General features: G+C 36.8%; 5 protein-coding genes, 2 long non-coding RNA genes, 1 other non-coding gene and 1 pseudogene across 20 annotated transcripts; 4 read left to right on the top strand and 5 right to left on the bottom strand.

The window, feature by feature from the left end:
* Positions 1-209,127: 209,127 nt before the first annotated feature.
* LRRC7 (leucine rich repeat containing 7) lies at positions 209,128-787,071 on the top strand. The gene is made up of 26 exons (XM_061121637.1): positions 209,128-209,749; positions 327,326-327,423; positions 415,610-415,812; positions 448,406-448,523; positions 488,764-488,842; positions 507,173-507,262; positions 511,605-511,661; positions 581,038-581,101; positions 638,236-638,310; positions 644,399-644,543; positions 650,534-650,606; positions 665,121-665,250; positions 666,195-666,310; positions 670,080-670,149; positions 672,041-672,140; positions 676,264-676,388; positions 678,436-678,684; positions 683,465-683,665; positions 689,377-689,488; positions 689,699-689,879; positions 691,550-693,230; positions 708,775-708,894; positions 732,171-732,392; positions 747,515-747,607; positions 773,356-773,430; positions 785,685-787,071. Coding segments are annotated over exons 1-26 (4,587 nt in total). The 5' UTR covers positions 209,128-209,747; the 3' UTR covers positions 785,793-787,071.
* LOC133041225 (nucleolar RNA helicase 2-like) lies at positions 345,825-347,690 on the top strand (annotated as a pseudogene).
* Positions 784,830-794,648, bottom strand: LOC133041201 (uncharacterized). Of its 2 annotated transcripts, XR_009689191.1 has the most exons (4): positions 792,820-794,648; positions 790,021-790,103; positions 788,423-788,474; positions 784,830-785,339 (listed from the first exon to the last, which is right to left on the bottom strand). It is a non-coding gene; the product is annotated as an uncharacterized LOC133041201 (long non-coding RNA). The 2 variants fall into 2 exon arrangements; XR_009689190.1 differs by having other exon boundaries at positions 790,021-794,648.
* Positions 794,649-795,768: 1,120 nt separating this feature from the next.
* Positions 795,769-845,774, bottom strand: LRRC40 (leucine rich repeat containing 40). 3 transcript variants are annotated; one of them, XR_009689189.1, is made up of 17 exons: positions 845,576-845,774; positions 843,014-843,195; positions 841,834-841,907; positions 839,788-839,917; positions 836,198-836,321; positions 832,388-832,530; positions 829,986-830,158; positions 825,221-825,308; positions 825,057-825,102; positions 822,419-822,527; positions 819,558-819,665; positions 816,668-816,778; positions 814,388-814,465; positions 811,536-811,721; positions 809,107-809,285; positions 806,567-806,674; positions 795,769-796,201 (listed from the first exon to the last, which is right to left on the bottom strand). XR_009689189.1 is itself a non-coding variant. In XM_061121638.1 (15 exons), exons 1-15 carry the CDS (start codon positions 845,724-845,726, stop codon positions 809,180-809,182), a joined length of 1,809 nt encoding a protein of 602 aa, XP_060977621.1. In that variant the 5' UTR covers positions 845,727-845,774; the 3' UTR covers positions 807,817-809,179. The 3 variants fall into 3 exon arrangements, 1 of the variants encoding a protein (XP_060977621.1); XR_009689188.1 differs by lacking the exon at positions 795,769-796,201 and having other exon boundaries at positions 806,040-806,674; XM_061121638.1 differs by lacking the exons at positions 795,769-796,201; positions 806,567-806,674 and having other exon boundaries at positions 807,817-809,285.
* Positions 845,775-845,854: 80 nt separating this feature from the next.
* SRSF11 (serine and arginine rich splicing factor 11) lies at positions 845,855-897,188 on the top strand. Of its 7 annotated transcripts, none has more exons than XM_061121630.1 (13): positions 845,855-845,947; positions 859,694-859,915; positions 866,028-866,161; positions 869,938-870,047; positions 871,971-872,063; positions 872,833-872,882; positions 877,011-877,138; positions 881,187-881,268; positions 888,246-888,377; positions 890,268-890,357; positions 895,073-895,189; positions 895,561-895,699; positions 895,804-897,188. In XM_061121630.1, the coding sequence occupies exons 2-13, from the start codon at positions 859,716-859,718 to the stop codon at positions 895,999-896,001; spliced, it is 1,473 nt and encodes a 490-aa protein (XP_060977613.1). In that variant the 5' UTR covers positions 845,855-845,947; positions 859,694-859,715; the 3' UTR covers positions 896,002-897,188. The 7 variants fall into 7 exon arrangements, with proteins under 7 accessions (XP_060977613.1, XP_060977616.1, XP_060977614.1 ...); XM_061121633.1 differs by having other exon boundaries at positions 845,860-845,947; positions 895,094-895,189; XM_061121636.1 differs by lacking the exons at positions 845,855-845,947; positions 859,694-859,915 and adding exons at positions 868,229-868,290; positions 868,765-869,647.
* A 3,551-nt stretch (positions 897,189-900,739) lies between these two features.
* ANKRD13C (ankyrin repeat domain 13C) lies at positions 900,740-991,024 on the bottom strand. The gene is made up of 13 exons (XM_061121629.1): positions 990,250-991,024; positions 961,554-961,595; positions 955,631-955,735; positions 949,685-949,770; positions 948,479-948,524; positions 943,094-943,160; positions 937,662-937,806; positions 928,999-929,130; positions 925,697-925,858; positions 915,092-915,171; positions 913,850-913,948; positions 910,615-910,715; positions 900,740-902,993 (listed from the first exon to the last, which is right to left on the bottom strand). Exons 1-13 carry the CDS (start codon positions 990,692-990,694, stop codon positions 902,863-902,865), a joined length of 1,641 nt encoding a protein of 546 aa, XP_060977612.1. The 5' UTR covers positions 990,695-991,024; the 3' UTR covers positions 900,740-902,862.
* Positions 991,025-1,033,588: 42,564 nt separating this feature from the next.
* On the bottom strand, positions 1,033,589-1,038,655 carry LOC133040270 (uncharacterized). Its single transcript, XR_009688938.1, has 3 exons — positions 1,038,160-1,038,655; positions 1,034,461-1,034,505; positions 1,033,589-1,033,775 (listed from the first exon to the last, which is right to left on the bottom strand). It is a non-coding gene; the product is annotated as an uncharacterized LOC133040270 (long non-coding RNA).
* Positions 1,038,656-1,038,699: 44 nt separating this feature from the next.
* CTH (cystathionine gamma-lyase) lies at positions 1,038,700-1,061,341 on the top strand. 4 transcript variants are annotated; one of them, XR_009689187.1, is made up of 12 exons: positions 1,038,700-1,039,039; positions 1,042,500-1,042,581; positions 1,044,339-1,044,434; positions 1,046,591-1,046,700; positions 1,049,120-1,049,251; positions 1,052,902-1,052,959; positions 1,053,415-1,053,492; positions 1,054,604-1,054,756; positions 1,056,232-1,056,353; positions 1,057,633-1,057,685; positions 1,059,899-1,060,028; positions 1,060,356-1,060,472. XR_009689187.1 is itself a non-coding variant. In XM_061121626.1 (12 exons), the coding sequence occupies exons 1-12, from the start codon at positions 1,038,872-1,038,874 to the stop codon at positions 1,060,801-1,060,803; spliced, it is 1,218 nt and encodes a 405-aa protein (XP_060977609.1). In that variant the 5' UTR covers positions 1,038,700-1,038,871; the 3' UTR covers positions 1,060,804-1,061,341. The 4 variants fall into 4 exon arrangements, 3 of the variants coding, with proteins under 3 accessions (XP_060977609.1, XP_060977610.1, XP_060977611.1); XM_061121626.1 differs by lacking the exon at positions 1,059,899-1,060,028 and adding an exon at positions 1,060,777-1,061,341 and having other exon boundaries at positions 1,060,356-1,060,494; XM_061121627.1 differs by lacking the exon at positions 1,059,899-1,060,028 and adding an exon at positions 1,060,640-1,060,779 and having other exon boundaries at positions 1,060,356-1,060,494.
* Positions 1,061,342-1,068,684: 7,343 nt separating this feature from the next.
* Positions 1,068,685-1,068,791, bottom strand: LOC133041762 (U6 spliceosomal RNA). Its single transcript, XR_009689337.1, has one exon. It is a non-coding gene; the product is annotated as a U6 spliceosomal RNA (small nuclear RNA).
* Positions 1,068,792-1,153,433: the final 84,642 nt, after the last annotated feature.

Here is a 1,153,433-nt window from a genome sequence, read left to right as displayed (position 1 = left end):
TATTCCCTGTTAAAGTTTTAAGGATGCCTTTATAGTAGGGATACTTGTACCCAGCCACAGAGGACCACAGATCAGAAGGTCTATTCGGTGAGACCAGGGTTCTAGTCACACATTGAGATTTTGAAACTGGTCTGGTTTCAGAAACAGAGTGCAACATGAGCCTGGCTGAGTGTGCAGACTGCATCAGACAGGCCCTATGACAGCAGAGTTTTTACCTCTACAGAATGTAGAGACCTATGAATGTCTAGTCTTATGCCCAGACCTCATCTAAGATCCACTGAATACTGTGAAGGTAATAGGATTCATTCCATATCCACATACCCATGAAATGTGGCCCCTGTAATGCTACCGGGTTGCTGTTTTTTTTCTAGATTATCTAGATGTTCTCAGTAATTGTCTGCTCTGGACTAAGCTCAAAGCTTGAATGTTTCCAGAGACTGATGCCAAGTAGAGCTGGTAGAGGAAGCGATGCATATGCCTGTTCCCGTGTCTTCAGTTTCTACTCCCCTCAGTCCCTCCCACACGTGGCGTTTAACTGTGTCATGCTACCGAATTCTGCCGAACTGTCTTAGTTCTTCTGCTTATTCTCCTTCATTGCTTTCCAATATTTGAGAGTGCCAACCACTCTTTCTTTCTAAATCTCTCTTTCCCTTTTCTTCATTGAAATATATATATATCCTACTTCTATTATCACTCTGTATCTTGCTTTTTGGTCTAATTTGCTGGTTGCCATTTCACCATTGCCCTGAATTTTTTAAAAAAATATTTGTTTATTTCTGGATGCTCTGGGTCTTCATTTTTCTGTGCAGGCTTTCTCTAGTTGCATCAAGCAGGAGCTTCACTTGGTTATGGTGCTCAGGCCGCTCATTTCTGTGGCTTCTCTTGTTGCAGAGCACAGGTTGGAGGTGTGGAATCTTCAGTAGTTGCAGCTTGTGACCAGGGATCAAACCTGTGTCCCCCACATTGGCAGGCTGATTCTCATCCACTGTACCACAAGGGAAGTCCCCTAAATGGATGGATCTGTCTTTATATTTCTTTCCTTCTCTATTTTCTTCTTTGACTATTTACTCATTCTTATGGTTCTAAGCTACTGAATAGTCTCTCTTTTAATTATTGTTCTTTATTTCTAACTTGTCATACATAATTCTCCATGAATATATTACATTAATTTCATCTCAATACATTTAAAACTGATCTCATTATCTGTCCTTCCAAAATTTGCTCTTTCTTACACATTACCAGTCTTTATGAATGTCATCTACACCATCCATAACACCAAGGCTCAAGTTCTTGGCACAGCAGTTCTCAAAGGAAAAGATACTCTCCTAAGGTAGCATTTTGGACTTCTGTGTGGCCTTCAGGTTGTGATTGTCATGAGAATTGAGAGTTACCAGTAGCACTTCTTGTATAGGGGCTAAAGATGTTACACATCAGGCCACCCACATCCCCCTAAAATTGTTTCACATGTTGGATGAATTTCATTTTATTTTAATTTTATTGAAGTTGGTTTACAATGTTGTGCTTAATTTCTGCTCTATAACAAAGTAACTTAGTTATGCATATATGTTCTTTTCATATTTATTTACATGATGGTTTATCTCAGAATATTGAATATAGTTCCCTGTGCTATACAGCTAGACCTTGTTGTTTAGTCATTCTATATTGCATCTGCTAATTCCAAACTCCCAGTCCTTCCCTCCCCAATCCTCCCTCCTCAAGCAACTACAAATCTTTTCTCTGTATATGTAAGTCTGTTTTCATTTCATAGGTGTGTTCATTTCCCAGACATTCAGAAAGGTAAAAAACATTTTATTGTTTTGAAATTCTTCAGCCTTGACTCTAACACCATTTAACATTAAGCATACAGAGTTTTTAGCAGTTTCAATACATAATGAATTTTTAGAAATTTATACACCATGTAAACTGTCCTTTTTCTTAAATATTGCCCAGAGATTTTCATCATTACAGAAAATGATATCACTGTTGGCAACACAACTCATGGTGTTTAAGTCACCATAAGTCTGCATTTGTAGCTTTGTATTCAGTTATTATTTATATGCGTGCAAAAATCTGTAGAATCACTTTTTTCATTCATTCATTCATCCATTCAATACATAACAACTTCCTTATGCCTTCCCATGGTGATTGTGCTATGGTTTTCATAGGGAAGTACATTTTGCTAAAACTGCTTTCCTTTAATTTCTCTTTCTATATGTCACATTTAAAATATTATACTGATTTTGCTTAACAAATGGATGCAGATAATCTTTCAGTTCAGTTCAGTCGCTCAGTCGTGTCTGACTCTTTGCAACTCCATGAATCGCAGCACGCCAGGCCTCCCTGTCCATCACAAACTCCCAGAGTTTACTCAAACTCATGTCTATCAAGTCAGTGATGCCATCCAACCATTTCATCCTCTGTCGTCCCCTTCTCCTCCTGCCCCCAATCCCTCCCAGCATCAGGGTCTTTCCCAATGAGTCAGCTCTTCACATGAGGTGGCCAAAGTATTGGAGTTTCAGCTTCAACATCAGTCCTTCCATTGAACACCCAGGACTGATCTCCTTTAGGATGGACTGGTTGGATCTCCTTGCAGTCCAAGGGACTCTCAAGAGTCTTCTCCAACACCACAGTTCAAAAGCATCAATTTTTCGGTGCTCAGCTTTCTTCACAGTCCAACTCTCACATCCATACATGACCACTGGAAAAACCATAGCCTTGACCAGATGGACCTTTGTTGGCAAAGTAATGTCTCTGCTTTTTAATAAGCTATCTAGGTTGGTCATAACTTTCCTTCCAAGGAGTAAGCGTCTTTTAATTTCGTGGCTGCAATCACCATCTGCAGTGATTTTGGTGCCCCAAAAAATAAAGTCTGACACTGTTTCCACTGTTTCCCCATCTATTTCCCGTGAAGTGATGGGACCAGAGGCCATGATCTTAGTTTTCTGAATGTTGAACTTTAAGCCAACTTTTTCACTCTCCTCTTTCACTTTCATCAAGAGGCTTTTTAGTTCCTCTTCACTTTCTGCCATAAGGGTGGTATCATCTGCATATCTAAAGTTATTGATATTTCTCCTGGCAACCTTGATTCCAGCTTATGCTTCTTCCAGCCCAGCATTTCTTATGATGTAGATAATTTTCAGGCATCTGTAAATTTCATTTCATGATAAACAAAGGGGAATTACTAGAAATATTTTTATATAAGTGGAATTGAGAACTACTGACTTATTCTCTAACTTCTTCCTTTCTCTCAACTACTAACATAAAAGTGTTTGCAAACATCTGTAAATTCTAGTTCATAAATATTTGTTTTATATTTCCACTGACTGTATCTCAATCTGGGCTTCCCTGGTGGCTCAGCAGTAAAGAATTCACCTGCAATGCAGGAAACGCAGGAGACATGGGTTCAATCTCTTGATCAGGCAGATCCCCTGGAGTAGCAGTCTTGCCTAGAGACTCCCTTGGACAGAGGAGCCTGGTGGGCTACAGTCCATAGAGTCCCAAAGAGTCAGACATGACTGAAGCCACTAAGCACATATCTCGATTTACACAGTCAACCTCAATGCTCGGTGGCTTTGTAATATCTTTTTTTCTTGAGAGATGTATAAAATGTTTTAACCTGTTGTATAAGTCAGACTTCCCAGGTGGCACAGTGGTAAAGAATCCACCTGACTGAACACACACACACACACACATAAGTCAGACTAACTTAATTCACAGTTTATCTTTTCACTTATTAGCTATATATTAATTTTCATATTAAAATAATTTCTGCCTAGAAATAATGATGTTGTTACAAGTCAATAGAGCAATATACAATATTTCTAATGCATAATAATAAATATTTAATGTAGTTTTCTCTCTCAAGTTCTATTATATATATTATGATGTTCATAACATTCTATATTGTATATTATCTTGATTGCAATATAAACATCATTTCCAAACCATGTCACACGATGTCAGGCCTAGAAACTACAGTCAACATAATTGCAATATATCTTTCGGTATGTGCACTAAAGGCACAGGTGTATATGTACCTACAGAACAAGCAATTGAGAACTCCCTTGGTAACGGGTATTAAATGACCTCAGGAGATAAATTCTCATTACTTCTTTAATAATATTGCAGATACATTTGATGCTGGATATGAACAAAATTTTCTTTCCCATCTAAGCTGCCATTTCTACTGAATGTCAAGAACTTACTTATTTTCAGCTTACATTTTTTTATGAACTGTATTTCCATTCAATTTCTGTTCACCTGAAATGGAAATATGAGGCACTTATCAGGAAGCAGGACTTTTCTTGCCTCTTTTATAAATGAAAGATTTCTGAAAATTAATGTTGTACCCTAAGTTAACAGCAGTCATTTGAAAGTCCGCATGGCTGCTACATAAAGAAATAGGGTGCATAAGTTGTTTTTATTATTATCATTATTTGTAAAGCCCATTTCAGAAGATTGCTTATTTCCTCCAGTTTAGACTTCCTTATTTTAAATATTCATCTGTAAAATAAGTTGTCAGAAGGTTGATTTAAAACTGCAGCTCTGGCCAGGTTTCTGAGATGACTTTCTTAAATGTTAATAGATAAGCTCATTTATTCAGGAATAGTCCCAAAAGGAGAGCAGAAATAACTTAGGAAAAAAGGAATGAGTCAAGTTTGGAGCATTAAAGACAGTGGGAAAAACTTGTCTTTAGCTAATTTTTAGGAAGTGGATATACCAACAGAAAACACACAGAGCAAGTCCAGAGGGTTTTGAGCTAGCAAGGTAAATCTGGAGTTTGTAAATAGAGAGAGAAAAATCTTTCCAAAGAAACAGACTCTACATGCAATTCTCAAACATAGAAAGAAAAACATTAATTAGATGGATTTGAAAGCCAGACAGTATGGGAGGAGGGTAGGGGGGATGTAGGTATAAAAAAGTATAATAATGGATTGAAAGAGAGATTTTGAAAACTAAAGATAAAACAAGGAAGGAATTTGGGTATAATGAGAAATTCATGTATCAAATTATAGATATCTTGATATAAACACTGTGAGATAAGACATAATCAAAATCCAGTATGAATATGCCAAATTAAAAAAAAAAACTTCTTAGGTATAATTATCAAATAGAACTTATAGCTTTATAAGCAACTTTATGTTTGAGGCATCTATTTTATGAAATATGACTTCATTGTCACATGTCCATCAATTAAACCAACAATTTTCTTCTAGTGTTTATAGCAGAAAATAATCAAATTTGAAATCACTTGGATTTTCTAATTAGCCACTGTTTCAGAAGCTAGGGTAATAGGCTTCAGGTGTATTATTACCCTTGATTCTCTGAGAATCAATTTAAAATATCATGGTTTAGGTAAGTGAATGATCACAGAACTTCTGCATCCAGTCATGACAAGAGGCTACAGAGTAAGCAGACTGAAATTGCCATCCTGCTGTAAACAAGTATCACATGGCTAAATATGTGATACATTTGAAAGGCAGTGAAAAATAACCGGTGTAGAACCAGATTCTTGAAAGAAGGGAACATATGAGGCAGCAAATGCAAATTTCTAGGTAAACAAAATAGACTACCATATTTTTTTGTTTTTCATTTCTTCGAGTTAATTGATTGCTTAAGTGAAAAAAGCATTTCCTTATGAAGCTTATAATATTTATACATGTGAAATATATGACAATAATAGAACATTCAATGAGAAGGAAGATGGAGTTTTAATGTTGTAAGGAGCATTATCTAAGATATATTTAGGGTGAAGTATACAATATTACTGGGTGAATCACAAGTTGGAATCAAGATTTCCTGGAGAAATATCAACAACCTCAGATATGCAGATGATACCACTATAATGGCAGAAAGCAAAGAGCCTCTTGATGAGGGTGAAAGAGGAGAGTGGAAAAGCTGGCTTAACGTTCAAAAAACTCAACATTCAAAAAACTAAGATCATGGCATCCAATCCCATCACTTCATGGCAAATAGAAGGGGAAAAAATGGAAATAGTGACAAATTTTATTTTCTTGGGCTCCAAAATCATTGCAGGTGGTGATTGCAGCCTTGAAATAAAAAGACATTTGTTCCTTGGAAGAAAAGCTAGATAGCATATTAAAAAGCAGAGACATTAATTTACTGACAAAGGTCCATCTAGTCAAAGCTATGGTTTTTCCAGTAGTCATGTAAGGATGTGAGAGTTGGGCCATAAAGAAGGCTGAGCACTGAAGAACTGATGCTTTCAAATTGTGGTGGGAAGGTTCTTGAGAGTCATTTGGACAGCTGCGAGATCAAACCAGTCAGTCCTAAAGGAAATCAACCCTGAATATACATTAGAGGGACTGATGCTGAAGCTGAAGCTCCAATATTTAGTCCACCTGATGCAAACAGCCAGCTTATTGGAAAAAGACCTTATTGCTGGGAAAGATTGAGGGCAGGAGAAGAAAGGGGCGACAGAGGATGAAATGGTTGGATGGCTTCACCAACTCAATGGACATAAGTTTGAACACACCCCAGGAGACAGTGAAGGACAGGGAAGCAGTCCATGAGGTCACAAAGAGTTGGACACAACTTAGCCACTGAACAAAGGCAACAACAACAAATACAACACTAACTCTAAGAAGACTTGAGGAGTCAAGCTCATATTGTAATGCACAGAATTGTAATAAAATTGAAGAACTCATTAGGGAAGTTAAAAGAGTGTACTCAAAAATATTCATTTAATTGAACAGAAGGCAAAAAAGAAGGAACAAAGAGGGAAAACATGGGACAAAAAATACACCCAGCAAAATGTTATAATTAAACAATATAAAAGTTACTTTAAATATACTGAGTTAACCATTTTAATCAAAAGCTACAAATTGTCAAGATGGATAAAAATGTACTACCCAACTATATGCTGTCTGTAAGAGATGCATTTTAAACATAAAATCATAGATAGATATATATACTATGCCAAGAAAGCAAGTGTGGCTATATTAATATTAGATAAAGTATAGCTCAAAACAAGAATTATTATCAGAGATGTATATATATGTACACACACATATATTTACATATAAACATATATGTATACATATTTTCATGCATGGAAATAGTGACAAATTTTATTTTCTTGGGCTCCAAATTTCTTGGGCACACACAAATTTTTGTTATATTGATAAAGGTCAAAAAAGAAGAAAATATAAATACCAAGAATAAAACTGGGACATGTCTACAGATCCTACAGATTATAAGGATAATAACCAAATACTATAAATGACCTAAAGTCAATGAATTTGATGACTTAGATAAAATGAATGAGTTCTTTGAACCACATAGCTCAAAAAATGCTTGTAAGATGTTGAACAGAAAATATGAATAACAATTATGTTTAAAGGTATCATTATCAAAACTTTTTCAAAATAACACTTCTTGCCCAGAAGATATTCTTGTGAAAATATTTTAGGAAGGAAACATAATAATCTTCACAATATGTTTTAGAAGTCAGATGATGAAGGAACACCTCCAAATTTATTTATAAGCCCATATCTCCAACACGAAAACCTAAAAACATTTTAAGAAAAGTACAGACCAGTATGTTTCCCTGGTGGCTCAGACAGTGAAGAACCCGCCTGCAATGCAGAAGACCCGGGTTCGATCTCTGGATCGGGAAGATCCCATGGAGAAGGGAATAGCAGCCCACTCCAGTATTCTTGCCTGGAGAATTCCATGGACAGAGGAGACTAGTGGACTATAATCCGTGGGGTTGCAAAGAGTTGGACATGACTGAGCAACTAACACTTTCACTTTCAACCTTAATAAACATTACTATGAACTTTCTTCATATATATACTATCTATTTTAATCCAAAAACATATCATGAACAAGCTGGCTTTATCACAGTCATACAATTTTGGTTTTAACAGTTAAATATCAACAAATTGAATTCACCCCATTAACAGGATAAACTCCCCCAAACAGGATTATCTCAGTAGTTACCTGGAAAAAGCAGGGTGAAACCACCAACAATAAAAAGGCATTTGATACAATTTAAGAGATAAATGCCTATGTACTGAGTTGGTCCAAAAGTTTGTATCAGCTTATGGAAAAACTGGAATGAACTTTTTTGGCCTCCCCAATTCATAACCTCTCGTGTAACACAGACCCTGTCATCCGGGAAGTGCTTCGTTAATATCAGTAGTTGTTGTTATCAATAGTAAATGTGCTGAAACAGTTTCTTATTGTTTTAATGTGACTTTCAGAACAAAATCTCATATATTTATTCAAGGACCAACTTTCAAACGTGTTAATGAGAAGAGTGAGTGGCAGTTTAATTCCAAGAGATGTTGAAGATAAATTCTCTGATTCATGGGTACTGGCTTCCAGCTCAGGGGTTAAGAGAGGCATCTGTAGTTCAACTTCATCCTCACAGTAGAAGCCGATGTTTTTATACTGATTATTATGTGCTGGGCCAGACAGCAATGGAATATGCTTAGCTTAGAGCCTGTCAAATTGTGTTAGCTGAATCTCAGTTTACCTCTAGAGTCCATTAATGACTAACTAGTTAGGAGACAAAACTAAAGAAAGAAAGATTGGTGAAGTTATTTTAAAAATAGACAAGTAGGAAAAACTCTAATAAGAATTTGCAAAAGAGCAGGATGAATGTTATATCTGTCTTCCATTTTATAACTAACAAGGCACTTTCAGAAATACTTCAAATCTTTGTCAATACTAAGCTGACTTAAAGTAGAAGTTCTGAAAGCCTTCAATATGCTAACATGCATTACAAATCTGCAAAAGCAGACAGATAATTACTCATTTCCCATACCTTTCTGTCCAACAGTATTTACTTCCTAAAGGATCAGAGTGCCAAGAAGTATAGTTTATAAAATGTTGCATTGAAAATTTGTGACATCTTTAGGAGTATGGTCTGTTTCAATTAAATCTTTATCTTCAGGACCAAGTGCAAAATCTGGCAAACTATGAATGATTCTTTAATTAGTTTTTCCATTTATTATATTCTTGCTTTAGAGATGAAAAATAGATGCTCAGAGAAGATAAGTGATTTGCCTAAATCAAAGTCAGTGACAGAGAATTTAATTCTCACTTGCAATCTTCTGCTGTGTAAACTCAAGCAGTTAGATTCTATGCTGGAGGCAGATAGAGGGATTCATGGGGGCAAAAATGGCATCAAATTGGTGGTTGTCAAAAATATGACCTTGTAGTGTTACTACTCCCTGAAAAAGGGATTTAGAGCAAACTATGTAATCTTTCAGGGCTTCTGAGGTGGTGCAGGGGTAAAGAATCCATCTGTCAATGCAGGAGACACAAGAAACATGGGTTTGATTGCACCTGGAGAAGGAAACGGCAACCTGCTCCAATATTCTTGCCTAGGAAATCCCACGGACAGCGGTGCCTGGTGGGCTACAGTCCACGGGGTCACAAAGAGTCAGACAAGACTGGGCACATTTCTCATTCATTCAGTCAATCTTTCTGGGTTTTATATACTTCCTTTGCTATGAAATGTAGGAGCAATTAGATTAATGATTTTTGAATACCCAATAATTCTAAAATTCTTTAACTTGATCTGAGTGTGAAGGAGTGACAGAATATAAATGGGTGAAGAAGGTGAACAAGATAGTTTCAGATATCTGGGGAACAGCTTCACACTTCAAAGTTAGTATCCATTGGCAGACTCTCCCTAAAACTGAACACCATCACCAGTTATCTTGTTTTATTAATTTTTTTGACCACATTATTCTGCAAGCCAGACCTTAGTTCCCCAATCAAGGATTGAACCTGTGACCCTTGAAGTGGAAGTTCAGAGTCTTAACCACTGGACTGCCAGAGGAGTCCCTCCTGTTTTATTAATATTGCTTTTTAGATAAATCTGTTTATTAATTCTATTATAAGTAATAGTAATAATTACTTAAGTTAGAAGAGAGTTTTCCTTTCTCAAAATTGTTTCCTCATATATTTTCCCATCTTATCCTTTGTTTATTATGAGGCAGAAAGTGAAGGCAGATATATCTAGTTTTATCTACACTATTTGAACAAATATTTGATATTTGTAATATAGATAGAAATATCTACACTATTTGAACAAACAAATTTACATAAGGTTCCCCAAAAAGCAAAGTTCAGAGTCAAGGTCTGCTGACTTTCAGCCTTATGTTCCTTTTTCAAGATTGCTTTTTCCTTTCTCTCAATAAAATTTTAAAATATTTTTCTTCCAGATTTAGGTTTCTCACCTTTAATTTTGCTCAGGGATCATGATCCTATATAACTAGAGCCAGAGCTTCTTATTTCCTTTCAGCCCTGAGGCTTTCTTCTTTAACTATAGATGATTAAAACATCTCTGCTTGTAGAGATGGTCCTCGTAAAACTACTCTAAATGCAAACTTCGAATCTCCTCTTTTGAATTTGCCTCAAACCTCAACTCACAGATAAAGGTATTTATTATACTTTGAAACTATACTAGAGATTTAATAATTCATTCTAAATGCAGTTTCTATACAAATTATTTTTATCCCTTCACAGGATAGTAAAGAAAGTATTGCACAGCAGAGTAAAGAAAGTATTTTAGGTTTCAGATTTGTTTGTCAGATACTGAAGGGTGAAGATGGTGTTGACAGAGGAATATAACTAATGAATGCCTAATATACTAATTAATACAATAATGGAAATAATTCTTAAATAATTTATCTTAAGTGAACAAAATCATGCTTTTTATTTGGTAGCATTTATTATTTAACAAAATATTAGCAGGGTACCATCTTTTGCCAGAATTTGTGCTACATTCTTGTTGATTTAAAGATAAACAAGGCAAAAAGAAGAAAAAGAGAAAAAATAATTAGCCTTGAAGTTTTCATAGTCTAAAAGAGAGGAATAGAAAAGCGGCAAAGTTCTATATTATTTCATATTGCTAGATTCCAAGTGAAAATAACTCTATGTAGGCAGAAGATGCTATGGCAACAAATAAGGCAGCTCCTGAGTATCAGGGTAAATTCAGAGAGGAAGTGAGGCATGACTTAAATTGTAAAGAATGGCTAGGAAGTCATCAGGAACTGGGTGGGGAAATAATTCCAGCCATAAATTTTAGCATATGGAAAGAGCATATCGCTTTATGGGAAATGAATATTCTTTCTATGGTCATGTGGGAAAATAAACAGTGTTAAAGTCAATCATAAAGGACATTGCATATCAAAGGACATTTCTATTTTATCAGAAATCTCTTCAGGGATTGTGTGAAGAATGTTGACTTGAATGGATTAAAAAAAGTAAAGTATTTTCCCAAATTATGAACATGAACAGAAAGGTAGTTACTTTGAAAAGGAAAATTTGGGAGAACAGAAGTTCTCTTTTAGACATGATATTAAATATCCAAGTGAAAGTATAGAAAGTGGATACACAATCTGAAATTTAAGAAACATATCTTGGCTGAATTATACATTTGATTTAGCAGCATACAGGTAAGAATTAAAACCAGTGACTGGATAAATCACCTACAGGAAAATGTAAATAAAAATACCTTCTCATACTTTACCTGCAAATTTATATATGAGAGAAATAAATGGTTGTTGGGGAAGAATAATTATTGTTAGAGATGACTGGACTTCTTTCCTTCCTTTCTCTTATTTATTGCAATCCAAGAATGAATCTGGAGCTAGAACAAAATAATGTCTTATTCAAAGTCTTACCACTCCTTGTTTGCAAGAATGAAAGCATTTCTTAAATTTTGGGACACAATTTTCTGGATTGGAGACATTTAAGCAGATAAAATAACTAGCTAACTTTGATGTGTGTGGACTACTGTTCCTCTTCCTCTCCCACTCTGGCATCTTGAGTAGCAAATGAAGGATCTAGTCCCTTCAAGATTAAGACCTGTCTCTTCTTTTAGATGGGTCTCTTTCTTCTTCCTATGTGAGGCCAAGGACTTCTTCCTTAACCTGGGAAACCTGAGGCAAGCAGTTTAGACCTTGTCTGTTTAATGAATCTAATTTTGCTGAATCAGAGGGGTTTTTTTGGCTATGTCTGAGGCATGTGGGATCATAGTTCCTGGACAAGGATTGACAAACCCTCAACCCCTGCGTTGTCTGAAGTACTGGACCTCCAGGCAATCCCTGATACAGAGATATCAATATGAGACACTATACCTAATATGGAAATAAAGCTTCATAGTGATACAAAAGAAATGTGTTTTTACTGTTTTACCATAACATTAGTAAGTGCTTTAACATAACATTTTAACATTAGCTAAGTTTTTTAACATTTTAAACATTACTAAGAATTTTGCTATGACCACGATTTTTCAGTTTTGATGCCAGTGTTATCAGATCTCTCTCAATCTTTTCCTATTTTCTCTAGGATATGATAGTTGACAATTTCTGAAAAATGAATATAGTGTATAAGAATGTATTCTGATTAGTCATATATTAATTGTCTTAAGAAAGTCTGTTTTATCCAGCTTTGATCCCACTCATTACCCTCAACTTATTGATTTGACAAAAGCAAATGGAGTATTTCTGACTGACCAACCCAGGACAGATGCACAGTTCATACCATGACTGAAAACGCTTCTGGGGAAGGAATGGAGACAAAGTGAATTTTTATCACACAAAGGCTGAAAGGGCAGTCATACATAACAACAGATGTTTTCTTTAAAAAGATACAGAAAATGCAGTAATCTTGATTTATACCTCTTCTGGGTGCTGGCAACATCTTTGCTTTGCTACTCTTTTCTATGGATAAATGGATAAATAAAACAGTTTCATGGATAAATAAAACAGTAATCACCTACCCTGTTAGAGTTACAAAGAACTTAAAAAGTTGCGTGGCTGTTCATGCACATGAAGCATGCTATGTCTAACCATTCCCAGAGAAAAAGCAATATGAATATGAATAAAGCAAACATCCGTAGGTTATGAATTACCCATCCATTTAAACCTCCTCAAAGTATACGTTTACAGCTAATAATGGAAATCTCAAGATTCCTGTACTTGTTATTATAATTGTGTGTGTGTTTGCATGTGGGCTTCCCAGCTGGCTCTAGAGATAAAGAACCCACCTGCCAATGTAAGAGACCTGGGTTCCATCCCTGGATCAGGAAGATGTCCTGGAGGAGGGCATGGCAACCCACTCCAGTATTCTTGTCTGGAGAATCCCGTGGGCAGAGGAGCCTGGTGGACTACAGTCCATAGGGTCACAAAGAGTCAGCTATGACTGAAACGACTTAGGATGCATGCACATGCTTTGCGACGCCATGGACTGTAGCCTGCCAGGCTCCTCTGTCCACGGGATTTGGATTTCTCAGACAAAAATACTGTGGGTTGCCATTTCCTCCTCCAAGGGATCTTCCTAACCCAGGGATCAGACACACGTCTCCTGAGTCTCCTACGTTGGCAGGCAGATACTTTACAGTTGAGCCACCTGGGAGACCCCTATAATTTTATAGATGAAGTTAAAATTCATAGAATGAATGGTGCTCACTAAATGTTCTGGGAATAAGTAACAAAACTAAACTTCAAAACAGGAGTTTCCCCAAGGGGTCATAGGTCACTAAGGGAAAAATGAGATTTCAACATGCTAATCAATAGAAACACAATCATGGAAGACTTCCTGGGTAATACTTTTCAAATTATTAATGAATTTTGACATACTCAATATAGACTTCACTATGTCCATAATCCTTTTAGGACATCCTCTCTGACCTTTTTTTCTTCCGATCTGTTTCAATTAGCAAGTAATTTTTGCAAAGTAAAGATGCTAGTGTCCTTGAGCCAATCTTCTCTTGGCCCAGAATCTTCTCTTGCCTTCTGCTGAGTGAAAACAAACGAAATCAAGGCATTTTGGGGAGGAGGGAGGATCTTGATCACATGAGGGTAGAGCAGGCAGGCCAAGGACTAAAAGCTCATATTCACCTGTAAAGGCAGTCCAGCCAACCAAGAGAGGGTATTATTCCTTGGTGGCTCAGTGGTAAAGAATCTGCCTGCTATGTAGGAGACACAGGTTTGATCCCTGGGTCAGGAAGATCCCCTGGGCAAGGAAATGGTAACCAACTGCAATATTCTTGCCTGGAAAATCCCTTGGACAGAGGAGCCTGACATGCTAGAATCCATGTGTTCGCGAAAGAGTTGGGCATGACTTAGCAATTAAACAACAACAATAATTATGGAAACACTGTAAAAATGAAACCGTAAGAGGTTTAATCTTGTAAAATATATATCTTTACTGTTACTCTAAGAATTTGGGTTATTTGATAGCTTGGATAAATATTTATGTAATCTACATTTTGCATTTGAATTTAACATAAAATCACTTTAAAATATTCCAGATTGCAACACAGCTGACAAATTGAATACTGAATAGGATTACTGCTGTAAGGCAAAGACTTCTGCTAGTTTGCTTTAGGTAAAATAATATTCTCATGTGGGTCCCCACAACATCAAATAAATCAACTTTTATCAAAAGACCCATTTGGAAGACTTCCATTTTCAAATTACTCCTCTTCTCCAAATAGAATTACAGTAAAACTAGGAAATATTACAGCCATTGTAATTCCAAACATTAACGGGTAGAAAAGAAATGTTATCTTTCTCTCAAATAATAATGTCTTACATTTTATATGAGACTTTGCCAATTTAAGCTTGCTTTGACATGAACAATCTCATTTAAGTTTCCTTTAATAAACAGCCTATGTTGCAGATGAGGAAAGTGTATGAATCAGCTGCCTAAAATGATGCAACTAGGGTGAGGTGAGACTAGGACCTGCATTTGATGTCTGTTGTACTTGTTAGTTTAGGGGTCTTCAACTACATTGAATTTTCTGTAATATTTTCAGAGTATGACACTCTTAATTATAAATATTTTTTGACAAGTTAATACAACAACTTACAGTCAGGACTAAATTTGACTTAAAGTTGCTTCATTATTCAAAAACTGAGAGTTTATTTTTCTTATTGCAATAATAGAATTTAAAACTTTAGATTTTGTTGTCTTATGCCTATTAGAAAAGAATAGAAGGAAAGAGAAAAATAGAGTGAATAAAAGATGGCTAGAAGGGAGAAAGGAAGGAAGGAGGGATGGAAGGAAGGAAAAGCAGGTAATGAAAGAGGAAAGGAAAGAAGAAAAAAGAAGAAAGATAAAAAGGGAGAGAGAGGCAGGGAGGAAGGAATTGTGAAATTGTTCATTTCATCAATATGAAATACATATTACCCGCAAAATAAAAAGTCTGTCATTATTTACTATTGAAGAGAGAAGACACCTAGTCAGTAACTCTTTTAAGAAACATGAAAACAATCAGCAAATCCTTGAGTAGGCTCTTTCTCAGCATCAATTCCTTCAGAGTGCCTAGAAATTATTTTCAGAAAAAATCCAAAATCTTTATTTCATTATGTATAGGTTTAAAAAGTGTGTAACTTGCAAACAAATGTTCTCCAGTTCACTAATTCTACATAAAAACCTTGTGATTCTATTAGCAAAACATTCCCAAGCTAGAGGAGATAGGTCTTGGGGAACAGTATAGATGCTTGCTTATCAACTTGATCTAGCTTATAAATTAAGAAGCTGTTGAAGTACAGTAATTATTTAACATGCATAGCTACTTTAATGGAAAGGGAGAGATAGTCTCTAGACTCTTCAATCACATATAGTCTGAGTTGGAGGACACCTTATATTAAAAAGTAAAACTTTCTTCCATCTAGCACAATATGGCCGTGATAAAATCACTTTGCAGCATTCTGAAATTATAGAATTTGTAACAGAGACCTAATTGACTTTTTTATAACTTGAAACTTTTATTCTATGAAAGTTTCATACCAGAGCTTATAATTAGTAGTTACTGGTAGTGTGTTGCTACAGCTTTTTTAAGGCACAGTATAGTATCATCAAAGGGAGAAAATAGTTAAAAGAGTAGAATTATGGTAATTCTGTTTATTTAGTGTGTTTTTTTAAAATGTTCTATGTATGAGAAATCAAACTGGAAATAATGATTTCCAATTATTAAATGAACTTCTATGGTTCAGTGTTACACAGACACATAATCAAAGGTGAAACTTCCCAGGTGGTTCAGTGCTAAGAATCTGCCTGCCAATATATGAGACACAGCTGCAACCCCTGGGTCAGGAAGATCCTGTGGAGAAGGAAATGGCAACCTACTCCAGTATTCTTACCTGGGAAGTCTCATGGACAGAGGAGCCTGGCAAGCTACAGTCCACGGGGTCACAAGGAGTCTGACATGACTTAGCAACTAAACAACAACAACAAACTGAAGGTGAAAAAAGATCCACAGACTAAGATACCAAAACCAGTGTTCTGGTAAGGAACATATGTTTCAGGATACTCATTTATTTATTCTTTTATTCGTTAGCTATGTATTAAGCACTTACTCCATCAGAAGCACTGTGTTTGATGTCTCTGGTTCCTGATGATACCAGTCTTCTTATGGGATGACCATATGCAGCAGGAAGAGCCATGACTTCAGGACCTGAAAACCAGAAATTAATTCTCTCATTTATCCTTTATTAGCTGTGTACTCAGATATTCATTACTTAATCATTCCTGAAGCTGTTTATTAGTTGTAAAATAGAACCTTAACAGATGCATTATGAGTTCATGAGAAATAATTGAAATAACTACTTTTACATACCTGGCAGATCATCTGATTCAGAATCCAGAAGTTCTTCAACTCCCTATGCTGAAACAGGTGAAACTGAGGACAATTATATGCTGATAAAATTTCTTTCAATTGACTTTTCCTCTACCAGATATTGAGTTTCTTAGGCAACCAAAGAGTACAACTTTGTAAGTGGATATAGAATTTTGAGGAAATGTGAAAAATTTTGGCACGCAAATTGATCAAATAGAGCAGGAGATCTGGGTAAGTATACTCATAAAGTAAAGGTGTGAGCTGAAATATATGTAATGGTGTGTGCTGAAATAATTTGGAACCCTCAAAGTCTTTATTTTGCAAGGACAAATAAAATGATCGATTTATTTGTGTAAAATACTCTACTGTTAAACATACCTTAATTTTAATACCTTTAAAATACATATTCAAATTTAAAGACTATAAACTAAAGACATAATTGGAGACCCAAATCTCAAGAGAGAATGTGTCTAGTATTTCAGGAGCTTCATCTATGTCCTCCGTGTGCGCCTCCTCAATCACAATAGTTCCACACTTCAAGAGGAAATTACCAACATAATTTTTGTGTTAATCAGGTCCTTAAATTCTTCTATAGTTTTTGCTACATATATAGGTAACTGTAAGGAATATATAAGTAGAGTTGCTTATTTAAAAAAAATTTTTAAGTGATGGAATTATACCTTTTGTGGTTCTGTGATATATTCCTCTCACTATTATGTTTTGGGGAATTAAATTGACCCAGTTCATGGCTGTAGTTAATTTATTTTCTTTGCTTAATATTATTATACTGTCTGGATTAGCACAGCTAGTCTATTCTACAACTGATCAACATTCAAAATGTCAAAATTTATTTTCTATTACAAACATTACTGCCTTGTAAATTACCTTCTTCTGCACTTGTGCGGGCTTTCCCCAAATTTACTAGGCACTGGCAAACTGTCTTCCAAAGTGTTTGCAACAATTTCCAGCTCATGAGCAATGGATGAATATTCTCACTGCCCAACACTTCTGGCAACACAAAATCCTGTAAGATTATATGTTATCGAGACATCAACATGTCCTGTGCTTGCTAATGAGCTTGAGTATCTTTCTGTGTATTCAAAGGTCATTCATTTACCTCTTCTATGAAATGTCTGTTTGAGCTTTTTGTTCAATTTTAATTGGTTGTTTCTTTTTTTTCTTGTTGATTGATTGGTTTGGTAATAGTCCTTTGTTAGTCATAAATGTTTGAGAATTTTCTCAGTTCCTAGCTTGTATTTTGTGGTGTTTATGGTGTTTGTGATAATCAGAAGTTGTTTAATTTAGTAATATATTTTCTCAATCTTTTGTAATGATTTGCATTTTCTGTTTTTTTTTTAATAAACTTTTCCTTGCCTTGAGGTTGGAAAAAATGTCCTATAATAATTTATAGAAATTTTCATTCCCATTTATATCTTACTTCTATTTGGAACTGATTCTTGAATGATGTATATAGTGTTAATTTGACATTTTTCCCCCAAATGGGTAAACAATGATTCAGAACCATTTATTTCCATTGACCTGCACTGATAACTATGTAATAAATTAAATTAAATTTTTATATACAGATATGACCATTTGTGGTCTTTCTATTCTGTTCCATTTTTATAAAATTCTACCCTTCAACCAATGTAATACTATTAAAACAATTTTAGCTTCATAGTAATTTTTTCATAGTAAAGAAAATCTTCAGGGTTATTTTTGACCTTTTATACCTCCAAATAATTTAAAAACCTAAGTGTAAAGTTCTGTAAGGATCCTGTGGGAATATTTATTAGAATTGGCCTAGGGAAGAAGTGACATTTTTATTATAGTGAATCTAAAGACTTGAATACTTTTCTATATTTAGGTTTTCTACAACATCTTCAGATACATGTTATAATCTTATTTATAAAAGTCTTGAAATAATTTTTTTATTCCTAGAGACAATATTTTTCCTTCCTATATGTAACAAATGGTTTATTTAAAATTACATTTTCTGATCAATCATTGCCTTTATTTTGCATGTTGTAATATTTACTATCCTTTATTTATCCATTATTAAAATTCTAATATTTTAATCTGTAGATTCATTAATTATTTTTAATAGCAAATATCATCTGCAATGTTGGAAATATTGATCTTTGTTTTTTCCTTCTAATTATTATACTTCTGATTCTTTTTTTTTTTTTCCTTTAACTGTTCTGACTGGACCTCCAGTGTAGACTTAAGGAAAAATAGTGAGAATGTGAGAGTGGGCATTCTTGATTTGTTTTGATGTTAAGGAGAATGATTTCAAGTCTTTATCATTACTTATAATATGTGCTTTAGATGTTTTTGAAGGTCTCCTACATCACCTTAAAGAAGTTTCTGGGTTTATTTTTTTTTTTTTCTGGTTTTATTTTTTTGTTTATGTTTTTTGATTTATTCATTTTGGGGTCAAATGGATGTTTTTTTAAATGACTAGTCCTTGCAAGGTTGAAGTTAGGAGGAGAAGGGGATGACAGAGGACGAGATGGTTGGATGGCATCACCAACTCGATGGGCATGAGTTTGAGCAAGCTCTGGGAGTTGGTGATGGACAGGGAGGCCTGGCATGCTGCAGTCCATGGGGTTGCAAAGAGTCAGACATGACTGTGTGACAGAATTGAACTGAACTGAGCTCTTGCAAATGGGCAGAACCAAAGTGTTACATGACCCAGCTCTCCCTTATCTCTTCTGTCTCATTTCCTACCTTGCTCCTACCCACAACTCCAAGCACACAGAACCCCCTTTTCCTCCTACAGCACTCTAGAATGCTTCTGCTTCAGTGCTTTTTCTTATTGAATCCTCTACCCTTTTCCCAAAATATCTACATGAATTACAATTTTCTTCTTCATTTTTGGATTATTACTATAAAACCCTATTCTCAGTAATGCTTTCCCCAGGTACCCCACTTAAAACTTCAATTCTCACCCTCATCTGTCTGGCAGGTCCTTCTTCCTTCCTCACTTTACCTTTGCCGTTAGAATGTACTGGTACTGTGTTACATGCATTTTTTTGTCTTGTTAGTGTCTTATTAAGAAAAATTGTCCTCTTGAGTATGCATCTCTGCTTTCACAAATAAATCAGCTGAGAAATTACTTTAGAGGCAAATAGACTTGATTCTGTCTCCTCTATTAAAAGTTTAATATCATCCTAGGTAAATTCTCTGAGTATTCTTTGTTAAAAGGGAAAAGCACTTCAAGAATATTTCAGTAACATGTACATATCTAGGATTACTTATCTACGGAACTTTGCAGCAATATCTTCTGATCATGCTTTCTCTTACTAAGCACAAAGACTAAATCATGGTTTTAATTTTTTTTTGACATTTTATCTAGGGGATAGTGACTCTAAATTATGAAATATTTTATTCCCTATATAAAAATGATATGATATATAGAATAACAAAAAGTAATTTTTTAGCATGAATCCAATTGATCAGAACTGTATTTTTATGGCTACTACAATTCTTGATAATGTGATAAATTAAGAAGATTACTGAATGTTATGGTCTCAAAGCATTTGGTTTTCTTTTGAATATCTTACAGGTGATAACAGTGGTCTTTTATTTAAAATGAATAAAGGGTGTTGGATTTTCATTTATTTGTGAGGTCAAATCATTTGAAATTGTAGCAGCCAGAAGCACACATGCTGGCTTTGTGTGACTATTGTGTTGTTGGTGGTAGTTTTACTATAGGAGAAAGGAGTGGCTGAATCTTAAGCAGACAAGTGGCAGACTCTTGCCAGTACTGCAAACTGGCTTGTGAACTCACTTCCAACTCACTCCTTTGCTAAAAACTTCTTAGCCTGGTCAGGACTAGAGTGAGAACAGTGAGGTGTCCAGTCCCCCACATTTAAGGATGCATTCACTCTAAGACTTGAGCAGGTACAAGATTGGCACAAAAGAATCAGCTCCCTGCTTGAACTTTGTGCCTTGGATGTCTCTCTTGCTTCACCCTAGTCTCAATCCTGCTTCCTAAAATCCCTGATGGCTCAGTTTCACATATGATCTAGCTTTGGATGGACCAATATGCGTGCTATGCATGCTAAATCACTTCAGTCATGTCCAACTCTTTGTGGCCTCATGGACTATAGCCCACCAAGCTCCTCTGTCCATGGGATTCTCCAGGCAAGAATATGGAGTCGGTTGCCACTTCCTTCTCTAGAGGATTTTTCCAACCCAGGGATCAAACCCACATGCATACACCTTTATGAGATTTGGAAGTAACAAGTGACGCAGAGCCCTTCTCCTGAGAATTCTTCTGTTTCTAATGACCTTCAAGGAAGAGGAGTATGGGTTTTCCTTATTAGCTTTATCGAAGTTCCAGTAACCATCTCCCACATTTGCAGGCATTTAGGGGGAGAATGCAAGGAACCTGCAAAAGACCCATTTTTACTGGCATGAAACATAGCTTGAATAATGTGCTCCTGAAGCTAATAGTTGGGGTGTTGTCTTGTTCATTCTACATCTAGATCTGATGTGGTCAGATCTTAGAGCTAAGAGTTTGGTGAAAATATCTTGACTTCCAGACTTGAGCAGAGTTGGACTGATCCTGGAGCAAGGAGTTATAGGAGCAGCTCCCTGACTTTTAGGCTTCCTGAATGGAAAGCAGCTGCTCCCCTAATAACCATTCTATGACCATGTTTTGGAAGTAATCAGTGCTCAGCCTATAGCTGGTCTTGTAGTCCTTCCAATAAAGTTCTTAGTACACCACTTATTTTCTACTTATCTGGTACTTGCAACAGAACCTTGACTGATACAAACAGAATAGATGTTTCATGCTAGAGGAAAAGACCGAGATGAGTTTTTTGATATAACACCAGGAATGAATATGAACAAATGTTTACTCAGGAAACATTAGGATTTCCCTGGTGGCTCAGTAGTAAAGAATCCACCTGCAATTCAGGAGACCACCTGCAATGGAGAGACATGGGTTCTATCCCTGGGTTGGGAAAGCCCCCCTGAAGAAGGAAATGGCAACCCACTCCAGTATTCCTGGCTGGGAAATCCTATGGACAGAGGAGCTGGCTGGCTCCATGGGGTCCCAAGAGTTGGACACAACTTAGTAACTAAAACACCACCACGACCAGGAAACATTTATTTACATATATATTTATTTTTAATTATCCACCATGTTGAATATATGAATAGTATTTGAACTGATAATGAATGAATTCACTTTGGACCATGCTGATAAGTCAATTAATAATTATGTTTCAAGAATGTGACCTGAACTTTAGAGTTTGAGAGATAAGAGATACAAAAATGACAAAACTTATTCCCTAAAAAACCTATTATTCTTGTCATTTTTAAGAAAACAAAGAAATTGAAACTGACACAAACATGCCTGCCCTCCAAGAAGGCAAGAAGTATCTGTAAAGTTCAATGTATCATGATTCAGAGTATTCATACTCAAAGTTATCTAATTTAATATATTAATAATTATAAAGAAAGAGTCCATCAATTGAAAGTGATTAGGGTTTGGATTATCACAGTCAAATAATAAAGGAAGATTCACAAAGGCAAGATTATCCATTTTACCAACACACTGGCCACCCTGGAGGAGCCTCTATAAAGGACCTCGTAGTACTTCTAGTTTCTATCTCATTATCACATGGACATGACATTATTTTCATTTTCTTCCAATTCTTCTTATTGTATTTTCAGGCCCAACAAGTGATATTCTGACTACGTTTTAGAGGAAATGGAAAGATAATGTTCACCTATCATCTGTTTTCTTGCAGTAGTTATAACAAACTATGCTATTGGTATACTCTCTCTATTCATCACTCTTAAACTCACTTTACGGGGATCTGTTGCTACAAATAAACCACTTTTTGTTAGGTTTATAAAACTAAATGTTGAGACTGTAAACACTGAGGGTTATGGCCTGGACTAAGGACAATTTGCCATCGCCAACCTGTGCTGCTCCTCCTCAGATAACGAACACACCTTTCCACAGGAAATAGGTATAAACCAGACATTACAAGACCACAAGTACAGTTAAAGATTTTACTTATTTTATTTTACATTCAGTTAAATCACTTTACTAAATGATTTATTTAATAATGTGCAATTTGTGATAGTTTGTGCTTTTTTTTCTCTTTCTAATTTTTTAAAATTTATTTTAGTTTTGGTTGCGCTGTATCTTTGCTGTTGTATTTGGGTTTCTCATTGCAGTGGCTTCTCTTGCTGTGGAGCACACGCTCTAGGCTCATGGGCTCAGTAATTTCCTGGCTCTAGAATGCCGACCCAGTAGTTGTAGCATAGGGGTTTAGTTGTTCGGTGGAAGTGAAATCTTCCCAGATCAGGGATCGAACTCATGTCCCCTTGTTTGGCAGACAGATTCTTATCCATAGAGACACCACAGAAGTCCTGTTTTTGCTTCTTACAACAATTTATACTTTTCCAGGAGCATAAAAAAACGACTCTGGAAGTTCCTATTGTACTTATTTACACTTCATCTGAACTTCTGGAGTTTTAGAGCTATGTCCTAACTCCTTTATTTTCTTGTATAAGTATATTGAAATCTAGTCCAAATTATTCACGCTATCCTAAGATAGGACATACATGCTAATTATATATTCTATAGAGTTTATTATTCTAGATTTAGGCTCCTGCATTCTTCTCTATGGTATCTTTAACATTAAATCACGAACACTTTAAAGTGAAATTTAATTTAAGCTTAGCACATCATATTTCTTTTTTAAACACAGCTTCATGAATAGGAAATGGCTTATAAATGCTCCTTGACAATGATGAAACAAGATTATTTTAACAAGAATATGCTATGTATAAAATGTATCTTTTCATTATTTTCTTCTGTGGGCAAATTTGGGAAAAATTAATAACATTCTGCATAATTTTATCTCTTTAAAAATTGACCAGGCTAATTTTTATTCAATTTTGATTCAAGAGCAGTGCTTTATGACTTAGAATTTGCAGATAAACATTTCACCAGCCCTGTATAATACACCTAATCCCGACCCTTTATAGAAACAAAATAGCATCCTGTTCTTCAAATTTCCTCCAACAATAACATCTCTAAGCGTATCCTATAGTAGTTAAAAAGTGCTTTGGTATCCATTATCTATTTTGTTTTAGCTTGGCAAGCAAGCTTGTTAGCTAGGTTGGAGTAGTGTTATTCATTATTTCTATCATGCTGTTGTTGAAAATGAGGCTCAGAGGATATACTGGTTTATTAAAATCTCTTGTTACTTAGTGCAAGCTAAGTCGCTTCCATCCTGTCCAACTCTGTGATCCTATGGACTGTAACCTGCCAGGCTCCTCTGTCTATGGGATTCTCCAGACAAGAATACTGGAGTGGTATTTATTCCTCTATGGGATCTTCCTGACACAGAGATCAAACCCATGGATCTTAAAAGTCTCCTACATTAGCATGCAGGTTCTTTACCACTAGCGCCACCTGGCAAGCCCTGTTGCTTAATATTAGACCCAATTATGAACTGAGAGTTTTTTCTCTCTTAAATTATCTTTATTGAGGTATAATTTATAAAGTAGAGAAATGAAGAAAGTAGGGGAAACCACTAGATCCACTCACATATGACCTAAATCAAATCCCTGACGATTATACAGTGGCAGTGAGAAATAGATTTAAGGGACTAGATCTGATAGACAGAGTGCCTGATGAACTATGGACAGAGGTTTGTAACATTGTACAGGAGAAAAGGAGCAAGACCATCCCCAAGAAAAAGAAATGTAAAAAAGCAAAATGGCTGTCTGAGGAGGCCTTACAAATAGCTGTGAAAAGAAGAGAAACAAAAAGCAAAGGAGAAAAGGAAAGATATTCCCATTTGAATGCAGAGTTCCAAAGAATAACAAGGAGAGATAAGAAAGGCTTCCTCAGTGTTCAGTGCAAAGAAATAGAGGAAACCAATAGAATGGGAAAGACTAGAGATCTCATCAAGAAAATTAGATATACCAAGGGAACATTTCATGCAAAGATAGGCACAATTAAGGACAGAAATGGTATGGACCTAACAAAAGCAGAAGATATTAAGAGGTGGCAAGAACACACAGAAGAACTGTACAATAATCACAATGGTGTGATCACTTATCTACAGCCAGACATCCTGGAATGCGAAGTGAAGTGGGCTTTAGGAAGCATCACTATGAGCAAAGCTAGTGGAGGTGATGGAATTGCAGTTAAGCTATTTCAAATCCTAAAAGATAATGCTGTGAAAGTGTTGCACTCAATATGCCAGCAAATTTGGAAAACTCAGCAGTGGCCACAGGACTGGAAAAGGTGTTTTCATTCCAATCCCAGGGAAAGGCAATGCCAAAGAATGCTCAAACTACCGCACAATTGCACTCATCTCACACGCTAGTAAAGTAATGCTCAAAATTCTCCAAGCCAGGCTTCAACAACACACGAACCGTGAAATTCCAGATGTTCAAGCTGGTTTTAGAAAAGGCAGAGGAATCAGAGACCAAATTGCCAACATCTGCTGGATCATCGAAAAAGCAAGAGAGTTCCAGAAAAACATCTATTTCTGCTTTATTGACTATGCCTAAAGCCTTTGACCATGTGGATCACAATAAACTGTGGAAAATTTTGAAAGAGATGGGAATACCAGACCACCTGACCTGCTTCCTGAGTAATCTGTATGCAGGTCAGGAAGCAAGTTAGAACTGGACATGGAACAACAGATTGGTTCCAAATAGGAAAAGGAATATATCAAGGCTGTATAATGTCACCCTGCTTATTTAATTTATATGCTGAGTACATCATGAGAAACCCTGGGCTGGAAGAAGCACAAGCTGGAATCAAAACTGCTGGGAGAAATATCAATGACCTTAGATATACAGATGACACCACCCTCATGGCAGAAAGTGAAGAAGACCAAAAGACCCTATACTTGGATTTCCTATGAGGCAAATTATATTTTTTGATTGAGGCATTTCCTTCAGAAAGTCACTCACCATGCACAAGAACTGACCAGAAAGGAATGCTAGCGATGGTTACAGTGCTAATGTGTCACTGAGTGTTCTGGCCCAAGAAGGATATAAAAACAGGTCACAAAAATTGTTGCATTTTGCTGGAAAAGAGGAAAATAAAAGGGCCCTGAATGGCCCTGAGAAGCCATTCAATAAGGGAATATTCAGTAAAAAGCAAAACAAAAGCATTTCAGCTGGAAAAGAAGGAAATTAAGCTAATAAGAACAGAGAAGCACATTTTATTCAGATTAAAATACTGTTGACTTCAGTTTTTTGCCAAATACTTGTTTACTTCACAATTGTTTGCTTCACAGTTTTTGTATGCATTACACTTATAACCAATGTGATTTATAGATCTTTAATCTCGTATACACACACATATATATGGAGAGAGAAAAAGAGACAGAAAGAGCAAAAAGGAGCCAGAGAGTGCTTGTTTTAAGTAAATCTATACATTTATTTGAGACAAGGCTATTGAATACTTACATGTGCCAGACAGTTTTACAGGACCTGGAGATATGGCAATGTTAAGAATGACCCAGGTCTTTGTCTCTTAAATATCTTACAGTCTACTGGAAGACATAGGCAAATATAGTAAAGTATCTTCTATGAACTGTGGGAGCATTGAGGATAACTTAAGTCTAATGTGAGAGGTTAAAAAGAGCTTCCAAAACAGTGATTTCTAAGTTGAGTCACAGAGCAAAGATAAGAATAAGCCAGGCAAGCCCAGGAGAAGGAAAAGGAAGGGAGAAGTCAGAAAGAACAATATGTGTAAATAATTTGCAGGAGGAAAAAGAATTTTCAGGGATCTAAGAGACACTTTTGTGGCTCAAGTTCAGAGTGTGAAGACAGATGTTAAAATGTTAAAATATGAGGATATACGTGTATTAGGATTCTTATGGAGCCAGATGAAGAAACTCACTGTTTCTAGCTTGAACGAATAAAGGAAGGATTATACTTGTAAGCCTAATGTGTAGCTCATGAACCCACATGTCAAGAAACTCTTTGGTATCAAGAAAGAAGGGAATTTGGAACTCAAATGGTATTAGGATTCCCTTCTTATCATTTGTCTTTTCTCTGCCCTCTGGGTTGACTTCATTATCCATGCTCACTGCTAACACTGTCTCTAATTTATAGGCTATACTTTTGTCTTTCTCGCTTCTCAGAGTGGATACTTGAAGTTTCTGCTTAGTCCCTGGTATTATACAGACAGTATTCCTTCTACAGTTGTCATGGTGATCCCATCATCACTTAGTACCTAATGGATTGATAAAGAAATGAACAGTTGGCACAAGATAAGACAATAAGAATATTTTCCTGACTAGTCTCTTAAATTGAGATTACTCAGATTTGGTTGATATGGGACCAACATATCACTATGATGACTGTAGAAACATCTCTTTCAGGATAAGGCAGAGGGCTAAGCAAACACTTCTGTAGGTATCCATTACAAGATAATAGGGTATTGAGGAATTTGAACTTTAGTATATAAAAATAGGCTCATCAAAGTACTGAAATTCTTCAGTTGATTTTAGCACAAATGTTTCTTGAACTAGTGTGCTCTTTGAGTATATTCAACATTTATAAAATTTTCATTTGCTTAATATAAGTAAATCATTATATTAGGAGTAAATTAGCTACTTAAGCAAGATGCATTTCTCATCCAGATGAGTCCCTTTGATGCATGTGAGTTACTGCACCAGATCTGAAGATCTGAACAACTCTCATGAAGGGCCACACTTATCTCCCCAGAGATCCCAAGATTTCATTATTCTTAGACTCAATGTAAGATAGAAGAAGTAGTGGGTGGAAGCAGATGTTCAAGCATTTTGTTCACTTTTGGCATTTTGCTTTCTGATCAAATGAGATTTTCCTATATTTACTTTGGATGTAGCCCTCTGGCTTTCTCCCAAACCCCATCATCTACATTTAACAGGCTATGTATAGTAGACTTAGTGATTTTTGTCGTATGACAGATCACATGTCATATGAACAGTGCAGTATGGTGACAGGCAAATAAATAAATGCTTTGACAAAGCATGGAATGGTACAGATTGGGTAGCGCTTTCTTATTCCCACTGGCATGTTCAGAAAAATGTTTTTAAAAGCTCCTGGATCTTGCTATATTGAGAGAAAAGCAGCCCTGCAGAGATTTTGTTTCTTGTGTTAGTCAAGAAGAATAACAACTATCTTTTATTTATCTAGTACATGTTGTTTTCCAAGTGCTTCATGCAATCATAAATTAATATGAGATTCTTCTTTACTCAGATTTTGTTGAGATCATGGTTTCATACACACACACACACACCCAGTACTTGTTCCAGTTACTTCTGAGTGACTCTGCTGTGCCTTGGATGTGCTGTGCTTAGTCGCTCAGTCGTGTCCGACTCTTTGCGACCCCATGGACTGTAGCCAGCCAGGCTCCTCTGTCCATGAGGATTCTCATGCAAGAATACTGGAGTGGGTTGCCATGCCCTCCTCCAGGGATCTTCCCAAACCAGGGACTAAACCCAGGTCTCCTGCATTGCAGGCTGATTCTTTACCATCTGAGCCATCAGGGAAGCCCAAGAATACTGGAGTGGGTAGCCTATCCCTTCTCCATGGGATCTTCCTGACCCAGGAATCGAACTGAGGTCTCCTGCATTGCAGGTGGGTTCTTTACCAACCGAGCTAGTAGGGTGACTAATTAAGCCAAAAGTTAGAAGCACAAGACGACCATCTTATCATGCTCACAGATTCTGTGGATCAGAAATTTCTATACAACATATCATTACTCAGCTGACTCTGGGGCTGGGGATGACACAAAAACTGTGAGTCAAAAGCTTCCAATGACTCATTTACACACATCTGGCACTTGGGCTGGGAAGACACAAATGTTAGAATTGCAAACTGAAGTTACTAAACGTGCCCTCTCTAGGTGACTTCCTCACAGTATGGCTACCTTGGGATATTTTCACTACTGACATGGAGGCTCAGGTATTCCAATGCAGGTGTTTCAGGAAGTAAGGCAAAAGCTACATCATCTTTTATAACGCAGTATTGAAAGCCACACAGTGTCACTATCACCATATTTTATTGATCAAAGCCTGCCTGCATTCAATAGGTGGAGACACAGATCCTCTTTCAGTGGCCATCAAAATTTTTGGTGCCATGTTTTAAAAAAGCCAAAACATCAGATTGCCTAGGCATGGCATGCTTAAAATTGTAAAAATAGTATTGAAATTCTTAGTTTATCATCCTTTTCAGGGATAAATAACACATGTGAGGAATTACCAAACATTAGGAATGCTTTGGAAAAATTGTCAGTAGGTCCTGCATTCCACTACCTGATGTCAACCACTGTGAAAAACAGGGGATAAGAGGAGAGTCCTGCCTGAGAGGAAGAGATGCTTTAAGAATTTGGAGAATTTGATATACATCTCCTGCAATTTGAAGGATGCAGGTACTACTATCTGATTCATGCCTAAGACATCTAAAGGATAGCAGCTTTGACTAGCTGAAGTCACTATAACAGTAGAACAAAAAAGTCTTCACTGAAAACAAGCCAGACTTTCAGAGTTCTGTGCAATTTCCATGTGTCAGAAAGAGTAGCCATGAACTGTTTTGAAAACAACTCTAAGTCAGTTGAATTCCTCCAAAGACCAGGGCAACCTTGACATAAAGAAGTTAGAGGTGCTAGAGGCAAAAACCAGAAGGGAACGGATGTAGTCAACTGGATTGTCACTTGCACCAATGAGCTGAAGTCAGAGATCCATAGAAGTGACAAAGGAAGTAAGTAAATGGCTTAGAATACCCACCACATCTACTGGATGTCACTGAACAATTAAAAGTACAAGTAAGACCGCCTTTGCCCCACACCTTTCTTCTACTGCATCACAGAACAACTCTCTGGCATTGGAAGATGTGATGTGAAAATCAGAATGGAAGCATTCCCAGCCTCTCCCCAGTAGAAGAGAAAGGGAAAGAAAAGTTGTTAATTGAGTCAGAATTCAATGATTCAAATGCTTATGGGCTGTTCTATTATTAAAATCTAGGAAAAGAATATATCCTCTGAATACCTAATGATGACTCATTGTTTTATGATATCTGCTGAGATTTTATGCAGGATTGGAGGTAAACAAACCCTAGCAAAAAAAATACTTTGTTGGAGCAGTTGTTGGGAGAGAATCATGCAGCATGCTTGCTATCTAAATTTTTCAAGTATTTCTATAAGCCTAATTTATGTAGTTTAAATTTTATTGTCTATTATAATAATTCTCTTGAGGTAGGAAATATTATTCCTTGAAGCAGGCCAAAGATGGCTGTAAACTCTCTGACATTCCTTTCATCAAGAGATGGAGTCTGTGTTTCCTCATCTTGAATATAGGTTGTCTCTGTTATTTCTCTGATGAAAAAACCACAGCAGAAGTGATGCACTATCAGTTTCTAAGACTCAGGCCTTAAGAGACTAATAAGGGCTTTGATTTCCTTTCCCTTAAAACCTCTCTCAAAACTTTTCCCTAGTGGTCTAGTGGTTAAGACTCAGCACTTCCAATGCAGGGGACCTGGATTTAATCCCTGGGCCAGGAACTAGAGTCCTGCAGGCTGCAATTAAGACCTGGTGGGTCAAATAAATAAATAGAAAATAAAACCTCTTTCTGAAGTCCTAAGCCACATGAAGAAATCTAGTTACCCTGTGGGCATCATTTTAGAGATCCCACGCATAGGTGTGCCAATCATCTAACCCGGAGTGAGTGAAGTCGCTCAGTTGTGTCCGACTCTTTGTGACCCCGTGGACTGTAGCCTAACCAGGCTTCTCTCTCCATGGGATTCTCCAGGCAAGAATTCTGGAGTGGGTTGCCATTTCCTTCAGTTTAAATGTCCCACACACAAGGTGCCATACAAGGAGGTGGGGGAGGGGGAATCATCTAGGACCCTCCACGTCAGAGAGTCTCCCAAATGAATAATACATGGGTGACCTCAGTCAACATGGAGCAGAGAAATCGTCCAGCTGAGCCGTGTCCAAATTAGTGATTCCCAACAGCATGAGATATAATGAAATATCTTTTAAAGCCACCGAGCTATAGAGTAATTTGTGAAAAGTGAAAGTGAAGTCACTCAGTCATGTCCAACTCTGCGGTACTCAGCGCTGATTAGGTAGAATATCCCTATTTTGTAGGTGAGGAGAGTAAGACTCAGAAAGTTCAAGATTTTTCCTAAAAAGCCTACTTAAAAAATGGTTAAAAAAAAAAAGAAAAGAAAAAGAAAAAAAAAAACCTTTCAAAATGTAAATTGTTTTAGATTGAATTCTCTTCACTGTGCCATACTACCTCAAAGCCAAATGCTGGATTAACTAGAAAACATTTATTTTATGTCATTCCTTATTTATTCTACATATAGAAACAACAACAGTACCAACAAAATAGAATTATTATATCTAGGAAATTAGGATGGACTTCAAGTACTATTTGGGATATATTTTCTTTCTAAAGCTTGAAGTTGATACACGGGGTTAATGTATTTTATAGGTCAATTTACATGACAGATAATTCTGCTGTTTTGTGTCATTGTCACCTAATTTGCTGATATAACATATGTCTTTTTCATTTATCTATTAATTGTGTATTCCCTTATAGAAATTTTGTGCATATGCTTGTATGCATACATACACTTACTAATTTATTCATTTATTCATCCATCCATTCATTTGTTTCTTCCTTACTGCTTAACTTTTCATGGCTTTAGGACTGGTTTCCATAATTAGTAAAAACTAAGGAAAGGACATAAGGTTTTACATTTTTCTCCATTCCCTCAGATTTTAATGTGTGGTGCACAGCATGGTCCTAGGTTGAATTTTAGAGAATTTTAAAGCACTCACATTTCATGCAAAATGTATTAATTTTCAGATGTGCAGTTTTGAAGAGAAAAATGTTCAAAACTTTTACATATTCTCAAATCTAGTTTTTTTTTAAAACAGTGAAGACTCACCACTCAAGCACTTGGCAAAGTTGGGGGTCAGTAGTAAATTTAAGATAAATGTTGGTGAGTATATTTACCTTTTGGTTTAGAACAAGATCTCTGCTTAACATTTATGAAACTAATAGCAAATGTGTGACATTGGGTCTCTACTAGACCAAGTTCAGATTCAAATTTTTAAAAAGGGAAAGTAATAAATATACAGCTATAAAATATTAACAAAATCCAAAGGAGGAATAGATAAATAAAATATAAATTCATACACAATTTCTTCACTCAGAGGTAACCCTGTTAATGTTTTACAGTATATTTTGCAAGTCCCTCTCACATCCTCTATATATAAGACTTGCAAAAATACTCTTACCTTTTGAACACTACTATATTGTTCTTTTAATTTTTGTCTTCTGAGGCACTGACTTTATTGTCACTCTAAAACCAAAATTTATATCTTATAAAGGAATCTGACATTAGGATCAATACCTCCTTATTGATCTTTCCCAAAAGCTACAGTTGGTGACCTGGGTTCTGTATCACCTAGACACCGAGGCACAAACAGGGAGACTGGAAGAGATCCCAGGAGTTCTGTACCTGATTCTCCTCCATTCAGTTGGCTAAGTGACTATGGAAAATGTAATTTTTGAGTCTCCAAAAAAAAGACTAGGCAAGAACTTCCTTGCTCCTTACTAATTTATCTTCCTGACCTATTGATAACTCTCTGATACATACATACTTTTTTTTCCATGAACTACTTCTATCTAAACACAAAGCTGATTGGCAGACACTTGACTCGCTGATGAATGACCTCCAGTTTTGATTTCTGGAGCTGTGTCCTGGTTCTGGTATCCATTATATTGCCTTAGATGAGTCTCCTTAACTGTGACTTTGACATCACAACAGATGTTCTAAATTTCATTTATCTTGAAGAATTAGAGAATGTACAGCTCCACACTACATCCCAGATATATCCTTTAGAAAATGACATTAACCCCAATTACAGTAACTTCATTAAATCGCACTCCTTTTCAGGTCTTAGATATGGACTTAGAGTTTTGAAATATTAGCCCCTTATTAAGACTCAGTGCATTTCTACGAACCCTTATTGCTGCCAGTTCCTGGCATACTCCCTGCAAGTTTTTAAGATCAGCATATATATGACAATTTGGAGATATCTCCAACCGGTGGAAGATTGCTTGGGCATTTGTCAATATGGAAGTTGTTTCAAGAAAATCAACATGTCCCTTAGTGCAATTTAGGATGGGAAGCCATTCTAATTTTCTTCTTAGTGTTAGATCCTTCAAGCCTCTCTGAATTATGTGAAGAAAGAAGATCTTAGGTATTACATCAATAATGAAAATTATCCCTCTTATTAACTACAAAAGTTTATATTCAATTTTATGCATTGAATATGCAAAATTTATTCTTTGCTATTAAATATATTCCTTAATTTTCTGTTTCTATATTTTACTTTATTTTTCTCCTTCTAAGACTCTATAATATTTTAGAGTGGCTATATATAACTAAGGAAAAACATTCTCTAATTTTCAGAAAGCTGAAAAACACCCTCATGATTTTTCGTATACTTTGGTATATATTGGCTAAGTGTTTTCTGGTTGATATTGTTGTTGTTTTCCTTAATTATGTAATCATCCTCCCAGACTCATTGCACCAATTAAATAATATCTATTCATTCATTCTTTCATTTATTCAACAGAAAAATTTATGTATATACTCCATACCAGGCTCTGTTCTAGACTTGGAGAATATAGCAGGGAATGAAACAGAGAATAATAATCCCCTGAAGAAGTTGGCTTGCTATATGAGGGGAATATAGATATAAAGAAAGAAATGAGAAAGAGAAAAATAAAGCAGAAAATGAGCATTGGTAAGATGTGGGACATGGTGGTCCAAAGAGACTGGAATAAGAAGTAGAGTTTTGAGTAGCAACCTCCAGGAATTGCACAAATAAGCCAGGAGGATTCAGGATAGAACATTCTGGAGAGAAGGAAAATCAAATTCAGTAGGTTCCAAAAAAGAAAAGTCACATTTTAGTATAAATTTTATAGCACCTTTTAATCATTTCTGGAAGAGTATTATTGCCACTGTTAACAAACAATGCCCAGTCAAGAGTTAAAATGTAAGAGGCTTAGACCAAGGCAGTGACAGAACACACATTAAGAAGTACAAATATTTTAAAAGGAGACCAACAGGATTCACAGACATATGGCATATGAAATATGAGAGTCAAGATTCACCCCAGGTTTTTGTCTTTCATTGCACACATATACACTCTTAGGACTGGGATTGCTGGGCCATAAAATCACTTTAATAGTTATTTCCATGTAGTTTTCTTAGAGTAATTATACCCATTGACACTCCCACCACCATGTGTGATAGCTTTCATTGCTCCACATCTTTGCCAACAGGACTATTGTCAATCTTCTCAATTTTTAGCTGGTATACTACTGTGCAGTGATAGCTCATCACACTTACTTTTCATTTCTTTCTATTTCTATGGTGATGGCAATTTGGAAATTCTCTCATATGAAGTACCTCTTTAAGTCTTTTTGCCCATTTTTCTATTGCACTCTCTGATTTTTCTTATTGGTTTGTAGGAATTCATTATATAATTTGGCGACATGTCCCTATTTAATATATGTTTTGCAAATGACAAAACTACATGAACTGGTTTTGCCTTCTTTTAAGGGTTTCTTTGGTTTAAGAGCAATTTTAGTTTTAGTATTGTCAAAGATGTCCTCCTGGAAAGTTATTGCTTCTGCTTTGTATTCTATAAGCCTGATTGTTTGCCTTTCACTTGAAGCTTTATGAAACATAGTTTTATGTATAGATAATTAAGTAAAGATCTAGTCATTGTTTTTCTGTACAGATATCTGATTAACCCAGCACCGTTGACTGAAAATATTAGACAAAATTTTCTAGAGACAATCTGAGGTTCTAAATAATGTCATCTTACAAGAGTGGGGTTGTAGACTTTCCTCTGTAACAGTCTAGGTGAAAGGCCTTTAATGTTAATGGAAACAGGGATTTAGAAAATTTGAAGCCCTAGGAGGGCTGATAGATTTGTTTCACCCTTATTTCTGGGATGTAAGTTTCTTCCTGTTTTGGGACCCCCTCCATTCTTGGTAGACTCTGATTTGTTTCCCCATGTAGTGAGTCTGCCTAAAGTTCTGTTCACTTTCCTATCTTTCAGCTGCTGCTGCTGCTGCTAAGTCGCATCAGTCATGTCCAAATCTGTGTGACCCCATAGACAGCAGCCCACCAGCTATTACTTTCAAATCAGCAAATTCTTTGAGATGATAAAGACTGTGGTAGATCAGGGTCTTTAGGAATAATCAAATGATGGGTAGATGAAAGGATAAATCGATAGAAAGATAGCAATGGATGGAAGAAAAAATGGAAACATACACATATAACTAAGGCTGCACCAAAATCCAGCTGCTCATATACATATTTTTTCTTTTATTAAATAACAGATATGTATTGAGTTACTATAATGAACTAGGTGTTATATTATACTTTACATACTGTGTCACTCAGGGTCTTGTCATTAAAACAGCAACATACCAGGTAGTTCATGTAGAGAGTCAACTACACGGATGTGATCACTCAGAGTTGTTGGGAAACTTGTTAGAAAGTAAACAGTGAAGTAAACTGAAAATTAGAAGCTTCCATGACCAGTGTCTGCCCCAAAGTCTGAGAGAATAAAACATTACAGGAATATAAGATTATATAGATACTGTGAGTCAGAGTTAGGCAGTCAGACTAAAATTTGTAGAAAAGAACTCAGTATTCTGGAAAAGAAATTGCAGTGGTGACTAGTCAAGTTGATAATGCATAAGAGACTTCAAATTTGATACTGTATGGCAAGTATTGAAGAGTGCTGTGCTGGCCTTTGGAAGTGTCAGCTTGGCTACACCAAAGTCCCCAGTTACTCAATCAAATGACAGTCTACATATTGCTAGGAAGGTATTTTGTAGATGTGATTAAAGTCCTTAATCAAGGAGAGAGTTTATCCTAGATAAGTTGTCCTGAAGAAGAAATTCCATCTATGGACAGCAGCTTGCCCTTCCTCATGGCCTGTGCTATGAATTTTGTACTTTTCCTAACCAGTTCTCATGATCAATGTGAGTCTGACAATACATTTTTTAATACCTGTCACCTCTTGGTCCTGTTTCTCTGGTTGATTCTTGACTGATACACTTATTAAAGAAGACAACAGGGGAAATGATGTCCACAGCAAATGATAAGGGACCTCCAGGAGACACAGTGGTAAAAAAGAAAAAAAAAATTCACCTGCCAATGTAGGAGATACAGGACAAGAGACATGGATCTTCCCTGGGTCAGGAAGAGGCCCTGTAATAAGAAATGGCAACCCACATTAGTATTCTTGCCTGGAAAATTCCATGAACAGAGAAGATTTGTGGGCTACATTCCATGTGGTCACAAAGAGTCAGACATAACTGAACATGCACGCAGGTCAGGTAGGCAGGCAAATGGTAAGTCAGTGGGAGGGAGAGTAAGCAAGGAGACAGAAGAATGGAGTGGAGACAAAAAAAATCAGGTGGAATCATGATGTGAGGAAACTTTTGCTTCAGCCACAGGACATTTATCTTTTCTAATTACCTGTCCTTTGGCCTCACTTATTTGGGAATGCGAGGTAGAAATTCTTGGTTAATACCCTTCATGTGCAATCAGCAAGAAGGGGAACTAGATGGTAGTATGTTGTTATGCTGAAGGTGAATTATATATTATATTCACACCTTCACGTAGCCCCTTTGGACCTTGACACAGGTCTTGGCCACATCATTTTTCTTTGTCCAAGGGACAAATTAAATGCAGTACTGGTTTGAAATGCATTGAGAATTTCAGTCTTGTAATAATGCCTGGAACTGCATGGGAAGAAACCCAGTCTAGTTCCCTGGAAGATGAATCACTACAAGGAAAAAGAGGTCCAGCTTTCCAGCCCTCCCTGCTGGATGCCCAGTCCCCCTGCAATCCCACCAGCTGAATGTAGTTGTGTGAGTGAACCTATCCCTGAAAAATTACCTAGCCCATCCACAAAACCATGAAGAAGTAAAAGTCATTTTTCAATCTACTAAATTCTGGGATGATTACCAATGGCTAACGGATACATTGATATTCTTTGGTAATGCCTGAGTGCATGATCCCCAGTAGTAATGGTCGAGTGCCAATATGAAATATTTTAGCTGTATTTATTTTTAAGAAATTTTATCCTTCAGCTTGCTCAGTCATGTGGGATTTATAATGGTTAGAATTTAAGCTATTTAAATTTCCTATCTGGAAAACTATAAATATTCTTGAATATTCATGGATGTGAAATACAGAAAACATAATTATATATTTTATCTGAGAATAAATGATACAGCAGTCCTTGTGGACTAAGGAAAAAGAAAGTGTGGATACCAATAACATTATTAAATAGACAATGTATATAACTTCAGAGAACCATGCTGTGCAATAATAAAACTTCCTTCTACCCAGAAGGGCTGCAAAATTGTTCTGCATGTTTGAATCAGAGCCATCCAAGGGATTGTGCTTCCTAAATTGTAATTAATTTCCTCTAAGGACATGGATCTGCCTACTAATACAGATTTGGAAATCTCTCAAGAGAATAATTCTATTGCTATTGTATTATTTCCTGGACTACACCTGTGTATTTCTTATTCCTTTATACTCTACATCTGAGAGTTAAATTCAGTTATGCAGGACTGAACTGTCCTCTGTTCCATTTGGTCCTGAATTTAGTGGCATGTGTGTTTTCTAAGCCGCTTCAGTTGTGTCTGACTCTTCGTGACCCTATGGACCATAGCCTGCCAGGCTCCTCTGTCCATGGGATTCTCCATGCAAAAATACTGAAGTGGGTTGCCATGGCCCACTCCTGGGGAATCTTCCCAACCCAGGGATCAGAACCATGTCTCTTATGTCTCCTGCATTGGCAGACGTTTTTTACCACTATTATGCCACTAGGGAAGCTCCAAATTTAGTGGCAAATATTCTAAAAAATGGGTCTTCCCAGGTGGCACTAGTGGTAAAGAACCTGCCTGCCAATGCAGGAGACATAGGAGACCTGGATTTGATCTCTGGGTCAGGAAGATTCCCTGGAGGAGGGCATGCAACCCACTCCCAGTATTCTTGCCTGAGAATCACATGGACAGAAGAGCCTGGCAGGCTACAGTATAGAGCATCACAAAGCATCAGACAATACTGAAGTAACTTAGCATACCCAGACATGCTCAAAAATACGCTTTCTCTTTGGGCATGTAAAAGTCTCTGTTTGTCCCCTTTACCCTTTAAAATCCCTTGCCTTTTCAACCATGTTAAAATTCTAGCTGTCCCACTGACCAGCTGTCCTGATAAATATATAAACCAATTACTGGCCACCATTTACCATTAACCTGTATGACCAATTAATCAAAATCATACTTAAAAAGTCATGCTACCATTAGAATGGCTTTCATTAAGAAGACAAAAACAACAGGTTCTTGTGAGGATGTCATGAAAAGTGCACCCTGATATACTGTTGGTAGGAATGTAAATTGGTCCAGTCACTTTGGACGCAATATGAAGTTCCTTTAAAAGTTAAAATGCTCAGGAATGAAAAATGGGAAGAAGAATAAATACTAGGCCCCCCATCTCCTAATCCCTTGTGTGTTAGAAGAACATTCTCATGGCAGTATACTACTAGAAAAACTCACTCAGTGGGAGAAACAAAAAAGATGATTCCAGTCTTTTCTCTTTACTTGTTTTAAATTATGACACATCCACATCTTATGAAAATAGATCTTCGATACATCAAGAAAGAAAGTGTAGTGAAGTGGTTAATGGGCTTTAGAACCAGATAGACAAAGATTTACTGGGCAAAGTGGCCATCAGCAAATTACTTGACTTCTCTAGGTTTAGTTTTCTCTTATGAAAACAAACATTAAGCTTGTGATTAGTAAGGGAAAGCAGTTGTTATAAAACTCTAGGCTGAGTTTGTGTCATACAGTGAGCATTCAATATCAGTAGCTGTCAATAGTGGCCATGCTTGTTTTCTTCATGGGTTTGCTTAAAAAAAAAAAATACCCCAAATTCCAGTCAGTCCTCAGTAAAATTAGTAGCATTCTATCAGTAATTTTTTCAGTAGTCTTTATCAGTAACCTCTTTGCTGGCCAATTTCCTTTTCTCAGATAGGAAATGCCACTTTTTCTTGTTTGTTTCAGAAGGTAATTCCGAGTGGATCTGAGGAGCGTCACCTCTGTGGGGCTGAGGCTGAGTCATTCATCAGAGGCTGTTAGAAGTCATCTATATCTGCTCTAACAGTGGCCGCATTCCTGCTCCTGGTGACCTCGCGTGGCACTGCTGCTCACGGGTGTTAAAAGCTCTCTCTCCAGGGCACGGCTTTTATACACAGAACCTTCAAGCAAGCACTGAAATGCCTTGACAAAATTGGGCACTCTGCAACTGAAAACCCCAGTGTGTGCACTGAAAGTTGTTAATAATACACCATCACAATAATTGCTACCAAAGAGCAAAATGAGGCTGTTTTGGACTTAGGCAGCTGAAAATAAGCTGTATGTGGGGAAAAGTCTCTCTCTTTTTTAGAGAGAACATTTTTTTAAAAGCATTATTTATTTGACTGTGCTGGGTCTTCATTGCAACATGTGGGGTCTTTTGTTGCAGCATGTGAACTCTTAGTTGTGGCATGCAAGATCTAGTTCACCAAGCAGGGATCAAACCTGGACCCCCTATATTGCGAGCACGGAGTCTTAGCCATTGGACCACCAGGGAAGTTCAAAAGAAAATCTGCTTTCTAAGACACCAATCCTTTGTGGAGAGTAGAGCTGATGCAGTGAGACAGCATGGAACTTGATGACAGGAGAACTGGGTGGCATGCCAGTTCAATTTGCATGTGGATTTGTCCCTGTGGTTTAATTCTCTGGGCCTCAGTTTCCTCACTAGGAAATTGGAGATAATCCTACCTACCTAGGAGTCTCTGTGAGGTAATGTATGTGACAAAATTTCCCACTGTAGATGTTAAATAATGTGTGTGAGGATCACATTTGCATAGGAAACATGTTAATATTCCAGCTCCTGGTCCCACTTCTAGAAATTCAGACTTAGATCTGGGGTGAAATTACAAATATATATATCGAACATGCATACAACAGACCTGCAGACCCTGTGGAAGTTCTCTGTGGGCCATATTTTCAGAAACCTCTACGTTCTCTATACTGTATACTTTATTTAGTGTAGTACTAATGGTCAGGAAAGAAGGAACTGTACTAAATTTTTTTATCTAATGTTTGAAAATTATCAAATATGAAAACCCTGAGAGAAATATATGGATTCAGAGTGTTCTTTTCCTCCCCATTATTTTAGCAAAAGTTTATCAAAAGTAAAGCAAGGGATGAAACATTAACATGCCAGTAAATAAAGACAGAGCCTAATGACTTAATCATCATAATATCATATACTTAAATATAGTTAAGGCTTAAATGTGAATAGAAAGACCAAGAGAGAAAACAGAAGGGGATCTAGACCAAATTAACTTTGTTTTGGCTGGAATCAGCTAGGCAACCCCCCTGACTGTGGATTCTCCCTAACTATATAGCTATAGTTTCAGACATAACCTGTGTTTCTCTTAATCAATACAAATATTTAGGACAAAGCAATAAATGGAAGAAAATCAAAATGTGAAAGGATATCACAGTATTTCTGCTCTCCCAAAACTAGGTGCTGAGCCATATTTGTCATTGTACAATAGAAACAGGTGTTGTCATTAGTTACCAGATTCCACTATTGCAAACACAGAAACTATCTACCACTCCCATTACCAGGAGAGTCTTTACAGAGATGGGATTAGCATGTATCTCTGAGTTGTCATTGGAAAAGTGCCTAAAGGACTCCTTCTCAGGCCAAAAATGTATTTCTTTCTCTAATTTGTCACCAGTTGACTCTACATTGACCTCTTTTTAAAAAGCTAGCCCTTACAATAAATTAAGCATATGTGTTATTCCAGATCAAGAGAAGTCAGAAGAACAGAAATTCACAGTTCTTGTCTCTTTTAAGAAATTAAATAGCCATTAGGGATCTTAAATTACATTTTTGAAAGTTTTGTTTTAGACAATGTAGACTAGTTTATTTTGGAGCAACTTTCCTACTTACATCATGTGGAAAAATATTTAGACAAAATAACAAGATCTGTGCATAAGCCTTGTTTTTTAAGCTACCAAAGTAGTAAGGTTCATCAGACTAAGATCCCAAAGATGAATAAAACATAGAAATGTGAACCTGACACTTAGGACAACTTTGCTCTCAAAGAATTTGCTGATTTGAAAGTCGTAGCTGGTGGGCTGCTATCTATGGGGACGCACAGATTTGGACATGACTGATGCGACTTAGCAGCAGCAGCAGCAGCTGAAAAATAGGAAAGTGAACAGAACTTTAGGCAGACTCGCTACATGGGGAAATAAATCAGAGTCTACCAAGAATGGAGGGGTCCCAAAACAGGAAGAAACTTACATCCCAGAAATAAGGGTGAAACAAATCTATCACCCCTCCTAGGGCTTCAAATTTTCTAAATCCCTGTTTCCATTAACATTAAAGGCCTTTCACCTAGACTGTTACAGAAGAAAGTCTACAACCCCACTCTTGTAAGATGACATTATTTAGAACCTCAGATTGTCTCTAGAAAATTTTGTCTAATATTTTCAGTCAACGGTGCTGGGTTAATCAGATATCTGTACAGAAAAACAATGACTAGATCTTTACTTAATTATCCATACATAAAACTTTATATTTCATAAAGCTTCAAGTGAAAGGCAAACAATCAGGCTTATAGAATACAAAGCAGAAGCAATAACTTTCCAGGAGGACATCTTTGACAATACTAAAACTAAAATTGCTCTTAAACCAAAGAACCCTTAAAAGAAAGCAAAACCAGTTCATGTAGTTTTGTCATTTGCAAAACATATATTAAATAGGGACATGTCGCCAAATTATATAATGAATTCCTACAAACCAATAAGAAAAATCAGAGAGTGCAATAGAAAAATGGGCAAAAAGACTTAAAGAGGTACTTCATATGAGAGAATTTCCAAATTGCCATCATCATAGAAATAGAAAGAAATGAAAAGTAAGTGTGATGAGCTATCACTGCACAGTAGTATACCAGCTAAAAATTGAGAAGATTGACAATAGTCCTGTTGGCAAAGATGTGGAGCAATGAGAGCTATCACACATGGTGGTGGGAGTGTAAATTGGTATAATTACTCTAAGAAAACTACATGGAAATAACTGTTAAAGTGATTTTATGGCCCAGCAATCCCAGTCCTAAGAGTGTATATATGTGCACTGAAAGACATGTATATATAAATCAAGAATGTTTATCACAGCATTATAATTGTCAAAAACTGGGAAACAACCCAAATGTCCATCAGCTGAGAAATAAACAAATTGCAATATATTTATACAGTTCAGGAAGTATAGAGCATGGAAGAAAACAAATGTTTGCTACATATAGCAGCATTTTGTGAATCTCACACACATAATATTGAGTGAAACAATTCATATTTAAACATTTTTTATTGTTTAATTTCTATGAAATTCAAAATAGGCAAAATTCATATATGATGTTAAAATTCAAGAAAATGGTTATTCTTGGTAAGGAGCTTTTAAATACTTTGGAAGTGTTATGAGGGGGGTTCTGGTTCTTTCTTCTTGACATCAGTGGGCATTCCATAGGTGCATTTCTTTGTGATTATTCATTGATCTATACACTTGTGACCTTGTATTTTTCTCTATATTAAAATTTAATATTTAAAAGTATATCCTTGGTGAAAACAGCTAACATTTGTAGTGTCTTTTTTCTCACTATAAAATGTTAACTCTCTGAGGACCCCAGCTAGGACCGTTTGCAAGAATCAATAGGCCACACCCTGCAAGTGAATTAGAATCTTTAGTGACGGGATCTAGAATTTTGTTTTTTCCAATCTTCTTGGGTTCTTTTTGGCAGCCAAGATTGAGAACTACCACACAAAGCCCTCCAAATCTTTCTCAGTTGCATTTATACATGCAAAGCTATTTTTCCCATTTTATACTCAACATTTATATGTTTTAATATACAAATATGTATAATGTGTGAACATATACAATTGTTTACTCTTTCCATAAAGATTTCTATAGGTTCAATTTTGTAAGGAAAGAATATGATTGATTTTTAAGTACAAATTGAATTACTTATCCTTAAAAATCTTTTTTTCTTCATATATGATTGCATATAAAATTTAGGTTTCTGTTGTATCTATCTAGTAATCTGATTCTTGGAATCTTAATATGGGGTTTCTCTGATGGCTCAGCAGGTAAAGAATCCACATGCAGTACAGAAGACACAAGAGACGCAGGTTCAATTCCTGGGTCAGAAAGATCCCCTGGAGGAGGGCATAGCAACCCACTCCAGTATTCTTGCCTGGAGAATCCCATGGACAGAGGAGCCTGGCAGGCTACCGTCCAAAGGATTGCAAAGAGTCAGATAGATTTCACTGGGATTCCTTAAGTGCTACTTAAAATAGCAAAATTTATAGTAATCTGGGGAACTAATTTTTTAATATTATAGGTGAACAAGAAAAAATAATTGAGCTGATTTATGTAGGCCTTTGGAGACAGACTTTGGGCTAGATGACATTGTTCAAAATTATTTAACATTTTATTATAACAGTAGGAAGAATTCCTGGAGTAAGAAGTGGCAGCCCACTCCAATATTCTCGTCGGGGAAATCCCATGGACAGAGCAGCCTGATGGGTTACAGTCCATGGGGTCGCAAAGAGTCAGACATAACTTAAGTGACTGAGCACACATGCATGCAGTGGAGATAATAGATTTTATTCCTGTGATTAGGTTATGTCATATAGCCCAGTTGACTTTAGAAAAGGGAGATTGTCCAGATGGGCCTGACATAATCATATGAGCCCTCTAGAAGTAGAGTTTTCTTTGGCTAGTCACAGAACAGATTGTTAGAGAGACACATTCTGGCTAGAGGAAAGCAGACTTCCATGTTGTTGAACTGCCCATGTAAAGGAGTGATGTCAGGGGGTTGACAGTGGCCCTGCTAAAAGCCAGCAAGGAATCGGGGACCTCAGGCCTACAATCCTTTGGTACTGAATTCTTCTAACATCAGTGAGTCTGTAGGATCTCAAGTCACAGATGAGAACTGCAGCTCCAGCAGAGATCTATTTTTCAGGCTTGTGCCACCCTGAACAGAGAACCCAGCCATGCCACACCCAGATTTCTGACCTACATAACTGTATGAGTTAAAAATGGGTGTTGTTTTAAGATGCTAAATTATAATTTATTACATAAGAATAGAAAACTAATAGAGACTTTTGGACCTGAAACTGGGGTGCTACTGTAACGAAAATTAATAAACGGAATAGCTTTGGAACTGAGCAGTGAACAAAAGCTGGGAGAAATTTAAAGAGCACAGTGAGAAGCATGTTAGAGAAGTCATAAATGACCTTAAGTAGACTGGTAAGAAAAACATAGATGTTGAAAATGCTGTTGAGGGGGGCTCAGGAGGAAATGAGAACTTCATTTTTGGAAATTAGAGCAAAAGGGATGGGTCTTTGTTACATAATGGCAGAAACTGTGTCCTCTAGTTATGTGGAAAGCAGAACTCATAAGTGATGTATCTGGGTGTACTGCAAAGGAGATTTCTAAACAAAGATTTGAAAGTTCAGCCTGGGCTCTTCTTGTTGCTTATATTAATGGTAAAATGGGATAGGAAAAAGACAGATTGAGGAAACAACTATTTAACCAAGAGACTCACTGTCTGGAAAGCATACTCTGGAGAAAAAGCTGAAGGCATGGTTCTGTAGTCCTTCACTGAAACCTTAAAAAGATTTAAAAAAAAAAAAATCAGATGATTCGTTCATGAGAGCTTAAGGGTATGCTTACAGATCCTCTCAGTCAAACCAGAAGGCCTCTAGGAAGCTTGAGAATATTTTCTCTAGGCTACCTCAACAGGAGGTTGGGCTAGAGAAAGCATTATCTTTAAAAATCTGTGCATGTAGTTTTTGTCTGATGGAATGAGACCCTGTGAAATTCACAATGGACCCACAAGATTCTTGAGGAAATGATGTCAGCAGAAACACTTCCAGCTTGGACTACAAGAAGCAGAGAGTGTGAAATTAAAACAAGCTCCTTGTTGTTAACTCCTAAAATTCTGATAAAAAAAACTCAGCCCCAAACACTTGCTACTTTTCATGAAGAGGGAATGATGATTCAGAAGGCAGACCCAAGGGCCAGAGGGTTTAAGGAAGTCCCCAGACAGCAGAACTAAGTGCCACAGAGAACTGTTCCAAGACCTTGAAACCTAATCAAAGGACTCTGGTTGGATTACTCCCAGCTGGATTTCAAAATTACATTAGACCCGTGATTCTGTTATACCTTCTGTTTTCCACCTTTTTTTTTTTTTTTTTTTTTTTATATCCTACTCTTGCACCGTAATTATATGTTGGGGTGGTTGGGAGGCAGATAACTTGTTTCATTAGTTTGAAAATTCCAGGGATGGAGAAGAATTTTGTCCAAAAGTTTTGTCTAACAGATTACTCTTTGAAACCTTATTTAGAAGCTTTGATGATGGAATTTTGGACTTTGAACTGATGTTGTAATGGGATGAGACCCTTAGTCACCTTGGGCAGTGGAAGGGGGAAGGAAGAAAGTGTACTGAAATTGTAACACCTTACACTTAGGATAAGAAATGGGGTATTCCATAGGCAATGAGAAATCACAGAAAAACTTATATAGTTTTAAAAATGTCAAAGTTCAAGAAATGCTTAAAGGAAAAGCTTCTGTCACTGCAATGTAGAACTTTTTAAAAAATTGTGTGTGAAATGAGGCACTATTCAGAAAATGGAAAAAATATCACTATAAAATGGGCAAAGAGACTGAGTTTCTTGTCAGTGATGGTTCTACAGATGTGAAGATCCTATCATCTTGGAATTTGCCTTTGGTTGGAAATATTCGTTAGGAAGTGTATGATGTTTTAGAAATTACAAGCTCTCTCCCCTTTATGTCAAGAACAATGTGTAAATGGACTCATGTTTGTATTTATTTATGCCTTGCAGATTTAAGGCAAGTGTCTCATCAGTGTTGCATCTGTGACAGTTTTTTTTAAAAAATACAAATTAAGAAAACTTTTTCCCCCTAATTATCCCTCATTTTAACTGCAAAGAACGTCATTTCTCTCAGAGTTTTAGTGTATCATATATTCAACTATAATGAGGCCATTTTCCTCTTTATTTCATAAACTCCAGAGTTTTTGCTTTACAATCTCCCAAACCTTGTCATGGTTTCTTTATGATGATGGTCTCCTGCATTGTAACCAATGGTGGAATGTCCTAGATTTACAAAGTGAATGAATCTTCTAGGCTCTCTGTTGACTATAGGGTGTCATGAATTTTGGCACAAGCACTCAACCTAACCATAAACCATCCAATTAATTAGAAATAGGTTTCCAGAACAGAATATTTTTATAGCAATTTTGACATAGGTCTGAGGGATCTAGAACCCATGTGATGAGGAATGACTCAAGAAATGAAGGACATTTAACCAAGTGGAAATCAAGCATGTTTAGTATTCACTAGTGAACTGGTCAGACTATTTTTTGGGCTCCAAAATCACTGCAGATGGTGATTGCAGCCATGAAATTAAAAGATGCTTACTCCTTGGAAGGAAAGTTATGACCAACCTAGATAGCTTATTAAAAAGCAGAGACACTTCTGGGCATACACACTGAGGAAACCAGATCTGAAAGAGACACGTGCACCCCAATGTTCATCGCAGCACTGTTTATAATAGCCAGGACATGGAAGAAACCTAGATGCCCATCAGTAGATGAATGGATAAGGAAGCTGTGGTACATATACACCATGGAATATTACTCAGCCATTAAAAAGAATTCATTTGAACCAGTCCTAATGAGATGGATGAAGCTGGAGCCCATTATACAGAGTGAAGTAAGCCAGAAAGATAAAGAACATTACAGCATACTGACACATGTATATGGAATTTAGAAAGGTGATAACGATAACCCTATATGCAGAACAGAAAAAGAGACACAGAAATAGAGAACAGACTTTTGAACTTTGTGGGAGAATGTGAGGGTGGGATATTTCAAAAGAACAGCATGTATGCTATCTATGGTGAAACAGATCACCAGCCCAGGTGGGATGCACGAGACAAGTGCTCGGGCCTGGTGCACTGGGAAGACCCAGAGGAATCGGGTGGAGAGGGAGGTGGGAGGGGGGATCGGGATTGGGAATACATGTAAATCCATGGCTGATTCATATCAATGTATGACAAAACCCACTGGAAAAAAAAAAAAAATTAAAAAAAAAAAAAAAGCAGAGACAGTTTACTTTGCCAACAAAGGTCCATCTGGTCAAGGCTATGGTTTTTCCAGTGGCCATGTATGGATGTGAGAGTTGGACTGTGAAGAAAGCTGAGCACTGAAGAATTGAACTTTTGAACTGTGGTGTTGGAGAAGACTCTTGAGAGTCCCTTGGACTGCAAGGAGATCCAACCAGTCCATCCTGAAGGAGATCAGTCCTGGGTGTTCATTGGAAGGACTGATGTTGAAGCTGAAACTCCAGTACTTTGGCCACCTCATGAGAAAAGTTGACTCATTAGAAAAGACCCTGTTGCTGGGAGGGATTGGGGGCAGGAGGAGAAGGGGACGACAGAGGATGAGATGGCTGGATGGCATTACTGACTCAATGGACATGAGTTTGAGTAAACTCCTGGAGTTGGTGATGGACAGGGAGGCCTGGCGTACTGCAATTCATGGGGTCGCAAAAAGTTGGACATGACTGAGCGACTGAACTGAACTGAACTCAATGAACTGGTACCAATTGGTAGACACTGAATACAAATTACTATTTAGAAGACATATTTAAGATCTTGATTTGTTCAACAAAATCCATTTGTTTTTCTAAACTATTTATGAACATTTTCTAGGAGAGCTAATTGGGAGCCTATCAGATCTCTACTGAACATCAAGATGGCATTGTTTGTGTTGGCTGCATTGAGTAAAATGGACTACATGACCTAAACTCCCTTTGAACCTAGAGTCTAAGATTCCCTCTTGCAGGGTTTCTGATGTAAAGATCAACTGGTACCAAAAGAAAAAAATGAATAAAGGTGACCTATATTATTTTTGTAATAGAAATTCTGTCTGACAGAATTCAAAGCAAAAATAAAAGCATCCTAGTCCAAAAAGATCTGAAAGAAAGCCTAGAATTCATCTGATCTAAACTTCTAATTTTACCAGTGAGGAAACTGAGGCTCAGAGAGTTGATGTGACCTACCTAAGATTACACCACGTTCACACCTCTGAAAAGGGGACAAACCATCAAACTCCTGGTACTCAAGTTAGCTCTTAACAGTATTTTAGGCTGTGTAACAATTGCAGCTGTTTTTTTTGTTTATTCCCTATTAAATGATCCTTCTGGTGTGAAGAGCCAACTCATTGGAAAAGACCCTAATGCTGGGAAAGTTTGAAGGCAAAAGGAGAAGAGGACAGCAAGGGATGAGATGGTTAGATAGCATCACCAACTCAATGAACTTGAACTTGAGCTAACTCTGGGAGATGGTTGGGGACAGGGAAGCCTGACATGCTGCAATCCATGGGGTCGCAAAGAGTTGACGTGACTTAGTGACTGAACAACAACAACAAGAGTAGCATACCCTTTTTCAATTTCCTTTTGTCATCTCACACAGTAAATTGACAATTTCTACTTCTTTGCTCTATCACTTCATCTTACTTCCAACCTCACCCTAAACACTCAAAAGCCCTATCTGCTTCTTCATTAAACTGACTGTGGGCAGAAGGCTGTGTCATCTGCAGTAGAGTAGACTTTAGGTCTCAGGGACACAGGTAGCAATACTAAAAGTAGAAGGAAAAAATAACCCTATTGCTTACTGTTGTCAAAGGAGATCAGAAGCCAAAAGTTAAGAAATAAAAGAGAAGGGCAGGAGGCCTTTAATAGGAAATATAAGAGGTAATTGTGTAGGAACTCCAGGGGTAGGAAGATTTGTAGGTATGGACAACACAGGAAGTCATTGCTGAAAGCTCTCCCTCCCTCTCTTGACCTCCTCTGACTCTGATCCTACTTGTTACTTAAAATGCTATAATAGTGGGCTGCCATAACAAAATACCATAATGTGTTTTCTCATAGTTCTGGAGGCTGGATACCTGACCTCAGGGTGCCAGCTTGGTCAGGTTCTGGTGAGTGCTCTTTTCCTGGATTGCAGACAAGGGCCATCTCATCCTCTGCTCACATGACCTCTTCCTTGTGCTAAGAAAGAAAGCTTACCAGAGTGAGCCTTCTGATGGCTCTTCTTATAAGGTCACTAGTACCATCTTGAGGGCACCACCCTCATAACTTCTTTTAACTCTAATTACCTTCCACATGAAGAATCTAGGTTATGTATCAAAATACTTTTTTTCCCAAAATATTAGTAAAGATGATGGGAGATAGCACATTAATGCCATTTTGCAAGACCTATGAAATCTGCTTATTTTCAAATATGTGCTTAATAAATATTTAGGGGAAATTGCATCTATTATAATTAAAATGCCAAGCTATTGCAATATCTAGGTCAAACAAGTCAAATCTGAGGACTCCAAACTGGACGTTTAGCATTCAGCAATTCTAGGAAGAAAGGAATCTTGATAAAGAACATTACATAACATGTATAATTAACATATTTTGTTCACCCAGGGCATTCCTAATTATAAAAGGCAGATGGGAGATACTTTGGTCAAATATCTACCTATGACAAAGCCTGAAAAATGTTCTTAATCTCAGGACATGTGAAGACAAAAGGATTTGTTAAGAATGACCAAATCCATAATGTAGAAACAGAAGTCAATTTATTTCACTGTATGTAATTATATACTATTTACTCCTTTTTTTAAAAAAAATTATTTGACTTTGCTGGGTCTTCATTTCTATGTTGGCTTTGTTCTACTTGCAGAGATCAAGGGCTACTCTCTAGGTGGGGTGTGTGGGCTTCTCATTGCAGGGGCTTCTCTTTTTGTGGAACACAGGCTCTAGAGTGCTCAGGCTCAGAAGTTGCAGCTGCTGGGCTCTAGAGCACAGTCTCCATAGTTGTGGCACACAGGCTTAGCTGCTTTGCGGCATGTGGGATCTTCCCGTATCAGGGATCAAACCCATGTCTCCTGCATTGGCAGGTCAATTCTTTACTACTGGGCCACCAGGGAAGCCCCTAATAATATAAAGTTGGGTTACAATAAAAAAATTGAAATTGCTCTCTATTAAAAAAATGGTTAAAATTGAATTCTATATCCTTAAGACTAAATTTCTATTCTGATCCTCTTCTACACCCCACTCTTCTTCTGCCTATGTGGTCTATATTCTGAGTCATGGAGTGCTCTTATTTAAACCCACTAGAATTTAATGTTTACATCTTGTGTTTGATTCTAACATTATGTATAAAAATCATATTTTTCTTCTAAATTCAGGTAGAGCATCAAGTCTTTATCACTGATATGGTATATATATTGGTCAAGCCATAAACTGAAGTGTGTAAGAAGTGGGGTGTTATGCTTTTTATTAATGGACATTATTTAAAATTCACATTCCTCCAGAAATTGGCAATTTATGTTCAGTTAACTTGGAGTCTCACTATCTTTTCTGAGGGGTTATATCCAAATTCTATATGAAGGGAAGATTATGTAGCATTCTGGTCTTGCCATGTTAATAGTGGAATAGCGCAATAAAATCTCCATTTTCATTTATCCACTCTAACAGTCATTGCTTGTTTCCTTCTCACTTATAATCAAAGATTCACCCATGGAGTTGCTCACCATCTTTGCTCTAAATTCAGGGCATTAATCCCTCTGGCATGGCCACACTGCTCTCCACGTACACAAGATACATTCTGCTAATGCCGAACCCATCAGACTATCGTACTTTTTGTACTTTCTTTTTGAAGGGTACTGGCTTACTTCTTGCTTTGGCTTTTGCTCTAGCAACATGCTTATTGTATGGTTACACTAGGCTCTATTCTGGGGACAAGTTTACAATTCCCCTCTGCTCATAGATCTCCAAATATATCCAGAATATTCTCCCCCATCCTTCCCTAAGAGCTCTGCATGTGGTGGGGTAGGGGCAAGGCATAAATCCACTTCTTGGGTAAATATCATAGGTTAAGTTGTTTGTTTTTCTCTGTTTTCTTTCTCTCATTTACTTCTATTCTGGAGAGAGAGATGAGGTGGGTAGTCTATTTCTTCATCTTTTCTTTCAAAGTTATCATTTATGGCATGTTATATCTGAGTTTTTTAAAGACTAGACTTTGTAATCCTAAGTGACTTAGTGTTTTGTTTTGTTTTGTTTTTTAACTGTTTTATGCTATATTGTCCCTCCAAAAGGGGAAGTGCAAAGGATAAAAGAAGATCTGAGAAAAATTCCTTGGTAAATATTTCAGATACTAGTCTTGATACTTGCTTTCCTTTAAAATGCTTTGCATATACCCTGCTAAGCCTTTTAGCACTGTTTCTGTGTATGTGTGTTTGTCTTCCAGTTGCCTCTGTCTTCTACACAAACTGCCACAATAGGAGGCAACTTTACTTTTCCTACAAAAGAGCTGATTTTTAATTTTCTGTTTATGACATTAGTGCCCCCCCCCACATTGAGAAGAAATATGGATGCTATGATACACAGTGAGCTATGTCAATCAATATTCTCCACTCTGCCACAGTTCCATCCTATTTATTGTCTTTGGTAGCCTCACAGAGTAATCATGTAATCATATTACAGTCAATATTGTATAAGCTTCAGAAGTATATAATAAACTCTGAAATATAATTGATACGCTTAATGCCAAACAATCAGTACAGATAAAAAATGAGCTACTTTAATAATTAAGATAAGATCCAACTTGAGCTGCTGTTGTTGAGGAAGGATCACGTGTGATGGTTCAATATCAAGAATATTAGAGTAATTGACTCTTCCAGTGAGCACACTCCAGATGTCAATGCTATATTTCAAGAGTAATATGTTTAATAAGTAATTGATACTGCCTCAATCTTGGCCTAAAGTATAGCAGCTGGATTTTCTACAAGACCAATAAGTAACACAGAAACCATGGATTCCATGCTCATGAGACATAAATCTTATATAAAACTGACCTTTAGTGATTAAATAAGCTGAAAGGTTTTTATCTTCTGAAAAAATGCCTTCCAGAACCTAACAAAAATCCTTTGTTTTATACGAAAAACATTACTGAAATCATATCCCTGTTTCCTTTATATCTAACAGTTGATCTCGTGACATAGAATTCAGACTTTAAAGTCATTTTAAATTTATATATAACACAGAGTATTTGGAAGGGAAGGGAGATGGGATGCTACAGATGCTTTTCCTACAAATTGATGCTTATAAATGGGCACTTACATTTCTAATAGACCCATTGCACCAAATCTTACCCTCATAACCTATTATTCCATTTCAATGTATTTATATAGATCATCCGGCACCTGTGAATAATATTTGCCTTGACTAAGGATTCCTCATAATTTTATCTGGTATGATGATATATAAATAAACATCAATAAAAATCATCAGTAGAAAATTCTGGGTTGTTCATTAAATTTCAACACATGTTTTTTTTTCATTCAGCCTTTTTTTCTATCCAAGGTGCTGGACTCACTGCTAAAGGTAGCAAAAGGTTAAAAAATATATATTCTTATGAAAGTCAAACAGTACAGAATTAAATGAAACAAATGCATGGCAAGCATCAAGCATCATATAAGGAAAAAACGTTAAAGAGTTATGAAGGTTCAGTTGCCTGAATGTTCACATTCATCTGGAGAAATTACAAGTTTTCATGGAAACATTGTCACCTAAGACATGCTGAAAGGGTACATGAGAAATGAATAGCAGATATTCTGATTGAAAACAAAAAAATATAAATACTAAAAGTCATTATGGTGAAGGATATCATGAGTAAGTTGAAAAAACATAGAGAATATTCAAGGAATAGGTTTGACCTGAGTGGCTGCAATGCAGAATTTTCAAGAGTAGAAGTAAAGTAAAAATGGGTCAGAAGCCATTTACTGAAGGACCATAAAGATCAAATTAGGAGGATCTACCAAAACTGAGTGAAGCCACTAAGGAAATGATATTATGAGTGTGTTTTCTGCAACTTTTCCTGGATTACAGATCTGCGGTTATATATTAAAACTAACACAAAAGAAGCTGTGGTATATATACACAATGTAATATTACTCAGCCATAAAAAGGAATGCATTTGAGTCAGTTCTAATGAGGTGGATGAACCTAGAACCTATTATACAGAGTGAAGTGAGTCAGATAGAGAAAGATAAATACTGTATTCTAACACATATATATGGAATCTAGAAAAATGGTACTGAAGAATTTATTTACTGGGCAGCAATGGAGAAACAGACATAGAGAATAGACTTATGGACATGGGGAGAGGGGAGGAGAGGGTGAGATGTGTGGAAAGAGTAACGTGGAAACTTACATTACCATATGTAAAATAGATAGCCAACGGGAATTTGCTGTATGGCTCAGGAAATTCAAACAGGGGCACTGTATCAACCTAGAGGGGTGGGATGGGGAGGGAGATGGGAGGGAGTTTCAAAAGGGAGGGGATATATGTATACCTATGGCTGATTTATGTTGAGGTTTTACAGAAAACAGCAAAATTCTGTAAAACAATTATTCTCCAATAAAAAATAAATTAATTTTAAAAAACGAACCCTTATTGTTCTTCCTTGGTCCCATTTCCTATGTCTTTATCTCTTATGTAGATTCCAGATACTGATTTTCGTATTTCACTCACCCTTCCCACACACATACAGGTACACAGGTAAATAAACATGTGTACACACACTTCAGCACATCTCTTTTCTGAATTGACTTACTGTTTGTTTTGTTATTGCTTGTGGAATTTTTCTTTCCTACCATGAAATATGGGCAGTATTTTTAGACAAGTATTGTGATGATTTATGGTTGCATTGTATGGGAAATCTAACACTCATTTCCTACCCCTTTCTTTTGCTATTTCACAAAAGCTGAAAGAATAAATATTGACTTTCTCATATTCTTCTGCAAGAAGTGAGTGGTCATGCTATACAGGTCTTAGTGTATAGTTGGAAATCTGCTAGAATGACTCCTGGGAAAGCTTTTGCTTTCTAGGTTAGAGGAACTGAATCAGTATCATAGAGACCACTTTCTTTCTCTTTTCTTCTTCCTGGAATGTGCATATGATAATTCTTATAGTTGAGGCAGGAGTGTAGGGTAGGGGATTTCAGAAATTTCAAGAATATTTCAGAAATATTGGTTTCTACATATTTGAACACTTGAATCAATATCAGACGAAATTTCCAGATATCTGACATATGATAAAAGTAATCTCAAATTGTTTAATACACTTTTAGCTTATTTGCTGTTAAAAAAATAAGTACCTGATTAGCATATTGTGTTTATTTACTTTATGTAAATCTTGACTGTACATAAATTTATAGAATGTGTTTGGTTAAAGCCAAGTAATTTGCTAAATTCATATAACCTTTCTGATTCTCACTTTTTTTATCTGCAAAATGAAGAAAATAGCAGCTATTCTGGAGAATTTTGAGGATGAAGGCCAACTAAACACCTGATGCAGGATAAAAACACCTATCACAGGGCAAATCCAGAGTGGTACATTAACAAACATTTTTAAATGAATGAATGAATAAGATATTTGTACTTCTAAAAAGCTCCTTTGAATGGTGTTAGGTTTCTGTTGGGTTGACTGAATAAGTATATATCTTTAAAGAACCATGTTGGTTACCTTCTCTTACCATCAGAAAAAGTTGCCAATTAAAGAACATTTGATAACTATCCAAATATATATTTGTAGGTTATAATTATGTCTGTACATGAACCAGATGATGGAGATAGCATCTTGGATTTGGTTTCTTCACCTTGAACTCAAATTTGATACTAAATCAACTTTGGTGATTAGTAAGTGACAAATATATTCAAATTTGAAGCTGATATAATTTAACAATTAGAAGCTTGTTTAGAAGATTGCTAATAAAACCTTTGAATTCTATGATTCAAGATTACATTCCTTCTTTATATGTGCCTTACTTAACAGCTTACTCAATAGATAGGAGAACATATTAACAACTTTCAGCATTGTAGAGGAAATAAAAATTGCATTTGTCAAGGCTAATGCTATACATGATTCTGTTTAACACCATAAACTATAGCATGATGATGACTGACAGTATAAAGTATTTCTTAATTTAATGCTTGAAAAGCAGAGAATCAATCAACAAATGAAGTAGAAGGATTGACATTTAAAAACCTCAAATCAATATTACTTTAAGAGTTTGTTACATAAGCAGAAGATAATACCTGACTTCAGATAATGAAGGGATGTAGAAAACTTGATTGATAAAAAGATGCTGCAGAGTTTATAGCTGGCAGTTTGAGGACTGCTTATATCAATCTTCAGCATCTAGTAAAATCAACATATAGGTTGGATTCATATCTGAATCCTTATAAAACTTTACATAGAATTTCTGAAACGGGTTTTATTTTGAATCACAAAAATGCCTGTTGTGTCTTACAGTAAATCATATCAAAAATAATGTTTTTCACTTATAAACCCTCATCCTGACTCCAGAACTCAATCCTGCTGAGCATGTAGAAATTCAGAAGAAAATTTATGGAGGATTCTTTATTAGGGCTCACTATCGGAATATATACAGAATCTTTAAAACAATAAACATGACCTCACTGACTGTAATTCACAAGCAAAGAATCATGACTTCAAAATCCTCTGGCAAAACTTTTTGAAGTTGAATGAAGGACAAGTGGAAATACCCTCAGAGCTCAAACAAGTTCCTATTCAAAGAAAAATCTTCTATTTCCTTCTTCTACTCAGAGCATTATTTTAGGTCTTCATGTCAGTGCTACAGATGCACAGCTGTTCTCTCTTTATTTCAGTGGACTCGCATGTGAACTCCTGTTTCACGTACAAGCATAGGACAGAGCAAGGACGGGAACTTAAAACAGAAATCATTGGTTTGGTGCTAAATGCTAAGATATTTTCTCCTGCAAAGATGAAATCTTCCCAAAAGGTGTCCTTTAGGTATTGAATTATAAATAAGTAGTTCAAGCCATTCTGAAGAAAATGGCCTGGCTAGGTCAACATTTACCAGATAAATCAAGATAAAGTACATTAATCATGTGGCAATTCTTTTGGAGAACTTATTCCTGCTCAGGAAGCACATTTATGTTTGTGGAAATCTAGTGTGACAGTAATTAACGTCAGGAAATGATGTCATTACTGAATTAGTGAGTGAGTGAGTGAAGTCGCTCAGTCATGTCCGACTCTTTGCGACCCCATGGATTAATGTAGCCCACCAGGTTCCTCCGTCCGTGAGATTCTCCAGGCAAGAATACTGGAGCGGTTTGCCAGTTCCTTCTCCAAGGGATCTTCCCGACCCAGGGATTGAACCCAGGTCTCCCTCATTGCAGGCAGATGCTTTAACCTCTGAGCCACCAGGGCCTTAAATTTAATGAGAGTGGGCTTATGAAACACAGAAAAAGGCATGTAGAGACACAAAAAAGAAGGTGATTTGAAAACAGAGACAGAGATTAAAGTTGTGCTGCCACAAGCCAATGAATGCCAAAAGATACCAAAAGCTGAAAACAGCGGGGCAGATTTGTCCCTTTGGAGGAAGTTTTGTCCAGGAAACCCTTTTATTTCAGACTTCTCATCACTAAAACTGTTGGAGAATAAATTGCTTTTGTTTTACTTGTCTATGGTTGTGGTAATTTGTTGCATCCATATTAGGAAACATGTAGCCATGTTCCCAACCTCTGAGACTGTCTCCTGTGTTTAAGAAACTAACAATTTCAAATGCTCATTTTTCCAACTTCCCTTATAGACAGCATGCAGGCCTAAGGTCTAGGTTCAACCATGGAATTTCTTATCTATTGTGTTTAACAATTACCAACAATTAGTGGCTTAAGACAATGCATGTGTGTGATTTCATGATTTCTGTGGTTCAGTAGACTGGCCAATGCTTAGCTCAGTCCTCCGTTTCTGGGTCTCACAACACCTCAAGTTGTTGGCCAGTGTGTGCTGTTATCTGAAGTACAGCTGAAGGTAGACCTACTTCCAGGCTTATGTGAATATTAGCAGCATTCAGTTTCTTGTGGTTTCTTGGATTAAAGCCTTTAATTTCTTGCTGGCTGTCAACTGGAGGTCATCCATTTTATGTTCCCCTTTCCAACATGGCTGCCTGTTTCCTCAAAGTTAGCCAGAAAGGGCATCTTTTTGGAAAGTGGGTATTACACTTTTATGAAACAAAATCACACTGTGTCACTTTTGTCTACACTGTTGCTTATTATAAATTCTCAGATCCCACTCATGCTGAAGAAAAAGGCATCACACAAAGGTGTGAACACCATGAGGGATTGTGGAAGCCACATTCAAGTCTGTCTGCACAGTCAGATATGTCTGTTCCTTAAATTGGGGAATGGTGCCATGAAGAATTGGGGAGAGCAGTGACCTTGGTAGTGGTGACCTTGTTTTGGAGTAAGTTGTGGTGGTAGTAGCTGTGTCTGAGATGGTCTGCAGGATACAGGTGGTTTTGCTAGGTTCATTACTGTGCATGCTTAGTATTTCAGTTGTGTCCAATTCTTTGAGACCCCATGAACTTCAGCCCTCCAGGTTCCTCTGTCCATGGAATTTTCCAGGCAAGAATACTGGAGTGGTTTGCCATTTCCTTCTCCAGGGGATCTTTCCAACCCAGAGATCGAACCTGTGTCTCCCAAGTCTTCTGCATTGCAGGAGGATTCTTTACCCCTGAGCCACTGGGGAAGTGCTGGGATCATTACTGACACTTGTGCTTATCAGCAGAGCCAGCAGTATTGTTATCAAAATGCTCTACAGTGTTATTTGGGCTGTGGCTTTCACTATAAAGCCTCTCTAGTTTTTGTTCACTTTATCTACTTATTTCTCTGGTCTGTTAATATATGCCTAGTGATTTTGTGAGTTCTCAGAACACTTTCCAATATTCATCTTATACTTTAATCAATCAGACTTGGTTTCTATTGTGTGTAATCAGAACCCTAACTGATATACTTAGTAAAATAAAAAGTTTGCTAGTATTCTAGTTAACCTACACCTCTCCTGCCTTCTCTCATCATTGAAGATAGAGACAAGGTGATAATCATTAAACTTAGATGCAAACAATGACATTAGAGTGGATGTAAAATATTTATATTCATTTCTCCCTAGAAAGACTTCCTCTGACTCTTAGATTAGGTTAAGTACCCAACAACATGTTTCTATAATGGGTCATAATAGGTATCTCATTTTATCATCATCATTTGTGAAGTAAAGTCTTCCCCACTAGACTCAAAGTCTTCTTTGTTCACAGATATCATTAGCCTGTAAATCAGTGCCTGGTACATCAATAGAGTTTCTTAAGTGCTTGCTAAAATAATAAATGTGTGAACGGATGAATGGATTTATACTACTGCTTTCTCTATAGTCCTGGTCCTACCTAGTAATCAACTGTGTCAGCTCCACGTGTTAAATGTGCTAGAGTTAACCTTAAATCATGTTGAAATTTTTCCCTGAGAATGCCGTTTCAAAATTCATTCACAGGAAAATTTTCTAATTTCCTCAATGTCATGTTATGAAATAGACGTATTATTTCATCTTTTGGCCTACCTGAGATTCCTAAGATCATTTTCTAAACTTTATGACATTTGATACAATATCAGATGAAATTCTTTGCTGATGTTCGCAATTAAATTTATTGCCATGCTTTTTACAAAACTTGCAATATTCTCTCTTCTTCACTTCATATATTTTTTGCTGATATCTTCTGTTTCTCACACAGACCATAATGTTCTACCACTATTGCTTTGTTCATAACATTGTTTTCTCTACAATGATCACTTTTCTCTACAAGTTTTCAACTGATAAAAGGTCCAACAAAAATATGATCTCTTCCATTCTCATTTCCCTGCGCAGCCCAAAGTAATCTTTCCTTGATTCAAATTCTTATTTTATGATTTTATAAATTCTATAATAATATACATATATTTTATCTCTTTTGTACAATTTAAGTTCCCTGAGTATACAGTGCATGATGATTCATCTTCAAATTTTCTGAGTGCCTTATATATACTGGACATTCTGTAAATATATGAATGATCTTATAATGTAAAGAACATTGGGTATAATAGCTATAGCTGTAGACATTGATCATCTCCCACATAAAAATGCCAAGTTCTCTAAATTGCTTCATGTAGGTATAACTCAGTATCCCATATGAGCATGACCCAGATAGTGCAACCCAAATAATATCATTCAAAAAATCTCATAAAATTAATTATCTGCCTCAGTTTCTGTGGCAGTCATTAATGGTGCTGTGTACCAAATATTTCTGGCTTTTGTCCATCAACTCTCTAGGCACCATTTGTGATTGAGTGGAGCCATGTGATTATTCTTAACCAATGGTTTTGAGTGAAAATGATATCTACAAGTTCAGCATTTAATGGCTTTTGTGGTATTTTCAGTCGCCCTTTCACTCTGGTATTGTAACTTACTGCATTTGAGATGCTGCTGCTCAGTCTTCTGGGTCCCTGGGTCATTAAGATGAAGAGAAATCCCTATTGACCTACAATGAACAAGGGAAAAAAAAAAACATGACATTCAAATCACAGAGAATTTGAGTTATTTGTTAGCACAGTCTACTTGAGCTGATGGCACTTTTCACTCAGCAAGCCTGGATGTGTTTAATAATACAAAATCTCTACAGTTTTTCATTTCTCACTTTTCTTTGCATCACAATTCTTGTCACCCACTGCTTAGAACATCAGCTATAATTTATGCACATGTGAAAGGAAGATGGAATCATTGATGGGGAAAATTAGCTATTATGAATTGGATACAGAGAAAGGCTTCTATAGTGAAAACATCAGGGCATTGCGGAATAAACTTCTAGAGAAAAGAAGAAGGTATTTAACCTGATTTTAAGTGTAAAATGCCATGAATGTTATACTACAGTCTCAAATTTCTATGGATTATTATTTTTTGTTTATTTTGACAATTCTTTATAAAAGAAAGACAAGATGAATGCAACTAAAAAAAAATTTGGGCCTTAGGCTCTGATTAGAAAGGTAAACTTTTCTATTTAAAATCTGGATTTTTATTAGATAAGTGTGCTTATGGCAGAAATTTATATTAATACACAAATATATTATTACACCTTTCTAAAGAAGAGTGCTATCTTTGCCATATATTATCATAAAATTTCAATAAATTATTTTCTTTTACAGAGGATCTGGACTTTAGAGATAAGCAACCTGTTCTCAGACACAAATGCAATGTGACATACCCACTTGATCCTGGAAAAGATTGTGTTTTAACAAGCTCCTTCCTCATAGCCAAAATGAAATTTTAAAACAATGGGCACTATTCAAAAATTGAAGATCTGAATAAGACTCCTATACTAGAGTAAGTTGCAATAAATTCTTAATCAGGATGTCATTTGAATCCACAATGACGACTGGGTATTAGGAAATTTCTTTAAGCTAATATGCCTAAGGAGAACAATAGAAAGCAATGAAAAGTTTTATCTACCCATGGATCTTGAAAAAATTGCTGACATAGCACTTATGAAACCCTGACACAAGTAGTTTCCATGCAGAGTCATATTAACAAAGCTTGATGCCGTGAAAGACAAATTACCAACAATCAATATGATTGCATTTAGGCTATTGTTAATAGGGAGAACATTTATTAAAGAATAATGTCTCAAAGAAAAGGATGGGGCCTGGTACATAGGAAGTCATTGCAGTGGTGCAGGAGTTATGAGAAATGGTGGAGCAAGGTTTTGGAATATTCACAGGCAAGACACTCAGAACAAAAGCAAAGGGCTATTTCAGAATTATCAGTATTTTATGCTTGCGGGGCTCAGGTTAAGTTCAACATCATCATTTCCAAATCCAAGTTTCTGTCAGGACACAGAAATCACTCTAAGAAGTTTTAGCAAAAGGGGGCTTAATACAAGGAATCAGTTGCTTGCAAAACCACTGGAAGGGCTGAAGATACAAACATGAGGAGAAATTTCCACTAGCTTTCAGGTCCACCACTACAGGTGGAGTGTGGAGAACCAAGTGGTAACCAGGTTCTTTCAACCAGAACAGAAAACTGCAGGACGCTGTTCTTGATGATCACAGCAAACCCTCTAGAAAACCTCACATCAGCTAAAACCCATGCATTTACCTATCACTGCCAAAGGAAAAACAAAACAACAATTTGGCTCTGCCTTCCCTCCATCTTCCAAATCCTGCTCAAATGTCCCTTTTAGTAGAACCTCAATTGTATTCCAAGCCTGAAGTAAAGAGAACCTGGAGACTGTGATTCCTAATATCCAGCCACTGTGAAACAGAAGAAATCTTAGAAGGATGTTGCTGCTTGCAAAATTAAATCAGCATGCTACTTTTTATTCTCAGTAAAATTTGAAGAGGTTTAATTCATGACAACCAGCAACATTTCTCCCTGTATCACCTGCTCAAACCTCTCCTACAACCTGCCGTTCCCCCTACCCTTTCAGGTCCTAACCCCCTGCCCCTAAGTTCTTCACTCCCCTCCCTTTTATTGTCTCTTCTCTATCTCTTTCCCCTCATCCTTTTCTTTTGTTATTCAGTTTAAGAAATAAAGTCATTAAGTAGGCTGTCGATTTCCTACTGGATGTGAGATTGGTATTTCTCAGCAATTTCATGTAAATTTCCAAAACCTGCTTGGTTATATGTTATCTAAAAATTGTACAGGTTTATGAGAATGTGATCACTCTTACAGAGTAATACAGTCTCTGATGTACACTGACTCATACATAGGACATGACCCCTCTTTCTTTATTTATTCACAGCATCACTGGTAAGAAACATTGGTCTGATAGAGTAAGGATTACATCATAGTATCATTTGGCAATGATAAAATTGGATCTTTAGCACTTCTTTTCCCTTGACCACCTTTACTGCCAGGAAGGGTTTCCTGATAGACTCACTTGTCCCTTCACCTCCCGTCTTTCCCTGTCTTCCTTCTTTCTTTCCAGCTCCCCATCTCTCCTCAATTTTTTATGCAAAACATATTTCACGATGTCCTTCTATCCCACTGTGAGTACAGGGAGATAAGAAACATTTCATCCTCTCTACCCTCAAAAGCCTATGAAGATAGTTTACTAAATGAAAGATCATCTACTAAGAAAAAAAAATGGTGCATTTCTATGGGGGCAGAAGTGGTGGCCAATATCGTGATTCTAAATAGAGCAATTTGTTTGGCACCATGCTATTTAAATGGAGAAGGAAATGACAACACACTCCAGTATTCTTGCCTGGGGAATCCCGGGGCAGAGAAACCTGGTGTTCTAGAGTCCGTGGGGTCGCAAAGAGTCAGACATGACTGAGTGACTGAGCACCATGCTATTTAAAAGAAGACCAACTTTATAATTCTCGGATCTTACCCTCAAAAAGGAGAACTGTGTGACTCATACTGAAGCAAAGTGAAGACTACAGTACACAGAGAAACAAACTCTCATGAGTACTAGTTTAATAATCTACCCAGGACACCATAAACCCGATCTTCAGTGCAATGTGCAAGAGTGAAACCATAACCACCCTCCCTTCCTAAGCAATGTTTAGGTTAATACAGAGAAATGCAGTAGATAAAGAGAGTAAAAGTGTGAAGTCTAGACCCAACCTGCCTGCATTTGAATCTTGTCACCGGTAATTTAATTGCCATGCACTCTGGGACTGAGGACAACTTGACTCACATTTCTAAGACCCTGTCTCACCAACTGTAACAGAGAAATAAAATAAAGACAAATATCTTGGCTCCTTCAAGAGTTGTTGAAAGTATGAATACAGTGGTGTTGTAAAGCATTTAACACACACTTAAAAAAATTTTTATTGGAGTAGAATCGATTTACAATATTGTATTAGTTTCAGGTATACAGCAAAGTGAATCAGTTATATATATATAATTTAAAAAAGAGTGGAAATATATACATATATCCACTCATATATCCACTCTTTTTCAGATTCTTTTCCCAGAGAGGCCAGTGGTCCCCAATCTTTTTGACAACAGGGAGTGGTTTTGTAGAAGACATTTTTTTCCACAGATAAGGGGTGGTGTTTTGGGTGATGGTTTTGGGATGATTCAAATGCATTGCATTTATTGTGTACTTCATTTCTATTACTATTGCATCAGCTCTACTTCAGATCAGTAGGCATTAGATCCCAGAGGCTGGAGACCCTAATATAGGCCATTACAGAATATTGAGTAGAGTTCCCTGTGCTATACAGTTGGCCCTTATTAACTATCTATTTTATATAAAGTAGTATGTATATATCAATCTTGGTCTTCCAATTTATCCCTCCCCCATATTACTCTCTAGTAACCATAACCCTATTAAACATACGGATGTTTGTTTTCTACCTCTGTAACTTTATTTGTGTTTTGTAGATAGTTTATTTGTACCTTTTCTTTTCTTTTAGATTTCACATATAAGTGATATCCTGTGGTATTTGTCTTTCTCTGTCCAACTTACTTCAATCAGTATGATAATCTCTAGGTCCATCCATGTTACTGCAAATGGCATGATTTCATTCTTTTTTATGGTTAATATTCTATTGTATATGTGTACCACATCTTCTTTATCCATTCCTCTGTTGATGGAGATTTAGGCTGCTTTCGTATCCTGGCTATTTTAAATACACTGCAAGCAATATTAGAGTACATGTATTTTTTGGAATTATGGTTTTCTCCAGATATATGCCCAAGAGTGGGATTGCTGGGTCATATAGTAGATCTATTTTTAGTTTTTTTAAGGAATCTCTATATTGTTTTCTATAGAGGCTATACCAGTTTACATTCCTACCAATCGTGTAGGAGGGTTCCTGTTTCTCCAAACTCTCTCCAGAATTTATTGTTTGTAGATTATTTGATAATAGCCATTCTGACTAGTGTGAAGTGATACTTCGCTGTAGTTCTGATTTGTATTTTTCTAATAACTAGTGATGTTGATTATCTTTTCATGTGCTTTTTAGCCATTTGTATATCTTCTTTGGAGAAATGTCTATTTAGATCTTCCACCCACTTTTTGATTGGGTTGTGTGTGTGTGTGTGTGTGTGTGTGTGTTTTATATTGAGCTGCATGAGCTATCTGTAAATTTAAGAGCCTACTCCCTCATCAGTTTCTTTGTTTGCAAATAACGCACACACTTTTATGCACTACTCATCACCAAAGCAAGAAAGCTCACAGTCATTCCAAGCTTCTTCTTCCACTTTATCTTCCATATCTAATTGCTCACAGAAGAAAAGGAAATTTAGTAGCTCAGTCGCATCCGGCTCTTTGCAACCCTGTGGACTGTAGCCCACCAGGCTTCTCTGCCCATGGGATTCTCCATGCAAGAATACTGAATGGGTAGCTATTTCCTTCTCAAGGGGATCTTCCCGACCTGAGGATTGAACACAGATCTCCGGCATTGTAGGCAGAATCTTTGACTGAACTACCAGGGAAGCTCACGAAATTTACCCAATTATACCTTTTATATATCTTTCAAATATTTTTCCACCTTAGTTTAAACCCTTAACAATAACATCTCCTGCTGGTGCTTTTCAGCAACTAGGTGTTAACTCATATTTTATTACTATTCTGTGTCATCCTCCTCCCCCCTTCCCTATATGTCACCTACACTGCAGTCAGTGATCTTGCTGTATGGAAAATGTGATCAGTCTAACTCCAATTTTAAAACTCTCATTTTTATGCAAATAAGTATAAAGTTTAATCTCTATTACTTAGTAGATATGAACCTCATCATCCAAATTTTCATTCTCTACAGCAGTGAATTCAAACTTCAGAGTGGATCAGAGTCTCCTGGGATGTTTGTTGAAAAGGCAGGTTTCAGGTTCTTACTTCATGGGCAAGTCTCAAATGGTGTATCAATTAAAGACCATAAGTCTTATTTTTGTAGAGTTGGGCCAGGACATTCAGATGCAGGGTTCTTGAGGTCATCTTTTGAGAAATACTCTGCTCTATAGGCCCATAGCCAACCATTTCTCCACTGCCCCTACCTCTGCCCTCCTTACATGACCAGTGATCTTCAAACATTACATGGCTGTTCAGATCTTTGGCCCATTTTTTGATTGGGTCATTTATTTTTCTGGAATTGAGTTGCAGGAGTTGCTTGTATATTTTTTAGATTAATCCTTTGTCTGTTTCTTCATTTGCTATTATTTTCTCCCATTCTGAGGGCTGTCTTTTCACCTTGCTTATAGTTTCCTTTGTTGTGCAAAAGCTTTTAAGTTTCATTAAGTCCCATTTGTTTATTTTTGCTTTTATTTCCAATATTCTGGGAGGTGGATCATAGAGGATCTTGCTGTGATTTATGTCGGAGAGTGTTTTGCCTATGTTCTCTAGGAGTTTTATAGTTTCTGGTCTTACATTTAGATCTTTAATCCATTTTGAGTTTATTTTATTTTTTTCTTCTTTTTTTTTTTTTCATTTATTTTTATTAGTTGGAGGCTAATTACTTTACAATATTGTAGTGGTTTTTGTTAGTGTATAGGAATGCAAGGGATTTCTGTGTGTTAATTTTATATCCTGCAACTTTACTATATTCATTGATTAGCTCTAGTAGGCCATATGACCCAGCAATCCTACTCCTGGGCATACACACTGAAGAAACCAGATCTGAAAGAGACACGTGTACCCAAATATTCATCACAGCAGTGTTTATAATAGCCAGGACATGGAAGCAACCTAGATGCCCATCAGCAGATGAATGGATAAGGAAGCTGTGGTACATTTACACTATGGAATATTACTCAGCCATTAAAAAGAATTCATTTGAATCAATTCTAATGAGATGGATGAAACTGGAGCCCGTTATACACAGTGAAGTAAGCCAGAAAGATAAACACCAATACAGTACACTAATGCTTATATATGGAATTTAGAAAGATGGTAACGATAACCCTATATGCAAAACAGAAAAAGAGACACAGATGTACAGAACAGACTTTTAGACTCTGTGGGAGAAGGCGAGGGTGGGATATTCTAAGAAAACAGCATTGAAACAAGTATACTATCAAGGGTGAAACAGATCACCAGCCCAGGTTGGATGCATGAGACAAGTGCCCAGGGCTGGTGCACTGGGAAGATGCAGAGGGATGGGATGGAGAGAGAGGCAGGAGAGGGGATCGGGATAGGGAACACATGTAAATCCATGGCTGATTCATGTCAATGTATGGCAAAAACCACTACAATATTGTAAAGTAATTAGCCTCCAACTAATAAAAATAAATGGAAAAAAAAATTACATGGCTTATATGTCTTTTTGCCTCTATTGCTGCTATTTCTGTTTCCTGAAAAGTCCTTCCCCATCTTCTGTCTGGCTAATTTTCATTCATCTTTCATCATTTCATTCAGATGTCACTTCTGTGTGAGGAGATCCCTGAGTTCTCTCAGGGGGACTTTAGTTACATCTTTTCTTGTTTTTTAGTAATATCCTGTATGAATTTCTGCTTGTACTCATGGCATTGGGTTATAAGCAAATTTTGAACATCTCTACTAGACTATAAAGGCATACCAACAGGAAAGCATCCCCTGCATTCTCCTGTTACAATTATCCAAGGCCTGGCACATGCTAGGTGCTCAATAAAGTTCATTGGTTGAAAGAAGAAACTAATAAGAATTAAAAAATCAATTATTTGGGATTATTTAAAGATTTAGGTCACTTCAATATGAAAAAGTATTTCCTTCATGAGGTTTCTACCTCTGACCTCATTAAATATTATCTCTAAATCTTCAACAAGACTGAGAAATAAAACATTATTAAACTTATGTTACAAACACCTGAGAAAAGTGAACAGTTTATTCCATTTATTTGATTATTTAATTTCTTTGAAACAGAAATTATGACACACTCAAGAAATAGAAGGTTAAAAAAGGTTTCACTTTCCCTTTATTCCCTATTAAATGCAATGTTGGAATAAACCAAGTGCCTATCATTTGAACTGTTAGTAACTTTGCCTAAGGGTGGAATTCTCTAAGGACCACAAACATTTCCTGGATGCTGGAACTGGTGCAATTCACTTGGCCACGGGAACAGATAATCCATAGTTTTGCAAAATAGAGTGACATTCAAAGAGGGACTAGTGTTATTGCCAACATTTTACTGTTTCACTTAGAGGAGGTACTGCTGAGATATTCACTTAAAGGACTGAAAGTGCTGAACTTTACTTGAGGCCTGTGCTCCTGGAAAAGAGCAAAGGTTAAGAAATTCCATTACCGTTTTGTATTCCAGGAAATGGTTTACTGCAAAGAACCATTCTACCCTGTACGACTTAGTTAAGGCTCCCAGAAGACCGCTTTTTTATTTTTTTGATGACAAGGCCAGACAGACTGTCCAAATCTCCATTATTTTCTCATAGTGATTAGCAACACTCTTTGTTCCCACTGACCAATCTGGGCAAAATGCTCACTAATGTGACTTGACTGATTTGTAACCAGGCTTCTCTCTTTTTCCTAGGCCACTGAGCTTAAACAAGCCTTGAGAGCTTAAGCAGGCATTGGAACATGAAACAACCTCGACTTAACAGTTCCTCCCAAGATTCAGCTGGGTTCAAGAGAGACATTCCCTACCAAACTGTACAGTCACGGCCACACACTCATCTCACTTTTATCCCGTACACCAAACATAATGGTAGATCATGGGTAAATCATGGCTTTCTTCTTCTCCAAATGCACTGCTCACTAACATAATTTCTGTCTTAGAACCATCAGAGAGCTATTCTTCAGGATAATTTATTAACTGCAGAGAGATATGAGGAGTAATGGACAAAGCACCTGTTGTTCATTGAGTAAGGTTTCTGCTATGTTCCAAAGAATATGCTAACCATTTTATGTTAACAAATTTGGAGGAAACTAGAGTTAACAGGTGATTACTTAAATAAGGTAATGCATCATGACTGAAGTTTAGTTATAGGAACCAGTCAATGTATAAGCTTGCATCACCAACTATAAGAACTGTCTTAATTATAATAGGTGTTGCATGTGAGTGTTTGTGTACATGTATGTGTTCTCAGTTGTGTCCAACTATTTGTGACCCCAGGTTCCTCTGTCCATGGAATTTTCCAGGCAAGAATACTGGAGTGGGTTGCTGTTTCCTCCTCTAAGGGATCCTGAACCAGGGATCGAAACTGCATCTCTTAAGTCTCTTGCATTGGCAGGTAGATTCTTTATCACTGCATCACCTGGTATTAAGCACTTCAGTTGCTGGGGATTGTCCTCCTGAATTTTCAGAGAGAAAAATGCCAAATAAATAAATAAAGGAGATTTTTAATACGAATGTTATCCTGGCTTTCAAAAAATTACTTTATTTATGTTCAACTGGGCGCTGACATAGATGTAGGCACTGAGAGATTTTGGGTGGATGGTAGAATTTTAGGCAGCTCTATTTACATGACTGATGTATTTTTCTTTCAAGTGCATGATTCTCATTAAAGGAGTTTTCTATTCAGTTGAAGCATCACTATACTAGTGTACTTCGTTTTATTGTGCTTCACTTTGTTGTACTTCACAAACACTGTGTTTGTCACAAATGGACAGTTTGTGGCAACCCTGCCTGAAGCAGATCTACCAGCACCATTTTTATATAACAGCATTCGCTCACTTCTTGTCTCTCTGTCTAATTTTGGTAATTCTCCCAATATTTCTAAATTTGTCATGATATCTGTGATCAGTGACCTCTGATGTTGCTGTTGGAATTGTTCTGAGGAGCCACAAGCTGAGTCAATAAATTTTGCGTGTGTTTTGACTGCTCTACCAACTAGCCATTCCCCACTCCCCCTCTTCAGGCCTCCTTAATCCCTGAGACACAGCAATATTGAAATTAGGCCAGTTGAGCCATATGATGGTCTCTAAGTGCTCAAGTGAAAGGAAGAATAACATGTCTCTCACTTTAAATCAAAAGCTACAAATAGCTATGTTTAGTGAGGAAGGCAAGTGGAAGTTGAGATAGGCCAAAAACTTTATCTCTTATGCTAGACAGTTAACCAGGTTGTGAATGCAACTTTCTTGAAAAAAATTAAAATTGCTACTCCAGTGAACAAATGAATGATAAGAAAGTGAAACAGCCTTACTGCTGATCAGGAGAAAATTTTGGTGACCTGGATAGTAGAATAAACCAGTCACAATCTTTCTTTGAGCCAAAGCCTAAGTTAGAACAAAGCCCTAACTCTCTTCAATTCACTGAAGGCTGAGATAGGTGAGAAAACTACAGAAGAAAAGTTTGAAGCTATCAGAGGTTGGTTCATGAGGTTTAAGGAGAGCAACCATCTCTGTAACATAGAAGTTCAAGGAAAAGAAGTAGGTGATGATGTAGAAGCTACAGCAAGTGATGCAGAAAGTAAGATAATTAATGAAGGTGGAACCTTGAAATAACTTGTTTTTGGTTTTTTTTAATGTAGATTAAAAGGCCTTACAGGGCTTTCCTGGTGGCTCAGTGGTAAAGAATCCACCTGCCAATGCAGGAGACATGAGTTCCATCTCCAGTCTGGAAGATCTTCTGAAGGAGGAAGTGGCATCCCACTAAAGTATTATTGCCTGGAGAATCCCATGGACAGGGTGTCTGGCAGGCTACAGTCCATAGGGTCTCAAACAGTCAGATATGACTAAAATGACTTAGCATGCACACATGTCATTTAGGAATTTTGTAACTAAAGAGAAGTAGCTAAGGTTTGGATTCAGAGATCAAAGGACAAATTGACTCTCTTGTAAGGGGTTATGCAGCTGGTAAGTTTAAAATGAAGAAAATGTTAACTTACCCTTCTGAAAATCCTTGGGCCCTTAAGAATTATGCTAAATTTACTCTGACTATGTACCATAAACACATCAACAAAATCTGAATGACAACACATCTCTTTACAACTTGGTTTGCTGAAAATTTTGAGCCCACTGCTCAGAAAGAGATTCTTTTAAAAATATTACTGCTTATTGACAGTGCACCTGGTCACCCAGGAGCTCTGATGGAGACACACAATGAGATTTATGTTGTTTTCATGCCTGCTAAAACATCTATTCTATAACTCATGAATCAAGAAGTAATTTCAAGCCTTATTATTTTAAGAAATACATTTTGTAAGTCTACAGCTGCCATAGTGATTCCTCTGATGAATCTGAGCAAAGTAAACTAAACACCTTTTGAAAAGGATTCATTATCCTATATGCATTTAAGTGTTAGTCACTCAGTCATGTCCAACTCTTTAGGACCCCGTGGACTGTAGTTAACAACACTTGTAATTCATGGGAAGAGGTCAAAATATAAACATTAATAGAACTTTGGAAGAAGACTCCAACCCTCATGGATGAATTTAAGGGGTCCAATACTCCAGTGGAGGAAGGAACTCAAGTGTAGTAGAAATATTAATTGCAAGAGAACTAGAATTTAAAATGGAGCCTGAAGATGTAACTGAATTGCTGCAATAAAACTTGAACAGATGAGGAGTTGCCTCTTGAGGATAGACAAAGACAGTGGGTTTCTGCATAAGTTGCTTTAGTCATGGACAAAGAGATGGAAACTATCTTGATGAAGATGCTATGAAGATTGTTGAAATGACACAAAAGAATTTAGAATAGTATGTGAACTTAGTCGATAAGGCAGTGGAAGAGTTTGGGAGGACTGACTCCAATTTTGAAAGATGTTCTGTCCATAAAATATTGTCAAACAACATTTGCATGCTTCAGAGAAATTGTTCATGAAAGGAAATGCCAATCGATACAGCAAACTTCATTGCCTTATTTTAAGAAACTGTCACAACCACCCCAATGTTCAGCAACCAAAACCCTGATTGGTCAACAGCCACTAACATTGAGGCAAGACACTCCTGACAAAAAGATTATGACTAAGTTAAGATTCAGATGATGGTTAACATTTTTTTTAGCAATAAATTGTCTTTAATTAAGCTATTTACACTTTTTTTAGACATATGCTATTGCACACTTAATAGACCACAGAATAGTATAAACAAAACTTTTAAATGCACTATAAAACCAAAATATTCATGTGTCTACCTTTACTGCAACAGCTGCTTTATTACAGTGGTCTGGAATAGAAACTGTAATGTATCTGAGGTATGCCTATACAAGGCAGTATGCAATATATTTATTTTAAAAGCTTCATTTAACCATGGCATTGTTCATTGGCTTGAAATTCTACTATATGATACCAGAATGTTTAGGTTTTATAAGTTTACAAATTGAAAGTTTCATTATGTTCCAATTCTAGGCATATTATGGAACTCATTATTTCTGGCTTGTATATTCTAATCATATTCTTAAGATTTATAGTTGTGATTAGAAGCACTTTGATGTTCAATGTAACACAATGACTTTTTGAAAGTGATATTTACAGTGGGTAATGTGTGTGCTTCATCATTCTCTATCTGAGCTATCATTGTCTAAAGAACAGAGATAAACTACATTTGTAATAATCAGGATAGAGTGCACAACAAAAATTAAACATAAAACCAGAAAATAAAATATGCCAACTCCAATTTTATGACAGTGGGCTAACATAAAAAAATAATAGTATCAACGGAAGGAAATAGAAAACCATCAACAATTAAAATTTAACTATGAAAAGAATAGTGGTACCAGGGGTTGGAATAGAAATACTGAAAATCTATCATTGGAACAGAGGATTTCTAATGCAATATTTTCCAATCATTCACTGCTTAACTAAAATAGAACAGCCTGTTACTTTCACATAGCTATTAATATTGGAATATCTATAAATTTACATTAAAGAGGATTTATATCTGCTGGTAAGAATAGTACGCCTGTTCTGCCCCATTATGCTAATTTTTTGAAAGTGTTTGATTACTTTAGCTATCCACCTATGGAAAAACAAGATTACTTTTTTTAAAGACAAGCATTCCTGTGAAATTTCCTGTGAACAAATGTGCTAAAATCAAATTTTACCCTTCTCAATACATGCTATCCCATCTCACAGAATTTTGGCAAACGTTAATTATTCTACCTCCTTTGTCAACTCTTCTTTTGAAGTCCAGTTATGGCCATGGAAGAAGAAGCAACATGTCTCAGACATATTCCCAATCTTATAGAACAGCATCTTAACCTCACAAAGTTTTGCCTCCCATGGGGCACTATAACTTACATCTTATAAGGCCATCTGCAACAAGATAATGGAAAAGCAATAAAGTCTATAGTTTTAAACTATTACCATATTTGAAAGTGGAAGTAACTCAGTCGTGTCCATCCAATATAGTCCTTGGAATTCTCCAGGCCAGAATACTGGAGACGGTAGCTGTTCCCTTCTCCAGAGTATCTTCCCAACCCAGGGATTGAACCCAGGTCTCCTGCATTGCAGGTGGATCCTTTGCCAGCTGAGCCACAAGGGAAGCCCAATTACTATATTTATTTAGATGCAAAATTCATTAGTTTTTGTGGAGAACTACTTTGTGGAATATTGTGACCCTAAACTAGGCATTCTATGTTCACATGTGAAAGCATTGCAAGTATGAAAGGCATTATTCTTATCAAGAAGTGTAGATAAATCACTGCCCAGTCAGTGAGGGAAAGGGTTCAATATAATGAATCTGCTGCTGAGTGGCTTGATCTCACCCCAAAATGGTACTGTGTTCTATATACTCAACACTGATCTCATTGTTGACAGGCTGGGAACACTGCATGGGAAACAGTCATATCAGTCTTAGTGACTGAACCTGAGTGTAGCCTTTGACCCTTGATGCCAAGTCCACTTTTTCACTAAGCAAAACTCATATATAAGTTTCCTAGCATTGCTGAAACATCACAAAGTGGATGGCATAACACAATAGACATTTATCCTCTCATAGCGTTAGAGGCCAGAAGTCTGAAATCAAGGTTAGCAGGGTTGATTCCTGCTGGAGGCCTTAAGGAAAAATCTATTTCATGCCTTTCTCCTACTTCTGATGGCTGACAGCAACATTTAGCAAAAACTCTAATCTCTACCTCCCTATTTACCTGGTATTCCTCCCTATGTGTCTCTGTGTCTCAGATCTTCTTTGTTTTATAAGGATACCCGTCATTGGATTTAGAGACCACTCTAAATTCAGGGTGACATTATCTCAAGACCCTTAACTTAATTGTACTTATAAAGACTATTATCTATTTCTAAATAAGGTCATATTCTTAAGTATCAGGGGCTTAGATTTGGACATATCTTTTTGCAGGACACAATTTAGCCCACTACACACAGTAGGCTGAAAAAAGATGTTGGCTGATCTTGACCACAACAAAAATCTATCTTATTTCCTTTGATGATTGAGATATTTTTTTCTGCTCTGAATGTCTTCTCTTAGTTATTCACTTGGAAAACAAATATCATCACATATATCTGTGCCTGTGGTAAGTTATCTATTCACATACCTCATCTATATATCATTTTCTTAACACTTTGCTAAACTTTTTCTCTTGAAGTCATAACTACCTGGCCAAACTGTTAGCTATGTTCCATAAATCAGTGTAGATACATACATTGTAGTCCCATCATTTCTCTAATAAAGTGTCAGTTAGACACACTGTTTGAATTTCTGCTCTTTGAGAGAATTCCTTACCTTCCTACCATTCAGGACTTTCCTTGGGTACACCTTGTAATGTTGCAATAGTTCTCTTGTGACTGGTCCCAGCATATCATACCAAGTGGTTACTAGGTGCAGGCATAATATTTTCCTCCTTCAGTAAACTACCTGTGAAGAACTCTGTATAACAGGGGTTGCAAACTATGACTCATGGGTCAAATCATACTGACTCATGCTTTTATAAAGTTTTATGTGAACATAGTCTCATTCCTTTACTTATGTTCTATAATGGCAGAGCTGAGTATGTGTGATCACAACCATAAGGCCTACAAAGCCTAAAATATTTACTATCTAGCCCTTTACAAAAAGAAAGCTTGTAAACCTCTGCTCTATTGGGTCACAAAAATGAGTTGAAGGAGAGTAACAATATAGTTACTCTAATGATCCAAGACCATGCAATTTTCTTGAGCCCTCAATACCTGATCAAGCCCACCTTTATATTTTTCACTTCTACTTCATGTACGTATTCACTGGCTTGGTTGATCCGATGAGCCCAATTTTGTCACTTCCCTTTTCATAGTCTAGAATTCAGACGTTGTTGTTGTTCAGTTGCTAAGTCATGTCCAACTCTTTGTGAACCTGAACTGTGGCACACCAGTCTCCTCTGTTTTTCATCATCTCCCAGAGTTCACCCAAGTTCATTTGTCACTTTCTGTCTCATAATCTGGGATTCGGACATTATTTGCTGCCCGTAGTAAGGAAAAAGTGCTGTTCTTCTAAAAGAGCATAGTTATTTTCTAAGGAGGACTTGGGACTTTATTCCCTAAACATTGTGGTTCACCCCATCTAGACATGTATCACTAGGATCTCTATCAATCCTACATACTTTCAGCATCATCTAATATACTGAGCCATATGGACCAAGAGGAGGAAAGCTTAATTATGTACTGGGTTTGTTGTAAATTTTCCTCTTACTCTAGGCACCTCTCCAAACAGCAATATTTATGGTTTATTTAGTAAATGAATCAGAGAACCATCCATAAGTGTGGCTAAGTATTGTTCCTAAAATTCAAATAAGTCCAACAAGTTTTGTGCCTCTTCCTTAGTAGTAGGTTGTATATGGATTGCATTTCAATTTTTTTCAATTCAAAAATTGAAAATCAGAAATTTCCATGTTTTCAAGTCCCAGATCACCTATATTCAAAGAATCTTTATTAGCTGCCTCTTAGTTTTCATGAATGTATCTCTTGCACTGGGATTTTTGAGTCTTACAAAGTCAGTTAGAACATTTCTTATATAGTGTCCAAATAGCATAATGTCATCAACCCAGAGGACTAGTGCAATATTTGTGTAAAGGCAGAATGATCACCATTCCTATAACCTACGTCATGTCAAGAGAACCTAGGGCTGACATAGCTCTGGGTTAACACAGTAAAGGTATACAGTTGTCACTGTCAAATGAAATCAAAATATTTCTCATGGCTCTTAGTAAACAGTATAAAAACAGCATTTTTTTTCAGCTTGATAACTATACCAAATGCCAGAGACTATGCTTATTTATTTCAATTAAGAGATCAATCTGTAATAGAAGCTGCTATTTTTGGAGTAACCACCCGGTTAGGTTTATGACAATGCACAGTCTTTCTCTAGGATCCACTGGTCTCAATCAAAATAAAAAAGTAAATTAAGTGAAGACGTTCTAAGAATCACTACCTTGGATCTTTCAAATCTTTGATAGAGAAATTGTTCTCTAAAATGTTTTCTGAAATGTCCCCAAATACAGTATTACATTTGATTTTCTATTTTGGTTGTTATTGACATTTCAGGGGCTTCTACTTGGCCATTCTTAATAACAGACCTTACTCTATGAGTCAGGAAGTCAATGTGGGATTTTACTAGTTGCCAAAAAATGTCATTTCAACTGTACTTTCAGTAACTGATTATGTCTGCCTAGTTACTGGTGCTCATTTTGAGAAAGTCTAAAACCAAAATTTAATTTAGTATCTGACCTGTACAAGCCTCTAGTTGGATTATTGAAGCACAGTGTTATCTTAGGTCTCTGAAGATTAGTGTCAAATCTGAGCCATTGTTTAAAAATCTCCCCCAAGTCTATTTCCCTCCATTTCCTTTAATAAAATTTTGAAGATTTGCAGTACTACTTGTGACAGTGCAAGAGAACTTGACTCCCCCCCTTGAATAAAGTGACTCTGATCTTAGAATTAGAAAAACCTGTGTGACAATTCAAGATAAAGTTCTGTCAGACCCAGAATTTTGTCTTTATGTTATTTAGATCAAGTAATACTTTAGTAGGCTACCCATCTCTTCCATTCCAAGGAACAAGTGAAAACTTAGCCACATCTGAAACGCTTTGGGTCAAATATTTCATCTGTCCTCTGGCTTTGCCATCTGTTAACTCTATTCTATCTTGCCTCTGGTGTTTTAAGTATCGTCACCAGGACTTCACCATTCCAGCATCTTATTAGCACCCCTGTTTTACAATCATTTATTCCTGATTTTCAAGGAAACCCACTTGAAAGCTTTTAATGGATGATGGCGCTCCCTTTACCAAGGTATTGAGAAGTCCTCTGGTGCAAAGAGGACCTGTGTTCTTGCCTTTGTGATTCTTAAATTGTGATCTCTGGACCTCTTGGGAAAGTGCTAAAAATGCAAATTTTGTTCCCTCAACCCAGACTTACTAAATCAGAAATTTGGGGAGGGGGGTCCAGTAATCTGTTTTAACAAGGCTTCCAAGTGATTCTCATTTGCACCCCTTGAGTGTCACCATTTTCCATTATTCCAGGTAAATTCTAATATTGAATGTTAGCCTTCACTGAGATGAGGTATCAAATGAGTTCAAAGGTTTGAAATCAATCAAATGAACTGCCTGATCCACCTCTAGCTTCTGGTGAATATCATTGTTGGCTAGGGCTGCCATGACAAAAAGACCACAGATAAGGTGGCTTATCCCATCACTTCATGAAAAATGGTGAAACAATGGAAACAGTGACAGACTTTATTTTCCTTGGCTCCAAAATCACTGCAGATGGTGACTGCAACCATGAAATTAAAAGATGCTTGCTCTTAGAAGAAAAGCTATGACCAATCTAGACAGCATATTAAAAAGCAAAGACATTACCAACAAAGGTTGGTCTAGTTAAAGCTATGGTTTTTCCAGTAGTCATGTATGGATGTGAGAGTTGGACTATAAAGAAAGCTAAGTGCTGAAGAATTGGTGTTTTTGAACTGTGGTTTTGGAGAAGACTCTTGAGAGTCCCTTGGCCTGCAAGGAGATCCAACCAGTCCATCTTAAAGGAAATCAGTCCTGAATATTCATTGGAAGAACTGATGCTGAAGCTGAAGTCCAATACTTTGCTCACTTGATGCGAAGAACTGACTCATTGGAAAAGAACCTGATGCTGGGAAAGAGCGAAGGCAGGAGGAGAAGGGGATGACAGAGGATGAGATGGTTGGATGACATCACCAACTCAATGGACATGAGTTAGAGCAAGCTCCAAGAGCTGGGGCTGGACAAGGAAGGTCAGCATACTGCATTCCCTGGGGTCACAAATTGTTAGACACAACTGAGCAACTGAACTGAACTGAAGGTGGCTTAAATAACCAGAATTTATTCCTTACAGTTTTGGAGACCAGAAGTCTTAAGATCAAGCTGTTGACAGGTTTGGTTTCTCCTGAGAATTCTCTCCTTGGCTTGCAGATGGCCTTCTCAATGCATCCCTCATATGGCCTTTTCATGTTCATCCCTCATGTCTCTCCTTCTTACAGACACCAGTCATACTGACTTAGACCCTGGCCCTAATGGCCTCATTTGAACTCAGTCACTTCCTTGAAGTTTCTACCTTCAACTTTGGTTACATGGACTAGAATTTACCCAGTGATCTCATATATCTTGAAAGAGTCTATCTCGAAATATAGTTGTACTCTGAGACATTGGGGGAGAGGGAACTTTAGTCCATAATAGTTGGTTAAATGCAGGCACATCAGTAAAATCATCCCAATGTAATGTGATTCCATCCTTCTTTATCTAGCACAACATACATTCTCAAACATATTTCCCAGTCTCTGATGGAAATAAAAATCTCACAGTACTTATTACTGGGTAAGCATCTCCTCTATGCTAAGATTTTTCTCTTATTCCACTGGCATATATCAGGGGATTTTTATTCTAGTCAAATAGAAATAGAGGTTAGTGGGATGAAAACTGAAAAAAATAGACTTTGTTAGAAAAGATCATTGATGTTCTTCAAGCAAGAGATGTCTACTTTCTTCAAATAGAAAGAAAGGGATACTCCTATCTTCAAGGGAAGCTCATGGTAATACAGAAGTTCAAGGTTCTCAGATTTATCCAAATCCACCACTGTGCAACTATTCACATTATTATTGTTGTTTTCAAGTCACCAAGTTATATCTGACTCTTTCTGACTCCATGGACTGCAGCATGCCAGGCTTCCCTGTCCTTCACCATCTCCCAGAATTTGCTCAATCTCATGACTGTTGAGTTGGTGATACCATCCAACCATCTCATCCTCTGTCATCCCCTTCTCCTCGTGCCTTCTATTTTTCCCAGCATCAGGGGCTTTTCCACTGAGTTGGCTCTTTGCATCAGGTGGCCAAAGTATTGGAGCTTCAGCCTCAGCATCAGTCCTTTGAATGAATATTCAGGGATGATTTCCTGAATTGTTTTTCCTCATTGTTAAGGTTCCACTTCTTCAGTAATTGCATTAATATCATAGACATGACAAGGCTGAATTCAAATTATGTTGTAACTCTATAACCTATATAAAACTCTTTAACATTCCCACTGTAGTGGCTATTCAGCCTCTCAAGAAATCCTTCTTCATAGCGACTGCTTGAGAAAGTGGGATAAAACACAGAAACCCTGACTACCCAAAGTCTAAAATCATCGGTCCTAGATAAAGCATCAAATCACAAAAACAGAAACAGCTCAAGGTTTTTGAAGTATCAGAAAGTTAATTCAGGCTATTAGATATAAAAATGTTGAAAGGTCGGAAGGAACAAAATGGTTTGTGTTATTACACGCAGATTAAGAACTGTAGGAAAAAAAAAAAGAACTGTAGGAAGTCATCATCACTCTTCAGGAATCCAAGAGTTCACACACAGCTACTATTCCTCAGACTGCTATCTCTGTTATTTAGCAGGAGTGCAGTGGCTCTCACTTACCTTTGCCATTTCTAGAGGCACTACTTCAAATGGGCATTCCTGGAACTACTGCTGCTGCCATTGCCATAAGAAGAGCTTCTACCTTCTCCCATCTTCTCAGTTGAGTGCCTCCCACAGTCTCTAGAAGGCGTCTTCCACAGCATTTATTCTTGTGGATTTGTTTTCCCAACAAGTTTCTTCTAATTCAGAGATATGTTTAGAAAATAGAAGTCTAGAGACTTTCAATACACCCAGGAAGAGGCATTTGTTTCAGAGTGGGTTGGATGGATCCTCCTCTTACTGGGATTCTGCCAACTTCAACAACCAATAAAGGTCAATCCTCAACTGCTTCTCTGGTCTGTCTTTGCTGACCATCTCTCTGCTGTTCATAACTGTTTTTTTAGGCAGGTCAATATCAATGATTAAGTCAAATTACTTATTCTACTAACTTGGTGTGTGTGTGTGTGTGTGTTAGTTGCCAAGTCATGTCCAACTCTTTTTGACCCCATGGACTATAGCCTGCCAGGCCCTTCTGTCCATGGAATTCTCCAGGCAAGAATACTGGAGTTGGTAACCATTCCCTTCTCCAGGGGATGGTAGATTTTCTATATTCAAGTACATATTGTCTAAATTTTTTTAATCTAACAAATAAAAATATTAAACCATTAATCTACATATGTACTTTATGAAACTGGTACTGTTATTATGTCCATGTTACAGATGAGAACTGGAGTAAATAAAGGTTAAGTAACTTGAAATCGCAGAGGTAATAAGTGCTAGAACTGGATTTGCTGAATTAAGCAATCTGACTCCAGAAGACATGCTCTTAACCAAGATGTTGTGCTATCTATGAAGTTAAAATTTTATAATTCTTGAATTCAGCTTATATAAATCAGTGCACAGTATGGATTCTCAAACACTCCCTAGTCTCCTCTCTCACACATTTGCTGAACTTTTCCAACATATGTGAATATTCATATGTCCCCACATGCAGATGGATATTCACATGTGTGCACACCACACACACATGTACACAAACACACATACACAAGCTCTTCAAACTTTAGAAATATGGGCCTAGTGGTTCTTATAATGCAACCCATTGATCATCACTTAAATTCTCTTGCATATACTTCCTTACTACCTAGTATATCCTATTTTACCTCATCACCTTATCTGCCTAGTGAGCACTGTTGTCTTTTAAACTCCCCCCCATCCACATACACACACATATTCCCAATATAATTACTGGCTTCTCTTGATCAATGAAGTCTCTGACACTTGTACACATTTCTATTATTGTTATTGTTACCACATCTGTTTCCATTACTACATTATAAGCACCATGAATATAAGCTTTAGGCTTTAGTTTGCTTCATATCCCTACTGTCTAGTACAATACCGGATACATAAAAGTAGAGTAGTATTTTTTATGTTGAATAAAAATCCATTTTTTCCATACTTGTGGCTAAAAATACCTCAAAAACTCCATTTTGTTAAAAGACTATTTTTAAAGGCTAAAGTCCCTTAGTCTGCAGTAAGCCCCCCATAATATTTACTCCCTTTTTCAGCTCCAGTTCTCACTTACACACAAAAACACATCACACTGGGCTCCAACAAGACTAAACTGGGACCACCTAAAGATTCCAGAAGACAATTTATCTTTGGGCCAAAAGATAGATTACCATTTTTCAAGCACAAATAATGATCAATGTTTGACATATGAGAACCACCAATTTCATATTTCTGTAGTTTGAAGAGCTTGTGTGTGTGTGTGTGTGTGTGTGTGTGTGTGTGTGTGTGTGTCTGTAGTTTCTTTTATTTGCTTCTTGCTCTCATTGTCTCTTCCACTTAGGATGCACTGAACCAATTTTCACTGTTTTCTGAAATTCTGCTAACTTTCAATGCCTCACTTAACTGCTACTGCCCCATTAAGCTATCCCTTATTCTCTAAATCAGATCAAATTTTTTTTATTTTCTATGAGATCATTCACTATAATAAACTTTCTCTCTTATTTATATACAGCCATGGCTTATTTTGTACAATGCATCATTAGCTCCATGGAGGGAGGCACCTATGTTACCTCTACATGTTCTATACCAGCTCCCTAGAGCACTTTGCATGGAGCCTTGCCCAAAATAATTAGTCACTATTAGCTACTGCATTGACAGTAAGATGACATTCTTGTCCACACCCTTTTCAATGCTAAGTTATTATAATAAGTATGTGTTAAAATTCAACAATAATTAGGCATAATCAACAGAAGAATGAATATATTTGCTAATCACATTTTCTAATCACATTTTATTAAAATGTATACAGATTCAGAAAATTTGGGGGGAAATCAGAATATAATACAAGTAGCTTCATTTTGGGCTTCCCAGGTGGCCCAGTGGTAAAGAATCTTTCTGTCATTGCAGGAGAGGCACGACATGCAGATTCAATCCCTGGGTGGAGAAGACTCCCTGGAGTAGGAAATGGCAACCCACTACAGTATTCTTGCCTGGAAAATTCCATGGACAGAGTAGCCTGGTGGGCTGCAGTCCGTGGGATTGTAAAGAGTCAGACATGACTGAGCCTGCACGTGTATCATGTCAGCTTCTTTTATGAAATTCTTGCATGTCAGGCACTATACTATCTATTGATTCAGTGTGTAGGTTTTATTATTCTTGTTTTAGAAATAAAATTGAGACTCAGAAAGTTCAAGAAATGTGCCCAAGATGACACATCTAGGAAACAGAAGTGCCCAGACTTAAGCCCAGTCTATATGTCCCCTGTATCTATGTTTATAACAATAGACTACATTCCCTACTTATCATATACAAATGCATGGGCCCCAAGCATTTTACAAACATTTTCATATTTGATCTTTAGAAAAACCACGTGAGGGATGTATGGTCTAAATTTTACAAATGAGGAAACCAAGACTCTCAGACGAAGTTATTTCCCCAAATTTACACAGCCAGTAAGTGATGAGGTTGAAAGTTGTACCAGAATCATCTGATGACAGTGTGATCTTAAATTATGAACTGTTGTGCATGATCTAGCACTTTTTTCCTTTTGTTCAGTGGACTATTTTAAATTTTCAGTAGAAGCAGTAACAGAGTCAGTAAACATTTAAAATGCTTTCTTCCAGCCAGTTAAAGAATTGAAATGCTCATAAGTCACAAGGCACAACCCATTTCATATTGCAAAACAATCTCTTGTTTTACTGAGCTCCAGGCTAGAAAAGAGACCCTAAATCTCCATGTAATTGATTTATTAATCATCTAGTTCTCTTCTCACAAATCATGTATTGGAAAGATTATTGATTCACATGTAAGTAGATTTTTAATTAGCTTCTCTTTTTCTTATAATAGTTTAGTTCAGTTCAGTCACTCAGTTGTGTCCCACTCTGCAACCCCATGGACTGCAGCACGCCAGCCTTCTTTGTCCTTCACCAACTCCCAGAGCTTACTCAAACTCATGTCCATTGAGTCAGGGATGCCATCCAGCCATCTCATCCTCTGTCATCCGCTTCTCCTCCTGCCTTCAATCTTTCCCAGCATCAGGGTCTTTTCAAATAAGTCAGTTCTTTGCCTCAGGTGGCCAAAGTATTAGAGTTTCCGTTTCAGCATCAGTCCTTCCAATGAATATTCAGGACCTATTGATCAATAGGTAGGTAAATAATTCATGGAAGGTACTCTTGCAATTAAATTGCCAAGTAGTGTCTGACATTCTGGGTTTTCATAGAAACTCTGTGTTCAGTGATTTGTTGAAACAGTTTTTAATGGGCAGAAACCCATATTATCAGGGACCCAGCTGTTAGTGTTGGATTGGTGCTAATCCCTGGGAAGGAAAGCAGGACAGAAACCCCAGGATGTCCTCACCCTGAAGCACGCAGTCAGCCCTCATCACACTGTATACACCCACTAAAGCAGATCTCGCCTAGGAAAGATAACTACATATTTGCTTCCTACCTCATTTTCTTACCAAAGTAGTGGTCATCTGATAAAAAATAATAACAAAGACGGCAAATAATAAGTTCACAGCCTTTTCCAGTTAACAACTTTAAAGTCTGTCTCTTACTTTCATGCGTTTACATATTTTAAAGTCTTTTTCTCAAGTTTACATGGACATTTACCATGGAAATGTCTTCAGATGGTGGCTCAAATGGTAAAGAATCCACGTGAAATGCAGGAGGCCAGGGTTCAATCCCTGGGTCAGAAAGATCCCCTTGAGAAGGGAATGGCTACCTGCTTCAGTATTCTTTCTGGAGAATTACATGGACAGAGGACTTCAATCCATGGGGTAGCAAAGAGTCAGAACAAGTGAGTGATGAACACTTTCACTATTTTTTTTTTTTTTCATACCATGAAGGTATGTAAATATGAAAGGGCTTAATAAAACTTCCTAGAAGACCAATTTTATCCTAAATAATGTGAAACATGATTTCAATTCAAGTCAAATATAGGTATATTGTGAAGTACACTGCAAAATAAGCATGAAATTTTAAGATAAAACAGCAAGTTTTGAGGCAATATTATGCTTGCTTCAGCAAATTCGTGCTGTTTGCCAAAAACCCTGGGGGTTTTGACTTCACTATATTTGGTCACTAAAAGTATTAGAGAAAGTTTGAGATGCAGATATATTGCATTTCATTCGAAGTCTAAGAATCAGATAAAAAGTTTTATTAATTTTATTGAATGCACCAGGGTGATTTTATGGTTGTAGGGTGTTTTTTTAAGATTTTCAAGCCGCATTCTTTATTTCCTGAATTTCCATCAAAACACTGGGTACTCTCTTGACCATGTGGAAAGCAAGTAGGTGATCTAAGAAGATGAAAGCAATCTACCTTACTCTGTCCCTGCGTTATCTGAGAATGTTTCATTAATATTCATGGAATCTTTCTTTTCAAGAGGATTCACTAATCCTCTTGAATTAACCTGCTTGTCGTGATTCTGAACCCTTTTGGTTGGTGCTTGTGACCAGCTGATATTTTAGACAACCATGGGCACACTCTTTCAGACCTCAGTTCTACAGAGTCAAAACGGTAATTCTGCCAATGTTGCAGGGTTTCTTTCACAACTTGACTGCAGCAATTATGTCCCAAGTGGTATTCAGTCATTCTAGCCTAAACATTTTATCACATTTTTCATTTGTATCTTTTCTGCTAAGACAGAACTTCAGCCTGTAGCTGTTTCCTTCAATGTATGCATTATAATTTAACGTATTTGGGGAGGTACCATAGAGTGATTTAGAGCACGTCTTCTGAAGTCACCAGACCTCAGTTTTAATCTCAACTCTGCCACTGACAAGGAACTTATTGAATCTTTCTAGAATCAATTCCTTATTAGCATTAATAAATATCCTTGGGCTTCCCTTGAAGCTCAGTTGGTAAAAAATTTGCCTACAGTGCAGGAGACCAGGGTTCAATTCCTGGGTTGGGAAGATTCCCTGGAGAAGGAAATGACAACCCACTACAGTATTCTTGCCTGGAGAATCCCGTGGAGAGAGGAGCTGGTGAGCTACCATCCATGGGGTTGCAAAGGGTCGAACATGACTGAGCGACTAAACTGAATGAACTGAATGACATTCAACACCTTTCAATATTATTGTTACTGTTTAGTCGCTCAGTCACGTCCAACTCTTCTGCAACCCCATGGATGGTAGCCCACCAGGCTCCTCTGTCCATGGGATTTCCCAGGCAAGAATACTGGAGTGGGTTGCCATTTCCTCCTCCAGGGGATCTTCCTGATCCAGAGATCGAACCCAAGTCTTCAGCATTGGCAGATGGATTCTTTACCACTGAGTTACCTCGGAAACCCATCTTTTAATATACTTATAGTCAATTTTCTTTTTGTTCAAAATTTTTGCCAATATTTCTGCTGTGCCACCTGTCCCTTTTCTATGACTTAATATAAATTTTGTGTATCCTCTGGATGTGAGTCCTTTGTAAAAATATCTGTATTTTAAATATTGTTATCTACTCTGTGGTTGGGGTTTTCACTCTATTAAAGAAATTTTTGATGAACAGATTTTTTTATTTTGAGAAAGTTTAACTTCCATCTTTTCCTTTATGATAGATGTTCTGTTTTCCAATTTTTTAAAAAATTTGCATCTCAAAGCCACAATGATATTCTCTTTTGTTAGCTTCTAGAAGGTTGATAGTTTTAAATTTCAGATTTATATCTACAAAGTAGGTAAAAATTATATTTGTATGTGAGAATTTGAGGTGAAGGTGCATGTTTTTCTGATAATTACACATATCAACACAGCATCAATTATTTAAAACACCATCTTTTCTCAGCGCATTGCTGTTACCTTTGTTGTAAAATGACCCCTAGACCTGGGTTTGTTTTTGGACTATCTGATTATCTGTCATTGTCTATTTGTTTTTCTTGCACAAGTCTTCAGCCAACTTTGTTCTTTTCTTTTCTTTTTTTTTCTTACTAAAGCCTCCATCCAAACATTAACTATCTTTAAGGAAAAGATATTTTTACTTCTATCAACATCAGTTAGTTTTTAATTTTGTCTATCTTTTCTGTATTTTATATGACTAGAAAAACACATATGTTCCCTTCTGTGTTTGTCTTCCTCTTTTTTGTATTATATCTGTGATTTCTTTCTGTTTCTGCCCAAAGCAGCATTTTGTTTATTCTAATTTCTTGTTTTCACTCTTCTTGTCCTTTTAGATCTCCATAAACATTTTAAAATTGGCTTGTCACTTTCTACCCCTCTTTCTTGCCCTCTCACCAAACCGACCAACCAACCAACCAAACAAACAAACCAAAAAAAAAAAAAACTCTTGGGATTTTAATTGAGATTGTACTGAATTGGTCGATTCATTGGTAAGAAATAACATCTTTCTAACACTGAGTGTACCAATCCATGTTCTGTCTGACTCCTTGTGACCCCATGCCCTGCCGCCCACCAGGCTCCCTGTCCATGGAATTTCCCAGGCAAGAATCCTGGAGTGGGTTGCCATTTCCTCCTCCAGAAGATCCCTGACCCAGGGATCAAACTTGTATCTCCTACGGCTTCTACATTGGCAGGCGGATTCTTTACCACTGAGTCACGTGGGAAACACCTGCTTTAGGTTTATTCTCAGTTAAATGAAATTTTAATACCTATTTTCAAAGATTTTTTTTTCTGTTCCATTTTCTAGTTTATTGGAAGTGATTAGAATGCAAATGATTTATTTTGACTTTGTATCTGGTGACCTTGCTAAGTTCATTCACTAATTCTAATAGGTTATTTGCAGTTTATTTTGGATTTTTTATATCCATAATCAAATTTTTTATGAATCATGAAAGTTTACTAGTTCCTTTTTAAGCTTTATACTTTTTATATGTGTCTTGCCTTATTGGAATAGCCTGTTTTCCAGATCAACATTAAATAAAATTTGTGGTAGTACTTTGTCATCATATTTTGTTTCTATACACAAGAAACTTGATAAATCACCATTAAATATCATTTTTTGCCAAAGATTTTTTTATCAATTATTAAGTTAAGAACATTCCAACCTATTCTTAGGTTGCCAATGGTTTTTTATCATGAGTTTTGCATGTTATCAAGTGATTTTGCTATATTTATTAATATGATCATGTGATTTTTCTCCTTAATTTTGCTAATATGGTGAATTACTTGGATTGATTGTCTAACACAAAATCAAACATGCATTCTGGGGGGTAACTCCACTTAGTCATGATGAGGAGTCCTTTTCATATATTGTTAAATTGCATTTGCTGATATTATGTTCAGCATTTTGCAATTGTTTTAAAATTTGTTTTTCTTAGTAATGCAATTTTCAACTCTAGTTCTCAACATAATACTGATATTATAAAACACTTTGGGAAATGTGACCACTTTTTCTAACCTCTGAAAGAGTTGTATAAGTGTGCTACATTACAAGTGAAAAAATTGATTTCATTTACTGTTAAGGCAATCTGGATCTGGAGTTTTCTTTGTGGGAAAGTTTTAGATATGGATTAAATGTCTTTAATGAACATAAGATCATTAAGATTTTTACTCCTTACTTTTGTTAAATATTTTCTGTATATTTCCATTTTATTTATATTTTAATTTTGTTGGCTTAGTTTTCATAATATTCTTTTATAACTTGTGCAATATCCGTAGGATATGTGATTATGTCCTTCATTTTATCCCTGAAATTGGTTTTTTGTTCATTCTCTCTCTTTCTCTTTTTTGGTCAGTCTTGATGAGGAACAGACAATTTAATTTGCTCTCACAATCAACATTTTTTTATTTTCTGCCCTTCTCAATTGCATGTCTGCCTTTACTTCATGAAATTCTGCTCATACTATCATTATTTCCTTATTTCTGTATTTTGGAAATAATTTGCTGTGCTTTCTTATAGTTTTTTTTAAATAGATGATTATAATTGTTAATTTTCAGCATTTCTGTATTTTAATTTATGAATTTATATCTAAACATGTCACTTTATCTGCTCCCCACATTTTGATATTTTAATATATTTTATTATATTAATTATTATTAATTATACATTTACTATATTATATTAATACTAATTAATATATTATATTAATATATTGTATTAATTATAATTAATTTATTAAAATAATAAATTGTTTTAATATAATTTATTCAAAATATATTCTAATATTCATTTTGAAATAACCCATGGCTTATTTACAAGTGTGTGACATGATTTCAAACATTTGTGAATTTTCTAGTTTTTTTTTTTTTTTTAATTACTGAATACTAGCTTAAGCTCTCTGTGGTCATCAAATCCTCTGAATCATGATAAGGCTTGCTTTATGGCATAATAATTGGTCAATTTTGGTAAATGTTCCATGTGTACTTGAATATAAAATGTTTTCCAAATTTGTTGATGCTGTGTTTAAACATGTAAATTGGGACATTTTGTTAATCATGATGTCTAAATCTCCTATTCTTTACTAAATTTTAGTCTGTGTTTTTTTCTCAGTGACAAAGGTATAATAAATTCTCCAGCTATAATTATTTCTCCTGTAATCCTGCCAGAGTATTCTGTGGATATTTTATATATATATATATATATATATACATAGTGAATTGCATTATAAAATTTCATATATTGTGGAGTATTGTTATGTTTCTGTCAAATTAACCTTTTTTCCTAGTACCATTTCATGCCCCCACATCTGAGCTGTCTGTTATATAGTTTTTCTGGCTTTCTTCTACTTACAGTTTTCTTATTTTACCATTTTACTTTTAGTCTTAATCTGTCTTTGTATTTTTTTATTTCAGTTTTAAACTCTTTTGTTTTTATTCTGTGAATTTAGCTTATACCCATACTGATTCGAGTTTTATCAACCTTATCATTCTTTGCTCTTTGTATCATCAATTTTTTACTCCCTTTTTCATATTCTATTTGTTGAATCAAGCATGTTTCATGATTCTGTTTGTTTCCCTATTGAGATTATTAGTCATATTGTCTTTCACTATCATTTTAATAGATTCCTTAGAGATATCATCAAAAATCTTTGACTTGATATAGTCTACTTTAAATTGGTATATTTTCCATGTGTACATAAGCTTCAGTTCAGTTCACTCACTCAGTCCTGTCTGACTCGTTGCAACCCCATGGACTACATCACGCCAGGCTTCCCTGTCCTTCACCAACTCCTGGAGTTTGCTCTAACTCATATCCATTGAGTCAGTGATGCCATCCAACCATCTCATCATCTGTTGTCCCTTTCTCCTCCTGGCTTCAATCTTTCCCAACATCAGGGTCTTTTCCAATGAGTCAGTTCTTCACATCAGACAGCCAAAATATTGAAGCTTCAGCTTCAGCATCAGTTCTTCCAATGAATATTCAGGACTGATTTCCTTTAGGATGGACTGGTTGGATCTCCTTGCCGTCCAAGGGACTCTGAAGAGTCTTCTCCAACACTACAATTCAAAAGCATCAATTCTTCAGCACTCAGCTTTCTTTATAGTCCAACTCTCACATCCTTACATGACCACTGGAAAAACCATAGCTTTGACTAGGTGGATCTTTGTCAGTGAAGTAATGTCTCTGCTTTTTAATATGCTGTCTAGGTTGGTCATAGCTTTTCTTCCAAGGAGCAAGTGTCTTTTAATTTCATGGCTGCAGTCACCATCTGCAGTGATTTTGGAGCCCCCGAAAATAGTCTCCCTCTGTTCCCACTGTCTCCCCATCTATTTGCCATGAAGTGATTGGACCAGATACCATGATCTTAGTTTTCTGAATGTTGAGTTTTAAGCCAACTTTTTCACCCTCCTCTTTCACTTTCATTCAGAGGCTCTTTAGTTCTTCTCTTTTTGCCATAAGGGTGGTGTCTTCTGCATATCTGAGGTGATTGATATTTCTCCTGGCGATCTTGATTTCAGCTTGTGCTAGATATACGTAAGACCCTAGAAAAATAGCTATCACCTAATTCTCAGTTTTATGCTAATATTAACATGCATTGCAATTACACATATTATTAAACCACATGAGACACATTATCAGTGAACCAGTATCAAGTTATTGTTCTCAGCTACAAATCCATCCTTCTTTGCCTGCTTTGTAATACTCAGGCCAAACCCTCTGAAAATTTCTCCTGCTGTCTAAAGCAAGGTTTATGCATGAGTGCTCAGTAGCATCCAACTTGTTTGTGACCCCATGGACTGTAGCCCACCAGGTTCCTCTGTCCAAGGGATTTCCCAGGCAAGAATACTGGACTGCTGTAGTGACAAAAGAAGGCAAAGCAGCCAGAACACACTTTTGTTCTATGTGAAGGCCCTCCTTTTGATATAACATGGGTGCCCTGCAGACTTCACAGATTGCTTTTCCCTGCACCCTCAGACCTTCCCCTCCCATCCCAGTGACCATTCCCACGGGCTCTTTTTGTGCTTTTATGGTAAACCTGGCTGAACCCAGGGCTTTATTTCTACCTATCCAATTGCTACGTTTTTTGTTTTTTTTTTTTTTTTTTGCCATAGCTTGTCATGTGGAATCTTAGAACTTGGACCAGGAATCAAACCTACCTCCCCTGAACTGAAAGGAAAAGGCAAAGTCTTAACCATTGAACCACCAGTGAAGTCCCACAACGGCTGCTTCTAAGAAGCTCCAGTGGGCTACTTGCACAGCAGCTGTAGTCGCATCCTCAGGGAACTGTTTCCCAAATTTTGAGCTATTTCCTTTTTTTTTTTTTTTTTTTTTTGAGAGCTATTTCCTTAAATCAGCTCCAGCCTGCACCCAGTTTCTAGCCACAGCCAGTCATTTCTAAAGACCAGTCCTGGCCTGCACCCTCTGGAATTTTTCTTTACCCTGTGAGGTTCAGTTTAGTTCAGTCACTCAGTTGTGTCTGACTCTTTGCGACCCCATGGACCACAGCACACCAGACCTTCCTGTCCATCACCAACTCCCAGAGCTTACTCAAACTCATGTCCATTGAGTCAGTGATGCCATCCAACCATCTCATCCTCTGTTGTTCCCTTCTCCTCCCCCCTTCAATCTTTCCCAGCATCAGGGTCTTTTCCAATGAGTCAGTTCTTCGCATCAGATGGCCAAAGTATTGGAGTTTCATCTTCAACATCAGTCCTTCCAATGAACACTCAGGACTGATTTCCTTTAGGATGGACTGGCTGGATCTCCTTGCTGTCCAAGGGACTCAAGAGTCTTCTCCATCTGAGGTAGTGTGCTCCTATGGAAGTCATGCCTTCTTTAAAGAAGTCTGAGTCTCACCTCTGAGATGAGGCAGGGGGAGAGTGGGGAAGGATTATCTTGAGTTCTCAGTTTTAATTTTCTCTCTGCCTATAAATAATAGCTGAGTATTTTCCATTGTCACTTGTTTGTTTTGTTTGCACATGCTGCTGCTGATGGGCTGCTTGTTGTTGTTGTTTAGTCACTAAGTCGTGTCTGACTCTTTGCAACCTCATGGACTGCAGCACGCCAGGCTTCTCCATCCTTTACTATCTCCCAGAGTTTGCTCAAACTCATGTCCATTGACTCAGTGATGCCATCCAGCCATCTCATCCTCTATCAAACCCTTCTCCTCTTGCCCTCAATCTTTCCTAGCAACAGGGTCTTTTCCAATGAGTCAGCAATTCGCATCAGGTGGTCAAAATATTGGAAGTTCAACTTTAGCATCGGTTCTTTCAGTGAATATTCATGGTTGACTTACTTCCAGATTGACTGGTTTGATCTCCTTGCTGTTCAAGGGACTTTCAAGACTCTTTTCCAACACCACAATTTGAAAGCATCAATTCTTTGGTGCTCAGCCTTCTTTATGGTCCAACTCTTACATCCATACATGACTACTGGACTATAGCTTTGACTCTACAGACCTCTGTCAGTAAAGTGATGTCTCTGCTTTCTAATATGCTATCTAGATTTGTCACAGTTTTTCTTTCAAGGAACAAGTGTCTTAATTTCGTGGCTGCAGTTGCCTTCTGTGGTGATTTTGGAACCCAAGAAAATAGAATCTATCACTGTTTCCACTTTCCCCCATGTACTTGCCATGAAGTAATGGGACCAGATGCCAAGATCTTCATTTTTTGAATGCTGTTTTAAGCCAGGTTTTTCACTGTCCTCTTTCACTGTTATCAAGAGGCTCTTTAGTTCCTCTTTGCTTTCTGCCATTAGAGTGGTATCATCTGCATATCTGAAAGTGTCACTATTTCGCCCAGCAATTTTGTGTCCAGCTTGAGTTTTATCTAATACAGCATTTTTCTCATGATGTACTCTGCACAGAAGTTAAATAACCTGCTTAGAGTCTTCTTTTACTCCTTTTTATTAATAATAGTTAGATTTCCTTGACTAGTGAACAAATCTTTACATTAAATTTTCTCTATTCTAACAACTGACTTGGTTCTGTCTCCTGGTTAGAAAGTGAAAGTTGCTCAGTCCTGTCCGACCCTTTGTGACCCCATGGACTATACAGTCCATGGAATTCTCCAGGCCAGAACATTGAAATGGGTAGGCTTTCCCTTTTCCAGGGAATCTTCTCAACCTAGGAATCAAACCAGGGTCTCCTGCGTTGCAGGCAGATTCTTTACAAACTGAGATACTAACCAGTATACTCAGATTTCTATTGATAGTAGTGTTTTTTTATTATTTACCCTGTCTGGTGCTCTTTATTTCTTTGTTCATTTCTGTGATTCCATCTGAGATTGTTTTCGTTCTGTCTGAAGAGCACCCTTAAGTATTTTTTGAAGTGCATGGCTGTTGACAATAAATTATCTCAACCTTTATCTAAAAATGATTTATTTTGCGTTACTTACTAATGAATACCTTTACTCTGTGTAGAATCTGAGGTTGGCAGCTACTTCTCAGCACTTTAACAATGCAATTTATTGTCTTTGGTTTTATCATTTCTGTTAATGAGTCAGCTGTCAGTTTCATTGATGTTCCCTTGAAAACAATATGCTTTTTCTCTGGTTACTTTTATGGTTTTCAATGTTCTTTTCTTTTTTGAAGTAGATTTTATTGTTATGTGCCTAGGAGTGATTTTCTATTTCCTCTTAGGTTCATAGAAATCACTGAATCACACTGACTGATACTTTCAGTTTTAGAAAATTCTCAACTATCTTTTCAAATAATATTTTAACTCCACTCCTTTTTCCTCCTCCATAATTCCAATTATATTTTCTATTAAATCTTTTCACTATGCCCTTTTCATTCCTTTTGGTATTTTCAACATTTATTTTTTCTCTCTGTGTATTGATTTGGAAAACTTTTATCTCTCTGTCCTCTAATTTACTATTCTTCTCTTTGAAAGTCTAATTTGTTGCTATATCAAATCTATCAAGTTATTTATTTCCATTAGTACATAAATATGATCCTTTTGTCTTTTTTATACAGACCAGTTCCCTCTCTCTCTTGACATTTCCATTTTTGTGAATATATCCATGATGATTAGTTTATGTCCATGTCCTGTTACCACAATATCTGAATTCTAGGTAGGTCCATTTCTATTGCAGACTTTCTTTGCCATTTGGTGCTGCTTCATTAAATGTCTATCAATTCTTGATTTAATATCAGAATCCGTGTAGATTGATTACAGTATCTACCTTGTTTTTTTATTGTTTTAATTTTTACTTTTGAATTACTTTCAAAATAAAGTCTAAATTCTGTATCTAAGAAGAATAAAGTTTTATTTGATACATAGGGATATTTTGGTGTGTTTATCTCATTACAGAGTATAATTCTAGAATTAAAGTGTATAATTAAAGTCACTATTTAAATCACCATATATTCATTATTGGATTTATTGTTTTGACATTTTCTAAGTTTCTATGTAAAAGTTCATGACATGTATTTTTTTTTTTGGCATGTATTTTTTTAAAGGCTCTACAGGAATCAAAGGCTCTAAGGGAATCAATCTCAAATAAATGTCTTTATTAAGGGATTAGGTTGCATTTGGAAGAGATTTGCCTTTTCCCTGAGGCATTCATGATATAAATATAGAACCAATAATTATTTTTTTGAATCTAACAATTGGTATTGAAATAAAGAAAAACCTGCCATGCATTTGAAATTTTTACAGACTTTGTTAAAACGGTAACACATGGGTCAGAGCTAGATATTTAAAGTCTGAGTGTATATCATCATCACTTATTTTTTTAAGTCAGAAAATTATATACTGAAAAATATTTGCAGAGAAAAATTTCTTAAACCGCTGTGTAGGTACATGACTATGACTGTGAGGAGAGAGAGAAAGAAGAAAAGAATATATAACAAGATACAATATTTTCAATGTATTTAATATTCCACCATTGTGGAAGAGTTATATTTATATCAGTCATATCTAAATTTAACAGAACAATTCAGCATGCTGAACACAGGTTATTAAAATAGAAGTTCTTGGGCCTTCTATTGTTAGCAGGCAACAGAGGTAGACCAAATTTGAGTCTGGAAGAAGGTATTTTCTTCCTATGTTCTGGTTCTTTATCTTCACCTCCTGTGAATATAGATGAGCGGCACTTTTCATAAGCAGCATTGTCAGCCTGGGTTGATTCACTTTGGGACCACTTATGTGCTTTTGACACCTACTGTCTCCCTTGCCACTGCCCCAAATGTCTCAGTTCCTAGACACTAGACATTAACCCATGTGGCTTTAAGATATCCAGGGCTTTCCATAATTTCAGTAGCAATAGTGTTAATTACACAATGGTATGGTATCAGTAAAATTAATGTTATGTCTCTTTCTATGCACCCCCCAAAAAAAAGATAGCAGATTTTTTACAAAACCTGAAATTTTGTCTGTAAGGGTCTAAATTAACATGATTAGGCATCAGGATTTTGATTGCTAACTCTAGGACCTATAAAATATTGAACTTTGGTGAGTGAAAGTGAATGAGTACACAGTAGACATGGAATGTCTTATTAAATAAATCTTTGATGTTGCTTAAAGAAATTCAATACGAAGCACTGAGCACCATGAACTGAAGAAGTTCTTGGATATCAAGAGACATTTCAGGTGTAAAAATTATCACACTACAGTGAGAAAATTGACCTATTATAAATATCATTTTTGAACAGAAATTATTTGTAACTTTAGGAAAACATAAGATATGACAAACTAAAAACACTTAATTTAAATACTTCTATTCAGATCTTCTGAAGTTGTTTTCTACTTATCAGTGAGAATATATGCATTTTTCTATATTCGGTTAACAAAAAGATTTTCCTTGGAATTGAGTACATCTTTCGTATTGCAAAGACATTGTAAAGTTACTGAAAACAAGTCTTAATGGCTCTCTTAATGGATGTTCCTACTTGGAATTTTCTAGGAAAAGTTTGTTATAATAGTTTCATACTGTTCAGTACTATTCTGTGCAAAGAACTTTGCTAGGCAAAGGGGATACAGAAATGAGTAATATATAGATTTCCTGCCATTAAGAAATGAGACACAAATCTACAAAAAGAAGCACTGATTTACTATTAGCTTGAGTATGAATTTCATCCTGGTTTTAACTTATATGCTAACTTCCCAAGGAAGAAATTTTCCAGATAGCTGATCAGATTTTGCATGAAAATATAGTAATGAATCAGAGTGGATATAAACACAATTGATTTTCTTTTTTTATTTTTTTCATAATTAAAGGATTTTTGTCTAGTTTAAATCATAAAAAATAACCTCTTCTTCATAAAAATAAGAAAATTTGTTTCAGAATTAAAGTAACAAAGCATTTCCCAAATGTTTTCTTCAAAGTGTTAGTGGTATAAGATTATGAGATCATCTGTACAAAAAATTTCAATAAAAATGAGTTTGCAAAATAATTTTTCTTATATCCCTCAATGAAGAATTCCAGAATATCAGTTTGCTGGGAATATGTGAAATAAGATTTCTATTTAAGTTTCTTTAGCCTTTGTTCCTCCATTATGAAGTTCAGACAAATAGTAACATATTATGGAAGATGGTGAAAGAAGTAGAATTCACACAGCAAAGAAAACAGTACCTAAATTTCCATTCTCAGACCTGAGTGTTTTCTAATAACCACACCTGCCTGGCCAAGTAATGATAAGAGTAAAGTTAACATTCTTACTTGGAGGTTGAGTCAATAGTCCAGTACAGCAAGAAGTCAAAAGGTGAAATAGTGACCAGAACGCAGCAACAACAAAATCTGTATTATAGAGGGCACCAAAAATTTCTACAAAGCCTATGCAGTGCTTAATAGCAGGGCTATGGACACAGACTAGCTAAATAAGTGTTTGTCGCTCAGTTGTATCCTACTCTTTGCGATCCCATGGACTGTAGCCAGCCAGGCTCCTGTGTCCACAGAATTCTCCAGGCAAGAATACTTGAGTGGGTTGCCATCCCTGTCTCCAGGGGATCTTCCTGACCCAGAGATCGAACCCAGGTCTCCCTCATTGCACGCAGATTCTTTACCATCTGAGCCACCAGGGAAGCCCTTACATGTGTTCAAATCAACTCCAATTATTAGCAGTATAATCTTGAAAATTTTGCTTACTGCTTTGTGTCTCAATTTTCCTACAAGAAATACGGAAATAGTAATACAGGTTAACACAATCATACAATGATTTCCAAATTAGTTAATATTGTTAAAGTACTTAGAACAACATATAGCACATAGGAAACAGCATCTCACTGTATAAGTAAATTATCCTCACTGTTCTTATCTTTCTTGGGTCTCCTACTTGAGGCATTGTCTTCTTCCAATGAAAAAATCCATTTTTCTTACAAATTCAAGCTAACTGGGCTGACACTTAACAACTAACATGTTTGGGAAATTCACAAAATGTGTTTATGGAGTATATAGAAAGCAAAAGAAGAGGAATATTTCCTTATATATGCTGGCAAAAATCTTCAGTCTCTGTTCATATCCAGTATCTTGGGACGTATTCACTGGAGAAAATCAACTAAACTCATGTAATGAGAACAATAGATTATTTTCCATGTTGGTCCCTGTTGCCTCCAAATGTTTGCTTGTGGACTTGGTTATGCAATATTGATAATAACAGTGTATTTGCTATGTGCTTGCCATATGCCCTGGGCGCTTCTTAGGGATTAATATGCTTTTTTTTTTTTTTTACTGAACTCCTACAACAGTCCTATGAGTTGGATATTACTATCCTCATTTTTATAGATGAAGATGAGAAACTAAAATTTAGCGTTTCTAAATATTTTTAAATATTGTAAATATTTTCAGTTCTTTTAGCATAAAAATAGCCTTTAAACAAGGGTCTTCCTAAGAAGAGATTGTCGGGGTGAATAATTCATAACTTACAGATTTATACATCAATAATTGTGTATCTTTGGTGTGTGTGTGTTCATTCCTCAGTCATATATGACTCTTTGCAACCTCATGAACTATAGCCTGTCAGGAATTCTCCAGGCAAGAATACTGGAGTGGGTAGCTATTCCCTTCTCCAGAGGATCTTCCCAACCCAGGAATAGACCTCTAGTCTTCTGCATTGCAGGCAGATTCTTTGTCATCTCAGTCACCAGGGTATCTTTGGAACTTAACCAAAATCCATGAAGCTCTCATCATTGTTTCATGTTACAAAGAAACAAATGAAGTTCAGTGAGATTAACTCATTCATCTATGTTCATAATGAAAATAATCTACTTATTTTTTTAAAATGGGTTAAAAATTGTGAAGTATGTATACTTTTATCACTGAGGCTAGAGAAACAAGAAATGTTAGCAATAACAATAACTACATAAGAGATTATCAAACACAGGAAAATCTCCAGTGTTGAACTAGAAAAACAATACATAATACAGGACAAGTTATAATGGAATTTTTTTCTTCCTGCTCACTTTAACTGTAAAAAGACTGATTATGGGCTCATTTACCTAATCTAGAACAAAGCATGGAGAAGTTTCTTTATATATTTGTTAAATAGGACAAACAGGAAATAAGCATTTATATAATTTAGTACTCCCATTCAGGTACACGCACATCTCCAAATTGAACCTCGGCCTTTGAACCACTTCTGAAGTTATAGGAACGGTCAGAAGAAAATTTACAGTGATTTCTTATTGTATCTGTTTGCATCTGGTTTTGCTGTCAAAATGAAATGGAACAGCCTACAGACAGCATAAATATGTTTTCCCTAACCATGTGTATATTTTGAAATCATTCCAACACGTTCATTTTGAAGAGAAAATGAAGTGTTTTTCTGCCTCTGTGCAAGAAGCTTGTTGTGAGTCTGTCTTCTGCAGGAGCAAAATGATTAAATTTCATGACCTTGGAATTGTTATCTTGAAAACTTTCACACCTTAGTTTAGCTACTTAAGAAAACTATCTTTACAGTGCATCAGGTACTCATTACTTCATTAAAAAGGATGGAAAAACATCAAAATATTGTCAAGAAAAATCCAAGTTTATGTTTAAGATTTCCAGCATTAACTATGATGAACATGCGAAGACCCTCTCTTTCACTTCTCACTTTTTCTAGGATTTAGATCTACTGCCAAAAATACGATAAAATACTGGGTAACAATTAAATTTCCTTTGAGTAGAAGTTATGGAACTAAAAAGAAGTGGAATTCAACTCTCTCTTGTCTATGTAAATCCAAGAGAAAAGTAAACAAAATACAAATAATATCTGGATTAAAAATCAAAGCTCATTCAGAGAACATGCTGTAGTTATTGTGATTCTCCCTGTTCTTTTTGGATTTTTAATTTCTTCCATCGTAGTTTCATGATTTTCTTTAGTGGCATGCTTGTGTTGCTTTCTTTCTTGCTTTTATGTATCTGTGGTAGGTTTTAAATTTGTGGTGTTCATATATATTGACCTGTAACTGTGTTTATTTGTTGTAAACAGGGAGTCCTTTAAGTTCAAACACATTCTGAAAGATTTTCAGTTTTACTCCCTTCTCCAACACTTTACGTTCTTGATATCACACTTTACATCTTCATGTTTATCTGTTCATGGGTTGTTTCAATTAAAATTGATTTTTAAGTTTTTATCTTTTAATCTTTGTACTAGCTTATTTAAATGGTTAATCCTCACTCTTTTGCATATATATATTTCTCCAGTGGAATTTTCCTCTCCTATAGTTACTTACTTCTTTTCATAGCCTTTTCCATTTAGAGAAAACCTTTTAATATGTCTTTTAGGGTTGATTTAGTATTGATGGACTTATGGTTTTTGTTTATCTGAAAGTTCTCTATCTCTTCTGAAATTCCAAATGACAATCTTGGGTAGAGTATCCTGCCTGCAAGCTAAGTCATTTCAGTCTTGTCCGACTCTTTGTGACCCTATGGACTGTAGCCCACCAGCCTCCTCTGTCCATGGGATTCTCCAGGCAAGAATACTCGAGTGGGTTGCCATGAAAATAGGTTGCAGGTTTTCGCATTCAGTACTTTAAATGTAAACATCCCTTCTAACCTGTGAAGTTTCTCCAAAAATATCATCTGATAGTCGTGTGTGAGTCCCTTTATGTATGATTTTTATTTTGTTTTATTTTGTTTTTTGTGCCATTAGAGTTCTCTTAATCATTAACTCTTGCTATTTTCATTACTATATGTCTTGGTGTGGGTCTGTTTGGGTTCATCTTGTTTGGAATCCTCTGTTCTTGCTGTACCTGAATATCTTTCTTTTTTTAAGGCTTGGGAAATTATTAGCCATGATTTCATTAAATACATTTTCAGCTCCCTGCTTTTTCTCTTATCCTTCTAGGGATCCCCAAAATGTGAATGTTGATATGCTTGAGATTATCGCAAAGATCTCTTCAACTGTTTTCTTTTTTTTCTTTCTATTTGTTATCTGATTGGCTTTGATGGGAGTACTGGGTTAGAGGTGATCAGAAGCCATGCCTGTCTTCAGGATGTGCTGGTGGAGGTGAGGTTGAAGAAGGAAGGGCTGGAGTCAGGTGTGAGGCAGGGCTTCCTTCTGCTCAGTGGCTGCCTCTGCCCTTTGGAGGGCAGTGACCTCCACAGGCACTCAGGAGAAGCCCTGAGGCTTGGCTCTGGGCTGGCTCCCTCCCCTTTAAGGGTGCGCTCTTCCCCTCCCTAGCACCACCAAACCTTGCCTGAGAGGAGCAGTGCGGAGCGAGAGGGATAGGTGTGAGCACTCAGAGAGGACTGGGGCACAGGCTGTGGTGGTCTGCTCACCGTCACAGGGCTGCGCTGTCTCTGGGCACCACCCACGCAATCACCAATAATGGCTCTCCCCTCTCTGTTCAGGTGGCACTCAGGCTTGAGCTGTCTCACCGTCTTATGACATTTTGGGTTTCTTCCCCTGGTTGTGGCAGCTCTCTGTTGCTCCTTTGTGAAGCTGTGACATGAGACAAGTGGTGCTGGAGACTTCGGTCAGCTCAGGTTAGGGTGCATGCTGAAGAGACTGTGGGAAATGTCGGCCACCTGTGCCTTTTCACCTTCGATCCACTCTCTTCATACAGCTTTGGGAGCAAGTAAGCATTCACACGCTCCTCACAAGTGGAGTCTGGGCTCCCCACAGCCCTCCTGTGGGTCCCACCAGCTCTCTAACCAGAGAAGGGGCTTTGTATTCCATTCATTGGACCCAGTATGTGGCTGGGACTGCTCACTCCCCATTGTAGGATTTCTGACTATATGATTTCCCTTTTCCTCTGAGTCCCTTCCCACAGGGTCCCAGTCTGATTTCTTCTCTTCCCTTTCCTTTAGCCTTGGCTGTATAGGAGTCATTCTGATTGTCTCCATTTAGTTTCCAGTGACGATTGTTCCACATGCAGTTGTATTTTTGATGCATTTATGGGTGGGAGGTGAGTTCCATGTCCTCCTATTCCACTGTCTTGATTCCTGTTTAGATGACCCTGAAGTGAAGTGAAGTGAAATGAAGTGAAGTCGCTCAGTTGTGTCTGACTCTTTGCGACCCCATGGACTGTAGCCTACCAGGCTCCTCCATCCATGGGATTTTCCAGGCAAGAGTACTGGAGTGGGTTGCCATTTCCTTCTCCAGATGACCCTAATTAATTACAAAATTAAAAATTTCCAAACATTCTTGGCCTTCTATCTTTGTCTGGATATTCATTTCATCTTCCCATCTAAGGACTCCCAAATAATTTAAATTTATGATTTCTTTTCCTTTGTATCTCTACTATTTATTGTAGCTGTGTAAAATATTTTCCAAAACTTATTCACCTAAAACATCTAGCATATTCAATCCACCATTTGAAGAATGTCTTAATGGGTATGGCTCATCTCTGATTCAGATGTCTCAGCTGGGGAAGCTCAAAAGCTGGGGACCAAAATCATTCAAAGTTTTGTTCCCTATAGAAGTTGGTGCTCGTGTTAGCACTGAGGAGTTGACTGGGTTCTTTGACCAGAATACCTATATGTAGTCTCTCCCAGGCTTCCTCACAACATAGTTGCTGAGTTTCAAGAACTAGCAATGAGAGAGGTAGAGAGAAAGAGAAAGAGGCAAGAAAAAGAGATGCAAAATCTTTATTTCTTTTATGATCTAAGCTTGGAAGTCACATTGCTATATTCTGCTAACTGAGACAGTCTTAAAATCCTATCTCAGTTCAAGTAAATAAGAAATAGACTCCACCCTTGCTAGGGTGTAGCAAAATTCTGGAAGAAAACTTGATATCAGAAATATTTCTGTGCTCACTTTTGGAAAAAACAATCTACTAGAATGTTTCATTCATACTTCAACCTTCTACAGAATGATTACAGTCTTCACCATTGCAATGAAACTCCTCTGTAAATATCACAAACAACTCAATTATGGTCATATCATATGGTATTTGTTTTCTCCTAATCTTAGTTTACTTCTTGCAACATTTGGTCGGATTGACCACTTCCTTTTTCTTGATACACTTCCATCTTGACTTCTGAGCAGGAGTATCTCCTGATTTCCCTTGAACTGTATGGATTGTCTTTTTGGTCTCTATATGCATGTTTTATATTTTTATATTTTCCAAAGTTTAATTCATAGCTCTTATTTCATCACTCTAATATCTATAAACAGTCACATATGGTCTCATAACTTCAACTATTATTATATGTAGGAAACCCACAAGTGTCTTAAACTCCAAGTTGAAGCCAACATAACCAACGTGTGATAGACCTCTAAGCATTTATGTCCTATAGCCAATTCAAATTCAACTTCTTCAAAACCAATCTTCTTAATTTAGTCCTACCCTCCTACCACTTAACTTCTTACCTGGACTTCGCTATCTTGATGAAGTCATCACCCTTCTGAAGGCTGGATGTCGGTCTTGATTCTTTTTCTTCCATGTTGTAACATTATATTAGTAACCATGCTCTATTATTTCCAGCTCATACCTATCTTTTTCTCTGTTCTGTGGTTGACTTGGTTCAAATTTCTCTCATGGACCACTGAAATAGTGTTATAACAGTTTTCCTTACTGTGCCCTCCAATTTGCCACTATACTGCAAGCAGAATCAACTCTTTAAAAATGCAAACTGTAGCATGGTATTCTTCTGGATAAAACTTTCAACAACTTTCCATTGTCTACCATGTATGAAATCTAAAGTCTTTTTGTGGCATAATAGATTGTTTAAGCTGTGGCTCTAACCCTTCCAATTTAAATCAGATTTTTAATATAATCAAGCAATAATAGAATCTACCATAAACAATACAATGTATAGATGGTATTCATTATCTCATGTAAGCTTCATAAAATCCCTTTATATTGGTAATTAATATTTGTATATAAATTATGATTTATATTTTATAATGAATTAATCCTTATAAATATCATTTTTCAGGAGAAGAAATTGAGATTAAGAAAAGTAAAGTTACATATTTTCTTACATTGTTGGTGAGAATGTAAATTACTATAGGCACTGTGGAAAACAGTCTGGAGGTTCCTTAAATACTAAAGATAGAGCTACTATAAGATCTAGCAATCCCACTTCTGGGCATATATCCAGAAAAGATGAATACTTTAATTTGAAAAGGTACATGTACCGCAAAATTCATAACAGCCCTATTTAGAATATCCAAGACATGAAAACAATCCAAGCGCCCATCAACAGATAATTGGTATATAAGATGTGGCATCCATTCAGTTCAGTTCAGTTCATTTCAGTCGCTCAGTCGTGTCTGACTCTTTGCGACCCCATGGACCACAGCACACCAGACCTTCCTGTCCATTACCAACTCCCAGAGCTTACTCAAACTCATGTCCATTGAGTCAGTGATGCCATCCAACCATCTCATCCTCTGTTTTTCCCTTTTCCTCCCCCCTTCAATCTTTCCCAGCATCAGGGTCTTTTCCAATGAGTCAGTTCTTCGCATCAGATGGCCAAAGTATTGGAGTTTCATCTTCAACATCAGTCCTTCCAATGAATATTCAGGACTGATTTCCTTTAGGATGGACTGGCTGGATCTCCTTGCTGTCCAAGGGACTCTCAAGAGTCTTCTCCAACACCACAGTTCAAAAGCATCAATTTTTCGGTGCTCAGCTTTCTTCACAGTCCAACTCTCACATTCATACATGACCACTGGAAAAACCATAGCCTTGACCAGAAGGACCTTTGTTGGCAAAGTAATGTCTCTGCTTTTTAATATGCTATCTAGGTTGGTCATAACTTTCCTTCCAAGGAGTAAGCGTCTTTTAATTTCATGGCTGCAATCACCATCTGCAGTGATTTTGGAGCCCCAAAAAATAACGTCTGACACTGTTTCCACTGTCTCCCCATCTATTTCCCATGAGGTGATGGCACCAGATGCCATTATCTTAGTTTTCTGAATATTAAGCTTTAAGCCAACTTTTTCACTCTCCTCTTTCACTTTCATCAAGAGGCTTTTTAGTTCCTCTTCACTTTCTGCCGTAAGGGTGGTGTCATCTGTATACCTGAGGTTATTGATATTTCTCCCAGCAATCTTGATTCCAGCTTGTGCCTCTTCCAGCCCAGTGTTTCTCATGATGTGCTCTGCATAGAAGTTAAATAGACAGGGTGACAATATACAGCCTTTACGTACTCCTTTTCCTATTTGGAACCAGTCTGTTGTTCCATATCCAGTTCTAACTGTTGCTTCCTGACCTGCATACAGGTTTCTCAAGAGGCAGGTCAGGTGGTCTGGTCTTCCCATCTCTTTCAGAATTTTCCACAGTAACTATATAAGATGTGGCATATATATATACACACACACACACATATATATATAGTGTATATACACAATATATACACATATATATATTGATATTGATATATAAGATGTGGGATATATATATAATATCCCACACATGATGGGATATTATTCAGCCCTAAAAATAAATGAGATATTGCCATTTTCAGCAACATGGGAAGACCTGGAAAATAACTAAGTGAGGTAAGACAGAGAAAGACGAATATGACACGATATTGCTTATGTGTGGAATCTAAAAATAGGACAAATGAATCTGTATTAAAAAAAAAAACAGGACAAGAGTTACAGACACAGAAAAAAAATGTATGGTTACCAAAGAGTAACGGGGGGATAAATCAGGAGTAGAGAATTAATGTATGTAAACTACTCAAAGAGTCGGACAGGACTGGACCACTGAGTACAGCATAGCACTCATACATGGGATATAGAAGAAAACAGATGGTAGTTTCCAGTATAGCACAAGCACCTATGGATTTCTTCGGTGGCTCAATGGTAAAGAATCTGCCTGCCAATGCAGAAGATGTGGTTTTGATCCCTGGGTTAGGAAGATCCCCTGAAGAAGGAAATGGCAACCCTTTCCCTATTTTTGCCTTGAAAATCCCATGGAGAGCAGAGCCTGGTAACGTCACTGAAAAAGATTTGGACATGACTTAACGACTAAACAACAAGAAGGAACTACATCAATATCTTGTAATAATCTATCACATAGAAACACAATACATATTTATATATATGTATACAACTAATCTTTAGTGGAATAGTTTTCCTTTCTCCATTGGATTTGGCATCTTTGTTGAAAATGAGGATCTATTTGGGAGCTCCTTATTCTATCAACCCTTATACAGTACCACAGTGTTTTGATTGGCAGTAAATCTTGAAGTCGGATAGTGTAAGTCTTCTACTTAAATTTTGTATTTTTTCAATATAGCTTTAGAGTCAATCTTTTGCATTTCTGCATATAATTAAAAATTTTCCAATCAGTGGAATACATGAATTGTCTATTTAGAACTCTTAAAATGTTCTCAGTTTTTCAGTTTTCAAGATAGAAGTCTTACTTATCTTTTGTTTAATTTACTACTTAGAAGCTTTTGTTGCTATGATGAAGTGAATTTTTTTTTAAATTTCATTTTCTAATGTTTTGCTACTGGCATATAAAAATAAAATTAATTTTTTCATATTTACATTACTTAATTTTGATGTAGTATCCTGATAGGCTGTGTTTAATTTGCTATTATTTTGGTAATATCTTTTCCAATACTTTAAAAGATTTGAGGGGGTGAAATTTTTTTGTACTCTACTTGTAAGACTTTAATATTAGAATTGTAGCATTGTATTATTAGGCTTTGTAGTAATAACTTGGTAAATCTTCCCTGCTGTTTTTTGTCTAGCTTAAGACTGGCGATATTTTTTCTTTAAATATTTGAGAGAATTTTTTGAAAGAGATCATGTGAGCCTGGAGGGCCTACAGATTTTGAAAAACAAGTTCATCATCTTTAAAATGTGTAGGGCTAAACATATTTTTCTGTTTTATCTTGATCAATTAGGATTATGTATTTTTTTAAATATTCATTTTTTTATCTAAGTTGACAAATTTCTTGCATAAAATTGGTCATAAAATTACCTTATTGTCCTTTTAATATACATGGAATTCAAAATGACGATCTCTTTTATTCTTGATATTGGGAATCCATTTTCTCTGTATTATAGTTCATCAATAATGCTAAGCCTAGTTTGTTTTAATTTTCCGTATTGTTTGTTTCTCTTTCATTGATTGCCATTGATATCCTCCTTATTTCATGTTTGTTACTTATTCTGTCTTTAAGCTGTTCTTTTTTTCTAACTTCTTAAGATAGAAATCTAAGTCATTAATTTTAAATCTCTTTCTTTCCTAATGTATCTATTTAAAGCTACATATTTCTGTCTAAGCAATAGTTTATTTTCATTACATACATTTTAGTGAACTCAATTTTCCTTATCATATAGTTGGAAATATTTAATTATTTCACTTGTAGTTTCTTTTCTGATCTATGAATTTTTTCAGTTCAGTTCAGTTGCTCAGTCGTGTCCAACTCTTTGCAGCCCCATGAACCGCAACACACCAGGCCTCCCTGTCCATCACCAACTCCTGGAGTCCACCCAAACCCATGTCCATTGAGTCAGTGATGCCATCCAACCATCTCATCCTCTGTCGTCACCTTCTCCTCCTGCCCTCAACCTTTCCCAGCATCAGGGTCTTTTCAAATGAGTCAACTCTTCACATCAGGTAACAAAGTATTGGAGTTTCAGCTTCAATATCAGTCCTTCCAGTGAACACCCAGGACTGATCTCCTTTAGGATGGACTGGTTGGATCTCCTTGCAGTCCAAGGGACTCTCAAGAGTCTTCTCCAACACCACAGTTTAAAAGCATCAATTCTTTAGCACTCAGCTTTCTTTATAGTCCAACTCTCACATTCATACATGACCGCTGGAAAAACCATAGCCTTGGCTAGACGGACCTTTGTTAGCAAGGTAATGTCCCTGCTTTTTAATATGCTATCTAGTTTGGTCATAACTTTCCTTCCAAGGAGTAAGCGTCTTTTAATTTCATGGCTGCAATCACCATCTGCAGTGATTTTGGAGCCCACAAAAATAAAGTCAGCCACTGTTTCCACTGTTTCCCCATCTATTTCCCATGAGGTGATGGGACCAGATGCCATGATCTTAGTTTTCTGAATATTAAGCTTTAAGCCAACTTTTTCACTTCTCCTCTTTCACTTTCATCAAGAGGCTCTTAAGTTCTTCACTTTCTGCCATAAGGGTGGTGTCATCTGCATATCTGAGGTTATTGACATTTCTCCCGGCAATCTTGATTCCAGCTTGTGCTTCATCCAGCCCAGCGTTTCTCATGATGTACTCTGCATATAAGTTGAATAAGCAGGGTGACAATTGACAACTTTGATGTACTCCTTTTCCTATTTGGAACCAGTCTTTTGTTCCATGTCCAGTTCTAACTGTTGCTTCTTGACCTACGTACAGGTTTCAAGAGGCAGGTCAGGTGGTCTGGTCTTCCCATCTCTTTCAGAATTTTCCACAGTTTATTGTGATCCACACAGTCAAAGGCTTTGCCATAGTCAATAAAGCAGAAGTAGATGTTTTTCTGGAACTCTCTTGCTTTTTCAGTGATCCAGCAGATGTTGGCAATTTGATCTCCGATTCCTCTGACTTTTCTAAAACCAGCTTGAACATCTGGAAGTTCACAGTTCATGTATTGCTGAAGCCTGGCTTGGAGAATTTTGAGCATTACTTTACTAGTGTGTGAGAGGAGTGCAATTGTATGGTAGTTTGAGCATTCTTTGGCATTGACTTTCTTTGGAATTGGAATGAAAACTGACCTTTTCCAGTCCTGTGGCCACTGCTGAGTTTTCCAAATTTGCTGGCATATTGAGTGCAGAACTTTCACAGCATCATCTTCCAGGATGTGAAATAGCTCAACTGGAATTCCATCACCTCCACTAGCTTTGTTTGTAGTGATGCTTCCTAAGGCCCACTTGACTTCACATTCCAGGATGCTGGCTCTAGGTGAATGATCACACCATCGTGATTATCTGGGTTGTGAAGATCTTTTTTGTACAGTTCTTCTGTGTATTCTTGCCACATCTTCTTAATATCTTCTGCTTCTGTTAGGTCCCTGCCATTTCTGTCCTTTATTGATCCCGTCTTTGCATGAAATGTTCCCTTGATATCTCTAATTATCTTGAAGAGATCTCTAGTATTTTCCATTCTATTGTTTTCCTCTATTTCTTTGCATTGATCACTGAGGAAGGCTTTTCTTATCTCTCCTTGCTATTCTTTGGAACGCTGCATTCAAATGGGTATATCTTTCCTTTTCTTCTTTGCTTTTTGCTTCTATTATTTTTCACAGCTATTTGAGAGGCCTCTTCAGACAGCCATTTTGCTTTTTTGCATTTCTTTTTCTTGGGGATGGTCTTGATTTCTGTCTCCTGTACAATGTCACGAACCTCCATCCATAGTTCCTCAGGTACTTTGTCTGTCAGATCCAGTCCCTTAAATCTATTTCTCACTTCCACTGCATAGTCATAAGGGATTTGATTTAGGTCATACCTGAATGAATTATTTAGTAATTTGTAATTTAATTTCCAAGTGTTTTATGTTTTCCTTGATATCATACTATTATCTTATAGCTCCTAGTTTCCACTGTCATCAGAGAATTTCTCTGTATAATTTGAATGTTGACAAATGTATTTAGATTTGCTTTATAGTTTAACATATAGTCTGTACTGATGGACACACAATGTGTACCTGAAAAATTGTGTATTCTAAAATTACTGTATATAGAATTGTGTAAATATTAATTAGGCCAAGAGGGCTGATAGAACCATTCAGATCACCTATGCCTTTACTGAGTTTTATTTCTAGTTGTTCTATTAATTGCCAAAAGAGTAAAGAAAAAGTCTTTGACTATGTGGAATATCTTCCTCTCTAAGTTTATCAACTTTGTATTGAGTATTTTGAGATTCTGACATTAGGTACATATACATATCTGATTTTTAGTTCTTTCATATGTTTTGACTTTTTTTTATCATTTTAAAGTGGTCTTCCATAATTCTGGTATCCTTTATTCTTTATTCTGAAGTCCATTTCATCTGATATTAATAAAATGGTTCTCAATTTCTCATGCTTGTTGTTTGCATTGTGTATTTTTTCTTTTTGCTTTCAACTTCCGTCTATTTATTTAAAGTATACCCCTGTGACAACAAATATTTTGGTTTTTCTTTTTAAAATCTGACAATCTCTGACCTTTAATTAGAGTCTTTGCTACATGAAACTTCAATACAGTTATTAATATGGTTGACAATTTCAGGTTGAAATTAGACCTGATGCTTTTATTCATTTGCTTTTTGACACTATCCTTCCGTCTGTGATTTAGGTATCTACTACTTCTTTCTTGACTTCTTTTTGATTATGTGAAGTTTTAGGATTACATTTTAATTACTCTATTGGTATTTTAGCTATACTTTTCTGGTCATTTTGTTGTTGTTGTTGTTTGTTGCTCAAGATATTTGTATATACATCCATAATGTTTAATGGTATAGCTAGAGTTAATATTGTACTATTTAAGAATAATAAAGTTAGAAATCCTACCACCAAGATGGTCCATTTATCACCCTTCATTTAAGTTATAGTTATGTAACATACCTAACAATGGAGAAGGCAATGGTAACCCACTCCAGTACTCTTGCCTAGAAAATCCCATGGATGGAGGAGCCTGGTGGGCTGCAGTCCATGGGGTCGCTAAGAGTCGGACATGACTGAGCAACTTTACTTTCACTTTTCACTTTCATGCATTGGAGAAGGAAATGGCTATCCACTCCAGTGTTGTTGCCTGGAGAATCCCAGGGATGGGGGAGCCTGGTGGGCTGCCGTCCATGGGGTCACACAGAGTCGGACATGACTGAAGTGACTTAGCAGCAGCAACATATCTAACAAACATAAAAACTTCACAAGAAAAACTAATTTTGCTTTAAATAGTACATGTATTTTTAAAGTAATTAGAAGAAGCTATTTACAATCATCCAGATATTTAACAAATTTTGATGCTACTTATTTTCTTCTAATGAGGTAAATTCCTACCTGGTATCATTTCTCTTCAATCTGAAGGACATTTTTTTTTAAACAATCCTTGAAGCACAGGTATGCCAGCAATAAATTCTCTTAGCTATCATTATTTCAAAATTATCTTCATTTTGCCTCCTATATCACAGAATATTTTCATTGTATATAGAATTCTGGGTTGAGTTTCATCCATCTCATTAGAACTGATTCAAGTATATTCTTTTTAATGGCTGAGTAATATTCCATTGTGTATATGTACCATAGCTTTCTTATCCATTCGTCTGCTGATGGGCATCTAGGTTGCTTCCATGTCCTGGCTATTATAAACAGTGCTGTGATGAACATTGGGGTACATGTGTCTCTTTCAGATCTAGTTTCCTCAGTGTGTATGCCCAGGAGTGGGATTGCTGGGTCATATGGTAGCTCTATTTCCAGTTTTTAAAGGAATCTCCACACTGTTCTCCATAGTGGCTGTACTAGTTTGCATTCCCACCAACAGTGTAAGAGGGTTCCCTTTTCTCCATGCCCTCTCTGAAATTGGAGCCCATTATACAGAGTGAAGTAAGCCAGAAAGATAAACACCAATATAGTATACTAATGCATATATATGGAATTTAAAAAGATGGTAAAGATAACCCTATATGCAGGACAGAAAAAGAGACACAGATGTATAGAACAGAATTTTGTACTCTGTGGGAGAAGGCAAGGGTGGGATGATCTGAGAGAATAGCATTGAAACATGTATATTATCAAGTGCGAAACAGATCACCAGCACAGGTTGGATGCATGAGACAAGTGCTCAGGGCTGGTGCACTGGGAAGACCCAAAGGGATCGGAGGGGGAGGGAGGTGGGAGGGGGAATTGGGATGGGGAACACATGTAAATCCATGGCTGATTCCTGTCAATGTATGGCAAAAACCACTACAATATTGTAAAGTAATTAGCCTCCAACTAATAAAGATAAATGAAAAAAAAAAAAAGAATAACAAAATGCTAGTAGAACCTTCATTTAATAATCTGAAGCATCAAAATACCAGATACTCTCAGAATAAATGATTTGCTTTGAAGTTAATAACCAACATAACACCTAGAAAAGCAGTTGTAATAATAAACAATAAATCGGTCATTTGAATGGCTGACAAGATTATGTAATATAGCAAGTACAATAAATGCTGATGTTTGTGATTTAAAAAAAAAGAATCTTGGGTTGAAATTTTTTAACACTTTAAAATATTATTTACTCGTCTTCTCGACTCCACTGTTTTTAATGAGAAGTCAGTGATTTTCTTTTTCATCACTGAGCACAGTTCTACATTTAGTATGAAATCTTTGGAGAGTAAATTTCAAATATAGATCTTCTTGGGGATAGCTTTCATTTTGTCTTTTCTCTGGAGAATAGATCATGTTTCTTGGGCTTTTTATTTTGGTAACATTGTGAACATTATGTTTACAACTCTGGATTTTCTTATAATATCTTGAAGAATTTGCATTTGTTTGGATTGCCTATTCTTTGGATCTTGTTTCTTGGTGTGTCAAAAATACATTTTTTAATGCCAGGTGTTATATATGAGAGTTTGTGGGCTGGCATAATGTTGCCTCCCTTTAGAGATAGCCAGTATTCACTATACTCTGATAGGTAGCAAAAGCACATCACCTCCATCTGCTCATGGACAGAACAGACTTCAGGCGAGTTTTCAGTTTGTATTAGGCTCCAACTTTCTCTTTTTTGCCCATGATCCTGAAGTCCCTGTTGACAGCATGGGTTATATTTTAAAGCCCTTATTCTTTTTAACTTCTAAACTCCATTTTTATCAGCACCAGAAAACTGCCAAAAGTTCTATTCTACTTCATAGTAACTTTCTGCTTGATTTCTAAGTTTTTGTCATATGCAACTGAAATAGAAAATGTTTGATGGTTACACAAGCAACAGGGTGACTTATTTGCACTTTTTCACTCACTGAGATCTTGAGCTTTCACATCTAGATGCTCTGGCAGTCTCAGACTCAAATTTTATCTTCCCAGTCTAAAGAGATTGCCTTGAAACTCACCAGTTCCTTGGCAGCATCTGCTCTGTCACGCTTATAGGCCTTTAAGGTTCCTGAGTTTTACTGAAAATAGGCAAATGCCTTTAGAGGAAAAACAGCATGCAGAAAATTTGGGCCCACCTTGATGAATTTCCCTTCCCCCTTTCATGTAGTCTCTCAAGTTCTGACTACCTTAGAAACTCTAATATCTTCATCACGATTCTTTAGGAGGTTTTTTTTTTCCCCCCTGACTTATAAAAATTATTCTATAACTTTTCTAATTATTTTTACAACAAATGTTTATGATCGCATTATATTTCACTGAACTAGTGTTCTGTAACTTCATCTCACAACAGTAGCAATGATCTCATTTAAAACTGTCCTGTAGTGGGCATCTAATTTCAATATAGTTCTTTTTCCCCAGTAAGTTATGTTTACAAAATGAATTCTCAGGAACAAATAGTCCATTAATGTTTCAAATAATATTTGCAATGTACCACTCATTCAAGACATTTCTTGATAATCTTGATAACCAAAACATATTTGTGCCAATTTACAACACCACTTATAATGTATAATTGCTGTAGTTTTATTACAAGCTTTCCAAGATTGAAGAATTTTAAAATATTTAATTTTGGATGATGTAATAATTATAAATGATACCTCTTATTTCAGTTTGTATTCTCTTTGATCGCTTGAAAAGTTAAAATTGTGTTATATTTGGAAAGCAGCAATTTCAAAGACTACATGTCAGTTGAGCTACTAGGTAAGTGCTCATATGAGTGATAGTCATTCAGTCGTGTCCAACTCTTTGTGATCCTGGATTGTAGTCCATGGAATTCTCCAGGCCAGAATACTGGAGTGGGTAGACTTTTCCTTCTCCAGGGGATCTTCCCAACCCAGGGATTGAACCCAGGTCTCCTGCGTTGCAAGCAGATTCTTTACCAGCTAAGCCACAAGGAAAGCCCAAGTGCTCATAATTATAACAATAAATTAGTCCATTTCTCCAGTTGTTTGTGGTATACTTTTTCTTGTATTCTTTTCAGAATTTTACATAATATCCAAGACATAAGATGTGCTCACTAAGAATTTATTAAGTTTAATATCACTATTTCTTTCAATTTCAGTAATTTTAGTCACTCTTCGAATAACACTGCAGAGGCTGTAGTTGCACATGGTACAAAATTGTGGGTTATCTGTTTAAACCACTTACCATATGTCTAATATCCTGTTTTCCCGGATGTCTCATTCTGATCTATTTTGCCATCATGAGAAATAATAGATTCATAAGTTATAAATCTGTTATCTAGACATATATTGGTAAATTTTTCTTTTTATCTGTAGCAAACTGGCAAAGGGGACCTAACTGTATTCCTGGACTTTAGCAGACACATAATAACAGAGTTTTAAAAAATGAGGACATTACTCAAGGCTGCTAGATAAAGCATGTCAGCCTGAGTCTTGATTGGAAAAACAGTTCTGCTTAACCATCATTCTCTTAACTCCTATCTTTCTGAAAGCAAAGATAATGTAGCCAACATGTCATCAGTAATGTGGTTTTGAGTTGTTTTTCTAGGAGTAGCAATCAATTTACAATGATCCTTTCTTGTATTGCAAAATTTCTGGACAAGATGGAATCATGGAAAATCAGTTTACTGTTATTAATAATATTTTCAGGAAAAGATTTCTCGTTACAATGTACAATACTATTTAAAATGTTTTCTAGTTCTAAAGTAATTTAAAAGCATAAAATAGATGTTTTGATTTTCTTGTAAAAATCACTATGCTTGCTTAATTAAACTTAGAAGCGTAGTTTATTCAAGACAAAAATGAATTTGCTTGTAATTGTTGCTTTTTTTTAAATGTGAAATCTTAAGTTACTTAACATTAAGGATTCTAGCATCTCTTGAGCTACTGAGAAGTATGCTAAAATTTGTGAAGATAAGAAAACACATTCGTTAAATAAAAATTAAAATTAAAAAAACAAATGTATACTTTAGATCTACTTAGTTTCAGGGAAACAAACAGATAGAAAAAAACATTTTTTTCAAATGAGCCAAACAAGTACAGAAAAAAAAAGTATCCTTTAGCTCCTGAAATAAAATTTTATTTAATTGGCTTGATTTCCAGGTTGAAAAAAAAAAAAAAAAAGACATACTTTTTAAGATGTTCTATTCTTCATCTATCCAATGAAAGAATATCCTTTCCATCATCTCTTATAGGAAGTTATCTGCACTGTAGGTTTAATAGCTGATGAAAGACATGCATTTCAAGAGGTATCCAGGGAAGCCAATGTTGTCTTAATAACTTTATCTTGTCTAGTTAAAGACAATAAAACATCAACCAAGAAAGTCTAAGATCTATAAATATCATTCCCCAGTAGAAACATCAAAAAAAGAAAAGAAATAATCTCAGGATAAGACATATTTTTCACTGGATACATTTAACTGTGTAGAAAAGTCATTACAATTTTTTCATTTTTATCTTTATTACACAGTATTTTATTCCTGACTGAATATTGGTTATACGGATATGTTCACTTTGCCTCAATAAAACAAAAATTATTCAAAATTAAAAAAAAAAAAAACTTTGCAGATTAAAGCCAGTTCTTAGACTGACAGAACACCTAAACACTTACAGCCACAGAAAACTTAGTGCTTTTTAAAATGAGGGAGCTTTGAATTTTTTGAAATGTTTTTATTATTTTGAAATAAAAGTCTGTTTCCCTATCATTTGCTCCCACAAATTCTAGGTCTGTCTTTTAAAACCCTATGGAATAAGTCCATTTCCTTTTCTGAAACACAAACTTCTAAGTATTAAGATAATTATTGAAGTTAAAACTTATAAACTTATTAAAAATGTAAGAATCATATTGGTAGTTTCTAAGTATCTTCAAGCCACATTTTACCATTTTCAGGGACCTCTAAAACCAAAGCTTTGAACATATTAAGAGCAATTTTCTGCAATTTAGTGAACTAGTATACTTCTTGATTTTGTCTAAATTGGAGCAGATATGTGAGCTTCAGATAATGGTGGACATCTTTGAAGTAAGAGGCAGTAATCAGAGGCCTTGCCCATAGATTGCCAGAAGGCTTTTCTTGGCAGCACCTGGGACTGTGTTCCCGGGTCAAACAGCTGAAGGCAAACTCTGTTTTTTAACTGCTGAAACGCCTTTCCACCACAAGTCCCCCCATGCAGCCTGGTTTTCCGTCCTATGAGTGCTGTAACCGTGCTGTCCTTATCTAGTGAGAAGTGTCCCTGGAGGCAGATATGAATCTTGCTTGCTTTTGAGAGTTGTATTTTTTTGTCCTTGGTTACAGAAATAGTGATGATCTGTTCTGTGTAATTTAACATCCTCTTCCTGCAACACTTGTAGGAATCACTCTGGGGGAGTAAAAGCTGAGTAACAGTATTACAGCATCTAACCAAAGGGATTTAATTTAATATTCCAATTCTATTTTCCATGCAGCTACAAAACTTCTCTGCAAATATGTTCATTGCCTTTATACAGATATCTTATAAATCTAAGGGTAAAATATAGTCTTTTTTGTGGCATTTAGAATGTTCCTGATCTGGTTTCCAGATCTGAAAGAGACACGTGCACCCCAATGTTCATCGCAGCACTGTTTATAATAGCCAGGACACGGAAGCAACCTAGATGCCCATCAGCAGATGAATGGATAAGGAAGCTGTGGTACATATACACCATGGAATATTACTCAGCCATTAAAAAGAATTCACTTGAACCAATCCTAATGAGATGGATGAAGCTGGAGCCCCTTATACAGGGTGAAGTAAGCCAGAAAGATAAAGAACATTACAGCATACTAACACATATATATGGAATTTAGAAAGATGGTAACGATAACCCTATATGCAAAATAGAAAAAGAGACACAGAAGTATAGAACAGACTTTTGAACTCTGTGGGAGAAGGTGAGGGTGGGATGTTTCAAAAGAACAGCATGTATACTATCTATGGTGAAACAGATCACCAGCCCAGGTGGGATGCATGAGACAAGTGCTCCAGCCTGGTGCACTGGGAGGACCTGGGGGAATCGGGTGGAGAGGGAGGTGGGAGCGGGAATCGGGATGGGGAATACGTGTAAATCCATGGCTGATTCATATCAATGTATGACAAAACCCACTGAAATGTTGTGAAGTGATTGGCCTCCAACTATTAAAAAAAAAAAAAATAGAATGTTCCTGATCTGGTTCCTTTCTGACTTACCTGCATCATCTGTTGTCATGACTGTCCCCACTCAAAATTCCAGCCACATTGAACCACCAGCTCCCCAAAACCCCACTTTCATTCTTACCTCTGTGACTTTGTGCCAGCAATTCCCATTGCCTAAATCGAGTACAATGAAGGGTATACATCAAGCAGTTCAACTTTTTCTTGTAGTGTCATGCCTTTTCTTTTCTTTGGGGCACATCCATCATCACTAGAGGGACTTCATATGGGTCCTTGGTGTTACTCAAGGTTTATGGTATTGGGCTAAGCACCATGCAAAACCACAAGAGATCTCTTTTACTTCGATATGCAATTTATGGGAGAGGAACTGCTCACTCAGAGATGGATAGTGTCCTAGGACATTTTAAGCAGATACTTAAAACTCTTGAACTCAAAATAGCAGCAGGAAGTGGCAATGAAATGATTACCATGGTAAAGTACATACTGCAGGAAACTTTATGCAATTATGATTTCATACTGCATCTTTCTATTTGTTTACACTTCTCTGGCCTGCATATGGTCTGTGAGTGTCTGTGTTTATGTGGGTGAGTTTTGATAAATTTAGACTTTTTACAATAGATTTGTGTATATTTTATGGTAGCAAACAATAAACTAGACTAGTATCTATATATATTTTATGCATTAATAGCATACTTAACTTTTTATTATATTTTTCAACATTTCTAGACTACATAGTTTATCTACAAGTTTTTTTCAAATTTTTGCAAATCTCAAAGAAAATTTCCAAGCTATGTATTGAAAAAAAAAATCAACATACAGTGAATCCATGTTGTTCAAATCTATGTTGTTGAAGGGGCAACTGTATTTTAAAAATGAGGATTTTATGTAGTCACCCATGTAGCCCCAGGCTTCCCTTGTGGTTCAGCTGGTAAAGAATCTGCCTGCAATGCAGGAGACCTGAGTTTGATCCCTGGGTTGGGAAGATCCCCTGGAGAAGGGAAAGGTTACCCATTCCAGTATTCTGGCCTGGAGAATTCCATGGGCTGTATAATCCATGGGGTTGCAAAGAGTCAGACACAACTGAGCGACTTTGAAATGTATTCCCACCATTTTACATAAGGCATAGCCTGTGGTTGTTGTTTATCGCTATGTCGGGCATGACACTTCTGTGACTTCATGGACTGTAGCCTACCAGGCTCCTCTGTCCATGGGATTTCCCAGGCAAGAATACTGGAGTGGGTTGCCATTTCCTTTCCCAGGGGATCTTCCTCACCCAGGGATCTTCCTGACCCAGGGATCAAACCACATCTCCTGTATTGGCAGGCGAATTCTTTACCACTTAGCCACCAGGGACGCCCATAGCATGTGGTAGTCTCTCTGAAAATTTTATTTTTTTTGTCCTGTACTTCAATAATTGATCAATGCTCTTCAATATGATGTTTTTAAATGAGTAACTGCATACATTTATAGAAAAACTAGCTAGAACGTAGGATGAAAACAAAAAGAAACAAACTTACCTGCCTTGAATACCTATTAAAACAACACAATTAGGTTCACTGCCAAAGTTGTCCAACCACATAGAGAACAAATGAAAGACCTTTTGATATCCTTTGTTTTACTAGGAATAATGGAAATTTCCCTTTCCCTGGTAGTGCAGTGATGTTTGGTATTTTTGTAAAGATACTTCCAATTCTACTGCTTGTGACAACCATAGCGCTTATGTGACCACTGTATGTAGAATAGCTGACAACTGTGAAGTCAGAACAACAGTGAATTTGTCATGCTCTTTTACACTGACAAGTAGAAAACACTGCTTTATAGTTTCAGCTTCCTGGTAAGTACATTTGGCATCCTCTTTCAAAGATTTCCCAATCATCATGCCTGATGGATTGACAAGTTTAAAATCATTTTCTCAGAGGGAAAATTTAGTACAACTTCACAACCTGATCCTGGAAAGAATGAAGTTCAGAAAATAAAAGAACATAGGTAAAGGAAAATGATGTCTCATCAGGGCATGTTCTATCTAGATTAAGGAGAAAAACGTCAAGGTATTTCTCTGTATAAGTTCATCCATCTTCATATTCACAAACACAAGCATTTTTTTTTTTCATGCAGTAAAGTAGCAGATACTGACAATAGAGAATTTTAAAATGAAAGCCTGCTCTTTTGTTTAGGGATAGTCTATTCATAGCAATCGAGTGACCACCCATTTTACTAAAATAATACAACCAATTTCTCTTTATAAATCTGGGCTAATCCATTGCTCTAGATATAACCAGTTGAACTTGCATATTTATGTGTTGGGCAGGTGCCACCATTCTTAGTTGTGGTCAGTTACATTTGTCCTATTGTGTACAGAGATCAGGTAGTGCATGAGAGAAATATTTATTCAGAACTAACTCTTTGTCAGGTATTAGTGAGAAAAAGTCACTCAGTTGTGTCCGACTCTTGCGACCCCATGGACTGTAGCCCGCCAGGCTCCTTTGTCCATGGGGTTCTCCAAGCAAGAATACTGGAGTGGGTTGCTATTCCTTTCTTCAGGGGATCTTCACCACGTAGGAATCAAACCCAAGTCTCCTGCATTGCAGGCAGATTCTTTACTGACTGAGCTATGAGGGAAGTCCTTGACGGGTATTGGGTCAGTATTATTGCATGATTATTTAATAATTATAAAGACCTATAGGTATTTATATTTACTTTTTATAAGGAAGGAAATTAAGTAAATAGCCTAGCCAAGATTAAAATTCAGGTCAAATTGACTTCAAAGCCCTTACTAATTCTGTAGTGTCACATTATCAGAGACATGTCAATTGTGGTTCTATATTTACATAGTCCATGTTATTACTGAGCAAGACAGGAGATAGTCCCTGAGCAGGACAGGAAGCTGCCCCAATAAATAGCATCTGCATTCTATCTGGTCAAGTTGGCCTAGTTCATCTGCTTCTATAATATATGCTCAGATTTCTTGAAATCCATATATCTAAGTTCTGCTACAGATCTGCATAATCAGAAATTTTAATAAGGCAGAGCCTGGGTACCTACAGTTTTAAAACTTAGAAATGATTCTAATGTGGACTAAACAATATTTCTAGATTTTTCTGTCTGCTTAAATAAAATTCGTAATTATTTATTGAAAACCTACTAAGGTTCTCTGTCAAAGGCTAATTCTGCTACAAGACTTGATAAGTCTCAGAAAATTCATCTTATGATTTCCTGATATTTTCAGGAAAGTGAAAATTTTTCCGGAGCATGGAAAGTGACCCTCATTGATCAGATATTTCATCAGGGTATTGAAACACAAAAAGAACTCACCAGACTATTTTTACACCTATAAAACATAGGTAAAACTAGCTAAGGACTTTTTTTGAGCTTGTAGAAAGTGATCTGTAATTGATCTCTGTTTTTTTCTACTGGAGAGCAAGATGCACAACTTCGTGTCCATACGCTTTGACTATCTTAGGGTAATAAAACTATTCTGTATACAATGGATACATCTCATTTTACATTTGCCTAAACCTATCAATGGGCTTCCCTAGTAACTCAGGTGGTAAAGAATCCACTTGCATTTCAGGGAATCCTGGTTCAATTCCTGAGTAGGGAAGATCCCCTGGAGAAGGGATAGGCTACCCACTCCAGTATTCTTGGGTTTCCCTGGTGGCTCAGATGGTAAAGAATCTGCCTGCAATGCAAGAGACCTGGGTTCAATCCCTGAGCTGGGAAGATCCCCTGGAGGAGGGCATGGCAACCCATTCCGTATTCTTGCCTGGAGAATCCCCATGGACAGAGGTGCTTTGTGGGCTACAGTCCATGGGGTTGCAAAGAGTCAGACATGACTGAGCAACTAAACAGAAGCAGCAAACCTATCAAATATATAACACAGTGATAAACTATAATATAAACCATAGAATTTAGCTGATATTGCTGTGTCCATGTAGGTTCATCAATTGAAATGAATATACCACGGTGATGAGGATGTCAATAGTGTGGTAAATTGTGCATACATGGGGATGATTATATGGAAGCACTCAATTTTCTTATGAACTTAAAACTACCTTAAAACACAAATTTTATTATTTAAAAGTAGCACAAACTATGCAATATTATGTCAAAGTACCAAAATTATAAGTGTAAGAGTTATCAATAGTAATACTAATGATTTTTTAAAATTTAGAGCACATTGACCTAGTGATAATTAATTTGTTTAGATCTGTGTCTTACCTGAAAGGAGGATATCATTAAATAATGGATTTTAAATTAACATATTTCACTGGATTTTAAATCAACATTATTTCATTTAAGTCAAGCATTATTTCATTGTTTGTTCATTTCACTTGATGTTAAATATTGACCAAGATACAATTAAAATGTTACTTCCAAAAATGATAAGCAATTGGAATATTCTATCATCAACCATTAATCAGTTATCTATATTTTTCTCATTAAGTTGACAAACTACTCTTTTAGTAAATGATCCGCCATTTTCTCGAGAAATGGCAAGAGTGAAGAGTAGTCTCTGCGTTCTGGCTTATTTTTCTTTGGTTATAGACCATTCAGTGCATTACTGTCTGTCTAACTAGAAACAATCTCCTAGTAAGTCTTAAAATGACTTAACATTATCCATCAAAGTGAAGGAGCATATTGTTGTTGCTTGTGTGTGAATATGTGTTTGCTTGGTGACAAAGGACATTTATTAATGAGATGTTGAGTTGTTTCATTCATATACATGAATTCACTATGCTTTGTCCATTTGTACTTTCAATTCTTACTTTTCTTCCCCACATATATCTAAGAACTATTCTGGGACCATGCATATGGCCAACATGAGGAGATGGGGAACACTATCTCTCAATTCCAATACTTAATCTATTGCCTAAGCTAGTTACTTAGCCTCTTCATGCCTCAGTTTACACTTTGTTTGACATCTCTTGGAACAATCAACTATATCAAAGGAGAAGACAGTATGGACTAACATGAGAGGTTACCAAAGTCTTACTGAACCATAATAGTTTTTAAAACTTTTATTTTGTGCAAGGATATAGCTGATTAACAAGGTAGCAATAGTTTCCAGTGAACAGCAAAGGGACTTAGTCATATATACACACACATATATATATACACATACATTATTGATTCTCCCCAAAACTCTCCTCCATCCAGGCTGCCACATAACATTGAGCAGAGTTCCATGTGCTATACAGTGGAACCGTAATGTTAATGTGGAGAGATAGGAAGCAATGGGATTGAGAACTGACAAAACTGGTAATGTTTGATCTTCATGTAATGTAGTGCATTTTGGGAGTTTGCAAGGCCCTGTGAGACTTTGATGATTTGAAGTTAACCTATGTAACCAACCCCAGTAACTTGGCTAGGGCAGTGGAGAATAAAAGCCTCTTGAAAGAAATTTTCCATCTCTACAAGAATTCAGCAGCCCAAAGGAGCATTACTGTTTGAAAAAAGAATCCAGAACTAGAGACGTTGAGTTCTAGGACACCAGGATAAAAATTAAATTTAAAAAAAGATGGAACGTACAGGGCTATTCCCAGTGTGGATGAACAGCCACTTAACTAAAGCTCAGAGTTGAAGCACACCTAACACATTTTAAGAGTTCATTTTCTTGGTGGCAAGGGACATCTGCTGGAGGAGGAAATGGCAACCCACTTCAGTATTCTTGCCCAGAAAATTCCACTAGCAGAGAAGCCTAGTGGTTACAGTCCATAGGGTCCCAAAGAGTCAGACATGACTGAGCACATGCACATCAAGGGACATTTATAACAGGATGTTGAGTGATGCCATTCAAATGTACTTTGTTTAGCTTGATTGGTATTTGTCCCAGATGCTGTCTGGGCTTCCCTGATAGTGCAGTTGGTAAAGAATCTGCCTGCAGTGCAGGAGACCCTGGTCGATTCCTGGGTCGGGAAGATCCACTGGAGAAGGGATAGACTACCCACTCCAGTATTCTTGGGCTTCTCTGGTGGTTCAGTTGGTAAACAATCTGCCTGCAATGTGGGAGACCTGGGTTCTATCCCAGATTGGGAAGATCACCTGGAGAAGGGAAAGCCTACCCATTCCAGTATTCTGGCCTGGAGAATCCCATGGACTGTGTAGTCTATAGGGTTACAAAAACTCAGACACCAATGAGCGACTTTTACTTTCACTTTCAGATGCTCTTTAGTCACTAGGTCTTGTCTGACTCTTTTTGAGACCCCATGGGCTATAGCTCACCAGGCTCCTCTGTCCATGGGATTTCCCAGGTAAGAATACTGGAGTGAGTTTCCATTTCCTTCTCCAGGGGATCTACTCCACCCAGGGACTGAACCCACATCTATGGTGTCTCCTGCATTCGTAGGCAGATTCTTTACCACTGTACCACCTGGAAAGCCTGTCTGAAGGCTACAGCCTTTGCAATTAAACTCTTCTGAGAAAAAGCTCCCATAAATTTAATTGCAATGCTATGTTTGCCATTTTCAAGGGGAGAATAGAGAAGAAGGATCTCCTTACAGTTAGAAAGAGTATACAATATTTCTGTAATTCTTCTTCATAGAATTAGATACCATCCATTGCTATTTATTTCTTTATATTTTGCTATAGAACCCCCAAGTTTTAGTATGTCATGTGTCCAATAAAGTTCTGTATCTCTCAATATCCCTTGCAGCCAAGGGGGGATATATGAGTGGTTCTAGTTTTGAATGACAGTGAAATATGCAACTTCAAGTTTGGAGTTTTGAAGTAAAAAGGCATGCTCTCTACTCCCCTTTATGTCTCTCCCATTGTCTGGAATGCAGTCATAATAATAGCAATCATCTTAGATTATGACACGGTAGTCACACTATAATTACAGAGGTCTCTGATATTATGGACCCTCCATTTAAGATCTAAACAGCTGATGGTCATCTTCTTGCATGAAATTTCTATGCTATTTAAACCAATGTTAGTTTGTCTTCATTAGAACAGCCAAAAAGATATTTTAACAAACATAAATAGCATTAATGAGGAGGAGATTGTGCTAATAGGTGGAAGGAAACCATCAAAGGCAATCAGATGAAATGAAATGGTTTAGTTTTGAAAATTTTTTAGCAAAGGCATACTTCTCCAAACTGTTGTAAGAAATAGACCAAAAAGAAAGGGAAAACTGCACAAAGTTAATGTGTTCTCGAATCACAAAAATTAAGCAAATAAACAACAGAGTGAAGGTTTCTCCAAGTACAGTTAAGATAGTGGTTAAGGCCATGTGAATATTTCCTGCTCCTGATTTTCCCATGAGAAGGACTTCTTGTCTACAGTAATGCCACTATGATGAATAACTTTGCATGCAAATGAAGTAAATTAGGAATAGAATAAGTCACACATTGCCTAAGTAGCACCATGTTGGAATAAGTAGTCCAGGTATTTGTACCGTCAATAAAAACTAAGGTCCTGAATGAAAGATTTTTAACTGTATCACCAATGCTTAACTTGAAACTGTGCTTAAAAAATCTTTTGTGAATGGCACAAAATGGCACCTGTTTTTCCCTATGAGTTTGCTAAGAGTTAGTGTATGTAGTGTGTATGTAGTTGCATACTCATATATCACCAATTCAACTATTGATATCACCATCTTGAAGAACTCTTCATCTGAAAATGGTGTAAGTTTTTTTCTTGATGAACAATGTAAGCTGCAGAATGATTATAGAAACTTGATACTTAGTTTGTTCCCCATACACTTATCACTAGCAACCTGGATTATTGGAATGGCCCAGAGGAAGCAAAGGGAGTAAGATGGAGAGACAAAAATCTTAACAGTTTAATAAGGAAACCTTAATGGTTTAATAAATATTCCAAAACCAAACATTCTGAAACCAGATCTGTAATCAACATAAAATGTCTTTGTTTTGATGGTGGTGGGACTGACTGTTCTCTCCACAGAAATGATGATGGTTAATTAGAGCTAAAATTCAAATCTTAATTTAATCAGAGATATTAAACGTGCTTGTTCCTATCAAACATTGGCTTTAATTTTTGTATAACAATAATAATGACCAATTTTAGAACTGTACTGATGTTGAGATAGTTATCATTATTATCAATATTTATAGAAGACTAAAAATTTGGATTTCTAAGGGCAGTGAAGAATACAGTAACTAATATTCATATGAGCACACCACTTTCCTAAGTATCATAACAAAATCCTATCTTGCAAGACTCAGATATTATTTACTCTAGAAAGCCTTCTCAGAATTCCTAGCCTTATGTCTAGGTTAGACATTCTTCCTCTGTACACTGATGGTCTGATTTATCACTCCATTATACTACTTTTGTGAATTTATTTATCTGCCTCTTTATGGTAAACTCTCTGGTAGTAGAAACATATATTACTTGATCATGATATGTTCCAGTTATTGATTGCTGCACAACAAATGACTCCAAGAATTTGTGGCTTGAAGCAACAGTCATTTATTTTGCTCACAAATCTGCCATTCAGACAAGACTTGGCATGGATGGTTTGTCTTTGTTCCCACAGTGGCAATGGGGTAGCTGAACTAGGACTGGAAAATCTGTTTCAAGATAGCTTCATTGAATGACTAGCATGTTAGTTATCTAGTACTGTGTAATGATTTAACTCAAATTTATCAGCTTAGAAAGGCAACACGCAATTGTGTGTTGTTGGTTTTTTTTCACGTAATTTCTGTGGGTCAGGAGTTTGAGAATTAGCTGGACGGTTCTGCTCACTGTAGAACCACAGGTTCACGTCACTGCTATTGAAACACTGACTAGGGCTGACGTCGTGTGAAGGCTTGACTGAGGCTGTGGAAACTGCTTCCAAGATGGTTCACTCAGGTAGGTGATTTACTACTGGCTATTGGCAGAAGACCAGTTCCTCATCTGTGGGCATCTCCACAGAACTGCTTCAGTGACATTATGAAATGGCAGCTGGCTTTCCCCTGAGTAATCTAAGGAAGACAAAACAGAAGCTGCAATGGCTTTTTATACTTAGCCTAAGAAGTCAAGTATTGCTGTTTCTGCACTCTCTTACTGGTCACATACTTAGCTTTATTTAGTGTAGGAGGGGATTACACAAGGTCATGAATACCAGAAGTCAGGGGTCTTTGTGAGCCACTTTAGAGGCTGACTGCCACAGCTGACAGATGGGTACTCGCTATAACCTGGGCTTCCCTATGAGACCGTTTGGACTTCCTCACAGCATGGCGACAAAGTCTCAAGAGAAAGAAGATGCAGGGCATCCAAAGTGCAGCAAGTGGCAGATAGCACAATGGTTGGGTCAGTTTGGGAGTATGTGTTCAGAAATAGGTACAATAGCAGTAAAAGCAGTTATTTATCTCACACAGAATACTCAATAGGAAAAATTTTTAAAAATTTTGTGGTCATCTGTAATTGTTGATATGATTATCTTTACAATCATGTGTGTGGCTTCTGAACATGGCATAATGTTTAGAATTCAGTAGGCATTCACTGTTGATTAGTACAGTATATATCATAATCATTTCAATGTTTAGATTTTTACATGTATTAGTACATTCACAAATAAAAGGAATAAAAACTGTTTTATGTTTCAGTTAAAATTTACATTATTTTATTTAAGGTTATTCATTTAGCATTGCTCTTTCAAAAAGAGAAAATCAAATTATGAAAGCTGTTTTTTCAAAACTACTTTGTAAAAATGAGCCTTGAGTAGAAGCTGAGGTGATTAAAGGCAATTAAATATGACGATGATATTTTTATTATTTAATGTTAAACTGCATGTACACTAAGTTGCTTCAGTTTTGAAGCAACCCTAGTGGCTCAGAGGGTAATGAATCTGCCTGCAGTGCAGGAGACTTGTGTTCAATTTTTGGGTCAGGAAGATCCCCTGGATAAGGGAATGGCAACCCACTCCAGGATCCTTGCCTGGACAATTCCACGGACAGAGGAGTCTGGCAGGCTACAGTCCATGGGATCACAAAGAATCAGGCATGAGTGAGTGGTTGACACTCCATGGACTGTAGCCCGCCATGCTCCTCAGTCCATGAAATTCTCAAGGCAAGACCCACTGGGGTGGGTTGCCATGCCCTCCTCTAGGGGATCTTCCCAACCCAACCCAGGGATGGAAACTGCGGGTTAATGTCTCCTGCATTGTCAGGCAGATTCTTTACCACTAGCACCATTTGGGAAGTCCTTAATGTTGAATTAGTTGATAGTATATATTACAGCTCTTAAGGAATGGAATTCATAGAATTTCTTTCCAAAACATGAGAGTCTTATAAGGTAGAAGTCAGAAGAAAGTTAAGAGGAAAGGAACAAGAAGTTTCTAGGTAACTTATAATGTACGGTTTACTCATAACCAGCTTCAGTAAGAATGTGTATTTCTAAACATTTGATGGTAAGCATCACTATACAAAGATACACCCAAATTTAAGCAAGACTCCTCTAGTTAAAGATAACACTTGAGACATTAGAATCTATATTGTTTACACTTTTTAACAAAAACTGACTCTGTTTTTGAAAGGTAGTGAAATAAAATTATAATCCTGTTGAGTACAGTTTCATCTTTAGACAGTTCTTTTCAACCAAATTATATAAGGTTTCATAAAGGCAAGGCAGAAATTTAATTACTATCACAAGAGCAACACCATCCCAATATAACATTCAGTAACACATATAATTAATTAAATTGAATTTTTAAGACTGCTTTGTGTAGGATACATACTTGACTATATACTCTGTGTCATGAATAGTTTTCTTAAGACCTTAATCCATACTGGCTTTAATCCTGTTCCCTAGGGTTCTTTGCAGGATTAAATCTGAAGTGAGAAATTGTAATGAATAGATAAACAGCTCAGTATAGTATCTAAAAGTACTATGCAAACCACACACTGGATTTTTTTGCTATTTCACAGCTAAGCAAAAACTGCAGCAACTTGACTGTGACCTGGATAATCAGAAGAAAAAAACCTTTGCATTAATTTTCAGATGAAGTTTTACTATCAGAGAAATTGTCCATCCATAAAGTCTGTTCTTCATTAGCACTTCTCCTAGTAAATTATTTTGAAAACAGAGCAAATTCTATAATACTTCTTATATTAAATGCTTTGTACCTTGAAGGTAACTTGGGCAGGCTGATGTGCCTTAATAACAACAAAACCTCCTGCTAAATGTTTTACTGGAAGTTAACATATAGAAAAAAGTTACTTCTAAAGATATTTCAACTTGAACCTAAAATATAAGAAGAAGCAAGATTTCAAGAAGCTCCAGGAAGATGAAGTGCAGAAGTACATGAAGTGCAGGAAAAGAGAAGTGCAGACCTGAGATAGAAAAGAGTTTAGCATATACAAAGGACTTTCAGAAGATGAACGTGGTTGAAGTGCAGAAGTGAGGCAAGACGAATAGGGATACAGTAAAAGTTTAAAGGGTAGACAAGCAACAGTGCATCCCTATAGGCAGGGAGTATATGCTGTGATTAAAATAGAAAAAAAAAAAAAGACTTCTTTCCAAGGACAATGGGAAGACTTTTACATTAGAAAATGTTTTGATCTTACACAAGGTCAGTGAATATAGATTGTTAGCGAACTTAGTGAAACAATTGAGTCAAGTTAGGAGATAATTCAAATTAGAGATTGTGGTTGCTTACACCAAGGTAGAAGCAATGATGATGGAATGGAGTAGATGTGTTTGAAATACATAGAAAATTATTTAAAAAGCAGAAACAGGCTTCCCTGTCCTTCACTATCTTCCAGAATTTGCTCAAACTCAAGCCCATTGAGTCAGTGGTGCCATCCAACCATCTCATTCTCTGTTGCCCACTTCTCCTTTGCCCTCATCCTTTCCCCAAATCAGTCTTTTCCAGTGAGTCGGCTCTTTGCATTAGGTAGATGAAGTATTGGAGTTTCAGCTTCAACATCAGTTCTTCCAGTGAATATTCAGCATTGATTTCCTTTAGGATTGACTGGTTTGATCACCATGCTGGTGGGTGTAAGTATGGGAGTTAACAACATAAAAATGATTTTAAAGTCATAAGAATGGATGAGCTCATCTAGCAAGAAAATATAAAGATGAGGACCAAGAATTAAGCTTGCAAAGAATTTTAATAGGTGCATAATAAAAATAATTGCTAAAACCTTTGGAAGAAAACCAGTAGAGCATAGTGTTATAAAAATTAAAAGGATTTATTCAAAAAGAGTGTGGTCAACTGTGCTGAAAGATGCTTCAATGTCCAATAAGAGAGGCATAGAAAATCGCAATTTCAGTGGCCTTACAGGGACAAAAGACCAATTAGAAAGGTTAGCAGAATAAAAAGTATTTGAAAAAATGAAGACATTAGGAGATTGTCTCAAAATATTTTACCATAAAGGGGAACAAAGAAATATAGAGAAAATAATGAGCATATACAGGATCAAGGGCAGATTTTTTGGTAAGATGGGAAATGCTCTGGCAAGTTATATACTTAATGGAATGATACACAATAGAAAAGTAGAAAATGATGATACAGAAAAGGAGGTTATCATCAGAACATCCCTCTATTTGACTGTTCAGTTCAGTTCAGTTCAGTTAAGTCGCTCAGCCGTGTCCAACTCTTTGCGACCCCATGAATCGCAGCACTCCAGGCTTCCCTGTCCATCACAAACTCCCGGAGTCTACTCAAACTCATGTCCATCGAGTCGATGATGCCATCCAGCCATCTCACCCTCTGTCATCCCCTTCTCCTCCTGCCCCCAATCCTTCCCAGCATCAGGGTCTTTTCCAGTGAATCAACTCTTCGCATGAGGGGGCCAGATAGAGATAAAACAAGGAAAGTGAGTGATGGAAGGTTGGGGTGATAAGAGAAATAACCAATTCCTTGAGATGAGAAGGAGGGAATATAGAAAACAGAGAGAAAAGGAGACTTTATTTACTAAAACAGAAGGAAACAGGAGCAGCTGGAACAAGGTGTGAAATAATTATTTCAAAGAGTGAGAAATTAATTTTATGGGAAAACACAGCAGAACTGATGTGCGGAATCAGGGACTTGTTTGAAGTTTGTAATTATGAATTTTAAGTGAAAAAAGTGCTATGTGATTTTTCTCTGGTAATCTTCATTTCCTCAGTTTTAGGCAGAGGGGAGAAAAGAATTTGGTTTCTCTAGGGTTGAAGATAGTATATCAGATGATAACAGAGGGATAGAGGAATAAGTGAGTGGAGGATATTTGCCAATGTGTGATTATAATTACAGACTAGGAAACCAAACTTCAACAAGGATTTCAGGAAAGATGAGAAAGACTAGGCCAAGAGACAGTGAGAGAAGGTGGAGTCATGTCTTAAGGAAGCTGAAGAATTAAAGAAGTTGTGGTTCTAGAGTAAATGTCTAAGAAGTATAAAAAGTTAAGGTTAATTATTGGAATGTTGGAAATCCTGATCTAAAAGAAGGCTGAGTTTCTGATGATGACGACATCCAGTGTGTATCCAGAAGAGCAGATGGCTGAGATGAAGTGGAAGAAATAGTCATCAGAGGTGGAAAGGAAAAGAACCAAGATCCTAGTTTCCGTAGAGATCATTGATATGCAAGTCACTAACGATGTGTGAAGGAGAGGAAGAATGTCAGCCAGGAACAGTTTTCAATGTGTGTAGTAAAACAGATTTCAGGGACTACACCTACAAGGAATACAGTATATTTATTTCATTGAACTGTTCTTTTTAAAGCAATCAGATTTATTTCTCTTTGGTTTACATGATCTTATGAAAAATGGAACCTTTTCAATGTAGTTTTTCAATTATATATCCTGAAAATGTCTGCATTACAAACCAAAAGACCTTATCACTGCAGTTCTGAGAAATGCTGAATCCAAAAATGATTGAGAAGAGCTGCTGAGGTAGCAAGACAACACCAGGAAAATCATAGAGGAGCTAGACACCTAGAAACAGAGGAGAGTTAAACATTCACCAGCAAATATATGTGAATCACATGATTGTTTAAAAGGCATGAGTTATGTATTTGGATCCTTTCTCCACTAGTTATGAACCGAAGACCTGATTGTTAAATAGCCCACTTTCTCAAACATTAACATAGAGATAATAATGTAGAAGAAGCAAGACATGCAGATTTGACCCCTGGGTCAGGAAGATCCCTTGGAAGAGGAAGTAGCAACCCACTCTAGAATTCTTGCCTGAGAAATCCCATGGACAGAGGTGCCTGGTGGGCTACAGTCCAAAGAATCACAAAGAGTTGGACATGGCTCCATGACTAAGCAAGAATGCAATAATACCCAGCCATCCAGTTATTTTAAAGATTAAATGAGGAGAGATATGTAAAGCCCATTTATTATACTGGGTATAGGCTAATACTATAACAAAATGACTTAAAATTATAATTACTTCAAAAAGAAGTTTATTTTCTCTGCCACTTAACAGTCAAGGTGGGTGGATGAGCCCTGCTTTGCAAAGCCATTCAGGGACTTATTTGTTTCATCTTAGTGTTTTCTCAAAGCTTGAAGCTGGCTGACCTCCATGCCTGCATTCCCGTTTGGTTCAAAAGAAAGAGGAAATCTAGGACAGATAGCTTGTCTTTAAGATTTGAAACACATTGTACAAGTTATTTCAACTTCTACATGGACAATGTATTCTCTGGCAGACCAGCCTATTTCTCAGCCTTAACTTTGGAGTTTTTGAGCCTAGCACCAAAAGAAACAGGCTTCTCTGGTGGCTCAGATGGTGAAGAATCTGCCTGCAATGCAGGAGACCTGGGTTCCATCCCTGGGTCAGGAAGATGCCCTGGAGAAGAGAATGACTACCCACTCCAGTATTCTTGCCTGGAGAACTCCATAGACAGAGGAGCCTGGTGAGCTACAATTCACAGGGTCACAGAGTCGGACATGACTGAGTGCCTAACACCAAAAGATGTAAGAGGAAAATGTACCCTGGAAGAGAATTGCAGTCTCCATCACAGCACCTACCACAATATTAGTATTATTACTAATCATTATTTCCATTAATTACCCTTTTCAGGAATAACTTCATTCATTCCTTAGAGTGTATTAACTTTTAAGTGGAAGCACCTTGGATTTTTATTTATAAACATACAGTAAAATTGGATTCCTTGATGATTATTAACATATCTCCACCAGCATTTCAGGAACACTCTGCAAGTATAAGTGTTTAACCTGGTGTTTTACTAAGCTATTCCTGTGATAAGATGATGGCATACCACATGCTATAAGTGTATGAAGAACTTTAATTGGAGTCTACACGCAAACACTTATGTCTATATATGGATGGAGAAGAATCTGTTATTTTACCAAGTGCAATAAATTTAGTATGTGGGCCCAGACCAAGTAAAACTACTCAGAAGTAGCAAGTTAATGATAATGATCATAAATCAAATTCTATTCACTTAATTTGGTAAATAGCCTCAAAGTCATGTATTATCTCTGCCAAAAAGAAATCTGTGACTGTCTAGTTTGTTACCTTTGTTTTACTTATTAAGCATTTTTTTTCTGGCTTATGAAAACGTCTGGTTGTTCAGCACATATCCAGCAAAGCAAGAGAACATTTGCCTCTGATTCCATCAAAGCATTTCCAATAATGATCCTGTGCTGAATAAAGCAGCTGTAGCAGCGCTGGGGACATGTAAATCAGGATGTTAATGAAGAAATGAATACACTCACATCTACAGAGTTCCTAGGAATATGGATTATAGAGATAAAATAGGCCATTACAACTCAGTCAATTTTTGGGGGAAATAAGACACTAAACTTCTATTGGCAAATGAAAAAATTTGTAATAGGGACTTTGTAAAATCAGTTTTTAAAAATAAAACTAAGACCATTTAAAATAAGAGCATATGTATATGTGTGTGCTTGTGCATATGTGTGTGTGTGTATATGTGTTGTGTGTGTGTGTGTGTGTGGTAGTGTGTAGTAGTAAAGAACCTGCCTGCAGTGCAGCAGATGCAGGTTCCATCCCGGGTCAGGAAGATCCCCTGGAGGAGGAAATGGCATCCACTCCAGTATTCTTGCCTGGGAAATCCCATGGACAGAGGAGCCTGGTGGGCTACAGTCTACTGGGTTGCAGAGTCAACACAATTGAGCAACTAACTAGCAACAACAAAAATGTATGTAAATAGGGCAAAGTACCTTCATACTTCCCTCCTTTTGATCAATGTGTACCATCCTCTATTTTAAAGTCATTTTATGTTGGACCTTCTCCACGAGGTTTTCCTTGTTTATTCTGTATATCTTTGTATTTTATTTTAAATATTTTTAAATTATTTTAAAACTTTAAGACATGTTGATATATGACTGTAAAACAAAACCAATATTATTTTACTCTTTCAGTTCAGTTCAGTCCCTCAGTCGTGTCCGACTCTTTGTGATCTCATGAACCGCAGCACGCCAGGCCTCCCTGCCTGTCCATCATCAACTCCCAGAGTTCACCCAAACCCATGTCCATCAAGTCGGTGATGCCATCCAACCATCTCATCCTCTGTTGTCCCCTTCCCCTCCTGCCCTCAATCTTTCCCAGCATCAGGGTCTTTTCCAATGAGTCAGCTCTTTGCATCAGGTGGCCAAAGTATTGGAGTTTCAGCTTCATCAGTCCTTCCAATGAACACCCAGGACTGATTTCCTGGGTGGATGGACTGGTTGGATCTCCTTGCAGTCCAAGAGACTCTTAAGATTCTTCTCCAACACCACAGTTCAAAAGCATCAATTCTTCAGCACTCAGCTTTCTTTATCATCCAACTTTCACATCCATACAAACCACTGGAAAAACCATAACCTTGACTAGACAGACCTTTGTTGACAAAGTAATGTCTCTGCTTTTTAATATGCTATCTAGGTTGGTCATAACTTTCCTTCCAAGGAGTAAGCGTCTTTCTAAATATACATAGAGAAAGAAATTTACATGTATTTAGTTACCATGTATTTACACATATTTAGTTACCACAAGTTTCATTCCCATATATATTTTCATTTAATCCAATGTAGTATTGTATGAGAGTGAAAATCATGTTTCAGAATCAGGCTGTCCTGGACTTGAATTGCTTGCTTAATAATTTTTGTGTAAGTCTACATGGCAACCCATTCCAGTGTTTTTACCTGGAGAATCCCAGGGATGGGGAGCCTGGTGCACTGCCGTCTATGGGGTCACACAGAGTTGGACACGACTGCAGTGACTTAGCAGCAGCAGAAGCAAAGTATAAGTAAATTTCCTCATTTTGATGATTACAAAAGCTACTGATGAGTGTAACTGGATGAAATAATATGTGCAAAGCACTATTATCCTAACACAGAATATACAGTAAACAAATATCTGTTATTATTGTTGTCATTACTAATTACTTCTGAAACTGAAGGTATTATAAGTCCAGCTGTATCGATGACAAACCAACCTTAATATTTCAAGTAACTTGAGAATCTCTGTGAAATGACAGATTTAGAATTTAAGGCCTGTCTTTTCTTCATACCTTGCTCTCTGCCAGCATCTAAGCAAACACTGTTTTCAGAATAGTTGTTAAAAACAGCATCCCACTTCTAGGCAGTGACTTGGTTGATACTCTGTATCCTGGTTGCGTTGTGAAAGAAAGATAATTGTTTTCTTGTACATTCAGGCTCCTGTTGTTCTTCACAAGGTATTGTTCTAGAGACCAGTGGTTTTTATTGAGTAGCTTTTGTTCTGCAAATCTTGCCGCCCACCCTCCTCCCCACTCTGTTCTTTCCCTTTAGAGGGAAAAGAGTAGAGGAAAAAAAGAACCCAAATGGTCAGATCTGAAATGAAGTGTGTAGACAGTGCAAGTGAAGGATCTCTGCGCTGTGTTCTGAGAAATCTGGGTTAATTTCTGGCTGAATTCCAAGCCAAAATTTTTACTGTGCTCCAATATGCTATTTCCCTTTGGGGAAAATAATATTTATTATTTTCTTAGAGGCAGAGTAAGAACTTAAGAGCTATAAGCTTAGGAGTCAAACAAAGAGTTTAAAGAAAAATGGCAAAGATAAAACATACAAACACCAAGTTTAAAGATCAGTATTCAGAGTAGTCAAACTGCCTTCTATTGCTCATCCTGTCCTTCAGGACAAATTGCAATGCAGCCATAGTTATAATATTCATAACATATCCTATATGTAAAATCATATATATCACCCATATAAAATCTCTCTCTCTATATATATATATAGAGAGAGAGAGCACATATATATATATATTATATATGTATAATATATATATAATTGAGCTATTTGTAAGGCTTGGCACTTTTTGATAATTTACACAAAATTTCTTTACCTCAAGGCAGTCTAGTGTTTGGAAGCCACGTGGCAGGGAAATTGAAGAAAATTGCAATGTTGCAGGTAACAGGTGATAAACTGAATTCAGTAGAGATGTGGTGACAGAGGAGTTTCCCTTGTGGCTCAGATGGTAAAGAATCTGCCTGCAATGCAGGAGACCTGGGTTCAATCCCTGGGTCAAGAAGATCCCCTGGAGGAAGAAATGGCAACCAACCCAGTATTCTTGCCTGGAGAATCCCATGGACAGAGGAGCCTGGCGGGCTACAGTCATAGGGTCCAAAGACTTGGACATTACTGAAGCAACTGTGCAGGCGGTGACAGAGGAAAGGTATTTTAAAATATCTATATTAGGTTAGATTAATGCCTGGAAGTTAGGAAGGTATGAAAGAAAAAAAGGAAGAAAGTGAAATGAAAGTGAATAGAAATAGAAAAAAAAATACAAAAAGGCAGAATGTCTTTAATCAGGGACAAATGAGTTTCAAGGGTTATAAAATCATAAAGGTCATTCAGATGAAAGTCAAGTTTACACACTTACCAAAAGTTTTTAGAATTTTTATGAAAATAATTATTCAATCTTTAAAAATCTTACGTCAAACACCTACTCAATACTCTGTGCTTCATGGTCGCACTTCTCAAGAATCATTTAGAACTTTATTATTATTTTAAGATCTAACTTAGAGTAAGATGTAGTATCTTCAAATAAATTAATAGAAAATACTAGTTATAGTATCTTGTACCTGGCTAAAATTTTAATCTTTATTCAAAGATTTGTTTTAATGTAAGTTTCTCTGACCCAATATGTAAGTGTCTCTGATCCAATATAAAGATGTTTGGTTACTGCTGGAATACTTGCAGACCAAAAGTGTCACATATTTTACAATGGGTTATATTTGTTTTGCTTAAATTGTTGTCTAAAAAAAGGATATAAAAAAACCTTTTTCATTGCTTCAATTTTATCATAATCAAGTAGCATTCACTCCACTTAGGCTGCTTCATGCATCCAGATTAAGGTCAAACATTCAGTCTATTTAGATGAGCGAGAGACATCACAATATCAGCCAAAGTCAACAGTTCAACTTTAGCATATTTTTTTTATCAGAAAGTGAATTTTCCCAGGACTTGTCATATTTCAAGACATTAACTGTTCAGTTCCTCTAGACCATTCAACTATTTACCAAAATTTAAATAGGAGACTTCAACTTTGAATATAAATAAAATATGTGTTTTATTTGGTATAATTCTATTGACAGAGCCTTAGACAAGGCAGTGCAACATTGATCAACACCTTACTTTTTTTCTTTCTGTCAAATAATTAGAAATAGGAGAGCAAACTAAGCCCAAAGCAAGCAGAAGAAAAGAAACAATGAAGATAACAGAAAAAAAAATCAATGAAATTAGAACAGGAAAAAAAATAGAGAAAATCAATAAAACAAAGATCTGATTCTGATTATTTTTTAAAAATCAATTAAATTGGTCACTAATAGGAAGGCTGGCAAAAAATAAATAGGATATACAAATCACTAATTTTAGAAATGATACTAGGAATATCACTATTCACTACATGTACTAGAGAATACTAGGAACAACTATGTCCTTGTAAATGTGACAACATGAAAGAAACAGACCAATATCACAAACCACTAAAACTCAACCTAGGTGAAAGATATAATGAATAGTCCTATAACCATTAAATAAATTGAAATTTAAGAAATTAAAGAACTTTATAATTTTAGAGTTTCCAAAAGAGATATCTTGAGGTCAAGATGGTTTTATTGGAGAATTCTAAAAACTTGTGAAGACAAGTCTAACATGAAATTTATTCCATTTCTTGCAGAAAAATGATTAGGAGGGAAAAATTCCCAATTCGTATTATGAACTTGGCATCATCCTGATTTTAAAACCAGAAAAAGAGAGTCCAACAAAGAAAACTACAGACCAATATTACTCAACCTCATTTTCTTGGCCTCCAAAATCACTGCAGATGGTGACTGCAGCCATGAAATTAAAAGATGCTTGCTCCCTGGAAGAAAAGCTATGATCAACCTAGACAGCATATTAAAAAGCAGAAACATTATTTTGCAAACAAAGGTCCATTTAGTCAAAGCTATGGTTTTTCATTAGTCACGTATAGATGTGAGTTGGACCATAAAGAAAGCTGAGCATCGAAGCTGAGCATTGGTGCTTTTGAACTGTGGTGTTAGAGAAGACTCTTGAGAGTCCCTTGGACAGCAAGGAAATCCAACGAGTCTATCCTAAAGGAGATCAGTCCTGAATATTAATTCGAAAGACTGATGCTGAAACTCCAATACTCTGGCCATCTGATACGAACAGCTGACTCATTGGAAAAGACCCCGATGCTGGGAAACATTGAAGGCAGGAGGAGAAGGGGATGACAGAGGATGAGATGGTTGGATGGCATTACCAACTCGATGGACATGAGTTTGAGCAAGCTCTGGGAGTCGGTGATGGAGAGGGAAGCTTGGCATGCTGCAGCAATAGGGTGGCAAAGAGTCATACATGACTGAGCGACTAAACGGAACTGAACTGAATATTACTCATGGACATAGATGCAAAAATACTTAAAATTTTAGCAGAGGATTCCAACGATATATAAAAAAAGACTGTATACCATAAATACAGTTGTTGTTATTTTTTTTATTCCAAGTATGCAACTCTGGTTCAATACTTGAAAATAAATCAGTAAGTATAATTGATAATATCAAGAGATGAAATAAGAAATATTATATGGTTATATTAATTGATGCAGAAGAAAGCATTTCACAGAAACTTAACACTCATTGATAATAAAACACTTAAGAAATCAAAAATAACCATTGCAATAAGGCAGGAAAAAACTGAAAATTACACAGTTAACTGATTTTCAATGATTGCAAAGAATACACGCTGCGGAAAGCATACTCTCTTCAATAAATGATGTTAAGAAAACAGGGTATCTACATGCAAAAGAATACAATTGGATATTTACTTTACACCATACACAAAAATCAACTCAAAATGGATTAAAATCTTAAATGTAGGACCTAAGACCATGAAATTCATTTAAGAAAATGCAAGGAAAAATCTTTTTGACATTGGCTATGGCAATGATTTCTTGGAAAGAACACCAAAATCACAGATAGCAAAGGCAAAAATAGACTAGTGGAATTACACGAAACTGAAAAGCTCCACCATAGGGAGGAATACAATCAAGAAAATGAAAGGCAAGATACAGAATGGAACAAGGTATTTGCAAACCATACATTTTATAGAGGATTAGTGTCCAAAAAGTATAAGGACCTTCTATGACTCAATAGCAAGAAACAAATAATCCCAATTTTTAAAAGTACAAAGGAACTAAATAGACATTTCTCTAAAGAAAACATACAAATGGCCAAAAAGTACTTGAGAAGGTGCTCAACATCACTTTCCGTCTGCTGAATGAAAGCCAAAACCAAAATAAGATATCACCCCTCACCTGTTGGAATGACTATTATTTAAGAAAAAAGAAAAAAAGTTAAGTGTTGACTTTTAAAGTTAAGTGTTAAGCGATACATAGATAAGAGAACACTTGGTCACTGTTAGTGAGAATGTAATTTGGAGCAGTTACTACAAAATCAGTATGGAGATTTCTCAAAAATTATACATAGACCTAACTACGCCAAAGCCTTTGACTGTGTGGATCACAATAAGCTGTGGAAAATTCTGAAAGAGATGGGAATACCAGAACACCTGACCTGCCTCTTGAGAAACCTGTATGCAGGTCAGGAGGCAACAGTTAGAACTAGACACGGAACAGCAGACTGGTTCCAAATAGGAAAAGGAGTACATCAAGGCTGTATATTGTCACCCTGCTTATTTAACTTATATGCAGAGTACATCATGAGAAATGCTGGGCTGGAAGAAGCACAAGCTGGAATCAAGAGTCTCAGAAACAGACTCATAGAGACAGAGAGCATAGTGGTAGTTTTCATAGGCTGGAGGTAAAGCAGAACAGGAGTAATATCCAAAATGTAGAAAAACTTAGTTACAAAAAAAGGAATAAGTCCTAAAGATCTGTTATACAGCATAATTCCATAAAAGAAGACCAATTCTTTCCAAGTTTAGGAGAGATTTAAAACAATTTTTACCAAAATAATGGTAAGATTCTTGTATACATACTGGAGCTTATCTTAAAATTAATATGGCAGGGTACACACCCCAGCTAATCCAATATTAACAAAGTATAATAAAGTGGGTCAAATCACTTTTTCTTATATTAAGGCCTATTATATATTACACTGATAAGGACAATGTTGTATTAGTGAAGGAATAGACACCTGGATCTATAGAACACAGAGAAAAATCTAAAATAGGTACATATACACCATGGAATATTACTCAGCCATTAAAAAGAATTCATTTGAATCAGTTCTAATGAGATGGATGAAACTGGAGCCCATTATACAGAGTGAAGTAAGCCAGAAAGATAAAGAACATTACAGCATACTAACACATATATATGGAATTTAGAAAGATGGTAATGATAACCCTATATGCAAAACAGAAAAAGAGACACAGATGTACAGAACAGAATTTTGGACTCTGTGGGAGAAGGCGAGGGTGGGATGTTTCGAGAGCACAGCATCGAAACATGTATATTATCTATAGTGAAACAGATCACTAGCCCAGGTTGGATGCATGAGACAAGTGCTCGGGTATGGTGCACTGGGAAGACCCAGAGGGATTGGATAGAGAGGGAGGTGGGAGGGGGGATCAGGATGGGGAATACATGTAAATCCATGGCTGATTCATGTCAATGTATGACAAAACCCACTACAATATTGTAAAGTAATTAGCCTCCAACTAATAAAAATAAATGAAAAAAATAAATAAATAAATAAGTAAGTAAAAATAGGCCCATACAAATGTAGCAAATTGATTTTTTTATGAAAGTGCAAAAGCAATTCAATGGGTGATGATGGGGAAGTTTATTTACATCCCGAGATACTAATTTTTTCTTAATTATACACTTAATTAGTAAAGAAAATGTCCTACAAAAGAATGGATAAATAAATGAGGTATATATATATATATACAAAATATTACTAAGGTATAAAAAGGAATGAAGCTGTGTCATTTTTAGACACATGGATGGACCTAGAAAGTGTGATACAGGGTGAGGTAAATCATAAAGAGAAAAACATATATTGTATATTAATGCATATATGTGGAATCTAGAAAATGGTTTAGATGATCTTATTTGAAAGGCAGAAATAGAGATACAGATGTAGAGATCAAAAGTATGGATACCAAGGGGATAGGGTGGAGTGGGATGAATTGGGACATTGTGATTGACATGTATATACTATAGATACTATGCTGAAAGATCCCCTGGAATAGGATATGGCAATCCACTCCAGTATTCTCGCCTGGAAAATTCCAGGGACAGAGGAGCCTAGCAGGCTACTGGGTTGCAAAAAGTTGGACATGACTGAGTGACTGAGCACACACACACACACACACACACACACACACACATAAAATAGATAACTAATGAGAATGTACTGTATAGCACAGGAAAGTCTATTCAATGCTCTGTTGTGACCTAACCAGGAAGGAAATAAAAAAAAATATATGGAGATATATATATATATGTATATGTATATATATGTATATATGTATGGTTGATTAACTCAGCAGCAGAAATTTACACAACATTGCAAACCAACGATACTCCAATAAAAATTAATTTTAAAATGTCTGACCATGCACCTCCGAGATGCATTTACCCATTTCATTGTTTATACATTAGATGTGTTCTCATATACTTTTAATGAAAAACATATGGAAGTCACACACAATTTTAAAATATAAAATAAAGATAAATATAATGAAGGATTTGAAATTTTTATTTCCGCACCACAATGGATCATCTTATGTACACACTTAGGATGCAAGCATTTGCAATTTGATGATAACCCTTGTAAATGAAAAGAAGGTTATTTAAAGGATTTTTTCCTTTTGCTTTAGTATCACTTTGGGGTTCACTTTTTTGGGCCCTTAAATCACCGCCCTGAAATATTACAAAGGACTAAATAACATAGGTGATAGTCTCAGTGTTAGTCAGAACATATCATGATTCTCTAGAGAACTGTTTCTGTATTATTAATAGTGGAAACTTCACCAGTTTCTAGAGGCAAAAGAAATGTGAAGAATCTTGGGTGTATTCATTATTTTTAAAATGTGTGTGATAAGTACAGTAAGGCTGAGCGCAGAAAACTAAAATGTATTCTTTTAGTTCTCTTAACCAATCTCCCCTTATACTATCATCATTATATCTCCCTGCAAAGCATTTAGTGATTGAGAACTGTAACTTGTTCATGGAATACATACATGTATATTTAAATATTCAGTACTACTGAAAGATTATGAGGACTTACTGAACTAAATATATTTATCGTAAAATATTTATGTCTTCTGTTTATTTTTTCTATGGCTTATGAAACAGATCAGAAAAAATAAATCTAGGAGGGTTCATTAAGACAAGACAATGCTGCATTATATTTCTTCTTATGGGACCAATAGATATATTTTAGTAAGTAAATATTTGAAATAATGTTTTGTACATAGGACACAATAGTCAATAACAAATATTCTAAATGCATAATGAAAAACACTGTGAGGGAGGACTTCCAACAAATATGGTGAAATTTTTAGAACAAGTACATGTTCACAAATAACCCCCTTTAAAAATAATTTAACAGGAACAAAAAGTCCAAATAAAGAATAAAAATACTATTTACTCGAAAACCAGAGAGGTCAACCTGCCAAAGATTCTGGTGAAAACTTATCTGACGCAAAACAGTTCTGGGCCAACTTAAGGAAGGATGCTGGTAACTAATGTATATTACAGTTGTATTAGGTGTAAGTGAGAAAGTTCTACTGGGATGTCTAGGTTCTGAAAGATAAAAACTAAAAATAAAAGGAGGTGGCTTGGTGGTAAAATGAAAAATACATACTTTCTCAAGTCATCAGTATAGGCAGGGCTAGAACAGTCATCATCTAAGCTGGCCTTTTCATAAGAAAAAAGAAGAGCTAGAAAAAACTATATGGAGACAAATAATATTTGGGCTACTCTATAAACTGCTTTAGCATTATGTGGCATCTAATAAATTTTCAGCAAGATAAATGACCCACTCATAATAGAAAGAAGAAGCTGAATTCTAAGAAAACTTACCATCAGTGGAACAAAACATTGTTGTTTAGTTGCTAAGTAATGTCTGACTCTTTTGTGACCCCATGGACCATAGACCACCATGTGATTTCCCAGGAAAGAAAACTGGAATGGGTTTCCATTCCCTTCTCCAGGGGGTCTTCCCCACCCAGAGATCAAACCTGCATCTGCTACATTGGCATGTGTATTCTTTACTGCTGAGCGACCAGGGAAGTCCAGGTCAAAACGTAGTCTAATGAAAAATATCTAATGGGGAAAAAATAAAATATAACTTAGACTGCATTGTTCAGGGCCCCAGCTCTTTGGGCCCCATTCAGCAACCATGGTCCTAAACACTGAATTTGTAACACTAATTTCTAGCATCATCAGGAAAACCTTACCTAATTCTGGTTAAATATACATCAGCCCTAAAGTCACCGTTTACTCCATTCCCACATGTCATTTTCTCCATAGAAATGAGAAAATGTTTAACAGTATCCTATGTATGTCTTTGTGGCTCTCCTAGAGAGCTGGCTGGGTGTCCTATTAACCTTTACATGTCAAGGGCCAAAAATAGTATTTGACACAGAGCATAGACTCCATAAATATATACACATGGACAGCACAGATGAACATAAAGAAAGTCAAGGAGGACATTCTACTTATAGCACTCTGTGACATACGGACTTAAATAGAATTTACCCTACTTAAAACATAAATAAACAGAGGAAATAGGACTTCAGCAAAATTTGACAAAAGATAAAACAGGGAAATACTTACACAATTAAAGACATGGAGGGAAACATAACTCTTATAAACAGAAGTTAGGACAATAAATTAAATGAAAGACGTAATCACAGAATAGGGAAATAAATTGAAAAGAAAAGTAAATATTGAGTAAAACTTACAAACAATCCCAGAAAAGAAAGAATCCGGTCTACTTTTCAGAAGATCAAATCAATGGCATGGGACAGAGACTTCAGAAAATTACACATAATACACAGAAAAGCAGTAGTAAAAAAATGTAATTGTTGTTCAGTTGCTTGCTGCTGCTGCTGCTAAGTCACGTCAGTCGTGTCTGACTCTGTGTGACCCCATAGACAGCAGCCCACCAGGCTACCCCGTCCCTGGGATTCTCCAGGCAAGAACACTGGAATGGGTTGCCATTTCCTTCTCCAATGCATGAAAGTGAAACGTGAAAGTGAAGTCACTCAGTCGTGTCCAACTCTTTGAGACCCCATGGACTGTAGCCCACCAGGCTCCTCCATGTACGTCCCTAGGATTTTCCAGGCAAGAGTACTAGAGTGGGTTGCCATTGCTTAGTTGTGTTCAATTCTTTGCAACCCCATGGACTGCAGCACACCAGGCTTCTCTGTCTTCCATTTTCTCTTGGAATTTGCTCAGATTTAATGTTCATTGAGTTGGTGATGCTATCTAACTATCTCATCCTCTGCCGCCCTCTTTTCCTTTTGCCTTCAATATTTCCCAGCATCAGGGACTTTTCCAATGAGCTGGCTCTTCAAATCAGGTTGCCAGAGTATTGGAGCCTCAACTTCAGCACTAGTCCCTCCGAGGAGTATTAAAAAGGTAATAAAAGGGAGAAAACAACTACCCAACACAAAGATTATTGTTATGCCTAACGAGGAAGGCTGACCTGGTAAACAAGAAAAAAATTCAAATATAAAAGAAAATTCTCTTGAAATGAAATAAATCTGCATCTCCAAACTATTCACTGAGGTCTGCTTGTTAGAAAAATACAAACAAGCAAGCAAAAAAAAAAAAAAAGCAAGGATTGACAATCATAAATTCTATTTGTCACAAAATTTTATACTTAGCTTACTTAAGAAGCTTTCAGCTAAAAGAACTAGATCTCCTATAAAGGAAAACAAAGAAACAAATATGTTTACTTCCCAATTCTCTTTGGAAACTAAGTTGCTGACAGCCGGGCAGTGTCCAAAGCTGAGGGATGAGTACAGATCAAAATTGCAGATCTTTATTCATACATGTTAACCATAAAAAGACATTTTCAAGTACATCACCCATGTATCATTTTAAAATTTTTGTTTGAAGTTATCAAGTCAAGTGAAACATTAATCAAAGAATTTTCATAGCAAAATTATGAAAATAAATGACTGATAAAATATTAATTTAAGAAATGTTACATATATTTTAACCATAAAGTATTTACTTATGCATAATTACATTTCAATTCAGAGGTAAATATAAATGTGTGTGTGTGTGTATGTGTGTCTGTGCTTAGTCGCTCAGTCATGTCCAACTTGTGACCCCAAGGACTATAGCCCACCAGGTCCTTCTGCCCGTGAAATTTTCCAGTCAAGAATACTAGAGTGGGTTTCCATTTCTTACTCCAGGGAATCTTCCCGATCCAGGGATTGAACCCACATCTGTTGTGTCTTCTGCATTGGCAGGGGAATGCTTCACCACTGCACCACATGGAAAGCCCTAAATATGAGTATTATCACAGTTGTGGCTGTAAAATAAGATGTAAATGTAATTTACCCTTCTTCTTAAACCAGCTAGAGGAGTTTCTGTTATAGAAGTGAAAATTTTTACATAGGCATGTATAATCCTGATGTTAGGGAATAGCGATCTTACCTACTGATCTCCACTGATCACCATGTATATGGTTACACCTAGTCTTGGATCTCACTCTGCACTAGCATCAGCCGCTGCTATCTGGTGTCACTTGAGTTCTTGTTCCATGTTCCACAGACTCTACTTCCTCTGCCTTTGCCCTCTCAATATCTTTGCACCTCCAGTATTGCTGATGGTAAAGGGGGTAAGGGTGGGAGCTCTAAATTTTTAGATATTTGCCTTCACCTATTAGCCATTGTCTTCAGATTATTGGTCTAGACACATTTCTCTCCATTAGTGGGTTTCTATAAGAAGTTGGAGGCTCTCTGGATTTGGAAGTATGAAGCCAAATCTCTGGTATACTATATAGGTACATTTTGGGAAGTCTCTGAGAGAAAGTTAACTTTCTTAAATACACATGTGCCCACATACACACACACATGCACATCAGAGTTTTTGATCTGCAGAAGGTAATGTAGAAATAGCAACTTATTAGGAATTTGCCAACTAAAGAGCACCAAGCTTCTCACCTCTGAGCTTCCTCTTTCTATGGTTCTGCATTAGTGGTAAAGAATCCAACTGCCATTGCAGGAGACGCAGAGATGCAGGTTCAATCCCTGGATCAGGAAGATTCTGTGGAGTAGGAAATGGCAACACACTCCAGTGTTCTTGCCTGGAAAATCCCATGGACAGAGCAGCCTGGCAAGCTACAGTCCATGGGGCCACAAAGAGTCAGACAGGACTACATGCACACAATCATGGTTTAGGTCTCCATGCTTTTCTCTTTAGTAATAAATCAGTTTATGAAAACAAGGACAACCTTTCCTTTTAACTAAAATCAAATTTGTTTGGCTTTCAAACCACTGTCCCAATCTCGGAACTTAAAACTTTCTTTTGAAACTCAAAACTGAGCAATGAATTTTTGTGTTCTAGTCAGTACCTACCTTTGCTCTAATTTCCAGTATTTCTCCTTTTCCAATTACACATTAGTAGGCTCAGAAATACTCATAATATTACTTCTTTTCTTTATTAATATTTTTGTTCAGTTTGGTGTCTCCTTCATGGTGTCAGTTTTTTTGAACAGTCAACAATTCTTGTTTATCTTCTGGCAGGGGCGGCCTTATCTTTGGAGTTTAGGTACCAAATCAGTTGGGTTTGGCAAACCAGTTGGATGTCAAACTCCAGTTTAGGTTATTTGGTAATGTAGGTACATTGTTTATCAGATTTCAATGTACACTTTTACTCCTTTAAAAATGAAATGAAAGTGCTAGTCACTCAGTTGTGTCTGGCTCTTGGTGACCCCATGAACTATAGTCTGCCAGTCTCCTCTGTCCATGGAATTCTTCAGGCAAGAATACTGGAGTGGGTTGCCATGCCTTCTCCAGGGGATCTTTCCAACCTATGGATCAGAACCCAGGTCTCCTGCATTGCAGGCAGATTCTTTACCATCTGAGCCACCACTTCTTTAGAACTGTGGGCAAACACTCCAACTACTCACTATTCAGTCAACTGTCTGAAACACAAGGGACAATCCCTCATCTGCTCCAAATGCAGCTCACCAGGAGATGACCCTAACATTCTCCTTCCCTCCACTTCTACCTTTGTTCTCCAAGCTCAGTCTCCCCATATCACCCCCATCACCTGAGGATCCTTTCCCTGATATTCCCTAATTTTTATCTCAGCAGTTTATCAAGATTTCTGCTATAGTATCCTTGCTGATTGCTTATCAGCAGAGTAAAGGATTAAAGTGAAATAGGATAAGGGAAAAAGTGGTTCTGGGAGAGGTAGCATTTCAATAGAGAGCTGAGCAAAATGAATCATATTATTTTATATAATATTATTTAACATAATAGATCTGTGAGACTAGTATCTCAGGCAGTGGGAATAGCAAGTTTGAAGACCCTGAGAGAAAATTACTTTTACCCTGTTCAAGGAATTCAGTGGTACTGGAGGGTAGCATGCTGGTGCTCCTGGTGGAACTGAGAGAAGAAAAATCATCACTGTGTCATGGTAAGAATAATAAACACACATTAAAAAGCAATCCAAAATAGAATAAGATGAAAACACAAGAAGGGTCCTATCGGAATGGGAGATATTAAATCTCACCTGGTGAATCAGGCAAGATTCTGTGAAAGACTTTACAGGAAGGGGTTTATTTCTTGTTCATGAAGCAGTGTGAGCTTGTTTGTTGACCCTGCCGTGCGACTTCAACAAAGCAGCCATCACTGGTGAAGTTTTGCTCTTGTCTGAGTAGTATAAGATGTCTCACCAGTATGTTGATATTGCAGCTAGCAGAGGAAAAGGAAGGTAAAGGGCATTATCTCTTCTTAATAAGGATGAGACTTGAAAATCACACACATCACTTATACTTCATTCCACTGGTCAGACTTTTAGTCATGTGGGCTACTTAGCTGCAAATCAAAGTTTGGAAGTATAATCTTTATTGTGAGTTTCATTCTACCTAGCTAAAATGTATTTCTCTGGAGCAGGGGAAATTCACTGTGAGGGAAAAAGAGAAATATATACCATACTTTTTAAAAAAGAAAATATTCATAATTTTAATAGCAAAAATCTATCAACTGCAGCACAGTTAAAGCTCTACTGATATATAAATTTCAATTCTTCTAACAATCTAAACAAACACATTCATCTTTGAGTGGTGCTAACCCCACCTTTCATTATATTTAATTTAGGTATTATGTGGAACACTCTTTGACTTGTTCAATTACTTGACTAATAGATTGTAGCATGAACTAAGCAGACACTCTACATCCAAACACAAATACTTTATAGGCTACCTGTCAGATTCCAAATTATATTAAATAAAATTTTTATTACTCTAGTCTCCATCACCTTCATGGATTTTTATATCCCCATTTATAAGGGTCTATGCTGTTTCAGATTTGATGGATATGCATAGAATATGAAGCAATCTATATTTATGTTCCTTGCAAAGGCCAGAAGCTGACTAAATACATCTAGAAACTGCTCCTGTCAAAAGGTAGGTGTACACGTCATGAATACATTATTGCTGCTGCAGCATCTGCAATGCATTTGGCACAAACTGCTGCAGACTTTCAGCAGACTGCAGCAAATTGTAAATACATGCTGCTCCTCAATCCAAGAGGGAACTATTACATATTTTTTCATGAAAGTATGGTCCTCAAATTAGTAGGTAATGTACTGCAATAAAAACACAAAATCCAAGTACTATTTATTACAACTGTGGTGACTTTTCAAATTAATGGGACATTAATTTCAATAATTCTATAAAAATGCTATTCTGCAAAATATTTTACCCTATATTATCAATGATACCAAAATACTGATTTTGAATGAAACTTTAATGTCATTCTTGACTGAATAAAACAGTAGTTTTGTGACTAGAATATCATCCACAAACACTATAAATGCATATGGAAGAAATAATTTCTAGTGTGCAAAATGGCTAAAATACTGTTGTATTGCTTGCATTGCCTGTATAATAATGAATAGTCATAGATAAACAATAGAATGAAAGAGGCAGACTTATTAACTACCAGGGAAGTTTTCATTATTTTTTAAAATAAAAATCTTAAAGTATGAAAATGTGAAAAATGAAAGTGTTAGTCACTTTGTCATGTCTGACTCTTAGCAACCTGTGGACTCTAGTCCCCCAGGCTCCTCTGTCCATGGAATTCTCCAGGCAAGAACACTGGAGTGGGTTGCCATTCCCTTCTGCAGGTATCTCCCCAAACCAGGGATCTAACAAAGGTCTCCTGCATTGCAGGCAGATTCTTTATTATCTGAACCACAAAGGAAGCCTCAAAGTACAGTAGTCAAGAAATAATCACAGTGAAAAATCACTTCTAATTTACATCTCCTGATCAGTTTGTTTTGACAAAAGTATTGAAAAACTATAATTGATATTATGAGAAATATAAAACATTGCACTGATAAGAAAGAATTCTATGAAAATGAAACAGAAGAATGAATTCTTGAAAATAAGAAATATGAAGGCTAACATACTCAAGAAAAATTCAAATCGTTAGAAATTGCATCATCTAGGAGGAAAATGGAAAGACAAATATATCAAAAATAGGGAGGAAAGACAAAATTAAAGTCAATGTACGGAAAATTAAAGTCAATTTGAATAACAGAAATTCTTGAAAAAATAGAGAAAGAGGAATATTTCCAAAGAATTCCTTTAAAAAGATTTCCCACTACAAAGAACTTAATTTCATATTGATAAGAGCCACCAAGTATTCTACACATTGAATAAAAATTATCCATGCCAACATAGCATTACAAAATATCAGAACAATGTGGATACCAAGAATATTCTAAAAACCTTCCAACAGGAAAAACAAATCAGATATGAAGGAAAAAGAAGAAAGCATGGCATTGGGCTTCTCAACAGCAACTTCAGCTACTAGAAAACCATCAGCAAGTTCTTCAATGCATTTAGAGAAAATGAATTCCATTAAAAAAAAATTTTTTTTTTGGCTGCATCACACAGCCTGTGGGATCTTAGTTCCCCAATCAATGATTGAACCCACACTCCCTTGCATTGTAACAGCAGAGTCTTAAACAATGCACTGTCAGGGAAACCCCAAGTTCCAAATTAAAATATTATATTTAATCAAATTCTCAATCATTTGTGAGGGCAAATTTTTCTTACAAGAGTAAAAAAAATTACACCTCATGCACCTTCTGAGGAGAACAAGGAATAATGTGTCTCAGTAAAACAAGGAAGTAAACAAAGAAATAAAAATCTGAGCAGCATAGAAGACAAGCAAGGAGAATTTCTAAAGTAAAAGTGAAGGAAGTTCCCTGAGAGACAGTTTATTCATCAGAGTGAGAAAGAAATGTGTTCTATTGAAGCAGAAAAAAAAAAAAATGTATGAAGAAAAACTAGTAAGCAGGGAAAGGAAGAGAAAGGAGATGAAAATAAAAGCACTGAAATGATAAATCATCTGGTCTTAGGAAGTATCTGTTAACGTTACTGTAAATTTGGCTGGCCTGTTACAGTATTTAGGGGGAAAATATAGCAATTGGTACACTAAGCAAAAGAATAAAAATGAGATAATAATCAGCTGTAGGTAAAACTAAATGTATGTTTTTTTAAAAGAAGTAGTTTCATAGTATACTCCAGGGCTCAGTAATTTGCATAATCCTAGTAATGTAAATACTAAAGCTTTTACCAAGAATTATGATATAATTATACTGGAAAGATAAGAGGAAGGATTGTTAGCTCATCCAAAATCTTACCTGCTATAATCAAAAGCTCAATTGCTGTTGCTGTTTAGTCACTCACTCATGTCCACTCTTTTTCAACCCCATCGACTGTAGTCCACCAGGCTACTCTGTCCATGGGATTTGCCAGGCAAGATTACTGGAGTGGGTTGCCATTTTCTCCTCCAGGGGATCTTCCCAACTCAGGGCAAGCCCATGTCTCCATATCTCCTGCTGTGCAAGTGGATTCTTTATCGCTGAGCCACTGGGGAAGTCCCTGAAAAGTTTAATAGTTTCTGTCAAAATTAATCAATCAAGAGAAATCTGAATATGCACAGACTTTAGAAGTATGGATGTAGATACCAGGAAAGTAGCTAAAAATTTCAAAAATGGCCCTCTGGAAAGCATGACAATGCAGAAGAGATGCTGGATAAAGATATATTTTAATATAATGCCTACAATTATATGGGGGCTTCCCAGGTGCTTCAGTGGTAAAAATCTATTTGCCAATGCAGTAGATACCGGAGGCTTTGGGTTTCATCCCTGGGTTGGGAAGACCCTCTGGAGGAGGAAATGGCAGCCCACTCCAGTACTCTTGCCTGGGAAATTCCATGGACAGATGAACCTGGTGGGCTAAATTCCATGAGGTCTCAAAGAGTCAGACATGACTAAGCAACTGAGCAAACAGGCATTTTATTATATGGGCAGGAGTCAATAAGGTGCAAGTAGAAAATGATGCCTCCACTGCTCTTTCAAATGCAATCTGCAATATCTTTTTTCTTCTATCGCTTGGGTAAAATTTCTAACAGTTCCAGTTAGTATTTTAGGTTATTCTCAGACAGTAAAATGCCCTCTGGTCATTTTTAGATCTAAGCATAGTAACTACCTAGTCCAGACTCAGGTCATATTTGCAGAGCTCCACAGTTTTTCCCGTTTTAAACCTGTTCTCAATCCTCAGGATTGTTTTAGGCTGAGAGCCTGCAGTGAAGGTTGGGAGTGGTGATGGGAGAGAATGGAAGGCTTCTCTGTTTAATGTTTTTCCTTTTCCCTCACTCTCTGATATTTTGTTTTGTGGGTAGTAATATTTTTGTGAGTTTCCCAGGGGTATTTTTTCTGGGGCTCCCCTAAACTTTTTTGCTGTGAACAGTAATGGTTCTCTATTATTACTTGTTCTCTTAGGATGACACATTCAGTTTCTGTACCAAATAACACTTTCAGCCTTTAAACTGTATTATTTTAACTTGGCTTTGGACCATGTACACCTTCTGGGTCCACAGGGCTCATGGGAAAGTCTCACATTCTTACCAGACAAAGTGGAAATGTAGCTCTCTTGCAAGGAATGAAAATATCAGAAAAGCCTCCTCTGTTTGCTCTGCTGCCAGAGCAACTCCACCTACTAACTTTCACCTTTAGCCTTCCCAGATATGGTCAGTTACCAGAGCTTATGTCCCTTTAAAATCTAAGAGATAAACAAATTATCAGAATGATCCTTTCAAGGACCCTCTCATGCATCTTGAGATGAGTGGAAAGCATCCCATCCCCTCCACCTTATAGAGGTAAAAATCACACGGCACACGGCAGTACTCTCCAAGAACCCTCTTCCAATTCCTCAGCCTCCCTTTTCACTGCAGGATGTGGTAGTGGTGGTTTAGTTGCTAAGTTGTGATCTACTCTTGAGATCCCATGGACTATAGCCTGCTAGGCTCCTCTGTCCATGGAATTTTCCAGGTAAGAATATTGGAGTGGGCTGCCATTTCCTCCTCTAGGGGATCTTCCCAACCCAGGGATCAAACCTACGTCTCCTGCATTGGCAGGCAGATTTTTTACAGCTGAGCCAACTGGAAAGTCCCACTGCAGGCTGTGGAGGGTCATCAAAGCTGAGAGAATCAGTTACACTATTGGCTAGCCTGTACGACACAGATCTGTAAGCAGTCAGCTTCAGAATAAAGGGGTATTTGGTTGCAATTGCTTTGTTCTTGGCCTTTGAGCATCAGATAAAACTGTAAAAGGTGTTTCATTTTATTATTCTGCTGCATTAGCTCTTTGGTACTATTTTTTGAACTATATGCATTTTTAATTTGGACTAAAAATGAAGGTTATTTTTTCTAAAGAAGAGGAAAAGTAATGAGACCCACCATATAAGTCAAATAATAGATTATAATCCTGAGTCTTTTTTTGTCAAATTTCTTGATAAAGGAAGACTTGAAAATGATACAGGCAGCAAACTTGAGGTAAGATTCAGGGTCAGATCTGCAAAAGTCAAACTCAAATGCCCACAAGAACCTGACAGCTATGAGGTAGGGTAACACATAAAGTAGGTTACCCTGACAAAAACTATGGTGCAATTCTCAGCCCCCCCCTAAATAAAGAAATAACATAAAGAAATATGTGTGGCAAGGATATGCTAATAAACTTATGGGGAAATCCTTTCACAATGTTTATGTTTTAATATATCAAATCACCAATATACTACAATGTGCACTTGAAATATCTTACCATTTTTTTAATCAATTTTACCTCAATAAAGTTGAAAATTAAACAACAATCAAAAATTACAGTGCAAGTATACTGACTGAGCAGTGATCATCGTGTCAGGAAACAGGAGAGAGTGCAGGGATTCTGAGAGCCCGCACAAGTAAAACAGGCAGCTACTACTCAGCTCCAGCTGATTGTTATGCAGTGATTTAAAATCTTCAGCTTACAAAAAGAAACTAATTTTATGTAGACTTTCATTTTTAAAAATTTGTTTGACAACTAATTGAAAATAACATGAACCATTTACTAAAGAAAAATAAAGATTAAAAAGAACTTTTCTCTCAGCCAGATCCAGCATGTAGTCAAATCTTCAGATTTCTTTGCACAATATCGTGTATCAAAGCTATTAAATAGATGAATTATTTCCCATAATACTTTGCAATTTTCTCTAAGACTATAAGCCCTAGATTACAAGACCACCACAATCAAGGTGACTTAATCCACTCAACAAATACTTAACAAATATTTATCAAATACCTGTAATTGTTCGAGGCTCTATTTAAGGCATTGGAAAAAAAAAACAAAACAGCTCTGTTTTCATGGAACTGAGTCCGTTGGCAAATAAGCATTAGGGAAGAAACATTGTCTTTATAAGCATCATTGTTGGTTTTTACTAAGTATTTATTTAATCCTTATAATAAAAAATAATGAAGTTACATTGGTCTCCTAATTTTACAGATGAGAAAATAGAAGTCTTAGAGAGATTAAGCACCTTGTTTAACTTGACACCAATATTAAATGGCAGAATAGTGGCTTGAACTTAACTTTGTCTAACTTAAGGACTCTCCATTTCTGCTGAATGAAGATCAATAAAACGACATGGTTGGAACTTGAGCTAATATAGAGAGACTATATGTGAAAAAATTTGATATGATGATCACACATGCATCACAAAAGTGTGACATCAAAGAATAACAACCAGGATATTAGGAAATAGCAAACACAGATGCACAAGCTTTATGTTCAGATATCAGAAATAAAGAAATTCTTTAGACAAACACATGATGAGTATGCAGGAGGTGAATGACTCAGCTAGGTTGCATTAGATACCAAATAAAAGGAGACATGAATAATAGTAGCTCATACTATACAGATACTTCGTGTTTATTAACAAAACTAGAGGTCAGTGTTTCCAAGTTTGTTTCTAGCAGTTCAACTTTGTTAAAATCCCAGGTGTTTTTCAATGCTTCCTCTCAGGCAAATGCATCTTGCTGGCTTCTCCTCTCTGGCTTGTTACCTCAAGGTCACAAGTGTCTAAATGAGGAAGAGGGGTGGATTTTCTCTATCTCCCTTTTGTGTGTCTTTACTAGAAAGAGAAATATTTTCCAGAAGTCTCCACACAGATGATTGCATTCCACTGGTCAAAACAGTAACTGACTAGGACAAATGGAATTGTTCAACTTATGGTAGGCTTTAGCAAATGTTGATTCTTCTATGTGGCCAGATACATTGTTTCTTGAATGAAATTTTGGTTTTATTAGCAACAGGAAGAAATAAACAGCTGTTGGATAAGTCACTAGTAAAATCTTCCAAAATAAAAGACTTACTGTGCCTATTATAAACATGATACTTTACAGTAAAAAAAAAAAAAGTACAATACAATGATCGATGACTACAAAACCTTACTTTTTGTAAATAATCCTGAGTCAGATAGCTCATGGGGCTTCCCTGGTAGCCCAGCTGGTAAAGAACCCACCTGCAGTGAAGGAGACCCTAGTTCAATTCCTGGGTTGGGAAGATCCCCTCGACAACGTTTAGGCTACCCACTCCAGTACTCATGGGCTTCCCTGGTGATTCAGATGGTAAAGAATCTGCCTGAAATGCAGAAGGCCTGGGTTCAATCCCTGGGTTGGGAAGATTCCCTGGAGGAGGGCATGGCAACCCACTCCAGTATTCTTGCCTGGAGAATCCCCACAGACACAGTCCCATGGGGTCACAAAGAGTCGGAAATGACTGAGCAACTAAGCCCAGCACAGACGGTTCATGGATTCAATCTGATGTAGCAAAAATAATGACCTGCAAGAAATGAAAAGCCTTCTAAAGAAAAGTCACAAATGAAAACTAAAATGCAATTTTGACCTGTGTATAGTAGGACAGACAGTGAATTTCTGCACACAAAAGATCAACCATATAGTTGGTGACAACATCTTTTATTGCTACAATTCTTTGACCTTAGTGGAGCTAGGTATACACACAGACACATTCTTTTTTAATAAGCAGTGGAATCACGGTATTCTAGAAACCAATCCCTCCATCTTTCAGTTGCAGTCAGGCAAGAAAATATCTCAAAATGAAACTGCCTCTGTACCTGGAAACAGAAAACATGTATACTTGATTAAAAGAGTACTGATTATTAGATCCTTTTCTGCTTTTCCTGTATTTCTACAGCTCTGCAGACAAATTAAATACGAATTCCTCCAATTCTCTCTTTCACACACATATTTTTTAAAAGACAACTGTGCCCTTTTTTATTTGTATATCTTAATATTCGACTTTCTCACATGTTTCCTTTTTTGCTTTTCTCAAATCAAATATGATTTTAAACATTGGGAGATTATTTACAGATACTCAGCACACATATTTACAATAGGAGTCTTTTCCAAGTTTACTAAATCAAAGAAAAGAGGAAATAAAGGTATATAAATATAACCACCAGAACCTCACTAGACAGGAAAGCAATGGATTATATGTCTGATTTACTTACCGCTTCTCTGCAGATATTCGATGTTCTTTAATTGCTTCCCAGCCCATTCTGGCAGATGCTGTCAGGGCTTGCCATACTCCCCAACCCTTTGCTAATTTTCCCCATATAGCCCACTGCTGTTCTTTTCCTCCCAAGAGCTAAGAGTTAACACCCTTGGATGAGGGTGTTTCACAGGCTGGCCTCAGTTTGCTGGAACCAGCACAAGGAAATGCAGAAGAATCCCTCTGTCCCTCCAGACCCAGTGGACCCCCCTAACCAATGGCTGCTCTGTACTGAAGTTCTAAAATTCCTGTTCTCCTGGCCATGACTGGGATAACACAGAAGCGGTACTTGTACTGTTCATAGAGTTCTATGAGATTGAACCAAAGTTTCCTTTTATGGAACTTTGCCCTTTTGCTTGTCTTTATTCTTCTTCCGGTCCCACTTCCTAAATCCTCTAGCAGTCTGTATTTGTTTCCTGGGGTTGCCATAAAAAAGTACCACAACCAGGCGGAACATGTCCCCCAGCTCAGGAGGTTAGAAGCTTGACCTTACTGTGTTGGCAGGATTACTTCCATTTGAAAACTGTGAGAGAGAATCTGTTTCATCTTCTGACCTAGCTTCTAGTGGTATGCTGGAAATCTTTGTATTCATTTGACTAAGCTAACCTTTGCCTTCATGTTCACATGGCCTTCTCCTTGCGTACATGGCTATGTCTAAGTTTCCCCTTTTTATAAAGAAACCAGTCATATTGGGTTAAGAGCCCACGCTACTCCAGTATGACCTCATCTTACTAATTACATATGCAATTATATACACAAAGACCTTATTTCCAAATAAGGTCACATTCTCAGGTGAGTTAGGTTAGGCTAGTCAGGTTAGGACTTCAGCATCTTTTGGCAGGTAGAAGGAAATGGCAGCCCACTCAAGTATTCTTGCCTGGGAAATCCCATGGACAGAGGAGCCTGGCAGGCTACAGTCCATGGGATCGCAGAGAGTCATACACAACTTAGCAACTAAGCCATCTTTTGGCAGGACACAATTCAACCCACAAGAAAAATTTTTCTAATAAATCACTTTCACATCAATTCTCATCTCAAGGTTTACTTCTGGCAAGCTCATCCGGTCCATCAAATATTTAATTACTGTCGCAGTTACAATGCTTTTAGCAGCAAGGAAAAGATAGTTCAAATTAGATTGATTTAAATAATAAAAGGAATGTATCCTTTATGTAAATTAAAAACTTAAAGAGAGATTGAAGAGGAACAATTTCATTCAGTGATTCAAGAGTCATTCAACAAGTTTCTTAAGTGCCAACTCTATGCCAGGAAGTGTTTTGGAGATGTAGCAGCAAACCAAACAGAAAAATTCCTGGAACTTGTATTTAATTACAAGAAGACAAAAATGAGTAAAATTAACAAGTAAAATATTAGGTGATGATAAGGACTATAGAGAAAAAGTAAAGCTAAAGAGAAATCAAGTAGAGAAATCAAGATTAAAGAGAAATCAAGTGTATGTGTAAAGGGGTGATGTTTGTATGTGTAGTTTGGTCTGGAAATGTCTCACTGAAAAAGCAACATTTGAGTAAAGACTTTAACACAAGGAAGGATGGGTCCACGAGAAAAACAAGGGGTAATACATTCCAGAAAAAGGAAATTTAATAGTGAAAGAACCTCAAGTGGGAGTTTGCTTGGAATGCTGAGAAGCAGAAAGGAAGTTGCTTAGGTCTGAGCAGAGTGAAGCAGAGTGAAGGTGGAGAAAGATGGGTCAAGAGACAAAGACTGTTCATAGCTCACAGAATACTTTAGGCTATTATAAGAAACTTGGATTTGACTCCGAATGAGATGGGGAATTATCAGGGGATACTGAGCAGAGAAGGGGCAAGATCACATTTGGTTGCTGCCCATTCAAAGGCTATTACAATAAGACAAGCTAGAGTTGAGGTGTCTTGGACTAGGGCATGGCAATAAATGTGCAAGCTGGTCAGACCCTGAATGTGTTTTACATATAGAGTCAAAGGATTTGCTGGGAAATTTTTTCTTTAAAGAGAAATGTCCTCAAAAATTTATTTACATTTCTTTGCAGCTACATTTCTTTTTAATTCTCTCAATTCTGTCAACATCATGGACTAGCTGCATCTTCAACTTATTTTTCTCATGACAGAAAAACAAATGTTTAATGCTTCTTTGATAACATCCAGGAGAAAAGGGCCTTCTCTTTTTCTAATCATTGCCAATAATGTCCTAAGATCCCCTTTGAAAGAAGTAACTTTGGTTACATTCACAGTGATCAAAAGAATATCTTGTACCATATGACTTAAGCCTGGGTTATGTGCTCATCCCTAAACCATTAACTGAAAGAAGAAACAAGGAATTTTCTTGTTTGCTTCAACTCAACTGTTGCTTACCAGGTAGTCAAAATTCCACATGATGGCTACAAAATGGGAAAGAGGTAAAATAGATCCTGGCAAAGCAAGCACAATATTTATTACAAATACAACTCTATGGTCTAAAAGTTGTTTTCAAACCTAAACCTATGACTTCATAGTAAATATAATCAAATATAAGCCAAACCATCACAGTATAGTCCATTACACTGTTTTGAAAGAAGAAAAAGTGGATAAACATCAGGAGAATTGCTAATTTTTCAGTTGGCAATTATGAATGTCTTTCTCTTTTGCTGGGCAGACAGGAACATATGCAGAAACATGACAAAATAAGAAGAAATTAATCTGATCTAATAATTTAAATAAAGAGTTATCCTTCTTACTTAACAGATGAATTAGGCAATACCTCAGAGAAGTTTTCCCAGGTGGCACTAGTGGTAAAGAACCCACTTGCCAATGCAAGAGGCATAAGAGTTGTGGGTTCGATTCCTGGTTTGGGAAGATCCCCTGGAGGAGCAAATGGTAACCCATTCCAGTACTCTTGTCTGCAGAATCCCATGGACAGAGGAGCCTGGTGGACTACAGCCCATGGGTCTCAAAGAGTCAGTCACAACTGAAGTACATGCATGAACAGAGAAGGCTGCCTTAGTAAATCTCAGTTTATTTTAGTTATACTATCTTTAATAATCTTTGATTTACTGTTCACCTTTAGTCTTACTAAATATTCAAGTTTAAGAGTAGTCTGAAATAGTAATATTAACTTTAATTATATATTTAGTAAGCCCTCTTTTAGATGCTGAGAACCATGCTAAACACAAATCCAGAGTGAAAAAAGCTTTAGATCATCTGGAATCAAGCTCCTGTTCTTGACCAGGAACTAAATATCCATTTGTAAACAGCACATTTTGTTAAGGTAATTAAATTCTATAGTTACCCTATAAATCTTAGTCACCTAAACAATTCAACATACATCTTTCTACTCCAGTTCATCAGGTAGTTTAAGCTATTTTGGATGAGATGGTTAGATGGCATCACGGACTCAATGGACATGAGTTTAAGCAAGCTCCAGGAGTTGGTGATGGACAGGGAAACCTGGCATGCTACAGTCCATGGTATCACAAAGAGTCAGACAAGACTGAGTGACTGAACTGAACTGACTGAAGCTATTTTGAAGACTCCCAACTATCAGCGTTATTATAGTGGTATTAAAAACTAATAGTCAAAAGAATAGGTTCCAGGAGTGGAATGGTGTTTGCTGGGAGCTGGAGGGAAGAGAAATGAAGAGTTACTTATCAATGGGCTTGAAGTTTCAGTTAAACAAAATGATTAAGCTCTACAGAGCTGCCGTACAACATTGTATGTATAATCAACAACAATGCACGGTGCATTTAGAAATTTGTTAAGAGGGTAGATGTCATGTTAAGTGCTCCTAACAAAATAAAATAAATGAATTAAAAATAATACCACCACCTACACAAACAGTAATGGCTGACTCATTCGTTATTAACTATGCAACAACCATTCTTCTAAGTGCTTTACATATCCAACACATTTCATTCTCACAATGGTATCATGATCCCCATTCTTCAGATGGAACAGAGGTGCAAAAAGGTTAAGTAACTTGCCCAGTATTGAATCCAGTTTATAAACTGAGAAACCACGTGCCAGTAGAAAGCTGTTAACTATTGTATTGCTATTTTTTTTTTTTTTAATTTCAAGACAGTTATTACTGGAAGAAGATAATATTGGTGGTGTCTCTGATTTCAAATCTGGTGAAAAACATTAAAGCAAAAGTGCTAGATATAATATTTTAAAAGGATTTTATTGTGAGTTTGTATCATTGACTCAATTGATTTCACCATGTAAATCAGCCACATTAAAAACTATTAATTTTCAAAGAAATCAATTCTGTTGTTGAAGTAGATTTAACTTGATCTGGTAAAAGACAGAATAAATGAATGTCAGCAGTAATGGAAATTTTATTCACCTCAATTTAAAATAAGTAAAGTAAGAACTTTTATTTTGCTAAATTCCATTACTTTACCCTCTAAATTTCAGTATATTGAGAAGAATCATAACATTTGAATGATGCTAAAACTAGGGTTTTAATCTTGACTCTATGTTTTGATGTTATTTTCTCTTTGAAAGAAAAAGGAAGAATTAGATTATCTCTAACTTTGCTTCAAGCTCTTACATTCATAGATAGAAAAGTGACAAAATATCTTTAAACTGTATTTCCTGCAGTTTCTTACCATATGAAGTGCTTATATTATAAAGTCCAATGCATCTGAATTTTTACACTAAAACATTTATAATTATAATATATATGTATGTATGCACATGTCCACACACATGCACACTATTTTAGATAATGTTTTAATTAAACGAATAAGCTTTCCTATCTGAGACAAATAACTGCAGGCTAAATGTCCATAGGCAAGTTTGGAGTAAATCATTTAAAAACATAGTTTTACTAGTGTTCTAAAAAGAAATATGATAGCTATATTGTTTCAAATCCCAAGTATTTTGCCCTTCTTTGAGTCAAGTCAATTTAAAAGAAAAAGTAACTTTAACTTTTTGACATAGAGCATAAAATTATCACACATTAATTTTCCATTTTCACCTGCATAATTCTTGTGAAAATAGTTGTTTGTCATATATTCACCTTGACACAAGGGCTTTAGTCACATTTTAGACTTCAGGGAAGGCAAAACAGACACAGCACACAAAATACTGACAGGAATTCTGACATATCTGTACGACCGCTGGTACTTTATAATACTCATTGAGGGTAAGGATTTAAACTTTCATTATGTAGAATGGCATTCACATGGTCTGGACAGTTTCACCTACATGTATAAGCAACCTTATTAAGGAAAGAACTCTGTATTTAGAGTTAATGTCTTAGATAAGCATCCTGATTGTATCTGTTACCTGTGGGTAATTTGTTTAACCTCATCTTTGGTTTTCTTTTTTGTAAAAAAAGAATAAGGATGCTGCTTACAAAATAATAAGGATGTTGTTACAAAGTCTCTAATAAACTAAACTTGTATGATCTTCTCAGTAAATAAATTCAATAAATGACTGCAGATCTCTTTCTTAAGCTCTGGATCTGTATCTCACCCAGATGCACAGTAATAAAACTAAAAACTGGTGGTAATGAGCACACATATCCTGTGTCAACCGGTCCAGTCATTGATGATGGAGAACAGTATGGAAGTTCCTTAAAAACTTAAAAATGGAACTACTATAGAATCTGTCAATTCTACTTCTAACTTATAGACAATGAAAACAGGTTTCTAAAGAGACATATGAAGTCCCATGTTCATTGCAGCATTATTCACAAGAGCCAAGGTACCCAAGCATCCTAAATACCCACTGATAGACGAATGGATGAGGGTTTCATGGTGGCACTAGTGGTAAAGAACACGCCTGCCAATGCAGGAGACACAAAAGACACAGGTTCAATCCCTGGGTCGGGAAGACCCCCTGGAGTAGGAAATGGCAACCCACTCCAGTCTTCTTGCCTGGAAAATTCCATGGACAGGAGAGCCTGGTGGGCTATAGTACATAGGGCCACAAAGAGTTGGACATGACTGAGCGCACACACACACACACACACACACACACATGAATGGATAAAGAAACCATGTATGTACACAATGTAATATTATTATTCAGCCATGAGAAAGAAGAGAATCCTGCCATTTGCCCCAACACCGAATAACTTGGAGGACATTAAGCAGAGTGAGATAAGTGATAAGTCAGACAAAGACAAATGCTGTATGATATCTCTTATACATGGAATCTAAAAAAAAAAAAAAAAAACCTGAAATTATAAAAGCAGAGAGTAAAATGATGGCTACCAGGAGCTGGGGGAATGAGAGAGATGTTGTTTTAGAAATATATTTGTGATTAGTAGATAAATAAATCCTGGAGACCTAATACACAGTACAGTGATTATAGACAATAATACTTTATTATAAACATTGATTGCTAAAAGACTAAATTTTATTGTTCCCAACTCTAGAAGACATGAAAACTGTGTGACATGATAGCTAAGGCTATTGTGGCAGTCCTACTGTAACATAAATATATACAATCAATATGTTGTATATCTTAAACTTAACGGAATGTGGTATGTCAAATATAACTCAGTGAAAAGTAAAATAAAATAAAGCAAAATGAAAAATCAACCACTTTTGGGAGCTCCCACAGGGAAATGGTTAAAGTCATACCGTCCCTACCCAAAACAAAAGTACAAGCAGAAACAAACAGATCAACACAACCTGGAAAAGCACTGCCATGTAAGGAGACAATTCATGATGAGATAGAGTTAGCAGAAAATATAGACAAAAACCAACAACTTAAGAACTTGAAATAAAGAAACTTGCAAAAGAAAGTAGGTGTTTAAAAGCAACAACAGTGATTAAGATTTACTTTGTATTTACTATGTGACCTGCTCTTTTCTCCTTGCTTTATCTACATTGTCACTCAATTTTTAAAATTGCATATATAACATTTAAAAAGCTTAAAACCAAAGACAGATTGTCTAGAAAGAATGATATTTCGGCAGATAGCAATAACATAACAGTCATGGAGATAGAAAAATATTGGAATATGTTCTTCAAAATGCTGTAGAACAGTAACCTCAATCTAAAATTCTATTCTCAATAAATTGTGACTCAGGAGTGGAAACAAACATATTTTAGACAATACCTAAGAAAGTTTGTAATTCATAGTCTGTTTAGACATGAAGGTATGTGCTGCGCTCAGTCATGTCCAGCTCTTTACGATCCCATGCACTATAGTCTGCCAGGCTTCTCTGCCCGTGGAATTTTCCAGACAAGAATCTTAGTGGGTTGCCATTCCCTTCTCCAGGGTATCTTCCCAACCCAGGGATTGAGCCTGAAGCTCTAGTGTCTCCTGCATTGGCAGGCAGATTATTTACTGCTAGTGCCACATGGAAAGCACAGACTGTTTGAAATAACCACTAAAGCCTACCTTTTGCTGTGGAGATTTTTAAAACCAGAAGGCAAGAATATAAGAAAGATGATGTTAGAAAGTGTTCTAGTTTCATTCTTTTACAAGTGGTTGACCAGTTTTCCCAGCACCACTTGTTAAAGAGGTTGTCTTTTTTCCATTGTATATCCTTGCCTCCTTTGTCAAAGATAAGGTGTCCATAGGTTCGTGGATTTATCTCTGGGCTTTCTATTCTGTTCCATTGATCTATATTTCTGTCTTTGTGCCAGTACCATACTGTCTTGATGACTGTGGCTTTGTAGTAGAGTCTGAAGTCAGGCAGGTTGATTCCTCCAGCTCCATTCTTCTTTCTCAAGATTACTTTGGCTATTCGAGGTTTTTTGTATTTCCATACAAATTGTGAAATTCTTTGGTCTAGTTCTGTGAAAAATACCGTTGGTAGCTTGATAGGGATTGCATTGAATCTATAGATTGCTTTGGGTAGAATAGCCATTTTGACAATATTGATTCTTCCAATCCATGAACATGGTATGTTTCTCCATCTGTTTGTGTCCTCTTTGATTTCTTTCATCAGTGTTTTATAGTTTTCTATGTATAGGTCTTTTGTTTCTTTAGGTAGATATACTCCTAAGTATTTTATTCTTTTTGTTGCAATGGTGAATGGTATTGTTTCCTTAATTTCTCTGTCTGTTTTTTCATTGTTAGTATATAGGAATGCAAGGGATTTCTGTGTGTTAATTTTATATCCTGCAACTTTACTATATTCATTGATTAGCTCTAGTAATTTTCTGGAAGAGTCTTTAGGGTTTTCTATGTAGAGGATCATGTCATCTGCAAACAGTGAGAGTTTCACTTCTTCTTTTCCTATCTGGATTCCTTTTACTTCTTTTTCTGCTCTGATTGCTGTGGCCAGAACTTCCAACACTATGTTGAATAGTAGTGGTGAGAGTGGGCACCCTTGTCTTGTTCCTGATTTCAGGGGAAATGCCTTCAATTTTTCACCATTGAGGGTGATGCTTGCTGTGGGTTTGTCATATATAGCTTTTATTATGTTGAGGTATGTTCCTTCTATTCCTGCTTTTTGGAGAGTTTTAATCATAAATGAGTGTTGAATTTTGTCAAAGGCTTTCTCTGCATCTATTGAGATAATCATATGGTTTTTATCTTTCAATTTGTTAATGTGGTGTATTACATTGATTGATTTGCGGATATTAAAGAATCCTTGCATTCCTGGGATAAAGCCCACTTGGTCATGGTGTATGATTTTTTTAATATGTTGTTGGATTCGGTTTGCTAGAATTTTGTTAAGGATTTTTGCATCTATGTTCATCAGTGATATTGGCCTGTAGTTTTCTTTTTTTGTGGCATTAAAGATCTAAATGTAAGACCAGAAACTATAAAACTCCTAGAGGAGAACATAGGCAAAACACTCTCTGACATAAATCAAAGCAAGATCCTCTATGACCCACCTCCCAGAATATTGGAAATAAAAGCAAAACTAAACAAATGGGACCTAATGAAACTTAAAAGCTTTTGCACTACAAAGGAAACTATAAGTAAGGTGAAAAGACAGCCCTCAGATTGGGAGAAAATAATAGCAAACGAAGCCACAGACAAAGGATTAATCTCAAAAATATACAAGCAACTCCTGAGGCTCAATTCCAGAAAAATAAATGACCCAATCAAAAAATGGGCCAAAGAACTAAACAGACATTTCTCCAAAGAAGACATACAGATGGCTAACAAACACATGAAAAGATGCTCAACATCACTCATTATTAGAGAAATGCAAATCAAAACCACAATGAGGTACCATTACACGCCAGTCAGGATGGCTGCTATCCAAAAGTCTACAAGCAATAAATGCTGGAGAGGGTGTGGAGAAAAGGGAACCCTCTTACACTGTTGGTGGGAATGCAAACTAGTACAGCCGCTATGGAAAACAGTGTGGAGATTTCTTAAAAAACTGGAAATAGAACTGCCATATGACCCAGCAATCCCACTTCTGGGCATACACACTGAGGAAACCAGATCTGAAAGAGACACGTGCACCCCAATGTTCATCGCAGCACTGTTTATAACAGCCAGGACATGGAAGCAACCTAGATGCCCATCAGCAGATGAATGGATAAGGAAGCTGTGGTACATATACACCATGGAATATTACTCAGCCATTAAAAAGAATTCATTTGAACCAGTCCTAATGAGATGGATGAAGCTGGAGCCCATTATACAGAGTGAAGTAAGCCAGAAAGATAAAGAACATTACAGCATACTAACACATATATATGGAATTTAGAAAGACGGTAACGATAACCCTATATGCAGAACAGAAAAAGAGACACAGAAATACAGAACAGACTTTTGAACTTTGTGGGAGAATGTGAGGGTGGGATATTTCAAAAGAACAGCATGTATGCTATCTATGGTGAAACAGATCACCAGCCCAGGTGGGATGCACGAGACAAGTGCTCTGGCCTGGTGCACTGGGAAGACCCAGAGGAATCGGGTGGAGAGGGAGGTGGGAGGGGGGATCGGGATTGGGAATACATGTAAATCCATGGCTGATTCATATCAATGTATGACAAAACCCACTGGAAAAAAAAAATAATAAAAAAAAAAAATAGAAAGATGATTAGCAGAGTAATTGATATTGGCAAATCTAAATAAGTATCAATTGTATAAAACAATTATGATGATAGTGACTAATGAGTATATAATCAGGTTGAAACTAAAGTACTGGACATCAGATAGAGATGAAGAGAGTTTTAATGTTGCAAGGTTCCTATAGTTTTCTGGAATAAGACAGAAATATGTAATAAGAATTGACTTTATTAAATCAAGTATTTACTTAAAGAATAAATGTGTAGTATATAAAGTTCAAATCAATAGAGGAGAGGAAAATAAAATGAAGAAAGGGAAAATCAGACCTTTTTTGATAATGTCAATGAGTGTTGACAATATGAAGAAATCCTAAAGTAGAAGAATTAGGTGATGCAGGGAACATATGTATTCTAATCTTTCATCTCCAGCCTTAAGGAAGTCAGTACAGCCCACAAGTCAGTACCAGGGTGTCCTTTGTTTTGGCAAGTGTCCAAACCTTCCCAGATGCCCTGTAGTAGGTACAGAAAGCAGCTGGCTAAAGAGCTTGCTAGAGAGTTTGCTGGGCCGGGGGCAAGGAGCTCTAGCTATAGGTTATGGTTCAATTAGGGCGGCACATCTAAACTTCCAAGTGCTGGTGAGGACAAAGGTGGGGCCAGGTTATCAGCAGGACAACAGCCCCCTGACCAAGCTCAGGAGAAACATTTTAAGCTCACACGCTTCCATCTTGGACACTGAATGTCAGCTACAAGAACAATGACCAAATGGACAAGCAGTGAGTCCAAAAACACACCTTATGACTCCATAGCTACTAAGTGACTTTGCTATCACTGATAACCCCACAAGGGCACAGTCTTTTCCCCTAGGAGTGTAAATGACATTTGAGGGAAGAACAGAGGAAGGGTGTGAAACTATGAGAAACGGTTACTGGTTAATCCTTTACCAGTAAAGGATTAACTTAAGCTGAAAATTACTATAAACAAGTAATCCTTTCAAATGTAAAGTAGTTTTCTTGATTAAAACAACAACAACAAACCAGCCTCCTGACTACCCAGAAGAGTGAGGGTGAGTGAGAAAGATTCAGTTCAGATCAGTCACTCAGTTGTGTCCAACTCTTTACGACCCCACGGACTGCAGCGTGCCCCATTTCCCTGGCCATCACCAACTCCCAGAGCTTGCTCAAACTCATATCCACTGAGTCGGTAAGGCCTTTCAACCATCTCATCCTCTGTTGTCCCCTTCTCCTCCTTCAATCTTTCCCAGCATCAGGGTCTTTTCCAGTGAGTAAGTTCTTCACATCAGGTGGCCAAAGTATTGGAGTTTCAGCTTCAGCATCAGTCCTTCCAATGCCTATCAGGACTGATTTCCTTTAGGATGGACTGGTTGGATCTCCTTGCCGTCCAAGGGACTCTTAAGAGTCTTCTCCAACACTACAGTTCAAAGCATCAATTCTTCGGCGCTCACCTTTTTTTAATAGTCCAACTCTCACATCCTTACATCACTACTGAAAAAACAACAGCTATGACTAGACGGACCTTTGTTGGTAAAGTGATGTCTCTGATTTTTAATATGCTGTCTAGGTTGGTCATAGCTTTTCTTCCAAGGTACAAGTGTCTTTTAATTTCATGGCTGCAGTCACTATCTGCAGTGATTTTGGAACCCCCCAAAATAAAGTCTCTCACTGTTACCATTGCTTCCCCATCTATTTGCCATGAAGTGATAGGACTGGATGCCATGGTCTTTGTTTTCTGAATGTTGAGTTTTAAGCCAGCTTTTTCAGTCTCCTCTTTCACTTTCATCAAGAGGCTCTTTAGCTTTTCTTTAGATTTGACATATTTAAATGTTATACATTTTATACTTTTGTGGGTCATTTTGTGAGTGCATTTTAAAAGGCATAAAGGAATTCTCAGATATATTACAGCAAAACTTTTTTTGTGCCTGTTACCATGCACAGAAAATATATCCTAAAGAACATATTTGGTTACTGTCTGCATTATAAATTTTTTTCATGATTATACATTTTTAGTGTTTCTATATTTAAGATTCTCCAGAGAAACAGAACCAACAGGGGATATACAGACAGAAAATGATATAGCTATAGATAGACAAAGAAATGCAAATATACATACATTTATAAGTATAAATATCATATATAATCATATATATATATATCATTTATTATAAAAATTTCTCTGGTGCAATTATTAAGGCTGCCAAGTCCAAACCTGCTGTGTGATTGGTGGGCAGAGACCCCAGGGAGCTGAGGGTGCAAATGAAGTTCAAAAGCTATCTGCTAGAGAAACACTTTTGCTGGAGGAATCTGACTTTTTATTCTGTTTCGATATTCAGCTGACTGGGTGAGACGACTTACATTTTGGAGAACAATCAGCTTACTTACAGTTCATTGATTTAAGTGCTGGTCTCATCCCAAAACAGTTTCCTACCTTTCTCTCTATGTATTTGTTTGTAATGCTTTTCATAGGTTCTTTCCCCCCTGCTAAAACCCATTTCCAAGGACTTGATTCTTGATTATTACTTTCTTCTTATATTTTTTAAGGAATCTCATCCAATCACAATTTTTAGTGGCTTCCATACACTAGTGAAGCACATCTATACCCCTACTTACAATATCTTCTTTAAGCTTCAGGTACTTGTATTCATAGTCTAGCAGCATCAATTCATTTTGTGTTCATAAACACAAACCCGAGAACTTTCCAATTTAAATTCTTACAACTATCCCCTTTTCACACACACCACTTCCCCCAAATCTTATTTCAACATTACTTATGCCTAAGCCATCCTCTCTTCTTTCTATTTTAATCCCAGCATTTTAAAGGCTTAACTACTTAGCTAAGCATACAAAGACCTAAGCCATCTAAAACTTACTCAAATATTCTTGGTCCTAACTTCGTGTTTGAGATATTGAACTACATGTAAGTCTTTTGCACTTTTTTCTGAGGTCCTTTTTGGCTGGAACACTATCCTATCACCCATTTATTCACCTGGCTAAACTTTTTAGTTCTGAATATTGTTACCTAAGTAACAGACTTAACTAGGGGCACTCCCTGTTCCAATCATTCCTTCTACTCCTCTATTAGAACACTTCTGACAGTGAGAGGCACTTAATCTGCTCACAATTCCATTCCTGGGTCTAGAATGATTCTTGATTAAAAAACTTTATTGAAGTAAAGTTGATTTACAATATTGTGTTAGTTTCAGCAAACTGATTCAGTTATATATGTCCGTGTGCATTTTCTTTTTTAGATTCTTTCCCATTATAGGTTATTACATGATATTGTTGAGTATGGTTTCCTGTAATACAGAAGGTTCTTGTTGGCTATCTATTTTTTTTTCTAATTGAATCTTTTTTAAGATTTTTATTTTATATTGGAGCATAATTGATTTACAATTGTGTGTTAATTTCAGATGTACAGCAAGATGATTTAGTTACAATATACATGTATCTATTCTTTTTCAGATCTGTTTCCCACATAGGTTATTCCAAAGTATTGAGCCTGGTGCTATACAGTAGGTCCTTGTTGCTTATCTCTTTTATGTATAGTAGCGTGTGTATATGTTAATGCCAACCTCCTAATTTCTTCCCAAACTTTTCCCCTTTGGTAATCACAAGATTGTTTTTTAAGTCGCTGAGTCTGTTTCCATTTTGTAAATAAGTTCATTTGTATAATTTTTTAGATTCTATGTAAAAGTGATATCAAATGATATTTTTCTTCCTCTGTCTGACTTACTTGACATGGTATGATAATCTCTAGGTCTATCCATGTTGCTGCAAATGATGTTATCGCATTCTTTTTTATGGCTGAGTAATGTTTCTTGAATGTTACTGCTTTTTGAAAGTATGACCATTATATCCTTTTAACTCTAGCACTTATCAGAGTGCTAAGACAAGAACAAGCTTGCGATTTTTTGTTAAACTAAGCTGAATATGGGCTTCCCAGTTGGCACTAATGGTAAAGAACCCACCAGCCAATGCAGCAGACACAGGTTCCATCCCTGGGTTGGGAAGATCCCCTGAGGAATGTATGGCAACCCACTGCAGTATTCCTGCCTCGAGAATCCCATAGAGAGAAGAGTCTGGCAGGCTACAGTCCATAGGGTCACAAAGAGTTAGACATGACTGAAGTGACTTAGCATGCAAGCTGAACTTATAAGTTAAATTGGCTGAACTTCACAAGATTTTTATAGAGCTGAGTTCTCAGGCAGGTCTGTGGATGCCTGAATAAACTCAAAGCACTACCAAGGAATCCACAAAGCTAAAACTAGATTCATAATAATACCAGGACATTATTTGCTTTATTCACTGTGTTGAAATTTACACTGATGGTGCAAAAGAAATGATGGGTTGGATTGCTGGCTTTTTAACAAAAATCAAGGTAGTGGCACCAACTATATTTCACCACACACTCTCATGAAAAATAATAACAAAATAATAACTAATAAAAGGGGCAGTTTCACTTAATGTTCTTGATAAAAAAAATAAAAATTATTGATTTTATTAAAGCTGTACCTTTGAATATACTTCTTTTAAGTATATTCCTTGTGACAAAAATGGGAAGAATGCCACAGCATTTCTGAATAATACAAAAAATGTATTTGCATCAAAAGAGGCATTTGTGTAATTGTTTAAGGTGAAAGCTAAAATAATAACTTTTTTTCCACACAAAACATCATTTTTGTTTGAAAGAATGACAGGTAAGCTACCTATTTTGCAAACATCTTTTTCAAAAATCAACTAGTGAGCCTCCCATCTCAAAGACAACAACTGATAGTATTGTTGCCAGTGGTAAAATTTGAGCTTTTGAGCAAAAAATTAGAATTTTGGAAAACTTATGTCTGAAACCATAAGCTTGACAGCTTCTCAATACTTAAAAAATCTTTTCTGATGAGATCAGTGTCAATACTTATAAATATGATTTTCACTGTGCAATGAAATACATCAATACATTTTGCAACATAAATATGCAGAAAGATCTGTATAAATTAGTGAACCAATATTTTTGTCATATTATTTTTTATTTTTTACATTTTAATTTTTATTGTTTAATTATGAAAATATGATAACACATTTACAGGAGACTTGGAAAATACAGAACAAGGGTGAACCAATACTTTTAAATGAAAGTGGCTGATGGCACAAAAGCATGCAAGGACAAAAGATCCATTCAAAATGCAGAAGAAGCCAAAGGATTTTGTTGTAACAGGATACAGAAAGTTTACTGATACAGTTTCAGATTCTGTTTGAAACTAACTTTAATGAAGCGATCACTTGCTAAGTTTTGGTGCAGTTTCAAAGAAGAATATCCAAAATCATCTAAAAGCTCTCCTCCTTTTTCTCCCTATTTATTTAAAAACTTTCTTCATATACTTCAAACAAATATATATATATATATATATATATATATATATGAAAGATGCAGCATATAAAATAAACTGTCTTCTATTAAATCAGACATTACAGAAATTTGTAATAATACATAACAATGCCTGTCTTCTCATTGAATTTTAAAGTCTGAAGTATATAATTATTTTAACAAGATATTTTATTTATGTTAATATGCAATGAATTTGTTGTTGTTTAGTTGCTAAAATATGTCAGGCTCTTTTTTGACTCTATGGACTGTAGCCCGCCAGGCTCCTCTGTCCATGGGATTTCCCAGGGAAGACTACTGGAGTGGGTTGCCATTTCTTTCTCCAAGAGATCTTCCCAATCCAGGAATTACACCCACATCTCCTGCACTGACAGATTCTTTGCCTGAGCCACCAGGCAAGCCCTAGGTAATGAGCCTGAGTGAGTGAGTGATAGTTGCTCAGTCATTTCCAACTCTTTGAAACTCCATGGACTATAGCCTGCCAGGCTCCTCTGTCCATGGAATTCTCCAGGCAAGAATACTGGAATGGGTTGCCATTTCTTACTATTGCTCATTTTAAGGAAATTAATGACTAAATTTTACAATTTTTTTTAGTTTTAATTTCTACTTTGGTAAATATAGATAGGAATAACCCACATTATGAGAACTCTTTATGGTCCTTAACAATGTTTAAGAGTGTAAAGATATCCTGAGACCAAAATATTCATGGACTACAGCTGTAGTAACATGTATCTTAAGCTGCAGATACTGCCATGGAATTATTTTTAAGAATGCCACCTATTCTCTAAATTGATAAAATAATTTAAATGTTTATTTTAAAATGCATCTAAAAGTAATTTATTCTGTATTCTTGTATAGTCCCTTAGACCACTGGTTAGAGGTGAAAGGAGGTAAAAAGACCACTTTTCAAATGCTGGCCCCACCAGTTAGGCACGTTAGCAGTGAGGAAGGAGGAGGAAATGGATTTCAGTTAGAGGTGGCACAGTGTATTATTGTTCCCAGTTATCAGTTGCCTGTGAGAGAATTTGATTTCCTTGACTCAATGGCATTAGCAAAATTTATTTTGCTTGATGAAGTCTGAGTAGTAGTGACATAAGCCATTTCTTATAAGAAGTTATTTTTTGACACTATGAGGTTCTGATATTTCCCTTGTCTCTTTCCTGCAAAGTCACAGGTCATGTACAGGGATATGCCTTCAGCCCATGTCCTAGAAAGAAGAAAACATGGGGTAAAGTTGCCTGGACCACGTAACATGAGCAAGAAATACAGCACTGTTTTCGCAAGATACTGAAATCTGTTACCTCACCATAACTTAGCAAATCTGATGTATATACTAGGTCATTAATAGTGTCTACATTGAGCTTCATGATCTTGTGTAGATAATATAATAATAATATATTACATGTGTTATTACTACCAAGTCTGAGTATAGTAGGCTCTTCCTGAATAAGAAGCAATTGGCCTCTTCTGTTGTTTATTCTCACCTATCTATTTTTCCTGTCTTCTTATCAGAGCTTCACTTTAAATCAGGTATAATTTCCCTTCCCATGCAGCTCGCATGACTCAGGATAGACACCCCTTCTCTAGGCTCTGGAATAGTTCTGATTGTTTTAAGAATCCCATTCCTCCTTGTCTGAAATGGATGGACTTCTCGCTGTCTGGAGTTCATATTATTTAAACCAATGGCTTTCCTTTCTGGTTAAATTTGAGTCATATTTTCTGATCTCTGTAGCCAAAAGCACCCTAAGTGCAATAAGAAAGCTACTTTTTATTATCAAGCTTCTCATTGAGTAGGATTTCATAGACTTCTGACCCTCATCTGTAGCTTGCTTGCCGTGGGGAGTAATTTACAGGGCAACAGGTGTTCCCGCTCTTCCATTTGTCTAGAACGCTCTCCTACCATTTGGCTGATTGATTCAGGCCTCAGGTAAGGTCTTTTAAAACTTTGACTTTATATTTTTCATAACAATAAAAATTTGTGATGCTACACTAACAGATATATTGTTTAAATATAATTGCTAGTGCTTAACCAATGCTTTCTTATCTTTTCAGTACTTCGAGAACTTTATTTGAGAGTAATATTTTACCAAACCAAGTATTATATTGACGAATATCCAAGAATGTTACTGTTTTATTAAAAATGTATACTATGAATATTTTGTATATAATCTTCACTTGTGATCAAAATACTATGTCAAAACCTTTTCCTTGACTGTATGGACTTTTGTCAGACTTTTATCTCTGCTTTTCAACACACTGTCTAAGTTTGTCATCACTTTCCTGCCAAGAAGTGATTGTTTTATGATTTTATGGCTGCAGTCACCATCTACAGTGATGCTGGAGCCTAAAAAGAGGAAATCTGTCACTACTTCCACCTTTTCCCCTTCTACTTGTCATTCAGTAATGGCATGTCCCTTACCATCTTCTATATGAGATATAATTTAACCCTGTTTCTTCTAAACAACTCAACTCTCACCAAAATCTACCACTTACCACTTTGGATAATCAGAGTTGTTTTCGCCTACCTCAGAAGACAAGCAGACAGTCAGTACAAACCAAGATGAGAGGGGAAGAACTGGTATGAACATTAGTGTCTACAAACCAGTCTCTCATGATAGGAAAGATGACCTAATCCAGTTCACCTAACACTTTCAGTTCAGTCACTCAGTTGTGTCTAACTCTTTGTGGCCCCACCGACTGCAGCATGACAGGCTTCCCTGTCCATCACCAACTCCCGGAGCCTGCTCAAATTCACGTCCATCAAATAGGTGATGCCACCTCACACTTTGCATTTTAACAAACATTGTATATTTCTTAAAAGAGTGATATTTTAACTTTGAAAATTAGAAATGGTGTAATATCAAAATGAGAGTTTTAATAAAAAGTGGTACAGTTGTAACCTACATTGATAATGAATTGATGATAGATAGATAGATAAATAGATAGATTGATACATAGAGAGTAGGTGGAGAGAATGGGCTTTCCAGGAGTCTCAGTGGTAAAGAATCCAGCTGTCAGGCAGGAGACTTCAGTTTGACCCCTGGGTTGGGAAGATCCACTGGAGTAGAAAATAGCAGCCCACTCCAGTATTCTTACCTTGGAAATCCCATGGACAGGAGACTGGCAGGCTACAGTCATGGAGTTGCAAAGAGTTGGACATGACTTAGGAACAAAACAGCAGCAATGTCAAGTGGAGAGATAGGTTTTTAAATTTTTAAAAATACTCCTCTGGACCAGCACTGATTCTTAGGACAACCATGTAAGTGAGCTAAGAACACCCTAGAAGCAAAGTTTAAACAAATGGGGGCACTGAAGATTTTAAAAATATATATATTCCTTTGTAGAAGTCCATATTATTTCTTCCTAAATTTCACTTCCAGTCCCCAAATAAAGTGATTCAACTTTTATAGCCTCTTAATTCTAAGTACCTTTTAGCCCATTATCTATGTTAGTTTCATAAATTAATTGATTGATTTAGTCAATTAACACTTATTGAGCACATAGTACATGTAAAGTGTAGTGACTTTAAGAATATGGTGATGTATAGAACCAGATCCATTCTGTCAATTACCCACCCCATTCCCCAGTTCTGTTTATTCATGTTTTCAGATATTAAAACAGCTTGTTTAAAACTTATCAGAAAAAAGAAGGACCTTTTCACATTAATTTTCCTGTTGAAGTTTTTTGTGTTATTTAGTCCACATGTCTGCTCACAGTTCTACAATGAACATCTTCTTTACCATATTTAGGAGAAAAACTTAAAATTTTTAAGTTATAGTGGCAGTATTACAATCAGGAATATCCTGTCGTGTTATTTGCTCTCAGAGTGGTTTCTCCTTCAAAACACTTAGCACAAGAAGAATTCAGTTATGGCTGATGTCTGTCTTTCCTACTACCTTGAAATCTCCTTGAAGGCACAGTCCAAATTCACTAGTTTATTACATCTCCAGTACCAAGAATAGTTCCTTAAACATCATTAGAACTTAATTAGTTTTTGTTGAAGAGATAATTGAATGAATTAGTAACAATACTCAACTTTAATTTCTATATTCTCAACTAATCAGTGAATGATTTATATTAATGCAGAAAATATCCATTAAACAAAATTGAGAGAGCACATGCTACATGCCTGGAAAACAGAGAGATAAGGTATTTATGATCTCAAGGAGCTCACAGTACAGTAAAATTATTTTATCACATTTGAAACTTGATTCTAATTTTTTAACAGGTGACACTGGTGCCCAATGTGTCAGATCACTTACTCATAATATTCTCTGGATAATATTTATGAATGTTTAAAACACAATTTGAACATAATGAAATTACTTTCTTTTAAAATCAAGGCTCTATAATACTTTCCTGTTAAAAAACCAGGCAGAGAATAAACAATCTGGAGGGGAATGTTTGGAAGAAGAAAGTCATGGAAAGGGTGATCAGTGCCATTTGTGATGGCAGCTGCTCATGGAGAAAGAGAATTCCAAAGGACACATACATGAAAAGCACATCTGAACAATGAATATAGATATTATTTTACAAAATATATCACAAAAGTACTATTTCTTTTTAATCAAATAGTAGGGCTAATAAAATTCTTATATATATACATACATATTTAAATTGGAAAGTGTAGTATTTTTTGAAAAGGTAGTATTTTCTTTAAGTCTTCAAGTGGTTCCTCTGCTAAAAGTAATGCCATCTACACAGAATCCTTAGGAAGAGGAAAACAAAAAATACTTGTGAGTGCCCCTTCTGAAGTATAAAGACTTAAATAACTATTAGTTTATTCATTCTTTAACCCAAGAAAAATTTATTAATCACCTGTCATGTACCAGCATTTTTCCAGGCACTGGACAGAGACAAGTTAAGAAAGAGACAAAAATCTCTCTTGGAGTTTATTTTATAATGGGATAAAACCAACAACGAACAAGATAAGATATTTCATACTTACAGTTAAATGCTCAAGAGAAAAAATTAAACAGAAAAGAATGATATGACATTTGTGTGTGTGGCTAAAATTTACAGAGGGTGACTACAGGAAGTCTCATTGTGAAAGAAATTTTGATTAATAATCTGTAAGTAAGAAGTTGAGCTGTAGGAAAATCTGGTAAAGATGCAATCTAGGCAGAGAGAAGAGAGAATACAAAATTTTCTGACAAGGAACTGTGCTAGACGGCTGGAGGAACAATGAGGGGGCCCATGTGACTAGAAGAGGTGGGAGTAGAAATTAGAGAATGAGGTTAAAAGATGATGGGAGATCATATAAGGATTTCATTATCAAAAATATCAATCAGTTGTTAGTAATTCAATTTTTATAATTACTTCAGTTCAATCACTCAGTAAAGTTGGACTCTTTGTGACCCCATGGACTGCAGCACACCAGGTCTCCCTGTCCGTCACCAACTCCCAGAGTTTACTCAAACTCGTGTCCATTGAGTTGGTGATGCCATCCAACCATCTCATCCTCTGTCATCCCCTTCTCCTCCCGCCTTCAATCTATCCCAGCAACAGGGTCTTTTCCAACGAGTCAGTTCTTCACATCAGGTGGCCAAAGATTTAGAGTTTCAGCTTCAACACCAGTCTTTCCAATGAATATTCAGGACTGATTTCCTTTAGGATGGACTGGTTGGATCTCCTTGCTGTCCAAGGGACTCTCAAGAGTCTTCTCCAACACCACAGTTCAAAATCAATTCTTTAGTGCTCTACTTTCTTTATAATTCATTTCTCACATCCATACATGACTACTAGAAAAACCATAACCTTGACTAGATGGACCTTTGTTGGCAAAGTAGTGTCTCTGCTTTTTAATATGCTGTCTAGGTTGGTCATAACTTTCCTTCCAAGGAGCAAGTGTATTTTAATTTCTTGGCTGCAGTCACCATCTGCAGTGATTTTGGAGCCTGAAAAACTAGTCTGTCACTTTTTCCACTGTTTCCCCAGCTATTTGCAATGAAGTGATGGGACCGAATGCCATGATCTTAGTTTCCTGAATGTTGAGTTTTAAGCAAACTTTTTCACTTTCCTCTTTCACTTTCACCAAGAGGCTCTTTAGTTCCTTTTCACTTTCTGCCAAAAAGGTGATGTCATCTGCTTATCTGAGTTTCTTGATATTTCTCCCAGCAGTCTTGACTCCAGCTTGTGCTTCATCCAGTCCAACATTTCTCATGATGTACTCTTCATATAAGTTAAAGAAGCAGGGTGACAATATACATCCTTGATGTACTCCTTTCCCAATTTGGAACCAGTCTGTTGCTCCATGTCCAGTTCTAACTGTTGCTTCCTGACCTGTATACAGATTTCTCAGGAGGCAGGTCAAGTGGTCTGGTATTCCCATCTCTTTCAGAATTTTCTGCAGTTTGTTGTGATCCACACAGTCAGAGGCTTTGGCATAGTCAATAAAGCAGAAGTAGATGTTTTTCTTGAACTCTCTTGCTTTTTCAATGATTCAACGGATGTTGGCAATTTGATGTCTGATTCTTTTAGCTTGAACATCTGGAAGTTCTATTGAACCTTGTACTCATGTACTATTGAAGCTTGGCTTGGAGAATTTTAAGCATTACTTTGCCAGCATGTGAGATGAGTACAATTGTGCGGTAGTTTGAGCATTCTTTGGCTTTGCCTTTCTTTGGGATTGGAATGAAAAATGACCTTTTCCAGTCCCATGGTCACTGCTGAGTTTTCCAAATTCGTTGGCATATTGAGTGCAGCACTTTCACAGCATCATCTTTCAGGATTTGAAATAGCTCAACTGGAATTCCATCACTCCCACTAGCTTTGTTCATAGCGATGCTTCCTAAGGCCCACTTGACTTCACATTCTGGGATGTCTGGCTCTAGGTGAGTTATCACACCATCGTGATTATCTGGGTCATGAAGATGTTTTTCGTATAGTTCTTTTGTGTATTCTTGCCACTTCCTCCTAATATCTTCTGCTTCTGTTAGGTCCATACCATTTTTGTCCTTATTGATCCCATCTTTGCATGAAAAGTTCCCTTGGTATCTCTAATTTTCTTGAATTATAATTAGCAATAAGTAAATATTTCCCTACTTGGGCACTCACAGTACATTTTAGTGGTATTCCTTAATGGTCCTTATCATTTTTTTCCTTTTATACTGGCTTTCCTCTCTATTATATTATGGAATTACATTGTATTCATCATTTTGTAGCTTGCAATATTACCTCAAGAAAATTCTGCCCATAAAAATATGAGTAAAAGGGGGAGGAACCAAGATGGCGGAGGAGTAGAATGGGGAGACCACTTTCTCTCCTACAAATTCATCAAAAGAATACCTGAACGCAGAGCAAACTTCGCAAAACAACTTCTGATCGCTAGCTGAGGTCATCAGGCGCCCAGAAAAGCAGCCCATTGTCTTCGAAAGGAGGTAGGACAAAATATAAAAGATAAAAAGGGAGACAAAAGATCTAAGGACGGAGATCCGTCCCGGGAAGTCTTAGGCGGCATTGCTTGGGGTAGGGTCCTGGCCCGAGTGCCCTGAGGACAATCGGAGGGAGCTTCTGTGAGTTGCCAACTTGGACTGTGGGAGACCAAAAGAGACAGAGAAAATTAACCGGCCCAAACACACTGCCGGCCGTTCGCAGAACAAAGAGACCGAGAAAGTCCAGAGAAGAGCTCGCAGGCTGCGGACCGGCCCAGCCCCGCCGGAGGCAGGAGGTAGGGGGGAGGGGAAGGTCGCGGCAAGACACAGGGCGCAGGCACCCGACCGGCGCGGGCGGGGACTGGGGCTGGGGACGCGGAGGGCAGAAGGCGCAGGCACCCGACTGGCGCCAGCGGAAACTGAGACTGGGTCCGTGGAAGGGAGTGGGCGTGCCACACCTGGGGAGAGTACGCCCATCAAGCCCCTCGCTGCCTGGACTGCTCTGACGGGGAAGGCACAGAGAGCAGGCGCAGCTTTTCATTCCGCGCTTTTCTGGAACACCCGAGGGCTGGAACCTCGCGCAGCGCGGGGCGCACTCCATATAGAACAGCCGGGAGCCTGAGCAGCGCAGACGGAGAAAGCAGCGTCAGCCCCTCCCGGCAGCGCCAGCCCGTCCCCGCAGCGCCAGCCCCGCCCCGCAGCGCCAGCCCCTCCCCGCAGAGCGACGGAACTAGCTACCTGAGTAAGAGTCCACCTCCGCCCGCCTGTGTCAGGGCGGAAATGAGGCTCTGAAGAGACCGGCAAACAGAAGCCAAATAAACAAAGGGAACTGCTTCAGAAGGGACTGGTGCAACAGATTAAAATCCCTCTAGAAAACACCGACTACACTGGAAGGGGCCTGTAGATATCGAGAAGCGTAAGCTGGAATGAGGAGCTATCTGAAACTGAGCCGAACCCACACTGACCGCAACAGCTCCAGAGAAACGCCTAGATATAATTTTACTTTTTTCTCTTTTTTTTTTTCTTTTTTCGTTTTTATCTTTTCTCTTTTATTTTCCTTTAAAATCCCCTATTACTCCCCCATTACTCCTTAATTTTCATTTCCATAGATTTTTACGATTTTTTTTTAATTAGGGAAAAAAAAATTTTTTTTTCTTTCTTTTTTTTTTTTCTTCTTTTTTTTTCTTTCCTTTTTCTCTTCTATTTTCTATTTTTCTTTTTCTCTTATTTCTTTTAAAGTCCTCTAGTACTCCTCTACTACTCCTTAATTTTCATTTTCAATACACTATAACCTTACAAAAAAAAAAAAAAAAGAGAAGCCCTATTTTTAAACCGAAGATTATTCTCTCCCAATCTTGACTCTCTATTTTCTACCTCAGAACACCTCTATTTCCTCCTTTCCCCTTCTCTTCCCAATCCAATTCTGTGAATCTTTGTAGGTGACTGGGCTACGGAGAACACTCTGGAAACAGACAGCTGCGTAGATTTGTCTCTCTCCTCTTGAGTCCCCCTTTTTCTCCTCCTGCTCATCTCTATCACCCTCCTCCCTCTCCTCTTCTTTATGTAACTCTGTGAACCTCTCTGGGTGTCCCTAATGGGGGAGAATCTTTTAGCCATTAACCTAGAAGTTTTCTTATCAGGGCTGTATAGTTGGAGAAGTCCTGAGACTACAGGAAGAATAAAACTGAAATCCAGAGGCAGGAGACTTAAGCCCAAAACCTGAGAACACCAGAAAACTCCTGACTACATGGAACTTTAAGTAATAAGTGACCATCCAAAAGCCTCCATACCTACACTGAAACCAACCACCACCCAAGAGCCAATAAATTTTAGAGCAAGACATACAACGCAAATTCTCCAGCAACGCAGGAACATAGCCCTGAACATAGCCCTGTGCCCAAGGTCACACCTAACACATAGACCCATCTCAAAACTCATTACTGGGCACTCCATTGCTCTCCAAAGAGAAGAAATCAAGTTCCACGAACCAGAACACTGACGCAAGCTTCCCTAACCAGGAAACCTTGACAAGCCAATCGTCTAACCCCACCCACTGGGTTAATCCTCCACAATAAAAAGGAACCACAGACCTCCAGAATACAGAAAGCCCACTCCAGATACAGCAATCTAAACAAGATGAAAAGGCAAAGAAATACCCAACAGGTAAAGGAACATGAAAAATGCCCACCAAGTCAAACAAAAGAGGAGGAGATAGGGAATCTACCTGAAAAAGAATTTAGAATAATGATAATAAAAATGATCCAAAATCTTGAAAACAAAATGGAGTTACAGATAAATAGCCTGGAAACAAAGATTGAAAAGATACAAGAAATGTTTAATAAAGACCTAGAAGAAATAAAAAAGAGTCAACTAAAAATGAATAATGCAATGAATGAGATCAAAAACACTTTGGAGGGAACCAAGAGTAGAATAACGGAGGCAGAAGATAGGATAAGTGAGGTAGAAGATAAAATGGTGGAAATAAATGAAGCAGAGAGGAAAAAAGAAAAAAGGATCAAAAGAAATGAGGACAACCTCAGGGACCTCTGGGACAATGTGAAACGCCCCAACATTCGAATCATAGGAGTTCCAGAAGAAGAAGACAAAAAGAAAGGCCATGAGAAAATACTCGAGGAGATAGTAGCTGAAAACTTCCCTAAAATGGGGAAGGAAATAGCCACCCAAGTCCAAGAAACCCAGAGAGTCCCAAACAGGATAAACCCAAGGTGAAACACCCCAAGACACATATTAATCAAATTAACAAAGATCAAACACAAAGAACAAATATTAAAAGCAGCAAGGGAAAAACAACAATTAACACACAAAGGGATTCCCATAAGGATAACAGCTGATCTATCAATAGAAACCCTCCAGGCCAGAAGGGAATGGCAGGATGTACTGAAAGTAATGAAAGAGAATAACCTACAACTTAGATTACTGTATCCAGCAAGAATCTCATTCAGATATGAAGGAGAATTTAAAAACTTTACAGATAAGCAAAAGCTGAGAGAATTCAGCACCACCAAAACAGCTCTTCAACAAATGCTAAAGGATCTTCTCTAGGCAGGAAATGCAGAAAGGTTGTATAAACGTGAACCCAAAACAACAAAGTAAATGGCAACAGGACCACACCTATCAATAATTACCCTAAATGTAAATGGGTTGAATGCCCCAACCAAAAGACAAAGATTGGCTGAATGGATACAAAAACAAGACCCCTATATATGCTGTCTACAAGAGACCCACCTCAAAACAAGAGACACATACAGACTAAAAATGAAGGGCTGGAAAAAAATATTTCATGCAAACGGAGACCAAAAGAAAGCAGGAGTCGCAATACTCATATCAGATAAAATAGACTTTCAAATAAAGGATGTGAAAAGAGACAAAGAAGGACACTACATAATGATCAAAGGATCAATCAAAAAAGAAGATATAACAATTATAAATATATATGCACCCAACATAGGAGCACCGCAATATGTATGGCAAACACTAACGAGTATGAAAGAGGAAATTAATAGGAACACAATAATAGTGGGAGACTTTAATACCCCACTCACAACTATGGATAGATCAACTAAACAGAAAATTAACAAGGAAACACAAACCTTAAATGACACAATGGACCAGCTAGACCTAATTGATATCTATAGGACATTTCACCCGAAAACAATCAACTTCACCTTTTTCTCAAGTGCACACGGAACTTTCTCCAGAATAGATCACATCCTGGGCCATAAATCTGGTCTTGGAAAATTCAAAAAAATTGAAATCATTCCAGTCATCTTTTCTGACCACAGTGCAGTAAGATTAGATCTCAATTACAGGAAAAAAAATTGTTAAAACTTCAAACATATGGAGGCTAAATAACACGCTTCTGAATAACCAACAAATCATAGAAGAAATCAAAAAAGAAATCAAAATATGTATAGAAATGAATGAAAATGAAAACACAACAACCCAAAACCTATGGGACACTGTAAAAGCAGTGCTAAGGGGAAGGTTCATAGCATTACAGGCTTACATCAAGAAACAAGAAAAAAGCCAAATAAATAACCTAACTCTACACCTAAAGCAATTAGAGAAGGAAGAAATGAAGAACCCCAGGGTTAGAGGAAGGAAAGAAATCTTAAAAATCAGGGCAGAAATAAATCCAAAAGAAACTAAAGAGACCATAGCAAAAATCAACAAAGCTAAAAGCTGGGTTTTTGAAAAAATAAACAAAATTGACAAACCATTAGCAAGACTCATTAAGAAACAAAGAGAGAAGAACCAAATTAACAAAATTAGAAATGAAAATGGAGAGATCACAACAGACAACACTGAAATACAAAGGATCATAAGAGACTACTACCAGCAGCTCTATGCCAATAAAATGGACAACTTGGATGAAATGGACAAATTCTTAGAAAAGTATAACTTTCCAAAACTGAACCAGGAAGAAATAGAAGATCTTAACAGACCCATCACAGGCAAGGAAATCGAAACTGTAATCAAAAATCTTCCAGCAAACAAAAGCCCAGGACCAGATGGCTTCACAGCTGAATTCTACCAAAAATTTAGAGAACAGCTAACACCTATCTTACTCAAACTCTTCCAGAAAATTGCAGATGAAGGTAAGCTTCCAAACTCATTCTATGAGGCCACCATCACCCTAATTCCAAAACCAGACAAAGATGCCACAAAAAAAGAAAACTACAGGCCAATATCACTGATGAACATAGATGCAAAAATCCTTAACAAAATTCTAGCAAACCGAATCCAACAACATATTAAAAAAATCATACACCATGACCAAGTGGGCTTTATCCCAGGAATGCAAGGATTCTTTAATATCCGCAAATCAATCAATGTAATACACCACATTAACAAATTGAAAGATAAAAACCATATGATTATCTCAATAGATGCAGAGAAAGCCTTTGACAAAATTCAACACTCATTTATGATTAAAACTCTCCAAAAAGCAGGAATAGAAGGAACATACCTCAACATAATAAAAGCTATATATGACAAACCCACAGCAAGCATCACCCTCAATGGTGAAAAATTGAAAGCATTTCCCCTGAAATCAGGAACAAGACAAGGGTGCCCACTCTCACCACTACTATTCAACATAGTGTTGGAAGTTTTGGCCACAGCAATCAGAGCAGAAAAAGAAGTAAAAGGAATCCAGATAGGAAAAGGAGAAGTAAAACTCTCACTGTTTGCAGATGACATGATCCTCTACATAGAAAACCCTAAAGACTCTACCAGAAAATTACTAGAGCTAATCAATGAATATAGTAAAGTTGCAGGATATAAAATTAACACACAGAAATCCCTTGCATTCCTATATACTAACAATGAAAAAACAGACAGAGAAATTAAGGAAACAATACCATTCACCATTGCAACAAAAAGAATAAAATACTTAGGAGTATATCTACCTAAAGAAACAAAAGACCTATACATAGAAAACTATAAAACACTGATGAAAGAAATCAAAGAGGACACAAACAGATGGAGAAACATACCATGTTCATGGATTGGAAGAATCAATATTGTCAAAATGGCTATTCTACCCAAAGCAATCTATAGATTCAATGCAATCCCTATCAAGCTATGAACGGTATTTTTCACAGAACTAGACCAAAGAATTTCACAATTTGTATGGAAATACAAAAAACCTCGAATAGCCAAAGTAATCTTGAGAAAGAAGAATGGAACTGGAGGAATCAACCTGCCTGACTTCAGACTCTACTACAAAGCCACAGTCATCAAGACAGTATGGTACTGGCACAAAGACAGAAATATAGATCAATGGAACAGAATAGAAAGCCCAGAGATAAATCCACGAACCTATGGACACCTTATCTTTGACAAAGGAGGCAAGGATATACAATGGAAAAAAGAAAACCTCTTTAACAAGTGGTGCTGGGAAAACTGGTCAACCACTTGTAAAAGAATGAAACTAGAACACTTTCTAACACCATACACAAAAATAAACTCAAAATGGATTAAAGATCTAAATGTAAGACCAGAAACTATAAAACTCCTAGAGGAGAACATAGGCAAAACACTCTCCAACATAAATCACAGCAAGATCCTCTATGACCCACCTCCCAGAATATTGGAAATAAAAGCAAAACTAAACAAATGGGACCTAATGAAACTTAAAAGCTTTTGCACTACAAAGGAAACTATAAGTAAGGTGAAAAGACAGCCCTCAGATTGGGAGAAAATAATAGCAAACGAAGCCACAGACAAAGGATTAATCTCAAAAATATACAAGCAACTCCTGCAGCTCAATCCCAGAAAAATAAATGACCCAATCAAAAAATGGGCCAAAGAACTAAACAGACATTTCTCCAAAGAAGACATACAGATGGCTAACAAACACATGAAAAGATGCTCAACATCACTCATTATCAGAGAAATGCAAATCAAAACCACAATGAGGTACCATTACACGCCAGTCAGGATGGCTGCTATCCAAAAGTCTACAAGCAATAAATGCTGGAGAGGGTGTGGAGAAAAGGGAACCCTCTTACACTGTTGGTGGGAATGCAAACTAGTACAGCCGCTATGGAAAACAGTGTGGAGATTTCTTAAAAAACTGGAAATAGAACTGCCATATGACCCAGCAATCCCACTTCTGGGCATACACACTGAGGAAACCAGATCTGAAAGAGACACGTGCACCCCAATGTTCATCGCAGCACTGTTTATAATAGCCAGGACATGGAAGCAACCTAGATGCCCATCAGCAGATGAATGGATAAGGAAGTTGTGGTACATATACACCATGGACTATTACTCAGCCATTAAAAAGAATTCATTTGAACCAGTCCTAATGAGATGGATGAAGCTGGAGCCCCTTATACAGAGTGAAGTAAGCCAGAAAGATAAAGAACATTACAGCATACTAACACATATATATGGAATTTAGAAAGACGGTAACGATAACCCTATATGCAAAACAGAAAAAGAGACACAGAAATACAGAACAGACTTTTGAACTCTGTGGGAGAATGTGAGGGTGGGATATTTCAAAAGAACAGCATGTATACTATCTATGGTGAAACAGATCGCCAGCCCAGGTGGGATGCATGAGACAAGTGCTCCGGCCTGGTGCACTGGGAGGACCGAGAGGAATCGGGTGGAGAGGGAGGTGGGAGCGGGGATCGGGATGGGGAATACGTGTAGATCCATGGCTGATTCATGTCAATGTATGACAAAACCCACTGAAATGATGTGAAGTGATTAGCCTCCAACTAATTAAAATAAATAAATAAATAAATAAACTCCAAAGGGAAAAAAATAAATAAGTAAAACGTGGAAGTTTAGTGGGGAAAAAAAAAAAATATATGAGTAAAACCAAGTTATTGAGCTGGTCTTTATCAGTGTCTTTTATCATAAACAAATAGCCCCAAATTTGTCTTCACCTTCACGTTAGCCAAAGTAAGATTTGGTGAAATTGACTATTTTTTTTTAAAGACATATTTCAATTATCTGATTTATCCTGTATGTATATGTAGTTTTCCAAAGTTATTTGGGATCATTAATGTTCTATGTGGTAGAGAGAACTACAAGTTCTTCAGGACTCATCATATGTTAATGCTTCCATAATATCTTAGGACTTTAAATGTCCTTGTAATATCCAAGTTTGGCAGTAGTATCCTCCTCAGTTGCATGCACGTATGCTCTCCTTTGGAACTTTGTAAGGTATATAGAAAACTGCTGCCTGGGTTACTGTTTGACAGTGGGTGTTTTTCCTACATATATTGGCAAGATCACTTTATAAAGCAGGGAAGCCTGGCATGCTGCTATCCAAGGGGTCACAAGGAGCCGTATATGACTTAGTACTAAACAACAGCTTTATAAAACATTTCTTCACCAATCCTCTTTTGAGCTCATTAAATATTTCTTATCTTATTGATGCATTTATTAAGAATTGGTCATGTTATACCATAAAGTATTACTTCATATATCTATATCTACATTACTATATCTATATATAGAGAGAGAGACACGTAAGCTGATTGTCCTCATGGGGTGATTTTGTCTCTTTCTTCTAGAGGTTAGATTGTGGTCATTGTTCCTTTCTTGCTTACTATAAGAAATCTAAACACAATCAGAATTTCCTCAGTTTAGCCCTTCTGTACAGATTTGATGGAGTCATGGGGCTAAATCACAGTTTGGCATTTGACTCCTATAATCTCACCATGGCTTTTTCTTCCTCAAACTATCTCTTTCCCTGGGATATCTTTAATAATTATGCACAAAATAGCATGAATATTCATAGCCTCCACCTTCCTCTTTGATTTCTTGTTCATGTCAGCTGTTAACACTACCACTGTCCACTTTATTTTGCAGAATAATGTATCCAGTATCAGATTCTATCCTAAAGCTTTCATACCCGTGCCCTTTCCATTCCTCAGAAAAATAAGATAAAACAATAAACACATATAGCTACTATGAAATGTCACATCCTAGAAAACAATGTTATCATTTTATTTTTTGTCCTCCTTATTGGATTGAACTTACTTCAAGAGATTGTGTTTTATTTCTCTACATCACCAATAGTTCTTTGCATTAGATAAAAACTCTACTACATGTTATTTGGTTTATGCAGAGAATAGAACATCTGGGAAAGTGAATTAGTGAAAGCAATGTTTCCTTATCTCCAACACTTCTGAAATATTTTGTATAGTTGAATTTTATCTTATTGGAAAGAGAGAATCTGGTAGCTCATTTTGTTAGGAGTTTTTATTAATTTTTATTTTTTTTCATCTATTTTTATTAGTTGGAGGCTAATTACTTTACAATATTGTAGTGGTTTTTGCCATACATTGACATGAATCAACCATGGATTTACATGTGTTCCCCATCCTGATCCCCCCTCCCGCCTCCCTCCCCATCCCATCCCTCTGGGTCTTCCCAGTGCACCAACCCTGAGCACTTGTCTCATGCATCCAAACTGGGCTGGTGATCTGTTTCACCCTTTATAGTATACTTGTTTCAATGCTATTCTCTCAGAACATCCCACCCTCGCCTTCTCCCACAGATCCCAAAGTATGTTCTGTACATCTGTGTCTCTTTTTCTGTTTTGCATATAGGGTTATCGTTACCATCTTTTAAAATTCTATATATATGCGTTAGTATACAACATCTATGTAAGCTCACTTGGCTTGAAGCTCCTATAGGATGGAGACTCGGTCTATTTCATCTTCCCTATGGAAGCTCATGGGAACTTGGAGGCAGGAACATCAGAGAACAGTTGTATGAAAATGCTACAACAGAAATAGCCTCTCAGGGCTTGAAATATCAGACTCCTTCTTGGAAAAAAAATTAAAAAGTAGTCTACTTTCTAGACGCAGAGAAATTCTCAGTATCACAGTGGGGCAAGGTAACAGACATTAATTTCAGCTCTATAAATAGTTGAATAAACCTCATCAAGTGAATGGAAATTTTGACCTTTCTATTTTCCAAGAGACTTAGTTGTCCCTATCAGTCACTGCAAGCTAAGCAATATAATTTTATATTCTTCTTTTCAATGGAAGTGCTTTACAAATTGTAGGCATTCATTAAATATGTTAAACATCATTTTATACAATTAAGAATATATTCAGCATAAGTAAAGTTTGAAAACAGAACAAAAAGTCTCAAGTTTTGTAATCATGTATAGGGAAATCAGCTAATGACATATGGTTTTCAAAAATCAGGCATATTAATGGGTGTGGATAAAACAGTGGTAAAGTATAATAAAAATGAATTTTTACTTAAATCATTTTGGTATATAGTGCAGTCATAAAGATATTTAAACACATTGTGGGTAATATAAAAAGGCAGTTCAATTTTAAATTCAATTTTTATATAATAACTCTGCTACCTATAGAAAATTTTGATTTATTTCCAGAGAAGTAAAATAATCTCTTTAAATTTAATGTTAGTTAGTATAAGCATGGAATTCTTCAATTAATCAAGTGCATACTTTAGAGAAACAGGAATATATATTGACATGTTTTAAAAATATACAATACATAAAGATTGGATAGCAATGGTAAAATCTTCTCATTTATTTTAGATACACATTTAACATTATAAAATATCTTGTTAGATTTAGAAGATAATGTTTGCACTCTGAGCCAGTGTCTATTCATATGATGAAAGTAAAAACCACCTTCATTGTTTTATACTGTAAATAAATTGAATCATAATGATTTTCATATTGTCTATTAATTCTCAACACTCCTAGATTCTTACATATTATTTTAATATGGTTTGTGGTACCTAGAGAAGCCACTGTAAATAAATAAATATTATTCATTTTTATTTGAAATCAAATATCAACCTTAAAATAAAATGACTGAGTGGACTATGTTTAATCTTATTCTCTTATGCAGAAATAAATATACTAAGTAACGCAAGCTCAAAGATACTGGTCTATGTCATTTTCAAGTGATGAAACTAAGCATGTGTTAGTGAGGCTGACGATTACACAGTGTGGACTGTTAGTGTCAGATGAGAAGAATAAGGTTATTAAAAACCCTTTGGCTATATCCATGTGATGTAAAATTTCTATCCTCACACTCAAACATTTATTTAAACCAGATGACTGTAGGTTAGCTTATTGATGTGGTTTAAATCCAGGAGGATATCAGAGATGTTTATATCTGTGACCTTTTTCTTGTTAAAGAAATGAGAAGGCGCAGGGGATTGAGATTTTAGGGATATGCAATCGTTATTCCTGAGCGTCCTTGGTGGCTCAGTGGTAAAGATTCTGCCTGCCAATGGAGGAGACATGGGGCTTCAAGCCCTGTTTAGGGAGATCCACTAGAGAAGGATATCACAACCCATTCCAATATTCTTGCATGGAGAGCCCATGGACAGAGGGTCGGGCAGCTACAGTCCACAGGGTCTCCAAAGAGTCAGAAGTGACTTAGCTACTAAACAACAATGGTTACTGCTAAACTCTCATGAAGCTTGACTAAAAACTGTAGGGAAGATTTTGATTTCTATATTGTTGCTTCATTTCTGGTTATTTTCTTGTCACAGATAAAAAAATAAGATCAAACGAGAGCATCTTTTCCATTTTGTAAGTAATAAGATAAACCCTCTGCATTTCAAACTTCAATAAAAAGACATAACACTTACCCTCAATTTAACAATTATTTTTTTGTTTTCATTGTTGTTCAGTCACTAAGTTATGTTCAGCCTTTGTGACCCCATTGCAAATTAAAACATGAAATGTTCTCGTCTGTTAGATTGGGAAGGTTTAAAAGATGATTGTTAACTAAGGTCAACAGTAGTACAAAAATTTCAATAAACAGTTGATGACAACACAAATTAGTTTAATAGTTTGGGAGAGATTTTGGTACTATCAATTAAATTTTGTATAGGTATAGTTTTTAATAGTACTATAATTGTTATTATAGATGTTCAACTGGTATTAGAAAAATCGGAGGAACCAGAGATCAAATTGCCAACATCTGTTGGATCATAGAAAAAGCAAGAGTATTCCAGAAAAAAAAACACCTATTTCTGCTTCATTGTCCATACTAAAGCCTTTGACTCTGTGGATGACAATAAATTGTGGAAAATTCTTAAAGAGATGGGAATACCGGACCACATTACACCTCCTGAGAAACCTGTATGCAGGTAAAGAAGCAATAGTTACCTGGACATGGGACAATAGACTGGTATCACATTGGGAAAGGAGTACGTCAAGGCTGTATATTGTCACCCTGCTTCTTTAACTTATATGCAGGGTACATCATGTGAAATGCCAGGCTGGATGAAGCACAAGCTGGAATCAAGACTGGTGGGAGAAATATCAACAATCTCAGATATGCAGATGACATCACCCTTATGGCAGAAGGTGGGGAGAAACTAAAGAGCCTCTTGATGAAGGTAATACCAGACGAGAGTGGGAAAATGGCTTAATACTCAATCCTATCACATCATGGCAAATAGATGTGGAAACAATGGAAACAGTGACAGACTTTATTTCAGGGGGCTCCAAAATCAGTGCAGATGGTGACTGCAGCCATGAAATTAAAAGACGCTTGCTCCTTGGAAGAAAAGCTATGATGAACTGAAACAGCATATTAAAAAGCAGACACCATTTTTCCGACAAAGAGCTGTCTAGTCAAAGCTATGGTTTTTCCAGCAGTCACATATGGATATGACAGCTGAACCATAAAGAAGGCTGAGTGCTGAAGATCTGATGCTTTTGAACTATGGTGTTGAAGATTCTTGAGAGTCCCATGGACTGCAAGGAGTTCCAACCAGTCAATCCTAAAAGAAATCAATCCAGAATATTCACTGGAAGGACTGATGCTGAAGCTGAAGCTCCAATACTTTGGCCACCTGATGCGAAGAACTGACTCATTTGAAAAGACCCTGATGCTGGGAAAGACTGAAGGTAGGAGGAGAAGGGGATGACAGAGGACTAGATAGTTGTATGGCATCACTGACTTAATGGACACGAGTTAGGGTAAGCTCCAGGAGATGGTGAAGGACAGGGAAGCCTGGCGTGCTGCAGTCCATGGGGTCTTAAAGAGTCAGACATGACTGAGGGACTGAAAATAATTATTGTTATATAATCATATTATTATATGACATCACAATAATAGTGTATTTAATGTATTGTATTTATATTATTATTATATAAAATGTACAGTTTTCTACTAATGTTTCTAAAAATATATGCTACAAAAATCATGCATAAGAATGCAAAAGCATATATACAAGAAAATTCACCGGAAAATTGTTGAAATAGTGAAAAAATTAAAATTAACCTAACAGCCATTAATAGGAAAGTGGTTAGATAAATTATGATATATTTATGAAATAAGAGTCTATAAAGTTATAAAAAGGAACAGTATATCACTACATTAGAACTGATAGAATATTATTTCACCAAGTATTTTTCAGCAAAAGCAAGTAATAAGGCAATATGCATATATATAAAGAATATATTTTGAAGGGATAAATTTCAGAATGTATGTACCTTTATGTTACTGAATGCTAACAATTATTCAAAAGAGTACATTACACTAATAACTATGGCATTAAGAGAAAAAAATAAGGAATACTTTGGTACTTTATAAAATCTGCATTGCTTGAGATTTCAACAAAAAACATAAATCACTTCTGTGATCCAAAAAATAAATATATACAAATTGTCTGTCAGAGAAATATTTTGGTAACTTTTAATATATTTTTTCTTTCACAATGCTATATTGCTTCTAGCTTTTTTTTCTTTATAATTTTCCAGATTATTTAATTCTATTATATCTTTATCAAAGAATCCATATATTTCCAAAGGAGCTAAATTTTATTGGTTTTCTACCTTTTATGTCTCATGCATAAATTCTTAATAGTTAGATTGATGTTTGGAACACCATTCATGACTCAAGTTATTTGTGCATACTGCTATCAGGAGAGAAGATTTTCATCAAATAATAATCATTAATGCTATCTGCTAGTGTGTTCTATAATAAAAGAAATAGACTCAAAGGAATGTGTTTGTTATCTAACTGATGGAGATAATTGATATTAAAAGAGATTTTTGCCTACACTGATCCTGATAATATAATATGGTCATCAAAAATAATAACCAAGTATGTTTCTGTTTCCTTCACTTAGAAGCTATCGGTCGGTAAAGTCCTTTGTAACACCATTATGGTGACAAGGCTCATTTCCACTGTCACCTATAATGACAGCATGCTTCACAGAAAGGAAATATACAAATGCTATTTAACTTAAGTAACTTCAACAGTTTGACACTGAAAAATATCACCTTAAAGTTGTGATATAATAGATAAATTAGTTCCACTTCCAAAATAAGGCAGTCTAAATGTCATCAAAATTCTTCTAGGACAAAACATCTAGAAATACTGAATAAAAATAACAGACTACTCTTTCTTTGTTTTTTGGGGGGATGATTAACTTATAAGGAAGAAAATTAACTCTTGGAATCCAAACAATTGATAAAATAAGAAACCACAGTGGTAAGAAGCATTAAATATACAGTTCTTCTGAAGGCATTGGCCAGCAAGTAATCTAGAATCTCCCTATAAACAGACAGCTGAATAGGACACTAGACCTTTAGCCTAGAAAAAGTGGGAAATAATTTAAAAGGGAACCCTTTAAGGACTACATTTGCATTAAAATTTTTATTTGAAAACATTCACCTCCGGGAAACAGCAATTACAATGCACATTGTCTGCTTCAATCTTGTCTCTGGGCAGGGACAAAAGTCTTTTTTTAGGATTTATAATCTCAGGCATATTCTTCTGAGCACTTGGGACTTATTGTTGATCTGGGAAATGCACAACTAAAAATTAAAAATAAATACAAATCCTTATTAGAGGGAAACACCTTTAACCAAGAGTTCAAATTGTTCCCAAATGTAACATCCAGCTGAGAATGAGCTCAGAATCCAAGGAAACATACCGCCATGAGCAAGAATTAGGAGAAAATAAACCGGCACTCTAAATTAGATTCCTTGAACTTCAGATATTGAAATTATTAGACTAGCAAGCAAAATAAAAGAGTGAATCAAAAATATGGCCGAAAAACATGATGCTTTCAGAACATAACAGAAAATTGTATACATAACAAAAATCTTGTTGAAATTATAAATATAATTAGTGAGATTCAACATATGAGATAGTTGAGAAAGAATCAGTTAACTGGAAGATAAAGGCCACAAATTATAGAAAATGTAGCACATAGAGACAGAGAGAGAAACATTACAGATTAGCTAATGACATGAAAGATAAAATAAGAAAGAGGCAATATAAGGAATGGAAGAGAGATAATATTTAAAGAGAAAAAGGCTGAAGTTTTTATCAAAATAAATTAATATATTTTTAATCCCTAACAGCATAAATAAAAGAAATAATTTTTTTAATTAGAAAGTACAATGAAAGGAAATCTATGCCTAAACACATCAGTATTGAAAGACTACATATATATATATATGTATATATATATACATATATATATATATAAATGACCTCAATAAGGAAAGGAATGATTGTCTACAGAGAAATAACAGACTGAGAGCAGATATTTTAATAATACAATGAAAACCAAACCCCATGGTTTAATATCTTCAAAATGCTGCAGTATAGTAACTGTCAACTTTGAATCATACATCAGCTAAATTAGTATTCAAGAATAATGGATTAAAAATGGCATTATCATCTCACCCCAAATTTTGAAATTGTGGGGTTTTATAATTAACTATAATTATATACATACTTGGAGAAGGAAATGGCAACTCACCCCAGTATTCTTACCTGGAGAATTCCATGGACAGAGGAGCCTGAAGGGCTGCAGTCCATGGGGTCTCAAAGAGTCAGACACAACTAAGCGACTTCACTATCTATATATATACTATAAAGTATTCAGTGAAAACTTTTGGGAAGATAAATTCACTGAAATAAAACATGATCTGGATCTAAATGAATCTCTGCTTATTTCAGGTTAACTAAACATTTTTTCTAATGATAAAGTTGAAAACATAAATAAAATTGGATAACAGCAAGCAGTATAACTTTATATCACTTATTCCTATTAATTGATAGCAACAAGCTTCTATCTTGAGCTATGGTGGAATTCTATGCTAAATATTACAATTATGGAACATATAGAAATATCATAGTAAGATTTACATACTTAAAGGCATTTCTTTCCTCCTAAAGTAAGTAAAATAAAGAGAACTAACCTAAAAGTTCTGGGGTCCTTACTATATATGTCCAAACTACTCTATTCTGCTTTTACTAAAACATCAGATTGCTGAACTATCTGTGTTTGGCGCTGTTAATTTGACTATTTTCTGTCAGGCAGATAATAGACATCATCACAGTATATCTTGCCACAGAATCCAATAAGAATTGTGTTCAATTTATATTTTCCTTCATTATTTTGATTTAGGTTTTGATGTGGTTTCACGTAATAAACAAAAATATAGCATAAATATTTTTCTGGCTATGTCTCTTCTCCCATTCTTGAATGGAAAGTCTTTCTTTCCTAAAAATTCTCTTCCTAAACCAAATAAAATTCCTCACAATGTAACTGAGGTCCTAAGATTTGTGTTATACAAGAAAACAATTATAAACATACTTTGGAGATATTATGGGTTCAGTTCCAGATCACTATAATAAAGTGAACTTTGCAATAAAGCGAGTCACACAAATATTTTGGTTTCTAAGTGCACATAAAAGTAATATAGTCAAGGCTATGGTTTTTCCAGTGGTCATATATGAATGTGAGAGTTGGACTGTGAAGAAAGCTGAGCACCGAAAAATTGATGCTTTTGAACTGTGGTGTTGGAGAAGACTCTTGAGAGTCCCTTGGACTGCAAGGAGATCCAACCAGTCCATCCTAAAGGAGATCAGTCCTGGGTGTTCATTGGAAGGACAGATGCTGAAGCTGGAACTCCAGTACTTTGGCCACCTCGTGAGAAAAGTTGACTCATTGGAAAAGACCCTGATGCTGGGAGGGACTGGGGGCAGGAGGAGAAGGGGATGACAGAGGATGAGATGGCTGGATGGCATCACCGACTCGATGGACATGAGTTTGAGCAAACTCTAGGAGTTGGTGATGGACAGGGAGGCCTGGCGTGCTGCAATTCATGGGGTCACAAAGAATTGGACACGACTGAGCGACTGAACTGAAATGAACTGATACTATATTATAGTCTATTAAGTTTGTCTAAAAAAGCAATGTATGAATTTAAAAATAATTTATTACTAAAAAATGTTAACCATCATCTGATCCTTCAGCAAATCATAATGATTTTGCTGGTGAAGGTTCTTGCCTTGAAGTTGATGGCTGCTGAAATAATCAGGTTGGTGGTTGCTAAAGCTTGCTGAAAGTTGGGGCTACTTTGGTAATTTTTTTAAAAAATTAGACAGCATTAAATTTGCCATGCCAATTGACTCATTTCATGAACAATTTCTCAGAAGCATGCAACGTTGTTTGATAGCATTCTATCCACAGCAGAACCTCTTAAAAAATTTGAGCCAGTCCTCTCAAAGCCTGGCACTGTTTTATCAACTAACTTTATATAATAAAGTTAGTTCTAAATCCTTTGCTGTCATTCCAGCAATCTTCACAGCATCTTCATCATAAGTAGTTTTCATCTCAAGAAACAATTTTATTTTATGAATGAAGCAACTCCTCATCCATTAGTTTTATCCTGAGATTGCAGCAAGTCAGTCACATCTTTAGGCTTCACTTCTAATTCTAGCTCTCTTCCTATTTCCATCACAACTGTAATTATTTCATCTATGATATCTTAAAGCCCTGGGTGGCTCAGACAGTAAAGAGTTTGCCTGCAATGCAGGAGACCTGGGTTTAATTCCTGGGTATAGAACATCCCCTGGAGAAGGAAATGGCAACCCACTCTAGTATTCTTGCCTGGGAAATTCCATGGACTGAGGAACTGGTAGGCTATAATCCATGCAATCACTAAAAGTTGGACATTGCTGAGCAACTTTCACTTTTAGACTTCACTTCTAACTCTACTTCTCTTACTATTTCCACTACAACTGCAGTTACTTTATCCATGAAGTCTTAACCCCCTTAAAATCATCCATAGAGTTGTAATCAACTTCTACCAAACTTCAGCTAATATTGATATTTTGACCTATTCCAAAGAATCACACATGTTCTTAAAGAGATCTGGAATGGTGAAAGCATTTCAGAAGTATTTCAACTTGTTTTGGCTAGATCTAGCAGAGGGAGGAATCATTAAGTCAGATACTGTCTTAAAAATGTATTTCTTAAATAATAAGTCTTAAAATGACTTCAATACAGTGCAAGGAAAGAATGGAGACTCAGATGTAGAGAACAGACATGTGGACACAGTGGGGGAGGGAGAGAGTGGGATGAATGGAGAAAGTAACATCAAAATATAAACACTATCATGTGTAAAATGGGTAGCTGGTGAGAAGATTCTGTATCACACAGGAAGCCTAGCCGGGCACCCTGTGATAACCTAGAGGGGTGGGATGGGGGAACAAGAGGGCTCAAGCAGGGGATATATATATATGTGTATATATATATATATATATATATATATGTGTGTGTGTGTGTGTGTGTGTGTGTGTGTGTGTGTGTAATTAAGGCTGATTCACATTGTTGTATGGCAGAAACCAATGCAACATTGTAAAGCAATATTCTTCCAACAAAAAAAAGAAAGGATAAAAAAGTCAAAATGACACCATGATCCTTGGGCTGCAGAATGGATGTTGTGTTAGTTGCCATTAAAACAACATGAATCTCATTATATTACACCTCCATCAGAGTTCTTGGGTTATCAGGTGCACTGTCAATGAATAGTAAGAGTTTGAAAGGAGTCCTTTTCTGAGCAGCAGGGCTTAAAATGTTCAGTAAATCGTGTTGTAAGCAAATGTGCATTATTGTTCTGTTTGTGGAGCACAGACAGAGTAGATTTAGCATAAATTTTAAGGGTCCTAAGATTTTTGGAATGTTAAGCAAGCACTGACTTCAACTTAGTCACCATTTAGTCTCATGAATGAGAATCAGCCTTGAAACTTTGAAGCCAGGCATTGACTTCTCTCCAGGCATGAAAGCCCTAGGTGGCATCTTCTTCCAACAGAAAGCTATTCACTGAATTGAAAATCTGTTGTTTAGTGTAAACAACTTTATTAATTATCTTAGCTAGATCTTCTGGAAAATTTGCTGTAGCTTCTATGTCAGGACTTTCTGCTTCACTTGAAACTCATTTTACAGCAATGGTTTCTTTTCTTAAACATAAAGAATCAACTTCTGCTAGTTTCAAACCTTTCTCTGAAGCTTCCTCACTTCTCCTAGGTTTCATGGAACTGAAGAGAATTGGGGCTTTGCTCTGAATTAGGCTTTGCCTTAAGGAATACTGCGCTTGGTTTGATCTTCTATCCAGACCACTAAAGCTTTCTCCATATCAACAATAAAACCATTTTGCTTTCTTCCCATATATGTGTGTGCTGGAGTAGCATGTTTAATTTCATTCAAGAACTTTTCCTTTGCATTCACAACTTGGCTATTTGGTACAAAATTCCTACCTTTTGGCCTGTCTAGGCTTTCAACATGTATTCCTTACTAAGATGAATCATTTCCAGTTTTGATTTAAAGTGAGAAACTCTTCATTTCCAAGTGATGCTAGTGGTAAAGAATACGCCTGCCAAAGAGGAAACACAAGAGACGAAGTTTCTATCCCTGGGTCAGGAAGATCCCCTGGAGTAGGAAATGGCAACCCACTCCAGTATTCTTGCCTGAAAAATTCCATGGACAGAGGAGCCTGGTGGGATACAGTCCATGGGGTTGCCAAGGGTTGGACACAACTGAGTGCATGTGTCCATACACACACACACACACACACACACACACACACACACTTCCTTTCACTTGAAAACTTAGAGGGCACTGTAAGGTTATCAACTGGCCAAATTCCATATTGTTGTATCTCAGGGAAGAGGGAGGCCCTGGGAGAGGGGGAGAGATGAGGAACCATCTGTTCAGTGGAACAGTCAGACGCACACTTACTAAGTTTGCTCATGATATCTTATATGGGTGCAGCTTGTGACATCCCAAAAGAATTATAATAGTAACATCAGTGATCACTGATCACTCTAACAAATATGATAATAGTGAAAAGGTTTGAACTCTTTTGAGAATTTCCAAATTGTGACACAGAGACACAAAGTGAGCAAATGTTAGGAAAATGGCGCCCATAGATTTGCCTGATGTAGAGTTGCCGCAAACTTTCAATTTATAAAAAACAGTACCTATGAAATGCCATAAAACAAAGAACAATAAAACAAGGTATGCCTATATGATGGCCCAACATGACTCGATGATACTGATGATAACAGGGCACTACTCTAGCAGCTATTTGAAAAGGTAGAACCGATAGAAGAATTTATATGTAGTTAATTTTTCAATTATCTGGAGGTATAACCCAGTGCAGAAGATGTAAGGGACGTAGGTTTGATCCCTGTGTTGGGAAGATCTCCTGGAGAAGAGTATGGCAACCCACTCCAGTATTCTTGCCTGGAGAATCCCATGGACAGAGGAGCCTGGTGGGCTACGGTCCACGGGGTGGCACAGAATTGACACGACTGAAGTGACCGAGCAGCAGCCTGACAAAGTACAAAGTAGCAAACAAGCAGCAAATATCATCTTCCCCTAACTTCTAAGGAAATAGTGTTTCCTACTGACTCATTTATCATAGAAACAACTTAGTATTAGTAACTTAACAGATTCTTGGATTAAAGGATCATGTTGTCTAAGGGAAGGTGAGCATCGTATGTGTTCTGGATTCTGCGTACCTGTAACCTTTCGAGCTCTGGTGAGTGGTGCAGTTTAAATTCCTATATTTGCAGACTACTGAAAATTCTTCAGCAGCTTATAGTTGTCATAAAAAATAAGACTATTAAAACTATCAACTCTCAACCTGTTTTTTTATAAATCCTAACTCCTCAAATTAATAATAACACACTGTACTAAAATTTAAGATCATGGAATAATGTAATTTTACAGTCAGAAAGAACTTCTGGTTTCTTTAACTACACTTACTAATTTTAGAATAAAAAATGTATTTTAAAAATTATATATAGATGTGAAACTACCCAGAAATAGCAAATATATTCTCAGAAAATGTTTACATCGTAATGTGTTAGTGAACTCAACTACTTCAAAAAAAAAATATTTATTCTCTCTTAGCAAGTCTTTTTACTTATATTTTATTTAAGATAACCTTTCTGTTGGAGTTCAGTTCAATTCAGTTCAGTCACTCAGTCAAGTCTGACTCTTTGTGACACCATGAACCGCAGCACTCCAGGCTTCCCTGTCCATCATCAACTACCAGAGTCCACCAAAACCCATGTCCATTGAGTCGACGATGCCATCCAACCATCTCCTCCTCTGTTGTCCCCTTCTCCTCCTACCCGCAATCTTTCTCAGCATCAGGGTCTTTTCCAATGAGTCAGCTCTTCGCATCAGGTGGCCAAAGTACTGGAGTTTCAGCTTCAGCATCAGTCCTTCCAATGAACACCCAGGACTGATCTCCTTTAGGATGGACTGGTTGGATCTCCTTGCAGTCCAAGGGACTCTCAAGAGTCTTCTCCAACACCACAGTTCAAAAGCATCAATTCTTTGATGCTCAGCTTTCTTCACAGTCCAACTGTTACATCCATACATGACTACTGGAAAAACCACAGCCTTGACTAGATGGACGTTTGTTGGCAAAGTAATGTCTCTGCTTTTTAATATGCTATCTAGGTTGGTCATAACTTTCCTTCCAAGGAAAGTTTTAATTTCATGGCTGCAATCACCATCTGCAGTGATTTTGAAGCCCCCAAAAATAAAGTCTGCCACTGTTTCCACTGTTTCCCCATCTGTTTGCCATGAAGTGATGGGACCAGATGCTATGACCTTAGTTTTCTGAATGTTGAGCTTTAAGCCAACTTTTTCACTCTCCTCTTTCACTTTCATAAAGAAGCTCTTTAGTTCTTCTTCACTTTCTGCCATAAGGGTGGTGTCATCTGCATATCTGAGCATATTGATATTTCTCCCCTCAATCTTGATTCCAGCTTGTGCTTCCTCCAGCCCAGCATTTCTCATGATGTACTCTGCATATAAGTTAAATAAGCAGGGTGACAATATACAGCCTTGACATACCTACTGGTATATTAAATTTAGTATGAACTGTTTGTGAGAGAAAACTGTCAAATGATTTGGTTCTATGTATAGTGTGAGATAAGGGATTAATTTTTGTTCATAACTTCATTTTATTCCTCAGGAAGTAAATGATTGTCTTCTGCTTCCTCTGTTGTATAAAAGCTCATTGTTAAGTTTTTTGTCTTTGTATTTGGTTTCATCTATTACTGTTCCAACTTAAAACTGTCCTAAATTACTATAGTTACATAATCAATATTGACAAGGAAAACAAGATACCTCATCCTATTCTTTTTCAAATTGTCTGTAACTTTTCTTTATCCTTTCTTATTGGGCTATTAATTCTTAAGCACAGGGTGGATCCATGATAGCTTCTTTTTTTTCCTCACACCACTGATCTCTTGAAAACTGACTGTGAAATCATAAGACCTTATTCTATCTAGTCAATTCAAATTATAAAGATTTTAGCATACAATATAGGAAAATGTATTTGCAATCTTGGGACAGTAAAGATTTTCTTAAACTAGATACAAAGCACATACCATAAAGGAGAGTACTGATAAAGTTAATGAAATTAAATTAAAACTTATTTTTGTAAAAATAAATCATATTAAGAGTGAAAATTAAAGATGATAAATAACTGACAAAGATTAGAATCCAGGATGCACAGACACACACACACACACACACACACACAAATATCAAGAAAACCCAATTGAAAAATCCACAAAATATATAAACTAAGCAAATCTAGATTGTTAATCAACATAAAAAGGTGCTCAATCTTGGATGGAGAACAAGATGGCGGAGGAGGAGGTGGACGTGGAGTACATCTCTCTCCACTGATACATCAGGAACACACCTTCAGACACAGAAGTGCATGCAGCACACCAGCTGAGTGGACAGGAGTACTGACCAGAGGAAAAGAACATACGGAACCACACAGAGTTCGGTAGGACAAAAGAACTAGGGAGAAAAACAGGAGTGTTAGTAGGACTGGACCTGCTCTCAGCGGGTGGGGGAACTGAAGCAGGGGTATGATCCCCACCCTGGGGCAATTGTCTGAGTCGGAGGAGAAACATTTAAGGCAGAGAGTGAAACAGCTGATCTGTGGCAGGCAAAATGGGATGAGAATCAGACAGTCCTTGCCACAGCCGTACGTGCCCTGGACAGGGACTCAGGTCCTCTGGGAGACACAGTGGGGAGCTGGAGCTTAGGGATTGTGGAGCAATCCAAGGGCAAGGTCTGCTGTTGACTGTGGAGAGACAGATCAAGGGGATGTGAGGGAGGAGATTGTGGTGGGAAATGACTGTGGAGGAAAGCTGGGCAGCCATGGAAGCAAGGTGATACTGCTGAGTCATGCATAAGGGGTGAAGCCATCACCATAGCCTCTCTCTCCCCACATGCCAGCATCGGCAGCTGAACAATAGAGAAGCTGGCCCATCAAATGCCTGACGCACTGAACTACAGAGTAGGACCTCGTCCAGCTTGCCCCTTTAAGTGACTGATGCAGCTATCTCAGAGTAGGACTCCAGTCAAGGGGGCCCCTCTATGTGCCTGATGCACCAAACAACAGAGAAGGACCTCAGGCAAGGGATTCCTCTAAGTGCCTGAACAGAGCAGAGCTACGGAGAAAGACTGACCAAATAGGTCTTCTGATCACCAGCTATAAGAGGCTTGAAAAAAAGACTCTGATAGGGCCAAAACTCCCGTGGCAAAGACAGTCCGTGTCCCTGCACACTTGGCACCGCCAGAGTATCCACAAGCCAAGCAGCTGCGCCTCCTTCATGCTCAACTCTCACTGGGGCAGATCTGCCACAGGCAAAAAAATCTTGTGTCTATACACACAGGGTCATTTTGGTAGTGTCTGACTCTTTGGGGCCATGTAGACTGTGGCCTGCCAGGCTTCTCTATCATGGAGTGGGGTTCTCCAGGCAAGAATATGGGAGTGTATTGGCCAATACTGGTTTCCATACCCTCGTAGAACACTATATTTCCTGCTGCCCTAGCCGCCAATTCCCCTGAGTATCTGGTGCTGCCAGAACCCCTGCGACCCAAGCAGCTGCACCACCTCCACACCTGGCCCTCACAGGGGCAAACCCAAGTCCTCCAGGGCAGCCCCAGGAGCAAACCCCAGTGGATGAGCCACATGCAGAGGTGGAAATAAAACCACAATTGAAACCCAGGGGCAGTGTGGCTAAGGAAGAAGACCCAAAACCTTCCCACCAGCTGTACAAGCTACAGATTAAATCCATACAATCAACTAGCCAGACTCTGTGTCTATGGAATATATGAAAGGTCATTGAGAGCTCCCACAAAAGAAAACACACTAGTTCTGATAGCTGTGGACTTTGGAGGCAAGAACACACAGGAGTAGGACCAGATTAGAAGCTGAGCTGCTCCCACAGCAGGTCCGGAGCTCAGCACAGTGTTGAAGGGCATCCTAGGGAGGTGATGTGGACTGTGACTTCCAGTGAGGGAAAGGACTCTGACAGCAGTGACTCAAGAAAAACATTTATTATTCGTATGTTTTGACTTGTTCTATAGATTCTTTCGGATTGTTTTTCTTTTTCTTCCCTCTTTTCTCCCCCTCTGTTGTAGTTGTCAATTTTATTGGCACTCAGCTCAGTTCAGTCGTGTCCAACTCTTTGCGACTCCATGAACCACAGCATGCCAGGCCTCCCTGTCCATCACAAACTCCCGGAGTCCACCCAAACCCATGTCCATTGAGTCGGTGATGCCATCTAACCATCTCATCCTGTGTTGTCCCCTTCTCCTCCTGCCAGAGCCTGCCGGCAAACGAACCGGTCATGGACGCAATCGCCGGAATACCTAAGAAAATAAAGACTCGGAAAGATGGGGTTGAGAGGGACGGAGTCAGCTCTTGACTGAAACTGACAACCGACAACTTTATTGAGGGGTAACATACATATATATGCTAACAGGACTCACTAAATTTAGATCAAGGACGTGTATATGTGCAGAATCACAGGCATTAGTCTTCGCTCAGGAATTTTATCTCAACTCTTTAAGATTAGCATCTTAGTATGATTACAATCAGTTAAAGATTACCTAAAGATTACCTAGACATAAACCATAAACAGGAGCCTGACAATCTCATCAGGAAAATGGGTAAAAGGTCGCTACAGCAATTTCCTTGAGGGAGGTAAGAAAGGCCAACCTGCACTTTAATAAATCAGGGGTGGAGGGACAGAGAGGGACCTCTTGATCTCTCTCAGGGCCAAGAAGGAGCCTGAGCAGTCAGGCCGGCTCCCCGCATCCTCCTGCCCTCAATCTTTCCCAGCATCAGGGTCTTTTCAAATGAGTTAGCTCTTCACATCAGGTCCATTAGTCCTTCCAATGAATACCCAGGACTAATTTCCTTTAGGATGACTGGTTGGATCTCCTTGCAGTCCAAGGGACTCTCAAGAGTCTCCTCCAACACCACAGTTCAAAAGCATCAATTCTTTGGCGCTCAGCTTTCTTGAGGAAAAACCATAGCCTTGCCTAGACAGAACTTTGTTGACAAAGTGATGTCCCTGATTTTTAATGTGCTATCTAGGTTGGTCATAACTTTCCTTCCAAAGAGTAAGTGTCTTTTAATTTCATGGCTGCAGTCACCATCCACAGTGACTTTGGAGCCCCCCAAAATAAAGTCTGACACTGTTTCCACTGTTTCCCCATCTATTTGTCATGAAGTGATGGAACCAGATGTCATGATCTTAGTTTTCTGAATGTCGAGCTTTAAGCCAACTTTTTCACTCTCCTCTTTCACTTTCATCAAGAGGCTTTTTAGTTCCTCTTCACTTTCTGCCATAAGGGTGGTGTCATCTGCATATCTGAGGTTATTGATATTTCTCCTGGCAAACTTGATTCCAGCTTGTGCTTCTTCCAGCCCAACATTTCTCATGATGTACTCTGCATATAAGTTAAATAAGCAGGGTGACAATATACAGCCTTGATGTACTCCTTTTCCTATTTGAAACCAGTCTGTTGTTCCATGTCCAGTTCTAACGGTTGCTTCCTGACCTGCATATAGGTTTCTCAAAAGGCAGGTCAGATGGTCTGGTATGCCCATCTCTTTCAGAATTTTCCACAGTTTATTGTGATCCACACAGTCAAAGGCTTTGGCATAGTCAATAAAGCAGAAATAGATGTTTTTCTGGAACTCTCTTGGTTTTTCAATGACCCAGCAGATGTTGGCAATTAGATCTCTGGTTCCTCTGCTTTTTCTAAAACCAGCTTGAATATCTGGAAGTTCATGGTTCATGTATTGCTAAAGCCTGGCTTGGAGAATTTTGAGCATTACTTTACTAGCATATGAGATGAGTGCAATTGTACGGTAGTTTGAGCATTCTTTGGGATTGACTTTCTTTGGGATTGGGACGAAAACTGACCTTTTCCAGTCCTGTGGCCATTGCTGAGTTTTCCAAATTTGCTGGCATAGTGAGTGCAGCACTTTCACAGCATCAACTTTAAGGATTTGAAATAGCTCAACTGGAATTCCATCACCTCCACTAACTTTGTTCATAGTGATGTTTTCTAAGGCTCATTTGACCTCGAATTCCAGGATGTCTGGCTCTAGGTGAGTGATCACACCATCATGATTATCTGGGTCGTGAAGATCTTTTTTGTGTAGTTCTTCTGTGTATTCTTGCCACCTCTTCTTAATATCTTCTGCTTTTGTTAGGTTCATATCATTTCTGTCCTTTATTGAGCCCATCTTTGCATGAAATATTCCCTTGGTATCTCTAATTTTCTTGAAGAGATCTTTCCCATTCTGCTATTTTTAGCCCCTATTTCTTTGCATTGATCGCTGAGGAAGGCTTTCTTATCTCTCCTTGCTATTCTTTGGAACTCTGCATTCCAATGGGAATAGCTTTCCTTTTCTCCTTTGCCTTTTGATTTTCTTCTTTTCACAGCTATTTGTAAGGCCTCCTCAGACAGCCATTTTGCCTTTTTGCATTTCTTTTTCTCAGGGATTGTCTTGATCCCTTTCTCCTGTACAGTGTCATGAACCTCCATCCATAGTTCATCAGGCACTCTATCTGTCAGATCTAGTCCCTTAAATCTATATCTCACTTCCACTGTATAATCATAAAGGCTGCAAAAAATATAATCAATCTGATTTTGGTGTTGACCATCTGGTGATGTCCATGTGTAGAGTCTTCTCTTGTGTTGTTGGAAGAGGGTGTTTGCTATGACCAGTGCGTTCTCTTGGCAAAACTCTATTAGCCTTTGCCCTGTTTCATTCTGTATTCCAAGGCCAAATTTGCCTGTTACTCCAGGTGTTTCTTGACTTCCTACTTTTAAATGACCCATGTCTTAGAGTAATGGAAATAAAAACAAAAGTAAACAATTGGGACCTGATTAAACCTAAAAGCTTTTGCACAGCAAAGGAAACTATAAGCAAGGTGAAAAGACAACCCTCAGAATGGGGAAAATAATAGCAAATGAAACAATTGACAAAGGATTAATTTCTAAACTATATAAGCAGCTCATGCAACTCAATGCCAGAAAAACAAGCAACCCAATCAAAAAGTGGGAAAACGACCTAAACAGACATTTCTCCAAAGAAGACACACAGATGGATAACAAACACATGAAAAGATGCTCAACATCACTCATTATTAGAAAAATGCAAATCAAAACTACAATGAGATATCACTTCACACCAGTCAGAATGGCCATCATCAAAAATCCTACAAACAATAAATGCTGGAGAGGGTGTGGAGAAAAGGCAACACACTTGCACTGTTGGTGGGAGTGTAAATTAATGCAGACACTATGGAAGACAGTTTGGAGATTCTTTTTAAAACTAGGAATAAAACCACTATATGACCCCACAATCCCACTCCTAGGCATATACTGAGGAAATCAAAATTGAAAAAGACTCATGTATCCCATTGTTCACTGCAGCACTGTTTACAATAGCTAGAGCTTGAAAGCAACCTTGATGTCCATCGACAGATGAATGGATAAAGAAGTTGTGGTACATATACACAATGGAATGTTACTCAGCCATAAAAAGGAACACATTTGAGTCAGTTTTGATGAGGTGGATGAACCTAGAACCTATTAGTGAGTGAAATGAGTCAGAAAGAGAAAGATAAATACATGTTCTAACACCTATATATATATATATGGAATCTAGAAAAATGGTACTGAAGAATTTATTTATAGGGCAGCAATGGAGAAACAGACATAGACAATAGACTTACAGGCATGGAAAGAGGGGAGGAGAGGGTGAGATGTATGGAAAGAGTTACATGGAAAGAGTAACTTAGATTACCATATGCAAAATGCTGCTGCTAAGTCACTTCAGTCGTGTCCGACCCTGTGCGACCCCATAGACAGCAGCCTACCAGGCTCCTCCGTCCCTGGGATTCTCAAGGAAAGAACACTGGAGTGGGTTGCCAGTTCCTTCTCCAATATGTGAAAGTGAAAAGTGAAAATGAAGTCTCTCAGTCATGTCCAACTCGTAGTGACCCGATAGACTGCACCCTACCAGGCTCCTCCGTCCGTGGGATTTTCCAGACAAGAGTACTGGAGTGGGGTGCCATTGCCTTCTCCACTATATGTAAAATAGCCAATGGGAATTTGTTGTATGGCTCAGGAAACTCAAACAGGGGCTCTGTATCAACCGAGAGGAGTGGAGATGAGAGAGAGGTTCATAAGGGAGGGTAATATATAGATACCTATGGCTGATTCATGTTGAGGTTTGACAGAAAACAACAAAATTCTGTAAAGCAATTATCCTTCAATAAAAAAAATAAATTAATTAAAAAAAAAAAAGATGCTCAATCTCATAGTTAAGCAGGAAAACGTACATTTAAACTATGATAAAATGCTCTTGTAACCCTTGGATTTGACTGGACAACCTGAAAGTACCTAATAATACCAGGTACTGCCAGGATGTGAATCAAAGAAAACTCTTATAAATGATAGCAGGAACATAAAACTGTTTGAAAACAATTTAGTATTAAATATGTACTACAACCCAGGAAATCCACTTCTAGATAGTATACAAAATAGAAAAGCACTCATCCATATATATAAACAGACATATTCATAACAGCATTACTTATAAAAGTAAAAATTGTCTTCAGAAGGTGAAAGTGATAAATTCATGTCAACTTTCACACAGCAATAAAAATTAGTGAACTAGAGTGACATATACCAAGATGATTCAGTCTCATAATGTTATTTTCTTCAAAATCCAAAACAGGTGGCAAAAGAATTCAAATTGCATTATATCATTTTTGTAAAAGTTAAATTACCAAAGCAACATAAAAATATTCTTAGTGAAAGTGCATGAAATTTATTAATGTGCTGCTACTGCTGCTGCTAAGTCACTTCAGTCGTGTCCGACTCTGTGCGACCCCATAGACAACAGCCCACCAGGCTCCCCCATCCCTGGGATTCTCCAGGCAAGAATACTGGAGTGGGTTACCATTTCCTTCTCCAATGCACGAAAGTGAAAAGTGAAAGTGAAGTCGCTCAGTCGTGTCCAACTCCTAGCGACCCCATGGACTTGCAGCCCACCAGGCTCCTCCATCCATGGGATTTTCCAGGCAAGAGTACTGGAGTGGGTTGCCATTGCCTTCTCCGTTATTAATGTACAAATAAATACAAAAATTTAGGAATGATGTTGCCTCTGCGGGGTGAGGGAAGAAAAGCTAAAGGAATGGCAGAGGAAGCTTCAGTCTTAATCAATCATATTTTTCTTCTTAAAAGAGATACATGATTCATACATCAGTGTCCATTGTATTTTGTATATCATAAATATACCAATTAATGTTTAAAATAAAAAAACAATTATCCAAATGAGTTAACTGTAACAACAAACCTCTTTAGCTAGAATAGACTGTTAATCTGAGAGATTAGTTTCACAGTAAAGGCCATCTAACAAATGAATTTGAAGAAGAATCTAACGACTCCCACTTCCTGCTCAGTGCTTCTCCCTGTTTTTCAAAAACTAACAGCCCTCCATACCCATATGGTACCCCACTGATGTGGATCCTGTCATCCCAAGCTCCACAGACTGAGCTCTTCAGATCTACATCCCCATACATAAAAATTTAACATTTTAAAAATTTCCTTAAGAACCAATATCTAATTAAGTTAGATATTAGATAAGATACTAAGCATTAAGATATTAAGATACGTAAGTGGTTTTTGTTTATATCAGGAATTGCCAAAGCAACTTCTCTAAAACCAGGCCTCTAAAGAAAGTTATTAGAAAGATAGTTGTCACCTGACAGTTAATATCACCATAAGTCTTTTATTTTCAAACAAAGTTGGTCCTGCTTTTCCTGGAAACAGATTATCATCTCAAAATGTAGTATCATCACACTACATTTAGTAGTGTGAATCAAAGGAGTTGATTAACAATTTATGAAATTTTATGGATTTCATATTTAGCCATTGATAGATGTAATCTGAATAACTGATCTATTAAAACTGCTTTGATCTAATTTTTAGAGTAGTTAATGTTTTGGAATTGGACCTCTGCTTGAGCAACAGCCTAAGGTTATTCAGCATTCATCTTTCTCTAGTTTTCAGACAGTCATCTGCATTTCCAGAGGGTTGATGACAGGGCAACTTGGAGTTTAAAGACAGCATCTGTATTTGCATTTCAATAGTTCCATAATTCTTTGGAACTATTGAAATCTCCTCAGTATGCTTCATTGTTTAAATAGTGAAGGTGGCCAAAATTTGTTCAAGATTCATAAATCTTAGAAAAAAGTTGAACCATGGTATTCAAGGCTCATTATACAGAGAATACTTCCTTCTCATTTTTTTTTAATGCTAAAATCGTGTTTGTTAAAACCCATAGGGGCTGCATCACACCTGCTTACATTTAAAACAATTTATCCATTTGAACCTCTAGAGTCTGAAATCGAGGTTCTATGATATGACAAAGAGAAAAGGAGTACATATGGCTTGAAATATATTACAGAGGCATCATCGATTTTTAGTTTGTGGTTCCAAAAATATCTTTCTCCCCATTGCATGCATGCTAAATTGCTTCAGTCATGTCCTACTCTTTGAGACCCTATGGACTGTAGCCCACCTGGCTTCTCTGTCCATGGGGATTTTCTAGGCAAGAATACTGGAGTGGTTTGCCATTTCCTTCTTCAGCGGATCTTCCTGACCCAGAGATGGAACCAGAGTCTCTTGTCTCCTGCATTGGCAGGTGGGTTCTTAACCACTAGCGCCACCTGGGAAGCCCTTCTCCCCATTAGAAGGGAACAATTTCGTTTTTATTTAGGAAAACAGTTCCACTTAACACATGGGATATAAGTTCATTGGTAGGTATGTTACCTGTTTGCAATAATCATAAGTTTCCTCATAATTGGTTGTGATTTAACATACAGAATTTTTTTGTCAAATATTTTGGTAAAAGGGAGTTAAATCCTGGAGTTAAAATAAGAAATTCTGAGTTCAGGTGTAGGGCAATTGGGTACATTTCTGAGATGAGCCTTGTGCCCTTCCAATAAGTGTGGGAAAATATTGTTTACTAAATAGTTTTAGGAAATGATTAAATAATGAATACATGTGAAAGTTATGTGCAAACTGTATCCAAAAGAACTGGAGGCCTATAAAAGTGTTGCTACAACTTTTTATTGTTGTATAATTGTATAATTGTTGTGTGAGGTTATTTATTTTAGATTTTCAATTGCAACCTAAAAATGTTCATATCACTCTGTCCAGCTGAAACACTAAGATGTGGCAAATGTTTATAAGGATAAAACTGTGGGTGAAAATGCAGAGCCCCAGAGAGCTCAATTCAAAAATTTGCCCTTAAAAATTTTGTCTCCTTGCCCTTTCATAACCCTTTCTTGGTGGTGTTTTATAACACACTTTTAAAATGACCTGGCTTTTGAAAATATGCTCTTATTCCTTTTTCCTTTTACATGCAAATAATATGATACACTAGAAAGTTGTCCTTAAAAGTCACCCCTCATTCATGGCCCAGGTAAAGTGGAAAATAATCATTCTTGGTACTCTGTTGATTAGCTGTCAATCTCCAAATTCTCTTCCCAGACAACCCTTAGCAGCCGGAAAAGATGATTTTTGACCTTGAAGATTTTAGCATTGCAAATCCAAGAATATGAGCAAATGCATTTTCTTTTTAGTAAACTGTGAATTTGCATCCACCAGAGTGGCATCTGAACATCATGACGTCTACTGTATTAGCAATGTAGAGAAATGAAGGGACATTCTCACTTATCATGAGGAAACGAAAAGCTTATGGCCTGTATTCCACGAAAAGAAAACAAAAAATGATTTCAGGGTGATAACTCTTATTTTAAAGAGAGAATTGACCCGTTGGGTTTAGAGAATAAAAGAGAAGTCTAAATATAGCACCAGCCTCGTCAATAGGTTTCTTAACATATCGCTGCTTTGGGGAGTTTAAAGACGTGTGAGACTTTGTATGTCTGTGTGTGCCTTTACGTGAGAGAGGAGATGAGCGTGTGTGAGTGTGAGAATGTGTGTTCCCGGCGGGAGGAGAGGGGGTGGAAGCGTGAAGGGTGGTTGGAAAACCCCTTCTAGTTTTGCGCACACCCAGGGCAGCCACCCCGGCCCCAGGAGGAGAAGGGAACGCGAAAGCAGGCACAAAGGTCGTTGCCTTGACTAATGTGAAGAGACTGAACCGCTAGCAGAGACTTTTCTCCTTGGCAGCCAACAACCTGCAGCCGGGAAGGCGGGCGGGGGAGGAAACCCCGAGGAGGCGCTCCCGGCCGCCTCTTTGCTGAGGTAGCAGGAGCGGCAGCCTGCGGAGCCACGGGCGCAGCGTCACCGAGCCGGTGCGGGTGCGGGGCGCTCGGGAAGGCGCAGAGGCCCGGAGGCGCTGGTGCGGCGGAGTCGCCCGCGCTGCAGGACGCCGCGCCGGGGCTGCCGGAGCGCCACGGGCCGGTCGAGCTGCAGGAAGAGCCGGCGGCCGCGCGCTGCCCGGCGGCGCCGCGCCTCGAGCACCTGCTTGGAGCCCAGCGGGCGATTGAAAGAACCCGGAGAGCTCGGCCAGTGGTCCTGTTCTTGACAAGAACAGCCAGAGCCGGGAGAAGCCGACCATTTCAGTACTCCGCCGGACTGGGAATTTGCTTCTCACAATTTGGGGGAGCCCGAGTAGAGGTCAGAGGGGTAGGCGAGGATCTCGAAAAGGAGCCGAGGGCTGTGGAAGTGGTCACCCCCTCCCCTATTGCTGGAAAATCTCCTTGACATGTTTTAGCACTTTGAGGCTGCTGCAGCTGGTGTCGTCGGAAAAGGGGGTGGGAAAAATAAGAGAGGGGGCGGGGAGAGCAGGGAGACACAGCCAAGAGCCAGGAGCAGCGCCTCCTCGCCTGCCAATCCAGGCACCTGTGCGCCAAGCCACTGCACCGAGGAGGACCCCACTCCGGGAGAACCCCGGGCTTGAAGCCACGGACAGTCAGCCCCTGGGCAGCGAGTTCTCACCGGAGGGACCTGCAACCGCCCACTCCACCGTCGCCTGCAGCGGCGGGAGCGCACGGCCCCGCCGAACCGCCCGCTGCTTCCCGGTCCCCGGGGATCCTCGCCTAGGAGAGAGGCGCGGCAGCGGGCACGGGGTGTTACGGAGTTGGGTGCAAGATTCGCCTTTTCGGCTCGCCTCTTCTCCTCCCGGGATTTATTGTCTGTGGAGCCTTCTGGGGTGGGGAGGGAGCTGCGCCTCCGCCACCGCCGCTGCCGCCTCTGCTGCTGCGGTCGCTTGCGCGGCGCGCAAGGCAGGCGGAAGCTGGGGAGTGGATGCGCTCCTGCCTCCCCCGCCAGCGCTTCGGGCTTCCCCTCGGCCGCTTCCCGCGGAAACCTCTCCAGCTGTCCACCTGAAGGGCACCAGCATCATGGTCTAACGTGGCAGCTGCCTGGAATCCCCTCTTTCTCCTTCTCTTCTCCTGCTTCACCCCTCCTCTCCTCCGAGGACCTCGTGCCCACTCCACTGCGGACCCCCGGACACTTTAAGGAATAACCCTCGGCAGCTGCACGATTCACTTTCTCCGGAACCTCATGGGCAGTTTCTCCCGCCGGCGATGTGAGTAGGATACTGTTGCTCCGGGGCCAAGGGGGTCGCGGGGGCCTCGCCGCTTGTGGCCGCAGCGACAGTGAGCGCCCTAGGTGAGGGACCCAGGTGGCCGACGGAACGAGGGGCGGGTAGGAGAACCCGAGCCTTCAGCGCTCGCTGGGAGCTGCTTGCCGGGCGGCCCGCGGGGGTGGCGAGGATGTGGTAGATTGCGGGGCATTTAGAATCGCGTGCTTGCTGTTGCGGGTGCTGGGGAGTGCCGAGTGGCCTGGGCTGGCGGGTGAGCTTAAAGGGTTACATATTGCGAAAAGGAAGGCAAAGAGCGATTTTGGGTGCTGGTGCTGAGACCGACGGTTGAGCTGAGGTTGATCATAGTTCTTTATTATCTTGAATATCTCTAGTCAGCTTTTTCTGGAGGTGTCTGAAGGATGAAGCGCTCGTTTGATATTCGTTTTCTCTCTCTCTCTCTCTCTCTCTCTCTCTCTCTCGCTCACACACACACACACACACACACACACACACTTGTGGCAGGTCACGTTTGTCCCTTTATCTTAGAAGCTGTAGTATTACTGTGTGATGCCTATTTGTTTGAAAAATACAATTAGAAGACCTTTATGCCATTGGGAAATGAAAGGATAGGGTGGGGTTTTGGGGAGGGGATGAAGGGGAAGAAAGAGTGTAAAAGACTGGAGGACCAAAAGAAGTGGGGGAGCGATGGAGCGAAGCCCTTCTTCCCGAGAGTCAGGGAAAGCGATGTCTCCTTTCCTCTAAGCTAGACAACTCCAGCCCACACATCTCCTTTGTGTTGCTCGGAGAAGCTGGTGAAGCAGCACTATTGCCAATCCCAGTGCTGGGCCCCCTTCAGCATCTTGCATCCTCCTTTCAGAGTCATTAAGGATGCAGGACTAGTTTTGGGTCCTACGTGGAAAGAGGGAGGAAAGCACATTAGCATCAGGGTAATCATAGCACCTTAGCTCACGGACAATTAAATTGGGTGCCAAAGGGTCTCCTGTCTTTACAGTTTGATGAGTCAAGAATGGGAATAAGGGGATGGGACTTTTACAGAATGTCTTTAAAAATAGTGTGACTTCATGATAACGGAGATGGCTGCAAAATTGCTTCATTATACTACTTCTTGGCCATCAGGGCTGCATAAAGGACCCGCCTCCGCCCTCTCCCTTACTGTCTCCTCCCCATCAAGTCACAAAGCGAGAGGGCTGGGCGAGAGGGCGCAGCGCCAGGCAGAGAAGGGAAGGGGTCACTTTCACAACTCCCAGGAATCGGCTTCAAAAAGGAACCATCTGCGACTCCCACGACTCCCACGTTCCTTTCGAACTTCTTCAAAAGAAATTAGAAAACGGGGGAGGGGAGGGTGCGCTCAGTGAGACATGAAGATCCTCCACCTGCTCTTTCCCATTACTTCCCCAATACACTTTCAACACATCGAATTCACCTGCAGTGGTAACTGGGTCACCACGTAAATGTGTACCTGTGTACGTTGAAATGTGGTTCTCTTGGTAGATAAAAAGTAATTCATAAGTGAGCATATTTTAACGTGGGTAAAATTTCTAAGCACAATAGAGATTTTATAGTGTGGGCGAGAAGAGTGCATTCCAGCGAAAGCAGGACACGTGATCTCCAACGGGAGAGATACAGTATTAGGAACTCGATTTTCTTTGTTCCTGGCTGAGCCTATGAGATGCTCAGCATCCCTGTTGCTTAAACCCTCCTGTAAAACGGAAAAATAATAAAGTTGATGAGGGAGAGACTAGAATGTGGGGAAGCACACGTAGATACCTGTGAAGGGTTTGAACCTTCTGCTTCGCCGCCACCTCTCCTATTTTACTGCCCACCTTCCACCCACCCAGCTCCTCGCCCCGCTAGCCCCCTATTTAAAAGTGAGACCTTCCTTCCGGGAGACGTGGCGGAAAAGTTCCCCAGCCCCTGTACACGTGGGTTCTCTAGCGCCTCAGAACCTGCTGCGTTTCTCAACAGATTCTGCCACCTCTCCAGTCCAAGTGTCACGCCTCCATCCAGGCGTCTTGAGCTGACTTCACAGACTCTTAAGAGAACCTCCAGGAGATTTTGTGCAAAAGACAGTAGAGCAGAGTCCGTTCCCTGCTTCTTGGAAACCGTTGATCGCACGGGGGAAAGAATGAGAATGTGGGAATATAGGAATGATTTTATTTTTCCTTAAAAATAAGGCATATGACCAAAGTATGTCGAGAGTGATGTTTAGTGATGTTTGCATTTGGACGCCCAGGGAATGTATCAGGCCTGTGGAATGTCCTGAGGTGTGATTATTTATTAATTTAATGGAAGTAGAATTTGTTCTAGACCCACCATTTAATTAGTTCTCCGACTTGGAGATTTCTTATTTCATTTTTCACTCCATGTTTTATAAGCGATCTTAATGGGCTGAAGTTTTTTAAAATGTGGGTTATTTCTGTACTGTGTTGCATTGCATCATACTAACATGTTGGTAAGGAAAGCAGAGTCAATTTCCATGACATATTATGAAGTGAAAGTTCTTTATGCATTTTTAAAAATACTCGACTGTCCAAGAAAAGATGTGTACTTACCATGGCAACCCTTACATTTCCCATCACGTGTGCCTGGACATTTGCAGCTTCAGAATTAGAAACCACTTCCTAAAGAAATAAACCTGTTTCTGTTACAGTAGCCATGTTTTATTCTGAATTTTAGGGCTGCTTTAGGCTGGCATTAAAATTTTCTTAATTAAAATCCCATTTCACTTTTGTTTGTAAGCTTTAAATTCTTCTGCTTCCTCTATAAAATTCAAAGCATAGCTAAAAGTGTTTTGTGTGTCTATTTTGGTGTGTTTTTTATTTTTTGAAAGTTGCAAAGATGGAAATTAATATCAGTGAATTTTTAGCAATTACAAAATCTTTAAATGACAGTATTATCCACATAGTGTTAATTCTCAGGGCATTTCTTAGATCTCTCTCATTTGCAGTTTGTAGTCCACGGTAATACTTGATATAAAAACCTAGCTTCTTTAAATGACTTAAAATATTCACCTTTTTAAAACACTTGAAATTTGAAGATATGTTGATATATCAAAATTACACCTATTTTTACTATAATTTTATCTTTTGATGACTTTTGCTTCAATGAGTGGATCCCTCTTTCGATGATATTATCATTTTATTTCATACCCAAATTAACAGAATACACAAAGAGTAACCAACTACTAATAAATTACCCTCTGAGTTATTTCTGGATCCTTGTTCCCTTTTTTCCTTCACATAAATTATTTCATATTTTTTGGAAAATTTCTCATTTAGAGAACATGTGCTATTTGTTGAATATAATAATTAATAAAAGACAAAAAGACATTACTTGTTTGAGTCTCTCCAGTAACAATGGCTACTTTGTAGAGTATCATCCACATTTCTTTTTGACTGGATCTAGTCAGTCACGTGAATTTGCAAGATGACTTTGGGGGGAACATTAATTCATATCTATGACAGAGAATTGACCTTCAGTTTGTGCCAAGCCAACTGACCAATAAGTGATTCATATCTCCAAGGAAGAACATACTGAAGATGATTCTAGGATCTTCCGAGAATCCTGACATTTTTCTCTTTGAAACTCTTTACTACATCAGTATTCAATGGAGGGTTTTTAATGACTCAGGATTAAAAATTGTAATTTTAATATCAAACAGCAGTTTGACCATATAGTGTTGCTATTAAAGTATACTCTGAGGGACTACAAAATCAGAAAAGAGATTCCTAGATGATAGGTTTTGTACATATGTTAAAATATTGATTCATGAAATGTCAATGAAAACTCAAATTTAAAAGTGGTACCATAAGTCAACAATATTTGAAAAATAATGGCCACAAATCAGTAATATTTTTCCTTTACAAAGTTTTTAGCCATGTTTTGTGAATCAGGTTTTAATCATTAGAAATATTCATGTTTTTATAGAAAACACGCTAATGAATTATCCTAAGATAGTGAAAGAAAATTAAGAAAACCAAAAGTATTATACTTCCAAAATTAACATGTGATTTGGTAATACAAACAAGTCTCCTTTAATGCTGAAAATAGAAGTAGTAATAATTTGTAATTTATAATTCTAATACATAGCAAATAATAAGACAAATGGTACCTTTTAGAGGAGTGCAGCATAAACTTTTTGGTGCAAATCAGGTTTTCCATAGTAATGTGTGTGTGTGTGTGTATGTGGTTATATGTAGTGGTGGAATATGCTTTCAAAGTATGCTATTTAAATAGGAAATATATTTATTTCCTGTTTTGGAATTAATTAATATGCTTAAAATTCATGAGCTTTTGTGTCCAAGAGCCAACCCTGATCATCTGGCTTCTCTTAACATAGTGCATAATTACAGTAACAACTACCAGTTCCTAAGTCAGGTGCTTATTTCCAAATAATCTTTAAAGAAGCAATATTATCACCATTTGAAAAATCAGAATGTTTAGATTCAAAGACAGAAGTGATAAGTCCATGTTACAAAGCTATTAAATAGAAGGTGATAAAGATTTAAATTCAGATTTGTCTCCTGTACCTTTCCCTCCACACCATGTCTTCTCCCTCATAGGCAAAAATTGGTACTTGTTAAATAACTTAAATCTGTAGGTCATTGAATTATTTCCTAATGAATAAAAAAAACAATATTTTGAAACAACTTTTCACAGTTATCAACATATTTGGCAATAACATTACTTTTGGCCACCTTTTAATATTGGTGTAGAAAACACTGCTGCTTGTCTTCCTGGCATAATTAACTCATGACAGAAAAGTTTAATAAACTGTTAGAACCTGTCATATAAAAGCACATTAAGGAAGTTTTCAATAAAGCAATTTTGGGTCAATAGCTGTCATATCTACTTTGAAACAGTGATGATATATTTGATATATAAACCCCTAGAGAGGTATCATGTATGCTATTTAAATTATTAACCATAACAGAAAAATTATCATTTGTCATTCAATGACACTTGGAAAATTATTAAATAAATTTAATAACCCAGAGGATTTCCTGCATATACTCCCTTTCATTATATGGTTTACTGCTTGATAAATTACTTAAAATCTCTATACAAAAATATTATTTTACTTTAATAAACATGGAAGCAATAGTAGTTACCAGAGATGAAGTATTAAAATTTGTATTAGCATTGGCATGATCCGTTTAAATATTTTAATACTAGAATAGATGCTTAACATAGTTTAAAGACTTCATTTACTTCCTTCTTAGTGATGCAGTTTCTTCAGTTACATCAGTATATTTTTGCTGTACATGAAGTTCAGTACTTTGAGAGCATCTTTAGGTAATAGTGATACTGGGCCCAAGGTGATAGAATAACAAATTTGTTAAGAACAAAGGAATTTCAGGATACGTACGTACGTGTGTGTGTGTGTGTGTGTGTGTATTTTCAGAGAAAGAGAATTAAATTTTGTGCTCTTCAAGAAGTAAGATAGTATAAGAAGAAGTGAGAAGCTATAGGTTTCAATTATACAATACAGATGAGGTAGGTGACCTGAAAATAAAAATACTGACAGTGTAAGTACAATCATTATGAGATTTTCACAGGGAGAAAGAAAAGAAAGTGGTACTCTGGAATACAGAGCTAACAGAGAAAAAAGATGTGAAAAACAGTCTAAGAAAGCTATTTGACTTAATTCCCCAAGAAAAAAAAATAGGCTTTTACGCTATTATGATATTGAAAGGTATAAAGATATATTTGTGTAGTGGAAAAATATTTTATAGATGGCTGTCTGCATTATCAAATTATTTGCTAATGGAAGGAAAGGCAAGGCATGAACCTTATTGAAATAGTGACTAAATGTTATGAGGGTATTTGTTGCACTAAAAAGGTGAGTAATGGACACAAAGCTAAAATGTGTCAGCTGAATTTGAAGAATTAATGTAACGCAAATGGTGTAGCTAAAATAATTTAACAGTGCAAATAATAGACTTCGTAAGTGTTAACTGATTAAGTGTTTTGCATCCAGTACATTCACCATTGCAGTTCTTACCATGAGTAGGCAACCTACAGAGTTATGAAGGATGGAGATGTATCTCAAACCTCATAGTGTTAGCACTGACATCACACTGAATATTTACTCCGGTGTTATTCTAAGTTGATGTAACTCAAGGCATGAAAAAAATTTTCTTCCCTACTTCAAGTGTAATTAATTTCTTAAGACAATTATAAAAGCTATTGTAATTAAATCAAATACCTATTTCAACTTCCGTGATTGTTAAATATTAGCAATATCCTTAGGGTAATATTATATTGTTGAACACCGAGCATACCACACACATACACATATAGCTGTAATTGCTCTATTTTATAATAAGCACTCTCACGTAGCTGTCATCTTACTATCTCATGAGTTCATAACTTTTCAGAGATGGAAAAGACTTTAGAGGGTCTTATTTTACAAAAGAGGAAACTAAGTCCAGATAAGTCCAGATAAGTGCTTTCTTGTACAAGGTTACACACATGTTGGTGAGAGAAACATAAATAGAACCAGAGCTCTTCACTCCCAACCTCTGCCTCTAAAACCATACCCTGGGAACCACTGAAGTTTTTACACCTTAGCAAAGGAAAATAGGGAAAAGAACCTTAATCCGATAAATTAGGTTAATGAAGTCAGCCAACAGGATGACCCACCCAAAATACACTTCTTTCTCATTTTATTTTGGCCTGAGGTTTTATTTGGCCTAAGTGTTTTGGAAAATTGCCTTATCTTTCCACTTTGATTTGACTGTCTAGGCAGTTTAATTCTATACATTTAACATCTATGAAGTATTCTATTTTTTAAAAGGTACCATTATTTAAGAAATATGGAATTAATTTCACTAATATTAAAGAGTTCTAAGTTTTGATACTATATTCTTTTTAATGAAAAATAAAATGTTCTTTAAAATTACTGATCTATTTAGAATAATGCCAACTAAATATCAGATGATGGAAAAAGTTCAATTCCTTTTAAATGAATTAATTTCCTTCTAAATTTGCTAATTACATTAAAGCATTAATCAATGATTTTTCTTACCAAAAATCAGGAATTCCTTAAAGTGAGGTTAGGCATTTCTGTAAAACATTGCCTTGAATATTGATTAGGAAAGGGTTTTAATGAGGAAAGCAAAATATGATACAGCTGGAACATTTAAAAGCATACTTATTTCTATTAATTTTTTTGCATTACAAAGTTATATTTTGAAGGGCCCTTTGAAATAATAAGTTCCCTCTTGCTGCTAAATATGTTTATCTGTTATGTTATGACTGTTATGACTTTAAAGAAAGGAATTCTCTGTTCTTTCATGAGACAAATTTGAAACAAATGTTCTTGTTTAATGCTTTCTCTAATGCTAAAATTCTGAATCCATTTTCTCTAGAATCTTCAGTTATTGGGAAACTTAAGGCAAGATGTTTTTGAACCTACTACAAAGCATATTAACAACAACTATAAAATATTTTTGAAATTATGATGTACAGCCTTTCCTGGTAGCTCAGTCGGGAAAGAATCTGCAGTATAGGAGACTTGGGTTCGATCCCTGAGTCGGGAAGATCCCTTGGAGAAGGAAATCGCGAACCACTCCAGTATCCTTGCCTGGAAAATCCCATGGACAGAGGAACCTGGTGGACTGCAGTCCATGGGATCGCAGAGTTGGGCATGACTGAGCGACTAACACTTTCACTTAAAATATGTATTTGGCTTACATTAAGGCAATAGAAATATCTACAAACAAACATATTTATTTAGCAATATGTACCTAATAGCCACATCTAATAACTATTTTTAAAAGACAAATGAAAATTTTTAGTATAGTAATAATATTTAAAATTGAAGAAAAAATTAGTGACTAAAGTAATTCATTGCCTATCAGCAGATTAGCTATGCTTTTCATTTGTGGAATGGATCTTATTCATGCCAGCTTTCAGTGTACTGTTCTGGGACTTGTGGGTGTGATAGAACGGAACATATTTCTGTATCTGTGAATATAATCCCACACAACATTTTACATGACAAAATCTGAATGTCCTAAGACTGGGTGTTAAAGATAAGATGTCAACCTTTATCCATCCAGGGTTTCAATTACCTCCATATTAATACATGTTTTATCTTACAAAATATCCAATGCTATTTAAAGAGATGCTATTTAGACAGGTACTAGAAGGAGTAAGGGTGTTTTGTGTTTGCTTCTTTGCTTGCTAGCTTGCTTATTTTCTTACTTGCTTGCTTTTTCTATCTTGATAAAACTAAGGTTTGCTTTCTGCAGACAAAAAGCAAGCTGCTGAAACAAACATAGTAAGCCAAAGTGGGAAATGAACAAGGGAAGAGGTGCAAAGGTGATATATTTTTGTAATTTGGTAGAAAGAAACTACTGGAATTGCAACACATATTTATTTTCTATATAAAATTATGAAGAAAATAAGCTTTATTAATGCTTATTAATATAGTTACTAAATAGTTATTAATAGTTAATAAATATATTAATTAACAGATGGGTGCATGCTCATTTACAAAAATATATTGGAAAAACTAGGAAGATGTGTGATTGAGAATGCATTTGTCTTAAAGTCTAAAATGTGCTGAGTAAAAAGAGCATTGTTTGTATAAAGTGTTTAATGTTTGTTTTTTCTAAATACAATGGTATATATATCAAACTCTTAGTCCTCAGTACACTCTATATGCATCCCATTCTAAATACACTCCGTGAGCCAAGCCCAGGGTGCTCAGTCACTCAGTCATGTCCGACTCTTTGTGACCCCATAGACTGTAGCCCACCAGGCTCCTCTGTCCATGGAATTATTCAGGCAAGAATATTGGAGTAGGTTGCAATTTCCTTCTCCAGGAGATCTTCCTGACCCAGGGATCAAACCCATGTCTCCTGCGTCTCCTGCATTGGCAAGTGGATTCTTTACCATGGAGCCACCTGGGAATCCCATGTATCTTCTCTATTATTTATTAATTAGTATAAATTCAGCTGTGAATATGTGATATAATGCCCGCTGCAAATGGAGTAATATCAGTCCCTTTGCAGTGAGTCTTGAGGATGTACTTGTCACCCCTTTGGGCCCTGCATGTGACTAAGACGGCCCCAAACCCCAAGGGCACGTGTCTTCTTTGCAGATGTAGATTTATCCATGATTTTTAGAATGAAACATATTCTTAATCTTCTTTTTTCAGGTAGAATTTCTTTGTATGATAATGTGTGAAAATAAATAGGAAGGCTGAAAAAAGAAAAGTTGAATTTGGATTCTAGGAATATGGATGAATATATTCTTGTCTTAAATGTCACTTAATGTTTTTTAGTGTTGTTTAATAATAGATACAATGGTACATTTTGGTATAAAAAGTAGAACATTTTAATGAGTCAAGAATTATAGTCTAGTGGGCTCACTGTATAAAAGTAATATAATAGTTTCCAGTATTCACACTGAAAAGACAACAAAAACTCTTTGATGTTACTTAAAAGGGTTTATACTCTTCTGGATCTGAGACAAGTGAGAAATTTATCCTGAAGCTGAGTAATGATTACTGTTAAGTTGGTACCTTCTTTTTTAGAGGGCCTAGTTAAATGAAAATATATAGACAATAATGAAACTTTAGAGTTCTTTGGTAACCTTTTTTTTTAAAAAAAAAAAGATCAAACCTTTAACCTTTAACTCATGTGATTTGTGAGATCACCCAAGATCACTCTAAACTGCTCTTTCAGGGATTCTTCAAAATGTGAATATGTACCATTCTTAGCTTCCTCAAGTAATTGTTCTAGTGGCTGTCTCCAGACCTAACACACTTGATTTTTTATTCCCAGCTACCTAGTTCACAGCATAGTGCAGAAAAAATGCACGTTGTGTGAATGAATGGTTTCACTTATGCATCTGAATGTCTCTGACTCTTGCAGCCTGTAGTGTGGTTCCTCTGGGTTTCTTCTTCTCTCTCCTGTTTGAGACTATCATAGGATTTAATTTTCCAGTACCTCTTTGCAGTTAGGCTGTCATGTGACTTACTTAGGCCAATGCCACAGGAGCTAAAGTTGAGGAATACCTTTTTGGAGTAGAAGTATTTATGATCTAGTGCACTATTTGCTCTTCTCCTCAAATAGCAATTATAGACACATGTGTCATGATGGGGCCTCCATCAGCCTGGTCTCTGAACAACTGCACTAAGTCATCCCTTTTAATATGTAGCATGAGAAAGCGTGAATGTGTTCTTCTGTTAAGATTTAGGGGAGTTGTTTGTTACTAAATTTAACTTAGCCTTTCCTTCCTTTCAAATTCATTGAGTGAAATTCTATCGAAAGAATCCTGATGTCCATTTTATGGTATCACAATTACAGAACTGTTATATGAACATGCCTCTAGTTTACATTTTAATATAACAATGTACTCTATTTTATGATTGATTAAAATTATGGAAATTAAAAACTATGTTTAAAAGATACAAAATCAATCTACTTGAGACATTTTTATATGCTTAAAGCACTTTGACTTTCTCAGTTTGTGATTTTATGTACTTACATATTTTGATACATCTAAAATCTAAGAGCTCTGATATCATTCTTGTACAACACAGCAGCAGTTCCCCTGATTCATAACAAATTGAAGAAACCAGAAAGATACATGTGTGTTAATTCTATAGCTTGTTGGTAGAATACTTGTAATTGAAAACACTCTACCATATCTACTAGAATCTGCAATATTTTCTCAATTTAGTACATTTTACCCAAGTTCATGTGTCTATTCATTCATCTATTCTAAATATTTATTGTGCTGTTGTTCCACACCATGCCCAATGCTTGGCAAGACTGATTACAAGTGTGACTCCTGTTTTTATGGCACTTACAGCCAAATGGGTTAGACAGATATTAAGAAACTAACCATTCTGGAAATATACAACTTCACCTTATGATAAGAGAAAAAGACCAAAGTGCTGAGAGTGAATATAATAGGGATCTGAGCAGGAGAAGGGGAATTTCTGATGAACTGATATTTAAATAAGATGTCTAAGATGATAGGAGTTAGCCAGGTGAGAGGGAGAAAGAGCATTCTAAGGTAAATGGTGTACGCAAAGACTCTATAGCTGAAGGTGGTACATTGGAGGGCAATATGCAGTGTGGCTGAATGTTAGGCAACAGGGAGGGATTGGCATAATATGAGGTGAAAAGTGAAAGTGAAAGTCCTGTCCAACTCTTTGGGACCCCATGGTCTATACAGTCCATGGAATTCTCTAGGCCAGAATACTGGAATGGGTAGCCTTTCCCTTCTCCAGGAGATCTTCCCAACCCAGGGATTGAACCCAGTTCTCCTGCATTGCAGGCGGATTCTTTACCAGCTGAGCCACCAGGGAAACCCAAGGACACTGGAGAGGGTAGTCTATCCCTTCCCCAGCCTATCTTCCTGATCCAGGAATTGAATCAAGGTCTCCTGCATTGCAGGTGGATTCTTTACCAACTGGGCTATCAGGAAAGCCCTATAATATGAGGTAGGCGTGAACAAGATCATCTCAGAATTTATTGACCTGGTTAAAAATTTAAAATTTTTATTCTATCTCCAGTGTGAAGTCATTAAGCATTTTTAAACAGAAGAGTGATCTGAACTTACTGATTTTTTTAAGTGATCTCTTGTGCTGCTTTTAAACTCATTACAAGAAAGAGAGGAAGTAGGGATTTATAAATCAGGAGATATTTACAGTAGATTGGGCAAGAGATTAAGGTATCTTGTGTTAGGATTTTAGTCATGGAAATGGAGAGAGGTGGATAGAAAAGTGAAGTATGCCTTGTAGAAGCTCTTGTATTCTTTGCTAAATTGATAGTAGGAGAGAGCTAGCGAGAGAAAGTATGGAACTGAGGATCATTCCAAAATTTCTGATAGGAATAACTGGACACATAGAGATGTATTTTATAGTCTGAAGAATCCTACATAAGGAGCTAATCTATTCAGGCATAACTAGAACATTGACACTAATATTATAGAACCTGAATAACTGACTGACATATTGAGGAAGCATGAATCAGCATGTCAATTTATAAACATAAACATCCCTATATAAAATTACTGGAAATGTAGTGAATAGTTTCATAGGGAAAATAATTAAAACCTCTTTTTAAGAAAAATAATTTTCAAATAAATGATAATTGGGTATGCATTAGAATGACTCACTTGATATTGCTCTCTTGGTTTCCTTCTAATTATTCTCTGGCATGAAAAGAAAACACGAATATGTGTCCATTCCTTCTGAATACTAATTTCTTCCACCTCTTTCTGTTATTCTTTAATGTTTGGGAAGAACAGTTTACTCCTGGTCCTTTTATACTGGGTTGTCTGAGATGAATGGAAGGCTGTTAACTGCTGGTATACATTATTTTAAGCAACCCATCTGAAGCACTTCTTGCCCTCTTGTAGCCCCGTAGCTACCCAGGTATCCATACTGTGAAGTTCTCTGGGCAAGGCCACACACATCTGCAGATTATTCCCTGAACTGCCTCTTTCCTTGAGTTTTCCACATTTGTAATTTCCTGATGCTAAGCTCTGTCAGTTCAGATACACTGTAGATTGATGCCCAGAGAGTGCATATATAAGTAAAATGATAATCTTTCATTTATGTACATATTATGGATATATTGTTTAGGAATGTGTTCAGCTGCAAGTAACCAACCATTTGTAGCTTAACTGAATAAAATATTATTTTACCCCTTCTTCTAGTTGGCATTTGCAGTGGTAACTAAAAATCCCAAAACATTTCAGTGGCTTACAACTACATATATTTACTTCTCACTTAACAGAAGTATGGAGCAGCGGCAACTCTGCGTGGCTCTGTCCACTCAGTCTCCTCATTCCAGCATCCAGGCCAAAGGGATGCGTTGTTCTCCTGGTGGAAATCAGGAGAAAGAGGCCAAACCGACCCACTCAAATTCAATGAAAACTTCTGTTCACACATAGCACATTTTATGTTCATTCACATTCCATTGGCTAAAGCAGGACATGTAGCTATAATCAAGGATCAGTGATGATTTTAGGAACTCTGACTCTTTCCAAATCATTGCTTATGGCTTGGGTAGCATTCTTAGCATTTATACTTGAAAAGACTATTCCTTACATAAGACAGCTGCCTTCAAGTGGATTGGCACCTAATAGAAGCAGTGGATATCAATTGTGAGTTCTCTCAGGTCTCTTCTTTATTTTTTCTCTCCTTTTTTCCTAGCCAGCCTACAGATATGTTTGATACAGTAGTACTTGTGAATATATGATTTTTTCTTTTTTGAGTTTAAATGTATTTTATAAATTTCTAAAATACATTACTTGGGCTATGCCCTACTATTTCCATAACATAGCTATTACCCTACCATAGGGCACTTGAATAAAATAACATTCATCTTGAAATTTAGATGAATAATAATTCAGTTTTAGTTTGGATAAACAGAATTTCTTATTTTTTCAAACACTGAAGCTTTAGCTATGAAGTAAAATGTTATTCTTTTATGAAAATCTGAAGGATCTGTGGAGTGATTTAGATTTCAAGTATAGATATACTTCAAAACTCTCAGATAACTGATGCTTAAATATCAATTGACAAAACTATAATCTGAAATTCCCTTTAAAGTTTCAAAACCGTACATATTTTATTTTTATTCAGGTCTACTTTATCTAGGGCTTCCGAGGTGGCTCAGTGGTAAAGAATCTGCCTCCCAATACAAAAGACGTGAGTTCGATACCTGGGATAGGAAGATCCCCTGGAGAAGGAAATGGCAACCCACTCCCAGTATTGCCTGGAGAATCCCATGCACAGAGGAGCCTGGCAGGCTATGGACCATGGGGTTGCAAAGAGTCAGACATGACATATCAACTGAACAACAAAACACTTTGTCTAGAACTTTGATTTAAAACCATTATTTATTCTATGAATCATATTTTCACAAAGAAAATTTATTTTTTTTCTGTTACATGGAATTAGAAATGTTTATAACTAAACGCTTCAAAAGTAAATATATAAAAGCATTTATGCTTTACCTTCTTTGGTGTTCTTTTGAAATCACTTGAACTACTTTGAATAACAATACAATGACCACTAGATCAATGGTTTTCAAACATTTTTGTAATCATGGAAAGATTTTATCAAGTGAAATAGTACAAAAAACTCCAATGTATAAAACAGAGGCAGGTAAGTTTGTTGTGTTTGAAAATTACTGTTTTATATTCAAGAATTATCAAATCAAAATATAGTTATTTTACAGTTTCTTACCTCCTGTTTTAACAGAAAAAACATTTTACCCTCAATTGGGGAAATTTGAAGAAAATATAGACATTATTTCTTTTCAGTTACAGGTTGCCAACAGAATTAGCATTGAGAAAAGTTATTTGAATTGTCTTATGCTCCAAACAGGATTGCATTGCATTAGCTCTTCCTTTTCCTTTTTTCTCTGATTGACAGAGGGTAATATCTGCACAATGACTCCTAGAGGGTTTACCTTTATCATACCAAATTATCAGTGTATATTCAAGACCTCTGCAGGACAGAAAGGTATTTAGAACTGCCACTGTTGCCTCTTAATGAGTATCTTCTGTACTCAGCCAAATAAGTAAAATGGTAGTGAAAACACAACTCTAGGATAATCGGAGGCAGTCAGAAAGACTCATTTTGCTGAATATAGTTCATTAGTTTTGGCTTTAGCTTTGGTTTTTTATTTTGTCAGAGCTTAAGATCAGTTACTTCCCTCATCCCAAATATCCTGTTGAGACTGGTTGCAGTTTTTGTGAAAGTCAACTCCAAGCAGATCAGCAAAAAAGAGCTTCAGAAGCAAAGGTGGATAGAGTGGTTATTTCCTCAGAATTTCATTAGTCTATTATACTATGTGACAGAAATATTTGAGAGTATTTGGGGGAGGTTTCTATTTGAGAAGACATGGAATTCTTATTGCCTTTGTTGGCTAACCCGTATTACTCTCTTGCCTTCTGTCATACTGGCCTTAAATTTTTACTTTATCAAATATCTGTCAAAATTTTATTTTGCTGACCTCTGTGGTATAGTGATATACGTAGTCGAATTGTAGTCAGACAGAAATGTGGGTTTAAATTTGTTTCTGTTACATTTTTGCTGGGTGACCTTAAGAAAGTTAATTTTAATGCTCTACTTCATAGCTTACTCACACTTGGAACAAACATACCATACTGTACTCTGAAAGTCGCTCAACTGTGTCTGACTCTTTGGGACCCCATGGACTATAGCCCCCCCACCCCAGGCTTCTCTGTCTGTGGAGATTCTCCAGGCAAGAACTCCTGAGTGGGTTACCATGCCATCCTCCAGGGAATCTTCCCAACCCAGGGATTGAATCCCAGTCTCCTGCATTGCAGGCGGATTCTTTACCAACTGAGCCACCAGGGAAGCCCTGAAACAAACATAATATTGCTTATTTCACATAAATGTTGTGATGATTAAATAATTCATATAAGAAAAAGTATCTAGCACACTGTTGTCTTAGTGATACTTTGACATGGAAATTGAGTCACCTTAGTCCTATTCTCCAATGAAAATAATTTATTGATTTGCCATTTATTTTGGGATCAAGACCAAAATTCAAAGTTTTTTCTACAAGTCCCTCAAGTCTGTTATTCACACTGCAACTTGACTTCCTACATGTCCGAAAATGTAGGCCCTCTTTCTTTGCCTTGAAGAGACTTGTTTCCTTTAATCTTAGGGCCATTTCCTGTGCTGTTCTCATTAACTGCTCTCTTCACCTGGTTAACTCCTAGTCTATGTTCCTGTTTCAAAAGAGCGATCACTTCCTGGGGAAGACCTCTGCCATCACATTCTCTTTTGGCACTGTAATGTAGTGAAATGCCCTACAAAGTGTTCCGCACATGTTTATTGATTGTGAGCTGCTATACTCATGTACATTTTATCTTTCTGGTCCTTCAAACTGTTTTCTCTTGGACTTCATTAAAATGATTGAAAATGAATTTATATACAAATGGAATAAAAGGAAAATTTAAAAGCTAATACTTATTAGAGACCTACTGTCATTTCATGAACTCATCCACACATACTATACTTTTTTCTTATTATTCTGTGAGAAAATATGAATTTTAAGAAATAAATAGTGTTATATATAATATTATATTACATATATATTCATTAAAGGTCAAATTAAGAGGAGAAAGGGAAATGTGCACAATTTATAGACTAAAAAGTACTTTTCTCTTTTGTTGAAAAGATAGTTACAGGAAAGTTTTATTGCTTAAGGAAACATTCATGGTGTAGAATATTGTAATTCTTTTTTTTCCTCAGGGATATATTTACCATTTGCACATATCAGGCTAGATAAAATGTAAAGCCTTTGCAAAAATAGTAGTCTATATCTTACACATTATTTATATATTTGTAAATTAAATCACTATTATGAAATTAATTGCCATCACACATAGAAGTATCTATGATGTTGATACTCATTTGCACTTAAACACAAAAAGAAGTTTTGAAAGGGCCTACAGATGTCAAGAATAAATTGTGGGCAATCACAGTAAACATTCTTAGAAGTACAATATGTGATAAAATGCTTGCGTCCAGTTAAGTTAGGGCCACTGACCTTGTCAGGGTTACACTGCCAGCCACTGGTGAATTCAGAAGAACTATATTAACTATTACCAAAAATATATATCCTTATAAGATTTTTAACTAACAGACTATTCCATTGTTTATCTTATATATTTCACAAGATAATGCCTTTGGTTCCTTTATACCGTAAAAATGGTGAATGTCAACAAATAAAAATCTTTGCTACAGAAAGTGATTCTTAAAATGGAAGGAATATGGATAGTTTTGTAGAATTAAATCTACTGTTGTTAAAAAGTAGGGCTACTAAGAGCTGATCTGACACTCAGCCATGCTTATTGTCTCCAGTTACATTATATGATAAGCCAGAATTTCAAAATAAAATTAAATTTTTGTCAATTTAAAATATTGACCCATGTAAAAATGTTTATTTACTCATCTCTTTCCCTACATGTAAGAATTTAACATATTATTTTAATTGGTTTTTCTGACTTAGTCTCCCTCACCCATCTGTCAAATTAATCTTTGTGAAGATCTTTCCTGCAAAATTAATTTTCCTTCTGGGAGATCTCCAATAATTCCCCACTGATTATAAAAGTCTATTTCTTAAGCTGAAGCTCACAAACTTCCAAATTTCACTTACAGCTTTCTTAAACTTATTCTCTGCTCTTTATTTATTTATTTATTTACATTGCTCTCTTCAAACTAAGCTGAGGTCTCCAAAGAGACCTTATATATGCCTTCAAGGAGGAGGCATTATGGTAGAATGATCAAGGGGTCCCAAGTATTTCTACTGTGCTCACTCAGTCATGTCCCACTCTTTGTGACCCCATGGATTGTAGCCCACCAAGCTCCTCTATCCATAGAATTTTATAGGCAAGAATGCTAGAGGGGGTTGCCATTTCCTTCTCCAGCGGATCACACCAACCCAGGGATCAAATCCCCATCTCCTGCTTGGCAGGCGGTTTCTTTACCACTGAGCCCTTTGTATTTCCATTACCCTTTTCCAGTAAGCTGCACACCTTTGCATGCCCAACCTTTCCTCTTTACCCCACTGATCTTCAGTTTTTCCCTCTGTACGGTGGGGACAATTGAAATAATAATTGTTAGCTCCCTCAAAGGAATGTTTTGAATATTACATAGGACAATAGATACAAAGCAACAAGAGCCTAACACTACTTCAGTTCAGTTCAGTTGCTCGGTCATGTCCGACTCTGCGACCCCATGAATCACAGCACGCCAGGCCTCCCTGTCCATCACCAACTCCCGGAGTCTACTCAAACTCGTGTTCATCGAGTCGGTGATGCCATCCAGCCATCTCATCCTCTGTCGTCCCCTTCTCCTCTGGCCCCCAATCCCTTCCAAAATCAGGGTCTTTTCCAATGAGTCAACTCTTCGCATGAGGTGGCCAAAGTATTGGAGTTTCAGCTTCAGCATCAGTCCTTCCAGTGAACACCCAGGACTGATCTCCTTTAGGATGGACTGGTTGGATCTTCTTGCAGTCCAAGGGACTCTCAAGAGTCTTCTCCAACACCACATTCAAAAGCATCAATTTTTCGGTGCTCAGCTTTCTTCACAGTCCAACTCTCACATCCATACATGACCACTGGATAAACCGTAGCCTTGACTAGATGGACCTTTGCTGGCAAAGTAATGTCTCTGCTTTTTAATAAGCTATCTAGGTTGGTCATAACTTTCCTTCCAAAGAGTAAGTGTCTTTTAATTTCATGGCTGCAGTCACCATCCGCAGTGACTTTGGAGCCCCCCAAAATAAAGTCTGACACTGTTTCCACTGTTTCCCCATCTATTTGTCATGAAGTGATGGGACCAGATGCCCTGATCTTAGTTTTCTGAATGTCGAGCTTTAAGCCAACTTTTTCACTCTCCTCTTTCACTTTCATCAAGAGGCTTTTTAGTTCCTCTTCACTTTCTGCCATAAGGGTGGTGTCATCTGCATATTTGAGGTTATTGATATTTCTCCTGGCAACCTTGATTCCAGCTTGTGCTTCTTCCAGCCCAGCGTTTCTCATGATGTAGTCTGCATATAAGTTAAATAAGCAGGGTAACAGTATACAGCCTTGACGTACTTTTTTTCCTGTTTGGAACCAGTATGTTGTTCCATGTCCATTTCTAACTGTTGCTTCCTGACCTGCATATAGGTTTCTCAAGAGGCAGGTCAGGATATCTCGTATTCCTATCTCTTTCAGAATTTTCCACAGTTTATTGTGATCCACACAGTCAAAGGCTTTGACATAGTCAATAAAGCAGAAATAGATGTTTTTCTGGAACTCTCTTGCTTTTTTGATGGTCCAACAGATGTTGGCAATTTGATCTCTGGTTCCTCTGTCTTTTCTAAAACCAGTTTGAACATCTGGAAGTTCATGGTTCATGTATTGCTAAAGCCTGGCTTGGAGAATTTTGAGCATTACTTTACTAGTGTGTGAGATGAGTGCAATTGTGCAGTAGTTTGAGCATTCTTTGGCATTGCCTTTCTTTGGGATTGGAATGAAACTGACCTTTTCCAGTCCTGTGGCCATTGCTGAGTTTTCCAAGTTTGCTGGCATAGTGAGTGCAGCATCATCTTTAAGGATTTGAAATAGCTCAACTGGAATTCCTTTACTTCCACTAGCTTTGTTCATAGTGATGCTTTCTAAGGCCCACTTATTCAATTTAAGTCTGAGTTTGGCAATAGGGAGTTCATGATCTGAGCCACAGTCAACTCCTGGTCTTGTTTTTGCTGACTGTATGGATCTTCTCCATCTTTGGCTGCAAAGAGTAAAATCAATCTGATTTTGGTGTCGACCACCTGGTGATGTCCATGTGTAGAGTCTTCTCTTGTGTTTTTGGAAGAGGGTGTTTGCTATGACCATTGCATTCTCTTGGCAATACTCTATTAGCCTTTGCCCTGCTTCTTTCCATACTTCAAGGCCAAATTTGCCTGTTACTCCAGATGTTTCTTGACTTCCTACTTTTGCATTCCAGTCCCCTATATTAAAAAGGACATCTTTTTTGGGTGTTAGTTCTAAAAGGTCTTGTAGGTCTTCATAGAACTGTTCAACTTCAGCTTCTTCAGCATTACTGGTTGGGGAATAGGCTTGGATTACGTGATATTTAATGGTGCCTTGGAAACGAACAGAGATCATTCTGTCGTTTTTGAGATTGCATCCAAGTACTGCACTTCAGACTCTTTTGTTGACCATGATGGCTACTCCATTTCTTCTAAGAGATTCCTGCCCACAGTAGTAGATATAATGGTCATCTGAGTTAAATTCACCCATTCCAGTCCATTTTAGTTCACTGACTCCTAGAATGTCGACATTCACTCTTGCCATCTCCTGTTTGACCGCTTCCAATTTGCCTTGATTCATGGACCTAACATTCCAGGTTCCTATGCAATATTGCTCTTTATAGCATCGGACCTTGCTTCTATCACCAGTCACATCCACAACTGGGTATTCTTTTTGCTTTGGCTCCATCCCTTTATTCTTTCTGGAGTTATTTCTCCACTGATCTCCAGTGGCATATTGGGCACCTATCGACCTAGGGAGTTCCTCTTTCAGTATCCTATCATTTTGCCTTTTCATACTGTTCATGGGGTTCTCAAGGCAAGAATACTGAAGTGGTTTGCCATTCCCTTCTCCAGTGGACCACATTCTGTCAGACCTCTCCACCATGACCCATCCATCTTGGGTGGCCCCACATGGCATGGCTTAGTTTCATTGAGTTAGACAAGGCTGTAGTCCATCTAACACTACTAACTGAGGCTTAATAAATGCTAGTCCTTATACAAGCTACTTTATTGAGTCAATCCTTCCCCTAAAAGCACTAATGAATTGCTCAAGGTCACAGTGAAATGTAAGTCCAGTTGATTACAAAGACGGAACATACAGGGAGATCATGTAGCATTTGTAGTCAGGAGCAAGCGGTTCAGCTTCATCTGGCCTGGAATGAAGGCTCTATTGCTGCTTTTTTTCCAGCGGTGGGACCATAGATAGTTTAGTCTCCCGGATTCTCGGGTTCTGATATGTAAAATCTGCTGAGGAGGAACTTCCCTGGCTGCGGTACAGAAGTTGGGATTTCAATTTCCAGTTCAGGAGTGTGTGGATTTGATCTCTGGTTGGAGAACTGGGATCCCCTGTGCCTCACAGCCAGAAGACCAAAACACAAAACAGAAGCAATATTGTAATATTTACTGACAAAGGTCCATCCATTAAAAGCTATGGGTTTTCCAGTAGTCATGTATAAATGTGACAGTTGGGCCATAAAGAAAGCTGAGCACCAAGGAATTTATGCTTTTGAACTGTGGTGTTGGAGAAGACTCTTGAGAGACCCTTCGATAGATCAAACCAGTCAATCCTAAAGGAAATCAGTCCTGAATATTCATTGGAAGGACTGATGCTGAAGCTGAAACTCCAATGCTTTGGCCACCTGTTGCAAAGAACTGACTCATTGGAAAAGACCCTGACCCTGGGAAAGATTGAAGGCAGGAGGAAAAGGAGATGACAGAGGATGAAATGGTTGGATGGCATCACTGGCTCAATGATCATTAGTTTGAGCAAGCTCCAGGAGTTGGTGATGGACAGATAAGCCTGTCGTGCTGCAGTCCATGGGATCACAAAGAGTCAGACACGACTGAGTGACTGAACTGAACTGAATATTGTAATAAATTCAATAAAGACTTTAAAGATGGTCCACATCAAAAAAATCATTAGGAAAAAAAATATGCTAGGTAATCCTATTCTGATAGGGTATTGGGGGAGAATTAGATAACCTAATGCATGCCATTAACTAAAATAATTTCAGTAACTGTTGATAGTGTTATTTATTTTAATTTTAATTGAAAAATAAGTTTTTTTCAGTTAAGTAAATGGCAATGTAGTTTTTTTAAATCAAACTTAATTTTTAAAAGGCATTTTTAGCTGACTTTATGCTTGGCATTTCAAGTTTATTTAACAAGTTAATGAGCATTACCTAAATACTTATTCTTTATTTCTCCAAAATACTTTTTTTGTCCATTGCTAAGCAACAAAATCAAAGATTTTAAGGAATCCCATTTAGTGTTAAACCTTGGAATTACTGTATTCTGAATTCTGAGGAACAAAATAGAATCAAGTGATTCTAGTAACTCCTAACATGTTCTAGTCCTTTTCACAACTGTATCCAAACAATGCCATTTGTAGGAAGTGCTGTTTTCTTGCCTTTAGAGTATTTACCTGAAGAAATATATTGTACATGTTTATAAACAATAAGTCCAACAAAGTTATCCTAGGTACCCAACTAACACAATCAGCTATGTAGTACTGCACTATAATAGGTTTATAATACTTTATGAACAAATCATAACATAAAAGCAAATAAACAGAAAAAGCAAAGAACGCATTTTTGATCTTACAGTACAGTGTCTTGAGAAGCACAGTAGTGCAGTACAAAGCTGGCATACAGGGGCCGGCATGGAGTGAACAGGTAAGAGGATTTACTGATTGGAGGAGGGAGGGGAGGTGGGAGATAGTAGAGCTGAAGGATGTCAGGAAGAGGAGACGGAGGGCAAGTTGCAGTTTCACTCACGCCTGAACCTGATGCAAAGCACATTCACATCTTTGAAAATTTGTAAGTTGAAGGTTCATATATAGACGATTCACTGTACTTATTAATAGATGACTATTGGGATATTTTTAAGTATACATGTATCAAAACATGGTATAATATCATAGAGTACTTTACTGATAGGATCTTCCTTCTTAAATCACTTGTCTTTGATTATTGCTTATAGTACTTAGTCACCCAAATTTAAAATCTCTTACTACTTTTCTCCATTATCAACTTACGCTTTGTCTTACGTTTTCTGAGCTCTGATTCCAAAGTTTCAAATCCCTTTACCCTTATTGATATTGCTACTGCTCCTGCAGTTCAGGACCTCTTTATAATTCTTCTACCCTACTGCCATAGTCCCTGACTGGCTTATTTCCTCTGGACTCTTCCTCTAGTCCAAACCTCGTGAGGCTCTCTGCCTCAAGAGTTTGTGAAAGACAGTAGTTCTACTTAGGACAGTTCTCCTGATTGAAAGCCGTCCCTGACTGCCTGTGTTCAAACTCTTTGACGTGGATTATATACATACAGTGACTTCTGCTCTAAATTCTCCTCCTCGATGCCTTTAATAGTCTCACCATATTTCACTGCCGCTGCTGCTAAGTCGTGTCAGTCGTGTCCGACTCTGTGCGACCCCATAGATGGCAGCCCACCAGCTTTTCTTCTGCGTTTTGAGAGTAATTTGCACTTACCTCTCAGTTCAGTTCAGTCGCTCAGTCGTGTCCGACTCTTTGCAACCCCATGATGGCAGCATGCCAGGCCTCCCTGTCCATTGCCAACTCCCGGAGTTTACACAAATTCATGTCCATTGAGTCGGTGATGCCATTCAACCATCTCATTCTCTGTCGTCCCCTTCTCCTCCTGCCTTCTGTCCTTCCCAGCATCAGGGTCTTTTCCAATGAGTCAGTTCTTCGCATCAGGTGGCCAAAGTATTGGAGTTTTAGCTTCAGAAAGCTAACTATATTTTAATTGCTTATGTGTCTTTTCTGCTAGAATGAGCATCATGGCATCAAATGCTTATATCCATCAAATTCTTATACCCATCTCTTAGCAAGCAGTACCTATGCAATAAATATTTGAGGAATAAATGAAGAATGAATAAATGAACAATAAAAATTGACAACAAATGTGTGTATACATATAGCTAATTCACATGAGGCCTAATGTGATCAGGCCTATACTCTAAATTGTGTGTTTCTTCTTGTTGTTTGATACAGATGAAAGAAGATTCTAAGCATTTAACTTTCTAAATTGAGTATATCAGCATTAAATAAAATAAAGACAATGCATGAAAGTGGAGAAAGTATAAGCTTTGGCATTATCAAACCTAGATTTGAGTTCTAGCTTTACCAAGTAATAACTAGGAAATTTGGAACAGGCTCTGTAATTTTTCTAAGGATTGTTTTTTTTACATCTAGGTAAAGAAAATAATATTTATATTTACCTCACTATTTGGCCATGAGAATCAAATAAGATAAATAAATGGAAATGTTTCGTAAAGTTTTAAAGCCAAATGGGTGGAAAGGTTCTGTAAGTTACTAAAAACTATTAAAATATTAATTTAATATTTAAGTAGATTTAAACTTAGAATCACAAACTCTGAAGTTCCAAAATGCCCCTCTTAAAGTCTATATATAACTGATACCAAAGCATCTCACAATCTCTATTTGTACTTATTAAATTTATATTTTCTTGACAAATATGTCACTTTTTATCTAAAACAGTATATTCTTCTTTCTCTTTTTCATGCTGCTGCTACTGCTAGTACATGTGTGTATGTGTGTGTGTGTGTGTGTGTGTGAGTGTGAGAGAGATAGGAGTAAGGGGAGGGGTACCTATCTCCCATGCCACCCTCTTCCTCTGCTCAGGTTTTCAACCTCTGGATCAGCCCAATCCTCACTACTGCTGCCCTTGAAAGTAAAAGTGAAAGTTGCTCAGTTGTGTCCAACTCTTTCTGACCTCATGGACTATACAGTCCATGGAGTTTTCCAGGCAAGTATACTGGAGTTCCTTTCTCCAGGGGATCTTCCCAACCCAGGGATTGAACCCAGGTCTCCCACATTTCAGGAGGATTCTTTACTGAATGAGCCACCAGGAAAGCCCAAGAATACTGGAGTGGGTAGCCTATTCCTTCTCCAGTGGATCTTCCCGACTCAGGAATTGAACCGGGGTCTCCTGCATTGCAGGCAGATCTTTACCAGCTGAGGTACCAGCAAAGCCCATATATTTCTGTATATCCTATCAGTCACTCAGGTATCTGTATTTTATGTTCTCATCTCAGTTCCCCATCCCTTTATATACTTCTGTCCCATTAACACTTCATGCTCACCTCAGAAACATTTAGTTTAGACACTTTCATCTTTTACTGGGATATGAAGAATCTCTGTGAGGTGTTCCTTCATCCCACATCTGTAGAGATCTCCCCAGTCTGCTCCCTAGATAACAGTTGTGAATCCAAGGTATTTTGAGAGGCTTGTAGACTTTCAGGGTTATACTATTTCCAGATGAGATGCCATTAGAGTCTTTTGGATGTTTCTTTCACATTGAGATTTTAATCCATACTGTAATTCTGTTTACTTTGAAACATTTTCTCTTCCTACAGGGTGAAATGTCTGTTTATTTTGGGGTGAGAAGTCAGATATTAAGTCACCAAGCACTTGTTTGTACTCTCTGACTGAAAGTCATAATCTGTGCCCTTTTTTTCTAGCCTGATCCTTGATGTTTAATGTCCAGCTTTTGAAATTACCATGAAAGAACTTCCACTTCACATATATTTAGTTCCATTTGTTCATGCCAATTTCTAATATCGTTGGGAACATTTTATGTTGCCACTTCATAAAAAGGGCGGAGAATAAGAAGCTATTTGGCAGAATAGTAGTTCCTCACAGACACTGAGAGGAAAAATCTCTGCTTAGCAAATGGTTATACATACTTTGAAGTAAAACCACATGATCCTCTGATAATCTCCCTATAGAAAAGCATAATGAAAACAATAGCTTCCATGATGGATTTATATTCTATGGACGTTTATAAATCTGATCTTTAGTATTTTGACAACTCCCTCTGATTCCACAATATTTTATAACCCAATATCACCAAGATAAGTGTTTTTTTCTTTTTCTGTACTCTCTGCAAAATCATCAGAAATCTAATCTGTGATTCAGGATTGATGATCAAGTGGGTAATTAACTATCCAATTCTTCATCCAATTAGAATAAACAGGAATCAGATCAATCAATAAATGGACATTTAAAAATTCTTATTAGTGAAATATTATTAAATTTAACACATCTATCTATGTAATAGCTCTTTAAAGGTAGGTCTACCATCTTATTTCAGTAATGCAAAAACTTTTCTCATCTCTCGCAATTCTCATTCCTCATGTATTTCCTCTTTTATTTTTTTTTCTCCTTCTTGCCCTGTAAACACTTATTAAAAGTATTAATCTAAATTAGTCTAATTATAGTATTCTAATTATAGTATAGTAATCTAAGTATTAATCTAATTATATTCCCTATGTGCAAGGCACTATGTCAAGTGCTGGGGATGGGCTTAATTCCTACTCTTAAACACTTTATAGTCTCAAGGAGAATATTGTGCCACATGCTGCAAGAGGGCAATGTGGGTTATCTTGCATAGTTGGATGCTAAGTTGCTTCAGTCATGTTCAACTCTTTGTGACCTGGACTGTAGCCCACCAGGCTGGGATTCTCCAGGCAAGAATACTGGAGTGGGTTGCCATTTCCTCCTCCAGGGCATCTTCCAGACCCAGGGAACGAACCCAGATCTTACGTCTCTCCTGCATTGGCAGGTGGGTTCTTTACCACTAGCACCACCTGGGAAGCCTATCGGTTATCTTGCCTACCTCAAATTCTTTTTCCTCTCTCCTATCCCCTTATACACACACACACATACACACACACACACACACACACACACACGTGCCAGCACATTCCTTATCCTCCCAGTCTGTAAAAAGAGCAGATGTTACAACTTAATTAAAGTTTTAAATGAAAGTAAATCATTGTATAAAATCTGCTGATTCAAAAGAACATAAGGACATCACCTGAAAGTGATCAAGGATCAAAAATTTAGAGAGATTGTATTTTATTCCCAAGCAAAGAATAAAAAGGGTAAAAAGGAGAGTGAGAGCAGTTTCATTTTGTTTTTTGTTTTCCACAAAATATGCTGCCTTTATGGAGAAACACTTGAACATGTTCATAACTTTTGAGTTTTAGGTCATTACATTATAGAGTATCTAATGTTAGCCAAACGCCAATGTAAATTGTCCATATAGAGAGTGAAGGGGTCAGGACTATGAGGTCAGGACTAAATTTATGGCAGTTTTTTTTTTCCCCCTCTACTAAGATTTTGGCTAAAGTGTAACTGAGCATTTAGGGAGCACTGAAAATTTAAGAACTAATATAAGTTCTACTACCAATATAGGTAGTAGAAATGACAAACATCTTATTTTCAGATTTTCATGTATCAGGCATACTTTCATGAATGTCTGTTTTGTTTTTAAGCTTCAGAACATCTCTGGGAGAAAAGAAATCTTATCTTCCTAATTTTACAAATAAGGAAAACATAATGCATGACTGGAAAGGGTGAATGATTTTTCTCAAGGTCCTAAGAGACCGAGTTAGGATCTAAATCTGGAAATCCTGATATTTAAATGCTTACCTTTTAATGCCTCATAAAGATTTTCATTTTTTATTTTTACATAAATATTTCTAATTAATATGTTGTTTTATTCTGCATAGAGTATTTTCAAAATAATTTTCAGAAGATTTAATTTGTCTGATTTTGCAGTATGTAGTGTGGAAGGGAGTGTGAGTGATGGAGAATATAAAATTAAAATTCTGTATTTAGAAATGTGATTACTCTTAGAATAATTGAGAAAGGAATCACATTTTATTATAAGCAAATTAAGTAAAAATAATGTAAGTTCATGAAAAATCCACAGTAGAATCTGAGTGGTTTTCATAATAATAAAACTATATTTGAACATTTGACACGTGCTTTATACTTTTTATATTCTTTTGCATTTAGAACCAATTCATAGGTGGTTATAGAAATATTTCACATTTATTTTAAGCAAATAGTAGATAGTCAATAAATATTCTTTGATTTAAAAACATACCGACAGTTTAAGATATCAGCAAGAGACTTGGATCTGTGAAATATAAAAGATTTTTTTAAACTTAAATACCTTCTTGTTATTAAATGTCCTTTCTTTGTGAAACCAAACTGCAGCAATAGCTAATGACATTTAAACTTTCACAACACAACAGTTCCCATTTTTCCTATAGACTTCTTTTCTTTACCTTTTTGGTGTACACATTTTACAGTAGAAACCATAGGTGTTCAGCTCTTCTTGTTTAAACATGACTTTAAAGCTGGTGTTGAGAACACAGGCTTTGCAGCCAGATGAACTTGATCTAAGCTTAAATCATTTGTCTTTTTGGGGAAGCTGAGGCTGAGGGGAACTTCCTACAGCCATGAACCCAGAAACTGAACCTAATCCCTTAGCAGGTCCTATCCACAGGCAGCTTCTCCAGCCCCTTTGCCATTCATTAACTGGGTGACCTTGGAAAATTGTCTTAATTTCTCTGCAGTCATATTTTTTCCTTGTAAAATAGGGATAAGGGTACTTACTGTTGAGAATTATGATAGTTAAATGAAATAACATAGAGAGTGTCTAGTGCAGTGAACTCAGTAAGTGGTAGAAGTTATTAAAATGTATAATTCCTATTGTCTGTGTAACATTCTATGAAGTTGATATATTGTATAGCTAGCCTTCTCCTGAAGGTCATTCAGGCTCTGCTGACATTTTTCCTATTATCAAAAATGTCTAAGTTACATTTTTGTGTGCATGGCTCTTTATCCCCTTATTTTCTAAATATATTGGAATAATTTATTAGAAGTAAAATTCTTATATGATTAATTGTGAAGTGTTTTGCCTCTTTATGCATTCCATCAAATTATTTTCCAAAAGGGTTATAGTAATTTTTGTGCTGTGACCAATTTTATTTGGCAAGCATTCCAGAATATAAACAGTAACATAAGTGCAATTGCACTCTTTTCTTCAAAGTAACCCCCAGGAAGGCTGTTCTGGTGCTAACAATTCTATTATAGTTCCTAACTGTTCTGAAATGCCTTGGGAATTACTTTTATAACCCACCTCTCAGAGCTTGGTATTAAATTCTTCTTCTTATTAACTTTCTATATCTTATTCATTGCTAAGTCCTGTCCATACTCTATATTTACAGACTTTCATGCTCACTTGTGATTTTTCTCTTCTTGTTATCAATGCCCTAGTCCATATCCTCAAAATCTCTTGCCTAAAATATTCCAGTTGCGTTTTAACTGGTCTCACTCCACCCATATTTTATCCCTTTGAGTCATAGTCTCTGGTGCTAACTGGTTATCGTTTCAAAACCTCTGTGTGTGTGTGTGTGTGTGTGTGTGTGTGTGTATGTGTACGTGTGTGCGTGTGCGCCCAGTTGCTTCAGTAGTGTCCAACTCTTTGTGACTCCATGGACTGTAGCTCACCAGGCTCCTCTGTCCATGGGATTCTCCAGACAAGATACTGGAGTGGGTTGCCTCCACTACCTAGTTCTGGTCAAATCCTGCTTTCCATTCCTTACATTCCTCTCTCCTCAGTGCTTTTGTTACCCATTTGCCTGGCTAACTCCTACTTAGCCTGGAGGAAGTGTAACCTAAACTAGTGAAAAAGAATCTTTTTTGTTTGTTTGTTTGTTTTGTTTGTTTTTGTTTTGTTGTTGTTTTTCATTATTTTCTTTTTTTTTCCATTTATTTTTATTAGTCGGAGGCTAATTAGTTTACAATATTGTAGTGGTTTTTGCCATACATTGACATGAATCAGCCATGGATTTACTTGTGTTCCCCATCCCGATCCCCCCTCCTACCTCCCTCCCCACCCCATCCCTCTGGGTCTTCCCAGTGCACCAGCCCTGGGCACTTGTCTCATGCTTCCAACCTGGGCTGGTGATCTGTTTCACCCTTGATAATATACATGTTTCAATGCTGTTCTCTCAAAACATCCCACCCTCGCCTTCTCCCACAGAGTTCAAAAGTCTGTTCTGTATTTCTGTGTCTCTTTTTCTGTTTTGCATATAGGGTTATCGTTACCATTTTTCTAAATTCCATATATATGCGTTAGTATACTGTATTGGTCTTTATCTTTCTGGCTTACTTCACTCTGTATAAGGGGCTCCAGTTTCATCCATCTCATTAGAACTGATTCAAATGAATTCTTTTTAATGGCTGAGTAATATTCCATGTTGTATATGTACCACAGCTTCCTTATCCATTCGTCTGCTGATGGGCATCTAGGTTGCTTCCATGTCCTGGCTATTATAAACAGTGCTGCGATGAACACTGGGGTGCACATGTCTCTTTCAGATCTGGTTTTCTCGGTGTGTATGCCCAGAAGTGGGATTGCTGGGTCATATGGCAGTTCTATCTCCAGTTTTCTAAGAAATCTCCACACTGTTCTCCATAGTGGCTGTACTAGTGAAAAAGAATCTTAACATCGTTCCCTTTTGATATCAACATGCATAGAAAATGATGTCACTGTACATAAAAAGAGTTTTGTAAAAATGATTATTGTTATGTTTTTTGAGTATTTAATTTATCAGACACTATTTTAAACATGTCACATGAATTAATTCATTTAAACCTCACATCTGTCTTATGAAAGAGGTACCATCATAGTGTCCATTTTTCTAATGAAGAAAATAAAGCAATAAGAAAGTTAAGTAACTTACCAAAATCTACAGATGGTCATGAATAGGAGTCGATTTCAAAGTGGAGAAGTCTGGCTTTTTTAAGTGTGTGCTAAGTCACTTCAGTGTCCGACTGTTTTCTAACCATATGGACTATAGCCCACCAGGCTGCTCTGTCCATGGAATTCTCCAGGCAGGAATACTGAAGTGGGCTGCCATTACCTCCTCCAGTGGATCTTCCTGATCCAAGGATCGTAACCACTATTAGACCGATAGCTACCTGGTAACTCTTTTTTTTTTCAGTAGTAATAACTCTGCTGGGTTTCCCAAGTGGCTCAAGTGGTAAAGGATGCAGTTCTATTCCTGGTGGAAAAGATCCACTGGAGAAGGAAATGGCAACCCACTCTAGATTCTTGCCTGGGAAATCCCATGCAGAGAGGAGTCTGGTGGGCTACAGTCCATGGGATCACAAAAGAGTCAGACACGATTTAGTGACTGAACAACCATAGCAATTACTCTACTGCAGCTACTAACTTTACATTATTTTCCTTACCTTAGTGTTCTTGCTCTAATGGTGTACCAGGCATTACCTACATAGGAAAGTTTAACCTGTGCTGGCTTCACTCCATGCCAGATGTGGTGGAATGATGTATCACATTACTCATCCCAAAAGCAATGAACTCTTTTATCGTATCTTTGGTATATTATGAAATTTATACAAACATCCCATCATTTCCCCATTTTGGAAATCTCTAGCTACAATTATACCACTTAAGTTTCCAGTAAATTTTCTTTAACTTGCTGCTGAGCACATTTTTACTTAAAATATATATTTAATAATATATTCAATAAGTGATTGCCTACTCAGGCTATTAAACTGTCTCATATAGAGGAGATCATGTGATTTAATTACCTTGTACTTGACTCTTCTAAGTAATTATCCTCAATCACACATAAATGAACAATAATACCTGTGGGTCTGTCTGTAAGAGAAGGACTATCCAGGTAGTTTAAGGCAAGGACTTTTTGTTTTCTGTTCTGATCAAGTCCTTTTTCATAAGAAGAGCACTTCATCTGTGCCTGGCGAGCTACAGTCCATGGAGACCCAAAGAGTTGGACACGACTGAGCACACAATTGCCGCAACCACCACACCACACTGCACACTTGTGTCGAGCATTATTCTAACTACTTTATTAGGATTATTATATTTACTCTTCACAGCAATGCCAGTGTTAGTACCGATTAGGAATTTCAAAAGACAAACCCAGAGAGGGTAAGTAACTTGCTCAGGACTACACAGCATATTAAATGGTGAAAACAGAACGAAAACTCCAGCCATTTGATTCTAGAGCCCTTACTGTTAATCACTGGAGATAAATATATGGATGAAAACAATAAGATCTGTAAATTGTCTCAGAAAGATAACCTGTTTTGTAACTAAGTGGCGGCTGTACCTACATTTACAGCTTTAATTGGAACAAACCTTTTAACTCAGATGAACAGGAAGTTAATCTTTTGATTTGTGGGGAAATTGTTACCAGGTTTAGCTAAAAGCTGAACCACTTTTATTCTCATCTGGAATTACAACTTACTTTACAATTTTTTCCTCATACTCATTTGGAGAATGGAAATGGAATTCACCCACAAAAACATCTTTGAATTAGGCTGCGGAGTGTGTGGTTAGACCGTGACCAGCGCTCCTTCTCTTCCCGCCTTTCACTGGTGTAAGAGCTGCACACGAACTACACAGAACTGGTTATAGTGTCTGGATTGGGGGCAACAGTCTGCTATCAGTCCCTTGGTGTGTTGGTGAGGCAGGCAGATTAATTTCAGAAATTGATTTCAGTTTTCATTGACTGTCTTATAAAACTGAAAAATAAAATGCATAAATACTACTGTTATCTTTTATCAGCCTTATTGTAATAGTATGTTTTCCTGATTAAATATTAACTGATAATTCCTTACACTTGGTTAGTGTTTCCCAATTTGCTTGTACAAATGTTGCCTTATTTAATATTTGCAAAACTCTATGGAGTGGCACTATCAGAGTTTCCCAACCTGGACTTGAATCCAGGGCTTTAACCTGCAAACCAGAGTTTTTCCTACTGTATATTAATTAATTTATTATTTGATTTATGCAACAAATATATATTGAGTTATTATTATATACCAGATCTGTGTTAAGAACTTAGGATAAACATTGAGCAAAATAGTAAACAGTCTCTGTCTTCATGGGGCTTATACTCTAGATGGGGTTGGAGGAGGTAAATAGGTGATATATGATGAGTATTTAAAAGCTAAGTCATATATAGAGTATATTGAAAATAAGTATTTTAATATCAGGTATTGATGACCTTGTTAATTAATTCATATCTGGACATATTTTCATAAGGAGAATAAATTGAGAATTTAATTCTAGTTTCAAGATACAGGTGTAGATGCTTAATACATAATTGTTGAATGAATAAATGAAAGAATGAAAGGGATTGAGACATGAAGGTCATTAGATTTAGGGAAAGGATCTGTAATTTCTGCACTGTTAGTGGCTTAACTGATTTATTTACTCAATAAACATATTTTGAAGACATGGTCATAAGTTTAAAAAACATAAATTGCTTTTAAGGTTTAAAATTTCAAAAAATTCACATGCAAGGGTGTATAGATTACAGAGTACAATTGGTTTTCTAAACTAAATAGTTTGGTTCTCTGAGTCTTTAGAAGGAAGAACAACTTACTGTCTTTCCCACCTCTTCTATCCTTTGTCTCCTTCCACTATAAATAAAAATGTTCATTAAGTGAAACTGGTTCCACTAGGTATAATTTAAATAATATATCTTCATGATTTAATTTGAATCCCAGCATCAAGCACAATGTTTCCGGCATCTAGGAAAATGCCTGACCTGTAATAAATAGTCAGTAAATTGCTATTGACTGAAAAAAGGTTATGGACTTGAAATCTTCAAGTGGCTGGATTTTAGAGGGAGTGCAGGATGATGCTAAGAAGAGATGTCTGGGGGATAGTCTGCTAGACTGATTTACCTAGTTAGATGATGTCCATTGACCTCTAACTTCAACATAAACTACTAGGATATTAAAGAATATCACATATTACTGTAAAGCAGTGTGATCACTTCCTTTGTAATTTGCACCTTTGCAAATATTAATACTTTTGTGACTCAATGAACTTATTTATATCACAGTCATAGAAATAGGGAGAGAACAAGCAAGGAAGACTTGACAGAAAAAAATCACAATAGAATATTCTGTGAGGGAATGTTCACAGCTACTAAATGAAATTTTTGTGTGTGAGGTAAATTGATTTAAGGAGCAAAATTCTGTTAATGTATTACTTGAATAGATTTAAATCTGAATGTGTTGTCCCTTCTACTTATATATACCCGGAAAGATGTGTTTAGTCACAGTTAACTAAGTTGCAGCTTTTTAATGAAGTGTGAGTTTTTCCTACTCAGTTGCTATTCAGTGTCAGGTTACTAAGCTTCATTTACCCATGATCCAGAGACTAAACTTTCAAGAATGTAATCTATGGGGAAATATCAAGAACCATGTTTTGATCCAGTTTAAATAATTTGAAATATGTATTCAATAGTGATGTCAAATATCTTGAGCAAACACAGTAGTATAGTTTAGGGCTGGTAGTTTTTACACAGGGCTTCCCTGGTGGCTCAGAGGGTAAAGAATCTGCCTGCAATCCCTGGGTCAGGAAGATCCCCTGGAGAAACAACCCACTCCAGTATTCTTGCCTGGAGAATTCCATGGACAGAGGAGCCTGGCAGGCTACAGTCCTTGGGGTCACAAAGAGTCAGACACAGCTGAGCATATTCCTTTTTTTTAATCTTTTACAAAAGCTTTCTTGAACAGTAAATTGATGTATGGTTGACATGAGGGCAGACTTGTTGTTATTGTCAGAACTTATGAGTTATTTCCTTGTATTAGAATTTTTTTCCTAGGCATTTTCCAGAAGACAGGTTTAGATTTTTGAGGCATAGACTATGTTTCTCTAGGGAGAGGCCACTTTGTCTCCATGAAACAACTGATTTTTTTCTAACAAGCATATGAATACAGATGCTTAACATGTTAAGAATAACTATGATAACAAATATTATACTTTGCAATTAGAAAATAACTTTCACATATGTTGACATCCAGAGCTATCTTGTAAGGAAGATGTGATTACCACCGTATACTGAATACAGAAAATAGAAGCCCAGAGGAGTAGAGCAAATAAGGGGCAACCAAGGAATCTTAGCCAAGGATTAGAAAAAGGCTGACTCCAGCTGAAAGGAAGTCTTCTGTTTTCATTGTATGCATCTTCCTACTACATTGTGAGGCTCAGGATACATACTCTCTTAGGATTCACCAGAGAAACAGAAGCAATGGGATATATCCCATATATGTATATGGACTTCCCAGGTGGCTCAATGGGTAAAAAATGTGCTTTCAATTCAGGAGATGTGGATTTGATCACTAGGTTGGGAGGATCCCCTGGAGGAGGGCATGCAACCCACCCCAATATTCTTGCCTGGAGAATTCCATGGACAGAGGAGCCTTGTGGGCTATAGTCCATAGGGTAACAAAAAGTCAGAGACAATTGAAGCAACTGAGCGTGCATGCATGTGTTTGTGTATACACACACACACACACAAGTATTAGTGAGTGTGTGTGTGTTTTAAGGAATTGGTGAATTGACTTACATGATTCTGGTTTGATGAATCCCAAATCGCATGGGGCAGGCCAGCAGGCTGGGAGACTCATAGAAGTTTCAGTTTGAGTCCAAAGGTAGTTCCTGTCAGAATTTACTCTGGCTTTGTGGGGAGTCGGTTGGGGGGCACAGATAAAGGGAGAGAGGAAGGGAGGTCGGTCTTTCTCTAATAAGGTTTTCATCTATTGCGAGAGATCGGCCCACATTACAGAGGGTAGTTTGTTTCTTCAAAGTCTACCAGTTTAAATGTTAATCTCATCCAAAAACCACCTTCATGGAAACATCCAGTATAATGTTTGACCAAATATCTAGCACTATAGCCCAGCCAAGTTCACACATAAAATTAAGCATAATACATACCAAGGTATTTCTAGCCAACATTCACAGAGAGATATTGGATGCAATTAGTTAAGTCATGGGTGCTATCAGCAGAGTCAATGATCCAATTCTACAGATTTCACATTCCAGGTATTTCTACTGAACATTATTCACTCTGATCCTATTTGAGCCTTTTTCTCTCTTTCTTTATATGCATGTTTTTCCAGACTTTTCAGAGTCACCACGGTTTTCACACACTTTTCTTACCTGACTTGGCATAGCAAATGATACATAATAAGTACCTCAAATATGCTCGAAGCTCTAAGAAGAATCTCTACAGGAGAAGTATAAAAAAGAAAAACAGTGTGCCTTACTCATCTCATGCATTTAACTAATGGGTACCACATAAAAGTGAGATAGAAAGGATCTTAGTTTTACAAATGAGGAATCTAAGGACCAGAGAGGGTAAGTAATTGACCTAGGATCACACGAATAGAACGCAGTGCACGTGGTGCTCACGTTAATTTCTTTTTGGAACACCTGATTTTTTTTTTCAATTTGCTACATTTACCAAGGACTTTTGTAGAAATCTGAGGAAGCAGACTGACAGGTTTCTTGATAATTTATCTTGTTACAGTGCTTCTCACTCTATGAGAATACTGTTGTTCAGTCACTAAGTCATGTTTCTTTGCAACCCCATGGACTCTGGCACTCCACGCTCCCTTGTCCTCCACTGTCTCCCAGAGTTTGCTCAGATTCAAATATCCATTGAGTCAGTGAAGCTATCTAACCATCTCTTCCTTTGCTCCCCCTTTTCCTTTTGCCTTCAGTTTTTTCCCAGCATCAGGGTCTTTTCTAATGAGTCGACTCTTTGCATCAAGTGGCCAAAGTATTGGAGCTTCAGCTTCAGTATCAGTCCTTCCTGTGAATACTCAGGGTTGATTTCCTTTAGGACTGAGTATATAAGATTTCCTTTAGGATGAGTATATATGCAGGCTATATATTCTCTGGGAACTTCCCTACCCTGCTCGGGACCTTCTATTCTTATGAGATAATTTATGTAACTTACAGCAGTAGACTAGAAACAATATAGGCTAAACTCCAGTCTTTACATTCTAAACCATGTTGTAAGTTGTCATTTTTTTTTTTAAAACTCAATACACTAGAACTGTGATAGACCTTTAATAAGCTTTGGAAAATAATATTCCATTCATTGGAAAGTCACATCTGATAAACCAGAAATAACATAATGCAAATGAAAAGTTAGGAGTTGGAGCCTATAGTTTTCAGCCTTGGCCTCATCAATGTTTTGATTGTGGAGTGGCAGCAGACATGACTAGTTATCTACTTGACATCTAGCCTCTTTTTCTTTCTTGCTGACAGAACCCTAATTTTATTTGGATCTTTTTCTCCCCCACAAGTCTCAGGAAAGGATATATCTATTTCCATTTGCAGGGTAAATCATGATTGGTCTAGCCTGATCATGGCCATTCCAATCCTTTGTCAATGCTTGGTTTAGACCCACTTCTGGCCAATGAGATATGAAAGGAGTTCCATAAAACTTTCCTCACCCCTTAGAAGATACAAAGAAATTAAACTCCTTTTATTCACATGCATATTTTTTTCTTATTTATATTATACCTGAGACCAATGCGTTTACATTTGACCACAAAATTAACCAGACTTAGGATGAATCTGATTCAAGAGTTGGCAGAATAGAGAGGGAGATGGAAGTTCCCCAGTTCCATGTGACGCTTTGAGACACTGATCAGATTAAGTCTAGAGCTACTCTACTTCTAGGCTTTATCTTTTATGTCCAGCTAAAACACTACTTTTTATTGTTTAAGTCAGTGTAAGACAGGTTTTCTATTACTTTCAGCCCAGTGCATCCTAAATTATACAGTTTACTTTTAATGAAGAAGAGACAGCATCTTATTAGTGGTGATTCTATGAGCCTTGTTTCATTGGTTTTTTTTTTTTTTTTTTGGTCAGGAGGGGATTATTTTTGTTTATTTCTCTTCTTATTAACAATTAATTCAGTCGCTCAGTCCTGTCTGACTCTTTGCGACCCCATGAACCACAGCGTGCCAGGCCTCCCTGTCCATCACCAACTCCTGGAGTCCACCCAAACCCATGTCTATTGAGTCGGAGATGCCATCCAACCATCTCATCCTCTGTCGTCCCCTTCCCCTCCTGCTCCCAATCCCTCCCAGCATCAGGGTCTTTTCCAATGAGTCAACTCTTCGCATGAGGTGGCCAAAGTATTGGAGTTTCAGCTTTAACATCAGTTCTCCCAATGAACACCCAGGACTGATCTCCTTTAGGATGGAATGGTTGGATTTCCTTGCAGTCCAAAGGACCCTCAAGAGTCTTCTCCAAGTCCCTTCTTATATATATGTTAGAAAAATTAAAATTTAGCAGAAAAGAACTACTCTAAGTTGAAAAAATAATACCCTGAAAATTTCAGTACTAAAACACAGGTATTCAGTTACTTAACCTCTCTATGGCTTGATTCCCATAACTGTCAAAGGAAATGATAGTAAATATAGAGATTTAATATAATAATGGATATTAAAGCACTTTAGTATTGTGCTGGATATCTTATGGGCTCTAAAGTTTAATTATAAATAAATGTTTATTAGCTGCCATGCTATTTATTTCTAATGTAACTATTTTTGTTTCAAAAACTTTCCTATAGGCTTAGTTACTTACTTTCATTTCCTATGGAAAACAAAATTAAGACATATCTAGACTTTAGCATATATCTCATTTCATTTCTATACAATCCATAAAAGCTCACAAAGGTTACAAATTTTATTTCAAATTACATTGGTAAAAAGTTGCAGAACCCCAAAATTCTGTTTTTCTGGTGCTCTGTTGCATGCAACATAGCAGGCTTCCCAGAAGTAACAGAATTGAAGAAGGGAACCGGCTGCTAAAGACTTGCACAGTATATAATGAAGCTGAAACTAGAAATAATGTCATAGAGGAAGAAGGAGATAAGTGCTCCACAAAGTGATTGCAAGGACCAAGTTTAGAACTGTAAGGCAAGCAAAAAATACACATCTAAACTAACCTTAGGGAATCACTGTATTATAGAAAAGCATATGATGTTTATGATGTTTAGAAAAGGTCATATTCAGTATATTCTAATTAAAACAGTAAACTGTACAATATGATATTCTATAAGTGATAGATAGTATTTTTTAGTTAAATCTACTAGTATTGCTATTACTATGAACTCCATTGAAATAATACAGATAAAGTATCATTGAATTATGTATAGGGTTTACTGAAATGGCATCATCAACAAGTAAAAGAAAAATAAAACCATGAAATTTACATTTGTCTTTAGTAATAAATTGATATTATGGCATAGAGGACAATACATTCATAGTGCAATTTTCAGTTTAGTTCATTCAGTAACTTTGTGACCTTGAACAAATACATATCTTAGCTTCATATGTAAGGTGAGGTCATTGAAAACAGGGGAATAGTCTTCTTTCTCTAGAATACCATGACTGATCATTTTTTAAAACTTTTTTACAAGTAATACAAGTATTTACAGAAAAACTGCAAGATATTACAGGGTGTTCCCATATACCTTCATGCCAACTTTCCCCTTTATTATGTTATCTTTTGTTGTTATTTAATGGCTAAGTGGTGTCTGACTCTTTGTGACCACTTGGAGTGTAGCCTGCTAGTCTCCTCTGTCCATGGGATTACTCGGGCAAGAATACTGGAGTGGGTTGCCATTGCCTTCTCCAGTATCTTACGTTAGCAAGGTACTTTTGTCACCATTAGTTAGCAAATATTGATATATTGTTCATTAAAGTCCATACTTTATTCATATTTTCTTAGTTTTAACCTAATGTCCTTTTCTGCTCCTGTCATCCAGGATATGACATTGCATTCAGTCATCCTGTCTCCCTGGCTACTCTTGACTGTTAATTTTTTAGATTTTCCTTGTTTTTGATGACGTTTACAGTTTTGAAGCATACTGGTCAGGTATTTTTTAGAATATCCCTCTACTGAGACTTGTGTTATGTTTTTCTTATGATTATACTCGGGCTAAAGGATTTTGGGAGGAAGAACACAGTGATAACGTGCCAATAGTGACTCATGGATGTTTATTTTATACTTTGGGTTATAACCCAATACAACTTTATTTTATTGTTCAAATTCTTCCAGTTTTAACCATTATTAGTGCTCTATTATTTGCTTTCTGTGTTCCTTTGATATACATCTGTAGTTTTGCATTACTTCCTTACTCTGTCGTGCTACAAGATACTCCTGGCTCATCTTGTATATTTCCTATCCCAGTCTTAGAATCAGCCATCCCTGCAAGAACCTTTTGAAAAAAGAATGGTGTTAGAGACCAAAATCAAGCCACTAGGTGTGTTACTGCTATGGGATGTCATTGCCTCCAGGCCCAGTCAGCTGACAGAACAAGAAAGTATACGTGTGCACACTGATGTATATCTATACATGCCCCAAAGTATTTCTATCTGTAACTCTCCATATCTGTGTTAAACTAAACATGAGTTTGTACTCTCCCCAACTTTCATCCATTACAACTGGATTATTCTATTCTCCTCCTCTTGTTTCTCTGTAACCACCCATCTCAATAGTAAGAACCTACGTTCCACAATTTGCTATCCATGTGCTTAGTTGTTCAGTCCCACTATACATATATAGTAGTTTCAGAAAGTTAAGTCATTTCCTTGTGGGAAGCAACTTATGAGCTAGAGAATGGTACTTACATGCGGTTACTTTTGCCTTTAGTGGATCCTTTTGTTTACTTACATTAACACCATTTTACCCTGCCCATGTGGTGATTTTTAGCATAACAGCATAATCTTCAAATTGTTAAAGGTAAATATTTTACACAAATATCAATGTATGAAACTTTTACCAGGTCAACATGAAAAAATAAAGACATCACATAATGCTCCAACCTTTTCATAATTTCTTTTTTCATTTATTAATGAGAATAAGATGAACATACATTTATTTGAGGCCCAAATGATTTCCAGACTTAAAATTTGTTAATCAAAGTATTACTTTTTCACCTTTAGAAGAAGCTGCTGATTTTGTCTTGTTTTTCTTTTGAAGAAGCCATTGCTTTTGACAGCCATATTCAAATTTTGTAAAGGAACTTATACTGGTTCACACATATACTTTCTTTGCAGTTTTATGTTTAAAAAACATTACTTTTAAGAAAATTTTGAAGTGTCTAATCCCAGTAATGTGTAAAACATTTTCATATAATATTTGATGTTTCAAAGAGAATATTAAGAAGATAGATGGGCAAATTTTGTCAGGTTTACTTTACAAATAAAGAAATTGAGATTTAGTTAGTCCCATGTTCATATGACTTTAGAACAGCAGAGCAAGGAATAGAACCCAGATCTTCTGTCTCCCTGTTCAATTATAGATTTAGTTTTAACAGTTTTTTTTGTGTGTGTGTCATTTCCAATTGGATTTACTCTATTTTTTTTTTTTACAGTTTCATAATTAGTTGATGGTACTAAATGACAAAAGCAATATTTCTAATCAGCAGTGCAAGATTGACCATAATGCTTAATAATTAGAATATTGTACACAAAGTAAACCAGCAAGAGGACAAATGTTCTTTGATATAGACCAGTGAGTATTATGAGTGGCATATAGTTAGATGTTATGATACATATTTTATTATATATCTGAATTTGAAGTGTGAAACAAAGATGTTAGGGTTAATTCCTTCTGGGGGCCTAGAGGGAAAAATCAGTCTGTCCCATACCTCTTTTCTAGAATCTTTGCTTCAGCTCAGGCAGCTCTTGGCAGTCTTTGGCTTATACATGCTTTGCTCCAATATTTAACTGGCTTCATGTGTCAGAATCTGTTCTCTTTTTCTGTTTCTCTTGTATGGGCACTCATGACTGGATGCAGGATCCACCCTGAATTTGCATAATCTCATATCGAGATTCAAAGACTATTTCGAAATAAGATCACATTCACAGGTATCAGAGTTTAGGACTTGAACATATGTTTTTGAGGCCACTATTCAGTCTGCTACCAGTAGGCAACTTACATAGTAAAATTCACATGATTTAGAATCAACAATAAATTGTGTTATATGATCCTGGTGAAATCTGGTAAAGCTGATGATGGATGTGATAAATGGAAGGACACCCTTACTTGTTAGGAAAACACCTTAAAGTGTGTTGAACATAATTTCATATGTTATAGTAATTATATTTTGTAATTCTTTTCATTAATAAAAATGTAGCTCCTACATTTATTGTACTCATTACTAGTTATGTTTCATTACTGAAATAACTTGTTACCAGATGTTTTCTACACAATAAAACCTCTGTTTGACTAACTCAGAAAACAAATGGAAGTATTTTTAAGGAAAAAATAAGTTGAAAGTTTGGTTTCATTTATTGCTTTTTTGATCCCAAGAACTAGATATTTTGAATTAAAACACTGTAAAATCCTTTTACTTTTATATAGTATGTATTTAATATTCTCCAAATTTCCAGTTATGTTTATATTTAAATTTATTGTGTATTCTTTGGGGTACCAGAATGTGGATGACAAGTAAGAAAGTTAGTAACCAGTCTCCCTGTAATCATTCTGCTTGTGCCTTTTTCCTTCTGTATCCTTATTAGCTTGAGTTAATTCTCAACTATTTGGTTAGAAAAATAAATGGATCATTTTTCAAAAATGTGAACAGTGTAAACTTTTAAGTTTATTTGCATCAACTTTATAAGTTACTTTTTAAAAAACATTATCAAGTTCTTGATTTTTTTTTCCCCTTTTCTTTGGACCTGGGGAAGCAAAGTATATATCTAAAACTTTTTTAGAGGACAAATTATGACTTTCATGTTGCTCTTTCTGGGACTTTACATAGATGGATAATGCTATTTTCAAATCCAAAGTCTCAAATACTAAGCCCCTCAAAGTTTATACAAGAGAAGAAAAGAAGAGAAAAAAAAGGCAAAGGAGAATGGGAAAGATATACCAGTCTGAATACAGAGTTCCAAAGAATAGCAAGGAAAGACAAGAAAGCCTTCTTAAGTGAATAATTCAAAGAAACAGAGGAAAACAATAGAATGGGAAACACTAGAGATCTCTTTAAGAAAATTAGAGACTCGAAGGGAACAGTTTTTATTATTTTTTTTTTCAAAAGATTGAACAGACACTTTACCAAGAAAAAGAGCAAAAACATTAAGTACATGGAATAATCCTTAATACCATTACTCAGCAGGGAAATGCAAATCAAAACCACATGAGCTTTCACCATACGCATACTGGAATGGTCACCATCAACAACACTTACTTATCAAGTTCAAGTTCTGGAGAGGATGCAGAGCTGCTGGAACTCTCATACATTTATCTCATCATGCAAGATGGTCAGTCAGTTCAGTTCAGCTGCTCAATCGTGTTTTAACTCTTGGCAACCCCATGGACTGCAGTATGCCAGGCTTTGCTGTCCATTACCAACTCCCAGAGCTTGCTCAAACTCATGTTCATCAAGTCGGTGATGCCATCCAACCATCTCATCCTCTGTCGTCCCTTCTCTTCTTGCTTAAAATCTTTCCCAGCATCGGGGTCTTTTCCAATGGGTCATTTCTTCGCATCAGGTGGGCAAAATACGAGATGAAGGGAACATTTAATGCAAAGATGGGCACAATAAAGGACAGAAATGGTAAGGATCTAGCAGAAGCAGAAGAGATTAAGAAGAGGTGGCAAGAATACACAGAAGAACTATACAAAAAAGATCTTAAAGACCTGGATAACTACGATGGTGTGATTACTCATCTAGAGCCAGACATCCTAGAGTGTTAAGTCAAGTGGGCCTTAGGAAGCATCACTACAGACAAAACTAGTGGAGGTAATAGAATTCCAGCTGAGCTGTTTCAAATTTAAAAGATGATGCTGTTAAAGTGCTGCACTTAGTATGCCAGCAAATTTGGAAAACTCAGCAGTGGCCACAGGACTGGAAAAGGTCAGTTTTCATTCCAGTCCCAAAGAAGGGCAATGCCAAAGATTGTTCAAACTACAATTGCACTTATTTCACATGCTAGCAAAATAATGATCAACATCTTTCAAGCTAGGCTTCAACAGTACATAAACCAAGAACTTCCAGATGTATGCGTTGAATTTAGAAAAGGCAGAGGAACCAGAGATCAAATTGCCAATATCTGCAAGACCATAGAAAAAGGAAGAGAATTCCAGAAAGATGTGCATTTCTGCTTCATTGACTACACTAAAGCCTTTGACTGTGTGGATCACAGCGAATGGCAGAAAATTCTGAAAGAGATGGGAATACCAGACCATCTTACTGCCTCCTGAGTAACCTGTATGCAGGTCAAGAAGAAAGAGTTAGAACCAGAAATTAAACAATGAACTGGTTCAAAACTGGGAAAGATGTATATTAAGGCTGTATATTGTCACCCTGCTTATTTAACTTATATGCAGAGTACATCATGCAAAATGCTGAGTTGGATGAATCCTAAGCTGGAATCAAGATTTATGGGAGAAATATAAATAATCTCAGATATATAGGTGACACCCCCCTAATGGCAGAAAGTGAAGAGGAACTAAAGAGCCTCTTGATGAAAGTGAAAGAGGAAAGTGAAAAAACTGGTGTGAAACTCAACTTTCAAATTACTAAGATCGTGGCATCCAGTCCCATCACTTCATGGCAAATAGAAAGGGAAAAATTGGAGACTGTGGCAAACTATTTTCTTGGGCTCCAGAATCACTGTGGATAGTGACTGCAGCCTTGAAATTAAAAGATGCTTGCAAAAAAAAAAATGCTTGCTCCTTGGAAAGAAAAGCTGTGACAAACATAGACAGCATATTAAAAAGCAGAGACATCACTTTGTCAACAGTGGTGCACATAGTCAAAGACCCTGTTTTTCCAGTAATCATGTATAAATGTGACAGTTGGACCATAAAGAAGGCTGAGCACCAGAGAATTGATGCTACTGAATTGTGGTGCTGGAGAAGACTCTTGAGAGTCCCTTGGACAGCAAGGAGATCAAACCGATCAATCCTAAAGGAAATCAACCCTGACTATTCATTGGAAGGACTGATGCTGAAGCTGAAGCTCCAAGACTTTGGCCACCTGATGTGAAGAGCCAACTCATTGGAAAAGACTCTTATGCGGGGAAAAACAGAGGACAGGAGGAAAAGGGGGTGACAGAGGATGAGATGGTTGGATGGAGTTACTGACTCAGCGGACATGAGGTTGAGCAAACTCTGGGAAATAGTGAGAAATAGGGAAGCCTGGCATGCTACAGTCCATGGGGTCACAAAGAGTCAGATAGGACTGAAAGACTGAACAACAATTTTATTTTATTTGTCAGAGACTTTCCAGATTTGATCCTAGCCCACAGAGGTAAATACCGCAGTTTTATTTTTTGTCTTCAAAACAAAATATTTTTTAAAAAATTTTAAATGTCAATAAAAAATTAAGGGATATTCTGTACTGGCCATTTAGAATAATTCACAACTTGTAAAGCCCCTAGGTAATCCTCTTGATTGGTGAAAAGAAGATAAATTATAGAAGTAATCTACTGAGATGCCATTTGGGGCTAGAAAAACATGAAGTCATTAATATCTTAACTTGATTTAGTGATTTGATTTATTGGATTAGCTCTAGCAGAGAGTATGACCCCAAGAGAATAATGTGCCTGATAGGTTTTGGTGAAGGACTATGATGTCTTTGGCATCACTTTTTATTGTTTCATGGTTTTGATGTAATTATTTTATAAGTAGATGTGAATCCACCAACATTTTTATCACAGTCCCCTGGATTTGCTGGCATTAGGTGAGGTAAGCAGGTATTAGGGCAGCTCTGAGAAATTTTCTACCACTTTAGGATCTGAGAACTAAAATAATGCAAATTAAAAAGTTTCTATTCTGTAAAAGAAAATTATACTATTTACTATTCATGGTATTATGGTAATGAGGTAGAAAAGACAGCATCATGTATATATAGGGAAAATATTAAAAATTAATCATTCGTCAAATGTGGGAGAGCAATCTGATTTTGAAATACTTTGCTGCATTAGACGCCATAGTGATTCACTGGCTAGGTAGGTATCCTCTTACTTAGTCAAGATAATAGGAATGGACTGTTCTATTGAATATATAAAATGCGTTCATCAAAGTTATTGACAACTTGCTTTATGCAAGGTACTTGATTATATGCCAAAATTAATAAGGCAAAATGTCTCCTTTAGAAGGAGTTAGAAGTGTTAGGGAGTGGAAGGGCTTCCCTTGTGGCTCAGCTGGTAAAGAATCCACCTGCAATACAGGAGACCCTGGTTTGATTCCTGGGTCAGGAAGATCCCCTGGAGAAGGGATAGGCCAGCCACTCCAGTATTCCTGGGCTTCCCTGGTGCCTCAGCTGGTAAAGAATCCACCTGCAATGCAGGAGGCCTGGGTTCGATCCCTGGGTTGGGAAGATCCCCTGGAGGAGGATGTGACAACCCACTCCAGTGTTCTTGCCTGGAGAGTCCCCATGGACAGAAGAGTCTGGCGGACTATAGTCCATGGGGTTTCAAAGAGTCAGACGTGATTGAGTGACTAAGCACAGCACAGGGGGTGGAATGAAAATTGCAATTGGGGCAAGTGGTTTGGTTGCCACATGGCTGTAGTTCTGTTTAGGTAGGGACACCAGTTGGTCCCTGACTCTGGATACTGTAGGGACAGTCCATAAAAAGCTTGCATTTGATGTGAGTCTTGAAAGATGAAAAGAATTTCAGTAGTCCAAGATTAGGTAAAGATGTGGTATGGAAAAACACACATAACAAGTAGGAAGGCATGAGTTCTTATTTATTTATTTAGAATAAGAATTGACTTTGACAGAGGTTTGGGGTTCATTGAGAGTTATGACTGAAAAACTCGGTGTGCCAGATGTAGGGAAAGATCTCAATGCCAAGCCAAAGAGCTAGAGTAACAGTCTCTAAAAATTAAACTGTAAGTTAAACTCAAAGTTACTATCTTACCTTATAAAGAATATCCTTTTTAAAGGGGCAAGCTACAGTTGCTTTAAAAACTGAAATGTATGTATACATTTATGTATATAGAACTCAGATTTCTGAACTGAAAAAATTCCCTCTCATGTGGTTGATGAAAAGTTTTATATAAAACAAGTACAAAATGCCCTGAGAATTTACACATTTAACATTTGTGATTTTACTGAGGCATCACTTTAAATAAGATACATTTAGAACTAGTTCAGATCTAGTCACTTATCTTATTCCTCATCTTAAGGAACCATCAATTCTCTAGTCATGATCTCAAACACATTTTACAGTTGTTTGAACTGCACTGGCCTACTTATATGCTGATATCTTTCTGTAGTAAATACTATAGAACTACACTATTCCTGGCTCATTGAATCTGTGGATATGGAAGAACTCTGGATAAAGAGGGAAGACTATAAATTATAGCCTGGTTGACTTTCATTTTGTTCAAGGGACAACTGTATTTGAAAAATTAAATACGACAGTGGTATAAGGCTGAATATCAAGGAAATATTTTACTCAGATACTGTGGTAAGGAGTTTCAAAAACTCCTCCTCCATTTTCAAAAATCACTCGCTATCATATCTCTGACATTAAAAAAAATGAAGATGCCCAAACATAATTAAAAGATTAAATTGATTCTAAAAGTTAAGTACAATTGTATGTTTTTACAATAATTGAATACCAGATGACATTACCTGCCTCATGAGAAACCTGTATGCAAGTCAAGAAAGAACAGTTAGGACCAGACATGGAAGAATAGACTCATTCGAAATTTGGAAAGGAATATGTTAAGGCTGTTTATTGTCACCTCATTTATTTAACATATATGCAGAGTATATTATGGAAAATGCTGGGCTGGATGAATTACAAGCTGCAATCAAGATTGCTTGGAGAAATATCAACAACCTCAGTGGTAACCTTATGTTACCACTCTAATTGCAGAAAGTGACGAGAAACTAAAGAACCACTTTATGAGGGTGAACTCTCTCGCTTTTTTGATGATCCAACGGATGTTGGCAATTTGATCTCTGATTCGTCTGCCTTTTCTAAATCGAGATTGAACAACTGGAAGTTCACAGTTCATGTACTGTCGAAGCTGGGCTTGGAGAATTTTGAGCACTAATTTGATAACGTGTGAGATGAGTGAATTGTGCAGTAGTTTAGACACTCTTTGGCATTGCCTTTTTTTGGGATTGGAATGAAAACCGACGTTTTCCAGTCCTGTGGCCGCTGCTGAGTTTTCCAAATTTGCTGACATATTGAATGTAGCACTTTCACAGCATTATCTTTTAGGATTTGAAATAGCTCAACTGGAATTCCATCACCTAAAATTAGCTTTGTTTGTAGTGATGCTTCATAGGGCCCACTAGACTTCGCATTCCAGGTTGTTTGGCTGTAGGTGAGTGATCACACCATTGTGATTATCTGGGTCATGAACAAACTGTGTAAAATTATTAAAGAGATGGGAATACCAGACCACTTGACCTGCCTCCTGAGAAATCTGTATTCAGGTCAAGAAGCAACAGTTAGAACTGGACATGGAATAACAGACTGGTTCCAAATAGGGAAAGGAGGACGACAAGGCTGTATATTGTCACCCTGCTTATTTAACTTACATGCAGAGTACATCATGAAAAATGCTGGACTGGATGAAGCACAAGCTGGAATCAAGATTGCTGGGAGAAATATCAATAACCTCAGATATGCAGATGACACCACCCTTATGGCAGAAAGCAAAGAAGAACTAAAGAGCTTCTTGTTGAAAGTGAAAGAGGAGAGTGAAAAGTTGGCTTAAAACTCAACATTTAGAAAACTGAGATCACGGCGTCTGGTCCCATCACTTCATGGTGAATAGATGGGGAAATAGTGACAGACTTTATCTTTTGGTGCTCCAAAATCACTGCAGATGGTGACTGCAGCCGTGAAATTAAAAGACGCTTGCTCCTTGGAAGGAAAGTTATGACCAATCTTGACAGCATATGAAAAAATAGAGACATTACTTTGCCAACAAAGGTCCGTTTAGTCAAAGCTATGGTTTTTTCCAGTAGTCATGTATGGATATGAGAGTTGGACTGTGAAGAAGGCTGAGTGCTGAAGAATTGATGCTTTTAAACTGTGCTGTTGGAGAAGACTCTTGAGAGTCCCTGGGACAGCAAGGAGATCCAACCAGTCCATCCTGAAGGAGATCAGTCCTGAATATTTATTGGAGGGACTGATGCTGAAGCTGAAACTTCAATATTTTGGCCACCTGATGCAAAGAACTGACTCATTTGAAAAGACCCTGATGCTGGGAAAGATTGAAGGTGGGAGGAGAAGAGGATGACAGAAGATGAGGTGGTTGGATGGCATCACTGTTTGAGTAAACTCTGAGAGTTGATGATGGACAGGGAGTCCTGGCGTGCTGCAGTCCATGAAGTTGCAGATTCGGACATGAATGAGTGACTGAACTGAACTGAAGTGATGGGGCTGAAAGAGAAGACTGAATAAGCTGGCTTGAAATTCAACATTCACAAAAACTGAGATCATGGCACCTGGTTCCATCACTTCATGGCAAATAGATAAGGAAAAAATGGAAACTGTGACAGATTTTATTTTCTTGGTTTCCAAGAAAAGGGCCCAAGCATCTCCACTCACTGCAGATGGTGACTGCAACCATTAAATTAAAAGATGATTGCTTCTTGGAAGGAAATCTACGACAAGCCTAGACAGTGTATTAAAAAGCAAAGACCTTTGCCAACAAAGGTCTCTAGTCAAAGCTATGGTTTTTCCAGTAGTCATGCATGGATGTGAGAGTTGGACCATAAAGAAAGCTGAGCACTGAAAAACCTGGTGCTTTGGAACTGTGGCATTGAAGAAGGCTCTTGAGAGTCCCTTTGACAGCGAAGAGACCAAAGCAGTCAATCCTAAAGGAAATCAGCTCTGCGTATTCAACCCTGGAAGGACTGATGCTGAAGCTGAAGCTCCATTACCTTGGCCACCCAATGCGAAGAACCGACTCATTGGAAAAGATCCTCATGCTGGGAGAGATAGAAGGCAGGAGGAGAAGGGGATGACAGAAGGTGAGATGGCTGGATGGCATCATCAACACAACAGACTTTGAGCAAACTCAAGGAGATAGTGAAAGAATGGAAGCCTGGCATGCTGCAGTCCGTTGGGTCACAGACCGTCAGACATGACTTAGTGACTGAACAATAACAAATACTCTAATACAGCATGGTATTTATAAAATTAGCATTTCTCCATAGGAAACATTTCAAGATAATGTGATATTTGACAATTAGCAGAGAGAGCATGAAAACATTAAGGTTTTTATTTAGGAAGGGAAAAAACTAGTCTGTAAAAACAGAGAAAGGAGAATGGAGGGAGATCATGGGCTTCACAATTTAAAGTTGGGCCAGCCTCGTTTTCTCACAATTCTTAGAATTTAGCTTTTATACTGTACATTCATCCAGGTAACATGATATTTTATCCTCTGAATATTCAAATCTAACCCACTTTTATATATTCATAAAGATGATTAGACAGAGCAATAGTAGAAGTGAGTTAATATGTTAATATTTACATTTTTCTATTCTTAGCTGAAGAAAAAATTTTACTCTATGAAATCAAAAGATTAGATAAATTTATGAATCTATAAAAAGTGTGAATTTTTTTCCTTTTGTTCCTTGCACTGTTTGCTATTGTGGAAGAAGAATATGGTTTTGGTTTTCCATATAATTAGATTAGGGATAGGTTTAATTTTTTACATAGCACATTTTTACAAGACAGTCCTTTATAAATGTTTCTAATCTAGGAAGGAAACACATTTTATATATACTACTTTAAACAACACATAATGATTAAGCTGTTACAAGAATGGTGAGTATATTCAATCTCCAAGAAAAAAAATTTCACAAATTTAAGGAAAAACACAGTTTTCCACACAGAATATTTGACCAAATACAATTTTTTATTGCAGACATCTTCAGGCTCACAGTTCTGCAAAAACAGTTCTGGAATTTTTTATTAGATCTATTTATAATAAGAAAGATCATCACTCTTAATTAAATACAGTTAGGCAAGAAATTCCACTTTATGCTGAAAAGATACATACTAGATATAAAATTGGTTAAAGTATTTTTACAAATGTACGTGGCTTAATTTTCTTCCAAACAAGGTAATGAATAACTTAGTACTTTTAAGTACTAAGTGTCAAAACTCTTAGGTCAACAGCTTCTTTTTTACTTCACATTCTTCATTAATACTTTTCAAATTTGTGACCAATGATTTTAACTGCAGTTTTAACAGAAGTGGAATTAAAGACAATAGACTCTTAATATATTTTATTTTCACAACTTTTTCTGTTTGTTTTCTCATATATTATTGGTACTAGCCCTTTGCTATCAAGTGCTGTGTGTTTTTTCCCTAGGTTGTCATTTAACTTTCACCATATTGATATTATTTTAGATTTGTAGCATTTAAAAATTTTTATGAGGTAAAGTATGTCAGGAAATTGACTTTGGTTATCTATAGTAACTGTGTTCTTATAAATTTGCTGCTAATACTGAAATAGCAAATCATGGGTCCTAGTAGAGATACAGGGTTAGATTCCTGCAAGCCTCTAGTCACAAGGGTTTCGTTAAGCAAAGAATACGTAACCTTGCCTTGTGTGTCTTCTATTTGAAGACACCTTATGTAAAATGTATTGTTGATTCATTAACAATGAGCTAATGGCCAAATAGCACTATAACTCATGCCTGAACAAAACTTATCAAGATATTTCTTCCATAAGGTGTATGATAGCCTTCTTGTGCTTAGGAACACTAGATAGCACCGCAATACCAGGTTCTGGGAACACTTTAAGAGCAAAACCACCAACAAAAAATGTAAATACATGGTACTGAAGACCACAAAGAGGACACTTGTTTGAGGTATGAATGATGAAAGAAGAAGGCAAAACAATATCCATTCAGTCCTCGGCTGGCGGTGTGCACATGGAGCAATTCAGATTTTTGCTGCTCTGTGTATGCACATGGCCACACATGACCTCAAACATGCTGTAAATATTAGATTGCAGTTTACAGATAATTTTTTTTTGAAAAGGTGACTTCATAAATTCAGTATCTTCAAATAGTGAATATTGACTTTTGGGTTTTTTTCCTTTGCTTTTCTGTGCTATTGATGTTTTTAATTATGTCTTTGAATACTTCCTATTATGGTCTAATGTTATTGCCCTATATTGCATTAAAAATAAATATATCTATTTCAGTAAACTACAATGAAAATAATATGCCAATCCAGAGTTTTCTGACATAAAATAGTATACTATAGATTTTTTAAGAGTTTAAAAGTTAAAGTGACTAAGTTAAAACTTGATCTAAGATTTAAAAAATAAAATCATCAGTCCTGCTTTTTACCAATCAACTTATTTTATGTAGTTTACTGTTTTGTTGGCATTAGTATTCAGTTCAGTTCAGTTGCTCAGTCATGTCCGACTCTTTGTGACCCCATGAATCGTAGCACTCCAGTCTTCCCTGTCCATCACTAACTCCCGGAGTTTACTTAAACTCATGTCCATTGAGTCCATAATGCCATCCAGCCATCTCATCTCCTCTGTCGTCCCCTTCTCCTCCTGCCCCCAATCCCTCCCAGCATCAGGGTCTTTTCCAATGAGTCAACTCTTCGCTTCAGGTGGCCAAAGTATTGGAGCTTCAGCATCAGTCCTTCCAATGACACCCAGGACTGATCTCCTTTAGGATAGACTGGTTGGATCTCCTTACAGTCCAAGGGACTCTCAAGAGTCTTCTCCAACACCACAGTTCAAAAGCATCAGTTTTTCGGCGCTCAGCTTTCTTCATAGTCCAACTCTCACATCCATACATGACCACTGGAAAAACCATAGCCTTGACCAGAAGGACCTTTGTTGGCAAAGTAATGTCTCTGCTTTTTAATATGCTATCTAGGTTGGTCATAACGTTCCTTCCAAGGAGTAAGCGTCTTTTAATTTCATGGCTGCAGTCACCATCTGCAGTGATTTTGGAGCCCCCCAAAATAAAATCTGTCACTGTTTCCACTGTTTCCCCACCTATCTGCCATGAAGTGATTGGACCAGATGCCAGTTTTCTGAATGTTGAGCTTTAAGTCAACTTTTTCACTCCCCTCTTTTACTTTCTTCAAGAGGCTTTTTAGAATACCTGAAAAACATCTCAATACATGTAAATTAAGTCTGTGAGGTGAGCAATTTAAGAATTAAGTTTTGGGGCATTCTGCTATATAGTATTTAATCAATAGAATGTAGTCATGGCTTGGTTTGAAAGTAAGTTTTTAGGAAATATTCTTAATGAGAAGAATTAGGTTTATTCTAAAACTCTTGTCACTGACATGGAAGCTTTCCTTTAACTTGAGAGAACACCCATAATGGTGAAGGAACATATCGGGGATTTTAAAGTGTTGGTGTGAGGGACTGATTCTTTACATTAGTTTGTGCATTTAATACTAGATGATGTAATTTACCTAAAACTTCTTGATGTTTTGAACTTCATTTTGTAAATTAAATATATGTACACAATATAGTCATTTTTAAAACTTTTCATTGAAAGCATTATTATCTCTACTGTAAATATGAGGACACTGGGGTTCAGGAGTTTAAATAACTCACCCACGTCAGGTAATTGCCCAAGATCATATAACAATTAAGCACTGAAGCAGGTGCTTTTTTACATTCCTCACACTCTAAGCTGTAGGTACATTAAATAACTTCTGGTTCTCTAATTTGGACTATTTTTCCTCACTTCTTGGTCTGTTCTTATGCTGCTTCTTCTTCCTAAAACCATCTACCTTCCCTTAGCACCTTCACTCAGTGAACTTTCACTCAGCCTGCAGTTTTCACCCCAAGCATCATCTTCCAGACTGGGACCTCCATGTGTGAACATTCAGTGCATCCCTGTTGATGTGGACCACAGTGTATTATATTTGCTGCCTTTTTTGCTTGTGTGTACAATGAGTGTGATCAGGGAGTATGAATTGTTCACTGTTGTATTCTTAGCCTCTAGCACGCTGACTAGTGTACTGTAGCTCATTTGATTTGAAATATTTGCTGCTTAAGTGACTGTACATTTACAAATGTTGAGCAAAGTAACATTTCTAGATCTGTCAAATGTAAGCATTTTGATAACTTCTGTGATGATAAGTTCCCGAAACCCCGTTTACTTGAGGAAGTCCCCATCTAGAGGAGTTAATCGAGAAGCATGTCTTCCTACTGTTGCTGTTGTTCAGCCACGTCTGATTCTTTGCAACTACGTGGACTGCAGCCTCCCTGTCCATCACCAACTCCCAGAGCTCGCTCAAACTCATGTCTGTTGAGTCGGTGATGCCCTCCAACCATCTCATCTCTGTTGTCTCCTTCTCCTTCTGCCTTCAATCTTTCCCAGCATCAGGGTCTTTTCCAATGTCAGTTCTTCGCATTGGGTGGCCAAAGTATTGGAGCTTCAGCATCAGTCCTTCCAGTGAATATTCAGGGTTGATTTCCTTTAGGATTGACTGCTCTGATCACCTTGCTGTCCAAGGGACTCTCAAGAGTCTTCTCCAGCACCACAGCACAATCAGTTCTTCAGCGCTCAGCCTTTTTTATTGTCTAGCTCTCACATCTGGACATGACTACTGGAAAAACCATAGCTTTGACAATATGGACTTTTATAAGCAAAATAATGTCTCTGCTTTTTAATGTGCTGTCTAGATTTATCATTGCTTTTCTTCCAAGGAGCAAGCCTCTTTTAATTTCATGGCTGCAGTCACTGTCCACAGTGATTTTGGAAGCTAAGAAAATAAAGTCTGTCACTGTTTCCATTGGTTCTCCATCTATTTGCCATGAAGTGATGGGACCGGATGCCATGATCTTTGTTTTTTCACTGTTGTTTCAAGCCAGCTTTTTCACTTTCTTCTTTCACCTTCATCAAGAAGCTCTTTAATTCCTCTTTGCTTTCTGCCATAAGGGTGGTGTCATCTGCATATCTAAAGTTATTCTTTAGTTATGTCTTCCTAGTGTTATTTAATATACTCACAAGATAAATGCCAGGGAAAAATATGTATCCAAGAAGAAGAGATAATGAAAAGCAATCATGGATTTTAAAAATATAAAAATATTTATCGAGCATATAATTGTGAGAACTCAATATTATCATTCATAGAATTTCAGCAATTAGAAACCATTTGTCTAACTATACATCTAATATCTCTGTTCTTGACAAACCAGTTCACTTTTTTCATATTAGAAAATATTCATGGATATATATAGACACAAACTCTCCATTGGAAAAAATTATTAATTTACTTACAGTATCAAGAGCATTTGTTAATCATGTTTGTGCTTGAAGTAACAGATGGGAATAACACCAACAAAAAATGAATGTGGCAGACACAGTTTTCTTCTCAGATAACTTTATCATTAAGACAAACACTTGAGAACATAATAATAAATTGTTCATTGTAACAATTTCCATACCCAATCACATTGGCCACATATTTCAAGTAATATTAAATACAATCAGAATATAACCCTGGAGTATTTGATAACTGTGTAATACTCTTTACCACTCACTGTGTAACTGTGTACCACTAAAACTGAAAGCAAATCAGCTGGGAAAAGTGTTCATTTTTACCCATCAGTATTGTAGGCAGATAAAGCTCTGTTTGTCCTGGCCTCTGTGGCATGTTAACATCACCGAACAAACACCAATTTGGCTGTGTTCTTTTGTGCAGACGGGAATAGGAGCAATTTAAATCACCCGTAGGCAACTTCCATTGTCTCATTCATGTTCCCTTTCTTGGCACTGATTACTTATCTTGGCTCTCCTATTAACTTCTGTGTGACTTGAGGGATACAGAAATTTAACAACTTGTGTGATCTATCTCATTTGTAAAATGCAACTAATCTACTTACTGTGGCAATGAGTGGAATTTGTAATAACATCAGGCAACTCTAATTACTTGAATGACTAGAAACAATTTGCCACAAATTTGGAAGCAGGACATAGGTTTTATAAAACGTTTATCAGTATAACATATAGATACTTCCACAGTGTATTCCACTGCATAGGATAAAAGCTAGCATAGGTATACTGTATTTATGTCTTTATAAGAGCCTGGCATAGTTTTCTTCTTCTTTCCTTTTGGCCAAATATTTGGCATAAGACACTCAAATTAAATATAAGTATGCTGGAATATGCATATAATTACTCTTTCTACTTTAAAATTATTTGTTAGACTTTATCAACTATGTATTCCTTTTTACAAAGAACTTATAAATAATTTTGTACCAAACACTCTTAATTTCCTTCTCTCTTGCCACTTACATATATAGGAACCAGGGGGGGAAAAATTCCTCATTTCTCTAGCCTCTCTTGCAGCTAGGCTTGGTCTTACAACAGTAGTTCTGGTCAGTGAGGTATTCACAAAGACTACTGGGGGCTTCTTGAAATGATTTTGCTTTTCTAGTGAAAGAAGCAGAGGCTTATCAAGTTGAAAGAAATCTGCAGTATCTGTCTTGAGAAAAATGTCTAAATAATATAAAGAACAAGGAGATGATTTGTTGAGCTATTAAATCAGTGCCAACATCTTCCTGCTTTCAGCATTCTAATAATGTGAAAAAAAATAAACCTTTATTTAAACCTCTATAAGTGGACTGATTTTAAGCAAACACATTCTTGAGACAAGATAAGAGGCTATAAATATACATGTAATTGTATATATATGCATATATATATGTTAATGAAGTAAGATATTTGAGGTGGGTACAAAAGATCAGTTGCAGTTTCATGTTGCTATCAACTTAATGGAAATTATTATTCTAGCAAAATCATTATTTCTCTGAATTGAAAAAATCCCCAATGATCAGGAAGCAGTCACTTACTAACATCCCTACCCTGCCCCTACCACCCTCAACACAAATAATGTTATAGGGAAAAGCCAATTTTGACTCCACGTTGGATCTATTTCTTTTACTTTAACCTTGGCTTCCCATTGTTTTTGTTCCCTAAAAGGAAACCATCCATACATAATGGCCTTTCTTAGGAACCCTGCCCCTCTGCCTGAATGTTAAATCAAAATGCCTTTGTTCATGACCCTGTTCACCTGTGGATGCCTACAGGAAGGAAGAAATTAACACATCCCCCTCTTCTCCTCCCCCCCCCCCCCCATTCCAGGAGAGATATTTGCAAAGTTAAAGGCCTTTTTACTTTACTTCCTCACCTCCTCCTCTCTGTTCTATAAAAGAACCTGTCATTCAGACCCCATAAAATGGCTATTTTGAGACATTAGTCTGTTATCTTCTTGATCAGCCAGCTTTCTGAATAAAGTCATATTCTTTGGCTCAACACCTAGTCTCCGGTTTATTGGCCTGTCATTCAGCCAGCAGAGGGAGTTTGGACTTGGTAAGGAAACAAGAAAACAAGAATTTTTAGCTCCCCTCATGGGCTGGGGTGGTTAGAGGATGGGACTTAATCACCAAGTATGTATTAATATTACCAAGATTACTATTAATGAAATTATTAATTTACTGTAATTTAAAAGATAAAGCAAAATTTAAATGATTGTCCAAGGACAATCATAACTATTTCTCAAATACATTTTTTATATCAGTGCTGTGCTAGCACTGAAAGGTATACAAAAAAATATGATTCTTTATCTCAACCTCTTTAAGAAGATTACAAGAAACATTGAATATAGTTTTTAAAACCTCAGCCTTCATGGTGTAACGAATAATTTTTTATGCAAATAGAATTTAATGTCAGTTTTAAATACCTAGAAAGTGAATATTTATTAGTAAAATCCAGATTCTTTTGGTTACTGTAAAAAAAAAAAAGCATGTCTTTATAACAAAATGTAAGTGCTTTCTGTACTTACATTCTAAAATATTAATAGATCAATAATTCTGTTATAATAAAGGTATTTAGTAGTACCATGTTATATATACATCCAAACAGAACTATCATAATCAAATGTTAAATAAAAAAAAAATCAAAGCCTTCAAGTCCCAGTTTTCTTCCTCAATTAATTCAGTAATATTTTATTTAAATTTATCATTATTGTAATACAGAAAACTTAATGGAAAAGTCTTTTCTAAAGCCTCAATGATTTGATACGTTCATGGACTTTATGATGAGGGAAAATAATAATCTGAAGCCTAGAAAGCCTAATTGAAAAATAAATTTCACTTGAAGTACTTGGTAGTGAGTGACTAAGGTTAGTTTGGAATCTGCCTTAAAGTTACATTGTTAAAAGTGTTAACTTTACCAAGTTTCCAGAGAAACTAAATAGCCTGTATTTCAACGTGGAAAGGACATATTCATAATGGCAAGGCATAGGCCAGAGTAGGAACAATAAGTTTAATGGACTAATTGTCTGTAATAAAGTACTTCTCCAACCCAAGGAAAACTTCCAGGTTTAGACTATACCGCAGGCAAGTGAGAGAAACATGTTCTTGGAGATATTCTGTCAGAGAACTTGAAGGTCATTCATTGTTCTTTGAGAAGAATTTAATTTCCATACTGCATTTGCATTTTTAATCCTACATCTATTTGTCCCAAGTTACATGACAAAGACATTAAATTTTTAATCAGTAACAAAACCAGTGTTTGTCTGGTGGCCAGTTTCATTGCCCTTCTCTTTTTCATACATTTTACTCACAGCTGTGATACTTGAATGGATGTCCCAATTTCCTTGGAATATGGGTGGCAGCAGCTAGAGATTATAATTCAGCTCTAGGCAAGTCTAGGATGGCATCTAACATAAATCAAGAGGATATATGTCAAATGCAAATGAGTTAACAGAAACAAGCCTATTATTAATATAAGGTGAGGGATCATGCCTGATTAGCTGATCATTGTTTCACCGTCACCTACTACAATGCCTGGCACATGGTAAATTACCAATTAATAGTTATGGAATCTCCACTTTAAAATAAAAAGGTCACAATTATCTTGGGAATATTATGTATAAGAACACATTAGCAGCAAGGAATAGTGTGGAGTAAAAATCTTTGTGAGTGGAGTCAAAACTCAGAAATACTCAGACTGCTTGTGGGTCTACAAGTGGAGGAAATGATTTTTTTCTGTAGGACTCAACATCTCAAGCATTATGATCAAGGCAGATGACTGGTATAAAACAAAACAAGCAAACACCCCTAAATCTCAGCAAACATTGTAATAAAAGGCTTCACATTTTTGCTCGAAGTCTAGTGCAAGTCAACACAGTACCCTCTGCATAAGCAGTTGTCCAGAGATCGAGGCTTCAGAGATCCATTTAGTTCTTTAAATCTTTGGAATTTTCATCATCAGCCAGAAGCTGAAGGCAGAAAATGGAAAATGAGGTATTTATATATTCAGAAATTGGCTCACATCACTTCCACTCACATTCCATTGTCCAAAAATAAGCCACAGGCCCACGCCAAAGAGGTGTGGAAAATATATTCTTACTTTGCTGAGGGAGAAGGGGAGAACATGGAAACTGTTGGGTACCTGCCTTGTCGTTTACAGTCTACTCTTCAGAACATCACATACTTGTTTCACTCTTCTTCCCATGCATAGGACAGATTCATTTCTGCTCCAGAAAGGCAACCCAAAATTCCATGTAGTCCCTGGATCCAGGTCAAAGTGGAGGAACAGTACTTGGGTGATAGGCAGTCCTCTTCATGAGATCTGAATGTGGTTCTTTGTGGGCCAGCATCCTAAAAACAAAAGAAAAATTCACAAACCCACAAATAGCAGTAATGTTCAATGTGGAGCATAATTTAAAAAAAAAGCATAATTGAAACTTGTTTTTAGGTAGAGGAAGTCACTGGTCTGTAACATTTATGAAACAGGATGAGGAGGCAGGATGTGAAGATTCCTGCTGTGATGGAGGTAGGAGGGATGTTCCTTAATTAGACTCCAGTTCCAATAAGAACACATTTGTCCTTTTTTTTTTTTTTTTAACTTCCCTGGACCTAGGCTCTGTCTAGGAAGTTCTTCCTTTTCTAATAGCCTCCATCAGCAGATCTGGTGTGAGAATTGGGGGGTATGTCTATCTTAGTGGAGGCCCAATATTCACAACTTACTTCTCGCGCATGCAGATATTGGGGCCAGAGAGTCATTTTAAATATCAAATAATTCCAGACTCCTGATTTTTTTGGCCATAAAATTTTCTTGAAAACTTACTAAGTTTTTGATCTATTTAAGTCAACTCTATGTTAGAAACTATACCCTAAGTTCTTTCCTGTGTATGCCAGTCTGACTCTCAATGGTATCTACACACTAGACCATCAAATGTGTCTGTGGAGGCTGTATCCTAAATCTGACCTTTGCTATAATGGCTAAGACTTAGTCAGTGTTTGACTCTGAGAGGCAAATTTTAGGGATCTTATTTCCTATTGCTCGGAGCCTAGAAGTTGTTGTCTCTAGCATTCCCTCAAGGCCTCAAATTTATGGGCTCTCTCTTCCCTATCATCTCTGCTAACAAATCTATCAATTCTTGTTTAAGTTCATCTCTGTCTCATTAATATTCTGCTGAAAACAGCAGTAGCATCCAATACATATGATCATGTTCATTCTTTCCTCTAGAGCTATGGGCTCTGTGAGCAGGTGCCTCTTCCAAGCTTTCGCTAGAGATAGTTCTACCAAATGTTTTAAAAGGCAGAATAGGACTTTCCAGCCTTATAGCTTCTGTCTCCTTGCCATCTATAGCCTACACATCTTGCATTCACATAATGTCCATATTTGAGTTTTTGTCATGGTAACACCAGACTTCAAAATATCACTTTCTAAGTTGAGATATTTTTTGCTGAAACAAACAACCTCAACATCGAGTAGCTTGAGCATTGCATTACTCATGCATGACTCATGTCACCGCCCAGTGTAACTCTCTGGCAGAGGGGTTGACATGTGTGCTCTAGTGCTTCAGAGACCCCTGTCCCATTTATCTGTGACTACTTCTAATTCACAGTTATCTGTGACCAGCTGTGGCTACCAGTTTATCTGTTACTACCAGGGCTTCCCGGTGACTTATCTGGTAAAGAATCCACCTGCAATTCGGGAGACTTGGGAACAATCCCTGGGTTGGGAAGATCCCCTGGAGAAGGAAATGACTACCCATTCCAGTATTCTGGCCTGGAAAATTGCATGGACTGTATAGTCCATGGGGTTGCAAAGAGTCAGACACGATTGGGTGACTTTCACTTTCACTTCTAGTTCAGCAGTTCTCAAAATGTGGTCCATGAACTTCTGCGTTGGGTGGCCAGTAAGGTCAAGCTTTTTCTTAGCAACTAATGAAAAGTATATGTCTTTTTCAATGTGTTTGGCACTGATGGTAAAAAAAACAATGCTGAGTAAAACTACTTATGGTTTCATACGAATCCAAGCCTTGTCATCAAACTGAAATAGTACTCTCTTCCTCACTGCCACTCCCCTGCAATCAAAATATCATCAGTTTCTATTAAGAACATCCTTGATGAAGTAAAATTAATTATTTTAATAAATAATGCTTTAAAAATATTTATGTATTTATTTTATTTTTGGCTGTTCTAGTTGTGGTGAGCAGGGTCCACTATTCACTGAGGTGTGCACACTCCTCATTGTTGTGGCTTCCCTTGTTGCGGAGCATGAGCTCTAGGTACAGGTTCAGCAGTTGTGGCACATGGACTTAGTTGCCCAGCGGCATGTGGGATCTTCCCGGACCAGGGATGGAACCTGTGTCCCCTGCATTGGTAGGCTGATTCTTAACCATTGGAGCACCAGGGAAGCCCAAATCCTAACTTTTGAGTGCAATTCTTTTTTGATTCTTCATGAAGAAATGGGAATTATGCATAAAGCATTTCTGCTGCAAACGGAAGTAAAATGGTTATTACAAGGAAAAGTCTTTGTTCTATTTTTTGAGTTTCAAACTGAACTTGTCTTTTTTTTTTAATACTATTTCTTCTTGAAAGAACAGACTATTCAGACTGGTTATTTGGCAGAAATTTCCTCAAAAGTTAATAAAGTGAGCCAATTATTTCAAGGACAATAATTGTAGGGGCAAATGGTAAAATTAAAGGTTTCAAGGGAAAATTAGCATTTTGGAAAACTTGCTCATGCTGCTATGAAATTGAAGGCTTTTCTGATAAGGTTGGTGGTATACTATAACATTGTATAATGGCATGTGCCAGCATTTGGAAGATACGTATAACTCAGTGCTCTAGTGTTGTCCAAATGATCCATACTTGATATTGCAAAATCATATATTGGTAAACTATCCATTCAAAGTGAAAGAACTATAGATTTTAGTGTAACAGAAGACTAAAGATGGTACTGCCCAACTTAAAGCTTACTATAAAGCTCCAGTAATCAAGAAAATGTGGAATTGGTAAAAGAATAGACAAATATGTCAATGTAACATAATAGAGAGCCCGGAAATGAACCCATTCAAATACAATTACCTGATCTTTGACAGTGAAATAAAGCAGCAATGGAGAAAAGAGAATCTTCTGTTCTGGAATAACTGGACATCTACATGCAAAAATATAATTTAGACAGAAATCTTACACATTCACAATAATTAAAGTGGATCATCTATCTTAATGTAAATTGCAAAGCTAAGAAACTCCTAGAAGATATCAGGATAGAATCTGGATGACCGTGAGGTTAATTTTTTTTGGCACACCACCAAAGGTGTGATCCATGAAAGAAATAATTGATAAGCTGAACTTCATTAAAGTTTAAAAAATTCTACTATACAAAAGACACTGTGAAGAGGATGAGACAAGCCATAGAATGGAAGAAAATATTTGCCAAAAACATATCTGATAAAAGACTGTTATCCAATATATGCAAAGAACCCTTAATACCCAACAATAAGAAAATGAATTATAAGTGAGCAAAAGTTAAACAAGTGGGCAAAAGTTCTGAAAATACACTTCACCAAACAAGATATAGAGATGACAAATAAATATATGAGAAGATGCCCAACACTGTATGTCATTGCTGCTGCTGTCACTTCAGTCGTGTCCGACTCTGTGCGACCCCATAGATGGCAGCCCACCAGGCTCGCCCGTCCCTGGGATTCTCCAGGCAAGAACACTGGAGTGGGTTGCCAGTTCCTTCTCCAGCGCATGAAAGTGAAAAGTGAAAGTGAAGTCACTCAGTTGTGTCTGACTCTTAGCGACCTCTTGGACTGCAGCCTACCAGGCTCCTCTGTCCATGGGATTTTCCAAGAGTGCTGGAGTGGGTTGCCATTGCCTTCTCCGATTGTATGTCATTAGGGAACTGCAAATTATAACATCAAGAAATATCACTCCACATCTATTGGAATGGCAGAAATCCCAAACACTAACAACATCAAATGCTGGTAAAGTTTTGGAATAACAGGAACAATTCATTGTTGGTGGTAATACAAAATGGTATAACTACTTTGGATGATGGTATAACAGGACTTCCCAGGTGGCACTGTGGTAAGAATCTGCCTGCCAGTGTAGGAGACACAAGAGACATGGGCTTGATCCCTGGGTTGGGAAGATCCCCTGGAGTAGAAAATGGCACTGCACTCCAGTATTCTTGCCTGGAAAATGCCATGGACTGGCGGGCTACAGTCTATGGGGTCACAAGGAGTCAGACACAACTGAACAACTGAGCATGCACACAGAAATTTCCTACAAAACTAAACTTGCTTTCTAGAAATCATACTCTTTGGTATAAACTGAGCAGATTTAAAAACTTACATTCACACAAAAACTTCAACATGGATCTTTACAGTGGTTTTATTTTTAAGTACCTTAACTTGGAAGCAGCCAGAAAGTCCTCTAGTAGGTGAATGGATGAATAAACTGGTTTATTCAGACAAGGAATATTATTCAGTACTAAAAATAAATGAATTATACAAGCCATGAATGACATGGAAGAAACTGAAAAGCATATTACTAAGTTAAAGAAATCAATATGAAAATGCTACATATCATATGAGTCCAACTATATGATGTTCTGGAAAAGTCAAAATTGTTGAGACAGTAAAAAGATGATTGGTTGTCAGGCTATGGGGAAGAGCACAGAGGATTTTTAGAGCAGGGAAACTATTCTGCATGATAATATAATGGTAGATACATACATGTATTTTATATTTTTGTTATTTATATGATAATATGCCAAAGAATGCTCAAACTACCACACAATTGCACTCATCTCACATGCTGGTAAAGTAATGCTCAAAATTCTCCAAGCCAGGCTTCAATACTATGTGAACCATGAACTTCCAGATGTTCAAGCTGGATTTAGAAAAGGCAGAGGAACCAGAGATCAAATTGCCAACATCCACTGGATCATTGAAAAAGCAAGAGAGTTCCAGAAAAACATCTACTTCTGCTTTATTGACTACACCAAAGCCTTTGATGGTGTGGATCACAATAAACTCTGGAAAATTCTTCAAGAGATGGTAATACCAGACCACCTGACCTGCCTCTTGAGAAACCTGTATGCAGATCAGGAAGCAACAGTTAGAAATGGACATGGAACAATAGACTGGTTCCAAATAGGGAAAGGAGTATGTCAAGGTTGTATGTTGTCACCCTGCTTATTTAACTTATATGCAGAGTATATCATGAGAAACGCTGGACTGGATGAAACACAAGCTGGAATCAAGATTGCTGGGAGAAATATCAACAACCTCAGATATGCAGATGACACCACCCTTATGGCAGAAAGTGAAGAAAAGCTAAAGAGCCTCTTGATGAAAGTGAAAGAGGAGAATGGAAAAGCTGACTTAAAACTCAACATTCAGAAAACTTAGATCATAGCCTCTGTTTCCATCAAGTCATGACAAATAGATGGGGAAGTAATGGAAACAGTGACAGACTTTATTTGGGGGGCTCTAAAATCACTGTGGATGGTGATTGCAGGCATGAAATTAAAAGACACTTGCCCCTTGGAAGAAAAGCTATGATCAACCTAGACAGCATATTAAAACGCAGGAACATTACTTTGCCAGCAAAGGTTCATCTAGCCAAAGCTGTGGTTTTTCCAGTAGTCATGTATGGATGTGAGAGTTGGACTATAAAGAAAGCTGAGCGCACAAGAATTGATGCTTTTGAACTGTGGTGTTGGAGAAGACTCTTGAGAGTCCCTTGGCCTGCAGGGAGATCCAACCAGTCAATCCTAAAGGATATCAGTCCTGAATATTCATTGAAAATGAATATTTCAGCTAGAGCTGAAACTCCAATACTTTGGCCACCTGATGCGAAGAACTGATTCATTGGAAAAGATCCTGATGCTGGGAAAGATTGAAGATGGGAGGAGAAGGGGATGACAGAGGATGAGATGGTTGGATGTCATCACCGACTCAATGGACATGAGTTTGAGTAAACTCTGGGAGTTGGTGGTGGATAGGAAGGCCTGGCGTGCTGCAGTCCATGGGGTTGCAAAGAGTCAAACACGACTGAGTGACTGAACTAAACTGAACTGAACTGAATGCGATTTATCTATATGTCAAAAGCCTATACGCTGTGCAATAACGAGAGTGAACCATATAATTACTTATCAATTGTGACCAATGTACTATTCTGATGTGGATGTGAATGGGTGGAGAGTCCGTGGGTTAGCAGGGGCCAGAGAGTATATGGAAACTGTACTTTCCATTTAGTTTTGCTGTGAACCCAAGACTTCTTAAAAATATAAAACCTATTAAAAATCTATTGGCTCTTCTCAAAAAGCATTTTAATAACCACTTTGACAATGTTTTCAGTTGCCTGGAGATTTTGTTTAAACTGCAAATAAAACTGTAAATTAAGATTGGTTGACATTTTGATTTATTTAGTATAGTATTTTCTTTGAGGAACATGTTATTCATACCTTGGTTTTTAGCTGGAGATGCCAACTCTTAATAACCTTAAGCATCTCACTCTCTGCAACCTGCGCTTCTCCACACTCAGGCATTCAGCCTATCACCTATTCTTCAAACACTCTGAGACCCCATTCCATAACAGCTCTACACTTTCTGTTGATTCTCTTTTATTTCCATTTTGGTATAGTTTTGACTTCTTAATGTATCTTTCACCACTGTGTCTCCAGTATATCCTCTATTCCTCTCTTTTTTCTTTCTTACTCACTGACAACTTCTCTTTCTGCCTTTATTAATTATTGACAAAGTAAATAACCCCAGAGGTTGATGTCATCAGAGTTAACGTTTATGTGTTTTACTGATTTTTTGTTCTCATTGTATACATGCCTACTTCCTATCTTTTTCACATCCCAAAAATCTAATTTGAAAACATCTACAATTTGCAACAACTAAGCTTTTCTTATTAAATTGAAGAGACTATATACGCTGTCCTATGTGAATTTTTCAATCTCTTGTCACCAAATCTGTAATCATACTGGTGTGAGTTCCTGTCCTCTTTTCTTCCTCCTGTTTCACAATCTTATTCACTTCTCTTGCTTGGGATTACAATGTCTTCTACCACCATCTATCCATTATCCACTCTCTCTGTATTTTAACCTATCTATTTTTACCTGTTTCTTTTCTTTCTCATTTAATCTTCCACATCTATCTCCCACTAAAAATAAACAACTTGCGCTCTCCTACTTTATCTCTTAATCTCTTCTCTCTACCATTCATTTCTTTCCTCCTGTTCACAGCAAACCATCTTAAAAGGGTTGTACCTTTGCTAAAGAGGATTGTTCAGTATTGTGCTATTCCAGATTATAGTGAAATTGACACCTATTTCTGTAGAGTAGATTTACAGGATTGCTGTTGATATGTCATGGGATTTTATAGTGCTAAACTGCCTTACAAAAAATGTGTGTAACAATTACCAACCCATCCATAGTTTCATTTACCTATACTTGTCACCTTTACCATATATGATTAATTTTGGATAATCTAAAAGTTTAATATTGTACATCATTGCTTTTTTTCAGTAATGATATTAGCACCTTCTCAAATGTTCATTGGCTCTTAGCTTTTATCTTTATATTTCTATGAGCTGATTATAAATTTATCCCGATGTGTGTATGCTCAGTCATGTCTGACTCTCTGTGGCACCATGGGCTGTAACCCCCAAAGTTCCCCTATCCATGGAATTTTCCAGGCAAGAATACTGGAGTGGGTTGCCATTTCCTTCTCCAGGGGATTGATCTTCTTGATCCAGGGATCGAACCCATGTTTCTTGTGTCTCTTGCACTGGCAGATGGATGCTTTACCGCTGAACCACCTGAGAAGCCCTTATAAATTATTTCCTCTTATAAACTTATAAATATGTATTATAAATATTTTTCCCTTTTGTCTTCTAACTTAGGCTCTGTAGCCAAATTTGGCTCTGTAGCCAAATCTGTCACTCTCTTAATAATTTTCTTTCTGGCTCCTGGGTCACATGCTTCAACACTCACTCCCTCTGAGGAAATTGTCTACATTGATTGCCTGCACTTCTCAAAACCCTGTTATACAAGTTAATCTGTTGCAGTGTGATTTCTGTCTTCATCACTTCACTGAACTTGCTCTTACCAAGGACACTAATAGCCACTGGGACCACAACTTCCATGAAATCCTCTTTTCTGCTGTCTCACATGATACCATGCTTTATTCATTTTGTTTGCTCTTTGCTTTCTGACTACCTTTCAGTCTACTCCTCTTTAACTCAAATTTCCTTTTTTTCAAATTTCTTTATTGTTGATGTCCCTCAGAGTTTTGCCATAGGACCTCATCCCTCCTCATTTTACATTCAATATGTTTTGTAGCGATAATAATTATCTCTGAGTTTGACATAACTTTGATAATTTTGGAATAGAATGATGTTCTAGTCTGTTTGGTATCGTTTTGACCAGGGACCAAGGAATACCAGGAACCTGTCTGCCAGTCTCCCTTCTTTCCTCTCTCCATAACCCTGAAATAGCTTTTGACCAAGAGCAATAACCAGAAAGAGGAGAGAAGATGCCATTTTGTTATCCAAACTCAGCTGGTCTCAGCTAACCTAATAAAACACTGTTAAGTTAGGTAATAGTATGTTGTTTAGACTTCCACTCTTTCCCCTAAAATCCCAGTCTTTACTTTTGTTATCTTACTACACTCTGGCTGGTTGCTTGATAAAGAATCTCTACCTGATAATCAGCATTCTCAGTATGTTCACAATCTATTTTTGACTCTATAGCTAGCCTGTGTGATCATCTTAATCTTAAATCAGATCATATCTGCCTCTTAGTCAAGTCACTCCAGATGCTCCCTGTTGACCTAAGGTTAAAATTCAAAACCTTTGCTGTGGCTTCCAAAGACCTTTTGATTCACCTCTGCTTTCAATAAAAGCTCTTTTTTCTTTCTTAATATTTTTCTTCTCTCTGCACCAGGAAGTCATAATCTTGTTTAGATTATCTGATAAAATATGTTCCCTCTAACCTTACATACTTTTCGCAAGCTTTTGCCTCTGGCAGAACCTCATGCGTTTCTCCCTGTAATGCTACCTTGAATTTCAAAGATAAGGTGAGTGGCCATTCTTAGGTGGTTATCCCTCAAGTATGTATTACACTGGGCTTCCCAGGTTGTGCTAGCAGTAAAGTACTTACCTACCAATGCAGGACACGTAACAAGTGTGGGTTCGATCCCTGTGTCTAGAAGATCCCTTGGAGGAGTGCATGGCAATTCCCTCCTGTATTCTTGACTGGAGAATTCCATGGACAGAGAAGCCTACCAGGCTACTGTTCATGGGGTTGCAAAAAAAAATGGGACATGGCTGAAGTTTCTTAGCATGCAAGCAGTTATTACATTATATTTTACTTCCCTGGATACTTTTTGTAGACCCCGCACTAGACTTTGAGCTGTGTGAGGAAAGAAGGCAGTTTTGCTCATCATTTTATCCTCATTTCTATCACAGTACCTGAGATGTAGTATATGTTCTATAAATATTTCTTGAATTAATAATTGAGGGCCCAGTATTCCCTTATAACATTTAAAATTTTCTATATCATTCATTCTTAATTTTGCATACTTTTGATTAATCTTTTTTACATGATTACTATGTGAAATCCCACCTCACTAATTTTTTTTTCCAAGAAACTGTTTTACATTTATTTTTCTCTTTTATAATTTTTGGCACTCCAAATTGCTTTTTTATTTATTATTATATTTTGTTCTTGCTTGTCTCAGGGTTTTCCCCATTTTGGTTATTTGATAACTTATTGATTTATTGAGTGAGTGAGCTAATGAGTAAGTGTTTCTTTCCCTTCCCCAACAAAACTGCAAGCCAGCTAAGCAAGAACTGTTTTTCTTTATCACTGGAAACTCAGTGACTTGAATAGTGAATATATATGAAACTAATGAATAAATACATAATTTTAAGACTGTAATTTTATTAAGTAGTTTCAAGTTCCTATCTTAATGTTCTCTCTAGCCTAAGAGTTAAGTAGGGTGTTTTTGTAATTTCCAAATAGAGAGTTTTTCTTTTTTATTTGTATTATTGCTTTACAGTTTTAATGCAATGAAATCACAGAGATAGAGCATTTACAATTTGTTCTTCTAATAACTTGTTAGGATTGTCTTTGTGGGATAATATCTGATAGTATATTAAAACTTCTAAAATTATTTAAGCGTGAAGTTTCTATAATGTACTAAGTTTGACTTGCAACTATTAAGTCAACAAGAATTTAGTATTCAAATTTTATTACTTTTTTTCTTATTTATTTTGGAATAATTTTCTAAAATTGGGTTACATCATTATCATTCCATTATTTTATTTTTGTGTTTTTAACATTTCTGCATATTTTAAAACCCTATTTTTTATTACATAAAGCTTTATGATTATGCACTATACCTTTTGTCGAAGTTAAATCCCCACATCATTCCAATTTAAAGCTACTTGTTTTAAAATGATTTTTAGGGGAATTCTCTGGCAGTCCAGTGTTTAGGACTCTTTACTTCCACTGCAGGGGGCAAGGGTTTGACCCCTGGTTTGGGAACTGGCATCCTGCAAGCTGCATGGCCAAAAAATAAATAAATAAACATTTTAATATCTTTTTTTTTTTGCTTTGTGTTTGCTGGTTTATTTCTGACTAATACTTGAGTTTTAATCCTTTCCTATCATTTTTTTTAGTGCTGTTCTTATAAATTAACTTATATTTTGACTTTGTTTAACAGTCAAGTCTGAGAGTCTTTGCAGTATAAGAGGATTTAACTCATTTATACTTAGTGACATAAAAACTAATGTTTATAATAGTTAACCTTTTAGAGATACTTACCACGTGTCAAGTACTATCTTAAATACTTTTATCTAGTAACACATTTAATTCTTCTACCAGCCCTCTCAGGTCAGTGGTACTAATATTTTACTAATACTAATACATATTTTACAGATCTGGAAACTGACATACATAGTGATTCTAAGTGATTTACTGTGGTTACAAGGGTAAAATGCAGAAGAGCCAGGAAGTGTACCTAAGCTGTCTGGCCATAAAGCCAGTGTTAACTACCAAGCTTTATTGTCAGCTAGTTTTATGTTGATTTTGAAAACTAGATAGTATCTTACATATTCGCTGTGTGGTCTACAAAGATCTTTGAGATTGTCATTTCAAGTTGTTGCAAGTATGTGTTTTTACAGATAGTCCAGCTGTTGTAGTTTTCATCTATACTCTGAGTCATAAAATTCTGGAATAACATTGCTCTACGGGCTTAATTTGTGGTTCTATTGAAACTTTGTATCATTTTATATTTTCTGGGTGAAGGGTGAAGGAAAGGCTCACTCACTGCCAGCCTGAGAATTCTATTATCTATTGTACATTCTTATTCTTTTGTGTCCATATAATTAAAATTACACTTTTCCTCTTTTAACTTTATGGCTGCAATTGCTGTGACCATCTCTCTCAGGATACTTTAGAATTGTTACAGTGCATCCACTGACGTCTGAGACCCTAGAAGCAAGACAGACTTTTTAAGTTTAAGGATGATCACAGGAGTCCAATAGATCTAACAGTATAGGCAGACACTTAACTGAAGATTGAAGTAAATATAAAAGAAAAGCTGACTGGAGAAGTAAAATTGAGGAATGTAGAGTAGGAAGTGTCTGACATTCAAGATCTTAAATGACCTTAGTGTTTGCTTTAAGCTTAATGAATATGATTACTCTTTACTAAAAGACTAAATGAAAGAGAATGATATTAAAACTAATTTTAAATAATTATGGAATCTATTATGAAAATAATAATTGGTGCATTGAATTGATGAGACAAAGTAGTACTTATAGTAATCAAAAATAAATAATAAAGATAAGATCAAAAAAGGAGAAATCAGAGATAATCGTATAAATGGTATGGGTAACCAAGTAATGTGGGCTTCCCAGGTGGCTCAGATGGTAAAGAATCCACCTGCAGTGTGGGAGACCTGGGTTCAATCCTTGGGTTGGGAAGATCCCCTAGAGGAAAGCATGGCAACCTATTCCAGTATTTTTGCCTGGAGAATCCCCATGGACAGAGGAGCCCAGTGGGTTACAAGGCATGGGGTCACAAAGAGTTGGACAGACTGAGCCCAACCAAGTAATGTAACTTTGTATATTTTTAAATTAAGTAACTTTGTTGGCCCACTAGAAGGGAGTCCTGAGGGTCACAGTGTTCCTGCAGATACTCAGTTGCATACAGGAAAAAAACAAGACAGGCTGCTGGCCAAGTCAGCAATGCTGGGAAAGATGAGCATCTAGCAGAAATGACTACCTTGCCTACAAAATTAACTGTATGGTTAGTTGTTATGAACAAATCCTCCTGAAGAGCAACCCGAAATAATGTTTAAGCTGTTTCAGATGAAGAAATACTCATGCAACTTAAGTGAGATACTAAATCTGTTGTGAATTATAATATGCATTAAAATTTACCTAACTTTACTTGAAAAAAATTAAATAACTTTGTATTTTGATGAAAATATTAAGTAAATTTTTTATTTTTTTGTCCAAACTGAAATGCTTATGTAACGAAAATAATTGGAATTTTTCTACTGGAACTTATTTTACAGGCAACATTGTAATGTAATAGTTTTTCTACTTTTGTATTTTTAAAATAACCCAGAGCAAAAGTACAATGTTTGCTCAAGGAAAACAACCAAAGAGTTTGTGTGAAAATTAGCAATACCCATCTATTACCTATCAAACTAATGTAATTAAAGAAATAAAAAGATAAAATATGCATCATACATTATTCATATTTATTTTAAAAACAGTATGCCATATCTTGGCTATTATGAATAATGTTGTAATAAACATGGAAGTGCAGGTAGCTTTTCAGTACCCTGTTTTTATTTATTTTGGATATATACCTAGAGGTGTATATATATGATATGATAGTTCTATTTTTAATATTTTGAGGAACCCCCATACTGTTTTCCATAGTGGTTAAATCAACTTACATTCCCACTAACCCAGTGTATAAGAGTTCCCTGTTCTTAATGTTCTCACCATACCTATCTCTAGTCTTCTTTTTTTTTTTTCTTTCTTTTTTTTTTTTTTCTAGACCAGGACCTACAGAATTCAGCCAGACCCAAAGCTGGCCCTCCCTTTTGGTCTGAAAGCGAGTGAGTGAAGTCGCTCAGTCGTGTCCGACTCTTTGTGACCCCATGGACTGTAGCCTACCAGGCTCCTCCGTCCATGGGATTTTCCAGGCAAGAATACTGGAGTGGGTTGCCATTTCCTTCTCCATATCTCTAGTCTTCTTGATGGTAACCATTCTAACAGATTATTTACAACAGTCAAGATATGGAAACAAACAAACAAAAAAAAGATATGGAAACAACCTAAGATATGTCAATGAATGAATGAAGCCAATGAATGAATGAATGGAGCCAAGATATGTCAATGAATGAATGGATAAAGAAATATATATATATATATACAATTTATATATCATATATATAATATTTATCAACCATAAGAATGAAAGAAATCCTGCCATTTGTGGCAAAGTGAGGTAAGTCAGACAGAGAATGATAAACACTATATGAAATTGCTTATATGTGGAGTCTAATATAGGTGAACCACAAAAGCAGTGTACACGGTAATTACCAGGGACTGGAAGGTGGAGAGATTGGGAGATGTTGGTCATGTGGTAAAAGTTTGCAGTTAGAAGACGAATAAATTCTGGAGATCCAATACACAATATAGTCAACACTATTATGTTGCATACTTTAAGATTTCTAAGAAACTAGATCTTAAATTTTCTCACCACCAAAAAGAAATGTTAATTATGTGACTTGATAGAATCACATAGAGAAGTTAGTTAACACTACAGGTGGCAATATTATTACAATATATAAATGTGTCACATTAATATGTTGTGTACCTTAAACTTACAACAAAGTGTAATATGTCAACTATATAGCAATTGAAAGTATGTTAATATTGACAACGTATGAAATAATCCCATAAAGATGATTAAATTAGTAAAAATGAAGAAAATGCAGTGTTTAACCACAAACCATGCAATATTAGAAAATAGATACTAGAAAGTAGATTAAAACAAGGTCCCTAGTATGTGGGGTTAATTAATCACTTTAAGTGGTAGGCTTTGTTTAAGACATATTTGTTGAGTGATTGAATAAAGGAGTACATGCTGAGCTTACTGGTTTGAAAGAATCCACTGTGCATCCATTCAGTACTACCCAGGAAAAGTGTACAGTTATGCATTTATTGGGGGGAAAAAATGACCAGCTTCATGTTTTCAGGCCATGCAACCAAGTATATGATTCTATTTAATTATCTTATACTCTGAATCTGTTGATTACTTTTCTGCTCCTGGTATGTGACAGTTTTTCTGGTGGTAAGCTTGCATTTTATTTTTTTTTACAGAGACAAAAGGAGAGAGAGTAAAATTCAGTTAAACTTTAGAATATCTGCTCCTTAACTAACTAAATAAATGTAACATCCCTACGGATTCAAAAACTTTTACACATGGACATGCACACATATAAATATACATATGTGTATATGTAAAGTGATGTATACATGTATATATCTTCCTATAAAAATAACTTTTGTAGGAGGAAGAAAGGCTGTGATTATCTAAAGAATTTCTGTGCTGTGTTCAGTCACTCATGTCTGACTCTTTGTGACCCCTTGGACTGTAGTCCATGAGGCTCCTCTGTCTGTGGAGTTATCCAAGCAAGAATAGTAGAGCCGGTTGCCATTTCCTGCTTCAAGGGATCTTCCCAACCCAGAGATCAAACCTATGTCTTCTGCATCTTCTGCATTGGCAGGCAGACTCTTTACCACTACATCATCTGGGAAGCTCAAAGAACATGTAGGATCTTTCAGTTATTTGTTTCCTTATTATGGGCTTCTTAGGTGCTCTAGTACAATGTTAAATACAAATGTTGACAATGGATGTATTTTTTGTTTGTCTCTGAATATAGAGAAACTATTTCTGATGTTTAATTTTATTATAAAGTATGATGTTTGCCGAAGGTATTGGGTAGGTACTTTATTCAGGTTAAAGAAATTTTGGTATTTAAACTATTTTGTTGACATGAAAATCTAAGCTTTGAAATTCATCTAAAAGTTTTTGTGCCTATTGAAGTAGTCATATGGTTTTTCTCCTTTAATAGGTTATTAGGGAAGTTTCAATAATAGATTGATTAAAGTTAAACCAACCATGCATTCTTGGAATGAGTGTGTATTGATCATGAATACATGAATATTTATATCAACTGGATTTAATTTGCTAATATTTTATTCATGATATTTCAACTATGTTTATGAATGAAATTAGATTCCAATTTTCTTTTCTCATATTGCTGTTGTCTTATTCTTTGACATAAAGGTTATAGTGACTTCATTTTACTTGGGGAACATTCTCTTTCTTTTCTCTTCCTTCTTCTCCCCTGTTTCTCTTCCACATTCCCTACCAATTCACTTTTTTCTCTCTTTTTTTTCCTTTCTTTCATTTCTCTACAATAGTTTGTATTAGGTAGATTTAGATTGTTCAAACCATCTAGACTTGGGGATTTTTGTAGCAGTGACTGTTTGTTTCATTTTGTGGCATGGGAGTAGATTTCAGGCTACTGGTTGAATGTCTTTAATAGTCCTAAATAAATTTAGGTTTTCTAATTCTTCCTGTCTGTTGTAGTTGATTATATTTTCTATTAAAATGGTCCTTTCTTTTGCATTTCAGATTTAAAAGACTAATGTTGTTCATAGTCTTGAGGTTATTTCTAAGTAAATAATTCAGTATTACAGAACAGAGCAGGAAAATAGTAATACAGTTACTATATTACAAGTAGTTAGAAGACCTGATTTTATCATCACATACATCTCTGTTACTAAATACACATGGTGACTTAGGCAAAATGTTTTATTGCATCAATTCTATTACCTTGCTTAGAATTTTGGAAAATTGATAGAATTGTTTTGATAATTAAATGAGACAGTATATGTAAAATGTTAAACCTCTTCTCAAAAGGAGTTTCCAAATGTATGTTAGTTCTATTTCTCTCTTCCTTTTTATGACTATTTGTAGATATCTATCCTGTGAATTACCTTCAGTGATTTCTAAACCTTATGTAATCCCTTTTCTCTAAGCTAACATATTTCCTGGTATGTTAATTTCTTCTTGTATGATTCATACTTAATTATATAGAATAACTTTAATATGCTGATGGTTGATTTTCTAAAAGATTAACAAAAAGTTTCTTAAAGGATAAGCAAAGAGATCTATGGGCTTCCCTGGTAGTTCAGTGATAAAGCATTTGCCTGCCAATGCAGGAGACTCAGGTTTGATACTTAGGTCAGGAAGATGACAACCCCTTCCAGTATTCTTGCCTGGGAAACCCCATGGACAGATACAGTCCATGGGGTCACAAAAGAGTTAGACATGACATAGTAACTAAACAGCAACAACAAAAGAGATGTATTGATGAAACAAAGTGAAGTTTCTTAAGCCCAGTGCATTAAGATAAGACATGACCTAGATAGGATCTTATTAGTGTCTCAGAACAAGGAGGTCAGGGTAAGATCTTTTTTAGGGCTTAAGAGTCTTGTCTGAGATTTTAAGGCAAGCTCTGCAAGGAGAAGAATAGGATGGCATGGAGGATATAATGAAGTAAGTTTTGGCAAGTAATATATTCATCTTGGCAAATAAAATTTCTAGATAGTTCACAAAATTATCTTTCAGAAGCAAGTATTTCCTAGAACTATAACCAAGTTTATTTTGTTTGTTCTCAGTAGTAACATTGAACTGGAAGGTATGCACTGTCTCAGCATTGCTTAATTTAAGTACAGGAAAGTAATCCTGCTCTCATCATCTTTTAACACAGTGTCAAGGATGTCTATTTACTGCAGTTTTCAGTGACATTTTTTTGGTAATTTCTAACCAGAAGCTGTGATATAGACCATTATGATATGACAATGATTAATACAGACTCAAACTTGTGTTTGATATGTCACGATTATGTGTATATCTGATGATAGTCGTTTCATTTTTTGTTAAGTGACATATATTCTTGTTCTTTTTGTTGGGAGATCATTTGTTGCATCATTTTTGGAGATGGAACAGTCATTGTATGGCAGCATTTGGAACTCTGAAAATCAAAAATTTGATCCATGTAACACGTACAAAAGCGGAAGTATTATAAACAGAGTTTTCAGTCTGCTTACGAATTAAGAGCGTGAATTAAGCCAAGAGACCAAAACCCATCCACACTAAAGATTCTGTAGAACTGATATGGAAATTGTTGTTTAGTCGCTCAGTCGTGTCTGTATGCAACTCCATCGACTGCAGCATACCAGGCCTCCCTGTCCCTCACCATCTCCTGGAGTTTGCTTAAACTCATGTCCATCGACTCAGTGATGCCATCCAACCATCTCATCCTCTGTCACCCCCCTATCCTCCTGCCTTCAAACTTTCCTAGCATCAGGGTCTTTTCCAATGAGTCAGCTCTTCACCTAATTATATTATTTATTTCTTTTCTGAAATCATTTTTTATTTCCCTGGAACCATGGAGATCTGTCAGAATATAAGTACAACATTCTTCATCTAAGAAAACACATGTTCCACCAAAAGTTGTCAGAATTATATATAAACGAATTCTACTTTGAACCATCACCTGTCCAATTTTATGAATTTCTTGGGTGAGAAGTCCTCTCTTATTGTCTTGTTATCCTGCTATTCCCTGGGCTAAAGCAGGGAGGTGTTTTTGACCCAGTTTTCAGGTCTCTTTGTTGTTGTTTAGTCGCTATGTCATGTTTGACTCTTTTGTGATCCGATAGACTGTAGCCTGCTTGGCTCCTCTGTCCATGGGGTCCTCCAGGCAACAATACTGGGGTGGGTTGTCATTTCTTCTGGGATCTTCCTGACCCAGGGATCAAATGCCCCAGGTCTCCTGATTGGCAGGTGGATTCTTTACCTCTAAGCCACCTAGGAAGCCCTTTCAGGTCTCTTATGTAATGTGAAGTAAATAGGTTTGGAGGATGAAGAAAGTAATCAAAGGTTCTCCTTCAGGGGTTAAAGTTTTGAACTCAGACTGAGATCCTCTTTTATCTTTCTTGGATCAAAGTGTCTATTTTCCTTCAAAAGGGAAAAGTTAATGGTCCAAACTGGACTCTGGATAATATCAGAGACCATATTGATTGCAAGTATTAGTTTATTGAGGTAAAATATCATATTTAAATTATAGATAGCAACCAGTAGATTTTATTGTGCCCCAAATCCAATAATAATATTTTTAGGTCTCTCAATGATCTGTTTCAGCTGAAATAATCAAACGGTATTATTGAATAGCATGTAAACGTTCTGCCATCATTCATCAGTAATCACCAATGAACCAGAGAGTGATACTTCTAATGTAGAGATCATCTGATATACATAAAGCAGGAGTTTTGATTTGAGTCTAAGTGAGGTGGTTTTCTTATCACTTCTGTTATAAAAGTCAACCTCAGACTATATGCCAGTACTTATTTAGCTTTTTGCCAGGTTTTATTTCTGCGAAAATTTTGCTACCAAAACAGACCCCTGTGAAAGGACTCAGATGTTGATTCTGTGAAAACAAGAACCTTCCCCTAAAGGTGCATCCTTAAAGGTGTTTTAGATTCCTGGTTTCTGTCTTATTGCATTGTTTGCAATGCCTTAGTATTTCAATCCAACTACCTGGGAGACAACTTATTTATTATTTTAAACTGGTATCATAGGAAGCTGGACAGAACTGAACTATAAGTGAATATAAACACAGCAGTTGGATTGGCCAGATGTTTTAGTCTAACACAAACAGGTTAATTATTGTTTGATATTTGACTTATACCAAGGCCTAAAAAGGCAAAAGAACTATTAAAGATAGAGAGTTTGAGATATCATAATTACCAAGTGAAAAATAAATATCTGTTAATAATATAGAATTTCAAAACAGTAAAAAGAAAATAAAATAGCTATGAAAAATTAAAAATCAAAACACATGGAGACTGAGGTAAGACTGAGTCTGTGGCTCTAGGATTTTGCTTTGTGGTTTGCTTTCTGCTTCATGCACTTGCCATCTTTATCTGAAGGTGTTGTGATGGTAGAAGCTTTCTACTTTGTACAGTTGTCTACTTTCTCTGAAAGTCGTTGCAAACATTTTGTCATACTCTCAAAGTTTGTTTGCTTCTTAAGGATTCCTTAAAGTCTTCAGCTTGAGGTCTTCAGAAGAATATAGACGTGAGGAACAACAATCTTGTCTTTTACTATTGTATTCATTGTTAACAGCTGATAATTCCCTTCAGTTGTCTTAATGGAAATTTTTTTCTGATGTCTTTTCCAGTTGATGAAATCTCCAGAAACAATATCATAATGGTAGAGAGTGAAATCCTTTATTTAAGCATAGCAGACAGTGAATCTTTAAAGATGCAATCCATGTTTGCCGTGGGAGAAGAACATTTGTAAACAGTGCAAAACAAAGCAAAGAAATTTCAAAAAGAGCCCGTTTGACAATCCCTCTAAACTTGTCTATTCTGAGACTCTAGCATAGACCTAGGTTGGGCTTATCAAACTTAAAGCAATTTTCTTTCAATAGATTGTGTTTTAGAGACTCACCGTGGAAAGTGACAAGGATAGCTAAAGAGACCATTGGTTGAATTGTTAGTTGTGTTATCTTTTCCACCAAAGATAACCATTTTTAAATCTAAACAGATAACCAGAACATTCCAAGGCCAAAAGAAATTTGGCATTTGGGAGCTTTTAGAAAGAAATCAGAGCTCAAATCCAATGAAGAACCTTCCTCACTGGCACAATTGGAGACATTCCTCAGTGGGTGATCCAAAGAAATACAAGGGTGAGCCTCATCCATGTAAGGGTTTTGAGCCACATCTGCTGGGATATCATGACTGAATCTTAGGGCCTCAGTTGGAAAACCTTAAGGTGAATCTTGCAAGGTAGGGACCTGATTGGGTTTTGGATAGTTTATAACAGTAGCTTCAAATTATTGAGCACTTTCTTATGTTGATCTTGGTGAGTAAGTTGATAGGCTTGCTATATAAACTATTTTATTTTACTAGTTAATTTTACTAAAATACTATAACTACTTTAATTTTAGTTAGTTCATAGTCTCCTCTTACAATAACAACTATTTTCTGTAACAAGATATTGTTGCTGTTTTCACTGTTGTTTAACACTGGGCCAGAAAGAAATGCTTGCACCCAGGATTATTAAACACAGAGATAGAAAATCATGTTGATTTTTATTCTTAACATTAATGTAAGTATATTTATATTAGAAGACAAGTCTGTTAAAAGAAAATTTAATGTAATCTTAATTTAAATCTCAATGACTTTTGAATTGTCTGTATCATTTCTTCTATTAGTGAGGAAAATTATTCACTATTGCATGAATCACATACTTTTTCAAATAAAAATATCTTCTCTGAGCTTAACATGCTGTGAAATTTATGTTTATTTAATGCTTTAAATGTTTTTAATTATTTGAAATGCATTTTTTAAGTGGCAAGTCTCAACCTATGAGTCAAGAACTTGATATATGAAATGGTAAACAGTGTGGTGCCTTTTGCAGTAGATCACATTAGATTTATTTTGTTAACTGCAATGATAATAACTCACTGGAGAGTTTGCTTACTTGCTTAGCAGTCTGCCACTAATTGATATGCTGAACCAACAGTGCCACCACTTCTGCTAGATTAGTCCTTTGCCTGTTAACACCACTCCAGAATGTGCCCTCAAGAGGTTTCATTTTAAACTGACTATTGACTGTTAGCTAGGATAACCCTTAAATGGTGAGCTTCCAATTCAGTTAAAGATGACAAAATATTAATTAGCCCTCAAAATAAAGAGCAATAAATCATATATATAATCTCTATAATATAAAAAAGTAAATCTTCTGTATAAGATACAATGTCTACCTTGGTTCATTATCTGTACTAGAAATACCCACAAATTAAATAACTGAGTGGTTAAGGACATATAAAACTTAATTTGGAACATGTCTTTCTAAATTATTTGTAGAAATAATATACAATGACAAGAGGCAAAGTGTAAAACCTGTCCCCAAAGCATCCAAATGTCAGTTTTGTAAAAGTCATAATTACTTCATTACTTCAGCTTTCTGAGCTTTTATTTCTTCATCTGTTCAATGAATAAAAACAAGGTTGCTGAAAATTACATGGGAGAGTATCTATAAAATTCCAAAGTGAAATGCCTTGTGTAAAAACAGGAATGATTTAGCTATTTGTTTTCTCAATGGGTCATGTAATTATGTGTTTATAATAGTATACATTATTTTCCTATCAGTCAAATGGAGATTGATCTTTTCTCTGTTTGTATTTCTATGTGTACAGTCATGCTAAGTCACTTCAGTCATGTGCCCACCAGGCACCACTATCCATGGGATTTTCCAGGCAAGGATATTGGAGTGGGTTGCCATGTCCTCCTCCAGGGGATCTTCCTGACCCAGGGATCGAACCAGCATCTCATGTCTCCTGCATCGTTGTGCTTTACCACTAGCAGCACCTGGGAATCGCATATCTTACTACTTGAAGCCATAACATAGTATTGTTCAGTCACTTGCTTTGGCAGGCAGGTTATTTACCACTAGTGCCACCTAGGAAACCTCTTGCATCCCCATACCATTTTCCTATATGTTTCATGGTTTTTATATTAAACTTTGTTTTATAATTAATCCTACTTATGAATTTTCCTAATTCAGTGAGATTCAAGCATCAGTTTTGAGGTATTTTTCTCCTATTAATCACTATCTTCAACAACACCCTGCCTTTCCTGTCACTTAAAAACACTTTAGGCTGATTCCATAATTTTTTGATCAGTTTCTAATATTTGAATGTTCAGTGTAGATTGAAACTTCAATCACAAGGCCAATGCTTCTCTTCCTTTTAGAATAAGCCAAGCAAGTCATCAGTTCAATGGGTAAGAGGAATGATCTGCTCCTTTTCTCCTCCTCCTCTCCTCTTACATGTTAGTCCTGGAAGAGAGAGATAAAGGACAGGTGCTGATCTGATCCCTATCAAAGACCTGAGTTGACTGTTAGAACATGCCATCTTACATCAGTGCTTTCTGGGTAAAGGATACTGATTTCTACCTTTCTTTTGAAGCGTAGGTACTAATATCTGCAAAGGAGCCTATAGAAGTGGGTCCTTCATGCCTCTACTCTTGTATAATAGAAATGCCTGTCCAACTGTTTCTCTTCCAGATTCTTTTAGCTGTTTTCTCAAAGGTACAACCCACATTTTTTTGCGATTCAGGTTCTCTTTCCTAATGATGAGTGATTCATCTTCATGATTGATTAACCATCGCTTGTTCCTTGCTAGGCCAAGTGACAGATGCCTCTAAACTACCCCAAACTCTCTCTCTCTCTCTATTCTTCCATTACTCTCAAATTATTGCTCTCTTTACTTAAAAGGTGGAAGGATTAATGTCAGATTAATATAAACAGTTTACAAAAATCTCAAAACTGTCCAATTGCTTTTTAAGCCTCCCCTTACTTGGTTTAGGAAGAAGGCCGTGTAACACCTTTGTTGACCCCTGGGTATATTCTCCTTCTCTCTCTCTCTCTCTCTACATATATATATATATTATAGATATAGATAGATATAGATATAGAGAGACACCCCTGGGGTATATTCTCTAATTACAATGGAATTAAATAAGAGATTGATTTTTCAAAAAACTAGAAAATCCCTAAATGTTTTAAATTTATAAAACACATTTTAAAGTAGCACATGGTGAAAAAGAAATCACAAATTTTAGAAAATATTTCAAACTAAGTTAAACAAATACCAAAATATACAGGAAGCAGTTAAAGTAATGCTAAGAGCAACATTTTTAACTTTAAAAAGATTTTATTCATTCATTGCCTTTATTTGGATTATCTTGGAAAATGTCTAATAAGGGCTTCCCTGGTGGCTCAGCCATAAAGGATCCACCTGCCAAATGCAAGAGACACGGGTTCGATCCCTGGGTCAGAAAGATCCCCTGGAGAAGGAAATGGCAGTCCACTCCAGTATTCTTACCTGAGAAATCCCATGGACAGAGGAGCCTGGCAGGCTACAGACCATGGAGTCTGTTCAACAAACAGTTGGACATGGTTTAGCAACTAAACAACAACAATGTCTCATGTGTACCTGAAAAAATATGTATTCTGCAGTTGCTGGGTAAAGTAGCCCATGAATGTCAGTAAGATTAAGGTGATTAAAAGTGATACTCATATCTTCCATGTTCTTACTGATAACAAAGTGTTAGCAAATTGAACCTGGCAATATAAAAAATGAGACTACATCATGAATGAATGACATTTATCTGAGGCTTAACATTCACAAATTAATGTAAATCACCATATTAATAGAATACAGAAGAGAATTCATATGACTATCACAATAGATGCAGAAACTGTATTTGACAAAATGCAATATGCTTTAATCATAAAAATCTGTAGCAATTTCTGGAATAGAAAAGAACTTTCTTCACCTAAGAAGAGTACCTATGAAAATTCACAGCCAACATTTTACTTAATAATTAATTGAATGTAGTCCCCTGAGACAAGGAACAAAGCAAGAACATCTACTCCCATGACTTACATTTGACATAGTACTGGAGGTTCTAGCAACTGGAGGTAAGGCAAAAGCTTAGAAAAGAATAAGTAAAATCATTTTTTTAATTCTCAGATGACATGGTTGGTTTTACAGAAAACCCAAATGACTGTATAAAATAACTACAAGGACTAAGTAATGTTGTTGTTATTGTTGTTGTTCAGTCATGAAGTCATGTCTAACTCTTTGTGATCCAATGGACTGTAGCATACAGGCTCCTCTGTCCTCCACATCTCCCAGTTTGCTCAAATTCATGTCCATTGAGTCAGTGATGTTATCTAACCATCTTGTCTTCTGCTGCCCCTTTCAAAATATGTAAATTCAACATGCAAAAATCAATTTCATTTTTATACAAGAAAACTTTCCAAAATGAAGTTTTTAAAATTATATTTACTATATAAAGCATTAAACATTGTAAAATATTTAGTCATATGGTGAGCTTTTATGAAATAAAAGCTCAGGTATTCAGTTCTTGAAAATTGCCTTGTCTTTGCATAATTTTTCTCCATTTTTTGTGTTCATTATGGAATTTCAACAAGTCAAGATACTTAATCCTCAAAATTGATATCTCTAATTTTCTTTTCTCTACTTCTTCATCTTTCATGAAATGTTCTCCTTGTTTCACATCATTGTTCATTTTTGACAGATCAGTAGAGAAAGGTACAGACAACAAGTAGTCATCCAGAGAAAGAAAAAAAAAAGTAATCATCCAGATCATTCAACTAATTGATACTTAAACTGCTATTTGAAAGCAACCTGGTCATCTGACTTCAGAGCACATGGCCTTAACCACTATACACTACTACCTCTTTTAGAAAATATGCTTGTAATAACTTGATGTTTAATGAAGAATGGTGTCTCATAAAGAATATAAATAACAAAAATCATTGCTATGCATTTATAATGCCATAACCACTAAGCTCAGTTGTGTCCGACTCTTATGACCCCATTGACTATACACTCCATGGAATTCTCCAGACCAGAATACTGGACTGGGTAGCCTTTCCTTTCTCCAGGGGATCTTCCTGACCCAGGGATTGAACCCAGGTCTCCCGCATTGCAGGTGGATTCTTTACCAGCTGAGCCATAAGGGAAGCACTTATAATGCTATAATTGAATTAAGTATCAGGTTTTATAAAAATCACACTATAAGAATGTTCCAGCTATTTTAGATTTAGAACTGTGATAAATCTTGGTGCCTGAATTTTCCAGTAGCTTTATCCCAGATTGCAAAATCCTCAAGATCATAGTCCATGTTCTGTTAAGTTTCAGAGTATAGAGTGGACAATTTATAATAGTTTATTATGAATTATGCATCACTGACATCCATAGATTATTGACAGTATATTATTTATATGAATGATTTAAAATATACACAATGGCTAATTGGACAGCATACTTAAAATTAGGCTGGCAGTTCTATTCCCGTTTATAAAACAGAGAAGTGCAGATGATACCTGTCATGTTTTTAATTTCATTTTTTTAACTATAGTATTAACTTAGAATTGCTATAAAAGTGGTAAATCCTTATCTATTTATTTTACTTTCTTCTTTTTTTCTAAGAAAAAAGGTATTGCTAAGAGGTATTTTTAAAATGATTGGAGGGTCTGTTGAGTATTTTTGCATAGATTTTCATGTAAGCCATTATTTCACATTTTTCTTCATAATTTTGGAATAAAGCAATAAAATTATGTAAATTAGAAAATTCATTATAATTCACACAGCCATAATCACATGTGGTACGTTTATGACATTTAGAATACCACTCATAGAAAAACATGAGACAAGAGAATTACCCACATTTGGCTTTGTAGTCTTCTGGTATAATGAAAGTGTTGAGTTCCAATCTGAAATGTCAGCATTTTCTAATCTAACCAGTGGTCCTCGATGTAGTCTCCTGAAGCATATGATAAATTAACTATAAAGACAAAGAAAGACTGAAACATGAGTTAGAGATTGTTGGCAAATACTGAATGAAGAGTTATGGCCTGTAAGAATGGAGAAAGAGCACTAAAGGGGAGAACTTGAATGAGATGAAAAAACAAGTGGATAATTGTCTACTTTCCCATTCTGCTATTTTCTACTGTTTTAGTTCCATTATTAACTTTAAAGGCTGTCGATTTGGTCTAACTTAATTTCTAAGATCAATACTAGTTCAGATTTGCCAACATATTTTACTAATTTCTTTGCTAATCAATGTTTTTCCTTCCTACAACCCCTACCAAATTTAGCTTTTTTCTTACAGTCTATCCTTAAAAGATTCTGTAAAGTGGAAGAATCTCAATTTTTTAATGAAATGTCTTTTTTCTGCTCTCAGTCTTGAGTGTAATGATAGTGTACACAAAAAAATTGTAACTTTTCACCTGTTTTTTCAACACTGAAGATATTTTAGTTCTGGCTACCACTTTTGTGCATGAGAAGTCTGCTACCATTCCAGCTATCTCTTTTAAGACCTTATCATTTTGTTTAATGTTTTGTATTGATACTACAATTTATTTTGGTGTAGATTTGTTTTTATTTTGCTCAGATTTTATGGTCTCCTCCCATTTGAAACTTACATGTTTATTTACTTCTGGAAAAGTTTCTGTCAATTCTTTGAATATTATTTCTATTTTATTCTCTCCTTTTAAAAATTCCATTATATGTGTATTAGCTATATATAATCATTTGTACTTTTTAATATTTATTTCATATTTCACATCTACTTTAGTCTTCATGTTGCACATGGGGTGATTTTTCAGGACAATCTTATAATGAACTAGTTTTCTCTTCCACTGGTTTTATTCTGCTGTTTAACCTTTCCATTGATGCTTTTTTTGTATTTCAAAGACTATATATTTAATTTTCACATTTGCTTGAGATAGCTAGCTAGTTAACTAGATATATTTTAAATACACACACAAATTCTTGCTTCTGGAATATATTTTTTCCTTTATATTTTTGAACAGTAAATTTTTTTCATTCTTCAATTTCCTTTATCACTCTTTTGGAGTGAAATTATGCCAATTTTTGGTTTGCAGACCTTTTGTTGATTAACAATGTTGTGTTAGTTTCAGCTGCGCAGCATAGTGTTTCAGTCACACATATACGTGTATCTGTTCTTTTTCAAATTATTTTCCCATTTGGATTATTGCAGAGTATTGAGCAGAATTCCCTGTGCTATACAGTAGGTCCTTGTTGGTTGTCTATTTTAAATAAAGCATCGTGTACATGTCCATCCCAAACTACCCTCCCCCTCACTCTTCTACCTGGCAACCATTAATTTGTTCTCTAAGTCTGTGAGCCTATTTTTGTTTTGTAAATAAGTGCATTTGTATCATACTTAGGTATTAAAAGAAATTAATTGTAGGGTTCTTTGGGAGAATCTAAGTGGTACAGGGAGATGTTTGTGAAGAAGGGCTAAGAATGAGGCATTCACCAGATGTGCAGGGCCTGAGACTCTGCTTCAGGGCCAGTTCCTGCCCTTCTCTGCTTGCCTTCTTCTCTTGCCCATGCTCTGTTAGTTGGTTTCTGGCTGGAACTAGTGGTGGAAGATTGTGGCTGGAGATGCCAACTTAAAAAGAAATGCACAATGTGAGAATTGAAGGGTTAAGTTTTATTTGCGGCAAAATGAGGACTACAGCCTGGGAGACAGCATTTCAGATAGCTCTGAGAAACTGTTCCCGGTAGGGGGGAAGGTCTGGGGGAAGGTCTGTATATATATGATTTTGGTGAAGAGGGGAATACTTGTAATCAAGCACATAGTTTTTTCAGAAGGTTATTGCTAGTCACAAGGAGCAGTTGTCACCGTGAAGGATTTTAGTGCTTTTCTAGATATGAGGAGATACAAGAATTGGGCTCGTAAATTTGCTCCTGAAAATATCTTAACTATCCAAAGATCTGTTCTGCCAGTTTTTCCCAGAGCACCAAGTGCCTCGCTTCTATCCTCCATCCTGAATTCCTTTCAAGGGGTGTTAAAAATCAGCAGCTGCAGGATACATAATTTCATCTCTGTAGAGGTAGCTGGCAAGTGCCCATGGCAAGTGCCAATTTGTAGTTGACAAAGAGAGAAAGAGAGAAAGCAAAGTAGTTCTCTTCCACTTCTTTGCCACAGGGGACTAAACTCACAGGGGTTACATCTCCACCTTGCTTTTGGCTCCTCCCAGATAGGCATACCATGGATACGTTTCTGCCAGGTGAATTGATACCCAGGCTTCAGAAACATGCCTCTTCCCTCAGTCTCTATGAACTGGTGCAGATAGTGGATTCCTACCTGCTGTTGCTAATCTCTGTCCCCTGTTTAGCATCAGTTCTTCCACCTCCTGTGTCACTAATGTCCCTGCATTCAGTTCTCTCTGTTGTAAACATTTGAAGTGTTTTTTTTTTTTTTTTTTTTTGAGATACTAGATAAAACTAGGTGATGAGACATGTTCTAGACGGCACAAAGTAATATTTGAAGGAAATATTGTTTCTATGGATTATGGAAAACCACCAGAAAATGTTGAGAATATAATATTATTATTTCAAGAAAATAGTTGTGTGCTAACATAGAAGTAGAAATTTATGAATGGTGTTAAATTTTTTAAGATTTTCAGTTTTCTAAGAGGTTATTTTTATTTTAATATGAACTTACAGATTCTGTGTATCCCTCTCTGCAGCTTTCAAATCCTGGCCCCACCACTTATTATTTCCATGATGTTGTGTAAGTTACTTTGCTTCTCTGTGTTTCCATTTACTCATCTGTAAAATGGAAATAATAGTAACTACCTTGTAAAGTGCTTAGAATGATGCCCAGACACAGTGGACACTCTGAAATTATTAGTTGTTATTATTATTTCCCAGTTTTGAAGGTGAAGAAATTATTTTTTTTTCTCCAGGAAGTAAGGAATGGTCCATTTGCTTTGCCTAACTTAGACCCTAAGCAGACTTACAGGGCTATGGAAGAGTGGAAGTAAATGTGAGAAGAGTTGATTGTCTTCAGATTTCTAAGAACCTCGTATGACATACACAATTTATTGAAGTATTTACAATATGAGGAGGAACCATAAACCTGTTAAGAGAGATAGTTACATTTATCTTTTTATAATTATCTTTTTAAGAGCGTAACCTCTGATACCTTTAGATAATGGGATTGGAGGAAGGTAAAGGTGGAGACTAGGAGAAATCCTCAAAGCTCTAAAAACCCTCTGGCACAGATGTTTGTGTGTCTGGCACCTTTGTCTGTCATGTGGCACCCCTTCCTCCATGAAGGAGAGACTCCAGGCAGGAACATATGGTTTGGTGAACAGACTTCCTAATCCAGAAGCCATTATGCAATTAACAAACTGCCGTTTACCCTGCAGACAGCTCTAGATTGACCTAGGGCCTGAGAACGGCTGGTAAGAATGATTTAAGGAATAAAATAGATTTCAAGAGACTTCCTCATAGGTTAATTATTAGGCTTCAATGATAGTCACATGTAGATGATGCTCACTCCTCAAAGAGGTTTAACCTCAGTACCCATATGAATCCTTTGCAAATGATAATAGGCAAGCATGCAATAACAGATTACAAAATACAATAAAAAAAAACTATCAGTGTTCTCAAATAAAATATTAAAGTCAGTGTGATTGTCTGCTAAGGAAATTCAAGGATATATAGCACGACAGTAAAAATAATGCATCTTTATTTTGTGGTTTGCTTTTTTTTTCCCATCAAGTCAAATTCTACCTTACTACTTGGTCTGTTTCTTCCTTGTAGAAAGAGAGCAAATTTATGTTCTACAAAAATGCTTTGGCGTATTTTCAAAAACTTTCTAATAAAAAGTCTAAACAACTATGTTGTTTGTTGCAAATTAATACATCATTTCATATATATAGGAAATATTCATTAAGTACCCATTGTGGGCTATCTATGAAGTCTTTGTTTGATTCTTGCAATGCCTGTAAGCTTTGTACTCTATTAGTATTTCTAAACCACCCATTTTGAATGAAATATAGTGTGCAATTTTTTATAATCTGAAATTTTTAATTCTTTCTTCTTAAATGCACTTTGAGTGTTTCAAATTTGCAAACACACTTTGGTCAAATTTGGGAGCATATTGCAAGCATCATTTCTTTGGCCCTGTCAATAGCTTATCTAATTTAATGGGTATATTTTAGCACATTTTTCATTAGATGATAGCTGCCACAGATAGGAATGCTACCCTCATATGAGAGTTACAGCTGTGATGACAAGTATAGATGTCAATTCAAGAATTATGGACTGAGGCCTCCAGCTAGATCATCCACCAACACAGTTTGGCACGTCTAAATTCATAAAAATAAGTGATGGATGTCAACTCTTTCTAATTAGTTGACAAGCCAGAGGTACCAGCTGAATATAACTAAGTTTTGCAATGAAATTAGACATAAATAATGATAATTTTTTAGTATTTTGTTCATATTGTTCATATATAATTTCAAATGTATAAATCTATTTAAAGAAATAAAAATACTTAAAATTTTTTTCCAGGCAAGTTTAACCTAGTTTACAAATTAGCTGTAACAGTTATTCAGAAAAAAATAATTAAAGTTTGAAATAAACTTACCTCTAACTTTCTTTGTAGTTGAGTCCAAATTATATACCTTTTTGGTCACAATGGAAGTTTGGAAATCCAAGAACATCTGTCAATGCAAAGACTATTTTACCTCATATCTGCTCATATCTGCTAGAGCTATTTTAAAATGCAGCAGCAGATAAAATAAACTGGGTAATTTATTTAAAAGTCAAAGGCACAGTGGGGAAAGCAAAGACATGATCCTGAGAACCCTATATTTATCTTAGAAGCAGGATAAAAATATCAAAATACAGCAGGATAAGAAACTTCAGAAAAATATCTCCCAAATGTGGAAGCTTTAAATTTAAGTTATGGGTTTAGTTAGGTTGTTAATTCAGATCTCTTTTAGTGCATCTCTTTCTTTGTCTTAACAACAAAACAAAAACTGTATGTATAAATTTAGAAAACAGTTTCAGGTGAAATATTAAAATGAAAACTGCTGAACTCTTTACCTTTTATTTAAACAAACCCAGATGAAAAAAAAGGTATATCTTAATTGTGATTATTCCAATATAAATTCCTAATAGATACTTGCTTCCAAAATAAGAGTTAAGAAGAAGCAGCAACCCTTATTTAAGTTGCCAAATTAAGTATGTGCCAAATAGAGCTTAAGAAGCCTTCCAACAAAGCACTATTACAGTGATGCTAGGCTAAAAGGGAAGAGAATCTAGCTTTTTAATTTTAAAACGTCACTTCTGAACCCTTGCCCAATACTTTTCTATGCATTATAGGTTCATTTTCCCTTATTTTTTATGTGTTTTTAATTGGAGGATAATTGCCCTCCAATGTTGTGTTGCCTTCTGCCGTATAACAACATGAATCAGTCTTAAGTATACATGTGTCCCCATCCTCTTGAACCTTCCCCCACCCCTACCCCCATCCCATTCTTCTAGGTTGTCACAGAGTAGTATGCTGACCTCCCTGTCTTACACAGCAACTTCCCATTAGCTATCTATCTTATATATGGAAAATATCATATATTAATGCATATATATACGGGATCTAGATGAACTATCTAGTTGATGAACTATCTGATGAACCTATCTGCAGGGCAGGAAGAGAGATGCAGACTTGTAGGTTCATTTTTATATAGACAATTAACTGCTATTAGGCTATAAGAGAAGCTGCACTTAATTTTCTTCTGCAAACAAGTGAGAGAAAAGTTAGGACAAGTTAATAGCAAAAATGGCAGCTTGCCTGACATTTATTCACTATTATTAAGTGATAAATTGTTTTAATAACATAAATGGGCTGTACTTCTCAGAAAGGAAATTAATAAAAAAATACACATTTTGGTAATAAATGATCAGAATTACCCATACCAAATATGCTGGCCAGTATTTCAAACAGATTGGCTTCAGTTTGTGTACCCTATTGCCATTCATCATAGTTGAGGTTTTCTTCTAAGATGGTGCAATATTCCATATCTCATAGCTAATTGATCTCATCAAGTCTATAAGCAAATGAATCCCTGGAGTAAGTTTAGGCATTAGGCACACTGAGAAAGCCATGACTTGCTCAGATTTCTGTGATAAATTTCTGCTCAATAAATATTTAATGGAGTTAAAGAAGTCACAGATTTTATCTATATGCCTGAATGCATTTATTACTAAGAAGCATTTGTACAAGTTATGAATTATATTCAATTGCTAGTAAAGTTGACCCCCTACACTGACTTAAACCAGAGTTTTTTTCATTTTTCTATACTTATCTCTACTATAAGCAGTAAGATCAGTCCAGTGAAATAGCTAGGAGATGCCACCAGAAGGCCCTGATTTTTCCAGGCATCTATCCAACCATGTAGCTTTTTCTCTGCTTATTGCCTGAATGTTTGTATGGGCCGTCTCTACCATCATACCCATGTTACAGTCAGGAGGAAGAGAAAGGGCAAAGAGAAGGAGCACAGAGACAAAGCCTGGCAGAGCCTCTCTCTTTCAAAGAGCTTTACCAGAAGTCTCCAGTGACTTGGCTTACAGAACTTCAGGTTGGGTTGGTCACATGGCCACCCCTAGAGTCAAAGGAGTTTGTGACCTACCACCTGGAGAAGAACTGAGGCAGGAAGGGCACAAAGTCATTTATTAGAATGCTTCCAATAATTTGAATTCACAGTATGATAACCACCAAATAGAAATATTCTACTGTCAAATATTGCTCTAAGGATTGCTGAATATTTGAGTTCTTTAACTTATGAAATGGCAAATTAACTATCTGAAGAAGGAAATGGCAACCTACTCCAGTATTCTTGCCTGGAGAATCCCATGGACAGAGGAGCCTGGTAGGCTACAGTTCATGGGGCTGCAAGATTCGGACATGACTTAGAGAATAAACCACCACCATATTAACTATCAGGGCTTGCCCAACGGCTCAGTGGTAAAGAATTTCCCTGCCAATGAATGAGACACGAGTTCGATCACCAGGTCGGGAAGATTCTCTGGAGAAAGAAACGGCAACCCAGTCCAGTATTCTTGCCTGGAGAATCCCGTGGACAGAGGAGCCTGGTGAGCTACAGTCCATGGGGTTACAAAAAGTCAGACATGACTGAGTGACTAAACAACAGCAAATGTTAACTATCAGGTTGGCCTAACAGCTTTTGTAATAATAATAAACTATGTAATAACATGAACAAAATTATAGGTATTTCAATAATGCTAACAAGGTCTGATGAGTTATCCTGAAAATAGAAAATGTTGTATAACATTTTTTATGTGAGTTTCAAGACTGGGGCTGACTGATACTTTTTGAAACAGTGTGGTGGTTGGTTTAATTTGCACTATTTGGATTAGTAACTTTTCCTTATTGACTGACTCATATTTCCAGGTCATACTTCTGAAATAATGTTAGGTCTTGTGTTATCAAAACCTTGGGCCAGCTCATCAACTTGAGTGCTTATTTATCCTAACCACTTTGGTTGACTTTGAGGGTAGTAGTGAACATGACTCAGTTTCTGCTTTCCAGAGATGATAGTCTGGTCTAGTGAATGCCTATGGTAACCCATGGTTACCAGGATCCAGAATTCCACAGGCCACCATTAACATTGTATTCTAAGTGAAAGATGCTCTCCCCCAGGTTGTTATAATGGGATTGCAATAGCTTTTCACATTTCCAGAATAATCGGAAAATATTTTTCTCAAGGGGAACAATGTTACCCAGTAATAGTGTTTGGAAAGTTAAATGGGAACATAGAGGCATTATGTAGGTACAATAAATTTTAGTTTAAAATTTTTAATAAATTTTAGTTAAAAGAAACATTGTCTGATTCTCTTGGCTAAAAGTTTGATCTATAGAGCCAAATGACTTGAATTCAAATTGTGACTCCACCACTTTCCAGCTGTGAATGACCTTCTTCATGAAATGCTGAACTCATAGGGTTCCTGTGAAGAGAAAATGAGTTATGTAATTCCTATAATCACACATTCTTATCATAGTTTGGTTATTAGCTTATTAATTGACCCTGGATTATTAAGCCTCAGCATCCATTTTGTTGGACAGTAATTGATGGCATTTTCTTAACTGCTATAATCACTTTTCTTTGCCTTTGTCAATAAAATAGAATAAATATAATTTAAACCTGTCCTCATATAAATATTGCTATTACAAATATTGATATTATACTGCAATAAAATTAGCTTGAATTTATTGATTCCTTACTGAGCATCAAGTACTGCTGTAAGCATTTTATACATATAATCTTATTTGAGTCTCAGAACAAAGTTTGTTGTTGTAAGATTTAGAGGTTTTATTTTCATTTTGTTATTGACTTCCTTTCATAGTCTCAGCTATAATTCAGATAGTTGAGGCTTCTCAATAACTGAATTACAAGATATGTAAATATGAATATTTTTAGTACTTTGCAATGAACACTGTTAAGCTCACAGTACCATTATAGATCAGTGTTACTCAATTTTTTCCCGAGACAAAAAAGACCCCCTTTTAATTTTGCTCAATGAAAAGGGTCACTATGAATCTGACCTAAAAAGTTATCTCCACTCCCACACCCAACTGTAGCTATTTGACTTACTCTCTGTTAAGAAACGTTGTTCTTGGCATTTGGAAAAATGATGATTGACCATGCAATACTCAATTTTAAAAAAATCCCACTCAAAGAAAAGCATTTACTATCAATATAAAATTCCAAAATTATAAAAGGTATCGAGTTAAGGTTTTATACTAAAACAAGATTCTCAGTTTTTAAATCTTGACTTACATTTATACTGTATAGTCACTCTCTCTTCTATCTCAATCCAAAGCTCAGATCTAAAACCTTAGTTAATTAAATAACCAATTAACCTTTATCACAAAAAACTGATAGACATGCAGTCTCTATTATTTTGCTAAGAATGCCATGATAAACTTTCACAGACTAGATGGCTTAAACAACAGAAATTTATTTTCTCACAGTCTGGAGGCTAGAAGCCCAAGGTCAAGGGAGTGGTGGGTTTGATTTCTTGTGAACCTTCTCTTCTCCCCTTGCAGATGGCCACCACTGCAGCGTGTCCGCCCCTGCTCTTTTCTCTGTGTGCGTACCCCTGGTCTCTGTGTGTCTAGATCTTCTCTTTTTATAGGGACATCAGTCAGTTTGGACTAACGCCCACCCTAACAGCCTGATTTTAACTTAGTCATCTCTTTAAAGGCCCATTTCCAAGTATAGTTACATTCTGAAGTACTGGGAGTTAGGACTTTACCATATGGATTTGGGGAGGGGCACAGTTCAGCCCATAGCACAGTCTATTTAAAGATCATTTTTCTTCCATACCTCCTGGTCACTAGACATTAGATTTCAACTAAAATGCACAAAATAAATAGTAATATGAAATGATATATTTTTTCATGTTTTAGTAACATATCATGATTTTCTGATCAAGAATGTGTTTATTATTTTAATAAACACAGAGGGTAACATCTAATAAAATCTTAGTTTTAGTGATGATAGTTATTTCAGAGTAGATAATGAAATTGACATATAATGTCTTATTATTGCATACGTTTATCTAACTTTAGTAAAAATAAACAATGCCTGTTTAAATAATGCTAGCCAGTGTAGAAGGAAATGCCACTCTAAGTCAAAGGTTTAGAAATTATATTATTCAATACTAGCAAATATAGCTTTTATTCAATACTAGCAAAATAGCTGCTGAATAATCATACCTATGTAATATAAGATTGCTAAAAGAATGAGAAAATAAATTTTGTACAAAGGACAGTACATTCAAGAAAACATAGTTTTATCTGTTATTTTTAGCTCCTGACTTTTCTCCTGGAATTGAACTGGATTTACAAAGGAAAATAATGTTTTTGTTTTTCTGCTAGGTCTTAGGATGGATTTTGGTTAAGAGTATCTATTGTTGCTGTTGTTTTAGTCACTAAGTATTGTCCAACATTTTTGAGACCCCATGGACTGTATGCCACCAGTGTTGTCTGTCCGTGGAATTTTCCTGGCAAGAATGCTGGTGTGGGCTGCCATTTCATTCTCCAGGGAATCTTCCTGACCAAGGGATCAGACACACATCTCCTGCCTTGGCAGACAGATTCTTTACCGTTGAGTCACCCATGATGTGGATCAATTATTGGCATTTGTTTGTTCCACACTCACTGGTACACACTACAGTGCTTACTGTTACAGTGCTGCCAGGCAAGCAGAAATTCTCTGACTGGGCAACACATATTCAAATATATCCATCCATATTTGCAATCGGCTTCCCTGATAGCTCAGTTGGTAAAGAATCCACCTACAATGCAGGAGACCCTGGTTCAATTCCATGGTCAGGAAGATCTGCTGGAGAAGGGATAGGCTACCCACTCCAGTATTCTAAGGCTTCCCTTGTGGCCCAGCTGGTAAAGAATCCACCTGCAATGTGGGAGACCTGGGTTTGATCCCCGGGTTGGGATGATCCCCTGGAGAAGGGAAAGGCTACCCACTCCAGTATTCTGGCCTGGAGAATTCCATGGACTATACAGTCCATGGAGTTGCAGAGTTGGACATGACCGAGCAGCTTTCACTTTGATATTTACAATTGTACTTTAGTTCACTTAACTTTCACTCAGCTAGTATTTTTAGTTTACTTTTAAATTTATTTTTATTGGAGTATAATTGCTTTACAATGTTGTCTTGGTTTCTACATATATCAAAGTGAATCATATATATATATATGTACATATATACATCCTCTCGTTTTTGGATCTCCTTCCCACTTAGGTCACCACAGAGCACTGAGTAGGGTTCCCTGAGCTATACAGTAGGTTCTTATAGTTATCTGTTTTATGTTCTTGTTGTTCAGTCACTCAGTCATGTCCAACTCTTTGCAACCCCATGGACTGCTTGGTCAGACTCATGTCCATTGAGTCAGTGATGCCATCCAACCAATTCATACTCTGTTGTCCTCTCCAACACCATAGTTCAAAAGAATCAATTCTTCAGTGCTTAGCCTTCTTTATGGTCCAGTTCTCACATCCTTATATGACTACTAGAAAACCATAGCTTTGACTAGAAGGACCTTTGTTGGCAATGTAATGTCTCTGCTTTTTAATACACTGTCTATGTTTGTCATAGCTTTTCTTCCAAGGAACAAGCATCTTTTAATCCCATGGCTGCAGTTGCCATCTGCAGTGATTTTGGAGCCCAAGAAAATAAAGTCTGTCACTGTTTCCATTGTTTCCCCATCTATTTGTCATGAAGTGATGGGACCAGATGCCATGATCTTTTTTGTTGTTTGTTTTGAATATTGAGTTTTAAGACAGCTCTTTCACTCTACTCTTTCACCTTCATCAAAAAGCTCTTTAGTTCCTCTTCACTTTCTGCTATAAGGGTGGTGTCTTCTGCATATCTGAGGTTATTTATATTCCTCCCAGAAATCTTGATTCTAGCTTGTGCTTTATCCAGCCTGACATTTCTCATGATGTACTCCGCATATAAGTTAAAGAATCAGGGTGACAATATATAGCCTTGATGTACTCTTTTCTCAATTTGTAACCAGTCTGCTGTTCCATGTCCAGTCCTAACTGTTGCTTCTTGACCTGCATACAGGTTTTTCAGGAGGCAGGTAAGATAGTCCGGTATTCTTATTTCTTTAAGAATTTTCCAGTTTGTTTGATCCACACAAAGGCTTTAGTGTAGTCAATGAAGCATAAGTAGATGTTTTTCTGAACTTCTTTTGCTTTTTCTATGATCCAATGGCTGTTGGCTTTTTGATCTCTGGCTCATCTGCCTTTTCTAAACCCATCTTGTACATCTGGAAGTTCTCGGCTCACATACTGTTGAAGCCTGGTATGGAGAATTTTGAGCATTTCTTTCCTAGCATGAGAAATCAGTGCAATTGTGCAGTAGTTTAATGTTCTTTGGGATTGGAATGAAAACTGACCTTTTTCAGTCCAGTGGCCACTGCTGAGTTTTCCAAATTTGCTGGCATATTGAGTGGAGCACTTTAACAGCACCATCTTTTAGGATTTGAAAGAGCTCAGCTGGAATTCCATCACCTCCTCTGGTTTTGTTCATAGTGATGCTTCCTAAGACACACTTGACTTCTACTATGTACATTATTGATGCTGTATATCTATTTTATACATTGCATCAATATGTATGTATTTTATACAACAGTGCTATGTATATATTTTATGCAACAGTGCTAAACACTTCCCCATGCTTTTTTATTTTTTCTAAGCAAGGGTATCACCAATCTCCAGTTTACTAAGTTTATCATGAATGTTATGCTTTCCCAAAAGATCTTCCCCAAGATCATGTAATTCAGTGGCTCCAATACATTGGAATTTCATGGAGCAATTTTAGCTTTTAAATTGGAACATTTTGTTAGAATAATAAGGATAAAGTTATCACTGATTAGCACCATCATTTTATGAGAACATTTTAAAACCAAAAAGACTGCTTAAAGAAACCTCAAAGCATTGCTTACTTTTTTCATTTCCCTATTGAAAATTCTGTCATCCAAGGTGCAAAATTTGAGAACCACTAAGCCAGAAAGCAGAACAGAGAAAAATAAAGGTCATAAATATCAAAGAACTAATTAAAGATCTATGTGTGGAATAGTACATCCTTTCTCAACATGTTACTGATTTTCTAATTAAAACATCAAAAGGATTGTTGCTGTGTAACATTTAAAAGAATGACATTTAGCTTATTTCATATGTAATAATAGATAAATGAGAAAGAATATTATCTTTAAAAATTATGAAATCATCCACTTGTGGCTTTAGCTCCTAACAAGATTCTCAAGGTATTTAACATATCTTGGAGCACAAACATCTCTCAATATAAAAAGTAGATTTTCAAATGTGTGTTTCCATTAATTAGAAACTTTAGATCCTAAAGATTGATTAAATGGTGATAAATGTCTGTTATGTTAATGATAGTAGAGATAAATCATTTTTCTTTCTTAAGTGAAAGTCGCTCAGTCGTGTCCAACTCTTTGTGACCCCATAAACTATACAGTCCATGGAATTCTCCAGGCCAGAATACTGGAGTGGGTAGCCTTTCCCTTCTCCAGGGGATCATCCCAACCCAGGAATCAAATCAGGGTTTCCTGCATTGCAAATGGATTCTTTACCAACTGAGCTATCAGGGAAGCCCCTTATAAATCATTTTAGTGACAATATAATGGAAAGCATCAAGAAATAACCACTATAATCTTTAATTACTTTATAGTTACAAAAGATAAAGAAAGAAAAGGAAACTAGGAGACATAAATATTCAATTAAAAACAAAATCATAGTGATTTATTTATATGTAAAAATCTACCATCAGTTGTTAGACCCCTAATTAGACACTTGCACTGTGAGTCTGTGTGTGTGTGAGGAGGTGTTGCTAACTGACCCATATTCACACTGACCTGATTTCTCACCAGTGCTTGTATGTTTCTAATAGTGAGAAATATTCCTGAAATATTGTTACACTATGATTAATCAGAAATGCCAAAAGCATAATAATATTTTTAAAGTATAATAACTAGTCAAGAACATTATAATTATTTGTTTGAAACAACTGTTTATTGAAATCTTAATGCACTATCTTAAATAGATGATTTTATGTAAAGGATTACCAATACTTAAGGATATTTCTTATAGAGAGAATTACTTCATTTTTTTTTTTTAATTTTTATTATTATTATTTTTTTTTTCCAGTGGGTTTTGTCATACATTGATATGAATCAGCCATGGATTTACATGTATTCCCAATCCCGATCCCCCCTCCCACCTCCCTCTCCACCCGATTCCTCTGGGTCTTCCCAGTGCACCAGGCCGGAGCACTTGTCTCGTGCATCCCACCTGGGCTGGTGATCTGTTTCACCATAGATAGTATACATGCTGTTTTTTGAAATATCCCACCCTCACATTCTCCCACAAAGTTCAAAAGTCTGTTCTCTATTTCTGTGTCTCTTTTTCTGTTCTGCATATAGGGTTATCATTTAAAATAGAACCATATGTAGATCCAGATTAGAAAGTTACCTATATTGTTCAATTTGAAAAGTACTCCCAAGGCTCTGCTTTATTCAGGTATTATACATCTGAACCACTATAAGTAAAGTGCCTTGTATATAATGATAAAAATATTATTTTTTGCCTTGTGTATCTTCTACATATAAAATATTATAAGGGGCAATATTGAATAAATCCACTGTAGGTTATTACTGACTTACCCAGATCTTCAGTGAAACTAGGTAAAATAAAAGCAGAGAAAGCATGGGAAGTGAGGAAAATGAAAAAAAATAGATTTGAAGGCTCGTGCAGATGAATTTTTTCCTATTAAAAAATTTTGTCTGGGAATAGACAGAAATCACCTGTTTTTATCATGTTATCCTTCAGGTCATCATCCATTTATTTCAAGCTCTTCACTAAGTATATGTGGATTTATTTATCCTTATTCTTGTTCAGAGCACTTTTTTGCCTAGTGAAATAAATCGATTTGGTTTTTTAATGTTAAAAATGACGAATCTATTAAAATCTGTATACCATTTTATTGATTCTCTCTACTGTATCTTATAGCATCAATTTTTAAACTCATCACTTTTACACTGATAGCATGGGCATTTAATGGCTCTTACTTGAGCCTAAAGTAGTTTTGTATATCTAAGTATTATTCTGATATATACAAAAATCCAGGGTTAACAGAGGTCTTATAGCATAGAGAGTCTGAAATCAAAGAACTTTAAAATTGAATTCTATCTTTCCTACTTCTTATTCTGCAGCTTACATACTTAGCGTTTCTAAGGCTCTGTATCCTCATATGTTGAATATAATGGCAATATTTTAAGTAATGCCTATTTGTTTTTATCCCTTCCAAAATATATTATCTTGACAATTGAATTTGTTTTTTGAAAAAATGTAACTTCTATTACTGTCAGCATGAAACACTAAATACCCTGAAAATACCTTCCCATGAAAACAACTTAAAAATCTGGATAAAATGTAAATTGTTGTTGTTGCTCTTTAGATGCTAAGTCGTTTCCAACTCTTTGCAATCCCATGGGCTGTAGCCCACCATGCTCATCTGACCATGGGATTTCCCAAGCAAAAATACTGGAGTGGGTTGCCATTTCCTTCTCCATGCATTTCTTTAAATGAGTTGCTGAGCTGGTTAGAAAATAAAGAAGTAGGCAAATGCTTAAACCAAGGAGAAACCCTGGAAGTTAGGTAAGAATTAAAGCCGGATTTTGTCCTAAGAGCATCTGCTAAACTTTAGAAATCTTGAACTTCTGTTTTTGTTTCTGGAAATGGCCAGGCAGTCAGGAAAGAAAACTTAGGTATTCTCTGGAGTAAACACATTTCAGTCGGGAATTCAAAGAATTCTTAAAGATAAAATGTCCAAGAAAAATGAGTTCATTGTATAAAATCACAAAACACAAAAAGAAACTGTAAGAAGCATAGCACTATAAATCAGGGTCAGCAGAAACAAGAATCAGAAGAATCAGATTACAAAGTCTTCAGATATTAGAATTTTCAAATGTATGTTCATTAAGAAATAAAGAATGTAAATGTGAAAAAAGAACAGGAGTCTATCAAAATAACCAGGTGGATTTGTAAAAACAGGATAGTCAGGATGAGAGAAACCAGAAAGGTATGATGAAGCATCCAGGACTAACAAGAGTCATTTTCAGCCCTGTGTGTAAAGGTTATAGAAACAGAGGTTGCAAGAAACTGGAGAAAGCTGTTAACTGTAGCTAGAGCAAAAGGTTATCTGAGAGGAATTACAAGCTTTGGTAGAGGCCTGCATGCTAAATCATGCCTGACTCTTGCGACTCCAAGGATTGTATCTCACCAGGCTCCTCTGTCCCTGGGATTTCCCAGGCAAGAATACTGGAGTGTGTTGCCATTTCCTCCTTGAGAGGATCTTCCTGACCCAGAAATTGAACCCACATCTCCTGCGTTTCCTGCATTAGCAGGCAGTTTCTTTACCACTGAGCCAAATTTGGTAGAATGCAGCTAATGCTGACCCACAACCCACTAAGTATGCAGATGCGGAAATAAATATTCCCGTCTATCTCCTCCCACACCTGTTGTATCTTTCACTGACCAAACCACACCTAAATACCAGAGGTAAGGGAACTTTGGTGATGCATGACGTAGAGGTTAGTATACCAGGACACAGAGCAGAGTGGAGAAGGGAGGATTACAGGGACAAAAGATAGAATTACCAGCAGAAGAGTATGAGACATTAAGTATAGGGTGAAAAGTGAAAGTGTTAGTCACTCAGTTGTGTCTGACTCTTTGTGACCCCATGGGCTGTAGCCCACCAGGTTCCTCTGTTCCTGTCATTCTCCAGGCAAGAATGCTGGAGTGGGTTGCCATGCCCTCCTCCAGGGGATCTTCCCAACCCAGGGATCAAACCTGCATTTCTTACTTCTCCTGCATTGGCAGGCAGGTTCTTTATCACTAGTGCCACCAACTTACACTTAAACAGAGTTATTTTTTAAAAAAGAAGGGCAAGGAGGGAAAGCAAATGTTCAGAGATGAAATGGTTGATAATTTTCCAGAATTCCTGAAAGACTATACATCTCAGATCAAAAAGCAAATCCAGTTTAAAAAGAAATTCACAATAGACAATATCATAGTGAAACAACACCAAAGACAATGAAAAGGTCTTAAAATCAGCTAGGCAGGAAAGAAAGATTAGTTCCAAAAGACTGCATCATTGATTTCTCAACCACAATGGGGCTGTAAATTGAAAATAAACACCTTCAATGAGTTAGCATTGAATACTTCAAAGCTCTCTCTCAAGAAGAGGTATAAGATGTAGACATCTTCAAATGAACAACTTAGAGGTTTAAAATCTGACTCATTTTAAAGACAATTTTGGAGGATGAACTTTGGGAAGAAGGACAGTGATCAAAGGTAGAAGGTCTGAGATACAATAAAGAGTAGTAAACAAATATTAATTACATGGTATATCTAAGCATAGAATTCATAATTTCCAAAGTAGAAAACAAAAATAAAATGAAAGCAGGGGGAAAAAAAACGTTAATTTAAAAGAATGGAGGAAAAAGAGAATAGAAAATCTGCATAAATAGCACAAAATAAGAGATCAAAAGTAAATGTAGTTATTATCAGTGAAATCATATAAACACAAATATTCTTATAACAAAAATTCTGATTACAAACTGAATTTTTTTAAAGGTGGATTTAAAGTGCCCAACAATATTCTTCCCAAGAGACATATCTTAAATAGAAGACCAAAATAGGCTTAATGCAAAGTATGGAAAATGATGTTCCAGGCAATCACTATCCACGAGGGCTCTTGAAAACTCTGTTATTAACAGGTAAACAGAATGAAGGGCAGACAGTCTTATTAGATCTTAAGGTCACTACATAATGATAGAAGGGTCGATTTGTCAGGATGTTACAGCTTCTATATATATACTCAAAAATATGGCATCGGGATAGAAAACAAGGACTTCACGGGGGTGTCCAGTGGTTAAGACTCTGTGCTTTCACTGCAGGGTACACGGGTTCAATCCCTGGTCAGTGGGCTAAGATCCTGCATGATGTAGTAACGCCAAAAAAAATAAAAAGAACTCACAAGATGTATATATAATTTTTTTTAAAAAAACTGTATAAAACAAACAATGACAGAAATACAAGGATAAATAAATTCACCATCAAACTGGGGAAGGCATTCACACATCTCTCACTAATTAGTAGATATATCAGAAACAAAAATCAACATTTGAATTATATACACTCTTTTCAAAGCACATGTAGACTTTTACAGTCAATAAGCTCTGCAGATAAGTAGATTAAAAAATTATTTTAGATGTTGATAAACCCAAGGTTAAAGAAAAAAGTAGAACAGGACAAGGAAGAACAAGAGTGTTCATGGAGGAATGAACTATTGGGGCTGATTAAGAGGGGAAGGAGAGGATGTGAGGAGAAGTTACAGGCAGCAGAACACAAAGGACCTCATAGGCCATTGTGAGGACTTTGACTTTTGCTCTGAGTGGAAGGGAAATCCTCAGCATACTGAGCTCAATGCAGTGACATCATCTGACTCATGATTTTGAAAGACTCCCTGGCTGCTAAATTGAAAATAGACCACAGGGAAGCAAGGGTTGTAAGACAGACTGTGAATATAAGCTCTAACTTTCCTATAATGGACTCACAAAAGAAGTCGGTGGAGGATAAGCGAAAAGGAAACAGAAAAGCAAACCCTTCTGGCCATGGAGAGGGAAGGAACTGAGAATGAAATTCCAGATAAGATTGCTATGTTCCATGGGATGTGATTCTTCATTGTGAACCCATAAAGTTTTAGGTAAAGCCAAAAGATTTTTTAAAATGCTCCTAGAATTAGCACACAATTACACGAGGTCCATCTGAGTAGTTCAGGCTGTTCAAGTACTCAGTCTCAAATAGAAGCTTAATGGGGTTTTCCCCAGAAAAACCTGTCTTTTCAAAGTCAATGAATCATCTTGTCCCTTCTTTCCTTAGTAAAAGATACAGCATGTTCCATTTTCCTCATCTAAGATACTAAGACGTTGAAAGTATTTGTGCTTTAAAATATCCTAGACAATATAAATATGATTTCAATTATGTAGTTTTTTTCTCATAAATAAGAGCAGTAGTCATCAAACAGTACTCAATAAGAGTTTAGGGAACCCTCTTACACTGTTGGTGGGAATGCAAACTAGTACAGCCACTATGGAAAACAGTGTGGAGATTTCTTAAAAAACTGGAAATAGAACTGCCATATGACTCAGCAATCCCACTTCTGGGCATACACACTGAGGAAACCAGATCTGAAAGAGACACGTGCACCCCAATGTTCATCGCAGCACTGTTTATAATAGCCAGGACATGGAAGCAACCTAGATGCCCATCAGCAGATGAATGGATAAGGAAGCTGTGGTACATATACACCATGGAATATTACTCAGCCATTAAAAAGAATTCATTTGAACCAGTTCTAATGAGATGGATGAAGCTGGAGCCCCTTATACAGAGTGAAGTAAGCCAGAAAGATAAAGAACATTACAGCATACTAACACATATATATGGAATTTAGAAAGATGCTAACGATAACCCTATATGCAAAACAGAAAAAGAGACACAGAAATACAGAACAGACTTTTGAACTCTCTGGGAGAAGGCGAGGGTGGGATGTTTCGAGAGGAATCGGGTGGAGAGGGAGGTGGGAGCGGGGATTGGGATGGGGAAGACGTGTAAATCCATGGCTGATTCATATCAATGTATGACAAAACCCACTGAAATGTTGTGAAGTAATTAGCCTCCAACTAATAAAAAAATTAAAAAAAAAAAAAGAGTTTATTTATTTAAAGAAAATGCTGAGTATCTTCTGTGTCTCAGAGCCATATGCAACAATACTAGAGAATTTATTAGGGGAACGTTGTCCTAACATTTAGTAATCTCAATCTGGTGACAGAGTCATTGGCTCGTGGGCTGTAACAAAGAGATTATTCAGGGATAGGATGCAGGAGAGCAGGCTGAAGGCAAAACTTCAGGGAACAACTTGATGTTTATGTCCCTTGATTATAAAGACTATGATATCATTTATATTATACATTATAGTATATGTTTAGATATTTATGCACATTGGGAAGATAATATTATTTTATATTTGCCAACTCTCTGTATTTTACTTGCAGAAAGGAATATATGCTTTTCTTGCAAAATAATTAAGTCAATCTGCACACATTTTTTCTGCATCTAAACAACTGCATATATGGTAGCAGTCCTTCCTCCGAGATAATGAGGCTCCAGGAGTCACCTGGAAATGAGCAAAACAATTCCTTCATTTGGGCAGCTGTGCTCAGGTGCAGAGATCACCAGGAAGCAGAAAATCCAGACATTAATCTGGGTTTGCTGCTGACCTTGGGCAAGCGAGTCTCAATTTCATCATTTGTAAAATATTAAGCCCATAGGCTCTTTATGAGGAATAAATAATACATATGAAGAAGTTGTATAACCATAGGTCACTTTAGAGCTGTACAGGGCATACATTTATTTCTCACACCACTCATTCATTCATTCATTTAAAAATGAATATTTAATTTCTACTATGCTCTGCAAATTGTGCTCAATCCTCAGGAATGATACAACTTCTGTCCTTAAGTAATTTTAGTGGAGATCAGAGTGCTAAGATGTATGTGGAGGATCCTATAATAGGACAGAGAGACAGAAGATAGTTGGGGATGTGGTCGAAATCATAGAACATTTTCAAGAGGAGAGATGATTCTGTATTCCAGATGGATTTAGTATTCTCATTCAATAAATGTTGACTGAAAATCATGAAACTCAAATGCTAACACAAGTGTTTTCCTCAATCTTTGAAATCAAAGTATGTAGGAGAAGGAAAGAAAGAATGGAGAAAAAATCAGACTGGGTTTATAAATATGTATTGGGCTTCTCAAGTGGCTCAGTAATAAGGAATCACCTGCCAATGCAGGAGATGCCGGTTCCATCCCTGGTCCAAGAAGATCCCTAGGAAATGGCAAGGAAATGGCAACCCACTCCGGTGTTCTTGGAAAGCAAGAAGATCAAGCCAGTCAATCCTAAAGGAGATCAACCCTGAATATTCATTGGAAGGGCTTAAGCTCCAATACTTTAGCCACCAGATGAGAAGAGCTGACTCACTAGAAAAGACCTTGATGCTGGGAGAGACTTGAGGGCAGAAGGAAAAGGGGGCAACAGAGGATGAGATGGTTGGATGGCATCACTGACTCAATGGACATGAATTTGAGCAAACTCCTGGAGATGGTGAAGGTCAGGGATGCCTGGTGTGCTGCAGTCCATGGGGTCACGAAGAGTCTGATATGACTAAGTAACTGAGCAACAACCAATATTCTTACCTGGGAAATCCCATAGACAGAGGAGCCTGGCAAGCCACAGTCCGTGGAGCCTGAAAGAGTTGAACATGACTTAGCGACTGAATAACAACATCAACAAATAAATATGTATTGTGTTAATTTCTAAATAATAGGTAAATATATTATATCTCTTTATTTTACCTTATTCAAAATATATATCTTGAATAGTTTTCATTTGCTCGTAAATTTTAAAAATGATGGATAGTTCAGATATGTTTCTGTCCAGTCACTCAGCTGTCTCTGACTTTTTGCAACCCTGTAAAATGCAGCACACACCAGGCTTTCCTGTCCTTCACTATCTCCCAGAGTTTGCTCAAAATCATATCCACTGAGTCAGAGATGCATTCCAACCATTTCATTCTCTGTCACCCTCTTCTCCTGCCCTCAATCTTTCCCAGCATCAGGATCTTTTCCAATAAGTTGGCTCTTCACATCAGGTCCCCCTATACTGGAGATTCAGCTTCAAAATCAATCCTTCCAATGAATATTAAGGTTTGATTTCTGTTAGGACTGACTGATTTGATCTCCTTGTAGTCCAAGGGACTCTCAAGAGTCTTCTCCAGCACCACAATTCAAAAGCAACAATTCTTTAGAACTCAGCCTTCTTAAATTTGGTAATATATCAGAGCTCAGTCAGTAAGGAATCTGCCTGCAATGCAGGAGACCTGGGTTCAATTCTTGGGTTGGGGAGATCCCCTGGAAAAGGAAATGGCAACCCACTCCAGTATTCTCACCTCAAGAATCCCATGGACAGAGGAGCATCGCAGGTCTGGAGAATCCCATGGACAGAGGAGCCTGGCAGGCTACTATCCATGGGGTCGCAAGAGTCAAACACAACTTAGCAACTAAACCATCACCATTATTACCTTAGCAGTAATAATCTTATTAAAGCACATAGCATTTTTTCCTGTATTTTTTAGCATCAGTTTTATCTTTGCATAATTATGTTGATCCAAAACTAGAACTTCTTCAAAAATTCTCACCATTTTTTCTTTTTTTATTTGTAAAACACTTTTAACATTTATTTATTTATTACTTCCCAGCATTACTTTTATTTTTTATTCCATTTAATTTTATTAGTTGGAGGCTAATTACTTTACAATACTGTAGTGGTTTTTGCCATACATTGACATGAATCAGCCATGGATTTACATGTATTCCCCATCCTGATCCCCACTCCCGCCTCCCTCCTCACCCCATCCCTCTGGGTCTTCCCAGTGCACCAGCCCTGAGCACTTGTCTCATGCATCCAACCTGGGCTGGTGATCTGTTTCACCCTTGATAGTATACTTGTTTCAATGCTGTTCTCTCAGAACATCCCACCCTCGCCTTCTCCCACAGAGTCTAAAAGTCGGTTCTGTACATCTGTGTCTCTTTTTCTGTTTTGCATATAGGATTATCGTTACCATCTTTTTAAATTCCATATATATGCGTTAGTATACTGTATTGGTCTTTATCTTTCTGGCTTACTTCATTCTGTATAATGGGCTTCATTTTCATCCGTCTCACTAGAACTGATTCAAATGAATTCTTTTTAATGGCTGAGTAATATTCCATAGTGTATATGTGCCACAGCTTCCTTATCCATTCATCTGCTGATGAATGCACAAATCACAGCAAGATCCTCTATGACCCACCTCCCAGAATATTGGAAATAAAAGCAAAAATAAACAAATGGGATCTGATGAAACTTAAAAGCTTTTGCACAACAAAGAAAACTATAAGCAAGGTGAAAAGACAACCCTCAGAATGGGAGAAAATAATAGCAAATGAAGAAACAGACAAAGGATTAATCTCAAAAATATACAAGCAACTCCTGCAGCTGAATTCCAGAAAAATAAATGACCCAATCAAAAAATGGACCAAAGATCTAAACAGACATTTCTCCAAAGAAGACATACGGATGGCTAACAAACACATGAAAAGATGCTCAACATCACTCATCATCAGAGAAATGCAAATCAAAACCTCAATGAGGTATCATTACACACCAGTCAGAATGGCTGCTATCCAAAAGTCTACAAGCAATAAATGCTGGAGAGGGTGTGGAGAAAAGGGAACCCTCTTACACTGTTGGTGGGAATGCAAACTAGTACAGCCACTATGGAGAACAGTGTGGAGATTCCTTAAAAAAACTGGAAATAGAACTGCCATATGACCCAGCAATCCCACTCCTGGGCATACCTACTGAGGAAATCAGATCTGAAAGACACACGTGCACCCCAATGTTCATCGCAGCACTGTTTATAATAGCCAGGACATGGAAGCAACCTAGATGCCCATCAGCTCACCATTTTTTAAATTGACACAGTTTTTCTACATTGCCAACTCTGTTTTTGCTATTAACAATAGAGTATGCATCTTTTGGATATTTTAGATGTGTTGATTTATTTCTTATTATGCCTTCTTTACATTTTTTTCCATCTTTGAATGTCATTAATTTTTATAGGCAAATGTTTTATTAATTCAACCAATTAATTTCTGTAGCTTTAAGGGACTTATTTTCTGAGTAACTCTGATTTTAGTGAACTTAACCTTTGCGTGTGTGTGTGAGAGAGAGAGAGAGAGAGAGATTTCAGCAATGAACATATCCTAAATATTTCATGTAACAATTATTTCTGTAAGGAGCTTCACAATGAGGGAAGATTGTTATTCCACATATCAATTCAATTTGTTAGTAAAATACCTTCATAAAAATAGCAGACTTCTGATGCAGTATTACTTTGTGTGTAAGTAAAAAGTGCAAAGATTTTTTTTTTTTAATAGGTGGAAAATAAATCAGTTTAAATCTAGAACTTTGTGAACAGGATGCTTTCTGAATTTATGAAGAGCTGGATTTTTATTCCCATTGCTATGCATGCTCTTAATAATTTCATAGATTTTCAATGGAACAATTATTTGCTACAAGCTCTATGGAGAGAATTATATACCATTCACATTCCAGTTTTGATGTATTGTTTGGATGCCTAAGGCTTTCCAGGTGGTGCTAGTACTAAAAAAACCCACCTGCTAAAGCAGGAGGTGTAACGGACTCAGGTTTGATCTCTGGGGTGGGAAGATCCCCTGGAGGAGGAACTGGCACCCCATTCCAGATTTCTTGCCTGGAGAATCCCATGGACAGAGGAGCCTGGAGGGCTACAGTACATAGGGTCGCAAAGAGTTGGACACAAATGAAGTGACTTTGCACATTTCAGTTTTGATTTGTTGTTTAGAAAGGGTAGAATCTACATTTTCAAGAAGTCCATAATGATAGCCAGCTATTTTGAATTCAATTTTCTAGAAAAGAGGTGAAAAGCAATACTATTGTATGTATGTGTTAGTTGCTCAGTCATTTCCGACTCTGCAAACCCATGGACTGTATCCCACCAGGCTCCTCTGTCCATGGAATTCTCCAGGCAAGAATACTGGAGTGGGTTGCCATTTCCTTGTCTAGGGGATCTTTCCAACCCATTGATTGAACCTGGATCTCCTGCATTGCAGGTGGATAATTTACCATCCGAACTACTAGGGAAGCCACACTATTATATTTGTCATTCCCTAAATGTTGTTGTTGTTGGTCAGTCACAAAGTCATGTCCAACTCTTTGCCACTCCATGGACTTCAGGATTCTCTGTCCTTCACTATCTCTTGGAATTTGCTCAAACTCATGTCCATTGAGTTGGCGATGCCAATCAACCATCTCATCCTCTATTTCCCCCTTCTCCTCCTAAGCTCAATCGTTCCCAGCATCAGACTCTTTTCCAGCTCTTCTCATCGCGTGGCCAAAGTATTGGAGCTTTAGCTTCAGGATCAGATCGTCTAAAGAATATTCGGAGTTGATTTCCTAAGCATTCACTGGTTTTATCTCCTTGCTGTCCAGGGGACTCAAGAATCTTTACTAGGTTTGCAATTCAGAAGCATCAGTTCTTTGGTGATCAGCCTTCTTTATGGTCCAAATCTCAATCCATAGCTGACTACTGGAAAAAACCATAGTTTTGACTACATGGACCTTTGTCAGCAAAATGATGTCTCTGCTTTTTAATATGCTGTTTAGGTTTGTTACATCTTTTTTTCCAAGGAGCAAGCATCTTTTAATTTTGTAATTGCAGTTACCATCTGCAGTGATTTTTGAGTCCAGGAAAATAATATCTTTGACTGTTTCCACTTTTTCCCCATCTATTTGCCATGAAGTGACGGAACTGGATCACTGAGCATCTAAGCATCTGAATGCAGATTTCCAAAAAATAGCAAGGAGAGATAAGAAAGCCTTCCTCAGTGATCAATGCAAAGAAATAGAGGAAAACAATAGAATGGGAAAGACTAGAGATCTCCTCAAGAAAATTAGTGATAACAAGGGAACATTTCATGCAAAGATGGGCTCAATAAAGGACAGAAATGGTATGGACCTAACAGAAGCAGAAGATATTAAGAAAGGTGGCAAGAATACACAGAAGAACAACACAGAAAAAGATCTTCACGACCCAGATAATCACAATGGTGTGATCACTCACCTACAGCCAGACATACTCGAATGCGAAGTCAAGTGGGCCTTAGGAAGGATCACTACGAACAAAGCTAGTTGAGGTGATGGAATTCCAGTTGAGCTAGTTCAAATCCTGAAAGATGATGCTGTGAAAGTGCTGCACTCAATATGTCAGCAAATTTGAAACACTCAGCAGTGGCTACAGGACTGGAAAAGGTCAGTTTTCATTCCAATCCCAAAGAAAGGCAATGCCAAAGAATGCTCAAACTACTGCACAATTGGACTCATCTCACACGCTAGTAAAGTAATGCTCAAAATTCTCCAAGCCAAGCTTCAGCAATACGTGAACTGTAAACTTCCAGATGTTCAAGCTGGATTTAGCAAAGGCAGAGGAACCAGAGATCAAATTGCCAACATCCGCTGAATCATCGAAAAAGCAAGGGAGTTCAAGACAAACATCTATTTCTGCTTTATTGACTATGCCAAAGCCTTTGACTGTGTGGATCACGATAAACTGTGGAAAATTCTGAGAGAGATGAGAACACCAGACTGCCTGATGTGCCTCTTGAGAAACCTGTATGCAGGTCAGGAAGCAACAGTTGGAACTGGACATGGAACAACAGACTGGTTCCAAATAGGAAAAGGAGTATGTCAAGGCTGTATATTGTCAACCTACTTATTTAACATATGAAGAGTACATCATGAGAAATGCTGGGCTGGATGAAGCACAAGCTAGAATCAAGATTGCCGGGAGAAATATCAATAACCTCAGATATGCAGATGACACCACCCTTATGGCAGAGAGTGAAGAAGAACTAAAGAGCCTCTTGATGTAGTGAAAGAGGAGAGTGAAAAAGTTGGTTTAAAGCTCAACATTCAGAAAACTAAGATCATGGCATCTGGTCCCATCACTTCATGGCAAATAGATGGGGAAACAATGGACACAGTGGCTGACTTTATTTTCTTGGGCTCCAAAATCACTGCAGGTGGTGACTGCAGCCATGAAATTAAAAGACGCTTACTCCTTGGAAGGAAAGTTATGACCAATCTAGACAGCATATTAAAAAGCAGAGACATTACTTTGTCAACAAAAGTCTGTCTAGTCAAGGCTATGGTTTTTCCAGTGATCGTGTATGGATGTGAGACTTGGACTGTGAAGATAGCTGAGCACCTATGAATTGATGCTTTCGAACTGTGTTGTTGGAGAAGACTCTTGAAAGTCCGTTGGACTGCAAGGAGCTCCAACCAATCCATCCTAAAGGAAATCAGTCCTGAATATTCATTGGAAGAATTAATATTGAAGCTGAAACTCCAATACTTTGGCCACTTGATCCGAAGAACTGACTCATTTGAAAAGACCCTGATGCCTGGAAAGATTGAGGGCAGGAGGAAAAGGGGACGACAGAGGATGAAATGGTTGGATGGCATCATGAACTCAATGGACATGAGTTTGGGTGAACTCTGGTAGTTGGTGATGGACAGGGAGGCCTGGCCTGCTGCGGTTCAAGGGTCGCAAAGAGTCAGACACGACTGAGTGACTGAACTGAACTGATGGACTGGATGTCATGATCATCATCTTTTTGAGTTTTAAGCCAGCTTTTTCACTCTTCTCTTTATCCTCATCAAGAGACTCTTTAGTTCCTCTTCACTTTCAGTATTAGAGTGGCCTCATTTGCATATCTGAGATTTTGATATTTCTTCTGGCATCGATGAATGTATGATATGGCCGTATAAAGCCAGTTTCTCCTTGAGATTGTCTGTGATATTTGAATGTCTGGTAAATCATCATCACTGGCTTTATAAATCACACATCTGGCTCTTTTCCAACTGAACAGTGCTTTATCTATCTTTATATTATGTTAGGCATTTTACTCTCTACCTGAGCAGTTTAAGGGTAGTTAAGATGTGATATTTTTCACAACAATCTTTCTGTTTAACTTTGTCCAGTTTGTCCTTATTAAATATCAATTCAAAATATTTCATGAGATAATTGGATATTGATTATTTTTGCCCTGTCATTTGGAGTTCAAATTGGATCTTGATAAATACTTGAGACTTTTTAATGGCTGCTTTATTCTTAATATGTGTTCATAGTTCTAGTTTGGCTCCAGTTTAGTATGGAGTGCTGAATTCAGACTCCACTTTCCATAAAAAGAAAATCAACAGCTCAGAGATAAAGCAAGAAGACTTCCCAGTGCCTTTTTTATTAATAACTCTTTCCTCTTTTTTTCTTAAATTCCAAGCCAACAAAGGATTTCTGAAAAGCTGAGTGGTCTCCTGACCTTAGAACTTTGTACGGATGGATGGTTACAACATGCTGCTACCTTATTATTCTCTTTCCCTGGACAGAATAGACTACCAATCATTATTTTCAAAAATCGTATAGCAATGTTTTTCTTTCTTTTTCTATATGCAGAGGCATAAGTACATTTTCATGTTTTAAATTCTTATTACTTTTATTTTATTTTACCATGAATTATTTCTATTTAGTTTTTAGACTTAATAGAAGCCTAAGTTAAAGTGACAGTAACTGATAAATATTCTGTATTTTAAGATTTAGTGAACATCTACAACTCAGTAAGAAAACTACTTTTTGGGACACTAAACATTAGAAAAAAGAAAAGATTGACAACCTTTTCTATGCATTGTGAGATGAAGATTACAGTTTGGAAGTCAAAGGACCTGAGTTCAAGTCCTTCCTCTGTCCCTCCTGTGTTGCCTTGCATATGTTGCTTAATTGCTTAGACTTCCTGTTGTCTCATCTGTGAATAGTAATGCACTGATACCTACTTCAGCATTGTCAAGAAAATGAAACAAATTATATGACAGTATTTTGACAAATGTAATGTGTTATGTCAAAGCCCTCAAATGGTCTAGAATCTATATGAGTAAAGGATCCAAACATTGAAATGAAGAATAATACTAGCTGGAAAATCTTTGGTTATACTTCCAAACATTTAGTAGATATCATAGAGAAGACTCAGAATGCAAGAACTGAGTATATTTGAAGTGGTTGGATTTGTTTTTGAGTGTAATCAGAAATTAAAAGTAGATCTTCAAGGATGGGTAAAATTTGGAATGAAAATGGAGAATATTCCAAATGTTTCTGTCAGGATAGAGCAGACTTCATCTATCCATTGAATCATTTATTAAATACTTATGGCCTATTGACCATAGTCTAGGTCCTGGAAGGAATATCAAGAAAGATGGAGTAGCGATGGAAAGAAAAAGATGTTTGACTGGTATCACATGGTAGACACTTTAAACTTACTGACATGGCAAGCCTGACTCTGTTGCTTTGGCCACTCTTCTCAGTTTTGATAGTACCTCTCCTAACTGCAGTCTTCTCACCAGACCTCACCTTACCTCTGAACCAGTAGAATGACCTCACTGAACTCCCATTTCCTACACCTTCAAGTATACATATTTTTATTTACAAGGGTTCCCAAAGCCAGTATTAGAACTAGTGTAAGGCTGTTTTAGAAGCACTTTTTGTTGTTGTTCAGTCCCTCTGTCATGTCTGACTCTTTGCAACCCCATGGACTGCAGCACGCCAGACTTCTCTGTCCTTCACCATCTCCTAGAGCTTGCTCAAACTCATGTCCATTGAGTTCGTGATGCCATCGAACCATCTCGTCCTCTGTTGTCCTCTTCTCCTCCTGCCTTCAATCTTTCCCAGCATCAGTGTCTTTTCTAATGAGTCAGCTCTTCCCATCAGGTGCCAAAGTATTGGAGCTTCAGCTTCAACATCAGTCCTTCCAATGAATATTCAGGACTGATTTCCTTTAGGATGGACTGGTTGGATCTCCTTGCTGTGCAAGGGACTCTCAGGAGTCTTCCCCAACACAGTTCAAAAGCATCAATTATTCGGCACTCAGTCTTCTTTATAAGTCCAACTCTCACATTCAAACATGACTACTAGAAAAATCATAGCTTTGACCATATAAACCTTTGTGGGCAAAGTAATGTCTCTGCTTTTTAGTGTGCTGTCTCGGTTTGTCATAGATTTTCTTTCAAGGAGCAAGCATCTTTTAATTTCTTGGCTGCAGTCATCATCTGCAGTGATTTTGGAGCCCAAGAAAAGAAAGGCTGTTACTGTTTCCACTGTTACCCCATCTATTTGCCATGAAGTGATGGGACCAGATGCTGTGATCTTCGGTTTGTGAATGTTGAGCTTTTTCACTCTCCTCTTTCACCTTCATCAAGAGGCTCTTTAGTTCCTTTTCACCTTCTGCCATAAGGGTGGTGTCATCTGCATATCTGAGATTATTGATATTTCTTCTGGAAAACTTGATTCCAGTTTGTGCTTCATCCAGCCTGGCATTTTGCATGATGTACTCTGCATATAAGTTAAATAAGCAAAGTGACAATATACAACCTTCATGTACTCACTTAATTAATGTTAAAAAAATATATATCTACCTGTACCTGACCCCAACTTATTGAATGGAAATATTTAGTACTGAAAATGGGGGAATCTGTATTATATAAAGTTGCTCAGATAATTTCGTGACCTATGTTTTGGAGACACTGCCAAGAGAGTTGTGGACATGGTTGCTCATGACCTCTGATTGCTTTTTCATGCTGTTTGATATCAGTCTGGCTGCCCCTATTTCTTCCCAGCAGTTGACATGTAGGCTGCACTTTCCAGAGCTCTTCAGTGAGTTGTTAGAGCATCTGTCTTGCCTGTGGTCATCACACTTAGTCTCTTCTTGCTGGCACTGTTAACACACTCCCGCTGGTGACATGCCAAGCTTGAGAGTAGCTAGAATAGCATCTTTGCTGTGTCCTGGCAGTGCTCCCAGGCTTCATTCTTGGTCATTTTGTCTGACCATTTAATGCACACTGTAGATCATAGATGATGCTGGTCATCTGGTAGAAGAGTTCAAGTAGCCAGAAGTATAATCTCAAGAGGATGGAAATCTCACAGTTATATTAGCTCGGGCATGAACATTGCTGTGTAACACATTTAATTTGATTCAAAGTATATTTCCCACTGGGTATAATAACACTTAGCATCTGACAACTTTTAATGCTATTTTAATTTATATTCATCTATTACTGTGTTGTATATATAGTTTATAGTGAGTTTCCTTGACCCCAGTTATCTTTTTCTTGGTTCTAAAAATTTAAAGTATCACAAATGAAAGCAAGCATTTCTAAAATAACTAATTGATTAAAAAAATCAACATGTTAATTAGCAGATGAACATTTTTACATTGTGTAATATTATATTTTACATTGTATAATAGTATATTTACATATATATTTTTTATATATGAGTATGCATGAGTGTGTGCTAAGTCACTTCAGTCGTGTCCAACTCTTTGCTACTCCATGGACTATAGACTACTCCATGGACTATAGAGGAGCCTGGCAGTCCAGGCTCCATGGGATTCTCCAGTCAAGAATATTGGAGTGGGTTGCCATGCCCTTTTCCAGGGAATGCTCCCAACCCAGGGATCAAACCTATGTCTCTTGTGTCTCCTGCATTGGGAGGAGGGTTCTTTACCATTAAGGCTACCTGGGAAGCACCAAAATAACTATCTTTCCCTGAAATATTTCTTTAAGAGACAGAATGGGAGTTTAACCCAAGCAGTCCAATTCCAGAACCTGGGCTCATCCCATTTAAACCATACTTCTTTGATAATACTGCATAATCTCTTGCATATCTACTTGTGAGCATTCCCATAATGCAACATTTGGGCACCATGATTCTTCATGATCTTTGATGCCAATTAGCAACCGTTGTAAGTGAAACTCTCCTGGAATCCTTAGCAGTACTTTCTAACATACATTCAGTTTTTCTGGCATACCCTCAAGTGTAGTTACATGGAAATCAATTAGACCCCTTTCATTTTTCATATATTCAATAGTCAGATACATAAAAAGAAAATTAATAACCCATCTAAGAGACTGGTTTACATAGATGTCCAACCAGGATAAGTTGTCATCCCTCATTAGTATAATCATGATGACTAAAAATTTGTTTTTAAAATTAAATCACAATTTTGTGTAGATACTTGCATTTGTAGGTTATGTTTGTTGTAGTTTACTATCTTGAGCTTGTGAATACTAGTGGTTAATTATAAGTTCACTTGGATTGTTATATCATCATGAAAATTCATGCATTTGCTGAAACATGTAATCAAAATTCTGCATTGAATTAATTCAAGAGTCAGAATCTAGAACATGTTGTATAATTTGCATGGTTTATACTGAAACTGCATAGTTGGTCCTGGAAGCTCAGACCATGCTCCTCATATATAACATTAAAGCAAATTATGTCTTAAACTCTTGAGATTTTCATTTTCTTACCTGTCATTGTATTACCATACAATGTATTATCATACAATGATAAGCTTTTTTCTCACTTGAGCTTTGAGTGAAATTGTTTCAAGTTATCACACATTGAGAAATATTTTCTTGTACTTTATATACATGGCCTGGGCATATGAGTGAACCCTCCTCCCAAAGCAGGAGACACACACACATACAAAGTAGTCCTTACCTATGAATAGACTGGTTTCAGTAAGTATATTTGGAAAAGTGTTTTTTAGAACCAGTGACAGCCTCTAATAGGAATAGCGTTATGTTACTGCGTGCTTGCTAAATCGCTTCAGTCATGTCCGGATGTTTGCAACCCTATGGACTGTAGCCCACTAGGCTTCTCTGTCCATGAGATGCTCCAGGCAAGAGTATTGGAGTGGGTTGCCATGCCCTCCTCCTGGGGATCTTCCTGACCTAGGGACTGAACCCAGGTTTCTGATGTCTCCTGCAATGGCAGCAGATTCTTTACTACTAGCCCTATTATGTTACTATTCCAGTACAAAAATGTTATATACTCATATTTCATGCCATTTTACATATTGCTTTTATTGGATCATCCTTTCCCAATTTCCTCTCTAGACACTAGAAATATGTCTAGTCTAGAAATACTACTAACCTTAGGCAATCTTCCACTACTCTAACCCATGACAGCCGTGCTATTTTCAATATATGCTATCAGCCAGCACAGTGGTATTGCATTAGAATAATTATGTAGATGTTAAGAAGCTGTGTTTATATTTTCTTTTCTTTTTTTATATTCTTTTCCTATGTAGGCCATTACAGAGTATTGAGTAGAGTTCCCTGGGTTATATAGCAGATTCTTATAAGTTTATGTTTTTATTTTCAAAATGATACATGTCACTGTTTTGTTCTGAATTTTCAAATCTTGAACACTCAATAGTTGCTTAATGTTTTCAAAATAAGTAGAATGTACAACGGTGGCACACAACTGTAAGGTTTACTAAAACCAGAAAATACTAATCACAGAGTATATTCTGTTTAATATTCCAACTCAAGTTGCATTTGGTCCATTTATTATTATTTTCTGGTTGTCAGCATTGAAAGTAACTGAGAAGTGCACTTTATATTAACCATATTTTCAAGGAGTCACAATTAATTAGAATTAGAAAATCCTTCTCAATTTAATTGGCACAGAGAAAATCAGCAAGTAAACTCTGGAAAACTGGTATTCAGAATGCTGGTGAAAGGTTCTTTCTTCCTAAAGTGTAACCTGATTTTTAATAAATGTGTTTGCTTTGTAAGTAATCACTTTTTTAGTCAGTGGGTCTCTGATTTACTCAGTTTGGGTAACTATAACAAAATACCACAGACTGGGTGGCTTAAGCTACAGAACTTTACTTCTCACAGTTTTGGAGTCTTGGAGTCTAACACAGAGGCACCAGCAGACTTGGTGCCTGGTGAGAGCTCTCTTCCTGGTTTGTAGATGACTGCCTTCTCACTATATCCTCCTGTGCAGGGGAGGGAGCTCTAGTCTGCCTTCCTCATTTTATAAAAACACTAATCCCATTATGTGTGCCCCACCCTCATGACCTCAGATAATCCAGTTACTTCTCAAGGGTTCCACATCAAAATACTGTTACTTTAGGGGTGAGAGTTTCAGCCTGTGAAGGTGGGAGGAATGGAGGAGGGTAGGGACACAAACATTCAGCCTATAAGAGTCCCTGATTGGAGAATGTGCATATGAGCTTCATCCGCATGGGTTTCTATGTTTTTAAAATTGAAATGCCTTAGAAAAGTCTAGCCCTCTCCAGTTTATGCAGAGTCCCTGCCACTCCCGACTGTCCTGCTCCTTGCTCAGTACTCTTAAGGATGTGGTCTACTGAGCGTCTCTATATACCTGAATTGTTGACTCTTGATCTAAATCATTTAATTTTTCAAAATGTATTGAGATTTTTATATTAAACTACTCTTTTAATTTCCTCCTGTAGGATGGAGAACTTAATACGGGGAAGGAATCCCCCACAATATCAGAGAAGTCCTTGTAAAGAAGTTCGTGCAGCACTTCGGAAGAGGCCTGAAGAGGAGTGTAAGTATGTTTAATAGGATTAACTTTGTTCTAGATAGACTTAGGTGAGTAGCATAACAAAACTAAAATGTTAACCTTTAAGTGATCAATCAAATAATAGAGGTATTTAACAAAATACTTGTTGAATCTAATTGAATTTACTGTAAAAAATATCATGTGGTACCTGGGTTTAAGCACTAAGAACATTGTTTTCTTTATTGTTTCTTGTGTACTTCAGAATGCTCTACTTATAATTTGGTTCTGTGTTCAATTGAGATTGGAAAAGGCTGCAGTTTACCACATCTTTCTTAGACATATGTACCATGAATATTGCTTCTGAAGAAGTTAAAAAAAAATTAAATTTGTTTTAAATGAACATTTTCCAGTTTCTTTTGACCACAATATTCTTTCAACCTTTAAAAAACAAAACAACAACAAACCAAGGACTCTTTGAAAACCACTGCATTAGCCTAAAGAATAAATGTCTAGTGGCAAATATAAATCCATTGATCAAAATGAAATATTTGAATTAATTGAATTTAGGAACAAATTTTGAATGAGGAGTCGTGTATTCCCTCATAAAGCCATTTTAATCCATCTTTAACTTATCAAAATATTATAATATATAGTTGCAGAGATTTTGTCTAAATGTTTCTAGTGTATAGCATTGTTGGAGATGTTTTTATCACAGTATTTGCATTTTAAGTTTATATGATGACCCATAATACTAGCTTCCCTCATGGCGTTTGCATCTGGTTATTTGCAGGGAACTAAATCACAATTTATTATGACAAAAATTTATCTGAATGATGTATTTTTGCAGGAATTTACACTGTTGTTAAGGATAGAGCTAATGCAGTGGATTCATTGGCATAAACAATTTAGTAGACTTTAAGGTCATATTGGTATTTTAAATTAGTTTGAAGTACACTATTCTGGGTGAAGACCAAATATATTAAATCTGGCCTTACTCATGTCAAGCAGTGTGTTTTTGTTTTCTTTCATTTTTTTAGAAAGTCAATAGATAATCTGATTGGGTTGGCATCTATGTCATTTGATATAGTGCTTCATTTGGTGTATTTATAACTTCCAACATTATAAACAATATCCAAGTAAAACTAAAATTTGGAAATGAAGATATAGTTAATGGGGATGTTAAAACAAAAACTGTTTGTAAAATGCAGACTTATGCATAAAACTATTGCTTCTTTATTGGGTTCACTGGGATTTCTCCTTTGTGATGGTTTAACACAATCAACTTAGTCTCTGTTATAGGTCTGCAGGTTTTATTTAGAAACTTAGAAGGGGTTTTGCGAATAAAGCTATAGTTGATTTTCTTGGAGTCACAGAGTATATTTAGTATATATAAAGTCATTTTTCAGGCCTCTTATACTGAGTTGGTTTAACTCGGAGGTTGACCAGCTACAGTCTAAATACATCCTGACACCTCTTTCTGTAATAAAATTTTATTGAAATACAGCCATCTCTGTTCATTTAGGAATTGTGTATGGCTGTTTTCCACAATAAATGAAAAGTTGAGCAGCTGTGACAGAAACTATATGGTCCACAAAGCCAAAAGTATTTACCTGATTCTTTACAGAAAAAGGTTTTAAAACCCTGGTCTAGGCCAGTGGGTCTCAAAGGGTGGTCCCCAAACTAGCAACAGCACCTGGGAATGTGCTGGTGAAACACAAATTTTAAGATCTACAACCCACATCTACTGAATGCAAACATCTGAGATTCAAGTCCTATAATCTGTGTGTTTTGAAGAAGCCCTACAGGAGATTCTGATCCAAGCTCAAACCTAAAAACCATTAGCCTAAATCAAGTGACTGGCTGCAAGATAACATTAAATTACCATGGTTACAAAAGCCTGATAATAATAGACATATTTCAGAACTAAGTCTTTTGTTGTCTAATGTAAGGTGCATTAAAAAACTATTTGTTCTGTTATAACAAGCAAATCCTCAACAACTGGATCATGGCAGTCAGGACAAGTTTTGAAATATCACTATAGGAGCTCAACTGGATTGACTATGTTGTTGAACATGGACGGTCATAATGAGAAATGATAAACATACAAAGTAATATTCTCTGGCATTATTCCTTGTTAGTTTAATACATAGTTCTTGTTTTGTACTGTCTGCTGTTAATTCCCTAAGAAAGAATCCTCTTTTTTAGAATTAGAGCAATACAGTAGTTAATTAAGACATTAACTTTAAAGTTATACACAGGGATTTATTCTTTAATGTGACACAATATGATCAGATGCAGGACCCTGGGTATTATTTTCTTAATCTAAATGATTCAGTCTGCTTATTTGAAAAATTAGGATAATTAAAGAGTCTTCCTTGAAAGTTTGTTTGGAGAATTAAGGATGATTTATATTAAGTACCTGTTATAGAACTTGGGATGTGGCAAGTTTTCTTCTTTCTTGCTTTCTCCTTCTTCATCTATTATTGCAGTGCTTATTTTCAGCTAACCATTTGAGGATAGTAAAGCATGTTTCGATCAAAGAAATGAAAATGTAGGGAAATTAAAACTCCTATTTTTAGAAATAATAATATACAGCAAGGAACAGGTTGTAAACAAATGATACAAAGCTGGAATTCTTGCAACAGTGTTAGGTAGTAATTTGTGTTAGATGGTAATTTGTCTCACATAAGTAGTCTCACACAGTTCCTTCCTCATAATTCTACAAATTCAACATGGGATCTAGATCAAGACTTACAGGTCAGCTCCTATGGGAAGCTGCCACCTTAGAAAATCATCATAGAAAGTCAAATAATAGTGGCTTCCCTGTGCTGAGAATTGAAAGAATAGTGGAACTTGACTGACAATGTGTTTGTGTGCTATCTCTCAGTCGATAGGATCCTCCAAATGCAAGGAGGCCCTCTTTCATTTGAAGATTTGCAAACAAGAGGGTTTAGCTGAATGACAGAATTTATACTACTTTCTTTTATAATCATTTACAATATTTTCAATATTAATGTTGATATTAGATCAGACATATTGCTTTTAACCAGTTATTTCATGTAAGTTATATCTAGCTATGCTGCCTTTAGCATAGCCAAGCAAATTTTCAAGAATCAAGTACAAATTTTCAAGAACCAAGTAAAAATTGATCCTTTGAAAGGTCAGACTTAAATATGCTCGTTACTTCCCATTAAAACACAAAAATAAAAACTTTGTCCTCAAAACCAAAGCACCATTCAGCTACAGCCCTACATTCTCCTTCTGTCCCCAGGCAAACCTCTCTAAAAGAGTCATCTATGCTCACTCCTCTTACCCTCCTCTCACTCCTCCAAATCAATGCAGTCTGGCTCCTATTCAATCACTCTGCTGAGACAGCTTTTATTCAGACCTTCCATAATCTCTTTATGATGCTGTATTAATTTTATATTGCTTTGTAATAAATTACCACAAATTTACAGTCTTAAAAAACAGTTTATCTCAGTTTCTTTGGATCAAGAATCCAGGTGGGGCTTAGCTAGGTTCTCTGCCTCAGAGTTTCACCAGGCTGAAGTTTCATCATGAACTCAGTTGGGGAAGAGGCCACTTCTAAGCTTACTTAGGCTGTTGGCAGAATTTGCTTTCTTGTGGCTCTGTGACCAAGAGTCTAGATTTTTGTATGACCAAGAGTCTAGCTGAGGGCCACATTTAGGATCTAGAGATCTCCTGCAGTTCCTAGGTATATGTACATTCTCAATATGGTTGTTTACTTCATTATTTATACAAAATGTCAAAATATTCTTGTATTAACCAGTTTGGTAAAAATCATGATAATTAGTCAAGTTCTTGCCTTCATATTAGAAGTTATTGAACATGATTTAACTTCTCCCTGATGACTCAAGGACAGTTTTGTAAATGCCAGTTCCTATCTAGAATTCTATCTGGGTGTCCCTCCATATCAGGTTGTCACCTTTCACTTTTGCTGTGATTGCTCTTGCTTTTTATCTACCCCTTCTTTTGGGATTCTGTTTCCTATTTTAATGTTCTTTTTCAGAAACCATCCTTATTAAGAATTTCACACTAAGTATGTGTCCAAGGCTTGAAAACCAGTCAAGCCCTTGGATGATTTACAGTGAACAGGATAGAGAGGTAGGGAATACTAACTGCAATATAAGAAGTGGGGTACATTAATTTAAAAGATCCTAAGCCTACCCTTCTCACTGATCGGGTCTCTGGATACTTGGGTTCTTTACCAAGTCTCTGGATACTTGGATTCTTTATACTTGGATGCTTGGATTCTTTATACTTGGATACTTGGATTCTTTTCAAATTATGTTCCAGTGTTTCCAGTACAGTGTGGAAGACCTGGTGTTACTGTCATCTCACTCACTTGGTCAGGGCTCTTAGGCAGTGCAGGTGGGGGAGGGTTCATATTTGCTAATGAAGTTTGAAGTAACCCTTTATGATGGTAGCACTGTGCTATGTAGTTATAGACCTCATACATGTGTGTAACAATGTCAGTGTGCAGAGGAAGAGTTACTATCTTTTTCCGGGCTTCTGTTTATGCTAGGAAACTTCCTAGATGCCTCTAGAAAATACTCTCTATCCTTTCATTAGCCTAAACTGGGATAAATCCCTATTCCTGTATCATCACTATACACCATAAGAATGCTATGCACTCATTGGCTTAAGCCTATTACACTGGACCAATCACATTCAAGAGTTGGTTTAGTATTAAAAGTAATCCTAGATAATGTAAGGTGATGAAAGTAAGGTAATGTATTTGCCATTTGGCCTAGCATACTGGAAAAGGTAAAGTTGCTCAGCATTATATCCCATACAGTTGCTTGTAGTATATATTTGTCTTTGTATACATAGCTATCCCAAATTGTTTTTAGAGATGAGAATGGGAACATAGAAATAGAAGAGGTGGTACTTGGGAGATCAGGAATCTGAAAGTGAAAGTGTTAGTTGCTTAGTCATGTCTGACTCTTTGGACCCCATGAACCGTAACCTGCCAGGCTCCTCTGTCCATAAAATTCTCTAGGCAAGAATACTGGAGTGGATAGCCATTCCCTTCTCCAGGGGATCCCTGACCCAGGGATTGAACTCAGTTTTCCTTCATTGCAGGAAAGATTCTTTACCATCTGAGCCATTAGGGAAGTCCCCAATGATATTAAAGTGACTTCCAGGCCTCTGTTTATCATGCAGAGCCTTCTTTTCCTATCTAAGCCCCATAATTTGTCGGCAGTTGTGTTTTCATTATCTTCATTTGCTCTTTTAGCTTTTCTTAAAATACAGTTTCTTTCTTGTTTGGAATGAAACCCATTTCCTCTACATCTCCCTTCCATTCTAGGGCCAGCCCTCCTTTCTGTCAAGCTTAATTATTGGCCATATTGTGTAGATGAGTCTGGGGCTTCCCCTGTGTCTCAGTGGTAAAAAATCCACCTGCAATGCAGGACCTGCAGAAGATGCAGGTTCAATTCCTGGGTCTGGAAGATCACCCTGGAGAAGGGCATGGCAACCCACTCCAGGATTCTTGCCTGGAGAATACCATGGACAGAAGAACCTGGCAGGCTACAGTCCATAAGGTCGCAAAGAGTCAGACATGACTGAACCAACTTAGCCCGCATGTACATAGATGAGGCTATAGGATCTCAGACATGTTAAATAATTCACGCAGTATCACACAACCAGTCAGTGCCAAAGTTGGTATGCAAATGTTAAGTTTGACTTCAGAAGCTATCTCATTCCTGCTGTTCCATGTTATATGCTACACACAGTATTCTATGCCCTCATTTTAGCTCTCCAGGATTCACTTCCTGCTTAATTCTTAAAATTTTTTAAGTATAAATTATCATACAAAGAAAGGTGTATAACATGTGCATGTAGCTTAAAGAGTTAGAAACTAGCGCTCATGTATCTAAAACATCAGAGTTGCTGAATTACAGATTCCTACTCAACTCTGTTTATCTCTTTAGTTTGGCATATCCATTCTAGAAAACTAGTCTTTCCTACTTCTCATTTCTGAGGTCTTCCTTTACAGCGACCATTTCTTAAGTCCTACAACAAAGTCAAAGGGATAATGTACATGATACTCGTACTGGGGGCCTCAAAAGAAACAAATGGTCAGTGATTTCTTATTAGCTTGAAAATCTTATTATATGTTTGATTTTTTATTAATATCTTAGATTGTGACTACACAGTTGTCATAACAAAAAAACAAAGTTACATTTTTAAGTTGAATTTTATCAGCACGTCTGAAATTAATACATGTTATTCACTAATAGTTTGGGTATGATGTATTATAAAGATAAGCTACAAGGGAGATTAGATTAAATTAGATTCATAGCCTGAACATTCTTAGACTCATTAAAAAATTGAAATCAAGCTCATGCAAGCTTAGTACAAAATTGGTATATTTTAGATAACTTTTCCATTCAAGTTGGTAACAGAAATTCAGGCAAAAATATGTCTTGAATTCTTTTCTGGAATATCCACAGGTTTAAACCAGCTTTCTCAGTTATCAGCAGTTATATTTGTCCCAAGACTCTATGTAAGATATAATTTTAGAATCCACTAGCACTAATTTTATTGGCACCTCTGGCTTAGCAAACCATTCATTTGAATTAGGGCTTGAATCATCACTGAACTTATTTTAAATGAAAATTCCTTCAAGGGTAACACTAGTCAAATCTTAAGACTCTCTAACATAAAAGTGATTTTAGATCACTAATCTCAGCAAAGAATCAAATCTCGAGAGAATTTTGGATGCTCAGAAAGAAAAAGGAAAGGTCAAAAAATGGTTATATAGGTGAGGATTTTAAAAACAAATTCACTTGCTATATTTTTGCTAAGGGTTGGTTCTGTTATCTGGTGAAAGGCATTTTCACATAAAATTTCAGACCTTTCTACATCCTTCCGTTTATTTCAGTAGTAACTACCGTACTAATTTATTCCTTCTTTATGAAAGGTTCTCCTCTCCTTGGCAGATGGCAGGAAGGAACACCCTCCTATTGGTCCCTGAAACACTTTGCACAGATTAATAGTGCAGTACTTACAGCACAGTATTTTATCATTTGCTTGCATGTTTATTTCCTCTTAGTTGGGTTCTAAGTTGCTTAAGAGCAGACAGATACATCTTACTCATTTATCTACCACTAGCATTAAGCATAATATTTGATATGCAATTATACTCTAATAAAAGTTTACCCCCCAAAATTAACAAACTGTAAATGATGAAACTTGATTCATGCCACGATATTTATTGGAATCTGTGACTGTGTATGCTAACTAGCTTCAGTTGTATCCAAGTTTTCTGTGACCTTATGGACTGTAGCCCATCAGGTTCCTCTGTCCATGGGCATGCGCCACGCAAGAATACTGGAATGAATTGCCATGTCCTCTCCAGGGGATCTTCCTGACCCAGGGATCAACCCGCATCTCTTATGTCTCCTGCATAAGCAGGCAGATTCTTTACCACTAGCACCACCTGGGAAGCCGCTATTGGAGTTCAAAGGAATCCAGTAAATAACTTCCATTTTCCAGAATAATTTTGGAACCAATTAAGGTATTGACAAGATGTCAGGAAGTTAGAGATCAAGCATCAATTTCATTACTTTTAAAAGCTGGATAGGAGGACATAGCTGAGATGTTTGACAACAATTGACTTCTCACTAAAAATGCATACTTAACCCACTCAGCCACAGCAGTTCAGAAAAACCATGGGCCTGCTCATGTGGGGAATTCCTCCTACAAAATGTATAGCATTGAGAAACAGATCAGTGTACCTTGTTTTCCCTAATGCAGGTTCACCTCAAAGAAAGATGGAGGAAGGGGCTGGCCTACACATGTCAAATTCTTCAAAATTTACAAAGAAGGTAAATCACTGCATTTCCTAGTAAGAGTTAGGAAAGAGATAAGAGGTCTATAGTGTTGGAAAAATCTCTCTACACAGAAAATAAGTGAGTGGAGAAACAGCTCCACTTGCAATGTTGCTTATAATTTTTATGTCTTAAGCTACAGAGCTTAAATATTAAGCCCTTAGACAACTAGAGGGGAATTAATTAAGGCAATCTCTCCCAGATATAAACTGCTATTCTTTCATGAACTCTTCTGGTATCATTTGGGGCAGAGAGGTGAAGCAGTGTAGATTTAACTTCAAGACCACTGTAAACAAAAGTCTTAACACTTCATGTTCTACTTATTATCCAAATAATGCTCTACATGATTAGCAAGGTTTCTGCAGTATGATTAAACTATATTCATTTATCCAACAAATATCTACTGTTTGAGGGGCCATGTGCGCCTCTCTCCCTGTTCTGGGTATTTGTGATACGCAGTGAGAAAAAATTTAAAAATCAAAAAAGCAAACATATCTAGTCTCAACAAAGTTATGCTCTTGTTGGGGAAAACAGACATTAAACAAAATAAGTAGGTTATAATCCATAGAAGGTGATTCATATTGTGGAACAAAGAGCAAAGTTAAGGGCACTTTTTGTGGGATTTGAGGGCACTTTTAAGTGGGAAGACCAGAATATGTAGAACGTCACAAATAAAGAGATGAAGGAGTTAGCCACACCAATTTACAAATTTTAAATTCTATGACTCCTGCATTTAAATTTAACTGGAAGAACCCTCCTATCCAGAAGTTAATTTTGGCATCATGCATAGTCGGGCGTAAGTGAGTGACTAACACTTTAAACTTTCACTTTTTTCCCCATGCAATATTTTCAAGCCTTTAAAAATTGTTGCCTTTTTGAGTGGCAGATATGGGCGGAATGTGAGTCTGACTGACGGCATGGTTTCCACAAAGTCTGATGAGCAAGTGTCTTTAGTCCTGGAACCCTCGGGCCCTTTGCCACATGTGCTGCTATGGAATTGCTTGTTGCTTGTCACTCAGTCATGTCTGACTCTTAGGATTCAATGGACTGCAGCCTGACAGGATCCTCTGTCCATGGGATTCTCCAGGCAAGAATACTGGAGTAGGTAGCCATTTCCTTCTCCAGGGGATCTTCCTGACTCAGGGATTGAACCAAGGTCTCCTGCTTTGCAGGCAGATTCTTTACCATTTGAAGCACCAGGAAGACCATGGAATTGCTTAGACCTTTATAACTGCTGTCGTTGTCATCTGTTTCATCTGGATAATTAACCTCAGCACATTCCTGGCCTAAATCAACTGTTGTTTCTTCAGAAATGTGTGCCTCTAGGGACTTAATGTGGAGTAGGCAATGGACCCCACTCCAGTACTCTTGCCTGGAAAATCCCATGGACGGAGGAGCCTGGTGGGCTGCAGTCCATGGGGTCGCTAAGAGTCAGACACGACTGAGCAACTACACTTTCACTTTTCACTTTCATGCATTGGAGAAGGAAATGGCAACCCACTCCAGTGTTCTTGCCCAGAGAATCCCGGGGACGGGGGAGCCTGGTGGGCTGCTGTCTGTGGGGTCGCACAGAATCGGACACGACTGAAGCCACTTAGCAGCAGCAGCAGCAGGGACTTAATGAGGCTAAGTGTCTGTTCTTTCAAGAAACTTTCTTTTTTCAACATTGTATTGTTCTGGGAAGGCCTTGAGTAGAATCTCTGTATTATCTTTTTCACAGAAGGAGGCATGTAGTGTTTCATCTCTTTCTGTTGTTCTACTGATTTTAGGTTAATGTTGCCAGACAGAATACAGGACACCCAGATAAATTTGAATTCATATACACAACAAATACACTTTTATATCTTATTTAACATTTACAGCACATTTAAAATTAAAATATTATTCTTTATCTGAAACTCAGATAAGGGTGTTTGGATTCTACAGAAAAACAGAAACAATAGCATGTATATATATGTGTGTGTGTGTGTATGTGTGTATGTGTGTGTATTCTAAAGGACTTGGCTCACCTAATTATTTTGGCTGGCAAGTTCAAAACCTGCAGGCTGAAGAACCAAGAAGAAACTGATATGTAAATCTAAAAGTCCATCTGTTAGCATAATTCCTTCTTTCTTTGGAAAAGTCAGACTTTTTCTAGAAATAACTTCAACTAACTGGATGAGGCTCACACTCATATGGCTTCCCAGGCGGTGCCAGAGGTAAGGAATCTGCCTGCCAGTGCAGAGGACACAAGAGACATAGATTCAATCCCTGGGTCGGGAAGATGTGGGGAGTAGGAGATGACAATCCACTCTAGTATTCTTGCCTGGAAAGTTCCATGGACAGAAGACTCTGGCACACCACAGTCCATGGGTCGCGAAGAGTTGGACGTGACTGAGTGCGCATGTGCGTGCATGCGCACGCACGCACACACACACACACTCATTATGGAGGGTAATTGGTTTTACTCAAATTCTACTAATTTAATATCAATCTTATCCAAAAACACCCTCACAGAAGCTCCAGAAGAATGTCTGACCACATATTTAGGCATTGTGGCCCAATCAGTTTGACCTGGAAAATCAACCTGGAAAATCAAAAGTGTCTTTTATTTCTAAATCTGGCAACTCTATTTCAGGGGTCTGAACTGAGTTTCTAAGACTTTAAATTGTTCCCATGTTGATCTATTTCTTTCTTTAGTAATGTAAAACTATAACTATTTCCTAGTACTTTGGTTTTTAGGTTTCACCGCTTTTGGACTCAAATATATTTTTTGTAATATATTTTCCTAAACTTCGTCTCATGAGGTCTTCTATATGAGAGCTATTACATCAATAAATTCTAAGTCTTTCAAAAGAATTCACTATTCAAAGAAATCATATTTATCCTCACTTGTCTGGGTTGGATAATCACGCTGAGGGAGAAATTTCCCATGAAATCAGGATCAATCCATCTCTTATTGTTCTGCATGTCTTTTCCTGCAATATGTCTCCTTTGAAAAGAAGTGAAAGTGAAAGTCGCTCAGTCACATCCGACTCTTTGCGACCCCATGGACTGTAGTCTGCTAGGCTCCTCTGTCCATGGCATTCTCCAGGCAAGAATACTGGAGTGGGCAGCCATTCCCTTCTCCAGGGGATGTTCCCAACCCAGGGATTGAACCCAGATCTCCCTCATTGCAGAAGGGTTCTTTACAGTCTGAGCTACCAGGGAAGCCCTGGATCTTCCTTTAAACAGATAACCATATATATTTCTGGAGTCTTTCCTTAGGACAAGATAGTGCCTGTACCCTCACCTATAATGATTTTGTCACTTTGAAACTCACCTAATAATGCTTTAAATATACTTTTTCTATCCTTAAATTTGTCCAGATTTTGTAAATGCTTTGGTATTGTGTCCCCTTTCTTTTTTTTTTTTTAGTTCTACCACTTTATTGCTACCAACCCATTTCCCTCCACCCTCGTGCACACTTGCTCAGTCATGTAATCCCATGGACTTCAGCCCGCCAGACTCCTCTGTCCATGGACTTTTCCAGGCAAGAATACTGGAGTGGGTTGCCATTTCCTTCTCCATGTGTCCCCTTTCTTTGAGTTGTAGTTCCCAGTTGCTGTCATTCTGGAGTCTTTACCTACAACTTTGAAAGGCCACATCCTCTGTAGTTTCCCAGACCCTGCCATCTCTTGGGGATTCATTCCAGATTGCTCTCTGAAATTCTGTCTCTCTGCTTTGGTTAGATTTCTTTAAGCTACAGTCATAACTGTTTGACTTGGTGCAACTGAAACATCTCTTGCTTTTCTACTCTCTCCTTTAAAATTCATGAGCTGGGTCTATCTGTTTTGTTAATATTTATTTCTCTTGGCCTGAAAGTTCCCATTTTCTTCCTCCTATCTGTCTAATATATCCTATAAAATCTTAATATTTCTCCTAAGGAAAGCTCGCTGTTCCTCCAATGTAATTAGCCAGTTTTCCTTTATTTTGTTTTTATTTTTGTACTGCTTCTGTAAAAATAATAAAGCTAAAGCATGCTCCTTTTCATACCATTCCAATTCCCCCTGGATACCTTAACAAACTCAATTCTTACAGACCAAGTGCTCTAAACAGACTTTATTATTTCTGTTTTTAGCCTATATATATGCAATCATTTCAATGACATGTTTGTTATCTTTCTCAATTCCGCCTAGGAGAGGACAGATTCTCTTCATTATAAGGACTCCCTGTTACTTTTCATTTGTTTGCTAATCAAATTCATTACTCTTCTGTGGGAACATCCACATTGAGAGTTCTCTGATTTATAAGGCCAGGGAGAGTGCTTATGTGAGGATCAAGCCCAGGACTTGAGGTCTAACTGCAACAGCTTAAACACTGTGACCAGTGCCCAATACAATCAGCAAGGTCAATATAGTGTTGATAAAACAGCCCCGTCTGCACAAAAACAACCATTTGCTTGGGAATAAGAGTGCTGTGAGTTGCAATAAACCCCCAATCAAATCTTGCATATCCTGCTTGCTAATACTGAAAGACCATGACTCCATGCCCTGGTCCCATCAAAAACTTTTCCAAGTGCCATTTACATCACCAAAATTTACTTTTTGCCTACTTATGTTTATTACTGATAAAACTGACATTGGAGGATGTGGCTGATGTGCCTGGCTCCCATGATCTTCCTAAGAATTAGCTCACGTAACTTCACTCCATGGGGCATATTGCTGTATAGCTGGAAACTTGCAGGGCAAAACCAGATGTCCTAGGCAGGCGCTAGGAGGGAGGAGAGGGGTTCTGAACCCAACATCTGTGCCCAGTTCTTCTTCAGTTGTGTTAAGTCACTTCAGTCATGTCTGACTCTTTGTGACCCCATGAACTGCAATCTGCCAGACTCCTCTGTCCATGGGATTCTACAGGCAAGAATACTGGAGTGGGTTGCCATGCCCTCCAGGGGATCTTCCAACCCAGGGATCAAACCCACATCTCTTCGGTCTCCTGCACCGGCAGGTGGGCTCTTTACCACTAGCACCACCTGGAAAGCCCTCTGAAACCACAGAGCTGCCTACAAAAGCATGCTCTTGCTCAGGACACTCTTGGCTGCAGAAGCAGACACACACCCAGGTATGCCAACTCTGCACATGGCTCCAAGGCCACATGTGAATGGGCACTGGATCCCTGCTCTGTGCGCGACCAACCTGACCTGCTCTCATGGGCAGAACTGGAGAACTTTGCAGCTGGGGGGCCTTCTGGGGCGAGGACATGGATCCTGACCAAGTAGACCCAAGTTCAAGGCTTCCTGGCCTCGAGCCATAGACCTGGGCTCCCAGAGCCGCCTTCCTGAGAGCCAGGGGTCCCTCTGAGTGCCCCCAGGCACATCCACCTGCCGCCTCTTGTCAGTAGACATGGGAGTCAGCTCTCCAGGGAGTCCAGATGCAGACAGACACTCAGGGTGATGAGAAGGGAAGCCCCCAGCAGCCGGTCATTGGGAGGTGGTGTGGACCCGAAATGTCTTCTTCAGAACTTACCAATCAGATAACCCCATCCACATCCCTGGAAAGGAGACAATGGGGCAAGAGCTCAGGAAGCTTAGGGCAAATGTCTCATGTAATCCTTAGAAGCGGGCAATATGTCTGGCTCCTCCTATAGCACTCCTGTAACACTGAACAACCATGAACCAGTTCTGGCAGATGCTCTTATGGGTTATCTCTACCGTGACGTGACTGCTCTTCAGTATCTAGAACTCCTGTTTCAGAATGAAAGGCCAACACCGAGAGAGCATCCTCTCTGGGGTGGGAAGGTACTCACACAATGGCAGTAACCTCTCCAAAGAAGTTCCTTCATAAAGTCTCATTCTCTTTCAGTGCACTAATACTTTTTATAATAAATCATTGATCTGACTGGAAGGAGAGAATATCCAAAAATCACAGAGCGTAAGCTTAGCTGCATAAATCAGATAGGTGTAGTTCAGAACACAGGTTCTGGAGCCAAGCTGCCTACATCTGAGTGACAAGTTTACTACCTCTGATCCATATGATATTGTTCTATATATGGAATAAGTAAGTGTTTTTACAAAATAAAAGGTGTAAAAGCAAAGAATGTATATTTGCCCCCTTGGAAGTTCTCTGATTTTATTAATTTAAAGAAAACATAACAGTTTAATTGGAGCATGCTATCTTAGAAAGAGTTACCTTAATTTGTTTTCATTGTATACAAAGAGTATTTGTAATCAAAGATTTTTAAGTGGTGTCTCCATGACTGGAGAGGCCAAAGGAGAGATTACATTTTACATGTTTCAATTATTTGAATTGACAGTGTGTCTATATGATATAAAGGCAAGAAAATTTTCACATCAACACTTTCTGAATTCATTCACATACAAAAATCAGGCATTGTGCTGTTTCATTTTGTGTGAATTTGAAACTCCTGTCATCAGGACCAAAGCTAAATGCATGCGTGCTCATTTGCCAAGTCATGTCTGACTCTTTGGCGACCCCATGGACTGGAGCCCGCCAGGCTCCTCTCTCTATAGGATTTCCCAGGTAAGAATACTGGAGTGGGTTGCCATTTCCTTCTCCAGGGAATCTTCCCAACTAAGTGATCAAACCCATGACTCCTGCATTGGCAGGCAGATTATCTTACCACTGAGCCACCAGTGAAACCCAAAAACTAAACACTTCCTTTTTAATTTTTTTTAATATGTATGTATTTGTCTGTGCCAGTTTTAGTTGCAGCATGTGGGGTCTTTAGTTGGGGCCTGCAAACTCTTAGTTATGGCATGTGGGATCCAATTCCTAAACCAGGGATCAAACCCAGATCCCTGGCATTGGGAGTGCTGAGACTTAGCCACTGGACCACCAGGGAAGTCCTTCCTTTTTAATTTTGAAAGCAGAACTGTATGTGACTTTTTGTGCCATTTGGCTGCACGTCTGAAGATTGAATAATGTTACCTATCTGTTTACAGGTCTTCACATACCATGTTTAATCAAGGAACTATTTTCACTTGTAACACTTGACATGTCACATGCCCATCAGTTTACTGTCAGGCAAGATAGAGCACATCATAAAGTACATCAGTTCTTATTGCTCTCTTTTAAAGTCAAGCCCTACAGATGACAGTCAACATGACAGCTTTTGTGATCAGCAGCATTTTTGCTGGCATCCTGTTATTAATAATACTGTGCCTAGACAGTATTACTGGGAATAATCCACCTTGGAACAATGGTTCCTGCATCATTGACTGCAAAATGATTTCTAAGCTTTTTTCAAGGTTTTTTCGCTTTTCAGGTTTTTTCTTCTCCCGTTAGGCCAAACACTTAACTAAACTTGTTATAAAATTAACTGGGAAGGGGAAAAAGAAAAAAGAGACTGTTAAAGGCTCACTCTAATTCTGACTCAAAGGCTGACTGTAATTGAGAGGTAAACTTCAAAATATATAAAGGATGAAAAAGTGAGTTTTAATTGAATATGTAATTATAGCCCTTGGAAAGCATATTAATAACATGAATATTTCTGATGATTTATGAAATATAGGCAGTATTCTAGGCATACTATAATATGTGCTTAATAGTCATAAAGACTTTTTTCTGTTTAAAAAAAAATCAGTGATAGTCAGAAAAGGGTGAGCAGTTTTATGACCAGTCATTATCCAGACATGTTTTCCTCTCCTAGGACCAATTGCAATGTTTATTACATAAATGTAACTTATATTTCTAGTACCATGTATTATCCACACCATCATTAAGCAAAGTTCATGAGGTGGCTTGTTCCAAGCTCAATGATCCATCTGCACAGACTCCAGCCTTCAGTTATGTAGTGCTTTCAGTTCTTGTGATAAACTAAGAGTCTGAAAACACCAAAACTTTTGAATAAATCTTACCTCTGATTCAGAAACTGCCTTTCACTTTTACTTTGTCCTGATTTGCTTTATTTTGAAAACTCTCTTGGAAATGAGTCTCTCTGGAATTACTGTTAAGATTATAAGTGGTTAAAAGATAAATTATTTACTTTCTCTAATTGTTTAACGCTTCAAAATAAAAAAATAAAATCTCATTTCAGTTTGTTTCAAAAAGTTGTTGCTCAACATTTCTATTTCACTGTAAATCCTAAGTGTTTTTGATAAACTTTTAGATAAGACCATGTGGATTTAAGAGGAGGTTATGTTTCAGTCTTGAATTGTACTCACTCTAGTTTCTCCATGGGCTTCCCAGGTGGCACAGTGGTAAAGAATTTGCTTAACCATGCAGGAGACTGAAGAAATGCAGGTTCAATCCCTGGGTCAGGAAGATCCCCTGGAGAAGGAAATGGCAACCCACTCCAGTATTCTTGCCTGGGAAATGCTATGGACAGAGGAGCTTTGTGGGCTATAGTCCATGGGGTTGCAAAGAGTCAGAAATGACTGAGCACACACACGCTAGTTTGTCTAAGAATGGCATAACTTTAAAGTCCTTAAAAGATATATCACTGATTACATATCTGTATCTCTATTCCAATAATAAATTCAAATCTCTGTCTTTAGGATTCCAAAAGATTATATAAATCATTGCTTCAAATTCCCCAAATTACACAAATATCTTTGTGTGTATGTACACATATATATCATTTGTATAATATGTGTGTGTTAACATATAATAACTTAATTTTGAGATGTACCTTTGAAATAGCATAAAAACACTCAATAGTAAAAGACTACTAACATAGAAGCGCAGATAGATAGGTGATAGAGATAATCGTGCATTTGATTTAATCACTTTTCTTTATTTCTTGGAAGGTCTTCTGTTTCTTTTCTAAACTTGGAAAAGTATAGAATTTGGTCACTGGTAAACTTGACAGGTATTTTAGGTTGTATGTTATGTGAATAAACAAATTAACCCCTGTTAAGAATTCTGCAGGCTTTCCAGGTGGCCCTAATGGTGAAGAACCCCTCTTCCAACGAAGGAGGCATAAGAAACTTGGGATGAATCCCTGGGTTGGAAAGATCCCCTGGAGAAGGAAATGGCAACTCATCTCAGGTTTCTTGCCTGGAGAATTACATGGACAGATAAACCTGGAGGGCTACAGTCCATAAGGTCACAAAGAGTTGGACACAACTGAAGTGACTTAGCACACACAAGAGTTCTGCATCAGACTTAATGTGCTTCATTTAAACAAAATTAAGAATATGTGTGCCCTCTACTTTTGCCCTGTTGCCACTTTCCAGGGAAGCAAAGAGATACAGCCCATACTAAGTCACAGTAAATGTTAGTCTGAAAATGACACCTTTTCCTAATGTTTATGGGGTTCTCAAGGCAAGAATACTGAAGTGGTTTGCCATTCCCTTCTCCAGTGGACCACATTTGGTCAGAACTCTCCACCGTGATCTGTCCGTCCTGGGTGGCCCTACACAGCATGGCTTATAGTTTCATTGAGCCATGAACATCCACATCTTCAAACTGGATTTAGATAAGGCAGAGGAACCAGAGATCAAATTGCCAACATCTACTGGATCATCAAAAAAGCAAGAGAGTTCCAGAAAACATCTATTTCTGCTTTACTGACTATGCCAAAGCCTTTGACTGTGTGGATCACAATAAACTGTGGAAAATTCTTCAAGAGATGGGAATACCAGACCACTTGACCTGCCTCCTGAGAAATCAGTGTGCAGGTCAGGAAGCAACAGTTAGAACTGGACATGGAATAACAGACTGGTTCCAAATAGGGAAAGGAGGACGACAAGGCTGTATATTGTCACCCTGCTTGTTTAACTTATATGCAGAGTACATCATGAGAAACGCTGGGCTGGATGAAGCACAAGCTGGAATCAAGATTGCCGGGAGAAATGTCAGTAACCTCAGATATGCAGATGACACCACCCTTATGGCAGAAACTGAAGAAGAACTAAAGAGCCTCTTGATGAAAGTGAAAGAGGAGAGTAAAAAAGTTGGCTTAAAGCTCAGCATTAAGAAAACTAAGATCATGGCATCTGGTCCCGTCACTTCATGGCAAATAGATGGAGAAACAGTGGAAACAGTGGCAAACTTTATTTTTTTGGGCTCCAAAATCACTGCAGATGGTGACTGCAGCCATGAAATTAAAAGACGCTTGCTCCTTGGAAGAAAAGTTATGACCAACCTAGACAGCATATTAAAAAGCAGAGACATTATTTTGCCAACAAAAGTCCGTCTAGTCAAAGCTATGGTTTTTCCAGTATGGATGTGAAAGTTGGACTATAAAGAAAGCCGAGCGCCGAAGAATTGATGATTTTGAACTGTGGTGTTGGAGAAGACTCTTGAGAGTCCCTTGGACTGCAAAGAGATCCAACCAGTCCACCCTAAAGGAAATCAGTACTGAATATTCATTGGAGGGATTGATGTTGAAGCTGAAACTCCAATACTTTGGCCACCTGACGCGAAGAATTGACTCATTTGAAAAGACCCTGATGCTGGGAGGGATTGGGGGCAGGAGGAGAAGGGGACGACAGAGGTAGAGATGGTTGGATGGCATCACTGACTCCATGGACATGAGTTTGAGTAAACTTTGGGAGTTGGTGATGGACAGGGAGGCCTGGCGTGCTGCAGTCCATGGGGTCACAGAGTCACACACAACTAAGCAACTGAACTGAACTGAAAATGAGATCTTTACTTTCTTTTCTTCTCTGGATCTGACTCCCACTCTGAGGAAGCTGCCAGTAAAGAAAACAGTGAGTTAGAGGAGGAAATGACTGTGGAGCAAAAAGAAGGAGCTTTCTCTAATTTTCCCATATCTGAAGAAACTATTAAACTTCTTAAAGCCCGTGGGGTGACCTTCTTGTTTCCTAGACAAGCAAAGACATTTCACCATGTCTGTAGTGGGAAGGATTTGATTGCACAGGCACAGACAGGAACTGGAAAGACATTCTCTTTTGCTCTCCTTTTGGTTGAGAAACTTCTTGGAGAACTGCAAGACTGGAAGAGAGGGCGTGCCCCTCAGGTACTGGTTCTTGCACCCACAAGGGAGTTGGCAAATCAAGTAAGCGGAGACTTCAGTGACATCACAAAAAAGCTGGCAGTAGCTTGTTTTTATGGTGGAACTCCCTATGGAGGACAAATTGAACACATGAAGAATGGGATCGATATCCTGGTTGGGACACCAGGGCGTATCAAAGACCACCTACAGAATGGCAAGCTAGATCTCACCAAACTTAAGCATGTTGTTCTGGATGAAGTTGACCAGATATTGGATATGGGCTTTGCTGATCAAGTGGAAGAGATTTTAGGTGTAGCATACAAGAACGATTCAGAAGACAATCCTCAAACATTGCTTTTTTTCTGCAACTTGCCCCTATTGGGTGTTTAATGTTGCTAAGAAATACATGAAATCTACATATGAACAAGTGGACCTAATTGGTAAAAAGACACAGAAAACTTCGATAACTGTAGAGCATCTGGCTATCACGTGCCACTGGACGCAGAGGGCAGCAGTTATTGGAGATGTTATCCAAGTGTACAGTGGTTTTCAAGGGCGCACTATCATATTTTGTGAAATGAGGAAGCCCGGGAGTTGTCACAGAATGTGGCTATAAGACAGGATGCCCAGTTGTTACACAGAGACATTCCACAGAAGCAAAGGGAAATCACCCAGAAGGGTTTTAGAAATGGTGATTTTGGAGTTCTGGTTGCAATCAGTGTTGCTGCACATGGGTTAGACGTCCCCGAGGTTGATCTGGTTGTTCAAAGTCCTCCACCAAAGGATGTTGAATCCTACATTCATCGTTCTGGGCGAACAGGTAGAGCTGGGAGAACCGGGGTTTGCATCTGCTTTTCCCAGCACAAAGAAGAATACCAGTTAGTCCAAGTGGAGCAAAAAGCGGGAATTAAATTTAAAAGAATAGGTGTTCCTTCTGAAACAGAGATAATAAAAGCTTCTAGCAAAGATGCCATCAGGCTCTTGGACTCTGTGTCTCCCACTGCAATCGGTCACTTCAAGCAATCTAGCCTAGAAGCTGATTGAGGAGAAGGGAGCTGTGGAAGCAGCCCTGGTCCACATTTCTGGTGCCACGTCGGTAGACCCGCGCTCCTTGATCAACTCAGAAGCGGGCTTTGTGACCATGCTCTTGTGGTGCTCAATTGAAATGCCAAATATTAGTTATGCTTGGAAAGAACTTAAAGAGCAACTGGGTGAGGATATTGATTCCAAAGTGAAAGGAGTGGTCTTCCTCAAAGGAAAGCAGGGTGTTTGCTTTGATATCCCTACTGCATCAGTAACAGAAGTACAGGAAAAAGTGGCATGATTCACGGCGCTGACAGCTTTCTGTGGCCACAACCAGAGCTAGAAGGTCCACGGGAAGGATATCGTACCTTCCAAGGACAGCGGGAAGGCAATCGAGGCTTCAGGGGACAGCGCGAGGGCAACCAAGGTGTCAGGGGACAGCAGGAAAGAAGTAGAAGCTTCACAGGACAGCGATCAGGAGGTGGCAACAAAAGTAACAGATTCCAAAACAAAGGCCAGAAGCAGAGTTTTAATAAAGCATCTGGACAGTAACTTGAAGTAGAGGGTTTATTTGGCAAAAATAGAACTATGTTCAGCAATGTGGAACTGAACATTATTTTTCATACAAAGTTAGAAGCACATTGTATTTCCTTCCTGACCACTTGCCCACTCCCCATCTCTTCGAGAGAGAAAAGCTTCATCTAAATTATTTCATCTGATTGATGACTGTCATAACTTTATTGCTACTTCCGTCTTGGGTATTCCTTTGGAAAAGGTGTATGGATTCATTACATATTCTAATGTATTGTTTATAGATTATAAGATAAAGTCAAGCATGTATCTGCTGATACTTTTTAAGTTGACCTGTCTTTATACTTAGGAATGTCTCTTAATAGTAGGCTTCCCTGGTGACTCAGATGGTAAAGACTCTCCTGCAATGCAGGATCTCTGGGTCAGGAGGACCCCCTGGAGAAGGAAATGGCAACCCACTCCAGTAATCTTGCCTGGAGAATTCCATGAACAGAGGAGCCTGGCAGGCTATAGTCCATGGAGTTGCAAAGAGTCAGGCATGACTGAACTATCACTTAATATTTTTTACTTAAACCTAGATTATATCTGTCTTTTATTGTAAGCCTCCTCAAATTCTTTTATGAAGGAGATAAAAGGAAATAAAGTAATAATAAAAGAAAATGCTTATTTTTCTTTTTTACATTGTCTTTATTAGTTCAGTGAACACTTACCAAGAACTTGCTATGTACAGTTTGTTTGTTTTTTTTTAGTTACTTCAGGTAGGAAAAATCTCTTCTCTTCTTAAGGAATAATCCATCCAGGTGTGGAAGCAAAAAAATTTCAAAAGAAAAATCAGAGAATAATTTTTTTCAGTATACAAACACCCTATAATAGCTAAGACTTTATACAATGATTTAGAAAGCTTTTATAAGTGAACATGCATTAGTATTTTAAATGCAAAAGGAAGACTATAAAGTGCATTTTATGAAGCATTTGAAAGTCATTGTAAAAACTGTATAGTATTACCATAATTTTGGTTTGAAGCAACTTTAATTTCTCTAAGTCTTCATTTATTTATAAAATGGGAAATATATTACCACTTCATAGTGACTTTTGTTGCTGTGGATTTTTAAATGCTATAGGATGACTTTTGTGCACAGTGAAGATTATCTATAGCTATTTTCAATTTTTAATTTTTATTTTATAAAAGTTAAAGTTTTTAACTGAAACCTAGTTTTTAAATATTTTTTAAGAAAACAAACAAATCTTACTCTATTTATAAATTTGTTAAGTTTTAACCATCACTTTAAAACATTTATTTAAAATTTTGATTAAATGTTTTCTTCATAAATCGAATACATTTATCTTCTTTATAAAGTATTTCAAACCCTGTTATAACAAGCAAAACCTCCCTAAAGATTTAAACCACTCTTGCAAATCTTATCAATTAAATGTATGAATATAGTAAATTTCAGGCATTTGTAAGGGTTACAATAGTATTACTAACCAATAGAATTCTCCAGCACATTTCAAATAAATGTTACAACTTGATAAATAATTTATCTTTTCATTTGAAATTATGTGCCCTTATTCTCTAACCTGTCAAAGTCTTTCAATATTATAAACACCATTCATAAATTTTTCTTACATTGAACTTTATGAGTTATGAATGGAAAGTGGTTTTCTTCAAGATATCAGTTTTTAATTGTAAACTTTCCCAGAATTAGAAAGACACTTTTACCTATTTCTTCGAACCCAACTTTTATCATTGTAATAATTAACAACCTTAAACCTTTGCGTTTACAGAAACCAAGATTTATTTTTCACTACCATTATATGTTGATTGTGTATTGGCTGGGGCTCCACTCCATCATCTTTTTGTTCCAGATCTAGAGAGAAAGAAGGAAAGTGAAGTTGTTAGGGGAAGCACACTGATTGAAACCACCCACCCTGGCCAGGCACCATAGTAACCATTTGCATGAGTTGTTTTATGACAGGAGATCCTGATAAGGCATACGGAACTAGTAAGCCACCACCAGCCGGAAGAGTTCGGGAAAGGTAGGGAGGAGACACTGCGTATCAGTCCACTTCCCAGAATCCCTCTCGCTAGCATCCATCCTGACTAAGTGATGCGTGCGCCACCAGGAAAGACTCTGAATTAGAATGATTGGCCAAAGACCACCCGGAAACTAATCCCATCACCATAAAACCCAAGACTTTGAGCCACGTGGTAGAGCAGTTCTCCTGGGTTCCCTTACCTACTGCTCTCCACCCAGGTGCCCTTTCCCAATAAAATCTCTTGCTTTGTCAGCACATGTGTCTCCTCGGACAATTCATTTCCGAGTGTTAGACAAGAGCCCAGTTTTGGGCCCTGGAAGGGGTCCCCCTTCCTGCAACAAAGTCACTCAGTTGTGTCCGACTCTCTGCGACCCCATGGACTGTAGCCTACCAGGTTCCTCATCCCTGGGATTTTCCAGGCAAGAATACTGGAGTGGGTTGCCATTTCCTTCTCCAGGAGATCTTCCCAACCCAGGGATTGAACCCAGGTCTCCCACATTGTAGGCAGATGCTTTACCATCTGAGCCACCAGGGAAGTCGGAGCTAGTATCTGTGATTTGCCGCAGACAGCAAAGAGCACCGGCAGGCTGGCTTAAAGCTTCCCCTTGGCTTTGTATTCTACTCGCCTAAGCCAGTCACGTGACCTAGACTACTATCACTGGGCAGGAAGTCTGATCCTCCCATAGGAAGAGTTACCCGTGAAGAAGAGCAATAGCATATGGAAATGTTTCAAATATATTTGATCAGTCAATACGTTCTACCACATTTGTCTTCTAAAAAAGAGGGGGAAAAAAAAAGTCATATTATTACCTAATTATTTCAAATGTGAATTTCCACTGTCAGTATTCAGGCTGCAACTCTCTTCTTTCAGTAATTTTGTTACTGCATGACTGAATGCTAAATTAGTTTCCTGCTTTTGTTGGGCCCTACAGTCATGCTAATGAGCTGGTCTTAAGGTTTAAATGAAATAATGTAAATGAAAGAATCTATGTATTCTTAGCAAGTATAAGTAGAAATACATTGTTTTCTTGCTCTCTTGTTTCCTACCTCATTTTTCCTAGTTCCGTGTTGCTTGTGTGGTAGAGTGTTTTTTGTTCAGGTCCAACATCTAAACCAAAATCACTCACCAGGCATGGATAAAAGGAATTTTGCTGTCATGTCATCAGTTTTTCTAAGTTTCAGTCATTTTTGGCCTCAGAAACAGTCTTCTGTGCACCATCATTAACACCCATCCCTCTGACTGCTCTAGAAATTACATTTACATTCATTTAGCCTTTTACTTTGGACTTTTTAGAAGCCGCATCACGCTCTTTTCCTCATATGACACTAATTTTTGACAATAAGCAACCTCCAAGTCATTTTTACATATGGTTTTAAGCAACATTTCATTCATTCCGTAATGTGTTTGTGCCCTGATTTTTTAAGATGCACTTATTAGCCAGGTTATAGAAGGAATTGGAAGTTATGCAGAAGAATTTAGATTTAATGATGTAGGAAATAGGAAATAATTGAGTTTTCTGAGGCAGGAAATAGGAAAACAGCATGATATCATTATCACAGTGTGGTAAAGAGTATGGAATTTTAGGTCAGCCCTTCCTGGATTGGAATTCTGTCACCAACAGTATGACCTTTGTATTCCTATCCAGTAAAGAAGATTATACTATCTAGCTTATAGCACTGTCGTTCAATAATTGGTTCAGCAAATATTGGGTCCCTACTTTGTACTAGGTGGTGTTGAATGAAATAAACTTGGTTCTTGGCTTCATTATGTTCACAGTCTAGAAACAAGTATAGAAATGCAAGAAAAGAAGCAAAATAATAGTGAACCATTGTGATAAAGGCTCAGAAGGACAGGAACAAGTGATAGAAAACTGGGGTATGTGTCTTTCAGTGATCAGGGAAAACCTCTCTAAAGTGCTAATATTTACAAGGAATAAATGAAAAAAAAAGATTCTGTAGCTGTTGGGAGCCCTCCCAAGCCCTCCTGAATATTGACATTCTACTATGTACTCATGGCTGGAGGAGGGCGTGGCAATCCACTCCAGTATTCTTACCTTGGAGGATCCCATGGACAGAGGCACCTGACAGGCTGCAGTCCATAGGATTGCACAGAGTCGGACGTGACTGAAGCAAGTGAGCATGCACACACGCATGTGTTCATGGCATCTAAGTGCAAGCACTGTTAAATTTTATTGAAATCCTCATTTCAGTTTGTGTCCAGTGAAGCTGGGAAGTACAAAGAAATTAATGGCTCCAGGTGCAGCCTTCAGTCATTCACAGATGAGAGATGGAGAATAAATAGTCCATGTTTCTCACCCTCTAATGGCTCACTTGAGGTATATTCCACATGGATGAGCCTTCATTGCCCAGAGTGGCAATCGCTTCATTATGTACTTATTACTGGCTTCCCTCTCTTCCCTGTTTCACTTGTTTTCTACTGGTGTTTTCTAAGGTTACCTCCCAAATAAAGTATTTATTCTCACATCTTTGTGTTAGGCAGTCTGCTGCCGGGGGAACCCAATCTGAAAGAAATATCATCTCTAATTACCTAGGATAATGTTTGGAATAGCACATGCACTCAGTAAATGTTAGTTCTTTTCTTCACTCTTAGTGCCCCTGAGTAAAACATATATGATGAAATGTTTTAGGAAATTATCTCTAGATTATATTATAATTTTGGAGATAGCTAAAGTTAAGAGTCCGAGAAACCAGTGATGAAGCTATTACTTTAAGGTATCTGCTTCATATATCTCTTTTTTTCTTCCTAGGACCAGTAGGCTAATCTGTATATGTTCATTTCATAACCTTTACCCATGGTGCAGGTGTAACAGTATGAAGAGAAACACACAAGGTCTTTTCAGACCTGGACTCAGAGTGGGGACTGTCACTCAGTCATGTCCGACTCCTTTGTGACCCCATGGACTATACAATCCATGGAATTCTCCAGGCCAGAATACTGGAGTGGGTGAACTTTCCCTTCTCCAGGATATCTTCGCACCCCAGAGATCAAACCCAGGTCTCCCGCATTGCAGGTGGATTCTTCACCAGCTGAACCACCAGGGAAGCCCAAGAATATTGGAGTGGGTAGCCTATCTCTTCTCCAGGGGATCTTCCTGACCCAGGAATCAAACTGGGGTCTCTGCATTGCAGGCAGATTCTTTACCAGCTGAGCTGCCAGGGAACTGGTCCATTATTATTTCTTCCTCTTTTGTTGGCCAAATCAAATCACAGAGCAAACCCAACATCAGCGGTACCCTTGGAAACATGAGGATTGGGAAGGGAATATTTCTGAACCATGATCCAATCTGTTACAACAGGTTTCCTTTGTTATTCTGGTTCAAAGTACTCATTTTACTCCCTTCCAGGCAATTTTGTTTTTGTTATTCAATTGCTTAATGACTGTCTCCCCCATGAAATTTTGTATTAGACAAGAAAGAAAAAATAGGCTATCTATGGTAACAAATTAAGCCCCAAATATCGTTTCACACAATGAAAGTTTATTTATTCCTCATGTCACAGTTCGATGCAAATTAAGAAGCACTGCTCCCTTGTATAATAGCTATGTTAACTGAGTTTGTGCAGCCCATCCAGGAGAGGACCAAAAGATCAAATGTGAAGATTCTTTCCAGGGCCAGGCCAAAAATGGCTTCTATTACTTTTACCCAGTGGCACTAGTGGTAAAAAAAAAAAAAACCCAGTTGTCAAAGCAGGAGACATAAGAGATGTGGGTTTGATCCCTGGGTCAGGAAAATCCCCTGGAGGAGGGCATGGCAACCCACTCCAGTATACTTGCCTGGAGAACCCCATGAACAGAGGAGCCTGGAGGGCTACCGTCCACAGGGTTGCAAAGAGTCGGACATGACTGAAGCAGCTTAGCACGCACACAGGGACTTGTACCCATCTCTGGCCAAGACTCAATCATGTGGCCCCAACACTGCTATAGTATGAGGTAGGAGGCAGAGAAATCCAGCCTTCTTGCTCTTCAGGAAATTAAAATTGTGTGATGAATATACAACTTTTTTTCTACTAAGATTCTGGGGTCTTTGATGGCAAGATGTGTCTCTGGTACCATAAAGCCTGGCAAGTAGAAGCTCGTCACTTGCTCCGTGAGTGAATGAACAGCTACAATAATGAACTGATTCTGAAGTCAGTTTTTTCATTTAAGAAAAGAGAATAATAATACATACCTAACAGAATCATTATAAAATTAAAAAAGTAATCTCTATGATAGGGAGTTGTTTTATGGAAAGATCTATGTTCTATGGGTCTATCTTGGTTTTATGACCTCACTTCTATTTTAGAAATGGTTCAGAAAACAACAAAACTCTGTAAAGCAATTATCCTTCAATTAAAAAATAAACTAATTAAAAAACAGTAAAAAATTAAGTATAACTGATATGCTAAAAAAGGAGAGAAAATCAAATCATATAAAATAATCACATAAAACCACAAATGGAAGAAAACCAATGGAAGACAAAAATAGGGACAAAAAAAAAAAAGGGTAACAAACTGAAAACATTAACAAATATGGTAGATGTTAATCCAACTGTGTTAATAAAAACTTTAAAACATCAAAAAAATGCTTCAAAAATGTTGTTATTGTGTTTGAATTACTATCTGTGATAAAATAAGGAAAAATTATTGTTGCATGCAAATATCTGGATATATGAAGCAAGACTTTAAGTTTCATTCCTTAAAATAAAGGTTGAGAGAATATGTTCTAAAAAAAAAAAAAAATGTCAAGACAAGAGACTTAAAGCAGAAAGAGGCAGAAAGGATGGCACCATGTAGCCCAGAGTCTTGTGTAAAGCCACAGGGCTTCCTTCTCTTGGCCCCACTCCCCAGACAGAGCAGTTCTATACATGTGTACTCCTCCTCATCCCTGTAGAGTTGAAAGGATTTGGAGAAAGGAGTGAATGAAAAAGGAACAATGAATGAACGAACACGTATAGTGATTCATGAGACTCACCTTAAGGTAAAACATATGCATGGAAGAAACAAGAAATCCTGGGTTTATTGACTGATCTTCAATTCAAATTTAGTAAAAAGTATACAGTGCTTGGGGACATCCGTGCACTGACCGATCACTGCGTCAGAAGTTCTGTGAACCCCTAGACTGTGCTGAGGGCCCTTCCTTCAGGCTCCCCAGTGCAGGGTGCACGCTTCTGTCATATCACATCTTAGATTATATTTACATGTTTTGGGTCATTGCCCTTCAACGATAAGCTCATGTAGGGGTTTAATCATAGTTTATCCCAGAACCCACACAAGCCTTACTCTTGCATAAAGAATTCTGAATTGCCCTCTAGTTTCTGAAAAGGCTTCATGTCTGGACTTCAAAGCTTTGCCTTTAAATTCAAGTGATTTGCGGTGCTACTGCTAAGACATCCTTTGCCCCACCTAAATCTCACAAATCTAGTGTTGAGTGTGTGGCCTCATGCTTTCTGGAAAACCCCTTACTCTAATTCACATAGGTTGAAACCTGCCAAATGTAACAACACATCTTAATGAAGTTTCTGAAGATACTGGTGACATTTAAAATGCAGTCGATTCTCACTTGCTAAGGACAGCTGTGGTGAAATTCTTTCCCAAATACTGAATGGACTAGGCTATTTAAAATGTCTCTCAAGCTTATAATTCAACTAAACATACAATATTTGAAGGGTAAGGGAGTTAGAGAAGGCGAGGTGGGGAAAAAGAATGAGACGGGCACTTTACAGAAGGGGCAGCAGTCAGATTAGTGAGCTGCTACAGTAACCCCAGAGAAGAATAAGTGTATATAGGCATATATGTGGAAAGCTACTGTCTTAAGGGGGCCTGTTCTTCTCCAAGGTTTTTCAGAGTAGTTATCTCTTAAAAGGCTGGGGCAAGGAATTCTGGAGATGGCCAGAGGCTGGCCCAGCTGAAAGCTGGGCATAATCAACCTTAATGTCCTTTTTTTTCTTTCCAGTGAGAGTGTTCTTTGTTTTGCATAGAGTGGTGGGGAAGACCTAGAGGGGGAGTTTTAACTCCAGGCTATTTTGAGCCATGTAACTTTCCTTCAATATTCTCTACCATAATTCTTTCTTGGATTACAATTATTGAATTTATTTGATATGCCACCTGTGCTTCATTAGATCCAAGAACATTACTGCATTAAATGATGACTATTAGTAACCACATCACAAAGAACTAAGAGAACATGAACCTTGAGGTAGAGTTAAAGTTGTTAGTCAGTTTAATGTTTATTTCAAAGCATTCTTGACATTTCAACCCTCCTGAATTTTTCATTTATGCAGTAGCAGTTTGAAACGTAAATCTCAAACTTTAGTGTTATCACGAGTGCCCACTGGCACTCTGAATTTGAAAGGTTAATTTTAATGAACATTTAAACGTTTTCATTAGCAGTCTCATTTAAATATAATTGAAATGTGAAGCTGGGAGTTGTAGTGCTTGGCATCCAGGTCTGGCCTATTTATTGTGCAGTCACAACTTAAGTGCCCTACCCACACTTGTTAAATATTGCAGTGTCCACAGAGTGAAAAACACTGATTAGAAGCGTAACTGAACAAGGTCGTCTCCCCAGGAGACCATATTTTAAGTAAGAACTTGTACCTTAAGGACTTTTTATGTGTACTTTCTACTTTTGAGTAGCAGGAAAAAGAGGCAGCTGAATGCAGCTCAGGCCATTGAAAAATACCGAAAGTGCAGGAAGGAAAGGATTATGAAATAAGGAGCACAAGCAAGTGATAATTAGCATCCACCTAATAATAATTAGCATCCACCTAATGCACACAATGATTTTTTTTTCTTCTCTTGGTCACATCATTTAAATACAATTAAGGTGCTGAATGAGGTTATATTTCAAGAATGTTGACTAAAACCTGGAAGCCAGGAATACACAAAAGGAGTTTAGCCCAAAGCAAGGAACTATTCCAAAAGCTTTCAAACAATATTTCCACATATAACCCACTAAGTCTTTTAAAATCACTTTGACCCAGAGGCTCAGGCACTTAACTAAGGGTGTGCTGGACCAACCAGGACAGTGATAGCACTTTAAAAAAAACAAACAAACTAGAAAATTTATTTTTTAGATCTTATTTTATTTGTCAGAAAGACACAACTAAGACTGGTATGCTGGTCTCTAGCATCATCAAAGGTTCTTTTTCTTGCACTTCAACATTGGCCTTAAAAACATGATGTTACCCCCAAAAATGTGATGTTACTAAAAAAAAAAAAAATGTGATCTTACTTGTAACCAAGAATTCTAGGTCTCTTGCAAAATTATTGTATTTAGCAGTATGTATCTTCCTGATATCCTAAAACCTTTTCTGAAAAGTGTGTATTTACACCAGCTATGGCAGGACCCAGTTCCAGTGATTTGCAGAGAATAAAAGCAAGTCTGTCTTCTTGTTGTTGTTCTTTAGTCACTAAGTCATGTCTGGCCCTTGAGCTCTCATGGACTGTAGCCCACCAGACTCCTTCGTCCATGGGATTTACCAGGCAGGAATACTGGAGTGGGTTGCCATTTCCTTCTCCAGGGGATCTTCCTGACCCAGGGAACGAACGCCCATCTCCAGTAGTGGCAGGCAGATTCTTTACCACTGAGCCACCAAGGAAGCCCAGCATGACTATATATTGTTGTTGTTCAGTTCCTAAGTCATGTCCGACTCTTGTGACCCCCATGGACTGCAGAACACCAGGTTTCCCTGTCTTTCACTATCTCCCAGAGTTTGCTCAAACTCATGTCTATTGAGTCAGTGATGCCATCCAATCATCCCATCCTCTGTTGTGCCATTCTCTTCCTGCCCGCTATCTTTCCCAGCATGAAGACCTTTTCCAGTGAGTCGGCTTTATGCATCAGGGAGCCAAAGCATTGGAGCTTCAGCTTCAGTGTCAGTCCTTCTAATGAATATTGAGGGTTGATTTCCTTTAGGATTGACTAGTTTGATCTCCTTGCAGTCGAAGGGACTGTCAAGAGTCTTCTCCAGCACCACAGTTGGAAAACATCAATTCTTCGGCACTCAACCTTCTTTTGGTCCAACCATATTATATTAATATATAATAGTAAAATTATAATATTATAATTGCTATAATAGTATGTATATTGTACTATAGTAGAATATCATTTGTATAATACTATAATATAGTTATAATAATAAAATTTATTGTTCTATATATAGATATGTTAAGACATGTATTTCTCTCATTATAGTGAATGATGAATCTGCCTGAAAGTGGAGCAGCAATTTTTGTCTTCCACAAGTAGCAACAAGATAACAGAAAACAAGAATATAATAAATTTATATTTAAGTATATGTCACTTTCTTGGATATTTGAATAGTAAATTTTGAGCTTATAATTTTACTCGCTATAATAAAAGAAAATAATAACAAGTACATTTCTCCTGAGGAGAGTGCTTAACTATTAATAATTTATACAATTTAAAAAAAAAAGCTTTTTGGGGCACTTAAGGTTAGTTACGGGCTTCCCTGGTGTCTCAGACAGTAAAGAAACCTCCTGCAATGTGGGAGACCTGGGTTTGATTCCTGGATTGGGAATATCCCCTGGAGAAGGGAACTGCTACCCACTCTAATATTCTTTCCTGGAGAATTCCATGGACAGAGGAGCCTGGCAGGCTCATCTATGGGGTCACAATGAGTTGGACACAACTGAGCGACTTTCACTACAGTAAGATTAATTATTGAGGTTCCCAGGTGGCTCAGTGGTAAAGGATCCGCCTGCCAAGCAGGAGACACAGGTTCAATCTCTGGTTTATAAAGATCCCCTGGAGAAGGAAATGTTCACTCACTGCAGTATTCTTGCCTGGGATATCCCATGGACAGAAGAGACTGGTGGGCTACAGTTCATGGGGTTGCAAAAGAGTCGAACACAATTTAGTGACTAAACAACAAAAGTTTAGTTATTATTGCCATTTTACAGATTAAAAAGTTAAAATAGATGATTCAAGTTTTCAAATATGTAGGCCTAGACTGTATTAAATAGTATTTAATCAGACTGTATATTTGTGTTTCTATAAAATTCAGGATAATATATTGCAGACTGTAAGGATTTCATAATGTAACAGTATAATGGTGGTATGTAAATCACTTTTAATTTTAATATAAAAGTTAAAATTATTAACAATAATTATAACTACATAATTTGTTAATTTCTTTATTTTAATAATGCATTTATAATCAGAAAATTACTTCAGCCTAAACACATGGTTTGCTAAACTTTATTATATGATTGTACATTTTATAGACAGAAAGAATTGCATCAATTAAATAAATATAATCTCCAGTATTTTGACTGCTGTTTATGTATTTTCACTATAGTTAAAGTTTCCTAGAATATCCTTTACAGTCCTAATTTTAAGAAGAGATTTATTGTTTACTTACTAGACATAAAATAGGCAAGGAATAAGATGCTTATATAAAGAATTTTTTTTGAAGCTGCTGAAGTATTACTTTAAAGGGGAATAGTGAAGAATAGTATCATCTTTTTGTTCCCCACTGAATTTAGATAGTCACAGCATCTAAAGTGGTAGTGTCTGTGTATATATACTAATAGGATGTATAACCTGACAATTAGAAAAGCATCTGATTACGCTCTTCACAATCCAGTCTTGCTTTTTATGTTTATTTAGATGCATTTGTCAATTTATAAGAACAGTTAATCAAAATTTTTTACATTTTCTTTTTTTTTAAAGGAGCCCGCTACATGAAAAAAATGCAAGTCAAAGTGGTCACAACCTAGAAGTCTGCAGAGACAGGAATAACTAGCAAGTAGATACTATGTTATTTTACTATGATTAAGTATATAGAATTAAGTAGTATTTTGGGAATTTTACTCTATAATGACCAAATGGTCTTATAATTTTAAATTTATACTTAGTATTATTTTTGTTAAGTATATGACATCACAAAAATAGCTAGGAAGAAAAATTATAACTATGGATTTCAGGAAACTAATTTTCTGTCAATAATAATGATATGATCTTGCATTCTCTCTGAGGTCTTATTTTCAGCACCCTAATTCAACAATCTATTCCTTTGTAAAGAATAAGAGCTACCTTTGACTTATGACATACTTAACCACTATATAAATGAGTGAATTCCTCTCTTAACCATTAACAGAAATTATATTATAATCATGCTTTTAAGAACTAGAGTGAAATTACATTCAGTTCTGAAGGTTACATTTCAAAATTTCAGGGTTATATCAAATAAAATCCAGGCACAGAGCAGGAGCTTCCCACTTATTAGAACTCACTGACATGTGCAAGAAATGAAGTAGGAGGTTCAATGATAAAGACAAGCAATGTGGGAAGGAGTAAATAAGATTATTTCAATGGCAAGAAGAATCTTTGAAAGTCTCATTGTTCCAAATGAAAGAGGATAGAGTTGATTCTTTCTCCTCAAATGTATCTTGAAGATTGTAGTAGAATCAGAAAATGTTAAAGCTAAAAGGATTTTAGAAAACATTTATATCAGCTCTTTCACTGATACGGATTAGGAACGAAGATTGCAAGTAGGAATTGATTTTATATGCTAAAATTACACATATATCACATAAATACCTTTAGATACATACGTGTACATATGGGAGATAGTGAAGTACAAGGAAACCTGGCGTGCTGCAGTTCATGGGATCACAAAGAATCAGACACGACTTAGTGACTGAAAAACAACAGCACAACATAATATACATATATTTTAAGATAAAATTAATAAAGTTCTTAATTAAACAGATATTTTTTAATGGTGATTAAAATATATTTACAAAGATACACATATATAAGAAATGATTGCAGTATTTGCAATCAAAATCTTTTAGAAATTGTCCATAAATATTTTTATATTTAAAACCCTATAGTAGAAATTCTATAACTACAAAAAATGTTTAAAATTGTGTTTTAATTTCTTAGCAGTAAAGATTCCTAAATAATTATATAAACCAACAGAGGTTTCTTTTCTTTCAGTCTCTTTTAAGGCTTTATAAATGGCAAATCATGGATGATAAACACCTTATGTTTAAACGCTATCAAATATTTATACAATTTGAGCCATTTATTTTGAAAAGAAAAATGCTAAGCAATGACTCAGTAGAAGTGAAAAACATCATTATAATGTAAATTATTAGTCCTTAATGTATTTGGTTTATAAATTTAGACTTTTTATCATGGATTGTCATACAGTGATACAAGCTTACACTATAAAATGGTAGAAAGGAAAGAACCTTCAAAATTTTTAAATTTTTAAAAATAAGCATAGCTGATTTACAATATTCTGTTCATTTCAGCAAAGTGATTCAGTTATATATATACATGTATACGTATATATTTTTTCAGGTCCTTTTTTAAATAGTTCAGTTAGGCTATCTTGGTACTAAAGGAGAGAACATTGTGAAAATATATTTAGAAATACATTTGTAATAGTCAACATCAAATTTAACTCAGAAAGAAATGAAGACCATAACTTTGAAGATATTGAGTAACTTTCAAAGGAAAAAGTACCTGCTATACTGTTGAGAGAGAGTCTGTACACAAAGAAACTGATGCTTGGAATAACCCAGGGGGGGAAATTTTAGGAGCCAAACTATGTGGCTGAAGTAGGAGGATTTTGATGAGAGAAGTATCTTTCTCAGTGGATTCTGTAGGAACCTGGTTTGGAAGAAGAGTAATCCCATTATATAAGATCTGGACCATTAAAAAAAGAGCAGAGACTTTCCTGGTGGTCCAGTGGTTAAGAATCCACTTGCAGTGCAGGGTACTCAGGTTCCATCCCTGATCAGGAACTAAGACCCCCATGTGTCACCGAGCAACTAAGCTCACAAGCCGCAACTAGAGTCCTTGTGCTGCAATGAAAATCGCACATGCCCCAACTAAGACCTACACAGCCAGAAAAATAAATATATTTTTAAAAAGAAACACAATTTACTTTTAGTAAAGGCTGTTAAAATCCTTTTTAAAATACTCTTTAAGGTAACTTTAATTTTAATGTGAAATTCATGTGCCTCTAGCATAGTAAAATAGGAATATTACAGGGTCGGTGGAAATGCAGAACTAGAGCTCTAGAACTAGAAGACATTGACTTGATTTACCTGAGTAGGGATACTGGTTGAACCCACCAGAATTTGACCAGGCAGAAAACATACAGTGAAAAGGAAACATTGCTCCAGTACAGTTCCTCAGTTCAGTTCAGTTGCTCAGTCGTGTCCGACTCTTTGCGACCCCATGGACTGCAGCACACCAGGCCTCCCTGTGCATCACCAACACCTAGAATTTACTCAAACCCATGTCCATTGAGTTGGTGGTGCCATCCAACCATCTCTACCTCTCTCTTCCCCTTCTCCTTCCACCTCCAATCTTTCGCAGCATCAGGGTCTTTTCAAATGAGTCAGCTCTTTGCATCAGGTGGCCAAAGTAATGGCGTTTCAGCCTCAGCATCAATCCTTCCAATGAATATTCAGTATTGATTTCCTTTAGGATGGACTGGTTGGATCTCCTTCCAGTCCAAGGGACTCTCAAGAGTCTTCTCCGACACCACAGTTCAAAAGCATTGATTCTTCAGCACTCAGCTTTCTTTATAGTCTAACTCTCACATCCATACATGACCACTGGAAAAACCATAGCTTTGACTAAACGGATCTTTGTTGGCAAAGTAATGTCTGCTTTTTAGTATACTGTCTAGGTTCGTCATAACTTTCCTTCCAAGGAGTAAGCGTCTTTTAATTTCATGGCTCTAGTCACCATCCACAGTGATCTTGGAGCCCCCAAAAATAAAGTGTCTCAATGTTTCCATTGTTTCCCCATTTATTTGCCATGAAGTGATGGGTCCAGTGGCCATGTTCTTAGTTTTATGAATGTTGAGCTTTAAGCCAACTTTTTCATTCTACTCTTTCACTTTCATCAAGAGGCTCTTTAATTCTTCTTCACTTTCTGCCATAAGGGTGGTGTCATCTGCATATCTGAGGTTATTGATATCTCTCCTGTCAATCTTGATTCCAGCTTGTGCTTCATCAAGCCCAGCGTTTCTCATGATGTACTCTGCATATAAGTTACTTAAGCAGGGTGACAATTTATAGCCTTGTCGTTCTCCTTTCCGTATTTGGAACCAGTCTGTTCCATGTACAGTTCTAACTGTTGCTTCCTGACCTGCATACAGATTTCTCAGGAGGCAAGTCAGGTGGTCTGGTATTCCCATCTCTTGAAGAATTTTCCAGTTTATTGTGATCTACACAGTCAGAGGCTTTGGCATAGTCAATAAAGCAGAAGTAGATATTTTTCTGGAACTCTCTTGCTTTTTTGATGATCCAGTGGATGTTGGCAATTTGATCTCTGGTTCCTCTGCCTTTTCTAAATCCAGCTTGAACATCTGCAAGTTCGCCATTCATGTACTGTTGTAGCCTGGCTTGGAGAATTTTGAGCATTACTTTACTAGCGTGTGAGATGAGTGCAACTGTGAGGTAGTTTGAGCATTCTTTGGCATTGCCTTTCTTTGGCATTTGTCTGAGTAGGAATACTGGTTGAAGCCACCAGAATTTGACCAGGCAGGCAGAAAACATACAGAGTGAAAAGGAAACATTGCTCCAGTACAGTTCCTAGCATCATCAATATTAAGTTGTCAAAATTCTGCATAGAGGAAGAAGAATTGGCAACAAAAGCTGAGCTCTAGTCAATAATAAGAGAAAAACTGACTTCAGATGTTTTTGTTTTGTTTTAACGGAACCAAAGAAGCAGAGAGAATCAAAAAGGTTAACTGTATTAAGTGGTGCTGAAAAGTGTTCAGAAGAAGACAACTGAGGGAGAAAAAGCTTTTGGAGATCACAATTAGTCAGTCACTGGGAGCTGTAATGGAGATAATCCAATTTTGATAGTCAGATGGATTTATGAATCATTTCCAATATAATAATGCCTTTGTTCTCTACCTTATCACTTTCCTATGTCAATCCCAATAATAGAATTATGTTTTTCAGATTTATCTTTAGGTAGTTTTTTATTCACTCAGATTTACTTAATCTCAGAATATAATTCAGTTAAAGACACCTTCGTGCATGGTGCTAAGTCTCTTCAGGCATGTGCGACTCTGTGCGACTCTGGATTGCAGCCTCCTTGACTCCTCTGTCCATGGGATTCTCCAGGCAAGAATACTGGAGTGGGTTGCCTTGCCCTCCTCCAGGGAGTCTTCCCTTAAAACTTCCCATAATTTGAAGAGCTAATTCAATATAATGTAATTTGTCTAAGGGAATCTTTATTACTGGGTAATTCTATCAAACATAAATAGCTTATTATTATTTCATTTAGTAACCTCATAGATGATTTTCCACAGGAGGCTGGCAAATATTCTATTTCCCTCTGGGTTGGGAAAAACTAGTCCTCTTGCATCTCTCCTACTACTATCAAACTCACAACACTTCTGACACCAATGTATCAGGATTTTTTTCCCACGGCAAGCAATTTTATGTGATACCATCTGAGTGTCATAATTTAAATCAATTGTGACACCATTTACGTGAAGATGCTCTCAGATCCCACAGGTTAAGGACTCACTCTCAAAGCTGCCCCCTGACACGCACACTTTAGATGATAACTGCAAGTAGTAGGTCCTAGAAGTTATCTACAACCTCTGTCTGATGAAAGGCTACCCACTCCAGTATTCTGGCCTGGAGAATTCCATGGACCATATTGTCCATGGGGTCGCAAAGAGTCGGACACAACTGAGTGACTTTCACTCTCACACTTTCTGTCTAAGCTACAGATTGGCAGATCCCAAGACGTACTCCCTTTGGATTCAGTTATTTGCTAGAATAGCTTACAGAACTCAGGGAAACATTTACATGAACCAGTTTTTTAAAGGGTATGGTAAGCTGGAAGAAGCACAAGCTGGAATCAAGATTGCCGGGAGAAATATCAATAACCCCAGATATGCAGATGATGCCACCCTTACGGCAGAAAGTGAAGAGGAACTAAAAAGCCCCTTGATGAAAGTGAAAGAGGAGAGTGAAAAAGTTGGCTTAAAGCTCAACATTCAGAAAACTAAAATCATGGCATCTGGTCCCATCACTTCATTGGAAATAGATAGGGAGACAGTGGAAACAGTGTCAGACTTTATTTTGGGGGGCTGCAAAATCACTGCAGATGGTGACTGCAGCCATGAAATTAAAAGACACTTACTCCTTGGAAGGAAAGTTGACCAACCTAGAGAGCATATTAAAAAGCAGAGACAGGTTACTTTGCCAACAAAGGTCCGTCTGGTCAAGGCTATGGTTTTTCCAGTGGTCAGGTATGGATGTGAGAGTTGGACTGTGAGGAAAGCTGAGTGCTGAAAAATTGATGCTTTTGAACTGTGGTGTTGGAGAAGCCTCGTGAGAGTCCCTTGGACTGCAAGGAGATCCAACCAGTCCATCGTAAAGATCAGTGCTGGGTGTTCATTGGAAGGACTGATGCTGAAGCTGAAACTCCAATACTCCAATACTTTGGCCACTTCATGTGAAGAGTTGACTCATTGGAAAAGAACCTGATGCTGGGAGGGATTGGGAGCAGGAGAAGGGGACGACAGAGGATGAGATCGCTGGATGGCATCACCGACTTGATGGACATGAGTTTGAGTAAACTCTAGGAGTTAGTGATGGACAGGGAGGCCTGGCGTGCTGCGATTCATGGGGTCGCAAAGAATCGGACACGACTGAACAACTGAACTGAACTGAAAAGCATACTGATGAACGTCCAAGTGAAAAGATACATATAGCATGGTCTGGGAAGGTTCTGAGAGCAGGAGCTTCTGTCTCTGTGGAGTTATAGTGTATCACTCTCCAAGTGGGGGAATGTTTTCACCATCGGGAAGCACTCTGAACCCCACGCTATTGGGACTTTATGGAAGCATCCTCATGTAGGCATGACCACGTATTAACTCCCATTTTTAGCCCCTCTCCCTTTTCTAGAGAATGGAAGATGGGACTGAAAATTCCAGGCTTCTATTCGTGGTCTTTCTGTGGATGGCCCCAACTCAGGAGCCATCTAGGAGCCCACTCAAAGTCACCTCACTAGAATAAAAGACATTCCTATCACTCAGGAAACTCCAAGAGGAGTAGGGTGTCAGGAACCAAAGTCAAAGACCAAATATTAGAATAAGAGACGTTTCCTGTGCTCTTACCACTTAGAAATTTATAAGGGATTTCACGAGCCCTATGTCAAGAACTGGAGGTAGAGACCTGTGAAAGAAATTGTTAGTTGCTCAATCATTCTGACTCTGTGCAACCTAATAGGCTGAAGCCCACCAGGCTCCTCTGCCCATGGGATTCTCCAGGCAAGAATACTGGAGTGGGTTGCCATTCCTTTCTCCAGTGAATCTTCTTGACCCAGGAATTGAACCCAGGTTTCCTGCATTGCAGTCAGATTCTTTATCATCTGAGCCCCCACTGAAGCCCATAGCCTCATAGGTAATGATTTCAACTAGTACCTGGCACATAGTACCTACTTAATTATAGTTGCTTATAAGTAATTATTGAATGAGCAAATGAATCAGTGCTCTACTCCCTTTGGATTATCTCCACATTCTTTTTAAAGTACAATTATCCTCTTGCAAAAAATACACTCAGAATTATTTGACTATCTTTAAATCCTTAAATAAACAAATAAGACTAAGGAAAACGAGACTATGTAACACTTCTGTGTGAGATTTTCTTCCTGATTCTCATTAGTGCTACTTTTTATTTTTATATCCTGTCACTATATACTTTATTATTATAATTGTCATTAGAGCCTAATAACAGACACATTTTTCTAAACTTTTAATTTAGAAAACAAATACTCTTAAATCTTTGTATTGTTTTATTCTTTTCTTTGTCCACATAATAACAGCTTTATTGTTTTATTTCAGGTTATCTAAATAATCCATGTTCATTGTGAAAACTTCAAACGATGTGAAAGTATGATAAAGAAAGTAAAAGTTGCTTCAAAAACTACCCATTTGATAAATCCACAGTTAGCATTTACAGTCCTTATGGGTTACCACTTTATCATTGTGAAATGTCCCTTTTTTTCTCTAATGATTATTCATGTTTTAAAAATCTACCTTCTATCTTGAGTACAAATACTGCATTTTTTTTTTTTAGTTAATATTTGCATGGTATTTATTTTTGCATCCTTCTACTTCTAAACTTCTTGTGTTCTTACATCTATGATTTCTTGGAAGCATCATATAGTAACCTTTAAAAAAATCTAGTCTGATAATATTGATATTTACTTGGAGTGTTTAAGCCATTTATATTTATATAATTGCTGATACAGTTGGGTTTTTACTGGGTTGGCCAAAAAGTTTGTTCTGATCTGTAGGAAAAACCAAAAAGTCTATAGGAAAAACCAGAATGAACTTTTTGGCCAACCCAATAATAATTGAAACTCTGTACCTGTTAAAAAATAACTTCTCAGTCTCCTTCCCTCTAGACTCTGGAAGCCACCATTCTTTCTGTCTCTCTGAATTTAGCTACTCTAGGGATCTCATATACGTGACTCATAGAGTATTTGTCCTTGTGTTAGCAACTTATTTCACTTAGCATAATATTTTCTACATTCATCTCTGTTGCAGCATGTGGCAGAATTCCTTTTCTTTTACGTGGAATAATATTCCATTTTAAGTATATATCATATATTGTTTTATCATTCATCTGTGAATAGATACCTGGGTTGCTTCCTCCTTTTGCCTATTGTGAATAATGCTGCTATAAACGTGGGTATACAAATATTTCTTCAAACCTCTGCTTTCAATTCTTTTGGGTATATATCCAGAAGTGGAATTCCTGGATCATATGATAATTTTCTTTTTAGTTTTTTGAGGAATTGCCGTACTGTTTTCTGTAGTGGTTGCAAAATTTTATATTCCCACCAACAGTGAACAAGCCACAAGCAAACGAGTTTTTCCACATCCTAGTCAACACTCATTATCTTGTGGGTTGTTTTTATTAGTAGACATCCTAGGGGACTTCCCTGATGGCTCAGATGGTAGAGAATCAGCCTGCAATGCAGGAAACCCAGGTTCAGTCCCCGAGTCAGGAAGATCCTCTGGAGAAGGGAATGGCAATCCACTCCAGTATTCTTGCCTAGAAAATCCATGGACAGAGGAGCCTGGCAAGCTACAGTCCAAGGGGGTGCAAAGAGTCAGATACACACACATATATATATATATGTATAAATATATAAAAATAAAAGTCACTTTATTATGGTAAAATATACATAAAATAAAATTTAACAGTTTATACAGTTTGTGGCACTAAGTTCATTAACATTCTTATGCTGAATATTATCACTATTAATGTTAATTGGTAATAAGTTACATAGTTCAAAAATGAAAACTTCCAAATCATATGACTTGAAGAAAAAGTCTTTTTCAACTCTATACCCAGTCAACCAATCTCCCTCTTTAGAGGGAAGTAGCTGCTATTATCAATTTCTTATATAAATTTCTAGAGATATTTTTCCAATATATAAACCTATGGACACACATTTTTTCCCTTCTTCTCCATAGATAGCATTTTTAGACACTGTTTGAAAAAGTTGCTTTTTCCACATAGTAGAAAATACAGGAGATAATTTGATATCTGTTTATAAAGAATTTTCCTATTTTTATTTTTTAAAACTCCTTAGTAGTACATTGTATAGATCTATGTCGTTTCCAGTCTTTTGCTGTCACGAGTAGTGCAGCTCTAAGTAATCATATATAATTCATAAATTTCTTTGCATACATGCAAACATATTATATTAATAGGAGAATATGAATTGTTATATATAATGATATGTCGTTTTGGTTGAGTCTGTAAAATTCTCCCTCATAGAGCTTATTCCAATTTTTACCGTTATCTATAATGTGGTGAATGCATCCATGTTGCTTTCAGTCATGTCCGACTCTGTGCAACCCTATGAACTCCACCCTGCCTGGCTCCTCTGTTCATGGGTTTCTCCAAGCAAGAATACTGGAGTGGGTTGCTATGCCATCCTCCAGGGGATCTTCTCAACCCAAGGATCAAAACTGCATCTGTTACATCTCCTACACTGGCAGGCAGGTTCTTTACCACTAGTGCCACCTGGGAAGCCCCCAATGTGATGATTATGACTTTCTAAATTTAATAGATGGATATTGTACTCGAAAGCTGTGATGGCTTAGACTGCCACAGGATTATATGTGGACATCCTGTCCTCACATTGCCACCCAGAAGTAGATTGTAACGATTCTTTTCTTATTCTGAGTCTCATTGTGCTGAATATGTAAAGTAATATCTGAATTACTTCAAAGTTGCATTTTCTTGACAATTAGAGAGATTCAGCATTGTTTCATATCTGTTAGTCATATGCTCTTCTATAAATTGCATATTATTGCCTTTATTGCCTACTTTTTTGCTGTTTTTTATCACTTTGTAACTATACTTTGTATGTTAATACATATACCAACCCTTTTTTCTTTCAAATATATAACAAATATTCTACCTAGCTAAAATTTTATTTTGCATATGTTAGTTTTTGTCATTTTTTTAGCTATATGAGGCAAAACAGATCTTTTCTTGTTGTAATAAAATTAGCTAGATTTTGCTGTGATTCTTCTGTATATAATTTATATTGGTAATTAATTCTCTGCAAGGAGTTGTATTATTCTTAGAGATTATGACAGGAAGTCTATTTTCTTAAATTATTTCATTATTTTAATCTTAATTCATTTATGACTGTGAAAGAGTTAGTTTTTACAATTATGGAATGTTTGTCTTTAATGTGAAATGTGAGATGGTTTCACACTTTTATACAGCTATCCTGAAAGTATTAATATTATTTCATAGAGAAGAAATGTCAGTAAATAAGAGAGAGTAAACCTCAATTTAGACTTACTGGATTAAGAGAAAAAAATTATCTCAAAATGTCAGGAAAGGGAGAGGAATACTGGTGTTTTATTTTGTTTTGTTCTTTCCAATACTAAAAAAGTTGCCAGAAGTCCTCTTGAGTTATTTCTTACTGACCCCCATGTTTACTGGATAATTCCCACAAGTATTTGGATGAGTATTTGGAAATTAAAACTTTTACTTCTATTACTATTCATCTCACATGATAGAGATCCTCTCTGCTTTACAAATTATAGTGTTAGTTGAGCATGATGGGTAGCAAGAATACATATGTCATGAGGATAATAGAGTCTAGTGGTTGAAATGCATGTTTGGGGGTTAAATCACCTAGGTTAAAATCCAGCATTACCATTTAAGGCTGTGTAAAATTGAATGCATTCTTTAACCTTTCATTCCCTCTGTTTCCTCATCTGTAAAGTGAGTTTCATTGTGTGTGTTTGTGTGTGTCAGTCGCTCAGTCGTGTCTGACTCTTTGTGACCCCATGGACTCTAGCCCACCAGGTTCCTATATCTATGGGATTCTCCAGGCAAGCATACTGGAGTAGCTATTCCCTTCTCCAGTGGATCTTCCTGACCAAGGGATCAAACCCGAGTCTCCTGCATGGCAGGCAGATTCTTTATCGTCTGAGTCACCAAGGAAGGCCCTCATTCCCATTTCTGTCTCCTCATCTGTAAAATGGTTTCACTGTACTTGTCTTCTGAGATTGTTCAGGTGTTGTGAAGAAGGCAGCAGACAAAAATGGCAAAATCCGTAAATTCATAAGGGAAGTATTTGGGGATATTCATATGAAATATATTTCTGAGAACAGTATGAGAAATGAATCAGAATAAGAAGCAACGGGACACATGGCACATAATGAACACACACTAAACAATACTTATAATGATTTTTTTAAGAATCAAGAAATACAAATCAAAATGGACAAGTTTATTTCAAAAGAAAGTATGATAACCCTCTACATGCAAAACAGAAAAAGAGACACAGATGTACAGAACAGACGTTTAGACTCTGTGGGAGAAGGCGAGGGTGGGATGTTCTGAGAGAACAGCATTGAAACAAGTATACTATCAAGGATGAAACAGATCACCAGCCCAGGTTGGGTGCATGAGACAAGTGCTCAGGGCTGGTGCACTGGGAAGACCCAGAGGGATGGGGTGGAGAGGGAGGTGGGAGGGGGGATCGGGATGGGGAACGCATGTAAATCCATGGCTGATTCATGTCAATGTATGGCAAAAACCACTACAATATTGTAAAGTAATTAGCCTCCAACTAATAAAAATAAATGGAAAAATAAAGAAGAAAGTATGTTTACAGTAGGAGTCCCCAACCCCTGGGCCACAGACCAGTATTGGTTCGTGGCCTTTTAGGAACCAGCCACATAGTAAGAAGTGGGTGGTGGGTGAGAGAGCAAAGCTTCATTTGTATTTACAGTCACTCCCCATTGCTGTGTTACTGTATCAGCTCTGCCTTCTGTCAGATCAGCGATGGCATTAGATTATCATAGGAACATGAACCCTACCATGAACTCCACATATGAGGGATCTAGGTTGTGAGCTCCTTACGAAAATCTAATGCCTGATGATCTGAGGTAGAGCTGAAGTAATGATACTAGTGCTGGGGAGTGGCTGCAAATAAAGATTATCATTAGCATAGAGGTTTGACTGCACAGAGACCATAATAAATTGTTTGCAGACTCACAGCAAAATCCTATCAATGAGTGGCAAGTGACAATTAAGCTGCATCTGGTTTCAGGCTTTATAGTGACAAGTGAGTTGATGTACTTCAATTGTACAACTGCATCTGGTGGGAGGCTTTAAGTCAGAACCCAACACTTATTTTAGTCCACAAGTGGCCTGCCCATTATTTTCTTTACCGTTTTCATCTGTGCCTCTTTACTGCACTGCATACTTGTCTCAATCACAGTTTTGGTAAGCCCACAAACTACCCCTAGCCAAATGAGTAAAATACCAATGTCACTGGAGAGCTTCTTTGAAAAAGGGGAAAGATTCGATGATGAGACATCAGAAGACTGTAAGACTGCAAACAAAAATAAAGGTGCATTTGAAAGAAAATACGAGGAGTCCTACTTAAATTATGGATTTGTTGAAACAGGTGATTCACATTCTCCAGAGCCGCTTGCTTTGTGCAATATGTTGTGACTGACTCTCCAGTGAAGCCATGAAACTTTCAAAACTGCTTCACCACAGAGAGGCCAACCACACTGCATTAAACAAGTCTTTGGAGTTTTTCAAAAGAAAAATGTGAATACAAAGAACAGAAGCAGTTATTGAAGGCCACTACGTTATCAAATGTGTCTGCACCGAGAGCATCATTCTTAGTGGCTAATCACATTGCTAAAGTTAAGAAGTCCTTTACTTCTGGTGAAGAGTCGATTCTGCCTGTTGCTGAGGACATTTGTCATGAACTTTAAGGAAAGGCTGCAGTTCAGAAGTTGGCGTGTGCTCCTCTTTTGGCTAGCACCATAACTGGACAAATTGATGAAATAGCAGAGAATACTAAGGCTTAATTGTTAGAGGGGACTAATGAGTCATTGTGGCCCACAATCCAGGTTGACAAGTCTACTGACATTAAAAAACATGGCAATAATGCTTGTTTTCGTATGATATATTTTTTCAGAAGGATGTGCATGTACTATTTATTTTTTTAAAAACACCTCCAATTACATATCTTACTGAGTGTGCCTTAGTCATTGTGTTTCTAGATACTCAGAGAGAAATAAAAATATACAATATTGTCCATGAAAAATAACCTAAAACTGATAACCAGTTGTTATAGATGTGGCATCTATATGGACAGAAATTCAACATTTAAAGAATGAAATTGGTTACGTGGTTCTTCAGATCCTGTAATGCCCATATGGACTTCCCTGGTGATTCAGGTGGTTAAGAATCTGCCTGCAATGCAGGAGACCCAGGTTCGATCCCTGGGTTGGGAAGATCCCTTAGAGAAGGGAATGGCTATCCACTCCAGTATTCTTGCCTGGAGAATTCCATGGACAGAGGACCTGGTGGCCTACAGTCCATGCGGTTGCAAAGAATCAGGCACGACTGAGAAACAGACGCTTTCACTTTCAACGGAATGCCCATATGCAACTTGGGTGTCTGTTATGATAGATAAGAAAGTAATTGTGGGTGAGCCTCAAAATAGTGATCTTATGAAAGGAAAGCTAGTGGTTAGGAGGGAAGTTAACACAGACTGTACTTGACTCTCAAGCCATGATGGGCAGAGAGAGACCACTACCAGCTGCACACTTCAGGCTCCCCGCCAGACCTGTGCTGCTCTGGGAATCTCTGCATAAGCCTGCATCTTGGCTTCTGTGTCTTGAGGTGTTCTGATGCTAGGTGAATGAGTTCCTGATGCTGCGGCATCTATCTGAATTTATTCCTATCTGCGCTGAAGAAAGAGCCTAGTTCCTACCTATAGCCTGGTTGAGAGCTTCCTGGCTGGAATGTAGGAACTGATAGTTCTTTAAACCATAGCTGGAACCATAAACTTGGAGAGGAAAAGAAGGGCAGAAGGGAGGGAAATTGACATTTATTGAGTAACTTTTATGTAGTCCAATTTCATTTATACACACATTTATTCATTTAGCCCTCATAATAGCTCTAAATGAGAGAGAAAAAAACTGAGCTGCAGAGAAGCTAGTTAAGTGACTTTTCCATTGTTACTACAGCTACTAAGAGCTGGACATGACTGAGCAACTGAGCATGCATGCACACACAGCTACTAAGGGAAAATCAGTCTTATAATCTATTTCTAAATGACTCAGAGGATTATTCTCTTTCTACTCTATTGCCAAGAGAAGAGAGTTTGCATGAGAAAAACTGGAAGGAGAGAACATCATAAAATTTAACCAGCATTATAAAACTCTAGAGCCATATGTCTATGAAATAGAAATTGAACAATGCCTTCTTAACGCAATAACAATTGGAACAATGACAATAGCTGTCAGTATTGATGCATCAAGTATGAAGCCTCTGACCATAGGATAAAGGGTAGATTTATGAAGATCATGATAGGAGGTAGACAGAATGACTGATAAGGAGCAGCCGTGAAATATCCAGGGAATAACACAAAGTAGGTTTTTGAAACATAGGACAGATCTGAGTTAAAATGTAGATTCAGGAGGTTTTACCATGAAGATGATAACTAAAGCCAAGGGTATAAATGAGATTTCCCAAGAAGAAGTAGAAAGCAGAATAAGAACCAAGAGCAAAACCTGAGCTAAAGAACAAGACAAAAAAAAAAAAAAATAGCAAAAACATTTAGAGAGGTAAGGAAAGGACAGAGTTAAGCAAGTTCATGGAAGCAAAAAAGGAGAGTGCTAAGGGGAAAAAGTAGTCAACAGAGTTAAATAAAAGCTGCAAAGAAACCTGAAGGTTTATGGAATCTGGTGGTTAAGATACTGTAAGGTAACTGTGGAAGAAGTCCATAATAGTAAGGAACTGCATGTGTCTTCAATTGGGTCCCTTGGAAACAAGCTCCAAGATAAAGATTATTTGAGAAAGCTGGATAGAGAGAGAAATTAAACTATTGATGACATTACAAAGGAGGCCTCAATAGACCCTGCAGAGAGCACTGGAGCTGAGGAAGCCCTTCAGAATTATGCCAAAGTGAAGCTTTTAAACGAGCATCAACCAGTCTTTGGAGGAGTGTAACTGGGGGAGGTAATTGGCTTCAGGAAAAGACAGTGCCCAGAGAGATGCACCTGTGAGCCATTAGTAGGCAACCTTCTAGCAGCTAGAAAAATGAATGGTTCCAGCCTTCAAGAGATCTCGGTTTGGCAGCACCTCACAGCATCCCAGGAGAGATTGGAGTCAATGACTGGGAAGGGCAGGCTATCATTTTAAATACTTTGAGGTAAGAGATATTATTGCAACCAATAATCCTGTCTTCCAAATTCTTCCCCACCATCTTCTTGCCAGCTCAGTCCTTCACTGCCAGATTTTCTTCTTAGGTAGCTTCTGTATCTACTTACACGGCCTCCAATTAAGTAGCTCTCTTTTGCTTCACTGTTCTTCATTAATTTTTAAACTTATCTTATCTTGTACCATAGATGCAGCTGTGAACCTAAGTGGAGTTCCATGACCATTGCCATTAGCATGTATTATTTGAAAAATAACCATATTTTACAGAGTTGCTTTTCCTAAATCAATTACCAGTAGAAAAGAGGCTTTCCATGGTTGGTCTCAGTTAAGGAATTCGGAAATTACAAACCAAGACATGGTGTATCACTGTAAGGCCCTGACTGCATTGAACAGTCTAGTCTTACATATTTCATGTGGGACTTTCCATTTCCTTAGAAGACACTAAGTAAACAGTTACAAATGAGAAATCTTACCATAGTCACATGCCCATGAATATAGAAAAAAGTTAAATATAGCTTTTCCTCATCTTGGTGATTATTAATTTATGACTGCGTTGAGTGTGAGGATAAGTGTAAAAATACTTCCCAAGAGGGCTTTGAGTTGATACACACGTATATCTTCATGCCAACCACTTTTATCACTCTGTAGGTACTTAATGCAACATCCGCTGTCTGTGGCAGTCACCTGGGATGTGTATTTACTGGCAGTTTTATTACTTTTTACAGAATCTGTATGTGTGAGTGTGTTCTTAGTCACATAAAATAGAAGATTATTTTTATTTCTCTTTAAATTATCAATGGAATAGTTTAATGTCTAAGATGTATTGACAGAGTTCTTTAGGAAACTAGTTGAAGTTCTAATATACTAAATCCCCACATAAGCAACCCCCCCCTAAAAATCCAGAATTATGTACAGCCTTATGGAGTTATAACTGGAGACTGTCTGAAAAAGGCAGATTTGTTCTTGCTTTGAAAATACCACATAAACACACACACACGCAAAAAAAAATTAGTCCCATCTGTCAAATTGCCTGGAGAATGCATTTAACAAGGAATGAAGCTACATTAAAGGCCATAAAATATGCAGCAAGGGAAGGAAGGATAAAGCCATCCTGCAGTTCATTGGCTTCACCTACTGTGCAGAGCTCTCCTTGTGAACAAGACAGATTAGGTAATATTGCCACATGAAAATATCTGCCATTGTGGAGTGTAAGAGAATTGGAAAGGGAACACTGGATTCCAGATTCCAGCTCTTTCCATGATCATTAGCCAAGAAAATGTGAAAATTAATTACATTTCCTTGCATTTTAAGAAAGCAGATCAACTTTTTCAACTAGGGAAAAAAAAACACAATTTTTATTTGCAAGCAAGGAAACTGATGTTCCATTAATATTATTACCAATTTAGCAACTGAAAGAAGTGAACTTTGCCTAACAGTTTCGCAGCTATGCCTAAGGGAAAGGAGCAAATTGTCAAAGGGTATGCTGATAGACTAGCTATTGGGCAATTATATAAATTCACTATTATTTCACCAAAATGTATAAGTGGCACAAGAAAATAAGATCCATTTGGAGTAGCTAACAGAATATAAATTGCATCTAACTCAACCTTTTGGGGGTGGGGGGAGACAAAGCATTTCGATACCCTCTTCCAAAGTACATTTTTACACAGGTAGTAATTGTGAAAAGTATTCACTTCTCTGTCAAACAGCAAATTGGAAAACAACTATCTGAAACAAAATGTTCAGTGCTAAGCTTATTGGTCTCTATCTGTGAATGTTAGCAAATCATCCACTGATTCTCTACTGATGCATTTTGAGGGTGAAAGAGTAACACCAGATGTTCTGAACAGTTCATAAGTACTTCTGGAAAAGGAATAACAACGTTAAAAGATCTGGCTTGTTATTACTAATAAGTTATTATTTGGTATTTTCAGCTAAAGTGTGAAAATTTCCTTTATATTGTCCTAATTTTACTCACTATATAGAGAAACATGACATTTTGATGGCTACCTAGATTATTTCTTTGAAAAAACAAGACAGATTCTTTTACTTGATTTGTTTTATACAAACAGTGGAACTATACATCTAACCTCTTAATTCCTAGAAAATGTAATAAACTAGAAAAAGTCTCTCAATAAAAATGTATTGCAAGTTGCAAAAGTAATTCCAATTTAGTTCAGTTCAGTTCAATTCAGTTGCTCAGTCATGTCCGACTCTTTGTGACCCCATAGACTGCAGCACGCCAGGCCTCCCTGTCCAACTCCCGGAGCCTACACAAACTCATGTACATCGCATCGGTGATGCCATCCAGCCATCTCATCCTTTGGTGTCCGCTCCTCCTCTTACCTTCAATCTTTCCCAGCAACAGAACAAGGTCTTTGCCAATGAGTCAGTTCTCATCAGGTGGCCAAAGTGTTGGTTTCAGCTTCAGCATCAGTCCTTCCAATGTGTATTCAGGATTGATTTCCTTAGGATGGACTGGTTGGATCTCCTTGCAGTCCAAGGGACTCTCAAGAGTCTTCTCCAACATCACAGTTCAAAAGCATCAATTCTTCAGTGCTCAATTTTCTTTATAGTCCAACTCCCACATCCGTACATGACTCCTGGAAAAACCATAGCTTTGCCTAGACGGACCGTTTTTGGCCAAGTAATGTCTCTGCTTTTTTAATATGTTTTCTAGGTTTGTCATGGCTTTTTCCCCAAAGAGCAAGTGTCTTTTAATTTCATGGCTGCAGTCATCATCTGCAGTGATTTTGGAACCCCAAAAAATAAAGTCTCTCATGATTTCCGTTGTTTCCCCATCTATTTGCCATGAAGTGATGGGACTAGATGCTGTGGTCTTAGTTTTCTGAATGTTGAGTTTTAAGCCAACTTTTTCACTCTCCTCTTTCACTTTAATCAAGAGGCTCTTTAGTTCTTCTCTGCTCTCTGCAGTAAGGGTGGTCTCACCTGAATATCTTAGGTTATTGATATTTCTCCTGGCAATCTTGATTTCAGCTTGTGGTTTATCCAGCCCAGCATTCTGCATGATGTACTCTGCATGTAAGTTAAATAAGCAGGGTGACAATATACAGCCTTGACATACTCCTTTCCCGATTTGGAACCAGTCTGTTGTTCCATGTCCAGTTCTAACTGTTGCTTCTTGACCTGCATACAGATTTCTCAGGAGGCAGGTCAGGTGGTCTGGTATTCCCATCTCTTTCCGAATTTTCCAGTTTGTTGTGATCCACACAGTCAGAGGCTTTGGCTGAGTTGATAAAGCCAAAGCAGAGGTAGATGTTTTTCTGGAACTCTCTTGCTTTTTCGATGATCCAGCAGATGTTGGCAATTTGATCTCTGGTTTCTATGCCTTCTCTAAATCCAGCTTGAGCATCTGGAAGTTCATGGTTCATGTTCTGTTGAAGCCTGGCTTGGAGAATTTTGAGCATTACTTTACTAGCGTGTGAAATGAGTGCAATTGTGCAGTAGTTTGAACATTCTTTGGCATTGCCAATCAGCTAATTTTAAAAATAAAGATCTGAAACATAACTTCAAGAAAAATCAAGTATTTTTTTAATGAAGGAAACATTTAACATTATTGCAGATAAAAATGTTAAAGGTTTCTTATAGTTTTGGAAAATTGGATAGTGTTATACAATCTAATGAAATATAGGAAACATATGTAGCTAATTGTCCAAAGGAAGATACACACCATTATGACTAAAATAGGCAATCACTGGGAAATTCAGTCTTATTCAATTAAAAAAGACACCTAAAATTTAGAAATAAACTAAATATCTTGTTCAAATTAAGAAACTGTAAAATGGTAATTATTTTAATGTTCTATGTGTTAACATTCTGTTGTGAGGGAATGAAAATTAAAAATATTTCATATTGACAAATGGACAAAAATCTGGAGAAAACTCCAAATTTCAGTAAATGTAATTATGGCACCTCTCTACTGAAGAAGAGCTAGAGAATTTTTCTGCAAGGCTCACTTGTACTTAATATACACTTGCAATCCTTTGACCCTAAATTTTGACAAAATGATTGAAGACTTGGTTCTGTCTCCTTTTTATAAACAAAAATACTTAGTTTTCTTGAACTAAAAAGTTAGATGTGAGTGCCGACTGGATTGTAACCTACATGCTCCTTTGGACATATTATACTTTTGCTCAAGTATACTCTTGTAGTAAATCACATTAGACATAAAGCATCTAATAGTTAATAGTTAATAGGGCCTCCATACATTCCTGAAGCAGCAGTTCATCAGCAGCTCTGAAACTGATCCTGAGGCTCTGTACTAGATAGATGTAAAAAGAATATCTCATTCCCAGGGGAGATTCCAGGGTAAGAAGAGATCTAGATGGATTTTGGTAGAAAACATAATTAAAGAAAAAATACATGGGGTGTGTATTTTCTTATCTGTTTAAGACAAGGTAAGATTAGAGAATCATAGAAATGGGTCCCAGTATACTCTGTTTATAGATAAGAACACTTTAGGGGAGGGAAAAAAAAGGTGATTTGATTCCCATCATGTGGCTACTTAATTGCAGAACTGGGACTAGCTTTCAGGTCTCCTGACTCTTAATCCAAAGCCCTTTAGTGGAACTCTGGCAAGGTTTCTGATGATACTTGATGTTCCCTGTTAGATATGCAATTAAGCTTATAATTGGTCCTTGTTCCACTTCTCTGTGAACATGACTTTCTTCAGATTCTATGAGAGGGCACATTATTCACCCAGGGACAGAGAAGAGAGTGTGAAAATTGAGTCAGTGAAGTAATTTTATTTAAGTTATCCAGAAAACAAGGATAATAACATGATTTGACTATTTGTTATTTTCTGCTTAGGTTTCCTTATTTGCATTAACTGAAGTACCTAACATCTCTCTTAGGTTCAAGTGACTCCCGATTTATTTTTAATTTTATTTCTGAATAATAGTGGGAAATTTGCTGCAAACTTGATCTCCCACATCAAATTTTTCCTACTTCTCCTGAATTTTGATAGTTATATGTCATTCTCAACTTTTCACTTCTTTAAGTTATCAAAGCATTTTTTTTTACTAGCACTAAACATTTCTTTCACTGATTTCTCAACACAAAATCTGCTTTATGCACAGAAATAGTGTCTTTGCTAAAACTGTAATTTTTTTCCAAAGGCATTTGATTGTATCAGGTTATGCATCTATACAGGCAGAAATTTTCCATCTTGAAAATCATCCACTAGCCTTTCTTATCATTGCAATTGCACTAGCTAACATAAGCAGCTCAGTTAGGCATACAGTCTCCTGTTGCAGTCTTCGGGTGATCCTAAACAGGAGTCTGAGTTGATGATGTGGTACTCTTATTTGTAAGTAGCGTACGTCACAAAATTTAGAACATCACACAAAATAGCATAAGTATCAGATTGAGAGTGTCACATATATTTATCAAGAGTCTAAGATCCTGCTTAATTTTATTTTGCTTTACATTAATATTTTATCTGATTATTGGAGCAAAACAGAGTGACTATAGAAAAACTAAACAGTACATATAATCAAAACAAAGAAAATTGGAAGTATCCATAAGCCATCAGAGATAATCCCTGTTTAGCTTCTGAAAGCACTTAATACATAAGCACACACAAAAGCTCACATATACGAAAAGGAATAATTCCAAAAAGGTGACTGGTTAAGCTCTTTTGCTCTTATTAATATATGGCAAAGATTTTCACATTAAATATAATCAATTTTGAATTTAAAATAGTAATTATGTGGATTTTACATTAATACTATCTCTGAATGAATGAGAGCTATATGAACCAGAGTAAGATAATATAACCAATGTGAACATTATTCATCTACATCAGTTTTAAAGGTTGCATAGTATTCTACTATGAGTACATTCTGTGTTTCTTTAACCAATACTTTGTGACTATATTTTAAGTTATTTTTAATTTTCTTTGCTTTTATAAACAATTCTGGGTAGATTTTTAAGGGTAAAATTATTGTTCAAATAAAAATTCTGAATAACAATTTTGAATTCTTCACTTCTTGTTCCTTATTCCACTGGTAATTCTTTTTTTTTTTTGCATATTTTTTAAATTCAGTTTTATTGCACTATGGACAAAATGGCTGATAAGTAATTTTTAAAAGTTGTGTGAATAAACAGCCTCCTTATCCAATGGCACGGAGAAGGCAATGGCAACCCACTCCAGTACTCTTGCCTGGAGAATCCCATGGATGGAGGAGCCTGGTAGGCTGCAGTCCATGGGGTCGCTAGGAGTTGGACTCGACTGAGCGACTTCACTTTTACTTTTCACTTTCATGCATTGAAGAAGGAAATGGCAACCCACCCCAGTGTTCTTGCCTGGAGAATCCCAGGGATGGGGGAACCTGGTGGGCTACCATCTATGGGGTCTCACAGAGTCAGACATGACTGAAGTGACTTAGCAGCAGTAGCAGCTATCCAATGGCAATATACAAAGAAACATCATGAAAAGAGTAAAAAATCTTTTCCAATTTTTCAGAAATCTCCATATCAATAAAAAATAGACAAGTGCCTTCATATGTTCTCCCTAGATTTACCAGTTGTCAGCATTTAGCCACATTTAATCAACTTACAGAGAAAGATTAGCTTTATCTATTTCTCTGCAGTTTCACACAGCATGATATTTTACCTTTAAAGATTGTACTCTATAGCTCCTAAAGTAAAGACAATTGTTTCCATAAGTACAACACCATTGTCAGACCTAAAATACCTACAGTTACTCCATAATATCATCCACTATGTGTTCCATATTTAAATTTCTCAAGTTATCACCCCAATGCCATTTATGGCTATTTCGTTTTTAATTCAATCAATGTTCATATATTTTGGTTGTTGTATTCCTTTAGTCCTAATTACATTTATATGACATTAAATTTTTAAAAGTCATACTCAGTCATCTTTTTAAAGATGTCTTAGATACTGGATTTGCTCATCATAGCCTCTTTGGAAAACTACTAGACTGTTGGTACTAATTGCTTCTGATCACATTGGAAGGTGTATAAGGTCAGTTTGTCCTTCAATTGATGATACTAAAGAATCCCTTGGATTGCAAGGAGATCAAACCAGTCAATCCTAAAGGAAATCAACCTTGAATATTCATTGGAAGGACTGATGCTGAAGCAAGAGCCAATCATTGGAAAAGACTCTGATGCTGGGAAATATTGAAGGCAAAAGGAGAAGGAGGCAACAGAGGATGAGATGATTAGATAGCATCACTGACTCAATGGACATGAATCTGAGCAAACTCTGGGAAGTAGTGAAGGATAGGGGAGCCTGGAATGCTACACTCCATGAGGTCACTGCAGAGTCTGACCTAGCTTAGCGACTGAACAACAGCAGTAACAACGAGGAATTTGACTGCTTAATTGAGATGGTGCCAAATCCCTCCACTGTACATTTTCTCCTTTGTAATTGGTAAATAATGTGTGGGTTTTAAGAGCTGTGAATATATCCTGACTCTTAACTTTTTACCCAATAGTTTTAGCATTTACTGATGATGCCTTACTAAATTGCTATTGTTGTTCAGTCACTCAGTCGTGTCCGACTCTTTGTGACCCTATAGACTGCAGCACGCCAGGCCTCCTGTCCCTCAACATCTTCTGAAGTTTGCCCAAGTTCATGTCCATTGCATTGGTGATGCCATCCAGCCATCTCATCCTCTGACGCATTCCTCTCCTGTCCTCAATCTTTCCCAGCATCAGGGACTTTTCCAGTGAGTCGGCTATTCACATCAGATGACCAAAATACTGGAGTATCAGCTTCAGCATCAGTCCTTCCAATGACCATTCAGGGTTTATTTCCCTTAAGATTGACTGGTTTGATCTCCTTGTTGTCCAAGGAACTCTCAGGACTTTTCTCCAGCACCACAGTTGGAAGGCATCAATTCTTCAGTGCTCCACCTTCTTTTCCGTTCAGCTCTCACGACCAAACGTGACCACTGGGAAGACCATAGCCTTGACTATATGGACCTTTGTCTGCAGAGTAATGTCTCTGCTTTCCAACACATTGCTTAGGTTTGTCATAGCTCTCCTGCCAAAAAGCAAATGTCTTCTGATTTCATGGATGCAGTCACCATCTGCAGTGATTTTAGAGCCTGAGAAGAGGAAATCTGTCACTACTTCCACCTTTTCCCCTTCTATTTGCCATAAAGTAATGGGGCCGGATGCCATGGTCTTAGTTTATTTAATATTAATTTTAAGCCAGCTTTTTCACTCTCCTCCTTAACCCTTATCAAGAGTCTCTTTAGTTCCTCTTTGCGATCTGCCATTAGAGTGATATCACATGCATATCTGAGGTTGTTGATGTTTCTCCCATCTATCTTAATTCCAACTTGTAACTCATCCAGTCCGGCATTTTTCATGATGTGCTCAGCATATGGGTTAAACAAACAGGGTGAGAGCAGACAGCCCTGTCAAACTCTTTTCTCGGTCTTGAACCAATCAGTTGTTCCATGCAGGGTTGTAACTGTTGCTTCTTGACCCGTATACAGGTTTCTCAAGAGACAGGTAAGATAGTCTGGTATTCCCATCTCCTTAAGAGCTTTCCACAGTTTATTATGATCTGCATAGTCAAAGGCTTTGCTGTGGTTGATGAAACAGAGGTAGATGCTTTTCTGGAATTCCCTAACTTTCTCTATGATCCAGCAAATGTTGGCAATTTGATCTCTGATTCCTCCTTTTCTAAACCCAGCTTGGACATCTAGAATTGCCATTAGTGAATGCCAAATGGGCATTCTATCATTTTTCCATACTGTTTTAATATTCTTTCAAGAAGTTCCTTTCTTGATCTCTCTCTCTCACAGCTTTGTAGACTCATGAATTTGTTTTTAATTCAAATATTTTTGTTAAATTCAGTGAAAGCAGTGGAAATTTAATCGTAAATCTAGTTCATTTTGCTGATAAAAAAATATTCAGAATTTAGTGCTTGGGAAAGTGAATGTACTTAGTAACGTTAACATTGTTCCATTATTTTGAAAATAATGCTGCTTTTCTGTAAGCCTTCATGATATGTGGTGAAATTATTTCACAGTTTTCTATATCCAAATGACATTTAGAATTCACGGGACTAAGCACTGCAGAACAGTGTTATATAGCTTGCTTTTTATAGGAATTCCTATCTTTATAGGAATAAGATTCAATTACCATTATAACTGATTCACTTAGAATAGACAATTATTAATTTATTTAACAATGCCACAGTGTTTAATATGCAAACACTTGCCAAGTCACTTTGCTGTATCTTCACCTCTTTGAGAAAAAAACAAATTATTTATAATTCTAGTTTTCTGTTTTTAGCTTTTTACAGAAATAAAAATTGCTGAATATTTTCTTCATATTTTAACATAATCCAATAGTATTTGAATGACAATGAGACATTTTAGACCATCAAAAATTGATTTTCAAAAATACCTCATTAGTGTTTGTGAATGTGTTATGATTCTCTTTCAGAAAAACAGAGTGTATTCTGAAATATGAAAATTTCTATCTCGAAAGTTGCAGAAAATTTGGGTTTATTTTAATAGAAAGATGCATTCTCATGATAAGAAGGGAGTTTGTATAGAGGATAAATACAGTTTTTGTAAACTGCCCTGTGATTGAATCTCGATGCATTCACTAATTTGGGTTGTAGTCTCCTTATCTGTATAAAGGGAATAAAACTACCAGCTTTTTCTCCTGGTTATGAGGTTCAGAGTAGACTATCATCTAATTAATGTAGCCATCATGATTATTATTCTCACCATCATTATCTTTACATTACCTTTGGTATTTATCAGCCCTTGAATTGATCGGAGAAAATAAAGTTGTAAACCAAGATTCTGCAAGTATGACCTCTGTGTATTGGCCCCTAGAATTTGTCTTCACTACAGGCTAAGACTGTTAGCTCAAAGTTTGTCAGAGCCAAACTCAAATTCTTTCATGTCTAATTCATTGCCAAAGCTTAATTTTAGTCATTTGGAGCCTGCCTGCTTTGCATGCCCCACAAAACTGCACCTAATAGATGCTAGACATGGATCAGACAAACCCTATGGCTACAAAAGAGGCTATTACCCTTAGCAGCCCTCCAATTCAAAGACTCCCCATCTTATTGATGATAGACATCATTACCTGGGCATATAAACCCCTTCTCCAATTCCTTTCCCTTGTCCTAGTCCTCTTCTGGAAGGTATAGTCCCATACTATACTATAAGGAAGCTCTCTCCCACTGTGAGGCACTTCCCAGAGCTCTTGGAAGCTCAGCCAAGTGCCACCAACAAATCTTGCTTTGATCAGACCTTATATTTTTCAACTTACTGGTCTTATACTTGAGTTTTGGATCAAAGACCACGGAGCTGATTCTTTTAATAAATATTAATATTATGTTAGGGATGCTCTTCTGCTTTTTTTGTGACAAGAGGGAAGAGGAAGAAAGGGCTTTTGTTGAATTTATTTCACAGTTTCGAGCCAGGAAATTTGATTGTGGGCTCACACTGCAGTTGTCCAACAGAGGAATCTGATTGTCTGGAACAGAAACCGCCTTATTTTATTCCAGAGGGAAAACTTATCCTGTCTGGGCTGTTGTGGTGGTTATTGTTCAGTTGCTAAGTTGTGTCCGACTCTTTGCTACCCCATGGACTGTAGCAGACTTCCCTGTCCTCCATCTCCAAAGTTTGCTCCAATTGGTGTCCGTTGAGTTGGTGATGCTATCTAACCATCTCATCCTCTATGCCCCCCTTCTTTTGCCTTCAGTCTTTCCCAGCATCATTGTCGTTTTCAATGAGTTGGCTCATCACATCAGGTGGCCAAAGTATTGGAGTTTCAGCTTCAGCATCAGTCCTTCCAATGAATATTCAGGATTGATTTCCTTTAGGATTGACTGGTTTGATCTTCTTTCAGTCCAAAGAACTCTAAAGAGTCTATTCCAGCACCACAATTTGAAAGCATCAATTTTTGGTGCTTAGCCTTTTGTATGGGCCAACTCTCACATCCATATGTGACTACTGGAAAAACTGTTAACTTTGACTATACAGACCTTTGTTGACAAAGCGATGTCTCTGCTTTTGAATATGCTGTCTGGCTTTGTCATAGTTTTCCTTCTAAGGAGCAAGTGTCATTTCATTTCATGGCTTCAATCACCATCCCCAGTGTTTTGGAGCCCAATAAAATAAAATATCTCACTGCTTCCACATTTTTCCCCTTCTGTTTTCCATGAAGTGATGGGACCAGATGCCATGATCTTAGTTTTTATAATGTTGAGTTTCAAACCAGCTTTTTCACTTTCATCAAGAGCCTCTTTAGTTCTTCACTTTCTGCCATTAAAGTGGTATCATGTGCATATTTGAGGTTGCTGATATTTCTCCTAGCAATCTTGATTCCAGCTGTGCTTCATTCAGCCTGGCATTTTGTGTAAAAGTTAAATAAGCAGGGTGCCAATATATAGGCTTGACATACTCCTCTCCCATTTTGAACCAGTCAGTTGTTCCATGTCTAGTTCTGACGGCTGCTTCTTGACCTACATACAGGTTTCTCAGGAGACAGTTAAGGTGGTCTGATACTTCCATCTCTTTAAGAATTTTCCACAGTTTGTTGTGACCCATACAGTTAAAAGGCTTTAGCATAATCAATGAAGCAGAGGTAGATGTTTTTCTAGAACTCCCTTGCTTTCTCCATGATACAAGCAATGTTGGCAAATTGATCTCTGGTTTACTGACAACTATTTTGGGTGCCAAGTGATAGCTGAATTACTTGTCTCATAGAGCTCATAGAAGAAGGAAAATGTACTGAAACCTAATAAGTTTTGCATTGATTACTTCACTGAGTCCTATTTAGAATGGAATATCCCTCTTTTATTGGGAAGGTAACTGACATGATAGCACCAGTAATGAGCAGAGCTGAAATTTGAATGTTGTTGATCATCTGATTTCATAAGTCCTGGTCTTACCCTCTCATCATTCTGCTTCACCTGTCCCAGAGTTGATACTAATCCATAATTGAGTATTTTATAGGCTCTATGAATGATATATACCTTTTTAAAAACTTTTTTTCTGCCAGTTTTTCTTTATTTTTCTCTATTGTCAGTTCATTGAGTATCTTATAAAATTGAAATATGGAACTCTTTAAAACGAAAAGCCCACTTTTTAAAAATTGCCTTTATGTTTTTCTTATTATACATAGTGTTAGTTTATCAGCATGCTGCTTTTTGAGCCCGTTGCTTAGAAATATTGAATAGTACCCCTTTGAGAGAGAAAGGAAAAAGGCGCTTTTTTTTTTTTTTCAAAAACAACACATTGATGGATCTGTTAGTTGTAAAAGGCAAGGCCCCCCCAGGGGTAGTTTATGTGAGAGAAATAAGACACAGAAAGAGCTAAATTGCTTTACTTAATAAACTATCAGGAATTACAAATCTGACTCTTTCTTGGCATCTTGAAGAGAAAAAAACTTAAGTGAACCCTGGAGAGTCAGTAAAAAGTAGATATGCAGGAGGACATTCTTGGAGGACTTTTAATAGCTTGGAAACAAACAGGACCTGGAAAAAGATGGCCAAGTGAGAAATTCCTTAGAGAGAAAAAACAGACTATAATTATACCCCAAAGAGCAGTTTTTAGGTTACTGGGTATAATGCAAATTCCTGTATTGAACAATAAAGAGAGTTTGAGAGACCTGACTAAAAGCAAAATAACAGTAGCTGGTCACTATGGTAACAGAGGTGAAATGATGTCATTGGGAGAGATTAAGATTAGGTTGAGCTTATATATAAAGGCCACAGGGAAAGAACACCAAGTTGCTTTTTCCATCTATCCCTTTCTGACTTAGGAAAGAAAAGGTGGTGGGAGAGACACTAGCTGTGCTCTGTGCTTAGCTGCTCAGTCATGTCTGTCTCTTTGTCCTCCCATGGACTGTAGCCCACCAGGGTCCTCCTCTGTCCATGGAATTCTCCAGGCAAGAATACTGGAGTGGGTTGCCATGCCCTCCTCCAGGGGATCTTCCCAACACAGGGATCAAACCCAGGTCTCCCACATTGCAGGCAGATTCTTTACCGTTTGAGCCACTAGGGAAGTCTAGGTACTAGCTAGGAAGTATCATGTTACATAGTTTTCCTTGGCCTTGCTGGAGCCTTCAAAAGGCAGGCTGAGCTAAGGGTAGGCATAGTAATTAAAGGTGTTAGTCATAGTGTGATACAACCATGGGCTTTCAGCAGATCCACTGTAAACCCAGCAAGACAGAAGGAATACTTCCAATCCACCAATGATCAGGTTGGCTTGAGACCATCTTTCTACCATCAAGACTGCTTAGCAACTACAGGAATTTAAACTGGACAGTCTCAGAATGAATACAGGATGAGAAAGCACAAGATTAAAATAAGATTGGGCACACACTTTTAGAAAGTTAAGTGATCTGACTATAGACCTTTGTGTCCTTTTCTTTTTTCCAATTGCTTTGAATGTTGCATTTTTATCATCAAAGGAAAAGCAGGCTATTTACTGGTTAACTGGGCAATTTACTGGTTAACTGTCTAGATAATTTATATCTCATTTATTGAAGGATTAGTTGTTAAAGATATAAAGTCATACTTTGCCAAAAAGAAGCTTAATTTGTGTGTAATGGTGGCTATAAATATGAATTTTCAAGATGCCAGCACCAGAGGAGAAACTGGCTGCTGGTGTAAGCTATTAAACAAAGAACTATCATTAGTCAGACTGAATTCACTTTAAAAGTTTACAGTTAAAAAATGCCTTTGTCATCTATTAGTCAGAATCCGCTTTGATAACTACCATCATTCACAGCTATGAGGAACATCAGAAAAATCCTCTAAGGTAGAGAATAAACAAATTTGGAAAATGAGCAAGAGATGAGAGCTTATGGGCTCTATTGTATGATTGGTCAGTTTTCTAAATTTAAAGGAAGATATGTATTGATTAATGATAGCAACATACATCAGGATTGCTGCATCAGTCCGCTTGGGCTAACATAACAAAATATCACAGACTGGGTGGCTTAAACAGTAGAAATTAATTTTCTGACAATTCTGGAAGCTAGAAATCCAAGATCAAGGTGCTGGTAGAGTTGGCTTCTCCAGAGGTTTCCCTTTTTGGCTTGCAGGCAGCTGATTTCTTGTTTTGTCTTCACAGAGGCCTTTTCTTTGTGTGTGCATCTCCCTAGTATGTCTTCATCTTCTTAAATAGACATCAGTCCTATTGGATTGGAGCCTACTCTTCTTGATGTTGTTTAACGTTAATTATCGCTATAAAAGACCCTCTCTAAACACAGTCATATTCAAGGTTAGGGCTTCAACCTATGAATTTTGGGGAATTATGGTTCTGTCCATAGCAACTGCCAACCCCCAAACAGAACAGATTAGTAGCAGTAACCATAAATAAATTTACACATGATCTATATTTATTAATTATCTACTGTGTGACAGATTTTATTTTCTTGAGTTCCAAAAATCACTGTGGATGGTACCAGCAGCCACAAAATTGAAAGACAGTTGCTCCTTGGGAAGAAAGCTATGACAAACCTAGACAGCATATTAAAAAGCAGAGACATCACTTTGCCAACCAAAGTCTGTATAGTTAAAGCAATGGTTTTTCTAGTAGTCTTATACAGATGTGAGAGTTGGATCATATAAAAGACTGAACCCTGAAGAATTGATGCTTTTGAATTGTGGTGCTGAAGACTTAGAGTCCCTTAGACAGCAATGAGATCAAACCACTCAATCCTAAAAGAAATCAACCCTGAATATTCTTTGGAAGTCCTGATGATGAAGCTGAAGCTCCAATACTTTGGCTATGTGATATAAAGTGCTAACTCACTGGAAAAGATCCTGACGCTGGGAAAGATTGAAGGCAAAAAGAGAAGGGAACTGCAGAGAATGAGATGGTTAGATAGCATCACCAACTCAATGGACATGAATTGGAGCAAACTCTGGGAGATAGTGGAGGACAGGGGAGCCTGACTGGTGTGGTACAGTCCATGCGGTCACAACTGAACAACGATTTGCCAGGCACTCACTAGTGTTCACCAAAGGAACTGCAGTAAGGAAAGGCAGACTTAGATCTTATTCTGCAGGTTAGTGAGGAAGGGAGGCATTTAAACAATTAAGTTATACTAGGCAAAAGTGCTGAATTCACTGGGTGAACTATGTACGAGCATTTAACAAGAGCTCTCAATCTAATCTTGCCAGATTAAATATAGAATTTCCAGTTAAATCTGCATCTCAAATAATTTTTGGTATAAACATGTCCCACCTATTGCATGGGACATACTTATACTATTCATTGCTTATCCAAATTTTAAATTTAACTAGGTATCCTTATTTTTCATTGTTGTTGTTTGCTTCCTCATTTTGTTTGTTTCTTAAATCTGACAACTTTATAATTCAATCCAGGAAGATCAGGAAAACTCCACAAAGGTGACATGTAACCCAAGGCCTGAGGGAATGAGTAAGAGCAGGAAAAGAATAGGAAAGCTTGGAAGAGAACCTCACACAAGAGAAAAATGCTAGACACCAGGAGTAAATTAGAGATCGCCAAAATGTAGGGTAGATGAGAACCAGTGGTGAGAAGCAGACATCTGACAATGATTAACCAAAACAAACAAACAAACAAACAAACAAAAAAATAGCGACCAGAGTCATCCATGTGGGAGAGATGGAAGAAATAACCAAATTCTACAATCTTCCAAAGGAACAAGCTACAGGAGACTTACTAATCATGACCAGATAATCACCAGTCTTGCCAACTGTAACTATAATTTATTTACTAAATATTTTATTGTGTTTACTTCTCACGTCTCTACCTCCATGCTGGCCACAACTTCCTCAAGAACCTCCTGATTGGTTTCCCAGTCTTCCTCCCACTATTCTTCCCTGGGGAGCAAGATACAAATACAGATCTGATCTGAGCTTTTCCCCCCTTTAGAACCCTCAGGACACTTGAAGATAAACTTTTATTTGTTTAAGCCAACACAAATTATTCAGAAAGTGATGCTTTATTCAGAAAGTGAAAATTTAAAATGTGATGAAGAGTTGAATATAATTTTTAAAAAACAAGAACAGAAATCTAAAAACTACATTTGGGTATGTGTATATGCAAATTATGTAACACAAAAACTCAGAAGAAAAAAACTGCCTAAAATTCTCATATATTCTAAATTGAATAAAGCAGAGCTAAGTATATGAAATAATTCAAATCATAAGGTATTACATTTGGTAAAGATCTGTGCTATTTCAGTCTAAAATTATTATTTACTTGTGAAAAACTAAACATCAAATAGTCTAAAACACAGTTTGTATCAGAATTAGGACTATGATACAGGTTTCTTGATATCTTGATATAACTGTGCTACTTTGTATAAGTTATATGTAAACAAGTGGCAAAATATTCCCAATGAAAATATTTCAAAACTGTAATTTTAAAGGAAATATACTTTTATGACTAAAATAATTTTATATTACCTTATACATTTTATTTTGAGTATGTTTAATGTCTTCAAATTATATGGCATTAGAAAGTGTTTATGTATGTGTGTGTATGTGTTTATCTATGTGTGAGTATAAATATTGTGAGATATCACAGCAGTTGTGAATAATTTGGGGTTATGAGACCCATCTATTTAATAATGTTTATGAAATTCCTGGCATGGTCAGTCATTTTCAGATTAAAGCAGGAAAATAAGGTCACTGTTATTTCACAGAGATATGCCATAGATAGACCTCCATTACCTTAAATCTTTATGAGAGAAAATATATAAGTGCTTTCAACTTTGTTACTAATTTTCTTATTGTTTAAAGAACATACTTATAATCTATAACTGACCAATGCCTTTTAAATATTGATGCATAGTATTTTATACTTGAGGCAGACTAGCATTTCTGAGCCATAAATTTACTAAAGGGAAAGAAAAAGTGTTTTATTTTGAAAGAAAACAGAGTTTGCATCTGGTTATATTTGTTATAACCTACCAAGGTGTTATTTTGAACATAAATGTGACTATAGAAGCCATTTCATAAGGAAGATGATTCATCATTCAGATGTCACCCATATGTAATGTCCAGTAAAGCATGAAAGTGCTTTGATTTTCTTTTGAAATTAAAAAAAGAAATTCGAATCTTCAGCTGGCTAGGGATGGATACTTTTAAAGTAAAGAATTCTGAAATTGACTGTCTCTGTCAGGGATGTGCAGGTTGGGTCATTATAATCCACGAATGAGCTTTGGCAAATTTACCAGAATAAATGCTAGGAAGTATTCTAAGGACAAAAGAAGGAATGCAACTTACATGCTAAGGATATTGGAAAAGATGTGCAGAAGAAGAGTCATGTGAGCTATCTTCAGGATGAATGAGATTTCTTCAAGTTAAAAACAGAGTGAAGATCATTAGTGGCAGAGAAGCACATTTGCAGAAGCATGGGAGGTGCAGAGGCAATGTGGATGTGTGTTAGGTGGAATAAGAGGACAGCATTTACAGGGTAGGCTATTTGGAATCAACTAGAAAATTATTTAAGAAGTCAGAGGAAGTAAAGGCAAGAGGATCTAACATTCCAGCAATAGTTATGGGTGACGAGGGGTGACTTTGAAAGTTCTGACTCATCTGCGATATTAAAATGTATAATGATAGAAAATGTAGCATGAAGGCTGGTTCCAAAGGTGTAGCTTAGGAAACTGGATGAGTGTTGACCTATTAACTGAAAGATGACAGCACATTAAGGTTCGATTTGGAAGATAAAAAATTAATAAGAGCATGTGTTAAACATTGGGGGCTTCCCAGGTGACACAGAGGTAAAGAATCCACCTGCCAATTCAGGAGACACAAGAGAAGTGGTTTTGATCCTGTATGAGGAAGATCCGCTGGAGAAGGAAATGGCAACACACGCCAGCATTCTTGTCTGGCCGGCTATAGTCCATGGGGTCGCAGAGAGTCAGACGTGACTTGGTGACTGAACAGGACCGGCAGTAGCAGTAGCAGCAGAGAGGAGTAGTCAACAACAGAATCTGTACAGGGGAGAAATTCACTGGGGAAAACAATCTGTGAGATTCACCTGAAGTATAAACTTTTAACAAGGAAAAAAAATATTTTGTCTCTTACTCTGAAATCTTGGTTGTATGATTGAACATATTTATTCTAAGTGGAAAATGTCCTAAAAAAATATGGTAAAATTCCATTTAGTTTCTATACTCTACCCAATTATATCTCCTATAATCTTTGCAAAGCAGACCACCAATACTGATAACTCTGAGACAGGAAGAAAAAAAATTAATTGTCCTAAATATGTATTCATATATTCCCTTATTATGGCTAAAAGCATTTTTGCAGTATAAATGAAATGCCTATTATAAAAAGCCAAAAAGATTAATTATTTAGTATACTCACTTATCTCAAAGTGTTCATCTTTACCCCTATTTTGACATAGCTTGCTTTCAAACCCCATACACACATACAAACACACTGGCACAATGCTTATAAACTCTTTTAATGAATTATTTTCTACTATCTTTAAAACCTAAGCCTATGGCCCAGGAGAATGATGAAATTATGTTACTTTTATCTTTCAGATTAGATTTAGTCCTTGGTTCAGAGCCAATCTAGGAAGACAGTTGTTGCTACTTAATGAGAAACCAGGTGCATTTTGTCTCCATTGATGTTCATTTCTGTACCTTGTTTTGTTATATGTACATCTAGAAAATGTGAATTAGAAAGAAGATTTGTTCTGACAGCATTCACATGTTAATCTCACTATGATTGTTAGAGGTGGACTGAGCTCTAACTGGGTCTGCAAACAAAGTAAAATATTAAATTTATATTAGTAAAAGAATTACTTGGTCTGTGACATCCTGTGTCAGCAAGAAAAATAAATATCCTTGACCTAAGGCTTAGAATAATTAGATTTCAAGGTCAGTTAACAGAAGAGCCATCAAGAGGCATTTCCATTTGAAAGAATCCGTTAGTGACAAAGGAGAACAAAATCTTAGAAATATTTTACCCATTTATTCATGTAAACACACAACCAAGTGAAAGATTAAGTTCTATTAAATTTTCACATATAAAGATGTATCCTTTATATAATCACTACCTGGGTATCGTAAAATGGACTGATCTGCATAAAAACCATGGTGAGTAGAAAATTTCCAAAAATATTTGGATTATTCACATACTATATTAGAACTTTACCAAGAAAAATTCTAATTATCCAAATGAGATGCCTCTTAGAACTGAAAATTTAGAAAGGTATGGGATTGACAAAAGTTTTTGTCCCAGAGGAGAGAAAAGTATTCCCAAAGATGATATTTAAAAGTAATGACTGATAAAAAAAAAAATAAAGTGTTTTCTTTTTATAATCCTGGAGAAGACTCCTGAAAGTCCCTTGGACAGCAAGGAGATCAAACCAGTCAATCCCAAAGGAATATTAACCCTAAATATTCATTGGAAACTGATGCTGAAGCTGAAGCTCCTGTACTTTGGCTACCTGATGTGAAGAGCTAGTTCTCTGACCTAGAATCAAACACCATACCTGCCAGAGATGCTCCGAGGGCTCAAACAAAACCTTGTGCACACCAGAAAGCCCCACAGAGACGGAGCCAAACATGCCTTTGAGTGTTTGAGTGTCTCTTGTGGAGGTTTGGGTCAGCCGTGGCCTGCCCCAGGGGCAGGGGTTCTTGGTGCAGCAGACCTGGGTATGGCATAAGCCTTTGTGGAGGAGGTTGCCTTTAACCCCACCATAGAGCTGCCAGAACTTGCACAGGAATGGGGAAACAGACTCTTGGAGGGCACAAACAAAACCTTGTGTGCATGCCAGGACCCAGGAGGAAGGAAAAGTGACACCACAAGAGACTGACCCAGACTTGCCTGTGAGTGTCCAGGAGTCTCAGGCAGAGGTGTGGGTGAGTGGTGGCCTGCTGCATGGTTGGGGGCACTGAGTGTGGCAGTACCTGCAAGGGACCTTTTCAAGGAGGTCACCATTGTGTTCATTACTGCCATCATAATTTGGCCTCAGGTCAAACAACAGGGAGGGAATACAGCCCTGCCCATCAACAGAAAATTGGATAAAGATTTACTGATCATGGCCCCACCTGTCAGAACAAGACCCACTTTCCCCCTCAATCAGTCTCTTCCATCAGGAAGCTTCTATAAGCCTCTTATCTTTGTCAGAATGAAAACCACAATCACAGAAAACTAGTCAAACTGATCACATGGACCACAGCCTTGTCTAATTCAATGAAACTATGAGCCAATCCATGTAGGGCTGGCCACCAAAGACAAATGGGTCATGGTGGAGAGTTCTGACAAAACGTGGAGAAGGGAATGGCAAACCACTTCAATATTCTTGCCTTGAGAATCCCATGAACAGTATGAAAAGGCAAAAAGATAGGACACTGAAAGATGAACTCCCTAGGTCGGTAGGTGCACAATATGCTACTGGAGAAGAGTGAAGAAATAACCCCAGAAAGAATGAAGAGACAGAGCCAAGGCAAAAACAACACTTAGTTGTGGATGTGACTGGTGATGGAAGTAAGTCCAATGCTGTAAAGAGCAATATTGCATAGGAATCTGGAATGTTAGGTCCATGAATCAAGGCAAATTGGAAGTGGTCAAACAGGAGATGGCAAGAGTGAACATCATCATTTTAGGAATCAGCAAACTAAAATGGACTGGAATGGGTGAATTTAACTCATGACCATTATATCCACTAAATATATTGAATGGCAAACCTTTCAATATCACAGTAATCCAAGCTTATGCCCCAACCAGTAATGCTGAAGAAGTTGAAGTTGAATGATTCTATGAGGACCTACAAGACTTCTAGAACTAACACCCCAAAAAGATGTCCCTTTCATTGTAGGGGACTGAAATGAAAAAGTAGGAAGTCAAGAGATACCTGCAGTAACAGGAAAATTTGGCCTTGGAGTACAAAATGAAGCAGGGCAAAGATTAACAGAGTTTTGCCAAGAGAATACACTGGTCATAGCAAACACCCTCTTCCAACAATGCACGAGACTTTACACATGGCCGTCACCGGATGGTCAATACTGAATTCAGACTGATTATATTCTTTGCAGCCAAAGATGGAGAAGCTCTATACAGCAAAAACAAGGCAGGGAGCTGACTGTGGCTCAGATCATGAACTCCTTACTGCCAAATTCAGACTTAAATTGAAGAAAGTGGGGAAAACCACTAGACCATTCAGGTATGACCTAAATCAAATCCTTTATGATTATACAGTGGAAGTGACAAACAGATTCAAGGGATTAGGTCTGAGAGATAGAGTGCCTAAAGAAGTATGGAAGGAGGTTCATGACATTGTACAGGAGGCAGTGATCAAGACCATTCCCAAGAAAAAGAAATGCAAAAAGGAAAAATGGCTGACTGAGGAGGCCTTACAAATAGCTGTGAAAAGAAGAAAAGTGAAAAGCAAAGGAGAAAAGGAAAGACATACCCATTTGAATGCAGAGTTCCAAAGAATATCAAGGAGAGATAAGAAATCCTTCCTCAGTGATCAATGCAAAGAAATAGAGGAAAACAATAGAATGGGAAAGACTAGCGATCTCTTCAAGAAAATTAGAGATACCAAAGCAATATTTCATGCACAGATGGGCACAATAAAGACAGAAATGGTATGAACCTAAAAGAAGTAGAAGATACTAAGAAGAGGTAGCAGCAATACTGAAGAACGATACAAAAAAGATCTTCATAACCAAGATAACCATGATTATGTGATCACTCACTGAGAGCCAGATATCCTGTAATGCAAAGTCAACTGGGCCTTAGGAAGCATCACTATGAACAAGGTTAGTGGAGGTGATGTAATTCCAGCTGAGCTATTTCACATCCTAAAGATGATGCTGTTAAAGTGTTGCACTTAGTATGCAAGCAAATTTGGAAAACTCAGCAGTGGCCACAGGACTTAAAAAAGTCAGTTTTCATTCCAATCCCAAAGAAAGCCAATGCCAAAGAATGCTCATACTGCTCAGTTGCCCTTATCTCACATGCCAGCAAAGTAACGCTTAAAATTCCCCAAGCCAGACTTCAATGTATGTGAACCGTGAACTTCCAGATGCTCAAGCTGGATTTAGAAAAGGCAGAGGAACCAGAGATCAAATTGCTAATATCCATTGGATCATCGAAAAAGCAAGAGAGTTCCAGAAAAACATCTACTTCTGCTTCATTAACTCCACCAAAGCCTTTGACTGTGTGGATCACAAGAAACTATGGAAAATTCTTCAAGAGATGGGAATACCAGACCACCTGACCTGCCTCCTGAGAAATCTGTATTCAGGTCAAGAAGCAACAGTTAGAACTGCATATGGAACAACAGAATGGTTCCCAATCAGGAAAGGAATATGTCAAGGCTATATATTGTCATCCTGCTTATTTAACTTATATACAGAGTACATCATGCAAAATGCTGGTCTGGATGAAGCACAAACTGGAATCAAGATTGCTGGGAGAAAAATCAATAACCTCACATATGCAGATGAGAACAACCTTATGGCAGAAAACAAAGAAGAGTTAAAGAGTCTCTTGATGAAAGTGAAAGAGGACAGTGAAAAAGTTGGCTTAAAACTCAACATTCAGAAAACATAGAACATGGCATCTGGTTCCATCACGTTGCTGCAAATAGATGGGGAAACAATGGAAACAGTGAGAGACTTTATTTTTGGGGGTTCCAAATTTCCTGCAAATGGTGACTACAGCCATGAAATTAAAAGATGCTTGCTCCCTGAAAGAAAAGCTATGACCAACCTAGAAAGCATCTTAAAAAGCGGAGATGTTAATTTGCCAACAAAGGTCCATCTAGTCAAAGCTATATTTTTTCCAATAGTCAGTATGGATGTGAGATTTGGACTATAAAGAAAGCTGAGCACTGAAGAATTGATGCTTTTGAACTGTAGTGTTGGAGAAGACTCTTGAGAATCCCTTGGACTGCAAGGAGATCCAACCAGTCCATCCTAAAGGAAATCAGTCATGAATATTCATTGGAAGGACTGATGTTGAAGCTGAAACTCCAATACTTTGGCCACCTGATGAGAAGAACTGAGTTATTAGAAAAGACCCTGATGCTGGAAAAGACTGAAGGTGGGAGAAGAAGGGGATGACAGAGGGTGAGATGGTTGGATGAAATCAGCGTCTCGATGGACATGAGTTTGAGTAAGCTCTGGGAGCTGGTGATGGACAGGGAAGCGTGGCATGCTGCTGTTCATGGGGTCGCAAAGAGTTGGACATGACTGAGCAACTGAACTGCACTGAACTGAGGACCTTATCCTGGGAGATTGAAGGCAGGAGGAGAAGGTGTGACAGAGGGTGAGATGGTTGGATGGTATCAACGACTCAGTGGACATGAGTTTACAAACTCCAGGAGATAGTGAAGGACAGGGAAGCCTTGCATACTTCAATCCATATAGTCAAAAAGAGTCGGACATGACTGAGTGTGTCGAACAACAACCATTTATAATTATTGAGTCAAGTACATTCAGCAAACTGATTTTATAAGCAAAGGGGGAACAAATAAAGGAAAAGAGTAGAAGCACTTCAAATTAGACACTATCTCTCAAACTGACACAGGTTGTGAATAAACTGATGACATCTACTGGCAGTGGGGCAAGGAAATGGATATCCAGGCGCAACATTCTGGACATTATCAACTGGCACACATAATTGAGCAATTAGTATTTATCAAAAATAATAAAAGTGTTCAGATTCATTTCACCTAGTAAATGCAGAAGAACTTATATTTGAGGTTGTGGTAGCTCAGAGGGTAAAGCGTCTGCCTATAATGTGGGAGACCCGGGTTCGACCCCTGGGTCAGGAAGATCCCCTGGAGAAGAAAATGGCAACCCACTCCAGTACTCTTGCCTGGAAAATCCCATGGACGGAGGAGCCTGGTGGGCTACAGTCCACAGGGTTGCAAAGAGTCGGACATGACTGAGTGACTTCACTTCACTTTCACTTTCTTCAAGGTATTAGTTATAATTTGGGAAAATAGAAAACTATATACATTTATAGAATAAGAAAATTGGTCAAATAAATTGGTAGACCTACTCACAACAATATTTCATAGCCTTCAAAAAGTATACTTTTAGGTATGTTTTATGATGTGAGGAAATATTTATAGTATACTGCTAAGTGAAAAAGCTTGACACAAAGCAATGTATTTAATCTTAGTAATATATATGTATGTTGTATGTGTATGTATGTGTATTTGTCTGTATGTGTGTATTCAGAATTGCAACCTTAAATGGATGATAGACAATACTCCACTATGTTAATAGTACTTTATTTCTGGATGATAGAAATATGGTGAGTTTTATTTTTCTATTATACTTTTCTATATTTTCCAAATTTTTTATAAGGTATAGACATTGCTTTTGTGTTCTGAAGAAAATAACAAAGAATTTTAAATAGCAGAATTTTTGTTGAGCAGAATTATGTGTCCAAAATATCTAAACAACTTTTCTATCATTATTTCTATTTTTCTCTTGGTGCCAATGTGATAATGTTCATTAGAAAAGTATCATTCATATATATTTCACACAATCTGAACATTAATAGGATATTTTCTAAGGTAATATAATTTCTATTTTTATCTTCTCTCAAATGTTCTTCAGTTTGCCTCAACTATCCATTTAAGATATCCATACTGACATAGAACAGTCTCTTTTTTTTCTTTTAGAACTGCTTCTTCTAAACAAGATATACCCATCATTTACATATATCATCATATCAATTTTTCAAGACACTTTTGAAATCTTTAACTCTTTGGGTTAAATTGTTCAGTTCAGTTCAGTTCAGTAGCTCAGTCGTGTCCAACTCTTTGCGACCCCATGAATCGCAGCACGCCAGGCCTCCCTGTCTATCACCAGCTCCTGGAGTTTACCCAAACACATGTCCATTAAGTCGGTTGAATTGTTAGATTCAAGTAATTTATTGTATTCCCCATGTGTGATGATTAAAGACATTTGCTCAATCATGTCCAGTTCTGTAGCCCCATGGACGATAGCCTGCCATGCTCCTCTGTCAATGGGATTTTACAGGCAAGAATACTGGAGTGGGTTGCCATTCTCTTCTCCAAGTAATCTTCCTGACCCAGGAATCCAATCCGCATCTCTTGTTTCTCCTGCATTGGCAGACAGATTCTTTACCACCAGCACCACCTGGGAAGCTGAATTAAAGACATTGAGAGTTGTTTATTTTCCAAGGATGTTTATTTCTGAGATAGAGAGGGATTGCTTATTCAGTTTATTCATTCTGTAATATCACACATATTGTTCTTCAGAATATCTAATTTATACTTTTTTACCTGCATCTGAAATTGCGATTTTAAATCCTCAAGTCTCCCCTGGTAGCTCAGCTGGTAAAAAATCTGCCTGCAAAGTAAGAGACCTGTATTCAATCCCTGGGTTGGGAAGATCCCATGGAGAAAGGAATCTAGAAGGCTACCCACTCCAGTATTCTGGTCTGGAGAATTCCATGGACCATATAGTTCATGGGGTCTCAAAGGGTCGGACATGATGGAGCAGCTTTTACTTTTGAAACAAGTTGGTGAATCTAAGGCCAAACAAAATTTCCTTCTTTCCCTCCCTTCATTAATCTATACAAAAGAGAATTTCACATAGCATGGCTGCCTTAGACTAAGAGAACAAACAGAAGAAGAGAGAGTTCATGGTCTAATTAATACTACCTCAAGAGATTCACAAGGAAACAATTTTAATAAGTCTTTGCCAAATAGGATCCTGGGTTTTATAGATGCTGAAGAAGAGATTCTTAACTTTTGCTTGGAAGCTGAATAAAGAGGTTCTATTAGTTTGCTAAGGCTGCTATAACAAAGATCACAAATTAGGTGGCCCACCCAGCAGGAATTCATTGTCTCATAATGCTGGAGAGTAGGAATACTAAAGGTTCCTTCTGAGGACTGTGAGAGACCTGTTCCACGACTCTCTCCTTGGCTTATAGATGAACATCTTCTCCATGTCTCTCCATTTTTCCTCTATATGTGTCTCTTTCTTCATGTGCATTACTCTTCTAAGAATGCTAGTCATACGGGAGTAGGGCCCTACCCTACAATGGTCGGACTTCATCTTAACTAATTATACTGCAGCTGCTCTATTTTCAAAAAGGGTTCACATTCTGAGGCACTAATTGTTAGAACTTCAGCACATGAATTTGGGGAGGACACAATTCACCTGTAATAGGGATAGTAGAGGAACAGTTTTCTACAAGAATAATCCTTGAATTTAGTTGAAAAAGGATAAGGAAGGATAATGAGGAGAGATAAGTAGGCAAGATGGTTCATGAGAAGATCAGGAAAGGCAAAGAGACATGTAAGATAAGGTATGAGTTTGGTCCAGGAGGAGACTGAAGTCTTGGCAGAGGATTATACACGCAGCTTGAAAATACAGAATTCATGGTGAGGTAGCAGGAAGCCTGAAAAGTTTTACACATGTTCAGATTTGAATTTTAGTAGTGATTACTCTGGTAACATGTGGTCCTTTTGAAATTTATTCTATCTACCAGCACGCCCTATTCATTCAGAGATGTCACCTGCCTTCTTTAGGCTTCTTCCGATTCTATTTCCAAAATTTTGCTGGCGATTTTATTCTCTTAATTCTCTCGAAACCTGTTGCCTTTTGTTGTCTCCTAAATTATTAAATTCAGTAAGAATATAAACCAAAAAATTTCATATATAATATTTATTACTTATAAAATGAATAAAGATAAGTATTTAAATACCCAGGATGTTTTAAATTCTTGTTTGAAATTATTCTTTTAATCTCATATCAGAAACTAACAATGAAAATAATTCACAATCATAACAAAATATTTCAATTTTAAAATGAGCCTCTGATTCCTCCATATTAAGCTTCCATAAGTTTGTCATTTAGCAATTATTAAATCGATGAGTGCATTCTCACATGCTATTAACTTCCTTGCAGAAAGCTTTTTAAATTAATTTTCTTTTAACACTTCTTTCAGCCCAAGGGTGACCTCAAGCAGGCTTACATGTTTCATGAGTCTCTTAAAGTCTTTCCAGTTATAAAGTAACTGCCTAAATTTAAATCCAAAGAAACTTAATTGATTAAAAGATTATTACCAGAAGCCCTGTTTATTTAGTTCAAATTTTCAACATTTGCTTTAACTATCCTAAAGGCACAAGTACTACCATGATGAGCATTAATTAAAACATTAATAAACAGAGATAATATCGGAAGTTATCTATACTTCTAATTAAAGAATGAATATAAAGCAGCATGAAATACCATTTAAAAATGCTTTTTCAAAGTTGTTTATATCAGACTGAAAAGATGTGTGTTTCATCATGTCTTGTGGAGGAAACCATATTGACATTGTGCCACTTCACAAAAGGCAAGAGATCCCTTGGTTGAGACAACTGCATGGAAAATGCTTTCTCTGAGGCTCGTACTCAAATCTTTGGAAGAAGGTGTAGAATAAAGTATTTCACATAAGGTGAAATTTTTACAAAAATAAATATTAAGCATCATGTTTCCCAATTTTTATTAAATAAAATATTTGATTAAACTACTTCTAAATGTACTATATGTATCTCTGGATTCTCAATAAATCATGCTGACTAATTGATCTTTTTCATAATTACTCAGTCATCAGGAACATAAGTAATTATCTTATACAGTATAATAAAAATATCTCAAGAGATATCAAGGTATAAGACTATCATCTAAGTAATTTATTCAAGGATGAGATAAGTGATTAGACTAAGGTTGTAACCAAACCTAAGATACTATTTATTGAATTGCCTATATCTGACTCTCTTCCATTTTCTTATTCTGTATCTCTATATAAACAAAGCTTCGGATGTTATTCCAGAGACTCATTACTTTAGATTAGTACCTTTTGAAAGTTAAATTTTTGAGAATACCTTAATACTTAGAAATTTGTTACTTCATCCTGGTCATGACTCAGGTTTACATGGCTCAGGATACTTAGAGCAAATGCTGAAAATTTTCCTGAAAGCAAATTTCTTCAAGAAACATAACTGTAACTTTTTATTACAGAATTAGAACATTTTCAGGAACTTGGGTTGTTTTAAGCTAAAACTGAAGTTTGATTTCTACTGTCCTCTATAGTCATATTTACATATTTAAGTAAGTCAGTAAATAAAAATTCTAGGAAAGGATGTATGGAAGAAGGACAGAATTATTAAAATATTGTTATTCACCTATGTGATACAAGATGGAGAATGTTGGGTTATTTTGTTCTGGTTCTTGTTAACTTATTTGGAACTAGTTCCATGGTCAGGGAACTAGTTCCCAACTCTTAACTACTGAACCACCAGGGAAGTTCCAAAGAGAGATTTTTGAATAAGCTCATAACTGCCACTACTCAGTACAAATCTCCTCTTGAGATTTTTTTTAAGGATTGATTCTGTAATCCTTATGGTGAGATTCTTTAGTTAGTGCTAAGATGATAATATTAATAGTAAGGAGGAGGAGGAAGACAAGGCAAGCAGCATTATTTATAGTCTGGAACATGTAGAGAAGACTTGAAAAAGAAAAATTTGTGCTTCATAAGTGATCCAAATTCAATATCTGAGGATCTCTTTTCTATCAGAGCACAAGCAATGTGTGTTAGCAGATGGAGAAATAAACTACTGTGATGTTGAAAGATCTGCAAACAAATTATAATAACCAAAAATAAAATTATTCAATGTAAAGATAGAATGATATTACCATAGAGTGGCAGGATTGACATAGAAGAAAATGGATCAGTGTATCATTCCTACTACTCTATGGTAATACCATAAACATGTATTTCTGCTTTATTGACTACATCAACGCCTTTGACTGTGTGGATCACAACAAACTGTGGAAAATTCTTAAAAGGATGGGAATACCAGACCACCTAACCTGCCTCCTGAGAAATCTGTTTGCAGGCCAAGAAGCAACAGTTACAACTGGGCATGGAACAACAGACTGGTTCCAAATCGGGAGAAGAGTACGTCAAGGTTGTATATTGTCACCCTGCTTATTTAACTTACATGCAGAGTGTATCATGAGAAATTTTAGCATGGATGAAACACAAGCTGAAATCAAGATTTCTGGGAGAAATATCAATAACCTCAGATATGCAGATGACACCGCCCTTATGGAAGAAAGTGAAGAAGAACTAAAGAGCCTTTTGATGAAAGTGAAAGAGGAGAGTGAAAAAGTTGGCTTTAAACTCAACATTCAGAAAACGAAGATCATGGCATCTGGTCCCATCTTTCATGGAAAATGGAGAAGCAATGGAAACAGTGAGAGATTTTACTTTGGGGGGCTCCAAAATCACTGCAGATGGTGACTAGAGCCATGAAATTAAAAGACGCTTACTCCTTGAAAGGAAAGTTATGACCAACCTACCATATTAAAAAGCAGAGACATTGATTTGCCAACAAAGGTCCATCTAGTCAAAGCTATGGTTTTTCCAGTAGTCATGTATGGACGTAAGAGTTGGACTATAAAGAAACTGAGTGCTGAAGAATTGATGCTTTTGAACTGTGGTGTTGGAAAAGACTCTTGAGAGTCCATTGGACTGCAAGGAGATCCAACTAGTCAATCCTAAAGTAAATCAGTCCTGAATATTCATTAGGAGGACTGATGCTGAAGCTGAACTCCAATACTTTAGCCACCTGACGTGAAGAACTGACTCCTTGGAAAAGATCCTGATGCTGGGAAAGATTGAAGGCAGAGGAGAAGGGGACAACAGAGGATGAGATGGTTGGATGGAATCAGCGACTCGATGGACATGAATTTGAGTAAGCTCTAAGAGTTGGTGATGGACACGGAAGCATGGCGTGCTGCAGTTCATGGGGTCGCAAAGAGTTGGAGATGACTGAGAGACTGAATTGAATGATGGTATAAGATAGAACATAGTCTTAAAACTACTAGATAAAATAGCTGAAAAGTTAAAGAGCCTGACTATCAAGCTAAAAAATCTTGTAGAACGGCCTTTTCTAAAATGTGTGATTAGAAGACTAATTATGTTGATAAACTGTAGCATTTTATATGTTTTAAATTTTAAGCAGTTTAGGAAACACTGAACAAAAAGAAGCTTCTCTCTTTATCCTGAAGAATTCTTAGGGCTCAATTTGCTAACACAGCTTGCTTATGTCTTAGAAGAAGATATGACCTGGGGATATGAACTAGGAAATACTTCTATTTAAAAATGTACACTCAGTGAAGCTTTTAGAACTGGGGAATGGACATGCATTTTATGGGCTTAATCAAGCTATGCTATGTGTAAATATATAAAATGGATAAATCTCTAATATTTTCTTTTATACCAATTATCACAATGTACAAGTATGGACTTATTTGCTTAATTTTTTTGTTCAATATTTATCCCTCTCACTATCCAGGGAATTCATTAGATCAGGGAACATAGCTCTTTGCTCACTAGTTCTTCCCATCATATAACCCAGTGCCTAACACATTGTAGACATTTAATTTGCTGAATAAATGATTGTAAGGGAAGGATGTCTCGAAATAGTATACTTTTGTACCATATTACTTTGGGCAGTACTACTAAGAAATGCTGAGTCTGAACTAGATTGACTGAATGGTAAAGAAAGAAAGGGAAGACATTGAATGTCTAATATAGAAGGAAAGAAAGGAGAAGTAAAAGATGACTCCAAGGAACAGCATTAAGAGAATTAAAACACAACTAACCAAAGCAAGAAATCAAGAAGGAAAGCACAATGTCTGGTACAGAGTAGGAGCTTAGCAAATATTTTCAAGTTCTGCTTTAGAACAGTCGAATTGTATTTAAAGATAGGTGACTCGTTAAGCAGTTAGAAACTAAATCAGAGATGATGGTATATATTAAGAATCTTTTGTAGAAAGAGACCTTCTGGTCAGTGGATGAAAATTCCTGGGGAATATGTAAGGAAAGAGAATGGAAAGACACTGCTAGTCTTAAAACAAGTCACTTGCCTAAAAGCTGAATTAGAAGTATTTAAAAAGCCTTTTCTTGGTACCAGGCATCATCCTTTCCTTTCTGATTTCTTGTTTTGATTGCTAATGTGGTAATATCAGCATTAAAGACCATAATATGTTTATCCTAATAACAGTCCTTTGGTCTTGAAGACAAACTGGTTTCCTTGTAAGGATAGCAAATCGAATTGCGAATAACACTTGCAGGCTTTCAGATATTGTAATGATAGGATGAAAACAAACCCATGCCATCTGAATATTTTTGAAATGTGAGTATGTGAACAATCAAAAAACAAACAAGCCTCAGATGCTCCACTTGGAGTCCGAGAATCACCATGTGTGCTGTCTTGATGAGGGAGTTTCAGAGACTACTTCAGGTGAAGTAATGGTTTTAAAGATGTTTCTTGAAGTAGGACATGGAAAGAGGTTGGCAGGTTTCCATATTCCTGTGGCAAAGGGTTTCTCAGTGAATAAATTAGAAACATTTGTCATTTGGAAAATGTAAGACAGTGCCAACTAATGAGGACAGCCAGAGTATTTATCACAAGAAATCTTGGAAAGATTGAACTTGCCATTGTCCTTTTAACTTTCCAGGGATGAAATATTAGGCAAGGATAAAATTGGTATAGTGGGTCTACAAATCCTAGAGAATGCAAAGGTACTGAAAATCAGATGTTTTGATACACATATTCTTATTGCTTGAGTCAACCTCTGCAGGCATAATTCTCAAGTGGTTGAAATTCTCTTTGGTTTAAATTATGAATAGAGAAGGATTTGAGGAATATATCAAGATGAGTCTTTCTGCTTCTTCAGCTAGTTTAGGCTGTGTTAGTGAGCACTGCTATTTAAATGTATTTGATTCAGAGAATGTTGATAAGGAGACTGTTGGCTGTATGCTTTGGTTGTAGAAAAATTCCCTTTAGCTCTTCAATTTAGATTTTAAAAAATAAGGTTCAAGAGAGAAGAGAATCTATGCAGTAAGAATCCAAAAAATAATACTCTCAACTTTGATTTATGGAATTTATTGGAAGGATGCTAACAGGAAGAGATGAATATTTTTCTCTTGCCTTTTTAAGTCCCTTTGAAAACCTGAAAATCTAAAATTCCCTCTTTGGGGTATTTGCTAAGGGTATATAGTAAAACAGGAAATCAGGTTGCTTCTGAGTCAAAGTTCATATACTAGATGTGAAGCTGTATACTTCTATAGTATACCAGGCAATGGTCGTGTTTCAGGAAAAAAGCAAATGATGTTTCTGTATATCATGTGTGTAACATTTATGTGCTTTCTTGTGTGTTATGACCTACTCAATTCCTGAAACACTTTTTTCATCCTACCATATGATATTTCCATACTTTTGACATTCAAAAAAACTTAAAAGTCTTTATCATCAGATAAGAGAGCAATGTTATTTCCCTCACTGCTACCCCTTCATTCTATTTGTACCTATGAAGTATTCTGTGTGTAAATAACCATCAAATGTGTGTGGTAAAACTACTGATAAATTCATGTTTGATAAATTCTCAAATATTGCTTTCTAAATATCACTGTAAATGCAATGCATTGTCTGTTAATTGGGGAAAAACTGGTGGCTTTGGGGTCAGGAAAAATGAGATCTAATCTCAGTCTACTAATTACTCTATGTGTGACCTTATGCATGTCACAAACTCACTAAACCTTAATTAGTTTTTTATTGAAATACAATAATATATGGATGTCTATTTGTCTTGATAAAACTAGATAATAGATTATAAATTGTTTTGAAATTTTCCAAAGCTATATAAATAAAAGTCATTATAATCATCTTTAGCTCTCATATTCATTCACTAATACAGTTAATATTTTTAAAGTACCTACTCTGAACCGGATATTCAATACTAAAGTTACTAGAAATATATGTTGTTGAAAGGCTAGACATGGTCCCTCTCCTTACAGAGGTGTCAATCTAGTGAACAAGATTCATCTGAATAAGTAATCGAAATGTGATCAAAGGGTATTGCAGCATACAATTGGAACATATAGGGAAGAGGACACAGTTGGAACATATTGAATAAAGAGAGGCTATTTTCCCTTCTAAACTAAATTTTTAGAAAAGAGCAAGGAAATGTGCCCTGTGCAAAAGCAGAGCTATTTATGAAGACCTTTATAGAAAAAAAGATCAGGTAGTCCTGATCGTGGCACAAGAAGCCACGATTCCAAAGAGCCCTGAAAACGAGGACAAGAGTGGCGCCTAGCCAAGCAGAACAGAGCCCTGGGTCTGAGCGTGGAGGACAGCGGTCCGTCCAGAGGACGGTGTCATACTTGCGAGCCACAGTAAAAAACTTCTGACTTTGTCTGGAAGGCAGAGAGGAGACATTGAAGTATTTGAAGTAAAAAGGTGACATAATATTTGTGTTTTTAAAAGATCACCCCAGCTTCACAGTGGTGGGAGAAAAATAGAGTGAGAGAGACAGGTACATCACCAGGAGATAATAAATGAACAACATTGCTGGGGAGTTGAAGAAAAATATTCCTGAATCAAGATAAGTTTCGGCTGTTTAAGGATTAGGACTTGGTGATTGTTGGATGTGGAAAGTGAGAGAATGAGAGGAGTCAAGAATATTGCTAAGCTTTCTGTCTTGAGAAACTAGGTGAACTGTGTGGCTGTTGTCTGAGAACACAGGAAGAGGAGGTTTGGGCAGAACATTTAGTGAATACTTAAAACCAGATGATGCAATTCTACAAGCTTGGTATGTACTCTGATCTTAGAGATGATTAAACAGATAGAGGTTATTGGCTTCAGTGTCTAAATTCTTGACCGTGATGATGGACTCCATACCTTTGAAAAGCATCACTTCAATTTTAAACATTGTTATGTTTGAGATGCTCATAAAACACAAAGTGGAAATGATGAGGGAAATAAATCTGAGTAGAAATTTTAAAAACTTCATAGCCACCACTCATCAAAGTTAAACGAAAAGAGTTGGGAAAGGTGAGTGAGATTGTAAAGACTGAAAGAGAGAGAGCATACAATTAAAAGGGCAACAAGACTAGCCGGGGAATAACGCTAATATTTTAAATGTCAGTGTTTGGAAGAGAAGATGGATCTTCTTAAAAGACTGAAATTGAGGAACCGAAGCAGAAGGATAAATATCAGAAGAGTGTAAAGTCAGGGGAGCGAAAGAAAGAGAGTGTTTGTGAAAGAAAAATGTGGTTCTAGTCCAATGCTCCTAATAGGTCAGATAAGAAGGGATTAAAAGTATGAAAGGGATTAAAGAAAGGAAAACTTTCTTTTAAACATGAAAGTTAATCTCCCACCTACCTTATTGAGCTGAACTTACAACCAATATTCCACCAAACTAAAAGAAAATTTTAAATGCATATGATCACAAGGAGAGAGAAAATTGAAGAAAAGGCATCAGGAAATAAGAGATTTCAACAAATTTTAAGAAGACAGGGAAAAACAATGTAGCTTATATTTATATGAGTAAAAAGTACATTATCAGCTACATTATAATATACCCACAAAGGGATACAAAAATTAATTTGCTTCGTAGCCTTCCTTGAGAGTCTTGGAGACAAGTACCAGACAAAGAACTGGAGAAACTTAGTAGTGAAAATAGAAAAACTGACTTAGATCCTTATTTACCAAACTTCTTAGTTATGCCTCAGGCTGAAGACCAGAACATTTTTTGACTTACTGCCAGTGAAACCTGGAATCCTGCAGTGAAACCTGTTATGCATACAAAGCTTCCAATTAGCTCTGTAGGGAGTCACTCTTCAAAATTGAAGGACAGCCAGGGATCACCAGATACTTGTGAAAAACCTCTATCATGAAAGATAAAGACCAAAAGAAACAAACAGAAAATAGAACTCAGAATAAATGCAAGGAGCAAGGGGGAAAAGGCACACACACAAAAAAGTCTATCAAATTAGAGTGCTGGAGAAGACTCTTGAGCACCCCTTCAACTGCAAGGAGATCAAGCCAATCAATCCTGAAGGAAATCAACCCTGAATATTCATGGGAAGGACTGATGCTGAAGCTGAAGCTCCAATACTTTGGGTACCTGACGCAAAGCCAAATCATTGGAAAAGCCCCGATGCTGGGAATGACTGAAGACAGGAGGAGAAGGGAGTGACAGAGGATGAGGTGATTAGATAGCATCACCAACTCAGTGAACATGAATTTGAGCAAACTCCTGGAGATAATGAAGGACAGAGAAGCCTGGTATTCTGCAGTCCATAGGGTTGCAAAGATTCAGACTTGACTTAGCAACTTAACAACGATATCTTCTGAAAGAAATGAAAGTATATGGCACCCTGAAATAGAATCATGATACTGTGAAAAAAGAGCATGATTTAGCAATGAACAAATAATTTTTGGACAGTATGAATATGTTACCTGATAAAAGATAATGCAGGAGATGGGTTTAGAAGATGAAGTTGAGACAGTCTCTCAGAAAATAAAATAAAAAGACAAAGGCATGAAAATTACAAAAGAAAAAAGAATTGCATTACAAGGTAATTCTAAGAAGTAGGTCCAACTAATCAGGATGGCATAAAAAGAAAATAAAAACAATGAAGAGGAGGAAATTCTCAATTAAAAAAAATTAGAAAATTTAACAAGTGAAGGATAAGTGAAAGGGCCCGTTGAGTACCCAGCAAATGATTAAAAACATACCAAAGCACATCATCATTAGATTTCAAAAGACTAAGAATAAGATAAAAGTTCTAAAATGTTCTGGCAGAGGGGAAAGTGGGCGTAAAACAGGAATTTGAATAGTAATGGAGCTAGATTTCCTGACAACAACCTTGAAAGCTAGAAAATAATCTATTAAAAATTACTTCAAATTTGTATATTTTTTCAAAAAACCAGCTTTTAGCTTTGTTGATTTTTGCTATGGTCTCTTTAGTTTCTATTGCATTTATTTCTGCCCTGATTTTTAAGATTTCTTTCCTTCTGCTAACCCTGGGGTTCTTCATTTCTTCCTTCTCTAATTGCTTTAGGTGTAGAGTTAGGTTATTTATTTGGCTTTTTTCTTGTTTCTTGATGTAAGCCTGTAATGCTATGAACCTTCCCCTTAGCACTGCTTTTACAGTAAAGAAAATTACTTCTGACCTAGAGGTATATATATGACCAAACTTTAAATGTATTTGTAGGTGAAATGAAACCATGATCATATACGCAGAAGCCTAAAATATGTTCCTGCTATACATTCTCTCTCAATGAGTTACTGGATGTTATATTTCATTGTTGGATGTTATAGTTCAGTAAGTCTAGAAAGAGAAAGACATGGGGTCCAGGAAATAGGAATAAAACAGAATAAAGAAATGTAAAATTTACAGAATGACAATGATGAGATATTCCAGGATCAAACGCACACAAGCAGAGACACAGACACACATGCACATGCACACACATACACAGACACACACTTATGTGTGTGTGTGTGTGTGTGTGTGTGTGTGTGTATAAGATCTAGAAAAGGAACCACTCCAGACAGAAGCAGGAAGGTAGAGTGCTCCTGAAGGATTATCCTGGGGGTAAATGACAGAATACATGTTTCTAACTATACTAAGAGGAGATAGTCAGCAACTTGAATGAGTGAAAGATACATAATAAAAAAATAAATAAATAAATAAAAACATAAAGCAATTTTTAAAGAAATAAGATGCAGAAGAAATCAAATGTAATTGAATTATAGTGATATTTATAGCTATAGTAAAATAAGTATTATTAATTTAAAACAAAATTGCTATATATATTTTGGTTGGTTATAAGTGTGTGAGAATTTGTTAGAAAAGGTAAACCACCATGTTATATAGCAAAAATCTGTAAGGGAAAAATCATGGAGTAGCATTACAATTAAGCTTCTTAGAAACTTAGGATGGAAAAAGTTGAAAGCTATTATGTCTAAGGAGTATGAATCAGGAATGGAAGGAATTACAATGGATAGATAATCTATAAATTAGAAACCAAGTCATCAATGGGTTCTAGAGGTAGTAAACTGAAATGAGAAAGAGCAGAACCTTACCCAAGAAAAAGAAAGTCAAATGGTTGTGTGAAGAGGCCTTTCAAATAGCTGAGAAAAGAAGAGAAGGAAAGCAAAGGAGAAAAGGAAAGATATATCCATCTGAACACAGATTTCCCAAGAATAGCAAGGAGAGATAAGAAAGTCTTCCTAAGTGATCAATGCAAAGGAAATAGAGGAAAATAATAGAATGGGAAAGAATAGAGATCTCTTCAAGAAAATTAGAGATGCCAAGGGAACATTTCAGGCAAAGATGGGTACAATAAAGGACAGAAACGGTGTGGACCGAACAGAAGCAGAAGATATCTTGAAGAGGTACCAAGAATACACAGAAAAGCTACACAAAGATCTTAATGACTCAGATAACCACAATAGTGTGATCACTCACCTAGATCCAGACATCCTGGAGTGCAAAGTCAAGTGGGTCTTAGGAAGCATCACTACAAAAAAGCTAGTGGAGGTGATAAAGTTCTAGCTGAGCTATTTCAAATCCTAAAAGATGATGCTGTTAAAGTGCTGTACTCAATATGCCAGCAAATTTGGATAACTCAGCAGTGGTCACAGAATGGAAAAGGTCAGTTCTCATTGCCAAAGAAAGGCAATGCCAAAGAATGCTCAAACTACTGCACAATTGCACTCATCTCACATGCTAGCAAAGTACTGCTCAAAATTCTCCAGGCTAGGCTTCCATAGTATGAGAACTTCAGATGTTCAAGCTGGATTTAGAAAAGGCAGAGGAACCAGAGATCAAATTGCAACATCCGTTGGATCATAGAAAAAGCAAGAGAATTCCAGATAAACATCTACTTCTGCTTCTTGACTATGTTAAAGCCTTGAATGTGTGGATCACCATAAACTGTGGAAAATTCTTAAAGTGGTGGGAATGCCAGACCACCTTCCCTGCCTCCTGTGAAACCCGTATGCAAGTCAAGAAGCAATAGTTAGAACTGGACGTGGAACAATGGACTGGTTCCAAATTGGGAAAGGAGTATGTCAAGGCTATTTACTATCACCCTGCTTATTTAACTTATATGCAGAGTACATCATGTGAAATGCTGGACTGGATGAAGCTCAAGCTGGAATCAAGATTGCTAGGAGAAATATCAATAACCTCAGATATGTAGATGACACTACCCTTATGGCAGAAATCGAAGAAAAACTAAAGAGCCTCCTGATGAAAGTGAAAGAGAAGACTGAAAAGCCTGGCTTCAAACTCAGCATTTATAAAATGAAGATCATGGCATCCAGTCCCCTCACTTCATGGCAAATAGATGGGGAAACAGTGGAGAGTGATAGACTTTATTTTCTTGGGCTCCAAAGTCACTGCAGATGGTGAATGCAGCCACAAAATTAAAAAAGACACTTGTTCCTTGGAAGAAAAGCTATGACAAACCTAGGCAGCATATTAAAAAGCAGAGACATTACTTTGCCTACAGATATCCATCAAGTCAAAGCTGTGGTTTTTCCACTAGTCATGTATGGATGCAAGAGTTGGACCATAATGAAATCTGAGCACTGAAGAATTGATGCTTTTGAACTGTGGTGTTGGAGAAGACGTTTGAGAGTCCCTTTGACAGCAAAAAGATCAAACTAGTCAATCCTTAAAGATATCAGTACAGAATATTTGTTGGTATGACTGATGCTGAAGCTGAAGCTCCAATACTTTGGCCACCTGTTGTGAAGAAGGAACTGTTTAGAAAAGACTCTGATGCTAGGCAAGATTGAAGGCAAGAGGAGAAGGGGACGACAGAGGATGAGATGGTTGGATGCTTCACCGACTCAATGGATGTGAGTTTGTGCAAGTTCCAGGAGTTGGTGATGGACAGGGAAGCCTGGTGTGCTGCAGTCTGTGGGGTCACAAAGAGTCGAACATGACTGAGTGACTGAACTGAACTGAATTAAAAGAAGAGGTTACTGGCAGGCAGTGAGATTATCAGAGGAATAATGCTTTCAATGAAAGGGAAAGCAGTACTAAAAGTGCATTAAATTGCAAAGACCTTCCTAGATGGTGAACACTGACCAAATGGTTCAGGTACAGGCTTGGATATTCTCTTTTTTCTCTTCATAATAAAAAATTGCAGTTGAAGCAACAGATGGGTATCAAGAAATAGCCACATGGTTTGGCACAAAAGGATGAGTGTATGGTACTGGGTAAAAACAATGTATGAACAATTGATTCATCAGCTGTGAATCATAGAGAGACAGGATAAATGCCTTGAGTCTGCTTTATGGCATCACAGCTGAGTAGTCATGTGGTTACTAAAGACTTAAATTAAAAACTTGGGAATTTTTCAAGACTTCTCCCTACAGTACCCTTTCCACCTCTCATTTAATCCATCACGCACGCTAGGGATTCTGCTTCTTAAATACCTTGCCAGTCCATCACTTCTTCCTATTCTTACTGCTACTCTCATAGTCTGAGCCATCATCACTTACCTTTTACAACTACAATAACCTATATACTAGGCACCTAGCAAATGTTTGGTATGTGTGAGACATTAGATGCATTTACTGGCTATTAATATGTGCTAGATCCTATGTAGAGATCAGCCTGTAATCAGGGCTTTCAATTCAGGTCAGGTAAAATAATAATTCCAAAACCTTGTGATTCAAGTTCCCAGAAATAAGAAATGTAGGATTTTGAGAGCTAGAAACTATGGAGAAGAAAGGTCATCTTTTTAATGTTTTTAGATAAACCTTCTACAAATTGCCATGTACAAATAACCATATGTAAGAGCTGACTCATGAACCTGTCCCAAAATATAATTTTATAAATTTCATAAGTTAAAGGAAGAATAAAGGTGGCTTTGGGCTGAACTTTCACCATCTCTTAAGCATATTGTGTTCATTTGCCTCCAAATTTGATTTAATCTAAGCCATTTCAAAACAAAATACTGCATTGTTTTTTGTCAACTATTGCTACTTTCTTTTTCTGCAATAGGTTTATGTTGATAAGTAAAAATAAATCAGTGAATAAAATGCAAGTTTCAAATTGATGCTCATTCAATACTGTTTCTGCAGATGGCAAACTATACTATTACTATGAATTCAAAGATGAAAAAGACAAGGTCCTCTCCTTCAAGAACCCACCTAGTACATGGGGAAATAGTACACGTAATTAGGAAGCGATGAGATTAGTGCCTGGTAGCTCCAGGGAAGATGCTATTCATTTATCTTGAGACATTCCAGAGATAGTGACCTTTTAGTTAGAATGAGAAGATTTTCAAGCTAACTACCAGTATCTGATGGTGGTTGGGGACAGACTCTCAAATGTATCCATCTGTTCATTCATGCATTGATTTGTTTGTTTACATTGGTTATTGTTTGTCTACTGTATGTCAAACACCAAGACAAATGTAAAAATGAACAAAATAGTTTCTACCTTCAAGAGGCTTAGAGTCTAGGGAAAAAATGACATGAGAAACAGTAACTTTAATGAACTGTGGTAGGTGCCATGATACTGATTAGTGCAAGTTTTCATAGCATTTGGTTGGTGCTAATCTAGCGAAAGACATGTCAGGACATGACATGCCATGATTGTTTTCTCCCATTAAAATAAAAGGATTCGTAAGGACGGATTTTTATTCTGAAGTGAATAACCAATACAGCCGCAGCTCCAGCAGGGAGTTTGTTCAGTTTATGTCTCTCTCCCCAGTACATAGTTGAATGTCTAGAGCACATTAACTATTCAATAGATAATTATTGATTAGTGGAATAAATTTGAATCAAAAAGAGAATATCATAAACCTTATGGGTAAAACTTGACTATTAATATTTTGGAGAAATGAAGGAAATATATTTTTCCAATAAATCTAGAGGTTTCTATCCTGTACTGCAATTAGTATAAAATTTTAAAAATCTATATTGTAGATCCGTGTTTCAAATGTGAGTGTAAGCCTTTGCACTAAGTCAGGATTGTGTTCTGGTCCAGTTCTGCCATTCCAAACCTGTGTGACAATGGGAACTATCTGCCCCTTTCTGAATCCATTTCTTTATTTGTTAAATGGTAATAAAAACCTGTCTCACATACCTTTGAGAGCTGTTTATGGATTAAATGATATAATGCATAGGCATGTCTTACGTAAACTTTTTAAAGCATTATATAATTATAAAATATATATCATAATTAAATTTCTAAGCTTCAAATATTTTAAGAAAGCCTTCCAAGTCTGGTGGTTAAGCAGTTGGGTTTTTTTTTCTGTTTTTCTCTAGTGCAGTGCCTGGAGATGACCACCAAGCGGAAAATCATTGGCCGTCTGGTGCCATGCCGATGTTTCCGAGGTGAAGAAGAAATCATCTCAGTTTTGGATTACTCCCACTGCAGCCTTCAGCAGGTGCCAAAGGAGGTTTTTAACTTTGAACGGACATTGGAGGAGCTTTACCTAGATGCCAATCAAATTGAAGAGCTACCAAAGGTAATTTTGACAACCTAAAACACATACTTTAAATGAGTATTTCATAGCTCCAAAGAATTGGCATAATGATAATGCTAACTATAGCCTTCTATCTAAGTGACTGACAAATCATTCAAGTTAGCATAACTTTTCCCAATAGTTTCATCACCTTTTAATGCCACTCCATTTGCAACTTCTTGTGATATGTTAATAGCTGTGGAAATCATTACTTTATGGGATATGTATTTTTATTTTAATTTAAGATCTCTTCAAGAAAATACAGATGATGAGTAAGATCAATAGCTTATATTTACAAAAGAAAGGGAAAATATGGTACTCTCTATTCCAGAACTGAAAATTTGTATGTTGTATGTTAAGGTAACATTGTTTTAAAGCCTTGAATTATATGTTAAGCCTAAGAAATGCTTTTATATGTACACAAGCACACAAAAAAATCAAGAATACTGTTATGGAAAACATGCTGTTGTTTCTGGAATTTGAAATCTTTGATTATAACAAATATCACTGAGTTTATATGGCATAAAACTTATAAATATCATGTAACTAAAAAATTTTAACTAATATCAAATTTTGCACGCACATAAATACACACTGCCTATGACCAGAAAAGATTGGAGACATTAGCTAAAGCAGAAAAGGTCACACAGCAGAAAGATAAAATCTAAATCATTGGATCCTATTGTTCAACTAAATAAATGACTCGGATTAAGTAGTTGGCATGGCATCTACCTGTGAAGAACTTACATGATAGCTCAGAGGGAAAAACTGTCATGCAATACATTTCTATTGCTTATGCTAAAAAATGCATATTAAATGCATATTAAATATCTAAGAACCAGAAAAAAAATCCTCCATCACAAAGTGAAAGTTGCTCAGTCATTTCTGACTCTTTGCGACCCCATGGACTGAATACATGTCCATACATATCCAGCCCAGAATACTGGAGTGGGTAGCCTTTCCTTTCTCCAAGGGATCTTCCTAACCCAGGGATCGAACCCAGGTCTCCCACATTGCAGGCAGATTCTTTACCAGCTGAACCACAAGGGAAGCCAAAGAATACTGGAGTGGGTAGCCTATCCCTTCTCCAGCTGATCTTCCTGACCCAGGAATCAAACCAGGGTCCTGCATTGCAGGCAGATTCTTTACCAACTGAGCTACCAGAGAAGCCCTGCATCATAAAAGCTAACTTAATTATCAAAAGCAGAATAAAGTGTTCTGATTAAAAGAATTTTTGAAAATTATCTTCATTTGGGATGATGGATTATGGTGTTTATATAATTCTTCAGAGATAGGAGATATTTAATATATACTTCAAAGCAAATATTCTTCATTTTTGATAACCTAAATGTATAGTGTCATCTTGAATCTTTGCCCAGGAGGCCTGGATCAGGCCTAAAAGAATTTTGGCCATATGGATTAACATCCACATTGCACATAAGTAGGAATAGGACTAAAATGAGCTGTATCTTCCACCAGGCTATAAATTACTTGAGGGCAGAGGAAGCATCTTATTCATTTTTGCTTCCCTGTACAGGAGGACGCATGGTGACTTTTACATAATGAACACTCATTTATGTGTTGCCACTGCTAGATGAAATGATGCAGAGAACTTCATGTGCTATAGAACTTGACTGGCAAATCTATATAAGGTTAAACAATTCATAAATGTGATATTTAGCTCTAATTTAAGAAACTAAACACAAAGTTTTGGGGTTTTTTTTAGGTCTGGTCCATTTAGAATTTCCAGGTGAAATAAAGGACCTTCAGTAAAATTTAAATTTTAAACTACTAAGCAAGTCATTTTTTAGTATAATTATGCCCCAAATATTGCATTGTATATACTTATGCTAAAACTAAATAGTTTGTTATTTATTTGAAAGTAAAATTTAACTGGCCATCCTGTATATTTATTTGCTATATCTGGCAATTCTAAGGCAATCCAGATATTTAAAATCTTTTTCTAGATCCGTGCAATAATCTGTAAGACAAATCGCAAGCACAAGGTCAATTGATCAAATACACACTCATTTAATATCTATTCAACTACACAGTAGTTGAAGCTCTAGTGAATTACAAGAGAGATCAGTCTCATTCCTTGCTCTCAAGGATCTGACCACCTAATCACAGAGAAAACTGAAGCTTTAGAGGTGAATGCACAGTGACGTATAATCAGAGCCAAAGAACCAAGTCCTGTGGTAGAGTTTATGTACAAAGAAGAGTATTGCTGTTGGACTGGGGAGAGGAGGGCTTGACCAAAAAGCACAGAAGCAAAAACGAAGATGGAATAAATGGAGAAGGGGAGGAGAGGAGCAGCAAAACTGTGAAGGGTCTGGAGCTGCAGGTGCAGGTGGGACTGTGCTGACACGTGTAGGCAGAGGAGGAGAGCAGAAAGAACTCAGATTATGAAAGGTCTTGAGAGTCACACAGCAGGGTTTGACTTCATGCATCAGACAGATAATGCCGTTGGAGAGTTTTACATATCAAGTCACTGGGAGCTTAATGAGGAGAGCTTGGGTTAACAATAAAGAAAAACAATACAAGTGAGTCAAGGACTTAATAACACTTTTCTGCTATATTAGAATTTAGGAGAAATGGTTATCTTTTGTTATTAGTATGCTTTATATATTTCAACGATTTTACACATAATCTTTCAGGGTTTCTTTGGCTCTCAAAGTTCAATATTACTACTTTCCTAAAACAACCCTGTAGATTAGTTTTTTCTAAAGCATCTAATATTGAGATATGATCTAAATTATTTGATTTCACAATTTGACTATAATAATACCTGTATATATTTCTATATTATTGAAAAAATAGGTAAATTGAGAAACAAAAGGGCTGACATATCAATTAGGGCCCACTGAAAAAGTGAAAGTGTTAGTCACTCAGTTATATCAGACTCTTTGTGACCCCATGGACCATAGCCTGCCAGGCTCCTCTGTCCATGGAATTCTCCAGGCAAGAATACTGGAATGGGTTGCCATTTCCTTCCCCAGGGGATCTTCCTGACCCAGGGATCAAACCCAGGTCTCCCACGTTGCAGGCAGATTGTTAACTGTCTGAGCCACCTTATGTGTGTTTTAATTAATAGAAACCACAATCCAAACTGACTTAACAAGAAATAGGCTTGGTTGGCTCACATAAGTGGAAAATGCATTTCAGGACACGCTCTAGACTTGGTATGTTTCTATTTTCTTTATGTGGGAATAACTTCCTGAGGCTGGCTTTCTCTCAGGGGGCAGATGGCTACAGCGATTCTAGTGTTCTTCCACATCCTCCAAAAATAGAAATATTTGGCTTCTGAAAACTTTCTCTTTTTCTAAGAAGGACAAGAAGTGGCTGCTCCAGAATTCCTCAATTACCTTCTCCTTAGATCTCACTGGGCTCAACTGTGTCACATGTTCATTGTTGATCCAGTCGTTTTGCCATGGGATCCACTATGCAAGAAAAATAGGATTACTCTAATTGGGTTCAACAGTGATGGATCACCTCTGTGGAGTTGTGGTTACTGGCAGCAATACAAGGGAACGAGGTAGGAGGATTGGAGGGAAGATTACCACAATGTACACTACAAACAAAATGCTATAAAATCACTGTTTTATGAAGAATAGTTCATCTTCATCAAAGTTTGTAAGGCCTTGTAGGCAAAATATTGAGTCCTTAGGAGATTTAAAGCTTTCAAAGTTAGATTAAATATAGTATTTTTTTTTCTCTCTTATTTTACCTTTTCTTTTTTTTTTTTTTTTTGGTACTATTTTGACATTGTTACCATTATGATTTCAGATTTGTTGAGTAATGAAATAACCATTTGTATTCTCGATGTTACATTATGGCAAAAATTACCTTTTATAATTTTTTATTATCTTCATTCTGATATTTCATACTAAGAATGTTCTAGCTGGCCATGAATATCTAAGTTCTTATGCAACAGGTAGAGAACAGAGTCAAGGTTAATGGCATTAGGAAAAGAATGTCAAGAGTGTGTCAGAAAAGATGCAAAAATAGATATGAAAGAACAGGAAGTCTTTTGATTAGGAATAGTTCAATCTGTGTTGCTTGAAAGGTAAAAATACAGAAATGACATGCCTTTCACACAGTGATAGAAACCCACACAGCTTATAATTTAGCTCTGCTTTACTTGTTATTTGGAATTGGAAACTTAAAATTATACAAAGTAAAAGAACATCACAGATGTATATTATAAATGAAGTAGTGTGGAAAGGCAAATGTGAAAAAAGTGCAATAAAGAAAAAAACTACAAAGAAATTTCTTGAAATTGAAGAGAAACTTTAAAAAAGATAATAGAAATAATTTTTATAAAGTCAATATGAACCAAAATTGGAAGACACAGAGTGAATTTGGTAAAAAAAAAAAAGGGGAGGGGGGTCAATTTATCTTTATATGAAAGAAAAGTGAAAGTGAAAGGTGCTCAGTCATGTCTGACTCTTTGTGACCCCATGGACTTTATAGTCCATGGAATTCTTCAGGCCAGAATACTGGCGTGGGAAGCCTTTCCCTTCTCCAGGGCATCTTCCCAACCCAGGGATTGAACCCAGGTCTCCTGCATTCAAGTGGATTCTTTACCAGTTGAACAACCAGTGAAGCCTAAGAGTTCTAGAGTGGGTAGCCTATCCCTTCCCTAGGGGGTCTTCCAGATCCAGGAACTGAACCAGGGTCTCCTGCATTGAAGGTAAATTCTATCAGCTGAGCTACCAGGGAAGCCCTTATATGCAAGAGGATGGGACTAAATTTGAAATACTGTACTTAGAAAATTTTCTCCATTTAAACTATCCAGAAATATTTTAGAGATTAAGAACCTTGGCTTTGGACTCAGACAAACCTGGTGTCAGAACCTAGCACTGCTAATTGCTTGAGAAGGTATTTCATTTTCTGAAAACCTCGGTTTCTTCATTAGCAAAACTGGGAAAATAATAACATCAATTCCTAGGTTAGACAGACAGATGCATACATACATATATATATATACATACATACATATGTAGATACATAAGTAGGTAGGGTGCTTGGTGTGATATTGTTTATGCAGCACTTGGAATAAAGAAAAAATCCATATTTGGCATTTATCATTCTTATACCACAGAGAAAGGAAATTTTCCACGTTAATTACCCTGGGTAGAATAGTAAGATTTTGTAAGATTTCAAAATAGTTCTGCATATTAAACTCTCGATCAAAAAATGTTGTGGTATGTCTTCATTTCTAACTGAAATCTCCAAGTAAGTAAAAGTCGCTCAGTCATGTCCGACTCTTTGCGACCCCATGGACTGTAGCCTACCAGGTTCCTCTGTCCATGGGATTTTCCAGGCAAGAGTACTGGAGTGGGTTGCCATTTCCTTCTCCAGGGGATCTTCCTGACCCAGGGGTCGAACCCAGGTCTCCAGCATTGGAGGCAGACGCTTTACCGTCTAAGCCACCAGGGAAGTCAATCCTCTGTCCATAGTGGTGTTCAGTTGCTAAGTCATGCCCAATTCTTTGTGACCCCACAAACTGCAGCCTACCAGGCTTCCCTGTCCTTCACTATCTCCCAGAGTTTGTTCAAACTCATGTTCATTGAGTTAGCGATGCCATCTGACCATCGCATCCTCTGTCCATAATGAGTGATAGGTTATTTACCCAAACAGCTACACCAAGTGCATGTGTAATAGACAATACCACCAGTTCCCCAGAGAATTTCCTTGACTCACAGAATCATGTTATGACATTTTGCAGTAAATGCAACTTTGGAGATTATTTTATTTAAGCCCTTAATTATTATAATAAGCAAATCAAGGTCAGAAAAGGTAATTAACTTCTCTTAGGCCACATGGGATGTTAAATTTCTATCCACAATTAAAGTCAAAGACCATGTTATAGTTAAGAAAGAATAGGTTATACTGTAGTAACAAGTCAAAAATGTATAACTGAAGTTTTTCTTTGTTGCCCCATGTTGTGTTGGCAGGGACCACTGATCTCTAAGAACCTATAGCTAATAACTAGTCCAATTTTCCACACAGTGCAGAAATGTCTATTATTTCTTTTTTAGAACAGTCATCCAACGTCTTCATGAACCTTTCTATGGTGGAAGAAGACACTCACTTAAGAAGCAGACAATTGTATTATCCGAAAGGTCTGGTTATTTGCAAGTTCTGCAATATATTAATGATGTAGATCCATTCACCTATCTATCCATCTAAAACTTGGCTAGGCACTCAGAGTGCTGCTAACATTATGAAGGAATGCCTTCTCTAGATAAAGAACTATGCTTCTGGAATTACTGCCTTGATCTTCAAAACATTTTCAAGGATTTTGTATCCATTGGTTTAGAGTTCTGTTTTCCAAGACGAGTTTCCGTTTCTCAAACCACTTTTCAAGGATATACTTCCCAGATGCTTCATCATCTTAATGATATTACATCCATTGTATTCAGAATATTGTTCATAAGTTGAGAGATGCTAGGGGAAAAAGCACTTCCGTATCAACAGTTGGTTCTGGGAAGGAAACAGACATTGGGAAGCCAGGTGTCAGACAAGGGCTACCAATAAACAGATGGATGGTGCTCATTATTCTATCTTGGTCACTCATGCAAGGCTATAAGGCTGAGAAATTGATTATCCAGTATAAAGCAGAGAAGAGTTGATCAAACAGGGATGTTTTAGACAGGTGGAAAATTTGGCATGGCTTGGATTCAGTCACTGGCCATGACATGGAAGAAATCTTCACTGACTCTTAAAAAAAGAGCAACAAAACACACCTGAATCATACCAGCAGGTAAAATAGAGCTCCAAGTGAATGACCAAAGGATGGGTTCTGACAACAGTGCTGGAACTGTTTCGGCTGATCCTACACACAAAAGTCAGGCAAGTTGTCTGCTCAGAGATGGCCTCTTCTCTTTCCTCTGCCAGTACTGCTCTTCCTCATGCCTGCTGCTTCATTTCCTTCAGGTCTGTGCTCAAACATCACCTTACCAGAGAATCTTCACCCACTTTATTCTTAGATAAAATAACAATGCCCACCACTGCCACTTACTTCCTTTAACAAAACCTTAGGCTTAATTGTATCTCTAGAGGATTTCTAGTACAGTTCAATTCTGTTAACCAGTAGTAAAACACTGCTGAAATACTGTATCATTGTTGTAAAAAGTGCCCATAGCTTCCTCTGAAACAATGTGTATTATCTTGCAAAGAGTAAGACCTTTGACAGCAGCCAGAGGTGAGGACCGGAAATGTTGGCACATATCTGCATAGAACATAGAAAATAAAACTCTCTCATTGAATTTGCTGGTTGTTTTTTTTTTTTTTTTTTTTAATTTTTAATGCTGACTCAGGAGGTTGGAGTGAGGTGGGATAATTTTCAAGGCTCCTCTGTAATTCATACCTAATACAGTACACTCTGCATTTATTTTTACTCTCAAACTCTAAGTACTTCATCCATGTAAAACAGAACTTTCACATAATATTTTCTCAAGTTAATAAAACTGCTCCCTGACTCTAGAAGTGTTATAGAAGCAATGTCAAGGGATATACTTTAACATCTATTGCAGTAGAGGGTGGAATAGTTTCTCTAAAATCCCTTTCAAACTTAACCTTCTGTGATTCACTCACTTGATATTCCTTTGAAATAGATTAAAATGATAAACAATGGAAGGAGGTGTTCTGACAAATAGATAGTGATTGTAGTTACTGATTGTTATCACAGAAGTCATACAGTAAATGTAGAGTTCTGGGTAGAGAAGACCTAGTTTTAATACAAGTTCTGACAGAAATTCATCAGGTGACTTTGAGCATCTTACTTAACCCCTTTGAATCTTAGCTTCCTCATCTGCATTAGATTCTAACAAATCTGTTTCTGCCCATCTCCTGGGATTGCAGTAAGCACCAAATACTCTAAAGTACATGAAAGCACTATAAGAACAGCAAAGTGATATATAACTCTTGAGCTAAGAGCACTGGCTTATTTTGATTAGAAAGAGCATATGTTTAACGAAGTTGATTTGCTTTTTAATATAAATTTATATAAACAGTACTATGATAACAAAAAAATTTATTCAACAAATGACTATGCATTTACTGCTTAGTGTGTATATACAGTTATATCAGTTTTTGTTGTCTTTTTTTTTTTAATTTTAGGCCATAAAAAACAACTGGTCATTTTAGGTAAAGATGAAAGTCCATTCAAAATGTATCTCAGGTCCCAAATCAATATGAACCTGAAGAACTTTACATGAAAAAATAAACAAACAAAAAAAAAATGGTAGAAACCAAGGGAGTTTTGAATTTCTGCACAGAATTCACAGTGCATTGACAATACAGACCACACACTGCTTCTTTTGTGAGAAATGTACCTTCAAACACCCCCATATAACCATGACATACATCTCTTAAGAATTTGACATCTCTTAAGATTCAAATTCCAGATGCCTCCAAAAATATTATACAGTGAAATATGCCTTTAAAAAGAAGGTTGAGGTTCTAGTGTGAAAAGAATGGATTTTGGATAAGCAATTAAAGTGTCCTCTAATATTCTACATGTCATATATCTGCAATTTTATTGATTCTTTCTTCTTTTAATTCATTCATATCTGCTATTAGAATTTGGGAGCCTGAAACCATGTTTTTCTTAGGCCTTTAAACAAAATTGTTTAAAATCAAGGGCACTAACTTATTTTGTGAGAAGGTCTAATGACACCAAAGGAGCCAGAGAAGACATATTTTAGGGGGTTCACTCATATCTGCTAATTAGAATTTGGGAGCCTGAAACCATGTTTTTCTTAGGCCTTTAAATAAAATTATTTAAAATCAAGGGCACTAGCTTATTTTGTGAGAAGGTCTAATGACACCAAAGGAGCCAGAGAAGACATATTTTAGGGGGACATATTCTGAATTGTTTGCTCATAATTATGATTTGTTTATCAAAACTTGAATGATCCTTGATTTTTTTTTCTTCAACTCAAGAGGACTCTTTCAAAGTAAAAAAAAAAAAAAAAAAAAAAAAACTGCTTGTTTCAGTATAGTTGTTAAGCAATTGTCATGTGTAAAAATATGAAAAGCTTTGCTCTAGATCAAACACAGGCTAAATTTACACATATAGGATATAAAAACTGCTACTTGTTTAAAAATTGCCTCATTTTTTAAAAAAATGTCACAGTAACAGATAATTCCTTAAGTGTTTGTCTTGCAGAAACATAGTCTATAACTGTGGCATGTTATATAAGTAGCACCACCTGTGTTTATGGAGGGCTCTCTGAAAATTCAATTAAAGTGAAAAAAAAATGACCTTTTTCAACTCTCTAACCCCCTTAAAGATATTCTGTGTGCATAGTCTGTGTTATTCTGTCTGCCAGTACCAAAGGTATAGAATTTATCTGAATATGATAAAGCCATATCTAAAATAAAACTGTCACATGAGTGGTACCTAAATAATCAAAGTTTGAATCTGTTTAATCTCTTGCCTGAAGCATCTTTATCCAAATCTGTTCTTTCACCTACAACTACTTTAGCATTCAAATGCATTGGCTTTTTCTTTCAATAAATAAACAACACAGATGGACTCTGGGCCCAAAGGAAGCAAAACAGAAGATAAATTTGTAAAACACAAAACAAAGCCCTGTGTATTTTAGATAATTTATTCTTACTCAGATTTCTACTTTTGTTTAAAATGTTTTATTGTTTCAACAGTGTATAGTCTTAGCAACCCTCTAAGATGTGTGTTAGTGAGAAACTGGGACTTCTATAGTACTCCAGTCAGATTTTGAAATGTTTTATCTTGTAACTGGAAATTTACTCATCCCATCATTTATTGGTAATCTTTACACAAATATCAGATCACACTGTAATTTCAATGCAATTGAAAACTTTTATTGATTTTTACTGCCAATTATTGGGAAATGGTATAAAAACAAATTTTAGGTAAAATATAAGCATTGATTAGTTCATGTACTCAGCAAACATTTTTTGAGTACCATTTACATGCAGACAACTGTTATAGAAGCTGGAGATACATTATTGAGGAAGACCAATAAGTTCCTATTCTCACAAAAAATTTGTTGTTGTTGTTCAGTCGCTAAGTTGTGTCTGACTCTTTGTGACCCCATGGACTGCAGCTCACCAGGCTCCTCTGTCCTTCACTATCTCCTGAAGTTTGCTCATGTTCGTGTCCATTGAGCTGGTGATGCTGTCTAACTGTCTCATCCTCTGTTGCCCCCTTTATCTTTTGCCTTCAGTCTTTCCCAGCATCAGGATCTTTTCCAATAAGTTGTCTCTTCACATCAGGTGGCCAAAACATTGGAACTTCATCTTCAGCATCAGTCCTTCCAATGAATATTCAGGGTTGATTTCCCTTAGAATTGACTGGTTTGATCTTGCAGTCCAAGGGACCCTCGAGAGTCTTCTCCAGCCTCACGGTTCGATAGCATCCATTCTTCAGTGCTTAGCTTTCTTTTTGGTTCAACTCTCGCATCCATACATGACTTTTAGAAAAACTTTTAGACTAGACAGACCTTTGTCTGCAATTTAGACTAGACAGACCTTTGTCTGCAATGTCTCTGCTTTTCAATACACTCTCAAGGTTTGTCATAGTTTTTCTTCCAAGGAGCAAGCGTCTTTTAATTTTGTGGCTACATTCACAGTCCACAGTGATTTTGGAGCCCAAGAAAATAAAATCTGCCACTGTTTCCATTTTTTTCCCATTTATTTGCCATGAAATGATGAGATTGGATGCCATGATCTTGGTTTTTATAACATTGAGTTTCAAGTCAGCTTTGTTGTTCTCCTCTTACACTTCATCCAGAAGCTCTTTAGTTCCTCTCTTCACTGTCTGCCATTGGAGTGGTATCTGCTTATCTGAGCTTGTTGATATTTCTCCCAGTGATCTTAATTCGAACTTGTCATTCATCTAGCCTGGCATTTTGCATGATGTACTCTGCATGTAAGTTAAATAAACAGGGTGAAAATAGTCAGTCTTGTCAAAAAATTTCCTTTGCTGCAAAAAGAGAATAAAAATAATTTTTAGGAGAAAATGTTAGATAATGGCAGATATCATGATGAAAATAAAGCAAAGAAATTGCTCTTTAGGTTAAGAGGACAGTAATACCTCTCCAATGACAGTGAAGAATCAACCAGGTAGATTTTAGGTAGAGCCTTCCAGACAGAGGAAATACACCAAAGTAGAAATAAGTGAGGGCTTCCAGGTGGCACAATGGTAAAGAACCCACCTGCCAGTGCAGGAGTCACTGGAGACCTGGGTTCAGTCCCTGGGTCAGGAAGACCCCCTGGAGGAGGAAGTGGCAACCCACTCCAGTACTCTTGCCTGGAAAATCCCATGGACTGAGGAGTCTGGTGGGCTACAGTCCATGGGGTCACAACAGAATCAGCCATGACTGAGCAACTAGCGTTAGTGAGGAAAAGGCAAAGCGTTTCAGATTATGCTCTTTAGGTAAAGTTGATAGAGTTTGCTAACAGAATGGGTTTGGGAGATAAGAGAGTAAAGCCTGAAAAGGGATTTAGAGTTACCATTGATAAATTAGGAGAGCAGGGAGAGAAAATGTTGCTATGGATACTGGAAGAAACCATGAGCTATTGTCATGGAAGCTAATGACAGAAGTTGTTCTTAGAGATGACAGAAGAGGGACTGTTGTACTTGCTAGTATATGAGTAATTGGCAACCTTGATAGGGGTGGAAACCCAGTGAAGTGGATTGAAGAAACAATGGTGTGTGTGTATATATACAGACATACTGTTCTATGAGGTTTTGCAGTGAGGGAAAGCAGAGAAATGAAACAAGCTAGAGAGAAGTTTGAGGTCAAAATAAGTTTTTGTTTATTTTTTTAAAATCAATTGTATTAAAGTACATTTAAATCAATTGTATTAAATTAAATTAATTGTATTAAATCAAATAAATTGTATTAAAGCACATTAAAGTACACTGATGACTGAAAAAGTTGGCTTAAAGCTCAACATTCAGAAAACTAAGATCATAGCATCTGGTCCCATCACTTCCTGGCAGATAAATGGGGAAACAGTGAAAACAGTGGCTGACTCTATTTTTCTGGGCTCCAAAATCACTGCATATGGTGATTGCAGCTATGAAATTAAAAGACGCTTTACTCCTTGGAAGGAAAGTTATGACCAGCATATTAGACATAAATTAAACAGCATTAGACAGCATATTAAAAAACAGAGACATTACTTTGCCAACAAAGGTCTGTCTAGTCAAGGCTATGGTTTTTCCAGTGGTCATGTATGGATGTGAGAGTTGGACTGTGAAGAAAGCTGAGCACCGAAGAACTGATGTTTTTGAACTGTGGTGTTGGAGAAGACTCTTGAGAGTCCCTTGGACTGCAAGGAGATCCAGCCAGTCCATCCTAAAGGAGATCAGTCCTGGTGTTCAAGGATGTTGAAGCTGAAACTCCAATACTTTGGCCACCTGATGGGAAGATATGACTCATTTGAAAAGACCCTGATGCTGGGAAAGATTGAGGGGAGGAGGAGAATGGGACAACAGAGGATAAGATGGTTAGATGGCATCACCGACTCAATGGACATGAGTTTGGGTGAACTCCAGGAGTTGGTGATGGGCAGGGAGGTCTGGTGTGCTGCAGTTCATGAGGTCGCAGAAAGTCAGACACGACTGAGTGACTGAACTGAACTGAACTGTACACTAATGAGAATAAATTAGAAGAAAGAGGGAGAAACTAAATGGAGGAAATTGATGGGATAATTGTATGAGAAATGTCCTGAAGGCAAGAGGACACAGAATTCACAGAATACATAAAAGGGTCCCCTTTGAGAGGAATAGGAGCATTACATTTATTTTAATAAGAGAAAAGAAAGAAAATACGGGTACAGTTGATGATGGTTGATAGGACTTAAGGGGCAAGATAGATATAGAAATCTTTAAATGATAGTGGCCTCAATATGTTAAAGAAACACTGGAATCGAAGAGTCAAGAAAATGGCAAATGGCAATCTTGTTGTGAACTGAGAGGGTGGGAGAAGGTGTATAAAGCTTAGGGTTATAGAGGAATATAATTTACAAAAGAATTAAGGTTCTTAAATGTATAAATTACCTGTATTTTGTGAAGTTTTTCTTGAAGTAGTAGGTAGTTGAGAAACAGATGCCAAGGCCAAGTTATTCTAAACACTTAATAGCTCACATGCCTGGACCAGTGGATTAGCAGTAGAAAAGGAAAAAAAAAAAAAAAAGACAGATGGAAGAGCTAAGAAAAGAGCAGAAGACAGGAAATACAACATTTATTGAGCATCTACTGTGTGCTAGGCTCTTCATATGCATTAGCTCTTTTGTCCTTTAGAGTAACTGACAAATAGGTTTTGTTATCCTCACTTTAAGCCCAATGATACTGAAGTACAATGAAATTAAAAGAATTTACTGAAGGTGTACAAAACAAGAAAATGGTAAAGTCCATAGAGTAGAAACTTAGGCTCATGCCAAATCCCACATCCTTTCCACTTGACTAATCTGAAAGAAGACCTTTCTTCTTAGACCATCCTTCCTAGCATTTGACTAGACTGGAGGATAAACAGGAAGGAAAAATCAAGGATGATAAGATTTTTATCCTTGAAAACCAGAAAAATGATGCTATTAAAATATGTTGGAAGGGGTTATTGTGTACAAAAACATGACAGATTCTGTCTTAAATGCAAAATGTGAGCTATCAGCTGAGCATACCCATAAAGATGCCAAAAGAGAGATCCAAAACTGAGCCTCATCAGAGCACGACTGGAAATACAGACCAATCTTTCAACCAGACATCAGAAATAAGTAGCCATGTTTTGTTTGGCCTATTTTTGAAAACAAGTTAGAGCCAACTTGTAGAATATTAACTTTTACAAAAAAGTCCAGAACCTTTGCTTGCATTTAAAAAAAAATGGAAGATCTGGTGCTGCCCATATGCTCAACTGGTAACAATTAGGTGGCACTTAAGATTCCCTGGAGAAGGAAATGGCAACCCACTCCAGTACTCTTGCCTGGAAAATTCCACAGACAGAAGAGCCTAGTTGACTACAGTCCATGGGGTTGCAAAGAGTCAGACACGACTGAGCAACTTCACTTCACTTAGTATTTTGTGTCCCTGTACTCCTTTGATGAAGCAGATATAGGTTGCCACAGATCCCACCCAGCCTGCCTCTAGCAATGAAGTTACCCATCTAGCTCCTCTAGGAAATTGAGTTTGCAACATAATATATGTTGGATTGGCCAAAATGTTCATTTGGATTCTTCTGTAATGTTATAGAAAAACCCAAATGAACATTTTGACCAACTTCTGTATTTGTTCATTTCTTCATGAAAAAATATCCACTATGTGCTAGATGCTTGCTAGTGACTGAGAAAATAATGGTTGGACAGAATTATGCACATGTAGCAAGAAAAACAAATGCTGAACATGTGATTATATCAAATATTATGTATGCTGTCTATTATAATGGGTGAGCAAACATTCAGTGGAGTGTTCCCCCTGAATAATATTACAACTAAGACACTGATAAGTCAGAAACTGGAAGTAAAGTGTTTCTTAAATACATAGTGCAAAAGAAACCATGAGAGAAATGAGGCTGGAGAAATTATAAAGGCCTTCCATGCTAAGACACATGGTTTGAATTTTATACTGAAATATATGGAAATTGATTTAAAGTTTTATCTGGGTAGCAGGAAGATCAAGTATGTATTTTAGAAAGATAGTTCTAGCTATCTGTTTAGAAAGATAGTTATAGCTGCACTAAGAATAGAGTTCAAGGGTTAAATCCAGAGGCAAAGAGACCAGTTAGGCAGAGGTTGTAGAGAAATCTGTGAAAGATGACCATAGCCTAACCCAGAGTAGTGGCCCTGACACAAAGAATACAGATTGGAGAAGTTTTGGGGAGGCAGACTTTCCTGAAGTTGGTCATGTCTTTGATCTCTTGATTTCTGGGTAGGAAGCAAAAAACCCGGTAACTCCTAGATTTCTATTAGAAGATGTGAGAGTAAATGCAAAGAAGGAAGGTCTGAGATCCAGAGAACCAGAACCCAACTCAGCAAAGTAGCAACTTAGTCTCTGTGGAAGTCATGTGTGTATCACAGTGACAGAGCAATCTACCCACACTGCAGCTGACTGTTCTGGGTGCAGGAGTGAGGTCCTCCAGAATAAAATGTGGACCTAGCAAACTCTGATGTGCTTCAGCATTTTGAAATATAACTGTTGGGCAGTTGACAGGGTTGTTTGCATATTTGGAGCTAATTAAAGATATATTCTCAGAAAACCAAGCAGATAAAAAGTGATGAAACTTGAGGGGAAAAAGAAAACTTTCATACAAATACAATGTAAACAGTATAAAACAAACAGAATGTGCAGACAAATATTATCGATTTAGCCAAAAGTTCAGATATGAGTATATTAGGAAGATGAGGAAACAGAAAGAGAGGGATGGTGGTTGTGGTGGTGCAAACTGATATGACTTTTCAATTGCAATATATGAAATAAATAGGCAATATCTACAATTGAAGTTAAAATGCATGTGTATTCTCTAGAAATATAGAGGGAAATACAAGAAACTGTAGCTTTAAAAGTTGAACTATTTTTAGAAAAGGGATGATAAGATGCAAATGAGAGAACAATGAATTGATATAATGCTTTTATAAAAATAGATATTAATTTCAAAAAAATAAAGAGAAAAAAGAGCATTGTGTTGGAATAGAAGAAGTACCAGGAGTTAACCTTTTGGTAGCTGTGGCCAAATCTGACCATATTATGGTAATTTCCTTTGAAAATGATCCATAGGACACATTGATAAATATGAATGTCTGATGTTCAAATAAATCATAAGGTATCGTTTGAGAAAATTAAATGACATTAAAATTGAAAAATATAAATTATAAAGAAGGATCAATATGTGCTATCTATTCTTTTCAGTGGTTCACATGATAATTAACTGATTATTACAAGTTTTAGTGTTATTCATTTCCTAGTTCCATCCTTAGTATATGAAGTGGTGCTAAATCACAGACCATATTCTACTAATGTAGCAGTTTGTTCCAGAATGAAATCAGCATTTAGGAAATTGATGGAGGTTTATTTCTCTAGAGCATTATTTTTTTTGTCTAAAGTTGCTTCATTTTTATTTGCTTGGTTTTCTATATGTTTGTCCTCTAAATTTCTGGAAAAATAATTTCCCTAAAGTATTTATGAGATTTAGAACAATTTCATCATCCAGTTCTTGACCAGGGACTTCTGGGAAGCCAAGCTATGTTCAGCTTGTTTTAGAAACATGGCATTATGTCAGTGTGATTACGATGAGGTTGACCTTCCATAAAGCTGATCTGTAGCTGACCTATCATATGTAAAAATCACTATGTGAACATTTACTTCCAAAATTTAGTATAGATATGTTAATATCTACCATAGCATGCATGTGGTGCATTTTTCTAGGTTGACAATTAATTAAAAGATTTCTAAGAGAGAATATGTTATGAAATAAAAAACAAAAAATTCATCTGAATTATAAAGAAAAAAATCATGTTGGCTGTATTCTGTTGTTGGAGGTGCTGTGGTGGAAGGTAAAAAGGTCCTTGACTGGATTCCATAGATAGTGAATAGCTCTCGGGTGCTGAGTGATAATGGAAAAGAAGAGAAGCAAAGGATATGAATAACATAAGTTCACAGTTTTTACCTGCTGGATCACATTATTTAATTTCAAAGGTCAGCTCTTAAATTTCATTAGAACCTCTAGTTGCTGAGATGAAGAGCAGGAGTGAAATGTCTGGTGTGGTGGAAAGCTATAGAGCTTTAGAATCAGGCAGATTTGAATTTAAGTTTGGGAAAGGTTTTCAATCTGTTTCTCCCCCATGTAGGAGATACCATTTACCTTGTTGGATTGTTTTACCTATGTCTTATTTCTGTCAACTACTGATCTTGCGGTGATTTTTCTTCAAGGTTATAGATTGAGTAACATGTGTGAAGTGTGAGTATGGGGTCTGGCAAAGCATAAAACCTTCAACAAATGGTGGCAAATTTATTAACTCCACTAACATAAAGAACACCAAAAAGCTGACTTTCTTTCATAAAATGAGAGATGATAGTACCACTTTTAAAAAGGAAGTTATTTTCTTTTCTAATAGTGATATGAAAAGGAAGAAAATCTTTGGAAAAATCTGTTCTTTCAAAATTTATGTGGAAATTAATTTTTAACAAAATCGTAGAGATATTTATTCTTTCTATTCAGAGGTGGTTTTCAGTTTCTGAAATGAACCCAAAACAGCAATAAATAGTTGAATCCTGACCAGAGATTATAGGAAATACCAATAGTTCGCTCTCTCTTTTTCTATGTGTGTGTGTCTCTCTCTTTATAACCTTTTTTGTGGCTTCTTGATTTCCTGGTTAACAATGTAGCCTTGCTGTTGATTTTTACTTTTGGCATGTGCATATGCATGTCTGTGCCATATGATTTCCCAGAGAGTTAAGTTTTCTGTTTTCTTTAAATTTTAAGTGGATGATTGGATGATAAAGGTTTGCTCTCTTTTTTGAGGTGGCAAAAAAGATTGTGCTGAATATAAGTCCTATGGCTTTCAATTGTCTCTTTTCTTTTTGTCAGTGGCCTTTAATTTGAATACAGGTTCTCTTTCTTTGTTCTAAATAATTAAGATCTGACTACACAAAAAGCTTGTGATATACATTCACCACATGAATTTACTCATTAACGGTAATGGTGGCTGCTTCCTCATTGCCGGTGAAACTCTGCCACCCACGTGCAGATAAACTCTCTCAGGAGACCTGGAGTGGGGCCAAGGCCAGAGCGCAGGGCGTGGGGTGGTGGCAGATGCTGACAGTTGGAGCTCTGTTTAGAAGAAAAGTCACAGAAACTGAGGGATTGAAAACTTCTAGGGAGGAAGTGATGACATAGACAAATGGAGTAGGAAGGCGAAGTGAGGCAAAAACTAGATAATCCATTTAACAGGGCTAGAAAGTTTCATTTGTGACTTTTACAATAACAACTTTAGGGGAGAGGAGGAGGGAGCTTCTTGATCTTCCCATTTTCTCTAGGTTATCACATTCATCCATCCTCAAGTTTTCAACCACCGCCCTGAAGACTCACAAATCTCTTGTGCCAGCTAAGCCCTGTCCCTCCATCCTCAGATTTATATGTGCTTTCTGGGCTTACCTGAATATTCACACTCAGCAAGTCTGATTTCCCCTCACTGAAACCTGTCTCCTGTCTATATTCCTTTTCTTAGTTGGTGACTATCCATTCAGTCCCAATGCCAGGATGCTGTCATCCTTTACTCTTCCTACTTATTCATCTTCCACATCACATCAATGGCCAAGACCTACCAATTTTGCCACCTAAATATTTCTTAAATTTAATTTCTTCACCCTATCAACAGAGCCTTTGTCAGGCCCTCATGATCTCTCAATGGACTAATGATACAGTCTCCTTAGTTGATATATCTTAAATCTGATTTTCATTTTTTCCCAATGTATTTTTCACACAGCCGACAGTGGTAGATGCAAATGTAAATATGACCAGGCTGCCACCAAGGTTAAGTCTGTTTCCTGTTTTCTCTGTAACTGACAGAGGAAAATTATGCAACCAAGCATATAATGCTAATAGGAGTCCTCCCATGGTCCAGCTACAGCTTACCTCTCCAATCCCTTACTTCTGCTCTGAAAGGAAGTGTTCCTCACGCACAAAGCTCTTTCTTGCCTCTCAACTCATCCTGTTTCTTCTGCTTTACATGCTACTGCAGAATTCATCTCAGTTGTCACCTTCTCCTACAATCTTCATTCTTCCCTTGCTGGAATTGTTATTTAACTCTCCTCTGTGTCTATCTATTCACTATGTGTACAATTCTACAATTACACTTACCCAAACTTGTTGTAGTTATTCATTCAATACATATTTACTGAATGCCTACTTTATTCTGGGGAAATAGGATTCAAGAAGAAATACCCTAAATGTTTGGTTCAAAGTTAGGATCTCAGTGAATATTTGATACATAAATAATTATGATTTTGAAAAGGTGGATTATAGAAATGTGTCCGCAAGATTATATAAAACCAGAATAGAGAGACAACTAATTCTGTTCTGCTGAGGGTCAAGGCAGTCTGCTTGGCAGAAATGCATTGTCAAAGATAAGATTAGGATACAATTTAGTTGGGTTCTTTAAATGATAAACTGAGCCTTAGGTGTATAAAATTTGCTCAATAGCATGTGACTTTTTATGCATGAAATCAGAATTCAAATCTATGTCTTTTTGCCTCCAAAATGTATAATCTTTCCATTATGACTATGAGTGAAACAGAGACTCCAGCTATACTCTGAGCCACCTTCACTCTGGTTTACTGACCTAGGCGGAGCTAGTCAGTACAGACTGGGTTTTTAGTACCTAGAAGTGATTAAGGCATTGATAGTAAAAAATTAAATATGTAAACCAGCTTATACTAATATGTATGTTCACATATACACATATACAAACTTATACTAATATGAAAGTCAAAATTAATGTCATTCAGCCCAGTTGTTCACATATCATATTGATCAATCTCTAGTGATAAAGCCAATATTTTTATAAATGTTAATTGACCAAATTTATTTTAACAACCGATAGTTATTTTCCCAGTGGCTCACAGGTAAAGAATCCACCTGCAATGCAGGAGATATGGGTTCATTCCCTGGGTGGAAAAAACCCTCTGGAGAAGTAAATGGCAACAAACTCCAGTATACTTGCCTGGGAAACCCCATGGACAGAGGAGCCTGGCAGGCTATAGGCCATGGGGTCGCAAAAGAGTCAAACATGACTAAACAACTAAACAAGTTATTTAAAAAACAACAAAAGAAAATTCATGCACACACCCACATACCGCCCCCCAACACACACACATACCACTTGTCTCAAGTAATGTAGAGATACGGGGATTTGCCCCCAGATGCCTAACAACAGTTAAGCTAGGTCAAAATTAAGAACATTTAAAGTGGTACTGTTTATATTCAACTTTTCATTTTTCCTATTTGTTTCTTGGTGCTATTAACTTGCTCCCATCAAGTAAAGTAATCATGAATATGTAAGTTCAGGAATATGTTCATTCAAAGAATCTTAATGAAGTTTGTTATCAAGTAGAATGCCCATAGCAAGCTTCTATATCTTATATATTTAAACAGCTCTTATTCCAGTAAAAGAGATAGATTCCCTTCCTTCTAAGACAGTGACAAAAGCTAAAATAAACTTGTTGTCCCAAAGGGAGAAATGATTCAACAATTGGATAAATTGTTGCTGAAAAGATCTGTATTTTAAAAACAGTTGCAATGATAAAGGAGTATGTCGAGGCTGTATATTGTCACCCTGCTTATTTAACTTAAATGCAAAGTACATCAAGTGAAATGCCTGGCTGGATGAAGCACAAGCTGGAATCAAGATTGCCAGGAGAAATATCAATAACCTCAGATATGCAGATGACACCACTCTTATAGCAGAAAGTGAAGAAGAACTAAAGAGCCTCTTGATGAAAGTGAAAGAGGAAAGTGAAAAAGTTGGCTTAAAACTCAACATTCAGAAAACTAAGATCATGGTGTCCGGTCCCATCACTTCATGGCAAATAGATGGGGAAACAATGGAAACAGTGAGGGATTTTATTTTGGGGGCTCCAAAATCACTGCAGATGGTGACTGCAGCCATGAAATTAAAAGACACTTGCTCCTTGGAAGAAATGTTATGACCAACCTAGATACCATATTAAAAAGCAGAGACCTTACTTTGCCAAGAAAGGTCCACCTAGTCAAAGCTATGGTTTTTCCAGTAGTCCTGTATGGATGTGAGAGTTGGACTATAAAGAAAGCTAAGTGCTGAACAGTTGATGCTTTTGAACTGTGGTGATGGAGAAGACTCTTGAGAGTCCCTTGGACTGCAAGGACATCCAACCAGTCCATCCTAAAGGAGATCAGTCCTAATATTCATTTGAAGGACTGATGCTGAAGCTGAAACTCCAATACTTTGGCCACCTGATGCAAAGAACTGACTCACTGGAAAAGACCCTGATTCTGGGAAAGATTGAAGGTGGGAGAAGAAGGGGACGACAGAGGATGAGATGGTTGGATGGTATTACCAAATCGATGGACATGAGTCTGAATAAGCTCTGGGAGTTGGTGATGGACAGGGAAGCCTGGCATGCTGCAATCCATCGGGTCACAAAGAGTTGGACACAACTGAGTGACTGAACTGAACTGACGTAAGGATAAAACAACTGAGTATTTATTGCAGTTGCCATCTAAGAAAAGAGTGTTTCTGTAAAATACATCCAATATTGCTAAAATGTACTGGAAGGGATTGTACATTTTCTCTTCCCCTACAGCCTCAATCTTATTTGATACTACCAGCATTTACTATCTCCATACCTCTCACACCAGCCCACAGCTCCTTTGCTGCTGGAGCCCTTAGAGTGTTGTTGGATCATAAAATCCCCGCTTCTCTGACTGCCCATGTTACAGGCACCAAGTCTTAATGAGTCCTCTACTGAGTGTGTCTCCGTCCCAACACTTCCCGACCATGCCTTGACTAAAACTCTCATTATTTTTCACCTAGATATTTTCTCATTGTCCTTCTGCCTGCCTCTCTGGTCAGAGGTGCCAGTTTCTCAAAAACAAAAATCTGAATTAGTCCCTCCCTTATTATGAACATTTAAGGGATCAATTATAACATGAGGGATTAGTGTAGAATCATTTTAAAAGGCATACAAATCCAAGCATCCCATATTTTCTAGGACAAGGGCAGAATCCAGGAATGTTTCTCTTGGAATAAAATGTGCTTTGCAAGGCCCTTGTTCTGTTGTAGTATTTATGTGCTTTGGAGTGGTTTAGTCTCTCAGCCGTGTCTGACTCTTTGCAACCCTTTGAACTGAAGCCCACCAGGCTCCTCTGTCCATGGGATTTCCCAGGCAAGAATACTGGAGCGGGTTGCCATTTCCTTCTCCAGGTAGTCTTCCTGACCCAGGGATGGACCAGCATCTATCGTGTCTCCTGCATTGTCAGGCAGGTTCTTTACTGAGTGAGCCACCAGAGAAGCCCCATCTATTTTTACTACATTGCATTTTATTTTGTTTATTTATAACCACTAGTTGACTGTATGGGCTTCCCTGGTGGCTCAGATAGTTAAGAATTTCCCCGCAAGGCAGAGACCCATTTCGATCCCTGGGTTAGGAAGATCCCCTGGAGAAGGGAATGGCTACCCACTCCAATATTTTACCTGGAGAGTCCCATGGACAGAGGATCCTGGTGGGCTACAGTCAGTGGGGTTGCAAAGAGTCAGACATGACTGAGCCACTTTCACACACACAGTTGACTGTATACTTGAGGAAAGGGATACTTTGTTATCCCTCTTTGGGCTCTGACATTGTGTTTGTCACTGAGTTGATGTTCAAGAGAGCTTCCCTGGTGGCTCAGATGGTAAAGAATCTGACTGAATGCAGGAGATCAGGGTTTTATCCCTGGGTCAGGAAGATCCCCTGGAGGAAGGCATGGCTACCCACTCCAGTATTCTTTCCCATAGAATTCCATGTACAGAGGAGCCTGGAGAGCTATAGTCCATGGGGTCGCAAAGAGTTGGACACGGCTGAATGACTCACATACACACACACACACACACACACACAGATGTTCAAGAGATGCTCATTGAATATAAACAGACTGGAAGGAAGGTAAATGGGAAGGATAAGAAGGAAGGAGAGAGGGAAGGAAGGAAAGAGGAGAGAGGGAGAAAGTAAAGAAAGAAGTGAATGAATGTCGTAATTGGAAGCCTACAATTTCACCAAGTACCTACATTAGAATGATTTTTATTCTATTATTTTTGAATTGGCTCTTTTCTAACTAAAGATAATTATTAACACCTATTAAACTAAATAATTTTAAAAGCATTTTACTGTAATGTGCACAAAATAATTCTTTATTTGAAACAGCTTTCATTTCCAAACTCCAAATGAGTTTGGAAATGCTGCAGCCTGAACACTTCCAAGGGGATTGAAAGCGAGAACTTCCAAGAAACCAGCCATTCAGTAACACCAGCTCATTAGACAGTCACTTCTTTTCCCTGATGGAATCCACTTGTGCCAACATAGGGCATTAATAACACTCTCCTTGTACAATGACCTTACATCAAACTTCTCAGGAAAGGGGTTTATCTTTTCACAATTCACAGGCAACTCATACTTTTAACATATGTAGTAGAAAAAAATAAAACACCTTATTCTTTCTAAGGAATTACATTTTGAGATCTAACCTTTCATATTCATGATGTCATCACTGTGTCCTTAATTTTTCAAGCCTGAGCATAAAGGTGATAATAAAATATTAATCCAAATTATAGTGTGTTGCATTTATGTAGCGGTTCAGGGTTCACAAAGTGCTATAACAGGTAGTCAGATTTACTCGAATTCAGGTCCTTGCTGTTAAAAGATAGTCGCTGAATCCAAGTCTTCTTCCCTAACCCCTGTAGGATCATTATGATGGGCTGGAGGTTCCCCCTCTTTCATTCACTTTCCCCTCCCGGACAGCCACCAGCTGTCAGTTATCACTATTGTCTTTCCCTTGCATAGATCTGATGGTACAGAGGGAACAATATGCTGCAGTAGAAATAGCTTTGTGCCAGACAAAACTGAATTTGAATGCTGGTTCTGGCACTTTCTATATATATGACCTTGTAAAAGTTAACCTCCTAAATTTTCTCATCTACAAAGCAGGGATAATAACACCTTCCTCACAACGTTGTTGCAAGAAGGAGATTCATATAGTTTAAAATCTAGATTAGTGCCTTGCATCTGTATAATAAGTACTCAAGAAATGGCACGACCTTATTATTTGCCACCCACCCCCTGCCTCAGAATTTTCATGAAAGAACAACTATTTACTGAGAAAATACCATATGTCAGGCATTGCATTATACACTGCAGATCCTGCAGAAACCAAAGAAGCTTACGGTCTAGTAATCCCAAAACAGGGGCATCCAGGCTTCAGCAGAGATTAATGCAGAATGTTGTGAAAGTATCCACAGATAGAGCATGTAAACCAGTCTTAAACTATAACCAGAAAGGTGAGAGGGCCTGAGCTTGAAGAGGAGGGCTGAGGGGAGGTGGGGGAGGGCGGGGTGGGAGAAAGCTTCAGCTGGAGACCTGGCGTTTACAAAAGTGAAGGAGAGCAGGTGGATACAGAATCTGACTCTGGTCGGTGTAGCTGAAGATGTGGTCCCACAGGATGGCGGGAGGGAAGCTATGAGGAAGAAACAAGAGACAGGGGAACGACAAGATGAGACTCTAGAGAGAGGTAAAGGGCATCGAAAGCTCTATCGGGAAACTTGGACTGTCCCAAAGAGACGAGAGAGCCGCTGAGTGCAGTACCGGCAAGAGCTGGGCTTGCTCACATTAGCTTTTTTAGAAGTAGCGTGGCATGACCTACCACAGAGGTCCTTAACCTGGCCCATAAAGCCATGCACGGGCTTCCGGTGATTTGCAGGCTTCTTGAAATTGGCTGCAAATGTGTATGTTTGTGTGGATGTGTGTGGATGTGTGTTTCTAGAGAGAGTATCAGTGAGGTTGACTCAAAAATGATTTAAAAATCACCATCTGAACACCTCTTGTGGGATAAAGCCCTGACTGCTTTTATTTTTTAATTTTTATTAGAGTACAGCTCCGGGAGTTAGTGATAGGCAGGGAAGCCTAGGGTACTGCAGTCCTTGGGGTTGCAAAGAGTCGGATATGACTGAGCAACTGAACTGAACTGAACTGCTTTACAATGTTGTGTTATTTTCTGCTGTATAGAAAAGTGAATCAGTCATATGTATATATATATATATATGTATATATATACATACATACTATTATAGTCCCTCTTTTTTGAATTTCCTTTCCATTTAGGTCACCATAGAGCATTTCATGTTCTGATTAAAATCTGCATTTCTAACACCTCCACAAAGCTTAGAAAAGAGTCACTTTTAATTTTTTGCCATTCCTGACATACCTCTGGGCCTTTCCTGCTATTACAGCTTCCTGAACTGCCCTGCTTTTCCCAATCTACCCCCACTTCTCCACCCTGCCTTCTGCTCACAGAACCTCTCCTCTCTCAAAGCTTGGATGGGCTTTCTTCCTTCTCTAGAAATTCTCTCTATCGCTTCCCCATTCTTTTCTAGCATAAGCACAAGTCAGAGTCAGAGTTCCCATCACCAAGCTAGAATGAGAGATAGACAAATAGACTGGTGGACTACAGATAGAAAATCTGAAGCTCTGTTGGAAATCCAACAGAATTTGTGTTGCAAATCAGTGGAAAAAATAATGCCCTATTTTTAAAATGGAACAACTGGTCATCTATAAAGAGAAAAGAATGGATCCTTACTTCACTTCATTCTCAAAAATAAATCCCAAATGAGTCAAATCAAAGCATTAAAACTTTTAGGAGGGAAAAAATAGGAGACCATCTGCACACACTAAAACTGAGAGATAAATTTGACTATTGTAAATGTCTTTTTATCAAAAACTACCATAAAAAGAATGGAATAATGAGCCATATATTGAAAGAACTGTCAAAAAAATTCATATTCAGAATATATGATGAACTCTTCCAAATGAATAAAACACTAAACAGTGTTCAGTTTTTTTAGTAATAGATAAAATGTGTTACCATTTTACATACCACGTATTGGAAAAAGTAGTCTGAAAATGTCGAATTTTGGAAATAATGTGAGGAAATGAGAATTCTTATCCATGTTAATAAGACTTTAAATTGTTACAGTCACATTGGAAAAACAAAGTTCTATTATTAGTAAATGTGAATGTATGCCTACCGCCTCAGAGAAACATTTGTATATGTGCACTAGGAGATATATATACACACTTAGCAGCATTGTTCAAAAAATTGGAAATACCTCAAAAGTCTATGAACAGTAGAATATATGAGAAGATTGTGTTATATGAAGCATAAAGCAGTAAAGATGAATGAGTGGATTATATACATTAACATGGAATAATGTTAAAATAGTATTGAATGAAAAGATCAAGCTGCAGAAGAAAGCATACCCCCATTATTTCATTTACATAAAGATTAACAGGCAAATCTCAGCAGTATATAATTTTAGGATTACTAGTATAAAGATTAACAGACAAACCTTAACAGTATCTATGTTTAGGATTACTAGACCTGTGGTAAAAGGAGAGAGAATGAGAAATTGGTTACTTTTGGTGGATCAGGTAGATGACAAGGGACATGGTTTGGAGGAGAATAAAGTAGCTTTCTTAAACTGGTTTGAGGAATATGGCTCTTTGGTTTATCATCATAGTTTAAAAAAATATGTATTACATATATTCCTGTGTATAGATATTTCACATTAAAAAAAAATAAAAAACAAGAAATTAAAAAGATAAAGAGCATTATAAGATACATGCAATGACCTGGAAGTGATGTGGTTCCTCTGCTTGAGGAGCTCCCAGTCCGGGGCTCGTTTCCTGCTTCATAGACCACTGTGGGCTTGAGGGACTTGTTTCTTTATTTTTCCTTCTGATTTGGAAGACTGAGTGACTGAACTGATACTGGTACTACATTCTGTTAATATTTTTCTGTCTTTTTAAGCTGCATGCTTATTTAACTCTTTCGTTTTTATCCAACATAGTATTTGCACCCGTTAACCAACATCTTCCCATTTCTCCCACCATTCTTCTCTCTATTTCTATGAGTTCAACTTTTTTAGATCCCATACACAAGTGAAATCATACAGAAAATATTTATCTTTCTCTGCCTGACTTATTTCACTTTGCATAATGCTTTCAAGTTCCATCCATTTTGTCACAAAAGATGGGACTTTATCTTTTTTATGGATGAATAATATTCCATTGTATATACAGTTGACTCTTTAACAACATAGGGATTAGGGGTGCAGACCCCCACACAGTTGTAAATCTGTATATTGTCCTCCCTTGGTATCTATGTGGGATTGGTTTCAGACTTGCCACAGATACCAAAATCTGGCTGCTCAAGTTCCATAGTTGGCTCTCCAGATCCGTGGTTCCATATGTGAGGATTCAACTAGTCATGGATTCTGTAGCACATATTGTATATGTGTGTGTGTATAGATCTCATATCTTTATTTATTCATATGCTTATAATACAGGTTTGTCTATGTCTTGTCTACAGGGAACATGGGGGTGTGAACACATCTTCAAGATAGTGTTTTTATTTCCTTTGTATATATACCCAGAAATGGGATTACTGTATCATATGGTAGTCGTGTTTTTAATATCTTGAGGCTCCTCCATGCTGGTTTTCATGATGACTCTGCCAATTTACATTCCCACCAACAACGTGCACAGTTCCCTTTTCTCTACATCTTTGCCATCATTTGTGTCTTGTCTTTTTAGTGATAACAAGTGTGAGTTCTTATCTCATTGTGGTTTTGAGTTGCATTTCCCTGATGACTGGTAATGACAAGCTTCTTTTCATATGCCTGTTGGCCATCTGTATGTTTTCTTTGGAAAAGTGTATATTCAAATATTTTGCCAATTTTTTAATTAGAATTTTTACTTTTGAGTTGTATAAGTTTGGTGTGTATTTTGGTTACTAACCCCATTTCGGATAAAGATTTGCAGGTATTTTCTCCCATTCTGTATGTTTTATTTCTGCTGATCACTTCTTTTGCTCTGCACAAACTTTTTGGTTTCATGTAGTCCTACTTGTTTAATTTTGCTTTTGTTGCCTGTGCTTTTGGTGTCATACACAAAAAATCTTTGCCAATACCAATGTCAAGGAGCTTTTCCCCTATCTTTCTTCTAGAAGTTATACAGTTTCAGGTCTTATATTTAAGGCACTAATTCATTTTGAGTTATTTCTGTGATTGGTATAAGATAGGAGTACAATTTCATTTTTCCACTTGCAGTTATCCAGTTTTCCCAACACCATTTATTGAAGAGCGTATCCTTTCCACATTGCATCGTTTTGGCTCCCTTGTCAAATATTAATTGACCATACATGAGTGGGTTCATTTCTAGGCTCTCACTTCTATTCCATTCATCTACATATCTATTTTTATGCCACTACTATAGTTTTTTCTATTTTGACCTACATTGATTTTTTAATCCCACAAGTAGACATTTTGTTTTTGTTTTATTATCTCTGTCTTTTTTTCTCCCTATCTTTTTTCTTCATTCTCTTCTTCCTTCCTCCCTTTCTCCCTCTCTCTTTTCCCTTCTTGCCTTCCTCCCTTCCCTCCCTCTTTCCTTCCCTCCTTTCTCCCTTCCTTCCTTCTCACCTTACTCAAGACTGAGAAAGTCATATATTCACCACTGACTCTTTGCAGAACCCAGATTTTTTCCTTCCCTTACTGAGTGAGATATCACCCTTAGGAGAACCCAACTGTGTATAGAGTGGTCTCTCAGCCATCTCCAACCTCTGTTCAGACCCCAAACAGTCTTCTATCTTCCACTGGCAAAAAAAAAAAAAACAACCCTTAGTCTTCAGCCACCAGAGACCAACAGATACCACCAGAGCAGAAGCTAAACACAGACCCATTCAACTTGTGTAGTAACATTTTCTTGTTATTCTGGAATTTGAGAAATTCCAGTATTTTTCAGCCAGGGCTCAGCTATGTATTAAAGGAATGTGTGTGTGTGTGTGTGTGTAATTCATTGCACTAAAAAGTTTTCCTTTGAATATTTAGTCTACCATGCTGAAAATAGGAATTGATGGGAATCTCGTGTCCTTATGCTCAGTGTTGAAATAGGCCGTATCATATAATAGATGTTCAATAAACATATTTTAAATGCATATAGATGTTGTAGACTTAGAGAATTCCCTCCACAATCCTAATATCCTCATGCTGTCAAGCATATATTTGAAACTAGTTTGAGTTACACAGTCTTTACATTTGGAGTATCTTTAGATACTACAAATACATTATCCCTCTTTAACCTTTATCTGGCTATCTTGTGCTAGCTCTTAGGTGATACACATTTTTAATTACCTCTTCCAGATATACTTTCATGAGTCAACCTTATCACCATTGTCAATGTAAATTCGAGCAGACTTCTACCAGTGTGTTTTCATTACATCTGATATTTACCTTAGCATAGTCTTTTCACATGGTATTTAATATCTAAATATTACACTGTAAGCTGACCTACTGAGCTCAATTGCTGTGTCTTATTCATTTTATGTCCCTTGCACTTAGCATATTGTTCAGTTTTGTGGCAGATATCAATGAATGGTTTTCCATAAATTAATGACTAACACTTTTTAGAATGTGCGTTTTTGGTCCCAAATATGTTTTATTTTCAACAGTTAGGCCTTTCTCTTTTGTATCCGCTCCCTTACAAATACCTAACAATTTCTGTTTGGAGTCAGTAATTTAAATTGCATAGTCTTCTCAAACCAGTTTTTGTCAGAGTTAGATTGCTTCCTTCAGTCCAAGAAAAAGAACACTTTAGTATTCAAATATTTTAAGACTCAAAGCAATTTTTTGAAATAGGAAATATCATTAGTAAATTAAAGGCAGAATAACCATATCATTAAGAGTTTTACTTTAACTATTAATTATAATTGCTGTTTTATACTATATTGAAGAATTTATGATAATTCTTTACCTCATTTTCATTCAAAGTTTGAATATTTAAAGAATCTTTAAGATGCCTTAATTTCTTTGCCACCTTTTAGACATCATGACGCATATTCAAGAGTTCACTGCTTTTTAGATTCCACTGAGATTGTTTGTCCATCTGAAACTTCCAACCAGTGAAGTATCACTTAAGCTGGAACTTAGCACTTTCCTCATTTTCACTTTACTTATCTAGGTATACTTTCAAATATATTTATTCAACATACAGTATGTGTAGGGCACTATGTCAGTCACTTTGTTATATACAAAGGTGAAATAAATTGACACCAAGATGAATCAGACATGACTCCTGCCTTCAGAGACCTCATCATCTAGAAAAGTAAGGAATAGACTATTATGCAAGTATATATATATTTCTGTATTAACTTGTAAATATTAGTAAAGACTAACAGTTATCAAGTTCTTACTATGTACCAAATAGTTTACCAAATATAGTTTTACATTTTTACAAGTAATTCATTTTATCAAATCCAAGGTTATTGATTATCAGACACAGCATTACCATTATTATAGTACCACGAAGGGAAAAAAACACTGCTTTAAAAATATAACAATCTAGATTGGGAGATGAAGCCCAAATATCAAAGATGTTAATATGTGAAAAAGTGCAAGACTTAAAATTGATGACAGGCATTAGAGGTAAAGACCCTGCCTGCCAATGCAGGAGACATAAGAGATGCACATTTGATCCCTAGATAAGGAAGATCACCTGGAGGAGGGCATTGCAACCCACTCCAGTGTTCTTGCCTGGAGAATCCCATGGGCAGAGGAGCCTGGCGGGCTACAGTCCAGAGGGTCGCAAAGAGTTGGCCATGACTGAAGTGACTTAGCACGCACACACACACACAAAGTAACTCATGTAATTCTCTCAACAGTCCTTCAAGTAAGGTAATGTTATTATCCCCATTTTACAGATGAGGAAAATGATAGAGTTCAGACATGTCAGGTAACTCTCCCAAGATCATACAGCTAGTAAGTAGATAAGTGGGGATTGAATCCACATCAGTCTGATTCCAATGCCATGATCTTAATCACTGTACCATAACTATCTTGGATCTCTAATGTAATAGGGTATTCAAAAATTCCCAAATCTTTTCTTCCTGATGTGGCTTCATTTAAATTGAAGAAGAATGTAGCCTCTATTAATTCTTGAGATAAGCTGAGAATTTAGTTGAGAAAATAAGACTTGAATTTACAGATTGAAAAAAAAAAGAGTGTTTTGAAAATAATTTATCTGAATTTTGCATAAAATGGTTATAATATACTAAAGAATAACTAATACATCTTATCAGTATCAACCAAGGTTGATAGGGTTGATTTATATATATATATAACTGACCACATTGCATGTAGTACAATGGTCTTAATAGAATGATAGAGACTGGACAAAAATTTAAGTTAACTTTGGCCATGAGTGTAGACATTTTTTTCCTATATATTAAGGGAAAATTAGTAGTTAGTGGAAACTGTCCATTGAAGTTCTCTTTTTTAGATTTTATAAAAGTAAGTAGCAACATTTCTATGAAGAATATTGCAATTCTAGCACTACATGAGGTATTGCAAATGAGCTTTGTAAGGAGCCAAAAATGACAAACATATTTATCCTAAATAATAACTAACACAGTCTATTTTTTTAAAAATCTGAGTTAAGAAATAACAACCATGTACTATATAAATTATTAATTATGTGTGAGAACAAGCAATAGTTAAATGTACTGTTTGCCAATTGCATAGTCATGGATACCAGAGACTTCATTGGTGGATATTCAGCAAAATAGAATTAGAAATGTTAAACAGAAAAGATCTCATTAAGATAATTCTTTCAGAAATGAATAAGAAATTTCAGTCCCAGCTGTTCAAATCTTGAGTAGTCAAGGTGAGATGGACATAGTGAAAAAAATCTAACTGCATTATTTCCAGAAACATGATACTGGAAACATCTACATAAAAAATAACCAGATCACTATTATTTATTGGGTTTCCCTGGTAGTTCATATGATAAAGAATCTACCTGCAATGCGGGAGATTCAGGTTCAGTCCCTAGGTAAGGAAGATCCCCTGGAGAAGCGACTGGCTACCCATTCCAGTATTCTTGCCTGGGAAATCCCTGGCAGGTTACAGTCCATGGGGTTGCAGAGTCAGATATGACTGAGCGACTGACTTGAAACTTGAGAACTAACTAACTAACTAACAAGTGACTAACTTGGAACTAACTTATTAAAAACAACGATTTTAATCTTCATCCCAGACCCATCATATCAGTATTTCATTGGGCAAAGCCCAAGGACCCACATTTTAACAAGCACCTCCACCCACCAGTGATTAAAACCATGCTAGATTTGAGAACCATTGCATTACCACTTGACTCGTCCCCATCTAGTACTTTTGGATTAGTGGCAGAAATGAACCAACTACTAATGGTCATTTTTCATTAAATATCAGAGATTAAATGTTTCATTTGCTAGATATTTATGAAGCAGTGTGGGGGTACACAAAAAAATGTGAGCGCATGTATTCAACTGTATTGCATTTCTTGCATGTCTAATAAGCAGCTGTTTGACATGATTAAATGGAAGTAATTTGAGGTTGTGGTGAAAGAGAATTGAGATAATCCTGGTAGCTGTGGGAATAAAAAGGAAGTGGCTACTCAAAGAAATTATTTCAAAGAAAAAAAATCTGTTTGTTCACTGGCAAATTAAACATTAATGTTAAATTGAAGGGGGAAATGTTGAATACCTTGGGTGGTGAATCTGGGTAGCAGAGAATAGGGAGGGACTAATATGGGGATGGAATGTGAAAAAATTCTGAAAAGAATCTGGAGGATTCTGTGGAAGAGTATGGAAGAAAGTGAGACTTTTGTATTGGCCCTTTTACTACCACATTGGTAAAGATGGTGAATTGAATGTTGCTTCTAAGTTTATATATAAATGTATTTAACCAAATTAAGATCTCATTAATTATTATTTTCTTTTCACAGCAATTGTTCAACTGTCAAGCTCTAAAAAAGCTAAGTATTCCTGACAACGACCTTTCAAATCTGCCAACCACTATCGCTAGTTTAGTAAACCTTAAAGAACTCGACATCAGTAAAAATGGTAAGATTTTCTGTTCATCTCTAAATAACTTGAATTTTTAACTGAAAATATGCTTTAATGCTTAGAAAATGATATAACACCTTTTCCTTGATTTTGTTACAACTCTAACTTAATGTTTGTTGAAAAGCTAAATCCTGAATTATAAAACTGAAGACAGAAAACGTCTCTCCCCTCCTCTTACTAATGGCCCTGATTCACTCAGGCCTTATTTCCCCTTGCATTCAGATATGTGATTTAACCTTTCTGAGATTATTTAATGACTTTACATTGTATATTTTCCTCATTCTTTGAGTAAAACTTTTTCCAACATGTTTCAGATATCACCCACTCAACAAGGCCTACCCATTCACCCTTTTTGAGGTTGGAACGTTCAATCTCCCTGTCTCTGCTCCTTTTTCTCCCATAGCAGTGACCATCTTCTCAATGCATATAATTTGCTTATTTTTATGGTTTGTCTCCCCTCTCTTGCCCCAAAATATAAACCACATTATGTGACAGGAGGGATATTACTATATTTTGGTGACTGATGTATCTCAGATGTATAGAGCAATACCTGGTGAATAATAAGTGATCAGTACTATTTGTTATAATTTTGGCCAAACATTATATCTGGTGATTTTGTTGATATTCATGTTGATGATGTTTTCTTCTTAATATTTTTGGGAGTCTCCTGTGTTCTCATATGTTCATTAAATCCTCATTTTCTTCCAAATGAATATGGCCCTCCGTTTTATTAGAATAAAGCAAGGATCAGTCAAAAAAGGTTATGTCTAGGCATTATGAGGATATAAAACAGGACTCCTCTGTCATTAAGCTGGTTGGTTAAACTTTGTGTGTGTATGTATGTATTGCTTTGTTAACTTAAGGCATTATTATTGGGACCAAAGAAATAGACATGAACAAAACAGATCCTTGCCTTCATGAAACTTATTCTAGAACATGCACTAGACATTAAATAAATAATTAAAAGGAAAGATATACCCATTTGAATGCAGAGTTCCAAAGAATAGCAAGGAGAAATAAGAAAGCCTTCCTCAGTGATGAATGCAAAGAAATAGAGGAAATAGTTATGACCAACCTAGACAGCTTATTAAAAAGCAGAGACATTACTTTGCCAACAAAGGTCCATCTAGTCAAAGCTATGGTTTTTCCAGTGGCCATGTATGGACTTGAAAGTTGGACTATAAAGAAAGCTGAGTGCTGAAAAATTGTTGCTTTTGAACTGTGGTATTGGAGAAGACTCTTGAGAGTCCCTTGGACTGCAAGGACATCCAACCAGTCCATCCTAAAGCGAGTCTGTCCTGAATATTCATTGGAAGGACTGATGCTAAAGCTGAAACTCCAATACTTTGGCCACCTGATGCAAAGAACTGACTCACTGGAAAAGACCCTGACGCTGGGAAAGATTGAAGGCAGTAGGAGAAGGGGACAACAGAGGATGAGATGGCTGGATGGCATCACTGACTCAATGGACATGAGTTTGAGTAAACTCCGGGAGTTGGTGTTGGACATGGAGACCTGGCGTGCTGCAGTCCATGGGGTTGCAAAGAGTCAGACATGACTGAGCAACTAAACTGAACTGAACTGAAATAATTATAGGTGATTAAGTAAAAATTGAGTTAAAGATACATTGGAAGTGAAGGACATGCATACTAGTAGGACATAATCCAGTCAGTGTAGTTAGATAAAGTTACCCTAAAAAATAATAACTAAATCCATCCATGACGAATAAGAGTTATTATCCAGTGGGTATAAAGTTTCATTTGTGCTGGGTGAATAACTTCTAGAGATTCACCATCCAAAATCATGCCCATAGTTAAAATTACAGTATTGTGCACTTCAGAATAGCTGGTGTTATCCCAATGTCCTTCCTGATTTGATTTTCTTAATAGTCTTTATGAGTAACTGACATAGTGTATTTTAACTTGTTTATGTATTATCTGTGCTGTGCTTAATCACTCAGTTGTGTCTGATTTTTACCACCCTATGGATTATAGCCTGCTATGCTCCTTTGTCCATGGGGATTTTCCAGGCAAGAATACTGGAGTGGGTTGGTTGCTATGCCCTCCTCCAGGGGATCTTCCAAACCCAGGGATTGAACCCAGTTCTCCTGCATTGCAGGTGGATTCTTTACTGTCTGAGCCACAGGGAAGGCCAAGAATACTGGAGTGGGTAGCCTATCCCTTCTCCAGCAGATCTTCCCGACCAAGGAATTGAACTGGGGTCTCCTGCATTGCAGTTGGATTCTTTACCAGTTGAACTACCAGGGAAGCCCTAAATACTTTTTAGATTCCCCCAACTAAAAATTCTAGTCAAGGCTATGGTTTTTCCAGTAGTCATGTATGGATGTGAGAGTTGGACTGTGAAGGAAGCTGAGTGCCAAAAAAATGATGCTTTTGAACTGTGGTGTTGGAGAAGACCCTTGAGAGTCCCTTGGACTGCAAGGAGATCCAACCAGTCCATCCTAAAGGAGATCAGTCCTGGGTGTTCATTGGAAGGACTGATGCTGAGGCTGAAACTCCAATACTTTGGCCACCTGATGTGAAGAGTTGACTCATTGGAAAAGACCCTGATGCTGGGAGGGATTGGGGGCAGGAGGAGAAGGGGACGGCAGAGGATGAGATGGCTGGATGGTACTGACTCGATGGGCATGAGTTTGAGTAAACTCCAGGAGTTGGTGATGGACAGGGAGGCCTGGCATGCTGCGATTCATGGGGTCACAAAGAGTTGTACACAACTGAACAACTGAACTGAACTGAACTGAACTAAAAAGTTCAGTGATGTTCTAACTTTTTATCATTGTCTTGGTCACTGATACATCTCTATTGCATAAAACAATATGTGGCACATTGTAGGAGTTCAGTACAATTTATTGGATGAATTCATGAGTGAATGATCCTTCTGGACATGGAACACTCGTTGAAATATACCAGTTTAAGTAACTAACAGTCTTCAAGACTATGAGAGTCATAGAAAAGTTTACATTCTCACTGGGGAGAAAATACTAACAAAAATAATCAAGGAATATTGTATATTGGGTTGGCCAAATTTTATTTGGGGTTTTCTGTAAGAGGATATGGAACAATCTGAAGCAATTTTTCGACGAGCCCAATACAATGAAGTGATTAATTATATGGCATGTGTGTGCGAGCTCCGAGTTTCCCACATGGCACTAGTGGTAAAGAACTTGTCTGCCAATTCAGGCAACAAAAGAGACGTGGGTTCGAACCCTGGGTGGGAAAGATCCCCTGGAAGAGTGAATGGTAACCCACTCCAGTATTCTTGCTTGGAGAATCCCAGGAACAGAGGAGCCTGGTACAGTCCATAGAGTCACAAAGAGTCAGACACATCTGAGGTGAAGTTGCTTCAGTTATGTCCAACTCTTTGTTACCCTATGGACTATAGCCCTGACAAACTCCTCTGTCCCTGGGATTCTCCAGACAAGAATATTGGAGTGGATTTCCATACTTACCTCCTTCGGGGTATCTTCCCAACCCAGAAATCCAGCCCACCTCTCTGACACTGCAGGAAAATTCTTTACTGCTGAAGGCCACCCAGGAAGCCCTAACTGTATGGCACAAATTACAATTGTAAATTCTTAGAGAATAAGAGGATTAATAGAGACTGATTTATGATTACGGAAGAGTTAAGATAAAGAATATAGCTTGAGGAATTCCTTGAAGCACAGTAACATCTGAATAAAGGAGAGCATTTCATTTGAAGTAAACAATGGAGTACAAATGAAGGACACACTTATTTCTATACCAACTTGACTTACCACTTAGAGGGTTTTCAGGAAGACAGTCCTGAAAGGATCATTTGCCAACTTAGTGAACAGCAATTAGATTTAGGCCAATTGAAAGATGATGTGAGGTCTACCTTTATTCTTTTGAAAATAGACTTATAGGCTACATGTTTTTATGGATTGATATTTCTATACTTTACTAACGATACTGTTTATAGACATTCACACCTGAAATTCTGTTTTCAAATTACAATTTCTGAGAAATATCTTACAACCAAATATAACAATCCCTTGGTCTTCAGGCAGGTGAGGTTTGGCTAGATGGTTCAAATAAATAAAAATCTATCTTATTCATAAAGAGAATCAGAAGAAAATTCATTACCGAATACAGACATAAAACTTCTAAGAAATAACGACATTTTTATGAGCACTGTAATCATCTCCTAGCAGTTTTCTTGCATCACGCAATTTTTGTTGCCAGGATGTAAACTGCACGTTATAGTTCTACTCAGAAATAAGTCTGTGAACATAATTAGAAATCCTAGTAAGTAGAATTTAGGAACTTTTAGCTATGCTTATGGTGGTTATATTGTGGAAATATTTATGCAAAAAGACAAGCAAAGCATGGCAAATCATTCTGCAAGGTTAGTATAGTACAAAAGGTTTGATGAGCATGATGATATACCAGCCATTGCTGGAAGTGACACAAATAGTAAAAGATTTCAACACATCAATCCTTTCACAAAATTATACCTAAAAACCTGTCATTGAGTTTTGTGGCAAAGACCTAGACAGTTACTTAAGGAGCATAATATATCCTTTGGGAATCTCTCAAGTGAAAAAAGAGCAGATAGCAGAAAATAAGTGCAGTGTCAGCATCACAGTTTGACAAGGTTGGAATTGCCCTGGTGGAAAGGAGTCAAGACATGAGAGAATATAATCAGTATTGGTATTGAGGGACTGAAAATGAATGTTTATTTTGAGCAAAGGATTCATTCAAATGCTACTGAATTTTGATAAATATTTGCCTTAATTGTGTTGGAATTTGATGAGTGACCCCTTATGAGGAAATTATTTCACTTGGAGGTGGAGGTGAAATCTGATCTTCATTGTCCCTGTGCCTCCAATCTTTACTTTTTGGGTCTAATTCTTCCACCTGTTATCCAAATGCACTATTTTTCTTTCCACAATTTAAAAATATTATTTTATATTAAAACCTTTATATAAGTGAACTGTTGTGCAGAGAAATGGATCTAGAAATTTTGTGTGAATAACTATCACTACCTCTCTAACCATACCTCCAACCAACCCATCTCCCTTCCATTGCATTTTCAGGTAATGCCAAACTGTCATTTTCAAATGCATCAGGATGGTTTCTGTGATAAAAGAAATGATACTATTTTTCTATCCAAAATATTCCTTCCTCTCACTGTTGTCCCCATCAACCAGAGTCCTATTCACCTTTAAAAAGGCATCTCTGATGTCATTTATTCTGAGAAACATTCCTAATATCCTGTAGACAAAGAGAATTAATTGCTCCTTTCTCTGTTATATGTTTATACATCTTAAGTGTTTTTTCTGTGAACATATCTCACTTTGTAATTTGATTTCTGTTTATCCTTATGTATTGACTAGATTGTAAAACCCTTGAAATCAGGGACTATCTCGTTCATTGCTCTATTTGGAACAACTAACCCGATACCCATAAATGGCAGGTGCTCCATAAATGTTTGGGAGATAAATAAACTTTATACTTTAGCATTCTTTAAAATACATAGCATGTATTTATATTATATTACATGAGTTACCCTACAAAGGATAGCATCCCCACCTATTATACTGAGATGTGTTAAATATTGCAATTGAGTGCTGAAAAATAGGAATAATACTGCAATAAATGATGAGTAACCCCTAAAATCGGCTCCAAACTGCCGTATAGTGATATATTTGCTAGTCCTGTTCATAGGATAATGACTGCTTCACATTAAGCTTTGACCTCTCCCTTGAGCTTCAGACTGGTTTAGCCAACTACAGGCTGGACACAGCTAAAATATGTTCCACAAACACCTCCAAACATAATGTGTTTAAAACCAAACTAAGCATCCACCCCAGTCTGTTTTTCCTCCATTATATCCAGTTCTCTGTTAATGTTACTATTATCCACACAGGCATGCAATGCAAAAATCCATCCTTTTCGTAACTCTAATATACATTGAATCACCAAACCTGCCCATTTTACATCCCAGTGAAAGTGAAAGTCGCTCAGTCGTGTCCAACTCTGTGTGACCCCACAAACTAGTCCATGGAATTCTCCAGGCCAGAATACTGGAATGGGTTGCCATTTCCTTCTCCAGCGGGTCTTCCCAACCCAGGAATCAAACTGGGGTCTCCTGCATTGCAGGTGGATTCTTTAACAGGGAAGCCCCGCACAGGCATACAATGCAAAAATCCATCCTTTCCTTAACTCCAATATACATTAAATCACCAAATCCTGCCCATTTTACATCTTAAATATATGTCAAAGCTGTTTCTTTCTCATAATTCCCACTGTTACCATCTTAACTTAGTGACTTGTCTGTTTCCAAGACCACTTGGTATAGTCTCTTCATTGCCCCCCTCCCCATTATCTTGATGAAGGTGAAACAGGAGAGTGAAAAAACTGACTTGAAACTCAATATTCAAAAAACTAATATCATGGCTTCCAGTCCCATCATTAGTTGCTCAATCATATCCCACTCTTTGGGACCCATGATCTGGGGCCCACAAGTCTCTTCTGTTCATGGGATTTCCCTGACAAGAATACTGGAATGGGTTGCCATTTCCTTCTCCATGGAATCTTCCACACCCAGGTGTCAAAGCGAGGTCTTCCACACTGCAGGCGTATTCTTTAACACCTGTGTGACAAAGGAAGCTTCACTTCAGTTTGATTCAGTTCAGTTACTCAGTCATGTCTGACTCTTGGCAACCCCATGAACTGCAGTTCGCCAGACCTCCCTGTCCATTACCAACATCTGGAGTTTACTCAAACTCATGTCCATTGAGTTGGTGATGCCATCCAACCATTTCATCCTCTGTCGTCCCCTTCTCCGCCTGCCCTCAATCTTTCCCAGCACCAGGGTCTTTTCAAATGAGTCAGCTCTTCGCATCAGGTGGCCAAAGTATTGGAGTTTCAGCTTCAACATCAGTCCTGCCAATGAACACCCAGGACTGATTTTCTTTAGGATGGACAGGTTGGATGTCCTTGCAGTCCAAGAGACTCTCAAGAGTCTTCTCCAACACCACAGTTCAAAAGCATCACTTCTTCGGCGCTCAGCTTTCTTTATGGTCCAACTCTCACATCCATACATGCCCACTGGAAAAACCATAGCCTTGACTAGACAGACCTTTGTTGGCAAAGTAATGTCTCTGCTTTTTAATATGCTGTCTAGGTTGGTCATGACTTTACTTCCAAGGAGTAAGCGTCTTTTAATTTCATGGCTGCAATCACCATCTGCAGTGATTTTGAAGCCCCAAAAAATAAAGTCAGCCACTGTATCCACTGTTTCCCCATCTATTTCCCATGAAGTGATGGGACCAGATGCCATGATCTTAGTTTTCTGAATGTTGAGCTTTAAGCCAACTTTTTTACTCTCCTCTTTCACTTTCATCAAGAGACTCTTTAGTTCTTCTTCACTTTCTGCCATAAGGGTGGTGTCATCTGCATATCTGAGGTGATTGATATTTCTCCCAGCAATCTTGATTCCAGCCTGTGCTTCACCCAGCCCAGCATTTCCCATGATATATTCTGCACATAAGTTAAATAAGCAGGGTGACAATATACGCCTTGACATACTCCTTTCCCTTTTTGGAACCAGTCTGTTGTTCCATCCCCAGTTCTAACTGTTGCTTCCTGATCTGCATACAGGTCTTACTTCATAGCAAATAGAAGGGAAAAAAGAAGAAGGTGTGACAGATTTTATTTTCATGGGCTCCAAAATCACAGTGGATGGTGACTGCAGTCATGAAATTAAGACTCTTGCTCATTGGAATAAAATCTATAACAAACCCAGACAGCGTATTAAAAAGCAGAGACATCACTTTGCCAACAAAGGTTCATATTGTCAAAACTATGATTTTTCCAGTAGTCATGTATGAGTGTGAGAATTGGACCATAAAGAAGACTGAGCATCCAAGAATTGATTCTTTTGAATTGTAGTGCTGGAGAAGACTCTTGAGGATCCCTTCAACTGCAAGATCAAACCAGTCAATCCTAAAGGAAATCAATGTTGAATTGAAAGGATTAATGCTGAAGCTTAACCTTTAGTACTTTGTCCACCTGATGCAAAGAGCCGGCTCATTGCAAAAGACCCTGATGCTGCGTAAGACTGAAGGCAAAAGGAGAAGGGACAACAGAAGTTGAGATGGTTAGGTAGCATCACAGACTCAATAGACATGAATTTGAACAAACTCCGGGAGATAGTAGAGAACTGTGAAGCTTTGCTTGCTGTCATCCATGGGGTCGCAAAGAGTCGAACGCCACATAGCAACTGAACAAAAACCACCCCATTGTTGCCACCAACATGCCCAACCTGTCCTTCACTAAGTAGCTTCATCACTTTCTAAGTTGCAGATATGACTAGGTTACTCTCCTACTTAAGATACTTTAGTTGAGCTAGGATAGAGTGTAGGCTCCCTAATAACATTAAAGTGAAATGAAACTGTCAGTCGCTCAGTTATGTCTGACTCTTTGTGGCCCCGTGGGCTGTAGCCCACCAGGCTCCTCTGTCCATGGGATTCTTCAGGCAACAATACTGGGGTGGATTGCCATTCCCTTTTCCAGGGGATCTTCCTGACCCAGGGAACCCAGGTCTTCTGCATTGCAGGCAAATGCTTTACCATCCTAGCCACAAGGGAAGTCCAACAACATTAAAAGTCTCCACAACTGACCACCTACATTTCCGTTCCATCTGCTCATCTCACCAAAGATGATTTGTATTTTTTTAACTTTATGATTTAGATGTTGAAGAGCTGCTTCAAATGTTTAATGCTGTTGTACTATCTCCGTGTCTCTATCTGTATAATTTCCTCTGCCTAAATTACCTTTCACACCTCTTTTCACCTGGTTCAATCTTATCATTCAAAACTCAATTTATTATTAAAAACTGTTGACTGTTATATTAAAATATTTATGTAGATTTAATTTTTTAATGATTAAATGTTTTAAGCATGAAGGAAGTAGTATGGATAGCAGTCTGCCCATCGTGAAAGTGTTAGCATTTATTAAAAAGATAACAATCTAGTTTTTCTTAATGAATAAAACATTACTGAAACTTATAAATTCTCATCTCCTTCCTTCCTCTGTGTTAGTGTATTTAAAATTTCAATGAAGTGCTGACACATTGTGTATATTATTCTGCAAGTTTTCATTCTACTTTATGTTTCTGAAATTTAATGTGAAATGATCAATGTGAATCTAACTGTACTAGCAGAGTACAAAAGTCCCCACTACTCCATTTCCTTACTAATACTTGGAGTTATTCATGGTATTTTAAATGTTGACCAATCAGATGGATACATAAAGATAGCTCAGTATTTTAGTTTGTATTCTGTTAATCACCACTGAGGTTGGCATTTTCTCATTTCTTTTTATTAGCAAGCGTAGAGTATCTTTCTCTACAAGTTGACATTTTTGGTCCATTTTTATTTTGGATCATTTGTCTGTTAGGTTTTAGGTGATTTGAAAGACTTATATACTGCAAACACTAATGCTTTATTGGTTAAATGGGTTACCAATATCATCTCCCAATTTGTGGTTTGTCTTTTCACTTTGCTTGGGGTGCCATTTGTCATAGAGAGTTGTCAATGGTAATGTACTAAAATTTACCATTGTTCTCTTTTGGGGATATATTTTTACAGTTAATCTAGGAAACTCTTTTGTATGCTGATATCATGAACTATTTATCTATATTTTCTTTCAAAATTATTAGTTTTTCTTTTCGCATTTATGCCTTCAACTCATTTGCAACTTACCTTTTGTACTATGTATTATCAAAATCTATTTTGAATGTATGACAAAACCCACTGGAAAAAAAAAATAATAATAATAAAAATTAAAAAAATAAAAATAAAAAAAAATAAAACATTACTTCGGAAAAAAAAAAAATCTATTTTGCCATATAAATAAATGATTAATTATTCCACCACTTATTAAATAATCTCATTTTCTCACTAATTTATAGTTATATCCCTTTTACATATAAAAGACATTTTTTTCCAAACTTTGCTTTTTGCTCCATCAGCTTACTTGCCTATTCTTATACCAATATCATATCATTCTAATCATTCTAACTTAATGTTGTTTTAATATTTAATAATTTTTAAAGTATTATTTTAAATAATAAAAGTATTATTAAATACTCATTTTTTAATTTTTTAAATTTATTTTAATTGGAGTCTAATTACTTTACAATATTGTAGTGGTTTTTGCCTAACATTGACATGAATCAGCCATGGGCGCACATGTGTTCCCCGTCCAAAACCCCTCTCCCACGTCCCTCCCCATCCCATCCCCCAGGGCCATCCCAGTGCACCAGCCCTGAGCACCCAGTCTCATTCATCGAACCTGGACCGGCAATCCACTTGACATATGATAATATACACATTTCAACGCTACCCTCTCAAATCATCCCACCCTCGCCTTCTCCCAGAGAGTCCAAAAGACTGTTCTTTACATCTGTGTCTCTTTTGCTATCTCGCATATAGGGTCATCATTACCATTTTTCTAAATTCCATATATATGGATTAGTATACTATATTGGTGTTTTTCTTTCTGTCTTACTTCACTCTGTATAATATGCTCCAGTATCATCCACCTCATTAGAACTGATTCAAATGCATTCTTTTTAATAGCTGAGTAATATTCCATTGTGTATATGTACCAGACCTTTCTTATCCATTTGTCTGCTGATGGACATCTAGGTTGCTTCCATGTCCTGGCTATTGTAAACAGTGCTGCAATGAACATTGGGGTACATGTGTCTCTTTCAATTCTGGTTTCATTGGTGTGTATGCCCAGCAGTGGGATTGCTGGGTTGTATGGCAGTTCTATTTCCAGTTTTTTAAGGAATCTCCACACTCTTCTCCATAGTAGCTATATTAGTTTACATTCCCACCAACGGTATAAGAGGGTTTTAAAGTGTGTCTCACTGTTCTTGGTACTCAATTCTTTATATAAATTTCAGATTAACTTGTTGAGGTTCACAAACAATCTATTGGAATTTTTAAATTGGTTTGAATTTAAAGATTAATTTGAGATAACTGATATCTTTATAATAGTAAGTATTGTAGTCCATGAACGTGGTATTCACCTTTATTTAGATCTTATTTTGTCTTTCAATTAAGTCTTATTATTTCTTTCAAGAAAGATCTGCACACTTTTCATTAGAGTTATCTCTAAGTAACTAAGGTTGTTAGTTTTATAAACTGTATTCCTTTGATTTATTTATTTTTTTTCTGGCTTCACTATGCAGCATGCAGGATCTTAATTCCCCAACCAGGGATCAAATCCATGTCCCCTGAAGTGGAAGCACAGAGTCCTAACCACTGGACCAGGGAACTCCTGTATTCCTTTTTAAAATTTTAAATGTTTCCATTGATGCTATGTATAAGCACATTGCTCATTTTGATATCTCAATCTTACATTCAGTCATGGTACTGAATATATATAAACGATAGACTCTTCTGAATTATTTATGTGTAAAATCATATCATCTGCATACAGCAATTGTATTTTTCTTTCTATTCTTACACCTTTATATCTTCATGAGTCAGTTTTTTATGATATAATTTTCTGAAAAATAATCTATTCCATCACCCAGATGTTCAATTTTATTGTAAAAGATTGTCCATAGGCTTCTTTAAGGTGTTTTATAAATCTCTACCATATCTGTGGCTGTTTCTTTGTATTCTTAATGTTGTTTAATCATTCCATCTATCTTGTACACTTTTATCTTCTATACTGCCAGAGATTTTTCTACTTTACTAATCTTTCTAGTAATAGTCTTTTGACTTACTATTCTCAATATTGTTTGGCTGGGTGGTTGTCTTTTTCTCCAGTCATTAGTTTTTGCTTTTCTACTTTATACTGCAGCTTTTTAATTATGCCCCTCCTACTTTTATAGTTTATGTATTGGTTTTTAGTATTCAAATATACTTGCAACTTTTTAAGTTATATTATTTTTACTGAGGCATGTTGCAGATTACATAATCTGGATAATTTCTCTTTATTCATCAACTTTCACAGAGTGGCCTAGGATATGGTAATGTTTAAAATATATTTGTTGTTTGTGAGAAAAATACATATTCTCAGATCATTGAGTACAGGGATCATCTAATAATACACTTTATTCTTCACTGTATTATAGGCTTTTCTAGGACAAATACAATATCTTAGTGATTTCTATATGCCTGGACATTGAGAGCACCCAACATTTAGAACATTTACCTACTTGGAACATTGAATACACCTATTGAACTGGAATAAATTTAATTGGAAATAAGATTTTAACCTCTTGTGTTCAATAAAAATTCTATTCTTTTTTTAAAAAGTAAGTACTTTAACCTCTATATTCCTTGAGGAGAAAGGGAGAGAAATGTAAATAAATATTCATGATGTGTGTAAATCACTCTTCCTCTTGAAGGAAATTTCCCAAAATTATATACAGGAATCCATGGGTAAATGCGTTGACTTTCCATGCCAATGGATCTTTTATCTTTTCTTCCTCAGATCTTAATCCAACAGTAAAATTAAAATCCTAGTCCATCAGAGATAAATGCATTGTATGATAGCGTGGTGTTTGAATAGATAGTCTATGCCTGTTGGCAGAGCTGATACATGGTCATAATGGAGTAAATTGTTTTATATAATAAAGCAGGATAATGAATGATAAGGTTTAATTAGGCAGTGATTCAGTTTTAAGTCTGATTGTTGATTTGTCATAGCTTCACAGAGACTGTGACACTCTAATTTAAGGACGTTAATGAAAATGATTTAATGTGAAAACTCTTCCTAATACTGCAGCAATTAAGTGATTTTTCTCTCATCCTCTCAAACTTATTTCTATACAAAAATGGATTTGAACGGCATCATAGTGGGCAAAATCACTGTTGTTAGTTATAATGAAAGGCAATCAGAGTTGAAGGCATTATTATGTGTTTTACTGACTTGCCAATTATTCCACCCCTTCCCCAAAAATGCATGTAAAACACTGAAGACAGCAATATCCTCAGTTTTCAGTGAAGAGGAAGAGTTTCTCTCAAACACACTAGGGAAAGAAAATACGAGGAACCAGTTAAGGATGAAAATCTTTAAAATTTTGAGCCTATTAACAGAAGAATAGAGACTCTGGTTATACATATATATTCTCAAGGAAATCTGTTTTGGAATGACTTATGTGAGTTGGGAATAAAATATCACCATGCAGTTGTTCTCAATTAGCAGTAAATATGCTCTTTGATGTTTGGCAAATCATTAGGCCATTTGTTTACAGTAAAGCTTATTATTTTGTTCTCTTAAATATCTCACTTTCAACACTTGATGTGCTGTTTATCTAAAAATCATTAGCACTTCCATCACTGTAGGACTACTTTCCTTTCTTTAGAGTCTACTTCTGCCCAAGATTATAGTGTTTAGATAGAGGATTGACTCCTCTATTTCCATTAAAGAATATGATAGCAACAAAAGCCACGTCTATTCTCCTGCCACTTTCTTAGCTGGATGCTAGGATTTTTAACTCTTTCTAATGTCTTCATCAGGAAATAAAGTCAACAAACAATTTTTCTGTGTGTTACCGTGTAGGTACCAAGACTTACTCCATGGGGGTAGAAATTCTAATCTGGTAATAGATCTAAATATTAGGGGAAAAGGAACTGGTTTCATCTCGTCATCCTTCTGAAGGTGGTGTTCACCTAGACCAATAAATTTTCCTGGGTCAGCAAAGTCTTTTATGGGCTGATTGATTGACCTGGCTTCTGGCTTCTTTGCATGTCTCTGTAATTCCTGGAAATTGTAAAATAACCAAGTTGAACTGGTAATGGAGCTTCGTGAGCATTCTCTCTACTAGGCCACACTCTCTCTGAGCTTCAGTATAAACTCCTTGAAAATAAAAGCTGCTGCACTTTACCCTGTTTCTAGATCCACAATAGCCACTATCAAAGAGCAGGCATAGTAAATGTTCAATAAAGTGGTTAACTGATAATGAAAGAAAAAAATATTTAGTCAAATATGAAGTAAGATTATTAAATATGTTCATTTCATATAACATGAGCTCAGTCACTCAGTCATGCCCAACTTTGCAACTCCGTGGGCTGTAGCCCGCCAGGCTCCTCTGTCCATGGAAATTTCTAGGTAAGAATATCATAGTGGGATACCACTCCCTACTCCAAGGGATCTTCCCAACCTAGGGACTGAACCAATGTTTCTTCCATCTTCTGCATTGGCAGGTGGATTCTTTATCACTAGCACCACCTGGGAAGCCTATTTCATAAAATAGTGACTCCATATGTTTGTTGTTGAGGCAAAGAGAAGGTGAGGAGGGAGGACAGGTGTCATTTTAATTCATTTTGACTAAGATTCATTTCTCTGTGAAAGAACTCATTGTTGGTCGAGGTCATAAAGATTTCTCAAAATTTTCTCTAGACAGACATGGCCTGAAGGGAGAATCAGTTGCACAACTGTCTCAAAGTGTTGATTATTTTACCTGATTTAGCTTTTCTCTTTATAGTGCCACTAAAATAGGCCGAGTCTTTCAGGAGACTGCCTTCTTGCTTGGGTTCCTACTGAGTTCTTAGCTCCCTTCATTTGAAGGATAGTAGGTAAAGCAATTCATTCCAGTCTGTTTTCTCTCTCTCTCTTCTCTCTCTTTTTTTTTTTTTTTATTTCATAAAATAATTTCTTTTTTTTTTTTTAATTTTTATTATTATTATTTTTTTTTCCAGTGGGTTTTGTCATACATTGATATGAATCAGCCATGGATTTACATGTAATCCCCATCCCGATCCCCCCTCCCACCTCGCTCTCCACCCGATCCCTCTGGGTCTTCCCAGTGCACCAGGCCCGAGCACTTGTCTCGTGCATCCCACCTGGGCTGGTGATCTGTTTCACCATAGATAGTATACATGCTGTTCTTTTGAAATATCCCACCCTCACATTCTCCCACAAAGTTCAAAAGTCTGTTCTGTATTTCTGTGTCTCTTTTTCTGTTCTGCATATAGGGTTATCGTTATCACCTTTCTAAATTCCATATACATGTGTCAGTATGCTGTAATGTTCTTTATCTTTCTGGCTTACTTCACTCTGTATAATGGGCTCCAGCTTCATCCATCTCATTAGGACTGGTTCAAATGAATTCTTTTTCATGGCTGAGTAATATTCCATGGTGTATATGTACCACAGCTTCCTTATCCATTCATCTGCTGATGGGCATCTAGGTTGCTTCCATGTCCTGGCTGTTATAAACAGTGCTGCGATGAACATTGGGGTACACGTGTCTCTTTCAGATCTGGTTTCCTCAGTGTGTATGCCCAGGAGTGGGATTGCTGGGTCATATGGCAGTTCTATTTCCAGTTTTTTAAGAAATCTCCACACTGTTTTCCATAGCGGCTGTACTAGTTTGCATTCCCACCAACAGTGTAAGAGGGTTCCCTTTTCTCCACACCCTCTCCAGCATTTATTGCTTGTAGACTTTTGGATAGCAGCCATCCTGACTGGCGTGTAATGGTACCTCATTGTGGTTTTGATTTGCATTTCTCTAATAATGAGTGATGTTGAGCATCTTTTCATGTGTTTGTTAGCCATCTGTATGTCTCTCTCACCACTACTATTCAACATAGTGTTGGAAGTTCTGGCCACAGCAATCAGAGCAGAAAAAGAAGTAAAAGGAATCCAGATAGGAAAAGAAGAAGTAAAACTCTCACTGTTCGCAGATGACATGATCCTCTACATAGAAAACCCTAAAGACTCTACCAGAAAATTACTAGAGCTAATCAATGAATATAGTAAAGTTGCAGGATATAAAATTAACACACAGAAATCCCTTGCATTCCTATATACTAACAATGAAAAAACAGACAGAGAAATTAAGGAAACAATACCATTCACCATTGCAACAAAAAGAATAAAATACTTAGGAGTATATCTCTTCTCTTTAAGATATAACCGACCTGCACAGTTTCTCCCAAATTTATGAACCTAATTGCTGGATGCTTTTACTTTCTCCCATACAATAGGTTGTGTCTCTGAAATCTAATTCTAGTCCGTACTTCCATTCTTAATAGAGTATTGACTCATTTACCAGATATCCTTCAGGAATGTGGGTTTATACACAAAATAATTTTCCCACAAATATGTACAATTTATCCCTTTATGTGTCAAATTTATAAATTTTATGTGAATCATGCTGAATGGAAAATATTTCAAAAATATTTCCTATTATGTTATTTTTTTATGTGACCATAATGAATGCACTTTAACCTTTCCAAATTGACTTGAATTCATTATAGTTTGTGTCATTGAATTTTTTTTTTTTTTTTTTTTTAGTATTTGTAGCTGCTTGCTTCTAGACAAAATAATAATATTAGACTTTAAGAGTTCTGGTGCTGGAACTTCTCTGGCAATCAAGTAGTTAAGTCTTCGCCTTCTAGTGTAGGGGGTGAGGGTTTGATCCCTGTTAGGGGAGCTAAGATCCTATGTACCTCGTGGCCAAAAAAACCCAAATATAAAATAGAAGCAATATTCCAACAAATTCAATAGAAGACTTTAAAAATGATCCACATCAAATAATCTTTTTAATAAAAAGAGTTCTGGTGTTAAATGTTGTACTTTTCCCCATCACTACCTTTTCTATGTTATCATGTTTTCAGACTGACATTCTACCTATTTTGAGTAGCCTTTTGCTATTTGTTCCTTCTAATAGCTATTGGAACTATATATAAAGAGGACAAAGATTCTGAACTAAGCTAAGCTTATAGCACTTGTAGTATATTAAATTCAGAACTAAAGGAAATGACAACCCACTCCAGTATTCTTGCCTGGAAAATCTCATGGACAGAGGATCCTGGCAGGCTACAGTCAATGGGGTCACAAAAGAATCAGACATGACTGAGAAGTTAAACAACAAAACGAATAACTTTATGACCTGAGCAATGTACTCAAAATTCCAGAAAGTTGATACTATTAATACTGATTGAAATTTGATCTAAGATAATCATAGAACAAATGCGGTTTGCAATGTCCCTGTATGAACACCACATGGTAAATCCTGAGTGTGCATTAAACTCAGAGTTCCAGAAAGTTGGGGTTGTTTGTATTTGACCTGGAAAATATGTATGGAACAAATCCAATATATTGTGCTCTGTTATAAATGTTGCATTTTCAATTTTGAGTAGCTAAAATTTATAACCCCAAATAGTTTAAATCCTGGATTTGATGGAGTTAGCTTAATAAACATAAAATATGATAGCGTTTGGAATAAATCTGGCCTGGTTTCAAATCCCAGCTAGCCTCAGAGCCTCAATTTCTTCATTAGTTAAGTAGCTATAATAAATCATTTTATAAAATTGTTGTGAAGATGAAATGAAACAAAGTGCTCATAATGTTTCCTCAATAAATTCCATTCTTTCTGCTCCTAAATCTAATCCAATTTATTAGATATCCAAAAACCTGCCCACTTTCTCAAAACTTAAAAAAAGAAATATAAAAATTGCTATCACATTTAAAATATCAGGTGAAAATTTTAAAGAGTTATAAATATATATCCCTCTTCTTTATATAGCATTAAGATTTTAATCATTTTTCAGCCTGTGGCATTTGCATCGTGAAATTCAGGGAACTCATAGAAACATTTCAAAATGCACTATCCATAACTGTTATCATGTATACAGATTTATATAAAAAATTTAAGTAATAAGCATGAACTTTAATGCATCTGACAGAACACTGAAACATTCCAAATTTGGTATTTGTAGGAAGTCCTTTTTATAATTCTGTGTGGAAAAATTACCTTTTTCATTTAGAAAAGGTAATTTGAATCTAAAGCAGCTATACTTAAGAGCCTATGTTTCTTTCCATGTTTCTAAAGTGTTTTGCTTCATTGTTTCAGGATATTGATACAAAAATATAATTAGAACCAATTTAACAGACACTTGCTGAGTTTCTGTTGTTTTCCTAGATCTGATCTAGGTATTGTCGGGAATATCAAATTGAATGCCACTGACTCCATCCTCCTATCCTACCAGAACACCCCTTCTTAGAGCACTCCAACTTTCCTTTGACCCCATCAGACCCACCAGTCTATAAGTACCACCATTTTTTCATGAATTCTCTAAACCTCAGTGTTTGCTCTGCCCTTTTTGCATGGTTTGAATTTTATGGCCAGTCATCAGATGACCCCCATTACATCTTTGCTTCTCTCTCATTTATCTACATACACTCAGTAAAATTATAAGCGTGACTGAATCTAACTCTCTACCCATGGCTGAAGGGATCTGGAAAAAAAAAAAGACACTCCATCACACTGACTGATATGACTTTAAATTCATGATTGCTATTCTGAAGTATAGCCTTAAGGCTTCCCAATAATCATGTTGTACTTCCTTTATCTATTGACTCCCCTCTTCTGGTGACTATTTCACATGTTCTCTTCTGTCTTCCAACCTCTCGCACCTTCTCTCCCATGTTCATGGTTATTTGTCCCACTCTGCTGAGAAAATTAAAGCTTTCAAAAGATAATTTCCAGACTGTCAGCATCCTGTCTTTTCTACCAGCATCTGCACCCATAATCTCTCATTTCTCCCTGTTAGTACAGATGAGCTACTGTCTCTCTTTAAACCTGTGTCCCTACTGGATAACCATCCTCTCTTGCCTACCCATGGATATCACTGGAGCACGTCTCAGTCTCTACCACATGATCAAGATTTTCCTCTCTACTTGACATTCTAATCAGTTTCAACGTATGATATATTTTTTTCTATTCTAAAGAATACTTCTTAGATCTTCTTCCCTTAATAGTCTCTTACCTCCTTGTAGCAAAAGTTCTAGATGTCTAGTTGATTATATCCTCTATCTACAATTCCTTTCCTCTCATCCTCTCTTAAACCAACCCCAGTCTTTAAACCCTCTACTCCAAAGTCATTTCAGTTGAGGTCATACAGATATCCTCACTACTGAAGTCAAAGGCAGTTTTAGGACATTGATTTACTTGACACCATACTTGATTCTGCCTGCAATGTAGGAGACCTGGGTTCATTCCCTGGGCGAACAGGATCCCCTAGAGAAGGAAGAGCAACCCGCTTAGTAATCTCACCTGAAGAATTCCACTGACAGAGGAGCCTGGCACGCTGCCGTCCATGGAGGTCACAAAGAGTTGGACACAACTGAGCAACTAACACACATGCTTTACTTGACAAAGTAACATCATTTGAAACAGTTGAATACTTCTTCCTGCTTATATATATTTTCTTCATTTGACTTCTAGGATTCGGTACTCTTATTTTCCCTCCCATCTCACTGATTTATCTTGTTCAGTCTCTTACGATGATTCTTCTCCTCATCTTCATTTTGGAGTACTCCAATCCATGGTTCCTTTCTGGTTCATTATCTACATTTACACCATTGGTGCTCAAGTTTTTTCTTATGGTTTAAATACTATCTAAATGATAATGAATCCTACATTTTGAAATGTACAGTCTAGACCTCTCTCCTAAACCTGTCTGACATTTTCTCTTTTACCTCCACCATAGTTTAGCCCCAGTTAAATAGAGGGAGGGAACACAGCTCCACCCATTGACAGAAAATTGGATTAAAGATTTACTTATACTGAGCATGGCTTACTCCTTGGAAGAAAAGTTATGACCAACCTAGACAGCATATAAAAAGCAGAGACATTACTTTGCCAGCAAAGGTACGTCTAGTCAAGGTTATGGTTTTTCCAGTAGTCATGTATGGGTGTGAGAGTTGGACTATAAAGAAAGTTGAGCAGTGAAGAATTGATGCTTTTGAACTGTGGTGTTGGAGAAGACGCTTGAGAGTCCCCTGGAGTGCAAGGAGATCCAACTAGTCCTAGTAAAGGAAATCAGTCCTGAATTTCATTGGAAGGACTGATGCTGAAGCTGAAACTCCAGTACATTGGCCACCTGATGTGAAGAACAGACACATTTGAAAAGACCCTGATGCTGGGAAAAATTGAAGGCAAGAGGAGAAGAGGACGACAGAAGATGAGATGGCTGGATGGCATCAGTGTCTCAGTGGACAGGAGTGTGAGTAAATTCTGGATGTTGGTGATGGACAGTGAGGCCTGGCGTGCTGCAGTCCATGGGGTCACAAAGAGTCGGACATACCGAGTGACTGAACTGAACTAAACTGAACTAAGCATGGCCCCGACAAAACAAGATCCAGTTTCCCCCTCAGTCAGTCTCTCCCATCAGGAAGTTTCCATAAGCCTCTGTCCTCCATGAGGGCAGACAGACTGAAAACCACAATCACAGAAAACAAATCAATCTGATCACATGGACCACACCCTTGTCTAACTCAATGAAACTATGAACCAAGCTGTGTAGGGCCATCCAAGACATCCAGGTCAATGTGGAGAGTTCTGACAAAATGTGGTCCACTGGAGAAGGGAAAGGCAAACCACTTCAGTATTCTTGCCTTGAGAACCCCATGGACAATATGAAAAGACAAAAAGATAGGACACTGAAAGATGAATTCCGCAGGTCAGTAGGTGCCCAATATGCTACAGGAGAAGAGTGGAGAAATAACTCCAGAAAGAATAAAGAGACAGAGCCAAAGCAAAAACAACACCCAGCTATGGATGTGGCTGGTAATGGAAGCAAGGTCTGATGCTGTAAAGAGCAATATTGCATAGGAACCTGGAATGTTAGGTCCATGAATCAAGGCAAATTGGAAGTGGTCAAACAGGAGTGGCAAGAGTGAATGTCAACATTTTAGGAATCAGCGAACTAAAATGGACAGGAATGGGTAAATTTAACTCAGATGACCATTATATCTACTACTGTGGGCAAGAATCTCTTAGAAGAAATGGAGTAACCATCATAGTTGACAACAGGGTCGAAAATGCAGTACTTGGATGCAATCTCAAAAATGACAGATGATCTCTGTTTGTTTCCAAGGCAAACCATTCAATACCACAGTAATCCAAGTCTATTCCCTGACCAGTAATGCTGAAGAAGCTGAAGTTGAACAGTTCTATGAGGACCTACAAGACCTTCTAGAACTATAACCCAAAAAAGATGTCCTTTTCATTATAGGGGACTGGAATGCAAAAATAGGAAGTCAAGAAACACCTGGAGTAACAGGCAAATTTGGCCTGTACAGCATGAAGCAGGGCAAAGGCTAATAGAGTTTTGACAAGAGCACGCACTGGTCTTAGGAAACACCCTCTTCCAACAACACAAGAGAAGACTCTACACATGGACATCACCAGATGGTCAACACCGAAATCAGATTGATTATATTCTTTGCAGCCAAGTGGAGAAGCTCTCTACAGTCTGCAAAATAAGACTGGGAGCTAACTGTGGCTCAGATCATGAACTCCTTACAGCCAAAGTCAGACTGAAGTTGAAGAAAGTAGGGAAAACCACTAGACCATTCAGGTATGACCTAAATAAAATCCCTTACAGTGAAAGTGACAAATAGAGTCAAGGGACTGGATCTGATAAACAGAGTGCCTGAAAAACTATGGGTGGAGGTTCATGACCTTGTACAGGAGAGAGGGATCAAGACCATCCCTAAGAAAAAGAAATGCAAAAAAGCAAAATGATTGTCTGAGGAGGCCTTACAAATAGCTGTGAAAAGAGAAGTGAAAGGCAAAGGAGAAAAGGAAAGATATACCCATTTGAATGCAGAGTTCAAAAGAATTGCAAGGAGAGATAAGAAAATTTCTTCAGTGATCAATGCAAAGAAATAGAGGAAAACAATAGAATGGGAAGGACTAGAGAGCTCTTCAAGAAAATTAGAGATACCAAGGGAATATTTCATGCAAAGATAGGCTCAATAAAGGACAGAAATGGTATGGACCTAACAGAAACAGAAGATATTAAGAAGAGGTAGCAAGAATACACAAAAGAACTACCCAAAAAAGATCTTCATGACCCAGATAATCACGATGGTGTGATTACTCACCTAGAGCCAGACATCCTGGAATGTGAGGTCAAGTTGGCCTTGGGAAGTATCACTACAAACAAAGCTAGTGGAGGTGATGGAATTCCAGCTGAGCTATTTCAAATTCTAAAAGATGATGCTGTCAAAGTGCTGCACTCAATATGCCAGCTAATTTGGAAAACTCAGCAGTTGCCACAGGACTGGAAAAGGTCAGTTTTCATTCCAATCCCAAAGAAAGGCAATGCCAAAGAATGTTCACACTACCACACAATTGCACATATCTCAGACGCTAATAAAGTAATACTCAAAATTTTCCAAGCCAGGCTTCAACAATACATGAACCGTGAATGTACAGATGTTCAAGGTGAATTTAGATAAGGCAGAGGAACCAGAGATCAAATTGCCAACATCCGTTGGATCATAGAAAAAGCAAGAGAGTTCCAGAAAAACATCTATTTCTGCTTTACTGACTATGCCAAAGCCTTTGACTGTGTGGATCACAATAAACTGTGGAAAATTCTTCAAGAGATGGGAATACCAGACCACTAGACCTGCCTCCTGAGAAATCTGTATGCAGGTCAGGAAGCAACAGTTAGAACTGGATATGGAACAATAGACTGGTTCCAAATAGGAAAAGGAGTACGACAAGGCTATATATTGTCACCCTGCTTATTTAACTTATATGCAGAGTACATCATGAGAAATCTTGGACTGGCTGAAGCTCAAGCTGGAATCAAGATTGCCAGGAGAAATACCAGTAACCTTAGATATTCAGATGAAACCACCCTTACGGCAGAAAGCAAAGAAAAACTAAAGAGCCTCTTGATGAAAGTGAAAGAGGAGAGTGGAAAAGTTGGCTTAAAGCTCAACATTCAGCAAACTAAGATCATGGCATTCAGTCCCATCACTTCATGGCAAATAGATGGGGGAACAATGGAATCAGTGGCAGTTTTAGTTTTTTGGGCTCCAAAATCACTGCAGGTGGTTCCTGCAGCCATATCATTAAAAGACACTTACTTCTTGGAAGAAAAGTTATGACCAACTTAGACAGCATATTAAAAAGCAGAGACATTACCAACAAAGGTCCATCTAGTCAAGGCTATGCTTTTTCCAGTAGTCATGTATGGATGTGAGAGTTGGACTATAAAGAAAGCTGAGCGCTGAAGAAAAGATGCGTTTCAACTGTGTTGTTGGAGAAGACTCTTGAGAGTCTTTTGGACTGCAAAGAGATCCAATCAGTCAATCCTAAGAGAAATCAGTCCTGAATATTCATTGTAAGGACTGATGTTTAAGCTAAACTTCAACACTGTGGCCACTTGATGTGAAGAACCAACTCATTGGAAAAGACCCTGATGCTGGGAAAGATTGAAGGCAGGAGGAGAAGGAGATGACAGAGGATGAGATCATTGGATGGCATCACCAACTCTATGGACATGAGTCTGAGTAAACTCCAGGAGTTTGATAGACAGGGAGGCCTGGCATGCTGCAGTCCGTGGGGTCTCAAAGAGTCAGATGTGACTGAACAACTAACCTGAACAGAACTGAAATTAACAGACATCTCAGATTACACATGTCCAAAAGTGAAATTTTTATCTTCTCTCCACAACCTATTTCACATACTGTTTTCCCATCTGAATTCAAGACAACCCTTTTATTCAAGTCACTCAGGGGAAAAAAAGCATGGAGTTATCCTTGATTTTCTTTTTCCTTTCACACTGTACATCCAATCCATCAGTATATTCTATTGGTCTTATGTTCAAAGAACATCCTAATTCCACTCACTTCCCTCTTGCTCATTGCTCCTACCCTGAGGCAAGCCACCATCAACTCCTTTCATGGTTTATTATCAATAACCTTTGATTGACCTCCCTCTCAGGAACACTGCACTACTCAGGAGCCAGTGCTAGCACGCATGCATGCTGAGTTGCTTCAGTCATGTCCAAGTCTTTGCAACCCTGTGGCCTCTAGCCTGCCAGGCTTCTGTGTCTATGGGATTCTCCAGGCAAGAATACTGCAGTGGGTAGCCATTCCCCTCTCCAGGTGATCTTCCCAACCCAGGGACTGAAGCTGCATTTCTTAACGCCTCCTGCACTGGCAGAGGTGTTCTTTACCACTAGTGCCACCTGGGAAGCCCATGATCCTCTCTAATTATATATCAGATTGTATCACACTTATGTGTGATACACATATATCTATCTATAGATACACATATATCTATCTATAGATACACATATATCTATCTATAGATATCTATATATCTATATCTGTCTATGTCATTCAGAGTAAAAAGCAAAATTCTTGTGATGGTCTGAGGGGCCTATAGGAGTTGACCCCCCCCCCCATCTCTCCACCATACACACCCTTATTACTTCTCTAATCTAATTTTTTGTCGCTCTTCTCTTCCTCACTGTGTTCTATCCACACTGGCCTCCTTGCTATTCCTAGAATATGCCAAGAATAATTATTCTCTATAGCATCTTCAGTGTCTATTGCTTCTGCTTGAAATTCTTACTTTCCACCCTCAGATGTCAGATATCTATATTTCTGTCATTCTCATCTTCTTTAAGTAATTTCTCAATTTCCATAAGGCTTGGAAATACCTTATGGAATAATAAGGTTTACTTTAGTCACTCTAGTTAAGTTTGAAATCGTCAGGCATTTGTGATCCATCTTGATTCTGTTCTAATTAGATTTTCTGTAGCATGTGTCAAAAATTAAGTGCAATTTAATTTTATATATTTCATAATATGCTAATTATATCTATGATTTATTGTATGTGTTCCTTTGCCAGAATGTAAGCTTCACAAATGAAGGGAATGTATCAGTCTTTCTCACACTGTATCAACAATGTTTGATACAATCCCTAATACAGAGTAAGAACTCAATAAATATTTTTTGAATATATAAATTACTTTCTTTTTGGATATCTTATAATTAAAATATCAGAGAATCATATAAGACACGATGATAAAGCAATGATTCCTTACTTTATAACTGTATACAGCATCTTGTTATTTTTCATTATTTCATTTCAGAAAGAATACAATCTAAAATCATGGAAGAGGAAGTCATATGGACTAAAATAGTTGAATAAACTTTCATGCAGATGATAGAATTTAAATGTATTTATATGGATAAATTTAGACTGAGGATTTGGATGAAAAAGTGGGTGGGGATAGGTAACATAACTGTATTCAGAAAGTGATATTGAAGATAAATATGTGTTATAGAAATGTCTTACACCCAGTTTTGTGTTTCAGAGATCTTCCATTCATGACATAGGAATAAATGTTGCTATTGCTATTGGTAGATTCTTTATTTAATAATCACAAAATTGTTTGCCACATTTAGACTCCATACTTAATATCACACTTGAAAAAAATTTGCTTTTATTCTTTAATTACAGCTTAAAGGGCTTTCCTGGTGGCTCAGTGGTAAAAAATCAACCTGCCAGGGCAGGAGACATGAGTTCAATCCCTGGGTTGGGAACATGCCCTGGAGAAGGAAATGGGAACCCACTCCAGTACTCTTGCCTTCAAAGTCCCAAGGACAGAGAAGCCTAGCAGGCTACAGTCCATGAGGCTGCAAAAGACTCAGACGAGACTTAATGACTAAATAACAACAACCAGCTTAAAACCAACTTAATGTCTAACATAATTTTAATGACATTTAGTTTTAGTTTTCATTTTGACACCAATAATGTTTTATAATAAAATAAATTATAAAGCTATATTAATTAATATTTTATATTTTATATAATTAAATATTTTATATTTACATAATTAAATATTATATAATTTAACAAAATTAAAAGATGCTCACTCCTTGGAAGAAACGCTATGACCAACCTAGACAGCATATTAAAAAGCAGAGACGTTACTTTGCTGACGAAGGTCCATCAGTCAAAGTTACGCTTGTTCCAGTAGTCATGTATGGATGTAAGAGTTGGACCATAAAGAAACTTGAGCACTGAAGAATTGATGCTTTTGAACTGTGGTATTGGAGAAGACTCTTGAGAGTCCCTTGGACAAAGAGATCCAACCAGTCAATCCTAAAGGAAATCAGTCATGAATATTCACTGGAAGGACTGATGCTGAATTTCCAATACTTTGGCCACCTGATGTGAAGAACTGACTCATTAGAAAAGACCCTGATGCTGGGAAAGACTGAGAGGAGAAGGCGATGACAGAGGATGAGATGGTTGGATGGCATCACCGACTTGATGGACATGAGTTTGAACAAGCTCAAGGAACTGGTGATGGACAGGGAAGCCTGGTGTGCTGCAGTCCAAGGGGTCGCCAAGAGTTTGACACGACTGAGCTACTGAACTTAACTGATATTAATTACAGATTTAAGATTCTTCTGTCAAGACATGGAAAGGGTAGTTCAAATAAAAATATTTAACCTAAATTTACCTGTGATTTTCAACTTCTCCCATGCTAGGAAGGAAAGAGCCACATTGGATGATTTCAGAATTCTCCCTTTTCCCTTCTCTGGTGGAAGAATGGCTGAGCAATGGTCAGATGGAGGCAGGAAAATAAAAACCCCACAAAGTAGATTAGTTCTTGAACAATGAAAAGTTGAGCAAACAGGACTGTCTTCAACCTCTTTTTTTTAAGAGGAAGAACAAAGAAAACAATCAGATAAAGTAGGCTTTTACATCTTTTCTTCCTCAAGGTATTAATATCTTGAGTTGGACATGACTGAGCAACTGAACTGAATGCAATTTTGCATAACTCCATGGCATTAAAAGCTTTGTTTTCAAGGTGTTTTAAGATCAAAATGCAGAAATGTTATTTCTCATTTGACAGTACTTTCATGCACATATTCAAAATAGTTTTATGGCATAGTTAATGAAGTGAAGATTTGGGGAAAATATTACCACAGTGTCCTAATTGGAAGGATAAACACTTTTTTATGTCATCTGATATTTGTGAATAAGGCAACTGTCCATTTTTAAAATTAAATATATCACTTTGCTTATAGAACACAGTACTTCCAATGTAATTATTTCAGAGCACAGTCCTTACTGGTTGTTCAGTTTAGGTTCAATCAATGTAATGAGCTTGACTATCCAGGAATTCCCAAAAGAATTAAAATTGTAGTGCCTTTAGAAGAGACTTCTTTATAGGCCTGTGTTAGAAAGTTTATGTGATGTCTCAACTGAAAAATTGAGGTTAAAACTTGAGTTACACATCTACAAATGTTTGAATCTGTTTTTTATAATAATCACAAAAAAATGGCTAGAATAAGATACATTGTAAAGGTGAAGTCCTATTTCTGAGTAACTTCAAATCAAAGCAAAGTTAATCTTAAATGTGTGTATGAACTTTTTTATAATTAAGGAGTATATATGTGTGTGTATTTATATATATGTATATATATATTAATATATACCATTTTAAAAATCAAACATACTGTATTTCAGAGGACCAGACAGGCCAATCTCAAAAACTGATTAATAAAACTGAGGCTTCTACAAGGAATTACCTGGTGGTTTAGTGGTTAGGCTGGAAGAAGCACAAGCTGGAATCAAGATTGCTGGGAGAAATATCAGTAACCTCAGATATGCAGATGACACCACCCTTATGGCAGAGAGTGAAGAGGAACTAAAAAGTCTCTTGATGAAAGTGAAAGAGGAGAGTGAAAAAGCTGGCTTAAAGCTTAACATTCAAAAAACTAAGATCATGGCATCTGGTCCCATCACCTCATGGGATATAGATGAGGAGACAGTGGAAACAGTGTCAGACTTTATTTTTTGGGCTCCAAAATCACTGCAGATGGTGACTGCAGCCATGAAATTAAAAGACACTTACTCCTTGGAAGGAAAGTTATGACCAACCTAGATAGCATATTAAAAAGCAGAGACATTACTTTGCCAACAGAAGTCCATCTGGTCAAGGCTATGGTTTTTCCAGTAGTCATGTATGGATGTGAGAGTTGGACTGTGAAGAAAGCTGAGCACCGAAAAATTGATGCTTTTGAACTGTGGTGTTGGAGAAGACTCTTGAGAGTCCCTTGGACTGCAAGGAGATCCAGCCAGTCCATCCTAAAGGAGATCAGTCCTGGGTGTTCATTGGAAGGACTGATGCTGAAGCTGAAACTCCAGTACTTTGGCCACCTGATGTGAAGAGTTGACTCATTGGAAAAGACCCTGATGCTGGGAGGGATTGGGGGCAGGAGGAGGAGGGGACGACAGAGGATGAGATGGCTGGATGGCATCACCGACTCGATGGGCATGAGTTTGAGTAAACTCCAGGAGTTGTGATGAACAGGGAGGCCTGGCGTGCTGCAATTCATGGGGTCGCAGAGTTGGACACAACTGAGCGACTGAACTGAACTGAACTGAACTTCGTGGTTAGGGCTCCATGCTATCACCACCAAAGTCACAGGTTTGATCCCTGGTCAGATCTCACAAGCTGCCTGGCCTACCAAAAATTTAAAAGTAAAGAAACAAGATGCTTAAAAAAATATGGGCTCTGTGATAAAATACAACCCAATTCTAATAAGAAGTAACATAATAAAGAAAAACAATAGACACAGTGTTAAAAAATTTAACCAAACCCCACGTATATCTGTTTGTATCTATAAACACTCAGTAGATATTTCAATAAGTCACCTAATCTTTGTGAATGTGTGTTTCTTCATCTACAAAATGAAAATAATATTGCCTAATACATCTTCCTCACAAGATTATTAAAGGGATTAAATTATTTTACACAGTGGCATAAAGAAGTTCAAGTTAGCTTTCCTCTTATTAATACACAAATTTTATCTAGTATTTATTAGGTCCTTATTAAATGCCTGACATGATACTAACTGCTTTACAACATACTATCTAGTCCTCAGAACAACTCTTTGAACTAGACCAGAAATGAGAACCTTATGTTCAAATATTATAATGTCTGACTAAGATTACATGGCTACTTGATAATACTAAGATTCAGTCTTCCTTCCAACCTGTGCTTTTAACTACAATACTTTACTACCTAGTGGCTCAAACAGTAAAGAATTTGCCTGCAATACAGGAGATCCAGGCTTGATCCCAGGGTCAGGAAGATCCCCTGAAGAAGGAAATGGGTACCCACTCTAGTATTCTTGCCTGGAGAATTCCAAGGACAGAGGAGCCTGGTTGGCTAAACTCCATGGGGTCGCAAAGAGATAGACATGTCGAGTGACTAACACTTTCACTTTTTCACTTTTTTCATGAGTTGAAGATATGCTCTAGAATCTTTTCTTAAAGTCTAAGGGACACATATTAGTATATATAGTAAAGTTCTCCTGGCAACCTATTTTTCCAAATGTGTTCAGACTTTCATAAGCAAATTGAAATAGCTATGAAAAATCCACAAAAATACAAAAATATTGCTCAGCATGGGCTAGTTATATATGTTTATTTATATATTTACATTATAAGTACATGTTTATAATATATGAATTTATTATTTACTTCCCATCTCTGAGAACATTTATCTGAGCTATGACATTGGTAAGAAATTGAGATCTTCTTTCAGCACACTAATTTCTTTCTCTTTGCTATACTCTTAGGTAGATAAACTTTTCACATTTATGCAAGTCAGATCATTTCAACGTGATTGTTGGTCCCTTCATTGACGTACACCCTCTGCTTCTGTTTCAAGTGACTGCATATAACATATATGCAACACTTTGTACCAGTTACTTCACCTACTTTATCTCTTTCAATCCTTACTGCAACTCTCTGATGAAACCATTCATATAATAATCATATTGCAGAGTGTGAAACTAAAACATCGAACATTTAAATGACTTTCCTAGAGTTACCCAACAAGTAGTTAATAAAGTTGGATTCAACTTTTTAAATTTATTTTTTTAACTGGAGGAAAATTGCTTGCAATGTTGTGTCAGTTTCTGCTATACAACAACGTGAATCCCTTGTGACTCAGTCAGTGAAGAATCTGCCTGAAATGTGGGAGACCTGGGTTCTATCCCTGGGTTCAGAAGATCCCCTGGAGGAGGGCATGGCAATCCACACCAGTATTCAGGCCTGGAGAATCCCCATGGACAGAGGAGCCTGGTGGGTTACACTCCATGGGATCGCAAAGAGTTGGACATGACTGCACAACTAAGCACACACACGTGCACGTTCACATACACACACACACACACACACACACACACACACACACACACACATCAGTTCGGTTCATTTGCTCAGTTGTGTGTGACTCTTTGCGACCCAATGGACTGCAGCATGCCAGGCTTCCCTGTCCATCACCAGCTCCTGAAGCCTACACAAACTCATGTCCATCATGTCAGTGATGTCATCCAACCATCTCATCCTCCGTCTTCCCTTTCTCCTCCTGCCCTCAATCTTTCCCAGCATCAGGGTCTTTTCCAGTGAGTCGGTTCTTCACATCAGGTGGCCAAAGAATTGGAGTATCAGCTTCAGCATCAGTCCTTCCAATGAGTATTCAGGACTGATTTCCTTTAAGATTGACTGATTGGATCTCCTTGCAGTCCGAGGGACTCTCAAGCGTCTTCTCCAACACCACAGTTCAAAAGCATCGATTCTTCAGCACTCAGATTTTATTATAATCCAACTCTCACATCCATACATGAGTACTGGAAAACCCATAGCTTTGACTAGACGGACCTTTGTTGGTAATGTCTCTGCTTTTTAATATGCTGTCTAGGTTGGTCAAAACTTTTCTTCCAAGGAGCAAGCATCTTTTAATTTCATGGCTGCAGTCACCATCTGCAGTGATTTTGGAACCCCCACCCCCAAAATAAAGTCTCTCACTGTTTCCACTGTTTCCCCATCTATTTGCCTTGAAGTGATGGGACCAGATGCCATGATCTTAGTTTTCTGAAAGTTGAGTTTTAAGCCAACTTTTTCACTCTCCTCTTTCACTTTCATCAAGAGACTCTTTAGTTCTTCTTCATTTTCTGCCATAAGGGTGATATCACCTGCATATCTGAGGTTATTGATATTTCTCCCAGCAATCTTGATTCCAGCTTGTGCTTCATCCAGCCCAGCGTTTCTCATGATGTACTCTGCATATAAGTTAAATAAATAGGGTGACAATATACAGCCTTGACTTACTCCTTTCTTGGTTTGGAACCAGTTTGTTGTTCACTGTCCAGTTCTAACTGTTGCTCCTTGACCCTTGATACAGATTTCTCAGGAGGCAGGTCAGATGGTCTGGTATTCCGAACTCTTTAAGAATTTTCCACAGTTTTATATACCACCTCTGTCTTGAGCATACTTTCCCCCCATGCACCATCCCTCTTGGTGATCACAGAGCACCAGACTGGGCTCCCTATATTATGTAGCAGCTTCCCAATAGCTGTTTTATACTTGATCATGTACATATATCAGTTCTGCTTTCTCCCACCTCAGGGAGAAACTGGTTCCACCTTCACCCTCTCCTTTCCCCACTGTGTCCACAAGTTTTTCTCTACGTTTGTGTCTCCATTACTTACCTGGGAATGGGTTTATCAGTACCATTTTTCTAAATTCTGTACATATGATTTATATATGATATTTGTTTTTCTCTTTCTGACTTGCTTCACTCTGTTGTATAACAGGCTCTAGGTTCATACACCTCTCTACAACTGACTGTCAGGTTCCTTTTTATGACTGAGTAATATTCCTTTGTATATATGTACCACATCTTCTTTATCCATTCATCTGTAGTTGGACACCTGGTCCCTTCTATGTCCTGGCTATTGTATATAGTGCTGCAAGGAACTTTGGGGTGCATTTGTCTTTTTGAATTGTGGTTTTCTCAGGGTATATGCCCACTGGTGGGATTACTGGGTTAGATGCCAGATTCTTTCAAACTGTGCTGCTGGAGAAGACGCTTGAGAGTACCTTGGACATTAAGGAGATCAAGCCAATCAATCCTAAAGGAAATCAACCCTGAGTATTTATTGGAAGGACTGGGCTGAAGCTGAAGTTCCAATACTTTGGCCACTTGATGCAAAGAGCCAACTCATTGGAAATGAGCCTGATGCTAGGAAAGACTGAGAGCAAGAGGAGAAGCGGGAGACAGAGGATGAGATGGTTGGATGGCATCACTAACTCAATGAACATGATTTTGAGCAAACAGGGAGACAGAGAAGGACAGGGAAAACTGACGTGCTGACGTTCATGAAATCGGAAAGAGTTAGGCATGAATTCACCACTGAACAACAAGTGCTAGATTTATTCCTAGTTTTTTAAGGAACCTCCCTACTGTTCACCATAGTGGCCGTATCAATTTACATTCTCACCAACAGTGCAAGGCGGTTCCCTTTTCTCCACATCCTTTCCAGCATTTATTATTTGTAGAAATTTTGATGCTGGCCATTCTGATTGGTGTGAGATGATACCTCATTATAGTTTTGATTTGCATTTTTCTAATAATGAGCATCTTTTCATGTATTTATTAGCAATCTGTATATCTTTTTTAGAGAAATGTCTGTTTAGATCTTCTGCCCATTTTTTATTGTGTTGTTTTTCTCATATTGAGGTGTATGAGCTGTTTATATATTTTGGAGATTAATCCTTTGTCAGTTGCTTCATTTGGAATTATTTTCTCTCATCCTGAGGATTGTCTTTTCATCTTGTTTATACCTCTTTTGTTTTGCAGCAGCTTTTAAGTTAATTGGGTCTCATTTGTTTATTTTTGTTTTTTTATCCATTAAGTTAGGAGGTGAGTCATGGAGGATCTTGCTGTGATTTATGTAAAAGAGTATACTTCCTATGTTTTCCCTTAAGAGATTTATAATCTCTGGCCTTACATTAAGTCTTTAATCCATCTGAGTTTGTTTTTGTGTATGGTGTTAGGATGTGTTCTAATTTCATTCTTTTATGTGTTGCTGTCCAGTTTTCCCAGCACCACTTATTAAGGAGGCCATCTTTCCACCATTGTATATGTTTCCTCCTTTGTCAAAGATGAGGTGCCCATATGTGTGGGGGTTTATTTCTGGGCTCTCTCTCATTCCATTGGCCTGTATTTCTGGCTTGTGCCAGTACCATACTATCTTGATGACTATAGCTTTGTAGTATAGTCTGAAGTCAGGATGGTTGATTTCAATAGCTCCATTTTTTAATTTTTTCCTCCAAGATTGCTTTGGTTATTCAGGGTCTTTTGTATTTCTATACAAATAGTAAAAAAAAATTTTCTAGTTCTGTGAAAAGTGCCATTGGTAATTTGATAGGGAGTGCACTGAATCTGTAAATTGCTTTGGGTAGTATGGTCATTTTCACAATATTTATTCTTCCCATCCACAAACATGTTATGCCTCTCCATCTGTTTGTGTTGTCTTTGATTTCTTTCATCAATGTTTTATAGTTTTCTGCATACAGGTTTTTTGTCTCTTTAGGTAGGTTTATTCCTAGGTATTTTATTCTTTTTGTTGCAGTGGTGAGTGGAGTTGTTTCCTTAATTTATCTTTCTGATTTTTCATTGTTAGTGCATAGAAATGCAAGAGATATCTGTATTAATTTTATATCCTGCAACTTTACTAAATTCATTGATTAGCTCTAGTGATTTTCTGGTAGCATCTTTAGGGTTTTCTATGCATAGTATAATGTCATCTGCACACATTGAGAGTTTTACTTCTTCTTTTCCATTCTGGATTCCTCTTATTTCTTTTTCTTCTCTTAGTACCATGATTAGGACTTTCAAAACTATATTGAATAATTGTGATAAGAGCGGGAACCCTTGTCTTGTTTCTGATCTTAGAGGAAATGCTTTCAGTTTTTCACCATTGTGAATATTGTTTGCCACGGATTTATCACATATGTTTATTCTGTTGAGGTAGATTCCTTTTATGCCCATTTCCTGGAGAATTTTTATCATAAATGGTGTTGAATTATTTCATAATGTTTCTCTGCATCTATTGAGATGATATGTTTTTTATCTTTCAGTTTTTGATATGGTGTATCACATTGATTGATTTATGTATGTTGAAGAAGCTTTGCATCCCTGAGATAAACCCCACTTGATCATAGTGTATGATTCTTTTAATGTGTTGTTGGATTATGTTTTCTAGAATTTTCTTGAGGATTTTTGCATCTATGTTCATCAGTGATATTGGCTTGTAATTTTCTTTTTTTGTGATACCTTTGTCTAGTTCTGGTATCAGTGTGATCGTGGCCCCATAGAAGTTGTAAGTTTTCCTCCCTCTGCAATTTTTTGGAAGAGTTTGTGCAGGATAGTGTTAGCTCTTCTCTAAACATTTGGTAGAATTCACTTATGAAGCTGTCTGGCCCTGAGCTTTTGTTTGTTGGAATATTTTTGATCACAGTTTTTATTTCAGTGCTTATGATTGGTCTGTACATATTTTCTATTTCTTCCTTCTATTTCTAGTCTTGAAAGGTTGTACTTTTCTAGGAATTTGTCCATTTCTTCCAGGTTGTCCATTTAATTAGCATATAGTTGCTCATATTATTAGTAGTCTCTTATAATCCTTGGTATTTCTGTGTTGTCTGTTGTAACTTCTTTTTCATTTCTAATTTTATTGATTTGAATCTTCTCCCTCTTTTTCTTAATGAGTCTAGTTAATGGTTTGTCAATTTTGTTTATCCTCTCAAAGGATCAGCTTTTAGTTTTATTGATCTTTGTTATTGCTTCCTTCATCTTCTATTCATTTATTTCTACTCTGATCTTTACAATTTCTTTCCTTCTACTAACTTAGGCAATGTTTTTTGTTCTTCTTTTTCTAGTTCCTTAAGTGTAAGGTTAGGTTATTTGTTTTATGTTTTTCTCATTTCTTGAGGTAGACTTGTATTACTATAAACATCCCTCTTAGCTCAGCTTTTACTGTATCCCATAGGTTTTGAATTGTCTTGTTTTCATTGTCATTTGTCTCTAGGTTTTTTTTTTTTCAATTTGTTTCCTCTTCAATTTATTCAGTGACCCTTGCTTATTTAGAAGCATATTGTATAGCCTCCTTGTGCTTGTGTTGTTTATAGATTTTTTCTTTGTAATTGATATCTAATCTTTTAGTATTGTGGTCAGAAAGAATGTTTGATACAATTTAAATTTTTAAAATTTTACCAAGGCTTAATTTGTGACCCAAGATGTGATCTATCCTGGAGAATGTTCTGTGTGCATTTGAGAAAAAGCTGTATTCTACTGTTTTTGGATGGAATGTCCTGTAGACATCAGTTAAGGTCCATCTGATTTTATGTGTCATGTAAGGCTTATGTTTCCTTATTAATTTTAATTTGTCTGGATGATCTGTCCATTGGTGTGAGTGTGGTGTTAAAAGTCTCATTATTGCTGTGTAACTATGAATTTCCCCTTTTATGTTTGTTAGCCTTATGTATTGAGGTCCTCCTATGTCCAGTGCATATATATTTATAATTGTTATATTTTCTTCCTGGATTGATCCTTTGATGATTGCATAGTGTTCTTCCTTGTCTCTTATAACTCTCTTTATTTTAAAGTCTGTTTTACCTGATATGAGTATTGCTACTTCCACTTTCTTTTGATTTCCATTTACATGGAATATCTTTTTCCAGCCCCTCACATTGGTCTTTATGTGTCCCTAGGTCTGAGTGGGTCTCTTGTAGAGAGTATATATAGAGGTCTTGTTTTTGTATCCATTCAGCCAATCTGTGTCTTTTGGTTGGATCACTTAATCCTTTTACATTTATGGTAATTATTGCTATGTATGATCCTATTACCACTTACTTTATTGTCTTGGATTTATTTTTATAGGCCTTTTCTTTCTGTGTTTCCTGTCTAGAGAAGTTCCTTTAGCTGTAAAGGAAGTAAGTTGTAAAGTTTAGAAGTTGTAAAGCTGGTTTGGTGGTGCTCAATTCTCTTAACTTTTGTGTATCTGTAAAGCTTTCAATTTCTCCTTAGAATCTGAATAAGATACTTACTGGGTACAGTAATCTTGGTTGTTGGTTTTTTTTTTTCTTTTCATTGCTTTAAGTATATCCTGCCACTCCCTTCTTGCCTGTAGAGTTTCTCCTGAAAGATCAATCGTTAACCTTATTGGGATTCCTTTTGAATGCTATTTGTTGCTTTTCCCTCACTGCTTCTAATACTTTTGTTTGTGTTTCATCTTCATTAGTTTGATTAATATTTATCTTGGTGTGTTTCTCTTTGCATTTTCCTGTATGGGAACCTGTGGGCTTCCTGGACTTTGTTAACTATATCCTTTCCCATGTTAGGAAAGTTTTAGATTATAATCTCCTGAAATATTTTCTCTTTTTCTCTTCTTCTTCTGGGATCCCTATAATTCGAATATTGGTGTACTTAATGTTGTCTCAGTGGCCTCTGAAACTGTCCTTATTTCTTTTCATTCTTTTTTCTTATTCTTCTCTGCTTCAGTTATTTCCACCATTCTATCTTCAACTCACTTATGGGATTCCACTTTAATCCAACAGATTTGACTCTGAATGTTTTTTTAAGTTTAAACTGTAAACAACATAATACAAGTTTTTAACAAATAATGTGGTAACATTTCACCACAGCAGGGGATTCCATTTTCAACAGAAGATAAAGAGATACAGTCTTTTCTTTAAAATCCTACTTTAGTTTGCTTCTGCTTCCATATCTTGGTTTACACATAATTTTAGCCAACATGAGCCTAAGGCAGGCACCTGTGGAGATAAGGCATTAGCACACCAGCTTGTAATGAGCCCAGATTGGTGACTGAACAGAAAAAGCTAAAGGGAGAAAAGAAAAAGCCTTGTACCCTTTTTGGTTGCAGCTACCCTGAGTGACTATGATTACTCAGGAGAAATGTTGAGGACAATTCAAAGGTAACCTTATTGACTTCAGTGCCATTTTGTTAACATCTAGGTAATAAAGGCAGCTCTAGGTGTTATGACCTTTCCAAAAAAGAGAATTGCTTTTCTCATCCGATTCATACATAATGGCACTCCTAAGACTTCTTGAGTTTTCATTAAGAAACCAGACACTTCAGTGGTAATTTTAGGACAGCATAGTTTCTGATGAATTTTCACATAGAAAGAAATGGCTGAGAAACATCCCCACAATACTTTCATACCCTTATTTTTCAGTGGTAAATGACCTTTTGGTTTGGTTATCCTGCTGCTGCTTTGCTCAACCTCAAGATCCTACAAACATGGTGGTCTAGATCAACAGAATCTAGGAAGGTGAAGGATTTTCTTTCCCGATTATCTATCATCAAAAAATTCAACTAAATCCTATCACAAACTGTTCCTTATCCTTCTGTCAGATATGAAGTACTTTGAAGGGCTAGTGCTTCATGCTTAATAATATTTTCAAAGTGAAAGTGTTAGTCACTCAGTCATGTCCAACTCTTTGTGACTCAATACACTACAGTCCTTCAGGCTCCTCTGTCCATGGGATTCTCAAGGGAACAATACTGGAGTGAGTTGCCATTTCCTCCACCAGGGGATCGTCCCAACCCGGGGATTGAACTCATGTCTGGCATCTCCTGCATTACAGGCAGATTCTTTACTGCTGAATCACTGGGAAAGCCCAATAGTTTCAAAACTAGAGACCAATCGGTACTGCAGGGATGTAGCAATGGCTTCATATAGTCATTTTCTCTTCTAACTTTTGTAGGGCCTCTTACAGTCATTCTTCAGGAAGTATGAGCGATGAGTTCCAGAAGCCCTGTGGATACCAAAATCCAAAGGTGCTCAAGTCCCATATATAAAGTGGTGGGATATTTACATGCAACCTATGCTCAGAAGCAGAAGATATTAAGAAGAGGTGGCAAGAATATAAAATGGTGGGATATTTACATGTAACCTATGTAACAGAAGCAGAAGATATTAAGAAGAGGTGGCAAGAATACACAGAAGAACAGAACAAAGATCTTCATGACCCAGATAATCATGTTGGAGTGATCACCAACCTAGAGACAGACATCCTGGAATGAAAAGTCAAGTGGGTCTTAGGAAACCACCACTACAAACAAAGCTAGTGGAGGTGATAGAATTCCAGTTGAGCTATTTCAAATCCTAAAAGGTGATGCTGTGAAAATGCTGCTCTCAATATGCCAGCAAATTTGGAAAATTCAGCCATGATCACAGGACTGGAAAAGGTCAGTTTTCATTCAAATCCCAGAGAAAGGCAATGCCAAAGAATGCTCCAACTACTGCAAAATTGCACTCACCTCACATGCCAGTAAAGTAATGATCGAAATCCTCCAAGCCAGGCTTCAGTAGTACGTGAACCATGAACTTGCAGATGTTCAAGCTAGTTTTAGAAAAGGCAGAAGAACCAGAGATCAAATTGCCAACATCCACTGGATCATCAAAAAAGCAAGAGAGTTCCAGAAAAACATCTACTTCTGCTTTATTGAATCTGCCAAAGCCTTTGACTGTGTGGACCACAACAAACTGTGGAAAATTCTGAAAGAGATGGGAATACCAGACCACCTGACCTGTCTCTTGAGAAATCTGTATGCAGGTCAGGAAGCAACAGTTAGAACTGGATATGGAACAACAGACTGGTTCCAAATCAGGAAAGGAGTACGTCAAGGCTGTATATTGTAACCCTGCTTATTTAACTGATATGCAGAGTACATCATGAGAAATGCTGGGCTGGATGAAGCACAAGCTGGAATCAAGATTGCTGGAAGAAATATCAATAACCTCAGATATTCAGATGACACCACCCTTATGGCAGGAAGTGAAGAAAATTAAAGAACCTCTTGATGAAAGTGAAAGAGGAGAGGGAAAAAGTTGGCTTAAAACTCAACATTCAAAAAACTAAGATCATGGCATCTGGTCCCATCATTTCATGGCAAATAGATGGGGAAACAGTGTCAGACTTTATTTTTTTGGGCTCCAATATCACTGCATATGGTGACTGCAGCCATGAAATTAAAAGATGCTTGCTCCTTGGAAGAAAAATTATGACCAATCTAGATAGCATATTAAAAAGCAGAGACATTACTTTGCCATCAAAGGTCTGTTTAGTCAAAGCTATGGTTTTTCCAGTAATTATGTATGGATGTGAAAGTTGGACTATAAAGAGAGCTGAGTGCCAAAGAATTGATGCTTTTGAACTGTGGTGTTGGAGAAGACTCTTGAGAGTCCCTTGGACTGCAAGGAGATCCAACCAGTCAATCCTGAAGGAAATCAGTCCTGAATATTCATTGTAAGGACTGATGCTGAAACTAAAACTCCAAATACTTTGACCACCTGATGTGAAGAACTGACTGATTTGAAAAGACCCTGATGCTGGGAAAGATGAAAAGCAGGAGGAAAAAGGGACGACAGAGGATGACATGGTTGGATGGCATCACCAACTCAATGAACATGAGTTTGAGTAAACTTCAGGAGTTGGTGATGGACAGGGAGGCTTGGTGTGCTGCAGTCCATAGGGTTGCAGTCGGATACGACTGAGCAACTGAACTGAACTTATACACATCCACCTGTGTACTAAGTCATCTCTAGATTACTTATAATACTTAATGAGATATAAAGGCTACGTAAATAGTTGCCAGTGTGTAGCAAATTTGAGTTTTGCTCTATGGAAAGTTCTGAGGTTTTATTAAAAAAAATAATACTTCCTACCTGCTCTGTGTTAATCCATCAATGTGGAACTCATGGTTATGGAAGCCAACTATTTGTTTAACTCATTTTTATCAACTGATTGTAACACCTACCACATCTTTTATTCCTCTGACTATCACATTTATGGGTTACGTTGTGGCTTACTGATTTTGAGTAAGAAAAATCATGTTTTTTTGTCACAAAGCCAATAGCACAGCTGTGACAGCAGATGAGCAGTTCTCCAAGGGCAATCAGCCAGCTGGCTACCTCAGAGACTCCAGAGAGGATCCCAGGAAGGGCTGCTCACCTAGTCACCCTCTCAGGCAGATGCAGAGCTGCACTGTCTGCCAGCTAGGAAGAGTTGCATAAAATGTGTTAGGGTTTCTGAATAGTTTGGTGATATCTATTGATTTATGATTTTTCCTTAGGTGTCTTTCCATTGTGCATGTTCAGTCTTCCCAATCTTATAAAATGAGGGAGCAAGCAAAGATTTTATTTTGTTTTCTTATATCTGCTGGTTTCCCCTTCCTTTGCTAGTTTCTATGATAACTGGATAAGCCCAACGATTTTTTTTTCTTTAGATTAGTAAATAGCCAAGATCCATCTTATACTAAATTTTTCTCAGTTTTTGTCTAATTTCCAATTATTACTTCATAAAATATAACTTAGTGTTCACATTTTATTTTTAAAAGTATACGTTTTATTTTTAAAAGTATTAGATGACTCTAATGTATTATTAAGTTTTTATTCTTACTTTATGATTATCAATATGGTGTTTACACTATGTATTTATTTATTCTTAATAATAAACTATAGTTTAGTATATTTTCATGTACTCTTTTTCTAATTTTAGGTGTACAAGAATTTCCAGAAAACATAAAGTGCTGTAAGTGTTTAACAATTATTGAAGCCAGTGTCAATCCCATTTCTAAGTGAGTATGAGTCACCACATTTTATTTATTTTTGTGTTTCCAGGGGTAAAAGAATAAAGATAAAAGAAACTCATATAATAAATGAATTTTAAATGCTGTGTTTAAAATTCAATTTAATAGAATATTGGTAAAGGAATAATCAAATCACAATAGTTCAACATAAGATGATTAAAGCATTGCTGAGTAAGAATGAAGGCCTAATTGACACAAGAAGGCATTACTTTACAGCAAACTATATCATTTTTGTGGCTCTCAGGTGACATTCCATGGAAAAGCACCAAAAATAAGAAAACAGTTATTAGTTGTGGTCACGCTGACAAATTAGCATCAAGGTTCTGATGAAAGTTCAAGAAAGTACATGATTGTAAGGTGCATGAAATTAGTTGATAATGTGGTTCTAGGAAAATGAATTAAGTATGATCAGAAAAAGGGACTATTTAGTACCAGTGATTACATGAAGAGGGAAAAATATAATTATATGAGGATAGCCAAATGGAAGATATGGATAATAAAGATGCTGTGAACAGAAGTAGGGTATTTGTGTGTTACGATCTGTTAGTAGAGCAATGCCATGGGAAAGTGAAATTCAGCATGTGACCATGTCTCAAGTTACAATTATGTCATAGTGATAGAGTGTACTGTGGAATAAAATAGATAAAGAAACTATGACATGAATGGCTTCGATGAGTCATGAACCTGAATGTTAAAGTTATTTAACCATGAAAGTGAATGTAAAATCTAGAAAGTCTACTGAAAGGTGTAGTAATATTTGGAAGTGGTTGAATTTATTTGGTGGTGTTGGGATAAAGGTAATGAGTTGCAAAGTAAGACTGGTATTTTAATTATACAAAAACTGACAAAAAGATTTGAGAAAATTCCTTCAGTACTTTGTCCACATAGAGAAAGGGAGACAGGGGGAAACTAAAGTTCAATTAATCAATCTAGTGTTTCCAGAAGAAGACAAAAGAAGTGTATCAAAAGGCATTTATCGGGAAATTTTTCTCCAGTAGCATTGAAGAGAGGTAGTAGTGGGGATGGTTTCTCTATTGATCATAAAAAGAGGACGTGAATAAGACTAGAAATGAAACAGAACGTAAAAAGATAAGTTTAGATGAGGCTCTTTACAGTGAATAGTTTGTGAAATAATTTGAGGCCTTTAGTAGAAAGTGTGGAGCATTAAGGAACAAACTATGACTGAAAGATACAAATTCTCTACATCAAGTGTAAAATATGATGGAGAAAAAAATTCGAAAAGTATTCCTCAAAAAACTTAGACCAAAATGCAACTTTCTCATAAAAGAAATAATAATGCTGACTTATCACAATAAGACCATAAATATGTCCTTGACTTAAGTCATAATCCAGGGCAGATGATGAATTGTTTTGATTTCTAGTTCTTTAATTCTAACAGCTCATTGTATTTAGTAATCATCATCAGGTCTTTGGGAGTAGAAGTCAGATAATAAATTACAAAAGCTTAAAATCTATAGTTTTACTGGCTATGTCTCTGAATTCCTTTCATATATTTAACTTTTGTTTTTTTTTTATTTTTATTTATTTATTTTTTTTTCCAGTGGGTTTTGTCGTACATTGATATGAATCAGCCATGGATTTACACGTATTCCCCATCCCGATCCCTGCTCCCACCTCCCTCTCCACCCGATTCCTCTGGGTCTTCCCAATGCACCAGGCCGGAGCACTTGTCTCGTGCATCCCACCTGGGCTGGTGATCTGTTTCACCATAGATAATATACATGCTGTTCTTTTGAAATATCCCACCCTCACATTCTCCCACGGGGTTCAAAAGTCTGTTCTGTATTTCTGTGTCTCTTTTTCTGTTTTGCATATAGGGTTGTCGTTACCGTCTTTCTAAATTCCATATATATGTGTTAGTATGCTGTAATGTTCTTTATCTTTCTGGCTTACTTCACTCTGTATAATGGGCTCCAGTTTCATCCATCTCATTAGAACTGGTTCAAATGAATTCTTTTTAATGGCTGAGTAATATTCCATGGTGTATATGTACCACAGCTTCCTTATCCACTCATCTGCTGATGGGCATCTAGGTTGCTTCCATGTCCTGGCTATTATAAACAGTGCTGCGATGAACATTGGGGTACACGTGTCTCTTTCAGATCTGGTTTCCTCAGTGTGTATGCCCAGGAGTGGGATTGCTGGGTCATATGGCAGTTCTATTTCCAGTTTTTTAAGAAATCTCCACACTGTTCTCCATAGTGGCTGTACTAGTTTGCATTCCCACCAACAGTGTAAGAGGGTTCCCTTTTCTCCACACCCTCTCCAGCATTTATTGCTTGTAGACTTTTGGATAGCAGCCATCCTGACTGGCGTGTAAATATCCTTTCATATATTTAACTTTTGAAAAGAAAATGAATATAACCAATTTCATCATAAAATGTCTAACACTAGAAGCAAGTTTGAGAATTCATTAAAAAAATTACTCAAAAGTCAATTTAGGGAAAAAAATTACTCAAAAGAGAATCAAATTCCCATGGTTTTGCCTTTCCCAAAATATCGTATAAATAGTGCCATACTTTGTATGTTTTTACTTAACACAGTAATTTTAAGGTTTATTCCTGCCATTTCAAGAATTGTACTACATTCCCATTTATTTCTAGGTAGAGTTGTTTATATATTCCTCAGTGGATAGATATTTAAGTTGTTTCTAGTTGGGAGCTATTATGAATAAAGTAGCTATAAACATTTCTGTACTGGTGTTTGTGTAAGCATCTGTTTTCACTTCTACTAAGTGAACACATAGGAGTAGTCTTCTGTGTAGGGAGGTACGTGTGTGTATAACCTTATAAGAAATTTGCAAACTGTTTTCAAAATAGCTATTTCATTGTGCATTCCCATCAGCATCTATTAGGTTTTCCATTATTCCTTATTATTGTCAGAATTTGACACAATCAGTTGTTTAATTTTTTTTTATTTTAGCCATTCTAGTAGATACAGTATCTCTTTGTTATAACTCACTGAAGTTTTAACTTACAAAATCAAATTAGCATCTTTTCTTGTATTTCTTTAAAATATTATTGCTTCTTTGATAAAAGTTCAGATTTTTTTTCATATTTATCGAGTTCTCTTTAATATTGAATTATAGAAATTCTTTATAAATTCTGGCTAAAAATCAGATACTTTTAGTCAGAATTTAATTTGATTTTAAAACTGCAAATACTTGCTGTTAAGACTTATCTTTGCACTTCCTGAACAGTGACTTTCAAAGATCAAAAGATTTTCATTTTGATGAGGCCCTATTTATAATTTTTTATTATTTATTCTTCTTGTCCCTATCTAAGAGATCTTTACTACTGATAAATCATAGTTATAAAGATTTTCCCCTAAGGTTTCCTTTGGAACTTTTGTAGTTTTGATTTTACAGTTAGGTCTGTGATCTATTTAAAGTTGCTTTTTGTTTATATGTATGGTGTGTGTGTGTGTTATGCTTCTCTTTTTTCTTTAATTATTTCATTTTATTTGTTCCAATACCATTTGTTGAAAATTTTATCCTTTTTTGTAAATAAAATTATCTGAGTATCTGTTTTGTAAGTCAGTTGATCATATGTGTTTGGATCCATTTCTGGATTCTCTATTTTTATGTTAATCTATATGCCTCTTCTAATACCAATTTTATACTATCTCAATTACTGTAGCTTTGTAATAACTCACACAGTCAGGTAATGTGAGTCCTTCAACCTTCTTCTTTATCAAATTATTTGGGCTCTTCTATTCCCTTTGCTTTCCATATATTTTTTTAATCACCTTGCCAGTTTCTACAAAAATATGAAAACCTTATGGAATTTTGATAATGGTTGTATTGAATCTGTAGATAAATTTGGGCAGAATTGGCATGTCAAAAATACTGAGTATTCCTTTCGCTAAACATAATGCATATCTATTTTACTCCAAGTATTTCATGTTTGGGGGTAGTTATAAATGATTTATCTATCACAAAAATACAATTGATTGTTGTATGTTGACCTTAAATCCTGCAACTTTAATAGATTCATTTAATGGTACTAATAAATATTTTGTAGATTTGTGAGAGAAAGCATGCAATTTGCTAGTAGATCATCATGTCACCTGAGAATAGAGATGGTTTTATTTCATTCTTCCCAGTGTATAATTCATTAATTTATTTATTTAGCCTTATTGTCCTGGCTAGGACCTCCTGTATAATGTTGAACAAAAGAGGTGAAAACAGTCACCGTTGTCTTGTTCTCAATCTTAAGGAGATAGCATTCAGACTTTCACCATTATGTATGATAGTTACTTATTTTTTTTAATACATTCCCTTTATCAGGCTGAGGAAATTTTACATAACCTATTTCTCACTTCCTTTTAAGCTCTTACCAACAGGGCTCTCAAAACTTAGATTCCTACTCTCAAACTTTTCAAGAAAAGCTAAGCTTTCTCTATAATGCTCTTCAATAGTTGTGCAGTCTCTGACCACTTCCTGATTCCAAAGCCAGTCCACATTTTTAGAAATTTACTACAGCAGAATCCCAATTTCAGATACCAAAATGAGTGTTAGTGTTATAATTCTATACAAGAAATCACCACACACTTAGTGGTTTAAAACAATAAATATTTGTTATCTTTTAGTTTATGTAAGTCAGGAATCTAGGCATGCTATACCTGGGTTCCCTTTTTGAGATTTTCACCAGGCTACTATCAAGGCAACAGTCAAGCTGTGGTCTCATCTGGAGGCCCAGCTGGAAAAAAATCCATTTTCAACCTATTCAGCTTATTGGCAGAATTCATTTCCTGTCATAAACCTGTGAGCCCCAGCATTTTTCTGGCTGACAGCTAGAGGCCATTCTTGAATCCTAAATGCTGGTGCAATCCCCAGTCAGGTGACCCTCTCCAGATGTAGTTCACAACACAGCATCTTGTTTCTTTAGGGCCAACAGATGAGTAGAATGAGCATCCTAGTAAGATAGAGGTGTATAACATACTATAGTTTACAGAATGACATCATATTTGTCACAGTCCATTAATAAGAAGCAAATCACAAGTCCTAACAGTACTCAAGAGGAGAAGATTTTGCAAGGGCATAAACTTCTAGGGCTCCAAAATCACTGCAGACAGTGACTGCAGCCATGAAATTAAAGACACTTGCTCCTTGGAAGGAAAGTTATGACCAACCTAGACAGAACATTAAAAAGCAGAGACATTACTTTGCCAACAGAAGTCCATATAGTCAAACCTATAGTTTTTCCAGTAGTCATGTATGGATGTGAGAATTGGAACATAAAGTAGGCTGAGTGCTGAAGACTTGATGCATTTGAACTGTGTTGTTGGAGAAGACTCTTGAGAGTTCCTTGGACTGCAAGGAGATAAAACCAGTCAATCCTAAAAGGAATCAATCCTGAATATTCCTTTAAGGGACTGATGCTGAGGCTGAAACTCCAATACTTTGGCAACTTGATGCAAAGAGCTGACTCACTGGAAAAGACCCTTATGCTGGGAAAGATTGAAGGAGGATAAGGGGATGACAGAAGATGAGATGGTTGGATGGCATCACCAACTCAGTGGACACTAGTTTGAGCAAGCTCCAGGAGATGGTGAAGGCCAGGGAAGTCTGGTGTGCTCCAGTCAATGGGGTCGCAAAGAGTGTGACACAAATGAGAGACTGAACAACAACGAAATTTACAGGGGCTTCCCAGGTGGCACTAGTGGTAAAGAATCTGCCTGCCAATGCAAGAGACACAGGAGATACGGGTTTGATCCCACATCTGGCTCAGGTCCCACTTCTGGGTGATTACTCACCCAGAGCCAGACATCCTGGAATGTGAAGTCAAGTTGTCTTTAGGAAGCATCACTATGAACAAAGCTAGTGGAGATGATGGAATTCTAGCTGAGCTATTTAAAAGCCTAAAAGATGATGCTGTGAAAGTGCTGCTGCACTCAATATGCCAGCAATTTTGGAAACCTCAACAGTGGCCACAGGACTGGAAGAGGTCACTTTTCTTTCCAATCCCAAAGAAAGGCAATGCCAAAGAATGCTCAGATTACCGCACAACTGCACTCATCTCACATGCTAGTAAAATAATGCTCAAAATTCTCCAAGCCAGGCTTCAACAGAACGTGAACCATGAACTTGCAAGTGTTCAAGCTGGATTTAGAAAATGCAGAGGAACCAGAGATAAAATTGCCAACATCTGCTGGATCATCAGAAAAGCAAGAGAGTTCCAAAAAAACATCTATTTCTGCTTTGTTGACTCTGCCAAAGCCTTTGATTGTGTGGACCACAACAAACTGTGGAAAATTCTGAAAGAGATGGGAATACCAGACCACCTGACCTGTCTCTTGAGAAATCTGTATGCAGGTCAAGAAACAACAGTTAGAAATGGACATGGAACAACAGACTGGTTCCAAAATGGGAGAGGAGTATGTCAAGGCTATATATTGTCACCCTGCTTATTTAACTTCTATGCAGAGTACATCATGAAAAATGCTGGTCTGGATGAAGCACAAACTGGAATCAAGATTGCCTGGAGAAATATCAACAACCTCAGATATGCAAATGACACCACCCTTATGGCAGAAAGAGAAGAAGTATTAAAGAGCCTCTTGATGAAAGTGAAAGAGGAGAGTGAAAAAGTTGACTTAAAACTTAACATTCAACTAAGATTGTGGCATCCTGTCCCATCACTTCATGACAAATAGATGGGGAAACAATAGAAACTGTGAGAGACTTTATTTTGGGGGGGTCTCCAAAGTCATTGCAGTTGGTGACTGTGGCCATGAAATTAAAAGATGCTTACTCTTTGGAAGGAAAGCTATGGCCAACCTAGACAGCATATTAAAAAGCAGAGACATTAATTTGCCAAGAAAAGTCCATCTAGTCAAAGCTATGGTTTTTTCAGTAGTCATGTATGCATGTGAGATTTGGACTATAAAAAAAGCTGAGCACCAAAGAATTGATGCTTTTGAAATGTGGTGTTGGAGAAGACTCTTGACAGTCCCTTGGACTGCAAGATCAAACCAGTCAATTGTAAAGGAAATCAATCCTGAATATTCATTGGAAGGACTGATGCTGAAGCTGAAACTCCAATACTTTGCCCACCTGATGAGATGATCTGACTCATTGGAAAAGACCCTTATGCTGGGAAAGATTGAAGGCAGGAGGAGAAGGGGATGACAGAAGATGAGATTTTTGGATGGCATCACCGACTCGATGGACATGAGTTTGAGTAAGCTCCGAGAGTCGGTGATGGACAGGGAAGTCCAGCGTGCTGCAGTCCATGGGTCGCAAAGAGTTGGATATGACTGAGTGACTGACTTGAACTGAACTGGATTGGGAAGATCTCCAGGAGTAGGAAATGGCACCACACTCAAGTATTCTTGCCAGAAAAATTCCACGGGCAGGGAAACCCAGGGGCTACTGTCCATAGGGCTGCAGAGAGTCCCATACGACTAGCAACGAAGCAGTAGCAGCAGCAAACTGCTAGAGAGATCTTGGGGGCCACCTTAGAATATAGCCAGTCTTTGATATCTGTTTTGCTCAGAGTTTTTGTTGTCAATAGACGTTGAGTTTTGTCAAAGTTTTTGTCTTGTTTTTTTAATATTATATATTGCCACAATGATATAAATAAATTTACCTGAAAAAAAAAATTTCCCTGGTCATGAAATATTATGCATTTTATAAATGAATGCCTCTGATTTGATAGTATCTTCTAAGGATTTTCCCATCTATATTCATGAGGTATATTAGCCTGAAATTGTTTTCTTATAATTTCTTTCTCTGGTGTTGGTATCAATATAAAACTGGCCTCATTAAAATAGTTGGGAAATGTCGTCTTCTATTTCTTATAAGAAATTGTATAGTATTGAAATTATTTCTTCCCTAAATATTGATAAAATTTGCAAGTGGAGCATTCAAGCCTGAGCTTTTCTTTATGGGAAAGTTTTAATTACAAATTTAATTTCTATAATACCTATAGTGTTATTCAAATTATCTACTTTTCCTTGAATCATTTCTGGTAGTTTGTGTTTTTAAAAATATGTATATTTCATGTTTTCAAACTTATTGGCATCTTATTTTCCATAATATTATTTTATTAGCCCTTTAACTCTATAAGTTCTCTAGTGATGCTCTCTGTTTTGTGCCTTTTTTCTTTTTTATTTGATCAGTTATACTAGAGTTTTATTAATTTGCTCTATTAAAAATAGATTTGGGTTTCATTTTTCTTTCCTGATTTCTGTTTGTTTTCTTAGATACAAGAAATCTACAAAGTAGTTAAGTCATGAAAACCCTAGAATATGAAAGTTACAGTTTTAAGTGTTATATTACTAGGTTTAGTTTTAGATGTGAACTTTATAGTATAGTCTGAATGCCTTAACCGAGTCAGGGGCGAAAATTATTACAGTAAAATTGAGAATAACAGCTTCTCATTTAAAGTTAAGACCATCATTTATTGAGAACCTAGTGTATCTCAGGCTTTTAGATACATTATTTCATTTTTATCTTCACAGAAAATGTGAAGTAGAAAAATATTATCTACATTCCTTTTTACATATGGAAATGCACAAAGATAGTATAAATTCCTGGGTTCCTTTTATTATATTTCACAAATTATGGGGGAACAGTTTGATTTTGGTTTAAATTGAAAGATACACTTTGAAAAAATTGAACGTTCTTAATGCTCAACAATAAGAAAAGTGCTAATATATTATGGTACATCTTCCACATGGATATTAAGATTGTATATAAGATGATTATATGTCTCTGCTCAGGTCTTCCCGGTTTATACCTCATGATGTGGCAAGATTAATAATAGTTCCCTCTAAACTCTCAAAAATGTCCCAGTTTGACTGACAGATTATAGTCACTCTGATTTAAAGCAAAATTGAAAGATATTTACAAAGTAAAGGGAGAAATCATGATACAAGTTTGCAGTGATGTTAAAATAATTCATTGGAAATTAGATAAAAAATAAATGCATTAAATGAAAATAATAGTTTAAATTGTTTCTGATAATGTTATGTTAATTTTTTTATAACTTTAAGGTTATAAATTAAAATGTTTAGATGCAAAATACCTTCCCAATTAGAGCAGAAGATTTTACTTTGGCTTCTTAATCACAACTTATAGCTCCTAAAGTTTTAATTTGGTTTGACGTTCTAATGGAGGTCAAATGCCTGTAATATGTTTTCATTAAACTTCTAAAGTAAACACATTTAGAGAAGAAAAATGTTGAAACAAGGATGTCTGCAGCCAATCTTAATTTGTCTATTCCAACAATAAATTTAGCACTAATAAAAGTATCTAAATTAGTATTCTAGCTAATATTGAAAAATTAGAATAAAAACAATAAAAACAAAAGTAATACAATCACTCCTATTTAGTGAGTCTTTAATATGGAGCAGATAATCATTTAACTCTTTGGAGCAACTCTGAAAGAGGAATTTAGTTTGATCATTTTACAAAAAAAAAGGAAACTGAGTCTTACAAAGATTAAGTAATTTGTAAAAGTCACAGAGATGAATAACTGAAAGAACTGTGGTTAGACTTAGATCTTCCGACATCAATGTCCACGTGCTCAAGCACTAAATATTTTGGGTGTCTGATTCTAATATCATTTATTTATTGTAATTTGAATATGCTACTTTTGATTTAAGCCATTAATAATAAAATGAAAATGTTTCCTTAGAGAGAGAATTATTTATCAGTATATATATTTTTGAAATGCTTTGAACTTTAAAATAAATCTGTCAACTATGAAAAACCAGCAGTTACTCTAGGAACATGAAAGTATTTCATTAGAGTTCACTTTCTTAGTGTAAACTGTTGGATTTCATTGAATATCTTGGAGGAGGATAAAGACAGCCCATGATTTTCATCTTCTTTAAGTTTAACCTAGCTTGCTAAAGAATATCTTCTTCCTCACAGGTTCTTGTGTGTTCCTCCAGAAATGGTGATATTGACAAATGAGACCATTAAAACTACAAACCATACCATAAAGTCAATAATAAATAAAGTTGAATATTTTTTAGCAGATCTACTGACTATATATTTTTCAAATAATATGTTTTCAAAGTACAATACTAGGTCATTGAGGAGATTTAGAAAATTCCTTCTCCTCAAAGAATGTGTAATTTAGTTCAGGAATAAAAAATTCTTAACACTTGTATAAGCATAATTGTCATAGCATTTTGCTAAATCTATGAATATAATGCTGTGGAGAAGGTGAGGAATAAGGCATTAATTTTGAATCTCAGTGCAGAGTGACCATTCAACAAATTCTTGTGTAAGTAAATTGAAATTAAAAAATATACATGCTATTAAACAAAACTTACTGTATAAATATACCCCTTAATTCTGCAGTTTTTAAAAAAGAAAAATTTGATATAAAATGTCAGCACATCTGTGTCTATAAGCAGACTAAAAAAACTATCTTACATTGCATTCTGGTTTTTTCATATAACTTAGTTTTGGCAGTCCAGTCTTGCAGTTGGAATCTGCCCAATGTAGTCAATTCTCAAATCCTTAGAGAAGTGTTCTATGTAACAGCCAGATTTTCCTGCATCATAAACTTTCTCAGAGAAGCAACATAAAGAAATATATTTTTCATCAAAAGAAGTAGTATAGATCCTTGCTGGATACGGTAATCTAGGTTGTAGGTTATTCTCTTTCATTACTTTCAGTACATCCTGCCATTCCCTTCTGGCCTGGAGGGTTTCTATTGATAGATCAGCTGTTATCCTTATGGGAATCTCTTTGTGTGTTATTTGTTATTATTCCCTTGCTGCTTTTAATATTTGTTCTTTGTGTTTGATCTTTGTTAATTTGATTAATATGTGTCTTGGGGTGTTTCGCCTTGGGTTTATCCTGTTTGGGACTCTCTGGGTTTCTTGGACTTGGGTGGCTACTTCCTTCCCCATTTTAGGGAAGTTTTCAGCTATTATCTCCTCGAGTATTTTCTCATGGCCTTTCTTTTTGTCTTCTTCTTCTGGAACTCCTATGATTCGAATGTTGGGGCGTTTCACATTGTCCCAGAGGTCCCTGAGGTTGTCCTCATTTCTTTTGATCCTTTTTTCTTTTTTCCTCTCTGCTTCATTTATTTCCACCATTTTATCTTCTACCTCACTTATCCTATCTTCTGCCTCCGTTATTCTACTCTTGGTTCCCTCCAAAGTGTTTTTGATCTCATTCATTGCATTATTCATTTTTAATTGACTCTTTTTTATTTCTTCTAGGTCTTTATTAAACATTTCTTGTATCTTTTCAATCTTTGTTTCCAGGCTATTTATCTGTAACTCCATTTTGTTTTCAAGATTTTGGATCATTTTTATTATCATTATTCTAAATTCTTTTTCAGGTAGATTCCCTATCTCCTCCTCTTTTGTTTGACTTGGTGGGCATTTTTCATGTTCCTTTACCATTCACCATTGCAACAAAAAGAATAAAATACTTAGGAGTATATCTACCTAAAGAAACAAAAGACCTATACATAGAAAACTATAAAACACTGATGAAAGAAATCAAAGAGGACACAAACAGATGGAGAAACATACCGTGTTCATGGATTGGAAGAATCAATATTGTCAAAATGGCTATTCTACCCAAAGCAATCTATAGATTCAATGCAATCCCTATCAAGCTACCAACGGTATTTTTCACAAAACTAGACCAAAGAATTTCACAATTTGTATGGAAATACAAAAAACCTCGAATAGCCAAAGTAATCTTGAGAAAGAAGAATGGAACTGGAGGAATCAACCTGCCTGACTTCAGACTCTACTACAAAGCCACAGTCATCAAGACAGTATGGTACTGGCACAAAGACAGAAATATAGATCAATGGAACAGAATAGAAAGCCCAGAGATAAATCCACGAACCTATGGACACCTTATCTTCGACAAAGGAGGCAAGGATATACAATGGAAAAAAGACAAACTCTTTAACAAGTGGTGCTGGGAAAACTGGTCAACCACTTGTAAAAGAATGAAACTAGAACACTTTCTAACACCATACACAAAAATAAACTCAAAATGGATTAAAGATCTAAATGTAAGACCAGAAACTATAAAACTCCTAGAGGAGAACATAGGCAAAACACTCTCCGACATAAATCACAGCAAGATCCTCTATGACCCACCTCCCAGAATATTGGAAATAAAAGCAAAACTAAACAAATGGGACCTAATGAAACTTAAAAGCTTTTGCACTACAAAGGAAACTATAAGTAAGGTGAAAAGACAGCCCTCAGATTGGGAGAAAATAATAGCAAATGAAGCCACAGACAAAGGATTAATCTCAAAAATATACAAGCAACTCCTGAAGCTCAATTCCAGAAAAATAAATGACCCAATCAAAAAATGGGCCAAAGAACTAAACAGACATTTCTCCAAAGAAGACATACAGATGGCTAACAAACACATGAAAAGATGCTCAACATCACTCATTATTAGAGAAATGCAAATCAAAACCACAATGAGGTACCATTACACGCCAGTCAGGATGGCTGCTATCCAAAAGTCTACAAGCAATAAATGCTGGAGAGGGTGTGGAGAAAAGGGAACCCTCTTACACTGTTGGTGGGAATGCAAACTAGTACAGCCACTATGGAGAACAGTGTGGAGATTTCTTTAAAAACTGGAAATAGAACTGCCATATGACCCAGCAATCCCACTCCTGGGCATACACACTGAGGAAACCAGATCTGAAAGAGACACGTGCACCCCAATGTTCATCGCAGCACTGTTTATAATAGCCAGGACATGGAAGCAACCTAGATGCCCATCAGCAGATGAATGGATAAGGAAGCTGTGGTACATATACACCATGGAATATTACTCAGCCATTAAAAAGAATTCATTTGAACCAGTTCTAATGAGATGGATGAAACTGGAGCCCCTTATACAGAGTGAAGTAAGCCAGAAAGATAAAGAACATTACAGCATACTAACACATATATATGGAATTTAGAAAGACGGTAACGATAACCCTATATGCAGAGCAGAAAAAGAGACACAGAAATACAGAACAGACTTTTGAACCCCGTGGGAGAATGTGAGGGTGGGATATTTCAAAAGAACAGCATGTATATTATCTATGGTGAAACAGATCACCAGCCCAGGTGGGATGCATGAGACAAGTGCTCTGGCCTGGTGCACTGGGAAGACCCAGAGGAATCGGGTGGAGAGGGGGGTGGGAGCGGGGATTGGGATGGGGAATACGTGTAAATCCATAGCTGATTCATATCAATGTATGACAAAACCCACTGAAATGTTGTGAAGTAATTAGCCTCCAACTAATAAAAAAAAAAAAAGTAGTATAAAGTAATATCATTTAGTGCATACATGGGTAAAATAATAGACTAAGGTAAGCTGGGTAGTTCAAGCTGTCCTTATAATTAAAAAATTAGTATTTTTATGGAATTTTATTTACTAATAGTTATGATGTTTGAACCACAGCACGCCGGGCCTCCCTGTCTATCACCAACTCCTGGAGTCCACCCAAACACATGTCCATCGAGTTGGTGATGCCTTCCAACCATCTCATCCTCTGTAGTCCCCTTCCTCTCCTGCCCTCAAACTTTCCCAGCATCAGGGCCTTTTCAAACGACTCAGCTCTTCGCATCAAGTGGCCAAAGTATTGACGTTTCAGCTTCAACATCAGTCCTTCCGATAAACACCCAGGACTGATTTCCTTTAGGATGGAATGGTTAGATCTCCTCACAGTCCAAGGGACTTTCAAGAGTCTTCTCCAACACCACAGTTCAAAAGCATCAATTCTTCAATGCTCAGCTTTCTTTATAGTCCAACTCTCACATCCATACTGGAAAACCCATAGCCTTGACTAGGTGGGCCTTTGTTGGCAAAGTAATGTCTCTGCTTTTTAATATGCTATCTAGATTGGTCATAACTTTCCTTCCAAGGAGTAAGCGTCTTTTAATTTTATGGCTGCAGTCACCATCTGCAGTGATTTTGGAGCCCAGAAAAATAAAGTCAGTCACTGTTTTCACTCTTTCCCCATCTATTTGCTATGAAGTGATGGGACCGGACACCATGATCTTAGTTTTCTGAATGTTGAGCTTTAAGCCAACTTTTTCACTTTCCTCTTTCACTTTCATCAAGAGGCTCTTTAGTTCTTCTTCACTTTCTTCCATAAAGGTGGTGTCATCTGCATATCTGAGGTTATTGATATTTCTCCTGGCAATCTTGATTCCAGCTTGTGCTTCTTCCAGCCCAGTGTTTCTCATGAAGTCCTCTGCATATAAGTTAAATAAGCAGGGTGACAATATATAGCCTTGTCGTACTTCTTTTCCTATTTGGAACCAGTCTGTTTTTCCATGTCCATTTCTAACTGTAGCTTCCTGACCTGCATACAGGTTTCTCCAGAGGCAGGTCAGGTGGTCTGGTATTCCCATCTCTTTCAGAATTTTCCAGTTTCTTGTGATCCACACAGTCAAAGGCTTTGGCACAGTCAATAAAGCAGAAATAGATGTTTTTTTGGAACTCTCTTGCTTTTTTGATGATCCAGCGGATGTTGGCAATTTGATCTCTGGTTCCTCTGTCTTTTGTAAAACCAGCTTGAACATCTGAAGTTCACGGTTCATGTATTGCTGAAGCCTGGCTTGGAGAATTTTAAGCATTACTTTACTAGCATATGAGATGAATGCAATCGTGTGGTAGTTTAAGCTTTCTTTGGTACTGCCTTTCTTTGGGATTGGAATGAAAAGTGACCTTTTCCAGTCCTGTGGTCAATGCTCAGTTTTCCAAATTTGCTGGCATATTGAGTGCAGCACTTTCACAGCATCATCTTTCAGGATTTGAAATAGGTCAAGTGGAATTCCATCACCTCCACTAGCTTTGTTCGTAGTGATGCTTCCTAAGGCCCACCTGACTTCACATTCCAGGATGTCTGGCTCTAGGTGAGTGATCACACCATCATGATTATCTGTCACGAAGATATTTTTTGTACAGTTCTTCTATCACCTCTTCTTAATATCTTCTGCTTCTGTTATGTCCATGCCATTTTTGTCCTTTATTGAGCCCATCTTTGCCTGAAATGTTTCCTTGGTATCTCTAATTTTCCTGAAGAGATCTCTAGTCTTTCTCATTCTATTGTTTTCCTCTTATTTCTTTGCACTGATCGCTGAGGAAGGCTTTCTTATCTCTCCTTGCTATTCTTTGGAACTCCGCATTCAAATGGGTATATCTTTCCTTTTCTCCTTTGCTTTTCACTTCTCTTCTTTTCACAGCTGTTTGTAAGTCCTCCTCAGACAGCCATTTTGCTCTTTTGCATTTCTTTTTCTTGGGGATGGTCTTGATTCCTGCCTCCTGTACAATGTCATAAACCTCCGTCCATAGTCACCAGGTACTCTATCAGAACTAGTCCTTAAATCTATTTCTCACTTCCATTGTATAATCATAAGGGATTTGATTTAGGTCATACCTAAATGGTCTAGTGGTTTTCTCCACTTTCTTCAGCTTCAGTCTGAATTTGGCAATGAGTTCATGATCTGAGCCATAGTCAGCTCCTGGTCTTGTTTTTGCTGACTGCATAGAGCTTCTCCATCTGTGGCTGCAAAGAATATAATCAATTTGGTTTCGGTGTCGACCATCTGTGATGTCCATGTGTAGAGCCTTTTCTTGTGTTGTTGGAAGAGGGTGTTTTCTATGGACACAACTGAGCAACTGAACTGAACTGAACTGAATGATGTTAACACAACATTTTAGATCAAAGGTTTTAGCATTCTTCTCATTTTACACATATTAATCTTCTTTTTTTCAGAAATCATAAATGATTTCTTTTCTTGAATGATTATAGGAACCAAAAGAACATCAAAGTAAAATAGTAGTTAAATTGAATTGTAATCTGTTGAATATCTGTGCCATTTTCATGAAGACTATTATACTACCAGGATATGAGTTCTAAAGTAGTTAAGGAAGAAAAACATAGAGAAAATGAAGATCTCCAGTATATTCTTTTTTACTTTTATAAGATAAAGTGTATGCCTATGAGTCAAGCATCAAATATCCTATAAAACCTGTCCCCTACTGATACTCTCAAATATTAACTACTAATACTCTTATTCATAAAATATTCTCTCTAGAACCTGTGTTCTCTTTGTAACCCATCTCAGGTGAATTTTTACCTCTTCATTGTAGCTCTCACTTTCCCCAGCTCCTTTATCCCTCTTTTCTGCTTTTATGAATCCTACCTCCCTTTGGAAGCATATTTATGGAAGCATCTAAGAAGTCATATACAAACAATCCAGCTCCAAAATACAAAGTGAAGCAGGATGTTTGTAGCAAAAATAATCCATGTAAGATCAGTGTCGTAATAGCATATAAACAATTCCTACTGAGTTGCTATAGAAATATTAATTGTGTTTAATTTGGGTTCCTCAGAAGAAAAGTTTAGAAAAGAATTCAAGCAATATATTTAGAAAATGATATCAGGAAATATCAATTAAGGATATGTTATCAAGCTATTTACTAGTATGGACACTGGACCTTAAGCTTTCTGGGGATCTCTGGGAAGGAGTTTAAACACACATCACAGATTTGGGTGAGAGAGCTGAGGTATTTATACTCCTGCTAATCATTAGGTGAGAGCTAGTCATAAAGATGTTAATCTCTTCTAACCAGCAATATAGCTTAAGTAATCTCTTGTACACCAGAATATATGTTCAAAAATAAATAGAATATATAATAGAGATACAAACAAAAACTAGAAACAACTGTAATGTTCAATTAGATGAAGAATGATTTATAAATTGTGATATATTCATACAATGAAATACCATGGCATGGTGATCAGTCTTCTACATCAAAATGAATGAATTTCACTTAACTAATGAGTTATTTAATAATGTGAATTATTATAAATCCCATAAAAATATTCATAGTGTGATTTGATTTAAATAATATTAAAAAAACCAAAACCACATGACTTTTTTTCAGGGATTTAAATAGGTGTGGTAAAACTCCTTAAAAAACAGAAAAGTAACCATCATTTAGGAATTTGTGGAGCAAATAGAAAGATGTAGTCAGGGAGGGACAGCCAGAGGGTTTTAAAGATACTGGTTCTATTTGTTAAATTATATTGTGGGTACCCATATACTCTTTTATATACATAAAACATTTCATAACAAAAGACTGGTCAGAGGAAGAGAAACCATGGAATGAAACTCAGATCTAGTGCTCCAGGAGTAGGAAGAAGCGCAGGGAAAGTAGTATGGTAGAAGCCCAGAAAGAGAGGACAATTAGTGATGACAACTGTTGCTGGGCAGTGTGGGTTATGAAATAAAATGAAGTTAATGAAATTGAGATTTAGAAGGCATCAGAGGCTTTGGCGAGTGCAGTTTCAGTAACAGAATTGGAGTAGATGCCAGAAAGCAATGGCTTGAGGAGTAGTAAAAAGTAGTCAGTAAAGGCAGCTTTTTAAATAATTTTGTCAGTAAATACAAGGAAGGTCATAGGTTGTAATTTGAGGAGAAGGCAAATTTGGACACTGTTTAAAAATATTCTGTGAAAGGGCATAGTCTTGTCTAAAGTGTAGAAAAAGGCATTAAAATATTTAAATAGAAATTAAATTAATAAAAAGTCAATATCCTTTTACGAAAAATCCTTGAGTTAAATCATTTTGGTAAAAATGATTTAAACATTTCAAGTAATTACTTTATCTCAGTGATAAGATTTTTCCCGAAGGATATTTTCTCAACTTTTAAATAACTTTTAAAGTCTTTAGAATTCTGTTTATTATTTTAATGTTCTTGTTCATTTTTAGTGTGCATGAATCAGGTCAGTTTGAATTATAATGCATGTATCTGTTGGGCCTGCATTAAGGAAATTATCAATTAAGGGACAAAACACTCTTTCCCTCCTCATATTGGGCACCTTTAGCCATCAGTGTCACAAACTGCACACAACTTCCAATGATTAAGTGAAAGAGTAGATAACCTTGCCTGACTATACATGTGAATTTTCTATTGAGAAGAGTCATAAATTTGAAATTATAAAAGATAGTATACATCTTGAAATTTCCATAAAAATATCTCACTGGTGTTTATAAGGCTAGGGTAACAGTAAGAAATGATGCCGCTGACTTTGGCAGTGACATAAATCTCCGCATAGGAGAGCAGTGTGGAGGGGTGAATGCCATTTATTTTAATAACAGGCAAAATTTTCAAGCTGTAACAACATGCTCAATAAATTCTTCCATTACTGTGATACCAAAGGAGAGCTGAAAAATATATTACACTTCTATTTTTTCTCCTTAGAGATATATATTTTTGCTCTGTTTCTATGGCAACATCCACGCAATGACTAAACCTTTAACTCCTTTCTAGACTCCCTGATGGTTTCACGCAGCTTCTGAATCTGACCCAGCTCTACCTGAATGATGCCTTTCTTGAATTTCTTCCAGCCAATTTTGGAAGGTAAGAATAAGAAATTTAAAAGATCAATTTTATTTCACTTAGGTAAGTACTTAACCACCTTCAGTAGGTAAGGCTTCAGAAGTGACCCCTGTAATTAAAGATACCCTCACTTTTATCCAATAAATGAGACCATGCCAATTAATGAAACATTTTGAAAAAAATAAAGTAAAATTAGGCCTTTACATGTCATTAATAATCAGATTCCAGAGAGTTAAAGAGTTAAATATTTAAAAAAAATAAAATCAGAAATGATCTGGAAAAATATACATATGTATATTTTTGACACTTGGGTTAGATAATATTTTTATAGCATAGAAAAAAAGTAAAATACCATAAATGGATATATTTGAATACATACATGCCTTTAAAATAAAATAATATTAGAAAATATTTTAAATTTTAAGGTAATAAATAGGAAAATATTTCTACCATATATGGAAGGCAAATTTGATCCTTAACTTACAAAGAATTCTTTCAAAGGAGTATAAAGTTAAGATCTCATTAGAAAAAATGGGTAAATAACATGTGCAAGCAGTTCATAACAAGTGTACAAGTTGAAAACTCAAAAAATGTTTATCATCATAAATAATAAAATAATACAAATTAATATGTGAATAAAGGCCCTTTGTGCTTTAAGCATATCACAGAAACTATAAAACTGTTTAGAGTGTGAGGAAAGAGATAACTTCACACTGCTGATGAAATTGCAGAATGTCATGTACTGTGTACAGGGCAGTGTGCTTTAAAAGATTTGAAAATATTTATAACCACTGCCTTTGTAATACATTTTTAGAAATGTATCATCCATATCACACTAGGACTTATGGACAAAGATGTTTATCATTATTTACAATATGAAAAATATGGAATCACACATCCATCTAGGAGATTGCTTGAATATATTATGGTACACCCATATAACAATGTAGCAATTTATAATCTTGACTAGAGACATATCTTTTAATTCCTATGATGTTATGTTTAAAGCTTATCATAACTATATATAAACTGTGCTTCCTATATGAATATGAATATGCAAGAAATAAAAGACAATTTCCTTGAAGGGAAATTATGGAAGGTTTTTATTTTCATCTTAAATTTTTCAATATTTTCTAGGTGTTCTAGAGTGAACTTTTTTTCATCTTTATTGAGATATAATTGATATATAGCACTGTATGAACTTAAGATATACAACATAATAATGACAAATTTATCACAAAACGATTAACACATTAAATTTAGTTGCCATCCATTACTTTATATAATTATGAAGAAACATTTCCTTGTGATGAAAATTTTTAGAATTTACTCTTAGTTACTTTGAGATATATTGGACACCATATAGCAGTATTAGCTATAGCAATCATGCTATGTGTTACATCTCCAGTATTTACTTATTTTATAAGCATAAGATTGTGTCTTTTGACCACAATCAACTATTTCCTCTTCCCCTACCTCCACCTCTGATAACCACAAATCTGACCTCTTTTTATAGTTATTATTTTCTTCTTAGACTTCATATGTGAGATCATAGAGTATTTGTCTTTCCCTGTCCAACCTATTTCACTTAGCATAATGCTCTTAAGGTCCATCCATGTCATTACAAAAGGCAGGATATTCTTCTTTTTATGGCTGATAATATTCCATCACACACACACACACACACAGGATTTCTGTATCCATTCATGTGTCAATGGAAGCTTTGTTTCCATATCAAGGCTATTTTAAGCATAAAAGATATATCTTAAAAGTTAAGATATTTTAAGTTTTTTGTTAACTGCCTTTTTCTAAGTGATTATCTCAAATTGTTCAAATAACCGATTGAGTATACCTCAATCTCCACCTCTGGGCAGAAGTTAATACATGACATTAAGAAGAACTCAGTGAAATAATGAAGTTGTTTAACAGGTAGCAGCCTCTATTTGCATACAGAAATCACCTCGAAAGTTTTTTTCAAATTCTCTTACTTTTGTGGATCATGATTTCATAATACCTATGAATACCATACACTCAGACAGTTCTGAATATTCATGGATATTCACAAGAGCATATGCTTAGTTTCTAAATGAATTAATATTTCACCATTTGTTCATATAAAGCAGATTTTCCTTCTGGTACTGGCCACAACCACAAGTATACTTTTGGTTTATTAAATCATAAAATGTTTAATTATCTCCCTAAAATACATTGTTTACTTTAGCATTTTGTTAGTTCTCTTTACTAGTCCTAACATAAGGGAAGAAATCTGGGCAAATATATAACATAATACTAAAACCCAAACCACCAGGAATTAGATTTCAATTTTATGTAAATTATCTACCCAAAAGTGCTCTGTTTTATTATTGTAATCTAAAACGCTTTTTACCCTTCAGCTGGATAATTTGACAAAGAATGTTTAGTATACTTTATAAAACCTAAGATTTAGTACCCCTAAAGGCCAAACTAAGTCATAAAATATTATTACTCTAGTACAGATACTAAGAAGATTTGAGATATATAAATGTTTAAGAAACGTCTTTCACTTGTGATATCCCATGCTCTGAAGAACTGAGACAATTTGTTTCAAATACAGATTGAGTTATAAGATTAAAGTTAAATTGGAGACTTGATAGAACTCAAAAAGGACATGGGAAGAGAACTAGTTGAATACCTAAAAGCACAGTAAATATGGGACATTATAGGTGAAATAGTTCAAATAGTGAAATATTCCCACAACACTGAGAATCTGGACAAGTCAATTGATATTTGTCCTAAAATAACCACAACTGAGTAAATTGTAAAACTCACTATAGACATTAGTAGGCTTCCCTTGTGGTTCAGCTGGTAAAGAATCCACTTGCAATGCAGGACACCCTGGTTAGATTCCTGGGTTGGAAGGATCCCCTGGAGGAAGGCATAGCAACCCACTCCAGTATTCTTGCCTGAAGAATTCCTACGGACAGAGGAGCCTGGTGGGTCAAAGAGAGTCAGACACGACTGAGTGACTAAGCACAACCCAACATAGACATTAGTAACAACATTGTCCCAGATTGCAAACATTAACAAGTAGTTAAGTGTGAAATGCATTCCTAATCACCCAAGTATTTTGCAAGCATCAGAAAATGTAAGCACCTCTCATCCACTTCACATTTTTTTCCCAACTCCAGTACTATCACAGGACAGATGATACGACAGGATTTTAAATATGCATCTATTTGAAATGTTCACATCTCAGGCTCAGAGTCAATTAAACATTGTATATTATGCTATATATATGATGCTTTTCCCAGTCTTTAATTAAAGGTAGTAGTAATTGTCATGGTTGAAAAGAATTTCCAGACACAAGGCAGAATGACAGTAAAACAGAATTTATTAGAGCAGGAAATGCTGTTAGAACAGAGAGCTGGCTCAAGGGAGAGCCAACCCCTTTCATGGTTTAGTAGCCAATTCTTATAGTCTCAAGACAAAGAAAATTCTTGCTGGAAGACTGGCATTAGGTGATTGGTTAGGGTGCTATAGGGTGAGTATGAAGGCGGATATTTTTACCTAATATGGGGTCAAGGAGTTAGCCAGTTTAGATGGACAGAGCTCATAGCAACAGTCAGTATCTGGAACTGGAACTCAGTCAATTCTGCAGATGACCTTGGTACGAAGTTCCAGATCTGTGGCCTTGGTAACAAGACTCTACAACTATGACCTTGGTATAGGGCTCCACAGTAATAAGTCACACTCACTAAAACTTACAATGTGCCAAGTATTATGTTTTACATGTATGATGACATCATTTAACAGTCAAACCCATATAAATTTTGTACTATTATTGCATACTCACTACAAATGAAGAAACTGGAGTTAGGAGGGGTTAATTAATTTGCCCGGTGTTATAGGGATAGAATATAAAGAGTCTGGATTTCACCCAGATGTATCTGATCACAAAGCTCAAGCTTTTAACCACTAGGCTTTATCATTTGCTTTAAAAATTCATTTGTCATCTCTTGAGGTAAATTATTACCATGTTTCTGTGAACTCAGCACTTAGTATTTAGTAAATATTCAATAATTTGAATGCATATGATTAAACAACAATGAATGTATTTTTATGAAACAAAATTTAGATGACTAAGACAGTGAAATCTTTGAAAGATTTTATTTTTAGGAAAGTTTAAGAAAGTGGTATTTATCATTCTCCAATATTGATACAACCCTACTCATAATCAATTTGCATAATTCTTAAAGATCTATAACCATGGTTTTTAATGTTTGGACATAGTCGTTTGGTTAACACAGTTACAATTTGGTTTACCACAAAAATATTTTTTTATAGAGAAATATCAAGAAACAAATTTTTAAATTCATTTCTACAGACTTGCCAAATTGCGGATATTGGAGTTAAGAGAAAATCACTTGAAAACTCTACCAAAGTAAGTGACTGAGTATTTTTGAAATTTTAATTGTGATTTTTCACTAGTAGGAAGAAAAAGGACTATTTTTATTTTAGCTATGTTTTGTCATTATGATTGAGTTAATTTTTCTACAGTATTTTTCTAGGGGCTGAAAAGTACAGTATACTATAAGAGATTCATATTAAGTAAGAATGTATCCTGCCTTATGAAATTGTATAATTACAAGTAAAAATGGGAAGAATCCATTTAAGATTCTTGTCATAGCTGAACATACGTACCAGGAAGTTACTGCCTTGAAATCTATGAAGCTGACATTTCTATAACCCTTGAACAATCACCAGTTTCAAATTCTTAACTTTTCAAGCTAATTTATGGATTGTGATAGTTTTCAGGTTTTAAATAAAAAATATACAAAGATATTTCATAAAAATGATTTAAGTTTTTCTAGAGATCCTATAATGACTTGGCAGAAAATTTGTATTTATACATTCTTCAAACTGTACCTGTATATAGTAGTCTATGTAAAATATGGTTTAATTAAAAACAGAATATTTTTACATAAAACAACCACCAAAATTTTATACAATGTTTAATTTAATAGAATTATTTGTCCATCCTGTTTTGCCTTATTTATATCTAATAATAGAATGTGTGCTATATAGAAAAAATATTTTTGAAAGTCAAAATTTATTTAAAGTGGGAATTTTTTTTTACTCAGATAAATTATTATGATTTGTGTATGTTACAGTCAAAATATTGAAAGTACTATCTTGCTGTTTTAACCCTCCTGCAGTATTGCAGAAAAACATTGAGTACGGTGATTAATTCTTCAAGCATATCAGCAGGATTTAGCGACATTTCATCTGGTGAATCAAAACTTAATTTTATTTTCCTCATTTTATATTGTTTCTCTATGCAAACTACACTGAATTTCATTGATTTTTTTTCAGACAACATATCAATAAAATAATCTCAAATACATTTTGATACATAAATATGTATGAAAATTCTATCAGTACAATATAAAACTTCCAATAATTATATGAATTTCATTTAAATACATACATACAGATTAAACATCTATTCATTCCTCCATAAGTGGTAGACAAGGGGAGAACATGAAAAGTAGGAGATGTCTCTATTCTGGACACCCTGCATTTTTGAGTGGGTTTTCTCTAAGCCAAAGCATACATAGGTCTAATGGAAGGCACCTCTTCCATGTTGAGGGCACAAATAGAAATGTGAATGTGGTTATTACTTATTCAGCATTAATCTACTGCAAATTCATTTCTATCCCCCATATTTTCAGTGTCTACATTTAAAATAGAGTGGAAACAAGGCTAAGTACAAGCAAAACTATTGTGAAACAGCAGTTGTCTCCTTCCTCTAAATACAAACATTTGAGAAAAATAATGAGAAAATATTGACGGTGTAGAAAGGACTCCTTTCCCTTCTGCTCTTAAATAACAATTTTGACGTCAAATAATAAATAAATCTGACACTGGTTTTCAAATATATATTTTTTAAATATACATTTTAAATATAAATTAAAGCTTGACCATAGATTGTTAATACAGTCTTTATATGAGGTAGGTGAGTGGACATTTCAGAGTAGTGAATAACAATGCTCATAATTGGAACATGGGTATTCTGTAGACTGTGAGACTGTGTATCAGTATCAAACAAAATTCAAGCAAGTAGAACAATAGGCATTTAACTTTGCCATTTAAAAGCGTGAAGATATGTAGAAATGAAACGGGGTCTTCTTGGTGGACGGTTAGCATTTGTACCATTAGTACAGCTGTTACAGTTTTTACATTTAAAAAATCTTCAGTTATTTTCAATCTAGTGTCCTTAATTTTTACTTTATAGACAAAAATCAACAGAACCAAGGACATGCATAATATATGGAGAACTTTATCCTGTTTTGACATCTACAAAAATTAGAGTTGCACAAAGTTCTGTCTTGAAAAATGTAAACTGTCCTTTCAGTATGCCTTATCCATAGTGCTTTCTGGTCACCAGTCTAGACCTCTAATGGAGAGATATGTGAGCGCTTCCTACTGTCCTTTATTTTGCACTTCCAATGAAAATAAATGAAGAGGGTTAGTTTTAGGAAGAAAGTTAATTTTTAAATGATTACTGCAAGAACAGATAGCTCATATCTTCATGGACACAAGCATGATGTCAGGTCTTTAGCAGGTCCTCAGTGACTTTTTTCTTCTTTTTGTCTTAAAGTTCACATGCCTAACAAGGTGAAAAATATGTATAAATGTAGAGAATTAAAATATGACTTTTAAAAGTAAGCTGATTCTAGAACAAATTCTTTTATTAATTAGAATTTAGCACTATAAAAATTTTCACACTGTTTCTTTATAATCACCCTTCTAGATATATCAATGAATGAGAAAATTAAATTCCTCAGGTACACATTTGCTGAAAACTCAATGACACAGTCAGTTTTGATTATGTGTAATACTTGAGGACATTGAACATCTAGAAAAAAACTAGATAACCATAAAGAAAACAACTTTAAATTCTATGATAAAATTTTTCCTCATAGCAGAATTATCCTCTTAATTACATTTTTGAAGAGTAGTCCAAAAATGAGTATGTTCCCATTTCGGAGCTTTTGCACTAGCTATTTTCTTTGGAATTCTCTTACCTCAATCTTTGCAGGTTAGGTCTTTCTTAGGATTCCTATCTTTCTTCAAATGGTGTCTCCTTAGAGTCTTTCCCTGATCACATCATATAATGTTGCTCCCTCATTGCCTTTATATCATCTCACTATTACATTTGATTTTCTCCCTTATGGTTCTCTGAATTGTATTGACTCTGTTTGCTTGGAAATGATCTCCTCAGGAGAACATTAAATTCTATTAAGGGAAAGGTTTTTTTCTGTTTCGTCACTGCTGAATCTCCAGTGCCTAAACCAGTGCCCAGTGCATAGGCAGCACTTAATGAATAAACAAGAAAGCTGGCATATAGATTCACAGAGAGAAATATCTGTCATATGACCTGGACATTTTGTGTCACTTATATTTTTTTCCCACAGAAAATTATATGAGATACCAAATATTAAAATGAGTCTTTGATGAGCATCAAGAAAGCAAAAAAGGATAAATGGTTAATGAGTTCTCAATGGCTGATAGGTGAGCCTTGAATTTTAAACCTACACACACACACACACACTCACTACTTCTGGTGGTTTCAGGTTACATATAACAGGCAAGGCATGACAAGGGAAGAAAATAATTTCAAATTAAGGCATTAATATTTATAACAACTAAAGAATATCCAAAAGTAGTATAAGTTATTTCTTTTATTTTGTCATTAAAAAGTGATACATTTAGCTAAGAAACATCTGTCAAGATAAAAACAAGAAATAAGACAATTATTTTAAATGAAGTTTAGGAGCCATTTCCATGAAATTAATTTAACAGCATACAAGTGGTCACTAATAATGGTGAGTTATATCTTTAAACAAGAATTTTCCATTTTATGAGAACTTTTCTAAAACCTTAAAGTTAAAATATGGCCTATCCATTGATAATTTATTATGACTATGACTGTTTCAGCTTGAGCTAAAACATGATGTTGTATAAATGTGTCTGTAATAATGATAAAAATATGAAATAGTTTGAAGAAAAGGAAACGTGATTTAAGCCAATATTAATTTTATTTTGCCCTGCCACTTGAGTACACAAGGTGTAAAGTGTGATTCCTTGATCTGTGGTCATAATACAGCAACTAAGAAAGGAATATTTCAAACATGTTCCAGTAGAATTGCTGGGGCAATATCAATAAATAAGTAAACGCTGGTGAACAAATCCAGAAAAGGAAAAATGAATGAATTTGATGAATAAGAATCTTTAAGAGTTGTTGGAGGAAGAGATTCAGGTTAGAGAAATGATGTCTGAAGTAGGGACAACTTTTAGATCCTGGACTCCTCTGTGAAGCTGACAAAAGCTATGGGATTCAGACGCGTATTAATTGTAAAAGCCAAATTATCTCTATTTTCAATATATTCATAGCCCATTGTGAATTTTCACGTTTTAATTTTTACCTAGAAGCACATTATTTGGCATTTATGTAAAATAAGCCATACCAAAATACCTAGTATACTATGACAGAGCATGAAAAAGGGGACCCTCTCAATTTTAAAGGATCAAATTTGTTGAATGGATTATTTTAATTGTGTAACTGCTTCTAGTATGTTCACTCAAAAGATAATATTTTACTGAGCAAATTTTCCTTGGAGTTGTTAAAATAATCATTCTATTTCACAATCTTCTATGACAATTTTTGGACTCTCCATAGAAAAAAGCTCATTAGGGAAAAATTGAAAATAAAACTTTCCCTAGTACAAGCATGAAGGATGCTTTGAAACTACTAGGATATATATGCTTGTAAACTAATAAATGATGCATCTATTATTTATATAACTTTATTCCTTGAGCACCATTGCATTTATTAAGTATTTCCTCTACCTAAAAACAAAGGTTCAGAAGCTACTGTGAATGCCTAAAGACCCTCATATATTCACAGAGGGTGCAGAAACATTGTACCTTATTTGGACATCCTATAAGAAAAATTACAAATTGAATTATAAGTATAAATTGAAGCAAGACACTAGATCATGAAAGTCAGGAAAAGACTCAGAGAATGTTTCAGATTGAAGAAGAGTAAAGAGACATTATAACTAAAAGCAGTGACTCTGAATTGGTGCTTCTGCTATTAAAAACAAAACAACACTACTGGGACTCTTGGCAAAACAAGGGCAAAACTTGCATAGGGGTCTGAGAATTAAACAGTAACAATGTATCAATGATAATTTCCTGATTTGGATGGTTGTGTTTGGTTTGTTTAGAAAATGTTCTGATTTATAGGAAATGCACACTAAAGTATTGGGAAATGTTGGTGCATCAGTTCTGAATTTACTATCAAGCAGTTCAGAAAAGTTGTTTGTATGATACTTTGAATTTATTTGTAAGTTTTTGTATTGTTTCAACATAAAAAATTATTTTAAAAAATGATTTTCAAAGAAGCTCTTTAAAAATTGAAAAAGTCACTATCAACACAGAAAATTATCAGTTTCATGTCTGAAATATTTGCAGTTATAGTGTGCAAGGGAAGAGTATGTATTTATGTACTAAAATGCTTAACTATTCATAAAAATAAGAATTTCAGTGATAGAGATTTTACATATATGAATATATATATATGATTTTTCCTAACCTGGATGGCAATAAACACTCCATATTCATAATTTTCACTCAAATTTCTATTTATTTGCAAATTAAATTTTTAGTTTTCATATAAATTCATTTATTCTTTTAAACTAAGGTTACTGTTTAGGCAGACTTACAAAAATGTAATGTATTTGACATCCTTTCTTTTTAAAAGCTTCTCTTTCTTTGTTATTTATTTCCTACCAGTTATCATTGTCAACATAATGAAGAAAAGTCCATAAAATAATATGTATTCTGAACTGGACAGGTGTGACTAAGTCATTTTCTAGTTTCATTTCAGTGTCCTATTAATGAATTTATCTCATTTGGCATTACTGTACTAGTTACTACAATACATCAATAGGTTCCTTGGGGCTATTGTAATAAAAAATTTCTATAATTAGGCACAGCTTACAAATAGCTTTTTGATGTTTGTGACAATAATACAATATTGGATATAATGTGTTTTTATAATTGTATCACCTTATAATTTTACCAATTAGTATCATATTATAAGGCTTATGTTTTGTTAAACCCATTGTACCATCCCATTCTGGGTTATTTTTATCACAAGTGACAATGTAACAAGCACCTAGTCAAGGGTAACCATATTAATCCCCTCTGGTTTTAGAGAATTGCACTTAGAATTAGGACTTTTTTTTTTACTTCTTATCACATGGTCTTATATTTTAAATTCAACTGAAATAAGTGATAATTATGATGTTTAAGATTTTAAAAACATTCTATAAATTATAGTGCATCCTAACAATGTAATTATTTTGGATTCCCTTTGAAATATCAAACATGCTTTCCTACGGGCTTCCCCGCAGTGGCTCAGCAGTAAGAATCTGCCTACGATGCAGTAGCCGCAGGAGACGTGGTTTCTATCCCTGGGTTGGGAAGATCCCCTGGAGGAGGGCATGGCAACCCGCCCCAGTATTCCTGCCTGGAGAATCCCATGAGCAGAGGAGCCTGGCGGGCTACAGTCCATAGGGTCTCAACCAGACAGACACACCTGAAGCGACTTAGCACTGGCAGGGCACGGCATGCTTTCCGACAATTCACAAGAGTGTGAGGTCTCTGTCTTGTGAACTAATTATATTTCTTTTTAGCCTTATATTTTCAACATAAGATTGAGACTGAGAGTATAATGGTTAGGAAATGTTGTGTCAAGTCCAGCAAGGAGCTAAGGGGAGGGCACAAAAGCCGCATAAAACCATGGGATCCAATCGCTGTTTTCAGAGTACTTCAAGTCAATAGCCACTCTTATCCCTGATGATTAAATTTACCAAAAGATTGAAAACTGCCTGATATAATAGCAAGGTTAAAAGTCTATGGCTTCAGTTTCATAAGATCTCAAGACTTAGACTCTCGTGGAACAATTAGCCTGTACCTTGTTTTATTTTACCTAAGAAGAGCCAGAATGTACTTAAATGAGGATTTGCTTTGCAGGCAAACTTGGATTTGTATTCAGGCCCTTGCTTTTTGTTTATGAATTATTTAACTTCTCTGAATTTCAGTGTCATTATTTTAAAAGAATATTGGGTGATCATTGCCTTCTTTAAACTGTGAAATATACTTTGGGTAATTGTTGATGAAAATGAGTCTTGTGAAGCATTTAGAACCAGAAAACTGTTTAAGCAAAATTAGTATACTATGGTACTTAGACAACTTAAGAGGGTTCAAGAAAAGATTGTAATGAATTAAGTATTTTTTTTCTTTTTATCTCAAAAACTATCTTTATTAGAAAGGAAACAGAAGGTTTTTTATTGTTTCTGTAATACTGAAATCTTTAAAATAGCGTTTAATGCTAATATGTCTTTCGTATTTTTCAAATAGTACTGTAACAAGAATTTGTATAAATGATTGTCTCTCAGTCTCAGTATATAAAAACTTTAAATATCTACTAATCAATTCTTAATGACTATTTTCTTTTTAAGATTTGTAGTTTCCTTGGGTGAATTGAACTTAGATAATAAGACATGATAAACAATAAATAAAAAATCTCTGTTGTTCTTGTTCAGTTGCTCAGTCATGTCCCACTCTTTGTGACCCCATGGACTGCAGCATGCCCGACTTCCCTGTCCTTCACCATCTCCTGTAGCTTGCTCAAACTCATGTCCATTGAGTCAGTAATGCCATCCAACTGTCTCATCCTCTGTCGTCTCCTTCTCCTGCCTTCTATCTTAGAACCAAAAGGAACATACCCACCATTTGCATATTTGCAAATTCAGACAAGTTAATGTGGATGATTGCTCTCCCCTTTATGAAAAAATGTAGTGTCTTTATGAAAGATATATTCTGAACTTTACATTAATATTGATCTTGGTCTCAGAGCCTTGGCCCAGAAAAATATACAAAGACACAAAGGACTTAGCCAACAGATTTACTCCTGCAGTTTCAGATATGGTGTGTTGCAAACATCTATCTGATTTCCAATTCCATTTTCCAATAGCTGGATCTCAGATGGAATGTTTGCCACATATCAAAATTGAGATCATCTTCATACCTTTTTGCTTACCACTCCAAGCAAAACCAAACCAAACAGAAATTCCAGGCATCTTATTATATACTCTTTAGTGACAGTACCATCCACCTAATTATAGAAATTGGAAATCTCAATACTATTCTCCTCTCCTACCACCCGCAAATCCACTTATGTCCATCAACTTATGTCACTTTTCTCTTTCTTCTGTCTTTGCCCTACTTGTGGTCTTTAATGTTACTTGTCTTAACCACCAAAAACTCCTCCTTCATCCTATCTCTCCCACTGGAATCCATCTCCTTATTACTGTCAGAGCTTCTTACTAAAATACACCATGACATATGTCAGTGTAAAAGCTCACGGTGACTACCCTCAGCTTGCAGAAGACAAACATGTCCAGACCCTACATAACTTGGAGCCAACATTTCCAGTGTCATCATCTTTCAATATTCACTGTCCCACAGGGAATCTCAGATGAAAGCAGTTTACAATGCACCTTTGTATCTCTAAGCATCTTTCTTGGAATCTTCCCTTTTTCTCTCTGAAAAACTCCAAATCATCCCTTAATTTTCCCATCACTTGTCCTGTGAAATTAGCCATGAATTCTGCATTCATCCTGGTAGCTTAAAAAATCTGCTAGAGTTTTTTCAAGGCTAAGTTTTCACCGGAATTTTGATCTGATTATAGTCTGACTCAGAATTCTAATAAGCTTCATTTTGTGGGAAACTTTTTGTCATCTTGAATATGTTGTTTGAAGCCCCAACTCTACAGTCTAACTCTCAAGGAAGCAACTGCTGAGCAGTATGCTTTTTCCTTCCCAGTTACTAACTTGGGATGACACAGTCTCAGCAACAGTGGATATGCAAGAGGAATTGGTAAAATGATTTTCACGAGGGTCCCCCTCTGGTTTTTTGGAAAATGCAGGGAAAAAAAAAAACTGATTGCTGGAAAATATGCTTTATTCCAGCATTTTAAAAGATTTCCCTGCCACCCATGTTTTGATTTTCACTTTTAAAAAGGACTCATGATGAGTAAACAACAAACTGTTTCTGATAATTGGCTCAATAGGACACATGAAAACAAGTGAAATATATCTAACTTCCAGAGATTTCCTGCTTTCTTCATGTCTCCACTTTTCTCTCTACTCAGGTTGGGGTTAATTCAGGTCTTACAATATGCAAAATACATCCTAAAAAAACTTGATTTTCTGCTGAACAGACGCAAGGGAAATATTTCTAAATTGCTATAGTTTTCCACAGTTTCTGTGACATTTAAGATCAGTGCCTGAGCAATATTAAAAGTAAAAATTCACAGAAGATATTAACTTCCTGACATTAATTTCCTTGAATGTATATTTTATACTTCCTTTTAGTAACACAAGATTTTATTTGCCCTTTTATGGCTTTTAAAAATTGTGAATTCTTCCTTGCCAATCTCCCTATTTCATTATGCTTAGTTTTACATTATTTATACTCAAGATGATACCAAACTTTTACCTAGCTACATTGTGTTTCTATTCATTTTCTTTTGTAGTTAAATTTATTTCAGTACATTAAAAGGACTTCTGTTAACCTGTAGTACAACATAACATAATAACTTTTCTAGTTATAAAGTAAATACTGTATAATTTTATAAGTAAGATTAAAAATAAAATTAATCAGATTAAAGCACTATGATTCTTACCAAGTCTTAGGTGTTCAGATTTACGATTGTTCTAAAACAATGGGGTAGAAAATGCACCAAATGGAGCGGTTAAAAAGTAAGAATAACACATTCTCTATTAAGACATGTTCAGTTGCAACTTAGATAAATAAATTATGTGATTTAATTACATTAAAGCTATTGACTCTTCTGATTTAGTAAAAGATTTCTAAATTAAACAGATTTCTGGAGGCAAAAGCTTTATTTTGATTAAATATTTCATGAAAATTTCAAATGCAAAAACATCGCTTATGCTAAATAGACTCTTAAAGGCATCTCTTTAAATATTAAATCCAACTTAGTAGAAATAATTTTAAAATATACTTACATACTTTAGTTTTATAAAAGAAAGCTCTCATAACTACAGACTTTAAGGGAGAATATAAAGTTTTAAATCTTTGACTTTCCATTGATTTTACAATAACATCCAAACCACTAAACATAGAATTCAAGACCATTCACAGTCTGACTCCCTAAGTTCTCTCCAGCTACTTCCCTAAATATAACATGCAAGTGTGTGCCTCTATATGTTTGGCAATAAATTCTCAGTTCATATAATGAACAAGTCAATTTAAAAATAACTTTTAGTATATACCTAGCACGTGTCAGACAGTATTCTACATGTTAGAGGATATGACAATATGACAATGAACTATAAAGATGGGTTCTCTTTTATTCAAAAACTACCAACTATTCAAGTGTAGTTGAGGGAGACAGACAGCAAACACATAAATAAATTAAGTGAATGAGACAAGTAACTGCTATAAAGAAAACAGGATGATGTTATAGGAAGTGATTGAGTTTGGAATAGTTGTTTAATTGGTTAATGGTTTTCTGGATTTTTTAAATTCTTTTTTGGCCAGACTGGTCAGAAAAGACCTTTGTAAAAACATGGCCTTTGCATGATTTAAATGATGAGAGTAATACAAAGTTCTAGAGGAACAGCAAAAAGAACAAGGAACAGCAGGAGTATAAACACTTGTGATGGGACCAAAGCGTGGTATGTCAGGAGCAAAAGGGCTGGTGTAGCCAGAACATAATGAACTAAGTGGAGAGGCAGGTGGGGCAAAATGATGAAGTGGCTTGTGGGCCATGTTTGGAAATTAGGATTTAGTCTAACTATAATGAAAATCGTTTGATAAGATTTGAGCAAGGATGATGTGTGATTTCATCAAAGCTTTACGAAGATCTGTCTGGCCGCTTCACAGTGAAGGGGTTCTAGTGGACAAAATTGAAAGGACGTGAATTAGGAGGTGACTGAGATAGTGCAGATAAGTAATTATGGTAGCTCGGTCTAGGATAGTACTCTGGAGATGGTAAGTGGTCAGATTTGGGATCCATTTGGAGGTGGAACCTTGCTGATGAAAAGAATTTGTGGTGAGAGGAGTAGATAAGGATATAAGAAGAAATTAAAGAGAATTCCCAAAGATTACATTTGACTAACAAGATGGCCGGTGGCATAATTTCCTCATATAGAAAAAATTTGAAGAACAGATGCAGGAATTATAAGTTTGATCCTGGCAATGAAGAGTTGGAGATGCCTATTAGGTAATGAAGTGTAGGCATTTGAATAAATGATATGCTCAGGGATATAGAGATATAAATATAAGAGTTATCACCCTATAGATGATATTTAAAAATAAGAGATTGGTGGAGGCAACCAATTGAGAGTATAAATAGAGAAGAGATGAGAACACAGAGTTAAGTCTAGGACACTTTAATATTTATAGTTTAGGTATGGAAGAGAGGATCCTACAGAAGATCCTCAGGATGAATAACCAGAGAGTTAAGAAGGAAACCAATTGCAGGAAGAATAAAAGAGGAAGGGAGGAGTCAATTATATCAAATACTAGTTGGAGGTCAAGTATGATGGGAACAGAAAACTGAGCAAGATCTAGGGCATTGATGGGAGCTTGATAACAGCTATTTCAGTAATGCATTATCTGTTGTCTCAGTGGAGTGGTTGAAGAAAGAGCAGAAATTAGCAAAAAAGGAGAACAAGTACAGAGGGTTCCTTCAAGGAGTTTAGGTGCAGAATGAACAGCAAAAAGTTAGCGGTAACCGGATGGGGGTATGGTATTAGGAAAAAGATTTTGTTAAGAAGAATAATGTTAAAGCGTATTTATAAGTTGATAGAAATGATGCAATAGAAACAAAAGAATTAATGATGCAGGAGAGAAGGAAAATAATTACAAGAGGACATGAGGGAATGGGATGCAGAGCACGAGTGGAGGAAGTGGCTATAGAAATACAAGGATGCTTCTCACACAGAAATATAAGGCTTCTAGAGAAAATGGATTTTTAGATAGGTACATAGATTGGTGCCTTGAAAGTGGAAAGATAAGAATGTTTCCAACTAACTGCTTTAATTTTCTCTATGAGGCATGAAGAGTCATCACCTGAGAGGGAGTAGGGGATAATGGACATTTGAGGAGATTAAAGAAAGTGTGACAGAGAAAGAAGTTCTCTTAGCAAATGGGAAAGTGAATACACTAGGTCAGTGTCATAGAATCCTCTGGAAGTGTTGACTCCCCATTTGAAATTTAAGGTTATACATGTGAAAGAAATCCATTCAGCAAAGTTGAGCAGACTTCAGAAAGTCAGTTACTTTGCTGCAGGCTTAGGAGACAGCTGGCTGGGTTTGGCCAGGCACACCAGATGGAGGAGGAGAGGGGCAAGGGAATTTAGGATGTTGACAGAAGAGTGGCTGGGACCTGGGGCTACAGAATCCAAAATGGGAGATGGAAGTAACTGAGGATGTGAAAGGGTCAGAAAGAAATGTTTTATTTGACCTTCTCTCTTTTTTGATATACTATGAATCTTTAAAGTACAGTCCAAATGCCACTTCTCTATAAAGTGTTTCCTGACTCTGCAGATACAAGTAATTATTCCTTCCACTTTGCTACCACACCGTTTTGTACATTCCTCTATGATAGCCTTTATCATATTATACTGGATTTGTTGCCTATCAGTATATCCCCAAAAAGACTATAAATTTTTAAAGGAAAGAATTATATCTTATTTATTAGTTTTTTTATTGGCAACCAAATGAGGTAGAAGGAAGGCTTTCAAAGAACATTTGATGAATGAGTGCAGGCAGTGTAGTGCAGAAGGAAGTTTTTCCTTTCCTTAAACATTGCCAAGCATCTGGTGGGCACCTGGTGAAAACTTGATTAACTGAAAGAAACAGAATTGAATAGGAAGTTAAACTATGTGTTATTTTCTCATTAAATATTTTGTCCACTGAAGCTGGTTCTTGATTATTGAAAATTAACTCAGGCATAAGGCATATTGTATTTCTTTATTTTAATTTCCTTTGCATACATTTTAGTCATCCCACCGATCCTTAGCTTTGAAGAGAGTACATTACAGATACCAAGTTGCTGTTGCTCTATTTTGTTTAAAAGAAAAAAAATTAGCAATGTGGTTGCTAAGGAGGGGACAGGGAAGGGATGGAGGGAGAGTTTGGAGTTTTTGTTATTGTTGTTCAATTTTTCAGTCATGTCCAACTCTTTGTGGCCCCATGGACTGCAGCATGACAGGTTTCCCTGTCCTTCAATATCTCCCTGAATTTGCTCAAACTTATGTCCATTGGGGCTTCTCTGGTGGCTTAGCTGGTTAAGAATCAGGCTGAAATATGGTAGACCTGGGTTCAGTCCCCGGGTTGGGAAGATCCCCTGGGGATGGAAATGGCAACCGACTCCAGTATTCTGGTCAGGAGAATTCCATGGACTGTATAGTCCATGGGGTCACAAAGGGCCAAAACAACTGCACGACTTTCATTTCACTTCATGTCCATTGAGTCAGTGATGACTTTCAACCATGTAATCCTTTGCTGCCTCCTTCTTCTCCTGCCCTCAGTCTTTCCCAGCATCAGGGTCTTTTCCAATGAGTCGGCTCTTCACTTCAGATGGCCCAAGTATTGGAGCTTCAGCTTCAGCATTAGTCCTTTCAATGAATATTCAGGGCTGAATTCCTGAATTTAGGATTCACTGATTTGATCTCTTTGCTGTCTGATGGACTCAAGAGTCTTCTCCAGCACCACAGTTCACAAGCATCAGTTCTTCGGTGCTCAGCCTCCTTTATCATTCAACTCTCACGTCCATACATGACTACTGGAAAACCATAGCTTTGACTATATGGGCCTTTGTCAGCAAAGTGATGTCTCTGCTTTTTAATATGCTGTCTAAGTTTGTCCTTGCTTCCAAGGAGCAAGCATCTTTTAATTTCATGGTTGAAGTTACCATCTGCAGTGATTTTGGAGTCCAAGAAAAAAGTCTGTCACTGTTTCCCCGTCTATTTTCCATGAAGTGATGGGACCAGTGGCCATGATGTTCATTTTTTGAATATTTAGTTTTAATCCAGCTTTTTCACTATCCTTTTTCACCTTCATCAAGAGGCTCTTTAGTTCTTCTCTTTCTGCCATAAGGGTGGTGTCATCTGCATATCTGAGGTTATTGCTATTTCTCCTGGCAATCTTGCTTCCAGCTTGTGCTTCATCCAGCCCGGCATTTCTCATGATGCACTCTGCATATAAGTTAAATAAGCAGGGTGACAATGTACAGCCTTGACGTACTCCTTCTCCTATTTGGAACCAGTCTGTTGTTCCATGTCCAGTTCTAACTGTTGCTTCTTGACCTGCTTACAGGTTTCTCAGGAAGAAGGTAAGATTTGGAGTTAGCAGATGCAAATTAGTACATACAGAATGGATAAATAACAAGATCCTACTATAGCATAGAGAACTATATTTGATATCCTGTGATAAACCATAATGGAAAATATAGTAAAAAGAATGTATAGGGGGACTTCCCTTGCACTCCAATTGTTAAGACTCTGCACTTCCACTGCAGGGGCAGAGCTTCAGGGATCTGGTCAGGGAACTAAGATCCTGCATGCCATGCCAAAAAAAAAAGAATGTATAACTGGATCACTTTGCATTATAGCAGAACTTAACACAACATTGTAAATCAACTATATTTCAATTAAAAAAATGTTAACAGTATAAAAATTTGGCTTAAACTGATACAATTAGTTATAACTTTATTTACTTTTAGGACTAATCTGTGTGTTAATAATTTAATTTAAAAAATTCATCTCTGGGTGTATTCTTTGATTATGTTTCCTTGTAAAGAAATTTATAATAATTTTTATATGGAATAAATTTCCATAGCATTATATAAAATGAAAATGTGTTCTAAAGAAAGAGATATTCCATATATATGTGTTAGTATACTGTATTGGTCTTTATCTTTCTGGCTTCCTTCACTCTGTATAATGGGCTCCAGTTTCATCCATCTCATTAGAACTGATTCAAATGAATTCTTTTTAATGGCTGAGTAATATTCCATGGTGTATATGTACCACAGTGTAATGATAACCCTATATGCAAAACAGAAAAAGAGACACAGATGTACAGAACAGACTTTTGGACTCTGTGGGAGAAGGCGAGGGTAGGATGTTTCGAGAGAACAGCATCGAAACATGTGTATTATCTAGGGTGAAACAGATCACTAGCCTAGGCTGGATGCTTAAGACAAGTGCTCGGGGCTGGTGCACTGGGAAGACCCAGATGGAGAAGGAGGTGGGAGGGGGGATCAGGACGGGGAACACATGTAAATCCGTGGCTGATTCATGTCAATGTATGACAAAAACCACTACAATGTTGTAAAGCAATTAGCCTCCAACTAACAAAAATAAATGGGAGGGAAAAAAAAAAGAAAGAAAAGATAACAAAGCAACAGTGTACTGTGAGACAATATGGCCTTTTCTAGATTGCCAAATGTTGCCTGGGAGGCAAACCATTTAAAACACTATGTATCAGAATATCCATAAAGCAATTATAATTTTCTATAGACATATTTTACCAAAGTTTCTAGAACTTATTAGATGCATTCTGCTTGGAAATGTTTGCAAAATCTTTAAATTACTCCTGATACCCATATGCAACTGTTACATATCCCCTTGATATGAACAGTAAAACAAAAGAAAGAAAGACAGAACACTAGGTGATACAGTGCATTTCATTGTTGTAGTGAAGGAACCTCTATTGAGTGATTTGTGACCTATCTTAAATTTTAAAATAAGCCACATTTTAGTGGAATTCTGCTCTACCTCAAATATCGTTAAGCAATTTAACACCTTTTATTTCTTCCTTTTGGATATAATTCATGATAGTTAATTTTTCATTTAAAAGTATTTGGACCATCATAGGAGGAAGTATGTTGAAAGAATCCAATCCAAAATTAAGGCAAAACTGAAACTCAGCAAAGTGTGGGAGAAAGTAGAGGAGAAATATGAACTCAATTGATTTGGACAATGGATAGCAGTTCCCTTTTACAGTAACAGTGAGAAACCTGAAATTCTTTCTTCAGTTGTAACTCAGCAACTTACCCATGGTTTTTATCTATCAACTACAATGGCTACCATTCAATATTGGTTCATGATTAAAATTTACTCCCTTATAAAATCCGGCAGACATTCCATTTATGAGGTTTTGGATAGATGATACAAAAATCCCATTTAGCAAGCTGATTATGTTTGCTATTCTTATTCTACCTGGAATATAACTATTAAATAAGTAAATTGAGATTATTTTTAAGTTAAAACTTTGAATGTAATTATAACAGGGGTAACTGACTTCCTAAAAATTTCTTCTAAAAAAAGTATTTTTCTGTTTTCTCTATTTGCATTTTCCAACAAAAGTCCATACTGATTTTCCCTCTGTTACTATTAAACAAGTTAATTTAAACAGGAATAGAATTTTTGGTATATCATCAGCTATTTTTTAATCATCATACTTGGGGTGGCCTGATGCAAAGGAAATACAGAAATCATTATTAATCTCATACTTAAGGAAGCTATTGCTTGAAAAGTATGTAATAAAAAATAAATATTGTTTTGGAAAAAAAAAAACAGCTGTTTAGATGAGCTATTCCAGCAGTTTAATAGTAAAATTCAAAAATCTTCCTTTAATATCCAATTCAAATTTCCATAATATATCAATAAGATTGTTTTGGAGTTCACAAAGTAAAATCTGGAATACATTTTGTTAACTCAACCTGTGGTTCCCTGCCTACATCAGGAGCAGGAAACCATCATAGCCAAGAGAAGGGGCCTTGGACTTTAGAATAGACAAATATGAATTGAAGTTTCTTTCACCCCTTAATAATGTGTGCCTTAGAGCAATTGATTTATCCTCCTTAAACTTATTTCCCACGTGTATCATATGTTTATGCACTATAGACTATGTGTATGTATGTATGTATTATACCCAATAATGTTTGCATAAAGCAGATGCGTGATAAATGGTTCTTACGCTTGCAGAGGGAGGAAACAAGAAAGAAGCCAAGAGAAGCTTCTCCAAGGGATTCAGATATGCAGTGGTCCTTGGTCAAGATAAAAAGAAATTCATAGGGAAGGGGGCTATACCCAAGTAAGCGACACAGTATTACCATATTTTCATACTAGAAGTACCATACTCTGAGTGTTCCCTTCTCTTTTTTCTTTCACCCTTTGAATTGAAATTTTTTTTTATCATTTAATTAATTAATTAATTTTACTTTACAACATTGTATTGGTTTTGCCATACATTTACTTGAATCCGCCATGGATGTACATGTGGTCCCCATCCTGAACCTCCCTTCCACCTCCCTCCCCATCCCATCCCTCTGGGTCATCCCAGTGCACCAGCCCCGAGCATCCTGTATCATGCATCGAACCTGGACTGGTGATTCGTTTCACATATGATAATTTACATGTTTCAATGCCATTCTCCTATATCATCCTGCCCTCACCCTCTCCCACAGAGTCTAAAAGACTGTTCAATACATCTGGGTCTCTCTTGCTGTCTTGCATACAGGGTTATTGAATTGAAAATTTTGAGAGGGCCCCTGAGTTCCAAGTTTACCAATTCTGCTCTGCCTTTTGTCACTGTACTTCACACTGGCAATTATACAGCAGGATCCAGGAAGCCGAAATACTGATATTAGAATCACCCCTCTGGCCCACTAAACCTTGAGTCATAACATATTTGTACTAAATTGCCATTGTGAAAGTGCCCATTTTGCATTTCCTGAGTGATCTGACCTCCAGTTCCTGAGAAGTCTCCTCTTAGCTAGCCCTTTTACCTTATTTATTATAGTAATCTCCTCAGTGCCTACGTTGCTCAAAGTTAAGCAATCAATCAATTATTATTCAGTCAATGAAGAAATAAATATCATTTGTTGTCAGAGAATGCATATTTATCTTGGAATCAGAAGACATAACCAAAAGGCAATACACCTATAGCTAGTTGCAACGGGTGATATTGTATGTGCACCACTATACACCACACTCCAAGTCAGATATTATATGTCCCATGTTCATATGCTGAAATCTGGCAGACTTATTCAATTCAAAACAATTAATCAAAGCCTTGAGTAGACACATGGATCATTAACGTGATTGAAGAAAGATGTGTTTATTTACAGAAACAATCTTAGAAACATTTCAAATTATTTTTGTTCACACAGTGAATAATGAAGGTATGTATATTTTGGTTATTTGCTAATATTTATATTTATGACACTTTTAAAGTCAAGTATTCATCTTTCCTTGTATTTCCATACTTACCTGATAGTAAATATATTAAGATCTATTATGTTTTCAAAATGTTTTTGTCTTAAATAAAAACAATAATCACCTGAATATCCATGAAGATCATATGAAGATAAATTCAAAACCTTTAGAATTATTTCCAGCCAATTTTTAAAAGTTTTTCTTAACCAGAATGTTGTAGAGAACCCCATCAACACTTCACACTAATGCCAAATTCCAATTGACATTTACATGTTGTTTTTGCTATGTCTTGCTCAGGTCCGTAATCTGCTGTAACAAGTTCTGATTCAGGTAAAGGCAGTGAGCAGTATTATTCAAACAGCCAAACAGGATCATAAGAATGAGCAGGAATAGTTGAACATTCTGAATTCTTTCATAAATATTGTATTAGATTGTTTTACTCTCATAGCCATTGCATTGAATTATTTATTGTTGACTTGTTTTATGTTGCCATGAATCCTTTAATACATTCAAAGCTTGCCTCTATAACTTATACAATGAGAAAACCTAGAGAAGATACACAAAAAATATAAGAACTTCTGCTTAAAATCACCCACTTGAATTTATGAAAACTTTGGGAGTAGTTATATATGTTTGACTTGATTTAATAATCCAATTCTTCTCATTTTCTGGTGATTCTTCCTATTAAGCAAGTTCAATAGATAATCGCTGGTGATAAGAAAAATATTTAGTGAAGATTCTTTTTCCTGATTCTGTGATATAGAAAGAATAGAGTTATTTGAATGATGACCCTACTTCACATAGTTTTGAAGGGATGAGATAATTTGCTGTTGTTTTTTATAGGAAGACTACAATTTTCATAATTAAAAAAAACACAGTTTAGTTGAGCTTCTGTGTTGACATGCAACAAGGAGCCTCTTTACATAGAAATAAGAAGGATAAAATTTGGATTGTATTCAAATTCCAATAAGTTGTTTAATAGAAAAATGAGACTAATGAGGCAATTAAGGACAAACTTTATATAAATTTCTGGAAAGAGTTAAGTGGAAGGAAATGGGTTTTGCAAATACAAATTGCTACTCTTAACCCTGATCAGGAAATGAATGTCATTATTCACAAACAAAAATAAACTCCCACCCCTTCCCCTGAAGGAGTTTCCCCAGATGAACTCAAACTCGAATACACTGCTTCACATCAACCCATAACATTGCATGCTTCTGCTGAGAGTGGTTCAGTTTGTACTCTCTGTGTATATAAGGTTCACATTAATAAAAGTGATTCTCAATTAGAGAGTTTTGATAATTTCCAGCAAAAAGATGAAGACAATAATTGTTTTAAATTTTCAGACAATGAAAACATGCATTATCAGTCTTTCATTATTCAGATTGTTTATTCAGTAGCTAACATATTATGTTAGTATAAGATACCTATTTAGTATATTTACTATATATGTTATCAAAACTATCATTATTGTATCAATTATGATCCCCAGATTCAACACACTATACCAGATTGCTAATCTGATTATTAGCAGTGGCAGACTTTACTTTTTGGACTCCAAAATCACTGCAGATGGTGACTGCAGCCATGACATAAAATGACACTTACTCCTTGGCAGGAAAGTTATGACCAACCTAGACAGCATTTTAAAAAGCAGAGACATTACTTTGCAAACAAAGGTCCATCTAGTCAAGGCTATGGTTTTTCCAGTAGTCATGTATGGATGTAAGAGTTGGACTATAAAGAAAGCTGAGCACAGAAGAACTGATGCTTTTGAACTGTGGTGTTGGAGAAGACTCTTGAGAGTCCCTTGGACTCCAAGGAGATCCAACCAGTCCATCCTAAAGGAAATAAGTCCTGAATGTTTCATTGGAAGGACTGATGTTGAAGCTGAAACTGCAATACTTTGGCCACCTGATGCGAAGAGCTGACTCATTTGGAAAGACCCTGATGCTGCGAAAGATTAAAGGTGAGAGGAGAAGGGGACGACAGAGGATGAGATGGTTGGATGGCATCACCAGCTCAATGGACACGAGTCTGAGTAAACTTCAGGAGCTGATGATGGACAGAGAGTCCTGGCGTGCTGCAGTCCTTGGGGCGGCAAAGAGTCGGACACGACTGAGCGACTGAACTGAACTGAACTGAATCTGAATATCTTGTCTACCATTTTGGTTAGTAAAGCTTATATTATAAGTTGAGTTTATTATAAAGGAATTTTTATTCCCTTTGATTTTGCTCTGATGTCAGTTAGGGTTAATGAATTCTGATGTTAAATCTCTTTCTTTTGACAAGTGTAAATTAATCACTCTGGGCGAAGCTTTTTTTAGCTAAATTATAAAATTTTAAGTGTCAATCTTTTTCTACATAAAATGCTTTTATTAAGAACTTGCAAAGTTGAGAAAGGAGTAAAAAGTCCAAAACTGTGGAAGTTTTTTTAAACTGACAAAGTATATATTCTTTTTGACTTGTTTTTAAATAAACAAAAAAATTTCCTAGAGAATTTACTCCAGTTAGTTAGATTTCAATGAAATGTATTAATATTTAAAAAAACTACATAAATTTTTCTTTATTAATAAGTTAAATGTTTAGGAATAAATTTAACAAGAAAGTCATAATGCTTATAAAGAAAACTGTAAATTCTTATTGAAAGGTATAAAAGAAGATCTGAATGGATGAAAACAAAAATTATTTTATATGGGAAGTTTATTTTATTTATTTTTATTAGTTAGAGCTAATTACTTTACAATATTGTAGTGGTTTTTGCCATACATTGACATGAATCAGCCGTGGATTTACATGTGTTCCCCATCCCGATCCTCCCTCCCACCTCCCTCCCCCTCTGATCCCTTTGGGTCTTCCCAGTGTGCCAGCCCTGAGCACTTGTCTCATGCATCCAACCTGGGCTGGCGATCTGTTTCACCCTAGATAATATACATGTTTCAGTGCTATTCTCTCAGATCATCCCACCCTTGCCTTCTCCCACAGAGTCCAAAAGTCTGTTCTATACATCTGTGTCTCTTTCTGTTTTGCATATGGGGTTATCGTTAACCATCTTTTTAAATCCCATATATATGCGTTAGTATATTGTATTGGTGTTTATCTTTCTGGCTTACTTCACTCTGTATAATGGGCTCCAATTCCATCCATCTCATTAGAACTGATTCACATGTATTCCTTTTAATGGCTGAGTAATATTCCATTGTGTATATGTACCATAACTTTCTTATGCATTCATCTGCTGATGGGCATCTAGGTTGCTTCCATGTCCTGGCTATTATAAATAGTGCTGTAATGAACATTGGGGTACACGTGTCTCTTTCAGATCTCGTTTCCTTGGTGTGTATGCCCAGGAGTGGGATTGCTGGGTCATATGGCATTTCTATTTCCAGTTTTTTAAGGAATCTCCACACTGTTCTACATAGTGGCTGTACTAGTTTGTATTCTATGGGAAGTTTAATATCATAAAAATATTATTTCTCTCAAATTACTACTAATGAAGTTTAATACTTATTTAACTCATCTTCTTTTACAATTCCAAAAGCTTTTAATTGGATAAAATAATCTTAAAATTTATATGAGAAAAAGGAATTATGTATAATGGTCAAGAATGTATAATAACAAAAGGTATTAATGATGGAAGAGCTTGCCTTGTCAAATGTCAGAATATAGCATTAACTATTCTTGAGGCAGGAGGTAGATGGGCTCCAGGTTAGATGTCTACAACTGGCCTCCTGTTTGTATTTCAGCGGGCACAAAGAAGTGGGTTTCAGACTGGATACTTATAATTTTTAACATTTCCCAACATAAGAGATAGATAGGCTCCAGTTAAGGCATTTATAATAAGTTTCCTGTTTGCCCTCTGAAATGGCAGTAACAACATAAATAGAGTACCCAGTCTTTGTCTCTTATAAACACCTTAAGGTAATAGTCATGGTAATAGTCAAGGTAATAATCATGGCAAAGACAGAGGGGCAAAACCATGTTTGAGTAAAAGATTAAGAAATCTCCACTCCCCTTTTCTTGGGACAAGAGAGACTCTACACATGCGCAGAAGGATTCCTTGTGGGTCAAAGGTCAGGGGATAATGCCCGGCCTATGAGTCTGTTCCTCCCAGAAACCTTCACGTCAAAATTCCTCTTGGCTGAGAGGTGCGTGCACACTTAGGGGAGGGCCCCAGGGGAGGGCAGATGTGGGGAAAGAAGCCAGATAATTGGCCTGAAGGAAGGCAAAGACCCAGAAAACTGACCTACATAAATGACTTAACCGCTTCATTACTGCACTCCTCCTCACTAAGGGGGCCACCCACACCCTTTCTCTCCGGGTGTGCGTCTCTGCCTTCCTTCTGTCTTAACTGAACAAACCGTTTCTTTGTGTGTTCTCCCACTTGTTGTTATGCTATGTCTCTAATAATACTTTATACCAGCATTTATAGTTTCTGTCTCTGTGATAAATGCATTTTTCACTGGGGGCAAAGATCCAGGGATAAATAGCTTCTAAACACTAACCCTTGAGGGTCTGGTAGCCAGGATTCTTGGTTTTCATACAGGCTACTCAGGTTCAATTTCTGGGCAGGGAATTAAGATCTTGCTTCATACCACCACTCACTGCTGCCTTGCCAAGATCATTCTTATCAAATATTGTCAAAATAAAAAGCAAGTCAATGTATAAATGCAAGGTAGAAATAGATCTCAGTATCTATAACAATTTTAAATATGACAAAATGGATATTTTAAAGCAGTGGAAGATGATATATTACTTAATAAATGCCATTGGTACAATTGATGATTCATTTGAAATAAAATGGAATTAGACTCTGTATATAGTATCTAAGGTTGTTGGTGATTACTTAACTTACAAGGTTTATGGCAGCATTGTTAGTAGTAACCAAAAAAAGTTGGAAAAATAAAAATTAACAGAATGAAGGCTAACTAAAATAATAGTACAGTGAGTTGATAAGTCATTGAAATGGCTTCTACAAGTTATTATTGAAGGAAGAAAGAAAGATTCAGAAGATGGCATACAGTATAATTTAATTTTTATATAACAATGCCAACACTCTTTATATTTGTGTGTATTTGTATCTAATTATATAAGCATCAAGAAAAACATAGGCTGCATACCAGGTTATATATTTGGGTCACCTGAGACTGGAGTTAAGATGAGAAATGAGTAAAAGAGTTAAAAGGAAGGAGGAAAAGACACAAAAAGTAAAAAAATATAAATTTAATTAAAACTGCACTGAAAAAACTATATATGACATGATCATATTTATAAATTTATGAAAGTGATATTTTATTTTATGTATATATAAAGCACTTCAAATATAAAACAAGTTAAAAAGAAATACAAATGAATTACTTTAATTGCTATCAGCAACTTGCAACTCTGCATTATAATCTGCCGCATCTTCAACCATATTGATATTTCTCTAGGTTCATATATAATGTTCTTTGTGTAAATTCAGTAAATGGGATTCTTAAACAATATTTAATAGACACAACTTGCTATGACCTTGTGGCAACATATTGCTTTAGAAAAATGAGAGTATCATTAAAAATCTAGCAGTGAGAACATGAAAATTGCAGATGCTCTTTACTGGACTTTGACTCCTAAAATGTAATAGATTCAATCTACATTATTAGTCCTGCTGGACATGACAAGCAATTTACCCAGTTGAGTTTACAGAGAGCTAAGAGTAATAATCAGACTAAAAAGGAGGAGCCTAGAAAGCAGGTGTGATAAAAGCTAAGTACATCCAAGATCAAATCAGTCAATCCTAAAGGAAATCAACCCTGAATATTCATTGAAAGGACTGATGCTGATGCTGAAGCTGAAACTCTTGTACTTTGGCCACCTGTTGCGAAGAACTGACTCATTGGAAAGGACCCTGATGCTGGGAAAGATTGAAGGCAGGAGGAGAAGGGGACGGCAGAGGATGAGATGGTTGGATGGCATCAGTGACTCGATGGATTGGAGTTTGAGCAAGCTCCGGGAATTGGTGATGCACAGGGAAGCCTTGCATGCTGCAGTCCATGGGGTCACAACTGAGCAACTGAACTGAATGGAACTGAACATCCAAGAAGGTAGAAAATTAAGCTGAAGAAAAGAAAGTGTTAAACTGGGCAGGATCCAGCTATCAATGAAAGTGTCCAATTCATTTAGCAATGGCAGAAGAAGCTAATCAAGAATCTTAATCCTAGCCCAGAAGCCGTTTGCTTTATGCCTTAAATCATGCAGTGTCTATGTGTGGCAGAGCTAGAAATCATGGTGTTAGCAGTTCAAAGACAAGAGGCTACAAGGTCTTACCCACACTTGATAAAATCAGTTGCTAAAGTCTAGCTTTCTGGCACTTTTTAAAAGTTATCTGACAAATAGGACAGGTTTATTGGGTCAAATTCCTTGTAGTTGAGCCTTCTCTTTTTAGATAATATTTCACTGTGAAGTTGCAGCAGCTGTGTGTGTAGCAAGACAGTCTCTGCTCTGTCTGTACACAAAGGACAGTTTTTACATGGAATGATCTTTAGTCGTTATAACATCTTACAAAATTAAACACAAAAATATCCTCAGTAAAGAAATTTTATTTTCTCCCTTCTCATCAAAGGCTTAAAGGGAACTGTCTATGGCCCAAGATAGTACTGAAAAATTTGCAATATACCACATAGATGTGAACCTAATCCCCAAGAGTAGGTTGAACAGGAAAAAAATGGTAGTAGGTTTTTATGTATGACATTTAGGCAAAAGTAGTGGATGAGATCCCTCCAACCTTGGCCGTCTTTCAATAGAAGTGAAAACTATTTTTATAAGAAAGCAAAAATTAATACAGTATTGAAGCATTGTAGTGAAGAGTACAGTAGAAGAGTCCATATTTCCAGATTTCTGCCTGGAAATAATTAGTCCTGTCTAAAGACTGCCAATAACTAATAGTCATGTTATGTTTGGATGTTCATATTAGAGAATCCTAAACAAGAACAGGGTTGACTGGTCCTGAAGAGTAGGAGGTATTGGGAAGACTTTCAGCACATGTAGTCAACTGACGATATTGTCAGCCAAGAAGTTTAATCTAAAGAACCCCAACAATCCTTTAGAGTTGTAGCCTGTACCTTTCCTATTCTTATAAAGTTTCTTGGAGAGAAATTACCATCTACCTATTTCAGTGCATCTCAAGTACCTTAAAATCAGCAGTTCCAGCACTGAACTGAACATTTACATCACTATCGGTACTTTAGCCAGTATCCCCAAACTCATTTAGAAATAATAGAAATAACATTTTCTAGATCCTGTGAATCATCCTAGGCCTATTTCTTACTCCCACATCCAATCAGTCAACAAGTTCTGTCAAACCTGTCTAATTTGCTTATTCATTTCCTTCTGTCTGGGACTCTCTGCCCCCAGATCCACCCGTGGCTGGCTCCTCTCTTATCATCCACATCTTAAATCACGTGTCACTTGCCCTAGAACTCTTTGATGACCCTTCCATCTAAAGTCACCTCTTCCACTCCAGCACATCCCTAAAACCCTATTTTATTTTCTTTGCAACACTGATTACTATCACAAATTCTCCTATTGCTTGTTTCTCCCCTTTCTAAAATTTCTCCTTGAAAGCAGGAATCTTGCCTAACTTATTCATCACTGAATCTTCACTGCCCTGTATCCTGTCCAGTTCATAGTATATATTTAATATGAATGTACTTCTAAAATTCATTCATTATTGAATTCACTCAACAAATACTTATTAAGCACTTGTGTGCCAGTCACTTGTTAGGCACAGGAAATCTGATGGCAGACAGAAATGAATCCTATCTTTGTACTCATGAAACTTATATTTAATAAAAGAGATATATACTAATTGATCAGTCACATAAATAAATGTAAAATGGCAACTGTAAGTAGTGATTTTCATCTGTTTTCCCTTCCCTTTATTTCCATTACTATTGCTTTAGCTCAAATTATCATTGTCTCATGCTTCAGCTATTAAAATCATGTCTTTCCCTGCCTCCGGTCTTGCACCCTCCACTATGTTTTTCCAAAACTAAAGTGCAAATTTTAAGTCATTTTCTACATTAAAATCCTTAATGACTTCAATGACCTTCAAGAACAAATATCTAAGCTCCTTAACATAATGATCCTTTATATCCTGCCCTTTAACTCTCTCTTTTTTCCCTCCTCACACTCTATGCTTGATTCACCCTGAATTACACCCTTATCTCCAGGCCTTTATGTATTTTATTCCTTCTGCTTTGCACGTATTTCCCTACTTTTTAAGTAGGTAATTCACATATTCTTTATAATTCAGGGGAGATAAACTCCTCCAGAGAGCATTTTCTAAACTCAGTCAGACTGGCACAGCCATTCCTTTTCTGTGCTCTCTTAGAAAAAACAAAATTATCCTGTTGTGCTATAATTGTTTATTTACTTGCTTGTTTTCCTTACAGGCCAACAGTTTCCATTATGGCAGACTGTCTTTACTATTTCTATCTCCATTGCCAGAGCAGTAACAAGTGTGTAGAATAAATGGAAAGAAGGTTGGTAGGATGGATGAATGTATGGATGAGTTCTCTTGACAAAATTAAAAATAAAACTCTAAGATGATATTCAACAAAACTTCAAACATATGCTGTTAAGAATGTATTTTAAAACATACTGGCCAGAACCAAAGGCTGGTGAAGAAGCCCATTATGAATCTTTCAAGCACTGTGGAGGGTAGCACTCAGTAGTTTGTCACTAAATATATTTCATGTTTGTTGTTGTTAAAAGAAGAATATTAACTATCCAGAGCCCAGTGTTGAAGTGTTGGAGGATAAGGCAACATAACAATTATCAGTTCAGGTCAGTCGCTCAGTCATGTCTGACTCTTTGTGACCCCATGGACTGCAACACGCCAGGCTTCCCTGTCCTTTGCCAACTCCCAGAGTTTACTCAAACTCATGTCCATTGAGTCAGTGATGCCGTCCAACCATCTCATCCTCTGTTGTCCGCCTCCCCTCTTGCCTTCAATCTTTCCCAGCATCAGAGTCTTTTCCAATGAGTCAATTATTCGCATCAAGGTGGCCAAAGTATTACAGCTTCAGCTTCAGCATCAGTCCTTTCAGTGAATATTCAGGGTTGATTTCCTTTAGGATTGACTGGTTTGACCTCCTTGCAGTCCAACGGACTCTCAAGAGTCTTCTCCAACACCTCAGTTCAAAAACATCAATTCTTGAGTGCTCAGCTTTCTTTATGGTCCAACTCTCATATCCATATGTGACTACTAGAAAAAATATAGCTTTGACTATATGGACCTTTGTTGGCAAAGTAATGTCTTTGCTTTTTAATATGTTATCTAGGTTTGTCAAAGCTTTTCTTCCAAGGAGCAAGCATCTTTTAATTTCATGGCTGCAGTCACCATCTGCAGTGATTTGGGAGCCCAAGAAAAAAAGTCTGTCACTGTTTCCATTGTCTCCCCATCTATTTGCCATGAAGTGATGAGACCAGATGTCATGATCTTTGTTTTTTGAATGTTGAGTTTTAATCCAGCATTTTCACTCTCCTCTTTCACTTTCATCAAGAGGCTCTTTAGTTCCTCTTCACTTTCTGCCATAAGAGTGGTGTCATCTGCATATCTGAGGTTATTGACATTTCTCCTGACAGTCTTGATTCAAGTTTGTGCTTTATCCTGCTCACCATTTCACATGATTAAAGGACAGTTTGTAAGATTTATACTACTGATGAAACACAAACTTAAACAAAGGATATGAACACAGAGCTCAAAACATATTAAAAAAAACCTCTAGACTTCAGTGGGAACTCTGTAACCAAAGAAGAAAAAGGTGGGATGACAATCTTTTTGTCACTGGATACATGGAATCATGGAGCTAATACCATGTCATATGTTAGAGAAACTTGAATATTTAAGCAAATAAAATATAACACAGATGTAGGCTTACTAAGTATTATATGGCAACAACTGCTTTGCAAGTGAAGTTAACTATTTTCTTTTTCTAGTGAAGAAGAACATGAGGGCACAAAGATAAACTGGTCCTTGAGAAACTCTCAGCATCTGTTTGCAACATAAAGTTGCCTGCTGTGGTTTGCCATTAGAGATAGAATGAGTATCGACCACAAGTATAAAAAAAGGGTAATTTTAGTTATTCTGCCTGAGAACATCCTCACAGAGGGTAACTATTTCCACTTTACCCAGAACAAATCTAGAGAAAATAGCTTCCCTTGCCTGAAAAGGGTAAACTAATTACCAGTGCAGGTACTTATATTGCAGCTATGGTTCAAGTAGAGGTGTCAGCTGACCATCTGTAAAACATCTCTCCAATATTCAGCAAATATTCATTAAATGCCAGCTATTCAATGCATTAAGCACTGTGCTGTGCTTAGTCGCTCAGTCGTGTCCGACTGTTTGCCATTCTGATGGACTGTACCCTGCCAGGCTCCTCTGTCCATGGGATTCTCCAGGAAACAATACTAGAGTGGGTTGCCATACCCTCCTCCAGAGGATCTCATGAACCCAGGGGTTGAACCCAGGTTTCCTCTTTGCCAGCAGATTTTTTATCGTCTGAGACACCAAGGAAGCCCATGTTAAGCACTGGGCTGCACGAACTCTAATTATTAGGAGGAAGAACTAAGTGTGCTAATGGAATGGAACAATAGTGAACTTTTACAAGCCAATGCTAATAGTTACTAGATTCCAACGGCCAAGGAAGTAAGGTCCTTAAAGAGCATCAGAATAAGTGAGCCACTGATGGCAATTCTGTTTGTATAGATGACAGAGATGCATAGTTACTGAACAAAGTACCAGTCATGTCAGGAGTGATCTGAAAATCAGCCTCTAAACAGGATAACTTCAGATCCATCCGCAGTAATGAGGGAAGACATACTTCCCAAGTGCCACTGCCAAAGCAAAAGAATATTTTGGGGTATACAGAATGTTTGGAAGGGAATAACTGTGTCTCAGCACATTTCTGATGCTATAAAGAACACTATTACAGAGGAATCTGAAATTTTAGGTCCATGAATCAAGGTAAATTGGACATTATCAAGCAGGAGATAGCAAGATTGAACTTCAGTGTCTTAGAAATCAATGACATCTTAGGAATCAGTGAACTAAAATGAATGGGATTGGACAAATTTAATTCAGATGACCGTTATAATACTGTAGGCAAGAACCCCTTAGAAGAAATGGAGTTGCCCTCATGGTCAAAAAGAATCTGAAATGCAGTACTTGAGTGCAACCTCAAAAGTGACAGAATCATCTCAGTTTATTTCTGAGGCAAACCATTCAACATCATAGTAATCTAAGTCTATACCCAAACCACTGATATTGAAGAAGCTGAAGCTGACCAGTTCTGTGAAGATCTAGAACACCTTCTAGAACTAAAACCAAAAGAAAGATGTCCTTTTCATCGTAGGGGATTGGAATGTGAAAGTAGGAAGTCAAGAGATACCTCGGGTAATAGGAAAGTTTGTCCTTGACGTACAAAATGAGGTAGGGCAAAGGCTAACAGACTTTTGTCAAGAAAATATGCTGGTTATAGAAAATACTCTTTTCCAATAACCCAAGAGATGACTCTGCACATGGACATCACTGGATGATCAACACCGAAATCAGGTTCATTATGTTCTGTGCAGCCAAAGGTGAAGAAGCTCTATACAGGCAGCCAAAACAAGACCTATAGCTAACTGTGTCACAGATCATCAGCTCCTTATTGCAAAATTCAGACTTAAATTGAAGAAAGTAGGGAAAACCACTAGACCATTCAGGTATGACCTAAATCAAATCTTTATTGATTATACAGTGGAAGGTGACAGATTCAAGGAATTAGAGCTGATAAACAGAATGCCTGAAGAACTAGGGATGGAGGTTCATAATATTGTACATAAGTGAGTGACCAAAACCATCCCAAAGAAAAAGAAATGCACTAAGGCAAAGTGGTGGTCTGAAGAGGTTTAACAAGTAGCTGAGAAAAGAAGAAAAGCAAAAGGCAAGGGAGAAAGGAAAGATATACCCAGCTGAATGGAGAATCCCAGAAAAAGCAAGGAGAGATAAGAAGGCCTTCTTAAACAATGCAAAGAAATAGAGGAAAACAATAGAATGAGAAAGAACAGAGATTTCTTCAAGAAAATTGGAGATACCAAGGGAACCTTGGTAAGAACCTTGGCAAGAATAAGCATGATAAAGGACAGAAACTGTAAGGACCTAACATAAGCAGAAGAGGTTAAAAAGAGGTGACAGTAATACACAGAAGAAGTGTACAAGAAAGGTCTTAATGATCTGGATAACCAACATGATGTGGTCACTAACCTAGAGCCATACATCTTGGAGTGTGAAGTGAAGTGGGCCTTAGGAAACATTACCATGAAAAAAGCTGGTGGAGATGATGAAATTCAGTTGAGCTATTTCAAAGCCTAAAAGATGATGCTGTTATTAAAGTACTGCACTCAATATGTCAGCAAATTTGGAAAACTCAGAAATGACGACAAGACTGGAAAAGGTAAATTTTCATTCCAATCCCAAATAAGGGGAATTCCAAAGAACATTCAAACTATAGTACAGCTGCACTCATTTTACATGCTAGCCAGGTAATGATCAAAATCCTTCAAGCTAGGCTTCAGCAGTATGTGAACTGAGAACTTCCAGATGTACAAGCTGGGTTTAGAAAAGGCAGAGAAACCAGAGATCAAATTGCCAGCATTTGTTGAATCATGAAGAAAACAGGGAGTCCCAGGAAAACATCTGTTTCTGCTTCATTGACTATGCTAAAGCCTTTGATTGTGTGTATCACAATAAAGTGTGGAACATTCTTAAAGAGATGGGAGTACCAGACCACCTGACCTGACTCTTAATAAACGTGTATACAGGTCAAGAAGCTACAATTAGACCCAGACATGGAACAATTGACTGGTTCCAAATTGGGAAAGGATAACAAGGCTGTATATTATCACGTTGCTTATTTAACTTATATTCAGAGTATGTTATGTAAAATGCCTGGCTGGATGAATCAAAAGCTGGAATCAATATTTCCAGGAGAAATATCAACAATGGTATTTGTTAATATGAAATTCAGATATGCAGATGATACCACTCTAATTGCAGAAAGTGAAACGGAATTAAAGAGTCTCTTGATAAGGGTGAAAGAGGAGAGTGAAAAAGTTGGCTGAAAATTCAACACTAAAAAAACTAAGATCATGATATCTGGTCCCACCACCTCATGGAAAATAGAAGGGGAAAAAGTGGAAGCAATGACAGATTTTATTTTCTTGGGCTCCCAAATCACTGCAGATGGTGACTGCAACCATGAAATTAAAAGATGTTTGCTCCTTGGAATGAAATTTATGACAAACCTAGACAGCATATTAAAAAGAAGAGACATCTTCTTTTGTTGACTCTGCCAACAAAGGTCTTCCAGGTGTTGTGTACAGATGTGTAATAGACCATAAAGAAGGCCGAAGAATTGATGCTTTTGAACTGTGGTGTTGGAGAAGACTCTTGAGAGTCCCTTGCACTGCAAAGAGATCAAACCATTCAATCCTAAAGGAAATCAGCCCTGAATATTCATTGAAATGACTGATGCTGAAACTGAAGCTCCAATACTTTGGCCACCTGATGTAAAGAACCAACTCATTAGAAAAAATCTTGATACTAGGAAGGATTGAAGGTAAAGGAGAAAGCAGTGATGGAGAGTGAGATGGGTAGATACCATCTCTGACTCAATGGACATGAATTTGAGTAAAGTCCTGGAGATAGTGGAGGACAGAGGAGACAGGCATGCTGCAGTCCAGGGAGTCACAAAGAGTAGGACATGACTTAGCAACTGAACAGCAACTAGACATCTCATCTAATACTTAATCTTGAGTTGGTTTGTATTTGTCAAGGCAGCAAATTCTCAAATGGCGATGGAATGAAACCTAAGATACAGTCAACAAAATGTTTTTCCTGTAAGTCTGTTACTATTTCTAGCATTGAAATATTGGAAAGGAAGGTGAGCAAATCTTCTAATGGAAAAAGATTTAGGATGTGTGTGTGTGTGTGTGTGTGTGTGTGTGTGTGTGTAAGTCACTAGGTCTGAAATGAATAGATGGTTAAAAATAAGAGAAAGTAGAATCTTCTCCTTACTTCCTCTCCAATAAAAGTAATTGTTCTTTATGGGAGACGTGGTTTTCAAGGGAGACAGGATTGCTGTGCCAGGAGTGAGGAAGCTGCAGGGTCTGAAAATAACCATAAAGCTAAAGAGAATGTGATAAACCAACACTGTGTGGCTCACAGTAACAGGCTCAGTGGTAGGATGGTGTATCCTTTCATCTCCCCAAAGTAAAATTAAAGAGCATTTACAGGTTAGGATCTGATGGCTTCCAGACTTTTTAGAACACAGACCTTCTGACTTCAAGTGTTACTTACCATTTTTTATTTATAAAGCATCTTACTATAATCCTTCCTTAAGAATATATGTATTACCTGGTTTCCCATATAAGGCATACATCAGAACATCCTTAAAAATCATAATAACCATTACTTATAGTGGTGTTATTCAAAACAAAGTTTCTTTTCAATTAGCTTCAAAATTAATTTTCTAGCACTGAATATCAATTCTGCATTAGTGCTCCTTTGGTAATTACTGCTTACCATCAAGGCTCCATTACGTTTCCATGTTTAAAATAATGAATGTGTAACTCTCTTGATTACTACTTGTGATTTATTGAGTTATACTCCGAATACTAATGTTTTTAGCAGTATGTTTACTGTTTTTCCAAGATTTATGAATCTACTAAACCTTGAAAAGTATATGTAAATATGTATGATACATACATACATATTCATATACATATAAAGTAAAAAGTATGTATATCTGTATATAAAATTTAAACTCACAGTAGGTGTACTATGTCATATTTTTTTTCAGGCCCTTAGGGATTCTGGTATAAATATGTTAGTAAAGGCTCTATTACAGAATTATCATACATTTCCATGTCAGAGGAACTTAGAAAGGTAAAAAAAAAAATTTTATTTCAGTTCTGGTTGTGATTCTATTACAAGTTTCTTATGTTTTATTCTGCTTTCTCTTTTAATATCCTTCCTACCTTGAGCCTACATGAAGATTTTGTCAACATAAATATTTAGACCTGTTAGCAATTTTTTTTTTAATAGCTTCTTCTTCTAAGTTCCCAGTCTGAGAACAGATACATAAGTTGACAATCAAAACAAACTTTAAGAATGGAAAAGAACTGATTCCCTCAGAGAAGTGCAAGAAGGATTGAGTAACACATAAAAAACACTAAGTACTAAACCATTTAAAGGGTCAAAACATGGTATTGAAAGATTCAATGATGCATTTAAGTCCAGTAAGCTAAGGAGTGACACAATCAGTTTGAATCTTTAATAGTTATATTAGCAGTTATAAAGCAAATTTTTGGAAGATGGAATTGAGGTGTCTGGAGATAGATAGATTGAAAGCACATTTGAATAGCATAGAGATCATGTGAACTAGTTTAAATGAGTAACAATGGAATGGAGAGGAAAGACACAAGATATAGTTAAAAGACAGAGAGTCAAAAATACTATAATGATTGAACTTGAGTTGGGAAGTATTGAAGGAAATGAGACATCAGGATGAACCACTGATCGCTAGTTTAACAGACTTGTTGAATTATTGTGCTATAAACAGGTACATTAGAAGTTTTGGAGAGATGGAAGGGATAGGACAGATCCTAGTTAGAAATGTTGAGTTTAGTTTGGACTGATTAAGTTTTAGTGAGATGCTCTGATGAAGAGGTCCAATTGATAACACAGATTATTAAGCTTAGGGAGATCACTGATAACTTCTGAATTTCTAATTTTAGGAGAATGATTAGATTAATTGAGATAGGTCAACCTGGTGAAATATGAAATTATTAAAATCATGTTTTAATAGGAAAATGCTCAAATAATAATATCACGTCAAATAAAAACAGGAAGCAAAATTGCTTGTGCAGTAAAATCTCAATTGTGTAAAAACTAACCTAAAAAGACTGGAAAGAAAATCATTAGAGTTACAATGGTCATACTAGGGTTAAACATTTATGGTGACTTTTCCTCATTTTTCTGTTTATTTATATTTTACAAGATCTATATATGCATTACTCAAAAATCACTTTAGGGTAAGGAATGGTTCCTGGAAAGATGGCAATTAAGTTGATTCTAAAGGACTAGATATCACTTTGCCAACAAAGGTGTATATAGTCAAAGCTGTGGTTTTTCCAGTAACCACATGTGGAAGTGAGAATTGGACCACAAAGAAGCTTGAGCACCAAAGAATGGATGCTTTCTAATTGTGGTGCTGGAGAAGATTCTTGAGAGTCCCTTGGATAGCAAAGAGATCAAACCAGTCAATCATAAAGGAAATCAATCCTGAATATTAATTGGAAGGACAGAAGCTGAAGCTGAAACTCCAGTACTTTGGCCACCTGATGTGAAAGAGCTGACTCTTTGGAAAAGACAATGAAGCTGGGAAAGATTGAAGGCAAAAGGAGAAGGAAGTGGCAGAGCATAAGATGGCTAGATAGCATCACTGACTCAATGGACATGATTTGAGCAAACTCTGGGAGCCAGTGAAGGACAAGGAAATCTGGCGTGCTGCAGTCCAGGGGGTCCTAAGGGTCATATACGACTTAGCGGCTAAACAACAAAGGCCTAGATAGGAATTAATCAGATACAGGTCCTCTAGTGGTAACAGAGGTAGTCGTAGCAGTAGAGGTACACAGGTAAGGAATACAGTTCACACAGGGAACGGTAAGCAGTTGAGGATTGTTGAAACATAGCATGATGGTATAGAGTGGTCAGCACGGAAGCCAGATAGGGATGTGTGAGACCTTGAGATTCTATCCAGTGCACTCTGGGCAACTGTGTATTGCCCAGGGTAGTGCATTTATTTGCTAAGGTCAAAAGAACAGAGTATTTCAGACTGAGTGGCTTAAACAATAAAATTTTCTTTTCTCAGTTTTAGGGGTTAGCAGTCTAAGAACAAGTCCGCATGTCTGACTTCTTCAAGGTCTCTCAACTTGACTTGCACATTGCCAACTTCGGTGTCTTCACGTGGTCTTTCCTCTGTGAATCTGTGCCCATATCTCCTCTTCTTTTAAGGAAAGCAGTTATTTGTGTCCTTATTGGATTAAAGTCCACCCTAGTGACTTCAATTTAACTTAATTTACCAGTTTAAACACCCTATTTCTAAATGTAGTCATATTCTGAGGTACTAGGTGTTAAAAGCATCAACACATGAATTTGGAGGAAGGTGAGGCACAATTCAGTACATAACAGAGAGTGATATGGTTAAATTTCTTTGGCAACCATGTGGAATATGAATTTCAGGGAGAAAAGATGGATGAACAGACTGATTTAATTATCCAGGCAAGAAATCGTGATGTGTAGAACAGTGAATGCGAATCAATGAATTTAAAATAAATATAATAATATTTCCAGAAAGATAAGCTAGTCTAGAGGGGAAACAATTAATTCAATTTTAAGGCATTCAATTCTATGCCTAGTATAGAGTTAAATATGGGAGTCTGAAGCTCAAAGACATATCTGGGCTGTAATTCTGGATTTGGGCATCATTAGTAGAGATGTTATTTGAAACAGTGAGAACAGATCAGTGAATCTGAGTGATGAAAGCAATAGACTTAAAACAGAAAACCAGCATTTACAGACCAGGCAGATAATGAGTCCATGATGGAGAAACAAAAGTGTAAGGTAAAGCAGAAGAGTGCCTCATCGTAGAACCTAAGGAAGTAGAGAGGTTTGATGAAGGGAATAATCAAAAAGTCAAAGAGAGCAAAGGGATCCCAAAGACAAAAACTGGGAAGTATTAGTTGGATTTGGGATTATAAGGGCTTTTGGCCATGGACACTTAACAAGTTCCTTGAACTTCTATGTGCAAGACACTGGGTGAAGCATTATAAAACATATAATCATACTTCATTTTGAGCTTCACTTAAGACTGAGGAAAGGAGCATTATGTTTGTCTTATAAAATAAGAAATAAGAAAGCAGTGACCCAGGGAAGTCAAATAACTTAAGTCTTAAGGTCAACAGACAACCCAAGATTAGTGAAAGTCAGCTTTAGATTTCTTTCTGTGTCACCCAAACTGGCATGATTAACTGCTAGTAATACTAACTTCCTCAAAGAGAGACAGTTTTATTAAGTTGGAAGGACTAGAATTCCACAGAGCAGTAGGCTGATGAATGACTATTAGAGGGGTAAGTAAAACAGAGTACCCTTTTCAGAAGAGAAGGAGGACAGCTCGTCTTGCTCTCATTTCTTTAGTACATTGCCTGGAACACAGTAGATGCTCAATAAATTTTAGTTCAGTGAACAAGAAAGAAATATTGACTTGAGCTAGGCATGTGGTATACATGGAAGTGGAGGCAGCAGAGATGTAGGTGGCACACAGCCCAAGGTGGGGAAAGTAGAGAGGATAACACAAAGAAGAAAGGGGAGAAAGCTTAAACCAGATGCTTCCTAGAAAAGGTTGATAGAGTTCCGGATCAAGTGCACAAGTAAGAATTTCACCTGAAACAGAATTTTTAAGGTTGGACAATAAAAGTGAAGTAGAGAAATAAATGCATAAGGACAAGTTGCTTCATCTTTTAACAATTTTCTCCATATTAAGCTCCCTCAAGAAAGACTGTCTCACCATTTCCAAGTCATGAATTCATATCTGTAATGCCCTCTGCCTAGAGTTCCCTCTTTTTCACTGTATGGCAATCTCTTATTACAACATAATGGCTCCAATCACAGACTGTTCCTTCAAGTTTTTTGTTCAATTCTCTATAAACAGAATCTGTCATTCCTTCTCTCTTCTACCTCTTCGTGCACTCCTGTAGTGACTTGAAGGCCATGGAAAAATACTCTTACATTTATTTATTAAATACCTTATGAAATGAAATACCTTAGCATATCAACAAAATATTTCAAAACATCATACAGTGTGTTTCAAAGCAAAGGAATTTCATAAGTTGATTTAGCTTTGACACAAATTATATTTATTAATTCAACCTTTTATATACAAAATAATGGTTTACATTTTCTTACTAGTGAGCTAAAGACTACTCTGTCAGATGACTGTATTTTGTAATAGAAGCACATTCATAAGTTTTAATTCATTGAGTTTTAATAGTCTCACTGCAAATGACACATAGGTCGGAAAATTTTTTTGCAATGTGTTTAAAGAATGGTGTGTTACTTGCCATTATAAAAATGTATATATTGCTCACTGTGATGTTTAAATATAATGATATGTTCTTGTGCCCTCACTTCAAAGTCAAATTGTGTCTGTAACACTTTAAGCTTTCAGGGTTGAATTCTGGCTAGTTCAATAATGGGATGAGATTACTGACGGCTGTATTACTATTCTGTAGACAAATTCATTCTTGAATAATCTGTATGCCCTATGAGAAGGTCAAATGATAAGGCAGAAAGATCTGAAACAAAGACTAAGATTTCATTGCTTTGAGTTTGCCAGATATCCAGTTGCATATTTCGAATTATCTAGAAAAATACACAGAGTGAACAATTATATTCAACTTGAGCTGTATAGCATTATCCTCATCTAAATTATAAAATGCAATCGTACATATAAAATAGGAAATATAATATTCTTTGTAACATTTTGCATATGCTAATCTATTCCTTCTATACTAAGAATGTGAATTTAATAAACATATATTGGGAGAATTAAGATAATGTTGTGAAATAGCTACATCAATTTGTCCTAAACACCTCTCTAAATAACTATTTAATATTATACCAAGAAAATAAATGAAACTAAAACTTGAGCAAAATTTGGGACAAAGTATCATCACAGATAATCTGTGTATGTATTGCCTGTCCATTAAGTTTGCCTATAGACAATTTTTGCTCAAACAGTCTATGTGCATTTTTAATCCACCTTATGTAAGCATTGAGTTCAACATTTAGAGAATTTCCAAAGTTACACTGTAATTAATAATCATATAGATTTGAAGACTCTAGTTCTTGCTTTCTACTACAAAGATGCTTGAAGATTAATGTACATTAATTTCAGTTGTATGCAAAAATATTGTAACATAAGATAATGTTTCTGTTTTTAATTGAAAATGTAAATCTCTAACTGGAGCAAAGATAAATTTCTAATGAAGATAAGGTATTTAATCATTATTTAATATTTTGTATAACCATAATTGCATTTATATGAGAAACTGTAATTTGCTTTGTTTTGCTATTTAAGCATATCCAATTTTTAAATCATATGTTAATAAAATAGAGCATTTAACTAATTTGAATAAAATGTACATCAAAGTTGTAAGTGAAATACGTGTAATTCATTAATTGAAACATGCAATTGGTGACTTTTCTGGAAAAAAAGAAAAGCAGAATCAAAGTAAAGTAATAGAGTGATTAATTGATTCAGTATGGCTCCTGCTGAAAAATTATGTTCAATAAGAGTCTGTCATTATAATTTGTGATCATTTGTCACTTTACAGTAAATCAAATATAATGGATTCAGGTTCACAAGCTGTATAAATGACTGTCCTAAAAATGACAATTTTTAAAATAAAAAAGACACTTGTTTAACTGATTTAATTTAAAATAGTCATTGTATATTAATTTGAGCTACTTATGTGTTTCCACTAAATATTTACTTTGTAAATGATTTTGTTCTCATATATGCATATATAATTTAAAAATCAAATCAATTAAAAAAATATGTTCAAAGATACAGTTACAAATATTTTTTTAATTTAATTTTTTAATTTAATGATTATTTTTATAACCAAAAACATGATTCTACTCAAAATTCTTTGAATATAATAAAACACACTTTTACAGTATGTTCCCTTCTGTATCTCACTGATTTCTTCAGTGTTGTTGTCCCCTATGAGAGCTTTTGTCAAACACTATAGATTAAGCTGAATTATTCTACATATGATGTAAACTGATAAATTTGAGAAGAAAATTTTACTTAACAGAACATTCATAAACCAAATTTTGTTATTTTCAGAGGGAAAGGGACACTGAAAAATCAGAGTAAAATACTAATGGGTTCACTTGTGTTTTGCCTTGAACATCATGAATCAGGAATGCTTGTTATTGTTAAATTAATTTAAATGAGTAGAAATAACCTTGAAAATAAAACTTTAAGCAAGTTATTTTCATGAGACTGGTTTATTGCTCAATGATTCTTATATAAGTGTTTTGCTTTCTTCTTTTAGGAAGCATGCATGTTTTTTAGTCATCTTGTCCAATACCACTCAGTTTGATTTTCTTTCTATCCTGTCTAGTATTTGTCTAATCCTAGAACTGTACCGCTTTACAAAAATCTTGTTTATAACCTACTTATATGCAATTATATTGAAACAAACAAACATTTCACCTCCCTGTAATATAGACCAATTGAAATAGCTATTTAAGTCACCTTCTGCATTAGGAATTCCATCTTTTGGGCATTGAAATTGATTTTTCTCATCTTAGCATCTGAAGATCCAGAGTGTGCCCCTTGCCCAATCGCCTGAGACTATACAGTGACACCTACAGCAGAGGATGTGGAGGCAGCAGCTTTTCGGGCTCCAGAAATGGCAGCATCAGGAGCATCCGCACGAATAGACTTTGTAGAGGTAGTTCTCCCAAACTGTGTTATGAAACCAAACATTTTTGGTGTGCTACCTGCTGATGGGGGCTGCCTTCTTACTGCCTAGTGTAATGCAAAATGTTTGGTCTTTGTTAAAATTTAATAATGACATTTCTGGCTAATATAAAGCAATCTGATTTTTTTCCCAAGTGTGTTCAGTTGCCTTAATTTCCAATTAGTATGACATTTTATCAGTCTTAGAAAAACATTAACACGTATTTTTGTCCAATTTATTTCCCTTAGTTGATATAAAGCTGCTGTCACATATAATTTTTGTATAAATATTTTTGAATAGATCAAAATAAACCACCATTTAAAAGGCATCCTAAAGCAGTAAACAAGAGAATTTCTCTAGTCATTTATATATTTCAGAGGCTCAATAGAATTGCCCAGTTCATCTGTCATACCCCCTAGTTATGTTCTATTGTGAACTTACTTTGCAAAGTGAATGACTATTCCCAGATGGCCCTTATCAAAATATGAAAGACCAGTGACTGACTGGTTTTATGTTTCCTTACATTTTATGTAATTTAATGTGAAACAGTTATTTTGTAACTATAAAATACATTTGTTAATTAACCACATTAGCTTTATCTATGCAGTTCAATGACTTATAACTTTCAATTTGCATATAAAATGAATCTCTGTAATGATGTCTTTGCAAAATAAATAACAATTGACATAATGGGTGCTTTTGCTCTTAACATTTTATACATTTGACTTCAAAGAGTAGGATATATTTCATAGTGAAATTTTGAAGAGTTTGAAATTCAGCATCCAGAGATCTTCATCTTGATACAGTACCACATATTCATTCTTCACCTGGTCTTCACTTCTTTTTGGAAAAAGACAAGATATAAAGAATTTATACCAGTTCTATTGGAACTATTGCTTGATTGAATATAATTTGAAGGTTCTTTTCATAAACCAAATATAAGCAGTATAGATACATTGAGCTTAATAGTGTTTTTATTTTTCATTGTCATTTGCTTCTAGTTTATTTTCTTAGTTAGGAAATTACAAGTTGTCACTTTTTATAAAATCTACACTATGGAGTTGAAATGTACTTTTCTGAATGTTTCTATCTGTTTTAATGCATTTTAATTATGTGAATTTATAAAATAATGACCCTAAATGCGTAGCCCTTTGTAAAAAGCACATATATACTTGAAAGTGTATGTTGTTCTTTTAGTTCAAATTGTGTAAATGTGGATTCTTACATGTGTACTTATAAAGATCTTATGTAAAGTTTCATAAACCTACTTAATTGAGTTTGTACAACATTGTTTTCAGCTGTGTGGCGTATACTCATTGACTTCTGTCATTTTCACATATACTGCACATATCTCTAGAAACTGTGTTTTGAAACGTATATTGCTTTCCTAAGAACATAAATGTCTGACTCTGCTTTAGAACAAATTGTGCTATTTTAGTGTAGTTTTATAATATGCTCACACCATGTCCTTCAAATACCATTTTAAAGATTATTTAAAACATTCTGCATGAAAATAGCATTAAAGTATTTAAGAAATATTTCTGCCTCTGTCATGTTCCAAGTAAGGAACTGAATTTTCTATTGTTAAATTTGAGAAGTCTTACAGAACTGCAGTTAAACTCTGTAACAACATGCAGTAGTTCTGTTGGATAATTATTTTGCTGAACTATGTTGCATTTCTGGTCTTATGATAACATATTAAATACAATTGAGAGCTTATATGTATAAGGTAAAGGAAAGTTCTCTTAATGAAAAGACATTAACAAGTAACAAATAATTGTTGTCTAGCTGGGATGGTTTAAAACTGCATCAGTAGAAGTGCTTGCAGAAGTAAAAAATTAAATTATATACCATCGAATATGGTACTTGATTCATTTTTGTCCACCATTAATGCTACGTCACTGTAGTGTTCCAAAGAGTGGAACTGAGTGTAAATTCCTTGACAATGTTTATGGCACTCTAATCTTTTATACTAAGATGAATCACATGTGTCAATTTAACAAAAATATTAAATGTATTTGTTTTATAAAGTTACATATTTTTTAGCCTCTAGGTATATATTATTTAAACTAGATAAATTGTTAAAAGGATGTGTTATTTGTTTGAGTGAGGGGTAAGGCGTTTGTTATTATTGAAATCACAGTAATCTCATTGAGCTAACATTTAGAAATATATTCAGTTGATCATATTTTCATGGATGGTGGGATATGCATATTAAAGCAGAATTTGACTAAATATACAATAATAATTGAAATGAAAAATAATTATTAAGAAGGCAACACAATATGTGCTCACCCATTGTCTAGGATACCAGGTATCTTACAACAGAACCTCTTCCCACCTTGTAAGATAAGTGTCCCTCCTGGGAACCTGGGCCAACATGGGAGAAACATATTGAATTGCCTTTCGACATCTTATTGACATTTCATGAAGAGAAGTCAATTTTTAATGGCTCTTAGCGGTGTGTAAGCCCTTCCTTGCTGGTTCGGAGGTAATGAATCCACCTGCCAATGCAGACTTGATTTCTGAGTCAGGAAGATCCCCAGAGAATAAAACGGCACCCCACTCCAGCATTCTTGCCTGGGAAACCCCATGGACAGGTGATCCTGGTGGGCCGCAGTCCATGGGGTCGCAGAAGAGTCTAACATGACTTAGTGACTAAACTGCACCAGCAGTATCTTAGAAAATAGACTACATCTCCTAATGTTTCTCAGAAATTACAGGTTCCTGCATGTTTATGAAGAATTTCATATACTCTCCCATTCCCATTTCTTTCTTGCATCAAGTTTTACCAACTATGATTTCTGCCATTTTGTATTCTATTTTAAATCAAGTCAACACTCTCTGGAACAAAGCTGGCAGATCTAAAAGTATGTTAGTCACTCAATCATGTTCAACTTTTTGTGACCCCATGGACTGTAGCCCACCAGTCTCCTCTGTCCATGGGATTCTCCAGACAAAAATATTGGAGTGGGTTGCCATTTCCTTCTTCAAATTTTGTCACCAAAGAATACAATTATTTTACAAATTCTTTAGTCATAAACAAACCATAGCAAAGTTATATTAGGTGATGTCAGTTTTAATTTGTGTTAGTTGCTTCTGTCACAGCAATGAGTATAAATTAGGAAAAGACTGATAGTCTATGTGTATTTATTAGCATAAAATGAGAAAATATTAGTAGGGCAAAGATATAGCATATTGATGTCATTACAGTAAAAGTAAGAGGTTCAGAACAGAATAGGTTAGAAGAGCCTGAGGATGTGGAAACTACACAATTGCTCAAAATTTTAGTGAAGTAAAATCTTCCGTAAATCCAGTAATTCCCCTTACCCCTCACTCAATGCCTGCAATTGCTTTGGTTGAGCTATTTGATGCATATGGATGAGACTATATACCATTTAAAACAGAACTCAGTCATCTCTTGTGCTTGGGCAAATTTTGGAGAGAATACAAACCTTTAATTCAGTCCAGCTAAGTAAACATTTGTCAAGCACTGTGATTAACATCAGAGACACCGAGTACAATAGAGCCCCTGCAGTTAGGCAGATCATGTTTTGGTAAGGAATATATACAAGTGAAGCATTACATGCTATGCAGCATTTGCATAAGATTTTAGAAATGTGATGAAAAGAAATAGTATAGAGTAATGCTTAATCCTATCAGCAAAGTCCAGGTAAAAACGTACAAAAGAGGTGAAGTTCAAAGAGTCTTTTGAACAATAAATTTGAATCAATCAGTAACAAGTGGGCAGAAGGAGTAGTTTTCTTAAAGAGGAAACTAGGCATAAGGAATTGAACATGCAAAATCACATGTGTGACGGAGGAATAGCCAGGAAGTAGATAGAGAAGATCTCATGACGGGCCCGTGTGCCACGGTTGGACTTCATTTGTGGGTAACACTGAGGTTTTAATGAAAGGGCTTTAAGTTGAGGAATGATGAATTTGTGAGTTATGGGATAAAATTTGTAAAGATTTATAGGCGACTTCTTCACTAAGGAAGCAGAGAGCAAAAGCCACTCAGTGTATTTTTTAACAGCTTTATTGAGGTGTATATGACACAACATAAAATCTATCCATTAAAATGCACAAGTTAATGATTTGGGATAAATTTACAGAGCTGTGTAATCATCACCACAATGCAGTTTTCAACATTTCTGTCACTTTCCAAAGTCCCATGTGGCATTCCCAGTCAAGCTTCCATCTGATCTCAGTTTTCACTCCAGCCCTATGGCAACCACCATTCTGTTTTCTGTCTGGATAAATTTGTCTTTTCTCAACATTCCGTGTAAATGGAATCACACAATATGTAATGTTTTATGTCTGACTTCTTTCACTTAGCATCATGTTTTGAGGTTTCTGGCAGATTGTTGTGAGACAAATAGAACAGAGGTATTTCACGTCTCAAAAGATTGTGACTATGGCAAAAACAAGACATATGAGAAGGGTGTTGTGTGAACCTGTCCAAAGTGTGAGGGATACAAGGGGACCAAGAGTGTGAGACAGGATGGCATGGAAAGAGAGTTCAATCAGAGTAGAAGACTCAGGAGTATACAATAACATGAAAGTAGCAAAAAAAAGTCAAGATATTTTAATTAAATTTATTGAAGACTAAATCTTGAACTGTTATTTCCTCCCCTCTTTAAAGGTTTGTAATAGGCATTTGTAAATATTGGACTTCCTACTTGTGGTTACTACCCTACGGATATCACAGACTTCTTGGCTTCTTGGATTAAAATCACTTCTCCAAAGAACACAATATCTTAGAAGAAAGTCAGTACATCAGGACAGATTGACATCTGCTGTTAAGATGTAAGGGGGAAAGTGAATCTAAACAAGCTGTATTTTCCTTGGAAAACCACTTGGGACATTGTGTTTGGTCACACTGATACTGAAACTACAATTTTTTAAGTATGCAGGGTTGGTTTATGAATTTGTGTTCATAAATTTATGAATTTATGACTCAAGTCATAAATAAAGTTCTTTCTTCAAGAAGAGAAGGCTACTGGCACATTCGCTGGATCTATTTTGAAGCTCCACCCTATTAGCTTAGAAGGCCTACCCTGCTGGACTACTAGTATTAGAGAAATAATAAGATTAACGGTGTAGCTGATGAAATAAAAAGACTTAAGTGCTAACTGAAATAGCCCACCACTTGGGTGCACTAGAAGGGAAAGCTCAGAAACAAAGAAGGAACCAAGTAAGAGAGCCTGACGAGGATTTCCAGGTTTAATGTCTTGACTGACTTCAGTCCAAGAACCATGAATATCAGAGCCTCAGAGCACAGCAACCAAGTTCTGGTTCCCCAGGGCCCTATCAAGAGAACTTCACCCCCAGAAACCCTGGCTCTATTGGCAGGGAGGCTAGACGTGAATTTGCCACAGCTCACCCACCAAACGACCCTGTGGTATAGTGTGACCTAAGGAGGCAAAGAGAGACTTTGCTGAGTCCTAGTTAGAGTCCTTCTGCAGTCATTTCAGGTAAGGACCAGAACTCAGTTCCAAAGCCACAGTCTTAGGGTCCCCTGATTGTAGCCCAGAGTAGGCAGTACAAATCCAGAACCTGAATGTTGGTGTGGCCTGTTTGCTTTTGTTAGAGTAATAAGGGGTATCCACCAGCTGCCAAACGGAAACTCTGGTCTTGAAGAGAGAAGCGAGTGAAGCCAGCACAAATACCCTTATATCATGAGAAGTTGCTATGTCTCAATGAGATGTCCAGACACATAGGAGAAGTATCTGCATATTTTGTGTTTGGGGAGGAAAAGAGACATTAAAACAAACTTGGATAAGTTAGAGGTTTTTGTATTTCTCCTCTCTCTTTACCCACTATGTTTCTTCCCCCACCTCTGTATACTGAGAGGAGAAAAGATAAACCACTGGAAGATTCTTTTAAAGAAAAGTTGTCAAAAGAGAAGAATTGCACTCTCTTGTGGGCTTGATGTAGAAGCTAGAGGTGAGGGGACATGAGACATCAGGAGTATACACTGTGAGACTTTTATCCAGCACGGAGAAAGAGTATATATCCATATAGTCAAAGCTGTGGTTTTTCCAGTAGTCATGTATGAATGTGAGAATTGGACCGTAAAGAAAGCTGAGCACTGAAGAATTGATGCTTTTGAACTGTGGTGTTGGAGAAGACTCTTGAGTGCAAGGAGAAGACTCCTTGGACTGCAAGGAGATCAAACCAGTCAATCCTAAAGGAATTCAGTCCTAAATATTCATTGGAAGGACTGATGCTGAAGCTGAGACTCCAATACTTTGGCCACCTGATGCAAAGAGCTGACTCATTGGAAAAGACTCTGATGCTGAGCAAGATTGAAGGCAGGAGGAGAAGAGGACAACAGAGAATGAGATGGTTGGATGGCATCACCGACTTGATGGACATGAGTTTGAGCAAGCTCTGGGAGTTGGTGAGGGACAGGGAAGCCTAGTGCTACAGTCCATGGAGCTGCAAAGAGTCCGACAGGACTGAGAGACTGAACTGAACTGAGAAAGTGATGATCAAAGATACAAGATGAGGTGAACATGATAACAGAAATAAGAGGAAGATTTACAAAGGATAAGAGAGTAAGCTTTTCTTAGGAGTTTGGTGTTGTATAAGGTTAAAAAGAAAATATCAATAAGAAATACTATAAAACAAATTTGGGCTTCCCAGGTGGTTCAGTGGTAAAGTATCTGCCTGCCAATGCAAGAGACACAAGAGATGCAGGTTCCATCCCTTGGCCAGAAAGATCCCCTGGAGGAGGAAATTCAACCTATTCCAGTAATGTTGCCTGGAAAATTCCATGGACAGAGGAGCCTGGCAGGCTACAGTCCATGGGATCACGAAGAGTCAGGTATGACTGAGCACACACACACACAAACACATGAAACAAGTTCACAGCATGATTCCCTTATCCATCAAATAACTCGAGGAAAGAAGCTTCTATTCAGAAGCTGTGTTTCTTTAAACATCCTTTACAACAGTATTATGAGAGTGAATACAGATAGCAGGGAGACCAGTTGCTATAATCTGGCTAAGAGAAGGTGAATGCAATGACAGTAGGGCCAAGAAAACTAAGTAAAATTGAGAAGCATTTTTGGAAGTGAAATCCAAAGGACTTTCACCAGAGTGTTTACTCTTGATGTGTATAAGGAAAATAGGAAAAAGTTGACAAAATCAAACTGCTTTCAGTTTACTCCTTAAATCAGGGTTTCACTTTGTGGCTTTATGATTTGATTTGAAAAGGATTTTCCATACAACAGGCATAGGCATGTACAGATGCAACTAATAACAAATCTGTAAAGCCAAACATAAAACATTAACACTTTTTGGTTGACTATAGCTCTTGATTGACTATAGCTCTTCTTCCATATAGTACTTGATTAAGGTCCAGTCCAAATGTCAGTGCTGGTGATTTAGTCGTTAAGTCATGTATGACTCTTGCGACCCCAAGGACTGTTTCCCAGGCAAGAATACTGGGGTGGGTTGCCAGTGCCTTCTCCAGGAGAATCTTCCTGACCCAGGGATTGAGCCTGTGTCTCCTGCATTACAGGCAGATTCCCTGCTGAGCCACCAGGGAAGCCCCCAAATGTTAATACCTCTGTGAAAATTATGGTTTCCCATCCATAATAACTCTACCACAAATACATATAGGACTTTGAATGCAATATTGCTAAAAAATTGTCATAATTAGTTGTTTGAAGGTCTGTTTCCTTGAGTTCTTTGAAGACAATACTAATCTTTATCTTCTTCACCATTGCATCTCCAGTAGCTAGTACTTTGTCCAAAGTTAGATTTGTTGAATGAACAGAGAAGATATGGCAGTTGAAGGAATTTTAATTTTCTGTTCAGTTCAGTTCAGTTGCTCAGTAATGTCCAACCCTTTGCAACCCCATGGACTGCAGCACGCCAGGCTTCCCTGTCCATCACCAACCCCTGGAGCTTACTCAAACTCATGTCCATTGAGTCGATGATGCCATCCAACCATCTCATCCTATAATTTTATGCTTAGTGTTTAAGTACCATTATGTGTAATAAAAACAACACAAATTCTAAAGGCAATCTCTATCCAGAAATTGTGAAATTGTTGCAAGAACTATTCTAATCAGAACTTCCAGTGAAATCAACATATTTACATGCTCCTAGTCTCAGTTATTCAAGGTACTAGATTATTACTGAGTACTTATATAGATGTCACTTACATTTGAATTACTAAAGTATAATTTTAGACCATCATTCTAAAATTTAGCAAATACCTTTTAAATGAAGCAATGATTCTGACCTTTCTCATCTAGCTTCACCTACTTGATTGATTTCTTACTATCCATCCTTTAATCTTCCAATGTATCAGGCCTACATGTCTATCTCTCTGTCTTATTTATTTATGTATTTTTTGTATTTTTCTAAATTGTAGGTTTCCTGAGAATGTGTATGTTGTTTATTCACTCTCCAGAGTAGCTAAAATAGTGGTTTGCAATTCGTATGCATAGCTAATGAAAAAGAAAAAAAAAAAAAAACGTTAAGTCCCCCTAAATACTTAGAGAAAATAAGATTACTTCCAGTTGGGAGGTAAGGAGAACATACTTGAGAACATTCGACCCAGGGTTTAAAGGGGAAGTTATATTTGAACTACTGGGAAGAAAGCAGTGGTATATTTGCAGAGGAAATGAAGGATGTCAGAAAGTACAAAGCATAGTTATGGAATGTCCTAATTTTGCTGACAGTTGGATAAGTTAAGATGAGTAGTGGAAATAAAAGTAGAAAGTAGTGGATTGAGGTGGACTTGGCTAACTAGTGGCTACTATAAAATTTTGATTATGTGAGTAACAAGGAAGAGCTGGTATTTAAGACAGGAGTTAAAAACTTTTTTTTAATTTAATTAATTTAATTATTTGACTTTACAACATTGTATTGGTTTTGTCACACACTGACTTGAATCCGCCATGGATGTACATGTGTTCCCCGTCCTGAGCCCCTCTCCCACCTCCCTCCCCATCCCATCCCTCTGGGTCATCCCAGTGACAGGAGTTAAAAACTTAAATAAGAAAATAAGTGTTAGAGCAACATTCCATAAATAAAGCATATGATATACTTAAGCACAGTGCTATGCACATTTTTAAGTCTCTTCTGAGTGGCTGGCACTATGATAGACCTGAAGACAGATGAAGTCATATGCTTAACAACTTAGTCTTTGTCTGTCTTTTCCTCCAATAAAACAATAATCTAGACAAAACTGACTTAAACTATAGGTGATCTTGTATTCATTGACAGTGAAAGGGAATTGATATGTATTTAGTGGATACACCAGGCTCTTTATCCACAAACATTATTTCATTAAACCTTTTAACAGCATAAGGTATGTGTTGTCACTTTTCTTAACCAACTGGGAAACTGTGTCTCAGAAATTAAGCAGAAAGTGGCAGAACTTGAATTCAAACCCATTTCTTTTTCTAGTACTCCATAATGTATTGACTTCTCTGTTTTGCCTACAGATTGTAGTTCTGCTTAAATTATACTTTTAGCAACTTTAAATTAATTCTGCTGATGTTGTTCTTAATTGATTTACCGTCAAGGCACTTGATTAGATATCATACCCTATTAATGCCTCTTCTGTATTATAGATATGCATCACATATGACAATAATTGATATTATTTAGAGGTGTTTTTCATTTTAAAAAGTACATCAGGATACATTTTGGGTTCTGATGTCACAGATTAACCATTCAGTCCTCATAACGATAAATTAAGCAGATGATGAATGAGTGTCAAAGACTGTAAGAGTATCAGTTTATTTGTAATTATGTAAGGTTTTGTTCCTCCTTTAAATTTGTGGCTCGGTGTCTTTATCAGTTTTACCTTTCCAACCTGTTGAAACCAAGCTGATTTCTTCTTTAGCATTTCCTAACATAAGAGACTGTAATGGTACCAATACCTCACACAGTCAACATGCAATGCAAGAGACCCACTCCTGAGTGGGGAAGATCCCCTGGAGAAGCAGATGGCAGCCCACTCTAGTATTCTTGCCCGGAGAATCCCATGGACAGAGGAGCCTGGCAGGCTACGGTCTATGGGGTCGCAAGAGTTGGACATGACTGAGTGACTAAGCACACAGCACACAATATACATCAATTGTATATTATATTTCTCCTTGAGGACAAATGTTTAGAATTGTAATTTTCATTATAAGTTGATGCTTTGCAGAAGGATTTTGCAAAAATTGGTGAAACTTTGAAATATAAATTTTTTCTATGGTACTTACTGTGAAACAGTTAAGTAGTCCAGGATGTTTCTAGAGTAATTACTGAACATTGTGCTTTCAGTATTCCTTGATGCAAGTAAATATAGAAGCTGCAGCTTTTAATATTAAAACATTTGTTACTTTAAGATATTTCTAAATTTATTTTTTAATGTAGTATTTATCATGCTTGAAATCAAACTTATTTATGTGATATACATAATTGATATACAATTTACTCTTTAGGAAAACAAATAGAAACTGGAAAATTTTTAGGAAAAGCAAAAGAATGTAATTCTCATCAGTCTTCTCTAGATCAACAGGTTTGGACATCTATAATTGTAAAAAAAAAAAAAAAGACTTGGAAATAAGAAGGATTAAAAAGCAGCAATAAATGTGGATACATTGAGATGACAATCTATAAACTATCATGCTAATTTTGTCCTTTAGTAATGCTAACAGAAGAGCAAAAGGGTAATATTCCACTAATACCAAGCTTAAGCAATAAGAAGTAAATGTATTTAACACTAGTGACAGAAGACTCAGTAAGAGAATGAAAATTAGAATCAAGAAGAACTTGCCCAGCATAATGTATTGAGTACTCTACTATGTGTTGAGAATTTCAAAGATATATTGAGTCCTTTCATTGAGCTTTTGGTTCTGTAGAAAAGGTATTCTAGCCAAGGAAACTCATGTGCTAAAGCAGAGAAAAAAATGAGAAAATGGATAAATTATGCAAAATACTGGAAGATTCGTTTATGTTGGATGTGTTGACTTGTGCATAGCAAAAGATAGGGTTTGAAAAGTAGAGTAGAGCCTATTCAAATAAGGTTTTGTATGCCAGTATAATGGTTATATAAATAAACAGAAATTAGTTTAATTCAGCCAATTTTTCAAGGAATATTGGACATTTAATTTTACCCAATATAGGCACAAGAATTTAACTCATCAGTAGTATAATTGCTAATATTTATTGAGTTCACTTATATTAACTCATACAATCTTCACATTAATTCTCTGAAGTATTAGTACTATCCTTATTTTATAACTATATAAAATTTATAAGTATAAAAATTTTGTAATTGCTTATGTCTATTGAATTCACCTGTATTAACTCATACTGTCTTTATATTAATTCTCTGAAGGAAATATTAGTACTCTCCTTATTTTATAAGTAAAGACACATAAAGACATCACTTACCCAATGTCCCAAAGTTGGTAAGGTGAGGTGGAAGGATTCTAACCCTTGCAGCCTGACTCAGAAGCCTTGTTCTTAATTACCATGACTCAGCAAGGTAGAGTCCACTCAAACTGGATTGAAGTTCTGAGGGTATCTGATGATAGTTTTGTAGGTTTAAATATTGAGTTCAGGAAAGCTTTACATTTGTTAGCAAAGTATCCAAATCTTAAAAAAAAAATAAATAAATAAAAGCAGCTTTATTTAAGTATTTGTGTGTGTGTGTGTGTGGTATGTGTGCTTAGTCGCATCCACCTCTGCGACTCCATGGACTGTAGCCTGCCAGTCTCCTCTGTCCATGGAACTCTCCAGGCAAGAATACTGGAGTAGGTTGCCATTTCCTACTCCAGGGGGTCTTCCCAACCAAGGGATCGAAACTTCGTCTCTTGTACCTCCTGCATTGGCAGGCAGATTTTTTTTTATCACTGCACCTGGGAGCACCTGGGAAGCCCTTATTTAAGTATAATTGATATCTAATCACACATATTGAAAGTAACAATTTGATAAATTTTGAGACATATATACACAACAAAAGCATCACCACAGTCAAGATAATGATCATGTCCATCATCAAAAAAAGTTTCCCTCATGACGCTGCTTACCCACTCCCCACCCAGGCAAATACTCTTCTGCTTTCTATCGCTACAGATTTATTTGAATTTTCCAGAATTTTATGTAAATGTGATCTTAGAATATATTGTTTTGTTTGGTCTGACTTCTTGAATCATTGATCATTACTGTTTTATTTGTCTACATTTTAATGGTTATCAAATTTTGTTGCTGAAAGTATATGTATTAATATAGCACAATTTCTTTATCTTCACCTCTTGGTGGATATTTGAGTTGAAAGTTTTCTCCCAGTTTTTTGCTCTAAGCAGGCTATTTTTGTTACAAGTAGGCTGCTATGAATAGTCAGGTACAAGTCTCTGTATGAATGTTAAAGGAAAGAAGTCAGGCACAAGAAATATTTTTGTTTTAATTTATGTAGGCTACAACATGAGGCAAAACTAGTCTTGCCTCAAGATGTATCAGAAATTATAATAGCTGCTATCTTTTGGGAGGTAAGTTAATGACTAAAAGGGTGCATGAAGGAGACTGCTGCTTTTGGACTCTGAAAGCATTTTATTTCTTCATCTTGATATTGATTATGTGAGAGTCAGTTCAGTATATGAAAATTCATTATACTTCTGATATGTACTCTTTTATAGGTATCTTACACTGTGATTAGCAGTTAAAATAAAAGTGAGGGTAACGAAATGGTTTGGTTCCATCTAGATGATTTTCTATATGTTGTCTGGCATGTATACTTTTTATTGCACTATTCTGGTTATATATTCCTGTAGTATCCTCTCTGAATGTCCTATACCATTACATTTATGCCTTTTACTGTGATTACTCTATTTTATTGTATGTCTTCTTATACTATAAAATTTCTGTTAAAAAAAGAGATAATATCTAACTTTCTTACCTCCATGTCCACTATCTGGCATGGTGCTTGAAATGTAGTAAGTATTCGATGAATACTTGGATGAATGATATGAAATTTTTCTTTGCGGTTTCCTATGCGTCTGCTCACAGGCTTCATTATTTGGTTTCTACTGTGAGTCTTCATTATTTGGTTTCTACTGAAGGTTTGGCTTCCCCCAATATTTTATGCCTATAAATATGGATTAAATTATGTCTATAAATTATGGATTGTATTGTATGATATTTTTTCTTCCTAACCTCAATTATTTGTTTTAGCACACATTTTTCAAAACAATAATAACTTCTGTCATTGAGTGTTTACCATGTGCTTCCAGCACTTTACATCTATTAACTTATTTAAGAGGTACAACCCAATAATATAGATACTCATATAGTTCCCATTTTATGGGAAAACTGAGGCATAGGGGTACTAAATATCTTGCCCTAAGTTGTACGTCTTATAAGTGACAGAGCTTAAATTTGATCCTGGACAGTCTTACCTGCAGAAGTCATGATTTATACAGTATAGTATTCTGTGTTTATATGTCTACCACATTATGTCACTGCATTTCTTTATGTCTTTCAGAACTTTGATAAAATGTTAGCTTTACACGGTGGCTTTCTCTGACTATTTTGTATGAAATAGCAGCTCTCCAAATACTCTCAATCATCCTCACACTGCGTTACTCTCCTCATAGCACTCTCACCACATGGCATGTTGTGTGCATGTGTGCTAAGTCCCTCCAGTCATGTCGACCCTGCGACCCTATGGAGACCCTCTGTAGCCCTCCAGGCTCCTCTGTCCATGGGGATTCTCAGGCAAGAATACTGGAGTGGGTTGCTATGCCATACTCCAGGGAATCTTCCCGACCCAGGGATCAAATCCATGTCTCAAGTCTCCTGCATTGTCAGACAGACTCTTTACCGCTAGCACCACCTGGGACGCCAGCTCTATTGTATACTTAGGTTTATTTCCTTCTCATACATCTCTCCCACTAAAATGGTAGCTTCACAGGGCAGAGACTTTATCTGTTTTACTTTTATCTACATTCTTATATCGTAGAATAAGTCCTAATACATAGTAGATGCTTAATAAATATTAAATAAACAAATAAATGCTTCATAGGATCATTTTACACTGTGATGCTTTGGTGCTTACAGGGTTGGCGAAGGTTTCTAAAAACTTCTTTAGCAGTATCACTTCCTGTTTAGAATAGAGACTAAAAGAATCACTATTAGACATCATTACACATTCCACAAGGCACGATTAAACATATCCTGGAAATAGTAACTCAAGAGCATTTCTGAACGTGCCAGTATCATGTGAATTTTTATTCTGGAAGCAACTTTGTTCTGGCAAGGGGAACCAAAAGAAAAGTTTTATTTGACATCATTATAATTTTTGCATTTTAAAAAGATATCTGCAGCTTCTAAGTGGAGAGTGTATTATAGCGGACACAATAACAGGTGACAATGCCATGGAGGTAATTCACAGGACAAGCAATGATTTGAACTAGAGCTATGATGGTGAATATAGAGTTGAGAAGAAACAGGTTTCAGTGAGTAGAATCCATAGAACTTGTGACTAATTAGTTATGGGTTTCTGATTTAAGTAGTACCAACTCATATTCAGGAAATAGAGGAGGTCTGGGAAGATGACTAACTTTGTTTTCAACATGATAAATTGGGAGTGCAAATGTTGTAGCCAAAGTGTTCAGTAAAAAATTTTAAAAAAATTTAGACCTGGAACTTAGGAGCATCTGTGATTAGATAGTTATATTTCAGTCATCAAATATTTGAGTTTGCATAGGTGGCTACTGTGTATTGTTCCAGTATCAACAGATTCTTAACCAACTTTGTATGATTTTAAATTTTTAATTCTTTCTTTATTTTTGACTGTGCTGGGTCTTTGTTACCTTGCAGGTCTTTTCCTCTAGTTTCTGCTGGCAGAGGCTACTCTCTAGCTACAGGGTGCAGGCTTCTCATCGCAATAGCTTCTCTTGTTGCAAAGCATGGGCTTCAGTAGTTGTGTCTCCCAGTCTGTAGAGCCCAGGCTCACTAGTTGTGGCACACAGACTTAATTTGCTCCATGGAATATGGGATCTTTCCCAACCAGGGATCAAACCTGTGTCTCCTGAATTGGCAGGCAGATTCTTTACTGCACGCCACCAGGAAAGCCCACTCTGTGTGATTTAAGCTGAAGAAGACTTTAATGATAGGACCCTGGATAAATGAAAGAACAGACTATATAACAAGTAAAACTTAGAAAAAAGGCAAAAGCAGTTTCAAAAAGAACACTGTGGTGTAATACCATTATTGCCACCACTGAATGCTGAATGTTTGTACCGGCACCCTGCCAGCACTGGGTTCTGACCACCAATATTGAACCATCGCCCTGCACTGTTACTTTTGCCACTGTTGCTGCTTAAGCCATAAAGAACTCTCCACAGTTAGCTTCTGTGGCGAGAAGGAAGCACGTGTCTGATGTAAAGCCCCTGTACCCAATTCACTGATGCCAGCCAGAGAAACTTGAAAGCAAGATACCTGGCTTCTAAAAGGGATGTTGATCCCCAACAGCCAAAAACCACCACTACACTTACTCATCAACAATAGGTTTAATTGCTGCAGCCTGGGAAGCTGCATTTCATGGAGAACCATGGAGTAGCCCAGTAAGAGGGAGTTAGGACAGACTTCTAGGTGATTTTGGAGAAGGTTTGAGTACATGTTTGTCTTTCTGGATCAGGTGTTCTCTGAAAGTGGGACATTCGGTTATTGGAGATTTGGGCATTTTTTAACCTGTGAGACCAGGAGAATGAAAAGGAATTGGAGTTGTCATGGGAGAGGTAGTAACACCTCATAGTAATAGAAGCACGAGGTCTGCTTTGGTCTCTATCCAGGTCTGATTCTGTAGTCAACTTATTTCTGTTTTATTGTATCATTGTCTGTAAGAGTCCTCAACTGATAATTTTGTGAAATTGCTTATGATCAGCAGGGAAATATTATGGTTTGGTGGTAGGAACCAGGCTAGCTACCAGCTGTCAGCTGTCAGGCCTGCTGTTCCTTTCCCAATAGGTAAGCTTTGCCTCCTACCAAGATTCCTAAAATGGAAATTACCAAAATGCCAGATGTTGGGCATCCAATTTAAGAAATTAGCAAGCCTGTAATTTCCAAATATTATTAGTCAGCTCAGGTTGCTGTGACTGAATGACTTGAGCAACAGGAATTTATTTCTCATAATTATAGAAGTTGGAGGGCCAAGTTCAAGGTACTGGTCAATTCTGTTCCACAAGAGGACCCTCATAGTCAAAGCTATGGCTTTTCCAGTAGTCATGTATGGATGTGAGTATTGGACCTTAGGAAGGCTGAGCACCGAAGAATTAATGCTTTTGAATAGTGGTGCTGGAGGAGACTCTTGAGAGTCCCTTGGACAGCAAGGAGATCAAACCAGTCAATCCTAAAGGAAGTCAACCCTGAATATTCATTGCAAGAACTGATGCTGAAGCTGAAGCTCCAATACCTTGGCCATGTGATGTGAAGAGCCGACATATTGGAAAAAAGACCCTGATGCTGGGAAAGATTGAGGGCATGAAAAACAACATATATATGTATATACTGAAATTATTTCTCCAGTAAGTTGAGTTAGCATCTACCATCTCATTTAGAGGCATAAAAATAAAAAGTAAAAAAAGAATAAATTTGTTTCCTTATGACAGAACTCTTAGGATTTCCTCTCAAGTACTTTCATATATACCATACAGCAGTGTTCCCCGTAGTCATCATGTTCTATATTGTATCTCTTACATAGATTTTAAAATATTATTTTCTATTGCTCAGCTTCTCATGAGAGACTTCATATTGGTTGCATACAAACCAAAATGGTGTGGTGGTTTTTTTTTTTTTTTCTGATCTACAAAAATTACGACAGTTTTTCTTATAATATTCCTTTGATAGCATAATACTTTTCAAGAGGCAAAACCATAACAATATTTTCACTAATAATTTCCTTTCATAAAAATGCAGTTCATCTCAATTGTATTTTTTAATCTGCAGCATCTTCTGAGACATATTTAAAGGGGCTCAATTTAGCCTCATGACCTCCAAAGTTAAATCTACCAGAGAATGGCTCCCATTATAGAACGTAGCTAATTTAGGATACTATAAATGGCTATAGATAATAATATCTATAAGGGGATTATAGGCAGTAAAACCAGAAAGGTAGACTGGTGTCAAATTATAATTTCCTTGAATACAGTGTTGAGGAATTTGGGCCTTTTCCTGAAATAATTTTATTTCTGTGCCCAGAAATGACATAAATTGGGGGGTTACTCTTGTGACAATGATAAATATGGATCAGAAGAAGCTGAAAGCTGAAGGCAGGCAACTAGCAAGGAGGCTGTTACAAAGTCCTGGGTCACCATAGCCCATGAAGTAAGAGGTGCTAAACCAAGAAGCAAGTAAACTAACAAGTGAAAGTAGCTAAGGGATTCTTCATCTTTTAAACCCTAATTCTAATGTCATCTGATGCTGTTCTTGTTCGGTCACTAAGTCATGTCCAACTCTTTGTGGCCCCGTGGACTGCAGTACGCCAAGCTCCTCTGTCCTCCACTATCTCCCGGAGTTTGTTCAAATTCATGTCCGTTGGGTCGGTGATGCTATCTAACCATCTCATCCTCTGCCACCCCCTTCTCCTTTTGCCTTCAGTCTTTCCCAGCATCAGGGTCTTGCCCAGTGAATCAACTCTTCACATCAGGTGGTAGAAGTATTAGAGCTTCAGCTTCAGCATCAGTCCTTCCAATGAATATTCAGGATTGATTTCCTTCAGGATTGACTGCTTTAATCTCCTTTAATCTCCAGTCCAAGGGATTCTCAAGTGTCTTCTACAGCACCACAATCCAAAAGAATCAATTCTTTAGCACTCAGCCTTACTTATGGTCCAGTTCTCACATCTGTACATGAATACTGGGAAAAAACATAGCTTTGACTGAACAGACCTTTGTCAGCATGATATCTGATATGAAGCCTTTTCTGGGTCAGGTAGAGAAGATAAAAAGAGAACATATATTCAAGACATATAACAAAGGTAAAATAAACAGATGCTTGAAATTGACTGATTTGGAGGGTGATAGAGGAAGAAAAGTTAGGAATAGCTTCCAGGTTTCTATTTTAGACTACAAGGAAGGTAGTGGTAGCATTTATCAAAATAGGAGATAGAGACATTAGAGGCAGATTCTTTCTAACAGTTTTACTGGGACAATCAATCCTTCCTTTTCTTAAAGTGTGGTGGGCTCCATCTTCTTATTTTGGCACTGATGGTTCTCCATCCCTAAGACCTGTGAGCTCTACTCACAGTGTGAAGGTCCAGTTTGACTCTGGGAACATGACCCACTGTGGCCTCACAGGGGAGTTACTCTCTGAACTAGTCTCCCCCATGAGTGAACTGCTTTGAGAAAGAACTTTCTGTGTCTTCCTCAGTCTTTAACGTTAAGGAAACAAAAAACTCCTTGGAGTCCCTTCTTGTTGCCAAGCATTTTATTGAGAAAACACTTCTCTATTTCCCAAACATGTCAAATACTTCAATACCTTGGAGAATGCTAATGCTTGTGTCCTTTGCTTGAAATTTCCTTTCTGCCTTCTCTGTCTACTGAACTCTTCATCTCATTAGCCCTAATTCTAATATTACCCGATATGAAGCCAACTCTGGGTCAGTTCCTGAATTACAAGTTCTCACAACACTGACATTTTCTGGGCAACATGAGTCCCAGGCATAATAAATTAGCACATTAATTTCAAAATCATTGAACTGAATTTTCTGTTAGAATATAAACTCCATCAGAGCAGGGACTATGTTTGTTGTAAAAATCCTTGAATTACTGTTATACACATAAGAAAAACTTCCAGTTATCCATTATTATTGTTAATTTTAAGTTTTTACATCCACTTCACTAAGTTGTAAGGTACCTGAAGGCATTGACCACATGTTAGTCCCAGCCCTTAGCCTGGCATCTGATTTGTGTTCAATAGATGTTTGTTACATTAATGAAATAATTGTTTAATAAATTTAAAAGGCTTAATTTACAAGGAATTTGTAAAGTGAAGTTTCAGGGTAGTACAAAAGGGAGGTAATCAACTTGTTACTTTGTCTACAATGACAATGATGATATGAAGTATCAGACCTTTCTTTCTCTTTGGGCACTTAGCTAAGTGTTTTGTAACATTGACAAAAAGTGAATCTTTCCTCAGTAAAATTCAGGTTCAAAAATATGATTTTTGACAGTATGTTGAGAAACACTGTTTGAACGTATGACTTTTTAAAAGCAAGACTGATTTTATATAATTACCCATAAGAAACAGTGTTATTAGAATTTGGTGTCTTTAACAGTTCTTTGAAATGAGTCTTCATTATGAGGCACATTTCACAATGGTCTCATCTTGAGTTTATTTGTTACCCATTGTTCTATTAGTTTCTCTTGTACAGTCCATTATTTCTGGTAGCTATTGTATTATATTTTATTTCACAACTTGTGACTACTGATTGTTATATTTTAGCATGATAGACTTGCCAAATTATATCCATGGGGGAAGAAACTAGTCCTGTTTAAGGCCAATCAAAAAGTTATCCCAAGTGAATCTGTTTTTAATGGCTATTTTAAGTGATCATATACAGCTGAAAGAATATATCACTCCAATTATTAAATAAAATCAAATGTTATTTCTATGTATTGATAGACACCATAAAAAAATACCAGTAATGTAGGTTTTAGCATTCAAATATTAAGGAAAGAATCTCTCATAGTAAATACACAGAAGAAAAAAATCTAGTTGAGTCTGAGGCAAATATTTTAAGAAGAAGCTGAATTTAGAAAAAAATTTTATATATATGTATAAATATATATGAATATATATATTCATGAATATATTCATATATTGAATATTCATATATCAAATATGAATATATATGAAATATATATGAATATATAACAAATATAAAAGTGAAAAGGTATACAGATTTGAAAAATATTATCTTTACCTTATTTCTGAAACTATAAAGTAATAAAAAGTAAATAAAACAGAATATATATAGACCTACAGTCATTGTTTCTGAAAAGTTGTAAACAGAAATCATACCAAAACCCACAGAATAATTGATGAAAATGAAATTGTCAAAATGCAAAACTAGAATTTTGATAAGTCAAATTCAGGAAGGAAAAAACAAATTACTTCTAACATTGTTGGACCTTGAAGGTATTATGTTATTAATAAATGAAATAAGTCAGACAGGGAAAGATGCATACTATATGATTTCACTTATACAAGGAATCTGAAAACCAAAACACAGGATCAAACAAACAAGAAACAGTCATAGATACAGAGAACAGATGGTTGCCAGAAGGGAAAGTCATCAAGGGGATGAGTGAAATGGGTGAAGGAAGTTAGTACAAACTTCTAGTTATAAAATAAATAACAGGGATGAAATGTACAGTGGGAGTTTAGTTCAGTTCAGTCGCTCAGTTGTGTCTAACTCTTTGCGACCCCGTGAATCGCAGCATGCTAGGCCTCCCTGTCCATCACCAATCCCCGGAGTTTACTCAAACTCATGTCCATCGAGTCGGTGATGACATCCCACCATCTCATCCTCTGTTATCCCCTTCTCCTCCTGCCCTCAATATTTCCCAGCATCAGGGTCTTTTCAAATGAGTCAGCTCTTTGCATCAGGTGGCCAAAGTATTGGAGTTTCAGCTTCAACATCAGTCCTTCCAATGAACACTCAGGACTGATCTTTAGGATGGACTGGTTGGATCTCCTTGACTCTCAAGTTTTAAGTCAACTGCTTCACTCTCCTCTTTCACTTTCATCAAGAGGCTCTTTATTTCTTCTTCACTTTCTGCCATAAGGGTGGTGTCATCTGCATATCTGAGGTTATTGATATTTCTCTCGGCAAACTTGATTCCAGCTTGTGCTTCATCCAGCCCAGCATGTCTCATGATGTACTCTGCATATAAGTTAAATAAGCAGGGTGACAATATACAGCCTTGGCATAATCCTTTTCCTATTTGGAACCAGTCTGTTGTTCCATGTCCAGTTCTAACTGTTGCTTCCTGACCTGCATATAGGTTTCTCAAGAGGCAGGTCAGTCAGGTGGTCTGGTATTCCCATCTCTTTCAGAATTTTCCACAGTTTATTGTGATCCACACAGTCAAAGGCTTTGGCACAGTCAATAAAGCAGAAATAGATGTTTTTCTGGAACTCTCTTGCTTTTTCAAAGATCCAGCAGATATTGGCAATTTGAACTCTGGTGCCTCTGCCTTTCTAAAACCAGCTTGAACATCTGGAAATTCATGGTTCATGTATTGCTGAAACCTGGCTTGGAGAATTTTAAGCATTACTTTACTAGTGTGTGAGATGAGTGCAATTGTGCAGTAGTTTGAGCATTCTTTGGCATTGCCTTTCTTTGGGATTGGGGTGAAAACTGACCTTTTCCAGTCCTGTGGCCACTGCTGAGTTTTCCAAATTTGCTGGCATATTGAGTGCAGCACTTTCACAGTGTCATCTTTCAGGATTTGAAATAGCTCAACTGGAATTCCATCACCTCCACTAGCTTTGTTCATAGTGATGCTTCCTAAGGCCCATTTGACTTCACATTCCAGGATTTCTGGCTCTAGGTGAGTGATCACACCATCGTGATTATCTGGGTTGTGAGGAATATAGTTAATAATTACGTTATATCTTTTTATGGTGACAGACCGTAACTAGACTTATCATGATGATCAATTTGTAATGAATAGAAACGTCAAATCATTATATTGTGCACCAAGAACTAACATAGTGTTGTAGGTCAATTATACTTTAAAATCAAGCAAACAATCTCATAGAAACAGAGATCAAATCTGTGATTACCGGAGGGGAGAAAGCAAGGAGGTGGTTGAAGATACAAATTTTCCAATTATAAGATAAATAAGTACTAGGAGTGTGTTGTGGAGAAGGCAATGGCACCCCACTTCAGTACTCTTGCCTGGAAAATTCCATGGACGGAGGAGCCTGGTGGGCTGCAGTCCATGGGATCGCTATGAGTAGGACACAACTGGGCGACTTCACTTTCACTTTTCACTTTCATGCATTGGAGAAGGACATGGCAACCCACTCCAGTGTTCTTGCCTGGAGAATCCCAGGAACGGGGGAGCCTGGTGGGCTGCCGTCTATGGGGCCGCACAGAGTCGGACACGACTGAAGTGACTTAGCAGCAGCAGCAACAGCAGGAAGAGTGTGTTGTATAATATCGTTAATGTAATTAACACTCCTGTGTATTCTATATGAAAGTCACTAAGAGAGTAAATACTAAGAGCTCTCATCACAGGAAAAAAAAATTTTTTTCTTTTTCTTCTCTTTTTTTATCTATATGAAATGATGGATGTTCACTAAACCTATTGTGGTAATCATTTCATGATATAAATAAGTCAAATCATCTTGCTGTACATCTTTAAATTTATACAGTGCTGTATTTCAATTATAGCTCAATATATGTGGAAGAAAAAAATAAAATCAATTGAAGCTGCAAAAGCTATGCAAATAATCTTATACATATTTTCTATTTCTTTTTAAATTATTTAAAATGCATATTATCTCTAAACGTCCCAAAAACACCTTTGTACTTAATTTAAGTAGTAAAATATTCATTTCTGCACAGCTTAGTATTGTCAAAAAATGTCTTTTCTAATCAAGAACAAAAGTGCTAAGACTATTTCTTTTACACTTTTGCCTAAAAGTCAAATTAATAAATCAGGATTTTTTTAAGATTTTTTTTTTTTTAAATGAGTGGGATATCAGACACTTCTGAGATTTAACAGATTTCTATTTTTATTTTATATCTGCCACCAACAAACCATGTGACACTATTAGAGGTACTTAAAAGCTTGGTAGAAGGAATGTATTTAGAAATATGCTTTTGGCAGTAAGAAACAGAATTCTGAGTAAAAGTGGCTTTTTAAGTAATAGGTACCTTATAACAAAGCCTTGAGATAAGCAGTTTCAGAGTTGGTTTCAGTGGCTTAATGATTTTACCAAAAGCTTTTTCAATTTTTCTACATGCTATTCCCAGCATGTTGGTTCTCATCCTTGAGTTTGTTGCCTCATGGTTTCATAGTGTCTGCCACAACTCCAGACCTCACATTTTCTTTCAAACATGAGAAAAAGAGGAGAAAGAGAGACAGGGGGAAAGTTTTCATGCCTCTCTCCCTCTTTTTAAATCAAGGGGAAAATTTTTTCTTAGGATCTCCCTCAGAATCTCTTTTTTTCTTCCTCTTTCTATTCTCATAACCAGAACTGAGTCATATGCTTATATCCTAGCTGCAGAGGAGGTTTGCCTAGTAACTCTTTGGCATTTCCAGTTTCTGATGCAGTCTGATACCGCTGGCAAGGAAGAAAGAGAAAGGAAATGACAGTTGCCTGGGAAACCAGCCATGGCTACCTTGGCAGATTATTTTCAAAGGTCTTTATCTGCTAAAGTTCAAATTCTATGACATCTTAGTCACAGGGTTGTTTCTGTATTATACATCAGTCAGCATATCAACCTCTAAGGCCAGATCTATCTAAAAGTACATGAATATTTAGAAAGCCCAATGTGGCAAGTTTTAATTTTTTCATCAAATAATAGGAAGAAATAATGAGCCTGAAAACCATGAGCCTGTGTGTGTGTGTGTGCATGTGTGTGTGTGTGTATGTGAAAAGGGTCTCATAAAACACACAGGGTTCCTGCTCAGTTTAAAACTATAGGAGTTTTAAAATAGCTTTGCCTGAGTCTTTTTTCAGTAGCATTTGAAACCTATTCATGAGTATACAGTGTAGGTTGCAGCATATTCTAGTGCAGATGAACATCTTCAGAGTTGACTATATTTCCTATAACCTCTGGATTGGACTGCTTCAGTGCAACTTAGGAGCTTCAGTTCTTCCAGCGTGGTCATCCACAGAGATAATTGTTGTTTTTGCTCATATGTCACCGTCCCTTCAGAAAGAGTTCAAAAAGTCTTGTACAATTTTGTTGTTGTTGCATTGTTATGAGTTAGGGATGCACAAAATTTTTTGGTCAGTGGGAAAATTCATGTTCAGAGTAAATGAATGGTTGGTTCTGGTCATAAACCAAGAAGACTAGAGAGAGAGTAATGAAATTTAGCCTTCTCCTCAATCTAATTAGAGCAGTGCAGAAACTGTCTTATATCTGGTTGCTGTTCACAAAGTACTATTTTACACTTCATTGGAGAAGTTTATCTTACTATATGAACTAGATGTTACCTTCAGAAGTTACCTGTGAGTTTATTTCTTCATACAGAATATTTTTTCATGCTATGCATTAAAATAGAGATATGTAGTTATAGGAAAGAAAAATTTTTCAATATGACGTCAAGAAATCAGCTTTACTTTTATTTTTTTCAGCTTAAACTTTTAAATGTTGAATATTTACAAGGAAAAAATATTTCCCAAGGACACACTGAAAGTATGAGACAGTTTGATATAAATTATATATTTTAAATATTTTACTAATAGTTTAAATACTATAAGAAGAAATATTTTAATTAGAAGCATTCACAAATTGCTAATTAGAATTAAAAATTAAGTCTTCTCAGTATTCTTCAACAAAATAGTAGATGTTTTGTGTGGTTACATGTCCTTCTGGGACATCCAAGGAACCAGTTTAGCTTTCTGTTGCTCTTCTTAGGAGGAAATTGAATGGATATGATGGAGAGTACATAAATATTGTAACTGTAACATTGGCTTAGGATTTAGCAACAATCGAAGAATTTTTTAAAATTTTTATTGGAATACAGTTGATTTACAATGTTGTGTTAGTTGTGTTTACAATGTGATTTACAATGTTGTGTTAGTTGTGTTTACAATGTGATTTACAATGTTGTGTTATCAGGTATTCAGCATACTGAATCAGTTATACATAAGCATATATCCATTCTTCTTTTTAAGATTCTTTTCCTATATAGGCCATTAGGGGAGAATTTTTATAGAAAATATTTTATCATAGAAATTATGTTATTGGATACTAGATTTTAGATTTTTTCTGGTGTGTAAAGATAGTGAATGTACATTTCTTCAAAATAAATGAGATATGCCAGTGTTGCATTTTTAAAGAATATCAATTCCTGGGCCTTCTTATCCTCAGTACATGTGTCATAAGAAATGATTTATCTCAAAATGTATAATATAAGGTTCATTTAAAGAAAAATTGTGAACAAGAGAAGGACCCAATAGTGTGGTAGAATTGGCATGTCCAAAGTATAAAATGCAAATGTCCATTTAACATAGGAGATCGATAAGGTAAAATGGAAAGATAGTATATTCTTTCCCTAAGTTTCAATGAGAGAGAAACATCAGACAGTAGGAACTGAGGGGAGTTTTCCTATCCTTGTGACATGAATAGCCACTAATTAGAGAGTGTCTGAGAACATTTGAAAGACAAGTTAAAAGCAGGAATGAATAAACCCATGCCAAAAATTTGCAGAATCTTGCAAGAGTCAGCAAACCCAAGTTACTGCACTGGGAATTTATGGAGGAACAAAAATCCTGCCAACTTAATGTGGCTTCAGAAGTAATTGTACACTCAACTAGATAAAACCTCTGAATCTGATAAAAAGCAAATCACAGATTATACAATTTTATCAAAGTGACAGATGTACCAAGATATTGCATTATTTCCTGTAATTGCTCTAACTGGAATCTTTTATCAGATTTGCAATTGGATAAATGCTATAAAGTAATAGCATTCTAGTAAGGATTTAATTTTCATAAGTGCAACCAAATGACACTGTTAAGAACAAATGCCCCTAGATTCCAGTAACATGTACCCTAAGAATAAGAATTTCAAATAGTATATAAATATAGTTATCTAGTGGCAATTATCTAATGATAAATATTTCCAGTCCTTAATTTATCTGTTATATCAAGTTTTGAAGACTTAGATATTTCTTAGGGACCAGGCTTATGTCATAAACACATGGAGCTATCTAGACTGATATAGACCAGGGGTTGGAAAATTATGGCTTATGTTCCAAATTTGGTGACCCCCTTTTTATAAATAAAACTTTATTGGGAAACAATCATCTTCATTTGTTAACATGTCACATATGGCATTGCACTACAATGGCAGAATTGAGTAATTGAGACAGAGACAATATGGCCCACAGAACATAAAACACTTCTTATCTAGCCTTAAATAGAAAAATGTTTGTTGACCCCTGGCATAGACTACAGTCAGCTTTAGAGCATATATTTTTCTTAAAAACATTCATATTTAACCAATGGTCAAGCCAAATCATTCAGGCCAGATTTAGATGACTAGCCACTGCTGGAAAAAGAGGTCCTATGTCAGCCCTGACACTAACTTTCCATGTGACCTTAAACAAGTCACGAAGTCTCCTCTAAAGAGGAGACGGGAACGTTCCTTTCTCCTGAGGTTGCAGTGCATAAGACCAAATGGCAAAAATCAACATGGTCTTGATGTGAAAGTCAGACCAGGGGAACATGTCTAAAATAGTTATAAATGCAAGGAGAGCCTGAAGTGAATATTGGGGCCTGAGAGGCAGAGCCTGATTGGTCAGAGTTTCAAGCAGACAAATGAGGATGACTTGATCAAATTTAAATCCTGTACTCATGACAGGAATACACATAGGCTTGTGTTTTCATGCACTAAGTATATGTCTATGATTTCATGGACTAGGATGGAGAAGAATACAGTTTCATCATCTGCAAAAAATCATTTAAAATATTCTCCTAGTCTAAGAAAGCTCCAGGAGTGGTGATGGACAGGGAGGCCTGGTGTGCTGCGATTCATGGGGTCGCAAAGAGTCAGACACCACTGAGCGACTGAACTGAACTGAACTGAGTCTAAGAAATGTCCTGTAGAAAAGAGAAATGTTTTTGATCATATATATGGGAAATAGTCAAAATGAATCTGTTAAATAATCATAATATGCATTTGTATATTTTATGAGAAATCCTGCTTATCAGCAGGATTGACATTTTTTAAGCAAGATTTGCCAAAATGTACTAGCCGTCTGAATTTTTTTTAAATCATGCAACACACAAGTCCTTAGGAAAACTTCAGAAACTCTGACCTCAATAATTTCTCAAAATATTTCCAACTCTGAAATTCTTCCCTAAGTTTTTCAATACCTAACTCTTAAAGAGCACCTACCATATGTCAGGCATTATTTATGGGCTTTAACTTATTAACTTATTTTAATCATCAGAATAACCATATAATGCAAGGATTCTTATTATCATTGCCATAATCATAGACGAGAAGCAAAGATATTCTTGTTGGTTTAAAGTCAAACAGCTAGTGAGAGGTAGAATTGGGATTTAGACCCAGATTGCCTGAATTGATTCTGTGTCCTAGACTGCTTTCCTTTTAAAGTTTTGTTGCTATATTTGAGATATCAAAAAAAAATGAAAAACTCACCTAAATATCTCACTTAGCATTTTTTATTATTTGGAATTTTTAAAACCTACTAGTTGAAATGTCAGGAGTAAACTTAACACAAGATATAGATATTCTAAGACAGATAAACTTCAGCCTTATCTGCCTTTAACATTATGCATAATTCTTAATAAGTAAGCTAATGTATATTCATTACAATATTCATTAAATCAGGCCTATTAGGATATCTCTTTGGCAACTGTTAATTAGTTGTAGATGCCTGGTAAAAACTGAATGATTTGTCTTTGTAAATATTTCTAGAATTCAAACATCTCCCTGGTAAAGAATCATTCACTCATGCACAAATGAATATCTTCACCAAACAAACACTGGCTGAGAAGCTGTTTGTATGACTGACAATTTACTGGGTCTCATGAAGCTTGAATCTAGCAGGGGGGAAATAATTAGGAAGTAAACAAAAAGTATTTTAATTTTCAGTATTGAATATTAAAATAAAAATGTTAAATACTTTCAATGGTAAGTGTTAAGAAAATGAAACAGGGCAATATACGAAGTGAAGATGGGAAGGGAGATTTAATTCGGGGATATGAGGAGGAAACATATGAGCTGAGTTGAAAAAGAGCCAGCTTTGCAAAGATTTGTGGGTAGAATGTTACAGGCAGCAGAAGTAGCAATGATAAAAGTAACAGTCATGGATATTTTACACATTTCTACCCCTTTTACATGTATAATATGAACATAGGTTGGTAAGCATCATTTAACACAATTGAGTACCATTTTCATTAGAACTTGCTCATTAGAACTTCAGATAACTAGGTGAACATTACAAATGATTCTGAATAATCAGCAGGTTACTTGGTTCAGACAAGTGATGACAAAATTGTCAGCATAACTGATGGAGAATGTGACCCAAACTGTAACCGAGTCCTGATGTTTTCTGCCTGACCTATGGTTGTGATCACTAGGCCAGTCATTTGTAAGGGGAATTCACACCTGTTAGATTCCTGTGTGAGACAGGGAAATAGGCCCCGGACCCACATGTGTTTACCATAAGGAAAAAGGTGTACAGTCGAATCAGTACACTAGACTCACATTTCTTCTCCATGAGACCTGATTACCCTGTTAGAAACTGCAATCCTGTTATAAGAATTATTATCTTCCTCCTCTGCTTAAGTGTTGTTCATAGCACTTACAACCTTCTAGAATATTGTTTTATTTTACTTAATCATTTTACTTATTGTCATTATCATCTGCACTAGAAGTAGAGTCCTTTCAAGGAGTAATTTTTCTTTCTTTTCATACAGTACTATTTCCCAGACCCCAGAAGACTCTCTAGCACATAATAATTTTTGAAAAACAGTTTCTGAGTAGAGAAAGAGTACACAGTTTTGTTTTTTTTTTTGCATTTCTGAGTGCCTGAAAGAGTCTGAATTATAGTAGTATTTCATTTGCTGCTCATAAAAGTCTTATAAGATAATGGCTACATGGATTTTTAAAGATGAAGGAACTAAATTTTTTTAAGATTTGAGTCAACAGTGCCTCCAGAGTTTCTGTATATAGTCAAGACTTGAAGATAGTATTCTGGTTAATGGGGAGATAAAAAATTTGGAAATCAGAAGAATGCTACTACCTTTTCCTATGTTGTCTGTTATACTTGAAAATGGCTTGATAAATACTGGTTATGTATGTAATGCACACGAGTACTTCTAATCTTTGAGACCAACTCTTGCCCAAGGTTTCCAGTTATTCAAAGCGTAACATCATCAAGCCAATGTGCTTAGGAGATAATGAGTACAAAATTTAGGAGTAGGGGATTTTAATACAAGCTGCTATGTATAAAATAAGCTACCAGGGTATATAGTACATCTCAAGGAATATAACCAATATTTTATAATATCTCTAAATGAAATATAACCTTTAAAAATTATGAATAACAACCTTGTCCATTGGAAACTTACATGATATTATAAATCGACTATACTCATAAAAAAGAAAAAAGTTTGTCTATAACAAAAATTCATTTAAGAAAGTTAAAAATTGACAAGATTGATGATGAAATTGTGGCCATACTGTGGAATTTTAAAATGCTTCACCAAGAGCTAAGTTTATCCATTGGTTCCCAAACCTGTGTGGATTATTAAAAATATGGATGTTAGAACCTCAACTGGTACCTTGTATTGGTACAGATATTTAACAAGCTTCCCAGACTTTCATTAAACAGTCAGGCCTGTACTCCATCCACAGACTGGCTTTTGGAAACATGGTAAGCTACTAAAGGTTTTCAGGCAACAGTTTGAACATGTTTCTGTATATTTGAAATTTACTTCTCCCATATCTGTGCATAATATACCCAGATAAATCTGACAAGAAGGTGGCTGGAATATCTTTTGGAGCAATGTGTCATATACTGCCTCACAATATTATTTTTCTCCATCTGTTATAGGTCAATGCACAAACTGGCCCAGTTGGAAAGACTTGATCTAGGCAATAATGAATTCAGTGAGCTGGTAAGTGAATACATTTTCTAAGCTTGACCAATATACACCAGGAGATTATTTCTGTTGCTCTTTATAACCCCAGGTATTAAATCAAGTGCACATTTACATTTGCTAAATATAAAAACAAAGTAAAATCTGAAATTAAAGTGATTGTTTAGCTATATAGTAAACTACAGGTAATTGAATATTATTAGGATTAGCACTGAAACAAGTATACTATCAAGGGTGAAACAGACCACCAGCCCAGGCTGGAAGCATGAGACCAGTGCTCAGGGCTGGTGCACTGGGAAGACCCAGAGGGATGGGATGGGGAGGGAGGCAGGAGGGGGGATCAGGAAGGGGAACACATGTAAATCCATGGCTGATTCATGTCAATGTATGGCCAAAACCACTACAATATTGTAAAGTAATTAGCCTCCAACTAATAAAAATAAATGGAAAAAAAAAGGATTAACTTTTTTTAAAAGGGTAGGATAAATAGATAGGCAGATGCAAGTTGTCAGTTTTGAGCACCAGCTATGTAGCAGGCACCATGTTCAGCGTGTTACATATGTTGCCTCATTTAATCCTGATTTGCCATGTTACCATATTAACTTTAGAGAAGCAAGCTGAAAGTGGTCACTGATTTACATATCTTTTATGTGGTTGAACAGGGCTTCCCTCATAGCTCAGTAGGTAAAGAATCTGCCTGCAATGCAGGAGACCCCAGTTCAATTCCTGGGTCAGGAAGATCCACTGGAGAAGGGATAGGCTACCCACTCCAGTATTCTTGGGTTTGCCTTCTGGCTCAGCTGGTGAAGAATCTGCCTGCAATGTGGGAGACCTGGGTTCCATCCTTGGATTGGAAAAATACTCTGGAGAAGGGAAAGGCTACCCAAGCCAGTTTCTGGCTTGGATTCCAGACATCCTGGAATGTGAAGTTAAGTGGGCCTTAGGAAGCATCACTATGAACAAAGCTAGTGGAGGTTATGGAAGTCTATCTGAACTATTTCAAATCCTAAAAGATGATTCTATGAAAGTGCTGCACTCAATATGCCAGCAAATTTGGAAAACTCAGCAGTGGCCACAGGACTGGAAAAGTATGTTTTCATTCCAATCCCAAAGAAAGGTAATGCCAAAGACTGTTCAAACTACTGCACAACTGCACTCATCTCACATGCTAGCAGAGTAATGTTCAAAATTCTCCAAGCTAGGCTTCAACAATATGTGAACTGTGAACTTCCGTATGTTTAAGCTGGTTTTAGAAAAGGCAGAGGAACCAGTGATCAAATTGCCAACATCCACTGGATCATCGAAAAAAGCAAGAGAGTTCCAGAAAAACATCTATTTCTGCTTTATTGACTATGCCAAAGCCTTTGACTATGTGGATCAAAGCAAACTGGAAAATTCTGAAAGAGATGAGAATACCAGACCACCTGACCTGCCTCCTGAGAAATCTGTATGCAGGTCAAGAAGCAACAGTTAGAACTAGACATGGAACAACAGGTTCCAAATAGGGAAAGGAGGACGACAAGGCTGTATATTGTCACCCTGCTTGTTTAACTTATATGCAGAGTACATCATGAGAAATGCTGGGCTGGAGGAAGCACAAGCTGGAATCAAGATTGCCAGGAGAAATATCAATAACCTCAGATATGAAGATGACACCACCTTTATGACAGAAAGTGAAAAAGAACTAAAGAGCCTCTTGATGAAAGTGAAAGAGGAGAGTGGAAAAAGTTGGCTTAAAACTCAACATTGAGAAAACTAAGATCATGACATCTGATCCCTTCACTTCATGGCAAATAGATAAGGAAACAATGGAAAGAGTGACAGATTTTATTTGGGGGGGCTCCAAAATCACTGCAGATGGTGAGTGCAGCCATGAAATTAAAAGATGCTTTCTCCTTGAAAGGAAAGTTATGACCAACCTAGACAGCATGTTAAAAATAGAGACAATACTTTACCAACAAATGTCCGTCTAGTCAAGGTTATGGTTTTTCCAGTAGTCATGTATGGATGTGAGAGTTGGACTATAAAGAAAACTGAGCACAAAGAACTGATGCTTTTGAACTGTGGTGGTGGAGAAGACTCTTGAGAGTCCCTTGGACTGCAAGGAGATCCAACCAGTCCATCCTAAAGGAGATCAGTCCTGAGTGTTCGTTGGAAGGACATATGTCGAAGCTGAAATTCCAATGCTTTGGCCACCTGATGTGAAGAGCTGACTCATTGGAAAAGACCCTGATGCTGGGAAATATTGAAGGCGAGAGAAGGGGATGACAGAGAACGAGATGTTTGGATGGCATCACCGACTCAATGGACATGAATCTGGGTAAACTCTGGGAGTTGGTGATGGACAGAAAGGCCTGGTGTGCTGCGGTCCATGGGGGTGCAAAGAGTCAGACATGACTGAGCAACTGAACTAAACTGGACTGAACTTTGACCATAACTAATTTGGTCATTATCCCAGCCTTTATCCAGTTTATTGAGGCTAAAACCTGACTTTTATTCCTCTGTGATTAGAAGTTTAATCTAATTTTAGGAGTTACATGGTCCCTTTAAAAGGTTGTGTTCATCATTCTTGCAGAGAAATGCTCTGTCATCTCTTGCCTTTCTCTGCATGTCTCCTTAAGATGGATTTTGAGTGAGTGCAAAGGAAGGTACATGTCTTTCTAACTTGAGGGAAAGAGACGCCCTGGACTCAGACTGGTTTTCAGACATGTTGGCCTCTGAGGCTGATGTCTGCAGCTGATCCTACCTTCTATGTCCAGTCTGCAGTTCTGAACCTGCAGTCACTTTTTCGGGCTCAGGCGGTACCCCCCGGTACCATTGGCCATCTCCCTCTTGCTGAAGTGCGATCACCCAGCTATCATTGCACATGTGTGCATGAGTCCCTGCCCTGTCTTCCCTCCAGCACCATGCTTGGCAATCTGTCCCTGAATTCTGTTGTGAAGGAAATCTCACCAGTCACAATGCTACTAGTGGCCCTAAAGCAAGTCTACAGGCTCCGAGAATCCACATGACATGCAAGCTGAAAAAGGTCCAATAAAAAATAAATTTCAGAGCTTCCCTCTGCCTGCTACACTGCGTTGCCAAGCTTGCTCTGCTTTGGATGCACCTAACTTTGTAATAGGGCAGCTGGCAAGGTGGCCTGTACACAATATGTCAAGAGGACCTGGTACCTAGTATAACCCACCTCTGGTATTTTTAAGGGAAATGTTTATTAACTTAAGTAGAGAGAGTGGTAATGGTAGTGCATAATGGTAGCAAAACTAGTTTATACTAGTTTTTAAATTAGTTTTTAAGAAGGTAGGATCTGCCCATGACATATAACTTGGCCTAGTAGTTGAAAGAACATGTACAATGGATTCAGATGACTGAGGTTTAACTTTCATCACTGGTTAGCTGGGTACCTTTAGGTCTGTAACTTGCTGTCTATCCTCAGCTTCCTTTTCAATAAAATAAGGGTATCAAACCTATCTCATAGACTTTTTGAGTGAATTTCGTGTGAGAGAATCTATAATAAACAATGTGTGTTTCAAATGAATTTCAATTCTGTCCTGTATAACATTTTGCAAGCCTTTTGTATGGATACTTTGTGAATCAATGTTTTACTATAAATATTTGCATCAACAAAGATGAATAAGACATGTTTATTTTTTGAAATTAAGCTTGCTAAAAGTAAAATTTAAATACATGTATTTTACCTTCTGCTTTATGCTGTCTAAGAAATAATCTGAGCAAAAATATCTTTTACTTTTGAACTCCCAATGTTTCCACTTGTCACAAAGTAGGTCTCTTAAACATTTTCTTTTGCATTTTTACTGGGGTACTTTATTTGATAATACTCAGTTACTTGGTAGGCTAGGGGGATGGGAGTATAATTCTAGAACTTCATATCTCTAATATTATTTACTTTTAGTCAAATATTTGACTTTCATTAATCATACATGTGAGAATAGCTGTTGTTTCTCTGACAGTAACAATTTTTAATGTGAAAGTAAGAGAAGTTGCTCTGATAAGAGACCTCTAGAAGCAATATCATATGGAGGAAAGGGAATTGAATTCCAATCTGTTGCTAAATACTGACACATAGAAGATTATTAGATGATTCATTTTGTGACACAGTAAAGATGTGGAGGGATAGCGGTAAGGAAAAAAAGAAAGAATGGGAAAGACTAATGAAGAGAAAAAAAGTCTGCTTGTTAGAGAAGCAATGTACATATCCTGCATAAGGTTTGAACTGGAAGTGCCTACTTATGGATGCTTTTGTAGTAATAAAAAATTCTACACAAAAGAAATTATGCTTCTAATAGCAGTAAACTCTAGAAGATTCTGGACACAGTTCTGTAACATAATAGATTCCTAAAGCTTTTTTTCCCCAAAGATATCTTTTACAGCTTTTTAATCAATATAAAAATTAAAATAAATATTCATTTAAAAAATTTATAAAATTAAAAGTATAAAGATGATAGTAAAAATAATCTGTGATTTCATCCACTTGTGTAATCATTATTAATAATTTTGGTATATTCTTTTTCCCCCTCCCATTCTCTTTTTTATGAGATCAAATGAATATTACTTGGGGCCTGATCAGAAATGGTTAGGTTGATGTGTGCAGTTGGATAGTTCAGTGCAGTTCAGTTCAGTTCAGTCACTCAGTCAGGTCCAACTCTTTGCAACCCCATGAACCACAGCACGCCAGGCCTCCCTGTCCATCACCAACTCCTGGAGTCCACCCAAACCCATGTCCATTGAGTCGGTGATGCCATCCAACCATCTCATCCTCTGTTGTCCCCTTCTCCTCCTGCCCTCAATTTTTCCCAGCATCAGGGTCTTTTCCAATGAGTCAGCTCTTCACTTCAGGTGGCCAAAGTATTGGAGTTTCAGCTTCAGCATTAGTCCTTCCAATGAACACTCAGGACTGATCTCCTTTAGGATGGACTGGTTGGATCTCCTTGCTGTCCAAGGGACTGTCAAGAGTCTTCTCCAGTGCCACAGTTCAAAAGCATCAATTCTTCTGTGCTCAGCTTTCTTTATAGTCCAACTCTCACATCCATACATGACCACTGGAAAAACCATAGCCTTGACTAGACAGACCTTTGTTGGCAAAGCAATGTCTCTGCTTTTTAACATGCTGTCTAGGTTGGTCAAAACTTTCCTTCTAAGGAGTAACTGTCTTTGAATTTCATGGCTGCAATCACCATCTGCAGTGATTTTGGAGCCCAGAAAGATAAAGTCAGCCAGTTTCCACTGTTTCCCCATCTATTTGCCATGAAGTGATGGGACCGGGTGCCATGATCTTAGTTTTCTGAATGTTGAGCTTTAAGCCAACTTTTTCATTCTCCTCTTTCACTTTCATCAAGAGGCTCTTTAGTTCTTCTTCACTTTTCAATCCTTAAACCCCTTTGTATACCCTAGGTAGTACAGTCTTCACATTGTCACAATAATGAATAACATCTTAATGTCAAGCAATGGTCAAGGATGCTAAAACAGATTCAGTGATTATCATGGGGCCCAGAAGCTGTATGGTAATATATTTCAGGAGTATAGAGATTTATCCCATAAACTAAGAACTGTTACTGGTTCTGAACTGGTGGAGGAAATAATGAAGCCCTCAAAATAAATCACCATCAGCAAGAATACTGGCAGTTGGAACAGACTGAATAGCAAAGCCTGCAGGAGACAGGATAGCTCCAGTAACAGTGTGAGGACATGGCTAGCCATCCCCCAAATCTAGCTCCAACTTCCTGCTCCTTCTCTTCCTTTCTTCACTGGCCTCTGCCTTACAAAGGAGACACTGAGACACACAGGGAAATGTCACTTAGAGCCCTCAACAACTCTGCTATGAGAACCTTCTCCAAAAGAGTCAGTCATAAGAAGCAAAATAGGAAGCTTTTTGCCAACTAGAAAGAGAAATTTGCTCAGCTCAGAGGAGGCTAACAGCAGACTGGAAAAGGGTCTGTGTGTAGCTTAGAGGTCAGGAATTAAAAGGTGGCACAGGCAGCAGCCTGGGTGACAAACCACAGGCTACAAAGTGACAAAGGATAGTGGGAGGTGAACATAGAAATCACAGTGGTTATTGGAGCAGCATCTCCTGTTATGTGAAAGTTTCTCTTCTTTTTGCCCACCATTCCGCGCCCCCACCCACCACCACAAAGGGACTCCTACAAGGAATACTTGGGAAAGAGGATCTTGATATGGGAGGTCAGATCCAAACAGGAGGGAGGGCAGAGAAATGAGCTATGAAATTTTACTGTAACTATGACATACATATTGTTTATGTGTTATATAGAGAGATATTTCTATTAACTATATTGAAATGATAGTGTATATTCTATTTCTGTATTCAGGCATGATTATCAAATTGAAATAATTAGATTCTTTATAGACATGATGTCATAAGCTTTCTCTGCAGCTGAATTAGGAAGACTGTCAAATAATAGCCATGAAACAAATAGTGAACTAAAATTTAAGAGAAAATTATAAAATTAAAGAAGCTTGAAATTTTATTATATCAAATTTGATAGGTTTAAAATAATATATGTAACATATGTTTAAGTTAGAAAGCAGAATAAAATATATCCTTGTGAACCTATCACTATATTCTTATGAACTGGAAAATCACCAGTTCTGTACAGTCCTGAATTTTATTTCACATTCCATACATTTGCATATATTTTTAACATTATATTGTTTCACTTTGCTTGTTCTCTAGCTTTCTAAAAATATGGCTGCTCTACAACTTTATTTACCCTTTGTTTTTTCATGTACATTTTTATTAGCATTTTTTAGCTTTTTATTTTGTATTGGAGCATAGTTGATTAACAATGTTGTGTTAGCTTCTCTCTGGTGCCTCAGCAGTAAAGAATCTGCCCACCATGCAGGAGACCACCTGCAATGCAGGAGACATGGGTTCAGTTCCCCCGGGTGGGGAAGATCCCCTGGAGAAGGAAATGGCAACCCACTCCAGTATTCTTGCCTGGGAAATCCCACGGACAGAGAAGTCTGGCGGGCTACAGTCCATGGGGTTGCAAGAATCTGGACGTGACTTAGTGAGTAAACCACCACCATACAGCAAAGTGATTCAGTTATTCATATACATGTATCTAGTTCAAATTCTTTTCCCATTTAAGTTGTTACATAATACAGAGTTCCCTGTGCTATTCAGTAGGTCCTTGTTAGTAATCCATTTTATTGCTGTGATGAATATTTTTATAAATACACATGTACGAGAGTTTATGTAAGACATATGTTTACAAGTGAAATTTCTTGGTCCTAGAATGTGCACACACTCAATTCAAAAAATAGTTTTAGTTTTTCTGTTTCAAAACAGCTTTACTTATTCACCAGCAATGTGTAAGAGTTCCCAAGCTTTGTATCGTCTATACATGGTTGTCAGATTGTGTTACTTTTGCTTCTTATTATGATATTAATTTGCATGTCTCTGATTTCTAATGTGATTAAAATTTTTCCCTAAGTTAGCGGTAGTTTGTGTTTCCTCTTCTGTGAAATGCCTGTTTATATATTTTGGGGCCATATTCTGTTATTTGTCTTTTCCTTGTAGATATCCAGGGATCTTTTATATACTCTAGATATTAATCCTTTGTTGGTTATATGTACTACGGATATCTCCCTTGAGTCTCTGCAGGGTCATTTTATTTTCTTCATAATATCTTTTGATGACCAGAAGTTTCTAACTGAAATGCCTGGTGCACTGGGAAGACCCAGAGGAATTGGGTGGAGAGGGAGGTGGGAGGGGGGAATCGGGATGGGGAATACTTGTAAATCCATGGCTGATTCATGTCAATGTATGACAAAACCCACTGCAATGTTGTGAAGTAATTAGCCTCCAACTAATAAAAAAAAATAATAAATTTTTAAAAAATGTATAGTTTTTATGTTTAGAATGTCCTATGTCTTACTTAAGAAGTTCTTGGTTCCTAGAAATCAAATAGATCTTTTTATATGTTTTCTTCTTTAAAAAATGAGGATTTCATTATTCATAGTCAAATTTATTTCCACCCGGGCTTAATGTTTTATATTGCATACATTTTTTTCTTAACAGATATTGAATTTCTCAAGCGACATTTACTTAGTTATTCTTTTCACCTGACTATGAAGACCTATTAATAAAATATGATTTCTATACCTTAATAAGTTACTTTCTTCATTGATCCATTTTACTATCTTGGTGCTAAAACCGGTGTCTTAGTTAGCACAAATGATAAATTTTTGATATCTGATAAGACGAGTTTCTCCAACTTAGGCACCTGGACATTTTAGATACTTGAATTTTAGAAAAAGTTTTTCAGGTTTCTCAAAAGGGAAAAAACATTGTTAGAATTTAATTAGAAATGGATTCTATAAATCCATTTTGATTGGACTAAAAATAGAAAATTGATATTTTATGATACTGAATTTTTATGCATCAACATGACATATCTACACATGTCTATTTTTGTATCATTCAGTATAATTTTGTAATTTTTTAAAAAAGTTTTTATGTATTTCTAGTTAGTTTACTCCTTTTTGCCTTATGTTTTTGTTGTAGTTATAAATGCACTTTAAAAAAATATAGTCTCCAACTATTTTGTTGCAGCCTGTAGTAATCCATTTGACTCTTGCATTTTTACTTATATCTAGGTACTTGCCAAACTCTCTTAATAATATGAATAATTTGTCTGTAGATTCTTTAGGGATTTCTAAAGTGATTTCTAATTTGTCTGTAGATTTCTTTAGTGATGGTTCAGTCCCTAATCTGAATAGTTGAATAAAAGAAAGTGTCATTTATTCTTGATTTTAATTGAAATACATTTAATGTTTATTATTAAAAATGCTCTTTAATATTAGTTTTAGATACTTTTTATTAGATTCAAACCTATCTTCCTATTTCTAAGAGAATTTATTATGAGGCTTTGCCAAACTCTATAAAATGCTCTTTTTGAATTTATTCAAATAATATTGTTTCTCCTTTAAACTGTTAATGCCATAAAGTACTTAGAATTTCTAGAGAAAACCACCTTTGCATCTCTGAAATATATCTGACATGATCATGACCTTCTGTATAAACTATATTCAGTTCAATCTTTAAAACTTTTTTACATCTATGCTCATGCATGAGGTTGGTATACATTATTCTTGAGTACTTTATCTGTGGGTTTATTTTTTTCACCCATTTTGGAAGATTAACAGTCTTTATCTTCTCAAATGTTGCCTTTTATCTTTACCTTCTGTCTCTTTTGCTAAAATCTGGATTAAATATGTATATGAGTGATTTTGAAGTGAGTGATTTTGAATAACCATTTTATTAATTATTTTGTAAGCTTTTTTCTGGAAAAGTAATCAGATAAAAGGTAATTCTAAAATATGTATTTCATGTCCTTAAAGAAAGTCTTTCTGCCTCTGTATCTAAAATTAGCCAGTATTCATTCTCCAGAGTTTAAGGCATGATGAAGAAATCATTTTAAGAGTATGTTCAACTCTTTGAGCAGTTTAATGTACCAGTTAGTGACAGAGATAGTTCTAAACTACAGGTGATTCAAATTCTGGGTACAAGAACAAAACATGCATTTTAAAAAACAAAACACCTAAATAACAGCAACAAAAATATTTATAGTGTAAAAGAATTTTTTTTAATTAAGAAAACAATTCTTTAAAGAGCAAAGATGGATTGCTTTTAAAGATTCAGAGGATTCATCAGGAAATAGCATTGTTTGCATTGTTTTAAGTATCTAATATTTGAAACAGTATGTCAAGTAATCTTTATAGATTTCATAAATTCAACTGTCCACAGACTGTATTAGGGCTTCCCAGGTGGTTCAGATGGTAAAGAATATGACTAATGTAGGAGACCCACGTTCAGTCCCTGGATCGGGAAGATCCCCTAGAAAAGGGAATGGCAGCCCACTTCAGTATTCTTGCCTGGAGAATTTGCTCCTCCATAGACAGAGGAGCCTGGCAGGCTACAATCCATGGAATCGCAAAAAGTCAGACATGACTTAGTGACTAACCAACAACAGTGGGCTGTCGTAGAGTATTTATATTATATAACACTTCTTTATGGAAAAGCAAAAATAGTCTGCACTTTACAAGTCACTATTTTAAATACTTAGTAAGACTACAGATCACAATAAACAAGAATTTCTAGCTCAATATTCAAACTGAATTTGTTTCTGTTGACTTTTTTCACTTTATTTCATGGAATCAAACAAAACTTTCAAATGTATAAATCAAGTGAAGAATGGAAACACTCTGAGCAAAATAATATAGAAGAAATGCCAATAGTTTTATAGACCATTTGGCTTTATAAATAATATGAACGTGTTTTCATAGACATTTGAGGCAATTGAATGGTGTTTTAACTTGTAATATAAATTGATTAGAATTTAATTAAGCTTTACCTTAATGGCCAATGAGTTCACCTCCATAGTTTGGCCAAGGTGTGCTCATTTTTAATTACCTAGGATGCGTGTATACATGAGGCAAGCATTATCTTTACATATTCAGCAATTTCCTTTATAGATAATTACAGCATAGGTTTTCCACGTGCCATGTCATGCTAACTCACTTCAGTTGTGTCCAGCTCTTCAGGACCCTATGGACTGTAGCCCACTAGGCTTCTCTGTCCATGGGATTCTCCAGGCAAGGAGAGCAGAGTTGCCATGCCCTCCCCCAGGGGATCTTCCCAACTCAGGGATCAAACGTGCGTCTCTCACGTCTCCAGCTGTGGCAGGCAGGTTCTTCACTAGTGCCTTGGGCAGTCCCAGTTTTGCCACACCTACTAATATAATTTTGCTAATTATTCTTCAAGTAAAACTTATAAGAAAGAAAAAAGTAATAAAAATATAATTTGTCATCATATAACCAGTTATCCCATTTTCAGGGAAAAATATTTAAAACATCCTAATTATTAACTCTTCCATTTCCTGTATTTGTAAAATGATTTATGCCATAGATTTTGTGTGTGTATACACATATAAATTTATATATATATCACAGACATTGCCAGAGTTTATTAATATATCAAGAGAAAGTTGAGAAATGTAACTCAAGTTTTAAAATTATTAGAGACACATCAGTTTCTGTACCAGTAAAGGTTCAAACAGGGGATGGAAACTATATCAAGCATTTAACAAAGAAAGTTTAATATAAACAATGGGCAATCATATTAGAAAACTGAAGGACAGAAGGGGCACTCTGAAAGACCAGAGATGTAATATCTCTAGGAAGCAGCTACCACCTCTAATAGAGGGGACAAATGGAAGACAGTAGTCTAAGGAATTGTGAAAACTTAAAGCTGAGACTCAGGCATGTAAAGTGGGGCACCAGTGAGCTGCTGCTGATGTCTTCAAGGGTCCAATAAGGCTAGTTCTAGTTGTGTGGAAAAACTGCAAACTGCAAACAATTGCTGTTGCTGAATGTTAGTGTCACTGCAGGGAGCAGTGTTGCTGTTGAGATGCTAACTGTCCAGCCATTAAATAAAAGGAGCAAGTAAGTCCCTTCTTCCTCCCCTAGCCTCCCAGTCTGTCTCCACTATAAGCAGTTGCCAGTGCCTGATGCAGAGCCATCTGTCAAAAAAAAAAAAAATTTAACTCAGAATTTCACTTCATGTCTGAACATAATTATGGAGTTTTTTTCAACAGGAGGATCACACTGGGGTGTCCATTTTTATAAGTGCAACATCTGTTGATCTAGAACTTTAAGGAGCAATCTACAATGCTGTACATACAAACCTCATTTCTTTCATTTTAAATTTTCTTTTTCTTAACAATAAAATAAGTTATCTTTGCCTCTGTTTTCAGAGGAAGAAGCTTTTCCCTCATTGCCATTTCTCATTACTGCAATAAGACTGGGCACTATAAATGAAATTAATGTTTCAACAAATATGAACAACAAATATGTTGTTGTTCAGTCACTAAGTCCTGTCCAATTTTTTGAGACTCTATGAACTGTAGCACACGAGGCTTCCCTGTCCTTCACTATCTCCCGGAGTTTGCTCAAACTGAAGTCCACTGAGTCAGTGATACCATCCAACCATTTCATCCTCTATCACCCTCTCCTTTTGCCTTCAATTTTTCCCAGCATCAGGGTCATTTCCAATGAGTTAGTTCTTTGCATCAGGTGGTCAAAGTATTGCAGCTTCAGCTTCAGTCCTTCCAATGAATATTCAGGATTTCCTTTTGGATTGACTGTTGGATCTCCTTGCAGTCCAAGGGACTCTCAAGAGTCTTCTCCAACACCACAGTTCAAAAGCATCAATTCTTCAGCACTCAGCTTTCATTATGGTCCAACTCTCACATCCATACATGACTACTGGAAAAACCATAGATTTGACTTTATGGACATTTGTCAGCAAAGTAATGTCTCTGCTTTTTAATATGCTGTCTAGGTTTGTCATAGCTTTTCTTCCAAGAAACAAGCATCTTTTAATTGCATGTCTGCAGTCACCATCTGCAGTAATTTGGGAGCCCAAGAAAATAAAGTCTGTCACTGTTTCCATTGTTTCCCCATCTATTTGCCATGAAGTGATGGGACTGGATGCCACGATCTTAGTTTTTTTAATATTGAGTTTTAAGCCAGCATTTTCACTCTCCTCTTTCAGCTTCATCAGGAGGCTCTTTAGTTCCTCTTTGCTTTCTGCCATTAGAGTGGTATCATCTGCATATCTAAGGTTGTTGATAGCTCTGTTTTCCTTTCCATAAATAATTTCTGAGTGGCATATATCTAAGTATAATCAAGTGTCCTGGTGATTCCGTCAGTAGTTTCAGCCAGAAGTTAAAGAAAAAAAAAAAGCTCTCTGATTAAACCTATATGAATTATGTGAAAAAAGAATATAAATTTATAGTCAACACCTTACCAAAAAATAGGAGTAGTGTGCAATTATGTAGTAAACACACAAGAATATTCTTGAGTTTTGAATAGGGATTTCAAATAACCCAAAAACTAACAAAAACTATATTTAAAATAATTAAGTTCAAAATGCTATCTTCTACATTTGTATACTGAATATCATATCGGGTTGTATTTTCTGAAATTTAATCAAAAAGTTATTTGGTTTCAACCTTCACAACAAACTGAAACTAGAAGACAATGAAAATACTAATGAGAAATATAAAGAAAGAGGAGTGGAAAGAGAGAGTATGTGTGTGTTTGTGTGGGTCTGGGTGTGTGTGGAGAGTATAATTAGATAAGGTAGCCAGGGAAGCTCTACACAGAAGGTGACATTTTAGTAGAAAACCTAAAGAAGACGAGGGAATGAATCATGCTAATATCTGGGTGTATGATCATTCTAGACAGGGGGAACAGGAAGTATAAACCCCTGAGATGAAAGCAAGCCTGACTTGTGGACAGCAGGAAGACTAGAAGGCCTGGAGCAGGGTAAGTGAGAAGAGTAGGTCTTGAGTTAAATGAGGGAATTTGAAGGTAGATACACAAGGAGAGGTGGAATCCTGGAAGACATTTCAAGGCTTTTGGCTTTTACTGTGAGTAAAGTAGAAGCCCTTTGGAAGGTTTTGAACAAGTAGAACCCATGGTCCAACTTATATTGTCATGTCATATTATGTTACATTAGGTTACAGTATGTTACATTAATTACACTGCATTATATCACACCAGGATAATATGATTGCTGTGGTGAGTATCATAGAAAGTGGGGCAAGGTGTAGTCAAAGAGACCAGTTAAGAAGTTATTGCAATAATATAGGCAAGAAATGCTAGTGACCTGGAATAAGGTAGTAACAGTGGAGGTGGTAAGAAGGAGTTGATCTCTGGGTAAATGTTAAAGATACAGCTAGAAGGAGGATCTGAACTTGTAAATCAGGGATGTGCGTGCTCAGTCACTTCAGTTGTGTCTCTTTGCGACCCTATGGACTGTAGCCTTGCAGGCTTCTCTGTCTATGGAATTCTCCAGGCAAAAATATTGGAGTGGGTTGCCATGCCCTCCTACAGGGAAATTAGGAACATCTTCTTTCAAAAAATAATACAAAATTAGGAATACATATTAAGTATAAAAGTTAATGTTTACTTATGATGAAAAAAGAAACTATGAATTTTAAATTACAAATTAAAATTAACAGAATACAATTTTGAAAAGCTGATAAATGTCATAAATATCATTAAATCCAGAAAAATAACATAACGGCACACATCTGCGACACTCCTTTTCCCTTCAATATGATGGTCTCATGATGGTCTCTTCAGTCTTTTCACATGACAAATATTTTGTAACACTATCTTCTATTGTGATAATAGAAAACTAACCCAGGCTTGTCTCTACCATAGTTTTTATTACTGATAATTTGGAAACATTTGTTTCTTCTTTATAATTTTCCATTGGTACACCTCGTAAAACTTTAGGATTGTCAAATTTGGGAAAACCTCTGACTCCCTATATTTCAAGCCTCGTTTTTCTTCCTTCACCTACATATCTGGTACTGAGAACCAAAGAACATATTCATATTCCAATTTGTTATTTGGCCTTTGTACCTTATTGTTATGAGGGTCAGGGGAGTTGAACAATGAACACAGTCAGAGTATTTCTGGAAGATATTTCTACTCGAGATGGCTAACAACAGGGTAACTATATAGAGACTTGATTGCAAACTATATAAATACATTCCATGAAATGTATACTAAAGGTATTCCCATGCAACTTCCTTCTATTTATTAATATCTCCCTAAAATGCCTGTGGTCATTTCATAAGAACATGTCATGAGAGAAACTGCAACACAAAGGAAGTCAGGATCATTCAGTTCAGTAGCTCAGTCACGTCTAACTCTTTGCGACCCCATGAACTGCAGCACGTCAGACCTCCCTGTCCTTCACTAACTCCCAGAGTTTATTCAAACTCATAACCATTGAGTCAGTGATGCCATCCAACCATTTCATGCTCTGTCGTCCTCTTCTCCTCTCTTCTTCAATCTTTCCCAGCATCAGGGTCTTCTCAAATGAGTCAGCTGTTCACATCAGATGGGCAAAGTATTGGAGTTTCAGCTTCAACATCAGCATATCAGTCCTTCCAATGAACACCCAGAACTGATCTCCTTTAGGATGGACTGGTTGGATCTCCTTGCAGTCCAAGGGACTCTCAAGAGTCTTCTCCAACACGACAGTTCAAAATCATCAATTCTTCTGCGCTCAGCTTTCTTTGTAGTCCAACTCTCAAGTCCATACATGACTACTGGAAAAACCGTAGCCTTGACTAGACAGAACTTTGTTGGGAAAGTAATGTCTCTGCTTCTTAAAATACTCTCTAGATTGATCATAACTTTTCTTCCAAGGAGTAAGCATCTTTTTACTTCATGGTGCAGTCACCATATGCAGTGATTTTTGAGCCCCCAAAAATAAACTGTTTCCACTGTTTCTCCATCTATTTCCCATGAAGTGATGGGACCAGATGCCATGATCTTAGTTTTCTGAATGTTGAGCTTTAAGCCAACGTTTTCACTCTCCTCTTTCACTTTCATCAAGAGGCCTTTTAGTTCCTCTTTGCTTTCTGCCATAAGGGTGGTGCCATGCACATATCTGAGGTTATTGATATTTCTTCCGGCAATCTTGATTCCAGCTTGTGCTTCTTCCAGCCTAGTGTTTCTCATGATGTACTATGCATTTAAGTTAAATAAGCAGGGTGACAATATACAGCCTTGGCATAATCCTTTTCCTATTTGGAACCAGTCTGTTGTTCCATGTCCAGTTCTAACTGTTGCTTCCTGACCTGCATATAGGTTTCTCAAGAGGCAGGTCAGGTGGTCTGGTATTCCCATCTCTTTCAGAATTTTCCACAGTTTATTGTGATCCACACAGTCAAAGGCTTTGGCATAGTCAATAAAGCAGAAATAGATGTTTTTCTGGAACTCTCTTGCTTTTTTGATGATCCAGTAGATGTTGGCAATTTGATCTCTGGTTCCTCTGCCTTTTCTAAATCCAGCTTGAACATCTGGAAGTTCACGGTTCACGTATTACTGAAGCCTGGCTTGGAGAATTTTGAGCATACTTTACTAGTGTGTGAGAGGAGTGCAATTGTGCAGTAGTTTGAGCATTTTTGGGGATTGCCTTTCTTTTGGATTGGAATGAAAACTGACCTTTTCCAGTCCTGTGGCCACTGCTGAGTTTTCCAAATTTGCTGGCATATTGAGTGCAGCACTTTCACAGCATCATCTTTCAGAATTTGAAATAGCTCAACTGGAATTCCATCACATCCACTAGCTTTGTTCATAGTGATGCTTTCTAAGGCCCACTTGACTTCACATTCCAGGATGTCTGGCTCTAGGTGGGTGATCATACCATCCTGATTATCTGGGTCGTGAAGCTCTTTTTTGTACAGTTCTTCTGTATAATCTTGTCACTTCTTAATATCTTCTGCTTCTGTTAGGTCCATACTATTTCTGTCCTTTATCGAACCCATCTTTGCATGAAATGTTCCCTTGGTATCTCTAATTTTTTTGAAGAGATATCTAGTCTTTCTCATTCTATTGTTTTCCTCTATTTCTTTGCATTGATCACTGAAGAAGGCTTTCTTATCTCTCCTTGCTATTCTTTGGAACTCTGCATTTAAATGGGTATATCTCTCCTTTTCTCCTTTGCTTTTTGCTTCTCTTCTTATCTAATAATCTATTATTCTATCTATTAATCTATTATTATTTACCTTTGAATATCTCCCTAAAATGCCTGTGATTGTTTCATCAGCACATGTCATGAGAGAAATTGTAACACAAAGGAAGTCAGATTAGAAATTATACTTAAAAGGTTTTACTTTTACCCAGCATTTCAGGCTTAGGCACCTACTCATATTCTTTGCTTATTGTTGATCAAATAACCCCAGACCTAGTTGCTTAAAACAATGCAAAGTTACTATCTTACAGTCCTGGAGGTCAGAGGTCCTAAATTTAAAGTGCTGTCAGGGTTTTGATCCTTCTAGAGACTTCATGAGAGAATCTGTTCCTTATCTTTTCTAGCTCCGGGAGGCTACCTCATCCCGTGGCAGTGATCCCTTTCTCACATTACTTCAATCTCTCTATCTGTCATTATGTCTCCTACTCTGATTTTACTTCTATCATTATATCTTTTTCTTTCTCTTCTCCCACTATCCTGCCTCCCTCACCTAAGTACCTTTGTGATTACTTTGGGACCACTCAGATAATTCAGGATTATCTCTTTCTCAGTATCTTTTAAATTAATCATATCTGCAAATTCTCTTTTATCCTGTAAGGTGATATATTCACAGGTTAAGGGGATCAGGATATGGACGTCTTTGAAAGTCCATCATTCAGCCTACCAGTAGGGTCTCTATCCCCACAGATTCATTTCTAACCACATGAAAATGCACCCATCCCAACTCAAGGTCTCCAGAATTCTTACTTATTACAAAATCAACCCATGTATAAAAATCTCATTTAAATCTCCTTAGCTCAGAATTTCCAAATTCCATCATCTAAAGTCATCTAAGTTAGACATCTAAGAAGGACAGGGAAGCCTGGCATGATGCAGTCCCACGGGTTACAAAGAGTCAGACACAATTTAGTGACTGAACAACAAAAAGTTAGACATAGGTAAGGTTCTGGGTATAATCTATCCTAGGTCCAAATCCCTTTCCATCTGTAGACCTATAAAACTAGAAAACAGGTAGTCTGCTTCCAAAATATGATTGTGTGATAGGCAAAGGATAACAGTTATAGTTATCTTCATGCAAAAAAAAGTGGGGGGGGGGGGCGGCAGGAATGGAGGCATAGACAGTCTACATTCAAAACCAGTTTCACAATTCATCCAAGCAAACTCCATGAGTTTTCAAGGCCTGAGAATAACCTCTGTGGTTCAAGACTCATTTTTCTGTGCCTGTAGCTTTACCCTCTGCATCGTTGTTCTTTTTTTCTGAAAAGAAAGCAAGGATTTGCAGTGGGGTAGCTTTCTCAGCCTGCTTACGACCTATAAAATTTTATGAGTCTGACAGTCTTCTTTCATTTCAGTCCATGCTGTCTGTGTTTCTGTTGATGCAACAGTCTAAAGAGCCTGTGGGTCTCCCATTTATATCTTGAGGATTCTTCCACTGTGCTAGAGGGGTTCTTTACAGATAATTCCTGGATAATCTCATCTTTATTCTTGGCTTCTGCTAAAATGTCTATCAGATTCCATGAAACACTTATCTAAGCACTTTAATCCTTACAAGGAATTAATAAAAATTTACCCCCACACACCCCAACTTTATTTCCAAAGCACAATTTCCTGGCAGTGAATTTCCTCATTTTAGCATTTTTTGTAGTCTGAATAAGATGAGTATTTACCAAGTCAAGTCCTGGTTTCTTTTTGCTTAATAACTCTTTCAGCTTACTCTTTTCTCTTGTATTCTAGTACAATCAGCAAGCAGAGGTCAAGACACACCTTCAAAATTTTGTTGGAAATCTCTTCAGCTAAACATCAAATTTATCTCCTACAAGTTATGCTTTCCTCGTGTGTGTATGACACAGTTCAGCTACTATATAACAAAGATTCCCTTTTCTCCATTTTTCATGTCAACATATTCTTCATTTCCTTCTGGGCCCTCCTTAGTAGTGTCCTTATAATCCACATTGCTACCGGCAGTCTTTTCATGATAATTTAGCTGTAACTCTAAGAAGATACAGATTCTCTGTACCATGCTCTTCACTTTTTTTTAAGTCCTCCTTAGCAGAGTTCATTATCATCCATATTTCTATTAGCACTATGTTCAAGGCAGTCTAGGCTTTCTCAATAATGAATTTTTAGCTAGAATTTTTCCAGCTTTGTTCACTACCCAGTTCCAAAGCCACATCTGCATTTTTAGGTATTTGTTCCAACCCACTTCAGAATTCCAAAATTAATTCCGACTGTGGAACTATAACAAATTATGACAAGTTTGGTGATTTAAAGCAACACATATAATACAATACAGCACAAAATTATTATTTTAAAGTTCTGTAGGTGTTATCAGAGCTATGTTATTTCTGGAGCCTCTAGAAAGCGATCCATTTTCTCTCCTTTTTCAGCTTCTAGAAACCACTTGCATTCTTCTTCTCATAGCCCCTTCTTTGTATCACTTCAACTTCTCTCTGTCATGACATCTCCTCCTCTACCTTCCCTGACCTTCCTATCTCCCTCTTATAAAGACACTTGTGGTTACATTTGGCTAATCAGATGATCTCTTCATATCAAGGTCCTTACATTAATTGGATCTGCAAAGTCTCCTTCTCCATGTAAGGTAATATATTCAGAGGTCCCTGGGAGTAGGATGTGTGCATCTGTAAGGAGTTATTATTCACCCTACCACGCTTCCCAAGAGAATTTAAACCATATATCCACACAAAAACATGTACATGAGTATTCATAGCAGCATATTCATAATAGTCTAAAATGGAAAAAATCCAAATGTCTACTAATTGATAAATTGATAAACATGATATAGTATATTTCATCCATACAATGAAATTTGGAAATAACAAAGAATTAAGGACTGATAACGATGAACTTTGAAAACATCAAGCTAAATGAAAGAAGCTAAAATCAAAAGGCCAAAAGGCCAGCTATATGAACTGTTCAAAATAGACAAATTCACAGTGACAGAAAGTAGATAAGTAGTTGCCAGGATCCGCGGAGAGGGGAAGAATGAAAAGACTGAATATGGCTTTTATTGGAAGAGGGGGATGATGAAAGTGATCTAGAATTATATAGTTATGGTAGTTGCACAACTTTTTAATTATTCTAAAATTCATTCAATTTAACATTCTAAAAGGGTAAAGTGAATTATATGTGAATTATTTTTTAATTTTTTAATCTAAAAGAAGATCTGTGCAAGTTGTGTGAAAACATATGGCCATGTGAACACTTTGCCAGGCTGCCTCCCAGGATCTGGAAAGAAGTTCATGAAAGTAAGAGGCCTGAAAGTTTAAACTTCATTAAGTTTAAAGTAAACCTGCCTCTCCATAGAAGCAATAGGATTTGTTGACAGATAGGATGTCAGGAGTGAAAGGGAGAATAGTTAAGGATGAGTTTAAGATTTGAGACTAAGCAACTGAAAGATGACATTTCTACTTCTGAGTAGAGTACTATATAAGATGCAGGGGTTTTGTTTGATTGTGGTTAAAAAAAAAAAAAAAAAGAAAGTGCATAATGTAAAACTTACCCTCTTAAATTTTTAAGTATTCAGTACAGTGTCTTTAACTATAGCCTTCTTCAACTTTTGAATGTCCTCTTCCTTCTCCAGATTTGTGAAGTTTTCAGCCATTATTTTTTTTTTGCTTTGTTTTTTATTTAATATTATTTTTTGTTGAAGTATAGTTGATTTACAGTGTTGTGCCAATTTCTGCTATAGAGCAAAGTGACTCAATTACACACACGCATACATTCTTTTTTAATATTCTTTTCTATTATGGTTTATCATGTATACTTCCATGTGCTATACATTAGTGCCTTACTTTTTATCCATTCTAAAGGTAATAGTTTACCTCTACCAACCCCAAACTCCCAGTTCATTCCTGTCCCCCTGCCCTTGACAACCACAAGTTTGTTCTTTATGTCTGTGAGCCTGCTTCTCTTTTGTAGGTAGGTTCATTTGTGCTATATTTTAGATTAAACATATAAATGATATCATATGGTATTTGCCTTTCTCTTTATGACTTACTTCACTTGGTATGATAATCTCTAGTTGCATCTGTGTTGCTGCAAATGGCATTATTCCATTCTTTTTATGGCTAAGTAGTATTCCACTGTATATGTACCACATCTTGTTTATCCATTCATCTATCAATGGACATTTAGATTGTTTCCATGGTTTGGCTGTTGTGAACAGTGCTTCTATGAACATAGGGGCACATATATATTTTTGAATTATAGTTTTGTCTGGATATATTCTCAGTAGTGGGATTGCTGGATTGTGTGGTAGCTCTATTTTTAGTTTCTTAAGGAACCTCCATACTGTTCTCCATAGTGGCTGTACCAAATTAGATTCCCACCCACAGTGAAGGGGGCTCCCTTTTCTCCACACTCTCTCCAGCATTTGTTTTTTGTAGACTTTTAATGATCAGCCATTATTTCTTCAAATAAACTTTCTGCCTTTGTCTTTCTCTTCTTATTCTAGCATTTTAATAGTGCATATTTTGATACATTTTACAGTATCCTATAAGCTCTTTGAGCTTTCTTCACTCTCTTTTCATTCTTTTTCCTTTTTTTCCTCTGATTATGTAGTTTCAAATGTCTCATCATTTCTTCTGCTTGATCAAGTCTGTTGTTGTACATGCCCAGTGAATTTTGCAGTTCAGCTACTATATTTTTCAGCTCAAAAATTTCTGCTTTTTTTATTATCTGATTCTCCTTTAAAAATTTTTTTACTCGTTTGTCATGTATCATTTTTCCAAGTTCATTGTACATTTTTTTATGACATTTATTTTGAGTTCTTTAGTGTTGGTTTTTTGAGATTTATTTTGTTCTTTTCTTCAAGCCATATTTCCCAGTTTCTTAATGTTCTATGACACTTTGTTTTGGTGTCTGCACATTTGAAAAACACCTACCTTTCCCATTGTATAGACTAGCTTTTTATAGGGAAAGATCTTCACCGCTCAGCCAACTAGAGATTCTGGGGACAGGAAATGTAACTTTAGAGGGAAATATTAGTTTTACTCTGGAAATTTTAAGTTTGATTTGCCTTATATTTCCAAACGAAGATATCAAGAAAGATATTCACTGTGAGTCTAGGCAGAAGTTCAGGGCAGATCAATAACTTTAAGAAATACCAGTATATATGTACATTTTAAAACTATGAGGCTAGATGTGATTACCAAAAGAAAGAGTATAAACAAAATACAATAGCTATAATTTCTACAGACTATTGTTGTTGTTCAGTTGCCCAGTCATGTCTCACTTCCCTATCCTTCACCATCTGCCAGTTTACTCAAACTTATGTCCATTGAGTTGGTGATGCCATCCAGCCATCTCATTCTGTGTCATTCCCTCTCCTCGTGCCTTGAATCTTTCCCAGCATCAGGGTCTCTTCCAGTGAGTCAGCTCTTTGTATCAATCAGGTGGCCACAGAATTGGAGCTTCAGCTTCAGCATCAATCCAGTTAATATTCAGGGTTGATTCCCTTTAGGATCGAGTGGTTTGATCTCTTTGCAGTCCAAGGGACTGTCAAGAATCTTCTTCAACACCACAGTTCGAAAGCATCAATTCTGTGTTCAACCGTCTTTATGGTCCAACTCTCAGATCAGTACATGACTGCTGGAAAAACCATAGCATTAACTAGAAAGACCTTTGTTAGCAAAGTATTATCTCTGCTTTTAATATGCTATCTAGGTTTGTCATAGCTTTTCTTCCTAGGAGCAAGCATCTTTTAATTTCATGGCTGTAGTCACCATCCAAAGTGATTTTGGAGCCCAAGAAAATGAAAAGTCTGTCACTGTCTCCATTTTTCCCCATCTATTTCCCATGAAGTGATGGGACCAGATATCATGATGTTAGTTTTTTGAATGTTGAGTTTTAAGCCAGCTTTTTCACTCTCCTCTTTCACCTTCATCAAATCTATAGACTATAATTGTGTATAACAGATAAAATTGGGATTGCCCTGGTAAAATGAGGGAGGGCTCCCACATCCAACAGTCTTCTTCTGCTTCCTGTGGCTCCACAGAATATGATTCTCTGGTCTGTATTACCAGGCTAAATTAGCAATTGGGGGCTGTTGAGAGAGGCAGAATTCTAAGTTGGTACCCAAGAAACACCCTCTGGAATACAGATTTCTTCTCTCAGTTATTCAGTCAAACACTGATATCAGTGCTACTGGGATTTTGCAGATGTAATTAAAGTCCCAAATCAGATGACCTTAAACAAACAGATTATCTTGGGTGAATCTGACCTAATTGGGTTATCCCTAAAAAGGAAATGGACTCTTCTTAATTAAACAGATTAAAAGTGTAAGATTGCTCTTAGAAGGAGCCGCATTCAAGGAATATAGGATTCTTTAGACCTGAGAGTGACCCCAACAAGAAAGTAGCTGACAGCAAGCAAGAAAACAGGGACTTCCCTCATACAACTCCAAAGAATTGAATCCTGCCACATCTGCCTGAGTTTGCAAGAGGATGCCAAGCTCCAGATGATGATACCACCCTTTTAGCCTTTTGAGATTCTAAGCAGAGAACCTCGCTACATCATGCCCTGACATCTGATATACAATGCTGTGAGGTAATAAGTGAATATTGATTTAAGCTGCTGCTGTTCAGTCTCGAAGTCATGTCTGACTCTGCAACCCCGTGGAATGCAGCATGTCAGGCTTCCCTGTCTTTCACTATTTCCCAGAGTTTACTCAGACTCATGTCCATTGAGTCAGTGAAGCCATCCAACCATCTTATCTTCTATTGCCCCTTCTCCTCTTGCCCTCAATCTTTCCCAGCATCAGTCATTTACAAAGAATCAGCTCTATACATCAGGTAACCAAAGTATTGTAACTTTAAGCTACTAGGTTTTCAGTAATTTGTTATGCAGCACTAAAAAACTAATACAGCTATATTTTATTCTTGATTCTTACAAAAATTACAACACAGATAATTGAAAGTATTTGCGAGATTCCACAGAGCTTTCTCATATAAGATTTTCAATAAAGGCAAATTATACCATCGAACAGTAAAAATAGAATGCAGGCAAACATCAGGGACCCAAGAGCCTTCCAAGTACAGCTTCCAAAGTCCTTATTATTCACACAGAACAGCCTGCATCTCTGGATAAAACCACCAAGATTTATATGATAAATCTTATTTTTAAGAGGCCTCCCTAGAAGTCTCTAGTGGAATCTTTCATGCCCTTCTGTACACATAGCCAAGCTAGGCTATTCATCCTATGATGCCAGATATAAGTTCCAATAAACAAATTAGCCATGAGTACTACTGGGGAATTTCAAACTTTAGTTCAGTCTAAATTATTAACTAGCCCACTTCCCTTATCTCAGCAAGAGTCAGTGCCAGTCTTATCAACCCCGAAGATAAGCATGGCCCCGAACCACTCCAACTATAAAATAATTCTATCTCATACCATTCTGTTTCCCTTTTCCTACTTCACTCCCCATAAGGAAGATACTATGTATTGACTCTGATGAGTGAGCAAGCAGGTAGGCATCATTTGGAGCCTTCAAGAAAGGTGGATAGCAGCAGAGGGGCCTCATTCTTCAGGTGACATATCTTCATTTTACATTCCATGCCTGGATAATCAATGCAGAGGGGCCTCATTCAGGTGACGTATCTTCATTTTACCGTCCATGCCTGGATAATCAATGCTGTGGTCAGCTACCTGTTGTGAGGCAGTCTAGTGGAGTTCTCTCAAGCCACCATCTCTTCTAGCCATGGTTGGTTAGGGGATTCCTAGGGGCTAAAGATGTACTTCCTAGCAAGAGGTTGAGGAAGAATTACTAATGAGGATAAACCATATAAACTTTATTGCTAATGAGGATAAACCATAATAAACTTTATTGCTGCTTTTATTGTGCCAACCTGAAGTTAGCTGGAATAGTGTCTTCTCTATCTGACCCTGCCCATCATATTAGAACCAATCTGTAATGAGCAGACAGTGAAATAACTAGATACTGAAATAATCAGATAGTGAAATAACTCTAAGTACTAATCCTTACTATCCTAGAAGTCCTTTGATTGTTCCTTATGGACTAACTATGGCCTATTTTTCTCTTAGCCCCTCCTATTCCATGTCTGAAAATTTTCTTTGTTTAAATTGTTAAACTGCTTATATTGCTCTTTTTAAAATTAATTTTTATTGAAGCTTAGTTGTTAGTTTCTACCATACAGAAAAATGAATCAGCCATATATATATATAATTTTATGTGCTTCCTTTTGGATTTCCTTCCCCCCAGGTCACCACAGTGCATTACGTAGAGTTCCCTGTACTATAGAGTATGTTCTCATCGGTTATCTAGTCCATACATAATATCAATAGCATATATGTGTCATTTCCAACCTCCCAATTCCTCCCTTCCCCTCTGGTAGGCATACATTTGTTCTCTACATTTGCATCTCCATTTCGCAAATAGGGTTGTCTGTATCATTTTTCTAGATTCCACATATATGCATTAATATAGTATATTTGTTTTTCTCTTTCTGACTTACTTCACTGTACATGACACTCTCTAGGTCCATCCATGTGTCTGTAAATGACCCAGTTTTTCATTTTCTATGGCTGAGTACTATTCCATTGTGTGCGTGTGTGTATACCACATCTTCTTTATCAGTTTTCTGTTGATGGACATTTACGTTGCTTCCATGTACTGACTGTTGCAAATTGTGCTGCTGTGAATATTGGGGTGCATGTATCTTTTTGAATTATGGTTTTCTCTGGGTATATACCCAGTAATGGGATTGCTGGGTCATACGATAATTCTATTTTTAATTTTTTTAAAGAAACTCCATACTGTTTTCCATAGTGGCTGTATCAATTTATACTCCCAGCAGGTTATAAAAGTGATTATAATATAGAAATTAAAAAGGAAAAAGAGCAAAATCCCCCTCAGCAAACTCCAATCCCACTCCCTAGAAGGAGGTGCAATTTAATGTCTGTCATCTCACTTTTTTTTATGCATTTACAAATATGCACATGCATATGCATATTTTTCACTTAAGAATGTATCATGAGCATTGTACATCTTTTATTCTTTTCTAAAAGTTATATGTGGTTTCCTATAGTGGGTGAACATTATTTATTTAATCTGTAATCTATTGATGGACATGTATGTTATTTCCAATAGTTTGCTATTTTAATGATGCAGTGACCAGCTCTTCACATACAAATGCAAATACTTGCAAATAATAGTTTCTTAGAGGCAGAAATGCTGGATTACTAGCTATACATATTTCATTTTAATAGATGCTGCAAGTTTTCCCTCTCAAAACCAGAACTAATTCACACAAACTTTTGGAACTTAGTAAAACCAAGCAATTCTGACTTCCCAAAGGGACATTTTTTGGATTGTATTAAATCACAGGTGATTGACATTGAATTTTTTTTAATATAATTGAGTCTATTTTGTATCCTCCACAGAATTTTCTAAGTTTCTGGCTTCTTAGTTTTACCATTTCGTGTTTACTTGCAGAAGCATTTTTTCTCTTTTGTTTTTGTCTTTTTTTCTTCAGTGGAACTTGGGGAAAAAATGAGAGATAAACCCATTTTGACATTTGAATCCACTTGCTGTTTATTCATTCATGTTATGTTTATACTATTTATGCAAGTACTCTGCAAGGACTGAGAATACAAAGATGAATAAAACATAAATTTTGCCTTTTAGAAATTCAAGCCTAATAAGAAAAATGCAAATGATAGCACCACAATTAAGAGACAAAAGGTAGATGCTTAAATAGATAGAAAATAAAATAGAACTGAAGAGTGACTTTCAGAGGGAAAGACAGAGAGGTTCAAGGTAAAGAAAGACTTGAAAGGTAAGTAGGGGAGAGAAAACAGCTCATGGAAGTTATGGATGGATGAAACAGAAGACGAACCTTGGAGAGTTTTAAGTGGTTAGATATAATTGGCATACAGATACTTTTGTAGGATAAAAGGCAGCAAGATTAGAGAAATGAACTGAAGTTAAAGCATTAGACTCTGAATTGTCATGCTAAGAATTTCGTATTTATCTTATGAATGACAGCCTGGAAGTTTTTAAGTAGGAGGTATGTTCAAGTCTGCACTTTAAATTCCACCCTTGATCTGAGGGATGAATTAATCAGTATCAACATTTTTTTAAATTTGTAACCTACTATGTTTCAGAAATTGTGATAGGAGCCAGGACTTCAATAAGAACAAATTAAAAACTGTGATAAGTGAAAGATTACTAGAATAGTTTAGTAAACAAATTAAATAGCCAGAACTAAGAGAGGGAGACAGAAGAAATGAAGAAAATTCATGGATGCAGGAAATAAAGAACTGATGGATGGGAGCAGTAGATAAAACGGAGAAGAATCAGATCTGTTGTGTGTAGTTGTAATTGGGGTGATTTGGTGGGTAATGTTGGTGTTAATTGAAATAAGAGGAAAATAGAGAGAGGAGGAAGTTGAGTAGGAGAAGATGGAAGTTCTGAGCACAGTGAGTTTGAATTACCTTCGGAACACATAGGTAGAGGTGCCTAAAAAATAGTTAGAAATATAGATCTGGAATTTAGTAAGTGTGTCTGAGCTAGCAATAGAGATTTAAGAATCATTGATATAGTAGACCCTATGGAAATGGATAAAAATAAAACTTTTTGAAAAATCCAAAAGAAAGACAGTTGTGAAAAAATAGCACAACAAATATGTAAATGTTTTACAAACTTTAAAATACTGTACAAAATAATTAATTATTATTATTACTATTGCTATTGTTGTTATTGGAACAATTGAACCAAACTACTAGATCTTATTAGAATTTAAGTTTTACAAAGCATATGCCAGAACCTAGAATATTTTCAAACATGTAATAGATTTTCAGTAAATATTTATTTTTTGTCTTGATGTATTTATTCAAAATCTTAGGCATATATTTGTTATGGGGGTGAATTAGCAATCATGATTTTCCTTCATCTCAAGACCCTTCTTCAATCCATAAAGAATCTGAGGGTGAGTTCTTTAACTCTTAAAAAAAAAAAAAAACTCAATGAAACAAAGCAATACAAAAGGTTTCTTGCTTAGATTTGTAACCCAAATAAAACTACAACAATCAATCATTACATTTTAAATACTCAAACTGTTGTTTTACAGAGTAGTCATTACTACATATTTCCATTCCAAGTGCACATTTTTATTTATGTTAATAAGACAGAAATACAAATTTAAGAAAATATTATTAGTTACTGTGCAGAAAATGAAAAAGAAGTATATATCTGCAGTACAGTTCCCAATGGGCTAAAATTGCATTTTTAAAGACCTCCACATACTCATGGCCTGACCTCTGTGATTGTCAATGGTGAAAATTTTCTCATATGCATAACATGGAGCCGACAGAGTGAAGTTTTGTCAGTGGTAGATGGCTCTCCTGTACATTATGAAATCTTTCCCTCTGAGAACAAAACCAATCTCTTAATCAGCCAACAGGAATATTTTGAACTCCTGCTATGTGCTGGCATTGTCATACATTTTGAGGGATTTCAAAAAAAGTGTGAAACATGCCCCAGCCTTCAAGGAAAAAAATAGGCTTATTGAGCAGACAAGTTATAAAACGGTATATATATATATACACACATATGTATATATATGTATACTTGCTTGCTTAGTCATGCCAACTCTTTGCGACCCACCGGACTGTAGCCTGCCAGGCTCCTCTGTTCTTGCCTATTCTTCAGGCAAGAATACTGGCGTGGGTTAGCTTTTCTTACTCCAGGGGATTTTCCCAACCCAGGATTCAAACCTGTGTCTCCTGCACTGGAAGGCTGATTCTTTATCACTGAGGCATTGGGGAAGCCCTAGTAAGTATTATGGGCTTCCCAGGTAGCGTTAGTGGTAAAGAACGTGCATGCGAATGCAGGAGACATAAGAAACATGAGTCCTATCCCTGGGTTGGGAAGATTCCCTGAAGGAGGGCATGGCAACCCACTCCAGTATTCTTGAGAGTCTCTTGGACTGCAAGGTGATCCAACCAGTCCATCCTAAAGGAAATCAGTCCTGAATATTCATCGGAAGGACTGATGTTGAAGCTGAAACTTCGATACTTTGGCCACCTGATGTGAAGAACTGACTCATTGGAAAAGACCCTGATACTGGGAAAGATTGAAGGCAGGAGGAGAAAGGGACAACAGAGGATGAGATGGTTGGATGGCATCACTGACTCAATGGACATGAGCTTGAGTAAACTCCAGGAGTTGGTGATGGACAGGGAAGCCTGGCGTGCTGCAATCCATGGGGTCACAAAGAGTCGGACACGACTGAGCGACTGAACTGAACTGAACTGAACTGAACCAGTATTCTTGCCTGGAGAATCCCATGGACAGAGGAGCCTGGTGAGCTACAATGCAAAGGGTCACAAAGAGTTGGATGTGACTGAAATGACTTAGCTTGCACACACAATATATATTATATTAAATGTCAAATAAGTCATCCAAGGAATAAATGCTACTCTGAAGTCTAATACTCAAAGTCCCCTAAGATCTAGTCTAATTTACCTTCCTAAAGTATTTCCCTAAATCTACAAGAAAATTAGCCTTCTTATATCCTTTCCAAGCCAAATTAAACTGCTTGCTATTCTCCCTGCATGCGGCTTGCTTTTCTGCTTCTGTGTCCTTGCTTGTAATGATTTGTCCTTCTGGCATATCTTGCTTTCCCTTCATGCTCATGCGTGTATTATAGTTTGTAAATCTTATTCTTCCTCAAGGCCCAGTTCCAATGCAGCACCTCCTCAAAAATTTCCTGATGTTACTAGCAAGAAATAATCTTTCCCACCTATAAATCCCTCTCTAAGGATATCTCCACTGCACTCATTACTTTCTTATGTCATAGTTGTCCCTATCCATGTAGATGCATGCTCCAGAACATCAGCCTTCCTTCTGCCTCCTCCACTGCTTGGTGAATATTGCCTTCAAAAGGATTTTAATCCCTCAGAACCCAATGAGGCTAATTTGTAGTTTTAGTGTATCCAGTACTATTGATTCTTTCCACCCCCTAGAGTCCCTAAAACTATCTCACAAGCCTGTTCTATTTTTAATGTAATAATTACATAATATTTGATTTGCATTGCGATTAACCACTTGCCCTAACTAGAATGTGAGCTCCTTAGGGGCAGAGAATCTGTGCATTCATCTGTCCAAGAATTGTATATTGGAGAAGCAGGCTCAAATTACCATCAACATTTTTACTTTTGGGTTACACTCTGAGAAATTCTGATTGAGTGGGTTTCACGTGGAGCCCAAGAATCTACACTGTATCAAACTCTCCAGATGATTCTTATCCACCATAAATTTTAAAGTGGTCACCAGTTAATAAGTATTTTTTGGATGAATGCTGACTTTTTTTCTCTCTTAAACTATAACATCATAGGGGAAAGACATGTGACTATATAATCTTCGCATTTCCCCTAAGTATATGGTGGTTTATTTGAACACAGTAGAATCTCAGTAACTGTGGAATTGATGTATGTTCATGGGTTGACTGATAACTGCTATAATTTTTAAAAGCTTTTCCTAAGGCATAGGATTTGCTGGGCTGTGAAGAATGCGTTGGTTTTAGATGAGTGGGGAGGGGAGAGAGCAACCTGGCCAGGAAATTGATATGATCACAAGAATAGATAGAGATGAGGAAGTGCAAGCATGCTGAGGGTTGATTATTAGATTAGTGTAACAAGAGCAAAGGTTCTCGGGGCAGAGGAATGAGAGATGAGGCTGCCTCCCCACCGTATAAAATAAGCCTTTGTTAGCAGAACTCTCATTTTCATTTTAATTTAATAATAGGAAAAATAAGTGGTTTTGATGTGATTAATGACCAACAAGGGAGCTACAGTGCTGACTTGGCGAGCATCCACCTCCATGCACGTGTAGAAGTAAAAGATTTAGTACAGAATTAACCTGCTCAAGCATCTGTTCACAACTCCATACGCAAAAGAAAATAATAAACCATAGCATACGTTACAAGTTGAAGCCTGGGAAACTTTTCTTTCACATAATGTTTGTCGGAATTTACATTTTAGCAATATTCCTCATTGACTTCCTAATATGAATTAGAATATTAAATAACCATAATAGTGATAGGTTATTATTAAAAATTATTAAAAATAATTATGTTCACACATGAAAAGAATAACCTGTTACAAAAAGGATAATGAATTTGCAGTTAAAATGTAGTCCTTTGTTCCTGTGACATAGCCAACATTAACCTATACATCGTAATTAATCCAATGGGACATTAGTTTACTCATCAAGCTGGCAAATGGTTATTAGCAATCTACTACTTGCAAAGCACTGCACAGAAAATGTTAATGGTGAAGCATGTGCATGAAACAGAGGTTCATTCTTACATGGAAGAAAGGTTGACGTGGAATAATTAGTATCAACAAGTCGTTATTCATCCTTTTATGCAATAACTCTTGGATGAATGAATGTCGCTCTGTGGCTTTGTTTTATTCTCTGTCATATCCCCCACACTAAGCACAATGCTTGAAGTATGTTAAGTGGTGAAGAAAATGTGGTGGATGAATACATTTATTGAGCACTGTGTCAGACTCCCAGTATCCACAATAAAGTGAAAAGAGAGATAGTTCCTCCCTGGTGAAGTTGATAATGTAACGAGGAAAGCAAATATTAATCTAGCGCACTCAGAAATGTAAAATTCCAGCCATTACAAGTGTTGAGGATCACCTAATGGAGTGTGGCCATACAAACACTTTTCTCAAGGAGCAATCTTGAGCTGAAATCTAAGGGATGACTGGAAATTAGCCAGGCAAAGAAAAGAGGGAAAAGCATTTTAGGCAGAAGGAGTAGAATGGAGCATGAGGAGTGACTGCAACATAGATTGAGACGGAGTCACAAAAGTGAGGGTAGAAGGCTGGGTAAGTAAGGTGTAAGTATGTGAGGACAACTCAGGGAGTTACAGAATTGCAAATAGTAGGCTAGATTATATAGATAAGAAAGTTTCTTGCTTAATGTTGGTACAATATAAATTGATTTGAGTTATAACCTCAAAATTCATTGCTCCTTTGTAATAGAAAAATTTGTCTGATAAAACATACCAAAATTTTTACAGTGACAAGCAAAACAATTGAGCATGTAATTTCAAATTACATAACTTTGACCCTTGTATAGATTGCCCCAATAAATATTATAATTTTACTAAACTATGCACATAGCAGCAATTAGCCCTCAAATGGGGGTTAATAAAGGAATCAACACAGAACCATAAGAATAATTTGGGTGTACTGATGTAGAACTCTATTGACAGATTAATGCACCCTAGTGAACGACTCATTCAATTATATTATGAAACTATTAAAAATATATATATAATTTATTGGTATAGGTCACATGATAGAATTTGTGCAGAGAAAAATAAAACCAAGACTTTTAAAGTGTCTTAAAGCAAATATGGAAACAATGAAATGTTAAAATCATATTAGGATCCTCTGGCATTTTCCCTCTCCCATGTGCACATGCACCTAAATCCCATAACAGAGAACTGAACATGAGGGTAGTGCTCAGAAAGTACTTGTTAAATTTCCAGAAGTGGCCAGTTAGAATATTCACAAATAAATAGATTTAACCTTGTGGCACTTTAGTTTTCCCATTAGAGAAATGGAAACACTTATACTTATCCTACTTTACTTCACTGAAGAGCTTCCTGTGAATAATGTCAGATTTGTGATCTCCAAAGAAGATATAATTTCAGGATCAGGGACCAGGCTTGATCACTCAAGAGCTTTTGTGTAGCAGAGTTTTATTAAAGTGTAAAAAGGGACAGAGAAAGCTTCTGACATAGACATCAGGAGGACAGAGAGTGCCCCCTTCGCTAGTGTTAGCAAGGGAGTTATATACTTTTTTAATTAGTTATTACAATAAGTCAAAAGAATGTCTCAAGGTTGTAAAGATCTTACTAGACCCACTCCCATAATTTACATTTTAAGATAACAGGATTAGCAAGAAAGTTTTCAGGAAGGAGAAACTGTCCTCAAGCAGGAGACATTGTTGTTATACAATCCCTAGTACAGAGTTTAAACTGAGTTGTTTGTTGTGTAATCATCAGTGGGCTTAAAGAAAAAAAAAAAAAAAAACATTTTATGTGACTAAGACTAAGGAATGTAGAGAAGAAAAAAAAAAAAAAAGTTTGTCCTTTCCTCCTCCTTGAGAATTCCAGACCCCTATCTCCTCCTCGAGAACCCCAGACCCTTTTCTGCTTGGGGACCCATGGATTTCTTATCAACTTGCCTAGGAATTGACTCTCTCATTCCCCCCTTTTATTTTAAAATTATGTTGCCAAGGGAAAGGGGCATTGTTTTCATCTCATAACTACTTCCTGCTGTGATGGGACGCTGTCCCTAAATTGTTGAGGCAAAATATTCTCCTAACCCTCATATTGAGGGTCTCTGGTCCAGGGGCCCCAAGTAATAGCTGGAGGAGGCTGTGGCACTCATAGGAGCCTGGACAACCATTTGTAACTTAAAAGCTTTCAAACGGCTAGAAACAAATCCAGTTACACAGTTACAGATGGCAGACAAAATAGTCATTAAACCAAGGCAATGTATAATCAAAATTAAAAGTCACATTATGTCCATAGTCCATGTACAAAGTGTTGCACCAGTCCATTTTAGGGTTGCTAGATATCATCACAGAATTGAAGAAAGTCCTTTCCTTTAAGCAGAGAAACCCCCCATGGGAAGTCTTCAATTGAGGAGAGGAGTGCTCCACAGACCCAGCAATTAGACTGATTGTGGAATGCAACATAGGAGTAAGTCGAGGACAGGAAGTCATGGTCTTGAGGGTCAAAGGCAGACTCAGGATTTTTGGAGTCAGCAGAAGTAAGCTCACCTAGATTCTCAGGCCCTTCTCAGTTCCTGGCTCAAACACCAGCTTGATTGACACAAAAGCTAAGTCAGGAGTTAACCTCCCAGTAATGTCTGTTGAAAAGGCTGAAAGCTGAATCACATAGTTAATTGTAGGGTTTTAGGATCTATGACAATATCTGTGCACAAAAACAGTCTGTTGTAGAGACGGTCCCTTCTTCTTAAGGGCAGTTTAAACACTCATTAATGCCATGGGTACAACTTTAAGCCAACTGTCTTGTGTTTCCTGAGGTAGCTTACGTGGATGTCTTTTAATAATGGCATTAGCCTTTTCAACCTTTCCTGAAGATTGGCGTCTCTAGAAACAGTGTAAGTGATATTCTATTCCTAGAACTTTTGACACCCCTTGAGTCAGTAGCTTTAAGACAGAGCATTGTTGCTCTGCACTTTAGAGTTTAAGATCCCACTTACATCATAAGAAGACAGTGCAAACAAAGGAAACTATAAATAAGGTGAAAAGACAGCCCTCAGATTGGGAGAAAATAATAGCAAATGAAGAAACAGACAAAGGATTAATCTCAAAAATATACAAGCAACTCCTGCAGCTCAATCCCAGAAAAATAAATGACCCAATCAAAAAATGGGCCAAAGAACTAAACAGACATTTCTCCAAAGAAGACATACAGATGGCTAACAAACACATGAAAAGATGCTCAACATCACTCATTATCAGAGAAATGCAAATCAAAACCACAATGAGGTACATTACACGCCAGTCAGGATGGCTGCTATCCAAAAGTCTACAAGCAATAAATGCTGGAGAGGGTGTGGAAAAAAGGGAACCCTCTTACACTGTTGGTGGGAATGCAAACTAGTACAGCCGCTATGGAAAACAGTGTGGAGATTTCTTAAAAAACTGGAAATAGAACTGCCATATGACCCAGCAATCCCACTCCTGGGCATACACACTGAGGAAACCAGATCTGAAAGAGACATGTGCACCCCAATGTTCATCGCAGCACTGTTTATAATAGCCAGGACATGGAAGCAACCTAGATGCCCATCAGCAGACGAATGGATAAGGAAGCTGTGGTACATATACACCATGGAATATTACTCAGCCATTAAAAAGAATTCATTTGAACCAGTTCTAATGAGATGGATGAAACTGGAGCCCATTATACAGAGTGAAGTAAGCCAGAAAGATAAAGAACATTACAGCATACTAACACATATATATGGAATTTAGAAAGATGGTAACGACAACCCTATATGCAAAGCAGAAAAAGAGACACAGAAGTACAGAACAGACTTTTGAACTCTGTGGGAGAAGGTGAGGGTGGGATGTTTCGAGAGAACAGCATGTATATTATCTATGGTGAAACAGATCACCAGCCCAGGTGGGATGCATGAGACAAGTGCTCGGGCCTGGTGCACTGGGAAGACCCAGAGGAATCGGGTGGAGAGGGAGGTGGGAGGGGGGATCGGGATGGGGAATACGTGTAAATCTATTGCTGATTCATGTCAATGTATGACAAAACCCACTGAAAAAATAAATAAATAAAAAAGAAGACAGTGCAGTAAGGTTTTGCCCATTCCTTAACCTCAGGCTTTAGTGGATACTGCTTTTGATGTAAAAATAGGTGAGGATCTTTGAGCTTGATAACAACAGGACCAGCATTTTGTGCTCAACCCACAGTTTTTCCATCAGTCCACCCTCTAGGATTTACATTTTGTTCAATTAAAAGAGCAGATTCCATATTTATGAAAACAGAGGCCTGGACCTTGTTCAGTATATCCGTCCCTAGAAGGGGTGAGGGAGACTCCAGCACAATCAGAAACTCCTGAGAAAACAGCACAGAGTCCCAGTTGCGGATTAAAGGATGACTGAAATAATAACATTTGGCACATCTTGATAATCCCATTACAGTAGTGGATCGGGAAGAAAGCAGACCAGGGGCTTCAGCAAGCACAGAGAACATTGCCCCAGTATCCAAAAGAAAATTGACTGATTGCCCCCCTCCCACAGTTATTAATAACCAGGGTTCCACAGGTGTAATTAGGATGGGAACTTGTTTGGGGTCCCCCAGACACTTTCAGTACCGATTGCCTTGAGAGTCCAACCCCTGGGGCCTACGCCTCAGAGGGCAGTCTCTCCTCAGGTGTGGTCAGTTTACAGACCGGATATGGAGCCAGAGGCAGCTTAGATGCCTGAGGGCAATCCCGCTTGAGATGCCTCTCCTTTCCACAGTAACAACAAGCCCAGCCCTTTTCACCTGGGTTCCTCTGGGCACTTATCCTCAGGCTGTTTCAGAGTGGATCTAACAGCCATTGTTGGGGCTTCAGTCTTTTGCCAGTTTTTTTTTTTTTTTTCCTCCTAATTTCCTCCTCATATTCTTTACCATGATACACCATCTGAGCCAGTTGTAACAGTTTTTTAAAGACTGACTTGGTCCAAATTATCTATAGGGAAACAGATCACCAGCCCAGGTGGGATGCATGAGACAAGTGCTGGGGCCTGGTGCACTGGGAAGACCCAGAGGAATCGGGTGGAGAGGGAGGTGGGAGGGGGGATCGGGATGGAGAACACATGTAACTCCATGGCTGATTCATGTCAAAGTAGGACAAAACCCACTGCAATGTCGTGAAGTAATTAGGCTCCAACTAATAAAAATAAATGAAAAAAAAAAAAAAAAACCAGGAGACACAGAAAGATATCCAGAGACATAAAAAATAAATAAATAAATAAAAAATAAAAAGTCCATTGAAGAAAATATAATAAAAATAATTAAGGGAATATAAACAAATGAAAAAAAAATGCCTGTTTTCATAACTTATAGCAGATATCTGGAGCTGATTGAGTGAGAAATCTGTCTTTAAGATCATTCCTTCCTCTGTACTTTTGGGAACAATGCCGGTAAACTTGCGGAGAGCCTCTTGTAGTCTATCTAGGAATTTATCAGGAGTTTTCTTCTCTCCCTGTCCTATGTCAGCCAGCTTAGCATAGTTTAAAATCTTAGTGTGCACTTGCTTGAGTCCCTCAAGAATACGTCTGGCAAAGTGGTTCTGATCCCACCTTCTTTTAGCCATGTTATAGTCCCAGTCTGACTCTGTCTCAGGAACTACTTGGCTCCCAGTAGGGAGGAGGACTATTTTGTGTTCCCTCTTATCCCTCGTCTCATGTTCAAGCCATTCATCTCCAAAAGTAGTAGCTTCCCCCAAAACTCGAGTTCTCAAGTCAGGAGTCAGTGTCTGTCCCAAGACATAGATTATATCTTTCCAAGTAAGCTTATAAAGTAAAGTTAGTCCTGTAAAGTCTTCTATATACTTTTTGGATCCTCTCAATTGTCTTGACCACAACTGGTACTGTTTGAATTTCTACTGAGACAGAGGCAACCCCTCCTGGAATGGTGCCCTGACTCTTAGATTGTTTAGTTGGGACCCTCAGATACAGGGGCAAAGTAAGAGAGCAGGAGGCTGCTGAAGGTTTCACACCCAAATCTGCACCTTTAGGACATAAGCCTGGCATGTCTCACAGAAAGATAAAGAGCAACACATATGACACTTCTACCCATTTCTCTTGTTTTCTATAGAACTATCTAGTTGTAAAACTGTATTATAATTGAGACCCTTCAACTGGCCAGTGTTCCCCATCTTCCAAAGGATACCATGGCCATTCGGTATCACAGAAGATCAGGTGTGTCTTTTTTAAACTCTGGGGATCAAACTTGTCCCAGTTTTTTTAAAATACATTTTAAAGAAGTGGTTCTGGAACTGCTAGCTCCCATCTGTAAGAGAGAAAAAAGCGGCATCCATAGCCATGGCTTTTTTCTGCTGGAAGGGTCTTTCCCTGCTCTAAATGGGGGTGTAGACAGACTCTCCACTGAAGTTTTCCTTCCCTGATCAGACTTAGTCTGTCCCTTACTGATGCAGATGTCTTACTCATCCCCCCTGGTTCTATCACCAAGGTGAGGTGGAGTTGCACCAGGGGTAGACCTGATGGCATCTGAAATTAATGTCCAGTTCCTCACCATTAAAATATTTGTTTGACTTGCCAGAGTAGTTTCCCAGAATGTTTCCCAAGCTAGTACTAATATGGGAAGTATCCATCTTACGTGAGCCCGTTCACATTCCTGAGTACAGTCCTGACCACAGTAGAAGCGATGAATCATTGCCACATCAGTAAGCCACTGGAGAGCTTCACCTAGTCTGCTAAGAGATAGTACTACTAAAGGAAAAGCCCACTGCACTACCAAACTGGGACTCCTGACCTATGTTCTTAGAAACCTCATGCTCCCTAGCAGCATTTCCATCCATACAGTTTGGAGGCACAACTACAAGGACTCATTAGTTCCACTTAGTTCCTAAACAAGTTCCTAGCAAGTCTGGGTTCCCATGACTCCAAGCTTGGAGTCTAAGTAAAAGTACATAGTAACGACATGAATCACAAGTCCACTGAAAGTCTATAATCCGACCGATTATCTTAATAGCTCTAATTTCCCATACAATTATGAAATGGTCAAAAAGACCAGGAAAAGGTGACCGAGAAAAAACTTCAGTCCACATACTTTGCCCATCTCTGGCCACTCCCCTTGCAGGGATGTTGGGTGTCTCTTGGCATTGGCAGGTCAGCATAAACCTATGACAAGGCTCCCCTTTTGGGGCTGCCTTCAGTCATTTCAGGATTCAGACATCCTGAAATGCGAAGTCAAGTGGGCTTTAGGAAGCATCACTATGAACAAAGCTAGTGGAAGTGATGGAATTCCAGTTGAGCTTTTTCAAATACTAAAAGATGATGCTATGAAAGCACTGCACTCAATATGCCAGCAAATTTGGAAAACTCAGCAGTGGCTACAGGACTGGAAAAGTCAGTTTTCATTCCAATCCAAAAGAAAGGCAATGCCAAAGAATGTTCAAACTACTGCACAATTGCACTCATCTCACACGCTAGCAAAGTAATGCTCAAAATTCTCCAAGCCAGGCTTCAACAGTATGTGAACTGTGAACTTCCAGATGTCCAAGCTGGATTTAGAAAAGGCAGAGAAACCAGAGATCAAATTGCCAACATCCGGATCATTGAAAAAGCAAGAGAGTTCCAGAAAAACATCTATTTCTGTTTTATTGACTGTGCCAATGCCTTCGACTGTGGATCACAACAAACTGTGGAAAATTCTGAAAGAGATGGGAATATCAGACCACCTGAACTGCCTCCTGAGAAATCTGTATGCAGGTCAAGAAGCACCAGTTAAAACTAGACATGGAACAACAGACTGGTTCCAAATAGGAAAAGGAATACATCAAGGCTGTATATCATCACCCTGCTTATTTAACTTATATGCAAGTGCATCATGAGAAACACTGGTCTGGATGAAGCACAATCTAGAACCAAGGTTACCAGGAGAAATATCAATAACCTCAGATATGCAGATGACACCACCCTTATGGCAGAAAGTGAAGAAGAACTAAAGAGCCTCTTGACGAAAGTGAAAGAGGAGAATGAAAAGGTTGGCTTAAAGCTCAACATTCAGAAAACTAATATCATGGCATCTGGTCCCATCACTTCATGGCAAATAGATGGGAAAACAGTGGAAACAGTAACAGAGTCTATTTTGGGGGGCCCCAAAAACACTGCAGATGTGACTGCAGCCATGAAATTAAGAGACACTTGCTCCTTGAAAGAAAAGTTATAACCAACCTAGACAGCATATTAAAAAGCAGAGACATTACTTTGCCAAGAAAGGTCCATCTAGTCAAAGATATGGTTTTTCCAGTAATCATGTATGGATGTGTGAGTTGGACTATGAAGAAAGTTGAGTGCCGAAGAGTTGATCCTTTTGAACTGTGGTGTTGGAGAAGACTCTTGAGAGTCCCTTAGACAGCAAGGAGATCCAACCCGTCCATCCTAAAGGAAGTCAGTCCTGAATATTCATTGGAAGGACTGATGCTGAAACTCCAATACTTTGACCACTTATTGAGAAGAACTGACTCACTAGAAAAGACCCTGATACTGGGAAAGATTGAAGGCGGAAGGAGAAGGGAACGACACAGTATGAGATGGTTGGATGGCATCACCGACTCAATGGACATGAGTTTGAGTAAACTCCAGGAGTTGGTGATGGACAGGGGAGGCCTGGCATGCTGCATTCCATGGGGTCACAAAGAGTCAGACACGATTGAGCAACTGAAATGAACTCAGTCGTTGTAAAGCACCTCGAAAACACAGAGCAAGGCTCCTCACTTGCTTCACGCAGGGCGTGTCATTCATTCACACAAGCACATTGTAGAGTTAATAAAGTAAAGCCGAAAATGTGTGTACTGAGAAAGCAGAGAGGCTAGAGCTCTGAGTGGTATTACCTTGTCCTAAAGATCCCGGACGAGCCCCCAAAATGATAGCTTACGGTGAAAGGTGTCGGATTAACTTCAGGAACAGGGACCAGGCTTGATCACTCTAGAGCTTTTGTGTAGCAGAGTTTTATTAAAGTATGAAAGGGACAGAGAAAGCTTCCGACACAGACATCAGGAGGGGGTTGGAGAGTGCCCCCCTCACTAGTTTTTAGCAAGGGAGTTATATACTTTTTTAAATTAGTCATTACAATAAATCAAAAGAATACCTTAAGATTGTAAAGATCTTACTAGACCCACTCCCATAATTTACATTTTAAGATAACAGGATTAGCCAGAAGGTTTTCAGGAAGGAGAACCTGTCCTCAAGCAGGAGACATTGTTGTTATATAATCCCTAGTACAGAGTTTAAGCTGAGCTATGTAATCATCAGTTCTGGGCTTAAAGAAAAAAAAACCATTTTATGTGACTAAGACTAAGGAATGTAGAGAAGAAAAGAAAAAGTTTTTCCTTTCCGCCTCCTTGAGAACCCCAGACCCCTCTCTCCTTGGGGACTCTCGGATTTCTTATCAACTTGCCTAGGAATTTACTCTCTCACTTCTACTGATAGGTAACAGTTTTTTTCTTTTTTAATTTAACAAATATTTATTAAGCAGAAACCTAAGTGGTAAGGATATAATGGTGATAACTCACTTTTAACATTTCATAGTTGCTACAACTTGAAATCAGGATAACCTTGTAACCCATCTGTGAATGGGTATTTTCTTGACTCTTCTTGCCTACCTCTAATGAGCTACTCTGGCTATGAAACACTTAACAAAAGGATCTTCACATGGAAGAATTTAGTTTTTAATATAGGTTCTCACTTCAAGAGATGTAAAAATAATGATCTGACTTATCACTTACTGGCTTTTGGGCAGAAAAGATATGCATACATACTTGACAATCCAGTTTCTTATTTGATGCATTTCTTACTGTTTAGCAAACTGGTGACATAATTTATCTGTTATTTTCTGTTCAAGTAATTGGACTTTATAAAAGTTAATAGAAAACTAATTATATACAAGGTCATTGCTGATATTTATGCAACAAGCACACTGCTATTATAAGTGTTTGGAGCAAGGATAATAAGTGTTAGGAATTCAGAGATGTAAGCCCTGCATCAGAAGCTCACAATAACAAGTATGGAACTAACAGTGTAAACAGATTTCAGGTTATTGGTTTGCCAAATAAACTAACTTTCATGGTATTAAATAAGTAAAATCCAATAATGTTATCATCAAATAGTAATATATAAAGAATTTTCCCAGTATCTATATAAAATAAGACTAATGTTACACATCAATTCTTATGTACATCTTAGCAGTTTCATTAAAAACATTTCTTTCTCACTGCTTGTGAATTAATTCACATTGGGGAGTTCACTAACAGTGATAAATAAAAAATAGTGATTCAGATTTGTTTTTCATTCAGTGAAACAACTATATTGGAAGAAAATATTTATGTGATACAGAAGAAAGAAAACAATTTTAGATATTTTCATAGATTATCTCATAGGAGTATATGAGTTATTAAATATGATGTCTAAAGTATATGTTCATATTTTCAGCATTTCAAACATTAATAAGAGATAGAGGACATAGGTATAACATAGAAATTATATAGTTTACCGTAATTACAATTTCTATTAATGAACACTCAAATATCATCCAACTATTCTGGAATTTTAAACTGCATTGGCAATTGCAAATTTTTTATGTATCTTGAAAATACTTTACAACTATAAAATTTTCTTTAATCAATTGTCCCTTTAATACAAGTTTTTCATTTCTACATTTAATGTTGTTTTTCTTCCCTGATTTTCTACTTATCCTTTATTTTCTGACTTTAGTAGCTAAATACAAAGTCAGAATAATGTAGCTGTAATTTAGGGACCCCAGTCCCAAAATGCAGCTCATGATGATTGGCACAAGAGCAATTTTCAGCAACACACCACAGTGGCTTCAAGGGTAAATGGGAGATAAGAAAGCAAAGGTAAAAAGAATAGCCAAACTTTTTCTAAAGTGTCTCTCTGAAGAAAAGCAAACAAATAGAAAATAGATGGAAGAGACCACAGAGGCAATGAAAATAGTATTTTTTTTTTTTTTTAAATGATGAGACAAACTAAAGCATGTTTGAATGCTGCTGGAAGTCACCTAGTAGAGACAGAAAAATTCATGTTGTGTAGGAGGGAAAAAAGATTACTCTAGGCCTAGATCCCTGGAAGACAAAAAAAAAAAAAAGTGGAAGAGATATATAATCCAGAGCACACATGGACAAAAGGAGTCACAAATTTGGAAGAGCCAGAGGTGCTTAGTGAAAGAAAACTCCAGAGATGACTACAAAACACAGAAACATATTGCACTAAATCCAAAGTAAAGGTATCTCCAACTTAACTTCAACTAAATCCAAGCCCAGTTGTGCCATGTTACACCCTAGGAAGTATGATGGAGGGAAAATCTATGTAGCAAATGACAGTAATCTTGGCTAATTGTTTTTTAAATATATTCCTTTGCAAATTTTTCTAACTATGTGAGGGGAAGGGGGGAGGCCTGAAACAAAAGCTTCATTTTTGGAATAAATTCACGTCAGATCACGTGTTTGCTTGTTCATTTGTTTCAGAGAACAACAGGGTGTTATGAGCTGGGGTATGAGAAGGATATAAGATTGAAGAACTATGAAATAGTTTCAGAGAGATGAAAAGTAACTTCTCAGTGAAAAGAAATAGGGTCGCCTGTCAGTATGTGATCCACATTTCAGGTACTTGTCATGGAGTTAAAGTAAAACCAATCAAATAAAGTATGATTTTCAACTAATCTTGGTACAGTAGCAGAAAAAGCAGAAAGTTGGATGCAATGAACAGTAAGTTCATTTAGCTAAATGTGACAAAAGGAAAGAGGACATATTTGCCAAGTGATGTTTGTGAGAAGAAACTGTTTATAATGATGGAACATTTATCATGAATCTCAGCATGATAAGGAAACATAGACAAATAATGGTTAAATTTAGAATATCTGTGATCTATCAATTCCTGCTGTTAGGGAGTTCTAGGGTGTTGGAATAAGTGAACTAGAAGCATAGAAAGTTGTTGTTGTTCAGTAACTAAGTCATGTCCGACTCTGTGCAACCCCATGGACTACAGCATGCCAGGCTTCCCTGTCCTCCACCATCTCCCAGAGGTTGTTAAAATGCATGTCCGTTGAGTCAGTGATGCCATCCAGCCACCTCAGCCTCTGATGTCCTCTTCTCCTCCTGCCTTCAATCTTTCCCAGCATCAGGGTCTTTTCCAATGAGTTAGCTCTTCGCATCAGGTGAACTAAGTATTGGAGTTTCTGTTGCAGCATCAGTCCTTTCAATGAATATTCAGGGTTGGTTTCCTTTAGGATTGACTGGTTTGATCTCCCTGCTGACCAAGGGACTCTTAGGAGTCTTCTCCAACACCACAGCTCAAAAGCATCAATTCTTTGGAGCTCAGCTTTCTTTATGGTCCAACTGTCACATCCATACATGACTACTGGAAAAACCATAGCTTTGATTTTATGGACCTGTGTTGACAAAGTGATGTCTCTGCCTTTTAATATGCAGTCTAGGTTTCTCATAGCTTTTCTACCAAGGAGCAAGCATCTTTTAGTTTCATGGCTGCAGTCACCATCCACAATGATTTTGGAGCCCAAGAAAATAAAATCTGCCACTGTTTCCATTTTTCCCCATCTATTTTCCATGAAGTAATGGGACAAGATGCCATGATCTTAGTTTTTTTAATGTTGAGTTTTAAGCAAGCTTTTCCACTCTCCTCTTTCAACCTTCATCAACAGGCTCTTTAGTTCCTCTTTGCTCTCTGCCAAAGGGTGGTATCATCTGCATATCTAAGATTCTTGATATTTCTCCTGTGTTGATATTTCTCCCAGCAATCTTGATTCCTACTTGTGATTCATCCAGCCTGGCATTTTGCATGATGTACTCTGTATGTAAGTTAAATAAGCAGGGTGAAATATACAGCCTTGATATACTCCTTTCTGAAGTACTACCTTGCACAGATTACCATGAAAGGAATTGGAGATGCAGAGGTGAACAAAATTCAATTCCGTGCTTCAAAGAGCTCACACTGTAATTTACAAAGTGCTCCGGTAGGCTTACCAACATTGAAGGAAGGACTTAACCCAGTCAGGATCAGGTGAACAGGCTTGAAGAACAACATTTGCAAAGACCAGTTGCAAACTAAAGCTTGATGCCTTTGAGAACAGCAGAGTTGAGTTTTCCTTGAGGCTGACATTAACTGAGGATACTGTGAAAGATAAGCCTGAGAAGTAAGCAAGGGTCAGATGAGTCATTTTGTCTGATACAGTCAAGGTATGTGGGCCTTGCAAAAGGGGACATAAGGAAATGGGCTACTGGCTACACTGTAGATAGAGGATGGAGGAAGTCTTTTGGAGAAAGAGAGCAAGAAAATCAATTTGAGTTATGAGACAAGAATGCATGTGTTATTCAGTTTTCACCCTTAAATTTAGACTTAGACAAGGTCATTAAGGTTTTCAATCTAGGTAATGGGTAGTGCATTAAATTGGAAGTCATGAAACCAGAATTGTTTGCCATGCCCAGTTGTTAACATGTTGTAGGACCCAGCCTAGTAAACATGAAGCATCAGAATGTTATCTTCATGAGGACGTGGTTGTTTTGTTTACTACTCTTTCTCCAGTGCATAGCAGACTCTTAATAACATTTTCTGAGTAAAATTATGAAGGTAAACTATTACATTAACTTATTAAACTAAATTATCAAATAAGTCTGTCTTAAGCATCTAATCTCCTTTGGCACCTTCATTCTAAAGCCAAGTAGTTGAAAACCATACCTTTTCTGTGGAATACTCATCTCCTTTTGAATCTTATTTATCATATCTTACAAAACTTCAAGATTATGCTCTTGCCTTCCCTGTATATTAGTCATTTAATTCTGGACACAGTAATTTGCTTTTTTATACCCAAATTTCCTTGTCTGTAAATAGTAATAAGAGCTAACACTAAGTGAGCATTGAGCCCTAACACTTAGAACCAGGCACGGTTCTATGTATTTGAAATGTTTTATCACAACTATTCCTCATTATCACCCTATGTGGGGAGTACTACTTTTTGCTACATATTGCAGGAGAGGAACATGAGCAAATATTTGAAAGCAAGTAAATAGCATATTTAAAAACAGAGACATTACTTTGCCAACAAAGGTCTGTCTAGTCAAGGCTATGGTTTTTCCAGTAGTCATGTATGGGTGTGAGAGTTGGACGGTGAAGAAAGCTGAGCACCAAAGAACTGATGCTTTTGAACTGTGGTGTTGGAGAAGACTCTTGAGAGTCCCTTGGAATGCAAGGAGATCCAGCCAGTCCATCCTAAAGGAGATCAGTCCTGGGTGTTCATGGGAAGGACTGATGCTGAAGCTGAAACTCCAATACTTTAGCCACCTCATGCGGAGAGCTAACTCACTGGAAAAGACCCTAATGCTGGGGAGGATTGGGGGCAGGAGGTGAAGGGGATGACAGAGGATGAGATGGCTGGATGGCATCACTGACTCGATGGACATGGGTTTGGGTAGACTCCGGGAGTTGGTGATGGACAGGGAGGCCTGGTGTGCTGTGATTCATGGGGTCGCAAAGAGTCGGACATGACTGAGTGACTGTACTGAACTGAACTGAACTGACTGAAGTGATAAAGCCTGAATCTGGACTCTGTCTAGCTCCTGAAACCATGTTCTTAATCATTCTGGTTATTGCTTGTCCAATGATAGTACCACCTGTCCAATAATAACTGTGAAGATTCAAGGAGAATAATCTATGTAAAAGCATTTTTAAAAGTGCCTTACTGTCCCAAGCGATCAATAGAAATGAGCTTTGTCGTTGTTATTGTTTTGTTCTTTTTTATTTATATCTTCTCAGGGAGCTAAGTGCTCCTTTGAGAGAAGAGTCACTATCCCCTAAAGGAAATTAGATTATTTCATTTTAGACAGATCAAATTGGAAAAAATCACTCCTGTGTAATGCTCACTTACATCCACTTTCCTGCAACTTTCCTCATGGATTCTCGTTCTGATCTGGGGATAAAGAGAGGATAAACCCAGCCCCTCTTCCTTATAATAATCCTCAAAGATGGGAATCTTTAACACCTATATCTTCAGTCCAACAGTTTGAGGCATTTTAACCATTTCTCCTATGGAATGGTTTCCAAATATTCTGAATAAATTCTGCTTTGTTGAAGACCCTTAATGTTTAGTAACTTAAAAGGCGAACAACCAACATATGTTGCATTTGGAACAGGACATTGACAAAGAAGATAGAGAAACAATCCTGTAACAGTCTGTATTGTAAGCCCAGAGACCTTTATAAAATGCCTCCTTTTCATGGGTAGGTAACATTTCTTGATTGAGTGACTATATTTATAAACAAATGAATTAATGAGTCTTCTAATATTTCAGATTATTTTGGAAACTAATTCAGTCATTTAATGGATTGTCTCCCTCTCAACATCATGTCATCTGTGGATTACTTCCTGTGTGCCATTAATATATTGATTTGAATATTTAAATGAAACATATTACACTCATATATTTGGTATAATATTCCTAATAGTTTATGGCTGAAAATGTTTTAATTAATTATAAATTAATCTTATTTTCTCAGCCATGCATTTTTATTATTGTTGTTAGAAATGCCTATTTTTTATCCATTCAATAATTTCTAAAATACAAAAATATTTTCTACATGTTACCTAACTGTAGTAGTTAAATTGAATCCAAAACATTAAAATTTATTAATGTATTAGTAGGAGTGGCATCTGAAATAAAATTGAGAAACATGAAACTAACATAAACTGGAAATATGCTCAACCATATGGAGCTAACCTTTTTATCTCCAAAGAAATTAACTGAAGAAGTTAAACAATCTAAAGGCATGTTCGACAGAACTATTGAGAGAATGAACAAGCAGGTTTGTCATCAAGAGCTGAACAATTTTAGTTATTCAGTTTTGTGTGTCAGAAAGAGTTTCAACAGTACATCACTGAATTCATAAATAAAAGATTTCCCAGTTGTGAGAACTATAGAGCTGATAATAAGCTAAAGTAAAAGTGTTAGTCGCTCAGATATGTCTGATTCTTTGCAACCCCATGGACTGTAGCCCTCCAGGCTCCTCTGTCCATGGAATTCTCCAGGCAAGAATATTGGAGTGGGTTGCCATTCCATTCTCAAGGGGATCTCCCTGACCCAGGGATTGAACCAGGATCTCCTACATTGAAGGCAGATTCATCAAGTGTGTTGTGAAATTTTAAAATGAAGGAAAATGAGGGAAAGTTTCTTAAAATGCAGTCATGTTTCCTTGGAGGCTCATGCATGCTCAGCTGTGTCCAACTTTTTGCAACCCCATGGACTGCCCATGGAGCAGGTTGCCATACTGAAGTGGGTTGCCATTTTCCAACCCAGGGATCCTGCATTGGCAGGTGGATTCTTTATTACTTGAACCACCTGGGAAGCCCTGCTTCCTTGGCAAATTGCAAGCTCTGACATTATCAAGCAAAAATGATAAAGTAAAAAATAAATAAATAATACTTTGAAATATTGATCTCAAAATTTAGAAAGAATGTAATAACAAATAACTCAATGAAATGTCATAATTGGGTCACTTTGGTTAGAGAAAATAATTTTTTTAATTTGCATTGGATATTTTACATTTATTGATTTGAGAAACCACTTTCTTGTGTATTATCAGCATTTTGAACCAGGTTCCATGTTGCCTTTCAGTTATGCATTATTTCTTAGAATAACAATTTTTTGTTACTACAGTATCTGCTAGATAGTCTCAATAATTTTAAGACATTTCAAATGCAAAGTTCTTTTTTAAATTTTAAAGTTCCCTAGTTTAATTTTGACAAAATTAGATAAATGTCAGATGTTACATTTTTCAATGAACATTTCTCTTAGCCTTATTGAAAGAAAACATTTAATAGAGGTATAAATAAACATAATCAAACTCTATTATCCAAATTAGTGGAATAAAAGTAACACATGTAGTCAAATAAAGAGAACAGAGTAAACTGCATGTACATGACAGGAGTTTTTGGAATTTGTTATAGTAATGGAAACCGTATGTTCTATTTATGTTAAAACTGATGTAACCATTTTCTTAGATCACTTCAACTAATAAAAATAAGATCACTTAATACTATAGTGGTGTAGGTAAGTATAAATGTAAGACAAGACACTGAAATGTTCTCTAATTTTTTTATTAAATTAATGCTTATATCACAAATAGACATGACTTAGCAACTGAACAACAACAATATACTATAGGATTTGGAAAACACAGAAAAAATACCTATGAGGAAAAAAAACTATTATTTTATCATATTTTTTCTAGTGTTTTAAAAAATGAAACAAAATTTAAAAATATAAAAATTTCAAAGTAACATATCAAATAACTGCCAACTAAAAGGAACAATTGTTAACTATTTTTTTATATCTGAGTTAGATTTGGGGGAAAGGAAATAAAACAATGTAGACCAAGAAGCTGAAGTTAAGATTGATGGGAGAAATATAAAAAACCTCAAGTATGCCGATGACACCCCTCTTATGGCAGAAAGTAAAGAGGAACTAAAGAGCCTCCTGATGAGGGTGAAGGAGGAGAATGAAAAAGCTGACTTAAAACTCAACATTCAGAAAACTAAGATCATGGCATCTGGTCCCATCACTTCATAGAAAATAAATGGGGAAACAGTGGCAGACTTTATTTTGGGGGGCTCCAAAATCACAGCAGGTGGTGATTGCAGCCATGAAATTAAAAGACGCTTACTCCTTGAAAGGAAAGTTATGACCAACCTAGACAGCATATTAAAAAATAGAGACGTTACTTTGCCAACAAAGGTTCATCTAGTCAAGACTATGGTTTTTCCAGTAGTCATGTATGGATGTGAGAGTTGGACTATAAAGAAAGCTGAGCACCAAAGAATTGATGCTTTTGAACTGTGGTGTTGGAGAAGACTCTTGAGAGTCCCTTGGACTGCAAGGAGATCCAACCAGTCCATCCTAAAGGAAATCAGTCCTGAATATTCATTGAAAGGACTGATGCTGAAACTCTAATACTTTGGCCACCTGATGCAAAGAACTGACTCATTGGAAAAGACCCTGATGCTGGGAAAGATTGAAGGCAGGAGGAGAAGGGAATGACGGAGGATGAGATGGTTAGATGGCATCACCGACTCAATGTACATGAGTGTGAGTAAACTCTGGGAGTTGGTGATAGACAGGGAGTCCTGGCATGCTGCAGTCCATGGGGTTGCAAAGGGTTGGACACAACTGAGCAACTGAACTGAATTGAACTGGTCCTATTACTTCATGGAAAATCGGGGAAAAAGTGGAAACAGTGAAGGATTTCATTTTCTTGGGCTCCAAAATCACTGTGGATGGTGACTGCAGCCACAAAATGCTTGCTCCTTGCAAAAAGGAAAAAATGCTTGCTCCTTGAAAGAAAAGCTGTGATCAATCTAAACAGTGAGTTAAAAAGAGACATCACTTTGCTGACAAAGGTCCATATAGTCTAAGCTATGGTTTTTTCAGTAGTCGTGCATGGATGTAGCAGTTGGACCATAAAGACTGCTGAGAGTCAAAGAATTGATGCTTTTGAATTGTGGTGCGAGAGAAGACTCTTGAGAGTCCTTCAGACAGCAAGGAGATCAAACCAGTCAATCCTAAAGGAAATCAATCCTGAATATTCATTGGAAGGACTGATGTTGAAGCTAAATCTCTAATACTTTGACCACCTGATGGTTCTTTTGCCAAAAACCAATTCATTGGAAAAGACCTTGATGCTGGGAAAGATTGAGGGCAGGAGGAGAAGGGGAAGCAGTGGTGAGATGGTTGGATGGCATCACTGACTCAATGGACATCAGTTCAGTTCAGTTCAATTCAGTCGCTCAGTTGTGTCTGACTTTTTGCGACTCTATGGACTGCAGCTCGCCAGGCCTCCCTGTCTATCACCGACTCCCGGACATGAGTTTGAGTAAACTTTGGAAGATAGTGAAGGACAGAAAAACCTGACGAACTGCAGTCAATGGGGTCACAGAGTCAGACATGACTGAGTGACTGAAGAACAAGAGACCCCAAGTAAAAGTCGCCCTCCTAGTCCTACTCCAATTCCAGGACAATTACTATTTTTAATTTTGTGTGCATCTATTCTATATATTACTATTTTTATTGTATGTATATGTATTTATAAATATGTAACACTTCAAAATCTATGCCGATTTGTGTTATACAAATTTTCCATACTTGCTTTTTCATTCAATATTATTTGCAAGGTATATCTTACATAAAAATATAGATAATTCATTCTCATTGTGTACACTGTACCAACTTGTGATTTTATCATAATTTGGTTATCTCTTTCTTATGCTGTTGTTTATTTAAAGTGTGACTAAGGTTTTAATAATATTAATTATCCTATAATAAAATTTTTCTGCAATAAGGTTTTTCTATGTTTCAGATAATTTCAGTACGATAACTGCCCCAAAACCAATGCGAACATTTTCATAACATGAGATACATATTTTAAAATGTTTTCCTAAAATACTACATTAATTTGTAATCATTAAAGGAGTTTATGTGAGTGTCCAGTTCATAACACCTTCATGATCATGAGGTATGCCAAGCCATTCTTCAGTTAATTCACTCATTTTTAATGGAAACAATTGACTTTGAGAATGAAATCAAGTGGTATGAATAAAAGGCAATTTATGTGTCAGGCTGGGTGTAAGCCATTTAGTTTAGTTCCAAGATCCACTTCAAAATTATCTATTGATCATGAGATGTCATTGCATCTTTATGTTGTTTCAGCAAGGTTATGTATTGATCTGCTAAATATATTTGGTCTCTTCTTTTATTAGGAAGTTGTTGAGATTTCCTCTGTGACACATTTTATTATAGCATCCAGTAATGAAAACATTATCTGTTTTTAAGAAATCCAGCATATGCTTTACTTTCTTTATTGGGCATATGTGGTCACCAGCATTCTTCATTATTTCAGAATTTCAGTTTTAAGCTGTAACATGATGTCATCATTGGAGCCAGGAGACCTGAGTAATGATTCCAGCTGCAGTTACACAACCCTTACCCACCTATTCTTATTTTCCCCCAGAAAATGATTTTCGGAGTCTTCATCTGTAAAGTGGGACTACTGTTACCTTATTATGTTATTAAGTTAATTAAATGAGAACTTTTGAAATAAAGTAGAAATATAGGTTAGCATCAGTAATCCCTCTCCAAGTTGTCTTAGATGCCTAGAGTCCCCAGAAGGACCCAGCATGAGAGATTTTAGAGGTATTATTGGTCAATTTTATCTGCTACTTTACCTGATGATAGCTCAGATGGTAAAGAATCCACCTGCAATGCAGGAGATCCGGGTTCCATCCCCAGGTTGGGAAGAACCTATAGGAGAAGGGAATGACTACCCACTCCAGTATTCTTGCCTGGGAAATACCATGGGCAGAGGAACCTGACAGGCTACAGTCCATGGGTTGCAAAGAGTCTGACATGACTGAGCAGCTAACACTTTCACTTCCGCCTTATCTGACACAGCCAAGGGAACAAGCTATGTAGTCCACCAAAGGTCACCCAGATCCTTAGAGATCATGCAAGGTCTTATGTTTCCACAGCATTCTCCCTTGCCCACATACACCAAGGTGTCATTATACCCAGGGTTACAGCTTGAATTTTGTCATTGCCTGAAACAACTTCAGAAATCTTGATCTCCTAGCCTCTGCTCTCTCATCCTAACTTTTCATCCTTTTACGTCTCTCAACCCCTCACTCCTACTACACTTCTCTCTGCCCTCGTGGAAACCTGAAATCTCTTATTCTGTTTTTTCCTAGATTGTCAGTCTATCACCTGGCTCCCCCAAAAGTTAAAATAACAGTTAATCCTTGATAGAGCTCTTTCGATTCCCCTCAGTTTCTTCTTTGATTCCCCTCAGACGATTCCAGTACGAACCATCCTCATCTAGTATCTTCCTGTCAGCTTCCTCTTTTTCCCTCAGCTTCCTCAATTTCTTCCTAGCTCCTCAATTTCTCTCTTCTCATCTCACCCAGACTTTACAAAGAATATTCTATCTGTATTGTCCCCATTTATTTGCCTATTATTTATCTTCAACCCACTGTAATATAGTTATCTCATGAAATTACTATCACTAAGTTTACCAGTATGTTACTATTTCCAAAACTGGGTGCCCATCTTCATCTTTTATTTTACCGGACGCCTCTCCAGGGTATGATGCTCTTCTTCACTTCCTCATTTTAATACAACTCTGTTCTTTGGACTTTAATAAGCCCTTACTCTCCTGGACTCCATTTCTTCTTGCCTTCTGTAGTTTGCCCTTCTGTTACTGACCCTTTCCAGCTGGACCCCAGCAAGGGTCCTCCTGCCTGGTGTCCTTCCAGCCAAAAGAACAAGACTGAGTCCAGCTCAGGAGCAAAGGAAAGTTGTATTCTCTGATCAGGGAATGAAGAGGTGGAGCTCCCACTCTGAGCACATGCTCTGGGGAACACAGACGTGCTGCTTAGGCTTCACATCACAGCGCCTGGTGCAGCATCTCTGCACATGCCCCAAGACGAGGTGTTCAACATAACTGGTACAGACATTTCACACTAGGAAACTCTGCTCTCAAGTGCCTGGGGCAAGGCTTCTGTTGGGGGCACCCACCATGAGAAGTGTATCGAGATGAAGTTCAAAGGGGAAGAAAAGGTTCTATTTTATTACCCAGATCCTTCTTTTATTTCTTGAAAATTTTTAATGGGCTTTGCCAGCGACACTTCCTGTTTTCAACTCTCAACTGTTAGTATCCACAGTGTTCCTTCCTCGGTCACCTGTACCTCTGATTCTCTTTACATGCCCCATAGGGATCTCATCCACAAGAGTTCTATTTCCACAAAATACCTAACATCCTTAGCTCAGACCTATCCCGTAAGCTTCAGATTTTAATAGCCAACTGATTTCTGGACGTGTCCATCTGTGTTTCACAGGAACCTAAAGCTAATTGTGATCAAAACTGAATTAAGTGCTCTGTGACAACCTAGAGGGGTAAGAGATTGAAGGGAGGTTCCAGAGGGGAAAGTGGGAAGGAGACACAAGATGAAGGGGATATGTGTGTACCTGTGACTGAGTTGTGTTGACATATGGCAGAAACCAATACAATATTATAAAGCAATTACCTTCCAATTAAAAATAAATAAATTTTTAAAAAATCCAATCCCTTTCATAAATCTACTCCTACTCCATATTCTGCACCTCCATAGTTGTCAACCATATGCTGTGTAACTGGGGGACATGCATCTTCTAAAGGTCTCCTGAATCCAGCTTCTCTTTATTTCTCATTATTTCTTTATTACTAGTCCTAATAAACTTTTCTGGCTTCTTCTTTTCCTTTTTCAAAAAGGACGTTGGCACTGGTAGTAAAGAACCTGCCTGCCAATGTGGAAGATGTAAGAGACATGGGTTTGATCCCTGGGTCAGGAAGATCCCCTGGAGGAGGGTATGGCAACCCACTCCAGTATTCTTGCCTGGAGAATCCATGGACAGAGAAGGCTGTTGGGCTATTGTCCATAGGGTTGCACAGAGTCGGACACTACTGAAGTGACTTAGCATGCATGCAGAGTGATAAATATAAAATATCACTTCCTCTTAGAAAACCTTTAGTGATGCTCCTTGACCCATAAGATAAATTCCTATCTCGCTAACAAAAGGTGAGGCCTTGACAGAACCTACACTCTTTTGTTAGCCTCGTTTTCTGCTGCTTTCACTCGTTACTGCATCTTAAACTTGACAATCAAGTAAAGCAAACTGCCTGTGGTTCCCCTGCATACATCATGCTGTTTCTCACCACTCTGATTCTGGTTAAAATATGCTTCATCTCCTCTCCTTTCTTCTGACCAGTTCCTTCTCCTCTCAGCTTCAGGAATCCATGTCTGGTTTCCTTTGATACTAAAGCATTATAGACCCCTCCTTCTTTGTATTCCCATAATGTCATGGAATTGCTCTTTACATGTTTGCTCAAGAAATAGACCATGGGTTCGTTCCTTGAAGGCAGAGATCATAGCACACATTACGATTCTAGTGAAGTACCTGAACTTAGAAGCTGTTTAACAAATACTTATAAAATTAAGGGATAACTAAATTATGAAAGTACTATATCTTTATTCTTGTCCTTTTTTTTTTCACTGTGTGTCAGGGGCAGTTGTTTAGTCACTAAGTTGTGTCTGACTCTTTTTAGTAGTCACTCAATATTCCTTGAATTCTTCCCACATTCCCCAGCCTTCCCTAAACTTAGGTCCAGGCTGTATAAACAGTTCTAGACAATGAGCTATAAGAAGAAGTGATTAAGTGTCACTTCCAGCCTGAGATCTGTAAGGGCAGTGGCTAGTTTTCCATACTCTCACTCCCCTCTTTGAGTCTTCCGAAAGTCTTGCTTTGGTGGTAACACAAAACTGGTTGGTGGGGGGCAGAAACCCACAGTGAACATGAAGTAAGAGTAAGTAATCCTGTTTGTTAAGCCACTGAGATTTCAGGATTAATTTGTTACCACAGCACAGCTAGACTTCCTGAATAATGCTCATTGTTTCAAGTTTATACACTAGCCTCTGTCTCATTCCATAAACTTGCATTGAATTTAGGTATGCAACTTTTTCTCTTCCCCTAAAGTCCGCATGATGCCTGAGCTTAGAAAAGTTATGCCATATGACTGATACAGAGACAGAGTTTTCCGATAGAATGGTTCACTCCCTGTTCCCCATGAGCTAAGCAATAGTGGGAATATTTTCCTATACAAAAATCCACCCCCCACCTTCCTCCTGTAGTCCTAACTATTTTCCAAGTTGAAACTTTAGATTTTGATCCTTGTTACAAATGAAACTTCTCTCAGGAATAGCACCATGTTCCATTGCATTTGCAGGCTAAAGGCATCAGAAACTTTTCTCCAAAGTAGTCCAGAAGTCTCTGAAGTGTATTGTAATGACCCATAGTTATCAATAGTCCAGTAGTAACATTGATATCATTCCATTCTTTTCCACTGGATATCCTGTCAGATATACTAGCTTTCCTCATTAGGTCTCAAATTTTACTGAACTATGGTTGTATCTTATTTCAGTGATAATTTTTTTAGTTGGAGACAAAAAAAAAAAAAAAAAATCTGACTTAAGGTGATGGCTCAGAACAGTAAAGAATCTGCCTGCAATGCAAGAGACTGGGAATCAATCCCCAGGTCAGGAAAATCCCTTGGAGAAGGGAATGACAACCCGCTCCAGCATTCTTGTCTGGAGAACTCCATGGACCAAGGAGCTTGGTGGGCTGTAGTCCATGGAGTCACAAAGAGTCAGACACAACTGAGTGACTAACAACAGGCGTGGCTTAATTCTAAGCTTAAATGATGCCATCAGGATCCATCTTTTAGTTCAAACAGGCTCTCCTTCTTACCTCATGCCTGAAGCCCCCAGAACTGTACCCTTCCAGTTTCAGATCCAGCAGACAAGAGCAAGAGTCTTTTCCCCAAGTCCCAGTCAGAGACGTCTTCCCTGGTGGCTCAGCGGTAAAGACATCCGCCCGCCAATTCAGGAGACGTGGGTTCAATTCCTGGGTCAGGACGATCCCCAGGAAAAGGAAATGGCAACCCTCCAGTATTCTTACCTGGAGAATTCCATGGACAGAGCAGCCTGGCAGACTACAGTCCTTGGGATCGCAAAAGAGTCGGATACAGCTCAGTGACTAAAAAAGGACAAAACCCAGTCAGAGAATCATTGCTTCTTATCTGCTCTGAATGGATCCTTGAGCCAAACCCTGTGGGCAGGTGAATATAATGCAGTCATTAGTTTAGGCCATTGTCAATTCCCTGGAGTGGTTAAAAAAAAAAAAAAAGGAATCAACTTGAAGGGAAGCAGGTGGTCTTAGAGTGGGAGCAGGGGAGATAATTTCTGGAAAGAAATCAGGAAGAGGTCATTATAAATCAAGAAATGATGCTGGCAGCAATAGCAACCTACTCTCTGGATAGTCTGCTTCCTAGGATAGGCAATGGCACCCAACTCCAGTACCCTTGCCTGGAAAAATCCTATGGATGGCAGAACCTGGTAGGCTGTAGTCCATGGGGTCACTAAGAGTCGGACACAACTGAGAGACTTTACTTTCACTTTTCACTTTCATGCATTGGAGAAGGAAATGGCAACCCACTCCAGTGTTCTTGCCAGGAGAATCCCAGGAACGGGGTAGTCTGGCGGGCTGCCATCTATGGGGTCGCACAGAATCGGACATGACTGAAGTGACTTAGCAGCAGCAGCAGCAGCAGGAGATAGAATTTAGAGACAGCTTCTAATTTTGGAATTAAAGTATTTATTATGCACAGTATGTTACCCCTTGATCATATTCTGTCTCTTTTTTTCTCAGAAACTTCTCTACATTATTCTTTTCTCTCGTGTGATCCCTTGTGTTTTTGTTATTTATATACATTTATTTCCCCAATTAGCTCATCAGCTACTTCAAGGCAGGGACTAGCTTTGAATAATTGTGGATCCTGCATTGTATGTTTTGCACTGTAGGCCTCCCCATTATTCAACAAATAATTTTTTGTTGAGTAAATGAAAAGATAAGAAATGAGTGGGTCTTATACTATTATTGTGTGTGTCTGTGTGTGTTCATTCACTCACTTGTGTCAAACTCCTTGCAACTCCATGGACTGTAGCCCACCAGGCTCCTCTGTCCATGAAATTTCCAGGCAAGAATACTGGAGTGGGCTGCCACTTCCTTCTCCAGGGGCTTTTCCTGACTCAGGGTGTCTCCTGCATTGGCAGGCAGATTCTTTATTATTGTACCACTTGGGAAGCTCCTATACTATTATTACATCATGGAGCAGAGGATGTTTGTGTGTGTGGTGTTATGATAAAAACCTACTATTTACCAAGTACCATGGCAAACAGTGAGGATCTGAGGACACAGGGATTAGAAACTGAATATTACTCTGCCCTTCCAAAAATTATACTCTAGTGAAGAAGACAGAGATTGATAAATATTGCAGAGAATAGTTATTGCGTGTTAAAGGAGAATAATAGATTTTAACTTTTATTATTCTTGTTCTAGTGGTTTCCACATCAATTATAGGTTGGCTACCTCAGGGAATACCAGTTTTGCTAGAAGAGATCTGTTAAACTTGGAATTTCTTAAAGGATTAACACTGGATTCCCAAATAAAAGTTTCAGATCCAATAAATTACATCTTTTACTGTGATAAGAAAAGACTAATTTAGCTTTCTTCTCCTCTCTCTTTTCTCCCTACTTCTCCCCCAGCCTGAAGTTCTGGATCAAATACAAAATTTAAGGGAGTTGTGGATGGATAATAATGCATTGCAAGTGCTGCCTGGGGTATGTAAGTTTTTATTATGCCATGTCGTCTAGCATCTCCATTGTATATTCATTGTAACTGATAATGGTTAATCTTACATCTTAAACCTCAGTGTTTTCATTTCAAAGTTAAACATTTGATAATAGTACTCCATCAAGTGTTTTTCACTAGTTTGATTTTTAATATTGAGTGTTACGAGTGTTATGTGTGTTATAGGTGAGTAAAATGAGCATGTAACATATATGAAATATTTTTCTCATACTCTTAGAAGTACATTTCATCTCTTTCTATATTTACTGTTTTTCAAATCTGAACAAATTTATATTGTTATATGAAAAAAACGCTGTACATAATACCAAGCCTTAGGTTTACAAAATCAATTTTCTTCTTATAGGTAATTAGATAATGGTTTCTGCTCATATTGTTTGAGCTCTTCCACAAGATAAAAATTTCTCTCTCAGTTCAGGTGATTTCCAGTAGATCTATTTGATTTTTTGAAAAATACAAGGAACATAACTTGTTAAAAATAGGAAGTTAGAGTCAAATTATCTTTCTCTAACAGAAAATTCAGTAATCTCTCCTGAATCATAGGTGTACTAGTCAACTCAGTGAGTGTGACCATTCATTTTCCATCCAGTGAAAGAATGGCTTTCCATATAACACTGTTTCTTGCCACTCATGACATGTGCACTCAGGTATAAGCATGTACACACATACACAGGGCTTCCCAAGTGGCTCAATGGTAAAGACTCCACCTGCAATGCAGGAGACATGGGTTCAGTCTCTGAGTCGGGAAGATCCCCTGGAGGAGGAAATGACAACCCACTCCAGTATTCTTGCCTGGGAAATTCCATGGACAGAGGAACCTGGTGGGCTACAGTCCATGAGGTCACAAAAGAGTTGGACACAACTTAGCAACTAAACAACATACACACAAAACAACTAGAAGGCTCTCAGTGGTGAAAACCACTCTAAACTCCTTACATGGGGTTAAGTAGCCAGGGCAGTTGGTTGTGGAATAATTCTTCAGCCACTGAGATTTAAATGTGTGTTCCGAAAGCCAGACTTGATCCTTTGTTTGAATTGACATTAAACATGTCTTAAAACTATTGCAAAAGCAAGAAGAGGAAGCTATTCTCTTTTGAATAAGCATGGGACCACATAAAGAAGAAAATCTGACAAAAGATTAGGGAAAATATGCTTTTTTCTCTCACCAAAAGCATACATTTCTGCTATCCTCACAGATACAAAAGAGAAAAGCATGCATATTTTCTGTTTATTGATTTATTAAAAACCATATACAAATATACCTCTATGAATTACAAATCATGCTCATGTCAGAGTTACAAAACTAATATATTCAATGACCTTGAACATATTTGTTTGAGGGGTTTGCATATAACAGAAGGGACAAATCTATTTTCTACTACACATAGCCATATTCAAGGTGTATATCATTTCAGTTCAGTTTAGTCACTCAGTCGTGTCCCACTCTCTGCGACCCCAAGGACTGCAACACACCAGGCTTCCCTGTCAATCACCAACTCCCGGAGCCTACTCAAACTCATGTCCATCACGTTGGTGGAAATCAGAATGCTAGTGGGAGTTTATACCTGCAGTGTATTTATTTATTAAAAACTATTTACATGGTATTTATCAGGGGCTAGGCACTATCTAGATATTTTACAAGTGACTCACCAAATTCTCAGAGCAACCCTGTGAAGCAGAATTTATTACCAACCCCATGTTATAGATGAGGAAACTGAAACAGAAACAGTAAGTAACTGGGCCGAGGTCACACAGTCAATAAATGGTGGACCTGTGATTCAAACCAGCGTCAGAGGCTCTTGCTCACTCTGATGCTCCAAATGCTGTTGCTATGGGAATCAGCAGAAGGTATGAATGAGAATTGGGCTTATCCTACTTTTCACACTTGTTCTGTTCCCAAAATCCAACCTTGCAGATGAATTCCATGGTGGTGGTTTAGTCACTAAGTCATGTCCAACTCTTGCAATCCAATGGACTGTAGCCCACCAAGCTCCTCTGTCCATGGGATTCTCCAGGCAAGAATACTGGAGTGGGTTGCCATTTCCTTCTCCAGGGGATATTCCTGACCCAGGAATCGAACCCGGATCTCCTACATTGCAGGCAGATGATTTACCAACTGAATTATGAGGGAAGCCTGATGAATTCCATAGTCAATGTATTATTTAATGTATTATTTAAATGTAAAGATAGTGATTCAGTCATCTGTAAAACAGATAATGCTGTCTAATTTGTCTGTTACAAAGTAGTTTTTTCTTATATACTGCCATCTTTAAGTGGGTTTCTTGCTTTACTTAGTACACTTGAATTCCAAATTTTGTGACACTCCTTATGGGAATACTTATGGGATACTCCTACACCTCCCACCCTTAAACAGGTGTGGTGTTTTGAATGCCTAAGGCTGGCAAAGAGTTGTTAGACAATTACCTAGAAACATTTGGCCTTGAAAGTCTACGCTTGAATGCAGTCTTCAGCCCATGTCTATCAGTTTCACAGAAGGATTAATTCTAAATATTTAGTGTCATAAGATACAGGAGAAAAAAGCACATTCCTTTTGTTTTTAGTTCACATACCATAATACATTAAGCTAGTATATTTTTAAATACTTTTAGAAGCCTGGATTATCATTTTTCCACTTTACTTTTCACAAATCAGAGAAGCAAATAAATAATGATCAAAAATTTGTTTGCTGCATAGCTCTGTCTTACAACCATCACTCTAAGATCAGTCAATAAAAATATAATTGAACAGCAAACTCCAATATCTCCTTTTGCTTGTAGTGGCTTCCCCTTTTTTAATTTGTTGCTCTCTGTTCGTCTGTAGATCCCTTTATGTCCGGATGTTGGAGTAACATTTAATATCCTCAAGAACTCTGAGTCATTGGGCTACAAAGGCCTTTATCACTCCAGGCTATTATTGCCTTTATAAGGTGCTTCAAAGTGAGGGTTTAGAAAGACTCAAAAATAAACACTGAAGTGTTATTTTGCTTCCAAAAAAAGATGTTTAGAAACTTCACACAAACATATTGAGTTGTGCTGCAGATAGCAATTCGGGAAGCTTCAAAGAGAAAAGAAATTTTCTCATGATAAAGGAACAAAAAAAAGAAATCGTCACACACACACAGACAAACATAAACACATATATTATTCTTTGTGTGCTCATCAGAAGAGATGAGCTAAGTTAGCATAATAGTTCTTTGGGGTGGACAGCTCTAAGAAGTATGACAGTATTTTTCCAAGTGATGTGTTTCTAGGCATGAGAAGAAACTCAGCCCTCTGGCCTGGTTGATCCAGAGCACCCAGTTCCTAGCCTAGAAACTATTCACTACCCTGACTGTGTTCACACTCTCTGCCTACAAGGGGAGTGGAAGAAGCAGGGCTAGAGATACGAGCTGGGTTAATAAGCAATTTAGAGTTCAGGAACTGCTAATTTAATCATTAGGCTTTATAGTCTATAATCCGATAAAATCGAGTTTGAAATTTTAGCTCCACTCCTTATTAATGGGGCAATGTTGGAATGTTACTTGTGGTGGATCTGTCATCCTCCTGGAATGAAGAGCTCATTCTACTCCCTCAACCTCTGGGAATACTGCTTGCAACTCTCCACCCTCTTCAGGACTTTCCTCAGCTGAAGAGAACTTTCTCATGTAGGGTTATAACTGTATTCCAGGAGACCACCAATTCAGTGATCAATCAGTGCAAGAGTATGAAGCTCTGGCCCCTTCACTGCTACTCAAGACAACTGCAGTACTACTTGAAGAGTCAGCTGAGTAATTCCTCAGAACCATCACAGCCTACCTTCACCTGCCCAGTTCTTCTTCCTTCCTTCCTTCTTTCTTTTTACTGGTATTAATCCCAAGAATCTCTCTCAAAAATTTCTCTTTGTCTCCATTTCTCAGGGAACCCAATGTGTGATATTACTTAACCTCTAAGCTTTAGTGTGTGTTAAAGTGCAGATTCCAATTCAGTGGGTCTGGAATGGATCTCGATGACACATTTCTGACAAGCTCCCAGGTGGTGCTGATACGGCTGCTGCGTAAAACACATTCTAAGCAACAAGAACATAAAGTATTACATCAAGTAATATGTATAAGGTACTTAGCACAGTGCCAAGTATGTGCTTATGCAATTAATTTGTTGATGTAGTATTTATTTGCTTATACTCTGTCAAATAAGTAGAGACAGTATAGCAAAGTGTTACAGGTAGACAAACAAGCAGATAAACCATTGAACACAGATATGTGTAGGACATTTATTTGCAAAACATGCCCTTAAAGAAAAGGAAAATGAAGAATTTCATCTTGCTCCAAGTCCCGTAATTCATGTCCAAGCTAGATAGCCATTGTTCATCCCTTGCCCACCATATGATCTGATTCCACCCCTGTCCTCAGAAATCAGTTATTAATCCAGTCATTCCACTTCTAAATTTTTCTTGAGCTATCCCCACTTCATCCTCACTTCTGCTGCCTTAACTCAGGTCCTTTTCATCTTGTTAGCTAAACAGCTTCCAGATCCTTCTGATCCTTTCAGTTCCACTCTAACTCTAGTCATGAATCTTCCCTTCACATTTCTCTGAGATTATTATTTCAAAATACATGTCTAATAATGTTGTTCACCATCTTAAAAGCCTTGAATAGCTCTCCTTGCCAATAAGATAGAGTTCAATAAGATAGAGTACCTGAAAGGTAAGGCTTTTTAACAGATGACTTCTTCTAATGCTTAACTTCATCACTATATTCAGTAACTTTGAATTTCCCACTCTTCTTCAAACACACTCCCTTTTTCACACTTCTCTGCACTATTCTCTCTTCCAGGTACAAGTTCTCTTTTTCTGGACAAGCAGTGCCTTCCAGGCAATTTGCAGCCTTGTGCTTCTATGGCATTCTCCACAGGCTTTTTTTATTGCACATATCATAGGGTTTTATAATTATTTGCTTATTGGACAGTTTCCTTCACTGTATGAGCACCTTAAAGATAAAGACTTTGTCTGTATCATGACAAGTCTCTCCCCATACTTAGCTAAGATATTTATGATTGTTCTCTAGTATATAATACAAGCTTTGGTATATAGTAGCTCCTCAAAAAGGACTGTTGAATGAACAAAATATTGATTCTGCTTAGTAGGGTAAAGTTCAAATCATGATTTAATACCTTTCTCATGCATTTGAAATTGTAAGAATCATTATGTCAGCATATGTTGTTTGGGTGACAACTTTCTCTTCCATCCTTCCTTCCTTTTTTTTCTATATTCATTTAAGTCTTTGGCAACTTTGAGATTGTTGTTGTTATCTTTTAACATATCTATGTTGTAAGATATATTCCCATATCATAAAATTCATCTATTTGAAGTATACAGTTTGATGGTTTTTAGAATACTGACCTAATTGAACAAACATCACCATAATCTAATTTTAGAACATTTCCATTACCACTGAAAGAAACCCTGAAAGCCATTAGCAGTTATTTCCTTCCCCCTGACCTCCCAGCCTCTAGCAACCCTAGTCTACTTTCTGATTCTATAGATTTACCTATTCTGGACAATTCCTATAAGTAAAATCTTACAATAGGTGATCTTTTGTGACCAGCTTCTTTCACTGCATTTGTTTCAAGGTTCATCCATTTTGTAGCATGCATTGGTACTTTATTGCTTTTTATTGCCAAATAATATTCCAGCTTATTGATATATCACACTTTGTTTATGTATTCATCAGCTTATGGACATTTGGGTTGTTTCCATGTTTTGAATGTGTGAATAACACTGCTTTGAATATTTGTGTTTCTGTGTGGACAAATATTTCATTCTTAAGCATGTACCTAGGGATTGATAGGTCATATGGAAATTCTGTTTAACATTTTAAGGAATGGCCAAACTGTTTTCCGAAGTGGCTGCATAATTTTACATTCCTACTAGAAATGTATGAGGGTTACAGTTTCTCCACATTCTCACCAATACTTATTATTGTTGCACTTGCTTTTGAAATTAATTTTACAGTGTTGTGGTTTTTACAACTTTAAAATATTTCCTGAAAGTTTCTCACTAACCCTGAGCTTACTCAATGTCAAGTCTATAGGGAAGTTAAAGATGTTGGTATACCTGGATATGTCAAAAAACAGAATAGAAACCGTTGACATGGACATTTCTGGATGTGAAGCCCTGGAGGACCTCTTACTGTCATCCAATATGTTACAACAGTTGCCTGACTCTATAGGTGAGAACATAATATTTTGTTATCAACGTTTATGTCAAATATACTGTTTTCATTTTTAGCAGTATAGTTTGTTTGCAGATGTAGGGAATATACTGTTAGCCTGATATTAAAAATTAGCATAGTCATTATCCAACATGAAAAATTATTTTACCAATATTTTAGAATGAAATGGTAGCTCTAGCTGTCAAAATACTCTCCTATTACAATGATCTTACTAAACTGACATACTTTAAATAATTTTAGATCTACTAAGTTTTAAAGTGTTATTAAAAGGAGTATTTATGTTAGATTTAAGTACTTGGATGACTATGTATGTCTTCTTTTGTCACTATAGAATTACCAGTAGCATGGGCTTCATTTTTGGCTCAGATGGTAAAGAATCTGCCTGCAATGCAGGAGAACCTGGGTCAGTCTCTGGGTTGGCAAGATCCTCTGGTGAAGGGAATGGCTACCCACTCCAGTATTCTTGCCTAGAGAATCCCATGCACAGAGGAGCCTGGCAGGATACAGTGCATAGGGTCCTAAAGAGTCAGATATGACTGAGCAGCTAACACTTTCTATCCACAGTTTTGCTCTATTTTACTTTAAGTTTATTGTAACCTTGCTCTAATAGTTATATTATTTAAAAATGACATCTCATCTTTTGCATACTGTCAAGAGTCATAAGAGCAGAAATTTGCCTGTTAATATATATTAACTACTCAATCCTTTTTTGTCATAAATTTTTATCTGAGTAACAATGAAAGAATCTAAATAATTAGTAAACTTTTGTATAGATATCTTACTGTTATTATTTATGAGAGGACACAGATAGGAGAGTAATCATCAAACTACTAAATTTTGGAATATAGTTTTTAACACTCCTTAAATTGGGTGTATCATATGTCCTAGAACGTATTAATGCTTCTGAAAATTGAATCACAGGCAAAAATTTTTCTCCAATTTTTGTTGCTTCCATTTTCACTATTCTTTTAGGTTAATAGAGAATACTACTTTTAACAGAACAGATTAGCTTTTCTTTCTTTGTAGATTTGATGATGTTTTTATTTATATAGTTAAATATTTTTGTAACAGTGTTTTTTCAACTTACTCCTCTGTAAGACTTATCTTAAGCTTAATTAAACACTTCCACATTTCCAGGCTCTTTCTATGAAAATTCTGACCCCAAAGTATGTAATAGGCCCTCTGTTCTGCATTCTTATTAATTATCTTAGATCAAACTTATGATCAGATAAGCTTAGAAAGTACTATTTTATGTTGTAGAAAGTAAGGAAATATATTGGTGTAAAAGAGCATCCTCTGATGAAGATGCTAGAGATGATCATCTGGTCAAGATAGCCATCTGGTCAAAATACATTTCTTACTCTCCTTACTCAAAAACTACTCCATATCTTCAAAGGCATAATGAGAATAAAAAAGCTATTTATATTAGAAGAACATAATTTTCTTCATTACTGTCTTCTCCATACAAAGAATTATGGGTGGTATATGGTAAGTACTCCTTAAGTATTGAGTCAATAACATAATATAGCTCTGCTTAAAGAGAATGAGCATATACCTGGAACTGAGATATAATGGAAACACTTGCAGAAATGCTTACAGACATGATGGGCTCCAGACCACAAATAGAAGTGGTAGCCATAAATTCTGATCCTGAGTGGTTAAAAAAAAAAAAAAAAACCCTTAAGCATAACAAGAGAATATAAATTTACAGGGATTAAGGAAGGAAACGCTTTTCTGCTAAGAGAGACTGAAGATCCTAGAGCTAGGATGAAAGGAGAGAACAGACACAGATTCAATACTGAAAATTACAGCACATTACCAGCTGCTTTATTTGCAATATCCAGGTTGAATGAGAGCACTAAGTTGTTAATTTAAGACTTGGTTCTAAACCCCAGAAACTTGAGGGTCAGGTGGAAGTAACCAGTGTCAGACATGGAGGAGTGAACATAGGTAAGAAAATACCCACTGACACAAATGGGCATGAAAACAAATACTTTAAAGGAAAACTAACATTAAAACAACTCAAACAATAGAAATTTTACCCCATGGAAAACCAAAGTTATCAAGCAAGTTAAAAAATTATTTTAAGTATGTGTAGATTCTCAAATAAATAAAAGGAAGAACAATATTTATAAAAAATAATAAGAACTTACAAAAGTGATGACTAAGAACAGGTAGTTATTAAAAAAAAAAAAAAAAAAAAAGAACCAATTAGAAATTCTGGAAATGAAGAGGCCACATGGTGAAATAAAAGATGATGTAACTATTTGTTTAAAATATCCTCTGTTAAGAAAGTGGACTAGGGAGTTAGCCTTCCAGTCTGGGGGAAATAGCCTGTACAGATGATAGAAAATACCAGATTAGATGCTTGGCTGGCATGAAGCAGACCAGCGCATGCAAGTTGCATTATGTATTTAATGTCTTCGTTTAGAATCTGTGCATGCATGTGTGCTAAGTCGCTTCAGTCATGTCCGACTCTTTGCGACCCCATGGACTGTAGCCCACCAGGTTCTTCTGTCCATGGGATACTCCAGGCAAGAATACTGGAGTGGGTTACCATGCCTTCTTCCAGGGGATCTTCCCAAGCCAGGGATCAAACCCGAATCTCTCTGTCTCCTGCTTTGGTAAATGGGTTCTTTACCACTAGCGCCACCTGGGAAGTGAGCAATCCTCAAATTAAGAAGGTAACTCTGTCAGTAGCTTCCTGCTGGAATTATCTTTGGACCCTATTGACCTTTTAGAGAAAATTACATTTATCCATCTGCAGAGTTGCCAGAGTACCTGATTGTATATGTAGAAAGGCTGGCTTTCCTTGAAAAATTTCCTTCTTGGTTAAGAGAAATACCTGAGAACTCTGTTCAAAGGTCCTAAAATAATTTACTGATTCTGATTGGATGGTAAATTACACCTTGTCTTCTTTATTTGAACCTGAGTTGTCTATTGGAATACCAACATTTAAATGAATAAAAGACAAGAAATGTCATAGTATTATTAATAATAAAAGGAAATAACAACTAAAAATCTTTAGTTCCTTTACACCTGTTTTAGCTGTGGGGTATTTGAATGGAGTTATATATTCAACAAACAACCCTGTATGCTGAGTCTCTTTCAATGTACTGGTTCCAGGGAAAATGAAGAGGATTTCATGTTTTCTAGGTAGAGCTTTAATAATCAGCTTCTTTGGACAGCAGAGAAATTCAATAAAGGAAAATATATATACATACATATATATATTTACTTTCCAAAACAATTTATCTTATTCACTTAGTGGTTAAAGACACAGGTTTTGCAGTCAAGTTGCCTGAATTTAGAGTCTAGCTTTTCTACCTTACTAGCTGTGTGACCTTATACAAGCTACTTAATCTCCCTGTGCCTCAGTTTTATCATCTTTTAAATTGTAAAGTAATAGTACCTGCATCAGGGAATTATTTTGAGAAATAATGAATTAATATATGTAAAATTGGTTAGAACAGAACTTAGTATACAGTAAATGTTCAATCAATGTTAGGTACTATGATAATATAATAATTATTATAATCTTAGACTTGAGTACACAGCAATTTGGCTTTCAAAATTCTAATATAGAGTGTAAATGTCATATAAATATTAGCTATTTTGATAGCAAATTATATTAATGTTTATTATACTGTGGCTTATTGTATATTTATATGAAAGTAGCCAGAATCATAGTAAAAAACCTCCTTTTCCTTTCTCTTAAGTATATCTGAATTGAGAACATAAGATAAAGAGGTGGAGAACTGAGGAAGAAATAGTATAAAATACCTTTGGTTCCTGAGGGTAGAAGACAGTCCAAACATATATCAATAGCAAGACAGTAAAGGAAATATCTGTCAGAGGAAGTCATGAGTAACAGAGCTGAGGTTGAGGGCCTATTTCTATTCCAAGAACAACCAGATTACTACAGAAGTTCTGGAATCTGTCCAGAGAGCACACCCTTGTATGGAATGTGTGAATGACAAAGTAGCCATATTACAAATGAATGATGGTCCCTTTAGCTCACATACGTGCAACAAAGGAAGGAGCCCTAACTTGCTTCAGCATTTAAAGTTGTAGAAAGAAAGTGAAGTTGCTCAGTCATGTCTGACTCTTTGCAACCCCATGGACTATAGCCTACTAGGCTCCTCTGTCCATGGGATTTTCCAGGCAAGAGTACTGGAGTGGGTTGCCAAAAGTTGTAGAAGCTTCTGTCAAAGATCCATTATTTCAAAAAAATCTGTTGCATCAATCTTTTGACCTTAATCCCTATCCTGCCTCAAGATTTTCACGCCACTACTTCAGACCTGGGGACTGTGATTCTCTTAAAGACTGCTTGGCAACCTGGCTTCAAGATGTTTGCACAGCCCTCTGTAACCCAACCCAAAACTTCTCGTAACCCAGCCAAGTGATGTGGAAACTGTCAGCCCTCCTCTGGCTCCACCTGTGGGCAGGGACAATAGTTTGCTCACAACTACAGTTCATAAAGAATTTAGTTATAATTCATGGTCCTGTGTTTTCTTTTCACAACTGATGAACAGACTCAAGTGTTCTTTTATATTTCCAAGGTTGATGGTTTTTTACATATACAGTAGAGAAGCTGAAATGATTCAGTCACCCTTTGAGCATAGATGAATAGGCAGTGGGTGTTCAAATTTCAGAGAGAAATTACCCCAGTGAGAATTGTCCTCTTTCCCAGGTGCTACTGTTTTCAGCCGTGTATCATAAGGGCACAAGCTGATGTATTAATCTCCAAATATTGTAGGTATTTTCTCACAGCAGTCTGATAGTGATGACATTTCTCTTCACTAGAGATTCTGCGTGCTTTGGTAGACTACGTAATTGAGCATGCTGAAACTTCAAATGCAACAACAGCTTTATTTCTGACTTCTTGTGACTTACTTTTTGCCTTTAAGCTATGCTCAAAATACTTGAGGTGGGTAGGAATGAGCTGTAACAGCACTTTCAGAGCATGTTTATGAAACACCACTGTACAAGATACTCTGCACACACACAGAAGTTCCACAATGACTTTAGAGCCACCCTGCTACATTAGTATATCAAAAGTTCCTTAACATTTTTCATTAAAGAAATCTGGTTGATTTTGTTTAATTCAGCATTTCCCAAACACATTTGGCTATGGAACTTACTGTATCTGTCAGAACAAGTTTTCTGCAAAACATATGTAAAACCAAAATCAGCCACTGTTTATGCTTTGTCTTGGGTTTTGGCTATTTAGGCTATATTGATACCCTGGGTTCTGTTATGGCTGGGTAAAGAAAGCTGTTCTTCTATTACTCTGCAGTTTTTGCTTATTAATACCTGAGAATAAGAGTAGATAAAGCAGGAAGTTTATGAAGGGCATAAATTAGTGAAATATGAATAGTTGAAATGCCAATTATTAGCCAGTTCTACTTGATATGTTAAAAACTGAGGGTTTTTGTGTTTACTACTGATCCCAGTCAAGGATTTATGGTAACTGAAAGAATATGAAGTTATATGTTGTAATTTTTAAGTCCATAATTATAACCACTATACTGCAGTACTTCAGTACCCATTCGTTGATTATTAGGCTTAATTCAGATTTGTTTTCAATTTGTACCACAACAGGAATGTTAGTTATTAGTGCTTATGAGTTAATTAAATATTGAGTCACAGCTGCCTTGAAAACTTTCATCTCGTCCATTTGCTATATAATAGAAAAGGAAAATGTGGTAGTAGTACCGCCAACTCAGGTTTCTATGGAACCCTATGTTTTCCTTATTGTCTCCATCATTGTACTTGAACTCCCACTGATGTAAGTAAAGTTTTTACAACTGGAAGGTCAGAATTAGACATGCGAATATAAGTTTGTAGGTTGATATAAGCAGAGTGCAGCCAATTAGCATGACAAACATTCATCACAATTATATTGTGATGTATATTGTATTTTATATATTGTATTTTCTATCAGTAATCTGTTCTTGTGTATTAATACATCTTCTCTGTTTTAGGATTGTTGAAAAAACTAACTACTCTAAAAGTAGATGACAATCAACTTACGATGCTACCCAATACAATCGGAAAGTAAGTGCCAAAGTTTCATACCAGTCTGCTTCTCTAAAGCCAGAGACAAAAGAATATATTGAGTTTTCTACTTTAACACAGTTTCCACTGGAGATCTCAACAATTTTGTTCATATTTAAACTCGTTTTAAACCACATTTTATTTACTTATATATTTATGTATAATATATCAATTTAGTTTTATATGTGGGCATTACATTGACACCCAACTATATAATATGATAAGAAATACTTGACCATTGCCTCTTCACAAGCAAAGTGATTACCCAGACCTTCAATTATATCATTGCCTGTAATTTTCCAGATACTACTAATTTGGATGCTTTTGACTGAGTAACAGCTCTAAATTCACTTGAATGTCTTACAAAATCAAATCAATTTTTATAAGATCTGCATTATGTATATGTTACCATTATGCTGTTAGTAAAATTTGATATTTATAGAGACTTAATATATTTTTTGACTTAAGGGAATAAACATGTTTTAGCTTGCATAAAAAGCTTTAAGGTAAAAGATCATTGTTGCCTTTAAGAAAAAAATATACTCCATTTATCTGAAAGTGATTTATTTCTAATTTTATGTTGTAATTACTATTTAATTTACAGTTCTTTAAGAAATGTATTATGCTATTATCAATGTTTCATTGGAATTATTTTGTTTACAACTTGTATAAACTGAGAAATCCATAGCTGTCTTCATTCTAAAATTATGTAAGGCCATTTTATAGGAATCTTGTCCCACATTTCATGTGAAGAATTACATAAATCCACATTTTAACATATTTGGGTATCCTTCGGATGGGGAGAAGGCTTTTTTAAAAAACAGTTTTATTAAACATGATTGATGTGCAATAAACTGTACATATTTAAAGTCTACAGTTTGATGTTTTGATATTCATATAAAGCCATGAATGGAAGTGTTAGGGAAATGGACTATAATACTATGTTTTATTGCAATAAAAAGGAGGATAAAAAAAGCAGTAGGAAGTACATGAGAAATCCCTACCTTCTGCTCAGTTTTGCTGTGAACCTAAAATGGCTATAAAAAAGGAAGAATGACTGACAAACTGTGGTTAGTCAGTTATTTGGTTAGTCAAACCAAATAACTGTGGTTATTTGGCAGACATTTTCTCAAAAATGAACAAAGTGAGCTTTGTTACTTCAAGGACAGCAACTGACAGTATTTGTGGCCAACAGTGAAATTTGAGTTGTCAAGCAAAAGTTGGAATTTTGAAAAATTTGTACCTGCCACTATAAGTTTGATGGCTTCCATACATTTAAAGGCTTTTCTGATATCACTGGTGTGATAATGAATGTGATTTATTGAGGTTGTCTATGAAATGCATCAACATTTGGAAAATCTGTTTAATTCTGTAAAGCAACATTTTCCATGACCAATGCATAAGCTACAAAATCACACATAAGAAATAAACTCATTCAAAGTGCAAAAGGATTAGTTGATGTTAATGTATTGGTATGAAGAGTAAGAAAAGTTCACTGATGTATTTCAGATTCCATATTGCAATTACTGTATCCCCTAAAAAACCACCACTTGTTGAGTTTTGGTGTAGTATCAAAGAATAGTCACAATTATCGAAAAAACTATGAAAATACTCCTACCTCCCTTTTCCAACTACGTATCTGTGTAAGATTGGAATATATATATACATATATATGTATATATATAAAAACTTAATCAGAATAATATACAGCAGCATATTGAATACAAAAGCAGATATGAAAATCCAGTTACCTTCTATTAATCTAAACATTGGAGAGATTTGAAAAAATAAAGCAATGTCACTCTTCTCACTAAATGTTTTTGTTTTGGAAATATAGATACTTTTATAAAAATATGTCACCTACATTAACATGTCATGGGTTTATTGTTATTTAAGACTGAATAATAAATAATTATTTTTAAATGCCTTTTTAAAGTTATAATATGATAGATGCCAATAGATATAAACAATATAAACAAAAGTACTTTAGGGTTACCAATGATTGTTAAGAGTGTAAAATGGTCCTAAAATGAAAAATTTTGAAGATTTCAGTTCTACAGTACACTTTTTGGTTGGTAAAATTATGACAGCCATTTTCTCACTTACATTCTCACTTCAATGGAGCACTTGTGCAAAACATAAGCCAAATCTAAACTTTTATAGTACACCTTGATAAACAATCTTCATGAAGTAAAAATAATGATACAGTGGCTTTGCTTTCCTAAGGGAATTCAGAACTGATAGATCAGAGGTTTAGCTCAAGGCTAGAGATAAATTTGATTAGAATACTATTTAATGTCACCACAGGTCACATGCAGAAAGTATTTTGTAAGTGGTCAGCCTCAGGTGGCCATCACCCCTTTGCATCAGGTGGCCAAAGGGTTAGAGTTTCAGTTTCAGCATCAGTAGAATAGTCTGTATTTTATTATGAGACATTCTATGTAGAACTCTGCTCACCAAAATGTTAAGATCATCTGCAGTGAGCAAAATATTCTCATTCTGATTGTAGAATGTTTCATAGATTAATCTTTGGTGATTTTTAATAGTCCAACTAGTAAAAATTGCTAAAAGAATTCAGCTGTCTTTCACAGCTGAAATAGATTCCATGACTTTTGTGCCAAATGACTTGTAAAATTGGTTGTTTTTGTTGTCAAATCTTAAGTTGTGCCTAGGAGTTCCAGCCATTCTAAGAACTGAATGTGCAATGAAAATAGTAATAAACAACATTTTTTCTTTGTGTTCACATTGTGCCAGATACCATGTTTGGTGCTTTACATGTGTTCTTATTTAAAGACCTCATCAACACTATTCAATGTGTATTATTTTCTCTCCGTTAACAGATCCAGAAACAGAGGCTGAGAGAAGTTATCAGATCTCAAAGCTAAACTGTTAATTGACCTATGATGCTTCTTAATGTATGCTATGGTTGAGTCACATATTTTGCAATATTTGGTCATTTAAGAGTTCCATTGCTCTAAGGGCAAGGGATCTTCCATAGCAAGAGAAACTACACTAAGCCTTCTCTCTGTTAGCTTTGTAGTTTTGGAGAAAAGCAATGAAAGCTCAAAAATTTGAATGGATATTTTAAAAAGTCATTCCATCATAGCGTATGGTCAAAGAGAAAGACTGGAATCAGAAAATTTAATAACTATGCAAAGCTGGATAAATCATTTCTTTCCTGTGGGCCTCTGACTGCTGAGGGATAATGCAAGGAGCACTGGCTTTGGAGTCCAACAGCATGGGTGTGATCCCTCGCTACGCCACTTAACTATGTGAACTTGGATAAGTTATTTAAATTCTCAGTGGCTTAGTTTCTTCATTTGTAGTTTCTGCCTATGTCTAAAATTCTAATTCTTTGATCTAGATGTTTAGTTTATATAACATTAATGCCCTAGATGGTAAATTCCAGTAGTCCACTTACTAGACTGCTATAATGACAAGAAAATAAGCATTCTAAGTACCTGAATGCTAAAAACTGTGCTTCCCTCTATTCTCTAATCGTAGAAAGATACACAAGGAACTAGAAATGTACATGACTTTGGGAGGAGAACTTGGGGGCTGGGCAATAGAGTAAACAGGAGATTTCCTTTTATTGTACATGTTAAGTGTACTTCTTAACATGTAAAGTTATTCTAGTCAAAAACTTAGAGAGCGTACACACATACACACACATACACATACACACACACACACACACACACACATACACACTTCATTTGATAAAACCCAAATTCCTTCACACTAATATTCAATTCTTTCCATAGTCTAGTATAAACTGGTGATTCTCAACATGTGGTCCCCTGACCAACATCATCAACTCCAACTGGGGACTTGTTAGAAGTGCAAATTCTCAGAGACAGTCTCAGATCTATTGAATGAGAAACTCTGGACCTCATACCAGCAATCTGTGTGTTAACAAGATGTTCCAGGGATTCTGATGCATGCTAAAGTTTAAGAACCAATATCTGGATTCAGCTTCTTAAATAGCTATCAGATAACTGTCTTCTCAAACCCTATTCCATTGTGCCTGCATCAGAATTATTTGAGATACTGGTTTAAAACAAAGCTCCCTTAAACAAGCTTACATAATTAATCCACTGCTTTGGCTCTGGAGCCAGACCTTTTGGGTCCAAAATCTGGCTTTTCAATGTACTGTTGGGTAGATAGCCTTAGATTCCTCCTCCGTAAAATGGAAATCATAACAATGCCTACCTCATGAGAATATTATGAGAATTAAATGGAAAGTACTCACATGTTCAATAAATGATTCTTAAAAATAAAATCTAATAAGGTAAAGAGTTATTGACAAATCAAATTGGGAGTATTTGGAATCAAAAAATATGTTTATTTGTTTTGCTACTTAATTCTTCTCCTTCTGCCCACCCATACCACTGCAGCTTCCTCTAAATTCAAAGCTCAGTATACCTACTAAATGAACCAGAATTTTCTAAATTTAATTCCTCAAAACAGTCATTACTTGAGATTTTAATAGGTATGACATAAAAATAAGCTTCATGGACAAATAAGTTTAGGGAACTCTTTACACAAGTTAAAGAACACTCTAATGTGATATTTTTCCATTTCTTATGTTGGTCTCTTATTTATCTTTTGCATCATCATTTAACATTTCAATTATAATATCACGCCTTCCCAGCTAGAATATGCACTACTTAATGGTTGATAACATGTCTTGAACATGTTTAATCCCTTCACAGGGAAATATTTGCAAACCTTGGAACTAGACTGGCTTCTCCATTCATTAACTAATTGACCTCGGGCATGTCAAATCACATCTCAGAGCTGCAGTTTTCTCATCTGTAAAAGGGAAGTAATAATACATCTCAGAGGTTATTGTCAGACTTAATGTTAGATAGCCTTCAACAAATCATAATAGTCATCAACAATAATAAGCAAAAAGACATTTCTTTATTGATCCTTGCTTATGTTTATCTATGTGAGGATTAGTAATATAACATGAGTGAAACATCCAGTTCTTAAAAAGAAAATGTTAAATACTTATGTACAAAATATAATAATGCATTGTCATATATATATATATATTATATATAATAATATATATAATGATGAAATAATGCATTATTCTGCTCAGACTGCCATAACAAAATAACCATACATGAGTGGCTGAGACAGCAGACATTTATTACTCTAAGTTCTGAAAGCTGAGAAGCCCAAAATCAGTAAGCTAGCAAGGTGCATGCATGCTGAGTCACTTCAGTCATGTCCGACTATTTGCAACCCTATGGACTGTAGCCCGCCAGGCTCCTCTGTCCATGGGATTCTCCAGGCAAGAATACTGGAGTGGGTTGTCGTGCCCTCCTCCTGGGTATCTTTCCAACCCAGGGATAGAACCCAAGTCTCTTATGTCTCCTGCATTGGCAGGCAGGTTCTTTACCACTAGCGCCACATTGGCAGCCCCATGCTAGCAAGGTAGCATACCTTGAATCATCCCTGATACTCCATACAGCGGGCATTATAAACCAATTTTATAGATGAGAACACAGGGATTAATAAGTAGATCAAGTGCACTCAACTATTAAGCAACTATGCAAGCCTGTCTCAACATTTTTCACATTCCCAACATTAATTCTATTGAGTTAAAAGTGAACTAAGACAATGAAGCCCGAAGTCATTTACTTTTATGTTTATTACTACCTATGTAATAGAAGATTTAATGGCATCTAATGGTTTCTAATGGTCATACATGAAGTTTAAGTGAAATTATACATTATCTATGTAATATATTCACAGTCCCTCTTCCTCATTAGCTCAGTAATTGAGGGTTAATAATAACTTCAAATGATACTCTGAGAAGGGCAATATCTTGTCATCCAAGACTAATTCATGGAGACCAAACTAGAGAACAATGTAGAGAATAGTTGTAGAAAACAAAGTCAGTATTGTTATTGTTGTTTAACATCAAGCATTACTACCTCCAATAGTGTCATTAGTACTGACATGTGGTCTAAGGCAAAATTTTAGTGACACAGCTCTTATAATATGTATACTTGGATTTTAGCTGTCATTGACATATTTTATGTGTTTCATGTTATCCTTGAAATATTAGCAAAGGACTTTAAAAATGTGTGGTCCCAGGACCAGCAGCTTCTGTATTACCCAGGAGCTTGTTACAGACACAGAATCTAGGCCCCATTCCAAATCCTTACATCTGAATCTGCATTTTAACAAGTTCACCTGGGGATCCATATGCACTCGAAAGATTGGGAAGTAGTGTTTTGTATTTTGTTTGTTTGGGTTTTTTGGCCATGCTGTTTGTGGAATCTTGATTCCCCAATCAGGGGTTGAACCTGTACCCTTGCAGTGAAAACATGGAGCCCTAACCACTAGACCACCAGGGAATTCCCTGGAAAGCACTTTTTTAAAGTATTCTACACTTTTTTGCAGCTTGTTTTTACTTTTGATGTGCACTATTATAGACAATAGAAAAAACTTCTTTAAGAAGATAGGTTTTTGTCTTTTTTATGCACAAACAATAATGCAGTTTTGGAGTGCTACAGGATGATTTGATATTTGTATATACTGCATAATGGTCACCACAATAAGTCTAGGTAACATTTGTCACCATATATCCCTGGTGACTCAAGAGTAAAGAATCTGCCTGCAATGCAGGGGCCATTGGAGGCGCAGGTTCAATCCCTGGGTCCGGAAGATCCCTCAGAGGAGAGGATGGGAACCCACTCCAGTATTCCTGCCTGGAGAATCCCATGGATAGAGGAGCCTGGCAGGTTACAGTCCATGGGGGCACAAAAGAGTCGGACATGGCTTAGCAACAGCACAGTGCTATATTACCTCGTCATGACTTATTTATTTTATAACTCAAAGTTGATTCCTTTTGATAACTTTCATCCATTTTTCCCACTTGCCTAACCCCACCTCTGATAAACACCAATTTGCTCACTGTATCTATGAGCTTGGTTCTTTTTTCACTTTTTTGCTTATTTTTAAATTTCACATACAAGTGCAAATCATACAATCTTTGTTTTTCTCTGTCAGACTTATGTCACTTATTTTGGTCTATCCTTTGGACACCAGTGATAATGTGAATAATATGGTAAAACTGTACTCAGGACCCTGTAATAAAATATTTTAGGTGATTTATGGCAAGGCAGCCATCAACAAAGTCAGTTGGAATGTTATATTTTGAGTTTAAATCCTTTGAGTTTCAGAGATAATTAAAGGATGTGTGTTTTGCACCTAATAGTTTTCTTTGTAACACAAAGGTGTAAAATACTTTCAGGGTATAAATTATTAATTCAACATAGCCCATGATCCAGTAAAAATGTTACCTTTTTATTTCAGGAAGTGCTCACTTTACATTGTTGTAGGGACTATGAAAACAACCATGCACACTGAAATTGTACAAAATTTCTTTTTAATCAATGGGGAAAATTATGATAGTTTTCATGAAGGATCTTTAAACCTTTCCAAAACATCAAATACTGTTACTGTTGGTTATAAATGTATTGGAAAATGGAAAAATAATAAAACCAACATGCATTTAATGAACCATCATTGTAAACATTAGGAGCATTAAGAATTAAAGTGGGTTTTTTTGTGAAAAAAAAAAAAAACCTATCAAAATTACTTTGAACAGTACTTGTCTTGTTTTCATTGTGTGAGTCATAATTCAGAGTGGACATCCTTTCTATGCATTAGTGAAATGCCATCCTCTTTTTAAGTTTGGAACAGCTTCCGAACTTCTATCCTTTGTGCTCTTAACACCATGAAATATCTCTAAGAGTTTCTTTAATGTAAAGTTTATTGCCAGGGTCACTTCCTCTGGGACATCATCCACTTCATTACAACCACATTCCTCCTTGATGTCAACAAGTTTCCTATACTAAGCTCCTCTGGCAGCAGATCTACGGGCTCTTGAATAATGGCAAGAAGCATTCCCATAGTCAGCTGTTTCTTCTATAATCCCACATATGTTCAATTCAAATCCTGCAGTGTTATTTGCACATTGTGGTGAAAGTTTCCGCTATACTGCATCCATAATACTTGCAGTTACTTCCAGCCATGATGCTTGCATATTTTCAGTTGAATGCTTTATGTCATATTTCTTCTAAAACTCAGCCAAAGAAACTGTCTGATCTCCAGTTGTAGCATCAAAACTTACTCCAAAATGTGTGTAAGATAATAAGCTTTCAAAATTGAAACAGCTACTTGGTCTACCCGTTGAATTAATGAAGTTGTTCTTGGTGATAGAAAGGAAATTTTCATATTTTCATCTAAATCTCCAAGAGAATTAGGATGACCAAGAGCATTATCCAACAGGAGTAGTGCTTTAAATGTTAAATTTTGGTGCCAGTAGTATCTCTTTACAGCTGATTGACAAGAAGGCAACACAGCTACAGGATTTACTGTCCATATGTGAACTGAACAGCAGATGTGCAGAGGCTGATCAATGACAGACTGAAAAGAGTAATGTGGCTCATCACTGATCTTAATGCACGTCTATTATTTACATTGTGATCTGTGGGCTGAAGAATTACCAGCAAAGCTTTTACTTCATGTAGCTATTCACAGTTAATATAGACCTTCCCTAGTGTCTCAGATGGTAAAGAATCTGCCTGCAATGCAGAAGAGCCAAGTTTATTCCCTGGTTCAGGAAGATCTCCTGGATAAGAAAATGGCTACCCACTCTAGTATTCTTGCCTGGAAAATTCCAGGCCTGGAAGGCTATAGTCCATGGGATACAGTCCATGAGCTAAACTCCATGGAGTCACAAAGAGTCAGACATAACTGAGCGACTAACACTTTTACAACCAATATCCCAAGGTAATTGGAATTTGAGCCATGTTGTTGGAAGACTAATGCTACTCAACAAATCCTGAGCATTTAACAAATCCTGAGCATTAATTTGCTAGTGTGTGAGTTGAGTGCAATTGTGCAGTAGTTTGAGCATTCTTTAGCATTGCCTTTCTTCGGGATTGGAATGAAAACTGACCTTTTCTAGTCCTGTGGCCACTGCTAAGTTTTCCAAATTTGCTGGAATGTTGAGTGCAGCACCTTAACAGCATCATCTTTTAGAATTTGAAATAGCTCAACTGGAATTCCATCACCTCCACTAGCTATGATCGTAGTGATACTTGCTAAGGCCCACTTGACTTCACATTTCAAGATGCTGGGCTCTAGGTGCGTGATCACACCATCACGGTTATCTGGGTCACGAAGATCTTTTCTGTACAGTTCTTCTGCGTATTCTTGACACCTCTTCTTAAGATCTTCTGCTTCTGTTAGGTCCATACCATTTCTGTCCCTTAGTGTGCCCATCTTTGCATGAAATATTCCCTTGGTATTTCTGATTTTATCCAAGAGATCTCTAATCTTTCCTGATCTATTATTTTCCTCTATTTCTTTGCATTGATCACTGAAGAAGGTTTTCTTATCTCTACTTGCTGTCTAGTCTGTCTAGTCAAAGGTCTGTCTAGTCAAAGCTATGGCTTTTCCAGTTGTCATATATAGATGTGAGAGTTGGATCATAAAGAAAGCTGAGTGCTGAACAATTGATGCTTTTGCACTGTGGTGTTGGAGAAGACTCTTAAGAGTCCCTTGGACTGCAAGGAGATCCAACAAGTCCATCCTAAAGGAAATCAGTCCTGAATATTCATTGGAAGGACTGATGCTGAAGCTGAAGCTCCCATACTTTGGTCACCTGATTCGAAGAACTGACTCATTGGGAAAGACCCTGATGCTGGGAAAGACTGAAGGCAGGAGGAGAAGAAGACGACAGAGGATGAGATGGTTGGATGGCATCACTGACTCAATGGACGTGAGTTTGAGCAAACTCCAGGAGTTGGTGATGGACAGGGAAGCCTGGCGTGCTGCAGTCCATGGGGTCTCGAAGAGTCAGACACAGCTGAGTGACTGAACTGAATGCAGCACTTGAATAACATTATCTTTTAGGATTTGACTCAGCTGGAATTTCATCACCTCCATGAGCTTTGTTTGTAGCTTCCTAATACCCACTTGACTTAGCACTCCAGGATGTCTGGCTCTAGATGAATGATCACACCATCTTGGTTATCTGGATCATTAAGAGCTTTTTTGTATTGTTCGTCTGTGTATTCTTGCTACCTCTTCTTAATATTTTTTGCCTCTGTTAGGTTCATACCATTTGTGTTCTTTATTGTGCCCACCTTTGCATGAAATTTTCCCTTGGTATCTCTAATTTTCTTGAAGAAATCTCTAGTCTTTCCCATTCTATTGTTTTCCTCTGTTTCTTTCCGCTGATCACTGAGGAAGGTTTTCTTATCTTTACTTGCTGTTCCTTGGAACTCTGCATTCAGATGGATATATCTTTTCTTTTCTTCTTTGTCTTTCACTTCTCTTTTCTCAGCTGTTTGAAAGGCCTCCTCAGACAACCATTTTGCCTTTTTGCATTTTTCTTGGGGATGGTTTTGATCACTACATCCTGTACAATGTTATGAACCTCCATCCATAGATCTTTAGGCACTCTATCAGATCTAATCCCTTGAACCTATTTGTCACTTCCACTGTATAATCATAAGGGATTTGATTTGATTTAGGTCATACCTGATGATCTAAAGTGGTTTTCCCTACTTTCCTCAATAAGTCTGAATTTTGCGATAAGGAATTCATGATCTGAGCCACAGCTCCCGGTCTTATTTTTGCCTGCTGTATAAAGCTTCTCCATCTTTGGCTGCAAAGAATATAATTAATCTGATTTTGGTATTGACCATCTGGTGATGTCCATGTATAGAGTCATTTCTTATGTTGTTGGAAGAGGCTGTTTGCTATGACCAGTGCATTCTCTTGGCAAAACTCTGTTAGCATTTGCCCTGCTTCATTTTGTACTCCACGGCCAAACTTGCCTATCACTCCAGGTATCTCTTGACTTCCTACTTTTGCATTCCAGTCCCCCATGATGAAAAGGACATCTGTTTTGGTGTTAGTTCTAGAAGGTCTTGTAGGTCATCATAGAACCATTCCACTTCAGCTTCTTCAGCATTACTGGTTGGGGCTAGACTTGGATGACTGTGATATGAAATGATTTGCCTTGGAAACAAACAGAGATCATTCTGTTGTTTTTGAGATTGCACCCAAGTACTGCATTTCAGACTTGTTGACTATGAGGGATACTTTCCTCTAAGGAATTCTTGCCTACAGTAGTAGATATAATGGTCATCTGAATTAAATTCTTCCATTCTGGTCCATTTTAGTTCATTGATTCCTAAAATGTAGACATTCACTCTTGCCGTCTCCTGTTTCACCACTTCCAATTTACTTTGACTCATGGACCTAATGCTCACAATTCTCCAAGCTAGGCTTCAACAATATGTGAACTGAGAACTTCCAAGTGTTCAAGCTGGATTTAGAAAAGGCAGAGGAACTAGAGGTTAAATCACCAACATCTGTTGGATCCTAGAAAAAGCAAGAGAATTCCAGAAAAATATCTACTTCTGCTTCATTGACTATGCTAAAGCCTTTGACTGTGTGGATCACAATAAACGAACTGTGGGAAATTCTTTAAGAGATGGAAATACCAGACCACCTTACCTGCCTCCTGAGTAATCTGTCAAGAAGCAACAGTTAGAACTGGACATGGAACAGTAGACTGGTTCCAAATTGGAAAAGGAGTACTTCAAGGCTGTCACCCTGATTGTTTAACTTGTATGCAGAGTACATCATGCAAAATGCTGGACTTGATGAAACACAAACTGGAATCAAGTTTGCCAGGAGAAATATCAATAACATCAGATATGCAGATGACACCACCCTTATGGCAGAAAGCAAAGAGGAACAGAAGAGCCTCTTGATGAAAGTGGAACAGGAGAGTGAAAAAGGTGGCTTAAAACTCAACATTCAAAAAACTAAGACTATGGCATCCAGTACCATCACTTTGTGGCAAAAAAAATGGGGAAACAACAAAAACAGTGATATACTCTGTTTTCTTAGGCTCCAAAATCACTACAGATGGTGACTGCAGCCATGAAATTAAAAGACGCTTGCTCCTTGGAAGAAAAGCTATGACCAACCTAGACAGCATATTATAAAGCAGAGACGTTACATTGCTGACAAAGAACCATATAGCCAAAGCTATGGTTTTTCCAATAGTCATGTATGGATGTGAGAGTTGGACTATAAAGAAAGCCAAGTGCCAAAGAATTGATGCTTTTAAACTGTGGTGTTGGAGAAGACTCTTGAGAGTCCCTTGGATTGCAAGGAGATAAACCAGTCCATCCTAAAGGAAATCAGTCCTGAATATTCATTAGAAAGACTGATGCTGAAGCTGAAGCTCCCATACTTTGGCCACCTGATGCAAAGAACTGACTCATTAGAAAATACTAAAAGATTGAAGGAAGGAGGAGAAGGGGACAAAAGAGGATGAGATGGTTGGATGGCATCACTGACTCGATGGACATGAGTTTGAGCAAGCTCCAGTATTTGGTGGCAGACAGGGAAGCCTGGCCTGCTACCGTCCTGGGGTCTCAAAGAGTCAGACAAGACTGAGCAACTGAACTGAACTGTACTCTAGAGCTATTATTCACTTACCAGTTGGCTCAGTGGTAATAAAGCAACTGCCAATGCAGGAGACACAGGAGGACCATGTTTGATCCCTGTATCGGGTTGGGAAGATCCCTTGAAGGAGGAAATGGCAATCCATTCCAGTATTCTTGCCTGGAGAATCCCATGGATAGAGGAGCCTGGCGTCTACAGTCCATGAGGTCACACAGAGTTGGACAGGACTGAGCATGCACACCAAAGCTATTATTCACAGCTGAATGCTGTGCTTCCCCACTTCTGAGTTCTAACCAGTTGAGCTGTTAAGAACCATGAATCATGAGTTAGCCTGATCAGGGTCAGGCTGAACTTGACTGAATTAGATTGTTCCCTTCCCATGAATAATAGGACTTGATTTACCCAATTGTACACAGACACGTGAACTTATTCCACCCTCTCCGTAATGCAAATTTTTCACCTTTAATGAGCATGATCATCATGACGCCAAGTTGCCACCCCCTTTTGGCCCCAACTTTCCCTGCCCCTCAGTGCACTACTGAGTGAATTTCTTCTGAGTGTAAGCAGGGAATGTTCCCTTGCCTGGCAGTAAATAAAATCAGCTTGATTTTTGAGCTCTGATCCTTGTTTTATTTTTTGATATTCAAGATCATACATCTAATAAGTGAGAGAGCTGGGACACAAATCCATTCTAACTTAAAACTCAAATGCTTAATTTCTGTGTCCACTAAATGATGGGAATAAATTACCTTCAAGCCAGCCAGGTCCAAGATAAAGAAAAAGGAAGAGGATTCTACAATCTTACTCCAACTACTTCTAATTCATTCTTCCCTTTACAGTGGTGAGATCATTACCCTTGAGGGTTCCTTCCTATTACAGCAAAGCAATGATATGAATGGTAGTAACAGTGTAATAGTATTACCATCAAAGGAAACTTAAATACAGCTAGTGCTTACTCTGTGCCAGGCCCTCTTTCTTTCCCAACTGTCTCAAAGCAATGAAATGTCAGGTTCCCTTGTGATAGCTTGAATGTGTATTCATAGGATTCCTTTGTGTAGATTTGGGGTAAAGTGGGCTAAGTTTGGAGTGGTGGGGATCTTGGCAAATTGGAGAACTGTGCTTATTTGAAGGCAGCTACTATTACACTGGTTTCTTTACTTGTCATGGGAGAATAAAGATCCAGTACTGGCAGATCATCCTTATTTTTCAAAAGACATCAAAAGTCTGGGTCATTATATAGAGTTTACCACTTTTTAAAATACTTTGTAAAGCAACCAATACACATCTGCAGGCTGAAATGTGACCTGTCTGTAGCATCTGCTACTGAAAGGCACAGGTGGAGAGGCAAGAAAATACAGTGGAGCCACACTGTCTGCATTTAGGTACTAGCTTTCCTGCTTTTGTGTGTCCTTGGGCTAGTTGCTTAGCCTCTTTACACCTCTATTTCCTTATATGTAAGAGAGGTCTAAAAAAATAGATATCTGATAGAGTTTCTTTAGGGAAAATAGTTACTTCTATCTCTAAAATGCTTAGTAAAATACTTTGCGTTTAATCAGTGGTTTTGTTGTTAATATTTTGCCCCCCTTATCTTCTCATTCTTGTACCTGCCATCTATACCTTTTTACCTGCCCATGTACTTACATGCATTCATTCTAAGGGTATACATTATGAGCATCTGACTATAAGAGACACCTAAGTTGTACAAAAGCAGACAAAACTTTTTGTCATCCTCAGGCTCAGTTAAATGACAAGTGAATTAAGAAAGGAGAAAAATGAACTATATTTATTTTACCAAGTTGAACCACTTATTAAGTAATATTAATAATAGTTCAGCCAAGTGAACCATTTGGCTAAACTGATAAATCAACTTACATAATATTAAGCAATTGCTACATAACTTTTGTTGGTGAATTTTAACATGTGGCCTTTTCAAAATTTTTTTGCCATCTGACCTTTTAGAATGTCTAACTAATGTATTTAACTTTTCAGTTTATCTTTATTAGAAGAATTTGACTGTAGCTGTAATGAACTGGAGTCTCTACCTTCTACTATTGGCTACCTTCACAGTCTTCGAACATTAGCAGTCGATGAGAACTTCCTTCCAGAATTGCCCAGAGAAGTGAGGAATAAACTTATTTCTATGAATTAATTTTTAATGACTCTGTTTTGGATATAAATTTTAACAGGTGCATTAGCAGTGTAGCTTCATGAGTTGAGCTGTGAATGCATATAGGAGTTATATATTTGTTAATCATTCTTTTTAAAATAACAAGGGGTAAGTTCTTATATTTGATCAAGGAAATGCATTTGACTTAAATATTGATTGCCAAAAATAGTAATAAAATAAATTCATGCAAACAATTTATATATTTTGCTTTTAAGAAGTTATTACATAAATTTAGAGATAATTATATTTCAATTTATAAGTGAAAGTTTTCATGTAAATACGTTTTCTAAAGTATCATGTTGCATAATATTATTTTAACTTCAGGATCCACCAAAAGGGTTCATTACCATTCATCTCCCAATGGGACTTTCATTTATTTATTTCAAGAAAAAACTGTAATGTATATTTTAAATTTCACATTTCCTATTAAATGCTTTCATAATCAGGAGCAATAATCCATATATCATTGTCTTAGAGACAAAAGTTATAAATAAAAATGAAAGTACTATTGTAATGTGAAGTTAAACTAGTTTTTTGCAAAGGAAATGTTAATAAGACTTCATTTTTGAGTATATATGATCTTTTATAAACAATTATTATTAATGCTTATTTGGATAGACAATGAAGTTGACAAGTATTCTAATCATAAAATTTAAAAGAAAATTATTCCTTTGTAACATGTATAAGAATATGAGATATATATTACCTTAATATCTAAAGGAATATATTATATAAACATATTTTAAAGATACACATATTATAAAAAATTAAACAATGCACATATTGAGTTGGAAGTGATAAAGAAATCTATAAATCAATCAAATCACTTTATAAATTATAAATATTAATAAAGAATAGTTTACACTGTGATCCTTTACTTTTTTTATTACCTATAGATTGGAAGCTGTAAGAATGTAACGGTCATGTCTCTACGCTCCAATAAACTGGAATTTCTTCCTGAAGAGATTGGACAGATGCAGAAACTAAGAGTCTTAAATCTGAGTGACAACAGGTATTTTTCAAACATTTCACAATCACATTATTTTCTAAAAGCAAATTATTCCTTTTTATCAATAATTTTGAAATTTTTTCTATGTCTTATGAAATATATGGAATGCAAACATTTATATAAATATGCAAATATTCATTTATAAAATAGCAGAAGCTAAATTATTTTTAAACTGATATTTCAAAAATTATATGCCAAAACCTTCCCATATGCAGAAGGCATAATATTATGAAGACATGGAAAATAATTATAATAAAAATCTATAAAATTTGGTAATAAAAATATGTGCATAGGTATATATGTATGCACATATATGTTTTCATATATACATTTATGTCTCCAGTAAATTAACTGAGTTACATGTATACTGTCCACACCACCAAAACACTGATAAGAATAATGCCAAGAACCTAATACTAAAAAGTCATAAGGTTTGTGAATTATAGTAAGGACAACCAAATGGTTATTTAGCCATGTTCAGAACAGAATGGACAAAGAAAGAATAGGTTCTCTTCTTGTGACTAAAGTGTTACATTGTTGAAGGGGCAGGAAAAAAAGATGAAAATGCAATTCATCTTTATCTCCACCACAAATGTTCTCAAATAGGAAAGGACAAAAATCAATATTGACTAAAAATAACTGCTAAAAAGATAAAGTGGTTATGGAATAGAACAGACTACTTGAACTCTGTTTCCATTAAGTTTCAGTCAGACACATGATAATATGAGAAGCTGAGACTGCAACAAAACTATCAAAGATTAGCTTTTATGGAATCATGGAGAATGTTGAGATGCTGAAGTTTCAGTGAGTGTGGGAGTTATTTGTTAGTTTGCCTGAGGAAAAAAAAAACTAATAATGCATTTAGTAGCTCAATAATTGGAAAAGGAAATGGCAACCCACTCCAGTATTCCTGCCTAGAGAACCCCTTGGACAGAGGAGCCTGGTGGGCTGCTGTCCATGGGGTCGCACAGAGTCGGACACTACTGAAGCAACTTTTTAGCATGCATGCATGCATTGGAGAAGGAAATAGCAACCCACTCCAGTGTTCTTGCCTGGAGAATCCCAGGGACAGAGGAGCCAGGTGGTCTGCCATCTATGGGGTTGCAGAGAGTCAGACACGACTGAAGCGACTTAGCAGCCGCAGCTCAATAATATTTTCATGTACAGAATTAAACATTTTTAAAAAGCTTTGGAATTTTATTTTTAAAATCAAGGTGACCAAGAAGCTTCATAGCTTACTGCAACAAGAGTAATTCATTTCAAATCAACCCATTTCTTGTTTTGACTCTTTGACAGGAAAATGAAGGAGATGCACTAAATATTGTGCCCAGCTTTCAGTAAGACATTTTTCAGAATTTTCTAATTATATTCTTGTGGACAGTATTATATATACAGTCATAGAGATATCATAGGAAGATGGGTTCCAGTGAATTCAATTACAGTCCCCAATGGAACCAAGTTCCATTATTGTCAAACTGGAGGAAGAGTTTTCATGATGAGCTGGAAGTTTTTCCTGAATTCTTGGCCCATTCAAATTTTATACATTAATAATTCACACAATATGGAAAATATGCTTATAAAATATTTAAGTGACCCATATTTAGAACTACTAATGCAATTATTTACCCAACAAATATAGCATATATGAGTGCTTACCATGGGACAGTACATTGCTAAAAGCTACTGCAAAAAATATTAATAGGACATTGAGAATCTCATAATACTAGGAATTTAAGTACTTCACCAGGTCAGAAATATAAGCTAATCTATCTCCTAATACAGTGATTGGAATATAATATAGAACCAAACTAATATTTTTAAATTAATGAATTAATCAGTGAATTTTTTTTTAATTTTGGAGAGTATAGTTGCTTTACAATGTTGTGCAATAAATGAATCTTAACCCGAGATTAAAATCAATATTCAGTCAAAGCTGAGGCAAAAGTTGAATATCACTATCAGAGAATAAACTGCTTGAATAAAAGATTAAATATTACATGATATTTAAAAGTCATGATTATTCCAATTTTATATTCTCAATTCATTAAATTTTAGAAGTTTGTCATTACAGTTAAGGAACAATGATTCATTTATACTATCAACTATAGGATTGCTCCAGTGATCAATTTACTGGACAGTTATAATACTAAATAAAGCTTCACATTCAATGGTGGTCACAGGAAGAGGGAAAAAAAGATGGGTAACATTTTCTCTGACAGTTTCTTTCCATATTCTACTTTTATGATTTGCCTGATGATTTATCATGGATATTGTAAATGATTCTGGAGAGTTATCCCCTCATGTAATTTTGATGTGGCAGAATTGATATTTTACTTTTAATTCATCTCCACATGATGTAAACACTTCTCATAGCATCTTACTTTATAATTTCCAACTTAAACTAAATAAATAAAATTAGAAATAGTTTTTATGGCAGTTTGGTTTAATATTATAAATGCTAGTATAATAATTCTATTAAAAATAATTGTGATATAATTTGATCTCTTATTCTTTATATTCTTATGTTTTACAAGTACCAATTAGCTCAGCAAGGTCATTATATCCTTGCTAAAGTTTCCTAGCCAATGCTCACTCTGTTGATATGTTTATAGGCTTGTCAATATCTTTTCATATTTGTTAAATTATTTAATAGTGCCTTTGGAGATACAATTAACTGCTTTCAAAATTCTTATTCATTATTGTGACATTTTCAATCTCTGTTATCAAAATAGATTTATTCATCATTTGGTTGATAGAATTCCAACATGTTAAAGATTTAACAGAAATTTTCATTCCAAGTCATATCTAAAATGTTTGTCTGTATTCAAAAGTGAACACGCAGAAAGTAACAATAAACTCACTCGTGTGCCTTGTTTGTATTATTCACTGTGCTGACCAGCTATGATGGTAATTCATGTAATAACAATATATTGATCATGCACAATTCAGGTATATCATATTTATGTTGAAGTAGGCAATTGGTGATTTGACCCTCCACAGGCTGAAGCCAAAGCTTAATAGATAATTTTGATTGAATACAATTTCATATACCTCAAAATGCTATTTTTAAAGATTGCCTCTTTGAATATCTATTACACGATGTATACAGCGTGGAAGAACAAAAGGACACACTTTCAGGAACCAATGTAAAATTCAGAGCTGTAAATTCATTTAGTAAGAAGATGGAAATGGCTCTTGCCCTCATAGAGTCTACAGTTTTAAAGAGATATTAAAGAGTAACATAACAAAAAATAACTACAAATAAATATTGTAGATAATTTCAAACTGAGATATGTCATTGAAGTAAAAGTGCTTTGAGGATAGATTGGGGAAAGAAATTTGAGGAGTCAAGAAAAGCTTCTTGCAGAAACTGGCATTTCAGCTGAAAGCTAGAGAATCTGTGGAATTTTAGTTAAGTGAAGTATGGAAGAGAGTATTCCAGGCAGAGAAAGGAGCTGGGCTATTCCTGGGAGTAGGCTGATTGGAGGCCAGCGGCACTGACAGGACTGTCAGGAAAAAAGTAGCAAAGAAGCTGTGGGGACCAGATCTGAGAGGGTCTGAGGAGGCATGGTAACAATTTGGGGTTTTATCCTATCATCTGAAGAGTTGTAGACTCAAGATTTTCACTTTTAAATGATTACTCAGGCTACTCAGTGGAGAAAGAAGTGAAGAGAAGAATGAAATAAATAAGTTATAGTATTTTAAATAACTCTTCATTAAATAATCTTTATCCATCTTCATCCATGCTATTAGAAATTTCTTATTTTTGCAGATTGAAGAATTTACCATTCTCATTTACCAAACTGAAGGAGCTTGCAGCTTTGTGGCTTTCTGACAATCAGGTAAAATTTTTTATTACCTGATTTATTTTATTAAAATGAACTTTAATTGAAATGGTGAATTGCTAATTAATTCTCAATAGATATCTTTGACAATTACTACAAAATACAGATTCTTTATCCCCTGTAAGAGAGATTTTTATAAGGGTAGCAACTCAAATAAGTATTCCATTGCTATGGACATACAGTACTATAATTCTCATCCCTTTAAAATACTTCAATTTAGTATCTACTTCTTTCTCAGAAATCTAATACACAAAATGATCATTTTTCTAGGTGATACATATATGTCCTTAGAGGATGTACTTTAATTATATCTCTGAAGGTAAAGAATAAGAAATCATTACTACAATCCCCATAAGAGGGAGTTACTATCCTCCATGTTCCCTTTTTTCCATGCTTTTAATTATAATCAACTTAATTCTAAAAATGTATTAAAAAATATTGTGATACCATTTGTTGCTCTTATCAATATATTCTGTGAAATTGCTATGATATTAATCCTTACACTTATGAAATTAGATTATAATTGAATCAGTAATTGAGTGTTAATGAATAATTTTATTAACTGCAAAATAAAAACAATCAAAGGCATCTGATTTGCCACCACAAAAACTAGTGATAGACCATTTTGACATATTTTGTTTTCTTTTGGCTTTTTTCTTGTAATCTTAAAATTTTAAAATATCCTACCCCAATATAAATTACCAAATGAAAATAAATCATCTTGGATTTAGTTTGTTATTATTATTTTCTGAGCATAAAAGCGGTATTACTGGTAAATGAATTGTTCAGACATAAGTATTGAGCAATTTTTGTAAAAAATTAAACCTCTGCAAAATGTTAAATGTAAGTGTGGGAATAGTGTTTATATCCCTACAGTCATTACAGCACTTTCTTCCCATCTACTAAGTAAAGAATTAGATTGTCATTCAAATTCAAGTTATCAATGAACTGTAGATTTTTCAAATCATCAATATACCATTATAAAATAAATCATTTCTGGAATCAATACAAGCTATGCTAAGGGAACAGTCTTTTCTACAGTCTTACACTGTTAAAAAAAAATCCCATAATATCAGGATTTATTATTCTTGTGGAAGAATGAACAGAACAGTGGCTGCATCGTTTAACTTTTATTTAGAACAGTGATTTAATGTGTTTCTGACTCAGTTTCATGAGTCAAGTTGGCATTCCAAATTGCCATTGTCCTTGACCCTTATTTATAAATGTCATGAAATAAGCATAAACTATTAAACAATATGATTATTCTCAATGTTTATATATTGTGTTTTAAATCAAAGTTCTAAAAATGTTCAAAAATTGTATTTCTGAAATAGAATTAATATAGAGAATTAAATATTATTATCCATAGGTAAATTCTTTGTGATATATCAGATACAAGGACAGTTGCTTATGTATATGTAGACTCTGTCTTTGGTTACAAAAATCTCTTAAAAGTAAATGCTTATGTTTTAACTTAGTTGAATTCATAGATGATCTTGTATAGTATGAACTTAATAGCAAATTCCATTTGCCTTTTTAAGACAACAGTTCATGAACTTATAGAACTATACCAAAAGTTTACTTAGTTGAAACAGTTTAACACATTTTGGTCTCTTCAAGGTAAAAACAGGCATTGTAAGATGAATAGGTTTTGAAAAAGAATATAATAAAAAGAAAATCTCACTACGAAACCCTTATCATTTCAAAGTATTCCTCTACAGTAGTCTTATTTTATCTTATCTTTTATTTTTTTGTTATTTTTTCCTTACTTTTATTTTAACTGTTCATTCAACACACTGAGGCCAGACTGTTGACCTTTATCTTATATAAAAGAAATATTCTTTATATTTCTAATATTATTAATCTAATTTATATCCTTTGCTTCCAGTCCAAAGCCCTTATCCCTTTACAAACTGAAGCCCATCCAGAAACAAAGCAAAGAGTATTGACTAACTACATGTTTCCCCAGCAACCTCGTGGTGATGAAGGTAAACATTCAGTAGAAATTTCTCCTATACTTGTATGATTATGGATGAAAGGGATTAATTTTATTCTGACTCTGGCCAATACTAGCACAAGGGCATGCCACATAAATCATTTGGGAGCTAATTCCAAGCATAAATCTTATCTTCCATACTATAATATTTTATTAATATGTGAAATTTCAATAACATAACTCTTCCTCTTTATATTCATCATGAAAATAACATTGACTTTTAGGAGCAATATCTTATCTTGGTGAATTGAAAGGCACGAGACTGCTTAACTAAACATTCAGTTCAGTTCAGTAAATCATGTTAAACTATTTGTGACCCCATGGACTGCAACACGTGAGGCCTCCCTCTCCATCACCAACTCCCGGAGTTTACTCAAACTCGTGTCCATTGAGTTGGAGATGCCATTCAGCCATCTCATACCCTGTTGTCCCCTTCTCATTCTGCCTTCAATCTTTCCCCAGCCTCAGGGTCTTTTCCAATGAGTCAGTTCTTCACATCAGGTGGCCAAAGTATTGGAGTTTCAGCTTCAGCATCAGTCCTTCCAATGAATATTCAAGCCTGATTTCCATTAGGATGGACTGATTAGATCTCCCTGCAGTCCAAGGGACTCTCTAGAGTCTTCTCCAATACCACAGTTCAAAAGCATCTGTTCTTTGGCACTCAACTTCCTTTATAGTCCAACTCTCACATCCATACATGGCTACTGGAAAAACCATAGCTTTGACTAGTCGGACCTTTGTTGGCAAAGTAATGTCTCTGCTTTTTAATATGCTGTCTAGGTTGGTCATAACTTTTCTTCTTCTAAAAGAAGTAAGCATCTTTTAATTTCATGGCTGCAGTCACCATCTGCAGTGATTTTGGAGCCCCCCAAAATAAAGTCTGTCACTGTTTCCCCATCTATTTGCCATGAAGTGATGGGACCAGATGCCATGATATTAGTTTTCTGGGTGTTGAGTTTTAAGCCAACTTTTTCACTCTCATCTTTCACTTTCATCAAGAAGCTCTTTAGTTCTTTGCTTTCTGCCACAAGTGTGGTGTCATCTGCATATCTGAAGTTTCTCCTGGCAATATTTCTCCTGGCAGTCTTGATTCCAGCTTGTGCTTCATCCAGCCCAGAGTTTCTCATGATGTACTCTGCATATAAGTTAAATAAGCAGGGTGACACTATACAGCCTTGACGTACTCCTTTTCCTATTTGGAACCAGTCTGTTGTTCAATGTCCAGTTCTAACTGTCTCTTCCTGACCTGCATACAGATTTCTCAAGAGGCAGGTCAGGTGGTCTGGTATTCCCATCTCTTGAAGAATTTTCCACAGTTTGTTGTGGTCCACACAGTCAAAGGCTCTAGGCATAGTCAATAAAGCAGAAATAGATGATTTTCTGGAACTCTCTTGCTTTTTCGATAATCAGTGGATTTTGGCAATTGGATTTCTGGTTCCTCTGCCTTTTCTAAAACCAGCTTGAACATCTGGAAGTTCATAGTTCACATACCATTGAAGACTGGCTTGGAAAATTTTGAGCATTACTTTGCTAGCATGTGAGATGAGTGCAATTGTGTGGTAGTCTGAGCATTCTTTGGCATTGCCTTTCTTTGGGATTGGAATGAAAACTTAACTTGTCCAGTCCCATGGCCACTGCTGAGTTTTCGAAGTTTGCTGGCATTTTCACAGCATCATCTTTTAGGGTTTGAAATAGCTCAACTGAAATTCCATCACCTCCACTATCTTTGTTCATAGTGATGCTTCTTAAGGCCCACTTGACTTTGCATTCCAGGATGTCTGGCTCTAGGTGAGTGAGCGTACCATCATGATTATCTGGGTTGTGAAGATGTTTTTTGTATAGTTCTTCTGTGTATTCTTGCCACCTCTTCTTAATATCTTCTGCTTCTGTTAGGTCCATACCACTTCTGTCCTTTAATGAGCCCATCTTTGTTTGAAATGTTCCTGATAGACAGAGTGCCTGGTAGACAGTTTCTGTCTTGAATCTACTTGTCACTTCTACTGTATAATAATAAGGAATTTGACTTAGGTCATACCTGAATGGTCTAGTGGTTTGCCCTACTTTCTTCAATTTATGTCTGAATTTTGCAATAAGGAGCTCATGATCTGAGCCACAGTCAGCTGCTGGTCTTGTTTTTGCTGACTAAGAGCTTCTCCATCATTGGCTGCAAAGATTAAAATCAATCTGATTTCAGTATTGACCATCTGGTGATGTCCATGTGTAGAGTCATTTCTTGTGTTGTTGCAAAAGGGTTTTTGCTATGACCAGTGCATTCTCTTGGCAAAACTGTTAGCATTTGCCCTGCTTCATTTTTTACTCCAAGGCCAAACTTGCCTGTTACTCTGGGTATCTCTTGACTTCCTACTTTTGCATTCCAGTCCCCTATGATGAAAAGGACATCTTTTTTGGGTGTTAGTTCTAGAAGGTCTTGTAGGTCTTCATAGAACCATTCAACATCATTTCTTCAGCATTACTGGCCGGGGCATAGATTTGGATTACCGTGATATTGAATGGTTTGCCTTGGAAACAAATGGTTTGCCTGTTGCTTTTGAAATTGCATCCAAGTATCTCAAGTATTTTTCAGGCTTCAGTAAAATTGATCTTTTAGAATTTATGAAAGAAAAATCCACTATGTTTACATAGTTATAAGAAGAATCTTAAGTAAAGATTATGTTTTATTCATGTAATTTTACTTACATTTCTTTTTTAATATCCCTAGATTAACAGAACATTTCATTTTGAAAAGATATAGGAGAAAATGAAAAGTGTCTCATATTTGCCAGTTATTTCTCGACACAGGGATTGAACCCAGGTCTCCCGCATTGTGGGCAGATGCTTTACCCTCTGGGCAACCAGGGAAGCCCTTTCTGAGATCTAGCCTCAAAGATTAAATCCCTAATTTGTTCCAGGGAGTGAAGTAGACCTAGTTAAGTAGGATGGGATGTTAAGAAATTCGCCTAATTTGTTTTGTTTTGTTGTCCTTTGAGGAGAGCAGAGCTTGTAACAGAAAAGTTTTCTTGAACTTTAAGCAAGTCACTTTTTTCACTTTTCATGCAGAAAACCAACTTTCAGAACTCCTTGAAATAAAGTTTTATATATAATAAAGTTCATGTGTTGGGAAAGAATTTAGCCTAAACTAAGAGCTTTTATTAGACATGAATTTGAGCAAACGCTGGGAGACAATGGAGGACAGAGGAGCCTGATGTGCTATAGTGCATGGGGTCACAAAGAGCAGGATATGACATAGCAACTGAACAAAAGTGCTTTTATTGCCTTTTAATGTGATCTTCACAATGATGTTGCAAAGAAGATATTACCATTAACCAGCATGTAAATTAAAGTAGGATAAACCATTTCTTTTCCCTGTTAATTTGAGACATATTTAAACTAATTGAGACCCAAATCTTAAAGACTTCATTTTCCATGTTTTTTACCATGCACCTAGCATGGTAAAACCTAGCACCACTACATTGCGCCCCAACCAGACACACAAAACTACAACAAAAAAGTTTGAAATCTTAGACCATTTATTGCAAAGCAGTGTTATATAGTATCTTTTATAATACCGTAATACAGATTACTGATTACATTTATGGACTGTGTAGTCACAGGACATGAAATAAAATCCTGCATTGGCCATGAAGAAGCTGCATGACTTTGAACAAGTCTCTCGAAATTCAACAATAGTTTTCTCATTATTAAATTGAGGATTATATTAGTACTACCTTTATGCTGTTTTGCAAATTAAAGGAGATAAAAGTTTAAAATACTTAATCTAGCTCTCTCTTTTATCATTATTATGCTATGCCCATTCTCTACACTGGAAAACTTCTCAACCCCAATATATAATTAATGTACACTTTGCAAAGCTGAATTTGAGTTAAGATGTTAACAGACTATTTAACAAATATCAAGAGAAATTTTCCCTTTTTTTCCTTTCATTCTTTCTTTACTTGCTTCTTTCTTTCTATCCCTTTATTTTTTTCTTTTCTTTTTTTTATTTTTATATTTGTTTTTAGTACCTATCACCATTTTCTTGCATGGTATAGTAAGTTCTATTAAATAACAATTTATGTAAAAAAAAAAAAAAGTAACACTTTGGAATCTAACTGTAGATTTCCAGTCAGACAGTGACAGCTTTAACCCTACACTATGGGAAGAACAGAGACAACAACGCATGACTGTTGCCTTTGAATTTGAAGAAAAAAAGGAAGATGACGAAAATGCTGGGAAAGTTAAGGTGAACCTTTTAATTTTTGTTTCCTATTTCTTCTCATTATTTTAGTTTGTTCATTGTTATTATTCAGATAGACTTTGGGACTCACTGACTGACCTCTGCTAGAAGGTCAGATACATCTTCAAGTCTCATGGCGGTACTTTTTCTTATAGCAGGATGTGATTTTGGAAGCACTGCTCTGCTTCAGAATGAGGCAACATCCTGACTGAGCAAATTTCACAAACCACCCCATCTTACAGAATAGCAACATGAGAGATTCAAGCTGAGAGAAAGCAAAAAAACCAAAAAAAAAAACAAAAAAACTAACAAAAAGTCTGGGTAATGGGCTTCACCTAATACCTTACTACTACATCTTTGAAACACTGAAATGCTTTTTTTTAACCACTGAGCAAAGCAGGGCATCATTCAGACTGTATGAAGTCAAACTCCACATACATGAAAGAGCCAGTGGATTGATATATTACATTGCCTTAAAATTTTGGAAGGATTCTACGTCTCTGGAATGTTTGAGAAGACGTTATGAATTTTCTTAAGTGTGAGAACAAGTTTTTCATTTAAACTTAGGTGAGTGCCTAATAGCAGGTGGTATCCCTTAAGGAAAATTGCTTAAAAATTTTCACCATAAAACATATTTTTAAAAATCCTTTATTGGCACTAATCTAAGTAACAAGGTCAGAATTTTTAAATCTATATTTTTCCATCATATAAATTTGAAAATGTCATAATTTATATGGATTATATTAACATCAGGTCTTCATCTTATCATCATGGCAACATCTTGAATCTCTCATCATTTTTATATTATTTTTGCACTTTTTCCATCATGGGTACTAACAGCTCTCACCCTTGGTGACTAATTACCTAACTAATTGTATATGCATCCTATTAATAGATCTGGATTGTGAGACATGTTCTTCTCTGTCTCCTCCTTCCCACATTTTCTAAACCTTTGTCTTGAACCAGCACACCCTAGAACCTTACTGTAATTGACAAAGCCTACCTGTATCATTGTGAAGAACTCAAAATAGATTCCCAAATCAAAATAACAATTGTGTTAAAGATTTGGGCTTAAAAAAAAAATGTTTCTGAATGGTTGATTAGTGCTGTCTAATAACCAAAGAGACATTTTTAACTAAAACAAGAAAAAAGACCTTTAGAACATTTTAGTTCTTCTTGTAAGGATTTTATATGTTAAATCCAGAACCAATGGATGATGCATTCTATCCTGGACCTCTGATTCATTCTTTTACTTCATTGAATGTCAAAAACTACATAATTCTTCCTTAAAAAAAGAAAAAAAAACCTAATTCAAAGGCTCTAAGAAGAAAAGAGTACACTTAATATACTTTGGTATATGTGTCAATGAAAACATAAAATATAGTAAATGCAAACAGACATTTAGAAGCCCTGTTTGTGTGTTATGTGATCAGGTTTGATTATAATGAGAGTAGGCTCATTATACTTTAGAGTACATTTTCTCTATGTTTATTTATATTTGATTTATTTTATATATTGGGGAAATAATACATGTTTCCAAAATCTCAGACTACTTGGTTTTGACTAATTTGAGTATTTCCAATGCCATTGGTTATTGGACAAATTAGAATACAAGCAAACGTCTAAATAAATCATTATGGAAGCATGATGAATGGAATATGCTGAAATCTTACATGAAATTATACTTTTCTGGCTCATTACATATACATTAAATTTAGCACCATTTTCATTTTACCTTTAATTTACATAAAATTTTAAAAGGAACTGCTGACCTGTGGCATTAACTTCCGAATGGACTAGAGTATAATGCCCTACTTACCGTGTGTTTAATGTAGTATGAATGCTGCATTGTGTGAAGAAATTGAGACCCTTTGGTTTTGTGTGACACTGGTACTGTTTTATCACACAGAGTTAAAACGAATTTTCTGATGGTTGTTTTAAATGCATTACCCAGAATGAAAAAAAAAAAATCAAGAATAGAAAAATGATAAAGTGAAAGTTTTGCTACAGTGCTCCTCTTTCTCCCAGAAAATGGAGATTCCTTCTCCCACAGGATCACTCCTGCCAAGCCCCCTGGGAAAGGGGCCAGCGTGGGATTACTCTCCAACCTGCCAGACTGTCTGGCGATTGCTGCACACCATGGGCCAGGTGTGATCAGCAGATCCAAGAAATGCCCGTCCCCCAGAATGACCCACAGCTGGCATGGGGTTGTATAAGTGGCCTCCAGCAGGAAAGGAGCCTGTGTTCTCCATTGCCAGTAGCAGCACAATCCACCACTCTTCCCTCTCTAAGTGGCAGACAGGTAGGCCTAGGTGTCTGGGGTAGGAGAATCCCCTATGTAGAAGCAACCTTGGAACAGTGGTTTATGGGGTATGTTCTGCATGATGTGGGGTAAGAAATGTTGATCATCTAGAAACCTTTCAATTGCCAGTGTTTGATCCCAGTTTAACCTTTGTGCATATTGACATTGGCAATGGGGAGGGAAGAACTGAGTCGGAGGGGGAGGGAACATCAATATGAGATGCCTACTGGTGGGATAGCTGGCATGGTTTTTGAGCTGGGTACTTCATTTTTATGTTTTTATTTTTAAGGTTTTTCTCTCAAAGTGTGGGAATACCAATAGTTGGGCAGAATGTTGATGACACTACTGATGCAATCTAAATTGTCCCCAGACATACACACATTTTTCTGTAATATCAGTTCTAGGAGAGACTGAATAACTAAAGCTAGATTCTTAAAACAGCATGAGATTGCATTTGAAATTTGCTGAGAGTGGATTTTGAGCACAAAGACGGACATCTATTGAAAAGCATCAATTTCCCTTTAATTTGAAGGCACAGATAATGAGAATTCCTGTAAGAGAAGATTGGCCTGGGAACTCTGGCAAAAGGACTTACTTATCTCAGTTGGTGGGGTGTTTAAGAGTTTAATGAAAAAGAAAATCTTAATGGGATGTAGAAGAGCACTATTCTTTATAAACTTTATCATCCACATATAGTGGACTAGATTCTTATTCTGTGGCTTATATTCTGTCTACAATATAAGGCAAGCTGAGAATCCTAACTGAAACTGCTATAGGTTTCCTTACTATAAAATGTTCCAATTAATTCCTAGAATAAGATATTTAACAACTAACAACCAAAGCATTAACTATTATTTCTCTTACTGGAATTTACAATCAAATCAAATTATATTTTAATCATTATATAAGAAAAGCATACTTCTATGTGAATTTGTGATATCATTTCTAAATCCCTTAGCTGTTAACATTAATTCTTCATTGCCAAATCTTTGGGAGTCTCCAACATCTTGCAGCTACTATTTGCATTTACTGCACTTTTTTTAAGGTCTAAGATATATATAATGTTGTGAAACACTTCTATTTTTCAAAATTAAGATAAAATAACATTTCAGTAAAAATCTTGCATTTTAATAAAAATGTATATGTAAAATGAGCAAATACTTTATGGTGAGTGACAAACACAATATTTTACTAAGAACATAACTGACAAATTTTTACCATCTATTATATATGTCCCATATTAGAATAAGGGAATATTTATAGCTTATATATTTAGAAATATAAAGAAACTGCTTTTGTATTTGAGCTTTACTGAATATAAATATAATTGTATTTATGACCATGTTTATTCATTTCAGAAGCACATCACACATGAGTTGGAAAATAGAGAGGCAAAACAATCTCTAAAAGGGTATAAAATATGCTTTTAGAGAGGTTATCAACATAACAGAATTATAAAATACTGTTTTCATTTTTAATATATTAACTTCATGTTTTAAACATTGACATTATCTTATTTAACTCAATAAAATTCACATTTTAGATTTACACTATTTATTCCACAAGATTGTACAATATGTGCTGCACCTATACCAGAGAGTAGCTCTGAACCAGGTAGCACTTGTGAAGCATAAGCTTTGGAGTCAAAAACCTGAGCTTGAATCTGGGCATTGATACCTAAAGCTGTATGACTTTCAACTTACACCATCTGAACCCCTGTTTTCCTTCTGTAAAATGGGGGCAGATACTACAGTGGGTTATGAAATGTAATCTATTATAGATTTTAATTAATGTTATTAATTATGACTATTATTCATATTTAAATCTATTTGGTAAATGATGTTTTTATTATTTATATAAAAATAATAACTAATAATAAATTATTTATCCTTATAAAACACTTTGCATAGTGCCTGGCAGATGGCAGATTTGAATAAATGATATTGGTGCATACAACCTGGAAAAGATCCAGTTATAGATATTATGGTTAGACATATATATAATAGACCTGAATTGCTCAAAGACTCCAGATTTTAAAAATACCTAAGTAGAATCTGATATTAGAAATAGTATCTAATCTCTGCATAGAAACTGTATATTTTCAAAGAACTTTCACATTTATCTTATTTGAGTTCTGAATTAACCCTAAATATTATCATTCCATCTACTTATTTTACACAAATAGAAACTGGTCAGATTTGTGGCTTACAGCTAGTTGGGGGTAAAATTTAGGTCTTCCAGTCAATTCTGCTGGTAGACTAACAAATGGGAAGCAAGGAACTTATTGTATAGGTGGAACAATTCCAGATTTCATGATTTTCCACAATTTGGAAAGGAGCCTCTTTAAGGAAAAGAATATAAAAAAGCCACGTAAATACATAAGTAGGGCCCCTTATAAGGCTTTGAAAGAGCCCATGAAGGTAATATACCCTAAAACTTAAGCTTCTTTAGCTTCATGGCAAATCAACTCTATTTCCACATTAAATATTTTTACAGAGATAAAGTACCCACATATATTCAGTGATGTGACCAAAATATAACATTAACTTGCTTATAAAATAACCAGAAAGTTTCAGCACCATGGCCATAAGAAAACAGTCATCTAATGGTGTCTGCAGAGACACAGCATCTTCAAAAATTAGATTACATTATTCAATGAAGTATTTAATTCAATTAAGAAAGAACATGTCCCATCCCATTTTTTGCCTTTGATTCAATTTAGAAATGTAATTTTACATTGAAGATATTTTAAGATGTGTAGAATTTTAATTTAATGCCCTATTTGAAAATTACTTTTCATTCATGTACCACCACTTATTAAAAATTAAAAGGTGTTCTCAATTGGTATACTAGGCATACCATTTTACAATTTACATTTTCTAAATGTAGTTTTTTGACTTTTAGTCCTCTGATATCAAGTACTTTTAAACAAGTTCAATAATATAATTTAAAACTGATTGAATTTGTGATTAATATTTCTAATACCAATTTAAACAGCAGATCCAAGAATGCATGCATCCCAATGGACTTTGTCTAGCTTGGCTATCATTCTTTTTGTGTTTATTTAAGAATGCATTATAAAGTACCCTGAGATATACTTATATTACACTCTAACAACGTCTACTTTTCTTGGTAAAGTCTAACTATTTTCATGAGTTATATTTTTGTAGATTTATTTCTATATATTATTAACTTCATCCTTGTTTCAGCATATTAAGGATTAAATCACATTTCAATGATATTTACACTAACAAAATTATCTGGTTTTTCATAAGCTTTCCAAAAATTAATTGGAAATATAATTTATTTTAGTACTGAAGCAAATGTTAAAAATCATTTAATGAAGTCTAATCCCAGTATTTGATATGGACAGTGAGCCACAGGAAAATATACTAGAATAACAAAGTTGGTGGATTTGCTAAACTGCAGATGAGCAAAAGTGTTTGAATTCATGTTTGTAACCCTCAGATCTATACCACTATCATAGTTTCTTACATTCCATGTGTCACACAGATATGGGGCTGTGTGTGCCCAGCCCTTTTCTCTTTTAATCTCTCGTCCCCTCTCTTCTTCCTCTTTCAGCTTCTCTTCCACCTCTGGTCACTTCTAAACCACCCTCACACATATTTTTAATAACACATACTCACCACAGTCACATAAATCATTCCATTTTGTAAAGTTGGTTCTTGCCCACTTCTAAACCTCCCTCACACACATTTTCCACAACACATACTCACCACAGTCACATAAATCATTCCATTTTGTAAAGTTGATTCTACTCAGATGCAAAAAGACTTGGCTATTAGAATAAACCAAGCCAAGTAAATATGCCCCTATTTTTCCTCCTACTCCATTTTAATCAGCCTGGATAATTTATATCTATGCCATTTTAAATACATTTTAAGCACTCTGATGGTAGAATATTCTATATGGAATGTCTCATATTTTCTCTCTCTAAATTAAATGTGAAGAATAATAATTAATATACATATATTCCCTAAAGTGAGATTCATATGCCAAAAATGAATTCAAGAATGGAAATAAATCTCTCAATAAAAAGCAGCCAAAATTTACATATTTGCCTAGAATATCTTAGGCAAAGTTCTCAATTTTTTTTTCCTCTTTATTGTAAGATGTAACCTATAATGCATGTTACTATATTAGGGTAAAAACTAACTTAAAAACCTCTGTAAAGGTGTTTAAGTTATTAACAAGAATTAACTACCTTATCTTTTGATGTAACATGCTGATTAACATAGACCTGGTGTATATTCGATGATATTAATAGATACTGTCAACTCCCCATTTTTTTCAATAAATGATAACTCTACTTGTAAATCTTTTAGAGTCTCATTGCATGACCTGCATTGATATTTCAAAGATATTTCTAATGTCAAAATAGTTATTTATAAATAAAGATAGTGCAGAGAATAGCCTCTAAAGTATAAATACAGCTGATAGTAACTTGATTAAATTTTTCAGAGATTCAGAAATTTTTCAAGTGTTTGACCTACTGCTATTTCAACCATTTATAGAGTAGGTCTAAACATAGGATAAAATCCAAAATTGTTTTTAATCTAGAAGGGTGACCAGGGGTGGGGAGAAGTCCTAGGAGGCAAAATGTGTAAAGACTGTGTTCCACTCTACAACACAGTTTTTCAGCCAGCTCAACACTCACTATATTGCATTTGGTTATACTACTGCACATAAAATGGAGTAGTTTTGTGAACATGCTTGCTGAAGGTATTTTTATGTTAAATTTCTTTTTATAAACTTCTAGGTTGAAATAAACCTAAAACGATATCCAACTCCTTATCCAGAGGATTTAAAGAATATGGTAAAATCTGTTCAAAATCTGGTGGGTAAACCAAGCCATGGAGTGCGTGTTGAGAATGCAAATCCAACTGCTAACACGGAGCAAACTGTGAAAGAAAAATATGAACACAAGTGGCCCGTAGCCCCAAAGGAGATTACAGTGGAGGTATTTCAAGGTTATTGGTAATTGCCAGTGTGGTTTGGATTTTTTGAAATTACTAAATGACATTTTTTTTAACTGAGCAGATCTTCATTAAGTGCATTTTTTCCTAATATATAAATAAATCTGTCTACTCTTTTTAACTCTGAGGGTTGCATTTAATAAATGACACCTTCATGGCCTTAAACCATTAATAAAGCTTCGCCAGTTCCAAAACACAGAAGGAATAGTTTGCTCACCTGGCTAGTCCTGGTCAGTAAGTTAAATCATTTTCACAATATTCCTTTGACTATCCCTGACTTTTATTGTATGAGTCATTATAAAAGTATGAATGAAGATTTAATTATTATTCTGCAGATCTTAGTAAAATTCTTGATCAGATTTAGGGCCTTTTTAAAAATATTTTTGTGTTTGGGTGTCACCCTTTATAGAAAACACTACTATAAGCAGCAAAAAAGGGGCAATGACTTTGAAATTTAGCTTTATGGAATCTAATATGAAGCTTAATTCCTATATTTTAGAATGAGTTATATACTCATCCGTATCAGTTTGTGTGGTCTGAAAAGAATTCAACTACATTTATGCCACCTCTGTACTATCTCATCTACTCTTCAATTAATTTTATTATCATCTTTTTATCTTCATTAGAAACATAACTGATATGAGTATATCTAGAAATTCCTATACCTGCTGCTTAAATATCTAGGTTGACAAAACTCTTTTACAAATCTGCGTTTCAAAGCATCAGTTTGTTGCGCTGATTGAACACCAACTGTATATTTAGCACTGTGCTAAATACTGTGAGAGAAAGAAAAGAAATATAAAATGTATTAATGGTCCCCAAATAATTTAGAGACTAACCAGGTAAATTTAAGACAGATGACGCAACCAGAGAACATATTATATAAGGTGTGATAACATGATTGGCTCTGTGATGGAGAGTATAGTACTCGAAGAAACTGGAGACGTACGCGATCATTGCCAGTCACTTTAAAAGTTACACGAAGTGTTTCAAGTTGAATTCCATGTTCAAGATTGGGTGACTCTTTTAAAGGCAAAAACAGAGGAAGGCATTCTAGGCAAAGAGAAAAAAAAAAGCATAAGCAAAAATAAGCATGGCATGCACATCTGCCAGTTAAAGTATTGATACAAACCTGCCCCAGAAAAGAGGCATATATATAGCTGGATATCTAGGAAAGAAAACGTAAGTAAATATTCATTTTCACCACTTCTTTGTTTTGCCTATAAAAGCCATATTAATGTACTTTTTCACTTCTAAAATATTACAGATATTTTATAACAAAGCAACAGACTTTTATCTCTAAGATACTGCAATAATATAAAAAGGAAGAAAATCAACAGTTAGTGGGTATACATTAAGTACACATACACTTTATATTTAGCTCTCCTCTCATCACATAACTGTAAAGTAATGATAATCCATAAGCTGAATAACTACAGCAAAATACATAGAGCCTAAAATTGCTTTATACCTGGATGGGAGAGGTGAGGCAAGGAAAAAGTAGCTTTGATCATGAATTTAATAGTAACCTGATAGTAGAGAAAAAATCTTAAAATTATCCCACAAGGACTTCAAACTTAACAAATCAAAAAAAAAAAATTCAATGTTTTCGCTTCAGACTTACTTCTCCTTCTGTATAATTGGTCTTAATCTCAGCTGGTACCATTATCTACCAGTTCACTCAAGCTAGACAATTGGGAGGTATTTCGATTTCTTTTTCCTTCTTTCTCCCTTCTCTATGCTGCTTCCAAACAATCACCAATGCCTATATGTTTTCATGAGTGTGTCTCCTAACACTCTTCAGGTCTTGAACGCTGTCCTGCATTTCTGTAAAAACTGTCGATTTCTTGGCTTACTTTGTCCCAAGCTCCCTCATTGCCTTGCTTATGATCTTTACAAAACACAAGTCTAATCCTGCCCTCCTTAAAAAACACTACAGTGACTTGGTATTGGCTATCTGTACTTCCTAATTAGCTATAGTAGACAAGCTAAATAAGACTGAAGCTCAGCTTTCAACTTCATATTTATTTCTGTGATTTGCCCCGCTCTTTCTCAGTTTTCTTATTCTACAAGCCTTTTCCTCTTGAAATTTCACTGATAATATCAACATTTTTCCTGAAATCAAGATTCTAGATCTTTCCTCAATTTTTAGACATCTTAGAATGAGAAGATGTTGCTTTCTGTAACATCCTGCCTTTTCAAATTACCGCACCCAAATTAAGGGGCCACACTCCAGTATTCTTGTTTGGAGAATTCTATGGACAGAGGAGCCTGGTTGGGTTATAGTCCAGACACGACTGAGCAACTAAGCACCCACGCCCTCTTTCTATTCTACTTTCAGATATAATAAGTACAAATAACCAAGTGTCTGGCTGGTCAGTGTATATTATGCATGTTTATTTTATGTTTTGCCTATATATGCAATTTTTGAATCATCATTATTTAGATCATACTGCCAAGAATGTGGAAGAGGATATCACACATTACATGATATATTTATCCATGTTGTTAAATATGGAAAATCACGAAAAAAGCAAATAGAGGTAGGCAGAATCAGAAAACAGAAAGAAAAAGCAAGGTAAAAGTAACAGAGAAAGAAGAAGAAGGAGAGATATATCAATATAATTATTGATCATTTTCTATTTGCAACCCTATGCCTAGTTTTAACCTAAATCTAGACTGAGCCTATGACCAAGAAAGCCATAAGAACAAAAAGGCCAGAGAGACATGAAGGTTCTCCTCTGCCCTGATTTCCCTTTATACATGCCTTGCGAAGATTGCATTTGTTTTCCCCCTAGAATCTTAGTTTGTTGGGACTGATAAACAGAATACCATAAACTGGGTGACTTAGAAACAGTTTTTAAGGAGGCAGATTTTATTTATATATAAAAATCAAAGCCTAAGAGACTTAAAATTTCTAAGCCTCAAAAGTATCAGTGGTTAGTAAACTGTCATAGTCAAGAAATACCTAACAGTTCTATTTATTATTGTTAGATCTGAATAACTTAGTAGATATTTATGCCCCATTTAGTGGCTATTTGGGAAACAGTACACAAAACCAACTCAATGGACATGAGTTTGAGCAAACTCTGAGAGATAGTGAAGGACAGGCAAGCCGGGCATGTTGCAAAGAGTCAGACGTGACTTAGTGACTGAAAAACAACACACATAAACTGAAAGAAAAAATCATAGTTTTATTTCACTCTTAAATGACCAAAACTAGTTACTAATGAAATGTCTGCACCTTTTAGACACCACCTACTATCTCAAATCTTGGAATTATATTGGATACCACAATTCTAAATTCTGTTTCACATTGATTTTTGGGTGGCACTTGATTTTTTGATCACAGCAAGCAACAAATACCCAATTCACAAAGGCTATTAATCAAAAGAAGTGTGCAATCGAATTTTGAAGTTGAGAGCTACCTAGGGTAGCAGACATAAAGAGAAAAATTGTGCATAAATTTATATCACTACTTACTCGTGAGAATAGACAAGCCATTTTTACACCTAGAAAAATGAAAATTTAGTATTTTTGCATTTCTTAATGTTCTCCTGCTACCTGGTTAATTGGGAATAATAAATTGAATTCAGTTCAGTTCCGTTGTTCAGTCGTTTCTCTTTGCGACCCCATGGACAGGCTTCCTGGTCCATCACCAACTACCAGAGTTTATTCAACCTCATGTCCATCGAGTCAGTGATGCTATCCAGCCATCTTATCCCCTGTCGTCCCCTTCTCCTCCTGCCTTCAATCATTGCCAGCATCAGGGTCTTTTCCAATGAGTCAGCTCTTGGTATCAGGTAGCCGAAGTATTCAAGTTTCAGCTTCAACATCAGTCCTTCCAGTGAATCTTCAGGACTGATTTCCGTTAGGATGGACTTGTAGGATCTCCTTGCAATCCAAGGGACTCTCAAGAGTCTTCTCCAACACCACAGTTCAAAAGCATCTTTTCTTTGGCGCTCAGCTTTCTTTATGGCCCAACTCTCACATCCATGCATGACTACTGGAAAAACCATAGCCTTGACTAGATGGACCTTTGTTGACAAAGTAATGTCTCTGCTTTTTAATATGCTGTCTAGGTTGGTCATAGCTTTTCTTCCAAGGAGTAAGCATCTTTTAATTTCATGGTTGCAGTCACCATCTGTAGTGATTTTGGAGCCCCCCCAAAATAAAATCTCTCACTATTCCCATTTTTTTCCCATCTATTTGCCATGAACTGCTGAGACTGGACACCATGATCTTAGTTTTCTGAATGTTGAGTTTTAAGCCAACTTTTTCACTCTCCTCTTTCACTTTCATCAAGAGGCTTTTTAGTTCTTCACTTTCTGCCATAAGGGGGGTGTCATCTGCATGTCTAAGGTTATTGATATTTCTCCCAGCAATCTTGATTCCAGCTTGTGCTTCACCCAGCCCAGCGTTTCTCATGCTGTACTCTGCATATAAGTTGAATAAGTAGGGTGACAATATGCAGCCCTGACATGCTGCTTTCCCAATTTGGAACCAGTTTGTTGTTCCATGTCCAGTTCTAACTGTTGCTTCTTGACCTGCATATATTTCTCAGGAGGCAGGTCAGGTGGTCTGGTATTCCCCTGTCTTCAAGAATTTTCCACAGTTTGTTGTGATCCACACAGTCAAAGGCTTTGGCATAGTCAATAAAGCAGAAATAGATGTTTTTCTGGAACTCTCTTGCTTTTTGAATGATCCAGTAGATGTTGGCAATTTGACCTCTGGTCCCTCTGCCTTTTCTAAATCCAGCTTGAACATCGGGAAGTTCATGGTTCATTTACTGTTGAATCCTGGCTTGGGGAATTTTGAGCTTTACTTTGCTAGCATGTGAGATAAATGCAATTGTGTGGTAGTTTGAACATTCTTTGGCATTGCCTTTCTTTTGGATTGGAATGAAAACTGACCTTTTCCAATCCTGTGCCCACTGCTGAGTTTTTCAAATTTGCTACAGAAGTTTAAAATCCATTGGTTTTTTAAATATGAGTATTTGTCATAAAGTTATATTATTATACCAGTGTTGTTCATTACACTCAGTGAATGGATTTAGAGTGAAGATTTAGCAGGCTAGATTGATCATGAGAAAACCAGAAATCTTAGGAAGAAGGCATGACAGAACTAAAGAAACAGATGATCACTGGGGAAACAGTAGGCATTGAGAGAGAGATGGGTGGTTAAAATAGGCCCAGTTGTGCATTAACTTTGTTAATAATCCAAAAAAAATCTAGTTTGTCAGTGTATACTTTCCGCTTAGAACTCTAAAAGAGTTCACCCCTTAGAACTCTTACATGGTTCTATCTTATATATTATGTATTATATCTTATATATTACTTATCATAATTCAATCCTGTTTATGAGTTATATCTAACTCCGTAACTAGACTGTAAATTCCCGCAGGGCGTGGGTGACATTTTGTCTTTCTTTGGAAACTCTGCAGTTCTTCGCACAGTGCAAGACATATAAATAGCTTTCAAAAAATGTTTGAGGGATAAATGGACTCATTTAAATTAGAAAAACAAAACATTTTAGTGCTTACCTCAGAGATACATATGATTCACTTCTCCTAGCATGCCACAGTGAACTAGATTCTAGAGTCCCATTATATCTGAGCCAAATAAAGATATTGCCTTCTTGGTTAACCAGTATTTAAATGTTTACTTTCCTTGTCCTATATTATTATATCTCTCAGGATTCTTTTGTTCATCCAGCTAATGAAATGAGGATTGGGGAACTTCACCCTTCATTAGCTGAGACCCCTCTGTACCCACCCAAACTTGTTCTGCTAGGGAAGGACAAAAAAGGTAACATTGTGAACCTGATGTGGAAAATATGCCACAAATGCATGTGCATGACGAATCACCAGTTGTAAATTATGATACACCATCGTCTATAGAAATATTTTATAAATATGTATTTCTAACATTCATTGGTATGCTATTTTTCATACTTGCTTTTCTGTTTATACTTGTCAATGTTCGTAGCATTATAATATTTTTCCCTTTACATTTCAGAATCAACTGATGAGTCTGAAGTTGACAAAACTCACTGTCTGAATAACAGTGTTTCCTCAGGCACTTACTCAGACTACTCACCTTCCCAGGCTTCCTCAGGATCCTCTAACACCCGGGTTAAAGTGGGGTCCTTGCAGACAACAGCTAAAGATGCAGTACATAATTCTTTGTGGGGTAACAGGTGTGTTTAGAATTCCCTCTTTTCTGTCCCCAAATGCTTATTTTCAGCAACTTTTTAAAAAATGGAATCTTCCTAATTTGAGAATTGTGTTCAGCACGAGTGGCATAGAAGACCTAAGGGGCAGGTAAGCAAATGTAGTCCTACTGGGAATTTCCAAGAGCGGATGAATCCATTTTGTGAAGCAAAACCATTGTTTATGGGAGAGATGGTAAGAGATTAACAGACTGAGAGGATAGAACCAAAAATAATTAATCAAAAGTTGTATTTGCATCATTACATAATTGTGACACATTTGGGCATTCGCCATCCAAAATGGTGTTATAAACTAAAGTAAAATGCATGGCAAGCACTAAGTGCCAAGTACATAGTGAATACTCAATAAATTTTTCATCAGCCTCTTCATCATCATCATTTTATCACCACATGGGGAAGTTAGAATGTAAGTAAAAGTATTTAATCTTTCCAAAATACCTTCTACTCTATACTACTTTCATTTTTACAGATATATGATCAAAAGCCATAAATAAAAAAGGGCAATAAAGTAACTCAGAGAAGTAGCATTTGCCCAGTTCTGATTCCTTTGTTTTATAGCTTGTTGCTATATTTCACACTAGAAATAGAAAATAAAAATTGTCATATGAGATAGATAATCAATGACTTCCACACAGATTTTACTGATAATATCAATACCATTTGCAATATGTTCTTTGGTAATTAATGAATGACTATTTCTACTCATTCATGTCCATGATAAAAATTTAACTCTTTCAGTTTATAAATTTATTGTTTGTCATACAAGCTGAGACTGATTTAGGTACTTTTGGAAAATGCCTTCTAAATGCACTTTTTTTTTTCAATTAGTGAAAGCACTTAAAAGGCTATAATAAAAGATATATAATTTGATATGATTAGTATGCAAATGGTTTAAAATAAACTTAGAAAAATGGGCATCATCTAGAGATACTGTGGTCACTGTAATATGTAATAAACATACCAATGACCAAAACTCATAATTTAATTTACCTTCTAGAAAAAGATATGTGAATGCATTCACTATACAATGGATTTAATGTCTTCCAATACCTGCCCCTCAAATATATTATTTGAAGACAATTTGAATTTATTCAATATACCAAAAATTTATAAGAAAGGTACCCTCAACCAATAGTTTAGAAATGTACTGAATCAGAAATTCCAGAGATTGAGGCGAAGAATCAGGTAGTTCTAATTATCAGACAGGTTTCAGGACCATTACTGAAAATCTCTGTATTTCTTCATTCACTCATTTATTCATTCATTCCTCCATCTGACAAATATGTACTTAGTACCTACCATGTGCCAAGCACTATGTTACGCACGAAGAGAAAAAAACCTCTGCCCTCATGAGTTTACATCCTGCAGGGGACACAAGGCAATGTGCAATAAATGTAATAGGTAAGTAAACTACATGTACTGGAAGGTGGTAACTGAGAAGAAATAAAAGTTAGATCAGGGTAAAGGGGTGAATTTTTTTGAACATGAAATAATAATGCTATTCTTAATCATAAGTGAAGTGTGGCTGAATGATCAGTTGAACAAAGGATGCTGGTATTCTTGCCAGCTTGTTCTCTTTCTGGCAAAGACCCAGCTCTTCCTCATTTTCATGTTTCTTCTTCCCATTGTGTTCACAGGATTGCACAATCTTTCCCACAGCCTCTTGATGCAAAGCCATTACTCAGCCAGCGGGAGGCTGTCCCCCCAGGGAACCTACCACAGCGTCCTGACCGGCTGCCAATGAGTGACGCATTCACAGACAACTGGACGGATGGCTCCCATTATGATAACACGGGGTTCGTTGCCGAGGAGACCGCAGGCGAGAATGCCAACAATAATCCCCTCCTGAGTTCGAAAGCTAGAAGCACATCTTCTCATGGACGCAGGCCTTTGATTAGGCAGGATAGGATTGTTGGTGTTCCCCTGGAACTTGAGCAGTCTACACACAGACACACACCAGAAACAGAAGTGCCTCCTTCCAATCCTTGGCAGAATTGGACCAGAACCCCTAGTCCTTTTGAAGACAGGACTGCTTTCCCTTCCAAATTAGAGACAACCCCTACCACCAGCCCATTGCCTGAAAGGAAAGAACATATAAAGGAATCTACTGAAATACCTAGTCCTTTTTCTCCAGGAGTACCATGGGAGTATCACGATTCTAATCCCAACAGGAGTCTCAGTAATGTCTTTTCTCAAATCCACTGCCGCCCAGACTCTTCTAAAGGTGTTATTTCGATTAGCAAAAGCACAGAGAGACTTTCCCCACTAATGAAAGATATCAAGTCCAATAAATTCAAAAAGTCACAGAGTATCGATGAGATTGACATTGGTACATACAAGGTTTATAACATACCATTAGAAAACTATGCTACTGGGAGTGATCACTTAGGAAGTCATGAACGACCTGACAAAATGTTGGGATCAGAGCATGGTATGTCCAGTATGTCTCGAAGCCAGTCAGTCCCAATGCTGGATGATGAGATGCTCGCCTACGGAAGCAGTAAAGGGTCTCAACAACAGAAAGCGTCCATGACCAAAAAAGTCTATCAGTTTGACCAAAGCTTCAATCCCCAAGGGGCGGTGGAAGTTAAAGCGGAAAAGAGGATACCGCCCCCTTTTCAACACAATTCTGAGTACGTGCAACAACCCGGGAAAAACATCGCCAAGGATTTGGTTAGTCCTCGAGCTTACCGAGGATACCCACCAGTGGAGCAAATATTTTCATTTTCTCAGCCATCTGTTAATGAAGATGCTGTGGTCAACGCCCAGTTTGCAAGTCAAGGCGCCAGGGCAGGCTTCTTGAGAAGAGCTGACTCCCTGGCGAGCTCTACAGAAATGGCCATGTTTAGAAGGGTCAGTGAACCTCACGAGCTAACTCCGAGTGATAGGTATGGCCGACCTCCGTATAGGGGTGGTCTGGATCGCCAAAGCAGCGTTTCAGTGACTGAGTCCCAGTTCCTGAAACGGAATGGCAGGTATGAAGATGAACACCCTTCATATCAAGAAGTGAAAGCTCAGGCGGGAAGTTTTCCAGTTAAAAACCTTACCCAAAGGAGGCCATTGTCTGCAAGAAGCTACAGTACAGAGAGTTACGGTGCCTCCCAAACCAGGCCAGTTTCAGCTAGGCCTACTATGGCAGCTCTTTTGGAAAAAATACCATCTGACTATAACTTGGGTAACTATGGTGACAAGCCATCAGATAACAGTGATATAAAGACGAGGCCCACTCCTGTCAAGGGAGAGGAGAGCTGTGGTAAAATGCCTGCAGACTGGAGACAACAGCTGCTTAGACATATAGAAGCTAGAAGGTTAGACAGGGTATGTTTGGCATTTCTCTGTAAGAATATCCCTCCTGCCTTTAGTTTTACTTTATTGGCATTTCTTAGCACATGTAGTGAAGCATGAACTACATGAATGAATAGATGATGAGCATTTTATTTATCTTTATATGTGGGGAAATTGATCATAAGAGTTTTTCGTGGATACTATTTAATGCTCTTCGAGAGTTCATAACTTGTAGGTCAATTATTTGTCAAAACTATCCTAAAAGTGGTTAGTGAGAAAGAATTCAACTCTATTATATGGGATGGTGCTTCAATTGCTTTCTAGCCATGAAGGCAAAATGCCTCTCCTAGGACATGAAACTGTTCTCTAGTGACCTAGAGAAAATTAATTTTATTGAATCTATAAAAAGTGAATATTCTGCTCCTTTCTGCACAGACTCACATATACTGAAGTCAGACCTAATTTGTTTATAGAATCTGCATATAGTTACTACTATGGGACTCCTAAAGTTGTTACTTCTAATGAGCAATAATCTTCCCAGCAAGAAACAGAAAAATAAAATAAGCAGAGATTGAATGCCCTCCCACACATTACTTTGTTTAATGAAAATCCTGCCATTTAGAATGTTGGTTTTCATATAGAAAGAAATGTTTAAATTCTAATCATACTACAGACAACAAAAATAGATGATGTCTTTATGAAGACTATAAACATACAAATTAGTGTGTGTATATTGCAGCAAAAAAGAGGAAAATAATCCCAATTCAGTTAAAATTGAATCACAATAAATCATAGAATGCATAGTAATTGAAGAGAGTAAAAAAAATTTCTATAAGGCCTGAATTGTATTTTTGTTGCTGTTTATGTCTCTCTAAGAGAAATCTGGTATTTCATTTTCTAGAACTATGATCAATTGACCATCACCACTGAGTGTACTTTATAGCTTTGGTGTAGAGGGCTCTGTGTACTCGGCATTGACCTTAGAATCTTAAAACTTAGTTTGTGAAAATAGGGTTTTTTGTTCTGATTTTCTAGGTTTCAGTGCTCAGTGTATATTGGGGATCTTGGTAATAATATACCATTAGAATGTTTCACTCAATAGTTTTAGTTAAAACTATTAAAAGCTTAGGTCACTGCATTTATTATATATTTTCTTAATGGTGAATTTTATGTTTTCAGGTGTACTCTTTTAAAATAATTATATTGTTTGTAGGTCGTGTCTACATGACAAGGAAAACAATTATTAATAGGAAAAGAGTGAACTAATAAATGTGGGTGTGGGTGTTAGTTTCTCAATGTGGAAACTGGTTCTGCCTTGCAAAATATTTCATCAGAATGTCTGTTTCAAATAGGTGTGCTCAGTCCCATTGAAGGGAGCCTCATCAAAGCCTCATGACTGGGTGTCAGTGGGAGACACCTGGTCACTTGTCACCATGCCTTACTTCAAGTTTTACCCTCCATGTTGACAGATAACTTGAAGGGCGAAAATATCTGGGGCCAGATAAAACAATACAGTTTGGGAACTCTGGCCTTGTGTAGACACGACCATACATAACCGGGTGAGATGAATTAGCCGAGAAAGGTTATCAGAAGCTTTTTGGAGCATATATACAATGACTAGTAAATTGAGGCAACAAAGGAGTGAATGAAAACAGATAATGAAAAAAAAAGACAAAATTTTAAGTATTTGGTACTATCATTTATTTACTAGTTTCCCAGATAAATGTTTCATTTCCCTTGATCAGAGCTGCTGAAAAGTAGGCGTCTCCCCTAGTTGGAGGAAAAATTCAGAGGGAGGAAAATAGGACTGGAGGAGGGGTATTTAGATCAGCAGAATTCTAGAGACCCTGCCTATCCCAGATGCAGATAACTAAAAGTGAATTTGTATGTATTTTCCCTTGTTGTGACAACGCCTCCCTTTTTAATTAGTCTTCACATATCCCCTGTCTGTTTCTAATTTCCTCAGTTTGTCTTTCATTTTTCAGAGCAATTTCAGTGTATGTTCAATAGCTTCTCATTTAATTCAAAGGAAGTAAATTAGTTTAGAGTACTGCTTCAAGCCATCAGATCCTGAAAGCTCTTACTCCTTTCTCTGAGTAACTTCTTCCCTCTCTCAATCAAGTTGCTGAGTTATTCAGGTTGTATCTTACTTAAAACTTACATACAACATAAATTCAGGGTACTGGAGCACAGACTTATTATGTAAAAATAGTTCTGTATCATGGTATTTAACATTCTGCCCAAAGTGAGATTGCACAGCTTGCTTCCTTCCCAATAAAATTTATTTGAGAGATTTGAACTCTGGGAATCAAACAGTTACACTGAAAACTACAAGATCTTTGTCCATTCCTTATAAAAGAGAACCGCCTAGAATCCTAGACATTGGATAAGCTTAACAGCTCTACCTAATGTTGGTTAAAGACCTTGCTTGGTGTTGACCTTGGAGAGGCAGCTCTGAGTACTGCCATAGATTAAAGGTGCTCGTTTTCTCCTTTGGTTTGACTCAAGGCTCATGCTTCCACTTCAGAACCCCACGTGACTGAGAGATAGTAAAACATGAACCCATATGTCTAAGACTGCTACTCTTCCATAGCTGCTGAAAGAGCACTAGACTGAAGTCATTTTAAACCTTAAGGAATCCTTCAAGTGCTAGCTTGAAATATTCAAAGTCCTTCTCAACTTTGGCACGGTGACAATGAAAAAAATTCTCTGGATGAAATAATCAGGGATCCATAACAAATATGATTGGTTGACAGCACACCATCAGGAGTGTAATCGTCTTTCAGTTGACGAAATTCTGATCCTAAAAATCATTTCTTTGCAAATAATGCCCTCAGAATAGAATAACTGTCTCCTGTTAATGTTCAATAATATTCGGTTTTAAAAAGTGTACTAAGTTAACTTCTATAGATTTTTAAAAATTAATTAAAAAGGCCAAATGTTGTCAGTTATTGTATTTTCATAGTAGGTGGAAATTAGAGATTATACTGATGAAAACCATCTGATGACAAGATATGCAAAATGACTTAATTTTTAAATGAAGTTCTGTAGAAAAAAACTGAACCACTTGGAATAACTTCAGATGCACTTACTGAAGGGTAGCCACAGTGCAGATATCACTAGAATATTCTATAAATGTTTAGGTATATCAGATAAACAGCATTAATAATTCAAAGCATAGTTCCTTTAGTTTCATTATGAAATTTCATCAGTTTAAAATGTAATTTTTAAGAAACAGCAAAAGAGGATATTTGGATTCACATACAAAATGAGTAGTTTAACTAAATTAATAAATTCAGTCATCCACTGGTCAGATTGAATGACTTTTTGACCACCTCCTTTTCTGAGTTGCCATAATTATGCCTATGAGACAGAAATAAAAGTGACTGATTTTCCCTTTAACTTCGCAGGGCATTAGTTTTAAGGCAGAATTAGAAGCTAGTATTTGTCTTTCGTGTATGCTAATCTCACAATGTGAAAGAGACCGTGAGATTTGCAGCTGACAAAATTTAAGACCTCACTGTTTGAAATTTTGAATTAATAGATCACCACTGATAAACATTTGTCCAGAGTCACTACAATCATGATATTATAAGAGATAGGTTCTGTGCCTATGAGATAGCAACAGATGTAAAACAGAATGTTATCTTTGCTTTTTGTCTTTTCTGTAGTTTTGGATGGTACTCATTATGTTCATAACTAACACTGTTTACTGTATGCTTCTGTCTGATCAAGTGCATGTTTAAAAAGGAAAGTTACCGTTTGCCTGCATAAAGTTAAATGTTATAAATTTAAACATGTTCATGTAATAATCAGTTTGTTGAGCATGTGTTCACATCCTGTCACATGATTATTTCCTCTACTCAGAATGCTGCTTACAAACACAACACAGTTAACCTTGGCATGCTGCCCTATGGAGGTATTTCAGCAATGCATGCAGGCAGAAGCATGACTTTAAACTTGCAGACTAAGTCTAAATTTGATCTACAAGAACTACCTCTTCAGAAAGTAAGTATGGACTGCCCTACATGTGTCAGCATACCAAAGCCAATTAATGTTGTTTGTTCACATAATGTGTTTAGGCTGTATGTACAATCCTGCTTACAGACTCTCAGGAGTCCAAAAAGCATAAGGGCAAATAACACAGAGCCCATACTCTTAGCTGCTAAATGAATATTGATAGCTAGACCGATGATCAGGTTCTTACTTAACAACTTTGCTTTTTGGATTGAGCAGGTACATGGCTTCTTGTGTTGCTTTAAGACTCATTTTTCTTATTATTCATTCTCTTTTTTTTTATTCTTTGCTTTTCTTTCTTTCATGTATGTGTATATGTATGTATACACATGTTGACATTTTTTTTTTTTTACTTTTTTGGAGACAGTCCTATACTCTCTTACTGATGCATTCTGAGAACAGAAATAGAAATTATGTTTGGATTTTAGTTGGAAAAGTCCTAGAGCCCTAGGTTAGACTGACAATTAAGTCATTAGCACTTCTAAAAGCTTCTTTAGCCCATTTTTTTTGCGGGAAAGATTACACAGAAGTAAAACATGGGAAACAAATTTGTGGCTTAACTAGCAAATTTTTACTCATCCTAGGTTAATGGCAAAGTAGCAAGTTGACATGGTTTTAAATGAAAATGTAGACTCATTTGAAAGGGCATATATGATAAGAGAAAATATTTCCATTGTCCAAGGAATTTCTGCTTGTTTTATTCAGGCAAAACAAAAAATGTTCATTTTACCTGTTTAAATTGACTAATGCAATCTGTCTGAGTTGCATTTCAATGGAGACTAATGAGTCATTTTCACACAATATGCCATTATGACTATATTGTCAATGTAGTCATTAACCTAGTAAGTTTTTATTAAAAAAAAAAAAGCAATGCCAAAGTAAGGATAATAGAATGATGGTAGCCTCCAAACCCTCTTCTCTTAATCAATTAATGAACATATGGAACAAACTACCCTCCCAGCGAAATGAATGTGATTAAAACCTCAAACTCATGTTTTATTGTCAAATTAGTCTTAATAACAGTCCCTAACTCTGGATACTTTGCTTCCTACTCTGAGGAGAGTAATAAAATCAATGAGACATTTCTATCCATAGCTTTTTTTTTTTTTTAATCACCCATGATCACTTAAAAAAAAAACTGACTTAATTGAGAATTTCTGTAAGTTATTTTCTCTGTCCTCAGTCTTCTGTTGCAGAGCCAGTATTGTATGCAAAAGTCTCTCCAGGAAGAAGAATGCCTGATCTGTGGTCTGTGCCCATGTCAGTGACAGAACACTCACTCTGAGAAATTTCAAAGTGGTAACTTGACGTCACTGAACTCAGAACTGAGACTGGGTGTTGTTGGCTCCAGCACGCTACTGTCAGTAAGACCCTTTTCACAGGAGCCTCTCCTTTACTGGAGCCTGTTCTTCATGTCCTCTTAGAGGCTCAGGGTTCATCCTCTGCCCTAAAAAAACCAAAGTTCATAAGGGCCTTGAAACTCATTTGCACTAAGGAACAGATGAGCTATCACCAACTTAAACAGACAACTTTCCTGGAGGGCTTGTCAGTTAAATAGAAATCAAACACTTAAGTTACAATGATTGAATTTCAGAATGCAAAGAGCAGATTAGAGAGGTCTTGGTATGAAAGAAGATATTGTTTGAACTCCTTGAAATTATTGTATGGACAGCCCCTAATTTTACTTAGTTTTTTGCCCTGTTTTCTTGTCAATCTATAGAATAATATACACATATTCAGTGCCTTAAAGGGCTTCCCTTGTGGCCCAGCTGGCAAAGAATCCGCCAGCAATGTGGGAGACATGAGTTTGATCCCTGGATTGGGAAGATCCCCTGGAGAAGAGGAAGGCTACCCACTCCAGTATTCTGGCCTGGAGAATTCCACAGACTGTATAGTCTATGGGGTCACAAAGAGTCGGATGTGACTGAGTGACTTTCATTTCAGTGCCTGAAAAATGGTAATACACTTGAAGCACTATTTCTCATTGTGTACATTATTCTCCAAATGTAAATTAAGTACCTCTTTGCTGCTATATTAATTTTATGATGTTGTTTAGGGTACCCTATAGAATGGATTCATTAACTATTCTTGTTGTTCTGTTGCTCAGTTGTGTCTGACTCTTTGCAAACCCATGTACTACAGCACACCAGGCCTCCCTATCCTTCACCATCTCCGGGAGTTTGCTCAAACTCATGTCCATAGAATCAGTGATACCATCCAACCATCTCATCCTCTGTCATCCCCTTCTCCTCCTGCCTTCAATCTTTCCCAGCATCAGGGTCTTTTCCAATGAATTGGCTCTTCGTATCACATGGCTGAGGTATTGGAGCTTCAGTTTCAGCATCAGTCCCTCCAATCAATATTCAGGGTTGATTTCATTTAGGATAGAGTGGTTTGATCTCCTTGCAGTCCAAGTAGCTATCAAGAGTCATCTCCAACACCTCAGTTACAAAGCACCAATTCTTCAGCACTCAGCATTCTTTATGGTCCAACTCTCACATTCATACATGACTACTGGAAAAACAATAGCTTTGATTATACGGACTTTTGTCAGCAACACGATGTCTCTTCTTTTTAATATGCTGTCTATGTTCATCATAGCTTTTCCTCCAAGGAAAAAGCGTCTTTTACTTTCATGGCTGCAGCCACTGTCCTCAGTGATTTTGGAGCCCAAGAAAATAAAGTCTGTCAATGTTTCCATTGTTTCCCCATCTATTAGCCATGAAGTGATGGGACCAGATACCATGATCTCAGATTTTAGAATGTTGAGTTTTAAGCCAGCTTTTCACTCTGCTCTTTCACTTTCATCAAGAGACTCTTTAGTTCCTCTTTGCTTTCTGCCATTATAGTGGTGTCATCTGCATATTTGAGATTATTGATATTTCTTGCAGCAGTCTTGATTCTAACTTGTGCTTCATCCAGCCCAGCATTTCACTTGATGTACTCTGCATAAAAGTTGAATAAGCCAGGTGACAATATACAGCCTTAATATACTCTTACCCAATTTGGAACCAGTCCATTTTTCCTGTCCAGTTCTAACTATTGCTTCTTGACCTGCATACAGGTTTCTCAGGAGTCAGGTAAGGTGGTTTGGTATTCCCAACTCAAATTCCACAATTTGTTGTAATCCACACAGTCAAAGGCTTTAGTGTAGTCATTGAAGCAGATGTTTTTCTGGAATTCCCTTGCTTTTTCTGTGTTTCAGTGGATGTTGGCAATATGATCTCTGGTTCCTCTGCCTTTTCTAAATCCAACTGGAACATCTGGAAGTTCTCAGTTTGTGTACTGTTGAAGCCTATCTTGAAGGATTTTGAGCATTACTTAGCTGGCATGTGAAATGAGTACAACTGTGCAATTGAACATTCTTTGGTATTACCCTTCTTTGACCTTTTCCAGGCCTGTGGCCACTGCTCAGTTTTCCAAATTTACTGACATATTGAGTGCAGCACTTTTACATCATCATCTTTTAGGATTTGAAATAGCTCAGCTGGAATTCTATCAACTCCGCTAGCTTTGTTTGTAATAATACTTTCTAAGGCCCACTTGACTTCACACTCCAGGATGTCTGGCTGTAGGTGAGTAATCACACCATCATGGTTATCCGGGTCATAGAGACCTTTTTTGTACAGTTCTTCTGTGTATTCTTGCCACCTCTTCTTAATATCTCCTGCTTCTGTTAGGTCCATACCACTTCTGTCCTTTACTGTGCCCATCTTTGCATAAAATATTCCCTTGGTATCTCTAATTTTCTTGACGAGATCTCTAGTCTTTCCCACTCTGCTGTAGCTCTAAGATTATCTATGGGTGGCACAGATCTTCCCTGGTGGCGCAGTGATAAAGAATCCACCTGCCAATGCAGGAGACGCGGATTTGATCTGTGGGTCAGGAAGATCCTGTGGAGAAGCAAATGGCAACCCACTCCAGTATTCCTGTCTGGGAAATTCCATGGACAGAGGAGCCTGGAGGGCTACAATCCATGGGGTCACAAAAGAAGTAGACACTACTTAAAAACTAAGCAGCAACAAGATGATCTGTAACAGAAATGTTGCAGAATTATAATACTTGGAGATATTGCAAACTTCCCAATTGGGCAAAGAGATGATCTAAAGGAATTCTCTTTGGGAACTGTATTAAATTGCAAACCAAGAATAAAAAAGTATGGAAAAGAAACTGAAAAATATATGTATGTAGACACACATGCATATGTAGCACTGAATCACTTTGCATACAGCTAAAACTAACGTAATGTCGTAAATCAACTATGGTGCCTGTGTTCTAAGTCACTGTAGTCATGTCCAACCTAGGACCCTGTGGATTATGGCCTGCCAGGCTTCTGCGTCCATGGGATTCTCCAGGCAAGAATACTAGAATGGGTTACCATGCCCGTGTCCAGGGGATCTTCCCAGCCCAGGGATCGAACCCTCATCTCTTATGTCTTCTGCATTGGCAGGCAGGTTGTTTACCACCCGGGAAGCCCCAAATCAACTATACTTCAATATAAATAAATTACCATGCTGCCATCCAGCTTCACATCAAAAAAGAATATCAAGTATTGAAATACCCTATCTCAAAATGAATTATCACTAATACTTTATTATTTGGTGGCTCAGATGGTAAAGAACCGCTTGCAGTGAGGGAGACCCAGGTTCGATCCCTAGGTTGGGAAGATTCCCTGGAGAAGGAAATGGCTACCCGTTCCAGTATTCTTACGTGGGAAATCCCATGGACAGCGTAGCTGGTGGGCTACAGTCCATGGGGTCACAGAGAGTCGGACACATCTGAGCAACTGACACTTTTCATTCATACCAAAAACAACAACAATAACAACAGGAGAAGAGAGAAGGCAAGGATGGAAAAGAAACAGGGTTACTACTGCATTGCCCACAAACTATTATATGACCCAAATGATCACTTTAAGACCTATAAAATGTAGGTATTTAGGCCTCTGGACAACTTTCCTCCCCTGTTACTATTGCAAAACATTATCAGGTGTTTGCAATCAGTTTCAAAATTACTCCAGAATAAAAAAAAAAAAATTACTCCAGGGACTCCTTTCTTTCCAACCAGGTCTCCGCCCTTTTGCCTTTATGCTCAGATACATCTCTCCCACAGAACTTCTTAATTATAAAATGTGTTTGGTTTTCCTGGGAAACTTTAGGGTTAACCTTTCTTAAGGTACAATCTCTCAGAGTCTCCCTTCTGGCTCCACTGACCCATTGATAATCAGTCCTATGACTGAAGCTCAATTTCCTGGAACTCTTCTCACCAGGAAAGGAGATAGGCAAAAATTATTTTCCTTTGATTTACAAATATACAAAAACCTATTATGACACTTTCACCTTATCACTTAGTATAATAAATATTAGCATCAGCTATTTAAATATCATGAGAGCCTCTACATGATGGTTAGCCATGAGAATTGCACTAAAATATAGAGTAAGATCAAAATATAAACATTTTCAATAGGTAAATTAACAAAACTGTTCATTCTCCCTTGAAAATACTGGAGCTGTCTTTTTATTCATAAAATTCCTGAATGATAACACTGCCTCTCTATTTATGTGCTATGGTAAATGACGCTGAGTTGTCCTAGAAAGAATGAATGAAGTGTCCTAAGGGACTGAAACGAATGCTTTCATGTATTGCCAATTAAGCACTGGATAGGGAATTGCAGCATCCATTTTTTATAGATGGTGCCTTTGCCAGGGAATATTCAGAAGCTGAAATCCAGGCCTGTTCCCCACTCTCTGCTGGCAAGACTTAACTTCTTGTAATTAGGAGAAAGGAGAATCCTTTTGTATTTTTTCTGTTACAGTGAAATTGTCTTTTTGCAAGTTATGTACCCAGAAAGAGCACCTTTGCGTGATTGCTACCTCTCCACTCCCTCATGGTAATTGACAAAAAGGCGCTATTTGTATTAATACTACCTGAAGTCCTGAACCAGCAGTTTATTTGTTTTTTTTTTTGGTTTGCTGTTTTGTTTTTTTTTAAGGCTACCAAAATGTTTCTAATTCTTTTTTTTCCAAATTTCCTTTAAGCTAACTTGGAATAAACTAGTTAGAGTATATAACTGTTTTTTGATGAAGATTAAAGAACTCTGCACTTGATAAAGCATTTAAACAATGAATATTTATATGAATAAAAAGAAAAGTCTCTCCCAGATTTTGATACATGTTTTGAATATTTCTATTTTTTTATGTTTCTTATATTCCAAGTCTAGTATTATACATTTTTCATGGATTACAAGCTAAATATAGACTTTCTGTACTGTAAATAGTAAATTACAGTTTCTATGGTAACTTTATAGAATCTCTTGATATTAACAGAATGCGAATAAAAACCACAAAAATTGGTTTGATAAATTTAATATCTTTTTTAATATTTTCATTTTTTGATGCTTATTCTAATTTCCTAAAAAATTTAATAGTACTTATTACCAGAACATGTAAGACATACACATGCACTATTGAATTATAAATTATTAGTATTGTGTCTTTATTTATTGATTCATTTATTCATTCATTTATTCATTTCTCATTTATAACTGCCTCTCCAAAAAGCATTTAAGGTAGCTTCCTATGACTTTATTGATGGTTCAGTGTGCTTCTTTGGATGTGCTCTGTTGTAAATGAGCTTAGCTAATATCTTGAAATTTTATGTTATCAAAAGAAATATAATATTGTAAAATGTCAGTTCAAACTGTCATTTTTATTATCCACATTAATGGTGGGAAAAATAGATATCTTGACAGGAGAAGAGTAAAGACTAGGATTTATTGAAAATCTACTATGTACCTAGTACCATGAGATACTTTAAATGTATTTTTTCACACAGCCCTCACCAAAAACCCCAAATGGAAGTATTACCACCATTGTATAGAATAGGAAACACAAAAGAATACACAAATAGAGTGTATTAACTAATCCAAAATATATCACAGCCCAAATCATCCCCTATGGGCTACAGAAACAGTACTTTCTTATTTAGCTGAGTTTAATAAATGCTAATAGTTACCTTCCACTCTTCAACATATGCTTGCATTTCCTGAGCACTCAGTATCACCAAGAAATATGTTTGGTAGCAATAAAAGACCAAAGGTTGTGAACCTAAGAAAATTGCAAGTTAATCATCCATGCTACTGCTGCTCCAGTGATATGCAAGCCTAGGAAAGAAATCATTTGCCTTTTCCAACACCCTATCTGCAGGTGTCTGGCTGTCAGTATAAATAGTGTGGTCTCTTCTGCACTGGAGAAATTGATAATTTTTTCTTGTTCTTTTTTTAACTTCTACCACCATAATATTATTCCATAGTTCCTACTACTTATTGGCTATTGAAGCAGACACTAATATAAATTATAATTTCAGGGGAAGAGAAGTTGAAATTATGGGAGCATGTATTAAATAATATTTTAATATAATTTTGCCTGGAAGAAGATGACCTCACTCTTTTATTAGTTGATACTCATTCTACTATCATTGAATTAGGCAATGTTTGCACGTAAACTCTTTAAATTTCTAATGTCCTTTCTAATAGATATATGCAGATTACTCGGGATCAGATAGTTCCAGTACCCAACATGTATTCATTCACCCGAGTTCCAATGGTTATTTATTTAATTCCAGTTCTGTTTTGTTTGCTGAAAGCAAAGCAAGATTTATGTAGAACCTTGGGTTAATTTATGCCTATAGTTTCTCTTGATTTTGCTGCATCTATTGTAGGCTACTTATCACTCACGAAGGACTCACTTATCTTTCTAATTATGAAAAAAATCCTTCAGTCTGTAAATCCACATAATTCCTCATAGACAGTGACGAAAACTACCAAAATAATCTTGTACTCATACAGATGCTTCCTCACCGTTATAATGAAACAATAGCTTAAAGATCATCTAGATATTACATTACCATCTTCAGATTGAGATCTGTGAAATCATAATGATGTAGATTCAAGCTTGATGTATATTTGTCTTTATGACCTACTATGTTTCAGAAAAAGAATAATATAACAATAATTTCACTGAAAATACTTTGGGGAAAGTTGTTTTCAACACATTTTTTAACTGTGTGCCTTTGTGAACTATGTGCCAATTACTAAACAAAATAATCCTTGAGTTCTTAAGTAATATATCCCAAGACCTTTGCAAAGTGCCAAATTCTAATACTACTCTGATAGAATTCTTCCAGCTAATTGCCATAAGTTAATTTCCCAAGCTTGCAATGCCCCCATCAATTAACAGTCAAGAGCAAACCTTCTGTAACAGCTAAGCCCATTTACTCATATATGTGAATCCTGTACATACACATATACTCACATAGAGGCACACATATGCACACATGCATGCATACACTCATATATATGCTTGTACATACACAGATATATAGGCACACAAAGACACATATATTCATGTACATTTATGTCTCAGCAAAATCAGAAATTACTTCTTCCAATGGAGGCTTGTGATCATTCGCAGTAGTCAAAATCACAAATATTAAATCTGCAAATGTTTGCAGTCATTTGTCAGACTAGTGTCTGTTCAGCAGAACTTCTTCTAACATTACTGAATTTCTTAACAAGTGTAATTTCTGACTTTTAAGTAAATCACACTGACCATTTTCTCTTTTATTTTGAAATATTAAGGATCTGCAGAATTTAGAAGCTGAAGAAATGCTATATTGTGATGATTTTCCACATATTTTATGTTTAATTGGTTATGTGTGGTGAGGAAAAGACTAATTCTTAATTTTTTTAAGTATCTAAAAAAATAACTTGAATGTGATACTAAAAATAACTGAATGAAAATTGAACTCAATTGATTTTGTTCTTTGAAATAATAAATGAAAGCTTCATTATTCTTTTTACACTTTTTGGTTGCTCCTTTTAATGTTTCATAAAATTTTAACAACTAAACAACTGCATTTTTGGACAGTTCAGGAGCACTTTTTTGAAAGTATTTTTTTGGTAAATAGCTATACTCATTCCTTTTGAGAAAGAATGTGAACCCACTACTACATAATTCTCTTTTGGGTTCCTCCCTCCCAAACATAAATAAATGTTTTCACAGTATTTCCACGTTTGAAAACTGAAGTCACTCCTCCGGTGTCTCACTTAAGAGAAACAAAGAAGCCAGAGCATTCTGGAAATGAATAAAGGAAATTGCTTTCAGGAAATTCCTTTACTCTTGTTGTCTAGTCAAAGTATTTTTTTTTTCATGTGTCTGTGTATTTATGTTCTCTTTGGCCCCTGTAACATACAGAAATTGGTATAGTTGTTAGTTCTAATTTTAAAAAGAGAAAGATTAATTGGTAAATGAATGAAGAATCTTTATCATCATGATCTTAGGATTTTTGACTAAGGGCTTTCGCCTTTTTTAACATTAAAAAGAATCTTGCAATTTCAGTTGTTCTCTGTGACTAAGAGTCATGTCAGGGCAGCTGGCGGAAGTTTAGTGGAGGAAATAGTGATAAAGACGGGAATGCAATGGAGGCAAAAAGGATTATTTGTGCTTAATTCTGGACACCTTGCAAAACTCTGTGTTCCACAGACTGAGCTAGTTGAACATATTTATAATCCCACTTTACTGGCAGAGAAATCAAACCAGCAGCTACATGCATCCTAAAAATTCAAAAAGAAAACTGTTCAGTGGTGCCCACTCTGCATAGTTGTATTTTAACTGCTTAATTCTAAGAATTTTATTTGTCATAATAATAGCTAGAAAAATTATGTGTGGGCATGTACAAACATTAATCTCTAAAAGATAAAGATTAGAAAATTAATGCTTGAAATCAGGCAGATGGTCACTGCAGAGCTGTCTGGTTATTTTCAAGTAATATATACTTTATATATGTTAAAGTGAAGTCACTCAGTCATGTCCAACTCCTTGTGACCCCATGGACTGTAGCCTACCAAGCACCTCCATCCATGGGGTTTTCCAGGCAAGAATACTGGAGTGGGTTGCCATTTCCTTCTCCAGGGGATCTTCCCAACCCAGGGATTAAACATGGGTCTCCTGCATTGTAGGTAGATGCTTTAATGTCTGAGCCACCAGGGAAATCCTCTTAAATATGCTAACCTATATCTTATTTTCAAGCAAACACAGGTAAATTCATTCCTAACTAACCCAGGAGCCTCAATTCAATACCTTTTTTCTCTTTTTTCATAATTTCTGATACTCATGAAAAAGGAATTCACACAGTCAAAATATAAGAAAACTGAATTATTTCCTTACTGTCACTATATCCACCAGACCCCAGAAAAAATTCACCTGATTTTAATTAATTTTGTCATAGTAAATATTATTTTTAACAGTTCCAAGCAAGGCTTTTTAAAAATGCATGTAATCAAAATGTAGATAGAATCATTATATAGTTGTTTTGTAAAGGAGAACAGTTAGGACCACTCAGTATAACTGGATGAAGCCTGACAAGCAGTGCATCTGCACCATATTACGAAGAGAATGGCCCAGTTCTCTCATTCCAGGGTTGGAGGACAATTCTTCACACAAAGAACTGCAGACTTTTTCTATCTGTAGGGATCCTCTAACCAGACTTTCTCTATCTGTAGGGATCCTCCAAAATATGTGGGGTAAATGACATAAGAAACACTGATTATAATATCATAAGAATTCCCCAGAAAATCAGGCAGTACTTGTATATCCTATAGGCTAGAGGAAAAAAAGTCTATGCAAAAAGTTAATCTGCTTTGACAGGAAAAATATCCCACTACTTTAGCCCTCCATAGGAAGCTGTCTTTCGCTTGGTGTATGATTACCTTCTGTTACTTAGACCAGATTACAAATGCCTCCCAAAATATCTATAGTAATAATAACAGAGACAGGAGTATTGTTATTTGTTAAAAAAATAATAAGCAGTAAACCAGTCAAAAATAAAATATATATGAAGAATTTAATCTTTACTATATAAATGATCTACACAAATAAATTTGGAATCAAAACAATTATGATTTATTTAAACCAAAATTCTAACAGCTCAAAACTTTTTATGTGTTAGTTTTTCCTCTAAGTGATCTATAGGTAATGTCATAGTACCATGAATCTCACACTATGCTAATGTTAACATCATTGTAGATTAGTGTAAGACACATTCTCCCAGAATCACTACAGCCTTATAAAATTTGTTTTAGATTATGGTTTGGAATATTAGAAGTTACATACTATGTGTTATATGGTTTCAGTTTATATTCTAAATGCTAAGATCCTACTAAAGAAGTAAGTTAAGCAACTTTTAAATGTGGTTTGTAACAATTGGTTAATTTTATTCTGATTATTTTTATTCCAGTACTGCAAATTTAAACTTCTCTTTAAAATTCAGTCAATAACTCTAAGACGGTTATTTTAATTGAATTTCTCATTGCTTCCAAAAAGCTGTTAATTTACAATTCTTACCAAGTAAATAGTGGATAAAAGTACCTCCAGTTTAGGATATATGTTTTTCTGCAATTAAAAAAAAAGTAATTTTACCATAATCATTAGGGACTCTTTTCAGAAAACTATGATAAACTTCTATTACATCACTAAAGAATGCCATACCATTTTTGCAATAGACCCCGTCCCAGCAAAGCAACATTTTAGACAATGGACAAGAAGATGTATCTCCTAGTGGCCAATGGAATCCTTATCCTCTTGGGAGGCGGGATGTACCTCCGGACACCATTACTAAAAAGGTAACCAATTTCAAATTAATGACACAAACCATGAACCTTGCATATCCATTGTAATATGTAATCCATATCTTGTGTCTTAACATCATTTCTAACTTTGTGATAAATTTAGGCTAAATACTATCCCACAATAGGGAGTTTGGCTAACTGTAAGTGTGTTGAAAAAAATGAAAAGTGAATATTGCCAAGTGTTCAGAGCTGGTAATGAATTTTTATAAACAATATCCTGCCACCTCTTTGAAAATTTATCACCTCTTATTAATGCCTGACACCCACCTTTGAAGTACTAGTACAGGAAATTGTGTAGTGCATACTTTCTGAACTCTGATTCAGCAGCATAGTGTAACCAATTTGTATAAAATGAAATTTGACCACTAAATGATTGATTCACCTCCTGTAAAATCATAGCAACTCATTCATCCTGTCATTGATTCATTAAACACTTAATGAGCAACTGTATGTATGAAGCAGCACTTCTATGTGTTGAGGTCTCACTGGATGTTAGGGGACAGAAATGAATAAGATGTAGTATGGTGTCTTACCTCTAGAACCTGTTAGTCTGGTGAGATAGGCTGAATGATAAGTAGGTGATTATAATACTTCATGTTAAATCACCATAAAAGGAGTAAAAAAATGCTCTAACCGAGAAAATAACTGCAACATGTATGAAGGACAAGAGACTAATATTCCAGAATATATTTTTTAAAACTCCTACAAAAATTATGAAAAGATGGATAACACAATACCAAAAGTATGGTAAAAATAAAAGCAATTGGGAGAGTAAATTAATATTAAAACTGAACTTTTTATCAATCAGGAAAAAGCCAAAAGATGTTATTTTAAACCTACTAGACTATCAAAAATTAAGAAGTATGAAAATATAAGTTGTTTCCAAGTATAAGAGTAGTGGGTGCTCCTTTAGACGTCTTGAAAGAGTATAAAGCACAATCACATTGACAATAAATTATCTTATAAAAGCTGAATATGAATGTATCCAACATTCCAACAGTTGCCCTCCTAAGATATCCTAGCAAAACTCTTGTGTATGTCATTCAAGATACTTGTAAAGCTTACAATGGTAGAAAACTGGATAAACCTAACTGTCTATTACAAGGAATGTGAGAAAGTAAATTCTGTTATTTACACAAAGGAATATTTTGCAGCAATGAACACTTGTTAGCTACAATTAGGATAACATGTATAAACTTTAAAAGCATAGTTTGAGTGAGAAACAAGTTTCAGGTGGTGGCACACATCAAAAGCAAAAAATAGAGAAAATGCAACTGAATCAATTAAAAGGAGTTACATATTTATAAGTCTCAAAAACAAGTAAAACTAAAATATATTATTTAGGCATAAGTATATGAGTGAGAAAACTTTTTATAAGGGAATGGTTAGCATAAAATTTAGGATTATGGTTGTCTCTAAAGAGATAAGATCTAGGGATAGGATGATCAGGGAGGAAGCTGATAGTAGTAGTATTCTGTTTCTTCAGCTGAATTGTGGTTCTTACACTAGTTCTTAAGCTTATGAATGTTCATTCTGTAATTGTGCTTCATAACATATACTCTACACAATCACATACTTTCTTTGTAACTTAAGTGATTTTTTTCCCTTGATGAATGCTTCAGTGCTTTTAAAAAAATATACATTAAATATCAAATTATTTTACCCAAAATAATTGTTAATATCCTGGTTTGCAGGTGTTATACATGTTATTAATCTGCCTAGTGAGCAATATCCAGCACTGCAGATAAATACAGTCCTGTGAGGATGGAATACAGGGCTGGGAGAGCACCTGGAAAGGACACCTCTATTTAGTAAAGAAATTGAAGAAAGTTAAGAGAGAAGGATGGTGTGAAAATAAGGCCAGGAGTATAAGCATAAACCAGACTATGTTGAGCTTTATCCTGAAAGAAATGGGAAGAAGTGTTGGGGAGAGCCATCACTAAATTTTTATCTGAAGAGCACTTTGATAGGTTTTTCTGAGAAAGAATTGGAAAGGAGGAAGATTTGAGGCCATGGAACAAGTTACAAAGCTTCTCTTGTAATCCAAGGGAGAGTGGATGGAAGCAATGAGTGGTAGAGAGAAAATGCAAAGATTTAGTATATTCTTAAAAGACAGAGTCAACATGATCTTGTGATTGACTGTACATAGGGCATAAAAGACAGATAATAGTTCTAAGATTGATAGCCAATATCTAATTTGTATGAGTTATGATGTGCTATTCACTGAGGTGGGATGACAAAAAGAGTAACAACTGGAAGTGGAAGAGAGGAAGGCAGTTTACGTTTTAATATGTTGATTTAAGACTTCCCTGGAAGGCCAATGCTTAAGACACCATGCTTCCAAAGCAGGAGGCAGGAGTTCATTCCCTGCTCAGGGAACTAAGAGTCCACATACTATGCTGTGCAACAAAAAAAAGTTAAAATGTTGATTTGAGGTATCTTCTAGAAAATCTGAGTGGAAATTTTTAGTGGATATTTAGACATATTTTTCAGGAGAGAAATCTTAGTTGATGATACAAATTTAGCAAGCATTAAAACATAAGTCATAACTGAGTCATGAATAAGATAGAAGAGACAGAGCTCCATGGAACACGAACTTATGACATGTTCTTAGAATTACAGAGAAGAAATGGCTAAAGATTTTATCAATAAGGTTTTTTCTACCACAAGCTATAGAAAATTTTAGTATCAAACATTAAAGAAATATTTAGCTAACATAAGTAGACAAAATCTAGTCTGAGCCTCAGACTAATCTTCAGTTAGATAACTGGAAAAGACCCTGATGTTGGGAAAGATTAAAGGCAAAAAGAAAAAAGGGCAGCAAAGGATGAGATCATTAGATAGCATCGCCAATTCAATGGACATGAACTTGAGCAAACTCTAGGAGATAGTAGAGGACAGAGGAGCCTGGCATGCTGCAGGCCATGGGGTCGCCAACAGTTGGACTTGACAAGTGAACAACAAAGATAATTTTAAATGCTTGGGGTTTTTCCCCTCTCCACCCTTCCATTCATATTGTTGGCTCTATCCTAAAACTGGTTCCTCTCATAATTATCAGATGACTACCTATGACAGTTGGAGATAACAAGCTTCCTCTTTCAAGTTTATAAGGAGAGAGAATCAAGTTTTCAGTAGCTGTCTCTTGCAAGCAAAGCCTTTCTTCCCTAAATCCCCCAACAAGCCTCTTTTTACATCTTTGATCCAAAATAGGTAAGGATTTCTCACTCCTAGCAAGATGAATAAAACCATATGATTGGCTTTGACTGGTCATTTGGAGTAGAATAGATGGGGCTTTCCACTCCAATGACAAGTGAAAAGCTGTAGAAGGAAAAAATAAAGAAAAGTAACGGCACCTTGGAACTCAAATAGAAAAAAAAAAAATGTTAAAGGAAGGGTCAACAGTATCACATGGTGCCAAAAAAATCAAGCAAGGTATGACTAAAGACTTTTTGACTTTAGCAACAAAAAGGTTATTGGTTGTCTTAGCAAAAGTAATTTACTTAATCAATGGGGCTGAATCCATACTAACTAACGTTAAGAAATAGAGACAGAAACTTAGAAAACTCAAAAAGTAGTTTCCTTTTAAAAAGAGAGAATTATGGTAGACTCTGGAAGAGGATATGAGGAAGACAGAAGTGATATTTAAGATGGCAAACACCTGATTATATTTAAAGGCTGCTGAGTAATGACTGGTGAAGAGGAAGTTGAAAGATCTCAGAAAAGTAGGAAAATTTACTTCTTTATGAAGAAAGAGAAGAGATTGAAAAAATACCTATCAGAGCCAAATACCTATCCTTAAATAACCTGACCAAAGAAAAGAACCATATCACTTACTTGGTTGCAAACGGCTTCAATAATTTTCCCATAAAAGGAAAAGTTTTATTCATTTTTACTCTAAATGGAATGAATAGGTATTTATATTATCCATACATATATCCATTTTACACAAAATCTATTTTCAAAGTCCATGATATTATGTTTAATCATATCACCAGTACAACTCATGATGATCATTTGCTTGTTTCTCTCCTTGCGTTAAGAATCCCATGCAATTATTTATTGATTAAACATTTGTGAGCTAGTCCCTCTTATTAATAGCTAAATAATTGTTTAATCTATCCTCAAACTTTATTAATAATTTTGTAAAATAATGTAATATGTCTTTAAACTTTCTGTATATTTCATGTGTAAACTCATTTATATCTTCTTCCTACGATCATAAGCATTTTCTGACTACCCTATATTGTATAGCACTTTTGCCTAAAATCTGAAATTTCAGAACCTAAAATGGGTATGTTTGCTATTACCTCACAGAGTAAAGAGAATAATGAATCCTTTAAATGTTCAATTTTAGTTTTTTATTATATATTAATTGAGGATATCAAGTTAAGATTCTAGTGAGAATCAACCTAAAGAAATGAAAATGATAATAGGATTGTTAGCCTGGGCTTCCAGATTGACTGAAATAGGTGTGAAAATGGTACTGTTATTATTTGAGGTTATATTTTATTCTACAATTAATGTTTTTTAAAGTCAGTGTTAGTTTTACAGTTGTCCTGAAATGAGTAGGCTGGATAGGATGAAAGTGTGAAAGTGTTATTAGCTCAGTCATGTCCGACTCTTTGCAACCCCATAGACTATAGCCCCCCAGACTCCTCTGTCCAGGGAATTCTCCAGGCAAGAATATTGGAGTGGGTAGCCATTCCCTTCTCTAGGGAATCTTTCCAACCCGGGGAATTGAACCCAGGTCTCTTGCATTGCCGTCAGATTCTTTACTGTCTGAGCCACCAGGGAAGCCTGAATAGGAGGAGAATGAAGAATCAGAAATTAAACTACAAGTGGAATCGGAATCAAAGGATATTAATTGGTGAAGTCTTAGCCAGTACCCCATTTGAGTCTGTTTCTCAAAGTCTCTGTAGAAGAATTTTTCAATCTTATCTCTATGTCAAGAGATACTACTGTGATGCTTCTACTGTGATAATCCTACTATGTAGCATTAATACTTTGATAACTACTGTGATCAGAAACTACTGTGATACTGCAGAGATTCAGTGGGGAATCCATTTTAGAAAGGCTTTGATTGAACCTTTGACTCCCGGTTGTAGCTCTGTAGCTTTTGAACTAATTTTGGTGACACCTATGGCTATGCAGAGCTTCCCCAGTGGCTAGTGGTAAAGAATCCATCTGCAGTACAGGGGCCATAGGAGACACGGGTTTGATCCCTAGGTCAGAAAGATCCCCTGGGGAGGCCATGACAACCCACTCCAGTATTCCTGCCTGGAGAATCCCATGGACAGAGGAGCCTGGAGTGCTTACAGTCCACAGGGTCACAAAGAGTTGGACATGACTTAAGTAACTCAGCACACAGGCATGGCTATGCCTAGCAGTACTCCTAGCATTATAGGAGAACAAACTGTACCCACCAAGTTGTGGATCCAGAGATTTAGATTTATAAAATAAACAAAATGTGTTCATCTATCAGAAAGAATTTTGCTCCTGCATCTACCATCTTGTTCTATATATCTGAGAGTGGATAATATATAGCAAAGTGTTGAGGGTGTTAAATCTTAGCCTGTTTTTTAGTGGTATAATCATAGGAGGTAGTTTAAATTCTCTCTTGCTATGTCAGTCTCCAAAATCTTAAATTCTAATATCCATTATTTCAAAAAGTCTGTGAATCACTACTAGAAGATGTCACAGTGAGGTAAATCCACCCCCACTCCAAGGATTCTAGGCAGTACTACTTGAGCACTCTGAGAATTAGTTGAAAACTTTGGAGGAGACTGAAAACAACAGTGCTCTCAGAAGGAATATTTGTATTTTAGTCATCATATCACGTCATTGTTTTTACTGCTTCAGTCTATTGGATTATATTGCAGTCACCTTGGGAAGAACTATGAGGTACCATGTCAGGCATTGTGCTAAATACTTGAATGTATTTTTTCATCTTATCCTCACAGCGATCATATGAGGTAAGCACTGTTATTTTTGTCTACTTTAATGAAAGAAGAAACTGAGTTTAGACTTTCTCAGTTAGAGACTTGGAGTTTAGGTTAAGTTACTTGCCAAGATCACACATGCATGCTCAGTCCTGTCCAACTCTTTGTGACCCAATGGACTATCGCTCTACAGGCTCCTCTGTCCATGAGATTTTCCCATCAAGAACACTGGAGTGGGTTGCCATTTCCTACTCTAGGGGGTCTTCCTCACCCAGGGATTGAACTCAGGTCTCCTGCATTGCAGAAGCATTCTTTAAAACAAATGAAACTTAAATTATTTCCCTTCTTTAAAGAGTAAACCAAGAAACTTTAAAATTTCAGTTATATTAAATCTGAAAGTTTTTAATATGTAAAGACTAGACATTCAAATCTCTTGCAACGTTAGTGACTCTGCCCTCTTTCAAGTGTCTTTTATTCTAAGTGCATAATGACTTGGTAATTAGAGTAATAAAGGTGGGTTTCAAGGTCAATATCAGGATGAACATAATTGAAGAAAAAGGTATAAAAATGCAGCTAATTAAGTATTGGCTCATAGATGAGTTCTGTTGAGCTTGCCCATGGTTTTTCCACATCTACAATGCCTGCTCAACCATTCAGAGCTTCAAGATTTCCAGATGTTCATCATCTCTGAGGCATGCCCAGAAACTCACTAGAAGAAACTAAAAGAAATTTGAAAGAAATTATGTGGGGTTTAGGCTTCCCTTGTGGCTCAGCTGGTAAAGAATCAGCCTGCAGTGTGGGAGACCTCGGTTCGATCCCTGGGTTGGGAAGATCCCCTGGAGAAGGTAAAGGCTATCCACTCCAGTATTCTGGCCTGGAGAATTCCATGGACTGTATAGTCCATGGGGTCGCAAAGAGTGGGACATGACTGAGCCCCTTTCACTTTCACTTATGTGAGGTTTGGTAATTTCTATGTTCTTTTAATCCTTTCTTTCACAGACCCCCAAATCAGAATTTTTGCTTTTCAGACTGTATAAAGTATTAATATTAAAATTTGTTTAATTCATTAATATTCACTCCTTATTATAATCTTGCCATTTGTCACAATTCTTAGTATAATGCATTTTACTTAGTATAATGTATGTTTCTTTTTATACTTATTTAGAAAATGTCTAAAATATATTTTGAAAATCTTAAATTGTTTTGCTGTTGAATACCATGTAAACACACGATTGTCTGTGTTTAAAACAACCAAATCAAATTACTACTAGGATTGATTTTTCACTTGGTAATGAAAATCTGTCTGTTGTAGAATTTTTCACAGGGTAAGAATAGATTTATGTCATTTTTTAAATTAGATGTTTAAAAGAAACTCAACTTCGCCCATACATTTAGTAATTTAAATAAAATCATTTTATTGCTGTGCTATAAAAAATCTTGGGGCTTCCCTGGTAGATCAGATGATAAAGCATCTGTCTCCTGGTTCAGTCCCTGGGTTGGGAAGATACCCTGAATAAGGAAATGGCAACCCACTCCAGTATCCTTGCTTGGAAAATTGTCCTCATGGACAGAGGAGCCTGGCAGGCTATCATCCATGGGGTTGCAGAGTCAGACACGACTGAGTGAAAAACACACACACCTAAAAAATCTTATCTAAAATATATAATCTTTAAAGTTGTAGTCATTGAAAAGTAATTTTCTCCAAAACTTTTGCCTTTAAAAACAAATATTGCTATCAGTAGTCTATATAAATATAGAACTGAAATAAATACAACTACAGTTCTTGGCTTCTACAGTTTAACTGAGAGTGGGCAGAGTTGCTGCTGGAATCCTTTATATCAAAGGCGGGGGACAGGAAGTGGGGTAGGGGTGGAGGGTGAATGTAGCTCACTTACATAGAAATAGAGAAAGTCTGGAGTAGATAAGAAAGAGAAGTGGAGATTTAAATATTGGAAAACATAGAGATGGCAGTAAGTAGAATAAATTTTGAGGCTATAAGAGAGCAAGACAGATGTGGATGAAGCAGACAGGAAAATCAACTGAGTAAACTTTACATATGAGAGATAAGAGACAGGGAAATAGAAATGCTTCCTATTTCCATCACAAACATAAGAGTCAAGAATATCTGTTCTAGTTTAAAGTAAAATTGAAATTTAAAAATTCTGAAACTTTAGTGAATGTCAATGCTATAGCTAAACTCTCCTTTTGTACAGAAAGAAATATGTCAAGTAGTATAAGTTTTGCCTGAGGATATGTATTTTTTCCCTCCTAAAGCAATATACATTTTTAACTGTGAAGAATACCCAGGGGTAATGTCTTGACTTCATCAGTCCATAAGCAAATGAAAACAATATTCTCTATTACTGTGAGTAGTGCCAAGCACAATTCTGGCTTCCTCTTTTCTGATTCTTTCCCAAGCCTCATTTTTCTTCTCTGATAGCAAATTTTGCACTGGTTGGAGTACATTTTTCTTCTGGTAGACTCGGTCATCACAGAAACTCAGCAACAAGTTGGAATTCTTTTATAAAGTCATTTTGAGCCCCAAACATTTTTATAAACAGTTGGAAAGGAGATCTTTTTGAGTCAGTTGGTGGGTTGAGATTCTCCTTGCTTCTTTCAACCATCCTCTTCGCGTCACTCCTGCTCAAGTTGGTTTCACTTCTACTAAGGCTTCTGGACTTCTAGAAAAAATAGCAGTTGAATACATTTGCTGTTGGTAAGCTCTGTCACCAAAATGAGAGTCAGTGAAAGGGTAGATTGATGAAGTCATACAATTATAGATGTCTTTAATTATTAAAAGCAAATAAACAAAAAATTTTAGACCTATCTGTTGCCCCCAGAGTGACATTTCTTACACAGATATATTCAGAATTTTTCTCTTGACCAAAAGCCACTTTTTCCAGGAACTTAAGTTTAAAAAGGAACATGGAACCTTGGGAAGATACCAAGTGTGTCCAAATGAAAAAGAACCTCTATTCCTAACAGAACTTTGAATATGGCTCTGTAGATCTATGATAACACAACTCTACTTTTCTTGGAGTTTGGTTTTTCAGAAATAATCTAGAACTGAATATCTGTATGAATAGTATGTATTCACACCTTAATTTCACACATCAGTTAAAAAAGGAGTTTTAAGCAACAGTTCCAAACACATCAGTTGCCTAAAGGGCTGTCATAATTATCACAGATTAGGAAGGGTTAAGAATAGAAGTAAGTAGGTGAAAATTATATTTTATGAGACTTTTGTGGTTAAGGATCAACTATTGATGATATTTATAGGCATCCATCAAACACCAGATGACTCAATGGAAATGTAGAAAAGGCAGATTTGATCCCTGGGTCGGAATGATCCCCTGAAAGAGAAAAATGACAACCCACTCCAGTATTCTTGCCAGGAAAATACTCATGGAGACAGGAGCCTGGCGGGCCATAGTCCATGGGGTCATAAAGAGTTGGACATGCCTGAATGACCGAGCATACATCAAACACCTATTGAGAGCTCATTGAAATTCTTGAGGCTTATATTTAGTGACTATATGTTAAGAAATATCCACTAATTTCCCCTCCCTAACAAATATATGCTTCTGTCTCTATTAGGCTAGCCTCAGCATGGTCTTTATGGAATAAATATATTATTGTTCTAGAATAGGATAAAAATGCACTGTTTAAAATTCTACAAATTAAAATATGTCAAATAATCCAAAGAATGATTATAGGAATTATAAACTAAGGGTTCAAATTTAGCCTTGAGAATTTTAAACTGCACCTCTTTCAGGCTACCAGGATCAGAACTATTATTCAGATGAACTGAATGTACCCTTTTAAAACAAGGTCATTAATTGATTATCATGTTAACTGTTCCAGTGAGTCTATGCAGCCATGCCTTTTGCTATACTAGAGGAATAAGAATGAATGTATCCAGTTAGATTCAAATCTCCCTATAATTGGTAATTATTTATATGCGAGAGAAGGCTGAAAATATATAAAGACTTCCTTGCTAACTGAGAATTAATTGCCAAAGCAAGAGTACGTGGCTGATAGGAAGTAAAAATTTTCATGAAAATGAGGTCCTTCAGAGGCACTTTCATACACTTAGTAGCTGAATCAGGAAGAAAAGCTTGAAGAAATCAATGAAATAATTTCCTCTATTTAATGATCCATTTCAAATACTTCTTTTGTTAATCTGAACAGCCAGGATGATATATTTTAATCAGTTTACTTTAGTATTATTTCCATCATAGGTATATTTAAAACCTATTCTATTTCTACTATGCAATTAAATTTGTTCTCAAAAATAATGCAGGTAGGAAGTTGTAGAAGTGTCAATGGAAAATTTCTTCTCTAACTTACAGGAACAGTGACAGGTGAATAAAGTATTGTTAGTTCCACAGTTGCTTTTGTATTAGACTTTCTTACTTAAAACAGTATTAGTTCTTTAACTTATAATAAGCACATTACTTTATCTCCTAATGCAAGTGCAAAAAATATAGCTGTAAGTAGTAAGGGACATGACTGTCATGAAATCTGGAGATTGTTCTCACCCAGACTGATTCTAAATTATTTCCTTAATTAAAGTGAAAGCCCAAAGAGTGTCTATCAAATAGTTCTTAAATGAGAGGTAAAAAAATTTGTCACAGATTAAAGCAATAGAAACAGTAGCAGATTAAAACTACCTATTTCATCAATTCTTAACATTTGTTCCTTAAAACAAACAAATAGTTGACTTCAGTATATGGAGATAACAATAATATTTATACTGTCTTCAATTCAGAAGAAATTTAAGACCAAAAAGAAAATGTGAAATTGATCCATTGTAATGAAAATGTCTGTAATTGAATAGGTAGTTTGAAGACCTAAACAACATGATAACTGGCAGATGATTAAGGATTGCTGCCAAATAGAGACTATCAAAATGATAAGATTCCATTTTGTGTCATTTGATTTTTATCTAATTACTTCACTACCTATCAGTTCAGTTCAGTCACTCAGTCGTGTCCACCTCTTTGCAACCCCATGGACCACAGCATGCCAGGCCTCCCTGTCCATCACCAACTCCCAGAGTTTACTCAAACTTATGTCCATTGAGTCAGTGACACTATCCAACCATCTCATGCTCTGTCATCCCATTCTCCTCTTGCCTTCAATCTTTTCCATCATCAGGGTCTTTTCAAATGAGTCAGCTCTACACATCAAGTAGCCAAAGTACTGGAGTTTCAGCTTCAACGTCAGTCCTTCCAGTGAACACCCAGGACTGATCTCCTTTAGGATGGACTGGTTGGATCTCCTTGCAGTCCAAGGGATTCTCAACAGTCTTCTCCAACACCACAGTTCAAAAGCATCAATTCTTCGGCACTCAGCTTTCTTTATGGCCCAACTCGCACATCTATACATAACTACTGGAAAAACCATAACCTTCACTAAATGGACCTTCGTTGGCAAAGTAATGTCTCTGCTTTTTAATATGCAGTCTAGGTAGTTCATAACTTTTCTTCCAAGAAGTAAGCGTCTTTTAATTTCATGGCTGCGGTCACCATCTGCAGTGATTTTGGAGCCCAAAAAAATAAAGTTTGCCACTGTTTCCACTGTTTCCCCATCTGTTTCCCATGAAGTGATGGGACCAGATGCCATGATCTTAGTTTTCTGAATGTTGAGCTTTAATCCAACTTTTTCTCTCTCCTCTTTCACTTTCATCAAGAGGCTCTTTAGTTCTTCTTCATTTTCTGCCATAAGGGTGGTGTCATCTGCATATCTGAGGTTATTGATATTTCTCCCAGCAGTCTTGATTCCAGCTTGTGCTTCTTCCAGCCCAGTGTTTCTCATGAAGTACTCTGCATAGAAGTTAAACAAGCAAGGTGACAATATACAGCCTTGACGTACTCCTTTTCCTATTTGGAACCAGTCTGTTGGTCCATGTTCAGTTCTAACTGTTGCTTCCTGTCTTACATACAGGTTTCTCAGGAGACAGGTCAGGTGATCTGGTATTCCCATCTCTTTTAGAATTTTCCACAGTTTATTGTGATCCACATAGTCAAAGGCTTTGGCATAGTCAATAAAGCAGAAGTAGATGTTTTCCTGGAACTCTCCTGCTTTTTCGATGATCCAGTATATGTTTGCAATTTGATCTCTGGTTCCTCTGCCTTTTTCTAAAACCAACTTGAACATCTGGAAGTCATGGTTCACGTATTATTGAAGCCTGGCTTGGAGAATTTTGAGCATTACTTTACTAGCATGTAAGATGAGTGCAGTTGTGCAGTAGTTTGAGCATTCTTTGGGATTGCCTTTCTTAGGGATTGGAATAAAAACTGACCTTTTCCAGTCCTGTGGCCACTGCTGAGTTTTCCAAATTTGCTGGCATTTTGAGTGCAGCACTTTCACAGCATCATCTTTTAGGATTTGAAATAGCTCAACTGGAATTCCATCACCTCCACTAGCTTTGTTCATAGTGATGTTTCCTAAGGCCCACTTGACTTTGCATTTCAGGATGTCTGGCTCTAGGTAAGTGATCGCACCATCATCATTATCTGGGTCTTGAAGATCTTTTTTGTACAGTTCTTCTGTGTATTCTTGCCACCTCTTCTTAATATCTTCAGCTTCTGTTGGTCCATTCTATTAGGTTCACTACCTATACGTTCCTAGAAATCTCAAGGGTGAAATAAATGATTATCAAACTTTTGCTGTTATTGCTAACATCTTCCTGTTTATTTATTTATTTCAGGCATGTAAAAGTCAACATCATCATAGAACAAATTGTAGGTGGAAAGTGTTGACTTATCTCTAATTTCATTACTTTTACTTTTATGGATCCCCTTTTTTTTCGTTGTGGTTAATAATTTCCAATTACACAGCTGTGTTTTGTAAGTTGACCTTTAATCATAGAAGAATATGCTTATAAAGTTTCAATAAGCCACAAATGACTGCCTGCCCGCATCAGTCAGCTGCCATCCTAAGGCTTATGAACTGAAAGGAAAGGCCCTATTGCCTCACCTTTTTATCTGTCATTTGAAATACTGGAGTATACCACCAGTATTCGACTCTACAAATTTAAGATCAGCAAATTTTAGTCCTCCACATGATACTGCATTGTGTCAGCAGAATGCACTGTTACCACGTCCTGAGAGCAAGAGAAACAACCTCCTGCCGCCTCTCTTTCAACCTTCAGGGCTCCCTTCCATGACTTTGTACAACTTTGTCCTCTAACACCCAAATGGGAGAACATAGATTTTTAACATCAGAATTAGCCCTGGCTGTACACAAATAAAATAAGATGATAGTTTGGTTATCCTAATCATGAAGTAGTATCTACAGTATATATTAGGCATGGTACTAAGGTGCTTGACATAAATACACTCATCTTCACAATAACCTTATTCTGCTTCCTTTGGTATGATCACATGATTTTTCTTCTGTAGCCATTAATATGATGCATTGGTTGATTTTCAAATATTGAGCAAGCTTTTTATTATTCAAATAAACCCCACTTAATCATGATGTTTAATTCTTTCTATGTATTGCTGAATTCTATTTTGCCACTGTTTTGCTATGGATTTTTTGCCTCTGTATTCTAAAGGATATTGGTCTATAGTTTTCTTTTTCTTTCTTCCTCTTTTTTTCTTTCTGCTTTTTGTTTGTTTGTACTGTCCTTTTGTGGTTTTGTTCATAAAATGGGAAGCTTTTCCTCCTATTATCTGGAAAATAATGTATAGAATTACTGTTAACTCTTATTTAAATATTTGATAGAATAAATAAGATTCATCACATAACATTATCCAGTATAATGATCTCGGCCTAGAGATATTTTTCCTGGGAATTTTAACATTACTGATGCTAACCTTGATTGTTTCAGGGCTATTCAAATTATCTAATCCATATTGTGTGAGTTATGGTAGTTAGTGTTTTTTAAGAAACTGGGATGACCCTGAGGGATGGGATGGGGAGGGAGGTGGAAGGGAGGTTCAGAATGGGGAACACATGTACACCTATGGCTGATGCATGTGAACGTATGGCAAAAACCACCACAATATTGTAAAGTAATTAGCTTCCAATTAAAATTTTTTTAAAAAGTGGTGGCCCATTTCATATTAGTTGTCAAATTTTTTGTAGTTATTTGTAGTGTTACCATATTATTCTCATGATATCTGCAGAGTCTGTAGTGATACCTACCCCCTTCATTCCTGATTTTGGTAATTTGTCTTTTTTTGCTTTTTCAGTCTTGCTAGATGTATGTCAATTTTATTGATCTTTTAAAAAACAGCTATTTATTTTATTTTGTAGTTAATTTTAAGTTCCATTAATTTCTACACTTTTAACATTTTCTCCTGCTTGCTTTGGTTAATTTGACTCCTATTTTTCTAAGCTATTGAGGTAGTATCTCAATTATTGACTTAAGGTGTTTTCTTTTTTAGTATATGCACTTTAGCTTTGTTTCACGAATTTTCATTTACATTCAGTTCAATATTTTATTTCCCCTGAGACTTCTTCTTTGATCCACGAGTTATTTAGACCTACATTTTTAACTCCCAAATGTTTAAATATTTTCTTTTTATCTTTCTATCATTCATTCTTAGTTTGATTTATTGTGATTAAAGAACACATTTTGTGTAATTTCACCTCTTTTAAATTTGTTGCAATTTGTTTTCCAAATCAGGATATAGTCTATCTCAGTGAATATACTGTGGGAACTTGAAAAGAATGTGTATAGTGCTCCTATCAGGTAAAATGCTCTATAAATGATGACTAGATCTGGTTGGTTGATGTATTGTTGAATTTTTCTTTTTCGTCATAATTTTCAGTCTAGTTTTTCTATAAGTTGTTGAGAGAAGCATGTTGAAATCTCCAACTATAACAATCAGTTCAGATCAGTCACTCAGTCGAGTCCAGCTCTTTTTGACCCCATGGACCACAGCACACCAGGCATCCCTGTCCATCACCAACTCCTGGAGTTTACCCAAACTCATGTCCATTGAGTCAGTGATGCCATCCCACCATCTCATCCTCTGTTGTCCCCTTCTCCTCCTGCCCTCAATCTTTCCCAGCATCAGGGTCTTTTCAAATGAGTCAGCTCTTCACATGAGGTGGCCAAAGTATTGGAGTTTCAGCTTCAACATCAGCCCTCCCAGTGAATTACTCAGGACTGATTTCCTTTAGGATGGACTAGTTAGATCTCCTTGCAGTCCAAGGGACTCTCAACAGTCTTGTCCAACACCACAGTTCACAGGCATTGACTCTTCTGCACTCAGCTTTCTTTATGGTCCAACTCTCACATCCATACATGACTACTGGAAAAACCATAGCCTTGACTAGATGGACCTTTGTTGGCAAAGTAATGTCTCTGTTTTTCAATATGCTGTCTAGGTTGATCATAACTTTCCTTCCAAGAAGTAAGCGTCTTTTAATTTCATGGCTGCGGTCACCATCTGCAGTGATTTTGGAGCCCAAAAAAATAAAGTTTGCCACTGTTTCCACTGTTTCCCCATCTGTTTCCCATGAAGTGATGGGACCAGATGCCATGATCTTAGTTTTCTGAATGTTGAGCTTTAAGCCAGCTTTTTCACTCTCCTCTTTCACTTTCATCAAGAGGCTCTTTAGTTCTTCTTCACTTTCTGCCTGAAGTGTGGTATCATCTGCATATCTGAGGTTATTGATATTTCTCCCAGCAATAATGAATGTCTATTTTCTTAGTTCATCAGTTTTGTTTTACACCTTTGCACCTCTGTTTTCTTGTTGTGTATACATTTAGGATTGCTATGTTTTCATGGTCAATTGACTCTTCTTTTGTCACATAAAATTCCTCTCTATTCCTAGTGTATTTTCTTTGTTCTGAAATATACCTTATCTGGTATTAATGCAGCCACATCTCATTTCCGTTAATTCATATTTGCATGACATTTACTTTCAACCCTTTTAATATCTACCTGCCTATGTCATTATATTTGAAGTTATTTGTTATAGTCTGCATATAATTGAGTAATGTTTTTTAATCTACCCTTCCAAGATCTGTCTTTTAATTTGCATATTTAATATCTCTGCATTTAATTTGACACATTAAGGTTTAAGTTTTAAGTTTTGTTTTCTTTTTGTTCTCTTTTGGTGCTTCTCTCTTTTCTTTTTCCTGCTTCTGAGTTATTTGAATATCTTTTAGAATTTAATTTTGATTTATCTACAGTGCTTTTAGTATATCTTTTTTTGTAGTTTTTTTAGTGATTGTTCTTGGTATTGCATTATGTAAACATAACTTACAAGAGTCCATTAGCATCATCACTTAGCAGCTCAAGTGAAGTAGGTAAGAAATCTTGCCTTCTTTCATGTCCCTTCACCGTCCTCTTCTTACGATTGTCTTCAATATTTCCTCTACATACATTTAGAATTGCCTCAGATAGTACCATAATTTTAGTTCATCATCAAACACAATTTTGAAAATTCAAGAAGAGAAAGCTAGCTTATTTTATTTACCCATATATTTGCTTGTCGTGTTCTTTTTCCTTTCCTAATGTTCCAGGTTTCTTCTTTTATTTTTTTGTTTAGAAAATTCCTTTAACCATTATTTTAGGATAAATCTAGTGGTGACAAATTCTCATTTTCCTTATCTGAGAATATTTCAGTTTTTCTTTGATGGCTGAAGAATATTTTTCAGGAGTATAAGATGTTGAGTTGACAGTTTTTTTTCTTCAGCACTTGAAAAATACTGTGGCACTTTCTTTTGTCCTCCATGGTCTTTGATGAGACATCCAGTGTAATTCAAATTGTTTTTCCTCTATAGGTAAGAATGTCATGTTTCTCAAGCTGCTTTTGAGATGTTTTTCTTTCTCTTTAGTTTTCAGAATTCTAATTATCATGTGACTGTGCATTGATTTCTTTTTTTTTTTTTTTTTAATTTTTATTATTATTATTATTTTTTCCAGTGGGTTTTGTCATACATTGATATGGGGGATTTCTCTCTGCTTCTTAAATCTATAGGACTTTTCTTTTGCCAAATTTCAGAATTTTTCTGCCATTATTTCTTTTCATTTTTCAGCCTGACTTCTTTCTCATCTGTTTTGACAATATTACTGTTGGGACCTTTGAACAGAGTCTCTGGGACTCTGTTCATTTCTTTTCTCAGTGTGTTTTCTCTTGTTTTGTTGTTGTTTGTTTTGTGATTTGTTTTTTTGTTTTTGTTTTCTCTTTGTTACAGACTGGATAATTTCTACCATCCTTTCAGCTTTGGTTTTTTTTTTTTCTCTTTGTTCTCTACATTCTGATGTTAAGCCCATACACAGAGCTTTTCAGTTATTATATTTTCTAACTGTAAAATTTCCTTGTGTTTCTTCTTTACATCTTCTGTTTCTTTACTAAGACATTATATTCCTTTGGTGGGTTTCTATTCTTTTATTTGTTTCAAGCCTGTATGTAATTGATCACTGAAGCATTTTTTATTGTTGTCTTAAAAATCTTTGTCAGCTAGTTCTAATTTTAATATCTACCTGCCTATGTCATTATATTTGAAGTTATTTTTGAAGTTATATTTATCTCAGTGTTAGCATCTATAGTGTTTTGTTTTTTTTATTGTTTGAGATCTTCCTTGTTCTTGGTATGGTTAAAACCTAGACATTTTCATACTATGTTACAAAACTCTGAATTATATTTAAAACGTCTGTTGCAACTGGTCTTCTCTGACACCACTCCAGTTGCCTCATTTTGGCCAAGTTAGGGTACAAGTCCAATTTTTTCATTTATAATCAAGTGACACTTGAGGCAAAGTCTCCTCATTTTTGTTAGGGGATTGAAGTTTCAGCTCCCAGAAGGTCTCCACTGATACCCAAGTGGGAGTAGCCTCATTGTACTTAAGTGATAGAGAAAATCCTGGCTGTCTACTAAGACCTCTCTAACCACCCTAATGTGAAGGTAGAGGAGTGCCTCATTACTGCAGGGTTGGAGTGTGAGTCCACGCTCCTTGTGAGGTCTCCACTGACACCATTGGGTGGCAAGTGGCTTACTACTGGCCAATGGGGATGCATTCACTGACACCTCACTTAGGCTTCTCTGACACCACCCCAGCAGAAGTGTTGTGCCTTATTAAATCCTTATAAGGGTAGACGTCTCCTCTTCACACTTGGTCTTTGCTGGCATTGTCATGGTGGGACCACAGTCCTTTCCGTGGTATTTGGCTATAGTAGAGCAATTGTTATCTAAAAGCTTTCTGTCTTGCTAGGATGCCCTTTTTTCCTTGTCCTTTGGCTAGAGAGAATAGGCTTTTGTTGGGGCTTTCCTCATCTATACTGGTTGGCATTCTGGGGATGTCCACTTTTTCAACTTCTAGTCTGGGATATATGACACAAAAATAAAACCTGAGAAATTTACCACCATGTTGTTACTTGGTCCTTAGTCTCTTCAGTCTACATTCCAGAGTTTTCCTATATGTGTTTATTTATAATTGTCAGTGTTTTTCATTGTTCTTAATGGAGAGAATAGGGGAAAGTATGTCTACTCCATCTACTTGAAGAAGAAATACTACTGTCCTGATTTCTAACACTTAACCCTACGTGTTAAAAAAAAAAAAAAAAAAAGGTACTGCAGAGTATATGGTGTAGATAGTGACTGATAGAACTGCTTTGTTGTTGTTTTACAAAATTATTGAAACCGACTCGTTTAAATGAGTACTGCTGTTTCCTTGAAATCAGTTACTTAATTATTCCTTGTAGATGTTTCTGTGTTGTTGACATTGCTCCCAAATATCTTTATAACTCTTTTGAACTTAATTTTAGAAAATGAATTGTATCCATTTGAGTATTCTCAGTGGCATAAATTGTCATCCTTAGAAGCTATGTTTAATTTTTGGAAGTGATTACAAGTGGTCCAAGAGCCAAGATGAGTAGTAAAACAGATAGCCAAATTGAGTGATACACTTGTCAGTCTTCTAAGAAAATAGTGTGAACCACAACTTGCAGTGAAAAAAGTCATCTATTTTATATCATACAAACCCCCCAAACCCTTCAAATTTCCACAGAATAATGAGCTATGGGATAAATTGCATATGAACACTGCCATTTGGTATCAAATCACATTTTTTTTTTCCTGTGGCTTTGACATAAATATTTCCTTGGGATGTTTGGAGTTTTTCTCTGTAAACCTTGACACTATGTTTTTGGGTCAACTTGAAAACATCATATTCCATACTATTCTCCTCAAATACATGTTATTCTGTTCAACCTCCCCTTGAAAGTTCAAAACAAATGTCAAATCTTCTCTATTTCTTTTTATCATTCAAAATGTGCAACTCAACCTTTAGAGAAAACTTCATGTTCAAATTCTCCTTCAGTATGAGTCAGTGTTCTCATAGCTAACCCTCTACTTGAACAAATTCAGTCTCTTGACATTTTCTACATTTTCATCAGTCCTTTATACTTCTCCATGAGCATCCTTATTACTTTTCTCAAGCCTCTGTGCCAGTCAAAAAAACTTCCTCTTTATAGTCCCTCCAAACCATAATTGTTCCATTAGATGTCTTGCGTCATTTATGTTTGGTTAACTTCACATAAAATTTAGTGTTAATTCTTTGCTTTCTATAGCTGTCTTCACCCATCCCCATTTATTGCACCCTGTAGCCCCAATAGAGGGTGAAAGAACTGCTGCTGATGTGAACAAAATCATTTTACAGAATGTTCCTTCCATGCCCACTTTATGTTTTGCCAAGCCATCTGAGAACATGAGCATCATTATTTTACAATCATGAAAAGATTGCTCAATACACAGAGCATCCTCCTATTTGCTTAAGTATAAAGTTCTAAATCACATACATAGGATCTAAAATTAAATAATAGACCTAATTCAAAAAGTAGTAATGGCTCTTTAGCAAATTAAAGGACTGCTAAAGAAATTTTATATACCCTTCCTCAACAACCTGATACTTTTGTTCCTTTTTGTGGTTCCTTTTCATTTCATAGTTCAACTATTGGAGAGAAAGGTTGTTCCACTATAATTTTGCATTTAAGAACATGAACTCTGATTGTCAGAGAGCCTTGGTTCAAATCCTGGTCCAGCCAGTTTCCCGGTTGTGCAAATTACTTGGGACAGTTACTTAACCTCTCCAAGCCATAGTTTCCTCCTCAGTAAAATTAAATAATAACAGCTAATAATAATTAATCCCTTAATACTTATTGTAAGGGTTAAAGGAGATAATATGTATAAAGTAAGTTTTAGCACATTGTCTGGCACCTACTGTTTGGATGATAGCCATTGTTTATTAAATATAAGTTACAGTGCCAGCTATTAAAGATGTTAAGTATGATATGGTGCTTGCCCTTAAAGGTTTCACATCAAAGCATAATTAAAGCTCAAACTTTCCAATCAGAAGGAAAAAAATAAAAATAATTTTAAAGGCTATAATATAATATGTTTTAAAACTATAGCATACAGTTTTTTACCCTTGAATAGACCATTATCAGAATATTCTAATCAATGAAATTTTGGCTAAGCAATCATTGATTATCTCTTGTGAATTATGCTGTTGGGAACTGAGTTTTGTTCTGGACCCTTCTAAGTTTTGCAGGGTATAAAAATTCTTTGCTTGTCTGTCACTTTCAATTAAACAGCCAGTCTTCCTCTTTTACACTGGCTCAAGCACTAACTGAAGACCCATGAATACTACATCAATGGAGACAAGAAGCGGATATAAAGTCAATTGTCAGTCAAAAGTCCAGCCAGTCAGTCTTAGTCAGCCTATACCCCCAGCTCCTCTAAGTCCAGGAAACCAGTTTCCCTAAGTTAACTCAGCAGGCCAGTGAGTTCATTCAGAGTACAGTAGCTCAAAATGTGATACTGGGCTTATCATGGCTTTCCTCTCCTACCTAACAAGAGAACATGAAATTCCATGGAGGTACAAGAGAATGGAATTTGCAAAAAGGAAATACTTGACCAAAAGTGTGTTCAGTCTTCTAGAATGGCTGAGAAAGTTGTGAAATCTTTCATTTAGATTTCTGAGAAGGAAATAGATATATTAGAGAAATACGCATTTGCCTATTATGAGTTTATCTTGGTTGTGCTTATGATGTCATAGTTTTTGTGATCCCTGGTTACATTAGACAGTATTGGTATATTTGTTTTGATATCATGCTGTGTTTGATATTGTGCCTGAAACTTCTTTTTGCATCTTTTCTTCCAATTTCTCGTGGCTGAAATATCTTTACTGTTTTTGAATGTAAAAAAAAAAAAAATTGTACATGGTAAGACAATCAGTTGGATATCTAAAATGTAATCAAATGATTTTTTACTTTGCCTTACATATTGCCAAATAGTAATTTTTAATATTTTCTTAGCTGAAATACCTGTTGTTTGAAATCAAATAACATGCCTTCCCTCTCCAAATGATTTTCCAGTGATCACTGTCATCTCCTTATATCCCTTATGTTGCTCTTCTTTAAGAACTTTAAAGTAATGAAGTCATCTTTTCCTTGAATACTTGTTAAATAAACTTTCCTTGTTCCTCCAATCTGACTTTTTCATAGTAATCAAAAATCTTGATTAGTCAGGAAAATTCACAAACTTTCATAACTAATGAATTCTTAGGTGAAATTTACTTTTAAATTCCAAATTGCCTACCCTTAAAACATCAGTAAGAAAGACAATGAATTCAGAAAGTAATCCTTCAGATCCTTTCATAATGATGGTGTACTACCAAGCACAGCATTAAAATATAGTTTCAAAAGTATTAAGGATGAGCATTCATTTCCCAAGTTAGACCTCCATGTTAAACCATACTTAATTTTAGAAGTCATGTTCTAGGGGACTTCCCTGATGGTCCAGTGGTTAGGACTCTGCCCTTCCATTGCAGGGGAACATGGGTTCTATCCCTGGTTGGGGAACTAAGGTCCCCACAGGATGCCTGGTACAGCCAAATCAATCAATCAATAAATAAAAGGCATGTTATTTATTTTATTTAATAAAAGGCATGTTCTATCGACTCACAAACAGAACTGCCTCCTTGGAAGAAAAGATGTCAGGTAGAATGACTCAAGAAACCCATGCTAGAATGAAGGTGAGAAAATGGAGTGAACAAAGAACTGGATTAGATATTGTTTCATGTAAAGATTGGAGACCAAACTTTCCCATGCCCTTTCTCCTCTAGCAACTACCCTTGTTAAAGTTGCTCAGTCATGTCCAACTCTTTGTGACCTCAAGGCCTATACAGTCCATGGAATTCTCCAGGCCAGAATACTGGAGTGGGTAGCCATTCCCATCTCCAGGGGATCTTCCCAACCCAGGGATCGAACCAGGACTCCCACATTTTTCAGGCAGATTCTTTACCAGCTAAGCCACCAGGGAAACCCAAGAATACTGGGGTGGGTAACCTATCCCTTCTCCAGTGGATCTTTCTGACCCAGGAATCGAACTGGGGTCTCCTGAATTGCAGGTGGATTCTTTACCAGCTGAGCTACCGGGGAAGCAACCACACATGGATTGATAAATGATTGCTGTTGCTTTAAATGGGGTACTGATGAATCTCTGAAAGCTCATGTCAAGATCTGCATGCAGAGCTCATATTAAAGACCTTTGCATAACTGGGCTTCCCTCGTGGTTCAGCGGGTAAAGAACCCACCTGCAATGCGGGAGACCTTGGTTCAGTCCCTGGGTTGGGAAGATCCCCTGGAGAAGGGACCGGCTACCCACTCTGGTATTCTGGCCTGGAGAATTCCATGGACTGGTCCACGGGGTCACAAAAAATCAACAGGACTGAGCGACTTTCACTTCACTTGCATAACTAGTGCCTCTACAGGCTAGACACAAGAATTTCACATGATTAATTTTAATGGAATTTAAAGATTCCCAGAAAAGTATTCTTGGTTTAATAATAGAGAAAACTAATAAATATCAATTATACTCATGAAAACAAGCTTCCTATACATATATGTGGCATAAAGAAAAATATGGAATTCAATTCTTTTGCTTCAGAATTAGGAATTAGTTTCTATCATTTCCCCCAGTGTTTCACATATTACATTTCTTTCTCTGCCATTATTCAAAATGAAATGCCAGATGGTTCACCTCTTTATTTTTTAAGTTGTGACTTTTTCTTCTTGAAATTTTTCAGACTGAACTTTGTTCCCTTAAAAATGGGGGTTAAAATCACCTTTGATAAGCCATCAGATGACTATGAATGTATTTAATGTGACCTTGCTCTGATATTAACATTTTCACAGACCACAGTAGGCAGACCCTTACTGTTTTTTCATTATCCTTTCCAGCCATGGCTGAAAGCCCAAATGATGCCACTTTACTTACTCTGTGCTTCCCCACCCCCCTGCTTTAGTCACATCCTTTCAACACCACAAATCTTCTGACAGATTATCTTCTCCACAGGCAGGCAGCCACATCCAGACCTTGATGGGCTCCCAAAGCCTTCAGCATCGTAGTCGGGAGCAGCAGCCATATGAGGGAAACATAAACAAAGTGACCATCCAGCAATTTCAGTCACCATTGCCCATTCAGATCCCCTCTTCACAGGCCACTCGGGGACCTCAGCCTGGACGGTGCTTAATTCAAACTAAAGGGCAAAGGAGTATGGATGGATATCCAGAGCAGGTGAGAGGAGTTCTTATAATTGATGAATTTTTAGGAAATGTTTGGATAAGTCCCAGCAGTCTGTGGTTTGCCTTCCCTCATTAATGTAGCCTGAGACACGTTAATGCGTCACCATATTGAACGGATTGAAGCCCTCTTTGTAGTGATTTGACTGTCATTTTCAGTGGTTAAGATCTACAACATATAGAAATTGATGGTTGGTTAAAATGCCCATTTCACATAGAGAAAAATTGATGAATTGGGATAGTTTTTCTGGTTTATCCTGCATCTTCTTCTACCTACTCTCAACTCTGATTTAACTTTTCAGCACAGCTTTTGAATGTTACAAAGTGCTTCAATGAATTAGGTGTATTCACCAAGGCCTTTGGTGAAATTAACAGTGTATAAAGGAAACTGTATATTCCCTTCTATTTGTGGGAACTTTTTTTTTTTTAAGTTTTATCTTCTAATTGTCGAATAACATAGAGATAAATTTTTGCTATGATCAAAATGATAAAGCAGTTAGGAGGGAAACATTCCTGAAATGCTCCAAAAGCTATTGATAAATACCATGTAGTTAAAAAAAAAAATTGCTACTCTTCTTATCTACCTAAAATTAGGATTTGGTTTTCCATTGTAAAATCTTATTTTTTTCCTTAAGGCTAGAACATTGAATAGGCTCTCATCTTTTGAGTCATATTAAGCTTAGAAAGTAAGACATCAAGATCTTAATACCCTCAGAAAATTAATTTCCCTTATTTCATTCTGTAGATAATAAGGCAAAGCTCCTACTGACTTCACTAACCCCTTAATATGGTTTGTAAAAGTTTCACTTTGTTATTGCTTACTCAAAGCTTCACAAATCACCCTTCTCGTTTTCTAAACATATCAAATAAGATTATCTTCGTTCTCCAGCTTTTTCCTTTATGCTATTAAGAATCATTTATTATTTGGATCCCAGCTCCTCTAGAAATCTCCTGTGTTTTCTAATACCCTTCTTGAACCTGAGATTATATATTAGTCATTCTCAGAATCATAGGTTTTTTATGATGATTTTCTTCCTATCTTGCCTTGATCTAGGCCAAGTGTTAGATTTAAGGTAAAATAAAGCTGATAGATGTCTTTAATAAGGTAATGAGTTTAGGTTTTTTAATTCTCCAGAGATTTTTAAAAGTTAATAAAGTTTTAAATTACACTTTACCACAGGCATCTTAGGTTAAAAATTGTTCATATCCTCTTCACTACAAATATTGTAACTTCAGTCTAATTCTCTGATTTAATTATTTCTGTTGTTAGCAGTCATAATTAATGAAATAAGTTATTACAAAAGTTCTTTCTCCCAGAATCAGCACATTGAAATCCACTGATATCATTGCCCTCTGTATCACCTACTTTTAGTGATAGGGTTAATATTGTTATTTGTTGTTTAGTTGCTAAGTCCTGTCTGACTCTTGCAACCCCATGGACCACCAGGTTCCTCTGTCTGTGGGATTTTTCAGGCAAGAATACTGGAGTGGATTGCCATATCCTTCTCCAAGGGTTAGTATTAGCATGCAGTTATTTTGAACACTCTAAATTTAAAGGCCTTTTAGCATTATTACTCCAAAAATACATAAATTGTATAGCTTGACTTAATGAGAGGATTACTAAGTTTTAATTCACATACTTATTAAATTTAAAACATCATAGAGAATGCACTTATAGTCATTGCAAGTCTTTTGCAGCTCTAAAAACATGAGATGTCTTTCAAACTGGGAGGTGAAAACTTAAACAGTCAATGTTTACATTAAGGGAAGTACTTAAGTGTAATTACTTTTTAAATTCCCAGTTTTTTTTTCTGCCTTGGTTTCAGGCTGAAATGATTTGGAATGCTGAGATAAAAACTTTGGAGTGAACATGAGGAAGTCTAAGGAGACTTTAAACAAATAGTACTAGTCCCCAAACGATGCTCTCCCTTCCCCTGAATTACAAATCCAGAGACAGTTTCGCAGAACATTTTTTATGATGCAGACTAATAATTATCCACTACCAGTGGCAGGCTGACACATAGTCATCCTGGCTCATTACAATGTGCATCTCTTCCCAATTCCACCTTCGATGACATCACACTGATAAATTGAAATTGTGAGGATAATTACACTAGGGAAATCAGCAAACACTACAAACCAGGGCCCTCACCTTCCCCCAGCCAGCTCTTAAACATTTTCCAGCTCATCACCAACTACCACACTGTTTCCTTTCATATCTGTCTTTTTCTAACCTCTCCACTTCTTTGTTTAGGTCTACAACAGGGGTCCCCAATCTTTTTGGCACCAGGGATTGGTTTCATGGAAGACAATTTTTCCACAGACCTGGGTGGGGGTTGGTTTTGGGATGATTTGAGCACAGTAGCGTTCACACTGCTGTGAGAATCTAATGCCAAAGCTGATCTGACAGGAGACGGAGCTCAGGTGGAAATGTGAGCAATGGGGAGTGGTTGAAAATACAGATTCAGCTTCACTCATTCACCTGCCACTCACCTCCCTCTGTGCAACCCAGTTCCCAACAGGCCACGGACCAGTACCAGTCCATGGACCAGTACCAGTCCTTGGCCCAAGGGCTGGGGACCCTTGCTCTATAGCATTCAATGAATGATAGAACACTAGGAATAGGTCTCAGAATTTGGAGTTTGAGTTTAATGTTACCTTTTATTAAAGTGTGTGACTCTGGCCAAGTCTTTAACTTTTTCATGAGGTTCTGTTTTTCTCCTTATAAAATGAGAACATTACCACCCACCAACAACATTCAAAAGGTTTTTGGGACAGTCAAATGATACAGTTTTACACATACACATGCAAAATAAGTTTGGCACTAAAGAAATTGGAAACAAAAGAAATAGAAATACAAGATTTTAAGAATTAAAATATTGGATGTTGTTTAATGATTATCAGTACCAACGTCCCTATACAAATAGAAAACACAAAAAGAGGCTGAGGAATTTATATAATTCACTCTCATAATAAAAATACTTTATATATTTTTTACATTCCTAAGTCTTTTTTCTTTTGAAAACTCAGACCTCTCTAATATATGTGTGTATGTGTTAAAAGCAAGATGTTTTCCGTATTTAGCAAGAAAAAAATGGAGAGGATATTTAAAACATTTAAGATCTATATAGTTTCACATGAAAATTATAGAGCAATAACTGAAGTGCAAAGACCCAGGAAGTAACTGACAATTTCTAACGTGGGTTTTAGACATATAAATCAAAATACTGTATCTTCGTAAGACATGTCTAGTGGTGCATTAAAAAGACCATTAAGAGTAAAACAGTTTTCTTAGATGATTACAGCAACAGTGTAAAATTTGATCAAGTACTGTATAGAAAAAACCTAAGTCATTCATAATTTTTAAGTGCAAGGAGACATCATAAACATAGTACCAATAGAAATGCTAGGTATAGCATAATAAAGCACAGTAATTTCTATTAAAGTTTGGAGATTTTTACTGTTACAAAATAATCACTTGGGACATGCCTGGTGGAGCAGTGGATAATGCTTAATTATAATTCTTCATTAAGATTATAATTCTTAATAATCATCCACCTGCTGATGCAGAGGACGTGGGTTTGATCCCTGGTCTGGAAAGATTCCTCATGCTTCAGAGCAACTAAGCCTGTGAGCCCCAACCTCTGAAGCCCACATATCTACAGCTGGTGCTGCACAAGAGAAGCTGCTGCGACAGAGTGACGCTGCTAGAGTGACCCTGCTAGCCACAACTAGAGAAAGCCCACACAAAACAACATAGACCCCGCACAGCCATAAATAAATGAATAAATAAAAACTTTTTTAAAAAAGTAATCACTTATTGGAATGCTATAGGTATAAACGACAGGACCAATTACAATGAATCTGTATTTTTTTTTAATTCAGGGTAGAGATGTCTGAATGAAAATAGGAAAAGAAGGGACGACAGTTGCCATGCATTAAGGGCCTGCTATGCTATTTATGTTACATATAGTGTATCTGTGCTGTACATACCAGGTGCCTGGCACACAGGCCTGGCTTCAGGATGTGAGATCTGTACAGCTGCACAAAGCCCTGCACGTGGATGGGCCCTGCCCTTGGTTTAATGCTCTGCTGTCACCAACTTGTAATTCTTAATAATCATTAAGCAAGGAGCCTCACGTTTTCATTTTGCATCAGGCCACACTAATTATATAGCTTGTCCTGCTTACACAGACTCTTGCACTTAGTCCTCACAATAATCTTACTTCTTTTTTATAAATGAAGAAACCAAGGCACTAAGAAAATAATTTGTGAGAGGTATAATTGGTCAAGCTGAAATTTTAACCTAGGGCTATGTAACCCAGAACCCAAGTTCTGTGTGCCAGTTTTACTGTTAAATTAACCATATGAACCAGACACTTGCTGTGGCCTCAGTGTCCCCTTCTGTCAAATAATATTAATTGAACCTGTTTCAACTACAGTTCAGAGTTATAGAACTGCTTTATATAGATGGAATAGATACTAACTAGAACTCACATGAACATATCCAATGCTTTGAAAAGCAAAAATACTCAACAAATGGAAAGTTTTATTATCAACAAAAATTTACCTCTGTATCCCTTAGTGTGGCCTAAAGAACTAATGAGTTTCTAATATGATTAAAATGAGTTCCATATACCCCTGAAAATACATAATAAATTCTACCACCAATGACATTGAATGGATTTAAATGAATGTCATTTTGTAGCTAGCCAGCACACTTAACTTTCTTTTAACCATAAAGAAGCACTTAATAAACTTTGATGTTCCTCCTGACTGATGAAACTATCTCAACTTTCAAACTACCCATCACAATAAGACAAGGCAAAATATCTAAGAATTCTAATTTAATACACATTTTTACATATTCATTTTTCATAGAAATTAAGTAGAAAGTCTGTTTTTACCTCTATAATTAACATAAAATAGATGAAGGTGACTTTTAAAGCATAAAGTACTATCCAGATTCAAGGTATTAGTTTCTATAAACTAGAAATCTGATGTATAATAATGGATATCTTTTTTAACAAATTACCTTCAACAAACTCATGTGCATGTCACTTGAAATTCATTATCAGGGAATTCTACTTAGAAAAGGGATTATACAAGTGACCCAATTTTGCTCTTTTTTATGAATGAGTAATAAATATTCCATTGTATATATGTATCACATCTTTACCCATTCCTCTGTTGATGGATATTTAGGTTGGAATCTATAAAAATGACATAGATGACCTTATTTGCAAAAAAGAAATAGAGACACAGAGATAGAGATAAATAAATAGATACCAAGAGGGAAAAGAAGGATGGGAGGAATTGGGAGATTGGGATTGATACATATATATTATTGATACTGTGTATAAAATAAAGAGCTAATGAGAGCAACTGTATAGCACAGGGAACTCTATTTAATGCATTGTGAGATCTGAATGGGAAGGAAATCCCAAAGAAAAGGCATATATGTATATGTATGGCTGATCCACTTTGCTGTACAGTAGACCCTATACAACACAGTAAAGCAATTATTTCAGTTAAAAATAATTCCAAAAAATAAAAAATAAGGGATTATAATGCATAAACTTATTGACAAATATTTAACTATTATTGACAAATATAATAGAGAATCATAGAATTGTATTAAACAGTTAGTTGAAGAAAGCCAGAGAGTGAAGACTTGACTCCTTCCCATTCCACATGAAAACTCTTAGCCATCATATCCATTTTCTCAGTTCCTCCCTTCGTTTCCCAGTCCAAGTGACCATTTACCTTATCCTCCTCTTCTCAGTAAAATAATACTTTATATCAGTTTTTCTCAACCTCAGCTATACTTTAGAATCTTCTCAACTTTTTTATTGAAGTATATTTGATTAACAATATTATTTTAGTCTCAGGTCTCCAGTACTCTTGCCTGGAAAATCCCATGGATGGAGGAGCCTGGTGGGCTGCAGTCCATGGGGTCGCGAAGAGTCAGACACGACTGAGTGACTTCACTTTCCCTTTTCACTTTCATGCATTGGAGAAGGAAATGGCAACCCACTCCAGTGTTCTTGCCTGGAGAATCCCAGGGACGGGGGAGCCTGGTGGGCTGCCGTCTATGGGGTCGCACAGGGTCGGACACGACTGAAGCGACTTAGTAGCAGCAGCAGCATACAGCGTAGTGATCCAGTATTTTTGCAGATTATATTTCATTAGAAGTTATTGTAAGATATTGGCTATAATTTCCCATACTATATAACATATCCTTGTTGTTTATTTTGTACATAATGGTTTGTTTATGATAATCCCATACCCCTAATTTATCTTTACCCCCTCCCCTCTTCCCTTTGGTAACCAGAAGTCTGTTCTCTATGTCTATGAGTCTGTTTCTGTGTTGCATATATATTCATCTGTATTATTTTTTAGATTCCGCATGTCAGTGATATCCTACAGTATTTGTCTATCTCACTTATTTCATTTAGCATAATACCCTCTAAGCCCATTCATGTGTTGCAAATAGCAAAATTCTATCCTTTTATATGGCCTTTTATATTGTATATATATTTTACGTCTTCTTTATCCACTTGTCTGTTGATGGGCACTTGGGTCATTTCCAAGTCTTGGATATGGTAAATAATGCTTCTGTGAAGATAGTGGTGCATGCGTCTTTCTGAATTAGTGTTTTCATTTTTCTTGGAGATAGACCCCAGAGTGGAATTGCTGGATCATATGATAGTTCTAGGCTTCCCTAGTGGCTCAGATGGTAAAAGAATCTGCCTGCAATGCTGGAAACCTGGGTTTGATGCCTGGATTGGGACGCTCCCCTGGAGAAGGGAATAGCAATCCACTCCAGTATTCTTGCCTGGAGAATCCCATGGACAGAGGGACTTGGTGGGCTACAGTCCATGGAGTCACAAAGAATCAGACAGGACTGAGTGACTAACACACACATGATAGTTCTATTTTAGTTTTTTGAGGAACCTCCATACTTCTGGAGGGAGGCTGTTCAGGAGCTTTGAAAAACCCTAATGTCCCGGCCTCATTTCCAAAGAAACTGATTTCATTAATCTGAATGTGAGCTGAGTGATGGGAATTTTTGAAACTCCCCAGGTGATTCTATTGTGTAGCTAAGGCTGAGAAGTGATACTTGAGATATTCTATGGCTCAACAATTTACCAGCTGAATTGTTATTGTTACTAACACTATTTAGAAGCATACACAATTCATACATAACTTGTTGAATATTTTTAAAAGAAACTGAAATAAATTTTTTCTCTTTTGCAAATGTATAAGTGAAGTAAGTAAGTAAGTGTTAGTCACACATTCATGTCCAACTCTTTGTAAGCCCATGGACTATAGCCTGTCAGGCTCCTCTGTCCGTGGAATTCTCCAGGCAAAAATACCAGAGTGGGTTGCATTTCCTTCCAAGGCAAAGCATATTTGTATATGTAGAACACATAGACTCCAAAGCATAAATAGGAAGGAAAAACAGCTTGATGCTTCAAATGTTTCAAAATCCTTTCATATATTAACTGATTTCATCTAACCAGTAATGTGATGGATAGAGCAGTTCCTGTTTTATTGACTATAAGCCTAAGATTTGAAGAAGCAGAACTAGATTTAAAATCCAATTTCATGAGTCTACCACATTATAAGCTACAGCCTGCTGCACTATGGCCAAACACGGGGTCAAGAGTGAGCTCACACTGGAAGAATAAAAATATAAAAAATACACTCTAGAGTTCCTGTCTGCCCCAGACAAGAAAGAAGACATACCTGCTAATGAACCTTACACATCAGGATGGCCAGAGCTGCAGAGCTGTCTCCTACCAGGAGTATACATTCAAACTAAAGTTTGTGCCTGAAAGAAGACTTGTAACATTACATTAGAATTACATTAGAATAAGCCCTATAAGTTACACAGAGCAGTTCCCATCCATCATATTCAAGGACAAAAAAATCAAAGTTCAGAAACCCTCCCTGAAGGAGATACTGTAGTGTACCCTGGAAGAAATCATTTTTAATACTTAATAACATGTGGAACATATGGTAATTCATGAAGCAATTGGCTAACATATGATTTCAGACATTTCTTTAGATACTCTGATCAGCTGCCTGAAGGGCTCACAGGGTTTCCAGGTGAGGCTTTCATCTATCGGGACCAAGTAAAGAAAAAACCATTATTCTGAATGCTTAATAGTTTAATATAAAAAGAAAAACTTGGACATATTTGGGGGTTTTATTTATGAATTTTTAAATTAAAAGGCAATAATTTAATAAAGATTATAGAAAACAGGTATTAAGATGGTTTTAATGTATATTATTTACTCAAATGATTTCAGGGACATCCCATACCTCATCCTGCTCCACTTAAAATACAGTTATTAATTCATATTTTCTCATAAAATTTTATTCTTCAGTAACCTTAGGACTGCAACTCTGAAATTACAAATCATAGTGCAACACAAATAATGTCTAACTCATCACAACAAATTCTACAAATTGACATGGATTTTATGCAGTTATTATAGATAGTGGGATTCAGTAAACACTGTAGTAGGAATCAGAAGGCCTCTCTCAGTGTTCCATTAAATATATGTATGGTCTTGCTTTCCTTAAGCGTAAAATGAAGGAAATGAAGTGAATAACCTTTTAAATTCATTTACATGCTAAAAAAAATGTGAGTTTCTATCTTCTAGAAACATATAGAGTTGGCAATTTTTTTCCTGAAAATCTCGAAAACGCTACTAGAAGGATTTGATTCATCAATTTCTCTTTTTTAAAAAACGAACTTTATTTATTTATCTCTTTCTGGCTGTGCTGGGTCTTCGCTGCTGCGTGGCCTTTTCTCTAAGTTGCAATGAGCAGGGGCTCCTCTCCAGTTGCAGTGCGCAGGCTTCTCTCTGCAGTGGTTTCCGTTGTTGCAGAGCTCAGGCTTCAGGAGTTGCTGCGCGTGGGCTCCGTAGTTGTGCTTCCCGGGCGCTAGGGCAGGAGCGCAACAGTTGTGGTGCCCGGGCTTAATTTCTCTGAGACATGCACTATCCTCCCGGCTCAGGGATCAATGTCTCCTGAACTGGCAGTTGGATTCTTTACCCCTGAGCCACCAGGAAAGCCCCTATTCATCAGTCTTTCTATTAGGCTGTTTCTTCAAAAGATTTAATGAGCAATTTAGTTGGACTTGCATCTCTAATTCACAACAGGAAAAAAAAGAAAATAGAAGGGTCAAAAATAATAACTGTTCTTAAATATTTATACATTTTCTAATTATTAAAAATTTTTGAGCCTATTACATAGGCTTCTTAGAAATTCTGGAAATGCAGAGTTTTATGTAGATTTTATATAATTGTATAGAATTCTTTACCACACAAGCCCTGTTATATAATAACCCATAACACCAGGTACTAAAAGTAAAAGTAGCAGCACATTTAATTTCAAGCTTAATTTCAGTACCACAAAGCATTCTCTCTACTTCTGTCAAGTCCCATAGTCAGATCCCCATCATCATCTCTCAGCATGTGGCTTACCTCTTTCTCTAAATTTTCTTCACTTAGCTATCACTATTCTACTGGTTTTCCTCTTTCCACACTAGCCTTTCCTTTTTTTTTCCCCCATTAAGATGTTTCACTCAATAGTGGGTTCTCTGAGCCAGATTTCTTTGTTCTTATTTGGGGGTATAGTTGCCTTACAATGTTTCTTTTGACCATGCTAAATTTAAGAATCCCTTGTAGCTTAGTCAGTAAAGACATTGCCTGCAATGCAGGAGACCTGGGTTTGATTCCTGTGTCAGGAAGAGCCCCTGGAAAAGAAAATGGCAACCCACTTTAGTATTCTTGCTTGGAGAATCCCATGGACAGAGCCCTGGCAGGCTACAGTCCATGGGGTCACAAGAGTCAGACATGACTTAACGACTAAACCACCAAAGACTGAAGAGCCTGGTGGCCTACAGTCCATGGGATTGAAAAAGAGTCAGACAGGACTTAGCAACTAAACAACAAGTTTCAGAAATTCACTGGGCATTCAGATTGAGATACAAGTGGGTAATTGAATATAAACATCTGAAGTACAGAGGAGAGGCCAGGGCTAGAGACATATAAATTTGGGAGTCATCCATCCTGCAGCTGAATGAAACCATATAGGTGTGTGTTGTTGTTCGGTCACTCAGTTGTGTCTGACTCTTTGCGACCCCATGGACCGCAGCACTCTAGGCTTCCCTATTCTTCACTATCTCCCGGAGTTTGCTGAATCTTGTGCATTCAGTCTATGATGCCTTCCAAGTGTGTATGGATACAAAAGAGAAGGGGGTCAAAGTCTGAGCACTGAATCACTCTATCATTTAAAGGTCATGAACAGAAGAGGAGCCAATAAAGAAATCAAGAAAGAATGGCTAGTTTCTGGTGTACAGTGAAGGGACTAGCCACACTTTTTTTTAATTTCTTTATTGGTAGGAAGATAGCTCAAGAGCTTCAGACCCTCTCAGTCTTAAAACTAGCAAGATAGAGCAAGATTCTCTTTCCTGAAAATCCCAATAGGCTTCTCATTTCTCCTATTTGATCAGGTTGCCTGCCCATCCTATAATAAATGATATTTTTAGAGGATACAGTGCTTTGTTTTAGGTCTAGATGACATGATTCACTGAAAGCATAGAGGCTAAGAATAGAGAATTGGGTGATTTTCAAAGAGAATTGGAGATGATAGCTGCCAGACAAAGAATGAATGGCTCTTGAGCAGCAAAAACAGCAGGTATCCACTGAAAGCTTCATAAATACACACTGCTAGGAAAGGGAATGGTCCCTAGAACAAAGTACAGTAAGCAAGTTAACTACAGCATCACCAGGTATCTTTCTGTAATGCAACTCTCTAATCCTGAATTACACCTCACACACATCCATGCTTGTGCATGTATATGCACACATGTTGTTCGTATATATAAACACTTAAGGTGCAACAATTTCCTTTATTCTTGTAACTAGGTTTTAGAGCGTTGCAAGACCAAATCAGATCACTGAATTCCAGAGATTATAGATTATGATTCAGAGAGCCTCACTGCTACATAACAATCCATTTTGTCACAGGCCTCTCTAAATTATGACCCAATATTTTAATTGGAACAAGATCAATATAAACCAGAATTATCAAGTAGTCAAATGACAGAAGCAGACTCCACAAGAAGCAAATGCACCATTTATTGCCAAACTGTTGCCAGTATCTTCAGTCAGAAATTTTACTCGTTGATATCAGTAACTTGATAGAAAATAAAGAAAAGCTGATTTTCACTAAATATGCTATTTAGTAGCCTCTAGATCTGACGTTTTGCTAGAACACTGCATTTCCTCTTGGCTAAACTCCTTTACTTTCAGACTGCTTCTTGAAGTAGTCTCTGCTCTTACATTTCATGGCCCCTTTGGGCCTTAGCAGACAGGTGGAACTCCTTATATGTAAGATGAGTACTGTCTCTGACATGCTTTAAGGGACACAGCAGCCACAACGCACCCTATTAACCGTACCATAGCGTGCCCAAGAGAAGTCTAGCTTCAGATCAGAATGTATGGCTGTTTGTCACATTTATAAAACCACAGTGTCATCTTTATTATTTCCGTTATTTAAAAAATATATTGAAGCAGTTCTTCATATACCTGGCACATATGAAATTTGCTTTCCTTAGATTTTTAGTTCCTTCCAGATTGACAATATTATAAAATAGATATAGTCACTACAGGAGAATAGCTGAAAAGTGTTCTCAGCAGTTTACTTTGTAAATAAAATCTGTTGCGTATGTTTCCTTTCAGTTTTTATAGTGGTCTGGAGAAAGCTGGAAGTGTGCATACCTTCCACATATTACATTGTAAAATATAAAATTTTCACATTAGAAAAATACAACCTAAATTTTTAATAATTTAATTGGAAATGCACAGATATACTGGAAAATATAAAGGTAAAATATTTAAGTTATGTTTAGTTCCTTTCTTCTCATTTTCTAACTAATGACAAATAACAAAAAAGGACTACTAGGTGAAACGGTATGTTGAATAAAGCTAAAATATTCCTTCAAGCTACATCAAGCTGTTATATGTTCATGTTCATAGAGAGTGAGCCATTTAAATACAAAACTATTCAAAATTGTAGTTTCTACCACCATATGATAACTAGTTTTAACAAATCTAGATCAACTAAAGGAAAAGTTTTAATTAAATGTATCTTTAAAATAAAACATAGAGTACTTGTGGTAATTGCAGTTACTCATCATTTAGAAACTGTTCATTAATGACTTCACCATAAAAATCACATTACTGGATAGTTTTTTGTTCTTGTGCTGCAAGTGAACGGCATATAATAGTTAACCATTGTATTTACTATTAAAGAATATGACAGTGAATTAAAGATAGTCTCATTACATGGCCAGTTCCCATTTAATGAGATTTGATGGGAACAAATTGATCCAGTTCCCATCAACTCACAATATATGCTAATTAAGCCAGAAATAGGACTCAAGTTTGCCTTGAACTGTGTAAGAGGTAAGAATTTTTAAATGTACCTTAAAAATAAAGATATAGAGAACATTTTGGGCATTTGCATTTGCCCATAAGCAAATTAATAGGCTAAGAAGTGTTGCTGGAGAAAACATTAAGCTGATGTTTCCAATTGTCAGGCGAGTGTATGCTCCTCGGTTCTGTCTCGTCACAACAAAGATTTGGAGTGACGGACATTAAAGCCCTCGGCCTGTCATAGCTCTCGGGTCTTGGACAGACCGTGTTATAGCTCTTAGACAAATCAGTGGTACAGCTCCATGTTACAGCTCTATTTTATTTAGATAATAACAGGAAAATCCATCCTTGAGGCATGAGGGCATGTTGACCCAAAGATGTGAAGAGAAGAGCACCCCAGTGCATGGGAGAGAGAGAGAGTGCTTTGGCTCCTCTTTTTATATGTTTTTTTTTTTTTTTTTTTTTAACCCCCTGGGCCTGCCCTATGTAAATAGGGTTAGCCAAGTGTTGTTTGTTCTTCACTCCTGTCCTCAGACCTTTCTTTGACCTTCCTTTGTTCTATTTTCTCGGGCTTTTCCCTTCCTTGTCTTTTAGCCACTGCCATTTTGGACTCCTGTTTCCTATTCTAACTACCTAACAAAATCATCTTAAAGAACATTTCCAGTATGATGGAGGTTGTGGTTCAGTAGCTAAGTCGTGTCCTACTCTTTCGCAACCCCATGGACTGTAGCCCACCAGACTCCTCTGTCCCTGGCAAGAATACTGGAGTGGGTTGCCACTTCCTTCTCCAGGGGATCTTCCCCAGCCAGGAATCGAACCTGCATCACCTGCATTGCAGGAGGTCTCTTGCGCTGAAGGCAGATTCTTCACCACTGAGCCACCAGGGAAGCCCTTCCAGTATGTATTTATATAAATACAAAATACATTCTAATGTTTTTTTTTAATTTTTTTTCTTAACTCTTTATTAACCTTTTGCCTGCTAATATCTGATAATACTTGGTTCATCCTAGTTTCGGTACTTGTTCAGTACATTAAAGTTATAAAAGTTTTTTTCCTGTTATGTAATCAAATTATATTCTACCTCTGGGGTTCCCAAGACTTTCAGTCATCTGGGGTCACCCTGTCCCACTTCAGATGGAAAACTAGCATTTTCCCACAGTCCCCCCACACACATCCCCAGCTCTGAATCATCAAGAATTCCTAGGTTTTTTATAGTTTCTCTGGGGCAGTGGTCCTCAATCTTTTTGACACCAGGAACCAGTTTTGTGGAAGACAGTTTTTCCATAGACAGGGTGGAGGGAGGGCAAGATGACTTAAGAGTGATTTAAGTGCATTACTTTTATTGTGCTCCTTATTTCCATTACTATTAACCTGTTACACCTCAGATCATCAAGCATTAGATCCTGGAGGTTGGGGACCCCTGCTCTAGCTCAATGTTGACACTGATGTCCCTTCTGCTGAATTCTTGATCTGCATCTTTGCATCAAATTTTATAATGGCTGTTACCTTTACTACCTCCTTACCCCAAGCTGGATCTACTTCTAATGCCATCATTTCATTGGAAAGCATAGGGCTCTGATGTTTAACAGATCTCATTTATGATTTGGGGTTTGGGGAGGTAACAGAGAACAGGATACTAGAATATTAGCCTTCACAGTCCTAAATATTCACTGACTCTTCTCTATCTCAAACAATTCCTCCATATTTTTGACCTCTTTCTTTTTTCAGTCTTTTCCTCTTTCCTTTAAGACCTGTTAACTGTCTCTTCAGGAGCTGCTGCCAAAACCCAGAACCCTTTTCAGAGTCTTTCTTTCCTCTTTTCTTCCACCTTCACTCAAACTGTGGCTAAAACTTCACCCCTTTCTCAAATTAAAGCCTCTACTGTATCTAAACAATAGAATTATCTACCCAGGAGATGAATTGTTCTACTTTCCTAGAGAACAATATAAACTAATTTAAATGACATAGCCATCTCTTCCCTCAGTCTACATTTGCAAAATTTCTTTCACTCAGTCACACAGCTCTTTCTAATTAGTCAGAATATATGTGCATTTAAAGTAGATAATTAAAATAATGCAATTGTTATTGTTAAAAGATTTTTTAAGTTTTACAAACTGCTAATCAAAATTTAGTCCTGCACATGATAATGAATGAATACTTACTCATGTCTGCTTGCTCAGGTAATTTTAAGTTAATTCCTATCTTAGTTGATGCCTATAGAAACACTGTTGCTGAAGCTGAAACTCCAATACTTTGGCCACCTGATGAGAACAGCCAACTCCCTGGAAAAGACCCTGATGCTGGGAAAGATTGAAGGCAAAAGGAGAAGGGGACAACAGAGGATGAGATGGTTAGACAGCACCACCAACACAATGGACATGAATTTGAGCAAACTCCAAGAGACAGTGGAGGACAGAAAAGCCTGGTGTGCTGCAGTTCATTGGCCCACGAAGAGTCAGACATGACTTAGCAACTGAACATCACCACCAGAGAAATACTATTTTGTCAGAGTTTATACTGTCTTTTGTGTACCAAGTTAACATAGGCTAACCCTGAGAACTTTAGTGAAACGTGAATCTTTTCTAGTAGGATGCAATTATTTGAAGATATTTAGCTTTACATGTATTTGTTTACTTTTTTGTATCTTTTTTTTACATAGTTTTGTGTGAGAATAGAAAAGAATCCTGGCCTTGGATTTAGTATCAGTGGTGGAATTAGTGGACAAGGAAATCCATTTAAACCTTCTGACAAGGTAAGAAGTGAATTTCTTATTGACAATTTTAATTAGCAAAGCACTGTACTATAGCAAAAAAGATTTTTAAAATTTTGTGGTTTTCCTGTGCTTTAATAAGCTAGCTAACTATGAAACCAGTTAGAAACTTTCTCGGCAAGGGGAAAAAAATCATTCACTGCAGTGATTGACAAATCCTACGAATAAGAAGAAATAAATTTAAGCATTCTCTTTGAAAAGGAAGTTGTTTGTTTTTTACTTTACGTTTTGTTCACTGTTGTATATATCTGTAAAGGAAGCTACACTGGTAATTTTTAACAATTTGTTTCCAAAAGTTGTAGATCACTTGTTTGAGAAAATGTTTTCTCATAGTAACAGAATGAATACTGATTCAACACCAGGGCCAGTTAAATGACATCTTTATATTTAATCCATCGTATTTGTAAAGTATTTCACTGATGGGGTTGTAGAACTGAAAGACCAGAGAAAAGAAATATCCTATGAGCACATCAGTTAGCCATGGCAGAGGGATCGGGGCCTTCTCTCATGCTCACCCCTGTTTGCCAAACCATGGGTGAAGGTTCACCTCCTCCCCCAACTCTAACCTCAACCATTGTTGGATATCCACCATGCTGCTATGCTCACATATGGCCTGTCTGATCCCACTGAAGAGCACTTGACTTTTTATTCAAAAAAATGTACCCTGGGCTGCATAATCTGCCCTCTGCCATCAGTGTTTTAATACTCTCAGCTTCTAAACAATTAGTAATTATAATTTGATGGTAATTGAAACTGTCTGCTTTTGACCTCATCAAATTTAACTGCATTAAGTGACATCATAAAACTTTGGGTGATGAAGAAAGACAGAAATTAGATATAAGTAAAACCTCCATAGGCTCTTGACTTACTTCTGAGTCACATGCTGATACAGACCTTTTCAATGTGCCACTGTTATAAAGGTAACCCACACATCAGTTTCTGATCAAAAAACCTATTTCTGAAAAAACTTGTATGCCCCTACTCTGGAGATTTCCATTGCCTTTAATCCCATATGTTCCTCCACTTCTTCCCTGTCTTTTTGTTTCTTACCATCCATTATGCCCTTCTTTTTCTTTTTGGAGAAGAAAGGGAGAGGAAAGGACCAAGAGGAAGAATTATTCTTACTGTACATATTATGTTAAAATGGAAGGGAAAGAAATCCCGTGTCCATAAGTAAGAGTTTCTTTGATTAAGTGATTGGAACAGGTATTCCCATATAAGGAATATGTATCAAGCAGCCCTATATAATTAGGGGAGTTCCAGTTTAAAATGTTTGTGTATAAATAACTGCTGCATTTCCTTTTTGAAATGATGTTGAGGATAATCATTGATTTAGTAGAATTTAAATATTTGTGGCTTAGTAGGACCAAGTGTTTACTGAATTTTAATAAGTTATTAATATATCTTAAGACAAAAAGTATGAAATGCAAAATCATCAGAAAAATATGATATTTTTTAAAGCCTCAATCATAGCCTGTGATTCTTCCTCTATGAGAGAATATGAACACTTATAACTATTAATTTAATTTCTCATTTATAATATTTTAATGACTCTAGTGAGGCTGAATTATTTCTATGATCTTATATAATCTATCCACTGAATGATTTCCCCTCAGAACCACTTTTTTTGCCTATTACTTTCTAAAACATTTAAAATCTGAAAAGTCTCTATTACTGCAAATTGATCAGATTAATTAAAAATTAATTTTAATTTCTTCTATAGTTCCAAATCTACAAAAGATTCTCAGATTGCTTTTAATTTATTGACCACATCAATCATATGGTAAATACTCAGTAAAAAGTGTTGAGAAGGTCTAAAGACACTAGCTTTGGACAATTTCTATAAGAATTTAATCCTCTCACAAGGAAAGGGATTAACCTCAAAGAAATTCAGTTGTATTTCTTTGTCCCCCATGCTTCATTTCTGTAGTGGTAGCATAAAATTTAGTGTACAACCCAGTGCCTAAAACCTAAAAGTATCAAACAGCAAGAAAATGAAAATCAAGCTTAAAAATACTCTTCTTGAGAGTTTCCTGGAGCTCCAGTGGTTAGGACTTGGCACTTTCACTGCTGTGGCCCTGGGTTCAATTTCTGGGCAGGGAAATAAGATCCCACAAGCCATGTGGCACAAACAAAATGAAATACTCTTCTCTCCAAGGCTGAGGAACAAGTTTTATCATAAATTGGTTAATTTGCAGCTGTGAGGAGAGATGAGGAGAACCAAATTCAACTGATGTTTTAATTCAGCTGATAGTAACTGGATCAGAGGTTGATGGTGTCTTTTTTTTTTTTTTTTTTTTTTTGATTTTTTTTTTTGATGCTGTCTTTATAAGGAGTTCCAGTAAAGTTAGGAAAAAGCTTAAACTTTAATATAATATATACCCTCTTCCAATAAGAGCTTCCCTAGTGTCCCAGGGATAAAGAAGACACCTGCCAATGCAGGAGACATAAGAGATGTGGGTTCGATCCCTGGGTTGGGAAGATCCTCTGAAGAAGGAAATGGCAACCCATTCCAGTATTCTTGCCTGGAAAAGTCCATGGATAGAGGAGCTTGGCGGGCTACAGTCTATGCAGTCGCAAAGAGTTGGACACAACTTAGCAAATGAAAAACAACCCTTTTAATAAACAGGTCATGGATTTAAAATGGTCTTTCAAGCACACTGTATAATTTTACCTTTTATGAATATTTAAGTGTTTTATAATGTCATTCAAAATTCTATGTATCCAAGATATCTGAATATCTTAGAGTCATTGAAGACTTTCTATACTAAAGCGGCCAATGGAATTGTTCCATTCTCTTTATTACAATTGCTAGAAACCACTGTTTCAGCCAAATGCCAATGACCAAAGTGAAATAGCATCCAAACTGATTACATGGTAAACAGCCAGGTAGGAAAAGCATAAAATAGTCATCCCAAAGGGCTGAGAGGATGGAGTTGGGGCAAAAGTGAGTTGTGTTGTTCAGTCTGTCAGAAGTTCCAATTTAGATTCTGTTCCAATTTAGATATTACAGAAAAACTCTTGCTCAAAAGTTAACTGAGGCTTTAGAGAGAATTGAGGATCAAGCCAGATATGAAGACTGTATTGCACCAGACTTTGAGAGCTGAGAACAACATGTGGTCTTGCAAATGTAATTCCTCTCAAAGACCTCAAGGTAGTCTGAATCAACTATGGTCTCCTTGGATTAAACATATGGAGCATGATTAGTCCTACAGTTCATATCGTTGTCAGAACAGTGGTGAACAGAACAACTACTCACAGTTGAACAACCCAACTCACTCAACATGGAGTTCATTATTTTAGGTTCACTGCCAGGTGAAAGCTGCTTTTACATACTTGAAAAGAGACAACTGTAGAAAACCAGATAAAAATGACCTTATGTAATGCTTGCTTTTGCCCCCCAGTGAAGTGGATGGAGCCATTACCTGATTTATTATTATAGAGGGACATTGCTATCAAGATGGCAAGATACTCCACAGAGATAAAAGATTTTGATGTAACAAATCTGATAATAATAATAATAAAAGTATATAGACTTTTACTGAGTATCTGTAATGTGTTAGTCACTATATTTGGCTCTTTAAATACATGAACTGATCTGATCTTCATAACAACTTATGTTAGTTGAATATTATTATTCCTTATTTTGTGGAATGGCCCAGAGGGTTTAATTAAGTTGCCCAGGGTCATTTAGCTGATCTGTGGCAGACAAGATTGGAACCCAGATTGATCTAATTCCGAATCCTTTTCTCTTAATAAGCCCTGTGATACACACCTCTATCTGCAAATACCACTTAGCAGAAGAGCCACATGACAAATTTATACCCTGTAGAGTTGAGACTAATATAATAATCTAATATTGAAGGTGTTACAGAACACTCTAATTAGTTATAACCTAGATATTTGCTTCAACAAATCCTTGAAAGTCAGCATATTTTCTCTACTGAACTTAGATAATTAGAAGCATACAGTACACATTGGATTGCTAAGCATTTGTATAACTTTTGGACTAAGGTATTACTACAGCAGAGATTGTGCCAATGGAACAAACCACAATAATCTTTTCCTATTTAAATCTTCATAAAATAATGACTCATGATTGCAAAATTTAAGATACCAATACAGCTTTCATGAGATGTTGTTGGGAAGAGATTGAATTAATAGATGATTGATATCATGTTGTTGTGTGACTTCATAAGGCAGCCCAAGACTCTGAAAATAAATAAATTTTTAATGTTGCATTCACATAGCTCCTCATTCAAGGACTGATATCCCTCCTTGCTTCATTTGAGAAGAATGGACTAAGAAGCTTCTGGATTTTAAAGATATTAAAGGAGATGACAGCCCCTTTCTCTATATGCTCTAAAAGTATAGCACTGAATAATCCCATGAACAATTACCTAGAAACAGGATCAAATGGAAGCTACATTATGCATATTCTCAAATTACATGATTAGCAGGAAATACACATACTAGGATACTGAGACCAAAGAATCACTTATTCTCCACAGTTTTATCATAAACACTCAGGCTCAGCAGATGCCAGAGATCTTACTTCTATTTCCATGAATTTGGACAATCTGCATATAGACAGAAGTGATGGAAGAAACAATTCATGTTCTTTCTTAAACGCCTTAATTTGCCCATGGTTTAGGTAAAAATCCCAAGCCAAAGAAGAATATTAGAGGCACGTCAACTGTAAGATTCTATAATCACCAATAAACTCTAAATGTTCTGGAATTTCAGAAAAAATCACTGTGCTTAATTGTACATAAATTTTAAAAGATCAATTCCAGATGCCAAACAGCCTGCAACCAGATGTTGGTCCCTCCTATTTACACACCACCTTCCACCCCTAGAAAAAAAAAATTATATGGAGATGGGCATTGCATCACGTTTATATGATTAATATTAAGAAGAGGAGAAAAGTTAGTTGTGCGGATCCAAAGCATTCCTTTGATACCTTTACTGGGGATAATAATACTCAGAGGCCTGCTTGGCAGTAGCAAGTTCGAAAACACACAAGAAAAATTTCCCAGGTTTGTTCAGTCTTATGACACTGGTGGATCACAAACAAAAAGTTGCAAAGATCTGTTCTCGATTTATGGAAAAAGTACATATCATAAACCTATTTACTGTCATGTATTCTCCATGGATATAAAAATCAAGAATAGCAAACATATTTATCTACAACTCCACACAGCATATGATTTATATTTACTACATAAATATTAAACTACATGCAATATCTCCTTAATTTTTTATAATTCCTAAAGATGATTTATTTTATATATTTCTAAATTAATTTTATAATGTAACGTATGTCTGTTCCATCCTTAATTCTACTTTGAGTGATTATGTAATGCAAAGTAATGTGGAGAACCTATTCATTATGTGAAAATAACATTCAGGAGCAAGAAATAGATAAAATATAAATATGTGTAATTTTTATATTAAGCTGAATTTTTGAAAACAAATAACAAGCATAAATTATTGTACTACTTGGTTATTCCAGCTGCATCTTAGTCACATTGCAGTTTGAGGTTTAGAATACCATTTGGTTGTTTAAGGACATTATAAGCAGGGATTTTTTAAAATAAAAATGCATTTTTGCCTATTTTGTTCTTTGTCTTATATGTTGAAAAGACCCTAAATCTATTCAGAAATAATAAAAATGCAGTCTTCGCAATCTCCTTTTAATAGGATTCTACAAGTATGATCACCTATATGAGGTCTTTTTTTTTTTCCAATTATCTTTATTAGTTGGAGGCTAATTACTTTACAAAATTGTAGTGGTTTTTGCCATACATTGACATGAATCAGCCATGGATTTACATGTGTTCCCCATCCCGATCCCCCCTCCCACCTCCCTCCCCATCCCATCCCTCTGGGTCATCCCAGTGCCCTATATGAGGTCTTTTAAGAAGGCTCCAAGGCTTCTCTGGTGGCTCAGACAGGAAAGAGTCTGTCTGCAATGCAGGAGACCTGAGTTTGATCCCTGGGTCAGGAAGATCCCCTGGAGGGGGAAATGGCAACCCACTCCAGTATTCTTGCCTGGAGAATCCCATGGACAGAGGAGTCTGGTGGGCTACAGCCCATGGCGTCTCAAAGAGTTGGACACGACTGTGCGACTAGCACTCGCTCAAGAAGTTGTGGCAGCGTTCTTTAGCCAATTCGATGATTTTGATATCAAGACATTATGTTATAAAGAAGAGATATAAGATTTCAGCTTGCAAAGGGATGTAATAAAATATAACAACACAGACATGATTCTTTAAGAAAATATCTTTCTATTTTACGTATGAAAAAATAAGGTGATTTAAAAGAGACATTTCAAATAATAACATTGATTGGGACATTTTAATTCAACAGTATATTTAGAAAAACACTTGAATTGAGATTGCTATCACTTTGTGATATTTTTTAATAATCAGTAAAATATTTTTTAATAAAATTGAAGTCCAAGTACATAACCAGTTATATTAGTTGCTAGAGTTAAATGTTATCTATGTTTTGTCTCCTGCATAATGTCAGCTATTTAGCATGGAACAAAATAAGCTAAATAAGGAGGCAGAAATGGTATGGGAAAGGGCTTGAGACTTTTTAAGTTTGTTTCAATTTTTGGAAAAACATCAGAGACTTCTCAATCAAAATATGAAAACACTTAAAATTAGTTCATAAATAATATCTTATGTAATAACTAATAAGAATTAATAGGTCCATCAATTAGAGAAAGCTTACTACTGAGGGTCCAAAAGATCCTTGAGAAATGTGTGAAATCTTTCATATTCCATTTATAAATTTACACCACAAGTTGTAAATGGTATTCCAGGGACTCCCATAGTATTTCTAATTTCTGCTTGAAGATGTTATAACTAACTAGAATCTTGAAAATATTATGAAGCCAGATTAATAGAAATAAAACAAAAACAAAATAAAAAGTAATCTTCCGTGTCTCTTCCTGTAGCAATATTGTTTAACTTTTAAAAATTTACCCATCTAACATTAAATACATAGCATGTATTTAATAACAATATTATCCATGTTTCCTCCAATCCACCTCCAAAGTTGCTATATGCATGGGAACCTGATACTGGCCTCCAAAGAATCACTAGTAAGCAAAATATAGAATCTGCATATACCTTCCAGGCAAGAAGATACTGCAGAGCTTTAATTTTTGTAGTTTATATTCGTCTAAACTCAGATTCTCAAGATGCAGAACCAGAGATGCAGATTTTTGTGCAAGTTAATTGAAGAATTGCTGTTAGGTGAAATCTATATGAAAATGAGGGATGCAGTAGGGCAGGTGAAGAAACTGGGCAAAGATATGGATTTAGTGGAAATTTTAAAAATTGAATTAAAAAAAGAGAGTACCACAGAGTTGTCTCACCCTGAGGAAGGAAACAGCCTTTTGTACTCTGGCATCAGTCATTGAGGGCTTCATAAGTGGCTCAGTGGTAAAGAATCTGCCTGCCAATGCAAGAGATGTGGGTTTGATCCCTGGGATGGGAAGATCCCTGGGTTGGGAGAAGGAAATGGCAACCCACTCCAGTATTCTTGCCTGGGAAATCCTATGGACAGAGGAGCCTGGCAGGCTACCGTCCATGGGGTCGCAAAAGAGCCAAACACAAATTAGTGATTAAACAGCATCCTCAGTCATTGACTACGTGGGAAGGAGCATGACCTACCCAGCATTTCTCAGTAAGGAAGCTCCAGGCTGAGGGTAATTTTCAAAAGAAGTGTTAGATGTGAGCTGTCAGCAGCACCTGCAGAGTGAGAGCACCAACCTGATCAAGGGAATCTGGGCAGGTCCCCAGACGTGTCCATTATACTATTATGAAAATAATGGATGTTTTTCATCTTTCAAACTGAAAGTACTTCAGTACCCATAATTCTGATATGCTTTAATCTATGAGAATTACTTCCCTAGAACCTGAGTGCTTTCAACCATGGCATCTGAGAGGGATTGCCAAAGCAACTGATACTTCAGTAGGGATCCTGAAATTTGTTGTGTTGTGTTTTTTCAACAAGACGCATTAAATCTGCTTTTAAATCTTTGTAATTTTTCTGATTAATCTTTTACTTAAAAAAAGACTGCTATATCCCACAAATATAGTCTGAGCCTCTCTAAGAGACAGTAATCACTAATTGAGCCAAATCTCTGTTTTTTGATAGCTAAAGAAAGTGGTTCACAAAATAATATTGATCACAAGAAGCAGGGAAATTTGGCATGAGCACACTAAGGTGGGAAAAAAAAAATCAGGTAGCAATAAGTATGATCAGAGAAATCTAAAACAATTAAAAAGAAAACCCAAGTAACTGCAAAACACTTTTATTGTGTCATAATTTCTCTTTGGGATGTGTAAAGAAAATCATGAGAACACAAAGAGTTGATTCTTAAGTTCTGTAAGTTCCAACTTAAGTTTTCCCTAAGATCTTTTGAATGAGTTGAAGGAAAGCCATAAAGAGATGAGAATAGATTTCCAGACACCAAGTTAACCTGAAGGTCCCAGAACTCTGCTGGAAAGTTGGACTACTAGATCAGAATTTTTAGATTGTGTTATTTAAAAATGTATATATATATGTATATTTTCAAAATATATATTATGGGGTTTAGGGGGTTTATTGCTTTTGTTTTTTGGCTGTGGTGGGTCTTCGTTACTGCACACAGGCCTTTCTCTGGTAGCTGCAAGCGGCGGCTCCTCTCTAGTTGCAGTCCTCGGGATCCTCATCGCCGTAGCTTCTCTTCTGGCAAAACACAGGCTCTAGGCGTGTGGGCTTCAGCGGTTGCATCTCACAGGCTTAGTTGCTCTGCAGCATGTGGGATCTTCCCAGACCAGGAATCGAACCAGTGTCCCTTCCATTGAAAGGTGGATTCTTAACCACTGCACTACCAGAGAAGCCCCCAAAATATATAAATTGTTAATAAATCCAGTTACATTAAGCAGTGAGCACATAATAACAGTTTAGGATTACTGCATAAGGTACAAAATTACAAGTAAGATTTTATTTAATTGTCTATCATCTTTATAATTAGCATAGCTATACATGGTCTTAGTTTTTAAATATAAAGAAGTAGAAATTATTTCCCATATTTGAAACCTACTGGGTCAAACCCCATCACCATACACAAACCACATTCCAATAACAAGGCACTATCATTTAAACTCTGAGGATATTTATTAAAAGAAAATGGGAAGTGTTGGACTATACATTAAAATGATTAAAGAAGAATCCTATCTTAAATTTGTGTTTCTCTTTGTTTATTGAACTATACCAAGATTTATTTGTTTATTGAGAGAAAAATCATATATTCATCCTATCCTCTACTTTTAAAAAAATGGTTTCTACCTCGACTCTGAATGACTAATTTAGTAGGATACCTCCACTGAGGTATAAGAATTGCTTGTTCCTATACTGCAAGAAGGCCGTACAGTATGCTGGGTTTTGTATAACTTGCACACACCAGCTGGGAGCAGCTTCAGTTCTCTGAAGGTGTCCATCTCTGAGCCACAGTGTGAGGTCGCCAAAGAGACAGACAATTGAGAACCACTTTCACTTAGGTATCTTCTACTGATTGTGAACTAGGGCATTCTCAGTGCTTTTACTCTGAACAACATTGTCATCCTTTTAAATCATAATTCACTTAAAAATGTACAACAAAATTCTAACCAGTAGGTTTAAACTTTGAATTTTTAAAAAGTAAACACATATTACTTACAATCTTCACACTTCACACATTTGTTATTTTTACATGATCTTTATTACTAGGATAACTTGAAATAAAAAGGCTCTTAAGCATTTGTTGTATATTTTTAAATGCTTTTTATCTTTTATTGTTTACATACTTTTTGCAAACCAACTAAGCTTTTCCTGGAGAAGGAAATGGTAACCCACTCCAGTATTTTTGCCTGGAAAATTCCATGGACAGAGGAGCCTGGCAGGCTACAGTCCATGGGGTTGCAGAGTCAGACGCAACTGAGCAGGCACTGCCCAGTCAGTCTTTTCCTTTATATTAAAGTATCCAATTACGTTTATAATTCAGTTGTGACTTGAGTTGTATCTTTCGGGAATGTTGAAGTTTTGTACATATTTTATAATTACTAAAACTGGTGTTTTCTTTCCATAAAAAATAATAAATACAATCATAATACAGTCTCAGTCTCAGATGTGTACAACTGCAGTCTTTTCTAACTTAAACCTCAGAAAAATTAGACAGATAATAAATGAAAACATTGTCACTATAAAAATTAAATAATATAGAAATATAGAGACTAAAAAGTAATTTTTAAAAAAAAAGAAACTTCCTTTGCTCTCTGCCTCACACTGCCAGTGCACAGCCATGGCCAAGAGACACTTGTCAGTCAATGTATCAGAAATACAGGACTGTAGAGCCTTCAAGACACTTGTCACTGGCCTTTTGACCTCCTGATTTCACTGCCAGCTCTAAGCAATACTCTAGCATGGTCTACTCTACATAAAGCCATATTTTATCTAAAGAATCATAGTTTGACTGAATGTAGCTCACAAAAGAACAATTTTTCACTTCAGAAACCTTATTTTAGCGTAAGTGACAAAAAAGACTTCACTGAATTTTTCACTTCTCAGTCCATTATTTTGAAATGGTATAGTGTCAAAAGATTTAACAATTGAAGGGGCTTTGGGGAAGCTTGCAGGGATGATAATCAGAAAGCTGATTACTGATACTATTTTAGGAATAACTAGGAAGGAGAATCCATAGCCATCTACAGTTACTCACTCTTGGTTTTAATGGCTTCTACTATTTAATGCTATATATAAAGCTGAGAAGAAAAGCCAGTAGGAGCGCTGACAGAATCAGTCAACTGTACGAAACTTAGCAACCCAACTATTCACCACAAGTTAAGGTCTCATATTAAATACAGGCTTTAAAGTTTAAAGAAGTCATAAAATAAAAGAAATGGAAAATATTTCACCTGTTTTTCCCAAATAGGCAAGAAATCTGGAGAGACAGTATGTAAAGGAGTGTGATCTCTTAAAAGAAAATATGAAAATCAAATGAAAGAAGATTCTTTTTTTAAGCTTAAGAATTTTACCAAGAAATAAACAGAAATAAAAAGATAGTTTAGGTCACAATAGAGAGAATCCCAGAGATTTTTAATTTTTAGGTAATAATTGGAATACTGTAACAATCAATTTTAAAAAAATTATAATTATAATTCCTATAGGAATACCTCTGTGATATTAAAGTTTGGTTCCAGACCACTGCAATAAAATGAATATTACAATGAAGCAAGCCCCACAGAATTTTTGGTTTCTCAATACCTTTAAAAGTTACATTTATACTATAATGTATCCTATTAAGTGTACAATAGCATTATGTCTAAAATAATATAGATGCCTTAATTTAAAAATACTTTATTGCCAGGGGCTTCCCTGCTGGCTCAGATGGTAAAAATACTTTATTGCCATTTTTTTTTTTAAGTGAGTGAAGAGATGGAGTAGGAGGTTGGAGTTAGCAGATGCAAGCTTTTATGTATAGAATGGATAAACAAGGTCCTGCTGTATAGCACAGGGAACTATATTCAATATCTCATGATAAATCATAATGGAAAAGCATATTTTTAAAAAGCAGTTTAGTTTAGTTCAGTTCAGTCACTCAGTCGTGTCCAACTCTTTGTGACCCGATGAACCGCAGCCAGGCCTCCCTGTCAATCATCAACTCCCAGAGTCCACCCAAACCCATGTCCATTGTGTCGATGATGCCATCCAACCATCTCATCCTCTGTTGTCCCCTTCTCCTCCTGCCCTCAATCTTTCCCAGCATCAGGATCTTTTCAAATGAGTCAGCTCTCCACATCAGATGGCCAAAGTATTGGAGTTTCAGCTTCAACATCAGTCCCTCCAATGAACACCCAAAACTAATCTCCTTTGGGATGGACTAGTTGGATCTCCTTGCAGTCCAAGGGACTCTCAAGAGTCTTCTCCAACACCACAGTTCAAAAGCATCAATTCTTCGGCTCAGAGCTTTCTTTATAGTCCAACTCTCACATCCATACATGACCACTGGAAAAACCATAGCCTTGACGAGATGCACCTTAGTTGGCAAAGTAATATCTCTGCTTTTTAATATGCTGTCTAGGTTGGTCATAAATTTCCTTTCAAGGAGCAAGCATCTCAATTTCATGACTGCAGTCACCATCTGCAGTGATTTTGGAGCCCAGAAAAATAAAATCAGCCACTGTTTCCACTGTTTCCCCATCTATTTGCCATGAAGTGATGGGACCAGATGCCATGATCTTAGTTTTCTGAATGTTGAGCTTTAAGCCAACATTTTCACTCTCTTCTTTTACTTTCATCAAGAGGCTCTTTAGTTCATCACTTTCTGCCATAAAGGTGGTGTCATCTGCATATCTGAGGTTATTGATATTTCTCCCGGCAATCTTGATTCCAGCTTGTGCTTCTTCCAGCCCAGCATTTCTCATGATGTAGTCTGTATAGAAGTTAATAAGCAGGGTGACAATATACAGCCTTGACGTACTCCTTTCCTGATTTGGAACCAGTCTGTTGTGCCATGTCCAGTTCTAACTGTTGCTTCCTGACCTGCATACAGGTTTCTCAAGAGGCAGGTCAGGTGGTCTGGTGTTCCCATCTCTTGAAGAATTTTCCACAGTTTATTGTGATCCACACAGTCAAAGGCTTTGGCATAGTCAATTAAGCAGAAATAGGTGTTTTTCTGGAACTCTCTTACTTTTTCAATGGTCCAGCGGATGTTGGCAATTTGATCTCTGGTTCCTCTGCTTTTTCTAAAACCAGCTTGAATCTGGAAGTTCACGGTTCACATATTGCTGAAGCCTGGCTTGGAGAATTTTGAGCATTACTTTACTAGCAATTGTGCAGCAGTTTGAACATTCTTTGGCATTACCTTTCTTTGGGATTGGAATGAAAACTGACCTTTTCCAGTCCTGTGGCCACTGCTGAGTTTTCCAAATTTGTTGACATATTGAGTGCAGCACTTTCACAGCATCATCTTTTATTTTTTTTAATTTTTTAAAATATTTTTTCCTTTTACTTTTATTAGTTGGAGGCTAATTACTTTACAATATTGTAGTGGTTTTTGTCATACATTGACATGAATCAGCCATGGATTTACATGTATTCCCCATCCTGATCCCCCCTCCCACCTCCCTCCCCACCCCATCCCTCTGGGTCTTCCCAGTGCACCAGCCCCAAGCACTTGTCTCATGCATCCAACCTGGGCTGGTGATCTGTTCCACCCTTGATAATATACATACATCATCTTTTAGAATTTGAAATAGCTCAACTGGAATTCCATCGCTTCCACTGTCTTTGTTCGTAGTGATGCTTCCTAAGGCCCACCTGGCTTCACATTCCAGGATATCCGGCTCTAGGTGAGTGTGAGTGATCAAACCTTCGTGATTATCTGGGTCGTGAAGATCTTTTTTGTATAGTTCTTCTGTGTATTCTTGCCACCTCTTCTTAATATCTTCTGCTTCTATTATGTCCATACCATTTCTGTCCTTTATCGAGCCCATCTTTGCATGAAATGTTCCCTTGGTATCTCTAATTTTCTTGAAGAGATCTCTAGTCTTTCCCATTCTATTGTTTTCCACTATTTCTTTGCACTGATCACTGAGGAAGGCTTTCTTATCTCTCCTTGCTATTCTTTGGAACTCTGCATTCAAATGGGTATATCTTTCCTTTTCTCCTTTGCTTTTCGCTTCTCTAAAAAAGAGTGTATATATATATATATATATATACACACACACACACATATATATAAACTGAATCACTTTGCTGTATGGCAGTAATTAACATAGCATTGTAAATCAACTGTACTTCAATCAAAAAATTTAAAAATATTGTTAAAAATGCTATTATCTAAGTCTTCAGTGAGTAACATCAATGATCACTGATCACAGACCACGAACAGAATAATAATATTGTGAGACTTACCAAAATGTGACACAGAAACATTGAAGTGAGCAGATGCTGTTGAAAAAATGGCACCAACTTGCTTGACAGAAAGTTGCCACAAACCTTCAATTTGTAAAATAAAAAAAAAAAATACAGTATCTGCAAAGTGCAGTAAAGTGAAGCACAGTAAAACAAGATATGCCTATGTAAAGTAGGCAAAGCCAAACGTATTTTTAACTCTTATATTCAGATTCCCCAAAAGAGAATATTGCATGATAATCAAACTATAAAAAGAATTCAATTTTTTAGTAGCCAATTTGTAATTTCTAACAGGAATCGCAGATAAAAGGAAATAAACTGCTTACTTTTGGGTTGCTTTCATCAAGTCATAAGGGCAGTATCTTGAAAACTGTATATCTATATACATTTTTATTTTTGGCTACTAAATAAATCTTTACAGTGACATAAAAGAATGATGCAAATGTATTTTTTCTGTTAGGATTGCTCCATTATATTGTTACTAAGATATCTGTAATCACATAACCAGTCTCCTGTTGCTCCAATGGATTATTAATAAATATGTGATTTTTATTTTAATATTTCTTTATCTAAAAGTTTATGAAAGAAAGTTTTGAATTCCTTTAAAATCTTTGGATAAGATTTTTGTGACATTTTTAGAGGACTTTGGTTAGTTGTATAATTTGTAATCTCTGTCTTTTAAGGCTCAACTATTTTAGGTTTCTAAAGCAATTCTTTCTGTTCATTTTTTATGGATTTTATATTCATTGTTTTGTCAGTTAAAGTTCAGCCATACACTGAAACATCATATTCAGCTGCCAATGCCCTCTTTTTTCTCTTTTTCTCTACTTTGCTTCCCTCTCTTCTCTTTCTCTCCCCTCTTTAGTTTCTAATGGTCACTGGATAAATCTCTTCTCTTGCTGCATATAAAGTCTTCAGTTGTTAAGCTAGGAAACTGTTCAGAGCTCAAGATTTGACTCTTAGCAATTAACCTTACAATATTTTGTTTTCATACTTTTGACTCATAGAGTAAAACTACTGATAATACCTTTATTCTTGATATGTCAAGTGGTCTAATAATCACAGGGATTAAGTAAACACAGTCTACTGTGCATTTGTAATGCTATTCCTTTGAGCCACATCATAGCTTAATATTAATATTGCCCAATTTATGAAAAAAAATATTTTCCAATGTTTGACCCCCCAAAAAGTTACCCCTTAAAGCTATTGAATCAGTGGCTTACTGATTAGTGTTTACTATTTCTATGAGTGTTTACTATTTCTATGAGTCAATTTTTTCCTCCAGAAACACTCTCTGACCTTTCATAGTTACATAAAAGCATAAAATATCATATTTTATAATATATAACCAATATGTTCTAAATTATCATTGCAATAGTATGCAATTTTTATCTGATGTATGGCCTTCCTAGAAACCAATTTCTTAGCATCAACTAGAGCCAAATTTTTTCAGAAATTTAAAGAAAAGTATATTTCACAAACTGATGTTGCAGTTCCCTTAAGACAAGTTCTATTTTGGTGTCTACATTTACAATAGCTGAGACTGTCATAGTCATTCACCTTCATCATTAAACAGTCATATAAAGTTCCTTTCTCCTCTAAAGTTAGAATGTTAAATGTTTGCCTTGTAGACTCACTTCCTGAGTCCTTCAAGGTTTATGTCCAGTGGAGTGCAGGCTAGGTAACCAATAAGACAAGGTCAGATCTTAACACTATGAAAAACCTTCCATACCCATCTTTTTTCAAAATTGCTTGTGAAAAGCAAAACTTTTGAAAAGCCCATTATGGGTACTTTTGGGAAAACCATTTATAAACTTATATGAAAACTGGTTCAAAAACTGGGGTAGAAATATGAAATGCCAACAGGTCATGCCTATTTGCAGCACATGGCCAGTGCTCTCTAGATTAGCTTTGGTTCAAAACTGTGGGGGTTTCTCTGTGATCCCTGAGTCCATTGGATCTGTGTGTGTCTCAAGCACACTCGGATATTGGTGTTTGATAGGAGAAAAGACTTATTTGGAAAAGCCTGCAATACTGTTGCTCTGCTGCAAGATGCTCTCTAGAGGTGGTGCTGAGGGAAAATCACTGTGCTGCTGAGCCACTAAAGAACATGAGCTGAACATGAGGTGCAAATTAGAAAAACATACTCAGCTAAGCCATTAGCCAATAACTAGACTCTGCCATTGTTGCAGATCCGATGCTCTACTGACTTGGAGCGACTAAAGGAAATAACCTCTAAACGTTCTTAAGGACCATCAGAAAACCCTCTTGTTGGGACCTATGTCCACTATTAAGAGTAAAACAATAGTTGGAGCCGTTATCACTGAGAGCCACCACTAGGAAACCACAGATGATAAAGGAAAGACCTTCTAGCCCTCTTGCCATCCACTTCCCTAAATAAAGATGGCACTCAGTATGGGGTCAATAAATGTTGTTATATTCCCTCTTATCAGTTGGGAATTCAAGGGAAAGATAACAAATGTTGGTTTTTCAGTACACTCCAAGACTAAGAGTAAAGAAGAATTTCCTGTCAGTAAATCTAGTACAGTTGGGAGACTCAGAAGTCTCTTAAAGTGGGCTTTGCTAGATAAAAAGACACTTGATTGTAGCTCAGTCTTCAAATTTTCAATAATTATAACAACATTTATTGACCCCATACTGAATGCCATCCACTGTTCTAAGTATTTTATATGTATTCACTCACTTAATCTAATAACTATGAGGTATAAACCACTATTACAGGCTTCCTTGGTGGCCCAGAGAGTAAAGAATTTGCCTGGAGTGCAGGAGACCCGAGTTCAATTCCTAGCTCGGGAAAATCCCCTGGAGAAAGGAATGGCCACCCACATCAGTATTCTTGCCTGGAGAATTACATGGACAGAGGAGCCTGGCCAGCTATGGGTCATAAAGAGTTGGACACAACTGAACACACACACCTGCAGGCCAACACCTTTGTTGCAGCCCATTGAGAACTGAGTTAAATGTCTAACCTAAAGAACTGTCAGATAATTAATTTGTGATGTTTTAAGCCACTAAGTTTGTGATAACTTATTATAGTAGCAGCAAAAAACCTAATACACACTGCCCATTGAAAAACAGTTACTGAGATATTTTCCTTATTTGGGCAAAATGGACTTGCTATAGCCTTAGGTATATAGGTTGTTTCACTAGTTTGAATGTATTGCATGATAGTCTGATCCACACTTAGCACTCTGCTATTGAATCAGCACTCTGCTAAGTGTTACAAGAAATGAATATTTTTAGATCTTGCCCAAAGAATTATAAAATTGGTCGTAGGCCATGATTTGGATCTTTGATACATACAAGATGGCTTATTGAACTTGGAATTTAGGAGATGGCTCTTTACCAATCAGTGGGAAGTTATGCTCTAATTTTAAGAATACAAATAGTTTGGTGATTCCTCACTAATATCTGTCAGTGTCAAAGTATTCTTTGAAATCTCAGAATATAATGAATTTGTTGAAAGGGTGACACACTGCTACAAAGAACTTTTTCAAAACAGTGTCAGAGTTTTCGTATTTCTCATCTATATTCATCATAACAGACACTATAAAATGAGCTCAGAATTATCTGGTCTCTTTCATATGACAGCGTTTATATACATAAATATAGTGGAAAATCAGGGCACTGGCCTTTCCAAGCAGTCTTTGGGGAAACATTCCACATCCAAAAATAATGAATGCTACACATCATTATCAAACATGACACTCGTTGCAATCTGTTTTTACTAATGAGGCAATATGCAGTCTGATAGGATATATGTATATACAGAAGAAAGGAAACTGTAGCAATTTCATAGTTGGTAAAAAAAAAATATATTGATTGAAAAGAACTATTAGAGCTTTAGAAAACAGCAATAAATACTTAGGAAGACTCAGGCCACCATAAGAGTAAGCTTCAAAGCAAGTCTTCAGAACAGTGGCTGAGTTCTGCAGAGCTTTGTGATGAATGAAATTAAGCTTGCCTCAGACATGACATTTGTCTTCTTCTGGCAGTCCGGTTGTGGGGTGTTGCTGGTTCCTCCCAGCATTGCAGATATGATGGTCACAATTTCACTCCTATGGTCTGGATTCACACAAACATTATTAAAACCGTTCCTGTACACTGAGCTGGAAAAAGGCAATCAAAATTAACTAGGGAGCACAGACTTTGACTGCTGGGACAAAATATAATAGTAAAAACAGCTTCACCCTCAGCATCCAGAGATGCAGTGCCTTATTTGGGGCAATAATATTCTGTCTGTTGTACAGTGACCTCAATTGCAAAAAGAGGGGACCACCAAGGGAACTGAGTACTCATACAGTCTCCTGGATTGATGGAGTATGAGAGTTATGTGCTCATTAAAAAAGGACTGTAAGGATTATATTTGTTTTCACAACCAGTGCCATTCACTGGTCTAGTGGATTAGTCGTTACGTTTTATCTAACTGTCCCTTTCAAACAACCTGTTTTCTTTTTCCTTGTGAATTGAGCATTTGTACAACTGAACTGACCAAAGCAACTAGCTGTTTGGACACAACACCGAATTGCGACACCATAAACTTTTTTAAAGTTTTTTAAGTTTTTATTACCATTTTCTTAAAACAGTAGTACCTTATTTTTCTTATAAGCACTGTCGAATTATTGTAGAAAAATAAGAAAATTAGAAAGTGCAGATAAGCAAAAATATACACACACACACATATATATATGTAAGGGTATACCCCTAAACATTAACAGTGGTTGTACTAGTAATGTTACATCATATATACATATGCATATATGTATGTATATGTATACACACACATATTTACACATATATATGATGTCTCATTACCCAGTACAACCACTGCCAAGTTTAGGAGTATATACCATCTGAACCACCAGGGAAGTCCTCTATTATATAGACTTCAGTTCCGTTCAGATGCTCAGTTGTGTCCAACTCTTTGCGACCCCATGACTCACAGCACGCCAGGCCTCTCTGTCCATCACCAACTCCTGGAGTTTACTCAAACTCATGTCCATCGAGTCAGTGATGCCATCCAGCCATCTCATCCTCTGTTGTCCCCTTCTCCTCCTTCCCTCAATCTTTCCCAGCATCAGGGACTTTTCCAGTGAGTCAGCTCTTTGCATCAGGTGGCCAAAGTATTGGAGTTTCAGCTTCAGCATCAATCCTTCCAATGAACACCCAGGACTGATCTCCTTTAGGATGGACTGGTTGGATCTCCTTGCAGTGCAAGGGACTCTCAAGAGTCTTCTCCAACACCACAGTTCAAAAGCATCAATTTTTTGGTGCTCAGCTTTCTTTACAGTCCAACTCTCATATCCATACATGACCACTGGAAAAACCATAGCCTTGACTAGACGGTATTTTGTTGGCAAAGTAATGTCTCTGCTTTTTAATATGCTGTCTAGGTTGATCATAACTTTCCTTCCAAGAAGTAAGCGTCTTTTAATTTCATGGCTGCAATCACCATCTGCAGTGATTTTGGAGACCCCAAAAAAAATAAAGTCTGACACTGCTTCCACTGTTTCCCCATCCATCTCCCATGAAGTGATGGGACCAGATGCCATGATCTTAGTTTTCTGAATGTTGAGCTTTAAGCCAACTTTTTCACTCTCTTCTTTCATTTTCATCAAGAGACTCTTTAGTTCCTCTTCACTTTCCGCCATAAGGGCGGTGTCATCTGCATATCTGAGGTTATTGATATTTCTCTGAGCAATCTTGATTCCAGCTTCTGCTTCTTCCAGCCCAGCATTTCTCATGATGTACTCTGCATAGAAGTTAAATAAGCAGGGTGACAATATACAGCCTTGACATACTCCTTTTCCTATTTGGAACCAGTCTGTTGGTGCATGTCCAGTTCTAACTGTTGCTTCCTGATCTGCATACAGGTTTCTTAAGAGGCAGGTCAGGTGGTCTGGTATGCCCATCTCTTTCAGAATTTTCCACAGTGTATTGTAATCCACACAGTTAAAGGCTTTGGCATTACATAGATTTACCATAATTTATTTAATCAATCTATTGTTAGATATTTTGGTGTGGTTTCTAATTTTTATTATTACAAATAATATCATAATGAACATGTTGGTAAATCCTTGTTGCATACTTATCCAGTTATTTCCTTAACCTGAGTTCTAGAAGTCAAATTACTGGTTAAAGTTATGGACTTTTCTAAAAATGTAATGCCTATCTAGAGTTTCATCTTTGAATAGGAAAGAAAATGAGTTAAAATCAGAAAGATAAAAATCATTCAAAAGCCTTAATGTCTCATAAAGATCTGAATTGCTAAAGTAAAATACTTGGGAATATTTTAATTAGGGTCTGCTTGTTAAACCACTTACATACATACATACACACAAAAGTTATGGGTTTAAGTGAGTCATTAAGTCTACACATTAGCAAGAGAGATAATTTTCTGAAATACAGGCAAAGCCATTATAATATTATCTTCTATTAATACTTATTTTAATAGGAATTATTTTTAGTAATTTAAAAATAATAAGAACAATATTGATATACAATTCACATACCATAAAATTCACCCTTTTGAAATGTACAGTCAAGTGGTTTAAAGTATAGTCACAGAGTTGTGCAATCATCACCACTATCTAATTTCAGAATCCTTTTATTACCTTAAAAAAAAAATCTGAAAAAAAAATAATCTGTACACATTAACAGTCGCGCCTCGGCCCCCTGATCCCCTGATTCCCGACCCCCAGAGAACACTAATCTGCTTTCTATTTCTATGCATTTGCCTCTTCTTGACATTTCATATAAATGGAATCATACAATATGTGGTCTTTTGTGAGTGGCTTATTTCACTTTGCATTGTTTTCAAGTTCACTGATGTCAGCACTTCATTTCTTTCCATTGTTGAATAATATTCCACTGAATATACACGTTTTGTTTGTCCATTCTTAGGAGAAATGCTGATTTGTAGGATATCAAAATTTTATCATAATGCTTCAAATACTTCAGTAGCTCCCCAAACTGATAACAATGTCCATTAAAGGCCCGTCTTGATCTGGCACCTACTTAATTTGGGGATTGGTGGGTTCCTCTCTCATACCCCCAACCCAACCCACTTGAACCCTTCCACAACTACTGCAGTCATAATAGATTCACTTGCAGCTTCCTCCATAAAAAAGGCACTCACTTTTGTATATGCTGTCCCTTCTATGTGGAATATCTTTCCTCTCCTTATCTGTGTGGACCCTTTAATTTTTGTTTATGATCAGTTGCCAATTAGCTCCTCTACTTGAAAGCTCCAAACATTAAGGTTAATATGGATGCAATATTTTAAATAATCTATTATGTTTCTATCATAATTAGAAGCCCCGAAACACTAAGGATGAGCTGGATTCAGCTTTTCAAATAATCTATTATCCCTCTATCATAACACTTGTCACACTGCTTTATACTCATTGGTTTTCTTAACTTTTTTCCTACTATATAGTGAGCTCATTGAAGCCAAAAATTATATTCCATATATCTTTATAATACCAGCAATTGGGCCTCAGTTCAGTTGATTCACTCAGTCATGTCCAAGTCTTTGCAACCTGATGGCCTGCAGCACCCCAGGCTTCCCTGTCCATCATCAACTCCCGGAGCTTACTCAAACTCACATCCATTGAGTCAGTGATGCCATCCAACAGTCTCATACTCTATCGTCCCCTTCTCCTCCAGCCTGCAGTGTTTTCCAGAATCAGGGTCTTTTCCAGTGAGTCAGTTCTTTGCATTAGTGGCCAAAGTATTGGAGTATCAGCTTCAGCATCAGTCCTTCCAATGGATATTCAGGACTGATTTCCTTTAGGGTGGACTGGTTGGATCTCCTTGCAGTCCAAGGGGCTCTCAAGAGTCTTCTCCAACACTATAGTTCAAAAGCATCAATTCTTCAGTGCTCTGCTTTCTTTACGGTCCAACTCTCACATCCATACATGATTACTAGAAAAACCATAGCCTTGACTAGACGGACCTTTGTTGGCAAAGTAATGTCTCTGCTTTTTAATATGATGTCTAGGTTGGTCATAGCTTTTCTTCCAAGGAGAAAGAATCTTTTAATTTCATGGCTGCAGTCACCATCTGCAATGATTTTGGAGCCCCCAAAAATAAAGTCTCTCACTGTTTCCATTGTTTCCCCATCTATTTGCTATGGAGTGATGGGACCAGATGCATGATCTTCGTTTTCTGAATGTTGAATTTTAAGCCAACTTTTTCACTCTACTCTTTCACTTTCATCAAGAGGCTCTTTAGTTCTTTGCTTTCTGCCATAAGGGTGGTGTCATCTGCATATCTGAGGTTATTGATATTTCTCTCGGCAGTCTTGATTCCAGCTTGTGCTTCATCCAGCCTGGCATTTTGCATGATGTACTCAGCATATAAGTTAAATAAGCAGGGTGACAATATGCACCCTTGACGTACTTCTTTCCTGATTTGGAATGAGTCCGTTGTTCCACATCCAGTTCTAACAGCTGCTTCTTGACCTGCATACAGATTTCTCAGGAGGCAGGACAGGAGGTCTGGTATTCCCATCTCTGTAAGAATTTTCCACAGTTTGTTGTGAGCCACACATTCAAAGGCTTTGGCATAGTCAATAAAGCAGAAGTAGATGTTTTCCTGGAACTCTCATTCTTTTTCAATGGTCCAGCGGATTTGGCAATTTGATCTCTGGTTCCTCTGTCTTTTCTAAATCCAACTTGAACATCTGGAAGTTCATAGTTCACATACTGTTGAAGCCTGGCTTGGTGAATTTTGAGTGCTACTTTGCTAGCATGTGAGATGAGTGCAGTTGTGCAGTAGTTTGAGCATTCTTCAACATTGTCTTTCTTTGGGATTGGAATGAAACTGACCTTTTCCAGTCCTATGGCCACTGCTGAGTTTTCCAAATTTGCTGGCATATTGAGTGCAGCACTTTCACAGCATCATCTATTAGGATTTGCAATAGCTCAACTCATCACCTCCACTGTCTTTGTTCATAGTGATGCTTCCCAAGGCCCACTTGACTTCACATTCCAGGATGTCTGGCTCTAGGTGAGTGATCACACCATCATGGTTATCTGGGTCATGAAAATCTTTTTTGTATAGTTCTTCTGTGTATTCTTGCCACCTTTTCTTAATATCTTCTGCTTCTGTTAGGTCCATACCATTTCTATCCTTTCTTGTGCCCATCTTTGCATGAAATGTTCCCTTGGTATCTCTAATTTTCTTGAAGAGATCTCTAGTCTTTCCCGTTATATCGTTTTCCTCTATTTCTTTGCATTCGTCACTGAGGACGACTTTCTTATCTCTCCTTGCTGTTCTTTGGATCTCTGCATTCAAATAGGTATATCTTTCCTTTTCTCCTTTGCCTTTTGCATCTTTTCTTGTCTCAGCTATTTGTAAGGCCTCCTCAGACACCATTTCACCTTTTTGCATTTCTTTTTCTTGGGGATGGTCTTGATCACTGCCTCCTGTACAATGTCATGAACCTCTGTCCATAGTTTTTCAGTCACTCTGTCTATAAGATCTAATCCCTTGAATCTATTTGTCACTTCCACTGTATAATTGTAAGGGATTTGATTTAGGTCATACCTTAATGGTCTAGTGGTTTTCCATACTTTCTTCAATTTAAGTCTTAATTTGGCAATAAGGAGTTCATGTTATGTTTGCCACAGTCAGCTCCCGATCTTGTCTTTGCTGACTGTGTAGAGCTTCTCCATCTTTGGCTGCAAAGAATATAATCAGTCTGATTTCGGTATTGACCATCTGGTGATGTCCATGTATAGAGTCTTTTCTTGTGTTGTTGGAAGAGGGTCTTTGCTATGACCAGTGTGTTCTCTTGACAAAATGCTGTTAGGTTTTGATCTGCTTCATTTTGTACTCCAAATTTGCCTTTTATCCAGGTCTCTTTTGACTTGCTACTTTTGGATTTCAGTCCCCTATAATGAAAAGGACATCTTTTGGGGGTGTTAGTTCTAGAAGGTCTTGTAGGTCTTCATAGAACCATTCAATGTCAGCTTCTTCAGCATTCCTAGTTGGGGCATAGACTTGGATTACTGTGATATTGAATGGTTTCCCTTTGAAATGAACAGAGATCATTCTGTCATTTTTGAGATTGTATTCAGGTACTGCATTTCAGGCTCTTTTGTTGACTATGATGGCTACTCCATTTCTTCTAAGGTATTCTTGCCCACAGTAGTAGATATAATGGTCATCTGAGTTAAATTCACCCATTCTAGTCCATTTTAGTTCACTGATTCCTAAAATGTCCATGTTCAGTCTTGCTATCTCCTGTTTGACCACTTCCAATTTGCCTTGCTTCATGGACCTAACATTTTAGGTTCCTATGCAATATTGCTCTTCACAGCATCGGACTTTACTTCCATCACCCGTCACATCCACAACTGGGTGTTGTTTTTGCTTTGGCTCCATCTCTTCATTCTTTCTGGAGTTATTTCTCTGCTGATCTTCAGTAGCACATTGGGCACCTACTGCCCTAGGGAGTTCATCTTTCAGTGTCCTATCTTTTTGCCTTTTCACACTGTTCATGGGGCTCTCAAGGCAAGAATACTGAAGTGGTTTGCCATTCCCTTTTCCAGTGGACCATATTTTGTCAGAACTCTCCACCATGACCTGTCCATTTTAGGTGGTCTTACACAACATGGCTCATAGTTTCATTGAGTTAGACAAGGCTGTGATCCATGTGATCAGGGCCTCGCATAAATGCAATAAATGTTTGCTTCGTGTACATGATAAATAAAATTATTTTTTCCCTTGACTGAATAAAGTCTGTCTAAATTTTTTAATTTTTTGAATTATGAGTATATGATAAAACATTTACAGAAAACTTGGAAAATACAGAGCAAAATTACATATAGTTCTACTATATATTACAGTAATTTTTAAAGCAAATTAAGATTTTTTTTTTTTCAAATTAAGATTTTTAGTTTGAGTTTCAATATCAAACTCTCAAAAATTAATAGAATGAATAGACAGAAGAGTAGAAGGACACAGTAGGGTTGAAAAGCACTATGAACCAATTTAACATAATTAAGATTTATACAATTTTCACACAACAGCAGGGGATAAATTCTATTCAAGTTCCTGTAGATCATAAGCCCAGAGACACTGGAACATATCTGGGGACATAAAACAAGGTGCAAAAATTTCATGGTATAAAGGTTTTGAAGTCATACAGTCTGTTCTCTTATCACTGTAATTTGACCTTTTTTTAAGCTAAATCAATTTAGGAATTTTGTAACTATGTAGATGCACACTTTGTATTTAATATTTGTGTTGGAATTTTCTTATGTTTAATTTTTTCATTTTACTTTAAAATTCTCAGTAACATATTAAGTAATACTCATTAAAATAAATCAGTATTATATATAATTCTAGTAAGGTTTTTAAAGTGTATATTGAATTTACAACCTGTCAAATAGGAGACATTTTCAATGAGAAACAATTTTAGACAACTTCAGAAGTAAAACAAAAGATGATTTAGTACCACATACGAAATTATTTAAGGAAGAAATTAAGAATATGCCATGAATTTAACTTATAAATCATAAGTGCATTTTAAAAGCAATATGAGCTTTTTATGCAAATAAAAATGTCATTTTCCTTAAACTTGACTTAGATGTGCCTTGCTTAAAATACCATAATAACCTTTGAACTTTATATGTGTTAACTGATTTTAATGTTTTCACTGTTTTCTATGTAAATGAAAAAGTTTTTAAGGAGATCTAGGTCTTGAAAATAGAATCCTAACCTCTGTTACTTCTGACTTATAGGGTATCTTTGTTACTAGGGTTCAACCTGATGGACCAGCATCCAACCTGCTACAGCCTGGTGATAAAATCCTTCAGGTAAGACAGATACAAAGCAATGCTTTCCAATGCCAATACTGAAACAAATAAGTGACTTGAGTTAAATGATTGAAAACAAGTTTTTATTACATTTCTTATTTGCCTTTACTGTTTTGGGATTGAGAGACAGATCAGAAACCAACTTAGCCTGGTAGAGTCCTATATTCTCAGTACCTGGCACATGGCAGGGGTTCTGCATATTTATTTAAATGAATGGTGTTACTTTGGGAATGTGAGAAGAATTGATATATACAAGAATCTATGCATAGTTATCAAGTGTAAGTAAGAAGAATGAAGCACCCAAATATGGTATTGATGTAACTTTAGATGAGGGAGAAGGGACTGATTCATATTTAATTTCTCAATAAAAATCTTGTTACTGTTTTAATAGTTTGAAATACATGGTTATTTCTCTCTACTTTCCCTGCTCAGATAGTTACCAAAATGGAAAGACCCCCCCTCAACTCAGCTCAGAAGTGATCCTCTACCTTCTATTTACTGAACTCTGTCAAAGAATTGCAGAAAAGTAAAAACTCTATATAGATAAATTGTCTTGGAATCGTATTCTCACAAATATTTTTAACTAGCAAGATCATAAAAACTTAAGTTTTCAAAAATGATAATTATCTGAAAAGACTATGAATTACTCCAACCAATGTCACAGTAGAAATACCACCCAAAAGGTCCATGTCAATTTCATGCAGACAGAAGACCAACCAATGGATTTTCAAACATGCCTTTACAGGAATGACTATCAGAGTGCTGTCTATAATAATAGAAAACAGAAAACAGCCTTACTATCCAGTTAATATGAAAAAGGTTAAGTAGCTTATGACACGGAGAAGGCAATGGCACCCCACTCCAGTACTCTTGCCTGGAAAATCCCATGGATGGAGGAGCCTGGTAAGGCTGCAGTCCATGGGGTCACTAAGAGTCAGACACGACTGAGCGACTTCACTTTCTCTTTTCACTTTCATGCATTGGAGAAGGAAATGGCAACCCACTCCAGTGTTCTTGCCTGGAGAATCCCAGGGACGGGGGAGCCTGGTGGGCTGCCGTCTGCGGGGTCGCACAGAGTCAGACACGACTGAAGTGACTTAGCAGCAGCAGCAGCTTATGACAAGGCATTTCTTTAGTGAAACACTGTATAGATCTTTAAGAGCCATCATTCAAACCAGATTTTTATTTACGTATACAGAGAGGTTAGTGATATGTTGTTGAGTGGCAGAAGTAGATTACGTAAGAGTGAGTTATATGAACACTTTTGTATCCACCTGTTCATCTCTTGGTATCTATATTGTGTGATTATACTACATGTACATTTATATATAAAACTGTGTCATGTTATGCAAAAAAAAAAGACCAAACTGGTAGATGGTCTTTTGAGTTAAGACATTGAAACAAAAGAGACACAAAAAAGCTAAATACTTTCTTTACCGTTTAATTATCAAAGTTCTCTATTTTTTAATTGCATAGCTAGCCCTTTTGTCTTCAGCATTTTATATCATCTCTATAGAACTCACATTCATTATATGTAAGATGAACTGGTTTATACTACAGCTGAGGTGCCCTAACTCAAAAATTCAACTGTTCAATAATTTTATCAATTTCCATGGAAAACAGCTATGAATAAACTCACAATGTAACTACCTAACATTTAGTATATGGTGCTATTTAACAAAGGAAATAGCTAATTCTTTTCCTCTACTGAATTTTGAACAAATTATTTCAAATTTCAGAGTCTGTAAAAAATGAAACCAGCTCATCTCAGATCTCCGATCTGTTAGAATGCCAGGCTGGATAGAGAAGTATCCCATAGCATGAAACAAGTTTGGAGACTTTGCCTTCAGCTGTGACAGAGAGGGACAGAAGACTTTTCTCTCCAGACTAAGAAAAGAAATATACTTAAATGGATATTAAAATATTCTATAGATAGATACAGATATAGATATCCTACAGAAGGAAATACCAATTAAGGTGATATCTAGTTGCAGGTTTAGAATATGCTCCTGGCTGTGAAATTCTAGAATGGTTACATGTGGGGAAATGAGGATTTAGTAAGTGTTTCTAGTCCCTGAGAAGTACACAGCAACAGCAAAGTGCACAGAGAAATTAATTCTTAACACAAGAAGTAAAAAAGAATTAAAAGTGGAATCAAAGTCAGAAGAGCTGCCCCTGGGTTGTTTATTCTCCCCACAGAGGAGTCTCAAGGATGCAACATTTTATTTTTGCTGTAGAACTCATTTGTATCTAGTACAATAAAATCAAAGTCCATTTTCAGTAAAAGAAAAATGTACATAGACCTTCATCAAATAAATTGCTGTATTTACAGTTTCATTCATACTAGTTAAAAAGCACAAGTGGCCAATTATATTTTCTGAAGGAAATAAAAATGACTAATTCTAAACTGGAATCATTGTCAACATCAAATGTTGAGAGAAAATTAAATTTTTATCTCTTAATGATACTGTAGCTCTTAGTTTAAAGAACACTGGAATAAAAATGAACTTATAACACGGAGTAATCTATCACTTCAAGATTATTAGAATATAGCCTCACTGGAGCAAATTTATTTATAAATCTTAATGAAAGCATACAACCTGGAAAATCAAGGTAAAAGAAAAGAATAAAATCAATGAATGAGCTCCTCTGTAATGTGAGGGCAGTTTGGGGTTTGATCTAAATCAGTAGCAAGTAGCAAAAGATATGTAAAATAGCAAGAGATATACCTTTCCCAACCCTCCCCCAAGCCCAGAATTTATTAAATAAGGGCTGTCTCTTTCTTTTCCTGTAACTTTTTTACCCACAACTCTCTTCTTATTCTGCGGTTGTATTATGAGCATGTTATTTGAGTTACATGAAAATGTGTGCATTAAGGAATGATGTTAATTAAAACATATTCACATGATTATTCTGTCATTTACTATTCATTTTCCTAGAATAAATGCTGTAATTCATGAGTATATTCAAATGACTGGCTAAAGTTTAGTAAGTCATTTTGCTTTAAGACAGGGTAGCATGAGGAAAGAGCACTCTGCTAGGGGAACTGACCCCTTACAGCTTCATCTTCTCTAAGGTCAAATTATAAAAGAGTGAGAGAGAAAAAGGGAAAGCGCATGGACCGTAAAAAATGTTATTCAATTGAACCATGTGAACTTGCCAATATTTGACCATTTTTGAAGCGGCAGTTTTGTTGTTTTAACATCATAGGTTTCTTTTTTCTAATATTCTTTCCAGTTAAAAAAGTCAACCTAATTATACATTTTACAATTTAAAATATATTTAAACATAGAAAATCCACTAATTATAGTTACTCTGTCCAAAAGATGAATAGACTGCCAAAAAAAATATGTATTGTACTTGATAAAAAATATGTATTGTACTTGATAACATGACACACAATTGTAGGCCACTTGTAAGTATATTGTATCCTAGTCTATCACAGTAGTCAATTCCTATCCTCTTCATTCACCTGCCCTCTCACTTTCCCAAGACAAGAGCCTAACTTCATCAGGAGCAGAGAAATTAAATGATTTATAATTAGTTTATGATACCCAATTCTACTTTTCCAAAATTTTAATAGCTTTGAAATTTATAATCCAAAGTATATTCCTGGTCTATGGCTATCTCTCAGAGATACCAATATAGAATAATCAAAGAGATGATAATTCAAACAAACCAGATATATCCCTTTTTTTCTAATCTTGAAACACCTTGTCCCTACAATTCATACAGACAAGTTGAAAAACCACTCTCAACAAATGTATCTGTCAAGTTTCACTAGTTATTGGTAAGCTATTGGGTCAGAGCATACGATATCTTGATGAAGCAGGAGTTATTCCAGGTTTAACAGAGAGGAGAAAAGAGGATGAGTAGAGGAAGAATAAAAGTGAGAGTGAAAATGTTAGTCTCTCAGTCGTGCCCAGCTCTTTACAACCCTGTGGACTGTAGCCCACCAGGCTCCTCTGTCTATGGAATTCTCCAGGCAAGAATACTGGAGTGGGTTGCCATTTCCTTCCCAGGGGAAGAATACCCATGGGCTAGACTGGCATATGTCTTCAGGAGCAGAGGTGAGAGCCTTATGCCAGAAGGGTGAGTGTGGAGTACAATGAGAGAGGAGAGAGATCCCAAGCACAAAGAAAGAAAACCCTCTGATTTTATAGCTTCTCACTGAGTTGGAGAATTCAAACATAGACATGGCTTGGAGTGGGAATGGGGGTTAGAATAAGATGATGAGTTACAGCTTTCAAGGTTTAGAATGGAAAAAGGAAGTTTAGATTTCCCATAAGTCTAAATGAAATAAATGTCCATGAATGCCTGGGTCAGTTGTATACAGATATACAGTGCTATGTCTATATACAATCACTGAATCAAACCTTCCTTGTCTGAGGGGAAGTTTTATACCTCTTTTAATGACCAGTAGGTATAGTTAGCTGCTAACAGTATTATCTTACTCAAAGTTTACTTATTCAACAACCTCAAACAAAGTTCTTTCGAGACACCATATTATTGTCACAAATTCATGCACTAGATCTCACACCTTTTACTCATAACAGAGACTTATTTCTTACTTGGAGTCTTTGGTCTAGTTTTCCAGACCATCGAGGGGAAAGCCTCTGGATCCAGGCACATTGTAGGAAGCAAGAAGTCATAACCAACAGCTTTGCTGTCCAGGGAGAAAGAGAAACATCTTTTAAAAGAAAGAAACAAAATTCAAAAAGTACTCTTCAATTTAGAAAACTGTTTCCCAATGGAATCTTTTAAAATATTTTTTTTAAGAGTTGTTTACTCAAATAAGTTTCGGAGCCACTTCAAAATCTATCCTTTGTTTCAGAATTTCACAATGTTCTAAGCATATTAAGAACCTGAAATATCTTACATTTCTCAACATACTTAACCATACAACCATCTTCACCAGCAACATCAGTTAGCTATTTCCACAAAATACACTTAGGGAAATGTCTTTCATGGAAGAAACTAATTGGCTTCATTGAAAAGTGTTCACATTCATAATTATTATCATGAGTCACTAAGAATGGGTTAGAGTATGTTTATTTCTCTGAATTCTTTACAATTTCTTCCCCAAAAAGGCCACAAAAAGTAAAGAGGAGACATCTTTGTAATGGTTAAAATGAAGTCAGTCAGTCAGTTCTGTTGCTCAGTCATGTCCAACTCTTTGCGACCCCATGGACTGCAGCACCCCAGGCCTCCCTGTCCGTCACCAACTCCCAGAGTTTACTTAAACTCATTGAATTGGTGATGCCATCCAACCACCCCATCCTCTGTCATCCCCTTCTCCTCCCGCCTTCAATCTTTCCCAGCATCAGGGTCTTTTCCAATGAATCAGTTCTTTGCATCAGGTGGCCATAAGATTGGAGTTCAGCTTCAGCATCAGTCCTTCCAATGAATATTCAGGACTGATTTCCTTTAATATTGACTGGTTGGATCTCCTTGCAGCCCAAGAGACCCTCAAGAGTCTTCTCCAACACCACAGTTCAAAGGCATCAATTCTTCAGCACTCGGCTTTCTTTATAGTCCAAATCTCACATCCATACATGACTACTGGAAAAACCATTGCTTTGACTAGACAGACCTTTATTGGCAAAGTAATGTCTCTGCTTTTTAATATGCTGTCTAGGTTGGTCATAACTTTTCTTCCAAGGAGTAAGCGTCTTTTAATTTCATGGCTGCAGTCACCATCGGCATGAAGTATGGGACCCTTAAAGAAATAAAGTATTTGGAAATTTCACTAAAGCATTTCCCACCAAGACTAAATGTGTTAACATTTTCTATAGTTGATCTCTTTTGGTGGTTGGAAATCAAAACATCAGAGAGGATTGAGGAACGGTGGGCAGGGGAGTAGGTGGTGAGTGGGTTCAGTATTATGTAATGCTTAGTGTTCACAGAATGATAAAGTACATTTGAAAAACATTTTTTATAATACTGTTTGGTTAGAAGACAACCAAAAATAATTTTTTTAATGTGTATGGTTTTATATGCCAGAATTTCACTGCATGTCTTTATCCATTTGCTTTGTTCATAATCTATATAGTTCAGCACAGGTAACTAATTAGAGATTGAGTAAATACTTTTTGCAAATCAAAAAAATTATTTTGTGTACTAAGTAAAACACGAAAAACAATAAAGACAAATTAAGTTCATTAAGCTGGTTCTAACTTCCATAATTTGAATAAAGTAAAAATAGTATCAATTAGGTACCCATATTATGTCATTTATAGCACACAACCACCCTGCAAGGTATCTATTGTTGACAGAGGCTAAATCATTTATTTGAGCTTCTTCCATTATACCATGCTGATTCTACTGAGGTAAATTTTACTGATAGCAACCTGTTCATCACATTTTCTACTTATTGATTTGGAAAATATGCATTCAATGTTGATGATGTACAAAATATTGTGCCAAGCAATGTAAACAATGTAATAGGGATTTGTAACTAACTTTCTGCCCAGGAAGTAGACATGTCCGAAATTACCTAGAGCAGATAATGGAGGAAGAGAGACAGGGAAAAGCTGACTTCAAACACGTAATAAAATCCATTCCCAGTATGTCTTCTTTTAACAGCAAGCTCTCTACAAAAACAGAAACCAACCTGGCTACAAGTATTGCCTGAAACTGAGAGGTTGATTTTGCAGTTCCTTTTGTGGTAAGGTAAAAGACATAAAGTGTAGGTTGTTGGGAAACTGCTTTCAAACAACATAGGGAATTCATTTGTTAGAAATATTCATTCAACATATTTGATAAGAAGAAAACAAGCATTCTAAAATCAAAGCAGATAAATAAGTAAATATCTTCAGGATTACTATGTATTATCAGTTTCATGCCGTAATTTCTGTACAAATAATAGACAAAGTCTTCAGTTTAGTCTTTTCTATTTTGTCTTGTATTTTTTTGAGCATGAACTCATGAAACATGCAAGCTGCAGCACATGAGTACATTTAAGACAGAAGAGAAATTCTTATGTATGTTTTAGTCTATCAAGATTTTTTAATACTATAATAAAAGCCACTGAGACATTGAACTTTCTCACCTCTAAAAAATGCAGTGTAAAATTTTCATGGGAACTCTCTAAGAATTTAAGGTCTGTAGTTCAGATTTTTGATAGAAAGGAAAATTTTTCAAATGACTTTCATACAGTCAATGTAGTATTGATTATACAGTATACTCAGCCCTAAATATATCCTAATATTTAATGAAATTAAAATTCTGCAGTGGGAAATAATTCCAGGTAGTTAATGTGAAACATAATTGTAATTACCTAAGATACCCAGTATTTTGTCTCTTAATGTCTGGCTCTCAGGATTAGACAACATGAAGTCCAATAACTCTAAGATGATTGCCGTATATTTTCATTTTCCTTCGTCCTGAGTTATACACATATATATTCACATATATATTCAAAGTACACTCTATTAATGTAAAGAATCTGCCTGCAATCTGGGAGACCTGGGTTTGATCTCTGGGTTGGGAAGATCCCTTGGAGGAGGACATGGCAACCCACTCGAGTGTTCTTGCTTAGGGAATCCCCCTGGACAGAGGTGTCTGGTGGGCTACAGTCCATGGGGTCACAAAGAGTCAGACACGACTGAGCTACAAAGCACAACAGCAATGTATATCTAATAATAAGACATATGTCTACTGGCCTTTTAAATGTTTGTCCCTTGAAGGGGAGTTTAAATCAATTCGAAATCATATAACAAATCTCTAATCCCATTTCTCCTTTGGATTCTAAGAAGAGTCATGCTCTCCTTCTTATTGGATAATCCCACCAATTTTGTGGCCAAACCTTCTGAGAAACTAGTTTTTAAATACAAAGCTTTGAATAATAAGAATACAATGAAATTCATGGAGAATTACAGCACCCTCTGGAAAATGTCTATGGCATAAACATCCATAATTTAGCCACTTAAAACATTTACCAGAAGGAAATCAAAGATAAATTCAGAAAGGAACAAGAGGCTGAAATCCAGAAACTGAGTATGTTTTTCAGTAAATTGATAAGCTGTAATTGCAAAGCTCTACTTTTTGTTCGAATTGCAAATATTATGTTCATTAACCCTCCATCTTTTCATGTCTAAATCATGCAAAGGAGCAATTTAAAAACATTTTGTGGCACAGATGTTAACTGGAATTAAAATAAGGAAGGATACCTTCTGTAAATGATGTTGCTATAGTAAAATGATCCTTTATGCTTCAAATCAGTTAAAGTCAGAAATCAATGAATTATGTACTCTTGAAGCACGAAATTTTCTGAGTATCTTTTCTTTTGTAGATTGTTTTCTTTTTAACTTCATTTTTACTTACTAAACCATTCAATTAAGTTGCAATTTCCTCAAAATTGAACATATTTTATTATAATCCATGAGAGTTTGTATTTATATAAAATGTATATGTAGCCAAATTTGACAACATATTTTAAAGCTTCATTAATTTATTAATAGGATTTGTTCTTCAAATTGTCTTTTGTATTTATATTATATATATTCAAAATATCAAATGCATAAATGTAGATTATGTGCATTTACATTTCAAAGCATTATCAAATTTAAACTCTGCAATTAAATGGAATAGTATCCTCCTTTATTTCCTCAGCTCTTCTAATCACACACATGAAGCAGCCACAAGACTTTTCTAACCGAAATATTGTGATTCTTCTAAACTTCATGTGGATTGGAAAAGTCCCACATACATGTAGTAACATAACTGTTTGATTCCCTGTCTGAACCATCCAAGATGTAAGCCAGATAGCCATAATCACTTTAAGAAATACAATATAATTTTTTTCTGTCTCTTCTAACAATGGAAGAAGAAAGTTCTCTACAACTGAGATTTTATCTTTTCCTTCCATTCAAACACCTCTCTTCTTGCCTCTCCTGGCGTCATGCCTACCGTAGTGTTCCATATCAAGAAATAGCTCAATTAATCTTAAAAAGTGAATTCACTGAATGAGTCTGTGACACTTAATGAACCTAAAAACATTTGTTTCAACCTCACAACACCCAGTGAAATGAATTGTGTCAAGTTACAGAGTCATGACATAAATTCCCATTTAGACACTAGCTGTGTGAACTTGGATATTTCATGTAATCTCTTTGATCTTCACAATTCTCATCCAAAAAATTGCTAAGAAAACAAAACAAAACAAAGCAAAAATTAAAAATTGCTAAGATTAACTAAAATAGTTCCTTCCTCTGACATTTTGCCCTTCTGTTCTTGTTACTATTCTTGTTACTTAATGAAAATTGTATTTCTGAAATTCAAGAAAGTAATAGTGAAGTAATATTAATAGTAGTAGCTAACATTTATTGATTGTTTAGTGTGCCAGGCCTTGTCCCTAAGCAGCTGACATATGTTAACTCATTTAATTTTTAATAAACTTTCTAAGATAGTTTACTTTCTGATCTTTCAGAATCATTTTGGTAATTTGAAGCCATTCCCAGGAAGTCTCTAGCTGTGGTCTTTTAAATAGGCCCCTTGAGATTCACCAAAGTTCTGGCTTAGAGCCAAAACATTTCTGGGGACTAGAATTACAGGTAGAGTCCTACTGTTTGTTTGACTCAATGATCTAATTTATCAACTTGCTTATTTCCTTCTGGGAAATCAGTTCTTTGCCTTTCCAACTATATAAAGATCATTTATATAGTTACAAAGCATGCACTTTGTAACTACAAAGCATGTACTTTGTACTTACAAAGCATGAAAACTAAAAGCTGATGCTTTAAAGCGGTATTAAAAGCTAAATTTATACAGAACCTGGATGGTGGGTCTGAATATCTTGAAGCCTGATTTACTGGAAACGGACCCAGATTCCATACCAGAGTTCATCTAGCTACATTTTTTTCCCTGCTGTTTCCTCTGTGAGGCAGAAAACTGAAGCCACTAGAAAATACTTGATCACCTTGGATTTCCTGCTGCCTTTATGAGCCCTCTACCTTGACCCTCATCAGGACAACCCTTTCCAGATCTCTTCCTGCCAGTTTTCCTGTTCCCTCCACTCAATGCACCTGTCTTCTTCCTTTAGTTCAGCCAGCAGGCCCGAGTCAGCTTTCTGTCATCCTCTGGCAGAAAAGAGTGGGCCCTCTTTCATTTTTCCCTCCCTCACTTCAGACAGATTTACCTAGATGCCCAGGTCCATGGGGTCACAAAGAGTTGAACGTGACTTAGCAACAGAGCAAGAACGACAAGGTCAACAGCAAACACCATCTTTCAGTTCTGCTCCTCGAATCCAAAGCTGCGGCCAATCCTGCTCTCCTCCCTAGATTTTTCTTCTTTCACAATGCTCCCTTTTAAACTTATTTTCTGATGATTCTCTCAGCATTCCATGTGGTGAATACCAGCCTGCAGTAAAACCTAATGCCTGTTGCTAAAGGGCCACTCTGACCTCCTTCCTGAACTCCAGTCTTTCATTTCCAAATGGATGATCAACAGTTCCTTGCATGTGTTGCCAGTACCACAAACTCCATTGTTTTCCTGACTAAGCCTGCTGCTTCTCCAAGATTTCCATTTTCTGTTAACAGCATCGTAATTTGATTTTTCATTTATTTCTTATGCCCTTATCCAATCAGACGCCTAAAAGTTTTCTCCTTTTTAATGTTCCCTTTCAGGTCTCACCGCCCTAGCAGACGGTCTCAAGTCTTTCTGCTTTTGAGATGGTTCACATGTAACTACAACAACAGCAATTAAGCCAGAGTTAAAAATTAAAACTATAAGAATGAGAGGTTCAGCATTTCTTTAGATTCTAATTTAGGACTAAGTGTTATTCTTACAAGTACTCAAGTTAAATTAAACCTGTTAGGAATCTGAATGAGAATTATAGCTTTGAATCCATGATGTACTAGGCATCACCACAGTTTCCCTTGACTTCAACATTCCTTCCTTGCCAAAGCTGCTTCTCTTATTTGAGATTCTGCATCAATTGAAAATAAAGAAGTGGAAAATTGGTGTAAAAAAAACTGCAGTAGGAGATAAGATAGCAACTATTTTAAGGACAAAATGCTGATTAATTTATCATGATCAATGAAATAGCAGTTCAAATCACTGGGAACAAGTGTAGTGTTACTATTTCAGTAAAGTATTGCAAGAAATAATAAGAAGGAATATTATAGTATCAGATGATTCAGCCCTAGTTTAGCTGTGTGACCTCAGGAATGTTGCTTAACCTCTCTGAGGTGTAACTCTTTCATTTATAAAAATAACAAAACTAGCCTAGATCACCCAGAAATTAATTCATTTCTGAATGAGATTGAGAACCACTGATAGAAATAATGAATATATTTGCCTTTAACAATGAGGGAAATAGAAGTTATCTTTTTAATATTAAAATGTTTAAATTAAGAACTTTTCAGTGAGTCAAAATAAGATTTAACTATACCATATGTTTTGTTTGGCACAAGTGAAACATTTGACAGAGTTGGTGGGTTTATCAGTTCAGTTCAGTTACTCAGTTGTGTCTGACTCTTTGCAACCCCGTGGACTGCAGCAGGCGAGGCTTCCCTGTCCATCACCAACTCCTGGAGCTTGCTCAGACTCTTGTCCATCATGTTGGTGATATCATCCAACCTTCTCATTCTCTGTCATCCCCTTCTCCTCCCGCCTTCAATCTTTCGCAGCATCAGGGTCTTTTCCAATGAGTCAGTTCTTTACATCAGGTGGCCAAAGGATTGGAGTTTCAGCTTCAGCATCAGTCCTTCCAATGAATATTCAGGACTGATTTCCTTTAGGATTGACTGGTTGGATCTCTTTGCAGTCCAAGGGACTCTCAAGAGTCTTCTCCAACACCACAGTTCAAAAGCATCAATTCTTCAGTGCTCAGCTTTCTTTATATCAGTGATTATATGTCAGAAAGGCAATGGTCCTATGAACACTTCTAAACAACATCAACAGAATTCCTGCAAAAACAAAATAAATCAGAACAAGAACAAAATAGCTATCATACTTCAAGTGTATCTGTGTGGTACTTACTGGTGTTTCTCTGTGATTTGCATAGTGGATAGCATTATACTAGGACAATCCTAAGTAGGATATACTAGATACTTGATAAGTATTTGTTGAATTAATAAATTTGAGTTGAAGTTGGGTGAAATTAATTAGTTGTTTCCATAGTTACAATTCTGGTGTGAATTTTAAAAACACATGACTTTTGGTTGCTCATACTCTCTTGAATCTTATTATTAGAGACAATGTGATAAACAAGTGTCTTGCATTGATGACCCTGTTTATTTGTGTGTTTACAGGCCAATGGACATAGTTTTGTACATATGGAACATGAAAAAGCTGTATTACTACTGAAGAGTTTCCAGAATACAGTAGACCTAGTTATTCAACGTGAGCTTACTGTCTAAATATTTTTTATAAATAGTGAAGATACGTCTAGCCAGACCTAATGTTCAAATAAATTTATACATAGAAACAAATTTTGCCAATTGCTGGACCAATGGCAAACATTAGTGCCAAATGTATAATATTATAATGTTAGCACTGATCATCCTTAAAAATGTTAACTATATAAATATGATGTTCATGTGGTTATGTATTAGTTTTAATTGTCAGCCTCTGGCTGTGCATTGGTGCAGTTTTGGTTTTGATTTTGTTTTTTTTTAATTGAATAAGTTTCTTCTCAAAGTGGATTTCATATAATTTCGGAGCACGGAAGCACACACAAGCTCTTTATGAATTCTGCTCTCCATCAGAAACACTGCCTCAAAATTGTATATGCCTTTATATAGAAAATACAAATATAAAGAATTGTAATTCCCATAAAATATTTCTAGCACAAAGTATATGTTGGCATATAAACAAAAAGAATATAGATTAAAAAAACAATATTTTCATAAATTAAACATCTCGGATTGAGAAAGAAAATATATCTTAAAATAAGACTTTACTATATTGAATCTTTTTCAATAAAAATTACAAGATAATGCCTTATGAAAGTAACTGTACATATGGTCTAAAGTGTTTATATTTGGTTCCATATTCATTTGCTAAATTCTCATAACACAGAGTGAAATATTCCATCAGTTAGCCATTTACCTCTGGGACCTGAATAAAAGATAGAACAACCTAATTTGTTCAATGCCTTTAGCTAATTACAATACAGACAGAGTTAAGAAACAGACTAAAGGTCATTGTAGATAAATCTTTTTCACCACAAATGTAAGCAGTGAATGATGGGTGGCAGCAAGGTGTTGCTTTATTTCCTTCAAGTTTATGTTGATTATATACTGTAGCCCTGTGATTTCTTTACTTGTAAATGTGGAATTTATTTGTGTGTTGCTTTATCCAATTTGCTACTTTTAAATCATTTTAAATGAGTTTGGGGTATTGATAAAATTTATCATTAAGAAAGACTATTGTTAGAAAGTTATGGGGGTGATAAAATAAACTTTGGTATTTAAATATGAAACTTCAAATATAATTTCTCAGAGCCATGGTCTATCTGTATTACTAATTTCCATGCCCACCTTGGAGGGCAAAGTAGAGAAAATATCTTTTTTCCCCCCAAAGTTGCAAAGTACATATAATCTTAAATTTTGTCTCACTGAAGAGAAAGATAAGATAATCATTAATATAGAATTAGTTATTTTTACATTGGAAATGTTTTCCTTTACAAATGGTCAAAATTCATTTTATAACCCTTTAAAAATGTTTCTTTTATATATTAGTCATTCATTTGATTAAAATATTAATTTCAAATTCCAGAATAATTTCCCAGAGTTGCTTATATGCATTCTCTCTCATATTTTGACATAGCTCTCTTTTTTTAAGTATATATAATAAATTTACTTTACATGCCAGTGTTCCAAGTATTTTGTTAAGATTTTCACAATAGTATCACATATTGATGTCACCAAAGCTCTGAGAGTAATATTTGTAAGTTAACTGTTTTATGGGGACATTGAAAATATTGTATTTTTGTAGGGTCTATTAAAATGAGTGTCACTTACTAGAAGTACAGTGGTATTTTTTTGGCAATAGAATTTGTCACTTGAAGGCAAATGATACTTCACTTTATAGATGATGCACTAATTTTGATGTTGCTTTATGTCAGGGTGACATTATACTATGATTTTATAGGCTTTGATATTTAGCAAATGATTAAATGATTGGCCTATTTAATATGCTTCCCAGAAGTAACTTTTAAATGCATTTTAATATATTGACAATTTCTGATGAGAAATGTCTTTCAGAGCCTAATTTTTTCTTTGCCAAAAACTCACACCAAACCACCATACCAGCCACTATATTAGGATGATCATCAGTAGTCAAGATAGAGGCCCTCACTGGCTTCCCAAGATCACTTAAAGGAGAAACAAACTCATGGGTGTAGTTTGGTAGCCATGAAGCAGCTCCGGTCATCCCACTAGTTTTGTTGAATCTTTCATGGGATAATTGGAAGAAGAGCCAGATAAAGGACTTCCCAAGTCTTTTTTTCTTATGTCAGGTTTCCACTTCAAACACAGGGTCTCAGGAGATGTTTCTGAGGCCAAGCGGAGAGAACCATGATCTAGTAAACCCTCTGCCACTCCTGATGTGACAATATTGTCTTGGGCCATGCGTTACTCCTTCCTGTTCTCAGGAAATGAGAAAAAGAGAAAAGGGACCCTGACCAACTGGAAAGAAAAGCTGATGTGCAAAGCATCTCATTGTCAATTGTACTGCCATGCTGCATACTGAAAAAAGGCAGGTAATGAGAAGAGGTATTTTTTCTTTTTTTTTTAGGTTGACTGAAAAAAATCATTGATCATTTAAGGGGGAAAAGATTCTTATTGATTCCATGGGTGACCAAAACCAATAATACACAAATTTGTGGTATTGGTTTTTTTGGAAGGACTGGTTTTGCTGTTTGAATTAGCATCTGGTTTATGTTAACAAAAACGAACAAGCAAAAGTTAAGGGTGTGCCTTTAAAAAAGAAAAATCAACAGCCACAAAAAAAGGAGTGGAATTCATGATGACTCCAATAGACTCACCTTGGTCTTGGATTTTTATTAGGATCTTTCTGCTGAGAAAGCTGTCTTATACCTGATATGAGTAAGACATAATGGGAGGGAATGAGAAAAGTATTAGGTGAAAAGAATAAGCACTGAAAATTGCTAGTAGAATTGTTGCAGATTTTGCAAGCCAAATAGACATTAGTGGACTTTTTTTTTTTTTTTTTTTTTTTACTATTTACATGGCTTATTATACATTGGCACCAAAGCTCTCTTATGATAATTCTAGCTTACCAGACAACACAAGCTACCTAAACAAACATAACACTTTCAAAATATAAGGACCTTTTGACAAGAAATATTGAAAGTCAGTATAACATACAAATATTTATATAATGATAATTTATTGCTCATTGAAATCTATCAAATATATGTGTCCCAGTTATTAAGAACTGTAATTACATAGATGAACAATCTGGGCCTTACGTTGGATTACCACCTTCAGGATGGAAAGCAGTTTTAAAGAGAGAGTGACAAATCAGGATTGATTAGTTCTTAACCTTAAAAATGATTCCACATATATCACTAATATAATTACTTATTAGAAGCAGGACTGAGATATGTTTTACTAGGTGAGCTAAAGAGAGGGAGTATTCAAAGGCAGGAAAACTTTGAAAAAGTTAATTTTATATATTCATACATTACATGACAAGTATCTGAATTTGGCAAAATGACTGATGAAGGAAAACATTTTACTTTTAATCATAAAATTGATTTAATATCTCCACCACAATTTAAAGCCTTGGAAAACAGTGTGTGTTTGCCAACTTGCCTTTCTATTGGCTTTTAATGCTGTCCTCAGTAAATTTCTGCCCCTTGTTGGCACACAGATCAAGAGTCTATTCTGACAACTTCACACCTAGCAAAGGGCACCACAACATAACCAGATAAAAAACCATGTTGGCAGAGGACCACCACTCTAAGTCTTTGGTAAATTCAATCAACATCTTTGGCTGATTCTTGATACGCTGACCAAATAACAGGTTTTTTTAATCACTGGGTTAGCAAAAAGTTGTGCAAATAATAAAATCTAATCAGTTAAGAAGATGGGTCCTTTATATAGTATCAAGAAAAACAAGGTTGAGTTTTCCTCTCAGAGAAATGCTAAATCATTCTGAGGCTTAATAAAATGTTCAAACACTGGGTTGGTGATGTGCCCTCTCTTTTGGTTGTATTAGAGTTGCCTGATCACCTGGGAATTGGGAGGAAATCTTCAATCTGCATGAACTTTTTTCCTTAGTAATACACCTTCCATTAAGAAAAGCATCCTGGCTTGGCCCAGAGTATTGCCCCATCACTCTCAGCACAACCATCTCCCAAGTATACATTATAGCGAGAAAATAGAGTGTGGGCTGTGGAAAGATAAATGTGCAACAAAGAAACCATGTAGGTCAATATTATAGGAGATCCCAGTCATCACCTCTCCTAGGCATCCTTTCAACCTCATTTGATCTAAACTCTCCAGAGAATGTTTTTTGAAACACTCTCCCATACGAAACTAAGGCAGAAACGATCAGGTTTTCTCGTTGTATTCTGAACCTTCTGGTGTTGTTTGGGTTCTAGAATGCAAAACTAACCTCTCCTCCTCACTGCTGTTGCTGCTATAGATCCATACCTCCAACTCCCCATGACGTCCCAAAGGCAGATGACTGCTTCTGTCCTGCTGACACAAGGATAAGAGGTCCCCTTAGCGTTCTGTTTGGAGACCCCTGACTATCAACTGATGGTTCCAGATTCTGGTTTGGGAGGAAATTTCTTGGGTGATCGAGGAACCTAGTATAGTAGCATTAACCAGGGCTCAAAGGTGGAGCATGTATCATGTCCCTGACAACATCAAAGCTTGTGTGCAAGGGTGAAGCTGGCAGTGCTTCAATAGAACTGTTTCCACTTCTGTTTTTGAAACATTGGATTTTACTACAGTGAGGACTCTCTCTGAGGCTCCCAGCTGATTGTCATGGGGACAGGTTCCAATCGTCCTCACCTTTGACACTGTCTGCAAGAGAATGATTGGGAAATACTGTCCTATGATAGTATAAGCTCCATGATTTTAACTTTGGAGAATTCAAAGATTTCTGATAAATGGACGGGGAAAGTCTACTGCTAAGTTTTGAATAAAGAGGGTAAATGAAAACCTAGGAATTTTATTAAAACCTTGGACTTTTAACTATGTCATTATCATAATCTTCTCTGAGAGCAGTTCTATAGGAAGTAAAGAGAGAAAACAGAGAAGGAAAATAATTCACCGGCCCTATCTTTAGAAGTATTATTTTATCTGGTGGCTTTTTCCCTGTTGGATTTTGATGTGTAACAGTGAGCTCTTGCTTTGCAACAACCCAGTGAGCACTGAACAAGATAAGAAATAGACCTGGATGTAAAGCAGGCACAGATGAGAAGTTTATCTCTACAGCCGCACCGACCTCCCCCAATTTTCCTAGGCTGCAAAACTCACTTTTCTTGGCCTAATTTTGTATTTTGTTAATAGCAGCACCTCAGAGTAGAAGATTGTGAAATTCAAGCAGTGTTTATGTAGAAAGCAATGAAATCCTGTGACTCTGAGGGCTAAAGTCTTATCCCTTTTTTTGTGGGTGGGGAGGCTTTTAAAATATTTCATTTTTTAAGCTAGTATAATTTTTAACATGTGTAGAAAAGGATGTTGAGGGGAAAAGTTAAATGAATCATCCAATCTTTCTCTACTTTTGAAAAGTATATTTTTTCTCAAATCTATCCCTGTTAGACAATTGTATTATTTGTGTCAGTTTTTTTTTTTTCCCTTCTTTAAAATAACAGGATGAGTAAGCAACCTAAAAATAGTCAAGTAACTCTATACCTAGAGTAAAACATCTTAGTACAGAGACTTACTTTCATCAGCAAACTCTGTAATTCCTCCATAGGAGAACCATAGCTGAATCTCAGATGCCTAAGGTATGTCATTCATAAATTGAAAACATTTGGGGACAGTTTATTGAAGAATATAACAGAAACATTAAATGTGATGTTAACAAATATTTGTTGAGCATCAGCTATATACCAGGCACTATGAGGGCTTGAACATGGTCTCCTCTGCACAGAATCTCACAATCAAGTGAAAAGATGGGAGAACGTCCAGATCAAAGAGAGTACAAGGCCATATGGTGAGTCCCTGTGTCCCTGCCCTCAGCCCATGCAATGCAAAAGGAAGCAGCATCCTTATCTAGTCAAATCTCTTTGAGGTTTGAGCATGTTACATTTGGAGCTATAAATAGGTCTTCCTACTGGGTTCTATGGTCTTTGGGAGGCTGTATGAGTATTTTCCAAGACTTAGGACAATATTTGAGAGGCTAGAAGTGGCAAGAGTGGATGCCTTACTGGACAAGATAAATAGCAACTGTAATCCTTTGACTCTGTGAAAGAAAATTTTACCAATTTGTTCCAAAGAAGAGAGAGACTATTAGAAAAAATGATATCCTTCAACCTGGCTCTGCACTGTACCTGTATGTCCCTGACATGATGGAAGAAAGAGATAGAAGCTGTATTTTTAAAGGCTTGATGTGTTTGATTGAAGAGATTCTTCTATGCTTAATGTCCCCAAAGGATCCCTCCTATGACCACTGCTTCTTACAGGCCATCAGAAAGCATGTGAGTCCAGAGGATCAATATTAGAATCACTCATGACCCACAGAGAAATGCAATGAGTTGAATATTCATTCAGCTGGCTGCATGTCATGTTTATTTACCTCACTTACTTCAGTGAGGTGAAAAGTATTTTACTGAGTGCTGTTCAGACTAGCCCATGAAAATACTGTTTGCATTAAGTAGGATCAGACATTCACATATCATAGACATCTGTTTATTCTTTCAAGAAAAGTTTGATTATTTGAATCTAGGAATTACTTTTCTTCATTCAATCTGTACATATGCAGTGTTTTATTTTTTTTTAAACAATTTTATTGAGGTAGAATTTGTCCCCAGTTTTTGTTTGTTTGTTTGTTTTGTTGTTATTCTTTTTTTTTTTTTTTTTGGCTGCACCATGTAGCATGTGGGGTTTAAATTCCCACACCAGAGATCAAACCTGTGCCCCCTGCAGTGGGAACACAAAGTCTTAAACACTAGACCACCAGGGAAGCCCCCATAGCCAGTGTTTTGGACACCTAAAATTTTTACCTTTCACTGAGTACTTTCTGATCTCAGCCTTTGCCCACAATGGTTCCCCCTATTGAAATGCCTTCCTCTCCCCATTCTCTTTCTAACATATCAAAATTATATGCAGCCTTCAGGATCCAGTTCAAAGATTACCACCATGAAATTCTCCCAAGTATTAATTGGAAGAAGTTTCTCTCCCTAATATTAATACCATCATATTACTTTTTGTATGTTTTATAGTACTTATTATATTCTACCTTCGGTCATAGAGGTTTGATACACCTTTGTTCTTTCCTCTCTTATCACCTGGATGCTTCTTGGGAGGATCAGACAATACCTAAAAGAGACATTCTAGACTGTTGAGCTTCAAGGAGGCACATCTGGTTTTGCTTTCTATGTATCCTTAGGGCCTGTAGAGTATCAGAAGCATTAAAAAAAAAAAAAAGTCACTTCAGTCGTGTCTGACTCTGTGCGACCCCATAGACAGCAGCCCACTAGGCTCCCCCGTCCCTGGGATTCTCCAGGCAAGAATACTGGAGTGGGTTGCCATGTCCTTCTCCAATGCATGAAAGTGAAGTTGCTCAGTCGTGTCCAACTCTTAGCGACCCCATGGACTGCAGCCTACCAGGCTACTCCGTCCATGGGATTTTCCAGGCAAGAGTACTGGAGTGGGGTGCCATTGCCTTCTCCATCAGAAGCATAGCAGGTGCTCAATAAATATTTGTTCAGTGATTAAGTGGATGATAGGCCTGGCACATAAACACATTTACTGGATTAAACAAGAAGTTGATGTTCAATTTACATAACAACTTTAAACCATGAAATGTTCACTTTCTCAGTTCATTCTTTTCTCTCTTCAATTCTCCCTTTAACCCAATCTTCCTCTCCTCCTCAGCATTTCTTCTAAGACCTTTTAGGTTCTCGTGCTGTGTTTCAACAGTTGTGTTTGATTTCCCTCTTATATTTTCTAAAGACCTTGTGATATGCTTATTCGCTCAGTCGTATCTGACTCTTTGCCACCCCATGGACTGTAGCCTGCCAGGCTCCTCTGTCCATGGGGATTCTCCAGCAAGAATACTGGAGTGGGTTGCCATGCCCTCCTCCAGAGGATCTTCCCAACCCAGGGATCAAACCCAGGTTTCCCGCAGTGCAGGCAGATTCTTTACCACCTGAGCCACCAGGGAAGCTCATGAATATTGGAGTAAGTAGTTTATCCCTTCTCCAGGGGATCTTCCCAACCCGAGAATCAAACCATTATAGGTGGATTCTTTACCAGCTGAGCTACCAGGGAAGCTAAGGACCTTAAACCAAAGCTAAGGATCAAAAAGTTTAAGAAACAACTTTTGTTCATTTAATTGGAGTACATCATATCAATCCTTTTGATTCATCTGGGTCTTCTCTTCTTGGAAGAAGTCATGCAAATGGATGCCAGGAATCTCCCAGAGAAAAGAATGCATAAGGTTGAACTTATAGAGCCATGGTCTTGGTCTTAAAGCATCTTAGAGATAATCAAGCTCTATTTCCACATTGTACCAGAGGCCCAAGACCTGGAGAGGTCACGTGATTTAATGAACCAAGGAGACAAAAGTGCATGCTTAGAACTGGCTTTAGGTCCCTATTTAGGGTTATTCCAGCTATACACTGTTTGGTAGATCACTATATCAAGCTTTACAATTTAGAAAGTGGGCAGTAGTAAAAGAAGTTGTGATAGGGATGGCTAGGGAAAGGTAGTTGAGAAAAGCAAATCCCTAACCCTATTTTAGCTCTAAAATTTAATGAAACTGCTGCCTAATGCTGCCTGCTCTAGAATAAAGACAAGTCTGTCCACAGCCTTTAGCTATAGTTCAGCATAACAAAATTTTCACACTGCATTTTGGATCCTTTCATGGAGATATTCCACTATCTTCATCCTTAAAGTAAAATGTCATATACTCCAGAATTCTCAGGCTACTGCAAAAGCTTTAAAATTAACATAATTAACTGTGTACAGAGATCACAGAAAAGCTGATTACCTTAATAAAATCACATGCCCCCTCCCAAACTTTTATAAGGATCAGAATCTGGCCTGTTTATCTCAAAGCAGAAAGAAAAATATTTCTACTGCCATTGCTGTTAGTTTCATTAGGTACTTTGTTTGTAGGGGCAAAAAAAAAAAAAAAAAAAAATTGGAACTCAATCCCTGGGGGGGAAAAAAATGTCTAAGTTGGGAGAACACTAGGTTGGTAAGCTCCTAACCAGAATTCCTTTATTACCTCATAGGATCTTGCTTTCCTTACAAATAAAGTATTTCTTTCTTAGCTTTCTCTCAACAGTATTTCCCATTTGGGTTTCATAGCAAATTGAATTACAGAATTCAATCAATCTCAAATATTAAATCCATTTCTCATTACTATAGTGTTTATACTAATAATACTAATTACTCCATCTGCCTCTAACTTTTTTTTTTTTTTTGTCTCTGCCGTTTAATTTTTTTGTACGAGGAGAACTTGCTAACAGACTGTGTAGGGCTTCTTTTAATGAAATTTTGTATCTAGAAGCCATTAGTATATCCTGAAGGAAATTTCAAATCATTTTCTTTGATAGTAGGGTGCCTCAAACTGTCCAACTTGGTCTTATAGCCCACTGTCTGTGTATTTACATGAGGAAAAGAATGCCAGTTTCTGTTTGAACAAAAATGAAGTGAAAATGAAAAGGGTAGTATTAATCGAGAGAGCAATATTATTTTAGACTAGCAAGTGGGTAAGAGTATTTCAGAAGAGCATGAGTACTGTATTTTAAGTAAGAGTTTTTAGAAAAGTGAGGAAGAGTAATAAAAGGCTGGATGAAAGGGAGAAATTAATGTTATTAGGGGAGTAAAAAAGAGAAAGGTGAACGAATGGAGATGAAGGGCTGACAGAGGAACTGAAGGAATTGGATGGCAGAGATCAGACCTGGATTCAAACACATCCTCATCTCCTGGTGACCACGCCCCCTTCAGACATCCCTGAAATTCCCTTCTTCTCCCTCCCTTTCTCCTGACAGAAAGTGATGACAAATAAGGCATATATTATAAATATGTTTCATTTCATCATTATTTATAACAAATTATTTTTGTAATGTGGATAATTTTTTCAGTCATGTTAACTTCTCAGTAAAGGAAGGGGAAAAAAATCACTAAAAGTTAGCTCATTAAAAAAAAAAAAAAAACTACCAGAGCCCTCTTCTGAAATAAAGGCCAATATCAATATAGCCCTAGGTGAAAGTTCAGCGAAGAAATGAGGAAAAATATTGTTCTGTCACAGACAGAAGAGGACCTTGAGAGGATGGTTCATCTATTGACCTTCAAGGAATTACATTCCTCCAAAGAGGAGGCTACCGCTTCCCTCAGTAACCCACCCCGATAAGGAAACAAATCATATGTTTCATCCCACTGAGACCCTCCGTTTACATCACGGAGAGCAACAAACTAGGATTCACGTCTAAGATACAGCATCTTCATACGTGGTTGAACAGAGCCGCACTTTGTAGGAATACGTCTGCAGTTCTGAAGCGTTGCCACCAGATGGAGCCCTTATATCTATAGTACAATTTTATGTATCTCAATCAGCAAGTCTGTAGCTTGGATGACCACACTCTGGACAGTCCGTTTTTATACCGGTCCTGCTGATATAACAATAAGTAAGTGTTAATAAACTATTGATAAAACTGTTAACACCCCTTTTAATACTCTTTTGAATTAGTTTGAAATAATGCGCTAAATTTAAACAATACAAGCAAAAAATTAAAAGTTTTAAGCTTATTTTAATCAGTTTCTATATTTTTGACTACACCTCTCAGGTTTTACCAACCACCCAGGACCCAATCACAGAAAGAAAGAGTCTCTCTCTCAACCTCAAGTGAGTGTGTAATTTAAAATTCTGATATGCCAGTTCAGTTTAATTATGACATCTGCCAGTTTAATTGTCCTTTAACCTCCGTTGGTTCTCCAAATATTTTGTAGAGATATTTTAACAGGTTTCCTTCTGATATGTTCATTCCAAATATGTGGGAAGGTATTTACCACAAATTATTTACAATATGTATTTTTAGATGACCTCTCCAAAACTTAAACATCAGAAATTAACTATGCAGGCCTGGCGTGCTGCAGTCCATGGGGTCACAAGGAATTGGATACGCATAATCTTGATTCTGTAAATCTAAAACTAGTCCAAATCTGAATATGTGTATATACGTGTACAGCTTTATTTCCAGGTGACACCTGGTAGTAACAAGGTATCCAGCATAAACTCTTAATTTTTCATTTTATCTATGTGTACAGAAATTAGCATAATATTATCATCAGATTTGGGCTTTCCTAGTGGCTCAGTGGTATAGAATCTGCCTGCAGTGCAAGAGACTCAGGAGACACGAGTTCGATTCCTGGGTAGGGAAGATCCCCTGTGGGAGGAAATGGCAACCCACTCCAGTATTCTTGCCCGGAAAATCCCATGGACAGAGGAGACTGGCGGGCTGTAGTCCATGAGGTCACAAAAAGTCAAATCCGACTGAGCACATCATCAGACATTATGTTATAAACTAAATACAGAGTGTATTTCAAAATACATCTCATAAACTGATAGATTCAAGGGGATGGTTTAAAATCTCCCCCACCCTCCCTTCTTTCACCCAGAATGTCTGGGTGTTGAAGGCACAAGGCCCCTAGCAGCCTTGGTGACCTGCGTCCTCAAGCTATTTTGGTTCTTAGACCTTTGGAATGTCAGGGCCTCTACTGGCTAGATCATTGTTTTAAAAACTGAATGTTTCTGTTTACTTCTTCTAAGCTAATTATACCCTCCCGCTCATGGCTTAGCGATGGCTTAGCCATCGTCCTTGTTTGGTCCTCCTCTGTGCTAATTCCACCAAAGGCCTATTTATTACTGTTTGTGGTATTTCTCTGCCAACTATTTAATCTTTGTTTCTTCTAAACCCAAGCAAAGGTAGAAAGAACACACAGTGTTCTTTCCCAAAGTCTATGTAAAACTATTTAATCCTCTGGTGTTTTCCTCCAAAGGAAACAGTTTCCTTCTGGCCACATGATCAACCCACTACTAATACAGTTTGTTCTGAGCAAATTCAGTCAACCTTCTTTTCCATAAGGTGTTATGGAAAAACTCAAACGAATTTTCTGGCCAACTCAATAACTTCTTTATGACCTGAAGCGTGTTGATTTTAGTGTACCGTCTTGGGTTTGCTTACCAAGTGTGCTTTCTCTCTTTTCAGAAGAGAAAAATATCTCCTAAACAAATTTAAATTGTACACAACATGGCCACACACTTTAAAGCAAATACAGATGTTCACCATGGTTTCATTCAAAAAATTTTAATACAGCTTTTGCCTTGTTTTATTTGCCTTATTTTCTATTTCAGCATCTTTTTCCCTCTCTTCTTAGATTTCCAAGAGCTTTTCATGATAGTTTTGGCTGTGAAATCTGAACTAAATATTAAAACAAAAATTAGGAGAAATTTGTACTGAGAATGAGAGAAAAGTACTTGAAAGCTATTTCTGTACTCAGTGGGGGGGGGGGGTTGTTTATTAATGCTTGTGGTACTTTTTAATTTCTAGATTTTTTACATCAAATAGCACCTAAAGTATTTTCACGTATAGAGTGTTTTAGGACTTCCCTGGTGGCTCAGCGGTAAAGAATCTGCCTCCAATGCAGGAGACGCAGAAGACTTGGGTTCAGTCCCTGGGTCAGGAAGATTCCCTGGAGGAGGAAATGGCAACCTACTCCAATATTCTTGCCTGAACAATCCCATGGACTGAGGAGCCTTGCGAGCTACAGTCCATGGGTCTCAGAGTCGGACACGATTGAGCGATTGCTCACACAGAGTATTAACTTTGTATTCCTGGGAAGAAACTCTCAGTGAGAGCTTTCTATCCAGCAGTCAGTTTAGTTCCCTCAAGTACTGAGATACTGATCCCCTCAGAGTACACAGACTTGTACCTTGTTGCTTTCACTTGGGGCCTGGAGAGACTTTATCTATTTTATGTACCTATACCCCATTATGCAGAACAAGCATGACCATTTTCTATCTGTGCCATGATATAAAGAGGTTGGGAAGCTCTGATTTTAGTTAAAACAAATGGGAAAATCACCAAGGTTGGGTTGGGTGTGGAGCTCGAAGCAGTTGAGGGAAGAGAAGAAAGTTGTGAAAAATGGTTGCTTAAAATGGCTACAACCCTCTGAAATACTCCTTGCATGCCTCCCGCCACATATAGGATGCCGACGGTCCAGCTATGTCACCTCACTGAACAATAAGTGAATGATGGACATATTTGACACTCCATTTACTACTGTTGATGTTCATGAAGCCAGAAATCACCCATAAAATAGAGTTGTTAGGTTATGGGCAAGATTCATTTTCCAAATTTGATTTTTCCTCTATGTTATCATTATACACAGTGTTCTTGACTTGCAACATTTGTCTTTACTTGCTGTCCTTCTATTTATCTCTGATAGCCAGTCTTTGGACATAATTTTTTGCCATACTAAAGATGTTGTTCAATTTAGCAATAGGTGTTTTCCATTTGATATAATCACACAGTGTTATTGTGATCAAGACAGATTCCCTAGCAGGCTGTGTTCTTCATGAAACCATGAATGTTGCTAGCAAATGTTACCAATCTGTTTGTGACCATTCCTCAGAGAAACTCAAACTCAAGACTCTATCTCTTTTGCAATCTCTCTGTCTGCGTTTCTCACACACACAGAGGCACACAGACACACACAGTATCAGGTACTATTTTATTTTTTTAGGTTTTCACATATTTCTCCAAATGACCTAGATCATCATAAACTACTGAAAGGTAAGGGAGTATGTCTTCTGGTTCTTTTCTTTTTAAACTTCCCATATCCACAATAATATATACTCATATTTAGAATATTCATCCAGGCCTATATGTACGTACGTTTGAATAGTTTTATAGCTTAGAGAGGGTGATTAAGTAATTATCTCCCAAGTCTTCTTCTGAGTCATCCTAAGATTTGTCCTGTACCAACCTATGTATTTATCCTTTAAGAAAAATTATCAGTGATTAAAACAACTTATCTCTTTTGCTGTGCATTTAATAAACATATGTTAATGAGCAAAAGATTTTGAGAACAGTGGGAAATAAAAATATAAATAAGCCATGGTCCTTCCTCTCAAAAGCTCAGTCTAATGGAAAGACAGACATATAACCTGCCTAATAAATACTACTATATAGGTACAAAATATAAGGTGATAACAGAGAACAGTGCAGTATCACTTTCTCTCCCAGAATAATAAAATGGCAAACACGTCCTTTCAGCTTTATTGTGGTTTTTTTTTTTTTTTTTTAATGTGGACAGAGAATATTTTTCAGCTCCCTTAGGAAGGCAAGGTTCCTGTCCCTCATATATGTTCTTTTTAAAAAAGGACAAAGTCTCGGGTGACAGGGAGAATCTAACTCACTGCAGGATGTGTGCAGTGCGAGCTCAGTCTCTAAGTCCTGTCCAACCCTTTGCGATCCCACGGACGATAGCCCACCAGGCTCCTCTGTCCATGAGATTTCCAAGACACGAATTCTGGAATGGGAGCCATTTCCTTATCCAGGGGATCTTCCTTACCTAGGGATCAAACCCACGTCTCCCGCATTGGCAGGAGGATTCTTTACCACTGAACCAAAGCCTGATAACAAATGCCTACTGTTCCACTTGAAGAGCTCAGTCTCAGGAAAGGGGAGAATCAAACAGTTAAACTTTAGGGTCTCTTGAAATCTTTGCTTTAAAATAATTTGTGCTTTAAACACCTTTAAAAATGTACATACTTCTGGTGGACTCACATGTTCTAAATACTTATGCACATATACAGAAAGGAAAGATCACACTCTTTCTATTAATAAACACCTTCATATTAGGAAGATCAGTTCAGTTCAGTCACTCAGTTGTGTCCGACTCTTAGCAACCCCATGGACTGCAGCACACCAGGCCTCTCTGCCCATCGCCAACTCCCAAAGTTTATGCAAACTCATGTCCATTGAGTCAGTGATACCATCCAACTATCTCATCCTCTGTCGTCCCCTTCTCCTCCTGCCTTCAATCTTTCCCAGTATCAGGGTCTTTTCAAATGAGTCAGTTCTTCACATCAGGTGGCCAAACTATTGGAGTTTCAGCTTCAGCATCAGTCCTTCCAATGAATATTCAGGATTGATTTCCTTTAGGATGGACTGGTTGGAGATACTTTGTGTTTAAGAACAGAACAGGGCCCATGAGAATTCAGGGAAGAAAAAAAAAAACACTTGAGCAGTATACCTATGATAAAATTTTCTAGAAAGTAGACTTTGTGCCTGGAACTATGGAGATACAGACCAAATCTCACATGTACCATTTAGATGGACAGCTGAAATGCCCATGTGGCCAGTCCTCACACCCTTCTCTAAAGGTCCCCCAGTGTCGACCGTTGCAAATGCCCTGGCATCATCTCCTAAGCACCAAGAAGTGGAAATCATATAAATTTCTACAAGTTATTCTGAGGGGAAAATCTCCTCAGAGATTACACTGGCCAGAGAAATAACAGATATGGTTTTTATGCAACAAAATTTCAGGGTTTTTGTTTGCTATTTAAGATGAAAAATCAAGGATTTTCAGTTTCAGGTTAGGATTAGCTCAGAGGTGGGACAGCAATGGTATAATAAAGGTGGGTGGGTCAAAAGTATGAGTTCAACCATGGTCTGGAAAATTAGCTGCTGTTGTGGCTCAAGTGGCTGGTGGGTTTTATTTGTGAACAATGATGCAGTCTCTCTGTGCAGCAACTCAGACAATGGGAATTATTAAAACTATGCAATGGACTGTGAGGCATGCTTGAATTTGAAAATAAGATTGTGCTTATTAAATTCTTAATCAGAGGTATTCTGACCTTCAGGTATTACTTTGGGCATATTACTGAAGATCAAGGTTAAAAGGTATTGAAAAAAGCCCAGTAACTACATATGGTCAGTGGTCCATATGCGAGGTCATATTTTTTTTTTTTTTACTTTATTAAATTGAACTATTTAGCCAACATCTCACCATAATCCAGAAAGAACAGCAATGGCGTGTGACATTTTGGGTTTTTTCATAAAAATTATGTATATTTAAGGTGTACAACATGATTTGATGTACAAATACATGGAGAAATAATTACTACAGTCAATCTAATTAATGTCTCATTGCTTTGGTCACCATAGTTGCCATTTTGTGTGTGGGGAAAGCACCTGAAACTCTTTTTAGCAAATTTCCAGTATTCAATACAATACTGTTAACTAGTCATCAATGCATATTAGATCTCTATTCATCATATGCCATCCATGCAGACACCATCATTCCACTCAATTTTTCTTGATTTCCAAATGCTTGTGGTAGCTGAAAACAAAAAATGTACTAATACTGGCCAAGATTGGCTATTTGTAAACTGTATGCTGAACTGTATGATAAACTAGAGAAAACTATGTAAAAACTTTTACATAACTCTTTAAGGTACATTATATAGCAGGGAGTCACTTAACCTCAGGAAACTGAGAAGGGAAATCAAACTGATTTTTAAAAAAAATGAAAGAATCAAATTTAAATTCTCAGTACATCGTGAGATATTAAGTGTTTCAGATTCTTATCTGAAGAATGAACAGACAATGTAGAACTATTAAATAGTATCAGGTGGCTTCTCAGCCTGAAGGAGCTCAGGTTGTCCAAGGTATGGCCAGTCAGTATAAAAAGACGCAGAAAAACCTAATCATTGTTTAGTTTAAGGCAGACTATTTAGTCTTCCTTCAGGCATCTGCTGACTGATTTTAGAGATGACAACAGAATTTAAAAGAAGCAGTCTCTTATATAGCATATGTCAATTCAAAGGCATAACTGCTTGTGAAGATCCTATAATTTGCCTATTTCAGAAACAGATCTGCTGAACTGTCCTTAGTGCTTCACGTAGCTTTAAAGATTTGTCCTGCATCAGTCTATTCGAATGCTTCCTACCTGCAAAACCCAAGCATGGAAGTCTCAAATCCTGAAACTCACTGAAATATTGATGTAAAAAGTTATTTTAGCATAAGCAAGGGCACTGCACTCAAAATTTATTATCAAGATCACCTCCAAACTCTGTTAAGTAGCAGAAAATAAGGTGTTTAACTAGACTTCAGAACCCTATAGGCCCTCCTGGAAAAGCAGAAATTTAATGGGCTTCTGGCATTTCAAGAACTTCTTGTTGAGACTGTCAAAGGTTTCAATAAGAAATTCTAACAACTAGAAGAGCAAGACATTAGTGAGAAAGAAAGCATCGCGAGTGAAATCTGTGTCCAGGGGACTTTAGCACTGCACAAAGAGCATATTTTATTCAGACCATTTGAGGTTAGATGTACCCCCCGCCAAAGACTGCGGTACAATAGTGGCTTGTCTCCTACTTCCGGGGTGATGTTGTTTCTAGCTTTTGCGTATGTTGGGAGGGTAAGTCAGGTGAAGGGTTTCACTACTACTTGAAAACTAGCTCTCCAATGAAAGGTGAAATCAATTCCTCTCTAGTGTGACCTTCCCTCTTCTCCTTAGAGCAGTTACACTTAAATACGGGCCAAAGGCTGAAGTCACAGAATCAGGTATTTAATCATAGGGTTTCAGAAAGTAGCCCAACTGGAGAATAAGACAGCTATCTTCTCTAGAGCCTCTCAAAGTGTAATATGTAGGTCTGTTTTCTCAGGATAGGTTGAAGCTCCCAAGTCCTTATTATAGATTGTCCTGATATCCTACTCTGGTTTGATCAGTTTATTATCAACTCCAGAATGACAAAAGAGGGCACACAGAAGACTTGTATCGGATAAAACAATTGTTTCCTACATAAAACAAATTTAAATTCTACTTACAAAAGCTGTCTCGTGGAGGGGCAGGGGGAACCACCGATTTGAAAGCTGCTTTTGCTGTTGCTAATTTTTTAGTATTTGAAAAGATGTTTCAAGCAATAACATATGAGGTGTGCAGCACTCCTGGCAGGCAGTGTGTGGAGCTTTGGAAAGGTGAAAATTGTTACAGCAAGCTGCTTTCATTTATTAAGCTAAGCATGCATGTGCCTTTTGATGGGTCCCTTTGCTCATAAAGTTAACATTTGGGCTGTTCACCAGGTCCATCAACATCACCAGAGGTTTTACAAGGCCCTCCTTATCCAAACTACAGCACACTTACTGCTTTCTTCCTGTATCCCCAGATAAGTCTCCAGGACCAGATACCAACAAGTCATTTTGTCTGCTTTCAATGGTTTGGCCACATAAGGAATATTCTGTTTCTTTACATCTCAAGTGCTCAAATTGCCATGTAAAAACCAATTATCAGTTTTTCTCCCTATTTAATTCCCAGCTTTTTTTTTTTTGTTTTCATTTTCTGCATTGGTTCCCATGGTAACAAGTCTGTTGGCAGAGAAAGTGTGACTCTGATTCTAGCTTTCTGCACAATTCAAAATCTTTCTAGTGATCCTCAGGCAAGTGTCATATAAACAGGAAGCAAGAGAGCAGTTCCCTAAGCTAATGCCTCTAATCCCTCACCCTGCCGTACGCATTTCCCACCCTATTCCCCAAGCCAGGCCTGCTGACCCCCGAGAAGGTCAGCACTCAAGGAAGCTGTGCAGTGTCCCTTCACCTGTCAACACAAGGATTCAAAGGGCCCTTATGTCCAACTACAGATGCAAGGGTTGAAATCTTTTGGTTCAGTTGGCTTTCTCTTCTAAATGTCAGTGACTTAAACTGACACAAATGCATAATTAATGACAATGTCATCTGGGGGCAAAGTAGAGAAGCAACCTGCACTCATTTTTCTATAAAATTTTCTCAGTGTGCTTCTGAGATGTTTACAGCCCAGGGATTATGTAGGTCTTGAAATAGCCTTAAATCAGTATCTCATGACAAGTGCGGTCATTTAAACAGAGTATCCCCCAATATGTAGTTAAGTGGTATGTGAGAGGGGGCCAGCAAGTCATCCCAGAAAACTGAGCTCCTGAAGACAGATTAATAGATGTAGATAAATGAAGAGGACATTGCCCCTGGTGGCTGAATGTGAACCAGGGAGCTTCAGTTGGCACAAATCAGGGTTCAAGAATGGAAAACTAAAGAAATGAAATAAAATGAAAGCTAAGGAAATGGAGTGTAGAGAAAGGAGTTTTTAAGAGTGAATCATTGGCAGAAAGGGAGCCTGCAGGTAAGAATGGCTTCTTGCAGACTTTGGCCCAACTCTATCCACAAAATATTTTTCCAAATAGTTTCTTTTAAAAATAGATTATATTTCTTTTGCATTTTAGAATTCCTTTGTGGCTTGGCATTGTTATATGCCTAGCAACCCCAAATCTCCTAGGTCCTCAATATTTAGAAAAAAGCAGGAATGTTCATCACAGTCCTCATATCTGAATGTGCTTTTAACTTTTTTCTTTTAGAAAAGTTAATGAATTCAGGGGAATGAAAATATAGACATTAGAAATTAAAATATGGGTATCTAAGCTATAGTTAAGAAAATTGTAAATGGTTGTTTTTTGTTGACTCCTATAAAATATGTGATGCTTATGCACACTGAAGTTTTAAAGTTAGCAGATTATATTGTACAAAGGTATTTTTTGCCCTTTAAAAGTTATTTTCCTACATTAAGAAGTTTTCTTATATTAGAAACTTTTTATTGAAACTCAGGTTTTATGTCTCTGTATAGACAGACATAGGTGTTTTTCTTTGCACACTCGTTTTGCACAGGTAAAGTAACGAGTTAAATAATGCCCAGGTATGCAGGTCAACTGACCATTATATTAGCTAGATTAGGAAGAGTATTTGATGAATGGAGGGAAAAAAAAAAAATCTCCTTATATTTCTTTGTGTCTTTCTGTCCCTCTTTCCCTTTCCTTATTTAGTCAGGAAATCTTACGTAATTTTTGAATAGTCCACAGGAAAACCAAGATGAAACTCTCAGGCAGACAGAATATAAAGCAGTTCACATACTAGCTATGGTGATTTATTTTCAGAATGCACTGCTGTAATAAGTTTTATTTTCAATACTTGCAGTCTTTCCACACAGAGAACTCTTATTGGTCTTGAATGTGGAAAGGCATCTGTTCAGGGCAGAAAGAAATGTTTTATGTTTTACTCTAGAAAATTTGGTTTTAGCTTTGATGACACCTAGTGTCAATGGAATGCAATAAATGTTTAATACTGCTTTATGATGTTTAGGCATTTCTTGTTATCATCCTCAACTACATTTTCCTCCTCAAAAATGCAAGCCTTAGTATTGATATGAAAAATAATTGATACATAAACCAGATATTTTTAATCTCAAAAGCCAATCAAGTTTCTCTCTGTATTCAGTGTATAGAAGGGACTAAAGGAAGCTTAAGGACAATGACACTGTCTTCGTATGAAAGGGGAATTTTTTCCTAGTTGAAAATGAGGTAAAAAGCTACTAAATTCTGTTTATAAATTTTAAAGACCACCAAAAATAACCTTGCAAAAGTAAGATTTACAGATACTGTAGTTTTATTTTTCCCACTTTATAACCACCTAAGGGCACGCCCCCACCCAGCTGTATAAAAATAAAGTATAATATGAACTATAGTCTCTTTCTGTTCAGGGAAGAAATCTTAAATTAACAACAGCAATTCTAAACAAAGACAATAAAATTTTAATTGGCTTGTTAAGATTAAAAGGATAGTAGATACTATGTTTTTAGGATTTTTACGTATCCATGAAAATTCGTTTCATTCCTAAAATATTTTATAGTTGATTTCTTTTGACCTCAGTTATTTTGGGGCATAATCCTTTTATTATTGTATAATGAAGCTCTAGTTCCACCTATTTATTTAATATTTTTCCATATGCTAAACACATGCACACACACACACATTTTCCACTTTTCATTTGAGGTCATATAATTCAGTTAGTGAAATATTTCACTCTTCTGTAAGTTTAAAAACTAAATCCTAAGCAGAGATGCAACACTGGGCCACAGTTTAGTAAAATGAAGACAGTCTTTAGACTCACACTCTTTTTTGACATCTGATTTCTCCACCATATGTGCAGCACAACAGTGACATCTTAAGGCCAAGTAACTAAAGCTCCTTTAGCCAGAGAAAGAACTTGAATTGGGATCTGTGTTCAAAGAAATTCCATTATATTATTAAATACTTTTCAAGTTTACAATTTGCAACTGGTAGATCTTAGAAGTGCTTCTTTATTTATGACTTCTTTTGCAGTCTTTGTGAATATTTTAATGTGTACTAAATGCTAACATTTTACATAGACATATTGTATATTAATGCATGCATTTCACTGCATAGTTTATTGACACTCCCCTTGTAAAGCTTTTATGGAAGAAACAATAAGCCACAGCAGTATAGCAAAAGAGGCTTAATCTTTATAAATTGGGGCCTTTTCTGTCTCTTTGCTAGCTTAGGTGGCTGTATACAAATTTGGGTGGGAGGGGCTGGAAACACCTCTTACCATTTAAGGTTTTCTACATGGTGAACTCTAGCCAATTCGAAACAAATCGCTTACTTTAATAAAAAATTTTACCATTTTATAAAAAGTTAAATCATGACATGTTTAATTGAAATGGCTGTGTTGTAATTAATATTTTGAGATAATTGTGATTTTGAGCTTAAATTATATATAAAATTGTCATTTTTGTATGTGTTAAAAAAAACTACTGTATCACAACAGTACTTTTTAGTTGAACTACATATTGATGTAAATAAAAACTGAATGAAGACATATTTACTACTTTATTAACATAGATTGTGAATGTAGTTAATGGGTTTTTTTGCTGTATGAGACCATGACAACCTTGAAAGCTGCTTCATTTTATGTGCAAAGAACTCCTATGGATCTATATTTTAAATTTACTGAATCAATGAAGTTACTTTGTCAGTTAATTCGCAAATGCAAGCTGTACTCTCCAATTTTATTCTATGTATTGACACTAAGCAGTGAAGGTGTACAACGTGATTAGAATGCATTTGAAGATGCTTCTGTACAGACACAACATACAGGGACTACACTAATGCTGTGCAGTGTATAGCAAAGCCATTTTTCGGCTTTGATGTACTCAACTTTTTCAGTATTTAAAAAAGTGTTTTGAATAACATAAAAGTCTCTTTATTGTATAAATAATAAAATGTCACCTTATTGTAAAGTGTCTTTTGTTTAATATGGAAGCTGATTTCTTAGACAGCAACAGAGTTGTTATATGAAAAGGGAATGTTTCTTTTAAACCAAAAACATAAACATTGTAATCAATATTTGAAAAATGTAACTTTTTAATGAACATGTAGTATTTATCTTTATTAGCAATGATTTTTTTCATAATATGAGTGTGTCTCAATCACCCAAAAGCTATCTATCCATCCATTACCTACTTACCTACCTGTCACCCATCTATTTATATAAACTAGTTAACACCGTCTATCAATTGGTTACTTAATAGAATCACATAATACATTTTATAATGACTGACTGGCCTACTTCTGATATTTTTGGTGTAAATACAAATGTTTATATTTAATTTTTATTAAATCCAGCTCACCTATAACAAATTACTTTTTAGAAAATTACCGCCTGACTACAAATTTAGTCTTAATAACATTACTAGCAAATTTAAAAATTAAGACCTTGGAAATTTAAAAAAAAATGCAAAAGGAAGGATCAGAACACATCAACAGAGTAATTATATATACAAATACCTGCTTAGTATTTAAATAAAATACATTTCAAGATTTCTATGCGGTATATGCTCTTATTTTCTGTTGCTGTTATCTATAAAATTAATAAAATTTCAGTATTTTTTTTAAAGAACAAAAGGTATTGTTTAAATGCTCACACTCTGAGGGAAAAATATGCAGATATAATTTCTTTAAATGTGTTGAATCTAGAAATACTAGGTTGTTGTATGGAAACTTAGTACTAAAGCATCTTAGAAAAAAAAAGTCCAAGTTTTAAATTCAAAATTGTGAGAGCAATTAAAACAACACTTTTACTATTTTCTCCACCAATAACTATATCTTGTCTACCATTTCTGTGACATTAGAAATGCCAGTAAAATGATTTCATGAAACATGTAAAAAGACTAGGAAAAAACATTTCAACTATATTAAAACAAAACAAGACAATAAATATTAATTTGAAACTTATACTGATACCAACCATATCACAAAAGTCTTATCATGGATAATGAAAAGACTTATTTTTTTTAAATGCCAAAGAACAATACTAAATAAAATTCAATTGTATAGTCAATTAAAAGATAGGAATTTTAAAAAAAGTTTAAAGAAAAGATAGAAATTGGATGGTCATATTCAAGTCAGTTAGTCATAATATACGTAACACAAGTAGAAATGGGAAAAAAATCCATCTCTACAAAAATGCTTTGTCATTATAAAAATAACTAAAATAAAAATTCACTTTTGAAGAAATTGTTTGCTATATGGGAATGACTGAATTTTTTCTTCCATAAATCTTATGCAAAATATTTAGAACAAATGTATGAACACAATACGTGGTTACACCATCATAAATGAAGATAATACCTTAGAAAAATGTTAGTTAGCAATTTAAGAAGTCTAAGAATTAACATGACCAAGATTATGTGATGACTGCAATTTAAGTAGGAATTCGGTCTCTCAAATATTCCAAAATAGCAGCTGTTCCTTTCATTAATATGGCTGCTCGAGGAACTCGGAATGGATTACCATCTAGTAGCAATGTCCTAAACAAAAGAGAGAAATCAGAATTTTAACATTTTCCATCAAGGAGGCATTTCTTCTAATTTCATTTACTATTTCATAAGTAAAATATATGTATTTTTTTTAATTGTCCCTTTTCAGTCTAAGCACTTAAACAGTTAGAATTGCAACTATAATAATAACTGAAATAACATTAATTGAATACTCATTACGTGAAAGGTATGGTTCTAAGTAACTTACATTCACTGACTCGCTTAATGATCTTGACAATTCTATGATGTAGGCACCATTAATATTTTGATTTTATAAACAGGAAACACAAGTTCAAGAAGATATAGACTTGTCCAAGATTACAGTTATTAAATAGAAGAGTTGTGATATGAATTATTATTTTACCCATCACCTCCTAATCTTATAATGACCATATGCTAAATGGTTGAATTATATTTACACATGTGTTAGAATGAGCAGACTGACAAATACTCATATCAAAGACTATAACATAGTCAATATATCCTATCCACACCAGGAACGTTAACACGTCTGCCTTCGTACTTCCTCCTTTGACCAGACGCACTAATGAAATCTATTTAAATGTTCTGAAATGACAGTTTAAGATCTAAGGGCTGGTTGATTTACTTAATTTAATGAAATGAATTGTAAGAGACTTTTTTCTTAATTTTCAATAACTTAAGTGTTTATATAAACAAAAGTCAAAGGATTCACAGCATATTATACAGTAGATCTAAATTATATCTTCAAATATATCTGTGTGTCATGGGAATTCTTTTAAAGACTGGTTTTCTTAATTTATAGAAAAAAAGTTAATTATAGTCAATCTTCATTACTCATAGACTCCAAATTTGCTAATTTGCCTGCTCACTAAAATTTATTAGTCACCTCCAAATCAATTCATGGGGCACTTTGAAGATCATTTTGGACATGCACAGAGCAGCAAAAAATCTGAGTCACTTGACACTGAGATCAAAAAAGGTGATGCTCTGTCTTGTTTCAGCTCTCATACCGTAAACAAGTGTTCCTTCCATAGTCTATTTAGTGTGACTTTTTTGTGTACTATTGTACTTTTTCTTGGTGATTTTGTTGTTTAATACAGCCTGCCAGCATAATCCTGATGTATTTCTAGTTTTTCTAAGCACATGAAGGATGTCATGTATCTTACAGAGAAAATACACACGTTAGATAAGCTTCATTCAGGCATAAATCATAGCACTGTTTGGCCATAGTTCAATATGAAATGAATCAACTATATTAAATAAGGCATCTTAGTACAGAAACACACATAACACAAGATTATGTGTTGATTGGTTGATGAAAATGTGACCAGAAGCTTGAAAGAGTCTAACTCTGTGCTTCCCCTAGGGAGTAATGGTTCAGTATTCGCTAAGTTGGTTTTCACAGAGACTTTATAGAATACACTTATGGAACATAACAAGAATCAACTCACTTGCCTTCTATAATTCAGTAAATAAGGTACCAAAGATATCAGTGCTTCCCTAGTACAGTAAAATATGTTAAACCATTATATGCAGTTTTCAATAATTAAATTTTTCTGACACATTCTGTTTAACTACTAGGCTTGCTTTTCATGTCTCAAATTCCCTTTATATTCACTTAGCAAGTACTCATTAGGTGCTTACCACTTTCTCGGCACTGGGATAACTCTTGTACAGGAGGACAAAGAAATGGTATAAATGAGTCTTAACAAAGCAGAATGGGAAATCTAAGGAGGGACTAACTCTGCCTGGAGTTTTGGAAAGGTTTTCAAATGTGATAATTAGGTCGATTACTGACAAGCAGGGTAAAGGCACTTGAGGCTGAGGTAATAGCAAACACAGAGTAAGAAAGACCATGCAGGGCTTGAAGCAAGTGGTAGTAGTCTATAATCAGATTTTAAAAACCCCTATATGCACAGCTAAGGAGTTGATATTTCCCTGATGTTTCTATGCAGTAGTTTCAGGTTATACACATACAGAGGGATGAGAAAAGTATCACTAAAAACAACCAACATGTATGGTATATGTGTACTATATTTACACATATATCATGCTATACAAACAAAACTAAAAATACATTTGGTAAAATTTGGAAAACAGAATTGGGATTCAGAGTTTTGTTACCTGTTATTTCAGGACATTACATTTTTTATTTCAACTTGCCTGCAAGAGTACCTCAAAAAACAAACAAACAAAAAGAAACAAAAACACTTCCACAAACTAAATAAATGAAAAAACTCAGTAGAACAGTACGTTTACCTTAAGTTCACACAGTTACCGAGCTCTGGTGGAATCTGTAGGAGGTCATTATTTTGAAGGTCCAATGTGATCAGATTTTCCATTGTCTTCATTTTCTGAGGGTCTAAAGATCCAACCTGATTATTACTAATCAAAATTGTTTCAAGTGTGGGAATTCGATACAGAACTTCAGGTAGTATTTTGAACCTATTAGAATATGAACAGAACAAACAGGAATCAGAGGCAAAATTATCCCCTAAGATGATGGAGGTTTGATCTCATGACATAAAGCTTTCTTAATGCAAGGGGGGGGGGGGGGGTGTTGGGTTTTTTTAATTTGGTGTAAGTTCTACACTTAAATTTTTCAGAAAATTCTTAAAAATGGATAAGCTTTGGAAACCTTGAAATATATGTTAAATGGACAGACTTGTAGCAGTTTCCATTTACTATAGAAAAAAATCAAACAAAAGTCTGGAGTAAATTCCCCCATGTTTTTCTTTTCTCATTCAGGAGACAAGGAAATCTTCCTGAAATGCTCTTTATAAAATGTCTCCATGTAGGTATTCTTCCTTAGTTTACCTTTATTTCTTTGAAACAGAATTTCTGCCAATATTTAAAGTAAAAGAGATTTATACTTTGCTTTGACTTAGGCTTCAAAAATGACTGATTCAGTCATTTTTTCAACAATCAAAAATACATTCATTTTGGTTTTTGAAAACATTATAAAACAACTCTAGGTTGCTGGCTTCTTACCCAAAGTAACCCTGAAGATGCCACAACAGAGATGGGAAAGTTGATGGCTCTCAGAGCAGTTCTCAGTAACATAAAATCCTTCAGGATTTCTGGGTGGGGGGGAAAGAAACTAGCTTGGTTTTAACGTGAGGCAAACTGCTGCCTCAACTGGAAAAGAGAAGGATGTGGTAAAGGAGAGCTGTATAGTGGTGCCCTTTTTACTTCCCCAACTGCCCTTCTTTTGCTGCCGTGATGTTAAAAACAGCTGAACTACAATGAAGGGTAAACTCATTAAGGAAGCTCTGAAGTTACAGAGGGACGGAAGGGTCAATAACCAGAAGTACAGATGGACCAAATTATCTTGAGTAGTCCCTCCAACTTCTCCCACAAACCACGAACAAGGTAATTAAAAATGATGCAGCTAACCAGTTAACATAGAAGTTAAGGTTAGGTTTTGCCAACTCCCCAAAGACATTAATTAACAATGCAATTGATAGCTCAATGTGTGAGTGCATGCTTAGTCACTTCAGTTGAGTTGGACTCTGTGACCCTGTGGACTGTAGCCCTCCAGCCTCCACTGTTCATGGGATTCTCCAAGCAAGAAGACTGGAATGGGTTGCCATTTCCTTCTCCAGGGGATCTTCCCAACCCAGGGACTGAACCCGGGTCTCCTGCATTGCAGGCAGATTCTTAACATCTGAGCTACCAGGGAAGGCCCTGATAGCTCAATAGACAACTCAATAGAGAACTGATAGTTCATATCAATAGAGAACTGATAGTTCAATTCATAAATAAAAATTAGAAGAATCTCAGAAGCACTTATATTTTAAATGATGACAGCAAAGGTATAACCTATACTCGAGAAAACACAAATAATTGAGTAGACAGAAAAAAAATTAATAGGCAGTATTTTAACATCACTGTGCCTTAGATTTCTTATCTGTAAATGAGGATGAATAATATTACTACAATTATATACTTGTTACAAGGATTAAATGAATGTATACGAAGGCCACGGGACAGTATCTCTAATATAATAAATGTTAGCCACTACTATTTATATTAAATTGTTACCAGAATCAACTTTCATCATAGGAAACAGTATGACATAGTTGTTAAGAGCCCAACTTCTGGAGTCAAACTACCTGGGTTCAAATCCCAGCTCCACACTCCTCGATTTCTAAATGGACATAGTAATAGAACCGACCGTGCCGGGCTTTTGTGAAGATTAAATGAGGTAATACATGTAAAGTACTTAGTTCAGTGTCAGCGGACAATAAATACTAATAAATAAACTCCCAATAAAAATTAGTTATTCTTGATTATTACACTGGGCTTCCCTTGTGGCTCAGCTGGTAAAGAATCCTCCTGCAATGTGGGGGACCTGGGTTCAAGCCCTGGGTTGGGAAGATCCCCTGGAGAAGGGAAAGGCTACCCACTCCAGTATTCTGGCCTGGAGAATTCCACGGACTATCTAATTCATGGGGTCGCAAAGAGTCAGACGTGACTGAGCAACTTACACTTTCACTAATTATTACAAAATCTTAGTGTTTACAAAATACAATCTAAATTTCACTAGCATGAAAAGCTACTGAAAGCGCTGGCTACTGCTTACACACCCAATTTCATTTGTTACTTCTACTCTTCTGCTACCTCATTTTTTGGTCTGAGCCATATTAAACTTCTTGAAGGGTCCCAAACACATCATTTTCTCACATCCTTGGGCATTAACACATGCTACTTGCTCTACATAGGATGCCATGTCCCTGTGTGTTCCAAGCCTCAGTTTCAAAGCTACCTCCTCTACCGTCAAGTAATCTCTGGAAATACCTATGTATGCACTGTGCTTCCTCTATAGCAATAAGAACTATTTATTCGCATATTTGTCTTCCTACTAGGCTACAGGTTTCTTAAAATAGTTAAAAAGAACAAAAAAATGTGGACATCAGTTGTGAAAATTCTAAAAAGGCAACATCATTCTTAACTCTAAGTGGAACTAAATGACAATAAACCTGGATATTTAAATGAAGAAAAAACATATAGCCTTTTTGTTTGTCTCTTTATTCTCTAGTAATCGCTAGTATTCTCCAGTAAGATCTACAAATTTTCTACAGAATAATTGTGAGTAAGATGTTTCTTACCTATTAAAGGAAAGGTTGATTGTTTGTAGCCTTGTCAATGATTCCATTTCTTCAGGCAAAGAATTTAAAAAATTATTCCTAAATTAGAGAGAAAAAGATGATTTACAAAATTTGAAAATTTGTCCAACTTTATAATCAAAGTATTGATCCGACAAAAATTTACATAGCTCAGTTTGTCAATTCTTGATTTCATTAAGACTGTGTCCTGAGAATTCTGAATCAGTCAGCAGCTTTTAAGTATTTGATCAATGGGCCTAATCCTAATACCAAAGTGCAACCAACTGGCAATGCAAACAACTCTTTAATAATAGATTTAACAGAGTAAACACTGTAAACTAATCCCTTATCTACTTCAAATTGCAATCAGCAATACTTTCCACAGTCAGATCCCTTTAGGTCATGCCTGTAAATACTTTATTATTTGACATCACAAGTTATCTAAGTATTTGATTAATACAAATATTTCATATATAGAATAATTGAAGAATAATTGAAAAATTACACGAAAAAGATGGAACAGAAATGTAAAGTGATTCTGTATATTTAGAAACTTAGTTTTCTACTATGTAAGTATTAAGGAAGACCATTTCTACTTTTAGTTTAGAATTTTAACTTGCACAATGTGTAACTTTTCAAGATCTTACAATAAAACACAGAAGTAAAGGGAATCTCATTTACCACTGAAATGATCTGGGAAAAAATTTAGAAGGTTAACAAGAAGGTAGAAGTATTCTAGAGGCCATACAACTACCACTATCGTTGCTGTTTGATTGCTAAGTCATGTCCGACTCTTTTTGTGACCCCATGGACTGTAGCTCACCAGGCTTCTCTGTCCATGGTATTTTCCAAGTAAGAATACTGGAGTGGGTTACCATTTTTTTCTCCAGGGAACATTCCCAACCCAGAGACTGAATGCACATCTCCTGCATCAGTGGAATCCACAGGTGAATTCTCTACCACTGAGCTACCAGAGAGAAGCCCCAAAACTACTAATAGAAAACATTTGTGAGAAAATTATCTCCAACTAGGTGGTTATCTATCACACTGAGTAATTTTCTCTAACCTATATCTTTGCATTCAGAAGTGAAGCCTAATATATTAATATGCCATACTTTCTACAACTCAACATATGTCCTTTTTTCTTTTCTCTGTATTTTTCTCCATTACTGTCTTTATTAATTCGTGCTGAATACCAACTGAAGGTCTATATCTTCTCCTATAGTCGTATACATACTGATATCAAACATAAAAGCATATTTTAGTCACTTAATTAGAAACTTCCAGATACAGTTATAGACAGAGGCACACACACAGATAGACACACAAACACACACACAAGGATGGGATGCAAAGATATAAAGTCAGCAGCACTGGAGCAGGAATTCATCCTCACTGTTCCATTTAATACTGAACTAAAATGTGATTTTAAACTGTTTTGCCAGTGTAACTGTCTGTGGAAAATAGAAATAATTCCACATTTAGCAAGAGCATACATGCTTATATACTTGTTTTAACTGCAGAAGGAAAAAATTTTTGCTTCTGTGTGAAGACTCATCTTCAAACATATAATTAGCTTACTGTAATTTAACCATTGTGTGAGTGGAGAAAGAGCAGTTATATTTTAATAAACTAAAACCACACCTAGTAACAACATACATGAGCAGTAAGAAGCCCAGGTAATAGAAATATACTTCACAAATCAAGTTTTAAAGCCTAAGAAAATGAATGACTATCTGACCCTGAAATACCTACTATCACCCTCAAAAACCTGTGACACTTCTGATCCTGTCACTTAAACTTAGGACATATTTAAATTAAACTTCCTATTATCTCTGTAGAGCCTTAAATAGTTTCCTTTATTTTTGCTGTCAATCACAGTGTTCTTTTTCTTTATCTTGCCTTGAGTAGTTAATATATTTTGAAACCAAATAGGTTCTTTTTATGATAAGTCAAGCTAGCTATTGTGCCAGCATAGCGTTTAAACAGTTTTACATTAAAAAAAAAAAAAAAAAAGCAATATGAAGCAAATATTTTCCATGTGATATTTTAAGTATGAAGCTAATGAGGGTGTATGTCCTAATATTTTAAATAATTGTCTTATCACATAACTTCAAATGACATCTGATTAAAAGATTTCCTAAATGCTTACTTTTAGATCTCTCCTAAAATGTTATTAATAAAGACCAATTTTGTTTCTTAGGAAAACATGAGGGAAAGGGCAAAAATCAGGTAAAACACAAAGTATTATTTAAAAAGGGAAGCAACAGTATCAATAAATACCTGAGATCTAAAAAAGTCAATTTTTGAAGTGTACATAATTCCAAGGATATAAAGGAAAGCTTATTAAAACTGAGATTGATGTCAGAAACTGTTTCCTTCAGTTCCACAATCCTGAAACAATAATAATTTTAAATATTAATACTTGAATTCACTGTCAGAACTTTAAAACTACAAGCTGACCATAGAGAAAAAAAGCTTATGTTATTTTTGCTAATTAAGATTTTCTGTAACTTTTACTTTTCTCACAAAAAATCACAGTCAGTTTGGATGTGTAACTGATAAAAATAGATTTTTAAGAACAGCTGCAATATTATCTGTCCAGGAATTTCTATTTGACTTTATTTATTTATTTTTTAATTTTTATTTTTTCCATTTATTTTCATTAGTTGGAGGCTAATTACTTTACAATATTGTAGTGGTTCTTGTCACACATTGACATGAATCAGCCATGGACTTACATGTATTCCCCATCCCGATCCCCCTTCCCACCTCCCTCTCCACCCGATTCCTCTAGGTGTTCCCAGTGCACCAGGCCCAAGCACTTGTCTCATGCATCCAGCCTGGGCTGGTGATCTGTTTCACCCTAGATAATATACATATTTTGATGTTGTTCTCGCGAAACATCCCACCCTCACCTTCTCCCACAGAGTCCAAAAGTCTGTTCTGTACATCTGTGTCTCTTTTTCTGTTTTGCATATAGGGTTATCGTTACCATCTTTCTAAATTCCATATACTGCGTTAGTATACTGTATTGGTCTTTATCTTTCTGGCTTACTTCACTCTGTATAATGGGCTCCAGTTTCATCCATCTCATTAGAACTGGTTCAAATGAATTCTTTTTAATGGCTGAGTAATATTCCATGGTGTATATGTACCACCGCTTCCTTATCCATTCGTCTGCTGATGGGCATCTAGGTTGCTTCCATGTCCTGGCTATTATAAACAGTGCTGCGATGAACACTGGGGTGCACATGTCTCTTTCAGATCTGGTTTCCTCGGTGTGTATGCCCAGAAGGGGGATTGCTGGGTCATATGGCAGTTCTATTTCCAGTTTTTTAAGAAATCTCCACACTGTTCTCCATAGCGGCTGTACAAGTTTGCATTCCCACCAACAGTATAAGAGGGTTCCCTTTTCTCCACACCCTCTCCAGCATTTATTGCTTGTAGACTTTTGGATAGCAGCCATCCTGACTGGCGTGTAATGGTACCTCATTGTGGTTTTGATTTGCATTTCTCTGATAATGAGTGATGTTGAGCATCTTTTCATGTGTTAATTAGCCATCTGTATGTCTTCTTTGGAGAAATGTCTGTTTAGTTCTTTGGCCCATTTTTTGATTGGGTCATTTATTTTTCTGGAATTGAGCTGCAGGAGTTGCTTGTATATTTTTGAGATTAATCCTTTGTCTGTTGCTTCGTTTGCTATTATTTTCTCCCAATCTGAGGGCTGTCTTTTCACCTTGCTTATAGTTTCCTTTGTTGTGCAAAAGCTTTTAAGTTTCATTAGGTCCCATTTGTTTATTTTTGCTTTTATTTCCAATATTCTGGGAGGTGGGTCATAGAGGATCCTGCTGTGATTTATGTCAGAGAGTATTTTGCCTATGTTCTGCTCTAGGAGTTTTATAGTTTCTGGTCTTACATTTAGATCTTTAATCCATTTTGAGTTTATTTTTGTGTATGGTGTTAGAAAGTGTTCTAGTTTCATTCTTTTACAAGTGGTTGACCAGTTTTCCCAGCACCACTTGTTAAAGAGGTTGTCTTTTTTCCATTGTATATTCTTGCCTCCTTTGTTGAAGATAGGAATCCATAGGTTCATGGATTTGTTTCTGGGCTTTCTATTCTGTTCCATTGATCTATATTTCTGTCTTTGTGCCAGTACATACTGTCTTGATGACTGTGGCTTTGTAGTAGAGCCTGAAGTCAGGCAGGTGGATTCCTCCAGTTCCATTCTTCTTTCTCAAGATTGCTTTGGCTATTTGAGGATTTTTGTATTTCCATATAAATTGTGAAGTTATTTGTTCTAGTTCTGTGAAAAATACTGTTGGCAGCTTGATAGGGATTGCATTGAATCTATAGATTGCTTTGGGTAGTATAGCCATTTTGACAATATTGATTCTTCCAATCCATGAACACGGTATATTTCTCCATCTGTTTGTGTCCTCTTTGATTTCTTTCATCAGTGTTTTATAGCTTTCTATGTATAGGTCTTTTTTTTCTTTAGGTAGATATACTCCTAAGTATTTTATTCTTTTTGTTGCAATGGTGAATGGTATTGTTTCCTTAATTTCTCTTTCTGTTTTCTCATTGTTAGTGTATAGGAATGCAAGGGATTTCTGTGTGTTAATTTTATATCCTGCAACTTTACTATATTTATTGATTAGCTCTAGTAATTTTCTGGTAAAGTCTTTAGGGTTTTCTATGTAGAGGATCATGTCATCTGCAAACAGCGAGAGTTTCACTTCTTCTTTTCCTATCTGGATTCCTTTTACTTCTTTTTCTGCTCTGATTGCTGCGGCCAAAACTTCCAACACTATGTTGAATAGTAGTGGTGAGAGTGGGCACCCTTGTCTTGTTCCTGATTTCAGGGGAAATGCTTTCAATTTTTCACCATTGAGGGTATTTGACTTTAAATGTATGAAGTTTAAGAAACCATTCAGTTTATATGGACTTCCTGCACTTCCCCCCAAAATCTAGGCAATACTTTATTAATTCTTATCTCAGGAAATCCTTAAGTAAATTTTACCAAACCCCTCAAATATTAACAATGTAAGGTATTTTATATATACTTCCTAATTAAAAAACTATGAAAAATAAGTATTATTGCAACTAAGATACAAGTACAACTGAGAATCAGTCACAGCTTAATAGAAATAGCATCATGAACAGTTCTTACCTTTTGGGAATTTCACATAGCTGATTCTTACTGAAGTTAATCGAAGTGATAATGTTACTTTTTACCGCATCAAACACTTCATCAGGAATCAAAGCTGTCTGCTTATCACTAAATGAAAAATGGTTTAAAAATGCATCATTCTGGGACTTCCCTGGTGGTCCAGTGCCTAAGATTCCATGCTCCCAATGCAGTGGGCCCTGGTCAGGGAACTAGATCCTGCATGCCCCAACTAAGACTGAAGATGCAGAGAGCCTCAACTAAAACCTGGTGCAACCAAACAAATAATTTTTTTAAAAAGTGAATCATTCTTAGCAATCTGGAAAGACATCATTCTTAGCAAAATGGAAATGAACAGCAATCTGTGCTGTTCATTTTTAAAGGCCTTTAAAGATTTCATAAGGAGATTTTTCAAGGTAGTTTATTATGAAGTTCTGTAAAGAATACCACAAAAACCTACCAACTCACAAAATGTTAGGAATTCAGACAACCTATTGTGTCATAACACCTTGTGTCACACCTTTGGTGTGACATAAACTCACAGTCATAAACTCAGTATGAATAAAAACAGATACCTTTAAAGTCTAAGATGTCCAAGAGTCATACAGTAAAGGAATAGTAATTGGGATTCCTGTACCACAGAGTACAGCTAAATCTCTAATTTTAAAAACTATCTCGCCTCCTTTCTTAAAAATCTCTTAATAGAGTTTAGCTGTCAACTTTCTTTGGATACAGAGTTAACTGCAGACAACAATCAATTTTTAAAAGTTCAACACTGTACTAAACTAGTTTTCTCATAACCTAAACCAGTGTATCCCTCACTTAGCACGTGACAAAGTATGGCCTTGGACTAAACTATTTCTGGTTCTTCCATTAATACACTTTGTTAATTTACCTGCCTTAAACCTCAGTTCTATGACGTTTCTTTTCCATTAAAATTTTCAGTTATATTTTCAATAAAATATAATTTTAGTAAGAAAGTATAGTAGAACTCTGACATTTGCAAATTTAACAATTTGATGTTCTAATTGGGCATTATGCTTATGTTCTTCTTTTACAATTTTTACTTCCTAACCTCATCCACTAAAAAAGAATCTTCAGAAGAATGCCAAAAATGAACGACTGTATGAATAAGAAAACAATGTTACATATAATGTGTGATACTGGAGAACTGTATAAGAAAAGCACTATAATACAGAAAGATAAAAAGCCTAAATTTCACTATTAGTATGCTTCCACTTTTGCTTTCAGGTTCCATTTTCTGCTGTGCAGATGGAACACTTTCACCTTTTCGATCAGAATTGCTCAAGTCACAGAGAACTGGTTTATTCAAATTAAAGTTTGAAGAGTTACGCTATTTTAAAAACTTCAGTTGAAGGCATTTATGCCTTAAGAGTGAGAAATAATTAATACTTTAAATAGAATACTTCTGTCCAATTCAAGTCTCCAAGGAAAACAAATTATAATAAATTTAGAATCAAAACAATCTAGGATGTATAGTCTTAAGTGCTACCTTTATTATGCCTTTGTGATTTCTGTGCCTTTAAAGAATGGGAATGATTAACCCCACCAAAAAAAAAAAAGTATCAATACCACTTTATAGATTGCTTAAAACGATTAAAAGAAAGAGCATATGTAAAGCTGCACAGTGTTCAGCATAGAAGAGAAACTCAATGAACTCAATAAATCATATCCATGCAGGGTAGAGGGAGTGGAAGCCAAAGATAAAAGGAATTCTAAGCTAAGAAATTCCAAGACAGGAATCAAGTCTGTCTGAACATTTGGTATATTATAAAACCTAACATAGAATTTGATACCTAGTAAGTTCCAAAAATATCTACTGAATAAATGGGTATATCATGTGTAAAATAAAACATGCTAAATTACTACACTAGAATGCAATGAAAAGGACACAACTACAACTATGGATGAGTACTCTCTTGTATGACAGTGTCAAAGAAGGAAGGCTGAGAGTAGAGATTTCTATATGAATGAAACACAGCAAATATGACATGGAGACTGTATCCTGACTGCTGAGGAGGTAGTACCCACTGACAGTACACATTAAGGAAAAGAGGCCAGGAATTGATGATGGTTCTGTGGATAACTGAATAAACCTTGTCACTATCTGACTTGAGAATGTATTCTTTTCATTACAATACCCAAGCATGAGATAATCACTGAAAGACTTCTGACTGTACTGGCTGTTTTTATCATTGTTGCCTTAGACATCACTGACAAATACTTGACAACCACTTCCAATTTCTGCATAGGTATCCTCTTTCTCCAGTCAAACACATGCCCATAATATATAAACATTATTAGGCTTTTGCCTCAGTTTACATACCAACATTGTAACTATTTCAGGTTTAATATATGTGCCACCAGAGCACATTATTAAAACATATTATTTGGCTTGAATTCAGATATATAAACAGAGTACAACCTCTCAAGCTTTGCCTGCTTGAGGTATTCATTAAATAAATGAAACTTACACTTCTTAGTTACCAATATATGACCTCCCTCCAATATAAAATTCTCTCTGGATGCTGGATACTAAATCAGAAAATTTTATTACCAAACAATACTGCATCTCATTTTTTACAATTATAAAATGTTACTATAAAAAATTTACTATTAATAACCACATATCAACCTCCTCAAGCATAATAAACACAAATCACCTAAGGAATGGGCTTAAGTTCATTGTACTTTTAATATGCTTTTATCTTGTCGCTTTTTTTGCAATTGCTATTATTCTAAGTACTAATGCACTCTGATGAATTCTTCTTCACCAACTCTGAAGAATTATTTCTGAAAGTTACCTATGTGTTTTACAACATTTAAGAAAATGAATTACATACCTATAGTCTAACATTTTTAATGTGATGATGGTATGCACATTGACTCTAGATTCACTTGGCAGTGTCATGGCAGTCTCAGTAACAGAATCATTTTGGCTAGGTCCATCATCTGGCAAAAGAAAAGTTATATAAAACTAATATTTATACTACGAAGTCATTGAAAAATTCCTGAAAATACTTAAAAATAGTACACATGATTTTTAGATACTGTTGTTGAAAATGTCTTTTCATATGCTTTATTTCCAATAACAAATCTAGGTATAGAGTTTGATCTTTATTTAATAGAAAAAAGATAAAAAGTTCAAAATCTTTTAATAAATCTTACCATAAGAAAATTTAGGAGTAGGAAAGGATAAAGAATAACTACAATGTCTCAGAAGAAACAATGACAAGCAAGAATAGTATTCCTTCCAATGAAGGAACTTGTTAACAAAGGAAAAGTACTATTTTCCAAAAATGTCTACCAAATAGGCTTCTGCCTATCGTTTCAGTTTAGGACACAATGAAGCTGATTATCCCCAATCATTTAAAATCTGGCAATCTGCATAGCCTAGTAAGCTTTTGGTACATTACTTATATTTACTAAGATCTTTCTTAGCAAATGTAAGACTGTATTTTCAATAGATATTTCCTAACACGCATACCTACTCACATTTACACACAGTCAACTCCTTCACCAACCTCTCGAGACTGTTTAATGTTTAACACTGTCACCATATGATATAAAAAGCAAAACAAACAAAAATCATCCATAATTAAAAGAAATGGCTTTGTGATTTTTTGGCGAAAGAGACTTCCGCCATTTAGACATAATTAAAATAAGACAATTTTTAGCAATGTGAAAATGATGGAATAGTTGTAATAGTCACATTAAGAACAGAGACTTGCCAAAAGAACATTAAAAAAATTAGTAGTATCCCTGATCTTTCCTCAACCCAGCAGGCATTTAATGAAACTTGTTGAATGATACTAAGTATATTTCTCTTGCCTTAAGCTCATCAGATATTCATTAGTCAATAATTATTAAACTATTTTTTCCACACAAATACATCCATATAAATATTTTATTTACAGAAGTAACATAATAAATGACAGACTATCGAATAGAGATGAACAACACAGAGGGCAACACTGATTTCAAGTGAAATGCTTTACTATTTAGAAGTTCCCTAGTGGTTTGGTTATGCTACTTAAAAGAATATGTAACATATACTGCCAAATTACATCTGCAGAGACAATATTAAACCAGCAACAAAACCCAGCGTTATTTTTAAATATACATTTATACTAGCATGATTATATGTTAAAGCAGAATATTCTCAAGACTTTCCAAAGTGCTACTTTTAATAATCAACATCAAAGAGAATGTAAAAGGAAGGCAATTGTCTCTTGGGGGGGAGACTATTGTGAGAAACCGATTTACGTTGTACTATATTTTCTTGTATAAGTACATTTATTGCCTTTTTGATTAAAAAAACCAAGATGGCAATATTCCATAAATGGATCTAGATTCAATGCAATCTCTATCAGAATGATAACTTGGTCCTTTGTAGAAATTAACAAGCTGATTCTAAAATGTTTATGAGATTGAGAAACAAACTATTTTGAAAAAAGAATAAAGCAGGAGGACTTATACACCTTCCTATTTCAAAATTTATTACAAAGCAGTGGTAACCAATATACTATAGTACTGGCACAGGGCAGGAATACAGATCAATGGAATAAACTTGTGAGTCTAGGATGAACCCTGCATTCATGGTTAACTGATACTCAACAAAAAACGCAAAGACCATTCAGTGAGAAAAGCTGATTTTTCAACAAATGGTACACAGAAACTGCATAATCACATGCAAAAGAATGAAAGTGGACCCTTATCTCAGAGCATTTATAAAAATTAACTCACAGTGGATCAAAGACATGAATGTAAGAGCAAAAGTATAAACCTCTTAGAAGAAAAAAAAGTATAAAATTTTCATAAAACAGGATTTTGCAAAGAAATTTTAGATAAGAAACAAAAAGCATTAGCAAAAAAAGAAAATGACTATTAAAAATTTTTTTAAAACCTGTGTTTCGAAGGATACTTTTCATTTCGAGAAAATGAAAAGACAACACACAGATGCCTACAAAACATTTCCAAATTATGTATCTGACAAGAGACTTATACCTAGAATACATAAAGAACTATTACATCAATTAAAAAATTAAAAATTGGACAAAAGAACTCGAGATATTTCACCAAAGGTGTACAAATGGCTAATAAGCTCATGATGCTCATTATCATTATTCAAACCTGTTAATATACTTCCCAGTCAACAGAATCCTTATTTTATACAGTAATAGTCAAGTTTTGCTCTTTTACAAAGGTAAAGCATTAGGTGCTGACAGAATCTTTTGTTATAATTTCTAACTGGTACCTTGTAACACAATTCAGATTAAGGACAGAACAGTACTGTGAATTTAAGAGTGTTTTCATAATTTCAGCATATTTATGGTCTCATGGATTCAGATTAGAGCCGCATCTACCAGGGGCCATTTCCTCTAAATATTTATACTAAAACTACATGTAAATTTATATACAATTAACACTTCACCACTTTTCATGTTATCTTTCAAAATATGGGAGAAAATAGAAGAGTACCTTTAATCTTGCTTCGTAGGTATTTTAAGACTTCTTGGGTTCCTTTCTGAAAAGAGGGGGATAAAAACATTCACCAGACATACATTGCAGTTTTATATTAATAGATCATGTGTATGTTGCAACATCAAATTTAAAAACAAGAGCTGAATTCTAAATATGCTTACATTTATAATTTCTCTTCGAATGGTTCTCAAAGGATTTCCTTCAAGTGCCAGGAATTTCAAATGAAGTCTTCCCAATGAACAGGGCAGACTATAAAATATTAAATGCATTTCAAGGAAAACATCAGGGATAAGTATAATTCAACCAAGTAGTTGATTATAAAACAAACAACATATGACAAGCTATACATCATAAAATAGTGTCAAAGAAAACCCAAGTAATTTAGGCCTAAAATATTTCCTTTTGAGATATATGCCAAACATGTTTTAAAAAAAAAAACCAAGATTTGATTTAATACTGTCATATTGTGATTACTAGAAAAAGAATGTAAGCTATAAAATATTTCCTAAATTGCAGACTCTTATGGCAGAAAACAAAGAAGAACTAAAGAACCTCCTGATGAAAGATGAGAGTGAGAAAATTGGCTTGAAACTCAACATTCAGAAAACTAAGATCATCATGGCATCTGGTTGCATCACTTCATGGCAAATAGATGGAGAAACAATGGAAAGAGTGACAGACTTCATTTTTTGGGGCTATAAAATCACTGCAGATGGTGATTGCAGCCATGAAATGAAAAAACGCTTACTCCTTGGAAGAAAAGTTATGACCAACCTAAACAGCACTTTAAAAAGCAGAGACATTACTTTGCCAACAAAGGTCTGTCTAGTCAAGGCTATGGTTTTTCCAGTGGTCATGTATGGATGTGCGATTTAGACCAGAAAGAAAGCGGACAGCTGAAGATTTGATGCTTTTGAACTGTAGCATTGGAGGAGACTCTTAAGAGTCCCTTGGACTGCAAGGAGATCCAACCAGTCCATCCTAAAGAATATCAGTTCTGAGTGTTCAATGGAAGGACTGATGGTGAAGCTGAAACTCCAATACCTTGCCCACCTGATAGGAAGAGCTGACTGATTAGAAAAGACCCTGATGGTGGGAAAGACTAAAGGCAGGAGAAGGGGACGACAGAGGATGAGATGTTGTATGGCATCACCGCCTCTATGGACATGAGTTTGAGTAAACTCTGGGAGTTGGTGATGGAAAGGAAGGCCTGGCATGCTGCAGTCCATGGGGTTGCAAAGAGCTGGACACGACTGAGCAACTGAACTGAACTGAGACAGTGCTAAAAAGTAAATGTTAGCAAATAAAAAAATTCCTAAATGAAAAAATCATAAAGAATAATTTTCAATCATATACTTCAGTTTTTCATTCAAAAAGAAAGTCATTTTTTTTTTTTTTTTGGTACACCAGATAAAACCTGCTGATATACATAAACATTAAATCTCAAAATTTATTAAGCAGCTATCATATACTAGGCATTGTTGTAGGGATATCAAGGTCCTTTCCCTTAAAAATTTTTTAGATGAACAAAAGAAAAGGACACATATATTGCTAACCAAAATACAGGAATTATCATATGTTGATGGTGAGCATGTAAAATAGCACAGCCACTTTGCTAAGTGGGAGTTTTTTAAACACACATTTACCATACAACTAAGCAATCCCACTCCAACATTTTACTCAGGAAAAATGAAAATTATGTCCAATTAGAGACTTACATGAATGTTCACAACAGTTAAAAAATTGAGAGCAATCCAAACATTCATCAACTAACTACCGAAGAGATGAAAAAATTGTGTTATATCTGTATAACGGAATAACACTCAGCAATAAAAATGAATAAATTACTGAGACAAAAATCACACAAATGAATCACAGAAGCGTTATACTACAGGAAAGGAGGCACAAAAACTATATGCCGTGATTTCACTCATATGATACTTAAAAAAAGAAAACTACAGTGACAGAGCTCATCAGTGGTTGCTAGGGGTTGGGCGTATGAAAAAGGGATTAACTGCAAAGGGTATAAAGAGACTTTAGGAAAACAGAAACGTTCATTATTGTGACAGTGAATTACACCAATACATACAGTTGTCAAAAATCATCAAATTGTCTATTTTATATATATATATATAATAAAATACATGCTAAACAAGCAAGCTGCTTTCAGACTAGGGAAGTAGAAATTAGAAAAAGGACTAAAGGGAGAAGGAAGTAGCAAAGCCTGGATTTGGACCTAAAAAGAACAGAATTCCATTAGGGAGTCAAGCAGGAAAAGGGCATTCTAAGGTAAAGAAAATGAGGAAAGAAAAAGTCAGCATATTTACAGTTCAATGTAGTCATAACATACTTGTGGGGCCGAAAGATGAAAAAGAATGATGAAGGCTGACTGTGAGAGGTACTTGACTATTACGCTAAAAATCCTGGACTTTATCTTGCAAGACAGTGATTCCTAATTGTTGGTTAGAAAACCAGATGTATCAAAATCTCTCAGGAACTTTTTAAAAACAAAACCAAAGCAATTCTAAGGTCCCACTGCTAAAGATTCTGATTCACCGCTGTCTTGGTATCTGCATTTTTCTTCTTAAAGCTTCTCTTGTGGTTCTAATACATAGCCATATTTAGGAAAAAGTGCTGTAACAATGAAGAACCATCAGTTTTTCAGTTGAAGAAAAAGCTGATAACTTGTATTTTATAAAAACTACTCTGGTAGCATCATAAGGAATCAATTTTGTTAGATTCTGGAGGGGTACGAAATGAAAAGAATGGTCTTAATGTCTAGGAAGTATGAGGTTAGATGAAAGTAAAGAAAATATTTACTAGTTTCATTATGTTCTAGGCCCTGTGATACATACACACTTTATATCCAGAGCTCTGGAGAAAGAGAAATATACACATCAGAAATATTTATACTGATTACTTAAACAGTATTTATCATCATTTTTGTTTTAAATATTTCCTTTCTACTGTTTTTACGTATTACTAGTAGCCGTAATAAAACTGCTATGGGGAGAAAGGTAACTCCCTGGTGGCTCAGATGGTAAAGAATCTGCCTACAATGCAAAAGACACAGGCTATGTGGCTTTGATTCCTGGGTCAGGAAGATTCCCCTGGAGAAGGAAATGGCACCCCACTCCAGTATTTCTTGCCTGAAAAATGCCATGGACAGAGGAGACTGGTGGGCTATACTCCATAAGGTTAGAGAGAGTCAGACACAACTGAGTGACTAACATGGGGAAAAACGTACATGTCAATATTTATGAGGCAAGCAATTCATTCATTCATTAGTTGTAAGTCCTTTTAGGAATGTCCAGTTTGCTTATTAATTATGTTATAAATAGAAGTGATTGAAAAGAGTGGTCACTGTCCAAGTATTTTTAAAGTAGTGACTGAAATATAAACCAAGAAGAAGTCGACCTTGCTTAACCGTTTGCCTGTTCATAGCAAACCAGGTTTCTAACATCCAAACACAAAACTGCAGACACCTAACTGGTTTACAACCCTAACTAAGTCTGAGTTTTATATTTTACATATCTGTAAAATAATTCCATCTCTAAATATTATGGTTTTATAAGCTTTTATGATTCTTTGCTCACATCCTCTTCCTCTGCATCTCCAACACAATCAACTGCTAAATACTACACAATCTAACTCATCACACCTCTCACATCTTTCCTTGTCTTTCCATTCTCATTGTCACTACAGTTTAGGTCCTTATTACTTGAGAAGAATCTAAAAAGCTGTCAACACAGTAAACTGGACATAGCAAGCGTGCCTTTTTAGGTTAATTATTACTAATCTAATAGAACTTATTTAGAATTCCCATCTATAAACCCACTCCTATCCAAAGCATTCAACCCACTATCATTAACTTACAAGGTTACAATCAAGTTAATTTGGCTTTTAATCTCCCATTTCTTAACCAATAAAAACTGACTCTTTGTAGGGATTTCAAGGACCTCTTTCACATGGCCTCAGTTTATCTTTCAAGACCTAAATACCTCACTACATGTACCGTACTAAACCTGATTCCTCACTGTCCTCTGAACATATACCTATAATTTATTTTCTAAACTTTCAGAGCTTAGTTTGTGCAATTTTCTCCTGCCAAGTGAGTCATTCTGACCACCTTACAATATGCACTTGAAAATTGGTCATCCTTGAAAGATCACATGGTGAGATTATAGTGAGGCAAGTCCCAGTGAGTACATTTTTAAATTTTGTGCTCTAGGCAATTAACCTGCTTCACTCTGGTACCAGTTCTATAACATCATCTAAAAATTGTACTTCTTACACAAAGTCTGCCCTGATTTTTCTCAATAAATTGTGACCCCTGTAACTTCTTTAAGTCACCAAAGTATTTCATATCTTTCCCATGGTTTTATAGTCATTTAACAAACTCAACAAATATTTACCAGGCAGCTTCCATGAACCCAAGCACTGACACAGAAGTTAGAGCAGTGAAAAAAAAGAGATAAAAACCTACCCATCCTAGAGTTCATGTTCAAGTGGTTTAGAAAGAAAGATAGCACTAAGTCATGTCCGACTCTTAAAATCCCATGTAGTGTAGCCCGTCCAGGCTCCTCTGTCCATGGGATTCTCCATGCAAGAATACTGGAGTGGGCTGCCCTTTCCTTCTCCAGGGGAAATTCCCAACCCAGGAATTGAACCCAGGTCTCCCGCATTGCAGGCAGATGCTTTACCGACTGAGCTCCACAGGAGTCACTTGTAAATACAACTGATTCCATTAGTATATTAAGCTTGCTGCCAAGAACAAAATCTAATTACCCTTTGTAGGTCTGCACATGACACCTACTAAATAAACATTTATTGAATTCAACTTATAAAAAAGATCTCTGCATGTTTTAACATATGAATTATAATCAAATACAGACATGATTTCATATCATTACTTCTTAAACTTACCTACTAATATCATTGTTGCTTAGGTCAAGTCTTTCCAAAGACTGCAGGAGTGTAATTTCATCTGGAACAGATTTTAACTTGTTATCCCGCAGGTCTAGCACAAGGATAGAATTCAGATGCTTAAGATGTTCTGCCCCTAACATTTCAATCTGGTTTTCTCCTACATGTAATTCCTACAAAACCAAAGATCAATCATGTGTATTTTTGTATTCAATTTTATACTAGATAATGAAAGTAAAACTGAAATCTTAATTTCAAGTCACTGAAAAACACATGGAAAAAACATAATTTTATAATGACTAAGTTGCTTAAATTTTAGAGTTGGTGATGGACAGGGAGGCCTGGCATGCTGTGATTCATGGGATCACAAAGAGTCAGACACAACTGAGTGACTGAACTGAACTGAACTGAAGCTATCTTGCAGATACAGAAAAATAACAAAAAAGAAAATTTTTCAAGAATTTCCTAGTAATTTAAAAATAATTAAAGGCTTAATCCAGCAGAAAGTTCAAAGTTTAAAAAACCAAGGTAGAGAAATGATTTTAGTAGTTACATTTATAGAACAAAAATACAAATCCAAGAGCTATACTATAAAAAATTAAAGTTTTAAAACAAATCAGTATATCCATTTTATTTAAAGAAACTCAATGCATAAAAGTATACATAAGGGAAAGCAAAGCATGGCAAATTTAAATACAATGTTAATGCTATATACTTAATACCAAAAAAAAAGTATATAATTTTAAACAGATCTTATGATGAGGTAAATATGAATTGGCAACTTAATTAGACACATATTTCTTCCTGGTATTCCAGGCTTCCTACACTATGGTCCCAACTTACTTTGTTAGCTTCATCATCTATTAAGTTGGTACAAAAGTAACTGAGGTTTTGGATTGTGAATTTTAAATCATTATTTTGCTGTTGTTCAGTCGCTTAGTTGTGTCCAACTCATAACCAGGCTCAAACACATCTTTATTAACCAAAATATGACCATTACAATCAACACATTTTTGCCAATGAAAAAATAAGTTTATTTCTATAGCATAAAAAATCTCTGCTTCAAGATTTGATGAACTCTTTGAAAGCATTTTCTGCATCCTGCTGGTCATGGAAGCGTTTTCCCTGCAAAAAGTTTTCTAGATGCTTGAAGAAGTGGTAGTCGGTTGGCAAGAGGTCAGGTGAATATGGCGAATAAGGCAAAACTTCATAGCCCAATTCATTCAACTTTTGAAGCGTTGGTTGTATGACATGCATTCAGGTGCTGTCATGGAGAATTGGGCCCTTTCTGTTGACCAATGCCAACTGCAGGCGCTGCAGTTTTCAGTGCATCTCATCGTTTTGCTGAGCATACTTCTCAGATGTAATGGTTTTGCCGGGATTCAGAAAACTGTTGTGGATCAGACAGGCAACAGACCACGAGAGAGACCATGACCTTTTCTGGTCCAAGTTTGGATTTGGAAGTGCTTTGGAGCTTCTTCTCGGTCCAACCACTGAGCTGGTTGTCGTGTAAAATCCACTTTTGTCAAAAGTCACAATCTGATCAAGAAATGATTCATTGATGCATAGAATAAGAGAAGAGACTTCAAAAAGATGATTTTTTTGACTTTCAGTCAGCTCATAAGCACCCATTTACTGAACTTTTTCACCTTTCCAATTTGCTTCAAATGCCAAACAACAGTAGAATGGTCAACAATGAGTTCTTCAGCAACTTCTCATGTAGTTTTAAGAGGATCAGCTTTAATGATACTCTCAGTTGGTTACTGTCACCTACTGATAGCTGGCCACTATGCTCCGCATCTTCAAGGCTCTCATCTCTTTTGCAAAACTTGAACCACCACTGCACTGTACGTTTGGTAGCAGTTCCAGGGCCAAAAGCATTGTTGATATTGATGTGGCGAGTTGCTTCTGCTGCTTTCCAACCCATTCTAAACTCAAAAAAATTGCTTGAATTTGCTCTTTGTCTAACATCATTTCTATAGTCTAAAATAATTATAAAATAAACAGCAAGCAATGTCATTAGCAAAAATATAAAGAAATGTACATTAAAATGATATGTAACATAACCATTTATTTAAGAATGTATTCCAATACCAACTGGCAAATTTCAACAGTGCAAAACCACAACTACTTTTGCACCAACATAATACTACTTCTTGAGTTATAAACTACCCTCCAGATGAAATGGGCAATTTCTTATTTTTAAAACTAATTATTTCTTTTTTTAAAAAAATCTGTTATTAACAATACCATTAATATATTCAATCATAATAAAATTCTGAAAAATAAAATAAGAAAAAAACACATAACTAATACATATTCTCAATGTAAAATAAGTTTAAATTTTCATTTTCATGATTAACTTTCAGAAAATGTATATTTAATAAACAACTAAATAGTACCTTTAATAGTTTACAAGAAGGAAATTCTGGTAGAAAACGTAATTTATTCCTTCGCAAATATAGCAATTCTAGTGATTCCATGCTGGCCAATTCAGGAGGAATAGTTTCCAAGAGATTTGAATTACAATCCAAATGCTTTAATCCTGTAATACATATTTAGTGAAACACAAAGATACTTTAGTAGAGAAAAATATTGGTTTACAATTCTATATACGTTCAAAGAATGTTCATGTAATCATAAGGACTCACAAAACTGATTTTCTACACTGCTGTAATAATCAAGAATCCTGGAATACCACTGAATTACATAAACGAAAACTAAAACATTTTTACATTTAGTTACAATTAAAGAAAAACAATGATACTAAAGTCAATGTTTAATAACAGTCCAGGTCATCTTTGCAAAGACTTAAAAAACAAAATACTCTAGTATTCCCTTAAAGTACTCTAAAATACATAAACTATGAGATTATTTACCTCTAATCATACATCTTTAAAGAAAAGCTTAAATTATTAAAGACATAAATATACATGCATACTACTCATATGAATGAATGTCAAGTAACTCTGGCCAGTAGTAGCTTACACATCCCTATTTGTTGTGTCAAAAAACCCATGGATTTCTATGTATTCTCTCCTACTCTTTCAGCCACTCAGTGCCTCTCTCCCTGTCTTCTTTCCTTCCTATTTTCTAATTTTTTTTTAAGTCACATGCTTTTTCTAACACCTTAGCTCACACTCTTGATAAGAAGAATGTTTTCACTTGCAGGATCTCTCTCTTACCTCCTGAATATCTCATAAAAGACAGAATGGAAAACAAAAACAGAAGAAAAGTAAAGCTCTTCTTTTTCGTAAGACTTTAATAAGCAATTTCTCCCTAATCCATACTGCAGATTCTCCACTTACTGTTGTTGATTTAGTCACTAAGTTGTGTCTGACTCTTCTATGACCCCATGGACTGACTGTAGCCCACCAGGCTCCTCTGTCCATGGGATTTCCCACTCAAGAATACTGGCATGGTAGCCATTTCCTTCTCCAGGGGGATCTTCCCAACCCAGGGATCGAACCCACACCTTCTACACTATTAGGTGGATGCTCTACCACTGAGGCACCAGGGAAGCCCTCTTCCACTTATATTTTCCACTATTCTCAACCCTATAGTTTGAATAGGCAATATATATTTTACAACTATTTTTCATGTACTTTGAGCTTGTCAATTTTAACGTAATTCAAGACTGAATTGATATATTTAGACTACTTTCAGTGTTTACAGAAACGAACGGCTTTTCAAAACAAATTTAATAGTACTTTAATTTATAATATGATAATTTACGTATTATTTGGCTAGAGCACTGAGGAAAATGTCATAATCCGATTTCAATATCTATTCTTATCTCCCTAAATCCAGTAAATTCTATAAAGAAGTTTGTTTTACATCTAGAAACTAGTTTTCACAAGTCTTTGCATTTAAGAGCACTGGTTGAGAATACAAACAGCATGCAGCAGAAAAAGCAAGAGGGATGAAGTAAGAAGATGAAAAACCTGGCTTTACAATTTGCTGTATAATTTCTAAACCTAGGTTCCTAAATCTTTAAAATGTAAATAATATGCATTCTCATTAATTTATAGAACTATTGTGATGGCAAAATAATATATTTTATTTATTTTTATTTTTTTTCATTTATTTTTATTAGTTGGAGGCTAATTACTTTACAATATCGTAGTGGTTCTTGTCACACATTGACATGAATCAGCCATGGACTTACATGTATTCCCCATCCCGATCCCCCCTCCCACCTCCCTCTCTACCCAATCCCTCTGGGTCTTCCCAGTGCACCAGGCCCGAGCACTTGTCTCATGCATCCAACCTGGGCTGATGATCTGTTTCACCCTAGATAATATACATGTTTCAATGCTGTTCTCTCGAAACATCCCACCCTCGCCTTCTCCCATATATTTTAAAGCATTTTGAATTACAAAGAACCATACAAATGTTACAAATGTTACAAACCATAAAAATGTTAGAAACTGTACAATCTCGGTTGTGAATAGTGAAAAAAACAACTAAGTGTCCTACTGGTAATAGCTTAAAAGTATCTTTGTAATGGCTAAAACACAGAAAATACCTGAGACTAATTATATAATATATTAGAAAACCTGCTGTAAGTTTAAAGCATTTTTCTATTGATTTCAATATCTATTCTTATCTCTCAATATTTCTACTCAATTAAAAAATAAAATAAAAACAAAAAACACATGCTTCTTGCATACTCATTCCAGGTATCATATTTTATGTTCAGCTCTATTTTCTAATACTTTTATTGAAAAATGGCAAAAACAAGCAGAGTTAACTATTGGTATCACAAGTAAAGGCTCCCCTAAAATGTCAATCCAACTTATGGCATTTAATTTATGCATTCTTATAATAAATAACAAATAACTATTGTGCTGTTCTCAGTCGCTCAGTTGTGTCTGACTCTTTGTAGCCCCACTGACTGTAGCCCGCCAGGCTCCTCTGTCCATGGAATTTTCCAGCAAGAATTACTAGAGTAGTGTGCGTTTCTAGGGGATCTTCCTGACCCAGAGATTAAACCCACATCTCTTGCAACTTCTGCACTGGCAAGCGGATTCTTTACCACTAGCACCAAATCAGAAGCCCAAATAACCGTTAATCTAGAGTAAAACAGCAGTGATCATTTGTAATGTATAAAAATATCACTGTTTTATTTTTGCACACCTGAAACTAATAACATTGTTAGTCAATTATACAGTATTTTTTAAAATGTCAAACAGCACAATTTTACAAACTCACTTCTAAATAATCTGTAACCAAGTGTTCGAAATCACATCTATGATTTCCTCCAAAAAAGGGAGGTTTAAAAAAAATGAAAGAGCCCACATATGATTAGCAAAAGAAGTAGATAAGGTAAACAGTCTAAAGTTGACACATAGTGATCATCAACTAAGAAATAATAATAGTTTGCCTTTAGGTGAAAAAAGAGTTGATTGAATTTGGACTCAAGAATTCTAACATGAACAAGTATACTTATTTAAAATTACTGAAATGTACCTTCTATTTTCTTCATCCTTCATATTAGTTCTACAATACTTCAAATGGTAAACTTTCAAATGGTAAACTTCGATGGTAAACTTTAATAAAATAGAAACACTAAATTTAACTTGCTTTTAAAAAGGATTGACAATTTAGGCAAAACTAGACTATCTCTTGACATTATTACTTACAGACCTCAAGGAGGATACAGATTTAACATAACCTATCATAGGTGGAATCACCTAGGAGAGAGGCATGACCTCTCATTAAATGTGGAATACGTTAAAGAAGAGACAGCATGCTCAAAACCTTAATCAACTTCTCAGGTATATAATTTCCCCACAGTTTATAATCTTATTTTCTTTTCATCTTTTTGATGTGTCAAACTACTAGTTTGGTAGTATGGATAGTGTAGGATGGGATGGGATGGTTGGATGGCATAGCCAACTCAATGGACGTGAGTTTGAGCAAGCTTCAGGAGTCGGTGACGAACAGGGAAGTCTGGCATGCTGCAGTCCGTGGGGTCACAAAGAGTCGGACATGACTGAGCAACTGAACTGAACTGTTTTGATGGTAAATTTTAATGAAGTTGCTAGATAATAATGCCCTGGAGAAAATCTGACTAGTTGTTATTGTTTGCATTTACCACGATAAAATCTATAGTTCTACTTCTCTGAAACTACATAAAAATTTATTTTTCTAAATATAAGTTACACAAACTTCAAATTTATTCAATTTTTAAAACAGAGAAGATTTACTTTTCATTCCACTTAGCTGTGTTGGCAGACTCTTCAGTTGATTACTGGAAAGACTGAGACGCACCAGGCTGGATAGAAAAGAAAAACTAGCAGGAACAGTTGTAAGACGATTATTTGAAAGATCCTTTAAAAAGAGAAAGACAAAATGAATGAATGAACAAGTAAATAAAAAAATAAATGAAGGATCCCTAAGGGGGGTGTTCAGAATTTTACGGGCATTGCAACATTTAAAAAAACTACTTAGAGTAGATACACTTTGTAAGTCTCATTCACTGACAATTTCACAGATCATCATTCATTACCTCAATATTTTCTGCGGACCTACCACATGTCTAATAATGTAGCAGAGAGAAATTAAAATGAACTGATTTCAAAAATATTTTACAGAAAGGTTTCTGTTAGTACTAAGTCATGCTGTATATTTCATCGTGTTTTTAAAAAATCCATTTATTCATCCAATATTTGTTATCTATGATACATCAGGCAAAATGTATAGTTAAACCATAATATAAAAAGAAAAACATCTTTGCAAAAAAAGAAAAATGCTTGAAAGAAAAAACGTAAGGCTGAAAAACAAGGCCATTTTAATTTGGGAGGAAAAAATATTCCCTCTTGGTTGTTCTGCTGACCACAGTAAGTCTGCTTTAACTAAGTACAAAAGTCTACTGTTTAATTTTCACTCTTTCACTCTGCCTAATTAATCCCTATACCTTACTTTTGCATTGTAAGTCTTTGCTTTTTCTCTAAATACTTATGAGAATTTTTTTTGCAACTCCCTTTAAAAGACAATGCTATGTATCAGGTATTCTTCTTAAGACATTCAAATTAAATTTAAGTTATTTCACCAACTATCACTAAACTATCAGGTAGTGCCAATGACAACACTGAATAAGAAAAAAATGACTTAAAGGAACTGTTCTCTGAAGACTATGATTTAGTCTAACATTAAATAACTATAACTCTAAATAAATCAAGAAAAGGAAAAATGCTATGCTATTATACATCAGCATATTTTTAAAACATACTGTTATTATTACAGTAACAACACATAATCTACAACATACAACATAATACTCTACAAATCAAATACTCTAAGGTCTAAGAATCAACAGATTACTAATAAATATTTTGTGATATCAGAATTTACTGACACTAAATGCAATGTAGTTTTCTGGATTGCATCCTGGAACAAAAAGAAAAGGACATTAGTGAAAACACTGGGAAAATATTATAAGATCTATAGTTTAGTTAGCAGTATTGTACCAAAGTCAATTTCTTAGTTTTTAGAAATATCCCACGGTTATGTAAAATGTTCATCCACTAAGATGGGTGAAGGGTATACAGACACTCTCTGTACTATCTTTCCATCTTCTCTATAAATCTAAAATTATTCCAACATCAAAAGCTAAAAATAGTTTCTGATAAAGAAGAGTAATTCACAAATTCTTAAGAAATTTTAAAGAACCTAAAGTAACAGAATTATTAATAGTTAAATATTAAATTATTGCAGTTAATGATTAAATTGAATACAAAATAAGTACAGTGCATATGAATTAATCATTATTTATGTGACATCATCTCTTCAATAAATATTTATTTAGCACTGTGCTAAGCAGTTTTATGCAACTTTAAGAAATATTACTAGCTTAAATTCTTGCCCAGAAATAAGACCACAGTTGAGCTACCACAGAAGAATAAATGAATATTTTAATGCCACAATCTTTCCTGTTGCATGTGGAGTCTCTGCTGAAATGAATTAGGATTCGGGTTCTAGGATGAGACAGAAAATGAAAGCATGTTGTTTGCCAGGACACTGTGGGTTTATATTGATGTGACACAAGTTGATTTAGAACACTGGAATTCCATTCTTTCCTTTTTTTTTTTTTGTAAAGGTAATTAACTACTCCCAGGAAGGATCCTTCAGTTATATAAAATTTTGTTTCATGAAATGTCATGACTCCATTCATAATTTTGTCTTGTTTCAGCTGGTATACACAACTGTCAGAGCTCTTGTACTTGGAAAATTGGAAGGGCCCAGAATTTGAAACAGTGTCTTATTTTCACTGTTTTTGTTTTAAACTATAGCTATATAAAGCTTGTGGATTAAACAGAATAAGTTTCTAAATTAAAAAAAAAAAAGAAATATTGTTAGCTTAAATTATTACCTATCTTACACTTTCAATGCTTTAATTTATTGTTGTTCACATTTATGATTTATTTGTTAATTAGTCCTTAAGAACACAATTCTCAACTGAAACATTCTTTTATTAAGAAAATGAATATCTGGAAACCCAGAACAAAAGTTTATAAGGTTTCCATTAAGCCTTCTACTAGATTCTTTTTTTAATCAATTACTATCTTTTACCACTAAATTTTATAAGAAAATCTGATGGCTCCCTTCCTTCCCATTCATTTCATTTACCTTTTACTTTCCAAAACTTATTTCCAATCTTATCAGATTGAAAAACAAAGAGATACTAAAGAAATGGTTGAGGAGAGTATATATTTTGATTTCAACCACTAGAGCCGATGGGGGAAAATATCAAGAAAAAAATAAGTAAAAGTAATTTGTCCTTCAATAGAAAATAAACTTCAAGGCTAAAATGACACTAGTGAGTTTTTCAAAACATGTAATAGTGAACAGAACAAGAATGTACCATGAAATAACTACATGGAGTAGAGATTTATATTGGAACATCTGATCTAATATAGCTAGTCTTTCAGATAGGATAGCTTATAGTAGAGTCTTACTCCTCCTGTGGTAAATTTGGGAGGGAAGGATGCATACACTTTGAAATCAAATTGTCTGATGTTAAAATCCTGAATTCCTTAATTAGTTGTATGACTTTGGATGTTACTTTTTTAAAAATCTGTAACAGGATGAAACTACTTAGCTATATGTAAAGCAAAGTGCCTGTTGTCTATATTATTCTTAATAATATGACTAAAATAACATTTGTACTGCTTCATGGTTATCTCTATTTAAGATGTGAAATAGATGGAAGGAAAATTTCACCAAGAAATGTGGCCACTTTGGAAAACAGGGAAGCAAAGGCAGGCCCTGAAGTATCTGGATACTTAGGGAACAGAAGGACCATAAGAGATTAAGAGGAGGTAATGGGAATCTACAAGAGAAGCCACCTCAATGAGAAGCCCAGGCACTGCAACTAGAGTAGCCCTCAAGCACTGAAACCAGACAGAGAAAGCCTGCATGCAGCAACAAAGACCCCATGCAGCCAAAAATATAAGTATATGCTAAAAACACCTTTCCTCTATTTTGCTAAGTTCATAAAAGCCTCTGAATAGCAAAGTCATCATCATCAGGCCCCTTCTAAAACTCTATTCTGAAATTAAAACCTAAGGTAATTTCTATCATAAGAAAAACATAGGAAAAAAGAAGAAAAACATAGGAAAAGAAATTTGCAATGATTAATTTAGCAATCTAATTGTAATACATAGTTCTGATAATCTAGTCATTATTAAAACAGGTGCCCATGTACTCATGATTGTTATCATAAATCCAATTTCTCAGCCAAATGAAAAATCCTTTCAGCCCCAAATTATACAAATATTGCAAAATCAAAACTTACTAAATCTTCTAAGTTGGAAAGTTGTTCAAACCCCTCTGGTATGCAAGTGAGTTCATTATGCTGGAGATACAGGCCCTTCAGATTTCTTAGATTTGTTATTTCTTCAGGGAGTATTTTCAGCTTGTTATGGCTATTGATTGATAAAACAAATGCTGAATAATTTGGTGACAACAAAATAAATACTTAACAAGGCGTTTCTGCTAATCAAATACCTGGGCTCATTAAAAAAAAGTCAAGTAAGGTTACTAATTTTAAGTACTTATCAAACTTTACATCCTAAAAGGATATACCCATTACAATGACAGTAATGTAATCAAATTGAGTGTTTCAAAGAAATAAAGATTTTGATGCAAAGATATAATTTGTGAAATTTTGATTGGTTCCTTTTAATCAACTTCATTTTACATGCAAGGTGAAAGAATACATTGGACTCTAAATTTTCACACTCTATCAGAGTTTTAAGATTTTGACAAAGACACATACACACACTACAATGAAGTCACATTTTACATGGGGATTAGGCTTCAATCTAGCACTCAAGACAAAAATAGGTATTTCTATTTGAGGGCCTAGCATATCTAGTTGAATGTGTAATATGCAACTCCAACCTTATTTGTACTGAATCATTATTTTCAGTTCAGTCCTGCAGAGATTCCAGTTTATTGGTGTAGAAGTCCCAAGTCACTTAGAATAATACATTCCCTGATAATTAAGAGATGATTTAACTTGTTCTTAGATTCATGCCAACTACTTGCTTGGGAATTCTACCCTACTGTCTAGCCATATACAGTTTCTTCACAAATAACAGGCAGGAAATGGGAAATATACGCATATAACAATGACCTTAAATTATAATAAAAATAACTGGAACAAAAATGCCAAAAAATGTTTTCTAAAATATGAACCACCAAAAATTACTAGAAATTGGTTGACACTGTCCGTTACTTAATTGTAATCTTTGCATATCTGACAGTAATCTAGTTGGGCAAAAATGTAATTTTTGCTATATATTTCCTTCTTTTCCTCTTATTATATTCCCTCCATCCTAACATTCACATCCTAAGTGCTAGAAGCTAGAGCTAAAGCCACCCACACCTGCTACACCCTCTCAACCCTGCCCACTCTTCTCTTTGCAGAGCATATCTATGCCTTTGGCTTCCAACGGGAAGAGGTTCTGCTGCACGACTGAACAATAGGCATCTTCACTAACTGTCCTAAACAATTTTGGGTACAGATATTTTTGTTAATTTATGGTAATTTTAAGTTTTTCATCAAATAAAGACTGTTATTTGAAAACTGTTCTCCCTCAAACTAGTTAACTTCAGAAAACTGAGACTTGATCATGCTATGTTAGACAGATCAATAACCATACCTGTTTTATAAGCCACAGCTTCTCAAACAATGTTTAACACTTAAACCCTTTTAATTTTTCTCCTAAATTAAATCATCCCTAATCCCTTTTCCACAGTGTATATATAACATATAAGACAGTAATTTTTCTTGAAAGTCTGAATGCATACTGAAGGGCAAACAGAGGTAGCTGGAGTCTCAGCTGGCTGGCCTCCCATGTACCTATCAAAGCGTACCAGAGGCATACCCATGGAATCTCAGGAGTCCTCAGAAAGGTTTAAAAAAAACTACTAATATCAAAAAATGTGAAATTTTCCTCACTGATGAAAAAAATTGTTTTAAATTTCTTCCTACTGTTTAACACACATATATCTTAGACTATCAAAGTAACATAAAACTTGAGATGTCAACAAAGATTTTGAAAATAACCACTAAAAATTATTTCACAAAAAATATAGAGTATTTTTTTAAAAAAATGGTATTAAATTTGTAAAACCAGAAAACATGTAGGCCATTCTAAAACAAAAAATAAAATAATCGGAGAATTAAAGCTTAAAATTCTTATTCTGTTTAATCACTTTCTGAGATAATATAAAAATATTTTTACATGTTAGAAAAAATGTTAGAAAAAATTTTTTAAAGAATATTAGATTTATACCTTTATACAAGCAATACTGAAATAAGTTTAAATTTTACCTGACATTAAGTTTCTGAAGATTTTCTAACTCTCTTATAGCAGAAGGAAGGGATGTTAGCTGATTATCATGTATCTGAAAGTTATTAAAAGACACAGTCAATATCTTACTCTTATAAATAACCATAAACTTTGTTACTGCAAAATATTCGCTGACAATATTCTAATTATTCTAATTCAATAGTACTGCTGAACTATTGGTAATTTGTTCTGAGTATAGAAGAGAAAAAGGAGTTTGAAATTGACCACATTGCTGTTCAGAGATCATGAAGTAGTAAGACATTAATTTTAAATACTACAGTTAAAAAAAGGAAACTTCACCTCACTGAGTGAAATTTCAACCTCAAATGAGAGACGAGAGGGTTAGAATGTATAGCCCTCTGTTGGTATGATTATGCCAACATTTACAAAAAATAAATGAGGAGGACACTTTCTTCTCTCATGTTTTTTACAGAATCATATTGTTTTCAAGGTACAAGGAACCTTCAAGAGAACACCTACACCAACTGATTCATTTTACAAATGAAGAAAATAAAAACTTCTCTAGAAATCTGACTACATCCAACTTTTTCAGGCAAAAACTGGAAGATTTTTGGTGATCCTAAGTAAAACAGTGGATTGTGATACAGAAGTCTGTGGATTGTGAAATAAACTACTCATGTTTCACTTTACCACATGACATAGCAACTAGGGACTAAAAACAAAGTCCCTGACTAAATCCACGAAAACTTAAGCCCAATAATTTAAGTCAGTATTGGAGATAAGTAACAAAATAATAACAATAACCTTAAGTACTTGCTTTAATGTCTAGAATAATAATGATCATAAAAAAATAGCAATAAAAAAAGGACAAGCAGCAGAAGCCACTAGTTAAACATTAATTCTAATTCTGTTTGTATGCGTTAACAGATTTAATTCAAAGATAGGCAGTACTAACAGTCTCGATTTAGATATGGAAACTGAAGCACAGAGAGGCAGCTGTCCCGAGATCACACAGCTAGCAAGCAGCAGAGTCGGAACTGGAAGCCTGAGGTTCTGATTCTGCATTCTTAACCATGATGCTTTGTCTAACACAGTAATTTTGTTATTCTTCTTGCACTCTACCAATTGGGTTTTCTGCTTCTCAAAGTCTAAACTTAGTTTCAGAGTCTTTTCAAACAAAAGACTCATAAATCAACTTACATCAAGAACAGTCAGTGCAGGAAGGAGTCGGAGGTCATCAGTAAGTGACTGAAGTTTATTATTTGATATGATTAGTTTGGTCAAATCCGTCTGCTCCCACCATCGCTCAGAGGCATTGAATGAAAGATTCTGATTAGCTTCCTCAGGGATATCCACATTTATTCTCCAAACACACTGAGGAACTATATCCACCATACCACACCAAAAAAAGGAAAGAAAAAAAGGAATCAGATACTAAGGACATAAGTTGATAACAGCTATTCAAGTTATCTACTGAAATTTCTGAAACATTAAAAACTTTCAAGTAAATCAAACAAATAGCAATGAGTTACAACAACATTAAAGTGAAAGTTTTATTTTATTCCAAAACAGAATAGGGGATATGTATTTTTCATATTAGATCTCACTTTTATCTTCATTCAACTGTATTTACTATATACATTTCCTGCATAGCACATAGTGGTTGGATATATAACACAAATAAAGAATGGGCTGTATCTTTATGCTACCATAACAGAGAAGATATGGAAATCAAATGAACAAACTCCTCTATCTCATAACAACTCCATGAGACAGGTGTTATGACTATTCTCACTTTATACATGAGAGAAATGGGACACAGACAGAATGTATCATTTGCCCCAAGTTATACAGATAGACAAGATTAAACCCTGGAAAAGCTAAACTATCTTGCTTCTCAGTGAATATTTGGAAGGTATATCTGATTCCGGTGGCTGCTCTCTATTTTATCTGATACACAACACAACATTGTTACTCTTGCTGCAGCAAATACGGCAATTCCTTTGACACAGCAAATAAGTCTGTACCAGTTAAACAGAAAGAGTTCAGGTTCACCACTATTAAACTGTAGCTCCAGAAGGTATTAACTTGCTTCAGTGCTACAGCAAACGTGTTGTCGCACATTACATCCATGAAAGAAATTGAATTTGCCATTTACAACAATCCCACAAAGAAAATTCCAGGCCCAGATGGCTTCACTGGTGAAATCTAGCAGACATTTAGAGTAGAAATAATACTAATTCTACAGAGCCTCTCAGAAAATAAAGGAAATAAAAACTCCCAACTCATTTTATGAAGTCAGCATTATTCTGATATCAAAATCAGAGGCATTAAAAACAGGAGGTTACTCCAAAAAACAAAAACTACTACATCTAAACATCATGACCAAGCAGGAGTTGTATCAGGAATGCAAGGCTGCTTTAACATTTGACAATCAAAATTCCTTTGCTCCCTGAAACTTTAGTAGACTGAACCATCTGGGTCCAATCAATAAGTACATTCCAGCACACACTTAGTTTTTGGGAATAATTCATTCATCTACTTATTCCTTCCACAATTGTTTAATAAGAATCTACTATGTACCAAGCACGAGTTTGAGGTGCTAAGGACACAATGACCACATGCAACCAATATTCTAGCAGAGGGCAGAGAAGACAATAAATAAATACAGAATACAGATTCTGATAATAATAAATGCTATTAAAAACAGGTTAGAGAATACAATGTTAGCAAGAGAATTTATTATACATAGGGTAGTGAGGAAGGACCTATATAAGCAGACTCCTTGAGGAAGTCAAGAAGTGAACCCTAGTCAGGTATCATGTAGAAAGTTCCAGGCTCTGGAATAAGCATGTGTACAAGCACAAGCGTAATTTTAAAATATTTATGTTCCCACTGATTAAAACTTTTTCTAGGTAGAGCAGAGATTTTATCATATTTCCTTTCATTCAGCAGGTATTTGTTTGCATGGTCAACTCTATCCATTTTAAAAAAGCAATCATTACAAGGAAATGGAACCTTTTAATTCCAGATGGCCTAAAACCTAAATATAAGTAAAGGAAAACATTACAAGAATAATGCCATAATCTCTCTCTCCCCACTTTCCACGCCGTCCCTTACACAACAGAAAATCAGAAGAGCATCTGACTATAATTCACTCATGGTATCCAGATTTGTGCATTCGAACGTTACTAGATTTTCAGGATGGCCCCAAATTCACTTTGTGTGGCATCCATCTTGATCTTCAATTTAGGAAATATGCTAAATATTCCTTGTATTTAGGATTCTGTCCACAGGCAGGCAGAAAACGGACTTGAACAGAGAACACTGTCATTTACTCTAAATGCACAAAGGAGCAGATCAAATACAGAATTTTGGCGTTGGTAAATGACCTAAGAGATTAAATTAAAAGGAACAAACGGCCAAAGAGACAAAGCATGTGCCCATCATGCGACAGCTAATTTAGTCAAACATTATGTTATTTATCCAACAGAATGTGGGAATCCCAGAAAGCGCCCCGTTTAAATTTTGGCCATGTTCCCAGCACATTCCCTGCACCAGACATTTCCTGGAACGAAAAGTAGAAACCGAACGAGCTGACCGAAGCAGTGGAGATGTGATAAAAGCCCGAATTCCAGCACCGGGATCCTGGCTAGGATACGGAGCCAAAGGGAGCCACAGCCAGGCCAAAGGAAAGAGAGGCTACCCGGGGCAAGTCCTTTGTGCCAAGTCGCACAAACGGGTCGTACCTCTGGACCTTACCTTCGCTGAGGTTGCGGCCCGACAGATTTAACTGGCCGCTCTTCCTCGCCGCCTTTAAGAGTCCCTGGGGTACGCAGGCACTGCAGTCTCTGCTCTCAGTGCGGAAACCCGCTCGGGTATCCCGCCCCGCTGTCCCCTTCAGCCGCGACATGTTCAAAGCCCCGGGCTCCGCAGCAGAGTCCCGCCCGTGACGCTTAACGGTGGCGCCACTGGGCCGCCCCGCCCCTATCGGGAGCGCGCGCGGCGGGCGCCGGGCCTTCGCTTTCGGCGGCGCGACTCGGATGTCGTCATCGCCAGCGCCTGGGGCAGGAGGACAGAGGAGCCCTACCCGTTGCCGGTGCCGGCCTTGTGTCTTGGAATTACTTCGCTCAAGTAAGTGCGTTTAACGGGCTGAAGAACAGTGTTGAGTTTACTGTGTGTACTGTTACTGAGACTGCAGTCTTTTATTTTGTGCTCCCGCGGCGGCGAGGGTGTCAGGAAAGGATAACCTTCTCTGCGCCTCTCGCCTGGCCGGAACGTGGGCCTTGACTAAAACTTGAGACCTGGGCGCGGTCTGCAGTCTCTCTGGACCCCTGCCTGTGTTGCCGCTCGTGGTGCTGGCGCCAGATCTCCGTTCCGCGTAGGAAGTAAAACTGATTTCGGTTCTTCTGATCTCTACTCCGACTCTTAGCATTAGTGCGTCTTGATTGTTGTTGCATGGAATTTGTAGCCCAGCACAGGAGACAGTGTGAAATGGAAGGGTTGGCCACAAAGAAGGGAAGGGGAAAAAAAAAAAAGAAAACAGAGCTTCATAATAAATGTTGTCTCTGCCAGACAGTTGAGAGGAGCCCAATGTAAGCGCGAGCTTGAGTATAGCGAGAAAAGCTTGCTCTTCGGCGCTCGAGAGATAGGAGTTCGAATCCCAGCTGCTTCTGTAGCGTACCAGCTGTGTAACTTTAGGCAAGTTTGCTTGACAGCTTTTAAAGTTAACTCCTTTTTCATTAATTTAGGGTTAATCATTTCTCTCTCATTCGATTTTTTAAATAATTAAGTGAAAATAAAGTTTTAAATATTGAGCGCTTGGTGGGAAAAGGAACGCCATCCAGTTCGGAATGGAAGATGAAAATTTTGTTCAAAGTCGATTATCTTGGGAAGTTAGTTTCTATCTGAAATTTAAAGCTGTAATGAATCATTCAATATGTAATTAACAACTCATCATCTTTAGTATTGCCTTGGGTGGTAGATTTTTCTTTTGCCTAAAGTAATTGTCTTAAAACCATACATCAGGAAATACTCTTCTAAGCCCCCTCAACTAGGCTGGAGATCTTTAGGATATGTAAAAGGTAATATGACGGCCCGCTAACGAATTCTGCACCACACACAGTTTTTGCTGAGTCTAGGTTCTTGCCAACCGTAAAATTTGGCTTCTATTCCCCCACCCTCTCGATTATTTCTCTTAATTCTCTGGAGTGCTTTGCATCCAAAGTGAGCAGCATTACCAGTAATTACACTCCTAAGCAAGGAAAGGTGGTTTTGAAGCAAGGAATATAGTAGTTTTTGCAAGATCACTAATAACACCCAATAAGTTGAGGGTGGAAGGGATTAAGAAACTTGCCTAAGGTCACAAGTTTCTATAACTGGTGTGACCAAGCATTTGAACCTAGCTCTCTTAACCTTTCTTGTTAATCACTATGATTTACATACTGGCTTTTATTTCATCATTTTCAACTGGCTTTTGTCCTGCAACCATTTTTAGGAAGACTTCAATTATGTTTTAAGAGATAATTATTAGAGAAAACTCTTATTTTCTCTTTTTTAGGGTGTAGAAGCCCACCTTTGGAGGATTAATTGCTTGAATGTAAAAATTTACAGTAGCCACCTCTCCCCCTTAAAACTCTTTCATAGCTCAGCATTTTTTTTAATTACAGGCAAGGTATAGTTTTTTGATTTATTGTGCTTTTACTTGACGTTAAATATTTCATTATTGACATCTAATTTTAGTATTATATTGAAACTGTTGCATTTTGTATGAGAAGCATATTCTAACTAATGGCAGAGTAATTCTGAAAAATCCATGTGACTGCACACGTGGTAAACTTCAATAGATATAAATTGACATGTATAAAAATTTAATAAGTATATGTCTATAGTACACCATGTATTATACCTGTGTAGCAAGTGCAGATTGAACAAGTAAAGGTGAAAATTATTACCTCAAGCAGTCAGGAAAATCATGGGTTTTGTCTCAAATTGATGTAAACTGAAAGTTTATTAACTTGAACTTTATGAGAAGGTGTAGTTATGTATAGTTATCTTTGTGGGAATTAGCATTGTATATACATTGTAACGCTTCCAAAAGAATACATTAAAACAAAAAAACCAATCCTTTTTCAACATGGGCATGGAAGCTAAAGTATTTGCTTTTTTTAAAAAAAAATGGTTATTTAAACAATGTGAAACGTATATCCTGTACAAGGGCTGGAGACTACATAGTTATCTTTATAATAGAATTTTCCTAGCTACAATTTATTGTATTCATTTTATTAAAGTATGGAAGGCTTCACTCTTCTAGCTTTGCTAAATGAAAACGGAAAATGAAGAAGTCAAATATATATTGAGCTTAAGAATTAGATCAGCCAAAGATAATGTTCTGTCTCATAACAGAAAGTAAGACTTATCAAAGTAAGGCAGAGCGGCTTGTCACTGCCGCTAAAATTTAATAAGATGTTAAAACATGGCTGTGTTATTCTTATGAACACTGATATGTGTTAGATATTGTCAGCGTTGAAAGGTACATTTGATAAGATGAATTTATTGAGGCAGATTGAAAAATTGTGACAAAGGAAAATGGCATTAATTTGTGCACATTTTTAAGCACAATTTTTTAAATGTCATCAGGAGCTAAGTGAATTTGATTACAGGCAAAACATCTGGGAAGTTTTCTTTTTCTGTAAATTGGCAGATTTAGATTTAGCTTGTATTGAATCAGTATAATGTTCACCTTTCAGAATATTGCCTTATCTATGAGAACTGCTATTTTATACTAAAGTTATTTATTAAGAGAACGTTCTACTTTTTAACAGTCATTATTGACAAGCTGATGTACCTGACAGGTATTGCTAATTAAGTATTCTGAGTTGAATGTTTTATATTCTCATATACTTATTATTCAGAATTTTCTTTCTGTGTTTGTCCTTACTCTATAAATAAATTGGTTTTAATTGTCAAAATGGAGAGCAAATTATTTTGCACATGGACTGATCATGTTTTAAATATTCAGCTTCAATGGTGCTTGTTACATGTCTTTAGTTTCCTTTGAAAATTGCATTTTGGACATTTGTTTTCTATTTAAACTTACAACTGCCAGCTTTAAAAAGTAATCAGTAAAAAAATAAATAAATAAAAGTAGTCAGTAGAAAACATACTATTTCCTTGAAGGCAGTATATATTTTGCATATTTATCCATAGTTTCAACTGTGGCTTTGACTTGTATTTTATTTTTACTGGAGCTGTGTGTGGTAATTTTTTCTGAAGACAGTGCGTTTTACTTAGATTGTTCCTTTGTATATCCTTTGTATGCTCCCCTTGTTTCTCTTCTTAGTTTTGAATCAGGAAGCAGTAAATTTGTTCTAGGAGGTTTAATATTTGATATAAATGTTGTCTTCTATTTCTCTCTACTTTCAGTGTAAAAGTCCACTAGATTTAGGAAAATATTTTTACTTTTCCTCTTATAAAGAGGCTTTTACATTGCTACTGTTTTTCACACGAAGTGGAGGAAGCAGGGCTTTTTTTTTTTTAAGTTTTTATGTCTTGATTACTTTTAGTGTTTTTTATTTGCTTATAGTCTATCTGTTGAAAAGAAGAAGTTAAAACAGAGGTTTTAAAGCAGTCTTGCTTATGTCATTAAATAAGAAGCACTTAAGGCATTATTTCTTTTTCTAAAATCAGCTGAAAATGTTTCCATTATCCCTGAAAAGTGAAAGTGAAAGTCATTCAGTCCTGTCCAACTCTTTGCAACCCCCTGGACTACAGTCCATGGAATTCTCCAGGCCAGAATACTGGAGTGGGTAGCCTCTCCCTTCTCCGGGGGATTTCACAACCCAGGGATTGAACCCAGGTCTCCTGAATTGTAGGTGGATTCATTATCGCTAGAGATTCTTAACTCCTAACATTTAATAGCTATTTTCTTGCTTGTTTTTCCATGATTAATGTGATCTGTGACTTAAAGTCTTAATTTTAACATTAATTGTATAGGTTTTATGGTTTTGTTTATCTTAAAGTAGTAAAGTAATAGAGATAAAATTAGGACACTAACCCTGAGAATGTACTTCATATCATTGTGTTAACAAAGACAAAATTAATACCAAATAAATGTTTTTTTAATCATTTTAATCAAAATCCACTATTTTAATATTTGACTTTATATCATTCCTGCCAACATTAGATTTGTCTAATAGACAAATTTGCTCAATAATTATATATGGTAAATGTTGTTCTGTATGAGCAAACGTCCCCAACAGCTTTAATAAGACAAGATATGACTCCTGAGACTTCATTCTTAATACCAACTTAAGTTGATAAGGGGAAAAATATTAATTTGATAGTTACAACTAATAGATTTTTATTTAAAAATTTGATTGTAAATTTGCAGATGGGATATTTATATTCACAATTGCAGTTAAGATAAATGCTAGCTTAACTTTCAAAATACCTTCAACTGTCCACTACTTTTTTTTAATCATTTTTTTTCCCCACCCTTTAAAATATCACAGTTACTTATACTTACGTGATTTGGATGGTACTATTATTGCCAGGGAGGGGTGTGGTAAAATCCTAGTGAACATTTAAATACTTGGTTCTCACAATACAAATCTGTGAAACCAGAGCTTTTGCTTTTCATCTTTCTAGAGATAACATGTTTTCCACTTGTCAATAAATTTACCTGTCATTTAATAGAGAAGAAGGCAATGGCATCCCGCTCCAGTATCGTTTTCTAGAGAATCCCATGGACAGAGAAGCATGGTGGGCTACAATCCATGGGGTCGCAGTCAGACGCGACTGAGTTACTAACATACACGCACACACACAGAGCTTTAATTTTTTTTCCATTTTAGAGCTGCTGATTTTTTTGCTTCTCTTTTGATTCCTCATTTCCTAAAAAGTTATCTTTCCCCCATCTGGTCCTTCCTTCAGAATAATTTGATCAATGTCTCCACGTGCTTTAGACTTCTGCATGAGCCAATTATGGCTTGAAACTAATAGTTGTTCATAGTTAAAAGTAGATGGAAATTGAAGGGAAAAATCATTGTGGTCTTTAGCGTTAGCATGTGTCAGAAATTCAGTTTATTTTATGTTTTTACTAATGTTTGCCTTTTTATTTTTCCGATCCGTGCTTTGGTTATTTGATAGTCTGTTGCTCCAACCCATGTCAGTGTACTTTTAAAATTGATCAAGTTTATGTGTAGTTGTTTGTCTTTTGAAAATTAGAATAGTGAGTGATCTTGCTCTAAAAATAGAGACAAGTAATTGAACCCTTCCTAGGAGTTTTCCATGAAGCATTTACATTTTATCAAAAAAGGAATGTTTGGTTTAGCTATCATCTATTTTCACATACTATTGGTAAAGTGCTACTTTAGGAACAAAGTGAATATAAAAATCTGAAATTTGTTGTCATGTTTCCTTTGCGGCACCCTCTTAAGAGAGAAAGAACAACTAATAATAGTGCACTTCACATGTTTACTACCACTTACAAAGTATTTTCGCATTTGACAGTAATGCTCTAAGGTTAGACAGAAGTATTACTGTTATTATTCATCTGTTAAAAGAAGAGGAAGTTGAACACAGACTTTTTTGTAATGGTATATTCCATTTGTTGAGTACCTGTGTGCTGGGCACTGTGGTATGTGTTTGATATCCATAATACTTTATAATCTTTTTAAAGAGAATATACCACCAAAAACCTATATTAGAATGTGAGCTCTTAAGTAAGAAACTCTTCCCACTATATAAATTAATTCTTCTGGGACTTCCCTGCTGGCCCAGTGGTTAAGATTCTGAGCTCCCAATGCAGGGGGCCCAGGTTCGATCCCTGGTTAGGGAACTAGATCCCACATGCTGCAACTAAGACCTGGTGCAGCCAAATAAATGAATAAAACTTTAAAAAAAAAAATAATAAAAATAAAAACGTTTAAAAAAAAAATAAATTAATTCTTCTGATTCATATCTTTCATGTGAATGATAAAGTAGAAATAGTTCAAGGTACTAGCCTAAAATAGGGTGGTATAAAATAGAATCCAGGTGAGGTTACCGTTTTTCAAACTAAAAGTTTTTAAATTGTAGAGTAGGAATAATAGTTGATATTTTTTTCTAAGCATTTATATTAATATTCTCCTTTCATCCAAAAGACAACCCAGTGAGGTGGGCTTTATTTTTCAAATGAGGAAATTGAAGCACAAAGTAATAAGCCAGAGATTGCAATATCTTAATTGGTGGCAGAGTTCCTTTGATTTGACTCTAGGCCTGCATTGTTAATCCACTGATCAGTTCAGTTATGTTCAGTCACTCAGTCGTGTCCAACTCTTTGCGACCCCATGAACCGCAGCACGCCAGGCCTTCCTGTCCATCACCAACTCCCGGAGTTTACTCAAACTCATTTCCGTTGAGTTGGTGATGCCATCCAGCCATCTCATCCTCTGTCGTCCCCTTCTCCTCCTGCCCCCAATCCCTCTCAGCATCAGGGTCTTTTCCAATGAGTCATCTCTTCACATGAGGTGGCCAAACTATTGGAGTTTCAGCTTCAGCATCAGTCCTTCCAACGAACCTTTTAAACGTGAGGATTAAAGGGCATTTCAAAAGCATACAGTTAATGTGGATCTTTGAATTACTGAGTTGAGTACGTTTTGGGTTTTATCAGTTTCCTACAATTTTTTAGAAATAATTTTCCTTTATGAAGAGACAGTTAAATTTTATAGCATAAGGGGGAAAAGAGGTCAGATGGTGCAAATGTCTAATTCCTTAATCAGAGAAAACTTTAATATTAAAATGCTTGAAACTATTTATTAGATAAAGATACATGTAAATAACTGCATTTTTTTTTCACTTTTTTTATTTTTAAGGTTAAGTAGTTAAGTAGTAGTCCCTCAAACCGCCTTTTTCTCACTTGAGACTCTAAAAACTCTTATAAAACATAGAGGATAGTAGTGAGTAGTCGCCCTCCACATATTTCTTTTGACCCCATTCAATCCAAAAGCCAAACAAATCTGTTACAAATAAATTGACTATGATTTTTCCAAACAATGTGTATGGATTACAGCTAAGAGTACTGTGCATATAGATATAAGCAATAGTATCTTAATGCTCTAACTGCTCTTCCCTCCATCTTAATCATAACAAATCTTTGAAAAATGAAATGAAAAATACAGATTTTTGCCTACAGTTTCGAAGTACTCTGTCAGTCTTATAATGTGGATACGGAATGTTTGCTATTGACAGACAACATAAATTAAAACAAGTATTTGGAAGTAAGTAGACTTGGTGTGTGTCTGTCCATCCATTTGTCCATCCCTAATGCTAACATTTCCTTAAGTCTCTGAAAAGGGAGCATGGGATTTACAATTTTGACTTGAAAATAGATAGTAATCATTATACAATTATCTAATTTATTGAATTAGAAATAAAAGAAAAATTCACTTGTATAATTTTTAGAAGCAGAAAAACAAAATAGATTTGTAGGTAAGTTTGTTTGGTTTTTTAAGTTTTTAACTTTACTTTGTGAGCAGCAATTTATTTCCTATGTTTTTCTTAGTGCTTTCTGTAGCTATAGGGGGAAAATGTATAGCAAAATAGTTTGAGTTTCTCAACCAGACTTTCTTGTAAATCTAACAAATGCCTTCATTCACCAAGCTTTTGTTGAATGGATTGTGTAAGGCATAAAGTTTCTAGCACATTTGTTGTTCAGTTGCCAAATTGTGCCCAGCTTTTTTCCAACCCCATGGACTGCAGCACTCCAGGCCTCCCTGTCCCTCTCTGTCTCCTGGAATTTGCCCAAGTTCATGTCCATTGAATCAGTGATTATATCCAATCATCTCATCTTCTGCCACCCTCTTTGCCTTTTGCCTTCAATCTTTCCCAGCATCAGGGTCTTTTCCAGTGAGTCAGCTATTCACATCAGGTAGCCAAAGTATTGGAGCATCAGTCCTTCCAATGTGTATTCAGGATTGACTTCCTTTGGGATTGACTGATTTGATCTCCTTGTTGTCCAGGGGACATAGAGGATACTCAGTAAGTTTTTTCAAATGTTTACTTTGTTCCAGTAAAATATTGCTGGATATCAGAAACACAGAGATAAATACATTGTCTTCCCTCTCCTCAAAAAGTATATTTGCTAGAGGGAAAGAGCTGCTTAACAACTAATTTGGTAAAAAAAACCTGTTGCTAAAAAAAAAAAAAAAAAAAAAAAAAGACCTGTTGCTTGTGCAGATTTGCAACATTATGTCAAATTTGAGGGCTCTAACGTCTTCTCAAATAGTATAAACAAAGCCTGGCTAGTAGTAACAGGTAACTTACCCAACTGGGAGCATGGTGTCCAGTGGATAAAGTTACTAAACATACTTGTGGCTGTTCTAATGGCAACCCACTCCAGTACTCTTGCCTAGAAAACCCCATGGACGGAGGAGCTTGGTGCAGGCTACTGTCCGTGGGGTTGCAAAGAGTCGGGCACGACTGAGCGACTTCACTTTCTCTTTCTTTTATGTTTTAATTAAAGAATTTCCGTCTAAACACATGAAGCCTTTTCCTTTGAACTATCTTCACTGTAGTTCTTTTTTTTTTTTACTGCAGTTCTTTTTTCCAGTTTTATTGCCGTATAGTTGACATACAGCACTGTATAAGTGTACAGCATAAAAGTTTACTTACATATATCTTGAAATGATTACCACAAGTTGGTTAATATCCATCATCTCATATAGATGGAAGATAAAAGTAAACTTCTCCTTGTGATAAGAATGCTTAGAATTGACTCTCTTAGCAACTTTCATGAATATCATGCATTGTTAAGTATACTTATGTCATACATCCCTAGTAATTATTTGTCTTATAACTGGAAGTTTTTATCACTTGACCACCTTTTTCCAATTCTCCTTCCTCTCACTCCCACCTTTGATAGCCACAAATCTTATCTCTCTCTTCTTATTTTATGAATTTGGTTTTGTTTCTTTGTTTTTTTAGATATAACTTGTTTATCTAGTCATCCATCAGTGGACACTTCCCATGTCTTGTCTATTGTATATAATGCTGCTATAAACATGGGGATACAGATATCACAACATGGTGTTTATGTTTCCATAGTGGCTGCAACAGTTTACATTCTTACCAGTAGTGCACAAGGGTCTCCTTTTCGCCACATCCTCTTTAATTTCTGCTATCTTTTGCCTTTTTGATGCTAGTCAAAACAGATATGAGGTGTTCTAACAGATATGAGGTGTTTTGGAGTGTTCTGTATTATTTTAGATATTAATCCTTTATCAGATATACGGTTTGTAAATATTTTCTCCCATTCTGTAGGTTGTCTCTTCATTTTATTGATGGTTTTCTTTGCCGTACAGAAGCTTTTGAGTTTGATATAGTCCCACCTGTTTATTTCTAATCTTGTTGCTTATGCTTTAGATGTCCAGAGTATCATTCCTAAGACCTACATCAGGGTATTTCTTTTTCCTGTGTTTTCTTCTAGTAGTTTCATTGTTTCAGGTGTTACATTTAAGCCTTTAGTCCATTCAAATAAACTTTTCTGAGTGGTATAGATAGGGGTCTAGTGTCATTCTTTTATACATGAGCTCTTTTAGAACCCTAATACTGGAGAGAACTAAAAGCTTGTTCTTTATGACTGAGAGGATTTTATTGTTTTTGATAATTTCCATAAAGTATTTTGTAATATTCTTTGAGAGACTTTCTTTCCAAAATCAAGCACCACTGTAAATTTGTCTTAGTGGTGTGGTGGTAGTAAAAGCTTCCCACCTGTGAGCAATAGGACCCTATTATCGGGAGTCTTATTTTTCATGTTTCAAAAATATATCAGGAATCATGCACTGCAATATGCATGTATAGGCCAAACATGACTAATAGGCCATAACATGACTAGAAAGGCCAAAAGGACAGGTTGCTTTTTGCTTTAGATTAGAAATAGCATTAACCATTAGTAAGATTGGTGAAAGTGAAAGTTAGCTCAGTTGTGTCTGACTCTTTGTGATCCCATGGACTGTAGCCCAACGGGCTCCTCTGTCCATGGAATTCTCCAGGCAAGAGTACTGGAGTCTTAGGTTGCCATTTCCTTCTCCAGGGGATCTTCCCGACCAAGGGATTGAACCCAGGTCTCCTGCATTGCAGGCAGATTCTTTTACCGTTTAAGCCATATTCATCAATCAAATGTAACTGGAAACCTTCCCAAACTCACTCCCAAAAACAAGCTGTGGCTCTTCCCTCTTCATGCTTCTTTCACTTCAGTTCCCACATGATGCTGAAAGGATCTTTTTACCAGTCTCTCTGTGAAATATAAGTTGTAAAGCATTTAATCAACAAAGGAAAAGGGTCTTTCTATTTTCCTTGAAAGCTTCGAACTTGTTCTCACCATTAAGATTCTAATTGGCTATTTCTTTTGCTCGGATTGCTCTTCCCCCAGAAATTCAAATGGCTTGCTTCCTCATTTTAACAAAGTCTCAGCTCAGATAACACCTCCCCCACCGTCTATCATGTTTTGTTTTAATATATATTTATTTTTTATTTGTTTTTCTGCGCCGGGTCTTAGTTGCGGCATGTAGGACGTCTGATTTTGTTGCCACTAGCGGGGTTTAGTTGTGGCACGTAAACTCGTAGTTGCAGCTTCTGGGATTAAGTTCCCTGACCAGAGATCAAACCCTGGCCCCCTGCGTTTACAAGAGTGGAGTCTTAGCTGCTGAAGCTTCAGGGAAGTCCTATCCTGGTTTATTTTCACCACAGAACATTACTCTCTTCTGTCTTTGTTTTTGTTTACTGAGAGTTTGCCATACTGAAGCTGGAGTTTCATGAGATCAGAAACATTGTCTAATTTTTTCCTTGCTGTATTTCTAGGGGCTGGGAGAATCCTGAAACATAATATTTGAAGGAATTTGTGAGTTTGTTTGTTTTTGTTAACATTTTCATGATCCTTGGGTTAAAGATAAGACAGGCATGATACTTGTCTCCAGGTTTTGTACTTTTTTCTGACATGAAAGTCTCTCAGTCGAGTCCGACTCTGCAAATTCTCCAGGCCAGAATACTGGAGTGGGTAGCCTGTTCCCTTCTCCAGGGGATTTTCCCAACCCAGGGATCAAACCCAGGTCCCCTGCATTGCAAACAGATTCTTTTCCAGCTGGAGTTGTGTTTCATTGGGAGCCTAAATGAGTCTAAAAGTGATATAAAATTAGTATATATTGGATATATCTATTATTTGCTTTCATATATTAGTTATTTGCCTTTAGCTATTTCATTTCTATGGAAAACAGACAATAATAACACAAGGTAATTACATATTCAACCTATCAGACCTAACAGGATCTTCAAAATTATAATTCAACTCCTTACTCAGCTTCTGACCAAAGTAGGTTCTTAAAAGTGAAGTGAAATTTCCTCAAGTCACACTTAATTAATAACAAGGTAGTATTTTATCTTAAGCCAGTCTTCTGGCTCTAAGTCCAGTATTGTTTTTAGCTGCTAGATAATTTGAAAATAAAATACTCAGGAATCCTCCTTATTAGAATTCTTTTTTGCCACTCTGTTTCACTGTCTGGAAGCACCATCTATCTGTATGTCCAGTAAGTTTTTATGTATAACTTGACTTCTGATGATTTAAAAGATTTATCTTGTCACAGAACTATATGGTTGTTTGGTTGGTTTGTTTGTTTTGGCCTGAATTTGTAATTTTAATCATATAATGTGTCAAACATACAGAAAACTGTGGAATAATAGAAAAGATTTCTATGTATCCACTGCAAAGAATAAAAAGATGTTAATAGTAAAAAAAAAAAAAAAGGACAACCATGAACCCAGTCCTTGTATTCATTTGTCCTTTTGTCATAGAACATTGTAGCATGCCTTGGTACATGGTAGCCACTTCTAATGAGAGTTAAACTGGTCAGGTGACAAAACTGAAACAATTTAGCAAGGAGTTTAATGTCATTTATTCAAGGGAAAACAATCCATGGATTGGGGGAATACAGTGCCTGACAAGCATGGAGCACTCATCCCAAGGGATTCTGAGCAAGAGGGTTTTATAGAAATGAGAAGAGACATTGGCCAGGAGGTGGAGAATTTCCTTATAAGCTAGCAGATCTTATTTTCTAGGACGAAGAAAGCTAGCTAAAACTGAGTTGGCAGATTACGAATTTGTATGTTAGTTTTCCTTAACAGGTGTTTCCTGTAAGTGCAGGCCGACTTGGGTTTAGATTTGTTGCATGGACCAGATCACTGTGGCAGCCTCCATTTTGTAGGTACTGATATAGTGATTAACTGATTTAACTTTATCAAACAAGAATCTGTATTTGGCAGTTACATATGTACTATTCAAAATAAGAAAATTACTTGACATGTTTTATATTAACAGATAGACATTAATGAATAACATGCAATTAGTTTTAATTAGTAATTTCGCCAGACTTATGGTCAACTTACCATTCCCTTTGTATAAGAGCTAGGAGAAATGGCTTAACTGGTGAGTAAACCTAGCCAGTTGGCTCTACATCCAAATCTCAGTAACTTTAGTTTCTAATCTCTCACAAATCACACTCTCAGTTGCATTATTCCATAGACATATTTACTATCAAAAATAATCTGTAAGGCCTCAGATTTTGGCCTCCAGGCATATTTAGATCAAGTAATTATTTAATAATCGTCAGAATAAATGACACTTATTTAATTAACATTTATTTGTGCGTGTGTTCAACACATTTATTGGGCATTGGCTGTGTGACAGACATTGTGCTAGATCCTAAACTGACCCAGGAAACTTGGGAGCTTTTGGCAGGGGAATACTTGTCAATATAACAAATATTTTTTGCCTCTGTCCTTGAGTGGAGAGAAGGAAACCTTAACTCTGCTTGAGCAAGTTTCCTCACTAGGTGAGGAAAGCCTTATGAAGGATAACAGATAAAATGAGGGAGGTCATTAATAATTTGTGGAAAGGCACAGCGAATTAAAAGATTTTGTCAGGTTTGGGGAACTGCAAGTCTTTAGATAACACTGGATGAAAGTGGGAGAATAGTTCACATGGGGTTGAAAAATTAGGCAAGGATCTTTTTATGATCAAAATTACTTTAAGCAAGAAATGCATGTAAAGGAAGTTTTTCTGTAGAAATTTTAGATAACATACTTGAACATATTTGGATTCTGTAAAATATTCTTTAAAAAAGTGAATTTGTTAAAGCACTAGTGAGTGTAACAATATATCTTTTTCTGAAGATTTTAGTGCCAAAGCAAACTCGTTGCAAATTTAGTATTACAAGGATGTGTGTATATAGTAAAGAGAAAATTTTATAGTAGTGGAGAGGAAAATCTTGATAGCTAGGGTTAAATTTAATTAAACCAGATCTGTAGAAGATACTCTGTACAAAGAAATACCGTGGGCATTTTAAATAAGAATAGTTGCTTAAGTGTGCAGTTTTTGTCGGGGAGTGGAGGCGTGCTTTAAAAAAAAAGAAAGAAAGAAAAAAGTTAATGCCTTCCACCGTTCTCCTCTTTTTAGGAAGGGGGAAAAAAAGGAGCGAAGAGAGATGGAGATAAGGCCTTTCACTAGACAGCAGCCCCTTCTCGCGTATTTTCCGGTTGCGAGCATGGCTCGCTGGGCGGGCAGGGGCGGAGCCGACGGTGACGCACCCGTGCGCCGCAAGGCATTGTGGGAAGCTCGGGCCGCGAGTGAGGTGGTTGGAGGCGAGGTGGGGGCGGCCGTTTGTTTTCTCGTGGGGTCGAACTCGCGCGTTCTCTTCCTTCCCCGCGGCGAGCGGCGGGGCGGAGAAACGGCGGCGACGGCAGCAGGAGCAGCTGTAGCTTCGGACACCGTGCTGTGCCTTTTCCGGCGAATGGTTCCTCTTCCCCCTCCCTCTCACTGTTTGTTGTGTCTTTGGTGTGTTAAAGCAGGAGCGAGACCGCGAGCAGCGCCATGAGCAACACCACCATCGTCCCCAGCACTGCGGGCCCGGGCCCCAGCGGCGGGCCGGGGGGCGGCGGCGGCGGCGGCGGAGGCGGCGGCACCGAGGTAATCCAGGTGACTAATGTCTCCCCGAGCGCTAGCTCTGAGCAGATGCGGACCCTCTTCGGTTTCCTAGGCAAGATCGACGAACTGCGCCTCTTCCCGCCTGAGTGAGTATCGTCCACCATCACGGTTTTTGCTAACTCCTCCCCAGCCTGGGCCTACCCATAGCGTTTCCTGCAGGCCCTTGTCTCTGCCTCCCTGGGCTAGGCTGCTTCAGTTGAGGTTGGCTATTGGGTTTACTTATGAAAGAAATCTGTGCATTAGACCTATTGATGCAAAGAGGCAGGGCCAGGGTTTGGGGGTTTAGGAGACAAGACAACTGGCTTCTAATCTTGGTTGGTTTTTTTTTTTTTTCTCTTTAAATTGTACCTGCGTGGTCATTAAAAACAAGACAAACTCCATTTTATGTATCTTGTATAGGTTAATCTCTCAAAAAAAAAAAAAAAAAAAACCAAGCGTTTGAATTCTTTGAAAAGTAATAAAAATTTTGTTTCTGTGTTATTTTTGATATTGAACTTTATAAACTCTTCAGTTACTGCTAAATATTGTTAAGTGATTCTGGCCCATTGAACATAATTCAGTTAACACTCTTGACATTCAGTGAGCCTGAGTACTTCTTAAAATGAGAAGAGTTACAGCGGAAATCTCATATTTCCCTTTGTTTAAATAACGTACACATTTTTTATATTCTAGAATTGTTCTTCAGAAGGAATTTTTTAGAACGTTAAATTTTTTAAATTTGGGGTGCACGGGTTTTTGTTTTTATCCTGTTGTCTTACATTTCTTATTTTTATCACAGATGTGTTAAATGAGTGCAATAATTGTAAGAAATGAAGCTATAACAAGATGTGATAAATACTAGAGCAAAAATTTGAAATGATAAAATAGTCCAGTGCTCCTTGGGAAGAGTGAAAATTCAGATTTTACTGTCAGTGGGTACTCAGTTCCAGCTGTACCATAAGTTTTTTGTGATGCCACTTAAGTACTAAACAGGAGATTGGAATCTTCAAAGAATCCAGTGTTGTGGATGTAATGAATCATTAATAACCTGGGCATGATAAATCTGTGTGCTTCTCTAAGTTGATCATACTGCAGTCGGTATTTAATACGGTATTTCATCATGTTTTCCTTAAAGTATTTTCAGATAATAATGTTTTCAGGTGCTATGTTGTCTTTAATTTGGGGGTATTATACATATGGAGGGAGGTTTAGAGTTAATTAACTTAACATGAAGTGTAGAATTCTAGGAACAAACTTTTTGTTGAAGTTATTTTACACAGGTATTTATTTTGACAATGAAGGACAAATGGTTTTCATAATAAGAACTTACAGAAATGGGTATTTTGCTGTTACTTTCTCCCAACGTTCCTTTCATCGTTAGTAGTATTAATGGTAAAATGGCAGGAAATGAAAGTGACACATCTGATTATTATTGATTACTTGATTGTAGTAATGTTATTTCTCAAAGTATATGAGATGATGGACTTAATTATAAGAAAATTATTTCCAGTCCCACAAGTCATTAAGAATTTTTTTTAGAGTTCCTGACTATGAAACGGTTTTCTTGTGAAAATGTTCTTTTTTTGATACTTTAATAAAAAAATGACAGGGGAAAAAAAAAAAGATGACAGAAGTGTGGGATGTTACCTTGTCTGTGTCTCAAGGGGGAGTCATGGTAGAACAGACTGGCTTTTTGATTTGTAGTCGATGGAGTGGTTCCATCCTAATCAGGAAGAGTTGTGTGTTCCACGTAACTTGATCTCTGGGGTGCTGTGCATTAAGGGGATTTTTTTCCTACATTGGGAAGAATAAATACTGACACATTTTTGCTCTGACTCCTTCATATATTCACCCATGTACAGATCATTTTCTTTTCTGAAAATATGTAAGCTTATAATGTAGTGAATTTTACATTACTTGAGTGGCCTTTCTAAATTGAATAGTATGAATGTAGATCCTTTTGTTCATTTAATATTATATGTGTGTATGAATATATAGATTTTTCTTTTTTTTTTTTTTTTAACTAATTTAAGTTTTAATAGCTAATCTGACCTGCACAATTTGGAAATACTTTATTGATGGTTTCTTTAAGCTCCCTACAGTGTTCAGTAGTAGTTTGTTGCAGATAATGTGCTATGGAGTCCTAATAGTCTAAAAGGGATTCATCTTTCCAAAAGTACTCCAAAAATTTACTCTTAATCATAAAATAAGATCAAATGACTTATTACTTGAAATTCTATTGGTTGTAAATATATTTGTTGCTTGATTTCTTTTTTTTTTAATGGGTATATGTTTCTCCCAGGAGGTGTTCATATCCACCTGGAATTCTGACATGCTTGCTTTCTTTTGTTGTTCAAATGTCACCGATTCACGCAATATAAAAATGCAACTGCTCCCTGACTTCTCTATTCAATTTAATTGCTTTTTCTCTGTAGAACTGTTCACCAACTGACAAAATCCTCTGTCTTCTAGAATAAGGTTCCTTGGGGTCAGCAACATCCCTTGAGGGGCACTTTTAAAGTATTATGTGACTGAGCTCCAACCCACACCTACTGAAATCCTAATTTTAGCCCCAAATTCCTGTTTGTGGGGAAAATTCCTGGGATCACAAACATTTCACTGAGAACCTCAAGAAGGTGTCTCCCCTCATTTTATTATCAAATTCTCCTATTTCTTGGTTCTTTTAAGCCAGAAATTGCTAACTTAAAATTCCATGCAGTGATAATGACCTGTCTTCATAACAAGTAGTATTTTATGCCTCTTTTCAGTATGATAGCCTTATATATTCAGAGGGAACTAAGCCTTGTATCCTGTTTTACAAATGAGTGAACTGAAATTCACATAGATTTCTACCAGTGTCAGAACTAGTATTTGAAACCTAATGTGATTCTTTTCTACCACTTCATCGTGATTTCCTTCAAAGCCAAGCAACTTGTGAGTGGAATCATTCTTTTACACCTAATAGGTATTCTTCAAATGTTTGATTTTAGTGAGGTAGCAGTGGAGAAAGTTACTGGAATGCTTATCAGGTAATGATCCTTGAGAAGCATATGTTAGTTACTCAATAACTGAAGACTCGTGTAACACTGCAGATAAATCCATTACTACGTTCTCAGGGACTAAAAAGAGATACTTTAATGATCATATAAGTAACTTAGTATAGTTAGGTAAGGGAGAGAACATAATTTATCTTGAAAAAATTTTAATTTAAAAATATAAAATATTTTAGAATATAAAATCTACATTTAAAACTAAATGCAGCAATTTACTGTATTTTTTTAGAACTAAAGAAGAACACATGAGGGAAAGAGGATGTGAGGTCAACAGAGTTAATTTTGTCACAGACTTGCTGTTTTGTGGGGCTTAAGAGATACTTTGTTTATAAGCTCAAAATTCTCTGCTCTAAAATGGTTAGCTCAATATTAAGATGAGGTTGAAAGAACTGACCCAGACCAGAATTTCTACTTTAGCAGTCATGAATATCTGTTAAGGATCTTGTTAAGAATCAGAGCCTTCCTATGAAAAGGATTCTCACATTCAGTGGGCTTGAGGTGGAAGAGTCATCTGAATTTTACATGTGCGTCCCAGAAGATTCTGAAACAAGCCTCAGAGGTCACTAAGAGACTAGACACAGTACCACCAACACTCTTAGATACAGGATGGCAGCATCACACAAGGCGCCCTTTTCCCTATCTTGTTCCTCAGTTCTTTTCACCTGCACTGCCTCTTCTATATTAATTCTTAAAGGTAAGGATATTCTCAAAGGTAAATTATGTTTAATTCTTAACAGTCATATTTTTAGCAGTGGTACTTGCACAAGATCCTAGGGTGGGAAAATTTCCAATGTCAGTTCTTATTAACGTCTCTTACTGATTTTAACTGAGAAAATGTGACAGTATAAATTGCAGGACCAAACAGCAGTGGTTTTAAACGACATTTTAAAGTGGGACGAGATGAATTATCTGCCCTTCTGAGTCCTTACTGTACTTTCCCATAATATTTAAATTGTTCATATTTCATCTTTACCGCACCACCACTTACAGGTATGATAGAGTAGTCAAATAATGTTGCACAGACATGAGTGGATAGAAAAAAATGTGAACATTTAAGATCACTAAATGGAAATATATTGGGAGCACGTAGGCATACTTTGTAATTTTTTAGAACGAACCTTTGATTGATTGTGTTCTTTAATAACCTGATACTTGATAGTCATGTTTGCGTTGAGTTAGATGACAGTAGGCAGTGTCAGAGGAGTATGGAGGTCCCTTTTCTTACTGGGGTAAAATCGCCCCACAGTGTTGTGTTCGTTTCTGACCTACCGCAAAGAATCAGCCGTGTGTACACACACCCCTCCCTGGATCTCCATCCCGCCCGGCTGGCTTGGCGCAGAGCACGGAACTGAGCTCCTGGCTGTACGGCAGCGTCCTGCTGGCTGTTTGACACGTGGTAGTGTGTATCTGTCAGCCTACTCTGCCGGTTGATCCCACTGTCCCCACCCACGTCTACATGTCCCTTCCCTATATCTGCATCTCTATACCTGCCCTGCAAATAGGAACAAAATTGGGTCATTGGTAGAGATGTATAGTAGCGTCACTTTTGAAGAAATGTAAATGCTTACACTTTAGAACGTAGAATGATAGCATTTGAAAGAGCTTTTTAATTTAGTTGTAAAAATGTGACTGTCAGAAATAGAGCTATGTAGCCCTAGTACTAGTGATGAAAAAGCATTATTTTCACTATACTGGGTGCAGCATTTTTAAATTTCAGAACAGTGATGCTTCACATTAAAAAAAATTGTATCCTTTCCAAAAAAACCATTTTCCAGTAAAGTTCTGTAGCAGTATGGCTTAAATCCATTTCAGTGCATACATTGACAGCTTTGCTTTGAACCTAGATTAGCATCTGTGCTAATAAGGGCAGTGCCTTTAGGAAAACTTAACATTCTAAGAGGTTAGAGTTCGCAGAGTATAGATTGATGTTGGTAAGAAGTTTTTATTTTCATATCGTGCCCAAATTATAAGAAAATGTTTCAACACTTAATCTGAAACACTTAGTGTGACCAATCTGATGTAATCCAATTTTTATATATACATGAAAATCTCGTTTACTTAGAAAAGTTGACAATTACCCCCTTCTAATAATTCAAAAGTATTACGGGATTTCCCTCATTGAGTCTGAAAATATAATTGGCTTGTTAAAGCAGTGGTTCTTTACACTGGGTGCATATTAAAATCGTCAGGGAGAATTAAAGATGGCATCATTCAGTACTTCTTTCATCAGAGATCTTGATTTAATTGTAGTCCTCCCCCCACTTCCAAGATTCTAATATAAACCTGGGATAATGTGATTACTTTAGTTCATTGATTTTCAAATAGCTTTTGGTTTGGTGTTAGAGAGCAAAGAAACCCCTACCTTATTTAATCTTTCCTTCCACAAAAAGTTTAGTGGCAGAAATTTAACTCTTATATTTTTTAAAAGAAACTCTGCTCCCTTCCTAATCTTATCTTGCTTAGAGCAACTGTTGCTTGTACCTTAGCTTGTTTTTGTTTTACGTAAACAAGTTGCCAAGAAAAGTGATTTTTTGTTAATTGAAATTTTGGGTAATAGTGGGGGGGGGGGGTATTATTCCCATGAGTACTTTATTTTTTTCTCTGTGTGAAAATGCTCTGAGAGACCCTTAACTGTTTATAATGCCTGGAAGATTTAATAAGCTGTAGATGAAAGAGGACAGGGCATTTAGTAGGCAGGTCAAGAAAACTCATTGATTGTCAAAGAGATGTACTTGACCATAATATTCTTCTGTCCCTGAAATGGAAAATGTTTGTTTTTAGCTCTAAAAAGTTAGCCATAATGAAAAGTTTTCCAAGCCAAAACTAGTTACTTGCTATTTGTATTTTAAAATGGCTGGTATTGATACTATGAAATAAATGTTGACATATTTGTGATCTGTTCAGACTCTTGAGACTGGTTTCAAACTTTTTTTAACTTGATGTGTTATGAATTTAAGCACTGATTGTTTTGGGTATGATTTTCTATAGTCAGTTCTGTGGATAGTACTTTATTGAAAAACGCCATGTGTTTTTTGAACTGGTTAATACGTGTGCAGTTATGTATTCCTCTGCCTCTTACGCTTTTGGAATGCAGGTATTTGTGAGTCATTCATTTGTGTTTTTGCTTATAATTTCCTCTTCTTTATGTTATCTGTGTATTTTTTAGTGATTCGCCTTTACCAGTCTCCTCCCGAGTCTGCTTTGTTAAGTTCCATGATCCGGACTCAGCAGTTGTGGCACAGCATCTGACAAACACTGTATTCGTTGACAGAGCTTTGATAGTCGTACCATATGCAGAAGGTTTGTGCTTTGTTTAACTACCTATGTGGGCATCCTATGATGACCATCTACCTCAGTGTAGTTTTAGAATGAGCATTAGTAGCATGTTAAAAAAATCTAAGCTATTAACATTTTGAAACCCTTGTTATACTGTGGTCCATATTTTTTTACATGAAGGCTTTCTAACTTAAAATTCAAAATCTGATTTGTTTTTATTAGATATTTAACCTTTTACATTACTTTAAAACATTTTAAGTTCATTAAAACCACTTCCCTAATCGTAATTCCTTAAGATACATCTGCTTAGTTAATTTAATATTGTTTTATATAAAAGTCCTGAAGGTGAACAGTTCACTTCATGAACATTACACAGAAAGCTTCAAATAAATGCATGATGATGTTTCTATTTTGAATAAATGTGACCAGGTTGGTTTATTTCCATAGTGATTCCTGTTAGTGATTCTTCTTACCAATAACTTTAAAAAATATATCCCACATTGAATTTCAGTATACCAAGGGTCGCATTAGTTTTGGTTTTTATGAAGTTCAATATTTCCTATAGCTTAGGTGCCAAATGGGCACTGGGTGTTTTGTTTTATGCCAGATTTTCTTGTTCATTCTTGCTATATTTTCTAGAATATCTCTAAATAATAAATTCTTCTCTCTGTTATTTGTGTGTGTGATTTTTGTAGTGGAGAAGGCAAATGCAAAACTCTTCCAGATGACTGAAAAACAGTGGGTCCTCTGCAGCTACAGGGGATTCTAGACATTAACTAAAGGCCAGCAAGCACTCAAGTCCCCCAAGTGTTTTCATGGTGTAACCATTTGTTAACTACATTTTCTCTCTTTTTACATTTTAGGCTGTTAAAGTAATTTGGCAGAAAAATAATGAGCAGGGTTTTTGGATCTTAAAAAAGCCACTGTGACAAGACAACACTATTTTTATTCCACTTTGTGAAATTTTCTAAGACATACTTTATACTTAGCTTGTTCCCAGTGTACTGCTACTTTATTTGCTTTTTGGTAACTATAAATTTAGTGAAAGAAGTCACTGAAATATGTTAAAATTATTGGATTTTATTAACATATATGCTGACCGGGGTATAAATGCTTTCCCCTCTCCTGGTGAACTGGTCAGTGGAAGCAGAATCTAGATACTGTTAACTTTAGTTGCTATCTTTGAATATTGATGTGAACATTTAAACCGTTCCTTGTAAAAATTGTGAAATGTCTAGTCCTTAAAACTTAGAAAAATTTCCTCTGTGGTTTTCTAAAGAAATTAAATTGCATTCATGGATAAATTAAGGCATGCTATATAACAGTAAATCTGTCTCCGTGATATTGAAGTGTATGAGCCCAGTTTTAAGGTTTTAAAGTGTGTATATATATATATATGTAGTGATAAACTTGTGAGTTAGTGTGTTTTGATTAAGCATTTTCTGTCAGTGTGCCTGTTGTAGGATGACTTAACCATCAAGAGAAAATTTATAGAATTCAAATTTAGGATAAGTAAATGTAGAACATAGCTTTTGGAACAAGGGTCAAATCATGTGAGTAATTTTGCAAAACACTAGTTAGCCTTATAATTATAAAAATTCTTTTTGGCTAAATATTATGTCATAGTTCCCAAGCCCTGAACATAATACAGTATATCATATAACAAGATTTCATAAATATTTTTAGACCATAGTAATTTTTTTGGATTTGTTTTGAAACAAATATTTAGGGAGTAGATTATTAGAATTACAGAAATGCTTAGTTACAGAATCTGTTAGTATATTACTGGTAATTATTGGTATGGTATGCTGTATTAATGTTGCCTCCACTAAATAACTGATGTACTCAAGCCTTTTGTCACCATTCACCCTGGTTTTAGCTCTTACATTATGCCGTTGCTTCTTGGTCAGTGTTTTAAAACAATAGACACAAAGTCTACGGTAAGGAATAGTCTTTAACCGGTAAAACTGAGATAGCTGAATTTGGAAGGAACTCTTAATAATAATGCATTTGGGGACTATTTAGGTTCCTTGGTTAATGTTTGTTTCTTTTGTCTGTTTCTTTTTCTTTCGTTTCTACACATTCATGCAGTATTTCATGGTTCTATCAAAGCAGCAGTAAAAAAAATACTCTTGACGCATGAAAATTAACTGGTGAGGGGCCTCATTGCTATTTTTAAATTGTAGTTTTATTTTTAAATAGTCTTTTTTTAATCAGAGGATCAGATGCATGACTTTTTTTTTAATGGATGCAGATCTTCTATCCGGTGTCTCACAATAAATTCAAGAGGATTTTAGTTTGCCAGAAATGTTGCAAATGCACTAATTTTAGCAAGATGTCGATACTTAATATTATCCTCTTGAGACATAATTTTGCATGCAAAATTATCCCATAATCTTTGTAGGTTTGTTAATAATGATGCATTAATGCCCTATATCTAAATCTTCTCCCTTCTCCCCCCCTCCATAACTCTTGGTATCTAAATTGATGACAGCTCTGACACAAGCAAGATAACAGTGCTGTGTAGTATACATTTGTTTATATTATCGGCACTTCTCAGTTTAGGTGGAAGGAACCATTACCTTTATTTAACAGTGGTTTTTCTTTTTTGTTGTTGTGTTTTACAGTTCTTTTCCCTGGTTCAGCCTGAACTATATACCAGGCCCTGCTGAAAATACCACCCAACAGTTTTCTTCTGCAGCTTATCCAGTTTCTCTTAAGTGCCCTGTACATATTGTATGTTTTATGATGAGATGCAGTTTCTTAATATGTATTACAGAAATACTACTGGTATTTGCAAATATGTAGTTTAATTGTATTATTGAACTCTCATTTTGGGGGCTTGGGCACATTAACAGATTAATCCATCTGTATAGGGCTTTTGCTGTTGGATAGAATTTAAATTGTCTACATAAATATTTGTCTCAGGACCCTTAGATTTTATCTGAATACACAGATTAGGCTTTAAAAACAGACATACATGTTGTTTTTGGCTTTAGGAGTTTGGCTAAGTTAGCTTTTGAACTGACACTATGTAGCAGCATTTTTTGGTATGGTTAGCATGGCACATATTGGAACATAAAGCATTTTACTGTACAGGTAAGGAATGTGCCATGTTTTACTTATTCTCTCTCTCTTTCCCTCTCACTCACTCCCACACACATCCTGTGTGTATTCAGAGACCTTCAGAAACATTCATATTCATTTTCATGAGTCAGCAAAAGCCCTACTCTTGATTCAACAGAATATTTCCTTTACATACTTTTTTCTCTTAATTTTTACAAAATTGTATGGTAGGTGTAAAAGAAAATCATAGTAACTGTACCATATTATTAACCCCTAAATCAAACTTTTTTTGTCTTGTGTATCTTGATTTTTCTGTGTGCTTTATAGTGAAGCAGCCGACACGAGTCGTTGTTCATAAAACAGCTTTTGAAAGTTGAGAGCACACCCCTGGAGAACCGACTGTGCTTGCTTACGTTTGGTTCATGACTTAAAAATCGAGTACAGGTGATGAAATCTTGGCAGTGTTAACAAAAAAGTAGTGTGTATTGTGCTATTTTTTTTTTACTCTAGAAACTTAACCATTTGTAGAGAAAAAGGAAACAAATTTTCACACATTGAAGTTTCTGACATAAAATTAATGATAAATAATCATAGAAATCAAGCTTTATATTTTAGCGAACATAAGTACTTTCAACAAACTCAGGTGGTGTATCAGGGAGACATTTTCTGGGTGTTTTTGTGTGTTTTCTGTCTTGCAGAAGAGTGTGTTCTAATGCATGGGTGTTTCTCTGCAGGAGTTATTCCTGATGAGACTAAGGCTTTGTCTCTGTTGGCACCAGCTAATGCAGTGGCAGGTCTTCTGCCTGGTGGTGGACTCCTGCCTACTCCTAACCCACTTACCCAGGTATTAGTTCTATTGAATTCTTAAAGCGTGGAAAGGAACACCGAATGGTGGATAAAGCTAAATATATTTGTGCCTTTTTTGAGTGCTGTGTGATTCCACTTCACAGACTATTGTCACATGGTCAGAGTATTGTAAAATGCTGTTGTATTGTAATCATAAGTATTAAAGTGGTAGTTTACATTATAAGGACATTCTCAAAAATAATAATATATCTTGTAGAGATGGAGGTGGGAGGGGGGATCAGGATGGGGAATACATGTAAATAAATCCATGGCTGATTCATGTCAATGTATGACAAAAACCACTACAATATTGTAAAGTAATTAGCCTCCAACTAATAAAAATAAATGAAAAAAAAAATAATAGTAATATATCTTATTTTGTCACTGACTCTCAAAAAAGACCATAAATCATGAGGCATATTTCTGTTGCACATGTTTAAAATAGTATGTTCATTTGAATGGAGAAAATTAAGGTATGAAGTTAAGACTTTTTTTTTCTTTCCCCATACCGTTTTATCTTTTGCTCTTGGGGTTTGCATTAAGTAGATGACGTGAAGATGAATTTTAAGATCTGGGTAATTCATAGATACCTTTGATGTATAAAATTGTGTAATAAATAAGCCAATTTTACAATAGTTGATCCTTGAACAACATGGGTTTGAACTGTTTGCTCCACTTATATGAGGATTTCTTTTTAACTATTACATGGCTTTCCTGGTGGCTCGGACGGTAAAGAATCTACCTGCAATGTAGCAGATCCAGGTTTGATCACTATGTTGGGAAGATCCCCTGGAGAAGGGAATGGCTACCCACTCCACTCCAGTATTCGTGCCTGGAGAATTCTATGAACAGAGGAGCCTAGTGGGCTGTATAGTCCATGAGGTTGCAGAGAGTTGGACACAACTGAACAACTAATGCTTTCACTTTGAATACATATTATAGTACTACACAACTCAAGATTGGTTGAATCAAAATATGGGCCAGTGGATATGGAGAGCTGACTGAAGTTGCAGGTCTGTTTTCAACTACATGAGGCGTCAGCACCTCTAGCCCCCATGTTGCTCAAGGATCAACTGTATTAACAGGATTTTAACTCAGTGATCGGTTAAATTACAGTAAGTCTGCTACCTATACTTAATAAATAATAATGAAACTAGGAGAACTTTAAGCACAGTGCTTGTGAAGAAGCTTAAACTGCCTGCACAGTTGTAAGATTTTGCATTGTTTGTGTGCATTAAATTGACTGATTATGAGGAATTCCCTTGTGGCTCAGAAAGTGGAGAATCCTCCTGCAGTGCAGGAGACCTGTGTTCGATCTCTGGGTCAAGATGATCCCCTGGAGAAGGGAATGGCTACCCATTTCACTACTCTGTGTGTGGAGAATCCCATGGACAGAGGTTACAGTCCAAGGGGGTGCAAAGAGTCAGACACAACTGAGAGACTAAGAACATACAACAGGAAGTTACTAGGGAACTCTTAATGAACATAAGAATCTCAGGTATAGAAAGAGCCACTACTGCTGTGGCTAAGAAATGTAAGTAAATAAGTATTAATTGCTAAGTCTTATCGGATCCTTTGTGACCTCATGGACTGTAGCCCACCAGTCCATGAGATTCTCTACGCAGGAATACTGGAGTGGGTTGCCACTCCCCTCTCCAGGGGATCTTACCACCCCAGGGATGGAACCCCGGTCTCCCACACTGCAGGCAGGTTCTTTACCAGCTGAGCCACCAAGGAAGCCCCAAGGAATAAATTTAAGATACACATTTAGTTGGGGTGAGGAGCCCCCACAGCTTACAGACTTCAACTAGCAATCATCCGACCCTTTAGAGGAAAAAAAAAAAAAGTTGACATACTCTCCCAGCCTGACAGTATAAGACAGAAACAAAATTTTAAATAAGCACAATTTGGAATTCCACAGATTGGCGCTGTTCCATTGGCTGCTTTGGGAGCTCCTACCCTTGATCCTGCCCTTGCTGCCCTTGGGCTTCCTGGCGCTAACTTGAATTCACAGGTAATTTAATATCCTTGAACTCTGAGTTCGTTTTGGTAATTAAAGAATTTGCTTCATTAGATTTTAGTTTGCATTTCAACAGCAGGAGATAACTGACTGTTACATGGTAGTGATTTTTTCTTACATAAACTTGTTAATGAGAGATTAGAGGGTCACTGCATTAGCCCCTTGCCCATTAAAGAATTTCTCATTTTATAATGTTCAAAGCAAAGACTAGTTTCATAGGAAGCCACTACCACATCAATGTTGCAGAGTCAGAATACAAGTCATGAAAAGATAGGAATGTGTTTATAATTTGTTCTGTCATTTACTCACTTGGAAATTTTTGTTTTCCGTCATTGCAATTTAGATAAACTTTTCTGAAGTTCTTTATGAAAACCTTTTGATTATTATACTGACTGAGCACTTTGATTTTTGTTTTACATGTTTCCTTAAAATGTTACTTGTCCTCAGGAAATCTTTATATAAGCGAATCTATAAAATCTAGATTGTTCAACTTCATCATATTTGTATTTAACCTAATAAAGCAGCTCTGGATATCCGGTACTGTAGTCACTATTGTCATCTGTTTATTTTTTTGCAGCTAGAAAATTTACTGTGACATATTTAGCTGGCATTATATTTCTGTTGGTCATTGTGGTGCTTGGGATATGTTAGCTTCTGTAGGCTTGCCAAATTGTTCTAGGACATTTCAACATACTAAAAAAAATTAAAATAGTAATCATTTATTATTCTGTGTGTTCTCATTTTTAATATTTTTATTTTCCAGTCTCTTGCTGCAGATCAGTTGCTGAAACTTATGAGTACTGTTGATCCCAAGTAAGAACTTTTTTCCTTTTGCTTCCATTGATGATAGAAATATGTCAGTGTCTGCAGATAGCAGTTATTTTTTGATAGCTAAAAGAAATTTATCTCAAGCATGCAATACATAATCCTATTTTCTAGAAAGAAAAATCCAGAAGTAAGCCCATCTATAAAGGGTTTTGTTTTGGTGTAATTTTTAATTTTTGAAGATCATTGTAAATAGCTTAAACCAGAGTGACCAAAACCATCTACCAGAAAAACGGTGCAAAGCGAAATGGTTGTCTGAGGAGGCCTTACAGATAGCTGAGAAGAGAAGTGAAAGTCAAAGAGAAAAGGAAAGATAGTGCAGAATTCCAAAGACTACTTAGATAAGAAAGCCTTCCTAAGTGAACAGTGCAAAGAAATAGACTCAATACAATGGGAAAGACTAGAGATCTCTTCAGGAAAGTTGGAGCTACTAAGGGATTATTTCATGCAAAGATCAGCACAATAAAGGACAGAAAAGGCAAGGACAAAACAGAAGCAAAAGATACTAAGAAGAAGTGGCAAAAATACACAGGTGAACTGTACAAAAAAGGTCTTAAGGACATGGATAAAAATGATGGTGTGATCACTTACCTAGTGCCCCATATCCTGGAATGTGAAGTCAAGTGGGCTTTGGGAAGCATTACTATGAACAAAGCGAGTGGACGTGAATGGATTCCAGCTGTTATTTCAAATCGTAAAAGATGATGCTACTAAAAGCACTGCACTCAATATGCCATCAAATTTGGAAAACTCATCAGTGGCCACAGGACTAGAAACAGTCGGTTTTCATTCCAATCCCACAGAAGATGAGTGCCAAAGAATGTTCACCTACTGTACAGTTGCACTTACTTCACATGCTAGCAAGGTAGTGCTCACAATCCTTCAAGCCAGGCTTCAACAGTACATGAACCAAGAACTTCCAGGTGTACAAGCTGATTTAGAAAGGCAGACGAACCAGAGATCAAATAGCCAGTGTCCATTGGATCATAGAAAAAGCAAGGGAATTCCAGAAAAACATCTTCTTCATTGATTACATGAAAGCCTTTGACTGTGGATCACAACAAACTGGAAAATTCTTCAAGAAATGGGAATACCAGATCACCTTACCTACCCCCTGAGAAACTTGTATGCAGGTCAAGAACCAACAGAACCAGATCATGGAGCAACGGACTGGTTCAAAATTGGGAAAGGGGTATGTCAAAGCTGTATATTGTTGCCGTTTATTTAACTTATATGCAGAGTACATCATGAGAAATGCCAGGCTGGATGAAACACAAGCTGGAATCAAGATTGCCTTTCCGCTGCAAGCCAAGCTGCTTCTCAGACTTACTTCATGAATATCATCCTAAGGATTGTTTCAGGATGACGATTAGAGAGCTTAATGTTGTCTTTAGTTGATTCATTTAAAAAATTACATTGACTGCCTCCTATAAGCTTGTACCTTCATGGCATTTATACTCAGGAAGGGACACATTTTTTAACTACAGTGAAGCATGTGCATCCAACTCATGGAGGTACAGAGCTGCTGTGGGAACGTTATGACAAGGAGAAGAACTTGGCTTGAAGATTAGAGAAACCTGGGAGATATTCGAATAAGAGACAGAATTGAGGGAAGCACTAGCCCAGAGTAAGAGTAATATACATCACATGCTAAAAGTCACTGTCTTTTCAGTGCTTTGAAAAGTTTTATTCATGGTGCTGTTTGTATTACCTACTTGACATATCACAGATTCTTGAGATGTTTTCATTAGTCATTTCTTAGTGTGTTAAGTGAAAGTCACTCACTTATTTTCAACTCTTTGCGACCCCATGGACTATACAGTTCATGAAATTCTCCAGGCCAGAATAGTGGAGTGTGTATAGCCATTCCCTTCTCCAGGGGATCTTCCCAACCCAGGGGTCAAACCCAGGGCTCCTGCATCGCAAGCAGATTCTTCACCAGCTGAGCCACAAGGAAAGCACCTTAGTGTGTGAAATCTGAGCTAAATTCATTTTCTTTTTTTTTTTTTTTTTCTTTTTAATTGGAGGCTAATTACTTTATAATAGTGTGGTGGTTTTTGCCATACATTGACATGAAACAACCATGGATGTACATGTGTTCCCTATCCTGAACACCCCTCTTACCTCCCTCCTCCCTCATCCCATCCTTCAGGGTCATCCCAGTGCACCAGCCCTGAGCACCCTGTCTCATGCATCAAACCTGGACTGACAATAATAATATACAGAGTTCAATGCTATTCTCTCAAATCATCCCACCCTCACCTTCTCCCACAGAGTCCAAAAGACTGTTCTATACATCTGTGGTCTCTTTTGCTGTCTCGCATGTAGGGTCATCGTTACCATCATTCTAAATTCCATATATATGGGTTAGCATACTATATTGGTGTTTTTCTTTCTGACTTACTTCACTCTGTATAATAGGTTCCAGTTTCATCCACCTCATTAGAACTGATTTTTCTTTTTAACTGGGTGAAAGTCACTGTCAGTAAATAGGAAAGCATGTGAGGGAGGCAGAACAGAATCATTTGATTATATTAGTTACTGGCATTTTTTCTAAACATGACCAGGTGAAATCCAAGCATGTATCTACCATGAAGCTTATTAAGTAAAGTATGACTAATAGAATTAAAAAATAAAAGACCTCCCCGTAGTCATTCTTGTTTACATTTTACACTGCCCACAAATAACTATCATCCTCAACTTGGTGTCTATGGTTTTTTCTCTCTTTTATAAACCCTTAAGGCTAAAGACTAGACCCTTTAACCTTTTCAGTCAGGAATTTCATAAGTAACCTTGGTATGTCATCAGCTTCTGCCTCAGTTTGTCGTCTGCAAACTTAAAAAGGAATTCTCTTCCTCAACAAAATTAGAATGAAGTAGAAAAGTTTTTTAAATCACGTGAAGGAACGTTCTATTAATGAAAAATAATTGCCATTATTACTAACAAACACATGAAAAGATGCTCAACATCACTCATTATCAGAGAAATGCAAATCAAAACCACAATGAGGTACCATTACACACCAGTCAGGATGGCTGCTATCCAAAAGTCTACAAGCAATAAATGCTGGAGAGGGTGTGGAGAAAAGGGAACCTTCTTACTCTGTTGGTGGGAATGCAAACTAGTACAGCCGCTATGGAAAACAGTGTGGAGATTTCTTAAAAAACTGGAAATAGAACTGCCATATGACCCAGCAATCCCACTTCTGGGCATACACACTGAGGAAACCAGATCTGAAAGAAAGAGGTGCACCCCAATGTTCATCGCAGCACTGTTTATAATAGCCAGGACATGGAAGCAACCTAGATGCTCATCAGATGAATGGATAAGGAAGCTGTGGTACATATACACCATGGAATATTACTCAGCCATTAAAAAGAATTCATTTGAATCAGTTCTAGTGAGATGGATGAAACTGGAGCCCATTATACAGAGTGAAGTAAGCCAGAAAGATAAAGAACATTACAGCATACTAACACATATATATGGAATTTAGAAAGATGGTAACGACAACCCTATATGCAAAACAGAAAAAGAGACACAGAAGTACAGAACAGACTTTTGAACTCTGTGGGAGAAGGTGAGGGTGGGATGTTTCGAAAGAACAGCATGTATACTATCTATGGTGAAACAGGTCACCAGCCCAGGTGGGATGCATGAGACAAGTGCTCGGGCCTGGTGCACTGGGAAGACCCAGAGCAATCGGGTGGAGAGGGAGGTGGGAGGGGGGATCAGGATGGGGAATACGTGTAAATCTATGGCTGATTCATATCAATGTATGACAAAACCCACTGGAAAAAATAATAAATAAGGGAGAAATTGGGGAAAAAAAAAAAAGAATTGCCATTATTATATTCTCGTTTACTAACAATTCTTAGAAAGTATAAGGAAAGTTGATGGATGTTCAGCAAAATTAGTTTTTCCTTACTTGACATATCTGTGTCTTTTAAAATGGCAAGTGCCATTTCACTATATTGTGTGTGATTTTGCCAAAGTTATGGAGTCTTCTCACTTTTTTAAAGGAGTATCTTAGTAAAATGATGGGAAACAGGTATTTAATTGGATATATAAATATGTTTTTAAATATGTCAAATGCAATTCTTGGTTCTATTCCAGATTGAATCATGTCGCTGCTGGTCTTGTTTCACCAAGTCTGAAATCAGATACCTCTAGTAAAGAAATAGAGGAAGCCATGAAGAGAGTACGAGAAGCACAGTCCTTAATTTCTGCTGCTATAGAACCAGGTAAAATAGATCTATGCAGTTATGTTTAGAAATATTTTGAATAATACTTAAGTCATTTTTTCCCCCCATATTTTTATACAAGGTCTTTTAGGGCCGTGATCCTCATTTCAGAGGCGGATGGGTGGTATGGATAAGTGTTGTCACCCAGACATATTTGGAAATACCTGGAGAAACTTAGTTGTCATGCTGGTACAAACTACATCCAGTAGGTAGAGGGCCAGGGATATGCTAAACATCTTACAGCGTTCAAGACAGACACCTCCCAATTCCTAAAGGGAGAATTACTCATTCTGAAACATTGGTGCCTAGGAGTACCTAATGCTTTGTGTGGTATTTTGGTGGTTTTTTAATTTGGGGGGTTTTACTGTTTTTTTTAGTCATTTATGTTTGCCTAAGTTCAGGTATGACCTAAATCAAATCCCTTAATGATTATATAGTGGAAGCGAGAAATAGATTTAAGGGACTAGATCTGATAGATAGAGTACCTGATGCCCTATGTACAGAGGTTTGTGACATAGTACAGGAGACAGGGATCAAGACCATCGCCAAGAAAAAGAAATGCAAAACAGCAAAATGGCTGTCTGAGGAGGCCTTACAAATAGCTGTGAAAAGAAGAGAAGCGGAAAAAAAAAGGAGAAAAGGAAAGATATTCCCATTTGAATGCAGAGTTCCAAATAATAGCAAGGAGAGAGAAGAAAGCCTTCCTCAGCAATCACTGCAAAGAAATAGAGGAAAACAACAGAAAAGGAAAGACTAGAGATGTCTTCAAGAAAATTAGAGATATCAAGGGAATATTTCATGCAAAGATGGGCTCAATAAAGGTCAGAAATGGTATGGACCTAACAGAAGCAGAAAATATTAAGAAGAGGTGGCAAGAATACACAGAACTGTACAAAAAAGATCTTCACGATGCAGATAATCACGATGGTGTGATCATTCATCTAAAGCCAGACACCCTGGAATGTGAAGTCAAGTGGGCCTTAGAAAACATCACTATGAACAAAGCTAGTGGAGGTGATGGAATTCCAGTTGAGCTATTTCAAATCCTAAAAGATGATGCTGTGAAAGTGCTGCACTCAATATGTCAGCAAATTTGGAAAACTCAGCAGTGGCCACAGGACTGGAAAAGGTCAGTTTTCATTCCAATCCCTAAGAAAGGCAATGCCAAAGAATGCTCAAACTATTGCACAATTGCACTCATCTCACACGCTAGTAAAGTAATGCTCAAAATTCTCCAAGCCAGGCTTCAGCAAGTTCACGTGAACTGTAAACTTCCAGATGCTCAAGCTGGTTTTAGAAAAGGCAGAGGAGCCAGAGATCAAATTGCCAACATCCGCTGGATCATCAAAAAAGCCAGAGAGTTCCAGAAAAATATCTATTTCTGCTTTATTGACTATGCCAATGCCTTTGACTGTGTGGATCACAATAAACTGTGGAAAATTCTGAAAGAGATGGGCATACCAGACCACCTGAGCTGCCTCTTGAGAAACCTGCATGCAGGTCAGGAAGCAACAGTTAGAACTGGACATGAAACAACAGGCTGATTCCAAATAGGAGAAGGAGTATGTCAAGTCTGTTTATTGTCACCCTGCTTATTTAACATATGCAGAATACATCATGAGAAACACTGGGCTGGAGGAAGCACAAGCTGGAATCAAGATTGCTGGGAGAAGTATCAATCACCTCAGATACGCAGATGACACCACCCTTACGTCAGAAAATGAAGAAGAACTACAGAGCTTCTTGATGAAAGTGAAAGAGAAAAAGTTGGCTTAAAGTTCAACATTCAGAAAACTAAAATCATGGCAGCCAGTCCCATCACTTCATGGGAAATAGATAGGGAAAAACAGTGGCTCACTTTATGTTTTGGGGCTCCAAAATCACTGCCGATGGTGAATGCAGCCATGAAATTAAAAGACACTTACTCCTTGGAAGGAAAGTTATGAACAACCTAGACAGCATATTTAAAAGCAGAGACATTACTTTGTCAACAAAGGTCTGGCTAGTCAAGGCTATGGTTTTTCCAGTAGTCATGTATGGATGTGAGAGTTGGACTGTAAAGAAAGCTGAGTGCTGAAGAACTGATGCTTTTGAACTGTGGTGTTGGAGAAGACTCTTGAGAGTCCCTTGAACTGTAAGGAAAGACAACCAGTCCATCCTAAAGGAGATCAGTCCTGGATGTTCATCAGAAGGACTGATGCTGAAGCTGAAACTCCAATACTTTGGCCACCTCATGCGAAGAGCTGACTCATTGGAAAAGACCCTAATGCTGGGAAGGATTGGTGGGGGCAGGAGGTGAAGGGGATGACAGAGGATGAGATGGTTAGATGGCATCACCGATTTGATGGACATGAGTTTGGGTAAACTCCAGGAGTTGGTGATGGACAGGGAGGCCTGGTGTGCTGTGGTTCATGGGGTCACAAAGAGTTGGACACGACTGAGCAACTGAACTGAACTGAAGTTGGGGTAGGGTAGCCTGATAGATAGTCTTTTATTTGACCAAGAAAGCCTAATGTTCTTCTATACACACCATTTGTTTAAAGAAAAGGAAATATATTATTATTTGCAGATTGTCTTTTTGTGATGAGATGAATGGTTGTCCCATTTTCTGTACATATGTATTTGGATCTTTGGTCCTGACTTTTTTTTTAATTATAAACAATGCTTTATTCATTTTCTTCATTCCTGTTCTTAGTGGGATGGTTTTTGTGTATGGTATTAGACAAATAATTATAAAGTATAATGGATAATACCAAATGCTTTCTTTTTTTTTTTTAAATACCAAATGCTTTCTGTGTATTGTCTCATTTAACCAAGTTATTAAATAATTAACCCAGGGTCAGATGGCAAGCAGTTTATATAGATGACTATACAGATATAGTTTATATAGATAAGCAGTTTATATAGATCCAGTTATCTATCTATATGTAGAGAGAGATGGATATAGATATATATAACTCCAAAACCAGAACACCATTTCTGTTTTCATTGGAAACTCATAACTAAAATGATTAGAAACAACTTACTTCTTTATGAAATTTTTTTTGCTGCACGAATTTTTGTTAATTTGATATTCATAATAAGTTGAATTCTATTGATGAAATGATAGAAATGTAAAAGAGGAACTCACTCATTCTCACTTTGCGTAAGCAGGCTAAGTCGCCTGGTGTCTGACTCTTGTAACCCTGAGGACTATGTCTCACCAGGCTACTCTGTCCATGGGATTCTCCAGGCAAGAATACTGTAGTGGGTTGCCATGCCCTGCCCCAGGGGATCTTCCTGACCCAGTGTAGCTGCTGCATTGCAAATGAATACTTGACTCTCAGTCACCGGGGCGAGTGCAGCATTCTCACTTTGGATGATAGTCCATATGTGAAGAATGCAATGGCTATATTTCTCCTCATTCGGTCCTTTGTTAAAGGAATTTATGTGTTATTTTAAACTACTAAATGGTAACAGATCATTCTTGCTCTGCTCGTAAACTTACACAGTTGAAAAGGAGTGCAAAAGTAGAACAGAAAGATTAAAAAGAGAGCTGGTTTAGTTAGTTTCTATCCCAGAAGTAAAGAAATGAGTGATTGATGAGACATATCTAGGAAAGGAGCAGAGCTAAGTGATGACTAAAAAGGAACATTTTGCTGTTTCAAGAATTTTAAATGTTTACCTTATGTTTTTTATTATAAATATAAACATTTTACACTTAAGTACAGTTTGGGGAGGTGTTATTAATACATGAATATGTACAAAGTAGAGTTTTAATCTGGGTGAATTGTAGCTATGTTTGGGGAAGGAGAACCTAAGGAATGCAAAAAGGATTCATGATTTAGAAACCTATAAAGAGTAAAGAGTGAGAAAGGTAGTTATTTTCATAGATTGTTTTATGGATGAATGACACTTCATAGCTTCAGTAAGGATCATATATCAAACCTGAAAATTAGGGTAATAAACTCTTAGAGTAACTCCTAAATGGAAATAATCTTTTTGCAAATGGGAATAGTCTTTTTGCTTAATGATTTCTAAATCCAGATTCCTTTTCATTTAAATCCAGATAAGAAAGAAGAAAAACGAAGGCACTCAAGGTCAAGATCACGTTCTAGGAGGAGGAGGACTCCCTCATCTTCCAGGCACAGGTAATTAGATTGATTGCTATTTGGTAGTAAGTTCTTCCTTGGACAAAGATTATTTCCCTATGTCACATCTGCCGTTAACCTAATTAGCTCATGGTTGCAGTGGTTTTGATAACTACTACTATTTGCAGAGTATGTGAATTACTGTTCACAGGTATATAAATAGAGAAAAGATGGTAGATAGTTTAAAATCCCCCCAAAAATCCAAGGATAGGAAGAAGCCACTGGAATTTGAGCACTAAAATGAATTAGTACTCTGGAAAGGACACTGAACTTGAAACTTTGGACTTGAATTCTAGTTCTGATATTTCACTAGATTCCTGACTTGCAACATGGAGAGCTGTTATGCAACCTTAGCTTATCTATCTAAAGCTTGAATATTTGCAGATGACGTGTTTTGAGATTGCTCTTTGTATTACTGGATAAACTACATGATGCTAACTATTATTCTTTATCCTACCTAGAGTAAGTCTCTGCAGGGTAAAGGACCAGTGTGTTCTCCTTCTCACATGACATAGTTGTGTAGATTTGTAAGGATCTTTCTAGACCATTGACTCTCAAACTTGCTGATATTAGGACCTCTATACTCATAAAAAATATAAGAACTCCAATGAGCTTTTTTGTTTATGTGGTTTGAAACCATCATTTGAAATAAGAAACCCATTCATATTAACTTAGCTTTGAAACAAAGCTTTTCCCAAAAAAATTAAAAGAATGGCTTTGTTTACATCTTACATCTTTGCAAATTTCTTTAACATTTAGCTTAGTAGAAGATGTATAGTATTCTGCATTCAGCTTATTATTGTATATTTTGGTTAATATATATACAAAATCTTGACTTTACACAAATACTTAGAAGAGGGAAAAGTAATTTTATAGTCTTTTCAGGTAATTGGAAGTAGTATTCTTTGATATAATACCAAAATATGTAAAATCTGTTGATCTTTATTATACTTTGAGTGAATAGTTTCACCAGGCATCCTTTTGTACAGTTACGCATTTGGAAAATAATTGATTGCATTATGCAAATTTTCAAATGTTGACACTTTTTTACACAAAAGATGACTTGGTAGTATCACCATATATCTTACCAGTAAACCCTTTTAAAATGTTGGAAGCTGTCAGGTTCACAAAGGTGGGTTTAAGTTTTCCAAAGTTTAATTTTCTCCTGAAAGCTCAGATTTTATTATTGGCAACAATTTTTTTTCCTTGAAATGATAATTCATTTTTCATGAAAGTATCTACCAGATACCCAAGTCTGAACAACCATGGTTTGTCAGTTCTTTCAAGTAAAGATGTTTCATGGCAAAAGCAATTAGGTAAGCTCACACTCAATCACACAAGTGTCTTCTTTGACAGTCACTGAACTTAGAAGTATCAGAGATGATTTATGCATACTGCTCATTTCATTGCACAGATTGTTGCTGAAGGGACCAGATTTAACATTTCTAGTCAATAATGATACTACTTTAACAGTACTCAAGGAATTAGATTTAATAAAGTAAATAGTTTTTACTGGCTCTATCAAAGACGTCCTTGGTGAAAATGGCAGGATTTTCACTACAGAATCTTCACTGCAAATGCCAGTGAAGAATACAGTAAATAACAGGTTCAGTTGCCACTATCTTGATTTGTAGTAAGGAGATGCTTTTGCACCATTGGTACAAATGTCAAAGTGGCAAAGGCAAGTATTACCTTGTTATGATTCTGGGGTGGGTAATTGACCTTATAGCTCCCATAGCATTGTTAAGTTATTTCTTAGACTGTGCCTTAGTCCATTGGACTGCTATAACAGGATACCATAGACTGTGTGGCTTATAAACAATAGAAATTTACTTCTGACAGTTCTGGAAGCTGGGAAATTCAAGATCAAGGTGTCAGAAAATTTGCTGTCTGGTGAGGACCTACTTCCTCATTTATATTGATGGTTTCCTATATCTTCACTGTGACCTCACATAGAAGGATGGACCAGGGGTGGGGTATCTCAGATTTATTTTTTTTATTTTTAATAATTTTATTTATTTATTTTTGAGTGTGCTGGGTCTTGGTTGCTGTGCAAGCTTGTAGCTAGTTGTGGTAAGTGGGGCTACTCTGTGGTTACGGTGTTTGGGCTTCTCATTGCAATGGCTTTTCTTGTTACTGAGCACAGGCTGTAGCACGCTCGGGCTTCAGTCGTCAGGGCACATGACCTCAGTAGGACTGGCTCCAGGCTCTAGAGCGCAGGTCAGTGGTTGTGGCTCACGGGCTTAGTTCCTCCGTGGCATGTGCAGTGTTCATGGACCAGGGATGGAACCCCTGGTCCTGCATTGGCAGGTGGATTTTTTGCCACTGAGCCACCGGAGAAGCCCCCTCTGAGACGTCTTTCATAAACACATTCATCCTATTCATGAAAGCTGGGCCTTCATAACCTAATCACCCCAAAGGCTCCTACCTCATGACATGATCACATTGGATATTTGATTTCCTGTGAGAATTCTGGGAGGGCACAGAGTTGCAGTCTGTAGCAGAGTGTTACAGGGTGGTCCTGTCTGCTGTGTCTGTCATCCACCTTCACCCCAGTCCATTTCGTGCTGAAAGATTTTGCCTTTCAAAAACCTAAATCTAGAACATCTGAGGGCTCCACTGAACCTTTAGAAGTTCCCTATTGCCTTAATAAGATGACACACAAAACCTTAGTATTCGTCTTAGTTTAATCTTTCCACATTTAACATTTGCCACTCCAAAACTGCTAACTTAGTTATTATATTTGTTATGGTACTCAGTGATTAGTGATCATTGATGTTACTGTTGCAAAAAGATTATGGCTCACTGAAGGCTCAGGTGATGTTTAGCAGTTGAGCAACAGTATTTTTTTAATGTATGTACAACGTTTTTTAGCCATAATGTTATTGCATACCTCACAGACTAGTGTAAACATAACTTTTAAGTGTACTGGGAAACCAAAAATTCATTGTGACATACTATTACTGTGATACCTTTATTGCAGTGGTCTGGGAGCAAGCTCTATCTCTGAGCTGTGCCTATACTTAGAATACTAACTTTCCAGGACAAGTGCTTTCATGGCTTTGTTTGTATTATACGAGTTACATGCTGAGCCTTTCAAATATTAATTTTAATTATAACCATGAGAGAAAAGTCCTTTGGAACACTTGTGGTAACACATCATAGCAGAAAGATAGTTGTTATAAATTGTAGTATTTTCAGCATCTTGACATATAAAATGACCATTACTTTTAATATGCTTTTTACTTATATATAAATAGTAATTAATAATAGATAATAATAATTGTTGTTCAATTGCTCAGTTGTATGCAACTCTCTGTGACCCCATGGATTGCAGCACGCAAGCTTTCCCTGTCCTTCACTCTCTCCCAGAGTTTGCTCAGACTCTTGTTCATTGAGTCAGTGATGCCATCCAACTGTCTCATCCTCTGTTGGCCCTTTCTTGTCCTGCCTTCAATCTTTCCCAGCCTCAGGGTCTTTTCCAATGAGTCAGCTCTTTTCATCAGCTGGCAAAAGTATTGAAGCTCCAGCATCAGTCCTTCCAGTGAATATTCAGGGTTGATTTCCTTTGGGACTGACTAGTTTGATCTCCTTGCAGTCCAAGGAACTCTTATGAGTCTTGTCCAGCACCACAGCTCAAAAGCATTAATTCTTTGGCATTTAACCTTTATGGTCCAACTCTCACATGCATACATGTCTACAGGAAAAACCATAGCTTTGCCTATGCAGACCTTTGTTGGTGAAATGATGTCTCTGCTTTTGAATATACTGTCTGAAAAAGTTAAAGTGTAGTAGTAGCTCAGTCATGTCCAACTCTTTGTGACCCCATGGACTGTAGCCTACCAGGCTCCTCCTTCCGTCTGTGGGCTTTTCCAGGCAAGGGTACTAGAGTGGGTTGCCATTTCCTTCTCCAAGGGGATCTTCCCAACCCAGGGATCGAACCTGGGTCTCCCAAATTGTAGGCAGATGCTTTTACCATCTGAGCTACTAGGGAAGTCAGTGGTTTGTCATTGCTTTTCTTCCAAGGGACAAGAGTCCTTGAATTTCATGGCTCCAGTCACTGTCCACAGTGATTTTGGAGCTCAAGAAAATAAAATCTGTTTCCATATTTTTCCCATCTATTTGTCAAGAATTGATGACACCAGATGCCATGATCTTCGTTTTTTTGAATGTTGAGTTTTAAGCCCGCTTTTTCACTCTCCTCTTGCACCTTCATCAAGAGGCTCTTTAGTTTCTCTTCACTTTCTGCCATTAGGGTGGTATCATCTGTGAATCTGAGGTTGTTGATACTTCTCCTGGCAATCTTGATTCCAGCTTGTGAGTCATGTAACCCAGCATGAAGTACTCTGCACGTAAGTTAAATAAGCAAGGGGACAGTATACAGTCTTGACGTACTACTTACCCAGTTTTCAGCCAGTCCATTGTTCCGTGTCCATTTCTAACTGTTCCTTCTTGACCTAGATACAGTTTTCTTGGGAAGCAGGTAAGGAGATCTGGTATTCCTGTCTCTTTAAGAACTTTCCACAGTTTGTTGTGATCTGTACAGTCAAGAGGCTTCAGGGTAGTCAATGAGGCAGAATTTTCTGAAATTCCCTTGCTTTTTCTATGATCCTACAGATGTTGACCATTTGATTTCTTGTTCCTCTGCCTTTTCTAAATCTCACTTGTACATGTGGAATTTCTTGGTTCATGTACCGTTGAAGCCTGGCTTAAAGGATTGTGAGCATTACCCTGCTAACTTGTGAAATGAGCACAGTTGTACATTAGTATGAACATTTTGGGGCATTGCCTTTCTTTGGGATTGGAATGAAAACTGACCTTTTCCAGTCCTGTGACCGACCATTGCTGAGTTTTCCAAATTTGATGGCATATTGAGTGCAGCACTTTAACAGCACTATCTTTTATGATTTGAAATATCTCAGCTGGAATTTGATCACCTCCACTAGCTTTGTTATATAAATGGTAATCTCTATATTTCTCTAATGTTAAAAGCTTATATGAACTGAATGTTGAAGTGACTGCAGTGCAGTGCTGTTGAAAAATAACTGTTTCAGGAGCTTATAGTAAACTGATAGATGTAATACTTCTGCTTATTAGATTTTTTTAATCTTTATATTATTAATCACTTCATTTAGAAGGAAACACGTGAGAATGCATTTATAATTTTTTACAGCCATTTTTTTATACATTAGAAGTAGGGTAAATGTGTGACATAGTTTTGCTAAAATGATTGTTAAGTTTAATTTTTTTTAAAGCCAAATTTCTCAAGAGATGAACAGTAGCTAATTCAAACAGCATCGATTTTGGTTTTCCATAATTTTTTTTTAATTCTTCATAAGAGAGTGATGGTTCTGATAATTCTAGAGGGTCAGTCTTTCCCTCAAAATACATTAGTAGTACCTTTCATTACACAATATAGTAGTTGTTGCTCAAGGGCACAGTTGGTGAATAAGGGAGACATATATACCCCTATCCTTATGGAGCTTAAAGAAAGGTAGGTAAGCATTACATGAAAATTTCCTGGGATATAGACATGTTATTGAGAGCGATTGTTTAGTTTCAGATATGGTCAAAAATAAGTGATGTACAAAATACAGTTACTGAATTTGATGTTACTGCTAATGGGTTTTGAGACAGCTGTTCTAGAGAATGATGGCAACACTATGGTAGCGTAGCAATAAGAGCAGAGGGAGTCAATATTTAATTCACATGTCTACACTAAGGTGCTGAGCTGGATTTTATAGTTTTCCTTAAATTACAACTATTCTATGATGTAGGTGCTGTTTTGTTTTTTTTTGCTGAAGTAATAGGCTCAGGTTAAATAATGAATACTTTTATTAACTGACTTTAAAAGGGACATTTGAACACAAATCTTTTGCATTACTAAAATGTCTATCCTTTGGCACTCTGAAAACAATGAAAACAAAAAGTTTAAATTGTATTTGAAGTTTTCCATGGAAAGAGGTTGAGTGGTTCACTAAAAGCTAAATGACCAAGCCTAAGCAAAGAACTGCCATTTGCTTTCAATTTTTCTTAAAATAGGAAGGAGTAAAATGGGGGAAAGGATCAATGACAAATCAAAAGGTTAATTGCACTTAACCTTTTAGAGAAAACATGGGACGTGGAGGTGATAATGCAGTAGGCGCAGAGAAACATGTATTACATGGCAGGAAAGAGATGGTCATACAATATTGAGGACACATGAGAGTGAAAAGCACAGTTTATACTGAGTTGTGTATATCTGTATTTGGCCTGCATTACTTGTATCTGTTAAACTGCAAATTAAAGAAGAGGAATGTATATCAGAGAACAGCAATTAGAAATCACAGAAACCAATACAGTTTGTGGTTTCCTTTTGAAATACTGAAGTGGGTTACTATGCCCATTCTCCAGGGATCTTCTCAGCTCTTAAGTCTCCTGCTTTGGCAGGTGAGTTCTTTACCATTAGTGCCTCCTGGCAAGCCCAAAATGGGAATAATAATAGCATATACTGTTACTAGGTTTATTATGAAAGTAAACGAGTGAATATTGATAAAGCATGTAATGGGCATAAGTAAGTATTTGATAAGTAGTAAATGGATTTAACTTGTAATAGTGAGGAATAAAATTAGGTATATTCTAAAATGCTGTGTAATTATGAAGTGTTGCAAATGAGTCATATTTTTTATTTTCCTTCATTTTCTAGCAATGTTTTTAAGTTTGGAGTTGTAGTTTCAGTGGGCAAAGTAGGATTGGTTTGACAGGTTGAACAAAAGATTAAAAGGTGAGAAATTCCACGTGTTAAAAGGTATTTTCTAACTTCTGGGATATCAGATGTTGTGTGGAATAAATAAATAATGGCAGAAAATTACCCTCACTTACTGATGGCTAGCCAACATGTCTGAATCTTTGGTCCTACACTTAACATGAAATAATCAAAAGTAGAGCTAGTCTTTTTAGGTTTATATACATATATCTGCTTCCTTTTACTTTATAAGGCGGTCAAGAAGCAGATCAAGAAGGCGATCACATTCTAAGTCAAGGAGTAGACGACGATCCAAAAGTCCAAGAAGGAGAAGATCTCATTCCAGAGAGAGGGGTAGAAGGTCAAGGAGCACGTCAAAAAACAGGTACAGTAGAAAACTGTTAATAATGAGTGAGTAAAATTTCTCTGTAGTAGGAATTCTTGGCTATTTCTACTGCCTTTTTTCATTTTGTCTTTTCCATTCAACCATTGGTAAGAATTTTGTGTTTCCAGCAACATCTTGATATGCCAGAGTTTTTGGCAAACAGTCATGCCTTCTTAATTCTTCTTTATATATCTCGTCATGAGCAGCTTTTCAGTATGAATTGGTATTGCTATACTTGTGACACTGAACCATACTTAAGAGTCTAATCCCGTGATTTGGGGCCAGTGAAGAAGTAAAGTGAGGATTCACTGAAAACCAAAGTATCCACACCTTAACATTGTATTTTGACTTAAACATTCATTCAGTAATTTGTTTTTCATACAGGGACAAACCCTTTGAAATTAGTAGGCCTAGTCTTGAGTAATAGATACAAAATTACTTTCTTTTTGTTTAAACCACCTTTAAAGTATCAAGAACTCTGTTACTTGAAAGTACTTAGATTTTTTCCCTCCATTTTTAGCTGTCACACAGTATAATCTTGTAACACTTATTTTCTTAAACTGCTGTCTTTTTTATCTCTTTCTAAAATATTTACCTTAACTTTCTAGAAACAGCCCTATGTTTTATACTTTACCCATTTATGTATTTAATTATGTGATTAAAAGTAGTAAGAATCACAGCAAAAAGCAACAAAATTTATTTATTTATTTTTTCAAAATTCTTGGTAAGCATATAACTCAACCTGGGACTTGGGTTTTGTGATAGCTTTACTGCATATTCAGCCTCTGCTAAGACTTTTAATCATGTTAGAGCTAGTCATCTCTTAATTCAGTCACTCAAACAAGCTTACTTAATGAACCATCTCTTATACAAAGAGCAATTAGGCATTCCTTCCCTTAAGGAAGTTTATCTAGGGGAGAAATTAATGTAATTACCAAGGAAGGGCTATTGTTAGGGATGTTGGAAGAGATTTATTGAGAGGTGACTTGAGTATTAAATTCTGATAGATTTGACTGGACTTAGGAGTGTGATTTCTGATAGAGAATGCTTACAGGGTTAGCATGAATTCTTGAAATAAGGAGTATGTTGGTGTAGAAGGACCAGGAAATGAGGTCAGAACAGTTGAGACAGATCACACTTTTTGTGTGATTTGCCTTTATTGTTCACACTAAGGAGTTTACAACTGATCCTGAAGTCAGTGGGAATTAATTGAAAAGTGATGAGCAGAGAATTAATATTTTCAGATATGTACTTTGAAAGATTTCTGGTAAAGGGGTATAATATGAATTTGTGAAAAACATGACTGGGACCACTTAAGGGACCATTTAAGTAATATTGGAATTAGATAATGAACACTTGACTGAATAGAGAATATAACTGGTGGAGCAGAGTGAGCCAAGATGGGAGGGAATGAAATAGAGAATATAGGGTGGAATTAGTTTAGAACAACTAAAGTGATACTTCAGTCTCTAAAGTTATAAAATAGTTGAAAATAGGTGTGTGTTTATGAGTATAAGGGTATAAAAGACATTATATATGTGTAATGAATAAAAGTGCTGTGGGGAATAAAAATAAACTTAGAAAAATCTGTAAAAAGATTTAGAGTTGAGGTATGATTGTAGTACCCAGTCCATTATGATTTTTTTTCCTAATAGTATTGAGTAGCCCAGAATATATAATAGCAGGGCAAAAATTAGAAGGTTGGCTTCATTCATGATAGATGTTTACATCAGGTGTGTGCTTTGAAAGAATAACTTAAAAGTTTTTATCAGAATACCATATTTTAAGAATGAGATTCCATTTCATTGTACTTTTGTTTTTAATTTGTATGTATATTTTCTCTACTAACTGAATCTTTTAACATAGTAATAAATTGTGTTCATTTATTAGAGACAAAAAGAAAGAAGACAAAGAAAAAAAACGTTCCAAAACACCACCAAAAAGTTATAGCACAGCCAGACGTTCCAGAAGTGCTAGCAGGTAGGGTGGCATTATGAATTCTTGGTGTTATTTTTTAAACTTTGTTTGCAAACTCATTAGGCTATGAACGTGAAATGTTTTCCAGTACAGAACTACATACTTTAATGGTGACGTTTTCTAAAGGCAATCTGTGAAGAATAAGTTTTCAATTCTTTATGGTATAGAGTTCATTTAAAATAACATGGAATTCAACAGAGGTCAGTTTTTATGTTTGTTCTATGCATTTCATATCCTAATTTGAACTGTTTGTGTGTTTTTTTTCCCCCCCAAGCATTTAATGGCTAAAGTATACTGCATTATATCACATTAGATTCATTTTATTACATGTTAATACTCAAAATGGTTTTTTTTCCCATACATAATGGTTTGTTGATAAAATAATTGGAGGCAAGGCAAGTTCTAGTTTGTGTCATTCTTAGAGTAGTTAACCTGCTATGGTGAAAATTTAGCATTGTAAACTTTCAGAAAATGTATTTTTCATACTTAAACATGGCATTCATGTGATGGTAGAAAGGACTACCATGGTAGAAAGAAAATGAAGCCATACTTAAACTCCATTTTCTCCTATCTTGTTTACACATTTTACTACAGTGTTTGTTTTCTTAATCTTGAGTATTTAAATTCACCTCAGGGCTCAAACTGTCTATAAAAATTAACTTAAAATGGATAAAACACTTAAAAGCCAAAACTAAAAAGCTCTTAGAAAAAAACATGTAAGTTAACCTTCATGACCTGGAATTTGTCAGTGGTTCTCTACATATGACAAAAGTCGTAAGCAACAAAAGAGAAATAGACAAGTTTGAGGATAATAAAAACTGAAGACTTTTTGTTTCAAAGAACACTGTTAAAGACAGCCCTCAGAGTGCTAGAAAAGTGTTTCCAATAATGGACTTCTATCTAGAATATATTAAAAAAACTTAAAACTCAGTCATAGAAAGAATGTAAAATTGTGCAGCTGCATTGGAAAAACAGGTTGGCAATTCCTACAGACATTAAATTTAAGAGCTCTTTAACACAGCAGTTTTGTTCCCAGCGATATGCCCAAGAGAAACAAAAACATGTCAGCACAAAAACTTAGACATGAATGTTCTTGGCAGCTTTATTCATAACCAAGAAGTTAACCCAAATATCCACTTAACACGGGTAAACAAAGTTGTACCCTCATACAGTAGATTATTATTCATCTGTAAAAAGGAACCAAAGTAATGATAGATAGTACAATATGAATGAGCCTTGAAATCATGCCATGTTAAAGAAGCTAGTCACAGCAGACCATACATTGTATGATTTCATTCATATGAAATTTACAGAATGGATGAATCTATAAAGTAGATTAGTGGTTGGAGTATGATAGCTAAAGACATGGGGTCTCTTCAGGGTGTTGAAAATTGTCTTTTTTAAAATTTTATGTATATATAAAGAAAGTGAAACCAGATATAAGTGCTGAAGGAATACCAAAATAGGTCTAAGGCTGCAAAGGGGCATAAAAGATGAGATGTGCAATATGTATTCTGTTACCTTAAAAACTGGAGGCATATATTATTTGTTTCTTTATTTAATGCACTTGCTCATAAGTGCCTTGCTCTGCTTAATTATTGAATCATTCTTTTTTTATCATTTCTGGCTGCACTGGGTCTTTGTTGCTGTGCACAGGCTCTCGGGTGCAGCAAGCAGTAGCTACTCTGGTTGCTCTGTGTGGGCTTCTTGCCTCTGGGGGCACAGGCTTCAGTCGTGGTGGATGTGAGCTCGAGAGCTCAGGTTCCATCGCTGTGGCACAAGGGCTCAGCTGCCCCGTGGCATGTGGGATTCTTCCAGGCCAGGATTGAACCCGTGTTCCCTGCATTGGCAGGCAGACTCCCAACCAGTGGACCACCAGGGAAATCCTGAATCATTCTTAAATTACGGCATATTCTATACATTTTTAATGACTACCTACTAACATGTTTGCAGCTGTCATACAGTCTATTATAGGTCACAGAAATAAACCTTTTTAAAGCCCGTCTTTTCTAAGGAATATGGAATGTTTGTTACACAAAGCAGTATGAAAAAGTGTTAGGTATTCAACCCTGACAAGCTTAATAAATATTTGATGAAGGGAAAGTTCTGCATAATGTTTCCAGGACAGGGTCACAGACAACTTGTGGTTTTTTGTTCTTTAAAGCTTCGAAGGCTGCTGAAAGGAAGACAAAGCGTATCGGGCTTAATTTTTTTGTGTCTAAATCATATATTTTTATTAAAGTTTACTGTCTTCTTACAGTTATTACAGAATATTGACTCTATTCCCCATGTCGTATAAGACATCCTTGAGTCTATCTTAAACTTAATAGTTGCTTGTCATTAGGTGGGTTTTTAAGTACAGTTGCTATACTATAGCAATTCCCAATTTTTAAAGATTATGCTCTGTTTATTGTTGTTATAAAATATTGGCTATATTCCCTGGGTTGTAAAATATATCATAGTAGCTTATTTTACACCTAATAGTTTGTGTCTCTTAATCCTCTACATATAATGTCCCCTGCCTTTCCTCTTCCCAGTGTTAACCACTAGTTTTCTCTCTATCTCTGAGTCTGCTTTTTTTGTTATATGCACTAGTTTGTTGTATTTTTCAGATTACATGTGTAAGTTATATCCTACAGTATTTGTCTGTCTCTGTCTGACTTATTTCACTTTGCTTAAATGCCCTCCATGTCCATCCATGTTGCTGCAAATGGCACAATTTCATTCTTTTTTATGGCTTACTAATATTCTGTTGTATAAATAATAGCAATTTTCTTTATCCATTCTTCTGTTGATGAACACTTATATAGCTTCTATATCTTGAGAATTATTAAAAAATGGTACTGTGAATATTGGGGTTACTTTTCAACAGCAGTGTAGGAGGGTTCTGTTTTCTTTATACCCTCTCCAGCATTTATTATTTGTACACTTTTTGATGATGGCTGTTCTGACCACTGTGAGGTGATAGATAACTCATTGTAGTTTTGATTTGCACTTCTCTTAATAATTAGCAGTGTTGAGCATCTTCACTTTTGGCCATCCAGATGTCTTCTTTGGTGAAATGTTTAGGTCTTTGGCCCATTTTTGATTGTTTGTTTGATACTGAGCTGTCTTAAGCTATTTGTATATTTTGGGGATTAATGCCTTATCAGTCAAATTGTTTGAAAATATTTTCTCCAATTCTGTAGGTAGTCTGTTTTGTTTTGTTTATGGTTCTTTTGCTGTGCAAAATCTCTAATTAGGTCCCATTTGTGTTTTTTGCTTTTATTTACTTTAGGAGATGGATCCAAAAAAAAATTTTTGCTATGATTTATGTCAGAGAATGTTCTATTTATCTTTTCCTCCAGTTTTGTAGTATCTGGTCTTATACTCAGGTCTTTAGTCCACTTTATTTTTGGATACGGTATTAAAGACTGTTGTAATATCTCTCCTTTACATGCAGCTGGTTTTTCTAGCACCACTTACTGAAGAGACTTCTCCATTGCATATTCTAGCCCCCTGACCATAAGTGTGGGTTTACTTCTGCTCTTTCTCTGCCTCGTCGACCTGTGTGTCTTATTTTTGTGCCTGTACCCTACTGTTTTGATTACTGTCGCTTTGTAATACAGTTTGAAGCCACGGAATGTTCCTCCAGCTCTTGTTTCTTTTTATCAAGATTGTTTTGGCTATTTAGGGTTGTTTTGTTTCCATACAAATTTTTTAATTGTTTGTTCTAATTCTGCAGGAAATGCCATTGGTATTTTGATATGGATTGCATTGAATCTATAGATTATCTTGGGTGGTGTAGTCATTTTAACAGTATTGGTGCTTCCAGTCCAAGAACACAGCAAAACTTTCCATCTGTTTGTATTGTAGAAGCAGAACTTTTTTTAAGTTAATTTAAAGAGAAGGAGGTATATCTTAAAAAGCTAATTGCTCAGAATAGGGATTGGATTAGGGGCGTGGTTTGCTGGACAACAGGAAGTCAGTTTGATCCCAGTTTCCTGATGGCTCAGTGGTAAAGAATCGGCCTGCAGTGCAGGAGAGGTGGATTTGATCCCTGGATCAGGAAGATCCCTTGGAGAAGGAAATGGCAACCCACATCAGTATTCTTGCCTGGAAAATCCCATGGATAGAGGAACTTGGTGGGTTTACAGTCCTTGGGTTGCAAAAGAGTCAGACTTAACTTGGCAACTAAACAACCACCACCACTAACTCTAGTTCTCTAAGTTTTACCTAATGATTTAGAAGTAGTTTTGAATTTTATTAGCAACTGCCTTTCATAACACAACACATTAATCTTTTACATGTTCTGTCCATTGACTGAATCTAAAGCTGGTTCTTTGAATAATAATTTACTTCAGACTTGAATTAGAACCTTTGTTATGAGCTTAACATTGCTGTTTGGGATCTTCCCAACCCAGGGATTGAACCCGGGTCTCCCACATTGCAGGCAGATACTTTACCATCTGAGCCACCTGGGAAGCCCTAACATTTCTGATGTTTTGATGACATCATGTCTTTAAGAATTGCTAGAAATTAGGGTTTTCCTAAGGGCATTAAAGGAAAGGCACATAGTTTGCCCCACAAAAGTTGCCAACTTTTATTACCCATTTGCTTCTTCAGCTCAAAACAATATTTGAAAATGGAGTTTTCTGTTTTCTAGTGTAGTTCCATTGTAGACACATCTGCTATGATGTGCCTGCATTTTTTGAATAACACTGTATTTTAAAGTCTAGTTTGCACATTTGTTGTTCTAGAGAGAGACGACGACGAAGAAGCAGAAGTGGCACAAGATCTCCTAAAAAGCCTAGGTCTCCCAAAAGAAAATTGTCTCGCTCACCATCCCCTAGGAGGTAAGTGTTAATCTGTTATTGGATCTATCCTGTCTTTCAGGAACTGTTCTAGAATTTTTCTTCCTTCTCAGGAGTTAAAATACTTAAGAATGTGCTGATACATTCTCTTCATGACTTGAGATTGTTACAATAAACACTGTTTATAATTGGGCATTTTAGACCTGTAATCAAGTTACAGTTGTCTTCCCTATGTTACTTGTATATAGCTTGTGTCCAGTGATTTGAAATTGGATATTTGTTAACCTCCTTATAGCAGTGAATATCAAGCTTACCATCTAAAACAAATTTAAACTTATTGCTATTTAAATAGTGGCAAAAATTGGTGAGCATTTTGTTTTAAGCATCTTGTGAGCATTTTACTGTCATCCTAGACATAAAAAGGAGAAGAAGAAAGATAAAGACAGAGAAAGAAGCAGAGATGAAAGAGAGCGATCCACAAGCAAGAAGAAAAAAAGTAAAGATAAGGAAAAGGAACGGGAAAGAAAATCAGAGAGTGATAAAGATGTAAAAGTATGTTTACAAACTAATTTATTTTGGTGTTTTGGTTGATATTGGTACTTTAAAGAAGTGATTTTCCTGTGAAGACGTTTACTTTTTTATTCTCCTTGGCAAAGCAGGTTACACGGGACTACGATGAAGAGGAACAGGGGTATGACAGCGAGAAGGAGAAAAAGGAGGAGAAGAAACCAGCAGAACCAGGTTCTCCTAAAACAAAAGAATGTTCTGTGGAAAAGGGAACTGGTGATTCACTAAGAGAATCCAAAGTGAATGGGGATGATCATCATGAAGAAGACATGGATATGAGTGACTAAACCATGCCTCTATGGGAATCTAACTGTGTACATGCATCAGTGTCATTCCTGTGTGATTTCTTAATGCTGTATTTGTTCATCTCAAACCTAGATGTATACAGCTCTGAGTCATAAATGGTTATAAAGCTCCTGATGTTGATATTAGTTATTTACATCCAAAAGCTTTAAGGAAGATGATACAGGGGTAACCAATTCGTGACAGGGTGAAATCTGATTGAGTAACCAAGCAGTTTTACTATTCTGGTGCTGCTTCATAACAAATATGAAAAGCTGCATGCATCTACAGCGGGCATGGATTGTTTATGTTGTATGAGCTCCTTTATTAAGTTCACTTATAGTATTTCTAGAATTTGATTCATTGCCGTAATAGAGCCATGTAGGGAATGCACTGATTGCATGTTAATTGTGGCAGGAATATCCTAAATGTCATTAAAATCCTTCAACATGATGGATCTACTTATGGTCGTTTGTTGACATGACAAATTAACCTTCTTATAGTTACATCTGGAAATAAGCATTTGAAATAGATAATCCTTTAAGCCTTGTGGCTAAATTTTTGTGGCTTTTGTTTAACTTTGAAAGGTTATATATGCACTAACCTTTTTTGATGGCTATAATTAGGCTTTAATTACAGAAACAAGATTTCAAATGAAACTGTCTTTGGCAGTAAGTAAATAGCATATTTTGAAGTAGAGTTGTATACTTTTTCATAAGGTGTTTGGGAATTTTTTTTCCTAAAATAATTTATTCCACATCTACATCAGTGAAAGCTGTTTTTGCCTATCCTGAAGTCCATCTGTAAAAGAAAGTTAGCTCTTGTCCTGAGTTTGTTTTCCACACTTTTATTAATTTGTTTTAATCTCATTGTTGGAAAAGGGGGATAGTGCATTTTAAATTGACCTTCATATGCTTTTAAATAAGACAAATCTACTTGATAATGTACTTTTTATTTGATCTCAAGTTGTATAAAACCAATAAATTTTGTGTTACTGTTACTGCAGTAGTAATCTTATGCACACAGTGATTCCATGTTAAATGCAAAGTAGTTAGGCAACTGTTTTCTTACAGGAGTTTTCAAGCTTTACTTTTGTGCAGTAAAAACAAAAGTAGGCTACAGTCTGTGCCATGTTGATGTACAGTTTCTGAAATTGTTTTACATGACTTTGATAATAAAACCCTTAAACTTATGTTTATGTTCTGTAAAAACGTACTTGTATTTATTTACATTGTTGAATGTATGACATTTACCTCACTCATTTTACAAATCAAGTTCTTTCCCCTTGCAGACCACATATTTTAATATAGCAGTAAGATGAGATCCATCAGTAGTGATCAGTTGCCATCAGAACTGTCAAAATTAGTTTAATTTCTAAAACAGTCTTTTTAAGTGTAATTTTATTTCTTATATTTTGGGTGTAGGATTTGCGTTGAAGCAATGAACTTTAGGATAAATGATCCCACCTATATCTAGTAAATTTATATTTTTGGTGAATATAAACATAACTTTTCTGGAATAGTATAGAAACTCAATGGTATGTATCTACTGTACAGTACTACATAGTATATTTATTCATTTATGAAATGAGTAGTGTTTGAGTGGCCGGGATTAAGGGGAAAATAAGACTTGGAATTGTAGCTTTTATCCAAGTTACAGTATGATTTTTTTTTTTTTTTTAAATCTTTTAAAGTTGAAATGCCGTATAGAAAAGCACCATTGTTTTTACAGTTTGTAGTAACTTTTTAAAGATTTTATGGAAAGGAATTTTGTCTATAGTAAGACATTGTAGTAATGGTCCGAATAATCACTGCATTTTTAAACACAAAGTTGAACGCAAATGACATTTCTTTAAACTTTAAAAAAAAAATTTAGTAGAAAAAAGTCTAAAAGGTTGAACCATATGATATTGTCTTTTGTAAGTCAGAAACAAGTAAAATATTGGCAGTTTCACTTGGTTAAGTCTAATTTTACTCATTCTATTCCCTTTTAGTCTGAATACAAAGTATGCTACTTTCTCAAAAGGGATTAAGAAATTTTTGGCCTTAAATAGTGCTACTGACATAAGATACTATCATGAAAGGGAATCTATATTTAGGTTATTTTTCAGTGAACATTTATGCACAAAGGTAGAGTTGCAGGTTACATGAGCCTTTAATACAGATGAGTTGAAATCAAGTGAACACTGCCTCCACACTGAGTTTTGTTCTGTATTTGATAGTAAAAATGATTTAAAAATAAAAGTGGTTTTGTTAGAAAAATGTTTGTGCTATTTATTTGCTTAAATTCTTCAAGAGTGAATGAAGGTAGTGGCCATGTGAGGGTCCAGTCATGAATTTCGGCTTCAGTTATAGCTGGGGAGACCTGTCTTTCTTATCATTTTTAAAATGGAGAGTAATATTTACCTTGTAAAGTAGTTAAAAATGTAGCTCTCTACACCTGGGTCAGTAAGTGGTACCTGCTATTTAATTATGGCTCTTCTCAAAGCTATATAAAATCTTAATTTGGGGTAATGGTTTAGCAAAAGCACAAGGATAAATTTCTTGCAGTGATGACTATGTTGCCCTTTGTTTTTGTGAATATAGATTTTGGATAATAAGCTTCCTGGTAGTGACTTCTATGTGGTAGAAAAAACTATAGTCATTTAAGGGAAAGAAAAACTGGGCACTGTGAAAACTAATTTTACATTTACCTTGGAGCTGCATCTTAAAACAGGTTCTACTCTTGTTACCATATAGGCTGCATAAGCCAGGTTTTCCTCTGATAGAGCAATACCACTTTCTTCACTTGGGCACCTGATTAAGTGGTCTATGCTGTTTGAAGTGTTCTGTGCTGGGATTAAGATTAGTGTTCTTTTCCTTCTGTCTCAAGTCTAGCTAATGCATCTCACTCCTATCTAAAATACTTCTCGAATCAAGTACTTGTATTTAAATATGGGTGTAATGGAGATGCTATTGGTACTTTCAGAATGTCTGTTACAGAGGTAGTTTTTAAATGAGACTATTGAGTTGTTGATTCTGAGTGTTCTATTTTTGTTCCTATGTTAGTATCAAAGAATACCTAACATTCATTCAGACATTCTTTAGCAAAATAACTCATGTGTGAACCATGCTAATTCTTCACCAGTGGGGATATCTGTGAGAAAACTAAAATTTACAGTAGGTGTTAAATACCAGGTTTGGGAAGACAAGCATCAGGTTAGCATTGTATAGTTTTGCTCTTCTTTTCAGTCAGCATTCAATCCAGGAAGCAGAATGACTCAAAAGATTTGTTACAGAGATTTGAACTTAATTGTGGCAACTGGTTTAATGGTCTCAAAATTGTCTATAGTATGCATCTGATGCTGGAGACTCAAGCCCACAGGAGTCAAGAAAAGCAAGCAGGCTGGCTGGAGGGGTTGAGATTAAACTGAAACCACAAGCTGGAACCTACAAGGATGAACTAAAATGGCTAAAAGTCTATGCACCATAGGTGCTACAGCCAGAAGTACTATTCTAAAATGAGCTATAACAGTTTTTAAAAATCATCACAGGTATCCCTTCATGGCATTAACCATCACATTATTGGGAAGTAATTATCCTCCAATTAAAATTAAAGACATCACAAGTCACATATCAAAAAAGTTTCACTATCAGTTGTCTTTTAAAGTTCCCAAATTTAGGTATTTTGGAAAAAAAATACATTTTGGTAATTTTGGAAAATATCGTTGAGATACCTTTTGCTGGAGCTAACAGTACAGGCATATTGTGTTCATACTAATCAGTAATTGTCTCAGTTCAATAGTAAAGGTTAGCATACTACAAATAGGACTTCTAATTCACCTAGATTTTTACAACTGCTTGTCTCAACCATGTTGTGTGTTGGTCACTCAGTCGTGTCTGATTCTTTGCCTCCCCATGGACCATAGCCCACCAGGTTCCTATCCATGGAATTCAGGCAAGAGTACTGCAATGGGCAGCCATTCGCTCTTCAGAGGATCTTTTGACCAGGTCTTCTGCATTGCAGGCAGATTCTTTAGCATCTGAGCCACCAGGGAAACCATGTTGGTAAATAAAAAAATAATATGAATGAACAAAAGGAAGCACCCCTTAATTTAGTATTTTCTTTAGTCCTTTGTGGCCTTGAAACAAGCTATGTCTGCTGTAGGCTAAGTGGAAACTAGGGAGAAACTTTAGTAAAACACTTGTTCACCACCCTTCCCTCAAGATGTGAATGATAAGTTGTGCATGAATAACACTATGAAAACATCTTTACTTGTTTGAGTGGGGCTCAATACCAGTTCTAAGAAGGAGAAAGAAACTGAATAGTTTTTCAGCTTCTGTTGGCTATCAGCTTCTCTGAAATGTGTTCCATTTCCAGACCATCGTGTGTAGCTATACTCAAAATAATCAGCATCAGCTTTCTGCCTCCCTCTTAATTTTCTGTACATGAATGTCTAGTCTACAGAGAGAGGCAAATTGTCTTTAGGAAATTTTCTTTAAGACAAAACTATATTCTTTTGAAACCATAGTGGTGGCAGGATATATTGAGCCTTTTAAGTGGCCATTTAAGGTAATCATTTTATAGTCCAATTTTCAAACAAGTTTTTTAAATTACAGATGGAAGGCATAGAAAATTTTATGAACCTATATTATAAAACTTAGATTTTTCATGTAAGAGTATCAAAATATAAAGTTTTTATCTACTTGAAAGAGCATATAGCTTCACTCATTAGCTGGATTAAAAGGCACATTTTGAAAAGTCTAGTATTGTGAAAAGTTTATTTGCATTAAATAGCTCCTTATTTTTACCATCATAAGAGATAGTGACATATACCTGTCCTTTGTGATCAGATAAAAGACATTCTGGAATGGATAATTTCTTTCTACTATTATTTATGAGAGAAAGTTAAAAAACAAAATCCAAGTGCAAAAGTTTTCAGTAGTCTTCCTACCTCCAGTGTACCCGGGCAAAACTCACAGCTTGTAGGGAATTGTTAAGTCCTAAGCTGCAATGTACCAATTTTTCTCCCACTGAATTAATCAGCACAAAAAAGATCTGCAGTATATTCCTGAAAGTGTACCATATTCCCACAAAGTAAGGGAGCCTAAGAGCAACAGTGATCATTCATTGCCTCTCAGTCTCTCAAAACTTCATATAATCACTGACAGGATAATAGAATCTCTAAGTCACTTGATCAAAACATTCCCAAAATAATAGGGATCAACTTCTATTCAATAAACCTAGTATGGGTTTACCCACTCTTTCCACAGAGTTCAACAGATCCACATAAGAGTAACTGGTCTTTGAATTTTTAACTATGATTATTTTTCATCATATAAAATGTATTTAATAAACTGTCAACATATGCAATGTAGTAGGTATCAGCATGGAAGATGCAACTTCAAAGACATTTATTATAAAATTTCTTATGGTTGATGCTTTGGATTTTTAAATAAATCATCTCTTCAATAAAGGTCTCTAAACTCATTCAAATTATTTAAAATCCTGGAAAAAGTTTAAATTACTGATCACTCTAAAAAAACTTGACAGATCCATTCTGACACATTTCTCAGGATACATTTAAAAAACATTTCTTCAGCTAAGTTCTTTAATGTAACATAACATTTTATGACTGTTAATACATTATTCTCCCTAGTTTATTTTCATTCTTGGACCTTCAAACCATCTTGGAATAAGTATGAAAGATTTTAAGTGCAAAAATGAATAATGCATGATTTAAACACTGTGGAGGTAATTAAAATCAATAAATATTTTCTTGTGACTTAAAAAAATAACAGTAGGAATTGTCAATCTTGAGTATGTTTCTGGAATTTAACTTGTAACAAATATATTCTGTTATATAAAATGTTTTTACCTTATTTTGAAAGCATTAAATATGTAGGGATGTCCAAAATATGTGGATTGTATTTAAAACTGACACAAATGCATCCATATACCACTAAAAATAAACGAAATAATCAGAATGATGTGCACTTATTAGGAAGCAAGTTTAAATATTTGGAATTTCTTTAAAGTGCTCAGATTTGGAAGAAGAGTATTTTTAAGCATGCTAACTGTACCTTATCATGAACACAAAAAAGGACTTTTAAACTCAAGTTTAGGAAAAAAAAAAATCGAGGTTCTATGAAAGGAAGATTAGTAACAAACATTTTCCATTGAAGAAAGAATTCAGGTAAAAACAAATAGCACCACGATGAACTGCACTAAGGTGCTAAAGGAGGTACCGTATTCCCTGCAGAGTGAACGCTCCTTCTGAAATGTATTGCAACATATAAATGCAACTGTTTAATGGTTACCATTTGGTTCATTCATCTACAGAAAACTGCATTCCTTCTAGTTCATTATACTGAACGAACATTCAAATTACTGAACTATACATAATGTTACATACTTTACATTTTATGAAAACAAAGCTTGAAGGAATATTTATAAAGGTCACCTTGAATATAAGATGACAAGTTTAAAAGGGCTTCATATCTCTTAAGACATTTAATTTATGTTAATGGTCCAGGAGTGTTTCAGATATAGATATAGATATATGCATATATATTTCAACAAGAAGTGTAAAAATTTTTAAAAACAAATCACAGCACTCGTAGCTGTTTTACATAAGAAGGACTTGGGGTCATTAAGGTGTCAAACTATCACATTTATAATGCGTATATTTTTAAAAAGACTGAAAATGGCACATCAGGAAACTTGCTGAAATTCTTATTGGAGGCCCATTTCATTATATCACTGATGTGTCAAGTCAAAATAATTCCCTTTTCCTCGAAAGCATTTGTCCCTTCTATTTGGATTCACTCTGGGGTCTCTGCGTTCTCTAGCTTTCCTTGGTTGAATGGCATCATCTTCTGTGTCAGTTAAAGATCAGGAAAACGGCTTGGGTCTTCCTTGTAGTCTTCGGGTATGGTGAAGATGGAGCCATCAAATTCATCATATCGAAACTCCTGAAAAGTCACAGTGGCTGTGATCGTAGGAAACACGGGTATATCTAGAGAGGACAATTAATGGTAACACTGTAAAATGAAATGGTAACTTATTTATAGACAATGAAATACGATAAGAGAGAAATATATACATTCCTTAAAATGTAAAAAAGCATTATTCAGGGACCAGACAAACCCTAATACATGTCTAATATGAGTGTGTTTGGCAGGGGTGAGGGATGTGGGGGGAGAAGTTTGGCTACTCATGAGGAAGGAAAGACACCAAGGCATCAAGAGTTACATCAAAAAATCAAGGTCTCACTGCTCCCCAATCTTAGAACTATAATGGCGGATTCCACTAGACTATTTTTTCTTTTTCTTGGGGCAAAGGGATGGCTGGCTATATTTGTACTTTTTTGCATTCTGATATATTTCCTTTAGAATGTAGTGTATAGATTCTGAATCTGAGCTGATTTTTTTTTCATTTAACACATGAAATGCATTCATCCTTTTTTTTTTTTAAAACACTAAAAACAATCCATCACTTAAATATATGAGATAAAGATAATCTTGTCGGAATTGGAGTAATAATCATACTAACAGCCTAATATTTTTCTAAATAATATACATTTCTAGCTGAAACTGTGAGTTAAATCTGACATCAAAAATGACCAAATGGGACTTCCCTGGTGGCGCAGTGGCTAAGAAACTGCCTGCCAAAGCAGAGGACATGGGTTCAGTCCCTGATCTGGGAAGACTCCACAGGCCATGGAGCAGCTAAGCAGGAACACTGCACCTAATGAGCCCCGTGCTCTAGAGACCACGAGCTGCAGTCACAGCCTGCGCGCCTAGCGTCTGTTCTTTGCAACAAGAAAACCACTGCAATGAGAAGCCCTTGCACTGCAAGGAAGAGTAGTCGCAGTTCACAGTAACCAGAGAAAGCTCACGCAAAACAACGAAGACTCAGCACAGCCAAAAATAGATAAAGGAATACATTTATTTTTAAAAATTTAAAACTTAAAATTTGATCACTCTGCTTATTAGTTTTATTCCTAACACAATTTATTGGAAAGAACACAAATTATAAAACCTGGGTTGATTCCTACAAGTCATTTAACTTATCAGGCTCAAGGATTTCATCTACGAGATAAACTTGAAAGCCTCCTTAAAATTCTGAAATGATTCTATGAAAGCTAAGTTGAATGTCTGTCTAGGATAAAGGCATACCATAAACTAAGTCTGACTGTTACAAACCTAGTATTTTATTGCAGAAAGTAATATTCTCATAAAAAAAAAAAAAAAAACACAGAAATCAACATAAGGATTACAGAGTTTTTCCAGTTATTTCTGAGGAAAAGATCATTCATTGGGGCCTACTGAGTGAAGATTCTGTTCTGATTCAGAGTTCAACAAATTAAGGCCTGTTGCCTGGGCCTTGCAAGGCCTATGAGCTAGAAAAGATTTTATATAGTTTAATGGTTTAAAAAAAATGTTTCATACAGATAAAATTACATGAAATTCAAACATCATTGCCCATAGTTAAGTTTTATTGGAACACATGGTTTACTTACTATCTATGGCCGTTTTCATTCTCTAATAAGAGATAATAGTTGTGACAGAAACCATATGATCTTCCAAGTCTAAAATATTTGCTATCTTTCAGAAAAAGTTTGCTGACCCTTGTTTTAGGCAATGGATATAAATGGCAACCCACTCCAGTATTCTTGCCTGGAAAATCCCATGGACAGAGGAGCCTTGTAGGCTACAGTCCATGAGGTCGACTTCACTTCACTTCATATACCAGTAAATAGGAGAAAACAAATCATGCATTTAAGGAGATTACATTCTGGTTAGGAGATCCAGACAAATAAGTAAAGAGTAACTGTGACTGAGGATCCAGAAAAAAACAAAGCAAGCTGTGGCATAGGCAATTTCATTGTTGAGGGTAAGAGTTCTTGATTAGGGTTCAAAGGCAAACCTCAATAAAGTGACTTTTCAGCAAAGACCTGAGAAAAGAAACTATACAGTTGCCTAGAGGAAGAAAATTCTAAGTAAAGGGAGTAAGGAAAAAAGAAAAAAAAAAAAGCCCTAAAATCAAACAGCATGGTTTATTCTGGGGACAGGTGGGAGATCAGTTTGACTACAGCCAAATGAGTAAGGGACAGATGAGGTCTGAGGAGAAGGCAGCCAGATCAAGTGGGGTTTAAGTCAAGGAAAAGTCTTTGGCTTTTACTCTGGATGAGATGGAAATCAATGGATGGTTGTGAGCATACTAGTAACACGTTTGAATTAAGTTTGGACAGAGAGAATGAGAATATAATGTAGGGTGACAAAGGTAACAAGAGAGAGGTGATCCAGAAGGAGCAGTCAGGGCGGCAGGAAGAAAATCTAGAGAGAACTCTATCTCGGAAGAGATGAAGAGAATCTGCACCAAGAAGCTGGGCTGTTTCTAACTTAAGGCTGTTACAAACTTATTTTTGTATATAGGTGTTTATGTGAGTATATCTTTATTTTTCCGGGACAAAAGGCTAGGAATGCAATTGCCTGACTGCATGGATGTTAGATGGTTAGTTTTTATGTTGGTTTTTTTTTTTTTTTAAGAAACAGCTAAACCGTTTTCTAGAGTGGCTGTACCATTTTACATAACCACCAGCAATGTATCAGCGATCGATCCAGTTTCTTCACATCTGCACTAACATCTGGAGTTGTCACAATGTTTCGGTTTCTTAAAATAGTATTATTTGTTTATTTTTGGCTGTGTTGGGTCTTTGTTGTGCTCATGGACTCATCCCGTTGTGGCAAGCGGGGGCTGCTCTCTAGTTACGGCGCAGACTGCTCACTGCAGTGGCCTCTCGTGGACTCGCGGGCTCCAGAGCGCAGGCTCAGTGGTGGCGCGCAGGCTGTTTCTCTGTGGCATGTGGGCTCTGCCCAGACCAGGAACAGGTGTCCCTGCATGGGCAGGCAGATTCTTAACCGCTGGACCATCAGGGAAGCCCCAACAATGTTTTATTTCAGCCATTCTGTTAGGTGTATATAATGATCTCACTGTGGTTTTAGGCTTCTCTGGTAGCTCAGCTGCTAAAGAATTTGCCTACAATGTAGGAGACCCCGCTTCGATTCCTGGCTTGAAGATCCTCTGGAGAAGGGATAGGCTACCCACTCCAGTATTCTTGGGCTTCCCTTGTGGCTTAGCTGGTAAAGAATCCGCCTTTATCCGCCCCATGGTAATGTGGGAGTCCTGGGTTCGATCCCTGTGTTGAGAAGATCCCCTGGAGAAGGAAACGGCTACCCACTCCAGTATTCTGGCCTGGAGAATTCCATGGACTATCCATGGAGTTGCAAAGACTTGGACATGACTGACCAACTTGCACTTTATTTGTTTCACTGTGGTTTTAATTTTTTGTTGTTTTTCAGTTGCCAAGTCATATCTGAAATTTTGATATTTGTAATTTTATTTTCATACAGTTCAATATATTCTTTTCCCTTGAGATTTCACCACTGACCCATATATTATTTAGAGGAGTGCATAACAGAATACCACAAACTGGAGATTCTCCTGTTATTATTTCCAGTTTGACTCTACCGTGAGTGGTTTTCCATTCCTTTTCAATTCTTAAGGTTTGTTTTATAGCCCAAGATACAGCCTATCTTGGTATATGTTCCATAAGTATTTAAAAAAAAAAGTGTACTCTGCTGATGTTAGGTAACGTGTTCCCATAAATGCCAACTAGGTGCTCTGGTTTATGGAGTTATAGAGCTGGTCTATAATATCCTTGCTGATTTCCTTTCTAGTTGTTCTGTCAACTATTGAGAGAAGGATGTTGCAGACTCTAATTATAATTGAAAATCTATTTTCCTTTCATTTCTTTCAGTTCTTGCTTCACCATCCTGTAGTTGTGTTGTTTGGTGTATACATATTTAAGATTGTTTTCTTCTTCATTGATTGATACCTTTATTGTCATATAATACCCCTCCCCCTGTAATTTTCTTTACTCTGAAATCTACTTTTTCTAATATTAATGTATCTAGTCCTGTTACCCTTTGATTCATGTTTGCATGATACATCTTTTTCCACCCATTCATTTCATTTTCAACTTGCCAAAATCATATTTGAAGGGGGCTTCTTGAAGAGAGCATGTAGTTGAGTCATGGCTTTTAATCTATTTTTCCAATCTATCTTTTAAATGGTCTGTTTAGACTGTTTACATTTAATGGAATTATTTATATACTAAGACAATTCTGCTATTTTATTGCTTTTTCTGTCGTCTCTTTTTTCATGTATTTTTCTTGCTTTCCTGTAGGTTACAGGAATACTGTTTATTTATTTGTTTACTTTTGGCTGCACCATGCAGTATGCAGAACTTCCCTGACCAGGGCTCAAACCCCACACCTGCTGCAGTGGAAGCATGGAGTCTGAAGCACTGGACCACCAGAGAGTCCTGACATGACTACATTTTATAATTTTATTTGTGTTTATCTATAGTATTTTTGGGTATATCTCTTTGTACACCTTTTTTTGGTGGCTGCTGTAAGTATACATTATATATAACTAATTTATCATTGGCTCCTGATGTCATCATTTTAGTAGTTCAAGTGATGGAGAAACACCTCACCTCCCTTTATCTCCTTTTCATTTTCTCCTATTTATAATATAAATACAAAGAGAAAGAATGGAGAGATAAAAGTAGACTTGAGTAACCTGGCTATAAAAAGCAACAGTTAAAGGCAAGTGTTGGGTAGGGTGGAGCGAAAGGGATTATTTTATTAGATTGGTTGAATTTTTCTCTGAAGTTTGGCCATCTTCCCTCACCTCCCTGACCCTGACTTTTTTTTTTTTTTTTTTTTGGCCACACCATACAGCTTGTGGAATCTCAGTTTCCAAACCAGGGACTGAACCCAGGCCATGGCAGTGAAGGCCCAGAATCCTAACTACCAGGCCACTAGGAAATTTCCTAGACTGGTTGAATTTTAAAAGGAGAAAGACCTTTGGTTGAACTTTAAAGACCTGAACACAGCCTAACAGCTAAGAGAAGAAGGCTATACTAAAGCAGTTGGGAGGTAAAGAAGAAATGGAGGAAAACAAAGCAAGCTTTTTTAAAAAGTGGGAAGGAGAACAGATCCATAGTACAAATGAAGAGATTACTCAAGCTAAGAAAAGGGACACCACTTCCACTGAGATAGAAAAGCTGGAAGAAAAGATAGGGCTTGGGGCAAAAAGTTTGTATGGAAGGTTGGGAGTAATGGGGGAGGTCTCATTACTTCTGATGGCCTCTTTTTGTAACTAAGAAAACAAAAAACTTATCTGCTTAGACTGTGGGAGGAAGCAACAGAGGGGATGTGGATGGGGACTGATGAAGGAGGGTCAGATTTAGCCTTCAAAAGCAGACTGAGAGAAGCAGCAAATCAGAGAAAAGATCATCAGAATTAGCATTTTAAAGCTTTGGCTGAGGACTTCCCTGATGGTCCAGAGAAGGTGGCACTAGTGGTAAAGAACCCACCTATCACTGCAGGAGACATAAGAGACACAGGTTCGTTTCTTGGGTCAGGAAGATCCCCTGGAGGATGGCATGGCAACCCACTCCAGGATTCTTGCCTGGAGAATCCCATGGACAGAGGAGCCTGGTGGGCTACAGTCCATGGGGTTGCACAGAGTCATACAAACCTGAAGCAACTTGGCACACACGCACACCAGTGGTTAAGAGTCCCCTTTCCAGTGCAGGGGACATGGGTTTGATCCTGGAGTTGGGGAACTAAGATCCCACATGCCACAGGGCAACTAAGCCTGTGTTTCACAACAAGAGAAACAACTACGGAAGCCCCGATCACAGCAATGAAGAGTCCACGTGCAGCTCAGCCAAAAAAAAAACACCAAAAAAAAAAAGCTCTGGCTCATTTTGAAAACATACAGTTGTGTTAACAATTTCCAGATTTCCCCCCTCCATTGTCCAGTCTATCCTAAATATAGAAACAGAAATGACTGAAGATTAAACTGACCTAGGACTAGATTTTATAGGGTCATTGTAAAAGAAGGACAGAGATGAGAGAGATACTTAAGCAAATTCCCTATAAGTATATAAGCAAAAAATTATAAATCCCTTGTCAATAAAGCTTTATGTCAGAGAAATGCCTGCAAAAAAGTGCTGCAGACTTTCTTCCCACATAACCAGGGTGTTTCTTTTTCACAAAATCTTGTATTGTGAAGTTTGATTTTGACTTGGAACTTTAAAAAATGTGAATACAGTAATAGTTTCATATATTTAATCCCTGCCCTCTATTCAGGTTTGTCACTGTGCCTTTTAAATACAATATACAGAAGAGAGTCCGATGCTTGAACTATTTTCTGGCTATAGATAATGACAGTGGAATTTTAAGCTTCTGCAGAAAAAGTTATGTGATAATCCATAACTCAAACACTCAGCTCTTCTTTGCTTTAGTTTATAACAATTTCTGCCTACAGTCTTATCATTGGTTTACTCAAGTAGATGTTGGGTTCTCAGCACTTTTATATCACAAAGGGAACCTAGAATGACATATTGAGAATATGTTTTAAAATCAATTTTAACTCACAATATGCATATTCCCAAATTTGAAAAATTGAGAAGGCTGGGTTTAATTTTTAGTAATAAAAGCATTACTTCTGGGAGTATAGCACCTGCCCTAATTGTTCTGAGATGTGGTTTCAGTAATATTGAGTGAAACAAGGTAAACATATCAGAGAAACTATATAAAAGTTATATTTACTCCATAATACCCCCTATCCCATCCAGAATATAAACACCAAAAGGACAGGGATTTTCGCTGTCTCTCATCATTAGAAAAGGGTTCAGCACACAGTAAGCACTGATTAAATACTTGTGGCTGGATCAATGGGTGGTATTGAAGGCCCCCATGGAGCTTAGTGAAGTGAAGTCGCTCAGTCGTGTCTGACTCTTTGTGACCCCATGGACTGTGGCCTACCAGGCTCTTCCATCCATGGAATTTTGCAGGCAAGAGTACCAGAGCGGGTTGCCATTTCCTTCTCCAGAGGATCTTCCCAACCCAGGGATTGAACCGGGGTCTCCTGTATTGCAGGCAGATACTTTACCATCTGAGCCACCTGGGAATCCCCCCATGGAGCTTAAATCACTGCTAAATCTAAGCCTCACCTCCTAAAGATCCTGTAAGTACTGTCTTACTCCTCTTTTTCTAATATAGTCAAGAAGATAAATATATACAAAATGAGTTTACTGTTTTGAAAGATCATTGTTTAAAGTGAAATTAAGTTTAAATATTTAAGACTGAAAAATAAAATGTAATAACTATTACTTTATCCCTGAATAATGACTGTTGACCCCAGAAATATTCCCACTGTTCAGAAGCTCAGAATCTGCAGAAAATATGGGCTAAAATCCTGTCTCTCAATTTCACATTAAAATATTATCACAGTGCATAAGGTCACTCACACCCTCTTGAATGAAATATTTGTATATCCCTTACTTACACTTGCTTTAAGTCAAGGAGAGTTTTTATCCAGCATTTTATATATTTGACAAAATATGAATATCAATGCATGTAATTACAGAAAAACCATATAAAATTATAAACTAGGAAATTCATATTCCTTCAAAGAATATTTCTTTTTAAATGTTAGTAAACAGCTCCGTATTTCTAATAGACATTAAATTTACATGACAATTTTTCTCTTACCTAGTTTTACAGGAAAGCCTGGAGGAAGTTTCATTTGAACAAATTCTCTAAGCTTATTAAAGTGCTTGAAGGGAGCTATTACTTCCAAAACATTCAATAATCTGAAATATGGAAGGAGAAAAAAAATTTTCACATTGATTATATTGTGTCCTTATGTTTTATAACTACATGCTCCAAACTTACAGTATCACAGCTCCAATATCACAGATGTTAAAGATGAAAAAATGACACCTCCTTTACCTCATTTTTTTGTTTTATTATTCTTTTCACTGTGTCAGAGTCTATAACTTTTACATTTTATTGTGCAGCCACAATTTCCACAGTTATCTGATCTTAGATCTACATTTCAGCAGACTCAAAGCTCACACTAGTCCTCCTCCTAAAGTCTACACATTCTCAAGTTCTTTAATTAGCCTACTGTTTGGATGCCTGAATTTCACTGTCAATTTTGTGTGTGAGAGGGCTCTTAAGTGTTTATTATTCCTTGATTTCTCACAGATTTGATAAATGAGTGTTTCTTTTTTGCATACGAAAGGGGAATCTGACTGGCATAAAGTTTCAGTTTATACTATCTCCCTCTTAACTAACACAATTTCACAGGGTCTCTTAGCGAGTGCTGAGAGGTCTTAAGCACTCTTAGCACGAAGTATTAGACTAGTCATTATACTGTAACTCCTCCTTTTAGCCTTTGGTTGGATGAATTTGATTTCAGTAGTATTATTTTTCTCTCAAAAAGGGCCCATGGCTGCTGTATTGACTGAATTCTTCTGTGTCCTTTGCAATTGCCTTGATATATAAATGACATCTTACCTAATTGTGGTATCACACTTTCTTTGCCTCAGCAATGTCAAGACGTGAAAAAGTGTAAGGTCAGGCTGGTTTTTTTAACACCTTTTCTCCCGAATGCTTTTAGAGAGTTCTCTATTAACAACTGAAATGCAATAGTTTAATCAGGATAATCACTGTTACTACTTCTTGTCTATTATTTTTTATTGGAGCCGAATCAGACTACAGATTTAATTCTTCCACACAAGAAAATTTCCTTCTATCATATTTTGAATACTATTTTCTTTACATTTTGGAGACTTTTTAGTTAAGTGGAACAGCAATGATCCTTACATTGAACCACTCTCCTCCATGTATCAGTTCAGTTCAGTTGCTCAGCTGTCCAATTCTTTGTGACCCCACGGACTACAGCACACCAGGCTTCCCAGTCCATCACCATCTCCTGAAGCTTACTCAAACTCATGTCCATCAAGTCGGTGATGCCATCCAACCATCTCATCCTCTGTCATCCCCTTCTCCTGCCTTCAATCTTTCCCAGCATCAGGATCTTTTCCAATGAGTCAGTTCTTCACATCAGGTGGCCAAACTATTGGAGTTGCAGCTTCAGTATCGGTCCTTCCAATGAATATTCAGGTGAATGAATGAATATTATCTGATGAATATTATCATCCTCCATATATATTACTTCTCAAATTCCTTTAACTTCTTTCACTGGGCTTCCCAGGTGGCACTAGTGGTAAAGAGCCCGTCTGCCAATGCAGGAGACACAAGAGATGCGAGTTCGATCCCTGGGTCCAGAAGATTCCCCTGGAGGAGAGCACAGCAAGCCACTCCAGTATTCTTGCCTGGAGAATCCCATGACCAGAGGAGCCTGGCGGGCTATAGTCCATAGGGTCGCAAAGAGTCGGACACGACTGAGCAGACTTAACACTCACATGCACTTCTTTTCGCTGGATTCACTATAAGCTATCAAAATTTAATTTTTGGCCATACCTGTTCTGTTCATTGTTGTTTCTAATGTATTTGTTTTGCAATAGCACTATTTGGTGCTTAATTTATTTCCTTAGCTTTATAATCTCCTTTTCATTTCATTCTATTGTCTTATCTTAGAGTGATCTAGTTTACCAACCATGTTCTTTTATGTTCTCCTAAAATATTTCTAAAACTTATATTTTGACTTATATTTTATTCTAGAATGAGTTCTTTGTCTAGCTTTTACATACCATCTATGTTCCTTATTTTACTTTTTTAAGGGGGAGTGGTTATAATTGTCACATTTTATAAATTCTAAGATACCTAATTTTTATTCACATATTAACATCTCTGAAATTGAAATAACTCCTAAGATTGATAGCATCTTATAATTTGCCACACTTTTCTTCTTCCTTTCAATATATATCCAGAGTATCTTAGAGTCATTTTGGGTCCAAGATAAGATAAATTTTGCAGACTTGTATGTATGGCTAATTTCCTTCCTACATCTTCTGAGAACTATTAATTTATTTTCCAACAGCTTGAAGACTAGCTATGGAATTCTATCTGCTCTTCTAAAACTTGGCTACTGAGGAGTATAGGATGTGTACAGAACCCCGTAGATAAATAAGGGTCCTGCTCTCTTCCAAAAGAATTTTTTTTTTAATGTATTAGGTCAGACTGGAAGTAGAAGGATCCAGGCAGGAAAGCCTAGGGCTTCAACTCATCCCCTGCTTTAGCGAGAAGCCTGAATTTACAGTTCTGTCAGTATCAGCTCTAGCTACCCACCTCCCATTCCACACATCTTTCCAAACTTTTTTTTTTTTAATGAGCAACTGATGAATACAGGTTTGGAAGATATATTCAAGATATTCATGGGAGTATTGTTTATAATGGTGACAAACTACAAATAATTAAAATGTTTATCAGTAGGAGGTTAACAAAAATAAATGGCGGTACATTAATTCCATAAAATACCAGGGAAAGGAAAAAAAAAAGATAATGTAATTATTTTAAGAACTCCAAGATAAGTCACTTTTAAACTCACTTTTAAAATAAAAAAGGAAACAGAATAAAATGCAGACTATTTCCCCATTTTTACAAAAAGTGCTAAAAAAACACAGAGCAAAATTTAGACAAAAATACATTAGTTATTTACCTGTCAACTACTAGGAAAGTCAAAGAAAACTGCCATGTTTATTCTATAAACTTCCATACTGTTAGATTTTCTACAATAAGCATGTATTCATGTATTATTTTTATAATTTACAAAAATTATTCAAAAATTTAGTTGAAATAATTAAAATGTTAATATTTTGAGAACTGGAAAATTTCTAGAAGGGTGTAGACACTGCCAAAGAAAAAGCTATTTTACATTTCAAAGGCCTCAAATCCACCACTCAGATGCAAATATAATTATAGCCTTCAGATTTTAATAGTCTCTTTCATAAACTTGTGCAGTTAGTAACAAACTTACGATTCAATTCCCAAGGGAAATTCCTGGCTCATGGCTATTGTGGCTTTAAATGTTTTCTTACTTTCTTTGCACACCAGTTCTCTACCCAGATGAGGAGCTCTAAATTTAAAAAAGAAAAAAAGAAAATATTAGGAAATTTTTTCCACACTCTATCATCATCCTAAGAAGAATCTGTCATCTTCCAATGACATTCATTAATATTTCAACTTTTCTTACTCTGAGGATAGAAATAAAATTATGCTAAAAGAGAATGAGACATGTATAACAATTGAGACAAGGGTAACAAGGAAAATAACAAGGTATAAAAAGTTAATTTCACACCGAATATAATTTTAATAATCACTATTGTTAATAACAAAGCAAAATCCTAGAAAAGAACAAACTTTACAAATATCATTCCATATCTTTTAAATCACTTATTCAATTCAATCTCTTTTTACTATCTATGGTTCTCAGTACTGATCAATTAGAAGGTAAAGAATAAAGAATTTTATATTATCAAATATTATAAAAAAGAAACACTTTATAGAAATTTAAAAAGTATACTACAAACCTTTCAAGATTAAAAACAAGACAACTTCTTCCCAAGCATGAGGGTAAGTGATATTTATTCTCCAACAAAAGAACATTTTCTATGAAAGACAGTACCTTCTTTGATATGGTCAGCTAGAAAAATTTATTTATTTATTCATTCAAAATAAACCATTCATCATTCTTTTATTCAATCAACATTTACTGGCTACAAACTATGTACTAGGTACTTTACTAATTATAAGCAATATAACAGTAAGCAATTGTCTTGGGTAAGGATAATAAGTAGTCTGGCAGAGGCTGAATCAAATGGATGATGACATGGAAACGTAAAAAGCAGATAACAATGAGTGGCCTTACACACCTTGCAAAAGACTGGATAATAAGAGAATATAAAGTTCATCTTACAGTGAAAAAAACTCAAACAAGCAATTTCACTAGGCAGTCTTCATATTCTATTTCCTTAGAGTATGAGTTTTGGGGAGTATATAAACTGGCAAGAGAGATGTAGAACTGTGGCTCTACAATTTACTCAAAGAGAGAATGTAATTAGGAATGCTCCACCCTCATCATACTTCATCCACATTTTTAAAAGAAAAAAGAAGTGCTTCAGACAAAACTATACTAATAATTCTCTGTAAAAAAATTTTTTACAAACTTTTTTTTTCTATAAGCCAAAAAATACATAAACACAACAAAATCAACACTTACTTTCCATTTTCAGCAGATATATACTCTTCCCACGTAATAGTGTTCTGAGGAGGAGGGGTAAGGGACTGTCTTCGAATCGGCTGCCAATAAAACACAAAGAAAGAAAGAGTAAGGGGGAGAGAGACAGGGAGAAAGAGGAGTGGGGAATAGAGACACAAGAGACCGAGAGGGAGAGAGAAAAGAAAATTATATTTTAAAAATATAAAATTAAAACATATAATAAACTATAATCTCCTTAAATCATTAATATAATGCTTTAAGAGGTTATTCGGAGATAGTTCCATGATGATATAAGCTCCATCGGTAATATTTATTATTAATATCATTTTAAAAATCTCAAATAAAAAGAAAAGTATCCAAGAGGTAAAATCCATTCATTCAATGCTTTAATCATCTAAAATGTTTCTGACATTATGCTAGATGCTGAACATGGGAACTACAGAGAAGTATAAAAACTAATCTTGACTTCATGGGGCTCACAGTTCAGAGCTGGAAAGAAAAAACATATACAAACATGAAAAGTTAATCAGGAATACAAAATATTAAATGATTAAAGATAAAATGTGCTTACAAAAAACTGGGTAATACAGGGGTTCAGAAAACAGGGAAGTCTTCTACAGACAATAAATTGAGATTAGAAGATTAACACTCCAATTTAAAAGAAAAGAAAAAGAATATTTTGGACAGGGAGAATTAATAATGAAAATACTAGATTGACTTCAACTAGGGAGGAAAGTTCAAGAGGAGTATCAACAACAGTGGTAAGGGTCATATCAGATTTAAAACTTACCCCTTGTCTTTGCTAACTAACAATTTGGATCACTATACAATAAACTGGCAATAAAGCAATAAGGGAGTAGAGTAGAAATTGCTAAGGAAAAATTAACAAGACAAACTATATACAGCAAAAGGGTAATAAGTGAAAGACTGCTATAAGTAACAACAACAAAAAAAACAGTACCACTGGGAGAGGTTCCATTCAGAGAAGTATAGTTTTGGATATAATGAGTTTAAGATGTTAACAGGCAGCTGTTAAACCAAGGATTCTCAAGACACAAGAATGGGCCAGAATCCCACCCAGCTCCACTAGCTGGTAGTTGTGTGACCTGGGACAAGTAACTTTATACAACTGTCAATTTAACTCACCAGCAAAATGGAAATATGACCATCACCTCATGGTTAAAAATTCAATGAGATAATGTATAGAAAGGGTTAGTGCTTGGCACATTAGAAAAGATTCAATAAATAATAATGAATATTTTATACTGGGAAGTTCCTAGAGGGCAGTTACAAAAAGAGAAGGAAGAAAGGAAATCATATTTTAGAAATAATGTTAAGAATTCTCTAACTAAATAAAAAGTAAGAAAACAGGAATGATGACTGAGTCCTAAAAATCACACAGATTGGGGGTGGTGGGGAAGGGGGAGTGCAGGAAGAGGACATAAAGGAGACTTTAAAAGCCTTTAAAATTAAAGGAGATTAATCAATAAAAAAAAAAAAAACAGAGTACCAAGGTATCATGGAAGTGAAAAGACTGTTTCAGTACCATAACACAAAGACTTTAAAGAAGCCTGAAAAACTGGCCATAGATTTTGTTGGCTAGAAATCATTGATGATCTCTGAGTAACGGCAGAAGAACGTGGGACGAAAGGAAACTAATAGTTTTTGAACATCAGGTAGTATGAAAGACAAAATTCTGCCCTTGAGAAGCTTATAAAGAGATACACAGGAAGTAGATAATTATAATCCAGGGTGATGGTTATTATGATAGAGAGATCAAGAGGATGGCATAAAGAGCACAGAGAAGAGAACTGCCTGACCCAGGCTGGGGTAGGCAGCCAAAAAGATGTGTGAGCAAGGCTGATTCCTAGTGGAGAAGTCTGAAAGAAAGAGAACAAAATAATCAACTGAAGGACACTGACGAACAAACAATGGTGAGAAAAAGCATGCTGTACTAGGAAACTACAAGTGTGGTGTGTCTAGTTGGCGTAAGTAGCATACATGAAAGGAAAAACAGCAAGCTGCAGGGTAAAAGGGCAAGACAGAAGAGAAAAAGGAGTCTGAAAGGGTTTTATGCAGTAAGTAGATTGTATTTTGCTCAAAAAGCAATGGACAAATATTTTGCAGCTTTTAGAACAAAAAAATTGGACCAGACTGACCAAATCCTGGCTTTGCCAATTACTGGCTGACTTTGGGAAATTATTCAATCTCTTTTGTCTCAAGTTTAGTTAACTATAACCTCTCAGGGTTGTTCTAAGGATAAAACTGGCTTGTTAACCTAAAATACTTAAAACAGTGGCTAACAAATAGTAAATATTCTATACATTTTAGTTATTGAGGGCTTTACATAGTTCAATCTATTTCAGAGAGCTCATTCTGGTAGCAGTAAGTTAGGAAGCTATCTCAGTAATTCAAATGAGAAATGATAAGGGGAGCTATTTCAAAGTAGAAGAAGAGAGATTCACGAGATCTTTAGGATTTTGTGATCAATTATAGACACAGAGGTAAGGAAAGTTAAGAAGTTCAAGGATAAATGTCAGGGTGCTGACTTAGATAATGGTAGCAAATAATGGTGGTACCACTCAAGACAGAGAAGGAAAAAAATTGTCTGATCAGATTTAAACATACTAAATTTTAGATACCTATGTTTATCCATGTGGAGGAAGGAAAATACTACAGATCTGGTGATTAAAAGTCAGGTCAAAATTGAAGGTAGATATTGGGTGAGAGTTACTAGTATTAATGTGGTAACTGAAGCATCAGTTATGTATCTAACAAAGAGACATTGGAGAATACTAGATGTCTACTCAATCAATAATCTATTCTCCTATTCTTTGTTGTAAAAGAACCTTCTACCAATTTTTGACTGGACACATTACTTCCTATATAAAAGACTTCTTTTCTAGCCATCTTTACAGCCAGCTAAGTGTTATCATGTAACTAAGTTCTAATTAATGGGATTTGAGCAGTGATGTGTGCAACTTCTGGTTGGGTTCTCAAACAGAACAGGCATGGCCTTTCCTTCCTAATTACTATTAGGAATTATTCCTAATGGTTGGGATACTAAACAGGTAATAAACCATCGTATACCATGTGGATGAGAGCTAGATCCTAGAAACGCTAGAGAAATATTGATAAGACAGGAAAAAAAAAAAAAAGGATAGGTCTGAGATGAACTCACAGAGCAATGAAACCATACAAACTCAGATTTTTACATAAGAAAAAAATAAACTCCTGTCTTGTTTAAGTTACCGTAATTTTGAATCTCTTACAGTCAGCCAAACTAATATCATGAAAAAAGTGAAAGTGTTAGTCGCTCAGTTGTGTCCGACTCTTTGCAGCCCCATGGGACTGTAGCACACCAGACTCCTGGGTCCACGGGATTCTCCAGGTTGGAGCGGGTTGCCACGCCCTCCTTCAGGGGATCTTCCCAGCCCAGGGATCCAACCTGCATTTCCTGCATTGCAGGCAGGTTCTTTACCACTAAGCAACCAGTCTATTTAATACCTATATATATATTTAATACTTGTATATATATTTGGCTATAACTAGTGTTTTTATATATATATATAAAATCTTAATGAAGACTCATTTTCCTGGCATGATTAATGTAGCATGTCATATATTTTTTCAGGTAATAAACTTCTCTAAGAAGTTTCTACTATTTCCAGTAGAATTCTTTCTAAACTATGTATTATATATCCCCCATCTTAGTAGAGACTGTAATGAATCTAATTTAACCTTTTACTGAACACTTGACCTCATCATTATGAAAATCAGTTGTTACATTTTAATAAGCTCTGTCTTAGTTTATGTTTATTCTAACTTGCCCTTTGTTATATACTGATACTTGCAGTTGAACCCGTCAGTCTTCCCTCCATGCAGTTTTCACAACTATTTAACGAAACAGGAAGACATGAAGGCTGCCACAGGACACCAGATGGCTTTCTGTTATTTCCCCAAGTCAACAGGCTCTGTAACTGAAATGACATCAACCCTTTCCTACATAACTAAATGCAAACTTCTAATGCCTGTTTTCCTTAAAGTATAAAAAGAGAGTTTTAATTTATTGCTAGATTTGCTAAATTCTAGTATTTTATGTTGCAAAGATTTCTGGAAGTTTAAGGCATTCATGTATTTTATGTCTATGTGTTCCTATTTTGATTTAATATATTAAAAAATATATAATCACTAACAGAGTTTAACTCAATATTCTCTCTATATATATATCTAGTGGCATACAATTAATACTTTTCTCAATGACTGTCTAAGGTATAAATAGTACATTGCTCCCTCCAACTGGATAGAACAAAGTGGAAAGCAGCACCAAAAGTATAGGAGCAAGTAGCCATGACTTAGGAATTTCTGAGCACTTAAATTTTATTATAAAAAATATTGTTAAAAATATATACTAAATATTAGAACTATGTCTGGAAAGGAGGAGAGAAGAAGTAAGCATGGCAAAACTAGTTAAACAGCAATTTCTCCTAAATGCTACTTATAAGCTAATTTTTATAAAAATTAAAACAAATATTTGACTATAAAAACAAGAAGAAACTCAAAAGCTAGTTATTTAGAATAAAGAACATAAATTCATTCTGAAAGACTAGCATATTTATTTTTAAGAACTGCAATTCTATTAAAATGTGGCTTTAAAATATAGTATTTTTGGGAATTCCCTGGTAACCCAGTAGTTACAACACCACGCTTTCACTGCAGAGGCACAGGTTCAATCCCTGTGTAGGGAACTAAGGTCCCACAAGCAATGCAATGCCACCCAAAAATGAAAAAAAAGAAAAGAAAAAATATATATACATATATGTATATATACAATATTTTCATGTCTTTTGAAAACAATCATAATAAAAATAGTCAAACATGTTTTCCAGGCTTGCAAAAAGTTCAATAATGCTCCAAAACCAAAAACATGTTTTTTACTAATATGCTTTAGAGACATCACTGAAAAAAACACAATACTAACTTTTAATATACTTTTCAATAGCAAACTTCCCTTACTCCTTTCCCAGGTTCAACTTCACAATATTCTGAAAGAATTGCTAAGATGAGTTAAATATGTGGATACACACAAAGAAGAGACTATAACAAAGGCAGACTGGGAAGCAATATACTTAAAACAAGAAGAAGAACCTGGGATAAGGGTTCTAGAATCAAAACCCATCTTTGCTACCTATAGCTTTGTGATTTCAGATATATTAATTTCTTTAAACTTCACTCTCCTTTCTATAAAACTGCATAAGGATAGTCATCTCAGTTCAGTTGTTCAGTCATATCCTACTCTTTGCGACCCCATGGACTGCAGCACGACAGGCCTCCCTGTCCATCACCAACTCCCAGAGCTTACTCAAACTCATATCCATTGAGTCGGTGAAGCCATCCAACCATCCTATCCTCTGTCGTCCACTTCTCCTCCTAGCTTCAATCTCAGTAGGTCACTGTAATAATTAATAACTAAATGAGATAATATATGGAAAAATACTTCACACAATACCCAGGAACCATTTCCTTTGACTGCTAATTAGAAGTCAAAAGTTTAATTATTTAACTCCCATTATATAGGCAATTGGGATTAAACTAAGTTTTAATTTCAATGTGTAAAACTGTATTTGATTAAAATGCCAATTAAAGACCCCTTTAACAATTCAATTGCATCAAGTTACAAATTCTGCCCTAAAGAAAGTAACTTGTGTACTTATCTCAAAATGGTTTACTGCCAAAATTAAACAAGGGTAGCAGTAAGCACCTATAAGCAATAAGCAATAAGCACAACAATATCATCTTTTTAAAGAGAACTGTAATAAAATGTAAATAACAATGTAAGACCAAAGAAATGGCTTTTTTGGCTGTTTAAAAATGAAAAAGGGTAGTGGCTTTGTCAAAGATTAAGCTCATCATTCCCTCTCTCAATTCATCTCCTATTACCTGAACATAACACATCCTACATCTCCTACTGATCAAGAGATCAGTAAATACCAGGAGGTATCTGGAAAATAAAGTCTAGGGAGGCTCTATCCCAAGGACAAAAGAAAATTGAGGACTGCAAAGAGGATCTGGCAGGAAGAGAATAGGATCATGCTAAACTGGTATGATCACAAATTTAACTTAAACATTTAATGTGGATTCTTGAGTACTTTTACATCCTGTACTCATTAAACAATGACTGATTTGCTCAATATATAAACTTCTTAAACATTAAAATAATTTTACAAACACACAGTTATTACCATGAATTAGCTGAAACCTGGCATACTATTCTACAAAGCTTGTCTATCCCTAACACAAGAGAGGACTCTACACATGGACATCACCAGATGGTCGACACCGAAATCAGACTGATTATATTCTTTGCAGCCAAAGATGGAGAAGCTCTATATAGTCAGCAAAAACAAGACTGGGAGCTGACTGTGGCTCAGATCATGAACTCCTTATTGCCAAATTCAGACTGAAATTGAAGAAAGTGGAGAAAACCACTAGACCATTCAGGTATGACCTAAATCGATTCCCTTGTGACTATACAGTGGAAGTGAGAAATAGATTTAAGGGACTAGATCTGATAGACAGAGTACCTGATGAACTACGGACGGAGCTTCATGACATTGTACAGGAGACAGGGATTGAGACCATCCCCAGGACAAAGAAATGCAAAACAGCAAAATGGCTGTCTGAGGAAGACTTACAAAGAGCTGTGAAAAGAAGAGAAGCAAAAAGCAAAGGAGAAAAGGAAAGATATTCCCGTTTGAATGCAGAGATCCAAAGAATAGCCAGGAGAGATAAGACAGCCTTCCTCAGTGATCAATGCAAAGAAATAGAGGAAAACAATACAATAGGAAAGACTAGAGATCTCTTCAAGAAAATTAGAGAAATCAAGGGAATATCTCATGCAAAGATGGGCACAATAAAGGTCAGAAATGGTATGGACCTAACAGAAGCAGAAGATATTAAGAAGAGGTGGCAAGAATACAAAGAACTATACAAAAAAGATCTTCACGACCCAGATAATCATGATGGTGTGATCACTCACCTAGAGCCAGACATCCTGGAATGTGAAGTCAAGTGGGCCTTAGAAAGCATCACTATGAACAAAGCTAGTGGAGGAGATGGAATTCCAGTTGAGCTGTTTCAAATCCTAAAAGATGATGCTATGAAAGTGCTGCACTCAATATGTGAGCAAATTTGGAAAGCTCAGCAGTGGCCACAGGACTGGAAAAGGTCAGTTTCCATTTCAATCCCAAACAAAGGCAAGGCCAAAGAATGCTCCAACTATCGCACAATTGCACTCATCTCACACACTAGTAAAGTAATGCTCAAAATTCTCCAAGCCAGACTTCAACAGTACATGAACCATGAACTTCCAGATGTTAAAGCTGGTTTTAGAAAAGGTAGAGGAACCAGAGATTAAACTGCCAACATTCACTGGATCATCAAAAAAGCAAGAGAGTTCCAGAAAAATATCTATTTCTGCTTTACTGACTATGCCAAAGCCTTTTACTGTGTGGATCACAATAAACTGGAAAATTCTCAAAGAGATGGGAATACCAGACTACCTGACCTGCCTCTTAAGAAACCTGTATGCAGGTCAGGAAGCAACAGTTAGAACTGGACATGGCACAACAGACTGGCTCCAAATCAGGAAAGGAGTACATCAAGGCTGTATATTGTCACCCTGCTTATTTAACTTATATAAAGAATACATCCTGAGAAACGCTGGGCTGGAGGAAGCACAAGCTGGAATAAGGATTGCCGGGAGAAATATCAATAACTTCAGATATGCAGATGACACCACCCTTATGGTAGAAAGTGAAGAAGGACTAAAGAGCCTCCTGATGAAAGTAAAAGAGGAAAGTGAAAAAGTTGGCTTAAAACTCAACATTCAGAAAACTAAGATCATGGCATCCGGTTCCATCACTTCATGGCAAATAGATGGGGAAACAGTGGAAACAGTGGCTGACTTTATTTTTCTGGGCTCCAAAATCACTGCAGATGGTGATTGCAGCCATGAAATTAAAAGACGCTTACTCCTTGGAAGGAAAGTTATGACCAACCTAGACAGCATATTAAAAAGCAGAGACATTACTTTGTCAACAAAGGTCCGTCTAGTCAAGGCTATGGTTTTTCCAGTAGTCATGAATGGATGTGAGAGTTGGACTATAAAGCTGAGTGCAGAAGAATTGATGCTTTTGAACTGTGGTGTTGGAGAAGACTCTTGAGAGTCCCTTGGAATGCAAGGAGATCCAACCAGTCCATCCTAAATAAAGGAAATCAGTCCTGAGTGTTCATGGAAGGACTGATGTTGAAGCTGAAACTCCAATACTTTGGCCACCTGATGCAAAGGACTCACTGGAAAAGACCCTGATGCTCAAAAGATTGAGGGCAGGAGAAGAAGGGAACAACAGAGGATGAGATGGTTGGATGGCATCACCGACTCAATGGACATGGGTTTGGGTGGACTCCAGGAGTTACTGATGGACAGGGAAGCCTGGCCTGCTACGGTTCATGGGGTCGCAAAGAGTTGGACACGACTGAGCGACTGAACTGAAATGTAAATGTAATTTGGCACAACACCGCAGGGGAGAGACTAGACATTCAAGGAATTCAAGTCTTCTCATAGTAGCCTTTAATCTTTTCATGACTGTGACTCACGTTTTGCACTATACCCCAGCAGTAACACATACATACATAAACACAACATACACACACACCCCAGACACCACTGATTCATAAAGTAATAAGAACCTATCAGGAGATGCAGGAATCAAGGATCTGATCCCTGGGATGGGAAGATCTCTTGGAGGAGGAAATACGGCAACCCTTTCCAGTATTCTTGCCTGGAGAATCCCATGGACTGAACAGCCTGGCAGGGTGCAAGTCCATAAGGTCACAGAGTTGGACATCACTGAGCAACTAACCACACACACACTATGTGCTCTAGTTTTTATTATCTGAATTTAGATTCTACTTAAAAAAAAGCAGGAGTTATAATAGCCCACTAAACTGAATTCATAATCCACTCAGTCAGTCAGTCATTTCAGTTGCTCAGTCAAGTCCAACTCTTTGCGACCCCATGAATTGCAGCACACCAGGCCTCCCTGTTCATCACCAACTCCTGTAGTCTACCCAAACTCATGCCCATCGAGTCAGTGATGCCATCCAGCCATCTCATCCTCTGTCGTCCTTTTCTCCTCCTGCCCTCAATCCCTCCCAGCATCAGGGTCTTTTCCAATGAGTCAGCTCTTCGCATCAGGTGGCCAAAGTACTGGAGTTTCAGCTTCAGCATCAGTCCTTCCAAAGAACACCCAGGATTGATCCCCTCTAGGTTGGACTGGTTGGATCTCCTTGCATTCCAAGGGACTCGCAAGAGTCTTCTCCAACACCACAGTTCAAAAGCATCAATTTTTCAGCGCTCAGCTTTCTTCACAGTCCAACTCTCACATCCATACATGACTACTGGAAAAACCATAGCCTTGACTAGAGGGACCTTTGTTGGCAAGGTAATGTCTCTGCTTTTTAATATGCTATCTAGGTTGGTCATAACTTTCCTCCCAAGGAGTAAGCGTCTTTTAATTTCATGGCTGCAATCACCATCTGCAGTGATTTTGGAGCCCCCAAAAAATAAAGTCAGCCACTGTTTCCACTGTTTCCCCATCTATTTGCCATGTAGTGATGGAACCGGATGCCATGATCTTAGTTTTCTGAATGTTGAGTTTTAAGCCAACTTTTTCACTTTCCTCTTTCACTTTCCTCAAGAGGCTTTTTAGTTCCTCTTCACTTTCTACCATAAGGGTGGTGTCATCTGCATATCTGAGGTTGTTGATATTTCTCCCGGCAATCCTTATTCCAGCTTGTGCTTCTTCCAGCCCAGCATTTCTCATGATGTACTCTGCTAATAAGTTAAATAAGCAGGGTGACAATATACAGCCTTGACGTACTCCTTTTCCTATTTGGAACCAGTAAAAATCCACTAGAGGCTCCCAATTGTACAATTTGAAAACACTGCTATAAAAAATGCCGTAGAATGTTAATCTTTGGGAATCTTTTTTTTTCAAGTTTTAAAATCTAAAATTGTTAAAATAAAAAACACTTAAGAACCCGTCCAATTCATCTTACTAAGGAAACAAGATTGCAGACGCAAGTTATCCTGTCTGGCACCTAGGTATTTCCTTGATTTCCCTCTCCTTTCCTAACTGTCACACAATTCTTTGCAGGTAGCATGTTTTCAATAAAGACATACTGAATAAAAAATTTATTGGATGGTAATGGCTAAAAATGACTTCATAAAGTAGGCAGATTTTTAGCAAGGCCTTCCCTTCAAAGCAGCAGCAGGTTTCAGCTGATGAAGTGGAAAAAAATTTATGTAAAGGGATCATGCTTTGGTTTCATGCTTACAAAATGATTTTAATCTATTTATTAGTGAAGACTCAAAAACCAACAAAAGATTCACAAAAAAATCACCAGACCATCACAGAAAAATAAAAGGTGATACACGGTAAACAAAACCTAAGAGCATACTTAAATAAACTCACTGAATGCTGTGAATAAATTCTAACCCCTCCCTTAGAACATTATAAATTAAGAAAAGTAAAATTATACCTCAAAATTCTGTTCCATTATGTTTCCACCTTTACTCAAACTCTCCATAATGGCCTTATTTCGAAGAATGTCTTCTTCACTGAGATGTTCTCTTCTTTTTCTTGATTCTAAAACAAGTCCATTCACCAGATAAAAGTCGGCCAAAAAGTTTCCTACCCTTTCCTAAAATGAAATCAAATATTTCAAAATAATAAAACAAATAAAGTTTACCTTAGATTTTTTTTTTAAGTTTCAAACTAAAATATACAGTTTCTCCATAAACATGTAACATTTAGATGAAAATAAATATTCCTCTGGTACTTAAAATCATCAAATTATTTTATACATTCTATTAAGCTAAAAAATACATAACATTACACATTTTAAATTTGTAAAGGAAACGTTTTAAACACATAAAATGCAGGTAGTTAATCTCCAATGAATTAAGACTAAGTAAAAACAGCACATAGTATTCCTTTAGAATCTACTAAGTAGCACAAAGCTACAGAAAACTTAATTTAGCTAATAGTCAAATATCATGAGTTATAAGGAGGGGTCAGGGATAATTAACGTTCCCATTTTATAGATAGAAATAAAAACTAGAATAAAAAGCAATAAACTAAGTCACATAAAAACTTCTAGTACAACTAAAATTAATTACCCGTTCCAGTATTCTCTAGTAGGCCCAAACTTCCAAGACACAGTTGCTTGCTTCTTTCAACAAAAAGAGAACCACCAAGCAGTCTTGCTGACTAGTACAATTTATGTTTATATCATGTATTGGGAATGGGGAACTCAAATGGAATAAAAGGACATCAAGAAGAGTCCTCCTTCAACATTAGCCTTCACTTTTTTCAGACCCACAGGTGGTCAGAGTTTGAAATACCTTACCACAAACAACAGGATCAGTAACTTACTAAAAACAGGCTTCCCATTTCCACCTGTATGCAAATCACTTCTCTTGCTGCTGCTTTCTGGCATTCCAGAACTAAGCGTTTAGAGTGGCTCCTGTTTCTATCTTGCTCTGTGGCTTCCTCACCAATCATTAGACAGGCACTCTGCACCTGTTTCTACCTACAAAATGGGAACTATAAGCAATTACTGACTCCCTCCTTACCTGTCAAAGATTTAAGAAGATCACCTAGACACTCTTCAAGAGCTTTGAGCTGCTTAGCAGTAGTACTAGATGAACAGCAGCTTCAATTTTTATCTTCTCTTGAAGTGATCCTTCTAATGCTGTCCAGAAGAACAGAGTACAAATACGACTCAGGCCAACAAATGGATTGCAGTATAGGATCTCACATCTGGAAATCCTATAATGTTACTTGTTGCCAAACAGGCTTAGAGATGAAAATTGATGAACCTAGATCTCAAAAGTGAGAATTTTTCTGTGGTTGGGAAACATTCAGGTGATAATGATCAATTTTTGAAATCTTATAATGAAAAAGCATTTATTAAAAATAAATCAAAAAACAAGTCATATCAATAAAAATATTTAAATCTATATTTCCCATAATACAACCATTCCATTTCTTGCTAGCTATAAAAGACAATGCAAAGGGATATAAAAGGATGGTAAATGTAACATCATTTATAGTGGGAGAAAACTGGACACAAATGTGTATCCACCTAAACATCCAAAAATACGAGACTAAGTAAATAAATTATAGTATATCCATACTATGGAATACAATGCAGTAGCTAAGAAGAATAAAGTAATACTACTGAAAAGAAAATACTTCTAAGACATACTAAAAATTGGGGGTGGGGGGGAGTTGCAAAACAACAGATACAATGTAATGACACTTTATGAAAAAATAAATATTTGTATCAATAACTAAATATTATTAAAGATATTATCAACACACATTGAGATATATTGATTATTATAGATATATATCAAAGTACAATGAGTTGGACAGGACTGAGCAACTGAACAACAATGTACATAAAGCATAAAAAAAGTCAGGAAGATATACACCTGGATAATGTTCTGCTAAAGACTCTGGGACTATAAGCTGTAGTCAAGGGGGATTTCTCAGCTTTACATGTAAGATTGTGTGGTAGTTAATTTTATGTCAATTTGGCTAAACTATGATGCCCAACTGTTCAAACACACACCAGTCAAGATGTTGCTACGAAGACAACATTTGGTGTTGGGGGGGGTGCACCACACAGCTTACAGGATCTCAGTTCTCCAAGAAGGGACTGAATCAAGGCCATGGTGGTGAAAGCATGTCCTAATTACTGGACTGCTGAGGAATTCCAAGAAGGCATTTTTTAGATTAGCTGAAATTTAAATCTGTAGACTTGGAGTAAAGCAGATTACCCTCATAACGTGGGAAGGCTGTTTCCAATCAAATGCAGGCCTGAAGAGCAAAGACTAAGGTTTCCCAAAGGAAAAGCAATTCTGCCTCAAGACTGCAACACAGAAACCTTGCCTGAGATTCTGATCTATAGATTTCAGACTCAAAACCATAAAACTCTTTCCAGAATTTTCAGCCTGCTAGACTACTCAACAAATCTCAGACTTACCAGCTCCCACATTCACACAAGCTAATTCCTTAAAGTAAATCAACCTCTTCCTCACCCTTCTCTCCTTCTGTCTATATGTATGTATATATACATACAGATATACATATATACAGATAGATATAGATCTCCTATTGATTTTGTTTCTCAGAGAACCCTAATTTTACCCAGTTATTCTTAAAAATTTTATAAAATGCTTCTTCATACATCCAACTAAAAAATGTGTGAGTATATTTTGAGCAGATGAAATAAGAATTATGGAAAGAATTTACAATTTACTAATGGAGAAACCTCCACTGAGATTTAATTTAACAAGTACTGTAGAAATGTAAGCTTGTTTAGCTTTAGTCAAATATATGGAATACTCAAGAACAGATAATGGATAAGTAAATAGTTTTAAAGTTGAAAAGTAGAAAAAAGGTCCAGGGAAATGAATTTAACAGTGTAGCTTCTTTATGGTCTTCTTAAAATTAAAGCATTAGAAATATAACAGAACCATGTGAAGACATTGTTTCCTATTTAACAACAAGGCAACTAACAACAAGAATATTTTTCAACATAAAATTCAAATGAACTAAGCTTTCTCTCCTGGAGCTTTCTCTCCTGGCTTCTGTAAGATGATCTTCCAACTCTGTAACCAACCATTATAATTCCCTACTGAGATTCAAGGAGAAAAGAATACATAACTTGACAATTAAGCTACTTGTTCTACATGCGTTTCCATCACATTATTTTGGCAATACTAAATACTGAACAGTTTTTAAAGTGTAAAAATCTCGATTTGCACATACTGTTTTATCTTCCCGAAAAAGCCATCCAGTTTGGGCACGCGTGAAAGAAATTGATTTGGTGGATAAGGTTGCAGAGTAAATATCACTACTCATTAAAATGTCAACCTCTTCTTCTGTTTCCATCTCTGATTCCTGAGGTGGAGGCAAAAGGTAGATATAAGAAACTAAGTTTGTTTTTTTTTTAAAAAAGAAACTAAGTTTTTAAAGGTTATTAGTGCCACAAATGAAAGCATCAACAATTAAAACATTATACATTTCAAAAAGCAAAAAGGACCAATTCTAAAAACAATTACAGAAGTTTAAACGTCATATCTCTAAATAAGTTGGGCTTCCCTTGTGGCTCAGCTGGTAAAGAATCCACATGCAATGCAAGAGACCTGGGTTCGATCCCTGGGTTAGGAAGATCCCCCATAGAATAGAAAGGCTACCCACTCCAGTATTTTGGCCTAGAGAATTCCATGGACTGGATAGTCCATGGGGTTGCAAAGAGTCAGACATGACTAAGTGACTTTCACTTTCATCTAAATAAGTTAGAATTATAACTAATTATGAATCTAAAAATACAGGACACATGAAAAATGTACCTTGTAATGAAAATAATAATAGTTTACCCCATCACAGAAATATATAATGGAAATAATACTAGATTACTCATTACATAAACACAGAGTACGTAATTACAGAAGATTTAAGAATTAAGTAGACAGGTCTGAGACAAAATGCCTATACAAAGGTTTTGTTTTCTTTAATACAGATGAATCTTACTTAAGTTTTTTAACCTGAAGACCCACTGCTATCATTTGAACCCTTCTTTCCCAATAGTTTTAAGTGGAAGGAAGGAAGGGAAGAGAGGGAAGGAAAGAAAGGAAAGGAAAGAAAGGAAAGGAGTATAGGATCTTCTCTGTACTCATCACAGAAAGAAAAGGAATCCATAAATATCATCCCATGGTTTCCAAACTCAATTAGCAGCCTTGCTTCAACATATTCCACAGAGCTGGCATATAATAATTGATCAATAATTATTTTTTAAAAGAGAAAGCTTTGCGCTTGTTTCATGTACAGAAACATAACTAAATGACCAAGTACAGAAGAGTAACTGAGTAAGTAATAAATGAGGTTCTATTCTCTAATAGGCTAAAAGAGTTTCCCTGATACTTAGGACCACAGAATCCGAAAGAGAGGAGGAGAAAAAAGGAAGAACCCAGAGCCTTAGTGAAGAGTGAGAACCATCCATAGGGTTTACAATAACTAGAGGCTCTATTTTCCATATTTCCTGATTTCTAGATTCCCAAGAGGCCCAATTTTTATTCCTCACCACCAAACTTTCACCCACATTTCCTTCACCCTTGCAAGTGAGGAATGGAAAATCTTGACATTAATGCTAAGGCTGTAACAGATGAAAATGTATTCCTGATAACCCAAACTTATTCTGAACACAACTGCAAAATTTTGGCTGGCATAGATTGTATAGAACTATTAATCCTCATGATGCAAACATGTTATAAATTAGGATTTCATGTATTAGCTTGGGAACAACACTATATATAACACTACCTACGAAGAAATTTGCCTTAACTTGCAAACATCCCATTTCAAATAAACTTTTTTTATTTATTCTTATTAATGGATTTATTTTTGGCTGTGCGCATGGGCTTTTCTCTAGTTTAGGTGAGTGGGGGCTGCTCTCTAGTTGTGGCACTGTGTTCTCATCGCAGTGGCTCCTCGTGTTGCAGAACACAGGCTCCAGGGCGCAGGCTCAATGGTTGTGGCACATGGGCTTAGTTGATTCTTGACATGTGGGATCTTCCTGGACCGAGGATCACACCCATGTCTCTTTCTTGCACTGGCAGGCAGATTCTTTAGCAGTGAGCCATGAGGGAAGCCCGCAAAAAACATTTGAAACAGAACTCCTCTATAAATTGTACACTGACTATCTCAACCACATCATTGAAAATGACCTGTTATTAATTACATTCACCCAGCAAACATTTAATAAACAGTTATTACTTATATATATATATATATATATACACATACATGAGAAAAAAACAAGCATTCCTTGCCTTGAGAATTACTGTTCACTATCTAGCTTTTCTATATTCTTTCAGACATAAAATACACACACATATACCCTAAATACATCACCTAATATTTACACCACTAGCCTTAATCTCTGGCTTCTCTTTTAGTATCATCTTTCTAACTCATCTATTGCCTCATTAGCTATCCTATTTTTATTTAAGACACAAGAATTCAAATTATTTAGTACATTTCTGAAAGTCTAGAATAAAGGTCAGCAGACTATGAACAGAAGTCAAATTCAGTGCACCGCCTGCTTTTATAAGTAAAATTTTATTAGAACACAGCCATACTCATTCATTTATATATTGTCTAAGGTGACTTTTACATTAATAACAACAGAGGTGAGTAGCTGTGACAGAGAGCATATGACCCCATAAATATATTTAAATATCTAAAATATTGACTCTCTCCCTTACAGAAAGAGTTTGGCAAACTCTAGCTTAGAATGTACTGATGGCTGTATTAAGTACCAGAGAATACAACTAAAAGAACCCCACACCTTTGAGGAGCTTCGCCCCCAAACAGAAGAATGCCATATAGATTAAAAAAAGAAGAAGAAGAAGAAAGAAATAGCACTAGAAGCTCTACAGTACCAGATTTAGTGGAGCATCAAGAAAAGAATAGTCACCCAGGAGGGGAGGAAGTAACCACACTAAGCAGGTATCCCACAGGGTGAGAGTGTAAGAAGTGTATTCCTGGAAGTGGAAACAACATGAACAAAGAAATGGAATACTAAATAGCCTGGAAAAAACTGCAAAGAGTTCAGCATGAGGGTAGCTATGATAACAAGGTAAGGCAAACAAGGGAAAAGTCAGCAAAAGCCACATCATGAAGGAACCATGCCACGAGGAGGAAACTGGACTTCATTCTTCTTGGCAATAGGGAACTTTTAAAGTGTGTTTAAGGAAGACAAGTTTCATGAATATGTTTTCAATGTTCAACCTATCTCCAATATGTGAGACAATTATCTAAACTATGGCAATAACAGCATGAATAAAAAAGGGATAATTATAAGGCATTTGGAGAGGGAAATGGCAACCCACTCCAGTATTATTGCCTGGAGAATCCTGTGGACAGAGGCAGCTGGTGGGCTGCTGTGCATGGGGTCGCACAGAGGCGGACACGACTGAAGCGACTTAGCATCATGCACCCATAAGGCATTAGGAGGACAAGAATAACCACACATGCTCTCTAATTAGGAACCTGAGAGTACAAGAAAAGATGTCCAAAACATTACAAGCTTTCTGAACAGAAAATGATGTCAATCACCAAAAGAAAGAAAATGGGAGAACAGGCACACTGGAGGGAAAATAATGAGTTAAGTCTTCAATAAACTGAATTTTGAGGTACTTAAGAGACACATATAATACAAAATAGGCATTTAAATAGGTCCCCACTCAGAAGAACTGAGTTACAAGTATATACTCGTGAATTATCAACTCATAAGAGGTAGTGAGAGCTATGGGGATATTCTGGCAATTTGTAAAAATGAGAACAACATCAAGGGCCTATCAATATTCAAGAAGTAAGCAGAGAAAGAGCCTCTTAAAGAAAGTGAAAGAGGAAAGTGAAAAAGTTGGCTTAAAGCTCAACATTCAGAAAACTAAGATCACGGCATCTGGTCCCATGACTTCATGGCAAATAGATGGGGAAACAGTGGCTAACTTTATTTTTGGGGTGCTCCAAAATCACTGCAGATGGTGATTGCAGCCATGAAATTAAAAAACGCTTACTCCTTGGAAGGAAAGTTATGAACAACCTAGACAGCATATTAAAAGCAGAGACATTACTTTGCCAAAAAAGGTCCATCTAGTTAAGACTATGGTTTTTCCAGTAGTCATGTATGGATGTGAAAGTTGGACTATAAAGAAAGCTGAGCGCTGAAGAATTGATGCTTTTGAACTGTGGTGCTGGAGAAGACTCTTGAGAGTCCCTTGGACTGCAAGGAGATCCAACCAGTCCATCCTAAAGGAGATCAGTCCTGGGTGTTCTTTGGAAGGACTGATGTTGAAGCTGAAACTCCAGTAGTTTGGCCACCTGATGCAAAGAGTTGACTAATTTGAAAAGACCCTGATGTTGGGAAAGATTTAAGGTAGGAGGAGAAGGGGACGACAGAGGATGAGACGGTTGGATGGCATCACTGACTCAATGGACATGACTTTGGGTAGGCTCCGGGAGTTGGTGATGGACAGGGAGGCCTGCAGTGCTGTAGTTCATGGGGTCGCAAAGAGTCAGACACGATTGAGTGACTGAACTGAAATGAAACAGAGAAAAAGGAAGAGGCAAAAGAGAGTAAGACGGAAACATGGGAAAAGAATATCTATTGGCCAAAGTCAAATCACAAGGAAATGAAATGATAAGAAATGAGTTACTAGTAATAGAAAACACTTCAGAGACGTCTATATAAAGAGAAGGTTGAAACAAGCGCACTGATATCAGCAATGGATTCATTATCAACATCACCTAAAACCCCGAACCCTACTTCCTTTCCCAAATGCTCCAATGTATCAGTGACACCACCATCATGTACACTATATATAGTCTGTGCAGTGTGCAATACCATCATGCTTAAAAAGCAAGGTACATACCTTAATTTTAAAATATCAATATACTTTATTGCTAAAAAATGCTAGCCATCATCTGAACCTGCAGCAAGTCATAATCTGTTTGCTGGTGAGGATTCAAAATATTTCAGTTCAGTTCAGTTCAGTTGCTCAGTCGTGTCCAACTCTTTGCAACCTCATGAACCACAGCACACCAGGCCTCCCTATCCATCACCAACTCCCGGAGCTTATCCAAACTCATGTCCAATCGAATTGGTGATGCCATCCAACCATCTCTTCCTCTGTCATCCCCTTCTCATCCTGCCCTCAATCTGTCCCAGCATCAGGGTCTTTTCAAATTAGTCAACTCTTTGCATCAGGTGGCCAAACTACTGGAGTTTCAGCTTCAACATCAGTCCTTCCAAAGAACACCCAGGACTGATCTCCTTTAGGATGGACTGGTTGGATCTCCTTGCAATCCAAAGGACTCTCAACAGTCTTCTCCAACACCACAGTTCAAAAGCATCAGTTCTTCTGCACTCAGCTTTCTTTATCGTCCAAGTCTCACATCCATACATGACTACTGGAAAAACCAAAGCCTTGGCTAGATGGACCTTTTTTTGGCAAAATAATGTCTCTGCTTTTTAATATGCTGTGTAGGTTGGTCATAACTTTCCTTCCAAGGGGTAAGCGTTTTTTAATTTCATGGCTGCAATCACCATCTGCAGTGATTTTGGAGCCCAAAAAAAATAAAGTCAGCCACTGTTTCCACTGTTTCACCATCTATTTGCCATGAAGTGACAGGACCAGATGCCAGGATCTCAGTTTTCTGAATGTTGAGTTTTAAGCCAACTTTTTCACCCTCCTCTTTCACTTTCATCAAGAGGCTCTTTAGTTCTTCTTCACTTTACACACAGACATGAAGTTAAGCAAATGCTGTTGGTAAAACAGCAGCAACAGACTTGCCACAAACCTTCAATTCGTAAAAAATGCAGTATCTGTGAAATGCAATAAAGTATGCCTATAACCATAAAAACACGTATTTTCCCCCCTTCCATTCTCTCCTTTTCCAATCCACCTGGCATACTCACTGTGTGACCTTAGAGGTATTATTTAATATTTATAAGCCTCAATGTTTTTGTCTATAAAATAGAGATGATACTATTTAGACAGGTTATTTAAGGATTTAATGAGAAGAGCTTTAAAGTATTTAGAATACAGTCCCGATATACTGGCATTTAATGCTTCATCAGTTCAGTTCAGTTCAGACACTCAGTTGTGTCCATTTCTCTGCAACTCCATAGACTGCAGCATGCCAGGCTTCCCTGTCCATCACCAACGCCCACAGCTTACTCAAATTCATGTCCATTGAGTTGGTGATGCCATCCAACCATCTCATCCTCTGCTGTCCTCTTCTCCTCCCGCCTTCAATCTTTCCCAGCATCAGGGTCTTTTCAAATGAGTCAGCTCTTCACATCAGGTAGCCAAAGTTTTGGAGCTTCAGCTTCAGCATCAGTCCTTCCAAGGAATATTCAGGATTGATTTCCTTTAGGATTGAGTGGTTTGATCTTCTTGCTGTCCCAGGGACTCTCAGAGAGAGTTTTCTCCAACACCACATTTCAAAAGCATCAATTCTTTGACGTTCAGTTTTCTTTACGGTCCAACTCTCACATCCATACATGATTACTGGAAAAACTATAGCTTTGACTAGACGGACCTTTGTACAGAGAGATGTGGCTGCTTTTTAATATGCTATCTAGGTTTGTCACAGCTTTTCTTCCAATCAGCAAGCATCTTTTAATTTCATCACCATCTGCAGTGATTTTGAACCCAAGATAATAAAGTCACTGTTTCCACTGTTTCCCCACCTATTTACCATGAACTGATGGAACTGGATGCCATGTTCTTAGTTTTCTGAATGTCAAGTTTTAAGCCAGTCTTTTCACTCTCCTCTTCCATCAAGAGGCTCTTTAGTTCCTCTTTGCTTTCTGCCATAAGGGTGGTCATCTGAATATCTGAGGTTATTGATATTTCTCCTGGCAATCTTGATTCCAGCTTGTGCTTCATCCAGCCCAGCATTCTGCATGATGTACTCTGCATATAAGTTAAATAAGCAGGGTGACAATATACAGCCTTGACATACTCTTTGGGATTGGAATGAAAACTGACCTTTTCCAGTCCTGTGACCACTGCTGAGTTTTCCGGATTTGCTGGCATGTTGAGTGCAGCACTTTGACAGCATCATCTTTTAGGATGTGAAATAGTTCAACTGGAATTCTGTCACCTCCACTAGCTTTGTTCATAGTGATGCATCTTAACACCCACCCAACTTCGCACTCCAGGATGTCTAGCTCTAGCTGAGTGATTACACCATTGTGGATTTTATCTGGTCATTAAGATCTTTTTTGTATAGTTCTTCTGTGTATTCTTGCCACCTCTTCTTAATATCTTCTGTTTCTGTTAGGTCCATACCATTTCTGTTCTTTATTGTGCACATCTTTGCATGAAATGTTCCCTTACTAGCTCACATTTTCTTGAAGAAACCTCTAGTCTTTCCCATTCTATTGTTTTCCTCTATCTCTTTGCATTGATCACTTAGAAAGCCTTTCTTCTCTCTCCTTGCTATTCTTTGCAACTCTGTATTCATATATGATAGTAACTGATATACAGTTGGCTCTCCATATTTACAGGTTCCACATCTACAGATACAACCAACCAAGGATGAAAAATATTTGGGGAAAAGATTCCAGAAAGTTCCAAAAACCATAATTTAAACTTGCCACGAAGTCCAGTCAACTATTTACAAGGCATTTACATTGTACAACTATTTACTTGTGTGTCTGTGGATTTTGGTAACCTCGGGGTTCCTAGCATCATTCCCCGGCAGATACCAAGGGACAAACTGTATACTGTTAATACAAAAAGCCACTATACACAGCACCTGCTGCTGCCAGGTCGCTCCAGCCGTGTCTGACTCTGTGCGACCCCACAGACGGCGGCCCACCAGGCTCCTCTGTCCACAGGATTCTCCAGGCAGGAATACTGGAGTGGGTTGCCACTTCCTTCTCCAATGCCTGCATGCATGCTAAGTCGCTTCAGTCGTGTCTGACTCTGTGTGACCCCGCGGACAGCAGCCCTCCAGGCTCCTCTGTCCACAGGATTCTCCAGGCAGGAATACTGGAGTGGGTAGCCATTTCCTTCTCCATACATAGCACCTAGCAGTGTCTAGATGCATTTTATTAAGTCCTTGATAAATGTTTAAGGAAGGGAGGGAAGGAGGAAAAGTCAAAGAACTATGTAAAATTAATTCACGTAAATTACTTTTTGATCATATCAATATGCTGTTTAAGAATCTTGCTCTGTTATCAACTATGTGTGCCTGCATAAAATAAAAATAAAAACAAAATAAAAGCAACAGTGATAAAACAAAATGTTGATTTAAGAACATCTGTAGGGCTATCAATGATATACATAGATACTAGAAAAGCTGTTTCTTTGGTTTATAGCAGGGCAAGGAGCTTTCAGGGAACAACGGATCAAGATAATGGTGCACATGGTTTTTCAAAGGTGGTTGTAGAGGCAAAACCAATATGGAGATATGGTGTTTAGAAGGAATATAATTTTACACTTTAAGAGCAAAAAGAAAGAGAAAAGAAAGCTAGCCAAAGAGTTAGGGAAAGTAAAAGGGTACAAAGAACCAAAAGAGGCGGTCATATTAAAGAGAAAGAGATGGTTCACAACCCTAAAATAAAGTAGGGCCAGAGCAGGTTCAATAAATGAGAACTACAAGAAGTTAGAGTTTATTTAACCAGGAGATCATCAGTGAATTATGAGCAAACAGACTCAATAGTTTAGTCAGGATAAAGAACAGATGATAACAAAAAAATTTTTTAAAAACTAGAGGTAAGAAAATGGAAACTTTGGGAATAAACCATCTCAATTATGTCTTATGCCTTTCAAAACAATTACACTGAGGCTTGGCTGCATACACAGACATTTTTTTTAAACAATTTACAGGAATTTGCTCAACATGCTCACCTCATGGTGTATTCGCTGATAAACTTTTTGTTCATTGTCTAATACTACAAAAGATTCAGAGGGTGCCGCATCCCCATTGAAAATGAAGCTTAAATCCCCTCGTTGGCACTTCATGTCACTAAAGTCTATGAGAGTAGTGTCAAGCCTGTGAAAGATGGATAGATGAGAAATTCTGACAAATAAAATTTCAATAAAACTCCATATTAATGAAACAAGCTTTGTTCCTTCTAAACTCAAACCAAGAGGCTAATACCATATTTCAAAGCCAAACTTATAGCTAAGAGCTTAATTTAAAATATCTCATTAAAAAACACGAAAAGAATATTTAAATATATATTCAGTTTTACCTATATTTCATTTTCCTGAATGTATAACTTCACTAATCCAGCAGGAGAAAGGTTGTTTTCCCATTGCCGATGCATTTCTCTACCTGTACCCCGTTCTATTTCCTGCCCTTGCTGACCTTAAGGAAGAAGGGCAGAAAAGAAAAGCAAATCTGTCTAACACTTTTTGATCCCTTTAAGACCAAGTTGCTAGCTCAGCAGAGTACAGCTGACCCTTGACCACAGGGGTCTGGAGCACTGACTCTCCCATCCCCTCCATATATAACTTCACAGTTGGCCCTCCATATGTACATTTCCACACTCTCAGATTCAACCAACCTTGGATCATGTAGTACTAAATATATACTTACTGAAAAAAGATCTGTGTATAAGAAGGCCCAAGTAGTTCAAACCAGTACTGTTCAAAGGTCTGCTGCATATATGAAGAGTATAGCAATGGATGGACCACATTCTCAGATTAAGGACTGTGTGTCCACAGTCTGGTCCTTGCGAGCTGAATCAATGCTGATGCTTAATCATACAGTACTAAACCTTGCTTCATACTTCAATGCAATAAACCATTTGATTTACTCCAAATTCTTGGCCTTTTTGTTTGACTCTTCAGATTCAGATTAGCATTCTCTTTCCCAACATTTTCTTTTCTAACATCTCCACAGCCTGAAACATTATGGATCTTTCCTATGACAAATATTCATGTATTCAAACACCTGTATGTTTGTTGTGTTCATTGTAACCAAGACCTGACATGGTTGACCCAATGGGTTGGTCTCAAATAAATTCTAGAAACCACTACTTGGTGAAATTAGAGAGAATAATGGAGTGGAAAAGTTTACAAGTACCCTGATGTGCTTCAATCTTGCCCAAGGCTTTGTGGTCTCCAGATCACCATATCAGGACCTCTCTGACTGGCTGCTCAAAACACAGTCCTTAATCTAAGAAATAGGTTCACACAGCTGTTAAGAAATGCTGATCACACCCAAAAGAAAATTTCTTTTAAGTCTTTGTGAGAGGTCCGCCCTGGCTACTGAGTTTCTAACACAATATAAGAACTCATTCATTACTTTGTAGGATTTTCCATTCTCACCATAGACAAGGCAAATGAGTGGGCATTACTAGTTTCCCTTTATAGGAGAAGTTGAAAAATGGAACATATTTCACAGGCTGCATCAAAAGAGTAACCAAGGTTACATATAATTTAACACCCAAACTAGTAACTTAAAAGTGAAGGTGACACTATTAATAATTTTACTAGGGCAACAGAGATGAACAGGGAAGTATGATTAACCTATGTATAAGAAGCTCTTTTCTGAGCCATGTAAAATATATACACCCCTCAGAGTCAAATAAGAAGTCCTAAAAAAATAGCAAGGCACCAACTCCTGTAGGAGTGAACTTGACCTGCTGTTTTATAGTTGAATTCTTACTCCTGGTCCAGTTTCAGTGGCCTGCTACTGCACTGTTGGTGCTTGTCTACTAAACATATTCTGTTATTGCTTGTACATGTGGCACAAGAGAAAATGATGCCCATAAAAGGGGCTTATCTCCTACCTCTATAAGATGTGGGCTACTGAAGTCTCAAAGAGCGGACAGATCATTTTATATGACTGGCCTATTTGGACTCCATGCTTCAGCTACCAGGGAACTCTATACCCCTCAAAAAAAGAAGTCTGGGCCAGAATAGTCTTTTTGCCTCCACTCCCTTCTTGCCCATTCTGGGTGAGAATAGTAGCGGATTGCAAGGGATGGGGGTGAGAGAAAAGATGCACAGAGAGACAAAGACAGACTGACACTGGCGACATTTGAGCCCTTAAATCTAGCCACACCTAAAACCAGTCATTGTCAATTTTTATTTTATATGTGTTTCCATAATTTGCAACTGAAAGACCATCTAATACAACTTAGATATTAGACATATTAGATGGCATAGTAAGCTGTATCAAACATGCCTCATAATGATATAATTTATCATGGTGATATTTTAACGTATTAACTAGTCCTTGGCTTTCAGCTTAATGAGCCTAAATACTTCTAATTTTTACCATGTAATTCACCATGAAGGACATACAGCTCTTTATACAAATGCAAAGGTGCAAATAGAAAATGTTCCTTTACAGATAAAAACTTGATAAGTGCCCAAGTAACAGTGAAAAGAAAAATAGGGCCTACCCTTGAGATAGGAAGAGCTCAAATGAGACAGTTCGCAAAGATTATTTAGGTCAATGGCTATATATTACCTTAAAATTATTAATAGTGAAAATATCTATTAGTATTCTCAACAATAAAGTTGTTCATGTTATTATTGCTACTAAAATATGAATTTCTCCTAGACACCAAAGAATATATTGTGTTGTTTTTTGCCCATGCAGCTTGCAGGATCTTAGTTCCCCAACCAGAGATGGAATCTGTGTTCTTGGTAGTGAAAGCAATGCAGTCCTAACTAACTTGATCGCCAGGGAATTCCCAAAGAAGATACTTTAAATAATCACACTGCTGTCATGAGATACAAGTAAAAGTCATTTGAAGTGATGTTTAAAAGAACTAATTATCTCATGATATTTAAATGTGAAAGTTTTTATTTCATGTTAAGAAACTTGTTTTTCTTTTAATTCTTCATCTATGCGAAAAACCTTTACCATACATTCCTAAATGCAGCTTCTCCGTTACTCTAGTTAACTTTGATAACCAGCAGTTTGAACCTATCACTCCTTCAACCTCAGTAAAGAGCTCACCTGCTGGCAAGCTCCAGGCTTCAGTGTCTTACTAAACTACAGCAGCTTCCCTTAAGCTACATTCTTTGACACAATTATTCTCTCAGGCTCTTATTCTCATATGTCTATCTTAGCCATTTTGTGGGGTTTTTTTTTATCATCTATATTTATTATGTAATATGTATCATGTCATTTACTTTTAAAAGATATATATATATATATGAGAAATAATTTTTTAAAAGAAAGAAGCTCCTTTTCTCCTAAATTTAAGAATCAAACGGAACTAAAACTAACCTTTAATGCAGCACATGGAAGACAATACTATTCTCCCAAATTATCTACTAATTTTGGCAAGTACCTATATTAAAAATTTTTAAACTGATGAATAATTTTTTGAAATCCATAATATATTGCTAACAATAGGCTACTGAATTAAATCTACATCATTAACAAATCCTTTCATATTTTTTCATCTATACTGTGTTTTCCAAGGTTTCTGTAATGACCATAAATTTAATGTGCATGAGAACTTTCATGATGAGCAATATCTGACGAGGTTATATTTAAAAAAGAAAAACCCAGAAAACTCTACCCTAACCAATAGAATTTTGCTTGAGAATAATTACCCTAGAATTTATTTCTAACTAAAGGTCATCTCTTCATTATAATTCATCATACTTAATAATTAACCTCATAAACAGTTGATTTTCTTTAAATTTCTGTCTTGTGATGTGATAAGAAGTCACATGATAAAAAGACAGTAAATCAGAGACGTCCTGGCTCAGCCATTAATTTGCAATATGCTCATAAAAATCACTTCACCTTTCTGAACTTTCTAATCTATAAAATGAAGAGTTTATATAACTTTTTAAGACATCTCTAATTCTAGACCTCTACATACTCAAATTAATATTGTGAATTTTTATAAACATAGGCATATAAAATTATATGTATACATATGTAAATATACTAATATGAATACATTAAAATGGGGACATCTCCTGGCAGTCTAGTGGTTAGGACTCTGCGCTCTTAACGCTCAGGGCCCAAGTTTGATCCCTGGTTGGGAAACTAAAATCCCACAAGCCACACAGTACGGCTAGTTAAAAAAAAGTTGGCATATTCACTAGCATCCTATATAGCTTAAATTGGTATCATTTATATTATTTGTTGTTCAATGCTAAGTCGTGTCCAACTCTGCAACACCATGGACTGCAGCACACCAGACACCTCTGTCCTCCACTATCTCCCAGAATTTACTCCAATTCATGTCCATTCAGTCAGTGATACTAACTAACCACCTCATCCTCTGCCACCCACTTCTCCTTTTGCCTTCAGTCTTTCCGAGCATGAGGGTCTTTTCCAATGACTCAGCTCTTTGCATCAGGTGACAAAGTATTGGAGCTTCAACTTCAGCATCAGTCCTTCCAATGAATGTTCAGGGCTGATTTCATTCAGGATTGACTGGTTTGATCTCCTTGCTATCCAAGGGACTCTTAACATTAAAAAAAACTAAGATCATGGCATGTGGTCGTCCCATCACTTCAAGGCAAACAGAAGGGGAAAAAATGGAAGCAGTGACAGATTTTATTTTCTTGGGCTTCAAAATCACTGCAGATGGTGACTGAAGCCATGAAATTAAAAGACATTTGCTCCTTGGAGGAAAGCTATGGCAAACTTAGATAGCATATTAAAAAGCAGAGATACCACTTTGCTAACATAACATAGGTCCATCTACTCAAAGCTACAGTTTTTCTAGTAGTCATGCTCGCATGTGAGAGTTGGACCATAAAGAAAGCTGAGTGCCGAAAAAGTGATCATTTATAAATACATCTATATTAATATAAAGAAATAATGATAAAATTCTGAAATGAGTAAAATAAATAGATTCTCCATTAGATCCAAATATCAATTTAAAAAGAAAACAGAAGAAAATTAAAACTAGCCTTAAAAAATATTCACCAGAATGGATAAATGAATGGCTAGAAGCATGAGTGGGTAGATAGGGGAGGGAACAGTAGGAAAGGGATGCAGTAAAAAAGGACAAGAGTTGGGTCCTCCTAATGTTGTTACTCATTCCCTAAAAAGCTAGGAAGAGGGGCATGACCATCTTAAATCTTCTTGGTATTGTATTATGATCTTCATTCTACTTGCCTTCTAGATAGTCTGTAGTTGAACAATAATACCTTTGTTTTAGTCATGATTTTATGCCTTTGGTTTCTTATCTCTAGTACCTCAAAGGAGATAAAACATTGTGAATATATTATAACATGTTTAAGTTATAAAATACTACATCCATGTATAAGCTTTTACAACAGAAAGAAAAGCTTCCTCTAAATCTCAGTTATCTGTTACTAAGAGAAAAATAAAATCACCTTACCTGATATTGATACCTTGCTTGTATATTTTACATGCATCAGAAGGCAGAATTCGGGAAAGTAAAGGCACTGTATTGGTAAAAAGAAAAGGTGAAAAATAACCACCTAAAGTTCTGAGACATTATAAATTTTTTAATTAGAAGAACAGTAATGTAGCCTTTTACTATTTTATCAAAATTGTCATAATTTCCTTTAAAAATAGCATTTTTCCACTGAAAAATAATACACAAAGCAATTTTGAGCAACTTCAAATATCTACTATTTAATTGTAATTACCATCACCACCTGGAGAAGGAAATGGCAACCCACTCCAGTATTCTTGCCTGGAGAATCCCATGGACAGAGGAGCCTGGTGGGCTACAGTCCACGGGGTCGCAAAGAGTCGGATACGACTGAGCGACTTCACTTTCACTTTCACCATCACCACCACCCACCACCAAATACAAATAAGAGTAGAAGAACTAATGCCGTGCCATTCTTAGTACATATTGCAGGATGCTACTGTTAGTGAGAAAACAAGGCCTTTTGGTAACTAAACCCTCCTGAAGGGGTAACCAGATAAACCTGGATCCCATCTAATTCTTTATATATAACTGCATAAAATACCAGAAAAGTAATATGTGTAATAGAAAAATACACTTTTAGAGCTAGTTGAATTTGTGTTTGAATCCTAAATACATAGATTACTCAATAAGCTCAATGTACACTAGTTCTAAAGTTCTTAAAATACAATCATACTATTGAATTATACATTTCTACATTCCAGTGTTGCTCACATTCATATCATAAGCTATATTCTTATAGCTTTTTAATACTCATTATCTGCTATATTTTGAGGAAAGATGAGTTATTCTATGGATAAATAAATCTACATAACAGGTTATAAAATTAAACTACCATATACCAAAAAAAGAAAAGAATGTGAAACTCAAAATTCTTGAAATTAAAGATCTCATCACATGTACAGGTGTATGTATGTGTGTGTGTTTATCTGTGTGAGATGTATTACATGTATATTTTATAAAACTCAAGTGTTTTAAAAATGGGTGATAAAAATCAACCTGGTTAGAAAGACCCTGGAGAAAACTAAAGGCTAGGTTTTTAGTTAACTTTTTCAAAAGTTTTCTAAATTTTTGAATATTTTCTAATTAACATTAAAAGCTTTTTTAATTCTTTAGAGGTTATTCAATCTAAAATGATTACATAATTAAAGACAGTTTTCTAGACTTTTTATTTTACAAAAATAAGAAAAGTTTACAGCCCAGAAGGAGTATCACCTAAAAGTTACCCTGGTCAAAGAACATAAGAAATCATTTTCCAATCAAATTTTTCCTTATATAAAACAACAGAAGTTAAGAAGAGTAATAACGGCATATTCGTGTGCGTGCTAAGTCACTTCAGTCATGTCCAACTCTTTATGACCCCATGGACTGTAGCCTGCCAGGCTTCTCTATCCATGGGATTCTCCAGGCAGGAACACTAGAGTGGGTTGCCGTTTCCTTCTCCAATAATGGCACAAATCTATATAAATGATCAAAGCTCCTCTTTCTTACTTATTTGACCAATTAGATGCACAGAAGGTACTAGCATTTTTAGGTCTAATTAATGTGATCTCTGCCAATGTGTCTGGTTGTTTAAAGTAAAAGATAACATGGGAGGGTCTTTCTTACTTATTAATTAAGATCTACTTTTTCTGTTCTTAAATATTTGATACAGTAGGAAAAAGATGATTACAAGAAGCTAGCACTCTAACTTAATTTAAACTTATTACATCTTTTAAAGTAGTATGGTAAACTACAAAAGCAAAATTCAGAATCACACACCAATACCCACTTATCAGAAAAGGAAGAAAGGCGGAATGTAGAGGAAAAAAAATTTGAAGATTGAAAAGCAAAAGCTAAAAAAAAAAAAGAAGAAGGTATATCATAGAGAAAAAAAAAAAAGATTTCAATGCATTCCAAAAACAAAGCAATTTGCATTTTCCCAATTTTGTGATGACTTTTTCTTCCCCTATGTAAACTGAACAATTGGGCTCTCTATGTCTTAAGTTACTTCAACTGTATCTGAGAGTCTAACACAGTACTCCAAAGGCAGTATAATCCACTGAACTGAAAAATGAATAGTCTCTAAGTTTGCATTCTGGCTTTGCTGTCACTTACTCCCTGATTTTAAGAAGAGTCTAGACCTGATGTTTTCCATCTGTAATATGCAAAAAAAAAAAGTTCTAAAAACAGGACAGATATTCTGTAGATTATGAGATAAAGAAAAAAACTATTAGTTCTTCTGTTGAAACATGCCATACGCATAATGTTAAGTTTGTAGTGATTATAATACTATAAATTATTTAACACTTTACAGCATCTAAAGTGCTTCCTTCAAAAACATGATTTCATTTCATCAACACCAAAACAAAGACTTGAAAATAGGTGGGGTGTTTATTCCTACTCCCACTTTTAAAAGGAAAATGCTGAAGCTCAGTAAAAATATGTGATTTTCCATGTCAAACAGGAGCCAGTACTTCTGATTCCACTTTAAGGCTTCTCTATACCTAAAAACTCACTCTGGAATAATTTAGTTGCCTTGAGACTTGCTATTAACCAAGTCTGAGGCTATTTTCAGCCAAACACTGAAGGAGAAAGAGTGGAGTTTTTGTGCTCCACTACCACTAAACTAAACTTAGCCCTGGATCTCAGTATTTCTTAACTTGCCCTTATTTCTGGGTTGCCTTTTTCTTTTCTTTTTTTCTTTTTTTTTTTTTTTTTATATCAGGGGCTTTAACAAGGGAGGAAGCATGCCTAAACTCTAAAAAAAAGCTTGATAATCAAATCTTATGACAGAGATTATCCAATGTTTTTTAATCCAAAGCATCTAAACTAAATCTAGCCATTGAGTTTAGTTTTTAGAATGACAGATGACATCCAACCATCAGGTGCTAATAATGTGACATGAAATCAGTAAAAACCTTTATCAACAATGAACCAGATGTGCTAACTTTCTTGCATCAAAGTCAAGTTCTCAGAGAAGCAATACATTTATTCAAAAATAATTTTTATTATATTTTTCCCATGTCATGGGGCATATGGGATCTCTGTTCTCCAATCAGGGATTGAACCCAATGCCCCTGCTCAGAGTCTTAACCTCTGGACCACCAGGGAAGTCCCAGAAGCAATACTTTAAACAAGTACCTCAGTGGTTACATAATAAACTTGATTATGCAACAGTTACAATGTGTTTACAACTACAGATATTATGCACAATTTCAGTAGTAATTATATCCATTTCAATTTGTTCATGTAATTGAAATGTCACTTTTAAACTATTTTAGAATATTTTACTCAGCAAGATAAAGTGACAATTTTAGAATTCAAACACTAACAGTTACTAAGACAGTCAATTAAAGAGCCAGTATACTCTAAGATCACCAAGAATGACTGGGGTCTTTATAGATAGAAAAAAAACAGTGAAAAAATAGTATCCAGACTTTAGACCAATCTAACCTGGAGTTCTCTTATTACATAATGCTACTACATCTTTTTCTTTTGGTATTCTAGGACACTGGGACTTCTGAATGATAGAGCATAAAGCATTATCAGAGTTAAGAAAATCTTGGGTGAGTTTTTTTGGCCACACCATGGCACTTGTGGGATCTCAGTTCTCCACAAGGGATTGAACCTGGGCCAGAGTCAGTGGTAAAAAGTCTACTTACAATGCCTGCGACAGAGTTCGACCCTTAGGTCAGGAAGATCCCCCTGGAAAAGGAAATGGCAACCCACTCCGGTATTCTTGCCTGGAGAATTCCATGGACAGAGGATCCTAGTGGACTACAGTCCACGAGGTCACAAAAAGAGTCAGATGGGACTTAGTGACTAAACAACACCACCACCACCTACAACAGGAATGAAAGCCCAGAATCCTAACCACTAGACCACCAGGGAACTCCCGTATGTGTGATTTTGATGGAGCCAAAACCAGCCTGATAAGCTAAAGTTGTAACTGATTATATTTAGGGATTAGAATTTTATATTTGGAGATTAAATAAACAGAAACATCTTAATCACCCATCTCATAAAGTATTATGCTGCTGTTTTTTTTAAAAAGGAAGTACTTCTTCATGAACTAGAATGTAAGATATTTATGATAGATTAAGTAAAAATGACAAAATGCATAATAATTGTGTGATTTCATTTAAAAAACTAATGTTGAGGCTATACATATATATATATATTTATATTTATATGTGTGTACAAACACATGTTCATAAGCATTGAAAAGAGTTTGAAAATATTAATATGAAACATTAATATTCATCTCCACAGTGGTCTCTGTCAGTATATGATTTGTTATGATTATTTTATGGTTTATTTTTATGATTATTTTGGTGATAAGCATTCAAATGTTTATATTATAAAGATTAATTCAGATGCTTTAAAAAAACACACATAAGCACACTATATCCAATTTATATATAGATTACATTAAAAAATGTTTAACCCAAAAGTCAGTTGTTTGGATAGTTATTTATTTAGTAAAGTACAGGTCACTAGGATCAAACTTCCTATTTGGACACAAAAGTTTCCTAAGTAGACTCATGTTTAAAATGAGGAAGAGAGAAAACTTACCTTACCGAGGTAAATAAAAAATGACTAAAAAATATCTAGGAATTAACATCTTTTATAAATAAGTGGAATAGTGTGCAACCAAACAGTGTGTTAAGACAGTGGCTATAAAGTATGCAATAAAGCAGCAAAAGTGATTGAAAGATGACAAAATAGACAAAATCAATTAATGTAAACCGAATTCTTCACATTTAGGTATCTAAATACTGTATGTCAAATTTCCCTAAATTCAGTAATCTAATAATCCCATAGTTATTCTTCTCTTCTCTCTGAAAATTCCTCACATTAAATTATTATATTTGAACCAGCATTTCGTTTTTAAATAAGAAAATTTTTTACCTTAAAAAATAATTATGGAAGTTAATAATCAGGGTGGGATAATGAAATATTACTATAGGGCTTTATGGGCTTCCCCGGTGGCTCAGACAGTGAACAATCTGCCTGCACTGCGGGAAACCTGGGTTCAATCCCTGGTTTGGGAAGATCCACTGAAGAAGGGAATAGCATCCCACTCCAGTATTCTTGCCTGGAGAATTCCATGGACAGAGGAGACGAGCAAGCTATAGTCCATGGGGTCTCAAAGAGTCGGACAGAACTGAGCGACTCATACACACACAGGGTTTTATAACCATTATATTCAACAGGATGAAAAATATTTAAATTTCTTTACGGCAAGTATTGGTTATTTTAACATTTCTATATAATAGTTATTTTTGCACTTGCATTTTTGCATACCTACATATTTTACAGTAAAACATAGCACATTCTTACCCCAGCTTTGAAAATCCCAGTGAAGTTCGAGATAAAAGTCACCTAGCTGAGAAATGAAATATGTATAATTAGTAAATGCATACCTTAGTTAACAGCTCTTATACCTACTTAACATTTTGCTTTAAAAAAATCTGTTATCATTAAAGATATACAGACAGAAACAGGAAATAATTTCAATTATGGGGTTGGAGAAAGAACCAAAATATATATATATGGTTATTACTTAAAATAATATTACAATAGCAGACATTACTACACTTATCTACAAAGGAAAATACATACCACTCTAGATTTTACAAGAACATTTTAATCACATAAAACTGATAGGCATTTAAATTTGCATCAATAAATATTCCACTTCTCAGTATAACCAAAACAAAATGAGTAGTATTGTGAAAATAGTTAATAACTTTAGAAGTGTTATAAAAAAAACTTCTAAAATGATTATTGTGTAAGCTCATAATGATCTAATAAAATCACTCACTGCAACAGAAACTTTTTTACTATAAAGTGAGAACACAAGTTTTCTAAATCTGAAATAATATGTCATCATATTATCTATAGACAATGTTTTTATTTTTTAAATTAGAAGCTAAACAATAAAAACTATAACTGTTCAAGGAACTATTAATCAAATAGTCTCAAAAAATTTTATCCCTTGAGATTTCAAAAAATAGCATACCTAAAAGAAGACATAGTCATACGTCTTTCTCCCACAGTTTTTTCAGGCATCCAAAATAAAGAGAAAAAAAAAAGAAAACAAACCTCCCTCCCTTTCTGTACCACTATACCCAGCTCTACCAACATGAAGTAGGATAGATAAAGTTTTGTTATATAGAGAAAATGCAAACTGCCCCTACTAGCAGTAGAGGCTTTTGCTCATAGAAAATTTTTGAATCCAAAGGACAAAGGAAAATTACTTCCATTAATTATCACTTACCTTCTTTTTTCTTAGAGCTGTTACCTAATTTATTGAAAGCAATAATTCTTTATCTACCTTCTAAGTTCAAAGCAAATAATGCTTCCCATAAAATTACACACTATAATCAGTATTTCTTAATGTCATCACTGCTTAATTGAAGCAGGATTTTTACTATTTCTTGACCCTTAATAATTAGCGAAAAATTAAACTGCATTTTTTAAATGCTTAAAAGTACACTTGCAATTACAGTTCAGGTACAAAATCAGTCAAGAAATTCAGCTTACCTCTTTCAGGGCTTTTAATAATCGAGGTCGTTTTTCTTCAACACTTTCCCTGGATTGCTGCTTAAGCTTCCTTAAAAGAGCTGTAACTAAAATTTAAATTAAAAAAAAAATTTAATTTAAAATAAATTTTGCCATGTTAGAATGCTAATTATACCTCAAAAAAAATTGTGAAAAAAAATGTCACCATGCTAAGAAACACTACTGGCTTATTACACACAGATATAATACAGATATTATGAATATGTTAGATAACACCTTTGGCAAAGCTGTTATGATCCTCAAGAAAAAATGAAAGGAGATACCTCAACATCAACTTCCAGTCATACTAGCTTTGGTGGTCTTTAATTATCAGCAAGGCTTCATCTGACTGAGTCAAGATTTCCAACCTCAGTCAGATGATGCAATGTCCTGTTGTTAACATTGATCTAAAAGATGATCTCAAAGATAGAAAATCTCAAAAATCATACTAGATATTATTTTTCTAAAAATGTAATTATCTACAAAATGTTACTAGTTACATGTGTTCTTTCACTTGAGACTGTACTTTTTCTCACATACTACCAACATAGCATAAAAAAATACTAAAATGAACCCTATTTTATATGTAAAAAGAACTTCTCACTCTAAACAAAAACCCTGAAACCCTCCACAGTGTCTTCTCAATAGTTAACAGATATTTAGACAAATTGTTTAAGTGCAAACCACAGCTTTACTACTTATTAGCTGTGTCAATACGGAACACATTTAATTTCCCTAAACTTCAGTTTCTTTTTTTCATTTGTCAAGTAAGAATAAATCTATATTAAAATCTATAGTAAATCTCAAGTAAAATCTACTATAGAGTTACTATAGAGGCTCAATATAAACTGCTTACTACCATGCCTACAATTAGGTAATAGGAGTTTTGTTTACTAGAATGAAGGTCTAAAATATACCAGCAAACTCAATCAATCTCTCACATTTACTGACATAAGGGAAAATATTAGCCTTGAATAAAATAAGATAAAAAATGTAATAGTGGGGTGGAGAATGTATACATCAATACATGGTAAAAGAGGAGAGTGGAAAAGTTGGCTTAAAGCTCAACATTCAGAAAACTAAAATCATGGCAGCCGGTCCCATCACTTCATGGCAAATAGATGGGGAAACAGTGGAAACAGTGGCTGACTATTTTTGGGGGCTCCAAAATCACTGCAGATGGTGACTGCAGCCATGAAATGAAAAGATGCTTACTCCTTGGAAGGAAAGTTATGAACAACCTAGACAGCATATTAAAAAGCAGAGACATTACTTTGTCAACAAAGGTCCACCTAGTCAAGGCTATGGTTTTTCCAGTAGTCATGTATGGATGTGAGAGTTGGACTATAAAGAAAGCTGAGTGCAAAAGAATTAATGCTTTTGAACTGTGGTGTTGGAGAAGACTCTTGAGAGTCCCTTGGACTGCAAGGAGATCCAACCAGTCCATCCTAAAGGAGATCAGTCCTGGGTGTTCTTTGGAAGGACTGATGTTGAAGGTGAAACTCCAATACTTTGGCCACCTGATGGGAAGAGCTGACTCATTTGAAAAGACCCTGATGCTAGGAAAGATTGAGGGCATGACGAGAAGGGGACGACAGGGGATAAGATGGTTGGATGGCATCACCGACTCAATGGACATGAGTTTGCGTAAACTCCAGGAGTTGGTGATGGACAGGGAGGCCTGGCGTGCTGTGGTTCATGGGGTCACAAAGAGTCGGACACGACTGAGTGACTGAACTGAACTGATGCTAAAATGAAAACTTCAGCTACCTACATCAATCCTCAAATAAAATTCTTTTCTGGTCTATAAAATACAAATAGTCTAAGGACCAATTACCTAGATAAATTAGGATTCTTTACAAATTCAAATTTATATGACTCTGACTAACCTTCATGTTTGTTATAATTTAATATCAAAACTATATTATCTAAGTATAGTAGAATTCTTTCTATAATTCTTCTCCACTATAAATGCAAATAGTTTAATAAATGTTTATTCAATCTACCTTTACTTCAGATTCAAACAGATCCCCCTTCACATAAAGAACAAAAATAATTAATTTCCTAAAAAGAAAAGGTATCTTTATTAAAAGCAGAAACTATATAGTTTCCATCAACTAAATATACTATAACTGACTGAAGACATTTAATACATAGAAAATTATTAAAATGACCAAATATTATTAAAAATGTAGTGACACCAACTACATATAACATAGTGATGTGTGCAAAGAAATTCCTGTTCTATGAGATTTGACATTAAAATATAACATCAACTTATGGAGACACTCAGAACACAATCAGACAAAATTATTAGCATATCTGGGGGAGTCAATATTTGTACTCCCATATTATAAGAATCTTATTAACAGTGACTGAAAATTAAAATAAAATTAGCTTTAGAGGATTTAGATGGTGTTAGAATTCATGTGGCTTCTCCATTTTAGAGGATTTAGATGGTATTAGAATTCATGTGAATTCCCCAGTGGCTAAGCGGTCAAGAATCTGCCTGCAATGCAGGAGCCACGGGAGACATGGGTTGATCCCTGGGTTGGGAAGATCCCCTGGAGGAGGGCATGGCAACCCACTCCAGTATTCTTGCCTAGAGAATCCCATGGACAAAGATCCCTGGCAGACTACAGTTCATAGTGTTGCCAAGAGTCAGACACAACGGAAGCAACTCGGCACAGCAGAGCAACCTGGATGTACTACAGAAACTCAACAAACCTAACCCCGAGTTAATTAAAACCCATACTGTTCTTTTCCCTATTTTCTGTATATCAATTAATTAATGAGACAGCCATTGACCCATGATAAAGACTTTGGAATTACTCCAAATCCTTTCATTACTATCCATATCCAAGAGACAATCAACCACTGTTGATGCTTTCATTTATCTTTCTAATCTATCCCTTACTTTTGTAAACACTGTCTCTTCTTTAAGTCAAGTTTACCACATTTGTTTTAAAGATTTTCTAAAAATCTCTTGTCTCTCTATTCAACTAAAAAGCCTTCAGGTTTATCTAATAATGTCAGTCCTGCCTTAAAGTCTTCTGAGGTTTTGTAGTGACTAGAGATTGACATTAAAACCTTGAAAAGCACATAAAGCAGATCTCAGTCGGTGCGGCTCCTTTAATGGTAAAGGAGCCTTCACCATGGTAGTCACATAGCCTCATTTAGGGAGCCACATGAAGTATACATTGTTCCCTAAAACCGGCCTTGTTCTTTACATTTCCACACCTTTACACATTCTGCTCCCATAGGCTAGAATGTCCTTGCATATGTGTTAGTCATTCAGTTGTGTCCAACTCTTTGCAGCCCCATGGACTGTAGACCATCAGGCTCCTCTGTCCATGGGATTTTCCAGGCAAGAATACTGGGGTGGGTAGCCATTCCCTTCTCCAAGGGATTGAACCCAGGTCTCCTGCACTGGCAGGGAAATTCTTTACCATCTGAGCCACCAAGGAAGCCCTAGAATGTCCTTATCTGCCTTATTAACTCTTAAAATCGTTTGAGACTCAGCTTAAATAAACCAAATACCTTGTCAAAACCAAAATTACTTTCTCCCTCATGTGCTTCCCTCTAGTACTTTGTGAATATTTCAGAATGCTGCACAATATTCATTGGTCTCTCTCCCTCAATGAAGATGAGATCCTCAACGTTAAAGTTAATTGCACATCCCTACCATGTTTCTGATGCATGTTAGGTACTTAAGAGACAACAGACAATCCCTACTCTAATGAAGCTTACTGCTTAATGGAAGTGACAGGTAGCATTTTGGCATAGTATACAGGCAGAGAAGGCTTCCTTATATTTGAACAGAGATCTGAAGAATTATGAGGAGCTGGGGCAAAAGGGGAAGGACATATGAATATGAGAAACTGAAAAGTCAGTAACTGACAAACAGAAACCATATGGAAAGAACAAGATAAGGATGGAGATGAAAAAAGGACATTATCATACTAGATCTGATAAACCAAGTTAAAAGATTTTGGTCTTTATCCTAAGAATAAGAATTTTTAAAGAGTTTTAAATAGGAAAATAACATGACTAGAAAAATAAACTAGAAGAAAATATAATAACATATAAACAATGGTCATCACTGGGTGAAATTATTACTCTTCTTTCCTTAAAAATTTCCTAATTTTCTACAACAAATGTCATTGGTGATGGTTTAGTCATTGAATAATGTCCACTTCTTTGCAACCCCATGGACAGTAGCCTGCCAGACTCCTCTGTCCATGGGATCTTCCAGGCAAGAATACTGGAGTGGGTTGCCATTTCCTTCTCCAAGAGAACTTCCTGACCCAGGGATTGAACCCAGGTCTCTTGCATTGCAGATGGATTCTTTACCAACTGAGTCACCAAGTAACCAAAAAGTCACCAGCTTTTTTCCTCAATAATTTTCTACAATGAATGTCATTACCTTCCTTAAAAAAATATTTTAAAGTTTTGAGCATCTCAGAAGAGTGATAATAAATAAAAATCTAATATAATACTTTTCAGAAAAATTTTAATTCTTGATTAATCTCAAATCTTCCTTGCAGTTTTAATTTTTTTCATTAATTCATTGAACAAATACATGTGCCAAGCACTGTTCTAGGTGCCAGAAATGAAATATGTTTCATTTCTGAAACATATTGATGACCTGAGTTTTCACAAAGCTTTTATGATACACTATGAGGAAAAGACACTGTGAGACAGCAAAAGAGACACAGATGTAAAGAACAGACTTTTGGACTCTGTGGGAGAAGGCGAGGGTGGGATGATCTGAGAGAACAGCATTGAATACATGTATGTTATCGTATGTGAAACAGATCACCAGTCCAGGTTCGATGCATGAGGCAGGGTCAGGGCTGGTGTACTGGGATGACACTAAGGGATGGGATGGGGCAGGAGGTGGGAGGGGGGATTCATGATGGGGAACACATGTACACCCGTGGCTGATTCATGTCAATGTATGGCAAAAACCACTACAACATTGTAAAGTAATTAGCCTCCAATTAAAATTAATTAATTAATTTTTTTAAAGGATTTTTTTCATTTAAAAAATGATTCATTTTAAAAAATGAATTTTTAAAAAAATTATTTAAAAGTGTATTGAGTACTGCAAAGGAAAAGAGTGGACCACTTTGAAAATAGGTAAGAGAAGTTAAGCTACTTAATGAGCTGGGAAAAAAAAATACAAAGTTGAAAGCCAAATGAAGACTATCAGTTCCTGATAAGGTTGCAAACCAACACACATGGCTCTCTCTTTCCTTCCAAACTAACTTTTGATGTGCTACAAAAATAAGACAGAGGCTAACAGAATCCTAAAGCTACTCTTACACAAATATATCATAATGATATACATATATCTGTATAAACCATGAGTAACTCCTAGAGAGACAAAAGACAACTAGGTCTCAGTATAGTTAAGAATTAGAGCATAGTATACAGGCAGATTCAGGGAACAGACAAATAAAGGGAATCAAAAGGTACCAACATCTAGTTATACAATAAATAATTCATGGGGATATAACATACAGTATGATGACTACAGTTAACAATACTGTACTGCATATTTGAAAGTTGCTAAAAGAGTAGATCTTAAAAGCTCTCATCACAAGAAAAACAGAAGTACTGTAACTATGTATGGTGACAGATATTAACTAGATTTATTGCAGTGATTGTTTTGCAATACACAAAAATAATCAATATATTGTACAACTGAAACTAATATAATTTTGTATGTCTAAATATTTTATTTAGGCACATTTATATATACACGGTAATATATATATATAGTCAAGAATAATTCATACGTAAGTTTATAAGTAGCTGCAAATTTTTCAAAGTATGGAAAGTTACACCGAATGAAAAATGTGTCAAATGCATCATTTCACGTTTTGAGAAGACACAGCAACAATAGTAATTCATATTGCTTACTCATCTGTCTGTCTCCATAACTGATGGCTTCCGCCAGCGGGCTCCATCCCTGAGCATTTTTCACCTTTACTGGAGCATTGTGAGCCAAAAGTAAATGGGCACATTCTGAAACATAGAATGGTAATAATATCAAACATCATGCAATTCTCAGAATCTCTAAATTAAAAAATCATGTAAAAATTCAAGGTATCAAGTTAATATAAACAGATCTATGAAATAAGCACAGTACTATAGAGAATTAAGTAATTTTTTAAATTCCTATGTATCTAACCATCTCAAATCCTTAGATTCAAGAATTATCTATTCTAGTCCCCCAAAATAAACTGGATCTCTCTGCAAAGAAAATATTATGTTCCCTAATAATTGTTCCCAAGGATATTTTAAGAATGTTTCCATATTATAAAAAATAACCCAAGAAACTCAAAAGTAATTTACATAAAAACTTCTACTAACTAGTAGGACCCAGAAGAGGACTATCTACAAGGTCAAATGGAAAGTTCATTATTTATTTCAAGGGGAAAAAAAAGTATTTGCAAAAAAAATCACTGATGTTTCCATAAGCCCTTATTTTTCAAATTTTACAGCTTGTTTGATTCAGAAAAATACCCAAAGGAGACAAAAACTTGTTTATAAGGACAAATCTAGACAGTCTCTCTAGTAACCGAAAAAAAAAGTAAAAAGGTAATAAAATAATCAAAAAAAGGCAATTTTTAAAAAAGGTATACTTGGCTCACCATCCAGCCCAGGCACAGTTGCCTGCTGAAACTTAAGAGGAACACTGAAGACTGCCACAGAGACAGGATAATTACATTTAAAAAAAAAAAATCTATGATCAGGACAAAAGTTCCCAAAACACTGGATTTTGGGGGCTAGTCACAAAGCATGCAGGATCTTAGTTTCCCATACAGGATCTTAGTTCCCCAACCAGGATCAAACCTGCACCCCCTGCAATGGAAGCATGGTGTTTTAACCACTGGACCACCAGGGAATTCTCAACACTGAATATTTTAGGATGCACTGAGGGATCTCAGCCTCTTGGATCTTAGCTGGTAAGTTTAGGGGTGGTGGTTTTAAATCATCACTGTCAACATTTCCAGTTATTCATGGGAAAATTAATTTACATGGTACTTCATCAATGGATTTTGTGGTTTCAACTGTTTTATCTATATAATACTTGCTGTTTCCAACTCAGTGGCTGGGGCACATCCAACATTTAACATTGAGGACATGTGGTAATCTGGACCAAGTCTTACAATAAGAACTAACATAATATATGACAACATGAATAAGTTTTCTATAATAGGAAAAAAAAGTCTAAGGTATATACCTTTGTATAGATTGAGGAAATTTTTCTTAAATTAAAAATAATAAGCATATTAACACGCAGCAAAACATCTGAAACAAGGCTCATGGGAAGTTTAAGATAGCTATCCAACTTAAATTCCCTAAATGAATGATTCATTCATTCAATCAGTCTTTTAGCATGTATTTATCAATGCCTATTATATGCCATTTCTAAGTGCTAGGTCCTAGATATAAGCAGTGAGAGGAGAGATAATCAGAGAGCTCACATATTATGTTAAAATATAATTAAGTAGTAAATTTAAAAAAATAACATTAAGTGCTCTGAAGGAAATAAAGAGTGTTATGACAGTTGTAATGCAAGTGAGCTGAGGTGGAGGAAGAATGGTATTAGCACTATTCCTAGTAATAGAAGAAATATCTACACTAGCAGGAAATTATATTAAGTAAGTAAAACAAATACAGAAATTTCACAAAGGTGTTTAAGAAAGTCTGCTAGTAGTATATAAAAATATATGTACACTGAAATCTCCTTTAAGTATAATGTTCTTCTCCATTTCAACTCAAATCCATAAGTGAAAATCTTCCTAGCCAACTTGGCCAATATATCCACCAGAAATTCAGAAAAAATTAAGACTTCACTAGTGAACAACAGGTTATTCAGTAGGTTAAGATGAGTGAAAGAAGTAAATACAAGTGTGTAAGTCATAGGGTATCTCTAATTCAATCAACAAATGTTTGAATGCCCTGGGAATTTTTACTGTGTTTACAAATACTTATACAAACAAAAAGTGCCCTTCAACAATGAAGTCACTAAAGACACAGCATATCTCTAAAGGAGAAGATAAAAGAGAACAGAGTAGCACAGACTGAACGGAGGTAGAATGTAAAATTGCTGTACAGAATTAAATATAAGGTAGAAGTTTTATCTTCCGCCATCTATTTCAGTCTCATGCCTATGCAACCAAATGCCAAAAATATTAAAGGGTCAAATAGGAAAAAGTAGAAAAAGAATATACAACTGGAAAAATGTAAATGGAAAATTATAAGTTGATAGGTATATTAATGGCTGTACCTACTCTACATGAAAAGGACTCAGGAAGAGCAAAAACTGGTATTATTTGCAGATCACGAATAAGCTAACCAAGTGTTTCCCAAAAACTCTAGCTTCTCAAGATACTTGTAAAAAATAGAAAATACCAAATAACTACAGGGAACAATGACTCTATAATAGAAGGCTCCAATTCAGAATGTCACAATGAATATTAGCACCTCAAAAGTGCTAAGAAGGTCCACAATAAAAAAAAAAAAAAAAAAACCTGCTTAATATGTATTAAGCCACTATTTTCCAAATCACTATTTTCCTCTAAAATTATCTCCCATGAAACAAATGTTCTGTGAAACAATTTTGAATAGACCGATAAAATCCTATGATGAAACATAGCAAAACTTCCTCCACCAAAAATTAGGACCTAGGACAGTAAATATGTTTCATTTCACATTCAAATTCTGATAAATCTATATTTACTATTAAAGTGTTATTTTTAGAACAGCAATTAGCATCAAATTAATTATGACTATCACAAAGACAGGAGGGAAGCAGGCTACATGTTAGCTAACTTTGATTTAGACTATTTTCTTTTCAAATGATTCACAGTGAAAACAGAGCAATGCAGGTCACCACAATGATTAGGAATTCAGGCTCTGACCTAAGATACTCCAAGTTCAAGTCAAAACTCTGCTACTTCTCCCTGGGAAAGTTGCTTAACATCTCAGAGCTAACTTTTTTCATCTGTAAAATGGGGACAATGATATTATCTTCCTCACATGATTGCTATGTTAAATGAGTAAACATGTATAAAGCCCTGAAAAACCATCTAGCACATTGTAAATGAATACATTTCAGTTATTTTCTAAAGTTCTGATCCAATGTTCTTCAAAAGAAGGTATGAGCCTTTATTGGTCAAATTTAGCTAACTGTATCTTTCTTTTCACCAAGGTAGCTATACTAGAGATGACTATCATGGTCTGCCCTACCAATAGTCCTGCTAAATATTCTTCCTCTGCATTCTTGATACCCTCCTCTACCCCAACTGTCTCCCAGTCAGTCTCACTAAAGCTAATTTTATATGACTAACTACATATTACAAACACAGTTCATGAGGTCGCTAGTCACTCATCACTGTGACTTGGCTGAAGATGAACTAGCCCAATCAAACTTTCTGTTCAGAAATTCAGGAACCTAAGAAATTGAACTATTTGGTGGAGAACACTAAAATCAGAAAGCCTTCAAGATTTAGGAACTTAGAACAGTTATTTTGGGTCATCGTCAGTTTCAATAAACAGAGAAAAATCAATCGAGAAAAGACAGAATACTATATATATAAATAAAGAACAGTAGATACACCATAAGAAACAGACAAGATGATTGATATAGATGGATAGATAAACATACATATATGAAGGGAAGGAAGGAGGAAGGTTGCGGGCAGGGGGAGGGGAGGGAGGAAAGGAAGGGAAGAAAAAGAGAGGGAGAAAGTAAAGAAGGGAGGGGAGAGACAGGAGGAAGGGGGAAATGATTGCTGACCTCCCAAACTATCTTTGTTACTACTTTTCCTGAGACATAGATAGTCCCCATAGCTTGAATTTAATATACAGCCTCTTAATGAATCTCGCTTTACTTAAAAGTTACTTGAGTGAGTCTCTTCTCTGTAAGTAGGAAATAAACAGCATAACTAACTAAAACTTTGAGTCTCCAGTTTTGTTGTTGCTGTTCAGTCCCTAAGTCATGTCCGACTCTTTGCAACCCCAAGGACTGCAGCACGCCAGGCTTCCCTGTCCTTCACTATCTTCTGGAGTTTGTTCAAATTCTTGTCCACTGAGTCCATGATGCTATCTAACCATCTCATCCGCTGCTGCCCTCTTTTCCTTTTGCTTTCAGTCTTTCCCAGCATCAGGGTCTTTTTCAATGAGTCAGCTCTTAGCATCAGGTGGGCAATTTATGTAGTATTAAAATCTAAATTAAATTTCCTACAAATCATGTTTCACATAAACACATGAACTTAAACTAACAAAAGAATTTTGTTTTTCAACAAGCAAGTTCTAGTAATATCTTTCAGATCAAACTTCACAGCAACAGCTATTTTATAGTATATAACAATAACAGATGTTCATGATATGGTTAGAACATCAGAAAAGTGTTAAAAAATTATCTTGTTTAAAAATTCAACAGTATATGCTTTCCAAAGATTTTTATCAAACACATCCAAAATTTTAAAATCGAGCACTCAGAAGGTTGCCAATCAGCTACCTAGAATCCTCACTTTTCAAGATAACTGGGAATCCAGATAATTATGGCATCTAGGGATAGGCTTAAAAAGTAGATCTTTTGGGACTTCCGTGGTGGTCCAGTAGCTAAGGCTCCATGCTCCCCCTGCAGAGGGCAGAAATTCCATCCCTGGTCTGGGAATTAAGATCTCACATGCTGCAACTAAGACCCAGTGGAGCCAAATAAATAAATAATTTTTTTTTTTAAAAAAGGAGATTTTTTAAACCATCTGTCTATGAGCTGTTTTTTTGTTCTGAAGAATAAACAAGTACTAACTTTTTATTATCTATCATAATAATCCTAGACTTATGAGTTTATAAAAAAATAGTCCATACTAAAGAATCTTATAAAACTATGAATACTAAAAATATTATAATAATAAAACTTAATATTTGGAAACAAGAGTCTCCTGATATTATACTTATTTGAAAAATAACCAAACAAGAAAAAAGTTTCAAAAGGCATAAAGGTTAGTATAAGACGTCCACTAACTTTTTGAAAAAAGTGCTATGAAAAATGAGAAAGTATTTGTGTTTTGTAATATACTGAATCCTAGACTCAATTAGCAAATCAAATAATCAGGTGAATGTTTTAAAATTCAAAACATAAAACTCATCTTAAAATTTTAAAACTGACTATACAAGTATGAAGTCAGTTTAAAACTGATTCAGTTCAGTTCAGTCACTCAGCTGTGTACGACTCTTTTCGACCCATGGACTGCAGCACACCAGGCCCCCCTGTCCATCGCCAACTCCCAGAGTTTACTCAAACTCATCTCCATTGAGTCGGTGATGCCATCCAGCCATCTCCTCCTCTGTCGTCCCCTTCTTCTCCTGCCCTCAATCCCTCCCAGCATCAGGGCCTTTTCCAATGAGTCAGCTCTTCGAATCAGGTGGCCAAAGCATTGGAGTTTCAGCTTCAACATCAGTCCTTCCAATGAACACCCAGGACTGATCTCCCTAAGGATGGACTGGTTGGATCTCCTTGCAGTCCAAGGGACTCTCAAGAGTCTTCTCCAACACCACAGTTCAAAAGCCATCAATTCTTTGGCGCTCAGCTTTCTTTAAAGTCCAACTTTCACATTCAAACATGACTACTGGAAAAACCGTAGCCTTGACTAGACGGACCTTTGTTGGCAAAGTAATGTCTCTGCTTTTTAATATGCTGTCTAAGTTGTTCATAACTTTCCTTCCAAGGAGTGTCTTTTAATTTCATGGCTGCAGTCACCATCTGCAGTAATAAAACTGATTATACATGACTATACAACAACAAAAAAAGAAAATATCTACTAACCTTTATTTCCTAACATCACAGCAAGATGTAAAGGAGTGTTTCCTAAAACAGAAACAAAAACAAATCAGATTAGTATAAAAACACTGGAAAAAATATTTTAAATGGTTTCAGCTCCTTCAGAAAGTTCACTGACAAATTTTAAGCAAAAATAATGTGACTACAATGTGATCCTGCTTGTGCGGTAAAGTCAAGGTCAGAGGACGCAATGGTTTCTAAACACAGCATATCCTACTTGTCTTTCCCCCACCTCCCATGAAAAATATCCATTTTGCTCTTGGGACTTTCCCTTCAAATAGATGTCAGATTCCTTTGCTGCTAATTTCTCTGTATCTACCTTTGTTCAATCAGCACACAGTTTAAATACCTACTACACACTCATCCGTGCTCATTTCAGTAAGATTCAATCCTGTCCTCAAGTTTTAAAAAAATAAAAGAAATGAAAACACTAACTGGAAAAAATATATTCACCCCCATGTTCACTGCAGCATTATTTACAATAGCCAAGATATGGAAGCAACCTAGGTGCCCATCGACAAACAAACAAACAAATAAAATGTGTGTGTGTCTGTATGTATGACACATTCAATGGAATGTTATTTGGCCATTAAACAAAGAATGGAATCTTGCCATCTTCAGCAACATAGATGGACCGTGTGGGCATTATGCTAAATGAAACAAGTCAGATAGAGACAAATACCATACAATCTCACCTATATGTGGAATTTTTAAAAATACATACATACATACATGCATACATATATATATATATATGTATGTATACATACACACACACACACACACACACACAGAGAACAAACTGGTGATTGCCAAAGGTGAAGAGTGGGAAAGCAGGTGAAATGGGTGAAGAGAATTAAAAGGTACAAACTTTCAGTTAAAAAATTAAGTCATGGGAATGTAACATATGGCATGGTTACTATTATACTGCATTTGAAAGTTGTTAAACGTAGATCTTAAAAGCTATCATCACAAGAAAAAAATATTCTGAACTATGTTGGCGATGTATATTAATCAGACTTCTTGTGGTAATCATTTCACTATATACAAACACGAAAACATTAGGTTATATACCTGAAAGTAATAAAATGTTGTACATCAATTATACTTCAATTAGAAAAAAAAGAGTATATTGCAAAGGTAAACAATTTCCTCTGTCTCAGTATGCTAAATCTAGGTGGGTCTGTAGAAGATACATTTTCTGTTTTGCTAAAATCAGTACCTTGCTATTATAAAGAGTTGTTTCTGATCAGCTCCAGAGAAAAAGAAATCTACATATACAAGTATCAATTTCCAATCTGATTGGTCTAGAATAAGATTGTCTTCCACCTTTCCTAAATATTGAACTAATTTCATGTGTTGCATTCACATTCTATGACAATCTCTATCAAAACCAAAAAGTAGTCACAAAAAGTAAACAAAACTTGTTGACAAACTGATGCCATAAACAGCTCAACACTAGGCCAAAACCAAAGCCTTTACTTTGGACTTTCATTTCTAATTCCCGTTTCAATCTCCTCTCTAAACTGGAAAAATAATTTTAAAACAAAAACTTGACCATGTTGCAGTTTCACTTAAAAGGCTTGACTGTGGTCCACAGTTTATCTTTAACATGGCATAAAAGGTTCTTGAGATAAGCCCTTACCTTCCTTCCTTCTGTTTTCTTTCTTACCCCATATTTCATCTGAATTGCATGCAATAAACTCTGCAATAGTCGAGATTCTTGATATTTTACACACATTTTGTTAATTCTTCCTAAATATTCCTTCCCATTGGCCTAGCAAGTTAATATTCACCTTTTAGGGCTTAACTCAAACATCATCTATCCACTGAAGCCTTCTCCAGACAATCAGATGTCCCTCTGCACTGCTCCCAGAGCACTCTATGCCTCCTTATTTGAAGCACTTTTCACACTAAACTATACTTTTTATTTTATGTAGAAACATCTGTCCCCTTCATTAGATATTAACCTCAGTACAACTAGATACATATTTTGTTCATTTATGTATATAAAATGCTTCCAATACACATATAACATTCAAAATACAGTCAGTAAGCATTCGTGAATGAAAGCATGAGAAAAAGCTCTGACTGATAGCAACAAACCCTAAAAATATCACTAAAATGCAAACAAAAGGCATTACCTTAGGCAAGGGGTGCACACTCAAATATTTCCATAATTGGGTAATGTAACTGTAAAAGTTTTCATATTATTTTTCCTAAATGTTTATAAGAATATGCTTATAAAACCATTTAGCCCTTGAATTTCCTTTGAGTGAACATTTTTATTATGGATTCATAATGACAAGAGTACTGATGTTTTCTAATTCCTTTTTGTGTACAATTTGACAATGTTTTTCTAGGATTCTGTCTATGTCATCTAAATTGTCATCTATTGTCATACATTTTGTTCATAAATATCCTTCTGTGATTTATCAATGACATTAAAATTTATGCAGATGCCCCACTTTTCATTCATATCTGTTATTGGTGTTTCTTATTTGATCAGTCTGAGGTTAATTTTACACACCTTTTTAAAGGACAAAGTTTTGGCATGTTGCTACTGAACGTCTGTTCTAAATAATTGTTGCTTTTATTACTTCTTTTATTCTGTTATTTGGGTAAAATAGACTTAAGTTGGGAAATTAAGTAAATTAAGTTGTTCTTTTCCTAATTTCTCAAAATGGATTCTTAGATGCATGGTTTTTCACCGTTTCCTAATATCTTTATCTTTTGATTACTAACCTCTAGTTTAATTGCAAGGTGATCAGAGAACAGACTCAATATAATCTCAATCTGAAACATGTTGAAAGTTGCTTTATGGTCAAGTTTAGTCAATTTTGTAAATGTTTTCTGTATGTTTGAAAACAACAAGTAACCTGAGAGTTTTGGGTGCAACATTTCAAATAAATATACTAGGTCCAGTTTGTGTTATTCATATTTTTTGTATCCTTACTGGTTTTCTTGTCAGCTTATTAAAAAAAGAAGAAAGCTAAAATCTCCCACTATAATGGAGATTTCTATATCTTCTTCTATTTCTAGCAATTTTTGCTTGGTATATTTTCAGCCTATGTAATTAATTACAAACCAAATCCTTGAATACTTTCCTGGTTCAATTAATGATTTTTTCATCTTGAAGCACCTCTCAGGTATTTTCTGCTTTAAATTCTACTATGATGTTAATATTGGATAAGGAAATGGTGACCCACTCAGGTTTCATCCCTGGGTCAGGAAGATCCCCTGGAGAAGGGCATGGCAACCCACTCCAGTATCCTTGCCTGGAGAATTCCATGGACAGAGGAGCCTGGGAGGCTACAGTCTATGGGGTGCAAGAGTTGGACATGACTACACTACAACCACATGATGTTAACACAACTATACCAATTTTTTTACTGGTATTTACATGGAATATATTTTTCACTGCTTTCACTTTGAATTTTTATATGTTGTTGTACTTCAGATGTGTTCGAACTGTATGCAGCTGGGTGTTTTTTCATACAGTAAGATAGTATTTATCATTTAACTGTTAAAGCATTTAATCCAGTCTCATATATTATACTTAATCATACTGAAGTAAAAGTTGTTCAATTCGTGTCTGACTCTTTGCCACCCCACAAACTATAGAGTCCATGGAATTCTCTAGGCCAGAATACTGGAGTGGGTAGCCGTTCCCTTCTCCAGGGCATCATCCCAACCTAGAGATGGAGCCCAGGTCTACGCACATGGCAGGCGAATTCTTTACAGCTGAGCAATACTAGGGATATTACGGGAGTTTAACTCTACCATCCAGCATTGTGCATTCTACTGTATTTTCAACATTTGTCTTGCCAGTTCCACACTTCTTTTTCTCATCTTCCTACCTTTTTCTAAATTGATTATTTTCATTATTTCCATTTTGGTTTTCTGTCTGTGGATGGAACGTACATATTTATTTTACTATTTTTACAGTGGTTATCCTATACATGCACTGTCCTATATGGTAGCTACGTGGAATGTGAAGTCAAGTGGGCCTTAGGAAGCATCACTACGAACAAAGCTAGTGGAGGTGATGGAATTCCAGCTGAGCTATTTCAAATCCTGAAAGATGATGCTGTGAAAGTGCTGCACTCAATATGCCAGCAAATTTGGAAAACTCAGCAGTGGCCACAGGACTGAAAAAGGTCAGTTTTCATTCCAATCCCAAAGAAAGTCAATCCCAAAGAATGTCCAAACTACTGCACAATTGCACTCATCTCACACGCTAGTAAAGTAATGCTTAAAATTCTCTAAGCCAGGCTTCAGCAATACGTGAACCGTGAACTTCCAGATGTTCAAGCTGGTTTTAGAAAAGGCAGAGGAACCAGAGATCAAATTGCCAACATCCACTGGATTATTGAAAAAGCAAGACAGTTCCAGAAAAACATCTATTTCTGCTTTATTGACTATGCCAAAGCCTTTGACTATGTGAATCACAATAAACTGTGGAAAATTCTGAAAGAGATGGGAATACCAGACCACCTGACCTGCCTCTTGAGAAATCTGCATGCAGGTCAGGAAGCAATAGTTAGAACTGGACATGGAACAACAGACTGGTTCCAAATAGGAAAAGGAGTATGTCAAGGCTGTATATTGTCACCCTGCTTATTTAACTTATGCAGAGTACATCATGAGAAATGCTGGGCTGCAAGAAGCACAAGCTGGAATCAAGGTTGCCAGGAGAAATATCAATAACCTAAGATATGCAGAAGACACCACACTTATGGCAGAAAGTGAATAAGAACTAAAAAGCCTCTTGATGAAAGTGAAAGAGGAGAGTGAGAAAAAGCTGGCTTAAAACTCAACATTCAGAAAACTAAGATCATGGCATCTGGTCCCATCACCTCATGGGGAATAGACGGGAAGACAGTGGAAACACTGTCAGACTTTATTTTTTTGGGCTCCAAAATCACTGCAGATGGTGACCGCAGCCATGAAATTAAAAGACGCTTACTCCTTGGAAGGAAAGTTATGACCAACCTACACAGCATATTAAAAAACAGAGACATTACTTTGTCAACAAGGGTCCGTCTGGTCAAGGCTATGGTTTTTCCAGTGGTCATGTATGGATGTGAGAGTTGGACTGTGAAGAAAGCTGAGCGCCGAAAAATTGATGCTTTTGAACTGTGGTGTTGGAGAAGACTCTTGCGAGTCCCTTGGACTGCAAGGAGATCCAACCAGTCCATCCTAAAGGAGATCAGTCCTGAATGTTCATTGGAAGGACTCATGCTGAAGCTGACACTCCAATACTTTGGCCACCTGATGCGAAGAACCGACTCACTGGAAAAGACCCTGAGGCTGGGAAAGATTGAAGGCGGGAGGAGAAGGGGACAACAGAGGATGAGATGGTTGGATGGCATCACCACCTCTAGGACATGAGTTTGAGTAAGTTCTGGGAGCTGGTGATGTACAGGGAAGCCTAGCATGCTGCAGTCCATGGGGTCACAAAGAGTCAGATATGACTAAGTGACTGAACTGAACTGGGCTCTTAAATCTCTGAATTGGTAACTTTCATCAATTTTTGAAAATTCTCAGCAATTGTCTCCTCACATATTTGTTTAGCCCCATATCCTCTCTCTTCTCTCCTGGTGTTCAATTAACATAGAACTGCTCTTATCTTTTTAATTTTTTAAAAAATTTCTTTCCCTTTTTCATTGTATTTTCCTCTGACTTATTTCCAAGATCATAAGTTTGGTCTTCTTTAGGATCTAAACTGTTATTAAGCACATTTATTTAGTTTTTAATTCAGGATTATACATTTCCATTTGAGAATTTCTACTTAGTTCTTTTCCAGATATTTTATTTCAATTTTCATACTTCCCAATTCTCTACTAAAATATTCAACCCTGTCTCTCATCCTCCAAGAAAATCATAAACATTGTCATTTAAAGTCTCTGTCCATACAAACTACTATACATAAAACAGATAAACAACAAGGTCCTACTGTAAATAGCACAGACAGCTATATTCAGTATCTTATAGTAAACTATAATGGAAAAAATCTGGAAGAGTATGCATATGAACAATTGAACCACTTTGCAATACACCAGAAACTAATATAACATTCTAAATCAACCATACTTCTATCAAATAATAAAAAATAGTCTCTATCTAATAATAATTACAATAAATGAAGCTCTGATGATTGTTTCTCTTATTGCTTCTCTTTGGTTCTCATTCATGTTGTCCAGTTTCCCTGTAATGCTGGCCATCTTTAATTATAAGCTGAATGTGATATTTAACTAACTCCTTATGCAAAAATCTTGAAGCCTAAGAAACAAATCCTTCAGAGACTTTCCTTTGCTTCTGCCATATGGCTGGGGATACTAGACTAACCCAGGGACTGACACTTTTTTTCTGGCCCTCATGACTCAAAAGTATGATTCACCCTGTATCAGAGCTGAGTTAGCTGCAACTGACCCTTATTCCCAAGCTGTAGCTCTTTAAGTTTTCATCCCAAAGACCAGCATGTTTAAGAGATACCCCACACCTGGTAGGCCCTGAAAGTGAAAGTGTTAGTCACTCAGTCGTGTCCAACTCTTTGCAACTCCATGGACTGTAGCACTCCAGGCTACTCTGTCCATGTAATTCTCCAAGCAAGAACACTGGAGTGAATAGCTATTTCCTTTTCCAGACATTCCCAATCCAAGGATCGAACCCGGGTCCCCCGCACTGCAGGCAGATTCTTTACCACCAAGCCACCAGGGAAGCCCAATCTCTATCTTTTGTCCTCTTAGCTCACTGAGACTGTCAAAAATACCACTCAGCCTCTTAACCACTTCTTCAGGATTCACAAAAGCTACTGGGGAAAAATAACCTCAAGTGTTAGGCTCCCTTCTTTGGGTTTTCATCTTCTGCCAGATCTTGGACCAAGGGTTCCTTCCTACCTCATTAGATCTTCAATGCCCTTAAAGTAGAATATTTTATTCTTTGTTGTTGTTGTTCAGTCACCCGGTTGTGTTCTATTCTTTGTGACCCCGTGGACTGCGGCATGCCAGGCCTCCCTGTCCCTCACCATCTCCCAGACTTTGCCCAAGTTCACGTTCATTGCATTGGTGATGCCATCCAGACATCTCATCCTCTGACACCCTCTTCTTCTGCCCTCAATCTTTCCCAGCATCACGAACTTTTCCAAAGAGTCATCTGTTTGCATCAGATGACCAAAATACTGGAGCTTCAGCATCAGTCCTTCCAATGACTATTCAGGGTTGATCTCCCTTAAGATTGACTAGTTTGATCTCCTTGCTGCCCAAGGGACTTTCAGGAATCTTCTCCAGCACCACAGCTCGATGGCATCAATTCTTTGGCATTCTCTGCCTTCTTTACCATACAACTCTCACAACCACACGTGACCACTGAGAAGACCATAACCTTGACTATATGGACCTTTGTTGGCAGAGTAATGTCTTTGCTTTTCAACACACTGTCTAGGTTTGTCATCACTTTCCTGCCAAGAAGCAATCGTCTTCTGAGTTCATAGCTGCAGTCACTGTCCACAGAGATTTTGGAACCCAAGAGGAAATCTGTCACTACTTCCACCTTCTCCCCTATTTGCTATGCAGTAATGGGTCTGAATGCCATGATATTAGTTTTTTTAATATTTAGTTAAGCCGGCTCTTTCACTCTCCTTCACCCTCATCAAGAGGCTCTTTAGTTCATCTTTGCTTTCTGCAATTAGAAAGCAAATCATTCGCACATGAGACTGTTGATGTTTCTCCCCCCTATCTTGATTCCAGCTTTTACCTCATGCAGCCCAGCATTTCTCATGTGCTCAGCGTAAAGGTTAAGCAAACGGTGACAGCAGACAGCCCTGTCACACTCTTTTCTCGATCTTAAACCAGTCAGTTGTTCCATACAGAGTTCTAACTGTTGCTCCTTGACCTGCACATGTGTTTCTCAGGAGACAGGTAAGATGTCTGGTATTCTCATCTCTCTAAGGGCCTTCCAGTTTGTCAGGATCCACAGTCAAAGGCTTTAACGTAGTCAGTGAAACAGAGAGAGATGTTTTCTGAAATTCCCTTGCTTTCTCTATAATCCAGCAAATGTTGCCAATTTGACCTCTAGTTCCTCTCCCTTTTCTAAACCCAGCTTGGACATAGGGAAGTTGTTGGTTCACGTAATGCTGAAGCTTAGCATGCAATATTTTAAGCATGACCTTACTATCATGGGGGATAAGTGCGACTGTCCAATGGTTAGCACATTCATTGGTACTACCCTTCTTGGGACTTGGGATGAGGAGTGACCGTTTCCAGTCCTGTGGCCACTGCTGGGTCTTCCAGATTTGCTGACATAATGAATGCAAAACCTTGATGGCATCATCCTTTAGGGATCTGAATAGTTCTGCTGGGATTTTATTCTTATTTGCTTCTAAAGAAGACTGGTCCTAATTATCTAGCTCATCACTAGAGGCAGAAGTCCTACTTTGATTTTGTTTGTTAACTTTTCTCTATCTTCATTAATACTTTGCTATTTTTTATACTTTTTTGATGAGTGCATAAAGACGCAATAACTTTGTAAGTGCTAATGATCATGCCTTCTATCAAAATAGAATTACTCTCTTAGCACTTTCAAATCACTTTACCTCAAATTCAATTTTACCAGCAATTGACACTCATAGCTTTCTTTCCTTTACCACCAACACAACAATAAAACACGATTTTCACTATTCTCCAAGTATGTATGAAAGTCCTTTTCTTCACTTTAGTTACCAGATGTCGCCGTAGTTACTATTTTTGGAATTTCTTCACTACTGTTTTCTCTTAGTAACAAATGTCATACCTTAAGAACATGAACCAGGGAAGACACATGACTCAAACCCAACTAGTCTGATACCCAATTAGAAAACTGCTAACATACAATAGTATGTAAGTTTCAGGTGTATAACACAGTGATTCACAATTTTAAAGGTTATATTCCATTTATAGCTATTACAAAGTATAGGCTATATTGCCTGTATTATATTATATACCGTTATAGCTTATTTATTTTGTACATAGTGGTTTGTATCTCTTATTCTGCTACCCTCCTCTTATCTCCTTCTGCTTCTCCCTACTGATAACCATTAGCTTGTTCTCTATATCTGCGACTGTTTATTTTTTGTTATATTCACTGGTCTATTTTACTTTTTAGAATCCACATATAAGTAATATCATACAGTATTTGTCTCTGACTTATTTCACTTCAAGTTCATCCATGCTGCTACAAATAACAAAATTTCACTTTTTTATCACTGAATAATATTCCATTGTATATAAATCACATCTTCACCCATTCATATTTGATGGACACTTAGGTTGCTTTCATATTTTGGCAACTGTAAAGAATGCTACCATGAACACTGGGGGTGCATGTATCTTTTCAAATAAGTGTTTTCAGTTTCATTCCGATAAATACCCAAGAGTAAAACTGCTGGTTCTATTTTTAGTTTTTTGAGAAACCCCCTTACTGTTTTCCATAGCAGCCACACCAATTTGCATTCCTAACAACAGTGTAGGTTCCCTTTTCTCCATATCCTTGTGAGCATCTGTTATTTGTGTTCTTTCAATTTTTATTAGAGTACAATTGATTTACTATTTGTGTTCTTTCTGATGACAGCCATTCTGACAAGTGTGAGATGATTGTGATTTTAATTTGCATTTCTCTGATAATTAACATGCCTCTTAGCAATCTGTATGTCTTCTTTGGAAAACTGTTTATGCAGACCTTCTGCACACTTTTTAATTAGGTTTTTTTTTTTTTTTTTTTATGTTGAGTTGTATGAACTGTTTATGTATTTTGGATATTAACCCCTTGTTGGTCAGATCATGTGCAAATATTTTCTCCCATTCCACAGGTAGTCTTCTCATTTTGTTAATGGTTTCTTTTGCTATGCAAATGCTTTCTGGTTTAACTAGGTCCCATTTATTTATTTCCTTTGCTTAGGCAACGTATCAAAAAAATATTGCTACTATTTACATCAAAGAGTGTTTCGCCTATGTTTTCTTCAGAAGTATTGGTCTTACATTTAGGTCTTTAATTCATTTTGAGCTTATTTTAGTAAATATACGGTGTCAGAAACTGTTCTAATCTCATTCTTTGACATGTAATCTGGCCAGTTTTCCCAGCATCACTTATTAAAGAGACTGTCTTTTCTCCATTGTGTATTCTTGCCTCCTCTGTCATAGACTAATTGACCAATGTGGGTTTATTTCTGAGCCTTCTGTTCTGTTCCATTGATCTAAATGTCTCTTTTTGTGCCAATATCATACTGTTTGGTTACTGTAGTTTTATAGTAGTCTGAAGTCAGGAAGCTTGATTCCTCCAGTTCTGTTCTTCTTTCTCAAGATTTCTTTTGCTAATCAGGGTCTTTTGTGTTTCCATACAAATTTTAGAATTATTCATTCTAGTTCTATGGAAAACACCCTTGGTGTTTTGATAAGGATTGCAATAAATCTGTAGGCTTCTTTGGGTGGTACAGCCATTTTAACAATATTAATTCTTCCAAGCCATGAACACGGTATATCTTTTTGTCTGTGTATTTAGTCTTCAATTTCTTTCATCAGGGTCTGATAGTTTTCCTAGTACAGGTCTTTTACCTCCTTAGGGAGGTTTACTCCTAGGCGTGTATGTGTCCAATTCTCTCCAACCCCATGGACTGTAGCCTGCCAGGCTCCTCTGGCCATGGAATTCTCCAGGAAAGAATACTGGAGTGGATTGCCACTGCCTTCTCCAGAGGATGTTCCCAACCCAGGAATCGAACCTGGGTCTCTCACACTGTGGGCAGATTTTTTACTGACTGAGGTATCAGGAAAGTCCACTGGAGTAGGCGGCCATTTTCCTTCTCCAGGGCATCTTCTAGACCCAGGGATCAAATCCAGGTCTCCTGCACCACAGGAAGAGTCTTTACTGTCTGAGGCACCAAGGAAGCATCTCTTATTCCTAGGTATTTTATTCTTTTTGATGCAGTTGTAAAGAGGTCAGTACTTTTATTTCTCCTTTAGGTCCATTTTTGCTTCACTGATTTATTCAGTGGTTATGAGCCATTTCCTTACCTGTTATGGATTATATGTCTCTCAAAATTTGAAACAAAAGTTTTTTTTTTTTAGAAACTTGCTCTCAAGATTATAATCATATATGCTATATTTTTGTTAGATTTATCTATGGTATATTTAACTTGTTTTAATGTTCACTATCAGCCCTTTTCTGACTCACGTCTCCTTTTTGGGAATTGTCATGTAAATTCACCTCTTGTGATGTAGGATACTTCTTTGAGTATTTCTCAGGAATGATATGATGATTGGCCTATCTTTTAGGATTTTACTGTTGCTTTCACAAGTGAGTACTTGACTAGAAAAAATCCTACAGTTATAAGATGGTGTATCAAGTATGTTTTAACATTGCAGAGGTAAAATGTTTTCTTCTTTTCCTCTCTATTTATAGCTTTGGGTATGGCCTCTGATCCATTTCTTCTGTTTTATTCTCTGGAAATACATATTATTCAAAGCACAAAATCTATACATATTTAACTCATACATATATTCCATATTTAACTCATCCTTCATTCTTTTAATCTGCCTCCATTTCCTCTACAGTCTTTGTTTTCAAATTAGTTTTGTACAGCATTTAATTTCCTTTACGGTCAAGCCTTTTTAACTGTATTCAATTTAGATATTTTTAAATGAAGTGACTATATTTTTTTAAATTTCCATAGTATCTTGAGAATTTGGACTGTTTTCTTCACATCATGATTTACCAGTTTTAAAGAAACAAACTGCTTTATGTGTTACTACAAGGCAATTATTTTCTAAACTTCTATTTCTTACAGTTCTTAATAGAGACTTAGGATACTTATATTGATGCTTTTTTTATAATAACCATTTTCAAAGACTCTCAAATGGATTTTTTTTTTTTTTTTCTGCCTTTCCATCCTGGAATGATTCATTCAGATCTAGTATGGGAAAGGGCAAGCATACTGCCCTTGCTTTTCTCTCAGTGTCCAAGAGAAAAAGCAGCAGAAACTCCTCTACATGCTAAAGATAAAAGAACAAACTGATATTAAAGTACTTTCCTATGACATTCTAAATAATACAAAGAAATCAAACAGCTGAGGGATTGAGGAGTTGCTGCATGTAACTCAAAAGATAAGGAGAATGGTAGAAGGCTTCTACTCCAAAAACTAGAAAATACTATTGAAAAAAATTAAATAATACCTAAATACCCCAAATTCATGGATTAAATATTGTTAAGATGACAATGCTCCCTAAATTGGTTCATAAACTCAAAGCACTCTCCATTAAAACCCAGCTGGTTTTTTGTCAAAAAATTGACAAGATGATCCAAAAATTCATACAAAAATTCAAGGGACCCAAAATATTCAAAACAATCTTGGGAAAAAACCAACAAAGTTGGAGAACTCATACTTTCCAATTTCAAAACTTACAACAAAACCACAATAATCAATATAGTATTTACTTGCATAAGGACAGAAGTATATATCAATCACACCATCAAAAATTAACTTAAAAAAAGATCACAGACCTAAATGTAAGGATTAAAACTCTAAAATTCTTAGGGAAAAAAACAAAGGAGTAAATTTTTGTGATCTTTAATTAGGTAATGGTTTCTAAGATACACCAAAAGCACAGCAAATAGAAAAGAAATTGGATTTCACCAAAATTACAACGTTTTGTGTTATAAAAGATACCATCAAGAAGAGGAAAAGACAACCCACAAAGGAAGAAAACATTCTGCAAATCATATATATGATAAGGGTTTTGAACCCAGAATATATAAAGAAATCTTAAAACTAAATAATAAAAAGACAACCCAATTTAAAAATGAGAATATATGAATAGCCATTTCTCCAAAGAAGGTATACAAATGGCCAAAAAGCACACGAAAATATGCTCAATATCATTAGCCACTAAGGAAGTACAAATTAAAACCACAAGCAGATACAACTTTATGCTCACTTGGATGCCTATGACCAAAGACAGGTAACAACAAATGTTGGCAAGGAGGAGAAACTGAAATCTTCAAACACTGTTCTCGGGCCAGTGAAATAGTGCAACCACTTTGGAAAAAAGTTTGGCAGTTCCTCAAAATGGTAAACACAGACTTAACACACGACCCAGCAAAAGGTATACACCCAAGAAAATGAAAACACCTCCACACAAAATATATATAAGTGCTCATGTGAGCATTACTCAAAATAACCAAAAAGTAGAAACAACTCAAAATTGCATTAATTGATGAGTATAAATAAAATGAGAAATACCCATACAATGTAATTGTAATTGTTAATAAAAAGGAATCAAGTACTGATGCATGCTATAAGACAAATTAAAAAAAAAAAAATGTGCTAAGTGAAAGACCACATATTGTGTCATCTTCTTTCATATGAAATGTTTAGAATAATAAAAACTAAAGAAGACAGTAGATTAGTGATTTGTCAAGGGCTGGAGGAAATTGAGTGGGGAGCATTGAAAGGTAAAAAATACATGATTTCTTTTTAAGGTGATAAAAATATTCTCAAATTGATTGTGGTGATAGCTGCACAACTTAGAATTTACCAGGAACCATTTAATTGTATATTTTAAATGGTTCAATTGTACACTAAAGGAATTATATCAGAATAGGACTGTTTAAAAATAAATAAAGAAGAGATAAGGAAGTGGGGGTTAGGTTAAAACTTATTCACTCAAATAATAAAAAGAAAAAGTCTTCCTTACAAAGGTCTTTTTACCAGACTTATTTTACCTTAACAACCATCACCCAGGTTAGTCTAGCTCTCAACTAAAATAAGCTTTCTTGCCCACTTGCTTCTTCAGTGTGAATTTCTCTATTCAAAATAAGGTATTGTAAAAAAGCTTTATTTTTTTCGATTGTTATGAATCTTAATGATAGCAATAAATGAAGGCAAGAAGAAAGGGTAAGCTTGCTCTGGCACAAACTTACTCCTGGCATCTGTTTCCCGTATTAGAAACTTCTTTATCCTCTAATTCAGGGACATGACGTAAATAAAGTTTTACTGGAACCCAGCCACATGCTGATTGTTTATGAATTGTCTATGGCTACTTTCATGTAACAAATGGTATAGTCTGCAAAGCCTATAATATTTACTTATCTTGTTCTTTAATGAAATGTTTGTAGACCAATATTCTAAATACTAAGGGTTTTGTGTCACATTATATTGCTTCCAGGATAGAACACTTGTCATTCATCAATATAATTTCTATATGTAATCATACTACATTACTGTTATTAAAAATTTCTCTCATAATTTAGTTTACTTGATTCTAGAGTCACCATTGTATCCTAATATAAAGTTAGAAGAGGAGTTCATAGGTTCTGTTATTTCTTTAACATTTTACCCAGAAGCAAAATCCATTCATTTTCATTCAATAAATATTTACTGAGCATCACTATGCACTAGGCATACAGTGCTAGACACTAGAGATTCAACCGCTAATAAGCCAGAAACTCTTGCCTTCATGGAGTTTATATTTATAAAAGGAAGAGAAATATAAAATGAAACAAAACAGATTTTAAGTATTGAGAAAAACAAAAGGCTAAGACTGAAAATAATGAGAAGCATACTTTTTGATACTTAAATTAGGAAAATCTCTCTAAAGACATAACATTTAAAACGAGATCTAAAAGCTAAGTAAGAAATAAGAAATCAAAGAATGGGAAGAAATGCATTCTAGACAGAAGCCAGAAATAACCTAGCATATACAAGAAGTGAAAGAAAATAAGTATGGCCAGACACAGAAAAAAAGGAAAGATTGGCCCAAGATTATATCAGGGAAGTAAGAAGGGGCTAGATCATGAAGGTTCTTTAACTATGATTGCACTCATCTCACACGCTAGTGAAGTAATGCTTAAAATTCTCCAAGCCAGGCTTCAGCAACAGGTGAACCGTGAACTTCCAGATGTTCAAGCTGGTTTTAGAAAAGGCAGAGGAACCAGAGATCAAATTGCCAACATCCGCTGGATCACTGAAAAGCAACAGAGTTCCAGAAAAACAACCATTTCTGCTTTATTGACTATGCCAAAGCCTTTGACTGTGTGGATCACAATAAACTGTGGAAAATTCTGAAAGAGATGGGAATACCAAACCACCTGACCTGCGTCTTGAGAAATCTGTATGCAGGTCAGGAAGCAACAGTTAGAACTGGACATGGAACAACAGACTGGTTGGTTCCAAATAGGAAAAGGAGTACATCAAGGCTGTGTATTGTCACCCTACTTATTTAACTTATATGCAGAGTACATCATGAGAAACGCTGGGCTGGAGGAAGCACAAGCTGGAATCAAGGTTGCCAGGAGAAATATCAATAACCTCAGATATGCAGGTGACACCACCCTTATGACAGAAAGTGAAGAACTAAAGAGCCTCTGATGAAAGTGAAAGAGGAGAGGGAAAAAGTTGGCTTAAAGCTCAACATTCAGAAAACTAAAACCATGGCATCTGGTCCCGTCACTTCATGGGAAATAGATGGGGCAACAGTGGAAACAGTGGCTGACTTTATTTTTCTGGGCTCCAAAATCACTGCAGATGGTGACTGCAGCCATGAAATTAAAAGACGCTTACTCCTTAGAAGGAAAGTTATGACCAACCTACACAGCATATTAAAAAGCAGAGACATTGCTTTGTCAACAAAGGTCTGTCTAGTCGAGGCTATGGTTTTTCCAGTGGTCATGTATGGATGTGAGAGTTGGACTATGAAGAAAGCTGAGTGCCGAAAAATTGATGCTTTTGAACTGTGGTGTTGGAGAAGACTCTTGAGAGTCCCTTGGAATGCAAGGAGATCCAACCAGTCCATCCTAAAGATCAGTCCTGGGTGTTCTTTGGAAGGGCTGATGTTGAAGCTGAAACTCCAATACTTTGGCCACCTGATTCAAAGAGCTGACTCATTGTAAAAGGCCCTGATGCTGGGAAAGATTAAGGGCAGAAGAAGGGGACAACAGCAGATGAGATGGTTGGATGGCATCACCGTCTCAATGGACATGGGTTTGGGTGGACTCCGGGAGCTGGTGATGGACAGGGAGGCCTGGCGTGCTGCGGTTTATGGGATCGCAAAGAGTCAGACATGATTGAGAAACTGAACTGAACTGAAAAAAATATGAGCTTATTTTGAAGTGGAGAAGGCATTAAAGGATCTTGAAAGGGGAGAAGACATGATACAACTTACATTTTAAGATAACTTTTCTTACCCCAGAGAGAATGGAATTTGAACATAGGGAGACCAGTTGCAGATCTGGTACAGTATTCCCGGGAAAAGATAATAAAAATTGGTTGGTCTAAGTGGAGCGGAGACAGAAAGTGGACTGATTCAAAATAACTTGCTAATTAGATATGTGTGGGTAAAAAGAGGGGGTGAGACAAAGAAGGATATCAGCTCTGAATATTCATTGGAAGGACTGATGTTGAAGCTGAAGCTCCAATACTTTGGCCACCTGATGCAAAGAACTGACTCACTGGAGAAGTTCCAATGTTGAGAAAGATTGAAGGCAGGAGAAGAAGGGGACGACAGATGATGAGATGGTTGGATGGCATCGCCGACTCAATGGACGTGAGTTTGGGTAAACTCTGGGAGCTGGTGATGGACAGGGAGGCCTGGCGTGCTGCAGTTCATGGGGTCACAAAGAGTCGGACACGACTGAGCGACTGAACTGAACTGAACTGTATGTTCTAAATGGTAACAGAAAAAGAAAACAAGGAACTGATAACACTAGTTGCTGCAAAGAGGATAACTGGGTGGATAAAGACAGGTGGGAGAGACACTTTATTTTTACATCATATCCTTGTATATCTTTTTACAATTTTGTAGCATGTAAACATAGTAACTATTCAAAAAATTACACAAATTAAGGAGGACCCACAAGAGTCTAGACAGAGCACAAAGGTGAAGAAATCAAGGCATTTATGCACCTAAATAATTACTGTCTTCTTAAATCCTCCAAGAACATAAAGATGAAAAGGTAAAAGCCTTAGTACCTACTGAAGTTACAAATGAAACTTCCTATTACAAGTCCAAAGTAATCATAATTTCAAAAGATTTATAAACTAGAAATGACTCTGAGTTCAACAATCCAATCCCTCTCACTTCACAGGCAGGAACATGAGCAGAAATACATACTACCTACAATCGAGAATGCCATATGCCACACTATGATTTCAATAGCTTAAAATGCAAAATACTCATCATCAACATCATTCTCTACCCAACACCACATGACCAAATGTATCATGAAACTAAGTGCTCAAGCATCCTAGTTTGAACCTTCATCTACTATCCCCTCAGTTATCTAAGTCCTCAACCTGCTGCTTAAGCTAATCTGTTACACAAAGGATGCTAAAAATCTTAAAATAACTCTGTTAACTTTTCAAAATACACTTTAAAATCTGAAATTGGATGCCTTGGTTCTAACCTGGTAAACAAAACTGAACTCTGTTTTGCTAAATGATTAAAAAACATTCCAGTAACATTAAGAACACTGCAGTGTTAAAGTATGCAAATTATTAACCAAATAGCTGCCATTTATAGGGCATATATTAGTATAGGCCCAGCGCTATGCTGTATACTTTAGATATCTTATTTAATTTGCCCCCTAACCCCATGAGACAAAGATTATTCCTATTTCACATGTCATAAGAAAAAGACATCTAATAACAGTTAATTTCCTAAAATTACATATATAGAAATCATGATAGTCATGACTCTAAAATCAGTATTCTTTTTACCATACCAACAGATTTCAGACTTTCTGGTTTCAAGACCACATTAAATTGTTTTAAAATGTTCCTTACTAATTTTAAAATTACAATAAACTCATTATATGCTAATATAAATTTTTTATGAAAAACATAATTGCAATTTTCCAAAACAAATTTTTAAAAAATGATGAGTGGTACAATTTTAAATTCTTTAATTAAAAATTAAAGTAAATTAAATGTTTGGCTTAATAGAAAACAGCTGGGTTTTTATAAGTAAATCCAGATTCAGATGACAAGTAATTAAAAAAAAAAAGGAGGAGCATTTTAATAGTCTTTTCAAGTAATTAGGTATATTCTTTGATACGACACCAAAACTTATTAAGTGGTCATTTCTTAATGGACTGTTGCCATGTGAAATCTAAACTCGTATCAATAAATTTTTTGTTTTGTGGTACACCAAAATTCATTGGTTTCACTTGCACTTTGAATGAATCTTTACTGATGCATGATTCTGTAACATAGTGGACTTGATCAGTCTAAAAAATACTGGTTGACTGAGTCATTCAGATCTTCCATATGTCAACACATTTCACGATACAAAATTTTTTAAATCACATTTAGTAATATTACCAATATGAGCAAAAGTCTTTAAATACTAAGAGACTGTCAAGCTTAGAGTGACAAAGACAGTTTTCTAAATTCTTTCATCTCAAATTGAACTTCTTTCATGGGCAGCAAAGACTACCAATTGTTTTCCTTGAGGTCCAAGGTTCACTTTCCAATTTCCAGAAAATGTATCCCAAATATCCAAATTGGAATAACCATAATCTGTGTGTAAGCTGTTTTTTCAAATAAAAATACTGTTTCATGACAAAAGCAGCCAGTTTGGCTTACAACTCAAAATGCACAGATGTTTTCCCTTATTTTCTCTTCAGTATATAGCAGGAAAGCATGCATAATCCATATAATGTCTCAAAGAATATAAAAAGCATGTACTCAAGATTAAGACTTTAAAAATTAACAAATTTCTACAGCTACAGCAAAGACATTGTGAAATTGGCTTCCCCACCCCCGCCCCACTTCAAGTACAGGCAGTGACTAATACAATGACTACTAGCAGTTCAGTGCCTTAATTCATGCTAACATTTCAACAATTTTACCCACCACTGCTTTTGCACCATCAGGGAAAATGTCACTGCAGTGAAAAAAAGGCAAACAATGATTTTGTATTATTACAAAAATAGTTCTGACTTCATGTGCCCCCTAACTAGGGAGCAAAACAGGAAATTACATGTTGGGACGATCCCCTGGAGATGGGAATGGCAACCCACTCCAGTATTCTTGCCTGGAGAATCCCATGGACAGAGGAGCCTGGCATGGGGTCTCAGTGAGTCAGAAACAACTGAGTGACTAACACAGACACACACACAACCAACAAAGCTCCAGCTTCTACAGATACATTCAAGTCTCATCCAAGCAAGCAATAAAAAGGGAGAATTTTTGTATTTTCTCTCATGAATGGTACTATATTACTGAAATTCACACGTATATTACTTTCAAAATATCCTCAACTCTTACCCAGGTCTACCTTCTCATTATTTCCAGTTACCCCATTTATTACAATGGCATGTTAAACTGATCCACACCCATCCAAGTTTCTTTTCTGCTTCATATAGCAGCCAGAGAGAGCCTTTCAAAATCAGATCATGTTACCTGGCTGCTCAAAATCCTCAAATCACTTCCTATGTTGAGTGAAGTAAAAGCAATCACTGGTCTACAAAAAGTTCTGCAGGCTTACATCCCCCACCCCCACATCTCAAAACTTCCCATCTCCTACCACTCTCTGCCTTGTTCCAGTCAGACTTGCCTTCTTTCTATTCCTTGAACATGGTACCTTTCTTTATATTTGCAATTCTCTGCCTAAAATTCTTCTATTCTAGAAAACAGCTCCCTAATTTTAAGTAACTGCTCTAATTTTTCTCATCCCTGCTGTCTTCCCAGACCCTAACCTCCCCTCCCTATACTGCCAGCGCTCTCTATCCTCTTCACCTGCTTTATTTTACTCTATAATATTTATCATTATGTTGCTGCTGTGTCAGTCGCTCAGTTGTGTCCAACTCTTTGCGAACCCATGGACTGTAACCCCCAGGCTCCTTTGTCCATGGAGTTCTCCAGGCAAGAATACTGGAGTGGGTAGCCCTTACCTTCTCCAGGGGATCTTCCCGACCCAGGAATTGATCCTGGGTCTCCTGCAATGCAGGCAGATTCTTTACCATCTGAGACACCAAAGAATATTACCATATATTTATTAGTTTGTTTACTATTTATCTTGCCCCATTAGAATGTAAGCTCCCTGAGAGCAGAGACTTTGTTCATTTTGTTCACTGCTCTAAGTAACCCCAGAACCTAAAACACTGTTTATCACATTATCAGGAGGTCGGTTTATATCGGTTAAATGAAGGAATGAATGAACCAAAAAAATGGGGGGGAAAAACTATAAAAAACCATTAGCGAGCAAGCTAAGTTGCTTCAGTCGTGTCCAACTCTTTGTGACCCTAAGGACCCACCAAGCTCCTCTGTCCATGAGATTCTCCAGGAAAGAATACTGGAGTGGGTTGCCATGCCCTCCTCCAGGGGATCTTCCCATAAAGAACCATCAGAATAGTGTTAAAATCTGTTTTCACTCTCCAAAAAGCATTTTACCCAGGACAATGCAAGTCTCCACACGATTCTCTATGAAAGCCAACCAATGTCCAAAAGGATGAGCAACATAGCACTGGTGGCTTTACAGAATTCAGCACTATGCTGATTAAGAGAGGATGAACTAACAAACCTGACAGATAGCTACACCCAAGAATCCAAATGCATTTTTTTGTTGTTGTTCATATACCTAGAAGGTATATGAAGTTATTGTAAACTGGAATATACCAGTAACCTGATATTGAATTTAACGTTTATTTAGGTGCTTGACTTTATCTACTGTTCTCCTCAGAAGGTTTACCTAGTGAATTCTTTTTTAAAGTATAATTATTCCTTCAGATTTTCCCCTTCTTTTGGATCTCAACTAAAAGATAAAAACTGGGAAAGATACATGCAGAAAGAACTGAAATAACTGAAAGATATATGCAGAAAAACAAAATCCAAATTAGAAACACCCCAAAACAAACAAAAGTGATGACAGTCTATGACAGGCATGAACCGAGTTATACCAGTAGTAGACTAAAGATGACTTACAGGAGAGACAAATAAACCTAACCTTGTAGCAAACTGATAGGCAGTATAAATTCAAGTTATCAGGCAAAATCTCAACTGAATGAAGCTCTACCTAAACTTCAAAAACTAAAGTGTCCTCTGCTGAAAGGTACATCATAGCAAATGTGACAGCAACGTATTTATATTAATCGCTACTACGATATGAGCCTTCAACATTATGTTCAAGTACAGTCTCCCATATAAGAAAATAATGCTCCAAGAGATAGATATTATTATATCTACTTATTTCAGCAGTTAAATAAATAGTATAATTACATAAAATCCAGTTTGTAGAGAAGCATGGTCTCAAACTCAGATCTGATACATAAAAAATGCCTTCTAGTTTTGCAGATAATCTTCGAGAGATCAACAAGACTAACAGGCTCAAAAACAGATGAAACGCAACCAACCACAGAGTTAAACCTCACATATCCTGGTAACTAATGAACAACATTCATAATCTTTAAACAGTTAGAAAAGAGATCGTTTCTCTTTTTCCTACGCTCATCTGACATGCTTCTGTCTTGCTCTAAAACTGACCTTCCATCTCTCTCCAGATAAAATAGATGACATATAAATATGAACAGGAATATATTCTTTGTCTGCTCAACTCCAAACCAATTTTTGAGAAAGAAAGAAAGTGAAGTCACTGAGTCATGTCCAACTCTTTGCGACCCCGTGGACTGTAGCCTACCAAGCTCCTCCGTCCATGGGATTCTCCAGGCAAGAATACTTTTTGAGAAACTACACTCATTTTATAGAGCAAAGAATCCTGACAACTACCTTGTACTCTTTAGATTTCTATGACTTAAGAATGTCATTAACTTGGAACCAACATACTCAGTTCTCCAGTAAGTCCTTCCAAATTGTCCTGCCTCGTTGCTGATGCCCAGGACACATCATCATCAGTAACTGCTCATTTCTGCTTCCTTTTTTGCCAAGTTGGAAGGTCAGACCTTCCTACTTCTACCGTAGTTCAGTGAAAGTAGGTTTCCAGAAGATGTGTTCATATCCCAGTTTTAAGCAGCAGTTCACATTCTACAATGCTAATGATGATGGCGCTGGGAAACACAGTCATTCAACTCCAGGACAGTCCTATCTGGTCGGAGATATACACACAGGAAAGGTGAAAGGAGGATGGTCATATTTATATAATCACGAAGATCAATTAATTGACTCCACAGATTAGGGGAGTGACAGCTTTCACAGCTGAATCAGCCTCATACCCAGTGTCAGCGCTGAAAATGTTAATGGATTATCTTGGGCTTCCAGAAACCACTTTTTTTTAATCCGAAGAAAAATGAGGCATGTCTTCCAGAAAATAAAATTCAGAAAAGACTACAAAACATGAGAACAGATACAAAACCACTAGTGTTCATTTAAAGATGTGCCTCTTGACTAAAATTGTTCACCTGAGACTTCAAGATTTTTTTTGCCATGCAGTTTATCTTTATAGTCGCCTCTTCTCAAACAAACAACATATTGTGCATCACCCCTCATGAACGTTAGGGACCAAAAGCAGAGAACAGTATCAAAAGGAAGATCAATTTATACAGAATAAGCCAGAATAAACATATTGCATGGGCACCAAACAGATTATCCTATTGCCTCCATATTCAAGTGTACATTTTTAAACTTTCTGCATGTAAGATATTTTAAAATTTCTGTTTGAAGAAATTTGCCAGCCACCAGACACAAGCTGACGGTTTCTTTATCACTTCACTGAGTCACCTGCATTGGTAGGAATAGTCACAAAATGAATTTTATCTTGATTGAAATCTCTAATCACTATGTAAAACAGCTTCAAGAAGATTACAACTCAATAAAAAATAAAAATTAACTGTGTATAGAGAAAATGGTTTGTCCCATGCCAGACAGTGTAATTAAAGGCAGTACAAACTGCCAAATCTCTCAGAATAGATCAAAATTTTTCCATTTCTAGGAAAGACTGGTCTAAGTAATTCATAGATCAAGGATTTTCATCACTTTAGCACCTAAAAGCTTTTGACTAGTTTCCAGGATAAGGTGCTTAACTTCCAAAGATATTTAACTTAATTAAGGGGGAAAAAAATTACAAGTTTAACAAATAGGAAATGCAGTCAAAATCAAGAGTCTTCTATAAACGTCACAATTATTCTCAGTTCTAAAGAAGAAGAAGAAATAAAAATCATTACCACCAACTGTAAAAAAAAAAACTGCATGTTAACATGATGCTTTCTTTAAATACCAATGGCAAAAAAAAAAAAAGTCAGAAAAATATTTACACTCAATGTGGAAAAAAAGCTTAAACTTTAATCCTATACTTAAAAAAATAGTAGTATAAAGCTAAAGATACACTAATGATATAGAGTTGAATCAATTTTTGTATGTTTAATGTATCTTTTTCCCCACTCAAACAAAACTGTTACTAAATATACCATGAGTCAAAATCATTGCCACTTCTGAACACAGTATATAGATGATATTATGACTATTACTGTATTTAACTTATATTTCAAGCAATATGTTTGGATCCAAATACAATATTCCCCAGTATAACTGATGGCTCAGAAAAAGCAATTCAAACTAAACTAACATTTTTCCACAAAAAAAAAAAAAGAGCTCTATCCCTGCCCCTATTCAACTTGACAATAACTTATAAATACACACATACACACACACACACCCCCCCCAAAGGAAGTGTTTCAATTCCAAGATCACTACAAACTGAAAGAGCTAATGAATACTGAGCTAAACAGTGATCAAATCAGGATCCAATAACAGGTGTCACAGTGGTAAATCTGCCTGTCAATGCAGGAGACACAAGAGATGCAGGTTCAATCCCTGGGTTGAAAAGATCCCATGAAGTAGGAAATGGCAACCCACTCCAGTATTCTTGCCTGGAAAATTCCATGGACAGAGGAGCCTGGAGGGCTACAGTCCATGGGGTCACAAAGAGTCACACATGGTTGACCACGCACTATCTACTATCTGTAGAATTCAATAAGCTTCCAAGGTAGATAGAATAAAGGATCAAGACTAACAAGATAAGTATTAATAAATGTAAAGTTCTGTTTTGAGGTTTTAAAAAAAGCACAAGAAGATATTAGAATAGGAAGACAACCACTTGAGAATAAACAACATTTTTAAAAATCCACATATTATTTCACTGTGTTATTTAATGTGTGCTCTTTAGTAATGCACATTACTAAATGTGTATCACTTAGAGCAATAAATATAATCTCTTTGTCTTGTTTATGAGGCTACTATAACTTCAACACTAAGGTTGGTTCTTTCCATCCTCAAAGCAAAGACTAAGCAACTAGAGTTTCACTAAAAGATGAAGAAGATCTTCATTTACTTATTTAATACAGTTTTATAGTATTCACTAGGTTTCAGGGACCATTCTTAGCACTGTGTAAATCATACCTTATGAAGAATGGATACAGAAGTTAGGAATGTTTAACATAAAGATAGGAAGAACACGATAGCTCTTGCTTGTCAAGTATCTAAAGGGCTATCATGTGGACAAGGCAGCATATTTATCTGTGCCATTAGGTGAAAAAGAAAAAAAACAATAGTGAGAGATCTGGGCTGCACAGGAAATCTCTGAGAGCTGTTTAATAGCATTATCTTTCTATAGGTACTAAATGAGAAAATATATATCAAAGAACTTTACCATAAAATGCCACACACACATTATTAAAACTGACTTCTTTGCAAATTAGTGGGTCCTGATTAACAGAAAATTTACAAAGGTTGATCACAGGCTTTGAAGCCCTCACTGTTAGTTCAGTTACCCATTTTGGAACTTATACTAAGTATGCAACTTTGGCAAAGTTTCCTTGTGCCTTGAGGCTTCAGTTTCCTCCTTTAAAACAAGAATAAAACTATCTGCTTTGTAGGGTTATTGTGAGAATTAAATGTGATAATGTATGTAAACACTTAGCATAGTGCTGACATGTTCAATAAACTATGATCATGATCATGATCATCATTATATTATGGAAGGAATGTCAAGTGAACATACAACTATGTCATATGATATGGTATAATTGTATGGCTCTGCTATGCACCTGAATGAGTAGATGATTCTGCTATGTATTTATCATGTTTTAACAATCCAAATGTAATACATAGCTTGTTTTTGTTGGGCAACTTAAAATGCCTTTATCTTCTGTAATTTGAAAGGAAAAATATTCCAAAAAAAAATTAACAAAATATCCAGGTTAGTAAACTCTCAAGAGTAAAAGTAATGTAAACATAGTAGGGAAATTATGCAGCTATAAGCGAAAAGATTGAAGAAGTAGCAGATTAAACAGAAATGGGCTTCCCAGGAGGCTCAGTGATAAAGAATCCACCTGTGGAGCAGGAAACATAGGTTTGATCCCTGAGTGGGGAAGATCCCCTGGAGAAGGAAATGGCAACCCACTCCAGTATTCTTGCCTGGAAAATCAAATGGACAGAGGAGCCTGGTGGGTTACAGTCCACAGGGTCACAAAAAGTTGGACATGACTTAGCAACTAAACAAGAACAATGTTAAATAGAAGCTACTCTTTTAGGAGTCTTCACTGCAGGAGATGAGAATGTATCTATATATTGCAGAAAACAACAATTACACTTTCCACCAGTATGTGAAACACTGGTTATATTCATGAAAAATATCAACAATGTCACTGCTGGTAGGAATGTAAATTGGTGCAGCCATTTAAGGGGAACTGTATGGAGGGTCCTTAAAAAAACTAAAGTTAACAGAGGAATCCAACAATCCCACTCCTGGGCATATATCCAGAAAAGACAAAAACTCTAATTTGAAGACAAATGCACCCCAAAGTTTACAGCAGCATGATTTACAATAACCAAGACATGGAAATAATTTAAATGTCCATGGATAGATAAATGAATAAAGAAGATGTGGTATATATAGACAATGGAATATTACCAAGCCATAAAAAAGACTGAAATAATGCCATTTGCAGCAACATAGATGACCCTAGAGATTATCAGTCTAAGTGAAATAAGTCAGAGAAAGACAAGTATTTTAAGACAGCACTTATATGGGGAATCTAAAAAGGTGATATGCACCTCCCCAGTGCTCCAGCGATTAAGAATCCACCTGCCAATGCAGGGAACATGGGCTCAATCCTTGGTCCAGGAAGCTTCCACACTCCTCAGGGCCACTAAGCCCATGTACCACAACTCATGAGCCAGTGCTCTAGAGCCTGTACTTCATAACAAAAGAAGCCACTACAATGAGAAGCCTGGGCACAGCGATGAAGACCTAGTGTGGCCAAAAATTAATGAATTCAAATAAATAAAAAGTGATACAAATGAACTTACTGACAAAACAGAAATAGACTCACAGACATAAAAAAAATTATGATCTCCAAAGGGGAAAGGGGGGGCTAAAAACTGGATAAACAGATGCACACTACTACATATGAAACAGATAACAAGGACCTACTGTATAGCACTTTCCCCTGATGGTGGGAAAGATTGAAGGCAGGAGAAGGGGACGACAGAGGATAAGATGGTTGGATGGCATCACCAACTTGATGGAAATGAGTTTGAGCAAGCTCCATGAGTTGGTGATGGACAGGGAAGCCTGGCATGCTACAATCCACAGGGTTGGAGAGAGTCGGACACAACTGAGTGACTGAACTAAACTGAACTGTATAGCAGAGGGAACTATATTCAATATCTTGCAATAATCTAAAACAGGAAAGAATCTGAAAAAAACCTAAAATACGTGTGTGTGTATATATATACATAAAACTGAATCGCTCGCTGTACACCTGAAACACTGTAAGTCAACTATACTTCAATTTAAAAAAATCAACAAAGGGCAGCTAAGTACAATGCAAGCATTTAGTATATTTAACTGATTTTTAAAAAGAATTTCAGTAGGCTATGGGAAAGAGTTTAAAGGTATCTAGGATTCTAATTACTTTGCTATTACTTTGAGCAGAATTTGTACTTTAACAAACCAGCTTTCATCTGCTAGATGACAGACATGCAAGCTCAATAATCCTGCAATTCAGTACCTTCTGTGATCAATCAGGAAAATCAGTTCTAACATCACACTATCATACTTAGTCATAGTCACCTCTCACTTCTTTCAAAGGGAATCATCCCTCAAAAACAAAGTTTCAACTGTTTTCAGGTATATTTCAATGTAATGGAACACTTAAATGGCAATATTTTAAAGGCAATGGCCATAAGATAAACCTTTTATATAGCTGTATGAAGATCAAATCTGAAAAACATTCTAAACATTCAAAGCTACAATAGATCTCCCACTAAAAACCGTTTCCCAAAGGGTTAAAATATAATTACTATCAATAAACAATATGATGCTGTTGCAACAATAGTAAAGTAATTAAATAAACTTAAGAATGAAAAACTGGGTGCAGCTTTTAGGAACATTTTGGGGGGTTTGATTTTTAATAAATGACAGTAATATTACAATATTGTAAATTCAGAATACAAATGCAGTTGTCAGAGAATTACACAAACAGTGGAAATCTTACTCTTTTTTTAACCTCCGTTTCTGCCCTAATTGTAGATAAGAAGCCTAGAGTCCAGTGGAATTAAGGAAGCTTATTCAACAGGCATGTATTTCATTAATGTGTTATACTATTTTGAGCACAGAATTGAGTGTGTTCTAATTGAATGCATACAATTCTCATGTTCGGTTAAAAGCTGAACTATTAACAATATTTGCCAAGTACCCAGTTTAAAACAACCTATCTATTAAATGCTGAAAATATCAGTGTTTACATTAGCTTTATTTTACTGTGGCTTAAATCACAGTAAAATAAAGTCAATCACACTATGACAGTCAATTGATAATCACATTATCACAGTCAACTCAATCACATTATGTTTTTAGAAGAAACAAAGAAATCAGCTCATAAGTTAAAGCAAAAAGTAGAAATACAGTCCTTGAATAACAAATGACACTACATGTTGTCATGTAGGATATGAGGAAGTTACTATGAAAAATCATAGTACTATTTTTCATCACAGGTCATCAAGTAATGTTTTAATCACTATCAGCAATTATCTATGTGAAATAAGTGTAAAACTCTAAGCTCTGCTTTAACAACATCTTAGCCACTTGGAAGTCACTACTTGCTCTAGGTATCAAATGCCAACAAATTGGTACTGTTGCTTTCAGAAATCAAAAAACCTGCAAAAGTGTAAACACTTGGTATCAAACTAAGCTTCCTAAAAGCAGAAGGAAAAAGAGAGAGACAGCCTAATGGCTGTAGAAATCATAACCAGTTGCAGCCAGGTTGGGTTCTGTACCTGGACGATAAAGGGAGGTGGGCAATTTATATGTTCAAAATTCAAGATCCCAAGGGTGGAGAGGGGGTAGAAAAAGAAGATACAATTCAATAAACAAGGATGACGACCAGGCTGGATGAGAGGCAGTCTAAAATTTCTTATTGTCGAGAATCAACTAAAGCCCTGACTCAAAGATAAAACAGCTTCTAATAGTTTGAAGGCGGCCAGGAAGAAGCATTCCTTTGCACCCACAAGAACCAATCCCCAGACCACTGGCATGCTATTACATGATTTACGGGCATTTGGCTCGGATGATGGGCAAAGGAGAGCAAGGAAGAGTCCGAAAGAAGCCTAGGATTTATAGACGCCTAGGATTTGAGAGGCCTGAGGAGGCGCAACCTAGGCTCTGGGAAGGAAAGGTGGACAGGGGCGAGCACTCCTCACCGTGATTATCTTTCTGCCCGATATTGTGCGTGCGGATGAGAGAGGACAGTCTCCTCACATCCCCCTTGAAGACGCACTCGTGCACCGGGTAGTGTGCAGGGCAACTGCCTCCACCTGCGACGACAGCAATGGGGTTGGTGCCCGCTAAAAGAGCCGGGGACTGGGAGATGGGAGTCGCGGAGGAATTGTGCAGCGGCGGGGCCGGGGCGCCGGGGGGATTGGAGGAGGCCGGAGCTGTCTTCAGCTGTAGCCGGTGGTGATGGTTACTGAAGATCTTATGACAGGCTCTACCGCTCCTGCTGCTGCCGCCTGTGCCAATCCTGCCTCCGGTAAAGGTGCCGCCGAGGGCAGCCGCCGCTTCCTCATCCCCAGGCTCCAGCAGGTCCCCCTCTTCCTTGCTGGGCTTGTGGTCCCTCCGCAATGAGCGGATCTTCTCCCCGGTCATCGCCGCCACGGGCAGAGAAGGAATCCAGGAGGCTCACCGCTGGCGACGAAACTGGCGCTGCGGCGGCACAAGGCGATTAGAGCGGCGGCCAGGATACTCCAGCGCAGCATGAACTCCCAGAGCGCCCCCGAGCCCGGGACAAACGCATCTCCCGGAGGAAGAAGGGCCGGCTCTCGCCTAGGCACGAAGGGACGCGCGCTCGCTGGGGGGAGCTACAGCTCAAGTGCCCACGACACCAGGATTCCCGTCCCCCCGCCGCAGCCGCCGCCACTGCCTTACTCCGAAAAACAGGGCACGGCCATCTTCCCCTGGCTTCTCTCGCGAGAACTCCCCCGGGAGGCAGGAGGGAGGAAACACCGCGATAAGTGAGCTGCCTGCTCCCGCCCTCGCACGTTCTATTCCCAGAGTTGCGGAATGCCGGCGCCTACCAGGCAGCGGGTTTGGGCCGCCAGCTGGAGTCTCTGAACCAAAAGAGGAGATCCAGCACTCCCGATGGCTGCGCTTCTTGTGGGAAGTCTGCAACCTGAGCCTGTGTTTGAGATATTCGATGCACCTTATAAACGGTGACTTAAACCCTGCGACCTCCGGGCTTCCCGGAGATGAGTGCAGACTGACACCCAGGCACACAGGACGTGATGTCACTGAAATGCACAGGACACTCATTCAATAAGCATTTGTTAAGCACCTACTTCGTGCCATACATTGTGTTAGTGTGTGCATGTGTCATTAGAGGAGGAAAAATAGTCAAGCACTTGAGCACAAGATATAACTTTGAATGAAGTGGATACAAAGAGTTGGGATGAACGGGGGGGGGAAAAAAGGAGAGGCAAATTGTAGTGCTGAAGTGTCAAATCACCACAAAAGTTTAGAAAGGGACCTTGGAAAACAGGCTATTCAGCAGAGAGAGAGGGTAGGTTACTCAAATATTTGTTGGATGAATGACTTTCGGGCAAGCGTCAGAGTTAAAGCATGAGGAGTGCACCTTGAAGGGTGGCAAACAGTACTAGTGTAATGGAAATATCACTGGACTCATTCATGGCCAACCTTGACCTAGTGTCAAATTCTAAAGGACATAAATCTGACTTTGACAAAATAACTAAAGCTGTGGGGAGCTGGAGGGGAGAGGAATTAGCAATGTCCTAAAGATCTTACTTTGTTTCTCTCTCCAAGGTCCCATTTACCCTGACAGTTGCTTCTCTCAAATGACTTCTTTCCTAAACCAACTTTATCACTACCTCCATAACACCCCCAACCCCTGCCAAAAATAACTCCCACATAATACATTATGTAAAACACAAGAATCAAAATAATGTCCATCTAGTAAAGGCTACGGTTTTTCCAGTAGTCATGTATGGATGTGAGAGTTGGACTATAAAGAAAGCTGAGCGCCAAAGAATTGATGCTTTTGAACTGTGATGTTGGAGAAGACTCTTGAGAGTACCTTGACTGAAGGGAGATCCAACCAGTCCACCCTAAAGGAAATCACTCCTGAATATTCATTGGAAGGACTGATGTTGAAACTGAAACTCCAACACTTTGGCCACCTGATTCGAAGAACTTACTCATCTGAAAAGACCCTGATGCTGGGAAAGATTGAAGGCAGGAGAAGAAGGGACGACAGAGGATGAGATGGTTGGATGGCATCACCGACTCAATGGACATGAGTCTGAGTAAACTCCGGGAGTTGGTGATGGACAGGGAGGCCTGGTGTGCTGCAGTCCATGGGGTGGCAACGTGTCGAACACGACTGAGCAACTGAACTGAACTGAATTGATAGAAAAAGTTATTAATTCTATCTGGAGGAAATTAAAGTTGCATGATCAGAAAACCTTCCTGGAGGAGGTAATGTCCAGACCGGGTTTTAAAGAATGTATAGGAGTTCCCCAACTGGGCAAGAGGAAAAATTATTATAGGTAATAATAAAAGTTACAATAGTATAATAGCTATCATTTATTGAGAGCTTAACATGTTAGGCATTGTTCCAAACAAGTTCTGTAACTATTTTATTTAATCCCCACAACAATTCTATGAGGTACTTTCTGTCCCTATTTTACAGATGAGACAACTGAGGCACAGGAAGTAATGATCCAAATGCTGAATAGAGATAAAGAGAATAGTGTATGTAAATATAAAATATTTGAGAATCATTGGAGCATAATACGTCAGGAAAAGTGGTAAATGACACCAGAAAGGAAAGCTGAGACTTGATTACAAGGAGCAACTATATGAAACTTGGACTATATATGCTAGGCAGTAGAGAGTTTGCAAAGGATTTCAAACACATTAAAGTCAGAATCACTTAACACTGTAATGTACAATCAACCAGTAGCCCAAAGATAGGAGATTTTACCAATTTTTCCAGCTTAGCCTCCTCCCACTATGCCAAAGTGATTCTTCACTCTAACCAAAGCAACCTGTTGACAGTCCTTATCTGCTCTTATGCCTCCATGCCTTTGAATATGCTCTTCCACATATCCTGAATTCATTTCTATTTCACTTACCAAAATACCTTATTCAATCTGTAAAGAATTAGTTCAAATTATATTTCTTCTTCACACAAGGGTTTTTTTTCTTTAACTTGGCATAGAATTCAGGGGTCCAGGAAATTATATTGAATGAAACCACTACATAAAATTCAGCACATCCTTCCATTATGAATGTCTGCCACAAACCACAATAGTACTAGAGGTACCTGTGCCTTTGCAGCCAAAAGAAACCAGAGATATTTTTGTGTCACATTACAGCTGCTACAGATAACTCAAAATATCATTTATGTTCATCACTACCTCAAAACTAGGTTAATATTTATGCCCACTGATAAAGTTTGTTCTTTTGTGAGTTAATAAAGAAGCACATATATTACTATATCATACATTTTTAAAAAATATTTTGACAGATATTTCATTACTCTAAATTTCCTTCTTAATCCAAAGCATTTTTACACACTTAAAAACAGTGTTCTGAAAATGGGTGTCTAGGCTTCACCATATTGCCAAAGAGGTCCAGGGCACAAGTAGAATTTGGTAACTCCGTCTTAGGAGTTTCTAATGATACCTACCCTCCCCTCTCCTCCCCTCTCCAACACCAGGCCACTCTAAATAGGTGTCCCTTCTTTGCTTTCTTTCGGATTTCCCATTTTAACTTTGCACGCCTCCTTGGTATTCTTGCCCACCTCTTCAACTAATCCTTTGACCTTTCTCAGTACTGAAACTGTTTATCACTCTTGTATGCACAGTGCCTGACAAATAGTGAAATACTGAATACTTAATATTGATAATGAATAGTGGTTGAATCAATCAGCCAGAACATAAAACCTCAAAGTATATAAAATGTACCAAGAGAACTAAGTGATGAGAGGCTAAATAAACTTATTAAATAATCCCAAACTGACTACACTTCAGTTGACTACTAGTTTCTTGGACTTTTATTTAAGGCCCAAGAGTAAATAAATATCACTTTGGATTTTTTTTTTTTAACCAAATAACAGTAAATTCAACTGAAACGGTCTTAAAGGGATTTACTGACTTACGTAACAAAAAGGTACAGAGATAGGTCTTCAAGAGGTGCCCTTCCAAATTGCATGTCAGTTTCTCGGTGACTCAGGGCACCTTCTCCCTATTAGGAACATCCTCAAAAGGCCAGCTTCCTCAAGGACCCAAAAAGGCTGACAGCAGTAACACTGGCCTCCTGCCTCCTCCTTCCGGTCCGAAAGGAGGGCCCAGGACCACACAACTCTGGTGCTCGGCATTCATTAGGTGACCCTGTCCAGTCCTCATGTCTGGGAGAGTGTTGATTGGCTCAGGCCTGTACCCGAACAAAGCCCTGTGGCCAATGGGATTACCCTGATCAGTTTTGCCCAATCAGATTTCATCTCTGAACAGAGTTGGGGTGGGGGGCTGGGCAAGCACGCCAACCGGCAAAACTATTTCATAATGAGAATGAGTTAGGAAAGGTGACTGGGGAGATAAATGCAAGCTCAGTCTGGAAAAGTACTACATCCAAGGACTTAAAGTGGGATTTTTCCGTTGGTGGGGTCTACTATCATATAACTTAACTATTGAATAAACTAGATTTACTCTAGTTTTACACTTCTTAATTTCCCTCATGGTATGGCTAAGAATCTAAATGATGACCAATTTGCTTTGACTAGAAGGAGGAAGTACCTTCTGACAATCGGATTTCTCAACTTTTTCTAATGAAAATTTTATTAATTAGCTTATTGTTCACCAACACCCAACAACAACTGAAGGATTAAATGTGGTTCTAAGCCGAACCATACTTTTATTTCTGAGTTTTAGGGGGAAATTATGTATCTGTATTAGCTTTAGACAAACATCTAATCTCCATCCTGTTATCTTTATTTAATAAAAGCAGTACTATCAGAGTATGAATATAGAATATACTGTATAAAATAACAAAACCTCTCAAAAAAAAATAACAAAACCTCACTGTTATATTTTTATTAACACTTCAACAAATCTAAAATTAAGATTGATCTTTACAACTCTTATGCAATCCTCTTTACATTGTATACTAATAAGTTTCTAATGTAAACATTAGAGCAAGTTTAGTCTACATCTTTTTTTTTTCTCCTCTCGAGGTTTGTATTTTATACTTCCACAATAACCTAGAATATGATTTCCCACACTCCTTGTTGGTTTACCTAGGCCTAGGAGAATTTTGCTTGGATAGATGGTATAGCTGCCTAGCTCTTGAGGTTATTGTGTTGATCAGCCCCAACAACACTCCAAACAGTGCACTCACAATCAAAATAACAAACCTTGTAAATCAATACCTTCACACATTTTACATCCATCCCTTTGGGTCTCAGTATTTTTATTTCCTCTAAATTTGCCCACTCCTTTTCTCAGAGACCATGCTGAGCACTTTAATTCCTTCTACTATTTATGGTCAGTGACTATCAGTGATTTAGTCAGATTTCTCTTAGAAATCATAAGTCTTAGTAATCAGAAAAAAATAAGAGAGGCAAGGGTTGCCAAGGAAACCAGAGCCAATAGCTGTGGAAGTTCCCGAGGGAAGCAAATCCTCTGAGGCAGGTAAAACACACAGACATTTTATTGAGGGAGGAGGGGCAGAGAGCGGCAGGGAGGAAAGATGCCAAGACCTTAATGAGAGGACAAGTCAATATGAAATGAAATGGAGAAGATAAAGTGCAATATATGTAAACAAGATTATTTTTAGATCACCAATGTGGGCTTGGAACAAGAGATAGAACAAGGATAAGAATAGGAATTTTAGTAAAAGAAGAGGTGTATATGTAAGATATTAAATGGAATAGACAGATTAGGGTGAATGTACTTGTGTGCAGAGTTTTCTAGTCCTCCTTTATTTTAAATTACTTAATTTCCCCAGAATACATCCAAGTACATGTTGTATCAATTAGCCTAAATATTCCTCAAGAGAACATCTAACTCAACATGTCCAATATAGAATTTATCTATGTCAGCAATGCCACTAGCCAAACCTGTATATCACTTTTATTATCCTCAACTCCTCCCTCTCCTTTACTCACACATTCAGCCAGTTACCAAATCTTCACTTTTCTATCTCCCATATAGCTCTAAAATTGAACTATTTCTCTTGATTTTCCACTGGCCAACTTAGGTTCGGCCATTTTCACTTGAACTGTTCCCAAACTCTTTTGTCTCTGGCTCCCAGTTCCTACTCCCGCATGCATACTTATGCAGAATCCGACATCTATTCACCCCTTGGATTGCCAGATTTATCAAATAAAATTACAGGACTCCCAGTTAAACTTGAATTTCAGATAAACAATTTTACTATAAGTATGTCCCAAATATTGCATGGGACAATGTTGCGAGTATTACAAATGGTCATTCAATATTTCGGACACACTTATACTAAAAAACATTTTTTTAATCTAAAATTCAAGCTTAACTATATTTTTTTCTGACCAACTTACCCCTCAACCATTTGTTTATGTAGTTGAGAGTTATATATGTAGCTAAAGTACGAAACCAAATGTGTAAGAATAATAACAGCAAATTCAGGATAGTAGTTTCCATGGAGTATGAAGAGGGAAATGTCATCTGTTAGGGATACAGAAGGAAATTCTATCATATGTGTATTTATATTGAGTATATTTTTTAATTTTTGCTTTTGGGGTGTTTCCCTAAGAGTATTTGTTTCATAATACATAAATGGTGCAAATGCAGACTTTTTATATCACTATGCTTCTTTGTGTGTCTCAAATGTTTGCAATAAATATTTTAAAAATCTCTAGTAGCCCTCTAGATAAAGCCCAAACAACAGAACAAGGATGACAAACACCTTCACAGGTCCACCGACCCTGTTTACCTCTCTAATTGTACCATTTCCAGCTTGTACCCAACAGTTTGGTCATGTCAAACAATTTTCTGCAAAAGATGTCCAAGACTTAGTCCACCCAATTTCCTCTCAGAGGAGACTCAGCCCCACCCTCATCCTCTTGTCATTAAGTCTCAAATTAATTATCAATATCTTTGGGGAAACTTCTCTGACACCTTATCTATGCCTGGGTTAGGTTCTTCTTCTATGTGTTGAGTTGGCCAAAAATTTTGGTTGGGCTTTTCCATAAGATGTTACAGAAAACCAGAACAAACTTTTTGGCCAATCAATAATTCCAGCACTTTGAGTTCTGTCACCACCACTTATGATCTAGTCACACCACAGTGTAATTGCTGACTTCCTTCTCTGTGTCTCCCATAGAATGTAAACTCCCCACTGTCTCCCCATCTTTTTCCCATGAAGTGATGGGACCATATGCCATAATCTTATTTTTCTGAATGTTGAGCAGAAGATATAGGTTATGACAAAATTTACACTAGACTCCATAAACGCAAGTGATATAAATATCTGATACCTATTGTATAATAGAATGCCTACCATATTCACTAAACTGAACATAGTAGATAAACAGCAATTTTCAGAAACATCACATATGCCTAAGTGTAGTTTGCAGAAACTGATGAATGTTTATGATATGCTAATCCTAAACAGCCAAAGCAAAGCCTAGTTTAGGTGACAGATAATATTGAAACCAAACTTTGCAATATGAATGACAGAAGAGAACTTTATTCCAGGTAATGTTTAACAATTTACACACCATGAGGTGGTAAGATTTTATGATTCCATCTAAATACTGACTATAAATCAGGATTATTATTAAAAGTAAATTATAGCATGCCTTGAAGTGAAAGTGAAAGTGAGAGTCCCTCAATTGTGTTCAACTCTTTGAGACCCTGTGGACTATACAGTCCATGGAGTTCTCCAGGTCAGAAGAATGTTAAATAAACCAGTCCATCCTTCATTAATTAACTAATTCTTATTGCAAGTATTTTTTTCTCTATTGCAAGTATTTATTGTGGGTTCATTAATGCCAGGCTATGGAAATTAGGGTCGACACAACACAGTGTGAAACAGTGTCAGACTTTATTTTTCTGGGCTCCAAAATCACTGCACATAGTGATTGCAGCCATGAAATTAAAAGATGCTTACTCCTTGGAAGGAAAGTTATCACCAACCTAGATAGCATATTAAAAAGCAGAGACATTACTTTGCCAACAAAGGTCCATCTGGTCAAGGCTATGGTTTTTCCAGTGGTCATGTATGGATGTGAGAGTTGGACTGTGAGGAAAGCTGAGCACCGAATAATTGATGCTTTTGAACTGTGGTGTTGGAGAAGACTCCTAAAAGTCCCTTGGACTGCAAGGAGATCCAACCAGTCCATCCTAAAGGAGATCAGTCCTGGGTGTTCATTGGAAGGACTGACGCTGAAGCTGAAACTCCAATACTTTGGCCACCTCATGTGAAGAGTTGACTCATTGGAAAAGACCCTGATGCTGGGAGGGATTGGGGGCAGGAGGAGAAAGGGACGACAGGGGATCAGATGGCTGGATGGCATCACTGACTCGATGGGCATGAGTTTGAGTAAACTCTGGGAGTTGGTGATGGACAGGTAGGCCTGGCGTGCTGCGATTCATGCGGTCAAAAAGAGTCAGACAAGACTGAGCAACTGAACTGAACTTATATCTTCTGCTCAGTCTGCTCTTTTCCTTCATTTCCTTTAAAGTCCATGTGCTAACAAAAATTGTGATTTACTAAGAGCTCTTAATCCCTAACCATGTGTAAAAATCAATGCATTATTCAGTTCAGTTCAGTTCAGTCATTCAGTTGTGTCCGACTCTTTGCAACTCCATGAATCACAGCATGCCAGGCCTCCCTGTCCATCACCAACTCCCAGAGTTTACTCAAATTCATGCCCATCGAGTCGGTGATGCCATCCAGCCATCTGATCCCCTGTCGTCCCTTTCTCCTCCTGCCACCAGTCCCTCCCAGCATCAGGGTCTTTTCCAATGAGTCAACTCTTCACATGAGGTGGCCAAAGTACTGGAGTTTCAGCTTCAGCATCAGTCCTTCCAATGAACACCCAGGACTGATCTCCTTTAGGATGGACTGGTTGGATCTCCTTGCAGTCCAAATGACTCTCAAGAGTCTTCTCCAACACGACAGTTCAAAAGCACCAATTATTCGGTGCTCAGCTTTCCTCACAGTCCAACTCTCACATCCATACATGACCACTAGAAAAACCATAGCCTTGACCAGATGGACCTTTGTGGGCAAAGTAATGTCTCTGCTTTTTAATATGCTATCTAGGTTGGTGATAACTTTCCTTCCAAGGAGTAAGCGTCTTTTAATTTCATGGCTGCAATCACCATCTGCAGTGATTTTGGAGCCCAAAAAATAAAGTCTGACACTGTTTCCAAGGTTTCCCCATTTATTTTCCATGATGTAATGGGACCAGATGCCATGATCTTAGTTTTCTGAATGTTGAGCTTTAAGCCAACATTTTCAATCTCCTCTTTCACTTTCATCAAGAGGCTTTTTAGTTCCTCTTCACTTTCTGCCATAAGGGTGGTGTCATCTGCATATCTGAGGTTATTTATATTTCTCCTTGCAATCTTGATTCCAGCTGTGCTTCCCACAGCCCAGCATTTCTCATGATCTACTCTGCTAATAAGTTAAAAAGCAGGATGACAATATACAGCCTTGATGTACTCCTTTTCCTATTTGGAACCAGTCTGTTGTTCCGTGTCCAGTTCTAACTGTTTCTTCCTGACCTGCATACAGGTTTCTCAAGAGGCAGGTCAGATGGTCTGGTATTCCCATCTCTTTCAGATTTTCCACAGTTTATTGTGATCCACACAGTCAAAGGCTTTGGCATAGTCACTAAACAAGAAGTAGATATTTTTCTGGAACTCTCATGCTTTTTTGATGATCCAGTGAATGTTGGCAATTTGATTTCTGGTTCCTCTGTCTTCCCTAAAACCAGCTTGAACATCTGGAAGTTCACGGTTCATGTACTGCTGAAGTCTGGCTTGGAGAATTTTGAGCATTACTTTACTAGCGTATGAGATAAGTGCTATTGTGCCGTAGTTTGAGCATTCTTTGGCATTGCCTTTCTTTGGGATTGGAATGAAAACTGACCTTTCCCAGTCCTGTGGCCATGGCTGAGTTTTCCAAATTTGCTGGCATATTGAGTGCAGCACTTTCACAGCATCATCTTTCAGAATTTGAAATAGCTCAGCTGGAATTCCATCACCTCCACTAGCTTTGTTCATAGTGATGCTTCTTAAAGCCCACTTGACTTCACATTCCAGGATGTCTGGCTCTAGGTGAGTGATCACACCATCGTGATTATCCGGGTAATGAAGATCTTATTTGTACAGTTCTTCTGTGTATTCTTGCCACCTCTTCTTAATATCTTCTGCCTCTGTTAGGTCCATACCATTTCTGTGCTTTATTGAGCCAATCTTTGCATGAAATGTTCCCTTGGTATCTCTAATTTTCTTGAAGAGATCTCTCGTCTTTCCCATTCTGTTGTTTTCCTCTATTTCTTTGCATTGATTGCTGAAGAAGGCTTTCTTATCTCTCCTTGCTATTCTTTGGAACTCTGCATTCAAATGGGAATATCTTTCCTTTTCTCCTTTGTTTTTCGCTTCTCTTCTTTTCACAGCTATTTGTAAGTCTTCCTCAGACAGCTGCTTTGATTTTTTGCATTTCTTTTCCATGGGGATGGTCTTGATCCCTGTCTCCTATACAATGTCACAAACCTCCGTCCATAGTTCATCAAGCACTCTATCAGATCTAGTCCCTTAAATCTATTTCTCACTTCCACTGTATAGTCATAAGGGATTTGATTTAGGTCATGCCTGAATGGTCTAGTGGTTTTCTCCACTTTCTTCAATTTCAGTCTGAATTTGGCATAAGGAGTTCATGATCTGAGCCACAGTCAGCTCCTGGTCTTGTTTTTGCTGACTGTATAGAGCTTCTCCATCTTTGGCTGCAAAGAGTATAATCAATCTGATTTCAGTATTGACCATCTGGTGATGTCCATGTGTAGAGTCTTCTCCTGTGTTGTTGGAAAAGGGTGTTTGCTATGATCAATGCGTTCTCTTGGCAAAGCTCTATTAGCCTTTGCCTGCTCATTCTGTACTCCAAGGCCAAATTTGCCTGTTACTCCAGGTGTTTCTTGACTTCCTACTTTTGCATTCCAGTCCCCTATAATGAAAAGAACATCTTTTTGGGGTGTTAGTTCTAGATGGTCTGTAGGTCTTCATAGAACCATTCAATTTCAATTTCTTCAGCATTACTGGTTGGGGCATAGACTTGGATTACTGTGGTATTGAATGGTTTGCCTTGGAAACAAACAGAGATCATTCTGTCGTTTTTGAGATTGCATCTAAGTACTGCATTTTGGACTCTTTTGTTGACCATGATGGCTACTCTATTTCTTCTAAGGCATTCCTGCCCACAGTCGTAGGTATAATGGTCATCTGAGTTAAATTCACCCATTCCAGTCCCTTTTAGTTCGCTGATTCCTAGAATGTCAATGTTCACTCTTGTCATCTCCTGTTTGACCACTTCCAATTTGCCTTGATTCATGGACCTAACATTCTAGCTTCCTATGCAATATTGCTTTTTACAGCATCAGACCTTGCTTCTATCACCAGTCACATCCTTAACTGGGTATTCTTTTGGCTTTGCCTCCATCCCTTCATTCTTTCTGGAGTTATTTCTCCACTGATCTCCAGCAGCATATTGGGCACCTACTGACCTGGGGAGTTCCTCTTTCAGTATCCTATCATTTTGCCTTTTCATACTGTTCATGGGGTTCTCAAGGCAAGAATACTGAAGGGGTTTGCCATTCCCTTCTCCAGTGACCACATTCTGTCAGACCTCTCCACCATGACCCGTCCATCTTGGGTGGCCCCACACAGCATGGCTTAGCCACAAGGGAAGCGAAATGCATTATTACCTTAATAAAATAATGCACTTGTCCTTTACTATGTAAATTTGCTTCTTTGAAAGTTTTCTCTCTCCTGTCATCTGTTTTCTGGATACAATTATTAATTTGACCAGTACTCTTCCTTCAATTCTGATTTTAAGATGCTTCTTAGAGTCTTTGCTGCTCAGCATTTTCCCATTTTCATTTATAGAAAAAAAAAAAAAAAGGTTCATATTGGGAAAGCATTGAAGCAGTTGAAATTGGTGCAAGGAAAAAAAAGTATGTGAAACAGGTATCAGGAGGATGCCATCTTCAGACTTCCCTGGTGCTCCAGTGATTAAGACTCTGTGCTTCCAATGCAGGGGTTATGGGTTTGATCCTTGGGGGGGGGGGCGGGGGGCAGGAAACTAAGATGTCACATGCCTCACAGCCAAAATTTTTTTGATTTTTAAAAAAGGATGCCATCTTTATTCTTGCTACTCCCTCTTTATTTATTTCCACCCCTCAAACTTCATAATTTCAACTCTCAGTTAAGTCTTATCCTCACATTGTACTCTTGATACTTCTAAAATAATATCGTCTGGGTTGTTTTGAGGCAATATCAAGAGAAGAAAATTAAGTCAAGTGATCATATAATTATTGAGGATCCCCTATTGCTAAAATCCAACCTACCAGGCTTCCCTGACTGTTATGAACATTTGGCCCAAGGAATGCAAAGAGTTACCATTTGGAGAATGTTGGCTGATAATCAAGAGCCTTCGACAATGGAACATGCCACAATGGATTCACCATAGTCCATGAACTGTTCCCCAATATGACAAGTAAAGAAAGCTGTTTTTGTCAGCTTCTTGAGAGTCTGTCCATTTTGCAGGAATGAACTTAAGACAGTGGAAGATAAATGACTGATAAATCAGAATTCCAATCTAAAATTAATGATGGAGTGGGCTAGAATTACTCAACAGCACACCCCCTGTAGATAAATCTCACACAAAGCCAAAGAAGCAGAAGGCTGCTTGGTGAGCATGGAATCAGAATAAGTGGAGCCAATTATTTGATTCTAATGTTTAGTGGCATTGTGTTTTGTGAGGCTTTTGTGTTCTGTGCTGCAGGAATGAAATTTCTGTCTGTGAGGCAGATGGAGATTTACATGACCTGAGAAGCACCAGCCCATGCCTCGCCAGCACACAATGCTTGGATTGCAGTACAAATTTGTGCATTTGTGATTCCTTGTTTTCCTGGAATTTCTGAATGATTAACACTGCTATCCCCTGATCTCATATGCATCCCCTTGTCACTTTTTTCTATGGATATATATTATAAAATTTTATGTGATCATTGTCAAGTATAAGCCTGGAAGCCATTGTTTCTTTCCCTGACTTTATACATCTCTACTCAAATTCACTATGTGATCATTTCAAATTTTAACTTTCAAATAACTCTGCTTCTTGTAACTGTAATGTTTCTTCCTTGAGGAGGCTCCTCATCATGTTTTCTATATAAGGTTAACACATAAAAGCAAAATACTTTTAATATTTCAGCTCAGGAAATAAGGATTAGGTACAATACTAATGGATGTGATCTATCAGTTGAAATTTTTGTTAGACTTTTTAAACTATTCTTCTGAATGTGTACATAAACACCTACACAATATAGGACAATTACTTTTAGTTCTTGGGCTTCCCAGGTGGCGCTAGTGGTAAAGAACCTGCCTGCCAAGCAGGAGACATAAGAGATACAAGTTCGATCCCTAGGTCAGGAAGATTCCCTGGAATAGGAAATGTCAACTCACTCCAGTATTCTTGCCTGGAGAATCAAATGGACAGAGAAGCCTTGTAGGCTATAGCCCACAGGGTTGCAACAAGTTGGACACGACTGAAACAACTTAGCATGCATGCATGCACACTTAATTCTTAAAGCTTTTCTAATTTGTTTTAAAATTACCATAGATGATTTTTAAAAGGAGGAAGAAGTGGAGGCAGAGGAGGAAGACAGAAAAGAGAAAAAAGAAGAGGAAAGGAGGCATAAGGAGAACAAGACACTCATCCAGATTAATTTTAAACAAAACGTTATGATATATTGCATCTAGCTCAGATAGTAAAGAATCTGCCTGCAATGCATGACACCTGAGTTTGATCCCTGGGTTGGAACGATTCCCTGGAGACCCCCTGGCAACCCACTCCAGTATTATTGCCTAGAGAATTCCATGGACAGAGAAGCCTAGAGTGCTACCATCGATGGGGTCACAAATAATCAGATACAACTGACTGACTAACACTTTTACTTTCACTTATGATATATGTACAGCTTCATTTTGATTAATCAGTCTCTAATTTTTAAACACCATCTAGCTTTTTTGCTTTTCTTTAAACTTATTTTTAATGGGAGGATAACTGTTTGACAATGTTGTGTTGGTTTCTGCCATACAACGATGTGAATCAGTCATAAGTATACCTATGTCTCCTCCCTCTTGAACCTCCCTCCCATGACCTACCCTATCCCATCCTTCTGTATTGTCACAGAGTACCAGATTGAGCTTCCAGTGTTATAAAGCAACTTTCCATTACCTATCTATTTTACATATGGTGATATATATGTTTCAATGTTATTCTCTCAATTCATTCCACCCTCTCCTTCCCCTGCCATGTCCAGAAGTCTGTTCTCTATGTCTGTGTCTCTATTCCTGCCCTGCAAATACGTTCATCAGTACCATTTTTCTAGATTCTATATATATATATATATACACATTAATATACAATATTTGTTTTTCTCTTTCTGACTTACTGCACTCTGTATAACAGGTTCTAGGTTTTTCCACCTCACTGGGAGTGGCTCAAATGTGTCCCTTTTTATGGTTAAGTAATATTCCATTGCATATATGTACCAACTTTGTTTTGTTTCCAATCTGTTGCAGACCTGTATTTTGTAAAATATAAAAAAAATAAATAGCTAGAAAAATTTAAATGTCATACAAAATTTTGTTCTACTCAAAAGATATCAATTTACTCTGCAAAATTTTTATAGTAGTTTCTATTGCTCACATTTCATGTCTAACCTGCAACAAATAGTCTGCTGACAGACACTGCTATGAAGACCACACTTGGAGGAGTGCTATCCTATACTATAGGGTCTCCCCAGGTGGTGTTAGTGGTAAAGAACATGTCTGCCAACGCAGGTGACCTAAGAAACATGGGTTCAATCACTGGTTCAGAAAGATCTCCTGGAGGAGGAAATGGCAACACCCAAGTATTCTTGCCTGGAGAATCTCATGGACAAAGGATCCTGTGGGACTACAGTCCATGGGATCGCAAAGAGTCGGATATGACTGAAGCAACTTAGCGTCCTATACAAAGGGGTTTCCCTGGTAGCTGTGGAGTAAAGAATCCACCTACAATGCAGGAGATGCAGACTCACTGCAAAGATGGAGGCAAAAGGTCTAGAATGGTATCTTTATGCAGTAGAAAGAATGGCTATTATTGTAGACGTCAGTCTTGGGCTTCCCAGGTGACTCAGTGGTAAAGAATCTGCCTGCTAATGCAGGAGACACAGGAGTCATGGGTTTGATACCTAGGTTGAAGTGGGAAACGCAACCCACTCCAGTATTCTTGCATGGAAAATTCCATGGATGGAGGCGCCTGGCAGGCTGGAGTCCATGAGGTCCCAAAGAGTCAGACACGACTGAGCACACACTCATAGCCCTATGTTTGGGCTTCCCTATTGGCTCAGATGGTAAAGAATCTGCCTAAAATGGGGGAGACCCAGGTTCGATCCCTAGGTCAGGAAGACCCCTTGGAGATAGGAATGGAAACCCACTCCAGTATTCTTGCCTGGAGAATTCCATGGACAGAAAAGCCTGGTGGGCTACAGTCCTTGGAGTCCCAAAGAGTGGGACATGACTGAGCAGCTAACACATCCACTTTCAAGGTAATAGAAAGGATTTCTCCTTTTGGTTGCTCAGAATAGAATCCCATTGATTGATTCTGTCAGTAGCTATGTCCAGGCCTATAAGTCTTTCTCTCCTTGAACAGGCATAAGGCACAATAAATTAGTCACTATGAGTTAATAGCAATATATTCATTGTAATGATTGACTGTACTTTTGATTGAAGAATGTATTAACAAGGTATGTAAGGAATAAGGTTTGTTTCTGAGTGCTTAATGAAAATTGTATTTGAGTACATAAAAAGAGTATTGTACTAATAACGGAAGTTAAGCACAGAGTATTTTTAGAGTAGTAAAAAATAGTCTGTACAGTATTATAGTGATGCCAGGCATTTGTCCAAATCCATAGAATATGCAATACTGAGAGTGAATGCAAATGTAAAATATGGGTTTAATATAACAAACACACCACTCTTATGAGGATGTTGATAATTTGAGAAGGCTGAACACATGTAGTGCAGGAGGTAAATAAAAAACCTCTGAATCTTCCTCTTAATTTTTTAGTGAACCTAAAAGCTCTCTTGAAAATAAAATCTTAAAAAAAAAAAAAAAAGAAAAAGAAATGATATAGATTTTCTGAATTAATGAGAAAAAAAAGGTTGTTAGCCTTTGCTCCATTTGAAATTTATATGGTTATTTGTAATATTATTTAAGAACTACTGGGTCTTAATGCAATCCTTCAGGAGTCAAGGGTTCAATCCCTGGGTTGGGAAGATCCCCTTGAGAAGGGCATAGCAACCCACCCCAGTATTCTTGCCTGGAGAATTTCATGGACCGAAGAGCCTGGTGGGCTACAACCCACAGGGTTGCAAAGAGTCAGACATCACTGAAGCGACTGAGTACAGCACAACATATCCTATACAAAATAGGGATTATTATTTCCACTTTTCTGTTAAAAAAGAAAACTTGGCTAAATAAAATAATTTACTTAATTTAATCAATGGCAAAGGCCAAATTTGTAACCAAGACTGATTCCAAATTCTGAAGTTGTAAATAAGTATGGTTTCACTGACAATTCTAAAATGGTGCCATTCAATACCATAGTAGCTAACCACGTGTGGCTATTTACATTTAAATGAATTTTAATTATATAAAATTAACTTCATGTTTTCAGTTCTTCAGTTGTGCTAGTGACATTTCAAGTACTGAAAAGCCACATATAGTTGGTTAGTGGCTACTGTATGGAAAAGTACAGACAAAATTCGCATCCTCACAGAAAATACTATTGAACTGTCTTTCTCTAGAATACCAATAATTCCACATTTGTAAGCTACTATTAGACACTTTGGGGTTACCTGCTTGACACACAATTATCCCCTCTTCTTCAAGAAGCTGCCCTCTCCTCAAAACAAGGCAATTTTTATCCTCCTTGAATTTGTCCTACCTCTCCAGTCATGGCTGACTGAACCAGCTGTGGACAATTTACAAAGAAAGAAAGTGAAGTCACTCAGTCACGTCTGACTCTTTGCGACCCCATGGACTGCAGCCCACCAGGCTCCTCCATCCATGGGATTTTCCAGGCAAGAATACTGGAGTGGGTCACTATTTCCTTCTCCAGGAGATCTTTCTGACCCAGGGATTGAACCCAGGTCTCTTGCATTGTAGACAGACGCTTTACCGTCTGAGCCACCAAGGAAGTCTCTTGACAAGTTGCTATAAACCCCTGATAGGGTTTCTGCCATAAGCTGTATTAGATCACTGTGGAACCTCAGCCAAGGCAAATACACGTGTCTTTTATCTTTAGGAGAAGTTGCATGCATCCTAAAGTGATTCACCTTGGTGAAAAGAGAACATTCACAATCTATTAATGTCAATTATTTCTCAAGAGAAAATAAAATAGTGATCAAGGCCTGAAAAGGAGAATTTGACCTAGAGTCCTGTGAAGTATCAGCTCCAAATCAAACAACTGTAGTTGTGTATTAAGACTGAATTGAACTAACATGACAGCCTTGCAGCAGAGCCTGTGGATCAATGGAAGAAAATTGCCAAGGAAGAGGAAACAGTAATGAATTTTGTATCTATAGCTATAGCCAACGTTGAGTTTACCAATCATGTTTACTGTTTACCAATCATGTTTAGGCATTTACATGCATATTTTCTTTGTTATCCAAACAAATTTTTGAATACACCAATTTTGCAAATAAGGGTATAGAGAAAACTGAGATTTACAGAGTGCGAGGGCATAGATCGGGGAAGGCAATGGTAACGCACTCCAGTACTCTTGCCTGGAAAATTCTATGGACGGAGGAGCCTGGTGGGCTGCAGTCCATGGGGTCACGAAGAGTCGGACACGACTGGGCGACTTCACTTTCACTTTTCACTTTCATGCATTGGAGAAGGAAATGGCAATCCACTCCAGTGTTTTTGCCTGGAGAATCCCAGGGACGGGGGAGCCTGGTGGGCTGCCGTCTATGGGGTCGCACAGAGTCGGACACGACTGAGGCGACTTGGCAGCAGCAGCAGCAGCAGGGCGTAGTTAAAAGCCTTGGTGGTTGCTGAAACTTCATACAGTAATAAAAGTACTATACAACACCATAAAATATTGAATTAGAAAAATCAATGTGAATTCATAGACTTACAAAGAAATACTGGGCTCTAGTTCTCTACTAAAAGTGATCCAGCAGCAATAGTTGTAGCAGTACTTTTGCCCGTGACAAAAAGCCATGGGCAATCCTAGCAGCCCAGATTTTTATCCATAATGTTATTTTAGGAAAAAATAATAAGATTGAATAGAGGGCAGTTGAAAATATTTTATCTATTATTTATTTATCTATCGTTATTAGAAAGCAAGGATGATTTCAAGAATGTCAAGGACATGGTTTAAGGACACAGGTGTCACCTTAAAGGGATTTCCATCCACCAACTTGTAACAATTTGAGCATTAGAAACTCAGTAATGATACTGAAAAAAGAAAGATTAACATACTATGTGCAAAAAGGTATTTTTAATAAGTGTGACTATAATAGTGGGTGTTAAATTATATTGACTTTAATATAAATAGAAAACATTAATATATAGGTGCATTTTCTTTATTTCATTAAGTATGTGTCTATAAAATACAGATAGGTCCTTTTTTCCAAGTATAAGCAAGATACAACATACATTGCTGTTGTTCATTGTTGTTCAGTCACCAAGTCACATCTGACTCTTTGTGACCCCATGGACCGGAGCACGCCACGCTTCCCTGTCCCTCACCATCTCCTGGAGTTTGTCCAAGTTCATGTCCATTAAATCAGTGATGCCATCCAACCATCTTATCCTCTGTCAACTTCTTCTCCTTCTGCCTTCAATATTTCCCAGCATCAGAGTCTTTTCCAATGAGTCAGTTCTTCACATAGGTGGCCAAAGTATTGGAGCTTCAGGTTTAGTATCAGCCTTTCCAAGAGTAGTCAGGGTTGATTTCCTTTAGGGTTGCTGGTTTGATCTCCTTGCTGTCCAAGGGACTCTCAAGAGTCTTCTCCAGCACCACCCATCAGTATCAATTTTTTGGCACTCTGCCTTCTTTATTGTCTAGCTCTCACATCTGTATATGACAACTGGAAAGACCATAACCTTCACTAGGGAACTCTCAGTGAACCAAATGCTTCCAGGAAAAAAAAAAAAAAAAAAGCAAGCTTCTGTGTCAGAATCAAATGGACTGATAAACTCCATGGGTAATATATTATAACAAAGCAGAAGGTGGATCCAGCAATTGCTCAACACTAGTGGTCATATACATAGTAATCAACTTAAAAAGAATTTAAAAATTTCTTCCAAAATAATGAATTGACAGCTATCCCACTGTAAGAATTAACTGAAAAGTTGATCTCTCATCTTCTGGTAAATAAAATCTTTAAGTGTTCTCTAAATAACCCTACACAATGAATTATAAATACTGTTCTGATATGACTTAGAAAATTTCCAATATTTGTATCAGACTAGATCCAGTAACAACAAAACGGCATCATCTCAAAAAGCAGGATGGTTAGTTGCATGTGAACAATGGGGCTGAGGTCAGTTGGTTGAGGCTCAAAATGACTTCCTGCAGACATGTTATTTGATCTTTTTGTATTTTGGTTTCCTTATCTATAAATGGGAGTTGTAACATCTCCAAACAGTTTCTTACCTAGTGGGAGTTATAGTAGTTTCTATATCAATGGTTACTGTGGGAATTAAAGAATGAATATGTGTGATATTGTAGGATTGATGCTACCTGATGTCAAGACTTGATACAGACATAATACTGAAAGAGAATTCCCCAGGTCGGTAAATGCCCAATATGCTATGCTACTGGGGAACAGTGGAGAAATAGCCCCAGAAAGAATGAAGAGACGGAGCCAAAGCAAATACAACACCTAGTTGTGGATGTGACTGGTGATGGAAGTAAAGTCTATGCTGTAAAGAATAATATTGCATAGGAACCTGGAATGTTAGGTCCATGAATCAAGGTAAATTGGAGGTGGTCAAACAGGAGACGAGTGAACATCAACATTTTAGGAATCAGTGAACTAAAATGGACTGGAATGGGCGAATTTAACTCAGATGACCATTATATCTACTACTGTGGGCAAGAATCCCTCAGAAGAAATGGAGTAGCCTTCATAGTCAACAAAAGAGTCTGAAATGCAGTACTTGGGTACAATCTCAAAAATAAGAGAATTAAAAAAAAAAAAAAAAATGACAGAAAGATCTCTGTTCATTTCCAAGGCAAACGATTCAATATCACAGTAATCCAAGTCTATGCCCCAACAAGTAATGCTGAAGAAGCTGAAATTGAATGGTTCTATGAAGACCTACAAGACCTTCTAGAACTAACACACAGAAAACAATGTCCTTTTCATTATAGGGCACTGGAATGCAAAAGTAGAAAGTCAAGAGATACCTGGGGTAACAGGCAAATTTGGCCTTGGAGTACAGAATGAAGCAGGGCAAAGGCTAAAAGTATTTTGCTAAGAGAACATACTGGTCATAGCAAACCATCTTCCAACAACACAAGAGAAGACTCTGCACATGGACATCACCAGATGATCAATACCTAAATCAGACTGATTTTATTCTTTGCAGCCAAAGATGGATAAGCTATGTAAAGTCAGCAAAAACAAGACCAGAGGCTGACTGTGGCTCAGATCATGAATTGTTTATTACCAGATTCAGACTTAAATTGAAGAAAGTAGAGAAAAACACTAGATCATGCAGATACAACCTAAATTAAATCCCTTACAATTATACAGTGGACATGACAAATAGATTCAAGGGATTAGATCTGACAGATAGAGTGCCTGAAGAACTGTGGATGGATGTTTGTGAATTGTACAGGAGGCAGTGATCAAGACCATCCCCGAGAAAAAGAAATGCAAAAAGGTAAAATGGCTGTCTGAGGAGGCCTTACAAATAGCTGAGAAAAGAAGAGAAGCTAAAAGCAAAGGAGAAAAGGAAAGATATAAGCATCTGAATGCAGAGTTCCAAAGAATAGCAAGGAGAGATAAGAAAGACTTCCTCAGCAATCAATGCAAAGAAATAGAAGAAAACAATAGAATGGGAAAGACTGGAGATCTCTTCAAGAAAATTAGATACCAAGGGAACATTTCATGCAAAGATGGGCTCAATAAAGGACAGAAATGGTATGAACCTAAGAGAAAGAGAAGATATTAAGAAGAGGTGGCAAGAATACACAGAAGAACCATATAAAAAAGATCTTCATGACCCAGATAACCACGATGGTGTGATCACTCACCTAGAGCCAGACATCCTGGAATATGAAGTCATGTGGGCCTTAGGAAGTGTCACTAGGAACAAGGCTAGTGGAGGTGATGGAATTCCAGTTGAGCTATTTCAAATCCCAAAAAATGATGCTGTGAAAGTGCTGCATTCAATATGCCAGCAAATTTAGAAAACTCAGCCATGGCCACAGGACTGGGAAAGGTCAGTTTTCATTCCAATCCCAGAGAAAGGCAATCTCAAAGAATGCTCAAACTACCACACAATTGCACTCATCTCACACGCTAGCAAAGTAAAGTTCAAAATTCTCCAAGCCAGGCTTCAACAGTATGTGAACTGTGAACTTCCAGATGTTCAAGCTGGATTTAGAAAAGGCAGAGGAACCAGAGATCAAATTGCCAACATCCGTTGGATCATTGAAAAACCAAGAGAGTTCAAGAAAATAATTTACTTCTGCTTCAGTGACTACATCAAAGCCTTTGACTGTGTGCATCACAACAAACTGTGGAAAATTCTGAAAGAGATGGGAATACCAGACCACATGACCTGCTTCCTGAGAAATCTGTATGCAGGTCAAGAAGCAACAGTTACAACTGGACATGGAGCAATAGACTGGGTCCAAATCAGGAAAGGAGTACGTCACAGCTGTATATTGTCACCCTGCTTATTTAACTTATATGCAGAGTACATCATGCGAAATGCTGGGCTGGATGAAGCACATTTGGAATCAAAATTGATGGGAGAAATATCAATAACCTAAGATACACAGATGACACAGCCCTTATGGCAGAAAGCAAAGAGGAACTAAAGAGCCTCTTGTTGAGAGTGAAAGAGGAGAGTGAAAAAGTTGGCTTAAAACTAAGATCATGGCATCTGGTCCATCAGTTCATGGCAAATAGATGGGGAAACAATGGAAACAGTGAGAGATTTTATTTTGTTGGGCTCCTAAATCACTGCTGATGGTGACTGCAGCTATGAAACAGTGTTTTAAAAGCAGAGACATTACTTTGCCAACAAAGGTCCGTTTAATCAAAGCTATGATTTTGCTCAAGTAGTCATGTATGGATGTGAGACTTGGACTATAAAGAAAGCTTAGCTCCAAAGAATTGATGCTTTTGAACTATGGTGTTAGAAAAGACTGTTGAGAGTCCCTTGGACAGCAAGGAGATCCAACCAGTCCATCCTAAAGGAAATCAGTTCTGAAAATTCATTGGAAGGGCTGATGCTGAAGCCAAAGCTCCAAAACTTTGGCCACCTGTTGCGAATAACTGACTCATTTGAAAAGACCCTGATGCTGGGAAAGATTGAAGGCAAGAAGAAGGGGAGGAGATGTTGAATGGCATCACCGACTCAATGGACATGAGTTTGAATAAGCTCCAGGAGTTGGTGATGGACAGGGAAGCCTGGCGTACTGCAGTCCACGGGGTCGCTAAGAGTCATACATGGCTGTGCGGTTGAACTGAACTGAACTGAACTGAACTGGTTTTATTAGGTGATTCATCAGTCTGGCAGCATCCCATCTGCAACTACAAAGGCAAGAGGTGATACAAAATGGAACTCTTAAAAGATGGGTGGGGCAAGATCATTAGAAAAAGAAAAGAAACTGTGATTTGAGGCTGGCACATCTTTTTTTATGGGGAAGAAAATGCAAGGGTTTTATCGTACAGATTTCCTCTTCTTCCCTTGGGGAAGGGAGTTGGGATGCAAAGGGTCCACGTGACAGATTACTTCTTTGGTGTTATTCAGTCATTAAGTCATATCTGACTCTCTGGGACCCCATGGACTGCAGCTCCCAGGCTTTCCTGTCCTTCACTATCTCCCAGAATTTGCTCAAACTCGTGTCCATTGAGTTGGTGATGCCATCCAACCATCTGATTCTCTGTTGCCCACTTCTCCTGCCCTCAATCTCTCCCAGCATCAGGGTCTTTTCCGATGAGTTGGCTCTTTGCATCAGGTGGCCAAAGTATTGGAGCTTCAGCTTCAGCTTCAGCATCAGTCCTTCCAATGAATATTCAAGGTCGATTTTCTTTAGGATTTACTGGTTCAATCTGGTTGCTGTCCAAGGGACTCTCAAGAGTCTTCTCCAGCAGCACAATTTAAAAGCATCAATTCTTCAATGCTCAGAGCTCAAAGATACTGTTATGTATATCCCTTGAGGCTTTCCAGGTAGCCCAGCAGTAAAGAATTCACCTGCCAATGTAGGATATGCATGTTTGATCCCTGGTTTGGGAGGATGCCCTGAAGAAGGGAATGGCAACTCACTCCAGTATTCTTGCCTGGAAAATCCCATGGACAGAGGAGCCTGGCAGGCTCCAGCCCATGGCATTGCAAAGACCTGGACAGGATTTAGTGACTGAACAACTTGAGGTGGAACCAGGACTCTGCCCTAGGGTTGCAGTATTGTTTCTTGACTGCTCCTCCCTTGTCTCTGCAGCCCCTCCCTTCCCTGATTGTTGTTCATTCAGTTCTATCTGACTCTTTGTGACCGCATGAACTATAGAAGGCTAGGCTTCCCTGTCCTTCACTATCTCCCAGAGTTTGCTCAAACTCTTGTCCATTGAGTTATCAATGCCATCCACCCATCTCATCCTTTGTCGTTCCCTCCTCCTCCTGCCTTCAATTTTTCCTGGCATCAGGGTATTTTCCTTTTCCTGATTAGCAACTGTTTGAAAGTTTCCTGTGCCCAGAAGCCCCACCAGGGTCCTGCTCAGTTTCAGGAGTTTCCTATGAACATTAATGTTTTAGAAGCATTGTTTAAAGTAAAATTGAAATCATCTGAGCTGTTAGGTGTGTGATCAATTCAATGTTAGAACCTTTGTCACTTTTCTAATCTCTATTTAATTTGCTCTCTTTCTTAAGTCAATTTTGGTAATGCTTATTTTTCTAGAATATTATCCTTTTCCTGTCTTATCAAATCCATTGCCATAGTTACATAATTATTTTAACATCTCTTACCTTTGTAGTTATATCTCTGTCATTTAAGTTGATGTCTAGCTTTGAAGGAGGGAAGGGGGCAGGGTATAATTGTCAAAAGAACCACAGCTATTGAGGATACAACATAAACTGAGTAGAAACAATTACGCCCAAGTTGGTGGAAGACTCAACTTCCAGTCGACCTTGGACTTTATTGCATCCTAAATGATGCACCCACAGGCACCATGACAGTTCCAAGGTTGATCATAAAAGACTAAAAAGTGGGCAGTGCCCCAATTCCTGGAAATCCCCACCTCTTCCTCAAAATAGTTGGAATAGGAGAAGGAAATGGCAACCCACTCCAGTATTCTTGCCTGGAAAAGTCCATGGACAGAGGAGCCTGGCAGACTGCAGTCCATGGGGTTACATGACTGAGCATGTGCGCACGAGGGTGGAGGGAGATGGGTTGGTAGCAATAAAGTGATAGAACTAAAAAAAAAAAAAAAAAATAGTTGGAATAATCCTCTCATTCTTTAGCCTATGAAATTACCCAGCCCATAAACACTAACCGCCACTGCACCCCAGAGCTCCTCTCGCCTTCTGAGAGGCCGGCATTTGGCCTATGGAATGTGTATCTCTGCTTTCACTTTACTATTGCTTGCCCTTGAATATTTTCCTGCACAAACCAAAGACCCTCCCTTGGTAGCCTGTCTCAGGAACTTGTCTGAGACCTGGGATAGGACCATCCTCTCAAATCCCATTTCCCTGCAACCTTTTTACAAAAGATATTAATAAATCTATTTCTTTCCAGGCCAGAAGGGAATGGCAGGACATACTGAAAGTAATGAAAGAGAATAACCTACAACCTAGATTACTGTACCCAGCAAGGATCTCATTCAGATATGAAGGAGAATTCAAAAGCTTTACAGACAAGCAAAAGCTGAGAGAATTCAGCACCACCAAACCAGCTCTTCAACAAATGCTAAAGGATCTTCTCTAGATAGGAAATGCAGTAAGGTTGTATAAACGTGAACCCAAAACAACAAAGTAAATGGCAACGGGACCACACCTATCAATAATTACCTTAAATGTAAATGGGTTAAATGCCCCAACCAAAAGACAAAGATTGGCTGAATGGATACAAAAACAAGACCCCTATATATGCTGTCTACAAGAGACCCACCTCACATCAAGAGACACATACAGACTAAAAGTGAAGGGCTGGAAAAAAATATTTCACGCAAACGGAGACCAAAAGAAAGCAGGAGTCGCAATACTCATATCAGATAAAATAGACTTTCAAATAAAGGATGTGAAAAGAGACAAAGAAGGACACTACATAATGATCAAAGGATTAATGCAAGAAGAAGATATAACAATTATAAATATATATGCACCTAATATAGGAGCACTGCAATATGTACGGCAAACGCTAATGAGTATGAAAGAGGAAATTAATACTAACACAATAATAGTGGGAGACTTTAATACCCCACTCACAACTATGGATAGATCAACTAAACAGAAAATTAACAAGGAAACACAAAGCTTGAATGACACAATGGACCAGCTAGACCTGATTGATATCTATAGGACATTTCACCCCAAAACAATCAACTTCACCTTTTTCTCAAGTGCACACGGAACCTTCTCCAGAATAGATCACATCCTGGGCCATAAATCTGGTCTTGGAAAATTCAAAAAAATTGAAATCATTCCAGTCATCTTTTCTGACCACAGTGCAGTAAGATTAGATCTCAATTACAGGAAAAAAATTGTTAAAAATTCAAACATATGGAGGCTAAATAACACGCTTCTGAATAACCAACAAATCATAGAAGAAATCAAAAAAGAAATCAAAATATGCATAGAAATGAATGAAGATGAAAACACAACAACCCAAAACCTATGGGATACTGTAAAAGCAGTGCTAAGGGGAAGGTTCATAGCATTACAGGCTCACATCAAGAAACAAGAAAAGAGCCAAATAAATAACCTAACTCTACACCTAAAGCAATTAGAGAAGGAAGAAATGAAGAACCCCAGGGTTAGCAGAAGGAAAGAAATCTTAAAAATTAGGGCAGAAATAAATGCAAAAGAAACTAAAGAGACCATAGCAAAAATCAACAAAGCTAAAAGCTGGTTTTTTGAAAAAATAAACAAAATTGACAAACCATTAGCAAGACTCATTAAGAAGCAAAGAGAGAAGAACCAAATTAACAAAATTAGAAATGAAAATGGAGAGATCACAACAGACAACACTGAAATACAAAGGATCATAAGAGACTACTACCAGCAGCTCTATGCCAATAAAATGGACAACTTGGATGAAATGGACAAATTCTTAGAAAAGTATAACCTTCCAAAACTGAACCAGGAAGAAATAGAAGATCTTAACAGACCCATCACAAGCAAGGAAATCGAAACTGTAATAAAAAATCTTCCAGCAAACAAAAGCCCAGGACCAGATGGTTTCACAGCTGAATTCTACCAAAAATTTAGAGAAGAGATAACACCTATCTTACTCAAACTCTTCCAGAAAATTGCAGAAGAAGGTAAACTTCCAAACTCATTCTATGAGGCCACCATCACCCTAATTCCAAAACCAGACAAAGATGCCACAAAATAAGAAAACTACAGGCCAATATCACTGATGAACATAGATGCAAAAATCCTTAACAAAATTCTAGCAAACAGAATCCAACAACATATTTAAAAAATCATACACCACGACCAAGTGGGCTTTATCCCAGGAATGCAAGGATTCTTTAATATCCGCAAATCAATCAATGTAATACACCACATTAACAAATTGAAAGATAAAAACCATATGATTATCTCAATAGATGCAGAGAAAGCCTTTGACAAAATTCAACACCCATTCATGATTAAAACTCTCCAGAAAGCAGGAATAGAAGGAACATACCTCAACATAATAAGAGCTATATATGACAAACCCACAGCAAGTATCACCCTCAATGGTGAAAAATTGAAAGCATTTCCCCTGAAATCAGGAACAAGACAAGGGTGCCCACTCTCACCACTACTATTCAACATAGTGTTGGAAGTTTTGGCCACAGCAATCAGAGCAGAAAAAGAAGTAAAAGGAATCCAGATAGGAAAAGAAGAAGTGAAACTCTCACTGTTTGCAGATGACATGATCCTCTACATAGAAAACCCTAAAGACTCTTCCAGAAAATTACTAGAGCTAATCAATGAATATAGTAAAGTTGCAGGATATAAAATTAACACACAAAAATCCCTTGCATTCCTATATACTAACAATGAAAAAACAGAAAGAGAAATTAAGGAAACAATACCATTCACCATTGCAACAAAAAGAATAAAATACTTAGGAATATATCTACCTAAAGAAACAAAAGACCTATACATAGAAAACTATAAAACACTGATGAAAGAAACCAAAGAGGACACAAACAGATGGAGAAACATACCATGCTCATGGATTGGAAGAATCAATATTGTCAAAATGGCTATTCTACCCAAAGCAATCTATAGATTCAATGCAATCCCTATCAAGCTACCAACGGTATTTTTCACAGAACTAGACCAAAGAATTTCACAATTTGTATGGAAATACAAAAAACCTCGAATAGCCAAAGTAATCTTGAGAAAGAAGAATGGAACTGGAGGAATCAACCTGCCTGACTTCAGACTCTACTACAAAGCCACAGTCATCAAGACAGTATGGTACTGGCACAAAGACAGAAATATAGATCAATGGAACAGAATAGAAAGCCCAGAGATAAATCCACGAACCTATGGACACCTTATCTTTGACAAAGGAGGCAAGGATATACAATGGAAAAAAGACAACCTCTTTAACAAGTGGTGCTGGGAAAACTGGTCAACCGCTTATAAAAGAATGAAACTAGAACACTTTCTAACACCATACACAAAAATAAACTCAAAATGGATTAAAGATCTAAATGTAAGACCAGAAACTATAAAACTCCTAGAGGAGAACATAGGCAAAACACTCTCCGACATAAATCACAGCAAGATCCTCTATGACCCACCTCCTAGAATATTGGAAATAAAAGCAAAACTAAACAAATGGGACCTAATGAAACTTAAAAGCTTTTGCACAACAAAGGAAACTATAAGCAAGGTGAAAAGACAGCCCTCAGATTGGGAGAAAATAATAGCAAATGAGGAAACAGACAAAGGATTAATCTCAAAAATATACAAGCAACTCTTGAAGCTCAATTCCAGAAAAATAAATGACCCAATCAAAAAATGGGCCAAAGAACTAAACAGACGTTTCTCCAAAGAAGACATACAGATGGCTAACAAACACATGAAAAGATGCTCAACATCACTCATTATTAGAGAAATGAAAATCAAAACCACAATGAGGTACCATTACACGCCAGTCAGGATGGCTGCTATCCAAAAGTCTACAAGCAATAAATGCTGGAGAGGGTGTGGAGAAAAGGGAACCCTCTTACAGTGTTGGTGGGGATGCAAACTAGTACAGCCACTATGGAAAACAGTGTGGAGATTTCTTAAAAAACTGGAAATAGAACTGCCATATGACCCAGCAATCCCACTTCTGGGCATACACACTGAGGAAACCAGATCTGAAAGAGACACGTGCACCCCAATGTTCATTGCAGCACTGTTTATAATAGCCAGGACATGGAAGCAACCTAGATGCCCATCAGCAGATGAATGGATAAGGAAGCTGTGGTACATATACACCTTGGAATATTACTCAGCCATTAAAAAGAATTCATTTGAACCAGTTCTAATGAGATGGATGGAACTGGAGCCCATTATACAGAGTGAAGTAAGCCAGAAAGATAAAGAACATTACAGCATATTAACACATATATATGGAATTTAGAAAGATGGTAACGATAACCCTATATGCAAAACAGAAAAAGAGACACAGAAGTACAGAACATACTTTTGAACTCTGTGGGAGAAGGTGAGGGTGGGATGTTGCGAAAGAACAGCATGTATATTATCTATGGTGAAACAGGTCACCAGCCCAGGTGGGATGCATGAGACAAGTGCTCGAGCCTGGTGCACTGGGAAGACCCAGAGGAATCGGGTGGAGAGGGAGGTGGGAGGGGGGATCGGGATGGGGAATACATGTAAATCTATTGCTGATTCATGTCAATGTATGACAAAACCCACTGAAAAAATAAATAAATAAATAAATTGTAAATATTAAAAAAAAAAAATCTATTTCTTATTTATCACTTCACTTCCTGCTGAATTCCTTCTGCACTGAGACATAAAGAACATGAGCTTCATTAGGTCCTGAGACAAGTTGTGCAGTTTCAGTAGGAAAATTGTTGGTTTGAGTCTCACCTGAGTTATGGCGTCAGCTTCTCTAACAGTTCTTTCTCACTGAGTGGTTATTCTATTTGACCAGTCTAATTTTGCTGTCTTTTAGTCCCAGGCCCTGGTTGGATGCTGCAGTAAGCCACCTGGATTCCCAGTTCTCAGGCACTCATTCTCCCAGCTGCTTGCGAAACAGGAAGGAAGGGAGCAGGGCACAATTTTGAAAGGATGACATAGCCTAAGGATACAGCAAACTGATTAGAATCAAATGGGCCCAAGATGGCAGACAAGTCAACTTTGACTAAACCTTGATCTTCCATATATGCTCATTATACCACATCAGGAAGCTACATGACACACCTAGAGGTGCCAAGACTGTTCCAAGGCTGACCATTAAAGACAAAAAGTGGGCAGTGGCTCAACTCCTGGAAATCTCTTCTTCTCCCAAACAGTTGGAATAATTCTCCCACTCATTAGCCTATGAAATTGCCCATCCCATAAAAGCTAACCACGCCACATTTTGAGGCCGCTCATGTCTTCTGCCATGGCCCACACTCTGTGGAGTATGTTTCTTCCAAGGCCACACTCACCCTATGAGATCTGTGGAGTGTGTTTCTCTCTAAATAAATCCATTTCTTCTTTTTTTAAAAAATAAATCCATTTCTTACCTATCACTTTGTCTCTCACTGAATTTTTTTCTGCAATGAGACATCAAGAATATGAGCTTCATTAGGTCCTGAAACCAGGTCTGTGATCTCAGTTGGAAAATCATGGTTTTTTGCTGGGTTCAAGTACCAGTCATGTGAGTTAGAGTCCCAAGCAGGGTTTTGTTGAAGTTCAAGTCCACACTTCATGGGTTCAAGTCCCAAACTGGGTTTTGGCTGGGTTTGAGTCCCAATCTGAGATGAATGGTTTCACTTTGAATGTTGGAGACTGATGACTTGCAATTATCTCTCTTTCTGGGGATTGTCTTAGCAAAAGCAAATAATCTTACCCAAGGATATAACTTTCTCCTCAGGATAGCCCACACCCCACTGCTCATCGCCCTGGCCGTGAGGCAGGACAATTCTGAAGGGTCATTCCAGATCCCAAGCATCCCATGGTTACTCCTAAAGCCTCTGTTGCAACTGTACAAGGATCAAATTTTCCTTCTGCCCAGTTCTCTCTACTTCACCCATCATAAATATTGTTCCCAAGAACACTCCCTAAAAACCTCCCTGTACACAAATCTTACAGTTGCAAAGATTGTTTCTAGGGGAACCTGACATACCATATTCCCTTGAAAGTGCTGTATTTTCCATTGTCAGCTTTTGAGTCTTAAGTCTGATTGTAATGTCAGCCTGAGCTTTGGCAGTGCTGCAGATGAAGGAAGCAATTCTCTCTTTTTCTGCATGAACTAGAGGTAATCTACCAGTCAATAATGGTTTAAGCAGATAGGGTATGAGGTCCCTGGAATAAAGGGAACTAAGCATATCTTTCTTGACTTAAGAGAAGCCATTTTTGGCCAAGCCATTTTGTGATCTAAGCCTGGCCACAATGTTTGTCCACAAACAGGTCTCAGTGATTAATGATCTTAAGGGAGGCAAGAGAATGAAGGAGTAAAGAAAAAACAGTCAAGAAACAATTGTTCAGTGATAAAGTAATCCTAGTTTTGGAATATACGTAACAATTTGATACATGTCTTTGGGTTCTGCAGGACCTAAGGCCCTCACTCGGGTGAAGGATGGAAGACTGATGTTAATTCTGACTTCAGTCAACTAAAGCTTGGACTCTGTGGACCTTTGCCTCAACTACATGCTGAATTCTCTCCCCTGCTGAAGCCCCTTCATGGGCTTCCCAGGTGGTGCTAGTGGTAACGATTCTACCTCCCAATGGAAGAGACTTAAGAGGCCCTGGTTCAATCCCTGGGTTGGGAAGATCACCTTCTTCCTAAGGAGGAGGACATCGCAATCCACTCCAGTATTCTTGCCTGGAGAATCCCATGAGCAAAGGAGTCTGGTGGGCTATAATCCATAGGGTTGCAAAGAAAGCTACTTAGCCCTCATGCATGCACACAAGCCCCTTCATGAATATGCATGTGTCTTTAGCTTAAAACTTCCCCCATTTTGCTGTTCAGGGAGACACTGCTTTGGGAAAAATTCTCACTGCTCTCTTTACTTGCTGCAAGTAATAAATCATTTCTTTTCCAGCTTTTGCCTTGGTTGGGTCTATTTATTGCAAGAGAATGGGGGAGAGAGAAAATGGTCACATCCCAGGTCTTGGGTTAAATCCTGGATGGGCTGCCATGTTTGGGTCCTTATCTTCATGTAAGGAAGAACTCAAAAGTGAGCCGTACTAAAATGAAAGCAAGTTTATTTTAGAGAGATACACATTCCATAGGCAGAAAGGAGACTGTCTCAGAAGGTGAGAGTGGCCCTAGGGTATGGGGTGGAGTAATTTCACAGGCGTGGGAAGATTATTCCAACTATTTTGGGGAAAGTTTGGAGATTTACAGGAATAAGGCCACTGCCCACTTTTGGGTCTTTGTACAGTCATGATGGGTGTGTCATTTGCCATGCTAATTATTACAATGAACCTATAATGAGGTTCAAGGCTTATAAGAAGTCAAATCTTCCACTATCTTGGGTATAGTTGGTTCTAACTAGTTTTTGTCATCTCCTCAATGGCTGTGTCACTCTTTTAAAGATTGCGCCTTGCCTTCACATCATTTAATTTTGGCTTGATACCTTTAAGATGTGAGTCCTGTTTCCTGGGTAACAGTGAGGTCTTACTGCTTCCATGATCCCTAATCTCACCATACTTTCCCTATCATAGGATAGAGAGCTCTGGAGGACCAGGCATCCCCACTGGGGGCTGATATTGTCTCCTGTTTTTCTTCCAGGCTCAAGAGGAGAATGTGGATAGGATCAGAAGTGGAGGTCAAGAAATCTCATTCAGAGTACCAGATTTCCAGGATCTTACCCTGTTTAATTTTTAAAATTCTTTTAATACAAGTAATCAAAAACTTTTCAAATGTCAGATATTTTAATTAAATTATGTCCTTTAATTTTTATTATACAATTTTCATTTAGAAGTTCTCTGAAATTCACAAGAGGAGGGGAAATGGGGATGAACAGGAAGAAGGGAAGGGGAGATGAAGAGTTGATGTTTTAAACACTTGGTTGTACATATTATTGTAGTTTTTGTTTTGTTATTATTTTAGCTGCTGTTCTAGCAAGTTGATTCTTACTATATCTTGCCACAGATTTCTAGGACATCTCCTCAAGGAGCTGGGGGAGAAACTAGGAGTCATCTGTGAAACTAATAATGACTATTTTAAAATTTAAAGTGAAAGCTTTTGATTCTCAAACTTTATGTTCTGAAGTTGTATACATTTAACAGCATGATATCTAGCATTTAACATTATGATACTTGGTAATTCACATGAAAGAATCCATAGGATAAGTGCCTTCCAGAATTCAGTGCCTAGAATAAAACTTTTCTATCAAAGAAGTTTTTTTTCCTTTTTTTTTTTAACCAAACTTGTATGTTCTATCAAAAGAAACATGCAAGTTTCATTTAAACTGATATGAAGATTTATATGGCCTTTTTACATGGATCTTTATTTTCTCTAGTTTCCAGGAAATCTATAGTAAAATGGTTATTATAAACAGTGATTGTAATACTTCCAGTTCATTGTATAATTATCTTCTCCACATGTCTTAGCTTGGCTTGGATTCTGAGCACTGTGGATTTTGATGTGGCTGAATATCCAGATTTTGTTTCCTTTAGAGAATGTTGAAGTTTACTGTGGAAATGATAAAAATTACCTCTGATTCAGCTTGTCCCTTTAAAGGCTTGTTTTTAAGCTTTGTTAGGTTGGTCATAAAGTATCCTTTACTTTGTGGCTGGTTTTTACTGATTCAGCATTGACTGTCCCAGAAGTTTTGAGTTCTATCCTGTGGTTCTACCCTGAGGTCTCTCAGCCTCTTGTGAACTCTGGGAATTGTTGTTTTCAGTTATCCAGTAGTTGTACTCTTCCCAGTCTCGTGGAGTTTCACTTACACACCTGTAGCTTAATTTTCATGCAAAGACACAAAGCAATTACCCATACAGATTTCTAGAGCTCTTTCCCTGAATAATTCCCTCCACTCTCTAACACTTTGCCTCAGCTCTCTGAACCTGTCTTCTCAGCTAAATGAAGCCATCATGTTCTGCTTGAGAGTCCTCTCTCTTTGGTCCAGAAAGTTCCTCCAGGTTTCCTTCTGGGATGACATTACAGTTCATTTTGTTTGTTTCCTTTCTCCAAGATATCATAGTTCTGCATTGCCTGTTATCAGATAATAGCTTTAAAAAATCATAATTTATTCAATTTTTTAGCTGTCTATGTCAAGAGAGGAAGTCAGGGAGCAGTTACTACTCTGTCATTGCTAGACATCCAATTCTCTTATTTGAAAATGTCATATTTATCACTGTCTATTAATGTAAGCAGCATCTAGCACAGTGCTTGACACAGCTGGCATTCAATAAATGATATTCAATGAATGATTAGATGGTGATATTATTCACCCTAATGATTGTGACTCAAAGCTTTTGCTTGAGGCTCTGTTAATAAGTGAACATTTAGCAGGAGAAAAATAAATAAACTTGGAATTTCTGCTTATGAAAGAAATATCTCAAAGGATGCATCTAGTCTTGATCATGTTTTGTAAAGACTGAAGGAATTTTAAATCAGTGACCATGGAAACAGATTTGTGGAGGGCACAAACAAAACCTTGTGTACACCAGGACCCAGAGACCCCACAGAAACTGAGCCAGAACTGCATTTGAGTGTCTCCTGCAGAAGTATGGGTCAGCAGTGGCTTGTCAAAGGGGTATGGGCTCTGGGTGCAGCAGACTTGGCTATGGCATAAGCCCTCTTGGAGGAAGTCACCATTAACCCAACCATAGAACCACCAGAACTTACCCAGGACTGGGGAAACAGACCCTTGAGGCACAAACAAAACCTTGTGTGCACCAGGACCCAGGATAAAGGAGAAGTGACCCCACAAGAGATGACCCAGACTTGCCCATGAGTGTCCAGGAGTCTCTGGTGGAGGTGTGGGTCAGCAGTGGCCAGGTGCAGGGTCGGGGGCACTGAGTGTGGCAGTTCTGACTAAACATGGTCCACTGAAGAAGGGAATGGCAAACCCCTTCAGTATTCTTGCCTATAGAACCCCATGAACAGCATGAAAAGGTAAAAAGATAGGACACTGAAAGATGAATTCCCCACGTTGGTAGGTGCCCAATATGCTACCGGAAATCAGGGAGAAATAACTCCAGAAAAAATGAAAAGACGGATCCAAAGCAAATACAACAGCCAATTGTGGATGTGATGGGTGATGGAAGTAAAGTCCGATGCTGTAAAGAACAATATTCCATAGGAACCTGGAATGATAGGTCCATGAATTAAGGTAAATTGGAGGTGGTCAAACAGGAGATGAGTGAACATCAACATTTTAGGAATCAGCGAACTAAAACGGACTGGAATGGGCGAATTTAACTCAGATGGCCATTATATCTACTACTGTGAGCAAGAATCCCTTAGAAGAAATGGAGTAGCCCTCATAGTCAACAAAAGAGTCTGAAATGCAGTACTTGAGTGCATTCTCAAAGATGACAAAATGATCTCTGTTCATTTCCAAGGCAAACCCATTCAATATCAGTAATCCAAGTCTATGAAAGTGAAAGTGAACTCACCCAGTTGTGTCCAACTCTTTGCAACCCCATGGACTATAGCCTACCAGGCTCCTCCATCCATGGGATTTTCCAGGCAAGAATACTGGAATGGGTTGCCATCCTTCTCCAGGAGATCTTCCCAACCTAGGAATTGAACCTGGGTCTCCTGCATTGTAGGCAGATGCTTTACCATCTGAGGCACCAGGGAAGTCAAATATTTATTTATGGGTCTTCCTTGCTGCTCAAGGGTTTTCCTCTAGTTGTGGAGAGCAGGGGCTTCTCATTGCAGTGGCTTCTCTTGTTGCAGCTCTCAGGCTCAGTAGTTGTGGCGCATGAGCCCAGTTGCCCTGAGGCATGTGGGATCTTCCCAGAGAAAGGATCGGACCCGTGAACCCCAAATCACAAGGCAGATTCTCAACCATAAGTCTATGCCCTAACCAGTAATGCTGAAGAAGCTGAAGTTGAATGGTTCTATGAAGACCTACAAGACCTTCTAGAACTAACACCCAAAAAAAAAAAAACAATGTCCTTTTCATTATAGGGGACTGGAATACAAAAGTAGGAAGTCAAGAGATACCTGGAGTAACAGGCAAATTTGGTCTTGGAGTACAGAATGAAGCAGAGCAAAGGCTATCAGAGTTTTGCCAAGAGAATACACTGGTCATAGAAACACTGTCTTCCAACCACACAAGAGAAGACTCTACACAGACATCACCAGATGGTCAACACTGAAATCAGACTGATTATATTCTTTGCAGCTGAAGATGGAGAAGCTCTATACAGTCAGCAAAAACAAGACCAGGAGCTCACTGTGGCTCAGATAATGAACTCCTTGTTGCCAAATTCAGACTCAAACTGAAGAAAGTAGGGAAAACCACTAGACAATTCAGGTATGACCTAAATCAAATCACTTACTATTATACAGTGACATTTTTATATTTACATATTTACAGTAAGTGACATTATTATACAGTAAGTGACAAACAGATTCAAGGAGTAGATCTGATAGACAGAGTGCCTGAAGAACTATGGATAGAGGCAGTGATCAAGACTGTCCCTAAGAAAAAGAAACACAAAAAGACAAAATGGTTGTCTGAGGAGGCCTTAAAAATAGATAGCTGAGAGAAGAAAAGCTAAAGGCAAAGGAGAAAAGGAAAGATATAAGCATCTGAATGAAGAGTTCCAAGTACTAATGTATGGATGTGAGAGTTGGACTATAAAGAAAGCTGAGCACTGAAGAATTGATGCTTTTGAACTGTAGTGTTGGAGAAGACTCTTAAGATCCACTTGGACTGCAAGAAGATCCAATCAGTCAATCCTAAAGAAAATGAGTCCTGAATACTAATTAGAAGGTCTGATGCTGAAGCTGAAACTCCAGTACTTTGGCTACCTGATGCAAAGAGCTGACTCATTGGAAAAGACCCTGATGCTGGGAAAGATTGAAGGTAGGAGAAGGGGACAACAGAGGATAAGATAGTTGGATGGCATCACTGACTCAATGGATATGAGTTTGAGTAAACTCCGGGAGTTGGTGATGGACAGGAGACCTGGCGTGCTGCAATCCATGGGGTCGCAAAGAGTCAGACATGACTGTGCAAATGAACTGAATTGAACTGAAAGAATAGCAAGGAGAAATAGGAAAGTCTTTCTCAGTGATCAGTGCAAAGAAATAGAGGAAAACAATAGAATGGGAAAGACTAGAGATCTCTTCAAGAAAATTAGAGATACCAAGGGAACTTTTCATGCAAAGGTGGGCACAATAAAGGACAGAAATGGTATGGATCTAAAAGAAGCAGAAGATATTAAGAAGAGATGGCAAGAATAAAGAAGAACTGTACAAAAAAGATCTTCATGACTCAGATAACCACGATGGTGTGATCACTCACCTACAGCCAGACATCCTGGAATGCAAAATCAAGTGGACCTTAGGAAATATCACTATGAACAAAGCTAGTGGAGGTGATGGAATTCCCACTTTGAGCTATTTCAAATCCTAAAAGATGATGCTGTAAAAGTACTGCAGTCAACATGCCAGCAAATTTGGAAAACTCAGCAGTGGCCACAGGACTAGAAAAGGTCTGTTTTCATCCCAATCCCAAAGAAAGGCAATGCCAAAGAATGTTCAAACTACCGCACAATTGCACTCATCTCACATGCTAGCAAAGTAGTGATCAAATTCCTCCAAGCCAGGCTTCAACAGTACATGAACCGTGAACTTCCAGATGTTCAAGCTGGTTTTAGAAAAGGCAGAGGAACCAGAGATCAAATTGCCAACATCTGCTGGATCATAGAAAAAGTAAGAGAGTTCCAGAAAAATATCTACTTCTTGTTTAGTGACTATGTCAAAGCCTTTGACTGTGTGGATCACAATAAACTGTGGAAAAATTCTTCAAGAGGTGGGAATACCAGGTCCCCTGACCTGTCTCCTGAGAAATCTGTATGCAGGTCAAGAAGTAACAGTTAGAACTGGGCATGGAACAACAGACTGGTTCCAAATCAGGAAAGGATTTCGTCAAGGCTGTCTATTGTCACCCTGCTTATTTAACTTATATGCAGAGTACATCATGTGAAATGCCGGGCTGGATGAAGCACAGTTGTAATCAAGATTGCCAGGAGAAATATCAATAACCTCAGATATGAAGATGATACCACCCTTATGGCAGAAAGTGAAGAACTAAAGAACCTCTTGATGAAAGTGAAAGAGGAGAGTGAAAAAGCTGGCTTAAAAGTCAAATTCAGAAAGTTAAGATCATGGTATCTGGTCCCATCACTTCATGTCAAATAGATGGGGAAGCAACAGAAACAGTGACTGTATTTTCTTGGACTCCAAAATCACTGCAGATGGTGACTGCAGCCATGAAATTAAGACACTAGCTCCTTGGAAGAAAAGCTATTACCAACCTAGACAGCGTGTTAGAAAGCAGAGACATTACTTTGCAAACAAAGGCTCATCTAGTCAAAGCTATGGTTTTTCCAGTAGTCATGTATGGATGTGAGAGTTAGACTATGAAGAAAGTGAGCACCGAAAAATTGATGCTTTTGAACTATGGTGTTGGAGAAGACTCTTGAAAGTCCCTTGGACAGCAAGGAGATCCAACCAGTCAACCCTAAGGGAAATCAGTCCTGAATATTCATTGGAATGACTGATGCTGAAGCTGAAACTCCAGTACTTTGGCCCCTTGATTCGAAAAACTGACTTATTTGAAAAGACCCTGATGCTGGGAAAGATTGAAGGTAGGAGAAGGGGATGACAGAGGATGTGATGGTTGGATGACATCACTGATCAATGGACATGAGTTTGAGCAAGCTCCAGGAGTTGGTGATGGACAGGGAAGCCTGGCATGCTGCAGTCCATGGGTCAAAAATATCCGACACGACTGAGTGACTGAACTGAACTGACCATGGAATTATAAATGAGAGACCTTCACTTTAGGGCCTATTTCTTATTCATGTTATCTTTTGGCTGTGAAGCATGTGAAATGTTAGCTCCTTGACCAGGGATCAAACTGTACCCCCTGCATTTGCAGGGGAGAATCTTAACCACTGGACTTCTGGGGAAGTCCTCAAGACTATTTCTAATGAAAAGTATTATAATAGGAGCTCAACAGTGCCTACATGTAACTGAATATATTTACTCAACCATCTTAAAGCTTGAATCATTTCATTTTTGAGGATTGGATAAGGTAGTCCATGTAGAAGATGAAGTATTTTTTATCTATGAGTAAAAATCTGAATACAGAAGACTTAGGGGTAGCTGCTGATATTATATTTTTCTCCTCTTCTTCAACTGCAGCAATAGGCAGAACACCTTGACTTGCTAATTTCCTTTTCCTACTCTTCCATTTTCCCTTACTTCTTAACAACTATCCCTCCGTCTTCATATTCCCTTCTTTCTAAGGTCAGATTTATCCTTCAGAAAAATCAATGCAGTAGTAGGCCTCAAGAGATTTATGGATATATCAATAGATTTCTTATAATACACTGGTTAATAATTCATCTGGGAACAAAGTTATTTTATAAAGAAGTTCTCTTCACTTGAAACAAATAAATGACACAATAAATAGTATGACAGTACTGATGTGCTTCCACTACTTACATTTTTTAGACTTCTTGAAGGGGAGAATGAAATCTTGGTATTCCCTCAATTGCCTAACATTTATTCAGTCATTTAACAAATATTCATTGAACACTTTCTGTATACCAGATTCAAAGCTAGGAACTGGTGACATGAAGATACTGCTGCCTTCCTTCTAGGAACATATAACCCAGCAAAAGACATTTAAACAAGCAATTTGAAATACAAACAATAAGAATTGTTATAGAACTCACATCTGTGAGATGGAAACCAATTCTGGGGACAGTAACCGCAGATAAATCTTGCCAGAAGAGGGAAAGCTTGAGCTGAGATTTATAAAACCTAAAGCAGCTAGCTCATCTGGTGAAGAAGGGGGAATATAATTCCAGGATAACAATAGGCATGTGTGTATGTGTGTGTGTTAGTGGCTCAGTCGTGTCTGACTCTTTGAGAGCCCGTGGACTGTAGCTCACCAGACTCCTCTCTCCATGGAATTCTCCAGGCAAGAATACTGGAGCAGGTAGTCATACCCTTCTCCAGGGGATCTTCCTGACCCAGGGTTGGAACTTGGGTCTCCTGCATTGCAGGCAGATTCTTTACCAACTGAGAAACTAGAGAAACAATATGTATAAAACCCCATAATCATGAAAGTGTATTGGCATATTCAAGGAACTGGACGTGGCTTGGTGTGGCTGGGGAGCAGTAAGGACTGGCCAGATATAAGGGTTATAGATGCCAGGTGAAGGAATTTAAACACCTTCTAGTCAGGACATATCATAATCAGTTTTGCATCTTCATTTTCAAAGTTATTCCTGCTAGAATGGAGGATAGAATGTATAGAATAGATAGCTTAGGTAACACATAATAAGAGACTTAAGCAAAGACAAAGCATTATGCTTGCACATAATTGTCACTGAATGGCTGTTTGTCGAATGAATTTATCAGTGAAGAATGAATATAGCTCAGTGTTGTTCATTGTCACACATGTGTGTACAGCTCTAGGGACAAAGTGCAGATAGAAGTCCTTTCTTGAGAGAAGGGACTTGAGAGTGCTGACATGATCAAAATTGCATTTTAGAAGAATAATTCTGCCTGTAAAGCACCAGGTGAGCTGAAAAGGGAACAGGCAGGAGCATGCAGTAGCAGCTGATCAAGGATACTGCAGTGGGCCTGCAGAAAAGAGACTGTAGCCCACCAGGCTCGTCTGTCCGTGGAATTCTCCAGGCAAGAATACTGGCATGGTTAGCCATTCTCTTCTCCAGGACATCTCCCCCACCCAGGGATCAAACCCAGGTTTCCTGCATTGCAGGCAGATTCTTTACGTCTGAGCCACTAGAGAAAGACCCTAACTCTCTTCGAGGTCTTAACTCTCTTCAATTCTGTGAAGGTTGAGAGAGCTGAGGAAGCTGCAGAGGAAAAGTTTGAAGCCTGTAGAGGTTAATTCATGAGGTTTAAGGGAAAAAACCATCTCCACAATATAACAGTGCAAGGGAAGCAACAAGTGCTAATGCAGAAGTTGCAACAAGTTATCTGGAAGCTCTAGCTAAAATAATTATAAAAGTGGCAACACTAAATAGCAGATTTTCAATGTAGATGAAACAGCCTTATATTTCTATGTAGACTGAAACAGCCTATATTGAAAGATGTTGGCATCTGGGCTTTTACATAGGTAAAGAGGAGAAGTCAATGCCTGGCTGCAGAGCTTCAAATGTCAGGCTGACTCTTTTTTAGGGCCAACTGTGGTCCCATCACTTCATGGGAAATAGATGGGGAAACAGTATCAAACTTTATTTTTTTGGGCTCCAAAATCACTGCAGATGGTACAGCCATGAAATTAAAAGACGCTTACTGCTTGGAAGGAAAGTTATGACCAACCTAAATAGTATATTAAAAAGCAGAGACATTACTTTGCCAACAAAGGTCCATCTACTCAAGGCTATGGTTTTTCCAGTGGACATGTATGGATGTGAGAGTTGGACTGTGAGGAAAGCCAAGTGCTGAAAAATTGATGCTTTTGAACTATGGTGTTGGAGAAGACTCCTGAGAGTCCCTTGGACTGCAAGGAGATCCAATCAGTCCATCCTAAAGCAGATCAGTCCTGGTGTTCATTGGAAGGACTGATGTTGAAGCTGAAACTCCAATACTTTGGCCACCTCATGCGAAGAGTTGACTCATTGGAAAAGACCCTGATGCTGGGAGGGATTGGGGGCGGGAGGAGAAGGGGACGACAGAGGATGAGATGGCTGGATGGCATCACCGACTCGATGCGCATGAGTTTGAGTAAACTCCGGGAGTTGGTGATGGACAGGGAGGCCTGGAGTGCTGCGATTCATGGGGTCGCAAAGAGACACGACTGAGCGACTGAGCTGAACTGAACTGAATGTAGTTGGTGACTTGAAGAAGTTGATGCTCATTTACCAAAAATCCTAGGCCCATAAGAATTATGCTAAAGCTGCTCCCAGTGTTCTATAAATGGAACAACAAAGCCTAGATGCTTAGCATATCTATTTATGACATAGTTTACTGAATGTTTTAAGCCCACTTTTTGAGACTTACTGCTTAGGGAAAAAAATGATTATTCCAAAATAATGCTGTTCATAGACGATGCACCTGGTAATGTAAGAACCCTGATGGAGCTATGCAGCAAGATTTGTGTTGTTTTGTGCCTGCTAACACAGCATCCTTTCTGAAGCCCATAGATCAAGGAGTAATTTTGTATTTAAAGTCTTATTATTTAAGAAACGGAACCATAGAAGACAGACTTGTTTTTGCCTACGGGTTGGAGTTGGGGGAGAGATAATTTGGGAGTTTGGGGTTAGCAGATGCAAACTATTATGTATAGAATGGATGTAATTTTTTGAAAAATATTATTTTTTTATTTTTGGCCACATTGCATAGCATGTGGGATCTTAGTTCCCAGACCAAGGATCAAACCTGTGTCCCTGAAATGGAAGCATGGGTCTTGGCCACTGGACCACTATGGAAGTCCCAGAATGGATGTCATTAGCAGCATTAATGATCCATGAGAAGGGGTCAAAATGCAAACATTAACAGGACTGTGAAAGAAGTTGATTCCAACTCTCACAGTTGACTTTGAGATTGCTCAGGGTTTGAGAGAATAGGCTCGAATTTTGAAAGAATTTTTGCTGTGGGTAAGATGCTATCAAATAGCAGTGTACGCTTCAGAGAAATCATTCACAAAAGGAAGGGTTAATCGATACAGCAAACTTCATTGCTGTCTTATTTTAAGAAATTGCCAGAGCCATCCTAACTTCAGTAACCCACACCATGACTAGTTGGCAGCCATCAACCTCAAGACAAGATCCTCTACCAGCAAAAAGATTGTATCTCATTGAAGGCTTGGATGATGATCAGCATATTTCAGCAATAAGGTATTTTAAATCAAGTATGTACATTATTTTTTAGATATAATACTTTTCCACATGTAACAGATTATAGTATAGTGTAAGTAAAAGTTTTATATTTATCAGGAAGTCAAAAATTTTGTGTGACTTACTTTACTGTGGTATTCACTTTATCCTGGTGGTCTAGAACTGAACCCACAGTACCTCTGAGGTATGTCTGTAGTTTAAAGCCTATTCTGAGAAGCTCTTCTTATTTATTTTTAAATTTAAATTTTTATTTTTTTATCTTTTAAAATTACTGTTGAGAAAATTATTACAGTAGAAATGGAAGATATGCCAGAGGAAGAGAGCATATTAATAGATGTATAGAGAAGAGTCATCTCTTCTGAAATGTTTGATACTTGGTTTCCTATTCTAAGATTTCTCTGACCCTTTATTATGCTAATAGTATGTATTATAACTCTAAAGATGGCTGATTAAGTGTGTAGTGTTTACAAAACATTTTTCTTTCAGCTACAAGCCATTTGTTTAATACAGACATTCTTAGGGACATAGTTTGGGGAGATTTGGTCTAGGAAGTATATCTTAAATATCTTGCTTTCCATTTCTTAGATAACAGAATTTTCAGGATAACAGGTCATTTCCTCCCAAAGTTCTCTGTATGTCTTCATTACAAATCCATTCTCCTGTTGATATGATTAAATTCAGAGCAGTCCCTTGGTTCCTCTAGTCATAGTTCTCAATTGGGGTTAGTCTTTCCATGTTTGGAAATCTGTGGAAATACATAGGGGTGTGTCATCAGCCGCCAGTGTACCAGACAGTCCTGAAACTTGAAGAACTCCCCCTAAAATGTTTTCCCTATGACATAAAATTGCTAGGAAGAAAGTCAAGAGCTCTTCAACTGCTGTATTATCAGTTGAACAAGACTTTGGCCCATCTGAATAGTTCAAGTCACCTATCGCTCTTATCTCTGTGAGCTGTGCAAAAAAACATCATCAACTTTCTCCACTGGAATACATGGCCTATGTATAGTATACCTCTGCAAAGAAGCTGAAATATCAAAACATCAAAACGTAGCTTTCTGACCTAAGTGCTACCCACTTGGTCTACTTGCCACACATTCTACCCTGGTCTGCCATGAACTTCTAAGGACTTAACTTTTGAAAACTGTGAAATATTATTATTTTTCTCATTTTTACAAAGCAGGAACCTGTGATTTAGAGGTTCAGTAAATTGACTCTTCAAGGTTACATAGATAGCAGGTGCTAGAACTAAGCTTCAAACTCAAGCATTCTGACTCCCATACCCAGGAACTTCACTGTTAAAATGCCTTCATTACATTTTTCAGTCATATTCTATTCCTTTTATATTATTGTGGAATGCATCTTAATGATTTATAGGCTACTTTATTACCCCAAATATCTGAGACTCTGTTTATTATCAGATTAGATACTCACTGTACATGTCAGCAAGAGCAAGCCACAACTTTTTTCATCTCATCACTAAAACAAAGAAATTGTATTAGAAACTCAATCTCCAGTGTTTCTCTTGATACAAAATTTAATAATTTTATCAAGAATATTTAGACTTTTACTCTCAAGACTTATCACTTTCAATTATTTCATATCTAAACCAGACTAAGGGGTTTTCTGTTACTATTTTGAAAAAAGTATTTTTACCAGCAAACAAAAGTAGGTGTCCTAAGTGATATCCTCAGGCCTTTGGCCCCCTGTAGTGATCTACAAAACCCAAATTAAGGACTTGTAATGTCTTTCTCCTCTCCCTGAGCCCCAGATTGCCTTCTCATAAACTTATTGTCAAAAGTCAAGGAAGAGTAATTTTGTTTCCTTTGAGGTAAAACAAAACAGATGTTGTCAGTCAGTCAGTCAGTTTAGTCGCTCAGTCATGTCCGACTCTTTGCGACCCCATGAATTGCAGCACGCCAGGCCTACCTGTCCATCACAAACTCCCGGAGTTTACTCAAACTCATGCCCATCGAGTCGGTGATACCATCCAGCCATCTCATCCTCTGTCGTCCCCTTCTCCTCCTGCCCCCCAATCCCTCCCAGCATCAGGGTCTTTTCCAATGAGTCAACTCTTCACATGAGGTGGCCAAAGTATTGGAGTTTCAGCTTCAGCATCAGTCCTTGCAATGAACACCCAGGACTCATCTCCTTTAGGATGGACTGGTTGGATCTCCTTGCAGTCCAAGGGACTCGCAAGAGTCTTCTCCAACACCACAGTTCAAAAGCATCAATTTCTCAGCGCTCGGCTTTCCTCACAGTCCAACTCTCACATCCATACATGACCACTGAAAAACCCATAGCCTTGAGTAGATGGACCTTTGTTGGCAAAGTAATGTCTCTGCTTTTTAATATGCTATCTAGGTTGGTCATAGCTTTTCTTCCAAGGAGCTAGTGTCTTAATTTCATGGCTGCAGTCACCATCTGCAGTGATTTTGGAGCCCAAAAACATAAAGTCTGACACTGTTTCCACTGTCTCCCCATCTATTTCCCATGAGGTGATGGGACCAGATGCCATGATCTTAGTTTTCTGAATGTTGATCTTTAAGCCAATTTTTTCACTCTCCTCTTTCACTTTCATCAAGAGGCTTTTTAGTTCCTCTTCACTTTCTGCCATAGGGTGGTGTCATCTGGATATCTGAGGTTATTGATATTTCTCCTGGCAATCTTAATTCCAGCTTGTGCTTCTTCCAGCCCAGCGTTTCTCATGATGTATTCTGCATATAAGTTAAATAAGCAGGGTGACAATAAACAGCCTTGACATACTCCTTTTCCTATTTGGAACCAGTCTGTTGTTCCATGTCCAGTTCTAACTGTTGCTTCCTGACCTGCATGCAGATTTCTCAAGAGGCAGGTCAGGTGGTCTGGTATTCCCATCTCCTTCAGAATTTCCCACAGCTTATTGTGATCCACACAGTCGAAGGCTTTTGCGTAGTCAATAAGCATTGCCTATATTTATGCTTACAGTCAGAAACATCCCTCCCAGGTCTTTACTGTTTTCACTGTTCCATCACAATATCTTTATCCATAGCCTGACTTTAATGACAACGCTATTTTCATGGTGTGTAAAAAGTAGTTATTATAAAAATATTAGTGAACTTTGTGTAATGAAAGAAATGTAAAAAATAAGGAATCTCCCATTTCCTCCAAAAAAACACATTCATGTAGAATCCCACTCCAAGAGGAATTAATCTTTTTTTCAGTGTTATAATGCTGTTTTGCTGTTCATGAGCTAATTTACATGAAAAATTTACACGCTCCAAACTATACAGCATTTACTATATTTAAAGCAGCTGTCTTCTTTTCACTTAAGAAGTTTTTTTCTAAATTACTTGCTTAACTGCCATTTTCAAATTAGGATGCCTGGTATTAATTTTATTATTAAGCGGTAGAATATGCCCATGGTATAAAACTTAAACACAAAAGCTAATAAAATGTTATCCTTAGATATAAAACTTTATCTTTAGACAGTTATCTTTTTACTGCAGATCCATGATTTAAACTACCAGAATGATTTTTACACATATTAAATTACACGCTAAGTAACTTTAGTCCTGTCTGACTCTATGTGATCCCATGGATTGTAGCCCACTAGGCTCCTTTGTCCATGGATTCTCCAGGCAAAAATACTGGAGTGGGTTGCCATGCTCTCCTCCAGGGGATCCTCCTGACCCAGGGATAGAACCCTCGTCTCCTGCGCCTCCTGCACTGCAGGTGGAGTCTTTACCACTGAGCCACCTGGGAAGCCCATTAAATTATGTATGTTCCTCTAAAAATAATACACCATGGTATAAACTATCTTGAAACAGTGGGAGCATAACATACACATTGCTTTGCACCTTGCTTTGCTGTCTCAGAATTTAGAAATCATGACACACCCACTCAGATCAATCTCCTGCTTCTCAACTACACCGTACTCCTCACAGAATTGTGTCATTAACACACCAGTCTCCTGTGGATGGATACATAAGCTGTTTTCCATTCTTTTGCTTTTAAAATAGCAAAAATAGGTATGAATAACATCCTTATTCATCCTTACACACATACGGGAATACGTTTGAAGGATAAATTCCTACAAGTAAAGTTACTAAGTCATGGGAATCCTTGATACATAATACTGAGCTGCTGCCTATTAAAGTTTTCTCAATTTATGACAGTGAAAAAGGCTTGATTTACAGCATTTATATTAATGTCATTTTAAAAAGAAGCTTTTGTTACGGTAATACTAAATACAATATCCATATTTATGAAACTCAGTGTTTGTTCACAGACATTAGGAGGTATGCTCATTTAGGAGATAAACTAATTAGGACCCTCCTGGTCACTAAGCTTCATATCACATAAAAACATACCCACGTACAGCTATATATAACTCTTGAGATGAGTTGCAGTTGATATATTTTTAACAGAAAAATGTTAATTAAATATACATTAATATTTATTAGTGCTTTGGAGTCCATTCATTTTTTCCCCAGGGCTAAAAATTTTGCCTGGTTTCTTAAAAATTTGCAGGTCCTTAGGCACTGCTCCCAGGGCTTAATGGCTGTATCCCAGTAGTTAATTTGAAAAGCAAATTGCCTCAGTCCTTTCAGTAAAATTTTAAGAGCCATTTATTCTGTATTCTCTTCTTCCTTAAGTAGTTTAATAAAGTTTCAGATATTTAGCTAACACTTTGCAGGAAGAGAAGTATTCCCAAATTCCCTAGTCCTAGAAAATAGTAGCCACACTAAATAGGTCAAGTCTGTATTGTTTAGGGAACAAGGAGACTTTTGTTGTTTTTTAGGGGAGTGATCCTTGTGAGAGTAGGGCTGTGGATACAGGTGAATAAATTGCGACCCAGGACAACTTCCATTCCTACCAGGATGTTGCTGTCAATTGTGTAACAACGAAGGCATTCTGTCTAAGGATTTAAGCCTCCAATAAGTTTTTCAAAGCCACACTTTGTTTTGCATTTCATCAGAGAGAGATTTCTCTGGGTACTTCAAAAGATAATGATGTTTGAATAGCTCTTAGAAAGCTGCCAAGAGTTTTCCTTAGAGCTCCTCTCTACAGTAGCTTTACTATTACTTAAAAATACGACTCTTACTCCAATTTCAATCAACGTTAAGTACTGGGTCATTACAGAAAGCGTACTTCCAAAGGCAGGCTGCCCGCTGTTAAGGAGAATCCGAACTGCGTATTTGGCAGCTTGGGCCGCCGTTTTCGTCACCGATCTCCACTTAGTCGCTTGCGTCCTTCGGAACCGCCCTCAGGACAAAGGGTGGTAGGTGGAGGTGGGGAAGGGTCCAGGCAAGGGCTGCTGTTAAGAGGAGGCTATCTGTGTGGCCTCTTTTCAGGTTACTGGGTTTCAACGTCAAGCCAGTTTTTCTCCTCGTCTCCCGTGAACCTCCGGTCTGAGGTCACATAGACGCCCGGGTGGCTCACAGGAGCCAGCAAGGAAGTTTTCTTAGGGTCAGGACTCAGGAATTTCACCCGCAGGAACCAACACCAAGCTGGTAACCGAGACTCCATCCAGCCTCACTGCACAGCCAGTACCGGGAAGAGCTTTGGCGGTGACGCTCCAGGCTACGCCTCTGCTGCCAGCCAATGACAAGCGGGGGCCGCTTTGGGGCCTGCGCTCATTGGGTTGTGCTGGCTCCGCCCCGGGGTGAAGCAACGCTACCGGCCGGTTAATAAAGTCCCAGCTACAGCGGGGTAGGGTTCGGCTCTAGTGCACTCGCAGCTGAATCCCCCTGCGTGCCTTTACCTCCCATTCACCTGATTCTTCTTTTTCAAGTTCTGACGCATCCGTTTCATAGTTTTATCTTCCTCGCTCTTTTACTCTTTCCTTTCTTCGCAGCTCAGCATGCAGGAAAAAGAAGCCTCCCCACACGGATTCCTGCCTAGGTTCCAGCATTTCGCCACGCAGGCCATCCACGTGGGCCAAGAACCGGAGCAATGGACCTCCCAGGCTGTAGTGCCCCCCATCTCGCTGTCCACCACGTTCAAGCAAGGGGCTCCTGGCCAGCACTCGGTGAGCTGGGTGTGTCTGGGGCGGTCCAGTGTTGGGCGGTAAAAGAGAGATGAGATGGCTTGTAAATTAAGAAGCACGCAAATAATTTGTAAGGTGTAATTTGTGTATTATCACGAAAGATGTTTACTGTAAGGATGATACCTGTAAACCTCCTTGTAGTAAAGCTTTGTATTGGATGGTTCCGTGATCACATTTCTTTTGATGAGCAGGACTAGAGGGAACAGTTTGCCTAACTTGCTGTGTAGATTTGGACTGATATTCATGTGATTAGGGCAGATTTGCAGGTCAAAATTATCATAACTTCCTTGAGTTACCGTAAGCAACAAAAATTATAAAGATATAGTAAGAAGTCAACTTAAAAAACTAAGTCATAACTCACCTGGAATCAAGATCATTCCCAACAGCTATTAATTCCCAATATTATTCCAATAGTTATTATACTATTGTATGCCAGACACATGTATGTATGTCTTTCATACTGCTTGTATGCCAGATATGAGTACATACCTACATTATATCATATGTATTACATGTATTACCTCAGATAATCCTTACAGCAATTCTGTTCTGAACTAAGTTCTCATTTCTCTCATGAAAAACCTGAGGTTTAGGGACGTTAAGCATCTATTGCAAAGGCCACTGTAATGGAGCTGGGATTCATTCTTGCTCTAGAACACCATCTACTCTTGGGCTTTAATCCACACTGTGCTGTACCGACAGTTATGTTAGCAACAATCTTACCCATTGCAGCAGTGTGGCTTAGTGATTAAGAGCATAAATCTTGTAGTCAGAGGCCCTAGGTTTGAATTCTAACAGCACCTCTTCTGAGCTGGGCAATCTTGAGGAAGTAATTTAACTTATCTACTTACTTATAAGTAATTTAACTTATCCCGTGTAAATAAATGTTTTAATAATAGTACCTGCCATGTAAGTTGTTGATACGTAAGTTATGGTATGATACATTATAATCGCTTAGTAGTTTCACAGTGTTCACATGTACCTCAGATATGGAGGGCCGGCTGTAAGTTGTAGATGGATTTTCCACTGAGCAGAGGGTTGGCACCCTAACTCAAGAGTTGTTCAGGTGTCAAATGTAACTAAATAAACTTTGTAGATCTAAAACCTTGGTTGTATCAACACTTCAAACACCTCTTTAGGGTGTTATATAAGTTGAGGAAGTTCTTTTAGACGTGGCCCTTTGTTTTGTGAGGTGGAGTTCCAAGGGCATTTCTACAACTGGTTTAGGATACTTTGAGCTATTGTAACTTGTAATCAAAATGTGTACACATCTGTCTTTCAAGCTTCTTCCCAGTGTAAGCCTTCATGAACGTGTAGCTGCCCAAGCTTTAATATTTAATGCAAAAGTTAATAATTTAGCTATGATATTAATAACTAAATGTTTTCAGAGAGCCAACCAGGTGATAAAATCCACAAACTCCTCTTTTTTTTTCTGCCATGCTGTGCTGCTTGTGGGATCTTATTAATAGTTCCCCAACCAGGGACCAAACCTGTGCCCCCTGCAGTGGAAGCAGGGAGTCCTAACCACTGAAACACCAGAGAAGTCCCTCCAAACTCCTCTTACTGCCTTTAATGTATCAGTTAAGAGCACTAAAGAGAATCAAGGAACTGAAATGAGAAGCATCTAATTCTTCAGTTCCATTTGGAAAACCATTGAATGAGTGATAGTGTGGGAATTTGCCACTGAAATATGCTTCTTTTCTCTCCACAAATTAAAATCTTTGCCATGAATATTTAGGAAGATATGGGTTACCTTTCCATGGCAGTAGCCACATGATTTCAGACAGTTTTTTTGCATCTGGAGTACAGCTGCAGGTCCCATCAAGGAGGCGATGGTGGAGAGTGATGAGGATATCCTGGAGCCCTATAAAATATGCCTACTCAGTTTGTCAAAAACATGGCAACAAACATGGCCACAAAACTAAATAAACTACAGATTATATATACATTTATGTAATATATGTGTTTTTCTTGGGAAGATCCTCAGGAGGAGAGTATGGCAAACCACTCCAGTATTCTTTCCTGGAAAATCCCCATGGACAGAGGAGCCTGGCGGGCTACAGTCCATAGGATCATAAAGGGTTGGGCATGACTGAAGTGACTTAGCACACATGCACACACATGTGTGTGTAACTAGTACTGGGAGCTCCTGAATCAGAACCAGGTGTAAAAAGTGGTTATGTTTTGTTATGTGCTGTATGAAGCAGGAGGATAAAAGTATGTATAGGATTTTTAGTCAGTGTTTAAATCCTGGTTTTGAATTCTGGCTCTGACATACCTGTTAACATTTGGCTTTAGTTTCTTCAGAGCAGGTTGTGAGGATTAAATAAAATGACTGGATATAGACAGAGACTGACAAATACTATATGATATCACGTACATGTGAAAGCTAAAAAATAAAACTAACTAGTCACTATAGCAACAACAAGAAAAAACCATACTCACAGATATAGAGAACCTCGTGGTTACCAGTGGGGAGAGGAAAAGGGGAGGGGGAAGTTAGGGCAGGAGATTAAGAGGTTAAAAACTACAATATGAAATAAATAAGCTATAAGAATACTTAGTACCAACATGGGGAACATAGTCAATATTTTATAATGACTATAAATGGAAAATAACCTTTAAAAATTGTGAATCACTATGTTGTACACCTGAAACAAGGTAATATTGTACATCAACTATACCTCAATAAAAATAAATATCAAATAAAATGACTGGATGACTTCAGCTAGTATAGTACCATATGTGTAAAAGGAATATAATGGAAATTTTAAAAAAGGATTGTGTAGAGCTGTTTTGCTGAGAATGACTCCCTTTTCTGAGTCACTTTTGTAGAACTAATACCTGAACTTCAGGCATTTGTAAGCATATCTTCCTGCTGGATGCTAAACAGAATTTGCATCACTTATTTTTTAGGAAATGTTATGCAGGTTATAAATAGGTTTACTTTGTTGATTCAGGTGATTCCTGTTTCCTAATACCCCTAGATTAATGGGTAGAGGTGAGTCTAACATAATAATAATGCTAATAATAAAAACTACCATTTATTCCAGTGGTTAGCACATGCCAGGCATCATGCAGAGAAGTTATTATACATTATCTCATTTTATCTTCATGTCAATTTTATGAACTAGATACCTGTATTTTATTCCCATTTTACAGGTCTAGAGATTGATTCTGGAAAATATTAAGTAACTTATCTATTGGCATATAGCTCCTAAGTGGCAGACACAGAATTCTAATCCAGTTTGGCTGACTTCAGAGCTTCTCCTTACCACTATAGCCATAACACTCATTCTTGTGTCCAATGGCAAGACATGTCATAGATAAACAACAGAAAGTCCTTATGGTAGGATGCCCCTGTAGTTGTGGAGATGTTCGTGTTAAGACTCTGATAATAAATTTAAATCTCTTAGGGTGAACTCTGACTTCTTTCTTTCAGGGTTTTGAGTATAGCCGTTCTGGAAATCCCACCCGAAATTGCTTGGAAAAAGCAGTGGCGGCACTGGATGGGGCTAAGTACAGTAAGTGATTTTCATTTCAAAGTTTGTAAAATCTAGAATTCATTCTTACTTATATAGAGAAAATCATAGAGGCATGGAATGTAGAATTGGAAAGAAATAAGGAAATCAGCTAGTTCAAAACTCTTATTTTTCTAAGACATTGATTATTTGCCCAAGGTTGCACGGTGGACTTCATATGTATACGTGTAGGCTACAAAGTGAAAGTAAATCTGAATAGAGGCAAAGTGGCAGTGTCACTTAGTATTCATGTAAATTCACTCTTCACTTGGAGCTGTCAATATAAATAGATACAAATGAACCAAGTTTTATAACACCATGCATGAGAACATAAACCTTTTAATGCTCTGGTTCATTCACCTGCTATTGTGTGTGTGTGTGTGTGTGTGAGTGTGTTTTAAGCAGAGGGCTACTTTTTCAATATATAAAAATCTCTTACAAGTTAATGGGAAGGTAACCAATATAAATATTAACACAAGATTTGAATAGTCATTCCATAGGAAAAAAAGTATAAATGGCTTTTAAAAATATGAGAAATTGATGAGTAAGTTCTAGGGAATCTCATATCAGCTGCTGTTGGGGCCTGAGAATAGGACCAAGGAACATTTGCAATAGCCAGGTGCCCTTGATACTGTGCTTTCAGAGATTATGAATTAACACCTCAGATCTTGTGTTCTTTCAGTGAATAGAATGGATGGCTGTTAAATCATCTTTGTATTTTTTATACCAATGATACTAAATGAGGGCAGAATAATGAGTTAGAAAATAAGAGTCTTAGGAATTTTCTCACAGCAAGAGTGTAGGAATTAGATATATTAACATGAGTTGTTGAGGTTTCTTCTTTTTAGATGAGAGAATGTTTTAAACACCAAATTTCTGAAATTTAATACTGTGTGAGGAACATTTCCTACAGAGGGTATAAACGCTGATGGTTCATATGCTAGACACTTTACAGGTGGACTGCAGAAAACATGGTTGTTTTGAATTGGATTTTAAGGTTAGCTTTCTATATGAATTTGTGGTTGGACTGTGAATCTGCCTAGTAGAAAATTGCAATACCAACCTCAACTTTTCTGAGAAAATTTTGAAATAATTACCTCTTTCAAGTTAACTGGATATCCCATCTATCAGTCATAGGTGATTTTTTTTTATCATCAAGGTGATATACTGATGTTTTGTAGGATGTTTTCCTTTACAGGGTCTAATGTACAATGCCAGTTATTTTTTTTTTTTTTATTGTTCAATTTCACTATTTTTATTCAATATGTGATTCCAGATCACGTATGTTTATAAGAGAATCCACATTAAAAAAAGTTTTTTTAATTAAATTTATCAGATATCTCAGGTATGATTTTGAATTTTATTAAAATGTTTGCTCAATTGAATACCATATAGTTAATGGATGAATCACATCTTAGCTCTGTTCCTAAAATTTGAAACTTCTTTAGAGTTTGATATTTTTAAACTGTAATTTAATTGGCAATTGATCTTTTGACTCAGAATTTTGTAAACAATTATTTCTTTGAAGCTTTTCAGAGAGATGTTGTTATAACCAAAGCAGAATTAGGTATTTTTTATTTTTGAAATAGAAGGGAGGATTTTGTAATGGTATTAATCAGGGGATTTCTGATGACTCAGTAGTGATAGTTGTCCTTCAGTCAGCAGAGAGAGGGATTTAAAGCAACGCAAATAAATACTGTAGGTGTTTTTAACCTATGGGTCTGGCATTTTGGCTTACTCTAGCTTGGTTTTTATTTTAGGTTTGGCCTTTGCTTCAGGTTTAGCAGCCACTGTGACTATTACCCATCTCTTAAAAGCAGGAGACCAAATTATTTGTATGGATGATGTGTATGGAGGTAGGTGACCTCTCATTCATGCTGTTTCAGCTGTTATTTTAAAGACAATAAACTGGGTCCTGAATTATATTAACATTGCTACTTGGGTTATTGTTTATCTTTTCAAAATATGATGAACACCTCCATGCTGCTCCACATTTGACAGAGGAGCAGAAACACCGGGGGTCTATGCTCTAGAACTGCTTATAAGACTGATTGTTTAATAACAATTTTATTTAAGTTGCTGCATGCATGCTCAGTCACTAAATTGTGTCCAGCTCTTTATAATCCCATGGACTGTAGCCCACCAGGCTCCTCTGTCCATGGGATTCTCCAGACAATAATACTGGAGTGGGTTGCCATTTTTTCCTCCAGGGAATCTTCCTTACCCAGAGGTCAAACCCACATCTTTTGTATCTCCTGCGTTGGCAGGTGAATTCCTTACTGTTGCGCCACCTGGGAAGCCCATTTAAGCTGCTGGGATGAACCTATTTGAGACATACACTGCTCCAGAGAAGATAGTATTTAGAGAGATAGTGTTCTACTATAATTTAAAATTTTTGCCTGCAGTGAAAATGTCTATAGTCCAGGTCATTCTCAAAGGGCTTAACCCTAACCAACTCTTAAGCACCTTGCCCCCTGATTTTTTTTAGGGACCCTTTTGAAAACCCTTTGAAAGCTATGGACCTTTTTCTCCAAAAAATGTGCTTAAGACTATGCTCAACATTTATCATTTTAATTTTAAGGTCAAAGGGCCTTACTCTTTGTAGCCTATCTGTGGATACAAATTTAAGAACTTTTATTCCAAATTGTTTAAATGCTAGTTATATAAAGTGGTAAGTGGGAAGGTAAGGAAAACAAGTTGCCCTTATCTTTAAGTAAGACTGACTTTTGCTTTCAAAACAGCAGCAAAAAAAATTTTTTAATGTACATGTATATTCCAAATGCTTCCAGATAATTAAAAGATCACTTCTAGAATATTATCACTTTATCTATCTCCTATTTGAACGACAACTTAAATCTGTAAGTTCTTTGAAGGAAGAGACTTACTCTTAGTAATCATTTTTTCCCTCTCAGAAATTTGTAAAAAGCTTTATATTTTATCATAGCTCCCTATGATAGTTTGATGAATTGAAATTATAGAAAAATCAAACCTTTAGATGCTATTATAATGCACTATTAAAACCTCTTGATAAACCTAGGTACAAAATCTTGAAAATTGCTGTTGATTTTTTTTTTTTTAACAATTCTTTACATTCTTTTTCAATCTTAAATTACCTAGGGTCAGTCTACCAAAGGTCTAGTGAGACTTTGATGATAAAATTCTTTTTCCTTTTTTGGTTCACTGTCAATAATGGTAAATTTCTTTAATTTTGCATATGTAAACCTTAAATCCAGACCAGTATTTATAAAATTAACTATTCTGAATGGAATGATTTATCTTCTTTCACTATAAAACTCTAGTTGTTTGGTTTACATGATCTCATTTTTCTATTAAAGCTTTCAGAACCACATAACAAAAAGATTGAGAAAGTACAAAGGATAATAACTAGTTCTTTTCTATTACCAAAGTATAATCAGTCTGAAAATTTACTTTGAACATTTCATTGACTTTGGTTCATTTATTTTAGATTTAAGTACTAGGAAGGAATTGTTAGAAAGAGGTATTGATGTTTTAGGGAGCATACCACTTTATGTTTGAAGAGTAGAGACTGTTAAACATTTTCTGCTTCATGCCACTTGGTGTGGGTATCAAGTGTGTTTTATTTGACTCTTATACTTTTAGTTTAAAATTTAAGCCCTATATTTTTTAGGTGGTTCAGTGGTAAAGAATCCACCTGCCAATGCAGAAGATGCAGGTTCAATCCTCAGGTCAGGAAGATCCACTAGAGGAGAAAATGGCAACCCACTCCAGTATTCTTGCCTGGAAAATCCCATGAGCCTAGGAGCCTGGAGGGCTGTAGTCCCTGGGGTCGCATGGACCCAACTGAGCCACTGAGTACTTTCTTTAGCATACAGGGAGGTCCAGCTGTTCAAATAAAGTAGACTTGCTTTTGGTTGTTTCTATATTTGTGATTGACACTTCCTCATATTTTTAAAGTGTTTATACTTTTAAGGAATAAATATTTCTGAATACAGTATTCTTTTTCATTTTATCTGATTCTCTTCTGCCTCAGGTACAAACAGGTACTTCAGACAGGTGGCAACTGAATTTGGATTAAAGATTTCTTTTGTTGATTGTTCCAAAACCAAATTGCTAGAGGCAGCTATTACACCAGAAACCAAGGTAACTCAGTTTTCAGTTTGTCTGTTTTCCTTGTGATTTTTAAATTTTCATCATTTCTGTTTACTTGAGAGCATAATTTAAATCTGAATAACCGACCGGTTTTCCTGCATTGGAAGCCATCAAGATTAGGATAGGTCTGACTTCTGTTGGGTACTGTAGCCCAATGATTAGGTACATGCATTCGGTAGTGGGATTCAAATTCTAATTCTATGTCATAGTTGGTGTATTATCATGGGCAAATTATCTAATCAAAGTCTCATTTCTTTCATTTACTAAATAGGGATAATTTACCTGCTTTATTAAAAGGTAGTTGGGTGAATTAAATGAGATAAGGCATATGCTGTCCTTAGTCGCTCAATTGTGTCCAACTCTTTGTGACCCCATGGACTGTAGCCGGCCAGGATCCTTTGCCTATGGGTTCTGCAGGCAAGAATACTGGAGTGGGTTGCCAGGCCCTCCTCCAGAGATAATAAGGTGTAGGAAATCCTTATTATGGTACTCAATACATGATGACAGTTAAAAAATTTGTTAGCAAAAGCAGACAATTCTTAACTGCATTACCAAGCTAGTTTTGGTAACAGCAGTCATCAGAGTTTGGATTACAGAAAGGAAGCTTGTAAACTCCCAAATCCGAATAAGCATAGCTTTAAGGGGTCTGAAGGATACTTCAGCAAAATAATAGAAGCACAGAAGGGCCACAAGCGATCCTCAGCCTCCGTCCTAGGAAGGCCTGTATGCCCCTGGAAGGTGTTTTGTGCTGGAATGAATGGCATTTGTGATCTTCTTTCTTGGAACCTCATTGAAATTCTGCATGGGGAAAAGAAGGACCAGCGTCTTTTATAAGTGTCAGCCTTTTCCAACTTTTTACTAATGATTAAAAGGTTTGTACTCAAGATTATGTTGCTGTGAATGCTAAAAAAGAGAAAACTTTTTCTCATACAAATTACTTTGAAGATTAACTCCAGGGTGCTCGAGTGATTAAGGTTTGTTTTCAAAGGAATTTATTTTTTTTCTTTTTCTTTTTTTTCTTCTTTGGGAGAAAAGATATTAAAATAGATGGTCTGAGTCTTTCTAAGGGAGGAAAGCAAATTGTGTGTATATTAATTCTTGTCAGCAGAACTTTATGTAGTGGTTCCTTACCAACTTGAATTAATACATTTCCCCCCCTGATATATCTGCCTCATCATTTAAAGTAGATTTTTTAAGTCTAGGTAAAATCTACTTTGTATTTACTTATTTTTATTTTAATTACTTTTAAAAATTATGAATGGGAATGATAAATTCTTACCCAGGAATAAATTTTTATAGGTTCTCAAATAATTCTGCTCTTATAGAATATGCATTATTTTAACTGCCCTATCTTTTCTGTGGTAAAACTCTAAAATAGGATGAGTGTTAAACCAGATCACTTGCTCATTTATATAGTCAATGAAGAAAGAATCATCAACCCTTTCAAAAAGAAAGCTGTAGATAATGTCAGGCTTCCCTGGTGGCTCAGACAGTAAAGAATCTTCCTGCAATGCGGAAGACCTGAGTTTGATCCCTGGATTGGGAAAATCCCCTGGAGGAGGGCATGGCAACCCACTCCAGTATTCTTGCCTGGAGAATTCCCATGGACAGAGGAGCCTGGCGGGCTGCAGTCCATGGGGTCGCCAAGTGTCGGACACGACTGAGCAATGAAGCAAAGCAAAGCATGGTAGATAATGTCAATCAAAATAGTAGCAGCTTGTTCTAACAAATAGAATTCTGTTCTTTGGTCTTTTCAATAACTATCAAACATACATGATGTGGGGATTGTGCTAGGTTTTGGAATAGACAGATAATATGATACCATCTCTTAAGTGAGCTGTGGCCAGGTTTTTTGTTGTGTATGTATCATCTTCCTCACTCCAAAACCCATGCTCTTCTTCAGGTTCTGGGGACTTCTTTTGTAGTTTCTAGTGCATTTGACATTATTTAAGATATTAGTCATAATATTTTTGGCATCAAATAGTTCTCTTTACTGAAAATTCCAGAATATAATCTTACACAATCTTTTGTTTATCTTTGAGAGCAAAATTCCCAGACTTTGAAATATGTCTTTGGAATTCATCCTCTTTTTAATGGAAGATAATTATAGTGATTAACTTGAGTGCTCTTCTGCTTATATGTACATTAACTCATTTGATCCTTATGACTACTGTATAAAGTAAATGATATCAATCTTATTGTATAGATGAAAAATTGGGAGCACATAGAGGGTTAGTTACTTAGGTGTGATGACCTCTCAGAAATTCATGGGGCTAGGATTCAGATTCAGACCTTTAAACTTCATCCTCCATGGTCTTCCCGTGTAGCCTCCCAGATGGTTACAGTGCATGAGATATATGTTTGTGCAGTGTATTTTTGCAAACTGTTGTCATTTACTGAATTGTTTTAGCTTGTTTGGATTGAAACCCCCACAAACCCTAGCTTGAAGATGATTGACATTGAAGCCTGTGCACATACGGTCCATAAACATGGAGACATCATTTTGGTTGTGGATAACACTTTTATGTCAGCATATTTCCAGGTAAATGAAAGTAATATTTTTGGCATAATTGGTAGACTACACAGGTACTTGTAATTAGGAGAGGAAGGACTTCTTTATATTAAGTTACATGAAACCTAATCACAATTATTGATTAGACAGAGAATTGAAATTTGATCTTTCCTACCATTAGTTGATATTTTTTCAACCCTAGGCTAGTATATTGTATGGGACTTTGTATTTTTTAAATATTATCTTCATTAAAGCTTTTAGGTTATCTGTAAACTCTCTGAAGACCTGCCCTTATTATATGATTGTATATGTCAGTGCCTGACACATAGTAGGGACTTCAATGTTTATGTGTTGGTTCTAAGTCAGTTTTGTGTATATATTTACATACATACATGTCATTGTAAGTCCTGCAGATGTCCATCGTATACTGAAATGTCATTGAGTATAGCTTTTCTTTTCCTTTATTTGCAAGGGTAGCTAGGTAAAACACATGTTAATTCTCCATTTTCCTTTTGCTATTTCTCCATTTTCCTTCCTTCTTTCTAGTTTGTCTTCTCTCCGTGTTTCATAGACCATTCCTGGCCTTATGTATCTTTACCTGAGTTGCATCATAAATTCCTATTCTATGTATCACCTTGTATCTCTGCAGCTCCTTTATCGTTCTTTTAAACTCTTTTCCTACTTATTCCTCTTCATACACCTCTTCCCAACTCAAACCCTGCCATCCATCCTCAACCCCTTTTTTCCCTTGTACTTTTTCCTTTCTGTTTTGCTCCTTTTGGTAGATCATCTTGGGAATCTTTCTATAATTGCCTACTTGTCTGCCATTTCCACATGTTCTACCTCTCTTTCCCTGAGTAACTTAATTATTTCCTTTCCTTATTAGGAGTTACCATCTCCCTGATCTTTACTTTCTGTCTGTACCTTGTGGTCATTCTTACTGCACTTCCTGTAGTTCACCTGTATTCTGTAGAGTTCCTAAAACCCCAGCTCATTTTCTTCAGTTCTTCAATTAGGCTGATGTTTACAAGCTCAGCAGTTTACATTGCCTTCTTCTGTTATGGGTCCCTGAAGTTGGCCCAGGCTGCTGCCTCCATGTGAGGGACTGACTCCCTGAGAGTTTCCACAAAGCTGTTTTCACCTTCAGTTCCGTTCAGTCTCTCAGTCGTGTCCGACTCTTTGTGACCCCATGAACCGCAGCATGCCAGGCCTCCCTGTCCATCACAAACTCCTGGAGTTTACTCAGACTCACATCCATCAAGTCGGTGATGCCATCCAGCCATCTCATCCTCTGTCGTCCCCTTCTCCTCCTGCCCCCCAATCCCTCCCAGCATCAGGGTCTTTTCCAATGACAACTGTTCGCATGAGGTGGCCAAAGTATTGGAGTTTCGGCTTCAGCATCACTCCTTCCAATGAATACCCAGGACTGATCTTTCGGATGGACTGGTTGGATCTCCTTGCAGTCCAAGGGACTCGCAAGAGTCTTCTCCAACACCACAGTTCAAAAGCATCAGTTCTTCGGTGCTCAGCTTTCTTCACAGTCCAACTCTCACATCTATACATGACCACTGGAAAAACCATAGCCTTAGCTAGACAGACCTTTGTTGGCAAAGTAATGTCTCTGCTTTTTAATATGCTATCTAGGTTGGTCATAACTTTCCTTCCAAGGAGTAAGCGTCTTTTAATTTCATGGCTGCAGTTACCATCTGCAGTGATTTTGGAGCCCCCCCAAAATAAAGTCTGACACTCTTTCCACTGTTTCCCCATCTAGTTCCCATGAAGTGATGGGACCAGATGCCTTAGTCCGTTTTATTCAGAAGGCACTACTGTGTTTTGTCTTTCTTTCCTGAAACACATTTCCTGGTTGCGTTGTATTCGGACGGTTTCATGAGCCCTCTGCCTCCCTGTGGCTTGTGATACCGCTTCAGCTGAGTCTTATCTCAAGTAAAGCAGTCTGTTTCCAAGTAAAAATCTCCTGGCATCATCTGTTTGTCCCAGGTGATTTTCACTCTGGGAGTTTTTATACCCGCTCCTTACTCCATCTACCACTTGGAGCAGGGCAGTTAATATAGCAGAGGATTGCTCTGGCTGAGTCATCCTAAGTCCTGTATATTCTCAAAGAGATTGCATGAATTGTTTTAGCTTGAGCCTGTCCAGGTTACTCATCAGGCCTGGCCCTTTTTCTCATATTACTGTCACTAAAATAGGTCCAGTTTTTCCACTTTTCTGAAGCTCACATCGTATTCCACTTGCCAGGGACTGCAATTGACTTCATTTCAATCTGGATTCATTCCAGTTGAATTAATCAGAATCACATTGTCCCTAGGCAACCACTTGCATTGGTTCTACAAAGCAAATCTTCTGAAAAGATCCTCTCTTTGTTTTACCCTCATGAAAACTGGGTATGTTCTTTCTTTTCCTGCCTTTTGTCTTCTTGATCTTCTGCAAGTCTCACAAAAGGCAAAGTGGACATACCAGCATAAAGTTTCAGAGTAGAATCTCTGGATTCTGGTAGTCTGAGTTCTGACTCTACCAGTTTTTAAAATCTGAGTGATCTATTTTATTTTTCTCAGTTCCTTTTCCTTCTCTGTACAATTAGAGTCATAAACATACTGATTTTAGTGAGTTGAAGTATTTTTGAACACTGCTTCACTAGGTTATGTGAAATACTTAACATGATCTTTGGAGCATAATGAGATCAACAGATGTTAGTTACAGGCTTTTATTTTTCATTTTGACCATAAGATTTACAGAATGTTAGCCCTGGAACAGTCTTCACACATCGTCTAGTTTGACCCATCACTTTGGAGATGAGCAAACACATATGTACAGAGTGCTTTGAGCTGTACTTTACTTAAAGTGTCCTGTTTTTGAGAACTTAAATGAAAAGTCCCCCAGCCTCCAAGTGGTGAGGTTAAACACACACACATACACACACCTGCACATACACACACCTGCACATACACACACTTTATTTTCAAGAAATTTTAAATGAAAAGATGTTGATATTATATTGGTTAATGAATAACTTGGTTATTAATTTTCACTGTAAACAAAGACGTCTAAGACTAAAGAACTACTTTGCAGGAAAATTGGGTAAGGGAAACCAATCTAAACACATTTCTGTACAAGTGATTTTACACTTGACAAAACTAGAATAATAAAAGAGTAATTAAGAGTCAAGATCATGACAAATAAATGAATAACCACAGCATACATTGTAAGGTTTTAATGATTAAAAACCCAAGCAAATTAGTTTTACATTTACTTGACATAACAATTGCTAAGTGTTTGTGTCAACCATTCTGTGCATTTACTGAGTCATAAAATGCCAGCGTGTCTTCTGTAGGTAATAAATTTAGGGGTTAGTCAGCAACTGCGCTGAAGAGACAAGTTTAGAAGGCCTGTTGACCTGAGTTATCTGCTGTTTCCAGAAAATGTCTGCCTTTGGATTGAATAATGAATCCAATACTTTTGTAGTTTTATTTGGTGTGAGGGAGGAAAGGGAAAGATGATATCAAGGGAAAGGTAAATAGAGGTCCTGGAAAATTTTAAGATGTACGTATTTTTGAAAAATTAAAATAGGGGTGGAATTTACAATAGTAAATAGATAAGTAATGCAGGATATTTTCAAGTGATTTCCCATTTAAAATAAAAACCTTTTTTAAATTCCTTTTTAGCGGCCTTTGTCTCTGGGAGCTGATATTTGTATGTATTCAGCAACAAAATACATGAATGGTAAGACACACATAGTCTACACTTCATTCTTTTCCATGGATAGATGATAATAGCATAAGGCTTTATCCTTTTGTCCTTTTTCTTCTACTATTATACAAATTTTCTCTGACACATGTAGAAAGTTAGAGAATTATCCTTTGATTAAATATAGGACTTCATTTATAGCAGACAAAACTATGCTCATGATATATCAGCAAAGGATTAAAATTTACTGTAAAAGATTTTATCCTGCTGACAGCTTTCAAAGAAACACATATTTTTTAGGAGTTTAATTTTATTGTTTTAGATATAGCCTTTTGTTACTATCAAATTGAGTAAAGTGTATTTAAACTTATTCTATAAGGCTTTTTCCCAGAGATGTTTTTCAAGTGAAAGTCTAATTTTAGAAATTATAAACTGAGGAATAATGTTTATACATTGTTTTTTAACTTAAAGCTTTTTGGTTTTGTTTTAAGGCCACAGTGATGTTGTAATGGGCTTAGTGTCGCTGAATTCTGAGAGCCTTCATAATAGGCTCCGTTTCTTGCAAAACTGTAAGTATTAAAAAGCCTGAATTCCCCCTGTGCTCTCAAAGTGACTACATTTGATGTTCTATTTCCACTAAGTGTTGTGAAGTGATAGCATTCCATTAATTTACGAAGAAATGGGGAATAGAAGGAAAATTCCGATTTTTTTTTTTTTAGAGGAAAGAAAAATTGGGTTATAAAAATGCAACTATAGCATAATAGAGCATTACAACATGGCCAAGGGATGTTTTCTTATTTTTCAAATCCATGTCAATTTTGATCACAATTTGGTAAAGCCCAAGTGAATTTTTAGTTTTAAGACAATGGATTTTTTTTTTAAACATTTGGAATGACGGCTTTCTTATACTATACCTTTTATATATGGAATGATATCTAATTTTAAATGGTACTTAAGATATAAACTTGTATTTTTCAACAGATATCTAAATATCTGTTTTCTTTTTAGATTGTTTATATCTCAGGTGTTGATAAGGGTTTATTGAAAAAGACTTGATTTTAACCAATGTGATTTGACAGAGATCAGAATAATTAGGAATAAAAATCCCCTTTTGGAAATAAATGTTAGAGCAACAAAAGGGGGCACTGAGGAAGGAAACCAGAATTTATTGTGTGCTAAGTTCCGTTCATTTATAAAAAGAAGGAATGAGGCATGTATCCTGGAGGCCTGGGAAACCACAGGCTGACTTAGACAGAAGCTAAATATTAGTAGAATGTTGGTAGAACACCCAGGAATAATAGGGGCTGAACTGCTATTTTCTCTCTGTGTTTTAATACTCTTTTAAAGAAATACAAGATTAAGCTATATGCAGTGCGTCCTTTTATTAAAATCATGGAAAGGACTATTGATGCTCATATTTGAAAAATTTATGTGATTGTGTTTGTACTTTGTTTTTAGGATATTCATTTCCCTTCTCATTTTAAAGCCCATTTCTCTAAGCATGTTTTTTATGCCTCATTCTCATGCTTCTTATTTGATATATTAATTTTTCCCACTAAAACTTAAACATTGGGCTTTGTCATTAGCTTCCTTTAGTCACTATGATGAATAAGAATGGTGAGAGGCTTTTCTGGGTTCATCTTCACCTTCAAACTAACCCAGGACATATTCATTTTGCAGCTCTTGGAGCAGTTCCATCTCCTATTGATTGTTACCTCTGCAATCGAGGTCTGAAGACTCTACAAGTCCGCATGGAGAAGCATTTCGAAAATGGAATGGCAGTTGCTCAGTTTTTGGAGTCGAATCCTCACGTGGAAAAGGTTATTTATCCTGGTATGTTAATCTGCTTTCTAAGGACATGTGGTTACTCTAGGATTTTATATGTTATCCCTTGCATTCTGTTGATGTAACATTTGCAAGTTAGGTGCTTTCATGTATTTTTTTTTGTTGTCCACTTATCATTGAGTGCTGCTTTATGTGTGTCTGATGGTAAAGAAGATAGATGTGCTTTTTAGCCTAGAGTTGTCTAATAGTCTAGTGGATGCTTGGACTCTGCTTGAAAAGAGTTGAACTCGACTTAGTGATTGAACAACAACATTCCAAGATTACAACCTTGCACTTTCCGGTTGATTTGCTTATAATCTTATCAATCTGCTGTTCTGTACTAGCTCTGACTTTTATCTGATATACACTGAGTCTTCATGCTTACCAAGTTAAAACTTGATACCAAAATTCCCCTGAAATTCTCTTACCTTTTTTGGAATTCCTTCACTTCTCACAACATCTGTAAGTGCTAATGTGAGTTAGCAGACATACATGTTACTCTTTGAATTTATTTTATCAGACTTTTATATTGTCATGGTCATAAGTAAATAGTTATTTTAAACCCTTTTGAGGTGTGCATTCATGGAGTCTTGGGTGTAAAGGAAAATTATGCTTGATCCCTACCTTTAAGGCATTTAGGTAAGTCAAGGCAGAAATACAAATGAGACTAAATGCCCTAATATGTACACTGGGTAAAGAGTTGTTGACTGGTGTGTATTTTGAATGGAGAGAGGGAGAAAAGTTTTGGACTGTGCCCTGAGGAAATCGGTTAGCATTTGTTAAAAGGGTCTGGACAAGGCAATTCAGATTTCTTCAATAAATGTTTATCAATTGCGAACCATGGGACAGGCTTTGTACTGGGATCTGGGATCCAATTATTAACAAAAGAAATATCTTTCTCTTCATGGAGCTAGCCTGATGGATAAGACAGATATTAAGCAAGAAATTACAGAGGATATAATTAACAATGGGAAGGGGAAGTGAGCAGGAGAATGTTCCAGGCTAAAGGGATAGCATGTGCAAAAGTCCCAAGATTAAAGAAGAGTACAGTGCTGCTGGTGTAAAGAAAGCTGGCATGGCTAGAGCGAGGAGAGACTAGAAAAGATAGGTCAAAATGAAGGCAGTTTGGTTTTCCCTTGTGGCTAAGCTGGTAAAGAATCTGCCTGCAATGCGGGAGACCTGGGTTCAATCCCTGGGTTGGGAAGATCCCCTGGAGAAGTGAAAGGCTACCCACTCCAGTATTCTGGTCTGGAGAATTCCATGGACTGTATAGTCCATGGAGTTGCAAAGAGTTGAATACGACTGAACCACTTTCACAAGATAGACAGGGGCCAGAACAAGAGGTCAGATGTGAACATGGCATAAAGCCTGTTATTAGCCTTATTTGTAGTTGACTTAAATGAACAGTGATTTTTTGTTGTTGTTGTCCTGAAATTACATGTTTGACTCTGAAATAAGACATTCATTATACCTTATGACTACAGGGCTGCCTTCTCATCCTCAGCATGAGCTAGCCAAGCGTCAGTGCACAGGTTGCCCGGGGATGATCACCTTTTATATCAAGGGCTCTCTTCAACATGCTGAAACTTTCCTCAAGAACCTAAAGGTAACTTTACAAAATCGTTTTTTAATTTATAGACATTAAGGCCTTCTTATAGCATTATGATATTCATTATTTCTCACTTATACCCAACTCAGATTAATGTGTTTATATCTGCAGGTCACACCCACAAGCCTCTTTGGCATGAAATGCATTGGGTTAGAAAATCACTTGAAGCAAGAGTGATGTGATAGCAGATAGAACATGTTCATTTTCTTAACTCTGCAGAGGCTTTCATCCATTTGAAAGAGACAGAATGTTCTAAGCCATTTGTTTTTAAATTTTTAGTGAACTAACTGCCTTTTCAAATGAAATGTTATGAAAAACCTCAGTACTGTGTCAATGCACTGCTGAAAACTGTACTGAAATCCAGCCTAGGAATGACTTCGTGAACCCTGTGCCTCTCAGGCTGTGTCTGCCTGGAGTGAGGGAAAGGTGGCCATTGTTTAAAGTTCACAGAGGTAGGAGTCTCCAGAGCCCTGGGAGAGAGGCCTGTGTAATTGCATGCTTTGGGCTTACTTTGAGTTCATGCAGTCATGTATTTAAGACTCTGAGTTTTAAATGCTGCAGATCTAAAGAAAAGAAGAGGATGCTGCCAGATTAGTCAAAGTCTTACTGGTTCTAAAAGTTGTCCACTTCTAAAATCAGAAATATAGTAGTGTACATTTAATTCCATACAGTTGTGAAAGTAACTTTTAACATGTTTGTAAAATTCTGTAATACACAGTAACACTAAATGCAACAACTGAGTTTTTTTCCCTTCTACTCCAGGATGGGGTTAAATGGGTATATTCATTTGATAAATGGTACATATTAATGAGTAAGTTTGTATAACTTAATAGACATTAAGAGATTTTTATATATAACGGGTAACCACAGAGCTGGGTCTCAAATGTAATAATTCTGAGGTTTGAGAGCTCATGTTAAGGTTTACTTTTGTATGAGGTCAAATGAGGAAGGTATAGAAGATTCACTTTGATCAACTTTTAACGTTTTAAAAGTTAACACACAGTATGTCTAATTGGTGAGATCAATTGTTAATGTCTTCATTGTTATGGATTTTATTTTCATTTTTTCTCCAAGGTTTTATCCAGTTTGTAGTTTTTGTAATAATTATTTTGTAGTAATTATTCATAATTGCCACAATTTTCCATCTCGCATTGCAGGGTCATTGTATTAAAAACATTTATTTTTAGTTTTTTTTTAGTATCTTTACTTTAGTGGAAGATCTAAATTGATATGTATATATATATATATATATATTTTTTTTTTTTTTTGGCCATAGTTATTTACTCTGGCTGAGAGCTTGGGAGGATATGAAAGTCTTGCTGAGCTTCCGTAAGTATATTTCTGTTTTTCTCAGTATTTTAACTTTGGTATCAGCTGTAATGATTGTGTGAGAAAGGATTAGGATAAAATCAGTGATTGTTCAGGTTATTTAGCAATAAGGGCAGCATGGCCTTGTCCAGTTGGAGTGGACTCTTAACTCAAGAGAATGGAGACCCTGTTAAAAATCTACTGGGATCAGTAAGCTGTGTTTTCCCAAGTTTTGTTTTCTTCTCTGTTTGCCTGAAGAAGATTTCAGCAGTGGTTCTCTGACTTCTGAACCAGGGCTACTTCTTCTACCCGATTCTGCCCTAGAAGGGAGATTGAAGACTTTGAACTGGAAGGGCTGATTTCAAAGCTCCCAGGGAAATGGAAAATGTGTTTCCGATAAAATACCTCCACATTCTTATCTGTCAGAGGAGAGACCTACTAGTTACCATCAGGTCCATTTATTTTCTTTTCTTTGGGGTAAAAGGCTCTACAAGATAAACCCCCAAATCTAACTTAGTATTCCTGGTCCTTCACTATCTAACCTAGCTAATTCATCTAATTTTATCAAAGCACCAGAGGATATTAGAACACAGAAACCTAAGATCAGGGAGTCCAGCAACTTATATTACAGACAAAGAAACAAAGATTCAGAAAGTTTTGCTGATTGATCAAATGTCACACAGAAATATGTTAGCAACTTCACTCTCGAGGCTTTGCCTCAAAAACAGTGAGCAGGGAGATAAGTTTCTGTGAACATATAATTATTGCAGGGATAAATCAACATCATTAGCTATTAATTTTCAGCTGTATTAGATGCATGGTATATTTCTATGTTTTAATTTTCATAAACATTTCTGAAATAACTATGTGTTGAGGAATGTCAGGGATTAAGAATGTAGGCACGTTTTCTGTCCTGTTATAGTAGTTTACAGTTCATGGGGAGAGTCAGGCAATTTCATAATCTTAAAAAGATGATGCCGAAATAATGATTCAAATGGTTAAGATAAGACAGAGAAGTTTTTGTTAGTCTCTCAGGAAGATGCCTGCTAGTAAGTCTGGATGCACAAGAGGGCACACTCAGCATACGAAATTGGCTTATTTTTCGTAGTAATACAGTGTGTTTTAGTTTAAGACTCTTAAAAGTAGACCTCACCTGATTTATTTAGGGATTTGGTTTAAAGTTGCTAGGCCGTCGGGCACTCCAGCTAGGCTGTAACCCCAGTGCCAGTGGAAGAATAAATTTAGGTCAGAGCTTGCCTGTTCTGTCCTCCCCATTTCGAGTCTCCCAACAATGCTGCAACCAGTGCAGCACTGCAATCAGCGAGAGAGAAGCAGAGCCGACGGCGATTGGGTCGGTCTCTCAGCCTAACAACATGTGTTAGCTCAGTGGCCTTAGGAAACTCACTTATCCACTCTCCATTTTATTTTCCTTGGTTGTAAAATGTCAATAACACTGTACCAGATGAGGAAACTGACTTGAGGACTGGTAACTTACAAGTCCAACACAGCCAGTATGTGGATGGGCTGAGATTCATATACTCAAGTCTTTTGCTCCCAGAGGCCTAAGTTCTTGTTTCTGAGTATTCACTCTCTTTCAGGGAGTTAAAAACCTAAAAAGGCAGAAATTTTTAAGGAGCACATTTGCGTGTAAAACTTCATTAGAGTGATAGAAGAGGATATTCATTTACTATGAGCATCACTTCATTAGAGTCATAAAAGGGGTTATTCATTTAATATTCATTTACTAAGATTTTCTTTCCATGGGCCTGAAGTGGGTTGGAGAAAGTAACTCCTTTTGCTGGATGTGGGAAGGGAGGGTTGAGTGTGGGGGCAGCATACTCAAGTGCTCAGTAAGACTGTAAGCCTTTCCTCCACCATGCCTCAGCCCACAGAGATTCAGCCTCCACTGAATTCCAGCAACCCTCGTTGTCCATACTTGTTTAACACTCACCGTAGACTGTTCTGTTTTGTGAATTGTCATAGTCTTTAGCTTCTGCTTTGTTACCTAGAGTAAATATAATATCTCCTTCTTCTTGGTTTCCCAGCTTCACTGTAGTGCCTGACCCACAGTAGGTGCTCTACCCTTACACAGGTCGATGTGGACAGTGAGTTGCTAGACGGTTTTAAACATCCTCTGGGGCCTCTGTGTCATGCATTGTGAGTTGAAATTAATTCCTAGTGCTTAGTGATTGCTACTAGCAATCCTAGGTTGTCTTTTCCCTGATCTGTCTCAGAAGGTCCAGTTCTGGACTGATCCTTTGCTCCAAACAGAATTAATTCTGACCAGCTCTTGGTCCAAGAGGCCTCTTATAAGTACAGCTGGATGGTCACGGGGTGTTGATGTCTGGCCAAGGCCTCATTCAGGTAGGTGTTAAAATTCACACACCGAAAGCTGTGTCTTTCCCTCCTGTATGCGATCACTTGACTGGCACTTTCAGTTTCTGATTGAGTATACCTCACTGATGGTATACAAACAACAAAAGATCATGGTTTTCATTTAAAAGTATAACCAGAAAAGATAATTTTCACAATTCCTTAATCTTTTGTTTACAAAACATTGCAGGTGTATGTATGAAGGATTTGATATTTAGACTAGAAAAAAAATTTGAAAATAATTGCAATTTATGAGACAGAAACATGCCTCCACTGCTACCATATAGTGATCAGAAATTTGCTCACTCTTTCTTCCAGGGCAATCATGACCCATGCATCAGTGCCTAAGAGCGACAGAGAAGTCCTTGGAATTAGTGATACACTTATTCGACTCTCGGTGGGCTTAGAGGATAAACAAGACCTACTGGATGATCTAGATCAAGCTTTGAAGGCAGCTGTAAGTTTTGTTTTAGTTATGTGTGTGTTTGTGTGTGCATGTGTGTGTGTGCTTAATTTTGATGGTGGGGGGGAGAAGTGACTATGTTTATAGAGTGGCCTCACTGTTCTCTCTGTAAGGGTTTTTTCTTCTCTTATTACAATAGTGTGTATAAATGTGCAAGGAACTCAGTCCAAAGTGCAGATTTAAAAGAAGGTAGTCATCAGAAAAGAATTCTTGGAGGAGGTGAAGTCTTCGCCTGGAGGTTTAATAACATACTTTTCTTGTGCACCATTAATATAGCACCCTCCAAATGCAAGCTGCAACTAGCATCCCAGAACTGCTGTTGGTGATTGCTTCCTGAGACGATCAAATCTGAATAATCGAATGGATCATTAATGAGCCTCCACAGAATTTTCAAATGAAAATTTTAAGGCACCTCATTACCTTTCATAGCTATAATCTTCTTGGATCATCCCTGTTTAAAAAATCTCCTCTTTCCTTTATTGTAACTGACTGGTCAATTCTGTTCAGATCTTTTTATTAATTTTGATATACATGTGCCTCTGAAGGAGGTGAGATTTGTGCTGCTATTGGGGATTGTGTTCTTTTTTTCACGTTGAAGATTTATATTGATCATGTTTACAATATAATGGTAATGCATTTTTGATGTTTTCTGAGAAATTTAAATTATTGAATAAATGTTCTTAAGTCAAGTGTGATTTTTGTATTGTTGAAAATAGCACTCAAAGCAATGGTTTACACTTATCATAAGCCAAAAATCAAACATCTGAAAAGTCTGTGAAATTCTACTGATTTAAGGTTGTACTTACTATTTTTTTAAGAATAAATATAATTGCCACATGTATCTCATTGTGATATTTCTGTACTATATGACATTAAATTATATTCCTGGGCCCTTTTAATTCCCAACTCTTAGAGATCTCAGCCACTTAATTTATAAGCTTAATTGTGTAACAATCATGCTCAAATCTTAGTGTTTGCAGATTAGTTATAAAAAATTCATATATGGCAGGTCAAAAGCCACATTTTTAGAGAAATATTACCCTTTTCTGAAAAGTTTATCTGAAACAGTTAATTTGTTGAGGCTAAAATAAGAAATACTTAAAATCTTTCATAGTTAGGGGCATCACTGTCAATAAGTCAAAGTCAAATAATTGGATTTTTTAAATTATTTGTACTAAAGCCTTTCAGTCATGTTTGCTATCACCATTTGTTTCAGTAAAAAAAAAAAAACAAAAACAACAACAACTTATCATTGAGACTTCCCTGGCAGTCTGGTGATTAAGTTTCCATGCTTTTATTGCAGGGGCCATGGGTTCGATTCCTGGTTAGGGAACTGAGATTCTCACATGCCACAGAGCATAGTAAAAAAATAAATAAAAATACATATTTTTATGTACTGTGCACATTCCAAATAATGTATTATGTACTGTTCACATTCCAAAATATGTACATGGAACCTGGAAATTCTGTCTCTGTGGGTAGCAGAATTTTGAGGCTGGTTATATCCATTTGCGGTTTCTGAAAGATTAACTTCTTTCTATTTCAGTACCTTATGGCTGTGGGGATAAACAAATGACCATTTGAATGAGAAAAGCAAAGGCTCTTTATTCTAAGCTTGCAAGGGAGTCAGTTACTGTCACGTGTTTTTTTAGCAGACTCAAAGGAAGGCAGAGCATAGAAATTGTAGAAAGGTTAATATCTGTTAATGTGGATAAGAAACAAATTTTATATTTAAAGCTGATAGATAACTTTTGAATGAATAACATTAAATTACTGTCATAAATAGTTAAAAAAAAAAAAACAACCAACAACAACAACAAAAAAAATGGCTACAAAAAACAAAGGCAGACAGAAGAATGGAAAAGCTTTGTGGTGTAAAGAGAGAAGATTTTACCTATGCCCTGATTAGAGGCTACTGGCCTAGGAAAGCTTGGGCTGGTTGACTTAATGTGGGCATCCTGTGTGATTGGGTGGTGGTTGTGGTTTAGTTGGTAAATGGTGTCCAACTCTTGAGACCGCATGAACTGTAGCCCCCCATGCTGCTCTGTCCATGGGATTTCCCAGGCAAGAATGGAGAGCATATCTGACTTTCTAGGATTAGTCCTCAGTTAAAAGCAGGGACAAAAATTAGGGAAGCAATCAGTTATTAATCAAGTCTTAACCATTTGGGGCTGATTATTACAGAAGGAATTGTCTAGCTTCCTGGATTGTCACTCAAGATAACAATCAGATTTCCTATAAAACTGACTTATAGCAGCTGGCTTCCTAGGTTGTTTATTGTAGAAAAGGAGTTGGTTTCTGAGGGGGTTGCTGCAGATGGTAGGTCAAAGTTCTGTTTTTATATATGGTCTCTCCTTTGCCCATTTGTATATTCAGTCCTGTGGAGTTTCTGATGAGCAATAAGTAACTACCATTTTATTAAAGTTCTCCAGAGAAACAGAACCAACAGTGTGTGTGTGTGTGTGTGTGTGTGTGTGTGTGTGCGCATGCGTGCGTGCATATGTAGAGAGAGAGATTTAGAGAGATTTATCTCAAGAAATTTGATCATGTGATGGTGGGATATGGTAAGTCTGAAATGTGTGTGGGGCAGGCTGGGAGATTCATCTAAGAGTTGATGCAACCTCGAGTTCAAAATCTGTAGGGCTGGCCGACAAGTTAGAATCTCAGGCAAGGTTTCTGTGTTGCTGTTTTTGAGCAGAATTGCTTAGCCTTTGACTGATAGAGTCAGGGCTACCCACATTACAGAGACTACTGTAATCCTTTACTCAAAGGCTACTGATTTAAGTGTTAATCACTAAAGAAATATCTTCACAGCACCATCTGGGTGAGGCTCACCATCTGGCGAAGGCACCGTTATATTTATTGGGGTTTAAGAAGCTTATCTACGTTTTTGGTTAACTGCAAGTATGTCTCCATTAGCACAGTTCACACTGAGATGATGACTCAGTGTTTAAACACTGCACCCCACTTCATAGTACATCTGGCTTTATAACATAACCAGACAGCCACATGTTGGTCAGGTTGGATGAGGTCAGGCTTCTAGGACACAAATATTCGGAGTTGCTTTATAAGGCACGTTAGTCAAAATTCAATCCTGCCTTATACGTTTTCGTTAGATTTTTAGTGAATTCTATTACAGGTAAGGATAATAAAGTGGTCCATTATTTTGGAATATTGTGCCAAAGATGGCCAGTTCTGAGACGTGAGGGGTAAATAAGAGAGTAATGCAATCTGACATTAAAAAAAAAAAAAATTAAGACATTCCTTTTAGCAACAGCATAGCCTTAAATGACCTGAATTCCACAGAGGAGCCAGAAAACAGTTGGGAACGACAAACTGATTTTACACAAAAATAGAAATCTCACACCCTGTATTTTTGTAAAGTGAAAATAATACAATCAATTACTCAGGTGAACCTAAAGAAAGTTTCAGGGAAAAGGAAATAAGGCTTGTAATGCACTTTAGAAATGCACAAAAGGGAACACAAATGCTTCGTAAGAAATCTCTCTTAGGAGGCCAGTATCAAAAGAAATAAGAAATATGGCAAACATGATTAAACCAAAGTCATCAAGGGATAACAAAAGTCTTATTATTAAAAATATGAAAACTTCTCTTAGTAATTATCCAAAGATAAGTAAATATTTAAAAAAGAATTCTCATCTCCACAACTAAAGAAACCCCGATTCCACTTGGCTCATAATACAACTACAAACTTTGAATAAAATTATGCAATGTAATTGCTTTGGGATAGAAAGTGAAGGTTTGTTGAAGAACAGATTGCAGTATTTCTTTTTTTAATAACTGCACTTGATTAAATGTCGACACGGCTCACAAAATCAATTTAAATTTGTTCCCATGAGAATGGTCAGATACTGCAAATAGTCCTATCTTTTGAGTAGTATGCCTCTCATAGAATGCATACAGCACCGCACTGGGGAATGAGAGATTTCTGAGTTCATTACTAATTTTATAGTATTTAATTTTTTTATAATAAAATTTTATTTTGGACTTTGCTGGGTCTCCCTTGCTATATGGGCTTTTCTCTAGTTGTGGCTAGTGGGGGCTACTCTCTAGTCGTGATGCTTGGGCTTCTCGCTGCGGTAGCTTCCTTTGTGGAGAACAGGCTCTAGGGCACTTGGGCTTCAGTAGTTGTGTACGTGAGCTCAGCAGTTGCGGTTCTCTGCCTCTAGGGCACAGGCTCAGAAGTTGTGGCACATGAGCTTAACTCCTCTGCGGCATGTAGAATCCCCCTGGAGCAGGGATCAAACCTGTATCCCCTGTGTTGGCAGGCGAACTCTTAACCACTGGACCACCCTTAATTTATTTTGAATAAGAGTTTGGCAAGGTCTTGCCTTGGCCAGCTCCTCAAGGGACGTTCTCTGAAATAAATGCCCTATAGATGTGGGTTTGGAGTTTTATAGTCCTGTATTATTCAATCATTAGTTGTGTCCTGGGGACGGGAAGGGGCAGGGAAGTTGATGGGGGGCGATGGTAGGTGTTGGGTTACCAGCCTATGTGGCTCTACCCCACAGAGGGCAATTCTATAGATAAGGGTGGGTAGGCCTGGTACTCTAACACCCACCGCAAGTAACGTCATGCCTCGTCCATTTACATTTTTGATGCAGTTAATCAGTAGCCAAACTATAATATGAATAAAAGAGAGTTTTATTTGAGCCAAATTGAGGACTATCGCCTAAGAGACAGCCTCTTAGATAAGTCTGAGGAATTGCTCCACAGAAGCATGGTTTTCACACAGCTTTCTATCTTGTCACAACAAAGAGCATCAAACAAGTCAGCAAGACATTCCTTCAGTATTTCCAAAAAACAAACAGACAAGCAAATAAACAGATCAGCGTGAACCAGTGAGTCAGTATGACCTGGGGAAAGGGTCTCATCCTTGAAGGAGTACCAGCACTGGTTCCAGGACTGGAGGGATTTAATCTTTATTTTTAACAGGGCCATTCTTTCCTTATGGTCAATACCTTTTCTTTAATGACTAAAGCAGATGTACAATATATGTTTTATATATATTATATATAGGCCACACACAGGCTGTTTTAGTTAGTATAAAATTCAAATTAAATCATATAGAAGCCAGAATGACTCCTCTGCAACTCAATATTTGAAAATTTCTTCCATTAATATCAAACAACCTCCAAGTTAAGTTGTTGCTTAGGTGCTCAGTCGTGTCTGATTCTTTTGTGATCCATGGACTGCAGCCCTCCAGGCTCCTCTGTCCATGGGATTTCTCAAGCAAGAATAGCGGAGTGGGTTGCCATTTCCTCCTCCAGGGCATCTTCCTGACCCAGGGATCGAATCACCGATTCCTGTGCTGGCAGGTGGATTCTTTTTTTTTTTTTTTTCATTTATTTTTATTAATTGGAGGCTAATTACTTTACAAAATTGTAGTGGTTTTGCCATACATTGACATGAACCAGCCGTGGATTTACATGTGTTCCCCATCCTGATCCCCCCTCCTACCTCCCTCCCCATCCCACTGAGCCACCTGGGAAGCCCCCCATAGCTATAATGTGATTATTACACTATGATGAAATTGTTGCCTGACTTCTTTCCTTACTTTCTTCCTCCTTCCTTCTACAATACTTTTTCTTTTGTGGAAAAATGATTTTTTTCTAAAGAATTTAGGGTTTTAGAGGGAAAAGGAAATTTTTAAAAACAGGCTTCCATAATGGAAAAGTAAAAAGTAGACTTTCTGAGTTCAAAACCAAGGTCAGATGTTTAACCAGCTATTTAACTTTGATTTGAACAACTTATTTAAACACTCTAAGATTCAATATTTGTCTTCATCAGTAAAATGGAGATTAGTAGTAATGTTTGCTTCATAGAGTTGTTATGAGAATGAGGTTAAATAATGCTTGTAAAACACACACACAGTAGGTGCCCAGGAATTGTTAGCTATCCCTTTGGCTCAGTAATAACCATTATAAAATTTTTGGGTGTATGCCTTTGGGTTCTTCCTCTAAGTTAGTGTTTTGAATATTGGAATAATGGCAGATAAAAACTAACCACCTAACTCCTATTGTGGTTTAGATTTAGAAACTTTGCTGTTGTTACTAAGTAACAGACTTGTTATCCTGGATATATGAAGGAGGGGATGTAGTTTTCATTTTAGCTTAGCCACAGCTTGCTTCAACCAACTAGAGTGAGAATTTTTTGTTTTTGTCTTAGTTTTAAAAATTGAATATTGCAGAAATGCCAGAGGATCTGGTTCACCCATATGTGACAGCTAATACAAACGATAACAGGATATTATGAAAATATAAGGTAAGCCTAGAAGTTTAACCATCACCAAATTGCAACAATGATAACTGTAATGTGGTGGAAAAGTTTGAAATTGTTTTTGTTTTAAAAGAGCCAAGAAAAGAAATTCACTGTTACAAATTTTCCATGTTGGATGAGTTTATAGCATGAATGTTTCAAAAATATTTAATTCCAGGTGTCCTCTTGTGTTTTTGATTCTCAGAAGTCGAATAGTTTTTGTAAAAGGCAAAATAACCACAATTGTAAAGAGTGATTTTGTTAAGCAAATGGAGTGGCCACTTCTTGGTTTTGACTACCTGGCATTCATCTACTAAAAACTTCTTTAGGCAGTGTATACCCTGTGGAAAGCTTCCCTGTCCCCATGATTGATAACTGGTTTAGTGAGGAGTTCTAGCAGAGAGCACAGACTACTTTAAACCAGTGCACACCTCTGGTTTCCTGCCCACAGTGATGGTTCCAGATGAACACTTGATCTAAGGAAGACGACTTAGACTGGATCTCGGAAACTTTATGGGAATTATTAGAAAAGCTGCATTCTCATTCCCTTGTGACTTGAGCCTGGATGTGTGTAATGTGGAGCTGCTGCAGCCATCTCACCACCTTGAGGGGAACACCTATCTGAGAATGAAACCCCCTGGAGAAGGCATCTCTGAGAGATGGACAGAAACTGGGCTACGGCAATATTTTTGAAATGCGGATCCAGTTATCCTAGAAGCTAGGCCTATGTTTGTACATATCAGTCACAGGAGTCAAGCCATTTCTTCTCCTCCACTCCCTCTTTCTCCCTCCCACCTTCCTCTTCTTCCTCCCCCCTCCATTTTTTGGATTAAGCCGGCTTCCCTTTCATTGTCTTCTTACTGTTACTCTTCTTAACAGAAAGAGTCCCATCTGATATTGAAATGAAGGAAATTTTACTTATAATGGGTGATGTGAGTCTTACCTATCCTCACATATTTATTTTTACATGTTGTACATAGTGATATTACCATATTTACAGGTTACAGAGTTGATATTGTATAAGTGAGTATTCTCCAAAAAAGCAGTGTGTATGTGTGCATATGTGAGTATGGCCCAGGGAAAGTCAATATTGCCATTCAACTCAAAGGCCATCTGCTGGCTAATCTTTCTTTTTTTGGAGGAGGTCAGTTGTTTGTTCTATTCAGGACTTCAACTGTTTGGATGAGGCCCACCCCCTGCATATTATAAAGAGTAATCTGCTTTACTCAGAGCACACCACTTTAAATGTCAGTCTCAAAAAAAAAAAAAAAAAAAAAAAAGTCAGTCTCATCCATAATACCCTCACAGAAACATTCAGAATAATATTTGATCAAATATCTGGACACTGTGGCTCAGCCAAGTTAACACAAAATTGACAACCTCGTGCGCGCATGCTAAGTCACTTCAGTCGTGTCTGACTCTTTGTGACCCTGTGGGCTGTAGCCTACTAGGCTTCTCTGTCCATGGATTCTCCAGGCAAGAATACTGGAGTGAGTTGCCTTGCCCTCCTCCAGGGGATCTTCCCAACCCAGGGATCAAACCCACATCTCCTATGTCTCCTGAACTGTGGGCAGATTCTGTACCACTGAGCCACCAGGGAAGCCCTTAACCATCACAGATACCTAATGATAATACAGATACCTAATAATAATAATGACCAACATTTATTTAGCTCTTCATATGCAGCAGGTATCTGGCTAAGATTTTTACAAGCATTATTTCAATGAATTCTCATAATAATTGTTTGAGCCAGGTGCTGCTACTATCTTTCTTTTTATGAGAAAATAACAGTGAAGGAAATTAAACATTAAAGAAAGTATTTAAGGTCATATGGCTAATAGATACTGGAGCCAGGACATGAACCTGGCTTGTATGATTCTAAAGGCCATGCTTTTTTTTTTTTTTTTAAATATGGAACGCTTCACGAATTTGCGTGTCATCCTTGCGCAGGGGCCATGCTAATCTTCTCTGTATCGTTCCAATTCTAGGATATGTGCTGCCGAAGCGAGCACTATGCTTTTGACAGATAAGATATACTGCCTTTCAAGGCTACCAATTTGTTTGCCACACTCTGGACATTTTCAACAGAATACTCTAGCAGCATGTTGAGTAAAACAAAGCCCTTGTCCTCAAAAATGTGGTAGGAGTACTGAGAGGTAGACAGTGTGCTGAATTATGCACAGGGTGCTATGTGTCCTGGAGGGCCAGGGAGAATTTCCCTGGAAGGAAAGGATTCCAAGTTGAATCCTGAGGTGTTAGCCAGATGGACAGAATTGGAAGAGTATTTTACAGCACAGGTAGAACTCAGTTTTATCACTAGTCAATATTGTGTGGTGCCGGTTTAGTTGCTAAGTCGTGTCCGACTCTTGTGACTCCATGGACTGTAGCCTGCCAGGGTCCTCTGTCCATGGAATTCTTCAGGCAAGAATACTGGAGTGGGTTACCATTTCCTTTTCCAGGGGAATCTTCCTGACCCAGAGATTGAAACTAGGACTCCTGCATTGTAGACAGATTCTTTATCGACTGAGCTATGAAGGAAATATCAATCAATATTAGGGATAGAGCTAAAAAAATAATGATCTTTAAGATCCCTTCTATGTAAGTTTCCTATTGCTACTGTAACAAATTACCACAAACGTAGCAGCTTGAAAAATACAAATACATGGTTTTACAGTTCTAAAGGTTAGAAGTCTGACATGAGTCTCACTGGACTAAAATTAAACAGTTATCAGCCAGACTGTGTTCCTTTCTGGAGGATCTAGGGGAGGATCCATTTTTTTTCTCATTCAGGTTGTTGGGAAAATTCAGTCCTTGTAGCTGTAGGACTAAGGTCCTCATTTCTTTTCTGGCTGTCATCTGAGGGCTGTTCCTAGCTTCTTCACATTTGTTGTCTCATGGACCCTTTTCTCCATATTCAAAGTCAGCAACAAGTGGGTTGAGATCCTCTAATGATTTGAAACTCTCCTTCCTTTTGCATTTTACCTCTCTGACCCATTGGGGAAAGATTCTCCACTTTTAAGAACTCATCTGATTAGATTGCCCTCACTTGGATAATCCAAGATAATTTGCCGTCTCAAGGCCCTTAACTTTAATCACATCTGCAAAGTTCCATTTACCATGTAAGATCACATATTCATGGGTTATGAGGTTTAAGACAGGGACATCTTGGGGTGGGGGAGTCATTATTCTACTTATCATGACCTTCCAATTTTAACATTTTCTTATTTTATGAGAATTAACAATGAAATAGGAGAAAATTTGTAGAGATAACGCCTTGGTTTCCAATGTTTAAAATAATCTACACCTGTAGATAAAAGTTCTTCCTGAGCAGAAGGAAGACATCATGGTCTAGAGTAACCCTAGATACTTCTACATGTTTAGAAGGTCCTCCTCTTTCTAGGAGTATTCTAGAAGTCAAGAGCTTGGGGAGAGTTGAAGGATCTGACTAATTGGTGAGATGAGTGTTTCATCTTCAGGTTCTTCTGGAAAGTTTTATGACTATTTATGTACTCCCTAGTCTGGCTTCTGGTTTTCAGGTTGCTGAGTTAAATGAATTACGTTTTAGACAGGTTAGCACTCACTAAAGATGGGCTGATGGTCTACTTCCAGGTCAAAGCCTAGTTAACTGGGTCTTTATATCTTCCTCAGACCTTGCTGGATTCCTCCTTACTCCTCAGACCTACAATAACCAGGACCAGTGTTGAGGTGGATCTTACCTGATGGTAGAACGGAGTAGTGTGATTTAGACCAGTACCCACATTTTGGTGGAAGATAACTACTCTGAATCAATGAGCTTAATTATTTAACCTGAAAGCTAGAGACCAGATTCCCAAATTCATGGAAGAAACAAATACATGTGGAAAAGAAAAATTAGAACCTTTAGATCTAGACATCTCTCCACTGTCACACTCACTGATCTGCTAGAAAATGTATTATCAAAAAATGAAAGGGAAGAATTGTGCCAAGCACAGTTTCAATACAGTTATTATGATCTATAATTATTTTAACTAGCAAGATCAAACATTTTGTAATATTGTGAAATAGAATTCATAGATCACATATTATCTCTAGACTATATCATACTTTTTTCAAATATAGAATAAATTTACAAGTATGGACTCTTGGAACCACATGGCCTGAATTTGAATCTTGTTTTTACTTCTCATGAGGCTTTAGGCAAATTACCAATCTCCTCTTTGTTTTCTCATTTCTAAAACAGAGATAATAATAGCACCTACTTATCTGGATTATTTTGAACTGTAACAGGTAGAATACTGTGAGGTGCTTAGCACAGTGCCTGACATATACTAAGCACTCCCTACATAGTAATAGTCATTACTGGATTTATATTGTTGCTTTAAAAAATTAAAATAAGAACTCATTGGACTTACCTGGTGGTCCAGTGGTTAAGAATCCCCCTGCCAATGCAAAGGACACAGGTTCGATCTCTGGGTTGGGAAGACTCCATATGTTGCAGGGGAATTAAGTCCATGAGCCACAACTACTGAAGCCTGTGTGCCCTAGAGGCCGGGGTCTGCCTCAAGAGAACCCAGGGCAATGAGAAGCCTGTGCATTGCAACTAGAGAAAGTGTGTATGCTGTAACCAAGACCCAGCACAGCCAAAAAAATAGATTAAATAAAAAACTCATTATTGAACAAGCACAATTATTGTCTCCAAGGTATTGAAAAGAACATGAAGGTGATCACACAGCCAGTTACGGTGGATCCAAGACCAGAGCCCATTTCCTGGCTCCATCCTAATCCATGCTCTTGGTTCTGAACCTCAATATAGCCTGTGTATGCAGTGATATCGGGTGATTTTTTTTTTTTTTTACTCCCAGTCTCAGAGAAAATCTATAGGAGAGAAGCATTTTCTTGTCTTTCCATACCCCAAATAAGCTATAACCAAATTTGACTGCATTTTTGCTTTGTTATTGCAAACGACACTTCAAAATCACTCTCTATTCTGATTTTTCATTTTTTCAAACTGGCAATGTTTTTAAAGTTGCCAAAAATTGTAACAATGTGTTTCCTTGTTCTTTGCTTCCCCCCCACCCCCCCAAAAAATACTTATCATATCGATAATTTTTGGTAAATCTTCAAGAACATCTGGTCTGGTGTCCAGTGAAGTGGAGGTCTCTCAGTTGTGCCAGAATACTGGAGTGGGTTGCTATTCCTTTCTCCTGGGGATCTTTCCGACCCGGGAATCGAACTGGGATCTCCTGCATTGCAGGCGGATGCTACCAGCTGAGCTACCAGCGACGCCCAAAGGCTCATTAATAGTATTAGAAATAGTAAACTGCAATTGGCTCATAAAGGATTGAGGGCAGTCCCAAACCATAAAGCCCCCGAAATTTCAGACAGAAGAACCCATTGATGAGATGTGTCTCACTGAAGTTCTCAGCAAATACATGTAACAAGATTATATGATCAGTAAGTTTGTTTCTAGATAAGTACATCCTCAGTTGCCAGGAGAGATTATTTAAGAAAACTTTTCCCCCCTTCTTCCTCCTCCCTTCTTTTAATTGTTCACCCAAATAGTTTATTTTATGGGATAATATTTGATATATAAAAGGGGGGAAATGAAGAACCTATGAAATAAAATATTCACAAAGTCTGCTGAGTTGATTTGCAAAAAATGATTATCTCAAATGTTAATCCCCTTTGTACAAATTCTATCAAATAAAAATGTCAAAGAGGAGGATCTATAACTGCAAGAAAAGATATATATGCTATGTTTTCTTGACTTTTCCTTAATTTTTGATTTCATTTCCTCAACCCAAATTTGATCAATATTGTGGATATTTCTGTTTTATTTTCCACCCAGCATTAGTTCCACCTTCCCTGAATGACTCTTATCCTTCAGCAGGTTAGTTCAGGCTTGCTAACATGGCAGTGGCATAATTCTAGATGAGGATGGAAATGTGCAGTGCCTCTTGAGATATTCACCTTGAACTTGCATGGCATTGCTTCTACTGCATTCTGTTGGCCCAAGCAAATCACAAGGCTACCAGATTCAAGGAGCAGGGAAATAGACTCCAGGTCTTTATAGGAGAAGCTAAAAGTCACATTGCTAAGAGAACTTTTACTGGAAAGAGGTAAACCATTGGGGACCTTTTTGCAATAAATAGCTCACAATCATGGAGGGAGTTGTCTGAGCATCCTCTGAGTCATATATATTTTCCTCTGGAATCTACCAGGTGCCATCCTCTGGCATGGTAGTGCTTCTTAGATACACTGAAGGGGCAGAGCCAATAAATCTTTCTAATAAAGACAGGCCTAGCAGGTAAGTTCACAAAAGGAAACTCATATAGAGTGAATATTCTATTTATGAAAAAAACACTTACTAGTATTAGGGATCATCAACAATGACTCTAGTACCATCTTCCTACATTCACTCCATCAGTGGAGAAAAATATGGTAAAAGAAATGACGATTAAGTGTGCATTCTCTACAAACCTGACAAATAACAAATTCATTTTGCATTACTTAAAATATACTACTTAGATATTTAAACTAACAAAAGAAAGACTGTTTGTAATTTCTTCACCTCTACTTTCAAATAATACCCTGGTTACATGGGTATCATGTAGGACTCATGGGTCTCCATTTTTATTTGCTTTGCTCCTGGAAATCATCTGATGTATTTTGGAGCTTATTTGTTGTGATTTTGTTGGTCCTTTCCCACTTCTAGTTCCTTTGATAGTTTCTTGTCTATTGCTTTTCACCCCATTCTCTTCTAAGGTCTAGAGAAATAATCACAGGTTTGCTAATTTCTCTGCCTGATAAACTCTGATTTGCTCACCAACATCATCTACAATGCCATGATTAATCCTATGAAGATACTTATAGGTAAAAAACCAGGGGAAGTAAATTTTGTGTGAAATATAGTACATAAGACAAAGGCATTTATAAAATATGAAATAGTGATTTTATGAACTGGTGAATTTTAGCATTGACACTGATTTTTATTGGATGCTATTATTGTTGAAGATGAGTAGCTTCTCTTCAGAGAAGTTTCTTCTCTTGTCGATCTGACCCTTGGTGAAGAGATCATCTGGTGTTTATGCCATGCAAGTTGGCTGCTACTTCAAGGAAAGTCATGTTGTGCTTTGATAGTCTTTCCTTTTGCTAGAAAATAAAAACTGATGTGGAAGAAAATATATGAGACGGTTTTACTGCAGCCCACAGAGGGAGTGATGCATGAAGGAGATAGGTAAATGCTTTTAAGCCATTAAAAAAAATCATATTTCTTTGCTTTCTTTATCCTGAAAAAAAAAAAAAAGATTAAACATTTCTTAAAGATAAAGGAGGAAAAATCCACCTATATGCCATGTTTTTACAACCTAATTTTTTTTGTTTCTTTACTTTTTAGTACATTGAGAACCTTAAAACTGAAATGTCTCAAGTTATAAGAAGCCTTGCTTTTCTTTGAAATCAGAATTGCTGTTCTTAGTTTTTACTACCATCTATCAAAATGCAACTTATACTTTACACACCAGCTCAAATCATCTCTCCATAAAGCCATCTCTGTTCTTTTTAGCTGGAAATAATTTCTATCCTCTGTGAGCCCATATTTTTGATCTAAGCATCTTATTTCTTTATACTAGGCCTTCAGCTGCATGTGAGCAGGGGTCTTATCTCATTCTTCAATTATTTATTTAGAAATTAAAAAAATAAATTGTCTTTGAATGGAGGTCTATGATTGCTCCATTTCACGAAAGATGTCTTTTATTAAACTGTATTATTCTCTGTGTCTGTCCTTCTCTCTGTCTCTCTCTCCTTTGTCTCAGGGTTAACTGGAACTAAAATTATGGCAAAATGATTTACATGCTGTGAGGCCAACATTTCTGAGCTTCGAGTAGTTTTCAGAGTAGAACATGAGATTTAAGTGTAAGTCAGTCCTTGTACAACTGGATTAGATGTTCTATCTATTTTCAAAGATTTCCATTACCATAACCTCTCTAGCATCAGTCTAACTTAGTGTGAAAACTCAAGAGGTCTCTGCTTAACTAGAAAACCACTCCTCTGGTCAAACTCTGGGCTACGCAATGTGGTTAGTGACATACTTGCTTCGGGGGCAGACAAAACACTAAAATATCAGAAAAATATCAGAAAAAAATCAGAAATATCAGAAAAAAAAAAACTTGCAAAATTTTCCAGAAAGAAAAGGCTTATTTACAAAGAAGAGCATCAGAAAATAGAGTAACATCAGACATCTCAGTGGGAATATAAAAAGCTAAAAGACTTATTTTATATATAACAGCATATTGATCAGGTATTATAGTGGAACAAAGCTATTGAGATACACAGACGCTCCCAAGCTTTTATCTCCTATACATTCTTTCTCAGAAAGGTACTGAAAATGTATCTTCAGTAAAGTAAGTGAGCAAATTGAGAAAAAAGTATTGCAATACTTTGATTAAAAATTAAAATTAATTTAAACAGTCTTGGGGTAAAGGGTCTGTGTAGAGTCTATTTTTGCTGGTTTCAAAACTGTTCCAAACAAAACAAATGGTGGTAGAAATTTAACAATTATTCCTAGAATTTCAATGTAATTAGATAATTAAAAATGAAGCTAGAAATCCTAGGAAAATCGTTCTTAATGGTCAAGAGCCACCACACACTTCTCATACCTTAGCAGGATCCACTCCAAGATCAAAATCCTTTTGTAAAAGATGGCATATTAGACCAAGATGGGATCCTAGAAATCCTTTTATATTTTATCATTTGTTCTTCTAAAAAATACCTTATGTGGAAGAAATGTCAACTGCTCTGAATAAAATTCTGTGAATTTTGTTTCACAACCAGAAATTGATTATATGAAGAATCAAGTGGTTTGTTACACAGTAGTGCTGGAGGGACTGAGCGAAGATTGTGCAAGTCACTGTTTTGTCCATTTTTTTATCCTGTCTTATGTATGATTGGGGTTGACTTGTTCACGAGAGGCTCCCTATACACTAGGATCCCATTTGAGTGATCTGAGTATTCGGGCTGTCTTTTAATTTCAAGTTGTACTTGCTTGGGCTCTGGGCTCACTGTGAGTAGTCTGCCAGTGCCAAGGACTTGGCTTTTGGGAAAGTCTTGAACTGGAGATATTCCCCGTCTTCTTCAGCCTCTTGGCTGAGTCAGGATCTTGTTTCCTGTATAAGAAATGAAGTGCTAGCCAACATCCACATCCAGACAGCTTGAGATCTGAAGGTGACTGTATGATCTGTGAAAAGACTGTGTGTGCTGATCTGCAAATTGCAGATAATTACTCTTGACAGAGGAGGGCTTTGAAGTTGCTGTGTGAAGTCAGTGAAAAGTATTATGAAGCCCACACATGAAAGGTGTATTTTCTTATTAGCTCTGCTGCTCGCAGAGGGATAATTGTAACACATCATTCATCTCTTTCCCTGTGAAAACATACTGTGGTGTTCTGTGCCGTACTTGGCATGTGTCGTCTTCCTAGGCCACCAAATTTTACAGAATGTTAAGTAAATATGGCTTTTATGAGCATAGAACGGCTTCCACTCAAAAGTTAGACTTTCAAAAATGAATTAGCTTTTTTAGAAAACTAGTATAATTTAACCCCAGAGAGCACTGGGAGTAAATTGAATGTAGAAGCTGATGTTCAGCAAGTGACTGCTAACATGGTGAAAAATAAAAGCAGAAGCCAAGACCCAGAAGCTCCTCTAGACATGGAAAGGGTTCTGGGGGCAAAACAGTCCTACAGTTTGGTTTCTGGATGTCAAAAACCTGCCCTTTTCCAGAAAGGGTCATAAATAAAATTCAGAATTTGGTGTATCTGTGGTCTGGATGAGATAGGAGACAAAGTCCTGATTTGTGCTCGGGGTAGTGCATTTGATATGGAAGCAGTATCTGATCTAATCTGAAGAAATTGGTTTAAAAAACTGAGACTCGTTGAGGAATGTAGTCTTAGCTCCCTTGCTGCAGGAGAGGCAGCCTGAAGGTGCCTTGCTGGAGCCAGTCGGTCATGTCTGCAAGCGTTCTTTTTCTACCTAAGGACACAGGGATTCAAGCTTGAGTTCCAGGTACCAGCTACCTTCCCCAATACTTGTAGTGCATTCTACCATCTTTTGGGGGAGCTGGCATGCTGCATGGCTTGCGGGATCTCAGTTCCCCCACCAGAGACTGGCCCTGGGCCACAGCATCGAAAGCCCTTAATTCAAACACTAGGCCACCGGGGAACTCACTCTTACGCAATTTATTTGTAGTACAGTAAGTCCCCTATCTATGAGTTTTATCCCGAGAGTGTGTGTGAAAGTCCAATATTTTCCTAAGTCCACCAAAGTTAACCTAGGTACCCAACTAACACAGTTGGCTATGTAGTACTGTACTGTAACAGATTTATAATACTTTCCACACAAATAATACATAAAAGCAAACACAAAAGTAAAGAAAACACTTTTAATCTTATAATACGGTGCCTTGAAAAGTACAGAAGTACAGTACGGCAGCTGGCATACAGGGGCTGGCTTTGAGTGAACAGGCAAGAAAAGTTACTGACTGGAGGACAGAGGGGAAGTGGGAGATGGAGCTGAAGGATCGTCAGCAATAGGAGATGGAGGGCAAGCTACAATTTCACTCACGCCTGACACTGATGGAACATACATTTGCATCTTTGAAAATTCACAACTTGAAGGTTCATAGGTAGGGTAATTACTATATTAGATACAGATATTGACCTTACACTAGAAAACCTTTTACTGTTTTCAGATTGCTTCAGATGTACAATTCTTGTCCCTATAATGGGATTGTTCACTTTTTTGATGACAAAGTTCATGCTGTATCAAAAAGAATTTTTCGTGTGACTTCTTAGTATACCTGGCACATGGTAGGTGTTCAGTAGATAGGAAGTCCCCAGTTTATTATCCAAGTTGAAACACTTTTGAGAGTAAAAGTGGATGCAATTGGTTGCTATGCTGAGACAACAGGTGCAAGTTTGGACATAAAGTCAGTTTATTAATCTATATTTGTAAAGTGAAACTAACTTTTCCAGTGCTTTCTTACACGATTCTTGACTTTTATACATTTTCTTATCTCAGGAAACTTCCCACTGAGGCTTGAACAACTTTCCCTTAAAAGCTTTTGTTTTTTTTTTTTTACTGAGATTGTGCTTTTTAAAACCATATAGATGTCTCATGACTTGTTCTCTTTTTATGAACCATTACATTCTTCCATATTCCTTCCATTGGTGTAGCAGTGTAATTCGGCATTGTTACTCCCTAACTAAACTCTCAAAGATGGACTCCCCAAGAAGTCATTCTAGCCAAGATGTTTCAAATAATACTCCTGTTTCTGGATTTTAGTTATTAAGCCAGCAATCTGTGTCTTTAGTAGGTTTATAATTTGGGGTAGGAGAAAATAGTTTCTGTTTATGGGATCTGGCTCCTTACTCCTTGTCTCTGATTATCACAAAGTAGTACATTCTTCCAAGACTTGTTCTGTAAAATATTACATCTTCAGTGTGTTATTTAATATTACATGAGAAAAGCTTTCCTTGATCAATTTAGTTTGAGAAATGCTGTATCAAGGAGACAGCTTCCCTGGAGGCTCAGATGGTAAAGAATCTGCCTGCAATGCAGGAGACCTGGGTTTGATTCCTGGGTTGGGAAGATTCCCAAGAAGGAAATGGCAACCCACTCCATTATTCTTGCCTGGAGAATTCCATAGACAGAGAAGCCTGGAGGTCTACAGTCCATGGGGTTGCAAAGAGTTGGAGCTATGAACATCTAATTTCGTTTCATGCTAAAGAGATTTCTTTACTGCAACAGGTTTTCATCTTTAATAAGCTAATGTGTTTTATTGATTTCTGGAGAGGTCTATAGCAAGCATTTTTGAACCATGGAATTCACATTTCATCTTCTCCTTTGACCCTTCACCTTTTAGCCCCCAAACTAAAGAGCATCAGCCATGTCTAATATTTCAGAGCATGTACTTTGCGAAAAATCTAGATTAGTATAATGTGTTGCCTTTCAGGATTGAAATAGACTTCGTTACAAGAGAATTCTGCAAGGTAGGGTATCCCTGATCACAACTACAAAGCAAGAAATCTTACACTACTTTGATATCTACAATTGGAGACTAAATAAGGGTAATAAAATGAGTTGTTGGGAGTGAATAAGCCCAGACTTTGTAGCAAGAAATGTTTTACCTCATGTGTTTATGTATAACATCCTTTAAAGGATTCTCAGTGGTTTCAGAAATAATCCCGCCCCCCCCCCACCCCGCCCCGTTCCCTTTTCTAAAATCTAGTGACATTGTTATCTATTGTATTAATAGCTGAGACATAGTTTCCATTCCGGTGTCATCTTCATTCTGTTCTGTATGTCTCATGTGGGCCTTGTCCCACATAATATGATATGTCAGTTTTCTCCTTTAGGGCTATTATTACAAAGCCAGTCTTTGGTCATGCATTTACTCAAAGTGCAGTCTTTAAGTATCAAGTCCTTATTAACAGGATTTTACAAAAGGATATACTTTCTTTTAAGATGCTCAGCAAGCTACTGGCTGCTTATTTATTTGCATTATATACAAGGAAAACTTTCTGATATAGTTTTCTGCTCTGTTTATGTGCTGTGTTTTTTGGGGGAAGGTTTTTAAATTTTAAATTTAAAAAATTTAAATTTATTTTAAATTTGCTTTGGCAAATTCTGCTTGGACTCTGAATCAAAAAGAGACCCCTTTTGCCTCTATGTAAAATCACTGATATCATGAGATTAAAATTTCACATTAGTAACAGTTTTTTAGTGTTTCTAAACACTAAAGATTAACAAACCTGTAACCTCAACACTGGAGATTAGCAAACCTGTAATGAAATCCTTGGATATGTTATGAAATGTCTGTGCAAAGCACAGGAGTAAAGATAAATAAGACATTTTGGGTCCAATATTGTGTAACTGTGGCTACATAATGTCTCTGTTTTTCAGATAGGTTTGCCAGGTCCTGTAAGAAAAAGAAATGGACACACGGTGAAAATTTGTAGACTAAATAAAAACAATATGATGTGGAAACCTTAAAATCAGCAATCTACATCATAGTTTAAATTTCATATTATATGGTCCCTCTTATTTATTTGTTTTTGGCTTGCTGGGTCTTCGTTGCTGCTTGGGCTTTTCTTTGGTTGTAGCGGGGGTGGGGGGCCCACTCTGTGGTTGTGGAGCACAGGCTTCTCATTGCAGTGGCTTCTCGTGTTGCAGAGCATGACCTCTAGGGAGTGTGGGCTTCAGGCTCTACAGCACAGGCTCCATAGCTGTGGTGCATGGGCTTACTGGCTTTCTAACAAGTGGGATCTTCCCAGATCAGGGATCAAACTCATGTCTCCTGAATCGGCAGGTGGACTCTTTACCATTGAGCCACCAGGGAAGCCCTAGATGGTCTCTCTTATATTCATACAATTACACTAATAGAAAACAATATATTAAGAACAAGTATATTTGCGTGATTGACATTTATTCCCAGTGAACATCAAAGTACTATAATGAGCAGGCTATATATTGGCTAGACTATAGCGATATGTGCTTTTTAATTCTGAGAGATAGTGCTCAATATCTCCATGGATGTCGTGTGTCACTTTGCACTCCTGCTAGCAAAGAATAAAAATGCTTTTTTCCCCATCAATTGCCAACACAAGAATTTATCAAATGTTTGGTCTTTACCAATCTGATGGATGAAAAATGGTATCTCATTATACTTTTAACTTGCATTTAGGGAACATCTTTCATATATTTGAGTCATTGTATTTCCTTTTATACCAACTTTCTGTCTCACTTTCCTATTGGGTGAGGAATGCTTGGCAGAGAGTTTCTGTCAAATTAATGGCATTATTATTATTCTATATTCAGATTCAACAGTAGCAATAGATATAGATTTATAGAGTGAGTTTTTTTTAAATATAGAGATGCCAAAGAGTGAACTTCAGCACATTGATAATCTATATTTTTATTATAAATTTTTAAATCCAGGTTAAATGGATATATTTCATAGTTATTTCTTTTTTTTGTTGTGAAGTGACAGAATTATTCAGTATTGTATCTATTGCAAAATATTACTTCTCATTGGGCTTAAACACACTATGGTTTTACTTTCTATTATGCTCTAATTGAAGATAAAATAGATAAAATAATTTTGCTTTTCTTCTTTCTTTTCATGCTTTGTAACTAACAGATTATAGTTTTCCCCTTTGCTCTGAATAAAGAGTGGGTCAAGAGGCGATGGACACCTAGAGCTCATTATAGAAATAATCTTTTAAAGTTTTACCGAAAGAATTACAATGATACTTATGATATTGTCTTTTATAGATATTTATTAAAAACTAAAAATATTCCCATGATCTAGGCTTCAGCGTAAATATTATGTAACCACTTGCAGACTGAGATATGATGAATTTACTTGTCCAAAGTCAGTCTACGTGACCACAGGAGTTGGACTTTTCCTTCTCTTATCTCATTTACCAACTGCTATTTCTGGTTGTGCTGCTGTGTTCTTATGATTTACCAGGGCAGCATTCAGAACACAGGGATACAAGCATGATTAATATTTGGTCCCATCCCTAAAGAGATATCTTTTCTATTTTTTAACTTGTTTATTTAGTTGCATCAGGTCTGAACTGTGGCACACAGGGTCTTCGTTGTGGCGTGCAGACTAACTTGTCCCACAGCATGTGGGATCTTAGTTCCTCAACCAGGTATTGAACCCACATCACCTGCATTGGAAGCTGGACTCTTAACCACTGGACCATGGAGATTTCTTGCTTGAACAGCTCTATTGAGGCCAAATTGAACTTACAATAAACCACATATAGCTAGAGTGTACAATTTGGCAACTTTTGACATGTTTTGACACCTATAAATCCATCATTGCAATTAGCATAATGAACGTACTTTTTTCCTGTGTTCTTTTGTAATTCCTCCTCATTTTCTCTTTTGTTTCCCCCTTCCCCAAATAACTGCTGATCTGCTTTAAGTCACTGCAGTTAACCTTGAATTTTCAGACTTTTATATAAATGGATAGACTGTACTTTTTGTTTGGCTTCTTTTGCTTGGCATAATTAGTTTGGGGCTACTATAAATAAAATTGTTTAAATAATGCTTTCTTTTTTTGTGGAGGCAGTAAATGCCTTGAGTTATATGGCAAGTATATGTTAAACTTTTTAAAGAAACTGCCAAACTCTTTTCCAAAATGATTATACCATTTTACTTTCCTACCACAAGCATATGAGAGTTCCACTCTGTATCCTTGCCAACATTTTGTATGGTCAGTATTCTTAGTTTTAGATAATCTAATAGGTGTATAATAGTACCTCATTATAGTATTAATTTGCATTTCCTAACTTTTAATAATGAGGAAACATCTTCATTTTCTTATTTCGCTTCTCTGTATCTTCTTTGGTGAAGTATTGATTCAAATGTTTTATTTATTTTTTAATTGAGTTGTTTTTTACTTATGATTGAATTTTAAGATTTTTTAAAAACATATTTTGGTTATAAGCTTATTAAAAGATATGCAGTTTGCAAATAGTTTTCCTACTTTATGTGTGAGGTCAATTGTGTCTGACTCTTTGCAACCCCATGAACTGTAGCCTGCCAGTCTCCTCTGTCCGTGGAATTTTCCAGGCAAGAATACTGGAATAGGTTGCCATTCCCTACTGTAGAGGATCTTCCTGTCCCAAGGATTGAAACTGCATCTCTTGCTTCTCCTTAACTGGCAGGTGGATTGTTTACTGCTCCACCTGGGAAACCTATATGTGGGAGACACAAGAGGCGCAGATTTGATCTTTAGGTCGGGAAGATCCTCTAGAACTGGAAATGACAACCCACTCCAGTATTCTTGCCTGGAAAATTCCATGGACAGAGGAGCTTGGCAGGCTACAGTCCATGGGGACTAGTGATAACGGGGATTTATTCAGTCATGGGCAGCTCAGAGAAATGATTATAGAGTTCAGAATTGAAGGATGAATTGGAAGCCCCTGGTTAAAAAAGTATATATGTGTATGTGTGTGTAGAATAAAGTAGGATATCATGAAAGTTTTGGCATGAATTTGTTTACCAGATTGTTTCACTCTACAACAAAACAGAATCTAGCCAAATCAAAACTTGAAGTATTTTAGCAAAGAAGAGCTAATGGGAAGAGTGTGGGCCATGTGGAAAGAGTACAAAAAACAGACAGGGGGTTGACAGAAATCTCATATACTTTGTTCTTATATTTTGTTCCCTTTGTATTTCTCTTGCTTAAGACTGACAAGTGCCAAGAAATTGATAGCAGAGGGCTAAATATCTGGATATGATGGAAACGTGGAAATTTCTCTAGAAAGTTAGGGATATTTGTCTTTTTAAAAGGTTAACAGGTGATATGCCTTTGAGTGCCTTTTTAAGCTGGTGCAAGGATGAAGGAAATCAATAGCATTTATTAGAGGTTTCTGACTCAGTTGCCCAAAGCTCATTGCCAACTAGCCAAATACACAAATAATGTCTCCAGGTCAGAGTAAATCAAACTGAGCTCCTGAGCCAAGGATATGGAGAATATAATTTCCTTCTCAGTAAATTAAATTATACAGATCTGTCTACCACCTGCTTGCTCTCCATGCCAGATGTGGGTAATGGATTTCTTGAAGGAAGGAATAAGAATTCTGTTTGTTGAGTTGCCATTTGCATAAAGACCAGAATTATCTCTACTTTTGGATCTGGCAGTCAAAGGCACTGATTATCCTGGTGGCTTTTACACTGAAATAAAATTCCGAGGAGGTCACTGGTTATTAGTTAGGCTTTCCTTTAAGGCAATGAATAATATATATTCTGAGATGAATAAATCCTGGCTTGAAAATAAGTGACACATTCTTATAGAAATGCTTAATTTATCAAGAAAATTTGTGGCAGCAGGTAGTGTTAATTTAGTAAACTTTTCAACTTAATGCACATCAACGCATCAATCTTTTGTGTAGGGCATTTTGTGTAGGGCATGCATTTCAAAAAAGATGTATTAAACTTTTATTAGGTACCATTTTAGATGCTAGAGATAGAAAAATACCTAAGAGAAACAAGCATCTCTGTACATCTATGTTGACTTCACAGTGGGGTGGGGGTTATGTGGGGCTGTGGGGATGCTCCAGAGGACTTCCTCCTGCAGGGAGCACAACTGAGGCCCAGCTTCTGTGTCCTTCCTCTCTTCCTTCTTCTTTTCCTCAATACTTATAAAATTCCTCTTAAAACCGGGCACTCTGGGCATTGAGGTTACTGTGATACCAGCAAAGCTCAGTTGTTGCCTTGAGGGATGCCTAAATTTGGGAACATAGACAACTAAATGAATAACTACAATATATAATGTTTAGATAATAATATTAGAGGTATGGATGGTGTTTTATGAGAACCCTTGAGATGAAGTGATTAATTATGTTCTCCCAAACGCAGGATGAGGGACGCTTTTAGGGAGATGGTAATTGTATGTACACATATGTGTGTCTGCGTGTGTGTATTTATTTAATTATATATATACATATGTATCATATATATATTTCTAAGTATTATTTTTTTAAGTATTATTTACTTAAAGGGTTAAATAATTTTTGAAAAAGAAAAAGTAATACTGAGTTTGAGTTTTGAGCTATTTAAAGAACTAGCTGGGAAGAGAGGCGAGATTGAACATTGACTTTTCAAACTGGAAATTTCTAAAAAGTTTAGTAGCTCAGGAAACTGGTCATGCACTTCCATTTGCCAGGTGCTGTGTGATAGAAGGGAGGCTTAGAAAACAAATCATGATTAAATAAAACAATTGCTTTTTTTGGTGATAGTGCCATTATGGTTATGTGTTTTTAAATAAGTCTTTAAGTGTTCGGCTGCTCAGTCATGTCTGACTCTTTCTGACCCACTGGACTAGAGCCCACCAGTCTCCTTCTGTCCATAGGATTATCCCAGCAAGAACACTGTAGTGGGTTGCCATTTCCTTCTCTATTATCTTTAAGAGATCCATACAAAAATTTTTACAGATAGAATGTATAGTTGGACTTCTCTGGTGATACAGTGGATAAAAACCACCTGCCAATGCAACGGACATGGATTTGACCTCAGATCCAGGAAGATTCCACATGCCTCCGAGCAACTAAGCCTGTGCCCCATAACTACTGAGCCCGCTAGCCCAGAGCCCACGAGCCACAGTTACTGAGCCTGCGTGCTGCAACCCCTGAAGCCAGAGTGACCAGAGCTTGTGCTCACAAAGAAGAGAAGCTACCGCAACGAGAAGTCTGTGCTCCCCAATGAAGAGTAGCTAGCCCTTGCTCACTGCAACTAGAGAAAGCCTGTGCGCAGCAACAAAGACCCAGTACAATCAAAAATAAATAAATAAATAAAATATATAAAAAATACAGAGCTATTTTTTTTTTTAAAAAAGCACAGGACACCTTTAAATTTTTTTTTTTAATGGTATCTGGGATTTTCTTTAAAATCATGTTGGAGAGAGCAAGGGGGCAAGGTATAAATGGCCAGACTGGTCATAAACTGGTCATTGATGAAGCTGGGTGATGACTATCAGGGGTTCATGAGACAATTTTTCATAATAAACAGTAAAAACAAAACAATAAGACTTGATTCCTGACTTAGAAAAGCTTATAGTCTCTTGGAAAGAGAGATCCAAAGAGACTATTTTAATGCATTACATGGAGAAACACTTAACTAAGAAAGGAAGACTAGCGTTATAGAATGAAATAATAGCTATTTAAAATAAAATGAACCCTAGCCCATTCTACAATGTAGAGAGTGTGACATAGTCCACTTCATTGGTTAACTATATCTCCATTTGACCCTTTTGTCTTTAGAGACTGGGGAGATGGAGAGAAAAATTATATTCAAACAAAATGACCCATGTCTAATCAGAGCATATGGATGAGTCTTTGAATACAAAAACGGAAACTGGAGTTGGTGTCTTTGAAATGCTGGTGTTTGTAAAGAGGGAAGGAGAATGCTGAGCAACAGTAGAGGATGCTTTCATCAAAGTTGGTGGACAATTTTTTTTTTTTTTTTTTTGCCGTGCTGAGAGATTTGCAGGAATTTCCCCAACCAAAGATGGAACCAGCATCCTTAGCTGTGAAATCATGAAGTCCTACCCACTGGACTGCCAGGATATTCTCACTGGACATTATATTAAACTGCTTGTGTGTATTGCTGCTATATAAACTTGTTCAATGTCTCCAGGTCTTCACAAAACGCTATGACACAAATGATTTGTCTGTTTTGTTCTTTTCCTGTTTTCCCTTTTGCAGAACATAAGGAAATAAACCTAAGTGCCACAAGATGGAACACCTCAGTCATGGGAGGTGATATTGAAGAACTCTTGGGAAGAAAACTTTAAGACATAGAGGGTTAACCATAGGAATGCATAGACGTGAGGAGGAGGGATCCAGGATTATGCTGGAGGTTGGATGTGCTGACGTGTAGGTTAAAATTGGAATTGGCTGTGTAAAAAAAAGAAGGAAGCTAATAAACTTTAGTCACCAGTATTATGTTGGAAATAATTTTTCAGGTGCTTTACTCTGTTAAGCAAGGAATAAGGGTTCTGGGCAACATCAATGCTCCAGATGCCCCTGAGGAAGAAAAGTCTCCAGAAGGGAGATGTGTGCTTCTGAGAAGACAGAAAATGCTAGAAGGAGGGTAGTAAAAGAGAGTCCTTCTTTCAAATGTGGTGCTCCCTGGGGCTTTGGTCTCCACTTCATTTCATTCTGTGCTGTGCTAAGTCATTTCAGTCCAACTCTTTGTGACTGTAGTCCACTGTTGACTCCTCAGTCCATGAAATTCTCCAGGCAAGAATACGGGAGTGAACATCCCCCTCCAGGGGATCTTCCTGAATCTAGGATCAAACCTGCGTCTCTCAGATCTCTTGCATTGGCAGGCATGTTTTTACCACCAGTTCCACAAGACAATTGACTCTGAGGGCCCAGCAATAACCTCTGCAGAAAACTGCAATTACCATCTAGCAGAAATACTTGTTTTCAATCCCTGTTTACTTTGAAATGTGCTTTAAGAAGAAATCAATATGGAATCCCTTTGGAAATGTTGATCCTCATCCGACTACTTTAATCATTTAAATTGTGTAGTTTAACTTTGTGCAATTGTTTGAACTGGCTCTTAAGCTAAAATTGTGTTGGTCAATAAAATTTCTGAATCCATCCACTTGGCAGTATTGTCATTAAAGAAAAATAACTTTACACCAAAAAATTGGCAGCCAAAACAGCTTTTGAATAAAATAAGTAAATTATAGTAAACAACGCTCAGCTATTGAGTCAAGAGAAAATTCAGCTTCTATCCAAATAATTTTTATATGCTCTGGGCATGCCCTACAGCTAGTGCTTAATCACTATATCTGTGTATTATATCCTGTTTCTCTGAAAGGAAGATCAAGAATATAGATTCCAGACATTTTGTACTCTCAAGCCTATTTGAATTATCAACTAAGGGATTAATTACTTATGCTCTTTGCTAAAATAAAATACCCTGCTGAAACGGAGCAGGATCCTCTGGTCTTCCCCCCATGTCCTCCATCTGTCTTTTGTCTGTAGGAAAACTTTAGCCAAAGACTAAGTATAATCAGAGAAGTGAGAAAAGGCAAAAGCAAAGGAAAATAAGACCGAATGATAATAGATTAGTCAGTGAACAAAAGGCTTTTAGTTTTTCTACAAGGGCTATAGGAAATATTTTGAGTCACGTCCTTTGAGCTGTCTTGTAAATACTGAAACCCCTCCAGATGGGAGACGTTAACTACACAATGACCAGATTGTAGCCATGACATAAGCTGCAGTAATTCCGAGAATTGACCTCATAGAAATGGGAATAAGCCAACCCTGGAACTAAAGATTAACTGTACTTAAAACAATCAAGATGATGTTGATCAGATCACCACACGACCAATTTCAAGATGACTATCAGAGCTGACTGTGCTGTTACTGCATCTAGTCCCCTCCCTGCACCTATATACCCTTGAGACTCCTCTTTAAAAGGTCTTGTTCAGTGGTTGTCAGTGTCTGGAGAGTTGGCCTTTGGACATGAATCTGCCTTTCTTTCTCCCATTTGCTGGCCTCTAAAATAAAGCAAACTTTCCTTTCCACCAACCTTGCCTCTTTATTGGTTTTTGAGTGGTGATTGGCCAGACTGATTTTGGGTAACACATCTGGCCCCTGACCACTGAGCTTCAAGTAAGTTGTCGTTTTAAGGAGACTCAACAGATTTTTGTTTGGAATATAGACCAAAGATTAGAGCCTGCTTTTATCTCATGACATGTACTGTTCTGAATCACAGTGGCAAACACTCAGGCGGAAAGTCATATTCAGTTCAGTTCAGTCACTCAGTCGTGTCTTTGCGACCCCATGAATTGCAGCACGCCAGGCCTCCCTGTCCATCACCAATGCCCAGAGTTTACTCAAACTCTTGTCCATCAAGTCGGTGATGCCATCCAGCCATCTTATCCTCTGTCATCCCTTTCTCCTCCTGCCCCCAACCCCTCCCAGCATAGCAGAGGCTAAATCAGGGCTTGTAATTCTGAACTGTATTCACAGCACAATTTTAAACACAGAAATGTTTAAAGGCACACTTGATATGATTCACTTGCATTTAATTCTTATTTATGGGAATATGCACTCATGACTTTCAAAATTATGTTGTTTGAACAGAACAGGTTATGACATGAATCTGCATACAATAGTCCCGGACCCACCAACTAACAAAATACAGCTATGTTTTTAAAAATGAGTCTTTATGCTTTTAGATACCTATATTAACATTTTTACAAGTTACATGATATCTGGAATTTTATTGGAACATAGTCATGCACAGTTATTTATTATTGTCTATTGCTACTTTTGTAATATAATGGTGGAGCTGAGTTACTGTGACAGATTCCACATGGCCTGTGCCTACAAAGCCTAAAATATTCAGTATCTTACTATTTAGAGAAAAAGTTCGCAAAACTATGGATAATGATCCTGACTGGATTTGCTTACATGTTTAAGAAATGAGGTTCTCATATGTTCCAGGAAATCAGAGACATTACTTTGGTGCCATCTTAATGCTACGATGCCATTCTAGCTTTTACTTGTATCAGTTTGTACATGGCAGTATACTACTTCTTATTACTCATTTAACTCAATGCTCTAGCCAATAGCTATCATTATAGTAGAATATATCTTCAGGTGGGGTATAAAAATATTTATTGAATAATAAAAATTTGGTAGATAGCTGTGAAGACTTCATGATATATCAGTGTGTTGTTATAGCTGCTGGTTTTTTGGCTAGATTTTCTGTTAGATACATGTTAGATACATAAGATATCAGAGAAGATATTTTTTCTGCTGAGTTAACTTTATAATAAACTTGCTGAACTGACTTCATTTACAGACGTTATTAGTAGTTAGCAGTATGATTTCATTTGAAAAGCACTGGAAAGCCTGCCTTTCTCAAGACACCTTTTAGATCTAATGCTATCTGAAAGGACCCTCTTAACTCCTTCCGTCACTCCTCCTTCCCTTCCCTTAAATTGAAGCTGACTCCAGGAGATGGAAGACTCCTTCATATTGTTGGGGAAATAATCTCTAAAGTGAAGTGAAAGTGTTAGTTGCTCAGTCATGTCTGACTGTTTGCGACCCCATGGACTGTAGACCACCAGGCTGTCTGTCCATGGGATTCTCCAGGCAAGAATACTGGGATGAAGCCATTCCCTTCTCCAGGGGATCTCCCAGACCCAGGAATAGAACCCAGGTCTCCCTGAATTGCAGGAAGATTCTTTACCATCTGAGGACCAGAACACCCAGATAATTTCTATCCTTCTAGTAATCTTTTTTTTTTTTTATTTAATCTATTGAATGCCTTTCATGACCCAGACACCATAAAAGTTGGGGAGCTTGAGATATTTTCCTAAAGTAGACATCATTCCTTCCCCAAAGGAATCCAGTGTTTAATTTAGCAAAAAGACACCTGGAATCTTATGTGAAAAGATTATATTGTTATAACAAAAATGTGAAGAAAGTACTGTGAAAACTCTAAGTTCCATAGAAGAGATAACATTTGAACTAAATTTGATGAATAATTAGGAGTTATGGTTTAAAAGAGATTAAATATTGCCCTCTCAACATCCAAATACTTTTGAGATTTGAAAAGTTCAGAAAGCATTTATTAAGAACATGTTAGTAAATGAGTGATTAAGACAACAAAAAGACATGATTCCTTTCTTGAGGAGTACATTGCATCTTAGGGAAGAAAAAATTGATGAAACATTTATTTTTAACACATTTGAGAGGAGTGGGAGCAGCGGCAGTAGTGTTAGTTGCTCAGTCGCGTCTGGCTCTTTGAGACTCCATGGACTCTAGCCCCCCAGGCTCCTCTGTCCTTGGGGTTCTCCAGGCAAAAGTATCAGAGTGGGCATTCCCTTCTCCAGAGGACTTTTCCAGACCGAGGGATCGAACCCAGGTCTCTTGCATTGCAGGCATATTCTTTACTGTTTGAGCTACAGGGAAGCTGTGCATTGCGAGAAGAGACAACATACTTTGATAGGAGTCGGGGTGGAGGCACAGGGAGGTTAGAGGTGGAGAGTCAGGAGCATTTATGGAAGAGAGAGAAACCTGTGCTAAGTCTTAAAGGGTGAACACAGTTACAGAAGAAAAAAATGATACTTGGAGCTGAAGCTGACTCTAGCAAAGCAATGACATGCTTCAGATCAGTGGGGAAATCATCTCCACATGGGTCCCTTTTCCCTACAGATATGGATGGAGGAGAGATAATGGCCTATGAATGGATGACCCTTGCGTTATGAGAGGGGAGGCCTCAGTTAGTGCAGGGGCTAGAGAAAGAACCTTGATTGCCCAAGAGCGAGGAACTGCCCATGGCAATCAAGCAGGAGTAAGAGCATGTTTGTTTGTGTGTGTGTTAAGTCGTTTCAGTTGTGTCCAACTCTGTTGGACTGTAGCCTGCCAGGCTCCTCTGTCTAGGCAAGATTCTCCAGGCAAGAACACTGCAGTGGGTTGCCATGCCCTCCTCCAGGAGATCTTCCTGATCCAGGGATTGAACCCATGTCTCTTATGTCAACTGCATTGACAGATGGGTTCTTTGCCACTAGCACCACCTGGGAACACTGGGAGTAACAGAGGGGAAAGCAAACCAACTGAGTGGAAACACTGAATGTTGCAGCTCGGGTTGGTAGAAAAAAAGCTGAAGAACTGTTTTTCAAAACAAGTAAGCCTAACATTCAATTTTAGTATATTCATGTTTCATTAATATTAACATAAACCTTGTACATTTCCCTGAACTTTTGGCAAACTCTGCTATATAAGAAATGTGTCAATAAAAACCAAGGAAACAGGCTAAATTCAACCCTGAAATCAGTGTGGAGCAGGAAGATAGAATTGTATGAGATGATGCTGCTATTCCCCTATACCAGGAATTGAAGAGTAGAGTGATCATAAAGGAACGAGACTTCTAAAATACAGACACAGGGAAAGATGTAGCATGTAACATATCAAAGTGACATCAATGCTAAAATCGAAATTAAGGGTATTAGAGAAGAGAATATAAAATATTTTAGTATTGTATATCTTAATGTGAATTAGTTTACCTATTGATTTCCTGCGTGGCAATAGCAAGAATCAAAATTCAGGTATCGAAGAAAAGAAAAATCTCTAGAAAGTGTGGGGAATGTGAGACTCTTATAGGTAGAACGGGACTCCATGGACCATTGATTACTCACTGATAGAATTGACATATACCAAGGAATTGAGTCCAAGGGCCCACCTCTGGCCTCTGCAGGAAATCTGCCATTTCTGCTTTGAAAATTATTTGTTTTATATGCTTATTTGCTTTAAAATATAGTGAAGTAAAAATGATACACCTTCAGGACTTTAATTCCTAATTAACTATTCTTGTGATGCAAACGAGGTCATTTTTAGTTCTGTACATCTGATTCAAGCTAGTTCTTGGACCTAAACTGTAGAGGTCAAATAAAATTGTCTGGGAATTTTGAGCCCATTTCCTAGGCAATTTTGCCAACCAGCAATCAAGTATGGTTCTAACCATTATCAACTGAAGGCAATAAATCAATATGTGCATTTTGGCAGACATTGCAGGAGGATTTAGCTTCTGTCTAAATAATTTTCATCCCAATCACCCTATAGTCACCTGATAACCTGGTACTAAATCCTGGAATTTAAAAATAAAGATAAAGTATCCAGAGCTTTCTAGAGTGATTGATGCTCCAAACATGCACAAATATTGTACAAGGAAGCTGGCACCAGAGGACGTTAATTAAGTCGGCTGAGATGCTGAAATATGATCTGTGGAGGTTATTAACTTTATAGCTCCCAGTAGCCCAATCTTTGGCACTAAATTGACGCATCCTCACTTGGACATAGTTCATAGATTGGAGCCTGCTCTTGCTTCATGATGCTGTTGATCTGAATCATAGCATAAGAGCTCAGGGAGAATGGCCTATTAGCTGAGTCCACATAGGTAGTTGGGTTAAGTGTCTCTATTTAGTTCATAGACAACATTCTTTAATTACTGTAACAATCAAAGTATTATTCCAAGTCCCTTATTTTTGTTCTTCTTTTTAAGAATTTATTGACATGTGTCTTTTGAAGCCTGAGAGTTTAGTGGCTAAAAGCAGAGTCTCTGGGTCAGATCAGCTGGGATCAGTGCTAATGCTTTGCCTATTGTTCATTTTGTGATATTGGACAAGTCATTTAGCCTCTTTAAGTCTCAATTTCCTCACTTGTAATGCTGCTAATAGTGTTACAATGAAGATTATAATTCTGTGAATGGAAAATATTAAGTACTCAAAAATTTTAGCCATTCTTTTTATTATTATTATGCATTTTCTTTACCATATGAACTTTAGAGTAAGTTTATCAAATTCTCTAAAAAATCTTCCTGTGATTTTAACAGGAATTGTTTTGACTTTGAAGACTATTGTGGGAAAATTAGATATTTACAACTTTATCTTCTCTTGTCTGGAATTTTATATTTTTCTGTCAAGTTATGGGGCTTGCCTGGTGGCTTAGATGGTAAAGAATCCACCTGCAATGCAGGAGACTCAGGTTCAAACCCTGGGATGGGAAGATCTCCGGGAGAAGGAGAATGGAATGACAACCCACTTCACTATTCTTGCCTGGATAATACCATGGTCAGAGGAGCCTGGTGGGCTACAGTCCACAGGGTTACAAAGAGTTGGACACAACTTAGTAACTAAACCACCACCAGAGATGAAGAAAGCAAAAAAAAAAAAAAAAAATCAGTGAAACCAAAAGCTAGTTCTTTGAGAAGATAAACAAAATTGATAAACCTTTAGCCAGACTCATCAAGAAAAGACAGATGACTCAAATCAATAAAATTAGAAATGATATAGAAGTTATAACTGACACTACAGAAATACAAAGCATCATAAGAGACTACTGAAAAAGTAAAGTGAAAGTGTTAGTTGCTCAGTTGTATCTGACTCTGTGACCCATGAACTGTAGCTCTCCAGGCATCTCTGTCTATGGAATTCTCCAGGCAAGATTACTGGAAAGGGTAGCTATTCCCTTCTTCAGGGGCTCTTTCTGACCCAGGGATTGAGCCCAAGTTTCCTGCATTGCAGGTGGATTCTTTATCTTCTGAGCCATGAAGGAAGCCCCATAAGAGACTACTACAAGCAAATACATGCCCATAAAATGGACGACCCTAGAGAAATGAACAAAATCCTAGAAAGCTACAACTGTAAGACTGAACCAGGAAGAAATAGAAAATATAAACAGATCAATCACAAGTACTGAAATTGAAATTGTGAATAAAAATCTTCCAACAACAAAAGTCCAGGACCAGATGACTTCACAAGCAAATTCTGTTACATATTTAGAAAAGAGCTAACACCTATCCTTCTCAAAATCTTCCAAAAAACTACAGATGAAGGAATACTCCCAAGCTCATTCTATGAGGTGACCATCACCCTGATACCAAAACCAGACATAGATAGCACAAAAAAAAGAAAACTACAGATGAATATCACTGAAGAATGTACATGCAAAAATCCTCAACAAAATACTAGCAAACAGAATCTATCAGATAATTTAAATAAATTTAAAAATATTTGTATATAAATTCTTTCTCTCTTCCATGTAGCAAAAAATATTTAATCATAGTATTTCATTTGTTTTTCAAAGTGGCATTTTGCTCCTTGAAGTTTCCAAATTTTTATGAAGTCATATCTGTTGAAATTTTTGTGTTATCTTGAGTTTCTGTTTGTTTAGAAAATTTTTATCTCTAAAAAATTTTTGTAAGACTACCAAAATACTCTTCTTTATCTTTGTGGTAGGCTCGTAAATAGTCCCCCAAATATGTCCATCTACTAATTCCCAGAACCTGTGAATTTGTCAGGTTACATGACAAATGAGAACTTATGTTGTAGCTGGAACTAAGATTGCTAAACTGCTGACTTTATAATGGGGAGATTATCCTGGATTTCAAGGTGTAATTGCAAGGATTCTTATAAATGAAAGAGGGAAACAGAAGAGGGGGAGTGTCAGAGGGATAAGGTTTGACTGGTCATTGCTGATTTTGAACATGGAAGGATGCCATAAGCCAGAGTGCAGAAGCCTCTATCGGGAGGAAAAATCAAGAAAATGAATTCCTTCCTAGAAGCTTTAGAAGGGACTTTGGCCCTTAATTTTTAGCCCAGTGAGACCCACTTCAGACTCTGACCTCCAGAACTTTTAAAGAATAAATTTGTATTGTATTCAGTAAGGTTTTGGAAATTTGTTACAGGAGAAATAGGAAACTAATGTGATCTCCTTCTTTAGGACATTTATATTTTTGCTTGTAAAATGCCAATATAATCAATTTAAAATTTTATGTTTATGTGTGAGGTAAGATAGAAATCTGGCAATTTTTTCCTCACGATGTCTAACAGCATTTGTTGAATAGCTATTCTTTTCCAGTTGATATGATAGGTCAGTGTTATCACATACTAAATTCTCATGCACACGCGCTTCTATTTTTGGTCAGTTTATTTTGTTTCATTGATCTATTTATCTATTTTTACACAGGTTTAATTTTCCTTTTGTAGTACAAATTTATAGCTTATTTTTATGTCCAGAAGAATCATTCCCCTATCGCTTTTTTCTTAAAAATAGAAACATTCCTGGCCATAATGTGTTTGTTTCTTTCCTGATGAATTTATTTACATTACTTATATTTAAAATAAAGCTTTATTGTATTTATATAAACAGCATACACATACTATAAAAATAGGTATTATAAAAAGTTACAAAGAAGGAAAAAAAGAACACTGAATACTTCACCAAGTAGAAATACTCATTAATATTTTAGGTGAACATAGTTTCAGCAATTTATTTATGAAAAGTGTCTAAAGATGGATAAGTAGCTAATAGCAAATTCTCATATAGCTTATAATGTGTCAGGGATTGTTTTGAAAGCTTAGCACATGTTAACTCATTTAATTTTCACAATTACCCTAGAAATAAGTATTATCCATATGTCTATTCTCATTGTATAGACATGAAAACAGAGATATGTAGAGGTGGAATAACTTGCTTAAAGCCACACATCCAGTCAGTATGAATTTAGGATTTGAAACCAGGCTCTCTGACTCTAAAATCTGGGACCTTAAACACTATGCCTTGTGAGAGAGTGATAGACCTAATTTTTTAAACTATGAATGATGAAATTAAGAATCATGAAAGTAGAAGACCAAAGCTCCCAGTTTTATTTGGATTAGTACTTCCTAGTGGTGCTTTTAAATTTTAAGTTGGTGACAGGGAGAAAGTGTGAACTATGAAGTCATACATTTCCTATTTTCAAGGAAATTCACAGAATGGGTATGAAATGGTGAGTTAATTAATACAGGACCGAGTTTATTTATCAATTAAGGGAATTTGATTTTCTATAATAAACATTTATTATGAATCAAATGAAGTTAACTTTAACAAATGTATCTTACAAGCTTTTGGGTAATCACGAAACAAAATTGATGTAAAATTTCTGGGAAATTAAAAAATTGCTGCTAAAAAAGTTATGCAGGTTTTTCAATTTATCATTAAGTATTAATAAACATGGGTGAAACTATTAACACAAAAATAATAAACAGAGCAAGTAGCTTTGCCTCACCTGAATAATTTCCAAAGCTTCTCTTTGGTTATTAAATTCTTGTGGAATTACTGAAATTAAATACCTTGTAACTTTCTTTTCTTTAACTTTCAGAGATGGTAATTAATGGCAGAGCACGATTTGTCTTTTTTCGGCAGCACTGCGCGACTTGCAGAATCTTAGTTTCATTCAGTCAGTTCAGTGGCTCAGTCGTGTCCTACTCTTTACAACCCCATGGACTGCAGCACGCCAGGCCTCCCTGGCCATCACCAACTCCCCAAGCATACTCAAACTCATGTCCATTGTGTCAGTGATGCCATCCAACCATCTCATCCTCTGTCATCCCCTTCTCCTCCCACCTTCAATCTTTCCCAGAATCGAAGTCTTTTCCAATGAGTCGTTTCTTCGCATCAGGTGGCAAAGTAGTTAGTTCCACTACCAGAAATTAAATTCAACCCCCAGCAGTGGAAGTGTGGGGTCCTAACCACTATACTGCCAGGGAATTCCCACACAGGATTTCATACCTATTTATAATGGAAGGATTAGTTTCTATCTTTTCAATGCTTCTTATCACACATCACTTCATTTTGATTATTTTTAATTTTAAATAAGGTTAGTGTCAGGTCAATGCTTCTAATTTTGGTTATATATCGACTACTACTAAATGAGAGGCTTCGAGAGGTTTTTCTGATTAAATCAGCAAATAACTGAGGGTCCACATATTAATTAGGACTCTCCTGGATTGCAAAGACCAGAAATCTTATAAAAATTAAATTAACACAAAGAATAATTTGTTATAAAGGAAATGAAGTGTTGAATGGAACCCATGGATAGAAATCCAGATGTTTTCAAGGAATAAGTAGGAGGATTTAAATATTCCTAAATCATCTCACCGTTTCTCATTTCTGCTTATCTCTGTACAGCATAATTCATAATTCTTTCTATTTTTGTAGGCTTTTTGTCTTTGGTTTTCTGATCTAAACAGCAATAAGCACCTCTCCTTTCTCGCCTAAGATTTACTTATATTATTTCAGCCACTGAAGAGAAATTGGCTTTTATTCTCAATTCCAGTTTCACAAGTTACGGGAAAAGAACCGATTGATTCAGCTGGAGTCAAGTGTCCCCGCCCGTATAAACTGTAGCCAAGACCAGAACCACAGTGCACTAAACGCCGTGGTGTGCTGACTCAGAGTAAGGCAGAGTGAGGGCTGAGGGCTGTGAAAGGGGGAACCTGGGTGGACAGAGGGACCAGTTTGTGGTGATTGCCATCTCTGAGTTGTAAATACTTTCATCACAGCCATTTTCAAGCTCCCAATGGGATATCACTAATGTGGATTTGGACGAGGGGCTAACAATCAGCTTCCACAAGATAACAGGGAGCAGCTCTGAAAATGACTGTTCCCATAGTAACCATGTGGATGAGAGAACATTTCTCAAGAAAAGAGGAGATTTTGGACAAATGAATCAATGTGTCTAACATAGCCTACACTGTACAGTAAATACAGTTGCTATTTTCTCCAATATATGATTTTTTTTCACTCATTTTTTTAAAGTTAAGGTAGTAACATAACATACAACATAACAGCATCTTAGCTTTTGGAACATACACATTCAACAAGATAAATAATAAAATGTGATGATTATGACTTTGACATTTCCTGTCAAGTTGATAAACCAGCAGATTAGAACTGCTCTATGTGTGAAATGAGACAGAGAAAATGTGGTTTCCTTAATTCCAGTAGTGGCTGAGGTAGCACATAACACGGCAGAGCTGTTCCCCAAAAGAGAAGTAACTAGAGCTCGGTTAAGAGAGGTGACTGGATTATATTAAGATTTCTCAGGTTATTGCAAGTTACAGACAAGGATCTGTGTTAGGAATCTTGGCTTTTGAAAGGCAGAAAAATGTGAGGAGTAGAACTAGTGAATTGGCTAAAAATTATTTAATGTACCATGTAAAATTATCCTTCCAGGATTTACTTTTTAATAAAAATTGCAAACTTTTAAGCTTTAAGAAAATCACAAATTTCACGTGATTGGACTTCTTGTGGAAAAAAAAAAGACTATTTGTATGTAATGACTTATATTGACCTAAGCCTAAGCCACAGTCATGGGTGTAAGAGTGGTAAGAGACGCTGGTACAAAAGAGGCTGCGGACAGGTAAGGACAGCAGAGAACACTGATTTGAGATGACATATGAACGTATGTACGTGGGTGCATTATGCAATGTTTCACATATGAACATTTTAGTAAAATTTATATTGTCCACCAATGCCTTGTGAAATGGACTATTTTTTTTTTTTTAATGGAGGAGTCAATGAAATGCTGACTCCTACTTTCATGTCAGAATGAAGTGAAATCAGAGATAGTTCATGCAAAGATAACAACATATGTTATCTTGGGGTAACATGGGGAAAATACTCTATTTTCTTAAAAATTAATAAAATTGAAAGAGAATGTTAAAAAGAAAATAAAGATAAAAATTTAAATCCCTGTTGATATGAATGTTATTTTAACTATTTTAAAAACATTTTTGGACTTTGTATTTTGACATAACTGTAGATTCATACAAGGAGTGGGACACAACTGAGGGACTAAGCCACATAAGAAGTCATAAAATGGTACAGAGTCTCACGTACCCGCTCCTTAGTTACCCCCAGTGACATCACTTTACATTTCTATGGCATAATAGCAAAGCCAGGACACTGGCACATTCCTGTTACCAGAGTACAGACTTTATTCGGCTCTCCCCAGCTTTTAACCTGCATTCCCTTCTGTACATGTGTGAGCATACGCACTCATGCTAAGTCGCTTCAGTCATGTCTGACTCTTTGCGAGCCTGTGGACTGTAGCCCGCCAGGATCCTCTGTCCATGTTCTCCAGGCAAGAATACTGGAGTGGGTTGCCATGCCCTCCTCCCGGGGATCTTCCCAACCCAGGAATCGAAACAGCGTCTCCTGAGACTCCTGCGTTGCAGGCAGATTCTTTACCGCTGAGCTACCGGGGAAGCCCTATGTGCGTATGAAGTGAACGTGAAAGTGCAAGTCGCTCAGTCGTGTTCAGCTCTTTGTGACCCCATGGCCTTTACACTCCATGGAATTCTCCAGGCCAGAATACTGGAGTGGGTAGCCTTTCCCTTCTACAGGGGATTTTCCCAACCCAGGGATGGAACCCAGGTCTCCCTCATTGCAGACTCATTCTTTACCAGCTGAGCCACAAGGGAAGCCCAAGAATACTGGAGTGGGTAGCCTATCCCTTCTCCAGCGGATCTTCCCGACCCAGGAATCAAACCGCGGTCTCTTGAATTGCAGGCGGATTCTTTACCAACTGAGCTGTTAGGGAATCCCCTGTGCGTATAGTTCTATGCAATTTAATCCCATATATAGATTCATGGAGCCACAGTTAAAATACACAATTCCATCACTGCAGAAGATGGAATCATGCTACTTCTTTGGATTTGCCTGCCCCTGAGAAACTGCTCATCTGCTCTCCATTGCTGTAGTTTGTCATTTCGAGAATGTATACAAATGCTGTCATACAGAATACAACCTGAAATCCACTGTTTTTTACAGCACAATGCCCTTGAGGACTTTCTAGGTTGTCTTGTGTATCTATCTATATATAGCTCATTCTTTTATTTTTTTTCCATTGTTGAGTAGTATTCCCGGCCTTCTCCTCAGAGTTGATAATTTTCAAGAACTTCTCATAGAACTCAGGAAGGCACTTACTATCATGAGTTTATTATAAAATGATGCGACAAAGAATAGTCGACAGAAGAGATGCACAGGGCAAGGTACAGAGGGTGAATGGCGGCCATCTCTGAAGAGGTCTCTCAGCACCTCTGCACCTTCACCAATCTGGATGCTCTCTGAACCCTGTGGTTCATGGGTTTTTAATGACGATTTCATTACATTGGTGATTGATAATTAACTCAATTTTTAGCCCCTCCCCTTTTCCAGGAAGTTGGGAGATACAGCTAGAAGTTCTCAACTTCTAATCCAGGCTTCATCTTCTTGGCCACCAGCCTCCCTTCTGAAGCTATTTAGGGGCCAAGAGTTACTTCATTAGAACAAGAGCCACACCTATTACTCTCATCAGAATGTTCCAAAGGTTTTAGGGCTGTGTGCCAAGAACCAGAGACAAAGACCACACATATTTCTATAATGCTATATCACTGTAGAGATTCTATATACTGAAATGTCAAATAGCTCTCAGAATTGCAGCAAATAACTGGGACCATTGCATCTAATATAGTCTATTAAAGAATATATTTTTATTGAATATGTGATGCACTGTTCTATGTGACTCAAGCTGTTTTTTAATGAACATTGAACACTTTATGACTCACTTTTCATCAATAATGAAAATTAATGTTAAAAAAGAGGTTTCATGTGACATTTCAATTTTTCTTAAAGTCTGTCAATAATATATTGAACAAATGTTTGAGGACAGCCGTCTACAAAGGGATAATTGTTATTTTAAAATTGCTCTTTGAATGCAGGTACAGATTTGGGACATTTGAAAATAAGGGGAGTTATTGTTAGTATATATCATGCGGCCAGCACTGCAATTTCTTATGGTAGAAAAGAGGTATCCTCAGGTCATACTGAGAAGAGAAATGACTCAAGCCCCAGAGGTCCTTAGCTCTACTCTGAACTAATCCTTAGACAGATGATGCTGGGAATAACTGAATTATTTCTGCTCATTGCAAGAGGTTAAGTAAACTGAGTTTTCAGAGTTTAACCTTTCCCTTCTCAAATTTTCACACCAATAACACACATTGTCTGAATTGATTGTATTGGCTATTGAAGTGTCAGACTTAATTATTTACATTAGGCTGTGAGATGGTTTTGAGGGAGAAAATAAATTTACTCCTGTCTGCTTCATTGGCTTAGTTCTAAAACAGAGGACCTGGCAGGGATGTTTCCTGTCATTGTCAAAATGGGTATACTTGAGAAAATTTGCATACATATGTTTCTAAAATAAAACACAATTATGATTACAAAATAAAGTGTTACAAAAGAACAAAACATTTTAAATGCCTGTCAACATTACTACATGTATTAGTGCACTGCAGTTTGAAGGAATAGGTATAGATGTTTTATTTTTGACACATTATCCAAAGCAAAAGATTAATTTTTTCCCACTCTGAGTGATGGATGTGACTAGAGGATGAGACTTAAGGAATTTTGAAGAAAATTCACAAGCCTGGTTTCAGGAATGCATACCTGATGGCATACAATTTGAATAGAAAGCCCAGATCTTCAGTTTATCTTATTTCTTCCTAACAACACACTGGATCTTTATGAACTTTGTTGTCAGAATATTCCTACTTTTTCTTGGGAACAGACTTACAACTGAATCCAGTTAAGTGTTTTACTTTTCTCTTTTTTTTTTTTTTTCCTATTCTCTGAAAGGAGATGTTGTCAGAGTCTTTTTGACTAAAACAGTTGGTGCAGCCTATAATTCCAACTCTCCATGAAAAATTGCTCTTTGGATATTTATTCCAAGACCACAAAGTTTGGCTCTTATTATTATTACTTCTTCTGACTCACTCAGTAGTTCTGTGAAATACTTTGTCCCATTATTACTATTTTAGGAGAGATCAAAACACATAGAATGACTTGTCCAAGGCTCAAAATCACACCAATGTCATGGCTCAGTGGTAAAGGATCCGCCTGCCAAAGCAGGAGATACAGGAGACTCGGGTTTGATCCCTGGGTCGGGAAGATGCCCTGGAGAAGGGAATGGCTACCCAGTCCTGTATTCTTGCCTGGAAAATCCCATGGACAGAGGAGCCTGGTGCCTACAGTCCACGGGGGTCGCAGAGAGTCGGACACGACTGAGCATGAACACACAGGGTCATGTCAGCACCAGAACTTCATGGCTTATGAGCTTTCTGACTTTTACAACTAAAAGATATCAGTTTCGCTGTCATTCAGGAGACCAAGATCCATCCCAGAATGGGGATTATGCAGTCCATTGCATCCCTTCCAAACAACACAAGGCAGGGAAATGAAATAAAATGACATGTAAATCTGCCTGTTATGCCTCTTAGTGAAGATATGATTGAAACCATATAAGGAGTTTGTCTTATACAGTTTTACTTTTTCTGGGGTCACACTAGACAAACTGGTGAGAAGAATTTGATGAAGGGAAGCTTCATATAAACAGAAGTAAAGTCCTGATCACTCACATTCTTCATTCTCTTTTCTTCCCAACTCAGTTCTGGTTCTTGTCTAGTCTTGCTGTCAGGCCGCCTGGAAGCTGGCGCAAGTGAGGCAGAAAACTGGGCTATGTTCCAGTGAGAGAATCTTTTCTGGGTCACTTTCACACATTTTTAAACACAGAAAGCAGGGTTTTTCTGGCGGAGCAAGAAGACTGGTTACTGTCTCATCTTCCTTTAGTATCTCTTCAGACAAGCTCAGCATCTTTCATCTGACAAGATATAGATGGGGTTATTAATAATATTTTATCTTCAGGTCAGTTTTGCTCACAGTTCATTCTCTGAGATGTTTTTAAAAAATTCATTGTAAAATTCTTTTTTTCTATTGAAATTTCTGTTTGGAATGTCTCTATACATTTCCATAAAAATAGCTAAGATCCCCAAATCCAATTATAGATAATCTGTTGAAATTCAAAGGAAGCACAGTAATCTTTACCTTGTGAGGCTGCCACTGTGTGATAATTTGTATGCCTGATTTCAATGTTGTTGAAGTTTTGGAAAACTGTAGCAACTGTGTGAGTGTTCTGCCCTGCTTCATCATGAAAATATATGTCATTCAAGTAAAATACAATTTAGTGACATAAGGTGAGGGTTTTAAGGAAAAACCCCAAGTGACCAAGCTTGTATATTTTAAGACTCCGTGATATTTTAGAGGACAAGAAGCAACCAAATAACCTGTCACTTAGGCAAATCCAGGTCAGTTTCTGGCCATTTCCACCATTCCAAGAAACGTGTCTTTTCTTGTCCAGTCCCACCCTACATTAACCAGTGTTGCATTTCTTTTTTCTTTTTAATATTTGTTTATTTATTTGGCTGCACCAGATCTTAGTTGTTGCATGTGGGATCTAGTTCTCTGACCAGAGATTGAACCTGGGCCCCTGCACTGGGGGCTCAGAGTCCTAGCCACTGGACCAGCAGGGAAATCCCTTAACTAGTGTTACTTTGTAATACACTTCATAAATTAGTTGGATTGCTGACTTCTTAAGAAAAAAAAAATGAACATTAAAGGATTCTGATTAAATAATTAAGAACCTGTATTGCTTTCCAAAACAATCTAACCAGAACCCCATTGTGCACTATAGAGGGCTTCCTGGGGCTTCCCAGTCTCCTGCATTGCTAGGCAGATTCTTTACCACTGAGCTAGCTGGGAAGCCTGGCAAAATCTTGAGGAGATGCCAAAAGGAACTCCATTAAAGGTTTGTCGCAAAGGAGTCAATAATGATTATAAATAGAGCCGAAAGTGCCACCTAGTGGTCTTTGAGGAAAATACAGGAAATGTACTTTCTACAGTGAAGAGCGGAAATTATTATTATTATTATTATTTTCCCAAGCTTTTGCGATACACTTGCTTGATTTTTTGAGTTGCAAGTAATTCAAATAGTGCTTATCATGACAAAGTACTGGTAATTTCAAGCTGCAATTGTCAAATTCTTGTAGATAGTGAGGGCAGAGACACACTCAGGCAGCCTCAGGTGATGAGTTTTTGAAAAGGATACATGTCTAAGAAAGGAGATACAGAAAACTTAATTAGCAGTCCAAACAGCCAGATCTCTTCGAGAGTTGGAACCAGGGCTTCCTGTTCAGAAGTTACAGCAGTTCTACTGATCTAAGAATCACTTTGTTCATCTTATCATATGAGATGCTTGGGTCATTGTGTCCCACTCTCAACCATCCAGGAGTACACCGTTAGGTATCTATCCTATGCGTAGGACACCTAAAATTTATTCCCTGAAGAAATTAAACAGTCGCATTGAAATAATTTCCCTGTGTAAATGCTCACTCCCTTCCAGGTAACCCTAAAGCAGTGGCTTGCCAGCCTTGGCCCTCTTTATGTGATTCTTAACGTTTTAGGATCACTTGGAGGCTTTATTAAAACACGGTTTCTTCATCTCATCTTTTGAATTTCTGTTTCACTAGGTATGAGTTGAAGCCAGGGAACTTGCCTTTTTAAAAGGTTCCCAGATAATGCCTAGAACCATATTTTGAGAACCACTCATATGTGACTTAGCAGCAGCAGCAGCATGTGGATAGTTGGCTTCCCAGGTGGTTCAGTGGTAAAGATCCTGCCTGCAAAGCAGGGGATGTGGATTTGATCCCTGGGTCAGGAAGATCCCCTGGAGAAGGAAATGGCAATCCATTCTAGTATTCTTGCCTGAGAAATCTCATGGACAGAGGACCCTGGCAGGCTACAATCAATGGAGTCACAAAAGAGTTGGACATGACTGAGAGAATAAAAAACAACAACAGCAACATGAACTCTTAATCAGCTTTTTAGAGCCTTTTCCTTACATGTGAATATGCAAAAGAGGATTGCTATATATTTGGGTGGGTGGGGGGTGGAGTTCAGCAATGAAAAAGTAAAGACAGAAGCATGGCAGGAAACAAAGAGCAATTTAAAAGTTTTGAAAAAGTATTACATTCATCTATTCGTGCATTTAACAAATCTCTACTGAAGCAAAATAGGTGCCAGAAATCATTCTAAGAGGTGCTAGGGATATAGCAGTGATATCTTCAGAGAGTTGGAAAAAATATGACTTTCAACTAAGTATCTATGCTCAGTAATCCTGTAATTCAAGCAGAGGAATGGATCAAACATATTTTTAGGTATGCAAAAATGTATCTTCCCTGTAAGATTTATTTCTTTATGAAATTTGATGACAGTTATCATTGTTCAGTTACTCAGTCATGTCCAACTCTCTGTAACCCCATGGACTGCAGCATGCCAGGCTTCTCTGTCCCTCACTATCTCCTGTAACTTGCTCAAACTCGTGTCCATTGAGTCAGTGATGCCATCCAACCATCTCATCCTCTGTCGCCCCCTTCTCCTCTTGCCTTCAGTCTTTCCCAGCATTAGGGTCTTTCCCAATGAGTCGGCTCTTTGCATCAGGTGGCCAAAGTATTGAAGTTTCAGCTTCAGCATCGGTCCTTCCAATGAATATTCAGAGTTGATTTTCTTTTTTTTTTTTTTAATTTATTTTTATTTTATTTTTTTTTATTAGTTGGAGGCTAATTACTTCACAACATTTCAGTGGGTTTTGTCATACATTGACATGAATCAGCCATGGAGTTACATGTATTCCCCATCCTGATCCCCCCTCCCACCTCCCTCTCCACCCGATTCCTCTGGGTCTTCCCAGTGCACCAGCCCCGAGCACTTGTCTCTTGCATCCTACCTGGGCTGGTGATCTGTTTCACTATAGATAATATACATGCTGTTTCTTTAAGAATGACTAGTTTGATCTCCTTGCAGACCAAGGGACTTTCAAGAGTCTTCTCTAGCACCACAATTTGAAAGCATCAGTTCTTTGGCACTCAGCCTTCTTTATGGCCCAACTTTCACATCCTTACATGACTACAGGAAAAACCACAGCTTTGACTAGATGGACCTTTGTCGGCAAAGTGATGTCTCTGTTTTTTAATACGCTGTCTATGTTTTTCATAGCTTCTCTTCCAAGGAGCAATCATCTTTTATTTTCATGGCTGTAGTCACTGTCTGCAGTGATTTTGGAGCCCAAGAAAATATAGTCTGTCACTGTTTCCCCATCTATCTATCCCATGAAGTGATGGGACCAGATGCCATGATCTTAGTTTTTTGAATGTTGAGTTTTAAGCCAGCTTTTTCACTCTCCTCTTTCACCTTCATCAAGAAGCTCCTTAGTTCTTCTTCACTTTCTGCCATTAGGGTGGTATCATCTGCTTATCTGAGGTTACTGATATTTCTCTTGGAAAACTTGATTCCAGCTTGTGATTCAATATACTCCAATAAAATGAAGAAATAAACTAATGGGAGGAAGGATGGGATGCAGTAAGTGCAGTCTGAGACAATCCTTAGAGTGATAATCATGAAATAAGTCTGAGAAACAGCCTGGTTTGCAGCAGGAAGATAGAAGACTCTGAAGTGAGGTCTTCGGAAAAATAGAGGTTTCACAGAGGATCTGCTCTATTGAATTTTACAACAGGAGAATTATTATTAAAAGTAAATTTTATGAAGGAAAGAAAAACAATGAGAAACTCAGGAAATCAGTACAGGAAAGGAAATATAATCACTGTAAAGTTCTTGGCTTCAAAAATTCCTAAAGGCATAAACAGATGTTAATGATTTTAGTGAAACTTTATATAACTGTTTTGGGAGAAAAATATGGAGAATAGATGGAGGGTGGGAGAAGAGAACTAAATACTTTTACATTATAGTTGTACGTAAGTAAATTTAAAATAGTTAATTAAGAAATGGCAGTCTGCAGATAATATTTTGAGATTTGATGTGAACTGCCAAAATAAATAGGGCATGAACTTAACAAGTGTTTCCTCTTAGAGTAAGATAGATATGGGGGAAGAGGCAAGGCAGAGATAATTGCTTTTCTTTATGGGTCTTTTTATCCCATTTTATTTTTGAATTATATTTAAGTATTGCTTTGACAAAAATTTAAAATTTGAAAAAATAAAAAGCTTTTGGGGGAAGAATTAATAAATTTTACTTAAGAGCTTTTCTGTGTTATAAACATCTGTCTTTCATCCTTATTTTTATTAATATGAGGTGGAGAATTTCTTTGTTTAGAAAGAAGGACATTCAGTATTTACAAATTTAGTTTAATTATCTTCTCTCTAACCAGACTGGACTTAGAAAAACAAGATTTGGAAGATAACATTGGGGCCTACTAGATTCTTGCTATGATATACATCACTGGAATCTGGAGTTTGATACTGTATGGGCTTATCTAAGGCTTTTTAAAACTCTTTTAAAAGTTAAAAAAATTTCTTTGACTGCTTTGGGTCTTTCCTGTGGCATGTGGGTTTAGTTGCCCCTTGGCATATGGGATCTTAGTTCCCTGGTCAGGGATCAAACCTGCATCCTCTAGCATTGCAAGGTGGATTCTTAACCACTGGACCAGGAGGGAAATCCTTAAGCCTTTTTAAACACTTCATCCAACAAATATTGATTATAAACGTGTTGTGTATCTAGAATCATAAAACTAACAAAATTTATGATTATTTAAGTGTTACTCTACCTATATTCTGTGTTTTCAGTCAGGAAATCAGAAACTGAGGAGAACTGGCATCCTGTAAGTGGGTCATTTTAAGATCTTCAGGCAGGAGAGGGGAGATGGGAGGAAGGTCTGCTTTCACTGGCAAGAGAAGCAAATGGGTTTGGAGATTCGTTTCTCAGATTCATCTGAATCATTTAAATTTTCACTCCAATTCTGAGAGGCAGTGATTTCGGCTGAAATTGCAATTTTGTAACCCAAAGGGAGAATGTGGGACTGAACACCACGAATTAGAATCCATCAAGCTACCTGTAATGTTATCCTTGGAGTAGATCTTTGAGGTGCAGTAAGCTTCGTACTAAGAAAATTTTCAAAATGGTTTGGCAGAAGTCGTTTGCTCCTGTAGAACTGCTTTTTGAAAAGTAATGGGCAGCCATTATTGTCACAATTCCATTTAGAATCTGTTTCCGTTATTCAAATAAGTAAGTGAAATAAGGATGTCTCTTTTTCAATCAAAATACAGGAGATGGCGTAACAGTATGGTTAAGACACTGGGATTTATTGTCTGGCTTCTCGGCCTGCTGGCGAACGAACTCTGGGCCTAGATTCCTTATCTGTAAATGATGAAAACAGTGGTTGTTGTTGTGTTGTTGCATTCAGTCATTTCTGGCTCTTTGTGACCCCATGGATTATAGCCCTCCAGGTTCCTCTATCCATGGGATTTTCCGGGCAAGAATACTGGAATGGGTTGCCATTTCCTCTTTCAGAGGATCTTCCCAACCCACAGATAGAAACCACATCTCTTATCTCTGCTTTATTGACTATGCCATAGCCTTTGACTGTGTGGATCACAGTAAACTGTGAAAAATTCTTCAAGAGATGAGAATACCAGACCACCTGACCTGCCTCTTGAGAAACCTGTATGCAGGTCAGGAAGCAACAGTTAGAACTGGACATGGAACAACAGACTGGTTCCAAATAGGAAAAGGAGTACATCAAGGCTGTATATTGTCACCTTGCTTATCTAACTTATATGCAGAGTACATCATGAGAAACGCTGGGCTGGAAGAAGCACAAGCTGGGATCAAGATTGCTGGGAGAAATATCAATAACCTCAGATATGCAGATGACACCACCCTTATGGCAGAAAGTGAAGAGGAACTAAAGAGCCTCTTGATGAAAGTGAAAGTGGAAAAGTGAAAAAGTTGGCTTAAAGCTCAACATTCAGAAAACTAATATCATAGCATCTGATCCCATCACTTCATGGCAGATAGATGGGGAATCAGTGGAAACAGTGGCTGACTTTATTTTTGGGGGCTCCAAAATCACTGCAGATGGTGATTGCAGCAGTGAAATTAAAAGACGCTTACTCCTTGGAAGGAAAATTATGACCAACCTAGATAGCTTATTAAGAAGCAGAGACATTACTTTGCCAACAAAGGTCTGTCTAGTCAAGGCTATGGTTTTTCCAGTGGTCATATATGGATGTGAGAGTTGGACTATAAAGAAAGCTGAGCACTGAAAAATTGATGCTTTTGAACTGTGGTGTTGGAGAAGACTCTTGAGAGTCCCTTGGACTGCAAAGAGATCCAACCAGTCCATTCTAAGAGAGATCAGTCCTGGATGTTCTTTGGAAGGACTGATGTTGAAGCTCCAATACTTTGGCCACCTGATGCGAAGAGCTGACTCATTTGAAAAGACCCTGATGCTGGGAAAGATTGAAGGCAGGAGAAGGGGACGACAGAGGATGAGATGGTTGGATGGCATCATTGACTCGATGTACATGGGTTTGGGTGGACTCCGGGAGTTGGTGATGGACAGGGAGGCCTGGCGTGCTGTGGTTCATGGGGTCACAAAGAGTCAGACACGATTGAGTGACTACGCTGAACTGAACTGATTGTCTCTGCTTTTTAATATGCTGTCTAGGTTTGTCATAACTTTTCTTCCAAAGAGTAAGCATCTTTTAATTTCATGGCTGCAGTCACCATCTGCAGTGATTTTGGAGCCCCCCAAAATAGTCTGCCACTGTTTCCACTGTATCCCTATCTATTTGCCGAGAAGTTATGGGATCAATGCCATGATCTTAGTTTTCTGAATGTTGAGTTTTAAGCCAAATTTTTCACTCTCCTCTTTCACTTTCATCATGAATCTCTTTGGTTCTTCTTCACTTTCTGCCATAAGGGTGGTGTCATCTGCATATCTGAGGTTATTGATATTTCTCCCAGCAATCTTGATCCCAGCTTGTGCTTCTTCCAGCCCAGTGTTTCTCATGATGTACTCTGCATATAAGTTAAGTAAGCATGGTGACAGTATATAGCCTTGATGTACTCCTTTTCCTATTTGGAACCAGTCTGTTGTTCCATGTCCAGTTCTAACTGTTGCTTCTTGACCTGCACACAGATTTCTCTGGAGGCACGTCAGGTGGTCTGGTATGCCCATCTCTTTCAGAATTTTCCACAGTTTATTGTGATCCACACAGTCAAAGGCTTTGGCATAGTCAATAAAGCAGAAATAGATGTTTTTCTGGAACTCTCTTGCTTTTTCAATGATCCAACAGATGTTGGCAATTTGATCTCTGATTCCTCTGCCTTTTCTAAAACCAGCCTGAACATCTGGAAGTTCATCGTTCATGTTCTGTTGAAGCCTGGCTTGGAGAATTTTGAGCATTACTTTACTAGCGTGTGAGATGAGTGCAATTGTGTGGCAGTTTGAGCATTCTTTGGCATTGCCTTTCTTTGGGATTGGAATGAAAACTGACCTTTTCCAGTCCTGTGGCCACTGCTGAATTTTCCAAATTTGCTGGCATATTGAGTGAGCACTTTCACAGCATCATCCTTTAGGATTTGAAATAGCTCAACTGGAATTCTATCACCTCCACTAGCTTTGTTCTTAGTAATGCTTCCTAAGGCCCACTTGACTTCGCATTCTAGAATGCCTGGCTCTAGGTGAGTGATCACACCATTGTGATTATCTGGGTTGTGAAGATCTTTTGTGTAGTTCTTCTGTGTATTCTTGTCACCTCTTCTTAATATCTTCTGCTTCTGTTAGGTCCATACCATTTCTGTCCTTTATTGAGCCCATCTTTACATAAAATGTTCCCCTGGTATCTCTCATTTTCTTGAAGAGGTCTCTAGTCTTTCCCATTCTATTGTTTTCCTCTATTTCTTTGCACTGGTCACTGAGTAAGGCTTTCTTATCTCTCCTTGCTAATCTTCGGAACTCTGCATTCAGATGGGTATATCTTTCCTTTTCTTCTTTGTTTTTTGCTTCTCTTTTCACAGCTATTTGTAAGGCCTCCTCAGACAGCTATTTTGCTTTTTACATTTCTTTTTCTTGAGGATGATCTTGATTCCTGTCTCCTGTACAATGTCACGAACTTCCATCCATACTTCATCAGGCACTCTGTGTATCAGGTCTAGTCTCTTAAATCTATCTGTCACTTCCACTGTAAAATCGTTAGGGATTTGATTTATGTCACAGCTGAATGGTCTAGTGGTTTTCCCTACTTTCTTAAATTTAAGTCTTAATCTGGCAATGAAGAGTTCATGATCTGAGCCACAGTCAGCTCTGGATCTTGTTTTTGCTGACTGTATAGAGCTTCTCCATCTTTGGCTGCAAAGAATATAAACAGTCTGACTTCCGTGTTGACCATCTGGTGATGTCCATGTGTAGAGTCTTCTCTTGTGTTGTTGGAAGAGCGTGTTTTCTATGACCAGTGCATTCTCTTGGCAAAACTATATTGGCCTGACCTGCTTCATTCTGTACTCCAAGGCCAAATTTGCCTGTTACTCCAGGTGTTTCTTGACTTCCTACTTTTGCATTCCAGTTCCCTATAATGAAAAGGACATCTCTTTTGGATGTTAGTTCTCAAAGATCTTGCAGGTCTTCATAGAACCATTCAACTTCAGCTGCTCCAGCATTACTAGTCTGGGCATAGACTTGGATGACCATGATAGTGGATGGTTTGCCTTGGAAATGAACAGAGATCATTCTGTCGTTTTTGAGATTGCATCAAGTACTGCATGTCAGACTGTCTTGTTGACTATGATCGCTACTCCATTTCTTCTAAGTACAGTATATATATATATATATATATATATATATATATATATATATTTCTAGTGTACAGTAGATATATATTCTTTTCCATATTCTTTTACATTATGGTTCATTACAGAATATTGAATATAGTCCCTTGTGATATACAGTAGGACTTTGTTTATCTATTTTATATAGTTTGTATCTGCTAATCCTAAACTCTTAAATTATCCTTCTATTGTCTTCCCTCTTTGGTAACCATAAGTTTGTTTTCTACATCTGTGAGTCTGTTTCTGTTTTGTAAATAAGTTCATTTGTATCATATTTTAGATTCCACATATAAGTGATATCATGATATTTGTCTTTCTCTGTCCCACTTGTCAATTCATTTCCATGGTCATTTGATTCTGCCTTCATTTCATTGGACTGAATTTTTGTCTGTTTGTTGCCAGCTGCTTTGTTTTTTTCTAATTTTATTAGGTGTAGAATTATTTTAGGGCTTTTTCTAACTGTCCATTCAGTGATCTTCTCAGGTTTTAGAGATGCTAAGATAAATACGATTAAGGTCCCTGTCACCAAGATGCTCACAGTACCTTTGTATAGGAAACATTTTATATTTCAGCATGAATGATAGTTTAAGTCTTCTGGAGGAATGCATAAGAGCTTTGCCATTTATTTAAATTTTGCTAATCCTGTTTTTCCCTCCATAAAAAACAAATAATAATAGTACTTATCTCACAGGATGCTCTCAGGAGGTACTTGCCCAACTTGACTGACCATAAGAATCACATGAAGCACTTAAAAAAATACAGATCCCTGCTCAGCTTTCCTGAACTGTCTGAATTGGAGGTGATCAGAGAGGCTTGGGGATTTTTATTGTTAATACGTACTCTAGGTGATTTTTATAACAATTTGGGAACATACATACTGCAGTGTTTCTCAAAGTGATTTTGATTTTTTTGGATTCCATTCTAACTAACTGAATCAAAAACTCTGAGCCTAGCAATCATTTTAAAAAAAATCAACCATATTTCTTTTTTAAAAATTTATTTATTTATTTATTTGGTTGCGGTGGGTCTTAGTAGCTGCACCTGGGATCTTTCTATGCGGAGCACGGACTCTCTAGTTGTGGAGCATGGGCTTCCAGCATGTGGGCTCAGGAGCAGCGGACTCAGTAGTTGCTCCAAGGCCTGTGGAATCTCAGTTGCCCCATCAGGGGTCATGTCTCATGTATTACAAGGCAGATTCTTTACCACCAGACTACCAGGAAGTCACTGAGTCTTTCAATCCCATTAAAAAAAAACCTTCCAAGAGGCTTGGATCCTCACGAAAGTTTGAGAACTGTGATGTTTTAAATTAGATAGTTTAAGTTTGGTTTAAATTGGGTGAGCTTTAACCAGTACATATCCAAATGAACTCTAATGATTATTAATAACATAGAAAAAGATCAAGCCAGCATCTTACCTTCCAAACTATGAGTGAATTGGTAGCCTAGTTTCCAGGCATCTGTTCAATTTTTGTCAGTGTTTCTTTATGTGCAGTCTTGGGAAAAATGACTAAAATCACAACTTAGGTTCTAGATTTTGATAAGAGAACTCCTTGTAGACAAGTCTTGTGACAGATAACATGACAGATTTATTGAGTCTTTATTGGTTAATTGAACACATACTGGACATCAAAATGTGCATAAAAATATTTGGAATAGTTCCTGCCATCAAAAAAAAAAAAAAAATACAATCAAGTTGATGAGGCAAGAAACGCACCTGTGATATTTGCCCTTAAGCAACTTATTTAACTTTTCTCATTTTTCTTATGCCACAACATATTCAAAATAATCATCAAATTCTGTTGATTCTACCTCTGTAACTTCCGTCCACTTCTTCCACTTCTCTTCACCTGCACATTGCTTTCCAATATCAGATCTTTTTTTTAGTCTCTTTGGGCCTTCCTGCTCTTAAAGTTTTTCCTTCCTTTCATAACTGGTTTGATGTTTATAATAAACAGATATTATCCAGATGTCTTCACACTGCACTCAGAGCGATCTTCCTAAAAGGCAGATGTTATCACATTACTTCCTTTTCTAAAACCCTCAAAGGCTTCTCATTGTGATAAAGTATAAACTATGTTACTTCTCCTTAAGGGTCTGTATAATCTCAACTCTTTTGGTTACAATCTTTTATTAGGCTGGAGGCTTAGTCTCATGTGTGCACAAGGGCAAGTTAAATAGGTAGTACTCGAGTCAATGGGGTCCAAAAAGTCGAACATGACTGAGCAACTTTCACCTCACTTCAAAGGTTACAATGATGAAATTGCAGGGGACCTATATCAAGGGAGGCCCAGTCTGGAGGATGGAATATGACAAAGAGAATTTAGAAACCAAGGAAAGCTTGAATAGGCATGGCTGGATATATATTTTGATCTTAAGGGATCAGTATATTTTTGACATAATCTGTACCTGTGACTGAGGGGTGAGGGTAGGAAGCAGGAATTACTTCATCCCTTTTGATGGACAAGACTGGCCAGAGATCATGAGAGATGCAGACAAGGAAGGCTGGGTTCAGGTAAAGATGCCGGGATCTGGACACCTGGTTTACATGCAAGAAAAACTGAGGCCTAAAGCAGAAGGAAACCTGCTTAGTGGAGAAGCAAGTTAGATGGATGGAGCTTATCCATTCATACAAGGTACAGAGCCCAGAAGGACGCCAGACCCCATGGGCTGCTGAATTGCAGCATTTACTTATTCTACTTTGAGCAGGATTAGGGCAAGACATCAGACCCTCTAGAAGCAAGGTTCCTTTTGGAAGAACGTGGAAAAGCTAGAGAATGGCTTGTAAAACCTTTGAATATATAATTGAATTATATTGATATATTGATATAATTGAATTATCAAATAATATATATAATGTCTTATAGCAGGGTTCCTTCACTCCTGGGTCACGGACTGGGTACCAGTCCATGGCCTATTAGCATCCAAGTCGCACATCAGGAAGAGAGCAGTGGTGAGCAAATGAAGCTTAATCTGCATTGACAGCCGCTCCTCATTGCTCGCATTACAGCCTGAGTTCTTCCTCCTGTCAGATCAGCGGCAGCATGAGGTTCTCATAGGAGCTCAGACTCTGCTGTGAACTGTGCATTTAAGGGATGAGACTGCACAGTCTTTGTAAGAATCCTCCCCAAACCACCTCCCTCGCCTCCATGGAAAATCTGTCTTCCCTGAAACTGGTCCCTGGTGCCAAAAAGGTTGGGGACCGCTGTCTTATGGCAAGAACAGATTGCTTAGACTACCTTATAGGGTTGATAATTTCATTGTGAAAGCTGAGCAAGAATGTAGGAGTCTTGAAAAAATGGGTAGAACTTTAAGTATATAACATAGCATATAATATATGTGCTAAGTCACTTCAGTTGTGTCCGACTCTTTCTGACCCCATGGACTGTAGCCTGCCAGGCTCCTCTGTTTACGGGATTCTCCAGGCAAGAATCCCGGAGTGGGTTGCCATTTCCTTCTCCAGGGAATCTTCTCTACCCAGGGATGGAACCTGCATCTCTTATGTCTCCTGCATTGGCAGGTGGGTTCTTTACCACTAGCGCCATCTAGGAAGCCCAGTATATAATGTATTGCAGCTAAAATATGTTGAATGGTTATTATGCGCAGAGCACTAATGGAACACAATCTTTCTTAATCTTCACAATACCACCTATTTTACAGGTGAGGAAACAGGGTGAAAGATGCTAAATACTTTGTTAAAAATCACAGACATCTTGAACAGAGGGCTAGGATTCAGACTATTATTAGAGGGATAACAGAAACTGGCTTTGGTTAATGTAGCAAATTATACTTTTTCATGCATCTGACACAATCACACAGGGAGATAAAAGAATGAAGGGAAAATGAAATGGCAGTTTTCAATCTCTATTTACAAGAAATGACATTGAGCACAGACTAGGGGCTGGAGAGTAGCCTGGTTAGTTGCCTGTTCCCTTCATCATTCCTAGGAATTGAAAGGATGTTCAGGATGGTTGTTAAAGGACTGTGTATTAACCGTTTAGAAAATGGCATGTGCAAAACTGCTTTCCTGAGTTCTTTGAAAATCATGAATGAAAAAACATCTGTCACCCCAAATTAAAAACCATTTTCTTCTTTTGTATTTTAAATGCTTTTCTACCACCAATGTTAGTAATGTCTAGTCTACACATTATGAAATAATTAACTTCACTAAAATCTTTGGTGTATCATATATCATAATCATAAGGACAATTTTTTTCATAAGAACTGTTTTCAAGCTTAGGGGAGAGTGATGATTTATTTTTGACTCAAGCACAGACATTTCTTTTTATCCAAAATCCTGCAACCTTTTTGGGACTCTATAACTGTATTGAATTCTTAAAACTCATATTAGTCTGTATGGCCAAAAAAAAGAAAATATCCAGAGTAGAACAGAATATTTAAGCAAAATCTGGAAATATTGGTAAGTATTGAAAAGTTATTTGTCGGTTGATTTTTCTCTTCTGAGCAACTCCCCGCCCCCTCCCCGCTCCCTCTTTCTGTGAAGATCATGCTGGGAATGAACCTCAGCAATTGTAATTAGATGCTGAAAATATACAGCTTACCTAAATGCATTAAATAAGGTTCTTAGAGATTCAGCATTATTTAAAAGACAACCCATAATTTTTTTGTTCCCAGGGGTTTGGAACATAAAAGTAAGTTTTCTTCACAGCTCATTTTCCATAAGAAGAAATCTAGAAAGTGGTCTGTGCTAAAAATAAAATGTAGGATGATACTAAGAATCATAGAGCAATGGAGGCTTACTGATTTTGTGTTTTTTTTGTTTTTTTTGAGGTTTACTGATTTTGAAAGAGATTTATGGTTTCTTTGATTAACTAATCTTTCTGCAAAATGGAAATAGGTTCCTCATCTATTTCTGACACAGTTCAATACACAATCTTTGGAAAAATTCAGATCACACAATAAAACTAGAGATAAAAATAATCCAGTTACAGATGCCACCACTGTTAGGGTTTGGTGAATATATGACTGGTTTGCCCATTCTGACCCTGCCTTTCTGCTTTCTTCAGGCCTAGAATGCAGGCCCGAGGTCATGGGGTGTCCAGGATCTATATCCTGAGGAGACAAACGTGAGGACCACAGCCTGCTCAGTAATGATGGTGGCGTGAAAAGAGAAACAACTGGAGTTTTTAATGACACCACTGAGCTGTCATGAGTCCTGAACTGCTATCCCCAGAGTTCTTGTTGGCAAGCTATATAAACCCCCAACTTATTTAAGCAGCTGTGAGTTGGGGATTCTGCTATTTGCACAAGAAGTCATTCCTAAATGGTATCAAATCATATTAATAGTTCCCAAAAGATTAGTTAATTGTTCCCAAGCAATTTATTGGGAATTCAAAGTATGTATTTATCCCCCTTTAATTGTAAAAAATATTTTATTTATTTATTTGGCTGCACTGGGTCTTAGTTGCAGCACATGATATCTTTTGTTGTGGCCTGTGAATGCTTATTTGCTAACATGTGGGATCTAGTTCCCTGATAAGGAATTGAACCTGGGCCCCCTATGTTGGGAGAGCAAAGTCAAAGCCACTGTACCACCAGGAAAGTCCTTATCCTCCTTTAATTTTAAATACATATGTATCACGTAGTAATTCCTAATTTTACTCCCGCTCCAGTAGTAACTACATATGTACTAATTCCTATATACTCCTGGACCTGGTCCACGTGCATCATTCTTTTCTCTTCATCAGTCCTTTAGTTCTACCACAATACCACACTGCTTCAGTTGTTGACACTGACACTTCTTTCCTCCTGCCTCTCTTAACCCATGCTTGGGTTGGATTTTAATTTGTTTTATTGCCAAATGACTATTTTTTGCTTTATGCAGCCTTTCTTTCAAGAATTATGACTCTGTAGTCTGTTTTGTAACCACAGTGACTGCAGTTGTTTGGTTTGCATCCTGTGCTCAATACTTCCCATCTGTCTTCCCCTATGACCTGTGTTATTTTGGATGATATTCTGGGGAGAGATAGTTCAGCAGTATTATTATTTTTTTGACTGAACAAACAACAACAAACTTTTAATTAAAACAGAAGGGATAAAGACACTCGAACACACTGCAAATAATTCAGTTGTTTGATATAAGTACAGCTTGTCTCATACTCTTCAATAATATTGCAAAGAGAGAGCCTACAAATCATTCTGAAAACAGAAAAATCAAGGCTGAAAAAGCCTAACACTTTCATAAAACCATTTAAATGCTTTTTACTGTTTGTAAACATCATTCAATGCCATCAACAGGATAATCTCTCTTCTTTCCATATCTCATTTTCTCCACAACAACTCCATGACAACTTATATTTAAATTTTTATAAATTTCTAATATATTTTTAAGGATACAATTCATGAATATAAAATATAAACTTATTTACCAAGTTAACCTGAACAATTTAGACTGCTCAAATATGTATTTACACCATAAATTAAAAGCAACAGAGGAGGGGGAAATGCCAATCAAAACGAAAGGCAAAAATACAATGTTGTAAAATTCAGTTACCTAGTTCCTATCACTGTTGTTTCAGTGGGCCACTTTAGACTATACAAGTTAGAAGTAAAACAAATCTACTATATAATCAAGTCACTCTCCTCAATACCGGGAAAGGATAAGGACAATGATGAAACAAGTATAACAAATTGAAAACAGAATTTGCACAGTTAAAATTGTTCATCTCAAGTACATCAATAAAAGATGAGCTAATGTAAAATGAAAAAGGGTTTATAAAAGTTAAATACTTCTATTAAGAACGACATCAGTAAGACCACAGCTGAAACAAACCACTTGATAATTGATTTTATGTCTCCTAGAATCATGTCCACGAAAAATATAATTTCATCCAATGACCTCCCAATGTAATTCTATATACCAAAGTAGTCAGATAATATTGTCAGTCAATCATTTGAACTATAAGTGTCCATAAAAAATATTAAATCACATGCAAATAGAATGGTGACTTCTGTGTACTCTTTTTTAAGCAACCCCTAATAATTTGAAAAGGAATTTTTCTGAAGACAAGTCCCACAAATGTTAGCCAATCCTGGCGGCTCTGGACGAGTAGGGGTCCTCGAAGAGAGCCCACATGGGGGGGCTGCAGCCTCCTCCAGCGGCCAGACTTGCCGTCAGGGCCCCCCAGGCCGGCGGCGTCCTCAATGCCCAGCCTCTTGGCCGCCAGGTCCTCGTCGTCGCCGGGGTCGCCGCCGAGGAGGTCGGGGGCCTCGAAGATGTCGAGCACCTCCTCGGCGTCGCGGTGCTGCCGGTAGGTCATCCAGCAGCAGGGCTCCACGTCGGTCTCGTCGATGCCCCAGAAGGCCAGCTCCTCCTCCAAGAGCGGCCCGCACACGTCGGCCGGGCAGTGCAGCTTGCCGGTGCGGTAGTAGTTGAGCACGTAAGCGAAGACGCCCGGGTGCCGGTCGAAGAAGAACTCGCGGCCGCCCAGCAGTATTATTTTGTAAGGAAGATTTTTCAGGAAGGGTATAAGTGTGCTATGGGCTTCCCTCATAGCTCAGTTGGTAAAGAATCTGCCTGCAATGTAGGAGACCTGGGTTCAATTCCTGGGTCAAGAAGATCCCCTGGAGAAAGAAACGGCAAACCACTCCAGTATTCTTGCCTTGGAAATCCCATGGACAGTGGAGCCAGGCAGGCTACAGTCCACAAAGTCACAAAGAGTTGGACACGACTTAGAGACGAAACCACCGTAAGGGTGCTATGGGGCCTCAAATGCATCTGGACTCTTCCTCTTGCTGTGCTTTTTGCTGTGACCTTGGGTAGAACCCTGTCCCAGACTGCGCTGACCTCTAGGATACCTCTCATAGTATGCATTCCCCTGGCCTTCCCATTACTGTGAGAAGCACTTAGAAATTCCATCCACTTAACTCTAAAATCCAGCACTTAATTTTTGTGTTTGTAATAATTACCTTGTTCTCCTAGGAACCAAGATTCAAAACTTTGAACTTCTAATTTTCCTTTTCCTCTCCATCTAATCTGTTAGAAGCCCCACAATTTATCACTTTTGTGTTTCTTACAGGCAAATTTTCTGTTGATAAATATTTATTAAAATTTAAATTCGTCTGCTCTTCTAACCCATGAGCATCCATACAGCTGTCTGTCACCTGTTCAGATGCATGACTGCTGTCATAAAATGCCCTTGAAATCTTCAGGATAACAGAACATCTGCTTTTGCTTAAATCTTTTAGTTTCTTATCTTGTAGTCAACATTTCTCTTCACACCTTTATATAAAAGGTCTCCAAAATTTGCATCTCAAGAAATCCATCCGCGGATAAAAACATATACCCAGGATCAATTTAACTTCCAGCTAATTCTGCTTAGTGGCTATTTGCTCATGGATACAGTGTTACATTTGCGCTTTAGGACCCCAGCTGCGGTTTTCATTCTTTTGCTAAGCACTTGTCTACCAGAAGCCATCAAAAGTCACCTTGGATCCATGCCTGGCACCATTCCAAGAGCTGACTCGTAGCCTTGCAAGTTCTCACAGGCAATTTTTTACTTCTTGTTCCACTGCCATGGCACTATTTCTGACCTTTACAGTCTTCTCTATTATATTCTTAGTTTCTTCATCTTGATTATCTCTATACCTGTAGGATTAATTTTCCTAGGAGATATGTCTCTATTTTGCTCAAAATCCTTGTGTCTTATATTTTCCTTTCCCCCCCTTCAAATCCATTCCCTTTCTTTCTCTGTTCTGCTCTGTGCTCTGGGAGGAAGGCCTATGTGAACTCTAATCACTGGGCTCCCTTGCCTTCTGACTTCCACTTGGGTTTATCCAGTAGGGGGCACCAGCAGGAGACTTGAAGGGAGCAAGCAGAGAGTTAAGTTGGTACTTAGCCACCTGGCTCAGCTATAGGTTGCCTGTTCTCCTCCACAGAAGGTCTTGCCTCAGTTCAAGAGATACATTCTTACAATTATAACTTTTCTCCGCAGGTTCTACTAATATCTCCTTTTACTTCCTCTTTTAGAACTGGTGGTGACAACACTTCCCACTGCTGCTGGCAGGAAATTGTCCATCATCCCTTACTGATGTCCACTCCTCAGCCCATACCTTTTGTAAATCATCTCTTTAACAAACTCCACCCACTGAACCTATTTGAATGTGCTATTTGCTTTAGACCCCGACTAATACAAAACTTTAAATGCCTTTCCATTGCCTATCAAAATAAGTATAGACCCCACACCTCCAACCCCAAGCTGAACGTAAACTCTCAGGCTACTCTTGTACTTTATTTTTACATTGACTCATCACTCCAGTAAAGCTGGGCTAGTCATAGCTCCCTGAATGTACCTAAAAAAGCTTGCTATGTTTTCTTTGCTTGTACATGCATGCTCAGTCCTGTCCGACTCTTTGTGGCCCCATGGGCTGTACCCTGCCAGGCTCCTCTGTCCACAGGATTTCCCAGGCAAGAATACTGGAGTGGGTTGCCATTCCCTTCTCCAGGGGATCTTCCAGACCCAGGGATGAAATCCATGTCTGCTGCGTCTCCTGCATTGGCAGGTAGATTCTTTACCACTGAGTCACCTGGGAAGCCATCATTGCTTGGGATACCCTATTTGTCTAATGTCATCTGTCACAGACTAGTTACTTTTTTTTCAAAAGTTTATCTTAAATGTTACCTCTTCCATGCCATCTTGGCCAAGGTCCCTGTTTCACACTTGTATGTTCCCCTGTCTTTTGATGCTTATGTTTTTGCTTATTGTGTAATTATTAATGCACTTGCTGTCTCTCCTATTTTATAAGCTCTTCAGGGCCAGTGGCTGACTGGCCATGTTATATCCCTGTAGTATTTTTTGTAAGATTGGTGTTCAATAAGAATATACTGAATCTGGCTAAATCGCACTGGCAATTTAAATTTAAAGATTCAGATTATTTTAAGGTGGGGCTAATGGTTAAAATCAGATAGAGAAATTTAAAATTCAAGTATTATATTATGGTAACAGGAGAAAACACAGCTTTGTTTAACATGGAGGTAGACAGCAAAGAGGAATCAGGAATATCTCATCTTTCATTAAAAAAATACATTTATTGAATATCAACTGTATATCAAGTGCTTATCTAAGCACTACAAAATATCTCTATTAATGCCCAGCAATGTAGTATTATAAAAATTTTTTAATTAGTAAATTACTAGAAAAAATCAGAATTTATAATTAGTTGTTCAATTAGTAATTTTATAATTACATTTGGGGGGCCAATTTTCACAAAAACTTGACTTAATTCCTGTACTTATCAGGAAATTAATAAAAATACAGTAAGCTTTTCACTCTATTTAGTGGGACACCAATTGCAGTGTAACTGAAGATTTTCCTATTTTCCCAGAAATATGTCATAATTTATAAGAGGACTGTTCAGATTTAGTTTTGTTTTTGAGCATTACCAGAGACAGAGGAGCCAGCTGCTAGTTAAAAAATGCCACAGGGAATATACACGATGGCACTTTAATTTATTATCATTCTTACATTATAAATTGTGGATTCTTTTGTTTGTCTACTTGATAAATAAAAACTGATTCTTTGGAGAGTAGATCTTTTCCAGCGAATAAGAAGAGAAAAATAGTAAAATTTTCTCTATTTATTTAGACTATCTGTTTAGAGAATTTCTCTTCTGTTAATGCCATCTTCCAAAAGTATTTCTTTTTGATGTTTCCACTCTGTGACACAGCCTTTTTTTTTTCTTTTTTAAAGCAAAAGGGTAGACCAAACAGAATTATTGCAGGATAAGCATCTTTATTTAGTGGCAAAAATCTCAAAATGATGAAATGAGTGTTAATTGAATATTTATAAAAACACACAGTTATATTTTTCAGGTTCTTATGCTAAACATTTAATGAGTTAAATTTCAGCTGTGGGGATTATAGTTAGTCAGAATATCACAAAGACTCAGGAGCAGCATAAATGTGAAATGTGTTGCTCACTCTCTTTTATTTTATGTTTGCAAACTTCTGAGTTCTTGGGTCCTGAATTGCTGTTTCAGGTTGATCCGTGTCCTTCTAAAGGCCATATAAACTTCAGCATCACTTTTTGACTGATTGATAGAAAGATTAATGATCTACTTCAGAGAAAGTTAATTTTATACAGATATTTATATAAAATTGGATAGCTAATTTTTAATAGACATTCTGTAGCTGATTATCTCTAATCTAGTAGTTATATGGAATAATAAACTTTATTTCTTCTGATTACACAAAATGCAAATAAGAAAAATCACTGAATATTTCAGATGAATTGCTGTCTCTAAGATTCTTTATGTTTCTTTCTGCCAAGATTTTTCAAATTCAGAACACAAGACATATTGTTGCGCACTTGAAAAAAACTAGATCCTGAAGGTGAGATTGCATTTTTACTCCCGAAAGCAAAACCAAACAACAAACAGAAAACCAGTTGGAGAAAATTCTTTCAACATTTTTCCTTTGAAAATAATGATATTAGTATTTGGTTTCTTTTATTCCTTTTCTCTTCCTGAAGGAAGAGAAGCTAGTGCTGACTCTGTCTTTGGGAGTGAGGTGAATGGTTAACTAGAATGGACAAAGAAGAAATAGTTTACATTAACTTTCAAACATTCAGTACCAAAAACATCATTTGGCTTTAAACCTTGCAATTTCTCCCTCCTTTCAGTTAAGTAACAGTACCAATGACTGCCTGCGTCTCCTGGAATCTTTTTCAAGAGAGTTCTTCTGGGTTTGTGTTAGAAGTTTCTTATTTGCTTAACTTGAGCAGTAATTCTCAAAAAGGTTTAATATATGATGGATTTGATAACTAAAATAAAGCAGTAGCACTTTCTAGCTTAATTAAGTCAAAATGGTTTGCTTATATTTTAAATGCTTAGTTCTTTAATGAAATCTGACAATTTGATTTTTCACAATGTTTGAATATCAAATTACCATTATGAGATGTGAATTAATTATATAATAAAAGAGAGCTTTAATTTTTATTATATTGTGAACTTTTTTCTTTAGGACTTAAAAATTAAATTTCTAAAAAAGAACTACAAAAATAAATAAATAAATAAATAAAGTAAATTTCTTCAAACACAACTTCTTAAAAATTTTTTTAACTTCAGAAAAGATCAAGCATATTTAGTATAGATGCTAAATTTATGATATCGCACCCTGCACAGAGTATGAAATATTCTTATAAATTAAGAATCTTGAGTTCTATATCATATTAAGGTTATTCGATTTCTTTGGGCACTTTCAAGGCAGATATCTCATTGCTACTGTTGGTAGCTAGAAGGTCTTGAAGCCCACCCACATATGGTATAATTTGACAATGGACCCAAATACCATGTGAGGAAATTGATAAGATTGGAGGAGAGGACAAAAAGTGAAAAGCAGCCATTTTTGGCCTTTGTACCAGAATTGTTTCTTCAGTATAATACTGAACCTCATCACTGATGAAACCCAGTAGTTTCCCAATAAATTATTTGGCTATCAGATTTGTGTGTTCAACTTCAATGTTTTGTCATGGACTTCCCTGTTCCTCAGACTTCTCAATACTAGTCATCTTTTTGGATGTGTTTAGCCTCTTACGGAAGTTGGAATAATGAGCCCTGATAGTTGAATTTCTATCATTTCTAAAAAAAAAAGGTAAGATGAATTTAATTTCTAGAGCAAAATGCTGCCTATACTAGCCTCTGGAGGTCTCAGATGAAAAAGGAAAGTTCAACAATTCCCAACTTATTTAAAATGCTTCATAGATTTTTCTCAGTGGTTTGTTTTAATATCCTGTGAAAGTATTTAGAAACCAAAACAAAATAAAATCACAGGGAGATGGAAAAGAGGAAGATTTCCTGAGCCTCTCCAAGGAGCAGTGGAGAAAAGTTTAACAATTTTAAAACATTCGGAAATCTTCGTAATAGCTCAGTGATGTGTTGACTCACTCACAATGACTTCTCTTTGCAGTAAACCTGTGAGATAAAGTGAGAAGACTATAAAAAACATTTTAAAACCTGTCATGGAGGATAGAAGTGGTGTTCACTGTGTGTTGACTCACTCATAGTGACTTCTCTTTGTTGTAAACATTGTGAGATAAAGTGAGAAGTCTATAAAATACATTTTAAAGCCTTTCATGGAGGATAGAAGTGGTGTCCACTCAATAACATACAAAGTGCAAAGCCTACCTGAGAAAGCACTGTGAATTCAATCAAAATATTACTTTTGTTCCAGGGAACGTGGTATGTTTCAGGTGTCACAGCTAATGCTATGTTTTTCTTATCCTCAAAGGCCTCATTGTCCAGTGGTAATGATGGAAGTGGGGGCTGGGTGGTGGCAATGGTGGAAGTGAGTAGACATCTATTTGTCAGGAAACAAGGTAATGTCAGTATTCCACAATTAAAATAAATCCAGCATGTGATGAGCAATGTTCATCATCTGTTTCAGTCATTCATTTATATTCATTGTATACTTAAGACATGTACTGTTAGATAGAGGGGATATTACTCCAGCAACCTTCCCCTCAAGGGTTCCAGTGGAGAGGAAAGAAACAAGAATACATCCTGACCTTAAAGTGTGATGATGTACTGTATGGCCACAGGTTTGAACTTGTGTGAAGGGAAGGATTAGGGGGAACAGGAAACAAGGCTGAAGTCACTGGCAGGGGCCAGAGCATAGAAAGCCTTTTGGACCTACAGTCTAGTGAAAGTGAAAAGTGAAAGTGAAGTCGCTCAGTCGTGTCCGACTCTTTGCGACCCATGGACTGTAGCCTACCATGCTCCTCTGTTCATGGGATTTTCCAGGCAAGGGTACTGGAGTAGGTTGTCATTTCCTTCTCCAACAGTCTACTGGTGGGTCCCAAACCATTCTTTTTAAGGCCATGGCTCTTCCCTAGGTGCTCTTAGTCTTGGGGTCTTTAAGAACTCCATTGCCCCCTGAAATCAGAGCACACAGGTACACATTAACATGAGTAAAATAATTATTGGTTTTTACATCAAAGAAAGCACCTATTGTGCACATGAAAGAGAGCATTTGGGAGACTACTAAGCCAAGTTATTGCGGCACGGAAGTGTTTAGAATCTCTCCCTTGGTTAAGAAGGAGATGCCTTTGGGCTACCCTGCCACAGGAGAAGAGAGGGCTAAAAGCATCACGATGACAGTGTCAACTACAAATTGGCACTTACCAAGAGCATTGCCAGTGATGGAACAACAGAGGTGTTTGCCATCTGCCTCTACAGAGATTGAACCCCATGCTGCTATAGCTGTTGACCTTCAACAACCCCTGAGGGAGTTCTGGGTGGAGTAAGACACTCTGTGCTCCAGGGAATCTGGTGGGACAGGTCTTCTGATAGCTGGATGTTTTTAGAAACAGATTTTATGATCTCAATCCTTGCATCTCTGAATATCTAGAGAAGCACTAAATCCCTTCATGGTGATATCAGATCCTCATGACTAACAAAAAGCCTTTTGTAAAATGAGTGCTTCACAGACTTGAACTCGCCCTTCACCAAAACCTTATATATTGTCTTTCCTTTGGAGCATTCTCTCAGAGCTATCTGAGATGCTGCCTCCTGAGCTGCAGTCCTCATTTTGCCCCAAATAAAACTTAACTCACAACTCTCAAGTTGTACATCTTTTTCTTAGTTGACAACAGATATTGAGAGAGTCAATTCCTATGCAGGTTGATAAGAAGTCTGGGGGTCCCAAGGAGAGAGGGGTCTGGGGTTCTTGAGGAAGAGATCAGTTCAGTTCAGTTCAGTTCAGTCCCTCAGTCATGTCCGACTCTTTGCGACCCCATGAATCACAGCATGCCAGGCCTCCCTGTCCATCACAAACTCCTGGAGTTTACTCAAACACATGTCCATCGAGTCAGTGATGCCATCCAGCCATCTCATCCGCTGTCATCCCCTTCTCCTCCTGCCCCCAATCCCTCCCAGCATCACGGTCATTTCCAACGAGTGAATTCTTCGCATGAGGTGGCCAAAGTACTGGAGTTTCAGCTTCAGCATGAGTCCTTCCAATGAACACCCAGGACTGATCTCCTTTAGGATGGGCTGATTGGATCTCCTTGCAGTCCAAGGGACTCTCAAGAGTCTTCTCTAACACCACAGTTCAAAAGCATCAATTTTTCGGCGCTCAGCTTTCTTCACAGTCCAACTCTCACATCCATACATGACCACTGGAAAAACCATAGCCTTGAGTAGACGGATCTTTGTTGACAAAGTAGTGTCTCTGCTTTTTAATATGCTATCTAGGTTGGTCATAACTTTCCTTCCAAGGAGTAAGCGTCTTTTAATTTCACGGCTACAATCACCATCTGCAGTGATTTTGGAGCCCAAAAAAATAAAGTCTGACACTGTTTCCACTGCTTCCCCATCTATTTCCCATGAGGTGATGGGACCAGATGCCATGATCTTAGTTTTCTGAATATTAAACTTGAAGGCAACTTTTTCACTCTTCTCTTTCACTTTCATCAAGAGGCTTTTTAGTTCCTCTTCACTTTCTGCCATAAGGGTGTTGTCATCTGCATATCTGAGGTTATTGATATTTCTCCCGGCAATCTTGATTCCAGCTTGTGCTTCATCTAGCTCAGCGTTTCTCATGATGTACTCTGCATATAAGTTAAATAAGCATGGTGACAATATACAGCCTTGACATACTCCTTTTCCTATTTGGAACCAGTCTGTTGTTCCATGTCCAGTTCTAACTGTTGCTTCCTGACCTGCATATAGGTTTCTCAAGAGGCAGGTCAGGTGGTCTGGTATGCCCATCTCTTTCAGAATTTCCCACAGTTTATTGTGATCCACACAGTCAAAGGCTTTGGCATAGTCAATAAAGCAGAAATAAACGTTTTTCTGTAACTCTCTTGCTTTTTCAATGATCCAACAGATGTTGGCAATTTGACCTCTGGTTCCTCTACCTTTTCTAAAACCAGCTTGAACATCTGGAAGTTTACAGTTCACATATTGCTGAAGCTTGGCTTGGAGAATTTTGAGCATTACTTTACTAGCGTGTGAGGTGAGTGCAACTGTGCAGTAGTTTGAGCATTCTTTGGCATTGCCTTTCTTTGGGATTGGAATGAAAACTGACCTTTTCCAGTCCTGTGGTCACTGCTGAGTTTTTCAAATTTGCTGGCATATTGAGTGAGCACTTTCACAACATCATCCTTTAGGATTTGAAATAGCTCAACTGGAATTCCATCACCTCCACTAGCTTTGTCCATAGTGATGCTTTCTAAGGCCCACTTGACTTCACATTCCAGGATGTCCTTAGTCTTAATCACATACAAAGTTTTTTTCTTGAAGCCCAGAACTGATGATTACACAACTCAGTTTACACTCTGTACTAGGGATTATATAACAATAATGTATCCTGCTTGAGGATAGTTTCTCCTTCCTGAAAATCTTCTGACTAATCCTGATATTTTAGAATGTAAATTATGGGAGTGGGTCTAGTAGGATCTTTCTATTGTTAAGTTCTAATCCTGTTATTCTAAAATGTAAATTGGGGGAGTGGATCTGCTAAAAATTTTCACAAAACTGAGACATTCTTTTGATTTATTGTAATAACTAATTAAAAATGTATAAACTATCTTGCTAACACTAGTTAGGGGGGCACTCTCCATCCCCCTTCTGATATTTGTGTCAGAAGTTTTCTCTGTCCCTTTTCTTACTTTAATAAAACTCTGCTACACAAAAGCTCTTGAGTGATCAAACCTGGTCCCTGATCCCTAACCTAAATCCTCTTTTTCAGAGATCAAGAATCCAACACACCATAAGTTATCAATATTTGATGCTGTCCCTTCAGATTTCTCAGAAGTTGCTAAAATGCAAATTAATGCAGAAATTCTCATGTACCTGGTGATGCTGAATCTCCAGATTTTGGTATCTTTACAGGAATGATTTTACACTGTCTTTTACACTCCTCAAGCTACACTGAACTTTGTGCAGGAAAAAGAAGACACGATGCACTGAAATAATTTAAGGAGAAATGCGTTCATTTGGAAGCCAAGATCTATTGAAGAAATTATGAGTGGAAATAATGTATGCAGCATTAAGCCAATTTTCTTTTGGCAAGAAAAGTGATTCTCTGGGGCAATGTTGACCTTCCAGAAGCAGAAGAAGAAAGACATAGTGAAAATGATGCAGAACATAAATTGGCTGTTGTCCTAATAATGGCCTGAATGCTTGTGTCTCCCAAAATTTATATGTTGAAATCATAACCGCAAGTTGATGGTGTTAAGAGGTGGGGGCCTTTGGGAGTGATTACATCATGATTTAATATCCTTCATTAAAGATACTGCAGAGACTTAGCTCACTCATTCTCCATATGAGGACACAGGGAGAAATAGGCAGTTTGCAACTCAGGAGAGGACTTTCATCAGACTATGTTGGCATCCTAATCTTGGACTCCAGAACTGTAAGAAATAAATGTTTGTTGTTTAAGCCACCTAGTTCATGATATTTTCTTACAGCAGCCAAAATAGTGTCCCATAATAAAGGAGAGCAGAAGAAAAAGCCAGATCCCAACTGAATGCCATACTTTTGATCTTCATGCTCTGGAAATGTTCCCCAATTTTTAGGTAGGTAAGTGAATTAGCAGAGAAACATGGTGAACCAACCTTGAAAAGCCTGTAGGATATTAAAGTAAATATTTCAGATCCTAAGAGTCCTTGTCTTGTGTTTTATATTTCCATGTTGAACCCAAAGAATACTTAACCAATAAAGTTCGGACAAAAACTTACAAGATGAAATCAGAGTCAGGAAAGGGCAGGTCATTAATTTTTTTATCTTTTAAACTTTTAATTTTGTATTGAGGTATAGCTGATAAAGGGCTTCCCTGGTAGCTCAGCTGGCAAGCAATCCGCCTGCAATGAGGGGGACCTGGGTTTGATCCCTGGGTAGGGAAGATCCCCTGGAGGAGGGCATGGCAACCACTCCAATATTCTCGCCTAGACAATTCCATGGACAGAGGAGCCTCGTGGGGTCGCAAAGAGTCGAACACGTCTGAGCAACTAACAAGCAAGAAGCCAGCAAGCAGTAGCTGAGAAACGATGTAGTGATAGTTTTAGGTGAACAGTGACAGGACACTGCCCTCCATATACATGTACCCATTCGCCCCCAAATGCCCTCCTGTCCAGGCTCAGCAGTTTATTTTTGTTGTGAAGACCCTGAAATATTGAACTATGATGGGTATAGTATTGACTGGAAAAAATGAAAAAGATTACAGTTAAAACAATCAGGAAAAGCAGAAACATAAGGTCCAGGCACTGATACAACAATTACTGGAAAACAAATGTGGAGAGATTCTTGATTCATTTATTTATTTTTGTTAAATTAACTTCTCCAGTTTACTGATAGCATCTGGAGATGAGTAACTAGATGAAGGTTCAGAATTCACATTAGCATCTGACTTTGAAACTCAGTACTTCTGAAAAAAACATACTCTCTACTACTTTACTGGAGAAACTATAGAGATGATAATTTTGAAAAAGGTGAGGAAGGGGAAGAATATCGGTATTAAAAAGTGAAAAAAGTAAAAAGTCGGGCATTGCTGAAGTTGACCCCAATTGTAATTTTTTATCTGTATATCTTTCATATATTCTTGGAAGAAAAGCCACCTAACCAGGTGAATACCCACAGCGCTAAGAAGCAGTACCCATCTCTGGGACTTGAACATGTTATGGGTATATCAGGGTACCAAACTTACCAAACAGGGTCTTCAGTCATGGCTGCTGCAGATTCTTACTGACAATGTTTACAAGTAGCTTGTTTTCAAGTGAATGGTTTTCATTTGAACTTCTTTCATTAAAAAAAATTTTTTTTCTTGTCATTTAAATATTATCAGAAAGAAGAATAGAGCTCTTACAGTATTTTCTGCAGTCTTGGTACCCAATAGTTTGGTGATCTTTCCAGGCCCTGCACGGAGGGAGGATCTCATAGAGATCACATTGGGGTTGGGGATGGGGTGGAAGATTAGTGTTAGAATGTAGACAAATAGGGAAGATAATATAAGGACGTGGTTCAAAGCCTCTGGCACCTGGAAATTGGGCTGCAAATACTTTTTTCTCTTCATATATATGAAAGTGAAAGTGTTAGTGGCTCAGTTGTGTCCAACTCTTTGCGACCCCATGGACTGTAGCCTGCCAGGCTCTTCTGTCCATGGAATTCTCCAGGCAAGTATACTGGAGTGGGTAGCCATTTCCTTCTCCAGGGGATCTTCCCAACCCAAGGACTGAACCTGGGTCTCCTGCATTGCAGGCAGATTCTTTACTGTCTGAGCCACAGGTAAGCCCCTTCATGAATATAATAGATTTATTTTGAAGAATTGGCTTACATAATTATAAAGACAAAGTAGTACCACAATCTGCTGTTTGCAAGCTGGAGATGCAGGTAAACTGGTAATCTAATTCTAGTCTGAGTCAAAAGGCCTGAGAACCAAGGGAGCTGCTGGTGTAAGTTCCAGTCCAAGGGTAGAAGAAGACTAATGTCTGAGCTCAAAAGACTGACACAGCAGGAAGCAAAAAGGAGCAAATTCCCCTTCCTTTGCCTTTTTTTCTTTTTTTATTCTTTTTGAAGGCTGTGAAAGACTGGATGAGTCCCACTCACACTGGGGAGGGCAATCTACCTCACTGAATCCACTGATTCAAATGCTAATTTCATCAAGAAATACTCCTACAGGTGCACCCCAGAACAGTATTTAACCTGGGTGCTCCTTGTCCTATTCAGTTGACACATAAATTTAACCATAACACAGGGATTAGCAGATTGTTTTTGTAAAGGGCCAGATAGTAAATATTTTAGATTTTGTGGGCCACACATAGTCCCCCCCTTCTTCCTTTCAACTGTTTAAAAAGGTGAAAACCATTCTTTCTCCAAGGATGTACAAAAATAGACTGTAAGGCCAGATCTGGCCCATGCACTATAGTTTGTCAACCCTTCTAGCCCACAGATAAGTGAAGTAGCTAATACAACCATCAGTTTATAGATACTTGGCGTCTCAGACAGGTTTAATAACCTGCCTGAGGTCCAGTGTATTATTTTGGATTTTTAAAAGTTCTTGTAAGATTCTAAACACTTTAATCTTTCCATTGCACTAGGTCCTTTTCAAATTTGATCTTTTATATGGACAGTTTTATTTCTTTTCTTTCAAACAAATTTAGTTTTATTTAGCTTCTTTTTTGAAATTCTGTATTGGAGTATAGTTGATGAACAATGTTGTGATGGTTTCAGGTGGACAGCAAAGGGATTCAACCATACATACACACATATCCATTCTTTCCCAAATTCCATCCAGGCTGCCACTGCTTATAACATTGAGCAGAATTCCCTGCGTATATATGCAGGGATTCCTTGAATTCCCTGGTCCTTGTTGATTATCTTTTATTTTATTATCACAAATGAAGAATGATAATAAGTAACAATATAACTTGTTGACCAAGTACTGTTAGAAAGACTATCTAACCCTTAGTTCTACCAAAACTGAAATCATTACATTTGACCAACATTGTCCAGTATGGAGATAATTAATGTAACAAATATTCATTAAACATCTACCAGTACAAAGTCAGGATAGGGAGATATGATGACAAAGATTCTTTAACCAAATTCTAATCAGGTTCTTCTGAGCTCTTTTTCAACTAGGCCTTGACTTTGTATTTCTGTTTGGTCTCTGTATTACCACATTTTAGCAAAAACACTGGTAGATCAGTTTAACCAGAATATACCGCCGTTATTATCTGATTGACTTCAGTACCCAACTGGGTCCCTCATACTCCATTCTCCAGGTGATGTCTTATCACTCAAGTCTGCCTTCAGCAAGAATCCTGTTAGATCACTTTAGCTAGAATTCTTTTTACCCCTGATATTTCCTTTTAGTAATTTTCCATTTCCTGACTCCCTTGCCCCCATGCACCCCACTCCTTTTCTATAAATTCCCACATTTCCCTTGTATTTAGAGTTGAGTCCAGTCTCTCTCCTGCCCTATAATACCCCATTGCTTTGGACTCTAGCTCTATCATCATAGTTCTCCTGAATAAACTCTGCCTTACTTTTATTTAACCTGTGTCATGAATAATTTTTTCTTTAAAAATGCCAAGCTATAAGATAAATTTTCCTTATACTCAAGAAATCACCATCCAGAAACAAACTTAAATAATTGAAAAAATGAAAGGATGGCAAATAAGTCAGACTGTTGCAGTTATTCATAAATGGCTCATAAATCAGTCGACACTTAGGGAGGGGAGGAGAGCCCTAGTGTCTGGAGTTGAGAAAGGAGCTGTATTAAGGCACGAGATTTGCTGAAGGTTACCTTACCACTACCTCTTCCATGCAAAAGTTTTCAGCTGTTTTAACTAGAGTCAAAGCTCTTTTACTAAAAGGTGATGTTGGAAAGGGTAATTTTAAAAGTATGGCTTATCAATTCCATTTTTGTATACAACCCATGGATGAAACTTAGTCATTGAACACACAACCGTTGCCACACGAAGAGGTACTTTTTTTTTTTTTAAATCAGACTTTGAGTCTAAGAACCTACAAATGCTTCTCCTATCAAGTCTACAGCAGCTAACTATGTCTTTCCAGCTAACTGGTTTAAAAATTCCACATACACCTATTATTTTTCTTCTGTCCCAGTTACAGCGGGAGGAAGAGAGTTGGTTAAAAGAACCCTCAAACAGATCTCTGCTGTCCCTTAATCAAATACTTGTGTATGTGAGGGATCAAACCACCCCCAGCGATGGGAAGAGAATCCAACATCTAATCACCATGGGTCGCACGCTGCACAGGGAGCGGAGTGATCCGCGGAACTTGGGGGCGTCAATCGAAGAACTGCGACGCTGCGCGCTGCAGCGGTGGTACCCACCCTTCCGTGGCTTCTGGTGCGAGTCTATAAATGTCTCTGGTTGCGGCCCGCGGAAACCTGTAGCCCAGCTCTCTGTGAGCAGACACTGCCTTAGCCTTGAACTTGCCATTGTCCTATCTCGCCTCCAGCCGCGACCTCCGCCGATCCGGCTCCGCGGTCCGACACCGCCCCCGCCCCGCCGCACTGGCCCGGCAGTACCGACCGCCGCAGCCTCCGGAGCCCCTGGAAAGGGTAATTTAAATATGGCAGTTGTACCCTTTGCGTGCGTGGTAAGTCTCTTCAGTCGCGGCCGACTCTGGGCGACCCCATGGACTGTAGCCCACCAGGCTCTTTGGTCCGGGGGATTATCCAGGCAAGAATACCGGGGTGGGTTGACGTGCTCTCCTCCAGGGGATCTTCCCAACCCAGGGATGGAACCCTTTGTCTCTTACATCTCCTACGCTGGCAGGCAGACTCTTTACCACTAGTGCCACCTGGGAAGCCACCCTTTACATCAGTGACTCATTAATTGGTGTGAGAGTTTATTAATGCACAGTTTATTTCTTATGCCAATTCCAAGGCCTCCTTCTAGAGATGCTGATAGAGTCTATAAGAAAGCGTTGCTGTCAAACACTCCAGATGATTCTACGTAGAAAGTACACGAACCACACTTTTGATGAATACTGCTCAAGACAGAAGGCAAAGGTGTTATATTTGTCTTTGTTCCCTCAGTCGCCCAAGAAGGAATGCGGCAGCTATTTTAAGACCCCATTTATAAGAAAGAGCTTTCTTAAGGAATCTTGGTCTCATTCGCCTCCAGCTTTCAAGCACCCCACCCCTCCTCATCCCTCTACTTACCTTCTCAGGTGTGCTTGGATTTTCATGTCATTACTTTCTTACCTTGATTTGTGGTGTTCTTTCTGTTTTAGTCATAATTTTTGTTGAATGCTGGCTACCCTGAAATACTCCCGAAACAACTCACAGAGAAGACAAAGACGAATTTATTCTTACAATGGTAAAAGGGGATCTCTGCATTGAGAGTGTCTTAGGATCTTAAATGTAGTAGGACAAAGGGGAATATTTATGAGAGCCTGAAAGTCCTGTTTAAGTCTGGACTTCCAGTGCAGGGGCTTAATTAGAATTGGGTGAGAATCATGATCTAATAGTTTAAAATTGGTGTACTTTGGGGTGCTGGGTCCAGAATCTGGGGATGTAAACTCTCCTTTCTGTTTTTTTATGGAAGAGTTTGTGAATATTTCATAAAATTCTTGGAATGAACAAAAAAGTTATTTTTATCTTCCTGGGCAAGAGTTTCCTGGAATAGTAAAGTTATATTGATGAAGACTGTGGGATAATAAAGTTGTGTGAATGTAGACATTAAGCTGTGTGGATGAAGATGGATTCAGCCCTATTTTAAAATAGAAATAATTTGAATTATATTGGTTTAATTTTATTGGCACCATCAGAGGGGCTTCCCAAGTGGCACAGTGGTAAAAAAATCTGCCTGCTATAGCAGGAGACGCAGGAGACGTGGGTTTCATCCCTGGGTGGAGATGATCCGCAGGAGGAGGAAATGGCAACCTACTCCAGTATTCTTGTGTGGAGAATCCCATGGGCAGAGGTCTAGTGGACTGTAGTCCATGGGGTCTCAGAATCAGACACAACTGAACACACACATAGTTAATTAAAGCATACATTCCCTACCCCCCCCAGGAAAGTCTCAAGTTTGTTATATTCCCTGGGTTCTTTCATGCTTGAGAATGTTTGTTGCTCTGTTAATGTGGAAAACATTTTTTTTTTTTAATGTGGAAAACATTTTGATGGAATATAATGTTCTTAGGGCAAGTTTTCTTTTTCTCAGAAATATAAAAAATGTTTCCTAATCTTTTACATTGTACACTTGGATATAGATGTTAGAGAGAAATAATCTTTAATAATAAGATTATAGCTATTACTTTTTATATTAAGCATTTAAAATTTAAGTTGATACTAAATTCACATAATTTTAAAGGAAGGGAAAGAAATGGGTGAAAGAATTGCTAAATTTAAATGACTGTTTATCCATGAAAAGAGGTATTACTTTGTAAAGAATCTTTCTAAGGCTAATAGCAAAAGATTATGAAAAAAGTGAAGTCTTTGGAACCATTTTTTCATGATGTATTTTTTAATGTTATCTATTATTTCACTATTGTGATAGATGAAAATATTTGTGCTTTTATGTTTACTCCCATCCCTCCTTCCTCCTGCTTTTCTTAGGTAAGTTGTCATTTTCATGTTTTCAAGTTTATGACATTTTAGTGCTGTTCTGGAACCACAGGTCTTGCCATCAGTTGTTTCACCACAGCTTCTCTATTTAGGAAAATCTTTATGTTGATTCATCTCTTGGCTGGTTGGATTTCACTGTCCAGTAGATTTTCCGTCCAAAGAAGATATGTCCAAGATAGATATGTGTTCCTGAGAGCTTGCATATGTGAAAATATTTATTAATTTTATATTTGAAGTATTCCATACAATTTGGCAATGCATGAACTTCTTGAAATTATTTTCCTCAAGATGCTGTGAACATTGGGTTTTTTCCCTTCAGAAATTTTCTCTATTATTGTTTAGGACTGAATATCATGGAACTGTTGAGGCCAAGTTGATTTTTTTTCCTTGTAGGTGACTTGTGTTAGGGATCTCCAGAGAAACAACCAATTGTGTGTGTGTGTGTGTGTGTGTGTGTGTGTGTGTGTGTGTGTGTGTTAGTTGCTCAGTCTCGTCTGACTCTTTGCAACCCCACGGACTGTAGCTCATCAGGCTCCTCTGTCCATGGAATTCTCCAGGCAAGCATACTGGCGTGGGTAGCCATTCTCTTCTCCAGGGGATCTTCCTGACCCAGGGATTGAACTTGAGTCTCCTGCATTGTAGGCCAATTCTTTATCATCTGAGCCACCAGGGAAGCCCACTGTATATATATAACATGATGTGTATCTATATATATAGAGAAAGATATATCACAATTTTGGAGGCTGAAAAGTCCCAAGGTCTGCGGTTGGCAAACTGAAGACTCAAGGGAGCTAGTAGTGTTGTTTCAGTCTGATTCTAAAGGCCTGAAAATCAGGAGAGCCAGCCGATGCATGTTCTAGTCTGAGGGTGAAAAATGGACGTCCCAACTGACGACTTTAAGCTCATCAGTTAGGCCAGGCAAAGTTCCCTTTTACTCAGTTTTTTGTTCTATTCAGGTCTTCAGTTGATTAGATGAGGCCCAGCCACGTTAGAGAGGATAGTTCACTTTACTTAGTCTACCAATTCAGATGTTAATTTCACTCAGAAATACTCTCACAGACACGCCCAGAGTAATGTTTGACCAAATGCCTGGGTTACCCTGTAGCCCAGCCAGTATGACACATAAAATTAACTATCACATGTGTTTTACTCCTTGAGTGACAGAAGTATTATTTCTTTGTCCTTGAAATTCAATAGCTTAACTAGGTTGTATATGTTTTTATTTTTTACTGAAGTATGGTTAATTTACAATGTTGTGTTTCTGGTGTGTAGCAAAGTGACATATATATATATATATATTCTTTTTCATCTTCTTTTCCATTATGGTTTGTTACTGGATATTGAATATAGTTCCCTGTGCTATACAGTAGGACCTTGTTGTTTATCCATTCTGTATATAATAGTTTGCACTTGCTAATCCCAAACTCCCAATCCATCCCTCATCCAATCTCCCCCATGCCCCTACCAATAGCCACAAGTCTGTCTTCTAGATCTGTGAGTCTTTAATTAGGTTTTGTTAATTATTCTATGTCCATTTTCACTTAAACAGTTTCATTAATAGTCCCTAGAAGCTGTTACTACTTTCATTTCCCCCATCCCTACCTTATGGTAATCATCAAAAACAAAACAACAAAAACAAAACCATATACAAGGAACTCTTCTTAACATGAAAGACATATTAATATCTGTTGAAATGAGAGATATGCAAAATATGATCAACATGTCATGATTCTATCATTTATTTAACAAATAGTGTCTATTGTGAATTTGCTAGATTCTTTTCAGATCTCTGTATTCAGCACATAAAGTCCCTGCCCTCAAGTAGCATCTGAATTTGTTGCAGGCTCCATGCTTAGTTGGTCACATATCTGAATCATGGCTATTAGGTGTGGGTAGTGTTCATCTGTGCCATTATCTTTTCATACACAAGGAAAAATTCCATGGTATGTCCCACCCATTAATGTTGGAGTCAGATTGAAGATTAGGGGACCTCCTTAGTGGCTCAGTGGTAAAGAATCCACCTGCCAAACGGGAAACTCGTATTTGATCCCTGGGTCAGGAAGATCCCCTGGAGAAGGAAATGGCAACCCACTCCACTATTCTTGCTTGAGAAAGCCCATGGACAGAGGAGCTGGTGGACTGCAATCCATAGGGTTGCAAAGAGTTGGACATGACTTCACAACTAAACAACAGCAGTTATAGCTACCAAAGGCATGTGACATAAGCTTCAGCAATCATATGTACCAGTGTAAAAGTTTTATGTGCAAATAAAAGAGGTGGAGTGGCTTTAAAACAACAATCATTTAAATATTTCTTATGGTAGGCAAGGCAGAATGGGGATGGTTTATCTCACCTCCATGATGTCCCTAAGCTGGGGACTGGAATATTGAGAATGGCTTTTTCACTCACATCTCTGGCATTTGTGCTTTTTCATGTGGCCCTTGTTCCACATTGCATTGCATCCTCAGGTCCTCTCTCTAGTTGCTTCTTACATACCAACTTAGGGCCTGAAGAGCATAAAGCAGAAACTGCCAGACCTTAAACCTAGGCTAAGGAGTCCTGGATCATCGTTTGCTCTGTATTCTCTAAGTCAAGGTAGTTTTTGTTTTTTTTTTCAAATGGATTTAATTTGTTAATGGTTTGGACTTTGAAAATACAATTTGAAGGAATCATGAGGCAATGTGGTGATTCTCCTCTGATTTTTCTCAATTTTAGACAATAAATAGAAGAGTAACGTAGTAGTTTTTCGGAAAGTTTGTACTTATATTCCATTGTTTATGTTAGAATCTCTAAAATGTTCATAGTTGGAAAATTCTTACAGATTTAAGTGCAAATCTTTTCTGGAACCAAAAGTAATTTAAAAACCATTGTAAAAGTTACCTTAAAAAGAATGCAATGTGTGTGATTTCTGAAACTTGACTTGTTAAATTCAAATCTCACTCCGTCTCCTACTGGCCTGGTGACCTGGAGGTCACTAACTTAGCCTCTGCTCAAGTTCCTCAAAAGCAAGGTGGGATCTTAATAGTCCTTCCCTTATAGAGTGGTTATGAAGGTTTAATTAATTTGCACACATAAAGGCCTTATAATGTAACCCTATACTAAATGCTAAAATTTATTTTATCATCATTATTGTTGTATATAAAACTGTTAATATTAATCCAGTAGAATGCAGCAAAAGGGGAAAAATGAAAACAAAAAAGAACATGTTAGGACTATAACCAGTGTGATAGTACATATGAAGATTCAATAAATGTGTATTGGTTAATCTTCACTTTTAAAGACATGATTAGGTTGGATAAACATTACCAACTCCAGTTATATGGTGTATCCAAGAGCCAAATCTGAAACAAAACCACATAGAAAGACAATAAAGGGATAATTAAAATATATATCAGGAAAACTATAATTTAAAAAAGTTGGCAAAGCAAAATCATACAAAGTACTAATAGAAACTGAGGCAAAAATTCGAAGCAGAGACAAAGATTATTACATAATAAAAAGGAAGAATTATCTAAGAAGATATAAAAATTATGAACTTCTCGGTAACTAACATTGTCTCAGAATATAAAATTGACACAATTATAAGGCAGATTTCACAAAGATACTGGAGATTTTTTAGCAAAACTTTATCAGAAATTGATAGATCAAGTAGGTAAAAAGTAATGAGGTTAAACAAAAATAATAGCTTGATCTGTACCCTAAAGTAGAAAATATATACTCTTTTTAAGGATACATAAAATAGTTATAAACATTGGCATTAGGCACAGGTATTATTCTCAAAGGAAGCCTCAATGAAGATCAGAGCATGTCCTCTGAAAACAATATGTTAAAAGTGAGGAATAAAAAATTACTTAGGAAGACTCCATAAATTTGTAAACTAAAAAAGGACTACTGAATGAGAAAAAGGGGAGATCACAGTGGAAATTACAGTAAATTTTTAGAATAAATGACAAAGTTCTGCTCATTGAAGTTGCTATAAAAAAAGCACATGGAGGTTCATTTATAACTCAGTTTGAAAATAATTCAAATTATTGTAGTATCAGCTCAAATAGACGAAAAAATAGATGAAAAACAAAAAAGAGAAATGAATGAAATAGGAAACAGAAACAGATCGCCATAAGCCAAAAGCTGGTTCCTTATTAAGATTTAGGTTCTATTTATGGGCTTCCCTAGCGGCTCATACGGTAAGGAGTTTACCTGCAGTGAGGGGACCAGTGTTTGATCTCTGGCTTGGGAAGAGTCTCCTGGAGAAAGGAATGGCAACGCATTCCAGTATTCTACTTATAACATTTGATATATGTGAAATATTTTCTAATGATTTCTCATAGAGACAAGAGACAAGACTCTCTCATAGAGAGTTGTACATTCAAAAAGGAGGATTTCAGAATTTTCCAATGAACTTTTGGTCTCAGTTATGTTATCTGGGCTTTTACCCTGGTGGCTCAGCAGTAAAAGAGTCCTCCTGCAGTGCAGGAGACATGGGTCCATTGATTCCATCCCTGGGTCAGGAAGATGCCTAGGAGAAGAAAATGGCAATCCACTCCAGTACTCTTGCCTGGGAAATCCCATGGACAGAGGAGCCTTGTGGGCTATGGTCCACGGTGTCACAAGAGTTAGACAGGACTTAGTGGCTAAACCACTACCATCATGTTGTCTAATCACACAGATGTCTTTCTTTCTCTACTTTCTAATGTAACTTTACCTTCTGAGAAATAAGAATATATTTTCTCTCTAGGAATTCACATGGCTTAGGAAGTGAATAAATTTCCTAATGCATTTTCTCAAGTGTAGTAGTCCCACTACAAATTCAAAGCAAAATATTTAAGACAATTTAAATATAAATTTAAATAGATGTATCTAAGGTAAATATCATACATTCCTCACAGAGAAGTGAAGTAGAAAATATATGTGACAAAAACCAACTTCCGACTTAGTGTGAGTTGAAGCATAAATGGAATGTTTCAGGTATATATATACAAGAATTGGTGAGATGTACTTAATAAATCAACAAAATGCCTTTCCTAAAATTTTAGAGTTTGGATTTGGTTTAGTTGTACTTTAATATTTTGTAGCCACATCTGTTCTTTTTAAAGTCAAATCTTTTTCATTATCCAGAATGATGCCATCTGTTTTATTATTAGAGAGGTTATGAATGGGAACTGTGTATAGACTTACTTCATCTAATTGATATGCTAATAAATACTAGGGGAAAAATTCTATTTTATTGAATTAGTTACATTTATCTAACTGGGATTGCTGTCATTTTCTCCTCTATGAAACCTTAATTCCCTTGTTCAATTAGCTCAAACTAGGTCACTGAATGGTATAATAGGTAACCAAATGAGTTTTGCAGTCATAGAACATTCTGAATTCCTTATTTAACCCAATCATTTTGGACTTCGAACCAAATGGGCTCGTTATCTTCTGTCTTCAACATGCCTCCCTCATAAGCAAGGAAAAATTAGTATTAATTTAGAATAAGGTTTTATTCCCTCTCAACTCAAAACTTGTACTCTGCCTCTTTTATTAAAAGCCTATACTCTGCTCTTGTGGTTTGTGGGTTTCCAGTCTGTGAATTCATTACAGTGTCATTTTATTTTCTGTAATAAGCTGTGTATCCTTGGACTTTGCTAGTCATTGTTTTTTTTTTTTTTTTTGGAATCAAACCATCTTATTGAGGGGCTTCGGGGGAAGATTGAAAAGCTGGGAGGACAATGACATCCGACGTCCTTCTCCGAGCCATCTGCCCAGCTCTTCAGCGGCTCTGCTAGTCATTGTTGAAAGAAAACAGAAAAGATGAGAACTTCAGTGGATATTTATTGACATCTATTATATGCTCATTGTTATGAGGGGAAAAGAGTCATAAGAAATGACTTTGCTTACTTTACTCAAAATTAACATGAGTGATTAATTGTCCAAATAAGTGCTCTTTTGGCTATTTCAATTTTTCTCTTGTCTACCAGGGGAATTATCAACCTAAAAAGATGGGACTCTACTTCATTCACATAACACATGCTTGGTGAGCACTTACTGTATAAGATATAAATAGAATATACTTGTGAACAAGTCCCTGCCTGTGTGATGCTGGAAAAATAAAAGTTTTATAAGAACAGAGTCTTCTACTGAAAGGCAATTTCTGAGATTTCAGAAACATGACTAAGGTGATACTTTTCTTCAGTGCTCAGAAGAACCCTAAGGGGAGACCAGTGCTCACAGGCATGTTGTCTTATTCCTATTGTTCTTTGAGAGAAACAGGGTCGATGGATTTCTAGGCGTCAGTGGGCATTTGACACTATATTTGTCACACTGTCACTCAAATTCTCACTTTTTCCTTGAAAGAAAAATGCCCCAGGTTTGCTAAATTCATGCAAAAATGAGACTGTGGTTAAAATGCAGCAAAACTTTAAGCTGTTCTTTAGAAGACATGTTTTTCTTAAGTTAAAATAATGCTGGGGAAACCAGGGGAAACATATATTAAATCAATATCCTGCAGTTAAACTAAGTGCTACAGAATGAGTATACTGTAAACATTTCAAGTCTTCAGTTTGAACTGGTAAAATGGGTGGAATTTCCTTGCACATAGTGACTTTCTTGAATATTGTGTATATAGATATAAGTAGAAGATACGCATAGCCTCTGAGCATCTGTCTATGTATGAGGGATTGAAGATCTTAATCTGTGTCAGATACTTTGCTAAGTGCTTTACATAATATTGTCTAAGCATTAACTTGAGCATTTGAGCAATCCTTACAATAGGAACTATCATTAGCGAGATTTTGCAGATGAGAAAATTGATGCTTCATGAAGTAAATAAAAAAATATTTAAAGATCTTATTAAATTATACATAACTATTAAGGGGCTTCCCAAATGGTACAGTAGTAAAGAATTCCTCTGCCAATGCAAAAGAAACAAGAGATGTGGGTCAATCCCTGGGTCAGGAAGATCCCCTGGAGAAGAGAATCGCAACCCACTCCAGTATTCTTTCCTGGAAAATTTCAAAGACAGAGGAGCCTGGCAGGCTGCAGCCCATGGGGTCACAAAGAGTTGGACATGACTGAGCAACTGAGCACACGCAGTAAGTGGCAAAAGTGAAAGTCAGTCGTGTTCAACTGTTTGGGGCCCCATGGACTACGCAGTCCATGGAATTCTCCAGGCCAGAATACTGGAGTGGGTAGCCTTTCCCTTCTCCAGGGAATCTTTGCAACCCAGGGATCAAACCGAGGTCTCCGGCATAGCAGGCAGATTCTTTACCAGTGGAGCCACAAGGAAAGCCCAAGAGTACTAGAGTGGGAAGCCTATCTCTTCTCCAGTGGATCTTTCTGACCCAGGAATCAAAATGGGGTTTCCTGCATTGCAGGCGGATTCTTTACCAACTGAGATATTAAGTGGCAAGTCCTGGCTTTTAAACCAGGTCTGCTTGATTCCAAAGCCTATCTTTTAAACCATCCTGCTGTTTGGTTCAAAATTTTATTTATCCAACTTGTAGTAATAGTTTTCTATTCCGCCCCCAACCCCCACACAAACATCTTTTTGCTCCTATTTAATATACAGTCTTGGAGACTTTTGTAGATCAGAAGTTAAGACTGAGGACTTTGTCTGCAAAACAGTTATTGGCTCTGATTAGCATTTACTGTTATCAACCACTCTGGCCACTCTTGCTATTATTTGAGTGCATTGGTTACTATCATTATTTGAAAAGTACTTAAAATGGGTCTGCAGTCTGTACAGAGTCTTTGCAAAATATAATTAAACACCTATTACACCTTCATGACATCAAGAAATATCATGTGTGTTCTCTTATTCCCCTTCTCCCTCAAATCTGGCCTACTGGTTTTATGTTCTTTCTGCGCCAGGTCCAAACATCTGATGTTGTTGTACTGGTTTCCAGTGACCTGGCGTCCTGGAAGGTTTCTGGGCTTTTCACTAGAGCTATGCTGTGTGCGGCGCTAAGTCGTTTCAGTCATGTCCAACTCTTTGCTACTCCATGGACAGTAGCCCGCCGGGTTCCTCTTTCCATGGGATCCTCCAGGTAAAATTATTGGAGTGGGTTGCCATGCCCTCCTCCAGGGGATCTTCCTGACCCAAGGCTTAGGCAGGTTCTTTACCGTTAATGCCACCTGGGAAGCCCATTCTCCATAGCAGAAACTTCCAACTCATAGATCAGAATCCAAATCTGATATGTCTGCATTGTTCTTAAGGGTTTTTTTTTTTTTAGCCAACAGTTAAAATTCAGGAAATTTCATATAGCATATTGGATCCTAAACATAATCTGGCAACATTGGATCTGAACTTCTGCATGGTAATCAGTGTCTAGCTCTGGGTAGTAGGATCCCCTCTACATGAGGCTGTTCTCTCTGATGTATTACAGACATGAGCATTCACAGTTGGCTTTCCAGTTCTAGTTGTACTGTTATCATTGTACGTGCACTGCTAGTTGTCTCACAGTTGACAACTCTTTATACTATGCCTAAAAGTGGGAGAGTGAAAAATATACCCAAAAGTTAATGTACTTCAAGAAAAATGAAAGATAGCTTACTTGTCTCTAAACGTGAAGAACAGTCAGCAGTCTCTAATATGTAATCAAAATGTCTGTATCTCCTTATCTCTCAAATGACAGGGTTTATGACTTTGGCTATAGAGCAAGCCTAAATAGTCAAAGACACTGAAGAACTAACAAAAAGGAACAAGGACAGAATTACAAAAATTCTCTTTGATTCAGTCTAATTCCTTTAGGGTCACCCACATTTCTTGGAAGTTCATCTGTGTAAGTCAGAATGTAATTGAATCACTGAAGAAATTCATTTGTGAACAATTAGCAGCAGTATAGTTGGACACCAGAGGGAGCAAGAGACTACAGGATCATTGAGAGAGAGAGAGAGGGAGAGAGAGAGAAGAGAGAAAGAAGAGAGAGAGGAGAGAGAGAGAGAAGGAAAAAGACTGGATACCTGGGGCATCTAAGTACAAAGCCCCAGAGTCTAGCCAAGTTGAAGAGCTTTCGCAGTCAAAGCCAATCCATAAAGTCTGAGAGAGGTGACTGTTTCTTTAAATGCATACTATATGCACGTGTGCTTAGTTGTGTCTGAGTCTTTGGGACTCCAGGGACTGTAGCCCGCCAGGCTCCTCTGTCCATGGGATTTTCCAGGCAAGAATACTGGGAGGGGTTGCTATTCCTTTCTCCAGGGGATCTTCCCGACCCCGGGACTGAGCCCACATTTCCTGCGTCTCTTGCATTGGCAGCCAGATTCTTAACCACTGAACCACCTGGAAAGCCCTGAAATGCACAGATATCAACACAAAAATCACAGAACATGAAGAATCAGGAAAACATAAAGAAAATAAATTTCCAGGAACTTCCCCTAAAGATGTGGAAATATATGAATTACCTAACCAGAATTTGAAGGAATCTTTGTGACAAAGCTCAGCCCTTTCAGGCTGCTATAACAAAATGCCAGCCTGGGTAGCTTACAACTACTCAGTGATTTCTTACAGCTCTGCACGCTAGAAGTCCAAGAGCAGGGTGACAGCATATTCTGGTAAGAGCTTTCTTCTTTAATCTAGACTTCTCATTGTATTATATGATGGAAGAGGGTAGGAAGCTCTGCAGAATCTCTTTTATAAGCGAAGTAATTCTATTCATGAGGACTCCATCCTCATGACCTAATCACGTTCCCCAGTCTCCAGCTACTGATACCTTTAGAGGTTAGGATTTCAACATACACATTTTTTGGGGGGAGAAACAAACACTTTTCATTCAAAAGACAGAGTGGCTGCTGGATTTAAAAAAAAAAAACACAAAACCCAAGATCCAATTATATGTTGCCTAAAGAGATTCACTGTAGATTTAAGGATACATATAGGCTGAGACATCATTTTATTGACAAAAGCCCCTATAGTCAAAGCTATGGTTTTTCAAGTCCCTATAGTCAAAGCTATGGTTTTTCTTTTTTTTTTTTCTTTTTTTTTTTTAATTTTTATTATTATTATTTTTTTTTCCAGTGGGTTTTGTCATACATTGATATGAATCAGCCATGGATTTACATGTATTCCCAATCCCGATCCCCCCTCCCACCTCCCTCTCCAACCGATTCCTCTGGGTCTTCCCAGTGCACCAGGCCGGAGCACTTGTCTCGTGCATCCCACCTGGGCTGGTGTTCTGTTTCACCATAGATAGTATACATGCTGTTCTTTTGAAATATCCCACCCTCACATTCTCCCACAAAGTTCAAAAGTCTGTTCTGTATTTCTGTGTCTCTTTTTCTGTTCTGCATATAGGGTTATCGTGGTACATATACACCATGGAATATTACTCAGCCATGAAAAAGAATTCATTTGAACCAGTCCTAATGAGATGGATGAAGCTGGAGCCCATTATACAGAGTGAAGTAAGCCAGAAAGATAAAGAACATTACAGCATACTGACACATGTATATGGAATTTAGAAAGCTATGGTTTTTCAAGTCATGTACAGGTGTGAGAGTTGGGTCATAAAGAAGGCTGAGCACGGAAGAATGTATGCTTTCAAATTGTGGTGCTAGAAAGACTCTGGAGAGTCCTGTGGACAGCAAGGAGATGAAACCAGTCAATCCTAAAGGAAATCAACCGTGAATATTCATTGGAAGGACCGATGCTGATGCTGAAGCTGAAGTTCCAGTACCTTGACCACCTGATTTGAAGAGCCGACTCATTGGAAAAGACCCTAATGCTGGGAAAGATTGAAGGCAAAAAGAGAATGGGGCAACAGAGGATGAGATGGTTAGATAGTATCACCGACTCAATGGACATGAATCTAAGCAAACTGGGAGATAGTGATGGACAGGGGAACCTAGCATGCTGTAGTCCATGGAGTCATGAAGTGTTAGGCCTGACTTAGCTACTGAACAACAGCAAGTAGGCTGACAGTAAAATGATGGAAAAGATATTTCATGCAAATAGTAACCAATATAAAGCAGGGATGGCTAAACTTATAAAATACTTAGAAATTACCTTATCCAAGGAGGTGAAAGACTTATGCACTGAAAACTACAAAACATTGGTAAATAAAATAAAAGATGCAAGTAAGTGGAAAGGCATCCTGTGTTCACAAATTGAAAGACTTAATATGATTAAAATGTCTATACTATTCAAAGTGACTACAGATTCAGTGTAATCCCTATCAAAATCCTAATTATTTATATATATTTTTATCAAAATAGAAAATGCAGTCCTAAAACTCATATGGTATCACAAATTACCTTGAATAGCCAAAGCAGTCTTAAGATCAAAGCTGGAGGCATTACACTTTCTTATTTCAAAATATATTACAAACCTGCGGTAACTAAAACAGTAAGGTACTGGCATAAAGACGACATATAGACCAATGGAATAGAATGGAGCACCCAAAAATAAATCCATGGTGAACTGACCTTTGACAAGAGTGTCAAGAACTTGCAGTGGTGCTGAGAGAACTGTATATCTATCTTTAAAAGAATAAAGTTGGACCCTTCTCTTACAGTATATAAAAAAATCAAATCAGAATGGATTAGAGATTTAAATGTAGGACCTGAAATTATGAAGTTCTTGTGTGTGTGTGTTAAGTCACTTCAGTCATGCCTGACTCTTTGCAACCCTATGGACTGTAGCCCACCAGGCTATTCTGTCCATGGGATTCTCCAGGCAAAAATACTGGAGTAGATTGCCATACCCTCCTCCAGGGGATCTTCCTGACCTAGGGATCAAACTCACATCTTTTATGTCTCCTGCATTGGCAGGCAGGTTCTTTACTGCTGGTGCCCCCTGGGAAGCCCTTAGAAGAAAACATAGGTGTCAGACTTTGTGTAACACTGGCCTTAGAAAAGACTTCTCAGATATGACACCAAAATCACAAATAAGAAAAACAAAAATGATGTGATACTATATCAAACCAAAATGCTTCTGCATAGCAAAGGAAACAATCAACAAAATAAAAAGGCAAATTAAGGAACAGGAGAAAATATCTGAGGAGAAGTTAATGCCCAAATATACAAGGAACTTCTGCAATTCAGTAGCAACAAACAAACAAAAAAACCCTGCAAATAACCTGATTAAAAAGTGGGCAAAGGAATTGAATAGACATTTTCCCAAAGAAGACATAGAACTGGCCAACAGATACATGCAGAGATACTCAACATCATGAATCATGAGGGAATGCAAAACAAAAACACACTGGAATATCTCCTCACACTTGTCTGAAGGCTATTATAAAAAAAAATCAAAGTAAAAATAAACAAAGGTAAGTGATGACAAGGATTTGAAGAAATTGGAACACTTGTGCATTGTTGGTGTGAGTCTAAGTTGGTGTAGCTGCTATGGTAAAGAGTATGGAGGTTCCTCAAAAAACTGAAAATAGAATTATCATGTGATCCAATAGTCCTCCTTCTGGGTACAAATTCAAAAGAATTGGTCCAACAATATTGTCTACAAGAAATCCACTTAAAATATTGAGACACAGAAAGATGAAAAGTAAGGGTTTGGGAAAAGGTATACTGTACTAACATGAATTTCAACTGTTGTCTGGAAGTAGAGCAGACATCTTGTCACCATAAAGATTAAGCCATTTGCCTAAGTGGCTAGATCTACAAGGAGCCTGGGTCTTGGATGCCTTCCTTAAGTACTGCCTACAGTCTTCTTGTTATGTGATAAAAATAACCCTCCACTTGATTAAAACATGACAGTTGGAACATATGACTGCTAGAAATCTCTACCTCATACTAAAGGAAACTAGCATTCATTGATTCTGTATTAGGAGCTTCACATATACTATTTTATTTAATCCTTATAGCAGCATTTTAAAAGATAAAGAAACTGGGACTCAGAATCTAAGTAACTAGCTGAGGGTTACATAGCTAGTATATAGAGGAATTTGAATATGAAACCTGGTGTAATCATCATCATGATTGTAGGGTTCGCATTTTTTGTTGTTTCAATAACATGTTTGCACTAAAAGTGTTTTCCCAAGATGAGAATAATTTTTAACATAACTTTCAAGGAAAATAAATAATTATTTTAATTGTAATTGATATATTTTTTTAAAATGTTAGGGGACAAATAAGTTTTTTTTCCCCCTTAACCTGAAAACTGGAGTCAGGATATGGTTAGGTTATTGATTTAACCTTTGTGCATAGTTTTTTTGTGTGGAGTTCTAACTGAAATAAAATTATGAAGCAACAAAAAAAAATCTTTGGCTTTTAAAAACTTTTATTTGTTCTGTAAAGCTGCTTACTAAAATGTCATGATGCTAAGTACAAGAAATGGACAATTGGGAAAAAGTTGGAGAGATTAGATTAGAAGGGAAGGATGTGTATTTACTGAAGGAGCAATATATCTTGGAAACTTATGAAGAAGAAAGATATTACAGGTTATATTTATGTATTGTTTGTCAGGAACTGATGGATAAATCTACATGGCTTTGTGCTATCAAGATATCTTGTAAAAGTTTCTGCAAAGTATACTCAGGGTGATGCTTTTTTTTTCCCCCAAGTCATCTTGTCTCAAACTTTTAAAGTCATGTCTGATTTGACAGAAATATTATACATCTGTTTCTGGTTTATTTCCACTTTATTCATTTACAGAGGGCTTCAAGAAGAGCTAAATTTAGTTTTGCTTTACCTCTCCTAATGAAAAACTTGGAGATCAGAGTACAAAAACCATAAACAAAAAGTTGCAGTTGGTATCTATGGGTTTCTCTGCAAGTTAGCTACTATATAAAATTCCCATAGTCAACAACTTAAACTAGGGTTATTATCCTGGTACCTTTTTTTTTTTTTTTTTGCAGAATATTGCAAGATACAGTCCTGGCAGAGTCAAAGAATTTAATTTTTATGCTCTGGAAGCTTTTTAGAATTGCTTCCATTCAACAAGTGGTTTATTGAGTATCAACAGGGATTTTGGCTCTTTTGGGAATAAGAAACATATTTAATCACATTTCCAACCCTTCAATAACATCGAAGTCCATTGGACAGGCCAGACATAAGTGACATATTGGAAGGTCAAAAAGGTGTTATTGATCTGCCAATGAGAGCTGTAGAGGTCTTTTGGGTTTCTCAGTGGGGAGATATCAGTTAGGGCTTAATGGCATCTGTATGTGTACATGTTTATCAGGGCTTAGGGGTGTGTGTGTGTGTGTGTGTGAGACAAAGAGAGAAAGGTATTTGGATTAGATCCTAAGAGATTAAGTTTATATGTGCATGAAAAGAAAGTCAGAGTCGGGGGGTGGGTCACAAGTTAGGGAACATATCATAGAAGAGTTACAATGTCAGTATGATGCGGGAATATCATAGATACTAGAGTGAGAGGTTCATGTACAGGCTGGTTTGTGGAAGGTTTACATTGGGGAAACACAACTTTATTCTCCATTTTTGTCTCTCAAACATAGCTTCTACTTGGGGTTGGTGACTTATTTGCTTAGTCACTCCATTGTATCCTACTCTTTGTGACTCCCTGGACTGCAGCGCCCCCCAGGCTTCTCTGTCCATGGGATTTCCCAGGCAAGAATACTGAACTGGGTTGCCATTTCCTCCTTCAGGGGATCTTCCAAACCCAGGGATCGAACCCATGTCTCCTGCATTGGAGGAGGATTCCTTACCCACTGTGCCATCAGGGAAGCCCCGGTATTGGTGACTGCTATCAGACATGCTTGCTAAATCATATAACTTTTCTCTCCTTTGCTCTTGTCACCTTGAGTTCCTTTATGAAAGAAGGTAAAAGTGAAAGTCATTCAGTTGTGTCCACGACCCCATGGACAGCAACAGCTTTCTCCAGGCTTTTCTGTCTGTGGAATTTTCCAGGCAAGAATACTGGAGTGGGTTGTCATTCCCTTCTCCAGGGGAATCAAACCTGGGTCTCCTACATTGCAGGTGGAATCAGACAATAGTCTGAGCCACCAGAGAAGCCTTTATGGACATAGCTAAATAAATAACCTCTTCAGCATGTCTTGGCTTGGTTGAAACTTTTGAAAACAGTTTAACCTTTGGAATTGCTGCTTTATTGTTATAAAAACTGATTAAATGTTTCCAGAAGAAAAACCTTTAGAGAAGACTACAAATTTATTTAGTTTTTCAATTTCATTTAACATTCCTGTTTTCAAAATATATTGAAATAAAAATAGACCCCTTAAGATATAGTTTTGATAAAATACAGAGAGATTTGAAAAATATGTAGGATTTTCAAGTTCTCCAGTCTCTGAGTAATACAATATAGGTATACATTTTACATGTGAAATGAGACTTTACATGAGACTCTTGTGAATACAATTTTATTTGCCTTCTTAATTATGCTGAGGAAATGTGGATTGAGTTGAAATCACCAATTTCTCTGTGTTTGCAAAGTATCAATAATAATAGTCAGAGGAGGGTAGGTTGAGGTTGGAAAGAGGCTCCATTATTTATATGATTCCCAGTTGCTTAGCTGGAGGTAGAATTTAAAAATCCCTTTGCTGTAGAAATAATGTCAGGTGGACTGCGTCATGGTTTCAGTCTCGCTGAAGTTCTGGGAATCCATAAACTGGGAATTCTGGAGACTCAGGCTAAGAACACAAAAGAAGACACAGTTTTTCTTTTTTTTTTTTAATTTATTGTTTAATTGAATGATAATTGCTTTATGAAATTGTATTGGTTTCTGCCAAACTTTTTTTTTTAAAAATGAGGAACATAGTAGAGCATTCTTAAGATGTATTGTTTTAGGAATACAGGTTTAGCAAGCACAGATTTCAGGCCACAAACAATGTATAAAATAAACACACAAATAAAAAAGCACTAATTTTTTCATAGTGATTTTGTAAACCCTTATTCTGCCTGCTGGTAGAGATTAACTATTAGTCAATTCAGTCATTTTATGGGTTCCTGCTCTCCTACACATTTACTTCATATTGTATCTAAGTTCCAGAGGACTTATGAGGGCTCTGGGAAAACTTCTTCTCATTCTTGGTTATTATCAACCATCCACTGTGACACTAGCTGAGATGTGTATTATTTTTTCCAGCCTCAGTAATTGGTCCATGTGTGTTACTACTACATTCTATCATCTCAATCACATGGCCTCTGTACCCTACTTTGTATGTAAAACATCTTTGGCTCTGTCCCTGGACTGTAGTGATAAAGGGAAAATCTCTCCATTTAGGCAAATCCCAAGGACTTCCCAGGTGGTGCTAGTGGTTAAGAATCTGCCTGCCAATGCAGGAGATGCAGGGGTTGCGGGTTTGATTCCTGGTCGGGAAGATCCCCTGGAGTAGGAAATGACAACCCACTCCAGTATTCTTGCCTGGAAAATTCCATGGGCAGAGGAGCCTGGCAAGCTACAGTCCATGGGGGTCACAAAGAGTCAGACGTGACTGAGCGACTGAGCAACCCCTACCCCCAACACACACCCAGGCAAACCCCAAAGGCATTCTGTCTACTATGCTCCTACTGCGCTGCAGACAGAGGACACAGTTGTCAAGTTCCTCTCTATGTGGAAATGAAGGACACAGAACTTCTCTCCTTTCAGATTCCATGGTTTCTCTGCTTCCCAGTCCCCAGCCTCTCAGGGCTCTTTCTTAGGGAACCACAAGCAAATAGCTTTCTTGCTTTCACTGTCCCTTTTCTTTCTCCCCTCGCCCCGCATCTCCACTGTCAAAGGGAGGCTTTGTCTAGTGTGGTGATATGATGTGCCTTTTCCGTCATTCTTTCCAATCTGTTATTTAAAACATACATTTTATATTTTTAAGGGCTCAGATTTTGTGACCTCAGAAACTCAGAACCTTGAAAATGAAGTGTTGGGTTTTGAAACTCAAAGGCAGTAGCTGCCTTTCTGCTGACTCATCACTCTCCCCGAGGCAAGGAAGAATCACAGGGTAATAGAGTTAGTATAGTAAAACATATACAGCCACACTTGTATCTTTAGCGGTACTTTATGAAAACATGCAAAGACTATTTCCTTTTATTCTTGGACATCTCATTTTCAGCATCTGCAGAGAGTCTGGTTTTACACTCCTTATAGCTAACAAGTTAGCCTGCCACACAATCTCATGGATGTTGGTTGAAGACATGAGACTCCTGAGTCAGAGACAAAAGGTAATTCATTGCTAACAGCAACAGCAGTAGCTGGAGTATCAATCAACACTTTTGGAGCCCCAGTTCCCACATGATGATGCCAAGAATTACAGGTGATGCCTGTATGTACAGTGGTGGTGTTTTAGGAGAAGAGCTTTCAGCTTAAGGACTCTGTGTATTTTATAATAGACAATAAGCATATTGCCATTTGCATCAGAGAGACACTATATCTATAGTTCCACAAATATTTTGAGGAAGATAAATATGTAACAGGGTAGTCAGTGCCTTACTTGCTAGATATACAGGAATGTAAGAAGATCATTAATGTGTCCACTTACTCCCATTAGCATTCAGAGAAATTTGCTTTAATAGCAGAAACCCTTGGGATCACCAAGGAAAAGTTTGAAGTTTGTTAGTTGTCCATTGCCCACATAAGTTATGATTTTAACCTTTCAGTCCTGGAAATACAGTTCAGTCACCTAGCTTATAATGCAAAGACTCAGTACGCAGATGCATGAGACAGTGGTAATAGTTATTCATGTTTATTTAATGAGATGTTCTTTTCCACCCTTTTTTCCCCTCAGTCCCAGGCTGTTAACACTGCATCCGGCTTGTTCCTTTCTTATGGATATTGGCTATTGGGCACTCCTCATTTATTCATTCATTTATTAGTCAATTAAAAAAATCAGTTTAAGGATTTTTACTAGGATTAATGTGGTCTATTTTGAAATACATTAAAAACATCCTATTGAGACCAGAAAATAAAAAGGTACTAGAGGAAAGTCCTGTTAATCTTCCTTAAACTAAGATGAAATTTTTGTTTAAATACAGTTTTTATGTATTCAAAGGACAGCTTCTAGAGTAAATACATAAGCCAAATAAAGGGATAATAGTGAAAAAAATGTAGTCAATTTTATATGTAAAGGCAACTGAATTTTCCTTTTCCTGTAGTGATGTTTAGTCTTATGCAGATAAATCCAGGACAGTAAACCTGGGGAGGTTCTTTTGATTCCTCTTTGATTTTTATTAAAAAATTTTGTTTCTCATATCTATAATTTTTAGTTACAGGTGATGATGGAGCAGAAAGTGTGCTAGTTATATTTACTACAGTTAAACAACCACAAAGAAGAATACATGTAAAATATTTATGGAC

This window comes from Dama dama, chromosome 20, assembly GCF_033118175.1.
Source record: "Dama dama isolate Ldn47 chromosome 20, ASM3311817v1, whole genome shotgun sequence".
NCBI classification, from domain to species: Eukaryota; Metazoa; Chordata; class Mammalia; order Artiodactyla; family Cervidae; genus Dama; species Dama dama.
The sequence above is the reverse complement of the archived record's forward strand: the minus strand, read 5'-3'. Positions and strand labels throughout refer to the sequence as shown.

Coding starts and splice junctions, on each gene's coding strand:
- CTH (XM_061121626.1), top strand. CDS start 1,038,872: ATGCAGGAAAAAGAAGCCTCCCCACACGGATTCCTGCCTAGGTTCCAG. Junction 1,052,960..1,053,414: donor AGCAACAAAATACATGAATG/GTAAGACACACA, acceptor TTTTGTTTTAAG/GCCACAGTGATGTTGTAATG. Junction 1,056,354..1,057,632: donor CTTTCCTCAAGAACCTAAAG/GTAACTTTACAA, acceptor TTTTGGCCATAG/TTATTTACTCTGGCTGAGAG.
- LRRC40 (XM_061121638.1), bottom strand. CDS start 845,726: ATGTCGCGGCTGAAGGGGACAGCGGGGCGGGATACCCGAGCGGGTTTC. Junction 843,196..845,575: donor GGGCCGCAACCTCAGCGAAG/GTAAGGTCCAGA, acceptor TGGTGGATATAG/TTCCTCAGTGTGTTTGGAGA. Junction 809,286..811,535: donor GGTAACTGTGTGAACTTAAG/GTAAACGTACTG, acceptor TCTTTTGTTTAG/GACATTGCTACTAGATGGTA.
- LRRC7 (XM_061121637.1), top strand. Junction 511,662..581,037: donor CACTTGAAAACTCTACCAAA/GTAAGTGACTGA, acceptor CATCTGTTATAG/GTCAATGCACAAACTGGCCC. Junction 732,393..747,514: donor TGGATGGATATCCAGAGCAG/GTGAGAGGAGTT, acceptor TTTTTTACATAG/TTTTGTGTGAGAATAGAAAA.
- SRSF11 (XM_061121630.1), top strand. CDS start 859,716: ATGAGCAACACCACCATCGTCCCCAGCACTGCGGGCCCGGGCCCCAGC. Junction 877,139..881,186: donor TTCTGCTGCTATAGAACCAG/GTAAAATAGATC, acceptor ATTTAAATCCAG/ATAAGAAAGAAGAAAAACGA. Junction 895,700..895,803: donor AGAGTGATAAAGATGTAAAA/GTATGTTTACAA, acceptor TCCTTGGCAAAG/CAGGTTACACGGGACTACGA.
- ANKRD13C (XM_061121629.1), bottom strand. CDS start 990,694: ATGACCGGGGAGAAGATCCGCTCATTGCGGAGGGACCACAAGCCCAGC. Junction 948,525..949,684: donor TATTAAAAGCCCTGAAAGAG/GTAAGCTGAATT, acceptor TTCATTTCTCAG/CTAGGTGACTTTTATCTCGA. Junction 915,172..925,696: donor TAATGGAACAGAATTTTGAG/GTATAATTTTAC, acceptor TTTTATTGGCAG/CCGATTCGAAGACAGTCCCT.